This window comes from Phodopus roborovskii, unplaced genomic scaffold, assembly GCF_943737965.1.
Source record: "Phodopus roborovskii unplaced genomic scaffold, PHOROB, whole genome shotgun sequence".
NCBI lineage: Eukaryota > Metazoa > Chordata > Mammalia > Rodentia > Cricetidae > Phodopus > Phodopus roborovskii.
The window spans coordinates 25,679,941-26,833,373 of record NW_026125295.1 but is presented as its reverse complement, the minus strand read 5'-3'; the positions used below and the strand labels follow the sequence as shown (position 1 = coordinate 26,833,373).

General features: G+C 40.8%; 3 protein-coding genes, 1 non-coding gene and 1 pseudogene across 4 annotated transcripts; 2 read left to right on the top strand and 3 right to left on the bottom strand.

Annotated features, from left to right (window-relative positions):
- The first annotated feature begins 120,065 nt into the window (after nt 1-120,065).
- On the top strand, nt 120,066-120,230 carry LOC127213603 (U1 spliceosomal RNA). Its single transcript, XR_007833661.1, has one exon. It is a non-coding gene; the product is annotated as a U1 spliceosomal RNA (small nuclear RNA).
- A 209,454-nt stretch (nt 120,231-329,684) lies between these two features.
- Nucleotides 329,685-348,886, bottom strand: Dipk2a (divergent protein kinase domain 2A). The gene is made up of 3 exons (XM_051207137.1): nt 347,985-348,886; nt 335,970-336,273; nt 329,685-332,397 (listed from the first exon to the last, which is right to left on the bottom strand). The coding sequence occupies exons 1-3, from the start codon at nt 348,639-348,641 to the stop codon at nt 332,066-332,068; spliced, it is 1,293 nt and encodes a 430-aa protein (XP_051063094.1). The 5' UTR covers nt 348,642-348,886; the 3' UTR covers nt 329,685-332,065.
- Nucleotides 348,887-445,802: 96,916 nt separating this feature from the next.
- Nucleotides 445,803-445,902, bottom strand: LOC127213566 (uncharacterized; annotated as a pseudogene).
- Nucleotides 445,903-466,518: 20,616 nt separating this feature from the next.
- Nucleotides 466,519-987,910, top strand: Slc9a9 (solute carrier family 9 member A9). Its single transcript, XM_051207129.1, has 16 exons — nt 466,519-466,914; nt 483,049-483,251; nt 507,700-507,777; nt 509,286-509,362; nt 599,318-599,433; nt 636,716-636,821; nt 701,794-701,932; nt 704,763-704,868; nt 723,335-723,423; nt 775,613-775,726; nt 777,263-777,374; nt 811,880-812,033; nt 878,746-878,797; nt 893,002-893,081; nt 984,641-984,776; nt 986,304-987,910. Exons 1-16 carry the CDS (start codon nt 466,740-466,742, stop codon nt 986,529-986,531), a joined length of 1,965 nt encoding a protein of 654 aa, XP_051063086.1. The 5' UTR covers nt 466,519-466,739; the 3' UTR covers nt 986,532-987,910.
- A 148,973-nt stretch (nt 987,911-1,136,883) lies between these two features.
- Nucleotides 1,136,884-1,139,892, bottom strand: Chst2 (carbohydrate sulfotransferase 2). The gene is made up of 2 exons (XM_051207099.1): nt 1,139,347-1,139,892; nt 1,136,884-1,139,242 (listed from the first exon to the last, which is right to left on the bottom strand). Exon 2 carries the CDS (start codon nt 1,139,058-1,139,060, stop codon nt 1,137,468-1,137,470), a length of 1,593 nt encoding a protein of 530 aa, XP_051063056.1. The 5' UTR covers nt 1,139,061-1,139,242; nt 1,139,347-1,139,892; the 3' UTR covers nt 1,136,884-1,137,467.
- Nucleotides 1,139,893-1,153,433: the final 13,541 nt, after the last annotated feature.

The following is a 1,153,433-nucleotide window of genomic DNA, read 5'->3' as shown; positions in this document are numbered from 1 at the left end:
GCTCAGCAATGATACCAGCTTCAATTTTGTTTTGTTTTGGTTGGTTGGGTTGATTTTGTTTGGTTTTATTATTTATATTTTTGTTTGTTGGTTGGTAGGTGTTTCTTTGAGACAGGGTTTCTCTGTGTTAATAGCCTTGGCTGTTCTGGAACTCTTTATAGACCAGGCCGACCTTGAACTCACAGAGATCTCCTTGCCTCTTCCTCCCAAGTGCTAGGATTAAAAACATGCTCTAACCATGCCTACCTTGTGTGTTTTGTTTTTGTCAGCAAATTGCTTATATTTGTAGGTCATTATTTCCTTGCCTAAAAAAATAGTAGCATTGAACTGGCATTTCTCCAGATAGATTCTATGGATTCAGGCCAGTCCTGCGTAGTGGCTAAAACTGTATGAATTTTATGAAGGATTTGTCATTTACAAAGGCTGCTATAGAGCATGAAGGGTACTTCCCAGCATAAGGCAGTCCCCTACTGCCAGAATCAGGATGCTTGCACATGTGACTACCCTCCACCCTTCACCCTCCACTTATGGTCTGTAGCAAGGATGCAACTTACCTTTCATCAGCAGAAAGGAGCATGGGCTGGGTACCAGTGAGTTAGCAAATTGCAAAAGGCTGCTCAGAAAGAGTGCTGTCAAAATAAGATGTAGAAAAAGCAACAGGAATCATATATTAGATACTAATCAGTAAAGTTTGCTTATTAGTAAAGGACTCTTGGTAGGAAACATAGCTAAGAGCAAGCATTGGAGAAACCAGGGTTGTCAATCAGGCAGGCCTATTTCATCAAAGAAAAGCAATGAATGATGTCTGATTATCTGGTATGCCAGTGAAAGTGGTCAAACAAGTGATCCTTTGTTATTCTATTAGGAGCCATCTTCACCTGAATCCTCCCAATACCCTGAAAATTGTTTTGGTTCTCTCCTAGTCTTTTTCTCTGAGTGAATAGAACTCCTCCCCATGGAAGAGGCCTCATGTATTTTGCCTCTTCTACCAATAGAGTCTATCCTTATCAGAGATCCTTCCTATAGTCCCTAGGTGTGAGCTCTGTTTATCAGCCAATGATAGAAAACAGTATAAAGGTCACGCTTACATGCTACCTTGCTAGGGAGCATCTTTAGAGCTATGTCTAAAGCTTTGTTGTGCTAATTGTCATTTGGAATTCTCTTCCCAAAGTTTTACTATGCGTAAAAATGTAAGAAGAATAAACCACAAGGTCACACTCTGGAAGTTTTTGACCCAATACCTGCAAAGATGGTATTGACTCCTTTCATTCCTCACATTGCACAGGTGGCTCCACACCTGTCATGAGGCTTATGGGGGACTGCTCGTAGTCTGTTTCTAAGAAATGATGGCATCTTTGTAGAGCATGTGACCGAAATTCAGCTCAAATCTTACAAGGGAATGAAAAAAATCAAAAATTCAAGTGCTGTGTGCCATTTCACAGTGGATGGCCACATTGTCTTCTACCTATTTATTTATTTATTTATTTATTTATTTATTTATTTATTTATTTATTTATTTATTTTGGACACAGGTTTCTGAAAGGAATAGATCTCTGACTTTTTCTTTTGAAGTTGTACGGGGGAAATGCCGTCTTAAAAATTATGGGCACGCAGCTCAGTGCAGTCATCGGTGCTCTAGTTAATGTATGGTTTGTTTTGCAAAGAGTTTTGAACATTTAAAAGGAGTTCTTGTGAATTTCTAAATGCTACGTTTGCTGTAGCGAGAAGCTCAGAATAATCATTACCTCCAGCTGTGATTTCCATCTTCCCACTACTGCTCCCATGTGCACTTGTTTTAAAGTTGACAGACATTCTACATTTTTAGCCTTCTTGACAATAATTATGCATTTGGTGAGCAGCAACCATTCTGCTTAGGTGCATTTAGTTCCAGCTCAGTCCCAATTATGTGATCATAAAGCACTTCAAGAGGTAACACAAAGTCAAGCGTTACAACAATAAAATGTAGCATTTAAATGAAAAAGAGAAAAGTTATTTTGAGTAAAGTAGAAGACAAAGCATGACTTTTTACAGAACTTCCTGTTAATACAATAAATTGCCTTGGAACAAATTATTCAAAACCAATTTATGAAATTGCCACTGGAAAGTACACATTAGATATAGAAGAACCTATGCTAGACATTAAAATCTTGGGAAAATTAAGACATTTTGATGATACTGTCCCCAAATAAGGCTAGTACCTAAGAAGGGATTTTCTATTGGGGACCTCTGAATGTGACTATCCCATTGTAAGAGAACCAATTTGTCTTTTGTGCAGTTTTTATTTAGAAATCCTACCAATCAATTTAAAGTTGCATCTAAATTATATTACACTTAAAATGGATAAATAAAGCTGATGACAGTAGATTGGCATTTTACATTTTTATAGATGAATGAATAAAGAAAATGAGGTATAGATGTATCCCTTGGGACTGGGCTCCACAACTCTGGATTTTGTTTGGTTTTAGTTTTCTATAATTATGTACTCCCCTCCCCCGATGCTAAGAAAATGAATTTCCCTTGATGAGTGATGAGATTACATTTATCTGTGAGTAAAGGACAAATATTGAAAATTAGTTAGAGATTAAACTGATCTAGTAAAGTAGTGTTTCCAGGTTATTCTCCTGGATCCATGACTTCCCTAGCACTGAGCAGTTAGCTGAGTTCCCAGTATGAGGCATGATTTCCCTGTTGCTGAGTGGGTCTTAAAGCCAATTAGAGATCTTTTGGTTACCATCTAGATACGAGTTCTGTTATCTCGCCCTGAGGGCTAACATGCCATGCTAATCTTTGTTGTGGTTCACAGACATCAAAGTTGAGCAGGACTGATCATTGCTTCTCTCCTCTGAAAACTTGAATGGCACCTTCTGGTAATGTGAAAACTAGTCCTCAGGGAGGAGATGTTCAAGTCAGTTCCAGTTCAGGGCCCTCTGGAGCCTACATCTGAAAAGAACCGGAGGATCGGGGTGTTTGTTAGATGATGTGTCACCTAGTAATGTCAGAAGCTACACCCTTGAAACCTCATCAACCTAACTGTCTAAACATGAGCTAAACGAGGACAACAATAGACATATGAAAGTGGATGGGAGAAAGCCTCCAAGGCCTCAACTCTATACAAGGAACTACAGGCAGCTGAGAGTTGGAGAAATAGTCTTTTTCAGGGAAGCACACACCGAGTATTTGCCCAATTCCAAATGGCCAGCCATGAAAACATTCAAAGAGTAGCATTATATACACTGAGCAGGTTGTATTTAAGAAGACATATGTTTATAGATATACACTTACACCTGAAACAACAACTAATGAAAAATAGACCCTGAATTTGAAAAAGTCCAAGAAAGGCTATGGGAGTGGTGTTGAAAGGAAGAAAGAAAACAGGGAAATGATGTAATTATATTATAATTGCAAATAAAGAAGAAGGAAAATGAGTTTTATATACACAATGGAATTTTATTCCACTATAATAAAAATTATGGCAGCCATAGGGAAATAGGTGGAGTTGGAGATTATATTACAGAAATGATCCACACTCAGAAAAACAAATATCAAAATGTTTTCTCTCATAAGCAACCTAGATTAGAGATTATAGACAGAAGCAGGAGAGTTCACACAAGAGTTAAAAAGAGCATTGTTCCTCTAATAGAGGCACCAGATTCAGTTTCCACCACATACATCGTGGCTTACAGCCATCCAAAACTACAGTTTTGAGAAACTTTATACCATCTTTTGAACACTGTAAGCAGGCATGTTCATGGTACACACACACACACACACACACACACACACACACACACACACACACACGCAATAATATATAAAAAGTTAAATGAATCTAAAATGTTTTAATATTATATGTAAACATGTGTTATCTAAGATATGAGAATAAAAAGCAGACAGTAAGAATGGAGGAAGTATAGTTAATTTGGGGAGGGAAGGGAACCAGTAGATAGGGGAGAGGTAATAGGAAAGAATAGTTAGAGCAGCAAATAAGAACAAATCATACAGAAACAAGCTCTCATGCACCAGCTTCATATTCCCAGTCCATATACTGAGTCACAAAACAAATATCAAATTCAGAAAAAAGTAAATAATTCTGTGTGCCCAAACTGACCACAGTGAAATAAAGCTTAAAGTCAATAGCGAACTAATCTCTAATAATTACACAGTATCATGGAGATTAAACAGTACTGTACTACTTTTATATTGATGTAATGAAACCCTATGACCAAGGCAAATTAAACATTTTAGTGTAGTTTCAGAAGGTTCAAGTCTATGATGGGGGGAGTGAAGATATAGTTGCAGGGACAGCTGAGAGCTTGCATCTTGACCCTCAAGAAGGAGAAGAGAAAGCTCCCTGGGAAAAGATAGCACTTTTGAAACCTCAAAGTCTGTTCCCAGTGACATACCTTCTTCAACAACACCACACCTCCTAATTTTTCCAAAATAGTGCAACCAATGGGGAACCGCATATTCAAACATGGGCCATACCACTCCATTCCACTCCCTGACCTCTATTGGTGTCTGGTCGTGTCGAAAATGTAAAATGCATTTAATCCAACTTCAAAAGTCACCATATTCTTTATGACTCTACAGCCAGAACCACGTGAACAGCACTGCCAATCTGTCTACCAATGTGAAGTGATATACATTCACAGCAGCCTTGATTTGGTTTTGGTTTTTTTTATTTCTAGTAGCAGAAAATTCCCTAGGGAACTGATAATAAAGCTGTGCCCATGAAACTCAGACAAGACCTGCACAATGACATGACCAGTTATATGCCTACATTGACTAAGGAAATCTCATGAGGTCCCACTCATCGGAGAGCTACAGGCAGTTTGTGGATACTACCAGTCTTCCTTAGGAATGATTGGCCTGATTGGGTATCAAAGTTCAAGTGGTCAGCTCTAAACATATATAAAAGAACAGTACTAAGTGGGTTGAATTTGTACATAGGAAGAGCATGTGTGTGTGTCTGCAAGACAATAGTAATTTAAGCAGAAGTCATACAAGGCTATACAGAGAAACCCTGTCTTGAAAAACAAAAATAAATAAGTAAATAAAAAGAAGAGGTCATGAATCTGAAATTGAATGGGAGGACATGGGAGGAGTTGAAGGGGGAGGGAATGGCAGCAATTATATAAATACAATATTCTTGTATAAAATTCCCAAAAGAGTATAGAGACACAAAAAGAATAAAGGGGACAAGATCACATTGTTACAGGGAGCTCACCAGAGATGACCACTCAGGCACAGTATATAGCCAATTGAAAGTGTTTATTACAGCAGATTGGGAACATATGCAAGTGTTTAGGGACCTAGATATGACCTCAAGTATACAGAATATGTTTTTTGTTTTGTTTTATTTTTTGTTTTGTTGGGTTTTTTGTTTGTTTGTTTTTGTTTAAAGACCAGATACCTCACCCAGGCATCTCCCTAGGAAGCTGCAAGGTATGCTTCCCAGAATAAGCAGTTTGAAATAGTTTTAACAGAAGCTAAACTAAGCTGTTAGCCAGCTGAAGTAGGAGGGTTCCTCACAAACAGACAGTTAAGATAAAGGGTTATCTGGAGGATATTATGCACAAAAAGTTTCAACAAAGGCCTCGTTAAGTTAGCTAGGGCATTCTGACCTTTACTTCCTAGAATAGAGTTGGGTAGTTTGCCATGGGATTCTCCATCAAAGAGATCAGATTCCAGTAAACCTGGAAACAGCCTCAGCAAGAACACAAGATGTAGGAATCTTTACTGGCTTGCCGCAATTCAACATGAAGATCATGAGTATAGGAGGCAGAAAAATTTGTGATATTATGTAATAAATAACAATGAATTTCATGTCTTATTTGATGCTGAAAACATGATTACTGCCACTTGCTGGAAGTTCGCAGAAGCCAGGGAAGATTCTTCCCTAGTACCTTTGAGAGCAAAAACTTGATTTCAGATACCATAACTCCCAAAATATGTGAACCTTAAGGAAACATATGTATGAAGTCCTTCCAACATTATCCTCCTATGTAGGCTTTGTCTTAGGCCAAACAGAAGTCTGCACCTTTGATTGGTCACTCTTCTACTCAGGCTGGAGCCCTTATCCAGGAGTCAATTATTATGCTAATATTTTTTGCTAAATTCACCAGAAACAGCAATAATATCTCATTTATCTTTGGGCCCATGGGACCAGGTACTGTTAATCACTTGGGAAGGGCTCAAACCTCTCTGCTTCTCTTTGTGGCCTAGGATATGGCAATTTTGTCATTGGAAAAAGCCTCATTCACTTTGCATAGAGCCTAATCCAGATCTTTATTTCAAATTAAACAAACTGTGGAGTGCTATGCCATTAATAGGACATCCACATCACATTGCAGAAGATGAAAGTAAAAAACTGTATTAGTTTTAAGGAAGTGGACACCTGTAGTGAAATGTAATTTGCCTGGCATGACAGGGCCATCACACACATATGCACGCATAATGGTTGGAACTGGATGCACAAAACCACATAAGATCAAGCTATCCAAATCCTCAGCAATGTGAAGACACTTAAAGTTCCACCCCAACAGAGAAGCTATTGGCAGTTGATGGCTGCTGGAAGAGAAGGGTCCATTATTGTTGATTGTATAAGTATGTGTTTAGTGCTGACTACTTGGGATTGGATAACCAATTAGGAGACTCACTCTGTGAGAAGAGTGATTCTCCCTCTCTCAATTGTCATAAACTACTTATAGCTCTTCATCTATGTGTGTAACCCATAAGATTTTTCCTCATTCATGTCAGCTTCTCAACTGGTTTTATCATTGTTCTGGTCTTTTTAGGTAACCATATTCTTGAGATTTCATGGTTATATCATATATATATATGTGTGTGTGTGTGTGTGTGTGTCTATATGCATATACGCATAATACATACACAGTCATGGAAGGAAGCTATGTCTACAGACAGATTAGCTGAGATTAGAATTTTAATACTATGGATGCTATAAATATATAAAGGCTAATTACTTATCTTGAGCTACTTCTCACCCTCTGGAAAACCCTTGCATGTTGGGCCTATGGAAAAGCTTCCTTCCATCATTATGTTTTACCTGCCTCTCTGGTGTACCCACCAATGTATTTTACACTTGCCTTTATTTATGACTTCCTTTGTTCTGGAAAATGGTAAAACTTTATGGCACAGTTTCTACATTGGAACACAGAATGTGTGGTAGCCAAGTTTGTGTCCCCTGTCAATGGCCATTCAAAATGACTTCAGAATAAAGAATATCCTATTATATTATATATTATGTTATATATGTAATATTATATATGATATATTATGTCTCTTAAAGGTCAAAGTAAGACCTGTGGTTTTTGCATTGGCATATCAAAGACAATATCTCATAGTAGATATCCTGTTTTTAAAATATGTCTAACCCCACTTCTGCCATGCTCCCCAATATTCATAAAAATTTCTATGAAAAATGTAGTAAAAGTAAGGAAATAATCATTATTTTTACTAGCTATGTTGACTTCATTAAATTAAAAATCTAAAAAAAAAAACTGTCTGCATTGCATGGACATCGAACTCAGATTTCAATCAAGTAAATTTTATAATGCATAATTTTTTTTTTACTGAAAAAAGCTTATGAATTCAAAGTAATAACTTGAAGTCTTAGCAGTTCAAAAATATTCAGGGCTTTTAAGGGAATAAATGTGGCTTTCAATTTAGTATTTCTACTAACCACGGAATCCATGCTTTTGATGTTTAATATCAGGGATTAAGCATGAACTCAGTGGAGAGAAACGGCCTCCTTTGCCATATTAATGTTGGATAGAGAGGACATGAACTCTCATGGCACATGAACTAAATAATAAAGCATTATCTGGTCATGAGATTAAAACAAATATGAAGAACCTGGAACATCTGTGTCAGAAAGTTTGTCCTTTACAGGGTGCTGTCTCTACCAAAACATAGTGGAATCTTCTGCTCTTCAGCATTTTTCCAGTGGCTATGGAAAACTCCTCAACAGAAAAGAAATGGGAGAAGCCAAAAGAAGATTATAAACCTGAGCAGTCATTGCAAACAGCATCTAACAAAAGCAAGCGCATTCTATCTAATGACTGTGTGCATGATCTCTTTACAGGAACAATTCCTATCTCCCTGTATTAGACATTTAAGTATGCATAACTTCTCTAGAACATACTTATGGTTTATTTCTGATACTTACTGGATGTAATGAATAGCATTTGCTTATTAATCCCATTGTCTTTCTCCTGTGATCTGGTGGATTTTCCCCTATAATTCCTTGACTGGCAATGGTCACAATTCTAAGCATTTTAAAGTAAATTATCTTCTATAGTCATTGTGTTATGAACTGGGATAGGACTAATGAGAAAGTTAACTGACACTAACACATGAAATATCAGAGTTGATAACCAACAACAGTGAGAAAACTTTAACATTCTTCAGGTACATTAAATCAGTTTCAGGATGGATGCTTCTATTTAAACATTCAACTCTCAATTAGACCTGTAGACTTTATGATTTTTATTGCTGTTTTCACCAGCATATACGCCTTAAAGGTCCAGGGGATGTAAGTCAGTGCTAGAACTCTTGCTAGCATGAGTGGAACCCCCTACCTAGTTCCACCCCTGGCACTACAAAGTAAGAAAAGAAAAAAATCAAGCAATCCCTGACTGAACTTTTCTAGGATTTCCTTCACCCAGTATAGCAGTAGACACTGGGACCCTAGTAAGGAACAGTGCTTGGCAGATTCAGTTAGTTACTATGAAAACTCACAGAATGAAGATGCACACTCAACACTCACACTGCCTTCATCCTACACATGTTCTGTACATGGTCCCCAGGAACCAATTCCAGAATTCCTCAATGACACCTAATTAGCCTTTTAAGGAAGTGGATCACAGTGATAGCTTTGATCAATGAAACTAGTCTCATGGTAAATTCAGGAAGCACTGAATAGAAGGGATGAATGCTTCCCAAAGACCATCACATTGATCTTTAAATAATAGGGTAGCTTCTCTCTCTTGAGATTACCTTGGCCCTTCCTTTCTATGTGTAATTCCGTAAGTTAATACTTCACATAAAAATTCACTTCTAGAAAATACCCTATTGGTGTGCTCTCCAGCAGTGAGCTCTAATCACTGGGAGAGAAGAAAATAGCCGAGGGGTTAGCAGTATCCACATTTTAAATGGGAACTGCTGATGCTTTTACATTTAGTACAGAATGAGGAGGAGGGATTAAAAGGAACCTTTTCAAAAGACTTATTGGGACACAAAAAAAAGTAAAGGAAGGAAATAAAATCCAATATAGAAAAAAAAATTTAAACAACCCAAGGGTAGACTGGTGAAAGGCAAGAGTCATTTTTTTTTTTTTTTTTTTTTTTTTTTTTTTTGTTCAGTCCTTCAGTATATTCTAAACGATGGAAAGATGACACTGCAGCTTTCAATGAAGACTCTTTCAGCCTAAGACAGCTTATCAAATAAGGAGGTATCTATTCATACAATACAACCACTTGTCAAAAAATGTAGAGATAATTGTATAACATTTTCCTAACACACACACACACACACACACACACACACACACACACACACACGGAGCAGGTGAAGGAGCCACCTCAGCAGAAGACAGTCTGTTCTAAAGATGTTAAACAATTTTTCCTTCCTCACTGACTTCCTCACCTCAATCCCTCTGAAAGGGATAAGCAGGGAGACAAAGCCCATGCTAGAAAACTCCAGCCTTAGGGACACTTTCTTTGCATGCTTAACTCTTTGTCTCAGGCAATTGTGCAGGGATCTTGTATCGATTATACATCATGCATTATGCTAGCTGCTGGAGCCGGAGTAAATAATGAGCATAATACTGTTCCTCTCTTCAAGGAAATCATTATCCAGATGTAAAAGAAATCTGTGGTGAAGCACACTAAATTTTCCCCTCTGAATATTATATTCTATGGAGGTAAGTGGAATGCTGAGAATGGCTATAATCAGAAAACACATAAAAGATCTGCACAAGGGGGCAGGGAGAGTAAGATAAGGTATTAATTTAATAGATTTTTAGATAGGAACTTGGGGGAGACACATGACTACCGCCTGCCTCTCTGAGCCCTCTGCATACCTCATATTAAGCCTCCAAGATAGTTTTTGAGTCTCCAAATAGCTTTTTCAAAATAAGCAGGTGAAATTATTCGTAGAACAACTTGAGTATCCAAGATATCTGTCAGACAGGGTCCACACACATCTTTCTCAGCATCTGAAAGTAGCATTTCAGACTATAAAATTGGGAGAGTCATCTGAGATCTTGGGAAAACTGGAAGTTAGAGCAATGTAAGAGGTGACATTAACAAATAAATATTCAGGAGAAGCTAACAAGTAAAGTAATTGAAAAGTAAAGTTTAGTTATATTCACATTCACAATATTTAAATGTATTACAGTTTAGGACAATAAGTCATAAGAAGGAGGTCTATGGTGAAAAGGTTGCCATAATAGCTGTGTATACCTGAAGAGAGGAGTGGGTAGTGATTTACAGGGAATACAGGCTATACTGAAGACCCAAGAGGACCAGTGTCTGCCATCCCCAGGGGCTGTTGTGCACAGGAAGCTGTTTTGGTGGTAGGATGAACTTCTGGACTGGCACTGTACTGCATTCTGAAATTTGAATGGGCCGAGTACCCATTCCTCCTCACCAGATATGGATCTTACAGAATGGAAGCGCAGCTTGGACTACTGAAAGTTCTGAAGAATACTGTCTGAGAGAACTATCTGGAAGACATTGGAACTCCAGCAGAGAGGATCAAGATGCAGACTCTGTAGCACCCGATCTTAGGGCCAAGAGGAAACAGGAAAGAGTGGTACACACATCCAGAGAAGTGCCATGGAGTGGGGTGCTCAAAACTTGCAACTGTTCTTATTAATGCTTACCACATCTTGAGGCGTGTGATGCCAGCATTTAACATTATAATCAACCTGTCCTCTTTACTCAACCCTCAGCATTAGAGAACCAACACAGCAATAGAATCCCCAGATTTGATCCACTGTATAAATCAGAGTGTGATGGCACAAGCCCCTAATCCCAGGAATCAGGAAATAATGTGGAAGAACAGGAAGTTCGAGGACAGCATTGGTGACATAGAGAGTTTAAGGCTACATGAGACCTTGTCTAAAATAATAGAAAACAAATAGGAGGAGGAGCAGGAATGGCAGAAGAAAGAAGAGAAGAAGAAGAGAGAAAGGAGGAGACAGGAGGAGGAAGGGAAAAGAAGAAATAAAACATTATGTGAAGGCAATGCTGGGAAAAATTGTCAAAACTTAGGAACCATTACAACAGGATGACCATGTGGTTTCTCAGCATCGCAACTGGAACAAGGTTTAACTGATTTGTCCCTGGGATGAATCATACTTCACTTATTGTCTCTGTAGATTAGGCCTAAAATTCAGAATGTGACAATATTCATACAGGATTATCCGTGAGTAAACCACAATCGCCAAAGATACAGTTTTTAAATTGTAATTATTTATGAGTTTAGCTTCCTCTTCTTCAGGGATTTTCAAGCCAGTTTGAGTACCCCACAGTTTCCCTCATACACACACACACACACACACACACACACACACACACATTCATATTCACACACTCACACACACATACACTCATACTCACACACACACTCATACACACACTCATACACACACTCATACACTCACATACACACACTCATACACACACACATGCACACAATCATATACACACACACACTCATACTCTCATAATACACTCATATACACTCATATACACACACATTCATATTCACATACTCACACACACATACATACCCTAATACTCACACACACATAAACACTCATACTCACACACACACTCATACTCACACTCACATACACACACTCATACACACTCATACTCACACACATACTCACACACATGCACACAATCATACAACACTCACACACACTCACACTCACATACATACACTCATACTCACACACACACATACACACAAACTCACACTCACACAAACATATACACACACACTCATACTCACAGACACACACACACACACTTATACTCACACAGTCACACATAGTCACACTCACATATACACACACTCATACACACAGAAACATGCACAAATACTCACACACATACAAACTTTTCCTTGTTTCCTCATTCAATATAATCTTTTCTTCATTGATCCTTATATAAACTTTTGGAGTAAGTGCTTTTTATGAGACAAGGCCATGCTTTCTGGACTTAGCAAGACTTGGACTCAGTATTTAGACAAAGTTGACTTCAAACTTAGGTCAATCCTCTTGTCTCTGTCTCTTAGTGCTGTTATTTCAAAGCATGTGCAACCACACCCAACTATTATATTTTTAAGCTTTTAGCCTGTAGTTGCTGTATAAATGTATAGGAACTGTGATTTAAACTGATTGTAAAATACTTTGATAAACGTATACCTTTTTCTTTCTTTCATTGGCAATCACTAGCCTGCAGCCAAACCTCAGCCAAGGAGGGAGAGAAAATGTAACTATAATTCAGTTCAGAACACTAATCAGTGAAAGCGACTTAGATTTCTGAACTAATTCTGAAGAACTGTTAAGGATGTAAAGTGACTTGAAAGTTTCAATTGCTGGAAAAGGACCATAAGTGTCATTTATCTATAACAAAATCACCTTTTTGGGTGTGATTGAGGAATCATCTCTACGATAAAACATCTTAAAAGTAAAGAGATGAGAGAATATTTTTTAGAAAGACAAAATCAAAACAAGTTGATAAATTCATGAGATCCAATCTTTTTGGCTCATCAGTGCCAGAGAGTTTTGCTTGTCCTCCTAGGAAGAAAACAGATGGACATGCATTTCAATGTTCTCAGCATTCATGGGAGGTCTGAGTTTTACTGTGAAGAAAATGTTTTCCATAAATGATCATGGGTCCTTTTAAACAAATAGACAAATAGATAAACTATAGAGTGATATATAAGAGATGACATAGGAATATATATATGTATATGTATATATGTATATATATTCTGAATATATGTATACATATATATTCAGAAACACGGCATATGCTAGGAAATTAGAGTAGATATTGTTGAAATACAAAAAGCAAGCCTTGAAAGTAATAATTTCATCAGGATGATTGCATTTGAACTCAACTTTATCTAAATGATATCAATAATGCATTTCTTGAGCAATTATAAAAGCAGATGGGATCTTATTATAGATTTTTTTTCTCATAGCAACAGTGAGATCAGATATGATCAAAGTTGAAATGACCTATAAAACCTGGCACAGCTTATGCTATACAAGATGTTAACATTTTAATATACACCACACAGAAATTCAAATGAAATAAAATGAAATGCAGAACTGCAAAGAAATATATGATACTTGTTAAAAAAAAACCTCCATTAAATATAACCTTTGAATATGATACAAAAAATAATGTAATAATAGTTCCACAGAAAAATTCCTCATATGCATTTTATATTTCACAAAATGAAAGAGTAGAATTATAGAAACTAAGTCATAAAATTGAAGTCAGGGGTTGGCAAGATGGCTCACCAGGTAAAGGCACTGCCTACAAATAATGTTGACCTGAGTTTGATCCCTGGAACTCAGGGCAAAGGAGAGACCTGACTCCCACAAGTTGTCATCTGACCTCCACATGGCATGTGCATGCTCACACACTTGCTCACAAAACAAATAAATAAAATATAAAAAGATAAAAGGAGGAAGGAAAATAATTTAAAAATAACCCTAGGTCAGAAAACCTTTGCAGTCGGCTATGAAGCTCATGTTTAGCCTATAGAAATTTAGAGATAAACATAACTCTAGTTGTTTGCCTTAAGTGAATCACAAGCCCCCCCCCCCCCATTTGCACTTGTGTTTTGCATACTTAAAATTCTGTGCTGGTGCTGGTGATTATTAAATTTTGCTTTTATCAACCAGGAAAAAAAAGTATCAGAACAATATTGTTTTGGAACAGTCTTTTTTGTACACTGTGAAGATATGTCTTTGCAAGGTACTTTATGTTTGATTTAGTAAAGAGATAAATGGTCAGTAGCTAGGCAGGAGATAAAGGTTGGTCTTCCAGGCACAGAAAGGTCTCTAGAAAGAGAGAGACAGAGAAGTCAGCCAGACACAGAATGAGTCAGACACACAGAATGGGGTACAGGTAAAAGCCATGTATGTGCTAGAAAATAGATCGATGAAAATGGTTTAATTTAAGTTGAAGAGCTAGCTTTCATAATTATTAAGAGACCGTCATATCCTTATTTGGGAGCTAGCTGGTGAGACAGCAAAAGATTCAATACACAACATGGGCCATCTTTCTGAAGGTTGTAATCAGTTACAGAGAGAAGGCACAATATATTGTCTTTGAGAATGCTAATCAGATTAACTGTGGCTTTGAATTTGAGAAAGGAAGACTGGAATGTAATATTGGTGCAGCTTTCACTCATTTGGGGGCAGGGAAGTGAAAACCTGGAAACACAGATCATTTCCAGTGCCAGTAGGAAGTGAAGGCAGCAGCTTCCTCCAAACACCACCAACCCTGGCCTTGGCTCACACAAGACAGCAATTCACCAGGAGATTCTCTGGGGCTGAAACCAAAGGAGCACTTGAGAGTTCCAGGAGGAGGCTGCAAAAGGCCTTTTTCAGGAGAGAAGCTCTTATAAGGGACATGAGTTCAGTTTCCATATAGGGCTGTTCCCTGTACCTCCAGCTCCATAGTCTCTAAGATCACCTATACTCATGCCCATATACACATAATTTAAGTCAATAAAAATAAATCTTTAAAACAGAAAGCCTTGTTCCTTCCCTTTTGCCTTTGCTATGTCTCCGGAATGCCACTTACTGAAGCAGGAGAGTGTTAGGAGTGAATTCCCATCATGCCATGAGACTGACATTGCTGAAAGTGCCAGATTAACAACAAAACATAAGGACGACATAGTCTAACTTGCTGTCACTACTTCTTCACAGTTTGTAGGTGATTTAATCAAATCAATCTCATTTCGTATATTTGATGACTATTTCCATTCTGATTGCCTTCAGGATGTTCCCTCATGTTCTGTATTTTCCATCCTGAATTGCTACCTCCTTAGAGACACAAAGATATTGTGAGGAGCACAACACATCATGATTTTGAAAAAGAAAGTTAATAAAACACAATTTGTTTTGGGTCTATGAATACAATTATGTACAAATACATGCTTCCTTTTAATAGTTATTACCAAGATTGTAAGAAAAAAAATCCCAGACCTACTTACATTATAGCATAGTAGAGACCCTATATTCTTAGGCTGATGGTAGGACACATTCATGTCACTATATAGAGATTGTCATTTTTTTAAAATGGCAGAAATGTGAATGTTCTCCTGCATCTTGCATCCATTTGGGGAATTTGTTGAAGAGTTTATTCTGGGTATCTTTTTGTTGTGGTGTGAAGAAATGCCTTTAAAATGTAATATAATTGATGGCATCTGATGGCTGTGGCATCTGCACTTACTCAGGTGGAAGCTGAATCTTTGGCAACTTTATTAATATAGTAACACAGTGTAGAATTTATCACTTTCTTATAACTTTTTTTGATATCAAAACAGAGAAAGTGCTAGCTACTGTGTCTGCATTTTTTTGTACGTTATTGATTAGTTGTTCTTTCAGTGATTTGTGTAGCCATTCTCTAGAGATTCAAAGCCAACTGTTAGCAAGAATTTGGCTTCTCCAACTCCCAGCATGCATTTGAGTAAGAGCACCCACTGTCTCCCATAATGCTAAGCATCAGTCCTTTTTTATGGGCAAGGTAGTGTAACTGTCTGCATTCTGCTTATTTTGATTTTCAGGACAACACAGAAGAAGGCCTGAGAAGTTACTTAGCAATAAGTGACTTAATTATCTTTTCTTTTTTAATTATGAATAATCCTACATCTTTTGATTTGTTTTTCTGTATATTATTACTACAGGGGCCACAGAAATTTTTCATATGCAGTACAAAAATTTTACTAAAAAGTTTCCTCATAAAATATATCTCTAGAAAACAAAAATGTTTTCTTAAAATTTGAGTAGGTCTATGTTCCTGTATGTCCTTCTGATGACCTTGTTTCTCTACTTCTTGTCTGTGTTCTGCTTAACTGGAGCAAGTGGTAAGATAGACTGCATACCACTTGGAGAACATATCCTCTGTTTCCTTAACTGGAAGCCAGGGAGGTCAGCATGAGCCATTTTGGATGACGTTTTAGTTCTCAAATCCTATGTTCAGAAGCAGAGAAAGCACAATTCAATTCTGGTTTGCAGAGTAACAAATCTCTAAAAAAGAAAAAAAAAAACACTTGTTTTATAATTGATTGATTTTCTTTTCTTGGAAATTTGAGTTCAAAACCAGCAAAGATGGGGCTGGAGTGATGGCTCAACAATCAAGTGCACTGAGCACTTTCTGCTCTTCCAAAGAACCAAGATCAGTTCCCAGAGTGAGTCCACATCAGGCAGCTCACAAAGAGATGTAACTCCAGCTACAGTTCCAGATTGGACATCTAACATCCTCTTATGACCTCTGTGGGCACCTATACATGTGGCATACATACATATAGACACATGCACAAACACATAAAGTTAACACAACCAAAAACAGCAGAGTCGTTTCTTTTAAAAGCTAACCTTATGACATTGTGACAGAGATCTAAGCACAAATCTAAATCTTTATTAATTCTTCATATACATATGCCATTAGTTGTGGGCATGAATACATTGCTTAACCATCCTTGATATTGGCATATGTGCTTATTTTCTTCTAGATTTAAATCTATAGTCAGAAGTTAAAATTGAATGTATGCTAACCTAATAAATAATAGATGAATGGCATATCATGTTACAGAATACAGTATCCAACCTGAACCAAAACTATTTCAAAAACGCTTTCTATTCAGAAATGATACAAATAACTCCTCTTGTTCAGAGGGCCTACCATTTGATTATGAGTTATAAATTTGCAATAATTAGTGTCTAAGATGCCTGCATTTAAATGTAAAACACAATCAGAATAACTAAGTAATGCACATCAACCATATTAATTTGCAGGGCTGCTGGGAACTATAAATTCAGAAGAAGGTAATCAATTCACTAAGAAAATAATGTTGATCTCTGAGTCTTATATCACATTTATACCAAAATTTTCCATTGCCATCAGTCAGAAAGAGAAATATAGCACACGAGGCAGTGAAAACCATCAGCCAATCTTAAATAGAGGCAATCTTTGCATATGGTTTTCCAGAAATATATCATATACCAAGGTGGCAAATGGTGTTGAATAGTAAGAAAGAGATCACCACATTGCATACTTCCCAATTTGAGGAATAAAATTATTTACATCCCTCATCCTCTTCTCTTTTCTTTTCATCCCTCCTTTTCTCTCACTTAGAAAAATGAAGACTAACACTACATAAGTTACTAAAAAAAAAATCACTTCTTTTTTCTTTGTAATAACATTGGATACTTACCTGTTGTTTGAGCTTACACTTCTGCTGCTATAATAAAAACACTGACCTGCACAACTTGAAGAGAAAATGGTTTATTACATCTTATAGTGTATAGTCCACCATGATCAGAATGATCATAAGTCAGGTCAAGAATTCAGACAGCAATCAGGAAGCAGGTATTGAAGCAAAACAATGGAAGAGAGCTGCTCACTTGTTTGCTCAGCTGTTTTTTGTTTCTTTCTTTCTTTCATTCTTGAACAACCCAAGATAGCACTGGCCAGAGTGAGAGAGTGGGCAAAAAAATAAAAGAAAAAAAAAAAACCAACAACAACAAACAATCAAACAAACCAAAAAACAGCCCATCTAAACATCTAATATCTGCACCATTCCCCTGTCCACTAAAGAGACCAACAGTGAACTGGATCAGAGAGTTCATATTTTAAAATCTAGACAAATATTGGGGCAGGCATGATATACAAAGGAGTGGATAACTTTGGGAAGAGACAGAACCCTTTTTGTAGTAATGACTCCTATCTTTATAACGGAGCTGCAAAAGAGCCAGAACTAGCTTCATCTATTCATCCTCAATTTCCTGCCTTATGAGGGTATCTTGATAATAACTTCCAAGACATCTTACTGCATACTCTTTAATATGCAACCTCATTAGTAGGTATTTGGAGATGGCTTCCTTCCTAATTGAGCATTAATAAAAACAAAAGTAAGCTGAGAGATAATATTTTTGAAATATGGTTTCTCTCTGTATCCCTGGATATCCCAGAATTCACTCTGTAGACCAGGCTGGCCTCAAACTCAAATTTCTATCTGCCTCCTGAGTGATGGAATTAAAGGTGTGAGTCATCACTGCTTATGTAGAGAGACATTCAATGATCAGTTAATTAAGATCCACAGGGTATGTTTGGCATGCATATTTATAGAAAGGAAGAAACAAAACTAAGGAAACAAAAAGGTACATTTCCAGGTATGTGATGACATGTTTTAAGAAACTGGAAGTAGAAGCCAGACAAGTTGATATTTCAATTTAGCTCTTATATAAAAGTGACTGCATACACAATGCATAATCCAAGCCCACTTCACCTGACTTTATTAGGACCAGACTAATAGCAACAGATAATTAGGCTTAGCCTGGGATGAACATGCACTTAGCTGGATTTTCATTAAGTAAATCTTTACCTATTTTCAATGTATATAGTACAATTTGTGTGAGAAACTGACTAAAAAGACAAGTATTTCCCCCATACAATGACCAGAAGATAGATAGATGATAGATAGATAGATAGATAGATATTAAATAAGAATAAGAAAGCCTTCAGCATATATCTGAGAAGGAGACACTAGAGAGATTCTTCCTGTATCAAAGTTAATGATAATTATCCAGTCCATTAGTGAGTGGGCTGCTTAGAAGCAATTAGTAAGCATTGTCAATACATTTTGCCTTAAGAGCCAGGCATGTGTGAGTGTTCACTCACTTCACCAATTGCCAATTGTTTATTCTCATTATCTTTGAATACTACTGGTACAAGAAGTGTTAGAGCTAAGGCTAGGGTCGTACTCTGGATTGAGATAGTGCTCTTGAAGAGCTTGCTATACTTTCAGTCACTCAGAATATGATAGATTGTTGAAGACATCTCCTTGTGAGTAATTTTCCGTACCTCAGAATAGCCACTTTCTACTACAGAAGCCCTTCTCAACCTACATAAGAGCTCCATCATTGTCTTGTCTTCCAGTACAGAAGTGCTTTTGGCTTTCTGTTCCTACAAATTATGCATCACAGTCTTTCTGACAATTTGCATGAATGTCTCTTAGTTCCATTGTCACCACATATCCATTTGTTTTATGGCTTCCCTCCCTTCTGATCGTATATGCCCTGCATCCAAGCCAGGTGGTAGGAACATACACCTTAAATCCAAGCCCCCTGGGGAGGCAGAAACAGGTGGATCTCTTTGAGTTGAAGGCCAGCCTGGTCTGCAAAGTGAGTGCTAGGACAGTTCCCCATGCATTCAGCCTACCCTTGGCTCAGAGTGAAGAATCTCAGCTTAGCACGTTGTGCATGTGCTCTGGGGATACCTGGTCTCCACCCAAAGGCTCAATTTAGTTTCCCCTACACAGATATAGTGGTCTACTATATCCACCTCATCTGCCAAGACGTAGGGTAATGATGTCAGCTAGTGTAAATGTGTTCTCCCAATCTTCAAAAAAATTATCAATAACTGTGTGTTCTGTAATCTTATTCTACATTTTTAGGCTTTTCTCCTAATTCAACATTCAACTGCCCTTATGACTGTCCAGTTTAAAGTTAGAAAAAAATATTATTTCACTGACCACTATGAAAAAAGAACAAGTGGAATTGGGCATCTACATAGCTCAGCAGGGGAAGGTGTTTGCTGCCAAATATGAGTTCTGTCACTGGAACCCAAAAGATGAAAGGAAAACAAAACAACAAACAAAAACACCTTGAAATAAAGTGTCTGCATATGTATGAGTAAATGAGGGAAACTGTGGGCTAGTAAAACTGGTTTGTAAAGGATTGAAGAAGAGGAAGCTAAACTCTTAAGTAATTACTTTTTAAAAACTGTATCCTTGAGGATTACTTTTCACTCCTAGACAATTCTGTATGACTGATTGCATTTTTCTGAAGTCTGGTCCTAATCTACAGAGATAATAAGTGAAGTAATGATTCATCCCAGGGATGAATTAGTCAAACAATGTTCTAGTTGCAATGCTGAGAAGCCATGTGGTCATCCTGTTGTAATGGTTCCTAAGTTTTGACAATTTTCCCAGCATTGCCTTTGAATAATATCTCATTTCTTCTTTTCTCTTCCTCCTCCTTCTCCCCGTCTCCTACTTACTTTTTTCTTCTTCCTCTTCACATTCTTGCCCCTCCCCCTCTTATTTGTTTTCCTATTACTTTAGACAAGGTCTCATGAAGCCTTAACTTTCTGTGTCACCAATGATGTCCTCAAACTTCCTTTTCTCCCGTCTCTATCTCCTGATTACTGGGATTAGGGGCTTGTGCCATCACACTCATGATGTGGAACACAAGTATCACACTCAAATAAACATAAGGAACATTTTTTAAATGAGACTAGCTAGTCTCATTTCTAAAGCACACATCTGCTTTTCAGTGCTGGCCATGAACCTAAAGCCTCACCCATGGAGGCAAGGGCTCTACTCTTCTGCTGAATACACAACACCAATAACTCATATTTTGATTAAATAACTATTTCAGTACATTTTATTATTAAAAATTAACATAATTTATGTATCCCATAGTGATTTATATAACCACAAAACTTTTTATCATTCTGAGTGAAATTCTAAAAGATTTGGATGACTGAGAGAGAGAGCAACAAGAAGAATATAAAGACACTTTGCTGGAACCATGGCTCTTTCTGTGAAGTTGCCTAGACTGTCAGAGCTATGCCTTCAGTCTCAGGATGCAGCTGGGAATCTATAACAAGCCTTACTCTGAGCCAAAATTTTAATTTGCTTGTGCCTAAGGGCTAATGCATCTAATTCTCTTTTAGGTTTTATTCTCTGCTATTCTGCCCTTCTGCCTCCATATTCTGCCTCTAGCTTTAAATTTTATTTTCCTACAAATGTTATTTTGTCCTTGGGTTCAATCTTCTATATGCTTCACACTGCAATTTGGACAGTCTTTCATTTGTGTTGTAGGAAACTATTTTCAAAAGTTTAACACATGTTTGTTTTAACTTTTGTCTAGAGTCAGAGTCTCTTGTCCTTCAAGTACAGGGTAGAAATATGCCAGTGCCATGCCACTCATATTTCTTTTGGTTCATTAGTGTTCTGGGACCTTCTAGGAATGGTGGAATGCTTATTAAATGACTTTAGTTGTCCTCCTCCTTTCTTTTCGGGATGTCCCCACCAGGAAGCATCTTTCCCCTGGGCTTGTCTCCTGGGCTCTCTTTCCATGGGCATATAAGAGAACTGAATGCATGTCAAGTAGATAGCAGACCTTGAGAGGCTATGTGTATCCCCCTTTCAATTCCTTTGCAGCCTATAAATACAGACATGGACCAGCCCCCCCCCTTGGTGAGAAACACTCTATAAGACTTGGTTCAGCTCCCCCGCCCGAACTCCCTGGGTTGGCCCCTGATCCTGCTGCTCCTGTCTCCAGTCCCCATCGAGAGCACCCTTGGAGCTCTGATACACCCCCACCCATCCCCACCACCAGCCTACCCCTTGTGCCCTACCCCACCCATGGTCCTGCCGCTCTGGTTGAGCACTGGGACAAAGGGTGAAGCCAACAGTCCACCCTACTTTGGAGACTTCTTTGAGCAACTCTGAACAAAGGAGACCTGACTATCCATGTGGGACCACCCATAATTTCCACCAGCTTGGCCTCTGACCCCGCCTCCAGTCCTCTGCTGGAGTCCCAGGCCCCTCCCAGAGATCCGCCTATCTCTAAGGGTCCACTCAGAGTTCCTGTGGGCAAGATCCTTGACCCCCAAATCCTGGCCTCTGCCAAAGAACGAGGTCTCAGCTGGAGAGTGCCAGTTTCCAGTGAGATCCCACTATCCTGCAAAACCTTCTCAAGTTCCAGCTCAGCCCTCTTCCTCTTCCACCAGCTATTAGCTAGAGGTATTGGCCAGAACTATTGGCCAGAGGACCACGGTGAGTACCTGCTTGCATCTTCTTCTGGATCCTCATCCTTGACCCCATCCCTGGATAACTGTCTGCGGAGAAACCTCCTAGCACATAGAGCTACAGATATTGAATCTCAGACCCACATAAGCCCATCAGGGAAGTACCATAGAGAGAGGGGGGGATACACCACCAACACCTACTGGAAGAAGTAATGGGAAGAAGGCAATACAAGAGAACACCTAACAACAGAAAGACAAACATGACACCACCAGAATCTAGGGAATCTACACCAACTAGAATGGAACACAACAAAGCAGAGGAAGCAGAAGTACGACTTAAAAATTACCATCATAAAAATGATAGAGGCCCTCAAAGAAGATGTGAGAAAATCCCTTAAAGAAATAGAGGAAAAAACAAACAAAAAAGGGGAAGAAATGAACAAATTCCTTAAGGAAAGTACAGAAAGCCAACAAAAAACAATTAACCAGGTGAAGGAAATGGCTCAAGACTTGAAAACTGAAATTGAGAAAATAAAGGCAACACAAACGGAAGGAATGCTGGAAATTGAAAAGCTGGGCAAAACATCGGCAACGACGGACACAAGCATAACCAATAGAATTCAAGAGATGGAAGAGAGAATCTCAGGCGCAGAAGATGAACTAGAAGAAATAGATTCATTGACCAAAGAAAATCATAAATCCAACAAATCCTTAACACAAAAAATCCAGGAAATGTGGGACACCATGAAAAGGCCAAACCTAAGAATAATAGGCATAGATGAAGGTGAGGAAGCCCAGCTCAAAGGTGCCGAAAACATATTCAACAAAATCATCGAGGAAAACTTTCCAAATCTGAAGAAGGACATGCCCATGAAAGTACAAGAAGCATACCGAACCCCAAATAGGCTGGACCAAAGAAAAAAGACCCCTCAACATATAATAATCAAAATACCTAGCATACAGAATAAAGAAAGAATATTAAGGGCAGCGAAGGAAAAAGGACAGGTAACATATAAAGGCAGACCTATCAAAATTACACTTGACTTCTCCATGGAAACCCTCAAGGCCAGAAGATCCTGGATAGATGTTCTAAAAGTATTGAGAGGACACGAATGCCAGCCTAGGCTACTATATCCAGCAAAACTCTCAATCAATATAGATGGAGAGAACAAGATATTTAATGACAAAACCAGATTTTCCCAATATGTATCTACAAATCCAGCCCTACAGAAAGTATTGGAAGGAAAACTCCAACCCAAGGAAGGTAACTACGCCCACAAAAATGTAGGCAACAGATAACCCAACTACACCAGAAACCAAGGGTGAAGCAGAACAAATATATTCACAGTACCACTGCCAACAACAAACCTAAATCAAACAAGCATCAACAATCAATGGACCTTACTCACCCTCAATATTAATGGTCTAAACTCACCTATAAAAAGACACAGGCTAACAGAATGGATATGAAGACAGAATCCATCCTTCTGCTGCATACAAGAAACACATCTTAGCTTCAAAGATAGACATTACCTCAGGGTAAAGGGTTGGGAAAAGATTTTCCAATCAAATGGAAATAAGAAGCAAGCAGGCATAGCTATCCTAATATCTAACAAGTTAGACTTCAAACCAAAATTAGTCAAAAGAGATGAAGATTGTCATTTCATATTCATCACAGGAGAAATCCATCAACACAAAGTCGCAGTTCTGAACATCTATGCCCCTAATACAAAGTCACCCACATTCGTAAAAGAAACACTACTAAAACTGAAAGCTCATATAAAACCTCATACACTTATAGTGGGAGACTACAATACACCACTCTCAACACTAGACAGGACCACAAATCAGAAACTCCACAAAGAAACAAAAGAATTAACAGAAGTTATGTCTCAACTGGGGTTAATAGACATCTATAGAACATTCCATCCAAAGACAAAAGAATATACCTTCTTCTCTGCTCCACATGGAACCTTCTCTAAAATTAACCACATACTAGGTGACAAAACAAACCTCAACAGATACAAGAGAATAGGAATAGTCCCCTGTATCTTATCAGACCACCATGCTTTAAAATTGGAATTCAACAACAACACAAATAGCAGAAAACCTGCAAACTCATGGAAACTGAACAATGTGCAATTGTACCACTCCTGGGTCAAAGAAGAAATAAAGAAAGAAATTAAAGACTTTCTAATATTCAACAAGAATGAGGATACAACATACCCGAACTTATGGGACACCTTGAAAGCAGAGCTACGAGGGAAGTTCATTGCACTAAGTGCCCATATGAAGAAAACAGAGGATAGTCACATAAGAGAATTAACAGCCCAACTGAAAACCTTAGAACAGAGAGAAGCGAATTCACCCCACAGGAGTAGACGCCAGGAAATAATCAACTTGAGGGCTGAAATCAACAAAATAGAAACCAGGAAAACAATACAAAAAAAAAATCAATGCAACAAAGAGTTGGCTTTTTGAGAAAATCAACAAGATAGACAAACCTTTATCCAAATTAACGAAAAAGCAGAGACAGAACATGCAAATTAACAAAATCAGAAACGAAATGGGGAACATAACAACAGACACAGGAAATCCAGACAATTTTCAGGTCATACTTTGAAAATCTGTATTCCACAAAAATTGAAAATTCAAAGGAAATGGACAAGTTTCTGGATAACTATCACTTACCAAAATTAAAACAAGAACAGACAAACAACTTAAATAGACCTATAACCCGCAATGAAATAGAAGCAGTCATAGAAAGCCTTCCAACCAAAAAAAGTCCAGGGCCAGATGGATTCAGCACAGAATTCTACCAGACATTTAAGGAAGAACTAATACTCCTCAAACTGTTCCACAAGATAGAAACAGAAGGTTCATTACCAAACTCTTTTTATGAGGCCACAATAACTTTGGTACCCAAACCTCACAAAGACACAACTAAGAAAGAAAACTACAGACCAATATCCCTGATGAACATCGATGCAAAAATACTCAATAAAATACTGGCAAACCGAATTCAAGAATACATCAGATAAATCATCCACCATGACCAAGTAGGCTTCATACCTGGAATGCAGGGATGGTTTAACATATGAAAATCTATCAATGTGATCCACCATATAAACAAACTGAAAAAGAAAAACCATATGATTATCTCCCTAGATGCGGAAAAAGCCTTTTACAAAATTCAACACCCTTTCATGATAAAGGTCTTGGAGAGGTCAGGGGTAACAGGAACATACCTAAACATAATAAGAGCAATATACAGCAAACCAATTGCCAACATCAAACTGAATGGAGAGAAACTTAAGCCAATTCCTCTAAAATCAGGAACAAGAAAAGGCTGCCCTCTCTCTCCATATCTCTTCAATATCGTACTAGAAGTTCTAGCTAATGTTATAACACAACAAAAGGAGATCAAGGGGATCCAAATTGGAAAGGAAGAAGTCAAACTGTCTCTATTTGCAGATGATATGATAGTTTACATAAGCGACCCAATAAACTCTACCAGGGAACTCCTACAGCTGATAAACACCTTCAGCAAAGTAGCAGGATACAAGATAAACTCAAAAAAAATCAGTAGCCCTACTTTTTTCAGATGACAAAGAGACAGAGAATGAAATCAGAGAAACATCACCCTTTACAATAGCCACAAGCAACATAAAGTATCTTGGTGTAACACTTACAAAACAAGTAAAAGACTTATATAATAAGAACTTTGTGACTCTAAAGAAAGAAATTAAAGAAGATACCAGAAAATGGAAAGATCTCCCATGCTCTTGGTTAGGTAGGATTAACATAGTAAAAATGGCAATCTTACCAAAAGCAATCTACAGATTCAATGCAATCCCCATTAAAATCCCACCACAATTCTTCACCAACCTTGAAAGGATAATAATCAACTTTATATGGCAAAACAAAAGACCCAGGATAGCCAAAACAACCCTATTCAATAAAAGAACTTCAGGAGGCATCACCATTCCTGACTTTAAGTTCTACTACAGAGCTATAGTTCTGAAAACAGCCTGGTATTGGCATAAAAATAGACAGGTAGACCAATGGAATCGAATTGAAAATCCTGATATTAATCCACACACCTATGAACACCCGATTTTCGACAAAACAGCTAAAATTATATAATGGGGCAAAGACAGCATCTTCAACAAATGGTGCTGGCACAATTGGATGACGGTGTGTAGAAGACTGCAGATAGACCCATGTCTGTCGCCATGCACAAAACTCAAGTCCAAATGGATGAAAGACCTCAACATCAATCCAGCCACATTGAACCTCTTAGAAGAGAAAATAGGAGGTACCCTTGAACAAATTGGTATAGGAGACCGCTTCTTGAACATAACTCCAAGGGCACAGACACTGAAAGAAACAATTAATAAATGGGACCTTTTCAAACTTAGAAGCTTCTGTAAGGCAAAGGACACAGTGGACAAGACCAAATGGCAGCCCACATACTAGGAAAAGATTTTCATCAATCCTATATCCGACAAAGGGCTGATCTCCAAAATACACAAAGAACTCAAGAAACTAGTCAACAAAACACCAAATAACCCTATTAAAAAATGGGGTACAGAACTGAAGAAAGTATTCTCAATAGAGGAAATCAAAAAGGCTGAAAGGCACTTAAGAAAATGCTTCACATCCTTAGCTATCAGGGAAATGCAAATCAAAACAACTTTGAGATACCATCTTACCCCTGCCAGAATGGCTAAAATTAGAAACACCAGTGATGACTTATGTTGGAGAGGATGTGGAGAAGGGGGAACACTCCTCCACTGCTGGTGGGAGTGTAAACTCATACAGCCATTTTGGAGATCAGTATGGCGGTTCCTCAGGAAAATGGGAATTAGTTTACCAAAGGACCCGGCAATCCCCCTCTTAGGCATATACCCAAAGGATTCACATCCATACAACAAAGACAACTGTTCAACAATGTTCATAGCAGCACTATTTGTAATATCAAGAACTTGGAAGCAATCTACATGCCCCTCAATTGAAGAATGGTTAATGAAGATGTGGCACATATACACAATGGAATACTACTCTGCAGAAAAAAATAATGGTATCTTAAAATTCGCAGGCAAGTGGATGGCACTTGAAGAAACCATCCTGAATGAGGTAACCCAGTCACAAAAAGAGGAACACAGTATGTACTCACTCATATATGGATTTGAGACCTAGATCAAATGATCACCAGCCTATAATTCACATCACCAGACGAACTAGGATACAAGGTGTATTCTAAGAGAGTCATATAAAGTCCCTCACAGAACTGGGCAGGGACAAGTCCCCCAGAGCTCAGGGGAAGTGGGGGGGGCAGCGAATGGAGAGAGAAGTAGGAGAAAATGAGGGGGAGGAAAGAAAAACATGTGCGACAAGGAAGATTGAGCCTGGTTAGGAATACAAATAGGAAAGAGAGACAGAGACAGAGAGAGAGAGAGAGAGAACATAAAAGAGGAAGCCAATATTGATTTGAAGGTAAAATTGAACACAAAGAAAGGTCTAGAGAACTACAAGACTGCTCCCAACTAACAATCTCAGCTTCTGTGGAAAGGCTATCATAAATGCCCTTCCCGGAGAGTGAGATCAACAACTAACTTCTCCATGGAGCCCTCAACTAATGCCTGTTGGAAACAGGATCAAACACCCATACATAAACACTGAGTCGAACTAGAACCCAGATGCAGATGGAGAGGACAAGACCATGCAGCAGAAACACATAGAGACAGTTTACCTGAACAAGGAGGAGCTAATGGCCACTAGACTGATAGCTGGGAAGCCAGCATGGGACTGTCTCAGACCCCCCTGAATATGGGTCTCAGCCAGAAGGACTGAGCAATCTAAGAGACCTCAGACAGTGGAGCCAGGATGTATCCCTGGTGCACAAAAGGACTTTGCGAACATATCCCCCATGGATGGATAACTGCCTTAATCTAGAGACAGGAGAGAAGCCCTAGTCCCTACTTCACAGGACCTGTCAGATCTACATGACCCCAACTGGATGGCATTCCCCTATATATGGAATTGGGGTGAGGGGATGGGAGGGGAGGATGTTTAGAGTGCATGTGAGAGGGCAGAGAGGGTAAATGGGAGGGAAGGAGGAAGGGAGGGAGAGGGAACTGGGATCGACATGTAAAATAATAAATTAAATTAAAAAAAATGGTTTGACTCCAAAATTTAAGTTGAAGGACAAGTTACGGGGGAAAAGGATTTCTATTTTTGTTTCCACAGAAAATGAAAAGATATGGATTCCTTCCAGACAAATGTTGTTTGATCATGCCATGCTTTCTGTTTCTGAGAAACAGGTCTTTGTTTTAACCCAGTGGATTCTTTACAATTGTTTAAGTGTTGGAATTGGTGGCCCATTATCCCTAATAACAACACAGGATATTTCAGAAGGGTAGACAAGTTCAATTTTTAGATGCTAAATATTACTTTAGTATGGCAAACATAGGGAAGGAAATATTTTGTATTAAAACATTTTATGGCCAGATTTTACCATTTGGTATTGAAACCTGCTCCTGATGGTTGTCATAACACATGCCAGTAGGATTTGCTGAAGGAGACAGAAGCAGGAGGATCATGAGTTCGAGGACAGCCAGGGCTATACATTTTAGGAAAAAACAAAAATAAAAAGCTGTCCCCTGGAAAATTTCTCAGTTAATTCTAACATGGCATCATTAGAATGAGTTTTCTTGATTGTACTTGGCATAGACTTAATATTTTAGTACTGTTCATCTTGGCCATGTGCTTTATGCCTGTAAATTCCAGTATGTGAGGGATGAGTAGAACTTCACATAAGGAAAGCCTGGGCTACATATCAAACCCTGTCTCAAAACAAAATGTAACAAAACAAAAAGGATCTTAATATTGCCTTTCTTTCAGGTTGAAACAAGAGGAAGCACAGAAAATGCACAAGAGCTCATTTATATGGAGGCTGCACTCACAGCCGATTCCTCTGTTCCTCTCCATTCTGTGCATGGCCATCCTGATGCATCTGGGCATGCTTGATGTTCCACCAGCACATAGAACATTCAGGTACACTCTGGTGACTTTTCTTGGGTGAATATGGGAAGAACGCAGAATTTAGCTTCTGGCAATGTTTCTGCCAACTTTGTTCATGCTATAAATAACCCAATTACATTATGAATTTGATTGCACCTTTCTCTAGTATTTTTACTATGGAATCTTTCCCCTAATTTGCCATAACTATTTTTTTCTTTGTTGTTATTTTTCACATGCATCTACAATTATACTTTGTTGACCATTCCCCTCTTTTTAACCATCCCTACTGGGTCTCGAACAAAGCTGATTTTACTGAAAGCAGTTTATATAGCATCTCATCTATCTATTGGAACCAAAGAATAATGGTTTTGGATAACACTAGGGTTTTTTTTTAATAGAACATTGATCAAATGGTATTTTTTGGGGGGTCACACAACTTTTAGACCTTTCACACTGTGAATGTAAAAGGAGAACAGAGTAAACTACTGAATTTTCTAAATGGATTCACAAGTGAACTTCTGTATTGCAATATCTCATGATATTCACTTTCTCCCAACTGCATTCTCCATGGCCCTGCAGCTGTCTCAAAATTACATCTAGGACCCACACAAGGAAGAGTTAGATTTCCCCATGATCATGTCCTTCCTCCATTGTCCCTGTAATTCTATAGTGCCAACCAGCCAGCTATTAAGGAAAGGGTCAAACTGGAGAAGCTGGCTCCAATAGTTGAGAAAAGTAAGTTTTTATGCAGATTTTTGTCTTTGTAGTGTGTGTGTGTGTGTGTGTGTGTGTGTGTGTGTGTGTGTGTGTGTGTGATGCACAAGTACACTCACCAAGTCTGCTATGTGTAGAAGCAAGAGGTGGACACTGTCTTCCTCGGTCACTATCCATGTTGTTTTTCAGATAGTCTCTCATTAAACCTGCTTCTCACTATTGTAGCCTGACCGTCTGACCAGAACAGCTTCCTCCTCCTCCATGCCTTGGGCTGAGGATTCAGGCTCATAGGATCACCCCTGTCATTTTCATGTAGGCATTGGAGAGCCAAACCCAAATCTTCATGCTTGCACCACAGACATTTTACCCAATGAACTATTTCCCACAAAAAAATTTCACTTAAAATATCAGACATGATAAAAGATTAATGTTTGAATTATTTAACTGCCTTCAAACATTTTACAGAAATTGATGTATTAAATAAATTTATGCACAGTTTATAATAATTAGTACTTGTCATGTTATCTCTCTATCCTTTATTAAACAATGCCAATGGCTTCTGAAGCAGTGTCATGATTGAGTTAAGAAAGGTGAGTAATTTTATATTAGAATCACAAAAATGCATCTATATAAAAGTGTAAACTGATAACAAGATCAGACTGTGCCCTGACATAAGTTACCCCATTTTATGTAGAAGACTAGCTTTTCAGACTGTCTTACCCCAGAAGACCCCATTTTACTAACAGTGCTTGACTCCATTTTAAAGATAGAGGATGTCTCTACAGCATAGTGAACATGTGAATGGTGCCATCTGTCCTGAACTACCTCCATGGCACAGGCTGGTAAATGACTTATTCCTGGAAGTAGACTGGGTACAACCATATGCATACATCGAGGTCAACTGAGACCATATGGACGCTTTGTCATATTAGGGAAGCCAAGCTCAAGAACATTATTATACAAAGCAGACCAAGGTGCCATCAACATTTGTGACATTTTTAATACAATTAATAATGAATGCGGAGTGGTTCAATCTAAGCTGTCAAACTCCTCTGGGACTGACAATAGATATTTCTGAAGACTGTCATTAATTTTCTAGAAAACTCATCACAAATGTATGAAAAGATGGATGTTTTGCAAATACTGTGTTGTCCTTTTTATTATAGAAATGACCTCTATATCCCTAACAGTTCTGAGTCCTCAAATAAATCCCCCTCGATTCTCAGGAACTGAACATTTTACAAAATTAACGAAGAAGTTGATTTACTTGACTTTTAAACTTCCCCTGCTCTTTTTTGAGTAGAAAAAGATTTTTATTCATTTTTTTCTCAAAAAGGAGTAAAATTTCCAAATTTCTATGTTCTTCTAAGCAATCACTTTAATATAGCACCCACATTTTAGAAAATCCATAAAATACCACTGTAGCAGATAAGCAAAAATTATAATTGGTTATTTAAATTTCATTATATGCTTCAATTTTTAAGATAGATTGAGCAGCTGTTAGACTCACTCTATAAAAATGTTCATAGAATTTTAACTGATTCCTGTGTACTGGCTTAGCTTCAATGCCAGCCACTAGCTGTCTGAATTTTTGCCTTGTAGCAGCAATGCATGATTTACTTTTGATGTCTTAATGCACTTGATTGGTAATTGAGCTCTGACTTTATGTTGACTTCATTACAGAAATGTATTTCTTTCCTGCTCTATCTTTATTTCAGCTCTGTTTGGTGGGTTTTTTTTTTTTTTTTTTTTTTTTTACATCAAATCTCTCTCTCTCTCTCTCTCTCTCTCTCTCTCTCTCTCTCTCTCTTTCGGCATTCTAATCAATTTGATAATTCTTAAAGTTACTTCTTATAGTTCATAGCTTCAGGGGCAAGTAAACTTCAATAAACCATTTACTTAAGGGGCAAAGTAGCCAGTGGCAGCAATTAACAAAGTACAAGTGGGCAAGCATTGCACTGCTACTGAGTTTATGAATCAGACAAGTTGAGATGAGGGTCAGGAAGACACAGTGTGGTTCAGTGAGCAGAGCTGGTGCTGTGCATATCTATACAAAGAGGCTATCTTAACACATACTCCTTGTCCTGGAAATTTTTCTTTCAAGTGCTTGGGCATTCTCAAAATTTGTGCAAAAATTTTAATACAGAAAGTCTTCACAGAGATCCAGACAAAACTCTAGACCATTCTAATAAACTATGAGAACAAACTGCATGACTTATGATGTAAGGACTCTGTTGCCATCACATTAATAAATCCAACCCTTCTTCTCTGTCAGAGTATGTGGGCTCCCTACACTCAGGAGTAGGATGTTTATCAGAAGAGTTGATGCTGTAAGACTATTTTGATAAAACTAAGGAAATCATAAACAGGCTATGTATTTGAACCTACCCATGTTGTGGGTGAGGGAGGCAAGGAATTGCCTTGGAAACAACATACACAATAGTATAAGAAAGACTGAGAACAGAAAGAAAGGGAAGGGGGGAATCTAGGTCTATGACCATTTCAGGCTAGTAGCCCTCCAAAATGATAAGCATGATAGCCATGACAGAACTACCAGCAGGAAAAAAAAAAGTGAATCCAAAACTGGAAAGATATGACATTCTCAGAGATTCTGAGTGTCAAAAATTAATTGAATAATGTTTATCCATTAGTAGATCTCTGTTTTATTTACCCAAAATGAAATATGGATATAACATATGTCATCTTCCAAAGCTGCTGAATGAAATATGCCCAAAAATCTACTTGAGAAATTTTAAAGATGCTGAAGTTCGTTTCTTATTTATTAGTCTCACAGTCTGACACTGAACATCTCCAACTGGAGGGAACTGAAAACCCGACACCAAGGTGCCAGACTGGAAGGCATATGGTGATTTCCATCAACTAATTCCTGGCTGCTGGTGAGTAGTGAAAACTCTATCTGGGACCACCTTATACCTTGATGAATAAAGCAACCTGCACTCAATTTTTAGAAATTTCTATAAGAAAAAAACAGATTTAGTTACAGAACAGAGGAAAGACTATTACCTCTGTGTGTGAACTGTGGGATCACATGGAGACTAGAGGGAATTCTCTAATCCATTTCTTTAGAAGGGCTGGCAGACCTTTCTTCAGGGAAAAAAAACTTTGCAGGCTTTTTAAATATTTAATATACACTGCTGCTTTACAGCTCAAGGAAAACCTGTGGTTCTTTACTGCCAAATATTTCAGAGCTTATCTCAACTTGGATAGAATTTTTAAAAATATTTATTATTTCTAACCTTTATGACTAGATGAAAACAAAACAGTAGCTTAGGGCAACAAGGTAATTCTTTGCAAAATTAAAAAAACTAAATATTAAAATTTTAGCACCACTGAATTTTACAGATGAATAAAACTGTTTTTTCTTGTTATTGAGACCTAAATTCATTATCATTTAATTACTATGTATTGTGTGACTATAAAACATGCCATTTTAAATTTTAAAATAGAGGAGTCAAATAGTTATGTGGCTTTTGTTGTCAGCAATGAATAATTTAGTGTAGACAGAACAATCCGACAGAAGATAAAGTCACAGTCTATTAGATGCTGTGGCACTCTATGAGGATGGAGGCAGCTCATTAGAGTCAGGTGATGGTAGAAATGTTCAAGAATAGAAAAAACAACTGTGAAAAGTCTCTCTTGATGGTCGTACTGTAAAGTTAAACCACTTGTGTCATTAACCTCATTAAGTCCTCACTAATAATGTATATTGCCTAGAACAATGAAGCAAACTATTTAATTTTGAATTTTTATACATAAATTACACACTGAACTATATATAATGTAATTTACACCTATGGTTAAAAAGATTATTCAAATATCTTATGATAAATAGGCAATATAAAATTCATAAGATGCAGTACATTTTTAAAATAAAATATGTGAGTTCATAGATTCAGCAATGGTGGACTCTGACTTCAGTCCTTCTACCAAGCAATCATATCTATTATGCCTCTGTGAAGTTCACTAAGTTCATCATGACTCAGAACTCTGATTATTGATTTAGAGGTACACCATGATATTCAATACACCTCTGATTTTAAGACATGCTTATATTTTATGGACTGCTCAAATGAAAAGTGATCAGAACAAAGACAAAAGGAAGTTTATGTGAAGATGATACACCACATCTTAACAATTGTGGCAGGCTATTGCCTCATGTGAAGAACATGAGAAGATATTATTTAAGAGAGGGAGTGGGGGCAGAAACCCTGCATTCCTATCCTTTGGTGAAGAATAGAAGGAGGTACAGGGTGTGTCCACAAAAGAGAAACCTGCAGCTATGCAGCTGCACAGCCTCTATGCATCCTACTATCGTAGCCTAAAAACAACTCCTAAGGGAAGTGATGTTTCCCATGCTCCAAGGAACTAGCAGACACAAACAAAAACTCTTACTCATAATTTGTGTAGAAATGTGGACTGTGGACACTAAATGGCATAAAATTCTAGAACAGTGTCATATGTACTACAGTGGGTGGGGAATGTGTGAGAGCCTGTTTTCAAGCACAGACTGGAATTTTTTCCCCAAATTTGCATTCTTCACAACATAATTTGTCGGTTCTCCCCCAGCATAGGAATCTCAGCTTGTCTCAATGCTGATCAGGCCCAATGCCATAAACATACTTAAAGAGTTACCTGTGCCTAGTCCTTAACCAAGAAGCATTTCATCCCAGTTAGTCTTCTAGAAAGAGGCAAAGTCATGTGGAATTTACCAACACATCCAACTCTTGATTGCTAAACCATCTCTGCTCTATTTCTTGAAGAAGACATGGTTAATCAGACTTTGCCTCATATCTGGTCATTTTGCACAGAATCCTCTAGTCACTTCAGACAGTGGGAAAGACTGTCACATAAACACTTTCATATCTCTGAGTCTTCACATATACATTCCCTCTGTCCTGGAATGGCTTCTACTCATTATAATGATCTTTTAAATTAATATTCTGTGTTCCAGTCAAATGCCACTTCCTCCTTCAACAAACAACTTTTTTGGTGTTTCATGTAACATAAACATCATAAAATACACACACACATACATACATACACACACACACACACACACACACACACACACACACACACACACATATATATATATATATATATATATATACATATTACATTATCTTGACAAATTCATATGCCTCTTAAGAGACCTAAGTCATTACATTTTGGCTTTGTCCTTCAGAGACATTGCAAACATCTAGAGAACAAGCATACATGCAGGCAAAATGTCATACACAAAAAAATTTAAAGAGGAAGGAAATAGATAACACTAAAGTTTTCTTAAAACATCAGTGATTTTATAAACTCCGTGTGTTGAAACATAATGATATAGATAAAATATATGAGGGAGGCAAGTCAAGATGGAGAAATAATCAAGACCTTCTGGAAAATGTCTGTTGAAGTTGAAGTATAACAACTTGATATAGTCTGGAAAAATTCATGGGAGGAAATGGAAATTCATATTATGCTATGCAGCAATCTCTTAGTAATTTACTCTCATATTCATTTCTACATGCAATTCTACTGTATGATTTGTAACACTTAGTAACATACTAACCATTATAGTGTAGCTGAGGATCAAATCTTAGGTCTGCTTGACACCAACAACCTACCCTTTTCATCACTAGAAGTGAACTGTGCTGTTCATTATACTGCAAAGCCAACCCTTCCCCTTTCTGCTCAGACTTCTCACGTCCAGTATACAGAATGAGAAAAAGCAAAGCTAAATATGTCAAATGCCTCAAGTAAAATGTTTCTGATTGTTTATTCAGTTTAAGAAATAAAACTCATAAAAAAGCAAAATCATTAAACTACAATTAATCAACCAAATTGCATGAAAATAGTACTTAGGAAATTGATTGTGGTCAAATAAAAATTTAAAACTTATTAATTAGGTTGAAATTATGCTAAGGACTTTCTAATAGTTCCAAAATTGTATGAGCAGGTGAAAGCCAGAGAATGAAAAATTCTAAAAAGAAAATATAGTAAGTGCAGATGATAATCAATCTAAATGCCAGACTAATGGGGGTAACTTTGAGTAATGTTTAGTACTGGGGAGAGAAAAGAACATAATAGAATCGTCTAAGAAGCCACAAATCAAACTAGTTGCAGTGCTGGTGAGCTGCGACAGAATTTGGAGTTAGGAATAATGGGTAGAAATCGTAGGGGTAGCCTTTGCCTTCTAAAAAATCATTTTGCATTATCTAGAGTTATCAATCCATGAAATGAATCCATTCTTGAGTTTCTGATCCCTAAATTTTGGATATATGCAAGCATCATTCATTGAAAAGCTATTAGTAAAGTGACTGAAGCTTGCTGAGTTTTCTGTGCATGTTCATGAACAGCAATGACGAAAACAATGAGTCAGAAGTGTTCATAGGAGGAAGCTCTGCATTGTACCCTGTTCCTTTTTGAAAGCAGACTCATATCCTCACTGTGTTCTAAAGAAGTGTGGAAATCTTAAATATAATAACTTTACAAACAGAATAGTTGAGGCAAAAGAGGCACCACCCTGTCTTAATTTCTATTGCTGTGAAGAGACACCATGCATGACCAAGGAAACTCTCATAAAGTAAAGCATTTAATTGGGTGACTTACAGTTTCAGAGATTTAGTCCATTATCATCATGGCTGGACATGGCTTCATGCAGGTAGTCATGGTGCTGGAGGAGCTGAGAGTGGATAAGGATCTACATCTTGACCCAAAGGCAAGAGGAAATTAATTGAACCAGGTGTAACTTCAGCATAGAAAACCTCAGAGCCTGCCCCAACAGTGACACACTTCTACCAGCAATGCCTCTCCTACTTCAACAAGGCCATACCTCATAATATTGCCACTCTCTATTAATTTATGGGGGCCAATTACACTTAAGTGATTATATTCCACTCCCAGCCCCATAACATTTTTAGCATATCATAATTCTAAATGCATTTAGTTCAACTTCAAAAGTTCTCATAGTATATCTTATTTCAAATTTATTTAAAAGTCTAAAGTTCAACGTCTCTTCTAAGATTCATACAATCTCTTAACTGAAATCCTTTGAAAAATTGAAATAAAAAAGAATATCACATACGTCCAACATATAATGGCACAGGGTATATATTACCATTTCAAAATGTAGGAAACGGAGCCTAGAGAGGAAATACTGGACCAAAGCAAGAGTAAAAACCAGCTAGGAAAACTCCAAACTCTGCATCTATGTCTGATATTAAAATGCTCTTCAGATTTCCAATTCCTTTCAGATATGTTAACTACAACACACTTATTTATCTTGGGCTGGTTCCACTGTCCATTAGCAAGTTTCCTCAACAAGTCACCTGTGGCTCTGGGACCTCCACATCTTGGGGTCTTCAAGTCAACCCAGGCTTCAACTCATACTTCACACAATAGCCTCTTTAGACCTCGATTTAAGGACATCACTGACACATGCCTACCCTCAGAAGCATTCCTTAATCTCAAAGGAAAATTCCATAACCCCTGTGGTAGTTTGATTGTAAACTAGTAGGAGCATGGAAGACAAAGGTACTAAATGTGATTTGATGAATTGTAGGATCATAGCTCAAGAGGTTACAGAGAAGAATTTCATTATGTTGCCTAGAGATAGTTGTGGTGATATTTTGGAAAGAATGTGGCTGCCATTTGCCCTTTTCCAAGGAGTCTGAATGAGGCTAAAGTGAAAGGATTTGAATTAATTTCATTGGCAGAGGAAATCTCAAAACAGCCTAGTATAGACTCTGGCATGTGGTTATTAGTGGTAACTCTAAAGAAGATTTATAATGAAAAGGGGCAAGCTGAGAAAGGAAAAATAGCAAAAGTATAATTTGAAAAGAAATGGAATGCCAGACAGTAGATTGGAGCTAAGTCCTGGTTCAAGGAGATAAATGAATTAAGATATGAAATAAATCAACTGGTGATCTCAGGGCAAAATCATACCCAGCTAAGATTCCAACTTGAAAAAAAATTAAACAAAAGCTTAGAGATGAGTGTGGTGGTATACACCTTACATCCCAGCATTCCAGAGGCAGAGACAGGAAGAACTCAGAGTTTGAGACCAGCCTGGTCCACAGACCCAATTTCTTGACATCCAAGTTTAGACAATGAAGGAAACCACTAAAAAATAGAAAGCTGCTGAAGATGTAATTGAACAAGGGGGCATGTTCCAACCCAACAAGCGGTAGAACTTGACAGCTTCAACCACATGGTTCTGGCTTTAAGGATAAGAGAAAGGGGTTGTGGTAGTTTTAATTTAATTGGCCCCCATAATCTCACTGGGGTTGGTACTATTAGGAGGTGTTGTTTTGTTGGAGTAGGTGTGGCCTTCTAGGAGGAAGTATGTCACTATGGGGACAGGCTTTGAGGTCTTCTATGCTCAAAATACACCCAGTGCCTCAGACTACTTTCTGTTGCCTGTGGGTCAATAGAACTCAGAGCTCTTTCTCCAGTACCGTGTCTGCCTGCATACCAGCTTATCACACCATGACGATAATGAACTAAACCTGTGACAACATGTCACCCCAATTAAATATATTTTTTCTTTTATGAGTTGTCATTGTCATGGTGTCTCATCATAGCAATAGAAACTCTAAATAAGACACACCCAAAACTATATAGGTCATCAATGTCAGCACTGGATGGTTCAGGGTCAGGGTCTGTGCAGGAACATTAGGACTGCTTCTTTCTCCTGCTCCGCTGTGTCAGACCAGGCTTCCCAATCTGCCTGTTATCCTTTTCCACCATGTGAGAACAAAGTACCATGGTGTAATCTTGAAGCAGAAAGCAAACTTTCACTCCACAATGAATATTCTCAGTCTTCTAAACTGTGAGAAAATATATTATGTTGTTTATAAATTACTCAACTTAAGATACTTTATAAAAGTGATTGTACTTAATATTGTGACTCTGGATATTATAGTAACTAGGCATTGAATCCCAGGTAATATCTTTAATCTCGCCCTCATTTTTTATATATGTGATATGTGGATAATAATGGTAGCTTTGCCATGCTTCTGAGGTGTGGTATATAGAAAAAATAATGTCTAAAAATTAGCATTCTTAGAGTTAGTACACAATAGATGTTAATGCTACTTATTTTGTAATATCATTAGTCATCAAACCATTGTGGGCTGCAGCTAAATTCCTTCCCCCAAATTATTCTTTTCTATCTTAAAGTAAACTGGTGACCTTCACAGGATGGAGATGAGAACATAATAGACTTGTAAATGAGGCAGATGTGAGCATAGATACTAGCACTGCTAATTATTAACTCATAGACCTTGAGATACTATCTTAAATGCCTACAGTTCTTAGTTAGACAAAACAGTGAAAAAACTAGATTTTGAGAATAATAAAATTTCTTGGGAAGAAATGGCAGATCTCCTCAAAGGAATTATGAAACATTGGGGTAAATGTGGTGTGTGTGTGTGTGTGTGTGTGTGTGTGTGTGTGTGTGTGTGTAAACTGAAAGCCCAACTGTACAGACAACAGGGTGTAGGAATACTTGGGGAGAAATGGAGAGAGAACATGAAGATGCCTCTTGTGGTGGTGATGGGAAGAAGTGCTTTTTGATTTTATCTTAGTGTTATACAAAAGGTACCACTATTTATTCAGAACTGAGTGGAGAGGAAAACATAAGATACATTGAATAGAAAATCAGGTGATCAAGTGGGAAATTTCAATCACTATCTTTTTACTTATGACAATGATTCCCAAAGTCCCCAGGCCAGCAATACTAGGTAACCTGGAAACCTAATCTTATCTGCACTATGACTCCAAGATTCCAGTGGTGAGAGGGACTCAGAGTAGTCCTGACCACATCAGTTAGTGTCTTTAGACCACTATCTGGGTGATACTGTTACTGAGCTCTGTAGAACTACCCAATCCAAACAGCTGCTTATCCCTCTTCTTACTGTTTATCACACATTACTGTCTCCATACTTCCCTACTTGAACTTAAAATATGGAAACAGGAAGAAAGCACAAAGCTTTGGAGACTTGATAGGCCCATTAAATGAGTAACAAATCTGATTTCAATTAATTTATAGTAAAAGCAAAGATTAATTTTAGCCTCAGCTATTTTCAACACCATGTGTAAACTTCACAGGCTTCAAATATGGCATCAGTAGATCAGAATATGACAGCCCAAAATATAATTCCTTGGCATATATTAAGCTGGATGTTTTAAGAAACTGCTAACAAAGGAATGACTCGGAAAAGATGTCCTTTGGTAACAGAAGTCCTTGTCTATTAAGGAGAGCTCCACTAATAAAATGTATCAAAAAAAGTACTGATAATATTGGTGCTTTATAACTTCTAAGTCTTGTTGCCCACATTACAAGACCCTCTCTTTGTCATGTAGTCCTCCCTCAATCTCCCAATAATTGCTTCACCTCCAGCCTTCAGAAGCCCAAGACCCTATTCCATTAAGTCAATTGTCTGTCAGCTCCTCACTCAGAACCAGAGAAGTTGGCACACAGGAGGGGAATCCAGAGCTTGGCAATGACCCTGAGATATTGTTGTTATTCTCAGGGTATTGGCATCCCATTTACCTTCCCCAGTGTTTATTTTCCCTTCAGTTGCTTACACCACTGTCACTTCTCCTCGAAGATGTTAAGCTTTGAGTTACCACTATGTTTGGGGGATTGTGTACTTCACTTTCATGTGATGAATTCATCATAAAACTATAATCTGTTTGTTTAGTTCATGTAGTCAATTGTTGAATGCTCAAAAAGTAGAGTAGAATATTTCCTATTTACTATAACAGGTATTTGAAGACCAAAAGAATACATAATGAGATTAGAATAGGGCTAGAGAGATGGTTTAGTGATTAAAAGCATCAGCTACTTTTCCTGAAGATTTTGAGTTCAATTCCTAGCACCCATATAGCAGCTCATAGCTATATATAACCTCAGGAGATATGACATCCTCTTCTATGCTCCATGGGCAACAGGTATACAAGTGATGCAAAACTCTCATATACCTAAAATAAAATTTAAAAGCTCAAAAAAGATTAAAAAGGAAAATAAGAATGAGATATTCCATGTCACTGGCAGCTCCTGCCAGACTGCACTCACAGCACACAGGAGACCACTTACTGGAGCTCAGCTGGTAAAAGGTACACTGGGAAGACCTACATCGAGACTGAAGTTTAGTCAAAGCTTTGATTGATGCAAAAGTATAACATTAGAAAACTCCCATAATAGAGTAAATGAATGGACATGAAGTTCTCATAGGAAAAAGAGACACCACTGCAGGTAAATTAAGCTGGACCACTTGCCTAGTTTGTTCTCTTACTGCTCACCCTGGTCTTGAATGTCTCTTAGTGAAATACTTTTATTTCACTTACCTTAGCCCTCACATGCTGTTCTTTGGTTCATTCAGTTCAATTACTGCATTGGTGAGCCTTCCTTTTGTTTGTTTGTTTGTTTGTTTGTTTTTGTTTTCTCAAGACAGGGTTTCTCTGTGTAGCTTTGGAGCCTGTCCTGTAACTAGCTCTTGTAGACCAGGCTGGTCTCAAACTCACAGAGACCTACCTGCCTCTGCCTCCCAAGTGTTGGGATTAAAGTTGTGTGCCACCACTGCCCTTCTTAAGTACTGAAGTCTTTTGAAATGTGCTAACCAAGTAATCAGTGTTCATTACACCAAAAATTTCAAATTGTGTTAATTTTCTTTATCTTCTATGACATGACTCAAGGATTCTAAAACTATCAAGGAACACATACCTTCGGATATTACAAAATCTGCTGTTTCTCATGTTTTTTTTTTTTTTTTTTTTTTTTTTTTTTGGTTTGGTGGTGGTGGTTAAAAATGCTCACTATAAAGTTTTCCTGGCAGCTTCAAAACATTCAAGTGTAAATAGCAGAATGAAGCAGATTGATATAGAAAGTGGTTGAGATTATTCCAGAGGGGCATGTGAAATTACAGCAAAGAAGGACCAAAGCAAGCAGAAAATATTAATAAAAATACTTCTGAAAATGGGCCAGTGTGTGATTTCATGCCTGTAATCCTTGTACTCAGGAGGCTGGGGCAAGAAGACCATGAGTCTGAGATAAGCATGGACTACATGGTCTAACTTCCAGTCAGTGTATGTATGGTCTCCCTAAGTACAAGTGTAGGATTTAGATCCCTTTTACGTGTGAGGCAGCCCTGGGTGGTAAGTGAATGTGTATTGACTGGGCAGGGCATAGGTTTGTTCTTAAGGTGGGAAGAAGCTATCTCTGCAGAAAACCTTGTTTAAGAATGACATGTTGGCTTCTAGATCAATACCAAGCCATACTTAGTGTGGGTCTTTAGACAGGAGCAGATGGTGGACAGGTGAAATATTTCTACAGAAGAAACCAAGCAGACAGTGTCAGGGCTGCAGCGCATTTGATGATGCTAAAAGGAAGAATAATCAAAGGCTGGTAGAGGAGAGACTGAGCTGGAGAGACTGATAAGAAGGAGAACATCTGGCTGCCAGCAGTGCTGAAATGTAAAGGAGTCTAGTCACTTTGTTTGTAAAATCACTGTCCCCTACCTGGATGGATACAGCAGAACCATAGCATCAAACAGAAACTATTTATTTGGTATGGAGTAGAATCATCAAACACTGGGGCTGTTGAGGTCTGTGTAAGTCCCATCCAAAGCCTCTGTGTAACATGTGTTGATTCTAGAGTGTGGAGTCTGTATTTTGAAAGAGGGTGGGGGAGGGACAGGCAGGTGGAAGGTTATGATATATTAGCTTTGAAACTTCTTCCAGATCTTTGTTTTTCTCAAATGTGGTTTTGGTTGATGACAGAAAGACAGTCCAATACAGATTTTCCACAGAAAATGGCTTTGAACCCTATGAGGGTCCCCATAGCCTTGTTTTAAACATTCAGCCAGCTGTTTAAAGCAAGGACAAGATATATTTGACTTTGAAAATACAATCTGCCAACTATTGTAAATTTGCTTTGCTGAGTGAATTAACTTCATTGGCTTAGTTGCCTTGCTTTAGAAAATAGAGATAATATCAAGATAAGTTTTGCAAGTCACCAAGATCTGTGCACTTTACCACAGTCAAGGACTTCAGAACTTTTGAGGAGTTAACAGACTACACATGTGACAGTGGTTTCAAAAGACTATAATAGAATGGAAAAAAATCCTTTCACCTAGAAACAATATAATGTAGCCATGCAATGTTTGGCTCATATAGTTTTATAAGTATTGATATGAACACAGTACATGTCATTATGAATACTGAAAAATGAAAATAAATGAGAGCCATGTGACTGGTTATGCCTTTACTATACTAATTCTATAAATATTTTAGAGTGTACCTCTTCTTATTTAAAAGAAGTGGTCTCTGACTACCACATGTATATGTAGTACACACACACACACACACACACACACACACACACACACACACCATAAATATGTATTTAAAATCTTTAAAGAAAGCCAGTATTCCCTGTCACACTATCGGAAGCCCCTGTTAGTTGGGTTTCTTGACAGCATAGAGAGGCTATGGTCCAGTGACTTTTCAACACCATCTAGAACTCTATACATGAACTCTTTGGATGTTTATACAATAATAAAATTGCCTGAAGATGTAGTTCTCAGAATGTATTCCTATTGCTAAGCAATGCATGACCTTATCTCAGACATGGCAAATTGCTGAGACCTCAAGCATCTCATACCTCATTTTCCTAATAAACTTTACTATCTTCCCATAACAATATATGTTGCTACCACCAATCATAAGTCACCCAAACCAGAAGATAAAAAACCTACTGGAGTTCACCTTGTCCTCCAATTTAGGTTTTCAGCTCAATGATGTGTAAGGTTTTTGAGACCACATGACTTTGTATCCATCTTCACTTAGGTTCTCACTATTTCTTAGCTGGGTTATTGTAGCTCCAATTGATTTATGGCTGAGCACGCTGACTCCAATCTTACATTCTCCATTCTAACTGATCATGAGATAAAAATGTATCTTGTAGGTACTTATGTATCAGCAAAAATTGGAATGTGATAGAGGCAGGTGGAGAAACTTATGTGATAATGAAGTTACTTCACTCATGTAATTACCTAAAATAATAATAATAATAATAATAATAATAATAATAATAATAATAATAATAAATTCTAATGGAAACCTAAAAAAGCCAACTTTTTTCACTCTATTGAAAAAGTTTAACACATTATCTGCCAGGAAACACTGACAACAACAGTGATTCTTTGAGTTTAGTTTTATTATTTTAAGCTCAGATCTACTGCTGGTTGTGCACAAAATTTTGTCTGTCTCACAGTTGTGTGCCAGAATACAGAAAAACCAAGCAGCAGCAAAAGCACTTTCCATTTTGCAGAGGTGGTAGAATGTGGTCTGACTCTATTCATTTTGAACCCAGCTGGCAGACACAGTGATCTCATAAACAAATGTGTGGCAATTCTATTATACATGTCACTTGTCTCAGTAAACTAAGTTACAAACTCCTAAAAACTATCTGGCTCCAAACAGAAGGCTTAGTTCTGCCAGCTCTTATTCTAAAGCACTACACAGAAGAAGGACAAAGATAAACTGAGGCTTGATTTGCCCTAATTTATAATAAGGAAGATGTCTAAGAATAGAGAGTTCAGCAAGGAATGAGTCAATCATGCATAGGCAAGTATTTAAAATACAGACTTGGTCCCTGAAATAGAATCATGAAACATTGGAGCCAGAAAGAGCAATTAGAAAAGCAACCTCCACATTTTAGTTAGAAGAACATACTGAAGTGGAGCAAGACATGTGACTTTCCAAGCAGGACCTTAGTAAGGATATACTGATCTCATGGTAGACCTGCTATGTGTCTATTCTATAAGCAGTGTGTACTGAGGTGCCTGGCCTTTGTCTAAGTCATGGTAGATGGTGAGTTAACCTGTTTCCCACCTGTCAACCTGACTGAAAAGCACAAAACAGTAAGAGAAAGACTTATCTCTTAGCACCAATAACACTGCACAACTCAAGGTATACACCTCATCTCTGGCTTTTGCTCTATTATTTGTTAAAATCTCTAATACTGTTCAGGAGAAAATAGAGAAACAATAGGTTTTTTTCTTGTTGTGTTTTTACCAAAACTATGTTTATATCCTATTCCATAATTATAGATTTATGTTATTATCTCTTAATACTGGTTAGCAGATAGCCACAGGACATAATATGATTTTGAAAATTAAAATTAAATTATCAATACATTAAAATATGCAAGGATGCTGTTCTTACCAGTGCTGTTAAAATAGTTCTAAAAGTCTTAGCCAAAGCACTTTGGCAAGAAAAAGAGATAGGTATCCAAATTGCAAATGGGAAAATAAAACCAATTGAATCCAACTGCTAATAGATGACATGATTTTATACTGAGTAAACACTAAAGATTATATCAAAATTGTTTGAATTCATAAATAAATTCAGTGAAGATGCAATATAAGGGGTTAACATCAAAAATCAATAGAATTATTTATAACAAAAATATGTATAATTAGAAATAAGGTAAATAAGTTCATTTATAATAACATCCAATAAATAAAGAATATGATTGATGATGTACATTAAGCAAGAAAGTTTATATAATAAAATGATGGAAGACAATAATGACTCAAATAAATGGAAATTTTTATTATGTCCTAGAAAAGTTGAAATTTTCAAGATGTTTATGCTGTTTTAAAGTTCCTAATGTAATCTCTATCAAAATTTAATAATGTTTTTCATAAATATCTTTAACTGCTAAAATTCATGAGACTGGGAAAATTTTGAAGCAGAGAAAATAATCCTGAAATGAGAAATAATAAAGCTCTGGCCACTGGTGGTATTGCTCATCTTTAATCCCAGCCACTGGGAGGCAGAGACAGGCAGATATCTGTGATTCAAGGCCAGCCTGGTCTACAGAGCAACTTCCAGGAGAGCCATGACTGTTAAGACTGTTACACAAAGACCCTGTCTCAAAATAAAATAAAATAAAATAAAATAAAGCTGACACCATCACATTACATGGTTTCAAGGCAAAGCTAGTAATAGAAATAATATAATATAAGCAGAAAAACAGACAGGTGAAACATTGTAACAGTAACACAGAATGCTCAGAGATTAATCCACACATTTACTTAATCAATACAGTATTTGTCAATTTATATCAACTGTTCAAAGATGCCAACAGTATATGATGGGAGAAAGAATCTCATCAGTAAATGGTATCTAAACCACTAAAGACATTACAGGAATGCCCAACAATACTGGTCTTAGAAACGAGTTGGGGTATAACCACAAAATTACAAACAGTGAAATCAAAATTAGACAAGTTGAATTATATCAGACTTCATTTAAACAAAAAAAAAAAAAAAAAAAAAAAAAAAAAAAAAAAACAGAGTGAAGAGACAACTCGGGATTGGGGTTAGGATTAGGGCTCTATTGTTGTCCATCATCTCTAGAGCTTTGGATTCCCATCTACTGTTTGGCCATTCTCTGGAATTCTGCATCTGCCCTCTTGTCACTATTGCTGCTCTTGCAACTACTTCCTTCCAGGCACTTGATGCTACCCTACTGTTGTTTCCACCTATGCTATGGCTTTGCTATCTCTTCTCTGTATGTTACTGGCTCATCATGCTCTCTAGTTGTCAAGAAAAGATCATTCAGGATAAGTCCCTGGTTTAAACTTCCAATCCCCCAAAAGCAGCAAAGTAGGTTCCACCCAATGACTCCAGAAAAATATCTCAAAAAGTAACCTGAATTGCTTGTTTACATAGAAAGGTGTGGCCTGGGGTGGGACAAGTGTGGATTGCAAATGAAAGACTGAAATTGAACTGTTCACAGCCAGTAACAAACCAGTTTCCTATTCTTCAACTACTGTCTTCTTGCTGAGTTACTGAGAAGACCTTGTGTCTCATCTGGAACCTTATCTGGCCATCCCAATTCTACTTGTTATATTGCCTTCCCACAGCAGTTCAGGTTTGAAGTGGGTGGCTAGAATTTGAATCAGAGTTGCAGCTTTAGTTACTGTTTGGCTCATGTGGTCAGAGAAGGCTAGAGACATGCATTAAAGACAAGTCAGGATGGAAAAAACTGTAAACATGTTACAGTTTGTTTAAGAAATGTTCATATAGTTAAGAAAAAAAGAAATGGGTATGGTCATAGGAAAAATAAATAGCTTAAAAATAATAAATTCTTTAAAGACCAAATAAAGTAATGTAAAAGAAAAAGGCCATGTAAAGCTGGAAAATACACAGAGTCTGGATCCTGTATGGTGTATGTTCACTTTGAATTTTTTGAACTATGATGAGCAAATGACAGCTACTGAGAGACATGGGATTGCAAAAGGGACTCAAGAATTAATAGAATCTAGATACCTTAGGAGTATATTATATTTTAAAATAAAGTCAGAAAATGTATTGCATTGAGGAAGAGGTTATTCTTTTGTTGCCACAGGAAACAAAAGACTATGGATTCCATCAAGATTAATATAGATCAAATTTGATTGTGGGAGACTTCCTGAAAATCTTGACTACAGACATAAAGAAATAAAGCAAGAAAAACTACAAGACAGGTGACCTATACATTGATCTGTCTGTATTGGAACAGTTCTGAGACTAGACAACAAATGTTACAACTAGTTTTTGAGAACTTGACCATTATCCTGATTTCCTCAGTGTCCCCTAAAAATGCCTTCACCCACAAACACAACACCCACATTCTAACAGGAGGAATGAGTGGTTTTTGTTTATTTGATGGGTTATGGATGTTTGTCATCACTTAGAGAGACTATAGGGATAAAGGACTAAAAGGACAACTATTAACCTCACATTATTTTACATTGGTATGGATTTTGATATATTGAAACAAATTTAAAGTTATATTTGTTATGCTGTGTGTATGTTTCTACTCTTGTTTGGAGTATTGTACCTATGCAGTTCATTTTTAAAAATGCAATGTATAATTAAGAAATGTAGGTTAATAATCATCTATAATAATTAAACTTGTAGTCATATTAGATATGTTTTCAAGGTTAAATGGATATATTTTGGATAGGTGATGTTCAAACCCTTCAAAGACCTACAGAATATGGCATTTAAGATGTTTAATAACTCTTTAGTAACACAAGGCTTTTCATGACAGGGAGACATGTTTGTTCCTGGCAGCACCAATTTACTTCAGAAAAGATGATAGGCATCAAAGATCCTCCATATGGAGTTTGCTTTCAATGTAGCAAAGCTAGCCATTCGGGTACTTGCCTAGACAGCTGAGTGTATACCATCTAAACTGGACATGCAGTACACAATGGAAGGCAGCTGCTGAACTTCACTAAAACAAGGCAGGACAATCATTCAAAATTCCTGCTTCAAAGAAAAGGCTGTCAGATATTCTGGGCCCATAAGTCTAAGATGAATGCCCCATTGTTGCAGAGGAACTTTGGGTGTCTGTCCAGATAGCCAGATATCGCTGTTATTTCTGTGGTTTTGGAAGTTTCTTGCACTGCACTTCTGTTTACTCAAGTAATAATAGATCCTTGTGGGGTTTTTGACAGAGTTGAAGACTAGATAGTTATAGTTACAGTTTTCCTTAGTTATTATAGAAGGTAAATCATGTACAAAACTTTGGGTTCATAAAGATAGGATCATTTTTCTCTGAATTTTTCTCTGAATTTGCCAAATAAAAATGGACTGAATATTGTAAATGTAATTTTCTTACTGGATAATTGTTCTTATTGTAGATAGTTTTACTATGTTAAAGCTAAACTTTTCTTTTTATTTAGACAAAAAGGGGGAAATGTTATGGGATATTACTTTAACTAGGCAAGATATGTCACATTTGTTTATGTTGCAGAATATTACCTTAACTATGTAAAAATGTGTTACACTTGTTCAGTATTTGTTAGTTTTGTAAAGATGTGTGGCTGTTTCACCTTGCCTGCCTAAGGCATCTGTTTGGTTTAATAAAAAGCTAAATTTCCAATAGCTAGGCAGTAGAGGCATGAGTTAGACTGGCGGGCAGAGGCAGGAAGAATAAGTAGGAGGAGAAATCTAGGCTCAAGAATGAGAGAGAAGAGAGAAAGAAAGGGAGATGATTGGTGCCAGAAGCCAGGTAGCCACCAGCCAGCTAGACATGGAGGCAATTGGAAAGTAAGATATACAAAATGAAAGAAAGGTTAAGAAGTCCCAGGGAAAATGTAGATAAAGAGAAACGTATTAAAACAAGAGCTAAGACAAGACCAAACATTCATAACTGAGTCTCCATGTCACAATTTGGGAGCAGGTTGGTGGCTCAAAAGAAAACCTGCTACAGAGGTAGTCTTTTCAAAAGCAAGTAAATTCTTCAATTGTTGACATGGATTTACTAAATCATGTCAGTCACTAACTATTCAAATTGGCTTATCTGAGTCAAACATTGTGGTTGATACCAAGTCAGACCCAGTACCCACTCTCTGGCTCATGGAACTTTTAGTGTAACAAACCTTAGAGCAGTTTTGCTGTTGTTGATCCACCGAGTTCTGCTCAAGGGTTAAAGCATGCATTTGTATGACTAATGAACTACAGATATGAACAGAACAGGAAAAACAGAAAAAATTCTTTTTCTTTCTTTTTGAAAATTAGTTACACTAAAGCATGTGAAGATGACTTTGAAAAAAATCGACAATGAATATATTTTCTTAATCACCCAAGTATATAAAGTTAAAAAAAAAAAAACCCTTAAGTTAAAAGGGAACAAATTGTTTTAGGTCACAGCACACAGCATATTTAGCACAAGATAATGAGAAACTGAAATAAAATGCAAAACTGTAATTTTCCCCCTGCTCTAAATCAGAGCTCCGGCTTGCAAAGGATCCAGCCACAGTGCCCTACAGCCTCATTTCCAGAAAAGATTCCTGGCCTGGCCTATTTTAGTCAGGTTTGAAGCTTCTTCTAGCTTAACCTCCTTCAGAAAAAAGGAAAAAAAAAAAACAGTCAGACAAAGCTCTGGTGGGTCAGGATTACAGGAACCCTAGGCACCTGCTCAGTTTTGGCATCTGGCATCGGAAAGCATCTTCATCTTCCACATCTTCTGGGGAGCTACCTGATCACTCCTCCCTTCAGCCAGACTCTTGTTCCGTCAGTTTATCCAGAATCCTCTGATCTCTGATTTTTCAGCCTAGCAACTTCTCTATCTATGGCAATCCCCTTCCCCAACTCTGCCCAGCACCATCCCTCTTCCTTAGTTGTCACATTCTCTCTCTCTCTCTCTCTCTCTCTCTCTCTCTCTCTCTCTCTCTCTCTCTCAATACTACAAGCTCCCAATGCCCTTCTTTTCTATATTTAAAGATTTTTTTAATATGTATGACTGTTTTGTCTACAATTACATCTATGTGCTAGGGTCATGCATAGTGCCTTCAGAGGTCAGAAAAAGGCATCACGTTCCCTAGAGACTGGGTTACAACAGTTGTGAGCCACCATATGATATGTGTGTTCTGGGAATTAAACCTGGGGTCCTCTGCAAGAGCAGCCAGTGTTTTTAACCACTGAGCCATTTCTCCATCTCTTCTTCCTCTGCTTAAACAGCTATCATTAGATACTCTTCCCTTGTCAGTTACTAGTGCTCTTCATATTTCAGGTCAATTAAATAGGAGCCTATTTCTCTGACTTTATTTCTTAATGCTCATTTTTCAAGTCCCTGAAATCTGATGACTATCCAACTGAGACACTGAAGCAATAAAATGTCTAAATCCCAAGATCCCTCTTCAATTTTTAATAGTTTCACAGTTTTTGCTAAGTGAAACATTTCTGTTTGTGCTACTGTTCCTGAAAAGACTTCTCTTTCAGTGTGCTCCCTTCTTAACCTGTGATCATTGAGAACACTTTATGGTTGTTCCTCTCCTCTTATGTCATCTACCTTTTCATTTAAAATATGCAGCCCATATTTTTCCAAAGTATTCAAACCATCTTACAAGGTAAATATAATATAAAGCAGAACTGTTATCAGTAAAACAGAGCTTCAACCAAACAAGTGAGCCAAAAAGCAAATGGATACTATCCATTGCCTGAAGCAAATGACAATTTTCTTTGGGCATGAATTGAGTTCAGCATATTCTGTCAGTTAAAACACAAAAGAAAACAAGTTGAGCTTCATTCTTTTCATTATCTGACAAACAAAAGTACACACATTTGTTTCTGCAGTCTGTAGCACTTCCTGAAATAAACATACAGGAATTTGAGACACAGGACTTTGTGTAAGTCATCCCAGCTAACACATCACTTCTATTATGTGATTAGACAAATTTCCTACAGCGTGAGCAATACAGCATAGCATATATGCATACAGCAAGCATACACAATTACAAAAAGTGGGCTGAAGACATTTGGTAGGGAAGCTGCTCTCAGCCCTCACATTCTGAGAATCTAAGTTAGGGGACTGTTTTAAGCAGTGAGATAGTGAAGACATCCATCAAGCACTCTCAAATATCAGATTCCTTCAATTATGATGGCAGCAGCTGAATTATTGTCAGTTCGTGATTAAACACTCACAGGAAGCAGCCGTGTGAATATTTGGCATTGTCAGTTAAAAGTCAGCCTCCTCCATTTATTTATTAGTCAAGACTTGTCATTTTTACCAACAGCCACATTTGTTCTCATCACAAACAAGCACTAGAGATACCAGCCTAGGAACACCTGGCTTCTTCTAACTGGTCTTGCAGGTTCTCAGCTATGCTCCATCTGGTGCATCTTCTGATGTGGGGGAAAGAATTTCAGAGAAAGGATTTTTCAAAGCATACTTGATTGTGTGTGCGCACGTGCATGAGTGTGTGTGTGTATTTGGTATTCTAGTCTATAGAAGAACCACACTGCAGTGCTTTGTAAAGACAAAATATTAAGAACTGTCCCCTCTAACATTTGTTAATTATCTGAGGAAACCCAGCACTAAAAAATGTCATGCTGAGAGGCCTGTGAAGATATCAGTTCTTTGAATCTAAACTTCTCTGTGTGATTGACTTTGGAAACTATTTTAAGTAAAAGCAGACAAGTATCCTCGCTGGTCAGTAGGGTCTAATGGCCATCATGTTTGTAAGTGACACATGTGTCAGTGACTGGGTGTGAGTACAGAGCCATTGTACATATTCCAGATTTTTTTAGAAGGGCAAAGCATAAGTATTTTATCTTTACAAGGTTCCAAGATTCCAATCATCCTCTCTTGTTTGGCTGTAAATATGTAACTGTATTTCAAATTTTAGGTGCCTTTAACTGCCTTGGACTATATATTTCATTTTCTGCTTACTATTTCATAAAAAAATCGATAATTTTCTGAGCATTAATTTAAGAAAAGATTAAATATTAATCTATAGACTGCTGTCAATATAAGTAAGTTGAAGATGGTATTCTCATATAACTCAATAAACACCAGTGAATATCCATCATATTATTTCAGTGTACACTTAGTTGATGCTGAGCTTTTCCTATACAGAATGCCTCGGGATCCACTCTGATTAAGAATGGTAAAATGGTTGGTCCATCTAGACTATGAACAGCTTTGCTCTAATCCACTGTACCACAGAGCAAGCCACAGAACTTCTGAGAGCTGAAGCACAATGGGACAGAAAGCATGGTTCTGACATCTGTGTTTAGCCTTGTACCTCTGACTATAAGGCAGTAACTTGACCCATCTTGCCTAATCACCAAAAAGAATGTAAAGTTAGAAAAAGCACAATATGCCTAACAACTCTACAGATGCTAAGAGATACACAATGCAGGACTAAGACACTGGAGGGTAAATTAGAAGAGAAGACCCCACAGTCACTCCAGGAGTTACTGGCCGTGCCTCCTGTCTGCAGTGCAGGTAGCAGTAAGTACAGCAAGGTCCCCTCCAGTACACACAGAATGTTAGTACTGGTCCCTGAATTTCACAGTCACATCTGTGTTGAATGCTTGACTTTGAGTCCTATAAGGATGATGAGGTAAAAATTCAAGAGCATACTGCCTTGGATGGGAAGTACTCCCCTCCTCCGGGCCCAGGTACTAAAGGTTTTTCTTAACTTGCTTTGCTGGGAGCTAGGGGGACTTTTAAGAGGTGAGTTCCAAAGAATCAAGGTGGCCCCTTGGAAGACTTGCCTCGAGAAGATGATTGGGTTCCCCAACTCTTTTGCCTCTGCTAGCTGTCCTGTGCTGAGGATGCAGCTTTCTCTCTCACTTCTTCCTTCTAGATGCTCTATCTCATCACACCCAATGAAGCAAGAACAGAACTCCCCAGGACTGTCAGCCCAAATCAACCTTTCCCTCCTTTAATAAAGTAGATCGCTTCAGGATTTGGTACTGTGACACATAGCTGACAAACACAAAATAAATGAAGGCTTAAAATAGGAAAATCTAAGACAACTAGTCATTTTAAGAAATAAAGCAATTGATCACGTCAGTACATGTGGAAATGACATTTTAAAGATCCTTCACTATAAGCCACTTATTTTAACAAGCTGGTCATTAAGGACTTAGGAAAGTAGAAACAGGAAGTAATTATGCAGTATGATAAAGAGCATTTCAAACCACTAGCCAACAGTACACCAGCTAATGAAACTCTGAAGCCCTCCTCGTTAAAAGCAGACGACACAAATGCCCTCTGCACTTTTGTTATTTGCTGTTATTTCTAGGTTTAGTAAAATGGTAATCATAGGGAGCTGACTAAATATTGCAATAACATGAACTAGGTACTAAAAGTCATTGCAAAGAATTAAAAAGAAATATCTATTGTCTGTTTTAATATTTTATGTTATTCTGTTCCAAAGATTTATTGTAATTTAGTCTATTATTGACTATTAGTAGATAATTCTACAACATAAACAGCTAATAATAGAGAAAATAATACATAGCAAATTTAAACAATGGATTACAATAGTATTTTTACCTTATTATGCTTTCTAAAATAAACATGAACTATTCTCATGAGTCTGTTATTATATTTATTTTAAATATCTAAAAGGCAACACTTCAAGTTGCATGTAAAGGCTTATAGGAGCACAGAAGTACTGTGGAAGAATGCAGTGAGCTGCTTACATTGTTATCATTTGGTTGGCAACATAAAAACATGTGCACTGAAGAAGAGAACTCTGTGGTATTGGATTATTATATACAAAATGCAATAAAAATGAATCAGTCTCAAAACACCATCAAAGAGCTAAACAATGGCACATGTATTCACCAAACAAGACATGCTGGTTCTTAAAAAACAGTGATGGCCTGAAATCTGCTCTTCAGACCTCATGACACACATTGAACATTGTGTTAGCCAAAAGAAGCTGCCTGCCTTTAGCTGCTAAAGTTGCAAGTCTGAACTGTCACTGTTAGAGTGATGACTATATTGGTGAGCTCATTTCTCTTGCAAAGAACTGTGTTTAACTGAGAGCACCCACAGTGGAAACCTCAAAATTGCATATAACTCCAGCTCCCTCCAGGAGATCCATAACTCCCTCTTTTGGCCTCTGTGGGAACCCACACGTACTTGAACATAAACACCCACTTCTCCACACATAACATAGGCATAAATAAGACTAAAATAAGCCTAAAAATATGAAGACTATGGTGTCAAGCAGAAATAAAGTGCCTGGGACACAGTCCTCTGAACCATAGCCAGCAGCCATATGAATCTGACATCAGAGGATGTACTCCCTGGCCATTTATTTATTTATTTATTTATTTATTTATTTATTTATTTATTTGAGACAAGATATCACTGTATTGCTTTGAAGGCTGTCCTAGCGCTAGCTCTGTAGACCAAGCTGGCCTCAAACTCACAGTGGTCCACTCACAGAGGTCCACCTGCCTCTTCCCCTCAAGTGCTGGATTAAAGGCATGAGCCACCAATGCCCGGCCCCTGGCCCTTTTAAAATATTACTTTAACCATTATTTCTTCAAGCTATGAAATCCACTTCTCTTCATCAAACACTTAGGGATAATCTGCCTTTGTTAGCACTGTGCTGGAGAATGAAGATCTGCTGGTATTAAGCAGGGTTCTTGGTTGCTCATCCTCTCATGGTAGATGATTGCTTGTTCCTTTATGATGTGGTTCCAACAAAAAGGAAACCGGTTTAGAGAAAAGAAGAGAAGTAACAAGAATGCTTGGTTCATTCATTGTATATTTCTCATTGTTCTTGTTTAACCTACCTACTAATAAAATAACCATGTAAACTAGTTTAATAAACAAAAGATGATAAATAAAGACCACCTGATTTATTTTTAGAAGTTTTGTGTGCAGAACTGAGCTAGTCAGAGCCCCTTTTTCCTGGCTCACCAGCACTTTCTCCTTTTGATGTTAATTGACACATTTAAGTTTCACAGAATAGTGATGTTGTCTTTAGTTATGTATAGAATCATTTGTTCAAGTTGCATTAAGCTTGTCTGACTCCTCAAAGATTTATCACATCTTTGCAGCTAAAGCTACAAAGTCCTTCCTTCTAGTTTTTTCAAACAGATTACAACTCCTCAGACTCTCCCTACTCTGCCATAGAACATCAGAACTTATTTCTCACATCCAGCTGTAACTTAGTACCCACCAACAGGCCCTTAGCTTAGATTATTGTACTGGCTTGCATTTATCAACACCATGTCCCCTCTCTCTCCCTTGGCCACAGCAATATGTGTGATTCATGTTCTTATTGTACACACATTTCCCGAAAGAATTTGTGTGTTTGCATAGTTAACTGTGCTGCAAACCCCAGGTTAGTCGCTATTTCCTTCCCATCTTTTAAACTGACTAAAAGACACACCCATACACAGCATCTAATTTGGTTAATTTCTTCGGACAGCCATGGTGGCTGCCACCATGGACAAGAACTACAGTCCCTTACTCTGGCCTCCGAGGTATCATATCTAATTTGCATTCAATTTTTACCAATAGAAGTCATTTCTATTCTAAAAATAAGAAATATCAGCTTCTGGAGTAGCAAATTTTGCCAAAACATACAGGCTCTGAAAGAAGTTTACTGCACTAGAGTATAACCATATTTATATACTTTTTATTATTTATGTTTTAGATAGATCTTTGCTATATTGCTCAGGCTTGGCACAAACTCCTGTACTGGAGAAAACTTACTTTCTTTGTAAAAATTATGCATATTTTAATTTTTATATAATATATTTTCATCATCTATTTTTCTCTCCCCAATTCCATCTAGATACCCCCATCCTCTTAACCTAACTTCATGTTCATTCTCTCTCCCTGTTTTTGTTTTTGCTTTTCTTTTTCTTTTTTGTTTGTTAGTTTGAGACATGGTTTCTCTGTGTAGCACTAGCTGTCCTGGAACTCACTCTGTAGACAAGGCTTACCTCCCAACTCTTGGCAGCTCCTTGCCCATCTTTTCTCCCTATGGCCTTGCTTTCTCTATTGCTAAAGGACAGAACTACTCAAAGCTCAGTCACATTTTTATGCATTTGTGAGCATTCCTTGCTCAGCACCCCAGCAACCCCCAGTGGAGAAGTTATCTAGAGTAAAGTAGATGAGATTTTCCTAAGTTCCTACAGTGGGCCATAGCCTCTTACTCCAATAGACTGCAACTAAATTGTGATTTGCATCCTGCTCACTTAATGGGGTGTGAGCCTTGTGAAAATTCTGGCAACAGGAAAACTTTTCTGAGCATATAAGCACCAAAAATTAACTGAAAAGAAGACATGTGGTAAATCAGAGGTGCCTCTGGCAGGATTTGGTTGTTGTTGCAGACTGCTAGTGATGTCTTCGGCGTGCTGGTGCTGATGCAGCCTTGTCCTGCTCATGTCATCACATCAAGCAACACCCACGAATGCTGCCTACAACACCTCAGCTTAGTTTACACACTGTTACATTTTGATCAAGTGTTTTCTGTTGTACATACAGAGTTTGCTGTTCTCACACAGACATAATGGTTAAAAGATTGAAAGGAGTAACAATATTTTTGTGCCATCATTCCCCCCCCCCTTTTTTTTTTTTTTTTACATTTTTAAATTTAAATTTGAAGCAAGCTTGTTTTACATATCAGTCCCAGTTCCTGCACCCTCCTGTCCTCCCCTGTTCCCCCCACCCACTCCTACCCCATCCCCTTTCTGCTCCCCAGGGATGGTGATGCCTTCCAGGGGAATCTTCAAAATCTGTCATATCATTTGGAGCAGGGCCTGGCCTTCCCCCTTGTGTCTATCCTGAAAGAGTATCCCTCCATCGGGAATAGGCTCCCAAAGTCCATTTATATACTAGGGATGAATACTGATCTACTACCAGAAGCCTCATAGAATGCCCATTCCTCCTAACTAATACCCACATTCAGGGACTTTGGATCAGTCCCATGCTATTTTCCCAGCTGTTAGACTGGAGTCTATGAGCTCCCCCTTGTTCAGGTCAGCCGATTCTGTGGTTTCTTCAGCCTGGTCTTGGCCCCTTTGTTCATCACTCCTCCCTCTCTGCACCTGGATTCCAGGAGTTCATGCATCATCATTCCTTAGAGAGTTACATTATTATTAGCTTAGCTTTGAGTTGTGCTGTGTTAGTATGTTTAATTTTTTAAATTGCTGATTGAGTTTCAGACTTAGATTTTTAATGAAATGAAAAAAAACAGTATTAATTGTGATTTGAGAGTAGAATAGAATTCCTAACATATTCAGAAATGGTCCTGGATGAATGTTTGACTTTTGATCTATGTATTTAAACAAAGTGGCATTCTCAGCATTGGTGATTATAAATATTAAACATCTCAGAAAAATGGTGAAGGTGCTTTGTATCTTGCCATATCAAATATAGATCCAAAATTTAATTCTTGACCTGCACAACATTAGCCTTTATCAAACTGAAGTAATGGGAAAAGAAGAAATGACAGAAACATACGGAAAGCTAGGATCAGAAGGTTTTGGTGCCCTGAGCCTGACCCCAGCCTTGCTGAGATCTGAGGCATTAGGGTCATTGACATGGTCATGCTCATGTCAATAATACACATTAACCCAGGACTGCAGTTACTCTCCACACTCTGCAAAGATAAAACAATGTATATTGTTCTCATTAATATATAAAATTCCTTTCACTTTTAGTAAATGCTAAAATTATGTGCATTCTAGGGAATTGTTTTAAAATAAATTTCCATGTGATTGGTTATAAAAATAATTGTTTGATTTCTGTGCCTATTTTATATATCTACATGATTGGGATCACATAAAAATTTCTTGTGTGAAAAGAGATTGTAAATGGAGGGGGAAACTATGAATTTCTGCAAGGCACACCTCTCCTCTCACATCCTTGGATATGGCTTTATCTGCTGCTCCTTTCCCCAACTTTACTAGTAAGATCTCTCCCCACTAGAAATTGACCATTTTAAATATGCACTCATGCTATTATTTCTCTTGTGCCAAATTAAAATAGACAAATGAAAAGTACTTCCCATACAACCTCTTTCTTATTGCTGTCTTTTTAAATTTATTTTTTATATCCCTCCATTCCTCCCATCCTCCTGCTACCTCACTTCATCCCCCACCCCCTATCTGCTTCCTGGAGGGGGTAAGGCCTCCCCAAGAAGTCTCCTAAGTCTGTCTCATCATCTTGTTGAAACAGAACCAAGGCACCTATCTACCACCCACATCTCTGTATCTAAGCTGAGCAAGGTATCTCCTCATATAGAATTGGCTCCACCAAGTCAGTTTGTGCTTTGTGTTACAACTTGGACCCACTGCCAGTGGCCTCATATCCTGTCCCAGTTGCACCATTGTCACCTAAATTAAGGGAGTCTAATTCAGTCTTATGCAGGTTCCCCATTTGTCAGACCTGTCAGTGATCTCTCACTAGCTCAGGTCAGCTGATTCTGTGGGTTTCCCCAATCATAGTCTTGACTCCTTTGTTCATATTATCGCTCCTCCCTCACTGTTATTGTACTCCAGGAGATCAGCCCTTTGGTTAGTTGTGGATTTTTGCATCTGTTTCCATCTGTTTTTTTGTAAGAGGGTTCTAGTTTCTCTGTGGTTGTGGATTGTAGGCTGGATATCTTTTGCTTCATGTCTGGTATCAAGTTTTAAGTGAATACATTCTATATTTGTCTTTCTGGTTTTGGGTTATCTCACCCGGGATGTTTTTTTCTAGTTCTGTCCATTTGCCTGCAAATTTTAGGATGTCGTTGTTTCTTGCCATTGAGTAGTACTCCGTTGCGTAAATGTACCACATTTTCTTTATCCATTCTTCAGTTGAGGGGCATCTAGGTTGTTTCCAAGATGTGGCTTTTAGGAATAATGTTGCTATGAACCTAGTTGAGCAAATGCTGTCTTTTTGGTGATCACACAACTGAAATCATCTGCAGTTGCCATCTCCACCTGTCTCATTTTATCCTATCACACCTATCCTATCACAGTCCGAAGAGTTCCCTGAAGTCACAGGGTTCCTTTGTGGCCATCTGCTCCACTTCATTCCTTTAGCTGCTGCCTCTCTCAGCAATGTTTCTCACTGAAGAGAAGGCTGACCTCCCTGACTAGCACACAGGGTTAGCGCTGGGCTTCTCTTACCTCAGTGCCTCTCTGCTTTCCAGCTGTGTTTCTTGCTCAGGCCCCTGAACACTTAACCTCTATGAGCTTCAGTCTGTCATCTTCCCTGCACCGTCACTTTTACAGATGGAATGAAATTATGTATGCTGAGACTCAAGTATTAAGACTAGAAGACAGAAATTTAATGACCAACAGCTCTTAAGGGAAAAAACATCAGGCATGTGAGTGATAAAAAGTAAAAGACATGGGTTAATTTTTAGAAGATATATGCTAATGATTAATTTTATTTCTTATTGTGAAAACCCCAGTTATAGTATTTAAATATTGTGAAATATCACTTTAAATAGAAGACATGTATTTTTTTTTTTTAAAAAAAAGCAGCTTCCTATTATAGCAATATAAAAAACAAAACAACTTCAGGGAAATGACATGCACCTTAGTTTTTAGCAGCCATTATGGCATTCTAACAGGATAGACTAGGAAAAGTTGCTCGGTTAACCTGATGCTAAGACTTTTGATGGGCCAGCATAGGCTCCTTAAAACAGCTCCAAACTTCCTTGAAAGGTCATAACAAGGGGTTGTGGGGCTTCCTCCTTGCCAAGTCACATGTCATTATGTGTAAGGCAAGGTCTCCTGTTGCTTTTACTCAGCAATGTCCTCTAGGGAAAGGGAGAAAGGCATCAGCACCGAGGCACTATAGATCCTTAATGCCATTCCTGGAAGCAACACTTCTTTCTCACAGCAACACAAAGCAAATCACTCAGCCACGTATGCTTGCCATTGGGTGGAGTCCCGCTTGGAAGAGAAAAGGGGCAGCACTGCCCGCCCTGCTGCCAACTGTTTCAGTGTTAGAATGTTAAGTGTCCTCGAGTCAAAAGAACCCTTAACTCCTGGTAGTTCTCATGAAAAGCAGGCAAATAAAAGCTCACGCTGGAACTGTAGGAGTGCCACAGTTCCTACACTGGACTTACATCTGCTAAAGTAAAGGTTTCCTTTGGAGGTGGCGAGAGACTTGTTGATACATGAACAGAACTAGAAATCGGTATTACTGACTAAGTTACAATTGCTATCTCCCGGGGCCTAAGGCAGGTTGTTTAATAACATCTTCCTTCAGGGAAATAAGAAGTGTGGTGATTGATTGACAATAGAACATTTCTGAGCAGAACAGGGAGGTGAGGGAGATTAGTAGTGAAGCCTTCCCATCAGACGGAAGCTGAACCCCTCAGTGACTGACACTCAAGAAGAAAAACACTGTCAGGCAAAGTGCTTCAAGACTCCTGCTAGCAGTGTATAGTGAGGAGTTATATGTAGGAGGAATATGTCAAGTCATACTCCCTCTTCATTTCACTCTGATGGAACAGAAAAACCCATGTACTCAAGTCTAGCACTGTGTTGCCATGTCATCATAACAGCAGCAACATGGACAACCTTGTATTTACTACAGATCCCAACGAGAAAGCCTGAGTCCTCCAGTGGAGTCCTAAGGCAAAGGAGGCAGAAATAATTCCTAAAGAAAACAACTATGTCCCATGCATGCTTGTAAATGACAGCCTGCTAGAGGCAGACACGGCCAGTGATAAGTCATGATGCCTCCAATGATCTCAATTCATGTGCTGCCAGATTGTATTTGAGTGATTATACAGTTTTAAACCCAGACACAATGCATTTTTAACTAACCATTCCCCAACTTTCTGCTCCCTTTCTTCAAGTGTCATAATTCACAAATATTTTTAATGTTAGGATTCAAGAAATAAATATAAAAACCTGTAAGAGTTATATTGTTTCTGAAAAACAGAAAGAATAAAATCTCAGCATCCTATGCATTTACCCACCTTCATACATAGCAATTACCTTTACATTTGACAAACATCATTTTCCTTAGATGAATATGAAGCTATGTTTTTCTTTTATTAATTTTTAATTAAAGTATAATTACATCACTGTTCCCTTCCCTTTCCTAACTCTAATCCCTCTTGTGTACACACTTGCAATTTTTTTTACATAAACGAGAAAGCCCATCTATTAAAATATAATTTATTGTATTAGAGTGACTTGCAAAGATTTCTACTTAAATACATACAGCCTTATCATATTTTCATTGACTAGGTAGAATACTTAGACATTATTTATATAATTCTGCAACTTGACAGTTATTTAGTTCATTTTCAAATTTTTCAACTTGAAAAATAAGGTGCAATCATATAAAAATGTCTACAAGGCCATTATTTTATAGTGGACTTGCTAGGTTAAATGAAACTTCTAAAGAAGCCCGTGGGATTGTCTTTGCAACTAATTTCAGCATTTTATTTCCCTGCCAGAACATACAAGGGTGCCTACCATCCCTGCAGCTTCAAAAGCTTTTATCAATCAAGCCTGAGAAAATAGTTCTTTTTGAATTTTATATTTTATTATACGTGAGTCAACTGAGATTCATATTTAAGGACACATTTTCAGTTGTATAATTAGTACTATTCTACCTAATTAAGTCAAATTTATTTAAAGGAGAGTCACTGTTTAGTGCACAAGTTCTCAGAAATGCATGTAGTTCTGAGACAACTGCCACAATCATGACACAATGATCCTTTACGCAATCCCTACAACTTCCATGTGCCCTCTCATCTAGCTCTCTGGGAAAGACTGGCTTTGTTTGGTTGAAAAACAATAGCTGTACTTATTTATAAACAACAATGTGACATTTTTATAAATATAAAATCATATGACAATGTATACAAGGACATAAACATAGCTGCCACATTAAATGCCATAATTCTTTTGGTGTCCTTTCTGAAATCCTATAAATGGAGTTAATATTACATAACTTCTTCAATTTAGCATAATGTACTACAAGTTCCATGCTGTTGCAGGGCCTGAGAGCTGGTGACTGAGTAATACTCTCTTATTTGTAGGTTGCTCATTTGTTTCAACATTTACCAGCTGAAGGGCATCTGGACAGATTTAAGGTTGAGCAATTATAAATAATGTCATTAATGTATAATCCATCACATGACTTTGGAGTAAATATGCCTTATTTACCTACAATGTGTTATTTTATTTTCTTGCTCCTGCTACCAAATACATAACAGAAGCAAATTTAGAAAGTAGCATTTCACTTTAGCTCACAGTTTGAGATGACACAGTCCATCATGGCAGGTCTAAGAGGCAATTGGTTACTCACATTGCATTTACAATTAAAAGGCAGAGAGAGAGTGATGAATGCTGATAGTTCAGCTCACTTTCTCTCTCTTTTTTTTTCCTTTTTATTCATTCCAGAAACCTCATGCATAACTTACTTTGCTTCTGCTGCTGTGATAAACACCATGACTGAAAGCAGCTTATTTGGCAAGGAGATTATAGTCCACCTTAAGGGACAACCAAGGCACCAGCCTGAAGGCATCAACAGAAGCAGAGATGTGGAAGGACCCTTTCACTCACTGCCTTGCTCCTTTTGGCTTGCTCATTGACCTTTCTTAACAGATCTGGCAACCCCTGCCTTTGGACATCACCATCCAATGGTGAGGTGTGCCTTCCTATATTAATCAGCAATTAAGAAACTGTCAAACAAGATATACCTACAGGACAGTCTGATTCGGGTGGTTCTTTAGACAAGGTTCATTCTTCCCAGGTGATTGAAAGTCTATGACAAGTTGACAGCTGAAGCTAATTATGTGATTTCCCTTCTTAGCTAAACTTTTCCACAAAAAATAAATAAATAAATAAAAAACAAAACAAAAAACCTTCACAGACATGTCCAAAAGTGTTTCCTGAGCAATTCTAAGCTCACTCCAGCTGACAGTGAATATTAACCACTAACCATAGCAATAATAAATAACAGTTTATTTCACTGTTTTAAAACAAGCTCAACTAGAACTAGGCATGGTAGTTCAGGCCTGTAATTCAAAGACTAGTGTAGTGGTTTGAATAAAAATGGCCCCCATAAGCCCATAGGCGGTATGGTCTAGTTGGAGGCATGGCCTAATTGGAGTAGGTGTGGTCTTGTTGGAGTGAATGAGTCACTGAGGGCCAGCTGTGGGGTCTCAGATGCTCAAGCCAGGTCCAGTATCACTCTCTTCCTGATGCCTGCCAATCCAGATATAGAATTCTGAGCTCCATCTTCAGCATCATGTCTGCCAGCATGCTGTCATGCTTCCTGCCATGATGATAATGAACTAAACCTCTGAAATTTTAAGCCAGCACCAATTAAATGCTTTCATTTATAAGAGTTGCTGTGTCTCTTCACAAATGTAGAACCCTAAGACACCAGCAAAGCAAAGGCAGAAGGATCAGCCACAAGTTCAAGACCAACCTGTACTATATAGTGAACTTAAGGCCAAGTATTTCAGGACTTTCCAGAGTATCTCAGGTGTGAGTTTTGCCCAGCAATAACTACACAGAAAATTCAAAAGGACCCCAACATAACCTTTTAAAAATAAGGCTGTTAGAGTCCTTGTGGAAATCTCTGCACTTGGCATTCCTGAACAGCAGGATGTCCCAAGTACTCTGTGTTCTCTCCAGCTTGGATAACCTATGGATTTGAATGGATTTAATTCTTTAGTCACTGAAATAGACACCTACTGACATAACACCCCTATCTTTAAAAACAGCTTGATTTTTATTCATGTCTGTGTGTATGTGTGTATACAAGCTAGTGGGTACCCAAAGAGACCAGAAAAGGATATGGGATATCCTGGAACCAGAGATACAGGTGGTTGTAAACCCCAGACTGTGGACTTCAGAAAGAGCAAGAAGCCATCTCTCCAGGTGTGCGTGGCCATTGTACTCTTAACTTGTATTTCCTTTATATTAATGATAAGCCATTTTCATGTGTTTGTTTAAAACTCCTATATTTGTTGAGTGATGCATCAATTTCCTGGAGCTGTAGTTACAGGAGGTTATGAGCTAGCCAATGGGAGTTATCAAAAAAAAAAAAAAAAGTATTCATATAATTGTAGGTCTTTAGAGTGTTCACATTTTTAAACACATATTTCTTTCTATATCTTTATGGCAATGCTACATTGTCTTAATTTGTTATTCCTCAGCCTTTAGTATGCCTTTTTAAACGTGTTTTGTTATTTGGAACCTATTTTTGCTAGTCTATATTTTAGTATTTCCAAATGAGTCTTAGAATCAACTGAACAAATTCTACAAAGGATATTGAAATTATATTGCATCAGGAAAAATATGACCTATTATAACTATTGAGTTTTCCCAGCAATGACCTGATTCATTTCTTCAGCCATTTGTAACTTTTAAACTTTATTCAGCATTGTTAAGTTTTAATAGGTAGCAATTCACATGCATAATAGTTTAAGACCTATTGCATAGTTTGATACTGCTATATTTGATCATTGAATTTTAATTTGTTGTTCACATATATAAATTTACTTTTATATCTTTATCTTCTAACTTACAACTTTGGTTTACTTGCTAGTCTTTATGTACATTTATACATAATCTGTTTTTCCTGTTTACTTAGTTTATTTTTTCTTTTTCTTTTTTATATATATTTATTATTTTTTTTTTGTAGTTTACATATCCATCCCAGTTCCCTCTCCCTCCCTCCCATGCACCCCGACTCCTCTCCCAAAATCTTAACATAAGTGAATAGAGAAGTTTTCTACCACTTTTTCTTTGAGGTGCCTTTTATTTCTTGGCACAATGTTAAATAAAGAGAACGATAGTGTAGTGGTGAAAGAAGAAAAGAGATATCTTTCTTTGATTCCTACCTTGGGAAAATATTTGTTTCGTAACCTTAAGAATAAATGGAGTTGTAGGCTTCTCCCTGGTGCCCTCTTCTCCTAGTCACTCAGAAAGTCTTCTCATCAAGTATGAATAGTGGATTTGATTAACTGGAAGAAATCTCGTTTTAATTGCTTTGTGTCTTAAATTGCATGTTTTCCTGTTTCAAATGTTAAATATATAATATATTCTTGGGATATATAACTTTTGGTTGTACTACACCTCACCCCTTTGCACTGTTCAATTCCTCTTGAAGCATTGTTTAACTTTTTTCCATTTTGATTTTTGTTTATCTAGGTTTGGCTTTCCTCCTTCATGAACTAGGTTTGGAAATAATCCTGCACCTTAGTTTGCTGTATTTGGAAAAAAAAAATGATAAGACTTATTTCTTAAGGTTTGGTAGAAGTTATGACTAGATTTTTCTTCATAGCAAAGATTTTAATTGTAATATACTTTTCTAAATGACAAAAGGTCATACAGATTAATCATTAATTCAACATTCCTTAGTACATAACTTATCAGTGATTCATTTTGTCTAAGTAATTGATGCATTAACATTATTTTCTATTTTTTAATTGTCTGCATGCTTTATCCTATCATTTCTTTCCTATAGTTTGAGTACGTATTCTTGTTTTTTAAAATCATTTTCATTTAGTTGACTTTTTTTCTGTTTAAGTTCTTCAGATCTTTGATTTTTATTTTATTTCATCTCATTATGTTGTAACTAATTTACTTTCTTAATCCAGTATTTTAAATTTGATTTCAGGCCATTCTTTTACAAAAGCCATCTTTAAAGACACAGATTTTCTCCTAAGTACATTTTAGTAACATATCATTAACTCTATGGAGGTTTTCCCACCCATTCGAAATGCTTTCTGACTTCCTTGTAGTCTTTGACCCATAGCCAATTTGAAAATACATCATTTGGTTTCCAATTACTTGGAAAGTAATTGGTGCTATATATTTGAAAAATGTGTGTGTTATTTCCAATTGATACCTTTGTAGTTAGAGAAACCTTTGTATAACATCAGTTGTTATATATGAATAATGACTTGCTTTGTAGAGAATTTGGTCCATTGTGCTGATACCAGAAGACTGTGAAAAGAAATGTACATGATGATTTTATATTTTCCAAACATCAACCAATGTTGATCAAGTTGTTCAATAGCCCTCTTCAGGTCAGGTTATTTTCTATTGTTCTTTTGTTTATTAATTCAAAATTTATATTATTCAATAAAGTTCATATATTTTCAGAATATTCTATATTCTATATTTTATAAGGTTCATTTTTTATTAATTTTTTCATTGATGTTTTGCTGTTTTAAACATTATTTTCTTTTCTTATTTAAAATTTTATCACCATGCATAGAAAATAATGTTGAGGACTTTGTTGAAATTTTACCTGGCAATGTTACTGAATTGTTAAACTAATCCTTTGAGTTCTCATTGATTTTCTTGAATTTTCTAGTCCAATGACCACAATCACTATAAATTCTGGCAGTTTTCCTTTCCAATATAAACACTTTTGTTCTTTTTCCATCATTGGAGCTTATAGTACTGTCTATCATACATCCATACATCATGCTCAAACGCGTTCAAGAAAAGGATGGTCAGAAGAGAGATAAGCATTATTCACTAGTCATTATCAATAAAAGAAGTCAGGCAAGCAAGGATTTTAAATTCCCATACTCTAACACTAAGGGTATCTACTTAAATAGAACGTGATCCTCTTTGCTCATTGTGTTCAGGACAAGATTTCTATTGTCATCATTCATGCTCCAAAAGATACTGTAGAACATGGTCTCCTCCCAGGCTTGCCAGGCATCCCGTACTTCTGCTGTTCACAGGAGTTAGACTCCCTAAGAATGATTTACAATCCCTTAAAAACTGTGAACTATTGCATAAATTTGGCTCTACACACACATAGTCACATGGAAAGTTCTTTCTCAGATATTATTTCCAAGTCTAATCTGTCTGTTTCTTCCAAGTGTCTCTTTATAAAAAGATAGGTCCCCCAGCAGTCACTTCGAAAAACAGATATAGATAAAACAGAAAATACCACAAGTCATAACCCCAGGTTAAGAGATATGTGTTTAAATGAAGTTTAAAAGCCTTATCTCCATCAATATTTGTTTTTAAATGTATTTCTACATAATGTGTGTAGGTATTTTGTCTGCTGGGAATCAAACCTGGGTCCCCTGGAAGAGCAGCCACTGCTCTTAACTTCAGGGCCATCTAGACATCTCTCTAGATCCATTCTTCAATATTTTACTTTGGAAGGGGTATTTTGGTTTGAGGGTTTGTCTATTTGTTTTGCTTTATTTTCATTTGGTTTGGCTTTTTGAGACAGATTCATGGGTAGTCCAAATTGACCTCAAATTCAGTCTGTAGCCCAGGCTGGCATCAAACTCCTGATCTTGCCAGGGAGATGGCTCTGCTAGCAAAGGCACTAGCCAACAAGCCTGGAAATACAGGTTTGATCCCTGGGACCCATTTGGTAGTAGAAGAGAACTGACTCCAGAAAGTTGTTCTCTGACTGCCACATATACACTAAGACATGTAGGGTTGCATGGTTTTATATGCAGAAAAAAAGAGGTATCAAAAAATAAGTCACATTCATGAAGCCCCTGCTACAAGTTCTAGCGTTGGGCTACAGACATGAGTCACTATGCCCAGCTGCTTAATACCATTTTAGGAGTCTGATTTTTTTTTTTTAAGTTGAATTTTCCCTCAAAGGTCTCACGTTTTTAGCTCTATTAGTGGTTCTTTTTGTGATTAGTTTCTGCTTTTAAGTCATTTTTGCCTGAAATTAATTCTTTATTACAAAACCTTGAAGGAGATAATTAAGATATCTTCTATTATCTTTTTAACCCTCTTTGCGTAGAGCAGAAGAGGTACTCTCCTCTCTCTCTCTCTCTCTCTCTCTCTCTCTCTCTCTCTCTCTCTCTCTCTCTCTCTCTCTCTGCATTAGATAACTGCTTTGACAAATTACCTGGAGTTAAGGCTCTGCTTCTCCATCCATGTTTCTAGAATCTAGTATCAGTCTTCTCACCTTCTACTCATCTGAATTTCATTTCTTGCTCTGGTGACATTATACCTCAAATTGCTGAGAAACCTAGATACGGGTTTCCTCCATCATGTTGTTTTCTACTCCACAGATCCTTAGGCATTTCTGCATCTAGGCAGGAGTGAAGAAAATTTAGCCCATCAGATTTTTTACTCACTCACCCTGCCATTCCCATTAGCATTCCATTATTAGAATTGCATGCAAACAAAATGAGAACCATGGGAGGGCCTAACAGTTGCTTCTCAGAAAATTATTATGCTATGGAAAGGAAAGTATAACATTTTTTGGTAGACATTTAGCTGTATTTGATGTGGTCTCATTTATGATCAATGACTTTTCTTGACATGATTGAAAGTTACACTCTAGCTGGAGGACTATGCTACAAGACAGGCATGCATGAAGAGCCATCTTCTTTGTGGTACTTAGAATCTAATATCTTCATTAAAAACAATGAGAGGAATTTTCTAGGCTGTTGTCTTCCTCTTACCAAAGCCTGAACTCTCCCAGCTGAGATTGTGTAGGAAATATATTTTAATTTGATCTTGAGCATGAGGGACCCTCAGAGTTAAAATTAATTCTATGCATTGACTTTCCTAACACTTTTTTACTAGAAAACATTTTTTATTTCTGGGTCTCTTATAACTTTTCTCCATATTTTTTTCACTAACTTTTTCAGAATGGGACTCAGGATAATAAAGTCTATGGACCCCTTCTACTTGTAGATATTTACATTATTTTACCTTCTTGAAGACTACAAAAGGCAGGAATGTAACTTTGAAGGTAGTACTTCATTGATCTATTCTTTTACTTATCAATTTTTAATTTTTCCCTTTGGTTGCTTCATCCCATCTTCCTTTGGAAGTTTTACTCCATGGCCACTGAAACTTTAAAAGCCCTTTCTTGTCTTTTCACTCGTGCACTTGAGCTCACTGCCTCTGGCCTCTCCACATTCTCCTCATCCACATCTTCCAAACCCATACTTCTATGAGCTATATCTGCCCCACTAGTAAGTTCACTTAGTGCTTAAAGTTTACTCAAACACAGGTTACATTTGTGCTGGTAATTGAAAAGATTCCATCAATACATACATTATTTCACTGTAATTTTGTTTCTTTAGCTGGTCATCTTTAGTGATTGAATGTAATGTCCCATAAATATGGAATATTATGTTCCATAAACATATGACTTCTTATATACCAACTTTTCTTCAGGGTTCTAGACATAGGATTTCCATGCCAGCATCTGGGTGCAGAGTTTTTCTGAACTCTTCAGTCTCAGTGGATCCTTATGGTAACATCAATATCTGGAAATTCCATTTTTAACAACAAAAGATTTTTTTCATATATTTTGATCAAGTTTATCCTCCCCTAACACTTTCCTATCTATGTAACTTCATTCCCTCTCTCTCTCAAAAAAGAAAAAATAACTGAAAATCAATAACAATAGCAACAACAACAAAAAAGTAAGACAAAGAGAACCCAAACAAAAAGCCCACAAAACAAACAAACAAATAAACAACAAAAATATGCTATCTGTTTTTTTATTGACCAACAACTCCTAGGCATGGGCCTGCCCTGGTATGTGGTTCAAATACTCAGTGTCACTCCATTTGAGAAAAGTAATTTTCCTTTACCAGCAAGTATCAATTGTAAATAGCATCTTGGTTAGGTGTGGGACTTTGTGTCCATTTTCCCTTTCCCAATGACAGCATTTAATAGTGCTGAAAGGTACTCTGCATGATCTTTAAACTCTTAGACCACATACTGAGATTTCTTAGTTAATATTCCATTCAAATTCTTCTTAGCAAAAGGAGAGAAGAAAGGGCGTGTGAACAATTGAAAGCTCTAAAGATTTCTGGTTAGTCACTCTGACAAACTCTCTCATGTGCTTGTTCCTCCTTAATGTTACACTCACTTATTCAGAGAGTAGAGCTGCCACATGGCTACATGGCTACACAGCAATATTTTAAATTTGGCTATGGTTTCATTATCATATGTTGTAGTTCACAGATTTAGTCCATTTTTCTGTGGTGACATATTGTTTATGATCCAATGAAGCTTGCCTGTAGAAGAATGCAAAGCCAGTCACAGTCATAGAAGCTTGGCAATGGTGGCACACAAATTTAGTCCCAGAACTCAGGAGACAGAGGGAAATTGATGTAGGTGAATCCAAAACCATCATGGGCTACAGGAGAGTGAACCAGTCTAAAAAAGAAACAAAGCTCACACCTTTAATCCCAGCACTAAAGGGAATATAAGGAGCTCAGTGCAGTCTCAGGAGCAGTCTGAGATTTGGTGAGGACCAGTGAAGTATGGAGATGCAATCTGAGGTTCAGTGGATGCCTCTTCAGTCTGAGCATTGGTAGAGGTGAGAGCTCTCTGGTGGCTTGGCTGTTTTGCTTTTCTGACCTTCAGCTTGAACCCCAATATCTGTCTCTATTTCTTAAAATTATTCCTGCTACATTTTTCTTTTTTTGGAAGTCTTGTTTCCTTATGTTCATACAATTATAAAACATTATTTTTCATACTGTGGAACAGAGTTGACCCCTATGTGGCAACTTTAACTCAGTTCTCACTTGCCTTCAAATCCATTCCCCCAAACTTGATACTTATTATGAGCAAAGCACATAATTCAAATTAGATATTCTTTGGACATAAGGTTATTTTTTAACTAAATGATGATGTTAAAAATATGCTAGCAAACTTAGCATTAAAGAGAATATTTTAGACTAAATAGTTCAAGTATAAACACCAATTAAAAAATGAAACTTTAGATTTTGGTATCAGGATAGTTCTAACCTAATTAATTTAGTTGGAAGGCTTTCCACAATTATTTATTTATTTATTTATTTAAGTTTTTTTTTTTTTTTTTTTTTTTTTTTTTGAGACAGGGTTTCTCTGTATTGCTTTGGAGCCTGTCTTGGAACTTTCTCTGCAGACCAGGCTGGCCTTGAACTCACAGAGATCCTCCTGCCAGAGTGTTGGGATTAAAGGCGTGTGCCACCAATGCCTGACTACTTTCTACAAATTTTTATTTCTGGGAAATTTAATCTAACATAGAAACCAATTTATATTATTAATAACAGCAACACACATCAATCTCTTTAAGATTTTAGTGGCATATGTTTGTCCCATTGTTTGGATCTTCGAAGGTTACTGTTACCTAAAATATTCTTCTATTTAATCTTAGGTATGCAGACTTATTGCATGCATGATAATTTTTATAGAATTTTTTTATAATTACAGTTGCTAGTATGGCTTAAATCTAATGTGATCTCCAACAGCTTTTGTTATATGTTATTGATCTCGAGTGTAAATCAAAATTTTCAAGTCTATGGAATATTTAGAAGGTGGGTCTATTTCGTGAAAGTTGGTCATTAAGAGTAAGCAAAAGCCTTATACCTATCCATGGCTCCAGACTGATCTGTATTGCATCCTTGTCTAAAGCCAAGTGAAGAGCTACTACTACATGTTCTTGCCACTGTGCCAATAAGTGGAAGAAACTCTAAAATCATGCGTCAAAACAAACCTTTCTACCATTACATTGTTTCTGTCAATTGTCTTGGGCATAGACTGTGGTTATTTAATGGTTCCCACAGTTCTCAAGTATTAGCCAAACTTTGTTAATATTCTATCTTCAGAGCCATGGATTATATAAAGTAAAGGATTTGTGGAATCTGTGTATGTAGTTAAGAAGAACTGTTAAAGCCAGGCATGTGGCAGGGGAGTCCTTACACTGAGGTCCTAAGAGGCCATTGCATGAAGTTGTAGAAGTGAAGCCTAGGTTACGTTAGAGACCCTCAAATGTTGGAGTTGCTGGGGCCATGAGAAATATGCAAGGAGAGCTGTAGACAGTGAGTGGAGCTAACCCTTAGTAGAGAAACATATTACAGGCAGCAAAACCAGAAGGGCAGAGCCAACTAAGACTTCTAGCATTAGACAGGCAACTATAGGATTTGGAGTTTTCACTGTTGGACTTCAGTCTTTATTTGGCCAAGTATTTCCTCATCATACCCTTGGGGAATGGCAATGTATATACTGTATTACCATGGTATATAATTTGTTCTCTTATTTTATAGTTAAGAGAATATCTTGAATTTCCAAGGAGATTTTGAACTTTGGGATTTTTAAAGTATTGAGATTTAATGACTATGGGGACTTTTGCAGATTAACTAAATGAATTTTTGCATTATGATATATGCCCACAAACTGACTGGAACCAGGGATTAAATGTAGTGGTTTGAATTATACAGGCTTTCATGGAATAATGTGTTTGATTATTTGGTTCCCAGTTAGTAGCTCTTGGAAGGTATGCTAGCCAGTTTTCTGTCAAATTGACACAGGTTGGAGCCATTGGGGAAGAGAGGCTCTCAAATGAGAAAATGCCACCACTAAAGTGGCCTGCCAGCAAGACTCTGGTGCATTTTCTTGATTGATGACTGTATTGACTAGTTTTTATGTCAACTTGACATAAGCTAGAGTAATTTTGAAAGACAGAACCTCAACTGAGAAAATGTTCCCACCTGACTGGCCTGTGGGCAAGTCTGTGTTGCATTTTCTTGTTGAATTGTTGATGTTGAAGGGCCCAGATCACTATGTATGACACCAGCCTAGGCTGTTGATCTGGGAAGTCATAATAAAGCAGGCTGAGCAAGCCACAAGAAGAAAGATGGTAGGCAGCACTTACTCATCCGTGGACTCTACATTGGTTCCTACCTCCATGGTTCCAACTTGTGCTTCTGCCCTGACTCCCTTGGATGATGGAATATAAGATGCAAGATAAAATAAACCCTTTCCTCCCTCCCCACCTTGCTTGGGTTCATTGTGTTTCATCACAGCAATATACACCATAAGACGGTGATTGATTTGAGAGGGCCAAGCTCACTATGGAGGATGCCACACTTGGGCTGGTGGATGAACAGGCAATGGTGAGGACATCATTAAGTAGCACTTCTCCACAGTTTCCTTAGATGATACACTTACAAGCTGTAAGATGAAACAAACCCTTTCCTCCTCAAGTTGATTTTTGTCATGGTGTTGTATCATAGCAGAAGGATTAGGAGGTGTGACCGACCCTTTTGGAAGAGGTATGTCACTGGAGGTGAGGTTTGAGGTTTCAAAAACCACCAAGACTGATAGCTTGAGTGTGATGGTAAGGATCCATACAGACTCCCATGAGCTATAGTCTGACTTCCACAAACATGTGTAGCACACACATTCCCCTACAGACTCCCACACAAATAAATAAATGTAACATGGAAGTTTGTTTGTTCTAAAGACAATGCTCACCAGATTTCAGATAAGAATCTTTTGGGAATTTTACCAGTGGCCCTTCATATTATATTCCAGCAAATAATCTGGATATATTATCCAAATCCTGAAATTCTGAGTGAAGCTGAATTAATAAAGGTTAAATTGTTTAATGACAGAAACTTTCATGTCCAATAGGATTTAGATCGTAGTGAATATGTAGCCAGGTTTAGAATATAAAGTTAAAGGAAAAGCCAGGGGAGAAAGTTGCAGAGTAAGCATGGGAAAGGTGTTATGATAGTTAGACTTACCTGGCAACTTGACGAAGCCTAGAATAACCTGGTAAGAATCTCAGCTGAGGGACTGACTTCATCTGGTCTTGACTGTTGACTCATGTGGTAAGGTCCTGTCCACTGTGAGCAGTGCTGTTCCCTGGGTGAGTAGAGCAGAGCTTACAAGAAAGCTGGGTGTGAGCCTGTGGGTGGGCCCGCAAGTAGCATTCCTCCCTGGTTTCTGCTGTCCTTCCTTGACTATGAGAGAGTCCTCCAGTTGGAGGGAATGCAATGTGGAACAGCAAGCATTCTTGCCTTAGGTTTCTGTTGTGACTTTCTCCTCAGTGACAGACTGTGACCTGGAAATATAAGAGGTGATAAACCTTTCACTCTCCTAAGTTGGTTTTGGCCAGAGTGTTCTATCACAATGGGTGCCTTGAGGATAAACACCCTTTCCCTAAAGGTGACCAATGTGAAAAGGTGAACACTTTTTGAAAGGCTTTCATTTAAAGAGGAGACTCAAAGGGGTGCCCTATCTGAAAAAGGCCACTGCCTAGGGAAATGTAAACAATCATTTATTTGTTATCAAACACTTTTCATCCTATTTTGGAGAAAACATTTGGCCCTATCTTTACCATGCACAACTGGGTATTAGCAAACTATATTACTTTTGATTCCTCTCCTATGCATTTGAAGATGGACTTTGGTCTTCAGCTACCTCGCCTAATTCCAAGTCTCTGAGCACCAAGGGAGGTGGGCTCATGCCCTCTTCTTAGCAGACACTGCATCCTGAATTTTTAGCTGTCCCTGAGTTGAAGGCAGAGACTCACCTACTGCGAAGGAGGAGGAATACCTTGAGCTCGGCCTGAAATACAGGTTTGCCTCACTGTTGTCACACAGCAATGACCCGAGCTCAGGACCTCGACTACCAGTGTGTGTTGGAAGCTCAGCCTCCCAGCTGTCTGCAACTTCAGTTCACATTGCCAAGTGGTGACTCCGCCTCGTACATCTTTACTATTATATCTACTCTTGTGATCTTGAGGAAAAGATATCTCTCTTGCTTATTTCAGGTATTTTATCTAGTAAAAGAGTTGGTTTTTGTTTTACTTGTCTGTCATTTTCTCCACAAAACTTAAGTGCAGAAACCTGACCCTTGGGTAAACAGTAACACTTGCTTAGCCATGGCCTGCATTTGATGGCTAGGACATGGCTATATATGTTATTATGACTCTATGCCCAATTTGTGTTCCCGTAGGCTGAGCTTTTTCTGCAAGACTCATCAATCCCTAATGCAAGGAGAACCCCCACAACTACCTTATCATTGTACCACTGATGCCCACAGAATTGCAAATCCAAAAGTATAATGCTGCTTGGCCAGTTACAGCCCTTCCTACAGAGTATAGACTGCATTTAATCTCCTGGGAAATTATCAGAGAAAATATGCAATAAGTAATAATCCTATTTGATAAGCAGTCGGTGGAAATTTACATAACCCAAGAATCTGATGGTGCCCAGAGCAGTGATTCATTCACAGAGCTAGCTGATGTCATAAACCAGGAGAGGGGCTCAGGAGAAGTTTATGGGCAGTAGCAGTTCCCTCTGAGTAAATTATGGCTGTGTATTCATTCTTGGACATTTACTACTTTCTCCCATAAATACAACTAATGTGTTGAATTTATTTCCCAAGCACAAAGTGGGGTTATAAACTTATCTTAAAGGTTTTCAGTGGGGAGGCTTATAAAACAACTTCAAAGAAAATTCTTTGGGGCTGGCTTACTGAAGAGTTTAGCCAACATCTTCATTTTCCCTTTTAAGACCATGGCACACATAAGCAGAGTCTCATTTCAGGATGTGGCATGTTTTCAAAGGCAATCCGCAGAAACCTGGTGTGCAATTGCTGTTTTCCCTGTACTTCATCACTCATGTCTTTCCCCAACAAATTTGAATTTGCTTAAACATGATGTCCACATAAGAGGACCTTAGCTTTTCCTTTTGAAAGAGGCTTATCACCATGAATAAAGCATACTTATGGGCAACCAAAGCCATGGAAACTTACTTCAATTAGTTGTTAATTATCTACAAATACCCAGGTGAAAAGATGCATTCAGGAGTTTACACGAAGCCTAAAGGAATTCTCCAAGTTTATTTAATGCTCTAGATATACACCAAAGAGCTAAACCTGTACTGATTTTATATTCACAAAAGAAGAAGGCTGGGAGTAGGGTGGGACGGGGTGGGGGTAGAGAGCGATGGCTTATCCTGATAAAAAAAAAAAAAACAATGAAAGGAATTTCTCTCAGATGCAATCTTCCTTTCCCAACAGACATTTAGTTTCCTTTGGCTTTCCCGTACACTCACTATCCATACAATAGTGTTCCATCAGGAGCAAAGAGAGCTGTACAGGTGGAGAATGGGGCCATCGGGCAGTCAACAGAGCGAGCACAAATGGGCTCCAGACCAAGAACAAAAGCGTCCGCATAAAGCCACATGGCTGTAAATTACTGTCATTACTTTCCAAAAGTTCCCTGGATCAAGCAGGATTGCTCATGCAGTCATAATTACAAACCAAGCTGTAGTAATCATTAAGCAAACACAGAGACCGCTGCAGTCTTGAGCAAGATTCTTGTCCTGTTATCTGATTCTTATGTAAGATATAGAAATACCAAAGGGGGGGGGGGAAATAGCCCACATGCAGTTCCTAGGACTCAGAGGGCGCCTGCTCTTCTCCAGTGGTTTGCTTCTCACTGGTTACAAGGTTATGGACAGCCATATTTCGCCAAAGTATTAAAATAAGAAGGTAATTTGGTTGCAGTGGAGATTGTCTAGTAAAACTGCTCAACGTACAGAGTAAGGAATCCATGAGCCTGAGTTAACCAACGGATATCGTCCCTCCCGTGGCTCACTAATTCTAGGTGAGCACTGACCTTGGGTTCCATGTGGGAGTGAGCCAATTTTGTAAACTGACATTAATGTGTGCTGACAGTGTGGCAGGGTATAAAGCTTTCTTTGTATTTCAACTCCTTGTAATCTCTACAGTCACCCTATAAAACAGCCAGTTGTCTGCATTTATAGAGGCAGAAACTGAAACTCAGAAGAGGACAATTACTATCTCCCTCATGACCAGCTGCTTTTAAAGGCAATGTTACTGCCAGGCTAGAAGCCTGCAATCCTAGTTGTTTCAGAGGCTGGGGCAATAGGATGAACACTTTGAGGACATCTTTAGCTACAGAGTGAGTTCAAGACCAGCCCAAGTAATGTAAAATAGCAAGTTAAAAAATAGTTAAAAAATAAAGTGTCCCCTAACATCATTTCTTTAAGATTTAACTTAAAAGATGAGGCACAAGTTGAATAAGAATACCAATGAAGGCATAAACCAGTTCTCAGCCCTAGTATCTGGCAGAGCACAGGTGCGGAAGGCCATCTGCAAATGAAAATCCTACTCTAAACAAGTCGTCTATTTAGATGTCTTCATTGTGTGCCCATTCACAAAGCACAAAACTGTGGGTGAAACAGAGCTCAAAGAGAACATAGACCCTGCTGGCCTCATTCAGGTCACAGACAGCCAGTGGCACAGTTATAACAGAGAATAACCAACAGTGAACAGCTAGTGGTGTAGGAGTTTCTAAAGAAAGATGAACTTCCCTCCAGTCCTTAGCCATTGCTCCAGGTCTGGCCCTTTAAAATTGAACAAATAAAAAGTAGACCTTTCAGAGAAGTCACCATGTAAGAGGTTCTCCCCGCCCCAAATCCAAACCTCTGGAGAATTGAAACATTGTGGAAAAAGTACACCCTCTCAGGTGTACTCTTGAATGCCAGCCTAGAACTAGACAGTCTCCCAAGAGACAAACCCTCTATTGCTTCTCCAAAAGATTCAGAAGTAATCCTAAATTCAATGGTGGAAAGACTCTGAAATTCTATGCCATATAACCCACTTGGGGAAGTAACTTGATTTTCCTGGAAGCTAAATGTTACTTTCCACTCACAGATAAGCCTTTCCTCCTGGGGCCTGACTCCTGGCTTCCTGGCCAGCCTCCCTTTCACCAGCCACACACCACCTACTGTACCTACAATGTCGGGCCTTCTAGGCTTCACTGAGACATTCCCATGCACATTTCCATGCTGTTCACCTCTTGCTAGTCATGTCAGATCCTCCTTCCCATCTCAGCATTGAAAGCACAGAGCAGAATCTCCAGCTGAGGAAAGACCATTCAAAGTCTCCCAAGGTGCAGCTGTGTGATTTCATTCAAGATCTATTAGGAACATTAAGAACCCAGCAGTGCAGAGGAAGGACAGTGTTACTATCAGGAATTACTTTACAGATGGATAGAAAATTTTGGACATTGGTAAGTGCTAGGAGGAAAATCCAGAAAGGCTTAATCAAGGGTTGGTCACAGGGGGCCCAGGGAGGGGTGTGTAATGAAAGGTGGGAAGTGCCTGGAAATCACTGTCAGCATCCTTCAAGCTGTAGGATGCTTCAAATGAACAGGTGAAACAATTGGCTTCCAATCATCAGCAAGGACAGTAACAGCACTCCCATTACCTCCTCAACCATAAGCTTTCTTTCATCTGAAGGAAATGTGTGTCATATCTACTTCGTTTCACCAGGAAATATACCGGTTTCTAGCAACTGACTAGTCAAGAAATGCTTGTTGAAAGAAACACACAAGATATTCTGTTCAAAAAAAGTATTTACACATGTGCATTTAAATGGAATATCTGACACAATCACAAACAATATTCTCATTTTCTCATCCTCCAAGGAAGGTAGTGTGAGCCATCTTCAGGGAACAGGGTTTGAAGGGGTTTTTGATAGAGGCAGCTACCATAAGATTCACAGATATTCAGGAAAACTAGCAAGTCTGATAGGCCAAGATGGTCCAACTTATCTCACTATGGATGGAAAGTGTGAAATATTTGAAAAAGAACTTATTCAAGGCAAAAAAGAAATAGGACCCTAAGCACCAAGCCAAGGCATGTATGAACAAAGGAAGGGGACATATCTGGCCACATCTGTCCTCAACCAACAACTCTGGAGACACATGACATCAAGGTCTATATATTTGAGTTAAAAGGACTCCTTCAATAAACTCTACATGTTATGACTAAAACATCCAGGCACAAGGAGATAAAGGGTACACAATTTGGAAAAGACGAATTCAAACTTTCACTATTTACAGATGATATGATAGTTTACACAAAAGACCCAAAAATTCTACCAAGGGATACCTATGGCTGATATATACCTTCAGCAAAGTGAAAGGGTACAAGATTAACTTTAAAAAAAAATAGTAGTAACCCTACTATTTACAGATAAAAAATGGGCTGACAAACTAATCAGAGAAACATCTTCTTTAACAATAGCCACAAACAACATAAAGTATCTTGGGGGTAATGCTAACCAAACAAGTGAAAGACCTGTATAGCAAGAATTTTGAGTCTCTTAAGAAAGAAATTAAAGAAGATATCAGAAAATGGAATGATCTCCCATGCTCATGGATAGGAAGGATCAACATAGTAAAAATGGCAATCTTGCCAAAAGCAATCTACAGATTCAGTAAAATCCCCATCAAAATCCCAGCACAATTCTTCACAGACCTTGAAAGAACAATATTTAACTTTATATGGAAAAACAAGCCCAAAACAACCCTGTACAATAAAGGAACTTCCAGAGGCATCACAATCCCTGATTTCAAGCTCTATTATAGAGCTATAGTGCTGAAAACAGTTTGGTATTGGTGCAAAAATAGACAGGAAGACCAATGGAAAGAAATTGAAAACTGTGATATTAACATATACACCTAAGAACATCTGATTTTTGACAAAGAAGCTAAATTATACAATGAATAAAAGAAAGCATCTTCAACAAATGGTGCTGGCATAACTGGATGCTGACTTGTAGAAGACTGGAGATAGATCCATATCTATCACCATGCACAAAACTTAAGTCCAAATGGATCAAAGATCTCAACATAAATCCAGCCACATTGAACATTTTAGAAGAGAAAGTGGGAGGTACCCTTGAATGAATTGGTATGGCAGACCGCTTCCTGAATGAAACACCAATAGCACAAACACTGGGATCAACAATTAATAATTAGGACCTCCCTAAATTGAAAATCTTCTGTAAGAAAAAAGACATCGTCAACAAGACAAAGCAGAAGCTCACAGAATAGGAAAAAATATTCACCAATCCCACATTTGACAGAGGGCTGATCTCTGGAATATACAAAGAACTTAAGAAGCTAGTTACCAAAACACCAAATAATCCAATTAAAAAGTAGGGTAGAGAACTAAATAGAGACTTCTCAATAGAGGAATCTAAACTGCCTGAAAGACACTTAAGAAATTGCTCAACATTCTTAGCCACCAGGGAAGTACAAATAAAAACATTTCTGAGATACCATTTTACTCCTGGCAGAATGGCTGAATGAAAACACCAAAGACAGTTTATGCTGGAGAGGATGTGGGAAAATGGGCACATTCCTCCACTGCTGGTGGGAGTGCAAACTTGTACAGCCACTTTGGAAAACAGTATGGTGGTTCCTCAGGAAAATGAGAATCAGTCTACCATAAGATCCAGTAATTCCCTGGGGGACTTGTCCCTTCCCCCTTCTGTGAGGGACTTTATATGAATCTCTTAGAATACACCTTGTATCCTAGTTCCTCTGGTGGTGTGAATTATAGGCTGCTGATCCTTTGCTCTAGGTCTAAAATCCATATATAAGCGAGTACATACCATGGGTCAGTGAATGGAGAGAGAAGTAGGAGAAAGAGAAGGGGAGGAGAGGAAAGCACGTGCGACTAGGAAGATTGAGTCAGGGTAGGAATAGAAGACAGAAGAGTGAGTGAGAGAGAGACAGAGAGAGAGAGAGAGAGAGAGAGAGAGAGAGAGAGAGAGAGAGAGAGAGCATAAAAGAAGGAGCCATTATCGGTTTGAAGAGAAAAATGAACCTACAGAAAGGTCTAGGGACCTACAAGACTGCTGCCAACTAACAATTTGAGCAACCGTGGAAAGGCTACCATAAATGTCTTTCCTGGATAGTGAGATCAACAACTAACTTATCCACCATCATGGAGCCCTCGTCTAGTACCTGTTGGAAACAGAAGCAAACACCTATACATAAACACTGAGTCAAACTAGAATCCAGATGCAGAGGGAGAGGACAAGACCAGGTTGCAGAAACACATAGAGACACCTGACCTGAACAAGGAGGAGCTAACGCCCCCCCCCCCAGACTGATAGCTGGGAATCCAGCATGGGACTGACTCAGGCCCCCCTGAATATGGGTCTCAGCCAGAAAGACTGAGCAGTCTAAGAGACCTCAGAGAGTGGAGCCAGGATGTATCCCTGGTGCACAAAATGACCTTGCAAACACATCCCCCATGGAGGGATACTGCCTTAACCTAGAGACAGGATAGAAGTCCTAGTCCCTAGTTCAAATGACCTGACAGATCTACATGACCCCACCTGGATAGCATTGCCCTACATGTAGAATTGGGGTGGGGGGATGGGAGGGGAGGGTGGTTAGGGTGCATGTGAGGGGGCAGAAAGGTAAGAGGGAGGGAGGGAGAGGGAACTGGGATCGACATGTAAAATAAAAAGTAAATAATAAAAAGAATCCAGTAATTCCACTCTTAAGCATATACCCAATGCACATTCATACAAAGAAATCTGTTCAACTATGTTCATAGCAGCATTATTTATAATAGCCAGAACCTGGAAGCAACCTAAATGCCCCTAAACTGAAGAATGGATGGAGAAAATGTGGTACATTTACACAATGGAATACTACTCAGAAGAAAAAAAAATGGATTTTTGAAATAAGCAGACAAAAGGATGGAACTAGAAGAAACCATCCTGAAGGAGGTAAACCCAGTCACTAAAAGACTATCATTGTATGTACTCACTCATATATGGATTTTAGACATATGAGAGAAAAGAATTACCAGCCTATAATCCACACCACCAGAAAAGGTAGAAAACAAGGAGGACCCTAAGTGAAACAAACATGGTCCCCTGGAGAAGGGGAAAGGAACAAGATCTCTTAAGCAAGTTGGGAGCATGGGAAAGGAGTGTGGGAGTTAGGAGAAAGAGAAGGGGAGAACAGGAGGGGAGAGGAGGGCATGAGGGAGCAATAAAATTAAGTCAGGGAAAGAATAGAGAAGAGCAAGAAAAGAGATACCATAATAGAGGGAGCCATTTTAGGTATAAAGAGAAATCTGGTACTAGGGAAATGTCCAGAGATCTACAAGGATGATTCCCAACTAACAATCTAAGCAATAGTAGAGAGGCTACTTTACATGACCTTCCTTGATAATGAGATCCTAGAGCCTTCATCCAGTAGCTGATGGAAGCAGAAACAGATACCCACCGCTAAGTACTGAGGTGAATTCCAGGAATCCAGTTGCAGAGAGGGAGAAGTGATGAGCAAAGGGGTTACGGCCAGGCTGGAGAAACCCACAGAAACAGCTGACCGGAACAAGGGGAGCTCATGAACCCCAAACTGATAGCTTGGAAAGCAGCCTAGGACCGACCTGGATTCCCCTGAACATGGAGGTTAAATAGGAGGACTGGGCAGTCTATGGTACCTCTGACAATGGAACCAGCATGTATCCCTAGCATAGGAATGGATTTTGGGAGCCCATTCCCCATGGAGGGACACTTCCTTAGCCTAGAGCACAGGGGGAGGCCTAGGCCCTACCACAAATGACTTGACAGACTTTGATGGTCCCTCATGGAAGGTCTCACTTTCCCTGGGGAGTGCATGGGGGATGGGATGGGGGGTCTTTGGGGGGTATGGGGGATAGGAAGGAGAGGGGACTCAGCTCGATACATAAAATGAGAAAAAATATTTTAAAAAAATACAAACAAACAAAAAAGAAACTCTAACAGCCTAACACAGAGGGGTAAGCTTTTTCTCAAATATGAAAGCTGCATTTCTACAATGATACTATAAAGACTAAGCACAGCACTGGGCCTCAGTGATACCTTGTAAAATTGAAAGTTCAGGTACAGAAAACTGGTTTCCATAGCAGCAGCGGCCATAGCAGCAACTGTGCCAGTTGTCTATTAACTTCTGATCCAAATTACAAGGTACCACTAAATGCAGTGGTTATTGCAGTGCTAGATGCCACCAAAGATCATTGATGGTTTAAAGATATGTTTGATCTCCTAAGGAATTCCAGAAAGATAATCATGTCCTCAACTTATGATGACTCACTTTGACTTTTTGACTTATAATGGTATGAAGGTGTCTTTCATCCTGAAAGTAGACTTCAGATACTAATTTTTATCTCCCCTAAGACTAGTGACAGCTGACATCATACTGTCTTACAAAATGATCAGCAGGGGGCTCCCTGAAGCCCACGTAGTAGTCATAGAATAGACCATTTTTATAGTACTCTCTGTGTTCATAAATACAGTGCTCTATAGCTTAGGTGTGTTCAACACAGATTCCACTTAGGTTGGGTTTATTAGGAAGTAACCCCATTGTAAGTTGGGAACAAGCTGTGTATTCTTTTATATCCAGTGTGTGAAGATCTGTAAACACTGGAGTTAATTTTTTACCATGATCTATAATGGAAAATAATGGACGGAGAGGTAGTTAGCTATAACCTAAGATTTTTAAGCCTACAGCACACACTAGACACTTCCTGTGGTCTGGCTGAAATATGAAGAATATCATAGTTCAAATAATTAGATTTTTAAACTAATATTTATCACTGCTTTGTGGCTATATATAAAAATAGAGACATTTATATAAAAGAAAACTCCTCAATTTTCTTTATGTCTGGAACTGTAACCCTGCATTATTCTATTAGATTTTCTCACTCAGATCCATGGGAAGGGGGTGCATCTGCTTCTTTAAGTATTTGCACATATTTCTAATTTCATACTTTTTTTTCCTAATTGCTCTCAAAATACCAATTGCTTCTGCCAAAATTTTTACTAAAATTTACATGTAAGTCAGAATCAGAACCAAGCAATGACATGTAAGTTGGCTGAAAATAACAGAAACCTAAATTGACGGCACTATAAAAATCAAAGGATATTAACTTTTGAACACATACATAAATCTGAACCCAGGGACACTCTAAGCTGTGTAGTCAAGAAATTTCTCTTCATCTTCTCCTCATATGGTATCCTAAACCTCACCCTTACCTTCAAGAGTAGTGTAAACTGTAGATACCACATGCAGATGGAGTATTATTTATAGTAAGAAAACTTTCTTCCTGTGAACTTTAGTTAATATGTCAATGAAGGAAACCTTGTGACAAATTTGTGAAGTTTATTGGTCAGCATTAGAGTGCAAGTGTGGCCCTAGGTGAAAGCCTCAACCAACCCTGACTTTTGCCAGCATAACTGGGAAGCCATCATGATCAAGAGATCTTGATTACAGGAGCATGGGACTTGACACTAGATGACCTTATGTTCCTGGGGGCCCCACACTATGGTGAAGGCCTCAGGAATCATGATTCAAACACACACACACAAAATGAATGGAAAGTTGATAATCTTAAAATTACAGAAATATATACCTATTATTTTTTTCCAGCTAAAAACATTCCTGCTTTCCATTCCCCAAACTAAAATCAGACTTTGAAATATATAGTGATAAATTTGTTATCTCTGGAAAATATTAGATAACTAGAGGCAATTTTGGTGACCTATCTGGGGAGCTAGATTCCAGTTCAATCTCCTTGTATTGACCAGGGAAGGCTATTGGTTAAAAAAGATGTGAAATAAAGGGCTTGGAGCTTGTGGTTGGAATGGGAAATGTGAGAGCTCTAGACCAATGACTAGGCAGTTACCATCTGAGCTTTAGTTCTCAAGTCTAGAAAACAGAGACAGACAGACAGGCAGGAAGGAAGGAAGGAAGGAACAATAGACTCATTATGTTGTAACAAGGATTGATCTTGATCCATCATTTGCAAATTCAATCCACCTAAGTAATTTCTGGACAGACTGCTGCAATACTAATGGCTCAATATTATATCTAGGGATGTCCAGATTACAGGACTCTATAGATCTAAAAGTCTGAAACTCTAACAAGCTCCCAGGCAATACTGACCATGATGGTCTAGAAACCACTTTTAAGAACCAATGACTAAGAAGATGTATGCGAGATATATAGCTAGTTCTGGAAAACAGTGAGCAGACATGGGGTACATTTTCACTTCACAATTCCCTCATTTCAATACCCCTCCTCTCCTTCTTTGCCTGCCCCGAGGGTCCTTCATGTTGAGCCTTAGTTCAGAGCTCTACCTGACCTACTTATTTTTAATGACATTTTAGAATTCTCAAACTAATCATCTGTTCTATCTCCTCTAATTTTGGCAGTTTGTTCAGACACCTTCCAGTTATTGTCATAATGTCAAATTCGTGTCAAGGCATGTAAGAATTTCAGGGCAGGAGTATTCTCCTGCAATGCATTTACCAAAGACTAAGTGGGTGAATAGCAAAATCACCCCTAGAAGCTCTCTAACTTGATTCCATCTTTACTCTAATTATTTTCCTGTTAGTAAATCTCCCCTTTCACTGAATACTTAGTCAACACTAACAGCTTGTTAACACCATCAATCTTTACTGTCCACCATACATTAACATCAGCTCTCTTTACTATCTAACACCCATTATGAACAAATCATACTTGTAGAAGCCTGGAAAGCAGGGATTATGCATAAGTGAATTTCGAAACCATAGACTTTTGGTCTTTTCTTGACTCTCCAATGAAAATATATCCTTTTTACATCAGGATTAAGTAAAATGTTCTCATAAACAAATTCAAAATTGTACTTGTACAATCTTCAAAAACACTTTTATATGTTCTTTTCTGTGTTATCCATACAGATTCATAGAGGCAGGCTTAGCATTGAAGTAGCCATCTCACAGATGAAAAAACAAAAATGAAAACTGAATGTATACAACTATGTAATAGTCACCTTAACCAGTTTGTTGTATAGCTGAAGAAAAAAATATTTCTAATGGTTGAAATCTACATGCAATATTTACTCAGAAAAAAAAATGTTATATGACTTCCGAAAATGTACCATATTTGAGCACTTGAGCATTTCATCTGAAATTCCTTAAAAATGAAAAGAGGTATTTCTTGAATCTTGGAAATCAGAATATATAGGGGCAGAAAAAGGAAAATCTAAAACAGTGGTTCTCAACATTCCTGATGATCCCCAATCATAAAATTATTTTCATTGCTACTTCATAACTGTAATTTTGTTAATGTTATGAATCAAAAAATAAATATCTCTGTTTTCTTATAGTCTTAATGACCCTTATAAATGGTTATTTGACAGCCAAAGGTGCCATGATCCATGTATCTAAAACCATACCCAAAATTATCATCTCAAAGAGGACCATCAAACCATCCAGAAACTTAGCCAGTATCCAAGCTACCTCTCACCACTCTCTGTGCAAACCACTAATGCATGTAAAGTCATTATTTTTATTGACCTACATATTAAGATACTTTCTCATAGTAATAAGTACATTTTCCCCAGAAAGCGTTTTGTTGTTCAAAAACTCTATACTTTGCTTTACCAACTGGTGTTGCTTGTGTTTTTTGGATGAGCACTATCATGTATATATGGAACACAGTCATGTCTTCCCTCATTTTTATACAAGTGTTCCTTGGAAAAATCCTCCCAAATGGGAAAGCATTATCAAAACATATGTGTGTGTGTGTGTGTGTGTGTGTGTGTGTGTGTGTTTATGTGTGTGTGTATGTGTGTGTGTGTGTATATATATATATATATGTGTGTGTGTGTGTGTGTGTGTGTGTGTGTGTTTGTTTTATATTGTCAAGTTGACCTTCAGAAAGATTTGGCTAAGTTAGCTGTTGTTCCCAACTTAATTTATTTTATATAACAAAGTCCATTTAAATGAAAACAAACATTTATAGACAATATTTGGGAATTTGGGCGTTGTTCTTTCCAAACTACTTCCTGCTGGTAAGGGGCACTGTCATGGGGGATTCGAAGAAGATTCAGATATCCTGGCTGTAGTCTCTAAGGCTGCTTTGTCCAGCTGTTTTGAATGTAGGATCACATCGTACTCTGTTTCAGGCTGTCTGGCTATATCAAACCACATTAGTCTGTAAGGAATCCACAGCTTTTCATTTTCTGTGGAAACAAAAATAGAAATCCTTTTCCCGAGTAACTTGTCCTTCAACTTAAATTTTGGAGTCAAAGCATTTTTTTAATTTAATTTATTATTTTACATGTCGATCCCAGTTCCCTCTCCCTTCCTCCCTCCTTCCCTCTTTCCCTCCTTCTCTCCCTCCCCCCTCCTTCCCTCCCTTTTACCCTCTCTGCCCTCTCACATGCACTTTAACCACCCTCCCCTCCTATCCCCCCACCCCAATTCCATATGTAGGGCAATGCTTTCCAGTTGGGGTCATGTAGATTTGACAGGTCCTGTGAAGTAGGGACTAGGGCTTCTCTCCTGTCTCTAGATTAAGGCAGTTATCCCTCCATGGGGGATGTGTTCGCAAAGTCCTTTTGTGCACCAGGGATACATCCTGGCTCCACTGTCTGAGGTCCCTTAGACTGCTCAGTCCTTCTGGCTGAGACCCATATTCAGGGGGGGCCTGAGTCAGTCCCATGCTGGCTTCCTAGCTATCAGTCTAGTGGCCATTAGCTCCTCCTTGTTCAGGTAAACTGTCTCTATGTGTTTCTGCTGCATGGTCTTGTCCTCTCCATCTGCATCTGGGTTCTAGTTCGACTCAGTGTTTATGTATGGGTGTTTGATCCTGTTTCCAACAGGCATTAGTTGAGGGCTCCATGGAGAAGTTAGTTGTTGATCTCACTCTCCGGGAAGGGCATTTGTGATAACCGTTCCACAGAAGCTCAAATTGTTAGTTGGGAGCAGGCTTGTAGTTTTCTAGACCTTTCTTTGTGTTCAATTTTATCTTCAAACAAAAATTGGCTCCCTCTTTTATGTTCTCTCTCTCTCTGTCTTTGTCACTCTCTCTCTCTTTCCTGTCTTCTATTCCTAACCAGGCTCAATCTTCCTAGTCGCACATGTTTTCCTTTCCTCCCCCTCATTTTCTCCTACTTCTCTCGCCATTCGCTGCCCCCCACTTCCCCTGAGCTCTGGGGGACTTGTCCCTGCCCAGTTCTGTGAGGGACTTTATATGAATCTCTTAGAATACACCCTGTATCCTAGTTCCTCTGGTGGTGTGAATTATAGGCTGGTGATCCTTTGATCTAGGTCTAAAATCCATATATGAGTGAGAACATACTGTGTTCCTCTTTTTGTGACTGGGTTACCTCAATCAGGATGGTTTCTTCAAGTGCCATCTACTTGCCTATGAATTTAAAGATACCATTATATTTTCTGCAGAGTAGTATTCCACTGTGTAGATGTGCCACATCTTCATTAACCATTCTTCAATTGAGGGGCATCTAGGTTGCTTCCAGGTTCTTGATATTACAAATAGTGCTGATATGAACATTGTTGAACAAATGTCTTTGTTGCATGGATGTGAATCCTTTGGGTATATGCCTAAGAGGGGGATTGTCAGGTCCTGAGGTAAACTAATTCCCATTTTCCTGAGGAACCGCCATACTGATCTCCAAAATGGCTGTATGAGTTTACACTCCCACCAGCAGTGGAGGATTGTTCCCCTTTCTCCACATCCTCTCCAACATAAGTCATCATTGGTGTTTCTAATTTTAGCCATTCTGGCAGGAGTAAGATGGTATCTCAAAGTTTTGATTTGCATTTCCCTGATAGCTAAGGATGTGAAGCATTTTCTTAAGTGTCTTTCAGCCTTTTTGATTTCCTCTATTGAGAATTCTTTCTTCAGTTCTGTACCCCATTTTTAGTAGGGTTATTTGGTGTTTTGTTGACTAGTTTCTTGAGTTCTTTGTATATTTTGGAGATCAGCCCTTTGTCGGATATAGGATTGGTGAAAATCTTTTCCCAGTCTGTAGGCTGCCGTTTGGTTTTGTCCACTGTGTCCTTTGCCTTACAGAAGCTTCTAAGTTTGAAGAGGTCCCATTTATTAATTGTTTCTTTCAGTGTCTGTACCCCTGGAGTTATGTTCAGGAAGCGGTCTCCTATACCAATTTGTTCAAGGGTACCTCCTACTTTCTCTTCTAAGAGGTTCAATATGGCTGGATTGATGTTGAGGTCTTTGATCCATTTGGACTTGAGTTTTGTGCATGGCGACAGACATGGGTCTGTCTGCAGTCTTCTACACACCCTCATCCAATTGTGCCAGCACTATTTGTTGAAAATGCTGTCCTCGCCCCATTGTATAATTTTAGCTGTTTTGTCGAAAATCAGGTGTTCATAGGTGCGTGGGTTAATATCAGGATTTTCAATTCGATTCCATTGGTCTACCTGTCTATTTTTATGCCAATACCAGGCTGTTTTCAGAACTATAGTTCTGTAGTAGAGCTTAAAGTCAGGAATGGTGATGCCTCCTGAAGTTCTTTTATTGAACAGGGTTGTTTTGGCTATCCTGGGTCTTTTGTTTTTCCATATAAAGTTGATTATTATCTTTTCAAGGTCGGTGATGTTCCCAACTTAAAAGCACAAAACTTCCCCTTTGATCATGCACATTACCTATTACCTTCATGGTTACTTACAGATCTTTTTCTTTTTCTGGCCAAAGTATGGAGTATCCTTATAAAACACACACACACACACACACAGAGAGAGAGAGAGAGAGAGAGAGAGAGAGAGAGAGAGAGAGAGAGAGAGAGAAGAGATTGAAGACTGAATAAATAAAATTGACAAAGCTTTTTAAAACACCATTGTTTCAAATCTCCATCTCTGCCAATATTGTCTACCCACTGCCCTCCCCCCATTCCAAACAACACCACCAACATTCCCAATGGGATACAGGTTATTCTGAGTCATCCTGTGAATCAAAGTGTCCTCATAAGAGCTCTCTAAGAAGACATGTCTGTATTATCTCTAGGGTAAGAATGAGATGGAAGCAAACCACTGGACTTTGAACTCAGGTATTCAGTTTCTTCAAAGTAAGAGAGAAAATGAGGCAACAAGAGAAAGAAGACAGAAAAGGATGGGGATGGGTAAATAGTTGATGTTTCAAAATGCTCAATGGACAAGTCTCTTATCAAATAGGATTTAAAAAAAAAAAAGGTAAGCACGCTTTACATTTAGTTCTCTCCTAAGATATAAAAGAGCCTGAGCTCAAATACTACAAAGTCAAATTGGGAGCACTTCCAACCATGTCTCTAAGCACCTGCAAAAGCCTAGACAGGAAGAACTCAGACCTGCTAGATCTCTGGGTCAGATGGACCATTTTAGGAGCCACAGCCCATAAACAGGGCTGTTCATGCTCTTTCCACCAATTTATGACCAAAAGCCGGCAAACTAAATCATTAAAGGTCCAAAGGACAAAACCTACGTTCTTGATCACTTATACACTTTCTAGGTCTGAAAACAGAATAAAATTTTGTGATTAAAAACTCAGACAAGAATTATTTCTACAGTCAATTCCACAAGACTGCCCATTAACCTTGATGCAAAAAGGATACAGCATGTGCTGAGCCAAGTGTTGCTAACTTTTGGAAAGTTGAGTATATTTCTAACAGAAGCCCTTACTAGGAAAAAATGAATGAACAGTTATTCCCACATTAATATTTTACTGAATTTTATATTGCCTAAGATTTGAGATAAACTAATGAGTCATTAGAGCAATTTAAGAGTATTACCTAAGTTAAAGGAGACCAGTCTAAAAAACAATAGATGCTAAGTCTTCTTATTATGGTTTGTTCCTTCTGTCCCTTGCATAACTAAATATACTTTTTCTCCTGAAATACTCTCTCTAAAGGTTCTTATCCTTGTAGCTCCATCCTGATGCACAGAGGAAACTATCACAGATCCCAGCTCTCATGGCCCCTATGCAGCAGGGTGTGTGTGTCAGGGGTGAGTATTTTTCATGTGTTTTTCTTTTTTAAGAGGGTAAATCATTATAATTTTTGTTCTTGATACAGCCTCCTTCTTTCCAAGTCTAGTTCTTAAAGTTTTTTTTTTCCATCAGTGGTTGAATTTCCTATCATGTTTTCAAGAGCTTGTAAAATTTCTGAAGTACACAGAAAATGCAAACCAGATGTCAGCTTAAGGCCACAAGCAAAAGCATACAATCACCTACATTTTCAGTTATAAATCCTTTCTTTCTCATTTGTTTTTATTTTCCTTTTTGGTACCCATAGATAAAAAACTAACTTAACAGCAGTGGGGAATATGATGAAACAAATAATGTGCAGTAGATTTTAACACATGACTTCCTTTTAGAAGTAGAATCGTGCCAGCTGGTTTTACCATAAAGCTATGTTCCAAAGGAGAAAATAAGAGCTAAACTTCATGTGAGCCTTTCTGGGTTAGTTGGTTTAAAAAAAAAAAAAAAAAACTCTCTCTGAAATGTTGTGGTGACTGTGTCCATCATCAACATCCAAAGTACAGCATACACCAGTCATTTCCAGGTTCCTGCTACTTGTTTGTGGTTTTTGCCACAATTCCCAATGACAATGAAATGCACTGTTATTACTATCTAAGGGTAAGTCTCAAAAATATCTCCGTAGTTAATTCACCAGTCCCACTGGTGTGAGTTGGATGTTTCAGCTTCTCTGAGCTGTCTACTTGGGGAATACCATGATATTTCACTAATCCAGACAATAGAGAAAGTATAACCTATTAAAGTTATAATGACTTCACTGAAATGATTTTGTAATCATGAAACTGTGCATGAAACTTACACATGAGTGTAAGTACCAGCAGTCTTCATGGGACTATCATTAGTTATACTATTGTTGTGTTTCTTCAGAGTGTGCAAACCTTTTCATGGGTATTACTTTTATACAATGAATAAAATGTGTATTTCATCCTGAGAAAACAGGAATGGCTTTGTAAGTAAAAAAAAAAAAAATTGTAAATCAAAGTGATGTATCATCACAGCCTCCACCTAAAAAAATCTATTTTTACACATTTCCTAATGGCCCAGCCCAAGTGTGTTCTATGTTGTCCCTCGACATTTGACACAAGGAAGGCATGATTTAAGAACAAAAATTGATATGATGATTAGGTGATCTATCTCTTCATGAAAAAATCTTTGAGAGTCAACAGGCACGGCCTCATATTACTGACATTATTATTAGCTGGTAGGGGGAAAAGATTAAAAGTATGTAGCTTCAGAACGCCAGTAGGATGTGGTTTTCTCACGAAATTCTTAAAGTAGAATTCTAATCAGCAGAATTTTTGAAAAGAAGCATAATTATATAAGCCAAACAAAGGTAAGAATTATGACTTCTCTACTAAGCATGTTACTGGAAGCCCTATTATTCCATAGGTAAAAGTAGAGCTACCAACTTTCTCATCTGTTGTTTAAACCAACATGGCTACTTAAAGTTCACTCAGAATGATTAATAAGCGAGGCACATGTCATTCTTCAGATCAACTCCTATAATACATGACCTGTAATAGAATGGACATTTGTGTCAATATTGAAATACCTGTGATTTCTTACAACCTCAAGAAATCTGCCTGGCCCAGGGTTCTGGTGTCCTTCAGCAGTTATCTTTGTATGAAAGTGCTGGATAGCTACACGTAATTATAGTTTCAGACTTCTTAGCAGATTTTGAGCTCCCCTGCTTGGAAAATTGTTCATCAGTGTTCTCTATGGAAGGCATTGCAGAGAAGGAAGACTCAGTTTAAGAACCATAGAAAAAGATACTATGACAACATATATGTGCGGGTTCTTCTTTGACCACACATATAATTTCTATATATTGTTTACAAAGTAAGTCTTGGTCAAATCTTTCTTAAAATGTGTGTTCTTGAAATAATGTTGTAAACCAGAAGGGTACTGGTATCTGTGGAGGGCATAAAGAGAATAGTTCCCTTAACATTTGATTAAGTGTTAAGAGAAGTCTTGCTATTCCCATTCCAAAAAAGACCAACCATGTACCAAAGAACCAGACTTGACTATCAAGAAGGCAGCCTAAAATGCATTTATATTCTGGAAGCCGTTTTTTTTTCCTAAACACAACTTTTCCAAACCTGACTAATATTATCTATGCCATATTGCCTTAACTTGGTTTTCCCTTGTCACTGGCCAATCACTTGTTACCTTGAGAAGAATTTGGAACATGTAAGGAGTTCCATATTTCGAATAGAAATTGCATGAGAAAGGAAACAAAAAGAAAAGTAATAGGGCTTGGCTTCCACCCCGTGGAACCACTTGACTTGTGACTTGGAAACCACAAAGCTACATGGAAAGGACTAACTGGCCCAGTTGAAGCATAGAGAACCTTTCCTGGGACACAGCCCAAATCTACTACTTCCAAAGCTCTTAGCTCCAGAAAGTAAAACATTTTGAAGGAATGAGTTTATATAGAATCTGCAGAGATGTATTTTTTTTCCATGAGCAGCATCCATGATTTTTTTCAATAGTGAATCCCTATTTACTCGGTTTGCACAGGAAGCCTGCCATGCTCCTCATAAAAGAATCCCCCTGCAGTGAACACCAAGACATTCCCAGACAATTAAAAATGTTATATGTATTCTAACCCTTATACACAGATTTTGTTTGTTTGTTTCCAAGATTCTTCAAATCATCTCTTGTGCAACTGTTCTGTTCAAGACTAATCATGAGTATAGTGACATATGCCATAAATATATACTGCCTCTCCTGGGAATTCTGGGTCACTGTTTTAAGGATTTGTGACTGGATTTTAAATCTTTAACTCATCTTATTTATCTAGGTTAGAAAGCCTTCCTTGTTATCCAGGTTCCTACCTTGTTTCTGTTAGGCTCTAAGAGAAGTACCTGTGATCTTAGAAATAAGATTACTACACACATTGTTTTTTTTTTAATTATTGATAATTGTTTTCTATGTAAATAAACACCCAAAAGAGACATGGTACATCTTTGTCATGCTAACTTGAATACAATGGAAAAACTTCTCTTCTCTCTCTCTCTTTGTATGTGTGTGTTTTGTATGTGATTGTGTGTGTACTTATACATATATATTCACAAATTTACTCTAGTTGGCATTCCAGAGCAACAGTTTGATCTGTAGATGAGAACATAAATAATTATGAAAGGAATAAGAATTTACTCATCATCAGCTAATTTGTTAGCCATTAATCTGATTAATTAACCTTGTTGATTATGTTTGTGGCACAGTTTTATACAACCATTCAACTTGTAGCTTTGTTTCCATTTTGATTCTTCACAACTGACACAGCAGAGTATTAAAAAGCATGGGCAAATACTCCCCAAATAAGCACATTAGAACACTGGATATGCGGGTTCAGAGCTACTTCTCTCCCTCAATTCTGACTATTTCCTCCTTTCCAGACATCTTTGGTACTCTCACTGTGAACTGACTCTACCTTGCTACCAAAGACATTCCAGAAAAAAATGAAGAGATTAGATGGAGGGAAAGGGGGTACAATAACAAGAAACCCTGAAAAAGGAGAAAGGTAAAAGCAAAGGTTTTCTTTTTGAAAACCAAAAAAAGAAACAATGGAGCAAGGAGCAGGGAGTTCCAATTGCTTGTGAGCACATTTCAGACTAAGGAAATGAATATTAGATAAAAAGCTTTAAGAAAGAACCATAGGAGAGTTCCCTAAGAGTTTTTGGTGAAGGAAGAGTAGCAGAATCACAAAGAGGCAAGAGCAAGGGAATAGGAAAGCAATTGTGCTATTTTAACGTTTCCCCTGGAGCCAGCCCTCTCTCTCAATTATACCACTGAGTGTATAGCATCTTTAAACAACTTCCTTGAGTTTATGTGCTTTATACTTAATCAATGTTTGATGAGTGAGTGGAGCATTAGAGAAAATTGATATTTTCTAAATTTGGGTTTTAGATCTAATCTCCTAAGTTTAGTGTCTAAATCTTAGTCAAATCAGGGAATAAATGAAAGGATGGAGGGGAGGAGAGAGGTAGCAATTACCCAGCATCTCAGTATCTGGATGGCAATCTCAGTATGAGGATGGTGATCTCTTGGAGCACACCAGCTCAAATCCACAGTAACTTTTAAATGACCCCCTAGGTTTGGTTCTACTAAGTGCTACCCTGCAAATTCTATCCTGTATTCTGGAATTTTGAAAGCCCCCTTCCAAGGGTTTCTCAATACAAATGGAGGAAATACTGATTTCCTTACCTTAGGAGAAGTGGCTAGTATGAAATAGATGGATATTTCTTGCCAGTTGATGGCAAATATGCAAGAGACAATGTATCTTTACCCTATGTGCTGAGATAGTTGCTGATTAGACACACATTATCCAGAAAATAGAACAAAGGTAAGTGTTTAATATATATTTGAAAATCTGGGGATGGGAAGGGCTTTATTTGGACAGTAGTTGCCTCAACAGCCAATATTATTGTAAAACTCAGCAGTTAATGAAAGTGCATTTTCCCATTTTCTGGCATGATGACAATGAGTAATGTAAGCCTTCCCAGTTTCCTCAGATGGATGTTGTCTAAAGTCACCTCTCTACCTAAAACTACTGCCAATGGAAGGAGGCAGGATGCCCTAACAGTTCACAGGTAAAAACTCAATTAAACAGGCTGAGGGTGGAGCTCAGTGAGGAGAGAGTTTGCCTGTGGTGCTAATACTCAGAAGGTAGAGGGAGGATAATAAGAAGTTAAAGGTCATCCTCTGCTATATAGAACCTTCCAGGAAGTGTAATTTTAAATTATAAGCACAAAGCAAAATTTCATAATAGATGGGAGAGAAAGTGTGGAAAGAGTAGCCATTTATGAGAATAGAAGGGAAATGATGGTGAGAAACAGCATTTGCTTTTTCTTCAAAAAAAGAAAAAGAAAGAAAGAAAGAAAGAAATGTTTTCTGTGTCTAAAATACTATTTTTCCAAAACGTTTTGGTGACGTTGACTTGGTGGTGGGAGGAGGGACAGGGTTTATCTGTATAGCTCTGGCTGTCCTGGAACTTATTTTTGTAGACCAGGTTGGCCATGAAATCACAGAGATCCACTTACCTCTGCCTTCCTGAGTGCTGGGGATTAAAGGTGTGTGCCATAATGCCTGGCAACACTGACTGTTTTTTTTAGTACTAGAGATCTCTTGCCTTTTCTGGAAACACTGAAAAATAAAGAACACGGGATATGGAAATGGAAAAGAGTAGAACTTGGGAGTTTTCTTGAGGTAGAAGAGAGACCTGCATTTGGTCACGAGAACAGTGACTGCAATCAACACCTAATTTGGCTTGTCCTGGATGTGTGATATCATTCCCCACTCTGCACCACAGATGTTCTGTGTCAGATTCACTTGTGTGCATGATTAGAAAGGATTGCTGATGAACTGGTTCACAACTAAAAATTGTTACCCTGATGGAAATTATTTTGAACAACAACACGACCCACAAACAGGTCACACATCTCACAGGAGCTTCCGTAGATAGATAAAAGTTGTTCAGTGTACGTCTGCTCAGCAATAGTAAAGAAACTGCACATAGACTTCCAATCAATACAAATATAGTGTCAGTGGTTGCCACACTCCTTACCAGGCATCTCCTTGTTCTTAGTTTCAGCTTCCGTTAACATTTTTTTGTCTCTAAGAGTTTTCAAATGAGAGATAAGTTTTCCAACTCACCACTACCTAAAGCACTGTATGATTATTAGCCCCTAATATACATAGAAAGGCACCTCTTGGATATAAGCAAAATATAGGCAAATTAAGTTCTAGTGATTTCTTAATGGCTTGAAAATACACTGCTTGGAAAGCAATTTTATCTCATGTATTCATACTTATCATGACATGCTAAAGAAGATAAAAGTTATGCTTCTGATACTGGTTTGGTAAATGGAAATCTGGAATGAGGGTAACCCAACCTTCAGTCAGGGAATTTTGTCTTTGGGGGGGTTCCATTTACATGAGACCACCACTCGCCTTATTATTTAATTCTTTATATTCCAACTCATTTGTAGTCACTATATTCCCTGTTGCTCTTTTTTAGTGGGGAGGGGACTCTTACTTGGATTCTACTTTCTGGGGATCGAGTTTCCCACCCCATAACGAACTATCAATCAAATATGGTCCCGCCTAGGGGGCCTTGGCCTAACAGTGACTGAGGGGTATCTTCAGCAACAAGTCTTATTTGTTGAAATTATTTCCCCCTCTCTAGCTTCCATTTCCTTGGATCTTAGAATCATTCCGAGCCAGGAAGTTGCTGACACAGCTAACTCTCCTAAATCTCTCTAGAAACATGGAAATTAATAGTGTTCACCAGAACTTTACAAATAGAAGTGGTCAGGACTTGACATCAATTTGTAAAGCTAACAGTCACCACAGAATCAATAAAGAATTTTCTAGCAGACCATTTTGCTCAATAGCCTTTTCTTTCCCTAGAAGTTACCTCAGAACCTCAGGGAAGGCTTCGTTGTTATATTTCCCTACTTCACTTCTAAATACTTTCCCTTGAACTACATTGCAAAGAATCTCACAAAACAACCAAAGCTATCTTGCCTCAACAAAATATTTGGGTCCCTAAACTAAATCTTTGAATATGACATTAAAGAAACTAAACGTATCAGCTCAGTGTTTTAAGGGCACTGTCACCTTAATTTCCTGGAAATCTAGTTACCAGAAACATCTAGAGAGTCAGCATATTGGCTCTCTAGGAACAGCAAAAGTCAAAATTTGTTCTACTTATTTCCAGGTCATTTTACTTTATCACAGTAAAAAGAGGGCAAAATCACCTCATTCCTCCTCTCGCAAAGGAGAAATCCCAAGTCCAAACATGAGGTCTTGAACTTACTTTTAAAAATATCACTGAAGCCTGACATCATTTTTTTTTCCCTATGATTATTGATTCCAGGCACACATTATGGTTGATTTCATCAGAATCCATCACCGAGGAAGCCGGCTCAGGAACTCAAGGCAGGAACCCAGAGGCAGGAACAGTGGAGTACCACTGCTTGCTTACTCTGGATCTTGTTCAATTATCTTTCTTATACATCCCAGACCCGCGTGCCAAAAGATGGTGCTGCCCACCATGGACTGAGGCCTCTCACAGCAGCCATCAATGATGACAGTCTCTCTCGGAAATTCCTCAGTTGAAGTTTCATCTTCTCCGGTGACACTAGGTTGTATCAACAAATAAATAAATAAAACAGCAAAAGGAAGATCAGACAAACTAGATCCTAGTCCTCCGGATAGGAAACACACAGAAGAGGCCAATGTGTACACCCTCACTCTGCTATGGCTCTGATTGCTACAGAGACATTGCCAGAGAAGGAAAGCGGGTTGACAGGACTAAATGCGCCGAGTCATACACCTCAGAATATTTAGTTAGCTGGATATTTAAATATATTAATAATGAAAATGAACCTGCAACAGTAAAACTAAAGAATAATATTATCAGTAATAAATCAGAGATTTGGGAGAATTTGTGGAAAATCAAAATAAATAAGTTCAAGACGCTGGTCAGCTGGGACTTCTGTCGAGATGAGGGTGGCTGGGGCCATCTCAGACTGCGAAATTCTGTATTCAGGGACTATGAGAGGTGCTCTAAAGCAAATGCTGGAAATAAGATGTGTTTTCAGAAGCAAATGTGGTGTCTGGCATCTCTCCCCTTCCATGTTTGTTTTAAACAACTGCCAGCAACAGCATTTGCCCGGGAAAAGCAACAAGGGAGGGAGGGCCCCACCTCTGCTTAATACCCAGTAAACAAACTTTGGGCACAACCCACACTACAGCTTTCATTCACTGGACAGTCTCTGTCAGCCAGAGTCACCTCCATCAGCAGCAGTGGTGTGTGTGTGTGTGTGTGTGTGTGTGTGTGTGTGTGTGTGTGTGTGTGTGTGTGTGTGTGTGTGCGCGCGTGCGTGCGTGCGTGCATGTGTGTCTGTGCGTGTGCCCGTGCTCATGCATGCATGCTAGCTTTTCAAAAACGAAGAGGAACACAGAGCTAAGAATCACCATGTGGCTCCGGAAACCCACCATGAAAAGAGACAAACCAAACGAGAAGAAACCCTTTCACGCTCACACAGTGAGATTTCATAACAAATAGAAGAAACTGTTGGTTAAAATGAATACTTTCTGTCTAAGAAACTGACTGGTGAACCTAAGTTTTTAAATATCAAAAGACAGCTTATCAAGTGGGCTGAATACCTAAATAGACTTGAGCGGACACAAGCCAGGAGGCAAAGAAAGGGTAAGATAGAAAGGTGTGGACAAAATGAGGAACAAGGGTAGCTGGGTCATCATGGTGAGTGAAATCGGGAGACTCTGAAGGCAAACACAACATATTTTCTCTTATAAAGAACCCAGATTTTAAAAACAATTCCTGAAAGAGGACTAGGTGGGGAGAGGAAGGAGACTAAGTAGTGGTAAAGGCATAGATTTACATTAACAAGACAGAGAAACTCAACTAAGTGGAGTAGATAAAATTCTCTCTTGGATATAAAAGCAAACATATTCTAAGGCAAAGAAGAAATCAATACAATTTAATTTGTATTCCAGGATCTTGAGAAATTGCTAATAATCTGTTGTTATGGCCCTCAAAGTCAGAAACCACAACTTAGAATATGTAAGTAAATTAAATGTGAAGAAAAATCTCACAGTATATTCAGAGACTGTGCAAAAACAAAACAACCTACTAAAAATCCTGAACTTATTGTGGTTCTGAAATGGAAGAAAAATATACACACAGAGAAAATTCGCCTTTTCCAAACATCCCTGACAGGATGGTTTCCCATGCACTATGCTTTTGTTTCCTACACCAAAATGAAAAATTGCCGCACTCAAAAGCAATGCTATGCAGAAACAGAGTATCTGTGCTGATGAAAGCCATTTAGAAAACAGCCAGGAAGCAGAGTCCCTGGGGAATGACTAAGTGATCAGACAAGTGTGATCTGCAGCCACATGCAACCCCAAGACTACTGCAGATTCTTTCCCTATGGCAGAATTGGGAGTGGGAGAGCTTATCAAACATCTACTTGTGTGAGTATAAATGTCCCAATTTATTTGAAGATACACCACATAAATTCAAGTATCGATCTGGAAGTCAGGAAAAATGCAAATAAATACTAATAATGATGTGTTGTAAAAATAATTAAGCCCTTTTAAGAGAAACTACCATAAAGCTCTTAGAATGTTAGAAGAATATCAGGTAAGATGAAATCCACACACACACAAATGATACTTAGTTGTGGTTTCACCTACTTAAATTACAGTAGAAAACATGTTTGTGCTATGAGACACGTAAGAGAGAATTCTAACAAATTTAGACACCCACTGAAAAGAGAAACCACACAAAACACAGACTATGAAAAATCCCGCAACGTCTGAGACAAGTTTCCAAGCCTATTTCAACAAAAATAAAGCCATAAGACAGAGGGTTGATTCATGTTGCACAATAGTAATACAATTAGAAGTGACACAAATTACTGAAAAAATAACCAAAAAAACCAAAATGAAGCAAATAATAAATGCCTGGAACTTGGTTATTAAAACAGCAGTGGGCATGTTCTGGAATGTGGGATCGAGAGAATGATAAGTATTGCACTGAGAAGGAGACCCTAAGAGAAAACAGTTTGGTTTTGCAATTACAAAGAAAGATGCTACCAGGACAAGAAGTATCTCAAAGTTCATTGCCAGCAAGTGTCTTTCTCTTTCCTTCTTCCTATAAGCATCTCAGTTCCACTTTAAAAATCCAGTGATGTATCATGACCCACAAATGACAGCTTTACCAGCAAGAAAAATCACTACCATGTGCCCAGCCCTACAGCTGGATTTATTACTCTGACCCACAACTGGAACAGAGCAAACAGGCTTTGAGTGTGACTGTTCTGAGAAGTGTTCCTCCTCCCAAGTATATTTTGTTCTTGTCTTCGTTCAATAAAAAAAAAAAAAAAATCAATTCTGTCCATAGACTGTCACCCGTGACCCTATCACAGACAGCTAGATGATTCTTCTTACCTAAAGCCACTTCTTTCCCAGGACATATTCTAACCCCTGTGACATACTTGACAGATGTGTGTGTGCCAAAGGGAAAAGAAGAACGAAGAATGAGAGGAGGGTACTTACACAGTAACCTCCCACTCAGCTTGCATGGCTCCTCTGGTTTTCTCCCAACCCATTAATGCCTACAGAGAGTGAACTGAGCTTAGAGAAGAGATTATTAGCCAAGAATCCCCTTTCAAAATGCAGTGCTCTGCTTTCTCCAGGATGAACAACTGAGGTCAGGGGTCAGCAAGGGTCTTTTCCCAAGTCAGCTACACCTGTGCCCAAAACACAGCCACATCAGTCACATAGTATTTCACTTGAATTTAGAGGAGAGATTTCATTTGGAGCGCATCTCAAAGATGGCATGCAACATCTCTACACATTTTAAGTGATTATTTAAAGTAGAATTCATATTCAGAAGCCAGATTAATAAGCTTGATCTTCAAATATTTCAGGAATCATCACACACACACACACACAGAAAGAGAGAGACAGAGAGATGAATATAGTTGATATTTGAGGGATATTAGGGATATTAGTCGACAACAACCTTTTTGTGTTTGTGTGTGTGTGTGTGTGTGTGTGTGAGAGAGAGAGAGAGAGAGAGAACCACTTTATCTACTATAGAAATAAACTACCAATGGCTGTTTTTATAATGCCATGGATATAACTGAACACAAATCATAAATAACTGCAATAAAGCAGTTATTTTAATCTAAAATGAAGCAGTTAAATTATCTCTTTCCCATGAATATGAATGGAGGTGATGGAAACTTAAAACATAGGCAGTCACTTTTGTTCTATAAGACACACTGAAAGAGAAAGCGATCCAGACGCTTAGGAAAAAAGAATATGTGAAGACACAGACCAAAGCAAATACTTGAAAGAGGGTTGGAGAGATGCTTCACTAGTTAACAGCACTGGTACTCTTGCACAGGATCTGGGTTCAGTTCCCAGCCCCTACGTGATAGTTCACATCGATAACTCTGATTCCAGGGGATCTAATGCCCTCTCATGGCCTTCAGGCAAGGATGAAATTACATACATGTAGGAGGCATGGAGGTCTTTGTGCTCATAGATAAGCACTAGGGGAACCTGTAATATTAAACACACAGGGTTGTCCCTTCAAAGGAAGGCATTTATAAACCTTTTATCTGTCCAGAAGGCTGGAAGTGGACATGGTTAAGAGCCTGGTGACCTGTGTGTTATCTGTTTAGCTGGGACCACACCATATCCTTCCCCAAAACTTTATCATGAGATTGTTTTCCTCTATAGAATCCATCTTTATGGAAGATATCACATATACTTTGTGAAGAATTTTGATATAGTCTGTCTGGTCTTTATTTAGCTTACTTTATCTCAAAAGGGGATTTTTTTTATGGTTTATTGTGCACATGGGACTAAGTTAATTATCACTAGGAAAGTTTTGGCCAAATTGTGCTGCATTAAATATACCTAAAATAAACTACTCAAGGTCAGATTCCCACAGTTTGAACCGAATTGCCTTCTTGTCTCACATGGACAGTTACTTTGCTGGCTGTGGTCTTTGCAGACACCCCCATGCAAACACTCACATCAATATTTAAATGAGTAACTAAGTAAATACTTGAATGAAATATGCAGAGAATAAAGATTGTTGTTTGGATTCCTGAAGACTCCAAGCACCAATTTCAGACCCTAAGTCATTTACCTGTGTTTGAGTTCAGTCGAATGCCGCAATCCACTAGAATGCTTTAATCAGAAATGATTTAAATGTGGCTAAGTTGGTTTAAGAAAATAAAGATCTAGTTTGTCTATTTAAAGGAAGCATGTGATTGCTGCATTACAGATCTGGAATGCTCATCAATGACCCTAGAATTAAGAAGATTAGTCCCAGCTTGGGGAAAGTGCTAGAAACTCAAAAGATAGGGCCTAGAGGTAATTTTTCAGGCGACAGAGGTAGGCTACTGAGGATCACGAAGCTGATACCCCTCTTCTTCCACTGTACCCATGGACTGAGAGGTCTTTCCTATTCTGTTTCTGTCATGTTGCACTTCCTCGCCACAAGCTAAAAAGGAAAGTGTTGCAGTTATTAATTTTAGGTGTGTTACTTTTATTTATGCTCTGGGACATTTGCTTAATGATGCAAAGATGTGTTTGATTAAATAGAGTTTACCTGTAGTCAGGAGGTTGTGTCAGCAATAAGCTGACAGGAAGCTGTAGGGAGGAGTCAGGCAGAGAAGGGCTTATAAGGAGGGGTGAGAATGAGCACAAGGACTTCTTGAGAAACATGAGGAGGTGAACTTGGTGAGCTGATTGCTATTCAGCCTCTGTGGGGAGCAAATTCTACCTCAACTTTTGAATCTTGAGTTCTTTAGAGGGACAGAAATTTAAATTAAGTTTCCTTAGTAGCTTTGAAAAGAGTCATTATCTGAAGGAACAGAATTCCCTCAGGCTTCAGCTTTTGTGACCTAGCCCTGCTGGTAGTGGCCGAGTTGCAGTTACTGGATAGGATAGCTGTAGCTTAAAAGGCAACAACAACTAAAAAAAGAAAATCAACTGAAGAGGCCAATAGATAAATACAAAAACCTTTGAAACCGTAAGCCAGATAAGCAATATATCTTCATAAGCTATTTGTCTCTGCTAGTTTTTGTAGTAACTGATTCAAGGAATGGCTATAGAGACAGGGGACTTGCTTAAAATCTAGGAGTCAGATATGGCAAAGGTTCCTTCTCTGTTTCTTTATTTATGTCCTCCTGTTGATTGGTTCCATGTAAATGATGGGTAAAACAATTGTTGACTAGTTCATAAATATATCCTCCCTATTGTGCAACTCCATTGCTTTGAACATCTTTTTCAACCTCTAAACTGTCAGTCATGATAAGGACCATGACTGACTTGTAAAGATCATTTCTCTCATATGAACTATTCATTTTGTCCATGGGAAAATCAGAGATTGACCACTACTGAACTTCGTCATCCCCAATACTGAAGAGCTGAGTGAGAGGCTGAGAAAGAGAACCTGCAGTGAATTTCATATTGAAACTAGAGAATGTCTAGTAGTTGGTCTAATACTACATCAACAATAGGACATCACTTCTACTTTCTTAACATTTGTTAACTAGTTTGTTAGGTTACCTCAGCTTAGTTTTTCTCATAGTCAAGAGGATTTTAATTCAAGCACTTCTGGAAACCAAAGATCCTGAGTTATCAAAAATGAAATTAATAATTGATTTTTCAGTAGAAAAGTTCAAGCTGGATTTGTAGTTGTTATCTTAGCCTTATCTATGAAATGTAGACATGGTTTAATAGGGAACCTTCAGTCTTTTAAATTGGGAACGTCAAGGCTGCCTATCCACACATATATAAAATGAGAAACGGCAGCTACTAATTGGCAACAATGTTTGTCTCTAGCCTCACCTTTCCTTGAGTTAATAATTCTAAGAGCATGTTACACAGACCATATAAAGCATAAGTCTTTTTTTTTAAAGATGCCATTAAATTTGTTAATTTCAGATCCTACTCAGGTTTTTCAGCACAGCATTTTACATAGCAACAAACGAGAACTATAAAAGAAAATGACTTATTTAATTATGCCACGTATTTATAAGATATTGTGAAGCTATTTTAAAATCAGGTCATGGCTTATAATAAAGTATTGAAGTCAGGATTTAAAAATCATGAATAAATTGAAACTCTACATATTCAGCTCATTTTCATGTTTAACAGATACTACTTTCCTATCATGTGCTTGTCACTATTTGTAAGAGTTAGAAGACATTGATGACCTCATAAACTTTCTAACTTTGTAAAAATTAAACAAGAAGTAAAGTAAGCATAGAAGCATAGAAATAAATATAAAGGAAATTAAGAAACTATGAAACAAAAAAAGTGAAAGTTATTCACTGGTTTATTCAACAAATCATTTCACTCATGGACTAACAGCTATGTACACCATTCCAAACACTATGGTAATTGGACCCTGTGCAAATAGGTCAATGTCCATAGGCAAGATGAGCTCTTGATAATACCACCTTTAACAAGGACTAGACACCCTACCATGGAAGTTAAATATATTGTAGTCCAAATATAAGCTGTTGTGACAATTTTTTTTCCCAAGGAGATAAGCAATGTTTTGGTCCCCAGCAATTAATTTAGTATGCAAATTCTTTTATGTTGCTATCAAAAAAGGAAGATCAGATGCATCCATATAGAATGGGCAATAATACTTCTTTCCTTTGATATTGTAGACAATAGATCAGGGACATTTGGGCCAATGTAATATCATAAACAACATTGTATTAGTCCACTCTCGTGATGGAGTCGCATTACTTGGAGTAATAGAAGTGAAAAGTAAGTTGGGGTCATTGGGAGGACAGCATTCTCTTAAAATGCTGAAGATAATCTGCCTTATCAGTAAAATTTCTAATTCTCCTATGGCCAGGTATATTTCAAAGAAACATTATAACATTATTCATGTTCTACCAAGAAGAAAAAGGCACAGACCTGTAAGACCTTTTTAATCTGTGGTGACACCACTGTCCATCCTGGAGATATTTCTCTGACCACTTACCATTTAATTAGATCCAGCTTTGGGTGAGTCCAAGAGCAGTGTGGCAGCCATTTCTCCCAAATTGAAATGTACTATGCAAGAAGAAAGAGGCTCATAACAAAGTGAGAAGATTCCCAAGTTCCCTCCTCAAGGGTGGATGGGCAGACATCAGTGACTAGGGAAGAGGAGAGTCCAGCCATCTCAACAGCTACAGATGGGACAGGGAACTCCATGTATGCAGTTTTCATGAGTCTTCACTCATGATGGGTGCTTTACAACGATGTACCTGCCTTTAAGTCATCCATGTTCCTCTGTTGAGAAAAGACTGTGCACTGCTCTAAGCTACTCCAAAATAAACAGAAGAGTTAGTGTGACTTGCCCTGAGAGACCCCATTTTATAAGCATCCCAGGACTCCATTTTAAGAATGGAGGATGACTCTGGAGGTTGGGTGAACATGTAAATAGTGCCATCTATCCAGTACCTTCCACATGGCACAGACTGATGAGTGCCTTATTTTGGGAGTAGAAAAAGTGCCACCTGTAAATTTTCTGGTAAACTGGGATCAAAGGAGCATATAAGCATATTGAAATCAGCTGGAATTATTGCCTAAGAAGTTGCTGGACTTATCAGTCTTAGGATCTGGTGTAACTTCCTCATGTGCACTCCACAAAGAAGTGGATCCCTAACACTGTCATGGTAACAGCCCTATCAACCCGAATCTGACTATAAAGTACATGAGTTGAGGACATGGCAGCCAGAGAACACCTGACTCTCCCAGGGACTTCAGCTTGTCTATGTTCCCACTATTGAAGAAGCCCATTCCGCTTCCATGTACTGGTCTTCCTATTCATCATTCTGGACCTCCTCGTTCATTCATCTGGGCTCAGTTCTGTTCTTTCATCTCTGAGGCTGGACTCAACTCTGCAGCTCTACTTTAACCTGTAACCCAAGATGGCAATATCAACAACCCCTCTTTTTTATATCATCCACATGTGCCTTAGTATTTTTTCCTAGCTGTGCACTCACAGGCTACATTGCCTCTTTAACCCTTCACAGCTATTCTATAATTTACATCTAGATAGACAGAAAAAAGGCAGACGCATACAGAGATACATAGAAACAGAATTATTGTGTAATATTCAATGCATTGTTTGAGAGTTAATATTGGATTTAAGTCGAGACTGAAACAACCTGCTTCTCTTGAAGTATTACCAATGAAACCATCATTCTCTGTGAACTTATTGTTACTCAGTTGATTCAAACATTGTAGAAAGATACAAACGCTCCCCTGATATCTGGTTAGTAACCCTATTACAATCATTGGTTCTTCAAGCTAGGCTTGAGTGAAATCCTTTCTTTGGTCTACTGTCAGTGTCCTATCTGAGAAAGTAGGGCTTTTTTCATGTTTTCCCAGAGAAATGATGCAACAGACAAGAAAGTGTTTATGTGCTCTGTTATAAATGGCTTAAAATCAATTGAATCATCCAAACCAAGAGACCATGCTGTCATTGACAAAACGGTAGCAGTAAAAAATTATTGTAGTGGTTTCAGCAATGCCTCATAGTGAAAACACAATGCAGAGGCTTGCATCTCTGTCACGCACTTCTGCGCCAAGGCAGCCCCAAACAACACAGCCTGTAAGGAAACGGTGGTATGAAACTTTTCTAAAATTTACTTGCCACCATGCTCTTGGCCATCCACTAACTCAGAACAGAAGTAACTGAAGGGTAAAATTCATGCAAATTCTTGGCAAGGGCTAAATACCTGTTGGTCAGAAGTGTCAGGAAAAGGAACAGAAGAAGCAGAACAAGGGCCTCTAAGGAAAAGGATGACTGGGAATGATTCTAGGTGAAGATCTTCATGTTCGGTGCTACAGGCTAATAATGATCACCAGAAATCAATCTTCTCAGAGCCAGAAATAAACAAGTGTGCAGAGTGGTTTATCCAAATGAATTATGCCAGCTCTAGAACACAGCACACAATAGACTGAGCTCCAAACCTTACACAAATTAAGTAGCTAAGCAGAACTGCCATGGTGGTAAGAAAGCAAAGCATGAATAGGTCCACCAGCATGGCTGAACCCTTCAAGACTTGTTTAGTTATTTTTGGTGGTGGGAACGCAACCTGTTGCCAACATAGCCTGAAGCTGAGTTTACACTAAGACAACGGGCCTTGTTCCTAACCACACATACTGTAGCAAACCGACTTCAATGACCACATTCTCTTTTAGACCAGGATTCATCCATTTTCTTTGTGTTCCTTTTCACAACTAAATTTTCACTCAGAATCACTATGCATAGTTAAAACTATCAGTACACCGACGTACCATGAACAATTATGTTATACTATCCAGAGCCCCCAATTCAGAATTGAAGGACTCATTTCTCAGCTTCTGTGAGTGACAACAAAAGGTTGTTCAGAACCTCATCTTCTTCTGAACAGCATCATTGCAGACAAGTGAGTCTATTCTGCAGGCAATTGGAGCATGGCAGTAGAAGCAACCTCAAGAAGTCTCTTGCACCAAATGGAAGCTGCCAAACTGATAGAGTACCAGAACACCCATTGAAGGTAATAAGCTACAAAGATGCAATGGTATCATCCTCATGAGAGTAGCCCTGGATGGCTGTCATCTGGCCATACAAGTCTAGTTTCCGTAGTTCTAGAAAGTCTGATTCACAGAAGTGGTGCCGTTTTAACCAGGCACATATCAAAGACATTAAAGCTTAAGTTATGGTTTTTTGTCCTGTTGCTCCAATTAGTTTCTTGGGGCAGGAGGTGGGGAGAAATCATAAAAAGGTGGGAAGAGAAAGCTGTAGACAAGCAGGAGTAATTAACCCTGATCATTAAAAAGAGATAAAACAGCTACAAGTGGATCATAAAAACTAAACTTGGCTCACAGTGATTCACTGGGGAGTTTTGGAAATGGAAATGTGTAACAAGCATGTCCTGAAAGAAACATACAGAGGACAGCTTCTGAATTATCCCCATCAGTAAGCATCCACAACAGTAGCAATGCTCACTCATAGTAGAAAAGGCAGACCATGTGCCTGAAGCTCAATTCAACCTTTGTGTAGGTTTCATGAGTTAAAAGGTCCACTGTACTATAATCCTGAACAGTTGTACCCAGAACCTTTGTCACACAGTCAGATCTAATGACCTGGAGAAAGACTGTAAGGGACAGTGTACTGCATTGCTTTAAGCCCCACTCCAGAGCAGAAGTACAGATTTCCTTGATGTGGCAAACAACAGTAGGTTGTTGATAGCTAGAGCTTCTCCTTTAAAGTTTGAATTTTGCAGATGTCAACCACCTTGTTAGCCTCATCCCTCTGAAGATGGTCTGTATCTTGTGGATGTCAGGGTACAAAGAACTTAGTCCAGTTTTTCTAGTTCAGAGTAACCCTGGAGGAAAACCCCCTCCATCCCTTCCTGGGAAATGGGACTTTGATGTGTACTAGTGGCATTTACCCACTAACAAGTCTGCTTCCTTCACCTTCCACAGAGGTTGTACCAAATTTATTTCCCATTAAACTTTCTGTACACAATTCTCCATCTCAAAGCGGGATACTGTCTTTATATTCTTTATTTGGTGCTGGGGACCAAACATGGGCAAATGCTTGCCTATTGAACTATACCCTGGTACTTAGATAAGAATATATCTGGTGTGAATTCAAGTACAGAATTCCAAACCTCCAGGTCTTCCTTAACCTACTGCTTACTGTAAAAGACAGACAAGATTCCTGTTGAGGTGCACATCCTTCATGTACCAACTCAAAAGGTCACATTTTCAAAAAGTAATAATCTTGATGCACTGGAACAATGGAAATTGTTCCATATTGTTTAGAGTTCTATTATACTGTGAATTTAAACCAAAAACATTAATGAGAAATGTTGCTACATCAGACCTCCCTATCTGGTTAGCTTGATCACATGATAAAACCCATTAGGGCTATAAAGAATGGCATCTGATGAACATTTTACCAAAACACCAGCTACTTATCTGTGAAAACATCCCATGAGAAAATATGGGATTCTTCATGGCTTTATAAAATATGAACAAAGCAGGTTTCACTTTTTAAGGATGTAAAGAATTCCATGTTGTCTTTGTTCTCTTGGCAATACGTCTTATCTGAATTCTAAGAGCTCAGAGAATTAACATATTTTTAATCTGAACTTTGAAAACATCCATCTCAGTGCTTATTGTGGCTGGGAACCCCCTCCCCCTTCAAACACACTTTGAAACACAGAAGAGAAATATGGGGGGTGTAACAACCCCCATGCTGCTCAGCAAAATTAACATTTCATATTTTATTACTAATAAGATGTCTTTAATAAGCCCTCAAGTGGACTAAGGATATAAAAAGCATTGGTGTCTTTGTAACTGCTTTCTTCTCAGAAATGGAAAGAACTTCAAGCAGAATTCAAACATGAGCAAAGCTACTAAAGCAGGTTTCCTTTCCTTCAGGGACAAAATGTATTTTACTAAGCAATGCCTTGATGCTGTGGGTATCTTCAATAAGTGACATTATGCTAGCAACCAGAAATAGACTTTAAATGTTTTATTTTCTCTCTAGAATTTCAGGGGACCCAGGATATGCAGCTGCCTTTAAAGTGATTATTCAACTAAGGAACTTAATTATTGACTACTTTAAACAAACTTACCTCTAATGGCAGATTGTTGGTCGACACTTTTTTTTTTTCTCTAACAGCTGTGCAAAAACAACAGAATGCCAGTTGGGACAACATTGATGAGAATTTAATGGGGGTCATTACTTCAGTTCTTTGTATCTGAAATTAATTAGATATTATGAGAATACAAGTTATAGACTAACCTGACATCTCAAAAACTATTCTGTTTGGAAAAGATATTAACAAATAGAGCTCAATAATTGAAATACTGATGCATTTTTGGCTTTTTACCTAAAAGCCAAGCAAGTATTGCTAGTGAAAGCTTTATCTCTGTGTCACCACGTTTTAGCCTCTGAGTCTGGCTCTCTATAAATTTCAGAATGAGGGGTCATTTCCATAGCTGCAGGTCCTTTAAACATCTCTTCAGCAATCAGGGACATTGCCCTGTTCCCCTTGTTTCTTTCTGGTCTTCCTTTTCCCTAATATGCAGACTTCTTCAAACCATTGACCTAGATCAATGCTGTGGTTAAGGGAAGTACTGTGATGTGCCAGATCAGAATGATTAGAATAGGCCACTATATTCCTGTTCCATCTGGATCACTTATCCTAGGATTGAATTTATATGTTAGTCTTTACCTTGATACTGGTTTGACCTGTATTCAGTGTCAGACAGCAGCTTATAACCATGGCCAGGGCAGATAATACATGGGATCCTCTCTGTTCTGCACTGGCTATCCTTCAGCTCCTACAAGAGGAAGTTCTCTCTGTGTGACAAATCTCTAATATCACAGACAATAACACTGAGGACACATCTCAAGAGGATTGAAATCTGAATTCTTCTTTATGTATGCAAGCTCCATGTCAACCTGGTTCATCAGAATCATAAGATTTATCTCTATTGCTCTAATGAAAAACCAAGAAGTCTAACATGGCTTTCTTCCATTGGAACCACTTATGTATTATTTTTTGAGCAAAATGTTTTAATATTGGCTAGGTTGTTATTACATAAAAAGTATTCAAGTTATTAATGCTGTAACTAGGCCATAATATAAAATGCCATTTTAAAATTCCCCATAAGATTATGTAGAAAAGCAGCTATCCATCTTGATTTTACTTTCCCAAAAGATTTCTAGATGTACACACAAATATACAAATACATACACATTAAAAGGCCAAAGAAAAAGGGCATTTCACCCTAGCACATAAGCAATATAAGATGCTGAGGATCAGACTGAAGGGGCCAAGTCCCACTCACGGAGCACTCCACCTAGGAAGCACTCTATTACTGGGTTACTTCCCCAACCCCCATCACCACCTTCTTGATATTCATACCAAGCTGTAAATTATACTACTAAAAATTCTATTTTTCAAGTTCTGTTTTTTCTAAAAAAAAAAAAAATACTTCTAATTTAGATATCACTGACCTTTACTTTCTTAGAAAGTGTTAACAATGTTTCAATTGAACATAACTATATCTGGATTTTCAGTGATAAGAGGAACCAAACTGGCAAACCCCTCAGGTGTCCAACCAAACTCACACATAGACATTATAAGAAACTTTGGAAGGCAGTCCCTGGTTGTAGGCATTGATGCTCTTCAAGGAAAATAAAGGAAGTGTTGACTACCAGAAGGAAGTTCTTCCCTGTGGACCAAGGGAACAACATACTGCCTTTCTGTTTTTCTATGATCTCACATCTCATTTCTTAGGAGAGATTCTCTCTCTTATTAAAATAGTTTTATTCACAAAGTGTTTCAGACAATATTAAATAAGATAGAAATTATTCATGGTTCATATTTGAATTTAAATGCATAGTAAGTTGTATTTATGCCTTCCCTTTCCTCCTTGCAAACACTCCCATATCCCCCTCCATTCTGTTCTTCAAATTCATGCTCCCCTTCTCATCAATTGTCATCTAACACATATATGTACTTGTATATATATTTATATTCCCAACTATAACCTATTGAGTCCATATAATGTTAATTGTATGTATATTTTCAGGGTTGACCATTTGGCACTGAATAAACAATTGGTGTGCTCTCCCAGCTTTACTCCGGTGTCTGTAGTTTTCTGTGAATGGTTGGAGTCTCATGGCTTTTCTGGCAAGTAGTTAAGTATATTCATTAGTATCCTTCTTGTTCAGCTCATGGTCATTTATGCTGATGGGATTTTACAGGTGTTGTTTCTGATATTACTAGGAGAAACAATCTCATAGAAAAAGTACCTGATCCTCTGGATCTTACAGTCTTTCTGCCCTCTCTCCCCTGAGTCTTAGATGTTGGGTGTTTTTATAATGTATCCACTGGGACTGAAGTCCACAGCTCTGCATATTGATTTGTTATAGTTTTCTGTAACTGGTGTCTATCTGTTGCAAAGAGAAATTTCATGATGAGGGGTGAAGGCTACATTTATTTATGGATATAAGGACAAGTGTTTACTGTTTGTTATTAGATATTATGCGGATTTGGTAAACTAGTAGTTGTAGATTCTCCTCCAACAACTACGATTTCACTAGCACTGATTATTAGCTAGCTAAATTTCTCATACTAGACATGGTGGCCCCCTTGTTGAGTGATTCCTAAATCCAAGTAGAGGAACATTGGTTGCTGCTAATCTATGTATACCACTACTGCACCTTCAGGCTTATCATGTCATGCTGGTCACTGATGTGGTTCATAGGATTATAACCAAATGAGAATTTTGGTTGCCTTTCTCATTTGGCATTCATTTGACAATGTTTGGTACCATGAAAACTAGTCCTCATAGATCAATTCTAGCTCAGGAGCCTCTAGGTCCTGCTCCTGAAAGGTATGGTGTCTTCACCAAAAGGAACTTATTTTCTAACTCTTGTGAATAGCTAAAGGCAACAGAATTAGGTTATTTGTTCTTGTAATTTCTTAGACAGCCTTGAGCAACAACTCAAAAGAGGGTTTCTCCTTTCTGCTATTGGGGTTTTTGTAAAGTAGTCTTTGGCTCATTGAGGATTAAAGCTCCTTAGAACTATATATGGATATTTATTTATACATTGACTTACATACTTACATGTGTTCTAGGATGGGTTTATTTTATTTTATTTTATTTGGTTAATATTCAATAGTATGATTCTTTGTGAATTTTAAAGCCACCTACATTGTTATTTTATCTACCTCCTTCCCATCTATTTACTCACTCTTCATCTCTAAGAAGGTCCCTCCTCCTGTCTCTAATCAGATCAATTATACCCTGCTATTCCTCATTACCCTCCTTGCACCTTCTTCAAAATTATAGCCCTCACATTCCCTAAGGAGCTTCCTTTTTCCTATTTCCAGATTACTGCACCCTGATGTTGCCCTTCCTATTTTTCTCCAACCTCCCTATCCAGGCAATAGTTCCATTTTACTTTCCTGGTTTCTATAGTTACTACACACTATGCATTCACATCTGAAGAGCTAGGAACCTCCAATGAGAAAGAACATGCAGTATTTATATTACTGGGTCTGGGTTACTTCACTCAACTTTATTTTTTTCATTTTATCCATTTACCTACAAAGATCATGATTTCACCTTTCTTTACTGCTGAATAGCATTGAATCATGTATATATACCACATTTTCATTATTTATTTATATGTTATAGAAAATTTAAGTTGTTTCCATTTCATAGCTATTGTGAATAGAGAAACAATGAACATAGATGAACAAGTATCTACATAGTAGGATATTAAGTTCTTTAGATAGATTCCAAGTAGTGCTATATCTGGGCCATATGGTAGATTTATCATTTTAATAATTTTCTACACTGATTTTCATCATGGCTATACCAGCAATCCCACTCGTAGTGTATGATGGTTCCTTTTTATTCATATCCCTTCCAGCATTTGTTGTTAGTTCTTCCATTTATCTTTGACATTCTGCTTTTGACATTACACTTCCCTAATTTTTCTTCTTTCCAAGATTCAGCCATTTTTTGAATGAGCCATTTGGGGGGTGGTTATTACTTTTGTTGATTTGATTCTTTATTTTATGAGTTTTGTATACTATGGATATTAAATCTCTGTAATATGAATATTGTGAGTTTTGATATGTATGTAAGTAAGAAAAATAAAGTGAATTACCTAAGCACAGTACTTCAGCTAGATGAGTTATAACAAATTCACCAGATTATTCATCAGAATTTGTATAAAATTAAAGTGTCAAGTGCAAGGGGATGCTGCGGAATCTGGTAAGGAGAAAGAGAAAAGAGCATCCAACAAGATTGCATGCCATGGCCATCTGGATGAAACTGGTATGGTGATCAAAGATTAGGAATGTTCAAATGGCATTCAGAGCAGTGATGAAATAATTGCTGTTGAATAAATTTCAAAACACAAATTTAAAAAAAAACTGCTTATAAGTCTTGTGAGGATGATCATTTGAATGTGGAACATTCCTGGCAGGATAAAGTGTGGATCAATGCTAAGAAAACAAACAAACAAAAACAGAATGACCAAAAGTTAAGATCCCAAAACACACAGAAAAGGAAAGGAAGACAGTGATACTTTCAAGTCACCCAAAGACCTCTGAAATACTGAAATTACTGAAATTCTGCAAAGGTAATTCCTAGACTGTTTCTAATATCTCTTCAGTGAGAATTGTATTCAAGTTGACGTGACCACAGTCATCCCAGTAGTCTAGAGGAGTTATACCATGTAAGCAACTAGCAACTCCATGATGAACAAGAGGATTGGCTCCTGCAAGGGGACAGATAAGTTTATCTGCTTTCTCTTAACCAAGTTGAGAGTTGATGAAATCAGCACCTGGAAGTAATTCCCAAGCCTAAATGGTTCGCCACTGCATTAATAATAAGAGCATAGGTTAACAAAGGCGATTTAATAAACAGTGCTCATAGTCTTGAAGACTGCTTTACTGGGTAAAAAAATGTGTTACAAAATGAATAGCTTTAGTAACTTTATGTGTAACTGTATTGCAGACATTCAAATTTATGCTGATTATTCCCAATTTATTGTTGGCTAATTGACAGTAATATCTGAAAATAGCTTATATGTTATATATTAAAATTATCCTATGCCTTAAGAAACAAACAAACAACAACAAAAACCTCATGAACAGCCTAAAAAGGAAACATGTCTACTTAGTCTAGTTGGTCAGCTCAGGTTGCTGACCAACAATTATTTACTTCTCAAGTTCTAGAGGCTGAAGCATGGGCTCAAAAGGCCAAGCTGGTTGGGTTCTGGTAAAGACTCTCTTGGTGACATATAAATAGCTGCCTCCTCGATTCCTTCACATAATACAAAGAATGAGCTCTTGTCTCTTCCAGCTCTCGTAAAGCACTGGTGTCATCAAGAAGGCAGCACCTTCATGACTTTGTCTGTCTGTGACTACTGCCCAGAACTCACACAGCCCATCTGTAAAACCACTAGATGTATTAACTAGGGCTTTAACATAAAAATCTGAAGATATGAGGTCAAATATTTAATCAATGTATATAACACATTTAAATATAGACAGATTTTTTTTAATCAAACACTGAAACAAGAATATATTATACACATACTTCAAAAGAAAAAAAAAACTTTAAAAGTAGGCCATGAGGCATCTTTCCATGTCCTAAAAAAACAGGCAAGAAATTCTTAAAATTCCTGCGAACACTGGATAGAATGAGAAAAGGAAAGCCAAGTTGCCAATTAGGTCTGCATTTAAGGACATGGAGCAGAGCACATAGTCACCCAGTTGCACACATTTCAGAGAACCAGAAGCAGGGGAACACCTCTGAAGGAGAAAATGACCATCTCCTGATACATAATATAAAGAAAATATTAGCATGAAGAAATATCTGCCACCACCATGATGTAAAGTTTTATCTGAGGGTGGCTCACTACACAGGACATGTGAAGTGGCTCTAGTACATAGAAGCTCTGAGTACCTGTGCCTGTCTTAGCTGCCTGTTGAGGATCCTTAGCCCAGACATGTGAATCACTGGAATAAATACAGAAATTGCCAAAATAACCTCTGAGAAGCAGATGGTTCAGAAGGCTTCTGTCCAGATGCCAGAACCCCATATGCTTGCCAATCTGTGTTTCCAGCATGCACCATTATACTTAAAATGATATTTTTCCTTTTGCTGCCATGTTCACTGTAGCAGAATTAACAAGGTTCTAATATTTTTCTAGAAAACAAGAAACACCACAGTCTGCTTGCCTTGTTTTTATAAAAAGATAAGTGAAAAGAAAGTGTCAGACACCCCCAGACCTCCAACATAACCAGCAGCTTGACTATTTTGGGGATATCATTGTGAAGTGGTTTTGGCACATTTTTATTTTGACAGTGCCATTGTCCCCTCTGGGCTTTCCATGCCCTTAGTATAGGGAAGGATGCTCACTGGTTCCTTTATGAATCTACCAGTTATCAAAACAAAGTTTTTGCAAAAAGAAATTCGTTTTAGACACGTTTCCAAAGACCAGAAAAGTGTATGATTAAGAAATGGACTGAACCAAACCCTCTGAATGTGGGTGACAGTTAGGAGGCCTGGGCAGTGTATGGGACCTCTAACAGGGTAACCAGTATTTATCCCTAGTGCACAATGGACTTTGGAGCCCATTCCCCATGGAGGGATACCATCTCCCCAGACACATGGAGGATGGACTCTCTCCCAAATGATATGACAGACTTTGATGATGCCCCATGGAAGGCCTCACTATCCTTGGGATGGGGAGGCATGGGAGAATGGGAGGGAGATGGAATAGAGGGATTGATGTGTAAAATAATTGTTTCTAATTTTTAGAAAAAGTGGGAAGAAAACAAGAAGTATATTCTTTACTTGGGAACAATGGTTAATTTTCTTAGGCCATTACACAAAATCCCAAACAATGAAGTGTTTGCTGCCATGTCAAAAGCTGAACTTCCATATGTCAACAGAGTAAGCATCTCCAGTGATCAGTAACATTAGGAGAAACAAACTATTTCCCAAGACCAAATTGACTGACCACTTTGCAGCTTAGAAACACTGTTGCTCAGAACTCAGTCTTCATAAGGACTAGTTTTTCTATTGACTTGTTTACTAGCTCCAGGCCCACTCTACTCTCTAACGCTATTGGATTTTACTATGGTCAACGTTCACAACTTTGTATAAATACATAATGTTTCAGCATAAGACTCTGAAGATGTCAGTTATTATAAATAAAATTGTCACATTCCTTTTCTACTATCAGTAATTTGGGAATCACATCTGTGTGTCATCACAGATGAAGGGAAGCACCCATAAACACTCAACTACTCAACAAAGAAAAAACTAATACTGCTTTCTGTGAATATTTGTAATTATAGAATGATATGTTGACTAGATTAGCAAATCTGAAATAGGGTCGGGTTTCTTGTTTGATGCTGGGAGACAAGATGTTTAGAAAAACAACATAACATTGAGATATGTCAATTTGACTCTACAATTCAAAAGTCAGCATATAACACTTAAATCACAATTTAATCATCAAGATGTCTCCTGCCTCCCCATCCCATGTTTGCATCCCATTTGAATTCTTAAAAACAGATAAATTCAGAAAGAATTTTCCTGCTACAAAATTGAAGCTGAAGTTATAATAGATATAAACATATAAGTACCTAAGCACTTTGCCCCATGGTATTTCTTCTTCCCATGGAAGAGATGGGAAATTTGGAAATACAGATGATAAAAAAAAAAAATGTTTACTTTGAAGAGTTGGCATTAAAGAGACAACCTCAAAAGCTGAAAATGAAATTTCCTCATAATGAAAAATTTCTGCAAAACAAAGAAAACAATCAGTACACAAAAAAGCCAGCCCACAAAGTGGGGGAAAATTCTTTGCCAATTGTATTGACTCCAGGAGGTTAATATGTGAAGTCTATGGGAAAACTCTAAACATAAAACACCAACAAAGAAAATTGTTCATTATTATTAATACATGTGCTACTTAATTGATTAGATAGTTCTCAAAGGAAAAAACATACATGGTTAGTAAATATTTGCAAAACAATTGAATAACATAAGGGAAATAGAAATACAAACTGTTTTGAGACTCTACCTTTTCCTAGTCAAATGGCTATCATCATCACCACGAGAACAACTAAGAAATGCTAGGGAGGACAGGAAGAATGAGGATCCCCTATTCATTACTGGCAGGAATGGAGCTGAAGCTTATACTCCGAAAGCCAGAAGGGAGTTTCCTCCAAAAACTGAAGATAGGCTAGCTATACTACTTCCCCTACAGCCTGAAAAGAGTAAACCATCCCATCATCATATCTGTTGCTGTACTGTTCACAGTCTGGAAGGTATGAAACTAGCCTAGATGTCCATCAAAAGATAAACTGCTTTTTTTAAAGTCCAGAGTAGAATTTAATTTAGCTGTAAAGAAGAATAAAAGTATGACATTCACAAGAAAAAGGGTGGAACTGGTGATCATTGTTTTAAATGAAACAAATTAAACTAAAAAAAGAGAGAAATAAAAGTTTATTCTGTTATATGTGGAATCTGGATTTTGCATATGTATGCCTCTGAGTGTGTGTGTTCATGTCATGCAAATGGCATGAAAGCGAAAAGTAGTCTATGTGAAGAAAGGATAGATCTAAAGCAAGAAGGAGGTAGAACAAGAGAGGATAATAGAACATAATAGAAGGGGGGATTACTTATCAGTAGGAAGGGGACCAGGAACAGTTGAGGAATCAGGAGAGAAGTGGGAGTTTAAGGACAATGATGTATATGTATGAAAGTGACACAATATTACCCATTTATTTGTTTACTAACCAAAATATATTTGAAAAGATTTTTCAATAGGCATAATGTAGATTTTCAGCAATATACACTATTTTACTACACCCCAAGACCAAAAAACAAACAAACAAACAAACAAAACACAAAGAAATCTTCAATGAATACTTGGAGCCTTAATGTTACATATCTCTTTCCAAACAATAAAATGGGTAGATATAAGTCACTAAACTATGCCCAAAACCATGGTATGCCCCATTCCACTGAGAGCAGATACTCATACTCCTGAGCAGATATTGGAAATTTCCCTTGATAGAAAGCCCACCATTTACCATGGTTCCTAGTATTTAAACCACTAATCAAATGCAGGGATGTGGGAACTAGAAAAAAAGAAAGTGTGAACCTTTCTGCATGCTCTAGCAGCCCACAGCAAGACAGAGATGTTCCACAGCCATTTGGTGAACATCTGTTCCTACTATGAAGTTGCTGGGCAGAGCTTTACAGACATGTGTCCTGCATTCTTTGACAATCAATTTGAAGTTTTATTTAAATGAAAGACTGATTTTAAAAGTACATACATGTTCTTCCTAAAAATGGAACTAGGGTTGAAGATATAGAAAAGTGTTCAAGCATTTGCCTATCATATATAGGGCCTGGGTTCAATCTCCATCACTGTGAAAATTGAAAATGAAAAGGCAAACACATAGCTAAGTCAATAGTCAAATGAAGCAACTAGTCACATCTAGCTATAGATATATACAAGATTCATTTTTTATTAATTTATGTTTTACATTCCAATCCCTTCCCCTCTCTCTTCTCCTCCTGCTCCCCTACTTCCCCCCCACACACACACACATACACCACCTCCCATCTTCTCCTCAGAGAGGGCAAGGCCTCCCCTAGAAAGTCTACTAAATCTGTCTCATCTCCTCGAAGCAGAACCAACACCTCTCTACCCCCACATCCCTGGGTCTAGGCTGAACGAAGTATCTCTCCATATAGAATGGGCTTGATCCATAACCCCAGAGAAGCTAGAACCTTCTTCCAGAAACAGATGGAAGCAGATGCAGAAATCCGCAACTAACCATTGGGCCAAGCTCCTGGAGTTCAGTCGAAATGAGGGAGGAGTGATAATATGAATAAAGGAGTTAAGACCATGATGGGGAAACCCACAGTCAGCAGACCCGAGCTAGTGAGAAATCAGTGACTCTGGTCTTATAAATGGGGAACATGCATAAGACCTAACTAGACTCCCTTAACATAGATGACTGTGGTGTGGCTGGGCTATTATATGATGCTACTGGCAGTGGATCCAAAACCTAACTCTAAGATTCATATTTTTAACATCTGTCTCAGAGATGAAACCACTTCGTTGCTGAAGTACTTCAATAAGAGGATAGAATTGTTCAAGATATCTGATGTCTTCAAGATTTCCTATGAATTTTTCTTAGCAATTCTCTCATAAGAGCCATTGATATATTACTTTCACTTACCACAAGAAACTTGTATAAAACCCTTGGAGATATTCCTCCAACTTCCAACATTTTATCAAAAACTGAATCTAGCCTGAGCTTCAAAAAAGATTTAGGTACGAAATTCACAAAAATTCACCATGAAATACTTACCTGGCAGGGGAAATACCATGACCATGAAAGTGGTTTTCTCAGGGTAAGGCTCATCTATTGCGCTACCAAATGTGCTGACCCCTGAGATGTCCCAAAATGCAGGAAACTCAACTGCATAATTTGTGGTAGTAGAGGATTACATTCATGTTCTTCCCTGTTAGCAAAAAAAATAATCCATTTTAAAGTTATATCCTCATAGATATTGGTCATAGACATCTGGTTAGATTATAGATAGGTAAAGAAGCATACACAGATCACACACATTCCTTCAACCTTGTGTCTTAGATACATGTTGCAAATGACTAATATATGCACATAGTATGGCTACTATGAAAGTGACTGCAAACATATCTCATTGTAACTTCACCAAATATCTTGCTGCCTTTTTAGATGGTCTCAACAATAGCAATTCAGAAATCCTAACCAAACTGAGAGCTGAAGTATGGTAAAGAAATACTTTCTTAAAATCTGATAGGCATCTTCTAATACCATAGTTCTCAATATGGGACCCCAGAAATCAGACTCAGCAGCAACTGGAAGTGTGTTACTCAGGGCAGAGCACAGATTATGAATTTAATGACCACACCCAGGTTGTTGCATTATATACACCATCGTGAAAACCACTGCTGTCTATTGAACTACAATTTTGTGTATTAATAATTTTTTTCACCTTTATTTTTGTAGTTCTGGGGTCTGAACTCAAGACCTTGCATGTGTCCAGAAAAGTCTGTGCCACTGAGTGACAACCCAAGCTCTCACACATTAACAGAGAACTATTTGCATGTGAGCTATGATAGTGAAATTTATAGTCTAACTTTTGTCTTACTTAGAAATGTTTATATTTATATTTTTATAAAACTATGAGACAAATTAATAAGTCTATGAAAATATATAAAAATTGGCCCTATTCCCATACATCCAGAAACCATGTATACATGAAAACCTAAAGAATACTAGATATTTATTTGCAACGTCTCCTCCTTGATTTCAAGTTTTTCTTTATCACTTTTCTTTAGTTTCTCTCTTGATGCTTTAATAAAACACTGACCAAAAGTCACTTGACGAAGAAAAGGATTATTTTACCTCACAGGTTATGATACATTATAGAGAGAAATTAAAGCAGAACTTAAGGCAAAAAAATGAAATAAAGCCACAGAGAAATGCTTCACACTAGCTTGTTCCCCTGACTTTCTCTGCCAAGCCCACTTGCCTAGGGACAACACCACCCACAATGGGCTGGACAATTCTACATCAATTAACAATTAAGAAAGTGCCCCCTAGACATGTCCACTAGCAATCTAAATAAGACAGTTCTTCAAATGAGGTCCCTCTTCCCACATCTATCAAGCTGACAATCAAGGTTATCCCTCACACTACTCTTTTAAGTCTACCATGATAAAAAGATTCCCAGTGCCTTAAAGTTAGTAACATCCCTTATGAAATGGGCGTTGAGTTTGTGATGTAGATTAAACTCCTTACCATTTTACTGCAGGGCTATCATAGAACAAGTCTTCCATCTCCTATCATAATATAGTGTAAATTTTCTCTCTCTAAACTTTACATATCTTAGATGACATTTACATCAAAACACAGAATGAAAGCAATACTCATGTCACCCTCAAACAGTTCTAACACAGTTCATTAATAAGATGAAAGATAAATATGTATATGTAAATTGTAATCATTTGCCACTGCAACTAACTGAATTTGAAATCACACATAATCCAAATAAGCATCTTCTCCTGGAAACCTGGCAACTCTAATTATGAATGAAAGTATTTTTATTCTATTAGACCCAGCTCCATTAATAGAAAAGCCAATTACATTGTGACAATTGAAACAGGTCAAAAGTTTAGATGACAGAGAGGCGAAGCAGATCAATGAGCCTTCATTTTCCACTCAAGCATATATAGAGTCAATACATTCTTTTTGTTTCTGATTTAAATCCCCATTAATATTCCTAAGATTAAATCCTAGTAATGGAAAATACACACAGCTCCATATTTTTACTTGCTCTTGACTATGGCTCTGAAGTTTGTTCTTATTAACAAGTCATACATAAAACAAGCCATATGTATGACTAACTGGAAGCTAAATTCCCCCATGAATCCATACACAAGACTTAAAGATTCAATTAACCACAATTTTACATTCCAAATGAAATAATTTAGATGACATCAACAACGTCACACTACCAAACAGTAGTAAATATCTCTACTTAAAATGTCAGAAATATGGAAAAGGTAACATGTGTTAAAGTGTTTTTGCAGCAACGAAGATTATATAGATATTTGAAATCCTGAAGCACAAAACTAGAATATAAAACAAAACCAAAAAACAAGCAAAAATAAAACAATTACTCTGATATCTATGAGTATCCATCTCAATTCTTTGTTTCCTGTGGAAATAATTATAAAATATATAGTAATGTCTTTTCTATCTGCCTTAGTGCCTGCTTCCTCTTTCTCCCTTAGCACTACTTCACACTAGCATGTTTGCCTGACTTTCTGCAGGGCCTGGAACTTGCAGCAAATACATTCCTTCCTTTGTAATTTGTTTCTTCTCTTGGTTCCTCCAGGCTTGCATCCTATCTCCCTGCCCTCAACCAGAATCTTAGGTACCAGTTAAGGTTCTTTGCTGCTGAGAAATTTTGCCAACACAATGATTGTTCCATGAGGTGGAGGCAGAAGTGTGCCTAGAAACACCATCACAGCACCAACTGGGAAGAAAATCCTCTGTTATGACTCATACTAATGATCTTTACATTTTAATTAGAAAACCTTGAGTTAAGATTACTCACTGAAGCCCTAATGAGCAAGAGGAGGTTTCTCTCCTATTACTCTGCTTTTGGAGTATAAGAAAAAAGCAATAAGCTGACCTGAATCAGGTCAAAGTAAATATCAAGGAAACTCATTAGAAATTTCTGATTTGCTGCAAGCTGAAAATACCAAAAAGTTCTACTTCAAAGCCAAGAAACATAAGGTTAGCAATGAAAATGAGCTAGCAAATAAATGTGAAGAACTCTTCCATGTCTCTGTATGTATCTGTCTCTCCAACTCTCTCTCTCTCTCTCTCTCTCTTTCTCTCTCTCTCTCTCTCTCTCTCTCTCTCTCTCTCACACACACACACACACACACACACACATGCACTTTCATTGTATTTCCTATGCCTAAGAACCTGCCCTTCCAAAATGCCCTGTGTCTTTAAAATGCAGAAGTCTGCACAAAAGGACTTTGGGGTCACATCGCCCATGGAGGATGGAGGAATAGTCCCCTAACCAAGAGACAGGAGAGAAATCCTAGTCCCTACTCCAAATGACTTGACAGATTAAGATGACCTCTCCTGGAAGGCATCACACTACATGTGGAGTGGGAGGGGATGAGAGGGGAGGGTGGTCAGGGGGCATGAGAATGGGAGAGAGAGGGAAAGAGGGAGAGAAGGGAAGGAGGGAGAGGGAACTGGGATCAATATGTAATATATATATATATATATGTGTGTGTGTGTGTGTGTGTGTGTGTGTATGTATACATATATATATATATATATATATATATATATATATTCTAAAATGTGAGTTAATCACAATGCTGTCATTAAAGGTATTATTAAAAATGCAGAAGCCTAAAACTACATGGTTGATTCAAAGTCTGAAGATTTCCCCCAAGTTTGAATATTTCTTAAAGAAAATTGAAGGCATTTTTTAGTACCACCAAATACTTTCCTAGATGAACTTAGCTTTCTGTTTGATCATTGTAACAATGAAGATCAAAAGTAGACATTAAAGAATGTTGGGAAATTTTTCCTCAAACTGAGGGTTCCTTTTGGAAATAGAGACCCTGAGATAAAAATCAGATAGTTTTAAAAATATATGGCTTTCTTGGGAGAAAGGGTTCTGTGGGATTCTGCTCTCCCATTCACAATAATGTTGAAAAGTGCATTGTCATTAAACTTTGACCACAAATTAAAAGACAGAAGTAAGTAGCCACTAGTTAACCATAGAGGTCTGGAGGTCTGTATAGACAGGCAGTAAGTAAGATGGAATATAGACAAGAGGAGACAGTAACTCCATCTCTTTCCAGTTGGAGGATTTCACAGAGTTAAGCACTCTAGTAACTGGCTGCTCTGCTTCTCTGATCTTTCAGCTTTCACCCCCTAATATCTGACTCTGAGCTTTTATTATTAAGACCTATTAGAACTTGTGTTACAGCTAATAATTGGAGTGGATGTGTGAATCTTCTACAGTTCAGGAAATTCCTGGGACTAGTGAATTGCTTGCTTCCTGAGCTTTTTAAGGTTTGTTTGCTTTCTAAGTTGAAGAGCTTAAATGCTCAATTTCTGGAGTACATTTTTTACACAGCAAGAAGGTTGGCTCTAAAATTCTTAAACTTCTGCTTCTGAGTGCTAGGATGTTGGAATTAGGCACTACAGCTGGCCACATTAGTGTAATTTAATCCACATGCTTCCTTATTTAAATCTGTGCAACAAAGATTCCTAAAGTGTTTTGTTCAGACCTCTGTGGTCCACGGATAGATCTACAGGTAACATGAAAGCTTTGGAAGAAAAATCAGTGGAACAATTATGTTAACAAGAATTTCTGAAAATCATTAAATAAGATAATGATTTTTTATTAATTATTTATTTTTTATTTTACATGTCGATCCCAGTTCCCTCTCCCTCCCTCCCTCCTTCCTACCCTCTCTGCCTCCTCACATGCACTCTGACCACCCTCTCCTCCCTTCACCCACCCCAATTCCACATGTGAGGCAATGCCATCCAGGTGGGGTCATGATAATGATTTCTTTTCCTTGATAGATGTATGGTAATGATCACTGACTGGAAATTTGTGTGCTGATCAGCTCTTGCTACAGTTGCTTCAGATAACAGGATGTAATTTTTGTTTCTGATGGTGAATTTCCCACCATTTATATTTTCATAATTATGAGTTTAGTATTTTCTGTTATAAGTTTCATGCAGAGAAAATGTTCCTATTTGAAAATTTGGATCAATGACTCAAAAGAGGTTCAATGATGCATGAAGGTAATGTTGACAATAATAATAATTTTGAAGACTCAGAACGCCAGGCAAATAAAAGAGAATGGAACTCATTGCAAATGTATAATGTTAATTTACATGTGTTTGAATAAGTGAATATTCTGGTGTGGTGATTTTGCATAAACAGATGAAAAGGGAAGAGAATATCTGAAAGTAGATGTTTAGAGGAACAACAAACCTATTGGCTCCCAGCCCATCTCAGTTTTGTATTGTGGAACTCCTTTGAAAAACATGTCAAAAACTCATAGAACCTTCATTTTGAAAGATAATAAAGTGACTTCTTATGAAAACAGCTTTGTCTCATACAGTAAGAATATATGATCATGCTCTTTAATGCAAAATGAATTTTTGTCCCCTGGACAAGAAGGAAAAGTTACCAGATAGATCAAAGAGTAATCTCTCTCATTGGTCTCGTTCAGTTCTAAGTAACTTTAGAATACTTTTCTGTTAAATTCTGGCCTCATCATGATCTCATGTTGTCTTCAGCTAAAGGCAACCATACCTTTTTATACCAATTATTTTTTTTTAAGTCTAGTTTGTTAGTTTGACTTGGTGTTCAGGCATACTACCAAAAGGTTGCAGCATAATTAGCAACTTTTGTCCTGACTGATAGTATTTCTAAAGCCACACAATTCCTTGGGATGCTTGCTGTGAATAGCTGGAGCCTGTTAGATATTAAGGACCTCTCCTTCTGTTCCAAGTCAAGAGATTTTAATGTCAGTTGTTTTTTTTATGAAATGCTCTAAAGGCATCACTTGAGATAATTAAATGGCATTTCCCCACTTTAATCTGTTTCTATGGAGCATTGCATTAGATTTTCTGATGATGAAATGCCTAACATTCCTAAGATAGTACCATCTTTAAATCACACCTCTCAAACCTGGCACTATCTTTGCCCATGACTCACTGTGATTGCTTCATCTGTGTTTAGCCATCCTTCTTATCTGCGGTTCTCACCCTTCCTTTGCTTTGCTCACCATAATTGTGGCTCTAAAATATTAAACAAAAAATACCAGAAATAAAATGTTGTAAGCCTTAAAGTGCTTGTCATTCTGAGTAAAGTGATGAATTCTTGCAATATCTTACTCCCTACCCAGAACAGAAATCATTCCTTTGCCCAAAGTGGTCAGTTTACACAACAGGACACTGATCACTTCAGAGCTGTCTAGCTCATCAGACAGACTGTCTCAATATTGCGGAACTGCATGCTCGGTTAGCATTACCTGGAATTATTTAATAATAGCACGAACACTCAAGAGTAGTAATGTGGCCAATTCAGATATTCCAGTGAAAAGCTAAGAGGTTTCTTTTATGTGAAAAAGTGAGAACTTTTAAGGAAAGGGGGGAAAAAGGAGCAACTAGTATGGCTGCTGCAATCTCTTATCAAGGACTTATCAAGGAAAATGAAGCTGGTGCTAATTATACCTAAATCATAAACTAAACCTTAGGATCCAATGCTTAGTAAATAAGAGAGGCATGAAAATCCAGGGACCAGTATACTAACCTTGAACTCAAATATACACTCTCATGTACTTACTTACACTCTTCAGTTGTGGGAAGTTACAGGCAGGATATCACTGAAGGTTGGTTCCAGGACAGATGTTGCTACATAGTAAGATTGTCTCAAAACAAATAAACAAAATGTAACACAAACACAAAGGTGTGCTTCCAAAGAAATGCCAAAAGGCATTCCTGCCATTTTAATTTGTTCTTTTGGGATTGTATAAGAGAGTCACTCTTTTTTTAAAAAGTTGTAATGACAGGACTTGCAGGGCAGGGGAGGGGGTCCTTAGATGCAGGGAGAATAACTTCTGAGTTTTATGATAAATTGATGTTTTCCTACAAAGAACTCAGGACTTTTTTTGTTTTGGTTTCTGGGGTTTATTTTTGAAGGCAACCACAAACTCACAGAAACATTGGAAGGTCAATTTCAACATTCTTTGCCTGAACCATTGGAGAAGTTTTGGCACTGATAGATCTTGACAAGAACATACTTTCTATAACCACACTGTAAGCATCAGCACCAGGAAGGGAACACTAATCTGAACTCATCTATCCTCTAGAGACCAAGCAGGATTTTGTAGCAGTCATACCTACACCTTTATTCACTTGCTACATCCAAGGACCTAGCTTCCAGAGGATGCAATCACTTTTTCTCAACATTAAGAAATTTAACACTTTGACTCAGTGTTTATCTGGGGGTGTCTGCTTCTGTTTCCATCAGCTACTAGATGAGGGCTCTATGATGGTACATAAGTTAGTCATCAATCTCATTATCAGGGAAGGGCATTTAAGGTAGCCTTTCCACTGCTGCTCAAATTGTTAGTTGGGGCCATCCTTGTAGGTCTCTGCACATTTCTCTAGAGTTAGTTTTCTCTTCAAACCTATAATGGCTCCCTCTTTTAGTCTCTCTCTCTCTCTCTCTCTCTCTCTCTCTCTCTCTCTCTCATCTATTCCTCCCCTGACTCAATATTCCTAGGAATCCAAATGCAGAGAGGGAGGAGTGATAAGAAAATGGGGACAAGACCAGGCTACCAAAAACCACAAACCCAGCTGACCTGAACAAGGGGGAGCTAATGGGCCCCCAGACTGATAGCTGGGAAACCAGCATTGGACCAACTCAGACTCCCTGAACATGGGTCTCAGTTAGAAGGCCTGGGCAGTCTAAGGGACCTCTGAAAGTGGAACCAGGATGTATTCCTGGAACACAAAAGGACTTTGGGAGCACATTCCCCATGGAGGGATACTCCCTTATCCTAGAGGCAGGAGGGAGGGCTTAGTCCCTACTCAAATTATTTGACAGATTTTGTTGACCCCTCCTGGACTGCATCACCCTCCCTGTGGAGTGTGGGGGGGAGGGGGTAATGGGATGGGAGGGTGGTCGGTAGTGGGGCATGGGAGGGAGGAAGGGAGGGAGAGAGAGAAATGGAAGAAGGGAGAGGGAACTGGGATCAATATGTAAAATAAGAAAAGAACAAAAATTTTAAAAAAACAAACAAAAAAAGGAAAGAAATTTAACACTTTGAGCATTACATGTCAGCTATTGTACAGAATGCCCTTCAGTTTGAATTTACCTGACTTAACAATTAAAACATAATTTTACTTCATCCCACTGATGATATTCATGTTAATCATACGATTAAAATTGGTTCTGCTGAATTTTTCTAAAATGTCTCAATAGCTATTGTTATGAAAAAGAATCTTGAAATATTTAAATATTCTGTGTTGTAGTTTATTAATTTCTATAATTACATCATCATGCATGACTTCCTATTTCATCAGTGGGCTATCTAGTAAAATGAATATTTTGATGTACAAATTTAATTTGATTTGGGGAAGGGTATGGATAGAATCACTCTAAGATCTGAGTTCTCTTTACAGTTTTAAGATGACCCATGCTTATTAGACATGATCTAATTTTTTGGAACCAATCTAGGTTTCAACATTTCTCACATTTTAGAGGCAGATGAAAGGGGAAATCATTTTCATTGTTTTTATAAACATTATAATTATGTACACAACTTTCTATCACCCTGTAGCATTTATTTGAACCAGGAGTTCTTAGTGCAGTCTACAGAGTTCAACTTTCTTTCTTGCTATTCTCCTTTTTTTTATTTTTATTTTTTTTAAAGACTAATTAATTAATTAATTAAGTTTACATTCCAGCCACAGTTTTCCTTTCTCCTCTTCTCCCAGGGCCTCTTCCTACCTGCTGCTCTGTTTCTAGCCCCCAATTTACTCTTCATCCATTTCTGTTTAGGAAAGGGCAGGTATCCCATGAGTATCAACAAAATATGGCATATAAAGTTACAGTAGGACTAAGCACCCCACCTATTAGAACGAGGCAAGGTAAACTATTATGAAAAGTAGGGTTCCAAAAGCCAGTAAAGCCAGTAAAAGAGTCAGAGGCAATCCCTGATCCCATTGTTAGGAGTCCCGTGAGAGGACCAAGCTACAATTCCATATGTTGTACAGTTGTATAACTTTCTTTCTATCCTTACAGTCCATGTCTAACAGCAAGAAACTGACTCCCATTTCTTTTTTTTCTTCTTATTTTACATATCAATCCCAGTTCCCTCTCCCTCTGTCCCTCCCTTCCTCTCTTCCTCCCTCCCTTCTTCCTTCCCTCTCTCCCTCCTTCCCTCCCACTCTCTCTCCCTCCCTTCAATGGCCCACAACCACCCTCCCATCCCACACGCCCCCCTACTCCACAGGGAGGGTGATGCAGTCCAGGAGGTATCAACAAAATCTATCAAGTCATTTGGAGTAGGGTCTAGGCCCTCCTGCCTCTAGGCTAAGGGAGTATCCCTCCATGAGGAATGTGCTCCCAAAGTCTTTTTGAGCACCAGGGATACATCCTGATTCCACTGTCAGAGGTCCCTTAGAATGCCCAGGCCTTCTGACTGAGACCCGTGTTCAGAGGGTTTGATCCAACCAATGCTGGTTCCCCAGCTATCAGTCTGGGAGTCCATTAGCTCCCCCTTGTTCATGTCAGCTGTCTCTGTGAATTTCTGTAGCCTGGTCTTTTCCTCCCTCTCTGCATCTGGACTCCCATTTCTTTATCATGTTCGTTTACATCATCAACTCCTCTGGCTCTAGCCAATATCCAATCTGTGCCATTGCCCATTTCACATCCAAGGATCCAAGGGTTAGCTGGAAGTCTGCCTCACTGCGGTTCACTGTCTTCTCTTATTCATCTCCAAGACAGAAAAGGAAAGCCTCCTCATTCACTTCAGACTCTAACATCCTATACAAGCCACTCATCTCTGAGTCTTTCCTTCTCCCTGACCCAGTACAAGTTTCTGGTTTAGCTTGACTGGTGGATTTCTGACTGCTAGCCCACACTGGGCATCTGTGCTACTCAAAGCACTTAGAAGGGAAAGGGAACAAGGAGGAAAGATACTGCATCCTATGAAGTCTGCATGATACTGAGCATCAGAAATCATGATTAAAAACCCAGGAATATTTCTTACAAGTATCAGTATTTATCTGTTCAGATCAAGCAAAGCATGGGTATTTATTGAACACCTGCTATGTGTTCAGCTAGGGAAATTGAGAGAAAAGTATGAAAAGGTTTCTGTCATGTAGTTGCTTGGCAGATATGAAATTAAAGAGGAAAGAAAAGAGTAAAAGGCATTTTATTTCCCATAGCAATAGAAATAGAAAAAGGAAAATATGTAACTATTAGGTTTTCAGATGGACATAATACCCAGTTTGCTTTGAGGCAACCATTTTGTGCCTGGTGTCTATGCCTTTCCTTCCAGATCCACTGAATCTCGCTTGGTACCAAGCCTTTCATTAATGATTCAGAGTACATGGTGGTTAGCTTCACCATGTACAATTTTAGAACATGTACCACCATTGTTACATTGATATCTCTGTCATAAGAACCAAAGTGTAATAAAGTTATAGCATATTAATTTTTAAATCACTTAAAAACCACAAAAAAGAATTAAATTGTAGAGTAAAATCTAAAAAATGCTTCCATTGGGTGGGCTGACAGTTCACATAAAACATGGCCCATAAAGGTTTACATGTCCTAAGCAGAAAGGAACTGAGGACACGGCTCAGTGGTCCAAGACACATGTCCAGCATGTTTGGGCACTTTTGTTTGATCAAACATGAGAGAGAAGGGGGATAGGGGAGAATGAAGGTGAAAAGAAGGTTTACTTCTGTTCTGACTGGGAGTTGGGACATTGTGACAGCAGAGTCTAGAACTCTACGTTATCCTGCAAGAATATTGAAAAGGCTGAACACGTGTCCCCACCCCTATCAGCTCCCCCCATACACACACCCATGAAAAGGGCAAAAGGAAGGATCCAGAGTCTTCCTGCTGAGCAGCCTTATGGAGACACATAGTAAAAGGAAGTGCCTGCTGGTAGTTGCTACTTTTACAACTGTCCTTATGTTAGATAACTGAAAGAGAGTTGGTTTTATCTGTGGATTAATAAAAAATAGAAAGAGGGTGCCTGAATGGTGTCAGAGCTGGTGGATAAATACTTCTCAAATCTATCACTAACAGTGGCAACTATTAATAGAACCACTAATTGTTATCCCCAGTCAAGATGAAAGTAAACAGAAATGATTATAAGAGTGATCACTTGCATTTTTGCCTTCTACATAGATGTCTGAACTCTCTTACTTTCTATAAGACTGACTGAGAAGTTCCTTCTAGGTACTTATGATTAAACATAAGGTTATGATAGTATGCAGTATCTCCTTAAAAGGCAGAAAAAAAATAAGAGTTGATTGCTGAATTCTCCCATTATGTTCCAGCTTCTACATGATCTTCATTACCAAAAATGTATGTCTATTGTCTTCAAATTGGCCATTTGCTCTTTAAAACTCTCTTCATCGCTAAACTGTTAGGACCCACATCCTTTACTAACATTGACTCTATCAGGGTGGATGCTGACACAAGGTGGACTAACCTGACTTTCTCTCTCCAGTGAGGTCAGAGCTAAGGCTCCTAAAGACTCCAGAGAGGACTCTATATGTCTGAGAACATCTAAATGGAGTACTCTGGTGAAATACGTAGCTCCTGCATGACAGGGAAGAAAAGACTGGTAGGTAAAGAGATGATATTTTGACATACTCAAGCTAGAGCGCAACGGCACCTTTGAGTCTGACCTATTCTGGGTCCACTATCTGCCCTTCAGTTTTGCCAAAACCTCATTTGCTCCTCAAAATTCCCTCCACTTCCTCCTGCCTTTTAATTAAACTAATTAGGACTAAACAGAGGTTATGAAAATCTAGTTTATGTGAACAATCAGATGCTTGCAAGTCATAGTGTTACTCTATAGCCTGCTCCTTTACTGGTACAGTTCCTACATAGAAACAAAGGTGAAATGAATCTAGTTAGAGGTGACAATCCCACAGATGATTAAGCTTCCATGAGTTACAGACTTCTGTTAAATGATAGATTCCTTTCCACCAAAATGCAATGCTATCAACTCTAGACCAAGCAGACACATAGAAGAAACTCTACCTTCTTTCATCAGCTGCTCAAAATAGCCCCACTGGAAATACATAGTAGAGATCTCAATATTTATTTCTGGACAAGTCCTATAAAAACATAACTGCTCCTATCAGTGTTTATGTGATATGCTAATGAATACATCTCTTCCCCCATGCATTGCTTTAATAACCTCTAGTTTAATTATATCAGAGGCACAGGACACAAAGGCTTTCAACATGCCCTTACAGTGAATACAGGGGCTTGCTTCAAGTCAGCTAATCATGGGCTGGAGTAATGAAATGGCTGTTAAAGGCTAGGCTCACACACAGCTAAACAAGTAAGGTCATCTTTCTGGCTTAATTTTCTCTTTTGCCACTTTATTACTTTGGTTTTTATTGATTCATTTCTGTTAATGCTTTTTTGTTTTTACATTTATAATATGTATGCAGTTTATAATGGGGATACTCAAATTCTTCTTGAATAAATTCTAAAAGCCTAAGAACAACACCAATCATTAGAGAGAAAATTTGTTTTCAGGCTCAGTTACTTCAGATGATTTCTCACCCAGAAATGCTGAGTCACTAGGAGATGACTCATTCAGACACAAGGCTGTCACGCTCCTCACTGTAAGGGAGTCATGCCTGGCGCTCCAGGAAGGACCTCAAGAGCTCAAGGTGCTGAGCTTCTCTAAAGGTCTTTTATCCATGCTTTCAGTTATTGAACACTTACCATGTGCACACAGAAGAATAGGAGAAGTGTTCCTTGTATATGAAAAATGTGAAAAATTTAGTCATTGGAAGAGACAATCAGCTAGCTGGATTACAAGCAAAAATAAGGGAAACAGTAGGGTCACAAGAGCTCTGTGGATTAAGAGAGAGGACAGGCAGTTTTCTATTTGATGGGGCAAATGTGATAACTGAAGGATAGGAAGGTTGAAAAGACCCAAGATCATAAGACATCCAAGGCCAAAGGGACCATCAGAGAAATTAGGTGAGTGCTTCTGCTCAGAAAGTTCTATCACCTAAAGATCCACCATGACCTTTCCAAACAGCACCACCAGCTAGAGACCAAGTATTCAAATACATGAGCCTATGGGAGATATTTTTCATTCAAGTCACCATAGCTTCTGTCTGTTCACATGCCTGATCAAATAAAAAATTAATCTAAACAGAAGATGTAAAACTGGGATTTATGAGAATGGAAATGGAGAAAATGTGCTGTGAACTTACACACTGAAATCTGTTGTTCCTGTTGAGAACAAGAATAGATTCCAAAGACATTGAAGAGGTGCACACTCCACCAACTGAGCTGGCCAGCAGAGACCTATTTATTTTAAACAGTTTTTGTATCCCTTCAAGTCAGAGCCACAGCTCAGATGTCTCCAAGGGAGCTTATTACTTGCATGTGTAGAAGAATGCTTATACTGGCATCCCAGAAAAACTTCCCAAGTCACAGACTCTACGAGAGCATACATAGCCACACAGAGAATCCTTTCGATAAAGAAGAACCTATGTAATTCCAATTGTTGTGAGGTTGGTGTTGATGACACAGTAAGAACGGGCCAGGCATATAGAACTATAAGTCATAGGAAAGTTAACTCTGGGCCCAGTAACAAGGAAAGTTCATTGTATGGACTGCCAAGACCATCCCCAAAATTGTACAGACTGAGCAGTGGAGCTAGCTCAGTGAATAAAACACTTGCAAAGTTGAAATCCCCTGAACTCATGTCAAGCTGAACACAGTAGAATGCATCTGTAATAACAGCACTCCTTGGTAAGATGGGAAGTAGAGACAGCAGAATGCCCACAAGCTCACTGCCCAATTAGCCTGGTATATATAAACAGTAATGAACAATGAGATACATTGTCTCAAAGCAAGGTAGAGGAGGATAAAACCCAAGTTGTCCTGAACTCTAACATGCATAACACACACACACACAGAGTGGAGGGGGAGGAAGGCAGGGAGAAGGAAAGATTATACAACCATCTAACCATCAAAGAAACTGGTCATCCAAGAGAAGTCCACTGCTTTGAGGAAGGACTCTCTTCCTTCTCTGAAGAAAAAACAGGATTTGTGAACTAGGGGTCCAGAGCTGCATGCTTGTCCCAGCCTAGCTCTAATATGTGGAGTGAATTGTTTGCCCCTACTGTCATCCTTTTTTAATATATTTTTTTAATTTATTGAAATCATAATATAATATAATTACAAGTTGTAGAATATTAGTTTAAGATGTGCTATAACCATTTATGTTGTGGAAAATGTGTTTAATGATGCAAAGATGTGTTGCATTTTTTTTTAACGTTGCATTTGTTTAACTCTGTAAGACTGTGTTACTTTGCCTGTCTAAAACACCTGATTGGTCTCATAAAGAGCTGAATGTCTAATAGCTAGGCAGGACAGATGGAGAATTCAGGCTGCAGGCAGAGAGAATAAATAGAAGGAGGAATCTAGAAAAGGCAAGGAGTGAGAAAAGGGGAGGAGAGGAAGATGCCAGGGGCAAGGCACCCAGGCACACAACTAGACACAGAATAAGAAGGAAATAAAGATATATAGAATAAAGAAAGGTAAAAATCCCAGACACGTCTTAGACTAATATTCCACAACAATTACATTTTCCACTTCCCTCTCTTTCCCACAAGCCCTCTTTGTGCCGCTGACTCTTACTTTTAATGAATCTGTACTTTCACTGCGGCCCCTCTGTTTTTTGTCCAGCTCTTTGTTAAGACACAAAGAACCTACACATTCCATGACGGACATTCCCTGCCATATCCCCTAAGTAACTTTGATATACACGTGTTTTCCTCAGTAACTATACAAAATGAAAGGACTTGCATTTGATACACTAAAAGTATCTGTTTGACTAGATATTAAAACATTATTATCATGTATGAAACCAACTAATATGACTCACACAAAATAACACACAAAGAAATGTGATAGCTTTTGCCCAGGAGCTAGTTCTCTCCTTATCCAGGAGGGTTTATATTTAGCAAACTACATTTCGTCTTTCCAGTGTGTGCGACAATATGCTACAAGGAGAAACAACTAAAACTGTCAAAAAACTGAGCTACTGGTGGCACATTCATGTGACAGAGCAAATCCAGGTTGACACACTGTAATAACAAAAGAAGAGCTGTCAAAGGGCCTCAGGAGAGCCACTCCGACACCTAAAGGACAGGCTCCTGCCAGTGTGGGTGGGAGTTGTGTGGGAAATGCCCCTGAAATCATGGAGAGCTTTCTATGGTGTTGTTACATTGATGTGTTCCGTGTGCACTTACAGGACACCTGTTCGTGTAAAGAGGTGGGGGAACACAGGTGAGTGAGAAGAGTAGAAATACACACTAAGTCACCAGAAAGAGCAGACAGAGTTCCACACAAAAGCATTTGCTCCCCAGCCATCTGCACATTGCAGTGTGAAAGGAAACCAGCTCACAGGCAAGTGAGCTCTTTGTCCAGGGGTTCTGTGTTGAGTCCTTATCATTTATTTTGCTTTGGAAACCATAGAGAAGCCACACTTTTAGTCTTATCAGCTGGAACTCAGTGTCATTTCCCCCTCTTTTTCAGCATTGCCACACTGGGTAGCTACCTTTGATCTTTCCTCTTAGGGAAGAAGAAGAGGAAGAGGAGGAAGAAGAGGAAAAAGAAAAAGAAGAAGAAGAAATCTTGACGGAAATTGATTACTGAAGTAAAGTTTGGAAGTACATAAGAGTTCAGCTCTTATGGGGAACTGATGTTGTAATACACTTACAGCATGCACTCAGCAGGAGAGAGACTCCTGTCCAGCCATGCAAAGATAGGAAAGGAATGGAAATAACCTCACAACAATGTCCTATCAGCCCCATAGTTCTCTTGCCAGATGGTCCACCCCCTGCTCCCTCCAGGAAGCAAATGACTGGAGGCAGCAACTTCCTAGAAGCCTGTCTAGGAACTGTCTGAATTACCTGGAAATAAAGTGGTCTGCTGCTGTGAAATCTGTTGTGACTAAGCTGCCCATGATCCCCTCCTTTACTTATAAACTCTTCCTATATAAATAAAAAGAACGTTTTAACTATAACATATTGTTTGTAGGCTTGGGGACTCCATGTCTTTATCATTGGAGACACCAGATACACAATAGAGAATCTTATCTCTGGGTTCTTCCAAAGACCAGTGAATGGTTGACTAGTAAACAGCATGATGAACATTGTATGTTATTCAGATTTCCTGCTGTTCAGTAATTGAAAAGAGCCAATGAGCCACCTTCCTGTGTGAAACCACAAGAGTTCTAACTGACAAAAAAGATATTTCCTTTCTATACATGAAGCCCAAAAAGTGTTATTATAAACATGTATTTGATCAAAAGGTATTTAACATTGTACTCAAAATTTATGGTCTTGATTTTATAAGTTAATTATATTTCTTCTAAGGATCTCCATTCTATGAAAATAGAAAGTTGAGCACATATTAAAGACACTAAAGGACTGTTGAAGCGCAGTCAACTGAAATAGAAAGAAATGTCTGAAAGAAGGGGGCACAAATGATAAGACTGTTGATACCAAGCCCAGCTTTTTATGAATTGAATAAGATATTTCTCTGTGCTTCAGTATATTCGACTATAAAATAAGTAGGGTAAGCAGAGCTGGGCCTCATTGGGTACCCGTCTCATTGTGTAGATGTCTCATTGGGTTATTCTTAGTGAGTTTAAATGATTTAATACCTGTGGCTCACACAGTGCTGCTTTTGGGACACAGTAAGCCTTAGTCATTGCTAGCCATTAACAAAGGACATGGCAGTGGCTAAGAGTATTTGAACAAAAGCAAATGACCCTGCATGTTACAATAGGCCCTGACAGGGATTACTTAGTTATGGAAATAGACAATTTCTACAAGAGTCTCCCTGAATTTTTCTATTGGAAAAGGAGAAGTAGGAAAAGGGGAGGCAATATATCAAACTGCAGACAGTGCTGGGTGTAATCTTCTGTAATCTGCTTTGATCATTAAGTAGTCAGTGAATGTTTTCCTACAAAACGTAACAATCTCCAATATTCTCTGTCAGAATTCATATTGTAATATATTTAAAGCTTTTTATTCTTACTTTCCCAGTAATAGATGTAGTAAGAAGGAAGTACTTCAGTATTGAACACAAAGAAACAAAACTTAGCAGTAGTTGCCTTTCCATAGTCTAGAAAAGACGGCTCTTGTTTTTAGGAGGATGCCTGGAAACTCTTTAGATATTCAATAATTCTAAGTAAAACTAGATGAAAAGAGAAAGGTGAGCTGCTATATCTAGTAGGGTAAACAGAACTGATTTCCCTTGCTGCCTGCCCCGCATGTAGAGGGGACTAAGGGGTGGGAAGCAAAGAGAGGGGCTCATGGTAACCTTGGCATGTGCGTGGCTTTCCAAAGGATGTGCCAGTGAAAAGCCCCCAAGAGGGAAATGCCAATTACTTTCTTCCATGCTGAAATTTGAAATCAATCATAAAGCCTTATCTACCAGTCTCATACCAACTTCCTAACTTTCATTCGTGTTCTTCTATCTTGAAAGGGTGCATTGAAAATCAACAATAACTAAGAGAATAGGTGTCTATTGTGACATAAGACAGGTCACCAAGAATGAACAGCAAGCAGCAGAGTCAGAGATGATCACATCTGTACAGAGAAGACAAAAGGGTGGCATGGAAGAGCAAGGCTGGGGCTACAGAGATGGCTCGGTGGTTAACAGTGTGGACCGCTCTTCCAGAGGAACTGAGTTTGATTCCAAGCACCCACCAGGGGCAGTTCGCATCCACCACCCCCTACCCCCCACCCCCGCCCCAGGGATAATCCAACTCCTCTTGCCTGTGTGGGTGTCTCTGGCCGCTACCACCTGTACCACATACATCTAATTAAAAATAAAAATAAAAAAGTAAAATCGTCAAAGAGCAAGCAAAGGCCACACACCTCTATCATCAGTGTTACCACACTAGTTCGCCTCACTTTTCATATATAAAACATTGACGTGAGGCTACCACTTCACACAATTACAATAGTGACTGGATGAGTGAACTGATGTAAAAGTTAAGAGCGTAGGGTAGCTGCCAGCACTGTGCTCAGCAAACATTTACTACTTAAGTCTTAAATCTGTGACTGATTCAGTCCCTTAAAAGGATGTGAAAATATTTCAAATCTGAGGACAATTGGTATATGTTCTTATGCAAACACAGGCCAAGTGGAAGAGTCCAGTATTAAAGCTAACATGTAAATACCAGAATAACCTTGTGGTTCTTTAACAAGTGACATTACCTTTCCAACAATGTGTCTCTGGAACAATACCCATGCAAGGGAAACATTGCAGAATGAAGGAAACAGAGAAGGTTGCCAAGGTGCTTTTGTGTCTGGAACCCTCTCAATTACACACATGGCTTTCACAGTCTGATCAAAAATTACTCAAAGGAGGCTCCTGAAATGTTAAGATCTCCATATCATTTTAATTGTTTTATAAGATGCTGTTTTCAATAGTAAGTATTCAAGACAAGGTTAAATTACTTGCAAAGTACTCAATGTAACAAACTGTAAAAGTAAAATACCATTTTAGGAAGAATTTGGACAAAAGTAAATAGATGCTTCAAAGTTTCTCCTGACCAGGAAATTTGATACTCTAGAATAACTCATTCACTAAAAGTTTCAGCCAATTTAATTGTAGTTATTATTTTTTGTCCTTTACTGGCTTTTCACGCTATTAAACAGAAAAACACAACCATGGAATTTTTTCCAGCTGTTTATTCTTTCACTAGTTTTGAGTCTTTGTTTGCTCACCACTCACCATGGTGCCAAGCGTATGCACTGTGTACAGATGTGTTCTGAACTCAGAGGGGTTTTGTTGTTAATGTTTAAGTGAACATGATAATTCATGTGACTGCAGTATCTCTGTCCCGGGTTATTACTGAAAATTTGAGAATATTCACAATTTTATAACATGTATCCTTAGGAACTTACAAACCAAATCTAGGGATTCTGAGACAACACAATCGTCTCAGGACTGGAACATGATGATATAAGCGTGAAGTTTTCATGAAAGGGTAAATAATCCGTGTGTGTGTGTGTGTGTGTGTGTATGTGTGTGTGTGTATGTGTGTGTGTGGTGTGTATACATGTGTGATATGAGCTATGTGTATATGTATATGTGTGTGGTGTGGTATGTGTATATGTGTGGGGTGTGTGTTGTGTGTGGTGTGGTGTGATATGTGTCTGTGGTATATGTCTATCGTATGTGTGTGTATTTATGTTTATGTGTATAGTGTATACTATGTGTATGTGTATGTGGTATGGTATGTATGTATGTGTATGGTGTATGGTGTGTGTGTATGTGTGTGGGTGTATGTGTATGTGGTGTATGTGTGTGTGTGTGGTGTGTGTGTGTGCTGTGTGTGGTGTGGTGTGTGCATGTGGTGTATGCATGTGTGTGTGATATGTGGTGTGACAAGTGTCTGTGGTGTGTGTGTATGTATGGTGTATACTATGTGTATGTGTGTAGTGTGATATGTGTGTATGAGTGTTGTATGTGGTATGTGTCTGTGGTGTGTATGTGTGTGTTTATGTATATGTACGTAGTGTATACTATATGTATGTGTGTGTGGTGTAGTATGTGTGTATGTGTGTGGTGTGTGGTATGTGTGTGCTGCAGAGAGCAAAAGGAAGGGAGTAAGAAGTCTTGGCAAATATGAAGATTGGTGATAATAGAAAGAACTGGGGAGTCATGCAAGGAGGGTTGACTCTAGAAGCTTCTGCAGTAATCTGAGAAAGCAGATAACCCAATCTTAACTGCTCTTGTGAAGTTTGGTTGATTACTAGAAAGGGAAATCCTTGCTGTGTGAGAGGCAGAGATTTGATGTGTCCTTGAGTGGAAGGTGTATTCTCTCCACTTAATACTTTTTCTAAGTAAACAAGAAATGCATTCAGGGCAATTTTCTGATGGTGCAGATCTCCTTTTCCATGTGCCAGACATTTCACTACATAACAAGAATACCATAATGCTAATTGGATAAACATTCCTGTTGCAGGAGGTAGCAATCATACACTTACACAATTAAAGCTACTGTGGTCAGCCTTCCTGAGTATAACATTATTGTTCACAATGTTTGAGGGATAGTTCTACATTTCTTATAATGTGTAATAAAAACATGACAGATGAATTCAGGTTTTACTGATATTGCTTTGGATAAAGTTAAAGGAGTGTGCATTTGAAAAATGGGGAATCCATGGTTCAAACATGGTCAATGATTAAAATGATATAATTAGAATCCCTCATGTGTTGGGTTCAAAGAGTTAAGCATGTGCCACAAAAGCATACATATGGGCTTGAGTTCAAATCCCCAGAACCCATGTAAAATCTAGGCATAGTGGTGCACATCTGTGGTCCTGGTGTACCTACATTAAGATAGAAGAAGGAGACTGGTGAATCCCTGGTAGCTCTTGGGCCACCCATGCAATGGTAAATGCTAAGAGGAGAGAGAGAGAGAGAGAGAGAGAGAGAGAGAGAGAGAGAGAGAGAGAGAGACTCCATCTCAAACAATGAAAATAGGCTTACACTCCACCCTAGTTTTAGTGTGCATAACTATAGTTCATAAAATAAAATCCTCCCATAACATTGCCTCATGAATATAACTGTTCGACACTGTTAGGAACTAGACTCAGGAAGCTTAAGCATATTCTTCAGTCCTGGGAGTTGAAGGATCAACCTCGTGCCAATTCTATTCTTTCCACAAACCTGCACTGACCCGAGAACACCACAAATTCTAATTCATTTGGGGTTTTCCAAACCCTGCTGAACCTGTGTTGCACAGCAAGCTGTGGGCATGGCTCTGCAGACCATGAAAGGACTTGCGATGGCAAACACCCTTCCTGCCTTCCCCATAGCTTTATGAGCTGGTTTAGCGGTATTGGTTCCGTCTGTGCCTCTGCAGACCAGAAAGTTACCTCAAAAGTCAAGTAAACATCTGCTGATAATAGGTTGCCCCACGGAAAGGTTTCCCAACAGAGGGAAAATGAAAGAGGAAGGAGAACTGAAGACAGAATGAGGCTAAACTGCTGAGCTGGCCTCTGCCATGGAAGCCATTAACCAAGTTGAATTAGTAAGCCCTTCCAAAGCCACATCTGCCCTGCTAAAGCTTTAAGGGCCACACGCCAAAGTGAAAATTAAATAAAGCAACAAAAAGACTGAGCCCAAATGAATTTGGTTTTATTTTTATTGCAGAGTGAAGCTCCACACTGTAAAACAAGCACAAAGAGACTTTGCCAAGTGGTACTTTCCCAGAATGCATTAAACTCTCAGGCCTCCGCCACTGTCCCCACTAACGATGCTTTCTAGAGCGTCACAAAATGAGTTCTATTCTGATTCTTACAGAAAAGGCCATTTGGTGAAAATTTCATCAAGAAGTGTAAAATTTTCACATCCATTTTGGTATAGCCTCGTAGACACCGGCTTGAAATTCTGCAACAATAAAGGTGTTAAAATGCCTGCTGTAATCAAAACCCCGGATTCCAGTCTTAATCACCCTTTTCCCTTTCCAATAGCACTAGGTATTTCACCCTATATCAAAGAGACATCTGGCCTCTGAGTTCAGGAAAGGACAAAAGATTGTGCCTTGTGGAGCTCGATGCTATTTCAAACGCTGTGGTGACTGCAGACCTTTCACTATTTTGGAGGTTGCTAGCAGAAGATGCATGGCATAAACAAGTTAGCTCTGGGAAGCTGAGTACTGACACATAGCTTCAAGCACTGAAGTTTGAGTTGTTTTAAAAGTATTTTTCTTACTATATATAGAACTTGGTAATCTTCATTGATTTGCGGCTGTGATAATGCTGGATTATGAAGTGCTTCCCTTGCCTTGTGCTGTTTCTTAAATCATTGCATCATGTTTCTCCTCTTCACATATATCCTTTGACTCAAACCAAAAAGAAAATAAACCTACAATCTATTTCATCAAGGGCACACAATAAAATGGCTCCTAATTTGTAGGCAAAAATATTTCTCCTCGAGTCTCTGGTTTACAGCAGCCTTGTGAAGAGAATTTTCTCCTTGTCTTTCTTTTTTTTTTTTTTTTTTTTTTTTTTTTTTTCTTTTCTTTAAATAACAAGTAGAAAAGGCAAAGTACAAAATTACATTTAAAAGGCTTCTATTTATAAAAGATGGGAAAATGCAGCAACATTTTTCACTCATAGCTTAACTTGAAGGTGGAATAGGGGCCCTTCTTAGGTTATAGGTACCATCCTCCAGAAATGGGCACCAGGAGCACTCTACTTAGGGCTGTGCCAAAATGACATAGCATCTCTGAGATACCCTTTGCTCTCAAGTCCATGTACCCTCTGTCAAAAGAATTCAGATACACAGACTAAAATGTAGGCGATGGATGGAATGTACTAGAAGGTAACGCAGACTCCCAAGGCTGAGAGCAGGCAACAACCAAAGAGACCATTGCTCCAACTCACATGCAAAATGGCCTTTGTGCTATTTCTTAAAGTTCCTACAATAGACAGTTTTCTTAATAGGGCATTTTCCTGCTCAGGTAACTGGCAGGCCCATTTTGATTGATGAAGAAAGGGTGCTGGTATGCTTCTTTTCTGTATGAGAAAGCATTGGCTGCACATCAATTTTATGACATCTGGGTTGCTCAGAATGTCATGTTTCCACTCAGGCAGAGATCCCTGTCTTCTGAGCAGCTATAGCATAACAGAGAAGATTAAACATAATTAAAGAGAGAATAAAATTGTATTCTAAAAATAGCCATGCTTTGCCAGGAGGAAATCACCTCCCCTGTTATGAACCCATTTTCCCCCTGCATCTTATCTATAGCTATCCTTCACATGGCATTCAAAATTTAAGAAATGAATGATTACAATATTGCCTCCTTCTTTTACATATCACTTTTTTTCCCCAAAATTAATGTGAGGTACACAGGACCAAAGCTGATTTCCAAGGGTATACAGAACAAGCATCTGTCTACAGATCTGCTTATAAAAGAAAACCTCTGGCTAAACCGGAGACAAAAATCTCTGCCAGTCCCTGGGGTCCTCAGCCTACTTACTGCTCAATAAAACCCACAAAACTCTTCCCTTTGGGAAATGGAGAATACCTGCTTCTGAGATGGGCAGTGGCCACCCTGTTCTCCTACAAGGAGATAAATCCTAAGCATTTAACTGCAGCACTGTTAGCAACAATGAAAGTGAGAAATACTGTTCTTGGTTAGAAGAAGATAGGCAACCATTATTTATTTATGTAACGTAATACTATAATCTAGCCATAATGAGTAAACAAAACCTCTGGAGGAAAAAGAGAAGAATAGTTTTGTTTATAGTTATGACAAACCATTTGAGCGAAGAAGATGGAACAAGCTTGAGGCTCCAGGCATGCATTGTGAAGTATATACATTTTCAAGGAGACATCATATTTGTGCTCTCAGTAGGATGAAACACAAAACCCTAAAGTTAGGACTGACTTAGAAAATTCTGACTGAAAGACTATAGGAATGGAATTAGGGTGTGTGCACTATTTTGTATTCTAAATCATTAGCAAGGCATTCACCTCTTTCATATTGAATGAAGTTCATGAATATTTGCCCTATTATTTTTCTAATTTTGTTCACTTTTACATAATTCAAATAATTAATAGCATGCTTTTATGAACTCTATTCTATTTCTAAATCATCATAGTGCTGAAATTAAAGAAATTAAATGGAATTGGGGAGTGACAGAAAAGCTGTACTACATGCATATTCATGAATAATTCATAATATTGGAGATGCCGTCAGTGGTTAGAAAACAGGCATAAGTATTGAGTTCTTTCATAGCGCTGGATGAGCTCATGCAAAGTTACAGTTTATGTTAATTTTGCAGAAAATTTATTTAGGAATGGGGAGCAAACACTCTATCCAGCAGAGCTTCATATCCAACTAGTCAGCGATTTCTCTATAATATAGTGAAAGAGTATGGAAGCTTACCTGCCTTTCTGACATCTTCACCCTTTATAATGAGTGAATTATATCAGAGCATCACTTGCATGTTCGTCCTTTCTCTCTCTCTTCCTCTCCCTCCCTCACTCCCTTCTCACCAATTTTCTCCTGAAACTTTATTTATGTAACCTACATGTCTATGACTAAAACTCTGAAGAAGAATTATTGGAAAAAATAATTATAGAATAACAAAACCAACCTAATGCTGGCCAGGATCACAGTTAAGATTTTAATACATGTTGGACCTGCCTTATTTGTCAAACCATCCCCATTCTAAAATGTCTCTAATGCCCATGAATATTCCCCCCAAATTCAAACCTAGAAGTTTCCATCTCAGTTTCTGGCCCCTCGTTTCAGGATTTTATTTTATCTTTTTAATATCTTAATAGACATTTCCCTATAAACAAACAGTAATCATCCTAATTAGCTTGTGCTGTGATGGCAGAATGTCCCAGACTGGACAATTTATAAAGAGCAAATTCTTATTTTCTCTTAGTTCTGGCAACTGGAGCATCCAAAATGAAAACGTCAGCAGGTTTTCTATCTACTTCCTTCCAAGACAGCATTTATTCTATGGGGAGATAGCATTGTTCACTAGAAAAAGATAGAGCCAACACAAGTGGCTGAAACTGTGTTGCTTTCAGCCATATTGTTTGACTACATTAACTCTTTGTCTGAACTTTATGGTTTTTTATTTCTTGATTACACTAAGAAGCAGATTTAAAACTGTTGAGGAATAATCTTTTTATACTCTGAGAAGAAGAGTCATTCTGATTGGTTTAATGAAAAGCTGACTAGTCAATAGCCAGGCAGGATTTCCAGGCCTGGAGGATGCTGGAAGGAGACACATAGGAGGCAGGAAAGCAGGATGGACAGTACGTAGTTGAGGTAAACAAGCCTTGGGGAAGCACATAGTTTAATTAAAAAAGGGAGCGGGATCATTTAAGTTATAAGGGCTAGCTGAAAACAAGCCTAAGGTATTAGCTGAGCCTTCATAGTTACTCTGTGTCATTACTGGGGAGCCAATAGTCCCAACAAAAACTACATAAAACCATGCTAATCTCCCAACAATGAGACTAGATACTTGGTCTCTGTTTCCTTTAAGTCCTTTTGAAAGAAATGGAGAAGACTGAAGGCATAAGGTTTCAGATAATGTATATAACCACAACCACAAGAAAGATAAAAGGGAATAGGCAGTGTTACCATAACAAAAGGGATAATGGCTTTTATGAGCAGCAGTGATAAGAATTCATTGGCATTTCTACACCAAGACTTCTAGTCCTCAGTAACTCACCCCGGAGCCAAGAGCTCAGATGATGTTTCTGAGGAGTGTGGCTGGAAGCCCCTTTGACCTTCCTCACTTCTGACCCATGGTCTGGCACCAAGGCGTTTAGTCACATTTTCTAAGCCATATATTTGTGTTCTAACCACAGGGAACTCAGTTTCTTCCCTGGAAAGGCTAAATACACGAGGAAGAATGTCTGAACACCATCAAGTTTTCAAAGCAAAGATATCAGAAAACAGGACAGCAATGCACTATTTCCAATGTCCTTTGTTCATTTTAATCTTGTCCTATAATTCCTTTTTCTCTCAGATGTGCTGGATGCAAGTAACCAGAGAGTATTTTCTCCTCGTTCGTTGGCTTTGGGTGTTCTTTTACTTTTCTTGTTTAATTTCTCTTTTCAAATATTTTATTTATGATCTTAACATTTTTTATCTCAAATGGCTTACACCTTGTGTTTTTCAATGTATTATTTGATTACATTTACATTTTCTCTGAGCTTTTATTCCACTATTTCAATAAAAATCTGCTAATTGTCTAACAACAAAACTAGAAACTTTGTCTCTCTGCTTCCTTCCTTCTGTACCTAACTCAGTTTTCAGTAAAATGATCCAGATAATTTATGTCCAGGTAATTTTATTCATTTGTGTTATCGTTACAAATAATATTTTATAACTATGCTAATTTTTTAATAGTAAGAACGCTCATATAATTTAGATGTTTGTTTGGTTTTTAGTGGCTTTTCTTTTCCTAAGCAAACTATTTGAAGTGACTACATCCATCAAATCATTATCTATTCAAACATTCCTTTATGAAGCCTTGACTTAAGCGATCTAAGCTCAAGCTGTATATGATAGTGCACCACTGTATTACCAGCACTTTTCAGGTGAAGAAGACAGGAGGATCAAGAGTTGGTGGCTACCAGGACTACATAGCCAGACCCTGTCTCATAAAACCAATAATAATCTCACAGGTTTTAGAAGTTTGAGAGACAATTAACACCTGAGATTTTTTTTAAACTCATTTTATATACAAACCACAGCTGTGCCTCCCTTCCCTACTCCCCCCCCCCCCTCGCCTCCCTGCAGCTTATCCCCATCCACTCCTCAGATAGAGTAAGACCTCCCATGGGACATCAAAAAATCCCGTCAGTTGAGGCAAGACAACTCTCCCTTCCCCCAATCAAGGCAGAGCACCATATGGAATGGGCTTCCAACACCTAGCTCATGCATGAGGGATATATCCTGGTCCCACTGCCAGGGGTCCCACAAACAGAACAGGCTACAAAACTGTGGCCGACATGCACAGGGTCTGCTTAGGTTCCATGCAGGCTCCCAGGCTGTCTTAAAAAGACTATGTTTATAACATTGTTTATACACACATCTGTGTGTGCATATGCTTCAATTCCCTAACAAATGAGCTAAACAAAATCTTCAGACAATGAGGAGAGAAGTGAATCACCTCCAAAACTGATTACTTTTTCATTACAATCTGAAAAAATCAATTTTATCATGCTATATTTTATAAACACATAATTTTTGTTCACTTTGAATGCTTTCAGATCAATAGCCTAAATGGCAACAGACTGTCACATGTTGCCTATATGAATGCATGACATATAATGTCTATGGCAGGTAATTTGTTAGTATCTAGACAAACTATTTGTACATTATGTTCTGGCAGCAGTTTCTTTGAAGAAACTGCTAACAAAGAAACCCTAACAAAAAATAAATAAATTTATTTGCAGAAAGTTAATTACTGTTAGATTATTACTTTGAAAAAAATCCTAATATTGTTTGATAGGGCTAATTGTGTAATCTATGGCTACATCCAAAAATCAGGATACTATGCAACTCTCAAATGAAATGAAGAGGTTCTTTGTATACTAATGTGTAGTGATAATCAAGATATGTTTAAATGAAACTAATAAATAGGAAGCAAGATGAATAAACTCGTGCAAAGTATGCTACCAGTATCACAGAAAGAAAATCTGTGAGACAAATATCTACACACCTAATATCTACACACATCTAATATTTTAGATGCATAGTTAACTATGTTTTAAAAACAGTTGAAAAAGTAAAACCAGAGGTTGAAAGTAATGGCTTCTTTTTAAAACAAAGAATAAAAGAACATGCAAAATAACAAACTTCTTTGAAAATCTTGTTTTCAATTTCATAAAATATCAAGTTATTTTAAAGCAATCTCAAAAAAAATAAATGCTGAAAAATAATTTTACTTACTTGATGGTACACTTTGTTTAAAATTACTTTGAATACTAGTTTTAATGCATCCTTTAGCAAGACATAATCCAATAACTAAAGCAAATTCAAGATGATTTTAAAAAGTGAGCAGTCTATTCATATTTCTTATTTTTAACACCAGTGTATTTCCCACTAATAGGAATCTGGGGACTTTGAAGAAGTAGTTGATTCCAGGCCTGGAGCAGCAATGAGTCCAGTTTGTATTGTCAGTATAGACATTCGGGAAATTGTCCAGAACTGCTAGGATTATTGTCAAAGGACTCAGCAGTCAATTTAAGATATTTACAGAGTCAAATAGAAATGTTTATCCTTAATAAAAATGAGTAAATTTGAAGTATCATAAAGCATTCAAATTTTAAGACAAATGATATAAAAGGGGAGTATGTAAGCTATCAGTTAATATCTAACTTAGAATTTTGAAAACTAGTAAAAATAGATAAAGAATAACTTTTGTATTCAATGATACCACTGAATAACTAGGTAGCAACAAAGGGAGATTTCTCTTTGAGGCATTATGTAGATAATAACTATGATGTAAACAAAATCAGATTTTTTTAAACATTTTTTGAATCATAAAGGATCTAAGCATTGATCATCAATTTACTCTCATATTACAAAAAGACAAAAAAAAAAAAAAAAGAAAAGAAAAGAAAAACAGATATTAGAAGTTTCCTAAAGCCAATATTCCTTCTGGTCAAACCTGATTGAAATATTTTCCTTTAGGCATTTTGAAAACATATAGTTTGGGAAACTTCTTTTCTAAAAAGAGAGTATGGGTTCATCAATAAACCATTGTTTGGGAAAAGTAGACAGAGGCACAAAGAAGTTACCAAATGCTCTGCATTTGGTATTTGTCTTTTTGCTGTGACAAAATGCCTGAGAAAAGTAATATTAAAGGAGGGAAGCTGTATTCTGGTCACAGTTCAGGAGTAGAGTCCATAACTGTGGAGAAGTCACAGCACTTGAAGCTTGTCACATTGTATCCACACCCAGGAAGTAGAAAGCCTGAAGGCTGGTATTCAGCTAAATTTCTCCTTTCTCTGATATCTGTGACTTAGGTCAATGGAGTGGGATTATCCACTGACTCGACAATAATCCTTCACAGTTTTGCCCACTGTATTGTTTCAGAGGTGATTCTTGATCCTGTGATGTCAATCAAAATTAACCATTACAATTACATTCCTTGTCAAATTGGCAAACATTTAAGTCACAACCTTCTACCTCTGAGCTTATAGGTCTTGGCTTACTCATGCAACTCATAAAACAAATTTCATTTAATCCAACTTCAATGATCTCCATAATTCTATAATTCCTACAGTGTTCAAAATTTCAAATACATTTTCTGAAACTCTGCAGTATCTTAACTTTGAGCTCCTTGGACATAAAAACATAAGTTACATACTTCAACACTACAAGGGAATAGAATAAATATTCCCATTCAACAAGAGAAGAATGAAAACATAGTAAGATCAGACCAAACCAAGATCAAAGTCCAGCAGGGTAAACACCAAGTCCTGTAGATCTATGTTGGGCAACTGGAGTTTATAATAAAATTATCTGGATTTCAAAAGCTTGGGCAAACCTGTCCATAGAGCTGTGCCACCTACAACACACACAGCCCTGCTTTGGGATAATACTCCGTACCCACAGACAGCTTCCTTCAGTGATATTCTAGTATCTTGGAATCTCCAACATCCCACTGTCACCTGTGTTGCATTATCCCTTCCTCTTAAGACATTTCTTTCCCCTCCAATGGTCTTTTTTTAATTTCCTGGATTCTACATATACCCCAAGGTAAACACACACAAGTATTAATAATCAAACCTATAATCCATATGGGATCAGAAATGCTCACAATGTTATGGCTACAGACTTGATCGTAGGATCCAAATATGCATGAGAACACATGGCTTTAACTTACCTGGTAGAATTTAAAAATCAAGGAGATACCAATTGGAAATGAAGAAATCAATGTATTATAATTTGAAGATGATAAGGATATGGTAGTATACATAAGCCGCCCCCAAAACTCTATCAGGGAACTACTACACCTGATAAACACCTTTAGTCAGTGATTGCATACAAGATGAACTCAAAAAATCAGTAACCCTCCTATACATAAATGATAAACCAAACCAGGAGAGAAAGAAATCAAACAATACCTTTTACAATAGCCTCAAATAATATAAAATATGTTGGTGTAATTCTAACCAAGCAAGTAAAAGACCTATATGGCAAGAACTTCAAGTCTTTGAAGAAATAAACTTCAGAAGATATCAGAAGATGGAGAGATCTCCCAGTATCATGTATTAGTAAGATTAACATAGTAAAAATGGCCATCTTACCAAAAGCAACCTATAGATTTAATGCAATTCCCTTTAAAATCCCAACACAATTTACAGACATTGAAAGAACAATATTCAACTTCATATGATAAAACAAAAAAAAATCAGGACAGCTAAAACAATCCTTTTCAATAAAGAACTCCCAGAAATATCATTATGACTGATTTCAAGCTGTACTATAGAGGTATAGTAATAAAAGCAACATAGTAATGGGATAAAAAACAGACAAGTGGCTCAATTGAATCAAATTGAAGACTCAGATGTAAATCTACAAACCTATGGACACCTGATTTTTGACAAAGAAGCCCAAATTATGTAACAGAAAAAAGAAAACATCTTCAACAAATAGTACTGGTCTAACTGGATGTTGTCATGTAGAAGAATGGAATAGATCCATGTCTATCACCCTGTATAGAACTCACATCCAAACAGATCACAGATCACAATACAAACCCAGATACACTGAACCTGATAGCAGCAAAGGTGGAAAATAATCTCAAACACATTGGTAAGGGGGCAACTTCTTGAACATAACACCAATAACACAGACACTAAGGTCTACAATTAATAAATGGGACCTCATGAAATTGAAAAGTTTCTGTAAGGCAAAGGACACCATCAATAAGATAAAATGACATCCTACAGAATGGGAAAGGATCTTCACCAATCCCACACCAACCAGCCTACAAAGGGCTGATTTCCAAAATATATAAAGGACTCAAAAAACTAGATATCATCAAATGAAATAATCCAATTTAAAAAAATGGGGTACAGATCTAAACAGAGAATTCTCAACAAAAGAATCTCAAATGGCTAAGAAACACTTGAAGAAATGTTCAACATCCTTAGCCATCAGGGAAATGCAAGTCAAAAGTACTCTGAGACACCTGTCAGAATGACTAAGATCAAAAATACAAGTGACAGCTCATGCTGAAGAGAATGTAAAGCAAAGGGAACACTCCTCCCTCCATCACTTGTACAGACACTTTGAATGGCAGTTTGTTGGTTTCTCACAAAACTGGGTATTGATGTATATCAAGACCCAGCTATGCCACTGTTGGGCATATACCCAAAGGATGTGCAATCATACCACAGGGACGTTTGCTCAACTATGTTCATAGCAGTTTTATTTGTAATATCCAGAACCTGGAAACAACCTATATGTCCCTCAACTGAGGAACGAATAAAGAAAATGTGGTACATTTACACAATAGATTATTTATTTGGCTGTTAAAATAAGGAATACTAGGAAAATTGAAGGCAAATGGATAGAACTAGAGAAATCATCCCGAGTGAAGTAACCCAACCCAGACTGAGACATGGTATATACTCATTCATAAGTGGCTATAAGCTATAAAATAAAGGATAACTGTGCTACAATACTTAGACCCAGAGAGACTAGGTAAAAGGAAGATTCACAGCGGATCAGCCAGATTTTCCTGGGAAGAGAAAATAGAAGAAATTTATGATTGAACTTAGAGTGAGTTGGGATGTGAATGTGAACAATAAATTTTGGGGTCTTGGAGAGGGACATAGGTACTGAAAAAGACTACTGAAGCAGGGCGGAGCCATTTCAGAGTCAAGTAGAAACCTGGAGCAAGGAAATCTCCCAGGAATCTATAAGGATGAACCCAGCTAAGACTCCTAGCATTAGCAGATACATAGAGTAAACTGGCCATCTCTTATACCAAATTGGTGGTTGCTGTTTAGTCCAATTATCATCACTCAAGAATTGATGGAAACAGATGCAGACTCACAGCCAGACATTAGGTGAAGCTACATGAATTCTGTAGAAGGAGAGAAAGGATTGTAGGAACTAGAGGTATCAAGGACATCTCAAGAAACTCACAGAATCAACTAACCAGGCTCATAGGGGCCCAAAGAGCCTGAACCAACAAGGGAGCCTGCATGGGACCAACCTAGACACTTTGTATATATGCTACAGTTGTGTAGTTTTGCCCTCTTGTGGGACTCCTAACAGTGGGAACAGGTTGTCTTCAACTCTGACTGGCTTTTGGGACCCTACCCCCCATACTGGGCCATCTTGCCCAGACTTCTTCCATGGAGAAGTGCTTAGTCTAATTGCAACTTGGTATGCCATGTTTTGTTGACACTCATGAGAGACCTGTACTTTTCTAAACAGAAACAAAGGAGGCATGGATTAGAGCTCTTTATCATTTTTTCTAAATCAATCTCATATGCCATACTTTAAAAAAAAATAAGGTGTCTGAGATTTGATTTGCAATAATTTGTAAAGAACAAACAAATGTGTGATTATTTTTAAATTCTACTACCATCTTAGTTCCTAACTTTCATACTTCCTATTTTATATATCCATATTGGGTTTACTGGATCTTAGTAACATTTTGTAACATCAAAAATCTTAATTCTTTCCTAGTTCCCCTTCACTCATTAAGCAATGACTTCGTCTGGCAGCAGTAATTCTGCTCTCCTTGAAGTAACCAATGAGCTGACTGTGAAAAACAAATTCTTCTCTAATCCACTTCTGTGACTACATGCCTATATGCACAAGATGTCAGAGATAAGGTTCAAATAAAATCCCAGTCTAACAAAAGTCCACTTGCTCCCAAAAAGAGGCAAGTAAAGCTCTCTAGTTCTACAGCCAAAGCCAGTTTCCTATATTGTTATTTTATTGTATTGTCTTCATAATTCCATTTATTACTCTATACCCTGGAAGCCAAGTAGAAAATGTAATCACCACCATTTGTAAGTAGAAAATTGAAGGAAGAGGAGAAAGGGTATTTATTTGAAATTTGAATTATAAAAAAGAAGAAGAAAATCATGGTAAAAATTAAACTACCATTTCTACTATTGGCTATGACAGAGTTATTTCTTTCCTTTACCACCTGGAGCAGGTCTGCATGGATTTAGTGATACTCTCAAATGATCGGCAAAATATGCCCTGCCATGTTCAGACTTTGAGACACCTGAGTGCTTGGTGCGCATGTTTGTAGACTTGTAATCCTCCCATAACTTTCACCTGTAGCTGCATGGAAACAAATTTGTTCCCAGTCTCTTCAGTCATTGTCCCTATAAATGTTACCTTTCTTGTTTATGGGCCAAATTATGTGCTAGAACAACTAAGAGAAGACAGAGTTATTCGGGCTCACAGTTTCAGAAGGTGCTGTCCATGGTTGGTTGTTTTCACACATCTTCATTAAAGCATCTCAGCATGAACATGTGAAGGAAGTGACTCTTCATCTCACTACAGACGAGAGAATGAATCAGGGACATCAGGACCAAATATATAATTCAAAGCTGTAATCTTTGGGATCTACTTCATGGATTCTCTCTTATCCACAACCTATAAGAATAACGCCTCTGCTGGAGTCCACCTGCCCAACACATGAGCTTGTGGAAGATACTGCATATTCAAATGATGATGGAATGGTAGCGCCAAGTCCCCAATTGAGCTCTTAATCATAATCCTGTTGGTGTAATGATTTGTTCAGAATATCCATAACTGCACTAAAAAAATTAGTAAATGGTACAGACCAAACTTCCAAGCAATGGAACATGCCCCAATTAAAACAAAATTAAAATTTCAGTGGCAAGCAAATTCATCTCCCTTCAGTATTCACCTTGAGTATTGAATCCATATTTTCTACCTGGAAAAGCATATATCATCTAATGGTCCCCATTAGATGTGCTAATAGAACCACAATATACTCTTTAATAATTGGATCAACCTCTATATAGTCCCAGTGACTCCACAGACATTAGCCTGTTGCTTTCCTTCTTTAATGTCAAAGTCCTTGATAAGAATCAATTCATAATGTGTAACATAACAGAAAATAAGGAATCTTACCAATATACCAAACAAGATGAAATCAAGTTGAAATTCAGAACTAATACCTATCCTGGTGAGTATACACTAAAGTGAGTTCCTGTCATTTGCTATCAGGGAGCTATTTGGTCACAGATGTGAATAAGTATATGGAAGTCCCAGATTAATAGCTACTTTCTGGAACTGGACTTCCAAAGCAGTAAAAAACAAGGTTAGCCTTTATGAGAATATATGTTACCATGAAACCACTCTATGAACTCACTGGAAAAGCACTAAAATGGCTGTGGTAAATGACTAGTGACAGACCAGTGAAACTACTGTGTGTGATGGCTTGGCTAGGAAGTGTGTTACAAAATGTTTATGTATTAGTAGACTTGGTCCTGATACAGGCAGTGATAAGAGGCAGGGTTTGTGGCAGGTGGTTAAACCAAGAGGATTCTGGACAAATCAAAACTTCAATCCATTGAAGGTATGGATAGATTACTGGGAAGAAATAAAACTATGAAAGATAAGTTTCAGAGAGGAAGTGAATCCTGTAACTTGGAAAGATGTGTCTTCTCCATGTTCCCTTCCGATCTCATCTGCTGTCAAAGTGCTCAAGCCCTGGGGTTCAGCCTTACTCAAGCCTAAATCACGAAGCTATCTGATTGCACACAACACCTTTGAAACGGTGAGTCACTATAAGCATCATTCGTATGGTTCCTCTCAAGTATTAGTCACAGTGGCAAAAAAGTCTAACATGCTAGCCACCTAATTATTAAGAACTCTCTTTTCAGTGGCTTCCAGGTACACACCAGGGACTCCTTTGAGACGTTCACTGACATTTTTCTTCCAGAATTTCTTGTCACTTTATTCCTAGTTATGCTTCTTCCAATTTTCCCAAAACGGGTCCAAATTATTAACTGTTGCCCATTAATTTATGTAAGCATCCACCACATGCCAACACCCACTCAGGCAAATGTAGCACTGTGACTCTGGTTTGCTTGAAGACAGAGCACAACCAGCCATGGGAATGGGGGGGTAGTTTGTAGTCACGTTTCTGTTTTCTTTTGTCCTTTTGGCATCCAAGCCCCCTTCAATGCACGTATCACCCCAATATCTTCTTTTTTTTTCCATTTCAAGATCGGTTCTTTGTTTTTGTTATATTTTTAAATACATTTTTATTTAAATTGGAAACAATCTTATTTTACATATCAATTCCAGTTCCCCCTCCCTTCCATCCTCCTATATCCCCACCAAGCCCCCATCCCATCATCCCCCATCCACTGCCCAGGGAGGGTGAGATCTTCCATGGGGGATCATCAAAGTCCTTCACATCATTTGGGACAGGGCCTCCCCTCCCCCGTGTATCTAGGCTGAGAGAGTATCCCTCCACAGGGAATGGGCTCCCAAACTCCATTTGAACACTAAAGATAAATACTGGTTCCACTGCCAGAGGCCCCATAGACGGCACAGGTCCCCCAAATGACACCTACATTCAGAGGGTCTGGTTTGATCTTATGCTGGTTCCCCAGCTATTAGACTGGACTCTCTGAGCTCCCACTTGCTCAAGTCAGCTGTTTTTGTCGGTTTCCCCAGCATGGTCTTGACCCCTTTGCTCATCACTTCTCCCTCTCCGCAACTGGATTCCGGGAGTTCAGCTCAGTCTTCTTAAGAAACTAATCGGCATTAATTTTTGTGAATGAAGCTTCCAAAATGTATTTTAAAACAAAAGAGGAATGCAAATGTGACCATGCTCTTGAAAGTTTCTGTGTTCTCTTCCAGTTTATTACAATAACAAAACAAATCAAAATGTTGGGGAGGGAACTTGATGAGAAACTCAAACCAGAAACAAGAGCCTGTTTTTGACAGGAACTTTTCCAGCGGTTTGCTACAAAACTCAGGAATAGCAATTGTCAGTTAGACCACATCTCCTTTACAAAAATAATCTTAAATTAGAGAAAATCAGGAGAATATAATTCTACATCTTAGGAGCCATAACAACCAGATTCCAAAATAACCGCCTTTGCTGCAAGTGTGGTCTTGATTCTCAACTGTCTCCATCTGCTATTTTGTAGCCACGATTTGGTCTTTGCTTTCCCTGAGACTTCGGGATTAAAGAGTTTTGAAAACTGCATGGCACTATCTAGTATATTTTCTGTAATATTGCAAACATTTACCTTTTCTTTCATATGCAACTAAAATATGTTCCTAAGTGCTATTTAAAGATCACAATCAGCCAGGCATGTTGGTGCAGGCCTTTAATCCCAGCACTTGGGAGGCATAGGCAAGCAGGTCTATGTGAGTTCAAGACCATCCTGGCATTCTGATCTACAAAGAGAGTGCCAAGCCAGCCAGGATTATATAGTGTAATAGTATGTAAAATAATAAAATAAAGAGCACTACCATGTTTCTATGAGTATTAATGGAAATGTTGATGAATTCAATATCAAATAATTGAAAATTTATTTGTGAAGTTATCACATGGAAAGTCTCTGAAATACCAATTGCATTATAAATCATGATCACAAAGAGATGTGTTCAAGATCATGAATGATACATACAGCAGAGATTGTGGCCAGTATGTAGCCCTCGCTCTAGGAATATGCTGAGATGGTTAATCTTCCATAATAATGAATACTTTTTATCCATGATTTTTATATTGAGTCTCTGTATTATTAATTTTCATTAAAATATCTGCTATAAAATCAGTTTTACATTCTAAAAATCTTTACTGTCCCTATCTTTATTGTACATTACAAGGACTGCTAGAAACAATATTTCTTACTTCTCTCTGACATATTTTACCCTTTTCTAAGATGGTGGAACATTTTTAAATTCTCACTGATTATGACATGCTCCCTCATTCTGGGGTAGCTATGTAAAGTCAGTTGGTGTGCATTCTCGAACATAAAAACTTTTCAGTAGCCATGAACATATGATATTTGTACAAGAAGCTGGTTTATTTAAAAATTTCAAATACCTTAAATTATTAAGTGCCCAATCTTTAGATCTTTCTTTCTAAAATTTTATTTTATATAACCATTAGAATCCACAACTTTCAAAACATGTAATATACTAGACTACTTTTATTGTGGAAAAAAAGTGTCATTGTTTGTCTCCATTCCTAATTTTCTTCCTGACTCACAAGAAATACTTCTAGGCTTTATTAGGGTACTTACATCATTGTGGTGAGAGAGAGAGAGAGAAAAAGAGAGAGAGACTGTGTGTGTGTGTTTAATGGGTGTACACATGTGTGCAAGTGAGTGTGGAGGCCAGAGGTTGATATCAAAATCTGAGCAAATATCTCCCCTCTGCTTCCTTTATGCTTCTCTTTTGAAACTCCATTAAGGTTTTAATGGACACTGACAAGGGTTCCCAGTTAAATTCCCCTGCCTTCTGTGTCATGTTTCTCCATTGTTTGGAGCCCTTGGGAATTCATTCCGCATGTGCTCATAGGCCACAGATGCAATGGAAACAATACTGGAAAGCCATGGTAGGGCTTCTAGCAGTCAGCAACTTCACTGGCTTCCTTTGATACACGTGGCTTTACTTTGTTAAAACCAGAATTCCATCAGTGGGATGGGATGCCAGTTCTGGCAAATGACACATTTGTTTTCATCATCATTATATAACCTGGCCAATCCCTTCCCCATAATTAATCTTTCTGCCCATCTTTAAGCCTGCCCATGGGAACTGTGGTTTCTAATACTTGATCTTTTGTGGTTTAGCATTTAGCATTTTAATCTGTCAGGATTGTGACTTTCAGAGTGGAGACATTAGGGATGTTGATAATTGGGAATTTCAAGATTTCGTTATTTAGGGTTATATATTTCAGTGTCATGTTTGACATCAAGTTTCCAATCCATGCTCTAGATACCAGAGTTCCACAATGTCCTAAATGCCTTTGGCTTTCCCTTGGAGGTTGAAGGGAAAACCCTTTTGCTGAAGATACTGCATACTTATGACACAAGGCTCAGCTTATTCAAACCAGATCCAACCTGAAAACCTTTTCCATTATACTAAAACATACTATGCAAACTGCCAAGAGAAGGAAGCAATCTATAGTTTTATCGAGATGTGATACCTATGAACCATAACACTAACCAGCAGGGCAAGATGCCCTTTAGAGTGAATTACTGGCATTCATTTCTTGACAGTAACTACAGTTGTCTAATTGGATTTAAGGCTTACTCAATGAAGAGAAATCAAGACTAGTACTAGAAACTAACTCACTATCCTAGGTTAATGAGTGTATACATACATACATACAAACATACATACACACACACACACACACACACACACACACACACACATACTTCAAATTTAAAAAAAAAAAAGGCCATCAATATGAGAACAAGATCGGAGAAACATGGCAGGGTTTGGAGAGAGTGGATGTGAGAGGAGTTGGAGGGGAAATAGAAGAGGGAAATTAAGTAATTGTATTTTAACTTTAAAACGTATTATATTAAAAATTTTCAGTTAGCATTTTTTAATTCTAAAAGCTGTTTTTATCTGCTTTCTTTTTACATGATGGCCTCTTTTCTCTATTCCCTATGTATAAACTCTAAGGATTTTAATATATCTGTCACATGGGAAATATCTGTGACTGTCGTTATCTCTTCTTTCATCTGACCCTTTGAATGGGTTTTTTTTGGGGGGGGGGCCAGGATTTTTTTACTTTTGCTTTTAAAGATTCTTTCTTCACAATTAAAAACAAATATGAAACTGGTGATAGGAAGCTCTGCCGGCCCACATGATGGATTGTAACAACTTGTGGTCCTACAAAGTGACCAAATTAAAATATAGGCATGTGTGATGGATAATAATGTTGATTATCAACATGACATTCTCTATGTGATGGATATTATTGATTATAAACTTGACAAACTCTATAACTATCTAAGAAACAACTGCCTGGGTATGTATATAAGGAAGATTCTAGATATTGGATAATTGATGTGAGGAGACCCATCCTAAACATAGGTGGCACCATTGTGTGGGCTGGGATCCTGAACTGAATAAGAAGTCAGGAGCATCCATCACTTTGTCCTTTATGAATGCAGAAAAATGTCTGCCTCAAGCTTTGGCCCACATGACTTCCATGCTGTCATGGAGCATGTCCTCAACTATGAACCAAAGCAAATCCTTCCTTCTCTAAGTGGATTTTGTAAAGTTTCTTTGTAAGCAGCAATGCAAACTCCAAAACAACATGTAATTGAACTCAACATTCATGGATTTTCAGCTAGGTTAGACACAAACGCACAACACACACACACACACACACACACACACACACACACACACACACATACACACCTCAAAATCAAAACCAAATAGGGAAAAGACTTCTATAGCACGGTGACATAATTTGAGGTGTCAGTGTGGCTTATCACAACTATCCTCAGGTGCATTTAATATGCAAAATAGAACTCATCTCACTATCCAATAAGAGAGAAATGCCCTTCCCCTCTCATTTCTGGGTTAGAAAACAGTAGCCACATGGTATTGATAAGTATTAGGTTGGTCTAACATGTTTCCAGACTTTTCATAGATATTCCTGTTTCATTTCAACCTTCTATCTTGTTCACTGGGGTACATGAAACCACCCTCCTTGTCCTCCTTCCGTCTCTTTGTCCTTCTTCCATCAACAGTTTGAAATGTAACGTTTGTGTAGTTTGATGTTAGTCACTTATCGGATTTCTAGCATTAAAATAGTTGGTAAATATTTTCCACTGTGTGGTCTTTGACTTTATCATTCTGTTTTATTTATAGATGGGTTTTTATGTTTTCAAAAATACTTAGTCACAAAAAGACAAGCTTGATATGTACTCACTCATATATGAATTTTAGACATAGAGCAAAGGATTACCAGCCTACAATCCATACCGCCAGAGAAGCTAGGGAACAAGGAGGACCCTAAGAGAGACATACTTGGTCCCCCAGAGAAGGGGAAAGGGACAAGATCTCCTGAGCAAATTAGGAGCATGGGGGAAGGGGAGAAGGAGTTAGGAGAGAGAGAAGGGGAAGAAAGGAGGACATTATGGAGCAGGAAGATTGAGTCAGTGGAAGAATAGAGGAGAACAAAAAAGAGATACCTTAATAGAGGGAGCCATTAAAGGTTTAAAGAGAAATCTGGCACTAGGGAAATGTCCAAAGATATACAAGGATGACCTCAACTAAGAATCTAAGCAATAGTGGAAAGGCTATCTTAAATGCCCTTCCCTGATAATGAGATTGATGATTATCTTATATGCCATCCTAGAGCCTCCATCCAGTAGCTGATGGAAGCAAAAACAGACACCTACAGCTAAGCACTGAGGTGAATTCCTGGAATCCAGTTGTAGAGATCAAGGACTGATGAGCAAAGGGTTCAAGACCAAGCTGAGGAAACCCTCAGAAACAGCCGACCTTAACAAGGGGGAGCTAATGGACCCCAGACTGACAGCTTGAAATCAGCATAGGACAGAACCAGGTCCCCTGAATGTGGGTGTCAGTTAGGAGGCATGGGGCCTCTCTAGTAGTGGAACAGTATTTATCCCTAGTATATGAATAGACTTAAGAAACCCATTTGACATAGATGGATACTCTCTCAGCTTAGATACACAGAGGAGGGCATAGGCCCTGCCCCAAATGATACAACAGACTTTGATGATCCCCAATGCAAGGCCTTGTCCTTTCTATGGAGCAGAAGAGGGATGGGATGGGGGGGGTCAGTGGGGGTTGTGGGAGGAGAGGAAGGAGAGAGAACTGGGACTGTTATATAAAATAAGATTGTTTCTAATTTAAATTTTAAAAAGGAAAAAATACTTTTACATGCCATTTTGGTAAGATTCCAAGGGAAGACATAAAAAAATGAATGTAATTAACTTGTTTTATGTAGTTGTGTCCTCAATTTTAGAAATTAGTGTAAGTCATACTTACACTACCTAGTTAAAAATAACAATTGAAATTATTTATCCCGAGAACTCCCTTTCTGGCCATCAGGCTATTAGCTCTTTACTTGTATAGAAAATGTTTGATCCATCCCTTTGTCTGCAGCATGTACCCTTCTGGTTGTTTCATAATGGATTTTCATTTATTATTTGATTAGCACTTAAGCAAAATTAATGGCTAGACTTAAGAGTTAGCTTCTGTAGCCTCTGCATAGCTGGATAGCTTTTCATAGTGCTAGAAGCTGTTTATTCATGTTGCTGGTATAGAAACAGCTTCAACAACTTTACCTAGCAGTGAACCCCGATACCAACCTGCCAAGTAAGATATGTCACTGTGCAATAGTGGCATGACTCTTATGGAGGTAACTATGGGCTCTCTATCTGGATTTAAGGATGACTCCACAATGGGGAAGCTGTAACTGGTATTATAAACCCCCACAGGGGAGATCATGGTCCTAGGGTAAACTTAGTTCTTCTGTTTATGTAAATTGACATAGTGTTGAACCACATTTTAAATATATTTTTATACCAATAGACAATTACTACTTTTAGCCTTTATCAGACAAACCTCAGAAAACTGTAGTGAATACAGGTAATCATGACTATACAGGAAACTGAGAATAAATGATGGTTGAGTGTTTAGTCCTAGACAAGGCATTTATATCATCACTTCCAAAGCCCAGGGAACATTATTGAAGATTGGTAGAAAAAAAAATAAAGGAGCCAGAGGATAAAGAGAGGGCCTGGGAGGCTGAGAAATGTTTCCTACTGACAATGCACAGCCAATGTAATCACAAACTTTCAACAACTGCAGATAACTACCTACAAGACAGCTTTAGAAAAATGGGAGTCATTTCCTTCAGGTGTATACCCTATCTGATGGTCACACAGATGACCCTAGTTAAAATAAACAGATTATAAACCAAAACTAATAGTTATGAATCTGGAGAAGGTATAGGTAAGGGAGAAGGAGTTGATAAGGGTGGGACAGAAATCGAGTATAGAGGAAGAGAGTAACAATACTTTAGTATATAAATGTATGAAATTGTCCAAGAACTAAATAAAAAATAAGAATTAGCTTTTGTTTGAAACCTACTTAATGTTGACATTAACTTTTAAAGCACACACACACACATACACACACACAGAGAGAGAGAGAGAGAGAGAGAGAAAGAGAGAGAGAGAGAGAGAACACATTAATCTTGAGTAGAAAACATTCAATGTTCCAATGTAAAGAAGATTTTAACAAAGTAGACAGGTGTGATCCATGGTGACACAAATTGAAAAGTAACAGTCACTGTGATTTTCATGAGAGCTAGAAGAGTAATCTAAGTCTTACAATTGTATCTACTTAGTACTTGGGAAAGTACTAAGTGACATATTTAGGGAAATAATATATCACTGAGAATATCAAAGAGACAATTTCAAGACAACAGTGAATTGACTTATTCCAAATACAGCAACTACCATTAAGCACTAACCCAGGGAAACAATGATGTAGAACACAGGATGAGGTTTCTGCAGACAATTACTCAATAGAGAAATACCACTGGGCAAAACCTTGTGTCTGCGCTTAACTCCGTTCCATCTATCGAGTCTTTTACTATTACATCTGGATGATGAAGTATCCTAGAACCCTCTGGGGATATCACAGCTTATTTTCATAGGCCAGCTGTCCTAGGTGCTATGCTTTCATGTCAAAATAGCAAATAGATAAAAGAATATGGATCCTTCTCAACACCAGCAGTTGCATTCAACAGTTCAAAGCCATATCTTTTTGGTCATTTTGATGGCTTTAGGGAGCAACACCTCCCAGGTTCGGATGAGGCTCCTGCTGTTAGGCTGCCTCCATTAGATCACATTGTATTAGGTTACAGTGCAGGTCAGCACAAATGTCCATGTTCATAGAAGCCCCTGACTTTCTGCCAAGTCGTTTGGCACCACTCAAGTTGTCATCAATTTCAATTACTTGTAGATCATTTCAGGAGATATTAAGATAATTATTGGCTGCTCTCAGAAGGGTAGGATGCCAGCAAAACACTCATAGAACAGACACTTTATATTCTAAAACAATATAATTCAGGCCATGCTAATGTATGTCCACTTCAGGTCCTTTATCATACACTTAATTATATACTTTGGTAATTTCTCAAGTAGACACTGGGATGGATGCATGCGGTTTTGTTTTATCTAAGATATTTTCTTACTATAATTTGTTGAAATTTTCCAATTAAAATTTTATTAGAGTGTATCTTTCACTCAATTCATGTTGTAGTCAAGAAAAAGACTAAAAATGAAGCTTCACAATTTATGTTTAATATATATGTTTTATATATAAATATAGTTATACAATGGATACTTTGGAAACACTCCCCATTTATAGTGAATTATATTTTGAAGACGTTCCTCTAAGACTGGTGCCTAAAATACAGTTATGGACCTCACAATCTAGTCAAGGCTTATATTATGTTAAAAAACAAAAACAAAAACAAAAAAAAAAAAAACAGGCTTAGGCTGAGAGAAGGCACTGGAAGAAATGCCCTTGGAGAACAAGCCTAAGAACTCCAATTTTGATTCATGTAGAGTGGGCATGGCAGCCTTCCTGTAATTTCATTTGAGTTCATCAGAAAACTGCACTATGTATGGGGCCTCTGGTAGTGGATCAGTATTTATCCCTAGCATATGAATGGACTTTGGGAGCCCATTCCACATAAAGAGATGCTCCCTCAGCCTAGACACATTGGGGAGGGCCTGGGCCCTGCTCCAAGTTATATGACAGAATTTGAAGACTACTCATAGGGAGCAGAAAAGGGATGGAATGGGGGTTGGTGGGGGGAACAGGGGAGGATGGGAGTGTGTGGGAACTGGGGTTGAATGTAAATCAAACTTGTTTCAAATTTAAATTAAAAGGAAAAAAAGAAAACTGCACTATAGTCAAAACATCTATGCTTAAAATACAACTCCATGTTAGAAGAGGGTTTGCCTGTGAGGAGTATCTTACCTTTCCATACATCCCACCAGTAGAAGTTCTTCTGTACTTTATTGTAGAATCTTTTTACTGAAGATTTTTATATAGTACACAACCTTGGAAGATGGAGAAAGCCCAAGTCTTTCTAGAATGGGTAGCATAAGTATTTTCTCTCTAGTGCAGTAAACACATATCCCTACAGAGAAGATGTTGAATAAAATTATACATAACCCATTAAAATATAGTTTCTTAGGCTTGAGGTTAATCTTAGTTCCTTGGGTTTTCTGTAGCAGAATGCTACAAACTGAACACTGAGCAAAAGTATATTTTTTGCAAATTGGAGGTTCGCTAACTGTAAGACCAAGGTCCAAGCCAGTATCTGGCATCTAGTAAGAGCTTCCTTACTAAGTCCTTACATATTAGGAGAAAGAAGGGCATGGGAGTTGAGGTCCTTACTTATGTCCCCATTTATTAGCACCAACCAATTTACATTCATTAGAGAGATGGCATGACGTAATCAAATCTTTAATAACTCTTAATTAACTAACTGGATATTATATTGGCAATACTATTGCACACAAAACACTAACCTAGGTATCCCTTTATAGCATCCCCTGGAATCTGAAGGGTAAATGTTAACCCATGAAAATCATGCTGCCTGTTGTGTTCCTTGGCTCTGCCATTGGACCCATATTCACTGCCCACCACTGAAAGGCTAATGTTTAGTAGAAGTGAATCACTGATAGACAAAGTGCTTTATACAAGGAGATGAGCAACTTCAAAAAAAAACCATGTTAGTAATTGTCCCTTTGTGAGAGGACTTAGTTCACTGACTGCATGGGATTTTTTTTTTTTTTATCATATGGTGGGTGCCTAAATATACACATATACATATGCCTGCCGGAACGCCACAGCCTTTTGTGAGCAAATGTTTCCAGTACTTTAGACAAAGGTCAAGGTAAAATCCACAGACATGTACATGTTCTGTATTAGTTGATGTATAGGCTAATGGACAAGAAGCACTGCAAATTCAAACCTAAAGGTCTGGTTTCTATAAAGCTAAAGGAAGAATATTTAGTAGCTAACATTTTGTAGGTGTGGCTTTTCCTTTACAGTTTAAAATGCCTGGCAACAAAACAGCTCTAGAAGGAACAACTGCCAAAGGAAGGCCCTCCAGTTCAGATATTTTGAGTCTAAGAATGTCATAGATTTGCTGGGTATCAGTGACATCATGAGCAGTTAGGTTGTTAATGTTTTAGCTAGTAGGAGGTCTAAAGACACAGACCTGTCACTGTGTCATTTGATAGACATATAACCTCAGGCAGGAGCAAAGCTCAGTAGAGCTTACATTTTTATTTGTAAATTGGAAAATTTCTGTGAAATATTCAGTGTAGTTCTTCACACTGTAAATGTTCAAAAAGTATGTTAACTGACAGTGAAATTATTTTTTCCAGTGTTTTTAATATTTCTGGCTTTAAGATTTTTATCTTTTTAATGATTTTGTGCATAATTTATTATGTTGAAAGAAATCATTCACATTTTTTCTTTTGCTACAGTCATGTGATCATATTTATGCAAGTAATTTCTCCAGTAGACATTGGGATACATGCAGTTTTGTTTTATCTAAGATATTTTCTTCCTACAATTTGCTGAAATTTTCCACTTAAAATTTTATTAAGAGTGTATCTTTCACCCAATTCATGATGCACTCAAGCAAAAGACTAATTTTCACAATTTATGTTTAATATATATGTTTTATATATAAATATAGATGTACAATTTAATAATATATCACAGAAACTAGGAGTTCTAAATGTGTTATATAGACATATGCACACACAAAAAAAGAAAATCTCTGCCTTTGTTCTCAAGCAGCAGAAATGTATCTCTCACTCAGGTATAAGTTACAGTTGCTGCCTCATGGAGGAAAACCTTGCAGAAATGCAAACAGACACACCTTATGTGGGTCACCTTGGCATTTATAGTGTCTCCAAAATTCGTTAGATGGTACTCAGCAGGGTAGAGCAGCAGCCCTGGTAAAGGATACTTATAGTTTCATCCTCAGGCGAATGTAGACTCATGACTACATTCATGACTACACACTTGCAGAGTGTGAAAGCAAGGCTGGTGTTTCTGTGCCATGTCTAGAAACTCAGAGTTAATTGTGTGACTGAAACTGAGCACCCGGGCAGGAAGAGCTCCCCAGGTGAAGTCAATCTACCCCAAGCTTCTGTGAAAAAAAAAAAAAAAAAAAAAAAAAGCAATGAAAACATTGAGCCGTGAAGATTTCTTTTGTTAGGTAGATGAAAACAGGACTTGATTTGATGAAAGAAAGATGGAAAGATGGAAGATGAGTCCACCCTCCCCCATTTTCAGTGTTAATATCCAACATCAAGCTGAAGACTTCTGCAGTCGTGAATGCAGATGAGCTTTCCTGTTTCAGTGTGGTCACTGTGGTTCTGTGGTTCTTTCCCAAACACAAAACATCATCATAGCACATTCATTGTAAAATAAGCTTTGTATAGTTCTCTGTTGATGACTCACACAACCTCTGTTGCCAAACACGGTATAGCCATTAGTCAGATCTTCATGCAGCAGATCTTCATGACTGGGAGGTTGTTTGTTCTGAATGAAAGCGCCTCTGTGTTTGACATCAGCATGTTTCTTTCATATGTTTGTAAAACATGATACTATCCAGGGCAGGAAAGTCAAAACAGGATTGTTTCTGACTTATATGGAGAATAAACAATTTCATCAAAACCAGCCAGTTCCAGACCACCCATAGACCAAGATTTTCCAGGGATCACTCAAGTAAAACATGAATGTTTAAACTACAGAAATATACTTTAGAAGCAATTGTTGTTTGTAAACCAGGAATGTATGGAAATTATTTGAACAACAACAAAATAATTTGGGGAACAACTTCCTAATTCTCCTTCCTAAACTCAAACTATAACAATCAAGACAAGTCAACCCATGCTCCATTTCATTCTCTACCACTAACATTAAAAGACAAAACAGTATTAATGTTTGAACAGTGTCTTTAGCAAATCTTAAGGAGGGACTTTCTTCTCCACGCCCCACCCCAGCACTGCTTTGCTTACAATGGCCCTCTCAGATGTTGCTGTTATTGCATTGCCCAGGACTTGGAGCACTGCATGGTGAAGGTAGGAGTGCTTTTGTCTCTATTGTTGAAGCATTGTACCTTCTCCTTTTTCTCATTTTGTTACTCAGCATTAGCAGTGGAACTATCATACACAGCTAATCCAATGAAATGAAATGCCTCACTACATTTTAGTCTAGCCTGTGTATGTCTAGAAGCATGAACTGTTGAGAAATGAAGAATTCTAACATCAGGGAACCAGGGATAGGAAGATTTGATCTCTTCTTCTCAGTATGAAAGACAGTGGCCTATGACACGTCTAAAATTTTTGAGCCCCACTGTCTTTTTTTTTTTTTTTTTTTTGTATAAAATAGAGATCCTTCCATCTGCTCATCTAATTCTTCTAAGTTATTGTGGAGCTAAAAGCACTAATGTTTTGCAACAAAACCTGCATAGGAAAATATCATCAATATCCCAATAAATATGATAGGTATTCCCAAAAACATTACACTTATTTCCTTTAAGTAGAAAAGAAAAATATTGAACATCCATTAGACTCCTAATACATTTCAAATAGCTTCTGCTAACATGTGAAGCTTAAATTTGTCAAAAGACAGAACTCTGGAAAGTCTATGGGACCCTCTTACCAAGTGGCTTTGAGCATATCATTACAAACCCTCATTGTATGTGCTTTAAATGTCCATATTAATCTCCCTTAAAGACATTTCTTCTCTACATGACACTTACCTGATAATCAAAAGATATGCCACCATAGTACAAGTTGGCAACAACCTATGGGCCCTAGCATGCTAGGCTCAGTGAACACTAGTCTTTCCATTTAAAACCTGTTTGTTCATGTCTCAATAGGCCAGATAAAATTCCAGAAGCAAAGTATGAATTTCAGTTGAATAAAGCTTTTACAATATATGTTTTACATTTATCTTTGCTAAGTTTGACCATGCTAGCCAAGGGACTTCTCGAGTCCTTCCCCCACAACATGGTATTACATCAAGAGATATAAATAACACAACCCTGGATACATGATTTACACTATATTCTGCCTGAGCATAACCATCTAAGTTGATCTACAAAGACCTAAGATAGTACAAGTTAGAAAAGGCACAGCCCATAGCTGTGATGCTGACTGAACATTCATCAGTCCTCAAGATCACCCTTCTTGTCACTGATTAAGTAGAATGACTCACAACATTCACTAAAGAATGCAATGACTCCAGTTAGAATGAAATATAGTTAAACGATACAGATCAAAGTCAGCTAAAGAAGGAACATTTAGCACTTTCTAGAAGGTTTCCTGCATTAACATTTTGTCTCTGTGTAATTGTGGAATTTTTGAACCCTTCTGGGTAATAACAGAGCATTGCCAAACATGGAAACTTGTAAAATCAAACACTTTATTTGCCCTCCATGGCCAACTACCCACATGGCTAACCTTAGCTTCTAGTATTTTCATAGGCCAAAGTAATTCCCAATGACCCAAAACACTCATCCATAAAGTAGATAGTTGGACATTCTACGATGACAAAAATCTCCCAAACCAAACAATTCTTTTGTTTTTATCTGAAAAGATATTCTGAGGGCCTAGAGAACATCTCCAGTGGCTAGTGGTCAAGGTCAACTGCCAAGCTTCCTTCCAGGCAAGATCAAAGTGTGCACAACAAAGAAAGATGCTGTAGCAGTTTCTCTCAGCTTGGCAGTGGTGGCACACAACTTTAATCCCAACAAGCAGGAGGCAGAGGCAGGAGGATCTCTGAATTTGAGGCCAGCTTAGACTACAAAGTAAGCTCCAGAACAGCCAAGGCTGTGCAGAGAAACCTTGTTTCAAAGAGAAAGAGAGAGGGAGAGAGAGAGAGAGAGAGAGAGAGAGAGAGAGAGAGAGAGAGAGAGAGAGAGAGAGAATTACAAGCAGAAGAAAAATGAAAAGATCCATGTATGACTGTGTACCTAGTCAGTAGTAGAGTTTTTAAACTCTGAGCCGCAACTCAATGAGTACTTGATCCTCTCTTTAGCCTGTAACCAAAACATTCCAGGTTTTCAAACAAAAACTTAATCCACCTCAGATTGTTTGTAATATAAACTTTAACTTCAATCTACCAATTTCCAACTAGGAACACAGCCAATGATGATTTACTTTTACAAAAAAGATACAGCCCCCACGACTGTTGAGTACCTGCTGTGCACACTACCTTGTGGAAGAAGTCCTGCTCCAGTTTGTGCCAACTGTGTTATTTCTGCTCATGGGGAAGCATAGTCAAAAGTCTGAAACCCTATGTGGTCAGGGAGTACCTGAGAAAGGCTCAGCTCCTCCTGCTTCCTCCTCCTCCCTTGCCCCTGACCTTGTATGGGAAAATGGGCCCAACTGCTAGGTGACAAGGGGCTTTTCCTTTTCTTCTTAACCTTGGCACTAGGGTTTCCTGAAACACAATAGGCAAAGCAAACTCTGCTTTAAAATTTCCTTGGCCAAATTAGTATTAAAATAAAATGAAATAAAACAGAAAGGATTTTTCAGTGTTCTGCTGGGTTCTCAAAAACTGTGTGAACTGCTAGTTTTATTTGTGCCACTACAGTAGTCTTGATTTCCATTTGTTTTCACACATGGTGAAGTTTTTATTATTTTTCTTTCCCTGAGCTTCTATATGTGCTGATTTACAATTGCTGAATTTGTATATGTTGAGACAACCTTTTGTTCCTGGAATGCAACCAACTTAGTCATGATGAATGATCTTTCTCATGTGTTCTTGAATTCACTTTTCAAGTGTTTTATTCAGAAATATACAACTGTGTTTTTCAGGAAATTTTGTCTATAGGGTTTTTGTTGTTGTTGTTCTGTCTAAACCTATTATCAAGATTTTGATAATTAGTTTTATAGTGTTCTTCTCTATTTACTTTAAGGCAGAGTCATACATGATCAGAGTGGCCTGGAACTCTCCACATGGCCAAGGATGACTGTGAATTTCTAATTTTCCTATCTCTACCCCACAAGTACTAGTATTACCAGCAGGTACCACCACACTCAGATCAATATATCATTCTCCATTCTATTTTATGAAACAGCTTGAGGATCAATAGAATTAGTTCCTCTTTAATCGTTTAGTAGCATTCTGTACTAAATCCATTGTGCCCTTGGCTTTTCTTTTTGGAAAATTTTATTTATTCAATTTCATGATTGTTAGTGAAATACTTACATAACTTATATCCCCTAACTTTGTCAAATATTATGTGTCTAGGAAATTATCTAAAAGTAGTCCCAAATAGTCCATGGGGTATTGCAGAAATCTGTTGTATTATTCCCCTATTCCCTCTCTAATTTAATTCATTTTGATCATATCCCATTTTCTTTTGATTACATTGGCTAAAGTTTTGTCAATCTGGTTTATTCTCAAATAAACAACTCTTATTGAATCCACGCACTTTCTTTGAATTTCTACTTCATTGATTTCTGCCCTTATCTTTACTATTACTTGGCATCTATTGCTTTTGGGTTTGACATATTATTCATTTTCTAAGATCTTCCTGTGAATGATTGGGCTATTTATTTGAAATTTCATGATTTTAAAATGTAATCACTAATAACTATAATCCATTCCCCCAAGAATTGCCTTAATCAAATTCCAGTAAATCTGGTGATATTGTGCATTGTGTTTTAAATTTGCTTCACTGATTTTTCTCATTTCAACATTTGTGTGTGGATTTCCCCTAGACTCTCAATTTCTTTCTGAGTTTTTCTTTCTTTATTCTTAAATATATAACTATATATATATATATATATATATATATATATATATATATATTTACTTCACCCAGTATGATGACTTTCTCTTCAATGTTGCCATCTTTTCTCTTGAGGTTCTGAATTGATTTCCCTTATTTATTCATCTTTTTGTTTGTATACCTTAGACTTTAGACATAATACTTAGAGATATCAAGCTGTATCTGACCTGGAGGCTCCTCCCTGAGAACTAAATTTCATAGTAACAGGAAGTGCTGTGCAAACTGCCAAGGAAGAAAAGCAATCAATAGTCTCTACCCAGTGGCAATGCCTACAAACCAGAACAATGACTGGCATGTAAGACATTCCCAAAGGAGAAATAAAGACCTTGTTCGTTACCATCAATGTCTAACTGGACCTAAAGTCCACTAAATAAGAGGGAATTAAGATCTGACACTAAAAATTTAGCCAACGGAACCTTCATGAGAACCTACAATGACTACTTTTCTAAAGCAGTATGACTTGTACCTAAATGCATAACATATATCCTTATAAACACAGATATTCTTCCTCCATCAAGAAGCTTTTTTTTTTTAAATGTAGCAGACAGAATACTATAGCTAGTCAAAATGAGAGAACAAGTTAGCTTCTTGTTAACTTGTGGTTGTTTGGGGGAGTCCATTCCCGAATTTATACTTAAGGAAAAAGAAGCTGTGAATTTGAGAAAGAATATGGGAGAAATAGGAGAGGTTGGAGGAAGGAGACAAAATTATATAACTACAGTACACATATGTGAAAGCAATACAGTTTAGTAGTCTTGACTGGGTTCATTTGTTCTGCCAGTTGCAGAATTAAAAGGCAGGAAAAATCTGAAATACAACAGGTCATAGCTGAAAAATCACAAGCACCCAAGACAGAAAGTTAAATAAAGGCATCTGTTGAGGGTGAGGAAACCCTGGCATGCAGCCTGCATACAAAGAAAAATGATTCTGTAAACTGCAGGTGAGGACTAGGAAAGCCAAAGGCCAATCTCTTCCAGGGCTTGGACTTTTAAATCTTTGAGGGGGGGTCTTCCTCCCCTAATTTAGGGTTTGTCAGTTTGAAGGCAGATAGAATGTTTGAATGATTTGCAACTGTGTGACATGTTCTGATTCAGCCTCAAACTTGCCAAGTTGGTCCATCAGCCAGGGGGTCTTATGGGTAAGAAACAAAAGCTTAGCAGGCTTGGAGCAGAGGAAATTCTCCATCTTTATTACATAGCCATGACCCTTGTCTACCTATCTGGGAATCTTTCTAACTCCTTGTTTTTCAAAAGCAAAACCATACATTTAAGAAAAAGAAAGCAAGGAAGAAAGTAAGAAAGAAAGGAAGGAAGGAAGGAAGAAAAAAGAAAGGAAGAAAGAAAAAATAATGTCATCATTGTTTGGGTGAATTGGATTTGAATTTGGTTTGTTTAAAAGCGAACAATTCAAAATGATGACAATTTAGAATCATACTTTAGTTTAAATTGTCTTATATGTTTCACATCAAACAAGACTGTCCTTGGCAAATACCCCTTGCTAATATCAATTTCATATAAAAATCACAAAACTCTTTTGAGGAAAACTGGCAGTGTGAACAACTTCTCAAATTCAGAGTCAACTAGCTTTCAGTTTATCAACTCATTCAGACTCTGCAATTGTCCTCACAGGTAGCTGATATGGCATGGACAGTGAATGTTCCCTCCTGAAAACTACCATTCCCCAATCCCAGTGCAAGCAATTTCCCCAGCTCAGCATACAGAGTGGGAATGTACCTGCCTCCTCTTTGTCCTGACTAGACTCAAATTAATGAGAAAAGAAAAGAAATTGGTAGTACACTTAATTCATAAACATTTAGAGAATTCCATACAGAGTGGGAAATGACATACTACACTGGTGAAAAACCATTGAGAAAAAAATTGTGCATACAACTTTTAATAGATAATACTTAAAATAGTATAAAGAAAGTGCTCAAATAAGAAGAGGCTGTTTGGAAGAAAATCAAGTAAGTCGGCACTTTTTTGGTGTTGGTTAGATTTACCCAGGGTCAATGTTTGGTGTTACCTGACCCTGCTCAATCAATTACAGCCATAAAGCAATACAATAATCTGGAGACAAGAGGATATTATTAATTGTACCAAATGAAAAATCTAGAGTGCTGATAAAAAAAAATCTAAGTTAATTATTGAAAATGTCTGACTTTTGTTTTGCAGTGTTATTAGAAACAATCATTACCTACAAACTAAGAATAATAAGAACAAGTTATACCTCCATCTCTGCAGGCTAGAAAGGGTGTCTGGATCTTTGAATTGAGTATTGGTGAATAAAATGAAGAGTTAACAAAATAAAAGATCCAGTGATTTAGACATATTCAAGGATCTGCTCAGTCACAATGAGATCCAGTGGACAAAGAAGTCAAAAATTAACAATCCACACATGAGCCCATTCACAAAGACATATTTCCTCATTAAACTGGTTCAGGTATCATTGCCTGTGCTCTGATTGCTTAAGAAATTCCACTCCAAACTGGCCAGCATGTAACAGAGTAAATGCATTAGACCCTTGCCATTTTGAGAAATAAATTTGGTTCCTTTAAAGGGTATTGAAGGCAGAGAACAATCCAGTGATCAGTACAAAGCTGGCCCAGGAAGAGTTAATTGCTGTGAGGCTTCATCACATAAATAGCACTGGTTGTAAATAGTGCCAGCTTGCTGTTGGCATTTGCATATGGCAAATTAAGATCTGGGGACTCTCAGGTAACTGTAAGGGAGCCTCTTCATTGGAGGAACAGAGATCATACCAACCAGCTTCCCCAGAGACCACCAGCTGCTGCAGCAGCCTTAAACCAATCAGAAAACTTAGCTGGCTCTGGTCCCACCTGTGTGCCAGCAGAGACAGACTCTAAGAAATGATTTCTAAGGAGGAGAATGCTGGAGTCTGAATAATTTATGTTGGGAATGGCAGAGTGGTGTTGAAAATAACTAAATTTGGGATTTGTTCACTTCATATCAAGATGTCTAAGCAGAATTCTGTACTTACTCTAAAATGTGTAAACTGCTATTTTTAAAGTGTGTGTGTGTGTGTGTGTGTGTGTGTGTGACTGTATTTTAAAACACTAATTTTAAAACAGATGTGTGTGGCATGAATCCTAACTTACTACAAGTGGCTCACTGGCCACAGAACTGACCTGATTTAGAATTACCTAGGTGTCTGTGAAGGCTCTTGTTTCTATGGAGGATTAATTAGGAAGAGAAGATCCTTGAATGTGGGCAGTACCATCCCCTAGGCTAGCATCCCAATGTAAGGAGAAAGCACTTGCATGGGCACAGCATGCCTTCTGCTCTGTTTCCTGACATCAGGCACATATGTGGCCAGCCAAATCACATCCTGTCCTCACAGGTGTGCTCCTGAGCTCCAGCCCTCCCTACTTTCCTTAAGTTGTTTCTGTCATGCATTTTGTCACAGGACGAAGCATAAATAATACACCTGTGTCTGGATTATCCTTGCTAACAATACAGACATTACTTCAAGGTTGAGGTTTAGTATTCAGAAATTGGTTACAATTTTAAAAATGTTAAACAACATGTTTTTTTTTTCAAATAAATAATATTATGTCATGAAATTTAAACTTCATTTAGTAGGGTTTTTTTGTAATAATTACTTAGAGGGAATTTCCTTTGATGGATTATTTCTTTTCCTATAATATTTTCACTACTTTAAGCCAGTATTTATGAAAATCTTTATGCATTTAATACTAATATCCCAGTTGCTTCCACTGAATCTGTCATTTAAAATTTTGTGTTAAAAATGTAAAAAACAATAAAACTATAAAATAAAACTATAAGGATTCATGATGGGAGATGTCATTTGGTAAATATGTTTCTCTTATTGGTTAATGAATAAAGCACTGTTGGCCAATAGGAAAGCAAGATAGGTGAGACTAGGAGACAAGGAGAATTCTGGAGGAGGAGTTTCAACATGGAGGACAGAGAGAGTAGAACGCCAGGTTCTCTCTCTGGTAAGATAAGACCACGTAGAAATACTTGGATTAATCGAAATGGGTTAATATTTAAGACAGAACTAGCCAATAAGAAATTCTAGTAACAGGACAACAGTTATATATCTAACACAGCGTCTCTGTGTGTTATTTGGGGACGGTATGGAGGTGGGACCAGACTGGCAGGGAAAACTACACATAACAGATTCAGGCATTATACTAGCCTGCCCTGTCACCTGAAAAAATGTACTCAGGCAGTACCCTGGTCAGCCCAGGTCAAAGGCCTCTTTAAAAGAAAGACCTCCACCCACTTGCACTCTCTTGTGCCTCTTCTTTTCTCTTCCCTCTCCCTGGGCCTCTGATGGTGTCCATGAGGATGGGGTGGGGGGTTAAAACTACTAGATCATGTCTGCACATGGAGTTGGGGGTGCAATTCCATGGGGCTTCTTCCCTAAGCAGGATGCCCACACCCTTTGCTCAAAGACAGCACCATACTTCTCCAAAATGGCTCAGCAGCATTAGACTTGGCCTCTCTTATCCTTCTTTCTCTCCTTTTATGGGTGTCAGAGCTTCATCTGTTCTAAGAGTTATGCAAAAACGCCTGCTCTCCTTCGGTTTGCTCAAGTTTTGCCGGTAAGTTTCTTACATGCACAAATAATTCTGTTTCCAAGCCGTGGTCACCTGACAATCAAGCCAAAAGAGATTACTTCAAAATGTTTGCTATTATAGCCCTGTGATGAATACTAATACATAGTTCTCTTGACTAAGATAAAATTCTTAAGACAGATATTTCTGTAAGCCATGTCAACATGTTTAGTGCTCAGAACATATCATCAAGTAGTTCTCACATTTTACAATTTACTCTAAACTTACCACAAATAACTTTGCTAACATGCTCCCTCCACAGGAAAAAATATATATCATTTTTCCAAAAAAAAAAAAAAAAGTATTTTCTGAGTATCAGAACAGTATAATCGATCCTGGTTCTGTACGATGAACTGTTTTGTGTAAGCTGTACAACCTCCTTCATGAAAATTCTGGTGTCTTCCATTTACGTCTTGGAAGTCCTACCTTTCTCTTGTGACATTTACACCACCTTTAATTTCCTTCAGAGTAGGAGTTTTAACTAATTTTGAGAATAAATAGAAACAAAAAACAAAAAAATGAAACAAACAAAAAACAGATATTCCATTCAGTACATCCACCCTACTGACAAGTGATGATAAACATAAGCTGTTTCTAGATAGTACACAGTATGTTGTGAGCTCTGCTTTCACTGGATGTCAACATTTACTCTTTGGCAATTTTAAACGGCAATGATTAAGTATGTGTAGAATTACCTGCCATGAAAATCTGTGCTAAAATATTTGAGAAAATGTCATTTTTTTTTAAAGTAAGCTTTGTTTTCTTTGTTCACAAATAGGACTGTTGACTTTCTCTTGACTGTCTTCCACATTACCTCAGGAAAATCAGATTAGTCAACAAAATGGCAAAATATCACAAGGAAGCATTCAAAGTTGTACAGTCTCCATTGGGATGCTGAATTAACTCACACATATACAAACCTGCTAGCATTATTACACACACACACTCACACACACTCACAAATTTTGTGACGGCCACCAATCTTAAGACTTAATGACTGTACCCTACACAAGGCACTGTGTGATCTTCGAAAAATCTTCTGTCTCCATACTCCTAATTTAAGTACTAATTGGAAATGATTTCCATGCTTGTTTCACTGTCTATAACATTGGTTTGAATTATTTAAATTGGTAAAAATTGTATCATCCCTTACATATCATTTTGCAAAGGTGACTCCTTTCTTTACCTCATCATTCTGTTTTTGAGAATTATTTGTCTTATCAAGGGACTTGTTTTTAGGTTTATTCATTGTCAAACAGCTGTGCTTTGTGTGAACGTCTAGGGAGATCCAGACCCACTCATAGCAACTGAGAAACATCAGCGCTGCCTGAGAGGCCCACAGAATGAGTCTGAATCTGTATTTCTTTAGTATCCTTATATAATTTACATGTAGAGTACAGTTTTTTGTTTGTTTGTTTTTAAAAAATGGCTCTTAATTCTACTACATCAAAGCTTCACACTTAACTCCCTCTCTGCCAGTAGCCTTTTAGACAGTTTCTAAGATTTTTTTCATGAACTAATTTGATTTTTACTCATGGCTTTGTTTTTTACAAGACTTTCCAAACAACATAAACTGTTTCATGAGTGAAGCCCATCTAAGTATATGAATGACTTACTAAAAATGTTTTTCTCTGTTCCCAGGTGAGACATTGGGAACAGCAAATTTCTTAGGATCCCTGGGTGTGAAAGACATATTATATTATATTATAGTTTACTAATTTACTTTTACTAACTTGGAGAAAATCCTGACTGTACTGACCAAATCAACAAAATGTTCAGTATCATACATTTTCAAACTTCAATAAAGCAAACAATTATCCACCAGTCCTGTGGTAAGGGTTTTCATTGACCAGGCCTAGGAAGACCTTTCGAATACTGTGAGCTTACTCCATCTCCACTTAGCTCCATGAGGGACAACTCATGGGCTTAAAGATTGCCCCATCCTCCTGAACCTCAGAGTACCAAGAACCAAGCACCAAGGCTCTTCTGCTTCTCCTCTCAGTATTTGTTTGATGAACCATTTTCTTGGGTAGAACTATTCCCCTTTGAGAACATAAACCAGCCAAGTTTCTCTACTGGTTGTCAGTGATCTCTGACACATAAGAACTTTTTTTCCTTTCCTTTTTATTATCCAAAAGTCTGTTACTCTTCTTTGATTTTGAAGATTGCTCATATCTTAAAAAGAAGTCTAGTTATGTTCTCTTGTTTCTAAAAATAACAGAGAACAAAGAAAAACAATTACAATTATTTATAATAATTTACTCTATGACAGGCTCAGCATTTGCTAAGGCTAAGACCCCAGTTCCAACCCTCCTTTTGGACAATTGCCCTTAACAAAGTTGTTTCATTTTTCTTTTCTTTCCCTTTCCTTTCCTTTTCTTTTCTTTTATAACTTATCTCCCTTCCCTTATGATGCTTTCCATTTTATAAATTAGGAAATTTGCACCAAAAGAGCAGTGCCCTGAATAAGGTCCCAAATTGCTTTTAAAAGCAATGAAGCCAGGCTTCCTCAGAAAAAGAAAAAAAAAAAAAACCCATTCATCAATAGCTTTGCTGGCATTATAAAACAAAAATGTCCCAAGATTCCCCTTCCTGAGACCCACAGGAGGTAAAGATACCTCTGCAGAAAAGCTGAGTCACACAACCATGGCATATAGCACTAATGAATTCCATAGTTAATGTAAACAATGAAAACATTTGCCCATCTAATTAAGGCAACAACAAATCAAATAAATCAGTAGAATTTGACAGGTTGTATCAAGGTACAGTCTAATGGGAGAGCAGTTCTGAAGACATGCTAAAGCAGAAACAGCTAATTAATGGTGGACAGCTGGCAAAATTCCAGGGCTTGATCCCAAGCAACTCATATTTATACACCTGAGAACCAAGTTTTTTTTCGAGTGGACCGTCTGCTCGCAAGTCCATCTCTCCCTCTTTCCTGTACACTTCAATCAATAGACACTAATAGGCCAGCCAGTTACGGCTCCCTATACAGGCTAGTCCAAAAGAACTGCATTAGCAGTCATAATTTAGATCCCACAATCACTTGGCCCTCTTCTGCCCAACTTGGATTCCATCCATCTGGAAATGAACTAAAGTATTTCTGGGAGATGTTCTCAGGAAAATGTCTGTTCCCACTTGGACACAAATTTTAAATCACTGTATCTTGCTAGATATCTACTAAGTGTTGGGTGCTGCCAGGTCATTCAGATGGACAGTACCCATTCCCTGAGCATTCATGGAGCAGTTGGCCTGACAACCTCTCCTTAGACACCAGAATATCAAAGATTCCAGATTTGACCATCATCATCATCATCATCATGACCACCACCACCATTATCATCATCATTATTATAACAGCAAAGTTGTTTTCTCTCCCAATTTCACTAGAAAAATATTGAAACAAGGCTATTAATATTACCAGTACTGACCTTTCAGTGAAATCACTCATCACTTTCACTTGCTTCTAACCCCAGCCAGCACAGCAATAGGGCATAAGTCAAACAAAGACACAATGTGGAGCCTTCATTCACACAATCTCTCCTATGTGATGAGTTACATTACCCATTAGTCAAATTACTCCTTGCCTAATTCTTTCTTCACTCAAGACCCTCATGTGAGGAAACCTGTGGCCATGCTACCAAAACAAGGATGTTCAGACATGTCTCAGTCCCATCTGAAGGCTGACCCAAGATACCCCACAGGGCAGCAGACGCCCTGTATTAAGAATTGCTCTTCTCTTCACTTTCTTCTCAGAAACATATGGTATTTATTATCTCCATTCTATGTAAGGAAATTGGTCCTTTGGAATAACAAGCTACAAGGCTACAAATCAGTGAGTGGTTGTTTCATCTTAGGACCTTCTATCTCTGAAATCCATTCTCTTCCCTCTGTATGTATGCTTGTGGAGTGGGGGACTAGGTCATTTTATCCAGATTTACACTTGTATACCCTGTGTTGTATATGGAAACAATACTGAGAAGAGACACACAGCTCCCATACTCACAGGCTTTAGAGTGGGAGAAGACTTAATTGCTCACATCTGTTGTCATATGATATCTATAGTCATGTGATGACTGATGTCAGGTTCATTGCCCATGTCTGTCCGTTATAGCCATGCAAGTCCAATGGTGATATGTACAAAATCATTTCCCTTAGCCATCACAGAGGCACTGAATAAATTAATGTGTACATACAAGCATTTGTTAGGGAAAGGTAGAACTATTCAACCCTACCACTTTGCTCTACCCCACCCTCTGCTAGGGAAAATCTGGACCCTGTGATAAAGTGACTAGTATTAAAGAAAGTGCTATCATCTGCCAAAAACAATATGTATTGTCACACTGAGGCATAAAACCTGGCATTGGGTGTAGAGAAAAGAAAAATTTGCCAATAATGTCACGCAAATACTACTATCATTTTGCCACAGGCAAAACTCTTCAGGAGTTATGACTTTAGAAAGTAAGGCAATTTTCCTTCCATTTTAGAAGTAAATTGTCTTGGTAAAATTAATATAAAGAAAAGGTTTTAATATTTCCTTTGAAGGAAAATTCTTTTGCTTTCAGATTGCTTGGAGAAAGGTTACTCATAGCCAAATGATTAGGAGAATTTGAAGATAATCAGTGCTCAGTGCTCAAGTTTACTACATTTGAGACTGTGGTCTGAGAGGGCAGAGTTGGCAGAAATTTTATGGCATCTTAAATAAATTATAGGACATATTTTCAACAGTATCTCTTAAAGCCTAAGAGAAACTCTACATAGAGCTTCTACACTCTTGACTGCTGTGGGGTGAAGTAGGTAACCTCATTTCTAAGCCACCTAAGCAGGAGAAGAGTGGACAGCAGCTGCTGGTTTGGGTCCTTGGGATTTTCAGAGGGAGGGCTAAGGGTTTGATTGGACATCAAAGAGACTTGTCTCAGGCCAGTACTACAGATGGTAAGTGGCATGTGGCCCAGACAAGTTGGTTTTTCTGTTGTTTGGAACTGTGGAAGGTTGGAATGCAGAGAGAAGGAATGTTATAATGAGATCTGAAGCTTTTCTGGGCAGCTTGAAAGAGCTGAACTGAAGAAATCTGACAAAGAATGGGTCTTTCTGGCCACAGATTGCATAGTGTTTGTTTGCTCTATTTTTACTTAGTTACATTTCATTCATTTATAAGCAGCCATCTCACTCATCTTCCTCTTTACCACATATTTGCAAAACTGGTCTTTAGCTTGAACCCAGAGCATTAGTCCATTGATAGCATCATTTTCTGCTGCTGTGCTCAGAAGTTCTTCTGAAAAACAATGCACTCACCTCAGACCTCTGTGTGGGCCAGCTCATCGTCAGGATACCTGGGTGAACAAAACACTGTCTAGGCTCAATCCATGCCACCACCTAGGGAACTTTTACGGCTAAGGCAATGAGCCAGCCAGCACTGCTCAAAAGAACCATCACTTCTTCACTATCCATGATACCCGGAGCTCCTAAAAAGGAAGTAAGCTGCTCCCTCTGCAAGCTGTCCTTAGTTGTAATTTTTCTGCTATTGCCAGCTGAATCTCACTTGAACCAAACCAGGGTCCATGATCTCCCCAAAAATAAGGAGCACTAATGGACTTCGGGAACCCAATTCTCCCATGGAGGGATACTCTCAGCCGGAGGGGGGGGGAGCTAGACCTTGCCCCAAATGATGTGACAGACTTTGATGATTCCCCCATGGAAAGCCTCACTCTCCCTTGAGAGTGGATTGGGGGGAGGGGCAGAGGAGTGGGGGATGGGAGAGAGAACGAACTGGGGTTAGTATGTAAAATAAGATTGTTTCTAATAAAAAAAATTAAAACAAATAAATAGAAAGCATGAGGATTCCTGAAGTCAATTACATCTATAGCCATCTTAAGAAAATCCCCCTTTAGGATTCTAAGAGATATAATGCCCCTCACAGAAGGAGAAAGGGACAAGATCTCCTGAGCATATTGGGGGGGGGCAGTGATTGGAGAGGGAGCTAGGAGAAAGAGAAGGGGAGAAGAGGAAAGCACTTGGGACTAGGACCATTGAGCCAGGGGAGGAATAGATGAGAGAGAGAGACCACAAAAGAGGGAGCCATTATAGGTTTGAAGAAAAAACTGAATCTAGAGAAATGTCCAGAGACCTACCATAATGATGACTAACCTATCCACCATCGTAAGACCCTCATCTAGTAGCTGATGGAAACAGAAGTGGACACCCACAGCTAAACACTGAGCTGAACTAGAATCCAGATGCAGAGAGGGAGGACAAGATCAGGTTGCAGAAACCCATAGAGACAGCTGACCTGAACAAGGAGGAGCTAATGGACCCCCCCCCATAATGACAGCTGGAATCCAGCATTGGACTGACTCAGACCCCCTGAATATGGGTCTCAGCTAGAAGGCCTGGGCAGTCTAAGGGACCTAGGACAGTGTATCTTAGTGCACAAAAGAACTTTGGGAGCACATTCCCCATGGAGGGATATTCCCTTAACCTAGAGGCAGGAGGGAGGGCCTGGTTCCTACTCCAAATGACTTGACAAATTTTGATGACCCCTCCTGGAAGGCATCACCTTACATGTAGAGTTGTGGGGAGATGGGAAAGGAGGGTGGTTGGGGGGCATGGGAGGGTGGGAGAGATGGAAAGTGAGATGGAGGGAGGAAGGGAGAGGGAACTGAAATCAATATGTAAAATAAAAAGGAAAAAAAAGAAAATGGTACATTAAAAGGAAAAAAAAGAAAAAGAAAAGAAAAGAAAATTCCCCTTTACCCATACCAAAGCAGGTGCCTGATCAGCATTCCATGTGGACTTTGACATTAGCAAATTCATGGTAAATGTGTGAGGCTGCAATTGTTGGCGGTATCATCTTTTGCTCGTCTTTCTGCTTAATTTGTTTCTGAACTGAAAGAAAGCATGTCAGACTATAAACCCCAGGAGGTGAGCTTTTGCCATCAAACTGCTAAAAATGTCTCAAAAATATCTACCTTAACCCCAGAAACTGATGTGGTTCGAATATTATTTCAGGGTTGACTTAAACTGAATGCAATAGCCAGGCCTTTTTAAAAGGGCATTGTCTTTTTCTAACAGAAAAGATGTTCCCTTTGCTGACTTGCTATGAGACAGCTGGGCAGGTGATAATCAGCCTGTGTCAAGAAAGGCTTTGCCCAAGAAACCAATATGCATAAGTAAACAGCCCCCTCTTCTATGTTGGCCAAATAACAGTAGTCTAAAAATTCAAAAGGGCTAAACTAAGAATATAAAATGTTGGCATATAGTTATAATCACAAGAAATTACATTTCCAAGTTTTTCTTCACCCACCCCCCAAGTTTTGATGCCATTACAACATATTCTCAGTCTGTTTCCACTACTCCCTTAAATGCCAGCTCTGGACTCCATTCAAGTTACAATGTCTCCCTAGTTTCCTACTGTTGAATTCCCACTTGTCATTAAGATACAGCAAGCTCAGGCTGAACCAAGAGTCTCTGGCTAGTATTGTATCTTACAGGGGAAATCTGGAATTTGACTAAAGCAATCATCTTAGTAACGGGTTTGGAAATGAGCACTTACTCTTTTATGGCAACTTGTTCTAGTCACTGCTCTATTCTTTGGAAGCCTAAATGGCAACTTAAACATCTTTGTACTTTGTTCAAATGTTAAATGAGAAAAGCTATTCAAGGACATAGATCTCATGCACTGCGCTCACAGTTCTCCTCAGAAGGAAATCACAACTTCTGCAAAACACAAAGAGAAAGTTATAGTTCTAATATCCTCCTGGGGAGTTTCTTGACTTCCCTCTATGCCATTCTGGCCACAACAGCAGCCTCTGGAGACGAGAGAATACTGTCAGCAAAGCCACAGTTTCCATCTCTATTTCTGCCCCTGGGCTCTCTGCAGGGCCTGAGTCCCAGGCCTTACTTGGGTGCGTCATTTTTGGTTGTGGGATGCTGTGTGGTGACGCACACTTGGAGATGCTTTGACTGTGCCCATTGTTGACATGATTGAACAAACCACAGGAGGAATGAGGGATAGAGGGAGGGAAGGAGCAGGGGAGACTTGGAGGCAGAGAGAGACACACTCAGAGAAAGACAGACAGAGACACAGAGAGACTTGTGGAAGTTTTAGTTTCCACTCATTCAGAAAAGGCAGCCAGCCATCCAGTCAGCCCCCATTCTTACTTCTCCAACTGCCTCAGCTCTCCTAGAACCCACACTCTGGTCCACAAAAATACCAAGAAAGACCTCTCTTTGTTTGATTTTCCTCCTCTGCAAGAGGAGGGAGAGAAACACCGATTGCCATGAAGCTAAATGAATTAAAAGTGTGTAACCCACTTTCAAAACTGTCTGGCAAATAGTAAGACCTACATAAATGATTGCTGAATACACTTTCTGTTTAAGCTTGTTCAAGAAAGATGCTCCAAATCTGAGAGTCTTATATAAAATGGGCCCTTGGAGTCAAGTATGCTCTTCTCAAAAGAATATTGTAGTCCTATTTTAATTTATTTTTTAAATTTTATTTTTCTTACATTTTCATTAGTTCTTCCAGAGTTTCACAAAACATGTTTTGACCACATTCAGCCCCCAGATTTTCCCCAATCCACTCCCTCTTTCCTGTGCACCCAACTTCATATCCTGCTTTTCAAAAACCTTGCAAGAGAAATTTGGGCTACCCCAGATGTTCTGAGTATGTGGTCTTCCACTGGATTATGGGGGACTTACCAGGGACCATGGGCTTAAAGAAAACTAACCCTTTTCCTGCAGCTAACAATTGCAAACAGGTCTGGGGTGAATTGAGATGCTGTGCCCCATTCCCCTCTCCACTGTTGCAATTAGATCTGATGTGAGCTTGCCCAAGTTTTGTGCACGCCATTTCCTTTACTGTGAGTTCATATGTTCAGCTGCCTTTCTGTGTTCAGAAGATGTTTCCCTGTAGTCATCCGCCATCACTTCTGGCTCTTATGCTTTTTCTAATCCCATTTCCACAATTATCCCTGAGACTCAAGTGGTGGGAGTGTGAAATATATATATATATATATATATATATATATATATATATATATATATATATATATTCCCCTAAAGGCTGAGCATTCTTCAGTCTACTGTTCTTTGCACCTTGGCCATTTGTGGGTCTTTGAGTTAATCTCCAAAACAGAAGCTTTTATATGAGGGTTGAGAAATGTATTTCTCTATGGTTGTAACAGTAAGCCATTAGGAGTCAGTTTAATACTAATCTACATTTAGCAGCACAATAGTAGTATATTTTCCTGTAGAGCCTATGACACGTCTAGCCCTGGGTACTTGACCCAGTTATGGTGCCAGGTATGGGTTTCATATTGTGGAACTACAATTAAATCCAATCAGGATGTTGTTGATTAGTTCCATGGCACTATCACACTGGTGAGTATGTCGTGTATATGTCAAGCCAGTTACAGTTGTAACTTGAAGAGTTCAGAAATGGGTTTAGTTGAGGATGACTTTTGTTCTTTGGAATCTTGTGTATCACCTTCCAGCACTATGAAAGATAACCTGTAAGGAAGAAGCTTCCAGGTCAATACAAGCTAGATTTCATCATGCTCTATGACACTTATGTGGTAGCTTCAGCAACAGAGTCTTAACATATTTCTGGAGGTAACCATTAACAACGACAATAGCCTATAATTTTGGGGGGTTTGGGGTGTCATTGTCTAGCAACTCCAAAAATAAGTAACCTATTATTGGCACTGGTATTTTTCTTAGCTCCTACTACTGTCTAATAGTTGCATTGTTCTATGGTGACCTCATCCTCTCTCTCTCTCCCTTTTGTGTGTGTGTGTGTGTGTGTGCGCGCGCGCGGGTGTGCATGCTTGCGTGTGTAATGCTTATAATAAAAAGCCTGAATACAATTAATTAAACAACAACAAAAAAAAAAAAATACTGTGAGACTCCAAAAGAGAAGGTCGTATTCACAAATCTCCCCCTAGGTTTATAATGTATTTATAATTATCAGTGCAAAATCTCTTGACCTTTGTCATTGTCCTTCCTTGAATACTTCACCAGTGAAAGTATTTTGTATAAATTTGGAAGTTTTGTATAAATTTATAAGATTTAAATTGTAAAATATTTTCAAATTTTATTACAGAAACCTGAAGTGTTGAGCTTAGCAACTAATCATCCTTTTGAAATATTTACCAGTATCTGCAGATTTCACATTAGCAACTACAGATGGGGTGTCATTATGACATTTTCAAATATGTATATAATGATCTTTGATTATGTTCATATCTCCATTGCCAGCTCTTATCACTACCCCTGCTTCTTTGGCTGGACCCCTTCCTTTTCTAAAATAGTCTCCCTTCTTTCATGTCCTTAAAAAAAATATTGATTCTACAAATATGCAATACTTACCTTTTGAGTCTGGCTTAGTTTGCTTACCATGATGATCTCAAGTTCCACATATTTTCCTGCAAAGGTCATAGCTCCATTATTCTTTCTAAATAAATAAAACTCCTCTTTGTCCATTCATCTGTTGATGGCCATCTATGTGGCTTCCATCTCTTGGCTATTGTGAGTGGGTCTACAATATACATGGATGTGTAAGTATTTTTATGCTGTGCTGACTTAGAGCTACTTTGGTTACTGTGTCCCTGGACTATACCTTGAGATCAAGTATACTAATGCCCTCAGTATAGATCAAGTATAGTGATGCTGCCCTTTTTACTCAGAATGACTTTGGATTTTCTCATAGTGTAAATTTTAGGATACTTTTCTATTCATGTCATTAGAATTTTGATAATGATAGGCTTGCACACTTCATGACATTGCCATGTTCACAGTATTAATTCTGATAATCTCTGAACATGGACTTTCTAACCTCTAACCTCTGATTCCTTCAATTTCCTTAGTTAGTGTTTTATAGTTTTCACTGAAGAAATTTTTTGCAACCTGAGTTAAGTTTATCCTAAGTATTTTAAAGGTTGTTGTGGATGTACTTTTTCCCTTTTTCTTTTCTTTTTCTTTCTTTTTTTTTTTTTTTTTTTTTTGTTCTGATTTTATTCTCAGCATGTTCATTACTATACACAGAAAGGTTACTAAATTTATGTGTTAATTCTAATTTACTGAAAGTGTTTCAGGCAAGAGAATTTTCTACTGGGGTCCTTAGAATTGCTAAGATAATTTGTCTGAAAATATAAATAATTTTATGAAACAATAAATTTTGCACCTCTCTAAAAAGCACTGTCTTTTATGTTACAGAGCTAACCCTCACTGACAGTAGATTCTGTCCTGCTGCAGGCTACCTATGAATGAATTCACAGACAGAGTCACATGTACTCCCATGAGCCTGCTTGCTACTAAGCAAGCTTCTTCCCAGGGTTGCTACAATATCTTGGGTCTGAAATAGTCTTCAAAGTGTGTTCAAGGTCTGCAGTAAAGAATTTTCAGAGGTGGGATATTTAGGAAGTGAGTGGATCACGAGCACATTGACTATTTATAACTCAATGACCTATTGGGAGGTGAGTACGTGGGTCATGCATATACATATATATACATACATACATACATACATACATACATATGAACCTTCCCTCCTCTCCTTTTGCCTTTGTCCTAAACCAGTTGAGTTTATTTTCATTATTTTACTCTATTTCTCTACTATAAAAATCAGATATTTAATGTTCAATGAATATTTAAAATTTAGTCAACAAATTCCCTTAGTATTTACGTATACTTTGCATTATTAATTAAACTATTCTGGAAAGGGACTATGGCTTTCTAAGATTGTAAGTTTTCCATGGTACAGTAAAGCTAAAGTCTAATTCTTTTAGATTTTGTTTTATTGAATTATACATTTTCCCACTCTCCTTCCCTCTTCCCTTTTCCTTTTCCACCCTACCCCCTACTTCCCAGGCTCCCAGTTTACTCATGAGGTTTTGTCTTTTTTCACCTCCCTAGGTGGATCCATGTATATCTCTCTCAGTAAAAATGGCAATCCTATCAAAAGCAATCTACAGATTCAATGCAATACCCATCAAAATGCCATGAAAATTTTTCACTCAGCTCAACAAGACAATACTCAAGTTTATTTGGGGGGGGGGGACAGGATAGCCAAAACAATCATGTACAATAAAGTAACTTCTGAAGGTATCACTATACTTGCCTTTAAACTCTACTATAGAGTTTAAAGCTGAAAACAGCTTGGTATTGGCATAAAAACAGGCATGTGGACCAATGGAATCTAATCAAAGACCCAGATGTCAATCCACACACCTATGAACACTTGGTTTTTGACAAAGAAGTTAAAATTATAAAATGGAAAAAAAGCACCTTCAACAAATGGTGCTGGCATAACTGGATGTTGACTTGTAGAATGATGTAAATAGATCCATATCTACCACCATGCACAAAACTCAAGTCGAAAACGATGAAAATGATTAAAGACCTCATCATAAGACAAACCATACTGAACCTCATATAGAAGAGAAAGTGGGAAGTAGCTTTGAATGTATCAACATTTTTTAATGTGTTTTACCTGCATTTGTATGCTTGGGCCTTTTAGAGGTCAGAAAAGGGGGTTGGATCTCCTGGAACTAGAAGTATATGTGGTTGTGAGTCACCATGTGGGTTCTGGGTCCTCTCTAAGAGCAACATGCACTCCTAACTGCTGAGCAAAGTCTCCATACTCATAATTTCATTTTGCAATGAGATGGGGTGACATCATGAACCTTGAGTTTATCTAAATGGATTATCAGTGGTCAGAAGTGGTGGAAAAGAAGGAAATATGGAGGAAGACAGCAGGGCTTGATTTCCTATGTTCTGGAGTCTGTGGTCTGAGATGTGTACCCACCATAACTGCTTGTTAAGAAAGAATGGAAAGACTGGAGAAATAGCTAGCTCAGCCAGTAAGTGCTTGTTATACAAGTTTAAGGACCTGAGTTTAAACCCAAAGCTACTATTCCAGAAACAGGAGGATTTTGGAGCTTGTTGGTCAGCCATCCCGGTCCCGAAATCTGTGAGCACTATATTCTACAAAGAGACCCTGTCTCAAACAAACTAGGTTGATTTCTCCAAAGGAAGGATTCCTGGGATTGACTTCTGGCCTTCACACACACACACACACACACACACACACACACACACACACACACACACACAGCCTCTACTGCACCTCTACTAGGGTAGGTAGGTGACTACCCTAGATAATCTATGCTAATTACTCTCAAAGTGGGGGAGTGGTCACAGTAGGAAACCAGGGCTGTATTTCCTGACAGGCTGTAGGTGTCCACCTTTGGTAAAGGTCCTAGGATGGCGATTGTCAAGCCCTGCTTTCTGCAACTATATCAGAGTGACCAAACAGTCAAACATGTTCACAATGCCAAACTGAATCAAAGGACAGAAACCTGGAAAAAAAATAAAACTTCACAAAATAACAAGCTTATATATTATCTTCCTGTAGGATACTTTTCTTAGAAAACAGAATTTTTCTATACTTCTTTAAAGAAGGATTTTCTACAAAGTATGAATTATTATTGTGATCTGCTAGAAGATTCTCTTGTTTGTTCTTACCAACATTACAAAGAAACTTCACTGGGCCATTTCTCACGCCATGTTCCTAGTCACAGAAGCCTGAGTCACCTCCCTCTACCTCAACAACACTGTCTGTGGAAAAGAAAACTGCCATTAAAAACTTAAGTGTAAACTAATAATCTGAGATACTGCAAAGTGTGAAGTTTCCACCTCTTGACTTCATACAATGCATAAGTTGTCATTAAGAAGTATTGGCAACCTGCTACTTGCCTTCACTTCTAAAGTCCTTGGAAGACTTTCTAATCCCCATATACCCAATGCAGAAGGCAGCAAGTTCCCAGGGCCAGCAGTTCTTAAATTGTGGTACCTAAGTCAACGGCATTAGAATCACACGAATCCTTGTCAGAAATGGAAATAAATCTCTAGTTCATAATTAATAGTCTGTTGCTACCACCTCCAGGAGTGACTTCTCTCCTGCCCATAGACAGCATGCACAGCCCATCTCAGCTCTGCCTGGCCCTTATTCATGCTGCTTCCTCATATCCACCGCCAAGCAGGTCATATGCTGCCCTTGCTGTGGAAGGAGCCTCTGTGGGGCTCTCCATCTTGAATCATGCCTCTTCCTTTATCTTCCTCCACACAGAGCCAGGAGTTAGCCTTCCAAGTGCTAATTTTCCCATGAATTTGGCTAATTAAAATCCATCAAATGCCTGAAGGATGAAATACAAATGTCCTAACTTTGTCATAAAAATCCCTTTATTAGCTGGCCTTCCCCAAGGGTATTTTTCCCCCAGTATTTAATGAGCTGTTGATGTATTTAATGTAATTTCAAATAATTAGTTTAGGAACAAAGGACAATAAGCAATACAACATACAACAGAACTCCATCTTGATTTTATTCGGGAAAGTGAATCCGTTTTTAACTCAAATGCCCATGAAACATGATGATCATCTCTGATGTCTATTCCAACTATACAAAAAATAAGACATTTTAAAATAATCATGTTCACCAAGTTTCTTCCCCCAAATGATTGGCATGTTAAGTTCCCCCATGTGCCTTAACAAGAGCCAATCAATAAAAGCCATGATGTGCATGCATATGGCAGCAGGTCCTCCAGAATCACCTGTCTGACTCAGGGCATGCTTGCTCAGGGATTCGGACTCATGCCTGAGCATGGAACAGAATAAGTAGTCCATTTTAAAATGACTTGCACTGGAGTGGTCTCAGAGCTTTTCCAAGGACACTCCCTCCCTGTTGTCGTCTCTCCTGATTTGCATGTAATACTCCTTCTGCCCAGAATAAGTTACACCAGCTAGAAGTAGTGCCTTCACTTGCTCATGAAAGTAAAGCCACTTCTCACTATTCCTTCTTCTGGTCACCCACCACCTTCCCTTCATGCACCTCTGTAATCAGAGCATTTATTATGTGAAATGGTGCTCTTTTGCTTTTCTGAGCTGCCTCCAGGATATCTCCTTGCTAGGTTCTTTGTGTTCCAATATGCTATGCAATGAAGCTATTTAAGGCCTCAGGGACATTCACAAAGCAATGGCCACTGTAGCTGCACCGGAATCTACTGCTACTTCAGCTACTGACTGTGGCTCTCCAATCACCACTCAGGCCAAGGCTCAGGAGGACTTTTGTGTCCTGCTGGAACCACCTCTTGCCATTGCTGCCAAATGTAGTTATTAATTAAATCTCTATCATTCTGTTTACCAACAAAGACCCAGAAGTCAGATACTGGGGTAAAAGCCTGCTAGCTCAGAGAGGCCAAGTAGCAACCCACTGACCTACCCCTTTAGCCATTAAGAAAGCATCCTTCCACCACGCCCAACTAAACAAGGCCACCACATTCGAAGTCCCTCCCTACTACTTCCTGTGCATCTATCTGTCTGCGGGACTCCATCTGACTCTCTATGACTGCTTTCTGTCAACTAATTTCTGGCTTTGCCTCCTGACCCAAGGTTGATTTTTATTTAACTCGGGGTTCACAGTGTGATCCAATATCCCACAACACATTGGAGTCTGGGGAAGCTAAACTTGGCCTGTTAAAATAAATATCATATCTGAGAAAAGAATACTTTTAATGAAAAGTCCAAAAAAAAAAATACCTTGACTTCTGTAGCCCCATGGTAGTCTCATGACTAAGTCAGTGATTCAACAAGGTGGAATACTGGTTCCAAGTTAGTGCCATCTTCTCACCTTCCATTTCTAGTCAAAAGATGGCTACACACCATTTTTTCTCTTATTTGCTCATCCAGTACAGAAAACAGTGATCTTAGTAAAAAGAGAGCCCCTGTTTTATGCTGTTCCCTCTTCTGAAGGTGACTTAGAATTCTCTGTATGCAGCCCCTTGGGCTAACTGGGACAGTGCCTCACTATCTCAGTGGAAGAAGGATGAAGAATTTCAGACCTGATCTTTCCAACCTCATCTGGGGAAAATGAAAGATTCTAGATCAGCTAAGCAACAGAGAACTGAGAAACCAGCATTCTGAACACGTCAGAAACTGAAACTTTGAGAGTCATATTCTTTTCATGACTGCACACTTACCACTTTGGTTACCTAAATGTTATTTTATATTAATTTAATAACTCATTTAAAATCTAAACCAAGGCTTCTGTTACTATTGAAGTCTTTCAAAGCAAGCTGACTTCATTCTCTAGTGACATATGGTAACAATGACTTGTTATGAATATATGGTTGTAGGACTATGGGAACATGGATATTAGTCCTATAGAAAATATACTTTCTACTTGATTTTTAAAATATTAGTGATATTACAAAGCAGGAGGCACTGAGTGGCAAGAGGTTTCATATACATCTAAACTGAAGGGAGGCTTTTATATTTTTTATTATAAATTCATGTCACCTAGGTAACAGGTTTTCACTACATCTTCCAACCAAATATGCCATCATCGTTTTAAACTTTCAATCCATAATCTTACTGCAAAAGCTTTTAATATTTACTTGAAAAACTAAAGTTGAATTTCAATTTATCTTAGCAAGCCACTGATATTTATCAGGATGTGAAAATATATAAAAGGCCAGATTATTTTAATCAATCAGATTTTTAAAAGATTAAATTTTTACTTGCTGAATCAATTTTACTGGTGAAGTAAATTCAGATCCACGTTTCATTCCTAAGTTAAAATTGCCAGCCATTCACTTTTTGCAATCAATAGCTGTATTCATTCTGTTAAAGACAAAAACAAATGAATGTTTATCAAAAAAAATTAGCAAAGCAATTAGTTGTTCCAAAGTGTAGAAATAACTGCTTTTTAATCTGAAAATTATAACAATTAGCTATACTAGTTATCAATATAAAGTGATTTCGCAGTTTAATATTTCATGTTTTGATGTACTACTTTCTACAAGAAGAATATGTTAAGAAAGTATGTTTTAAGTTTTATACCCACATTTATCAGCTAAAGGCATTTATAAAAGAATATGTAGCATCTTAGTTTCTTTATTATTCTGATCAAATACTTTGCAAAGGCAACTTAAAGGAGAAGGGATTTATTTTAGCCCACAGTTCCAAATTATGGACCAGTACAGCAGCAAACTCTAAGGGTCAGGCATTTGAAGCAGTTGGTCATATCCTATGTACAGAGAGTAGTGATTACATGCACATATTCAGTTCTTTGAGTTTAGAATATGGGTACAACATGACCAGCTCTTCCAAGATCCTGCCACTGTGAATATTCCAGAATAATGAACACAAGGGGCTAAAATACATCTTTTCTTCCCTGATTTGATTTGGTCAGAGTATTTGGTCGCGGCAACTAGAAAAGAAATGAGTCAAATATGCATACCAGAAATGGGGCTATTTCTGTGGAAGACCTGGTATATGGATTTAAAACCACTAAAACTGTTTTGTGACTTGAATATGGTAGAGTTTGGAATTTTGTGTTACAAAAGCCCTTGAATGCTATAAGTAGAGCCTAATTGGTCGTTTTTATGGAAGCTTAGATAACAAGATAGAAATGTGGCTGTTTAGAGCACAACTGTGGAATTTTGTGTCCTGGGTACCTAAGTGAAGTTGAGTTTAAAGGTAATGGCTTCATGGATTTGTCAGAGAAATGCTCAAGACAGGATGGTGATCAAGTAGATGTTGAAGAAGCAGCTATAAGTGATATAGATCATCACCATTATTGAGAAACTTTTTGTGCTGCACAGAGATACTATAACGTATCCCCAAAGCAAACTCTGACCTGTGGGAGGCATCATCTCCAGCTGGTAGCAGAACATTGTCCATGTGGTTCTGGATTTGGATGCATGAAAGATACAACATTGAAGGAGTCATGGAGTTTTGCTCCACCTTTTTGAAGAGTTGTTGATGCCAGGCAATGTGTGAGAGTGTCAGAGTCCTTTCAGGGAGGCCCCAAAATGCTGTTGTTTGAAACTGTGAAGGCAAAGAGGCCTAGGTAGTGGTGGAGATTTTAGGATATTGGAAATGACTAAGTCACAGGATATCTGTAGAGGAAAGCTGAAGGCATTAAGTGCAAGGCTGTATGTGCTAAGATGCAGGATATAGACAAGTTTGCATACCCAGGCCCCCTTGGCAGTTCAGATGACTGTATCCCAAACTCCAGATGCCAGGCATGTAGGATTTAATGTTTTCCCTGATAGATTTTGGGTTTGCTTTTAGTTTCATCATTTCTTGTGACACCCTGATTGTGCCATTTTGGAATACGAATTCTGTGGCATAATATATTGAAAGCAAATATTTTGCTTGTGTTTTGTTTTGTTTTTTTCAGGCACTCACAGTTAAGAGACATTGGGCATGTAAAAATATTGGAACTTGTTATTTTGGATTGAATGCTAAGATGGCCATGAGCCTATGGAGACAAGGGTTGGAAGGTTATAGATTAAATGTTATATTACAGGTTCAGGTGTCAGATTGACAGGAGATGAAATTAGGATGCTTAATGTTAAATGCCAGTTTTATAGTACCTAGAATCATCTGGGAGATGGGCCTCTGGGCAAGTTTGTGGGGAATCATCTTTGTTGTATTAATTGATGTAATCCCACCCACTGTGGGTAGCACCATTCTCTAGGCAGAGGACTCGGAGCTATATAAAAGTGTGGGGAAAGTGAGATGAGTACTAGCCTGCTGCACTCATTGCTCTCTGATTCTTGAATATGGATGCATTGTGGCCAGCTATCTCAATTGTCTACCACTGCCTGGCCTTTTGAAAGTAAATGGCCCCCATAATCTCATAGGGAGTGGCACTGTTAAGAGGTGTAGGTTTGTTGGAGTGGATGTGGCCTTGTTGGTGGAAGTGTGTCACTGTGGGGCAGACAATGAAGTTTCATATGCTCAGGATACAGCATCTCAGTTGACTTCCTGTTGCCTGCAAGATGTAGGACTCTCAGCTATATCTCCAGATGTCATGCTCTCCATCATGATGATAATGGGCTGAACCTTTGAAACCATAAGCAAGCCAACCCAACTAAATATTTCCTTTATAAGAATTGCCATGGTCATGGTGTATGTTCACAGCAATAGGAACCCTAACGGGCCATAATCTGATACTGTGAACTAAAATAATCTGTTATTTTCCTAAATAACTTTGTTATTATTCATTGTATTCTATAAAGGAACTCAGAAAGAACTAAGATAAATACTAACGTGATGCCTACAGAAATACTAAAAAGCTCTCCTGAAAAGAATAGCTAAAAGCTGGATGTGAAGGTATACTCCAATAATCCCAGGACTTGAGAAGTTGAAGCAGGATGATTGTCATGAGTTTGAGGCCAGCCAGAGCCACTTAATGAGACTTGTCTCAACAAAGTAGAACAACCAGATAAAAGTCATGTCTCTGACAGAAACCTTTTATATTGTGAATGACTTCACAGTATTAGAAGAATGTTAAACATGGCTCCTGATCTTTGAACTCACTAGTGAACAGCATTAAACACACTAAAGCTTTATTTGTCAGGTCTGCATTCAGCTCTTGCAACAGAAAATCACTAATAGCAGCTTACTACAATGAGGTTGGATTTTGTTTTGCTTGTTTTGATTCTGTTTGGTGTGTTATTGTTATTTGTGGTGTGTGTGTGTGTGTGTGTGTGTGTGTGTGTGTGAAAACTTGTTGAAGAAAATGGAAGGTGGCATCTAAATGATGCTAATAGAGCCTTGTTTGTTCAAATGAATTGTGCCAGCTTTTATCTTCATGCTGGTTGGCCCATTGTCACAACATAATTGCTTCAGTGCCAGCTACTCAGTCTCATTCCAAGTGGAAGGAAGAAGGGAGTAGTGCTAGAGATACAGCTATGGAAACAGAAAGCAGATACCCACAGCTAAACACTGAGCAAAACTGGAATCTAGATGCAGAGAGGGAGGACAAGACCAGGCTACAGAAACCCACAGAGACAGCTGACATGAACAAGGGGGAGCTAATGAACACCCAGACTGATAGCTGGGAAACCAGCATTGTACAGACTCAGACCCACTGAACATGGGTCTCAGTTAGAAGGCTGACAGTGGAACCAGGATGTATCCCTAGTGTACAAAAGGACTTTGGGAGCACATTCCCCATGGCAGAGGCAGGAGGGAGGGCCTAGTCTCTACTACAAATGACTTGATAGATTTTGTTGATCCCTCCTAGAAGGCATCACCCTCCCTGTGGAGTGGGGGATTTGGGGTGGAAGGAAGAGAGGGAGGGAGGGAAGGAGGAAGGGAAGAGGAAGGGAGGAATGGGAGGCGGGAGGGAGGAGAAAAGTGAGGGAGGGAGAGGGAACTGGGATCGTTATGCAAAATAAGAAAAAATATAATTAAAAAAAATATCATAACAGTTTTGAGATCCTCTACTTTCGGGCTCTTGTTTTTGTTTGCAATACTGTAAGCTCAAATGGCTTTCCTTATGTGGCGAAGTGCATTACAGTTAGAACAAATCCCTTAGTCACAAGGCTGGTGCCATTCCCATTGCACACAGTACTTTCTGGAAACTAGCGTACTCTTGTGGAATCACAATAGCAGCTGGGGACCTGGCCACAAACTGGAGAAGAAATGCTGGTGAGACTCCCAGAAACCAGATAATAGACACAGACTGAGAGGGAGTCATCCTCCTCTATGACCCCTCCTTCTCTCCCCCAAATCCCTTCCGTTCCTCAGGAACAGAAGAGCAGATCATGGAAAGATGTGGGGAGACAGTGCTGTGGCCACAGCTTCAGTGACAATCTGTGGTAGTAAAGACAGATTATATGGTTTGGATGAGGGACAAAAGTGAGGGTTTAAGGAACAGGGCAGTTTGACTGGCTTAGGAGGTTGAGGTTCTTGGCATCCAATTTCTCAACTTTGTAAACAGTATCAAAGTATAGAGATAAATGTATAGATCTCAGTTGACATCCTATTATTATACAATAGAAAAGAAAGGCTATGGTTGACACAGAATTACATAGGAGCCAGTACTCTAACAAGTAGCCAGCAGATGAAGTACATGCAGTCTGACCAAGATGGACTCTCAGTTCTTGTTAGCAAAATATTTGGGTCATGGATCTAAGCAGGACAACTCTGGACTGAGAGCTGCACTGGGTGGTTTTACAGACTCCTGCTTGGAAAAGCTGAACTACATCCCACTCTGTGATAGCAGATGGCCACAGCATGCCTTCATGCTTGGTCAGATGTTATTAATCTATGACCAAAAGAGCAGGTGGCACAAAGAGCCCACACCATTTCCCTCAGAAGTCACTGAACTTCAGAAATGCATGCCTTGTCTAGACACGCTACAGTTCCTACGGTACTTATTTTTAATAATTATACTTTTTAAGCAAATGGGAAAATGGAACTGACATTTTCTCTCCAGTCTTCTTGTTTCTATGAAACATTCCATTGAGTATGTGAGTGATCAGTCATTTAAATACTCACTGGACAAAAGTAATTCTAAAGTAGGGTATTAACTCCAGATTTAAGGAAAAATTCATTAAACCTGAGTAGTTTATTATCATGAAATGCATTTGATTATATTTTATAGCACAAGTCTGAGGTTCCCCAGTACAAAGCGTTCAGCAGAGTGCTTTTCAGATTACATTACATTATGAATGTAAATTATTCTATGCTAAAGGCCATTTGCTTCCTGCTCACTTCTATTTGGTTCTGGGATGCTATGCACTCTGGGATGGCACCTGTGGGTCAGCACCTCTATGAGTAACCCCGGAGAGAAACTTCTGACAGGAACCATCAGTTCACTGAAACCAGCAAATACTAGCCCGACAAATTAAATCCTTAAATGTATTATCTGCAGTTACTTAAATGCCATGGTTAGACACTATTCAGCATTACCCAAACAGCTTTCCCTTTATAGTATTACTTGTATTAGCCAGAGCCGTTTAAAAAAAATAAAATCCCATTTCAATTTATCTTTGTGTTTATATTGTTTTTCTAGCCTAGGAAGAAAAGAAGGGGGAAAAAAACACCTCTAATCCCTTTACAAATGAAAATTGCCTTATTGTGTTCTCAACTAATTTAATCTAAATTGTTAACTCTGCAGAAGGTGGGTACTGAGAGAGACATTTCCTCCCCAGGGCTAGGGCAATAGCAGGTTTATCTTACTTAGGCATCTGGTGCCCTAATTCACAAGGACTCCAAAACTCTGCACTTGTGCTCCCAGATCCCAGGCAGCAGCAGGCCCCTTTATGCAATAAATTCTGCAGTGGCAAAGCAATAAGATAATAAGCTCAATCCCATGGAGTGCCCAAGATAAATGCAGAGTTATGACATAAACCGTTAGGAACTGGAAAGGAGCAGCTGTCTGCTATCACGGGACTGCCTGAAGTTGATGCTTAAGAGGAGGGTGGAAGAGACAGGAAAGAGGATAACCTCACTTGGCCCCTCAGAGAGAAAGACAGCTTTTCACAGCAACTACTCTGAATAACTGTGTGAAGGGTCCTCCGTGTGAATGGTGCCCAACTTTGCTTATGCATGGGTATCAGACTCAGTTCTGCAAAAATATACATATCAATGCTAAGGTTTTACATTTGTAGCAATAATTGGATGTCCTTAAAGCACCCTACTTCAAGGTCAATGTCTTCATATTGTATCACAGAAAGGCCACCACTCAGTCCCCTTCTTCAGGTAGAATAGCCTCCTTCAGGTAGAGTAGCATCGATTTTAGAATTTAGAAACAAGGTACTTACAGACATTTTAAACATCTCTCTCTCTCCCCCTCCCTCCCTCCCTCCCTCCTTTCCACCCTCCCTCTCTCTCTCTCCCTCTCTCTCTCTCTCTCTCTCTCTCTCTCTCTCTCACACACACACACACACACACACACACCTTATATGGGGAATTAGTTCTCTGTCAGTCTTCTTCAAGCTCAGCCAAGGATACAGACAATTTAAAAGTCTCATGTTACCAGATGGTGGGAGAAAGCTTCCATTGTCATTTGCTTTCTCATTTCAGTTGGACTGAAAGAGGACACACAGAGGTCATTGCTGATGCTTTTCTTAATTCTAGAGCTTGAGTGAAGCATCCTCGACCAGATATTCCTGCCAGAATGTTTCATTGCCCTCACAAAACTTCTGTCAAAGTAAAGCTGCTTGACATCTCATGGTTAAGAGCCCTAGGAAGCGCCATTCTAACAGCAATTACAGTATCTACTAAATATAATTTACAGAGCAGCACAGAGGGTGTTCATGAAGGTGAACAGTTTGGATGCTTCTGCCTCCTGTAGGCAAGATAAACAACGTATTAGTGCGGTTGATTAATCCAACAAAAATACCAAGTACTTGGCCAACAATGCAGCAGCTTAAATGTGAGATAAGAGGATATTCAGTGTATGAGGCCATCATCTGTCTTGCTTTCTAATGCAGTCCCCATTCACCTAAGATCTCAATGCAGTCATATGCAGGTCATTGTCTTGTATGATGTCCTCACTCTCTGGTCTGCCCCACGAAGTTTATATTTAAAGAGATTTTAGGGAAAAAAAAAAAAGCAGGAACTGATGCAGATATCCTGCAGCTGCCATGTACTCAGTGATGGAGAGAACATTCACTGCTGACATGTGACCTGTGATCTGGAAGGCCAGAAATATTATGTGACTTGGCTGTTGGCAGTTGGATCTGGTAAAACCCCTGGTACTTAAGTCTAGGAAGTCATAATGGACACAAGGTTAAGATTCTTGACACAGTCACATCTATGAAAAGCAGATAATATCCAGAAGGCAGTTGTCTGCAGTAAATTGGCTGCATAACAATTGATATTACATTCATGTAGGATGTTTCACTACCCTTTCTTCTGAGTCCCCTCTGGCCCTGTCTCTGTGTCCTTATGTCAGGCTGCAAAATGGGCTCTCAGCCATACACCACCATTTGAAGCCCTGGGATCTGTAAATGTGAATGTTTTTGCAAACAAAGTCCCTGAAGATTAAGCTAGAGTTTAAACATATATCATCTTTGGTTATCTGGGTGAAACACAAACCCAACAGCAGATGTCTCTAAGAGAGACACCTTTGGTTCCCCACCCACATCCACATACTAAAACCATAACTCCAAGGTCATGGTACCCTAAGAACTTGGTCTGCAGAAAGCAATTGGGTCATGGAAATGGAGTCCACAAGAATAGAATGAACAACCATTGCAGCCTTAGTAAAAGAAACATAGATGTCCTTTCTGATTTCTTCTTCAAGAAACATACCATAAACTTGCACTTTACCCCCTGTAAATTTCAGCTGGTGTGAAGGCAGTGCACTTCATCATAGGGACTGGTTGGAAAGTAGCAGGTATACACTGCCGTATGGCTTTGTTCCAGTGGAGGCTCAGTGTCCTAGTTTACTCTAGAGTCTTTGAACACATAGATAATTACAGCCTTGCTATAGTTTCCCCACTGGGTGAGGCAAGGGCTGCTGTACTGTGAAAGAAGCATGTATATTCTCTGCTACTTGGAACTTCATCTCCATCAAAATACACCAGTGAAGTGGTTTAAAGGAAGTAGTTGGATTCCATAGTACAGGAACACTGAGTTACAGTGTGTGACTTCCTTTTCAGTTCACTATGAAGCTGCTTGCATGAAGGAGAAAGTTCAGGAGACAGGCTAGTTAGGCCTTTAACACTTCTTAGACAGTTGCTGATTATGTAAACAAGAGGCCAGCCTACAGGTCCAGAGCATTGAGCAGCAGTCACTGATTAGACTTATTTCCTGTTTTGCCTTATTTATCTAATTGTGTGGACTGTACTTATACATTGGAAAAAATGTTTCTGTTTTTAATTGAAGATTTCATGTTTTGATCAAACCTATCATTCCTTCTCCTCTAACTCTTCTGCTACCGACTCCACCACATTTTCTTCCCAACTACATCTGGTTTTTTATTTATTTATTTATTTATTTATTTATTTTGTTACTTTGTTAGTTTGGTTTTTTGAGACAGAGTTTATCTGTATAGCTCTGGCTTTCCTAGAACTCACTATGTAGGCCAAGCTGGCCTCAAACTCACAGAGATCCACCTGACTCTGTCTCCTGAGTGCTGGGATTAAAGGTGTGAGCTACCACCACCTAGTTATCTGTTTTTTAAATCCATTGAGTCCACTCAATGCTGCCAATATGCATACGGGTGTAGGGCCATCTATTAAGTGTGGCAAGCCTCTTAGGGACAACATCCTTTAAAAAACTGACTCTCACCCTCCTCCATAGTCATCAATTGCCAATTGCCTCTCAGCTATGGGTGAGGATTCCTTGATTCCCCCCTCCATCCACACTGAGATTTTGATAGGTCTGATCTTGTTCAGTCCTTGTGCATGCAGTCACAGCTGCTTTGAGTTTATATGAGAAACAGACATGTCATATGCTGTCCATAAATTATGGCTAGTAACAGTCATTCCATTACTCTTCTGAGCCTTCCATTCCCTATTCTACAATCATCTTTGACCTTTGTGGGGAAGCTGTGTGATATAGATGTCCCATTTGGAGATGAACACACCACAAACTTATTCTCTGCATGTTGACTGGTTTATTAATTTATTAATTGTCAAATGTGTCAAAAAGAGAAGCTTCTAAATGAGGGTTGTGAGAGATGCACTAATCTATGAGTATAAAGGTAAGGGGAATTTAATGTCAGATTAATTTAGTAGAATAATAGTAGTAGATTCTTCCCTAGAGTCTGTGACCTAGGCAACCATGAGTTTTTGGCCCAGTTAACAGTATTAGGCATGAGTTTGTCTTGTGGAGTAGACATTAAATCCAATCAGAAAATAGTTGATGATTCCCATTACATTTGTGCCATCATAGTGCCAGTGGGCATATCGTACCAAGCAAGTTGTTACTGTAGTTCACAGAGGTAAGAGTTGAATAAGACTGTTGGCCAATTTTCTTTTCATATTACATGCACAGAATTGTCCAGCACTATGAAAGCTAGCCATCAGAAATGAAGCTTCCAGATCAGTAGCAACTTGATTTCTCCATGTCTTATGAAATGGAGTGTATGTGGTGCCTTAAGCAATAGGTTTTTGTCACCCAGTTCTAGAGAGTGACCATGGCCATATCAATACATATGAATGTTTCTGAGGTGTGTGTGTGACCTCAGTGACCAAAAACTCAAAACGAGGTGACATACCTGACACTGCCATCTTATTGGAAGAATCATTGTCCCAACTTTAGGCTAAACTACATGTAGCCCTTTTATCTCTTTCTCTTGTCTTACTGCTCTAGATGAGACATTAAACACTATAATTAACAGGAATGGAGAGTGTAGTTGGTTGTTTTTATTCATTACTATTTCCTCTTTGGGGGAGCCCACCACCCAACTCACACATAAATCACACATGGAGGTTTTTGTTTTTTTTTTTTTTTTTTTTTTCCCTTATGAATGCCTAGCCTTAGACAGCTTTTCTTAACTTTAAGTCATACCATCTAACTTTATTTGGCTCTAGGCTTTTACTTTTCTCTTACTTCTGTATATGTTACTTTTATTCTTACTCTATGGCTATTCCCTTCTTTTCTTTCCTCTCTTTCTTTCTTTCTTTCTTTCTTTCTTTTTTTTTTTTTTTTTTATTCTTTCTGCCTACCAGCCCTGCCTATCCTTTCTCTTGCCTTGCTATTGGCCATTCAGTTATTTATTAGACTGATCAAGTGTTTTAGGCAGGCAAAGTAACACAGCTTTGTTACAAGCACTTTCTCACCAGCGTGGTACCACAGCTGCATCATCCCCAAATAATACACAGAGACTTGTATTAATTATGAACTGTTGGCCAGTGACTATCATTTCTTATTGGCTAGCTCTGTCTTAATTATTAAGCCCATAATTACTAATATATATTTCTACATGGTCTTCTTTACCTTGAACTCCAGATTCACATGTCCTGTCTTCCTGAGATCACATTGAGACTCTCCTCTCTCATACTTCTCCCAGAATTCCCCTTGTCTCCTAGTCCCACCTATTTTGCTTCCCTAATTGGCCAACAGTGTTTTTATTCAATAACCAATAAGAGAAACAGGTATAGAAGCTTCCTCAGCACAGATTTACAGAATTGAACAAAAGCAATATAAAAAATGCAACATATCTTTTCATCATTAAATAAATATTCCACAGCAAAAACAAATGTAACATATCTTATGGTAATATTTCACAACAAGAGTGTGGTATATTACATAGTTAATTAATACTATTTTTAGATACTTTCCTATTGCTGTGATAAGACCACTTATAAAAGAAAGAGTTTATTTGGGGCTTCCATTTTCAGAGGGTTAGAATTCCCATGGCCACCATGGCTGGGAATATGGCATCAGGAAGATAGGCATGGTGCTGGAGCAGTAGATGAGAATGTACATCTTGAGACACAACCAGGAAACAGAGAGAGAAAGGGTGCTGACAACAAATGGCTTGGGGTTTTGAAACCTCTAAGCTAGCCTGCACTGATACATCTTCTTCATCTAGACCATACCTCCTAATCCCAACAGTTCTACCAACTGAGAACTAAGTATTAAATTATATAAGCCTTCAAGACACCACAAAGAACAAGGCATTGTTGTCTTTTTCCAGATCAGAATGTAAGTAACCCAAATTTTTATCCACCTTGTGTGTGAGATATTGTCTGTGAGCTAGGTTGTATTATTACCATTATTGTGTTGAGAAATGTTCTCTGTCTATCAAATCTTTCCAGGACTTTTATCATGATGGAATATTTATTTTTATCAAAGGCCTTCTCTTAATCTAGTGAGATGATCATGTAGCTGCTTTTCTCCAAATTACTTATTTGGTGGATTATGTTTATTGATTTATATGTCCTGAATCTCTGAGATGGAGCTTTCTTGATCATGGTGGGAGATATTTTTGATGTGTTCTTCAATTTTGTGTGCAGCTGTTTTATTGAGATTTTTAAAATCTATGTTCATTAGGATAATTGGTCTACAATTTTCTTTATTTGTTGTGTCTTTACTACAATTTCGTATATCAGTATAATGCTGGCTTCATAAAGAGAAAATATTATATTCATTTATTTTTTATTTTAAAATTTCATTTGATGTTCTAGCCAAAGTTCTTAAAGCATATATTCCTCTTCTATTTTATAAAATAATTTGAGAAGCATAGACTTTAATTTATATTCAATAATCTGGAAAAATTCTGTCACAAATCTATCTGGGTCTGGTTGTTTGCAGTCAGGAATATTTTTATTGTTGTTGCACTTGCTGATATTGGATCAATTTAAAATTTTCACCTCTTTTTAGATCAACTTTGGTATGACATATGCATTAAGAAAGTCATATGTTCATTTTAAGTTCTCTGATTTGATAAAATAAAGGTTTTGAATGTATGTCCTATAATCATTTACATTTCATAGGTATCTGTTATAGTATCTCCAATTCTTCTCTAATTTTATAAATTTGGAACTTTTGTTCTTTTGTTAACTTGGTAAAAGTTTGTCAGTCTTCTTTTGGGAGGAGGAAAAGAATATTTATTTTAAGACAAAGTGGAGCAAATCAAACTCTTAGGAGCCTTGAATCTCAAAATCATTGATTTACTATAATACAAAAAAAAGGAAACCTTAACATTGAAATATAAAGATTATAATATTGACCATAGGATTTCTTCTTTACTATACAAAATATGATCCAGCAGTAGAAAGCAAACCATTTTACTTTTTCCAGCAAAACAAATTGTATATAGTTTGATTATAAAATAATTTTGAATACAGCCCAACTAAATTTACCTGTTATCCAGTCAGAAAGTTTTATCATAACTTAGTGATCTGGTTGTATCATTTATAGAAACTCTGGTACCAACATCAAAGGGGGAAGAGAAAAACTGGTGCAAAAGCCATCTGGATTGTAGAACAACACATCACAGAAATAATATGTATACAAGCTTGTGATTTTATATATACATACTCCAAGGAATCTGTCAGTACCCAAAGCATTTTTATTGCTATATTAGGAATGGATTTTGGGGGGACATATTCTTAAGAGCCACATAAAAATAGATTCAAGGAACAGATTAAATTGAAATCTTAGATCAAATGTTTGGTTTAAAGACGTTTCTACAACAAATTTCATGTTTATGTATGAAAAGTTATATAACCTCGTATGAAAATGTCAAGAAGTATATTTCTACACTATACTAAATGTATTCCCCAATACAGAAAAATTAAAATATCTAAAATATATTAGATTAAGATTACAAGACCATCACAGATCTTTTGAACATGCATCTGTTTACAGAATTAACCATATACAAAATGTATTTTTCATTATAGATCATAGAGAAATCTGTTGGTGACAACTATCCTCTATACCATTTTATCAACTCATTTAAACTACAAGTACTACAAGTGTGTCCTTGGTATGTGAGTAAAAGAAACAGGTTCTTTCATTCCTTGTCAAATCATCCACAGATTTACTTAGAAGATGAAGGTGCAGAAATGTGAAATGTGTTACATATATTTTTTCTTTCTTCCAAACAATATCGCAAGCATGTCATAGTATCCTGAAACTATAAAATACTTAACTGGGCTTTAGTTATCTACACACTGCTTGAACATAAATTCCAAAATTAGCACATAAAATAACAAAACCATGAAACAGGCTGAAAACATTAAACATTTCATATATGAGTTTTTAAATCATGTAATTCCTGTAGAAAAAAACTTATTTACAATATAATGTGACAGAAATTACCAAAGGAATGAAATACTGATTGCCAGTCTTCTTAACCTTTGTAAAAAACTAAGACTTTGTTATATTGAATTGTTGTATTTTTTTTCTTTTTAATTTCCCCTTCATTAATTTTTGTTCTTTCTTTTCAAATATTGTTTGTTCTTATATTCCCAAAGTTTTAAGACACATCATTAAGTTGTTTATTTGAGATTCTCTGAAATATTTTTATGTACGCACTTAGAACTATAAACTTTACTCTTACATATATACTTATTGACTTTGATATGTTGCCTTTTCACTTTCATTCAACTCTAATAAATTTGTAATTTCCTACTTTTTTTGTTGTCAGTGACATGTGAATCATTCACTAGTCTATTGTTCTGTCTCTATGACTGTGTACATTTTCTGTTGCTGTTGATGTCTAAATTTATTCCATTGTGGTCAGATAAGACACAAGGATTTATTTCAGTTTTTCTGTATTTATTGAGAGAAGTTTTGTCACCCAGTGTGAGATCTATTTTAGTGAAGGTCCTATGGGCTGCTGAGAAGACTATATTCAAAATTGGAAAATGTTGTAGATATTAGTTATATCAACGTGATGTATGATGTTTTTTAGTTCTATAATTCCCATTTTCTGTCTGCATCATGTGTCCATTGCTGAAAATGAAGTATTCAAGTCACCCATTATTAATGTGTTGACATTAATCTGTTCCTTTATATATAGTAGTATTTACTTTATGAAGCTGGGTGCACTCAAATTTGGTACATGGATATTTAGGATTGTAATGTCCTCTTGATGAAGTGTCCCCTTGATCAGTATAAAGTTATCTTCATATCTTTATATTACTTCTAATTTGAAGTCTACTTTGTCTATTGGAACAGCAATTCCTGCTTGTGTTTCAAGATAAGTGATTATACTGTGTAAAAATGTCACTTTGGTTGGTTTAATAAAAAGCTAAATGGCCAAAAGCTAGGCAAGAGGTACAGCAGTGTCTTCTAGGGACAGAGACATCTGGGAGAAGAAGAAAATCAGATATCCAGCTTGATGCATAGGGAGCAGGATAGGCAGGAGGAGAGATAAAAGCCACAAGTCATGTGGCAACACATACATGAATAGAAATGGGTTAATTTAAGTGGTAAGAGCTAATGGGACAAGCCTAATCTATAGGCAGATTTTTCATAATTAATAAAAAGTCCCCTTGTCCTTTGTTTGTTTGTTTGTTTTAACATGCTTGTTTCCTGGTTCCATTATTTGAATATCTTTGCCCATTCTTTTACTCTAAGGTCTGTCCACATTTTGTAGTGAGGTGTGTTTCTTGAAGGCAGAAAAATGATGGATCCTATTTTTTAATCAAGTCTTCTAGTCTATATGTTTTGACAGTCATTCAGACCATTGGCAAATTTATAACTGAGAGATATACATTGTCTTCTTTCATTTTGTTGATTTTATAGTATTTATTTTCTTAGTCTTCCTTTGTTTAGTCACTAACCTCTATTCTATATCTTTTTACTGTCACTCTTGGGTATACTTATCGTTTTCTTTGGTCTTTAGTGTTCTTTTCAGTATCCCATATAAGGCTGGGCCACAATGACCTTAACATATTTTTATTATAAAAATAAAATTTTCTTTCTCCTTTAATTATGACAAATAGTTTCTGAACACAGTGGTCTGGCCTGGCAAATGTAGTCTTTTGGAAACTATAGTAGATTGATTTAACCACTCTGGATCCATTGAAATATCAATGGTTATTCTAATAGACCTGCCTTTATATGAAATTTGGCCTTTATTGTTACTTCAATAACCTTTCTTTGCTTTGTACATTTAGTGTTTTGAGTAATATATGATGTAGGCTATGTCTTTTCTTATCCTGTCTATGTGGTGTTCTGTATGCCACTTGCACCTTTACAGGTATCTCTTCCTTAGATTAGGGACGTTTTCTTCCATGACTTTGTTGAAAATATTTTCGGTGCCTTTGATCTGTATTTTTTCTCTGTTTTCCACACTTAATTACTTTTAAGTTTGGTCTTCTTATAGTGTTCCTGTATGTTCAATTCATGGGACTTTTATAGATTTTTCATTTTCTTTCCTTTTACTTTACATTGTCTTCAAGCTCTGATATTCTGTCTCCCATTTGATCTATCTATTGATGAGGTTTTCCACTGAGTTTTAAATTTGATTTACTGAAGTTTTCACTTTAAGTTTTAGTCTGACTTAGATTTTCTTTAGATATTTTATTTCTTTATCCAATTCTATTTTTATATCTTGAGCTGTTTTTCTTGTTTCTTTGAACTGTTTATGTTTTCTTGGTCTTTATTCCAACATTTACTCATATACACTTCAGGTTCTTTGAACATATTCATGCTTGTCATTTTGAAGTCATTGTTTTGTGTATCATCTAAGTTGCTTTCCTCAAGAAATATCACTTTGGTAGCACCAACTACTAGACAAGACATTGTCTTGTCTTTTCATATCTATGGTTTTTGTGATGGGTTCTGAGCATTTGGTGTTAGGTCACTGGTAGTGTCTTTCAAGTAGATGTCTGTCCAACCTTTACTGGATGTGTATATGTATCCTTGTTTGCTGTTATTCTAATATATTAGTTTTGTTTGTTTGTTTGTTTTTCAAGACAGGGTCTCTCTGTAGTTTTGAAGCCTGCCCTGGAACTAGCTCTTGTAGACCAGGCTGGTCTAGAACTCACAGAGAACTTCCTGCCTCTGCCACCCAAGTGCTAGGATTAAAGGCATGCACCACCACCAGGCTATATGAGGTTTTAATCAACTGAGTGATACTTGAAGTTCAGTCTTGGGACCACTCTATATTGATGTGTGAATGGGGTATCAGAAATTGTCCTGGGTCAGTTGTGGAAAGATGGAGTTTCTAATCTGTTACATCCCAGAAACAGAAACAAGAATTGCTATTAGCTAACAGAATAAATTGTAAGAGACTTAAAGGACTTGTACTCTAATGGCCATTTTAGCCCAAAAACATGCAGTTTCGTAATATTGAATTCAAGAGGCATGGCTTACAGTAACTGGATAAAGCAAAAATACTCGAATAATTTTAGATGAAACATACTTGACTCTTGCTACTGGAACTTGATAAAAAGAAAATTTCATTCTTTATTTTTCCATATGCATAGTGACAAAACTAAATACTAGAACTTTGTCTGCACAGAAAAACAGTTCTAGCCTTGGGAATATTTATGCTACATTCAAGGAAAACATTGTTTTCTTAATTTGTCTATATTCATTTTCAGCCTTGAGCCCCATTCACTGGGTAGCTCTGTAGCCAGTCACTGCTGCAGAGCACCATATCTCTTTGGTCTCAGCAGTAGGCATCCTCTCAGATTATCAGGCTGAATTGCCTGGTTTCAATCCACTCCTCATTACCTGTGACCTTGGAAAAGCTATTTAGCATCACTGTGGTTGGGCTTCTTCATCTCTAAACAGGGAAGGATAATCCCAATGCCACCTCCCACTCAATGACTTGGGTTTATTTTAATTACTTTGAGTGTCTGGCACACATAAGCACTTGTATTTGTCACTATTGATATTTTTGCTATAGGAAGGTGTTTAGCCAGAGAGACTCCCACACCTCCCACAGAAATTACGTAAAAATATCTGGATTTTATTTATATCACACTAGCGGATCCACCATCCCCATCCCAAACTTCCCAGGCTGGACTGTGGAGTTATTTTAGTTGTCAATGGCTCAACTTGGGGGAATGGCAAAGGTCAGGAAGCTCATAGATCACAAAACAGGCCAAGAAAAAACTCCAACCACATTCTGTAGTCTCTCACCTTCCTCGATCTGTCCAAACCTACTTTCAGTTTTTCTTTTCCTTCCCTTACTGTCTTCCTACCATGAGTCACATCTCTTAGACTCCATCTTTGTTGATCTAACCTTCTGGACAGAGCTGCAGACAACTTACTAGGAAAGAGATGTTAGTGAGGAAGATTTCAAAACTACCTCATTCTTACTTTGATTAATAATATTAAAAACAAACAACAAAAAAACCTCAAGTGTCAGTACTGAAAGTTACCTCCACTGGGAAGGCTGGAGCAAGGAAAGGTAGGAATCTAGCACTTAACACAAGGAATGATCCTCTCAAGGAGAAACCCACGCTCTCTTACAGTTAGAAACTGAGCTCTCATCCAAGGTTAACAGTGAAGGAAGCTTGGCTTGGAAAAACCAGTGTAGGATGGATCATTCAAAACTGAATAAATCAAGAACCTTGGCACCCTAGTAAGCATCAGGTTGAAGCCAAAATTCCTCACAAATATTTTCTACAGGAAATGTCAGCTCACAGAACCCAGGACCCATAAACATTTGACTAAAGTGACAGGAAAATAGGATTTCCATAGCAGACCATGCACGCTTGCAAGTTCAAGAACTTCTCATTCTACATCCTGTCAATATCTGGAGTCAAAGTTTTATGCTCTGAGGGTTGGGATAGTTCCCCATGCCACTCCACTAAAATATCAACAGTCACCCACAGGATGAATCTAGTGATACACACCCCCCAAAGGACAGCTCTACCTCACTGTGAGAAAGCTGCCCTCACACAGTGCATCATCTACCAAGCAGAAGTCAGACATTGTTCCAAGTATAAACTGCACTGCCCCTTTTACTAGCAATGCCACCACACTACAATATTTTACATGTCAGAGATGTTGTGTGTGTCCTTTTGATGATAAAAAAAAGAACAAAAACAACAACAAAAAAAACTTACACAAGCTGGGAATCAGAAAGCATTCTTTGGCATCTCTAAGTGTGCTGCCCTTCTCTCCCTGCAAGATAAGTAAGCAGCAGGCATACAGTGGAAGGGGCAGGCCTAACTCTTTAAAGCTGTTGGTGTGTTCTAAATGGAAATGGTCCATACAAGTTGAATGGAAGAAAAAGCTCTAGGGGCATTTGGAAGTTCACTAAAGAAAAATCATCCTGAATTTGTAATCCTGTAAGTAAATAAAAAGAATGATACTTACCCCTAACATGTATGACCAAAAAGGTACCATATGGCTTGATTATATGTAGTTACTAGTGTAAAAGTGAGAAGTGATGAGATCATATCCCTTTAGACTAGGAGGAGCTATTATAGAGCACTTCATTCAGGCCATCTAGATTCTCCATTCCAGTCATCCGCTCTTCTCCCAATATACACTCCTTAGACAAGGATCAGATGAAGCAACTTAGTCCAAGAAAATTTAAGTTCCTCTTTTTAGATTAGATATTAAAATGTTGTCACTGATAGTCAATTTTCATTCAAAACAAAATTAAACAAAAAGGGCCAAAGAAATTCTCAGGCAAATGAAAAACTAAAACAAATTATTTTGTGATATAAGATGGAGAGGCTAATATATAAAAGATCCCTTACCAATCTATGAAAAAGCCAAATATCCCAATGATACTGGCAGTTTTATGCTTTTATTTATTTATTTATTTATTTATTTATTTTTTTTTTTTTTTTTTTTTTTTTTTTGCAGGGTGGGCCTTGTGCTTTTCATGTGTATTTGAGGAAACTTGAAATAGGTGATTCTTTCCTTCCATTGTGTCTGTCCAGAAGCTTGAACTCTGTTTGCTGGTCTGGTTGGCAAATGCTCTTACAAGATGAGTCATCTTGGTAGTTCTAATTGGCATATTTTTTAATCTGTCAGAATTCTTGGTAAGCCCTCACTCTAACTTTTAAAAAAAATGTTAAGTTGAGGCAATAAGATCCATGTTTACCAATTGGGAACATGTTTAAAAGGATACTATTCAAGGATGTGGAGGGCTGGGAAAGGAGTCTTTTTGTGTACTGCTATATTCATTCCAGTAAGTGTAGCTTTCTGAACATCACTGTATCAATATGCCATAAGCCTTGACCTATGAATTAGTCTAAATGTTCACTAGTGCGGGTGAGAGGAATATATTTCCGTGCCTGTATTCAATTGGGGATGTCCTAGTAATGATGCAACTAGTGCAGCTTGATCCTTGAAAACTGATTGAGCAAGTGAATAAAAAAGAAACAGACATGCATACGGAAAAGCTGGGATCAAATGGAATGAGTCCTCTCTGATGGAGCAGCACCAACTTCAGCAAGCAATACTGGAAGCTTGGGACATCCAGGAGAAGGAAGCCATGGCTGCTAGTTTCTATACATGCTACCAACACTGGCACTAAGACCAGAGGAAGGATGTGTCACCTTTCCAAGCCTCACCCTATGGGGAAAACTTTGGCATTCCCATGAATCTGAGGCATTTGGATCCCCATCACAAACAATACACAGTCCCTCCCTGGAAGTTTCCTCCACGCCACACATACTAACAAGCTATATGACAAAATAAATTTAAGGCCACAAAAATGTTCATAAAATATCAAGTGGTAGAAAAGCTGCTACAGAAAAATTTAACAAATCAACAAAACTGAAATACATGTAGATACAACATTATGACAGTAACATTATGATTAATTTTCTTCATCATTTTGTTATTGTTGTTGTTTCAAGATCTTTGCCAACGACCCAGTATTAGCTAAAGACATCACCTAGCTGATTTACAGGATGAAGTATCCACGGAAACAAATCTGACTTGAAGAAGTTTGCAGTGCCTTGCCCTGCCCCCAAGACTACTTCTTTAAGTGTTCCAACAGGTAGACTTACTCACTAATTGCCACCCCTGTGAAAATAGAACAAATGATGGAAATTAAGAAAAAAAAGATACCAAATAAAATTAACAGGGACTCTTGAACCTTGCAGGAGAAGACATCTGGGGTTCTCTTCTCTGAAGCATCTTAAGTCACTTTGTTACTTGCATGGCTGAAGCAAAGCCACGGGTCTAAAAGCTGTTAGTGCCTGATTAATTAGTAATCAGGACAGGGTTGATGGTTTTTCTTTTTCAGAGCCAGTAATTCAACATTTGGTAAGCAGCAGACACACTGTCGTCACCATTATACTCTGCTTCATGATCCAAATCTGTTTAAAGGCTATAGTTGAAAAAAAAAAACCTTGCAGAGATGTTACCCCCAGCAGCCCCTTCCTGGACTCCTTTCTGTCACCCTTTCCTTACATGTAGTCACTGGTAATGTGACTGACTACAGGGAAGAGTGAAGAATGGAGAGACATGAGTGTGTAGCTCTGAGAGTTTAAAAACTCACTTGTAGTTATAGAAAAGGAAAGAAGGGGGCTCTGAAAGGCTATTGTGTTGTAAGAAAGATTGCACACACTAGCATGGAAACATTTAAAGAGCTGACCTTCACCTTTTCAATTTTGAGCACTGTGCCTGCAATGAAACATATGTACACAATGGTCTAAAGCCGTGGTCTATCTGGGACCCATTAACAAAAGACACTGTAAGAAAAACACTTGTTATAGCTCACCTGTCATACAGGTTTGACAAGTGAATAAGCAGACTGCAACTACAAATCCATGTTTCCATTCTCTGCTACCAAATAAGCAGAGAAATACGTGAATGGATAAATGAGCAAATGAATGAGATGGCAAACAACAACAGCTATCTTAAAAGCTTTAGATAATACAGAAATATAGCCCTGAACACACCCAAAAGACAGTGTCTCATCTCATGGGAGCACAGTTGGCATGAGTGGCCTGTGGTCCTGATGAGCTCCTATGATGGGGTGTCATTCTCACCACAGAGCTATACCTTTTGGGCCTACTGGCATGTGTGATTCTTCCCTGGATGGAGAAACCAGGCAAATAATGAAAGCCGTCAGGAGTCAGAAGTCCTTAAGCTCTTTTATCAGGGCTCAGGTTAATGGACTCAGAAAGCAATGGCTCCCCATTCCTCTGGACACCATTGCCCTGGAAGTAGTAAGGATATAGGAAAGTACAGTCATGCCAGTGAGAAATTGTGTCTCAAAAATAAGGTGAATGGCACCTGAGAATAACACCCAAGGTTGATGCATGTACACACACACACACACACACACACACACACACACACACACACACAAATATAAAAGAATAAATACATAGACAAACATACATAGAGATAAACAGATAAAAATGACAAGACATGTACAAGATATTATCAATAAAAACAGCCAGAGGACGAGTATTCCAGGTCAACATTTGATCTGAAAAAGCTTGATTGGCACAAAGGCATAGAGACTTCTACAATTCTACTGTTCATGTATCCGTAGAAGAACGGCCTGGAATGTAGCTGATTTTTATGACTACTATCGACATGTCAAACTTCATACCTGATACATGAAAATTTCCAACTTCACCATAAACTAACATAAGCTTGGTTTGTATTTTTCAGATTGTTTCCTAGCAGATCATGCTTTAAAATGTGAATGAATCATTTTTAAAAAACCTTTAAAATTTTAATGGCAATATGAAAAATGTTAACTACTTGAATTTTAAAATATAAGTAAGACATATACATCATCAGACTAGTAGAACTGTTAGAGACAGACTTCTCAACACACTGGGTCCTTCCAATGGCAAACAAATTTGGAAGCAGGATATTACAGTACACACCAGGATCCTAGTGCTCAGGAGGCTGAGACTAGGATGGCAAACTTATGGCCAGCCTGGGATATATATGAAAATTTTGCATCAGCTAAAGCTGAATTTATAAATCAAGTAAACAGTATGCATGTCTCAATATTTAGGAGTGAAATAGATTGACATCTATCACCTATTTTGAAACACATTATAAAATGAAGCTGAGTCACTGGGAAGACTTAGAAGAGTACATTAGACAAAGACAAAATAGGATACATAGCAAAATGTCAACAGTAGAATTTACATGGACATATTTGATTGTTCCCTAGGACTCTTCAACTTGTCTGTGTAATTTTAAATTTTCATATTAACAAGTTATTTAAAAATATGCATGACCAGTCATTGTACTGAGTTACTAGTTTGATCAGCTTGCATCTTTGCAAGAGTCATGTTTCATCAGGATATTTCATCAGATACTATTTTCGTCACTTTCTCACTACTGGATCTTTTTACCTTCTCCCACAATTATTGTGTGTGCATTATGTGTTGGAGATGGGAGACATATATGTGTTTGATAAAAACAGAAGTGCTTCTGTTAAGGAAGAGAGTTTTGTACTACTCACACTTTGCAGACTGCAGAAGCCTAACTCACGCTAACTGGAGCAAAATAGAGAACTCAATTCAGATCTCTCAAAGTCCAGCTACAGCAGTGGGAAGCTTCAAGCATGATTAGATCCAAGAGCTCTAATGAGTTTGTCAATAGCCTACTTTCTACATCTCTCTGTGTCATGTGGCTGTTTTTAAGCTATTCTAAGAGCATTCGAGAAGCAGTTATAAGAATGGTAAGGCCACCACCGCATTGTGTCATACATTAATTGTTGAATACTAGTTTAGAAAATTTCTGTCCTTAAGTCTGTGACCAGTTCTGACGACCACCCCATCCCTCCCAAACAATCCAGAAGGTTGGTTCATGTGCATGTTCTTTCCTCCCTCTTTCCTTGTTGCGTCACTGTGAGGGTCTCTGCAGTGTGGACTCATTTTCCCCACTACCCTACCACTCCTTGTTCAAAAGGCACCAGTGACTTTCGTATGAGTGAAGGTGGCAGAGGCCTTCCATTGTCATCTCACACACCCGCTGGGCAGCATATGACACCACTGACCACTCACCACTTCTCCCATTCTGAACAGAAGATTGGCTTAAAGTATTTGACTTGGGAGATGATTTCTAGAAGCTCAAGAGAGGAAGTTGAAAACAGGAGACAAGGAAAAGAGAAAGGACAGAAAACACATTAATCAATAAGCCATCAGATTCCAAGTGGCTCTGCCCCTTAATAAGACAACTTAAGTCCCCACCCCCAACCCCCACTTAGCCTCAGCACTAGTTGCCACCATTTAACCCTTATTTGCCTTTCTAGTCACTTTGTACCCTCCTCTCTACCTGCAATTTGGGGCTCTGGCATTCAGTGACTATATCATTCACCACCAGGCAGAGATGCTTCTCCACATCCTACTGCACCATGAGCAAATGTTTAGATTTGCACCACGTAGTGTTATTATATCACCAGGATCCATTCCCTTTGACAAGCCCTCGCACAGGCAAAACTACAAGGACCTAAAAACTAAATACCATTCAGAGTTCGGTAAGCATTTAATAATTAGTTAAATACTAAGAGTGCCATTATACAGATATCCCAACTCAAGCACATAGAATTAACTATATTTAGTCATGGAAAAGGAAGATGTTACAGAAGCTTTTATTAAGGAGAGGAGGAAAGAGGAGAAGCATGAAAATCTGTTTCACTCAGAACACTGGTAAGCTAGATCTGGATAAATACACTGGGCATAAGTTCCTGGATCCAGAGAAGGAAGGAGAAGCCAGATAGTCCACCCTGCCCTTTAGTATGCTATTTGGTAAACAGTGAGTGTTTCTAGAACCTGGCATTGGCTTTGGTGCAAAGCTAAAGATCTGCCTTTATCAAAAATGCTGAGAGCTGATTCTGCTATTACTCTTTCCTGCCTTAACAAGCTATAAACTCCCACTGGAAAGGCAGTTACTTGAAGTTACACCTTCAGATTCTCAAAGCAGTTATTAGTAAACACATTTTACACAACATTTTTCCATTCAAGTAATGGTTTACTTTAATATTTTAATAATAAAATATATAATGGAATAAATATCAAATAGTAGAAGGCTGTATGTCATTGCTGTATCAAACAGTATCCTATGCAGTAGAAATACTCTGTGTTCCTATTAGTCAGTTGGTAGGAGTAAGGTTTTTCCTGCCGGTCTGGACACACTGCAGCGCCAGCCCCAAATAGCACACAGAGACTCTGTATTAGATATAATGTTGTTGGCCCGTTACTTGTTTCTTATCAGCTAACTCTGTCCTAATTATTAACCCATTTCTATTAATCTAAGTATTTCCACGTGGTCTCATCTTACCGGAGAGAGGGCCCGGACCTCTGTTGTCTCCAGTCTCTACATGCTGACTCCTCCTTACTACTTCCTCGAATCCTCCTTGTCTCCTAGTCCCGCCAATCTTGCTTTCCTATTGAGAAACATATTTGCAGAATGACATCTCCCATCAGTCAGTGTTGATCTCCAACCTTGAAATTTGGCTATTGATTCAGAAGGCCAGATTTTTTTTTTTTTTCAATTTGGTACCAATGGAGGTTAGTTAAATTTAAGTAGCCATGTGAGGCTAGTAAGCAACATATTGGCACAGGATAGTTAGTAAAACCTATTTCCTTTTGTTCTGTAGTTAATTTCCTATGCTCAGAAAGGTCTACTCCTGACAGACTTTCAATCTTCTTTCTAGTCATCATGTATACACTTATAACATCTGGGTTGCCTCTGTGCTCAAACAGTAATAACCAAGCTTCAGGAAACACTTCATACCTAATTTGATTTATTGTTGTTGTTGTTGTTCTTAATTTAGGTTAGTATTTTCACAATTTTGTATAGGATGGCCCCATGTAAGAAAACTCTGTAGTATACCTTTGTATGTATCACTGGTCATAAATATTTCTAATGGTTTAATCCTGAGAAAGTAATTGTAATGAATCTCTAAAAGCCCCCCAGGTTATTCATATATCCCTTGATTCTTTAGGAGGTGAAGAATCTCAGAAAATAGTTGTTCTTACCTGTAAATATAGCAAAAGAAGGCATGACAGAATCAGCAAGGGGAGAGATCCATGTATGTGGGTCTTATTCCTTCCATCTGAAGACCCAGAGTTTGCTCTCTGTAGTGAGATATCCACCCCACCTGCACCTGTTGTAATGACCACACCCATTGGGGCATGGGCACAGGTGTGGACATGTCAGGGGAAGCAAGGTCTGGGGTTCCAGACCCCAGATCACTCTCTTACTTTATGGTTGGGTTGCAGAGAGCATCCAGATGGCATCCTTGGAGAGGGAACCATGGTGGTAAACTGTTGCATGTGTGATTTCTCCCTGAATAAACATCACTCAACCTGTCCCAGTGAAACTTATTTCCCATGCCTTAGCTCTCTTGTCCAATGTTCCCACCCAAGGGAATGTAGTAGAAACTTAGAACTCAGAAGTCAACCTAGGTACCCACTGTCAGGCAACCATCACAATTTCAAATGAAGGAAACTCCATTCCCAAGTGGCAAGATAACCTTATCACATACAGGAAGTTTCCCATTAGTGCAGGCAGCTGTTTATCAGGCAATTCCTAAATAACAGCCAAGAGCTAAACTTGTAAGGCAGCAACCTCATGCTTGCTATACTAAGTGCACAGATACTCTTGTGTATATGGTTTTTCACATAGGCAAGCAAACTACAGAATACATAGAAATGCTGCTATTGAATTTCATAGAGAGGCGGGGGGGGGGGGAGACTATCAAACTATATCTAATTTACACTTGTTCCTGCAATGTGTGGTAATGGACCCTAATCCTCCACAACATAAGTAAAACAATGTTTTTTCATGTTTACAGAATTTGAAGTGATGATCTAGGCACTGAGGACATAGCATTCAGCAATAAGACAGAGGTCCCGGCTTGCATTCTGTAGAGGGGACACAAATTTAACAGGTAAATAAGCAAGTGAGGAGAACAGTTTCAAGTAATGATTAATGGTATGAAGAAGGGATCATATCACATAGTCAATATGAGCCAAAATTGGCAACTTCGGATTCAGTAGCTGAGGTGGTTTCTTCTGATTAAATAATCTTTGAGATGAGATTTCAATTAAAAGGAGACAATCATCCCAAGACTGGGAAATGATTCCTGCAGAACAGGAAAAGACTCTTGTAGCCAGAAGACAGTACTCGACCCAGGAAGAGAACAAGTGAAGTGAACGGATGTAAAAGTCAGTAGGCCAGATGATGTTCTGGCTTTCTACATCAGTGTAAGAAGTTTGGGGTTCATCAGCCACGGCATTATGAAAGGCAATCTCATTCTTAAAGTTTGTAGACAGCCCTTCTCCACTACAGAAGAGTGAACCTTGGTGGTCAAATGCAATCTTCTTCATAAGAAGAGTCCTCATAACCTATCACCCTGTGTGAGGATACCTTTCCCTATTTCTGGTCCAATATGCTCCATTTGCCAGTGTGAATCGAGTAACATAATAAGGCAGCTGGTCAACCTCACTGTTCTCTGTTCGCAGCAGAAACATACAAGAGGTGTGTATACAAGCTAATCACCTTCTGTTGACTGCTGGGATGGACCTGCTATCCACAGGAAAATTATTCCCTTCTCAGTGTAAAACAGGCACTGCTCCATCCATTGGCTGTAGTGTTTTCTAAGATAAAGCTCCAAGCTGCAGTGGGTTTAGGCTAAGAGGTAATGGATATCATTTCCTCAGCAGGTGGCTATGAAACTTTTTAAAAGATTTCAGTACGTGAACGATAAGCAGTAATGATGTAGAACCGCCGTTCTCAACCTTTGGACTCCTTTGGAGATCCATTGACCCTTTCACGGCTCACTTAAGACCTCTGGAAAACACGGGCATTTACACTATGATTCATAACAGTAACAAAATTATAGTAATGAAGTAGCTACAAAAATAATTTTATGGTTGAAGGTCAAAATATGAGGAACTGTATTAAAGGGTTGCAGCATTAGGGACATTGAGAACCATAGTTTTAGAGCATGCATGAACTTTAGAAAAGTAAAAGAAAAAAATAAATGTGTTAGTGCATTCATATAATCTCAGCACCATGGAAGCAAAAGCAAGAGGAAGAGAGTAAAAATAATAAAAGGAAAAGCAGGAGAAGCGACGAGAAGGTCACTAAGGCATACTGTGCGGGAGAAGACGGTAACGGCATTGCAGGCAGCAGGAGCGGAGCAGCAGGGCATGTTGGCAGTTTGATGTGTGTGCAGAAGACTGAATAGTCTGTCTGAAGACCGTGTGCATTTCCCTTTTGTGAATGAAATACTGAGACTGTCTCAGTACTGTAGCTGTAACATGTCATTTTGCCCAAAGCATCTGGGTCTTTTTCGTTTTTCAGGAAAGGATTTCTCTGTGTAGCCCTAGCTGTCCTGGATCTCCCTTTCTAGACAAGGCTGACCTCAAACCTCCTGAGTGCAGTGAATAAAGATATGCACCACCACGTGGGACAAGTATCTGGAGCTGATTCCTAAGTTAAACACTAAAAACAAAACTATTCACTGAGACCCATATCTATTCACCCAGAGATGCTTCCTCTTCGGAGATACTACTAAAGCTTGCCATTTCCCTAACACAGTTGGTTTTGCTTGACAGACAGCTTCTTCATTTTCTCTGTAAGGTGGAGTGTCCCAAGTATGCTGGAAAAAGCCAAGAAGGTACAAAGTGATTCTTCAGGACACCATTACCCCACCTTTATCACTCTAAGATTCTCAGAGATATCATGGCTGAGGCCAGCAATCTCAGCACTGAAGAGGCTGAGGCAGGAGGACTGTCATGAGTTCCAGGTCAGCTTCTGTACATAGTAGGTTCCATGTAAGCCTGAGTTACAGAGTGAGACCTTGTCTCAATATATCAACCAATAATAAATGTTCAGAATCTTACTCTGAGGTCCAGATCAAATTAGTTCTAAGATTGAAATCTGGGGGAGAGCAGCAGTGGAGGGGATCTGGGAGGAGTAGAGCTGGGGGGGGGACTGTGGGCTGAGATGAATTGTATGAGAGAAGAGTCTATTTTCCATTAAAATAGAAAAGGAGGGAGGGAGGGGGAGGGAGAGGGGGAGAGGAAGGGAGGGAGAAAATGAAAGAAAGAGAAAGGGAGACAGAGAGAAAGGAAGGAAGGAAGGGAGAAAGAAAGGAAGGAAGGAAGGAAGGAAGGAAGGAAGGAAGGAAGGAAGGAAGAAAAAGACAGAAAGACAGACAGACATTTGGTCTGTGGTAAAGTGGTAAATCAAATCCACTGAACTCTTAGTGACCCCAAGCTCCTAATAACATAAAAATCAAAAGGTAGGTTCTGGTTCACATTCAAAACCTGTGAGTTAATATGGGTCAAATGCTGAAGGACTGGGGGGCGGGGGGGGAAAGCTTGAAGTCTGTGAAAGAGACTCTATTATTTTCAAGTGGGGTGGAACTTTAAACTCATCATCCAGCCATCCCCGCCTTGAACTGTCAGATGTAAAGATTTCTGTCATACCTAGAAATGACTGAAAGCAGCCTAATCGTGTTTTACATAAGTTCATGTTATATCAAAATAGTAGCATAGCAAGGGTCTGAGTGTTCATTTTCCTTCAAATGGTAGGACGTAGAAAATAATCGGAAATGTAACATAGCCTTCAAAATACAAACATCCCCAGGTTGTACAAATAATGATATATAAAACAAAGAAAGCGAAGTCTGGCTGTAAGTACACAAGGATTTTTCAGGTTATGCAAATTGAATTTCTTTTTTAAATTACTTTTCTTGAAGAATGCTTGTTAGAATGAATGTATTAAAGCTTTGTTGGTGACTTGGGAATGCATAGAAATCTTCATCTGAAAAGAGAAAATAGCCGTTTTCCCCTTCAGGTTGCAATATCTTTTCATTGTGTACCTCTTAGCAACCATCTGAGGTCTTCTTATTCAGTTCAAGGACCGGGTAATGCAACAACTAGTATAAAACCTTTCGATGGAAATACAACAGTTACTTAAAAAGATGTGGGCCTGCACACAGTATGCTATGCTCCACCATCTTGCAAGATCTAAATATAAAGCTGGGTCAGCTTCTTCCGGTCACTAGACAGAACTGCTAGCAAAGGCAGACAATTCCTCTTTGTGCCCTTTCCCTCCTCAATATTTTCACCACCTGTTTTCACGTCTGACCTCTCCAGTCATTTCAAGCAATTCACAAAAGGAAGAAGGAGAAAGCCTGGCCAGTCCATATGCCAAACTAAATCATGTCCAGGAGACCTAGAACCCTTTCTGAATAATAATTTTTTTAAAAAGGCCTATAATTAGTGATTAAAACTGGGGGTGTTTTGTTTCTCATGTAACCTTAAACACTTTTCTGCTTCTAATTTATTCTCACACTTACTGGGATGCCACACAGCTCTACCATGTGAGAAACAAACTAGTAATTATCGTGGCAAATGTGTTCTTCACTTCATGTATGTGTTGCCTCCTGTGTTTAGTGGCCAATTTTTCTTTGAAATGAGATGAGGCTTCCATTTTTCTTGGTCAACTCTCAAAAAAAAACTGAGAAATATTTCATGTAGAAATTGGGAGATAAATTAAGAATAAGAAATAACTTTTAACTAGTGTTGATACTTCTGACACATTTCGGCAGAAATAATGCTATTTCAGGCAATAGTGTTCAAGCAGGGAAAACGGAACCAGGATTACTCAATGATTAAAGGCGTAAGAGTTAAAAAGTAGGTAACACTAGATTACAAATATGCCTATCATGAATTAATGTAAATATAGATCAAACTAAGGAGCATCTAATCTCCCTAATACAAATTTACACACTATAAAACAGATGGTTCACTTCTACCATAGAAAAATCATACCAGAAACATTGCTTAAAGAATTTCATGTAAGAATTTCAATTATCACTTGCAGATACTCTCATAGAAAGGAAGCAGATTTCCCCACTCCTTAACCGTGAAGTATGCATACTGAATTTTTTTCAAAATGTATCCTGTGTAAGGAGAGAAAAGAATATAACTTTCTGGCAGAGAAAGCTAACAGACACTACCTTAGTCAGATAGATATCAAGGTCAATGTGAACAGTCATAAATCATGTGGATAATGTAGGCCCTCGATACAACATGATAGGAATGGCAGTTCTCTGGACCATCTCCAAAATCAATAACCCCAAGTTAACCATGGGAATACAGCAGAGAAATCCCAACAGAGGGGTACCCTGCAAAATTCCTACCTAGTATTCCTCAGAACCACTACATTAATCAAAAGTGATAAAACATAAAAAAATTGTCACAGCCAAAAAGACTGTAAGAAGATATGATCAAATGCAATACGCTTTCCTGGATGGAATTCTGGAACAGATAAAAGATATTAAGTAAAAAAACTAAAGAAACCAGAATAAAGTAGAAAACTTAGTTTAGAATGATGGGCATATATATATATATATATATATATATATATATATATATGTAGATATAGATATATAGATATATGGAAGCCCTAAGTAGTTCTTCTACAATATATACTATATTGTATATAATATTATTATTAAAATATATTATTTATTATAATAAAATAATATAATAAATATATGTTATAATAAAGTAATCTATATTATTTTATAGAAATATAGAACAACTAATTATGATTTATTTTATGCACATATATATGTATATACACACATATATATCATATATATATATATATGTATATATGATAGAAGAACTAACTAACACTTACTAGTGGCTAAAGCTAGAAGAGAAGTTTGATGATTTAGCTTTGCCTGTGAAACAACCTTAAGAAAAGACAGATCATATTGATGGCAGCCTATTAGAAATCAGGCAGAGTAAAATTAAAGGTGGGGTATGCAGTGAAAGTTCTCCTCAAAATAAAAGTGATTACAAATGAGACAAGGTTGATCACCTTGCTGAAGGACAAAACTGGTTTCAATCCCTGAGAGTCCAATTTACACACCATGTTTTTTCCACCATTCAGTGTCCCTCTGAGTTCAAGAGCAGAGGGTTTAGCTTGGAAATGCAAGACTTCTCTGTAAAGTGCCAGGCCCTAGATTTGATCCAGAAGCACCACACAAGCAAACAAACAAATAAATCATCATTCATGTTCATGCGTCCTCTGGTAAGAAAACTTAGTTCCAGATTATCTAAAGTTTAAGGATAAACATCTACAAAGAGTTTGCAGAACTGGATGTATAACATTTATAACATAAGTGGACCTTATATTAGAGTATATTCTTATTCCTTTTGTGGTGCAAAGGACAAAGAATAAACAGAGAACACTGAAAAATGAGGAAATTATAAATATATTTATCTCAATCAAGGCATTCATAACTGAACTGTCTTTGTGTCTTTAATTTATACAGCAGCAGCAATATTTAATGTTTAATCTGATCTCTAAAATGTGGAATGCTTCTTGCTTAATTTCTGTTTACATAGCCTCCAGGAGATCCAGTTTTTATTACAAGTAGATGAATAAACAGCTGATAGAACCTTAGGGTGACCTCATCAAGGGAAAGAATGCAAAAGACCTTAGATGTTTGCTTTGGTCTGACAGTCTCCCTGAGGAGGTCACAAGCATCTAGTTAAACAGTGCATTGGTGTACATCAGCTTGAAACAGGAAAGAAAGAAGGGATGGATGGAGGGAGGGAAGTTAAATTATATATATATATATATATATATATATATATATATATATATATATATATTGCCCATTAGAGGTTCTATGTGTCTCCACTCCCCATCTCCCATAGCAGTACCCACCAGGTACATCACATGGTCTGGGTGACTAAGGATCCAGGCATGGAAATCCAAGGTCAAACAATGCCCCTTCCCATTGATGGATGGCATTACTCCTAACTCAGAGATGGTTTGTAAACAGTATGGCTTTTATTCAAATATTACATTAGCTCCTTTCCTCAGTCTTCAGTTTAACTGTGCTTCAAGTCCTGGTCTAAATGCCTCCTTAGAATTAGATACCTGGGAACTCAGAGCATCCTGTCTGTGAGATCCTAGGATATATCCTTACTGGGAAGCTCTCTACCCTGAGACTCTTTTTTTTTTGTCCTTCTAGATCACCTTTGGTCACTGTTCAGTTAGTTCATTTTACATGGTGTAGGTATTTTTCATATCTTTTAAAACAAGTTAAGTCTAATATGTGGAGCAACACTTCAATTTTTTTTTTATTTTTTATTTTTTGGTTTTTGAGACAGGGTTTATCTGTAGGTTTGGAGCCTGTCGTGGAACTAGCTAGCTCTTGTAGGCCAGGCTGGTCTCGAACTCACAGAGATCCGCCTGCCTCTACCTCCCCAACCCCGCCCCATGCTTGGATTAAAGGCATATGCCACAGCGTGGCTTATATCTATTCAGAATGAGATTTTCATTCTGTATACAAGCCCTAACTATTAAGTATAAGGATGAAAGCTATCTGACACAAACAGATAGAAACATCACACAAACATGGTATCCAAGGCCCCAAAGCTGGACTTTTGAACTTCAGAAAAGTTTAATAAAGACACTACCTTTGTCCAGAGGGTTGATGAATAGTGAAAAATTCATATATATTAAAAAGGGGGCTATAATAGATAGGATGTTTGTTGTGATTTTTTTGTATTTTTGTTTTTGTTTTTATTTTTTGGGAGGGGAGGGTTTTGTGGGAGTGAGAGGAAGAATTAGCAAAAAAAAAAAAAAAAAGATTCCTAATTTTTCTACAAATAATTTATGAAAACATCAAGTCTGATGAGCCCAAACTATCATTTCTACCTCGTTTGCCTCAACAAAGTGAACAAAAATATAGCTGACAGAATTTCCAGTGATTTGAAAACTATTATTTCTAGTATTTCCCACAGTAACCAACTAGGCACATTTTTTTTTTTTTTTTTTTTTTTTTTTTTTTTTTTTTACTTAGATGATCAAGAAGCTAACACTGGGCACAATATCCTGGCAATATGCCACCCTGGACAAGGGTGAGAAAGGCAAGTTTTCAACTGCTGAGAAAAGGCATCACCAAGGAAACCCCTCTCTGTTGACACTGCTTGAGAGAATGTGTGATTGCAAGGCTCATCCCATGTCTGAGCAGGTGACAGACAGAAACCCTTCCAGAAGAGTTTCTAAGCCCCTCCCAAGAGAATGCCCTGGGCAGTCACTAGCTCATTAGGATGCTCTGATAATTGGATGTCTGTGTAACTGCCTAGCCACATGTTACCATGAAAAATGAAGTCTCTGGGAATTCAGCCCTTGAACTTAATAGTCAACAGAGAAAAATGGCCAAAAAAGGACCTGTGGTGAGAAGGGGCAGAGCTGGTGGCAGAAAGAGTGGAACAGAGCTGCTGTCGAAAGAAAAGGAAGGAAGGGAAGGAGGGAAGGAGGGAGGGAGGGAGGGAGAAAGAAAAGCTCAAATTTAATATACAGTGCTTCTAATTAAATTTGGATTACTTAAAACTGCTCCCCTTTCCTGTCACAAATTGCTTGATAAAAGATTAATTAAACACAATGCTAAAGAAGAGACTCTGGCTCAACAAACCAGTGAATAAGCACTGCCCCTTTGCTACCATAGATACAGTCCAAGCCAAGGTCACGGTACAGAAAGCCTGGGAAATGTACACACTGGGCCTCAGCATACTTGGTATTAGATTTATAGAAATGAGATAGATAAAAGGAGAGGCAGGAGCATGAATGCAAGTGTGTACTTGGAACTCACTAAAGAAATCTACTCTAAGCTTCTTGAGTAGCAATTTAAAATAAAGATGAAAGAGAAAAGATTTAAGATTCGGTCCTTTGTTGTAAGGGCAGTAATGGGAACTGAGGGAAGGATACAGGCTAGGTGACTGGGAGCCATTCGGAGAGCTTTGTGGAGGAGGCAGATTTGAAATAAGCCATGCAAAGGAAAGAATACTGATTTTGATAGGTGAAGATGAGGAAAATGGAGGCCAGGAAACAGGGCAGTGGCTAGTGATGATAATAGTGGTGCCATAGAGTTAAGTTGAAGACCTGAGAAACTACAAGCTGATTTTAAGCACTGGTGACAAAAGTATGGTCTCTGAAGCATAGGCAGCAACAGCTCCAAGTTTGAAAGGCAAATTTTCAAGCCTCTCCCCAGACCCACAGCACCTGGCACTATAGGGTAAATTCTATAATTGAGGGTACTTTATTATCCAGCAAATCCCCTGGCTGAATCTGATGCTTGGAGCTTGAGACAACAGGTTTGGGGAAGTTCTGGACAGTGAAAAGAGCCTTTCTGAGAAACCATGAGTTTCAGGCCACCCTCTGCTGGCTTCTGAAACAGAGAAACTGACCTCTGTGTTTTTCCAAAGCCACAGGATAGCAAAGTCTCTAGTCACAAAACTCACAAAAGTATGCACTGTGTAGTACAGACAGAATGCAGAGTGTTAACACCCACCTTCTAAAGACTATAAAGTTCTTGCCATCATGATTCATTCACTAATGAAACATCCTTAAAATGGACACGTGACAATGACCCAGAACAAAACATCGGCAACACTTTAGCAGTCCACTGTGGGTCTGCTATCCAAGCTGAGAAATCAGCACTTCTGAGAGGCATGCTAAAAAAGAATATCCTTCACATATCCTGTCTATTATTTTTGAATCTTACAGTCTGAACATCTGCAGATTAAAAGCCATTATTTACATGGATACTTTTCATATCACTCATCTTAGTGTTTAGGTGTAGTACTCAAAACAAGGAACAGGCAATGTTAAGAGCTGATAGGGACAAAGTACAGTCTTGAGGCTTGGAGGTAGAGAGGGAACTCGGGGAATAAGGACTTATGTGTCATATAGATCTCTGCCTATATATGTGGAGAAGCAAAATTCTTTCCACCTGATGACGCATCCTATAAACTGATGGATTTCTCTAGCATTCTATTCGTCCAGCCCGTTATGGCTGTGATTGAGCTGTGATAAGAATATTTGATGTGGATTTTTGCTGTTCTTTTTGTTTGTTGTTTCATAATCTACCAGAGCCACACTGTTTGGGAGGTAGCTACACTCACCACTATTGCTGGATCCAGTCATACTACAAAGGATATCTACATTGCTTGTTTTGTTTTTCTATTACATGTCCACTTAGGCAAATCTTGATAAGAGATGTGGATTAACTCTGATTACCTTAAACACATTAGAGAAATTCAAAAATAAAAACTGTAAAATGATACACAGTGTTTATAGTAACTATTCAAGGACAAAGTAGAGATAGATCTAAGTGTAGTTGTATTTTACTTTTTGGGGGACCTACCACCAAGCAACCAAGAAATTACACAGAGTTTTATTCTTTCTTATGAATACCCGGTCTTAGCTTGGCTTTTTTCTAGCCAGCTTTCCTTACAGTAAATTACCCCATTCACCTTTTGCCTCTAGGCTTTTACCTTTATCTATTTCTGTATATTTTTTTTTCTTTCCTTCTTTTTCTGTGTGTGGCTGTGAGGCTGGATGGCTGACCCCTTCTTTTCTGCCCTTCTACACACCCCCTCAGATTTCTCTTCCCATTTATTCTCTCTGACTGCCAGCCCTGCCTGTCCTCTCTCCTGCCTTGCTATTAGCCATTTGACTGTTAATTAGGCGAATCAGGTATTTTATAGAGGCAAAGTAACACAGCTTCTCAGAGTTAAACAAGTACAACATAAAAGAATGCAACACACCTTTGTGTCATTAAACAAATGTTCCGCAGCATAGACAAATGCAACACATCTTAAACTAATATTCCGCAGCACCTAAAGTTCTCATTTTCACAGTGCCTACTTGAATAGATTCTTGTCATATCTGGGGCAGGTAGGCCTCTGGAGGGGCCCAAAGAAAGCATTCCAAAGAGCCACAATCAGCCACCATAAAGCCTGTTTTTATTACCATGCTTCCAGGAAAGCGCCTTTGCTGCTTTCTGCTTTTCTAAAGAATGAGAAACAACTGGAAGTAACGACTAAATTTTTCAGGCACAGGGCAAACATTTTACCTTTCCACCTTGATACCCAAGATTATACATAGGTAACATTCAATTTCGTGTGCCCTCAGATTTCCAATGTTTTATACTTTGAATGAGATTACTGTTCCCTAGGTTAAACTTCAGGACAGAGGTCATAGAAAAAAGAGACATGTTAGAATTATTTGTGTGTCCCAAATGACACAGAGAAACAGAATCAGAAGTAGAGGGATTGTGTTGTTTCATGTGAGAAAGTAGAATGGGGAGGAAAGGGTGTTGTTTTCATCAGCTATTATTGCAACTAGGCTGCAAAGCCAACTACCCCGACACTTATATGAGCACAGCATAAACATATTTTTCTTATGCCCAGTCCACAGCTTGGCTGGAGTGATTGCTGCTCCCCGAAGTAAATTGGGACCAAGATCACTACAAATATCCTCTGAACTCCTTAGAGAGGACAGTGCTTCCTGGCACATGGTGCATGGCTCATCAGGTCACTACAACAAATTAGCAACCCAACGTGTTAAGCAGTTAGGCCTTTAAGTGTCTTTAGAAGAAGGGAAAAAGCAAATTAGCATCTGCAACCTGGGCAGACTCCTTTCTTACATCACAACCCAGGTACCACGCGTCCTCGTTCCTCGCCTCCGGTGCATCCAATGAACTTGGAGAGTTGTTCTTCCCTTTATAGCTGCCTGCAACTGGTTGAATGTAGAACCCAAAAGCATGAAACATGAGTGGAAAGCATGAAACAGAGAGTGGGGCTCACACTTTGAGAGCAAATTCGAGGCACCACCAAGTCTCTTCAGAACTGGATTGTGAACACAGACAATAGTAATATCCTACAAACAATGAAGCAATTCCCCAAGTCATGGGTGCTTTGCCCAGAGAAATGTTGAGAGTGAATAACCTTAGAAACATCTTCTCAAGTAAACGCCACTACTAAGGAACTCTCTAAGATAAACTCTAAACCCTCAAAGATACAGCTACAGTCAACAGATCTCTAAATAGAGAAAGAATCTATTTAAAAGATTTCAACTCCTAATAACAATAGTACATAATAGAAGGAATAAACTTAATATGCAACTGTTATCTATGCAAACTTAAAAAACATATCAACACAATGCCATGTACTACATGCAGGTATATGTGTTTACATACATAAATGAAGAAAATGATGAATGAAGCCATCACCACCAAATTTTTGAAAAGACTACTTATCTAAAACTGAAAAGGTAAAATGTGCTGTAAATATGTCAGTTTAACAATAATCAACAAGAAGGACAACAAACAGAATTAGAAATGCATAATGGAAGGTCCTAGAAGTTCCTTCTGCTATTCTCACACTAGTTGACTATGGTTTAAGTCCTTCCGAATAAAAATAATTAAGAATGTATTAGTAAAATGTGACTTTTAGACTGCCTCTGTCACAAAAGTTGTCTGATGCAAACAACAACAACAATAACAACAACAAAAACAATGTTTAGCCATCCCCTTCCACTGTGACATGGGGGCTGGGAGACAGGTCAGTATGACAAATTCTTGCCACACAAGAATGAGGATCTAAGATCAGCCCCCAGAACACACAGTAAAAGAAAAAGAAAAAGCAAGTCAGGTGTGATGGATCATGCTTATAATCCCAGCTCTGAGGAGAAGGCGAGAGAGAGATTGTTGGCTAACTAGCCACCCATTCTAGCTGAATTGATGAGTCCTGAATTATGTGAGATATACTGTCTCAACAAACAAGGTGATGGTAGCTGAGGAGCAACACCCAAGGTCAACCAATGAATTCCACAGGTGCATACTCACATGAACACATACACACTCACACCAACACACACACACAGACACACACAAAGTGATTTAGTGAAACAACTTCCAGTTAATGTACTCTGCACATCAGCTCTAATTTCCATTTAGTATAATTTTTGCTTAACACTTTACACTGTAGATTCTTAGAAAATTCTTTTGTTGATCTTAATTCTAAGGAGTGTTAGTGGGCTGAAATTGCTAAAGGAAGAGCTAGGTATCCAAAGTGTTGAATCCGACAAAGGAAAAACACAGCCAATTCTTTTAATAAAACTGTGTAGTATACACTCATTTTCTTCATGTGTACCTTACTCTAATTGGCATGATATGCAATAAAAGCTTGCTCATATTCTCTAGGTAGGTGTGCTGAGAATTTAAAACACTGAAATTTTCAACTTTAGAATAGTTAAAATTATGTGGTGATAAAAGAAGTTTCAATAAACTTAGCTCTCTTCCCCTTTCCTTTATTTTTCTTAAAATGGTATTGTATTAGTTCTTAGAGAATTTAATACTGTGTATTTTGATCACAGTCATCCTCCCTCAACTCCTTCAAGTACCACCCCCACCTTCCTATCACCCATCTTCAGGCCCTTAGACCACATAAATATATGTAAATGTTTCAGCTTAGAATACATTAACACTACACACACACACACACACACACACACACACACACACACACACACACACACACACACAACACTGTTATGGAAAACATTATATCTTTCCTTACCAGTGGAGGAAACCACAGTGTGGAGAGAGATGACTTAGATGCTATTCTGAGTCCTGGAACTTGCCCCATGTGTGACCTGAGGAGTTTTCTTCCTACAGGGCTTTAACTCATTTGCTGCTAAGATCTAGAGAACCATACTGCTTTATGGGTGAGAGATGGATGACACTCTTGTGTGAGTTGCAAACAGCAGTTGCACAGTAATCAATAGCAAACTAGAGCTGTTATTAATAAGTGTACATGTCAACCCATGCTTGTATTTGATGTTAGCTCCAGTCAGAAGCCACAGTGGTGCTACCCACATTAAAATGGTTGTTAAGTCATTTAAAGTCAGGGTTTGCAAGCAAACTTTATAGCATTTCACATACTGGAAGAAATGCAAAGATATTGCTTGTGCTGGTTTCCTTATTTTGAGCAACACTGCCCTGGTTTGATGTTTGTGACCCTCCAACTTCAGGACAATGGGCTAAAGGAAACTAATTCAAATAAGGAGAGCTATACAATCACAACTGTTGGTAATGCAACAGAAATGAAGCTCAGGGAGCTGCCCAGCTTCAATCTCTATAGGCATATGAGGAAAACGCTATCCATGACACACAAGATACCACATCTGCTGATAACCTCAACTGAGACCTCTCAGCACCAGAACTATGAGAAATTTCTTCTGTTTATAAATTACACAATCTGTTGTATTTTGTCATAATGACAGGGACAGAGGAAGGAGCTTCTATTCACCAAGAGATATGCTCATCAGTAAGTGGGGCAGAGTTGGAGCATTGCTAAACATACTGAAGAAAACTAGATGTTTTAAGTGATGTATTCATCTTTTTATCACCATAGTAACTACACATATCAGTAGGGTATCAGATCACACTGATCACATTCCCCTCTCTCTGCCTTTTATGTTGAGCCTCAGCTCCTTTCTTCCAGGTCTTCTTTAAGTATAAGTTATTGGGAACTGTGCTGTAGAACACCAGAACCAATTTCTTCTGTACAGTCATTTCAGTGATCATTATCCAACTGCCCTTGTTCAATCCCATCTCATTCCTCACAGCTCTGATACAGTGGTTCTCAGTCTGAGGCTCACACCCCCTTCAGGATCAAATGACCCTTTCACAGGGTTATATATTGGATATCCTGCATATTATACATTTGTATTACAATTCATAACAGTAAAACAATTACAGTTATGAAGTAGCAATGAAGTAGTTATGGCTGGGGGTCACCACAATATAAGGGACTGTGCTAAAGGCCACAGCATTAAAAAACACTGGTCTAGTACGTCACACTACATTCTGATCCATCCTTTACCTTTCACATAGGAGAAGTTTTGTGTTTGTCTTCCTGTGTCGGGCTTATTTCACTTAATATTCAGCCTCCAGTTCCATCTACTTTGCTGTAATATTCTATTGGAGAAAAATGGGAGAAGTGCAAGGTAGTGACTCAGAAAGACATGACTAACTTTAGCTATTGGCTGGCCAGGATGGAAGCAATAGCTAGCTGTTGAACACTGTCTAATAGCTACTGGCTGCTCTAGCTAGACAGGGCAGAAGCAATAGCTACTATTGAACACAGTCTAACACTATTGAAATCCTTTGTGTTGTGAAAAATTGTGGAGGTTAGCTGAAACACGGTATTTCTATGTGTGATTTATTGACTACTCGAGTTAATACAGACATATGCAAGCAAACTGTAAAATTAGTCTTCAAAAACAGAAATATTGTAATATATCAATCATATTTATATATTTTAAAGTATTTTTATCTTATGGGCAAAGTTCACCGTTAATATTAGCAGTACGAAAATGATATAAAAATAACCTATAATCCCAGCTTGTTGGAGGAAGAGACAGGGAATCTCCAGACGAAGCCACTAGCCAACCTAGTTGATGAGAGGAACTATGGGTTCAGTGAGAGACCCTGCCTCAAAACAGAAGATAGAGAGAAACTGAAGAAAGCATCCAAGGTCAGCTACGCACACACACACACACACACACACACACACACATGCACACACCTGCATATACACGTGTGTCTACACAATTACTAACACATGTACACACATGCATAAATATGACACTTACAAAAATATACATAAAGTTTAAACCAGAAAAATTTAATGAAAAGGCAAATCCTGGAAGGAAGATATACAAATAATTTGAAAGTGTGTGAAAATGATTTAACCTTGGTCAAGATGAGAGAAATGTACTAGTCAACTATGTTTAGATGTGTCGTATAAATGTGAGGGAAAGCAAAGATAAAGACCAAAGGCCAGCAAGTTGGCTCAGTAGATAAGGCACGTGCTGTCAATCTTGAAGAATGAGTTCAACTCCTGTAACCCATTTGCTAGAAGGAGAGAACCCACTCCTGTAATTTGTTCTCTGACCTCTGCACATACACGGTAGCATATACTCACAGATAAAAGCACACAAAGTAAATAAAAATGTGAAAAAGACTGAGATGCTGATGTATGTGTTAATTTGAAAGTATCCCAGAGCACAGTATAAAATACTGCATGTACTATGATGCTTTTTATCCAAGAAAAGTAGAAAAATAAATATTAACATTGCTTACTAAAGAAAGATAAATATCTCATAAAGGATACCATAGAAACTAAATATATTCCCATTGTGGAAGGGAGCTGGACAATTGAGAAAAAGATGAGAATAATTTTTTATCACTGTAATTGTTGAAAAAAATGTAATCTGAGTACTTAACGACACGAATACATTGATCATTAATAGTTAATTACAACTTTCAATGTTAATAATGAATGCTTTATAAAGAGGCTATTTCAATATGTCTCCAAAATATTACACTAACTATAAGTAGGAAACACATATCTTATCTTTCTATACAGTAACCAATATATTTTTTAATCTTTTTAAAAATATGTAATTGCACCCCTGAACTTAAAAATGTATATTGCAGAAAGGCATGGTGCTGTACACCTTAAATCCCACCTCTTGGGAGGCAGATGCAAGTGGATTTCTGAATGGGAATCCAGCCTGGTCTACAGAGTGAGTTCTAGGATAGTGAGGCACTACTCAGAGAAATCTTGTCTGCAAAAAAAAAAAAAAAAAAAAAAAAACCCTTATATTTAGCTACTTAATAGTTTACTGTCCCTGTGTGTTGGTCATGACTATGGAAATTGATTGGCTATAGGAATTGTCTTCATTACACTTCTATTGCTATGATAAAACACCATGATCAAGATCATCTTGGGGAGGAAATTGTTTATTTCAACTCAAGGTTTCACACCACAGTCCATCTTCAAAGAAAGAGAGGGCAGAAACTCAAGATAGGAATCTGGATGCAAGAACTTAGGCAGAGACCGTGTAGAAATGCTGTGTGCTGGCTTACTCTGCATGGCTTGCTAGGCCTGCTTTCTTTACATCTCACAATCATCTGCCTAGTTGTGACAACCTACAGTGAGCTTGTGCCTCCCATGTGAATCAAGAAAATACTTGACAGATTTGCCTATAGATCAATCTTAAGAAGGCATTTTCTCAATTGAGAGTCCCTTTTCCCAAATGACACTGATTTATGTTAAGCTGATAAAACATTAACACAGGAATTAAAAGTGTGTCTTGTCTACTGCAGCAGCTCCTTGGTCCATTCCTAAGAACCACCTTGCTATCAGGAACTCAATCTCTTGCTTCCATACTTCATCCACCACAAAGCAAGAAACATAACTAGACCCAGGACAAACTCAGCTGGAGGCTTCATCTCACCCTGGAGACTGGTTGTCCTTAAAGATGCAAACCAGTATCAATGTTCAGCCAATATAACACTCTAAACACTGAACAAAAATTCCTTTTGATAAAAACAAGCCATTTGGAATAACATCTGTAATGTTGTGTGTGGGGAAGGGGGATGTTCAAGAAGAGTCTGGTCTAGCACCACTGGAAAAAGAATACTCCTTAACACATTTCCAATTGCATCCCAACCCTACAGTATGATTGCTGGCTTTCTGGCCTCTCTGCATGGCTACCTATTAACTTTAACACTCTGTGTGCATGTTCTTGTGTATTGGTACATTACAAGTATTGTAAAAAGTATGTAAGAAATAGTTGTTTTCAAAGATCAAGGGGAAACAAAATGTAAATAACAGTTCTAGTCCATACTCCCCCACTCTGCATCTCACATACTGTCTGTGCTATACACAATTTAAGATGCAAACCATGAATTCTCCTAGAATTTTCTCATAACTTTCACACCATTAGACCTTGTGTTTTGAGAATAATTATATTTGAAACCTTTATCTAAACAGAAATGTTTCACAAAATGTACCACATTTTGTGGTACACAGAAAGCTGTGCTCAGCATACTTCTAATGAAAAGGGACTAAGAGCTACGTGTCCTTGCCTTCAGGAACATGGAACTTAGTGGGTATTCTGAGGTTCAGATCATCTGAAATAATGACTACAGGACACCCAAGTGCTTTGGGGTTCAGAGGACATAGCAAAGGCCATCTGATCAGGACATTTCAGAACGGCTGGACTGAAGAGGCTGGCTTACATCTCAGCTTTGCCCCAGGAGAAATTTCTCGTCTAATAGATGAGTAGTGTGCAGAGGAGGGTGAGGCAGAAGTGCAGTCTGGCTGTGGTGGACCACTGCTGGAGCCAATGCAAGGCAAACACTGAGGAGCATTCAGTGGACCAGGGGCGAAAAGCTGAAGACAGAGAGAAGGATGAAGTGGTATACAACCTTGAATCACCACCAAGGATTTCAGTGTTTAAAGAAAGGCATGGTGGCTTGTGCCTGTAATCCCAACAGTAAAAAGCATAAAGTGGGTGGATTTAAAAAGTAAAGTTAACCTGCATCATATAGCAAGATACTATCTCAGAAAAAAAAAAAAGGAAAAGAAAAAATGGTGCACACAAAAATTCCAACATTCAGGTGGCTGAGACAAAAGAAACACTGTAGGTTTGAGATAGTCTGGGCAGCCTAACAAGAGCTGTTCCAAACAAAACATAACACTTGCAAGTCTACCTACTTGAGTTATAAATGATGAGAATGAGGCATTAACAGGAACATACCTATAGAAGCAAATCCATTCTCCCTCTTTCTCTAGACCTTTGCATACTTAAATGTGATAGGGAAATATACCTGGACAGGGGAAAATCCAAGAGGGGGAAAGGCAAGCACCAGGATAGAATTCCTGTGAAAGCCTGGGGCTTGCTTTAATTACTTTCACCATCAGGTACCTGAACTGTGACTTCAGTTTTAATACAAGTTGCTGCAAATCCCTCAAATGCTGCAAAAAGTTCTACCAAATCAAAGAGTCTTGAGCCGAGGATGAGGCAAACTTAGTAAGTCTATAACTAAGTACCCTAATTTGTTAGGTCAACTATAATCAAAGTACATTGATGAAGTAAGCAAATTGGCTGTTTCCACTCTAAGAAATACATATTTATGCAGACACTAACTGTAATTAGGCTGATGTAAAATACAGTGCTAACCCAACAGATGTAAGATCCCAGGATTGTTTTTATAATTGTTTAGTATTTTCCTTCTTGACTTTGAATGCAAGTTGACTAGGTTAAACAAAGTGACTGTGAGACACCCATGTCTCCTGATGGGAACTCTTTCAGAGTCACCTGGATGAAGATAGAGGCATGTGACTCACATTATTTCATGGACAAATGACCAATGTATTGTACAGAAACAAAAGAGAGTTATCTCCAAATGTCTAAATGTTAGGCATGTCCTCATGTACCTATAGCCCTGGCACTGTGGTGGTAGAGATAGAAGGACACTGACAGTTTGGGGATGGAACGAGCTTCAGATTCAGTGAGAGAGCCTGCCTGGAGGGAATATGGTGAAGAGTGACACAACAGGACACTTGATGTATCTTTCTGTAACCTACACATACATACACTCCCCTGCACACATAATGCATACACTAACCACACACACATAAGCATTTAATTGGGCTTTCGGTTCCCGGAGGTTAGAATCCATGGTGCAGAGCAAAAGCATGGCAGCAAGAACAGCTCATAGCTCACATTACCAAAAAATACGTAGGAAGCAGAACACACTTGGAATGGAGTAAGGCTTTTGAAAATTCAAAGCTTACCCCCAGTGACACACTTCCTCCTACAAGGCTATACCTCCTGATAGTCTTCAAATCATTCTACCAGTAGGAATCAAGTATTCAAACATAAGAGCTTATGGGGGGACATTCTCAACCAGACCACCAGATTGTACTTGGTGCTAGTTGAGACATGGGCTCAAGACAGCAGCAGAGACGCAAGAAAACAGACCAAATAGCATAAATTCATATGAGCATGTACTTATGTCACAACAGCTAACATTCTATTATATAAACAAAGGCACATGGCCAACCAAATATTTACATACCTAGCTCTAGCAGGAGAAATTGTCAAGTCATAGATCCAAAGGATCAAATGCAAAAATAGAACAATTAGTAATAATGATGTAATTCCCCATAACACAATACCTCACACAGGTCACATGGGCAAGAAATTGGTATACATTTCCCACTTCTTGAACTTTACTTATCTTTGTCCAAGAATTTTCCTATTCATAGTTGCAATGCTCTGTGTTGAGCACACATATATCTATAATAATTATAGTAATGCTTTTAATAAATAAATGAGGACAAGTGAGATGGTTCGCTGGGTATAGGTACTTGCTGCCAAGCTCGATGATGACCTGAGTTTGATACCCATGACCCACATGATGGCAAGAGGGAACTGATCACTGAAAGTTGTCTAATATATATAGATATAGATATAGATATATAGATATAATTAGACATATATATTGGCACACGTGTGTGTACATGCACGCACACACACACACACACTAAATAAATGCTCTAAAGAGCTTCACATATTAGGCAAACTGCTGTTTTCACTGCCTTATAATTTTTTGTTAGTTCACTTCTCTTTAGGGGATCACACTCAATTAGGAATGTACAACATGTACAAGTAATTCCCATCAAAGTCTTCAGTGTGTCCCACTAGCCTATGATGGATCTCATCTGCTGCTATTTTGCTCAATTAACTACCATTGTTCCACAATTACCCAATCTATACAGTATGATCTGGGAGTCTCGAAAGATCCTTCCTCATCTTTGCCCTGACTACATAATTTATCATGTGGCACATTAATGGGCATGCCATTCAGCCTTGCTTGTCAGAGAGTTCTTAGAAAACATGAGCCTCTCATGGCCCCCTGTTGAAGGTGAGATTGTTGCACAATTAGTTTCTTTTCATGCTGTGACTTGCCTTTTTCTCTTCTTGCTTTATTAATCTCTCAACTCATTTTAATCCATAATATGATTGTACATGTTATCACAATGGTGCCAGATTCTTTGTGTTCCTCTTGATAGAATATATGAAGATCGTATCATGAACAGTTAATACCTCAAGGCAACATAAAAATCACTGATAGATAATTGAAGAGCTTGAATGGAATTTTAATCCTTAGAAGTCAATATCTACCATTAGGATGTGTGCTTAACCATTAAGATGTCTTATTACAAAGGAGATCACTGTTATCACTTCTCGCCTTTTGTGGGATATGGTAGGCAGTGGGAAGACATGTTCAGACAATGTATTTCTCTGTTACCACAGCCTTTCCTCATTGCTACTATCCTGTTCACTTCACAGGTAATAAAACCTGAGAACAATGAGAACAGAAGACATGACTAGGGTTGTTTCCAGAGACAACCCAGACCTCAGAGCTGTGAGCCCAAGGACTGATCCCGGCATCTACTTCCCACTAGACTTCACTTCATAGCCACTGCTCATTCTTTTTAATTCTGTGACTCAATGGTAAGAAAACCTTCTCACTATTCTATGATGATATTAAACATCATTATATTAAAAAGCAAAAGATAAAGTGCCTTCTTTCAAACTATACTTCCTTTTGGTGAAGGAAAAACATATTCCTTAATATTTTAAGACTTGGATGTTTACAATGTTCAAATCAGTGTATGGCATCCCTCTTCCCAGGATATTCTTTCCCTCTCTCTTAAACATCTCTAAAATAAAGTGTCTCCACACATCTTCATAGGTGAAAGAGTTTTGCATCTGCAGCTCCAGTGTTAGCATATTCTCTCACAAATCATTTACATGACAACTTTGGTATTTAGACTGAAATTTTCAAAAAAATCAATGTTACTTTTCTTAGGGAACAAACATTCCTGGAAGCTTTCATATCCACTCTTCTATACCAGTGTGTATGGGAAGCTAGTGAGAAACCAGTACTGAAAGACAAGCTCCTGAGACCTCGACAATCTCTTCTTCCTGTCACACTTAAAGACCTAGCCCAACACAAAAGATCCTGGGAATGCAACTGAGTATTATTGGATAGATAACAAATAACAAGTGGCAGCTGAATGATTTAGAGAGGACAGAATGGAGAGTCCTTGTTGCAAGTAGGTTTTCCCTGCCGGCCTGGACCCACAATGGAGCCAGCCACAAATAACACTCCAAGACTCTGAATTTGATATAATGCTGTTATCCAGATACTAGTTTCTTATCGGCTAGCTCTGTCTTAATTATTAACCCATTTCTATTAATCTAAGTATTTCCACGTGGTTTCATCTTACTGGAGAGTGGGCCTGTACCACTGTTGTCTCCCGTCTCCCCATGTTGACTCCTTACTACTTCCTCCAATCCTGTTTGTCTCCTAGTCCCACCTATCTTGCTTTCCTATTGGGCAACAGTGCTTTATGCATTAAACCAGTATGAGGAACTTTTATAGAATGGCATCTCCCATCATCTCCTCTTTTCTGTCTAAAAAAGGGAAGGGTTTTAACCTTAACAAAGCAAAATATATAACACAACACTTGTCAAGTAAGAATCACAGTTAACAATATTTAGTCCATTAACATTTAGCAAGATTTGAAGAAAATATTTCATCATTTATCCTATCTTTGTGAGTCTAAAGTCCTATATGTAACTTATCTTTAATCCTAACTAAGGAAAACTATAACCATAACTATTTGTCTTCAACTCCCTCAAAGGCCACAGAAGGATAATATATAAACTCGAGAAATAGCAGAGACAACTCACTGCCTGGTCAGTCACCCGAAGTTCTTTTGTAATCTTCCATCTTTAGCCCATAGGCCATAGTATGTCTGGCAGACTATTCATCAAAGCAAGAAACTTTAAACTGTCCTCTTGTATTGGCAGTTTGTCAGTCACTTTTCTCTGTGTCCTGCAGACTGTCTGGCAGACCCTTCCATGAAGCAGGAACACTGTAGCAATGTCCATCTTGTATCAGCAGTCACTTTCCTGTGGGTCCTGCATGTCCAGTTTATACAGCACAAAGTCAAAAAGTCCAGACAAGAGCAGTATCTTGCCCAAATGGCTAGTCTTGACATATTGAAAGCAAACTCCCTAACAAGTTTCTTTAATGTCCATCTTCCTTTCTGACGCAGGTGGTATTGCCAGAAGCAGTTGTGCCTCACTGTCAAGAAAAACCCTAAACCATTTTAAATGCCATATTCTATAGATCTTTGACACGTTTGAAGAATGTCTATCTGTCTCAAATGCATCTTGAAAACCTAACTAACTTAACTCTAAGTTTTGACAATCATAGGTAACTATCTATAATCTGTACTAAATTATATATTACATTTTTAAATGAGCTTTATAAACACAATACCTAAACAAGAGGAGAAATATACATATCACAAAATTCACCTTAAATTTATATCAATAAATGAAAATCCATTCCAAAACAAAGTATTGATATCTATACTATAATCCCCTTTTCATCTTTAAAAATATTGGTTGTGGTCATTAACCATTTATAACCAACCCCATATAAATGAAAACAAACATTTATAAACAATATTTGGGAATTTGGGCGTCGTTCTTTCTAACCTGCTTCTTGCTGGTAGGGGGCGCTGTCATGGGGATCCTAAGATGATGTAGAAATCCTGGCTTTAGTAGTCTGTAAGGCTGCCTTGTCCCAACTGTTTTGAATGTTGGATCACCTGGGACAATGTTTCAGGGGGTCTGGCTTAATCAAACCATATTAGTCTAGAAGAGATCCACAGCTTTTCATTTTCTGTGGAAATAGAAATCCTTTTCCCCAGTAACCTGTCTTTCGACTTAAATTTTGAAGTCTAAGCATTTTTAAAATATATAAATTGAATTAATCCAGCAGTATTTCCTTTAACAGTTATTTACTCAGCAGTCAAACTATATAAAGACAATATAATGCTGTACAGTATCCAGATTCTCTCCATCTTTACGTGGCTTTTTTATTACTCTGTTTCTTTTACTTTTATTTTTTTTCATTTGTTGAAACAGGGTTTCTCTGTTTAACTTTTATACGTCCTGGAATTTACTCTGCATACCAGGTTTACTTTGTAATCACAGAGATCTGCTTGCCTCTATCTCCCGAGTGCTGGGTTTAAAGGCATGTGCCACCACACCCATCTCCTCTCTGTCTTTTTAAAACCATTTTATTCTTTTTCTCTCCCAAGCCTACATATATTTTAGAACACACTGTAAACCTTTAGCACTTTTTCTTAATGTGAATCTGTCTTTACTGTAAATCTTTATCTTTTCCTGGCTACGAGTCTTTTATCAGGTAAACAACAACATTGCTAAAATGAAAGTCATAGCTGTGTTAGCCGAGGTACATCCAAGATGTCGGCGGGCAACTTTACTGCCAGAACTGAGTGAGAGCTGTGCTCATTGCCTTGGTCTGTGCTGCCATCCAGCAACATGCTGCCAGCTTGGAAATGTGCTCACTGCCATTGCCAGCTCTGATACACACCAATAAATTGTTAGCAGAGTTTCTTAAAAGCTGTGCAGTTTTTTGCTGCTTATGCTGAGTCAGGAAATCTCCCTTAAAGGAGCCGCAAAAAACTTTGCTTGTCTCAGGCAAAAAAGAGTCCAACCCAGAAAAATGCTGCTAGCAAGAAGCCTTGCTTGTCTTTGTTCTTTTGTTTCCAAAACCCTTTTTTAAGCTTTTGTTAAATTTTAAGTGGAAGTTCTTATTAGCCATGTTGCTGTGCCATATGTTACGAGTAAGGTTTTTTCCTGCCCACCTGGGCCTAGAGCCACGCCAGCCCCAAATAACACACAGAGAATCTGTGTTTGATATAATGCTGTTGGCCAGGTACTTGTTTCTTATCGGCTAGCTCTGTCTTAATTATTAACCCAATTCTATTAATCTAAGTATTTCCACATGGTCTCATCTTACCGGAGAGCAGGCCTGTACCACTGTTGTCTCCTGTCTCCCCATTATGACTCCTTACTACTTCCTCGAATCCTCCTTGTCTCCTAGTCCTGCCTACCTTGCTTTCCTATTGGCCAACAGTAAATTATTCATTAACCAGTATGAGAAACATATTTACAGAATGACATTTCCCATCAAGCCCTTTGTGTATTCTCCCAACTGCAATACAATATCATTTATTATGCATACATCAGAACTGTACTCTTTCCATAAATAATGTGAAATTTCTCATTAAATTAGCCTACCTCACTGCCACAGCACTTAAATCCTGATCCTGGGATGGAATGGCTCTAAGCAGAATGCTGGCATCAGAAATCACAGTTGGTTTTTCAGGTCCTTCACTGGCTAGCTTATAATAACTCCTTCTGACCACTCTGGCCCTCAGCGTTCCTTCAGTATCATCTATTAGACAAGGTAATAGACATCCTTACGAATGAACTTTTGGCTAGTTCATTCTAAGTTAAAGGTTGCTTGAGGGTTGCCTATATCATTATTATCATTATGGGTAATTTTACAGCTTTTCTCAATATAAATAAGAGGTAACTTCTTTTCATAAACATGTTTTATACACTTTGGGATTTTTATAAGCATCTTGAAAAGAATAATTATTTGACCCAGTCTAAGATTTTAGAAGACAGTGTAAAATTTAATGTGAAGCTCCACATTTTCTGTTCCAAATGCCTACTCTGACTTTATAGAAGTTCACTGTGGTATAAACTTGGAATCTGGTTAATTTTTATGTGTAATGTTTTTATTTGTGAGGATTTCTTGATGGGGATGTCCTTCTGTATATGTGTTTCTCTTATTGCCTGATGACTAAAACACTGATTGGCCAGTAGCCTGACAGGAAATATAGGTGGGGCTACGAGATAAGGAGAATTCTGGTGAGAGGAAGGCGGAGAGGAGCCGCCAGGGAGACAACATGCTGCCTAAGGAGTAACATGCAAGATTACGGGCAAGCCACAGCCTGTGGCAATGCATAGTTTAATAGAAATGGGTTAATAATTAAGAGAGAGCTAGCCAGTAAGAAGCCTAAGCCAATGGCCATACAGTGTATATTTAATATAAGTCTCTGTGTGTTTATTTGGGGACAAACGACTCTAGGACCAGGTGGAAGGAAACTCTGTCTACAATGTTTTAATAAGAAAATAAAATAAGTTCAACAAATATCTTTTCCATTGCATATTTCTTAGTAAATAAGCTTATGATGTGCAGAGGTGTAGAAGGACTAGCTGGATTTGCTATTCTGCTATGTCTAAAATGTATAAACACTTTGTAAATTCCTCCCATATAAGCCCATTTTCTATAAATCCTAAACCCTGCCCTCCTATGAATGCTGACCAAAGACAACTAAATCACAGCTAATGGGTGATGCAAAATGAGTCACAGGCATACATTACCTTACTCTGTTAATTTTTGGTCAGGGAAGGGATGTATCTTCATGAAATTTCTAGAAATTCTATTATAAGATAAAAGAGAAAGGAATGAAGCAGTCAGAGGAGGACAGCCTCACTCTTAGAGCAGCTGAAATTTTCCATTTTAGAAAAAGCATCATTTGTCTGTCTATATAATTATTTATATCACCTATTAATCATTCTGCCTGACACATTGTATCTAAAACCTGCCTTGTAGGGTTTCCAGCATGCTTGAATATGCCAAAGACTACACTGATATAAATGACTGACATAAGCTCTGCCACCAACAGCAGTTTCCACTAGAGAACTGCCCTTTCCTCCTGCATTGCATCCATTTGTCTTTCAGGAGGTAAGCACACAAAGGGGAGAGCTGAAATACCCCAGAGTTCCTAAAAGCAAGCTGCGAACTTCCAGTATTTATCATTTCACATACAAAATGCTGGCAAAATCAAAACAGGTAACGTTAGCTTATATTTAACAATACTAAAGGATATTTTTTTCTCTCTCTCTCTCTCATTTCAAAATGGTTTCCTCAAGGAAACTTAACATGTACCCTGTGAGCAGTAATGTCTCTAGAAAACCCCTGAGAGATAAGCTAACTTGGGAAAGGTTCCCTGGTTTGAATGCCACAGCCTCCACAGTACAAGCCTACTGTTTTTCTTATATTTTACCAGAGGCCTTTCTATTGCTAACATAGAATCTAGAGCAAGGAGTCCCCAGAGCATAGCCTAAGCACCTTCTGCAGGCCTCAGGCTCTCACTGGGAATACAGCATACTGTCATCTTTCACAGCTCAGGAACTAAGGCACAGAAAAATTAAATAATTGCCCCAAACCTAACAACCAGAAGATAACAGATCTTAAAACTCTATATATTTGGAAGCAACCTAGCAACCTGCAGATATACCAGACTCCTTTTCACGGTACAAAGGGAGAATGGAATACTAACTCTTAAATAGAACTCTTCTATTTTTCTATAAAGATGAACACCTACTACTGACATGACTTTGCAAGCATTCTAATATTAAAAATTAAACACAATTGTTTTTTCTCTATAACTGAGTCTAACAAACCCTCAGTTCCTTAAATACATCCAACATGTACAAAGATGAAAAAGTTAGCTATCCATAAGTAACAACAGTGACTTTTTTTACATAGTTAGCATGCTCCTGAACACACCATCTCATGTCTTACAACAGCTTTCTAGAAAACATAATCATCACCTATCATGATCAATTATAGCTTCCAAAGAAGGCCATTTCTAACCTGTGATGATATATTATTTATGATTTATCAAAGCTTGCCTGAGGATTCAGAAAGCAAAGTCAACCTCTAGCTATTGAGATCAGGCAGTGGTGGTATACACCTTTAATCCCAGGATTCAGGATCAAGAGGCAGATGTCTCTATGTTAGTTCAAGGCCACCATGACCTACACAAGAGTGAAGAGTAACAGAATTCATGCCTTTAATTCCAGTACCTGGGGTCACACACCTTTAATCCCAGCATTATGGAGATATTTAAGACAGGAATAGGGTCTCAGATCTGGCATTCATTCTCCAGCCACATTGAGGATAGGAAGACATTGAAGTCTCAGGATTCTGCAGCCACTCTGAGGAGAGGCAGTAGTCTGAGGTTTGGAGTCAAGATTGCCTATCAGTCTGAGGTAGAGTAAGAGCTAGTGGCCTGCTACCTTGCTTTTATGATCTTCAGCTTGAAGCTTGAATCCCAATATCTATCTCTGGGTCTTTTATTTTTTGTGTTACACTAACCAGTTTACCCCCAAACAAGAGGAGTGAGAGATCAGTCAACTCATCACCTTGGCCTTGCTTTGGATAAAGCATAGACCTTGTTTGGATAAAGCATAACCAGTGTGTAAGTGTCCTGGCTGAATATAACTCTAAGCCACATCTACAGTCTGTCTCTGTTCCCAGTTGAGTGGCTCTTCATTTGTTAATTCTATTGGCTGATCCCTGGCTCCCATTAGTTTTCCTCAAAGTTAAGACATATTGCAGAGCCACAATCAATTTAGTTTCTCCATTATCCTTACCACACACATGCATTGCAATATTGCACACTTTGTGAATGGATACACACATAGCTACTCCCTTGTTTCATATGTTAGAAAAGACATAACAGCATGTCTTTCCATCCTAAAGCCTGGTGACCAAGCAAGCCCAGGCAAGAAGAATTTAGTAATTTGTTCTGGGATTCTACAAGCTTTGAATTTCCCACAGTTTTATTTCCCTAAAAACTTATAAAGTATCACAATCACACAAGCAAAAAAATATACTGCCCATGTGTTTAAACATGAGCAGATAGTAATTAGACTCTGCATTTGATAATGAAATTAGCCTTAGGGGGTTTCGTGTTTACTCAACTCAGTCAACATGTCCTTACTTGGCTCACATATAAATTTCCTTGGTACTTAATAGCTATTTGCTGCCAAAAGAAAAGGATCCATGTGTTTCAAACAACAAAACAGCACTAAGATCCACACAAAGTCCACAAATGTGGACCCTGCTTTTTGTCTCAGAGTGTTCTAGACTGGGGACCATATAACGTGTCCCAATGTCCATATTTAGTTTTCTACCACCTGGTTAACAAACCTTTGTTCCAGACACATGTGAGAAGGGGTGTCTTTCATCACCTTTCCACCCCACAGACCACACAGCTGCAGACTCCCCATGCCCATGGCAACTCATCTGGTGCTGTTACCTCCCAATAAAAGCTCACTCTGGCAACTTGTCAACCAAACCTGTCGTGAGCTCGTACTGGATTCTTGGAGAAAGGCATGAAATACAGATTAGAAATGAGATTCCTAACTAGGTCTTCAGTTTCTCTCTTAAATGAGAACCCTGTGACTTGAGAGTATGTACCATCTCTCTTTCTGACACATATTAGATGAGGATGTCAAAGAAAAGTCTACACATAGGTTGCGCAAGAGGATTGCAAAACGTGTTCTTGTGATTATTACCAAGTTCATTTGGGGACAATCAGCAACTCCACCCTGTATGTAAAACTAGGTCGGCCAGGTGTCTGTCAGTGTTTCTTAAAACCTGTAGAATTTGTTTACTATGAACCCTGTAAACAAGCACTATTGATAGGATAGAGGCTTACACAACAGAAATATGTTGTCTCTTACATCTGAATGCAGGGCTTGCAAACCAAAGTTGCTATATTTTTTCCCTGTCTCTTCATTAACAGCTCTACTGTTTATGAAGAAGAAAGTCAAGGCTCACACTCATGGTCTCCTTTTAAGTTGATTACCTCTACAAGAATGTTGTCTTCCAGTTCAGAGCCCCCCCAGCATGCTTCCTCCTAAGTGCATGGACTGGGTCCCACCATCCTGAAGTATCCCAAGTGATACAATATACCTGACTGAGTGAATGACCTACTAGGCAAGGACTGCCATCTACCTCACCCAGAGGAGTGTGAGAAAAGCCAAATCATGCTCACTTTCAGGGGCCATACTGAGCGTAAAAGCAAGCCCTACTGCAAAATCCTTCCTGCTCCTCAGCCATGCTTACTCCCAAAGGCTTTGGGCAAGGTGGACCTGAGTTTCACACTTTCAAGTAGACCAGGTCAGGGGAAACCTCCCTACCCACTCAGGTACATACCAGGACTTCCCCCAAATAGCAGGAGTTGTGAGTGGCCCCAATAAACCCCAATTCTTGGCAAGGGAAGATTCTGTGTTCCATATTGTAACCCAGGGTTGTAGAGGTCAGGACTACCACACATGACAAATTTCAATCCAAAATAAAATGTGACTAAGTGTCATGGGAAATTTTTTAAAAAATTGTGCTATGTTTCTGCAATAAGCTAGTGTATTTCAACAAATGTTACTAAGAGCCTAGAGCCGACACAACAGAGTCAGTACAAGGATCTAATCTGATTGAGCCACTGGGTATACACACACACACACACACACACACACACACACACACACACATTATAAATTACAAAAGGTAATATAAAAATGTAAATTGAGTTACTCTATTCCTTCTGAGTCTACTGAAGAATTTCAATGGCATATTAACAGGATATTTTTGTTTGGCTGTTTTGCTGTGGGTTATGGGTGCTATACTTGTGTGGAAGTTAATGCAACATTGAACTGCCATACAGGTTTTGCTAAGGTTTCACAACAACCAGACAAGTATTTTAAATTTACACAAAAGGACACTGAAACTCAAAGCTCACAGCTGACTAACAAAGCTCACACCACTCTGGGTAGTGAAGGCAGGGTTTTATCTTAGCTTCTTTCAATATCTACTTACTGAACTTTCTCTTGTGAAGTAGAGGTAAGTTAGGAGAACCTTCATGAACAAGTTTGCTTAATGTGTTGTTTCTCAGCCAAGTTAGATAAACACGTTTTGTGGGCCACAGGACATAGCAGTGAAAGGCTATAGATACATTAAAATGGCTGCTCACCCAGCTTTGATTGGGTCATCTATCCATCTAGCTTATTCCATGAAAAAAAATACTAATAAATTATATTATAAATATATCAGCCAAGAATCCTGCTTCCACATTAAAAATTTGTTGTCGTAGTTCCACACATTTCTATCACAGATTTTCTTATAGATTGTGATGAGTACCAGAGCAGTTGATGTGGAGGAGAAAAATACCTACTGTAGGGTATTTGGAGGTCTGAGCTTTGATAGAATGGATCTTATAGCAGAGCAGCCAGCCTCTTAGATAGAATCACCTGATATGGCAGATTATGCCCCAAATAGCAGCAATAGTCCCTTACTCAGCCCCCACCCCATCCCCTTCCACCAATGTCCTCTTGTTTTATTAAAAATACAGCCTCTGTAGTAGGGAGGTGGCTGATCAGTTAACTGTTTACTGATCTTGTAGAGGACTTGAGTTTGATTCCAGTAACCATATCAGGCAGCTCACAACCATCTGTAACTTTAGCTCCAAAGAATCCAATAATCTTTGCAGGTATCAGTACCCACATATACACACACACACACACAGGGGGGGGGGTTATGTGACAAAGTTTCTCAGCTAGAGCAGTGGCTCAATGGATAAAGTGATTACTATAAAAAAAAAAAAAAGACCTAAGTTTGGATCCCCAGCACCCATGTAAAACCTGGGTGACAGTGTGTGCCTACAGCCCTGTCACTCAGGGAAGGATGAACAAGAGCACCTCTGGACATGTTGACTTGACATTGTAGTGAGCCTCGGGTTCAGTGAGGAAGGCTTTCTCAAACAACAATGTGGAGAATGACAGAGGAAAATACCTGAAGGTGACTTCTAGCTTCCACATGTGTGCATGAAAATGAGCATACCTGTATACACAGACATGAGAGAGAGAGAGAGAGAGAGAGAGAGAGAGAGAGAGAGAGAGAGAGAGAGAGAGAGAGAGAGAGAGGCTTTAAATTCTTCATAAAGAAACAAGATGGAGAAGAGGGACTCTATTTCCTGTCCACTTGAAAGTGGCCTGACTCTGTGACCTCATTGGCGTTAATATTCCTTGCATTTTAGATCTAGATCTTGAAAGGGCTCAAAACTTTCAGCACTGGTCTCTTGAAAGTCAAAGACTGTATAGAATCCTAATTAGAGAACATAATTGGGAATGATCACATGTAAAGAGAATGCCCCCATTCTTCCAGGCAGAACCAGCAAGCTCCCCATCCCCACAGAGAGGCCACCTTGAGCTCTCTCATCTAATCACTTAATAGATGAATTCAGATCCTTAAATGATACCTGACCACAGCCAAAAAGCCCGTGTTCCTACTTACAGACAACAACCATGGCACAAGTCAGCTTATGGAAGGCAGTAATGTAAGAACATCAAACTGTAGTCCAGCATTGATGACAAAAGCTGAGAATTATAGCTTTAAAGAAGCATTCAAAATATTTTCAATCAAAAACAAACAACCTAATTAATACATAAGCAAATGACTTGAATAAGTACCTCTCCAAAAATATAGACAGATGCCAATTAACCCTTGAATTAATACTTAACATCACTAATGACTGAGGAAATAAAAATTGAAACCACAGGGAAATAACACCTGGTACCCACTAGGATGATTTCTACCAAAACAAATAATAGAAAACAATAATTGATAAGTGCATACTGCTTAGTTTCAACTGTCAAGTTAGCAATACTTAGAATCATCCCAGACAGGTGTCTCGCTCAGTGATTGTCTATATCAAATTGACCTATAGACATGTCACTGGGGCTTGTCTTGATTACTCACTGAAGTAAAGGAAGACATATTCTGAATGTGGAACAAACCACTTATTTTATGGGCTGGACACTGAACTGTATCAGAGTAAAGAAATCTAGCTGAGCATGCATACATATGCAGCAAGCAAGCAAAGATGATTATACTGTTTTTGCTTTTGACTCTGTGTGATATTGATGAGTTCCCATTTTAATAAGCCCTTTCTCTCTTTAGCTGATTTTGGCCATGGTATAGCAGTTCTTTAAAACTTGACATGGGCAAGATAGGAGAAGTTAATGTAGTCACTGGGATCCCAATGTGTTGCACACCAGTATGAAATTGTCAAAATATCTCAATAAATTGAGAGGTAAAATGGAACACAAAATAAATTGAACATAGAATTATCACTGTGTACATTAATTTCTTTAGGTATGCACTCCAAAAATAATTAAAATAGAGACCTGAAGAGGTGTTTGTAGGCCAATGCTCATAACAGTTTTGTAGACCGGTGCTCCTAACAGTTTTATTTACAGTAGACATTAGATACAAGGAACCCAGATATTTATCCACAAAAGGATAAAACATACGAAACATATGCAAACAATAGGATGTTATGCAGCTTTAGGCACCAACCACAGGCAAATTCACAAAAACTGAGAAGGGTGGTGATCACAGGAGGCTGAGCAAGAAGAACAAGAATGGGCGGATGTTATTAAACAGCTACGAAATTTCAGTTGTGGAATCAATTCTAGAGATAGCATGGTGGTTTGTGTGAAAATACTCCCTACAGGCTTCATGTTTGGTGACCACTTGGTCCCCAGGTGAAGGTGCTGCTGGGAAGGCAAAGAAGGCTTGTTGGAGAAAGCGCATAACTGGTAGCAGGCTATATATATAACCTTGCCTCGCTTCCAGTTCATTCTCTGCTTTATGTTTGTGATTGAAGAAGTGCTCTCTGAGCTTCATACTCTGGCTGTCTGTTGCCATGTCTCCCTGTCACTATGGATTCTCCTTCTGGAACCACTGACTGAAATAAACCCTCTCTTCTGTAAGTCATGTTTGGTCGTGATGTTTTATCACAGCAACAGAAAAGTAACTAATAAATAGTTGTGACAGTTACAAAACAATTCATAATAATCCATTATGTAAGCATAGTTAATACCATTTAACTCTGTACTCTTCACCTAAAACAACTATGGAACATGCATGCTATGTATACTATATTTTTATATAATAAAAATTTAATTTATGGAGTAAGGGCCATAGCCTGATGGTATAACAGACCACACAAGTGGCCCTAGATTCAAGCCTCAGCCTGAAAAACCAAAGTTTAAAAAAAAAAAAAGTATCCTGGTATACACTGACATAATCTGGGGGAGTTTTAAAAATGCCAACATCCTGGCCAGGCAGTCCAGCATTTCTAGGGTGGAATACAGACCTAAGGATCTTTCAAAATCTTCCCAGGTGATTGGCATATGCACCCAGGGTTGGGATATGCTACTTAAAAACCCTGGAATTACTTTATGTGCTTTATCAATTAGCATGCATTCAACACTAAAGCTGATGCCATCAATTAAGACTCAGAGAAGCTCATCGCAATCACAAGATCATATTTACATTCCTAAGGATTTTCAAATCCCTGAAGTCATAATTAGATTGAAGTTCTGTGAAAATGCTGCTGATAGCTGAAGCCCCTCCAGTCAAGTGTTAATTCATTCAACTGGGCTTGGAATCATTGTAGGAGTGGAGTTGTACAGAAATTTTCTGTGATTGCATAGACTTTGTATATATGTAATTAGAGTCACCCTCACACAGTTACTCACAGGTCTGTCTCCGAACTATTTTCTATTGCGATATTCAAGAACTTGATCCTGTGACCACTGAGTAAGACACCCTACTCCTGCACTGTCCGCTTAATCCTACTGCCCTTCGTCCAGATCTTGTCTCCACCACACTCAGATCTGAGCCACAGTTTACCATTATATTGGTCCCTCTGGATGCATTGGGTTACAGTAATCCTCACAACCCTGACCAGCTGCCATGTGGGCATACATAGAAAGAAGATAAAGGATCAGGCCATGCTTCCAGGAATTTTCATTCCTTTATCATTTTCCACAGCCACCAGCACGTGGGATACACTGGAATGTTATCATTTACAGCAAACTCGAGGAAACAGAACTGTAGAAATGCAACCCCAAAAGTGGTCAGGAAGATGGCATGCTTTGCTGCTCTCTGCAGCCTTCAGAGTGGAGCCGTGGACATTTCTTACATTGCTAATAGGAATTAAAATGGTAATGCCCTTTGGGGAAAGCTACTCAGACATTTTCTATAAAGTTAAACTCATGATGAGACTCAAAACCTCATTCTAAAATACTTATACATGAGAAAGTGTGACCATGTTCACATAAAAATCTATTGATGGCCATATTGGTTCCTTTCCTATCATGTGAAAAAAAAGGCCAGGACCAAGGCAAGTTACAGAAGAAAGGGCTTATTTGGGCCTATAATTCCAAACAGTTAGAGTTTTTAGTGGTGGGACAGCATGGCAGCAGGTGGCAGACATGGCAGCTGGAGCTGGCAGCTGGCACACGATGGCTCACATATCTAGCTGTAAGCAGAAATCAGAGAGAGCCAACTGGGGCTGGGAGTGAGATGAGGCCTTCACTTCTGAAAGCCTACTCCCAATGACATACATACTTCCTCTGGTGAGGCCACCAAAAGTAGTGCCAACCAACTGGGAACCGAGTATTCGAGTATCCGAGCCCGTGAGAGACATATTCATACAAAGCACAATGGTTCTTCTGGATTTCCAAAAGTGCAATGTCCTTTTGCTGATAGGTTGGTAACCAAGCTATAACACCAGCACAGCATAAAAAGGAATGAACTGTTGATCTGTAGCACAAAATGTTACCTCTCAAAATATCACCCTGAGTAAATGAGACCATGGCCCAGAAGCCTCATGACTCTTGACAAACACAACTAATCAGCAATGATCAGGAAGAGATCCTGTAAGAAAAAATGGGTACTAGGAATAGTGGGAAATCTGGGTGAGAACAATGATAAAATTATGAATCTTGACTCAGGTGAGAATTATATTGAAACATGTCTCACGATTCAACTAAAATGGTGAATATTGTTTTATGTAAAGTGTACCTGAATACAAAAGTAGCAACTGTGCGTCCTCAATGCTTATCATTAAAACATACTTGGATTAAAATAAAGCCCCCTTCTTCTCTCACTACAGCAGAACGTCCCTCTGGTTGACTTCTAGCAGATAGCTCCCTTGGGATGTAGCATTGTCCTGGCACTTCTATTCTTTCATGTTTCCTGTCCCTCCTTCCTAATTCTGTTTTTGGTTGTGCTGAGTACTTACCTACTTCACTTTCATCTCTGTTTGCTACCCACATTGTTCTGAACCCAAAAAGGAACAAGAAGTCAAGACAAGTTTCTGAAATTAGAGAGAAGGAAGAGGAAAAAAATGTGCATCATTTTCTAAGCTTTTTCTCAGCATCATTTTTATGTAGTGTTTAACAGTTTTGTTTTTGTTTTTTTCTCTTCAGAATAAGAAAACACAGTACTGTTAGTAACCTTTCTGCTCATATACACACAAGCATTAGTGTCTATGTGTACGCCATCTATACCTGTCTTGTAGGTATATGCCTCTGTACTCAAACCCCAACTGTGATTAGAAAACTTCCTACCAAAAGGAACAAAGGGTGAAATTAAGGTGTGCTCCATTCAGCTGGGAAGTATTCTCTTCTCAGAGACAAGAAAGCTAGATAGAAGACAAGAATAAACAATTGGTCAACTCCACCCTCAAAAGTTTGGCTTCTGGTGTAGAGGAGATGGTTCAGTCATTAGAGCTCTTGCCACAGAGCTTGAGGCCCCGAGTTAGAATGTCTAGAGCCCACAAATAGTGTATGTCTAAAATCTCAGTGCTGGGGAGGTAGAGACAAAAGGGTACCAGGCACTTACTGGGTAGTCATTGGAGATGAATGGGTGAGGTCTGGGTTCCATGTGAGAACATTTCTCAAGGTAAATAATGTAGAGACCATTTGAAAAAGACACTCAGCGTGCAAAGTTGACCTCTGGCTTAAATCAACACCTACATATACATATTTATGTTTACACACAAAGAGAGAGAGACACAGAGAGAGAGAGACAGAGAGAGAGAGAGACAACTAATGGTGATTGACTATGAAATAGATGGATTAACATTTATATTATGGAACAACATAAGAAATATGAAAAGGGAAAGAAAAGGAAGAATAAAAGACAGAGCAAGAGAAGAAGTGGTATCTGGGTTGTGTGTCTACTTGAGTTTTAAGCAGACTCTCATGGTATAACCCTGGATGGCCTCAAACTCATACCTTCCTACTTAAGTTTTCTTTGCGTATGGAGACTGAAGACTCATCCTATGACAACATGCTGGGTTTTATTTTATAAATACTGTTAAGCTATCAGAGAAATGCTATTAAAAACTACAAGTAGGTATCACTTCCCACTCACAAAAATGACTGGAACCAAAAGGGGAGACTAAGAAATATTAGAAGAATGTGGAGAAATGGAAATACACATTCAGTGCTTTGAGGAATTTTAAATAGTTCTTAAGCTATTTAAACAGTTACTCATAGCATTACCATGGGACACAGCAACTTAATGTGCACAAAAAGAAATGTAAAGATGCCTGCACAGAAACTTGAACATGGAGATTCATAATGTTACCAACTGGAAAGGATCTATATTGCAGCAATTGATGAATGAATAAACAAATGTGGCATGTCTATTCAATAGAGTATTGTTTTATAGCAAATGAAACACTAATATGACATCATAGACAAAGTATTACAGTACCACAAAATGGATGAACCTTGAAAACATTATGCCAATAGGAAAAAGCAACAAGATGCCACATGCTTCATGATTTATACGAACCAATAAAAAGATGCAAATCCTTAGAGACAGAAAGTGTATTGATTGCTATGAGAATCTGGGCAGTGCAGCAATAGAGAATAGCTACTAATTAATAAGAAACTTTTTTTAGCACAATGAAAATGTGGTAAATTGAACATTTGAAATGGGGGAAATGTATTGTGTGAGTTATATTTCATTATAAATGTAAGAAGTTTCTGAAGTAAATGGAACAATAAACAAATATTTCTTAATTCTTGGGTGAGTGAGTAATGAGTTCACATTCCTTGGAGAAGAATGAAGTCCAAAAAATGGAGAAACAGGAAAGGGCGTGCTGCTCTGAGGCATTAGCGAACATCAAGCATGGCTCTAGAAGACTCTGACAGCTTCAGAGTGGTGAGAACTAGGGCTAGGAAGACATTTGCTGCTTTGATTAGGCAATTCAGAATTTGCCCTGAAAATAATTGGCAACCCTATAAAGTCTAAACAGGACAGTGAATGAGGACTTAGAAATGGTCCCTTGGAGTGCAGAATAAGTCCTTGAGATGTTAGTAATTGCAGGAAGCAAGACCAGTCAAAGCACCATTGCAACAGTCTATGTGAGACGCCCCAGAGACTGGCACACTAGGGTAGGGACAAATAAGAGTGAACTCATTTGAAAACTGCTTAAGGAAAGAGTCCAACAGGGGCTAAGTGGGATGGTGGGTAAAGGTGGGCAAAGAAAGCCTAATGACATGAATTAAACCTCTGGAACCCATCCAAAGTCTTAAAGAAAAGAACCAGCTTCCCAAAGTTGTCCTCTGACCTCATATATGCCAAGGTGGGCATGTAGGGAGGACAAACACATGCACGCACACACACACACACACACACACACACACACACACTGATAGTAGGAGATATATTAAGTATGTGCAAATGAAGAGTGTAAAAAAATTTGAACAGTCATTTAGTATGCTGAGCTGAAGGGGCATGTAGTGGTAACAGCTTAAACTTTCCTAAAAGAATCCAGTGAAAGAGCACAGTTCTACATCACGCTGCTAAAAATGCACAGCTAAAATGTCACAGATGATGAGCTGAAGTATACCAATGCTATGAACCTGCCACTGTCTTTACATCAAGTCCATCCCAGCCCTACCAGGCTGCTCTCAGGTAACGGCTCACAAGATGTGGGGTCCTGTGGTAGAAGACTCAGCTGTTTCTTTTAGTGCTGTGACAAAATATCTGATAAAAAAAAAGCTTAGGGGTGAAGGGGTTATTTGTGGCTCACAGTTTTTGGGTCCATACTTCATAGAAGGAAGGCATGACAACAGGAGTGTGAAGCAGCTAGTCACATAGCACATACACACACACACACACACACACACACACACACACACACACACACACACACCAATACAGGAGTTCATTGACCTTCGTTGACTTTGTGCTGGATTTTCTTAAAACCTGCCTTGCAGTTTGAGATTCCCTGTGTCCCCTTCTCTTTCCTGTCCTCTCTCTTCACAGAAGGCAGGCAATCTCATGGCCACCCAGCCTGTTCCAGACCCATCCTGGTTTCCTCTTGCAGTTGTTTCATATAATATTTATGTGTGTGTGTGACCTAGTTACATGCTCATATTGCCTTTCTGCTGCATTCAAAATAACAAACCAAGGGAAAATGGTAAAGATAATGATCTTTTTTGCTTCTAGACTTTTTGGATTTTATACACTGAAATTTGACATTTGCTGAGCAAACATGTTTTGAGCATGTATTCATACAATCATCCACATAACAACTGACAGAGTAACCATGAGGAGTTTCTTGGCTCTAGCTGTTCTCCAAGGATCTAGGATTTTCTTTGACATATTCATACCTGGCCCTGGTTTTGTAACCTTTCGTGGTGCAGGTAAACATCAGTTATCATCTACAAAGGGAATATTACACAATGCCGTGGTGTAGAAAACAACTCTAGAGTCCCTAGTCTGTCTCGAGGGTTTTAAGCACATTTGTGTACAACAGAGAAAAAAGGTCAAGAAACAACAGAGAAATGAATTGTGATCTGTGTGTTAAAAGTAATAAGTTACTTTCCATATTTGCTTTCATAATTACACATTTTTAAATTTTTCAAAATTTCTGCAGTAAACATTTCAGTAGTAAAAAGAATTATTGTTTATTGCAGTACAAAAAGAGTTAAATTCTTTGAAGCAGATAAGAAAATGTTGAATTTTAATTCAAGGACTTGTCTAGATTCCTTTAGTAGGTTGCCATGGGAATAAAAATAAAAATAAGAATTGCTATAATTTTTTTTAAAAAAACCTAGAAAGATCTATATGTAGCATTTATGTCCTAGACTATCCAAAACTTCTCCCTGTTGTCTAATTATGAAACATTTTCATACATCATTCTATTAAAACCAGGTCTGAGGTCTCATACTAAAAGCTGAGCTACAAGCCATGAGAATGCACTCTTTTTAATGCAGGAATCAATGCCATGCCATGCCCATTTATACTAGAAGGTGATTAAATGGAGCATAACTCTAAGAAGACAAAACTGAAGGGCAGTGCTGTCTGTGTCTGAAGAGTGTTTCCTCCCCCTCCATCCCTCACTTCTGACTGAGGGATTTTTCCCCCATATAAATCTACTCTTTCACCCTAGCTCACTCCGTCCCATGGCAGAGAAGTCAGATAGTACAGTGTGCACTTTAAAGACAGAAAGCGAAGACTGGTGTAGTGTACTTTGGAAGGTTTCATTTATCTGGTTGCACTCTTTCTGCAGCAAGCTAGTCATTTGACATTAGTGCCCTTTGGTTTCTAAAGAGTGGACTCCTCCTAGCTCTTGCTAATGCCCAGAGCTCCAGATGAAAAGACCCACCAGAAACAGAAATGAATGTTAGCATTCAAGAACTTTGGAACCACAAAAGCATTAAAGTATGTGATAAAATAACTTTATTAAAACAAGACTCATTCTCCTTTCTTTAAGAAAATTAATTTCATTTTTTAAAAGGTTCTTCAGTGTGACATGGGGAACTGAGAGCCAAAGCCATAGGCAGGGAGCCCTCACAGCAACTTGGAGGTAATTCCATGCCTGTGAGTAGTGACCCATCAACAGTGACAGGGTGTAGGGAAATACATTTGGAAAATGCTGAGTCTGTCCCAGAGTGGTTGTTTCAACATTACTATGAATTTGACTAGTGTTTCCAATCTCAAATGGGTATAGTTTTTGACAAGCAGATGATTCAATACACAAAATCAATAGGACTAGACAGGTCTGACAATACAGGCAAGCATGTCAGTCATACAAGGTTCTCCTTTAATCACTAATACTTAACAGAACAGTATAAGACCAATAATTTCAAAAATTCAAATGCAATGGTTTGATTGTTTGCCTTCTGTATGTATATCTGTGTGACAGTGTCAGATTTTGGAGTTACAGACAGTTGTAAGCTGCCATGTGGGTGCTGGGAATTAAACCCAGATCCTCTGGAAGAACAGGCAATGCTCTTAAACTCTGAGTCATCTCTCAAATGGTTAGATTTAAGTATCAGTATGCTATGAGTCAGAATCACTAGCAGATTTGTGAAGGGGTTTCTACATTGGGTTAAAGAGAAAACCAGTCCTAAATGTTGACAGCACCATGCAGTGGCCTGTGGTCCTAGACTATGTGACAGCTGAGGTCCTGGGTCATCACTACCTACTTCTAGAAAGGAGATGCAAAGTGACCAAATGTTTCCCACTCTTACTGCCAGACCTCCCCTGCCATCACAGGCTGGATCCCCAAACTGCCAGGCAGAGGAAACCCATCCTTATTTACTCTTTTTTTTTTTTTTTTTTAGGTGTTTTTATCCCTGCTTAATGGGGGAGTGCCCTTTTGTATATATGTTTCTCTTATTGGTTGATGAATAAAACAGTGATTGGCCAGTAGCCAGGCATGAAGGATAGGGAGGAGAATTCTGGGAAGAGGAGGCAGAGAGAAACCACCCTAGAGACAATCTGTAGCCACCACTGAAAGAGTAACAGGTCTAGGCATTCTCAGGTAAGATAAGAAATACATACAGAATACATACAGAAATACTTAAATTAATAGTTACAGTTAATAATTAAGAGAGAGCTAGCCAATGAGAAACCTAAGCCATCGGCCAAACAGTTTATAATTAATGTATCTCACTGTGTTTATTTGGGGATAAATGGCTATGGGACCACGCAGAACAGAAACTTCATCTACAACTGCTACAACAAAATGAGTTAAAACCTCAACTATGCTCTCAGCACAACCCTCTGCTAGCTGTTTTAGTTAGAGCAAGCAAACCAACTCTGCTGTCTGCCTTTTCTACAAAAAGGGCTTAACAATATATTTGCCCTTGATGACAAGAAACAACTTGGTGTTTGCATAAGAACGTCTCATAAACTCGAACACAAAAAGGTTTATCATAGTTACTGTGACTATCATCATAATTAGACTTTTTTGGTTCTAGTGATTGATGCCAGGGCTATGTTGCTCCTTTTCCCTCTTCCCTCAGTGCCAGGAATTAAATCAGAGTCTTGCCCATGTGAACACATCCTTAGCACTGTGCTCTATCCTAGCCCATGAAGCTTTATGTGAAAAGAATTATTATTCTTTCCAAATATAAATTCTTCATTGGCACTTTGTAGGAAGGTGATGTGAAATTTAAGAGCAAATAAAAGATATTATTTAATCAATAAAAAAATCTAACTTTTTTATATTCTTTAGTAATATTTCAATAAATAAAATCTTCCTTTACTTTAAACACATATACATAAGCAAAATAATAACAGTAAAACCTTGTAATAAATACCATTAAGCAAGGGAAAGTCTACATGATAAAAATAAAACATGCATTTGTAAAACTTAGAAAAATAGGTGTAAGAGATCATATAGAAATAAAAAGTTTCTAAACACAAAAAAGGTTAAAGCAGTGAGATAAATCATTATAAAAACTTAAAAATAAAAGTTACAGTGACACACATCTATATTTCCATCAGTCAGAGGGAACATGGGAGCCTAGAAGTTTATGGCCAGTTTGGTCAGCAGAGCATGACCCTGTCTCAGCCAATCAGTCAATCAATTAATAAGGCAAACCAGGAAATCTCTATCATGGGTTAAAGAAAAGAAAAAAAAATATTCTCAACATTGTTAAAGAACACAAAGGCAGATTTTCTTAGGGAGTTGCTACTAGTTGGAGTGTATATGGAAAGAAGGATCAGTCTTCACCTAAGTGCAACAGAGGCTAAGAGCACAGACAGCCAGGTAGCAGTACAGAGGTTGAATGTCAGTAGACAGAAAATTCCTACAGGGAATACATAGGGGTAGGAGGGAGTATGGCTAAAGCAACCTGAAGGGATTATGCCTTAAGCAGATAGTTGACAGCTATTGAGGACTGAGGATGTAGATAGGAATTTCATACTATAGTAAGGAAAGCACTTTGCTGAAATGACTCAGAATCCTTGCATTGATGACCCCAAGCAACCAGAACCACTGGACAAAGGTAAAAGCTTAAAGTTGGGAAAGTCAGAAAAAGGATTCAAGGTCTGGCTCAAATAAGTCAAAAGAAAGTTTGTCATGTGTGAGCAAAAAACCAGTGTTCTTCAATGTAAAGAACTGATTAATGTGACAAATATTCCCATAGACTATTTGATAGAACACAACTCACTAAAAAAATGTGGCAAATAAACATGTCTTTATATGATCAATTATAATTATCATCATAATAAAAAATGATTAATTTAAAAAACAAAATCATCCTCTGCCAACTTCACAGATGCAAGTAAGATCAACTGGGAAGCCATAAGATCGAGTTTGCTCAGACTTCATGCATCCCAGAAAACAGAGGCAAAAAGGTTCCTCAATATTTTATGCTTCTGGAAATGATTGTAGTGCAAATATGACATAGATGTGATGAGAAACAATCCTGTCTACCTGTAGACCAGCAAATGCAGACCCTGTCCATAACCCACCATCCAACCTTCCTCCCTCCCTCCTTCCCTCCCTCCCTCTCTCTCTCTCTCTCTCTCTCTCTCTCTCTCTCTCTCTCTCTCATCTCAAACATAGATAGCAGGAGTTAGAAGTATTTGTCACTCTGAAACTAGCTAGATACTGAGGTAAACATTCTGATTCAGCTAATTAAGACTTTCTTTGATTGCAAAACAAAACAAAAAATGTAAATTACCTACTCTTACAAGACATCTAAGACAAAACAACACTGTTAAGACACTCTGCTATTCAGATGGGTGTTTTCATCTCAAAGGCCTGCTTAAAACTCAGTCTCTTCTGTTCACTTTTCTCTTTGGCACAATGAAAGTGAGACAAGCATGAGATGTCTCACTGGCAGGAAGGAAGAAAAGAGAAACTTCAAAGCCAATGTTAACAGGGAATTCAGTACCTGCAGCTGAGCAGAGAGGGCCATGCCCTGACATGCAAACCCCAGAAGTAGAGGGGAATAAGACGATCAAGTCAGAAGATGCTTGGTGTGACATGCCTGAAAATATTACAAGATGGAAAAAAAATGCCAGAGAAGAAATTGGGAGCTGGAGTCCTGACCCAGTGCTAGAGTGCTAGAGTACTTACTAACTAACATGCATGGAGCCCAGAGTTCTGTCCCCAGGACCACACAATCTATATGGGAAATAGACTTTAAGTTTAGTGTGCATTGTCAACAGTTTGTTCTTAAAGTCATGGAATGTCAGTAAAATTGATTAAGAGGAAAGGGTGTTGCTTTTGAAATTGCTGAATTATTTGATAGGAGATAACTCCTGTGTTTACTGGCTTCTGAGAAGTCACATAACATAAGTATGAAGTGTCCCTGGGATTCTGTAGCTCAGGAGTCATTGGTATTGCATTGAGAACAGTTCCAAGCCCTTCATGTTACTAGCCTGCTATGTCAGAAAGACAGACACATGTGTGTCTTTCTACAATGTCAGAATCTATTAAACAATAATTTCACAAGCTTCGTAGGCTGTTGGCTGGCTACAATTCATGAAGCAGTCCTGACTCTGGTGAAAGTTTGCTGAGGCAAGCATTCCAAATTTAATTACTGATGTCACCTCTCAGAAAACACATTAACAGTACACAGTTAATGTATCACTGTATATGCAAATGGGAGGGCTACCAGGTGGCTGAAAAGGGTTACCTGGGCCACAGAAGAGCTCTGGCAGTTCCAAGGGGGTCTTAATAGAAGCAGAAAGCAGTTAGAAATTAAGGGACCAGGTTGGAGGCGCTGGTCACCAGTCAAGTCACAGGATCAAGCCACATTGAAGGATCAATGTTGAGCTGAACAGCAGGGTCTAATCACTTGTCTAGGCAGGGTGTGGGACCATAGAGGCAAAGGGCAGGACCGGGTCCAAGCAAACAAACCTGCAAACAGGACAAGCAGATAGCATTGGGAGTAAGTAGGCTGTGTCAACAGTGGTGGCAGCCAAGTTTTAGTTCTTGGGACAATTTGGAGTTTTCTGTCTGTCAGTCCCTTGATGAACATTCCGGGTCATCCAGGTGGGGGATACAAATCCTTTCCTCTGTTTGATGTGTCTGACAAGTTTTGAGGCCCATTTTTTTCTGATAAAATTGTAATATATCTATGTGTTAATTTAGTCTCAATTCACTTTGAAAATTCTATAGGATGGCACCTATCTTACCTTTAAGAATAAGTTGTCAGTCTGTGTTTCCTGGGTGGTGACAGATAGATGCCATTATTTGTATGTCCAGCAAGGTGCAAAGTCATCCTGCCTGTGTTTGCTCTCAAAATAGACTCACATGCTGCTTGTAAAATGAAATCACCAGGGCCAGTCAACAGCCCCATAACCACTGTTTTATACTGGTGGAGGAACTCAGAGCTAGGCACACAGATGGGGAACAAAGCTTCACTTCTAGGAATATATTCTAAGCAAATATTTAGAGACACTGAAAACCTTGGAAAAAAAGATTCTACAGAATTGTGACAGGAGGACAATGGAAACCATCCAAATGACTGAAATCTGTGGTTAATTACATTATGCGTCTTCCTGGGAGGAATGCTATTCATTTGTTTGCAATGGCCTTTTTGTTTGGCTGTGTGGCTGGTTGGTTTGGCTTTCACAGTGCTATGAGTTTATCCCAGGACCTCACATGCTAGGCAAGCACTCTGCAACTGAACTACATTTCCAGTCCACCCATACTATAGAAATCTGCAGGGAGAATTCATGAAAAAACGTTTTTTGCTCTTGTTGTTGTTGTTGCTCATTTGGGATAGGGGCTCACTCTGTAACCCCAGCCAGCATCAAATTTGCAGTAATCCCCTCTTGCTGCTTTTGCCTTTGCCTACCAAGAGCTAGGCTTGCAAGTATGTGCCACTACACTTGACTAAAACACTTACTTTTTTAAAACTCAAGATATAAAACTATGTGGTATAATTCTAAAATTTATAAAATATAAAACTAGAAAGTACCATATAGTTTGAAGACTATATTAAAGTTTTTCCAAGTAAAGATATAATTTCTATTATGTTTTTATAGAAGCTTTTCAATATTTCTACCATGCCTATATATTACTTTAAAGAAAAAAAACTATACATGTTATTCATATGTTAGCCATAGGCTTCCCATCAACACTACCACTTTTAATAATATTAAAACCAATTTCAAATAACTTATTTGGACAACTTGAATGACAAGATTGCATCTAGTGACAAATGTAGGAAAATGCTGATTTTTTTAACATAAAAAACATAGATTATGAAGAAAGACATTCTAATGAATAATCCACTAGAAGAACCAAGAAGGAATGTTATTAAAGCAATATTTATAAGATTCTAATGGGCCAAGCCTAGTCACAGGTAAGCCATGCCTCCTGGGCTCTGAAACCTTGGGGAATTGCTGTCATTGTCGTCAAGTCAAGTTCACACACCTGCCTCTCTAGACCTTCTGAGCATTCTGTGATGGAAACAGTAGCTGGGTAGAAAGGAAACTTTACAATCACCACTAGCAGTTAATTCTCAGTGTCTCTTTCTTTCAAAAGTGTTATAAACGAAACCAATAACTTCAGAAATAAAAGAACAAAAATTGATGTAAGCCCCTAGTTTTAAAACTCAATTTCCAAGTTTACTACTTGAACTACAAGCTGAGAGTCCTAAACAATGGCTTCCAGCTAGGAAACAAGAGTAGAAACAGGGGAGGTTTAGACTGAATCCTTGATTCTCTAGCCCAGGGCAAGCCATTCTGTCACTTAAAAAAAATCTGCTGTTTAGAGTGATTCTTACTTCCAAAAACAAGGATCAGGGAATTGACAGAAGAAACTTGGAAAAGGAAGTCTGTCAAAACAGTTATAGAAAATAGAGATCTTCACTCATTTCCACCCTACCCCCTAACCTAGACACCCAAAACAGATGCCCCCAGGGAATGAAGAAGCCTAGAAAACCCAGTAGTAAAAGTTACAGCAGGTGTACAAAGGCAAATTTTAAAATTAAAAACATAAAGCAGCTTTGTCATGAAAGACCAAAAAGTGAAGTTAAATAAAGGACGGTCTGACCTGGAAAGCTAACCAATATCTGTTCCTTGGAATTTGCTAGCTTCCTCTCACCAGGCCCTAAGATAAGAAGAATTCACACTGCCCCTCATTTCCTGTGAGTCAACAGGTGGTGAATAGGGTCGTTAGGAAACAAAGAGATAGCTGCAACTCCAGTAAGCCCAGACAAAATTAATTAGCACATCCTGAGGCCCTAAGGTCTGTTGACCCTAATAGCAGACCATCCGGCCTCCAAGGGTCACATACTCAATGGACAGAGGGTCCCACCCCCTCCCTAAGCTTGTGGGGTTGCCTTTAAAAACACCTGGGCCCAGGGGAGGGGGCTTCTCCCTAGCCTGTGTGCTGGAGGAGCCCATTTGTGCAAACATTTCCTGTTCATTAAAGCCTCTTGTGTTTTGCAGCAACTGGACTGGACATTGAGTTCTTGGGGTACCAACCGAAACTGGAAGACTCCTCATTCTGAGGGTCTTACATTTTTGGAGGTCCCACCGAGATTTGGTCGACCCCCCAGACTCAATTCCATTGCCAGTTGGAGGTAAGAAAGAGTTCACAACCTGTATGTTTGATGTATGTCTGATGCGTCTGATGTTACGTGCTTTTGGCTCGAGTATTTGAATCTGTGCCTGGCCTGCACAGGACTTGTATAGGACCACAGGGGGAGACAGACGTGTCCTGAGACCCTTGGTCTGCCCTGGTTGTTTGGAGGAGGGAAGGAGACAAAGGTTCTCTTTTCCAGGGGACGGCCAGCCTCTGGACTTGCTTCCCTCCAGCTTTGTAACTTTGGTTTGGGCACCGTTTGTCTACCGCGCGGATTTGTCCTCTTTGTTGGATTGTTCTGTATTTTTGTGTCCCTCTGTTCCTACTGTTTGCCCCATGGGTCAAAAACTAACTACCCCACCTGAGTTTGACTTTAGATCCACAGGAGAGCAGGGCCAGGAAACCCAGCTAGACAATGAGCACCATCATCCCCCACCCCCAGGAATGTGGCAGGGCAGTCAGAGCCTCTGGGGCTGAGCTTCAGCAGAATGGCTGAACAGCCATGGGCCGGGCGCGGCCTGGGCAGAACCATGCCGGAATGGAGGGACAGGGTTATGGCTTATGACCCTACCACCGCACATGTTTGGTTCCCAATATCAGCCTTAAGGGCTGACCCTTCTCCCCAGATCTTTGTAATTGGAAAACTAACCACCCCCTTTTTGGAGTTGCTTATGTTCTCTCTCTAGGCTATTTGAGATGATTATCAACAGTTTCTGCTCGAGGCTAGAAAAATATCCCTGGAGCTGATGGGTGGCCAGCGTAGCTGAAAAAATTGAGATTGGCTTGGGATTCCTTTTGATTCGCCCCAGTTGGGACTTCAACACTGCTGAAGGTAGGGAGAGTTTAAAAGTCTATCGCCAGGCTCTGGTGGCAGGTCTCCGAGGTGCCGTGAGACGGCCCACCAATTTGGCTAAGGTAAAGAGAGCACTTTTTGACCCTACTTCAGAAGCCCAGAGAGCTTCGGTGGCTCTGGTCTTCATGGGGAAATTGGGCCCCAGATATTAGGAAGAAACTCCAGAGACTGGAAGGGTTAAGAAGGGACAGAGAAGGAGAGAAAAGAAAGACAGTAGAGAGACAGAGAGCAAAGAAAAAGCGTGACAGAAGACAGGAAAAGAATTTGACTAAAATATCTTGGCCGCAGTTGTTAAAGAAAAAAATATATATAGAGAGAGAGAGACAAAAAGTTAGGAAATTTAAAACAGGCTAGGGAACCTGGGCAACAGGACACCACTCGACAAGGAGGACCAGTGTGCATATTGTAAAGAAAAAAGAACACTTGGCAATGACTGTCCCAAGAAGACAAGGTCTCCAAGGTCCTAGCCCTAACAAAAGGATAAAATTAAAGGGAGATGGGGTTTGGACCCCCTCCCTGAGCCCAAGGTAATTCATGGACTACTCGAAGAACAGTGGACCTTGGCATGGGCCGGGTACCCCACTCGTTCGAGGTTACATCCCACCAGCCAACTGCTTTTTGCCTTTGAATGGAAGGACCCTGACACGTGCAGAACTGGGCAGCTCATCTGGACCCGACTGTCCCAAGGGTTTAAAATTCCCCAATGATGGCCAGGCAAGTAAGAGAATTTCTGGGGACATCTGAGTTTTGCAGGCTGACTAAGAAAAATTCTCCTGAACCCCAGAGCATCAGGAGACATTTGATGCCATTAAGAAGGCCCAGTTGAAAACACTCGCTCTAAGCCTTTTGATGTAACTAACCTTTTACCCTTTATGTGGACGAGCATAAGGGGAGTTTTGACCAAATCCCTAGGGCCATGGAACAGACCAGTTGCTTATCTGTCAAAGAAGCTTGATCCTGTAGCCAGGGGAGGGCCTGGCTGTCTAAAAGCTATCGCTGCTGACAAGTTGACTTTGGGGCATAAAGCAACTATAATAGCCCCCATACATTGGAGAGCATTGTCCAGCAGCCGCCGACTGATGATGACCAACGCCAGCGTGTCTCACCACCAAAGCCTGCTTCTCACGGAGAGACTGAGCGGAGATTGCGTTAGCTCCACCAGCCAGCCTCATCCCGCCACTCTTCTGCCTGAGGAGACTGGTGAACCAGGGACTCATGACTGCCATCAACTGTTGGTTAAAGAGACTGGAGTTTGCAAAGATCTTAAGGACATCTTGCTGGCTGGGGAGATGTTGATGGTTCATTGATGGGAGCAGTTACATTGTAAAAGGTAAAAAAAAAAAAAAAAAGGGTTGGGCGGTGGTACTGCTAGACGAAGAGAAGTCCATAAACATTAACAGGCAGCAGGTAACTTTTTCAACTGTTCATGTGCATGGGACTGTCTCAAACGTGTGGCTAAAAAATTTACTGAAGAAAATTTTCCAAAGATTTAAAATACCTAAGGTAGCAAAATCAGACAATGGTCCAGTTTTTTTGTTGCCCAGGTAAGTCAGTCACTAGCCAAGATATTGGGGATTGATTAAAATTACATTGTGCATACAGACCCCAAAGCTCAGGTAGAAAGCAAAAATGAAACCATTGAGGAGACCACTAAATTGACCGTGGAGACTGGCGTTAATGATCAGATAGCTCTCCTATCCTTTATGCTTTTCAGGGTTAGAAACACCCCTGGACCGTTTGGGCTGAACCCCTATAAATGGCTCTGTGGGGGGCCCTCCACTGGTGGAAATTACCTCTGTACATAGTGCTGATGTGCTGTTCTCTTAAGCCTCTGTTTCCTAGGCTTAAGGTGCTTGAGTGGGTGAGACAGTGAGCGTGGAAGCAGCTCTGGGAAACCTACGCGGGCAGGAGACTTGAAAGTTTCACATCACTTTCAAGTTGGAGATCCAGATTACATTAAATGTCACCGCACAGAAACCTTGAGACTCGGTGAAAAGGCTCACTTTGCTGCTGGTCCAGATTATGTCCTCCTCCTCTGGACCCACCCCCACGCCACTCCAGGTTATAGGACCCAGGGAGAGCCTCTTACAACTGCCCATTTTTATTTCTCTCTTGTTGCTTACTGTTGGAAAAATTGTTACTTTTGTTATGAGTGCTGACCAGATTATGGTGCTATAGTACAGGAGCCTCTGGAGCCAAGAGGAGGCTGCCTCTTAATTTACATAGTTCTAAGATTAGAACTATTGACAAGAGAAAAAGGGGGGAATGAAAGACCAAAATTAAGTTAAATAAAGGACGGTCTGACCTGGAAAGCTAACCAATATCTGTTCCTTGTGTAAGACCCTCAGAATGAGGAGTCTTCCAGTTTCGGTTGTTACCCCAAGAACTCAATGTCCAGTCCAGTTGCTGCAAAACACAAGAGGCTTTAATGAACAGGAAACGTTTGCACAAACCGGCTCCTCCAGCACCCAGGCTAGGAGAAGCCCCCTCCCCTGGGCCCAGGTGTTTTTAAAGGCAAACCCACAAGCTTAGGGAGGGGGTGGGACCCTCTGTCCATTGAGTATGTGACCCTTGGAGGCCGGATGGTCTGCTATTAGGGTCAGCAGACCTTAGGGCCTCAAGTGTGCTAATTAATCTTGTCTGGGCAAACCAGAGTTACAGCTATCTCTTGACCCTATTTATCACCTGTTGACTCACAGGAAAGGAGGGGCAGTGTGAATTCTTCTTATCTCAGGGCCTTGTGAGAGGAAGCTAGCAAATTCCAAGGAACAGATATTGGTTTCCAGGTTAGTCCATCATTAACATTACTTTTTAGGTCTTTCACTTGGAATTTGCTAGCTTCCTCTCACCAGGATTTCACACTGCCCCTCCTTTCCTGTGAGTCAACAGGTGGTGAATAGGGTCGTTAGGAAACAAAGAGATAGCTGCAACTCCAGTATGCCCAGACAAAATTAATTAGCACACTTGAGGCCCTGAGGTCTGTTGACCCTAATAGCAGACCATCCGGCCTCCAAGGGTCACATACTCAATGGACAGAGGGTCCCACCCCCTCCCTACGCTTGTGGGTTTGCCTTTAAAAACACCTGGGCCCAGGGGAGGGGGCTTCTCTCTAGCCTGCGTGCTGGAGGAGCCCGTTTGCACAAACGTTTCCTGTTCATTAAAGCCTCTTGTGTTTTGCAGCAACTGGACAGGACATTGAGTTCTTGGGGTACCGACCGAAACTGGAAGACTCCTCATTCTGAGGGTCTTACAGTCACTGGGGTTCAAAGTGATTTTATTATTAACCAACACAATACTTTTCAAGCACATTCAAATGCATTTTTATCTTTTACATCCTGTGAGATGCCCCTTCAGATTGCCTCTAGTGTAACTTATTTGGGAGACTTCAGGACTTTTAAGATTTTGGACCAATCTGTAGAAAGTGAGTCATGGGGGGGGGGGGAGTTTTGGGGGGGGGACTGTTATCTGTCACTGCTTCCTCCTGGCTCAGTTTGTTTCCTGATCAGTACCATGTAACAAGCAGCTGCCCTGATGCAGACCCCTACCACTGTGGATCAATAAGATCCTCTACCATACCAGCTATGGCCCTGGACTGTGAGCTAAAATCCAGGCATGATAGACTCCAAGACCCAGGACAGTGACTAAAATCCAGCCATAATGGACTCAAACCCAAGGACAGTGACTAAAATCCAGCCACAACAGACTCAAGACCCAGGACAGAGAGCTGAAACCCAGCCTTGATGGACTGAAGCCCCAGGATAGTGACTAAAATCCATTTCCTCCCTTAAGTCACTTCTAACATACAGGAACCTGTTGTTATTTCTGTTTTTGCTGTTGTCCTTTTAGTTTTGAGATAGAGTCTCACCATGTAGCTCAGGCTGACCTCAAATGTTCAATTCCCCTTCCTCAAGCTCTGCAGTGCTAGGACACACACCAGTACATTAAGCTAGTTTATACTTTTCAGTCCTCTACTTACTAACATGAAAGTAAAAGTGAAACTGACTATTCTAGTAGAAAGGAAAAAGAGAGAGAGACTACCAAGTGTGGGGAAGGGAATGAAAAGGAAAGAAAATGATGAATGGGGGAATATGCTCAAATTACACTATGTACTTACAAGGAAATAGACTTGAACAACCCACTTGTTTAAAATTTAAGAGACTCCCAGTGAAACACAGAGGTAAAAACAGTCGTAGTTATGAGTTCAGATTCTTTACAACTTGGACCATGAAGTCAAAGGGAACGCCACACAGGAATGTATGTACACATGTAAGAGAAACCCAAAGTCAGCACCACTGACTTTGTAATGTGCAAAAATATCCTGCTTAGAAATCGTACTTCTTCCTTTTTTGTAAAAGCTAATCTTCTGTCATGCTCAATGTCTGCCTCTACCCCTACTTTTAGGTTTCCAGAAGCCTTTACTGGAGTGGTCAGTTAACAAAGCTGTTGATAGATACTTCCACAGCACTTTTTGTTTTTTCTATTGGTTCAATTGTCAATAGGGCTCAAAGACACATCTGTGAAGTTGTTCCTTCCCTGTTAATGACTCATTTTGAGCTCAGCTCTACAAGACTGGTCAGGGTCAGTGAGTCTCCAGACTGGCATTGTTTTTAGAGCTACAACTTCCCTTTACATATCATGGAAGAATTAATTGGTGATTAAACATTTTAGTTGACGGCAAAGAGTGGGACCATTTTGTTCTTGATTTAGTTATACATGCTCCGACTGGACCAGTGTTCCCAAAAGCAAACACCCTTGGCATCAAAACAGACAGGAATAAGAAGAGATTGTCTGTGCCTCCTGTGAGGTAGGGACCATTCACATGAGGAAGCTGTCCGGGTGACCAGTTCATCTGACAGAAAACATTGAAGTGAAACCTGTGCTCCAAGAAGCCAAAAATGCTGGGTTTCAATATAAGTCTTCAAACGTATATATTAATTACAAAGTTGAAATGCAAACCTTTGAGATTTTAAGCTGCAGGAGACCTCCCTGTGAAGTAACTTAGGGCTCATCTGCCTCTATGCTCCCAAAATTCCCATTCTCTCTCCCTAAATGAGACTACCTTCACTGAAGTCTGGCATCTGACTGGAAAAAAAAAAAAAAAAAAAATAATAGGCATCCTCATTCTCCATATTACTTCCTTCTGTGTACTCAAAAACACTAACAGAAATGAACTGGAGACCAGTTTTGAGACTAGGGATGAAGGAGAAAGCTTGATTAAGAAAATTGCAGCAGGCTGGAAAGATAGATGGCTCAGCAGGTAAGAGGACTGAATACTCTTTCAGAGGGCCCAGGTTCAGTTCCCAGAATCTAAATGGCAGCTCACAACCATCTGAAACCATCTCTGGGAGGCCTTGCGGGTACCAGGCATGCATCTAGTCACATACATACATGCAGACAAACACCTCTATATGCAGGATAAAAATAAATAAATCTAAAAATCTTTTCTTAAAGGAAACCATGGCACACATTGCATGGTGCCCTCCAGTCTCGATGCGAATGCCACACTCATCAGGGCTTTTATCACAGCAGGTTGGGAGGGTTTGAGGACTCACGCTTTCTAATAATGGGGTAAAGGGAATGCAAAGCTCCATCTTTTTCTAAAAGCATGCGAGGCCAGCTTCACTCAAATGCTTCTACAGCAGCCTAGTATGGCCAACCCCCCTCCATTAATCAACTGACTAAGCACAACGCAGGAAAGAGTAGCTAACCGTTACTTTCATTAATCGTGCTGAAATCAAACAGCATGAAAAAAGCCCTTCAAATGCTTCAGAATCAGATTGCTAAACGAACACCAAGTCTTGGCAACTCAGACACCACAAGGAATCCAAGCCAAAGAGATTTTTAATAGTACAGCTGGGTCGTCTTCCGCAAGCCAAATTGTTTACAGGCATTGAAGAGCAAACCTGAAGCTTCTTGTGGTACTTCAACGAATGCCAGAGTCAGACAAATACAAAGCCAGCTTTCAAAATATATATCCTAAGGACTGTGAGACCAAAACCCTCCCACCCTACCTCCACCACCTCTATTTTACCTGTCTGCTTTCACTCTTTGTTTCTGCCAGTAAACTGGAGTTCTTACTCTCCTTCTTGGTGGACTGACCACAAGCTGCTTCCTCCTGTTGATAATTGCCTTCACTTGAGCTGGAGAAGAGGAAAAGATTGTGCACTTGTCACTGCCTAGCAAGGCAGTGCATATGCTCTGTAGGGAGGCCCCTGGATAGTTTTCCCTAGCATTCCCAATGTCGACACCTCCAGTAGTTCTGAGGGAATATCTGCCTTCCCTTACCTGGCTCAGCTCCAGCTTGAGTATGAAGAGCCTAAGGGTGAGGATGCTGTTGAATAGTACAGCACCTATGTACATACCAGGTCTGGAATCCTGAGACTGACTTCAAACCAGGCAAAAGGAGAAAAATGGCTTTTCCTAGCAGAATCTGTCATCCAGAAACTGTGAATCAGGTTTGCTTTTCACGTTTAGGCTCATCTAACTTGGCTTGGCATTTCAAATGATCTTTTATGAACCAGCTGTCCCTTCACTAATGTTAAGCTTTCTCCATCTACTACAAAATCTAAGAAATATTGCCCTGCCTTAAACATAACCAATAACCTAAAATTTCACTACAATAAAGATTTAAACTCTGTGACACTTGCTTCTAAATTTCCTAATGTTGCATGTTCCTACCTGTCCAAAACCATTACATAACTATTGTAAACATATACTCATATTTCTAGCCATTCAAAGACAATGTGGGTAGTTTTGTCAACTTGACACAAGCTAGAGTTATCTGGAAACAGAGAATCTCAGTTGAGAAAATGCTCACACCAGATTGGTCTGTGACATGTCTGTAGGGCATTTTATTAATTATTAATTGATGTGGAAGAGATCAGCCCACTGTAGATGCTGCCATCCCTGGGCATGTGGTCCTGAGATAGATAAGAAATCAGGCTGGAAAGACCTCGGAGAGCAAGCTGGTAAGCAGTGATCCACCATGGCCTCTAGGTTCTTGCCTTGTGTTCCTTCCTTAAGGTCTCTCAGTGATACAGTTACCTGACAATTGTAATCTGAAATAAACCCCTTCCTCCCCAAGATGCTTTTGACCATGCTGTTTTATCGCAGCAATAGAAACCCTAAGACAGACTCTCTCACCCATAGCAATAGATCAGGCTTACCCTCCTTTCTTTGCTAAAATAGCGACTAAATCAAGCAGTATTCCTTCACTCATAATTCAGTTCTCCATTTGCCTAGTGACTCTGCACTACGGAGGGCACCCTAAAAGTCTATCAAATGACCTCCAGGGGATATAGAGTGCTTCGTGTTCCAGGAAAGGAAACACACATGCTGGGTGACTCTAGCCCTGGGAAAGTGGAGGCAGGAGGTTCCAGGATGCCAGGCTAGCCAACCCTAACTAGGGGGATCTTGTCTTAAAACCACAGTGCTTTGCAGCCTCCATGTGCTATTGAGTCACTTGTGATCTTTTTAAATGGCAGTGCTGCCTCTGTGGTTCTGAGTCTTGCAAGGGTGGTGACTGTGGATATACCAGCTACTGCTGCTGGTCCATGCTGGGCTGTACGTTTGAAGACCCTGATGACCTGGGAGCTCTTCTGACACTTTCTCACACCGTGCTTTTCAATTACTTCATCTGTACTGTTTTGAAGCTGTCGTCTCCTGCAGTCTTGGGCATTTGAACTTGGCTCCCAGCTGGTGACACTATTTTTTTTGGGGGGGGTCTTAGGAAGTGTGTCCTCGTTAGAGGAAATACACCATTGGGGTCTGGATTTGAGGTTTGAGCCTTGCACTCAGTTTGTTCTCTGTTTCATGTTTGTGTTTTGAAGATGAGAGCCCTCATCTTCTGGCTCCAGTCACCATGCCTTCATTCTGTCATCATAGACTGAAGCCCCCAAAACTCCTTTTTTTTCTATAACTCATGTTGGTCTTAGTGTCTCATCATACCAATAGAAAAGTAAGCAATACAGCATCCACCTATTCACTACCTCTTCCCACACTATAGCGGCCTGCCCCAGCTTGCCTGCCCTTCATACACTGCCTGCCTCGGTCTTTCATCATTCTCTGTCCATCCCACAATTCCTACCATGCCCTCTGCAGTCTGTACCACCTTGGCAAAAAGCTAGTTGACCCACTCACCAAAAGTATTGGCTGGATTTTTTTTTTTTTTTTTTTTTTTTTTTTGCTTTTCTATATAGCTCCCTAATTACTATACTGACAGTGGAAAAAAGCTTCTGAGGCTAAAGGGGAAGTTTTCTCTGAGCTGCTTCAACTCCACACGGTGGAGATACCCAATTCAGCTGATTCATGTTGGCTCTGAATATAATTGCCCTGGAAATTTCCATTCTGCAGTGCCTCTCAGGTTCACCTGCCTGGCATGACTATGATTCTCTCTCTGTTCTGCTAACCCCCAGGTTGAGGTGCTGTGACAGCTTTCTTGGGAACAGAGTCTGTTAAAAATGTCTAAGCCCTTCTGAAATTCTATCAGCTTGATGATATTACAGAAATGAATCAGACGCCAAGGAATGTTGAAATTCGGCTGAAATGAGAAGGTCTTTATCTAAATTCCATTAGGCCTGGCACCTTTCAGAGAGTTCCCTGACAGGAACAAAACCCAAACACAGTGTCTGCCAGTCGGCCAAGCTGTCTTTTTCTGAATAACCTTCATTTTCGAGCTGTTCTGTATCATTGACTTTAGAAAGTTATCAGTCATTCCTTTTTTGTTTCTTGTGTAATTTATGTTCCGTTGCTGTCAAGTTCAAGATCCTTTACAACCTAACATTAGGGCTCTCCTGCAGTCATTATCTTAATCTCCCTAAGCATACCTGTATGTGGATGAAAAGAGAGATTATGAGTTGACAAAAGCTGTCTCTTTTCCAATATGCAAGCATGACTTGTCCCTAAACCTGAGGGTGTGTGCTCCCTGAGCAATGTTCTATTGCAGGCCCACATTCGGTGAGCTGAACAAAGGCACTTGTCTCCAGGTTAAATGTTAATGGAAACAGAAGGAAAGAGTCAAGTCAACAAAACCCAAGCTGTATCACTACCCAATGAAAACAGAGGGAATTAGCAGACTGGGAATGAGAGAAAAGGAGCAGATTGGTCTAGAATTTCCTCCTTTGCATCAGCATAGCTCTGGTTACAGCTCCTGCATTTGCCTCTTTAAACAGAGACTATCTTAATTACCCAAATGAGTTTTGTAACTATTACTTAGTGAGGCATTGCCTCACTCACCCAATTAAGCAAATAAATAGTCTGATTTTGCAAGACTGACAGGATGAACTCAGCCCCATCACTGGATTAGCAGCAGAGTGTGTTGGCAAGCACAAGCCACAGCCCTTCTTTCTTCAAGGCTCAAAATCCAGGAAGTGCTCTCTAGCTTTTCACCTTCCCTGTCAGGGTGAAAAAAAAAAAAAAAAAAAAAAAGAACTAAAAGGCTTTATTTGAAGTTGCAGTCTCAAATGGCATGCAGTGGGCAAGCCAGACCATTGTGAGGGACCTGGTTTCCAATGTGAGCCTGAAATTGATAAATCTTAAAAAGCTAACTTACTAGGTCTCACAAAAGCCAATCATTTATGTGACTTTGAGTTATTAAAATATTTCTCAGTGGATGCCAAGGCTCTGACATGGAAGGAACAAACTAGGAATACAGATTTCCTTCAGTGAGACAAAAATATGCACAGATGCTCCAACCCCATATATCAAATTAGGTATTGGGACAGAAAGTATGCACATCCTTCTGTGTACTTTAAATCAACTCTAGGTGGCTTGTCATGCCCAGAGTCACATAAATGCAGTGTAAGTAGATGCTACATTCTATTGTTTAGGGAGTAGTGACTAGGAAAATAATCCACACAGGTTCACTGCAGACACAATTTTCACTGTTCCTAAATATTTTCAACCTGAGGATATCTAAGTCCAAGAAAGGGCTCCTAAAAATATGAAACTTAATTATAATCAATTAGGAATTATCAAGTTCCTAGTTATATGCTACGAACTTACTTAAATCCAGCTGACTCTGACTTTCAGAATCAATACTCAGATCCTAGAGTACCCCAACCCAGAGTTCTCCCTTAGGCATGAGCATAAGAAAACATGGGGTCAACGCAAGTAAGAAATCCTCTGGGGATAGAGTATGGAGAGAAATGGCTAGTGCAAAGCCTTAGCAACCACTATGACTGCCCTAAACTGTGTACCATAATCTGCTTCTGGACCTGCTCCTTACATGGCTGGGTTGCTTTTTGATGCCCTGCATCATCTCTGTTAGTTTTCTGTCATGTTCAAGTCTATTGTCAGACAGAAAGTACAGTGGCAAGCTTCCCATGGCAGCCTCTTGTGTACTTTAATCTTAAACATCACTCAACCCTTTGGCCCCAAAGAAACCCTTGGTTAGCATCTGTCCAGAAGGCACAAAACCCAGAACAAAGAAAGGAAGAGCCAACAGAGTTATTTATGCTTCTCTTTTTAAAGAAAAATTGTAGACAGAATATGGTTTGGTGAGTTTAGAATTAATCAAGTGACTATCAGTATGAGCTGAATTTTAAAGTCAGGAGATACATAACATTGTATACTATCGGCCTATCTCTGCGGGATCACTCTGAGTTACTGCTGGCAGGATCCTTGACCCCCATCACAGGGCCTCTGCTAAAGAGGACTCAGCTGGAGAGTGCCAGGTCCCAGCTAGATCCACCTATCACTGCAGAAATATCCTGAGTATCAGCCAGCCTTTGTCCCCCATTGCCAGGCCTTGGCTAGAGGTGAGTCTGGAACCAATTTGGTTGGACTCTCCCCTATACCCTTCCCCAGGAATTCCCTGGGTTGGCCCCTGATCCCCCTGCCCCTGTGTCCTGTCCCCATCAAGAGCGCTCTTGGAGCTCTGATACACCTCCACCCACCCTCACCAAGAGCCTGCCATCCCCCTACTCTGTGCCCTACCCTGCCCACTGTCCCACCACTCTGGTTGAGCACTGGGACAAAGGATGGAACCAACAATCCAGAAGCAGCTCTGAACACACAAGACCTGGACCACCTGTAATTGCCACCTGCCTGGTCTCTGACCCCCACCGCTGGTCCTCTGCTGGAGTTCCAGGCCCCTCCCAGAGATCTGCCTATCTCTGCTGGACCACTCTGAGTTCCTGCCAGCAGGATCCTTGATCCCCATCACAGGGCCTCTGATAAAGAGGCCACAGCTCACAGCTGGAGAGTGCCAGGCCCAGGCTAGATCTGCCTATAGGCACAAGGAGTCCCAGCCTTCCAGATCTTTGACCCCCATCCCCAGTCTGCCACTGGAGCCTGATCACTGACCCCTACCGCCAGGCCCCTGACTGTGGAGAGACCTTCTAGAGAGCTTGGACCACCCAGATCTACAGACATCGAACGTCTGACCCACCTAAGCCCACCTGGGACATACCATAGAGAGAGGGAGAGACCCCATAAACACCTACTGGAAGAAGCTATGGGAAGACAGCAATACAAGAAAACACCTAACAACAGAAAGACAAGCATGACACCACCAGAATCTAGGGAATCTACACCAACTAGACTGGAACACAACAAAGCAGATGAAGCAGAAGGGAACGACTTAAAAATTATCGTCATAAAAATGATAGAGGCACTCAAAGAAGATGTGAGAAAAATCCCTTAAAGAAATGGAAGAAAAAACAAACGAAAAATTGGAAGACATGAACAAATTTCTTAAGGAAAGTAAAGAAAGTGCAGAAAGCCAAAAAAAAAAAAAAAAAAAAAAAAAAAAAAAAAAAAAACAATTAAGCAGGTAAAGGAAACGGTTCAAGACTTGAAAACTGAAATAGAGAAAATAAAGACAACACAAACTGAAGGAATGATGGAAATAGAAAAACTGGGCAAATGATCCAGAACTACAAATGCAAGCATAACCAACAGAATTCAAGAGATGGAAGAAAGAATTTCAAGTGCTGAAGATAAACTAGAGGAAATAGATACATCGACTAAAGAAAATCGTAAATCCAACAAATGCCTAACGCAAAACATCCAGGAAATGTGGGACACCATGAAAAGGACAAACCTAAGAATAATAGGCATAGAGGAAGGTGAGGAAGCCCAGCTCAAGGTGCTGAAAACATATTCAACAAAATCATTGAGGAAAACTTTTCCAATCTGAAGCAAGACATGCCCATGAAAGTACAAGAAGCATACCAAACATCATATATGCTAGATCAAAGAAAAAAGACCCCACTACATCTAATAATCACAACACCTAACATACAGAATAAAGAAAGAATATTAAGAGCAGCGAAGGAAAAAGGACAGGTAACATATAATGGCAGACCTATCAAAATTACACCTGACTTCTCCATGGAAACCCTCAAGGCCAGAAAGTCCTGGATAGATGTTCTACAAGTACTAAGAGTACAGGGATGCCAGCCCAGGCTACTATACCCAGCAAAACTCTCAATCACTAGAGATGGAGAAAACAAGATATTTAATGATAAAGCCAGATTTTCATAATACATATCTACAAATCCAGCCCTATAGAAAGTTTTGGAAGGAAAACTCCAACCCAAGGAAGTTAACTACACATACAAAGACATAGGCAACAGGTAATCTCACTACACCAGAAACCAAGGGAAAAGCATGACAAATGTATTCACAATACCACTGCCAATAACAAATTTCCAACAAGCATTAACAATCAACGACCCTTACTCACCCTTAACATTAATAGTCTTAACTCACCTATAAAAAGACACAGGCTAACAGAATGGATACGAAGACAGAATCCATCCTTCTGCTGCATAAAAGAAACACATCTAAGCTTCAAAGATAGACATTACCTCAAGGTAAAGGTTTGGGAAAAGATCCTCCAATCTAGTGGACTCAAGCAGCAAGCAGCAAGTCTAACAAGTTAGACTTCAAACCAAAATTAATCAAAAGAGATGAAGATGGTCATTTCGTATTCATCTCAGGAGAAATCCATCAACACAAAGTCTCAGTTCTGAACATCTATGCCCCAAATACAAAAGCACCCACATTCATAAAAGAAACACTACTAAAACTCAAACCTAACATAAAACCTCACTCACTTACAGTGGGAGACTTCAACACACCACTCTCAACACTAGAGAGGACCACCAATCAGAAACTCAACAAAGAAACAAAAGAACTAACAGAGGTTATATCTCGACTGGGTTTAACAGACATCTATAGAATATTCCCTCCAAACACAAAAGAATATACCTTCTTCTCTGCTCCATGTGGAACCTTCTCTGAAATCGGTCACTTACTAGGTGGCATAACATACCTCAACATATACAATAGAACTGGAATAGTCCTCTATATCTTATCAGACCACCATGCTTTAAAATTGGAATTCAACAACAACAAAAATTGCAGAAAACCTACAAACTCATGGAAACTGAACAATGTGCAATTGCACCACACCTGGGTCAAAGAAGAAATAAAGAAAGAAATTAAGGGCTTTCTAAAATTCAATGAGAATGAGGACACAACATGCCCTAACTTATGAGACACCTTGAAAGCAGTGTTACTAGGGAAGTTCATTGCACTAAGTGCCCATATGAAGAAAACAGGATAGTCACATTAGATAATTAATAGCACAACTGAAAGCCTTAGAACAAAAAGAAGGAAACTCACACCAGAGGAGTAGATGCCAGGAAATAATCAATTTGAGGGCTGAAATCACAGAATAGAAACCAGGAACACAATAAATCAATGCAAAAAAGAATTGGTTTTTTTTTTTTTTTTTTTTTTTTGAGAAATTCAACAAGATAGACAAACCTTTATCCAAACTAATTAAAAAGCAGAGAGAGAACATGCAAATTAACAAAATCAGAAATGAAAAGGGGAACATAACAACATAGAGGAAAACCAGACAATTTTCAGGTCATACTTTGAAAACCTGTATTCCACAAAAATTGAAAATCCAAAGGAAATGAACAAATTTCTGGATAACTATCACTTACCAAAATTAAATCAAGAACAGACAAAGAACTTAAATAGACCTATAACCTGCAATGAAATTGAAACAGTCATGGAAAGCCTTCCAACCAAAAAAAGCCCAGGGCTGGATGACTTCAGTGCAGAATTCTACCAGAAATTCAAGGAAGAACTAATACCAATACTCCTCAAATTGTTCCACACAAAGGAAACAGAATGTTCATTGCCAAACTCTTTCTAAGAGGCCACAATCACCTTGGAACCCAAGCCTCACAAAGACACAACTAAGAAAGAAAACTACACACCAATATCCCTGAAGAGCATCAATGCAAAAATACTCAATAAAATACCGGCAAACAGAATCGGAGAATATATAAGAGAAATCATCCACCATGACCAAGTAGGCTTCATCCCTGGATTGCAGGGATGGTTTAACACATGGAAATCTACCAACGTGATCCACCATATAAACAAACAGAAAAAGAAAAACCATATGATCATCTCCCTAGATGCTGAAAAAGTCTTTGACAAAATTCAACACCCTTTCATGATAAAGGTCTTGGAGAGATCAGGTATAACAGGAACATACCTAAACATAATAAGAACAATATACAACAAACCAACAACCAACATCAAACTGAATGGAGAGAAGCTTAAGGCGATTCCTCTAAAATCAGGAACAAAACAAGGCTGCCCTCTCTCTCCATATCTCTTCAATATTGTACTTGAAGTTCTAGCTAAAGCAATAAGACAACACAAGGAGATCAAGGGGATCCAAATTGGAAAGGAAGAAGTCAAACTGTCTCTATTTGAAGATGATATGATAGTTTATATAACTGACCCAATAAACTCTACCAGGGAACTCCTACAGCTGATAAACACCTTCAGCAAACTAGCAGGATACAAGATAAACTCAAAACATCCTTAGCTCTACTATATTCAGATGACAAAGAGGCTGAGAAAGAAATCAAAGAAACATCACCCTTTATAATAGCCACAAACAACATAAAGTATCTTGAGGTAATGCTTACCAAACAAGTGAAAGACTATTGCGGTTAAAAAAGGATCAGGATAAGCAAATAGGATGAATAGATGTTTATTCAGGGAGAAAAAACTTACAACCTAGACAGATGAACACCAGCAAGTTCCACTGGATGCTCTCCTCTATATAATAAGAAATTTGTGGCACTAAAAAAAGAAATTAAAGAAGATACCAGAAAATGGAAAAATCTCCCATGCTCTTGGATAGGTAGGATAAACATAGTAAAAATGGCAATCTTGCCAAAAGCAATCTACAGATTCAATGCAATCCCCATTAAAATCCCACCACAATTCTTCACTGACCTTGAAAAGATAATAATCAACTTTATATGGAAAAACAAAGGACAGGACAGGATAGCCAAAACAACCCTGAACAATAAAAGAACTTCAGGAGGCATCACCATTCCTGACTTTAAACTCTACTACATAGCTATAGTTCTGAAAACAGCCTGGTATTGGCACAAAAATAGACAGGTAGACCAATGGAATTGAATCAAAAATCCTGATATAAATCCACACACCTGTGAATACCTGATTTTCGACAAAACAGCTAAAAGAATATAATGGGGGAGGACAGCATCTTCAACAAATGGTGCTGGCACAATTGGATGAAGGTGTGTAGAAGACTGCAGATAGACCCATGTCTGTCGCCATGCACAAAACTCAAGTCCAAATGGATCAAAGACCTCAACATCAATCCAGCCACATTGAACCTCTTAGAAGAGAAAGTAGGAGGTACACTTGAACAAATTGATATAGGAGACCCCTTCTTGAACATAACCCCAGAGGCACAGACACTGAAAGAAACAATTAATAAATGGGACCTCTTCAAACTTAGAAGCTTCTGTAAGGCAAAGGACACAGTAGACAAGACCAAACGGTAGCCCACAGACTGGGAAAAGATTTTTACCAATTCTATATCTGACAAAGGGCTGATCTCCAAAATATACAAAGAACTCAAGACACTAGTCAACAAAACAACAAATAACCCTATTAAAAAGTGGGGTGCAGAACTGAAGGAAGAAAGAATTCTTAATAGAGGAAATCAAAACAGCTGAAAGACACTTAAGAAAGTGCTCAACATCCTTAGTATCAGGGAAATGCAAATCAAAACAACTTTGAGATACCATCTTACTCCTGCCAGAATGGCTAAAATTAGAAACACCAATGACAACTTATGCTGAAGAGGATGTGGAGAAAGGGGAACACTCCTCCACTACTGGTGGGAGTGCAAACTCATACAGCCATTTTGGAGATCAGTATGGCGGTTCCTCAGGAAAATGGGAATTAGTTTACCACAGGACCCAGCAATCCCCCTCTTGGGCATATACCCAAATGATCCACATCCATGCAACAAAGACATGTTCTCAACTATGTTCATAGCAGCATTATTTGTAATAGCAAGAACCTAGAAGCAACCTAGATGCCCCTCAACTGAAGAATGGATAAAGAAGATGTGGCACATCTACACAATGGAATACTACTCTGCAGAAAAAAAATAATGGAATCTTGAAATTTCCAGGCAAATGGATGGCATTTGAAGAAACCATCCTGAATGAGGTAACCCAGTCACAAAAAGAGGAACATGGTATGTACTCACTCATATATGGAATTTAGACCTAGAGCAAAGGATCAGCAGCCTATAATTCATACCATCAGAGGAACTAGGATACAAGGTATATTCTAAGAGATTCATATAAAGTCCCTCACAGCACGGGGAAGGGACAAGTCCCCCCCCCCCCAGAGCACATGGGAAGTGGGGGGGGCAGTGAATGGAGAGAGAAGTAGGAGAAAGAGAAAGGGAGAATAGGAAATCACGTGCTACTAGGACGATTGAGTCAGGGTAGGAATAGAAGACAGAAGACAGGAGAGAGAGTGAGGGAGAGAGAAAGAGAGCAAACATAAAAGAGGGAGCCATTATTGGTTTGAAGAGGAAACTGAACCTAAAAGAGACGGTTGCTAACTAACAATTTGAGCAACCATGAAAAGGCTACCATAAATGCCCTTCCAGGATAGTGAAATCAACAACTAACTAATCCACCATTATGGAGCCCTCATCTAGTACCTGTAGGAAACAGAAGCCAACACCCATTCTAGTCAAACTAGAATCCAGAGGCAGGGGGAGAGGACAAGACCAGGTTGCAGAAACACCTAGAGACAGCTGACCTGAACAAGGAAGAGCTAACGGGCCCCCAGACTGATAGGTGGGAAGCCAGCATGGGACTGACTCAGACGCCCTGAATATGGGTCTCAGCTAGAAGGACTGAGCAGTCTAAGGGACCTCAGACAGTGGAGCCAGGATGTATCCCTGGTGCACAAAAGGACCTTGCAAACACATATGCCATGGAGGGATAACTGCCTTAACCTAGAGACAGGATAGAAGTCCTAGTCCCTACTTTAAATGACCTGACAGATCTACATGACCCCACCTGGATTGCATTGCCCTACATGTGGAATTGGGGTGGGGGGATGAGAGGGGAGGGTGGTCAGGGTGCATGTGAGGGGGCAGAGGGTAAGAGGGAGGAAGAGAGGGAGAGAGAACTGGGATCGACATGTAAAATAAAAAATAAATAATTAAAAAAAGAAATATTTGCTACAGGACAGCTGAGTGAAACGATTAGAAGTTTTACTTTAAACAATAAATAAAACATGCTCATAAAGGCAAAAAGAAAATAAAAAAAAAAGAGAGAGAGAGAGAAAAAAAGTAGAGTAACTGGGTGTGGTGGCACACACCTTTAATTCCATTACTTGTGAGTCAGAGGCAAGCAGATCTCTGTAATTCCAAAGTAAACCTGGTATTCAGAGTTAATTCCAGGACAGATAAAAGTTACACAGAGAAACCCCGTCTCAAAATTTAAAAAATAGAGGTAGAATAAATAGAGTAATAAAAAAGCCACGTAAACATGAAAACCACAGAGGAACTTTGGATACTATATGCTGTTCTGTTATCTTTAAATTGTTTGACTGCTGAGGAAATAAGAACATCTGTTAAAAGAAATACTGCTGGATTAATTCAATTTATATATTTTAAAAATCCAGTTCAGACTGGTTCTATCTGGTTCAGATTGGTTTGATCCAGTTCAAACCAGTTTAGACATGTTCGAACCTGTTCAGACCAGTTTAGACAGGTTCAATCCGCTTTTGGACAGGTTCGATCCGGTTCAGATTGGTTTAGACAGGTCCATCCGGTTCAGAACGGTTTTATCAAACCAATTCAGACCAGTTTAAACAGGTTCAGACCGGTTCAGACAGGTTCGACTCAGTTCAGAACAGATTGATCCTGTTTAAATCCATTCGAACTGGTTCAGGCCGATTTTGATCTGGTTCAAACCGGTTCAGACCTGTTTAGACAGGTTCAGACCAGTTATATCCTGTTTAGATAGGTTCGATCCAGTTCAGACCTGTTCGATCCAGTTCAGACTGGTTTGATTAGGAACAGACCTGTTTTATCCGATTTGATTCCGTTCAGAACGGTTCAATCCGGTTCAGACCAGATCAAACTGGGTCTATCCGGTTCAGATGGGTTTAGACAGGTTCGATCAAGTTCAGACCAGTTCGATCTGGTTCATACCGGTACAGACCTGTTTGATCCAGTTGGATCTAGTTCAATCCGGTTCAGACCGGTTGTTCAGTTTGAGACTGATTCAGATCAGTTTAATCCAGTTCAGACCGGTTTTATCCTGTTCAAGCCAGTTCAGTCAGGTTCAGACCTGTTTAATCACTATAAATTTGCTTTTTTGTTAAATTTAAGTTTTACTACATCATGTTCAGATGGATACACTAACTTACTTCAAATTTTATGACACAATAGTTCATTTTACAAATCAACAAATTAAGCCAGAGAAGAAATAAATGATATACTGAGGCTCACATACAAATCAGTAAAGCACTGAAATAAATACCAATTGTATTTCCCAGATGCCTGCATTTCTTTAAGTACACCGTTTTTCTTTACTAATTAAATATGTTATTTCACATGTCAGCATCCACCAGTCAAAATACCAAAATCTCTTTAAAATAATAAGCTCCCTTTTCATGCTAATCTATTAACGTACAATAGTCTTAACTCCTTTTTAGAGTAAGGTAGAATAGACATAGATAAAAATCAATGCAATTACAGGTAGAGAATATTTGAATATTAGACTAAAGGTCTTTAGTCTAGAAGTCAGTGTCTCATATAGAACAGCCTGGGAAGAATAGTTTCTCCCACAGCAAGTGGACACCAGTGTCACAATGAGTCATGCAATGCCTAGTACTGTCAGGGACCATCACCATCCTCACAACCTCAGGTCTCTTGGGCAGAAAATTACTGCCTCTTAAAGAAATAAACAGAATGTTCAGCAGAACATTCCAAGGTACAGGCTTGTGGTCTCACAGCCAGTTAAAGAATAGCTCAAGGCTCTCTCTCCTGCTGCAGTTTAACAGCCAGCTAAAGAGTAGCTAGCCAGCTCAGGGCTATCTCTCCTGCTGCAATTTACAGCCAATTACAGGTTAGCTAAACAATTCAGGACATTCCTTCTACTGACCTTCCCACTCTGCCTATGTGCCAGGGCCCATGCCCTGGCTACACTCAAACCCTGCTCACAACCTGCGCACAGTCTTATATAAGCCTTCCCTGAGAAAATAAAACTTATCAGCTTGAAAAAAAAAATTCTTTGACTTCAAAATTTAAATCTAAGGACAAATTCCTGGGGAAAAGGATTTCTAATTTCCACAGAAAATGAAAAGCTGAGGATTCCTTCTGGACAAATGTGGTTTGATCAACCAAGACCCCCTGAAACAGAGACCCAGGTGATCCAACATTCAAAACAGTTGGGACAAGGCAGCCTTACAGATTACAGCCAGGATTTCTGCATCTCCTTCGGATCACCCATGATAGTGCGCCCTACCATCAGGAAGCAGTTTGGAAAGAATGACGCCCAAATTCCCAAATATTGTTTATAAATGTTTGTTGTCATTTAAATGGACTTGGTTATAAATGGTTAATGATCATAACCAATTCTTTTAAATGTAAAAAGGGGATTATGGTATAGAGATGAATACTTTGTTTAAAAATGATTTTCATTTCTTGATACAATTTAAGGTTAATTTTATGGTGTGTACATTTCTCCTCTTGTTTAAGTATTGTGTTTATATAGCTCATTTAAAAATGTAATGTACAATTTAATTCAGATTATAGACAGTTACCTATGATAGTCAAAACTTAGAGTTAAGTTAGTTAGGTTTTCAAGACACACAGAGATATATTTTAGATGGATAGGCATTCTTCAAAGACCTACATAATATGGCATTTAAAATGGTTTAGGGATTTTCTTAACAGTGAGGCACAACTGCTCCTGGCAACACCATCTCCATCAGAAAGGAAGATGGACTTTGAAGAAACACGTTATGGAATTTGCTTTCAATATGGCAAGACTAGCCATTTGGGCAAGATACTGCTGTTGTCTGGACTGTTTGACTTTGTGCTGTATAAACTAGACATGCAGGACCCACAGGAAAGTGACTGCTGATACAAGATGGACATTGCTACAGGGTTCCTGCTTCATAGAAGAGTCTACCAGTCTGCAGGACACAGAGAAAAGTGACTGACAAACTGCCAATATAGATGGACAGTTTAAAGTTTCCTGCTTTGCTGAAGAGTCTGCCAGACACACTATGGCCTATGGGCTATGGGCTGAAGATGGAACATTACAGAAGAACTGACCAGGCAGCGAGTTGTCTCTGTCATTTCTAGAGTTTATATATTATCCTTCTGTGGTCTTTGAAGGAGTTGAAGACAGTTATGGCTATAGTTTTCTCTAGTTAGAATTAAAGATAAGCTACATATAGGACTTCAGACTCACTAAGAAATATTTTCTTTAAATCTTGCTAAATGTTAATAGACTAAATATTGTTAACTGTGATTCTTATTTGATAACTGTTTTGTTACACATTTTGCTTTGGTAAGGTTAAAACCCTTCTTTTTATTTTAGACAGAAAAGAGAAGATGATAGGAGATGTCATTCTGTAAATATGTTTCTCTTATTGATTAATGAATAAAGCACTGTTGGCCAATAGCAAAGCAAGATAGGCAGGACTAGGAGACCAGGAGGAAGGAGGAAATAGGAGGGAGGAGATCCAAGATGGAGGATAGAGAGAAGAATGCCAGCCCCTCTCTCTGGTAAGATAAGACCACGTGGAAAGACTTAGATTAATTAAATGGGTTAATAATTAAGACAGAGCTAGCCAATAAGAAATAAGTAACTGGCCTACAACTTTATAGCTTTTTTTAAAAAAAATTATATACTATCGAAGATTTCCCTCTCTGAAAGTTACCAATCTGTGAAATTCAAACACTTTTGAAATTTTGAGTATTAGAAAACTTGTGTTTGTTCTCTATCCTGACATTAACATAAAATCTGTCTCCTGTGTCCCAAAACCCACTTATCAAAATTCAGCTTCATAAATATTTCCTAGAACACATCTCCTAATGCTTCACTTCATCAGAGAAAAGGCTAAGAGCAAAATGACTAAAGCTTCTTCAGCTCCTCACTCAGCAAAGCCAGTATGTGCCTAAGGCAGGCAACTATTTGCCAGACTGACCCAGTGAAATATTTTATGACTTGGAACCTATTGTCAACAGGATAATTTAAATATTTTAGAAAGCTTGATTATATAAGACTAGCTGATGAATGGCTTGCTCAGAGTATATCCCATTTGATAAAAACTAATATAAACAATAGGAATAGGAGTAGATTAGGCTTATTTCAAAAGCATCCTCATTAGAAGACAAAGGATAGCTGTTGCTATTGTGGGTATTTGTCACCTGATGCCTTTTGTCTAGCAATAAAATATTAACCAAACATATGAAAAATCATAGACAAAATGAAATTTGACATTTTTTATTTCTGTTAGAAAACAAATACTAAATATTTTAGGTCTTGTGGGATAAAAGGGTTCTGTTGCAACAACTCAGATCTGTAGTTGTAGCCCAAAGTAGTTAGAGACAACAAATGGAAGACAAACACTGTTGTAAACTTTATTAACTAATGCAGGTGATGAGTCAGACTTGACCATGAGCTATACTTCCAACATCTGTGTAAAGTCAAAACCTAGGACACAAATCAGATCCAGTCATGTTTCCAAGATTTTCCTGATAATTTTAGTTTCTTATAGTTTATTTCAATTGCCCTTTTCAGTAAAAAGAGAATGGAAAGTCTGACTTAATCCTGTAATCAAGTTAGTTTTATAGGACATGTTCATTAAAGGATCCTGTTACACAGGACGGTAAACTATTAGATGATAAAAGAAACTCAACCAAGAGCAAACAATGTTGTGCTACCACATCCTACATGTTTCAGGATCTTACAGAAGGACTGAAATATCAGGAGATATAGCATTCATGATGTAGTATTATTGAAGAATAATTTACAGAAAGATGAATCACGACTCTTGAGAAAATATGAATTGAGTATGTGTTAAAGATTTGGATGTATTGTTTAATGAATAAACCACTGAGTTCTCAAAACTGGTCCAAAGACCATTTGAAAAAGTAGGCAACTCAACAAAGAAATGTTAGGATAGGATTACTGGGTTAGATTTAAAACTAGTTAATGCCCAATGGAGCCATAAACTGAGGTTATCTGTTCTCTATAAGGAAATGATTGCACATCCACTCAACAGAAGTCTTCAAGATAACCTCTGCTCTACTGTGTTGTAAATGGCTTCAGTCGACAGAAGCCGAGCCCTGCAGGAACACCCAGCATTCCACATGGCTGGCTTCTTTTTAATGTATCTACTCTGAAAATATTGGAGCTTAGCCTGTGTCTCTTCTGCCTCTGGGACATGCTTTAAAACTATTTTTAAATAACTAAATATTAGCTTGGTGTGTCTTGTCTTTTTACTATGAAATTAGATAATAGAATTAGAAAATGAATGACCTTGTCAGCACCACAGCCTGATGGAGACTCAACACAAGGTTAATAACCTTTCTCCCGAGGTCTTCTGCACCAAACCTGAGGTTATGAAATGTTTGCATCTGTGTCCTAAGCTTCAGAGCTCTGAGTGCCTGTATCCAGAGCCAACTTTGGACAGCCGAGTTGGCAGTGGTGAATTAGCTGTATTGAATTACTGCAGCTGTTACCATCTTGTAGAAATACATTTACTGGCATGAAAATGTGTTCACACTACATACTTAAGTGAAAAAATATTCCTTTTTGTATGTAAATTTTCATGCATTACTTTATAGTTGTTAAGGATTAAGAGTCTTTCCCCATCCCTTACATGTGGGCTGCATACAGTGACAGTCTTCCAAAGAGGATGGTATGTCGAGAGAAGTGGAGAGAAATCTGGCAAACACAGTCTCAGCCAGATGACAAAGGCCGACATATACCGAGGACATGTGTTCACAGACTGTCCTTGAAAGTAATTAACAAAGTGGCCCTTGATTTCACAGGTTTCCATCCCAAAACCAAGGATCCATTCTGATCATGAGAAAACCCTGAGGCAAATCCCAGCAAGAGGTATCTACAAGATGCCTGACATAACAAAGTGGTCATGGTCATCCACAACAGAGATAGGTATGAAAACCCATCACATCCAAGAGGAGGGTGTGGTATGGTGTTCCAAGGCAAAAGAAGGGCACTAGATTAAAAGCTAGGAAAACCAGGATGGAGCCTGGACTTTAGCTGTTGGTATTATATTAAAACTGATTTCTTAATCATGAAAAATGTACCACCACAGGTCTGTAAGATGCTAACAATGGGAAAATGACTATGGGGCATGTTGAAACTATTCTGTCTTTGTGCTTTAATCTAGGAATGCAGGAAAAGATTTAAAATAAAATTTCTCTTTAGCTTTTCATTATATTTATATATTTTTAATTCATTTGCTTTGACTGCCTTAACATTTTTCACTCACTTATATTTTGTTCTCGTTGACTATTTCATGTGAAGAAAACATATTCTAAGGATTTATGCATCCATGTTTTGGGACCACTTCTCAAATCTCCATTGCTTCTTTCTCAGCAGCCTGCATGTATGTGTTTCACACACAGCTCTCCCCAGTCTGCTCTTTAACAGAATTCCCCTTTAAAAGAATTCTCTTCACGAATGTGAAAGATTGTAATTTAGATTTAATGAGATTTAAAATTCTTTGCAGAACTCACATGATTGATTTCTTATCATATAAACTATCTTCTGTAATAATATTTTACTTTATGAATAATACCCCAATGCCCAAGTTAACCCAATGCAGCTTGATTGGTAATGAGAAAAATCGTAAAAATATTAAACACAGACCCTGATTTATAAACATGCCAGTAGGTTCTGGTGTGAAAGCTAAGCCTTAGCAGGAAACTCCATGATCAGAGTTGGTTTGTGTCCTGAACATCACTCCACACTTGCTAAGTGGTCCTATTATCTCCATACTCAGTGACTTTAAGGATAAACACCATGGTGTGTTTATGCATTAACTTTATTCTGTATCCAAAAGAAGCCTATTAGTATTAGAAGATTCCAGCCAGGAATATGCATTGCCTAAGTGTCTGAGAAGCCCTTCTGCTTTTTAAAGAGATCATTCCTAGATCATTCACTAACTAATATAAATGATGTTTAGAAAACAACTTTCACTGGTAAAATAAAATATGCCAAATGAAGAATTTTACCAGTACTAAAATTATTATACATACTCTAGAACCTACTGCCCTGCAATCAGCTAGGTACCCAGTAAGCCCATCGCTTCACTTGATTCAGAGTTCCACACCCTCCAGCTGTCCATCATCTCAGGGTATAAGTCCTGTAGGGTTGGGGAGCATCATGTGTATCTTCATCAAAGCAAACCTTTAAAGACAAGTCTTTTAGTTCTTCCTGCAACCCCAGAACAGAGGCTTGAGAATCCTGTAGTTTAGGCCAGGTTAGACTACACACCAAATTAAGGCCAGCCTGGATTTCGTATCAGGACTTCCTCAACACAACACAAAACAAACAGTAAACCTTAAGTTGGGGAAAGCTAACAATTTATTGATCATTGCTGTGTGTCTGACACTGCTCTGAGCTTCCTACGTGAAGGAACACGTGTAGTCTCCTTGTAGCCAAAATGTGCAGAATGAGGTATCACAGATGGGGAAATAGCACAGAAAGGTGACGTGGATGGCTAACCCTCCTTAACTCATGGAACTCTGCTTATGTGTGCTGAGCATTCCAAAGTCAGAGACTCCACACCAAAGTCATCATAGGATTCCATGCCTGACGTAAGTGCCACAGCTCTATTTTTCCAGCACCTGACTCTCTTTCCTCATGGAGAAATGACTGACTCCATTTTATCTCAAATGTTTACTTGATTAGTGGTACCTTCATTTTTCAGAGAAGATTTGAATCTCTTTTTCAAATGTGAAGGAACTATTTCAGAATTTTTATTTTTATTTCACCATATTTTTCCAAAGAAACATTTGAAGGCTCTTGAGTTAATATATTAAAACTATTGTTCCAGGGCTATGGATGGTATGGTTGATACCAACATTTCAGCCCCTAAAGTGACAAATGTCATGCCTTCCCTCTCCCACATGAAGTGGAGTGGCATTGGCTTGAGTTGGAACAGAATAGCCCCTGAAAGAGAAAAAAAAGGCGGATAAAGGAGAGGAGAAGAAAGGAAGTTCAGGGAGGGAAGGAGAAGAAGACAGAGGTGTGGGGCAGCACAGTTAGGACAGTGGATGTCACCTGTTAACATAAGCAAAGTGTCATAATGTCCTCCAGAAAGTCTTCCCTAAGCTGGTTTCAGTTTGTGCACTTCCATTACTTTATTCCAGAGCACACCAAATCAACCTCTCTTTTGTGACTACTTACTTTGCTCTTTGTCTTCTATGAATTTTCCCCCTCCCAACTATTGTATTTGCTATAAGGATCCCATTAATAATACATTTTAACTATTACATTTTCATTACTAGTATTCCTGTGCAACTCTGGTCTTCTTCTTTGGGGAGGAGGGGGTGATTCTTTGGTCCAACGACCAGGAAAATAATCCCATCATTGTTCAAATATTGTCAAGAGTGCCATTCCAAACAAATGGGCATCAGAGATCATTCATGATCCTTGATGGATTCCTGAAACATCATAGATATCTAAGAAGAAAAATGAGCTAGGTTTTACTAGGACAGAAGTTCCATACTGTCCAGATAGAGGCTTGAGAACTCATCTTACAGATGCATCTGTAAGAGTAAACACTAACCCTTATACTCAGCATCCAGGCTCAGGTGCCAAGCTCCAGAAGAAAAAGCATTCATCTGTGAGTAACACAGGGCACCAATAATAGACTTCCATAACCTTCACACTAAACTCACAACCTTGAATCCCCATGGGTTTTAGATCCCCCTCTTCAGGCATGCCAGGAAGGTTTGAGGGAAATTACTTTGATGTATCACTAAGCATCTCAAACATTCCTAGAAGTGTGCAACCTTGTACAGGTTACATCCTAGAAACAATGGCCACAGTAGGCAGCCTATCAAGTAATGAGTGGATACAAATAGGAGAAGAGTTAACCTAGCAGAAAGTAGTGAGCTGAGGTTGGAATGGAAAACAGGCATAAATGTGAGGTATGCTCCTTCAAGGTTTAAGACAATCTTTCTTTCACACATTAAAGAATGTGTTATCCTAAGAGGTAAAATAAGAGCCAGCTTGGATAAGTACAAAAATACCATACTCCTATTGAGTAATAAAAAAAAATGCTGAAAATCTCCTTAGTATCTTAGGAACTGCTGCTCCTTAGGAACATACTCTCCAATATGTTCTCCACATAAAATCTACATCTTTAAATGTACATGGTTACAAAGGATGCAGTATGCCAAGTCTATTTTACTTGTTTTTATTTATCCAATTTGAGAAAAGTCCTCATCCTGTTGCCAAGATATGCCTCAAACTCCTAGACCTAAGTGATCCTTTTTCACATCATCCCTAGGAAATGGTACTAAATTGTGCCACCAGGTTGTTTTTAATAGAAACATAAGATATTACTGAAAGGCTGTATATGAACATCAACAACAACAAACAATAAATGATTCTTATTTGTTACATATCAGAGTCCCTAAGTGCAAGGAGGTAAACTGGTCCCTGTCCTCTAAGGACCATCTACAGGTGAAGAACTAAAGCTAGCCCCAGGCCAAGCTTGGAAAATAAAGAAGAGTAAGTGGCAGGAAAGAAAAAAAATGTTTGTCAGTTGGAAATGTGCAAACATAAACATTTCAGTTCTAGAAAATCAGAGAAGGCAATCTCTTTATCTCTACCTTTCTTAATTAAATATTCACATTTTATCTAATTTTTGTTTACAAAAATACTTAGTACATGTTTAATAACCTTCTAATAAAGTTCAGGACAAAACATTTCTCAGATGCTTAACAAGTAACATGCAAAACTAAGTAGGATTTGGCACAAAGGTTTGTGCCTCAAAAGGGACAGACTCAACATGAAGGTGGAAATGCCAGGTCTTTTTTTCCTGCTCTAGGCACCTACCAGGTATTTTCAGGCCCAAGTGAGTCTTTGTTGATAACAGAAGTGTTGTTTAAATCCATAGGAAGTACCCAGGTAATTGTTATCATAACACAAATGGTAGCAGTGTAGTGCCACAAAACTACTTGGAAAGTAAGTTGTGACTTTTAAATCATTGAGGAGGGTAGAGACAGAGTTGATTAAGGTTTCCCTTGATAACCCTTCTACTGCATTATTGGAACGCGGTTAACGGTCAGCTGTCTAGGACATATGCCATTGTTTGGATGTTTACATTGATTAGAAATCTGACTCTGTGATTAGCTTATCATCAGCTTGCAGGAAACTGACAATTTACAAATAACTTTGACCTGTTGGAATTATAAACAACTACCTCCCTATAGAAAAAATAAACAGGACCAGAGAAATGACTCAGAAGTTAAGCATAGCTGTTCCTCTTGCAGAGTACCCAGGTTTGGTTCCCAGCACCTATGTCAGGAGGTTCACAACCACCTGTAACCCCAGTTCCAGGGAATGCAAAACCTTTTTCTCATCTCTACAGGCTCCAGACACACAGGATGTGCACACACAACCATGCAAGCGCTCACACACACATAAAATAACATAAAAAATATTGCAATCTACATAAAGAAAACTTCAGTTTCCTGTTTTGAACCTAAATTATCATTCTATATTCAGCCTTCTTTTTAGAATCTTCTTTACCCCAATGTGTCCTCTTATTGGCTCCCTCAATAATGAATCAATTAATCTCTGTCCCATTATATACTTATGCAATATATTTACATATGTTTTAAATGATTTAGGTCTTTTGATATCTTCACATGTCAAATAATAATTAAACATTAAGTAATGAGAATATGTTTGTTGAGGGATAGGTTCTTTCCTCTTTGTGAGACAGAGTCTCACCCTGTAGTCTAGCCTGATCAAAAATTCTCCATGTATTCCAGGCTAGTCTCAATTATAAAATATTTCTGCCTCAGCCTCCCAAGAGCTGAGATTCAAGAATGAGCCATCATGCCTGGATATATATTGCTTTTGATTGTGAAGCAATACAAAGACATACATGAAGCACACAATGATCTTTCCATGCATCTATACATGATACAAAACCTGAGTTGGACTATTTAGAGTAATATCTCAAATATTTAATACTTTTTCATAGTGAGAAGGCTTAAAATCCTTTCATTATTTTTCAATTTCATACTGTACTCTCTGTGTTCTGTAATTACTGTGGGACATGAAATGGAAATCTCAAGTACAGCATATTTGTTTCCAGTCAAGAATTTGAATTTCTGCTCTAAAACTAAAGAGCTAACACTTTATGTAAATGTCACATAGAACATGACATTTCCTTTCATTTGAAATGAATTGCAATTGAAATGTGTTGTAATTGTAAACCTGGGTGTCCTTTGTGAATATCATTCTAACACGACTCTCATAATCTGAAAATTACATGAATGCATAGAAAGGTGCCCACTTGATTTCTCAGGTGTCAAGGGGCAAAATTACAACAATTTAGTTTAATGATCTTAATTGGCTTTATATTCAGTTATAGAATGGGCAATAGTCCATTCTGTAAAACAAAATAATGTTCAGATTGGCAGAACAGAGACTTGCTTTTACAGATTGAAAAGGCCCAAAGAAAGGCAAAAGAAGTGGATTAAACATTTCAAAAAAAAAAAAAAAAAAAAAAAAAAACTTTCTTTTCAAGGTAGGGTCAGGCAGCCAGAAAAACAGAAAAATGGCTGGTTACGTAACATCAGGTTACTTTAGGTTAAAAGCCTTTTGCCTTAATTGGCCTACTGGCCTGTTTGGGAAGCCCAGCTATTTCTCAATTCTGCTAATTTCTGGGAAGGTCACATAACTTACCTCCAGTTGGTGACTTGCAACTTTAGCATGACTGACTCTATTCCGTCTTTTAGTTATGTATCTTAGAGCTCAATGCAAGACCCCAGTCCAAAACAATCGGGTCATTTCATTTGAAATGAGTACAAAATCATCCACATTTCCAGAAATTTTATAAAATGTTAGTAGAATTGATGGGTCAGAATTCATTGCTGGTCATGACATGGTGGCACATCCCTATCATGAGTGTGGTAGAGGAAGAATGGTCAGGTAGTCAAAGTTATATACTTAACTATGTAGTGAGTTCTAAGCTACATGAGACCTTGTCTCAAAAACAAACAAAATAAGAAAATGAGTCAGAATTCCTAAGTTCTGAGGTAACATTCATTCAAAATTATTCTAAAAATTCTATAAAAGGGGGCTTTATGCATTAGACTTTTTATATATTAAACTAAAGATTCTAAGGTATAGGAAACAAGTTTACATTGATCCATCATTCCAACAAAGCTGCAAGACATGTGTACACATGCTTTATTCAAGTGGTAACATTACAAATGGTAACATCAAGAGGACTGTCCCGTGATCCTTGAAGCAAATTTAAAGACTTTGGAATGAATCCCTAAGTCATAATGGGACAAGTTGGCTGTGGGTCTATATACCTCAGACTATTCAACAACATAAAGCCTGCCATGCTGAATTATTTTGTTTGTTTTTGTTTGGGAGTACTGGGATCCTAAGTCTTATGCATGCTTGGCAAGTGCTACATTCTGTCACTAACCTATATTCCTATGCCTTCTAATTTTGTTCTTTTTAAAATTAATTTTATTTCAATTAAAAACAATCTTATTTTACATACCCATCTCAGCTCCCTCTCCTTTCCATCCTCCCATTTCCCCCACTATTCCCCCATCCCATCCACAATCCACTCCTTAGCCTCCCATAGGGGTTCATCAATCATCAAAGTCTGACACATCTTTTGGGGAATGACCTAGGCTCTCCCCCATGTATATAGGCTGAGAGAGTATCCCTCCATAGGGAATGGACTTCCAAAGCCCCTTCATGCACTAGGGATAAATACTGATTCCACTGCCAGAGGCCCCATAACTGACATCCACATTCAAGGGGTCTAGTTCAGTTTTAAGCTGGTTCCCCAGCTGTCAGTCTGGGGTCCATGAGTTCCAACCTAGATAGCCCTCAACCAAAGAATGGATAAAGAAAATGTGGTACATTTACACAATGGAGTAGTACTCATCAGTAAAAAAACAATGAGATTTTGAAATTCACAGGCAAATGGATGGAACTAGAAGAAACCATCCTGAGTGAGGCAACCCAGACACAGAAAGGAAAATGGTATGTACTCACTCATAAGTGGATGTATTAATAGAAAGCAAAGGATAACCAGACTACAATCCAAAACTCCAGAAAAGCTAGGAAACAAGAAGGACCCTAAGAGAGACATATATGAACCCTCCTGAGAAAGGGAAAGGGACAAGATCTGAGTAAATTGGGAGCACACAGGAGGGGAGGGTGGGAGGAAGGAGACAGAGGAAGGGAAAAGGAGAGCGGGGAGGAGAGCATGAGGAATCAGGAAGGTCTAGTTGGGGGGAAGAACAGGGAAGGAGAGCAAGGAAAGAGACACCTTAATACAGAGAGCCATTGTGGGTTTAATGAGAAACTTGGCACTAGGAACATCTCTAGCAATCTACAAGGATGACCCCAACTAAGAATCTTTGGAAATCAGTATGGTGGTTCCTCAGGAAAATGAGAACCAGTCTACCTCAAGATTCAGTAACTCCACTCTTAGTCACATACCCAACAGATGCATGTTCATACAAGGACATCTGTTTACCTATGTTCATAGCAACATTATTTGTAATAGCCAGAACTTGGAAGCAACCTAAATGCCCCTCAACTGAAGAATGGATGGAAACAATACGGTACATTTACACAATGGAGTACTACTCAGCAGAAAAATAAACAAAAACAAACAAACAAAACAATGGAATCTTGAAATTTGTAGGCAAATGGATGGAACTAGAAGAAACTATTCTGAGTGAGGTAACCCAGTCACAAAAAAGACAAATGTGATATGTACTCACTCATATATGAATTTTAGACATAGAGCAAAGGATTACCAGCCTACAATCCACACCACCAGAAAAACTAGGAAACAAGGAGGACCTTAAGAGAAACATACATGATCTCCTGGAGAAGAGGAGAGGGACAAGATCTCCCAAGCAAACTGGGAGCATGAGGGGAGGGGAGAGGGAGTTAGGAAGTAGGGGAGGGGAGAAGTGGGCAGGAGGGAGCAGGAAGATTGAGTCAGGGAAAGAATAGAGGAGAGCAAGAAAAGAGATACCATAATAGAGGGAGCCATTATAGATTTTGAGAGAAATCTGGCACTAGGGAAATTTTCAGAGCTCTACAAGGATGACCTCAACTAACAATCTAAGCAATAATGGAGAGGCTGCCTTAAATGCCCTTTCCCAATAATTAGATTGATGACTACCTTACATGCCATCCTAGAGCCTTCATCTCGTAGTTGATGGAAGCAGAAGCAGAGATTCACAGCTGATCAATGAGCTGAACCCCTGGAATCCAGTTGCAGACAGGGAGGAAAGATGAGCAAAGGCGTCAAGACCATGCTGGAGAAACCCACAGATTTTTTTTTAATTTTGAGACAGGGTCTCAGTAAGTTGTCTAGGCTGGGCTTGAACCTCATGCTGTTCAGGAAAGTGATACAAGACAGCTGGACTTTTGATTTCAAATAAATGGATTAATCATGTAGCAAGGAAAAGTAAGTGAACAAATTAAAAGTAGAATATAATATTAAATTGGGAGCTATGACGTCCAGTCCAGCTAGTCAGCCAGTGTTGAGTCCAGGGGGCTGTAAATTGTTTTCCCTTAGGTGAGGTTGTCATGTGAACAAACACAGAAACACAGATTGATGCAAGACAGCATCAAACTAGGAGCTATTCTCTGCCTTCTATGCTAGAGAGAAAGAGCCAGGGGGGTCACCTGCACCAAGTCAAGCAATCTTTTCTTGGAAGACACTTAAGATGAACATACTGGATTTGAGACAAGGGGACCCACCTGGGCCTTACAGTCTATTCTCAAAAAGTACAAACAGTGAATGACCACTTGTCAACATCCTTTTTATTGCAAATTCACTGTATAATCCAGGCAGGCCTTGAACTTGTGGTCCTCCTGACTCAGCTTCCCAACCAGACTTGATTGGATGCTGAATTCTTAAGATGGAGAGTCTGGAGAGAACAGAACCACCAGCCACCTCGCCACGTGGATAAGACCACGTGGAAATACACAGAAATGGGTTAATAAGACAGAGCTAGCCGATAAGAAACTAGTACCTGACCAACAGCATTGTATCAAATACAGAGTCTCTATGTGTTAATTGGAGCTGGCGCAGCAGCGGGACAAGACCAGTGGTGTGGCGGGAGGAAAAAAACCTTACTCCTTTCATTTTATCATTTTAAAAATTATTTGTAAATTAGAAACAACATCAAAATCAACTCAAAAGCCTGAAAGATTAGATGATGACTTGGCTGGCTATCAAGTATATGCAATGAAATGTATGAAATATCAAGATTCTACTATTACTAAATTAAAATTGAACATTGAATAAATATATATTTACAATGCATGATATTTCAATGGGTAGTCCATATATGTTGTGATAATACATGACATTATTAGGGATGGTGTTTTACAGATAATGTGAAGAATTTTAAAAATTGGGCCGTTTACTTTATATTTTATTCTCTGGAAAAGCAGATCTTTCTCCTAATAATGGATGATAACCACCAAGAAAAACTAACAGCTAAAAGGTTACTCTCTTAAGAACTTAAATTATCAGTCCTCGAATGGAAAGCTGGTGGAAACAACTGAATCAAACTACCTAACACTCAGCAATTACTCAGCAACACACAGATTATAGAGTATCTAGAAGAAAATCATTTGCAAATCCCCATAGTGATGCAGTTAGAAAACAAGAGGATGCTAAGCTAGGGGTTTTATTGTTTGCATTAATGTCTTGTTTTTATCTTGGCACTATGATATTATTACTGAAGTAAATAAGTTGTTATGTTGGTTGAGTTTGGAATTGACAGTCTTCAAAAATATATATTATAGCAGAAATAAAGAAGTGAATTTTTTGTTTTGCTTTCTTTGAGTTTTGAGACAGTCTATCTTTAGAGAGCTGAATAAGATAAGAGGCACCTAGCATTTCTGGCTCAGATGATAATATTTTAAATTGAAGTTAGGACACCTCACTAACAAGATAGCACTGGGAATTTCACATTGGGGATTTTGTTATATAACCAACAAAATTTAATAGTATATTCTTCCCAAATTTAAATCACAGTTACTTTTTAGAGCCCGCAAGTAAGTGTCATTCTCTGGAATGAATTTCATGCCCCATCAATGTCACATTGTTTTTTGTTATAAAACGCAGTGACATCATTACTCCATTTTCTCAATATACACCTGGGGTTTTCAGACATGTACTTACTCAGCTTTTGGTGCTCACGTAGTCACTGTTCTGTTGCTGAGACAAGATACCATGACCAAGGAAATTTAAGGAAGGAAGCATTTAATCGGGAGCTTGCTTAGTCTCTGAGGGTTAGCCCATGATCATCATATCACTTCATTCAGATTTCAAAGGCTGCATCTAACACTCTTTTCCATCAGAGTAGACTATTAAATATCAAACAAGAAAAATATATAATAATGCTTCAAAAAGTTAAAAATTAAAAACCAATGAAGCTACAGTTCTCAATTTTTTTTTTCAAACTGGAGTTCAATCGTGTGATTCAGACACACTACTCCTTAAGGAATGATACTTATTTTATAACTACTCCCAATGCTAAGCACTGCTCTGATCAATTTAAAAATAACTTCATTTAATTCACAACTTCCTATGAGGTAAATATTACAATTCCTATTTGACAGATGAAGAAACAAGGCCACAGCCACATAATTTATCCACAGACAAAATAGACATTTGCAGAACCTAAATGAAGACTATCACTACAAACACAGCTCTGTCCTACGATAGGATGTAGTCATTCTGCTTTTAGCTTATGCTTCTTTTTGTAGAAACTAGAAGCAAAGCCAACAGAGGGATGGCATCAGCTTTCTGAAGACCTCTATTTCTTCTCATGAAGTGATAAAGTGTTTAAAATCTTTAAACCACTCATAAAACCTCAAGGTTTTAACCTTATCCCCTGAGGTAATGCTAACAACACACAACCATTTAGAAAATACAAGGTACAAAGTGCAGGTGTAAAGACAGGAGGTTTTGGAGCTAGATTTCATCATGTGTCAAGATCGAAGTTCTTGAAAGGACTTTGTAAATGCAAGTCACCATATTAAGGTCAAAAAATGATTTTTTTGTAACTCCCCCATTCTAGCTGCTGCATCATTTCACAGCGATTTGGGTGCCCAAAGCTTCATTTATCTGTTCCACATGAGAGAAGAGAAAATGAGCAGAAAGCAAAATGATGCCTCTCAGACGATGTGATCTTGCTAGTCTATCGTCTTCATTTTTTCTTCATCGGAAAGTGGTAACTTTCCCTCACACAGAATGAAAAGCTGTGTCTTCCCACACAGCTGCCCTGAGGGAAACTGCTATTTGGGTATTTACTGCAGTTTCCTAACAATGTATCTACTCTGCAGTTGGGTGTTTCCAGCACCAATTTCATGTTACATATATTTCAGCAAGGTAATCTTCAGAGCTCTGCCTTGAACACTGTAGTTTCAAGGAGCAATTTCAGTTACAGCACAGTACACACATGCTCACTGCATATCCGACCCTGTGCTCATCAGAGGAAACCAAGGACCCCTGATGGAAAAGAAGTCTCTCAGTGTGGAAGCAGCCAGAGGACTAACAGAGAACTTCCCGGGCTGACAAGGGCATATGGAACTCTGTGGGAACACTGCAGATGCAGACGAACATAACATCTCCATCATCCCAGGAACCCATTAATGTGATGACCTTTACTTTTGCCTTGAAAGGCAGTAGAATCAAAAAGGGTGGAGATGGGAGACAGGTGTCACTATTTCAAGGTGGAAGAAGAGCACAAGAAAGGGCACAGGCAAATGAAAAGGCAATAATTTGATGCTTCCCCATGGGAGGAGCCTGGTGAGAAACAGGAGGGCCAGTAGAGGCACAGGGTATCTCCTGCAGAATCTGACCAGGCATTATAAGGAGAGAAGAGTTTTGTTTTAATTTATTTTTTTTTTGTGTGTGTGTGTTTGCTTTAGTTAAAAGCAAGGCAAAGTACATTGCTTAAGAGGTTTTAAAGGCTTTCAGTGTGCAACTGAGAGAGGCAGTTTATGACTGGAATCGCAGCAAATGGGAGATGGAGGCAGGATTAAGAATTCAAGGACAGTCTACCCTACTGTTGGGGATTGAATCTCACGCAAACAAACAAGTAAAACAATAAGAAAAGCCACTGTTGTTGTAGTATGGAGGTCAGAGTAAAGGAAGAAATCATTGACAGGAAGAATTGCTGATAATGTACTAGAGTCTCTCCAGATGAGGGAGAAGCTGAGGAGACCAAGTTGGGGCATTTGGAGCACTTTATGACAGATTCATGCAGGAAAGATGGGGCCATTGGGTGCTGAGATGAGAGAAAAGGACAAAGAGTAGAAAAAGACAGCAATGGAGAACAAACCCTGAATAAATCAGAGTACTCTTGTTCTGCAAGGTTTAGGCAAGGATGTAATTATATCACTAGGTGCAAGATAAATGATAAATGGGTGTTTATTGGAGACAATTACACAGAAAAATACAAAGAGCCTCAGGAGTGTCCCCTGCTCTTCCTAAGGACCCCGTAACCCAACACAAAGAGCACAGCCTTCAGCTCCTCTCTTCCAGCTTCCCTCCACTTGAAGCCACACCCAAAGGGGTATGGCCATTGTTTCAGATCCATAGACCAGATGCCTATAGCAAGGAAGACCAGGAAGGAGGAGGAAGGACACTGAAGTCTCTGAGGAAGGCGGCTGAAAGCACAGCTCACACCAAGACAGACATGAGCAGCAGAATCTGAGATCAAATGATGCCCCGAATAAGAAGAAATAAAAAGCATAAATCTATGAAGTCATGAGGCCAAAAGAAGAGTGCAGAGTAGTAATCGTGGCGAGATGAGAGCCATGGGAGCAGATGAGGAGTGCACCTTATGGGTGAACCTCTGCAAAAGAGACATGTAGCTTCTTCAGCTTCCTGGGGCCCAACTGCCCTGCTGCAGGGGGTCCTCATCCTATTGCTCCAGGGTTTCTGGGGACATTTCTCTACTCCTCTCTTGACTCTCTATTGGAACCACAACTTACTTGTTTTATTTTTAGTGTTTTGAATGTTTCTGTACTGATTTATTTGCTTGCAATTGAAACTTGAAATTTATCATGAATAAAGACACCTAATCTAGCATATTTACCTTCAACCCATGGCTTTGGATTTACTCTCCAAGTTCCCTAGAGATTTGACACCCTATATATTATGTCACATAAGTGCTGAGACATCTTAAAAATTAATTTCTGAAACAGCTCATGCACTTGTCTTAGAAATCTCTTGATCATACAAATGTATGTTTAATGCCAAAGAAATTTCCACATGCAAAAGCTACCCTTCAAACTGTACAGGGCCCTAATCAAAGGTTGAGAAGGAGTCCAACCATATGTGCTTCACTAGAGTCTTTAAAAAATGTTCAACCTAGCATAGGATGAACTGGGATCATACATAGGTACCTGAGGTCCCAGGCTGATAACCTCTGCATGTAGATAATATTTAATCAAGGAGTTCTATGCAGGGAGTTGCTTGAATTATGGCAGCAGCAAGATTGGACTGAAGGGAAATATGAAATTGCAGGGAGACCAACTAAGCAATTACCCCTAAAACAGATGACTACCACTGTACCAGAAGAGATGAGAAAGGAGAAGATAAGAGAAAGTTTTTTCCCACTCTAATAGAAGACAGATCATGGGTGGCGCTAAGAGTGTGCTATCACCATTTCTTGGCATGGTAGTTATACAAGGCAGAGGATAAGATGAATGTGAGAGTCTTAGGGTGCCCCCAGGGAACCTCCATGGACATACCAGCAGTTAAAATGTTGAACCAGAACCAGGAATGTGCTGGGAGCTAAAAATGAGAATATAGACATGACCTCAAAAAAAGAGGCTGTCAAAGCTGGGGAAGATGTGGGATGGCCAGAGAAGTACAAAGAAAATTGCATGTACACATGTGCCATTTACTTAATTCTCACATGTGTGGACAAATATTTTTAAACACCATCTATTACAGAGATTTTATGTTAAAGCCAAATGGAACAAAGCCAAAGGAGGGCAGGCAAGAACTCTTCCTCAAACTTCTCTCTCTACTTCAATCCCAAGAACTTCAAAGTCAGTGAATGATCAATGGGATAGTTAGGTTTTTGTCAACCTGACACAAGCTAGTGAGCTAGGAAGAGGGTACGTCACTTGAGAAAACACCTGCACGAGATTGACTTGTAGAGAAGTCAAGTTCTTGATTAATGATTGATGAGGGGAGGCCCAATCCACTGTAGGTTGGGCTACCCCTAGCAGGTGGCCCAGGATTGTGTAAGAATGCCAACTGAGATGCCTGGTGGTGGCGGCACACACCTTTAATCCCAGCACTCGGGAGGCAGAGGTAGATGGATCGTGTGAGTTTGAGGGCAGCCTGGTCTACAGAGTGAGCTCCAGGACAGGCTCCAAAACCACAGAGAACCCCTGCCTCGAAAACAAAACAACAACAAAAAGCCAACTCAGAAAGTCCTGAGAAACAAGCCAGTAAGCAGCAGTGTTCCATGGCCTCTGCTTCAGTCCCTGCCTTGAGTTCCTGACTTGACATCATCCTTCATAAGAGACTGTAACCAAGAAGGTAAAATAAACTGTTCCCCTTCAAGTTGCTTTGGTTATGTGTTAACATGGAAAAAAGAAGAAACTAATAGAACTAAGGAGTCTGAAGGTTCGGGTATCTGCACATATCCTCTTGCGTCTTTTCTTTGGTTCTGCTCAAAGGGTTTCACTCAATGTACTTGTAAATTAGAGTACAGGGTCATTTATATAGACAGCCACATATGCTCTTTTATATAGGCCATTAAAAGATTAAAAGGACAATTTTGGCTGAAATTTTGCCTCCTTGCTGATTTTAGAATATAATTTCCTTGACAGATGCAATACTGAATGTACACCAGGAACATAATACTATACCCACAAGTTAAGGAATGCAGCCAAATCTAACTGTTACTCCAATGCACTTTTACTGAGGCCATAACAGCCTCTAATGAACTGTCTGTCAAATGGCTACACTTAATTATATAGAAAGGCCACTGCAGTAAGTCCCTTGGACATCCTGGTCAGGCCCAGTGTCCTGAACGGACATTTTTCATAGTGACAGTGGCTGACAATAGAATGTGTGGGCATATGTACATATTTAGGAAGTAGCTAGAGTAAGAAAGAGGATGCAGACTCAGTAATAGGAAGTCCCTCAAACTCCCTCTGACTCACACCGTTCTCTTTGGGGACTCCTACTGTTCTCTCTTCCTTCGTATGGCGTATCCCTTTCCTGGCCATCTCTGCAAAAGTGGCCTCTGGAGCTTCGTCCTTCCTTTTCTTTTTTTATATACTTCTAGTGTTTGGGGTGGAACCTAGAGCCTTGCACACCCGACTCTACCAAACAACAAGCCTCTTATTAAAAAGTTTCACCCAATTGCCCGGGATGGCTTTGAAAGTAGCTGCCTTGCCTCAGTGTCTTGAGCAACAGACTGTAGTCCTGAGTCACCTGGCCAGGCTTCTGCTTGGTTTCCATTCTGACACCTGCTTCTCTGACCTCTAGACCCATGGTGCTACATCTACACTGGGGCTCCCTGCATTTTTCAGGTCATATAAGACACAGTTTCACTTGGGGGAAAAAAAACTATATTCTAGTACATTTTAATAGCAAAGCCTTTGTCTCCGTGCGTCTTCATGTGAAAAGGAAATATTCTTCCTCAATGGACATAACTTTTATACTCCAGTTCACTTGACAAGCATTAGTTTAGTCAGCACCCATTATTGCAAAGCCCAGAAGAGACAGGGAAGCACAGTACACAGTTCTGTCAGGAGGAGCTGAAATAAGGCATGGGCTGCTGTCTGTCTATACTCATCACTCAGCCAGCAGACCCAACCGAGGGCAGAACGTAAAAGCCCGAAGTGAGAACTTGATGATCAACAGGTTTCCAGCGCAAGACCTCTTACAAAGCAGCCTTAGGCAGCAGGGCATGTGACCATGAATAAAAACAATGGGCAAGTTTTAAAATAAAACCCAAATGTCAGGCATAAGAAACACATTTTTCTTACTCTACTCTGAAAGAATGCACTAGGGAGCAATTCAGCAAATAAAACCTGTTGAAAATATGAACATTCCTGCAGGCTTGTTTCCAGTGGGACATTATCACAGGCTCGCAGTAATACCTCTATTAATGAAGAGAATGTGTGCCTATGACACACATATTCATCAGGTTTTCATAAGGAAGGCAGAAAAATACAGAGGTGCTAGCTTCAGAATTTTACATAGCATGGGGGGAAAAAAGATCACATATGTTATATAAACATGACAAAATACTAAGGAAAGTAGCACCAAATCTACTGTGAAACAGTAGGACTTTTACTATTTAGCACAAATATAAATGAAAAGAAATCACACTAAATGATATTATAGAAGACAAACAGTACTCAATCAAGAGATGTGGGAGTTGGAGGATTGTTGGTTGGGAAAGCTCCCTGCTCATAAAGCTGGCATGGGCTTCAGAGAGACCCTGGATGAAGAAGCACTTAGCCCCAGGCATTCCAACCACTGCTGTCGCTACTTTGTGGACTCAGAAAAACATAGGATGTGCTGGGTGGAGCCATTCTTGGAAGAAAGACTAAATCATGCCTTTTCATTCCCAGCTCACGCTGGTTTAGGACAGATCCCAGAGCCGAGTGCATACTGGGGACGTGCTCTACTACTGAGATCCATGACTGCTTCTCTCTTATTTTTGGATAGATGTAATTCAGCTTAACTCTCATGATCTTGAAGGCAGTAGCTTGAGTTTTTAACATACCCTTCCAAGCTCCAAAAGTCTTTAAAGAAGAAACCAAATATTCCCCTCGACTATTGGGGCCATGGAGCAAATTTGAGCTTGTAGATAGAAAGAAGTACTGTGTGTGTGAGATTGTCATTCAGCACACCCAAGGTGGCTAAAGCTCAATGGAGAGCCACAGATTCCAAGGTCACAGGAGTCCGCAGGTAACACCAGAAAAACCATCTAGAAGGGGAGTAAAATCCCATTACCAACAGAGGACATGCAGGCTTTGCTTGCACAGGACAGGCCACAGCCAGCTTAGTCTGAGACAGAGTCTGGATGGTTATGAATGCTGGATGTGCTTCTAGTATTTCAAAAGAACTCACTGAGCCTGGTTCTTACATCTAAAATCATGTTTTTAAATGTTAGTAATTCATTCAAGCAAACAGAAGGAAATTGTCAGAACCCGAAGAACAGTTTTGCCATTTAAACTCTACACAGACCAATATCTTACAACCTCCACAAAAGGCATTCTGTCAGGAGTTGCCAGTGCCACCTCTGCTGCTGCAAAGTTGATGGTAAAGAGAAGGAGAAGGCACTGGCTAAAGGGGAGTGAAGGCCAAAAGAAGGTGAGCTGTATTTTGAAGGCCGCACGTTTTGCTTCCTGCAGCCCTGACTACCATTATTTAGACAGGACATGGAGAAGCTCTGTGGAGACTTGAGCCTGACCGCAGACGAAGCATTACTGCCCTCAGTCTCAACACAGCCAAGTTAATCATAAAAAATTGTCACAGTTGTCACCATCAAGGTATCACACAATGTGTTTCTTGGAGCATAGTATGTTTATGAATCACATTAAGTTCTGACAACACTGACGATTCTTCCAAGACATGGCAGACTGAGTGTGGTTTTGGAGGCTTCAGCCCAAACATCAACAAGAACCTGAGAATGCTGGTATTTCTGTAAGAACTAAACCGTCACCTGCCATGCAGCCACAATTTATTGCAGTGGTTTGGTCAGAGTCTGCTGTAAGCTGTCAGTCTGAAACGTTATGAACATGTCAGCTATCAAGGTTACCAGAAGATACTAGAGAAGTTTCTTTCACTATTTTGTGGTAGGAAACCAGATATCACTCAATTGCTTTAAGAAAAAGAAAATAGCATTTGCTAGCTATTGGTTTCAAAACAGCAGCCTTTTGCAGATAGTAAGGTTTTTGTAGTTAGATGGCAAGCAACATCTACCATGACATTTCAAAGTGTTCATGTACCTGTGGATAAGTGTGTGTGTGTGTGTGTGTGTGCACATTTCTAGGTATATCCATAGAGAAAATGTTTTCTGAAGAAACAGGTCACATCCTTACAGTTTCACTGTGAATTTTTAAAGCAAGTAATGCTTGCTTACATGCTTTCTGCACTCTGTTCTAAATTTATTTTCCATATAAATAAATATTATCTCATTACCAACCATTTCCACTAGAATCTAGCAGACCATGAAATCGGCTTCTGAAGATCGCACAATGCACTTAGGCTCAGAAAAAAACCCACCATTTTGGCTTCTTGTTTGAGAACTCATGGGAAAAAAAATAAAAATTTTACATAACAGCTTGGAGAACATACACTATATAATCCTTTCCAGCCAGAGGCAGTTCTGAAAAGGAAAGCAGATTGCTAATAACACTGGAAACGAAGTCACTTTCCACTTCTGCCTCCCTCTTTGTCTACCTTTATAATATTTTGAGCTCTTGCATTTTTTCAATAAAGCAAAAGAATGCATTTACTTAACTGCAAAAGCAGTCCAAGGAGCCATCCTGAGCCTTAAATCTACTTAGGCAAATACTAAGAATGATCAATACACACTGCCACTTATTCTGCGTACATAGCAACAACCAACTATAATGTCAGTTAAGAGCATTACAAGACTCAAGAGCCCCATCCCAGATTCCAAGCTGAAACATCAATAAAATACCAAAGAGATGAGCATCTTCTCCATTAATTAGGAGAGTGACACCCAATCACCCAATAATAACCATAGCAAACGCACACAATCAAATTTAGTCAAAGGCATTCATTTATATTTTTATTTTACTTAAATCAAGTAAATTATAGCTGTTTTTCCATAAATATATCAAAAGGTTGACATGCCCAGAGACCAAAGTTTGAATGGAACATTTAAGTACCTTCCCAAAGAACCATTAAAGCATCATATTTTTGCCAGAATTTCAACTGAGTGGGATGTGTATCAACACAGCACTAATCCTACTGCCTGGTTTAGGAACTGGCAGATACCCAAATACTGATGCAGGAGCCTGGCACAGCAAGGCTGGTCAGTTTTGATTGGCAGAAAGCACAGCTTGGGAGGCACAGCAAGCACACAAAGGCACACTTGTCTCCCATGTCTCCATAGCCTCAGAAAGAGGCAGTGTGAGAGACTCTGAGTGCTTACAGAGCAAGAACCGTCAAAGCTCTACAGCATGAATGAACTACGCCGATGTTTGGATTGATCAGAACACGAAAGTTTTAAAAGAATATTAAGCTCATATTTGAGGACAAACTCATCAGTTCAAGTAGCTTGTTTTGATAGCTTGTTCTGTTGCTCATTACAGGATGTTTATTTTAGGCAGTCATATTCCAAAATCGAGGGTCTCCTTAGCTATGTGAGGAATTTTCAAAGTGTGTGTGTGTGTGTGTGTGTGTGTGTGTGTGTGTGTGTGTGTGATTGAATTTATAGAGTGAAGTCAAAAGGGTGATTGTTGTTACACTTCAGCTTCTGATTGGTGGAAAAGCATCACTCCAGAGACTGCTGGTGGGAGGGGGGAACTTTGAGAGAGACCCAACTGAGCCACTTCTGCTTTGGAGCAGGGTTCTTGTGATAATGCAGGAGCACTAGAAACCATGAACATCCTGAAAAGGCGCCTGACAAACTGTTACCAAGCAGGTGGCTCCATTCCCCAATCACTCCCAAAATATTCCACCAGAACCTAACATCCCAAAGACTGAACATCAGTTTACAGCAAACAGGATGTAGGAACATTAAAGCCTCTCACCAGGAAACAAAGAAATCACAGCAACAAGTTTGTATCCACAAAAGGGAAGCAGAGTCTCGGAAAGTTGGGCAAGCAAAGCCCTTGCCTAGCACTGAGCAGGACCTGAGCTCCATTCCCAGGCAGAGGTATCAGGGAGGGGGAAGGGAGCTCTAGATTGAAACAGTTAGGTGACATCATCCTTCATTAGGACACTCAAACACACACTCTCTCTCATTTGGAGGAAAACACAAAATTTAAATGAAATGTGGATTGAATAATAGCTAGAATAAAACAATTTTTATTATATTTTACTTTTGATAGTAGAACTGTACTACTACAGAAAAATGCCCCCCCTTTTTCATGAGATTCACCCTGAAGTTTCTAACCACTGTAAAATGTAAGTGCAAAGTGGTCACCTCTGTATTCGCTTCACTTTTCCACATGCTTTGAGATTTTAATAAAACTGAATATAAACAAACAAGAGAAACCTACTACAAATTTTAAACTGGTTCTATTATATTTTATTTATTCATAAAAGAACATTTGTATTGTATATACTTCTTTTTCTGTCCGATGAGTCAAGAGTAACTCTTGATCTCATACTTTTTTTTTTCTTTTTTGTAGAAACAGTCTCTTGTAGCTCAGGCTGGCCTTGTACTTGAAATGCAGTTGACGATGACCTTGAACTGCCTTCCAAGTGATAAGATCACAGAACTGTGCTACCAAACAATTTTAACCAAGATTTCACACATACTAGGTCAGCAGTAAATCATCTGACTTCTGTCGTGCCCATGATTATATTTAATTTTTAATGTTTTTCTAAAGGGAGTCTCTATTTGCCTTGGGTCAGTCTTAATTCAGTTTTGTAGGACATTCAGGAGTTTATTTTCTACTTCACTAATATACATATTAATCCCATGACCTGAATTTCCTTTGAAAATGCTTTAATTTCTTAAGCAAGGGTTATAAAGTAAGGCTGTGTTTGTTCGCATTACACTCTCCTTCCCGCCCTAAGCAATATATCCTGAGTTTGTCAATGCGCATACGTCTGGGCATTTCCATTCCTTTAAACAGCAGAAGATCATTTCTATAGAGGTAATATACAGTTGTTGTTTTGTTTTTCTACCATTTCCAGTTGATGACCTCCAGTGATTGATCTTTAAGGTGGATTATCAGAGATGGAATTGCTAAATTACTGAAGAATTTAATTTAATGAAAAGCAGAGACGATTTGAAATCCAAGATGGTTTTCTTACGTAAACACACAGAGGGTAAGGAAAGGACGCTTTCTGAAAGTGAGGCCAAATCAACAGGGGGCTGGCTAAATTAGCATAGAAATATCAGTCTGCCTCATTAAGTCCCCGACCCCTGGTATTGGCCTAAAATCAGAAAGAGAACTCAAAAGAAATATTTTGAAATTAATTTTTCATTTCATTGTTATTATAAAGGTAAATGTGTGATCTTAACAGCTGTGTTGAAGGGCACTGTAACTGTATCATGAAGTCAGCAAGACACTTAAAATATCACCATCCAAAATGGCCACCAATATCCACATCCCATTCTTACTTCAATTGAGTAATACATTTTGATGCACTCAAGATGTTTTATATGCAGATTTTCTTCTCTTGTCAATGTGTTGTAACAGAACCCAGATGTTATAGTTTCTTTCTAAATAGCAATAAATTGTCCTATTTTTCCAGGCACAGGATAGATTAAACAAAAACCATGAATTTGAGAATAAGGAAGAGTTTCAAGTAAATACCTAATTAGCATTTTTTTTTTTTTCGCATTAGGTGAAGTCTTGTTTAGGAAACTACAAAAAAAAAAAAAAAATATTTAGTAGAGAACCAGCAATGCCTGGGCCTACACAGAAATGGCACCAAAAAGCTCCTGAGTTTCCAAATTATGTGATGTGATGTGGATGTACACTTTACAACTTCAGTCAGCTGGGGAGCTAGCAACAACTTAGCCTGTGTTAGCCTGTGTATGGCCAAGTAGAGAGGAAAACCTTGGCACTCAGCTGAGTGATTTAATATTCTGGGCCAAGTAAACAACCGAACTGGAGAGCTGGCAGTACACCTCGGTTTAAGGTTACCTGGATCCGGAAGAAGGCAAAAGCATAGAATTGGGGTGAGAGTTGGGGAGAAGATACAGATGTAATGGGAAAGACTCGTATGACTGAGACAAAGTATCTGGAAATGGTACGGCAAAGGGGATGGGTCTGGTACACAGCAGCACAAACCAACCTGGAACAGTAAGGAGCTATTCGAGTAGAACTGAAAGACAACTTGAAGGCTGAGGATGTGACTCATTTGGTAAAGTGCTTACCACACAGTGTTAAGGGCTGAGTTCAGATCCCTAGCACCCACATGAAAAGCCAAGCACAACAACACATTCTTCCAAGCTTCATGATGCCTATGTACATTTTATAACCAGTCAGCTGGGGAACTAGCAACAACATAGCTTGTGTATGGCCAAGTAGAGAGGAAAACCCTGGCACTTGGCTGAGTGATTTAAGGTTCTGGTTTAAATTCCAGAATGGAGGAGGAGGTTAAGTCTGATAATATATTTCAGCCTTTTCCAAAAAAAAAAAAAAAAAATCTCAGTATGAGGAATCACTGGCAGCCAGTCTCACTGAACCAGAGAGCTCTCAATAAGGGACCCAACACTGAACTCTGGCCTCAGGGCACTTCTAGCTTCCTGCTCACATGCATGGATAGTGCTAACACACATCATGCACTCATGTGTACAGACACACACACACACACACACACAATTTTTTTAAAGTACTATGAAACAAATGCTAAAAGAATCAAATTCAACTGAATTTCAAACTTTAAAAATGCTATAGTTAGTGTGAGTTTTCAAGTGAAATAAACTAAGATAATGATTTTAACTCACATATGTCCTGTAGTTTGAATTAGGCAAAAAATAAAATCCCAAAAGAAAGTTCTACTTCTATAAGTACAAACAAGCTGAGGTCTGTTACCACCAGAAAAAGAACAGTAAACAGAAGCCCACACTAATGGCAAGAGAGGCAAGACAGGGGAGAAAGTCCAATAAGAAGTAAGACTGCTTTCCTCCATAACTGGAGAAATGTTACACTACCAAATGGAAATACTGGGAAAATGGGGAAAGGACGAGATAAGAAGGGGTTTACTGTGAAGCATCCACATTTGAGCTAGCGGGGAACTTCTGTAGACATTTGGGAAGATGAGCTTGGTATCAAAGTACTCACTTAAATCTGACAAGATAGGGTACATTCAGAACGCCACAAGTGGCTTGCAGCATCCCCTGTTCTAACTGATGGATACACATTACATTATGTAGGACACAGCTTAAGAGTCCACTGAAAGGAGGATGCAAGCCATCTTCATTTCTTCTACAGGCACACATTTATGTTCATCCCTACTGACATCCTACGCTTCCTCTTTACTTATGTCATTCTGATGTAATTTTCCTTAAGAAGATTTAAAAGTCAAAGTCAAAGCACGTTAAAGTCAATCTGGAATAACTGAGGGATGTATGCTATGACTCTGAGTGTTGTGTTGGAAATGACTTCTCTTGAAAAGTCAAGACCGGGTTGGTTAAACATAATGTGATTTTTATCTCAACAATCTGACAACACATTGCAGACTTAAAAAAAAAAAAAGACTCGTTCCCATGACCAGTAACATCATATGTCCTTGGGAAGAATTTACTGGCATTGTTTTCCTATATAGTCATGTTGTCAGCCTGCATTCTAAATTGTTAGGATGAAATCCATAGGTCTGTGCTGCTCCCAGCTTTGGGCGGAGAAGCATCTTTTTAAAGTGGGTGGTGGGTGGTAGTTAATGAAGAGATGCATTTAGTCCTGTTCAAAGTGCTGAGAATGATTGACTGTGAGTTGGGTTTCTATTTATTTATATTTGGGGTGTTGTTTGTTTATGTGCTTGCTTTCAAAAAAACAGACTTAATTATCTTAGTTTTTAAAGGCCATTGTATCTAGATTTAATTGTATTAAACCCAAATGTAGCCCAGCCACCCTAATGCTGTAACTGTCAGTGTTATGCTACTCTGATCACCCACAGCATGATTAAGGTCAATTGAGCCTGCTCAAACTGTCTCGTATACTTATGCATGTTGTTTCTGCTACATCTCTAACTTGGATGGGCACACAATCATATGACAACTCACAAAACTGTCAGAGAAAAGAATGAATCAGAAGACATCAGCATAATGATGCACTTCAGCAGACCAAGTCAGAGGCCTTTGCAGAGCTATTTTCCCAGGGTTTCAAATTCCTGCCTTCCTTTTATCCTGTGCCATGATCATAAATGCCTCACCATATCTTTGTTAACATTTTTGCACACAGTGTCAATAAAAGCCAACATGACAGAAATACTATTTTTAATGGTTCATTAGTTGGCTGATATAAGCTAGAGCACTTTCTGCTGGATGAAAAAGAATAAACACAAACGAGGACACTGATGCTGGACCGCTCAGAAGAGGATGTGCACTGGCTCATGTAGCTAGGAGTGGAGAGGATACAGTTGTAATCACTCAACTTACAGTTAATTTTTGTGGCTATTTGAGACAATCTCACCACTTTGCCCATTCTGGCCTCTGGCTATCCTCCTACACCCCCCTTCAAGTGCTAGAAATTATAGGTGGGTGCCACCACAGCCAGGAGTGGGTAACCTTTCCAAGGAAGCTTTCCACTTAGTGACCACCGCCTAAGCCCTCTGTCTGCATTTCATCTGTTCACCATTAAAGGATATCTTTGTGTCTTCTGCTTTTTTCTCAATTATAGATAAAATTTCCATCATCTATGTAAGTGTTTATATGGATCTGTGTTTTCAAAGTCACCCTAACTTCCAGTGACTTTCAATATCCACAAAATCTATAAAATTACAAAGCGGTCCAAAGGTTTATTGTCAGATTTTCTTCTGAATGGAGTTTACCAGGGGACATAAAGAGTTGTCCCAACTAGAACAGAGATATCTTAGAAGTACAGATTCATATTTAATATTGTATTGCAGAATTTATGTAACTATTATGCAACTGCTTAATGTGGATATTTTGGCATAAATGAAACTCCTGAAACATGATAAAGAGGCAATTGGAGGAGTGCAAATTAAGATTGGTTTTCTCTATTCTTCAGCTGATAAGATATGAAAATTTTCAGTGTGAATGTAAACGAGAAAGGAAAGGTGTTTCCCAGGACTCACATCCTCAGAACATGTTCATCTCAGGTACATATCTTAGCATGAACACATAATCAAAAGAGAAGGCCATGTGGACAAGTGCAAGGTCCCCATGCATGCAAAGTCCTGCACTCCCACATGAAGGCCAAGTTTTGACACGTGCAGAACTAGAGAGCAGCACACTTAATTCCCAGCCACAAATTCCCAGAAGATGCAATGGCCAGCATGGGCCAAGGCAGCTATTTTAAAACATGGACACATAAAATAAATTCCATTGTTCACAGCTTGGGGAGTTTATTTTGAATCACATGAATCATGTTTAACATTTATATGAATTTTTATTTATGTACTGAGTTTTACTTCAGACCATTCCTTCTCTTGTAACCAGAAGAGATGGAGATAAAAATAGTCTACAGGAAACGAAGCATTTAACCAACCCTGATGACATCAGCAGCACTGTGACTGAAGGGACAGTGTGACAGCTGGACTGAGGGACAAGCAAGGAGGGAGGGAAGGAAGAAGGGAGAGAAGGATGGAGGGAGGGAGGGAGGGAGCAAGGGAGGGAAGGAGAGAGAGGGGGAGGGGAACCTGCCTTAACCCACACAAAGTGAAATATAAACGCAAGAGCAGAAGCCGGTGAGAAATATCAATTGTTAGTTCTCGTGGTCTTGGAGCAGACATCACTCCTGTTACTTACTTCTTAACAAGGGTCAGGCAAGCACCACGACCAACTGAAGGTGGTAACTACTGGTCAGCTCTAGGCAACTGTGGCCACACAGGATGGTGACCCAGCATAGTCGGATTTCATTCTGTTTTGCGGGCATCAAGAACAATGAAATTTTTGTGCTAGGTCATACTATTTAAAATTCTATGGGACCAATTAACACGTCAAATGTGGTTTTGGGGTATCATTTTACAACCAATTATGTGCACTTTACTAAGGTTAGGATTACTGACTAACTCTGACCAGACAGTCAAAGAAGAATAAGACAACCATGAAAATTGGTAATAGAGCTCTTTCTTTTCAGCTGAAGTGCATACCTGCAAATAGTCAAAGTCTCTGATTTGTTAAGTTCTGATGTTTATGCGGCTATGAAACCATATTCACAATGAAGATACGCAAAAACTAGTGTTTTCCTGTCTTCCCAAAGGCTGGTTACCCTCCAGCTACTGGCAAGAATTATAGCAGTAACTTTAATGCACTCTAGTTGACTTCTTGTCAACTCACAGTTAAAGAAAATTAACTAGAATGGCCATTCCATTTTCCCTTCTACCATGTATTGTATTCAGTGCCACTGCTGGACTGTATCCAGTAGGTTCCTATGACAAGAAGGGGCCATGGCTGTGTGGCTTTTAAGTGTAGTTCTTCCTAAAGGTAGTGAAGCTAGGCATGATAGTCTCCTTTCTTATACATGAATGGCTTGTACAATATTCCTGAAGGGGTATAGATAGCATTTAGCTTCCAAACTGTCCAGCTGACATTTATGTCACATCTCTCATCCAGTCACCAATTTAATAAGAATATCTGTCCATACTTACATGTTTTCTTTTTGTTTTTCCAGGCTGGGTTTCTCTGTAGCTTTTGAGCCTGCCCTGGAACTTGCTCAGTAGACCAGGCTGTCTACTGAGCAGACAGAGATACACCTGCTCCTGCCTCCCAAGTGCTGGGATTAAAGGCATGCACCACCACCACTGCCCAGCTACATGTTTTATTAATATTTACTTGGACATTAGATATTCTAACAGGACTGCTTTTAATATTTGAGTTAATACAATTAAAAGCTCCACTGAGCTCTACTGAAGCAAAACAACAATGTATGGAAGACATGACACATTTTTTCCTTCCTACCTGTTAATTTGGTTCACTATATTCAGTAGACTATTACAGAAGACTCCAACTTTAACATGATGAAAGCAAGCCCGGATGGTCCCTAAAATTTTGCAAGAAAGAGGGACTAGAAACCATTTCACAGAATTAATTTAGAGTGTGTTCTGAAAGAGAAGAGCTTCCCTAAATCATGAATTCTGCTTTAGTATCAGCTGTCATAACTTCTATTTATGTAGAATAATTTCAGCAGAAGAAAGTTTTGATTGAAATAGGCAATTGTTAGAAGAAAGATGTATATAAATATTTCCTAGTATAAATAAATAATTCTTTGTCCCTATCTCTAAGATGATTTAATAATCCATCCAAATTAATTTAAATTTGCCAATAAATATATTTAATTAAAAATAAATAAACAACATTTAGGCAAGCATCTTCTAATGGAAATTCCAATTTCATAAAAGTAAAATGTAATTAGATACTAATTTCTTGGATTGAAATATCTGATAATTTGCAAGCTGGATGAAGAGGATTGTTACATGTTTGGAGTTTGCTTGCTTAGTTATTAAATAAAAAACAGCATTATCATTTTAAATTTTATAATTTATTCTCACTCATCCATTCAATAATACTTCAGTGTCATTGCTAGGCAACATTGTAACCACCAGGTTAGAATACTGTTGAAAACATCCCTACTTTGTGCACATTACACAATAAGGAACATAACAAGTGTTTCTCTGCCCCACAAGCCAGTTCCCAAATAACAACATGGAGACTTATTATTAATTATGAAAGCTTGGCCTAAGCTTGGAATTGATTTTATCTAGCACTTATAACTTAAATTAACCCATTTCCATTCATCTATGTTCTGTCATGTACCATCCATCCTGCTTCTTATGTGTCCTCTGGCTCCTCTCTAATGCCTAGATTTATCTCCGACTTCCTCTGAATCTGCCTGGAAGTCTCACCTACACTATACCTCCTGCCTGACTAATGGCCATTCAGCTCTTTAGTAAGCCAATAACAGAAAACACATCTTCACACAGTGTGCAAATATCCCACAACAGAGGAGAGTTGAGAAATGGCAACAAGCAAAAAACAGCTACAATATAGAGTATGAAAAAAAATCACCATGGTGAATATTAAGTCCGGAAGGAACAGACTTATGCTTAATGCATTTTTTTCCACAACTGAGCACTATGTCCAATTTCAAATGAGAATACAATTTTGTTTTACAAATATTTAAAAGAAATATGATAGGAACTTAATGAATTTAAGATCTAGTAGAATGTAGAGTTGTTTAAAGACTCCGAAGTACATTCAAAGGAGGGCAATTTCATAAAGCTGTATTAGTATCTCCTATAAATAAAAAGCTTTACAAATTCTACAGAAAAGCATTTATTTTGCAACAAGGCCATCCTCTACACTCATCACCATCACCTCCAAACCCCACAGACCACAGACATGGTTAAAAGTCAGCTCTGGGAAGGCAACAGAGAGATTGTGATAACTCAGCAGATGGAACTTCAGTATGGAACAAATACATTTCCTGGTATTTCTTTTAAGGCTGTGGTGTCCACATGGAAATTACTGTGCAGATTTTTTTTAAAGGATCATTTCCTTACATCATAGAAAGCGAACAATCAGAATGATTTTCTTAGTGGAGATGGTATGAATGTCCTAAGCATCTCCTTTCTTTCAGCTCACTTCACTTCTGACTACTGACGAAGCATGCACACTGATTTACAAGACAGATGTGCAGAGGGAAGCATGGGGGGGGGGCATTTCCTCAAACTTTTAATAATGTGCTAAAACTGTATTTGAGATAGGAAAAGTATATTCAATAGCAAATCAAAAAAAAAATAAATAAAGGCAAAATTCTATGGAAGTGCTTTGATTCACTCTTCTAGAATACAGGCCTACATGAAGACAAAGCACTCATACAAAAAAAAAAAAAAAAAAAAAAAAAAAAAAAAGAAAGAAAGAAAGAAAGAAAGGGGAAAAAAGCTCATATGGTGCTTTAGTCAAAGGTATAGCACCTAATATATCAGGTCAAAAAAAAGGTGCCACAATATGAATAAATGTTTTACATGTGTGACATCCAACACAGAAGCTACGAGCCATCAAACACTGAAATTGTGGCTAGCATGAATGAGGTATTGAGTTTTAACATATTTAACATAATTAGCCTCATACATCTCACCAGTGATTTCCATACTGTGCAGTATAGTCTATCTAATTAGATGCCGATGTGAGGATGCTGAGATATACAGACCATGCTCCTGCCTCCCAAAAGGGCAGCTCAACTATCTAGAACTTCCACTTCCCATGTGCAGTCACTAGTGGACTAATGGTTACTATGGTAAGAAAACCCATGCTTAACATGCTTTTATATCACTTCAAAGTGGTAAAATAAACTTGCTTTGCTAATGATTTGATAAATAAAACAGAGGAAAAACTGAATGAATGGACCTCTGTGGCTTGATTTCTTTCCTTCTTCCTTTCTTCTTTCCTTCCTTTCTTTCTTCCTTCTTTCCTTCCTTCCCTTTCTTTCCTTTTTAAATTCTACTACTTTTCTTGCTTTGAGAATGATTTTTCAAGGTTGGGGAGATGGCTCCTGAGAAGTGTTTGCTAGACAAACATGAGAATGAAGTTTAGCTCTCAGAAACTCACAAAAAATGCTAGGTTGCTGAGGCAGCCCACCTGAAATGCCAGCACATGGGAGGCAGCAAGGGATCCTGGGGGCAAGCTGCCTAGCAGACTAATTAAATGGGCAAGCACCAGGTTCAGAAATAGATCCTGCCTCAGTAAATAGAAAGTTATTGAGAGCGAAACCTGCCATCAGCCTCTGGTCTCCACACATACACACGTGTGTGCTCACACAGACACAATGCTACACGCACGCTCACGCAGGCGCACTCGCGCGCGCGCGCGCGCGCGCGCACACACACACACACACACAGAGAGAGAGAGAGAGAGAGAGAGAGAGAGAGAGAGAGAGAGAGAGAGAGAGAGAGAGAGAGAGAGAGAGAGAGAGAGAGAGAGAGAGAGAGAGAATGATTCTTCAAAACACTCTCATGTGGTAAAATGTTGAAAAGCTGGTCCAGAATTTCTCCCTGGTTCTGTCTGAGACCGGTGGTGAGAGTGGGAAAGATGAGACTTTGTTGTTAGAACTCTTCACTCCCAAGGTTCCATGTGTGTGACCCTAGGTACATCAGGCACAAGTAGAAACTCTCAATACAGAGAGGAGAACCTTGCCAATGAGGCAGCGCATACAAGAACATAGTTTGCTCAGCTGAAGGAGTTCAAGAAGCAAAATTCCAAGAATAAATAAATAAATGTGTAAATAAAATGGAGCGAGGCAAGTCTAGGAGACCACCACCAGAGACATATTCTTAAAAACATCATGCTGTTATAAACTTGCCAAGAGGAAATGAACATTGCAGAGAAAAAAAATAAAACTTTGCCAAAAATTTGAACAAAGTTAAAAGATCTACAGATTCATAAAATCTTTTGCCAGTAGCCCGAAATATAACCTGAGGTGGCATGTGAACTAAAAAAGCTAACCTCATCTGTTGGGACATTTCCTAAAATGTGACTTGAAGTGTATTTCTAAAGGAAAATAGAAAACAGATTTGAATATTACTTTTATCTTTTATCAAATGCAAATTTAGAAGTTTTATTAAAACCATACATAAAGAAAAACTTAAAACCTCATGGCTTGAATTCATGCTTTTCATGTTATTCATTTTAGTATCACAAACTGCACAGAGAAAAGTGGTAATGTAATGTTTCTTAATTAAGACAGAACTAGCTTTGTAAAATACTTTGGAGGAAGAATGGGGATCTCAAATGGAATCCAAGCTAGTGAACTATTAAAGTGGAGGAGGAGATTTCTTCTTCCAAAGATATGACATGAATTATTTTCTCTTCAGGGACCAAATTACCTAGATATGTTTTTGACAGCCTGGACAGCTTGTCGGAATAACAAAAGCATTGCTGAAGGTCTGGAGAGCTTAACAATTTTCTTCATGATTGCCAAGATCCGTCTAGATTGTCGAGATGGCAACGGCATACTTAGGATGCAGAGCTGAGTTTTGTGAATTAAGAGCAGACAAAGGATTTTCTCAAAATCAGTCTGAAGTCTCTACACTAAGAAAACTATGCATCTCAAAGGAAAATCAGAATCCTGAGAGACCTAAAGATGCTCATCTTCCAGCTTAGAATTTCATTGTGGTTAACATTACAAATACATCTTTTTTTGTTTTGTTTTGTTTTGTTTAAGTATTTCCTCACACATCCATTATATCCAATTCCTCTTTTAAAATATGTATTACACCACCATGATGGATAGAAAGGACATAAATACCTTAAGTAAACCCTGAGATAGGCATAAAAAGGGGTCTTGTAACATTGATCATAAGTAGCTAAGTTACAGAATTTTAGGGGATTAAAAGAGAACAGATATATAATAAAGGAAGCACCAAACTGGACAGGAATCCCAGATTCCAGCTACTACCATCAACTGCCTGAATACATTGACTCTATTTTCTCCTGTGTTTGTTCAATAAAATGCATTTAATGAATTATTTTTAAACCATGCATTTCAAAGTTCTTCTTTGAATGTTAAAAAATAAAAGCCAGAGTGGGTCAAGGCCAGAATTATTTACACCTTGCTGCTTAATAAACTGTCCCAAAACATAATAATAAAAATGAAATTATAAACCACTGCTAATTTTGATTTGCTACTAAGTTCTATTGACTTTTACTGCGAGTCACATGTAGTTACAGACACTGTGCAGCACAAATAATTCATGGCAGTGTCTAAAATGGCCTCACGGATATATTTAGCAGTGTGTACTATTTGTCACCTAAGACAAATGTCCCCAGGATCCTTGACAAGGAAGCACCAGTGTGCAAAAAGGGCGATGGTAAATGCTTCCAAATCATTTAATGCATTTAGAGGTAACAGCATCCTACCACTGGTCCAAGCCAGTGCCAAAAACAATCTCAGATCTAAGAGGGGACAGAATCTAGCTCTTCAGAAGATGAGAAATTTCTTATTGCAAAACATATTGGCTACCAGCTAATGAGGCTTCTGTCTTCACAACTAACTACTATTTGTTTTGTGTATTTCACCCTCTCACGTAGAGTATCAACCACCAATGAAATAACATGGAATTTAGAGAAAACTGCACTGTACTAAGTCACTTTAGAAAATAGTGTTTTGACTGGAAGTCAAATGAAAGGTACATAAATACCATGCAATCAAGTACATCTGTATTTTAAAAGACACATAGGTACATGTACACTTTGCTAGCTGCTTTTGCCACCATGACCAAATACCTGACAGAAGCAACTTCAAAGAAGGATTGATTTTGGCTCATGGCTTGAGATGGTACGTGGTGGTTAGGCAGTTCTGTCCATCATGGAGGGAACCTTCCAACCGTGTTTGCTAGGTCCAAGATAAGGCAACTAACAGTTTAGCTTAGAGTGTAGGTTACCTACACTCTACACCCACCCCTACTGCCCTCTATCTACCAGCTAACCTATGTTCAAAAGGTTCTGCAACTTCCCAATAGATTACAGTAGCTGGGGACCATGAGTTCAAATGCATGTGCCTATGAGGGATATTTCACACCCAAACCATAACACTCTCTAGTTTCTTTCTCAATTGCTATGCTAAACCACCAACTAAAACCAACATCAGGGGATGGAGGAGGTGGTATTCGGCTTACAGGTCATAGCTCATCATGGAGGAAAGCCAGGGCAGGAGCTCAAGGCAGCATTCTGGATGCTGAAACTGCCGCAGAGAGCACATGACATTGCCTACTGTCTTGCTTCCAGGCTCATATTCAAAACCTTTTTTATGTAACCCAGGACCACCTTCCCAGGGGTGGGACTGCCTACAGTGGACCAGGCCATCCTCCATTAATTAGTAACCAAGAAAGTGCCCCACAGACATGCTCACAGGCCAATCTGGTAGAGGCAAGTCCTCAGTTGAGGTCCGCCTTCCCAGGGGTCTGTTTGTGTCAAGTTGACAAAAACTGAGCGGCACACACATAATCACTGTGTTACAGAAATGCAAAATGAAGATGAATACATCCAAACTTAAAGTACGGCAGGTAACAGTTCTCTGCACAGCTCATTAGGCTGGCTCTGATATGAATATATGGATATACTTTATGCATTATGCATGTATTATTTTGTAAAACTAAAATGAAAGTTTCATAAGGTTTTCTGAAACCCACATTCTTCATAAAACACATCACTGAAGCTTGTGTTTCAAAGTCCCACATAGGCCCCTTTAAAATACTTGAAAACACTTTTCTCTCAAAGATGGTTCCTCAGTTATGGAAAATCCAGGACCCATGGAACCTGGATTCAAGTGAACAAAAATATATATCTACAATACCTTTCTAGGCAGCAGGGGAACTTTGCTGCCTAGAAATTATCTTCTTTTTTTAATCATTAGATGGATAGCTAGTTTTCTTATTTGGATTATTATTCATTATTATACTAAGTAGGAGTTTGGATATGGTTTGTTTTGTAAAGGCTGGAAGCTTGGTCTTCAGTGTAACACTGCTGAGAGGAGGCAAAACCTTTAAGCAGGTGGATGCTGGTAGGAAGCGGAAAGGTCAGAGGTCACAGAGAACTAGTCTCAGAGAAATGAGTGTCCATCTCTCAGGACTGGGCTAGTTACTGCTGATCTGTTTGGTTTGGGATCAGTTCTACCACATGAGCAGGGTTATTTTACATTTTTCAAATAAGCACATGTAAATCCTATAACATTATAGGTCTCACCATTTTCATATATGTATCTAAGTGTACTTTGATCGTAGTTACGCTCCCATATTTGTTCTCTTTTGTCCTTCCTTTGGAAGGCAGACTTGTGAAGGAAGCACCCCCATGTTTGAGTAGGAGCCCCCCCATTCTGCTCCTACCATATGGCATCAACCACTGTTCTGCTGCAGCACAAGGCCCCCTTTAGACAAGGATGTCCAGTTTTGAATTGATATTCCTCATGAGATATAGTTCGCCTCTTTTCTTCCTAAATTTCCAAGCCTCCGCTCTTTTTCTTACATACATATTCATGCAGGCAGAAGTGTCAGGGCACATGTAACCAGGGTAGAGATCACAGAACAACTTGTGAGGGTCAGTTCCACACTTCCACCATGTGGGTTCTGGGAACCAAACTCAGGTGGTCATGCTTGGGCATCCGGTTCCTTTATCTGGTGGTACATCCCATCCGCCTGTGATATTTTTTAATCCCCAACACAAAACAAAGAGAGGATCACTCTGAGACATTTTCTTCATACCCAGAACCCCTACACTCAACATGGTCATCTTGTTAACTCTGTTCACTGTTCACTGTGGTACTCCTAACCAGCAATGGAAAACAAGGGACAATTTGGGCCAGGAGAAAAGAAATGTATACTTCTGAGGAGAAAATTATAAACTATGACCAAGCTGTGGATCTGAGGATGACACGGTTAAAATCAGTTTGTCAACAGTAAGTAGAGTGTGCCTGCACTGAGCAAATGAAAGAGACTCTCAGAGAAGAAGGAGAAAGAGTAACAGCTTTGGATTGAGATGGAAGCAGGAACCCCAGAGGCAGGTCCCTTGGTGTGCATCTTAGAAGACAGAACTTCTCTGAAATGAAAAAAGAAAATATGAACAAAAATTTAAAAAAAATAAACAGTTCAAGTCAGACATTGTCAGGCATATTTTAGAAAGGCAAGCATACGAGCTGGTTGCTTTTTTTTCTCTTCTGTGAAAGCACAGGGTTCCTTTAGGAGCAGAGAGTAGAGCTATTCCCAAGAAGGTTCACGTCCAAGCTCAGCAGATGTAAGTCATTCACTGATATACACAGAAACTGAGCAGAGTGTTGGGAGAAAGAAATATAATTCCAGCTGCTCAAGAGGCTAGATTTTAAGAGCTTTGGGATGATCAAAGGTAGGTGTGTGTGTGTGTGTGTGTGTGTGTGTGTGTGTGTGTGTGTGTGTAGTGCTACAGTGAAATTCACAACTCTGTAAAACATATTCTCATGAGCTAGACTGGAAGCTCTAAAATTGTAGTGGACAGTCAGTACAGTAGCCAAGGAAGAACAGAGATAAGAAGATAGAAAGAAAACAAAAGGATTCATGGAACTTGTGAGACCAATGCGGCATGTGAAAAGGGCTGGATTGCATGGGGTTACATGTGTGCACACAAAGAGCTGGAGGCTGGACTCAGATACCATCTTGGCAGCTTCCCAGTTCTGCAGCTTTGGGCAAGCCACTAACACACCAGCCCGCTTTAAAGATTAGCTATACAGTATTTGGCACAATGTCTGTCACTCGAAATATGTGCATGAGGAGCAAAGCTATTTAAAATTATGTTAACAGAACAGCATCTTCCATGGGGTGGGGGTGGGGAGAGGAACTGCAGGGATTCCTTGCTGCTTGGAAAGGGAAGATGCTGGGATGAGGAGTCAAAAACAGGAAAGACTAATTTTGTTCAGTTAACATAATTAACAGTTCAAAGCTGATTCTTTAAATCCATTTGCAATTGTTAATCTCTTTGTTACTAACAAGGCGACTAAAGGGGCCAGGCAGCTTTTGAACTTCTGCACTTTAAGCCTACATGAACACTGCTATAGATGGGCAACGCCCAGTTCACTTGAAGTCACTGCCACCCCCTTCCTGCTTCTGGAACAAGAACAGACAACTCTGTACTCCCCCTGGAGGCACCAGTCAGATGTGCTGAAATAGACTTGGTAGTTTATTGGTTTACTGCTGCTTCACAAAGCCAAAGGTTGAATCATTATAGGATGTAACAATGTTAGTCCTAGACATATATCCCAAAGACTTAAAAGTAGGAACTTAAACAAGTACCTACCTGTATGTACAACAGCATTCCTTGTGGCATTATTTACAATAGGCAAAAAAGTTGGAAATTCAAGTTGGAAATACAGCAATGGATAAATGCATGAACACATGTGACACACACACACACACACACACACACACACACACACACATATATATATGGGTAAGAGTCAAAATAAGGCAATACTAATACACAAGACAACATGGGTGAAACTTGAAAATAGTATTCATTCTAAGTGAAAGGAGCCAGGATAAAGATTGTCCCATAAACCCATGGTAAATAAGCTACAGCAGGTCAATTTTTGGCTTGCAAATTGCCAGCAACTGAAGAAAAGAGAAATGTACAGTTATTTCTTAATAAGTTTAAAACTTTTTTGAGATGACAAAACATTTTGTAACTGATAATGACAGTTGTACACAACACTGGAAATGTAATTTATGCTGCTGTAATGTGATTTTAAGTGGTGAAAATTGCTAATTTTGTTTTGTATATTTTCCAAAAATAAATTTAGGGAAACACCAGAACAAAGGCCTCACAGTTGTGACAAATAGTTTCCAAGTTTTAGGTATCTAAAAATCAGAATTTGTTTTGTAATTCAATGTCTAACACCAGCTGTGAGCTAGGCAGTAGCTAGGAGTGGTACCGCTGCCAGAACATGCTCCAATTTGTAATCCCTGTAGTTGACTAGATATAGTACAACCTCTCAACATTCCTGTAGGAGATCCATTCATTAATCCCTGCATTTGGAAGGCAGAGGCAGATGGGTCTCTGATTGCAGGGCCAGACTGATCTATGTAGCAGTTTCCAGGACAGCCAAGGAGACCCTGTATCAGAAACAAACTATTCAGGAACCAATTGAGGAAAAACACAGATTCTAGTTTCTATGTTCTTGTCTGAAACCCTGTTATATCTACCACTATGACTGCAAAAGCACCAAACTTATAAACTAGTGATATGGGTTGGAAATATAGTAACTACAGGACTGGGGCACTTTTGGGAATTGTGGTTTCTGTTCTTGATGGCCTGGGTTGATCCAGTGTGGAAGCATGTTTACAGGAAGACTCTGCAGGGGGAGAGGGTGTGGTGAGCACTGGATAGAGAGTGCTTTGCACAAATGTAGCTAGTCTATTTTTTTTTTTTTCTTGTTTTACCCTTTAGGTATAAACAAGAGTCTAAACAAACTCTCTCAAAATACATAAAACGTCAAAATTCTAAGTTTGAAGGGATTATTGTGTCTCCATGTGTATGGGCAAGGGAAAGAAAAGAAGACTAAATGGCTATTGAACTCACTAGAAAGCTAGCACTGCAAAGGGAAGGGGAAGACATGATTTCCTAGTTCTCCAGCCTATGGGCGGAAAGTGCAAGTACAATTCCCAATTCCCCTCCCCTTTCTCCATTGCCAATGACTCACTTACTGGTTACTATGGGAAAGACAACAGTGTGTGTTTCCACTTTCTCTTTCCTTTAAAAAGTGATTGTCTCATGAATCACAAACCTTCAGCTTCTCTGTCTGTGCGACCCAAGGGAAAGTTCTGTGCATGTGCTGACAGAAAGAACGCTGGTTTTCCAACCCTGCCTGTGACAATCTTTGTCAACAGTATGAGAGATGCCCCTACTCCTTAGTTCTCACATTTATCTCTTACTCTAAATCACACAGAAAGGTAAAGCGCTATTGGTTTTCTCAAGCCTCACCAACTAGTTACTAAGACATTGCAAACAAAAAGCATAGATACAGGTTTTGTATGCATGAATATCAGTAAAAGCTAGAGGTATGTTAATCTACTTTTGAAGAGTAAGAAGCCCGTTCTCGTATACTATTTGGGGGGAGTTTAAGTGAGATGAAGATCGGCAGAGGACAATTTGGAAGCTAACTTGAAGACATGGTAAGTTCCTCTGAATTGGCGATTCCAATTTTTTACAGTGGTACTCATCTGTGGATGGGGTTGTTTGTGGAAGGTTATTTCAAGCAGCATGTTTAATGATGAAATGTTGGATGTGATTGAACAGATGGCTAAGTTAAAACATGGTGTTTTGACTTAGAATGGGATCTCACTATGGCGAAGAGCTTGACTCCCACCTGTGTTGCTAAAGTAGCTTGTGTGGCGCAGGAGAAATGGAAAAGAGGACTGGTCTTTCTAGATACAAGTGTTTCTCCTCTCCTGTCAACACCTCCTTCACTTCACACCCTTACCTAAGCCTAGTGCTCTGCCAAGAGCAGAGAACTCGACCTCACTCTTTATCCCCTGCTTTTGCCTTGCTTTCTCTCAGGGAGGATCATGGAAATATAGCAGTATGCTACCTGATGTTGATGAGTTCATTAGTCATATCATTACCATTTCTTTTAGAAACTCCTAATACTTTAATTGCAGTTATTACTTTCATATACTACCTATAATTTTTTTTTTAAAGGCAGGGTTTCACTATGTAACAACCTAGATTAGCCTCACACTTGTGATTTCCTTTCTTGGCTTCATAAGCTCTGGAACACAGGTGTAAACCACCACATGTATCAGATACACTTAAGTATGCTGACATTCAGAGATTGCTCTATTAATTTATTACATCATGTCACTAAAGATGATCTCAAATGAACCCATACTCAGCAACAAGTAGTCACAGACATTTCATTGTAGCAAATATTTTAATTTGCTCATGATATTTCAATTTTAAAAATGGGCAAGTTAGTTCAATACAAGAGTTTAGCAGTACTACCCACTCTTTAAATACTTCTCTTCCCTCCCCCAATTATATTTTTTTCGCTGATTATAAACATCCTGTGAAGTACAAGGAGCTACAAACTTAGAATCCTCATACTAAGTAATAGCTTCAGCCATTTCATCAGAAACACAGGAAGTATTCTAAAAATAATCCACCCAATGCCTTTCCCCAGCTGAAGCCAGTTTCTGGTCTTAAGTCACAAGGAGGTAGAAGTCATTGGTGGCTGAGTGCCAACAACTAGCAAGAAGCCAGTTAATCCTGAATGAAGTTCCATCCTTCTCGTTGGGCAAAACATCAATGCTTGTTACTACAACATATTGTAGTCCTTTACAACTTTCAAACTGTTTTTCCATATATTATCCAATCCTGTCCAATAATCTCATAATCAGAGTCAAAACAGGATTTCTGCATCTTTAAATGTGAATTACATTCAATAATTTATCTACAATTTACAACAGGGCAAGACTAAAATAAATAAATAAAACTCTCCTGCTTTAAACAGTTCAACGTCATACTAACTTTGTTTTTGAAGTTGTATTTTCAATGGCAGAGAAAGATCTTTCCCTTGGGAACAAATGGGTATCCAGTGCTTGCAATTTCTATTTATAGTTTTAACAACAGGCGAAGATTTGTAAGTGGGGGTTGGGGAATGTGTGTGGAAGTCACAGGATAATCTTAGGTGTCATTCCTGTCACTGTCACTTTATCAGACAGGGTCTCTCACTGATCTGAAACTTGCTCGTAAGCTAGAGTGGCTGTCCAGAGAGCCCCCCCATTTCTGCCTGTCTGTGCCTCCCCAGCACTGGGATTGTACATACATGCTAAGACCTGGCTTTTCTCTCATGGGCTCAAACGTAGATCCTGATGCTTGTCTGGCAACCTCTTTATCTGAGCCATCTGCCTAGTCCTGACCACCAAGGACTTTTCAATGAGAAACTATTAGTGCTAGAGAAAGAAAAAAAACTACACAAACTTAATTACATCTTAATTACAACATTGATGTCTCTACTTTCCTAAGAGAAAACTGCCTGCAATCCTTATCCCTATTTTAAACTCCTTCTCAAAATATCTGAAAATAATTTGTCTGGAAAAAAAAATTACACAGTGACCACAATGTTTCCTAGTAGAAATCAAAGAAACCCAAATTTGCTACATTACTAGAAAAATAGGAGCACTGTTTAAAACTCTAAAAGATATCCTTCAAGGATGGTTACTGAGACAATGGGAACACATGCTATAAGACACATCTCTGGAAGTAAACAATTGTGGGCCGATGATTTCATCACCATTCACTCCCTGTCCATACAGGATTATTAAATCACTCTTCCAATGGAAGGATAACCCTAATCTACAGGACACTGAATATAGCCACATAGCTATGATAGCTTGAAGATACATGGGTGGGACTAAAGAGACATATCAGTGGCTAAGAGAACTTGCTGCTCCTGCAGAGGACCCAGATGCAGTTACCAGTACTCATATGGTGGCTCACAACCATCAGTTAACTTCAGTTTCAGGGAATCAAACCCTCTTCTGGCATGCCCATGGTACACATACACTCATGCAAGCAAAATTCATAAATATAAAAGACTTGGGGGGTAAAAACTAAAAATATGGGTGAAGGTATGTTACAAGAAGCTAACTAGTAGCAATGTCCTTGGCTTCAAAGAGATATTGGGGTATTCCTTAGTGATATTGCAGTTGCCATTGGTTTGCTCCTCTATAACAAAGCAAAGTAATACAAACCCAAGACTGATTAGCTGTGTAGCATTTGCAATGCTTTGTTACCTTGTCTATTGGGATTCTTCTACCTCTACTTGTTCTCATAAACTTTCCCTTCCCCAAATTTGTAATTGGGAAAATGCACAATTCCTCCTTTTACAATATGCTCTTGCATTCCAGTATATGCTTCTAGCCCTTAAAAGTTGTAGCCCATGGTAAAGTAGGGAAAAATGTTCAGGCTGATCAGAGGTCAGTCAGAAAATTGGGCCCAGCTCTTGTCCTACCTATCTTTTGTAATTACGGGTAATCTTACAAATGGAATATACTCTTGTTCAAACCTTTGACTTATAGTTAATACTGTGTATTAGTAGTTACAGACTGCTTAGCATAAGCTGTTTCAGGGCTCTTCCACATGTTCATGTGGAAAAGTGAAGTTGATAAGATTGCCCAGGTCTTCCTGTTGTTTAAATTTCCAATTTTAAAAGAAAGGTTTTCTCAAGCTACAGAGATGAAAGTTTACATTTCTTTTAATGCTCTTGCTTTTGCCTACAGCTTACTGAAGAAAACCGTGTGTCAGTGTATAGGATTCTTCAGAACATGCATTTGGACTATACCCAATGCTATCTTTTGTAAATTTCCTCAGTTCTGTATACTTTCTATTAATGGACAGATTTTGGGGGGGGGCAGACTCCATGTTACTGGTTGGTTTTTGGCAAGACATCTTGAAGGTGTCACTGGGTACTTGCCACTCAATCTTATCAGACCTGTCATCGTGAGGTTGGACTGCAGGTCCAGTTGCCATTTTGATCCATGAATATGTTCCCCACCAGCTTTTCAATAAATAACTTCAATATAACCACTACTTAGATTTGCTAATGCATCAGGAATATGCTAACACTGTTATTTATTAATTGGAATTTTAGGTATTCTGCAAGAATTTCCTGGTATCATTTGATTTTTCCAGAAAAAAAGGCAGGGTGCTTCTTTTTATTCTATCCACCAGTTTTCCCAGTAACTTTATGTCATTATTCTCTCAAAGGTGGCATAATTAATGTGCCGATTTGGGCTGCTGAATTCAGGTTTACATATTGAATGTGTCTCAGTCCACTTTGGTTACCATTTCGATTGCTCATGAAGATGCTCCATCTTTTCAGCCTGGGGTAGAAAATTCTCAATGCTGAGGGATTTATGAAAAACTTCCTGCTTTGGCAATGCTGAGGCGTTACTGTTCATTTTTGACTGGTTACACTGTGGCGTTGTTGAAAGATAGCACACCTAGTGTATATTCCCGAATCAAATGACACAGCTGAATTTGCTTCAAAATGAGTTGGGAGAAGCAGGTTTTGATGAAGATGAAACACATTTGGTAATGTTGATAACTTTGGAAGTTAGTGCAATAGCTATGAACATTATATAATTCTCTTAAGTACAGTTGAAAATTCCTAAGCTTGTCTTTCCAGTTCTTAATAGTAGGTTTTAAAAGGTCACTATTATAGAAAAACAAAACATACATCTCAATCAAGTTTACACTCAATGAAGACAGTTTGGAAAGATTTAACAAAAGTACTAGTGAGGGGACAGGAATAATTATTTCTTATTCAATAAAAACTTGAATAGTTGAAGAGAAAGTCTACAAAGTAAGGTTCTTAAAGTATTCTTTATTAAGATCATTAAAAGTTGCAGAGACAACTTTATATTTTATAAAGGCACAGGGAGACAGTTCTGATAAAATATTCAAATTAAACAGTAACATACAGTACAAAAGACAATTTAAATGCACATACAAACCCCAAATGTTTGATTCAAAAATATTTTACCGCGTCTATTAATGGGCAATGATTAAAAATATAAATTGCTGCTGTATAATAAATATCTGAATGTGAACATCTTGATAGCAAAGAGAACAAAATATTTATTGCTTTTCACATACATATTTTTCCCTGTAATTTAAAATTCCTAATTCTTTACTACCTCCTCTGATTTCTCCAAAGGTAAAAGAAATTCCACATAATCTCTAGTGGTGGTTATACCTCAAATAGCCATCACTCCCCGGCATGCTTCTTTACTTCCTGCTCTGTAATCACAACCACAATCACTCACCAAAAATAGGAAGATGTTTGTGGAATATCAGACAGCGCCCGTGAGTTCTAGCCTTCTGTGTTATGAATATGTAGAAAATATAATGGTGTTCTGTTTGAAAATTGTTTATTTTAGTGTGGCTCGAGGAAGAAGCAAGGGAGTATTGCTGGATGATTTTTTTCCTACTCCCCTCAAAAATGTTTCTAAGTTGTAAAAAGTTAGCTATGTATAAGAAGGAACACAATGCAATCTGCTTTATAATGGAGATCTCTCACACTTTGCCTTCCCATTTTTAAACTTGGATTAACTTTATTGCTGTCTCCCTCCACTTTGGGTTAAGAAACTAATTTAAGATAGTACAAAGAAACTTTCCATCACAATAATCAAATAATATGAAAGTGTAATCCTAAATAATCAATCAACTTAAGACGTACTTATGCTAATTGACCATGTCATGTTTAGATGGTATATAGCAGCTACGAATGCACCTAGCACGGAGTATGATCAATAAATAGTTGTTGAATGAATGAAAAAGACAAGCTTGGCTTTGGTTGTGCATGTTTTAATCACTTTCTGATTTCAGTAATTCAGTCCAGAACCCACCACTGCACACTATCCCAAACTTTACGGCAAACAAAAGTAACAACTTCAAACAGAAAAATATTGCCTGTGCTACTGAGAGTCAACTTTTTGTACACAGAACAGTTTTTAATCAGACAAAATTTTACACATTATTTGTTAATCTTTCTACTCAATATTTAAATTTGATGTTCTGATATTTAGCAATTGGATGAAGAAGATCACAGTGGGCAGACAAGCTTTACAATAAAAATTATTAGTGTATCAATAAGTAAAAGGTTCTGATGCCTAATTAAATTCTAACAATAATCACTGTGCTCATTTTGAAAAACCTACCAATGAATAAAATGTTAGATCTTTAAGTTATACATTTTTTTAAGCAGTAGCTCAACTGTCAATAAAGAACACTCAGATTTTAATTTAACAGTGAAAGCTAAAATATTGAAGTGGGCTAAGAATTGACCAATTCTATTTTCAGTTCTAAACAAGGAATGTGTCTAATATTTCTTTGGCATATGCATTACTATCTTGGACTAGTTAGCTTTTAAAAGCATTGAGTTCACATGGTTTCTTCAACGTGTAGACTGCTAGTGTATTCTTAAAGCCTTTTAGCAAGGGATGTAGTGACATTTTGTAGCATCTGCTGAACTACATGTTCAGTATATACTTATAATTACTGGCATTGAGGAATTTAACTCTTAAATAACCTGAAATGATACCATGCAATGATGAAGCACAGGAGGTTGAGGGGAGGTAAATTATTTACACAATGAAATACTAAGATCTCTGTAAAAACAGTAAACCTGGGAGCCCTGCTCTAACAGTTAAGTATGTACCGCATAGCACTGAATGAAAACTACTTCTATTAAAATTTAAGTCAATGCCTATAGTAACCTGGGTGTGTAAAACTTTAAAAAAAATGAAAAATAATTTTACACATCAGAAGGAAAAGGTGGCCTATAAAACAGGCCGATCTAACTTGACATTCAAAGTAAACACAAGAGATTCACAAAATCATGATAGAAATGCAAACTAAGTACCAAGTACCCTTTGATACACAAGCCATGTAACTATCAGACTCCTTTCCAATAGCTTAATAACATCATTAATCCACGCAGGAATGGGAAGAGGAAAGCAGTCAATGGTATCGCAAGTCTCCAAAGTGAAGAACAGAGTTGCAGAAGCATCATGTAATCTTGGATGTACAGTAATGTCTTATTTTGATGGATGTTAATGTACAGTCTATCAGAACAAGTTTCTCATCCTCTGAGTAATACTTCCACATTGTGTTTTTTCTAGGCAGTTTTTTGGTGGTTTTGTTTTGCCATTCCTATTTCAGCGAAGAAAAAGATCACCATCTACTACCTCACATTGTGACTTAATTGTGCTAGATACCCACGCAGTTCTTTCGCAGCCTGGAATCGGCCATAGCGCTTCTTGGGGTTGGCGCACTCATCTAACAAGGCCTCCAGTCGGCCATCTTTGGCAATTTCACTTGGTGGATCATGAAGGAGTCCTCCAGAAGTACCACGCCAGGTGGCATGTCTAGATAAGAGGTTTTGACAAACAGCATAGTAATTGTGGTCCACAGTGACACGAGCACAAAGGATTTCTTTTGAAAATGATAAACAAGCCTCCTTGTCACAGTCATCGAACTTACTTTCATACCAAACGTCCCAATTCTCAGGTTTATCTGTGAAGAAAAATCAGAAAAGTTTATTTGAAAACCAACTTGTTATTGTTCTCTAAACATAACATTCCATTAATAAACATTTGTTCTACACTTTTTTTACATAAAATACTTGGTAAATTTAATTAATATACTAATTATATATTAATTCATAAAACATCATTTACTGGGATCTCAGGTAGAAGGATCAAACGAAGCCCTTACCATTTCTTAGGTTCATCTAGGATTTTCTCTAACACAAAAGCAACACCTAATGAATGCTACAAGACTAGAAAAATCTAGATGTTTGCATGGAGCATCAGAAAGCTACATAAGAACATCTGATTTTTAGATCTTAAAAGATAATGAGTCAAGAAATGAGAGAAAACAGCATTGCAGCCCAAAGTACGGTATCTGCAAGAGATGAACATAGGGTCATTGGTCCATCTGGCTGGGCAAACAGTATTTCGGGTAGATGCCAGACTGAAACTACGAAACAGATACCAGATACAAGTGAAGCTAAAAAAACAAGCTGTAAAACCTGCATGATCATTTGCTGCTCAGAAAGTTACCTGTCTAAAGACTGGGATGACTAGCAGGCCTATGAGATGGCTGAGCAGTAAAAGGTAACCCTGAGACAACAGATTCTCACGAGTTGTTCTCTGCCTTCATATACACACCATGGCACGCCCACACCCACATACATACACCCACAAACACAAATAATTGTAGTAACTTTAAAAAAAAATTACCACAACAACCAAAGAAGGTCCAGAAAGAAAAGACAAACCCAAAAAACATTTGAGATAAAAATTAAGACTACGCAAGCAAAGTTTATGGTTCTAACTAACTGGATGGCAAGATAGGTAATAGTAACACAACGGTGTAAATATTTTATAATATAAAATAAGGCATTTATTCAGGTGGGTCTGTCATATATGTGAACAGAATCAGATTTGAACTCCTGGGTTTAAATTAGGAAGACTCACACACCCATCTGAGAACACAAAAGCAAACATGTGCTTGGTGAAGTCAAGGTTTACAGAGCAAGATCTAGTGTGAGCAAAACAGAGATGATGACCCTTATGCAGAGAAAATGCACTCAGGAAAGCCCAGGGGGTACAGGGGAGATTCATCCAGGGATCCAGGGAAATAAAAGGCCCTCATCATCATCCCTGAGGCATCAAGGGTAATGAACAGACACTGAAAATGAAGCTGAGTGGGACCAAGTCACACAGTCTGTGCCTTGGAAGCCATTTGGATTCTACTAGAGAAATAAGAGGGCATCGGAACCATTTAAGCAAGGGAAAGCTGTTGGCATTAGCTAGGAGAAAGCAAGCTACAACTTTTTTGTTTTGGTTTGGTTTTTCGAGGTGTGTATCCATGTAGCCCTGGCTGTCCTGCAACTTGCTCTGTGGACCAGGCTGGCCTCAAACTCACAGAAATCTGCCTCCCTCTGCCTCCTAAGTGCTGGGATTAAAGAAAGGCATATGCCAACACCATCCAGCAGGCTACAACTTTTAAGAGGAAAGCATGGCCTACAATCCCATAATAGCAGCAAATATACAAAAAGGAAGAGGTGAGCAGGGCCCTCAAGTAGAGCATTCATTCCCTATGGTAGAATCCATGACAAGTCAAGAAGTCATCATTAAAGAGCTTCATGAGCACAGAATCTGGACAAGATGTTTAAGGGGGGGGGGGAGGAAAAAAAAGAAAAAAAAGGAGGGGGGGGAAGAAGGAAAGATGAAAGAAAGAAAAGCCCCAAACAGGAGTGTAATGATCATTGAAAATACAATGACTATACAGCTGCAGGTGCCACAACTTTGGAATTGTGAAGGTAACCTAATGGTGCTCATATCCCTTTTGTCAGAGGTTGAGATAAGCTGACAAAGTTAAGATTCTCAAACAACTCTTGGGTTTATTTTGTTGAGAAACGATCTCACTACAGCCCAGGATGGCCTCTATTTCAGCATGTACTCTAAGCTGGCCTCAAACTTGTGGCTCTTCTATGTTACCAGCTTGAATGTTGGGATTCAGGTGAGAGGGTAGCTTCCCTAACGTATCTTTTATTAGCCAAATTACTTCTAGAATATGGATTTATTTATCCTTGACACTTTGAAATTCCCATGGTATTTGATTTTCTAAACATTTCCTATACTTTACCTACCAATTACAGAGAAAGCTCACAAACAAAATGGACAGCAAAGTCTGGACTGAGTTATAATAATAATCCTAACATTAGACTCAGGCCAGACCTGCAGTGCTAGACATCACCCAAGTGAAAAGTAAGATAAAACCATCACTCTGGGAACTCCAGAAAAGAAAAAACAAAATAGGAATCTCTGTAAGGCCCTGCAGCCTCCAGTAAAGATGACACTTTGATGAGCTATAACAGCATAAACTTCCTTTTGCATTAAGCAAGTGTTTTGCATCTTGTTCCATACACAACCTCCTTTTGCTGAAGAAATGTTTGTAGAACTCTGAATGTACAGGAATATAAATCGAAACTTACTGATAAGAAACCATCAAAATTACTGCAAAAATTATTTGATATATAGTTATACTGTTTATTAAAGAAAGGAAATTTTCATATTAATGAGATCAATGTGTATTTAGTTTTATATAAGAATTAGCTCTCACTTGAATACCTAATATTGCAGTGCATAGAGCATTTCAACATTTTTCAGAGCTGATGGATATTTTGAATTTATAATTATAGTCAATGCTGGGAGTGCCACTGTGTATAATAAATACATACTAGAAAATGACAAAATTCTGTTTAGGTCCATTTCAGAAACTGTTAGCAATTCTGTTCCAATCCCAAACCAAAATTAATTTTTTAAATAAAAACTTAAGCTAGTAACTAAGTCATTTTTAATATCAAATATTCTAACATAACACTAAATCTAAATAATCTAAAACTATGCTAATTTGATATTTATATGCCAAGGAACAACTTTACAACTGTAAGGAAACATCGAGTCTTCTTTAGTCCAACATTTCTATAGTTTATCTAAATTGTCTATAATTCACAATAGTCTCCAGTATGCGTGAAAACGTTCCCAGTAGCAAAGACTGGCTCTGTGGGGTGACAGTGTGCCCTGTGCTTTGCAGGGATGCTATATGATACAACACAAGCAATCACTGGTATAAATACCTCAGATTCATTATGTACTTGATTTTTAATTAATTTCTTCTTCTGGCACAACTCAGAATCCTTTTGACTATTGCTACATTTTTTTCACAACCCCCACATTTCATTATGCAACCCTTTGAGGTCATGACCAGTTTAAGAAGCTGTGTTCTAAACCACAGAACACAGTATGTTAAAGATGTGCATATCTATACACATACCTTCACAGATGCCACAAGGGGGTGGGGAGGGAAGTCTGTATTCATTTAAACACGAGCATTTTACTAAATATGGAGAAATTCTAATTACAAGTATAACAAATATTTGTTGGTCCTGGTTACACAAAAATTTTTAAAAAGACACAGGTTGCCATCAAAAAAAACTTAGGTTTTTATTATAAATATAACATTTAAACACAAAAAAATGTACTAAAGATAGAAAATCCGAAAATTAAAATACTTACTTTGTCTAATTAATCTTTTGTCAGCAACTAAAACATTTTCAGCATCCACAATGATTACCTTCCCATCTCGAGGACCAACTGCAAAATTGTCAAAGCTGACATCCAGGAGGTAGAGTGCAAACTCAAAGTCATTGTTTGTAAGCTGTTCTGCTATTTCCATTAGCTGCCAAGCAAGGTCAACTCTTTTCTCCCATGGTGCATTAAAGTAACTCCACAGTTCTTCTCCGACATAATTTACGGCCACCATTCTTCCACAAGCTCCAAGATATTTTGCAAATGGCCAACCTTCATCAGATGGAAAACTCTACAAGAGAATTACCTTAATATTATGAGACAGTCTGATGACTTTACCCTTAGTCTCTCCCCAGATGTTCTTAGCAGATTCCTACTAGGTACAGTGTATCAGTACAAACTTAGTTTCCCTTTCTAACTCACATCATTACTATGGACCCCAAAAAAGTGTGGAAAACTTTGTATTTGAAATCTATAACAAATACTACTTTTCAGCATTTTAGAATATAAGGCAAGAGACACTATTTATTACCAATTCTAAAAATATTTATAGACTTTTCTGTATCTTTTTTATTGTATACTCGCAAGTAATCAATGGTTTATTTGATGGACAGTCCTGAAAATACACTAACCAGTAATTATCTACCTGATTAGGCACTGTGCTATGCTGACAGGAAGAGTGAACTATAGAGGCTCTGTTTAGCCACAGGCTTTTATTTTACAGACTAAACGCCAGACAAATAGTGTGCTGTTAGTTACTAAAGTTTATACACTTTTACAGGTTTAACCAATCCAGAAGCAGTCAAGAGAATGCTGGGAAGGATTCTTAGATTTTTAACAATATCCAAGATGGGAAATAATAAACTGATCATAGGTAACACAATCTCCATCCTAAGCATCTATGGCTTTGTAGTAGTCTTGTCTCTTTTTCCCTTGCCTCAGACTCAAAATTACTTTTTCACATTAGTGAGTTTTTTAAAGGGCTTTTTAACTACCAGGAAGATTCTAGCTCTAAATAAAAAATAAGTCATTTTCAACTAGATCAGCCCATGACGCCATAATGGGTGGGAATCCAACTCAGGGCCCTGAGCTCGCCAGGCAAACACTCTACCACTGAGAAACACTCCCAGCCCTATTGAAGATATTTTCTACAGCTAAAATGTGTCACTAAGAAATGATTATTGGAGGGAAAACAAACATGATAAAAGCTATCCTAAGTTCCATATATAGCATTATAAGGCCAGAGGTTTGTGTCACTCTTGTATTTTTTACCTGGAAAAAAAAATTAATGAGATTATACTAACACCAGCACTAAAGGATGAGTGAAGATGAGTAAGGAGACAGTAAGTACAATCTTATAGCACCCCAGAGAAACAACACAGCCCATTTCTATTACCAGAACCTGAATAATCTACATACATTTAAAGAACCAGAGATGTAGCACTCATTTAAAACAAAAAAAACAAAAACAAAAACAAAAAATAATCTAATTTTGCCAAGATCTTTAACTGTCTAACAAATTTCCCTCTACTTTAAAATCCTTATGATAAAACAGAAACATCTTTAGACAAACCCTTGCCTGTAATTTCTAAGTTCTCACTTACGCCCATTTTTAATTCTATAAATGAACAGCAATCATACTCTGCAAAGACAGCTTTTACTTTTATGACAAAATATTTCTTACATGAAAAGATACCATAGCTCTTTAATATAGTAAGTATGTTTACTATATTTAAGTAATTCTGGGGGGCAGAATCAATAGCTACTTACTCCTTAGAAATTAGAGGAAAACATGTTTTTAATCCTTAGCAATATTTTTATTTCTTCTGGGGACCAAGAACAGTGACAGATCATTGCTCATGTGGAATGCACAGTGAAAAACTGTACACAAACCACATACTATTTCAACTTTCCTCAAAATTTAAAATACTTCATGACCTTGACATTTTCGTTACACAAAGGGCTACAACAGACTTAGCTATTTCTCAGAAGTGTGAATGTATAAAGATTCTGACATAAAAATGGAACACTAAAAATTTAGTAAGAACGTAGAATTACATTATTTTGTCATGTAGAAAGTAAAACAAAACCACCTCCATACACTGTATTATTCACGCGCCATATTGTAGAACAGACACAAGCATATCTTTGTGAAAATAAAATGGTCTTTGACAACAAGAAAAAAGGGATCCCTGCCAACATCTGCACATGTACAAATGCCTCCTTGTTTTTGGAGCCCTTCCAACTGGCAAACAACAGTCAAATGTATACTTCATTACCCATGCCCCTCATAGAGGAGGGTAAAATATATGAACAAATGTCATACTGAACAACTTTTGTATTAGCACAGTGACTCCTGACCATTTTTAACTGATATCTTATGCCTTGTTTTAAGAAGAACATCAAAATTCTTTCATGTAGTTTGCTACCTAATCTTTTGGAAGAACTTTAATCAGTGAAGTCACATCATTTGCTCATAAGACAGTATTTTTTTTCACTGAATAATCAAAATACTCTTCATTAACATGAACTTATTTTTATTAAACACACCATAGTACAAAAAAAAAGAAAAAATAAAGAAAAAAGAAAGGTTCAGGGTTGGTAGTCAAGATATTTGTATAACTACATCTGAAACAATTCTGGCTTACAAGCAAAACACCATAGCCAAGCAGAATTTGAGAGACATTTTTAATTTATTAAAGCTTGGATTTATTAAATATAAAGTAATATTAAAAAATGAGGGGTTGTTTTATTTTGTTTTTCTGGTCAGCAAACTCCTACAGGTATCCAGCACAGTAACTTGAATTAAGAAGTTTACATGGAGGCCTAAATTTCCTTACTTAAAACAAAAATTTGAAATATTCAAATTGTTTAGAACAAGAAAGTTTCATTTCATCTGAAATATGCAATTATTTTATTGAATTATTTACAACTAAAAAACTGTGCAAATGCGTCAAGCAAAGGAGACAACCTAAGACCTAGAGCAGTACCAAATGCAGAGCCAGAAGGGGCTCATCACTGTGCTTTCTAAATGTTGTTCCAGTATTAATGCCTGTATAAAACATAGGGCATCAATGCTACAAAAATAGACCGCACAAAGGAGCAAAAGTTGTAAATCTATATGTATGCTTTTCCATTAGTGTACTTTATAAATTAAATTAGTGACAGCACAAAGACAACCATCTAACATTAACGTAAACATAGAAATTATTTTTATAGCATACAGTATAGTAATAGAACACTTGTACATTATGTGAGGCCATGGAAAAGACTGAGATCCACAGAGACAGACAGAGCTTAATTAAAGGAATCTAAACATGGTTAACTGCTAAGATCTAAACATTATAAATGCCTTTAATATTGACTTGGAAAATAAAATATTTTGATCTTGAATTGTAACACAAATTATCATGTCTAGGCATTTTGTTTATTCTTAGAAAACAAAACCATAAGCTATCTGAGTATCACAAAATTCAAGTGATGTCATTAACCCTGGACGCACTGACATTGTCTAAAAGCCAGAAATTTACTAAGGTCATCTTCCACTATATAAAAACAAAACAAAAACAGGGAGCTCACATACAATTTATATTTCAAGATTATGGGGAAAAAACAGGAAAATTCTGAAATGTCACACTTTCTGTTACACACAGTCTTTAACAAAATTTCTACACTAAAAGGAAAACACTGTACAGCATATACAAATACTGGGTTTGAAATGGTAAGGCTAGAGTCAAATGTCTACTTCTACCTCTCAATACCTGAACATAATCCCTCTCCCCCTGACCCCAACAATCAAGCTACATGGGCATTTATTTTCACTAAAAATAGTTTCATGTGTTAACATTAGCCTGGGATGTTCATCTACAGTCAGTCTAGTAACACAATTAGGCTTGGCCTAGAGATCATGTAGCATAAACAATTTTAAGTTATTTGTATAGTAATATTTGCTTGTGGAAAGCTGTTATATGTTATTAGCATATGAAGTTACCTTTACAAAATTTGAGAAAATTCTTACACAGTGGAATACTGGATTGAAAACTAGTATCAATCTGCCTTGAATCTATCTTGATTATTGCACAAAAAGAACTATAGCTGTCCTGATTCTTTTTTAATTACCCTTGGACTTTAGGCCAATTAACACTGTGCTAATAACAATAAATTACATTTATAATTCACATAACCAATTGAGCATATTTGAATCCCACTTTCTACTGAAAATTAAAATACAATGATTTTTGTCTTATACTTGGTTGTAACAGGTTAATGAAGCATTTGGAATTTGTTTTGTACATGTTATTTTTTTAAGTCTTGTATTATTAGTACTTGTAGATGCATTATACATTTTCATAACATCACATTTTTTTTTTTTTTTTTTTTTAGAAAATTTGCTAACAAACTTGTATAGCCCATCATGAATATCCTTCCAGTTTTATAGAGGAAGAAAACAGAGCTCACAAATGACTTACTATTTGGCTATAAATAACATGAGACTAAATAAGGTCAACTTATAAAGATTTGTATTCTACTGTCTTTTTCTACTTTGCAACCAAAATTAGTTTTATATTCTAAGTTTTAAATACCCAAATTCTTTACATAGAAGAATGCAATGTATACAATCACTCAGGAACTCATAGCATTCTATTGAAAGATACATAACTGCAGTTCACAAGAAACATCAAATGAACGCATGAGAAATGGTGTTACCATTTGGGATTTTTTTTTAAAGAGGGAATTACTAATATAAACTAATTTCAAAAAGGCCATCAGTCATCGAAGTATACAATCTAAAGGTCCGTAAGTTTTACATAACAAGCATTTCTACTTTTAAGAAAGCAAATGTTATAAATAGCACAGAAATGTGTAAAGGTTTAATTTCAATCTTAGAATAATTTTTAAAAACCCAAATCTGAATGAAATCCCAGTGTGGCAATACATGTTGTAACAGCTGTTCATACAGATTAGTCAACTGTGCTGGTGACAGACTAATGTGTTCACAGTTTTGTGAACTGTCTGGAGGGGGAACATAGCAAAGTTACTCAGATGATTTAATAGCTACCTAGTTTCTGCTAGAATAGGATCTTAGCTTCTTAATTTATATTGGGAAGGAGTGACCAAAAATCTATCACAAATACAGGAGATGCCCAACAAACTCAAGACACCATTCTCTTATCATTCTGAAGATATGTCTTACTTATCATGAAATCATTTTCTGAATGTCATCTCACCCACCTCAAATTCCAACATTAACCAATGCTTTGAACATAGTAAGGTGGTGTTATACTCTAGACAGCATGTCAAATGGCTGTATGCAAAATATGTTAGCAACAAAAACCTAAGTTAAATAGAAATAAGTCATCTTGTAGAACAGCTTTTAAAAATCTCCCATCAAAACTCACCTGGCAAAGTTTTATGCAAGTAACCTCAACAGATCCTTTCTTACCTACTGCACAAACAGGAACTGTTTCCCACGAAAACATTTGCTCCCAATTAAAAAGCCAGTAAAAGAAATAAGAACAAGCTTCTTTAGCACCTGATAACCTAAGAATGTGATCTTACTTTAAGTACTGACTTCTTTGGGTCCAAATCACAAGCCTTCTTAAGGACAAATAAAACATCTGCTAACAGCAATGCCTCTCATCATTAAATGTCTGGTGCTGGTTTATGGAGATTAGTATTCTGGTTGTCTTAAATTTAAGATGAAACAAACTTGCCCCACCCATGCCTTCTCTGTGCTTTCTACAATGAAGTCTAATAGTAGACGCTAAGATTACTGACTTCCCTTCCCTTCACATCTTAACAGCATGTCTTAAAAGTTACTTTCCTCTCTTCTTCCTTAAATGTATTCTCCAAAACTACTTCTAATCATGTGCTGCTTTGAAAATAAATTCTGAGTTCATTCTGCATGGTTACCCCCTATCTTATACCCAACTATTCTTCCCTACTCCCACACAAGATCCCACTTAAGAATCTGATTTCTTATCACCAGAGATTTTCCTTGTACACTTAATGGTTCAGAAAGCAGAAGCTGTGCAAATTTCCCCCGATCTGTCATCTCTGCTGTATAGAATAGTTGCTGGCAGTATTCAGCAATGCCATAGGAACTCAGATGTAACTTCTATTTTATATCAGTCAGTGTACTGAATAATATTATAATGATTTACACTAAGAAAAACAAATGATTTGTTTTATATTTATGATCTCTATTCTACTCCACTTAACTTCATATGGAACAAATATCTAGCCCCCCCCACCAATGACTGTTGCCAGTAAACTAGAGCCTAATAGCTATGTAGATATTGAGGGTGTGTGTGTATACAAACATATACATACATACATACATACATACATACATACACACATACATATATGGAAGGGAGGTGGTATATGAGTATCTGTCTAGTTAAAAACTGTATTCTGACACATATATCAGTATAATGCACTAAAGATAATCTTTTAACTACTATAGCTGTTTGAAAACTTAAAAAAAAACTTGCAAATAATATATTGTAAAGACTTAGGGTTACAAACTAAAGATATTTTACACATATTAGTTAATATCCCATCTCCTTTCATCTTTGAAACAATCCTGTTTGGTAAGTACTAACATCCTCATTTTATTAATTAAACCTCAGGGTCTGAAGCATTTGAATGACTTAAATAACTTCATGTTATTACAGAATATAATGGGCAATTTCAGCACAGCTCCCACCTTCCTAACACCCACTAACTACCTGGCAAAATCCCACCCCTTTCAGTATTCAATCCCTGATTCCCTGAAAAAAGGCAGACACCCCCCCCCACCCCAAATGAGACATCTGATGTGTATATACTTTCACTTCTGGGCCTATTATGATATAATGATTGTAACTGGGGTGTGTGTGTGTGTGTACTGTGTACACTAAGCTAGCTATTTGTGGCCCAGGGCAATCTCTAACTTTTTAATGCAAATGCCTTACAAGACAATTTGCCAAATGAACAAGCAAAATTCAATTATTTTGACTGCAATTCTAAAAAGCTCTATAATATCTCACAGATAACTCCTCTTTGCAACCTATAAATTGGATAAATTATTTCAATATATAACTTCTAAAACTTTCCAAAGACCAGACTTGGTGATGCATGCCTATAATCTCAGGACTTGGGAGGTAGGATAGGAAGATGCCAAGAGTTGACGGCCAATAAAAATTTTGCAGGAATTATAACTAGCATGGATAACTATCCAGCCCACCTTAGAGTCATACTTTTCAGTCTTTAAGATATTTTATACCCATTTAAAATTCACTGTATGTATAAGAAATCTAAGTCTTCACATTCTCGTGCCATTATTAATTCATTATACAGGTGATGAGTAGATAGTACAAGAATAAAAGTAGGCATTCTGTAAAACTCAGAAGCAATCAATGACAGTAACATAGGCCACAGGAGACAAAGTAGAAAACAAGGTAGAAAAGTTGAACAAAAACCAGCCTGACAATCCCCAGGAAAAATAACTGGCCATCCAAGACCAGAGAATCCAACCCACAGCAAGCAGAGTAAGCAACAACAAATACAAAAGATTACTATATCCAGCAACAAGTGTAAGAAACACAGACTAACTCCATGTACAAGATATATAAAATGATGCTTCCTTAATGGTATCTGTTTCACTGGCTTTCCTAATTTAGACAGACAGACAGACAGACAGATAGTAGATAATTAGTTTTGAACCTGAGGTATACCAAATTGTTTTTGTTATTTTTGCTTGTAGTTTCATGAAGTTTAGTCAAGTGTCACACATGTTGATGAAGCACACAGGCTAGATTCAAAAGCTTAGGAACCTAAGATTAAAAAGTGTTCCCTCCACCTGTCAGGGTGTGTGATGCACAGCTGCAGGTCTAGCACTGGGGGCAGAAGCAGGAAGACTGAGCTAAGCACCAAAAGAAACAAAGCATCAACTTCTAACGTGATCTGAAGCCTAAATACAGTAATCCAGTTATTAAAATCAGCTGCCAGAGAGAGACAATGAAGGAGGATCCACAGACTACTGCCTGAAATCTCCAAAGGAGAAAACATCTATTGTAGAAACTACTGCTAAACAAGATGCAGGGCTCTATGGTTTTCTGCTCCTTAAAAGGATTTCTGCTTTTGTTTTGAAATCTGTTTACTTGTGTGTAGTATTAGAGATAGGAAGAAAAGCTTCAAAGACTATGTGCTTTGGCCTTGAGCTCACACCCTAGCAGACACCTAGTACCCCAGTCCTCCAATCCTCTTTTAGAAGAGATTAATTAAGTCTATTAGTCAAAGGTAAACTCAGAAAACAAACAACAGCAACAAAGAAAAACAAACTTCTCAAACCCAGAATTTGAAAGTCCCCCAACACAGTAGAATCAAATTACCTAACTCAACAGATCCATATTAGAAAAAAAGAAAGTTACTCTTATAAAAAAAAATAATAATGCTTGTCAATTTATCCTAACTTTTATCTAAATAATCATAATCCTCTTTGTCTACTTCAAAAACGTATTTTCAACAAGGCACTTGGAAGTATATCCTTCTGAACACAGGCTGCTGCCAAGGCCAGAACACTACTGAATGCTCTCTACCAAATTCCATTGGCTCTGTCAGGACAGATGAGCTCAGTATAGCTCAGTCTGTCAGCATTCACACTTCAACAGTATTTCCGGTAGCTGACCAAATGCACTAGGTGATGGCAGTCACCCTCCTTCCTTATGCTAGCTAGCATTTATTCACTCTTTACCATGCATCAAGCCCCACACAAATGCTCTGTATACATTTTGCCTTTTATAAGTATTCAGAAAGCTTAAAAGCCACAGCTTGAACAATGATAATTGCATACTATAAAAATTAAAGCCCATTAAAAACATGATTCAGAAAATTTAAGGCAAATAAAGTTCTACCAATATAATATAATTAAACAAATTCTTGGCTCTTCCCCCTAAAACAACCAAGGGCTTTATTCACTTGCCAGCACCCCTAGGTCAGTCATAGACAGTGGCTCAGATTCAGCATCTCCAGACAGTCCCCATCCTGTACACCCCCCCCCTCCAAGAGACAGCAAACACAAATACCAACAGAAGAGTTAGCAGTAGAACGCCTTCCAATGTTCTACTTCCATTTTTAATGATCCAAGATGGTTATTATACACACAAAAAACAACAAAAACAGCCTCCCAGTACTTCTCCAACCCCTCCACAGGATAAAGGCCTGCTAGGCATGAGAATTTACCTCTTGATGTGTGAAAATGTAAAGGAAACGGTTTTTGACATGGTTGAGGTTCTGGGAATTGTCTTTTCTGTTGCATAACAGCTTTCCTAGAAGCCAGACTAACCAGTGAAACCAGTAAGCAACAGGAACACTGGAACAGGGACAGCACACTCTACAGTTAACAGAATGTGTGTGTAATCTCACAGACAACACTTTTCACTGTTTCTTAAAATCTAAAGAGCTAATGAGTTCAATGGACCTGCATTTTCATTTCTTTTGCTAGTACTTTAACCAAAGAAGAGTTTTAAGTAACTATCTTAGAAGCATTATTATTATGCTACTTTTGTGAAGAACATGCCCCCCCTCCCCCAGAAATAACTGAACAACAAGAAAAATCTAGTTTTGTCATCTGGCATCCAAAAATTCGATAAGTGGCTCCCTCTCCTGGAAAAATACTGAAAGGTGGAGTTGGTCTTTAAACTGCAGAGCAGCAGCTCCTTAAAAACACTTAAAACTACATGAAGCAGAAGTATACATTGGTAAGGAAGTAGCTGTGAGTGACTTTGCTATCAACACCAATATCTTAATACTATCAAGACAGCTGTCTTCATAGAAACTGTACCCACTAAATGTATAGTCTGCACAGCTAACAGCAATTCATATCAGGATCTGATTTACCACATAAACAGTACTCGAGTACAAATGTGCATCTACTTCCCAACTTACTGGTTTACGTCATCAACAGTTCTCAGTCACACCACTCATATTTTCAAGCTCACTACCAAAGATCAAGTGTTTCTGTAAGGGAAGCAGCTACTCCAGGATCTTAGGTCAAACTCGATCCACTGGGGGGGGGGGGGAAGCAAAGCTGCTATCACACTGGTAAAAACAATAAAAAGTATCTTTTATGAGTATGTAGCATAATGAAATATTATTACTAACCCTGAAAACTGGGCTGGGCTGTCTAAATTGAAGATGCAATTTACAAGTGCCACAGTCTAGCACACATTTCCCCACATACTACGTTTACCCTGTACCCTAGGTAACCTAATCATCCAACCAGAGCGATGTGTCATAGGTTTCAAATAAAGTGAGGAAAATGTCACCTTTTGCCACACCAAAGATGAAAACAAGCAGTGTGGAGAAGTCAGTCGGGAAACAAGACACAAGCACACTTCTGAAACTGCCAAGACTGTCCAGGCACAAAAGCTCCCTGAAGAGGCAGCTCTGCTGTGTGGAAATTACACATCAAAGTTCCTCAAGTTCAGATGCCAATGCTTATAAAGAAGCAACACAGTGTTTCTGAGATGTAAACCTTAAAATCAGTTGTTCCTAATACAGCTCTACTCAGAATTAACCTGATAAAAAATGTTCAAAAGGCAGTCGGTATTTTAAATCCAAGAACTGTAAGCACCTTAAGTTCAGTGATAAATTTTGGCATCCCAGAGAATTTGACTATCGACTCAGTCAACGACACTGCTAAGCTTTTACCAGGGACCACCAACCTTGCCGATAGCTGGGGGGGGGGGGTATGGGGACAGGGAGGGTTTGTCATGCTGGGGGGGATCCAACTTTCAGAGACTCATTAGTCTAGAAAGTAATGAATAAAGTAATTCTCCAAGGTAAGCTTAACCGATTTTACACACTGTTTACTATCGATTAGAGATAAAACAGTATTTATTAAACAACTTGAACTTTAAAACTGGCCCATCACATATATCCTAACAGCACTTAAAATTTTTATTAAGACTCACATTAGAACTTCATCTGATCAAATATTCCTGTTAAGATTACGTGACTGAGCTAATCGAGCTAATCAAGGCTGAGGTGGATGCAGCAAACGTTAAAAAAAAAAAAAGCCATCAATACAGTACATTCCTATTCACAGTTTAGTCAACACAAAAACACGGTCCAAACCCTCTAGCCATAAGTGACATTCTTAGCGGAAAAGGGTGTGAACTATACAATCAATTATTTGGTGGTAATTTAAAATCACTTTCCCTAGTACTTGACATACAGAACGGGTAACTTTTCCTGCAGTCAAGAGGGATCACACTCCTACTCTGCAATCCCTGCCCAAGGGCACAACACTTTAGCCGGCGGGGGTGGGGTAGAAACACAAATTCTCCAGAGATAAACGGGATGTTTTTTCTTATCTTTTTTCCTTCTTGCGGCCACCAGTAAAAAGATTGCATTCTTATCCTCAAAGTCAGAAGAGAGCAAATAAGTCTGTGTTGGGCTGGAGGCCAGAACCTCCTCTCCAGGCTCCTAGCTGACCTAAACATTTTAATTCCTTCCTTAACCGGATTACCATATGACTGGGGCAGATCACCGGATCAGGGTGCAAAAGACTCTGTTGGCCTTTAGCCCTCGCAGCCCAAATCTAACACAAACTTTTCCTCATCCCCCTGCATCTAATTCTCGCAAAGCACGAGTCAGGTATTAGGCCCCCTTCACTTACCACCATCCCACTCTGATCTCCTGGTCCCAGAACTAGCTGAGTTGCTATCAGAGAGATGAGCTAAGAAATAAAGCGAAGACTCGGGGAAGTTAGGTTAACCAGGAGGAACGGCAAGGGAAAGGTGCCCGCAGTGCCCTAGCACTCGGAAAGGGCAACCAGGGGTAGAGGGGCTTTCCAGCGCGCGCGCTGGAACTGGCACCCACCCAGACTGGGACCAGCAGGAGGGCGGAAGGAAAGTCGCGGAGAGGCATTTTGGGAGAGTTGGGGACGCACTCCCTCTGGCGTCGGAGAGCCCCGCGCCCAGGTAGCGGCGACGGCCCCAGGCCCGCGCCTACCTGTAGCACCAGCGGCTCGGGGTTGAAGGCCAGGGTGAGCAGCAGCTGCATGCGCTCCGAGTCCTTGAGGTTGCGCAGCAGGAAGCTGCCGGAGTCCTTGGTCTCGGCGTAGCGGCGCACCAGGCGATCGAGCAGGCGCTGCGAGGGGCAGTGCACCAGGTCCGACCAGCCCTCCACCGCCTCCGGCGTGAGCAGCCGCACGTCGCCGTTGAGGCGCGCGAACTCGGTGCGGGGCATGGCCTGGAGCAGGTCGCAGCGCGGCCGGCCGGTGGCCCGTTTGCAGATGCTCTGGTCGAGCTGCGCCAGCTCGCGCTGCGAACCCAGGCGCTTGAGCACCACGCGCCGGCGGCCGCCCTCGCGGGGCTCGCCGTACTGCGCGAAGTACACGTTCTTCACGTTGAGGAAGTCCAGCAGGCGCAGGCGGCCCCACGCCTCGAAGCCCACCTGGCCGTTGAGGAAGCGGCGACACCAGCTCGTGCCGAAGCACGCCGGGCACTTATTGAGCTGCAGGAAGCGCCGGTCGGCGAGCTCGTTGCGCTGCCAGGAGGCGAGCAGCGACGGCGAGTGCAGCAGCATCAGCACCAACAGGCTGCCGAGAGCCGCCAGCTTCAGTGCACGGGACAGGCGGCCCAGCTTCAGGGGCACCAGGCGCCACATCCCGCCCGCGCGCGGCAGCCGCCGGGGCCGGGGCGGGCGAGCGCACCCCGAGCCGCCCCACGGCGCCGAGGCCCGCGGCGCAGACGGAGGGCGGCAGCGAGGGAGCCCGCGGGCGGGCTGCGCCGACCGAGCGCCGCGACTTCCCGGTCGGCAGTCTCCACAACTCCCGGCGCTCTCCTCCGAGCTCCCCGCCCTCCGACTCCGCGGGCGCCGCCTCCTTGCCCGCCAAGTTATAGAGGCGCGGAGGGGGCGGGGAGGAGGGAGAGCAGGGAGCCGCGGCCGCGCGCACGCGCACTCCCGCCCGGGACGCTAGAGCTGCTCCTGCTGGTCCCGGGCGAGCGGCGCGCGGGCGCGTGGGAGTGAGGAGCCCCGGCGCCTCGCACTCGAGAAGCTACGGTGTGAGCAGGGCGGGGGGACGAGGGGAGGGGGCGGGGGGAGACGCGGCGGGCCCCACGCGCGGGCACGCCCGAGAGCGAGGGGCGGAGCCGGGGGCGGGTCGAGCGCGCCGCCGGGAAGCGTCGGCGCGGGCTCGCGGGGAGGGGGGCATTGGGGGTGGATGGAGGGCGGAGCTGGGCAGCTCGGCAGCCCGAGACCATCAGTAACGGTTACTCGGGAATGCCTGTCGGGCTGGACGGGCGCGCCGCGGGCCTTGGTGGAAAGGTTCTGCGAAGGCCCCGGGCGGACAGAAGTGCGCCGCGGGAGCGCAGCCGCTCTTCCCCGGAGCGGGCGGAGGCGGGGCCCAGGGCTGGGGGCGGGGCCCAGGGCTGGGGGCGGGGCCGGAGCAGGGCGGGGCTGGAGCTTGGAGGCGGGGCCGGGCCGCCCGCTCCGGGCCTTATATGGTGTGGCGCGCGCGTGGCCAGGGGCGGGGTCTTTTGACTGGCGGGAGCCTGGGGTCGCGCGCTTCCTGCCGCGGTAAGGGCCTCTGGGCAGACGGTGCGGGAAGGTGCAAGCGGTTCCGGGCCGGATGGCCGCTGCGGGACTGGCGTTGCAGCTGCGGAGGCATTTATTTACAGTTTCGCTGAGTGAGCACTGGCACGATGAGCTCCTGGCGTCGAGAAGCCTTCCTCACCGGCGCCGCCAGGCGGGTCCCTGAGGAGCCCGGTTCCCAAAGCTTTGCACGCTGGGCCCTGGCCTGTCTAGCTGCCAGGACGCGTTGCTGTAGAGATGGCCTTGGGGACTGGGGCACTCAGGTGTGGCACCTGTATTGGCTGATGATCTTAAACAGACACCACACCACAGAAATAACCTGGCCTAAAGCGCATTAAGTTTTAGAAGGTCTGGGCTCTTCAGCAGTAACTTCAAAATGGATTCTATTAGAACACTTTGTAACTTTTATCACTGCTCTCTGGTTGTTAGTCTGATGCTAGCTAGCTCCTGGGATGCTGTCAAATATACTTTTACTGCCTTGGTTTTAGAGGTCAAACAGGAAAATCACAGCAACGGGCATGTAAAGATGAACCCTACTGAGACAAAGAGTTATCTATACTAGATTGTGAATCAATTTCCTGAATATTTTGAATTTGATGGTAGCATGTAGACTCGTGCTGTTTTGTGCTTTGTTATGTAAGAATTCCAACTTTGGAAGAAATCTTGGAATATGTTTGACGTGGTAGTAATTTTTACCTGCTGCTACAGAATACAAATTTTAAGATGTTAAAAACTTATACAAAGTGACTGAGAAATGTGGCTGACAAGTGGCAGGATTTTGATGCAGCTTGTCCATCAAGTCCGTATGATAGGTTATATAAGCAAAGGCTCAAGTGAGGTTTCCTCTGAAGTGTCTGGAGTAACTGGAGACTTGGAATGCATGGTTCATTTGTGCTTCTTTGGCAATTGTAAACGAAGCGAGTAATTATTAACCTGTGTATTGTGTTCCACAACCCTTCATGCTTCAGAGATCAGTTTAATCCTAGACAGTGTGTGGGACTGCTTTAAAACAAAGAAAGCGAAAATATTCTATTGGCATCATTTTATCGGTGTAAACAAATAAGGTTATTACTCTACACAAGTTGCTTTGAGGGGTTCTTTGCTTAAAATTTTATATTTGTTTAACAGGTCTAATATTAGGGGTGAGCTTGTTTTAGTGACTTTTCCTCAGTCTCCTAAGAGTCAAGTGAGCATTTAGAGACATGACATGCCACAGCTGTCTGAAATTCTTTGCAATTGAATTTTCTAGGTATTAAAATAGTCTTTAAGGATTTATGATTTTTGTAAAAGAAAACTTTTTAGAGGCACATGTATTAAACTCAGAGAATGGAAAATATCAGCAAGTATTAATGTACTTTTCTTCCCCTTTCCAGTAAACTATGAGATGCTTTTAGCTAATGGATCATAAACTGCAAGCCAAAGTTCTTGATCATTATTTTAAATAATGGCAATGTAATTTCCAGTGTGACTGCTATTGTTACAAATGTGTCTGGCACAATTAAAAGACTGCAGTGGTTTAAATTATTTATTTGTGTGAGCACAATTACACACACACACACACACTGGGTGTCTCTGGGGTGGGGGTAGATGTCAGAGGACACTGGGGTTGAGGTAGAAGTCAGAGGACATCTTGCAGAAAATCACTCTACCATGTGATTTCATGGCCATTAGGAATTCAGGCAGCCAGACTTGGCTGAAAACATCATTACTTGCTGAGTCATCTCACCAGCCCAAAATCACAGTGATTTGATACCAGTCCTCTAATTTAAAAAATATTTCTGTGTGTGTGTGTGTGTGTGTGTGTGTGTGTGTGTGTGTGTGTGTCTGAATGGATGTGTGTGAACCATGTCCATGCAGGAACCCTGGAAGATCAGAAAAGTCATCATCAGATTTCCATAGGATTGAAGTTACAGGGCGATATGAGCCACAATATCAGTGCCTAGTACCAAACCCTGGTCCTCTGCAAGAGCAGTAAGTGAACTGCTACATTTCTCCCGTCTCCCAAGACATCTACTTTTCTGGCCACTGTTTTCTATTGCATTGTCTGAAGACATGTTTGTTGTCAAAATAGGGAGTGGAATGCTATTAATTTCTAGGACACTACATTGTACAAAGCATTCCAACAAGAAATTAACCAGCCTCAAACGTTAATGAGCAGTTAAAAAATACCTACAGAATTCTCTTATGTAGTATGGTTTTAAACATGAAAGCTTGTTATTTATACTATTTATGAAGAAAATGTGCGTTTAAATTTATGCTTCTTATGGATACAATGTTCAAAATTTGGAAGAATTTTCCATTTGGAAGTCAATTTGGAAGAATATCTTCCATTTCACTATTATTAGTAAACAACTGACTTACAATATAATTACCCAATTTTGGGATAATAGAAATGTTTTATTGAATATATTTCTTAATGAAATTAAGAAAATGCTTCCTTACCTAATAATCAGAATTAATTCCTCACATTTATTCTATTAAGTGCTCTGGTATTTATGTTCTGGGACAGTGTATCCATCATGATTCAATATAGGTAAAGGATATTCCTATTATAAAGACTATAAAGGCAATTTGTGTGTACCACGGTACCCAGAGCAGTAGCTGATGCAAGTGATTTTCCTATTAGTGGTTGTTTCAATGAGCATATAAATAAACAACTGAAGGAATAAACCCTTCAGGATAAAAGTAATGTAATAATCCAGGCTACAAATGGTATTAGCAGTGAAGTTACTGAGATACTTATCCAGAATGTGCCAGTTCTATGAATATGAAAGACAAGCATCAGAGATGGTATCTCCTAGTAATAGCAGAAGCTACTCCCATGAAATCTCATCAGCATGATTGCTCAAACATGAGCTTAACAAAGACACCAAAAATGGACATGCCAGAGTGGGTGGGGAAAGCCCATGAGCCTCAACCCTACAACCGAGGCAACCGAGGAAAGCTGAGATCAGGAGAGGTGGTCTTCCTTAGGGAAGAGCACACCAATTGGTTGTCCAGTACCAAATGGTCAGCCCTGAAAACATACTTATAAGTAACATGATATAAGTAACATGATATGGACTTAATGTGTTATATTTAGGAATATATGCATGTAGGCATGCAATAACAGTGAAAAAGGAAGCCTTGAATTTGAATGAGAGTAGGGAGGGCTAGATAGAAGGGTTTGAGGGGAGGAAAAGGAAGAGAGAAATGGTGTAATTATATTAAACACAAAGTTATAAGCAATTGGGAGAGAAGGCCTGGCACCCTGCTTACATTAAACAGAGCTGGCCCTGGCGGAATGAGTGGCCCAAGAGCAGGAACACTGGCCCCTGGTCCTTACTGTAGGCTGCATTGGATGAACTAGCTGACACAGGGCTGGAGAGCTCATATATGTAGTGAAGATGAGGGATACCTAGGAGTGAGCTGACCAACCCTTCTACACCCAGGCCCAGAACCAGGGCTATGAGTTGGTCCATGCCAACATCCACTGAATCTATGAACTGTCGGACCATGTAAAGGGGAGGAACCCACAGATCCAAAACACTGCCCATTATCAGTGTAGCAGAACCAGAGGCCTCGAGCCAGCCCAATGATCCATGGCAATGAACACTTGCAAGTAAAGATAAATAGACTAAAGGGTAAACTCTGTGTCTTAACAGGCCACATCGTAGCTTCCACAATAGGTTTCAGGTTTCTTCCTTTTTTTTTTTTTTTTTTGCTTGCTTTATATTTTGCTTTAATTTGGTTTTGTTTAGGGAAAGCAGTTGCAGGGGCAGAGGGAGCACGGCAGGGGACAGGGAGATGAGTGGGATCGGAATACATGATGTGAAATGCATGAAAAAAACAAAGTAAAATAAAAAATAAAAGTACGTGTAAGACATTCTGGTTCTGAATTTGTAACCATTGCTCCCAACACAGTGGTAAGAATATATCTTTGGGGCAGGAGACATGACTCCACTGATGAAAGCAAAACACTTCCTGCTATGGCAGAAGACCCTTGGGCACCAGCACCCATGTTAACTATCTCTAGCTCTACTCTATCTGACACCCTTTTGTGGCCTCTGCAGGCATCCACATCTGTGCATACTCACATACAAACCCACATACATACACTTAATTGTTAAAGAATAATCTTTTTATTGGACTGCAGACTACCTGTTAAAAGCAATGTACCACTTCCAGCCTTGCCTCTAAGATGTCCTTTGTGGTTTCCCTAGTTTTTGGATAGGCTAAGTGCAAAGGGCCTCAAAATATTGTAAAGATGCTGTAAAGGATGGCTTGAACTAATATATTTTACAACACCAATATATCTAGTTGGTAGCTTGTATTTCTACATCTAGAAGACACCAAGGGCTTTTCACTAGGTTAAAAAAAACAAAACAAACAAAAAAAAAAAAAAAAAAAAAAACAAATGGTGTCTCTAAAGGCTGTTTCCTGACATCAGCTCAAATACCACATATCAGAAAACTTTAAGGTTCAGATGAAAGGCAGTGATGTCTCCTGGGAAGTGCAAAACAGAAACCATTTTTAGTCACTCCCTGGCCCTCATGTGCTGCTAGTGGCCCCCATGTGCTTCAGAATCAGTTCTTTCCAACCTTTAATATTTTAGGGGTCACCCAGTCATTTAATCACCTAATAATTGTGTCCCTTTGACACACTTTTCATATTCTCTTGCTACAAGGTTTCTAGCTTTAGACAGAACCCTAGCTGGTCTCTGCACACTTACATTTTAATTATAAGCTTATTGCTACCTCCTGTTAGTATTTCTACCATTTTTGTTACTAAATGTATCTCATTTGCAACTCTCTTGAAACCACTGTTCAAAAATTTCTTTAGCCCAAATAACAAGTTATAATTTTCTGTCTTGTAAAATAGGAGGGACGTATTTGTTGTTGTTTGCCTCTCTTAAAGACCTAAATAATTTGTGTTAGTGGCATTCATAATTTTTTTCTGATTGGTAATAGTAACTATTGATAATCAGATTATATCAGTGTATTACAATGATGTTGAATAGTAAAATAATGCCACATTTTACATATCAAAGTTCAATTGACCTGCTCTAAAAGTCTCAGTCTTTACCAAATAACTGTTGACAAAATGATGGATGTTGTGCTCCTCTGAGAGCTTCCTTATGGGATTATTTAAAATTCTCCCTCCCCATCTATTCCGAGTGTCTGTACTGACTTGGCCCAAATCAAATATTGCTTCAGGCATTTGGACAATGTAATGACCTACCTTGTCTTTTAGGCTTTGGCTCTGGCAAAGTTTGAAGGGACCTTGTTAAATGTTGTCATCACCCATTATTATAACCCTGGCTCATATTCTCCAGGCATAATTGCCAATTTGATTCTATATCCAGTATCACCCAATCATTCCCTTAAAGGGGAAAGAAAAAAAATAATGTTTTTCTAGGGAAAGCATACATTTTTTTTTTCACTTAAAGATTATGCAACCTATGTAACATTGCTTTTCTGCTTCTCTTTAACGTCTTTTGAAAGATGGGAGACACAGACCCTTATCCTATAGAGAACAGCTCATCTTCCTTAAAATGTTATGGCTTTTTATATCAAAACAGTGACTGGCAGTCATAGCTTCTCATGGATGTCTTAAGGTACCACACCACAAATGTGGTGGCTTTAAAAATAGCCTGGAATCTGTTGTCTCAGTTCTAGAGACTACAAGTCTAAAGGCACTGTGCTGGCAGTTTTAGCCCACCCCCCACCCTACCCCCGAATCTGGGCAAATCATTCCTTGCCTCTTTCTACCTTCTGGTGTTGCCTAGCATATTTTACACTCTTTGATTGTAGATGCATGACTCTGTTACTCTTTGGCTTTATATGGTGTTCTCCTTGTTCCTGCTGAAAGCATTTCTCATTTTGAAAATCACAACTCTAGTATAATATAATGTACAGGAATGGCAATGATTTCACTGTATGCCCTCCAGTTACAGGTGTTGGCAATAGGACAGTATTAGGACATGGGGCCTTTAAGAGAGGATGTGGGCATAAAGTCCCTCCTTTGTGAACAGGATTATGTGCTAATTTAAAACAGTTTGATGTAAGGAGCTAATCTCTTACTTTTCTGTCTCTGACTATATGAGTAGATAGCATTTCTCTATTTCATGTGTAGAGCAAGAAACAATCTTGATTTCTAAACCTGATAGTTCTTTGATCTTCCATTTTCCAGCCTCCAGAATTGTGATGAAATGTATTTCCATTGTTTATGAATTGCCCAGTGTGTGATATTCTGTGAAAGCACAGAAACAGACTGAAAGAGATGGAAGGAAAACTTTTACTAGTATATCACTAGATGTCATAGTGAATGATGCAACTTCCATGTTTTCTATGACGTTGGTTACATGTTAAGAGCAGGGTTTTCCCTGCTGGTCTGGTCCCACCACCGTGCCAGTCCCAAATAACACACAGAGATTCTGTATTTGATATAATGCTGTTAGCCTGTTACTAGCATTTTTTATTGGCTAGCTCTGTCTTCAATATTAACCCATTTCTATTAATCTAAGTATTTCCACGTGGTCTCATCTTACTGGAGAGAGGGCCTGGTTCTACTCTCTCCGTCCTCCATGTCGAATCTCCTCCCTACTCCTTCCCTTCTCCTACTAGTCTCCTAGTCCAGCCCATCTTGCTTTCCTATTGGCCAACAGTACTTTATTCATTAACCAATATGAGAAACATATTTACAGAATGACATCTCCCATCCGTTACATCTAAATTAATATACTATATATGGTGGTATTTTCCCTATAAACACAATTCATAGATCCAGGAAACAGTTAATAGATAGAAATGGGAAGGAATTCCATTATACTTCTTTTTTTTTTTTTCTCTCCTCAAGCTTGACTAATCATGATATATTCTGGCCAGTTAAAAGTAACTCTCCTTAAACATTAAGTATAAGGTGATCCAAGATGGCATGCAGGATCTCCAGGGAGTAAGCTTGGGGAATCTGAGTAATACCTATGAGAAAAACTGACTTGTGCAACTCAATTCCTGGGAAGAAATGAGAAAATGTCTACTCACACCAGAGAGAAAACATATATATACAAATATAAAAAGAGTTGAAGTTGAATTGGCCTATGTGCTTGTTAGATTTTTGTCAACTTGATACAAGCTAGGGACATCCTGTGAAGAGAGAACCTCTACTGAGAAAATACCTCCATCAGACTGTCCTCTAGGCCAGTCTGTGGGTCATTTCTTTCAGTAATAATTGAGATGTAGGAAGGCCTAGCCCAGTATGGTGATACCACCCCTTGGTCAGAAGTCCTGTGTTGCATAAAAAGGCAATCTGAGCAAGCCATGGGGAGCAAGCCAATAAGCAGCACTCCTTTGTGGTTCTGTTTCAGTTTCTGCCTCCAAGTTCCTGTCCTGAATCACCACCTTGGCTTCCCTGATGATGGGCTGAGATCGATCTCGAAGCCTAATAAACCCATTCCTCTTCAAGTTTCTTCTGTTCACATACTTTATTGCAGCAGCAGAATGCACACTGAAAGAGAAATTGATACCAGGATCCTAGGTTATTGCTATTATTGCTGTAACTGACCTGACCTTGTTGTTTTGGGGGAGAATTGTGGAAGGGATTGGAAATTTAGGATGGAAAAGTAGTGCTCAATATTAGGGAGCTTTTCTGTGGGAACTTGGAAGAAAGGAATACTGAGAGTAATTTAGATGATGGAATCTTGGCCTTTGATGCCCCAGAGGGAAGTTTGAGACTTTCTCAAAGACTACTGGGAGTGTGTATAATACATTTAAATTAAGAATCTGTTTTCTGAACACGGCATGAAACCTGTGTGCTTAAGAAGGAACCAGAATCACTGAGGTGAAATCTTCTGGGGAGTATTTTCTCAAGGTCAGCACACAGAAGCTATGATCCAGAGGGCAGCGATGCCATCCCATGCTGGCAGCCAAAGTTGGTAATGTGTAAGAATCCTCCAGGTGACACTTGGTTGGATGGTGTGAGAGCTGTAGGATTGAAAGTGTCATGATGAGAAGCTGATGGTTAGCACTGCAAGAGGCCAGGAGAGGCCATGGGTGAAGGTGCAAACTCAGATGTAATGGATTGAAGGGAGAGAAACCGAGGCTCGGTGCTGCCGCACCTGCGCAGCCAGAGTACCGCCGAACTTGGCGGAGGGTGTTGGGATTGGAACACTTAACAGACCACCTTGAGAACTGTAGAAGCTGCTGCCACTGTTTATTACAGAGAGTAATGGACATATATACCCAAGCCATGAACCACCCACACCTCTGGTCAATGTATGGACACTGCACACCGAAAAGTTCTGAAAACAACCTTGTTTGCTCAACCTCATTTGCATGGAAGTCCTACAGCTGGGTGAGGAGAAGAGAGCTGTAAGGGACAAGTACTTAAATTTCCCAACAGTTCCTCCCTTTTTATTTTTTAATGAAGCCATACCTGGCTTAGGTAGCCTGGGGAACAAATACCTCACCCGTCATGGGGAAATCCTCCCATCATTCCCTGTTTTAGGCATCATTGATGCCCACTAGGAGTTGCCCGTCATTAGTTATCACATCTCCAGCATCTGCAGCCATACTTAGGCTGATTTGTCATTAATTATCACATCTCCAGCATCTGCAGCCATACTTAGGCTGATTCAGGTTACACTGCCAAGGCCATGAGTGTCTGTCAGGTGCCTGTCTATTGTACTGGTTGCAGAATCCAGATGCAGGCACCGGTACCCAGAACCCCTAGTAGGGATAACGCAATAGACCCTGACCAGTGCTGTACCCACTCCTCCACATAGGGCATGGATTTTTTTACCAATTTTGTTTTTAAAATCCCCTTTTCAGTCACTTTTCTCTGTAAACAATATTTGGGAATTTGGGCATCATTCTTTCCAAATTGCTTCCTGCTGGTAGGGGGCGCTGTCATGGGAATCCTAAGAAGATGTAGAAATCCTTGCTGTAATGGTCCCAGCTGTTCTGAATGTTGGCTCACCTGGAACACTGCTTCAGGGTGTATCTTGATCAAACCATGTTAGTCTGGAAGGGATCCACAGCTTTTTATTTTCTGTGGAAACAAAAATAGAAATCCTTTTCCCCAGTAACCTATCCTTAGACTTAAATTTTGAAGTCAAGGCATTTTTAAAATATATAAATTGGATTAATCCAGCAGCATTTCTTTTAACAGTTGTTGCTATTTCCTCATCTCCATTATCTGAAGAAAGACCCTCACAACCATGTCCCCTATGAGGTTTTTTTGTTTTATCTTTTTTTTTTTTTTTTATGACAATGCCACTTATCGCCGAGTTCTTCAATTTCCTTTATTAAAGTTTCCTCCTCCAACTCTGGACTCAGAAGTGGTTAACGTTTTTGTATCATTCTCTTTACTGGGGATCTGACTAATTGTTACTGTTTGTCTAGTTTCCTCCTCTTGGACCCCTCTAAAAGCCTCCTTAGTGGTCTCTAGTTGTTTTTTCACTTTAACTTTGTCTGTTAGTAAGACATCTTTGACTAACCTCCACAAGGAGAAGGTGGCTCTCTGAATGCTGTCAAGTCCCTCTTTAAAGTGTAGCTTCTTCTGTAGGTCTGATTTCACTTGTTCCCAATCAGGAACATTAAGTCCTCCCCCAGTCAGAAACCAAGGAATAACTTTCTCTCTGGTGTCTGCAGCTTTACTTTTAATTTCTGTTCCTTGTTGTTTTAAAAGCTTTCTTATTTGTTCCTTCGTTTCATTCTTACTTGAAGCAATTCCCATATTGTTGCACGTACCTTGTTTACCCCAATGTGCTCCTGCCAGCTACAGAGCGACCCCATCCACAATTCCTTACTTTCCAAATCTCAATGGGAACTCCACTTGCTGCACCCATGCTGAACTTGGTGGAGGGTATCGGGATTGAAACACTTAACAGACCACCAGGAGAAGTGAAGAAGCTGCTGCCACTGTTTATTACAGAGTAATGGATTATATACCCAAGCCAGGGGTTGGGCTAAGCATAGGAGGAAGTCATGCACCACCCATACCTGGGGTCAAGGCAAGGGCACTGCACACCGGAAAGTTCTGAAAACAACCTTGTTTGCTCAACCTTGTTTGCACAGAAGTGATGGGAGATGTCAGTCTGTAAATGTAAATATGTTTCTCATACTGGTTAATGAATAGAGCACTGTTGGCCAATAGGAAAGCAAGACAGGTGGGACTAGGAGACAAGGAAGAAAGAGGAAGTAGTAGGTAGGAGTCAAGATGGAGAGTCTGGGGAGAGCAGGATGCCAGCTGGCTCTCCGGTAAGATCACATAGAAATACATAGATTAACAGAAATAGGATAACAAAGACAGAGCTAGCCGATAAGAAACAAGTAACTGGCCAACAGAATTATATCAAATACATAGTCTCTGTGTGTTATTTGGGGCTGGCGCAGCGGCGGTACATGACCTGTGGCGGGAGGAAAATCCTTACTCCTTACACAGAAGTTCTACAGCTGGGTGGGTGGAAGAGAGCTGAAAGAGACAAGTACTTAAATTTCCCAACATGGCACCATGTGTCAGGGCTATAGTCCCTGAAGAGAGGCCAGAAGTCTATTGGTGAATGTGAAGCCTGTGGAGAGCCCAGCATACTGGAGATGTGGGGACTATGAGGTGACCACCAAGGATGGTGACAGGTATGGCACAGAGCAGGCCTAAGCCTAGAGGACAAGTTATGTGGTTATGGACAGCAAAGCCAGAGAAGTTGAGCTGCAGGACCTTTGAAGCTCAGAAGACTGAGTGAACCCCAGATGTGGGACATTGAACTGCAGGATGACTTACACTGCTGGTGTTGGGCTTATGCCCATTTGACTGTAACTGTGCCCTGGTTCTTGCCTCTTGGAATAAGTTTGGAACTTATTTTTTAATGTACAGAAACCTACAGTTAAAGAGCTTTAGATTTTTAGACAGTGAACTTGTAAAGACTGGAACACCTTTAAAGGTATGTTTTATATTGTGACATTAATATGAAATCTTGGAAATAGACAAAAAAATGAAAGGTTGTGGCGTAGTAGTGTTATATTGGTGTATCAAGTTAACAAGGGATCAGTTATCTTGGTTAGTATTTTGTCAACTAGATTCAAACAGAAGTCACCTGGGAAGAGGGAACCTCAATTGAGAAAGGCCTCCATGGCATTGCATGTAGGCAAGTCTCTATATAGGGCATTTTCTTGACTAATAATTAACAGGGGAGGTCACAACCCACTGGGGGAGTGCCACCCATAGTCATGTGGTCCTGAGCAGTATAAGCCATGATACTGAGCAGGCAATATACTCCAAGTCACTAAGCAGCATTTCTTCATGGCTTCTGCTTTGGTTCTTGCCTCTGGGTTCTGCCTCGGGGTTCCTGCTTTAAGTTCCTGCCCAGACTTACCCTCACAATGGACTGTTCCTTTAAGATGAAATAAAGCTTTCCCACACCAGTTTCTTTTGAAGATTATTTTTGTCACAGCAGTAGAAAGCAATATAGAAGAATCATGGTCTTCATCACAGCAACAGAAAGCAAACTAGGACACCCTATAGTGAAATTACAATGTCCCTACTAACACAGCACAGGCTAAAAATTTAAGAGCCCAGTTCCAGGAATAGGTTACCTCTTTCAAAGTTGTCAGCCACTGAGGTCTCAGAGACCCTCCCCCCCCCCCCCCGCAAGCATTACAGTACAGTTCTGGAGTGTTCTTACTCCAGAACTTGAAGGTAAGATCCAGAACACTGACACTAACCCAGACCTTCATCCCTATGGGCTAGCTAGCTTTCAGGCTGCTAGAAGGTGCTATGCCTAATACTGTAGGGAAAAAGGGGAACTATTATAGGACAAGAATAAACCAAAGTGCACCAGCAGCTGAAAGAAGATAAGTATTACCAGAGAAACAAGTGAAAGAAAGAGAAAAAGAAATGGTACCCTTACACATTGTTCTTTTATTTCACATACTTTTACTACCAATTTTCCACAGTGAGGTTACCTCATTATGGTTTCCTTGGGGTCCTTGATTTCCTGAGTCTTGCTGATAGAAAAAAAAAATGATGTCTCCCATCTGTGACTCGCCTCATTTTCACACGTGAATTTATCCTTGACCCAACACTTGTGCATGTGTTACTTCTCACGTCACAAAGACCTTGAAAGTAGATTTATCATCTTTTCTACAAGTAAGAAAACTAGGACTTGGGGATTTAAATGATTTGTTATTAGTCACACAACCAATTTAATGACAATTTCAAAAGCAAACTTCTGATACTACTCTACATTCTTACAAACTAATTTGCAGTGACTATATCAATAGAGTTTACTTGATTTATTAAGATTCTCTATTTAAGCTACCAAAAAATAGTACTTATGTGAACCTCACTCTGAAAACCACAATAGAATATTTGTGGTGTGTGTGTGTGTGTGTGTCCCCAAGTGAGTTTGAGTTAATTAGAGTGATTTGAAGGAACATGAGTAGGGGGTTATTTACAAGAACATGATCAAGGTACCAGTGGCTACATCACTGAAGAAAATGCCTTTCTTTCCCCAAAGGAGAAACCATAAACTGCCTATAGATCTTCAGGATGGCCAGGGTCTCATAAGCCTCTGCCCTCTTATCCTAAACTTTATTTTTATTCATTCTCAAGGAAATGACTTTATAACTAAAGAAAATCTTTTTTTTTTTTTTTTTTTTTTTTTTTTGCGAAAACAAGCTTGTTTAACAGTCTTAAGATGGTTCCTGTGTTATCCCATATAATTTTTACAATTACTTTTTGAGTACATCCCACGGACATTTAAAAATCATGATGGGAGCAGTTATTCTATGTGTTCCTGCAATATGTTCAGCTGTAGGGGGGAGGGGAAGCATTGTGTGCTCCAAAGAGTTAATTAGCTCAATAGATTACTGCAGTCCTGATTGCTTCTATGAGCTCCAGGCATGCATGTCAGCCATATTGACTTGTCTACTGGGATGAATGCTAGGCATTCCAGGGTTAGAGCTCTAGAGACCCCTCCCTGTACCTATTTGAGTTCCAAAACATTCTTGTCTACTCTTTCCCTTCTCACTCTAGATGCAGCCTGCCAGCAAGTACAGGGTTAATTTTCTGAATCTGCCTATTAAAACCATAATTGTTGCCATCATAGTCCACATCACCTCTCACCTCTAATAGTTTATATTTACCTGCTTCTACTTGACCATTATTGTACCACCCAATCTATATGAAAACTGGAGTAATATTTTTATAATATAAATTAGACCCCATTTACTACCCCACAGCCAGCCCAAAGCTTTCAAATGGTTAATTACATGCAAGTTGTATCTTGACTATGGACTACTATGTTTAGCTTGCTTTTGGTGCCTACACACCTTTCTATTTGCCCCATCTAATATGACTTTCCCTCTGGCATTGCCCTACCCACACTGACCTTCCAGCACTTAGTAGGAACACACTGAGCTTATTGCTCAAGCTTCAAAGATTGTACACTTGCTATTTCTTTTAACTTTCTCTGGAGAACTGTAATATAATTCTGGTCATCTTTCAGGAATATGGTCAAATGTCCCCAAGGGGGCTTTCTTTGTTGGCACTACCTCAAAGGAATAGCTCCTGACCATCAAATTCATTTTAAGCCTTATTTCTTCATAGCATTTTTTTTTTTCATTTTTCAAGACAGGGTTTCTTTGTGTAACCCTGCCTAGCTGTTCTGGAACTCTCTTTGTAGACCAGGCTGGCCTCAAACTCAGATCTCCTGCTTCCACCTCCTAACTGCTGGGATTAAAGGCCCGTGCCACAAAAAAAAATACCAGCTATATCAAATATTATTAATTGTGCATATTAATTGTCCCTTTTAGAGGAACTGGAGTTATGTCTTTTCCATGGCTTCATTCAAAATACCATGCACAGTTTCCAGCAACAGACAGAAATAAGCATTTTTGAGTGAGTGGATGAATGTATTTATTTAAATATTCACAATTCTAAAATTGAGTAAAACAGTTTAATTTTATGTGTAATGCTAGCTTAATGAAGTTAGTATGCTTTGGAAAGAAATTGATGGCTAAAACAGTGTGCCAATGTAGGGTCTTCTGAGAAAAACATTAATAGGTCCCAAAGACATGAATTCATCTTCATCTGCAGCTGTGGTTCTCAACCTGGGCCACACTCTAGAATCACCTAGAGAAGTTACAAACATCTGAACTACAGTACCTTTGCGGACTGAATTTAGGACTCAACATTTTTTCAAAAATTTCCCAACCAAATTTAATGGTCAGCAAATGCTGGGAACTACTGTTCCATGAGGTGTTTTTCTGTCTTTCCTTTTGTTTATTTATTTATTTGTTTGTTTGTTTTTATAAAAAAATCTCAATTTGTTTATTTATTTGTTTGTTTTTATAAATCTCAATTCTGAATGTAAGAAAATACTCATTAAATGAACTAATGGGTGAATGAATGAATGAATGAATGAATGAGCAAGCAGTGGGCCCAGAGGTAGAAAGCTTCTTAACATTTGTAAGATCCTGGGTTCAACCCACAACACTGAATAAAAAAATGTATTCACAGACATTGAAAACTATTCGAAAAACATTTTAAAAGTGTAACCTACTAACGATGTTTCCAGATTTAGCAAGTAAAATGAGAATGAGAGATTTCCAGTTAAACTTGAGATGTAGAAAAACAGTTTATTTAGTAGAAAAAAGGAAACACCCAATATTGTATGGAACATAATTATACTAAAGTATATTCATTATCTATTTTTAATTCAAATTTAGCTGAGCAACCTGTATTTTATCTGGCATAACTGAGTAGTGATGAGGGGACAGTTAAGATCCCCTTATAAAAATCAGCATGTCATTAAATATGTTAAACAATTCACTGTGAAATGATAATTTAATCTCTACTATCTTCTGCTATGCAAAGCTACCATAAAACAGTCCATTATCCTTAGGAATGAAATTAATTTTTCCTTTCTAAGCCTCTAATAAAGTAATCATTAAAAATGAATTGAGTTCTTATATGTTATAGGTGTTCCAAATGAATATAGAATTTTAAATATTTAGTATCTGTTTTTCAGTTATCAACCTGTGGGTTGTGACCTTGGGGATGGGTCACATGACCCTATCAGATATCTTTCATATATTTATACTATGATTCATGACAGTAGCAAAATTACAATTATGAAGTATCATCAAAATAATTTTATGTTTGGGGGTCACCACAACATGAGGACCTGTATTAAGGGGTTGCACCATGAGGAAGGTTAGAGAACCACTGCTCTAGAGTATGCTAAATGTACAGGTGTCAAACAGCTCTCTAAAGATTTGTCTTTGTACAGAAATCTCTAAAGATTTGTCTTTGTACACAGAGAAGAATTTTGCAATTGACAAGTTAATACAGAGAATCACAACTGGCTGACATGCAAAGAATATCTGATCATGGAATGTCTACTCCCCCAAAGGAACATCTGTGTTACCCCAACCCCATCACCAAGGCTTAGGGACCATCAAGGAAACAGGGCTAGAAATTGTACTCACCAGGAGTCAGGGGAGGGGTGGCTGTGGTGAAATTTTCTGAACATGTAGAGGCTGATGCATTCATGAACTAATTGAAACTATTGTTACCTGCACAACTACCATATAAGATCGACTCTGTCCATATTTCATCAGGGAAGAAGGAAAGGCTCATGAGTTCTCATCCATCCCTGAAGGATTACTGACAGTTGATTGTGACTGGGGGAAGAATGCCACTTCCTTCAATGGTGTGTGACTACAGATAAGGTGTTCCTGCTCCATATAGTATATAATATCCCACCCATGTCCAGCCAAGAAACCCACATTAAAAATAAAAAAAAAAAAAAGATGAAAGCAGAAGGGTATAGTGAGATAGTCCTTCTGTGGTACTGACCACGCCCATTGGGGGGTGGAGCCATGGGCGGAAGTGACCTGGGGAAGGAGGTTGGAGAGAGCCGGGAAAAGCTCTCTCTTGCTGGCTTAACTCAGACAGGAGAACATTGGGTTGAATTTCCTGGTGTTCATCTGTCTAGGTTGTAAGTTATTTCTCCCTGAATAAACATCTATTCGGCCTATTTGTTTATCCTGATCCTTATTTAACCGCGATATGTGGTGTCAGAAGTGGGATTAGGATTTTCACGGGACCTGGGTTTCACCCATGCAGCAGACACTGCTCCCCTCCCCCACCTTCCCCAACGGGCAGGGTTTAACCAGGTGGACTCACCACAGCTTTGGGACATTTGCCACTTCCTTACGGCGAAGGAGATCTTTGCCACTAAAGCGGACCTGAGAAGGCACTCACCGCTTCTCATTTTTTGCCCATTTCCACACTGCACTTTGCATTCGCGCAGAGCCGCTCGGCACCCGCCCTGCTTGCGTGTTTAGTATTGTGTTCCCAGTAATTCCACAAGTCTCCTTTTAAAAAAATTTTGCTTGCCATAGTTTGTTAAGAGCTATTCTACAGGGACCGGAATCAGAAGGATCATCTGCTGCCGGACGATATTTGGCGGTACACTTCCGGGCAGAACCGGGATCAGATGGGCCTCGGCAGCTAGGCGCTATTTGGTGGCACACCTCCAGGCGTAACTACCACAAGCTGAGATCTACAACTAAAAGCATCAAAGTTCCAGGACAGCAGAATTACACCTAAGGTAATTGTAACATCCTTTGCAATTTAAGCTTATATAATATCTGAGATCAATTGTTCCATAACTATGGCAGATAATTTTACAATGCAGGACTTTAGGAATTATTTTACTTCATATATAGAAGGGATTTTAGCAGAAGAAACTTATGACTGGACCAATATGTACTTTTATTTTGTAATAGCAATTGGTTTCATTATTAACATGATATTCTTAAAGAAATGGTTTGAGATTACAGCAAACAATAAGGAACTTGTACAAACCATAGGAGACTTAGTAACAAGGATTCGAAACATCGAAAATGATAGAATTCAAAGCATAGAGACAAGGATTCGAAACATTGAAAATGATAGAATTCAAAGCATAGAAAGTATAGAAAGAAAGGTTCCCAAATATTGTTTATAAATGTTTGTTTTCATTTAAATGGGCTTGGTTATAAATGGTTAATGACCACAACCAATATTCTTTTTAAAGGTAAAAAGGAGGTTATGGTATAGATATGAATACTTTATTTTGGAATGGATTTTCATTTATTGATACAATTTAAGGTCAATTTTGTGATGTGTATATTCTCCTTTTGTTTAGGTATTGTGTTTCTATAGCTCATTTAGAAATGTAATGTATAATGTAGTACAGATAATAGATAATTATCTATGATAGTCAAAGTTTAGAGTTAAGTTAGTTAGGTTTTTCAAGATACACAGAGATGTATTTGAGATAGATAGGCATTCTTCAAACCTTTCAAAGACCTATAGAATATGGCATTTAAAATGGTTTAGGGTTTTCGTGATAGTGAGACATAATTAATTGCTCTTGGCAATACCTCCTGCACCAGAAAGGAAGATGGACATTGAAGAAACTCATTATGGAATTTGCTTCCAATATGGCAAGACTAGCCATTTGGACAACATACTGCTCTTGTCTGGACTGTTTGACGTTATGCTGTATAAACTGGACATGCAGGACCCACAGAAAAGTGACTGCTGATTCAAGATGGACATTGCTACAGAGTTCCTGCTTCATGGAAGAGTCTGCCAGACAGTCTGCAGGACACAGAGAAAAGTGATTGACAAACTGCCAATACAAGAAGACAGTTTAAAGTTTCCTGCTTTGCTGAAAAGTCTGCCAGACACACTTTGGCCTATGGGCTGAAGATGGAAGATTACAAAAGAACTTTGGGTGAACAGGCAGTGAGTTGTCTCTGTCATTTCTAGAGTTTATATATTATCCTTCTGTGGTCTTTGAAGGAGTTGAAGACAGTTATGGTTATAGTTTTCCTTAGTTGGTCTTAAAGATAAGTTACATATAGGACTTTAGACTCACAAATATAGGATAGATGATAGAATAGTTTCTTAAATCTTGCTAAATGTTAATGGACTAAATATTGTTAACTGTGATTCTTATTTGATAACTGTTGTGTGATATATTTTGCTATGTTAAGGTTAAAATCCTTCTTTTTATTTAGACAGAAAAGAGGAGATGATGGGAGATGTCATTATGTATATATGTTTCTCATACTGGTTAATGAATAAAGCACTGTTGGCCAATAGGAAAGCAAGATAGGCGGGACTAGGAGACAAGGAGGAAATGGGAAGGAGGAAGAGGAAAGATGGAGAGTCGGGAGAAAGCAGTATGCCAGCCGGCTCCCCGGTAAGAGAAATACATAGATCAACAGAAATGAGTTAATAATTAAGGCAGAGCTAGCCGGTAAGAAACAAGTAACCGGGCCAACAACATTGTATCAAATACAGAGTCTCTGTGCATTATTTAGGGCTGGCGTGGCGGTGGGTCAAGACCAGGCGGCGGGCAGAAAATCCCTATTCCCTACAATGTTCTGCTCATATTGACCAGATGAAACAAAATTTCTGTATCTGTAATGAACATTACTGCCCAATATAATCATGGAACACGTCAGTCAGATACTTGGTCATGTGTTCTAGTCATCATTAACTGTCAACTTGACAGAGCCTAGAATCACATGAAAAGGCTTTCTTGATTGAATTCATCAGTTTGGTCTTTCCTTAATGATGGGTTGTAGCCTGGATTTACAAGCCATGTAGACTCTTTCATCCCAAGTTACTTTTCTTCAATATTTCCATGACAGCAACAGAACTAACTAGAACATCATGCAAGTAGAAGCACCATGGAGCCAGACTTCTGGTTTACAGTGCTATAGAAGTTCTCCTCACATCTTTGCAAATAGCAAACAAATGCCTTCCATAATTAGGTGGAAAGTCTGTGTGCTCTGAAATTCATCAGTGGGTGGGTGTGATCCAAAGATGGATCGATCATGGATCTTGTATAAAGAAGGAAATAATGAAAATGAACTTCACATTCCTGATTTCTTCATCTCTGAGCAGACTACTACGTAAAGAGTGACTGCACAGCTTCCTGCAGAATCTGCCATACACTTCCTTGGAATTCAGGTCATTCACAGAAACTGGCTTATAGGAACAGTGTCTTCTATCACTTAAGGGGAATGAATGCTTCTCTTCAAAACTTGTCTAAATATTGGAGCAAAAACTTAAAGGTGTTTTTATTTGCTTTCTCTTGTTAAATGTGTATCTTCACAAATTTTTGTCATCTCTAGTTATAATGATTGACAGACAAGCAAAATGTAAACACCAGAGAAGTAAAAACAGGTCTTGGGCTGGAAAGATGGCTCAGCCATTAAAGGCCAGGCTCACAATCAAAAATATAAGAAAAACAGGTATACTCAAATAGAAATGTATAATCTGTCCCATTATAGGGCAACTATGTGCAAACACATAGTTGGGCAAGCCATAGTACTCAGGTTGACAATCTGTGATGAGTATTGTTTTTCTGACATGAGGTTTGTTTGAAATTACTTTATAAGTATTACATGTCCAACATTGTCAGAGCCTGGGGTGACACAGAGAGGCCCTGGGAGTTCTCAGCATGCCAAGGCATCAGGTGCAACTGTGAGTGTAACTGTGGAACACAATTAGGATTCTTCTCCTCTGGCAATTATCCTGAGGAAGCGGCTTGTGTTTGCAGCACCTAGCTCTCTTTGGACTAGTGGCAGTTGTTTTCATTTTCTTCTTTTAATTTAAGGCAAGAGTGGACACTCTTGAGATCAGATTTATGATCCCATGTATCCTAATTACAAATAGCATGCTTAAAATCTGTTTTAGTATATTTATTTTGTGTGTGTGTGTATTTCATCATTTTTTAATTTATTTTACATACAAACCACAGTTTCCCCACCCTCCTCATTCCCTCTTCCTCCCTCCCGACCCCTGCCTCCCTTGTAATCCAACTCCCCATGGGAATCAACAAGCATGGCATATAGAGTTGAAGCAGGACCAAGCTCCTTCCCCCTGCATCAAGTCTGAACAAGGCATACCACCATTATATTTTTAATTGGTGCTCATAGTACTAATAGATATCCCTTGATGAGGCAGTATAGTACATGTCAGAGCATAGTAGGGGCAAGGGCCTTTGGTTTATCTTTTTGGGTTCTGATCCTTAGCTTTAGCTCTTATCAGCTGTCTAACTTTTGGCAAAGTACTTAACTCTGAAAGTTTAGTTTCCTCATTCATAAATGGGAGATAATATTTTCCTGCTGGAGTCATCACCCCAATGTTGACAGGTTCAAGGCCAGCATCCTGGCCTTTGCTCTACAACCACCACACATGAGTGCTGAGAGGATCATGAGCTAGGCAAAGAGTTTTTGCTCCCTGTTAGCTTTCTTGCAGGGAGAATGTAAAAGTCTACTCCAGTGAAGAAACTGCCACCCTAGAAGGAGCTTATTCTTTCTTACTTGTACCATTTTATCATTTTTGTCTTCTGTGAACTGTTGCTCCTACTTTAAAGGCTTTCAGAAGCTCCATAGCACAGCATTTGGCTTTCTGTTCATTTTCTCCCTGGGAACCTTAGCTCAGCATAAATACTGCCACATTTGCCTTCAAGTGGTTCAGATCTTTTGTCTGTTTTCTCATTCTCTCTTGATTGCATCAGCACTTTACAAACATAATCTATGTGCATTCTAAACCATTTTGTTTTACCAAAACCTCTCCCATCTCACACCGACCAAGCTCCATATGAGACCTGAGGTGTCTCCTGAGTCAATTGCTTCCTTAACCCTTCTGTAAACATATTGCTATCTGCCCAGAATGGGCATCACATACTATCTCTCCTGTCCACTTTCCTCAGTTAATGTCTGTCCTTTCTCTCTTGTCTTCCAGACTCTTCACAGGGACCTCAGCTAGTGATGACCTTAATGACTCACATGAGCCAATCCATCAGGTACTAATTTGTCTGTATTGTTTCAGACTATGCTCCCTTTATCTATGGGCATGAACAGACAGATTATTCAGTTCCTCTGCTTCCATGGCATCTAGACTAATCATAACCACCCCATGTTCCAGTGCTTCAGGAGCCAGATTCTCAGAGGCTCTTTCATTCCCTGTTTAAAATTCTTCTTCAATTCAAGCAGTTCAGATGCAGAATATTTCTTGGATATCTTTGTTTCCAGCATAGGCCATTAGGAAAGATCCCATCTGCATGCTGAATCATGGAGGTTCCCTTTCTCTCTCTTAGAGGTGAAACCTATTTTCTATCACTTCTACCACATTCTCCTTACTATCTATAAACCCTTCCCATGAGTTCCAAGGGATCAAGGGCTCCTTAGAAAGACCCAATCTGCATTCTTTCTCTTGTATCTTGCCAGCTCTAGAAACCAGTAAGCCAATACTGCAATTTTAATCTTCCCTTTACCCGTTTCCTGCCAAATCATAAACTAGATGCAACAGAAAGTATAGCATCTGCATGTCCTTTTCATATTGAAATTCCTGTTACATAAGTAAGATCTTTCTGGAAAGACCATAGCCCACAACTGAAGCAACAACCTGTTTATTATCACATCTTACATGCTACTTCCAGGGATTTTAATAACCCTGTGGTCCACCAGCTGTTTCAGGAGCATCTGAATACTTTCATAGTAGACAATACCATTCACCAGTATGGTATGTCACTGTATGCCATGTTCAGAAAGATATACATCTTTGGATTCCTTTGAAGTACACTCCAGTATCAGATATCTTGGTCTTGGTTGCCTGTATTATCATCAATTGCAGGAATATGCAATCATCACAACAGGAAAAAGGCACAGCACAGGGAAAGGCACCCATTTCTGGATTGTTCCCTTGGATGCTCCACCCTCAGATGAATAAGCCTCAGTTTCATGTGTCAGCATCCACCATAGGTACCACATAACCACTTTCCCCAAACTCATGTTTTGTTGTTAGTCCATGTTTCTGTTATGTGAGATTTCCTGGGGGTGAGAGGGACATAAACAATGTGTATTTACTTCAGAGAAGGTACCAACAACAGACCTGGGTAATAATTCCACCCAAGTCTATCAACAGTGAACCAGTTAGTTTATTGTAGTTACTGTAGTTAGTTTATTGTAGTCACTTAGTATTAGGGGCACCAGTGGGTGGTTACTTTCAGGAGCATGGGTGACTCAAGAGATCTGCATCGCAAAACACCCCGACTCTCAGCATGGGTGGAGACTCCAGGAGACCACATCCTGGAGCTCCATATTTAATTACAGGTAGACTGATAGAAGACCTTCTCTTCCAATAAAGTATTTCTTGCTTTTATCACCTTGGGGAAAGAGACATGAATTCTTAAAGCTTTCTGTATTTGGAAGTTTCTTACCTCTGGGAGCCCAGGCTAGAGTCTTTTAATGAGGAAGAAATAGCCACACAAATTATTCTGTAGCATAGAGGACAAAGGGGCCAACGTGGCATTACTGCCAAGAAGATAAGTGACCATAAGCTCAACCTTGATGCTGGCAATTAACAGAATATTTAGGGTACATATTTCTAGTATCACATCATCAGGTCAATTAGATTTTAAACAAGTGAAATGGGTAATTATGTTTGATGACACCTTGTCATTCTAGAGAAGCATCTATTAGGTATTATACTTCCAATAATGTAATAGTAATAATGAAATAGATTTCAAGAATAGTGGTTCTATTTTCATACTGTCTTTATGACAGAGATAATCCTAGTGTGATTATCTATGTGTCTGTAGAGTCTATTCCTGGAAGGAATAGCCTTTGAAAACCCTTGTTCAGCCATTTGTGCCTTTTGCATTTCCAGAAGTGGCTTCTTGTAGTACTAACTCTAAAAGTCTCTGTAAAGTCTGGATATGGCACAGTGTGCTTTAAAGAATATCCCAATGCACGGGGACTTATTAAAGGTTCTAAGAAAAGCTACAGCAATCTACTGAACCTTCATCACTAAGTATTTTTGGATCTCTTAACCATAAAAATCTTACTCTGAAGATGATTTAGTACCATCCATGGACTAAGATGTAGGCTTTAATCACTAACAACATTCCTACCATTTCACTTAGTTATTTTTGATGTCTATGTTGACTTGGAAAGTTGCTACTTAAAATTCTTGTTTTTAAAAATGTTTAGAAAGAAAAGAATAATAACAGTATGTGTCCTGGGGTCTGTATATACAACTTCCTACTAATAACTGATACTGAACTTAACTTGCACCAACATATTCTCTGCTTACTTCATCATTCCTCATGTTTTTTTTTTTTTTTACAGTATCTACTAGTAGTGTTCAATATTATTCACTCATCTAGTCTCATTCCTACTTGTAAAATCCTAGAGGACTTACACTATAATTAATCATCTTCATGCTCCTAATACCTAATATCTGACTTTTAGTAGAAACTTGTTAAGGGGATTCTCTTGTGAGTCATATAAAATTAATTTGCACTCTCCCTAGATATTTTAGTAGTGACATTCTGGAAGTTATAGACAGACACTCATAAAAACAGACTGTTTACATTTGAGGAATTCAAGCCCATTGATTTTGTGATAGTGCTTTGACATTGTGTTTTGATGGAAGTGTTTATCCTAAGAAAATTGATGAATACTACAGTTGAGGCTACTTGATCCTGGAGAACCAGTTGATAGATATCAATAGCACAATATCAAATATACTTAGAATATATATATGTATATATATGTATATACATATATATCTACATACAGATGTGTAAACTAGATAAGTTATATGCAATACCTTCTTTTCTTAGCATATATTAATTGGACAGAATAATGGGTTTCACTGTGACACTGTTATACATGTGTATAATGTACTTTGATCTGTTTGCCTCCATTACCTTTTAATAGGATGAAATAATTTTTTGATGTTTGAAATAATTTTTAAATGTTTAAAAATAACTTTAAGTGAGTTGCTTTATCTCCTCATTTGGATTGCAAAGTTTGCAGAAAGAACAGGTTTTTCTCTTAGTGTCTGGGTGCCTTGAAATTTATGGGCACTTAGTTATTGCATGGATGATGGGGAGAAATTGATGTTGTAAACAGACTTTGTGTTTTAAGCAGTGGAATGGAAGGTGGATGCTGAAAAGAACTGCATGGGTTCTACAGTAAAAAGTTTGAAGATAAACCTAACAGTGTACTTTATATTCATAACTTTGATTAAATCAATATTCTTGCTTCTGAATTTATATTCTCAAAATGTAAATTTATAAAAAGTTCCATTCAAAACAAGGCATAATCATAGCTTAAAATTATGATTTATGGATATGGAGTTGGGGAATGACTGGATGACAGAAACATACTTGCACTGCTTCAAAATTGCAGTAAACTTATCTTGAGTTGAAAAATTTCCCTACCTTCTAATTTTGAATGTCTTACTTTAAAAGTTATTCATTTTCAAGAACATCAGTTGGTTTATGTACATCGGTCTACTGACATATGGAATGTGAGTTGGCTTCAAAATGCCAGTGAAGGTGTGTTGTCTGCTTGCTTCCTTATTTGCTTGCTTGTTTTTGAGAAGGGTCTCCTGTAGTTTTTGCTCTTGAACTCATTGTTTAGCTGAGGATGACCTTGAACTTACAATCTGGGATTACAGATGTGTACCTTCATATTCAATCGAATAATCAAACCTAGGGCTCTGTGAATGTTGTGAAATCACTGTATGAATTGAGCTCAGTCCCTCAGTGCAAATATTTGACCTCACACAAAATGTTACTTGCAGGATGTACCAAGCAGTCTGCTTCTGTTGTTACAAAAAAAAAAAGTGAATTTTTGAAGTCAAATGCTAAAATATAATATTGCTAGGTATAATATAATGTTTATTTTAATACTGCTAGAAATAATTAAATGCATATATAATGTTTTCAATTAAGTTATAGTCTGCACAGAGTAAAATAAACAGAACTTGGGATGATGTTTAGTGAATTTTCTGTGTAAGTAAACCTCTATAAACAAACCTCTTTTTTTGCCCTTTGTCAACCCCATTCTTCTCATTATCATGAGTCTGCCATCTACTACCATTAACTAATTTGTTTATAAAAGATGCATTTTAACTCACTTTAAAATGATTCATTAAAAACTGAGCAGGTTAATGGGGTAGTTTCAACACATGTCTTCTTACCTGTGCCTCACCGTCGGCCTTTCCTCACCACTCGCCATCCTGCTCCTCAGCTGCTGGCGGCCATCATTCTACTCTCAACTTCCAGGAAACGAACTTGTAAAGGATGGATCTTTCACAATGCATCTTTTACTTCAAAACACAGAAAGAACAATTCTTATTTGCAGACCTAAATGAATAACTATCAATTTATTTATATTATATACTTAATAAAAACAACAGGTGCTTAATTTTCAGAGCCTGGTGATATATTCCAATCCTTTAGGGTTAATCAGCAGCCATTTGCCTTTATTTACTCTTTGCCTACAGTTAAGCTATAAATAAAATGGTATTCTCTGGAGGAGCTCACAGACTAAGAGCTATGAGGTCCTGTGCCTTTCATCTTTCACGAGGTGAGCTTTGCTGTGTATGCTTCCCTCCTGAACTGGGTTTAAAGCAACTCTACAATTAGAATATAGTTCTTCACCACCTGCAAAACATCATTAGCTCAGCCTAGTTTGAAAGAAAAAGTTTTCTTTCACCATGGGTCATAACCACAAAGCCAAATGTTTTGTTCAAATGCGACTTTGTATGCTCTGAACGGAGGGTTTCTGGGAAAGACCTGAAAGGCTGTTTTTCTGCAGTGTGTCTGTACAGATGAGGCTGAAATGAAGGTGGTTCTACTCTGACAGTGTAGGGTGCTCCTATTTCCAAAGTAGTTTTTGAGATAAGAAGAAAAATTAAATGAAATAATCTCCTTAGTCCAGGAGTCTCAGAGCGCTGCCTTCCTGCTTTGCTCCCCAATTCTGTTAACAGCTCATTCCCACCTATGATTCACACAAGGTTCACAGCTCCTGATCAACCTAGATCCTTAATGAAGACTAGCAAAGGGAGGACTGTAAGGAGTAAGGTTTTTCCTCCCACCGCTGGTCTTGCCACACAACCCCAATTAAAACACAGAGACTCTGTTTTTGTGTTGGCCAGGTACTAGTTTCTTTTCGGCTTGCTCTGTCTTAAGTATTAACCCATTTCTGTTAATCTAAGTATTTCCACATGGTTTCATCTTACTAGGGAATGGGGCCGGCGTCTGGTCTCCCCAGTCTCTCCATGCTGACTCCTTCTTCCTACTTCCTCGAATCCTCCTTCTCTTAGTCCCGCCTATCTTGCTTTCCTATTGGCCAACAGTACTTTATTCATTAACCAGTATGAGAAACATATTTACAAAATGACATCTCCAATCAGAGGACTGTAGACGTGCTGCCCACTTAGGAACCAGGCACAATTTTCCAAGTGTTAATTCACACCTATGGAAATTATAAACATAATTATAAATATAAATGTGAGCATTTTGAGAAATGTGTGTTCTCTAAAGACCCTGGTTGAGAGTGGATTAACATTACTCCTGTTGGCATTGTTGGGCTTTCTCCTATGTCATCAAGAAGAGAGTCAGAAAGTGCATATCCTGCCCGCAACAGTTTCATAGATGGGCAGAGGCCCAGAGCTTGGTTAGAGATCAAGCACTCCATGTTTGCATGAGATATTGCCCAGTGTAAGAGAAGGGGGGAGCCTTTGCCAGGCCTAAAGTTCTTTAATTAAGATAAACCAAACCAGAAACCAGGACTTCAGCTAACATGCTCTCCACAAGTCCACTTGTGGATGGCCTGTTGTCCAGTCACCTTCCTTTCTGCCTAACCTCTCTGCCTTGCCTAGCTTCATACCCAGCTATGCCTCTGTCTACTTCCTTCCTGTTTTCTTCCCAGCACAGATGACATTACATAGGTTCATGGCTAGTGACATTTAAACTGCAGTCCTGGTGCCCCATATTGCCCACTGCCTGGTCTTCTTGACTGTCAGCATCCCTCTCTGATCTCACCCTCTATGTTCCTTAGTGGAATGTGCAAAACTGTCATAAATGAAAGCCTTGATGACTTTGATACTTTCTTCTTAATAATTTTGTTTAATGAATCACTCCATCCTCTTTAAAGAAACAATTTTCTTTCAAGGACATTTTGTTCAACATACCAATCCCAGTCTTCTAAGCTTAACATTGAAGTAAAAATTTTACAGCTGAAAATTTGCCTAAGTATGAGTTTTATTCTCTGTTGTTCTTTTGAAACTCAGTTTAAATGAACTCAATTAAATGTTTTATGGTGTCCCTGTGCCTGGCACACATAAAAGATTAGTGTCACCAAGGCAGGAACTCACAGTCTGCAATGTGAAGGCTTCCCAAGAGCCTGAAGTCACCAGCAAGTGTTTTGCATTTTGTTTGCTATGGATAATTCGAGAACCACATGCAGCATTCTAGTTTGCTTTCTATCCTTGTGATAGACACCATGACCACATGGGGAGGAGAGGGTTTGTTTCCCTTTATACTTCCAGGTCATAGTCTTCACTGAGGGAAGTCAGGGCAGGGACTGGAGGGGTGACCACGGAGGAACACTGCTTGCTGGTTTCCTTTCTTTCCATGGCTTGCTCTATTCACTTTTTTATATAACTAGAACCATCTTCTCAGGAATGGCACCACCCACAGTGGGCTGGGCTCTTCCGCATCAATCATCAATCAAGAAAATGCCCCTGACACGCCCGCAGGTGATTCTGAAGGAGGTAGTTCTTCAACTGTGCTTCCCTCTTCCCAGGTGACTCTAATATGTGTCATGTTGACAAAAAACTAACCAGCATGATTGAGCCCTTGTCAGCTTGATAACAAACATATCACTATTAAACCATAAACTTTCCTTTCCTGATTATTCAAAATTTCATGTTAATATCAATATGAAATATAGTATAACTTTAAAAGTCCCAGTGTGTGTGTGTGTGTGTGTGTATAATTTTTTTCTTGTTTTACATATCGATCCCAGTTCCTTCTTCCTCCCTCCCATGTCCCCCCAATCCCCTGCCATCCCATTACCCATTACCCACTACCCACTACCCACACACACACACACACACACTCCACAGGGAGAGTGATGCCAGGGAGGGATCATCTGTCATTTGGAGTAGGGTCTAAGCCCTCCCTCCTGCCTCTAGGTTAAGGGAGTATCCCTCCATGAAGAATATGGTCCCAAAGTCCTTTTGTGCACCAGGGATATGTCCTGGTTCCATTATCAGGGGTCCCTTAGACTGTCTAGGCCTTATAACTGAGATCCATGTTCAGGGGCTCTGAGTAGGTTCAATGCTGGTTTCCCAGATATCAGTCTGGGGGTCCATGAGCTCCCCCTTGTTCAGGTCAGCTGCCATAATAGAGGGAGCCATTGTAGATCTGAAGAGAAAACTGACTCTAGAGAAATGTCCAGAGACCTACAAGGATGACCCCCAACGAACAATTTGAGCAACAATGGAAAGGCTACCTTAAATGCCCTTTCCTAATGAGATTGATAACTAATTTATATGCCATCTTAGAGCCCTCATCTAGTAGCTGATAGAAACAGAAGCAGACACCCATACCTAAACGTCCCAGTCTTTAAAAACTTTAAACACCTTAAAAGTTCAAAGTTTCTTTAAAATCCAAAGACTCTTACCTGTAGATTCCTGTAAAATAAAAATAACAAAAAAGTTAAATATTATCTTACTCCAAAAGAGAAAAAAAAAAAAATGGATCATTACAAAAGGTCATATGTAAGCCCAACTCAAATCTGGCACTGTAGCTCCAAATCTTCTAGCTCAATGGCTAGTATCTGGGATCCTTTTCTGTGATCCAAAGGGCTTGGGAAACTCCACCTTTCAGCCTCTGCCATTGCCAACGTGCACAGTTTCTCTGTAAACTCAGACCAGCTCCACTCCACACATGCTGCTGTCCTGGGAATACTTCCCCACAGTAGGCTGGGTCTTCTCATGGCAGCCCTTCATCATGAAAATGCTTCTACAGGCATACATACAAGACAATCTGATGAATGAAATTCCTCAACTGAGGTTCTTGCTTCCCAGATGACTCTAGTTTTTGTTGAGCTGACAAAAACTACCCAGGACAGGCCTCCAAGTCTACAAACTTGCTTCCTATCTTGTGAACTCATACTAAAACGAACAGTCCTGTCTTGTCCCTCTGCTAGTACTGTAGTGACCTCCCATTTAAATAGTCGACAGAGATACTGCATTTCTATACTTCGGCTACAGGAAAACTGGAAGAGAGATTAAGAAGAGCATCATCCCAGTATTTTAAGGACAAAGCTGACAGATACCAGGCGTTGCTTCTATTTATACAACATTGACTCAACTTTCATCAAGTTACCATACCAAACATTAAGGCACACTGAGGAATGCAATCTCTAGTTTTATGGTACTACTTTGTTGTTTCTGCTCTTTTGGGGGGCCTGTACCCAGCTCCCTAATAACTATACACAGAGGCTTATTCTTAGTTATGAACATCTGTCCTTAGCTTGGCTTGTTACTAGCCACCTTTTCTTAATGTAAATTATCCCGTCTACCTTTTCCCTGTAAGCTTTTCCTCTTCTCTTACTTCTATAAATCTTACTCTTACTTCATGGATTGCTGTGTGGCTGGATGCCTGGGTGGCTGACTCCTAATGTCCTCCTCTCCTAGTCCTCTTGCTGACACTCTCTGCATGCCAGCCCTACCTATCCTTTTTTCTGCCTCACTATTGGCTGCTCAGCTCTTTATTACCCTGAGGTGTTTTAGACAGGCACAGTAACACAGCTTCACAGAGTTAAAACCAATACAGCATAAACAAAAGTCACACACCTTAAAATAATATTCCCCAACAGTACCTACCTACAACTTGATTCCTAATGAAGAAAGGGAAAACAGATCTGTGGTGGAGCTAGCGATAGGGCACAAAGTCTCCGTTTGTTTTCTATTATGCTCAACATCAGAAGCTCTTGGTGACATGCTGTTTGAAGGGAGGCACTGGTGCTGTGGTACAGGTGAATTTAGCAAATAACTAAATCCATTTTTAAAACTACCAAGTAAGAGGAGACACCCACGCAAACATTTGTATGTAATAACAGATACAGTGTGAGGCATTTCCCCCTGGGTAATAGTTTTCCTTGACCCCCTGTCTGCCCTATAACTCTAACTACTATCTGATTTTTTTCTGGTCTCCTGCTTTTCTTCAAGGGATAGCCCCCCAAATGGTCTTTTATTGGAAATGTTGAATCATTAATTTTCACAGCACATGCAAAACTAAAACATTTACCAGTTAATGTTTACTTGAACTTGTTCAAACAAAGGTGTAGAAGCAGGCAGTGGCATTTACAAAAAAGGGCTTCAAACAACCAACACTTGGTCAATATTTATTATGTTCACTGGGTGATCTAGCTGCAAGTAGCTCATTTTAGCCATATGGTTCCTGTGTAAACTTACAATGATGGAATGTTTTAGTTAAAACCTGAGAAAGCACTATGACAATTTTATTTTAAGATTAAAAACTATTCATTTTATATGTTTTGTATAAATATTTAGAGCTCAAATTCTTTGCCAAAAGAAAGAAAACCAAATATTATAGGTATGGACCACCTAGCTTTATCAACTTACAAACTTGCTTCCCAGGTCTCTGGACAGACAAACATGAAACACTGGTTTGATGGAAAAGATATTCTGAGTTCGATCACAGGAAAAACAAGCACTGCTCTGGAGTCCTGGCTGTTCTAAGCAAGCTCTCTGCCCTGAGGCCTCTTGCTCCTCTCAGTCATGAACCATCAGTACAGTAGACACATCTGCAGCCTTACCCACGCCCTTATGAATTAGGTCTGAGATAAGAGCCTGGAATGAGCATGCTTACCAGATGCCTTAGTTGAATCTACTCTACTGTTACAGTACCAATTTATGAGAAGTATTTCAGTTGACAGAAACCTGGTTCCAATCACCATCATCTGTGACTAGTGCTGCTTTGTGGTCTCTGAGATTGCTAACCCCAAACCCCAGGACAGTACAATCCCAGAGGCCCCAAGAATGAGTGAGACAGCTGCTACTGAATGCCCTGTGACTCACTCTGTGTCTTTGTGTCTGTGCTCACAGGACTCCCAGCTGCTGAGGAAGTTCCAGTTCACACATCTTAGCGTCGGTCAGAAGGGCCGACTTCTTTTGCCTCTGGACAACTAATTGTGGTCAGGAAGACAAGGTCATTTGTCAGAACTAAGGGACTAAGTGATGGATGAGAAGCAGTTATGGGAAGTTGCTGGAAGAAAGCAGCAGCTGGCTGGGTACAAACTGCCACAGGTGCTCATGACAACTGCATATGAAAATTGACTCGAATTCAACTCTTCTACATTTATAGTGTCCACAAGCCAACAACAGAACATACATTAACTTTCAAAAATCACCTTCAAGTCTAAAAAATTCTTTCCAGAAATAGAAATACATTATCAGATTAGACAAAAAACCAAGGACAGTCTGACAGGCAACACTCATGGACAAAGGCAGTGACTGTAGTTGCCTAGAAACAATTATTTCTGCAAGTTCTGATTCTATTGTGACTTACACTGCCCAAAGCCCTTTCATAAAAACATATTGTGACTGGGACAGCAGTATGACAGTGTGACAGTGTGATTGGGACAGCAGGGCAAGGGGACCCAAAACAGTGTTTTGAATCCACTCATCTGCCAAGTGGCTACATGTACACATAGAAAATATCAGGGACTTGGAAATGTGGCAGAGGTTGTTATCAAGACAACCTCCATTGCTACGGCTCCATAGCTGAAATCTTACCCTTTCTCCACTTTCTTAAGTGCAGCCCCCCTCCCCCGAGAATCAAAGTGCTAGCACCTTGTCTTCATCTGTGCTTCACTGCCTGTGAAGTCAGTGCATCCTTCCCTGGAAGGCAGTGGCTACAGGGGGAGAGTAGGAAGAGATGGTGGAGGGGATCAAGACAGAGGCAGTCTTCAGAAATTAAATGGCCCTGGGTTGATATTGACCCAGATTCTTTTCTGAAAAGGGTTCATAGCAATGTCCATCCCTTGATTGGAACCATGTTCATTCATATAAACATCAAAGACCTATATCTTTATATCATTTTTTTTCTTCTTGCATAAAGATGAATCAGTGCTCTCATTAAAAGATCTCAAATATATCCATCTCTACATATAAAATATAGCCCAGCAGATGATTTTGGCTTTGGATAATTTTCCCTTTTCTGTTTAAAATATTCTTGTTCAGCTTTTGAAGGCTCCAGGGAATGACATCAGAGGTTTCTCAAGCAGTGGTTGTGTCTCTGAGCGCCAGTGTTTTATTTCCATCATTAAAGATTTGTCCTCCTACTTGGGAACTGTGTATGATTACTCCTCTTTCAAACCCTGAGGTTTGCAGTTACAAGCATACAGAGATATGAATTTCTTTACAATTATACAATTCTAGAGTCCCTAATTAGTCCAATACCTCAGCAACCAGCCTGCTATTTATTTGCTGTCTAAAAGGTTGTTTGTTTGTGTGTGTGCAAAGAACTACTATTTTGACAATAAGATGAACAATGAGCAACAATGCTTCCTTCATTTACAAAAAGTAATTATGGTCAGTTGATGTCCCATGTGTACAATAAACACTATATAATGACTATATACACACACCCTGCCATGAAACTCAGTTATATTGATTAGTACAAAGGTAAAGTCTAGGAGAATAAATGTTTATATCCTCTATTAGAATTCCAAACACAGGTACTAATAGTATGCCATATATTATTTAACTTACCAATAATGTAATAACGATGTGTTACTGGTAGTCATGGAAGTTTATATGTGTGTATAAACACACACACACACACACACACACACACACACACACACACTGAGTTGTTTTATACATTGACATGGAATTCTTAAATTAAGTTACATTTTGAAAAAGATTTCTTCATTGAAAATAAAGATCAATGAACAATTTCACTTAGAAGTCACTGTTTAAATACCATCAACTGCATTAAACATTGGCCAGCAGGCTCAGCAGGCTCAGCAGGCTCAGCAGTCTTTGGTGTCTGTACAAATGGACCCAGTGGAGTATGAGAAGAAAATAAGAGAATTTTTAAGCCTGCTAACTTCTACACACTTGAAGTAATGTTTTTCTGAACCCCTGTAATATCTAAGGTGGTAGTAGAGGAACACAATGCAAGGAAGTTATAAATAAAGCTATTTCCTGAGTGTGCTGGTGCATAATGGCATTTTCTGTAGCATCACATAATTTGCAATGTTTATGAACCATGTTTAAGGTTTGGAAGAACCTCCAGGCTCATTTACATCAGACTTGGAATGATTTAATTTGCATTCCTTCCAGCAGTGTACAAGGGTCCCCTTTCACCTGATACTTGTTATCTTCTGTGTTTCTGACACTAGACATTCTAGCAGAGGTGAGGCTTTATCTCATGACAGTTGTCATTTGAATTTCCCTGAAGGCTCCTATGTTGAACACATTTTCAGACACATGTTGGCCACTTGTATACCTTTTGAGAAATGCCTTTTCAGGACCTTTGTCCACTTTTAATCTGCTTATTGGGTGTTTGCTTTGGTTGTTGTTGTTTGTTTTTTTCTGTTTTTTTTTTTCTTTTGCTTTGCTATTGAGCTGTTTTGAGTTTCTTGTGCATTTTGGATACAGCCTCTCTCCTCTCTCTCTGTCTCTGTCTCTCTCTCTTTCTCTCTCTTCCCTCCCCCATCTGTGTGTGTGTGTGTGTTCTCTTTCACTCTGTTGATTACTTTCTTGCAGTGAAACAAGCTTTTTAGTTTGCCACAACCCACTTCTCCAGTTGTTTTTTTCTGCATGAGTGTGTGTTGTGCCTCTCTTTACATGTGCATGGGTGTGTCTTCCCCATCTCTTCCCACTTTATTTACTGAGTCAGGCTCTCTTCTGTACCTGGAGCTCACTGATTTGGCTAGATTAGCTAGCCAGCCTCTTCCAGGGATTCTTTGTCTCTACCCTCAATGTGCTAAGATTACACTGCCTGCAATACTTTGCTGGTTTTTATGTGGGTGCTGGGGATTAACTTTTTAATAGGTTTTAATAAGTTTATATAGGATGAGGAATCGATATTTTAAAAATATGGCTGTTGAAATTTCCTGGTGCCATTTAGGTGCACATTGCCCTTCCCTATTATGTATTCTTGAAACCTTTAGCAAAGATTATTTCAGCTTCTGGTTTTATAATCTTGTATTCTAAACTCTCCCCCCTGCCCCCACCTCCGTGTAAAAGGTGTGTGTAGGTAGATGTGTGCACGTGTGGATATGCATACACATGGAGGCCAGAGGCTGGCACTGGGCATCTTCCTTTATTAGTCCCCACCTTATTTTCTTTTGGGATATTTTCCTCTTGACAAGTTAAAATTCTATTACATTAATTTCCTTATTGTGTGGATGTGTGTATGCATGTGTGTAGTGGGATATTCACTTTGTCTCCTTCTGTGGCACTGACCAAGCCCATTGGTGGGTGGAGCCAGGGGCAGAAGTGACCTGTGGAAGGAGGTCTGAAGAGGAGCCAGGAACTGCCTCTTGCTGGCTGGACCCTGAGAGGAGAGCATCCAGTGGAACCTGCTGGTGTTCATCTGTCTAGGTTGTAAGTTATTTCTCCCTGAATAAACATCTATTTGGCCTATTTGTTTATCCTGATCCTTATTTAACTGCAATATCTGGTGTCAGAAGCGGGATCAGGATTTTCACGGGACCATTCCCCAACGGGCAGGGTCCCTTGCCTAACCAGGTGGACTCACCACAGCTTTGGGACATCTGCCTCTGCCCTACAACTCCTTTGTCTCCACAGCGGCCCTGAGAAGGCACTCACGGTTTCTCATTGTTTGCCCATTTCCCCACTTTGCATTCGCTCAGAGCCACTTGGCACCCGCCCTGCTTGTGCGTTTCCAGCGATTAGCCCTGCAGGCCAAGCACATGTGTATACATGTGGGGGTGGTTTTGGAGTGCGCACCCACATGCCATGGCCTAATTGTGGAGGACAGAAGACTGAGGAGCTCTGGGAGTCAGATACAGGTCCTCAGGCTTGGCAGAAAGTGCATTTACCCACTAAGCTACCTAACTGGTACCAGTCACAATTTTTCTTGAGACAAGAGCTTTCACTGAACCTGAAGCACATTGGTTTTGCTAGGCTGGCTAGCTGATAAGCTCAGGATCTGCCTGTCTCTGCCTCCACCTCATACTTGCCCAGCAGGCACTGTACTGACTAAACTCTTCCTAGTTCCTTATATTTTTAAGAGCATATACTAATGTGTGTGTGTGTGTGTGTGTGTGTGTGAGAGAGAGAGAGAGAGAGAGAGAGAGAGAGAGAGAGAGAGAGAGAGAGAGAGACCATGTGTACATGCTTATGCATGTGTGTTTGGATAAGGGTGCAGGGGTTGCCTGTGTCAATGAAGGATACAGGATTACTTAAATGTCTTTCCTCAGACACCCTCTGCCTTTTTAAGTTTGAGACCTGGTTTCTTACCTAGTATGAAAGACACCCATTAGGCAAGGCTGGCTGACCAGCAACCCTAGAGATCTGCTTGTCTCCAGTTCCTCGGGGCTGGGACTGCTATCATGTGCATAAGAAAACTTAATGAAATTTTGATCTCACATCTTGGTACTTGCAAGGTAAGCACTTTCCTGACAGGGTTTTCACCCCAGTCCTGCAGCAATATTATTTCTTTATTGTGTAGCCTTACACTAGATTTTGAAATCAGAAAGTATGATTTCATTAGTTTGTTTTTGTTCATGGTACTTTGGTTGTTTAGGGTCTTCTTAGTACACTGTGAGTTTGGGGATTGTTTTCTCTATTTCTGTAAAATGGTTGAGATTCTCATAAGAATTATATTAAATCTCTTCATCCTTTTGGGTTGGGAAACATAAATATCTTTAAAATAACAATCCTTTAAATCCTTTCCAAATATCTGTCATTGGTTTCCTTCATCACCGTTTCATAACTTTATGTCAATACACAGGACTTAGTCCCCTTTAACTAGCTTTTCTATGCCCAATCACCCCTATGTGTGTGTGCATGTGTGTACTTTTTGGACATAGAAATGTGTAGATTCATGTTTGGTTGGTTTTGTTGCCACAGAGAAACTCTGTGTGATTTCATGTGCTGCTCTGTGGAAGACAGCCTTACTAAAGTCCTGGATTCTAACACATCGTTGTTCCCAAGTCTTTACAGCTCTTTGCAAAAGTTTTGTGATCCAGTCACCCATCATGACATCAGCAAGCTACATTGCTTTACTTATTTTGAAATGATTTAGATGCTTATTTCTCCTTTTCTTTACTATTTGTTCTGGCTAGGATTACTTTCCTGTAAATGTTAAATGGAAGTGGCAAAAGCATACAACTTTGCTTTGTACCAGGTCTTAGAAATAAAAGCTTTCTGTTTTTTGGTTTTTTGTTTGTTTGTTTGTTTTTTGTTTTTCTCCCCCCTGATATTGATGTTAACTGTGTGTTGTGGTTAAGCACTGTATTTTGGTAAAGGTTGCATCCCCTGATTCTTCACTGTCATCTGGCTAGCTTGGGTACCACATCCACTGATCTGTATGATTTGGACTATCCTGACCTCCCAGGGATACATCCTTTTGGCCATGCAGTATTATCTTTTTGATGTGCTGTCAATTTCAGTTTGCGAACATTGTACTGGTTGTTTGTAAGTGATGGTGTCACAGCTGTCCTGGAAACAGGATGTCTCTGCTCTCACAGAGTATGGCAAAATATCTGTCTTCTATTTTCCAAAGGAGTTAATGAACTTAATAAAGTCTGCAATTGCTTCTTCCATGAATATCTGGTAAAATTCCATGTGGTTCTAGAATTTTCTTATGGGGAATGTTGGAGGTTTTTGTTTGTTTGAGAAAAGATCTATTATGCAACCCAGATCACCTTCCAACTCACAATCCTTGTACCTCAGCTTCCCAAGTGTAAGGAAGGGTTCAGGCATTACATTGGCCTGCCCCTGTGACCTGGCAGGATGCAGTCAGGCAGTACTCTGGTCAGCCCAGGGTTCCATGAGTACTAGTCTTCAGGCAGGTGTAAAGGACCCCTTTAAAAGTCAGACCCCTACCCATTATGTTCTCTCTCTCTCTCTCTCTCTCTCTCTCTCTCACTTTCTTTTTCTCTCTCTCTCTCCTTCTCCTGCTTTCAGTTGGCCACCAGCTACCCACCCCCCTTATTCTCTCCCCTCTCTCTCCCCCCCTCTCTCCTCTTCTGTTCCGGGTGTCTCTATGTCTTTTTCCTGTCTCCCTCACTCCCCTTTCTAAATAAACTCCTCATTTAAGCTCTATCTGCCTGGTGTGTTATTCCCTCCGGCCTCGGTCACCCTCACCTGCTATGATCTCCCAAGTGGTCCCTTACCTTGGGACCCCAGTCACTTGGGACCCTCACCCGGGACCACCTTCCACATCTTCTCCAGCTTTTATTCCTATAACTGTAACTAAAGAACAACACCAAGTGCTGGAATGTAGGCATGGGCCCTATTCCCAGACTTAAAGGGAGCTTTGTAATTAGCAATATGCCCTCTTTACTTATTATTGGTATGCTTAGGGTCTTTACTGAGTCATGGAAGAGTGCATATGCCTGGAAATCTATCAATTGCTTTAGAGATATGTTTGTTTACTACATCCTGTTTTTATCAGTTGAGAGAACATTTGTGCTGTATGGTCATATATGAAACAGGTTGTATGTTCTTGTCCATGGAAGCTAGGGAAGGGTGTCTGGTGTCCTGCTTCATCATTCTCCACATTACTGACATGACACAGACAGGGTCTCCTACTGAATCTGGAGCTAGGTTAGAGGCCAGCAAGCCTCAGCGACCCTTGTGTCTCTGTCCACCACAGTGTTGGGGTTACAGCCGCACCTTGTTTTTTCCTTGGGTTCCAGGTATTTGAATGTGTGCTTGAGCAGCAGGCACTCTTACCCACTGAGGCATCTCTCCAACCCTGAATTTTAGTTATTATAGATTACCCAAATAGTTCGCATATAAATGTTCAGAGTAATCCTTTACAATCCTTTTCAAAGTTGACCTCATTTTTATTTGTAATTAATATTTAAGTTAGCATGCAAAATAATTAATTACAATATGTATTTATACTTATGCTCTTGTATTCTGTCCTTATTTACCCCACCCCTGTGCTTCCCCCTTCAACAAACATGTCAATCTTAGTATTATTTTCAGAGCTATTGGGCTCCTCAGAAAGTCCTACCTATGCCCGTGCCTTGCCTGTATTACGGGTTTTACTCTAAAGTCTTCTCTCCAGTTTGAATTGATATTTTTGTGCCCTCTCTGTTCTACTCTCTCCTCTTTCATGTCTGCATTTATTTACTTCTCTATATTTTCAGTTAAGCTGAGGTTTGTTGGTATTTTTAAAAGAACTCTTTTGCTTAAATCCCCAACTAATTTAATCCTTTAATTTAATCTATGCTCTGATCTTTATTATTTCTTTTCTCATAATTTTGATTCAGTTTGTTCCTCTCCTATTTTCTTGAGGCATAAATTAGCTTGCTTGAGATCTTATTGAGAGAAATTTATCACTACGTTAGGTGTATCCTGTAACTTTTGCTATGTTGTGTTTTCATTTATTTCAGGCATTTTTAAAGTTAGCTTTCCAAACCAAACGGTGTTAAAGGGCATGTTATTTAACTTCCCTATATTTGTGTTGTTTTTCTGTTTCCAGATGATTTAACAGTCCTTTTATAATTGAATACAAAAGGAAATTAAATCAATACCTTGAAGAGCACTCTGAATTCCCACGCTCACTGAAGCATTATACATAACAAGATTCAGAAACAGCCTAGGTATCTACTAAACTATGAATGGAAAGAGAATCTGGAACACTATTCAACTTTCAAAAAGAAGAGAAATCCTATCATTTGTAACAACATGAATGAACCAAGAGAACATTATTCTTGGTGAAATAAACCAAACACAGACAAACACTGCATGATCTCATATATGTGTAGAGTCTGACAGAGTCCAATTCTAAGCAAAGAGTAGAAGATGGTTGCTATAGATTAGCATAAAGAGGAGACCAGGTGGTTGTTAAAGATGAATATAAAGAGGAGAATAAGTAGTGTTGGTTGGAGGATATAAAAGTTATTTTTGGCAAATGAATGAGTTCTGGCCTCTAGAATTCTGGCATAATATCAGTGCTGCACTATATCCCTGAAAGAACTACAGGAGGAATCTTCAGTGTCACAACCAAAAGATAGAAAGGAGGAGATGGGAAAGGAAAGGTTTGGAGAGGGAAAGCGAAGAAAAAGTATTTGAGGAGGTAGAGTTGTTACTCAGCCTGACTGATGGTCACTTAACATTGTATGTGTCTATCCATAGACCACATTGTGTGCCACAGTACAGCCAGGAAATTAAAACAAGAACAAGGCATGTTGGGATTTTATAGAAACTTTTGGAAACAATAAAGCAAATTGGGAATAATTAACATTGTCTCGCTAATGATAAGCATCTCTACTGCATTTATGTTTTTAAATGATTTATTTAGAGGAGTGGGAGGAACACATGCTTTACCATATGCATGTAGAGGTCAGAAGCATTTCTTTCCTCTACCACAGAATCAGATAAACTTGGGTTGTCAGCCATAGGGCCAATGTCCTAACTCCCTGAGCCATCTCACCAAACCCTATCTCTATATTTCAATAAAGTATGATAGTTTTCTTTAAAAAAGTAATACATGCATGCAGCCTGCCCTGTTTAATTGGCCTTAGCTTACATCTTGTCTTCTTGAAATGTTCCTTGAGGGCACTGACTGGTTCTTTTTCTCCAACAAAATTTTACTTACTGTTCAGTGCCTCATAAATGCTAATTAATCCTCTTCTGGTACAAACTCAAAGAAATAAGATCCTGGCATTGGTCAGGAAGTGGCAAGGTACTAGTAGATAATAAATGCTAAATATTATAAGAAGTAAACAAACATGTTTAAAACTATAAACAGAATCTGATTAATTGACCTTCCAACTACAGTAATCTTAATTGTCATGTCAAGAAAACATTGGTAGAGCTGTAGCTGCTAACTCCAACTGCAGACTTCATTGTTTTAACTATATGGCTGCTCTTGTGACAGGGTTTGACACAGGGTAGAGATGCTTGGTAATATTTCTAGATGAATAATTAATGAGACTGGATAGAAAAGGGCCCACACATTGTTTAAGTCTTGGAATGCTGTAGAAAAGGGCCCAATGCACAAGTAGGTGGTGTAAACATTTCCTGAGCCTCTTTTTTTGTTGTGTTTTTTGTTTTTCTCAGGCCCTGGGCTTCATGGCTTAGTGACATTTGGAGCACAGAACTTTCCATGGAAGCATGGAGCTTTACTGAAATACTCTCTCCATTAAATAAGTCTCCATATTGCTTTGCTGCAGAAAAAAAAATGTAACACAAACAGTAAAACAACAACATGAAAACGTGTAAAGTCATGTGTGGTGGGACATGCCTATAAACACAATATTTGGGAGCTATCATTAGCTTGAGGCTAGCCTGGGCTACATGGTTTCCAAAAGCCAAGGATGGAGAAAGTAGCACAGTGATAAAGAGCTTGCTAAACAAGTGCAAGGCAAAATGAAGAAACAAAAAGCAGGTGATTGACATACTAGGCCCTATAAACTAACTGTGAAGAAGAGATTAGTAAGGAAAATTCCCTACAACGGAGTCATGTTGGCATACACAAAACACCAACAGGAAGTCTTACAAAGACCCGTTGCCCATTGGTCAACCAAAGTTCAAAAGCTCAGAAGTCAACACAAAATATAAAACATTTTTTTACAAAAGTAAACCACACATTATTTTTTTATGCATATAGAGTATTTTTTATTTAATTTTATATAACAAAGTCCAATTAAATGAAAGCAAACATTTATACACAATATTTGGGAATTTGGGCGTCGTTCTTTCCAAACTACTTCCTGCTGGTAAGGGGCGCTGTCTTGGGGGATTCGAAGAAGATTCAGATATCCTAGCTGTAGTCTGTAGGGCTGTTTTGTCCAGCTGTTTGGAATGTAGGATCAGCTTGTACTCTGTTTCAGGCGGTCTGGTGTGATCAAACCACATTAGTCTGGAAGGAATCCACATCTTTTCATTTTCTGTGGAAACAAAAATAGAAATACTTTTCCCCAGTAACTTGTTCTTCAACTTAAATTTTGGAGTCAAAGCGTTTTTTTTTTTTTTTTTTTTTTTTTTATTATTATTATTTTACATGTCGATCCCAGTTCCCTCTCCCTCCCTCCCTCCCTCCCCCCAAGCCCTCCCTTCTTCCCTCCCTTTTGCCCTCTCTACCCTCTCCCATGCACTCTAAACACCCTCCCCTCCCAACCCCCCACCACAATACAATATGTAGGGGAATGCCATCCAGTTGGGGTCATGTAGATCTGACAGGTCCTGTGAAGTAGGGACTAGGGCTTCTCTCCTATCTCTAGAATAAGGCAGTTATCCCTCCATGGGGGATATGTTTGCAAAGTCCTTTTGTGCACCAGGGATACATCCTGGCTCCACTGTCTGAGGTCTCTTAGGCTGCTCAGACCTTCTGGCTGAGACCCATATTCAGGGGGGTCCGAGTCAGACCCCTGTTGGCTTCCCAGCTATCAGTCTAGTGGCCCTTAGCTCCTCCTTGTTCAGGTAAGCTGTCTCTATGTACTTCTACCGCATGGTCTTGTCCTCTCCATCTGCTTCTGGGTTCTAGTTTGACTCAGTGTTTATGTATGGGTGTTTGCTCCTGTTTTCAACAGGCATTAGTTGAGGACTCCATGGAGAAGTTAGTTGTTGATCTCACTCTCCGGGAAGGGCATTTATGATAGCCTTTCCACGGAAGCTGAGATTGTTAGTTGGGAGCAGTCTTGTAGTTCCCTCGACCTTTCTTTGTGTTCAACTTTATTACTGTTTTTAAAAAGATTTTTTAAAATTAACACATGAAAATAAAAAGGTTTAAAAAGGAATCTGACCTTTTTAAGCATTTTTAATTATGTGTGTATGAATGTCTGGAGTGTGTGTATGGCTATCACTTGCACACAGGAGCCCACAGAAGCCAGAACAGAGCATTGCCTGTTACAGGTCTGTTACAGGTGGTTGTGAGCTTGTTTGTGTAGGTGCTAAGAACTGAACCCCGGTCTTCTGCAAGAGCAGGAAGGGCTCAAAACAACTGGGTCATCTCCAGGTACGTAATTCCATTATTTGTTTTTTAACAGAGTAAATGGCTGCATGGATTCCCTCATTGAAGTTATAGCTATTTTGAAAGCAGTAGTAGTCTTTTCTCAGGAACCTTTAGTGCGAGTCTTACCAAGTTTTTGGGAATGAAGAAAATAAGATTGTTGTTGTCATGAAATTACAGGTGAGGAACAACAATCTAGTTACACGTCAGCAAAATCACTGGACAGTGTATCATCTGATAGTATTCTGATAAAATGAATGAACCAATCCCTTGCTCAGTCAAGCTACATCTACTTTTGGCTAGACCTCAGAGTCCTGCTTCAGATGAACACTAGTGTCCCCATGGATAGAGGAAGGAGAACCAATGTACTGGGCTGCACTATTGCCATCGTTGTTGCTATACAGGAGCTTAAACGGTGGGTTTGGGGCTTGCTGGCTGTGGGCATCCCTTACTCTCAGACCTGGTGAGACAGGGACTTGGTATGCATCACAGTACTTTCTGCTTTAGCCTTCCAAGTGCTATGATTACTGCACAGATTGCCACAGAGCTGCCACCTCTGACTAATCAACTGGACTTTGAAAGTTTCATTTAGTTAAATAATTAATTGAATCAAAGCCATTCCAATCCAGATGTTCAGGTTGTGCTTTATGCTGAAAGCATGTCTGATGCTTTTTTTTTTTTTTTTTTACATTTTAAAGGATTTTAGCTTATGCTAAAACAAGGAACAACCCATCTGATATTGACTTATTTTCAAAATAAAAAATGATATAGCATCAAGATGTTCAATAAGAAGCTGTCTGGTCTGTACTCATGTGGACTCATCTACGGCACAAATAAAACTCACTAGATAGCCCAGGCTGGCCTTGTAGTCACAGCAAGCCTTCTGTCTCAGCCCCCAAGTGCTTGGATTCCTGGTATGCCAAATGACCCTCCGCTGCCAATGAGCTCTTATAGCAGCTGGCCCCTGATCACATTCAGATCAGCTGTGGCATTCCAAGCCTTAAGACAGTTCTTGTTCCGCTTGAACAAGTTGGCATTTTGGTGACTTCCTCCAGTTCAGCTTTATTTTAGGATTCAAGCACCTAGCTCTTATCTTATCATTCATAAATGAAGTACAATGCAAAGTCATGACCATTTTTCAAGGTAAAAAATCTGTCCTAAATCCAAGATCTAGCATTCCAGGGAGCTCCATCCAGCTTCCATTTGAAGAAGTTAGCTTTAAGCCTATCTCCTCTGAACCTATCCCAAAAGAGACTTTTACATAAAGCATAAATTCTTGAAGAACAACTGGAAGTTGCTATGTTTTCCTAAGGGGACAACAGAGTCATTTCACACTGTGCATGGCAGGGCCAAGCTCCCTTCTGCTCCATTAGCAGATCCCTTCTTAGAGTTTTCATTCCCAAAGCAGCTGGTCTAAACCAGTCTCTCTCCTGCAAGCCAGCCTCTCACCCACCCAGAATTTCTCAGTCCTTAGTTCAGACATCCCTTCACTCCTGCCATCACCCAGATCGGGTGACTCTGAGTAGATGTCTGCTGAATAGTCTTTAAGATTCTGGAAAATAAAACCTTCTAACTCCTAGGAGCAGTGGGAACAAAAACTGCCTTGGTAAGACAGCCTTTGAGATGATACATCATTTTTATTTTGAAAACAAGCCAGTATCAAATGGGCTGTTTCTTATTTTAGCATAAGCACAAATCCTTTAAAAATGTAAAAATAATGTACTGTGAGAAAATGAGTATCTCAGCCCCTGAGCTTGGTAATAAATGGGTCCCATCACAGGTAAAATGAGAAGGCCTTTAGACTGGTGATGCAAGGAAAGGCTGTGGTAAGAATGTCAAGAGGTTTTTAACTGTGTGCTAATGAAAGAATATTTAGAGATGCATTGGTAATATGGTAGGCTAGCATTCCCCTTAGTCTCATTCATAGTCCCTGGGAATGTGTGTTTTGTTTCAATGTTACCCTAAGGAAAATCACTTGATTTAACTTGGCCAATTTTCTTACCTCTTGATGATCTAATGTTACTTTGAACTTCAGGGCTTTTTCTTTCTTTTTTCTTTTTTCTTTCTTTTCTTTTCTTTTGATTTTGTTTGTTTGTTTTTATCTGTAATATGGGATTAATATTTGTCCTGTAATAAAGATTAAATGATATACAGCCACCACTCAGTATCCATGGGGACTGGTTTCAGTAACTCCACGTTCATTACCTATGGACGCCAACCCCAGTGGATGCCGGGTCACTTCTATAAAATGACTTAGTATTTGCATAACTTAACCTGTACAACCCAGTTTAAATCACCAGACTACTTAAAATAGCAAACAATACTAAGTGGGTGGTAGTTAGAAGAATGTGCTTTTCTGACTTGGAGCTCACAAAATGATTAAGAACAACAACAAAAAAATAATAATAATAAAAAATCCATGTATTATCAGTGATACTTTTTTGAGGATCATTTTAATAACAAAAGCTCCAAGGTCTCTGGACAATACTAGAAATTCATTAAAAGCTGGCAAGACTCATAATTACACACCTACTGGCAAGCAGTGATTCCTTCAGTGAAAGCAAAGGCTCTCCAGAAGTTTCTGTGTAATTTTACATTGTGTACCCCCTTCTTTAGATTTTTCATTGGCTTTTTGTTTGGTTGAATTTTGGTTGTTTTGTTTCTGACACAGGGTCTCTCCCATCATCTCCCTGACTGTCCTGGAACTCACTATTTAAACAAGGCTGGGTTCAACTCATAGAGATCCTCCTGTTTCTGCCTCCCAAATGTGGGAATTAAAGGTGTGTGCCTCTATGCCTGGCTCTGCGGAAGTCTTTACTGAAAGGTGGACACTGGGGTACAGAGGGAAAGGAACTGGTGAGAGTCAGAGACATTTTTCCCCTAATAATTTTGATGCCTGGTTGTTTGGACCTGAGAATACACAGAACTGGATGTAAATTTTATATGTGTAATAAGAATGTAACCTCTAAAATCTCTCTAGGATGAAAGTTAGGTGACAGTCACTTGAATAAGAAAATATAAAGTGAGAGCTTGTTTATTTTTTCAAAGTTATTTATTCTTCCAAAAAAGATAGCAACTTTCATTTCAAATGGAATGTGGTAAGACATTTTTTGAGTAGCTGCACTTTGGAAAACAGAAAATTGTTTGGGGTTGATTCCTAAGGCAACCCCAAACAATGCTAATCTTGGCTATGTATAAAAGCCACTCAAAAGATTTGGTTGTTAAAAAAAAAAAAAAAAAAAAGGAAAGAAAGAGATTTATACCAGCTGTAGTCATCATTCCCCAGTATAAACTCTAAATTGCAACAGTTGGATGCCATTGTAAACAAGGCTTAAAGGCCACTTTAAATCTAGTAAATGTAATGGATGTCTAATGGAGAACATAAATAACAAATGTTTGTGTGCCATACCGTGAGATAAAATATTGATAAAAATAGCCTGATTGCTGATTGGGTTTTAAGTGCTATACCTCAAGCCAGTTACAAAGGAATGTACCAATGAGAACCTGAAGGATGGGAAAACCATGCCCTTGAGTAACAATTGTCATGGTAACCTGTACACTGCCATGTAAGCCCCTTGCAGGTCACCCATCTCCTGCAAAGCCCCATAGAATATTTCGGTAGAAGAGATGATCTTCCATTTTAGACATTTAAAATGAGGCCAAAGGATGTCAAAAGTCAAAATGACATTAAGAATATAGTACTTCCTTGTCCTCTCTGTACAGGTGGAAAATCTGAAGATGGCTTGTAGCTTTCACAGTGCAGAGCTCAGGTCAGTCCCGCCCACATGCCACTAGGAAGGGACTATACTTGGATCACAGCACAGGGGTTGACAACCATCAAATCACTTGGAGAAATTACAATACTTCTACTCTTTATCTGATAATTTGGACATTCATCTAATGTAAGTTCCATGGTGTGTTGTATGTCTCTCTCTATTCTATGACATTCAATAAATTGTTTATGAGCCCTTATGTATTTTTTGTGACTCAGACTGGTGCACAGGAGACAGTCACTTGAGCTATATTTTCAAATGAAGATATATGACTAGTGGGCTGCTGCTTTGGAGATAAGCACTTTGAGAAACTCATATGTACATTTTTATTGAATGGAGGACATCTGTACTCAGGTGAGGCAAGAGGACACGTGCCTCATAGCACCCAGGTAAAATAGGATCAGGTAAAACCATTAAGTAATCATTTCAGAAGTTAATGGAAAGATCATAGATTCTTAAAAACCGCAGGATAGTAAAACATTTTCTAAATTAAGTTTTGGAAAATGACAGTAGCTTTCCAAGTTTTAGGCAAGAAAGGCAACTCTTAAAAGTATCTGTTTTCATTGATAAGCCAGCAAGTACTGTTTGACCCTTTTGCTATCTTAAAGGATTTTGACATGTGTGTGCTCTGAAGGAATGCACCTACTTTTACATGGAAATGGATAATAAAGAAGGAAAATTACGCAATGCTTTGCAGCTTGCTATCCCAGGCTGTAAAGGTTTAATTTGGGAGAGTTTAGCAATGGAGAACTGGAGAAGGGCACAATGCCACTTCCTTAGTCACAGAGGGTTCTTGCTGAGGTCCTTATGTCTCTTGTTATCTTGGATCTATTCCTGCAATGCTTGTAGTAATTTTCCAAAAAAAGAATGTGAGGCCCAACTGCTGACACATAATTACAGCGGTATGATGACGGCTCGTGCTATAATCCACTATAATCAAGGCTGGATTCTCTCTGATTATATGTCCAGTTGTTCTCAGCCTTGAAACAGTTGCTAGCAATGTTCTTGAGAAGCAATTTCCCCCTTGTTCTCAGGCTTTTGTGAAATCTACTGGAGCATTTATTATAAAATCTTGAAGACTTTATCCCCCAGATACTCATTACCTTCTATATAAAGTGTCATATAGAAGTCATTTATTCTAGAACTTAGCTCTGAGAACTTCACTTTCTACAACAACAGAAAAACAAGAAATTGGAGAGAAATGACATGAGGATTGATGCAAAAAAAAAAAAAAAAAAAAAAAGAAAAAAAGAAAAAGAAAAAGAAAAGAACTGTAAGAAAAAAGAATTGTCATGGTCCAGCTTGATCTGTAAATCTGCTTTTGCATAGCCAAGAACTTTCTTCACACACACACACACACACACACACACACACACACACACACACACAAACCTCTACATGAGGACTCTGTTTTTTCCTTGGAGTAGAGAAGCACGCACACTGCACTCCCATGCCACCCACTTCCTGTGCCTGTGGAGGCCATTGCTAGTTGGTCTCTGTGTGACACTGCATAAATCGCCTTCCCTTTCCTGTCTTCTTGGTGGAACACACAGTTTAGTGTATACTTTGGTCTGCACCTTGATCCAATAACTCACACAAAAAAATCCTTTGCACACAGCCAGTGGTGTTCCCATGGGAGCAGCCTTACTTGGTAACCAAGACAAAGAAATGTTTTAGTCATTGTTATTTTAGTCTACTTATACTACCATGACCAAACAGCACAGATTGTGTCTTATTTTCACATGGTTCTAGAGGGTCTATGATCAAAATGAGGCAGAGGCCCATGTCCTTACTGTGTCCCCACATGACAGAAAAAGAGAAAGCAAACTTACTAGTGTCTCTTTCTTGGTTTTTCGAGACAGGGTTTCTCTGTGTAACAGGGCTAGCTAAATCTGTGGACCAGGCTGGCCTCAAACTAACAGAAATCTGTCTGCCTCTGCCTCTGCCTCTGCCTCTGCCTCTGCCTCTGCCTCTGCCTCTGCCTCTGCCTCCCACTGGTATCTCTTTTAATAAGGACTGATTCTACAACCAGAGCCCTACCTATATCACCCGATTTGACCCAAATTCTATAAAGACTCTCTCTTTAAAAAGTCAGAGTTAGTTAGAGATTAAATCTAAATGTACCAGGAGAAGGGGCACAGTCAGTTCAAAACATAAGCGTACATCTTGAGTCCTCTGGTCCAAGAAGGGCTAGCAGTCATGCCAGCAAGTCTCAACCCAAACTCAAAGGAACAGCATGTTCTTATTGTGCCAAGTTGATCCCAAGAGTTCTGAGCCAGGAGGGACCCAGCCAGTTAAGTGTAGATCTGTTAATACTGGGAGAAGTCATCGTGGACTTTGAGCCAAGGAATGTCAGAAGAATGAAGGTCAGTTACAAGAGGACATGTGGAATCCAGTTTTGAAAGCTGCCTAAGGACAAGTGAGGGTGCTGTCCTGACTCACTTCCTCATGAGCGACTCTTGGGGATCCTCTTGTGAAGATCAATGAGTCCTGGGGCGCCCTTTCCTGGTGACATTGAACCCACAGAGTATAGACACCAAATTCTACAGAAGGATTGGCAGTGGCTAGTAATTCTGTCTGCTCATTCTTTGCCCTGAACAGTTGAAAACCACAGCTGCCTTCAGATGCAACTGAAGTTCAGTCCATTTCCCACCCACTCTCCCCTTCCCTGTTTTCCCTGCTTTCTTGCCACTACCCTTCTTCTCCTTCTTCATAAATGACCTAGGAAAATGCTTTTCTAAAGGTTAAGGGAGGGCTAGGGAGATGAGGCAGTGGCAAAGCAATGGCTGCACAAGTTATGACCTCAGTTCTAATCCCCAGCATCCACATAGAAAGTCAGGCTTGGTAGCATGTTCCTTTAGCCTCAGTACCACACCAGTAGGTAGAGGCAGGAGGACCCAGGGGCTCTCTGCACAGCTAGTGTAGCTGAATTGATGACTACCAGATTTAGTTTCAAAAAGCAACATAGAACATGTCAGGGAGAGACACCTGACCCCCCCTCCACACACACACACACACACACACACACACACACACACACACACACACTATTAGGAGAGACCTCTGTGGGTTTCAGTTTTCCTTGTGATGTATGTAAACTAGTCCATAGACCTAGACTCTCTCAGATGGCCCAGTTCACGGGGGGAAGCAGACACATAGCATAACATGTATGGCATAGGCCATAGTTCCTCTGTTTTGCTCTACAGCTTTCACCAGGAGTTCTTTGAATGGGACACAACAGCATTTTGTGGAATTGAGATGTCATCCAGGGTCTCAGGTGAAGACTAGATGAAAGGCTAAAGGTTGATTTTGGGTTGGCATGTGGTTTTGGTTATGAGATGTGGACTGAAGAGCCCCTGGCTTAGGGCAATGGGCTCATAAGAAAATCACTTGAGTCCTCTTCCCAATGTGAGATCTAACAAGAAAGCTCATGACATAGCTCATATTTCAGCTCATGGTCAAAAGCAAGAGAAAAAGAAATAGAAAACCTTGGTCAGAGTTGCCTAAAATGACGTAGGATTTATTTTTTTTTTCAGAGCAACAAACTTCCTGACACTATCAGCACTGAAGAAAGAGTGGCCTGACACCTTGGAAAGACAGAGTAGTAGACTCTATCAGGTGAAGATGGTTCATGTGACATTAGGCTATTCATTATTATTGGAATATCATAGGTTCTCTGGTTCTATATGGCATCATCGCAAGCACAGGTGGTAAGACAGAATTATGAGTTCATGAGTTCTGACTCTAAGTGCTGGGTCTAGGCACAGCAACTTCATCCTTGAAGGCAGTGGCTGCATCCTGTTGGTGAGGATGACCTGAGTTTACCAGCATTAGCATCTTGTTGTCAGACTACTTTGCATATACTTGATATTAGCAAGGATGTAAAGATAATTCCTAGAAGAAAAGACTGTAGAAAAGAGCATTTGTCACAGACAGCAGCTTCTACTGTGGGGTTCATTTCATTGTGTTTTTATATGTTCGTTTTGTGATGTTAGCATATATATATATATATATGTATATATATATATATATATATAAATTATAGGTTCTATTTTGACAATTTCACAATGTAAATCATTTACTTCATGTATCCCCTCCATTTTATTGTTAAGTTTTCTTCACACTTCAGTGCTGAGACTGGCCAGAAAGACTAGTTCTCATTTAACTCTGACAAAATGATTTGATCTATAGCAGCCAAGGTAGCATCACAGGAGAAAAATTTCACATCTGGAAGATGTCCCAAGGATGCACGTGTCTCATAGGAGAGAGGGCATTTCCCCGTGGGAGATGATCAGTGAGTCAATATGAGTTCTCACCAAAGTATCAAATGCTGGATGCTTTACCCTATCTCTAAGGAATGTGTGTGTGAATGGGGCATATGTAAATAAGACAGTTCTACATAGTATATGTATAACAAGTACACAAAGGGGCTACTTTGGTCAATATCTATTATTCCAAAGCCACATGTGGGTACCATTCATTGTTCACCTTATACCACCCACCACCCAGCAGTTCTGAAGTACTAATGTCAGTACCTCACTTCTTTGGTCCTTTCCAGAAAGGCTGCCATTCCTGGTTGGAGTCTTATGGCAAAGAAATGATGCCCAGATACTTTATCTGGCAAGGCAAGCTGTTTGCCCCATTAAGAAGAGACACTAAGGCCATCACTGAGATTTTATGAGTTCTCTTGTATCAGATTATTGCTCCAGGAGGACAGAATGAGGTTTTGGGAGCTTCCATTTTGCTAGGAATGAGACAGAATTGGATAGAGCAGAGTTGGATTTATTTTTAGGTTTGAAAGTTAACAAGTCCTAGCATTTTTGCATTCTGAAAGCTAAAGCCTGCCTTGACACCAAATTCTAGCCTGAGGACATTCTTATTTTTCTATGAAGCACCTGAGTTCTAAGGAGGACCAGATATTTCCTAACTGCCCTGTGAGCTGTACAGAAAAGGACTCTGCCCTGACAGTCTGGCCTAGAGAACCTGCCTATCACATACATCAAATTGCAAAGACTCAGAGGTTTGCTAACTCATGGAACAAGTGAGAATTATAAGAGAGGCTTTGAACTGAAATGAGACTCCACCCATTCAGAGGGAATACAGAGCTGAGGACTCTTACAAAAATTGTAGTGATGGATGGAAGGGGAGTAGCTGAAGAGAAATAACTACTTGCTTCCTTCCTTTTGGAGGTTTTTGGCATTTTTGAGAAGGAAAAAAAGTGAGAAGGGGAAGATGCTCCCTTCATCATGACCAATATACCAATGCAATTTCCCACCTCTCTTACATGACAGAGTGTTCACATCAGGCAGATGACCAAATATTGATGCAGCTTCTCACCTAGAGTGTTTCCAACAAGATAGAGCATATGAACACTCTCTGGTCTTCACATCTGCAAGATGACCAAAGGATGGATGCCGCCTCAAACAAGAGTGCCTCTCCCACAGGTTTTTATATCCACATCTGGAATGGGGCTTCTCTGGGTCAGTGGGCCAGAGCCTAGCTCATCCTCTTCCTCTGCCCATGATAGCAAACCTGCAAAGGTCAGAGGGACTTGACCCTTTAACCATCAGGTTTATGGGGATAGTATCTAGGAAGTGGTTAGGAGAAGTACATTGGGACAGAATATGGGTTCACAGTACTTTTTCCAGGTCCCATGCTGCAGTATGAAGAGGGTTAGTTCCTGGCTATGAAACCAGCTGTGGTCTAGAGTCTGATGCCAGCAAACATGTTACCTAGAATGGTATGACTGCCCATTCTTCTGGATCTGGTCACTGGAATTAGTTTTTGTTTTTTGTTTGTTTGTTTGTTTGTTTCCCCTAAGGCTTCTTTGGCAAAGCACCACAGATTGGATATCATACCAACATCAATTTTTTCTTTTTCACAATCCTGGAACTATATGACTGGAGAAAGTAGAGTTTCTGGTCCTCTATTTCTACTGAAACTGTGTGGATATATTAATGCAGGTTAACATAAACAAGAGCAAAAAACCTGGCATTTTAGATAACAGTTCATATGTGTTCCTCTGCATAGAATCTATATGTGGAAATTTGTAACTGAAAGTTACAATAAATTCATATATTAAAAAATGAAAGAAGGTCAGTTTTCATTTTGATGCAGTATTTTTTCTTTCAACACTTTTAGAGCGAGATAATTCAAATTATGTTCCCTAATGGTCACTGGAGTGCATTTTACAAATTGAAGAAAGAACAAAACAGAAGAGAGAACCCATTGCTACAATGGTTTTCATTTTTCTTCTTTCCTTTTTAATCTAATGTTTTTGAAGTGCTTTCCCATGGGAATAGAAGTTCCTTCACGAAAGTTGAAATGAAAGGGAAGAATTCTCTGCACAGAGAGGCTCACAAACACATTTCCTATCTCATCTCCATGAGTAGAATAGGCTTTTGCTGACCTGACTGAGCAATGCGAGCATCATAAATGGAGGTCATCTTGGAAGACTTCATTTCAGGGAAACAGGAAATGTGCTAAGAGAGAATTTGCTTTTCCTTCTTACTCCTTGCCTGGCAGAGCTGATGACTCTGTTCTTCCTGGAGGCAGACGTCAGAGGTTAAAGTTCTGTCAGGGGACAGGATAGATGTTAGCCCAGAAAGGTGTGTCTTGGGATGGGCAGGAGAACACCATAAAGGGAGTCCCTGGGCGATAGGCTTAGCCACATTTTCTGATCTGCTGTAGGGCATTGTGAGGGCATCTGAATTGTGTTTGGAGATCTTATCTTTCTGTTGAGGTAATTCTGCTATCCTTCAGGTAACCTCAAGGGTATAGACAGTCTCCCAAATGCCTTACATCTTTTATCTACTTCCCACATGAGCCTACCTGCTAAGGCCCAGGCCTGGTCTTAGGAAAAGTTATGCACTTCTTCATGGCTCTCCTCATCTTTGCTCAAATCCAGATAATGCCCCAAATCCTTTCTAAATCACAATGTTGACATATAAAATACAGGGGCCCAGGTGGATTTGAAGTTTTGATAAATGAGAATGCCTTAGTGTATGGGATCATTTTATCATCACTGCCACCAAATACTTGACAGGAACAAGTGAAGATAAAAGGTTAATTTTGCTCATGGATTCAGAGGCTTCATTTCATCCTGGTGAGGAGCTGGCAGAGTAGCCTGCATCCTGGTGGGCAGGAAGCAAAGCAGAAGTACGATCAGGCCAAGATGCAGCACCCAATAACTTCAGCAAAGCAGACCTACCGCCACAGTTCCACTATTTCCCCTTAGTCGGTTCAAAGTTTGAATTCCTCAATGGACATTCATATGCTTTAAGTACAGCTAATGGAGGCACTATATACTATGACCCATTTTTTTTTCTACGTTCTCTTTGTTGTTCAGTTCTTCCCAAACAAGTTACTAACTCTGAGTTTCCCACAGCAGACTTTGTGATGTGAGCTGGAGTTCACATACTTTATTTTGGATGCTTTGAAAACACTGGTAGGGAAAGGGGAATTGGGGCATTGCCCATAGTGGGTGGCTAGAGCTGAATCCTGTGGGGGAAGTTCTGAGAAACAAAACTCACTCAAACTCATCCCGCCTGTGGGCAGAAGCAGCTGGGTTGTACACACACCTACTGCGCCAGTTACTGAACAGTTACTGAGAGCTGCATTTGGAGTGGTATTCCTCTCAGTCATTTTCCCAGGAGACAGACAGTGACCTTCTGGTCATCTGAAGAACAGACCTCAGGTAGAGATGCAGATGCAGACAAGTAAGAGCATGCTGCTGAAGACAGGGAAACTTATCCTGCCCAGAGACAGGGATAAAGGTAAACGTTGGTTTTTGTTTGTTTGTTTTTGTTTTGCTTTTCATTTTAGGACACTTCAAGTTGCTAACCTCTCAGACTCTTTGCATCTCATCCCCATGGTCTTTTGTTCATTTCAGGTGGTAACTTAAACTTTGAGTCACAACCTCATAGGGGGGGTCATAATTGAATGTGGGGATCATGAAAAAGCTGGAACAATGTAAAAAGATTTATGAACATGCAATGGCTGCAAACCAATTCAAAATCAGATGCATAGTAAATTCAAGGTGTTTCTGGCAGTACTCACTCATGCTGTAACACTAACTTCCCTGTAGCTTTGGTTCTGAACACACAGCATGCTCACCTCACACCATGCCTGCCCACACATCATGCAACTCCAACAAATGCAGTTAGCCTGAAAAGCCTCTGCCCAGCTTGAACCTACCATATGATGTGAGTGGTAGTATTATTGCTATGAACACAAAGTCTGCAGCTCTTCCAGAAATATAATAGTTTAATTACAGAAAACAAAACAAATTTTTCTATTGTCATGCATCTGTGTGTATGCTTAAAATTGTTATATCATTGAATTGGATTGAGTTAGAAGTAATGTATGCCGTCTGGTGATATGAGGGCAGACTTGGTAGGTTGTGCTCAGGCCAAACCAGGAAGGTGGGGATAGGGGGGACAAAGTGTCAGTGAACCAAAAAATAGTGTGAAATTTTGCTACCTAGGCTTGAAAATGGAGAAAGGAATGTTGAATATAAACGGTTTAGATGTAGATCATCTGGTCATTGAACACATCCAAGTGAGAAAAGCACCCAAGATATGTCACCAAAGCTATGGAGCTGAAGGTCACAGTGCCCTACATGGGAGATGTCTTCTGCCACACTGAGATGATCTTCACTGGATCCTGCATCCAAAAGACAGAACCATGATAAAAAGAAGCAAGGTGAATGGTGTAGAAACAAACTCAGCATGAGTGCAAACACACATATACACTCTGATATAAACGAAGTGTTTTTTAAAAGAAGTAAGAATGTGATCAAATGGAAAAATCAACACCTTTTCTTATTTTTCAGAGAAATAAGGTCACAGGATAAACTGAAACTCCCCAAATTGAGGAGTTTGGCAATCAGACTCAAGAATTACATCCTACTGGGTGAAAATTAAAGCAGAAGCCTCCCTGAGAACAGCGAGGGAGTAAATGCTGGTAAAATGCTGGGATGTTGACAGAAGTTTCTGTCCTGCCTGGTCCCAAGCTGTTCAGTTCTAAAAAAAACACACAGGGGCTTACATTAATTATAAACTGTTTGGCTGATGACTCAGGCTTCTTATTAGCTAGCTCTCTCTTTATTAACCCATTTCTCTTTATGTATCTCCACATAGTCTTGGCTTACCAGTGAATACCTGGCCCTCCTATTTTCCCAGTAGCTACATGGCCTCTCCTTGACTCTTCCTACTATCTTTCTCTATCTTTGTAGCTTTATTCATCAACGGATAAGAGAAACATACACTCACAGCATACAAAAGGAATCACCCATCACTGGGGATTCAATGTGAATATGTTAGTTACAAATCCCAGGACACTCGGTCAGTCATCAGGCACCCTACATTTTGTGAGTTTATTTTCAATCTCAATAGAGGGTTTTCACAGTAAATACTGAAAACAAAACAAAACACTTCATTCTTTGGTGGAAGAAGCAGAAATGGAATTCTTGATGTCCACCAGAGCTGTCTGTTCTTGCCAAGGTCTGCACTTAGGAGGATTGATTTTTCCTGGAAGCAAAATGGATGGGATTTATCAGGCTGTAACCAGTCTTATGGAAGAAAAAGAGGAAGCCCTGACTCTTCTAACCATCCTGCCTCACTTCACATTAACAGAACCTGAGGCATGCTAATGAAGTTCCCAGTTCAGGGACACACACTATTAGAAAGTTGAGAATCCAACCACAGGGACACAGATGATGCCTTTTCCCCACACCACCTGACTGTCCTGCTGCTAAAGGTCTGATAACCACAATCTTCTCATAGGAGCAACAATCAGATACTACGGTGATATCTGGAATTATCAGATCAGCAATGGTTTTTGTAAAATTTTAACTGACACAGTATAATTTTTATATTTATTTCAATTCAGGTATACTAATTAGTAGATTAAGATAATTGGTATTTCCATCACCTCAAGCATTTATAAATTCCTTATAGAAATGAATTTTTGAAAACCTTGTGATTAACACAGAGGTCAAGTTTCTGTAAAATGTATGGAAAACCCAAGAGTAGATGGATAATGTGAGCAGAAGCATGAAGGCAGAAGCTCTACCATGGACTCTATATGAAGAGCCAGACACCAGATCACCAGTAGAAATGATAAAGAATGTCTTTCCTGTGCTCAAGAGAAAACTACACATGGCAGAGGAAGACCTTCTGAGGTTAAATGTACAAAATCAGAAACTTTCCAAACTGAGAACAGTCTGAAAAATAAAAAGAGCAGAGTGTGTAAGGATGGTCATGCAACTACCAAAGATGCAATATATGTGTGATGGGATCACAGAAAATGGGGGGGGGCAGCAAGAATTTGAAATAGTGACTAAAGACTTTCAGACAGGAAGCCATACTTCCAGAAATCCCAGAGAAGACTAATAAAAGAAACCAGCAAAAAAGTGAGAAAGTTAAAAAAAAAAATCATGTTGGGCATACTGATACACACCTGAAGTCCTAGCACTCAAAGGCTGAATAGGAGGATTGCAAGTCTGAGGCCAGCCTGGACTTCATCACTAAATATCAGCCTGGAATACACAGTTACTAAACAAACAAGTCAATAAACTATACCTAGTCATGTTGTAGTCAGCTTCTCATTAGTGTAACAAGAGACCTAAGGTAATCAACCACAAAAGAGGAAGCAGAGTTTGGTTGGCTGTCTTAGACACTTCTACCATGTGGCTTTGGAGTATATGAAACAATCCATCATAGAAGGAGCAGGTAGTCTGGAAACTTAAAATTTTATGGCAGTCAGTAGGCAAAGAGAGAAAGGGAGAGACAAAGATCCCATAGCATTTATATTCAAGAAAGTCCAAGTTAAATAAGATATCCTGAAAGAAACCAGTGTGTGTGAAGGTCTGAATGAGCTGGCCCCACAGCCTGGAGCATTTGAATGCTTGGTCCCTAGCTGGTGCCTGTTTGGGTTGGGAAGTGCAGCTTTGTTGGAAGGACTGTGTCACCAGAGATGGGATTTGAGAATTTAAGGACTCACATCATTTCAAAGCCATTCTCTGCTTCATGCTTGAGGTTCAGGATGTCAGCCTTCTGCTGCTGTTCCAGCCGCATGCCAGCTGCCTGCAGCCTCCACTGCACTATCATGGGGTCTAACCCTTGGGAATTTTAACCCCAAATAAACCCTTTCTTCAGCAAGTTTCCTTGGTGTTTTATCACAGCACTAGAAAAGTAACTAATATACTTTCCCTACAGAGGGCAGAAGGGGGCAGTTATATTGGGCTTCTCAGAAGCCATGTAAACAAAACCAGAATGCCACAAGTAGTGTGGAAAAATAAGGACACCAACAGAGAGTCTCCACCAGAGGAATAATCCCTCAACAGTGAAGGAGAAATAAAGCCTGTCTTGAAAAACAAAAATAAAAAATTTGTTGGATTTAGATGTAACTTGGAAAGAAATAGTAAAACGAGTTCTTCAAGGAGAAGGAAAACAATATAGGCCATAAATACAAATCTCCAGGCAGAAGAGCATTGGAGATGGGACAAGTGGGGGGCAGTTAAAGTGAATATGTGTTATTCATAACTGATCTAAATAATAGAAGGTTTATTTAAAGTAATAACAGTAGCAATCTGTACAATTATGTGTGATATGTATAACTGAAATGAATGGCAGCAACAATAAAGATAATGGGGAGAAATTAGGAATATTTTGTAATTACAAAGTACTTGCATTGACTGAAGCATTGCAGTGTTATTTGAAAGTGGACTTGAATTGGTCTTAAGATAAATCACAAACCATAATCACTAGAGAAATTGCGAAATACATAACTACATTGAAATGTCAACAAAGAATAAAGCTTGAAACCCTAAAATGCTTAGTAACAACCACAAAAGGTAAAGACTGGAGAAGAAAAGTAGGAACAAAAACCAAGGGTAACTACTGGAAAACAGTAAAAGGAAGAAAGAAAGGAAGGAAGGGAGAGAGGAAGGGAGGGAGGCAGGAAGGGAGGGAGGGAGGAAGGGAGGGAGGGATGGAGGGAGGAGGAGAGGGAGGAAGAAAGGAAAAAAATCAAACTGTGTTAATAGTCACCTTAAACACCATTGATCTTAATACTCTAACAACAGAAACAACAACAAAAAAAGTTTACCTTTGGTTTTGAGCCTAGTCTTTAACTGACTAGCCCTGTCGTGGTGGTGGTGTTGGGGAGGGGTTGAGGGAAAGCTGCCCTTCCTACCTTGCCCCTACCAAGTGTGGTTGGCAAAGGAGCTAACTCTCGCACTTGTCAGCTGCAGCACATGGAAAAATGGGCCCTGCATCTCACCTGGGCAGCATAGTGGAGATGACCCTATTGACAGGGGCGCAGGTGAAACCATCCCAAGAACATGAGCATTGGAGATCTGGCCCCATCCCTCTTCTGCCATATGCTGGTGTGGCCTGGGGAGAGATGTCCCCACCTCCATCCCCACCCACCCTGCCTGTGGCAGCTGCAAGAGCTGGCCCTGCGGTCAGGTCATAAGAGTACAACTGTCCCTGCCCCTCATCAGAGGCAGCACTTAGGAGAGTGGTCCCTGCTCTTCCCCTGGGCAACACAGTAGAGCTAGCCTTGATGGTAAAGGTGTGGGGGAACCAATCCCGAAGACACAGAAACAGGAAATCTGGCCCTGTTCATCACTAAAAGGGGTGAATGAGCCAGGGTATATTGCTGAAGAGCTCACCCTGGGAGCGAGAGCAGGAGAGAGCTGGTGGGCTGACCAATCCTGCAACTACTGAGGCCCCAAACCAGGGCTACAAGTTGGTCCACCCCATTATCCACCCCATCTGAGGTCTACTAGAGCACATGAAGGGACTAGTCCTGCACACCCAAAGCTGCAGGATCTCCACGAGACAGAGCAACAACAGGATATCCAAGAGGGGTCCCAGTGAGGGTCCAGCATCCATAGTATACAGAAACTAGAGGCCTCTAACCAGACCAATAGCTCCTTGCAATGAACATTTGCAAGTAAAGTTATACAGATAAAAGGGTTTACTGCATGACTCACTGTGTCATCCTACAACTTCTATGACAAGACTGATTTTTTTTCTTCTTTTTAAATTTTTTTTTTTTAAATTTGGGGGGTGGTTTGCAAAGGCAGAGAGGACTGATATGGAGGGTCTGAGAAATGAATGATCGAGATGCATGATGTGAAAGACACAAATAATAAATAAAAAGAAAGTTTAAAGAATAACAAATTATCAAAGTGAGTGAAGAATAACTATATACTCTCTAGAAGAATTCCATGTTAAGCTGGGCTATGAGGGCACATGCCTTTCATACCGGCACTTGGGAGGCAGAGGCATGTAGATCTCTGTGAGTTTGAGGGCAACCTGGTCCAACATGCTCCAGGACAGCCAAGGCTAGACAGAGAGACCCTGTCTCAAAATACCCAAACAAAAAAGAATTCTATTTTAAATTCAATGACATGTATTGATTGTAAGTAAAAGTAGGAGATGATATGCCATGCCAACAAGAGAGTGAGAACATGTAAATACTTTTAGACAATGCTGACTTGAAGTATTAGGGATAGTAACAGTAATGGCCTTACATATTGATACTGCAAGAAGACATGGCATTTTTAATGTACATGTGGAAATAACTGTATTAAAACTGAGTGTCATGCAGCAAGAACTAATAGATCCCCACGGACAAATAGGTGAAACCAGTGTTATGATTGGAGAACCAGGGGCTCTCTGACAGAAATGAACACCTCCTTGGCTGGCAAGATGTTTTAATGGGAAAAAAATGTGCCTATTGCCAAACCTGGCAATCTCAGCTGGATTGCTGGGGCCCACAAGGTGAAAAAAGAGAGCCAGCTCTGGAAAGTTGGCCTCTGATCTCCACATGTATTTTATGATGTACAGATAAATAAATAAATGTAATATTTTAAAAAATGGATTGATTCTATAGGCAGAAATTCAGTATGGACATGGTTGAACTGAACCACAGTATATGTCAACTAAACATAATTGATATTATTTAGAGTCAATCCTCAATAAGAAAATTATGTATTATTCCTCAATCTTCATGGAACTTCCTCCCAAACAGACCATACTATGGACCACAATCATCCCTAACAAATGTAAAGGAATAGAAATCATATAATGTTTGCTCTTGGTTAGCAGTGGAATTAAATTAAAAACCAGTAACAGAAAGATTCATGGGATAGTCTATAAGTACACAGAGAATAAATAATAAAATCAAGAGAAAATGTAAATGGAATAGTCTAAACATAAACGAAGAATAAATAATACCTAAATCAAGAGAAAATGTAAATTATTTTGACTTGAATAACAATGAAACTTATCAAAGTTCATGGGGACAGGGATCTGTCAGTGCAAGTGGCTCTTAGAGGGAAACCAAAGCTCTAAATATGTATGTTGAAGAAGAAAAATCTAAAGCCAGTCATCAAAGTTTCTGCATTAGGAAGCCAGAAAAAAGATGAGTAGAGAGATAATAAACCCAACATAAGAACACAGAGAAAAGAAATAAATGTTAGAGCAGAACTCAGTGAAAGCTTTAAAAGAACATCAATAGATGTCGTCAGCAAAACAAAACACTGATTTATTAAAATTTTCAATATAATCAGCAAGCATGAAGACAGGCTAAGTAAAAAAGAGAAGACATAAATCACAAAAGTCAGAAGTGAAAGAGAAAGTTCCACAGCAGACCTCTTGAATGTTATCTTTGTCATCTTGCTTTGGGTCAGATGCTCTTCTGCCAAGAGTTCTGTCTAGTTCTGATAAGCCCATACATCAGTACCTTGCTCAGCTATCATCAGAGAAGCTTCCTTCTGCAGCAGATGGGAGCAAATACAGAAACCCACAGCTAGACATTACACAGACAATGAGAGACCTTGGACCACTTGGGCCTATATAAGATGTCTCTATCAAACTGTCCCCTCAGGGCTCAAGAAACCCTGCAGAAGGGTATTACTTTGGTTCACATATATACATTCTGCTTCCTCATTCTAAAATTTTCTCCTACTGAAAAAGGAAAACAGCCATTGAAACTCATCACATTTACATAAGGACTGATTCCCAAAAGCATGCCCTTCACCTTGATTACTTTAAAAACACTCAAAGTTCCTGTCAAATGTACAAATGCCAAACAGCTGGATTATGATATTGGGCTTGAGGTGCTGGTTACAAGTTAGCATTGAACTCTGTGGGAACAGGACATCTTCTCCGAGCATCCCAAAAAATTACCATCACACATCATAATGAAACTTTGTGAAACACCTCTGTTATCTTTGCCCACGGGGACACTGTCCAGAACAAATCCCATACATCTTTTTCTAACCACTGCCACCTCCACCCAGGGCTTAAAAATACAGTAATTTCTACTTGATCATCTTTTCCTGTTAATTCTGCTGTAGGGAAGGTTGAAACTGTTTCTCTTTAACTCCAATTACTTCAATTTTTTTTTTTTTTTTTTTTTTTTTTTGAGACAGGGTTTTCTCTGTGTAGCTTTCTCCTGGAACTCACTTTGTAGACCAGTCTGGCCTTGAACTCACAAAGATCCATCTGCTTCTGCCTAGTGAGTGCTGGGATTAAAGGCGTGCACCACCACCACCACCTGACTCAAAAGGTTTTTAAAAAATATGCTTTCTACACACCACCCCAGTTCTTCACAAAGAGGCCTTAAATAAGTTTATAAGCAAGATCTGTCATTGTTTAAAACTTTGCTATCCTGGAGACAGGAAACCAGAGCTCAGTATTCTGTTGTTTCTCCTTTCCTTGTTTGCAGAGAAGAAGCTCTTAGATGTTAGCTCGCGTTTGTTTTATTATCAAGAATATTAACCATAGAGGCATTATCATGTTATATATGAAATATCTCCAAAGTTTGGGAGCAAGTGAAACCTAAAACATATATGATTGTCTCAGAGGTATTCTGAGAATGAAAGATAAAATGGGTAAGGACAGGGTCCTTTGTTCCACCAGGTCTTTTTGTACAACACTATACTCACACATTCAGCTACTGTCTCACTTCCAGGGGCCATCTGAGGAGGTCATTGCTTCTCATACCCAGTATATTCCAGATGGCGGCCTGAGAGGTGTGCTGTACAGGACCCAACATTTAAGCCCTTGAAAAACTGCCAGTTCCCAATCTAACACAATTCCTGGGTTAGCTCATAAAGGCAGTTCAGAGCAGAGAGGCCATAAAATATCTGGGTGTTAAGAAGCTCGCCAATCTACAGGTCTTTGTCTCTCTCCCCTCTGGGTTAGCCTGGCCCTCTTCCATGCTGGGTGAAAATTTCCTGTCCTTTCATGGATCATCTCTTAGAAATATGAGAATCCTCATATTTCTGGGGAGAATCTCAGTGTGACACAAACGTTTTCAAAGAGAAGATAGTTATTTGAAGCACATTTATTGTTGGGATTTTTCCACATAAGGAACATAAAAGGCTTATTGTGGGAGCACAGGCATTAGACATGGACTCTTCTTCTTTGGGATTCCCAGAAAGCAAAGTATGAGAGAAACCACACCGCTTTGAAGCAATTTATTTATATCATGTATCAATTAGTAATATGTAGATGCCTAAAATTGGTTATGACTGTATATTGTAACGATTTCTTTTTTAATTGTGACTCACAAACTGACTAATGAAGTTTTAAAATACAGCCAACAGACTTCATCTTGGGCCAGTCTGTTCTCAGTCAGGCTCATTTGCTCACACACACCTACACACACCCCGAACACACACACACACATGTACACCTGTACACACAATGAATCTGCTTTATTAACTTAGTCACTAGAACATGGAGGAGGGGGAAGATCAAAGTTTCTTTATTTCCTCATTACAACTGTTCTCTGAAATGATTAAACACAGCCTAAAGACTGAGATTTTTAGAAATCTCATTTCTTTTTTAAGCCACAGTCTACCTGACTCACTGGAGAAAGGTAGGTGAGGACAAGGGCTTTGGTTAATGTCTTACTAGTGTTAGGAGGGGAGACACCAGAGAAGACCACACAGAAACAGTCTATAACCGCTCGAAGGTCTTTATTCCAACTGGCTGGGACTACATTTAGGTATTTAAGACCCATCAGTAGCAAGTGTTTAGGATAAGACTTTTTTTTTAATGTGTTTCTTTTTTGTTTGTTTGCGAAGATTTTATTTTTCCCACAAAACATTATATTGCCAGAATTTTTAAAGTTATCTGTTCTAGACAAACATTTTTAATGGCCTCACTATTTATAAAATTGTAACTAAGCATTATGTAAGATTAGCTCAATTTTTTGTTTAAAATGTGTTAATTTATGTAAATAAAGCATTTCTTCTTCTTCTTCTTCTTCTTCTTTTTTTTTTTTAGATATAATGCTGTTGGCTAGGTACTAGTTTCTTATCGGATAGCTCTGTCTTAAGTATTAACCCATCTCTGCTAATCTATGTATTTCCACATTGTCTCCTCTTATCCTCGGAGAGCCGGCTGGCATCCAGCTCTCTCCAGACTCTCCATCTGGACTCCTCCTTCCTCCTTCCTCCTTCCTCTTTCCTCCTTCTCTCCTAGTCCCTCCTACCTTCCTTTCCTATTGGCCAACAGTGCTTTATTCATTAACCAATATGAGAAACATATTTACAGAATGACATCTCCCATCATCTCCTCTTTTCTGTCTAAAATAAAAAGAAGGGTTTTAACCTTAACATAGCAAAACATATCATACAACAGTTATCAAATAAGAATCACAGTTAACAATATTTAGTCCATTAACATTTAGCAAGGTTTGAAGAAAATATTCTATCATTTATCCTGTCTTTGTGTGTCTAAAGTCTATGTAACTTATCTTTAATCCTAACTAAGGAAAACTATAACTATCTGTCTTCAACTCCTTCAAAGACCACAGAAGGATAATATATAAACTCTAGAAATGACAGAGACAACTCACTGCCTGTTCACCCAAAGTTCTTCTGTAATCTTCCATCTTCAGCCCATAGGCCATAGTGTGTCAGGCAGACTCTTCAGCAAAGCAGGAAACTTTAAACTGTCTTCTTGTATTGGCAGTTTGTCAGTCACTTTTCTCTGTGTCCTGCAGACTGTCTGGCAGACTCTTCCATGAAGCAGGAACTCTGTAGCAATGTCTATCTTGAATCAGCAGTCATTTTTCTGTCGGTCCTGCATGTCCAGTTTATACAGCACAAAGTCAAACAGTCTAGACAACAGCAGTATCTTGTCCAAATGTCTAGTCTTGCCATAGTGGAGGTAAACTCCATAATGCGTTTCTTTGATGTCCATCTTGGGATAAGACATTGCTAAAGGCAGAAGACACATCCTGTTATTTCACTCCATAGCTGCAGGGGGAGATTTTGCACAAACAGGCAGTTTAACAGAAGCTAAGTTAATTGGGACATCTTGACCTCGGGTTCCTAGATGAGAGTTGGATAATTTTCCACAGAATTCTCCAGCATCAAGATCAAATTCTAGTTAAACCTAAAATAGCCTCATCAGGAATATACGATGGAGAAACCTCTGCACTGTCTTGCCCTGCAACAAGGAATAAACTAATAGGTCAAAGTGAGGTTCCACTGTATTGGTAGCTCTTCAACTACTTTGACTCAAATGTGATTCTGGAATGTAAGAAACTGTCTTGTTCATGTGTGTGTGTGTGTGTGTGTGTGTGTGTATGTGTGTGTGTGTGTGTTTACGTACATACATACATATATATGTTTCTTATTTTACATGTCGATCCCAGTTCCCTCTCCCTCCCCTCCCTCCCATGCCCCCCATCCCCCTCTTATCCCATCCCCCCCCCCACTCCACAGGGAGGGTGATGCCTTCCAAGAGGAATCATCAAAATCTGTCAAGTCATTTGGAACAGGGACTAGGCCCTCCCTCCTGTCTCTAGGCTAAGGGAGTATTCCTCCATGGGGAATATGTTCCCAAAATCCTTTTGTGCACCAGGGATACATCGTGGTTCCATTGTCAGAGGTCCCTTAGACTACCCAGGCCTTCCAACTGAGACCCATGTTCAGGGGGTCTGAGTGGTACAATGCTGGTTTCCTAGATATCAGTCTAGGAGTCCATGAGCTCCCCCTTGTCTGTCTCTGTGGGTTCCTGCAGCCTGGTCTTGATCCCTTATCACTCCTCCATCTCTGGAGCTGGATTCCAGGAGTTTGGCTTAGTGTTTAGCTGTGGGTGTCTTCCTCTGTTTCCATCAGCCACTAGATGAGGGCTCTATGATGGCATATAGATTAGTCATCAATCTCATTATCAGGGAAGGGCATTTAAGGTAGCCATTCCACTGTTGCTCAGATTGTTAATTGTGGTCATCCTTGTAAGTCTCTGGACATTTCTCTAGAGCCAGTGTTCTCTTCAAACCTATAATGGCTCCCTCTATTGTGGTATCTCCTTTTTTTTTTTTGCTCTGGTCTATTCATCCCCTGACCCAGTCTTTCTGGTCCCACATGTTCTCTTCTCTTCCCTTTCTCTTTCTCCTAACTCCCTCTCCATTCACTGCCCCCCCCACTCCCAATATGCTCAGGAGATCTTGTTCTTTTCCCCTTCTGTAAGGGATATTGTATGAATCTCTTAGGTTCCTTCTTGTGTCCTAGTTTCTATGGTGGTGTGGATTATAGGCTGGTGATCCTTTGCTCTATGTTTAAAATCCATATATGAGTGAGTACAAACCATGTTCTTTTTTGTGTGTGTGACTGGGTTACCTCACTCAGGATGGTTTCTTCAAGTTCCATCCATTTGCCTGTGAATTTCAAGATTCCATTGTCTACACCCCCCCTTCCCAATGAGTAGTATTACATTGTGTAAATGTGCCACATCTTCTTTATCCATTCTTCAGTTGAGGGGCATCTAGGTTGCTTCCAGGTTCTTGCTATCACAAATAAATGCTGCTATGAACATAGTTGAACAGATGTCTTTGTTGCATGGATCATTTGGGTATATGTCTAAGAGTGGGATTGCCAGGTCCTGTGGTAAACTAATTCCCATTTTCCCGAGGAAATGCCATACTGATCTCCAAAATGGCTGTATATTTGCACTCCTACCAGCAGTGGAGAAGTGTTCCCCTTTCTCCACATCCTCTCTAGCATAAGCTGTCATTGGTGTTTCTAATTTTAGCCATTCTGACAGGAGTAAGATGGTATCTCAGAGTTGTTCTGATTTGCATTACCCTAATGGCTAAGGATGAGGAGCACTTTGTTAAGTGTCTTTCAGCCATTTTGGACTCCTCTATTGAGAATTCTCTATTCCTTTCTGTACCACACTTTATTAAAAAGAGTTATTTGGTGTTTTGCTGACTTGTTTCTTGAGTTCTTTGTATATTTGGGAGATCAGCCCTCTGTCAGATATGGGGTGGGTGAAGATCTTTTCTCAGTCTGTGGGCTCCCTTTGGTCTTGTTGACTGTGTTCTTTGCCTTACAGAACTTCTCAGTTTGAGGAGGTCCCGTTTATTAATTGCCGATCTCAATGTCTGTGCTGCTGGTGTTATGTTCTGTCTTCAAGGTCAGCCTGACAGATCTCAGCATGTTCCTTTGGCTGACGATGGTTTGAGGTGGGGTATCAGTTTATATTCTTGACTGTGTGAGAAATACTGGGACTTTAATCCTAAACTCAGCACCTCAGTTTCTTTATCTTATTTTTTTTTTTTTTTTACATTTATGGTGATAATTGGAAATCATAGATTTGTGCCTGGTGCACATAGAAAATTATTACCATTATTGCCAATGGTAAAAAGAATGCTGGGTTTCTTTTCTAGTTTCTGTGATAACTAGACAAATCAGGTTATTTAAACAAAATTAGGACAATTAGGATAACAGAAACTACTTTCCACAGCAACATAAATGCAGCATAATTTTTCTTGAGAATGCCTAAGAATATTCCATTTCAGAATCATTATATTATGTCTGTCACAAGGATTATGCACTGACAATATAGCACACTGATAATGGCTTTTGTATCACGGTGCTCAAATAATGCTATTTTGATTGTTACCTTTCATGGAAGCAAATGTAGAATCCAATGACCCCACCCATAATCTCTTCATTAGTGAAACCATGTTTTAAAGTCTTTTTCCTTAACACACTTTGAGATGTATTAAGTTTCTTTCTCCCTTTGTAATTGTGCAAGATCAGTCACTGACCTTCATCTGGCTTTTTGTACATAGAACATGTGTCACCAAAAGGTAATTTTGTCATTAGTCCTGTCCAAGCTTTGATGTTGTGGCTGCTCCTTCCTCCCACAGATCCTTGGAGATGGGAAGTAGACAGCTGTAAGTTGACATACTTTAAAATCTAGGGAAGTTACACAGTGGCAATGACATGTAAAAAAAAAAAATGATCTACAACCAAGAAGGTAATTACTTCAAAGTCTCTTAATACTAAACAACAAAAGACTCACAAAATATGGCATCACATTCTCCCTCCTAGTTCATCTAGAATTCAGATACAAACTATTCACATGCACCGTATAGCATTCTGATTTTATTTGGATGTATTTCTACAAATTGATGTCTCTAAAATCAAAAGAATCTAACAGAAGTTATGAATGTTAAGTAGTATTGAGATTTATGGTAATCAGCTTGTACTGCCATAATAAATGCCATAGTCTGAGTGGCTTAAATGAGGCAAGTTAATTTTCTTGCAATTCTGGGGAATTGGAGGTATATGATTAAGGTGCCAATTGATTCAGTCCCTACTGAGGGTGTTTCCCTGACTTACCTTCTTGCTTTGTCTTTTAAAAATGTTTTTATTGGCATGTGGGTTAATTATATAAAGTAAATGTTCTTGTGCAGTTTTGATAGACATGTATAATTGTGCTCTCGTTCAGAGCCCTCCGTTGGTCCCCCCTCCCACTGGTCCCCTCCTTCTTCTCGCTATGTTGTTATGAGGCCACTAATCATATAGGCTTAGGGCCTCACACTCATCAGCTCATTAACTGTGATTAACTTTTAAAACTATTATTTCCAGAAGCAGTCATGTTGTGGTTTAGGGTTTTGATACATTAATTTAGAGATGACAGAGATAGCAGCTATCTCTTTATTAAGTTATAAAATATATTTTTATCAAAAATTAAAAGTAGGAAGAAAGACCAGACAAAAACCTAGACATTGGGGGGATGTTTTTCTTTTTTCTTTTTTTTTTTCATAATGTGAAACATAAACACATAAACTCAGTATCATAGTGTTTTAATTCCAGAAAAACAAGTTACCTTTATTTGTGAACTCTTTTTTTTTTTTTTTTTTTTTGTTCTGTGAACAACTATTAAATATGAAGCATCTCCCAGCAAGCTGCTCCACACAGAGGTGTAAACTAGCGTCTTTGTCATAAGTTCCCATAGATTTCTCTTCTGACTGGCATTGTTATAGCAACCGGAGTGCCAGGGGAAGTTGTCATGGCCATGATAATCATGAAACATCACTATGGCAACAGAAACCTCTGGAAAGTTAAAAAAAGAAAAGGAAAGGAAAGGAAAAAAGAAAAGAAAAAATAAAGAGAGAAAGAAGAAAAGAAACTTAGACTGTAGATTGTAGGCTGTCAATGGGACTCGAAGAGGTTTGTGGGGGGGAGGGGGGCAGGCTGAAATGAAAATGAGGTTGGAGCAAGGGCCAGAGTAATGAATGATTTTACACAGAAGCTGAATAAGCAAGGAAACAAGGAAACAATAACCCAAAACAGAGGATGAAGACATGGCTTGGACAGTAAAGAGGGAGGCAGGAAGGAGCTTATGGGCCCCAGCAGTGGGCATGCTCCCAGGGGTATCGCGAATGCTCCGCATACATTGCAGCACCCAGGGTAGACAAGACTAGATGCTGAAGCCTGTGTTGGAACTGCCCAGGTGCTGATTTTCACACTGCAGGAATATTTCAAAGGAGCCACAAGTTAGTGAGACAGCCTAAATCACTTTGTGGAGTGCTTCTGGCATGGCATCCTGCTGACTTAAGAATTCTTATACTATCTGGTGTTCAGAGGCTCCCAATGTAAATGTGGCTGTTCTTTATGGGATATTGGGATTGCTTCAGACAAAGGCACAGTGCCATTTGCTCCATTATAAATATATATTTCCTTCATTACTGAAACTTAAGGGGATTTTTTTTTCACAAGAGAATTAAGGTAATTCTTTAATACTCTTAAAGAGTAAGTGGCAATGTCACTTGGAATAAAATATTTTCAGTTAATATTTTCCATGTTTTATTATCAGTCAGGACTGAAGTTTTTATGGTTCAATATTAACTTTTGTGAAGGGAAAAAAATATATGTTATCAAAAGGTGCCACTAAGATGTTCAGATATTTTTTCAAGAATTAAGAAATTATTTTTTTCAGAATTAAGGAAGAATGAAATTAGAAGCAGAAAGGGACATACATAATGGCTGCAGTCATAAGGAAACAGAGTAAAAGAAAAAAGAACAGAGTAAAAGAGCAGAAAAGAAAAAGAAAAAAGAAAAAGCTTGAGATTAAGGTACAGAAATAAAACCAGCAACCTGGGTAATTGTTGAGGTATGGTCCCAATAATGTTAACAGGACTTTTGTAAACAATGCTGTTTTGCCTGGGCACTGCATTTTAGTTGTCATTTGCTAGCATGCTAAGGGATGACCTAGTACTTACTATATAGCTGAAGATGACTTTGAACTTTGACCTTTAGGGGTGAATCAGTCAACCAGTTGACAGTAAGGATAAACCTCTACAGGAAGACATGGTCTGAGGCCCTGCCCACCTGGTATCATCAGAATTATGGGCATCCATCCACCTTCAGGATCCCTCCCATAAGTGTGGGCATCAACAATTACAGTTCCTCTGTCTTCAAGTTTATAAACAAAAAGCAATGCCAAAGTTCTCAATGCATAATCTTCACTTCAGACAAGGCAAGGTCTCTGTTGAATAGTGAACCAGTGTTCTAGCTTTTCCTTTTTCACTGCCAACACACACACACACACACACACACACACACACACACCAAACATTAATTGGTGTGGTGGTTTGAATAATAATGGCCTTCATAGGCTCATATATTTGAAAACTTGGTTTCCAGTGTTAGGGAAGGATTATGAGTTGTGTCATTGTTGGAGATTTGTCACTGGGGCTCTGAGGTGTCAAAAGGTTTCCCACTCTTCCCTGAGCACACTCTGCCTCGTGGCTATGGATCAGGGTAGTAGCTCTCCGTTCTTGCTCCACCATCACAGACAAATTAAACTTTAAATCAAAGTAAACACTTTCTTTTGAAAGTTGCATTTTTCACAGTGTTTTATCACAGCCCTGGGGAAGCTAAGACAGTGGGGAAACACATACAAGGCTATGAGAGAAGCTGGGCATAGTAGTATATGCCAGTAATCTCAGCAATTAGGAAGGAGAGGCAGGAGGATCAGGAGTTCAAGGTCATCCTCATCTATTCTACAATTCTGAGTTCATCTTTGGCTATATGAGATCTTGTCTTAAAAAAAAGAAAAGAAAAAAGAAATAGCCAGGCATATTTCTTCAAGCCTCTTCTAGCATTTGGTAAGTGGAGGCAAGAGGATCTAGAGTTCCAGTCCAGCTTAGTATTTATAGTAAGACTCTGTCTCAAAATAACAATAATAATAGTTATGAAATACATATCACTCTGCCAAAATAGCCAATATCTTAGGTAAACAAGAAAAGAAACAAAAAGAAGTTAAAGACACCTGTGTTTAGAAGTCAAGTCAGGGATTCTACTCAATGTATAAAAAGAGAAATGTGTGAATTTAAAGTGTTTTACTTGATGAATAGCATAATGAACAAATGTGTTTATCAACGGGATTTTGATGTTGTATTTTATCTTTTCTGTGGCTTTCTAATAATATAAGAAAAGAGTGTTGGCATATTTTGCACGGACATCTATTTACATGGCACTGTGAATAAGTCAAGATAGAGAGACTGCAGATGTCAGGCAGGCTTTGTACGATGTGCAGAGAGAGACCCCTGCTGGAACATTATTTTTTTCAATGTAATTGAGAATGTCTATTGAGAAACTGTATGATAAAAGAGAGAGCCATGACTCTGCAGGTTTTAAGATTACATTTAAACATTTTGTCCCAGGATAGAAAACATTTAACTTATAACACACACACACACACACACACACACACACACACACACACACACACACACCCTTTAACAGGGCAGGACCTAGAGATTTTATTTTTTATTTCTTTTTGATCTCCAAGCTTGAAAAACAAAGGGATATGTCTTTAACTACTCAACCTGAGATTCAATTTCTCTGCTTGCCATAAATTAATCCCTTCAGATCTGGAAACCTCAGCCCCATGGGGTGCCATGGCCTCTCCTCTGCATTTCTTATGCACTATTGTCAAGCTTGGCTGTCTTTAGGACTGCATGAGAGCATGTCCCTAGAGGTGGCTATTGACTCCACCATGGATTAGCATCACTACTTTTTCCATCATGAGATTTAATGGATTCTAGAGGTCTGTCCTCTGCACCTGTTCCTATAGGATTCTGAGTGGTGTTGCTGGGATCTACGATTACAAGACCAAGCAGACCCTGTAATGAAGAGTGCCTTGCCAAAAGAGTGAGCCAACATACTCTGGCACTGGTGTGACAGCTGTGTGGCATAATACCCAGCATGCAATGGGAAACCGAAGTAAGAGTGATGCCTGCCTCAGCTCTTGAGCTTTGGTGAAGTCTTCACCAAGGGTTTCTTAGGCAGAATATAGGCACCTTGAAATTTAAGTTTATTTATCTCTATTCCTGCCCTTTCTCTATCCCCAGTTAAGTAAAATGCTACAAAAGTGTCCACTTTCCCTTCACCCAGAGGCCTTCACTAGGATCACACATAAGTCATGAGTTTCTGTTGATGACTAATTTTGTTTGTATATTCACAGTTTCTTTATTGTTTATATTTTAATGATTAAATAATAATTCTACACATGTGAGATACAGTGTGATATTTTGATGTACTCAATATAACTACATTTCTTTTTCTTTCTTTCCTTTTTGCTTTTTGTGTTTTTGTTTGTTTGTTTTTGTTGTTATTGTTTTTCAAGATGGGGTTTCTCTGTGTAGCTTTGGATCCTGTCCTGGAACTTGCTCTGCAGACCAGGCTGGCCTCAAACTCACATGGATCTTCTGGTCTTTGCCTCCCTAGTGCTGGGATTAAGGGTGTACACCACCACCCGGTCAATATAATTACATTTCTATCACTTGGAACACTTATTATTTCTTTGTGTTGCAAACATTCACATTTCTCTTTTCAAACTGTTTTATAATTTGTGCTGGGCCCTAAATTCACCCTACTGTGCAATAAGATACTAGAATTCTTGCTCCTTTCTGTACTCTGGTACTCATTATCTGTTCTCTGTCCATCCTTCACCTTGTCCTCACTTCTTAACATGTTCTGTGTCCTTCCTCTCCAGCTTCTGCAATATGCTGAGGCTGATCAATCATGGCTGCCATAACTTTCTCCTGGATAACTGCACTTGTCTAAGAATTAGTATATTCATGATTAAGATATTCCATGTTTGCTGCTGGTACATTTGAGGCTGAAATTCCAAAAAATGCACAAAGGCCATTCCTCATATTCTAAGTACATCTTGGATTTCTAGATTCCTCTCTTGGCAAATACTTCTTTACATTCTGTCACTCTGATCTTCCTAGCTCTTTGAGGTTGTTTGTTTGTTCCAACAATGTCCATTGCCTGTTACCATGACAACAGTTGTAAACCACTCCCCCCCCCCTGCCTTTTTTTTTCCTTTCTAACGCTGCCCCTGCTACCACAAGTGAAAAGGATCATACCCTTCTTCTTTCTTCACACTGTAACTATACCTGGCACATCATTTATGACCATCATTCTGTAATATTTTAGACCTAGTTGTTTGCCTTCTGCCTTCTCAGGGCTGAAAAGCCTGTGTTAACTTTCCTCTAAGTAACATTCATAGTGTGGCTAACCCAGGGCTTAAGTTCCATAAATTGTACATTAAATAGTTACCAAATATTTAGTCAGGGGCTTTAAAACTGAACCCAAATGACTCAGCAAAAGGACTTGGCAATGCAGATAACCCGCTGTTGTAGGCAGCAGACATACTGAACTGATTTTATAAAAATTGTACAGGGGCACCAATTGTTTTGCAAAGGTAAAGAGCAATTCAGTTCCACCATGTTGAAGCCAGGCCCCACAGCACCAAACTGAACAGAGTTCAGTAGGCAATAGGTTATCTTTACTTTGGTCAGAGTGGTCATTTTATAGAGATTATCACAGTATCCAAGAGGTATAAGGTAGAGGCAGATCAGGGTAAGAAATTAAAAATTGACTTAATAAACAGAGTTTTACTCTGGTGTGTCAGAAAAGTTGCTACAGTAAGTTCATGATGTTCATAATGGCAATAGTTTTCTTGTACATGTTATATAATCTATATAACTGTACTGAATTTCTGAGTTAGGAAGAGACATCAACTGTTACATCAGCATTCTATGGGAACCCCCAATGTTTGAGTTGAAACCTGCTAACAAGGGCAGGAATGGGCTGACCAAAGTGAGCATCATCATTTCTGTTTGCCTGAAACAAACATGTATTCCAACAGTTGTACAAAGTGTACATTTTCAGCAGACTAAGGTGGAAAATGGGAAACTACAGCTGGAGTCCAGGATATCAAGTTACAGAAAAGTCCCCTTTGAGGCCAACCCAAGACTTTGCCCAAGACACTGTGTCATGGAGAAAAGGCTGGAAGCCTGGTCCCCTTGTTAAATTCTGTAGCATCAGATCCCTACTGACTGACTTAGTGCCTCTCTGCTCTGCTCTGCAAGATGTAGAATGCACATTGTTCACCATTTGAATCCAAAAGCAGCTGTTTCTACAGGATACTAGGGTGAGAAGTGACTGTTGGACTGTGGATGGAAATACAAAAGGGAATTGAACTCTCAGGGATTGGAAGGATAGGAAGAGTGAGGCAAACTGGAGCATCTGGCCCAACAGGATGACAGGAAAAGGAAGACTATCAGAAGCAAATGCTAACACAGACAGATTGGCAGGTTTGAGAGATGGAAGAGGACAGTACACCCGAGGGTGCTGCATAGAGGGCCACCCCACATGGAAGAATACATGGGTAGGAAGGGAAATGTAAGGGCCAAGCAAGTTCACTTGTCATCTGGTACACTTCCTATTTGGGGTTAATTCCATAGAATAGGTTCCACCTCTTCCCATAGCATCACAAGGGAGACAGATGTTGCTTTTCTCAGTTCCCTGGCAGCGAGGACGTGGCATGGAGCCCAGGATCAGCCAGCTGCTCCAGCTCAGAAATGTAAGATTTAGGGGTGTGATGCTAACAGCACAGGTTTCCCAGGACACAGAGACTAGGGGAAAGAAACTTGGATGCCGTGATTCTATTGGGAAAGTATTGCCCTGAGATTCCCAGTGGAAGGAGAGGCAGAGCAGAAAGTAAGAAGTGATACATTTCTGAGCTGGCCCCAGCTGCTCAAGCAGACAGCCAGCGGTGTCGGCTTTGCCAACAGTAGGTGCAGGAAACATGGTCAGGGCAGTCTCTGGGCAGGCTCTCCATTGGTGTTTGCTGGCTAATTTAGCCTGGAGCTTCTTGGGTTCAGGTCACAATGGCAAGATACTGGCTGTATTAGTGACTTTTCTTATTGCTGTGACAAAAAAAAAAAAAAAAAAAACAGCTTAAGGAAAGGAAAGGTCACGTGACACCATTCCTGGGAAGATGGGGACAAACATCTATTCACCCCAGATAGGAAACTGACAGCAGACTAAGAATACCACCCAAGTCCATCTTGGTGAACCAATGAGCCTTATTGGAATTACTCACAGAAGCGAAACAATTCAAGGAGAGCTGCATCACCAAGAGCTCACCACAGCTCATGAAAGCTGGGAACCTGGAGCTCACTGCACAACCTGAAGGCAGCTGGACAGGCTGGACAGTCCCCTTTCCACACAGCTCAGATGGGCTGAGCCTCATCAGGCAGCTCTGCTGGTCTCTGATTGTTCCAGACTGCTCAGCTTGCTCTGAGAATCTTGAGACAGCCTGTCTGAGTGTATCCCTTAGCATTTCTTACTGCACATAAATGCTTGGGGGAAGGAGAGTCCTGGACTGGTTTGTTTTAGGAACTTCCTGAAGCTTCTGAGTTGTTTACTTCTGGGCTTAAGGATCTTCTCTGTCTGATGGGATGTATCACCCCTAGAGGTATGATTTTCTGTGCTGCCAGCCCGCTCCCAAATAACCACAGAGAGACTTAGTATTAATTATAAATGCTCAGCTGATAGCTTAGGCTTGCTTCTAACTAGCTCTTATTACTTAAATTAACATTTCTATTAATTTACTTGTTGCCACATGGCTTGTTGCTTGTTACCTCATCTTGTACACATCCTGCTTCCTCTGCATCTGGCTGGCGATTCCACCCCTGTTCATCCCTGTCCACAAATCCTACCTAACCTCCTCCTGCCTTGCCATTAGCCATTTAGCTCTTTATTAAACCAGTGTGAGCAACACATATTCACAGTGTACAAAAAGATTGTTCCACAACAACCTTCCTTCATGATATCCTGCTCTTTCTCCGACCTTTTAATATCCCATGTTCTCCATGGCCTTCCCCACTTAGAATAATGAGCTTCTGGGCAAGATGGAAAGTTTCAACCCTGGGGTAAAATGATGCACTGCAGGGCTTATATTTTGAGGCTATATGGTCCACCCCACTGGGGATGGAGAGGGGGAGGAATAGTGGCAGGAGCACTGCTGGGCACCCTGCATTCACAGTCATGAAGTACAAAGGGAAGAGGAAGTGTCCGCCCTCACCCAATCACCATACTAGAAACCCTCAAAATCAGTCTCCAGTGGTGGCTCACCTACTTCAGCAAGGCTTCAGTATGCACAACCTTCTCAACTAGTACTACCAGCTTGGTGATCAAGTGTTCCCACAGGAACATGACTTTTAAAGCACAGTACTGACCATGCCACCCCATTCCACAGCTCGATAAAGTAGGCAATGAAATGGGTGAAGTGATGAAGTTTACAGCAGAATTTCACTCGCCAAAAAAAACAGCAGAACCATCCATAGGGCTGTGTCTGGGAAGCTACCTGGCCAGTGGCCCAGATCTGAGAACTTTGGACTCCACAGTTTGGGGGTGCTAAGGAAACTGGATCTTGGGCCAGTAAGTATTAAAAAGCCACCCAAAGGACTTCTTAAAGACAGATCTTAGTGTTCAGGTTGGCTCTGCTAACAGTGACGGTGTAATAATTGCCCCCAGCCTCCCAGGTAGGGAAACGGAATGAAAATTTGTTTTTTTTTTTTGTTTTTGTTTTTGTTTTGTTTTGTTTTGTTTTCTTTTGTTTTTTTTTTTCTTTTGTTTTTTAAACTCTCAGTGGATGGGGTAAGCTGATGGATTTTCTTTCAGTAAGAATGTCTTAAATTACTAGAGAGAAATTTTCTTGCCTGCACCTGACACCCCTGATGTCTATCATGATCCATTATTGGTTGCTTTACAAAGTGCAGTATTCTTCATTTGGTCCAGATGAAGGAGTGTGCAAACACAGAGATATACAAAGGCACTTGAGTTAAGCAAAAACTATTTTTTTGTGACTCCAGAATCTATCAGAGAGAAAGAGGATTTATTAGGATACCTCAAAGGCTGTGGTGCTGATAGTCCAACAATGGCTTTCTACCAAAGGCAAATTCAAGAATCCAGTAGTTGTTCAGTCCAACAGGCTGGATGTCTCAGCTGGTCTTCAATATACACTAGAATCCTGAAGAAGTAGGTTGTATGCCAGGGAAGGAATGGACTTGCCAACAGAGTGAGGGCAAGCAGGCAAAGAGAGCAAGCTTCCTTTTTCCATGCCATTCATATAGGCTGCCAACAGAAGGTGTGACCCAGATTAAAGATGGATCTTCCCACCTTGATGAGGGGATTAAAAGTGGGTCTTCCCATTTCAAATGATTTAAGCAAGAAAAGAGATCCTTCACAGGTGTATCCAGCAGCTTGGGTTTTCATTAATTTCAGATGTAGTCAAGTTGATAACCAAGAATAGCCATCACACACATCCTTTCAAATTTTTAAAATACTATTTCACAGAGTGAAAAACAAGAATTGGGTAGGATTTGCTGGAGATCAGTGTGTGTGCAATGTGTTTTCTGTTCTTTTACTTTAAACCTCCAAACATGGGTGCTATAAGAGGCACCCCAGGAACTTGCAACATGGCCAAGGCAACAATTCACGGAAGTTTCATGGAAATCTAAACATCTGGTTTTGTAGCATCATCTCCCCCTACTCCTGTACGTTAGTCTGTTATCTATGAATTCCTTTGTATTTAACACAGCACTTCACATATAGTGAGAAATGATGTTTGAAAATGTTCAGCAAATATAGTTGGTGTTGTGCCATTTGTTACAAAAGAAAAAAAAATAGCCTTGCAGCCTAATTAAGCAGCTACTTTACATTCATTCCGCACAGTGTAGCAATGGATTTTCATTTTCTTCTGGACCTATACAGCATAGCAATCTTGATGTCTCATCAAACTTGTTAAAAGGAGAAATTACCTGTCTGCACAGTCTGTGCATGTGTAAGTCTTTTGTTTTGGAAAATGACAGTGACTGTGATTACTATCTGCAAATCACTCATGTGACAGCATATAATTAACAGTCATTTCTACGCTATACCCACAAAGGTTCCCACCTGAGTTTAACTGCTTCTTACCATTTGTCTGTGGTTTGCTCTTATCCTCATCATTTGTAGCTGTAGCCTGCCATTTAGAAAGGTTTGTTCAGACAGTGGTTTGTTTTTTTTTTTTTTTTTCACCAGCCATGGACCTTGTGTCTTGACAGCTTACTTAGTGGTGCACACTCACACTGTATAGAGTCTATTGAGTCTTACTATATTCCAGGCACTGTACGGTTTAGGTGCCAGCTGGGAACCAGCCAATTAGAATTGCCTCGGTTCTTCATATGGGCCCTTAGCGTTTCTATTACTCACATGAAAATCTGCATGGTTATAACAAAGATTCCAACAATCTTAAAGACCAAGGAAGATTATTTCTCTTATTTCATGGTCCAGAATGGACAGAGCTTCTCTGTTCTGCTTGGCCACTCAGGGACCCAGCACCTCTTCTCCTGGCTTGCACCCTGTCCTGACTCCTGGGAGTGGGCTTTGAGGTCTCCTATGCTCAAGCTCAGTGTGACACTCAGAACACTTCCTGCAGCCTGTGAGTCAAGATGTAATAATTCTCAGCTCTTTCTCTAGTATCATGTCTGCCTGCATGCTGCCTTGATTCTCTCCATGACAATAATGGACTAAATCTCTGAACTGTAAGTGAGCCACCACAATCAAATGTTTTCCTTTATAAAAGTTGTCATAGTCATGGTGTCTCTTCACAGCAATAGAAACCATAACTAAGACACATACATTGTTAGTTGGCTTATGATTTCAGACAGTTTGGACTAAGGTTTTACTTGATGTCATATACTCAGAAAGAACATTATGGTGTGGAATCATGTGGAAGAAGAGAGCTATTTACTACATGGCTCTCCAGAAAGCAGAGAGTAAAACAGCAAGTGGCCAGGAATAATGTACTTGTTCTGAATAACTTATATCCTTTAAGTAGACCCACCTCCTAAAATTTCCAGAGTTTCTCAAAATAGTACCACCAACTGAGGACCACGTATTTAAAACTTTAGTCTGTGAAGGCTACTTCATATTTAATTCATAACAAAAGCCATGAGAGATAAGAACGTGGGCCCAATGATGGCATGGTGACCTCAACTCAGTCTCTTTGTTACTGTGCTTGAACAGATGAAGTGCATCATAGAAGGGCCAGAACTTGTCTACATATACCTTGACTGATATTTCTGGATAGATTGATGCAATGGCCTGTCACAGTTAGTTATCAATCAATTCCTGTAATTCTCAGTGACAAGATGCTGGGCTTGAGTTCTGCCCTGGTATGCTCTGACTATTACACACTAACCTAACCCTGGAAGGTGATGGGAGATGTTATTCTGTATATGTTTCTCATACTGGTTAATGAATAAAGCAATGTTGGCCAATAGGAAAGCAAGATAGGTGGGACTAGGAGACAAGGAGGAAAGAGGAAGTAGGAAGGAGGAGTCAAGATGGAGAGTCCGGAGAAAGCAGAATGCCGGCCGGCTCCCCGGTAAGAGACCACCACGTGAAAATACATAGATCAGTAGAAATGGGTTAATACTTAAGACAGAGCTAGCCGATAAGAAACTAGTACCGGGCCAATAGCATTATATCAAATACAGAGTCTCTGTGTCTTAATTGGGGCTGGCGCGGCAGCAGGAGGAAAAACCTTACTCCTTACAGGAAGGGGTTAGGGAGCACAGCCAGGGCCAAAGGAGCAACCTGAGTGGTGACGAGTACACCAGGAAAGAATACCCAGGAGGCTGTGTTGGTGGATATCTCATTTATTTGGAGAGGGCAGGGTACAGTTACACCCTAGGAAGAATGTTCTTAGCTCCATACAGAGACATGTCATAGAATTGGGTAAGAACATCAAGGGTGCTTTATTTGCATACTTGGGAGCAGCAGAGGCCAGGGGAAGGAAACTTATAAGGTCACACAGAAAAGAAAAGAAGTCCAGCCTGGGATGTTTCAGCATCAGATAAGCAGCAACCAGTGCCTTTAGCCTTGGAGACATATGAGCTCACATGAACTGGAACACATCAGTGCTTGGGGAAGCCTAACTGCTGGGGTCTGCTGGCTCCTGGGCAAGGCAGGAGAGCACCAATACTCCTACCACTCTGAGGATGAGATAATACAGGGTTTTAGACATGCTTTGACCCCTTCTTAGCTTCAGGCCAGCTCCACAAAAAGAGCAATCATCTATGTGATGGACATGTCAAGAAGCACTAACCCAGTGATTCTGGTCCAAAATGCATTTTTTCTAAAAGCAAACATTATTTGCCCACAGCTCCCTTCAGCTTTTCCATGGAGCCCATCCCTATTATTGTGACACCCACTGACCCCAGAAACACTCTTTGGATCCCCAGTGGCCACACTATTCTGGGACTCTGGTAGGCAATCTTTATCACAAAGCATACTGCTAGGGAGAGAGAAAGAGAAAGTAAAAGCTAGAACAAAAGAATTAAATGGAGAGGATGATTGGAGCGCAGAGATGGATGAAATATAGGCCTTTTGAAAAACCATGTAGAAACCTACTTTTATATGAACTTCCTAAAAAAAATATACATTTAGGAAAGGAGTTTAAAAAGAGTAACCATATAATGGGAGAGATAATGCCCCAACTAATTATCTCATGCCACCAAGTTAAACCTCCAGTGCCAGGAACAGGTTGCATTTTGTTGGATCATTAGCTAAAGCAGTCCAATGGATGCCCAGCCCAAAAATCGCAGGCTATTGCCAAGGCTATTTATTGGTTGCTCTCCACAACTTGATGGTGAGGTCCTATTGCTGAGGACACTTACTTATGTTATTGAATATGGAAAAATCAAGCCGGAAGTGGAAGCCTCACCCCTACTGATTAGTATTCATGGTGCTGGATAGTAGTCTACATGCTACTAGAGAAGAAAGGTAATCATCAATATCATCCTGCTACAAACCCTTTAACCCACAATAACAACCTGTCTTCAAGATATACTGGTGTAATGATGGCACACATTTTATGGGAGTAACCAGTCAATTTTGATTGGATTTGAGGGCCACTCTATGAGATGGAATTAGTACCTAAGATGCTAAAATGACCAAATGGCAAAACCTGACAATGATGGGTAATATGCCTAGGAGAAAATTTACTCTTATGATTCTTCTTGAAGAAGCAATGAAATTACTCCCAACTACATATTGTTACTCCCAGAATTTAGCGCATTGCTCAACCCTCATCAGAAAAGCTTTTTTCTGCAGTACAGAAAGACTTTGGAGCACTCAGTCTTAAGTAGGATGTTTTTATAAAACCTTTCCCCTCAAGATTCAGAGATCTAAGTGGGACAGGAGGCAGGAAAACTGTGAGACAGAGGTGGTAGATGACTTCAAGGAAACAGTGTTTTCTAAACACAACAGGACTGAAACACACATAAACTCCCAGAAACCATGACAACACAAGTTCAGGATAGACAAAACTGTCAGCACTGAAAAGGGAAAATGCAAACTATTTGCAATTGATACCTTCTGACAAAGGGAAGATCAGTTTTCTCCAATGGAGTGTCACTGAGTGTGTCAACCATACTCCAGGGTAGGTTCCATGTCCAGAAGTAGTTGACCAACACAAAACAAACTCCATGTTTTTATTTTGTTTTGTTTTGTTTTGTTTAGAGGGGGCTTTAAAGAACATTTTTTTGTCTTATTGGTTTTTTGCTTGTTTTTGTTTTTTGAACTATTTTTGAGAGATAGTATAAAGTTGGATAAGTAGGGAGGTAGCCTGTAAAAATTTGGGGGAGGGAGGTGTGGTGATACTTTGTTTATGATCTAACAAATAAAGCTTAGATCAGAGTGCAAAGCTAGCCACACTAGTTAGCCATATAGGCCAGACAGTGGTGGCCACACCTTTAACCCCAGCACTTGGGAGAAAGAGGCAGGCAGATCTCTGTTAGTTCAAGGCCACCCTGAACTACTCGAAAATGATGCAGTCTAAAAGAGAAACAAAGCTCACACAAAGGTGATCCCTGCACTTAGAGTGACATGTCTTTAATCCCAGAACTGGAGAGGTGGAGACAGGAAGGGATACAGCCAGGCAGAGAGAGGAATGTAAGGTGTGAGGAGACTTGAACTCAGGGCAGTATAGGCAGTCTGAGCATGCAGTCTGAGGTTTCATAGGGAGAGTCTTCAACCTGAGGTACAGAATATGTGCTACAGGGAAACATCATCAAGATATGTGAAAATATTTAAATTTAAAAAACACACTTTTCTTCATTGTGGCATTAGACAAACTGGCATCAGATGTCATGGCTTTGCTGTAGTGTGGATTCAGGACTTGCAGGCGCTTTGAATCAAGAGATTACCTTACTCATTCAAACTCCTGGTATTAAATGACTTTTACAGTTCATCCTGTCATGGGTGTCTCCCTCCATTGATGGGGCACTGGGTTTTATGAACTCAGTTCACATGTCACTAGTTCAGCAGAAGAATATGAAAGGAAGAGTGTCTGAGGAAAAAGCAGCACTGAGCAGTGCAGAGAGGTCAGCTGGGAGATCACTTGGCATGCCTTCAGGGAAAAATAGACTCCATGTCCTTGGATGTAGGAGCTGGCAAGGACAGAGTAACTCCACAGGCAACTTCAAATCTCTTTATTTAGAATGTAGGTATGACTTCTACTACCCCAGCACAGGACTCTACAGTAGAAGGTGCCCTTATTGCAGCAGAAAGAGAGAAGGACACTTGATCATTCCTGTTGTGCCTAGGGACCATGAACACACATAGTCTCTGGTATAAAATGAGCCTCACATTGGGAAGTTCATTAGAAGGGATGAGATTTGTTGAAAATGATAAGCAAAAATGAGAATTTTGAGTAAGAATCTGTTTAAATGGTATCTCAGATAAAGAGTTTTAATTTTAAAAAGTAATCAAATGTGTAAATGTAACTACTCACTAGGGGTTAGTATTGATTTACATTTATAATTACAAAATAAATTGGTTAAAAAAAAACCCCGATTTTGCTGTTATAAAAGCAACATTGGATACAAGTTTTGTGTAGAGGAGACATTTGCAAGCCAGCTGACAGGCAGCCTCCACCCACAGTGCTTCCAAGTTCTGTCTTATTTGGTTAAAATGAAGAAGGTATACACAGTGCTAAGGGATTAATATTGTCCCCGTGGTTCTATATAGAGAACCAGAGGCTCACAGAGGTTTTGCTATTCGGTGGAGGCCATAGACTGTACTCTTCTGCTTCCAGGTTCTCTCATTTCTAAATGGCCAGACCTCCTATATGGCCAACTCATGAATGGATGAAATCAGTATCATACAATTCCCACGCCTGGCCAGATGTATATGTGCAGACAGATACAATTCCAATAAGAGCCCCCCTTTTCTGGTCATTTAGGGACATCTCTTTTATGCTGTAGCCCTCTATCCAGCCCTTCTGACAGATGGCAGGGAAGGGTCTCCAATGAACAGGAGTATGTCCACTTCGGCAGGAGAGTCCCCTTGAACCCCACTCTCATCAACCCCCAACTCTCACTCTTGACTCAGATCTTGGGCCTGTCAAGGATAATCACTCCCAACTAGTAGTATTTGCTGTCTTCTGAGCTTCCAGCATGGTGTTTTATTATTTGTTCTCCCATTGTAAACAATACAGAAAATTAACAATAATATAATATACATGAACACGTGCACACACACACACACACACACACACACACATGCATGCATTTGATGAGCATTGTGACATATGCTTTGAAGATTCAAACCCGTGTGGTTGCAAAGTTGCCCCACAGATACTTTTCTTATCTCCCCCCCTCCCCTAATTGTTATTGTCTGAAGATTAGGGCTTCATGCCAAGTTCATATGCTGGAAACTAGTATTGTGGCATTAGAAAGGAAAAAAGAGAGAGCGTTGAGAGATGACAAAATCATGATGATGAAAGTGGCCCTTTTGAACTAGGCCTGAGAGAGCTGCTTTTCCCTTTCACCACATGCAGGCAGAGCAGGTGCCATCTGTAAGCCAGGAAACAAGCCCTTACTAGATAACAAACCTGCTGGGGCATCAGTCTTAGACTTCCTAAACTCAAGAACTGTAGGGAAGAAACGTCTATTGTTTACAAACCACCCAAGATAGCTATTTGCTACACTGGATTAAATGAGACTACAATGTGTGAAGAAAGGCCATCTGCCAGGGTCTTTGGCTATGTAGAGACCCATTTAATTGCTACAATCAAGACAGAAGATGCCACTTATATCAAGTGAGTATAGGCTGAGAATGCTATAGAACATCAAACAATGCAAATGGCAACCTTCCACACCCAGATAGCCTCATCTAAACTACCACAGTGGAGAAGATGAATGCCAAATCTGTATCTACGAAACCTAATCAAGCCCTACCTGATACTCAGGAGACTGTGATTTGAGCTTTCCATTGATTAGGTCTTAGATGTTAACTTGTAGAACACTCATAAGCACCAAATGGCTTCTGTTTAGTAACAAAGTTTTATTATCTATGTGGTCATTGACCATTTTTTGTCCAATTTTTCAATTTCCAGTACTTTTCATTTTCTGAAAAGTATCAGCTGACACCTCATTATGCAAGGCAGTTACGTTATACAAATTCATTAAATTAAAAAGATTCAGTTGACCAATAATAAGTTATTTCTCCTACAGAAAATAAAAATGGGATTTTACATGCTTCTGATTCAATGTTTGGTAGGCTGATCAATATGTAACCTTGCTTTATGTGTGTTTTCATTTAAGCACACATTATTTAGCTTATCTTGTTGAATTACTGACATTGAACTTAGGGGTCACAACACTATAACTCAAGGTTGAATAAATCTTTTTTGAACATCTATAAGTTTGTCATAAGGCACACCATATCCTCAGGAATATAAGATAGCTCTCCAAAAACCATTTTTGGGTGTCATTTTGAGCAATTAAACAACCAATGAAAAACTCACACTAAATAGACCACAAAAAGACATTGGTCATGGTCTGAAGCAGAGATGAGATTGGGGCCTCTGCATCAGATCATTGTGAGAGGACCTTGTGTATTCACCTTGAGATGACATACTGTCATAAGTAGACATGACTGAGGGGTGCATTCTCAAGCTGTTGTATGATGAGGATAGCTGGCATTAGTTGTTCATATGTTTTACTGAGGTAGTGCTGGGATCTGGACCCACAGCATACTTGGCAAGTATTCTACCAATGAGCCACCATATTCCTTTCTAAATGTTTCATTTTATTGTTGCTTGCTTTGGTTTTGCTTTCTAAGTAGCTGAAGCTGACTTTGAATCAGGATTCTCCAGCTTCTACCTCCTGAGTGCCTGGATCATGGGCTGCTGTAAAAAAAAAAAAAAAAAAAAAAAAAAAAAAAGCTTTTCCTAGAGAGGAGGCTAACACACATCTACTCACTAGAGAGAGAGAGAGCCCATGGCAGACCAAAATACAGATACCCCTGAAGATATTCTAGCCAGTCTGAGTATGGCAAACATGGCTCTGGCAGACCTTACCCTTCTCCCTATTCTCTCTGACTTGCTAAAAATTATTTGATTACATTCCTAAATTTAATTCCCAAAGCCTATTTCCTTACTTGGCCATTTCCTCCTCCTGACGCTGACTACCAAGATCAAGGTATCAAAGTATTGAAGTCCAGAAATCAAAAGCCCTCTTTAGCTCACCTAATTAACATGCCTAATTAAAATTAAACACCTCACCTAACACAGTGTTTCCCCTTTACCTTTATAAACCAACGTTTGTCTATGGGCAAATCTATCTCCTCTCTATCCAGAAGCAGTTCTTTGTCCCCCTTCCCCTTCTTCCTTGCTCCCTTTCCATTCTCCCTTGTTCTCTCTCTCCTGTCTTTGTTTCTTATTCCTTGCACTTTGTCCCTCTGGGTCAAACACATTTCCTTTGTGCTGAAACTTGAAACTCAGGATATCTTGACCAAGACTAGTCCACTTCATTAAAGCCCAATTTAGTGAACCATGAGTTTTTGGAGTTACTTGCAGGAGCACAAATGCCTCAAAGACAGCTACATCACCAAGCTCACTCCAGCATGGGTGACAACTCACAACCTGGAGCACCCTACACAGCCCACAGGCAGCTCAAGAGTTGGAGAGCGTATCCCTTCCAACTCATTCCATTGGTCTAAACCTATTCCAGGCAGCTCAGCTGGTTTCTGCTTCTTCCAGGAAGCTGGTCTGGTCTCAGTCTTTGCAGCTTTGACAGTCTTCAATGCAGCTTGCCTAGCCTGAGGACTCTCAGCTTTTATTGCTTACTATGGCATGGAGGGATCTAGTGAATCTGATCAGTTTCAGGGACTTCCTGGAGCTATTTTGAGTTGTTTACCTCCCAGTTTCAGGAGTTCCCTGCAGGATAGAATGTTTCAATCTCAGGAAACTGCATCACAACACAGTCATAAGAATAACTGACAATTTACCCCACTCTTATTTTTTTTCAGTACTGAATCAGATAAATATTTGATACATGGTCACTATATGTGAATGTGATAGTTACCGTTTTAACATTTGGACAATCAAACTAAAAAAATGCTTACCAAGTATTAAAATTTATGACTTAAACAGGCAAGTGTCCCATGGATCACAGTGTTTGGAGGCAATTTCTCTTTCAAGTTTATTTTAGTGACCTGACTTCCCATATAGGACCTGCTGGGCCTAGACATATACTTCTTACTGTGTTTAGGGCTTTCTTTCCCTTCAGATGTGCTCCAAGCCTGTCTGTCGGTGCCTGTTTTGTTTATGGGCCTTGGGCATAAGAACTCCTGAGCCTACCCTACCCACAGCTTCCAGAAAAACCAGACTTTTCTGATTCCTAGACAGAACCTGAGATAGGATTCCTAGATTCAGGTAGATAAGCAGTCCTTGGGGTCCAAGCTGAGTCAGGAGATGTTCAATGAGACTAAACTAAGAACTTTTAGGAAATTTAAAAAGAAGACATGAAGGAAGGAAGGAAGGGGAACATGTTGGAAGGTGTCTGGGGAGAGTGGCATTTGGAGGTGGATAAGATGGAAATACACGAGTATGAGATTGTCAAAGAATTAGTAAAAGATAGATTTTTTAAAAACAAAAATCTCTCAGAGGAAAGGGTTCCCTCAGGACAAAACCCTCTGCCCCTCTTAGAACAGATCATTCTAGAACCTAAGCTAACAAAGTCTAAGATCTGTAACTGAATAAATATGTATGTCCTCAGAATGCCACTGAGAGTTTGTCAGAAAATGCATATGGTTTAAATAAGTAAATAGCTTGGAAAGAAGCTATTGCGTTTCATGATGTGCTGCTTGGAGGATGACAAATATCGCCTTTCAAATCCAGGTGGGTTTTATGCTTGGTGCCATTCTGAGTTTCATCCATTCACGTTTAAAATTAAAAATGGTATTTTTTTAAAACTCAGAAAACATGTCCTGTCTTTTTTTTTTTTTTTTTTTTTTTTTTTTTTTTTTTTTTGTCCTCCCTGCCTCCTTTCCCTTCCCTGCCTCTTCCCCTTCTAATCCTCCACAGACCCAAGTCCTCTGCAGACCCTCAGCCAGGGGAGTGCTCCCCAGGAGATGGTAATGCCTGAAGACATTTTTGATAAGTGTTGGTGGCATCAGGTAGGAGAGGAATGTTACAAAACACCAACACCGGGAGTGCATGCCAAGGTTGAGAAATCCCCTGCTCGGGCACCACCACTCTACTGACAGTGGGCATTAAAAGTCCACTGTAACTGAATACCCAGCCTACACTGCTGAAGAAAGTATGTGCTGTGTGTGAACAAGTGAGTATGGCTACATTCTAAGAAAGTATTATGGATAGACACTGAAATTTGAAGTTTACATAGTTTTCATATATCAAAAAGATATTGTTCATTTGATCTTTTGCAAGACACAAAAATATAAAAGCTTCCATAATCTGTACAGCATGTATGATGGCCATGAATGAGTCTGAAGTTGCATCACATGAAAAGAATTGGTTCCCATCTGATTTTGAGGAAGCACAGTATTTTCATTCAGCAACACTATGCATTATTTGGGTGTTTGTTTTGTTATTTTTGTTTTCACTTACAGCCCTTTAAAGTATGATTTGTGCTTTGTGTGTTAAATGCCAGTGATTCAGCTAAGCATTGTGGATGAAGAATGGGCCTTTTATGTAAGCAATGATGTTATGTTCTGGTCATTAAAATCTGAATTTTTAATAACCTCCTGGCCTGGGGAAATGATTCTTTCCTCTTAGTGTCTATGATTTGCTTGTTTAATTTCAGTCCTCTGTCTCACTTCCCGAGCTTATGTTGGCTCGTTGCTGCAGTTTTCTGAGTGAAGCCAGACCTAGTTTTCTGTGAGGTTGAAATTTCACCAGGGGCAAGTTCATTCTGATTCTGGCTGATTTACATTTCAGGTCTGCAATTTGAGCTGATTATCACTGGTTGGAAAGGAACTAAGAACTTTATTTTGTGGGCTGAACTGGGTAACTGAGCCCAGGGAAAAGAGAGAAACTAGGAGTTCAGAGAGTAGTGGCTTTCTTTTTAATTCTCAGAAATTCTAAGAGTTTGACAAGTGCCATATTATAAATGGTCTGAGAAAAGCTCCATATTTTTGCCGAGAAACCAAAGCAGGAAAGACATGCACCCTGACCCAGAGCTACCCGAGTAGAAAGGAAGGGACTTGAGGGGAACAAAAAAGAATGTGATAGGTTGGCTGAGGCATGCCCAAGAAAGGGTGAGCTTCCTTGTAATAGTCCCAGTACTTTCTCCTTTTCTTAGTGGTGGGAACTGATCAGAACCAGTAATAAAATGGCTTGATGAGATACAATATAAAAAATACAAAAACATCAATAATTTCTTTTAATTTATTTATTGGAAGCCATAACAAGGAAGTCAAAGATCTTTTACCCCATACCAACTAGGAATCATCCCTTCATGAAATCTCATAACATATATGATATGAATCATAGCACCTAAACGAGAGCTATAAGAAAAAGACGGAACAAGTGTTAAGACATGATATTTGCCCAAGCTCTAATCACTGAGGCAAAGCTACCTTGAGTGTTACATAGGAGAAGAGATACTCAAGTGTAAGTCAATGTGATGCTATTGTTTCTGAAGAAGAACTGTGCTCATGTCAGCAAGTCTGAAAATGAAATGGTCCTAAGAGGGAGGCCACAGGAACCAAGGAATCTGTGTCCTTTATCTCCTACTTCAATGGCATGGATGACTAACCCATAGTTCCTACTCTTCCTGAAGAACCTACCATGAGCTGACTAGTTTCTGTCAACTTGACACAAGCCAGAACCCTCTGGGAAGAAGGAGCCTCAGTTGAGAAAGGCCTCCTTCAAATTGGCCTATAAGCAAGCGAGTGGGAGCATTCTTCTTGGTGTGGGAGGATCCGCCCAGCCATCTCACTAGCTGTCTGTCTGCACAGACCTCCAGACCTCTATGGTTCGCTAGTGGCAAGCTCCATCTTCTGATCTTCATACAGGCTTTATTAGTACAAGTAAAATGTCACCACAGGGGATACCACCCCTAGGCAGGTGGTCCTAGGTTGTATACAAAATCAAAATGACTGAGCTATTCTGAGTATGACAGTAAGCAACATTTCTCCATGGCCTCTGCTTCAGTTCCAGCCTCCAGGTTCCTACCAAAGTCCCTGCCTTAGCTTCCCTCCATGACAAACTGCGATGGGACACCTAAGTCAAATTCTTTCCCTCTGAGTTACTTTTGATCATGGTCTTTACCACAGTAACAGAAAGCAAGCTAGGAGAATACATATTGGTATGAGGAGTAAGGTTTGAATGAGAAATGATTCGAACTTTTGGCCTCGGGTTGCTGTACTGTTTGGGGGAGATTTAGGAGGTACAGCCTTGCAGGTGGACTTTGAGATTATATACCCTGCCCTCTTTCCAGTTCTCTCCCCCTGTTTCATGCTTGCTATTGAGTGTGTGAGTTCTGAGCTTCCTGCTTCAGCCACCATCCCTGCTGCTGGCTGCATTGCTCCCCTGCCCTGATGAACTCTTAACCTCTAGAACCATGAGCCAAAATGAACTCCTCTATAAATTGCTTTAGGTTGACGTGTTTTAACTCAGCAACAGAAAAATGACTAACACATAGCCATTGGACCTGGTCCCAACTCTAAACATCTGGGGGAAAGATTCTGATTGAACTAGAAATGCTGTGAACCTGGATCCTGCTTTTTTCACCCTGAGAAGTCATGCAGACAGTTCTCTTAATGCTGACCCAACCAGAACCGTGGCAGAGGGCAGGGGAGTCTTGGAAGTGTGTTCTAGCCAAACTAAATTGGGCCAGTATAAAGCAACCATATAGACCTTGTTAGACTTGCCTAGATGTTTTGCAATAACTAGCTCACTACAATCCTTGCAACAATGCTCTGAACCAGACATTATTATTAGTTTCATTTTGTAAATGAGGAAATAACCCTCAGGTTACACAGCTTGCCTGTGATCACATAGGTTGCAAATAAAAAAGCCATCCCATAAACCCAGCAGTTCTGGGAAGGCCTTAAAATGCTAGGCTTCCCAGATTAATATGTTTTAATATAATCATGATTAAAATCCTCATGGACTGAGTGTTGAGAATCTTTGAAAAAGTTTCTAAAGGGCAGTATCTGAAGTCTGCATCTATAGGGATCAACAAAGCATCTAAGATAGCCCTAAAGAGAACTGCAACACATAATAACCAGAGTTAGAAGTCTGCCAATGGCCTGTGAAAAGTGGCTGCTGGGGAAGAATCACATGGGATCCTGTGCCTTGAGTATCACAGTGTGGCTCTGACATTGGTACTGGTTAACAATGTTAACTTGTCCCATACTTTGTCTAGAGAGGTCCCATGACTTATTCATCATTTCTTGAGAGTAAAAGCCTCCAGTCACATCTATGAAAGCCACATTTACAAAAGTGGACGGGGAATCTCAGGTCAACAAAAGTCTAACTGTAGGCAGAGGCTTAATGGTGGCTCACTATCATGCAGCGATTTGTTGGAAAGTGGGTGCAAGGAGTCCATTCAAAGCCTCCACCCACTGCATACCTCTTCAGCCAAGGCTTCTCCTTGCCTTTTGGCTCAGCTTCTGATTGTGTGTGACTTCCAGCAGAATGTAGGGTATGTAGGGTAGGGAAACCTCACACTTTGTCCTGGACTGATGGCTTTTCCAGGATGAGACTTGCAATGCTGAAACTGAGACAGTACTGAGAAAACCAGGAAGGTTGGTCAACAGAGTTGGGACCCTTAAACAGCACCTATCAGACCTGCTCACGTGAGGGGGGGGGGAGTAGGGAGTGGGAGGATGGGGGAGTGTCTGAGCTGTAAGTACTTATGCCTAAGTACCACTTCTCTAACATAACTCTGTGCTGCCTGAGGTCATTTCAGCTAAGTTAGCTCCAGAAATTAGTAGTTTAACATCTGTCTAGGGCAATAGTTTCAAATGTGGGTGGCAGTCTCTTTGGAAAACCTCTACTTCCAAAAATATTTACATTATATCTCATAAGAGCAGCAAAATTACAGTTATGAAGCAGCAACAAAAATAATTTTATGGTTGGGGGAGATCACCATAACATGAGGAACTGTATTAAAGGGTCGCGGGATCATGAAGGTTGAAAGCCACTAGTCTAGGAGGTTTCTGAACTCTTGAGGGACAGACAGATAATTGAACATCCAGGAAAGACACACCAGTCCACAGAGGAATCAAAGTGACAGTTTTGTTGGAGTGAACAAATAGCTCCCTTTTGGTCAGAAGAGGAGCAAGAGCCCATTAAATCTGCTCTGGTTGGGTGTATTGTAGGGTTCTGGGTTCCTCCCCTTCCCCCATTGATCCTATTTAGATACCTGCCCCTGTGCCTTCCTGTCACCTCCCTTCATATGTCTTCTGGAAATAAGAGCCACTGTCTTAAGGGGCTTACTTTTGCCTGACCTACCTCTAACTCTGCCTCAGTGGGGGAACAGATTAGTTTAGCTTCTGGTCCTGTATATCCCCAGTCAAACTCCCAAATGTGGCAGTTGCAAGTCCCCCCAAATGAGCTGAAGATAAGAGTGAGGACTCCCTCCTCTTTCCTTTTAGGGTAGGTATGGGATGTACCCCAACAATACTAATCAGCTTAGTGTGTCCATGACAAGATTCCTGACACAGGTTTTATGGCTTAAGCTCAAGATGGTTGGCTGCATTGCTTTGAGGGTAAGGGTAGGATTGGTGGGAATGAATGTCAGAGCAAACACCTTATTTCCAGCCAATAAGCAGTGCAAAAGACCAAGGCACCAGAGTCCTACATTCTTTTCTAAGAGTACAACCCACAGCTATCGAATATTCTTCCTTAGAACCTCGCCTCTTACATCAGCCTCCCACCCCACCACCCTCAGCACCAAGCATCTGCATAAGGCCTGTGGGGGTTGCTATCAGTAGTGCAGCTGGCTTTTCATTTTAGGCCTGTTTCTATGGGTTGGCCAATGGTTGCCCTGGAGTTTGTGAATCCCATCAGTGTTGTAAAGACAGACCGTTTTGGAATGTGGGAGCACCTGCACATTTCTGGCATTTCTAGGCCTTAGAAAACAACACCTCAGAAACGTTAGAATTTTAATGTTTCAATAAAGCCCTTAACTACAAAACAAAGAAAGAAAAGAAAAAAAATAATATTTCAGAGCTTTGGGCCCTGTATGGTTTCAGAGAATGATTTAATGGGGATAACAAGGGAATGGAGAAAGGTCAGGCACACAGACAAGTGTGGTGTATAGTTGGGATCAGACAGACTGTGCTTTCTCCAGAGGGGGAAGCACCAACTACACCCAGAATCGCAGCTTACTTATTTTTATACATTTAAATCCAGAATGGGTGTATTGTATACAAAGCAACATGCAGGCAGGTTTAACTAATCTTGATAGGAGGTCCATGTAGGGGAGCAGTCTCAAACTGCAGCCATCATGGAGGAGGAAGCAGTAGTTGGTAACTCTTGCACACATGATCAGTTGTTCATTGACACTCCTGTTTGGAGCAGAGGGAGGCTTCGTCCCTCCCATGTGTGAGGCACTGGGATGATTGACATGGCTGTGCTTGTGTCAACAGCACACAATTCACTCAGGACTTCATCCTCGCCTCACACATTTTATCAGGGCTTCCCCAGCTTCCCATACCAGAATAAGAGAAAATTATGAAGCAAGAATACACTTGAGACACAGAAAAGTTAATTTGTTTTTGTTTTCATCTTAGATGGAGTCTCACTAGGCAGCATGGCCTCAGATTTGCTGTGTAATTCAGGCTAGCCTTGAAGTTGCAGCCATCTTCATGCCTCTGCTCCCTGAGTTCTGGGAGTACAGACTTGCACTATCACGCCTATTGAAAATTTAAATTTTGATACATCAAATGTTGTGCTCAAATATAGAAGACAAACAATAGTATTTGGAATAAATTTCAAAAAAATGATGAGAGTAAAAATAAACCACAGTTATATCTTTTAAACGGCCCCCCCCCAAAAAATAAATAGAACTGGAAGAAATCATCCTGAGTGAGGTAACCCAGTCACAAAAAGACAAATATGGTATGTACTCACTCATATATGGATTTTAGACATAGAGCAGAAGATTACCAGCCTACAGTCCACACCTCTAGAGAAGCTAAGAAACAAGGAGGACCCTAGGAGAGACATACATGGTCCCCCACAGAAGGGGAAAGGGACAAGATCTCCTGAGCAGATGGGAAGCATGGAGGGAGGGGAGAGGGAGTTAGGAGAAAGGGAAGGGGAGAAGAGGAGGAGACAGGAGAACATGAGGGAGCAGGAAGATTGAGTTGGGGGCAGAATAGAGAACAGCAAAAAAGGAGATAACACAATACAGGGAGCCATTAATAGGTTTTAAGAGAAATCTGGCACTAGGGAAATGTCCAGAGATCCACAAGGATCACCCCAGCTAACAATCTAAACAATATTGGAGAGCCTACCTTAGATGTCCTTCCCTGATAATGAGATTGATGACTACCTTATATGCCATCCTGGAGCCTTCATCCAGTAGCTGATGGAAGCAGAAGCAGACGCCCACAGCTAAACAGTGAGCCGAACTACTAGAATACAATTGCAGAGAGGGAGGAGTGATGAGCAAAGGGGTTAAGACCAAGCTTAGAGAAACCCACCAAAACAGCTGATCTGAACAAGGGGGAGCTCATAGACCCCAGACTGATAGCTGGGAAACCAACATGGGACCCACCCAGAGCCCCTGAATGTGGGTCTCAGTTAGGAGGCCTAGGTAATCTATGGTACCTATGTTAGTGGATCAGTATTTATTCCTAGCATACGAATGGATTTTGGGAGCCCATTCCACATAGAGGGATACTCCCTCAGCCTAGACACACCAGGGAGGGCCTTGGCCCTGTTCCAAATGATATGACAGACTTTGAAGATTCCCCATGGAAGGCCTCAACCTCCCTGGGGAGCAGGAGCTGTGATTGACATGTAAGAAAAAGCATGTTTGTAATTTAAATAAAAAAATTTTAAAACATATGATGATATCTTTTTAAGATTTAATATTTTCAATGCTCAAAATATAGAATATGGAATGCCGATTGGCCCAAGTGAGAGGGTTTATTGCAGCTCATTAGTCATAATGAGAAACAGAATAATGAACATGTCCACTACTAAAGGAATAGGAAAACTTTTTAATAGAGAAATAATTTAATAAATCCTCATTCACTCACCTGGTAGAGTATTCTTTAGGTGTTCAAGTGTTTTGAAAGCACATATTTATTCCCAGGGGCATGTGCATGGCATAAGGGTTAATTAAAATGCAATAGAAAATTCTAAACTTCAGTTATAAAAAAATGTTTAAGTAGACATCTATAACAACTTGAAGTAAATCCTTATGATGGTAGCCACAGGGAAAATTCTGACTCATAGAGCAATAATGGTGCTTTTAATTTTCTTCTTTACACTTTGGAAATCATTGTTATATTTAAAATGTCATAATTTATAGAGAAAGTACTGATCAGTTAATGCCAGTGGTCATTAGTTCTTCTACTGCCTTACAAAACAGTGACAGATGTTCACTAAGAAAGATTTAAATTTTTTGGTTCAGAGTGCAAAAATGAATTTCCTTTATTATACAAGTCATCCCCATTTTACTCTCCCCTTTCTCATGTCATTATTTGACATAATTTATTTTTAGTTTTTCAAATTATATGTTTATGAGTGTATCTGAGTACAGGTACCCAAGGAGCCAGAAAAGGGAGTCAGATCCCATGGACTTGGAGTTACAGGCATTTGTGATCCACCAGATGTGGGTGTTGGGGACTGAACTGAGTTCCCCTGGGAAAAAAAAAGCATAATGCACTTGTAATCACTAAATCATCTATCTCACCCTTTTCTGGCCTTAGAGACAAAGTCTGATATACCCTAGACTACCCTCAAGAGCTCAGTGTAGCTGATGACAGCTTTGAGCTCCTGATGCATTTTCCAACTTCCAATTGCCAGTCACTTGTTCATGCCACCATAGCCTGCAAAATATTTTGTATAAAAGTTGTGTTGGATTTGGTGGGGTTGAAATTACTAGTTAAGGAAATAGTCAACAATTTCTGTGAATTAGCTTGGTCTATAAGAGTTGGTGGAGAGGGGACACACTGGGAATACAGCTCAGTGGTAGAATGTGCGAGGCCTGAGATTCAATTCCCAACACTGAGGGGGAAAGCTGACATAGTTCTCCCCTTCCATCCTTTAGTTCTTCAAACACTATTCTTAAGTTATCTGACCAGAGTTTGACTACCCCCTGAAATAATGTATGCATGCATGTGTGTGTGCGCGTGCGTGAGTGCGTGCCTGCGTGTGTGCGTGTGTGTGTGTGTGTGTGTGTGTGTGTGTGTGTGTGTGTGTTTTATACACAAGTACAAAATCGGAGGACAGAAGTTGACAATGGTATCTTTCTCCATTGCTTGCAATCTTGTTTTTTGGGACAAGGGCTGCTCTTGATGAACCTAGGGCTTGCTGATTGGCTAGAATACCTGCCCTGCAAGCTCCAGGCATCCTCCTACCTTCTATTGCACCCAGGTTATGAAATTATACCAAGTGCTAGGCTTTTACATGGTTGTGGAACATTATTTTCACTAGGCAAAGATGTGTTTATGCTGCAAGAAATTACTTGAACTACGTGAAGGTGTGTTGCATTTGTTTCTGCTGTCTTTGTTAACATGTAAAGATGTGTTACATTTGTGTGTCCTGCATTTGTTTACTTATGCAAAGATATGTTGCAAATGTTTCACTTTACCCGCCGAAGGTGCCTGATTGGTCTAATAAAAAAGCTAAATGGCCAATAGCTAGGCAGGAAAGGGATAAACAGGGCTAGTGAGAAGGGAGAATAAAGCAGAGGAAGAAGAGAATAGAGGAGAAAAGAGAGGGACAGGCCCTAGGTCAGAAGCCAGGCATCTGCCAGCCAGACATGGAGACAGCAGGAAAGTAAGATATACAGAAAGACAGATAAAAAGCCCCCAGGCAAAATGCAGATAAAGAGAACCAGATTAAAATAAGAGTTAAGATAGGTGCCAGCATTCATAACATATAAGAAATCTCCATGTCATGATTTGGGAACTGGATGGTGGACCAAGAGAAAGCCCACTACACACATGGGTACTTGTGATTTAAACTCAGATCTTCAAACTGACTTGTCAGGGGTTTTGCTGATGGAGCCATCTCCCAGCCCAACCCCTGAATTTTCAAATGTGATTGTTTTCTTTTTCTTTTTGAAATAGGGTCACAAGGCCTGAATGGCCTTGGTTTTACTAGGTAGTTAAGGAAGGATCTGAACTTCTCTTCCTCCTCCAAGTGCTAGGAATATAGGTATGTGCCACCATACCCATGCCATATCATGTACCTCTTTTCTTTTCTCTTCTTTTTCTTTAATACAGAGCATTTTGTGAACTTGAATTTCATCCTTGCATAGGACCACACTAATCTTCAGTATTGTTCCAATTTTAGTATATATGATGCCCAATCACGCGAAAGGCATGCTTTTTATGGTAGAAAATGTTGCTTTCTGTAGGTTAAAGTTGTCTCTATCTCATTTGAAATAATATACATTTAATCACCCTATGCTATTCATTTTTATTTTTCCATTTTTTTTAAAAAAAATCTGGTTGCTACATAACTCTGGAGCACATGACTCATAACCCAGTTCCTTGGAAGTATCATTTAGCCCTAGTTGGATCTGGTTATAGTATTTCATATCATTTGGCAATTTGTAACATTTGCCACAGTATCTTTAATCCTCTTGGCCATGGTGTTCCTCCTCTATCAAGCACAGGGGTATGTCTGGTCTCACCTGGTATCTGGGCAGCTTTCAGTTGTTTGCATGGTGGTTTGAGTAAAAATCGTTGCTCATAGTCTTGGCCATTTGAACACTTGATGCCCACAGGGTTTGGGAAGATTTAGGTGGTACAGCTTTACCAGAGGAAGTGTGTCATGGGGGGCCGTGGACGCTTTGAGATGAAAATGCCTTGCCAACCAACTTTGAGTTTGTTCTCTCTGCTTTGTGCTTGTGGTTAAAGGTGTAAGCTCTCAGCTTCCTTCTCAAGCCACTGTGCCTGCCACCTGGTACCATGCTTTCTGGCCATGATGACCTTGACCTCTTGCCACTCTGGAACCACAACCAAAATAAACTCTTAATTCTCTAAGTTGCTTTGGGCCATGGTCTTTTTTTTTCACAGTGAGAGAAAAGTGACTAAAACAATGAGTGTAGCTACTATGCCTTTGCTCGGCATGTGTTACATACAAGGCGGTTGCTCTGAGAACTTGAATTGTGCTAATTCTTACAACTCACAACACCTTGGTGAGAGAGGGTACATGTAAGGGTACTGAGGGACAGAGAGCTTGGTCACCTTACCCTCAGCCTGTAAATGGCAAGGTAAGAATGTACCTGAACCTGGGTACTGCCCCCTATTGTCCCTTCACACTGAGCCTGGCCCCCTCCTGAGCCCTTTCTCAGGAGGAATCTTCAATGCTCCTCTACTGGCCACAGGACTTGCCAGCTCTTATGAACTTGGTTTCAGATGCTGCTTGGAGGCTGCTGAGCCACTTTGGCGTTTTACCCTCTCCCCCCAGGCCTGATGGACAACAGGCATGAGGGACTTGCTGGTTCCTCTTGGGAAACAAGAGAGCTTATTACAATTGACTAGAACATTCCAGAACCTGCTTGTTATAGACTGAATTCTTGTATGCTCCAATACTCATATGATGAAGTCCTAGCTCCAGTTGTTAGTATTTGGAAGGCTGTTCTGTTTCCAAGGACCTGAACAATAAGCTCCAGGCTTACAGAAATAAAGCCCAAAGCACTTAAGTTGCCTTCAAGTTGTTGTTATTGGCTATCTTATTGCAAGTAAAGAGCTCTGAGAGAAAGCAACAGAAGTAGGCATGGAATAACCCACTTCTTCCTAGTGACTGTTCTCATGGCACAATTGAGTATTTGATCACATGGTTACAGAATGATGTCTGTGTTTACCTGTAGGAGTCAGGAGGTCAAACAGAGCCTTTGTGGCTGTCTTCATTAACCACACATCTACAGATAAGGCTTTCACCAAAAGGCTCAGATGCATGTTAACTCTGCCCAACTTACAAAATCTCTAGGCTGTGGTTTCTGTTTGGAGGAAGAGAGAGAGAGAGAGGGAGAGATCGAGAGAGAGAGAGAGAGAGAGAGAGAGAGAGAGAGAGAGAGAGAGAGAGAGAGAATAAATTCTGTACTTTAAGTTTGACTGCTCATCCCCCAAGCCACTTGGATCAGGAAGCTTAACATAGTCAAACACAAAGAAATGCAGCCACTCTGGGGACTTATCTGTTTTTTTTCTGCCTTGTCACCCAGAATGTGGCAGAGGAGGGAAAGGAAGGGATCTGTTAGTCACTTGTGCTATTTATAAGGTCTCCAGGAAAAGCTTGAGATAGTGGGAAAATGTCCTTTTCTTTGTATTTTTCATGTACGTGTTTTCCTAGTCTGCCCTATTAGCCTCAGTGTCACAGAAAATCCAGAGTTGGTCATGTCTAAAGAAGCTGTATGACTCTGGTTTTGTTCCCTTCATCTTCTTTTCCCCTTTGCATGCTCAAGGTCACTATCACAAAATATCCCAAACTGTCACTGAAGAGGATTCCTGTGCCTGACTTGGTTTTGTAACTAATGATCAGAGACCCAGAAAAGTCACTCTTAGCAACCTGCAATGGTGAATAAGAATGACCCAGCAGGGGCCTGGAAACATGGTTAGGAGCACTGGCTGCTTGTGAAGAGGACCAGGGTTTGACTGCATCAGACAGCCCACAAATGTCAGTAAATTTGGTGCCAGGTGTCCACACACCCTCTTCTGGCGTTTGCAGGCACCGGACAGGTTAAGAGTGGTACAGATATACATGCAGGCAAAACACACAATAAAATAAAAATAAAATAAAGTAATTAAAATAATAAAAAAGAACCCATAGAATGTGCAAAATAGCAGAAAAACTCAAGCCAGAAGAACCATTTTCACTCTGGTAGATTTATGAAAACAATTTTAATCACATGATCTTTTCCTAAAAGTTGAACCAACAAACAAGCTGAAATTCTGGACAATGCATTTCTACTTTGTTTCGCATCGGTGACTCTGAGGGCCAACCCTATCACCACACTGTGTCCTTTCCCCAAGGACAAAGGTCCAGAGGAGCAACGTTTATCTGAGTTGGCATTCAACAGCCTTCTGCTCCTCACAAGCTGTCCTCGACAGTCTCTTTGAATCTGGTTCTTGGGACTTTTGAAACTATCTAGATCCAAGGCTAAGTACATTATGGCTGTCCACTGGTCCTTTCCTCCAGAGATCCTTGCCAGAGGCCCTGAGGTCCCGTGGTGCAAGGCATCCCATTGAAAGATTTTTGTGTCTCAGCTGACAGCCAGCACACACACACACACACACACACACACACACACACACACACACACACACACACACACAATCTCAGTCTGGAAATCTGGGGAGTGAAAAGAAACTAAGGCAGCCTTAGTCTTCAAGCTACTCCAGCTGAACAGGGCACCTGTCTGCTTAGTCTTCAAGTGACTTTTGCTAAACAAGGCACCTGTCCTCTCCAAGCTCTGCCTAAACTGCAGATTCATGAGAAAAAAAAAAATGAAGGATTATTTTAGGCCAGTGAGTGTTGGGATGATTTATGAGTACGCAGTGATAAAAGGCCAGAACACAGGGGCAGTGTTGGGCAGGTTTTGAGATGATTCCCAAAATGTCTTTCTAAAATTAAGGCGGGGACACAGGTGCCTCCGGCACAGCTGGAGTCTGGGTTGGCCTCTTTCAGGACCTGCTGTCCCTTCATCAGTTTTCTTCCCTTTAGAACGATTTAGAGATAGGGCATTGCTTCTTTTGTGAATTTAAATCTGGGGGAGACTCTGAGGCAAAATGTTGTTTTAGTTTTGAGTGAGATCACTAGCAAATGGAGGAGCTGCACAGTCTTTAACAGTACCATCATTGAATTACTGCTTCCTTCGAGAGGCATCCGGTGCCATTACCGTCAGCACTGGTTGCTCTTGTTAGGTGAACCAATGAAGGCCCAGCCCTGAGCTCTAGCTGTGAGGAACCTGGACCCCGGACCATGCTGTGAAACCTGGCCCTGCCACTGTGGTAACTTTGCTATGCTGAGCAACTAATCAGCTCAATGCTGGCTCTCTGAACACTGCCTGCCACTTAGGGTGGCTGTGAGATTCAAAGGGAGACACGACACGTGAAGCTCTAACAGTAGAGACTAGCACAGACTAACTCCCCAGTGAACAATGAAAGTTATTCTTACATTTCAGATACCAGATCTGCCATCCTGTGTGATTTATCCCAAATTGAGCCTTTGTCAGTAGAATTTAAAGCACAGACAAAGTCCATATGAGCAAGTCCACACCTAAGGGAGACTCCTTTTGCTGTAAGCTGTGGTTCTTGCCTCTGCCCACATTTGCTAGCTTTGAACACAGTAAGCTGGGGGTGCAGTGGAGGCTGTAACACCTCTAGTAACAAGAATTTTGCAAGGAGTGGGAGCTAAACAGGCCTTTCTCAGATTGCTAAGTTCCATGCAAATTGGGTTCCCATGTGTTGTGTTTATAGGCTTTAAGAGATGGTTCTCAAGGTAGGGGTCAAGTGACCCTTTCACAGGGGTCTCCTAAGACCACCAGAAAACACAAATAGTCACATTACAATTCCTAACAGTAGCAAAATTCCAGTTAGGAAATAGCAATGAAAACCATTTTGTGGTTGTGGGTCACCATACCATGAGGAACTGTATTAAAGGGTTGCAACATTGGAAGGATGAGAAACACTGCATTAAGGGGATCTGTCATGTCAGGGCTTATTTTTGCTGTATAGTCTCTTTCTACAGGCAAATACGGCAGGGCCTGTGGAGCTTTGCTGGAGGTGCCCAGTGTTTTCCAGTGTGAGAGGCAGCTGAGGAGGCAGTGGCTGCAGCTCCTGGTCCATGCGACACAGGCAGTGCCTTCCCCTGACCCAGTTGCCCCTACCCCCCCCCCATCACATCAGTGCCCCCTTCTCTGCACAGCTTGCTTCCAGCTCTTTTTCTTGCAGAACCCTGAGCCACACATTAGTCTCCCCCACAGCAGCCCTCTGCTAACTGACTCACTCTTCCACCGTACTTCTAGTGATCTTACTGTGCTTCTCTTGACAATGTGTACAACAAGGAAAGGAAAAGACGGTCAGAGGTTTTTGGAAACAGGTTAAAGACAATTCCCTAGAAACGCTAGCAAGCTGGGACTGTGATATCTACGAGGATGAAAGCCCACATCCTGCAGCATCAGCATCAGGAAAGGGGCTGTGCTCTGGGTAGTGAGACCATTCAGGGTGGCCTTCAGCCACCTTAAAATATTGGTTGAGTTTGTAAGCTATTGTCAGATATTTCTGCAGTACTGAGAAACTGGCTCTCGAGTAACTACTACCATTTGTCAAAAAGATTTCCTTTACAGGGGCACACAGGGCATCTCTGAGACTATCCACTGACTTTGGTCCCTTTTCCTTACTGCTGCTTCCCTCTGCTCAGGCCAGACGGACACGCTAGGGAAAAAAACAATCCCATACATCCCTTCCTGTAGTAGTTTGAATGAGATGTTCCCATAGTTTCAAGCATTTAAATATTTGGTTCCTAAATGACAGCACTGTCTGAGAGGTTTAGGAGTATGGCCTTGTTGGAAGAAGTATGACAAGAGAGGCGGGATTTGACAGTTTAGAGATGCTTACTGTCTCTAGTTCACTTTCTGCTTGGTGTGTGAACTTTAAGAAGTGAGTCCCCTGCTTGCAGCTCCAGTCACCATGTCTGACACCTGTTGGCTCCCATCTGCCATCCTAGACTCTAACCACATGAAACTTTAAGTCCAAATCCAAATCAACTCTTTCCTCTAAGTTGCTTTGGGCATTATGTTTTATCACAGCAGTAGAAAAATCACTAATATACTTTATAATTTTCTTGCCTTATTGGTGATCATGTGATTCAGATCTACAAGAACTGTGCATGAGGTAAAATCTGTTAAACAAACAAACAAAAGAGGAATAGAGGTAATTAGTCCTGTCCTTTGTGTTTCATACCTTCAAAATAAGTATATCATGAAAAACTGTAGTATTTTGTGATCAGGACTTGACAAACCAACTCATCAAAGATTACAAAGATGCAGTGACTTTGGTGTCACTAGGGATCAGCATCTTCCCTTGGTGTCTTACCCCGATTATTCTCCTTAGAGAAAAATAACATTAATAAATACTTGTTGGTGTAAACAAGTAAGAGTTTGTAAGGCATTCTATTTCTTGTAGCCTCATTTCCAGAAAATATTGTTGTGACTTGGTATCTCCTGGAATTGGTTCTAAAATCCTGCCCAGCCCAACACCATTGGTAGCAAAATCTTTGCATGCTCAAGTCTCTTCTGCTAAGCTAGGTCATGTGATGGCATGATATAAATTGTGCTTATATTCCCATACACAAATCATCTCTGGGTCATTTATAATAGCTAATGAAATATAAATGCCTGTTAGCAGGCAGGCTGAGTTCTCAGGGTGCCATGACAAAGAAAAGAGCCTGGACATGTTCAGTACAGATGCTTTTCTAAAAACAGAACATTTCAATTGGAGGGTGCCTGAATCCACAGCCGTACAGCCCACACCCTGGGAGAGCTGGCTGCGTATTATTTATACCACCCAAGGTTTTTTCTTAGGAACACAACAAGACAACTGCTGTGAAAGTACATTGAGCACCATAAAATGAGAACTAATTTTAAAGTCTCATTTTAAAGAAATCAGATGGTTTTCTGAGAAACTCGGGGTGGGGGATGTTTCAGAGGCATGCTCGATGTTGAAATGGAATGTGCCAAGCACTGCTTCCCGCAGCAGATGAAGGGTGCTGCACTCCTAAATCATTAATAACCAGTTAGTGCTATCAAAGAGCTTGGCCATCATTTGATACTTAGTCCTCAGGATCTCTGCACCAGACTGTAAATCTCATCTAACAATGGAAGGACTGAAGACAATGTTTTTCAAAGGCTCTCTCAGAAATGCCACGGGCCTGCAGCAGACTCAAAACTAAACTCAAAGAACTTAGCATGCCCTTGTAGTTGACTTTCTCATATCCATCTGATCTGATCGGATACAGCCTAAGGAAAAAAATCTCATGTGTGTATCTAAAATAAAATTTATATATATGTATCCCATGTTATGATGAAACCCATTATTACATATAATGATAATAAAAATGACAAAGAAAAAAACGGTTTCTTAATTATGGAGATAACTCTACCCAATACAACCATAGTAGAAGTGATGTCTTATTTACTGTTTTCAGGCTACACCAAGTAACTAGAAATGAAATGTTGTTCTTTGATAATAAATATTTTCTAAAAGTAGAAAATGAAGAAAATAAGATAGCTTAGTGTCAGAACAGAAAGTAGTGTGCTCTTAGTTTTAAACAAACAAACAACAAACTGCAGAATTAGCTCTCACACTTGTAGTTCCGGCACTCCAGAGGCTGAGGAGAAAGAAAGGATCATGGGGAGAGTCCCTGTCTTCAAAGGTGGAAAGAGGTGGGCAAAGAGTTATTTTTGATTTAAAAAAAAAAAAAATGTACAAGTGCAGAGCTCAGAAAACTTCTGTGTCTTCCACCAAAAAAAAAAAAAAAAAAAAAAAGTTCTGGAAATTTAATAATGTTCTGTTTGATGAAACAGAAGTGTGGCCTTTAATTAATGATTACATTTTCCAGAACAAATTCATGCATTTCAAAGCCATTTCCCAAACTTTGCACTAGTAAGATTTACTTGATAGAGTTCAGAAGGGGGAAGTGGGGGAAGCCCAGATGGAAACAGGAAGAAGCCTTAATTAAGCACGCCTCCTGGCTGCCCTTGTTTGCAAATCAAGAGAGCTCCAGGTGAGAGCCTCCTGTCCCTATTCCTGAGTGGCTTTGAAAGAGATGGATAGCAATGCTCATTGTCCAAAAGGGCCTTAAAGTAATGGCAGGGGCAAGCAAGGGCACAGGGGACACCTGCTACAGAAGCTGCCACCTAGCCTGCTCTAGGTGGCAGCAAAGGTGGTTTCACTCTCAGGAAGGCACGGTTCCAACCAAACCTACGGGTTTAAACTGTTGTTTAGGCATTTCTTCTTAGCAGGCTAGAGTCGGGCAGAACCTGTCTTGAGTACATTTTGTAAAACACTAGAGACAGCTCGGGAAGAGGAGAGAGGACAATTGGTTCAGCCTGTCATCAGGGCAGTGATGGTCACTTGCCCTTATACAGGTGGCACAGCTACATGAGTTTGGGGAATGAGGAGGCTACCTGGTAGCAAGCAGAAGGGCATCTCTGAGCAGAGCATGATAGCAGAGCAGAGCATGGCGGAAGAAATGCTGTCTGCCTTGGAGGCAGGTGGCTGGCCAGAAGTGTGCCTTCTGGAAAGCAGGTAGAGTTTGGAGTTTCCTGTTGGAACTTGAGTTACTGGGAACAGGACATTCCTTGAGAAGATGAGGACTCTGTTAGAAGTTTCAGTCTCCAAGGCTGGATACATAACAGTGTGTATGTCCACTTTCTAATCCCTTTTGTGACGGGTTTATGCTGCTAAGAACAGATGATGGGGTACAACAGCAGGGCTACAACCTTGCCTTCTAAATTCTCTGACTACCCAGAATGGTTAGCGAAGGATTGAATTTTCAAAGACCTCTCAGTGGCCCCAAGGGGAGTATAGCCTCTCTCCCATACAGATAGGCAGAAATTAAAAAGACAGTTGAAGAAGAGGAGACATTAGAGAGGCCTATCTGTGGAAGAGGGGCAGGAAACCAAAAGAAGAGGAAACCAAGAGGAGAGAAATGAGAGAAAGCAGAAAGCCACGTGCTGAGAGGGGCAATTGCGGAATTACAAGGACTCCACTCAGTGCTGGGGTGGCGGTGGATATTGTGGAATATTTGTGCACTGTGTGAAGATGTATTGCTGTGATTGGTGTAACAAAGAGCCAAATGGCCAATGGCTAGGCAAGAGGCATAGGCAGGACTTTTGGAGACAGAGAGGACTCTGGGAAGAAGAAAGGTAGAGACACCAGGATACCCAGCAAGCATGATGTGCAGGAGGATGAGGTAACAGTCACCAGCAGCACATGGCAGAATGTAGAGTAATATAAATGGGTTAATTTGAGTTTAAAGAACTAGTTAGAAACAAGCCTAAGCTATGCCAGGCTTTCATAATTAGTAAAAACTCTCTATGTCACTTTTTGGTATCTGGTGGGACAGAGGCTCATTACAGGTGGATCTAGAACTACAGGCTAAAGGAAGGAAGGGAGATTTTCCCTTCGGGAGAAACGGGACAGAGAAAGGAGAGTGTGCTATTTTTGTTCCAGGTGGCTGGAGTAATTAATCATCTCCATGTCAATTGTGTTAAAGTTTGTATTGTCCTGTGGGCAGAACCACAAGGAATCATACTCCAAAGCGGTGAGGGGCTTTAGTTGAGGGGGGGAAGGTATAAAGGAGAAGGAGGGGGAAAATACCAGCCAGGTGTGATGCTTCAGAGAACCTCTGGGAAAGGCGTGCAGCGCCTGAGAGGAAGGCAGTGTTTACTGTGTTTTTGCCCAGGAATGGAAGGGAGGGGAGGAAGTGCAGCGGAGAGAAGATGAAGGAGGGAAGAGATGAAGGAAGGAGGAGATAAACGAGGAAGAAATAAAGGAGGTAGGAAACGGAAGAGGGAGGGAAGCAGAGGAGATGAGGGGGTGGAGAGAGGGATGGGTTGTGGTACTATACACCCAAACTCCTTCACAGGAACTCTATTTGGCTGTACTGGGCTAATAATGAAGGAACCAGCCCCCTGCTTTAGCAGCCATGACAGGCCCAAGTTAATGGAGTTAGTTCATTCGACAATAACAGGCTCTTTGCTTTTGCATCAGAATGGGTCTCTTGGTGACCTTGCCTTCAGAGTTTGGGCACAACAGTAAGGCCTCACAGGGCTGGCTGGCTGTGATTTTCATGTGTCAAGTTTTTTTCTTTGTCCCTTCTTTTTCTAATGAGGAAGTCATCCAGCAGAGACAACTCCAGTGACTGGGGTTCCTACATAAGCAAATTGAAGCTGACTTGGTCTACACAGCATAATTTAATTTGAGCCTGCCCAAGCAGAGACCGCCAACTGACCTCTTGGAACTCTACTGCTTAAACAATCAAATACTTTCTGCTTTGCTTCTGCAAACACCTTATAAGTTTTCCCCTCATGCCTCTTGGCAGAGCCTAAACTGCTTATGCTTTGGCACAGCCCAGCACTTGAACTCTTGTCTGATCAAAGGGGTTCATTAACGGTTAAGTGTGCCTAAGTTTCTCTTAACAGGGGTTATTTTTGAATAAACTATTTGGACTACTTGGAATTCGGGCTCCATTTACTTTAGAGCTCAAATTGCTATTGATGCATCCATCTATCTCACTATCTCTTAGAGCCATGCTTACCCATCTTCCACTACGGTTAGAATCACCAGGAGGAATTCTCATCCCCCACTGTTAGGATAAAGCTCATGAGGGACTTGGCAGATTCGATAGCAGTTAAGGGTGATCGAGATCGGGGACAAACATGCCAGGAAGACAGAGCTTAGTGAGAAGTTTTATTAGAAAGGGAAAGGGGTGGAGGGAAGGAAAGAGAAAAGAGGTAAAGAGACACAGAGACAGGGAGAGGACAGAAGAGAAGGAGGAGACAAGAAAAGAGAGGCAGAAAAGAGAGCATAAGTGGTCAGGGATCTTTCTTTTAAAGGGGTCCTGTGCACCTGGGCTGACCAGAGCACTGCCTGAGTGCATTCTGCCAGGTGACAAGGGCAGGCCAGCATAAAGCCTGAGTCCTTACACCTACCGCACTCACCTGAGCTTCTGGTGCAGACCATCTGAGATGAAGAATCAACCTATCAATCTCTCTCTCCAAATAATTTTATGTTTGCTATTTCCAGGGGAGGAATTTTTCTTTTCTCTTTGGCCCCAGCCTGTGACAAGGCCATGGAGTGGAGATTCAAGTTATTCCCAAGAATAGGAATATATCTGTTTCAGGCACTGTCGGCTTATTGAGTGGTCTCTGCAATTTCATGTAGTTTGATAGTGTTCATGATCATGGCTTCTCGGACCAGCACTGGCTGCTGTCCATGTGAATTATTTCTGCCTCACAATACGAGAGGTGCAGACAGGAGACCATCCATGCTGGCTAGTTTCTGTCAGCTTGACACAGCTACAGTCATCTGGGAAGGGGGGATATCAATTGGGGAAATGCCTCGATCAGAGTGACGGTTGCAAAGGAAAGAAACAGCATCTTTGTGATTTTCTCAATGAGTGGCTCAGTAGTTCATGGCCTTTTCATACTGGCCAGAGGAACGAAGGCAATCCCTGTATCTCATAAGGTAGCAGGGGTTAATTGACTCTAATGAGGTAAGGCACCAGGAGGGAACCTACTCCAAAGACCTCTGACCTCCACACATGCACTGTGGTGTGCACACTTCTGTGTTCACACACATCCAAACAATAAATAATAAAGATCATTTGAGAATAGGAAGATGCTAGATTGGGGTTGAGATGGGCAAGAAGGTGAAAGATTTGATGATGATAGCGGGTGACTGTGGAACTTGCAAGGGCGGGGATACCTTGAGAATCTGCGCCTTGTTTTCAGAATGAGACTTCTGATCTCCTTGATAGGGAGAGCAGAAACTGGGTGGAGAGTAGAAAGCTGCAGGACAGCAGAGAGCTGCAGGACAATAAGCCCTCTCTGAACTGCAGGCAGGACTTTGCAGCCCATCCTCAAGTGCATTTTCCTGACCACCCAATGCTCCCCAGGTGTGCCAACAGAGGCCTGTCCATCACTGAGCTGGCTCATCAGTCTCTGGGATGGGGGATTGCTCTGAGAAAGATGGTGTTCACTGTGGTTGGAGGGAGCAGTGAATGGAGCAGAGAAGCTTAATGTTTGGGAATTCTAAAGGTATTCTGTCCCTGGGAGAGGGTCATTGACAGTAGAGAGGCATACCTTGCTGAGAGGAATGGCAGGTAGGTTTAGTCTCAGGCTGAGGGTGGCAGAGCTGAGAAGGAGCAGAGTTTGAGCCCTCATTGGGAAGAGGTGGACAGAGCAACCCTGCTAGAGGGACCAAGGCCATCTCTGTTCTCAGGCTGGGTCTCCTCTGAACTCTGCAATTTTGAAGCTGATGCTCACACCGCCAGTGAAGGGACCTTCCTCTGAGATCTTGCTGTGTGTTCATAGCATGGAGTTGTTTAAGTACAAGATTGCATTCCAAGGATAACAATTACGTGGTTCAGAAAAAAAATATTGCTAATTCGCAAAGTGATTGTATTAGCTATTGTATCCATATGAAAATCAAAGGTTTCTGTGGTGTTTTGTAGGACAAGCATCTGAAACTCAGAACTAACTAAGGAGATAAGTCACTTGAAATCAGCCTCCCCAACCTACCCTCCTCAGCTTTAAAACTTCACATTTAGGATATCCAATAGATCCTTGTCTTCAGATGGGTCCTGGTTTGGCCCAGTGAGAACACTTTCACTTACTCTACCCTCTGAATATAGTCCTTACCAGGAAGTTTGTGACCCTATGGCCCTGTTCTATCTTCTATGTACAGAACATGGTCTCAGTACCCTTGGACTGCGTTCTATGCTAAAAGACTATATATATATATATATATATATATATATATATATATATATATAACATAACAAAGGAGGGCTTCTGTGTTCTCTGTCTCTGTCTCTCTCCCTGATTTCCTGACTTCTCAGGTATGAACAGGCTAGCCTCCATGTCATCAGGTAGAGGGACTTACCTAGGCAACATCTTTCCACAAGCAACATTCATCCTAGACACTGTATACAACACAGGGCTTGTGTTTGCAGCCAGGTGCCTAAATAAACTCAGAGTCTTAGAACCAGGTGTGGATGTACCCTCAGTGTGAATGTGCAAGTTCCAGAACAAAGAAAACTTCCAGTCTAAACTTTGTCCCCTGCTAATCTGGTAATGCACTTGCCTGTCTGTCCTCTGAGTGGTTCCTCCATTAGTAAACATACTGGAAGGAAGTGGGAGTTTTACATTTTCCATACTTTAAAATGTAACTTGGGGAACATGACCACTTGACTTGTAAAGGTCTTATGTGTGCTGTCCCAGTCTCTGTGAGTTCATATGTGCATCAAGCCTGTCGTCTCCTGAAGACACTGTCTCCTCAGAGTCATCCACCACCCCTGTCTCTGAGTCGTTCTGCCTCCTCTCCTGCATACATCCTTGAGCCCTGAGGGGCGGGGCTCCCATCTAGAACTGAGGGCTCCTATGTGTCTCACTGGCTGCACGTTGTCCAGTTGTGGCTCTGTGTTAATTCCCATCTACTGCAGGCAGAAGCTTCTCAGACGTGGGCTGCGTGAGGTATTGATCTGTCTCAGTGCAGTGTGGACACTGGGGATTGCTGACACAAAGTAATGAAGATGACTAGAAGGGAAAACAGAGAGTTGGCAGGGGAGAGTGACATGTCAAATTCTTGAAAATAGATAAACTAGAGAAAAATGGAATATTCTAGCTGCGTCTGGGTGGAAGGGGACTTCAAGGACCAAATGGAGGAGACAAGTCTGGGAGAGCCACCTAGGCCAACTCTCTCCGTGAAAGTTCAGATCAAGGAAACCACGGAGAAAGAACTTGCCTTTTTACATTGATCTTATTTAAATTTTTTTACCTATGGAAATATTCCAAAACTATATGAAAAAGAGAGTAGAACATGATGAACTTCTATGCGTCTACCTCTCAGCTTTGGCAGTTGTCAACACAAATGTCTATGCCTCTGCACTCCTCCAGCGCCTCCCTGACTCCTCCCCTAAACACCTGCTGGACTCCTCCCCTGAGAACCTGCTGGACGCCTCCCCTGAGCATCCACTGGACTCCTCCCCTGAGAACCTGCTGGACTCCTCCCCTGAGAACCTGCTGAACTGCCCCCCACCTCTAAGCACCTGCTGGGCTGCACCTTCTCCTAAGCAACTTCTGGACTCCTCCCCTAAACACCTTCTGGACTCCTGCTCTAAGTACATGCTGGGCTTCCTCCTCCCTTCTCCCTCCTTTAGGCACCTGCTGGACTCCCCTCCCTCCTCAAGGTAACTTGTAGACTCCTGCCCCTGTTGGAACACCCTGAAGTTACTTCCAGACATCTTGTGACTTCATCTGTGCTATCTTAAACAAACAAGTTGTGTGAGCTGTTTTTGTTTGATTTTTTGTTTTTTGAGATAAGGATATCACTATGTAGCCAAGGTTGGCCTCATGTCAATCCTCCTGAATTCAGGGGAAAAAAAATAGCTATAATCTTATTTCACATTTAAAATATTAATAGACATATGTCTGCCTATCTTCTGACTTCTCTAGTTTTATAACTAACACACATACATTTCTCAGTAAATACATAGATTGTGTGAATAAGGAAAGTGTTCACATTGCATTTGGTTGATATCCCCACTATATTCCTTTTCATCGAACAGCTTCACCCCATTTTGTCTGTCTATTAGTCAAATTTGTTAAAGAAGCTACTGCTTCTTTGAATTTAACATTTTTATTTTATTTATTTTTCTTATTTTACATATCAGTCCCAGTTCCCTCTCCTTCTCTCCCTCCCTCTCTTCCACCCTCTCATGCCCCCTGACCTATCCCACCCCCCTCCACATGTAGGGTAATACTTTCCTGGAGGGGTCATCTAAATCTGTCAAATCATTTGGAGTTGGGACTAGTCCCTCCTTCCTGCTTCTAGGCTAAGGGAATATCCCTCTATGGAGAATGTGCTCCCAAAGTCCTTTTGTGCACCAGGGATACATCCTGGTTCCACTGTCTGAGGTCGCTTAGACTGCCCAGGCCGCCTAACTGAGACCCATGTCCAGGGGATCGGAGTCTATGCAATGCTGGATTCCCAGCTATCAGTCTGGAGGCCCATTAGCTCTTCCTTGTTAAGGTCAGCTGTCTCTGTAGGTTTCTGTAACCTGGTCTTGTCCTCCCTCTCTGCATCCGGATTCCAGGAGTTCGGCTCAGTGTTTAGCTGTGGGTGGTATGATGCTGGTTCCCAGGTATGTCACTGTTGGATCTCTGTCGATGTTACCAGGTGTGCAGGCTTGCCTGTTGTTTGTTTGGTTCCAAGTTCATTTGTCCCCCTGCTCCCAGTCTGTTCCAATTCCTTCAGATGTGCTTAGAGTCCCATCTCCCCACCTAGCTCCTGCTTGTGAAGAAGGCATGTGTAAACCAAATCACAGAGCACCCACTTGGCATCTCTGTGATGCCCCTCCAATGCTCTTACACAAACCAAATTTGCATGCCCCTTCTGTTAGTGTAACTTTTCTCAGTAGTTACAGTGGTTCATTTCATAAACTTCAAGGGAGAGAGAGGTTGCTCCCTTCACTGTTACAGTGGTTCAGCTCAACAGGCTTCAAGAACAAATACTTCTGATCTGCTGGAAGTGGCATCGAATGTTTTGACTTCTAATTTTGATCCCTTGGAACAGGCACCATCTGAAGGGATCAAGGTGTCACCTGAATGGACTACTCTTTGACAGAGGTGAGTTGTCTAAGCTTGCAATCAAAGACTGAACCTTTTCCTCACATTATTTAGTCAACAGTGGGTAAGCCTATGAGGGTAAGGGTGATGAGTGCAGCTCCAAAGTTCTTTCTCTTTTCTGTATTATCTTTGTAGGAGGCCCTCTTTTTAAAACAAGCTGAACACAGAGATGTTGCAGTCATAAAATAACAACTGTGCTTTAAAGAAATAGAAAACTAGCTTTAGGCCTACTTGATGTAATATCACACAATTGTGATTCTAGCTTCTGGGAAGCTGAGCTAGAGGTATTATGAGGCCAGTCTGGGCTGGGCAGTGAGTTCCAGGCCAACCTGGGCTGCAACCTAGAGAGAAATCTCTCTCTCTTTCAAAAAAAAAAAAATCACTAGCAAACAGATTTAATCTGGTATAACTGACCATAGCTTGGAGATATGGATTCAAGGTTCCTTGAAAGACATGTTCCACCCTGGAAGAATAAAAGAAAGTCACAGATTCATGAGCCTACAGGATACCCTTGAGGGTTATTGAGTAGAGACACTGCAACAAGGCAGGAAAATCTTTTATCATATTTTTCGCTTTAAGGTTGGTGGAGAGTAGAGCTTCTTTTAGATTAATGATAAAACCCAAGAGCTGTATCTTAAAGTAAGGGTGTTAAGTCAGAGGCAGAGGCTGGCTAAAGGGGGGGGAAGGATCCATTAGAAAGGGCTACAGCTAGCCCAAGATAATCCTAGCCATTGCCTTGCAATGTCCCACCTATGATCTCAGTGTTCTGCCCAGTCCAGGGACAGCAGCCTGCAGGAGAGCATCAGCTCACAGTGGGCTCTGCTCTGCAGTCTGTTTTATCCTGGCAGGTGCATCTCAGATCACATGGTCCTCAACCTCCTGGCAGACCTGAAGTGAGATCACCACCAGGCCTCTGCTCTGCTTCTAAGCCACATTGTCAAACAGAGGTCACAGAAAGCCTGACATTTCTTCAGTTGACAGTGGCCAGGGAAGTAAGAAGTCCAACCTGCTAAAGCTGTAGGAGGACAAGGCCACTTCTCACATAGAGATAGACCCAGCTTAAAGACTACGCTCTGGGGATCCAGCATTGTTTGAATCTTAAATCACTGATAATCTTTTGGCTCTGCTTTTTTCAAAAATTCAAGGGTTCTCAGAGTGATAGTATCTTGACAGACAAGGTTGAAATAATTTCAAAGTACGGTTTGGAATAAACACTTGCTTTCAAAAACATTCCTTATTTAACATTCTTACTTTACAGAATTAAATTTAAAGCCCACAGAACTGAAGAAATGCTATTTAGATTGTCTTTTAAGAAAGGCTGTAAAGGGTAAGCAAATATTCATACTTGCCCACTTTTTTAGTGATTGTGGTGGGCAGAAAAGCCTTTCTACAGCTGCCATGACACAGTGTTGCCAATGGCAATTTTAATTTAGACTTTCAGGTCCTGCCTATGTTCCAACAGACAATTCTTTCCAGTAAACCCCAAGTATGACTGTCTCAAAGATTTGAGTTTGAGTTGACTTAGGCAAGACAAACAGGCACCTCTGTCGTAGTCTGCTTGGAATTTACACTTTGTTTTCAGACACTATGTCCTTGCATTCCTGTGTTGAACCCCATCCTCTCCTCTCATGAAGAGAGTGTAGGTACTCTGGAGCTTGGTACAGTTCTTTGTTGGTTTATACAAAAGCAAGCTAACTTACTTCCCCATTTCCTTCCAGTTCCCCCTTGTCCTTTCCTTATTGAGATTTGTGTTTTGTTCTGGTTTGATGTATTGAGAGACTGTCTTCATCTGTAGCTCAGAATGGCCTGGAATTCACTATATGGCCCTCATCTTCACACCAGTTTTCTTCCTAAGAGGTGGGATTTCAAGCACAAGCTGCTACTCCTGGCCATATGGAACTGACTTAATCCAAGTCATAGGGCAGTCTCTTTCAGGAAGGGAACCGGAGTAGTTAGTGGGGAAGACCAAGGGTTTAGGTTTTCCAGAAAGAGGCAAATGTATGTATCACATGGACACAAGAAAGGAGAACACCAAAAGGGAAGTGCTCAGGCTTCTGGCCTCAGGGTTATTTATCCTGGCTACAAAGGTTCTTTGATTCTTGAAATGTGGCTCCTCTTGTTTCCTCCCTGCCCCTGGTTCCGGAGTTCCTACTCCATACTAACCCAGAAGCTTATAGGGTTCAAGGTAGTTACAGCTACTGGGGCTAGCCTATACCCCCTCTGCCTTGCCTGCGGAGACCAAACAAAAAGAAGTCAGTGAATCAATTTTCCCTTATGACTGGCCTCTCAACATGTACAGGACAGAAGAGGGGCCGATTGGGCCAGAGCTTGTTTTATTGAAGAGACATCCTCTAGAGGCTAAGGGCTCCTGTAAAAAAGGAGGTGATTGCAGGAAACCGGTGAGAATGGACAAGATGGCAATCAAGGGGTGTCTGTATGGGCCCCTCCACTTTCTTGAGGCCTTGGATAGAATGCCATTGTCCCTTTGATGGCTTGGGGATAACAAGGCTAAATGACAGGCACAGTGCCAGGCTTGCCTGGATCCTGCACAGAGCTTGAAACAGAACCCTTCGATGTCTCTTCTCGGTGGCTGGCCTCCCTTGCCTGCACTTGCAACCCTATTGTAACGCCAGTGCTTACTGCTGACTGTAGATTCTGTAACACTGACTGGGTGACACTCCCTCCCGTGGGCAACATTTGCTCCACCCTGCCTTACCCTGGTTGCACAGGATCCTCTCTTTGATTCTTTCTCTCTGTTGGGCTTTGTGGACAAGCCGAGACAGGGCATACTGCCGCCAGTAAGCCAGGCAGATCTGTCCTTTCTCTTTCCTATCTCATGTGCATGTAGTTCATTTATATACACTCATATATGCACATATGCTCATTTACATGTAGCATCTCTGGGTGAGCACCTTCAACTCAGTTCCCTATATGTTTTTGAGACTGGGATTTGAAGGCATTTAATAATTTCTCTTAGGACTATGTTTTGCATTCCAGGACCATGGTAGAAGGAACCTCAGTCGAGAAAATGCCTCCATTAGATAACCTGTAGATGAGTCTCTGAGGCATTTTCTCAGTTAATGATTGATGATTAATGGTTGATATGGGGCACCCAGCCATTGCAGAAAGGTGCTCCTCCTGAGCAGGTAGGTGGTCCTGGGTGATAGAAGAAACCAGGCCAAGAGAGAACAAGCCAGGAAGCAGTGTTTCTCCTTGGTCTCTGCATTGGTTCTAACCCAGGTTCCTGCCTCGAGTCCCACCCCAACTTCCTTTTATGAGGGACAATAATCTGGATGTATGAGCCAAACAAACAAACAAACCCTTGCTCACAAGTTGTTTTGGTTATTGCAATAGAAACCAAACTAACACAAAAGAACCTTGTTTGGGGTTCCAGGAAGAATGTGACAACAGTGTTACAGTTGATAACCTTCCTTCTTTGCTGTCTATCTCCTGCTACTGCAAAGTAGGATCTGGGGCAGGCATTCCTGGGTTCTTGGCATCTTACCCAAAGTACTGAAGACAGGGTTCACACAGATTTACAAAAGAAGCAAGGTAACTGGGATTAGAGCAAAGGCCTAGTGCACCCTGGAGAGGGAGACACTGTCAGGACTAACAGCTGACCACATGAGTGACAGTACTCACGAGGGTCAGGAGAAGGGCCAGAGGGCAACTCCTTTCATTCTGTGGACCTAGGGAATTGAACTCAGGTCATCAGGTTTGGCAGCAAGCACCTTTACTCACTGAGCCACCTCGACAGCCCCTTCCCTTCTTTTAACAAATGAAATTATAAGGTCTTTCCAGAGGTGCCTTGGGTGGGATTGTAAACTGGTAATGAAATAACAAACAAACAAAAAAGGGTCATGGAGCTGAATAAGGGAGTTAAAAGTCTGTCTTTTACTGTAATGGGTTTTGGGGATCCCTAGCTTTGGCAACTGGGAAAGCAGAAAGGCCATGTCCACTTTAGGCCTCAACACCTTCCTATTGTCATGTTCCCATTCAAACATCTGTGGAACAGGAATACTGCCTCTGTCCATACCTTCCCAGTGACTGCTGTTACCACCCCGCAGCTGCCCTGAGGCTTATATACCAGACTTCTGGGTGATTGGCCCCTTCCTCTACCCAAGTCTCCTTAGTCCCACACTGCCTTCTATCAGCATAGTTCAGAGATTTTGAAAGGATTCTACAGCCCAGCAAACTCCTTCTCCCCCACTTGTCACATCCCTTCACTGGATAGAAGAGTGAAATGGATGTGGCAAGACAATCAACCAACATGAGTTTTCTCAGACGGAGAAACCACGGACTGAGACAACCAAAGTGATTGACTCAATGGTGGCTTAAAAAGCAGCAAAACAGGAAGCTGTCAGGTTTTGAATGTGTATTATCTGGTAAATCTAATGACTCAACCTGGGGGGTTGCTAAGAACGGAGGTGAGGCTGCTGGCAAGAGCTTGCAAGCAATTGCTGACAGGCTGCACAACATCTTGAATATTAGTCATCACAGAGATGACTGCCAAGGGGGAGGTGCGTAAGAACATCTGCAATGCACACAAATGCCCCCTGCCAAGCACAGAGAAAACCAGCTCAGCAATTCATAAGCAAAGAAGCTGAGGCAGAGGAGTGGTTGATAAATTCTCCCAGAGTGCGAAACTAGCTTTTTGATGGGTTTCCTTCCCATGTCTATGTAGCTCAGGAGACTGAATTCACATTGATTCCCCTGCCTCAGCTTCCCGAATGCTAGCATTCCAGGTCTGCAAGACCATGAACTGGCAATTCCTAATGTTGTGTTTGTCCCAGAGTCTTTAGTGATGTGCTTGGATTCTCTGAACTCAGTGAATTACACTATAGAAATGGAGACCTAATTCAATCAGAACAGAAACCCAACATTAGCACTCCCCCATTACCACCATGCAGTGAGGTGCTGGGACTCCACAGCATATCTGGCTGCCTGGTGACTGGCTGCCAACAGTTAGGAAGTGCTGATGTTTGCCAAGGACCAAGGAGGAAGAACTGGAGATTCCACTGTCTTGAACACCTCCTTCTCTCCTCCCTTCCTCCCTCAGTCCCTCCCTCTCTCCCTCCCTTCCTCCCCCTTCCTTCCCTTTCTCCTTTCCTTTCTTCTTTTCCTCAACATACCCAAATATTATAGAATTGGCCTAGAATTTTCTTTTTGATTATTTTAGTCGAAGGTCTATGCCGTCACTAACAATTATAAAATGTCAGAGGATCATGTGCCAGAGCTGTGCTTCTCCGTTTAAGAAATAGTGCTGTGAAGTAGTATGTGTCCATCCCGTGGGAGGTTCTGGTGGAGAAGGAAAAACCTGAGTGGGTGAAGGTCGAGGTCTGTACTTGCCCTTTTGACTCTAGAAAATATAGATGTGGTGAATCGAGCTGTTTTATTATCAATCTACAGTTTGCCAGTTATACAGCCTGAGAGAGAAATCATGCTGGAAACAAGAGGGGCATAGAGTCTACGTATCAGCATCCTGCTTGCAGATTTGCCCTCCGTGGAAGATCTCTTCCCAGAATGAATCATTTACAGACAGAGTCTTCCATGGTGAAATCACCCTCTAGAGTTTGAAAAGAGACGAGGCTGCTTTAAGAGAGAAACAGGAAGTTGTAACTAGAAGCCCTCTGAATGCTAAGCCATCTGAACGCTCTCAGTGAAGTAGCAACAAAGTAGCAGGGTTTATTCTGAAATTCCGTGGCTGCCAGTCTGTCCTGGGCAAACCTCTTCAAAGTGTTCATCCCTCACCCAGGGATTTCTGAGCATCTCGTTTTCAGCGAGTGGAGAATGGCAGGGCAGCTTCGGCTTACATCAGGCAAGGATGAAGATCACTTCCAACACCAGGGAGCCGTGGAGCTGCTTGCCTTTAATTTTTTGCTCATCCTTACCATTTTAACAATCTGGTTATTTAAAAATCATCGATTCCGATTCTTGCATGAGACTGGAGGCGCGATGGTCTATGGTGAGTGTGTAATTGGTGGGATTGATGTGAAACTTGTTGCCCGGGTGTAATTAGAGACTTGTGCTCAGATGGCAAAGTACGGAAAGTGAGAAGATGCTGACTGAAGTGACATTAGTTCGATGGGAGGTGCTGTGATGTTATGAATGCTAATCTCTTTCTAGAGGAGCCTGGTCACAGAGCGGCTGTCACAGTCACGTTCTGAGGCAGCACTTGATGTGAGTCTGTTGACAACAGCTGCAGTCCTTTGTCATGCGGGAGTCATGGAGCACTAGTCACATAGTGTGATAGCAATGTGGTCAGAGAAGCCTCTATCTCAGGCAGCCAGAGTATGATGCAAAGTTAACCAAATCTCTTCCCATTCTCTGAAGGAAATGCTCTTCCAATTGTTGTCCAGAAGAAATGCTTGTAGAAACAGATCCCACCCCTGTCACGGGGATAATTGTGTCAAACTCCTTTCATCATATGAACATTGTCTTAGCTTCTGATAATAAAAGTGTGAAACCAAGAATTTCCTATGCAATACTCTCCATTGCTTAGCCTGAGTTCGTATGATTATACTTATTTGTGCTCTCACATACTTTCTGCTGCTTCTACTTCTGCTTTTTTTTTTTTTTTTTTTTTTTTTTTTCTTTTAGACAGGGTCTTACTCTGTGGCCAAAGCTGGCCTCACACTCACAGTGACCCTCCTGCCTCAGCTTCCTGAGTGTTGGAAGAATAGGTGTAAGTAACCACACCTGATTCTTTAAACCACATGGAAAAGTGTTAGTTCAAGGTTTAACCTCCCAAAGGGATGCTCTTTCTGTGCAAGTTACCATGTTATCCATCCTTTTTGGAAAGGTTAACAACAAAATGTGATTGTGCAGTCTATACAGACTAGACTGGATTATCTGTTATCTGGTTTTTTTTAAAGGTAAGATACAAGATACCAGTACTAAACTGGTACCAAGACTGTTGTCGCAATATCAACTGGCTTCACTATCCTTATCCCACCAAATAAAAAAAATAACAACTTTGAACACAATGCTAAGAGTCTAGGGGCTGCCAAAATGCACAGTGAAGAACACACCTTTGGCTTTGCGTTATTTCAGAAGTCCTGAGGCCCCTTTTTTATGCCTGTGGTCCCGGGAACAAGATGAATGTACATTGTATGTGTTAGGCATGTGCTGCCCTGATGATAAGCTCCATTAAGTGGAGCATGAGAAATCCTATCCTTAACTAGATCCGCTTCGAGACACCTGAGCCATAGGACAGATGTTTAGGGCCAAGCAGTGTAGTTTGTTTTCAGGCAACCCATTCTGAGCACAGTTAAGTTCCTTTGTAGTGAGAGTCACACACACACAGCAGAACTTTTGGGGCGGGGGTTGAACTCTGAAGAGAAGTACCTACAGAGAAAGGTATGGCACTTTCAGAGCAGAGAGCCCAAAGCATGAGTCATTCTCCCTTTCCCCATAATCGATTAACCAGAACCTTTCTCTGTCTTGGATAATAAATAATCAAAAAGATACAGGATGTAATCTGAGAAGTCAGAAACAATGCCATCTTTAGCATCAAGTCTAAGGGCTGTGTTTACCTTAGTGACACATCACAGATTTAAGATTAAGTCCTTATTAGAGGGAAGATTACCCTACAACCTTAAGCTTTCTTGAATTATAACTATTGTTACCAATTTCCTTCTCTACTGTAGGGATTCTGTTTTATAAAAGTATTTAGAGTTGACATTAATTTTGATTAGATTTTAGCTAATACTCAGGGCACAGAGACCCTCCCCAAGCTGAACAGCCAGTGCCATGATCCTCTGAATGTATTTTCATTCATTTCTAGCTGTTATTGAGGTTCTTGATCATTTTCCAGGCTAGACTCCGGAAGGAATTTATCAGGATGGCCTCCACATTCTTCTTCCAGTTCAATGAAAGTACTGTACCTGAAGTGTTTTGTACTTTTGGTCAGGGATGTAATGAAATAGTCAAACTAAAACCCAGGAAAAAGTGAATTCCAAGACATACCTCTTAATAGTAAGGGGGAGAGAACCCCAAATGCATTAGTTGTCCATGTTTGTAAAAGAATATGAAATTCGTACAGTGGATTGGACCTCAGCAAACTGATTCCTCATTTTTACAGAGGAAGTGGGGCTTCTGGAGGTCACAGTACTAGTGCTGAGCTGGGGTTCAAGGATGCTAAGATAGTAATAAGTAAATCCTTCACTCATATTCCAGGGAGGGAGAGAGGGAGGGGGAGAGAGAGCGAGAGAGCACACGTGCATGCAGGGGGTTGGGTGGATGGTGGAGAAAAACAAAAGAGCAAACACCAAATATATGCTTCTGCTGTAAATGCTTTAAGGATTGGCCATATAGTTGCTGAGTTTTTTTTTTTTTTGTTTGTTTGTTTGTTTGTTTACTAGCAGGTCTGACAAACTGAAATTCCAGGTTAAACCCCTTTTGTATCTGAGGATGGAAGGCATATTGTTTCTATAGTGGTCTGTTGAGAGGCATAATGAGAACCAGTGGAGAAAGAAGACATTTTAATTTTCTTCTTTTATGAAGACAGACACAATAAACTGCAGCCCCCTCCAGCTCCTGCAACAGGCTTGCTGCCTTAAAGTAGATTTCAACAATTCTCTCTACCCTTCAGGCTGGCTACAATGTGTCTCAGAGAGTGGCCATTTTCTTCTGGCTTATCAGTGAATTAGAATAGCAACCCCTGCTTTTCTGCTACAGCTCTTTCCATCCTAGGCTGCTTGCACAACCTGCCGTTTGCCCCTATACTGAGACAAGTATTTTCTTCAAGGCACCACATTCCCTGTATTCCCTCAGCCCAGCCCACCACCTGTCTCACTGCAGACATCATGGTGACCTGTGCTAAATGTCCCTTGGAAGATTCAATAGATATTGATAGATTTAATCAGTGTACTTGGGAATCCAATTTTAAAAATATAGGGATCACAGGCTCAGAAAATGAGCAGTTAGAGGATAAATGAGGGGCAATGTGACCAAACAAAATGTTGAACAGTTCTTTCATAATTATTGTTAGAAACAATTTTCAAGTTGTTAACTTTAAAATACCACATGCAGGGTGGGAGGGGCCAAGGAGTTTCCTCTGTGTTGATTGGAAATAAAACCGAAGATATAAACAAGTAATTGCTTTCGCACAAAAAAAGGTCTTCTCTCGTTATTATGGGTCATGGAACGCTTTTAAAAATTAGCGGTGTCATTGTAGCAATATTTTTGTTTCACCAAGCACAGTAAAGGGCAATTGTCGCTCATGACATCCTATGGCTCTGGCTATTTCAAAATGGAAGAATGCAAAGCAGTAATAATCATTTAAACTGAACTAAAAGCCAGAATGAGCGTTAATGGTCAAAATATTGATTGACAGCAGCTGGAACACTAAGTGCTGCTTATTTGGGGTCTGGAGCCATCTCCTCAATGTTCATAAAAGAGCACTTGCTTTTGGTCCCTGATAGCATCAAGGAGCCCATTGTATCTCCCTGGGGACTGTCATATCCAGAAGAACATTTGTAATGTCGTATCTTTGAGAGCTGGGATTTAAGATTAGGAACAGAACAATTTAAACATCTTAAGAATTCTGTCTTTGGTTTTACAGTCATTCGATTAAAGACTGTCCTAAATCCATGTAGAAATTTGTTCATCATTTAGTAGGAACCAGGAAATTCCAAGCCTCTATACTTAGACTTTTGAGTTCCTCACAAGCTCTGTCATATTCAAATGTTTTCTGATCCTTTAAGAGTATTATTAGCTAAAATTTAATAAACCAAATTAATTTAATCAACAGCTAGTTTTTTTTTTTTTTTTCAGGTTTAAAGAACCCATAGTCACAAAACCGTCTTTCCCCAAATCTTGTGTAGACATTGATTTAACCCCAGCCCTTCTCAGAGGTTCTGGGATGAAAACGGATTGCTGGTCCACTTTTGCTCTGACCCACATAGCCTGTGCCCCTGATAGCCAGACCCACAGGGAATGCTCATCACCACTTCCCCTTGGCACCCACCTGAGTGGCTCTTTGCCTTTTGAAAGCTAAAGACCCTGGCTCTCTTTGAGGGTTACTGCTTTTCAGGCTAATCTCTCTCTCTTTTTCTTTCTCTCTCTCTTTTTCTCTCTCTCTTTCTCTCTCTCTCTCTCCTTCTCTCTCAGTAGTAGGATGCATTGTTTTGTAATGTGACTTAATTTCTGATCAGATTTTTCTCATTTCTGAAATGAAGAGGAAATGAACTCCTTTCTAGCTTCAAAATTTCTCCAGATTTCAGACATTAGTCAGACATCTTGGAATTATTTCCATTAAATCCAGTAGCTTTCTTTATGGAAACAAATAGGCAATCATGACATCTAGTCCTTTCTCCTAGACACAAATTTATTTAGTAGCATTGATTTATCACTCTTAGTTCTTCCAGACCTGCTTTGATTTTTAATTGGGTGCTCAGTAAATCTTATTGAATTTCTACTGGAATTCCTTGCTAGGAAGCAACTCCATCAGAGCACTTAGGGCTGGCTGTGTGCATCTCTGTAGGTCCCTTTCTCACCAAACTAGAGTGCCTCTGCCTTAACCTAAAGAATCTGTAGGTCAGGTAGTTAGGATTAAAATTGTGTCTTGTGCTATTAAAAAAACTTGATTTAGGCACTTCAGAGATCTGCCCAAGATTTTCCACACTATATGGCCTCTGCTAAATTAAATCAATAGAGGAACTGAATCAAAGACTTTTTTTTTATAAGTAAGGTGCTATCATGGGGCATACTGTAATCCTAGCATTTGGAAGGCAGAGGCAGAAGGACCAACACAAGTTTTATTTCAATTTACCCTGATTTGCACAGCACAGTAAGTTATAGGCCAATGAAGGCTGTGAGTTAGACTCTGCTTCAAAAACCAGAGGGGAGGGATTTTTTTTTAAAGCTCTGTATTCTAAATAAGCTTGTGTACCGTGCTATGGTTCTGAAGCTCCAGAGTTCCACAGCTTTGGCCTGGCTGCCTGGTGTCTCTTCATTGCTCCCCTCAGGTCTGGAGGGTCCCTGACAGTGCACGCCAAGAGAGGGGTTAATGCCTCAGTCCATTTATGAGCTATTATCTAGAGTCTAATGGCACTAAACTCATATGATTAGTGACAGGGAATATTCAAATCGGCTATCTCAAAGAGATGATATATAGCCAAAACTAGTTAAAAACAAGTAGAACATATAATGCAAAATTTACAGCCATAAGGGCTTTGGACATATTAAGCCATTTAATCCTCACAACAGTAGGCTTTGTTTAATTTTTAATGTATTATTTTTTTTCTCATTTTATATATTGATCCCAGTCCCCATCCTCCCATGCCCTCTGACTCCCCTCCTCCCCACCATTGCATTCCCCACCCACTCCACAGGGAGGGTGGGGCCTTCCAGGAGGGGTCTAGGCCCTCCCTCATGCCTCTAGGCTAAGGGAGTTTCTCTCCTTGGAGAATGTGCTCCCAAAGTCCTTTAGTGCACCAGGGATACATCCTGGTTCCACTGTCAGAGGTCCCTTAGACTGCCCAGGCCTTCTAATTGAGACTCACATTCAGGGGGTCTGGGTGGGTCCAATGCTGGTTTCCCAGCTATCAGTCGGGGGGGGGGGAGGTCCATGAGCTCCCCCTTGTTCAGGTCAGCTGTCTCTGGGGATTTCTGTAGTCTGGTCTTGACCCCTTTGCTCATCACTCCTCCCTCTCTGTAACTGGATTCCAGAAGTTCAATTCAGTGTTTAGCTGTGCGTGTCTGCTTCTATTTCCATCAACTACTAGATGAGGGCTCTATGATTGCATATAAGTTAGTCATCAATCTATTGTCAGGGAAGGGCATTTATGGTAGCCTTTCCACTGTTGCTCAGATTGTTAGTTGGGGTCATCCTTGTAGGTCTCTGGACATTTCTCTAGAGTCAGTTTTCTCTTCAAACCTATAATGGCTTCCTTATTATGGTATCTCTTTTCTTGCTCTCCTCTATTTGTCCCCTGACTCAATCTTCCTGGTCCCACATGTTCTCCTCTCCCTCCTACAGTCGTTTTTAGATAGGGAAACTGGGACAATAGAAAATCAACTTGCCAGATGGCACACAAGTACTAAAGGTCAGGCAGAGCTCGCCAGTTTGGTTCTATGTGGCTTCTAGGTATCGTGTGTGTGTGTGTGTGTGTGTGTGTGTGTGTGTGTGTGTGTGTTTGCATGCATGCACATAAGCATGTACATGCACATACAATCGCATAGAGAAGGGGTCATTGCTTTCATGCTACAGATGAATCTAATACTCGGAGTCACAGAGTGACTGGTAGTTTCAGGGCTGTGTTTCAAACTCAGGACTATGACACCAGTGCTCTTCTGCCTCCCTAAGTATTCACTCTAAACTAGCTACTGCTGTTTACAAAGGGTATATTCTGTTCCAGGCAATGGGACCTGTGCTGCCTAGTTTTATGTCAATTTGACACAAACTAAAGTCATTGGAGAGGAGGGAACCTCAATTCAGAAACTACCTCCTTAAGATCAGGCTGCAGGTATGCCTGCAGGGCATTACCTTAATTAATGATAGATGACAGGGGAGGGCCCAGCCCAATGTGGGTGATGCATCACTGGACAGGTTGCTCCTTGGTTCTATAAGAAGGCAGGCTGAACAAGCTGTGGGAAGCAAGCCAGTAAGCAGCACCCCTCAATGGCCTCTGCTTCAGTACCTGCTCCAGGTTCCTGTTCTATTTGAGTCCCTGTCCTGGCTTCCTTCAATGATGAACAGTGATATGACAATGTAAGCCACAAAAACCCCAACTCCCCAAGTCACTTTTGGCATGGTGTTTCATCACAGAAAGTAGAAACCCTATGACAGTTACCTTTGGAAGTTTACAAAAGAAATATAAAGAGGCAGAGAATTAGGAATTGTACCTGCTACACAGAGCTGGTGGAACACTTTTGAATGCCTGTACTCCAGGATGCTCATTCAGTCAGTGGGAGATTGTTGTGGACAGGGGCAGGTAAGTTCCTTTATTACCAGAAGCCTCAGAAATGGTAGTGCCCAGAGCGAAAAGCCCAGTGTAACCCAGTAAATGCAATGCTGAGACATCACATTTATGCTAAGCAGCAGGAGCTGACATATCCCAGGGAAACACCTGGCCACACCTCTGGGGTAGTTACCTTGCCAGTTGTCTCATTTGGGCTTTAAATACCTGTGGATGTCAGAATGTGTATGGTGAATGCTTTACATAGCTTGAGAGTAGGTTTCTGTGATTCATAAAAAAATGGGCTTTTGCCATATGTGAGCTGGGTTGAATTTAAGTTTTCAAAGAGTCTGGAAGACAATGACTATTATCTCAGGGGTCTCAGAACCCTTAGAGCTTCATGCTGAGTTGACACTGGTGATCTTGGTAGAATTCCAAGGTTGTATTCTCAATCCTCTTGGCTATTGATAGGAACTACTGTCTCTACTATCTTATAGGTCCTGCATTAATAAATTCATCAGCTAAGGAACAATGAATGACCAAAGGCAGGTGAATATGAACAAAAACTCTGGGCTGTGGCCCAACAGTGTGTCTACAACCTTCTAGGTGGCTCCCTTGGATTCACACTCTAGTGTTTCACTAGAAAAGAATTAAACAGGTAGTGCTGATTTCATACTTTATCTTTTTCCACCCCACTAGGGTGAAAACCATCTCCCTTCTAGGAAGCTTCTTTCACAGTCCACAACACTATGCTGCTAGGAGAAAAATGGCAGATTTTGTTATATAAAACCATGAAGTAAGAAACCATTATTTAGGCAATATGTATCTAATTAGACCCTCTTGTCTACAGTTCTGCTGGCAGCCTCTTAGGGATCATGATGAAGGATGTTGGCTACAAAAAGCTGGTGCCTGAAGTAGTTTCCAAAGAAAATTAATGTATACTACATGATAGGAATCCCCAAACCCAGAGGAATGTGTGTGCTGTGTAACAGATGTGTATGTATACATGCATGTTGTATGTTATGTATGTGAACACATGTCTGCATGGCATATTGAGTGTTATGTGTACCAAGGATGGGTAGTGGACATGAGGTATCTGGCATTTTCCATAGGACACTCCCACACAATGATAAATATTTTAAAGTTGTCCTGAGGTGAACAGCTTCATGAATGGCTCTCCTTCTGGGTGTTCATGAGATGCTCAGGCTAGCAGGTGCCACACTCTAGTCCTGAAATCATTATGAAACTATTTTCTCCACCAGGCCAAGTCCATAGTGAAGAGTATGAAGCAGTAAATTGTGTCCCTTTTAGCAACACCCACACTCTGCTTTCAAATTTAGAAGGTTTGGGGGGGGATGGCAGGGAAAAGCAGAAGACTGAAATGACAGACAGTATTGTATGAATAGATACTTTCCTTTCCTTCTCATCCCTGACTAAACGTGGGTCTAAACCAAATCACTAAACAGGAAATTGTTGAGAAATGGATTTGGATATTGATATTCAAATCTTTGTCATCTCTTTCAATCAGTGTGAGTACCAAGACTTTGATATGGTGAAGAGAGAATAGATAACGATAAAATGAGAAGTTCAGCGTATTGGAGATGTACTTGTCAACGTCAGCTGCTTGGCTTTCTTAGACTGGCATGCTCTTTCTTTCACTGTCACCCTTATTGGTCACCACACCCACTGCCCCACTGTCCAGTCAGCAATGTACTCCTTCATCTATGCCTTGCCTCCTCTTCTCCACAAACTGAATCCATGCACTTCCTTACACTCCTTGGTGAGGCTTCCTGAAGACAGAGTTTCTTTTCTGTCAGATCCCACAGCCCTTTAGGCCCAAATAGACACACAGAGGCTCATATTAATTACAAACTGTTTTGCCAATGGCTTATGCTTCTTACTGACTGGCTCTCTCTTAATTATTAATCTATGGATTTCCACATGGCCTTATCTTACCTGAGAATGCCCGGGCACCATCCTACCTTCCCAGTAGCTACATTGCATTTCCTTGGCAGCTCATTTCCACATTCCTCTTCCCAGAATTCTCCAAGTCCAGTAGCCCCACCTTTACATCCTGCCTGGCTATAGGTCAATCAGCATTTACTCATCAACCATTAAGAGAAACATATATTCACATCATACAGAAGAACATCCCCCACTAGCTTCCTCCCATGCTGTGAGGATGAGGCTAGTTGATCTTTTCTTACATTCCCTGGGACTTTACATGTTATTTTTTTAAGACACATTCAGGGCTGGTGATGCACCTCAGTATCAGTGCTTGCCTGGCATGCACAGGACCTGGGTTCTATTGAACAACAAGAGACAGAAACCCTGACCCCTGACTCCCCTCTTCTCCATCCCCCTCTTCTCCTCCCCATCTCTCAAACTCTTCTATGAAGCTTCCTGGCAAGCTTCCCTTTACTTGTTATTGGCTGAAATAAGGTCACATAAACATTCCAGAGCCACTTGTCAACAAGGGGAAAAAGAAGGTGCCTGGAGCTGAAGATGAAGTCAATTTACCTGGAGCACTTGGCTGTGAGGGGAAGGGACGGGCAATTGAAAAAAAAAAAAAAAAAAAAAAAAAAACAGGGCATCCTCCATGTGTCATGTGTATATTTGTAAATATCAGCTACTGGTGAGGGGCTGGCAGGATTTGAGAACCTGTCACAAAACAAGCAAATAGAACTTTGAAGGTAGAGAGAGCTAGCAAAAACTAGGTTTTACCAGACATATCAGGTTGAGATGCTTTAGGGGTTCTCCTACTTGGTTTAGAGAAGGGGATGTCTTCAGTCAACACATGGAGTGGAACACAAACAGTAAGAACCCAGAGACTAATATTGGGGTTTAAGCTGATGATCAGAGAAGCAAAGCAGCCAAGCCAGCAGAACTCGTACCTCTACCAAGGCTGGTGAGATCCTGATCTCACTGTGGCTGGAGACAAATTGCTGAATGAATCCTGAATGAGACATTGAAATCCTTATATACCTCTCTAGTAATGGGATTAAAGTCATGAGCTCCCAAGTGCCGAGCTATTTCTCTTTTAGACAGATTCACTCTCTTGTATCCCTGGGTAGCCTTGAACTCAGAGAGATTCATCTGGCTCTGTCTTCTGAATCCTGGGATTAAAGCTTCTTTGGCTATGGCTAGTTTTGCCTTCTGATTCTTCAAGAAAGCTTTATTAAATTGCAAACAATATAGTACCACAATGGAGGATCAACTCCCAAACTTGGCTGTCTTGCATTCTTCATGTATTAGTTGCATGTGCCTGTGACTTCCAGGTTCTTGTAGACTCCATGTAGCACTTGAGTGAATGCTGTGCAGTAGTTCATAAAACTCAGACCCCCTGCTGAGCTGGCTGTGCCCTTCGTCTCCAGGGAGGCACCACTCCTACAACATCTGAGTGCAGGGGAGCTGGAATTGTGCCTTGCCCTGCTGTGGGCACTGTGTGGGATCATGTAAACAGAAAAGCAACTGGCATATGCATATGTCTGTTTGGAAGACCATTCTGCCATCTGCTGCCATCTATGACTTGTGAAAGTATTGAGGTCCCATCCATATTTCTGTAAGCAAAGCCCTGTCAGTGAGACATTTCTGTACCATATTGAATAACTCTCAGCGGGATGCAGAGGACTTGGCTGTGGGATGAGGTTTATAGCAAGACACAGTGCCTTATTCTTAAAGGACATCAGCATGCCAGGCCAGTAGGTTGCTGGCCTATTCTCATGTTTCTTGGGATAAGAACATTTTGTATTCATTTCATTCTAGTTTACACAAGCATCAGAACATTTCTTACATGAAAGGCTGCATGCAAGTAGAATAGAGTGGACAATGACATGAGAGAGAATTCAAATGCAAGGCTGCTGTTTCTGAATGCTTGGGAGCATCCTTGAAACTTTTTCCACTTTCTGCTCTCCTCCCTCTTCCTCCCTCTTCCTCTCCCCTCTCTCTGGTTGTTTGCTTGACACAGAACCTCATATAGTCAAGTCTTGCCTTAAACTCTTGATTTTCCTGCCTGCCTCTCTCGAGTTCTGGAATAACATGTGTGTGCAGTCACACACCACTCCCTCCCTCCCTTCTTCATGCTCTGACATGGTGTAGTGGCCTGCCAGACATCTGCTAGATGACAGTCGTATAGAAAGCCCTTAAGGACAGGAACATCACAGCATTTGTTGAGATGTTCATTCTCTGTGACACTGTAAAATCCCTAGGACTGGTGGACTACTTAGCAGATCCTTTCCTCCTTCACTTCATCTGGAAAAAATATCCAGCTACAATGATGCCTAAAGCATTTGTCTTTTTCTGGAGGTAAGGGGATGAATCATAGCATCCAGCATCCATCTTAAACGGTCTCATTGTGTACTGGAGGTCTGCAAAGCCATGCTGAATAATGTGGGCTCCCAGGAGACTGGTTCCTAATGCTGTGTGGCTGATACTATGTGAGCTGCACTCAGGTGAGGGAGGTCTACGTACTCGGGCTCCCGCAGAACATATATTTGCCAAGATGAGGCCAAGTGCTTCTGGGTGCTCTGCAAATAAAGCTCTGTAAGGGGATTGTGTGGTGCTGAGGGAGGTCAGGGTTCCTCCCCCTGCCCTAGGTTTAGCCATTCAGACTTAAAGGAGCCTCGATGCTTCTTAATTAGGGACTGCCTGAAAAGGTGATGCCAGCTCCCGCCAAAGAAGTGGGGCTCAGAGAAGTGCTCTGAGTGCTGGGAGACACCTGGGTTGTGGTTGTGAGCATGCGCGCTGGAAGCTGGAAGGTGGTCCCTTACTGTGTGGGGCAGGATAGCGCCTTTGCCTTATTTTCTTGTTTTGCAATGGAAGTAGTGCTGTTGTTGTGTTTTGCAGCCATAGTGGCCGGCCTGCCATTCATCTGTGATACGGTGACTGGTACTTCCTTTATCGTGTACCTTTGTGTGGATAAGGAAACAATCCCTTCCACTCAGAACGTTCCTCCTCTTGCAGTCCTCCTGAATCTCTCATCTACACCCCCGTGTCATCTTGCCAGTGCAGCGAGTGTCAGTTCGCCACTCCATCTTTGTGTCAGCATATTCCCAAAGCACTGAGGTTGCCTGTGAAAAACTGTGGGAGGCTGCGTGGGAGTGCCCGGCCTCTGACAAGCAAGGACTGTCCAGCTGCTGTCCCTGCAGCACGGGTGTGCTAGCCATGGTGCCTCTGGAAACTGCCAAGATTGATTCCTCCAAACACTTGGGGTTTGGAGCAAACCAGAGCCAGAACCTTTTGGCTCATATGTTAAGCTGGCTCCTATAAGAAGGAAGTGCTGGAAGAGATTAACTCTAGAAAATAATTTACTAAGAGAAACTTCTTTGAGAGAAAATGGGGAAGGGTATGAGAACAGCAGGATAGCTGTCTGTCTTTGACGTTGAACCGACATTTTTGGAGAAAGGAAAGGGAGAGAGGTTGCATACACTGCAGTTCTAAGAAAGGTGTGCCAAAGTTATGGGGCGATGGCACCCATGACTGTCCCTCAGAGAGGTCCCTGGCTCCTTGCCTTAGCGAACCTGCTGGGTTCAGACATTGGCGGTGCACAGGGCATAGGATGTCTGGCCATGATTGTGCCGATAGAGCCTGGGGCACAAGTGCTAAGCCCGTGCCGACTTCCCTCCTCTCAGGAGAGCTGCCTTTTCATAGCTAATACCTCTGCTTATTTCTGGCTGCAAATGCCTCCAGTTACATCAGGGAGTTTTCTTTTTGAAGTCTGAGACCCAAGCTGGTGCAGGAGCAGGTAAGACTGTTCAGTTTTGGGGGCCTTATGTGAACTTACCCATATCTGTGAGTAGGCATTTACTGTTGTGCCAAGGGCTTGCTTTCTATGCTTGGGAAATGATTGAGGGCAGACACTTTTTGTTCATTTCGTGTTATCTCCTTGAGTGCCTTTTTCAGAACTAACTAGCTTATCTACTGGTAGTTTGAAACGATATTAATTTAGGTTCTTTCTGTTCGGACCCCTGCAGATTCTAGTGCTTCCTCTAGTCTTGTGTCGTCGTAGTGGCACTGGCTGACTCACTCTTAGGAGAAGAACCCACAGAGTAATGATCTTCCACATACACCCAAATTGCATGAGGTGGGAGGGATGCATCCTCTACCCCTCTGAAGGTGGTTTATTATAAGCATTCAGAATTATGCCTGGAAGTTTCCTGCTCTTATGTGAGCTGGTAAGACTTCATTGCTGTGGTAAAATGGCCGAGAATACAACAGAGACAGCATTTATTTGGGCTCATAGTTTCAGGGACTTCAGTCTATGGCTGCTTGGCCCCATCTCGGTGGCATGAGGTCATAGAGACCATGATGGAGGTAGAGACACAGGGTCTAGAGCTCTCACTTCATGGCAGGAGCCGAGGGAGATGGGGATGAGTGCTAGGGAATTCCCCCAGTGACCCTGGTCCATCCACACCTCAGTAACTGAACCCAGCAGCTAAGGACAGACTTTCAACATGGGAGACCCTTGCCGTCTAAACCGTAACACTTGTGTGTCATTTCGTGTTCATGAAGGTTGTGTACAATGTTTTTCTTATGGAAGAGTAGGTTAAACTGAGACAAACGTAAGTGAAATTTTAAAAATTAAAGAAATTGTTTTGATTTGTTTTTATAACCCCTCTATTCAATCCTTCACATATTTGCCCAAGTGATCATCATTCTTTTAAAAAAATCTAATAATTTTACCATCTTGCCCAAAATTTTTCACTTGCTCTCATTACCACAGAACTGAAAGTCAGCCTCTCAGCATATCAGAGAGGTCCCTTTTGATCTCCTCTCTCTGTCTCTTTCCCTCCTTCCTCTCCCTCCCTCTCTCCTCCCCTTCTCTCCCTCCTCTCTCTCTCCTCCTCCCTCCTTCCTTCCACCCTTCCTCCCTCTCTCCGTCTCTACTTCCTCCCCCTCCCTCCCTTCCCTTTTCTTCTCCTCTACTTCATACATTCATTCTGGACCACAAGTGACTCCTGAAAAGCATCAGATCTCTTTGCAAAGTCCCTTTGCAGTGACACATTGTCCTAATGAGGTTATCACTAGCGATTTTGAACACAGAAACATGAAGATACTAGCCATTTATATAACAGAAGTTACATTTTTCTCAGAACAGCCTAACAAAGGTGCTCCTGGCTGGCAGATGCCCCCTCCCATCCCCACGCTCCTGGTTTCTCAGGGACCTGGGCTCCTTCTGACCAGTAACATTGTCTATCCCTAGAGTCTTTGACTTATTCCTATGCAGCCAATAAGGGAAGGAAAGGAGAGAGAAAATTTGTTAGATATTCTCTGGCCCAACCTAGAAGTAAGTGAAGCATAGCACTTTTGCTTACATGCCATTGGTGAGATCTGGCCAGAGGCAAAGCAGCCAGGAAACAGGCCCTGGCTGAGCAAGCACCTCCCAGCGGTTGTGCTGGAGAGCTTATATCCCGATACACTTTCTACTGCCTGTGAGTCCCATGGCTGCCCAGATGTGCAGCCCAGATCCCGTTCATCGTCTGACCAGCTAGCTCATGGAGATAAAACTGTGAGCCCTTGATTCTCCTCAGGCTTTGCATTATTCAGTGCCTCTCTCTACAACAGCGTGCTTCCCAGCTGCCCTGGCACATGTTGTGGTGTCTTAGAATTTTCTGCTCATGAATCTTCAACGCATACAAACTCAAGCTCACCCAGGCCCAATGATATTTTTATTTCGGACCTATAGATTATGTGGAACAAAATATCAAATGCAAAATATCTCACTGGAAGGATGGAACCCTGAGCTGGGTAATGTGGGGCATACCTGTGGTATCAGCACTGAGGAGACAGACAAAGGAGGATCAGGAATTTAAGGCTACCTTTGGCTACATTGTGAGACTGAGGCCCTATCTAAAAAATAAAAAAATGAAACAGTGACAAAGATGGAAAGAAAAGAAATAATTAATGTTACAAGATTATAGAATTCACAAACAAAAGGCAAAACTTGAGGTTCAAAGAATAAAGTTGGATTATTTCTCCCCAAACACATACATCAATCCAAATTTTAAATCAAAAGCTGTGTTGGGTCTCTAAAGCTCTTTTCTCCGTGTTTGATAATAAATTCAAAATTTTAAAGTTTGTAGTGATGGGGGAAGCCCTACTGTATATATGTTTCTCTTATTGGTTGGTGAAAAAAAAAAAAAAACAGTTTGCCAATAAGGCAGGAAGATAGGCAGAACTAGGAGATGAGGAGAATTCTGGGAAGGTAGGAAGATACAGTTGCCGTGTAGCCACTGAAAGGAGAAAAAGGTCCTGATATTCTCTGGTAAGCCAAGACCATGTGGAAATACTTAGAATTATAGAAATGTGTTAATAATTAAGACAGAGCTAGCCAATAAGAAGCCCTAGTCATCAGCTAACAGTTTCATAATTAGTATATGTCTCTGTGTGTTTATTTTGGTGCCCAAGAGTGGCTGGATCTGATGGACCAAGAATCTCGCATAACAAATGTCCTACTAGAGTTTAGAATCTCAGAAGTGAAGGATTGGTCCCTTGTACAAAGGTTGCTATGTTGTGAGAATACATGTGATTACGTGGAAGCAAAACTTTAACTGGAAATGGTTTGAAAGGTTAAGAAAAGGTATCTTGTTCCCTGTCAGGAAGTACAGAATTTGGTAGCTGGAGAGGAAGCTCTTTGATGTCACTCAGGAGGAAGCTCAGAGATGTCATTCAGGAGCCAAAGTCCATCTGTACCTTGGACCTATGTACTTGAACCAAATTCTTCTTATGTTGGTTCCAGATACCTGCCAGAAAAAATGGAGAAGCTATTGCTTTATCATGCCCTCAGGAAGAGAACAAGGCTACCTCTCCCCAAGGCCTGAAATATAAATGAATTGATCATGTCAATGAGAAGGACAGTTCTTCACAAGGCAGACCTTCCCCAGTATCCATTTCCTAAATAACAGGTCATTCCAGGCTGATCACAGAGTAAATGTTCTCTTGAATATTTTGAATGGATAGGTACCTCCCTTCCAAAACTATGCAGAAAAACAAAAATCAAACAAACAAACAGAAAAACAATGGGAATAGTCTGAGTATTCAGGCAATAGTGTCCACGACTTATTCCAGTAACACCATCCAATGACACCAAACAATGGCCCTGTATTTCTTCATGCCTCATCTATCAAACATTTTGGTCACTCAATTATGGGAGATTTAGGTTGCCCTCTTCCACTACAATTATTTGTTCTTTATTTTAGGTCTCATAATGGGGTTAATTTTACGATATGCCACAGCACCAACCGATATTGAGAGTGGAACTGTGTACGAGTGTGGGAAATTGTCATTCAGCCCATCAACTCTGCTAGTCAACATCACTGACCAAGTTTACGAATATAAGTACAAGAGAGAAATCAGCCAGCATAACATCAGTCCCCACCAAGGCAATGCCATACTGGAGAAGGTAAGGGCTAATGTAGCTTCACTATTTTTTTTTTTTTTTTAATCATTGATGACAACATATATGAGCTTCTCCATATAAGGTATATTCCTGCACACCTGCTCTTTTCAACACTGTAACACTGGGACATTTAGTTGACTATATAAACATAGTTGTCAGTATTTTACATAAAATCTGGGAAAATCTTTTAATATAATTCTCCAGCAAACCAGAGCTGTATTTAATTTCTTTTAAAAATAAAATCTTTCAGCCAATTTTCCTTTCTTGAGATGTATCCCAGTGTTCATGTGTGTGATTTTAGTGCTGTTGTGCATGTTACCAGCTGGCAATTTGGTTCAAACCTCCACAGGCCAAAGAGTAAATAGAGAGAAATGAAAATATTTCCATTTGTGGACTTGGATTGGGATGGCTTTTGCTGCCAATAAAAGGAACTGGTTTCTGGTTGCCTGCTTATAAACACCCTAACCAGAGTCTACCCAAGAGATCTTCACCAGGGTGATTTAACTAAGGAATTTTAGATTGAACAATTACAAAATGATTCATATTTTAAAGACTAATTTCAGGCTTGGAATGACGTGATAGGACACTTGTCTGGCATGCTTGAAGTTCCAGCAACAGAGAGAGAGGTTGTAGTGCACATTTGTGACAGCTTAGCTACTTTGCCACTAGCAAGAGACCATGTCCCACTGAAAACACTCAGGATGAGGACTCAGCTTCAGCACTCCTTTGTGTTGCCTTGTGTGTCAAACATCACCCTTGAGATAGCAAGTTCCTGTTATCAATGCATGCCTGTGGTAGGAGCCAGAAACTTGCAGGAATTACTTCAGAGTCTTTGGGTCAGAGGTGAACACTCCTTGATTGAATGGTAATGAATTTTATCTCTTACAGACTTAACTTTCTCATTAAAATACATTTCTAGGAGTGGTAGAGCACACCTTTAATCCCAGAACTTGGGAAGCAGGCACAGGGGCATCTTTGAGTTTGATGCCGGCATGGTCTATAAAGTGAGTTTTGGGACAGCCAAGGCTACATAGAGTAACTCTATTTCAACAAAGCAAATCAAGAACAACAAAAGCATATATTTCAGGCAAAAGGACTGGAAAGATTGCTCATTGCTTAAGGCTGCTTGCTGCTGTTCCAGAGAACCCAAGTTTGATTCCCAATGAGATGGCTCACCACTGCCTGTAACTCCAGCTTTAGAAACCCAGACACTCTTCTGGTTCTGTGTTGCATAGCACACACACAAACACACACACACATACACACACTCCCAGTTTTGAGAGGCTTTCGGAGGTAGAGGGTTTTAGTTTTCTATTTTTCCTTTTACAAGATGACTGACTTATAGTTTTATCTTCATTATCTTCCACTAGTATTAGGTATGAAATAGGACTTGTTAGGACTCAGGAAAGTCAAATTATAATAGTAAATCAAATCACACTTAAGTAGATTTGAGCACACAGCAAAGAAGCTAAATAATACACTTCTGTATAAATGGAGCAACTTCCAGGATTTATTTTTTGAGTGATATCAGTCACATGATTCTCTTTATCCACAAGGATAATAGAAAATTATTTACCAAAAGTAATTTTGTATAACTTGTTAACAATACAGGAAATTCATTTTACAATATTTCAGTTTTGTTTATTTATTGTGAGCCAATGTCTGCCTGTATACCCTAATGTTTCCTTGAACTCTCTACCTTGAATTAACCTTAGTGCCCCAGGTGCTAGACTCCCATGCATGTACCGGAACACCTGGTCAGTTTACATTTGACATTTCCTGGATATAAATTACTTCTCTCCTTCTGCTCCTTCCCAATTTTGTCTCTATGTCTACACAGCAATACTCCAGACAGTTTAATTCTCCAACGATGCTGGAATTATTCCTGTTGCCATAGCAATTTTGTTCTCTAGCAGGACTGCCCACAAATACCTGGCCAGAAATTTTGATACTGTGTTACGATATAGTAATTTCTTTATCAGCAGCCACAATCAAGTGTTTGCTTTTGACACCTTAAGGCAAGAGGTAAAAATATTTCTTTCAGTGGTCAGATGATGTGTCCCTAGGGTGTTTTCTTGACATTGACTAGCTCAGGCATCTTATTGATACACTTCTAATCCATGAAATTTTGAGTCAAGGTCAGTACTTGTTCTTCAAGAGCCTTGAGTTTCTAGTTGATGACTCTGTGCCCAGTACAAATACTCCCATCTCTACTGGTGGAGAACAAGACATCTCCCAGAGCCCTTACTGCATTAGGTGACTTCAAGGGGACTGGGTTTTGCTCTTAAATAATTGGAGTATGAGTTACTCTGTATTTGTTGCTCTTGTGACAACATGAACAGACCTTAGGTCTGTAGAAATGTGTAGTCATCACCTTGACTTCCTTTTGATGTCTCTACAGCATGCACCATTTATATCAACCAGTTGATTTCTGTTAGAGGAAAGGAGATTTCATAAAAGGATCCATTCATGGAAGGTTTATAGGGAGATTACATGGATCATACAAATATGTCATTTCCCCTAGGTACATTTAAATTACTGTAGTCTCCAACTTTCTTTTTTAAAAAATATCTATGTAATATAAGTGTTTTGTTCACATGAATACCTAGTGTCCCCAAGGGTCAGAAGAGAGAGTTATATCCTCTGGAACTGGAGTTATTGATAGTTGTGGGCTGCCAAAGGGGTGCTGGGAATCAAACTGGGTCCTTTGCAACAGCAACCAACTGCTCTTATCCACTGATCAGTCTTCTTAGTTCTCTAACTTTGTTTTTAAGTGCTACATAAAACACAAAAATCAACAGGGTATCTTGTGATGTTTTCATATACATGTACATTGTGGAATACACTGATATAACTCTGAATGTGCCCATCATCTCAAAAACTTATCATTTCTTTAAGCTAGAAACAACCAGAATCATGTTTCTAGTTTGGTATACTGTGCAATATGTTACTGTTATTAATAATCATCTCACTGAGTGAGAAAAAGCACAACAGATAATCTTTAAAAAAAAACTATGGTTATTATTTTATATTATGTGGAGGTGAGTGCAAGTGCCCTTGGAAGTTAAAGATCAGAGATGCTGGAGGCTCCTGAAGGTAGAATTGCAGCTACAAGCCATCCAATGTGGGTGCTAAGAGTCAAACTCTGATCTTCTGCAAGAACCGCATGCTCTTAACCACCAAGTCATTCCCCAGCCCAAGAAATTCTTAACCCTGTCTTACTGACTTCATACACTGATGATCAGTGTCATTTGTCAGCTCCAGAGGATCTGGAATCACCTGGGATATGATCCTTTAGGCCAGTGTTTCTCAACTTCTGAGTCGCAATTCCATTGGCCAAGCTCTAGCTCCAAAACTATGTACATTACAATTCATAACAGTAGCAAAGTTACAGTTCTGAAGTATCAACAAAAATAATTTTATGGTTGGGGTGGTCACCACAACATGAGGAAATATATTAAAGGGCTGCAGTATCAGGAAGGTTGAGAACCACAGCTGATACCCTAAGGGATGACGTGATCCGTAGGTATGACTCTGAGGGGTTGATTACATTAATTGAAGTGGGGGACCCATGCTAAAAGTGGTTGGCCCCAATCCTGGTCTTGGGACCCAGACTACATAAAAAGGGAGGAAGAGAGCTGATCACCCACGCTGTTTGCTTTGCCCACGGGTCAACCTCTGACCCTCCTTATCCCCTACTCTTCCCAGGCTTTTCTCCTCACTTCTATGAGGTGAGGTGAGGAGACTAAGACTTGACTTGTAGGATTGTTTTCGTTTAAATGAGATGTTGTTCAGAAAGCACCATTAAACCACACTGTTCTTACTGCTTCTACTCTTCCTATCTGCTGTTGTCAAAGTGTAGGGCAGAAAATGAGTGTTTGACTTAGAGCCGAGCAAAGATGCCGTTGCATATGCTATGAGTAGATGTGCACTCAAACAGTACCTGTCCTGTGCTGCCCTGTAACTTCCCTTTGATTCTCAGCACCACTTGCCAGAGCTGTTCTGTGGACCGGAGGTATCTCATTTAACCCATCCGGGCCCATATTGTGCGATACAATGGCTTTACAAATGTTAATTTGTCAAGCAATATTTAGGACTAAACGTTTCTGCCTTTCATGTAAATAGGAAGTTTAAATTTTTCTTTTGTAAAGCAAATGGAAATTTAAATTAAAATAAAAAATAAATAACAATCCAAGCATCAGGGATGGGGATTAATTTGGTGATAAAGAGCTTGCCAAGCATCTGAAGGTCCCAGGTGTGATTCTAGTACCATCTGAAGAAACAACAGCTGTTTTCTATTACTAATGTTTCATTTATTTATTCTATCAATGAACTGAGTCCCTCCCCACCCCCCACCCCCCACCCCCACCCGCACAGTTATGCTTCTGAAATAGACATGATCTCCAGAAGGATACTAGTAAGCCAGGGGAAAATGTATTTGAGTGACACTGAGGCAGTGACACTACAGTGTGGGCAACAAAGGAAGGTTGTACCAAGACCTGCAGACACTCACAGGGGGCTAGTGTCCCAGGCATTAGGACTGTTAGGAAGGCTTACAAGGAAGCATCCAGATGGACTCTGGATACAGGAGTGTGAGAGGATGGGGTAAGGATGGGGAGACATTCCAGGCAGAGAGGAGGACATGGTGTGCAAAGGCGGGGGAGGGGGGAGGACAATAACTATTCCAGGAAAGGAAACATGTACGATTTTTGGAAGTGTGGAAGACTAGAAAAAACAGGGGTGGGAATGAGGGCGGATCTCAACTTCGGAAGCCACTGCATGCCAGGTTGTCTGTGTTCACTCTTGTTTGTATTCGGCAGAGAAGTGGATGCTAACAGAGGTGGAGGGCTACTCAGGCTGCAGCAGGCAGGAAATAAAGCAAAAGCAGGGGCAGCACTTGGGTGGTGGCTCAGGGACAGGTGGAGAGGTAGGACAGGTGGGGTTCGCAAGAGCTGGGCATGAGGAGTAGAGGAGGAACTGCTTGGTTTCCTACACGAGTGCATAGAAAGAAGGGGTGTGGAGAAATGGAGGAATCTGAATAGAGGACAAGGAGCTGGATTATAGAGGAAAGTCACAGGATAACTGAAAGTGGTGAATACATCAACGTGTCTGTCTCATCCTTACTACATTCACGTGTAGTAGCAGCACCTTAAGTATTTACACTGCTGAGCTGGGAGGATGAGTAGTGCATTTGGCTGGAATGCCATGCAGATCCAGTATATTGTTGAAGAGTTGTCAGCATGGTTAAATTTATCATTCTACCCCCCATAAGTCAGATGACTGCAGTGAACAGACAGGAAACTCCCCGGTGAAATTTTTGCTAAGTCTTCACTTCCTGTTTGAAAAGTGACACTATCAGTTGGTTAAGGGAAGTGGCTTTGGGGTGCTGAGCTATAATGTCCTATTGTTTCAAAAAGGAGAATCTGGGCCTCTGCTAGCAGGTCACAGAACATGATTAATGTAACCATGATTCTCAAGGATGTTTTAAAGAAAGGTATGGACACAGCTAATGGTATGGCTTTAATTGGGTTGTTCCCTTTAAGCAGATCACTTAATTGCTTTTCTCACTGTCCAGTTTTCCCCTCTGATTCTCACGTTTATCTGTGAGCCTGCTGTCTTTCACTCCGCTTGATGAGTTTTTTGCACAGAGGTCAGGGCCAGAGCGCTTCTGGCAACAGGAACATTTTAACCAGGGAAAGTGACTGGGCCAGGAGATAAATCTGTGCAGTGAAAAGTGGAGCATTCTTGGGAAGGATAAAGAGGGGCTGGGGGACAACCTCCCTTAAAGTTTTTCTAGGCATGCTGGGAGGGAGGGAGCGGGCCTCCAGGTGATTAATCAGCACCAAGGTTTGGACAAGCATTGGTGGGTGGATTTCATCCTTCATAGTCTAAAAAGAAACAGGTGTGGTCATTTGTGCTTCTCCATCCTGATGATCTTGGCTGTACTGCATAAGAAGATTCCAATGCAACTCGAGCTTGGCAGAAAGGGCCATGGAACTGCCTGGACACTCAGCTGCCTTCGTTATAAACCTTAGTTAAGGCAACATGTGCTATAAACAAGCAAGTTCATTTATAAAATTTCTAAATGGTAAATTGTTATAATGAGGCAGTCCCTTTGGGTTGGTCTATGGTGAGAGCATCTGATGGTATCACCTCACAATGTCAAAATGTTCAGGGAAAGGTCACATCTCAAACAGGAACAAGGGTGGTGGCTTACAGCCAGGCTTCCTCTTCTGTAATACCGTCTCTAAAGAACTCAAGGGGATTGCATGAAAATTCTCTCAGGACCCAGTCTCTACCTTCCAAAGGGTCCACATTCTGTCAAGGTCAGCCTGGAAACCAACCTTCAGTCACAATGTGACCATACCCAAACTGTAACAGTAAACCAAACTCCTCAGTAAAATGCTCTGGAGCACCTAATATAACCTTGTTGGTTTACAAATTATATGCAAGCAACACTCTACATTATAACACATATATAAGAGTAGAAATCTTTAAAGATTAGCCGAAAATGTCATGCAACAGAACTCTCCTCTCATCACAACTCCCTAGCATATGGGACACCTTACTTTAGGGATCAGCACAATGTCACCCATTTTATTAGAACTATATTTTTACTTTAATTAGTTCTGTATTGGTTCATTCCTTGCATTGATGATGGAACACCACCAGGCCAAGTGATATAAATGAAGGTAAACTTGGCTTGTCTATCTGAAGGCTAGAAACCAAAGGTCAAGTCACCCATCTAGTGAGGACCCTTCTTACAATGTCAGCATAGAGGAAGCCATCAAGTGGTAAGAGCAGGAAGAGGGGGCAGGGACTAAAACTCATTCATCTTCCTGGAACACACTTGCTAAGGTTTGAATCTACAAGGGTCCCCCAGAGGCTCACTGTACTTGGACTTTTACTCTTTGAGGCCCCTCCACCAAACTCCTAAATAAATATATGGAAACTTTTCTTATGTATGAATGCTAGGCCTTAGCTTGTTTCTAGCCAGCTTTTCTAATTTAAATTATCCAGTTTCTTTTTAACTATGTTGTGCCTCTGGGCTTTTTACCTTTCTTTATCCCATATATCTTTCTTATCTTTTTACTCTGTGGCTAGCTGTGTACCTGGGTGGCTGGCTGGCCCTGGTGTCCTTCCTTCTCCTTTTCTCACTCCTCATTTTTTTTTTTTTTTTTTTGAGCCTAGATTGCTCCTATTTATTCTGTTTGACAGCCCTGCCTACCCCTCTCCTGCCTAGCTATTGGCCATTCAGATGTTTTAAAAAGGCAAAGTCACACAGCTTCAGAGAGTTAAACAAATGCAACATTAAGGAATGCAATACAGCTCTGCATCATTGAACAAATAGTCCGCAGCATAAATGAATGTAACTCATCTTAAACTAATACTTCACCACAGCTCACTACTTCTGGCTCTATTTTGAAGGCCGAGGAGACTTTATGAGGTCAGGGCTGTCCCAGCCTGATTTTGCTGCACTTCTGTCTGTACCCCACTGAAGTGCTTCAAGCTCTACCACACTGCATCCATGCCTTCCTCTCCATGACGGACTGAAATCTCTTATTGGACACAGTAGGTCCTTCCTCTATTAGGGTGATATTTTAACATAGATACAAAAAATAACCAGTGCTACACTCTACAATAATCCACTCCTGAGAACAATGCCAATCCATTCCTCGGACGCATCCCACATGGGCTCAACATCTCCTCAAGGCCCCACCTAGCCTTGAAGTTGCTCTGGATTCAGTTTCTAATTCAGAGTTCTGGAGGACATGTGAAAACCACAGCAACTCCTTCAGAAATTCCATTCTTCTGCAGTCTTCTATGGATTCTGCCTCCACAGCAACAAGCGTGTGTGTGTGTGTGTGTGTGTGTGTGTGTGTGTGTGTGTGTGTATGTGTTGGCTTGGGATGGGAATGTTCTTGGGAGCAGATAGGCCTTTGAGGAGTGCATGTCCCCATCTTAAATGACATCACACCACTACATTCCTGAGTAGTTATTTTGCGTCACAAGTCCACAGTCTCAGGCCCACTTTTCACTCTCCCTTTGCAGTTAGTAAAGTCAAGTCCGTTCCCTCTGTGATGCTCTGATTAAAGTCTCTCCTCCCCCCAAAGCCTTCAGGAGGTCAGGGCCTAGATCTGCTTTCTGTCACACCGTGTCCCCTTGCCTGTCACATGGTGGGTGCTCAGTAGATCTTGGCACATGAATAGTTGGTACAAGTAAGTATCCATCAGTTTCTGCTGTGAGTTGCCATCTGTCACTGCCGTGGTGTCCTGTCTGAACTGATGGCTGTTTTGTACTAAAATGTGTCATAGGCTTGTCCTTAGGGCAAAATACACCAGCTCTGAAATGGTTCTTGCTACTCAGAGGCTTAAACTGCTACAAGCTTCACCTCCAAAGATTCTGACAGGGAGATATGGGGGCTGAGAGACCAAAGAGATGGCCGAGGATGGGGGGACGGAAGTAGCAGGGGGAAGAAAGGGGCTTCCTATTAGATGCTGAGTCTCGGGACACAGAACTGAAAATGGGCCTTTCACATCTTCCCCTTTGCTTTGCTCCTTGGAAAATACTAAACTGGCAGAGCTGCAATTTCATCATCGCTGGTCTCCAGGGAGCAGTTACATAAAGCTCGGCCCCACAGCACTCCCCACTTTTCTCCCCAGGCCACCTGCCACAAGGCCCTCCCTAATAGCTTGCACAGCTGGGGTAGCAGACACAGAGCAGGCAGAACTGAAGGATGCTGGTCAGGCAGCCGGGACCTTAAGCTGGGGTGGAAGATAAAGGGCTTCTCCACAGCTCCCTCATGCATTTTCTAATATATATATATATATATATATATATATATATATATATATATATATTCACTTGTTATTTATCATCATCATCAACGTTGTTGTTAATGGCACTGCCATTGTACCCACAGGCTCGCACATGCTAAGTGTGCCTGCTCCAGCACCTCTCAGATCATTTCTCACGGCAAGGCCTGCAGCTGCTACAGTTCTGCCTCAGGCTGAGCTCCATACCAGAAGTCAAGTTAATGTTGCCTTTCCTTTTCCCTGTTGTTACTGAGTTCTCAGAGAAGCCGGGCCCACAGCACAGGCTGTATGTGGTGAGCAGGGTGTACATGCCTGGAGGTTTCGCTTATGACCCGAGGAAGAAGAAGCTTGAGGGCCGAAGGATGTGAGAAGAGAAGCAGCCTTGGGATGTTGTTGTCTCCTCTGATGAAGCTGTGGTTCTGCAATGGGCCTCGGAGCCAGCCTCATCTGAACCATGTGATCTGGCTCCTAAAGGACCAGACCTTTCAGTGCCTGGATAGGAGAAGCTCTGGAAAGGGTGTGACCTTGGGAGTCTTGGCTCTGTAGCCGTGGCAGTCCTTTGAGGAGCCTGATCACACCCCTGGCAGCCTGAGCAGCAAGGCCTTCATTGGAGTGACCTCTTATCTAGATGGTGTGTCCCAGTGTCCCAGTTGTGACCTCTGCAAGCTAGAGTTTATGTCCCCAAGCCACACCTAAGTCAGTTAAGACAAAGTGGGACTCAGGAGGCCCCAGTGGAATACAAGACTCTCCCAGCTCTTGTGAGCTCATTTTCAGTAAATTTTCAGAATCTGATGAGCCAATTGTTAAATGTTTCAGCATGAAATGGGTCACAATAGGAATATTTATGCCACAGGAATCGGGAAATGTTTCAAACCGAGCTTGTAAAATTGTATTCCCCCAGGAGAGATGATTTGCCAGTACAGAACATGTGCTTAAGTAATTATGTTTTTAGGATAATTGGAAGTATCCAAACATCTCGGGTTTTATCTCTCTAAAAAGTTCATCTCCCCCAATGGCTGCCTCAAGATTTCCCTAGCAGATAGAGCCTCTGCACCTTCCAGTCAAACCCAGGAGTGAATCTTATTTGGCCACTCTCAGGAATAGGAACAGAATGTAAATTTCTCTGGGCAAATTTTCCCTCTGTAATGTAGGGGTTAGTGCTACCTAGAGCAGAGGTTCGCTGTCCAAAGCTAAATGTGAAAATATATGTTTAATGTCAGACGTGTTGTAAATATTAGTCTGCTTCTGTTTCCCATTTCTGAAACATTTGTCCCTGACAGGCGTTTATTCCCTGAGAGTGAGAGATGTGAGGTGGGTCAATGGAGGAGGTCTGCCGCTGGGTTTGTGTGTGTGTGTGTGTGTGTGTGTGTGTGTGTGCGCGCGCGCGCGCGCGCGCTCACGGCACGCTGGCACACCATTTTCAAGGTGAATGCACCATTTAAAAGCACATTGCCTCATTTTAATCCTACTTCTTGCTGTTGTCAGCATCCTCTCCTGTCCTCCCACCCCCTCCATCCTGCTCTGACCCTGCTTTTTGCTGACTCAACCCTTCCTAGTCCAGCTTCCCCAGGCCACTTGCTCCCTGATGAGGTCTAAGATGGGGAAGCAGTGTATGGGATTCAGAGCTTAGCCTGATAAGGATAACAAAAACTTGAAACAGTTGCTAGGCTTAGAGAGAAATGATCAGTCTGGGATCCCCCTGTGTCTGGTATGATAAAAGCATGGTGTCTTCGGTCTTCGGTATCAAGGTTGATCAAGAGTAAGATCAACTCCAGACTGGGGGAGGGGGAGAATTCACTCTTGATGGGAGAATATATTGGGTGCATAGGTCCCGAGAATTCTCTATGGAGAGGTGGGAGGACAGGCCCTTCTTCTGCCCGCCTGCTCTTTACTCTTCTATCCTATGCCAGTCTTAGAATTAAGCTGCTCTGTCATGCCATTTGCTATGGACTGTGAGGCATGGCAGGCCACCACTTCATGAAGGTCAGGCCAGAAGAGGTCCAGGTGTACAGAGGGTTAAAGGGTCAAAAGTCAGGAGCAAGCAGTTGTCACCTTTGTCTCACAGGCTGGAACTTGAGAGTGAAGGGAGAAACCATGTGTGATTAGGAGAGGACAAGAGACATATGTGCAGCCAGGCTGTGTTATCACCTTAGTCAAGAGTCACAGAGGCGACATGGCGAGTAACCTATGAGTTCAAGAAACCTAAGCAAAAGACCGCAGTCTCTCCAGGCGATTTGATGCCATAGTGCTGTCTGGAATGACTAAAGCATGGCAGGCGATGGGAGACACATGTAGCGGTGTACTGTGTGACCTTAATCTTCTTTGGGGGACAGAATAGATACAATTTGTTTGCAATGTGTTTAGTTATTATTTGTGACATGAATTTTACTACATTTTACTATAACTTCCAGATAATATTACAGAATGCCTGCTTTAGATAGAAACATGTATTTTGAAAAGAAGGAATCCAAATAATTCTACAATATTATACAACCACAACTGAAGTTTTCAGATATCCAGGCTATCTTATCATTGTGTATTTATTTCTAGGAAGTTTAGACAGCATCTAAAGCTTTTCACCTTCCTATGCTTGATTAAACTCAAACCTTTTCTCAGATGTTTAGAAACTTGAGAGCAGTGGATGAACTCCTGTTTGATATTTGTGTTCTTTGTGTTCTTTTTAAATTGTTGCTGGCATGAGTGATGTTTTAGTGAATGCCATCTATCCAAAGCCTCCTCTATATTCTGGAGCACTAAGTGGGCCATCTTTCTGATGGCAGGCATGAAATATTCATTGAAATAAGTGCTTCCTGCATCTTCGGAAAAATACTAGACAGTGACCGCAAATCCAACAGCAATCAGTGGAGAAAGGATGAACTGCTTAAAACTAGGGCCTTTCCCTGTGACAATTGTCTCTCCATATGACAGAAAGACAATTACCGAGTCCCCACTTTATGCCTGTAACATATAAATTTCATGAGATTTAATGACCTAATTGTAGAATTCACAAAAATGGTGAAATTGGGGAGAAAATACAGTTACGGTTTCAGAATATGGAAAAAATAAAACCATCTCTATAATTCAAATAATATAAGAATGTACACATTTTACAACATAAAAATTACTGTCAACATATCACAAACATAAGTTTTTGAAGGAGATAGTACGACTAGAAGAATTTATTTTAAATGTAAATAACCAAACAGAACTGTAACCAGATTCTGCAAATAAACTGGTCAACAAGGAAACCCAAACTGAATAAAAGATAAAATCAAGAATTACCCTGAAGAAATATTGTAAAAGCCCAGCAAGCAAAATAAATATACTTATTTCATTAGTAAAGAAAAACAAAGTAAACAATGTGATGTTTACTATTAATCAAATTGCCAACAAATTAGGAAATTATCAGTCATAGTGTTGGCTAGAAAGTAAGAAATAGTCTAAGAATCCCTTGTGGGACTGTAAATGGCTGAAACCAGTAGTAACATCTATAAAGAGGCAGTCCACGTAGCGTACAGTTTAACAGTCCACGTCCAGAAAGGCTTTTGAGTGTGTACAAAGACATAAGTACATGAATGTCCTAAGACAGTTTAAGCAAACCGACAAGATCCATGTGTGCATTAGTATAGATAAATTTAAAAACCGATGTCAAATGTCAAAGTTGGGACACAAAAGGATATTTAATAAACCCCTACAACATAGAATATGCATAGTAGCGATTATTGTTTATGGACACATCTTACAGAATGAAAGAATATAGCTGAGGAAGGAAAGGACACTGACTTCTGCATGTGCCTTGCTTCCTGCATGAGATGAAGATGGGCTTCAACCAGGCAACATGTCACTTAAATTTCCCAAAGTACCAGGGGCGAGTTACATGCCTGCCATTGTAGTGCTTCCAAAGTTGACATAGGAGACTTGCTGCAAATTTGAGATCAACCTGGCCTACGTAGTGAATACCAAACTATCCAGCGCTACATAGCCCGTCTAAAAGATCACCACCCCATAAAGAGTTGTGAAGTAAAATTAAGAGCACATATAAAATAAAGGATAATGGTGTCTAGAAGTTTCAAGCCCAGTACTGCCCCCAAGTGACCAGAACTTGACATGTATGCCTTGATTGCTCCAGGGTTTAGTGTTGTTAGGTCAGAGACTCTAATACTTTTTATCAGAGGAACATTCTGTTCAATAAAAGACCCAAAGCCTCACAGAGTACAGAACAGGCAAAGTCAAACTGCTTAGGCAGGAAAGGAGACTGGGACCAGGCAGGAAGGGAGGCTGACCCCTGGCAGGAAGGGAGGTTGAGCCTAGGCAGGAAGGGAAGCAGATAAATGGCAGGGAGTGAGGCTGAGTCCCAATAGATGCTGGGCAGTCACAGGACGAACACCCTACTTCCATTGCCTCTTATGTAATATGGCTCCTGGACAGACCCTCTCTCTGAAGCACTGTGTCCGTCAACACTCTCCTATGTAAAGCACATCCTAACTCTCTGAAAAGTGCTCTCTACATTTAAGATTTAAAGGTTTTGCATAAAAATCTGGAGACATGGAAGAGCGTTTTCCACATGAATAGTCATCATTTAATATGGCCAACCACAGTCTTAGTGCCCAAGTAAGAAGAGTTCACTGGTTTAGAGACGGCCATTCATCATTTATTTGTACTGTTGCTTTTACTATTTCACTCCCCAAGCTCATTCCACATCTGAATTTTGCTTTACTCTCTGTCCATCCCCTATTCATCTCTTTCTTTTCTGCTCATCATCTTTATCCTTTTAGTCTCCTCCCCCTTCTGTTATATCCAGTCGCTATTTTCCAGGTCCCTAGAGACACCCACTCCCTGAGAGAGGGTCCCGGAGCCCACTGCGCCCACTTTCTCAGCACACACTTCTTCCATAACTCTGTACCCACATATTCCTTTAAGTCAACCCGTAAGGTTTGGCATATGGTTCCGAACTATGAGATCCTGATCTTCAAATCGCAGTTTCAGTACCTGGGTATGGTGGGGGAAATCGGTCCCTTCCCAGCCCATCTCAGGGACCTACCCTGAGCAACAGCACAGTTCAGTTTGAAAGTTTGCATTCTTGCCCCTGTCTGAAGTGATTGAATTTCACATACGCAGTGAATAGCTGGGGGAAATGTGTCCCAGATGTGGTGCTAAGAAATTATTCTGAGAATGAGGTTATGTACACAAAGCCCCAGCCTCCCTGTGCCTCTGTCACTAATGCTGGTACCTGCATCCCGCAGCAGCAATTCTCTGGAGCTCTTTATTGTGCTCGTTTGCAGCTGAGCTCTGTGTATCTATGCCCACCATCTGTCTCTGTCTTTGTGTGTCCCTATCCTTCTATCTGTCTGTGTCTGTCTCTGTCTCTCTTTGTCTGTCTCTGTCTTTCTTTGTGTGTGTGTGTGTATCTGTCTGTCTCTGTCTTGTCTGCCTCTTTGTGTGTATGTCTCTGTCTCTGCCTTTTTTGTGTCTGTCTCTGTCTCTCTGTCTCTGTCTGTGTATGTCTCTGTCTCTCTGTCTCTGTCTTTTTTGTCTCTTTGTGTGTGTGTGTGTCACTGTCTCTTTCTCTCTCTCTTTCAGCCTCTCTTGTCCTCTACCTTCTTCTCTTTTCTATGAGACTCACACTCCAGAGACCCCACTTCACTCCAGTGATTATGGAGTGTTTCTCCTTGGCCTTGACCTTTCCATCAAGTACACTTCTCCAAGTGTTCCAGACAGTCAGACTCAGTGTGCTGAAGCTCACAAGGTCTCCAGGGGTCCTGACTCTCTTACCCATAAGCAATCAGCGGCTCCCCAGCCACGTTCTCTGTCACTCATCCAGGTGTGAAAGCATAGGCCTTCTCTTTCATTTTTACCTCTCTATTTCAACCCTAAGCTCTGCTAATCCTCCCTGCCATATGTGTGGTTTATTTTAAGCAAATCCTTGTTGAGTGAATAGCTTTGTCCTGGGTTTGTTTCTTCTCATTCTGTCACAGCCACCTCCTTTGTGCTGGCTTCGGTAACTGCAGCCTGTCAGTGTCTTGCTTCTACCCAGCTCAACTTTGATGTCTGCAAACTAATCTCAAAGGACTTATCTTTCAAAAGAAGAGAAACAAGAAAGCATATTTTATTCTTTGAGTAGGTGAGACAGTCACAAGACTCAGCATTTAAAAGATTGAAACATGCATGTGGGGATGTTGATGCATCCATTCAGCATCTCTCTGGTCGGCCTCATCCTACGGCCAACAGCGAAGGAGATGGGAGGTCAGAAGGGTGGAGATGCACATTGAGGTTAGTAAGGAGGGATTCAGGGATAGAGTGGGTAGGGTGAACAGCAAAGATGGGGGACCTACTTGGAAGGAGTATTTATTACTTCTCTCTGTATTCAGTTGATTGGAACTCAGATATAGACCCCACCTGACAGCAAGGAAACAGAAGAAACAGTCTACATGCCTGTCTAGGACAAAAAGGAAATGGCATGTGTGAGTCCTGGGCAGTTTCAGCTACATCGTACAGGACATACAGCTCTGTCCCTTGTCCTTTCGAGTTGACAAATGGCAGAAAGCAACTTTATCCATGTATAGGCTGCTTCCTTAGCTTTTCTAAGCTTGCATAGTCACATCAAATTTCAGCTGCAGATTATATCACAATGGACTAACCAGGTACATCCCGCCATCTTCTCTGCTCTGTGGGGTCACCTTTCAGGAAAGTCTATTTGCATGAGAAAAAAACTCTCAGATGAAATGTTGACAAATCAAGTAGTATAGAAAGTCTTTCCATAGCCATTGTCAAATTATACAAGTTTGTATTCCCAATAGCTTTTTGGTGTTTGATCCTGTTTATAAACATGGCTTGATCTTCATCTTTGAATGGACAGAGTTCAAATTCATTACCAGGATTTGAGAGAGAGTCTAGACTGGCATGGATCCATTGAGCGTCCCCTTCCCTGCCCCTCTGCCTTGTTTCTTTCTGTTCTGTAGGTATGCTATGTGTCTCCAACCCCTAGCCCATTAGCACTTTCTTTCCTTTCTTTCATTTAGATTCAGATATCTAACAGTCAGAACCCTCCACATTCACGAATCCTCTGAAGCCACCAGCTTGTAGACACTGTCCAACTCAACTGGTAATGAGGAAATGGGACTTTGAGAAGTTGAGTAGGGGGACCATGGTCACCTGATTAGTGTCATGGCACAGTCTCATTAAGTTTTGTGAGTCCGTCCTTTCTCTCATTTCTGTAGTTCAAGCCAAAGTCAAGCTGGGATAGAGGAAAGAACAAGCATATCCAAGAGCCACCACCAGATGTGTCTGTGGCTATATGCCCCAGGCCATCTGAGTTTCCTTCAAAGTCTCCTATTTGCATTGAAAATGCTTGCAGATCATGGATTCTGCTTTTTAATATATCCACTTATTTAGTATTTAAAAATATTTTAAGTTACTTGCTACCGGCTGCAACTGAACTCCCAGAAGCTGCTCGCTTCCTCTGTGGCTTGCACTACCTTGGCCCATGGAGCCTATAGCTGGTGACTGAGCATGACTCTGCATGCAGGGGGCCCATGGATAGACTCTCATCCCCACTGCAAATCCCAGCTCATCCACTGTTTTGATATCAAGACACCACCCTAGAGTGGGTGTCTCTGTGGTAGAGAACTCCAATTTACAGTTTACCTATCAGCCTTGTGCGGCAGGGTATACAGTTTGTTGCCTTTCCTTTATAGCCTTTGTGGAATCAATCTGTCACAAACTGTACCTTCATATTCCTTATAACAAGACACTTGCTAAATATCCAATGACTAAAACATTGGAGATGACTGAACATGCCATTTTGCTATCTGTTTTTACTTGTCCAAAGGAACCAACTATTCTCCGAATAACAAAAGCCTAGTTCTTAGTCCCAAATCTTTCTTATTTATATGAAGTTAATTCCCTTGGGAAGTATGCATTTAGTTGGCCCATACATATACATCTGATTCCCAGTGACATACCTGTCATGTTGACTGACACTGGGCATGCCATTAATTTCCTCTTCTGTCTTTGGAAAATACAGATAATTGCATTTGCCAGCTACCAGTCAGGAATGTTGTCAGATCTGATGAAATACTGTTTTTAAAACAAGTCTTTGGAAGGACTAGGCCACATCAATCATGGTCTTTTGCCAGTGTGGTTACTTTAGTGCTTGTTTACTTAGTAGGTCAGTGGAACACTGGTATTTCTTCCCAGACAAGTCATATTGAGTCATTGCATACTCAAGCCCAAATGTAGTTTCATATCTATAACCTCCTGAAGCGTCAAGGATTAAGTTTGGAATAATCTTTCTGCTCTTGGAAATTTTCTAGTTTGTTATCATATGTGTGGGCTGTTTCTAGTCAAATACTGGTAAGTATGCAAAAATAGTATTTCAAATATACTCCACTATTGTGAGCATGTTGATATTTACCGTTCTCTTATTATCTTTAAGATTTAATTCTGATTTTTAAAAATCTGTTTTCTTGAAACATAGACAGTGCTTGCCTGTCAGAGTCTCCTGTCTGTTGTTTTAAAGCAGCCACATCTTGAAGAGTGAAACATGCTATTTGAAAACATAAATGGTGTGAATGTGGAATCTTGGTAACTGTGCAAATATTAATTTGCTATCTGATTGCCACTAGCCAGCCACCAGCGTTAGAGGTAAAAATTCAGTCCTTCAGTTCAAGAGCTCAGCATGGCATGTTTCTTCTGATCTGATTTCTGCTCACATAAAGTTGTGATGGGCAGGGTCTGGTCTGTAATTTGTGTCTTGGGAGATGTATGTAAATACTTTGACTGGAGCATTTCTGCTCGGCTCTCTGCTTCTCTTCACTCTCTATTCAGGGAACCACACCCCCCCGCCCCGCCCCAATATTTTAATTTTAAAGATCAAGCCTTACAACCACCTCACTACCAAGGCCATGATCAGAGCACAAGTCTGAGGGAAATGACACGTGGGATTTCCAATGGAGACTGGGACAGTGGCAAACCCAGCCGTTCCTAAGAAATAGTCTGGATTGGAGTCGCTCCCAGAACTCTGATTTAGCAGCGACTAAGCCTAGAGCAAGGCTGAAAGGAACACAAATCTGTTTGTATACACGAATAAATCCCCCTGTGCTACATGCCACTCTCAGCCCGTCAGCTTCCTCTGGCTGCTCCAGAAACTGTAATCCAGTGGTGTGTTAGTTAAGACGTGTGCGTGCAAGGAGTGGGCTAATCTGACCATTGAAAAGTCCTGCTTCAACACTTACCCGGGGTTTCTGCAGGAAGGCTGCAGAGGCACCGGTGTTCCTGTGAGGAGGTCGTGCCACTGAGCTTCCACCTTCCAGATGTTCACAGCTGTATGCTCACCCCCTCCAGCTTCAGTGAGGCTCCTCTGTCTGGAGCCACTCACAGCTGTCCCGTGGACAATGGTCTCAGGAAGAGTGAACCTAGAGCGAGCATTGTGATTTTCACCCACACTTAACACGGTTGTGGAACGGTCAGAAAATCCTGAAAACAGAGGAGGTTTTCTGTTGTTGTGGTTGTTTTGGTGTAGAAATGATCTTTCCCAAGTAACAGCATACCTGCTTGTCTGGTAACAAATGGTCAGCCCTGGAAACATACATACAAGTGACATTATTCAGACTGAGCAGACTATATTTAGAATATATATGTATATGCATGGAGTCATACAATAACAATTAATGAAAAAAAGGCCATGAACTTGAAAGCAAACAGGGAAAGGAAGGGAGAAATGTTGTAGTTTTATTTATTTGTTTTTGTATTTGTATTATAGTTTTGATCTTTACATTATAAATATAATTGTATATGTATTTTATATAAAATACTTTGTTTTTGTATTTGTAGTTATATTTGTTATTACATTTATTTATTTAGTGTGTATGTGTGTGTGAACATATGTCACAGCACATGAATGGAAATCAAGCACCAACTTTGGGAGTCAGTTTTCTACTTGTGCCATGGGCATCCTAAATATTGAACTCGGGTCATCGGGCTTTGCCAAAGACACCTTTAATCACTATGCCAGATAGTTTTACGTCACCTCAACACAAGCTATAGTTATCTGAGAGGACAGAACATCAATTAAGGAAATGCCTCCTCCAAAGTATTGGGTTGTTAGAGCGTTTTGTAAATTAGTGATTGATGGGGAAGGACCCATCCTATTGTGAGTAGTGCTATTCCTAGGCTAGTCGTCCTGGCTTCTATAAGAAAGCAGGCTGAGCAGACCATGAGAAACAAGCCAGTAAGCAGCATCTTCCATGGCTTCTGCATCAGTTGCTGCCTCAAGGTCTCTGCACTGTTTGAGTTCCTATCCTGACTTCCTTAGATGATGAACAATGTTGTGGAAGCATAAACCAAATACATTTTTTTTCTCCCCAAACTTCTTTTGTTTATGATAACCCTCGCTAAGATACCCAACAAACTTTCTTACCAGCCCATTACTTGAAAAATCCTTAGCCTCAGATTTTATTTTATTTTATTAGTAATGAACACTTACAAACTGCTAACTGCATACCAGGTAATGGAGTAGGGCTTTACAGGTGACATCACTTCTAACTACCTTATCTGTATACAACATATTATACATATGTATAATATGTATAATATTACACACACACACACATATATGTATATATATATGTTTGTTGTACAATAAAGAAATCAAGGCACCAGGAGGGTGAACAGCCATCAGGCCAAGGAGATGGGATTTGGACCTAGGCAGCATGGCTCTTAGGGTCCACACTCTAAACTGTCCTAGGTAACCTAGATAATGAGGACTCTTGATCATAAGACTTAGGGTTGAAGTGGGGCCTTTTGACTTACTGCCCTGATTTTCATATATTGAAAACCACAAGTTTGAAGACTAAAAAATGAGAGTATAACATTACTGTTGTAAGGTCTTTTACAGACTTTCTAAAGCAACAGGAAAATGTCTTAAGATCGAAGAATGAATTATAAAGCCCAAACTCTGTTAGGACTAACTTTTTGAAAATAATGGGCAGCTTATTTTACTTATTGGATGAGCATCACCAACTTTACTCTGTGGAAATTGCTGCCTTCAAAGCAATGAGTTTAACTGTGTTCACATAATGTGAAATATTCTCTCTCTATATATATATACATACACACACACACACACACTTAGAGAAGCAAATGTGGGCCTAAAGTTTCCATTGCTCCAGAAGCACAGAGTCCCACAGATAATTCTTCCTATCCTGTCTTCCTTACTACCTGTTTGCAACTGTCCATCCTGTCTCCTAGCACATCCCGAAGATGGTTTCTTTTCCCCAGCACCAGGCCTGGATTCTGCAGTTGTCACCACCAGCAGCTCTTAAAGCAGCTGTTCTCAACCTGAGTGTCACAACCTCTTTGAAGATCAAACAGTATTTTCACAAGAGTTACATACATTATGACTCTTATCAGTAGCAAAAATTACAGTTATGAAGTAGCAATGAAAAATTTTATGGTTGGGTCACCTCAACACCAGCACTGTTTTAAAGAGTCATAGCATTGGAAAGGTGGAGAGCCCTTATCCTAAAGCATTAGGTTAGCTCTATCTCGTTTGTGTTCCAACGTTCTCCTAGGACTGTTTCTATCCAGACTGCTACAACATTCTGCTCTCTGCCTCAGATCTCTGCAAGTGTTATTCTCTTTGTCTGGGTTTTTCTTTCTTCCCTTTGTACCTTTTAATGATTTTTCCTGTCAGCTTGAATGCTACCTCCTCAAGGAACCCTCAGGAGGGAATCCTGGACATCATAGCCTGGGTCATTTTCTTCACAAAATTCTCTGTCCATTGGAAAGCTTGTTGATCATTTTAGCTAACAGGGAAGTGATCAGTTAAGTTTTGTCTGCCTTCCCACCTAGCAGAGAACTCTAGAGCAGTGGTTCTCAAACCTCCCAATGCTGAAAGCCTTTAATACAGTTCCTCATGTTGTGGTGATCCGAACCACACAATTATTTCATTGCTACTTCACAACTATAATTTTGCTACTGTTATGCATTGTAATGTAAATACCTGGCATGCAGGACATCTGATATGTAACCCTAGAGATGTCTAGGACTGCAGGTTGAGAACTACTGCTTTGGAGTATAGGTCTTAGTCACATTGCTTCTGCTGTCTAGGACAGGACTGCAAAAAGGCCTTTAAGATGTGTGCAGACAAATCAATCTTTCTATTAAACAAGGGCTGCAAAAGGCCTTTAAGATGTGTGTAGACAAATCAATCTTTCATTCAACAGTAACATTGAAAACTGTCTCAAGTCCTGTAGCCAGCGAACAGCAGCACACTTTGTTTATAGCTCTGATGACAAAGGTCCCCCGGATCATGATGAGCAGAGCAAATCTAACTAATTTATGATGCCATAAGGTAAGTATTTTAGCATGCAGTATGTGGAGGAATGATAGAGACAAAAGGGCCTTGAAGGCAGAAACCTGCATCCAGAATTCTAGCTGTCTAATCTAGACCAGCTGAGGCATTTCAAAATCTTGAAGCCCCATTTCCTCATCTGTGAAGTGGATTTGGCATTTCATCTCTAGGGTGTTGGGGAGTATCCCTTTATACTGTGTGAAAATGTGTCACAGTGATTGGTTTAATAAAAAGCTGAGTGGCCAATAGCTAGACAGGAAGAGGTTAGGCAGGACTTCTGGGAACAGAAAGGCCTCGGAAAGGAAGAGAGGCAGAGCCAAGGCAGAGCCGCCAGCCAGTCACACAGGAAGCAGGTCAGGGAGGATGGGGTTAAGGGAACTGAACCATGTAAAGGAATGTAGATGAATAGAAATGTGTTAATTTAAGTTATGAGAGCTAGTTAGGAACAAGCCTATAAGCCGAACTTTCATAATTGATAATAAGTCTCCATTTTTTTTTTTTTTTTTTTTTTTTTTTGTGGCCTGGCAGCCCAAAGAAAACTTCATCCACTCTAGGGCCTATTACACCTTTCAGAATGAATAGCATAGTGAAGAGTCACAGCAATGCAAGGTTGCCATCTCTGTTTTCCTGTGGGTGCTCAATGAAATGTCACCCAGGGTATACCACAGTGTCCCTCGGAATGAATAGCAATTGCCAAGTTAGCATCTCTTCCATTATTTCTCTGTATTGGCCTTTCTTCGATTTCTAAGGTATTTGGTCAGTTGCTACCTGGTAGTTATGCAGTACTGTGTGAGTGTATGTAGCCCAGGAGTGAGAGAAATGAGGACTGTTCTCTTGTCAAAGGCCTCCCAGGTAGTCTTCAGTCTGCCAAAAAAAAAAAAAAACAAAAACAAAAACAAAAAACTGCAAAATGTAAATTATATATGATGCAGAGAAACAAGTAAGGATGTGCTCTGAGCTGAAGATGTCTCCCTTTCCCTAGAAACTGGAATTACATAAGTGATGTGGTAGCTAAGGAGGGGAAACCAGTAGGGTGTGACCGAGGGCACGGCTATGCAGGAAGCAGCTCTGCCAGCCCCCCATTTTATGTCTGTAGAGCACGTAAAACACTCTGCAGCAAGCTAGGCTAAAAAACAGGCCACAACCTCCATTCCTGCTGGAGGCAGGCCTTGTGTGGCTCCAAGGACCTATAACTGATGGGCTCAGGAAAGTCACCCACTCAAAAACAGCCAATCTTTGACCATCTTCATCCCGCAGTGTCTCCTAGCATTGGTGTAGAATGATAAGCTGAACTATCACATCCCAGTTCTTATGAGCTTAATAAGTGGATGTTGGTGGAGAAAATACCATACGAACAAGGCCATGGGGTTCAGGCAGAAAACTGAGAATGTATGTGCTGAATAGTTTTATGTTAGCTTGACAAAAACTAAAGTCATCTGAGAGAAGGGAACCCCAATTAAGAAAGTACTTCCATAAGACTATAGGCTCTAGGCAAATCCATAGGGTATTTTCTTAATTAATGATTGATGGGGAGGCTCAGGCCATTGTGGGCAGTGTCGTCCCTGGCTAAATTTTATAAGAAATCAGGATGAATAAGTCATGAGGAGCTAGACAGTGAGCAGTCCCCTTCCATTGCATCTGTATCAATTCTTGCCTCTAGGTTCCTACCCTGTTTGACTTTCTGTCCTGACTTCTTTCAGTGATGAACAGTGTAAGCCAAATAAACCCATTGTACCCCAAGTTGCTTAAGTCATGGCATTTCATTGCAACATTGATAACCTTAGCTAGGACAGTGTACCATGGGGCTCTTATGGAAGCCAGGGGCAGAGATGACCCGCGCAGATGCTCACTGGTACGGGAGCCTTAATGTGTGCCTTGCTGGGCTTGTGAGGCAGGGCCAAGCTTAGCAGTTCCTACTCATTCCACCTTCCCTACCTACATATCGATTAGATGAGCAGAGTTGAAACTGAGCATGGAGAAGAAAGAAGTTCTGACGGTGGTCTCGCTGTCCCAAAGTGAAAGCCACCGAGCCCTAGAGAGGCTTTGCTGAATGTTCTCTACTGTCCCGCACTTGTGATGGGGCCAAGTGTGGCTCATTCCCCTTTAGCAGGTTTGACTCTCAAAGGTAATTCTCTTTTCTTTTCATATTGAGTAAATATGTATGAGCTATGGTCTAGGCACAGGAAGTGTCCGACGGAGTTGAGACAGAATTAATAAGGCATTACTGTGATCCTAGATTTAACGGAGAAAACAGAGCAAGCCAGCCATCACTCAGAGTATGTCAGAAACCACGCTATTAGTAGGGGCCAAGGGTTATGAACACATAGAGAAGAGGCAGCCTGGGTGGAGAGGCTGGACAGATCCACAGCAAAGCCACTTCTGGGATCTGCCTCAGAGAGGAGTGAGAGGAAACGCAACAAGAGGGAGATTGCGGGTTATAGTGTGAAACCTAGGCATCTGAAGGATTTGGATGAGCATCCTAAAGGTAAGTTTGTGTGTGTGAGAGAGAGAGGGGGGGAGGGGGATAGATGGGGACTAGTGTAGGATGGTTTTAGAAAGCAAATGAGCTCTTTGCAAATTGTCAAGTGCACAGCAGATATTGGATTCAAGAATTCTCACACCTCATTTCATTATACTTTACATCAGTTCAAACTTTTTTGGCTAAGTTTATTTCAACACAAGTAAAAAGCAATGTATAAGTGCTAGAAAATGCATTTTCATTTTTACATGTGTTTTCCTCATTTTGGAAATATATTTTAAACTCTGGAGGAAGATAAAATAGACCAAATATCTAACGTTTTTATTTTGGAAACACTTTGAATCTTTGTCAACAGCTAAAAACTTGAGCACTACAGCTTTCTGACCAATAAAAAATGAAACATAATTAAAAACACACTTGAGCTATGAAGAATGTCTGCCATATAATCCCAGTACTAGAGAGGCTGAGGTAGGAGAATTGTGAGTTTAAGGTTATTCTAGACTATATAGTGGAAATTAGGATAATAAAATAAAATTAGGAATGACTAGTCAAGTTAAAAGAAAAAGTTTTCCTTCTTTGACAGATTTCATTGATATTTATTTGCTGTTATTGCTACAATAGGATGAAAATACACATTTTAGATTTAAATATTATTCTACATGATAGTGTATTTATAAATTTCTAATTTTATATTTTCTTATTTTTTTAATAGCACGTAAATATAACCTTCATACAACCTTTGAAAATGTACTATACCTGTTTTGTAAACACATGTCTAATTTTACATTTGTCTTTCTTTGGCAGATGACATTTGACCCAGAAATCTTCTTCAATGTTTTACTACCTCCCATTATATTCCATGCAGGATACAGTCTGAAGAAGGTAATTCTACAGAGTGAACCCCTCCTTTATCACTAAGTAGAAAATTTTGCCAACATTAATGAGAAGTAGTTATATTTTATGGGATTTCCAACTCAGTAAGAACAGCGTTGTGTAGATCATGCAATAAATGTTCAACCGTGACATTTTTGGAATTCTTTTAAATCTATTAAACCTGTACCAAGGGCTTAGCCATACATAGTTAATGAGCACTGTGGTTTGTCTAAATGTGAGATACACTGTAAGTGCAACATGTACATTAGATACTAAAGTCTTAGCATTTAAAAAAGAATGTAAATCATCTCAATTGTTTTATACTGATTTCGTAAAGAAACCATAGCATTAGGAATATACTGTGTTAAACAAAACATTAACAAACTCCATTTCACCTTTTAAAGCCTTATTTAATGTGGCCCTCTAGGAGATCTGTAAATGACGTATGTGGCCTGTGTGATTTGTCCACTGAACAGTGTTATCCTAGATGACTGTGCCCCAAGCACTCACATACTGGCTCACACGGAGTTTATGACTAGAAAACAAAGTCAGAAAGACTTTGTTGTCCGCGGAGCCACAGTTTTCAGTTGCTGAGCCTGTGCTTGGCACAGGCTGACTGTCCATGCCACAGGTTGGTCATTCATTTAGGTGGCTAGTGCTGTGCCACAGAGCAGGGCAGAGGGAACTCGCTGCTCTTCTGCTGCCTAGACACCACCTTGAGGACCTTCAGGGCCCACTTTTGTTTCCCTATGGCCTGCCATAGCCAGCAGCCAGGTAGCTTCTTCATTACAGACCCGGAAGGGTTTTTTGTTGTTGTTGTTTTTTGAATTTTGGGTTTTGTTGTTTTGTTTTGTGGACTCCAGGCTCCCTCTGGCTGTCAATGTTGGCTCTTCAGCTCTCACTAAAAGTCTGGAAGGGAGTATTCCTAAGCAAGCATTTGAAAGGATTCCAGTTAGATTTTTGCAGGTCATCCTTCTTCATGCTCTACGTCAGTACTAGGCATCTTTTTATATTTGAGTCATAAAGTATCTACTTACATAGGATTTTAATGTTTGATTGTATCATATTCTGAAGATTTGTGATGGAGAGAATTCAGACTGTTCTATGAATATTCCATGAATATTCATTTAAGTCACTTGGAATAGCATTTTAAAGGGTAATGGTGTTATTTCTACAAAGCCCTTATTGATAACTGTGTCTGGTTAAGTAATTTTCCCAGAGACCCAACCACTCATGGACCAGCCTATTCCATCTTCTGGAGTTTAGACAGTTCTGTAGGTTATCTTTCCCCTGTCATCATCATCCAGCTTTTTTCATTGCTTTTCTTTTCTACTTATTCTTTGTGGAGAAATCACTTATTAAGCTTCACACCCAGGTGAAGTAAATCCAGAATGACCCTCCAAGAAGATTTTCTTAATTAATGAGACAAGGGGAGGCTGTGAGTAGCCAGGCTTGTATTTCCTGTTTCAACAAGAACTGCAGATGTATTCTATGAAATATTTTCTGTTTCTCCCCAGCGACACTTTTTTCAAAACCTGGGATCCATTTTAACATATGCCTTCTTGGGAACAGCCATCTCCTGTGTGGTCATAGGGTAAGTGACCTTCAGAGTCTGTGCTCTAGGGGACTGGAGGGCAGCAATCTGGGACCGGATCCCAGACTCCTGGACTCTTACTTCTTAGACCAAGTGTGTTTGTTTCTAGCACATCATATTTGGGTTTGTTTCACTCAGTTTGTGTTTTAGATGTTCTATAGCATTTCCATTCTGGGGATCTGATATGTTCGGCAAGCCTCCTGCCACTGAGTGCCAGAACATCACAGACATACGACATCTCATCTATATAGATATCTTTCAGCCTTGATCCAACATTTCTGTATCTTCTGACAAACATCAGGCTTCAGAGCAAATCAAACTGCTACTGGGTGGCTGGATTTTCTCTGAGTTTGTGCTTCTGATTTAGGTGTATGGACCACTAGGCCTGAGTTATGTGAAGCCAATGACATTCTTACTTAGCTTGAGTAATGTATGTGGTCTCAGTGCATTTTCCCCATCATCTTTGCAGGGCTTACCTACATTTGACAGAAATATAACAGTAGCTATACGCCAAGGGTTTTCTTTTAAAGGAAAATTTATAAGCAAGAAGTTTGAAACAGACAGCTTCAAATATCAGCAGAATGGTATATGGCTGGGGTGGCTTTGTGGTTGATGCATTGTAGATCTTTGTTTGTTCCCTTCTCAATGTATTTATTGGTTATGTCACGGGTCCAAAGTCAAACTGTAGCACCACTGTCACACAGCTCTCCACAGCACAGAAAAGGTCCAACATGGTGAAGTTTGTCCAGTCTACTATGACATGAAAGTCCCACTGCAGAAAGATGCTCAGTTGCTATGGCTGTGATGATGCATCTGTCTTAAACTGTGAGACACACCAACTCTACTTGTGATGTTTTTCAATGCCTGCAGCATCTATCATCACTTTAACCAAGAACGTGATTTTGAGCATACGCTCCAATCATGCCTCCAACCCTTCTCTTATGAGGTGTTCAGTGTGTGTCAGCCAATCCGAGGAGGTGTCAGGGCTCTACACAAATCTGAAAGCAGGGAGAGTCTGTACTGAACACTTGTTTAATCAAAGTTAGAACAAGGAGCTCTATAGTCTGTGAAAATGTGTAGCATGGTTTAGGTGCTGAAGTAGCTAGAGAGTTTAGTACTGAACAGTGGAAGCTTGTGTGAGTGAAAACACATCACATCTGGATTCTGGAGTGGTCATTAAACTGCCTGTGACCTGACAGATACAGCGTGCCTTGTTCTTCACAAAGCTGTTCAAGGAGGCCTTCATGACCAGTGAGTGTGCAGGAGATCAATATATAAATTTTGAGACTAGTAAGGGACTCAATGATCCACATCATTGAACCTGCTCAGCCTGTAGAGGAGTTTGAAAAGCTAAGTAATTAGGCCAGTGTTGTCATCAGTGAGAAACAAGGCCATGGTCAAGACAGAACTCAAAAGCCTAGCTCCTGGACCAGTAGAGTGTGCCCTTGACTTCCCTCCACCCTATATACCATGCCACACTCATAAAGGACTCTCATATATATGGCATCGTGACAGGAATTTGTTGGTTCATAGCAAACATCAGCTTGAGCACTTTTGTATTATAAGGATCTGGATTGTATAATGGATAAAATTCCAAGATGAATAGGCAGTACTTAATTATAGTATAATTGTTTTCATTAATATCCTATTTCCTCTGTACATCTAATTTTAAGTATATCTATATATATTTATATTTTGTACTTTTATTTCTTAAACGATCTCTAGTCTTTCTGAGATCTGGAATAGTCCACAGAAAGTAAAAGGAGCCATCCATGATATGCATGAAATAGCTTTTTCCAGAATATTTCCATTTAAAAGATATGGCAATTCTCACTTATTGCAACTAAGAATTAATTTTTTTTTTTTTTTTTTTTTTTTTTTTTTTTTTTTGGTCAGGGGAAGGGTCACTCTGTAGTCCAGGCTTGCCAAAGTTAGCCTACAATCTACTTTGTAGAAAAGCCTGGCTTCACCTTGTCACCATCCTCCAGCCTCCCAAGAGCAGAGATCCGAGATGTGTTTCACTGTATTTGGCTTCTCTTAATGCATGTTATATGCATAATCAGAAATTTGAATAGTGCCTTAAGGAAAAGTGTAGTTCTGGAAAAATCTTCAGAAATTTTTCTTTGTTTAAACTGTGTATAACAGGAGTTACAAAATTGTGCAGGCTGATTTCTTTTTTTATTTTTTGAGATTTTATACACAAGTACTTTATTTCATCTTTTATAACTCTCTCTGAACTCCAACTCCTCCTGTTTCCCCATCTCTGTCTCAAGTTCATGACCTCTTCTTTATTGTTTAATATATGTACATATAAATAGATAGAAACAAACTGCTGAATCCATTTAACGTTGCTAGTATGTATGTGTTTAGTACTGACCATGGGAGATTAGATAACCTATCAGAGGCTTGTCCATGGAGAAGACTGAATCTCTTCCCCAGAGGTGTGGCCTGTGAGATTCCCCCATTTGTGTTGACGTGTTAACTGGCGTTGTTATTGTATAGGGCTTATTTAAATGGCCATACTTTTGAGATTTCATGGGTGTGGCTTCTCGTCATAAGACACGGCAGATGTCCTAGTCCTCTGGTTCTTACACTCTTTCCACCCCATATTCTACAGACTCCCCAGAGCCTCGAGTGTGCAAGTGTTCAATGTGTTGTAGATTTATCTGTTGGACCTGTGCATCCCACAATCAGTTGCTCTCTGTGTTTGGACAAGTTGTAGACTTCTGTAGTGGTCTCACCTGCTTCTTTGATGAGGAATGAGAGCCACATTCATCTGTGGGTGTAAGATTGTTGAGAATGCAGCTAGAAGTTACACTGGTTTAAAAAAGTGGTGTAAGAAAGAGTAGTAGATTCTACTTTAAGGACCATGACATCATCAGCCATGCTTAGTCAGCTAGGTTTACAGTAGTAGGCATTAATTCTATCCTATCTTATTGAGTGTGCCTTAACTATATTAAGAGTAGAGAAACTTCCTTTTGAGTTATTGGTCAAGGGAGTCCAAGAGACACCCCATAAACAATACAGGCATTACACTGTACTCTTGTTGCCTCCCAGGATTTGAAGGTAAGTCTCTATTGCTAAAGACTCCACACACAGGACTTGAATGATTCTACTGGATCTGATGCAAAAGCCTTCTTCCTAAGAATTAGCTCTCATAGTACCAACAGATGCTATGCAAGATGCCAAGGGAGAAAAGTAATCAGTAGCCCAATGATGGGAGATGTCATTCTGTAAATATGTTTCTCATGCTGGTTAATGAATAAAGCACTGTTGGCCAATAGGAAAGCAAGATAGGTGGGACTAGGAGACAAGGAGGAGATAGGAAGTAGTAAGGAGGAGTCAGTATGGAGTAGAACATTATTGCCCCAGGAGGTATAACTTCATTTGAACTTGTGTGTGTGTGTGTGTGTGTGTGTGTGTGTGTGTGTGTGTGTGTGTGTAGACTCCCACATACCATGGCATTTGTGTGGACCTCTGAGGATGATATATGGCTATGCATCTTTCTTCCACCATGGACTTTTGGGGATTGAACAGAGGTTGTTAGGCTTGATGGCTTGACGGAGAGCACCTTTACTCACTCAGTCATCTTGATGGCCCAAGATGCTTTTATAGGAGCAATGAGACTGGCATTCTTTTTTAATTTCTCTATTAATGGAGAATTTAAACCAACTGCCCAATACCAGAAATATTTATAGAAAGAAAGAACTAGCACTTTGATTTTTGTCCTCTCATGCCAGGTGCTAACATAAGCTTTTCATAAGTGTTCTCTCATTTCATTGAAATGATAACTGCATGAGATAACCACTGTTGTTACTTATGTTTATGAACAAGGCTGCCAAGTCTGAGACTCTCTCAAAGCTACACAGTAATTAAATAGTAGTAAATGGTAGCGTCTACCTGACCCTGGAGTGAACACTCTCAGCAGCCTCTTATCCATCTAACACAACCCGTTACAGTCACCGTGTTTTTCACTGAGTTACTGCACCTGCCCAATAAACTAAACCTTCTGTGATTTCAAGTTCATACATTTGTCATTATAGCTAGTGATTGTGAAATCTGGGTATTTAAAAATTAGCTGTAATTATGATTGCATAGAGGAAATCAAACCCCCTTCTCTCACTAGAGGCAGCTAGAAGGAAGATAGAATATACTTTACTTCTTTAAGGTTACTGGACTCTTGATAATTCACCCAGGATAGCCTGTACTTGTAAATATGAGGTTAATTACATCATTCATGCTAACATTACTCAGGACTGATTTCCACATAGGAATCCTTAATATACACAGAATATTAAGATGCCCAGCAGCCTTGTCTATGAGGCACAATTCTGAATGGGTTTCATAGGTGCTTGTTGCTGCCCTCTGAGTGGGCAACTGCTCACCTGGGGGACCTTTAGATCCCAGCATCCCCCCCAATATTGACCCCTTAGCCCTAAATAAGGGGCACATCAGCCATTCAGAAGCTAAATGTGAAATTGGCAGCTCAGAGGGTGAACCTGAGACTTATCTGTGTCTTTAAGTTCTAACCCTACAAAGAGAACAAATTCACAATGAGCCCTTAACTTGAGGAACAAGAACCCTGAGGTCATACACAAAGACTTCAGGGAGGAACGAAGGTCTTTAAGTTAGTCATGAATTTTTATAGGTGAGAGCCTGCACAGATTTCACCATTTCATCAGATCATCTAGGGAGCTATAATCCCTATGAAGGAAAGGAAAAAGAAAGAGAAAGGGAGGCAGAGAGGGAAGAAAGAAGGAAAGGAGGGAAGGAGGGAGGGAGGAAGGAGGAAGGGAGGAAGGAGGGGGGAGGGAGGAAGGAAGGAAGGAAGAAAAAGAACCTGCTTTAAAAGCCTGGGCAAAGACAGAGTAGCAACAGTTGGGGTTTTATGTTTCACTGTATTTAGTTAGGATGGAAGGCTGCTTTAGAATACAAGGAGAGTGGCTATAAAGTCTGGAAATACACATATTATCATTTTATCTTGTGTGGCAAGGTAGCAACAACACCATAGTTATTATGCATTTTGTTCCTGGACTTGATGGCTATCTCTCCTATCTACTGAAGAATGAAAGTACAGAGCTTTAAATCTAAAATAGCCACTCAGGTTTTTACAAAATAACACGAGAATCATTACTCATTTTCCTCTTGCTGTTTCACAGTCTAGTAGGGACAAAATAAAATTGCATTGTAGCCTTCATTTGTGACTTCTGGTTATTGAATTGGTTATACTGTTATAATCCTTTTTTCCATTTGAGTTGTTTTGTCCATTTTCCACAATTTTTTAGAGCTCTTTATATGTGGCCTACATTAATCCATATTCACTTATGTAGTTTGTAAGTGCATCTCTCAGGTGACATAGTGTCTTCTTATGTCATTAGCAGTTTTATATTCCTTTGATAATCCCTTCTCTGCCCTAAAACCCTAAGGTACTTTCTTCTTAGCTGATCTAAACTTTTGCTGTTTGCAGCGAGTCCATTTGGGGGAACAATTTTGGTTTTGCTGGACAGTGGATTTCCAGTTAAAATTTAACCTCAAATGTACAGCTTATTTTGGTAATATCTCCAAAATTTCTCCAGAATTTTCTTCCAAATATTGTTCTTTTTATAGCTTGGCTCTCAATTCTACTGGAATGACCTATAATCTTTGTCCACCATGATCCACCTAACTCAGCTTCTTAGGTTGCAATATGTTATACAGAAAGACTCCAGATATACCGTTCTCTAGGAATCATTAGTTCTTTACTTGTTCAAATAAATTTACTACAATATATCTATGAATATACAAACATTTTACATTTATTAAATTGTATTTTGTGCATAATTGTACACCTCATGTTTTTCTTAGGGACCCCCTTGCACATGAACAGGTTTGTAGCTTTGTAAGGAGATGTGTAGCTTCAGTGGTCACCAGAGTGGTACAATTTAGACCCCATCAGTAGGAAAATAGACAAGTAAATTCAAACAATATAAAAATCCACAGCGATAACATCATCTATGGATTTACAGAATTCTTCTTCGTCACTCTGTGGTTCATTTTCAATCCTGGGGAACTATTCTTTTATTGTTTTCCTCTGTGTGTTTTAATGAGAACAGTTTGGGTTGGCAGGCAGCAATGGAGAGGCACGCATCCCACGGGAGGACTTGCCAGAATCCCCAGGATCATTCTTCTAAGTCCCAAAGCCCGTTTTCTCTCTTTCTTCCAGCCACACTTCTCTTTGTTTTCCCTTCTCTGGGTCCTTTATTCTTATCCATCTTTTCTTTGTCTCTTGAGATCATCTGGACTGCTCTTTCTTTCTTGGACTTCAAAAATAGCTCAGAGAGGCTGGTTAAGTCAGGCTAGAAGGCCTGGACCTCCTGGGTACATTCATTTACTCTGAATTCTGGCTGGAGTAGCTATCACCGGCATCGGGGGGGGGGGGGGGATAAATATGTTCCTTCCAAGCCACAGCTGAATAAGAAACATAATCTTTAATCTGTGAAGGGACAGCCCGGATGCTGGCAGGGTGGTTTAGTCTACCCATATCAAAGCATGCACGGACTCCACTGCTGGCAGTAGAGAGGAGAGGGATGTGTATGGGGAAAGCAACAAAAGGGAGGAGGAAGGGACGATGGAGACCATCAGAGGGTTAATTAGGAGGTGGAAGAGTGCACACACGTTGATTTACTAGTCTAATTCCCCTTCTGCCCCGGATGATGAGGGGGGTAGAATGGCGGGACCTGGAGGAAAAAGGAAGAACTCCCAAGGAAAAATGAAACCTGACTCCAAATTGGAAACGGAAATATTGGAAGCACTGAAGAATGTTACGTAGAAGAGCTGGAGTGGGACAAGAGTCGTATCTAATCGTGGAAGAAACGTGTGGAAATTACTAAAGAGTATTCTGAAAGGGGATTTGCCTGAAGAGCCCTCCTGCAGGGCTGTAACCGAAGGCTTCTAGCTATGGGATTCCTAGTAAATGAAATAGCACAAGCCTTCCCCTCACCCTCTCACCCTCGAGCACCCTATAATGTAAAGTCTCATGTAACAAAAGTTTGATAGAAGAGTTACAATATATGTAGCACTTACACACACACACACACACACACACGCACACTCACACACGCACACTCAGACAAAAAGTAGGAAAGAATAAGGGAGGATATACTTATTTCTATTCCTGCTTATCTTGATATCTTCAAACAGCAACGGCATTTCAGAAGTTTAAGTAGGGCTCTCCTTGGTAGTTTTTGCTTCCCCCTTAAAGTCCTTTGTGCTTGACTGGGATTAGGTAGCCTAACTAAAATCGGCTCTGATGATTGATTGTGACTTGGTTAGGACACAGGGCACACATGTTGCTCTGAGTAGAGCTTCAGAAACATATAGGGGACTAGTGAGTCTTCTAGGGATGTGACTGCTGACCTGAGATCTTAAACTGTTCCAGAGAAAGCCAAACAGGAATCCAGGAGTGGATATCCTGTCCGTTGAGATGGGACAGCAGACGCCCGCATCCAAGTTCATGTTGCCTGTTGTTCAAGGAGGCCAGAGGTCATAGGTCATGACACCATGAAATATGATGGGGAGGCGGTGCTACACCACATCTTGAAATGCATATTCTGGAGTTTGGATATGATTATTGACTGTAGGGTAGTAATTGGGAACATACACCTTTAAGGAGCCACCCCCCCCCCCACACACACACCTTGGCAAGAATATGATGAGTATAAGAAAACCAAGATAGCCACATAACAAACAGAAAGTGCTAGAGTTTTGACCCTGGAGGCTGCTTAGTGGGGCTTTCCTAGAAGCTGTGTGGGTGATGTTCAGGTGAAGAGAAATAGAGGCCATCATCATCAAAGAAAATGTTTGTCTTCAACCTGTTGCAAGGCCTTGCTGGTCAGACAGAGGTTGCTGTCTATCTTTGCCTGGCAGCTCTTTCTAAAACTCAGCAAAAGGGGGACTCCCTCCTCCTCGGCAGGACTTCTTGCTCTCTGACTGCCCTTATCTGGAGAATGTCTCTAGGCCAGGAGTACTAAACTTTCCCTGAAAGCTGTCTCTAAGCCTGGATGCCTGGTTTATCTCCACCATGACCCTCTTGCTTTAAGTTTCCCCCTGGTGCACATACATAACTAAGACTTGCACTAGGAGCTTTGCTATAGGACACTACTGCCACATACAGAGCCTTATAACAGGAGAGTGCCACTTAATGCAAACTAGGAGATGCCCCTGTCACTGTTCCTAGCCTTTATATTCCCTTTTCTTTCTGGAACAAAGACGAGTTGCAGCATTTAAACTGTCTCCCCAGAGAGCGAAGAGCTGTCTCCGTGGACTCACAAGCCCTCTTACCCTACTCACTTGCTTGGGTTCCCTCTCCCCTTGGGGACAGGTGGCAGGAGACCCCAAGGAAGAAGCAGAGTCACAGGACCTCCTCACTGTGGGTTTGGCTATCAAATGCATCCCAGTCTGACCCTCACACACGAGCCCTCCTCACACGTGCCCATGCATCCTGCTGGGCTGCCCTTCTGTTGCTGTTACTTTTCACGAGTCAATAACTAACTTGCCAAGTGAGAACAGAGTTAATGGAAATATGCATCCCTTCATTGTCAAACAGATGAAAAAAACCAGCAGAAGTGACATCAGCTAGCTTCTTCTGAGTGCTTATCCCTAACTGACCACTCTGTATTTGTTGTCTCATTTTAACCTCACAATGGTCAGTACAGATAGATGTTTCTGCCATTAGCTCTGTTTTAGGACAGGTATCTCAGGCTCTGACTGTTTAGTGACTCTCATGAAATATCACTGATTCTGGAGCATTCCAAGCCCATACTTGGCAACTGAAATTGCATACCTGGGTCTCCAACACATCAGCAGCATCAGGAGTTTGTTAACCAGGCACAGTCCCAGGTGGTACCGTGACCTCTTGAGCCCATGTTTGCTTCTTAACAAGAGCACCAGGTGATTTCCACTGGCACTAAAATGTTCCACGTTCCCAAATTTAGCAGAGAGATTGAACAATTTTCTTAGGATTTACTAAACACAGATTATAGGCATGGAAATAATTTCAAACAATATCTAATGCATATTATCCAGAAATCACCAAATCAACTGATTTCATGATTTCATAGCCACAAAATTTATATGGCACATGTCTAGACAAAATAGGGTTAAAAGATAATTGGTAGAACACCGTTAACTTGGCACAGAGAAGTATCACAGTGTTCTGGTCCAAGAATTTTAGCACTTCAGGTGTGGGAAGTGTTCAACCAGATTTAGCAATTACATTCCTATGTCTTTAAATTAAAATGGTCCCAATAAAAGAACTAGAAGTCAGTCTTAACTACAGCTCTGAGAGGTTTTACTGGCCTGTTTCACTCATGCCTGCTAATCTTTACTACCTAAGAGGCAGGTGGAAAGCTCATTTCCTGTGGGCAACCCTCATGATTAATGGAATCCTGACTGCGATGGTGACATCACTGCTCGGCATTTATAAGCAAATGCACACTTGAAGGCCATTGCCACTAGATGGCACATGCCTCAGGTCTGTGTTCCCATATGACTCCGGACCACTTGCCTTTTGTTTGCATCTCCTGTGATCTTGTTCTCTTTAACTATACTTTTCTTGAGAGCTCTGGTACTTTCTGAAGCTATTAGTCAATGGTTTTCTTGATCTACTAAAGGTACATTTGTTTTCTCTCTTCAAGTAAATTCTACCGCATGAAAGAAATGTTAAATACAAAGCTGGATGTGGTAGCACGTGCCTATAAACTAGAACGTATGAAGCAGAGAGTGAAAAGCTAGGAGTTCAAGGTCATCTTCATCTCTATAGGCAGCTAAAGGCCAGCTTGGCTACTTTAGACCCCGTCTCAAGCAAAACAAAATAAAAAAGAATTATAAAGTACAGCAGTGACAGTTTCTTGCATTCCTTAAGAATTGCATGTGTGCCAATCACTGCCTTGCACACTTTCCATGTAGAAAGCTTGCTTGAGCCCTCAAGATTTCCCTCAAAATAGGACAGCCTATATTTACTTCTGTAAAATATCCCAAATTTTCTTTATTAGAAGTTTTCTAATTTTTGTTGTAATAGCAAAGAACCTACAAAGTATTTTGAGAGATCTCCTAATTTGTTGTATAGACTCATGCCAAACATTTTATTAATTTACAATTGAAGCTTAAGGAAAATCAAGAAAGAATCTCTACGTAGAATGTATAAGGCAAAGGGCAGATCCTAATGTGAATAATGAGCTTTAATCAGTAATAATGTATCAATCAGCATTAGGGGGGAAGCTGTAACAAGTGGACCCCGGATAGCTCAAGATGTAATGTGAGATTCAAGGGGAAAGGGGTGTGATCATATTTAGAATACTTCATGCTCTTCTCTTCTATAAACCTGAAACTACTAAAAACAAATAGTCTGTTAATTTCAAATAGGGTTTCTATATTATAAATGTTTTATATGATCCCTCTCAGAACAAATAGACTGCAACAGATATTTTCCGCGGCACCTCCTGTCCCTCACTGGTTGACAGTTGGCTCCCTTTTAGGCACATGAATTCCTCAAAGTCATTAGGCCTGTTGTAGTTGGAGCATCTCTTCTGCTGGTCTTTTTACACTTCTGTATCCTGGCACCTGGCCTTCTGAGACTAGCATTGGAAGCTGGGCTCTACGGCTGCTGAGAAAGTCTCCATTAATTAGCCCCACATATATAATGATCCTCTTCTGCCTCTTACACCTGCCATGAGCACCATGCTTACTCAGTAGCCCACACTTAACGCTTTAGTTCCTCTGCATTAAGGAATTGATATTAGCTCTCCTAAGACTTTTGCTTCTTCTCTTTAAATATCCAAACTGTGCTACTGACAGTCATGAGTAGATGAGAGATTTGCCTGAGACTTAGGTTATTGTATTGCTGATCCTTAATTAACTGTAATTCAGACCATTTCTTTAAAGAAAAAACAAAAACCAGGTTGTAGTTTTATCACTTTTTCTGTGCCATGTAATGTGACAGCATCCCTTCCTTCCACACCACCTGTGAATTGTTTCTGAGTCTCCCTGCCATTTCTGTTCCAAAGTTTAGTTGTTCCCATCCATTTTTTATAACTTAGTATTCTATCATCAAACCCTCTTCTTCCTAGGCAAATCTTGGCTTCTTCCACGTCAAGATAAATTGCCTATTTGATTGTGAAGATGCTGCTGTTAATTTGCTGCAGAACAGTAGCTATTGTAGGTTGCAGATTTAGGGCCTCCACAGAAATCAATGACCTGATTATTTCACACTGCACTGCACAGGGCTAAATACAATCACTGTCTTATCCCAGTGGAGGGGAGTTAGGAGTGCAGAAAGAGGGAAACATTATCCTAGGAGAGTGGAGAGCAAAGAGAAACTCATTTGGAAGGATATGAATATTTACTGTGCATGGCTCGGGCTTTAGGGAGTAATTTCACTTCTGGTCTCCCTGCATTTAAAGAAAGGCAGCTCAGGTTAGAAACACAGTAAAAGGTACTGTTTTCCCAGCCCTCTGCCCTCTACCCAGAGACAGTGTTTTTACATTGCTTATATTTTCATTTTACAGCTATAGGAAACAATCAGGAGCGGCACTAATTTACTGTATAGATACAAACACTGAGGGTCAGTTACTTCCCCAAATGCTATTAATAATTGTCAAAGTTGAGCATAGCTATTTGTTCAGATTTCTGGCACGCACGCTCTCTCTCTGCAAATGTTTTTCAAAGTAGTTAAGGGCCTACTCACCCTTGAAACTTGATCTTCAAATCAGTCATCCAAAGCAAAACAAAACAAATTTGAGACTTATGAGAGGTGTGGTAAATAATATAATCATATATGTTATATATGCATCTGTGTACATATCTGCACACAAACACAGCACTTTAAATCTCGAAACAGAATTTTAACCTGTTTTATTTCAGCTGCTTATCATGCAAGCTAGGATTTGAAATTTTCTCCCAGAGAGGCCCATCTGTAAAGGACAACAAATGTGAAATTGTTCAGGGCTATAGGTAAAACTTCGAGTCACTAAGAGTTCAGCATCAGTGATAGAACACCATGTTCTCAAATGTTTCAAAATGGAATTTAGTTCTTCTAAAGGAGATGACATACACAGAAAAATGCAGGTTGACTAACATTAACTCACTCAATTACAGCCCAAATTACACGTTTCAGGAACCGTGCCTAAGCTCTCCTTAGACTCAACTAACCCATTACTTCCACTGACCTGTGGCTTAGCTTGGCTACTTCATTGCATTTTTAGGGGGAAAGAAATTGGCTTTTCTGTTGGAAAAAATACAAATCACCCTAAATGTTTTCCTCCATTTCCTTCTAAATTTAACTAATTTTCCATCTATCATATTAGGAAAATACAACTACTTTGAGGTATCTTCTTAATGGCTGCCAAATAATTTCCACCCTCCCCCACTTTCCCCTCCCTCCCAGGTTTCCAGAAGGATATGTTACAAGGAACATGCTTAACCAGCACAATACCATTCCAAAACTCAAGCTCTGATTCTGTTCCTTCCATGTTGAAAATTCCAGTATTCAGGAAGAATGGAAATTACTTCTGTTTTAAATTTCCATGAAATTAAAGAGATTATACTTTAACCTTGAGCTGTTCATAGCCATTTAAATATGCTGAAGAACTTTTGAACAGTGTTAATATTCTTCATATGATTTAATTATGAGCACTTGTCAGGCCAATTAGAACCGTAACATGAGGGGACCTGTCAGGATCATAGCAAAAGGGGCCTGCACTTAGTGCATGTTGTGTAGACCTGTACTGCCTGGAGTTGAGTGCTATTAGACTTGGGGGACTCACTACCATGTTGGGCATCAACATTTGGGAATATTCACAAGGATTGGACAGAGTAATTCCTGATCTGTGAAATATGACAATAAAAATTGGATCATTTTGTTTAACATAATACTATTAACTACAGGTATAGACACAAGACTGTGCAAGGCTGAGGCAGGAGGATGACTCAAAGTTTAAAGTCAGTCTGGGCTACATAGTGGGTTTGGGGTCAGCCTGTGCAACATTGGAAGACTCTCTCAAAAAAACACTCCCTAACCAGGGGTTTCTTCAGCATGCCATTTTATCACAATAACTTACAGACAATATTAGCTGAATTAATTATCCTCCCCCACAGAGCTTGAGAAGTGCACAGGAAGATTGGTTCAAAGAATTCCTCCTTGTGGGGTCATTTATGAAGGAAAAGAGGACATGGGAGCATATTTTAGGTAATAGTTTAGAAATCATCTTTTAGCTTTAAGATAAATAATGTTGATAAGATGAATAAAAATATTGATTTCTCAAAGCATATTTTAATTCTACCCAGATCATCACAAATGATCTAAAATACATTTTCAAGAAATGGCATGTTTTAAAAAATATTTAAAAAGTTATTTTAGTTTGTGTTTGTGTGTGTGTTCCCTTGCATGCCTGGTGCCCATGAAGACAGAAAAGGACATTGGATACCCTACAAATAGTGCTCTATATAGCTATGAGCCACAGCATAGGAGCTGGGAATTGAACCATGGTCCTCTGCAAGAATAGCAAGCATTTAACCACCGAGCCAATTTTGCAGTCCAAGAATAGTTTTTGACTAAAAAGAGATGCTTAGATAAATTTTCTTTCTTTCTTTTTCTTTTTTCTTTCTTTCTTTCTTTTTTTTTTTTTTCTGGAGTGAAAAAGAGGGAGGCCATTTAATACTTACTTAATTTCCTCTATAACTCAAAGTTTTCCAGTTGAATGTGTGTTGAGGCAGTTGAATTTCAAGAATCTCTGATTGTTTGGGCTGAAATGAAAACGTTAGTTTTCAGAAAGAGCTGAGAGGCCTAGGTTTCTGGCATGACCATTGCCAGGCTAGAGATTCCAAGAATTAAGAGCAAGCTTTTATAATGTTTGCTGAAAGTTGATAGAATTATTTTATGTCTGTTAAATATAATAAAAGCAGAATTTGGGGCCAGAGAACAGATGAAAAAATGTTAGAGAGCCTGTTTTCATCAATTTCCCAGGGTTGTTTTTATTTTGGTTTTTGTTTGTTTGTTTGTTTTTCTGGTGTATGTATGGGGGGTGTTTTTCGACACAAGGTTTCTTTATCTAACAGTCCTGGAACTCACTCTGTAGACCAGGCTAGCCTCAAACTCACAGAGATCCACCTGTCTCTGCCTCCTGAATGCTGGGATTAAAAGCATGCACCATCCCTGCCCATATGGGAACTCCAAATTTGTGTACCTTTTACCTTGACTACGGTGAATTCTTTATCCCTCTGAAGGAAATGTCCACACCAAAAATAGTGTTTTAGTACCTTAAAGTGAGTTTGCAAAATTCTTATGCTGGGAAGTGTTAAATTGTACAACCTTTCTAAAATAAAAACATATATTAGGATTCATTCTCCTCCATTGAAACAATGTTTCTGGCATAGTTATACCAAACATGCATTCCTGATATATCCTTGTAATATGTCATTGGGTAAAAACATTCTGATCTAGAAAAATTCCCCTCATATAAATTAGAATTCTTGACATCAAATATACGATTTGACTGTTCTGTTTTAATTTACAATTTAATTTTTCATCTAATAAGATAGCTCCTAAAAACCTACCAGTTTGTAGAGGAGCTAGTTGAGAAAAGTAGCTTTTAGTTTAAAGGAAAGATCTCCCGATTTCCAAATTATTAAGAGTTAGCTATATAATATCTTGGAATTTTGTTTTTAGTCCCCCCCCTTTTTGTTTATATTTAATGACTTTTGTAAAGTGGACTCTCTAAAAGTCCTCCAAATCAGAATCAAGAGCAAATCCTAATGGTTTACACAAAATTTAATTTGAGAAGACAGGTGATGATTTTACCATTACACAAGCATGGAGAGTATGTTAGTGGTGACTTCCATCCCCACCTCCTTCTGTAGGTACAAATGACAGAGAGTATTAAAAATCCTGCCCCGAACTTAAGCCAACACCCATGTTTAGAAAGTAATAGAAGATCGATTCCCCCCAAAAGTGTGAGACTTCAGATTTAAGGAACAAATATTTAAATTCTGAGGCTGATAGATTTTGTCTGGAATATGGAAGAACATTACATTTTCTCAGAGTTCAAGGATTTGCATATAAACCAGATTCATAGCACAACATAAGCTGGTAAATCTAGAATCTGTTTTTATGTCTCTATGTCTCTAAAGAGGCTCAGAGTCAACGATGATTTTGAATGTGCTCCGAGATACTTCCATGTATTATTCCAAATTCAAATCTCAAAATCTTTTCAAAGTTCTGATCTCTTTGCCTGCTGGGAAGATGATGTGAACATGTTTTTTTGATAATTTTTTATTTAAATTTGAAACAAGCTTGTTTTACATATCAATCCCAGTTTTTGCACCCTCCCGTCCTCCCCTGCCCCCCTCACCAACCCCCATCCCTTCCCTTTTCTACTCCCTAGGGAGGGTGAGGCCTCCTTCTATGGGGAGTCTTCAAAGTCTGTCATACCATTTGGAGCAGGGCCTAGGCCCTCCCCCATGTGTCTAGGCTGAGAGAGTATCCCTCTATGTGGAATGGGCTCCCAAAGTCCATTCCTACACTAGGGATAAATCCTGATCCACTACCAGAGGCCCCATAGACTGCCCAGCCCTTCTAACTGACACCCACGTTCAGAAGGTCTGCATAGGTCCTATGCTGGTTTCCCAGCTGTCAGTCAGGTCAGGTCAGCAGTTTCTCCAGCCTGGTCTTGACCCCTTTTCTCATCATTTCTCCCTCTCTGCAACTGGATTCCAGGAGGTGTGGATATTTTAAAAGGCCTGTTTATTAAGCAGATGTGAAGATCCATTTTGGTAAAATACTTGTGGATTTCAGAGTCAATCAAACCCTAACCATGAAGATTGGAGTATGGGTTATATTACAAATAGATGTTGAAAAGGCAGGGCAACTGTCACCAGGGATGACGCTGAACTTCCACTCCAAAATGTACAAAGTGAGATGCCCATGCAAGGTACATGGCCTGACTGCCATGGCTGAGCAGCCATTGTCTTTTACATCGTGCCCTCTGGTGGGAAACTTTATAAACAGCAACTTCAATGGTTCTGAATTCATTTGAGAACATTTTCTGTAAAATCAAACTTCAACATTTGGGAAAATGCATGGCAAATATCAATTAATCCAACTGCCAAAATTTGCCTAGAAATAAAAGATGACTCTATGAGCTTGAAAGAAATGAATTATTTATTGTTGAGTTCTCCAGTGTTCCAGGGGAGGTATTAATTATTGACTACCTACTAAGTGCCAGACACTACATAAGCATCATTTCATTAAATCCCATCAACTCTGAGACATTTAGTCGGAGACATTTCTCCTTCATTATTCCTGTTGCTTTAGCATCTTCCCAGGGGAGCTGAAACCATCTCCAGACAGTAGACAGTTGCATAAATGGCACTAAGTGCATCTTTTCTCATCCTTCTTCAAAGAAGGGCCTGTGGGGGGCAAACTCAGCAGGGTTATTCCCGTCTTTGTGAGAACAGAGTCCTGAGATCTGGGATTCATCACAAAGTCAGCACTGGGAATGGGAGCCAAATCCATGCTATACATTGCTGGGCAGGAAAGACAAGGATAAATGGTAGATATCAGTGAGTCACTGTGAGAAAGCTGGAGAGAAGAAAACATATGGTGTGCTTTTTTATTGCTGTCACAAAATGCCTGACAAATGCAGTTTAGGGAAGGTTGATTTAGGAAAGGATGGAGTCCATCATGGAGAAAGAGCCTGGAACCAGGAGAGTAAGAAGTATGGTCACAGTGTTGCTTTCTTTCTTTTTTATGTCAATTAGAAACAAGTTTATTTTGCATGTAAATCCCAGTTCCCTCTCTCTCCTCCTCCTCCCCTGCCCTGGACTGACCCCTATCACATCCCCTTTCTGCTGGGGAGGGTGAGGCCTTCCATGGGGAGTCTTTGAAGTCTGTCATATCATTTGGAGCAGGGCCCAGGCCCTCCCCATGTGTGTAGACTGAGAGATTATCCCTCTATATGGGATGAGCTCCCAAGGTCCATTTGTATACTAGAGATAAATACACAGTGCTTCTGTAGTCATTTGGCAGAGAGTGGACATAAAGCCACAAGGGCCACCCCCAGTGACTCACTCCTTCCAATGAGACTGTACCTTCTACAGGGTCTACAACCTTTCTGAACAGTGTCACTATCCAAAAAAAAATCAGTGTTCAAACATGTGGGCCTATGAGAGATACTTCACAACCACATTGCAATACCAACAAGGTACTGGAGTAGTTAGGGAGGGAGCCAAGGGAATTCCAGAAGGTCTGAAAGCACATTGGAGTATTTTAACTCAGTTTTAGGATACTCTCAGATCAATCCATAAGACTCAGATTGAGTATCTTGAATAGAGTATAATTTTTTTTTTTTTTTTTTGTAAGTAGTTGTCACACAATTACAGTCAAGCTTCTGGCTTCTGGTTTTGTTTTTTGAAAAGGATTACCTTTTCCCCTGTTTTAATATATGCAACATGATGTACCTAATAAGAGAAAAACTAATATATATCGACACTTTTCATATCTGTGATAATACGGGATTCCATTCAGGCCTCACTCTCCACGAAGTAGATAATACAATGACAAGACAGAAACCCAGAAAGAAAACGGACCCTGCTGAAGGTCATACGGCAAAAGTCAGTTAACAGGTTTCATACCATGTTCATAACCAGTGCACAATGCAGCCTAAAGTTTCCTGGCTCAACCACAAAACTGAGCCCATCACTAGTCCTCCCAGACCCGTTCATTGGCTCTTGTAAGTTCACTTAGCATCCTAGACAGCTGAACGTTTGGGTCACAGAAAACCACTGTGTCTTGCCATGTTTGACTCTTACCTACTGCACTGACTTACATTGTGACCATTCTAGAAGAAATGAACATACTCTAAGAGGACACTTGCTCCCCCTCTTTGCCTATCAGACTATAGAAACAATAGATCCTAAGAGCTGGCGTTTTTTTCCCACCAAGTTTCCTCCTAGGAAAAGGAAAGGGCTGGGGCCTGATACCAGTCAGAGTGGGAGCTTGTCTCTGAGGGAGGATGTCCCACAGTTCTGACTAGTCAGCACCCTGGGGGGAAGACCATAATGGTGGGTGGGACCATGTCTTGACAGAACTTCTCAGCTAAGGGTATCTCTTACCTTCTATTTAAACCCAAACCTCATATCAGGGCCCCAGGATGATGGAACTGGGGGACCACTGGGCCAGTACAATTGCCACTCTCCCCATTGCAGATACATTGAGTAAATCTCTTTTCTCGGCTTTTCATCATTACTTCTGCATTTAATTGGCTTGTAAGAACAGGTAACTGAGTCTAACTTGGCAGAGACAGGAGGGGCTAGGCTCTGACCATAAAAACTCTTTTAACACAGTGGGCTTTACATAGAAGCACAAGAAAGCTTATGAGTTGATTGATAATTTATTGAGGTCGAAACCCCCAGGAGTGTTGCCTAGTGTGCTTTTCTGTTTTACGTATGGGCAATACCCAATGTTAAGGCTTAAAGAGATGTTCTTGGATATCCAGTCAACAAGGCATGGGCTTGTGATGGTTCCTCTTCATTGTTAACTCGATTGGATTGAGATGCAAGGCCATTACTAAAGCACACCTCTGCATGTGTCTTTGGGTGTTTCCAGGGAGGATTAGTTACTACGGGGGAAGCCCCACAGTGGTGGTGGAATCCTGGTAGACCTGTCCTCAACCTTCCTAATCCTGCTACCTTTAATACAGTTCTTCATGTAGTGGTAAACCCCAACCACAAAATGTGGTTATTCCTTTATAATCGTAACTTTGCTACTGTTATGAATTGTTGTGTAAACATCTCTGCTTTCTGATGGTCTTAGGTGACCCCTGTGAAAGGGTCATTTTTTCCTAAGGGGTCAAGATGCACAGGTTGAGAAACTGAGGTAGACTACAAAGGCAGCACAGGCTCTTGTTTTGGCTTCCTGGATGTTCATATATGAACTGTGCTGACCTTCTACACCTTCCCTGACTCAATGGACCGAAACCTCCCACGCGGTGAGCCCCAAACCATCTTGAAGTTGTTTTGCTCAGGTTTTTGTCACAGTGGTGACCACTGACCGAAGTACTTCCTTATGGAAAATGCCCACTAGTTTCAATCATCATCCTGGGAGGCACGGATTTAATGGCTTGTGCCGGCTGAGAGCCCTGGTGGTTTCAGGCATAAAAGCACTATAAAGATGGGCTAACAAGCACCTCTTCAGAGCTCTAAGCTCAGAGGTATCCCATATGTAGTTTGAAAATGGACATTGTGTAAGTATTTATTCCATAGAAACCAACCAAAGTCATACATCAAGGAATTTCCTTCCAAGACTCTAGTTGTTGACCATTAGCAGCAAATGCAAGTCAGAGTGGAGATTCATAGACACCCTCCAGCAGCCTCAAAATATGATTTTCTAGCAGAGCCAGTGATTTGAAAAACACACTGGTTTTTTTTCTTAATTTGAAAGACAGGAAAGGAAAGCCAAGCAGTCAATAAATCCCACTGTGATTCTTTAGCAATTGTAATTTAAAGTATTACTTAACCTTTAATAGAGATTAAAGTCAACCCCATTTCCATATTCCCCAAGATGTCAACATTCCTTGGCTTTGCACATAGAAATACGGTTGATGCTTCTGCAGCAGATGATGGGACCACCTGGGCAGTTTCCCCGTCAGTCAGTGATGTGTCTTCCCCAGACTGGGCTGAAAGTCCGCTCTGCTGGTAAGCAGCACATCACAGGAGCAGCCCCACCTCTCCCGATGGGTGAAAAGGCATCAGCAGCATTTAGCCAGTCCTGTGCCAGTCTATGACAGTTGGCTACCCTTGCTTCCAGGACTGGTTGTCACTTCAGACAACAGCAAAGCAGACAGAGTGCTCAGAAAGCCACACAGTAAGGATTTACACGTGACTTTATCTCAGTAACTGGAATCTTCCTTCTCTGATATCAGCACTCAAATACATTTTATTCCATGGTGCTGAGTGTGCAGTAAATAGACTTTTCTATATATGCTGGGAACACGGAATCAAGTCTCTTTCCCTAGAATTATGTCCAAATGTCAGAGGTTTTGGAGCACTAGGACATGAGGGATGTGCGGGGGTGGACTCCAGTCTGGGTATTTATCTGGGCAGGCTGGATGGCCTAAACCGGCCTGTAGGCCATTCATCAATCATCACACACCTCCTTCTTGCACCCTGCCTGCCCTGGCAACAACAAATAAAGCCTTACTGGCTGCCAGCAGTCTGGGTCATGTTGATGCCATTCTGCGTCCCATGGGAACTAGTTTGCTGCTGTCTGTTCCCCAGGGTGTATGTGTGCACAGCACACACACACACACACACACACACACACACACACACACACACACACACTGCTCCAAGTCTGTATTGTGCCACCTGCCTAGACAAGTCCTGGCTGCATTCAATGTTATGACAGTAGTTACAGCTCCATCCAGGACCAGCCACAGCTATGCCTCTGACCATCCATCCAGGTATTTCTCTAACTTTTGCTGCCCAGCCTGCGGGGTAGTCTGGAAAGGAAGCTTCCTCTGAACCAGCTGAGGAACAGGATGTGGTCATTGCTCCAGCCCCTGTGGTCAGTGCTCCAGCCCCTGAGAACTGAGGAGAGGGAGGAAAGTAGTCTACTGATGTTCTCCCGGGGATTGAAGGAGAGGAACATGAGTGATTTCCAACACTCCCACACCAAACAGCATGGCAACAAGCAGAAACAGGTGGGAGGAAATCGAATCTTTTTGACAAGGTCCATTCTAAAGGTTAATGAAATCCTATTATAGCTCAGGAGTTTCCTGAAGTCTAAATTATGGTAGGTAGGGATGGAATGATTCAGTCTAAAGACCAAACTCCTATTTAGAATTTCTAGGCATTTCTGAGCTTGAGATTTTAGCTTTTCTCCGATGGCACATATTCCAAGAAATTAACTTTACAGATTAAAGTGATGAAAGATTATATTAATATATTTATGAGGCTAAGTTCTACTAGTCAAGAAATATGATAAATCATCTATGACAATGACCTATTTATTTGATATTTGTAATGAATACCAAAGTATCTGTAAGCAAACTCACCTACTGTATTCAGACAGCCCATTTAGTTAGGGGGCCATAGTCACAGTGAGTTCCCTAGAAATTCCACCCACAGTGCCCTGTCTTATTGCTGGACCATGGAGAGTGTGCTCTAGCTCTACGTGTGAACAGTGCCCACCCATGCAGCACACTGGGAGGCTCTTGTTCATCCAACATACAGGGCTGTACTTCACAAGCCTGCTCTGAAAGTGCTTTGCACATCAGCATTCCCTGACTTGCCTGTTATATTGTTATGTTTGTAGGGAAGTTTGAATCCATTACGTCACATAGAACTACCAGTTAGCATCTTGGAGAACTGGGGTCACTTGCTGCTCTCAGAACCAGAGTGAGCATTTGTTATAGAGTGGGTGAGGTGACAGTTCCTATGTTTTCTTGTATTTTCTTTTGATTTTTGTTTTATTTCAGAGGAATACCTTAAAGACAGAAAAAGAAAACATTAGATGAACTAGGCTGGTATCCGCAGCAGAATTCAATATGGATTTGTTTGCACTAATGTTAACATAGGTAGGGATTGGATGAACCCTCCTAGGGGAATAAATAGAAGCAGGTTTCGTGTAGGGAGAACCTGGTGTAGAAAGGGCTCCAAGTGTGTTAGATGTGAGGAAGCCATTCATTTATCCTTAAGATTATAAAAGTGAATTTTATTTTGTCTTAACTGATTAGTTTTGTATGCACCTTAACTACTAGTAATATCATTTACTAACCACAATGTATGGAATAGTAAGGATTCATGATACATGTTTTCATCCATTCCTGACCATGCTATCATGTGGTTTCCCCTCACTCAACAGTAGAGGAAGCCAGCTTAGAAATGTGGGTTAACTCAGCTGATGGTCAAGTGAAAACTATAGAGAAACCTGGGCTCTGAGTTGCAGAACTGTGTAGGGTTCCTTCTGACAAACCAAAAGGTTTTATTTTTGAAAAGCATTTCTGCACAATTATTTAATGTCTGTTTTGTCTGTGACTGTGTGTCCCCCTGAGTGTGTATAATTGTTTGTCTGTGACTCTGTGCATATGTCTGGTGTGTGTGTGTGTGTGTGTGTGTCTGTCTGTCTGTGACTCTGTGTTGTATCTATGTCAGTGTGTTCATGATGAGGAATCTCTTTAACCTAAGGAGAGCTTCCTGGGGTTCTGGAAGTAGTTTCTGCAATGTTTAGATACATTCCAATAACTTGTCGGAAGTATCCCGTTAGTGCTGCCATGTCTCCCCCCCCCCAATTGTCTTTTATTTGCTTAAAATACAGAACAATGGGCTAGACATGGTGTTGTACACCTTTAATTCTAGAACTCTGGAATTAGAGGTAAGCAGATTTCTGTGGAGTTCAGGGCCAGCTTGGTCTACATAGTGAGTTTCAGGACAGCAAGGACTATGTAGGGATACCCTGTCTCAAAAACAAAAGAGAAGAATCTTCCTTGAATTCATAAGCTGGGTCTAAAACACAGCACAGGTTATGGTAAATGTTAAGGAAGCCAAATCAATTAAGTGATAGTTTTTAAAAAATGCCAGATACCCCAGTAAGTGGTTTCTCCTGGTTGCTCATTATAATTATCATTATAGGGCTGAGGTGGTAATGTTTCTCTGGTGTTTCTGTAATACTCCAAATTAACCAATAAGCCCCACCTGTTCAAGGACCATAACTTCTTGGAATGATGGGAGTTGTAGTTCTTGAAAAAGAACAACAAAGTCTCATGGGAACTAGGAATATTGTCACAGACTCTTGTCTCCAGTCCACTCAGGAGAAAGTTCCAGGAAGTAGTCCTGACCAAAATAAATATTGGTTAGTATTTAATATTTTAATAAAGCTTGCTTCAAATTTGGTCCAAAATAGTGGGCCTGTTTTTCTCTGTCGAATCTCAGGATTAACATTTCCCCTGGCTGAGACTCAGCAGGAGTGAGGAGCCCCTTGTGCACACCCTTTTAGTGTCTGGCAGCCAGGGAGTGAACATGGAAGGAAAATGAAGGGAAGAAATAATGCTGATCAAGAACAGAAGAGCTAGTGTGCTGGCCACGTACATGTGATTGTGACTAATATTGCAAAGAAAGCAACTCAAATGGGAGAAACTTGGATAGGGCCCAGCACACTGGGCGGAACACCGTGGTGGTGGGAACGTGTAGTATGGAAGGTTTTTACCAATAGTGGACAAGAGAAGGGAGGGGCCCAGTGAGGCAGTGGGGACCTAGGTACCACATGTAAACCCCACTCCTCACCTTCAGAATAACGCCGTTGTCTGGAAAGCAAGCTTTCAACTGATGAGTGTGGTGGCAGGGCTGTCCTTTTTTTTTTTTCTTCAATTTCCTGGTCCAAAATTTACAACAAGCAGATCAACATTAGAATTCACAACGTCTCACTTCAATAAAACTTATTTTGATCATGAAGCAAATTCTGGAGGAGTAAGGGCTAGGAAGATATAATTACTGTCTGTATTATTAATTCTAAATCATTAGGCTCCTGTGCATAATCAGTAGTTTATAAGATGGGAAGGTGTCAGAAAGACACATGAAATGACAAAGACAGTTGGAAACTTGACATCCACATAGCCATTTGTGTGAGGAAATAGGCTGCTATTTTCCCACATGCATGGCATTTGAAAAATTCATGCTGTAATGAATAGAGGAAGAGTTGTATGTATAGTTGAAGAAATTCTAACCCTTTTCCAGAGCCGTATAAACAAGTCTATTCTAAATGTTCCTTACAGAGAAGAGCAGGAACAATGCTCGTAGCCCTGGGAAAGTCTACAGTGTTCTTTCCATCAGCCTGTGATGCTATAGGGAAACAAAACAAGAACACTCCTGGGGAGCTTTGCAGGGGAGGCTAAGAAGGCAACCTCCCACAAAGCTAACTGAACTCCTAGCCAAATGTGACACGCAGTTCATGTACTCCTTTAAGTTCATGTCTTTTCCCTCCTTCCCTCCACCCCATATCTTTCAAAGGTCAATGCTACCTTACCTGTGTGTATGCCAGGAAAGGGGGAATACATGCACTCAATGTGGGAGATTGACAGGAAGTGGGGTTCTCCTTGTCTTCCAAGCTCCCGTTGCTCAGTGCTGCCCAAGGATACCTTGGCACGAATGACATGAGGGTGTGGAGCCTCGGCTCTTTAGTGTGCGCCCTGCAGAACTGGGAGGTGCAAGAAAGCATGGTGGGGTGGGGGAGGGGTGTTCTACAAACCACATCTCTCCCCAGCGCAGATTGCCCTGTATGCTATACATTCTGCTTTCCCATGGCTTGCAGCAGTTATGGATAAGCCCATCACAGCTATTACAATCATCCTGCAAAGGGCTAAATTAGTATACTGCATTGGTAGAATTCTGGGACACACTGACAGCTTTAGAACACCTCCTGTCTATGCCCTTCCTTTGCAGTAAAGAAACTGGTGCCCAGTTAGGCAAGTACCCTCAGTGACAAGTCGATCAGCTCCTTTGAACCTCCGCTGAGAGTGGCCCCTACCTGGTAGCCATCCTCTCATGCTGGAAATCCCATCCCCTCTCCACATTTAGCCACCTACAGTTTGACTCACTCTGGCCTCTCATTTGACTGTATCTTTCCCAACTTTGTTTCACGAAATGTCAACTTACCCTGAACGTGGCTATTCCCTCACGTGTGTTCCCCCTGGCTTTTATTGTTCTATATCTAGGCATAGTTTTATGCTCACATTTCAGCTGCCAGTCAGAACTTCCTCTGGTTAACCACAGGCCATTGTAAGACACAGTGCGTATCCTGTGTCAGTCACATATTGCCTCACCAAATGACAAGGGGATGATGGGAAATCGTTAAAGGTTGGTGTCATTTCATATGTCTGTAGGCTGGGCGGGGGGAAGGGAGGGGAGAGGGAAGGAGCCTTCACTGGCCTAAGACAGGAAGAGCTCAGGGACCATGCAGGCCAAGGTTTCAAGCTTTGCTCTGTCTGCTGCTTCTTCTATTGCTTGGTCTCATATATCTGACATTTGGCTGGTGTGTGACAAGAGTGGCTATGCCACATATGTCTGTTGTTTAGCAGACTTGCCTAGACCTGTTTTTATGGTGATGGCAGGGCCTTTCAGGAAGCAGAAATGCGCAAGAATGCTTTTAAACCTTCCTCTGACTTCTCCCACAAAATCTATTGGTCAAAGCAAGCCACATGATTTAGGCCAAGGTCCAATTGACAGGGCACTGCAGAGTTACAGAGCAAAGGGATGAGGGGTGGAGCCCTGGATAGAGTCGTCTCACCGTATGCCCAGAGTAAAACCTCAACTGTGACATGAAAGTCGTATTGAATACAGCTGCACGAAGCCCAGGGTGACTTGGAGGCAATGGATTATAATAGTGATTTATATCAGTGACCAGAAAATTCTGGTTATCATGAAGAGGGGCCGTCAACAAGTGACAATTGTTGCTTATTTCTACATTGAAGAACAGCTATAGAGAGATTGGATACTATTTAATTCAATTTAATCAGCAATTCTTTACCAGGTGTGATGTGCTAGTCATGAATTAGCAGCTGGCTGGCTGAGCAACAGCAGTGTAACAAGAACCCAGTGGGACTACACGTCCCTCCATCTTTTCCAGGCAGCATGCTAACAATCTGATAGATAGACCCACGGTATTTGAGTCCCATGGAGCTGGCCTTACGGCTCCTTGTTTTAACTGGGGCAGACTCAGTGTCCTTAAAGAAAACACTGGAAATAACGAAAAGAATGTGGAAAATTGAGCAAAGGAATGCTCAGCCTGTTTGTATCAGAGGTGGCCACCAGAGGGCGGGACTGTTCGCCAAGCAGTCTCCCACACAGGCTTAAAGCAGAAGAGGAAAGATCATAGAGGTCCTGGTCCCGCTACAATGTTTCAAAAGGATCAGGGATCTTACAATATCTCAGCAGAGAAGCTAATATATAATAATTTAGGAAATAGACGTTCATCCTTTAAAAGAAGCAACGTCAGCTTATCACGCATTTTAAAGAGAGTTCCTCTGACTTGATGCCTCACTCCGCGGTTTGTGTGTTCTGGTTTCACAGCACTCCTTACCTTCAAATCTCCATTAGGTGGCGCTCCTGAGCCATAGTCTATGGTTTATGGAGTACATGAAGAAACTTGTAAAGCCTTTTATTTTGCTTTTTTTTCCCCCTTCAATTTTCATGGTTTTTTTTTTTTTTTTTCAGTTTGAAAGATTGCAGAGAAGAATTATTTATCAGTTGGTACATTAAAGAAAATCTGGCATGTCCAAACAAGCACTTCAAAGGTTTTTAGTAACACCTATCACAAGACTGAATTGATATGAAGGAATAGGGGTGTAAATCCCACGATGGCATTTTATTATCAAAGAGAAATGGGAAAGGGTTGTGTTTCTCTCTGTGAAGCCACAGTGACCAAACCACACATCAGCTGTTTGGACTGGTTTGTTCATAAAGCATTTTAAAACCAGATGTCTGGATTCTTGCAACTCAGAATTTCTTTATTCAGAGTTAAGTAAGTCAGTGGCGATAGAAAAAGTAGAAAGATGTACATTTCCCTAAGATGTATGAACAAATACCTATTGCTTTGGTGGCTGACATAGGTACCCAAATGCTGCCTACAAGATGTACCGTGTGACTGTCAACAAGGTTCTAAAGGAGGCCAGTAGAAATGTCTCTGGCTTCTGAAATGTCACATGGATTTCTGATTCTTCACATTGAATAGGCTTTTTGCCACCCCAACCCCAGTGGAGGGCCAATAATATCTAAGTTCATCCTTGTGGAAAAACCTTGAGACCTAGTAATTCTCTTTGCTTGTGCCTTTAGAGCCCAAGAACACAGCCTGAGTGAGGGCAGATCTGGGATCAGTTGCTTCTGTCTGGGACCCTCATTCTACATGCATCTTCTCCTTGTCCTCTGACGTGAGCTCCTGTGTCACAACTCCACACCCTAAAGCCATAGCCCTCCCTGTAATCTTAGAGTTTACAATCAGAAACCATGACTCCCAGTTCAGGGCCAATCTGCCTCTGAATCATTTGCTCATTAGGCAGACACATTTTTATCTGTAAAAGAAGAAAAGTGAGAGAACTCTTCACACACACACACACACACACACAGAGAGAGAGAGAGAGAGAGAGAGAGAGAGAGAGAGAGAGAGAGAGAGAGAGAGAGAGTTACTGCAGGAAGCTCAGGTCAACCCAAGGAAGTAATCCTAGGTGGGACCTTGTGTCCCCTCCTTCACAGAGTATGATTCATGTGGTAGTGTTGCCCTGAAGCTCATTATACAATTAATGCAACATATTGCCAAGTTTTATTGCAAAATATAAAAATTGTGCTTCTATCGAGTTGTGCTATTTTTGCTGCTTATTAAGGCTCTTGTGGCACTTGCTTTCACTTAAACTGAAGTGGTTCAAATACAAAGAAAGTATTCTATAAAGAAGCTTGTTGTTTGTGGTGTTAAATATGATGGTAGTAGCTACTGTTTTTAACCATCTTTCTAAGCCAGTGTTTCCTGTCTCTTTTATGTGTACAGCATGGTTGTAGGCAAGGACTAAGATCAGAGAGCCTTCAGGCCTTCTTCTTTCCTATACAACACTGGGCAAGTTGTTTAACTTTCTCTACATTAATTTCTTCAGCTGTGAAGTTGGTAAGATACAAAGAGTGGATGCTTGTAGAACTAACAACACAATGCCCACAACACAATTGATACATATTTGTTGCTGAGATAATTATTAAATGGCACAAATTTTATCCTGATGTCTGGAGTTGCTTGGCTCTGACTCGACCATTGTTTGAAGTTCTGAAATTGTCTGATAGCAATTATGTCATTGTCCCCAACTTGGCTCTTGTTCTCAGTTAACAATTTAACCCCAGACAACTACAAGTCTTCCTGTATTAGTTGCTTTTCTGTTGCTTTGACAAAACTATACCCAGAAAAGCAACTTAATGGAGAGAAGGTTCTTATGGATTACACTTCAGGGGGCACATAGTCCACCATGGTGGGGGACACAGAGAAATCATGGAGTTGGCTGTTCACTTAGGAAACAGAGAGTGAACAGCAAGTGAGGCTGACATATAAAGTCTCATGACCTGTCCCCAATCACCCTCACATTCCAGCAAGGCCATAACTCCTAGGGGTTCCACAACTTCCCAAACATCACCAACAGCCAGGGCCAAGTGCTCAAATATCTGAGCTTATGACTGTAGCATTGATCTAATTAGTCGTAATAATAAAAATCTGGAGTCAGGTATTGGGGTAAATGCTGCAAGATCAGAGAAGTAAAGGAGCCGCCACTGGAGAGATCTCTTACCTCTACCGAATCCTCGGATGGAAGGGGCTAAGCTCTTGTCCCTATGAGTCCTCAGACTGAGTGGACAAGAGAGCCTGTCTCCTCCCATCTTATATTCCTCTTTCTGCCCAGCCATATCACTTCCTGTCCTCACCTCCTTAGTTCTGGGATTAAAGAAGTGTGCCTCCCAAGTACTGGGATCAAAGGCAAGGCCTCCCAAGGGCTGAGATCAAAGATGTGTGCCTGGCCATAGTACCACTGCCTGGCCTCTATGGTTAACTAGTTGCTAGCTCAGCCCTCTGACCTTCAGGCAAGCTTTGTTTGTTAGAACACCCACACAATCACATACAAGGGACACTGCACATTAAAATCACAACTCACCTCTGTCCCCCACAGGCTTGTGGCCATCTCATGATCCGAAGTCTACAGTGTCTTCTGAGACTTGAGGCAATCTTTTAATTGTGACTCCCTGTAAGATAAACATTTATATACTGCTGACATGCAATGGTACAGGTTATACATTCATATTCAAACAAAGATAAATGGGCATAACAAGGAAAGATGAGATTGAAGCAAGATGGAACCAGGGAAGGGGGTGGGGGACCTGCACCTCCATGGCTGGCATTTGGAATTTACCACGGACTCATTTCAGTTCCAAATGGCTCAAGTAGCCTTGCTACCTCTTTCTTAGGAGGGGCCCACTCTGTGAATGTTGTTTTTGTCTGTGGACATCCTGCTGGTTCTGGACTCTCTAATATCCCGGCATCTCCATTGCAACCCAGAGTTCATCTTTACAGTTTCTCAAGTGACCTCGGTTTCTTATACTGGTGTCTTTACAAGTACTCTGACCCTGCCACATATCCCATGCCATCAATAGTTCCCTGGAACTCTGGTGTAAGACACTATGACCCCTTCCATCTTGTGTCTTTTATGTCTGTTGACTCAAGGGCATTGAGAGTCCCAAGTGATCAAGGGGGAGTGTCAGGTTCCAGGTCAATGGAATGTTTGTTAGACCTCACAAGAAAGGGACAACTCCCTGCCCTTCCTGGTTTGGAGAAGGAATTAGGACTAGCTATAAAGGCTCATGACCTACACCCCATAACTCCCTCCCTCCAGCGAGGCTCCACTTCCCAAACAGCACCACCTACTGGGAAACCGTTGCTCCAACACATAAACCCACATCAAACATTTCAGATTCAAATTGTAATGTTTTCTGGGAGGCTATTTTAACCTTCTCAAAACTGCGAAGGTTATACTTGTCATCAAGGACTGTTTCTACAATCAGAGGGTCCTAGAAGTGGCAAATATTCTCTACTCAGAAGATACAAATCAATGCAATGCCATACTGTAAAAATCATTGGAAAGTTCACTGAGAATATCGTAGCATGAACATTCAAAAGTGATTTCTACCCAGCTTTCACATGCTTGCAATGCAAGCACTGGGGACCAGAGATTGGAAGATTAGGTGTTCAAGCTCAGCCTCAATGTTATAGTGAGATCCTGTCTCAAAAATCCAATGAAACAAACCCAAAAGTCCTTCTATTTCTGAAGACAACACTGTATAATAGATATGGTAACTAGGGTTGCTTTAAATAAATCAGAACCTGGTGCTTGGGTGAGTTTTCACTTCAGGAAGCGAATTGTATACACTGCAGCACCTTGGGTGAGGGCTGTTGACCAAGAGTTGGCAATGGCCTCATTATGTAGAACTGGGCATTATAAATTGTAGTCATTAAGACAGGGTTCTACTTTTAGTCAGGGGCAAGACACAAAGTGCGGAATTTCTCAAATTGGGCAATCTGAGGAAGATCCAGGCTGGTGGAAGGGGATGAAAGGAGGCTTGAAAAACCCTGTGGTTGGTGGCAACAGGAGAGGGGACTGGTCCAGCCTTCCTGTTTGCATACTTGCCCTGCTGTTCCCTTTGCCTAGTGACTGCCTTGCCTTTGATCATTTCCTCCTCCTCTTCTCATTATCTTCATGTTTCCTGCCAAGTCCTCCATGGTTCCCTTTTGAGTGCAGAGGAAAGCAACAGAGGATCACCTTCAGCCACACCATCCTTAAACCAGAAAACCACAGCCAACTTGTATTGACAGGAAGTAGACATACAAAGTAAGGTTTGAAAATGTCAAGACAAGGTATGAAATAAGTTAGCTTTGGAACTGGACAGAGTAGTTAGCACCAGCGTGGGTGGAAGAGACATGTGGAGTTCTCAAAGGGGGCATTTTAGTGGCTGGAAAACAGATGTGAGTTGTCTTCCAGTATACAGGGAATCCCAGAGAGAGAAATGTCTGTACATGAGAAATTTTAGTGGGGGGGAGGAGTACATCGAATATTTCAAAAAGATATCAGAAAACAGGCATGTATGTTGTTTGCCCTAGAGTAAACTTCATGGAAATATTAATTTATATATGGTGAGAACCTTTATCTCTCCTTGCAGAAGACCCAGCTCCTTCTTGTTTTCCTTCAAATCACCCCTTTGTTTTACTTTGCTAGTACTCAGGCATTTGCCTCGGCCTGGTGATTTTGACTTAGGTGTCACAAATCTATGTTAGTGGAAAGCAATGCAAGCTCTAAATTTCACTGACCTCGCTCTGCTTTTTCCTTCGGTTGGTGCCAGCAGCAGAGAGGACTGGTTCCAGCCTTTCTGTTTGCTATTTTCCCTGCCATTCCCTTAGACTGCCTTGCCTTTGGTCATTTTCTCTCTGTTTACAAGGTAGACTCCTGGGTCATTAAAAGAAGCTTTAAATCCAGGCTACTTTCAGCCCCGGTCAGAGACTTTCCTTTAGTAGTGGGCTGCAGCCAACACACAGGTGGTGTAGCTAGTCAGAGTACCGAGAGTGAAACACTGAGTGTGGGCCATCTGAATCCATCTCCACCCGACCCAACCCCCAAGGCCCAGAGAACACTTCTAAGCAGGACTTGGAAGCAATGTCAGAGCAGGAGGCTGGGGTGTCGAGAAATGTCTTCTGGGCAGGACAGGGCTATGGCACTGTGAACTTACAGCAGCTGGAGCTACTGCACAGGATCAAGTCAGCCCCAACCAGTCCCTTATTGAGGAGCTATCTGCAGTTGATAGTTGCAGGGGGGTGGCTCCCGGGAGGATTCCCCTGCTCCAGTGGGTGGCCCCACGCCCAGGCACAGAAGGACAGCAATGAATTTGAAGAGCATGAAGTTGTGAGGTGTCCTGTTGGGAAGAACATGAGAGGGGTTGTATGGGGAGACAGGGAGGAGAGCCAATCATGTTTCATCGTACATGTATGAAATTCCCTGAATAAAATGAGTTTAAAAATTGGTAGAGAACAAAAGGAAATAAGCAATGAAGAACAAAATGAAGTTTAATAATAAGCCTTAATTCTCTACCATTTCCTGGACTTGGATATGGATATTTTGAATATGCCTACAACTTACCTAAGCTGCCATAGAAGGCATCCTTACTTTCTATATTTGTTGATTCATGACTTTTGCCCTGTTCTAAAAAGACTGGAGGCAGCTTGCAGTTGTAACAAGACAATTAAAAACAGGATCAGAGCCATTTAAGAAAATCAATTCTGAGGACAAGAATTACTAGGGTTAATTAGTTACTTCAGTTAGACATTTAACTTAGCCCCGTGTCTCCTCGGGTGAGTGAAAAAATGGGTTATATAATTATCTTTTTTCAATTGAGAGGAGTCACATGGATTTAGGGACAGAGATTGCATATGCTGACATTAACTTCTAGGAGTATTTTTTTTAACATGGATTTACATAACATTTCTGTTAACATTTCTGGTATGTCTGTATTTACTACTGCAAAAATGGATTACCCATCTAACAAGCCAATTCTAGCCCCAAGTGTCCTGGATTCCGATGCATGAAGTTATAGAGGACCAGTAAGTGCACTTGAAAATACATTATCTCTTATGGTATATCCATGACAGATTGGCCTCAGGGCCTTCATAGATTCTCACATTAAGGATGCTCAATTCCCCCACATAAATTAACCAAGTTCTTGTATGTAACACCCACACAGCTTCACATAGCTTTAAATCATGTCTAGATTACTGGTAATACTTATTATAGTGAAAGTATTACACAAGCAGTTATGTTTCATTTCTTAGGGGGAATTAAATGAAAAAGTCTGGGCATGTTTAGGCAGGTGAAAAAAAAATCCCCCCAAATACTTCAGATCTGTGGTTTGTTAAATCTGTGAAATAGAACGCAGGAGATTTGACTGCATATGCCTTTGAAAATGTTTGACTGTTGATTCTAAGGCAGATTGATGCTTAGAACAAAGTTTTCCATGGATTTGGGATCCAGACACTTTTAGGGAGGCAGAAATGAGACTGGAGAGTATGTAGGACATACACCAATAAATACCTTTCTGCTGTTCCCACTCAAGCCCTTGCCTGGCCACCCCATAACTTTAGCCAGTATATTTCAAGGGCTAATCTAGCCCTATTGCCACTCTAGAGAAGAGTCCCGCTTCTGTGAATCTTGGATTTCCTTACAGGATTATAGCTCAAAAGACCTCTGGGTATTTTCTCCATATGCAGCAGCGTGATGGATGAAATGCCATTTCTGTTACCTTGAGGTGCAGGAGGAAGCAAGACCTGGTTGGTAGGAAGTGGTGATTTAGCTGACACGGTCTTCCAGAGACTTCCCCCTCGGGCCACCACTGCATCACACAGACATGCCACTAAATACGCTTCTTTCTCCCTGAACCTTTTCCTCAAGTGTTACAAGATATCCATCATATTTCCTTTCTTCCCTTTCTTCTAAGGAGCTCACAGAGAAAGGCAGAGACAGTTTGCTTTCCTGGGTTGGGGGCATTGAGGTAGGGCCCAACACTGTGGGCCAACATCCTGGCAATTCTCTTGCCTCAGCCTTCCTAGTTTAGGGATTTTACTTCTTGATTCCTAATACGACATTCTCTCATTCTCCCTCCAGGTACATTTGAAGTCACAAGCGTAGTCAAACACACAATTTGCATATATGTTTTGCAATGTGTTTGGGATTAAATATATTATGTCATCACATTCTGAGCGACTTCAAATTCTTGTTGAAATTTTGGGGCATAATATAAATGAATTAAGTAAATAACAAGTCATTACTTCTCTCTCTCTCTCTCTCTCTCTCTCTCTCTCTCTCTCTCTGTGTGTGTGTGTGTGTGTGTGTGTGTGTGTGTGTGAGCCAGAGTTCAATGTCTGGAGTCTTTCTTAATTATTATATTATTATATATTCACATACATTTTGGGACTTGGCCTCTCATTGAACCTGAATTCGACCAGTGTGACTAGAGTGGCTGGTGGACAAGGGAGTCACTTATCCCCAGCTCTGTGTTACTGATGTGCATGTCCGTGGCCATCTTTTTATGTGGGTACTGGGTACCCAAACTCATACAAAAATCAGTTTTCTGTCTGAAGCTCTGCTCAGCCTCCTTAGTCCCTTCCTATCATCTACTGTATTTTCCTTTCTTGCATGTGACTGTGTAACAGGACATTGCTGTGTGGCCATAACAGAGTTTCACAAGTGTCTTTCAGATGGCATGAGAGCCCCTTTGTTTCTATTAGTACTCTAACTCATTTTTGAAATTGGAGATAAATGTAAATATTTAAATGACATGGACTGAAGTTGCATAATGATCTAGATAAGTAGTTCTCAACCTTCCTAATGCTATAACCCTTTAATATAGTTAGTTACTCGTGTTGTGGTGACCACCAACCATGAAGTTATTTTTCACCGATGCTTCATAACTGTAATTTTGCTAATGTTATGTATTGATTATAACGTAAACATCTGTGTTTTCCGGTGACATTAGGTGACCGATGTGTGACCCTCAGGTTGAGAACTAGGTGTTCTCCTTTCCCTGTGTCTGTGGATGCACTGTGTAAAGTTTCTTGTTCTGAGATGCTGTGATCAGATTAAACACAGGACAACGTGCCTATCCATGACCACATAAATGCTTAGCGGGAGGGGGGGGGGTCACCAAGTCTTTTATTGATATATGCCAGGGGTATCTAATGCATTCAATTTGGGAACTCACTGAGACAGGACTCACTTCAGTGTTGTTTAGCGGAGGTTTGGTGGTAGCTGGGGCTAGCCCGAAAACTCTCTGTGTTCTCTGAGAGGGTAGGGGCTTCTAAACCACCCACTGTGCGAACACCTATTCCCTAGTAAATTGTGGTTATGAGATTATACATCCATAGCAGGAGTTTGATGGTGCTGTAAACCACTCGACCTCAGCTCTTATAATTTATTGAAACACCAGCTCCCCTCAGGGGAATTATAGACAGATAATTACCACTTGTCCAGTGTCATAAACCAAGTCAAGTGCCTCTGGATTTCTCTATGGTGAGTCAAAATCAAGCATCGGTGGGCAGGAAGAACTTCTTATTAAGACTAAACAGCTTAGCAGACAGGAACCACATCACCCAATGGGACTCTTTTGATACGCATGGTCCTGGCTCTCTCCTCACTAGTCACCCTGGTTAAATCACTGCAAATCCCTCTCTTGGAAGAGCTTCTGGGATAATTTTGTTCTTTCTCCTCCACATCTCCGAAAGCCTTTGGATGTTTATTTCTGTCACGGGCTTTGTCTCTTGGATTCTGGCTCCATTTCCACCCTTCTGTTTTCCCCCTGTCCTCTTCCTCTCATGGCGTCCACCCCTGACTCACTCATGCTTTTCAACCATGAAGCCCTTTCAACAGCTTGCTCACATGGGGGAAATGTCTGTTCTGCATGGAACCCACTGAGGCTCCACCTTAATAAAGCAAATTGACGGCAGGTTCAACCCATTTCCCAGTTATTGTCTGCAGATGCTCTTCAGAGCAAGCAATCCCAGGGTCCCTTAATACACAAGAAAACACTGCCTTGGCAGAGAGATCTTGTTGGGAGCTACAAAAGGAAAAGCAGAACAAAGGAAGAATAGAACATGCTCTCTGGCTGGGGACTCTGGGCATACACATCACTCCTGTGTAGAAGGATAAGAGCAGGGAGCATCATCAGACTTCTTATCCCAACCCTGTGGTTTCCACATATCAGTGTTAACTCTCCATGAGAGAGACCAGGCCAGGGTACTTCTGTGTTATTGCTGAGGTGGCTACTCTCTGCTGTCTTTGCACACTGCCTCAGTCCTCCGGCGTTCTGGATTCAGGAGCTTTAACAAGACAGCATTCCCTCCTTTGTGTCTTTCTCTTGAGTCTTTCACAGTGATCTCTGCCAAAATTCTGGGGGACAGATAGGCCTCCCCACTTTCCCCTACCTTCTGAACAGAGAAAGAATGATCATGACCCCCAGGTATGGTAGATGATCCATCTCAAGTTTGCTCTGCCCTCTGCTGGCACAAGGTATTGGTGAGCTGCCATGATGGACTTTATCTTCCTTTATTGGTCCCTCTGTCTCTCTTCCCTGCTCTTCTTCACACAAAGCATTAGGAAATTTTAAGAAATTCTTACTATCACGTGTCCTTCTAGGCAGTGCTGGTTACACAAGAGTGACCGCTGAGAGGAGACCAGGGACGGCATGGCAGTGGGAGAAGTGTTCTAATCCCCTCTGAGCTTAGGCACGCCTGGGCATTGTCAGAGAGCATCAGAGACAGCCATCCTTGTTTAGCTGAGCACACAGTATACCTTAGCATCCACCTCTAGAAAGCCCTCTGAGGTTGCTACAAATAAGAGTCACAGTCAAAGTCCAGTTGTGGTCACCAATGAATATGTATGCCAAAGGACACTAATACAGAGCAAAGGCTCGAGCAACAGTGGGCCGGGGGATGGCATCTGACAGCCTTCTGTCTTGTAGGAATGCCCCGCGTGGGTCCTCTATCTGCCCATAGACACAGCTAAGCTCTGCACGGCCTGCAGATTAAGAGAAAGGGGGAAGGTTCAGGGTCTCCAGAGTTCAGAGCATCTGAAGAGTGCAGCTTCCTCAGGCGCCGCTCTACCTTGAAGGCACTTGCTGAGTAGACTGGTATGTCCACACCTTTCCCCACACAAGGGAAATCTTAATTTAGCAGAAAAATCCACCCAAAGGTGGCAAAGCACGAGAAGGCAAAGCTACAGCCTGCAGGCAGATGTGCATCTTCGAAAAGCCTAGCAAAATTTCCAGAGCTGCTCTGCTCCAAGGGAATGAAAAGAGAGAAGGAGCCAAGGTCTGGACTTCAAAGAAATGTAACTAAAAATGCCTCCCACTCTGATTTTAATCTTCTCATTGGCCCTTTCTGCGAGGGGGGATGTGAGTGAGTGGATTTGCCTGCTCCTTCAGCAATTCAAAGCTTTTCAGAGCGAGTTCATCGGCAGGGACTCCTTACCCCAGGAAACTGTAATTGGAGGTAAATATTAATTCCAGAGGAAGGCCTTTAAGCTCCAGGAGCGTGGCAACAATGCGCCTCCAAGGGGCCACTTCTTTTCTTTTCCGAATCCATTGGAAGCAGATTGTGGGAGCAAAGCTTATCTCCCATTTTTATCCGTTTTTAACAATGCTCTGCCTACTGCTAGTTAAACTGAGCCGCCTTAAGCTCAGCACAAAAAGCTCTTTTCAGGACATCTAGTAGATAACTTAAAAAAAAAAAGAAAGAAAGAAAAGAAATGTTTTTCACATAGCTCTCCTGGTGCCCTTTCATGAGTTGGTGCTCTGTACAGGCAGCTGAGCCTTTGGGGACAAAGCCGCCATCAAGTATTAAGTCCACACTTGTCCTTTAAAGCCAACACCATGTTTGTGCCCCTACCTTCTGCCCCCCCGGGCACTGTGCCCCCACTGACCCCAGTATACATCTGTGACTGAAGCACAGTGGGGCTCTCTGAGCCAAATTCATGTCTCGTCCTCACTGGGTGATGATGCCCAACGGGGGAAGCCTTGTCCAGAACCTTGCATGTGCCCAAGGTAATGAAAAGAAGAATTTGGAGCCCACGGATTGGTGGCCAGATTCTGTTGGAAGCCTAAATAGCCGTGTTCCTATCAGCAGTGCCAGGGGTAGACTGCTGCTTTCCCTGATAATGAGAGAAATTTCTGGAATCTCATTTTCCTTCAACAATAAGGGCAGGGGTGGTACCCACTCAGCAGCAGCAGCCGATGAGATTTCTGAGGACTCTATAGTTTATTTTCAACCCTCTGAACATCTGAACATCACTTTGAAGTCAGGCTGCTTTGAAGCAACTCTGAACCGGATCCTGAGGAGCTTGATGAGCGTCTGAGAGGCGATTAAAAAGGTTCTGGGTGGAAAAACCATGCTGTCCTCTCGACCCTGGCTCTTCTGTCCTCTCTAAGCTGCCCACAGTGCTGATGAGATCGTCATTGAGGGTTCTGGCATCCTGGCCCACGGGCATACCCAGCTTGAAGGAAAAATATAGCCTCATGCATTCTGATCTTCAATATTATCTGCATCTACCCCGTTCTGTTTGCTTTCCTTAGCTTCCCTCAGCATTTGCCTGCTGGGGCCATATCCACCTCATTACTCTGAGTAGCCAACCTTACAGGACAGAGGACAGTGGAATCAGACAGACTGTTAGTATTGTTCCACACTGGTGCAGGAGGTCATGTCTTTTGGCTTTTAACTCTTGGGTGAGGTGGCTTTCTTCAACCAACACAAGTCCTGTCCCATGATGGCTAACAGCTACAGGCTGTCTTTACAGCGGCAGGAATGATGAATCAAATGTTCTGATAGGAGATGGAATCTGTGTCATATCAACTACCACCATGTCTTGGTCACATCAGAGATATTTCCTCTGCCGGAGGCATCCTGTTTCTGGTTTGAAATCTTTAATAAAGTCAATGACTCTGAAGAGAGTGCAACTTCCCATGTGCCAGGAACCAGGTTGATGGCAACAAGAACGGTACCCTTCACTCCCCCTGAAATGCCAAACCAAGACCAACTGAGGATGCCCTGAAATCTCAGAGAAGCAGCATTTCAAGTGTGTCCTCTTCAGCAGACCTGAGAATGGTGTCTACCAGCTGGAGAGGTCAGTGCCGGCATTCAGATGCCCCAGGAAACTTGGATTTCAGCAGAGGAAAACTATGTAAATATTTATCTGATCACATAATTAGAGAAAAATCTACTGGTCTCTCCAGTTGCAATCTAAATAGCCCACTTCATTAAAATGAAGAAGTTTTTGCGAAATACTTTCAACTATTTTCTTCACCAAATAGTTTTAGTTGTTAAGATCAGGAAGAAGTATTTGTCTTAGATAACATTAACATTTAAATATATTTATATGTGCTTATGGTACACATAAAGATGGTATGATGATTTACAGTTAAGACCATACACATGTATAAACTAACTGTATTGGCTTTGTCGTTCCCGTTTTATTTGGACTGTCAAAGGTTATTGGCACTGCACAAAGGCCTTATGGGACTACATCAACATCACTTCCTTCCATGGACAGCAGGCAGATTTGTCTACACAGGTGAGGGAAGTGGAGAACTGAATTATTCAGTGAGCTTGATTAATGTTTATGTCAGAGCAGGAACTAATGTATCAGTAATGGGGAAGTTCAATTAGTGCTTTAATTAATTAGACTCCCATTTTTAGCCATATTGTGCAGGATAATTATTTGTTAGCTTTGCTTAGGGCCTGGGTTAAGGCTTTGATTGCAGGTATTTAAAAAAAAAATTACAATACAAGGAGGTTGGGGCTCTCTGGAGCAACGAGAAGCTCCTGAGATTAGAAAATGACAGTGAAAATGCAAAGCCTTGTCACTTCCTGAAGTCATTAAGGGCTGCATGAAAAGCTAGAGAAAGTTCAAGTAAACTATTGGGACTGACAGTAACATTGTGGTGGGGGCTCTTGGAGGCACTGGCTCTCTCCTCTTTCTTTTGCATCCAAGGTTCATTTTAACTGTGCTGTCAGAAGCGAGTGGCTACCAGGCAGGCTGATGTTGGAGGTGCTTTCCCTTCCCGGCTCTCCTAGGAGCTGCCTTTAGGAAGAACAAATGATAAACCCACAGAGAAACATTCCAGTTCTGGAGGCTGAATCCTAGGACAGGAGCAGAATGGGACAACACTTTCAGCGGAGCCTACATTGTTTTGACTTCACCCCAACTCACAGCCCGATCTTGGTGCCATCTGAAAGGCAGAGGGACTTAATGTGTGTAAGGGACCTGTGTATAGACAGACTCTCCTTTTGCTTACTAAGAGCACAAACAAAAGAAGTCCTCAGACTTTATCATGTACAGAATTATCACACAGAAATACACTCTCAAGCTGTACCCTATGGACCAATTAAGGGATGGTTGCGGATGATTGAGATGATCTGAGAATTAGAGACAAAGCTGATCAATTGTTGGGCAGTTGGGTTAGGAAATCAATCAACTAATCACATTAACTCTGGCTTTCCAAAATGACCAAAATATTGTGCTACTGAAAACAAAATGTACTATTAAACACATGGATGGCTTGCCTCTTGGCTTTGAATGAACTAGACAGCATTTAATATTCATTCCATAAAGTAGCATGGCTTTCTATAGAGCCTATTGTATTGTTCTGAGTGCAAGAGAGAAAATTCCCAGCTCAGCTCTTTGATTCTCAGCCGTCTGTGGTACATTATGACTTCTTCAAATATCTGTGGTGGTTTGTGGAATGTGAGTTCTTCTTCAATTTAGCTGTAGATACATACTTCTAGAAGGAAGACTACTCCAGTTGTACGTGAGAATGTTTAATACCATAGGTCATTGTTTTCCAAACTACAACAATCTCAGTGCATCAAACAGGTCAGTAGTGTGTAGCATCTCCATGATTACTATTTTAAAACAGCATGGCAAAGCATGTTGTTAAGTGTTCACCATATTTAAAACATAGTTTTAAAATTTCTTTAGTTTATGTATGAACCTTACAAATATTGTCCATGAAGTTAGAAAGTAGACTGCCATGTTTAACTGTCAGCTTTTAAAAACTGATCCTCATATCCCCAAGCTTATGTATCACAGTGCTCACGTCTATAATTTTAGCTTGTACCTGTTCTCAGTCAATACTAGACTTGTTTTTAATATCTCTTACCCACCTTTTAATTATTTTATGTCATGGACATGAGCCTTTCATGTCTTTAAGGTATCTGGGGTGTGTGTGTGTGTGTGTGTGTGTGTGTGTGTGTGTGTGTGTTTTAATGAAGTAAAGGTCTATGGGTAAAGATTCTTTGGAAGAAGAGTGGTGGGAGGAAGCCAGCAAATTGACAAGTGTTTTTAAAAGCATACAATTACATATGGTCTTGTTGCTTGTGCTTGGCTACCTTGTAGATGAGTGCAATCAGAAGGAAGGCTAGGTGTGGATTGTATATTCAAGATATATGCAGTGAGCATAAATATTTAATGTGTTTCTCACTTGTTGGCAAAAAGAAAAATGATTGACAGCACATAGCCCATGCTTTCATGGAAAAAGATTATAGATCTATTTCTGCGTTGTGTGATAAGCTCTGAAAATGTATGCATTTAGATCTCATGAGAGAATAAGCCCTCATGTGAGAGATGCCCTCTGTCATCATGGCAGCACACTGAAAGGTGGCCAGGATGGAGTGAATGGTGCTTTGCCACAGCCTCGCTAGACCTGTAGAAAGAAAAATGCTGTATGCCAAGCACAGATAGAACATTCCTGAAGCAAGAGGCAGTGAGGTCTGAATGTCATACACCACCCATATTGTCAGAGGATGGAGTCATGATCTTCAGCATTTGTGGAAGGCCTCAGTTAAGAGGGACAACCAACCTGTGCAGCTTCTAGAGCAGCCTGTGGTAGGTGCTCATTCGGGAAAGCAAGAACCTTAATTGGGCTCTGAAAAACAGCAGGAAACTAGTCAGTAAGGTCCCAGCCCACAGGGCATCCTCTCCACCTCAATCCACCATCCTCCCCATCTCCAGGAGAGATGGTCAGTAAGAAAACAATAACCCCAAAGTTGTACTTGATGAGACTCTGAATACTTACTGGAGAGACTGCAGGAATTCATGGGTTAAGTTGTGATGTCCCTGGTAGCAGGAGTCCAGACATTAGGAGAAGTGACAGTTGCACATCCCAGGCAGACCCTGAGATGTAAATGAACTCAGCATAACGATGAGGAAGCAAATCAGAGGAAGGAGGGGTTGGATACAGATGAACAATGAGGGGAAATATAGGAAGAATGGCAAGTCAGAGGGAATCCCCCCCACAAAGTAAGGCTTTTATAATAAATACCCCTGGTTATGCTTAGAGTTTCCACAAGGGAGAAATATCAAAGAAAGCCCTTATTGCTTTACTGGGTGGTGCCTGTACACATAAAGCTGGATTTCAATGAGGAACTGTTACAGGAAAGGAAACCATGTCCAGAAACAACATGGACAAGTGAGGATTTGGGGGTAGAGTTGGGTCATCCGAAAACCTCAGCAGCTTTCTTGCTGAGAGTCAGCCGGGGTGAGCATATATCAGGGGTGAAGAATTTGTGAATAGACTTAGCAAGATTCCTGCTCTTGAAGAGAGGCCCAAAGTCCAGACCTCAAGGAGCAGGGATGGTGGGGGAAGGAGGGGTGGCAGGCATTTAGTCCCAGCACTTGGGAGGCAGAGGTCAGCCTGGTCTACAGAGTGAGTTCAAAGACAGCCAGGGCTACACAGAGAAACCCTGAATTGAAAAACAAACAAAAGAGTCCACCTTTGTCAGTCCTTCCTCTCATTCTAGAAAATAGGAGATGCCTTCTTCATTTCTTTGAATAATGTAAAAATCCTCTCTGCAACTGTCTTTTGTTCCTGAAGGGTCAGCTAAGCTGCTTGGTAACAGAAGACACCTGCTGTGAACAGACAGGCCTTGAGGGGATTTTTCTATGAAAGCAGAAAGACTCAGGATTCACAACCCAGGGTCTGAACCTAAGCATAGTGAGCTGAGAAGATTTCTAGGTCTTACACTCGAAGAATGCTTAGTTGGTAGAGTGAGAACAGAGCTGGGACTTGGAAATGACTGGTTTTTTCAAATTTGCTGAGTCCTGATCCAGCCACTGACTTCTAACATTTGTGGATCATAGGACAGGAGCACAAGTGGCATCCCCCAAACACATCTGGATATTTCTTGCTACAAATCAAGTTACCAGACTGCTAGATGAGCATGTTTTGTACTCCTGCCTTGACAAGTCTGCCTTCATAATGACGACCAAGTCTGGTTCAGTTTAGAGTTCCTGACACATGAAATTATGTTTCTTTCTACACTAAGTTCCACTTCAGCTCTTCCCAGGCTTAGAAATAGGATCCGTGTGGTTGTAGAAGCAAGCTTGGGACTACAAGAGCAAGGAACTCTGATGTCTCAGGTACCTAAGCATGGCTTGGCTAGAAGATTTGTGAGCCTACATACTCATCAATTTGTGGAGAGCGCCCATAGCAGAGCCTGTCAGTACAAGTTCAGAAAGGGTTTGCATGTGTGTACACTGCCTTTGTTTTCCAAAGAGAGAGATGAAATGGAAGATAGAAGGACAGAAAGCAGACCATGTCTCAAAGAATTCCAGAATAGTATTTGTGGTGGATGGAGCCTATTGGTTCCCCCTGGTTTCTGCAACTGACAACCACACACCAGAAAACATTAAGCAACAAAGCTTCTTTCTTTCAGGGTTCTGGGAGTTGCGGTCTGAAATTAGAATCCCTGGTAAAAAGCAAAGCATCAACAGTGCCCCTGTCCCTGCTGATACTCCAGGGAGCCATCATTGTTTCGTCCTTGTGTTCTGGTGTCTTCCACAGTTCCTTGGTATTATCTCCATCATTCCAGTCTTCAAGGACGGTGTCCTATGCTTAATTCTGCCCAGTGCTCACATCCTCCCCTATGTGTGTGTCCTGGCTTTCTCTGCCTCTCTGCCATCAGGATTCCTATGATCATATTCAGGGTCCACTTGAATAGCCTGAGATAATATATCCATGTCAACATTTGTAATTTAATTACATATTCAAAGTCTCTATTTCCATTTAAGGTCACATTTACACACTCTAGAGACTAGGGTCTGCTGTCTTAGAGGGACCATTGTTCTGTTCCACAGTTAAAACTTTAGCATTTGGGGAGGAGAAAAAAGTAAAACATATTAGCTTTGTTGAAAAAAAGCACATAATGCTGTTAGAAAGTTTAATGTAGAAAGATAAATATTTCTGTCTTGGGTGTTATAAAGACCATTATCAGTGGTGACAAATTTAAAGAGAAATTATTACTTTATTCCATGGTTAGAAAGTAAAACTGATAGCAGGTACCTAAAAAAGAAAATGAGCCTTTTCATCTAAGTGTGTTCCTAAGTTGGTTCTTATTAATTGCTATTTTTTTTTAATTTGTGATGAGCAGGTCACAAATCACATCGTATAAGAAAGAAGTTATTTGAGTAGTGTCAAAGAGGTGAATGTCCCCACATTGGCATATCCTGGTGACAAGCTCTTTTCCTGAGAGCTGGAGATAGCAGCCTTGAATTCATTTCAACTTTTCAATTAAACTCAAAATGCATTTATTGCGAGACCAGGAACTGCCAAGCACTGAGCTTCGTTTTGCAAATAGAAAGATAAATTATATCCCAAGCGTGTCCTCTGAGACCTCACAATTTAGCATGTGAGAAGGGATGGTCGTAAACAATTAAGAAAACAAAAACAACGCAGTATATGCTGTGAGAGGGTTGTGATTGAAACTCAGGGATAGAGGTGCAAGTGGAAACAGAGGAGGCCCAAGGAAACAGTCTGCAGGGGCCACCTAATACATATTCAAATGAAGAGAGCCAGTCCCTGCCACCTGGAGTGTGAGTGGTTCTTACCTCTTATCTCAAGTATTGGACAGCCTGTACCATGGTCCCCAGGTGCCACTGTCATCCTCCCAAACCCATTCGCCAAACAAGAGACCATGTCATCCCTGCCTCCAGTTGTATCAGAACTCACTGGGAACAAGAGCTCATTTTGAAGTCTCTTAGAAACAAGAGCCTTCCTTGGCTGCCTGCCTTTGGATGTTTGCCATGATCCAGCCACACTAGCCTCTACCATTCTAGAACCTCTGAGTTCCTTCCTGCCCCAGGACTCTATCTTTACCCTAGTGTCCCTGTGGAGAGGACACTCCCAATGAATTGTTCCCTTGCAGCAGCTGTCAGTTTCCAAAATGATATCTTCTGATTGCTTCCTTCCACCCTCCATTGAGACTCAATTTCCTTGAGGCAGGGACATTGTTAATCCTGTACATCTTATCCCTGGTGCTTGTCACATCATAGAAGAGTATTCTGGCACCTGGGATGGTATGGCAATTCAAATATGTACTCCTCAAGGTTAGCATCATGATGATAGAATTTCCAAAAATAAAAACACTAGCCACCAATATACTGGCATCCTAGTTTCCTGGGCATGGGTGACACTCCCCTCCAAGCCTGTGAACATACTCAGGAGCTCACTGGTCACCGTTGTAAAGGTTTTATAAAGGACCATTTTAGTGTTCTGTTCTTTCCAGACTCATGGGCTAGTCACCGAGCTAGAATTATGATACAAGAATAAAAATGAGCTTGACAAAATACAGCAGTACTTTAAAATAACAGCAGTCCAAGAGAGACCTCTGTGGTAATCTGAATTTAGCTACATTTAGCTTCCTTCTCTGGGTTCTTTTCCAGCACCCCAGTCACAAAATGCCTGTAGTTTCTTTGTAACTAGAGAAAGTCATTAAAAAAAAAAGATGTGTCTGGGTGTCTTAAAAATTGTCAGTGGTCAGTAATTGTCATTCATGCCACTGGCCTGAACACCTCATCTCGATTTCCTTTGAATTATCGCTCGAGCATCAAACTGGTATCGTCTGAATGCCTGTCATATTAAATTAGAGGGTAAAAGGCAAAACCTCCTCTGTGGAAAGGCCAGGGCTCTTTGAAAAAAGCTTCTGGCATTCAAAGTTGGAGCGGTAAACAACAAAAGAGGATGGTGATGTTGAACAAATGGCCTTAATTGGCCATTAAGCTTGGACTGCTTTGAGAATAATGCCTAACCCTGCACTGGGGCATCCGCCTTTTCTAAGGAGGGTTCCGTTGGTGGGTGAACTTCTGACGAATGCTGTCTTATTCTTTTCTCATTAAAAACTTCCTCTGGGTGTTGGCGTGGTGAATACCTATATAACAAGATACATACGGCTTCCATCTTATTCTTCTGACTCTTCAGCTTAGGTTTAGTTGTTGTTTATTTGCCTAATTCAAGAAACATTTAAACCTATTTTTCACTTAATCATTTTACTAAAGAAAAAAAGCAGGGAAGACTTTTGACGCTTGTTTAAAAATTAGAGCATCAATTAGTGAGTCCTAACTATTTTCTAATAGAATGGAGGAACCAAGTCAGCTGTTCTTTTATGGCAGGAAGAATACATGCGGGGTTCAGGCAGGTTGCTGAGTGGATAAGATGCACTAGGAAAGAGAGCCAATTTTTCTATTATTGCGGTTCAGCTCTGAAGGAGGTTTGAATCAGGGACACATGTATAGAATATGGGTGACTGTCATCGCAGATTAAAACAGCCTGCAGACCTGTGTGCCTCTGGAGGGGAGCAGCCTTATGTTCAGGTTGCTTAAGAGGACAGAGAGTATCTACAGATATCTGCCAGCCTCCTGGCTATTTGAGGACACCAGAATATATGGTGACAACAGGAATACAGCAATACTTCAAACAAAATAGAAAAAAAATTGCCATTAGCCAGGCTATATTTAAAATTCTGAAGTTCTCAAAGGTAAAAATTATGTTGAGTCCTGTATCTCTAGTGTCTGGGGTATGCTGTGCATTACATTGATATTAACTACTGTTATCACTATCAACGGTATTAGATGTTCATCACTTCTAGCATCTTAACATCATAATGTCTGGATGGTCCTGTAGTCTAAATATTCACATTCAGAGGCTTAGAGGTATCAGAAGTTACTAAGCTGATTTTTTCACTCATATTCATTACTAAAGAAATGTACAGTAGAAATGATAGTCTTTCATGTCTCCATTCATGTAACAGTTAGGAATGTCATGGAACCCAATAGCACATCCCAGTGCATCCAAGCACAGAACACAAGGGTCCCCTCCCACAGGGCATCCTGTTATCAGCCCCATGGATTCCACCAGCAGAATAGGAGTTGGATTTTGATTCTGATTTGACCTGTGCATATGGCCCTCCACAGCAGTCCTATTGGAACTATCTGAAGAGGGCCTGCTGGAGATAGAAATAGACTACCCTGGAGAAGTGTGATATGTTTCATTCTTTCGAGCAATGGGTTCTGTACTTTGTAATAGTTCTAGGTATGTACAAAAACCGAGTGAATGAGGGTTCCTGTTACTCAGTATACCTCATTAACATTATTTTAGAACTCATTTGTTAGAACTGGTTCATTTATTCCAACTAATAAACTCTGTGGTATGTTATTACTAACCATAGTTTATTGCAGTCCCCCCCCCCCCGAGTGTCACTTCCCTGTGTCAGGATCCTATCCAGTATTCTGAATTACATTTGGTCATTGGATCCCTTTAGAGTCCTCTTGGCTGTGACAATTTCTCAATCTTGCAATTTTTCTCATAATTTGAACAATTTTATGGGAGTTAGATAGAGTGTAGAATGGCCTTGTCCTCTGATTTTTATGATATTCATCTCATGATTAGATGGGAGTGTTGTGTTTGGAGAAGGAAGACCATGCAACTGAAGTACAATTTCATCACACCATGCCAAGGGTACATACTCTCAACATAAATAAGACGACTTATGCAGACTTTGACCCCTGCCAGAGGTGGTGGTGGCCAGTTTCCCTGTGGTAAAGCTGCCTTTCTCCCTTCCCTGCTGCTTGACTTAAAAAGAGCTGAGCTGTTGAAGAATATTATTTTAAGATTTGTTACATTCCTTTTAATGATGCAAAGATGTTACATTCTTTTGTGTTGCATTTGTTTAACTCTGTGAAGCTATCTAAAACACTTGATTGATCTAATAAAGAACTGAATGGCCAGTAGCAAGGCAGGAGAAAGGATAGGCAGGGCTGGCAGGCAGAGAGAATAAATAGGAGAAGAAATAAGAAAAAGAAGAAGAAGGAGCAAGACAAAACAAAGAGAGGAGGATGTCAGGGGCCAGCCAGCCAGCCATGGAGTAAGAGTGAAAGGAAGGTATACAGAAGTAAGAAAGGGAAAAGCCCCAGAGGCAAAAGGTAGTTGGATAATTTAAGTTAAGGAAAACTGGCAAGAAATAAGCCAAGTTAAGGCCAGACATTCATAAGAAAGAATAAGCCTCCATGTGTGATTTATTTGGGAGCAGGGTGGTGCCCCTACCCCCCCTCCCAAAAGAGCAAAGAGTAAAGGGCAAAACACCAACAACACTCACCATGCACAGCCCACAGGAAGCAGCCTGTCATTCTCTCCACTCCAGTGAAGTGGCTGCACACTTTTAAAAAGTCTTCTCCATGAGGGCATTTGCCTCTTTCCAACTGCTGCTTTGTTCAACTACTTGTTTGTATCAGTGTAAGTCTCGGATATTTCTATACTTTGGTTAATATTGTGAGATTACCTCATTATGTTGCTGAAATGATGTCAACCTTGGCCACTGGGAGCTCTTTCAGTTGGCCTGCATGCCTGCGTGGCACACAGATACCACTGAACTTTCTTGCTTCCCTGGCAACACAAGATGCTTCAGGCTCGTGTTGAATATTCCCTTCCCTGTACTTCCAGCACAGGAAGGTTTCTTCAGAGAGCCTGGAATCTTCTTATTAGGGAATGGCACTAGAAACTAAAATGTGTTGCTAATATAGTAAGTGGATTCCTTAAGATACCCTAAAGTGACAAAGACATGGACACTCATGCTCTAACCTGTCCATATACACACAAATGTGTATACTTCTTTCTGTACATAACCACCTGTATCTAGAGTAAGGTAAACCTCAGTTATTATTTGTCCTCAATCCTAGTTTGTTACTACAGTCTAGCCTCTTTCTGCTTCACTCTTAACAGTGAAAGATTAATCAATTGCTTGATGCTATTATACATGGATATCAGTATCACAATATATCACTGCTTCTTACTTGGAGAACCTGAATCCAGTACTACAGTCCAACACTATCTGATAGTTCATCTCGCCTTTAGTCTCACAGATTCTGCTTGTTTCTACAAATATTAAGGTCAGCTCCTTTCTCCTTTCAATTTTCATGAGCTTTTTCACACATTATGTACATTTGGTATTCATTCCTGATTCCCAATGGGAATATGTGATTGTTTACTAACCAAATGAATCTTATGTTCATTCAAAGATGGTATATATATATATATAGTGTTTATAAAAGTAATGTTTTTATTTAAATGACTACATTTAGTTTGATATTACTAGAAAAGGACATAATTGCCTATAAAAATGATGGTGTCATAAATTTAATTAGGACAAAGACAGATATATTTAATTTAAAAATTGAATCAATTAAGAAAATCTGATTGGCAACTGGAAATGGCTGCAGATTGGGAGATCCATAATGTAATTACCTACAAGGGCCATCCTTTGCTACTTTTCATAAATTATCCTTTCAAAGTCCAACTTCCTCTTTAGATCCCCAAATTAAGACATTGTTGACAATTCAAAATGATGTCCATACATGTATGTATTTGTATGTCCCACACATATTTATATTTGCATTTGTATGTTTATAACTTTTTGTGTAAACAACAATGCTTCTATCTCTAGCCTCCTATGACTCTACTCTACATGAGGGAATAATCAATCCATAACTCAGCTGACTTCTCACCAAGTTGAAAACTTCTTTGATAGGGTAGAGTGTAGGAAACTCCAGGACTTTCTAGCATGAGAAGCTGGAAGTTGTCAGCATCTTCAGCAAGGCAGTCTTGGTGTCAACACCAACACGTTAACTCATCGAATGGAAACACGAATGAGAAGGAGATCTCGGATGGAGCATGGGCATGATAAAAATGTCTTGGTGGGATATGGTATGGGGATAGTAATAGGAATCTGACTAAACTCAAGGAAAAACACATACATACACACACACACACACACACACACACACACACACACACACACCTAGATTTTACTAGCCCACCGGTTGCTGGGGCCCATCTTCATAGTTCCTAGTTGGCTACATCTGGGTAGATTTTCATTTCTAACAAATTTCTGGAAGACACTGACATTGAATAAATAAGGATCAACCTGATTCATTGGTCCAAGTGTTTACAATGGCTTAGGAAAAACAAAAGGCCATGCTTGCCCTGTATGTGGTATCATAGAAATTATCATTTCTTGCTGTTAAAAGTTTGTAAATGAAAGTTTAGGAATCTAAATGAAGTTCAACTGAGATCCTGGAGTCTCCTTCATCTTATTGATCACAGAAGAAGATGGCATGAGAAAGGAAGTGCTTGGCTGTAAGTGTGATGAAAGTGACACTCTGACGGCAAGGAGGCAATTATTTCACTAACCTAAGATGAATGATAAATGGGTGTTAATTGGGGAACAATTATACAGGAAAATACAAAGAAAGGCGCAGGAGTGTTTCTCTGCCCTTCCTACCGGATTGGGTGAGCCACCAGAAAGACTGTGCAAAGGAAAGCCACCTCTCAAGCTTCCCTCTTTCCAGTTCTGTCTGCCTGAGTCCATGCCCAAGGGGGGGGGGGGATGGCCATCATTACAAGTTCACTACAAGACTGTAATAGCAGTCAGCATATCCTTGTGGCAGTTCTCTTCATGGCAAAGAACATTAGATTTAAGTCTGATTCCCCCTTATTTTCTATTGATTGGAATGTTAATACATGCATATAATGTGTTTTGATTAAGTCCATTCCCAATTCCCTTCCCTTCGATTCCTGGACTCTTCCCAACTTCCAACCAGTATTCCCTCTCAATTTCCTCTCATCTCCATCTATCTCTGTCTCTCTTCATCTTTCTCTGTATATATATATCTCTATCTACCTCAACTTCTATCTCTACCTACCTCTATATCTCTATTAGTCTCCATGTCTATCATCTCTCTCACTTCCATAGAGTTCAAACAAGGCTGCTAATATGTGCACAGGGACATATCCTGGAGCATGTGGACGTAACCTTTCAGGGGCTGCCTTCCTGAATAAAATTGATTCTTCACACAACAATCACAAAATAGATCTCATGCCTAGCACCACGAATGGGGCCAGGGACCAAAGTCTAGGTATGGCATAGGCCCTAGGGTGATAGCCTACTCTTATTATTCTGCTCAATGGACATGATATTAACTGACTTCTAAAGATGAATCCTTACTCCCATCAATTAGTTCATCTCAGTCTTCATCAAAGAAGCTTCTCTTTGCAGTAGATTAACAAAACCCCACAACTAATCAAGCTTCAGAGAATAAAGAACTGTGGTATTCTCATCCCTGAACAGGGTGTCTATATCACACACCTCCCAAGATTTAGGGATCGTTGAGGAGGAGAGAACAGAAAGACTGTCAGAGCCAGAGTAGTGAATGACTGCAGTGAAACACGGCTGTCCAGACATAACAGAGCACTTGCACATATGAAATGACAGTTGCTGGGACTGCATTACAGCACCTGTGTGATGTCAAGCCAGACAAAGTTACAGCATGGAAGACAGAGGTGGCCAGGAAATTCTATCCCTAGATGGGGAGTTTTGGGCAGCTGTCTGACTCTTTGAAGTCAGGGGACTTGTGGTTGTTGAATTAGGTTACTTAACTCAAATAGAATGGCTTAAAGAATGAGTCTTTTTCAATTAAAAATGTTTTTGTGTAGTTTTAGTCTATCTGATGGATATTAATATCAGAATATTTGGGGGGAAGTTTTTGAGACAGTATTTCTCTGTGTACCTTTGTAGACCAGGCTGACCTCAAACTTACAGAGATCCACCTGCCTCTACCTCGCCAGTGCTGGGATTAAAGGCATGTGCCACCACCACCTGGCTTAATGTCAGAATGTTAAAGTAATTCATAGCCTGAAATACTGTAATTTTTTTAGAAATCTGTCTTTGATACAAAATGAAATGTAGGGAAATATGGGCAAAATCTGAGAACAGACATTTTATCATTATTTCAAAGTAAAAATTGCAACTCATCCTAAAATACAATATTAAGACACCATTAAAATATGATATGCCAAATATTAGCAATAGAATATTCTTCAACATCTGCAAGTCAAAAGTATAAATGATGTAAAAATCCTCATACTATCAATTAAAAAACAGACTACTGTAACATTCTGCAAGTGGTATGAGTCATAGATTGGTAAAAATGTATAAGCTGTAGATTGACATAAAGTGTTCCAAAGTAAAATACAATTTATCACAGAAGTTGAGTTCTGCCCCTCGATACAGACCCAATGGGCATTAGCTCCAGCTTTTACTCCTTGTCCCCTATATTTAGTTTTCCCTAGCATGTATACAAACCCTTAACACCCTGGAATCTCTAGAGACAGGGGTGATAGGAGCATCCTTATGTCTGAGTTTATGCTGTTTAGGTGACTCTTGCTTGGCCCCCTCTAGCTTTTGTGTAGACGCAGCCATCACAAAGACAAAGGCACGAGTAGAGATTGATCTCTCAGGCCCACCCCCTCTGCCACCCAACCAAAAGGTAAATTCAGTCCTCATTTGCCAATGGTTCATTCTATTATGCCTGTGCAACCAAGTGTCGATCAAACCTGACTACAAGAGAGCCGCCTGCCTTGCCAAATACAGAAAGCCAATAGGAGGGCATGAGTGCTTCATGCCCTCCCTGACTTCACCCTGTTCCTCTCTTTCATTTGACTATTCCTGAGTAGAATCTCATGTGGGGAACCAGTACAACTGGGCAAAGCACTTTCCCAGTTGTGGGGACCACTGATTTATAGCTAGTCGGTTAGAACTATAGATAGTCTTGTTTTTGAAACTGCCATTTCAAGTGTGGACAGCCTTAGGGTGAGGAGACATTTAACCAGTTGGGATGTGACAGTAACTTCAGATACATACTATCAGAATGGAATTGAATTGCCAGATACCCTACTGGTGACAGATGAACTGAAGAGGTGGTATTAAGAAACACCCTAGAAATAATATTCTGCTGTCACAGTAAGGGTTTAATCAGGAAACGGATCCATCCTAGGTATTAAAAACAGAAAGAATTTAATTGTATTTTGGAGCTTATAAAACAGTAGGTAGAAAGGAAGAAGAAAGTCAAGGAAATATTTTACACAGTGCCCCAGACCATGGGGGAATATAGGACCAAAGTGAGAAAACATAGAAAACTTTGCCCCATGCAGTTGCCTAAGCCTCACATAGAGAGGACTGGAAAGGGATTCAGAGACTGCCACAAAACTAACTTCTGTTAAGTCCCATCTTCTACTATAACAGGAAAATAAATGGTCTCAGTCTCAGCTGTCTCCCAAGTCATATAGCATATCATTAGATGGGAAAATGTAAGTCACTCACAGAACCTGTGATGGGTCTAGGAATTGTTGCCCTTGATCTTCAACTCCCAGGAAAGCACAGAATCATAGGAATAAACGTGAGTTGCTTATACCGGTTATAAAATTCTAGCATATTATCTTATAATGATTTTGTGAGGATTAAGTTACAGAATACACATATGCATTAGCACAATACAGTGTTAATAGGACATATGAGTAATTTCATATATTTTGTGGATTCAGAGTTGTTTATTGTAATGGTGATAGTGGTAACAAGGCTTGATATGTTAGTAGGATAAAACTGAATATTTGGCTTATGTTACCCACATCTTTCAATTTTCTACATTGAAACCTAATACTTTTTATTAGCTCACCCATGAACATAAGCACAAAAAGTCATGTTTTCTGTAGCTTTATACTAAACATTGGAGTAGGATATCAACCATGTAAGAAGAAAGTCTAACTGCAGCAATAAGTTTCATGTTTTCACACCAACCAAATGCGTAGAGCTTGAACCAGGCATGGACACTTTTGAAACTCCAGATTACCACCCAGCTGTGCCATCTGGGGGTAGTTCTTATCCTACCATTAATTCTTATTGGCATTGACAGAATCAAGTTTTTATTTATGTGTTTCAAACTTCACTATTGCACCTGCTCTCTTTCCCAAATAAAAATACTTCTACCATGCTTTAGAATACCTTGGCAAAAAGTGGAAATAACAACTGACTAACAGAGAACATTAATTGTTCCTAGGATATAACAAATAATAAGAAAATGGAAAGACATTGTTTTCAGTGAACCCAAAGAGAAAATTCCAATTTAAGACTAATTAAAATACCAGGACAGAAACTGTTACTTTCAAGAAGAGATTATATAAAAGATTTTGAAAGCATGATTCTTCCAGAACAAATCTTAAATTGTAACATACTACCATGACATTTTTAATGTGGTATGAGTTATTATTGCCGTCTATAAATCTTCAATACTATAAAACATGATAACTTGATATTTTAATCAAGAGATATTATTAGAAGAACTCAAAATCTGAGCTTTGTTCCACTTAGTGTATTAAAATAATTTTTGCCAAATACACCAATTATGATTGTCAGAGTAAGCAGGAAATAATTTATTTAGGAGAGAACCTCATTCTTAACACTCCCTACCCACTGACTCATGGCTGATGAATACTTTACAAACCAGCTGCAGCCAGCCTCAGAAGAGCTGGCTCATTATTGGTTCACTATTGTGTTAGTCCTTTCCTCAGGAACTTATTAAGCAGGCCAATTAACAGCCTTCTCCTTAGAGTTCAGCTGTTTGGATGGTGAGGGGATGTTCCTTCCATTGAATCATTCATTTGAGTCACCTATTTTGAACCAGAGAACTAAGAATAAACAGGAAAGAGATGTACTGGTCTTTGGTCCTCTCAACATATTAAAAGTATATCTGAAATTTAAATGAACTCTAAAGGAGGAAGGAAATACTTTAGCATTAGTTGCCTCTCTTGATGCTGCAACAAAAAGCTCGATGAAGCAACATAAGAAAGGGTCTATTTTGGCTCTCAGTTCAAGAGTACAGTTCATCACAGAGGCGAAAGAATGGGGGCAAGGGCATGTGGTCACATTGCATGGATAGTCAAAAAGCAGAGGGGGCTGGAATGTTTGTGGGGTGGGAGGGTGGGGGAGGGGAGCTTCTGGTGCTCAGCTCCTTTTCTCCCTTGTATTTAGTCCAGAACCTCAGGCCATGAAATGTTGCTGCCCACAGGGTGGATCTTCTTCCTTAACTAACCAAGTCAAGAAATCTCCACATGTAATTCCCAGAGATTGGTCTGGTCAAGCAGAAAGTCAATACTAAACATCACATCTTACTTCAACAAAGCCCCTTAGTGTGTGTTTTTCCTGTTCCACTTTCTTTAATAGTCTGCTTCCACTGGACCCCACATTCTTAAAATGTAGTGTTTAATCTTGTTTCCTTCTCAATCCAAATGTCTAAAATTTTGTTTGGCATATAGTAGGTGCTCAATAAATGCTTGTTTGCCAAATATATGAAGACTTACTATGATGTTACACAATAGCAAAGAAATGTGGCTCTTACCACATTGAAGGCAGCACCCAAGCTAGAAGAGAACCAGACACAAATACAGATAAATGTAAACTAGTAGGTGCTGAATTACTGAAGTACAGACACAGGAAGAGAGTGAGACAAAGATGGTTAGTTTTCTGTCAAGTTGGCAGTTTGGGTTAGAGCAGAATGATTTTCCTAGAGATAATGTCATATAAGTTTCAAAGAATTGGCAGGAACTCAATAAGCCAAAGGGAAGGGTTCAGAACAAAAGCTCAACACATATAAAGACATGGACTTCTGGAAGTACACTGGGGGTATATAAATATAATAATATTTATAAAATCCATGTGCTTTTGAGATCATAATTAAGGTTTTTCTAACAGAAAATTGACAGAACTTGGGAGAGAATGGATAAGTGGGGATTATTGTGAACATGCAAAATTGAAATGTCTAAAAAAAGCAAGGTCTAGAGATGCTGAGTAAGTTGTTCACGATCATCTGGAAGAGCATGGGTAGAGTTCGTTGAGTTCTTTTCCTAGAGCCATCAACATACCCACTGACACTATGCTGTCTCAGCATGGGCTGAGTTAGCAGACTCAAGGGATCAATTAATTTCTCAAAGATTTCTCTGATGACCATGAAACCAGAAGGAACCCTGTGATTTGAATGATTTCCCAGGATCCTAGTTTGCCTCCAGTTATTGTTTGTTTTCTTTTGTTTTTAGCTCACTGTGTTGCCTACAGTTCATTCATTCATTCATTCCATGGTCCAAGCTCAATGATGGCAAGTTCTGTGCTGTGCACTGATTCTTAGCACTCTCTGCCATGGCCTCATTGAGTTGACATGAGAAAAGTCACCACCTCTAACCTCATTTCCCCCAGAGGCATTGAAGTGGTCGTGCAAATTTAATCTTACTTATAGAGTATCTCTTAATTCAAGGATTTCCCAAGTGAAAAAAGTCTTACTTATTGAAAACTTCTCAGTTTCCCACAGCAGGAATCCTTTTATTTGGGGGCTTTGGGGGTACCTCATCTGCTTTTCTGCCTCAACTTGTGGCTTCCATTTATGGATCTGGCTCAAATCCATATTCTTTGGGGAATGCGGAAAAAGAAGAGTTCACTCATTATCAAGAGGAGATGTTGACTCTCACATGCATGCATACTGACTTTGTCAAAGATTGTATTGTCTGTTTCTGTTGGTAAGTCTTCCTTGTATTCAAAGCCAGTCTTAGCTTTTGATTATGCCACTGATTGACATTTCATAAATGAATCTAACTAGGCAATAGCCAGATAGAAGCAATCACCTCTCTTTTCCTCCAAGTCCCCTAGTCACCTTTAGTCAATGTTCTGTCTCTACAGTTTTACACATTCTAGATGTCTCACATAAGTTGAATTATACATTTGTCCTCCAGTGTGTTTATATCTATCACTTATTTTTGAGATTCACATGTTTTCATGTATCCAAATACCACAACATTTTATAACTGTATAATTTCATCTTAGCTTATGTTCATTGACCCCCCTACATTTTCACAACCTTAGATTAGCTGTGTAAAAAAAAATAACATGTGGTTTATGTCCTCAAGCTATTCATCACAGCAGGATACCAGAAGGACTCGAAGAAGATAGAAAGCAAACCCATCAGTCATGCCGGACTATGTTCTAAGCATTGTCAGCATGCACACTGTAACAAAGCTAGGAGGAAAACTGCATGAATACACTTCATAATGCACTAAACAAAAAACATGTACTTGTTGAACCATAGGTTTAAAAAATACCAGTGTTGGTAGAAGGTGGCCACATCTGTTTCCTTCTTGTCCTCTCTCCACAGTCCACACTTGATGTAAATCCTGGGTAGTTTCTCATCTTTGGTGTTAGCATAGGAATCATGACCTCACTTTTTGTTCAGCAGGACCTTTGGAGCTACCTTGTTTATCTCTCCTATAGGAGCCAAAGTGAGGTGAAAGAGAATATTGCCTCAATCCTCTTTTTTGGCAACTCACATCTGTCTCCATTCCTGTAAGGCACTTCCTACCAGAAACCTCAGTGAGGTGAAGTGCTTTTCCTGGAACTCACATGGGAAACAATCCTTAAATCTTATGCCCTGAAACTGCCCCTGGCCAGGTATGTCAACATTACTGGCTTCTATCCTCACCTTCTTAGGCTTAGTCCACAGAACAGCAACATCCCAATGTGTAAAATCCTCATTTCCATTCTAATCCCATCCCTTTCTAGCCAAAAAAAGAAAAAGGAAAAAAAAGAAAAAGAAAAAAAAAGTGCCTTTGATTTGGATTTAGGGGTGGGGTTGGCCTGGAAAAACTGGTTCAGGCTAAAGCTCTTTTTGTCCAAATCTATTCATCATATTCTAAGTCTTTACAGACCTTTGATTTCAACATTCAAAACACAGGCTTTTAAGAAAACCCCCAAATCATTTTCTCTCCAACTGTTATATATCTTAAAGCCCAAAATCTAAGGGGTTTGAAATCAAAAGTTGAGCTGAGGTAAGATGAAAAAGAAGAAATAGTTCATAGACGATACCATTTGGGAGTGTGCTGACTAGTTTTATTTCAACTTGACACAAGCTAGAGTCACTGGAGGGGTGGGAGCATCAATTGAGAAAAGTCCTCAGTAAGATCAGACTATAGGTAGACTTAGGGGCATTTTCTTAATTAGTGATAGGTATGGAAGGATCTGGTCCATTGTTTGTGTGGCTACCCCTGGACTGGTGGTGCTGGGTTCTGTAAGAAAGCAGACTGAGCTAGCCATGGCAAGCAAGCCTGTAAGATGATATGGAAGTGTAAGCCAAATAAACACTTCCCTCTCCAAGTTGCCTTGATAATGGTGTGATGGGAGATGTCAATCTGTATATATGTTTCTCATACTGGTTGATGAATAAAGCACTGTTGGCCGATGGGAAACCTAGATAGGCGGGACTAGGAGACAAGGAGGAAAGAGGAAGTAGTAAGGGGAGTCAAGATGGAGAGTCTGGAGAGAACAGAACCACCATTCCTCTACTCTCGGTAAGACCACGTGGAAATACATAGAAATGGGTTAATAATTAAGATAGAGCTAGCCGATAAGAAACAAGTAACTGGCCAACAGCATAATATCAAATACAGAGTCTCTGTGCGTTAAATGGGGCTGGTGAGGCGGCAGGACAAGACCAGCGGCGGGAGGAAAAACCTTACTCCTTACAATGGTGTAACTCAAACTGAGACAGAGAAGAAACCTCAAACCTAGTTGGTGCAGAGAATAAGATAAAGTTCTGTCTTTACACAACGGTGCTCCATCTGGACCTGTCTGCCTATCTACCTATCATCTATTGATCAATAATCATTGGGTGGGGCACAGGTCATGCAGATGTGACCAAGAACTAGAAAAGTCAGTTCTCACCTTCTGACTTATTGAGTCAAGGTTTCTCCTGTCCCAGGCTAGTTGTAGTGTTTATAGGCTTCCAGGATATTCTCCGTTCTTTCTTCTCATCATAGGAATGCTCTAATTACAGATGTAAGCCATTGTGTCTTGGTTTTTACATGAGTTCTAGAGTTCTAACTCTGGTCATTAGGTTTGTGCAATTAACACTCATTTTTTATCCCTAAGACATCTCCTAAGACCCTGAACCCTTTTTAAAAAAACTTAAATCTGCATCATCTACAGTATTAATTTGAGACACCACATTCAAAGAAAGACAGCCTTACATAGTTTCCTTCCTTCCCTCCCTCCTTGCTTCCTTCCTTGCTTCTTTCCTTCCTTCCTTTTTGTTTCTTAAAACTGGAGTCTGAAATCCTCTTGCCTTTGCTTTCTGCTTGCTTGGATTGCAAGCATGCACCACTACACCTGGCTGAGTTTTATTCTCTGAATGAATTTGTTCTAATGATAGCCATGCTGCATTTTACTACTTTTTATTCCTCTGCTCCAAGTTTTCTATTTCTGAAGCTCATGGACTAGCTATCATTGTTTTCTGTGAATGGACGATGTTCCTTTAGAAAAGGCAGTATGTCAGTGCCTTGGATTCCCAGAAGGTGTAGCCTGGAAAGGGGTTTACTGTAGTGTTTAGTATGATTCTTATTGAAGTGTGGATTCATCTATTGTACAATTGAACATTAAACATGCCAGTGATGGTTTTGTTAATGAAAAATTAAAGTTGTACTGGCTGGAGGCTGGTCCTCAAGTCCCCATTCACAATTCTTGTGTGGTCACACTGGGACATCCACACCTGCACCAGAACGTGACACTGTGAGGCTCTTTCTTTGAGGTCAGTGCCATGAATACATACTTTCATATGAGAAATGGGTCATTGAAGATATTTAAGGTGTCTCTTCCCTGACATGAGGGGAATAAGAGCTGCCCTAATACACTTTGTAAACCCTTTGTCCACAAATATATCACAGAAATCACTTAAAAGGACTTGGGAGGCTAAGTTAAAGAACACCTGTATTTTTAGCAGGGATAAACTGGCATTAAGAGTAGTGCAAATATTTTAAATTCATGGCACAGTGTACTTACCTTTTGAGGTGTGAGATCTGGGCCTTCTGTTGTCATCAAGTTTATCCTCTGAATCAGTGACACATGCTCCAATAAACATCAAGTGACAGCTCCTAGCCACTAACCAACACAGGCTTCCTGGAACAAGTCCAATCCACAGGAATACAAGCCATGTAAATAAACCCTGTTGGGCAGGTCATACACAGAAAGTGAATTAGACTAAGACATCAAGACAGTTCTTGAACATACTGCCGTGGCTGAACAGATGGCCAGCAAGAGGAGTCCTCAGAGGAGCACTGGAGCACAATTCCAAGCCATGTCTCACAGTCTTTGGCAGTCAGAGAGTGACAGAAGCAAACAGATCATGAGGGTCTGATAACACTCAGAAAGGAGTGGTCTTGCACAAAGACAACCTGAGCGGAGGATAAGCTATTCCCATTTAAAAGAAGATAATGGATACAAGGGATGACTGAAACATAGGTACCCAGGAAGAGGACAGTGACCTTCAGGACATATCCTTGGTCAGAGATGTAATGTAGCAATTCAGTTTGTCATATCCTTTTTTTTTTTTTTTTTAACCTAATGTGGGATCTCTCCAGAATTGTCTGTGTATGCTTAGTTCAAGAGCAGAATGTTCTAAGTATGTCTGTTCTGTCTATTTGGCCTAGAGTCTTATCTAAGTCCCATTCCTCTTTATATATCTCTGTGTGATCTAGCCATTATTAAAAGGGAAATAAAGCTTACTCGTGTACTGCTATTTCTCTTCTCAGTGCTGTTAATATTCACTTCATTTTTTTTAATTTCATTATTTTTTTCATATAATGCATTTTGATCACATTTCCCCTCCCCCAACTCCTTTCAGGTCCTTCACATCTCCTTACCCACCAAAGTTAGTTTTTTTTTTTTTTTCTCTTCCTCTGTCTCTGTTCCCCAACACCACCATCTCTCTGTCTCTCTTAAAATAAAACGGGGGAAAAAAATCAAAATCAAAATAGACATAAACACACGAAAAAAGAAAAGCAAGAAGAAAGTAACCTGTTAAGACAAAATATGTACCAAGAGCTGCCTACAAGGTATACTTGTAAAGCAGAAGCACAAATATTATGGGAGTAATCAACTGAACTACTTTTTGATTTGACTTAAGGCCCATTTAATAAGATGAAACCCATATGTGACTCTGATAATGAGGCTGAGAACCTGAGACTAGATAGGTCATAGGCCTAGAAGAAAACCTACTACTGTTATTCTGCTAAAGGAAGGTGGGGATACAACAAGTTATTCCTAATGAGTTACTGCTATACCCCTACCCCCAAAGCCAAGCATCACTTAGTCTTCATCACAGAAGCTTCTTGCAGTAGATGGTAATTACCAAAGGGGTAATTATCAGACTATGTGAAGAGAGTGAGAGACTTTGTAACATGCAGTCCTATTGTGAGATGTCTGTATCAATTCCGTCCCCACCCAAAGACTCAGGGATCTGTACATAAGAGGAGGTGAAAAGACTATGAGAGTCAGAAGTGGTAGATCATTCCAATAGGCTGTTCTCAATCAGCCTATGGTGGTAAAAACAACCCTTCCACAGGGGTTACATATCACATGTCCTACATATCGGATGTTTACATTATGATCCATAACAGTAGCGAAATTACAGTTATCACATAGCAATGAAAATAATTTTATGGTTTGGAGTGACCACAACATAAGGAACTGTGTTAAAGAATCACAGCATTTGCAAGGGTTGAGAACCACTGCTCCAAGGAAGCAGTATCTTCTAGACAAATCAGACATATCATATGAACTCACAGAGACTGGGACAGCACATATAAGATCTGCACATGTACAAAATAGGCAAAATCCCAGCACTGAGAAGTGGACACAAATTTCCACCTGTAACTAAGACGCTATTTACAAATGATACCTGATGCAAAGGGTAATGAGTTTTCTCTAGGATAATACTGGATCTATTAACCACACTCTAGGACAGACCTCATGGTCCAAACAAAACAGAGTCCGTGGTTTTTGTTTTGTTTTGTATATGCACTTTTTGTTTTCTTTTGAGTTTTCTGTCACATCTCAAGAGCCTCATGTTTATCGAGAGGCACTATATCTGAGCTCATGTCAACAGTGAAAATACTTAAGCAGAAGGCGACAGGTGTGGTCAAGTACTTCCTACCTTAGAAGGAGGAGCAAAGGCACTTACAGATGATAAGCAGGAACAGCTGTGAACTTGAGACTCAAAAGGCAGAGGAAGTAAACTAAGGCAGATAGTATTCAGGAATGCTCTATCCTTCATAGATCCTGCACAGGTCCAACGAGAGTGAAAGAGCTCAGTTCAACTTTGTTTGAGTGTAAATATTACATTGAGAGCATTGTCTGGGAGCTTAAACTTTGGAAAGGACACCATTGACTTTGGAAAGGACACCGTTGAATGTCTGCTCTTCTTTCATATTCCCTGTAGAGTCTACATTTCATTTCATCATGGCATCTACTTCTCACCCACAGTGCTCTGAGGAAGGTGGCTTCTTTCCTAGTCCAATAATAAGTTCCTGTTAGTGTGAAAGGTCCTCCTGCTAGAGAGTGGTTGGAAGAGGGCAAACTAGGTCTGGTCAATGAGACCTCTAGGTTATCTCTGGGGGATTCTGGGAAAAGATTCCTCTATCAATGATGAAATGACCCTTTCATTTTAGGGGCTTGTCATGTCTGTACTAATGATGAGTAGGTGATGCTGTAGCCATCTTTATCAGTTCATCAGGTGAGGGCTTTTCACTGGAAGCCTATGGTGTCTTTACCAATGTTTAGATGCTGTGCCAACTTTTCAGAAATTGTAGTAGTGTGTTAGGGGCAGAGATAATCCAGCCTATAAGGCTTCATCTCCTTCCTGGTAATCCATCCATGCACCTATGCACCCATGTGTGTATAGCTCCAACATTAATTGAATGTTTATAATGTGTTATGCATCTTAATCAATGTTGAAATTATGAAAATAAACTATACATAACTGCTGATCTTCCTACATTCATAACATGGGAAATAGATGATATTTAATAATATGACAAAGTTAATCCTATTAAACAGCAAAATCCTGAATGTCTTGGTAGTTCAGAGTAATGAGTACTTGTCTATAGATCAGACTTAAATAAGGACACATGGAAAATAAGCAGAACGTGATCAGTATATGTCCTGAGCAGCAGTAAACCTGCAGAAGCAAAGGGCAGCAGCAAACAGCTCCCATCACTACAAACCCAGATACAAATGTGGAGAGTGAGCTATGTGTAGATGCTTTCTCTGTCACAGGTGAAGCCCAGAGAAAGGTGAATTAGAAAAGCAGTTAGTTTATTTAGCTCCTAGAAGAAGATGGGCTTGAGTAGAAGGGTTGGGGGCTCACTAAAAGAGTAATAGCCCTGCCATGTCCTCAAGGTCCTTCCAGTAAAGCCAAAGAAATGAGCACTCTTCCTGAAACCTTCATGCTTGGCTATCTGGCTCCGATTGGCAACATCAGTTAAGTATTTCCATCTGCCACATTTTATTCTAATATGCACACTTGGGTTACACAAACCTTTATTTAAACAGTTATTTGCCAATTGTGTGCTATAGTTTATAGGATGAGACTGAGACTAGGAAATGAATAGTACTTAAGAGTTTACAAGCTAGAAGGGAAAATAAACACTTAAGATATTATTATAAAAATGATATGCATACAGGTGAAATTACTGAGGGATACAGTGGGATGTTGGCCAGGTACAGAGAACATGCTATACTTCTGTTGAGGGACAAGCAACAAGGGCTTTCTGTCTGGGCATATCTTCCAAGTAGAAGAAACCACAAAGCCAGGGAACCCCAGCCAAAGTAGCTGTCCAAGGTTGCAATTTTCTAGAGAGAAAAAAATAACCATGAAATGACGAGTGTGGCAAGCAGAAAACATTAGCTGAAACAGAGCCTAGAGTGATAGGAGATGGACAGGGCTCAAGAATCAGCAGAGGTCCCACTTGGCATTTTCAGGAGCCTGGATATCACTTATTTTCCATTTAGTGAGTTTCTGCCATGTGCCACAAGAGTAAAATGAAGCACAGTGTTTGCATGGAAAAATATCTATCAATGGAGGAGACAGACATGGACAAGCATAGAAGTGCTAACATGCATAGAGCCAGGCCTATGCTAACACTGTCTGGACTGAGTCTTACAGTCTTCACAACATCCAGTGAAATGGCAACTATTGAGTTGGCTTTGCAGAGGAGATTGAAGTATAGACAGGTTAAGTATCTTTCCTAAGACATTATAGATAAAATGTAGCAGGATCTGGGTTCAAATTTTGGCCCAGTAGATTCAGGACTGCTACAACAGAAATCTGAAAGCTCAGTGGAGTGGTATTTAAGTCAAGCTGGAGTCAACGAAGTCTTCCTTAGTGAGTTGATGCATACAATGTTCTAAAATTAAGACGTACATGAGGCAATGAAAGTTGTCCAAAAAAGCAGTTTGAATGGGGTGTGGAGGTAGGGAGCTAGCTGCCTGATGGCAGTACTGGGTTTTGCAACTGGTAAAAGGCAAGAATAGGTGGAAATGAGCGTAGAGGAATCAGATCACAGATTGCCTTTGAAGGAATAAGCTGGATGTTGTCAGTTCCAGCATCTTCCATGGATATCATAATTTCATCATCATCATTTCACTATCACCTTGACTGATGCTAAACACAGTTGTTAATGAAAAGAGAGTTTGGTTTATTATTATTTATTATTATTAAGACATGGAATGCAGTAAGGGTCCTCTTTGGAAGCTCTTGTCCTCCATCCAGAAGCCACCAAAAATCTCTTGAAAACTCAGACTTTCCTCCCTGTTATGTACTCTCCTATGTCTTCTCTTCCACTTCAGAAATAATCCAAGCAACTTGTCATGGCTTGCAAGCATCTGCCCTCCTCTCAAAGCTCATCTCACTCTCTTATTCCCCAGTCAACTTGGATCCACTTTCTTCCCCTGGAAGGGTTTCAATTTTTCAATTCCCTCTTGCCTGGAGGCCATAGTTCATGCAGCAGTCTGTACCAGACATGATATGGTCTAGATCTTAACAAAGACTTCTTTATATTTCAGCTTCAGTGATGCTATACATGGTCCTCCTATCCCCCATCAGCTCTCTTCAATCTGCTCTCTATCCTTAATACCTTTTTTCTTTAGTGTCCTCATGGTAGATCATCTCCATGACTATCTTTTTCTTGCTCTATATACTCATAAGAGGCAGTAAGTACTTTGTTGGTCACATTCCCATTCAACCCTGAGTGTCTATCCCAGAATAGCTACTGTCATTATAAATGTAGTTGTCTTATGTCAGATATCTGAGAACAGCCCCACCTACTAACAGCTGCATAGCTAAGACAGCCAAGAGACTGAATGTGAAGAGGAAAACCACATGTAGGACATGGAGAAGCAGGCCTTGCCTTGGCAGGAATAGTGTATGAGCGCTATTTTGGACATGACTGATGGAGAAAGTGCATCAGTAAACATTTGCTTAAGAAATTAATATTAGCCAAATGATTTGTGAAGTGTGCAGACAAATAGTTCAATACCAACAGATTCCATGGTTGTCCAGGAAAAGCAAAGCAATAGCCCAAGCACAGAAGGGTCATTTTCCAATGCATGTTCTTCAGCTATGAAGGGAAAGCTCACTGTGAAGAAGTGCTTCGTTTTCCCAGCTGCCTTGTACTTACTCACTATCCAAACTGAAGCCAGGATCCCCTTTGTTATGGAAGATAAACCCTGCCAGCCATGACATTTTAGCAGGCAAAAGGCAGAGACATTTCCCCTTGGCAGTGAACAGAGGTTGATTAGGTGAAGAGTAATATAATAATACCGAGGGAATTAGGAATGGGACCTGAAGAGCATCCAGAGGAATATTGGCCCCCATAGGATAATATGGTATGGGTAAGGATGTGTTTAAATGTGTATGGTTCAAATAGGAAAGTGGCCAAGGCCATCAGACTTGGTCTTCTGAAGGCAGCAATGGTTCACTCTAAGGATGGTGTACTTAGAGAAAGATTTTATAAAATATCCATCATGTACAGTAGGAAACAGTCCGTGTGCTTGAGATATGTCGATTAGAAGAAAATTTAAGGCGTTAGACTCTTGTCTTCTTACACAGATGCTCAGAGGAGTTTGTTTTTAAATCTCTAGCTATCAGTCAACAAATATTTATTAAATACTTGCTATGTGCCAGACAGTGTTAATTAAAGTTTGCTCTCTCTTGTCTTGTTAAAATACTCAGCTTTTATCTTTGTTTGCCTTATAATTAGGGAGCGACTCCTTTTCTTGGTATTTTCAGTCCCTCATGACTTTTTGTGGAGACAGGGACTTCTTGGGGCTAAACTTTTAAGTAAGTGACCTCTCTTCTCCAGCAACTACTGAAAGTCCTACAGGCAGCCAAATCTAGGGACTATGGCCCAAACTGCACGCTGGTGCTTTTGTTGAGGAAAGCTGGGTACCATTTGCTTACTGTTTTCCTGATCGATCATATCCTCCCTGAACATATTTTCTTCCCTTGAGTGCTTTAGATAGTAGGTGGATTATTTCTTACCATACCTAGGAGGATATTATTTACTTAATTAGGTCATTATCTTCAAAATCTCCAGCCAAAAAGCCTGTATCTGCCACTTGCTGCCTCATAATGAAGATAGTCATACTAGTAGCTTGGTGGACAAGTGGATCACCTGCCAGAAAGATGTTTTAGAAATACATGTGTTCAGAATATTTAGGGACAAAAACAAATCTAATGATATACTGTGAGATAAAAATGAATAATATATGATAACAAATCTTATATTTTTTCTTTTTTAAATGAAATGTATTAAGCTATACTTGCATATAATGGAAGCACTCATTTTAAGTGTATAAGCTAGATGGGTGTTAACAAATACATATATCATTTAGTGTCATCTTAATGAGTCCGTGGTTCCCTGTGCAGTCAATTTCCTGCCCCTAGCTTAGAACAACCATTGATTAGAACTGTGTTTCTAACTTTATGCAAATTGTTGTTGTCTAGAGTACAGGAAAAAAGACAGTTCCTGCTGTTGTATGACAAAACATTTCCTGGGGAGACACAACACACCCATATTCCAGATTTCATGACATACCAAAGCACCGATACGATCAAAGTCCAACTCGTGAACCAATGAGTTTTATTGGGATTACTTACAAACCCAGAAATGTCTCAAAGACAGCTGTATCACCAAAGCCCATGCCAGCATGGGTGACAGCTCATGAGAGCTGGGAACCTGGAACACAGTACGCACAGCCTTCAGGCAGATCAACAGTCACAGAGTGTCCTTTCCAATGACTTGGTTGTTCTAACTCTCTTCCAGGCTACTCTGCTGGTCTCTGCTCCTTCCAAGCAGCGGGTCTGGTCTCCGGAGCCTTCTTTGCAATTTGACTCTCTTGTATCTGAGGGGAACTCCGATCTTTTGTTGCTTACTCTGGCAGGGAGGTGTTCTAGTGAATCTGGTCAGTTTCAGGGACTTCCAGAAGCTATTTTGAGTTGTTTGCTTTCCTGCATAAGGAGCTTCCTGCAAGGAGGAATGTTTCAATCTTGGAGGAAGCTGTTACAAAACATGTGCCTGCACAGTCTTATATTATAGCAAGATAATTTTTGAAAAGCTAGGAAGAAACTGCCCAACGAGGAGCTGAATACACAGATGACTGGTGTGTCTACTGGCCTGGCAGTGATGGGTAGAAGGAGGGCTGGACTAAGCAATCTGAGATCTTCTTGTCCATACTTTATTTCTAATTCTGTTTCTTGTTTTCCCACTTACAAAATGATGTGTGTCACCATCTTGCCCCCACCCCAAGTCCTTCTGACACATTTGTTTTGCATCTGGGGGTGGCTTCTCTTATGTTGGGGTTCAATTTGAATATCTGTCTTCCCTGAAGTACATTGAGGTAAAAACTCTAATAGGAAGCACTCCAAAGCCCCCTCATCAGAGACAATCATGAGAGTGTCATTTCAATCTATTCACATAGTTTGAAATAATTTGAAGGAACTACCTTCAAATTATGAGAAATATGTTAAGCGATGTTTTTCCAGCCAGGAAATAGTTCCAAGATGCTCTTTTCAGTGGTCCTCATTCTCCCTGCTGGCAAGCACCCTTACTAGTGCAGTCAGTTGTCCAGAAAGCTACAATTTCCACAGAAAATGAGATAAGTAAAACACAGGAGAAGAACAGGGCTTCAATTCGGAGAAGATACACTGCTGTCTCAAGATACAGATGAAAAACTGGGTCTTTTTCTACACATGCTGCACCTCTGATCTTCAGAGCTGTTTATTTCCCTCCAATTGGCAGTACTTCCCAATCTTTAACAAATGAGATGTTTGCACTTGGGCTCAAGTAAAAAGGCACATCTCAGTCTGAGTTGGGGCTCAGGGTTTTACCTTCTTAGCATATCCTCAGGTAAATGTGATGAACCAGAGAACACACCTACATGGTCCACTCCACTGAAGAGTTGGAACTGAGACAATAGCACCACTGAGTACTCCTTGAAGTTCCTTGTGTGTCCAAGGCACAGAGGTTAGGAATCTCAGTATGCTTAGGGGACAGGCTGCCTGTGACTTAAGCCCTGTAGTAATCAGTGCTCTGACAGTACTGCAAATTCTACTGAAAAATACACATGTTCAATAGCACAAGCAGCCCAGTTATCTAGCCTTCTTGCTGGAAAATGTGTTGTCTTTTGAATTAACATGAAAAATATGAAAATCACCCCCTGGCCCAAGTCCTCAGGGATTGTCATTGTTCCATCTATCAGTACTCTGACCTTTGAAAGGACTCAGACTTGAGACAGTGTGGTTTGGTTCCATCTACACAGACACCCGGCTTTCAAGGTCAGCATCCAACTCTGTGTATATCAGGGTCAGTACAAAGTTTTGTCCTGATCTTGTTTTTCAACAACAGTTATTTTTTCAGCTCCCCCTACCCCCGTTTATTGGTTTGTTGATTTCTAAAAGCAATCTTTGTTCCATCTATCACATACCCTGGGAGACATATTATTTTTATCACCTAAGGAAGGCAGATTCTAAAACTTGGAGCAGATTTATGTGCTGTTGGGTTTATTTATCTGTGGGGTATCTGAACTAAATCAGCCTGTTGGGTTGACTAGACAGGAGAGATGTGGAGAGTCAACATCACACTACAGCCAGGAGGTTGCAGGGAGGAATTACAACATCCAAGTTATGTGGAAAGGAAAGGCTAAATGACATTAGCAATGGCTGGAACTGGTGATGTGGGATGCAGATTAGATGGAAACTCGTTTCAAATGAAATGGAGAGTTCAGAGACAGCCAGATTATGGGTGTCCTGAGCCCTGTGCACTCTTAGTGAATATTAAAATTGCAATTATCTGAAATAATTGAGCCTTAGGAAGAGAGAATGGGTAAACAGATAGAACTTGCTCTTAGAAAAAAGTCGTAGTGAGACCAATTAGTGGCCACTAAAGAGAAAATTTGCTAAAAATAAAAAGTTAGGGAGTGAGAAGAAAAATGTCACCAGGCACAGGAGTGAAAAACAGCAGAAAAAATAACCCTCCCAGCTCTAAAGGCCATGGGCTTTTAGACCAGGCAGCTGGGAAGAAGCCCTGCAGCATACTGAATTCTGCAGATGTTGTGAGAGTGTGGTGCCCACCCCCAACTCCCCACCTTGGATGCAGTGGCTTATCCCTAGGGGCCCTATTCATTTTTATTGTTGGGTTTTATTGATGATGATGACAAAAGAACTTCTGAATTAAGGGATACTTGCAACTTAATGCCCCCCTCCTGTATGTCCATCAATTTTTTTAAAAAATACTTGACATGGAAGAACCACCTTCAACTATTAGAAGTCTTGAACCCAGAGCCACCCAAATTCTAGGCAAGTGTTTTAACATTAAGTAACATCCCAGTCCTTGTTTCTTTTTAGAGATTTATTTGATTTCTATTTATGTGTGTGTGTATGTCTCTCTCAGATTACAAGCTATTTGAGTTGTCCAACATTATGAACTGAACTCTGCTTCTCCAAATGAATAGTCGAGTCTCCTAACTACTGAGCCTTCTTTCAGCTCCAGCCCTTGATTTTTAGAGACAAAAATCTCCCTATGTTGCCCAGGCTGACCTCAAACTCAAGATCTTCCCCTACCTTCTGAGTGTTAGAGTCACCTGCCTGTGGCCTACCTTCCTGCTGTCTGTCCCTTTTGCTCACTTAAAAACACTCTATTTTAAAAAGAGTTTCTTGAAAGCCACCTTAAAGTAGCACTTTTTATTTTATGCACTGACTTGTCAATCATATTGCTGAAATGCAAAAGCACGTGTTAATTAAAAAAAATAATAACACTGAGCTGAGAGTTCGGAGGGTCTACCTGGTACTTGCACAGCCTTTGTGAAGCCCCTGGGTTGGGTCTCTCCCCACCATAAACAAAGCAAAGCTGACTAAATAGTCCCTGAGACTTGATGCTCATCTCAGGAGGCTGCCTGGCTTCTTGCCTTCAGCTGCTACTACTCAGTTCTTCCTCTCACTCTTTTCCTTGTCTACACTCACTAAAGTGTCTATCACTGTCTTTGGTGCTACCTCACTTATATCCACAGTTGGTGTGAGGATTCTGCACTGGTCAGTACAGGAGGAAAACTCTGGAGGGTTGCTTCCTGCCTTTATGGTCCTTGCAAAATGTCTCTTCTTTCCCTGGAGCAATTGGTATATCACCCGGGCTCACCCCCGAGACCTGCTTCCTACTGTGTTTTTCTCATCAACTCCTCCAGAACCTATCCACACCTGTTCCTGAGTCTACATCAAGTGCTCAGAGTAAACATCTGGACCATAACAGAAAAAAAGATGGAAAGATGAATGTTCCAATAAGAATTCCCTTTCTGATCACATGAGTGCCTTAGCTCTTTTCTGTGTGTCCCTTTTACATACTGTGAGGAGCAGTCATTGCAAGAGATGTAGTTAAGGGTCTGCACACAGTCTGGACTTCATTTAGTAAGAGAAGACATAGGAAAATACTTAATTCTATAGGTAAAACATCTTCAATTAGTTGTTGAATCTAGGAAGCCAGATTTCACCTGCCATCTCTTTGTCTTCCTAAAATGGCCCAAGAAAATAGACCTGGGTGTGAAAGGGCCTTTCAGTGCTTTGCTGATGCTTCAATAAAGGGCAATTGAGTGTGTAGGAGGGTGGGGGCTGAGTGGAAACAGCAGCAGGTGGCCAGGAGAGGCAGTCCTGACTGTGTACTTTCACAGGGAGTGTAGGATGCCAGGAGGCCTAGAGAAAGTGTAAGGAGTTTCATATGGGCAGAAGGACCTTGTCTCCTGACATCTCTATATGTCTGGGTTGAAGTGACAAAATAAAACTGTACACCTGTTCATTTGTTCTTTCTTCTGCAAGTAAGGCCAGAGGCTTTGGCAGCCAACTACAACCTCCTCAGGTGGCCCCAGCCTCACAGTGCTGGTACTGACTTTGAGTACTAGGAAAAGAACCAAAGAGAAAAGCCCTATGTCTACACACACAAAAAAAAAACAGTGTTTTGTTTTTTCAAATTGTTTGTCATATCTATAGCCATATGCAATTTTTTAAATGTTTGCATCGTAATTCTGTGTGTCTGTCTGCCTGTCCATCTATCTTCTTGTGTGGCTATATATTATCTGTCATCTATGTACACATGTATACACATTCATATATCATATGATTTAACTCTACAAATATGTAGTATCATATGATAGCTTACATATACTACAATATCTCTATTTTACTCTATATGTGTATAGTTACACGTATTGGTAAATCGTTTTTTCTATGTTTTATGTACAAAATAGTGTATGTGTGTATATTAATGTGTACATGTGTGAGTATGTGTGTGAGAGAGAGTGTTTCATTATTTAGCCCAGAATAGACTCAAACTCATGATCTTTCTGCCGATTCTCCCAAATGCTGGGGTTATAGACATGAGCCCTCATACACTACTCACACATACATACATGTATGTTTATAAGTATGTATTTGTTTTGCTATATGTTATCAGAATCTTTACAAATACCACACAATGTAATATACTCATTTGCAAGCTTTACAAAATTCTGCTGGCTACTATGTTTAGGAATTATAACAAGTGAGTGAGAGGTAGCAGACTCATTATTAGACTGAATGATTATTGCGTGTGGATTCCGTGGAAGCTGTTCCCAGTGCAAAGTTCAGGGACTGAGCCCCATGGGAAGGCATTCTGGAAAACTGACATCTATACAGACAGGCTGTGACAAGTGTCCCCATGGCCAGTCTGTTATGCAGATTGATGAGTAAAGTATAAAAGCTGGTGATACAGACTTTTCAGGTGTCCCTAGATGGACAACTTGGTAAAGGCTGGGTTGCCAAAGCTAGCTTTAAAGGAAGTAGATTCCAGTGAGAAGCTGTTAGGCTACTGGAGTCGTGCACGTGAAGGGGTTTGTGGGACTGTGGCTCACTTTTCACTCCCTTTGCCCTCTGAACATACCAGTGTTTCTCTGCCATGTGTCCCATCCATGATGTATTATTTAGCCACAATCCTAAATACAGCGGCTCCAACTCACCACAGAAATCTCTGAGGGTGGTAACCAAAATAATAGTAGTGGCCTTTTAATAATAATAATAATAAACTCTCTTTCTTTAAAAGTGTGTCACCACAGGTGTTTGTTATAGTCACATGAAATTGACTAACATAGGCAATTTTCCACACGGGAAATCAAGAGAGTCCACACTACACAAAACCAGACTAGAGATAATCCAATCTTACTGTTGTGGATTGCTTCTTTCCTTGGAAGATTAGGGAAGAAGAGATTAAGGATTGGCCTTTGAAATGGTGTTGGTCTCTAGACTGAGGCCTGAAGGGTATAGGACTGTTTTAGTTGGATACAAAATCATGGCAGAGGCAGAAAATATTCTCAAGAGGGGAACAGAGGCATAAAAAAGTAAATCGTGTCCTTCTGTTAGCTCTGTGTGTTGCTCAACAAGAAATATCTTACCCTCATCATCACATCTTCTATATCCAAGTAAAATGCAGATGCTATTTTTGCAGCACTACCATGTCTAATGATATTGTTTAGAACCCCACCAGTCAGGGAAAATGAACAGAAACTCAAAGCACTACTTACTTTTATCAGCATAAAGGCAACTGTTATGGCATGGATAGTAAATGTATCCTAAAGGCCACAAAAAGCGAAGGTCAGACATTGATAGAGCATCCTTTATGAGGCTTAATCTAGTTGGAGAAAGTATGTCATTTGGCTGTTCAGACCTGGAAGTATCCCCTGCCTGTCCTTGTTCCTGGTCACTGGAAGTGGGAAGCTTCCCTTCCTTTACCCTCTGCTTTAGTGGCCTGCGCTACAAACCTGGAAATGCCAGAGCCAAGGGACCACAAATAGTCCTGGAAACTTTGAACCAAGGACAGCATTTTCTCCTCTAAGTTGATTGTCTTTCCTTTGGAATTTTGTCACAGCAGCGGAAAGAGAATACGCTGTTTCAAAAGGCGCTAAGTGAAAACTAATAAAGTACATTGAGAAAGCCTGAAGTCTGATCCCAAAGAGCCAGTAAACTAAAGAAAGACACATCACCCAACTGACCAGTTTCCCCTTGGGCACTCTGTACTTTCCATCTACCATGGGACACCCAGGTCCATAGGCAGTATGTGTTCTGTTCCATAGAGATACAGCCATGTGTTGACGAAACATATCAGGAAACTAATCCTCCATTTGTCTGGTGAAGAAGTAGCATCCATTTATTGAGTTGCCTACTGTGTAGCTGCAGAACAGCTCCACAGGCCAGTATTGCTACAGTGGGCAGAAAATGCTAATGTTCTAAGTGGCTATGTTGTTCTGGATTAAATTGTTACTGAATTGCAGTGCTAAGACTTGAACTCAGCATTTCTGAAAGCCTCTTCTCTTTACATTCAACTAATACCTGGAAAGGATTGAATTTATAATTAAAAATATTTTATTGTTATTGATGTGTATATATGTGTATGTCTCTCTCTCTGTGTGTGTGTGTGTAAGAGAGAGAGAGAGAGAGAGAGAGAGAGAGAGAGAGAGAGAGTGTGTATGTGTATGTGTGATCTTCCTTCATGGAAACCAGAAGAGGGTATTGGGTTTCCTGAAGTCAGATCATAGCTACCTGACCTTAGTGCTGTGATCCAAACACTGGTCCTCTATCACAGTAGCAAGCACCCCTAACTACCATCTCTCCAGATGCTCATGTTATTTTTCATAAAAGGAAAAGGGAAACTTGAATTCAGGTTGCTGCAGAATTTGTCCTGGGATCCTGCAGAAGGCACCATAAAGCGTTCTAGAACTAAGAGAAGAGCCTGCCTCTATTTGTCAGGTGGGAGGGGTCTGGAAGGTACTGGAATCTGGGAATTTCATTTCTGAGACAGGCCAGATGAGAGGCACTAAAACCCTAAGAACAGAGGCTGATCTACCCTTGCTAGCACACTACTGCCTGTGCCTTTCATTCAAATCTTTTGCTAACAATGGCAGAAATGTTCTCTCTGTGAGGACTCCGTTGGTGTTACAGATACTGTACCAACAAAGACATGAAAGAATTATGCAAGGAAAATATTTTCCCCCGAGTTCCTTCTCAAAATCTTATGTGCGGGGGAGAAAAAAAATGTAAGAAGAATAGAAAGACAGATGTAAGTAAACAGCAAGCCAAGCCAGCAGGCAAGCTTGCACATCCAAGGATTGCAAGGGGACACTAGGTTCTTTCAGTGTTCTGAGTGTTGGCTTCTTTGGGGCTCTTTATGTTTTCAAACCAGAGGATCCAAAACAGCCAGTTCCTAAGATATAGCTAGGGTTGAGATGCTCTTCTCCCCCCATCCCAACTTCAGTCATTCTTTTTTGTGCTGTTTAACTCTCCATGACCCAGTTGATTTTCATTTTTTTTTTTTTTTTTTTTTTTTTGTGGCCTGAGCTTTAAATCACTGATGCATGCATCCTTTCCCTTATTCTTGAGCATGACCAGCTGCTCAGTTTTTACCACTTGAGAAGACTGCGTCCACATTTCGAAGCATAGACCTACTAACCCTGCTGCTGTTGGTAAAACCATTCACTGTTCCTTCCCTTATCTGCAAATGGGCCAGGCCAGGCCACAGCAGACAGTATGTTGTTTATGGACTTGCTTCCAGCCCTAGTCCCCGTGACCAAAATGGAGAGGTGAGGTTATTACTAAACATGCTTTACTGGAAGCAAGAACATTGTTCCAATAAATAGATAGTTCAAGTTCATATATCAGAATGTATAGACACAAATGCAAACATGGCCATGGCAGTAAGAACAGTTCAGTAGCAAGTGTGGTAAGGGTCCCAGGAAAAGTATACAGGCAGCCCTGGTCAGCTCTGATCATTTCCAGGAAGAAACAGCCCAGCATGGCCTCCATTGTATTTTCCAACAGATGTTCACAGTTTGACATTTTACATATAACTTTTTTATTGTTAGTCAGTGATTCTGAAAAAAAAAATTAAAATACTCCCCTGGCACTCAGCTGTCAATGTGCAGCTACTATTAGTGAGGAATAAAGGGAAAAGCTCCACTATGATAGCCCTATTCATTAGGAAATGGAAAGCAGTGTGTAGATCAGGGCCTTGCTACTTACAGTGTACTCCAGAGCCCAGCAGGCTTGGTGTTGGCTGTGACTGTTAGCATCCAGAACCTAGACCTCATCCTAGGTTTGTTGAATTACCAAGGTCCCCAAGGGACTGGTCTGCACCTAGAGGTTATGATGACAATGATACCTTCATGAATGTAGTGTGAGGACATGCCTTACATCCTAGAGAGGCCTCCAGCATGGCGCGACTACCCTGGGGGACACCCCAGAGCCTTTAAAGTCTCAAAACAGTTGACTGACTATGAAGCAATATCTGACGGGCTTCATGGACTGTCCTCACTTTGCTGTGGTTCATCTCTCACCTCTCTCCTTTTCCCTCTTCCTGCTCTCATCAGTGAGCATGGAACTGGAGCCTTACAACAAATAGCAAAAGGACCGGATGAAGGGCAGGGCTCCAGTAATTGCTTACACTCCAGATGCCTCTGGCTTCCTTGGCCTGCAGTTCCTGCCTCTTTCTTAGTCATTTTCTTGCTTGTTTACGTTTTGTTGTTGTTGTGAATACTCATTTGTTTTGCCTCAGCCCTTTGTCCATCGATATTGGAATTAAAAGCCCCAGTCTAGGATGATTCTCTGGCTCAGATGGGGAACATTTTGAGGAAGCTTCATCTTCTTAGCACTCACAAACTCCAGTCTAGTCTAATAAATAGGTATTATATTATTTAAGCAATAATGATAGGAAGATGGTATGTCCATATTCATCACACATAAGATTTTTTTCAGATGTGTTTCTTAAATGTATTGCCATTTGAGTCTGAAAGTAGAAACATAATTTCTCTTTGGAAAGTAGTGCAAGGTAACAACACTTCTGTCAAATCCAGCCTAGTTGCTGTGCCTTATGAAGGCTCCATATTCAGTAAGATAGAAAAACAACCCATTGTTTTCAGTATAAACCTCACATTTTGAAAATGTATTTAATTGAAGATAGCCTCTTTGAAAATAATATCTCTGGAAAATGTGTCATCAATTTTTGATGTCATTCCTCCCCCAGCTTTACCACAACACTGGGGGACTCTGATGCCTTTATTTGTTAGCTTAGCAATGTGAGATTTCTTATGTGTAGGTGACCCTGAGTTTTCCTTAAAGCCAGAAAGAGCCCTGCTGTTAAATGTGACAGAAAGATCACTAGACTTTGTGTTCAAGATCATTTGGAAAAGCAAACTGTGTTGCTCCCAGTCTTGGAGAGAAATAGTTTGCTTTCTATTGCTGTGATAAACACCATGACCAAAAGCAACTTGGGGAGAAGTTCTATTTCTTTTTCTTTTTTTCTTTTTCTTTATTTATTTATTTTTTGTTTTGTTTAGTTTTTTTCTTTTTTGTTGTTGTAGTTGTTGCTGTTTTGTTTTGTTTGGTTTGGTTTTTTTGAGACAGGGTTTCTCTGTATAGCCTTGACTGTCCTGAAACTCTTCTTTGTAGACCAGACTAGCCTTGAACTCATAGAGATCCACCTGCCTTTACCTTCCAATTGCTGGGATTAAAAGTGTGCACCACCACCACTTGCCTTCTTAAAACTTATAGGCCATCTTTGAGGGAAACCAAAGCAGGCAACTCCAAACTGTCTTGAAGTCTTGAATTTTTATTCTGTGATTGACTATACTAACTAAGCTATTTGTGACTCCTGGCAAGGTTGTCTTTGTCCCTTTTGTTGGTGTTCTTGTTCTCTTTATTCAGGAAGACTTAAGACTTAAGGAAGTGGTGTTGGGACCAATGTTCACTTTGATACAAGATTCTTCCCCCTGGCAAAAGCCAATATGCAATGGATTGGAAGAGTCATCTCTTCCTGGGTAGGTCTTGGTAAGCTTCCAGAATGAACACAGACACCAACATGTGCTTCCATGTAGAAAACACCTACATAATGACATCTCTTGGCAGCTTCCAAAACAGAGCTCCTTTCGACTGATAGTTTCTTGGAGAGAGAGAGTGCTAAGTAGTCTTTTGTGCTTCCTAGAAAAAGTGATAGCTGGAAAAAAATGGAACTAAAGACTTGGAACATTCAACAAAGATTCCTGGCCAACCACACAGACTATTATGTTGCTTGTTTATAACAAGGAAATCATGGGAAGATAGGTAGCTGCCTATGGTCAAACACCAAGGGTCACCAGTTAACAGTCTGTTATCCAGTAGACTGTCCATTATCTTCTTTTCATTTTGTGTTCTGCCCATAGCCACATAGTGTTGAACAAATATATATATATATATATATATATATATATATATATATATATATTGGGTACTGAATTCAAAATATATTTTAAATGCACAGTTCTTTACTTTTTCATTAAAACTTTGTTCTTTTACAAAGTAAAGACATCAACTTTTTCTTCAGTTGTACCCTTAAGGAGAAAGTCAGGTTTGCTAAATAACAGGCATCTTTGTTCTTCTAAACAAAGGGGGGTTACATCATCAAATCAACTGTAGACATGCTTGTTCTTGATCTTCATCTGCAGATGCTTCATGCAAACACACTCTGAATTATGCCTGAATAAAAAGCCTTAGTTCAGACCAGAAGAAGGCTTGTACAACATTTCACCTCAGTGCCTAATAGTTTACAGTCATTGACAAGCTAGGAGTTGGGGAGTAGTGGACAAGGAGTAAAGGGATAAGAGTAAGTCATACCTATTGTCTAGTGGTATGTAAACCATACTACTTTGCAATAGTCCAAATGCCCTCACTGATCAGTTAGTATTGGTCTCATGTAGGTCTAACATTAATTAGTCTGGTTACTTAATATTATGACAGCAGCATTTGAGAACAACCTCTAGATAAACCTTCTTTAAGAGATACTTGAGTTTCTGGGCATGGAGAGCAAGAGAAGTGATGGTAACTGAATCACTTCTATATGAAAGTAGGCATTTTATATGCTGTCGTCCTTTAAAGTATTGGGGCAATTTCTTTTACATTTGATTAGTGGATAAGTCTTGTTATAAAAGCAAAGCCTCTGAGAAATCTGTCTACTCTAAAGAGTGAATTGAATTATTACAAAAGACGTTTACCCCATGTCCTCAAAGGAATTTCAAGTAACAGGCGGTGTTACATGCAACACAAGCAAAATGGGCTTCTCGAAGCTTTCCATTCTAGATTTAAAATCTTTCAAAAGTACATTGACATGATTGAAAATGAATCGGGGCAAAGAAATAATGTTTGATTTTCATCTTTCACAAGATAAATTGTTCATTCTATCTTGTCATTAATAATGACAACATATTTTAGGACTATCAATCAAAGGGTAACTAATGAAACATCTTAATTTGAACTAAATATGTTTTAAACATCTCCATTATTTATCAGCTGACTGCTTGCTGGGATATTGATCTGATTGAAGAAAATCCAGAGGGTTGCATTTTCTTGTCATTTACATTCTGTTGCAACCAGCAGTTGTTTTCAGGGTTCCAAATAGTACAGCTGGAAAAGAGATATATGCTTTAGAGGCTATGAAACGAGATGGAAACTTTCCTATGAATGATATATTAGGCAAATTATATTCAAATCATAGGCTTTTCTCCCTTTGCTGGAAAAGAAGCTTCAGGGGATTGACATAGATTGCCAGTTCAGGCGAATTTAGGAGAAATAAAAATCGCCTCCCTGATTCTGCTGCCAGCTAGTTTCAGTGTGGCTTCAGCTAAGTCACTGACCCAACCAGGTCTTGATCCTGATAGTTCTGCAAGAGCTGATTCTGGGTCAAATGTGCTGGGCTATTTCCTCCTACATTCAATGTAAACAGCTTGTTCCAAACAGTGTTTTAGTTTCACACTTAGAGAAAGATGGCAGAGCACAGACAAAGGGATAGATAACTTCTGCATACCTGACAACAGATCCCTTACCTGCGCAAGAGGAATAGTCGAGGTGATTCTCTCTCCTCCCAGCAGAAAGAAGACAAATGAGATGATGGGCATGCATAGGTTTTCAAAGGTAGGAAGTCATGGCCAAAGGTTAGAGGTTCATTCACAGCTACTCTTCTGCTTTTGCCTGGGTGAATTTCATAGTTTTATTTAAAAACATTTTAAAATTATTATTATTTAATTTGTGTGCGTTTGTGTGTGATGTATATGTGTGAAAGCACACATGCATGATACATGTGAAAGTCAGAGTACAACTACATGGAGTTGATTCTTTCCTCTCACCTTTAGTGGGATCTGGGGATTAAATTCAGGTCCCCAGGACTGTAAGGCAAGCACTTTACCCTCAGAGCTGTCCAGTTGACTCCCTCCCCTTGAGATCTTTCTGGACTGCTTCTCCATTGTTATTCATCAGAGGATATGTGCATAGTTATGTAGGCATTATATGTACCAAATACACCATACACACATTTTACATCAGATAACCTAAGTTGATATAATTGGGCTCAAAAAAAGAAACCACCTACATTACTCTGTTTATTAGCATGTACATGTATCTTTAGTAAACATAGAATTTATTCAATCTTTTTTTCTTTGTTTTTTCCATATTTAAAACCTTGCGGACTTACTTCAGCACACTCTGCAAACTTCTTAGAACCTTGCAGTGACCAGAATCAGATGTGACCTAATAAAAGGAGAGATTGTCCGTCTATTGCTGTTAATATATTTCAAGAACTATATATCCTAATTTAGAGTGTCTTACTAGTGTGGCTTGGAGCCAGCAATAATGTCACCAACAGAGACCATATCAGAAATGCAGAATCTTGAACCCCCAATAGCCCTCTAGTTCCATGTATTTAGCTTAAACATTGTGATGGGGAAGGGTCCTTCTGCATGCTGTGAATATATGTTTTTCTTATTGGTTTAATAAAATGCTATTGGCCCAGTAGCTAGGCAAGAAGTATAGGCAGAGCTACCAGACCAAGAGAATGCTGGGAAGAGGAAGTAGAGAGTGAGTTGCCAGAGAGATACCATATAGCCACCAAAGGAGTAACATGCTGGAGCATTACAGGTAAACCACAGCCTCATGGGGATACATAGTGTATGGGAATACATAGTGTAATAGAACTGGGATAATTAAGAGAAAGGTAGGCAATAAGAAGCTTGAGCCATTGGCCAAACAGTTTATAATTAATATAAACCTCAGTGTTTCATTTGTGGCTGAATGGCTGTGGGAGCAGGTGGGGCAGGAACTCTATCTTCAACATTGGAGCATAAGAAGTGATGGTTTAGAAAGTTGTGTTGAACCCTGACCACATCGTAGAACAATGGCCAAACTTTAACACCATGATACTGGGATTCTCCTGTAAAGTCTGCTTTATTTTGTCAGAAGTTAGCCAGCATCGTAGCCTTCAAATGATTCATATTCATTACCATAGCCTTTATATGATTCTAATACGTGGCAAAATTTGTGACCCTGTGAATTAGGCAATCTACTAGGGAAATTCACTGAGCTAACTTTTTCCACAGCACATGCATTACTTCTACTTTTTTTTATAGCCATTTATCCTTCCTATATTTCTCCCATAATCATCTCTGATCCTAAGCAAACTAATGCCTTCTTCCTCCTGCCCAGATTACCCTTCTCGGAATGTGGTCCTTTAATGAGTGTGGCTGGATTTGTGTTGTCCTTAGGATTCCTCTCGGCCTTGCATAAGTATGTTTGAAATCATTGACACTGAGTGATGGGTGGGCTCTGTGCTGAACACAGCTCCTTTCACAGTTGAATGGCTAGTACTTTTCTAGACAGGGAATGTGATAAGGATAAAATTAGGGCACCTTATCAGGTTCTGCCTACAAGTAGTTCTTTTTTATTTCTTTTCTCCTCTGCATTCAATATTGCAATTATGCCCATTCCACATTCATGCTAGGGTTTATATCATATTTCTTCCAAGAACCTTAAGGCACTTCACAGAAGGGAGTCTTGGTCCCCAACAGGCAACTGTGTAGTTTGCTGTAGCAGCAGGAGCTAGCACAAAAATGCAAGGATGAGTGAAGCTTCCAGAGGATATCCCCAGAAGGAGGCATGATGGAGGCAGATGCAAGACAAAAGGGATTCAGCTTTCTTCCAACAGTCTCAAGGTCAGAGACTGGGGTCCCACCCAGGATTAAATAACAATGTATTTTTATCACATTGCTGTCTGCAGTATTTTCCCTTTTGAAAGTTCATGGTGGGTTATGGTAGGTTCACAGATAGCCAAATGCAGAACTGGCTGGAAGGAAATCATGGAAGGCATAGGACCCAGTAGGAACATCTTCTGGGCCATATCTAACCCTGAAATTGATAAGATGATCTCCACTAGAAACAAAAGACATGGTGATGGACTTGAAAACTTGGGAAACCAGCTGTGTTAAATTGCCTTCTTAATGCTAAATAGTAAAAAAAAGAAAAGAAAAAAAAAGAAATATTTTTAAATCTCATTCATATTCATTGTTGGTTTTTCCTGTTTATAAAATGAGAATCAAGATGGCTGTTCACCTGAGTGCTCTCTCTCTCTCTCTCTCTCTCTCTCTCTCTCTCTCTCTCTGCCCCCTCTCTCCCACACCCACACCCACACGTTTCAGTAAAATTACAACATGTGGCAGATGGTGGTGGTGCAAAGATTACTAATGGCTGGGTTTTATTTGTTTGTCCATGAGGTTTTTTGTTTGTTTTTCCTATGTTAACAAGAAACTGCCACATGCTCCCTACAAACACTCAAAGGTACATATAATCCTGCCATCCAGAGTCCATTTTGTTGTCTTATGTCCCTAATCATGATGAAGCAAAGTCTCTATTTTTAAACTCTTCTTTGTGAACTGCAGTAAGACACAGGCATCTCCAGAGTTTCTCACTTATCTGAAATCAATTCACATCGCTCGCCAGCTCTGTCAGCAGAGACTTGAGTCCCCTCCTCGCCAGATGCCTAAGAGCTACTTGTCTCAATTTCTTCATGTTCCAGGTTCTCTTCTACCCGTTATAATCTCGCTTTACACTCTAATGGCCCTAAATTAATTGGTCCTCTTGACACTTTTCAACCTCTCTGACCTTATTAGAGCATCTCCTCCCTTTGACTCCTGTGACACTCATCTCTGTTTTCTTCATCCTCCTTTAACTTTCTTGAACCTCCATCATGGGCCTTCATCTACTGCATGTTTTTTCTAGACTTTTTTCTATACCAAGGCTAGACTAATGCACCTCAAATATTTTCTCTCAGGGCTGAGTCTGAAGCAAAGCCCCCAATGGTCTCAGACCCCCCAACAGCCTGTCTCATTACCACAGACCTGACATTTCTAAAACAGAACTTCCGTAAGGTAGAGGTCCCTCAGATTTCTCCAGCACCCAGAGTTGTGTGTGTTTAGAACACTTAGCCACAATGTGAATAAAATGTTAAGTCACAAATGAGCTACTGAACTGTTGTACTCTAAGTGTAATTTTGAGAGCAAGAATAATACCTACTAGTAATTATTTGTTGAATGAAGAAGTTTAGTGTTCAAATTTATGAATTCCTGAATGATTAAATGAATGAAATTGGCTAGAAGTCCCAATCCCCTGTAACATAGCACTAAGGACTTGTGTATTGCAGTTAAATAATGGATCAGGATAAACAAATAGGCCGAATAGATGTTTATTCAGGGAGAAACAACTTACAACCTAGACAGCAAGCTCCACCGGATGCCCTCTCCGCGACCGGCCAGCAAGAGAGCGTTCCTGCCCCTGGCTCCACTCAACAATGGGCGTGGTCAGTGCCACAGAAGGAGACAAAGTGAATATCCCACTACAATATACTTGTGAGTTCTCCAGTGGGATGTTATGAGCAGTTTTTCCTACCAACTTGGTCCCACAGCTGCATCAGCCCCCAAATAACACTCAGAGACACTGTATTAGACAAAGCTGTTGGCCAGTTACTAGTGTTTCTTACTGGCTAGCTCTGTCTTAAATATTAACCCATTTCTATTAATCTAAGTGTTTCCATGGGGTCTTATCTTACCTGAGGAGAGAGGGTCTGGACCTCTTCTCTCTCAAGTTTCTACAATTTGAATCTCCTCTTACATCTGCCAGAATCCTCCTTGTTTCCTAGTCCCGCCTATCTTGCTTTCCTATTGATGAACAGGGCTTTATTCATTAACCAATAAGAGAAACATATTTACAGAATGGCATCTCCCATCAATAGGACATTACTATTTAATGTATGTCCCAGCAAAAACAAATGTGATACTGAAACAGTCTGTAGCACATGAACAAATAAATAGGAAAACATGCAAATTCAAAGGGAAACATTTAGGCACAGAGTTCAGAAATCCATGGGCCGAAGAGACAGTTTAGCATTTTAGAGTGGGTACTGTCCTTCCAGACAACCTGAGTTTGGTTCCCAGCCCCCACAATGAGTGGCTCTCAACTGCTTCTAAGGCCAGATACATGGGGCCCAGCTTTTTCTTCTGGACTCAACAGGTCCCTGCACTAATGTGAGCATACTCACATATAGGAATGTACACATACATGTTGTAGAATATTATTTTAACTATGTAAAGGTGTTAATTAGTGTGGGCTGCAGAATATTACTTTAACTATGTAAAGGTGTGCTGCATTTGTTTAATGATGCGAGGATGTGTGTTTAAGTATGCAAAGATGTGTTGCATTTGTTTCCTTGCCTGCCTAAGTCACCTGGTTGGTCTAATAAAAAGCTGAATAACCAATAGCTAGGCAGGACGCATAGGTGGGGCTGGTAGGAAGAAGAAATAAATAGGAGAGAAGAATGAGAGAAGAGAAGGAGAGAACGAGGAAGAAAGAGAGGGAAATGCCTGAGACCAGCTAGGCAGCTGCCAGCCAGCAGACACAGAGTAAGACAGACAGGCGGAAAGGTGAAAAGCCCCAAGGCAAATGGTAGCTAAAGAGAAACAGGATCATTTAAGTTAAAAGAGCTAGCCAGAAACATGCCTAAGCTAGGCTGATCTTTCAAAACTAGTAAGTCTCTGTGTCATGATTTGGGAGCTGGTCAGTGCCCATCCACCCAAAAAAAGAAATTCTGGTGCAGATATACATAATTATGCATAAAATAACTCTTTTAAAAATGTTCAGAAACTCAGGTGCACATTGATTCTGGGGCCTCTGGGTCCCAGATTTCCTCACTAGTGAGTGAATTCTACATAGTTGCCTGTTTCTTGTACTCAGATTGATCTGTGATCCTTCAGGGTGTAATAAAAATAACCCATACTTCCCTTGTTTAGCCATTAAGAGTTCAATGCAAAAATCCTTTCTTGGTGATGTAGACATAGCTTGGTGATAGTTATGTTTTGTTTTTTGTCTTTTTTTTTTTTTATAAAGAAAAGGACGAGAGAGAAATTTTTAAAAATACAGAGATTAAATTGACATATTTTGAAATTTTCCAAGCAACTGAACACTCTGGAACTTTTTGTTTTGAAACATTTTCTCAGCACGCCTTCAGGTGTGTAGGTTCCAAGATGAAGAAAGTTAAAATTAGCACATGCATCATGAGCACCCAGTGAAGTTATGATGAGCAAACTCTCTTGCCCAGTGCCCTCCATTACAGCAAGTGACATGCCGCCATTTTGTTACTCTAGTGACTGTCATAGACACTCAGCCCTGTGGTGTCCATAGCGCCTGTGCTCTACTTCCCAAAGACTAGCACACATTGGGCATTAAGGCTTCTTGTGAGAGCCCAAGTTGAAATCAGTGTTGTCAACAGCTGTGCTGAATGTGACAGCTCCTGCCACTGCCCGGCCCTCATGGGAGAGGCGACAAATTTCAGTGTCCCACGGCAGGGCGACCTTCTGAGAAACCTGAAAGGGTTTCTGTGAAGTGCTGAGAGAACACAGCACAGACACACACACACAACACACACACACACACACACACACAGACACACACAGACACACACGCAGATATATATTAGTAGATATATATACATCTGCTAATGAGTTCACTTTCTAGCCTCCCAGTTAATATAATCATAACTAATTGTCTTATTAATGACAATGTGACAATGACAATTGTGTGCCAATGTATGAAGAGCACAATAAGAATAAGTTAGTACAGTTAGTTGCAGCAGTTAGCTATTGTTAGAGTAAGTAAAAGTGACCAAAATAAGCTCATACTAGGCTGGGTTCAGTTTCTTTGGAGACTTTCTTTTTGTATTGCTTTATTTATTTATTATGTTAATTCAAGGAAGTAACTCTCATTATAATTACCTTTGTCCAGTAGTTCGTTTGGAGTAACTTATTAATTTACATCTTTAAAGCAACTGTGTGTGCATCCCCACCCACACCCTGATTTCACCAAGTATTCCCAAGCATTGCCAAGCTGGGCTAAGCGTTTGTGTTTGTCCACCCAGATTCAACTCGACGGAAGCTCGCTGTGTGACTATTTAACCTCTGTAACTCTTGATTGTCTCATTTGTGAAGGGGATAATTACAATGCCTTCCTCAGAGGACTGTGAGGATTAAATAGCACAATGACTATCTATTGTCTGTAATAGAACTCACTAATGTACATTATTGTTTGTTTCTACCATGGCCATTATTGTAAAAGAATTGGAAAAATGCAGTAAAGCAGAAGAAAAGTTCACATGTAATTCCTTTTATGTAACTGCTATTAACAGTAATAATGGATCCTGCACTGTTCTAGTTTGCTTACTATTGCTGTGAGAAAGGCCATGGCCAAAAGCAACTATGGGAGATACAGGGGTGGGGTAGAGTGGTAGGGTGTTTGGGTGTGGGGTAGTCAGGGAGTGGGATGTGGGGACTTAGGCCTTACTGGGGCAGGGATGGAGAAAAGACTGGCAGATGGACACAGGGACAGGAAGCTGGGAGCAGGTGGTCTGGGCTCTTAGAGAAACTGCAGCAGCCCAGAAGCATAGCCTCGAGCAGGAGAGAGGTGTTCAGGCTGACAACACCCAGGGGAGAAAACTATGGTGAACAGTTTCTGCACATACTGTCAATACCCACACTCAGAATCCCCAAGGAAGGTGTTACCATTCCTGTGGGGTTGAGGTCCTTGATAGAGTGTGTCTATGTCAACAACATACATCCACTCAGGACTTCATACACTCAGGGCGTCCCCTGCTCCTTACCAATAATGATAGCCAGATCACACCTGTGGCTATGAGAACCTGGCACTCTATGCTTGAGAATAGGCACCTCAACATCCAAAGTAGTCCCGATTAGCTGTCTCTTACTGGAGAGATGGCCAACTGTTACACAGTCCTCAAGGCTGGAGCCTCAGTAGTCCCAGTACAGTACTAGAGGTCTGGAAAGTGCTTGGAGAGCTGTTGGTCCTTAATCCAAGATAAAAGTTTAGAAGCTCAGGTTCTATCAGTTAAGGCATTAGCAGTGTTAGCAACAGTGGGCACATCATCTCACTGACATGATGGAAAGCCACACCAGCAGAAGCCACTCAGATAAGTAGCTGAGGGTGCTAGCCCAGTCAGGGTGGGCCGCATTACACATCAATCAAGGCAATTCCTGGAGAGGGGTTCCCTATTCAGGAGATTTTAATTTGTGACAAGTTGACATAAGAACCAATTATGATACAAGAAAGGTGTATATTTGTCTTATACTTCCATATCATAGTCCACTATTGAGGGAAGTCGGTGCAAGAACCTGGACACAGGATGCTATTTACGGACTCATTTTCTATGACATGCTCAGTTTGCTTCCTTATAGTACCCAGTGCCTACTAGGGGTGGTACCACTAAAAGTAGTCGAAGATCCCTACATCAAATACTAATCTGGAACCCCCACCCCCACCAGACTTGCTTGGAAACCAATCTGATGGAAGCATGTATCCTCTTTCCAGATAATCCTGGCCTGTGTTAACAAAACCTAGCTAGGACATGTGTTTCTGGTTTTTCTGATTGAACTGATGCCTAAATTTACTCAAAATTTAAAAAAGTTAACTTATTTATTGAATTTAACTTATTAATTTCTGTACCCACAATAGTCTTGTATGTAATTTTAATGGTTGAGTATTGGTCAGTCAAATATGCTGTAACTTTCTTTGAACTGTTGCTGTCATAAGTACTTGTGTTTTGAAACAAAGTGAACACATTTGATTAATTTATTGATATTAATCCATAGAAAAAATTGGTGAAACACAGACTACTTTAATAGTGCTTTGTAAGGTGAATTGCCATATTGGCTTACATAAGGACATCAGTTTTGTTTATAGCAATTGTACAAACATGGCTTTTAGCTTCCTCTTAGCTTCACCAAGCATAGGTAGCAGGTAGTGTGTAGTTTCCTCTTTTCCAAATTAATGGCTTCTGAACAATGTACAGTAAGTATATTTCACTCTAAGTTTCTTCTTCTATGCAATTAACTAGTAGATACAGACCTCAGGGAAATGATAGTAGCTCATTATGTTTGCCCTGGTTCTATAGCCTGGTGGTGCTCGGGGTCTGAAGTACAGTTCAAACGAGAAAGGACCTTTGTTGAAGCTGAGGTGTAAAAAAGGGCTGAAAGGAAGAATAAAGAAGACCATTCCTCTATCCAGGTTGTAGTTGTCCAAAATATCACAGGGCTGACCATACTTGCAGATTCCAACCAAGGGAGTGATGCTGACAACAGGTGTTATTTTTATTTCTGATTATTGCCATTTTTGCCCATCCCACTAAACCATATGGTCAATGAAGTCACAGGCCTTGGTTCATTAATTCCTAGTAGAGGATCTGATAATAGTAGGTATTTAATAAAAATATATATTGAACAATAACAAAATAAGAAGAATGAATGTCCTTGGATCTGGTGGGAGATTTTGTATTTGGCAGCCAGCTTGTGTCCCCCTGGGAAAGTTACCCAGACTGAGTCAACTTAGACTTGCCCCTTTGAAGCTCCTATGATCATACTCTACTGCAACAGTGTTTACTAATATTGAGTACATTTGATCTGGTTAAGAGTCAATTCTCACCCTGGAATCCATACTCTGCAAAGGCATGTTGAGTGTCTCATTTCCAGTTCACTATGGCTCCACAGTACAGTCCAGAGATGGTGTCAGTCTGAAGTTTTTAAGGATATTTCAATCCTGCCTCTTGAACTGTCTAGATGATTACTTCGTGGCATGGCTAAGAGTCCATTGCATGAGATAGCTTATCTTATAATGGAAAACATAAAGCCATTCTTCAGGTAACACATTATGGTGGCTAAAATTCCAGGCACTGGAACCAGGCTATCTCAGTTCAAGCCTTAGCATCCTGCTTTATTCGGCATGTTGAATAGGTTACTGTATCTCACTGTGTAAATACTGTTGACCTTACAGGATGGACTGAGGATTAACTTAATTAAAGCAGGTGAAGAGACAGAAACTGTAAACAAATATTTCCCATCTCCACCTTCCTCCACCTTCACAGAGCAGTAGGCAGCAGCTCCCTGAGAGAGCACTGGACACCAGACATTGCTTTTTTTCATTTATCCTCCAACCTCTCCTTGGGGCCATTATTGTTACCCTATCTGATGAGTGGAGGTACTGAAGGCTAGACAGTTTTAATAATACCATGAATCATATAGTTTGAATATTATAGTGACTGTTCAAATGCAGGTCTGTTTGAAATATCCCCTTAAGGAGATAGTTCTCTTAACAGAATTGAAAGTGTTTGTATCACTGTGGAAACCGTTAAGTTCTAATAGCTGATGTTTAGCTGTTTCTTCACAACCTCAGCACATTTTTAAAAAGTAAACTGCAAGCACATGTGAGGATTTCAACATCTGTCTAGAGATTGGACAGTCTGCTGTTTCTAAGGACTATTGCTGAATTTAAATTATGTTGGTACCGAGGGTCAGTTCACCAATCTCTGTATTTTCTCTTTTGGGGTTTAAGCAAAATCAATCCTTTAAATAAATAAATAACAAACTTTAAAGTTTTTATTAGCATTTGTTGATTAAATATAATAGTGGGTTCATAATGCTATTTTCATACATGTGTATGATGTATTTTGGTCATATTAACCTCTCCAGTACCCTCTCATTTCCTCCCTCTCCAGCTGATCTCCCTCCCCTTCTCAGCTAGTTCCCTTTGCACTTTAATTTTATTTTAGATTATTATCATTCTTTTGTTTTGCTGAATGAAGTTAATTAAAGTTACTCAGAGAAGGAGCATGAGCGATGTGTTTTTTATAGGAGCATGGGCAACTTAACCCATGTCTCTTCTGGCTTTACCTAGAGAATTGCTTTAGGTTTTCTATGATAGTAATGTTATCTCATGCAATGTACTCTCAGCCACTCGATGACTCGCTACAGGCTTCTGGACAGGTTTGTAGTACCAGATGTGAATTCCCTCCAGTGAAATAGGTCTCAAATTCAATCAGAAAATGGTTGGTTACCCCATCAAGCGTCGTGCAACTGTCTCACCAGTGAACACATCCTGTTTGGGAGGTCAGTACTGTAGCTTGCAGGGTCCACAGCTGAGTAAGATTGTTGATGACAGCAGTAGATAGACCCTTCCAGCACTGTACAAGCAAGCTGGCAGACAGGGAGCTTTCAGCTCAGTTCCAGCTTGACTCTCCCTGTTCTGCAACCAAAGTATGTGGCATCTAGTTCAGGCGGGCAACCAACAGCAGTGATAGGAGCCTGTATTGCTTCCCCCATCCGAGGCTCATTGGGAGGTAGTTTACCCCTGCTACTGGGATTTCCATTTACAAACTTCACAGCTTCTGGAACTGGCTTTCTTTGAAAATGGTAGGATGGCATGTTGTAGAATTATTTACCTACCCCCTAAATCTTCATTAAAGGGCATCTTTCCTTGTAAAACTAAACATGTAGCCATTTCAGTGTTGTCTTCAATACTGTTGAAGCTGTGTGTGCTTCTCCACACAAAGTGAGAATTAATTGTCCTCACACCATGAGCAAGGCAGACATATCTGTGGTAAAGGGGCTGCTTGTCTGTGGTGTGGCTGCAACCAGCCAGCACTCTGCTCACCAGTAACAGGCTTGAGATGTGAACCATGTCCAGATATCCCTAGCAGATAAAACAAGAAAAACTGGAAAGAAATCCATTTCTAGACATCAACGTAGCTCCTGTGTCTGTAGGAATTATTTGCCATGTTGCATTTGACTATTTTTGACATCCTTGCAGCTCACCTTATTTGCAATGGCATGCTATGAAATGTTCCATTACCATTTGCTAGGTGAACGGATTGTGAAATTCAGTGAATGGACTGTTCAGAGCTGAGAATGCATAGTGGCCATGAGTTGGCAGGACTGGTGGATTATGTGTGGTACATATCCAGAAAACACAGTAGAATGTTCTCTGAGATAGCATGGGTTTACACAGGATCCAGTTTGATGTTTAAAGGTCTTCTGTTTCTCTTCTGCAGGTTAATTATGTATGGCTTTGTGAAGGCCATGGTGTATGCTGGCCAGCTGAAGAGTGGGGACTTCCATTTCACTGACTGTTTATTTTTTGGTTCACTGATGTCTGCTACAGATCCAGGTAACTGTTTAAATAATGCATTTCTCTCTTTGAAGAATCAAACACTTAAATTGACGGTTTCTCTACAGGCGGTCATCTAGTTTCCCTGGTAATAATTCTTCATTCCTCATCACAGGCTGTTGACACATCTGTAAGTGAATTAAATAAAAAGTCAAGAAAGAAAGGGAAATAAATAGGCGATATCTGACAGCTCCCAAGAAGTTGGTCAGAAAGCAATCTCCATAATGGAAGGGGCCTTTTAAAGCCATTATGGCTACTCTTGAATGTAGAGCCACTCTGAGCTGTTGTCCTGAAGTTTTCCTCTATTCAACATATCTTCTTTTAAAAATTATCTGTTGAATTAAGTAGTTTAAAGATTCTTTTAAAACTGCCGCAGAACTCTTGAAACATGTCAAGGACAGGGGGCAGAGTATAAAGATAATTGCCATCTGGCCCTTAGTAGCCAAATACGAGCACATGTTCTCCACCCACTCCTGTTTATTGTGATGGTATTGAATTATATTGAATTTCAAGCATCATATTTTGGTATGTAAATGTCAAATGAAAGTGATCATTGTTGCCAATAGAAGACCTATAACTATTCATAAATGTGATTTAATAATATGAAACCTCCAGTCACTATTTAAATATCCACGGTTCACTTGTTATTGTCATTATTGGTTTGTTATACAAAATACATCCAAAGATGACATGTAATTAGTGGCAATGCCCCCATGTGACCAGTGTTTCTCATGATTAAAGCTAGAGGCTTAATCAGAATTGGGTCCAACCTTTTTCTATCATGATTACTCTAAAAGTGATGTTGGGAATATCACATCAGAAAGCAAGTGGCGACTGGTGAATCTACTGTCAACTGTCAGCTTAATCTACTGAATCTCTGAATTGCCACTCTAGAAAAGACTACCAGAATGCACCAGAGGAATGAAATCAGTTTCTTATATGATGAAATAAAAGAGAATGCTCACAGAGGGTGTGCAGGCCAGTTTTATGTCAACTCAGGGCAAGCTGAAGTCATCAGAGAGGAGGTAGCCTCAACTGAAAAAAAATAAAATAAGCTTCCATAAGAAGGCAAGCAAGCCTGTAGGACGTTTTCTCAATTAGTGGTTAATGGGGTAGGGCCCAGCCCATTGTTGGTGGGGCCTCCCTGGGCTTGTTGTCTATAAGACAATAGGCTCAGCAAGTCACAAAGAGCAAGCCAGTAAGCAGCTCTCCTTCATGCCCCCTGCATCAGCTCCCTCTCCCAGGTTTTTGCCCTGTTTGAGTTCCTGTCATGATTCCATTCAATGTCAAACAGTGATATGGAAGTGTAAGGCAAATAAGCACTTTCCTACCCAAGTTGCTTTGGTCATGGTGTTTCTTCACAGCAATAGTAACTGACTAAGACATCAGGGAGCTATGTGATGTCTCAAGGTGTGAGATGAGAAGGACTGTGATGGGACTTGGGCTCCCATTTGTAATATTTAGGGCATCAGGACTTTTCTCTGGAGTGTATGGGTCAGGAAGTAAAAGTAATCCATGATTATCCATTTAGTTAAGTCTTGTCTTAAAAGAGATAAGACCAGACTAAGCCTAAATCTGTAATTGTAAAGAAGCCATTTCCCTCTTCATGGTTAGAATGAGCTAGAATGGGCAACGTCTTGTCAGTTTTGGGCTTGGATAATGCTCATTATTTATGTTTGGAGATGATAATCTAGTTCTTGGTTTTCTTCTACTCCTTCCTGCTCAGAACAACCCTCCTTGTGTGGGAGTGTTCTGTGAAAATATTTATATCCAACTAGACCCAGTGAACGGTAGAAGCCATCACATCCTGGCCAGCAGTGCTGGCATCAGAAGAGGTATACTTGCACTCTCTCAGGTTCAACCTCAGACCTCAGAATTTAACAGGGAACCCAGCAACTTCCTGGACACAGACATTTGACAAGCTCTACATATTACAGTTCCCATTCACCCATTGGCTATCCCAGTTCCCATGATGGTCACTACTTAATCCTGTGTAGTCTCCTCAAAGGAGTTTTACTGTTCAGCTATTTGAGCTCTCCATGGTGTAATATAAACAAACAACGAGAACCTAGCAAGACAAAAGAATGATTATTTCCTCTAACTTACTAATTCCCAGGATAATGTATTGTTTCCATGGCATCCACAACATGTGACTTTCAAGACAGGTCTTTAAAACTCATATTTCTGAATGTGTCTATTTTAACACAGTTATTATATTTTAGCCTATGCTAGCTACTTTTTCCCCCACTATGATTAAAATATTCCATTTTCACAAGGGCAGGGCGGAGGGTCTTCAGGTTTCCTCTGGATCTTTATAACATGACTCTCATGGTCTTTAATAAATTTCTCGCATTTAGGTAGGTCTAATGTTCTATGACTTCTGTCCCTCAATTTAAAAATCAGCCATCTCTCCAAGGAGCCTTGGATCTTTTGAGAAGAAAATTTGTTTAAGGACCACTTTTTCAACTGTTTCCATTGCTACTGGGTAGATCTTTTTTTTTTTTTTTTTTTTTTTTTTAGACCTCTGTGTTTAGGCAAAGATACACCAGAAAGTCCTCTTAATATTTACAGCTCAATTTTAGGATTATAGAAATTTTATTGTGACTCCATGAATTTTAATTTGCATTTGCATTTTCTTCTGCTTCTTTTTCTTCCTTCTACTACATTAATATAATTTTTACTTGCTTAAAATATATACTCTCAAAATTATCTCACATATATTATTATTAAAAATATAGCAGCTGAAAAATGGCTTAAGATTTCATGTGGTTATTTTTAGCCTTTGAGTATACCCCACTGGGATGCACTTAAAAGTTGTTCTTTTTATTTTCGATCACTTAAAATTATTCTGATGTAGTGATTAAGCCCCAAGTCAACAATCACAATAATGTTCTTCTGTTTCTCTGTGCTTTTTTTGTTTTGTTTTGTTTTAAAATTAAATTAAATATCCCAAGGATCCAGAAATGAAACACCATGGTGGAAGTGGAAAGCCTAGCTGCTAGCCCCGCCCCCTTTGCCCTGACCTTTGGGACATTTTGGTGGTTGTTGGATTACATTTGCACCTTTAAGTTTAGGTGTACATGCAAACATAAACACCCTCTATGTTATACTTGTACTTTATCTTGGCTTTGTTTAATTAGCAGCACTTCAGACATTGGCAGCATCTAAAGAACTTTCTAGTTCCCTTTTACAGCTACACAACAGGCCACTATTTAGCCAATCTCCTACCAATGGGCATTCCAGGGTGTTTTCTTGTGCTTTTAAATTATCAATTGTGCTGCAATTAGCAGCTTTTAGATTAACAGCTTTTCATGTGTTTCCAGCATGTCTTTGGGACTGATTTCTCCAATTAGATGTTCCTAGATACTAAAATTCTCCCCTGAACTGTGAACCAGTTTGCATTCATGCTAGTGATCTATGGAGGTTCATTTTCCTCACAGACATGCGAAGGCAAATTTACATCTCCCTGTGGTCTGCCCAAGCATTTTTCTTATTATGAGTAAGACTGAACATTTATTTACATGTTGAGGGGACATAAGGATATATTTTCAAACTCTGGTTTGGAGCCTAAGATGTAGATGAGAGAATCTAAGATCCATATGGTGTAAGAGATAGACTGCTCCACCCCCAGGGTGCAGGACAGCTTGGCTAGTCCATCACTGCTGAGAGATTTACATTGCATTTTCCAGAATGATTCTACACTACATCACATGCCCCAGGGAAATGAAGAGGTGGCTTGGCAACAGCTAGAAACATAAGCTCAAGACAAAGGATTTCATCCCTAGTGATTTTCTAGCTAGTTAAGGCTATACTTTTCAGCTCAATATGAACATTTCATCTTTCAATGTTGGGTCAAATTTCAGGTCACCTTTACCCAAATGTGTGTGTGTTACAAAGTACTGCATCCAGGTCTCAATACTGAGTTAATTGCTACAGCCAAAGTTTGTTGAATTCTGACTGACTTGGCTGTATCCAAACAGCCTGCGTTATGTTCAAGCTTTGTTCCTTCTGTTACTGGTGATATTCCCAAGGTTCTGTTTATAAACAATACAGAAAATGGACTGGAAGGGTGGGGGAAGGGAATCTGGCCTAGTAAACTGTTATTTAGCTGCCTTGTGTTAACTAAGCTGAAGAGTCCTTTAAAATCTCACAGGGGCTTGCAGCCAGTAGGAGAACGCAGGGAACTGAGTCCACCTTCTGTGTCTGGAAAGGGCAGCTGTGCAGCTCTGGACATCGGTTTCACTTCCTTAGATTTCACAGATTCTTGTAGGTGGAGGATATGCAGTCTCCTGCCTCCTCTCCTCTCCTCTTGGGTTTTCAGATGAAGACATCACCTCTTTATTGGTAAACTACAAAGTACCAACCACAGCCCTCTTGGCCCTTCTATCTCCAGTGTCCCGTGATTCTTGTTTCTGTGAGATTTCTTTGAAAATAAACTCTAGTTTTACAGAAAATGTAAAATTGAACCAAAGCTAGTCAGCCGCATAGTTTGGGGTTCTAACCCCACTCAGTAAATGTGGTCATGATTTCACACAGCAGAAGCCTGTAGCATATAAGCAGGAGCCCTGATTTCCCCTCCTTTACCAAGAGCTAATTGTTATATTAAACACATTGAACCCATTCTTTGCTAAATTGGTGTAATTTAAGATCGTCAGTAACCTTAAAACACTTAGTTAATCTTACCCCACAATTATTCATTTATTGCCTAAATTCTCATGACTCACTAATTTATGAAAGAGAACCTGTGCTCTCCAGGCCTGATGTTCCTTGGCCTTCTTTAAATGAATCCTTTCCAGGTTAGCTGCATCTGAGCCAGAGGCTGCCACCTACTCCTGTATCTGTTAGAGGAGCATGTTTAGACTCGAATTCTTCCTGTCTGTTTCAGACTCTCTCCACCTAGGTTTGATTTACTCCAGCTAGTAAATCTCCTAGTTTAGCTAGAACGATTTGACCATAATTTGATTATTTTTCTCTCATGGATGAGGCCCTTGCTGCTGCAATGGGCAATGGCTGTGACAGTGAGTGGACACCTTGGGACAGACTACTATGCAGGCTAAACAGTCGGTTACAGGAACATCCATTCAGTGTGTGAGGCAGCTTTTCTTCAGATACATTCAGAATAATAATTAAAAAAAATAAAAAAAACTGGGGCAAAGACAAAGAAATTTAAACCCATTAGCAAAAGGATCCATAAGGTCTGACTTAATAATCCACTGTCAAATGGTCAAGCCCACAAAGAGGCCTTTGCTAGAGTCTCTCCTCCGGGTTCTGCCTTCACCCAGCTGGGGCCATTTGGTAAATTTAGATCACCCAAGTGTGGTAGGTAAGATAAGAGAGGTGTCCTTGAAGACCATGAAGACACACAGATACACAGAGCCCCCAGCAGAGCCACATGCCTTGAATGTGGCTGCCCCTGTGGTCTCGCTTGTGTTATTACTCTTCTTACTCCACCTTCCTTAAGGACTGCTCAAGTGTCCCCTTTTGCTTTGGGAGACCTTGCTCAGACACCCCTTGGGGGAGGGGGTGAGAAGATGCAGCACCAAGGACTCAAGCACTGAGTAGCAGAGCATGCTGTAGACTCCTTCACTAAGGAAGTAGAACTTTTCGTTATCCCCTCCCAAGGTCGCATTGGCTCAGGCGGCTGACTCTGCTGCGCTGTCCTTTCCTCATGGGCGTCTCTGTGTCAGGTGTCTCTGTCAGCAGTCTCTGGGGTAGAGGCAGGCTTGCCTCAGGGAGGAAGTACCAGCCTTGCATGCTCGTGCAGACTGGCCAGGGCACCTGTGACTTACATAGGCTGGCCACAGTTTCTCCTACAACCTTTGAAGCAATGTTAGCTCTGCCCAGCCTATTGAAAACCATACCTGCCTTCCACCTTAGTCACCTCGGAACTCCGGTCCCTTGCTACATTTATCTCAACAGTACTTACTAGCACCAATTAGTTATTTCTCTTCATCTATCTAATTATTGCTGGTCTGTTCCCTAGGTGGGACAGCTATTCACGTATCTTTTAAAGGTAGTATGTCTACTGTCTGGAACAGTGGATTTTCAATAAATCAATTAATTAGTATATTTGTGAAAGAAACTGTTAGAGCAGAGTCTGGAGCATGAAGAAGAATTTCCTCTGAATTTAAAACGTGAAACAGTCCAACATGCAGGTCACTGTCAGTAATCAGATATTTCATGGCTGTGGGAAGGACAGGGACACAAGGTACAGGTCAAACCCTGTATATAAAATGTTTCTGTCCTCTAAAATGATACAGTCAACTAAAATGAAAACGTGTGTCTTTCTTTTCTCTTATATTTTTGGTTGTGAGCCTAGCCTTTAACGGCTGAGCCATCTCTCCAGCCCAATGTGCCTTTCTTTTCTAACCAAGTAGATAGAATTCCTTTCTCCCTGCCAGTAGTCAGCTTGGCACTTTCCTGAGAAGGGCACGCCATGGTTCATGGACTGTGGAAATGTAATAATGATGTAGGCATTTTAAGTTGGAAGTTACTCAGAGTAATAGGATCTTTTAGAAAAAAAGGAAGGTCTCCACACATTATACCATGTATTAAGTAATGAGCCAGAGAACTCCAGAAACTCATCCTGGCATTTGACAAGAGTGATGCTTTCCTGCAGATCCAGAGAAAGCTGTGCATTGGAGCACGTGTGATTTGTGCATTTTTGAACTCCATCCATTTCTCTATTTCTTTTTTGGATTAAAATGATTTCATTGTATCTGCTGCAGCTGCACTGAGACTCAAATACAGCTGCAGCACTTTGAGCTCTGGAAGTATTATTTCAGAACTCAAAACTGGAGGGTAGCTCTGACTTCATAGACTTGGCCGTTTCTCCCAGGAGAATCACTCCAGCCTGTCTTGCATTTAGGTCAAATTACCTAAGGTGGGGATCTGCAGTCTTGTCTGTTAGCTTACAAAATAATTCCTGGCTACTAACCACTTAGAATGTCATAGGTTTGGTCAATATGTACTATAAGCACAAATATACCAGCTGTTGCAAGGACTTAATATTTTTTAAAAAAAAGTGTCTCATTAATAATTTCTTTGTTGGTTTTGTGGTGCTGGAGATCAAACCCAGGGCTTTAAGCATCCTAAGCAGGTTCTGTGCTCCTGAAACATGAAATTAACTTCACCTGTTCATCTTTACTTTTTTAAATATGACCACCAAAAAATTAAAATTATGTGTGTGGCTTGCATTACATTATTCAATAGTGCTTCAATAGATCAATGTCAATGGGGAAGGCTGTAGGCCAAATGCATGATCCTTAATAAAAATCACCACAATAATTTAAAACTGGATAAAACCATCAGGCATGCTTACAGGTGTGATGGTTTGACTAAGAATTGCCCCCCATGGTCTCATAGATTTGAACGCTTAGTCGTTAGGGAGTGACACTAATTGACAGGTATTAGGAGATGGGGCCTTGTTAGAGGAAGTGTGTCACTGGGGGTGGGCTTTGGGGTTTCAAATGCTCAAACCAGGACCAGTGTCTCTCTCTGCCTGATGCCTGTGGATCTGGATATATAACTCTCAAGCTACTTCTCCAGAATCATGTCTGCTTGTGTAGCACCATGCTTCCAGCCATGACAATAATGGACTAAACCTCTGAATGTAAGCAAGTCCAAGTTAAATGCTTTCTTTTATAAGAGTTGTTATGGTCATCACATCTCTTCAAAGCAATAGAACAAGGCACCAGGTGGATTATGGCCTGTGTTGAAATACAGGTAATTTATATTTTATGAAATTGAATTTTATGAAATTGAACTAATATGTCTAAAATTTTCTTTCTAACAATCCCTTTTCTAGTCTCTTTTCTACACTGTAACGCATAATGACCCATAAACTAATTTACACCCATGTTACAGAAGCAAAGCAAAGAGAAAAGGGAGTAAATATCTGGATGACTTAAATACCATAGATGTGCCATCTAACCCATAAAGTTTGCAGCCTCTGACTCTGTGAAAGGCAGCTTCAATGATCAACAGCCTGAGAATCTCGACTATTCTTCTCCTTAGCAGAACATAAATAAAAGGCCTAACAGTCTAAGAGCATCTCCCCCACCCCACCATGTGTGTGTGAGTGTGTGTGTGTGTGTGTGTGTGTAAAACTATTTGTGACAAAACAGTTTGTCACAAAACCAGTAAATCTGACAATCTTCATTATGTTAGTCCCATTTCAAAGTGTGTTAAGACATTTGATGTTCCTAAATTAAATAACTCAAAATCAGAAATAAATGTTTATGTAAAAGAAGTCAATAGAAACTACCCATGTAGTTGGTTGGAAAAATATAGCTCATAACTCTTCATGAAGTTTAGTGTTTAAAACTAGCTGATGTCGATTTTTGGTTCAGATCTCCAATTAAGCAAAGTAAAACACAGTATTCAATATGATTCATTTATTTGCCATTGTCATCAATAAATGACATTAGGTGACTATATGTAAGAAAGTACCAAGTATCTTCAGATGCCTCGTAATATGAAGGGCTTGCTGCTGTTGAGTACATAATAGAAATGCGGTGAATAAATAAAAGAATGTTTATTATTGTTTAAGAACAGTCTGCAGGGTGTGACAGACTAATGTTTAAATCTGCCTTCCATCTGAGCTACATGAGTCTTAGTTTCTCCTTATAAAATGGGGATAAGATTTATTTAAAGGTTTGCCTTTGAGAGTAAATGAGATGATACATGTTTTAGTTGTTGTCAATATTTTACAATGACATGAAGATGTAGATGGCATGTTGCTGTAAGTGAAATACAACAAGGTGTGCATTCTTGTGTTTGTTTCTCTGGCAACGGTACAAAACTCTTCATTCTTGGTAAAAAAAGCTCCCTTGGATGGCTGCTTTCCTTTGAGAACTACATAGCCAAAGTCAGAAGTATGGTGTATAAAGTGTGGAGGTCTTGCTTTAATAAACAAGGAGCACTTTCCCACTGGTAGAAGATAGTGATTCACAAAATTGTTGCCATTAAATTTAGATATTGTCATTAAATTTAGATATTGCTATTAAATTTAGAGAATGTCATTTTATCCCTAAATATCTAAAACATGTAAAAATGAGCAAGTTTTTCTCTTACACAAACTTTCAAAACCTTGTAAAAACTTGCAAAGAGTTTCAGAATCCTCTGCTATCACCAACTTATCTGTTCGCTTGATTCCCAGATGGTCCATTCTGTCTGAAGTGAGAACCCAAGCAGGATCCATGGGTGACATGTAGGTGTCATACATCTGCCTTCTCTCTTAGTCCAGAGCCATACCTCCCAATGCCATGTCTTTTATGCTGCTGCAAAGAAATGAAATCACTTCTGTAGGAGGAACCTCCCTCTGGACTAGCCAGGGCACTTCCTGTTGCACCACTGTTTCTCTTATTTACTATTTCTCTAAGTAGCAGTTAGCTTCCCCATCAGGCCACAGTTCCTTATGGTCTGGGCCTATTAGTTCCATTAGGAATGACAAAATGACATATATATTTTTTCTAATTATACCCTTTCTTCCAAATCTTTAGCTATAATGATTCCTGCAACAAAACTATCCTATGTACTTATTCTAAGTCATTCCTTATATTATCAAAAAGGATTTTACAGACATCCTCTAGACTATTGTTCAAATAAACAATCCATAAACAAATGTCCATTATAGAATGTGTTAAATTTAACCACAGTACCACCATTGCACCTAAAATACTCTAAGCAATTTTTGTGGTAAGTGAAATAATGGCCCTGCAAAGCCCTAATCCTCAGAGCCTATGAATGCGATTACATTAACTTTCTTGGCACAAGAGTCTTTGCATATGTGATTAAGTTAAGAACCTGGAGTTGAGGAAATTACCCTATCTAATCATGTGGGACCCTACAAATTGAAGACCCCTTCCAGGCTTTGATTAGAGGAAGATGTGACTATGAAAAGAAAGCAAAGAGAGACAACGTTGGTGCCGAAAGTGGAGGAGGGGAACTGTGGCCGAAGAAACAGAGGCAGATTCTGCCAGCTGGAATGCTCAAGGAAACTGATTGTTCCCTGAAGCCTATGTCAGCTACTTTTCTATGATTCAGACAACACATCTAACAAAAGCAACTGGAGAAAGAACAGGCATATTTTGTCTTATAGTCCCTGGTGGCAAGGAATTCATGCAGCAGGAATTCAGGCAGGTGATCACATTCCATCATCAGTCCTGTCCCACTCTGGGACATGGGACATCACTATAAAACATCGAGGCCTGTTTAGGAGATCCACTTCCACTGGAGAGGTTCACTCTCCTATAGATTCTACAGCCTTCCACAACAGCACCATCAGCTAGAGACCAAGGGTTCAAGCACTTATACTGTGAATGACATTTCACCTTCAAACCTTCAGCAAGGATTATAATCCTACCTTAATTTTATCCTCCTGTGATTGGTGGTGAGATATACTTATGGAACTATAAGATGCTAAATTTGCGTTGTCTTAAGAAATTAAAGTTTCAGTTTGCTATGGTAATAATGCAAATACCATCCTTAAATATTAGCAATATGTAATTAGGATAAAATTTAACAAACTGCCTCAAAAAATTAGTATAGCTGCTTTCTTTGATCAAGAATCCAGACACCATGTGCTCATTGCTTTTAGAAATAATTTAAAATAATAAAGTTGTAGGATGTTTTTCTAAAAAGAGTCTTTTTAAAGATCGTGTAGCCTAACATTTTTACTTACAAAGAACAAACAAAGGTTTAGAGGTAATTTGTATCTACAGCAATCATTGGCAAAGCTAACATTACTAACTGGAAGAGCAGTCTTGCCTAAAATCCATCACTTGGAAGGTAAGAGACAGGATGATCTAAGATCCACAAGCAGCCTGGGCTACTTAGCAAGTTCTAGAGTGTCCTGGGGTACCTAGAGATCCAGTATTTTTAAAACTGTTCATATTTGTGATAGTTAATTGTTATTACCAACCAGAGAAAATTTAGAATCACCATGAAAACACCTTTAGGTATATCTATGAGGGGAGAGGATGGTTCCGGCTGGACAGGAATGACCTCCCTGAGTTTATGACACACCTCCATCAGCTGGATCCTAGACTGAACATAGAAAAAGCCAGCTGAGCATCAGCATTTGCCCCACTCTACTCTCTGACTGTGTATCAGCTGTGACAGCTGCCTCATGCTTCTGCCATCATGACTTCCCAGTCATGACAGGCTGGATCCTCAAACTGTAAGCTAAAATCCTTCATTAAGTTCATTGTATGAAGTACTCTATTATAGCTAGAAATGAAGCAACTAAAACAGCATTATAATTACTCTAGAGGGTTCCCTACAGTGGATTCTGGGAGAGTGGAAACTTTAACTTGTTTCTTCTACTTTTGTTTCTCCGCTTATCTGACTTTTCCAAGCCCTTGGTTCCTGCCTGTCTCCAAGTGCTGGCCAAGTTATGAGCTCTGTGTTGTTCCTGTAGAGGGAGCTTTCCGTGTTGTGACTAGTGTGGGCATCTAGATGCCTCTTCCTGCTGTAGAGGAGGCTACTTGTGGGAACTGGAAGGTCATAAATGTAAGAAAAGCTTGTGTTGTAAACCCGTGCACTTCGGACCTTCATGATAGGAAGATGAGAGAGGTTGTTGTAGACCTCATGTTAGTAGTGAACTTGACCTCCTTGGTTCCTGGGTGGCATGGTGGCTTCCATCTGCTTCAGCATTGCCACTTAGAGAACTGCTAACACAGAGGGATGTCCCACACTTTCAAGCTCCAGGAAACGAACAAACAAACAAACAAAAAGCACAGGATTTCTTAGCAGAGGAAGAGCATCCCAAACAAGCAGAGTGCACAACCAAGACACTAATTTCTCTAGGAGCTAGAAGAAAACTGCAGTGATCTTGGAAGACAGGTTGAAAAGACCAAGTGTAGATGGTCTGACTTGTGGTTTTCCATGTAATAATTGAATGGAAAAGTAGTATCACCCAATGTAATGAAAACCAGTGTAGAAGTGTAGAAGAGAATTTTAAACATTTGTTTATTTATTTGTGTATGGGGGAGGTCAGGCACACGGGCCCCCACACACACACCATTCGTGTGCAGATGTTGACTTCTTCCAGAAGAAGGCATCAGACCTCCTGGAGCTGGAGTTACAGGCAGCTGTAAGCTGTCAAGTATAGGGGCTAAGAACTGGACTCAGGCTGACTGGAACAGAAGCAAGCATTCTTACCCTTTGAGCCACAGATACAGCCCCATAAAATAACATTTTAAAATATGTAAACCAAAAAGATAAAACCAGAAACTGGATGGCTAAGCCAAGAGGCATCACATATAAAAAATATGAGTGCCTCTTCTATGGATTTTAGACATAGAGCAAAGGATCACCAGCCTATAATTCACACCGCCAGGGAAACTAGGATACAAGGAGGAATCTAAGAGATTCATACAAGTTCCCTCACAGAAGGGGAAAGGAACAAGATCTGAGCATATTGGGAGTGTGGGGGCAGTGAGTGGAGAGGGAGTTAAGAGAAGAGAAGGGGAGGAGAGGAAAGTACATGGGACTAGGAAGATTGAGTCAGGGGAGGAATAGACAAAGAAAGAGAGGGAGAAAGAGTGAGAGAGAGAGAGAAGAGAGAGAGAGAGAGAGAGAGAGAGCATAAAAGAGGAATCCATTATAGGTTTGAAGAGAAAACTGACTCTAGAGAAATGTCCAGAGACCTACAAGCCTGACCCTGACAATTTGAGCAACAGTGGAAAGGCTACCATAAATGCCCTTCCCTGATAATGAGATTGATGACTATCTTATCTACCATCATAGAGCTGTCATCTAGTTTGCTGATGGAAACAGAAGCAGACACCCACAACTAAACACTGAGCCCAACTCCTGGAATCCAGATGCAGAGAGGGAGGACAATACCAGGCTACAGAAACCCACAGAAACAGCTGATCTGAACAAGGAGGAGCTAATGGGCCCCCAGACTGGTAGCTGGGAACCTAGCATTGGACCGACTCAGACCCCCTGAACATGGGTCTCAGTTAGAAGGCCTGGGCAGTCTAAGGGACCTCTGACAGTGGAACCAGGATGTGTCCCTGGTGCACAAAAGGACTTTGGGAGCACATTCCCCATGGAGGGTTAGTCTTACTCCCTTAACCTAGAGGCAGGAGGGAGGACCTAATCTCTATTCCAAATGATTTGACAGATTTTTGTTGACCCCTCCTGGAAGACATTATCCTCCCTATGGAGTGGGGGGGGGGGAATAGGATAGGAGGGTAGTCGGGGGGCATGGGAGAGTGGGAGAGAGGGAGGGAAAAGGAACTGGGATCGATATGTAAAATAAGAAAAATAGGTAAATAAATACATTTTAAAAAATGTGTTCCAGCATAGGGAAAGGTTAAAAAAAAAAGTAATAATGATACAAACAAAGCATTTTTCTGGGCTGATTAAAAACTCAACCTTCAGATTAAATCCATTCTTGTCCATCCTGTTTCAAGCAGGATTGATGAGAAATCCTAATGTTACGTTATGGCAGCATTCTTAAATTACATTGAAGAAAAGAAAAGCAATCCCATACAAATGTAAAAGACAAAAAATAAAGCCATTTGTGATGGGGACACAACCAACCTAGAATTCACTGCAGAAGAGAGGCAATCAATAGCTGCTCTTACTGTATATGATGAGGTAACTAGCTGTCTCTATGTCCTGCACTGTGACTTTCCCACAATGATGGACTACATACCTGGAATTAGGAGCTAAAAATTAACCCCTTATTCCCCAAGTCATTTTTTTTCTGAATGTTTTATCACCTCAACAAAATGAAACTAGGATACCACTGGACTTCCGCTCTGTAACATCTGGTGTTAGAACACAAAGCATGCTGTATTGGAGTTGCTAAATATATGTTTACCAATTCAGGAAAGCAGGAAGAATTTGATTAAAGGGTAATTATGCTGGGTGCCCTCAATAAACTCTTTTAGAATTAGCTATAATAGAGAAATAAAAAGTAATGGATTGAATAATGTAACTAATCAACATGATATATGAGATATTTAATAGGTCTTTACCTCCCTAATGAAAAATTGCTTTTTGTTAATCAAAGAAAATTTCAAAACTTGGCTGTGTATTTTGTCACAAAGGAACACCAACAGATTTTAACAAGAGCAAAGGATTTGCTGCTAATATTCTCTTATCACATTGCCTACAAAGCAAAGGAGACAATAGAACTCTTTTTACAACTGAAAGAAATCAAAAGGGAAGTATTTAATGTCTAGGGTATAAAGTAAAGAGGAACTTTGGAGCCACACATAATAGACAAACAGATGAAATGCTGTGGCATTAAATATATTTGTTATTGGGGGAAAATAGCTATAAAGGACTTTAGAAATTAATATAAGAGCCCAGATAAAGAAAAATCAAATCAACTAAAAAATCCAGAAAATGGCACTTAATAAAGAAAACAACCTGAATAATGAAATAGAAAATACAAAACAGCAGCAAAAGGATGATTATGTCCAGGATTAACTCAGTGAACAACTGGAAGGAGAGATGTGATTTTTCAAGAGCTTCATTGGAGACAGAGAAGACAAGGATAACAAATATCCTAATGGACAGAAGTCAGATCCTCAGCTGGTACAATGCCCAAAATAATATACAGGCTACTTGCAAGGAAAAAAAATTTTATCCATGAACAAAATTACAATAAAATTCTCTGGGAACAAATCAAAATCTGGAACAAAAGATTAGAAAGATGACAAAATGTCTACCATTGCAAAGGCACCATGGTCAGATGGTTTCATAACTGAACTACATCTCACATTAAAGGACCAAGAACTCTCATAAAACTTAACTGTTGCAATCCATGGCGGCAAGAATGTATCCTGTTTAATTTAAATATGGCAAGATGCTGAAATCCAACTACTGAAAAGAACAACTGCAGAAAGCTGTAATCCACCCTCCTCAGGCTTATAACACTAGGGCCTGGAGACTTATTGTTGTCGTTGTGTGTTTAGTGTTCTATGGCATAGAGCAAGGAGATAGAGACAGATGAGGATTAGGAGGGGTAGATGTAAGATACTGGCAGTGTTCCAGAGATTGAACTAGAGAAAGACGTATAGGGCAAAAGTCACATACAGTAGAAATCAAGAAAAAAGTTACCACTATTTGTTAATATTGTACTATCTAAATGTAACATTTAGGTGCCTGGATATATGATAAATACTGGACCTGGTGATTCAAGCCTGCTATCCACCCACTCAGGAGGCTGATGTAGGAAGACCACAAGTTCAGAGCCAGCCTATGCTAGAAAGTGAGCTCAAGGCCAGTTTGGGTAACCACCTCAAAATGAAAAGTACACAAAAGACTGAGGATATAGCTCTTGCTTAGTGTGTATGAGAAGCTCTGGGTTCAAGCCCAAGAGTTGGCTCCTACAATAGCAACAAAAATATATAGAAGTACAATACATTAGCTACAATAAATGCAGACAGTTGGGGTTAGCATTAATACTGAAAATTATAACACATTAAATAATTGAACTGTCATTATATACAAATGAAATAAATCCTTCAATGGGAAGTTTTAATTTGGGACTTTCTTTTTCTGTCACTTGTTGCTAGACTTTTTAACATAGACTGTTTTTAAATAACAAAGTATTGCATGTTACTTCTGATGTTTCATCCCAAAAATGTTAATGCCAGTCTTTGTGTAACACTCTTTTTGAAATCTTGTATGCCTGGAAATATTTTACTTATACCATCTTATTACAACAGCAATTTGATTAGATTTAAAAGTGTACATCCAAAGTTCCTTTTCTTCCCTATTGCTTAAAGTTTAAAAAATATTTGAAGTTTAAGTATGTATCTCTTTACAATTTTAGTTTCAGTTTCATCTGTGACTCCCATTGTCTAGATGTTGTGTCCCTATTTCTTGCCTCCTGTCTCTCAATATTTTTAAATGATTCTGTGCCTTAAATCTTACTGTTCCTGTCTTGTAAAGCTCCACTGCTAAAGTTCCCATTTATCCAATACATTTCTTCATCTATATCCATTTATTCAGTATACTACATCATCCTGTCTCTGTTGTGTTCTTTTCTCTAGTTCTAGTTTTGTTTGACATTGATTGGTTGATTGGTGTGTGTGTGTGTGTGTGTGTGTGTGTGTGTGTGTGTGTCCCTGAGTGTACATACCACAGTACACATGTGGAGGTCAGAGGACAACCTGCAGGAGTTGGTTCTCTCCTCAAGGACTGAACTCTGGTGACAGGTGCCTTTCCTAACTGTGCCATCTTACTGACGGTGCAGGTTTTGTCCCTTACATTTTCTCTCATTTATTTCTACTTTCTCCATCCATCTCTTTGAGTAATGTAGTATTATTAAATGACTTTGTAATAAACCCTAATAAAAACCATTCTAATATTGTTTCTGCTTGTTGCTTTTCTGTGTTGTTACAACCCTCATGGCTCCTTTGGCTGTTTCGCCAATTAAACTGACAAGTACTGGAGAGGGTCGTCAAGACCACAGCCAATCACTTTCACTTGCTAACATTTTTCTAGCCTGATTCCCTGGAGCAATTTATTTTCAGGAGACATTAACCACAGAGATCATTTTTATTCATCTCAAGAGGTGTAACTAGGCATCTGACATTGAGAGGGCAGGGAGGCTGCTAAGGCTTGATGATGCAGAGGACAGCCACTCTAATAGGTACTTACCTGGTATAATGGCCATGAGTCCCAAGGTTGCAAAGTCCTGTGCTTGTTTAATGTCTGGCACAGGGTTTAGACCTCAGGGGGTAACAGCATTTCAATCTGCTGGCCCAAGATAAATGAAGAGTGTTTTCAGAGTCTATTTCTTTAAATTCCAGAATGTTCTGTAATGCTCTGCTCTGATGCCAGTGAACACCTGCCCAAGTGCCTAGCTATATGTGCATCCTTCATACAACAGAGAGCCAAGCAATGATTATTCCAAGGAAATGAAAGTCAAAATCAGATATCAAATGAGAGTAGTTTTTCTTGTTTGTTGATTTTTCTTTTCTCTGTCCCATTCTTCCTACCTCCAATTGCCTGCTCTTTCTACACAGCAATTCCACCTTCTCCTTAAGATTTCTCATAGTTTTTGTTGTTATTGTTGTTTGTTTTATTTCCAGATCTCCATAGACTTCTCCATCATTGGTTTTGGAGAAAGCTAGTAGCATATTATATTACTTTCATAAAATGTCACCTTCTCTTAAATTAATTCAATAGACACTCAAGGAAAGCATACTACTTTCAAATTGAAACTGATAAAATTATTTTAAGCTTTAGGATGTCAAATAAAAGTAGAAGAGGACCTGCTTAACCAGATACAAGAATATCATAAAAATTCATTATAATCAATCAAGATGGCACTGGCCCAGTATAGGAAAAAAAATAGATGATATCCCAGAATAAATGAGAATTTGAAAGAAATGAAAATGTGATAGATTCACTAAATGCTACTTGCACAATTGATTGGTCATACATTTAGAAGATGGCATTTATAAAAAATGTATTTGAATTAAAATATAATAAGTAAAAACTTCAAGAAAATTTAAAAACCATTTTAATTATAGATATATATTGACCTTTATAAAAAATGGAAGCATGATTTATAAAAATACCTATTTAAAAAGAAAAAACTTTAAATGGGAAGAGATATTATAAATAAAATCAAATGACAGGCAACATATTGGGGGAAGAAATTTACATGCAAATGATGTACTGTCTCTTTATGATGATAACTAGGCAACACCTAACAGAAACATGGGCAAAGGCTAAGACCAGGCAATCTGTAAAAGATCATATCTACTTGACACAAATATGACAAGTTTTTCAGGTTAAGCAAAACCATAGAAATGTACAATAAAACAACAACATATCATTTTACCCTTCATAGTTTAGCAGCAGTTATAACACATCTAACAGTTACTATTGGCATGGATGCATGGAAAGTGGACTTCTACACATTTCAGTGGAAATGCAAATCATTAAGAGACTTTTGGAAAGCAATTTGGCACCATTTATTGTTAACTTCAAACACATAGGCCCTCCTGACCTAGCAAGGTGACTTCCAAAGATCTAATCCACACACATACAATAAATAAACAAACAGACCAACTCTTAAAGGTTTATGAACAAGGATGTTTACCTTAACATTCTTAAGATTATAGATTTTGTAGGACTTTGCAGAACATTTTGGAGCCATTAAAAGGGTAAATTAGTGCTCTTGCTATAGACTTCAGAATTTTTAAAGAGACGGTTTTCACTGTGTGAAATAAGAGGCATAAAAGTATATACAAAATAATTCAAAAAATTTAAATCGATGTCACACCCTCCTGTATGTATCTGGAGGCAACTAGGTCCTGTGCCTGTGTTCATGTGTTGTATATACTTGATTTGGACCTTGAAAGGGACTCATGAAGTATAGCCATACACACTGCTCTCCCCGCTTCTCATCGATGCCTTACAAAATGTTCTAGATGCTACTCCTTGCCCGCTAGTAGATTAAACCCTGAAGTATTTAAGGTGCCAGTAGATACTTGGGTTAGTACTGAACATCTTCAAACCCATGTATTAATGCAAATTTTCAATTTGATTAAGGTGTGATTTTAATGCCACTCTCCCTCACTTGCTGCAGACATTCAGTAATGCCTGTGAAGAGGTACAGAAAGGGTAATCTTTCTCCCATGCCTTGCTTGTCACCCACTGGTATAGTTTCTTACTTCTCCGAGGTGTGGAAAGTGATGAGAAAAATAATGTTTTTATGTGACTGATACAAGCCACACACACAGAGCACCTATATAGCCTGTGACTGTGAGATTTCAACTGAGACTCAAGCATCATTCCACTCCATCCTTCCCTGAGTTCCCAGAGGGACATTTTGTGTTATCTGTTGGTCAAGATGCAATTCTTCTCCAAAGCTTTGAGATGAGGGCTGAGAGTCCTAGGCATCCCACATGTGAGCCCCTTTACAAATCTCAACCTCCGGGGTGGGGGGAGCAAGGCCAATGAATCCTTTCACTGGCTTACTGTGGGTGAGAGGTTAAAGAGACAAGCATCTACCTTCCAGACAAGTTGATGAACAGCACAAGTCTCCCTGCAGAGATGCTTCTCTGTTCCTGTGTTTCACACCCTGATTTAACATCTGTTGCAAATGTGTGCAGTGATTATTATAAAGAGGGATGTAGTTCGAAGAAAACCTGGTGGGACAGATGCTGGATTGTAAAGTTGGGAAGAGAGAGAAAATGAGAGGCTGGGTTATGGGAGATGGGAGAGGCTATCAAAAGCAAAACCACCATTAACATGAAGCACTCAGATAAACAGTGTGTTTGTTTGTGTAAGCCTACTTGTGTGCTTGAAAGGAAAGCCACATATAGAAGTTAAGCAATCATTTTTTAGTGCGTTAGTAAACGACCATGAGCTGTAAAGAAAAATATCTTAAAACTCAATATGATATTGTGCATGTCGTGAAATTTAAAACAAAATCAGCAAATTTGCATATGACATGTAAGTCACACATCTTCACTTCCTCCAGCAGCTAGCGTGTGCTGAGAATCCAAATTGCCTGATGAGGCCCTGAGCACTGGATATTGGCTTTCAGAGGGAGACTATGGCTCCTGTTAATTGAATTTAGAAAACTCACCCTGGCATTATCCTGTCTGGAGACTAAATTAAATGCATAGATGATAATTCATTTACTAAAAGTAGATGCCAACAGGCATATGGATCTAACGTCAAAGTCTGTTTTGCTCATATTTAGCTGACCATCCCTATTTGACATGTGTCATGGTCTAGTGCTATTTTTATTATTGAGAGTTAAGACTTCAGGTCTCATCCAAGTCCTGCTGCAAAGTACACAGGGCAAATTCAAGATGGCTGCTTAACTGTCCTAGGCCTACTTTTCCATATCCATTCTTAGAGCAAGGTGATGGTAGCTAAAATCACTTCCTATGCAGTTAGGAGTGTTCCATTTTAAATACCAAAGACTCCCAGGAGAGTGTGTTAAAATATAGATTATTGGGTGCAGCCACCAGAAATTCTAATTCAGTAGGTTCAAAGTTGCTCCCAATGTTCCCGTCCTAAAGCTGTCAGTGAAAAAAAAAAAAAAAATGGTGCTGGTCCACAGAGCTGACAAATATAAAGCTTGAAGAGGGAAAATATTTGCTTTTTCTGAGTAAAACTGGTGAACTGTAAAGGTAAGGAAACTCGCTACTTATGTTTTCACTAAAATAAATATCTGGACAAACCCTTGTGGGACATGTTACAGTTTAAATCACAGTGTCATATCATATTTCTTACTGTAACTATAAGAAAGATACATGTTTTCCATAATAATTTCCTCCAAGATAATGTGAACTTCTAAAGTCGTAGTGCCCAGGAGCTTGGTGTATGTAGAAACTTGGGCAGGGAGGCGTAGGTCAGTGATGGAGTAGTTACCTAGCATGTGTGAGGTCCTGGGATCATCCCCAGTATTGCAAAACAAATCAATAGGAATGAAGAATTATGAGTAAATAAAGAACTATAAAAAAGTGCTGCTAATAACATCTGGGACTATGTGCTATAGATGGAGGGATTTTCTGTGAGTGGAAGATGGTACTGTGAGTGAAGGGCTGGTGCTCTGAGCTCAGGAAGACCCTGGCTTGAGTGGAGGAAGACCACTACTTAGTGCTTCAATTCTTAGAAACTTATATTTCACATCTTTGAATAGGCCTTGTCAAAACAAGAGCAAAATCAAACAAAAAGTATTTCCTGTTTCTCCATATAGCTGTTGCCAGCTCTAATAAGATGCTTTGTAGAAAACTTTGTAAATTGCTGAGTGTTGTATAAATACAACTTCGCAACAGTCAACTCCCCTTGGTATTTATCTGGCCCTGTGGATGCTCCCCCCATAGCACTTTACTTATTAGTTACTGAACACAAAATTGCCAGAGGTCCATTCTCCATTATACCCAATCTGCTTCCTCCGTTCCTCTCTTGGCACCATCCACATCCATGGTAAACCCGAATGTAAAAGCATTGAAAGGAAGGGAATCAGCATAGTTATGCCCACCAGAAACTTCCCTTTTAGATAACTGCCGTGTATTCAAATATTCTAAATTCATAGCAGTTGCTCGGTGTAAGGGTACTACCCCTATGGCCCCATTTATTAATTAAGTGCAGCCAGAGCACCTTCTGTGCTGGGCTCTGTTTGGCTAATCAGCTGTGGACACTTAACCCTTTCAGTCCCTACCTGATCATGTTTTGCCACCCCATCCTACCCTGCCCATGTACTGAAAAGTCCTGTTCAGATCTGTGTTTTGGGTTGACCCATCACTGCTGTTTAAATCAACTCCACTGCTCCTTTAATTAAAGATGCTTTTTCTTTGTAATTTGACTGCTAGTCCACACCCTGAGTCACTGTCTGCAGTTCAGCCCATAGCATGTGTGTTTACCATCCTCCCCAGAGCTCATGGACACAAAATATGGCTTCTCATCTTGGGCTCCTCGGTGTGAGATTTCCCCCCACACCCCTGGAACAAATTCTCCAACTCAGAAATACGATTGTTAATATTATTGTTCCCATGTGACGCTCAGAAGCACCAGAGAAATGTGCACACGTGAATATTCATCTTTCCAGTTACTAACACTGTGGGGAAGAGTTGTCCAAAATGAAAGGCATTTCCATACGCCACATTTGCAAGTCAAAATTTTCTCTTAACATTTAAGGAGGAGAAAAACAAAATTTAAAAGAGCCACTTTCACCCTTTAAAGTTCCCCTCAATATAACTATTCCAAAGGCACACAAACTATCTTACCTTTGATCGCGCTGATAATCTGAGGACCCTTTCTATTTGGGGTTACTATGGTTACACTGCACGGGTGATGTGTGAGCTGCACTGCTGTTTTGATAAAAATAGGTATTAACTAGCAGCCACGGTGCCCCTCATCTCGAAGCAGCTCTTGCAGAAGCACAGCAGCATATTTAAAGGGGGGCGAGAGGGGTGCGGAGGAGCGTCTCCAAGGCACCACTAGAGAACATCTGCATAAATAATGGTGATTGGTCATGTGTATAAAAATATTTTTAATTAAATTCCTTCTAATTAAACAGGGCATTTTTCTGAATCCCTTTCTGTTATTCGCACCAAGCTTAGCCTTAAGGAAGATGGCTGATTAACAGACCCAAGAACCTATAATTAAAAGCAGAACTGTTATTTTTGGAGAAAAACCTCTTCAGTAGGGGTGACTTAATTGGCTGTCTTTCATAATTTTTCATTTGTCATTGGACTCCTCAGTTAAAGTCTTTATGTTTTTTTTAAGATGGGAGGAATGATTACTAGCATTGGTGTAGCCCACAGAGTTTTTATTTTGAGCATGTGCTTTCCTCCTGTCCCTTTGCTTATACTCTCTGGTCACTGTTGTGCCTCGCTGTTGGATAGTGTTCTTCATTTATTTGTTTTGTCATGGAACCTGTCATCCTTTTCTATATCATAATATATATTGATTTTTTTTGTTACCTTCTGGCTCCCTTTGCCTCTGTATTTCCTAGTGTCAAGTGGCTATACACTGGCTTATTGTCTTTGGTTTTAGCATCCTACCTTGAGAATTCAAAAGGAAACTGAATAATTTTTTATTCACACACACACACACACACACACACACACACACACACACGCACGCACGCACGCACGCACGCAATGCACGCACAGATAAACCAACTAGATGTAATTGACAAAGGTGTTTCTTCAGTACCATGGAGAACAAAGACAACATTCAATGACATCTGCTGTCACATAGGAATATACTGAGGCAGGTGTGTCACCTATATTCATCAGAATGAAAACCAAATACTATAAAGTTCATGGATGTGAATTATCTGTGTGGTCACTGTGGAAAGATATGTTTGCCTTTACTTTCAGTATGCTGTATCTGAATGAGAACATTGCATTGAGGCTATGGTAGAGGACAGGAGTGAGAAAATATTCATGTACTTTCCTTGAACTGCAAGGGGGAAGAGCATATTAGCCTAGAACATTTTCCCCTGAAACCATCAGGCTTCGAGATAGTACTGGCAGACCAGCCATTTTCTCTATGTGATCTGCTGCAAGCCTGCATGGTGTTATTTAACAGCACTCAAATACATTTTCTCAGTCTATCCAATTCCATGTTAAGCACACTGTGATAGCATCAGTTGAAAAGCCTCTATATAAACCTTAGTCCATAAAACACCCTCATATAAACCCAGATTCTATTCTTGAGCAAATTTACTCAGAAGTAAAAATACCAGCTTGGATTTATATTGTGTGTAACTCAAATAGCTTCCACACACAGAGTTTCTCTTCATTTCACATCATTGTCGCAGGGAGAGATGAGCCACTTTTTAGTAAAATAATTGAGGTGCAAATTTGAAGCTAGCCTGAGATTTCACAGCAAGCCAACAGTACCTAGACAAGAGTGCCAGGCTTTGTGTTGCCTTAGGTTTCTGGACTGTGCTGCTGCAAGACACTAACATCTACATGAGCAAAATGTCTTAACAAACTTCAGCCAACTTTCACCCACCTGAAGATCAGTGATGTTTTTACTCTATGCCTCAAAACAGTAACCTTGCATGAGTCAGTGTGCAGAAGAAGCACCCCAAAGCTGATAAAGAACACAACAGTAAACAGTCTACCTTCCCTACACGGTCCATCATCTACTGATAAGGGTTTTGTGTACATGAATTTCTGACTTGATAGATATACCTGATTGGATCACCACCATGGCCAGATTATTGTGTCGGTTCTAAGAAGCAGAGGTTCTAAATACTTCCTTGCCTTCAGTCTATAAACCTCACCACAAGCAGCAGATTTGAAGACAGAGCGCTTCCAGTGCTCCTTGTCCCACACCACTGCTGTTTCTCAAGACAGAACAGCACCGTGCCAATCAAGTTTTAAGGGAAAATGACAATAATTGAGGGTCAAGTTCTCATTTTACTATTGATCTCATTTAATGAGTGGCTACTAGGTAGCAGATTCTGAGAGTGAGTCTGTGGCAGCTGCTGGTAAGGGGCAGATGGAGGTCCTGTCTCAAGATATTGAGCCTGTGGAGGAATGTAGTTCCAAACACTGGGGATTAGTCTAGAAGACAAAGCAGTAACGGGGAGGCAGGGAGGGCTTTGTAAACACTGGTGTGTCCTGTACTGTTATAGTTGGCTAAGGCCCTGGAATAACATTTTAAAGGCTCCCTCACCACAAGCCAACACTGTGCTCTTTGGAAAGGGATGGCATGCCAGCTAGTGGAACCAGGAGGCCTATTCACTCCTCTGTAAGAGATGGGCCTGTGGTGAGCAGAGGGTTTTGGTTCCCATTCAGGGCCACACACATGGTGACCCCCTCAACTTTAGCAAAGGATCCCTGGGTTCAGACACTTCTGGGATCAAGGCTACAGAGACAGTTCTAGCCTCATTCCCGGGGGAAGGTTAAGCTTATTAATAGCTTCTACCATTCTCCCCAGTGCATTTGAAGCTCTGTGACTCTAAACCCCTCCCTTGATCCCAGCACCACAGCAGGGCTCATTCTGCATAATTAGGAAGATATGAGGAATCCATATCCAAGAGCTGCAGTTCAGACTTTGGATTCTGGGAGCTGTAAGTTTTGAGATGTGGAAGGACCTTAAAAGACAGTCTTTTTCAATGTCCTCGTTTGCAAATGAGGACCCTAAGACTCAGAAGGAGAAAGTAAATTGTGCACACAATATGCACAGGTTGTAAGAAAACACATGTTTAACCTTCCTCTACTTGACATCTGTTTTGCTCTCAAGCCATTTTGTGTCAAAAAGGAAAGGAGGTCATCACTTGTTTTGTAGATAGACCCACCACTGGCATGAATGATTATAGTAATCATGACCACCGTTTTTGTCCACTTGCTGTATGCCAAGCATTTTGCAGAAATGGTTCCTCTTAGCCATTTGCCAGGACATCTGAGGAATGATCATTTCTCTTCATGTACTAATGCCACTCATCTGAAGCTTTAGTCAGCTGGGTAACTGGCTCAAGATCACTAAATCCATTTGCATCATGTGGGACCCCAACTTGTGTCCCTTTGACACCACAGTTTCTAACCGCCTCCCTCTACTCCAGCATACAACCAGTAGCAGAGCCTCACACAAAGTCTTTCTTGAGAAGTTGGAAGTCCAGTCCTGGAGCATCAGCTGCACAGAAACGAAACAGTAATAAAGGATAGCCAGCCAGCTATGCCTTGGGATATTGGACATAGATGCAGTGAGACTCCAGGTGTCCTGACGATGGGGTTTCAAGAACACACTGAAAAAAACATTTGAAGCAATTCAACAGTTCCAAAGACAGCTGGGAAACAGCTGTGGTTGATGGACCTCTCTGGCTCTTTGCTCTTGGGAATAGAGTGATTCTACTCAATGAAAGTGGTTCCTTCTCAGCAGTGCTCAAAGGCAGACCTGCAGGATAGAGGCTTTGAAAGTCGGTGTCCAGCCCACACCTTCTGTTTATGAGGTAGAGAGGATGGCGTACATTGGAGCAAACTGGATTCAGAAATGTATTAGATATTTTCCTTACAGTCTGGATCTTTTCAGGGCACAGTATGTAGTAAGATCAAAACCATGGAAAAATGAGGCAAGCAGAAAAAATATTGGATGTGTGGAGTCAATGTTTATACGTCCCTAAGGGTGGGAGCCACCTTAAGAGTAAGGTGTGTAGGGTAGGAGAGTACCCACTAGTAGTGGGCTGAGAGTATTCTTGATCTAAGAAGATTCTTGAGTCCTTGGGTTAAGAATCCTTCAGATGTCTTCCTTTTTCCGGGATGTTCTAGATGAGAAACTGTTTGTTGTTACTATGTTATTTGAACAGAAATGGTGATGGCGTCTATAAACAAGGACTATAGGCCAGTGAGTGAAGAGAGTGGCCAGTAGTGGGTCACCTGGAGAATGCACAACACAGAAGCTGCCCCTACCCAAGAATTGACCTTGAGAGGTTCATTCATTCAACCAAGTAACAAAATTAATGCTCGCTGCTTGCCAGGAAACCTCAAGGCATTGACAACCACAAAGCTGAACAAACAATATCAACGGTTACTAAGTTTTTTAAAAAGATGTATTTATTTTTATTTGATGTCTGTATGTGGCTTGCATGCATGTATGTGTGTCACGAGTATGCAGTGTCTGAAGAGGCCAGAGAAGGGTTTGAATCATCTAGAACTGAACCCCAGTCCTCTGCAGGAACAAGTGCTCTTAACTGCCAAGTCATCTCTCCAGCCCCAATGGCTAACTTGGTAAACCAGAAGACCATATCTAGTGTTTGCATGCTATTCCTTGTGGCGACAGTACTTTTGAAATTGCTCTTTTCACGTAAGAAAATAAATGAATCAGCAACTGAACTTTTTATTTTTGCATTATTTTCCTTCTAGAAAGATTACTGTAAGGGGCTGAGACTTCTGGACTAGCAAACTTAATTCTTGCTGCAGTATCTGATGTAATATAACACCTTCAGGATGGATTTCTGTCTCCTTGCCTGACCTTGTAAACTGCTGGACTCCTATTATTGTACTCTCTAAAGCCAAAGATTTTCCCTTTGCAAATTATGACTATCTGTCTGTCTGTCTATCTATCTGTCTGACTATCTATCTATCTGTCTGACTATCTATCTATCTGTCTATCTATCTAACTATCTAACTATCTATCTATCTATCTATCTATCTGTCTGTCTGTCTTTCATTCTATCTATTCATTCATTCTTAAAACACAAAGAGATTTTTGGTTGGTAACAAGTTTTTCTTAGACTCAAGAAAAGCAAATTTATGGAACCTAGCTCCAAGGGAACAGAGAACTAATCAAACAGCCATTTCTGGTGACTGGCACACAGAGCCACTGCAGGTGAAACTGCCTGGGAAGTGGCTGGAGACCTGAACCTGTATCTGGAAAGAGAGAGGGAAAGGCTGAGGTTCCCATGGGGAATGTGTGTGATGAGAAGGGCGTTGAGGATGCTTTCCTGGCCAGTGTTTGTGTTAAAACAATGAGTTTCAGGAGGACAGAGAAAAGTGGTCAGAGAGCTTGAAGGAAAACCACAGGAGGCCATTCTCCCCAAACAAAGGAGAAATAGAAGGATGCCAGAGTCTATGCCTCATATAGAGGGGTCAGCAATCTGGAAGCACAGACAAGGCATCCAGGAGGGATAGGGCCTCCCACATGGCATTCATGGCTTTGAGAAAGGGACTCTGGGTACCACATTTCATGTTTTTAAGCTTGGCCAATTTTATGAATGGCTTTCAACTCATTCTTGGCCTAAAAATTCTGAAATTTCAGAACAATGAAACAAAATGTTCCAAAGTAATAATTCCTGCAGTTGTTGTTTGTTTCTCATGTGGGGGCTACTTTGTGGTTTGAGACCTATTCTCCAAACACGTGGTTTGTCTAGACTGTCAGCCTGGCACCCTGGTCTGAACTCCATCTGTGTTAGCATCATTTCCTCATGGTGACCATATATGACTGTGTGGCCTGGAAAGGGTAAGCCTGGAGAATAAGGTGACTCTATGAGGCATAAAGCAATACATTCTGGGGGACTGAATGGGATGCTGTGTGATGATGGCACCAGAGGGTATATTCACAGATGACTACAGCAGTGTTTAGTGTTAGTGCCCACGGTCCTATTAGCACAAAACCTATGGTTTTTACTCTAGTCCAGTCTTGTTTTTGTTAAACATGATCTAAAATATGGGTTTGTGTATGTGATTTATTTTATGCCAATAGTGCTATCACGACAGAAAAGGCAGTCACATCCTCAGGGCTCAGGTTCTAAAGAGTGCAATGCCAGCCCACCCATCAAGTTCAAATTACTATGGTCAGGGGGGCCCAGACATGTTAATGTGTTAGCAACATAATAAGTGACCATATATCCAGCAGATGTTGGTTATCATAAATTTATTACCCCTCGCTCTTTGAAGGTCAGAAGTCCAGCTCAGCTGGGTTGAGTTTTTTGCTCTGAGAATCATAAGGTCAATGTCAAGGTTTTGGCTGGTTGGGCTCCTTTTAGCATTTCCAAGAATATGTCTCTATGATCATCTGGGTTTCTGGCAGAATACAAACTTTTGCAGATACAGAGCTGAGGTCCCATTGCTTATTAATAGAGTCTACCATGGCTGTCCAAGACATCCCTATCTCTCTCTGCCCTAGCAAATCAGCTTCTACATTTTAAAGCCAGCAAAGGCATGCCAAACCTTTCTACCACCTATAATGTTCCTGGCTTCCCTTTTTAGTCATCCCTCCAATTAGTTTTCTCACTCCAGCCTAAGAAATTTCACCCCCCTCTTTTTTCATTGTATGAAATTCACTTTTATTCTGCTAATTTTTTTTGGGGGGGGCTGGTAACAATTTACAGAATCGTGATTAATGACAATCTTTTTTTGCCCACAAATTGTGGAATTCACTTTGAAGCAATAAATGTCACTGGGAGAATAACATTTATTATGTACTTAAGTATCCAGTACCAAGCCAAAGAGTCTAGAGGACACCAGAGAAACTCCAAATTTGGCCAGCCCTCAGGGATCTCAGACTCTTAGGTGGGAATACACCACCAAGTTCACACTCTAAAAGCAGTGTGTCTCAGTCATTTAGAGCAATGCGTACCTAAATACCTGCTTTCTCCTGTCTCACATCTCCTAAGACACCGATTTCTTTTCCACATCATGAATTCCAAAACTGTTTCTGTGGAACATGCCCTTTTCTTTTAAAAAAATATTATTAATTCTTTGAAATGTCATACAATGTATTCTGATTGCATTCATCTTCCACTCTTTTTATCTGTGACTCTAGGCATTGCATCTTTAGACTTGTGTCATTAATTTGGAGCACCTATAGAATCCAGGAAACTAGAAACAGATGAAGGGGACCATTAGTGGAAATGGGAAGAAAGACATTAAGGAAGGGGAGTGGATAATAGAACACAGCCGATATGAATAAGGAAAGACGACTAATGGGGGCAGTATTAAGGTGCGGAAAGAAATGGTAGGGTAGGACAGAGGAAGGGATTGGGGAAAGACTAATATTCAGCATGTTTAGAAGACATATGAAAATGTACTTAAAAAATAAACTGCATTCATACCCATACAATAGAGTTTAATTGCAATGATTGGGGATTATGTGCATGTCCAAAACCAAAGATTGCCAAGTTAAAATGCCCATTGCAGGCTTTTGTCATTGCTCTTGGTTGACCACAAGAACTTGAACCATATTACTGAAGACATCAAATGTATTGGTTACAGGACATGGAGAAATCAATTTGGTGTTGATCAGAAAACTTCTCCTCTGGGTAGCCAGCACAGTACTGGAAGGTGCCATGCAGGTTGTTGGAGGAAAACAAGTCATCAATAGTCTAACCCAGATGTGAATCTTTACGAACAGCAATAATGACTGGCATGGGAAGATAAGCCCATGAGTGCAATAGTGGCATGAATGTTATGGGGGTAACCAACTTCTTTATGACTAGATTTGAGGCCTGATGCATACCAAAAGCACATACCTGGTACTATAAATCTGGCAAAGAACTCATAGCTGGGGAGTTCATGCTTCCCAAGGGTTAACCTACTATTACTCTGCATAATATCAAACATCCCTCTAAATTGGTATCTCTCCACATAGATTACCACATCTTTCAGGCCTCATCAAATTAGTTTATGGTGCAGTTGGTAGTGTTTACTACAGAAACCCACAACTAGTGAACATGCAGAGACTAAATGTCAGTGGAGAGTTCAGCACATGTGGATCATATATAGCATACTCTCTAGTCCTAGTCTAGAGGCTTAGGGACAATTGTAGAAAGATTGTAATAGTCAGTGGTTAGAGGGGAATGGAACCCAACAGTGTCTTCTGAACATGACAGGACTGCTATACTCATGAACTCACAGAAGTTGTGGTTGACTTCCTAAGACCTATATAAAAATCAACCTCATCAACATTCTAGCATAGTGAGAGAAGGGGTTTACCAGCCTCTACCACTGACTAGGAAACTATAAACACTGGATGGCTTCTGAGAAAAGAAGAAAGATTTTTTTTTAAGGATGTAACCTCTGGTAGACTGACTATGCTCCAGTGATGGTCCCACATCCTAAAGTATGCAGGAAGCACAGATTGGACAAAAGAGCTGTTATTTTTTTAAAGGACACAAAGTTGGTATGTGATTAGGGGAAATTTTCAACTTTGAGGGCTCATGTGGCTAGGAATGATCATTGCTTCAGATTATCTTAGATAATATACCTTTTTAAAAGTTGTCTGCCTTGTATATATACATTCCAGACCCTTTAATTAAATATATTCTCACATTCCAGGTATTAGTTCATTGACAGGGAGCATTGTTCAGATTCTCAGACATGATGAGCACGTGATAGCACCCTGTCCCTTTTGCAATGCTGGGATTTAAATGCAGGGCCTTGTGCAGGCGAGGCAAGTACTCTATCACTGAGGAACATCCTTATCCTGAAGAACCCTTCCATTCTAGTCTTTACCCTTTCTCTCTCACATGCCACCTCTCATGTCTCCTCAGTGTTACACTCATTTGTCCTTGGATACTTTATCCATTTTAGAACTATTATGTAGTATTTCTCAGTGTCTTTATCTAGAAGTTGGGAAATGATGGTACATGATAATCTGTTGTATATCATTTTATAGTAAGAAAAAACTTGCAAAACAGTCATATTCTGTGTCACCATGATCATAACTAACACAACTGTCTTTTCACTTCTTGCTTTCCTTACATTTGCTCTATGTAATGAACCACAGTGTTATGTTTACCTCCAAGTGATGGTTTCTAAGTGACCCATCACTAACTTTGCCTGCTCTTTGGAGCCACTGGGCTTTGCTCTGACTGCATTTCATGATTTGTAGGTAAACATTTGCCTGCCATTTTCAGCTTTCAAATGGCAATGTGTTTAAACAATCATCCTGATTGGAGAATGCTTGTGTGGTCGGGTGAGTCATCTTTACTTGGATAGTGGGTATGCAGCACAGATCCCCATTAATTCCACCATGGCTCATTAAACCCCATTGGTGGGAAAATTGGGTCTTTGTTAAATGTTTATGTTCACTGCTAATGTTAAATTTAGAATATTCTTGCTGTAGATACCTTTGGGAAAATTTCAAAACATTAGCTGAAGTGCCAAGAAGATTTCAATCCATACACTTCCGGAAACAAGTCCCTTCCTGATTATTAAATATATCTCTCTGCAGCATTTATATGTTAGTATTTAATTTTCTCATTGCCAAATCTCATGAACTTCTGGATACTGTTTTCTACTCTCAGAGACCAGTAGGGGTTGTACTTGTGGCTTTTGAGCAAAAGGTGAAGTCAATTATTTTCAAACACCGTGCAGCCATGAATTCAAGAATGCGATTATGATTGTCTGTGCTTTCACTGTACACATTTCTATTAAAGAAACAGCTCCCCAATATTTTCCTTTCAAAACAATGGCTTAAGTAAATGCAGATACCATGATGGTATCTAAAAATAGGCTCCTGGGGTTAATATAAAAAGATGCTCATTTCCTCATTTGAGCATTTCTGAGAATCTTCCGCATGGACACTCACAGTCAGCATGGCAAAAGAGGTTGATACCTAAGGAGCCTTTCTAGGTAAGAACCCAGCACGCAAACTGAGCTCCCCAGAAACTACCAATGGGGGCATTTCATCATCTTTCTCAAACAGGATACTTTGCTCATGTCACAGTGCCCAGGAAAGAAGACATTATATGCCTACCTGTCTTAGCACAGGCATTTTATAGTACGGTCTTTCACAACTCACTAAAATCAAGAAGGACCCCAAAGAGTTTCTGTTGATATACCCAATATTATTTGTCCTATTAGATATAATTAGTCTAATCTAAAATGTAATTTTATTGGTTAGTTTAAAGTATAAATAATTTATATGTGACTATAACATATCTTATGAAAGATATGTTATTTCAACAAAAAATGTTGAAAAAAATAACATTGCCTTATATTTTTTTTTTTTGCAAAGTTCTTCAATGTGAGATACGAGCAATAAAACACAGAGGATCCTTACATTTGCCCTGAATGCAATATGCTGCATTAATACTATCATATGGCCTTTTGAAAACTCTACTGCATGTGAAGTAAAGAATAAGAATAAAAAAATGCAAGTAATACATCCTTGTTGTTGTGAAGATAGTTCTGACCTTGAAGATCTTCCTGGATGTAATTCAAGAATCTTCAAGGATACCTGGGGTACCCTTTGAAGCCATCACCTCAACCATTAGAGCTTGTTTCTCACAAGGAGACCAGGCTGAAAGGGCTGCAACAGTGTTCTGGAACATAACATCTTTTTCACCATTAATTCAGTACCTAAAACATATATCATTGTGAAGGTTAAATAAAATTGCCATGTTTTAGGGCTAAGTAATTTGTGGTGCTTTGTGGAATGTGCAATTTAGAATGACCCCAACAAAGTAGTGTTTGATGTTGTGCTTTCCAAACTTGACATCATTCTTTGACTTAGTTCAGAAGGGTAGGGTTTCTGTTATATTTCTATTCTTATGCCAGGCAGAGTCCCACTGGCCAAACCCATCCATGAATTGATTTTATAGTCAAGTGAACTGAGATGGAGGGTCTAGACTCAAAATAATTCCAATATTCTAGACTGTTTCCACAAAGTTACAACTGTTATAGAAACTCCCCTATAAGCACTTACCATGTGTGGAAAAGAGAAAGTTCAAAATATTCAGTTTTAAAAAGAGAAGAATGTTTGCTCATTTACATATATAAATGAATAACACCTGTCAGGATGAACAAGGATTCAGCTTCAGAAGCCTTAAACACTTCTGATTTTCCACGTGTCGTGGACAAGTGTCATACACACTGATTTGCACAGAAAGCAATATCGAGTACTACAAGAAGAACCTGCATTTGACAAGGCTGAATGATGACTTGGAATGACAAGGGAGGAAACTATTGTGTCTTGTTGTCTATCGACCTAGGCAGATCTTGTGCGAGGTTGCTGAGTGCTGGCACATTGAAATACCATTTGAAATTTAAATTCCTTGTAAAACATCAAGAAAATATGGGCCAGAGAGCTACTAACAAAGGTTCTGAGGCATGGACTGTCACTAAATCACTCTAAAGACTTCAGAGTTACCGAGAGAGCTTCCAGAAAGTGATCATTTACAGACAGGCAGTTAAAAACACACAAAGCATCATTTAGCAGCCAACACATTGGCATGCTGATGGGCTTACATAGTCATTATCTGTAATTTTTACTCTAGGAATGTTTTCTAACCATCTTTCTGGTTGAGATCAGACTAGTTAGAGTTTCCATATGGTGAAGATATTAATAAAAAAATCATACTATTTCAGTTTTGGAATTCTCTTAGAGATTAAAAATTGATTTACATTTGATCCTAGTAGTTTGTCATGAGTTTATCCCTCTGGAGATGCTTCAAGAATTTTCAGCCTCCAGGGTCCTGACTCATGCATTGGTACCCAGTCTTAGCAGATGGTCTTGTGTTACTAAGGAACCAAACTTCCCTGCTGCCATCAATTGTCCTCTGCCTTCTTCAGACCATGTCCTAGTAGTTTCTTCTATTTTATTTACTGTCATCAACCTCTCTATCCCATATCTTACTCTGCTCAACTTATAACATTGGGTATCTAGAAGACCCTACTCAGCTTTGTGTTCTAAAGATGTGGCCTTGGATCTCTACGCCACCTTTCAGAATTCTCAGGAATGTAGCCACACCATTTCTTCACACACATCCCATGGAAGTACCATACTAGTTGGCTGCTCAAACAATTTCCTCAAAACTCTCTCATGCTTGGTGGCATCTGTGAGTCACTCAATTGCCACACCCTTCCAGTACCCTGAATGAAAGAAAGTACATGCCTGTTTGAATGTGAATCTTCTTTAGCATAGGTCACAGGAGCTCATGTCCCTTTTTACCAATGTGAGAGACAAAGTTGATTTTTCTGTAGCTAAAAAATAAGGTCTTAGGGCTGCAGAGATGGCTCAGAAGTTAAGAGCATTTGTTGCCCTTGCAGAAAACATGGGTTAGATTCCCAACACCTACATGGTGACTCATAACCATTTATAACTCTAGTCCCAGGGGATCTGACACTCTCTTCTGGCCCCATAGGGACCAGGTACTCATGTGGTACACATATATACTTGCAGGCAAAACATTCATGGTGCATGAACTTAAAAATAAATGCATAAATCTGGGCTTAGAAGGTGTAATAGAAGGAATAAGTCAAGCTGCAGAAGTTGCTATGGGGAGGCAAGTGGACCAACAGTGTGATACAGGCAAAAATGAGCAAACCCTTTAGTAAGACTGTAAATTGAGAAAATCTGATTGTGTTCTCTCTCCTTCCTTATATACTCTTACATATGCTACCTAGAATGTTCTCTTGAGGTCACAAAAGACTCAAATAAGCACTGATTTTCAGCTTAACCTTGGGTTTGTACTGGTCTCCCCCAACCCAGCAAGATCCAAGAAGAGCTACTGTGAGTTGCATTGTGGCTGTTTCAAGAACGTCTATAGCAGAACAATGCTGCTGACCATGTAGGGCACTGTAAAAATGAGTGCCAGCTTGGAACTAACTAAATGAGTCCTTTTCAACATTCCCATATCACTAGCAGAGTGGGCGGCTAATTTCCTGACTCACCTATTCAACTCATTTGCTGCCCTGACAAAATACTCCCTCCTCTAGGACACACTGGCTGGCTTTATTCTGAAGCTGTTGCATTTCTTCACGGGGTAGATAGGAATGTGCCAAGTTATAGCTTTCCCTTTTGTGTGGGATATCGTTTATGAAGCGAAGCTCAGTTCTTTGTTCAGGAGGAATAGTGTGAATGCCAGATCGGTTTTGAACATAAACTGGATATATAGCTAAAAGACTTTCCTCTTTCTCTCTTTGGAAAAATGCAGACTCCATCTCATAGAACTAAGTGGGTACCAATGAGCAGGAACTTGTGGATAGGAAACCAAGACTTATGCCACACATGAACTTTGGAAACCGCCATCCCTGCCACCAACCCAAGAGTAGAGATAGATCACAAGCCATCCTCAGAGTTTAGGAACAAATACAGCCAGAAGCTGAAGTTGGCATTTAAGCTACAGCAACAGAATTTTCTGATAAAGACACAAGATCCCCGCAAAAGGAGAATGATGCTAACAAAAACCTCAATTGAAACCTCATTGCTGTGGTTAGATACAGGCTCTTGGCTCAACCTAAGATGGAGAAAGCAATGACATAAGGGAGACACATGCTTCCCATCCCATCTCCACCTGCAGAAGCTGTGGATTATAGCAAATGTTTGAAGCTCCTCAGGAGCTGACAGGAGATCTCTGCCATTTGCCTGGTGTGATTAATAGGACCCTCTCAGCTTGAATCATGAAATTGATTCTATCCTTGGTTTTCAAAAAGGAATCAGGGCTCTCTGTCATTCTAATTCATGGCCCCTGTCTCTCTTTATTCATTTGTTTTGTTGTTAGATTCTTACAGTAACTTCTTTTTTCTAAAAAATCATTAAAAAAATAAAATGTTTTAATTTTAATAAAACTCATCTGTGTTTATAGTGTGTGGTGGATTTGATGCCTACGAACAGTAGGAAAGCTGACTGTGTCAATTAACATGGGCATTACTTCACATGCTGATCAATTTTTCTGGTTTCTGTACTAAAAACATAAATAATCTTCTTTCTAGCAATTTTCAAGTATGTAATACATTAGTAAACAAGCCGTCCCTTCTACCATGTTCTTACAACACTCTTTCTTGTTTATCTGCTCGCTAACAGCATGCTACACTGCAGTGGAGTATACTAAGGTGGGGGGGTATGAGAACCAATAAAACAGTGGTGTATTAGGATTGTGGTCACTGTCCTGACTTTACCTGCAATGACAGATGCAGGGCTGGCAGAGGGTGTGTGTGTGTGTGTGTGTGTGTGTGTGTGTGTGTGTGTGCGCGCATGCATACACGCGCATGTGTAAAAGCTTGGAGCCCCTTTCCATTCCTCTCCCTGTCTTGGACCAACCCATCTTTTACTACAATTGCCAGGGATGCCTGGATCCACCTCTCTATTCTGCCTCTGCATTGATGTCTGAGCTCTACATCCAAGTTCAAACCAGACTGTGTCAACCCTCTTACTAAAGACCTTCAGTTGTTTCCTACTGTGGCAGACAGAGCAACTTCCAAATTTCTTGATTATTTGCAAAACCTTCACACTTAACTGACTTCCCTGCCCACACCACCCACACCCCAGCACCCTGTTTATCAAATGCATATTGGCCCCACACTTGACGAAATAGGAGAGGAAAGAACTGAAGTGAAAATACCCATTCTGCCTTAAAATTTTTACCATCAGTATCATTTTGAACCACTCCTTTTCCCTCTTGGCAATCAATTCAGTGGATCATTTTCCTAATGAGTGCTGCTCACACTTTACATAACTGTTTTGAATATCAAGATGCCAGGTAGTTCTGAGGAGCACAAATAATCAGCGAGTGGTGTCTACTGCCCCGATCAATTTACGAAGAATGAAAGTGCGAGTAGTAACAGAGCAAGTCCCGCTCTGGAGAACATTGAGTCCAGTTTTATGGCTGAATGAGCTCTTAGGAGCAAATGAGAGCCAGGATCTGGTTACCTTTCCTGCCGCAGTAGTAGGCCACTGCATCAGTATTCATTTGTCCATTCCTTCATGCATTCATCAAATAATCATTGCATGCTGGTCAAATAAATACCAGGGTTGCGATTTGAACCCTATCGCCAGGGAGCTCAGTCCCTTCTGTGTGTCTGTGATTTGCTATGAATATGAGGATCATAAAGGTATTCCTCAATGCTGAGGAAAACAGAGACTGAGACAGAGTCCCTGTCAAGCCTCTTAAAGAACAAATAAAAGGATCTTTGGAAGGCTATATGTGTACTCCTCCTCCCCCATGAATGTGTGTCTTCCCTTCCCATTTGTGTGTGTCTGTATATGTTAATTGGGGGGCACAAAAAGGAGTGAGGGAATGATGGAAGTCAATGTCAAAGGCCTTTACACCCTTTTAGCAGGAGTCAAATTTAGTTTAAAAAATAGTTTTAAAAATCTTCGGTGTGTTTTGAAAGTTGCAGCAAGTTCAATGTGACTGGAGGGGAGCAGCCTAGGGTGGGCCAGGTATGCAGAGAGAGGCATCCCAGGAAGGTTAAGTGTGGTACTGATGGGACTTGTGCACCAGGAACAGGGCAATGACATAATCTATTGTTGGAATGGAGGGCAAGTTTGAAAAGATCAGTACTTAATGATTTTTAAGTATGATCACAATGAAGGCGAATATTATGGCCATGTCCTAGCTAACTTGTCATCGTTATGTGTGTCTTCCTAGTGACAGTGCTGGCCATTTTCCATGAACTACACGTGGACCCTGACCTGTACACACTGCTGTTCGGGGAGAGTGTCCTGAACGATGCGGTGGCCATCGTCCTCACATAGTAAGTACCAGAAGTTGCCTCACTGCTTTAACCATGGTTCCTCCTGGAGGTAATTCCTGACATCTTTAGTAGCATCTTTCTCTATGACAGAGTAATACAGGCACTTCATAGCTTTCAAGGAATCGTTATCACAGAAGATTTCCAATAATGGGCACAATTCATTAGGCACCTAATATCTAATACTGTTAATGGCTTTCACACTTCCAGCTTATTATAAGATACTACCCAGAGGGTAGAAGACTTTTTTCCTCAGTGCATATATTTTGTTGATTCACAGAAGGTTCCTAAGACACATGGAAATGAGCTTCCTCATTTCAAATCATTGCTACCTAGTGTTTTCCTCCCACTAGTTAGTTGCTTTCCATTTAACAGACTGAGAGAAGCTCTGGAACTTAGCTTTTGGCTGATGGGGGCCCTAGAACTCACAACACCTAACCCTCTCTATGCAGATTCAGCACTTTAAGGCCTACACACCCAGGTTGCTAACACTTCCCCGTGTGCACGTGACCTGGAAGCTGCTGATGAGACTTCCCTTTGTGCAAAGGGCCTTCTTCCCAAAAGACACAGCACCTCTTCTCCACCCCCTCTTTAGACATGTAGCCATTTATATTTCATAAATGCCAGGCTGGCAGCTTTCACTGTGTCAGAGGTCTCTGTGGTTTTAGATTAAGACCAACACTTGGGCAACTGTCAGATATCCCCAAGGAAAGCAGCTATCTGATAATTAAATGTGACATGAGAATCCTATTCCCAGCATTAATTACTTCAAATGCAGTTGAAAATGTATTGGGAAGTAACAAAAGGTTTTTAAGGCAGGCCTCAGGGATGGGTATGAGAAGCAGGCAGAGCCGTAACCCTGCCAGCTAGTTTTCCAGTTTCCTCTGCCGGTTGACATTTCTTAAGGCTGCCTCCCTCCAAAGTTGTCACTGAATTCAGCCATGTTTACTGGCCACAGAGACACATAGGGCCTTTTCTGTGTTGCAGGTAATTACCAGCACGTATAAATAAAAGCAAAAGCCGTGGGCAGAGTTGTAAATGCAAAAGGATGCTTTGAAAGCAACATCAAGAACAATTAATTAGGACACCAAGAATCCTTGTCCCAGAAGTACTAACATTAGAGGAATATTTGAAGAAGAAAAAATGAAAAATCTGCTGAGTCTCTCATTTTTACTTCCTGAGCTGCCAAATCACAAAAGGCCAAGCCAAACCACTAAAGCACAAAGGAGCGGGGCGACCCACACAGCTCCATCCAAGGCAGGCTTGGCCTCTGCCCAGCCTTGCCACTCGCTGTGGATTCCATTAAAAATAAGGACTTGGGGATGAATGTCGCCCTGTTGAGTATAAGCCTGGGACACTGGAAACTGCTTCTTTTCCATCTCGAGTCCATTTAAGCCTCCCTAACCCAACTGCAACTGGGCATGTCTAAATAAATCTTAAACATAAAGAATGCCTGACCACCCCCCACAGCATAAAGAATATTAGAGAGTTGCTCCTCAGTCTGTGGTATTATTGGGGACTCTGGAAATCTTGGGTAGACTGCAGGTGGAAGAGACAGATCCCTTGAGTCTGGTCCTTGATGGTATAGATCCTGAACCCTTCCCATTCTCCCACCACCAGCACCCATCGCCCCCGCTTCCGGTATGCCAGGGACATTTGCCATGTGCCCCTGCTGCCATGATGTTCAGTCCAAACACATGGGTCAAGCATCCACAGACTAAACCCTCTGAAACTGTACAAAACTCATCTTTCTAAACCCAAGCTGTTTCTTTCAGGTATTTTGGTCACAGTAACAAGGCATACCTAATACACGTATCTTGACAAGGTATCTTCCTTTCTGGGCAGGAGACAGTTGACATTCTAGCTGACGCCCTCAAGTCCTCAGCTTTGCTATTCTGGCACTGTGCAGTGTAAAAACAGTGAGTTCCTATTAAAATAAAACTATACCTGAGGAAGACTATTTGACTTCCCAAAGTCCACACATGAGAACCTCCAGGGTCTCTGACTGTCATGAGATTTTTTTGATTGTCAGCCTCTCTCTCTCTCTCTCTCTCTCTCTCTCTCTCTCTCTGTGTGTGTGTGTGTGTGTGTGTGTGTGTGTGTGTGTGTGTGTGTGTGTGGCCTCTCTATCCACCAGCATTTCCTAGTGCTTGCCTCTTCTCCTTGTTTACTGTTTTCCATGTGTTTTTCTTTTTACTTGTCCACTCACTTCTTATTAAAAATATATTGGAGAATTTTATAATGAGAACTGTGCATACATCATTTCTATTCTTTCTCCTCTCCATCCAATCCTTCCATGTCCCCCTGATTTCTCTCTAATTCATGACCTCCTCTTTAATTGTGTGTGTGTGTGTGTGTGTGTGTGTGTGTGTACACACAACCTACTGAATTACTTTAGTGTTGCTCATATGTAAATGTGTTTAGGCAGTCCACTTGGGATTGAAAATTCATTGAAATTCATTGTGGCCTTTTTCTGGAGAAAACTGATTCTATCTCTCTCTCCCATCATCATCATCATCACCATCATCCACTGATTGCTTATAACCTTTCGTCTAGGGGACAGGCCCTGTGAAATACTCCTCATCCATGTTTGGATGTCAATTGGTTTTCTCATTATACAGGTCTTATTTAATCAATCATATTGAGATATTTTATAGGTGTGACTTCTCTGTCATGTCTAGAAGACATTAACTCATAGTGGGCATTCCAGTCCCTCTGACTTCTGTAGTCTTTCTCTTCTTCCATAATTTTCCTTAAGCCTTGGGTATGGGAGTTGTGCTGTCAATGTATCAGTTGGATGAAGGCACCCACTGATTGCTTATTCTCTGCATTTTGACTAGTTGTGAATTTCTGTATAGTATGTGTTTGTTTCAAAAGGAGCTTCTTTGAGGATGGGTAAGAGCTACACTTGTTTGTGGGTTTGAGTATTTAGAAAACATAAATTATATTGGTTTAGAACGATTGCACTTGTAAGTTCTATTCTAGTTTCTACGACCTGTCCAGCCATGGTTAATTAGCCAGCTTGGAGGAACTGAGCTGGAAATGATCTGCAAGCCTTTTCCCTGAGAACTAACTTTCATAGTACCAGAAGGTAGTATGCATGGTGCCAAGGAAGAAAAAACGATTAATAATCTACCCAGCTGTAAAGCCTCCCCACCATAGCAACAGTCAGCCTTGCCAGACAGCCTTAATGGCATGAGAGTGACACTTTTATTTTGGGAGTAATGAATAACGGTTGTCTAATTGGATGTAAGGCTTTCTCAGTAGGAAAGAGTCATGCCTGGTATTCCTTGCTTCTTCAATTTAGTTTACATCCTACATATTGATCTCTTCATGTTATTTCTTGTTCACATCTTCTTCTAATGCCCATCTCAATCTCTCTTCCAATCAACTCCATCTCCCTACTTCAATGTTACTTGAAGATTTTCCTTGACTTTCTCACTAACAGTTTGTTAAAACCTCCTCCCTTCTTTCCCTCTCTACTGACATACACACAACACTTGATCGCCTCTGGGTGGTAGGTCTAAGTCTTCACACAAAAATCCCTCTTCCTGCATTGTTCTCCCAACTTCTGTTTCTGCCTAGGCACATCTTCCAATTCTCACCACAGTGTCTTCCTTCAGAATCTACCAGCTCCCAAATAGAGCCTGGACTTTCCAACGCTATTAATGCCTTTCCATTCCCAGTTGGCATGGGTTTGCATGTATGTCTGATTTCTAGATAATAACTTTGGAAAGCACAATATATATACCCCTACAACTAAAGTTTTGCACCAAAAGAACAGCCATGGGGCTATTATTCTTTTGCAAGCATCATGGAAAAATAAGTTTAAAATTTTTATGTTAAGTTGGGTATACACTGTCTTTCCCTTTATCTACATGGGTTACATTTCAAGATTTTCATAATTATCTAAATATATCACACTGAAGCCTACAGATGTAATTTTTTATATAAATACAGCTATGATAAAATTTAACTTTAACTTTGTAGATTAGGTGAAGTAGAAAATTAGCAACAAGGCATAAAATCAAAGAGCTGTTTTGTTTGTTTGTTTTTGTTTTTGTAGACAGGTTTTCTCTGTGTGACAGTCCTGACTATCCTGGAACTCTCTCTGTAGACCAGACTGGCTTTGAACTCACTGAAATCCACCTGCCTCTGCCTCCCAAGTGCTGGGATTAAAGGCGTGTGCCACCACTACCCAGCTACAAAGAACTCTTAAAAGTTACCAACTGTGCATTTTTGGAAGCTCCTGTTTAACAATTCCATTGGACTAAACTATGGATTAATAAAGCTGCAGAAAAGCAAAACCATGGATTAATAGAGACTACCATATTAAGCCCAAATCATTTGCAACTATAGCCATTTACCTTCCCTTCATCTGCCAAAATTTTACTTAAGAAGTATCCATTCCATTTAGTTTAAATGCTTGGCATTTTTGGTTATTAAAATTATAACAATAGTTGGCTCTATTATCTAGTGACAGTTTTGATTAAAGATACTTTTCTTTGATAGTCTATGAAGCAAATATTATAATTAATACTGCTTCTTAGATTAGGTGTCCTCTTCATTTCAGAGCATTGATTTATAATTAAATTTGATTTTTCCATTTCTCCTACATAGCACATGATGATGGGTGCTGTATTATGCTCCTACGGTTTAAAGTGACCCAGCAATTCTTTGTCCTGAAATAAAAGTAACTTCAATTAACACAAAAGTTCTGAAATTAGCTTATCTCTGACCCACATTGTGATTTCTAGTATTTTGGAATATCCTTTCCAAATGTGTTTATACTGAATGAATTGTATGTGATGGATTTGCCTTTCTGAATTTTGTTAAATAGACTTTGAAAGGAGGCAGAAGACAGAGCAAAGAGATCTAGAGGGGCATGCATGCTTGAGTCCTAAACAAAGGCATTAATTTCAGAGGCAGCACTGCAGAGTCAAAAGAAGCCACAATTAGAAGTCAGATCTGGTGTCAGAATCCCCATTAATTAACTGTGCAATCAGTACAGTTTTTACAGAACCAACTCAACCATTGTAAGCAAACAGACTGAGTGCTGATGTAAATTAGCAGCAGCCATAGAAGCAGCTCTGTAAAGGGCCCAGTAGTGAAAGAAACACAACTCTCCCTCCTCGGTCCTTCATTGGGGGTTACCCCTTTTGGTTAGGAGACAGCTGCCTCATTTTCAGAACAGAGCAAGAAACATTACCCCATGGTTTCCAGCCTTAAGTTTTGCCACATCTTATAGATTCTAAAAAAAAAAAAGCTACTGCCTTAGGACTGCTCACTGAGGCCAGGAAGACACAGCATGGCTCACCCATCTAAGCCATGTACAAGGAGGCTAGGGATGAAAGTGACCTCCCTTGGAACCAAATGAGCAGCGATGGGGAAAGCAGAATTATTATTACATGGTAAAATTACCATGAGTGAGGAAAAGTAAATACTAGATAGAAACATAACAAAAGTTAGCCTAGCAAAACAGCAGTCTTCTATGGCATTAGTTAACTTTGTTTGCTTATGCAAAAGTTTAGAGTAGTTGTTTAGTATACATTACAAAGTTAACTGAGCAATAAATGAAGCAGTATAGTTGAAAAATCTCTGTATCTCTATAATCTAGGAAGAATATGTGACAGAATTATTTTCTATTTATGTTATCATTCATATTAATCCCTATTGCTATATCTACACAGTTTTCTGCTTTCATTTGACTGACATGCTTCTAATAAAGTAGTCCCTCATAAATATGGAGTTTTATGATCCAAAGAATATAAAGAATAGCCATGTTTACACACGATTCCCCCATTAGGAATATCTTATGTAATTAAGATATATATTGGCTAAATTTTACAAATCAAGAAACAGAGGTTGAAGTATATTAAAGTTGTAAAGTGCTTGTTGCACAGACTCATCCTGAGGAGATATGAACAAATAAATCAAGAAAAGCATTTTAATTCATTTATCAATAAAAAAAAGAAGCACAGACATCTCAAATAAATAACCAAATGATGCACTTCAAAGTCTTATAAATAAAAAGGAAGGTCAAATTAAAAAAAAACATTAATGAAAAGTACAAAATAAAAAGGCAGTATTTACTGGAGACTAAGAAAAAATGACAGTACCTAGACTCAAACAAAAACTTTGGCTCATTTAAAAGATAAACAAATTTAATAAACCTTTAGCAAAACTGACCAAAGAAAGCCAAATGGCCTCTATAATATGCATGATGCATTGCTAACCTTCTCAATATAGAACATTCAGATAAGTTACTGAGGTGGTTAGAATGAGAATGACCCCTAAAGGCTTATATGTTTGAATACTTGGTCCCTAGTTGGTGTAACTGTTTGGAATTAGGAGGTGTGGTCTTCTGGGAGGAGGTGTTTCACTGGCAGGCTTGTAGTTTCAAAAGTCCATGGCATTCACAGTTAGTTCTCTCTGCCTCATGGTTGTTGTCTTAAGATGTCAGCTCTCAGCTCCTGCTCCAGTACCATACCTGCCTGCCTGCTGCTATGCTCTCCACCATGATGGCCATGGGCTTTAACCCTCAGAACCTTGGACCCCAAATTAAATGCTTTTTTTCCCAAGTTACCTTGCTTATTTTTTTTCACAGTGATAGAAAAGTAACTAAGACTGTTACTTTGGGTAAGTTACTCAACCTTTTGGTGCTTTAGTTGCTTTTCAGAGATGAGGGATGGTAGCATAACATACCTCATTAGATTAGAAAAACCTAGCTTGTTGCACTGAGTACATTGTCAAACATTAGCTTCTATTATTGCTCTCATCAGCGAAGATCAGTAATAAGAGGTAACCATCATAGAACAATGTGCAAGCTATATAGAGAATAAACAAAAAGGAGACGCTCTAATGGCCAGTAACTATGGATAAGATAAACTTCACTAATAACAAATGAAAAATTAAATAAACCCTCATGTATCTTTTTTAAACAAGCAAATTTCCAAATATTAAGAAGTCACAATGGCATAGAAACCCATAGAGTTGATGTCTAAGAAACAGGAACCCTCCCATGTTACTGACAAAAGAGTAAAAGTGATAAAAGTTTTACAAAGATAATTTAGCAATATTGAGTAACAGTCATTTGGCTTTGAGTCATTTGATCAGGAACTACACTTGTGGAAATTTATCCTAAGAAGTAGCTGAGGCCATGAAGTTGTGTACAATGATTGCCAGGAGATTCAGCAAAATTTTGCGTTGATGTTACCTATTCCACATATTTAAAAACAATAGAAAAGGAAATATATAGGTGTAAAAAGATGAATAATATACTTTAAGACAAACAGAGCACCATAATTTATAATATTTGTATCTAATAAAAATATTTATACTTAATAAATACTAGGAAATTTAAATAGGAAGATCATTTGACTATAGAATTCCAACCAATTACAAAGGAATTCAAGATCAGCCTTAGCTATACAATAAGAATTTGTCTCAAAAAATATATCAAAACAAAAGCACCAACTATATGTGGGTATGGCTATACTTACATCATATTTCTGTACCAGTTTGCTTTCTATTGCTGTCATAGAGACCATGACCAAAGCGACTTGGGGAGGGAAAGGTTTACTTCATTGACTGAAGTCAGGGCAGGAACTCAAACAAGGCCAGAATGTGGAGGCAGGAACTGAAGCATGGACTGTGGAAGCATGCTGCTAACTGGCTTGCTCGATTGGCTTTTGTACATCGTCTAGGATCAACTGCCTGTGTGTGATACTGCCCATAGTGGGCTGGGCCCTGCTGTATAAATGATTAATCAAGATAATACCCCCACAGACTTGCCTACTTGGTGGAAGTATTTTCTCAATTGAACTTCCCTCTTCCCTAAAGAACTTACTTTGACTCAAGTTGGCAAAACACTCTAACCAGACAAAGTTTGTATTATAATAATTGTATTATATATTTTATGTTATCTCTTCATTTTCATAGAATTGTGAAGATATAGTGAAGTACTTTTGTTATTTGTGTGTAAATTACCTGTATACCATATATAAAATGCATACTATTTCCATACAAATATAATTTACATATTTGAAGTGGTAAGTACAGCATGGTGCTGGAACTTGTTCTTTTAAAGTAACTCCATAGTGTATAAATGTCTCCAAGTTTTCTTAGAGATAAACTAAGGGCATCCGTAAAGAGCAGGCTCTCAAAGGGTAAAAAATACACACTAAGTGCCTTTATGCCTTGTAAAGCAAAGACTGATAAGGAAGTTCAGTGCAGCTCATTAAAAGAGAGAGAAACGGAGCAGCCATTTCCCCCTTCTCAATGAAGGTACTGTGCTGCTTGCAACTTTTTGCTAGGAAATGTCACAGTAAGTGTGATGCCACTGAATGCTTGGCACTTCACCACAAGTGATATTTTGAAAGACCACAATCCTTGAGGCCTGTGCTTCTTGAGGGGAATTTAACATGAAAGTTAGCAGGATGCTGAGAGACTCAACCATGGAACTAAGGAACCTTGAGCTGTTATTCAGCTATTCAAAAAAATATGCTCAGCACCTGTACATGCAATCTATAGATTGCCTGGATACAGTTGCCCATCCCTGCCCTCAGAGAGTTGGGCAAACAATAACTACAGCAGGATTTAATATGTATAAGTAAACATTTCCCTAAAAGTCAACTCAGAAGAGTTGTAAAACTTGGACATAAAAATAGATCCCTAAGGAAATCCCATTCATTCTCCTCAAATGCCTTATAAGCAACTTGGACTTTTCTCTGTCCCTCACAACACAAACTGTTTGGCAGTTTCTCCAATAATTGAAGTGAATCAATTAGGGGCTTTTAATTTATTAATTCTCTCGTTAACAGCCTTTCTAGAAGACATATGTTTAATCATTTTTATTGTGCTTCTTCCAACTTTTTGGAAAGCCCTGTTAGCTACTGTCATTAGCTCCATGTCTCCCATTGGCTCCTACTGGGAAACATGAACTTGATGACAAGGTGTACCTTGCTGATGAAGGGGATGAGTGTGAGCAGAAACTGCCATCACAACCCAGGGATATAATTCTCACGAACCTGCTTAGCTTAAAAGTGAGTCCTTTATGTCTTGACACATCTTTCTGAAGGTGATTCAGAAATTAATTTTGGCTTGGAAACTAATAATCAGCCTGAATTGCATTTGTTTAGATGGCTGTCTAGATATATACTCATTGTGTTGCATAATTAAAAGAAAAATATGTATGTCTCACTTTGCCTGAGGACTCCTGTCCAGACAACCAATTCTATGCTAATGTCAGTTTTTAAACACTAGATGGTGTCACATGGCAGGAGTGGAAAAGGCTCCCTGGGCTCTTTAAATAGGACCAGGGCAACTGACTTCAGCAGACAGTGACTCAGACAATCCCATGGGGTGCTTCACACCTATCCAAAGCTACTCTTGGGTTTTGTTCACTCTTGATCCTGTTTCCTGACCTTGACTTTGCCCTCTCCTTTACCCTAACTTTTAATGCCTCTTCAGATCACTAGGCTCTGACTTTGGCATTATCCAGTGACTCTGCTCCATCTCTTGACTCAGATTAGATCTAACATTGCCTTGCTACTTCTTCAGAACTCAGCCCCATGATGTAGAACTTGGCTTGCTCATGCCATACCACGAATGAGAAAATGGTCTACTGACTATAAATAAATAAATGTTGTGAATCCATATTGATGGTTCTTTGTCTCAACTCCATTGTACTTTAATTTACATATTTAAGTCAGATATAAGTGACAGACACAATTAAAATTAATGTAAGCAAGGGTATTTGTTGGCCTATGTTTCAGAGGTGAGCTGACTGGGGCATGTTGGGCTCTAGGATCCCATGTGGCTGTTTCTTTTCTAGCATCACCCTGATTCTCTGAGGGTAAGCCTCTGTGTTTGCTCATACAGGTAGATAGGTGGCTTGCTTTTTCTGTTAAATGGGAGAGAATATCCCCCATTTCGATCTCAAAACAACACTTCATTTTTCAGTGTTTTGCATATCAATCACAAAGTCTCCATTGCTTCTGCCTGCCTTGGAAGATCTCCCTCTAGAGTGATTACACAGTATTCCAAAGGAATTAGGAGATGGCGATTGGTCAGATCTGAATCTTGCCTAACCCTGAGGCTGCAGGCTTGTGAGAAGAAATCAGTGGGAAGAAAATTCTAACAGACTTTCCAAAACTGTAGCTGCCACAGTCATAACATGATGCATTGAAGCAGAAAGGCCCCAGTGCTACAAAAAGCTTGAAGAAATGTTCTATCTTAAAAAGAAAACTTCTTTTCTGTAGTTAGAACTAAAGGATAGAACAATGAACTCTGTATGCTACAAACAATAAAAAAAGAAAAATCACAGCAGGAATAGGAAAAGCCCACTGTGTGGGTGTGCTTAAGGGGCTCTTGGATTAGGTGCATGCTGTAATGTAGCTTAAGGGGTTCTTGCATTGGGTGCATGCTGTCATGTAGCTTCAGAGGCTCTTGCATTGGGTACAAGCTCTCATGGAGCTTCAACCACCCCTGCACTGGAGTCCCATCCCTGTCTTTTGATAATTCAGCTTTGGAGAAAATAGATTGAATAAGGTCTGGGTTTTCAGAGTGCTTATTCAGCCTCATCTGCTCTTCTGCCAACCTTAAGAAGTGGTAAGGAAGCTTGCCATTGGCTTGGCATTCAAAAGATCAAAAGCCTTGGACCAGGCAGTGTGAAATCTGAAATATAATTCTGTAAATCAAAAGCAAAGGTGTAGAAGACAATTAAAACAATGTTCCCACCCACACTCTGCTTTCACCAATAAAACAATATAATCCTGTTCCAAAGTGATACTGTCTTAGACAGAGCCATGAAAATTCCACAGGAAAAATGGAACAATTCTTCCTGAAAATGAGCTCATACACAAAAGAGGATCAGGCCACTAAAAGATACAGCTCCACCTGAAATAAAACCAGGAATCAAGCAGAGGAGAGGAAGTCAGGGGCAAGTACCCAGAAGGCATGGAATCTGAGGAAGAGTATAAAATGAGCATATTAAAACTGGCAGAGAAGGTCAATAGAAGAGTAGGAATGGGGAGGAAAGAAAAACTCAATGCAAAAATGAAGCTTTGCCAATGAAAATGCAAATATTGACATTAAAAATTCAATGGATGACATAAATGTCATATTATAAACCTACTGGCAAGTGGAAGATGAAGTTGACAAATGGTCCAGAATGAATGTATTGGTTGGTTAAGAGATATGAATGTATACCATAGAAAGAAATCCAGAAGATATCAGTAAAAATTTCAGAAGAGGAAATGAAAGGGAATGATGTGAGACCGTATTTGAAGAGATTGTGAATAATAATTATCTAGAGGTAAAGAGGCAAATTGAAATATCGCATAGTATTTACAGCTTGATTAGTGGAAATTAATCTTTAGCTAATAAGTTTTAATTTTTAGTTGTTTTTAAATCCCCCTCGTGTGTGTATGTGTGTGTGTGTGTGTGTGTGTGCCTGTGTGTGCGAATGCATGCATTTGATCAGATAGTGACTCATTAATTAGAAAGCATCAAACTCTAAGTAAAATAATAGGAGATAAGAAGAAAAGGTAAAAGACCTTTGAGGAAGGACTAAGAGGAGTGGGAGGAATAAATGATTGAAGTGCAGTGAGATGAAAGATCAGTAAAGATAAAGTGCAAGTCTTAAGAGAAGCAGGGAAGTATGATTGGGTTTTTAGTATGAAGGTCACTCACAGTTAGAAATCGCTCGAGAATAGTGTCATCATTAGGAATAAATGAATCCAAGAAGAGAGGTGTGTCCAAGGCTTGGTGGGAAATAACCAATATCCCAAGTCCCAAATTCAACAAAAATGTAATTTAAAACTAAAAGTGAAATACACTTTCATAGTTTACTATCCACATATCATCAGTTAGAGATCTTTCAAGGGATGTAATTAAATAGAAATAAGAAGGTTAACTCAGTAAGAAATGAAGAACAGAAGACATTAAACTAAAGTATTGGCAGAAACACTCAGATAAAATGAGAAATGGCTGTGGCAGATATAATGAAGATGAATAGAAAGAGAATTGGGTAGACAGTGACTCCAAAATCTACTACAGTATTCAAAGACAATGGATATTAGATAGCTGCCGGGGGAGGGGGGTAATGTGGACACAGTAGAGATACAGCAAAGACCTACTTATTGTAGCACTCCAGATTTCCCTCATGAAGACATCTCTCAAGCTGGTACAAGAGGGTTTGCGAACAGGCCACACTTCTCTACTTTGTACAATGGGACCCTACTGTGAAATCTTGGGTATTCTCATCATTTTGGACTGTACAAGTGGTACCTCATGCTAGGAAGCTGGGCTTATCTTCTGCCATGCCTTGTTCCTAGGCAACAGGAACTTCCTATTCCTTTTAGCCCACAGTTTAAAAAATTTTCCTCTTGCTTACAGGCTCCACACCGTGCCCTAGTCTAAACCTAGAAAAACCAGCCATAAGAGAATGAGATTCGCTTAACAGCCTATACACGAGGCAGCAGTAGGTAGGACCAGGGTTCTTATAATTAACAAAAGAAATTAGTGATCCATGGGTGAGAATAGCCATGCTGGTGGGATGGGTTCATTTTCTTTCTGGAGTCAAGCTACTTCTGATATTTAATCAACATCCACTTTATTAATTCACCACAGGAAATTACTGTCATTGGGACTTCAAAAGCCCCAAAGATCACATGGTCTTTCTTGCACCTTTTTTCAAGTAGCCTTTCTTGCACCCGATTTGCATGAAGGAGCAAATACTATCCAGAGGTGTGTGTGATACCCATGGGCCCATGGGGACAGGTAGAAGATGACCGGTGTGTTAGATGATGTTACTTTCCAGTGGGACCTGAAATTTTGAGTTCTTGGCAACCACTACCTGAATGAATATACAATAATATTTGGGATCATTCAAAACTGCTCCAAAGTTTGACAGGATAAATAGAACCAGCCCTTTCTCCACTGCACAGAGATGTGATGGTAAACTGTGATCTCTAGTTCCATGATTCTTCTCCATTCCTCTGTGATGCACTGTCCTTTTGTCATGATGCAAAACCAACTTTTGTCTCTAGCTAGTGTCTTTCAGTATCTGGCTGGGAGAACTGATAGTGTTTTCTGGTTTCTGAGTCTGCCATGACCAATGACAATCACTGATAGGATGGTACTTAGTGGTGGATGATAGTGTGTATTATATAACAGGCTGTATAAGACAAGAATAAACCATGACTTTGCCCTCCTATCAGGAAAGCTTCCCAAAGACTTAAGAGCTTCTAGTGACAGTGTGATGGAAAATACTGAATGCTGAATTGTTGGTGGGCTATCAGAGACTTAGAGTCTGAAGGAAGTCAGGGCTCTAATACCACAGGGTAAAAGGAACAACCTAATAAAAAGGCAGAACTTGATAGACTCAGTAGCTCTAGATTAAGACTTTTTCCTCCTAAGGCACAGTTTATTTCTAACAAACTGAAATTTGACTTCTCATTCTACAGAACCAGGAGAACATCTTTGTACCCTGTTCTAAATTCTTTTCCACATTTTTTTTTCAAGGAGCAAGAGTCCACATCAATATTCAGCCATAATTCTGACCCAAATTTAAAAATCCCACTTGGCCTGGAGAATATAATCTGTTCATATTACTTGAGCTTCATAATGCATTTACATACAAGACTTGTTATAGGTCTGATGTGGGTTCTGCTTTCCTGAGGCATGTGATGCTGAGAAAGTCTGATTAAACTCTGTGAAAGAGCAGCTGTTCTGTAATAGTAGATGAACCAGGACCCATTTTTCAGAGCCGGCTGAGAGGCCTGGCACCCTCACCAGCCATTGGATGATAAATGAACTGTCCCTGAATGTCCAAATTCCATGCTAATAGCCTTACAATATCAGTTGTTTATGAGAAAGAAGTTGGGAGCTCTGATCAATTTTTCTGTCTCAGGGGCACACAGATACATCGTTTTTTACCCACTGGTGGAATGGCAGGCAGTGTTGTAAGGCAAGGGAAGAAATCTGCTCACCATTTAGATGTTCTCCATAGGTTAACAATGTCACACCTCTCATATCAAAAATATAGTAGATTGGGTGCCCAGTAAACTCTTATGTGAAATGAGACATGAAATCCAGACCACTCTCTACTGCATATTCCTGTCATATGGGAATTATAATGCAGTTTCATCTGGTATTTACAGAGGTGTGGAATTCAAACTGGATATATGAACACAATAGCCCAGGCCAAAGGACTTATTTTCCAAATGACAGTTAAACAGTCAAACGTGTCTCAGTGCCATGAATGTCAGTGTCATATCTGAGGGTATTGATTTAAATCTTTACCTCAACGTGTGTAGCTATGTTCTTTGCATCTTTCTGCATTCCTATCCTCATGTGTTTGTTTCTGTAGAAACTGGAATATTAATTTTGATGTGGAATGTAACCATTGAGATTATCAGACCTTGTCTATTCTCCAGTCTTGCCTTGTCATGTTCATAAGAAAAAAAGTCATGGAAGAAACTATGTGTATTATTTTATTAATAATTCTGATAAAAGTTTTGATAGAAAACTCTTGATCTTTGAACATTCCTCAGATGTAGATAGGGGTGGGTCTTACTTCTCCATGGAATCTGTCAAGTTTCTCATTTCACCCAAGTGGGAGCTTTAACATACTCAGGGGAAGAAGAACCTGTTTAGAAGGGAGATTGAACTGAAGCTGTGGATTACATAAACAGATCAGATAAACTTTAGAGGGTGTAAAACTAGAAAATCAGACTTCACATATGCAAACCTGGTTACTAGGATGGGTACAAAAGGCCAAGATATTCATTACATGGGGAAGGATTGAAATTATAAAACAAAAGTAAACATAGGAATTTTAAATATGAAAATCAAAACAAACTACTTCATAGATACAACTTGAATTAGTAAATACAAAATACTCAAAGGACCAAATATTAGTGAACTCAGAAATTCGGCTCTGCAGCACAGCAAGGCACAAAAACCAACCACAGCCATCAAGGATAATAATTACCTTCCTCCGAGCAACCTTCACAAGTCCAAAATAATTAGAAGAGTTTTAAATAATAAATGTATAAAATATCTACAAAGAAAAGCCTTACTCTTGGCAATGGACAAAATAGTCTCAAAAACTCAGGATTATAGTTTGAATATGACTCCCAAATTTCAAATATTAGAAATTTATTTGGCAAAGCAAAAGGCAGAGAAGTGGGACCTTCAAGGAGTGATGAGTTCATGAATCTCTGCTCTTACGACTATTAATGTCATTATCATCACAAGTGAGCTCATGAGTAAGACTGTCTTTCTCTCTCATACACTCATCCTTCCTTGCACTCTACAATGGACATTACTGCCTAAGATCCCCACCCAGTATGGGCCCTTGATCTTGTATTCTGCCTTCTGAACTGCAAGAAATATATATATATATATATATATATGTGTGTGTGTGTGTGTGTGTGTGTGTGTGTGTGTGTGTGTGTGTGTGTGTGTGTGTGTGTGTGTGTGAGAGAGAGAGAGAGAGAGAGAGAGAGAGAGAGACTTACTCATCCTCTGATATTCTGTTACAGCAAACCAAAATGAACTAAGATGCTCAGTAATATAACAGATGAGCTTGAGCGTGTTCATTGCTCTTTCAGAGGAGCAAGATTAGGTTCCTAGAATATAAGTGAAGCAGCTTACAACCATGTATAGCTCCAGTTCTAAGGCATACCTCTTCTGGACTCCTTAGGCACCTGTACACAATAGCACACACACATACATGCATACATATGTCATTCTTGTGAAATATGGAAAAAAAATGGATGGACAGGGTTAAAAAGCCACTGGGTGGGTGCTAGGTCGGTTTCTTTTGGAATTACAAACAGCATGAGAGATGCAGAGATGGCATCTTTTGAGTTTCAGGAAAGACACTTGAGACATTCAGAAAAGAAATCCAAGTCATGTGCATAGGCAGAGATAATGAGGTTGAACTTTGACTTAACCAGTGACATCCAATTTTAGAAGGTAGAAACAGAGCACGTTTTTTCCTTCTAAGTGTGGAGTGTGCAGCTAAGGCAACTTGTCCCTCCAACATAAATAACAATCACTTTTGAGGGTTTTAATAAATGGGGTAGGGCTGTTCTACTGTGAGGAAGAGTTGAAGACCTAATCCACACCATTCTGAAAACAAATTGCAAGAATTACAGAACTAAAATGCTTCGAAAAGAACACAAACAAACAGGAAGTCTTTTAAGTGATTTTTTTAAACATTGATGTCATCTGATTCAAAACTAGAAACTGAGCTGGTGAGATGGCTCTGTTGATAAAGCTCCTATAGTACAAGCATGAGGGCCTGAGGTCAGGTTCCCAGGACCCAAATTAAAAGCCAAGCATAGAGGTCAGATGCCTGTAGCCTTGGTGTTTACAGTAAGGGCAGGGGGAGAGAGACAGGAGGACCAGTGGGGCATGCTGGTCCACTTGTCTAGCTAGCTATTTGGTGAGCTCCAGGTACAGTGAAGAGACCGGGGCTTCACACACATACGGTGGAAAGTGATACAGCAAGATTCCCTCTGGCCTCCACGTTCATATTCATTCATACACATGCATGTGCATGAACATTCATCCAGAAAACATGCACACAAAAATATTTAAAAATCCATATAAACAATAAAGAAAAAACAGTCATTATACCTATATGTGAATTTTAAAAATAAATAGCTTTAGTAGAAAAAGAAGATGGACTACAAGAAATTATCTGTAATGTCTTTGACAGTATTAATATCTTAAGCACACAATCAATGTGGAAAAGATAATGCAGTAACATTTTATAAAGATATGATGAATGTATAACTTTCTGTGTATTATGTACAGATATGGATATATTGCTTTGAATACACATAGTCAGTGTTGCAAAGCTTGAGGACAACTGGGCTCATGTTCTTTCTGGCAGTATTGGCATAAGTTTTAAATATACCCAACAAAGCAAGTTTGAGAAGCCTACCTCAAGAAGGTATCTGCTTATATCAACAAAGATATTTATAGATTGCAGCAGTCTGCCAACAATTAAAAAAAAGTAAATAGCCAAAATGTCTATTGATAAAGAACAGATTAAATATATCATGTTATATGCAAGGGATGAAAAAATCCAGGGTCTTTCATAAAAAGATCTCTAAAGCATTACAAATTATAACGTTTCTGAAAAATGTACATTACATAATGGCATTTATACAAAAGACTGAATAGGCATATAAATGCAAGTAACTGCAATAGAATGGCTTTAGGCACTGCCCTCTTTACACTTCTGTATTGCCTTAATCTTTAATAGACATAGTTATATTACTGTTATACTTTGATAATAAAAGTGATTTAAATAACAAATACACTTTAATATGAATAAAATCACATTGCCTATTTACCCAATAGCATTTAAGGCTATATTCCTCTAATATATAGTTGGAATAAAAGTTGGCTCACTTTGGTTGGCAGCAGGTTTTTGTCTACTAATGAATGAATGAGTGATTGATAGATACTTAATGGAGATCTCATGGTAGATACTGGTAAAAGGTGTACAGAAGTCTATGTGTTTGTGTGATGAAAAGCTGTTTATAAATGATGAGAGTAAAACCCCAGAAATGAGACACACACATCTCTGTTGCCAGAACAGTTGATTGAAAATTGCAATCTTGGGCCAGCCAACCAGTCGTCTGAATGATTAGCTTGGGAATTTAATCAGTGGCTCTGAAAGAGATTGGCTCTAACCAGTCCTGTCAGAGCCCATCACTAGATCAGAGCTGGATCCAGGTCAGCAGAGCATTTCACATCAGTATCTGAGAACATCAGAGCATCTGATCAAGGCAGCTCACTTGAAGATGCATTACCCAATTTTCTAGCCACATAAAAATGTTTATGAGGCATTAGATGTATGTACCATGAACTTGTCTTAGAAAAATATGTTTATATCAACTCAGAATTTATTGCTGGCAATGGAAGATCTAAGTGCTTTGCGGGCCAGTCAGCTAATGTAGATGTGTGACATTCCAGGATATCAAGCTAAGATGATACGGGGCTAGGGCTTAAGGAAGATTGATGGCATCCTAAAATGTTTTAGCTTCCATTTGCATTTTAAACTGTGATGTTCAGACATAACCAGATATGGCCAGTTTGTATGCCCAGGATGAACTCCTGTTGTGTACCATGCACCCCTGTTTTCAGTAGCATTCTGTTATCACTATCACTACCTTGGGCTGCTCTCTCGTTTAACTTCCACTGTCCTATGCCTTGTGCCTTGTTTTATCAGCAAAAAGATCCTTCCAAGGCATGTACATACCCTGTGTGTGTGTGTGTGTGTGTGTGTGTGTGTGAGAGAGAGAGAGAGAGAGAGAAAGAGACAGAGACAGTGAGTCAGAGACAGACAGACAATGTCTCATATAGCCAATGTTGGCTTTGACCTCACTAAGTCAAGGTTATCCTTGAACTCTTGATACTGATTCTCCTGCCTCTACTTCCCAAATTCTGGTATTGCATACATGTTCCACCATTTCTGGCTCCCTGATCTGCACATGGCAATCATTCTGTAAAGTCACCCGGCTGGCAAGCATGCTCAATAACTTCGTAGATACGGATTTATTCCCATCTCTGAGCCTCCAGAGAAAGCGCTCTTTGGAATCATAGATTCAATGTGAGCTTACGGTCATCCAGTCCAGTTGTGAGATGATTAGATTCCACTATCATTAGATGACAACACTCGCCGGATTTGGTGATCTCAGAAGACAGCAGGACATCTCTGAGGAGTTTCAAGTTTACTTGCTCTGGGTCTTTTCAAGTCACTGAATTAGTATTTTGTGGAAGATTCTCAGCATTGAATGATAGAGGTATTTAAAAACTTTGCATTTGTTGCCCAAATTAAAAATAAAGACAACATAAATATCCAGATTTCTGATTTCTTTTGAAAAAAAAATAGAGAAAAAAAAGCTAGGAAATTCAGTAAGATAGGGAGAGCACATGGAGATTTTACCTGACAATGGTTAGCTGGTATTAAAAAGCTCCCATCTTTCCCCTTTAACCCAAGCACAGAGCCCTGAGTTTCATCCGAGTTTGAGCTTGTAAAGTGAGAGAGCTGAGATAATGTGTTTTATTCTTATGCCCTATTGCAGGAGAAGTACAAGGGTGACATTGGACTAACATGGCCCATCCACCCCTGGTGGGATCCAAGCAGTCATCTTTAATGTTAAGCAAGAAATATATATATATATATATATATATATATTTATATATATATATATATATGAAGAAAAAAGGAAAGCCATTAAGAATTAAATGTTTTCTCTTATACAAATCCCCACTTGTGCTCTGGAGTCTCTGGTCACACTCACTGTCCCTGCTGTTCTCCACTGAACAAGTTTGTTTCTGTTTTCAAAAGTGTATTAAAGTTTTTGAGCCAAATGCAGGGATTATTTTTAATCCCTATGAAATTGTGTGTGGATTTACGCAAGATGCTTGGCCTCTCATCAGAAACTTGTGGATTAATACAGAGAGTTTAGAGCTAGATGCAGGCAAAATTAAGTAATTGCATATTGATTTGTGTAGCAATAAATTCCAATATTTCGGGTAGCTTAACCGTGAGTTCTGTTCAGAATTTTGTTCTGTTTATTATTTTTATTAAGGGCTGAACTCCTGAGAAACATGGCAATTTTGTCAGGTCAGCAGCTGATATGGGCCTGAGAAGTAAATAAAATGTAGAATAAAACATCAACATTCATCAAGCAACAGCAGGCTGCAGAAAGGGAGTTGATGTGTATTGGAGGGCCCTTTGGCATAATCAATCCCTGAATTATTAATTATTGTGTCATCATTGCTTTTTATATGATATTTAATCATTAATAGCCAGATTCTTTAATGACAATTTGTATTGTTTGGAAAGTACACAGTAAATAGCAGTTTGTAATATTTGAAGAAGAAACTTTTTTAATGAGCTACAAATCATAACTCTGTTTTTACCCCTTAAATTTTGTTCATTATAAACTCAAGCTGGGGCCTCAACAATTTTCCCCTTAAACTGTATCATTAATAAGTGAGTATTAATTTCAAAAAAATCAGGCAGAAAGAAACTACTTTAGCTTCTATCACAAAAAGAATTGTGAGGCTGGTGCTGTGGGTCTATGGTTAGAGGATGCCATGTGCCACCAAGTCTGAGAATCTGAGTTTAAACCCTGGAGCCCACGTGGTAGAAGGAGGGAACCAATTCTTACAAGTTGTCCTGTGACAACTACACATGCTCCATGTCATGTCACACACATATATACCCACACAATGCAAAAATAACTATACAAACGTAGGACAAAAGAATTGTTTGACACTACAAGAATCACTTCTCAGAGCTAGGGAGATGGCTCAGTGGTTATCATCACATAGTGCTTTTGAAGAGGACTGGAGTTTGGTTCTCAGCAACTGCATCCAGGTCAGCTGATGCCTCTGGGCCCCATGGTCTCTTGCACTCACATGCACACACACACACACACACACACACACACACACACACACACACACACCAGACATACACAATTTAAAATAGTTTTCACTCATGGCAAACTGACATGTTCAGAGCAAAAGGGCAATCACTGGTGTGTGATGTGTTTGTGACTTTCCTAAAGTTGCCAGGAGATAGCCACATTATAAGACGAGAATAAATCCTTGTCACCCATGGTCACATCCAGAAGCATCTCTGCTATTCTTAGGACATAGTAGACCAGACAAGTGGTTCTTCTGTTGTTTCTCTAAGCTCTCATTTTTCTACCATATTAGCTGATTGACTTGAGGACTTATAACATTGTGTCTAAAACCCCTAGAAAGTTTACTTACTGACAAGTGACCCAAAGATGAGTCTTGGAAAGAATACCAAAAGGTTGCCTTTGTTTTCCTCTTTGTTTCTACCCCGACCAACTTGAGAAGAAATGGTTACTGACTTCAAAATAAATAAAACATATTTCCCCTCCCACAGGGAGCCATATTTTTTTTCCAGTTTCAAAGAATAGTTACAAGCTCAAGCCCTCTGGGCTATCACTGAAGCATTCCTTGGAATTGTGTGGGGGACCCTACCTCCTCCAGTGTTTCATAGCCTCATCTTCAGCCACTCTACTGCTGGGCTCTAGTCAGCCACATTCCCCTGATGACCTACCAGAGCATATCCTCATTGATGTTTTAATATTATCTATTTCCTGTATGTTATATTCTGAATGTGATTTCTGTCAACCATCTCAATCTCCCTATTATACATACATACATACATACATACATACATACATATTTCATATTCCTAATTAGATGAGAAACCTTGCACTGAGGAAGGCTAAGTAAGCTACTTGCCTAGAAACTGAAAGGTCTTTGCTACAATTAAGTGAGATAAATGAAAATAAACGTCAAAAGAAAGAAATCAAAGAGATCCCGTGAAAGGAGATGAACTTCTTGCAGATGAACCCAAGGACTACAGCATGACTTAGAGACAGGAGCCATCAGGGACAAGGATTCCCTCAGTCAAGGCTGAGAAGCGGGCAGCAGGGTCAGTAAGAAGATAATGGCCCATAGCCACCATGAATAAGCTTAGCCGAGGCCACTTCCTGCAATCCTGAGCAACTAATGTGGCCTCTCTAATGTCCAACAAATCACACATGAAACTTTTGAGTAAAATGAATGAGATTAGCCCTTTGTTAACCATAAGATACCAGATATTGTATTACTTAGCCTCTTATGTTGGATACAGCAGAGCCAACTGAGATACTGAGAAAGATAAGGTCATGTTTAGAAGTTTTTTGTTTTGTTTTGTTTTGTTTTGTTTCACTCAGTTTATTCCCAAACTGCCAAACATGTGTGCAGCTTGCTGTTGTCAGCTGGAAGGTAGTGGAGATTAAGGGGGACTAGTTTATCCTCTTATACAAAGCTATTTTCCTGGTAAAATGAAGATTTATATGCCTTCCCTTGGGAGTGACATAGCCCGACACCATAAGATGAATTTTTATCTAGGGCATGGCGAGACTTTTCCCTTGCACACTGAACTCAAGTAAAGCCTCTGTACAAATATGGGTGCTTGGCTGCTGTGCTCAGAAAATGTTCGTGCATTATGCATAAAATGGAAATTACTGCAAAATTTGAAAATCCTATTTTCATCAGTGAAGTATAATGGTTGGAGTTTGTGTCAAGTAAGCACCCTTTCTAAATATTAATCATTCTTTGTAAATGCATTTTCTTTTCTTTCTCCTATACACGAAATTACACTATTTGTTACAAGTGTTCTCCCAAACTGAGCACTGTGTGTTACCTTGCTCCAGAAGCTGTGTGATCTTTGTGGAGCCACCGAGTCCTAGGTTTCCCTTTTAACCTCTTTGCCTTTCCCCTTGTCTTTGGTTACTCCTTATGGGCATTCTCCAACTACTCCTTCAATGCTAATGAAATACAGGACTTGGAAAATTTCCCTTGTAGCTCCCATGGGTGAGTTAAGTGGGTGTTGGTAAATTGTTGGGGCGAATCTGTGTGTTCTGTGAGGTTCTTGTCACTGCCATGATGAAGCTGATTTGAGAGGCCACCCCACCCCTCATGCTGGCAGTGTGGCTTCGGTCCTCTGATGTGATTCTCTGTAGAAACTGCCATTTCTCCTCTCCTCAGAGAAATGAGCTAGACCTGTGTTGTCCATTCTCTATTTGAAAAACCACTGAGCTGAAACCTATAGGGAATTCTCTCTACTTGCTTTTTCCTCTTTTCAAACAAATAACTCTTTGGAGATCATCTCTACATTGGCGAGTGAACATGGAATGTCAATTTTGAGAGGTGGCCGAGCCTTCTTGTTAGGTGGGGATGTGCTAGAAGACTCAGGAGTCTTTCTGGCAGCTGAGAAATGACTTGGCTGCAGTGCATATAGGAAATCTAAGAATAATGCTAGGCATCCTGTCTCGGTGCCAGGCTGGCCCAGCGGTGACCTGTCTCCCAACATCAGGACCTAGTGTAGTTTGGGAGGCAAGATTGAGAAAGTTCTGCACAATTTTCAACCACTGTAGAGTATATGGTTATCTGTATCTGCCAGAATTTTAAAACATGGGATGTACATTGGACCCCAAGTCTTCTGACTAGCTTTCTCCCTTTGGAGATTTATAGGTTCCACCCTTGTTATCAAATACCATGACCATGAGTTCAAGGCAGTCTTTTCAAAGGGCTTCTATGCTGTACCTTCGCTTCCACATCCCTAAATGTTCTAATGTGTAAATAAGTCAGTAAGACATGTTAAGCACACACATACTGACTTCACAGGGCTCTGTTGAGGCTATCCTGGTAAGGAGTGGGAAATGCTAGGTATGAATGCCCTTCCGTCCACCATTCCATTAGTCCAGCATCTACTTGAATCTCAGTCTCTCTCCTTGCTCAGCCGTCTGCAAATGTTCCAGGATTCATCTTGTCATCTTCCATCCTCTCTTGGATGTCTTCAAATGAAGTCTTTACTGGCCTCACAGCCTCCAGTCCCAGTGCCCTTCTGTGTGCTCTTCATGCTCTCGGAGTCCTGTTCAACAAAAGCCACTCCTGTTGGTCAGTGCACTGTTTCAAACCCTATGGTATCTTCTAACACTTTAGGACTAAGACCCAGCTCCTTGGCAAGGTGTCCTGAGCCCGCACTGAATTACCTCTGCTTTGAACTCTAGCCCTTTGAGGATTCACAGACAAGTGAGCTAGGCCAGGATGGGTAACATGGACTTCAGAAAGACTCAGATTGCCTATACTTAATATATCTGAAGGTGACTGATGTTGTTGAATTCTGTCTAGTTACTGCATTGTAGAAAATAGGGCCATAGCAAATGGGTCTAAATTTTCAAGAAAAATAGGGATCTTCATTTTTTATGTGATGATATAAACCCTGATGTTTAAATGTTGAAAACACTTTGTGCTTTCTTTATCACAAACAAATGAAAGGAGAATGAACAGGCCTCTTGAAGGCAGACACCCAGAGGAGTCCGGAGCTTCTGTACAGCCTGCCCTGTCTGGCTATGCCAGTGTTGGTGATGTGAAATTAGCCACACCCACTGGGTGAATGACTTAGCAATGGCTTGCTCCAGTAGAAGGCTATTTATGAGAGAGGAAATAGTTGGCCTAATCCTGTTGAGTGGGGTCACTGCTTATTTCTGCCTTATCTAGAGACTATTCACAGTGGTAGAAACACTCTTTTACATAAAATTTTTCCAAGTCATTTGCCTGAGTCTTTTCTGGGATGGAACCTATGAACACCCATCTTAGAAACCATGCCAGACCTTCTCTGGTCTAGCTGTTGGGTGGCTCCGGTCTCCTGCATTACCCTGAGGGTAATGTCTCTACTGTTCACTCTTCTGACGCTGAATATCTCTCTGGCAGGCACTTAAATAATGTCTAATTTACTGAGCAAAAAGAAATGATTAAAATCATCTAATTTAACATCAACCTCGAGAATGTTTTCTTTGTGTGAAGAAAGATGGGGTTTTGTGTTACCCAAGCTGGCCTTGAACTCACTACAAATGTAGCTCAGGCTAGCCTCAATTTACCACAACCCTCCTTGCCTAAGCCTTACAGGTGTGACCCACTATGCCCAGCTTGAATTTTTGAATGGATACATAATAATTGCATACACTTACACAATTATAACTGTAAAAAATTACACTTGTTAATGTGTAATATACATGATGTTCTATGGTCTGTGCATTGTATGCTTAACAAATCACAGGTACTTAGTATATCTTCCACATCGAAAAATTATCTTTTTTGCTGGTAAAATGCTCAGGATGCACTTTTTTTTTTAAATATAATCCACTGCAGTCATTATTACCCAACTCAGCAACAACATCAGAATCCCACTATAGCAACTCAGCAACTCAGACATTGCCAAACCCTTCCTCCTGCTACACCTCCTCTCCCACATCTCCTGTGGCCTCTGGTTAGTCACCATTCCACTTCCCATTTCTTCCAGATGGCTCACACAGGTTCCACAAAGGAATGAAATCATGTGTTATTTGGCTTTCTATGTAGGAAAATGTTCCACTGAGTCTAGTCACATTATCATAAATGACAGGATTTTATCTACTTTTAGTAGGTAAATAATACTCCAGTGTGTGAATATTCAACTTGTTTTCATCCTTTCACCTACTGATATTGGTTGGATCTTCATCGTGGCTACCATGTGGAATACTGCAGTGTACGGGAGTTTAGATACCTTGCAACACACCCCAGTGTGGGATTACTGTGTCATGTGATTGTTCTGTTTTTAAATTTTAGATCATTCTCCACACTTCTTCCCATGATGGCTTTATGTACTGACATCCACCACACTTGCTATTTTTTGTTATCAGCTGGCCCAATAGCAAGATCCTACTTGCAGTTGTCATCTTTGCATTTCTATGGTGATTAAAGGCATTGAAGCACTATTCACAGACTTGTCGGCCATTTGTATGACTTTATTTTTAGAAATGCCCTACGTAGATCTTTTGTCTAGTTTGAAACTGGACTATTTGAGGTTTTGTTACAACTGGGTGTTTGAGTTCCTAACATATTCTAGATGCCAACTGACACCTTGTGACATGAGTCACTTGCAAATCTTCACCGTGTTGATAGTTTCCATTGCTGTAAAACTTTGTGACAGAGTTTGATGTAATCCCATTTGTCTAATTCAGCTTTAGTCTGCTGTGTTTGGGAGTCTTCCCTAAAAGGACTTTATCCATCTCTAAGTTGTGAGATATCTCCACTATGTTTTTTTGTTTTGTTTTGATTTCAGTAGTCCGTATTTGCTACCCATAGCCACAGGATCATCTAAAAGGTGTCACTAAACATCCTAGGAGTATGCTAGGGGGTGTCCAAAACCCTAAATCAAGAGTTTTGGAAGTGTGAGATCTGTGCTAAGCTTTGCCAATGGTTAGCACTTTGCTAAGTCAACTCTGCCAGCTTCTGAGGTAGCATTTCTGGGAACTGAAACTGTGTCCTCCCCAGTGCTGGGCAAGCATTCTACAGTTCAGCTACTGTACCCTATATTTGTTAACCCATCTTGTAATAGGATCTGTAAATGTCTCTAATGTCTCTTCCATCCCCATAATCTCTGGAAAATGGCATTTTACACCAGGCACAGAGAGAATCTTTCCAATGCCAACAGCCGGTGCCAACATCAAAGATTTCCAGGGGCAGAGTGAATTTTAGCGCCATCACTCATCATCTCCATAGTATTTGTTTTGGGGTACTTGTGCAGAATTGTTTTGGTGTTTGGGGATATTTTAAGAAATGTTTCTTCACTATGAATGTAGCTCAAAGGCAGAGCACTATACAAAGCCTTGCACTCATTCCGCCATAGTATTGAAAAACGGTTTTTATTTCTCCTCCTTAAATGTTAGTTCTAGTTTTTTGTACACTTGGTAGCATTCAAACTGTTTGCTTGCTCTTTCTTGGGTTTGCATTGTAATGCCAGGCGATCAAACTTCTCTACACTTAGAACTGTGTAGATGACAGAAGTGAGTGACAGTAGAGCGCTGTATTGAAAAGAGCACAGATTCCCAATTGGGTGAATGAAGATGAACATCTCCTCTGCCTCTGTCACTGCCTGTGTGCAGCCTGAGCAAAATACTAAGGCTCCCAGACACCTGCTTTCCTCCTGGATGAAATAGACCACCATACAGCTCCTGTAAGTTGGTGTGGAAAATTATTTCAGCATCCAATGAATTCATGATAAATACACAACAAATGGCCAGGGTGTGTGTGTGCAAACCTTTAATCCCAGAATATGGAAGGTAGAAGCAGACAGATCTCTATGAGTACAGATCTAGCCTGATCTGTAGAGTTAGTTCGGGGACAGTCAGGGCTACACAGACAAACCTTGTCTTAAAAAACCAAAAGTGAATAAATACTCAACAAATAGTCATGCTTCGTTTACTATTGCTACTAATAACTATCATTATCATCATTATATCATCATAATCATCATCATTGGCTCCAGTTATTGTGTCATGGGATGGTCCTAGTCACTCAGCTTGGACTGGCTCCTTTTCCAATTTCTTACTCACTGAGAGCAAAGATGAATCTTGTAGTTAAAGACATTCCAGCAGCTTGCTCTACAGTGTTCACACAGAACAGCTAGCTGGAACATGCCAATGGCCTACACCAGATCCAGCCAGGGACAGAGGATGGAGCACATTCTCCATGGAGGGATATTCCCTTAGCCTAGAGGCAGGAGGGAGGGCCTAGTCCCTACTCCAAATGACTTGACAGATTTTGATGATCTCTTGGAAGGGACCAACCTCCCTGTGGAGTGAGGGGTAGATAGAAGGTGGGGGAGGGGGGTCAGGAGCATGAGAGGGAAGGAGGGAGAGGGAACTGGGATTGATACGTAATATAAGAAAGTGTGTTTAATCTGTTCTTTGAAAGGATGGGCCTTATTTTAAGATTCAAAAGAGCTGTATCTAAACCAATTATAATGTGGTCGCCACTAGATTCCTGCACCTAGTGGTGATGACTCATAATTTGCAATGCACCAGCCAACTGATATCCAGTGTATCAGAGACCAGAAACTAACAGGCTTCTGACTCTGCCAGCTATATATAGTGAGGTGGGTCCAGGGTGACTTGGCTCTGTGGCTAACAGCAGCATCCAGCTGACATCAAAAGGTACTAAGCCTTCTGTGTGCACAGAAGGGAAGGAGGGCAACGGTGCCCCTGTCACCAATGTGACTTTGCTAGAAACATTAGCATAGGATTTTATCAGGGGAATCTCTTTGTTTCCCCCTCTGGAAGATATACCGGCTCAGTTTTCTGCCAACAGTTTTACCTTGGCCCTTCTGTCTTTGCAGCATCATGATGTTGGAGCCTTCCAGACAAAGAGCTGCTGTGTCACAGCAAGAGTTGGGGACACACCAGCCACACTAGTCTTAAAGCCAGAGGCACATTTGAACCACACTCCTTCTAGAGCTAAGCCCCACTTACTGCTGAGCCTGAGCTGACTGAAGGACCAGTCAGTTATCTCCCATGATCATTTTAATATATGGACATAAGCTTCTATAACCTTTTTTTTTAAAACTTCAATTCGTAAACTCGTGGTTGTCTTTTGTAAATCAAAGCAAGATAGTATCTGAGCGAATGCCAAGCGCCCCTCCCGACATACAAAATATCTGCATAACGGTGGATTGTGAATTGAGAGTTCTGCCTTCGTTCTTGGCAGTGGAAAATTTCTAATGTCCTAAGTGGGGTTTATATCTTTCTTACAGTAATAAAAAGAAAAACTAAAATCCTCCTGGATGCTTATTGAATACCATGTGAACAAAGACATGATCCAATTACAGCATATCCAGAGAGCAATTTCTTCTCCTTTATTAGGTAATCAGTAAGATGTACTCCATTGTCTACTGGAGGACTGTGAAGTCAAGTGCCTGGAGTCTGAGCAGAGCTTTGCACAGTTTGTTTCCTCCTGAGCTGGAGCTATCTCTGAATAGGTGTTGTGGCTCATTAGAAGAAAGACAGACATGACTGCGCTAGAAGGATCTGATATACTGCTTGCAAATAATGTGTAGTGAGGATGGGAGGGAAAGAGACCAATAATGAACCCAGGATTCATATAAAGAGAAATTACTAGCCTTAAATAAATGATTTCTTCATTACTTGCTTTGGTCAGGACTCCCAGAGGACAAAGAAAAGAACCAAGGTTCATTATGGTGGCCAAGTGCTCCTACCAGGCACAAAGCTAACTAAAATCACAGAGATAGTGTGTGCAGCCTAGAGAGATTAGAAAACTTGAAAAGAAACAGGCTATGTTCTTAGATAGGAACACTCAATATGAAAAATGCAAAGTCTCCTGCATGGTTTCATGTGGTTTCTGTAGCTATAACAGAGTGCTTGTCCTGATAAGCCTTGGTTTTTAACTTGATGCAGTTCAGAAGCATCAGAGAGGGAAGAAAAATGTCAATTGAAAAACTGCCTACGTCAGACGGTGGGTAGGCCTTGTAACTGACATAGGAGAGCCAAGCCTACAATGGGCAGCACCATCTATAGGCAGTTGTCTTGTCCTGGGCTTTATTTAAAGAAAGAAGGAATAAAAGAACTATCGCAGTTAAATAAGGATCAGGATAAACAAATAGGCCAAACAGATGTTTATTCAGGGAGAAATAACTTAACAACCTAGACAGATGAACACCAGGAAATTCAACCCGATGCTCTCCTGTCGGAGTCACGCCAGCCAGCAAGAGAGCTTTTCCCCGCTCTTCCTCCGACCTCTTCCACAGGTCACTTCCGCCCATGGCTCCACCCCCAATGGGTGTGGTCAGTGCCACAGAAGGACTATCTCACTACAATTCCCCTTTCAGTCTAAAGATAAGATTTAGGCTTCATACAAAACTATATACAAAACAGTGAATAACAAGTGTGCTCTAAGAAAAGGAAAATCGAGAACAAAATGACCTACATATCTAGTCCTAGGGTGAAGGCATAATGGAATTTACAATAGAGTTGTCCTAAGCTGGAAAACGTAAGTCTAGTACCTAATATATCTAACTAGGAAGAGAGAATAATAGTTGTGATAGTTTAATCTTCAACCTCATCAAGGCCTGAGAAGGAAAATAACTAGAGTAGACAGGAAGTGCGGATGGACAACTTCCAAAAGGAGCAGCAAGGACAGAAACAGCAAGCCACCTGGACAGTCACCCTAGGTCTCACAGCAACGTTGGTACACCCAGTTTTGGCTAAGGCCAAGAGAACTTGATAGACCACAACAACAGCAGGGAGGTAGAATGGCTGTCTTACCCTGACTTGGCAAGGTCCAGCAGTCTTCTATATTTGTCTCCTGCAAGCACATAGGACTGCATGTCCAAATCAGTGGTCAAGGTGGGGGCAATTCTATGCCCAACAGGCCATTAGCTGAGGCGAGAATGAACTCCCAATATATTTTTGGGAAAGTGTACGGTGCTGTCAGGAGCAACAGTGTCTCATGTCAACGTAGTACTAATATTAAAACATTTAAATCCCATGTTCTGCATGTCTATGAAGTGATTGAAGATTGAGAAACATATACAGAATGATATCTCCCATCATCTCCTCTTTTGTGTCTAAAATAAAAACAAGGGTTTTAACCTTAACATAGCAAAATATATAACATAACAGTTATCAAATAAGAATCACAGTTGACAATATTTAGTCCATTAACAGTTACCCCGCTCTTCCTCCGACCTCTTCCACAGGTCACTTCCGCCCATGGCTCCACCCCCAATGGGTGTGGTCAGTGCCACAGAAGGACTATCTCACTACAAAGAACAAAAGAAGGAAGGGAAGGAGGGAGAGAGGGAGAGGGAGGGAGGGAGGGGAAAAGTACCTAGTTAAGTGTGAGTTTATGAGTAAATGAGCCCATAAGCATTGTTCCTCCATAGTTTCAGTTTCAAGTTCCTGCTTGGGTCTTACCTTGTTTTTCCTCAATGGTACTGTGGTCTAGAGGAATAAACTATATAAATTCTCCCCTCCTCTTTATTGCTTACTGTCAAAGTATACTGATCACAGCAGCAGAGATCAAACTAGAATTTAAAGCCTAAAAGATATGACAAGAACTAAAAATCGAAACCCATGTAGTTGTCATCTGAGGGTCTTCATAGTTTATCATCCCATAGTAGAAGATAGAAGAGCAAGGGGGAGCCGTATACATATTGATAACAAGCATGTTCATGACAGGGGTTCATGACAGGGGTAGCACCATTAATCCACACATAAAGTTGGAGATTTCATGATTGAGACCTTATTAGGATTCACCTCTTAACACTGTTGCAGTGATGATCTAGTTTTCAATATGTGGGCCTTGGGGGGTATGTTCAAACCACAGCTTCTCTAGATTAATTTTAAAATGTAATATAATCTGCATGAAAATAATATAGCCATGGTTCATAGAATTGTATTACATTATTTAAATTTCATATGGAAGAATAAATGAATTACGTCTAATATTCTAAAAATAAAGAATAATGGAATAATACTCATCTTACAATTATTGAAATGGTATTCCAGTATAGAAAATGAATCAGTACAGTCAAATGAACAGCATGGAACATGCAGAAACAAGAGATTTATATCACTGGACATGCGCATACATGTGTTATAAATATATAAACAGTGTGACAGTTCTGTCTTGAAAGAGAAAAGATGCAAAGGGGGACATTTAGGTGGCCAATTATTTGAACAAACAAAAGAAAAAGTGTTAATTCTACCATCATGCCTCATATGTAAATAGGTTGCAGATAATTTATTTTTACTATTTTTATATTTTGATCTTCACCCTACCTCCCTGCCCATCTAAGTTTGTCTGCCTTGCCTTTCTTTCTCCTTCTCTCTCTCTTCATAGACTCAAATTTATGTTGACTAAACTACTCTTGGGTATGGGGTCTGTCCTGATGTGTGCGGTCAGTATTCACATTTTCTTTCCCAGAAGCTATCAAATGTCAAAGTCTTCTCAGCTGGTGAGGAACTACATATCTACCTCCCCAACTATGGTGATTTTGTCTGGCTTGAGTTTGCCATGGGGCTTGTGCATGACATCAAAGTAGCTGCAAGTTCTTATGTGCATCTGACCCGTTATGCCCTAAAAACACTGTTTCTTGACGTCATCTACCACCTCTGGCTCTTGCAATCTTCCCGCCCTCTCCTTCATCATTATCTCTGATCTTGAAGAGCAGAGTGTTAACTCCACTTAAACTCATTTTAAATTTTAGAAAGTTTCTGCAATACTATGTTTCTGTGTGATTTTCTCAAAAGGTTACTCATCCCTCCCCATATAGGTTTCTGATCATTTTTATGGTAAAAATATAATATACCTGAAATGCTGTAATAGGTACTATATAGTAACACTGGTAGAATACTTTTTGGTTATGATATTGGATTATACAATTTGAAAAGTCACAGTATTTTGAAGATGCTGATTGCCAGGGCCTTTGATATATTAAAATTAAACTTACTTTAAAAAAATGTTATGATTTTGTATTGAATTTTCTTTTCAGTAGGTTAATAACTGTCACATACAAAATAAAGTAACCACTTGCTATTGGGGTTTCAAATAACTTTTCAAAATATTTTTAATTTTAAGACTTTTTTTTTAATATGGGGAAGGAAATAGCATATCTCCAATCCCTTTGGGTGAGATATTAATCACAGGATCCTAACCACAGCATAGCAAACACAAAGAGAAACAATTGATCATGTTAAAAGTAGCTTGCAACACAGCATGTTTTGTATCTTTCCAATATTTCCTGGAGTCAAGGAATCAAACTGAGACAAGAATACAGGCAAGAATTTTATTGGGATACTCTTGTAATTGTCACAGCTGTTTCCAAATTGTCACATATTTCTGGATCTGCTGTGGTACTTTTCCTTTTTTTTTTTTTCTACATTAGAAAAAAAAAATCTATATTGATCCAATTTGACTTTCTTCATGTGCTTCAAGTTTCTAAGGGAATTCTTTAAGTAAGTTGTGTTTAAAGTAATTCTATTTGTTTGTGTTTAATATTCAAATCAAAATCGCAGGAGTCTCTTCTATAAGCAAGCTAGAATGTTTTTGTGAGAGGCGTCAAAGAATTCACCCACAGGGGTGTATAAATATGCATCTTTGTGCAAATCAGCAGGGGATTTCCTGTACCTGTCATTTCAAATAGATAGACTACTTGCAAGTATTTGGATCTGATTTGCTATAAACAAGGGAATATATGAAATGGAGGTTTGCTAAATACACACAGTTCTGCTGAGAACCCTTGCTTAGCCTCAGGGGGCCGTTATTATCTGTGCTTCCACGTAGACATTCACACCCTTGCATGGGTACCCTAACCCCCAGGTGCCTCTTGCAAACAGAGGAGCATGAGGGACCCCTGAAGAGCAATGAGCCTTCAGCTGGCCCAGCTTTGCTTATACACCTAAAATATTCTCAGGAGGGAGAGATCAAAGGAGGGTAGTCTACTAAAACAGCTGTGCTCACACAAATCATGTGGGTTGAGGCTATGCTGTCTGAGCACAGGACTAGGACTTCTATAAGGTACTGTTACCGAGTCCACTCTCTCTGTCTACACTTTATATGCCAAACATCAAGTACTGAGGACTGACCCACACTATGTCTTGAAAGCATCCCCCAGTCCAGTTGCTTTGTGCTGACCTACAGGTCATTTTCCACGAAGAGCCACTCAGCATTTGCCCAGGCCACACGTTCTCACTCATGTTCCAGGGCTACACGCGAGTCTAGTCATCTCATAGAACAGGGTCTAATGTATAATGTCTTTGGAGACCATCTGGCTGTTTAAAAAAAATGACCCTGGGATAGTGTTGTTTTCGTGCCCCCACTGCCTTGTTATTGATTCCTGAAGCGCCACAGAGAGATTATGTACAGTATGTCACTACTATGTTTTCATCCACCACTCTGCAAAATGGAGAACAAAATGACTAAACGTTCAAAAACCTGCATTTATCTGAAAAAAAAAAAACACTTAACATTTACTAGTTCTGAATTATTGAGATGACAGCTTAAAACAGGTTTTAGAAAATAACAAAGGGCAGCACCTTACTTTTAGAAAATGCTCCTTATTACAGCATAATTTCATCACTTGTACCAGGGGCATATCCATGGTGCTTCTGGAGAGTACAGGGCAAGCTAGACAGATAAGAGGATGCATTTGACTAAGAAGCAACTCAAGTTCTGTGAATTGAAAGAAGCATCAAAATTTACAATAAATAAATAAATAATTAAAATAAAATTTAGTATTTTTCTTCTGTGTTTTCTGCTTCTAACCAAAAACAATATATGTGCTGTAGAAGAAACCTCCCATTTCTGATGAGCAAAAGGAACTGCATGAGAGCCCTGCTCCCACCTGCTCAAAGATGTTCACACCACACTATGTGGCCTTGAACTATGTATAAGCATGATGTACAGACCTAACATGGAGACCTTGTCTTACCACAGCGTCAAAGAATGTGAAACCAGCCATTCCTTGTCAGATGTAGTTTGATTTTTATTGTTGTTAAAACTTTACTTTTATAGCCAGCTGGTGGTGGCGCATGCCTTTAATCCCAGCACTCTGGAAGCAGAGGCAGGCAGATTTCTGTGAGTTCAAGGCCAGCCTGGTCTACAAGAGGTAGTTCCAGGACAGCCTCCAAAGCCACAGAGGAAGCCTGTCTCAAAAACTTTACTTTTACAAACAGATACAGCAATAATAAATAGAAATAGAAATTGAAGAAAAATCTTAAAAGAAGTATTCTGGAAATTGACAAGAATATCTGTTCAAAAAAAAAAAAAACCCCACAGGAATAAAGAGGACTCAAATTGCCTTTTTATGAAAATAGCTAATTGTTTTGCAATCTGTCCTAAGTCATTTTATTCATTACATTTTTTTATAAGCTAGTTGTTCTCTGTGACTGGGTCATTTTATTGGATGATATTGCATTTTGTGGGGAGTAAGTTTCTAGCTAGGGATCAAAGAGAGGCTCTCTGTGTTGTGAGGTGTTCTTGCCTGTAGCATAGTTTAGATCTGTTTTATGTTCCTTAAGTTCTTTTACCCACTTCTAGAGTAAGAGCTGGGGTCAGTGTGTCCTCAGCTCTTACTCTAGAAATGTCTTTCAGCTACAAATCATGAACATAGAATCAGCACATGCCTGAACACCTTTATCTTCTAACCTTTTCTCTAGCTTCACTGAAATTGTCCCTTCTATTCTGCATCCACTGTCTTCATCTGGATGCCTACTTCTTTGTACACAGTTCAATGGCATTTCCCAGTCTCCTCTCTTCCTCTTTCATCCCTTCTGGATCACTGTTCTCCTTTCTCCTTTTAGATATGCCTGGTTTCCCCTTCTTAAATGGTCCATCTCAATGTCCTTATGATGTCCCTACTGTCTACTTAGCAATTAGTGTATTTTTCTGGCCCCTTTCACAGTCAACACTAACACCCATGCTCTACTCCTCTTATAGAATTTCTTCTAGCCGCCCTCTACTGTCTCCCTTCCCAGTATCTTAGCCAAATCTGCTTCTTTGTGCATTTTATTCATTGAAAATGTGTCTTCTAAGAACCTGACTTTCTCTAAATCTTCAGCTCTTCTTCGATGCCCTGGCTTTGAGAGTCATTTGCAAGTGGATGTACGTGTTTTGTTTTTTACATTTACTTATTCATATGTATGTGTACACTCAGTATGGGGAACAGAGGATTTGTGAGAATTGGTTCTCTCTTTCCATCATATGGGTTCCAGAGATCGATCTCAGGTCATTAGCCCTGGCAAAAAGCATCATTCTTACTGAGCCATCTCATGAAGCTTGTTATTTTTTAATCATTTTATTATTTTATGTGTATCTTAGTTAGGATTTTTATTGCTGTGAAGAGACTTTTAATCATTTTATTATTTTATGTGTATCTTAGTTAGGATTTTTATTGCTGTGAAGAGACACCATGACCATGTCAACTCTTATAATGAAAAAAATAAACATATTTCATTGGGTTGGCTTACATTTTCAGAGGTTTAGTCTGTTATCATTATGATGTAACATGATGGCATATAGGCAGACATGGTGCTGGAGAGGGAGCTGACCACAGGCAACAGGAAGTAGTCTGAGTGTCACACTGAATGAAGCTTGATGGAAGAGACCTCAAAGCTCAAAGCCCATTTCCAGAGTGACATACTTCCTCTAACAAAACCACACCTATTCCAATAAAGCCACACTTCCTAGTAATGTCACTCCCTGTGAGCTTATGGGAGCATTCAAATTATCACAGTGTGTGAGATTGTTATGTCTACCTATGTGTCTGTGTATCACATGGGTGCCTAGTCCCATGGAGGCTACAAGAGGGCATTAGATTCCTAGGAACTGGAGTTAGAGATGGCTATGAGCAACCACATAGAAGGAGATAGTCAAACCCAGGCCCTATGGAAGAGCAGCCATTGTTCCTAACCACCAAGCCACCATCCAACCCCATACTGATACACTTTTTTCAGTATGAAAATTTGAACCCAGGCCTCTCACATAGTCTAGGCAAGTACCCTAGCTCTGAGCCGTGTTCTCTGGCCCTATTGTTTTTTTTTAAATATTATGTGGTGAACACGGCTGTGTTTTGCCCCTGTGAATAAAAGATGCTTTGATTATAGAGCTAGGTAGGAAATAATGTCACCTCAGAATTGTCCAGGCAAGTCTCCTTGCCATCAGAAAATGAGTGCCCTCCACCCCTTGTTTGGTTAGCAGTGAAGTTAGGACCCATCTCTGGTTTGAAGGGCCCAGGGCACCTAGTGTGAGAGGAGAGCATTTCTTCACTGAGCTTTGTATTTGGTGGGCACTTCAATGTAGACACCCTCACCTTCCAGCCCCTGAGCTTTCCCACGCCAGCCTCTGGCAGTTTCATCCTCCCTCTTCTCTTTCTTTCAGTGGGATCCATTTAATAAAAGCATTAGACCAGCCAAAGCAACCTCTGTTCCTCATCTTTCTACTTCTTTGTTCCTTACGTCTATCGAGGCACCCATTGAAATATTTTACAGGAGACTCCCTCAATACAAATGTTCCAAGTTTTAAATTTCTGGTTTTAGTTCTGCACTTCTGAGAACTCTTGCTGTTTTCGGGATGCTTCTCTTTCTGTTCTCCTATTCCAATTTCTTGAATACAGAATACTGAAACAATTTTTTTAAAATGTTGGTACCTTCAGTAGCATTTGTTCACCTTATCTCCCGCCTCCAGAATTTTGTTCTATTATCTATTTTTCTCTTACCTCACCAGAGGGGCTAGGGTTAATTAACAACCATATTTAAGATAGAGTCATAAGAAACCTAAAATGGCATGGCACAGAGAGGGGAGAAATTCCTAGCTCACCAACTGGAGAACACTGCTTGTAAGCTAGTTAGAAAACCTTTCAATTTGGGGCTGCCTCCAGACATCAGCATCTGTACGTCAGTATCCGTGCATCAGCATGTATCTGCACATCAGTATCTGTACATCAGCATCTACCTATATGTCAGCATCTAAGGGCTATTCTGTCTGTCCAGACAGTTCCTCGAATTGGAGCTCTATGTTGAGGGATGCCATTCTTGGTGGAGCAAAGGACCTGTGGTTCTCAGTATAGAATTTGACTTCTCTCCAGTTATTTATGTCCGCACTCCACTTTCTCCCCCAGGTCTGTTTTAGTCTGAAACAACTGGTTTGATTTCTCAAGAGAGTAAGTCCTCCAAAGAGTGGGGATGGTATGGATTGTAGCCGACTGCTCAGAGAAACATCTGAATCCTTTCAATGAAAGCACAACGCTGAAGTTCATCAGGAAAAGGAAATTCTGAAATTTCTGAGGTCATTGGCAAGCAGTTCTCCCTGAAACTGAGCTTCAGGGAGCTCAGTCCTATGAAGGCAGGGTCCAGGGCTTATGAAACAGTGGGGCCAGAAAAAAAATATCAAAACCAATTCATGCTGGAATATAAACTACAATGAAAGTAGCTTTTCATGTGTATGGGGGGGAGGATGAGTTTATAATAATAAAAAATTGAAATAAGAAAAATGTTCATCTAAGCAGAACTGGTTTATTAAATGTATTAACTGTATATGAGTGAAGTTTGTCTAGAAACTCATTTAGAAAGAATATATAAATTAAGTTAAAATGCAGTTTACTAATATATATCATATATATTTATGCATGTATATATATACATGTGTGTATATATGTATGTATGTATGTATGCATATATATAATTCTTTCAAAAAGAATTGCCGACTATACCCAAACTATGTTATAATTAAACATAGAGAAGCATGAGAAAGATTAACAGTGTTCAGGATAGGAGAGTGAGGAAGGAGCGTTTATTTATTTTTACTTTATGCCTTCTGCACTCCTCAGGAGAATATGTCATGTACAGCTAAAATTTTGTTAAAACTTATTGAAAATTTTGATATCTTGGTAAATACCAGACTGAATGAACAGCTTGGAAATGTGATTGCAAAACCATGAGTTCTCCTCAGGGTGCCTTCACTCTCCATCTCCATCACCATGGGTCCTCCTTCCCATTCTTTGGGTTTGTTTCTTTTGGGTTTGTTTGTTTGTTTTGTTTTGTTTGTGGGTTTTTTTTTTTTTTTTTTGCTTGCTTGTTTGTTTTTGCTTGCTTCCCAGCATTTTTATTTACTTACTTAGCCTGCCATGGTGTGAATGCTTCCTGGTGTCCTGTTCTTGATCACAGCTGATCTGTACATAGAACACTGTCATTGTAAAAGGAGCTTAGCTCAGCTCTGCCCTCTGCCCTGGCACAGGAAACAGATCACATATGGGGTGGCTACTGAGCACCTCCTGTGAGACACAATGAATTTGTGACGGCATAGCAACTGGAGAGTTAACCCTCTAGAAGTTTATTTTGTTTTAAATAAAAGAAACTTCTCTAATACTTCGTCAAATGATTTTGGTATCCATAACCCTTATGGAGCTTTAAAAATCAAAAAAGATAAAACAGTAACATTTTTTTTTCATGTTCCCTCATCCCATCTCCACCCCCTAAAGCCCTCCTTCCTGTGTTGTCCCATCCTAACATCAGGGGAGGTGCATCTCAAACAGCTTTCTCTTGTGTGCCTATGCCTGCGTCCTGTGCTTATGAATAATCTATTCCTCATGTCTACATCTTCAGGCTGAGGGAAAGAGTGTGCTTATTTCAGTTGGGCGGCACTAGCTACAAGGAGCAAAAAAATCATTTCTAGGATAGCAAATCAACAGCAGCATTAATTTCCTCACAAAACAAGTCTAATTAGGAACGGGGTTTCACATGGTGGTTCCTGAGCTCACAAGATGGTGTTGTCTGTCAGCCTGCTTCATATCCTAGCATGTGCAATCTATAAACTGGGTACAGAGGCTCAAAAGTTTGCATTCCAGGGAGGTTAAAAGTAGAGGTTGAGCAACAACCTTCTTGTTGTTAAGTTTTCACTGGGGTCGAGAGAGAGATACCAAAGCTGCTCACTGAGAAGCTGCTTCTCTTACAGTTAGAGAGGGCAAGATACTAAATATTCCATTTTAAATGCCTAAGGTAGAGGAATTCACCAGGATGAAAAGAAGCACCTGATAACTTATGTAACTAATAAACAGGCCTTATAATTTGCTTTTCCATTTACGGTTATGTCTTTTAGGTTCATCCATATTTTTAATTTTAGATGTAAGTCACGTCACTTGCTATTTAATATTTTTCCAGGACATAGTTATGCATTATATCTCCCAAATTTTGTCACTGTTACAACAATGTTGTGTGAGCATCATTGTGTGTCTCTTTGCAGTTGTGTGGGTATTTTTATACGCATACAAATTAAAATACAACACTTTAAAACATATTTCATATGCAAATCCTTTAAATACTTACAAAGTATGTATGTTTTATGTGTGTATGTGTCTCATTTTACTTTGTGCTTTCTTTCATATATGAAGGGCTGTTTCTGTTCTTGTTTTCTCCCTTCCTGTTTCCCTGAGATTGAGTGTTCATCGTCTCTCATTTTTTTCTCGTTATTATAGAACTGTGCAGGGAGGGGCTCATTCAGCTCTCTTCCATTATTTTTTGTTAGCCTTATGTTTTAGCAGACATAATTAGCAGAGTCGGTAGAGTTCTGAACATACAATGTCGTCATTATTTCACCCTTCATGTTATCGTCGGCTACCTAAGTTCCACTGTACCTTTTACCCAGGGATGCTTATTATTTATCTAATTAGTGCTTGTTTTACTTTCTGCTTGCTTAGTGGTCTCTTTTGTTTGCCACCACTTGTGGGGTCTCCTCATTCCTCTGCATTTTCTTCTCTTCTCAATGAAACTTTTCCTGTGATGGCAATGTGTTCACTAAGGTATGCACGTAGTAGGTAATTTATCTTACTACTTCAACCTATCAGCCACTGTTAGTTTCTAGATTAAAGGTTTATTTCCTCCTGACTGTGGAAGAATGTTTTATGTGTATATAGAATTCAGAATCGGCAACATTTTTTTTTCCTTAGTACACTGGGAATATTGAGAGTTTAATTTTAGATGTTTTTATTACTATAATATGTTCTGGGGCCTAGAGAGATGGCTCAGCAGTTAAGAATACTTGGATGCTTCCCGTTTATTCTGCATGCTTGAGATTGCTTCCTACTGTACCTCTTTTTCATATGCAATGTGGGCGATTTCTTCAGAAGCTGGCCTGCTTTCTTTCGAGCTGTAACCTGAGTTCATTTTTATTGCCTATATTTTCCTTGCTAGATTCCTCTCTACCTTTTCTAAGTTGGCTACAGTTATATCATCTTACTATATTTCATGTTTAATTTTATGGCCTGCTTAGTCATTTTAAATGGGAGGTTTTAGAGTTTTCAAGTTATATCACTTTCATTTTATGGCAGCGATTCTTTCTCTTTAAATGTGTACTTTTTAATTCTCTGCCTTTCCTTCATACTCATTCCTCTTATATATTTTCATATCCAAAATATTTTGTGAGACAGTTACAATAAAAAGAGAAAGACATCTGTTTAACTGATTTTTTTTTATTGGAAGTTTATTGAGTTATAGAGACCTCTGGCTAACTTTAGTGTATGATGTCTTTCTTTACTCGTAGATTTTTTATAATAGAGTTTGTAAAATTGTGAAGAATAAATCAGTAAATAAAAAGGTCATCATTTACTTGATTCTTTAAGTCAGTTAAAGAAAGCACATAATTCATTTTATAAAATTTTTGTAATTAGCATCAAATGGAGTTTATCATCCTAGCAGTTAGCTTTCCTTTTGTATCATACTCCCAGGATTCTGTCTGTTTTGAGTACAGCTAGTTTATTTTGTTTTGTTTTGTTTGTTTGTTTGTTTCTTTGTTTGAGACAGGGTTTCTCTGTACAGTCCTGGCTGTCCTAGAACTTGCTCTTGCTCTTGCTCTGTAGACTAGGCTGGCCTCAAACTCACAGAGATAGATCTTCCTGTTTCCCAAGTATGGGAGTAAGGTGTGTGCCAACACTGCCCAGCTCAGGCTTTTAAGACATGGGTGTAATTTGCAAATAAACTTATTATAGTAGTACAGGAGGGAGCTCTATTTTAGTCTGATTCTGTGGATGTTAGAGCCACCTCTACAGACTGTCTGTAAATGATACATTGCTTAGGACTCCATGGGTCATCAAAATTAAGATACCTTAAAGGTGGTTTCTGTACAATTCCTATAGCATGTGCCAAAGATGGAATCTACCACCATGACTATCTAAAGTTGAAGTTACTGACATGCAGCCCCAACCTCCACCATCCAGACTCCATCAGCCCACAGACTGCATAGCCTGTGCAGTGTTTAATATCTGATGTGTCATTCCAACATTTTAAAATTGGCAAATTATACTCCATGCATTTACATTTTCAGTTTCTAATAAAAATCAAACAGAATAACCTGGGAAAATTGTTGTTGGACAGTGCGGGTTGGGCAGGTGTGAACAGTTTCAGGAAGCTGATACTTCAGACAGCTTGTCCTCTGCATGAGACTTACAGCTTGCAGGTACCCGAGCTTGCAATTTCTGCTCTAAAGAAAATAAAAATACCAAAATACCAAAAACCAAAACAAAACAATTGCAGAGTCCCAGCAAATAAATCACCATTAAGACCCCATTAAATATGTAAAAGGCTGATTAATTGAGCTAGTGTATGAGGTTTATCATCCACACAGGTCAGGACACAGAGCAAGCCCACTGTGAACACCGAGGACAGACCTGGCCCTGGAGATGATCTGGGTCTCTGGGAAGAAACCCCAGCACACTTGCCAGCTGCAGTTCATGTGAACACTTTGGACCAATTGGGTTGAGATGAGCAGAAAGAGATGACTTCCTCTTCCTGCCTCTTTCCAGAGTCACTGTGTCTCTTTAGAACAGTGCTTCTCAACCCTCCTAATGATGTGACCCCTTAATATAGTAATACAGTTCCTCATGTTGTGGTGACCCCCCAACCATAAAATTATCTTTGTTGCTACTTCATAACTGTAATTTTGCTATTGTTATGAATTGTAATTTAAATATCTGGGTTTCCTGATGGCTTTAGATGACCCCTGTGAAAGAGTTGTTCCATACGCCTACACACCCACACCCCCCACCCCCCCCCCACACACACAGAGAGAGAGAGAGAGAGAGAGAGAGAAAGGAAGAGAGAGAGACATCCGTAAGTTGAGAACCACTGTTGGAGAAGCTTAGCCTCTGCTGCCCTCAGTAGGCTTCAGTCTATAGGGCCTTCACTGGACACTGTCACGGAGATCCCTGGGTAATGAGTAAGAATAGGACATGTCTCTAGGTCCACTGGAATCCTTCTCTGCACTTTGCAAGAATTCAGCTAAATCACAACCGAGAGGAGGTGGTGTAGACCCTCACTGTATCTTCTTACCATCTCTGGCATGCTATCTGTAAATTTGACCAGAACTAATGTGAGAAATAATCTTTCATTGTGTTGTGGTCCCTTCCAAATAGAGTGTCGCCACCTATTTAAAGGCAGTTTTTAGGACTACCTCTTGCATACATCCACACCCACACCCACTGCATGCCTAACTTCTCACCACACCCTGGAGGAGTCTTCTTCCTTGGCACTAATGCCAAGCTGCTGGCCATGTTGCCCAGAGGTCGTCTCTCTCCAGCTTTCCCAATGCCTTATCTATCCACAGTGTGAAGAGTTTGTTTGCCACCTGTCTCCACACTGCTTCTCCACACAGCTTCTCATTGAGATGATCTGAGTTTCTTAAGAGCAAGTCCGACTTTCTTTAATTCTTCTTCGTGTTACTATGTCAAGAGCCCAGCATTCTGCATGACTACAACACATACACTCAACAATTTCACAGGCTCATTTTCCCTCTTCTCTGTGCTGGGGAAGACCTGATGGGATTAGAGAATTCACTTCCACATAGACTCACATGCTGTTGGTCCAAAGCTCCAACCATTTCCTGACAAGGGTGGGTATGACTTGCTTCTCCAGAGACAGCGATGCAAGATAAATAGTAAGAGAATGTATGTGAGAGACTGAGACCATCACAAAAATAGTTCTGCAATTCATGTGTTTTCTCATGGAAGTGAAACCCAGGACCTAGTACACATTAGACATGCACTCTACCACTGAGATATACCCCTAGCCATGGTACAACTTTTAAAATATATTTTCTGATGACACATTGCTGCTTCTGTATCATTCTGTGGCCATACAGGTCACCCCTGGATTCTGTAATGAACAGTGATTCCCAAGGATGAGGATCATTGAGGATTATCTTGACCACTAGCTACTACAGTGACCCAAAAGACTCTTTGATTCACTTCTACATGAGATGATTCCCTAAATGCTAACCTGTGCTTTCAAGTACTGAATGGAGACCATGCAGAAGTGGCTTGTTTGAGTAGATGTCACTATATACACTGTTGAGCAGTGCGTGCTGTGTACAGTTCTAATCCCAGGAGACAAGTGTACATGGTCAAAGTGTGTGAAGTGCCAGGCTTGGTCACACATTTCTTTCCATCCTTGTATTCATGAGCCAATCATTTCCTCCAAAGAGCCAATATCTGAGGCATTTACAAGAACTTGAGATTGCAGATATTTTTGTTCCCATGGTATGGAATGGGAATCTTGTCTTGTAAAGCTTTATGGTAATGAGTGGCTACCTCATTCTCATCCACAAGTCTTGGAACTATCATTTGACATGCTTAATTTCCAGTAGGAATGTCTCTTTTCTCATTTTGTTCTTTTGTTTTGTGAAGATGGACTTTGCTGTGTAGCTCAAATTGCCATTACACTCTTCCAACCTCTGCTTTGCCTTTCCAGTGCTAGGACTCTATTACCAAGCCTGGCGGGGATGCATCTTCAGGGACCTTCAGGGATGGAGTGGAAACTGAATCAAGGGAAGGGACCTCTTTGGGTGAGGCCAGATACTATTGTCAACTCCACTGTATGGGTGGATATGCAACTTGGTATTACAGGGATAAACATCAGATATCATTCCAGCTGGAATGGCACCATCTCAGATTTGCTTCCCTTATGCCCAGATTTCGTAGAATCTTTTAAAATCAGTTATTAAAGTATTGATATGAGTAAAATATCAAGTAAAAATAGTGTTGAACCACTATGCTTTAAAAAAGTAAGGCTTTTTAGAAGATTTTTAAAAATCGCTAAAATTAGCCAGATCTGTTTAAAGGCAGGGAGTATTTTCAGCAACTGACCTGGCACAGCTGGTCTTTCTCAATGGGGAGAGCAGAGACTTTTAAGGGGCTGACTCTAAGGTTTCACATTGAATCATGAAATGTCCTGACCTGGACCCCTTTGGAGTGAGCCTCACCTGCAGCTTTGGGCAGGAGCCCGCACAATAAAGAAGCCCTTTGCCCCAGGCCAGGCTATCCAGAGCTGATCCTACAGGAAGCAAGGGAGGCTGCAACTTGCTGAGGCAAAGCATTTCAATAGGCCTCCTCTCCCTACCCTGAAACATCAAATGACATAGTGCTGAAACTGATACTTAAAACAATAGTGTTCCGGACAAATGAGGTCTGCAGAGACAACTAATTGTTCAAAGTCAAGGAAAGCATGCCTAAGAATTTTAAACAAACAAGGACATGGGAAAACAGCTCCTCTGCAGTTAGAAGAGCCTTTACAGGGGAAGGTCTCTCCAAGAAGGAACAGCAGGGCCTAAAGCCCCAGCCAGCAGACTGTGAGTGCTGTGGGGTTGGAGAGAGGGCAGGCAAAGGGACCGCGTGGACAGTGGAGGGCAGCAAGTGCTGAGTGAAGCATAGAATCTGAGTGAGCATTATCTTTGAAGGCACATGCACTTAGCAAAGTGGGCAGAACTGGGTTCCAGTCTGGGTGATTCTAAGTGGTACCCAGATGATAGGCTCCTTCAATAGCCTCCTAAAGGTTGCTTCTTGGGGCTCAGGGCCTGCGAACCAATACATTTGACCACTTGCTTTGTTAGCTGGAGTTCTACTTGTCCTTGGCATTGACTGACTGCAGTGAAACGTCAACAGCACACTTAGACTCCCCTTGCTTGTAAGAAACCAAGTGTAGGGGTATATATCTTTACAGAATTCCATTAGCAGTGATCATACCTTGCCTCCCACATCTGTTAGACAACATGATTGATCCTAAGAGCCCTGAGAGAAAAATAAGGGCAACTTAAGTTGTCTTTGCTCCCTCTTCACAGATGAGGCAACAGAGACAAAGCAGAGAGTTACATATATAACCCTGTCATATGTACCACTGATTAGACTATTGTGCCCAGAGAAGCCGAGAAATTGTCTATCATACAGCTATCTCCCAAGAGGCACTGCCTAACGGCAGATCTGAAACCTGCTCTCCTCTCCCCTCAGTGATCCTAACACCTGTACTGTGATGGAAAAAGCCAGGATCCATATAAAAATGTCCGAGCACTTCACAATTTTCTCTCCTGTCTCTGAATTCCTGAAACAGTGGTCTATCCACTTGGATCTGTAAAAGTTATTTGAGAAAACATTACTATGCTTTATCTCTTCTTTGAAATTTCAAACCTCTTGAGAAAGGGGGCCATATTTTATCTCCTAATCACCTTCCAGCCCAGACCCAGTTCTGGAGTCACAGGAACTGAGGTTTGGGGCCTCTTAGTTCCTCAAACCAGATGCAGCCAGTTCTCTCTAGTAAACATAATTGGAAGCAGTGGTCTATCTGAAATCTGCTGTGCTGTATATTTACACGCGGAGGAAGAGGGTTAATACATGAATTCAGAGTGTGTTGAAGACCGGGTTGGGAAACTGAACGTGAATGTAGAGTTTTCCAAACAGTCTTTAGAAGTGAGCTGGTGCAGCGAGAAACAGACTGAGAGGAGAGGAAAGCCTGGCTGCTATCCGCCGTGGAAATGAATTTAGTCAAACCACATTACTGAGTTTCCATCTCCAGATGAGATATTGTCAAAAGTCCTTTACAATTCTAAATTCTGAATTATTTCTCATCTGTGGGTATGAGTCATTTCCTACCTGAACAAATTGATTGTTGGGTTATCTATTTATCATCTATATCACTTTATTTCCAGCACTTCTAAAACCCTAAGTGTTTAGTAGGTCCTCAGTAAACACTACTATGTGAAAAAATGCAACCCCCATCAAAGGGAAGACATTTTGAAAACCAACTACCCCCACAATCATTATGGAGGTAACTTCTTCTCCCTTGTGTTTAAGGGTGACCAATTAGCATTGGCCGTATTTTGCTTGTAGCCCATATTACTATATTCATGCTCAGTTCCATTAGGTCACGCTGAGCTTTCCCCCATGCTGCCTTGGTCTTCAGCCAGCCCTCCCAGAATGAGGGAGGTAACCCTGTGGTCACTTCAAGAAGCTTTAGCCTGGTAAAGAGGGTTGGACATAGCCGAAGCATTTGTAGGAAATGCAGCAGCCTTCCCTGTGTCTTTACCCATCCCATCTCCCCGCCTCAGCTTCTCTTGACCAAATGAAGTGCTTTTCCCACCCTACCCTCCTCTGGCTCATAACAAGAAGGTTGTTTACACACAGACCAGCTCCCCCACTTAGGACAGCAGAGCATACAGGTTGTAGACACTGGGTCATCAATCAGAACTGGGATGGACTGACGGTTATTTACAGGAGTTTGCACCAGCGTCTTCAATCTCGATATTCTCACTGGTTTCTGGGCTTACAAAAGCATGGGTGTCATTGATGTCACACTTAGATGCTAAAAGAATAGATGTAACATTTTGAGACACTCTAATTTCTCACCCATACATTTTTATTCATTGGTTGTCACTATATTCAACTTATTAAATACCCTGTTTCTAACAACATACAGGATTGTAAAGTCTGAGGGTACCTGAAGGAATTTGAATTCTTCTTTCCTATGGTCAGCTAGTAGTGCCAGTCACAAGGCAATTGTGAAGAAGATGGAAGGATTGTTTGTTACAGTCTATTGCAAGTCAGGTTCAAACACAGGCTATTGTGTAGTTCACAGGAGCTACAGATGCTGTGGCTTATTATTATTAAGCCACATCTCAGCCTTGCATTAAGTACAAGCACCTCAAAGGACTTTGGATTACTCAGATGTTTAGCAAAGCAAAGGAAGGCCCTTATCCCAGAATGCAAGGACCACTTGCACTTCCTAAGAAACATCCTTTTCTTTTTAGATTCTTGGACATAGCAAATTTGCATGGCTATAATTCAGTGCTCAAAGCAACAAGAAAACAGCTCTAACCAACTGTTTGAAAATACTTTAAAAACCCTAAACGAGTGTGTGTTCTCTAAGCATTCAGCAGTAATATGAGATGGAGCATTGGTGGTCACATTTCTCTTCTGATGCTTTTCCCCTGAGGAATGTGGTCAACTTTCCTCCCTTCACTGTTCCATGGCCACAGTCCCAGATGGCACATTGCGTGGGAACATCAGCAAGAAAGAGTTCCTCACATCCTTGAGGGGTAACCAGTTGAATCTTGTCTAGGAGGAGGAGGTCAGACCACCGTTTCATAGTGGGGAATTCTCACATCACTTTTAGCATCTGATTTGGCTAGCAATACCAACCCCTAAACAAAAACAAACAAAAGATACCTGCTACTCCAAAGACCAGTGGCACAGATAACATCATTTTGCCCTTGTTGGTGCCAACTAGACCACACACATAAAACATCAAACTCTCTTCTCTGGTAGGGCCACAGCAGCATACTTGGTCTCTCTGGAAAGTGTATGGTTTAAAATTGCTGGTGGTATATTTATAATGTGTAGGTGGGCAGCTCTAGACAGTGAGAAAAACAGGGAGTCCCAACAGCAGTCACCCCTGGAGTGAGGATTCATGCAGATTTAAGGGAGGTGGGTAGCTTTTGAAAGGATAAAACTGGACAACAGCTCTAATTTATCAGCCCCAACTCTGCTTAAAATGAAGGCAAGTGGCCATCTTACGGCAACCCACAGCCCCATCCCCTGGTCTATTAGAGAAACAGCATCCTCACCTGGCAAAGGCCAGAGGACCGTCACACTTGGTCTGATTTTGTGATGCTTCATGGAAACAGCTGTGTTGTCTTTCTTTGTATGGATACAGGTTTTTAAAAATGAAAATTGTCATGACAACAGCTGCAGCCACTTATTACAGAGCAGTAGAAGTGACTCAGGTATTTTTGGGGAAATCTATGCTCTCTGAATAATGTGTACCTTTGCACTACAGTGGATTCTCCCCACTAACGTTTCTGCTCAAAGAGATTCACCAAGAAACTGAAAGGCTCAGGGAATTAGTAAGTTAGGATAGAACTTTTTATCTGCATGTTAAACCATACAAGATAAACAGCTGGGTTGGCAATCAGTTAAAATAGCTGTGGGGTGCAGCCATGGGTGGGTGCGCTGGTCTTGCATCTAACATCCTAGTACCCAATGAACCATCTGAACAGAATCACTAAATAACAACCTTAGTGAGGATTAGGATGTTCACGGAATCTAGTTTGCAGCCTCTTTTAGCACCCTACCTTCCTTGGAACTTTAAGGACTCTCTAAATTTGAGACTATAGGAGTCAATTTTCTCCCATCTTTGTTGGTAAGTACAGGGTAGCTAAGAGTAAGCTAAAATTTCCACTTAAGTCTTAGAGAAGTAGCAACTTTCATGGACTCATAATAAATGTTCTGGCACTTTCTTTTTCTGAACATTTGCTTGAATTACAAGAGTTCCAGAAAAAGGGTTTGCTATGACCTGGAGGAAGAAAATCTGTGTATTAGGTTTTTCATATCCCATAAGCAAGATTGTCATCTTAATGATCCCATATGCCATGCCTTTGATGGAAGCAGCCAGATAATACAACGGGAACTGTTCAACTATGAAGGAACAGAGATGCTACTCTGGGTAACTTATGGGAAAGATAACACCTCAATAGGCTGGTGGCCTCCAGAGCAACAGATGAATAAGCCTTGAGTGTAGGAACAACATCTATCAAAGCTGATATCCTTCACACACTTGTGACAATCTCTGACACCTAAAGAAATACAGGGTTGTTGGGTGCCTATGAGTGAATAAGAGCTGAGAATGCATGTTGCCCACTAATCTGTCACATGGTCCAGATTCCTTAAATGAAAGTCTGTATGGTTGAGCCCTGAAGCTTTTAGTGTGTGTATTTCACCTCCAAACTTATATTTTGTCCAGGCGTTTCCAAACTGTGTTGTGCCCTAGTTTGTTTCCCACATTATTCAGAAGAGATGGAGAAGCCCACAGAGAGAAGCTTGGCTTGAGGCTACAGAAAACAAATTGCAAAAGGTCTCCACCTCATTCTGTTCTAGAAAATGAAAGAAAGCCAGTATCTTTCCCCTTCTAAGCTCAGCTCCACCCCCCCCCCCCCCCCCCCCCGTCCCCTGAGATTGTTTTGTTTGTGTTGTAGGACAGGACAGTTCATTACAAAGCTAGTGTGCAGGAAACTGGAGGTTCTAGCTCTCTCTTTTATGGGGCCAAGCCTGTTCCCTGTCCAAACCAACCAAGCAAGCTGGGGGGGGGGGTCAGAGTACCACCCAGGGGTTCTTTCCAGTGGAATCACCATCACTGCTTCTTTGCTAATAATTTTCTCCTTACAGAATTTGTCTGGGCACTTGAGGACAAGTTTCCAGTCAACACAAAGACTCAGAGGTTCTTGGCCGTCCTTACACTGCCACTCCCTCACCCCACTCACACTGCATCCAGCCTTAGTTGAGAGGCTCCAGAGAAATGCAGTGGTAGCCATTTGGTTTTCACCAAGCTAAGCAAGAATGAGGGTCTGATGATTTAAATCCAGAGTGAAAACAGGAGCATTGTAAGAAATACTGCAATAAAGAAGGAAGAGGGTTCTCTGCTTGAAAGCCTTTCATGGTGGGGTGACCTCTGGCAGATGATTGATAGGGGTTGTAGCTAGAATCCCCCACTGGCATAAAATATAGTTTCAGTGAACGATATTGAGGCCGAAAGAATGTGGGTCTATGACAGGGTCTCCCTAACAGCTGAGCAAGAGGAGCCAAGCTGACCAGTGCAGAGAGAACCACTGTGAGAGGCCTGGCTCAAGAGAGTCATGACCACAGCACTCGTGTGTGTGTGTGTGTGTGTGTGTGTGTGTGTGTTTATGCATATGTGGACACACATGCTTTAGTGTGTTCTGAAGAACAAATCACACAATTTAAATCTCACTATTCCAGAGTGTTATGTACAGCTATATCCTGTCTAGATATTATCAGGTTTGTTTGGTGATGAGGACCTAGAGCATCTTATTACCAAAAGGGTCTCCATTTGGAATCATATCGAATTCTGATAGAACAGCAATGTTTCAATTACCTGGAAAAAAATGAGTAGGAGTCAAGGATAGATTTGCTACTTGCTGGCAGATAAAGAAGCCATCCTACCTTTCAAACATAAACATTTTGTTGTGCCTAGGGGGAAGGTCTGGATCAAAGCTAACCCTGTTCTATTTCTGTTTCAAAGGTTCTTCTTTCTTGGGATAACCTGTTGGGCCACTTTTCTTTTTGAATTTTTTTTTTTTTTTTTTTTTTTTTTTTTTTTTTGCTTCATTTCTAAATAAACACAAAAGAATAAGAAAAAAAAAAAAAGAACTAAGAAAATGTGAAGATTCATTTAAACTAAGTTCTATGAAGACACCCAGTAGGAGTTATTTCATGAAGTAGCCTACCTACTGGGTAGGTAGCTAACCTTTTCTTTAAGCATAGATGTGCAAAACCGTTTACAGGGTGTGGGCATCAAAATTGAGCATACAGCATTGATGGGAGATGCCATTATGTATATATGTTTCTCATACTGGTTAATAATAGAGCACTGTTGGCCAATAGGAAAGGAAGATAGGAGGGACTAGGAGACAAGGAGGAAATAGGAAGTAGTGAGGAGGAGCCAAGATGGAGAGTCTGGAGAAAGCAGTATGCCGCTGGCTCCCCGGTAAGAGAAATACATAGATCAGCAGAAATGGGTTAATAATTAAGGCAGAGCTAGCCGATAAGAAACAAGTAACCGGGCCAACAGCATTATATCAAATACAGAGTCTGTGTGCATTATTTGGGGCTGGCACGGCGGCGGGACAAGACCAGTGGCGGCAGACGGAAAAACAGTACACCTTACACAGCATATACACTTTGCAGAGTATTGGCAAGAGATCTGATGCCAATGGTACCGTTTACTACATGGCTTTGGCTGTGTTGCTTAACTTGTCTCAATTTCTACTTGTACTGTGTAAACAATACTATTTCTGCTATAGGTTTGTTGGGAGAATTAGCTAGTAATGTACTATAAAATAATTATCACAATTCTGGCTTGAAAATGTCTCTCAATAAATGGCAGCTATTAAAACTGAAACGCTGAACCCACAGAGTCCAAGAGAATTTCACTGCTGAACATCTTGCTGAAATAGACTATATCAACTTTCCAAACTCAGTATTTAAGTGTCATTAAGGTGGCACTATGCAGGGTGATTCTCGGTTTACTAACAAACCATCTTTTTGTATCATTCTGGTTTGTTCTAGTATGGTTTGAAAAGACAAGAATCTTTGCCCCTCTTTGTTTTTGTCCTCAGTTAACATTCTTCCCCCCACCCCACCCCCACATCCAGAATTTTAAGAGTTGAATGTTTTTGGTGGCACTATCCAGGCCCAAAAGTCTCCTTCCTCTCCAGGTCCACAGACTGAACAAAGCAGAAGGAAGGGTGGTCAGGAAGTTATCAGGCCAAGCATGGCTTGGATGTTGCCCATTTTTCTGGGATACCATTGCACTGGGGTCCCAGGGTTGGTGCTATTACAGGATAAACATGCTTTTCACGTGGGTGTAGTTACTCACAAAATAGTCAGGGTGCTGTAATCTCCATTTATGCATGATAGGCTTTTCCTAATAATGTGCATTGGCATTGATTGGGAAGATGGGCTTTTCATAAACAAAAACAAGAGTTTGTTATTCCTCAGCATGCGACTTTGAGGTCCCCTCTTTAGCCCTCACACACAAGGTCTGAGAGGCAGCACAGCCCTCCACATTTCTTTCTTTTAATTTAAGTGGCATTTTCCTTTCCTGTGCCACCTCACCTGTTTCCATTTGGGTGCTTTCTAACAATGGCCCTGAGGCATATGTTTTAAACTGAATTTTCTAAGAAGGCAGTAATAGGTTTGAATAAAAGACCGATGAATACACAATCCAGAGGAGATAGTGAGGTCTAATTATTGAATTCTACCCTTTCGCCCAAAGAATTTGCAATTTATGTATAACTTTTGTCCCATCTGAGAAGCATAACACAACACTAGCTCGTGGTACCACCATTAAAGGAATCACACAATAAATTCAGAGAGGTGGGGTGGGGAAGGCAGAGACCACAAAGGGGGAGGGGCTACCAAAAAGCAGTCCTTTGGCCTTCTGGCCTCCAGCGGAAGAAGCTTATCTCTGGCATTTGTGTGGGTTCCTCTTGAGTCACAGCCAGTCTGTGTCCTCCTAGGAGCTCCATGAGAAGTTCTTTAGCTGTCTCAATGGCACCTGCATACCACATGGTTCTAATCACCAAAGTACTGTTTCAACATTTAGTCTTCAAGGGATGATTTTCCCAGCTTCTGGTGTGCATAAGTGTACAAGTATGTGTGTGTTATTTCTTGTGATATATAATGACTCTCTCTCTCTCTCTCTCTCTGTGTGTGTGTGTGTGTGTGTGTGTATGTATGTGTGTGTGTTATAATGACAGTAGATCTTACAGAGATCTAACCATGGGTGAAAACCAAGACCTTGGAATTGCTTCATCTCATATATTCTGATTGACCCCAGCAATGCCAAGCCCTGATTGTGGTGGCCATGTGGCATTTCATGCATTGACATAATTAGCATTAATATCAATTAAGCCATGGCTGAAAAGCCAGATTGATCAGCTCAGATGTGCATACCATACCACCATCAAACCCTCACTCTTTAAATCACATATGGATAGATGTCAGGGTCTTCCATTATTTCCTCATTATTTTGTCATTAGTTAGTCTTAGTCTCCACCATGGGGTCTGGAGCTCAAAGCAGTCACATGGGACCCCTGCTGAGCTGGAGGTGTGTGAAAGGTCATGGCTAAGGCCCAGAGTCACTCCCATTACCAAGATCTTGTTTCACAAAGCATTTTACCAGTCACTCTGCTTTTCCCTCTTTCCTCTGCCATCAGTATTGTGTAATAACTTCAGGTGTTTTAGGGCATGTGGACCCAATGGGCGGGCAATGTGAAGAAAACTAAGGCATATCCTTCTAGATTAAAAGCATATGTGCATTGACACAGTTCAGTTCCCACCATGGCTGGGCTCCCAGAATCATTGATTTCTGGCCCCAAAACAGGTTGTTCATGAGGAAGACTCTGGCTTAGTTGCTTGGTTCTAACATGAGCTTTTCTCTGATTGCCCTCCATCTCAACCATCAGCAAGCCTTCCAATTACCTCTTCTTCTGGGCTGTAAGCTGTTACAGACCTGTATACAAAACTGACCCTTAGGCTTCCAACTTCTTGGAATCAAGCAGTAAGTATCTCAGTGGCTTAACAAGGCAAGTGTTGGCCTTTGTGTTGCATCTCTGACTGGGAGTTTTTGTAAGACTCTCTATTGTGTGGTAGTGGAGAGAGATTTGTTAATGAATATGTGTTACTATAAGATCGCTGGAATTTAAATAGAATATACCAGAGAAGGCTGTCTTCTGTAGAGCATTGCTTTCTAGCAATTTCTGGACATGTAACTTAAGAACCTTAGGTGGAAGAGAACCTTTGTTTGGTAAGCTTTGTTTATCTTCAGATTCCATGCTTTATGTAACATTCAGATGTGTGGGTCCTGGTAAAAGGCTTTGGTTTAAGGTGCTTCCATCCCAAACAGAACTTGAACTTGAGTGAAATTCTCTGAAGTTCTAAAAAAGACGGATGTAGAGATTCACTTAAATTAAGCTGTGATTTGGGACCCAGATGCACACTCAATTACTAGTAAATGGGAAAACAGTGGCAAGAGAGACGGTCTGGGTGAGTCAGTTGATCAGGGCAAATAGTTTCCAAGCGTTGCCTTCTCCATCGGCAGTCTCAGACAGCTGTTTGTAATCAGAGAGGGATGAATGAAAAAAGCCCCCGGATTAGGAAGGTAGCACATTGTCTGTGAATGTCCTTTGACCCAGCCAGAGGAAAGCAACATTTCATTCAGTCCCTTGCCAGCCATGTCCTACCACATAGCACTCGTGGGACACTCAGACACCAATCCAAATGAGCACCTGTGTCTGACTCTTCTTATCTTCATGTAGCATATTATGAGTCATGAATTGGCAGCCTCCATGAAAGCAAACTCAGTGAGCTCATGCCTTCTCCCCTTGATCTTTGCTATCAACAGTTCCACAAATGTCATTAGATACTATTCACAAACATTTTCCTCCACGTAAAGCTAGGATTTCTGTGTTATGTCTGTGTATCTTGGGGTCTTCTTCCCTCATAGAACAGCTAGAAAATCAGCTATGTATGATTGACAGAACAACTGGCAGTCTTTTGTTGTCAGTTATTGTTAAAAAATGTACATGCATCCAATTCATTTGATATTATCCCCGTAGCTCTATAGGCCTCCTTGAGAAGAGAAATTCAGTATTTGATCTAACTGCACATATCACTTATTCCATCCTAAAAGATTCTAATACAGTTCTGACATGTTAATGGCAAACCCCAATTGTCCCCGTGTTCTTAGGAATGCTCCTTAATTTTTACTGATTTCTTTCAGGGGAAAAATGATAAAAGAGATAGCAGTCATCTAGTAAAGTTAATATAAACATTAATAATTATAAAGCTAACCTTTATGGGGAGCGCTCTATATTCCAGGTGTTAAGTATTGCACACATATGACACCGGAAATACTCTGTAAACATAGTTTTATCACGATTTTTTAAGTAAAAGAGACAAAGATAAGTAACTGCTATAAAGAAACAATAGTCACTACATGTTGCAAGCAAGGTGAACAACAGGTAGAGTGGAAGGCCAGAGTTAACGTTGACAGGAATATCAAGAGATGCAGATGCAGTTATTTACTACACAGGGAAGGCCTCTCTTAAGAAACCATAACCATTGGCTCTCAGACTGAAATGGATATCCTAAAATCTTCACTTTCTAAGAATGGCCTTTGTCTAGCTTGTATGAAGGTTGTTTTTGCTGAGTCATTTTTTTGCACACTCTGGGGTGGTACATCCAGATGGTTCCTCCTTAGTCAGCCCGCTATACAGGATGCCATCAGGGAAACATGAGTTGAGAAGCTGATGTTCCATGGCCATGAGCTCAGTTGGACAACAGATTTCACCTCTCTGGATCTGCCTGGGTGTAAAATGAGACTACTTTCTTCATTAGACTGTTGAGAGGATTAAATAAGATGAAGTGCATGAAGTCACTTAATCTCATTAAGCCATAACTTCCTCACCTACTGAAATAATAATGCACCTGCTTCAGGGGGTTGTGGTGAGAGTTATATGAAATAAAGCTTACAAAATGTTTAACAAAGCAAATTCTGGATAGGAGAGAAAGATATTTTGTGTCCTCTATTAACCTGAGATAAATGAGACCCTGACTCCCTTCTCTGGTTTCAAACTTTGGATTAACATTTGTCTTACTTGTACCTGTTTATGATTATATTTATATTTTAGTAGCCTTCCATTGTAAGTAGCTATTGACCCACTTTTCAGTATCTTTTCTATTTGACTCCACGTTTTGCATATCACTGGACAGTTGGAGCTAAGATTTTATTAATGAGGATTAATGATACAGAAAAGTTGGGAAAGGGGAAAAAATTCCGAATGCAACACAGAAATCCTGTCTCTTCCGCTCCCCACCACCCAAGCCCTGTCTCTCACCTAGGCTCATGGGACTCAAATTCCTATTTCTATTTTTAAAAAGGTGGGGAGAAATGGGAATTCTGAGAGTGTTTGCAAGCTACTTTCATCTTTAAGGCAATCTAAAATTCACTTTCAATATTAGGTATGAGAGAAATTTTCTCAAAGTCGACAGACTAATTTAATTCTGACAAGACTTTTCAGGCTAAATTGCAAAGTAATTTAGGATCTCCTTTCAAAGAAAATGCACATATAATTCACACACAGACACACACACACACACACACACACACACACACACACACACACACACCTTTTTAACCACTTTTAAACTTAAGAGTTCTTTGTGCCACCTTGAAGTTGGGATTTAATGGACCAGAGTCACTCAGGAAACTGTCAAGGGTGAGATTCTGTGCTGAACTTTCTGGTTTAGGTCCTGTTCCCAGTCTGTTGCTTACAAAATCATGGCACCCTCACTGCATCCTTTGAGAGATGGATTGGTCATTCCTGGCTATGGCAGCCTTTCCAGAAGTTGTGTGCCCTGCCTCCTTCCCTGACAGATACGGAGGAAGACAGAAAATAAGTCTGTGACCCTTCAGTGAGCAGTTTCCAGGCAGCACCACCTTATCAGCCCTCAAGCACATGAGTTTCCTCCATAGTGCCCTGGCTAGAAATTCTTTTGTTCTGTTTAAGCATCTCCAACTTCAGTGACCTCAAGGCTCTTTTGTAGAGTCCATGCCATCTTCATTTAGTTCTAAGAATCGGGATGTTTTGAATGCACTATAACCTTAAATATCTTCCAGTGATATTTCACTGTTGGACTTTATTTTCCCTACTAGATACATGAGACCAGGCATTTCTCCACGGGGCCTCCGAGCCCCCCTCTGCACTGTCATCTTTCAAATGCTTGCTGCAGCTGCTCCTCTGAAACACATTTATCCTTTAGTCTCCTGTGCGTTCCTTGGTCTTCCTCCTCACTGCCCGCCATTGTCTTTCCTGGGATCTTGTTCAGGCATTAGCCTCCAGCTGCTAAGGACGGATCTGGTTGCTTCAGTCTTTGGCTGTACTGTGATGTCAGCTTGCCAATTGTCTGACTTCCTCCAATGTTTCTGTGAATATTCTGAACACCTTTCTTCTACGTCCAAGCTCTTCAGTGCCTGCCCTTGTACCCCTAGAGGGAAACCCTAGCACTAGCTTGAAAGGCTCCCAAAGAGTCAGTTACATCTGCACTCCAGCCCTGCCTCCCACCCTTCACACACTCCTCCCACCATTCCTTCTTGGCCTCCTTTGACCCTCCATGGATACTCTGCCTCAGAGTCCAGGAGGTTCTTTCCACCTCATTTCCCCTACAGTCATCTTCAGGCAGCCTTTCTGTGCAGCGCGCACGCACACACACACACACACACACACACACACACACACACACACACATTCAAGCACGCACGCAGGCACGCACGCACACACTCCATCACATCCTCCCTTCTAATCAGGCCCCCTGAGTTTCAGTTTAGCAACTGTCATTTCTTCATGTATTTGTTTACTTAGCTGTATTTATGTTGTCTTCTCCACTGCAGTATAAAAACAGGTGTGTTTTGTCCCTGTTGTATCCCCAATGCTTGGAACAATGTCTGCACACAGTAGGGGCAATGGATATTTGTTGGTGGAATGAATCACTTTGGCTTGCAACTGTGTTGCTCACAGTATGGCTGTGACACAACAACTTCTGCTTCTCACAGAATCATCCTTGTCTTTTTCTCTCATGGTCCACATTAGAATGACAAGATGATATTTGTCAAGGGCCTGGAAAATCATTCTCTGGCTATGAATTTGAGCACTTAGCAAGCAATCATTAAATAATACTTCAAAACCTGAAAGAGTTAATTAATGAGCCTCCCCTGGTACAGCCCTCGGCAAGGCCCCTTAGCCCTTGAGAAGGTGAAACTCTATGCTTCTAACTCATGCTCAGCGAACTTCTGGCCAAGACCTCTTATTATTTAGACAGCTCTTCTAACCTCCCAGGGTGCCTGGAATGCCCCCAATTCTTGAAGCCATTATGTTTTACAGCAGGTTCTCTTGATAGAACTTCATCAGCCTTTGGCAGAACATAAGCCCGAATAATGGGCAGGCAGACGCCAGAATGAATTCCAGTGTGTACACACAATTCTTGGCCCCATAAAAATCAATTCCTTATTCATAATTAAGCAAGTTCCCTGGGAGAGGGCACGTTGATATAGTTATTAAAAGATAAATAATAGATAAGGATCCACTTGTTTCTTGTTCTGTTCATCTTTCTTTTCTTAGTACAAAGAGCTTTAAACACAAACTATCACTGTAATTAATTCTTTTCTCCTGCCTGATCCCCTCCTGTGACATACAAGCCCAACAAAATGGAACAGTGTCTAAGAAAGTTCATTGCCATTCTGGGCTGTATTGCTCTTTTTAAAATGTGTTCCAAAGAGCAGAATGAAAACCCGACCCTAGATGGGGAGAAAATAAACTGCAAGCACCTGACATTAAATAACACAAGTCATAGAGTGCTTATCCCAGGAGCCTTTTCTGGTTTTCAGATTGGGGTAGGGCCTCAATTGCAAATGTAGAAAGGCTGCACCAGGGATCCATAGAAGAGGAGCCCATACCTGCTGACTGCCTAATTCAAGGAACCAGCCAATGCTATGGGTTGGGTAGGATGGAGATGTCCTCAGAGAGTTGTAGTATTAAGACATGATGCTGCTACCCCTCCTCATAGAAATACTTCCTCACCATTCAACCATGTGGAAGGGGATTCCCTGAATCTCTAGACAGCTGGAACTGCCAATTCATCCTCAAAGGGATAGAGCTAAGTCCCCCTCCAAGCAGTATCAAAGGAGGGAATTCTTGGTTATAGATCCTCAGAGTTGGGGCACAAGCACATAGAGACGGGTGCCCTTTCTGGCCTATAGAATTAATAAAACAGGAACCAGTTGGAGCAGAACCTAGAGGCTTGCTGGTTTGATGTATTTGGTGAGCAGGTGAGATCAGCTAGCAAGCACTGTTTCTTGGCCTAGGGAACGTCTCAAAAGAACCTTCTGAGGCCAAGAAGCCACTAATTCAAGCCATGAGCATAAACAGGAATATGTACAGCTGGAAAAGATAACAAAGGTTGAACTGGCAGCAGAGAAGGAGCTCCCAACAGCATATCAGCTGGGGTCTCTAGGATAATGATTCAATAGGAAGCAGTGTGAGACCAGAGCGTGTCTCTAAAAGAACAAGAGCCAGGCACACCCTCTGGCACCCAGCATCTCAGGGTACCAGCAGGGGAGAACCTCACTACTTCTCATCCCTTCCAGGAACAACCTGGTGCCCTCTCTAGACCTTTCTGTGTAGAGAAGAGGAATCCTGTTTGAAGGTGGAGGTTTAAAGCTGGATTTAACCAAGTTTTAATCAAGAAAAGTCACTGACTAATGAAGTTTGACCAAGACTTTGTGCTTACCCAGCACAAAGGGGAATTCCGTGTAGCATAAGTAGAGTGGTTTTAGGTGGGGAAAGCCATTTCATATTTATGTCATGACTAATCAAGAACTCTTGTCAATGAACTGGTGCCAATAGATTGAATTTCTTTGTTAGAGATTAAAGATTTGCAGAAAAAAATGGAAGGTTCTTTTAATTATTTTTGGCTATAGTAATAATTTTCAGATTCTTTTAATGATTAAAGTCATAGAAATTCTAAAGGGGATACAGTATGTTCACTTAATACTTAGTATAAGCTTTCGGGTGATGTCAACTTAATGTAGCAAAGGAAGTGAGAGTAACAAAGGAAGAAGAAACTTCTAAAGAGTCGCTTGAGTTGCAAGAGGACCATGCAGGGTACAGTGTGGCTACACAGCTGCTTGGAACCTGAGGCCATTACATGGCCAGGTAGTTCCTATAAGTGCAGTGATGTATTTTAGGGGCTGCAGTGAAGAATATCAAGAGCGAAAGCTGAGAGGCTTGACTTAGTTATGAAATTTGCAAAATGGTGACTCAGTAGGGTCTGGAACGGAAAGGTGGTCAAAGTCTTGGGAGGGACCAGTGAGATCATACATTCCTTACTGTGTGTATTCTCGCTGTCACTCAGTCACTTTCTCCTCTTCCTTTCTTTTACTTTTAGCTCCCCTCCTCACTGCCTCCTTCTGCACCATGAACTCACTATCCCAGAATGATCTGTTCTAGATCCTTTGTATGCACCAACGATCCCTGCCCCTCTGAGGTCAAGAGCAGGGGAGAGGCAGCAAAGACTTGGTTCCATACAGGTGAAAGTTTTCATGGGACATCTGTTTTGAAACCCTTCCTTCAGAACAAAACCAAGGTCGAAGAGAGAAAAGGAAAGAGACACAGACAAAAATAGAAAAAAAGAAATTTATCATTTCAAGAAGGAAGATTTCCCTAAAAATTATTATCTAGTTCCTTCCAGACACCAGATGCCATTTTAAGAGCTTTAAAATGTTGATGCATTTAATTGTCATAGCAACCCTATGTGGTGGGTACTATTATAATTTTATAGAAATGGGAATACAAATAGTTTAAGTAATTTGATCAAGGTCACACAGCCAATGAGACAGAGCCAAGATTTATTTCAAATTCAGATACTCAATTCTCCCTATGCCGCCAAGCCTTTTCATTTGAAGACCATTGTGTTATAGGCATAAAAAAAATCAGTTATTGAGAAATAGAAGACAGAATCTTAGTGGTTCCTGTGAATCTTAAGTGGTACACTGAAAAATGAAGACCTGTATTAATATTGTTTCTTCAAGTTACAATACTTCATTTATTTCAAATTTCTTCAGTAGAAGGACCTGTGCACATTTATTTCCCAGTTTCTGCTGAGCAGTCATTTCTTGAATGGGCTAAATCGATAACCTAAACTTATTTTCAACTTATGAGATGAATATTTAAACACCACTGGGTATTCTGGTCATAATATCTTCAAAGCTATTAGTTCCATCCGCCTCAAAACTCTAGTGACTATAACCACCTGTACCAGTCTGGGCTATCCACAATACCTCTTTGGCATTCTGAAGGATAGCCATTGGACAGGTTAAGAGAGAGTCTACTTCTTTTTCCCTTTCCTTGTCCTTCCAACTTTTTACCCATCACAATTGGCACTGGTCGAGTCACAAGAGCTGAAGTTGCTTGAACTCTGCACGTGCTACCTAAATCCTGGGCTGTTTCCAGCTTCTAAACCTAGTTGCGGTACCCAATACAGAGGTTTGGTGTCATGACTGGAAACCAGAGCCCAAAGAGATGCCTTTTCAGGAGCAAGAATCTAGAGGACCAATTCTCAGGAACCATGCAGTATAGAGAAAGCACCTCTCTGGGGACAAATAGCGTTTGCAGTCTTGCTCTTTCCTGTGTATTTCTCTTCGCTCCCGCCTCATTCTTCCCCAGGAGCCAGGTGCCCTTGCTGATGAGTTTCATCTTCAATAGAGTTTTGTGACCTTCTTCTCCCTGGGGAGATCCCTGCCCAGCCTGTCATGGCATGCTCCTTAATGCAGTTAATCAAGAACTCTGTGATGAACGCGTCACCCTTTGAGATACACTGCTATGGTGTCTTGTCCCTTTAAATCCACTTGACTAGCTCCTTGCTAACAACCTCAATCTTAGAGTGACAGGAAGCCAACCATGCTCCACCTGTCCACACTCAGAACTATAACTTGCTTCAAATTAGAACTCTGCTATCTGCCAGAGTTCTTGTGGGAGTTCTTAGCAAAATGATGATGATAATGGAGATAAGCAGTTTTCATTGGGTCTTCGAGTGTATATTACAAACACTTATTGAATAACCCTGGAATTGACAACATCTATATAGGAGTTTTACATTTGCTTCATAAACTCACAGTTATGGAGGGATACTATCATCTCTATTGACCATGTGATGAAACTGAATCTGAGTATGACGACTGGCCCCAGGTCCTCCAACCAAGAGGTGCCAAACTGTGACATGAGTAACAAGGCACAAGAGTGATTCTCAGAGCTGGGATGAGAACTCCTTTACTACCCACAGCATGGCTACATCTACTCAATGCCTAATAAAAATAGAAATCTCACAACTCTTTATAAGAGTTGACTAGCTTTTTCAGGACTCTTTCGTTTCTTTCTTCCTCCCCCCCTTGCTCTCTCTTTCTCTCTCTTTCTTCATGCCTAATATCATTCCATCATCTTTAGCATAGACTTCCATAGGCCAAGCACTAGGCTGTGTCATAGACATATGCATAACCCTAAGTGAAGCCTCCTAACAAAGCTTAACGAGTAGGTGAGGTTTTGAACACAGCTTTGAACACAGGTTTTCTTAAGAAAGCTCAGGTGTTGCCCACTGCAGCATCACTCACCTCTGATCTAAGCAAAGGCTCTGGTTCCGCAGAAACTACTGCCCAAAGTGAATATAACAAACACCACTCAACTATTTTCATGTGAGTTCTTGTTTTCTTCCAAGGATTAGTTTCGTTGTTGTTGTTGTTGTTTATTTGTTTTGTTTTTAATAAAGGAGAAATAAAATGTTCACATCATGAACTGACTGGCTGTGTGATTCTGATTTCTCTTTTCTTCCAGCTACTTTACTTTAGTAAGTAGGGAGGGAGGGAGTAGGGGAGGAGGACCCACAATTGATCTTGTTTATCTCACACAAATAAGAGTAAACAAAATTATAATGTAGGCATAAGATAGTGAATGTTGTATAAATGATCATCCTTTACATGGGACCACAGGCTCTGAGCAATGCTGTGTTACCCATCTCTCCCACTCCACATGGCTTCCTGTACATAACCATGCAGGAGTTATGCCTTGAAGGTTCCTTGAACTCACCTACCTCAATGCCTTTCTTTATACTCCCTTCACTGCCCAGAATAGTCTCTCCCCAACACTGTCTGTTGACTCGACATCAAATACCATTTCCTTTATTCTAACATAGTGTTTCCTCTTTTGCACCACTAAAAGTTTTATAGCTCTTACATCACATTCAGCACTGTGCTTGTCATCCATTTCTTAGGATTTTCTGCTTAGAGGCGGTTTCCATGTACCAGCTCCAGCTGACATTTGTTGAATCTGATTTTGTTTCCATTCTGTGCGCTTCTCCACCTGTATGTAATATGTCACCAAGCATGTAGCAGGCACCCAGTGATTATAACCTGGGAGGACTTGTGACCAACAGATTCAATAGACTAACTCCCTGGACCAAGGGTTATTATGCCTTTCTCTTATAGTAAGACAAACATCGTGGAGAAGCACATGAAGGAGAGCAAACACAGGTTCTATCTTGTTTGGTGAATAGAAATAGAACATGTCCCAAAGAGCATACTTTAAAATCAATGGGCCCAGCAAGATGAGTTGGGGTCACACAGGGAACTCTTTGTTAATGTACACTTTCTTACATATGTTATAAAAATATATTTAGCATATCAACCTTAAGTTTTTATACAATACTATAAAGCTTTTATACCTGGATAACAACAGTGAAACTGGTCTGAGGAAAAGCAGTTCATAAATAATGGTGTAAGGTGTCACAGACTGTCACTATGGATACCAGGAGCCCCCAAAAATAACATTTGCAGGGAGATGGAGGTGGGGTGAAGAGGTACCAGCTCCAAGGGTCAGATTCACCGGTTCAGCCTCCAGAACTTTATTTACAAATTACTGTAAATATTAATGAACTGAAAATACTTTAACCCAAAAGAAAGGAAAGGATTCTCCCTTTCTTGTCTCTTCACAGAAATGAAGAAATGTACCCATGGATGTTAAGGTGAAGTCAGGCTTCCCCAGCTCCAGCACCAGGCTTCCATCATCCCTGGGATTTAATTCCTTTCCAGGGCTTGGCAATTATAAATACTCAAAGGTGTGCTTGCCTCTCTGCTTTCCTGAAAGCCTAGCACTCCACAGCAGGAGGAGCACCTCAATGATGGCCAGTCTCACATCCACTTCAGGGCTTCCCTTACCACCATTCATGTCCCTTCTCCAATTAAAGAGATCAAAGGAGAAGTGTTCATCCTGCGTGGGGGCTTTAAAGGCATCCATAGAAACCCAAAAAACATTTAGAAGCACTGCCTCTCCTACATTCTTCCTGGGGGAGCCATTCCTCCTCCCATCTCCTACCTAGTATCTAGAGGCCGAGAACCAGGGCAGGGTCAGCAGGCTATAACCATCCTGGCATGAAGACTCGGTTACATTCTGTATAATCCTGTATAAACTCAGTCACCGTGTCTGGTGTGTGTGTGTGTGTGTGTGTGTGTGTGTGTGTGTGTGTTTTGTTCTGTTTTTTTCTCCACACAGCTATGAACTCCTTTCCAGAATTCACTGCCAAATCCTTAATTCCCCCCCCCCCACTGACTAATTTTAAGGACTCCATGTTAAAAATAAAAGTATAAAAAATTCTAAAGCCTAACTTTGTTAGTCTCCCTAAACCCAATCAGCTCATTTTAATGCTATACTATGAAGAGTTTGTAGTATCTAATATGGGATACACCTTGTCCTTCTCATTAGCACTGTGGGATTTGAAGACTCCATTAAAAAATCAAATACAGCATCCTCAGAAATATCTGTGTAAGCTAAGAGTGATGGTTCACGCCTACAGTCCCATTTGAGAGGCAGATACAGGAAGATTTCTATAAGTTGGGGACAGACCCAACTTTTAAAAGAAAGAAATTAAACAAACAATCTGTTGGTGGGTTGCATTTCTCTGGGGAGATCTGTCTGCTGGCACAGGAACAAGATGTGAGAAATGACTTTGGGTGTCTTCTGGTCTTTATTTGGGGGGGGGGGAGAGGGCTTTGCCTGTCCGGGGAGTTAACACTTCAGGGTTCTGCACACCACCAGGGCTCTTTTTTTCCACGGGGTTACACTGGAGAGAGAGATGCTTTGTGGCTCATGACAAGATCATGGCAGGATATTTTGTACATGTTGTGATTTGTATCGCCCATTTGTGCACAGGCCATAAAAGTGCACTTTTTATCAGGAACATTTGTGAATATATAACAGCACTGAAGACATATGGCCACTAAATAATTCACAGTTATCTATCTTCTCAGCAGATTCCATGTACACCTACCATGTTTTAATGCCTAGTTTGCTCAGAAACAATATTCTTTACGACTCTCCCAGTATGAAAATGTTTACTGACTGGCAGTAGTATATGAATACTATGGGAATGGCCTAGAAGACAAGGAACACTTGCTTCTTACTCTACCTCTCCTTTCCCCACTCACTAGCACCCAGTCTCACTGGGAAGTGTGCCTCTCCCAGAAGGTAGTGCGCAATTCCAACTGCCAATGACTAAGCTACTGTCTTCTCTTTTCAGCTCTATATCCATCTACAGTCCCAAGGAGAATCCCAATGCGTTTGACACTGCTGCATTCTTCCAGTCCGTGGGGAATTTCCTGGGGATCTTCGCTGGCTCCTTTGCAATGGGCTCCGCGTATGCAGTCGTCACAGCACTGATATCCTTTGTCCTTGCGTAGAAGCTGGGGACATTTCAGAGCAGCCACTGTGCATGGACTGTTTCTAGGGCTGAAAGACCTCCTCAGCAGTGTGTGGTGAGATCAGTTTGAGTCACATACATCACTGCTGAATCCATCCCAACTCTGGGTGATACCATGAGGCATTGGACCAGTACTAGCAGTTGAGGGGACCTGGTCTTCCCTGCCCATGGTCAAGTCTCCTACTGTTGCCGGAGCTTTCTCTTAGCCTAAGGAAAGTTGTGAGCGTACGACACCAGAACTGACTCCATGAAGGTGAAAAGAAATAACTGGAGATCCAAGGTCTGAAATAGAATAGCATCAACTAAAGAGGGTAAAGTTAGCATGCTGTACTGTCAGCCACTGGCTGATAGGGTAGGACAATGACCAATAGGGGTTTAAAAAGCTTCACAATTGTCTTGTGGGAGGGAATGAAGAAACAATGGTTGCTATGTGTGGCTTTCTATTATAACTTAATCATTAGGTGGAGACATGGCAGAGGTCACATGCTGCCTGGACTAGAGTAGTCATAATGATGATGGGAACACTGAAGGATGTACCAGGGCCTTCCCAGGCAACTCTTCATTTGAATTCACTATAGGATGCCATTAATACCCTCTCTTTACACAGAAGGTAAAGGAGGTAAGGGACTTCCCATACTAACTCTTGGTCCCAAAACAGTAATAATGAGCATTGTGACAAGAATACCCATTATAATTTCGTGGGAACTTTGCCACACCACCACCACCCTGAGCATTTTTTTTTAAAAGTCTCAGAGACTTGTACAAGGATACAGGAAGGTAGACCCTGTTATTACTCTAGTTGTAGAGCTGAATAATCTTGAACAATTAAAGCAAAGCAAATGGACTGTGGCCATAAAGCCAGGGTGCTTCAGAGCTGGGATTCAAAACCAGACTTTTCACCCTGCCAGCACAGACAAGGTGGAAAAGTTGAAATCAGACCTCCCATTAGGCTGGTGTGAGCAGGATGAGTGGACACAGAAGTGAGCAGGCTGATGAGGAAAGAGAACAGTCCTGGAGGCTAGAAATCTGCCAGAGGTTAGGTCACATCTGGAAGAAAGAGCACGAGGTGATGAGACGTGGCAATGGAAGGTACTCCACCACAGTGCCGGGGTCAATTGTGTGGTACTTGGTGGCTCTATAGACAGGCTGTAGAGGAGCAGGTGCACATAGCCATCTCTCCACCCTATCCTGGACATTGTGTATACACTGAGGTAGTCTATTCAGGTCAGGTCCTCAAGTTCTAGACTTGGACTTCAATTCAGACCTAATGACTTCCTGGAGAAAGATAAAGGAAAGGGCCTTCTATAGCCTACCTAGATATATAACCAAACAAGTGGAAGCCTTCCCTTCATAACAAACAAAAAAAGATTAGGAGAGCAAAGCTGATGAGAAGCAAAGCCTTCCTCCTGAGTAACAAAGGGGGATGTTGGGAAGGACCTCAGTTCCTCCCATAAAGAATCACATTCAGATCATTCATGATATATTTTCAGGAAGGACGTTTTACCAAAAGAAGTTAACCTGAACCACGAACAGAAAAGTGGACATAGCCCTCACTCAGTGATGTTCTGAGTATGTCATTCTGTACAAGGACATGTAGCAATGACCAGATAAGGCCATCATCCCATCTTCCCCCAGGGACTCAGAGCCACTCAGTGGTTTAGATATAAGACTGAGCAGAGAGTGCATTTTGAATCCTGCCATTCTGACTCTTGGTATTCTGACTTTCTAAAACTTAACAAATCACTTTTCACACACTTTCATTATTTCACTCTCCAAATTAAGGGAATATGTATTATTCTTACTGCCAATTCGCATAAAACAGAGGTGGGGACCAGTAATACACTGCTCAGAAGCCACATACCTAGTGATGGACAAGCCAAGGACTGAACACAAATATTCCATCCTAGAGATCAAAGGTCATGCTTTCCCCTCCATAACATGCACTATCCATCTTTTAATGTTGAACAGGTTTCATGTTTTCTTCTAAAACCACTGGATTGCAAGTTGATCACATCTCATTATTTTCCAGGGTATTTGTATCTAACAAAAGTAATAGCAATGTAACACTTTCCTATCATCAGAGGCCCCTAACCATCTCTCCATAACCAATTCTTTTTCCAGCTTGGGTCACCATCCTTTATTTTCTCTCTATTTTATACCTCACAGATTATTGCCCAAATATTACCTTTGGCAAAATAAAACATTGCTCGACAAAAGGTGTTTGACTTAAGAATAACACTAATTCTCCTCCATGCACAATGCCAAGAAGACTCTTCCCATTGTGAATAACTTCATGTCTTTCCTTGCTTCCACCCCTAGGGAAGGGGGTTGCACAGGGAAGCCTGATTCAGGATACATCCTAGGGACCAGGACCACTGCCTCTTTCAAGGGACTCCTCTGATTCCACGGCATGCTCCTTTGCTTGGCCTTCCTCTATCTGCCAGTGTTTCTGGGATGACATTCCAAGGGCCAAACCATACTCAGAAGACTTCATACCCACAGCCTGTTAGGATGTGTGTGTGTGTGTGTGTGTGTGTGTGTGTGTGTGCGCGCGCGCGCGCGTGCGTGCATGCGTGTGTGAGCACTGCTTTGAATTTTTATGGGTGTGCTAAACCTACAGTGAAGCATGGAACCCATGCTGCTCTTCCTAGGGCCTGCATGCTACACCTACTCAGATGTGAACACTTAGCCTTTAACTCCTCAAATCTCGTCACCAAATCCATTTCTCTTAGCCAACAAGCAGATTTTGTTGTAAAACAGTTGTTGTTTTCCTTAACACAGCTTGTCACTTGACCAAATTTACGAAGCTCTGTGAGTTTCCAATGCTGGAAACTGGCCTGTTTTTCCTCCTTTCTTGGAGTGCCTTCCTGTCTGCAGAGGCCGCTGGCTTAACAGGTCAGTACTTCATGCTGTGGTGTGAGCAAGACCTGTGAATGTGGCCTGTTGTGTGTGTCTCAATTGTGTGTTCTCCCTGGCCCAGCATGAGGGGAAATGAAGTCTCTCTTAAATAGTGAATCGAATGAATTCTACCAGAATCAGTCTCTGCAGGGCTCCAGGGGAGAGAAATAATAATAATAAAAAATAATTCATCCACTTTGTGCAAAATAGTTTAACAAAATGATTTCAAAATGTCCTTTTCTCCTTGAACAGGAGGGTTGCTAAAAGGACTGGATTAATAGTGATGATGGATGACTTTACAAATGAAAGGCTTCATGCACTATGAAGGGATACACACATCTAGCCTTGCTGGGGAGAATGGAGCGGCAGCAGGCTCCAGTATGGGCAGCCTTTCCAGGGTGTGCATGTCTCACACACATCAGTGTTCTTTGCCTTGGCCAAGTCAGACAGCCAAAAGCCAATGGGTAGCTCTACGGTCTAATGTCCTATATAGCAGAAAGTCTACAGAGTCTTCTGAGGTTGGACAGCTGAACCAGAAAAAGCTGTCTTAAGGACCCATAGACCCATGAACTTTGGGTCTGTTGCTACAGATTCCTTAACCAAATGGCTATTCTGTCATTGCCTGGGCCGCACTAGGGTGGCTATAATAATCAGGTGATTTCCATGTCTAAGAGTTACCAAGGCTCCCCAGCCTGACTTCCTGATGCTCTCTAGTTTCAGTTCTAGGCCCATTTCTACACTTTTAAATAACGAACAAGGGGTGAGACTCTCTACTACACTGTTACCCATGGTAATATGGTGTCCTTGGGACATTTTTGTTCTAATGATGAATAACCTAAGTAACAATTAAAATTTATACAAATTGAGAAGGTTAAGTTTACTACCTGTCCCAGATAATATCATTAATCTACAGAAAGACTCAAACATTAGAGATTCCTAAGTTCACTGTGGTGGGTGATGATACTGAAGTTTAAAGCTAGAAAATTCAAATCCAAACCTTAGGCAGTCTCATGGTACATGAACTTCCCCTGTGGGAGACCAGGATGGCCTCTAAGAGAGGGTGGTCATTGTGTCCCAGGAGGCTGATTTGTTTGTTTGCTCTTGGGCTGGTCATCTCTGTCCTATTACTGCCTTGCACATAGTTTTAGCATGATGACCAATTGACAAGCTGGCCTGCAATATTGCAAAGCCTCATGGGCCCTACATTCCTACAGGATTCTAGCCAGAAAACAACACTGAAAGTTCTCATGACACTCCAATGGAGACTGTACTACCAGGTTCCACCTTCCTGGGCACTTTATCCAAATTATTGTAACGCAAAAATTCTTTTGTTGATGTGTTGTAATGACATGTTACTGAGGAGTTTGCTGAAGAGACTGTGCATTTGGGGGCTAGTGTGAATAATATCCTTTAAATAAAGCAATACAGGCAATCCTTTATATCACAGTTATTCAAAACATTGTTTCCCTTTTCTACAATTCTGTGCCCTATTCTGTACTTAACTTGTGAAAGTATCTACATAATACTAACAGTTAAGAAAATATATTTGACCTTCCTGGAAGGTTAGGAGGTGCCTTGTAATAAATATACACCTAAAACTGGTACATTTCTATGAATGAAGATTTTCGATTTCTGGATTCCTTTCAACTAGATCTTATTCCAGAAACTTCATGCAAGGTTACAGTCCACAAGAAACTCTTTATTCCAGCTCATCTTACCTTACTCCTTTACCTTTTCAACCTGATTCCCTTAGTAGATACCAGAAAACTAAGGAGCCAGCCTCCCAGGATGGACAGTTGCAGGTGTGAGCCTTGGTAGCAGGAAAACCCCAATGTCTATGACTGTAGCTAGCAGCAGGATCTCCTGAACAGTACTCCAGATTTAGGCAATATGCCTAAGAGGCATTTGATTCAAACCAAGCTAGGTACAAACATTTCCTATTGCCAAAGACCAAGCCTGGGCAGTCCAAATCACTTATGTGTTTATTTGTTATTTAATCCTTGCCTATTTCCAAATTGGATTTGTGTCAACTCATAGTACCAGCCATGCATATCATGGGACCTCTTAGTTGAGGATAAACATTCAAGTTATGAGATAGTTTTCCTAAAAAATAGGCAGCTGTGTGTTGCTGTAGTTGGCAATAAGCATGACTCTGATCTCTTTGGGAGCCAAAGTCAAAAGAGAACATGTTGACTAGTCCAGGACTAAAAAGCCTTGTCAGAGAAAGTCACATTTATTTATAAAAATGAGCAAAAAAATTTAAGGGGAACTACAAAATTTTAGGAGATTTTTATCAGTTGGATCATCATGTGGGGAGTTTGAGAACCTGAATGGAAATGTCTTTAATAATAATTTTGGAGAAGTTGGAGACTTATTCCTCAAATGGCACATTGGCAGTGCAGTACCCATTTGCCACCATTTCCCAGAAAGACTCCATGAGTCCAGGCATTGCCAAATGAGTTGGTAGGTATATTTTTCTGTCTCTCCCGCCAGCTCCCAAATCATGGCATGGAGATTTATTATTAATTATGAAAGCTTGGCCGATAGCTTAGGCTTGTTTCTAACTAGCTCTTACAACTTCAATTAGCCCATTTTTTTATTTTTATTTTATTTTTTTATTTTTATCAATCTACTTTTTGTCTTGTGGCTTTATTACCTTTACTGTACTGCCCATGCTGCTTCCTCTCCATCTGGCTGGTGCCCTTCTTCCCAGCATTCTCTTTGTCCCGGAAATCCTGCCTGGTTGTTGCCCATTTATCTTTGTGATACGTCTTCACACACTGTAAAGGAAAACTCCACATCATGGGTCCTCAAGGATATCACCCAGAAAGCAGGCCTGTGAGCTTGTTTACCTCTTTTGTAGGTTCTATGAGTTAGATTTTTCACATTTGAGTTAGCCTTGAAAACTGGATTTCTAACTATAGTATGTCTGTTTTTAAATACTTATCTTTACTTTTTTTTCTTACTTCTGTGGAAAGACATATTTCTGTATGAAATTTTAGAAAATATACATTCACCGAAGGAAACAAATTAGAAATAGCTTATATCATTACTTTCTATTTATAACTACTATTAATATTACACTGAGTCCATTTAATAAAGTGTATGCACATATATTTACATTCACATATAACAAATTGAATATGTACTTAAATATACTCAGGCAGCTTGATATTTAATCTAAATTTAATTTAGAAAAGCAATAAGCAAATTTCTTTCCTCAACAGTTTATAACAAATGCTTTTGATGACATTCAATACTATGGCACATAGACTTAACTTCTACTGAGCCTTTTGATTATTTGCAGCTTTTATTAATATTTTTGAGATAATAATCCTTATAGCTAGGTGTTTTAGTTGTGGTTTCTATTGCTATGAAGAGACACCATGACCACAGCAACTCTTATAAAGGAAAACATTTAATGGGATGGTTTACAGTTTCAGAGATTTTATCTATTACCATCTTAAAGAGACATGGTGGCATGCAGCCAGATGTGGTACAGGAGAAGTAGCTGAGATTCATACAAGCAACTGGAAATGGTCTGAGGGTCATACTGAGGGAAGCTTGAGCATAAGAAACCTTAACACCCAACCCCACAGTGGCATACTTCTTTTAACAGGGCCATACCTCCTAATAGTGCCACTCCTTATGAGCTTGTGGGGTCCAATTACATTCAAACTACCACACTTATTATATGGATTTTATTTATATAACTGCCTTAAACCAACATTTCTGGGCTAATATTTTAAGGTTATGTGGAGCTGTTCTAATCATCATCTGTGCTTCAGCCAATATGGGCATTCATTCCCATCAACCTGTCAAACACAACGATCATTGAGTTCCATTTTCTTCTGTATTCCTTCTGTCTTACTGAACAAAAGCATCCTAATAGCATGCTGTTGTTTATCAACATCTCTTTGCTGAAGCAGCTGTTAGGCTCTTTGTCCTTCTCATTTAAATCCTTATCTCGCCACAATTTAGTTTCATTATTCTTTATCAAGAACATTAAGCTGTCATTTGTCATATGTTCTATGAATACTCTTCAATTTGTACTTGCCATTTCATTTTATTTAGTGTGTGTGCATGTGCATGTACATGTGTGTGTATTCCCATATATGTATAGATGTGTGTGCTATTGATGAGTGTGAAGGCCAGAGGTTAATACACATAGGTACTTTCTTTGATCATTCTCTATCCTATATATGGAGGCAGGATCCTTGCTGGAGCCATAACACTGATTTAGCTGGTCTAGCTAGTCAGTTTCCTTGGGGACTCCATGATCTATGATGGAATTACAAGTGGGTCATCACACTTGGTTGTCATTTACAGGAGTACTGGGAATATGAATTCTTCCTTGTGCTTGCTCACCAAGGCCTTTGTCATAAATCTTCTCTCTAGGCACCTGTTTCATTTTTGAAATGTGCTACATTTTGTTTGCTTGTATCAGGTATTGTGATCTCCGTAGACATTTTCAAGTTTGTAGGTTTATCCCCTTTCCACAATACCCACATATTTCTTTAATGATAATGTATTCTTTATTATAGTAGTTCTTTGGTTTTATTTGTGGGGTAGAATAGGGATTTGATTTCCTTCCCAGATAGTAAGCTAATTGTTCTAACGACCCATAGATTTAAATCTATCTGTGTAGACATGTATTATATGTATGCCCTGAACTTCTTGTTATTCACTTAGCATTTGATTGTCACTCTTTAAACTGTTTCAGCCTCATGGTTTATCTTAATATCTGATAGATCAGGGCTGAAGGGATGACTTGGTGGTTAAGAGCACTGACTACTCTTCCAGAGGACCCAGATTTGATCCCCAATCCCTACATAGTGGCTCACAACCATCTGTAACTCCAACTCCAGTGGATCAAACACTCTCTTCTAGTTTTCATAAGAACTGCAAGCATGTGATGCACAAACAAACACACATGAAGGCAAAACACTTATACACATAAAATAAAAATAAATCTCAAAACTTTAATATACCTATATATCTACATAGGTATATAGATATGTAGATGTATCTGATAGATCAATATCCTACATTTCATCCTCAATTTTAAAGTCCCCTGTGCTATTTATAGTGTTTATATATTTGCAACTCTAAATGGATTGAAAATAGCATTGTGTTTCAAACAGAAAATTAATTTGAGAATTATGTCTCTATTTATTTGTCATTTTATAGCCCTCAGTAAATTTTTATGGTTAACTTCATATTAGACTTACAAATTACTTCTTAAGTATTTTTTTAGCTATTTTGTAGTGTGAGGTTCACAGTGAATAAGGACTGACTTGTCCATACACATCTATATCTCACTACCTTACTTCATTTACTCTTTGTGACTCTGAATGAAATACTGAAGTACTGACTTGATGTGTAGGCTTGAAGGGCAGATGTTACAATACACTAGCAGGTCCACAGCAAGACTGAAGCATCCCAGGCACTTAGTCTATATCGTGTGTGTGTGTGTGTGTGTGTGTGTGTGTGTGTGTGTGTGTGCGTGCGTGCGTGCATGCAGATATATGTGTGTGGGTCAGAGATCTACAATCAACATGAAGTGTCTTCTTCAATCACTGGCCCTCTAATATTTTTAAGATAAAATCTCTCACTGATGGTGAATCTTACCTATGTGTCTACATTAGCTGGCCAGCAAGCTTCAAAGACCCTCCTGTCCCCACCTCCCTAGTGCTAGGATAACAGGTACATATTGCTACCCTCAGTTTTTTGTTCACTTGTTTTGTTTTGTGGGTTCAGGTCCTCATGCTTGCACAGTAAACACATTACATACTGGAGCGCCCAAGCCTCAGTGCTTATCTTTTGAATCTTGGAATAAGTGAGTATAGTTCATCAGCGAATCAAATTTCCAACTCTGCTTCAGAGACTCAACAATAGAGTAACAAGTGCTCCTGTGCCTGACAGTATTGTCATAGTTCATTTCTGGCCACTGGTCAGGCTATCCCCGGTCAGATCCACAGACCAAGTAAATGATCCCCATGAATTTCATGAATCCATAACCTGACTTCCATACCTCCTTGGCTAAAAACTAAGGCACTTAGACATGAAAATAGCCTAATCTAGAGGAATATAGTAAACATGTACTGGTGCACCACCCATTCTCACTTCCACTGATAGTAATGTCCCAGTGTGGATTAAGGAATAACCCCCGGTTCCACTGGATGATAGTATCTTAAGCAAGGTGTTTCACCCTCCCTTGCTAAAATTATTGACAGCTTCTGGATTTAGGTCCAGCAAATACTTTCCCCGGGATGGGAATCTTTAGGACAGGAACTGGAAGATGCATAACTGTTGGCACCTGTTCTTTGCAATAGCAAAACCTTGTTGAGACCTTCTATTCATTCCTGCCAGCAGAGCCCTGGCATTTGGTACTTTTCTTTCTGTCTGAGAGCTGCCATGCTTCCTTCCAACAAATTCCCCCTGGTGACAGTAGCCAGGGCCTGTTTTGATTGCTTACAAAGAAGCCTAAATGGAATCAAGGAAATAATGATCTACAGGCTATTTCACAAAAGAAACCTCAAGTGGATGACAGACCAGGGAGGAAATGAAGTTCAAAGGCAGCACAGCCTTGAGGCAAGAGTACTTGGGACCATCTTAAACCAGGTGCGCGCTTACAGACAAAAACAGGTCAAAAAAAATCAGGCTTTCAAAGATGGTTTACATGATGCTCATTATCCTTGCCATTTCAGCTTCTTACTAGATTCATCATGAACACTTCATTGGGGAAGGGGCTCTCTCACTACCACGTCTCCAACTTTCACTTCAGTTGTTACTAATTTGATGATGATCATCTGATTTATTTTCATCATCTTTTACTTCAAGGGCCGTATCTGCCACCACCTCATCTCAGTCTCTTGGAAGCTGCACCTGCAAATATTCAATAGTCACAAGGAAGAGCTTGGTTTTAGAGAAACAAGTGGCTTTTAGACATGCAAATGAAGGGGTGGTATTTCTAGTCCCCAGAAGTCTGATTTCCTGCCACTGGAAATACTATGAGTGCAGTTGAAGTAGCTTTCTGAGGGAGACTGGACAGACAGAAGGTGCAAATGAAAAGTCTTCCTCGGGGAAGTGTGCACATTGAGGTGGACATCAGAGATTCTCAACAGCAAGGAGTGTCAAGAAGAATTTATGAGGCTATGTCTGCCCGGCTTTCACAGCCAGCTGTGGAGAGAGCAGCTGCTGGCTTCTGGCTTTTCAACTGATTCACAAGGGGCTGGAATGAGCCATTCTATTAATTGGTTCTTATCTCTTCACTGCTAAAACAAACAGATTTCATTAGTTTCCAGTGGAGGGACTTTGTACAAATACCCAATGTGGCTTTGAGGAAATGCAAGATCCTGAGGTACTATCTCCAAGGGATGCCTGGTATACCTGTATTCCTGACTTCTGATCAGGTGGAAATCTCCCCATCCAGAGACCTACTTTCCAAAAGTCAATAGGTTACTAAAGCCATTATTTTAAATTGAATATTGAAAATAATTCAGCAGCATTATGTATAGCATAATCCTTAATAAAACTGAATCCTGTCACAGGAGCTGATGCTCAGTTTATGAAGATAACAAAAAAGCACAGCTGGAAAGGTTATTTGAAAACTCATTTTTATAATCTCTTTCCCAGCAGACTTGGGGGTCTGGTTTTTGCCAGAAGCAAACTTTCAGGACTCTCATTAAATACTGAAGTGTGTGATTTCTAAGGGCAACATTGACATGGTGTCTAATGATTCTCTGCTCACAAGCACTGCTGTAATAAATGCATCTTCCATTTTTAGATTCCTGGGGCCTATTTTATAGCCAATGGAGGAAAGGGAAAGGGATTGACACATTTCCCTCTCTCACACAAAATTTAAACAATATAGCCCACTATTTATTCAGCTTGGAATGGTTTCCATCTGAGAAAATAAACTTGTAAAATATGAAGGAAACTAGCCTTGATTGCTGAGCAAAGCTAATGGGCTTTGAAGTCTGAGCCTAGAGAATAAAGGGTTCCGTGGAAAACAAATACATAAATATCCATGCAGAGGCTAAAACAAGTCCCGATGCGGTTTACTCTCTGACAGAACTGGCCAAGATGTGAAACAATGCACACATGTGGAACACAACAGTGAAGTCTGTTTGTCACCCGCCTTATACTGTTGGTCTGCAGTGTAAGGGCCTAATTACACTACCTGGTAAGGAAGAGCTGACACATGTCAGGTCAGTCTGTGAAAGGCCTTTGTGCAGTGAAAGGGGAACCTCGGAAGGTCTCTCCTCTTTCACAACAGCTGAAGAAATAACTCTCCCACTGCAGTAACTTCACCAGACGTGGTGAGATTTCACTTACTCTGTGGGACTCGGCTCTTTGCTTCTCATCCTTACCATCTCACCAACTGGCAAAAATGGACTGAAAATTCCAAAGAAAGCTTTGGAAGCATTTCAGCTTAGAGTCATTCCATTTGGCTTGCCTCTGATTGGGCTGGGATATGGTATTTATGATGTACAGTAACTAAAGAAAATTGCCATAAGGGTTGTAATTGGAGCCGTTTCTCCAAACAAATCTGCCCAGCACCTCTTTGCTTATGCTTTCACACTGATAGAACTGTGCAAAGCTCACATAGACAAGCCTCACCAATAGATAAGAAACAGGGTTACCAAGAGTCTTCAGGCCATATCCATCTTTCCAAGGAGGTTAGATACAGACACACTGAACTGTGGGCGAGCATGTCCTGATGCAGGGTCACTGAGAAAGTATAGCACACATCTCTGCAGTCGGATTTTTCTTTGGGCTCACAAATAACAACACAGAGACTTACTAATTATGAAAGCCTGACCTCAGCTTGGGCTTGTTCCTAACTAGCTCTTATAACTTAAATTAACCTACTTATATTAATATATGTTCGATCACGTGACATTACCCTTCTTCCATCTTTCATCTCCTAATTCCTTTCCATGTCTCCTGCCACTCGATTCTTCCTACTTCCTCCCTCTGCCCAGAAGTCCAGACTATACATCCTGCCTAGCTATTGACCATTCAGCTCTTTATTAAACCAATCACAGCAATAAATTTTCATTAGATGTACACATCTTCCCCCATTGTAGCTTATCAGCACACACCTGTACTTTCTTGAGCCAAATTACCCATCATGTCAATATCCAAACTACCTGTACCAGTAACTAAAGTCATGGACAATCTTACCCCTGCCTTCCTCACTGGGAGTGTTCTCAACCAATACCTCAGAGCATCAGGAGGCAGAATGAAAAAAGGAAAATGAGTTCTCAAGAACTATATTCTGCACAGGAGTATAAAAATGGCCATACTGTGACACAAATAACCAATGTACAGACAATGGAAGAAAAGGTAGTCAAAAATATTTCCAGATGCATATCTCAATGACTCTGTTTACTAAAACAGTGCAGGGAATCTCTTGGTCTCTTTTCCTAGCACTGGGATTAAATACTCTGACAAAGGCAATTTTAAGCATGAAAAGGTTCAAGACACAGTCCAAGGCAGCAGGAGCTTGAAATAACTGGTTACACGACACCTCCAGTCAGAAGACTAGAACAATGAATGCATTCTAGTGTTCAGTTTGCATTCTCCATTTTATAGAATCCAAAATCTCCTGCTGTGTAGTGGCCCTGTCTAGCCAAGAGGGTCTTTGAACATCAATTATGTAATCAAAAGGACCCCCCTACAAGCATGCCCAGAGTCCCTTCTTCCAGGTGATTCTAGATTCTGTAAGATTGGCAGTTGTCACTAACTCTTCCTAACAAAATTTAGTTCACTTAAGGGCCTTCAGTGTCCTACCCATATGGAACAGCCATGCAAGAAGGTACATCTCCTGCTAATAGGTGCAATTCCTAATTAGAAACCCCAACTATCCCACTATAATTGTGTTAATTGTTTCTAAGGAAATGGACAAGCAGGCAGGCTTAAGACTGGTAGACAATTGAAACTTTAGGCAAAATGACAGTGGTCTGAGCAAAACAACAAAACAAGAAAAAAAATGGAATTCTCTTTTCCCTCATTCCTCAAGTTAACCTGTATTCACTACTCCATTAAAACGTTAGTACAGATTTCCTTTAATTGACAGTCAGGGGTTGGGGATGGGGCCAGTGCTTAGTGGAAATTTAAAAACTTTACAACCTAGACTTGAAATAATTTCAAAATGTATATACTGTCTGCACCAGAGCAGTCAGGAATGAAAACATAGGTTTGTGCTGTTTTTCCTCTTACATTCCACAGACTCCGAACCAATCTACCCAGCTGTCAAACAAGGGAAACGCGACAGTAAATGTACTCTCTGGAAACTTAGATTCCTTCATATTCCACGAAGGAGTTTTCCATTCTGTTAAATCTTTGACTTCTCACTTCCAAGTTCCCTCTCAGCGGTAGTAGCAAATGTCAGAACGGTTCTTGTACTAGATCAAGAATAAAGAAAGGCACAACGTGGACAAAACAAAAAAACCCATCAATCTTGAAACCCTAGAGTACTGTGTAAGAACAAGACACATGGTTTTCTTTCTCTCTTTCTGTGTTTTGGTAATATAATCAATATTTCCTGTCTAAAAATGCAATATTCTCCAATTTTAGAAATTCCCTCAAGTCTGCATTTAATTTCAAATAAAAGTGTGCTTCCGTGTGACAGACATTTGTTTCTATGCTTCCCTGTCTGAAAGCCTTGTCAACTTTTAATGAGAAAAGGTTAATGTTATCACTGGCTGAGACCACAGGTGGCAATGGACTTGAACATAGCAGTTAAATAGAAGGGGAAAATGGACTCCATTACTAATCAATCCTTTGTTTGTATGTAAGGTTATAAATCCTCACCCCCAGGTTCTCTTTTCAAAGTAAATAAGCATTTCTTTAAATAGAGAAGAATTAATTTGACAGACAGGCATTTGATCACCCAGAATTTTCTAGAAAGTATTATGGGTTGGAGATAATACAGAGAGAAAAGTAGTAGACACACTCTTACAGATAGGTAGGTGGATAGCAGTCAATATGCATCTTTGGGGCCCCATGCTAGCCTTCCTTTCCACCTTATGTAAGTCTTGACACTATGCATAAGTTGTTGTGTTCATACCACAGACATTTCAAGTTGGAAGGAGCTTAAGAAGTTACCTACCTTCAGCTGGGCTTGCTAGAATTTCTTAACCCTTACAGGCTAAAATATAAATAGGTATATCATGTACCACACACTTTTATATTTGTTTTCATCTGTTGTTCATAAGAGTCCGTACACTATTTTACAGCATGGAACAGTGCTTGTTAAAATTATGAAGTTCTCATATTTCTTCCACCTTTCAGTTGCCTCACTCCAGTTCGAAACCACTACTGCAGACTACCTTCCTTGATTTACTGAGAAGACAATGGGATTGAGTGGAATGCAATTAATTTAAATTGAACCAATCATCCAATTTATTCAGTGTCTGAACAATCACCTCCAGGTCCTAGGCCTCCTCATTCCCATTGTAGTATTATTCTTTTACATAATTTATAATCACAGGATCGTGAACCTTGATCATGTAAGCAAGCAAATTAATACAGAGGTCTCTAAGGGGGTCCAGAAGTATAAATAACAGAGAATGGTGTAAATAGTATTCAGTTACTCAAAAGGGGATAATTGTTCCATGAAAGCTGACCTCTCTGAAAATAATTTACATACCAACAGTATCATTATTTTTTCTTTTTTACCAAATAGTTGTTTCCTGAATTTCCTTGCCAGTAAATTTAAACGGAACTGTGTGCTTTGTGGTTTCTCAAAAACAGTTCTTTGAACTCGTGTCTGAAAGTGTTGGTTCTAATTTTTGTTCAAAAATGCATAAATGAGTCCCTGTGGCCAAACCTTTTATGACCTTGCCCACCACTGAAACCTCAGTGGGCAGATGCTGAAAGGCGATTTTGTGCACAAACATGAGTCAGACACTTTCTCTAAACCATTTCCCGATTTCTTCCAGAGTTGTATTTAATGGCTGCTTGTTTTTCCAGAGGTGGTAGAAATAGAACCAATATAGTTTACATGATACAAAATGAAGACTATTGCCATTGTAATCTTATTAGTAATTTGAGAATTCCATCCAATGTGCTTTATCCCTCCTCCTCCAACCTTTTCCAGCTCATTCATCGATTCCTTATACATCCAACATTGTGTCTTCTTTTATTATAAACCATGTAGTCTAATTTGTGCTGCTCTTATATACTTGAACATGTAACAACCTACTACTAAAGCATAGAGGATCTACGATGGACAAATTCTTAAAGAAAACTGACTCTCCCTCTCCTGGTAGTTTTCAGTTGCCAATAGCTCCTCATCTCTTTTACTCTATGCTAGGATTTTGTATGGCTCAAGCTGGCATGGGGCTTATGTGTCCTGTTACAGCTACTGTAAGTCCATGTGTGCAACTGCCCTGCTGTGTCCAGGAAAAGACTGTACCCTGGTAATTACCCATGTTCTTGCTTTCTTTCAGCCCCCTCTTTTCAAATGACCCCCGAATCTTGGGAGGAAAGATTGTGATATGTACATCCCATTTAGGGATGATCAATACTCAGCTCCTTAATCTTCACACCTTGACCAGCTGTGGGTCTTTGTGCTATCACTCACTACCTGGGTGCAAATAGAAGCTTTGCTGATAAGGGTTTACAATAATAAGTCTCTAGGAGTCAGTTTAATAATATGGACATTTAGCAAAGTAATTGTTGTAATCCAGGCAAACATGTCCCCACCTCTCACCCATCTGAGCATGGCAGGTGTAAGTACCCTGGATCTTTAAAAGAAAGGCTTCACCCACTTATTTTCTCTTATTTCTGCTCTTTCTCTGGAGGGCAGATAGGACCTTTCCTGCCTGCCCCCCTTTTTCTCTTCTGTCCTGTCTCTGTATCTCTTTATTTTCTTACCTCCTCCTTAATAAAACTTCCAATATGAGTCATGTCTACAGGTCTCTGTTTCCCCATCCACACATTATCTATCACCCACCCCAAGACTTAGAGGGGTGGGGCCAGGGACCTGCCACCTTGGGTTCCCAGCTCATTGTTCTTTATTCCTAACATTAATAATATTAGGTTCTTCCCTGGGGCTTATGACCTGTCAGTTATAGACTCTTGGTCCCAGTAATCGTTCCAGGTATGAATAATAGTTGCATCTTGTAGAAACAGGCCTAAAATAAATCAGAAAGTGGTTGCCTGCTCCCATCATGTTCACAGAACTTTTGCACCAGTGAACATGTCTTGTCAGGTTAGTCATCACTGAAGCCCTCGGCGTTCATGCTGGCTAAGACTGATGATTGCTTCTCTCCTGCAGTGGGATGCATAGCACTTTCTAGCTCTATGAAAGCTAGCCAGGAGAGATGAAACTTCCAGGTCATTATCAGCTTGATTTTTCTATGCTCTATGATTCAAGTATATGGTGTCTTTAGAAATGGGGTCTGACTGTCCAACTCTGGAGGGTAATCAATAACATTGGCAATAGCCTGGAATGTTTGAAGGTCCATGGGATTCATAGACCAACAACGCCAAAAGAGTTTAATCCATTCCTGACCCTTCCCTTTATGCCTACCTTTACCCTGCCCTTCTACCCCCTACTTTAGCCCTCCCCATTCCATTATTCCCATGTAACCCTTTATGTCATTGAGTTTGCCCTCCCCTCCCTTTAAAGCCCTTACTAATTGCCTGACCCTGGTCCATGTAAGAATGCCGTGAGAATATATAGGAAGAATCAACTATAGATCCCTCCTCCCAGATGTTTAGAGTCTAACACTGCTTCCCTATAAAGACCCACACCTCAACTGAGAATAGCTAATCCTTCCTTCTTGTACTGGTCATAATTAACAGTTTCCAGGTTGGCAGTGTAGTGGGTACCCCCTATCAGAGCAAGGGCAGTCCACTTAACCCCAGCTTTTCTGTATGTGTGTTTATCATTCCTTCAATGTCTATTACCTCTTCATTCCCATTCTGTCCCAGTTAGGTTTCCCAACCTAAGCTACATTGTACCTGGCAGACATCCATTTTATAACCAAGTCCAGATCCAGAAAATGTCAGCCTGGGTAGGAGAGAGACCTGAGCCTACTCTGTGCTGCTGAGAGGCATGGAACATGCTGTTATTTTGCCACTCTATATTTTACCCACCATCTACATTATTAGATGCTAGCTGATTTTTTATTATACTTATTTTAATCTATTTTATGCCACATGTCTAACTTCTTGAAGTTAATAGTCCACTTACTATCAATCTTTCTTTTATTCATAAGTTCTATATAAAGCTATAAATAATTTTATTTTTATTCCCTTGGTTTTGACAGAAATATACACTTAGTGATATTTATTTATAAGTAAGTTATGATTTCTAATTTGATTTTGTCTTCAACCCTAGCTAGCTTCATTAAGAAAAGCCTACTTTGAAATCTCTAATGGGTACATTTAGTTGCCCATGTCTTTTTGTTAATTTTTTTATCCTATGTCACTTTGATTAAAAAAATAGATGTGATAATTTTATAGTGATTAAATGATGGGAGTTGTTTGCTTTCTTTGAAGGAGAAATTTTCCTGAACTATTTGATAGTAAACTATATAGTTTATTTGCTCCATGTAAATAATTTAACTCACCAGTACTGCATTATTTAAAAAGAAATAATAATAATAACTAAATTCCTCAGAAGTTCTGCATGATACTTGTTCTCTTAAACAAATATTTATTTAATAGAATCATATTGATTCTTGAAAACCAGAAAAGGAGAAACAGAAAAAAAAAAACAGAAAAGACTTTAAAACTTCCTTCACATTAGCAAGAGATATTGATAAAATAAGAAATAGAAGATGGCAAGTTTGTTGTTTCCAAAGAGTCAAGAACAAAACAACGGTCTCATTTTAGGGCCATGCAAAGTTAAGGCCAAGTTGTGAGGCCAAGAGTGAGTTGACTTTGGTGAATGGCTATTCCTAAGTTTGATCTAAGGACCAAAACACCTCCTGACAATATGAAAATATAGCATTAAGAAGGAAGGTAGATTTAGAGCTGAACTACCATGGGTGAATAGCACAAAGAGCTATTCACACATATGTGTGGCTATCTGAAACAGAGCACAAGAACTAGCTAGCATAGGTGTGGAAAAGCATCATCGTTACAATCAAAACATGCATTAGAAAACAGAACATTGTCGACCTTGAATCTGTTCTATAAGGGGAAATGTTTCAGTGTTCCGGATATTCTCGTTTCCTTTGTTCATAGGGGACATGGTCGAGGACCCCATCTGTGCCTGAATATTGGATACTGCCTAACTAAGGGGCACAGTAAGCGATCTGTAACAACTAATGCAAATCAAAAGAACAATTAAAATAATAAGTTGAAATAAAAGCTATTTTAAACTGAAGCATTTCTGGAATTTCCCATCTAATATTTTCAGACCAAAATTGAGTACAGAAAACTGAAACCACAATGTGAAACTACAGATAAGAAGGGGCGGCTGGCCAAATAATGGTGGTACACTCCTTTGATCCCAGCACTTGAGAGGAAGAAGAAGGTGGACCTCAGTGAGTTCAAGGCTAGCCTGGTCTACAAAGCCAGTTCCAGGGTAGTTAGGACTGTAACACAGAGAAACCCTGTCTCAAAAAAAAAAAAAAGTGGTTTAATTGATATATTTAGATGCAGCAGTTTCAAAATGTGTTTGGCTTGTAAAAGTCATTCTAATCATAGTAATTTGTGTGATTTAATTAATTACCAGGCTATAGAATTATGATCACGTATGCTAATACCAAGGGCCAAATCAAACTTGTTGCTTTACTAATTACAGCAGTAAGCTTCTGATCACATGACTTCCATGGTTTGTCATACATCCCATGGAGCCACACACCTGGTTCTGAAAGTATTTAGCAGGGACGTTGCAAGTTAGTGTTCCACGGGAGGCAAAGAAATGAAACCCAACGGAGTGATGAGGAAAAAACAGTTCACAGGGTGAGGAGAGTCAGCTCAGATGTGTAATCCCTGCCATCAGCTACATTCCCTGAATTATCAGAAATGACAGTTTTCAGATAGACAGGGATCGCTCAGAGCAGAATAGGCAAAGAAAAAGTTGGGGGGAATGTTGCATTACAGTTTTCACTTCCAAGGTGACCTTCAGTAAATGACTTTAGTCCCTCACCTACTCTACAAGGACAAAAATATTCAGTTATTTATTAACAATGCTCACAAGAGCCCAGTGCTTTACAGGACATCTGAAGAGATACCCAAAAGAAGGAGGGAACCACCAGGGGTTCTGGAAAAGAGCTCTCCCAATTCTAGGACTCAGATGCTCAAGAGTCTTTTGGCAAGACATGTGTGGTAGGGACTGGGAGTCAGGAGGGAGTGTGTTAAAAATGAGGTCAGAGCATTGCAGGGAAGCCAAGAACAGGGCTGGACCCTGGGAGTACATTACAAAGTCTCGGCAGAAGACTCACATGACCTGAAATGTTTTTAAAGGGTCACTGTTCCTGTATAAACAGAATATAAGAGACCAACAGGGAAGCCAAGGGCTTCACCTAGGTAACCATTGCTGTCATCCAAGCTAAAAAATGATGATTGCTTGGAAAAGGACATCGGACCTAGAGCAGTTGAAAAGTGGTTGTGCTTGACCAATAAATGCATTTGGGGTTGTAGAGTGGGAAGAGAAGTAAAGGGTGACCGGAGGGCAGGAAAAGCTTGGAGGAGAGGTGGGGGGGGGGTGAACACTACGCTGAGCAGAGGAAGGCAGCAGGCTGGGCTGCTGAGTCACCAAGCACCTGAGCCTGTGTGCAAGGACACAGCAAAGCTGTCACCAGGAAGAGGGAGAGGAAACCAGCACTGTAGTGTCCACCATGCTGAGCCCCTGCCCTGCAAAGTGACTTTTAGCCAATCTATTCTCAAAATGCAGTAATTCACTATCCTCCACATCTTTGCATGTATCCGTGTCCTCTCCAGAATATCAATACATTGTTAAATTAGTAATGGGAGGGTCAGCAAGCTCTGATTCAGAGTAGTATCAGAACAGTATAGGAATGGCAGTCTTCTTACACCCTCAACATCCTCACCTCACTGAAGCATCCCCGGTAGTGGTTGTTTTTTGCAGAAATTCTGTGAAGAGTAAAAAATACTTTATTTTTTTCTTAGAATTTTCCAAGATGTGCTAAGAAACTAAAGATTTACCAAAAATCCCCAGGACATGTATTAGATATATATTTCTAAAACAAAAGACTTTCCTGTTTATTTTTTATTCTTCATCTAAAATGTAAGACATCATGTTAAAAGGGAATAAGCCATGGAAATGGCTATGTACTAGTATTCTATAAACATGTTTAAACAATATTTTATCTGATACCAACTTGAAAAATAACCAGCATGTAAATAAATGCATGCAGTCTACATATGAAAAAGCTCAGCCCTTTAAAAACTCTTTATTCCAAGCTCATTTGAAATGCCAGTATTCTGTTCACATAGCTCTATACTCTTAAGAATCATCAGCATTTAATTTATGAGTGTTTTTTAGATGGAAAGCTTCTGCTGCTTAAAATTCAGTTGGATCCTCTTGTTCTAAGTTGAGGAATACTTATCTCCCATGCTTTTCCCCAAGCCCCCCTCTATGCCCAATTTCCCCTAATTAATCTCATCTTTAATCCAAAGTAGAGTGCAGCTCTCACCAAAACCCACTCAGGCCAGGGACACTAACAGGGAGGCAGAGCCAAGGAACAAGAAACACATTTGTCCTGCTGTTGCTATTCTCTGTCCTCCAGGAGCATCTGGCATGTGTGACTTCGTGTAGCATTTAAAGCTGTTAGTATTGTAGCTTAAGAAATGTTTCCTGTAGCTGGCCAGGCACGGGGCTGGTGGTAAGCACACGGGAATAGACCACAGCCCTACTACCTTCAAATAGAGTATGTCTTGGGCAGAGGTGCCCATTGGTGTTCAGTTGCAACAAGAGTGCACTCAGCTTTGCCAGAGAGACAATGGGGTGCATGAGGTCTCTTGTCTCCTGCTTGGCAAGTAGAAGCACTGGAAAGAGCAACAAAACCCTTCTTGCCCATGTCTTAGGTGTCTGACTTATGGCTTCCAAGACTAAATTGGGGTCTACAGAAACCTTTTCAGGCTCCCCAGGGTACACAGTGAAAAGATGTGCCAACATTTAATAGAAAAATGCATTACAGTTGTTGGCACTGGCTCTGGGAAGCCCTGAGTTGACTCTCCACTTTTCTTCATGTGTTTCTAAGATTAGCTTTTCTAACTCGTGACTAGGGGATCATTTCTCTCCAGGAAGAAACTACTTCCATTTTTAGTAAAAATCTACTGCTTAATGCTTTCCTTTATGTTTCAACTCTAAGACCTGTTTAAGGCAAGTGGCAAGATTTATCATGGGTTTCATTATCACGGTAATTATTGAGAGTTTTACCTCTCATGACATCAAGTCCATTTTCCAGCCCTTTGACTTCGGAAAAAAAAAATTGGTCTTGACTGGTCTTCTTTTAAATTTCAGGCATAGTTGCTGTTCTCTTCTGTGGAGTCACACAAGCACATTATACCTACAACAACCTGTCATCAGATTCCAAACTGAGGACCAAACAGGTAAAAGAAAAACTGATCACTAGCATTGTCTCTTTCTCAGTAGGGAAGTTCTGTAGTCTCTCTGACAGTGAACGAGGAAAGAATTTCATTAGTAAAGGAAGAAAGTAAGCTTAAGGCTTCATTACAGGTTGGATATTTATAGTTTTTTTTCCCCCTCCAGGATAACATTAACAATTCTCTTGGTAAGCAAAAATATAATTATAATAGTTTCTCCCTCCTGAGAGTTGTGGAGCGTAAACTGTCAGTCTCAAAGATGAAAGGCCTATAGTCAGTAATCATTCACAGTCACTTACAGCTAAAAGGAATTATAAACCATGTGGATGTGGTTAGAAGGAAATGAGGAAGAATGTGGAACAATGCTTGGTCTTCAATTGGATGTTTTTGTTTTCAAGAAAATTCAACTGCTGTTGCCACATGAGCAAAAATGTCTCCCTTATTCTGAGGATATATCTGTTTGTGTATCTATAGGAGAACATACATAGGCTCCTTCTACTAAGACCCACTTAGCCATTTTTTGCCAAGCACATCCTACTAGGTATGCTGAGAGTGAACCTGGATTTTCCTTTGAGGGAAAAACCCTTGTGGAAGCTACTGATGAGGACAAGGTATATAATAAACACCCAATCCAGAGTGTGCTAGGCATTAGGACAATTATCTGGAGAGTGTTTGGGGAACATCCAGTAGGGCCTTCTCCCACGGCTATGACTGGGCAAGTCAGGAGGAAGTTGCCAGAGACAATGTCCAATCTGGAGCAAGATAAACAATAGTAAGGAGCTAGCAAGTCGGATGTAGCAGAGGATGGAGAGTATGAAGAAAGATGTTTGGTGGGCTGGAGAGATGGCTCAGCAGTTGAGAGCATTGGCTGTTCTTCCAGATAACTGGGGTTCAGTTCCCAGCACCCACATGATAGCTCACTACTGTTTGTAACTCTAGTTCCAGGGATCCCACACCCTCATACAGACACACATGTGGGCAAAGCACCATTGTACACAAAATACAAATAAATAAAGTATATTTTAACGGGAGGATACTTGAGGCTAAGGGATTGACACAGACAGAGTCTCTTAGGAAATTCACTGATGCTCTATAGACAGTTAGTGGACTTATAAGTAGAGAGAACTGAGTCAAGGAGACATAAGTGAGGAATGAGACCACACAGGCAGCTCCAGGTTAAGAAAGACTGATTGTGTGCTTTATGAAATAAGTTAAACTTCATCCCAAAAGTTATGGGATGCAGTGCTGCTCAACCTTTCCAGTTCCTTGTGTCATGGTGACCCCCAACCATAGAATGATTTCCCTGCTTGCTACCTCATGGCCGTAATTTTGCGACAGTTATGAATTACAATGTAAATATCTGACATGCTGGATATCTGACATGTGATTCCAGCAGGGATCACAACCCAAAGTTTGGGAACTACTGGGTTAAAGTAACTAGAAGGTGTCTGGAAAACAGAACAGCAGTCTTGGCATGATTATCTCACACTCAGGAAAAAATATACTGTCTCTCTCTTCATTTTCAGTGGTTTTTCTGGCAATCTTTGCTCTTGTTCCTTGACTTACAGACAGATCATGCTGATCTGTGTGTTGATGTCTACATGGTTCTCCCAGGCCCCAGCCTATCTCCAGAATTTCCTCTTTTGATAAGAACATGAATCATATTGGTGTAACACCTACTCCAACATAACCTCCACTGAGCTGATTACATCTCCTAGGGTTAGGGTTAGGGTTATGGTTAGGGGTTAGGGTTAGGTTAAGGTTAGGGTTACGGTTAGGGTTAGGGTTAGGGTTACAATCCCTGGGGCACTAAGGATTAGAACTGCAATAGATAAACCTAGGGGAAGGATGCATAACTCAGCTCATAAAGCTATTACAGAAATAATTAAATCAGACTGATGTTAGGGTAATCAGAATTTCATTTTAGGACTCTCATTCTGGTGGGTATGAGGACAGAATACATAGATGAGTTAGCTTTTACTGTTTAAAAGCAAAAACAGAATTGGCTATTCAAATAACATGTAATGGTAAGCATTTGGTTCCCCTGTCTGTAAGTGTCCATCAGTTTGACTGATGGACTTGGTAGCCTGCATTCATGGATTGAGCCTGTCCGAGTGTCTGTGGATTTGTTGGAGAATATAATCTAGGTTAAGCCTTGCCAGGGCACCTTTGCCATTTGCCTGGGCCTGTCATTCTGTGAGTATTGAAGCAAGTCCATTTCCAATCATCAGCTTGGACCACCTCTCCTAATCATCCTCTGTGGATCAGTGCAAAACAAGAAGCCATGCTAGTGCCCAATATGCAGTGAGTAAGCTTTGCAGTACGATTTGGCAGGGACTGTGGCTCTGGGACATGATGAAGAATTGAACTCAGTGGTGAGATCTATCCAAAATGCAAATGAAGGCAGAGGAGCCTAAGACTTGTCATGTGACACTGGAGAGTGGGAGTAAGGAAAGTAAGACAACATCCCAGCCAAATCTGGAGTTGGCCAGGAGTTCCCGAAGGCTTATCTGGGGCTCTCTGCAGCAGCTCTGGCTAGCATTCTGACCTCTCTGTCATGTCTCAATCTCAGCTTGTCCTGACCATGTGCTCTTGAATAGGGACTCTGTAAGGCCACCCCTCTTCTGTGAGTCCATCATTTCACTTTAGGTGGATGCTTTAGAGACATCATCAAATGCAATTGCTGACATTTTGACAGCATTCCCATAAAAGAGACATAAATAAACCAAAATCCTAATACTAATACCCAGAAAGTTCCAATTCCAGGATCTTTTAAATCATGAAGACTGGTAGCATTCTCCTGGGCTTTAAGAGAAATGTCTTGGGCTGGTTTTTCCTAGCCTCCTTTGGTTCTCTCAGCATTTGTATTCCAGGAAGCTGAATCCTGTTTAGGGACTTGCACTTTTAAGTCATGCTATCTAGGCTGCACAGCAACACTTCAAAGATAACTCGTCTCATGGTGAGACAGCCGTCCAATACCTAGGGGAGACAAAGCCAAAATCAGTGCCCTACAGCCTTCTGCTCTCCCTCTGAATGTCATGACAAGTGCTCCCTGACAGGCGTCCAATCCATCTCATAGCACTGTCTTTAAGGAAAGAGGCTTCTACAAGCTTATCCTTTAACATCAAGATAACGCCACGCCCTGCCCTTGCTCCCCCACTGTCTTCTGCCGGTGAGGTAGGAGTTTAATAAACACTGATTCCCTCCACTCCCTTCTAGTGGCTCTCCTTTTCTTCTACTGCTATCTACCATTTCCAATTCACTTTCCATATATATATATATACATATATATATATATGTATATATATATATATATGGATGCATGCATACCTATGTGTATGTATGGGGTCAATACATAACCCACACTCCCATAAGCAGTGTCTGTGGTCACTGCTTTGCAAAAAAGGAAAGCAAACATACTCAGCCATGTGCACAGGGTAGTGAGAGAAGTTCCAACTCCACGTGTGAGTTGAGACTCACTTTGAGTTGTACAGAACCTCCACATTGTGGCTATTACATCCCACTAGACCTGGGGACACTTTGGAAAATATTATGTGACACCACATGACTGTGGACACAGTATCTCTTCCCACACTGTGTCCACACTGCCAATGGGAGGAGCTGCTGTCTGACCTCTTTGCCTGTCTCCAGGATCATGTAATGGGATATTAGGATGTTAACAAGAAAAATCTTGAGGGAAATTTGTATAAGCCAACTTTGTGTTATAAAACCTAAATGTGATAGAATTTTGAAGGAATTTTATTCATCAACTTTGTCTATTCTAGCTAATCAAATAGTTATATCTGGAAGCAAAGACTGTTGAAAATTATAAGTTCTTTATAGTTTTGAAAATTGCATTTTCACTTTAAAACATGATTTGTAAATGATTGTTCTCTAAATGTTAGGTGAATTTATTTTGTTCTTGAACCTGTGGACCACTGAGCCTTTCCATGTGTTAGGTACACAGCACGTCTTGACCCCATGCTGCAGCCAAGCTGAGTAGTCAGCAGATGCCCCTTCTTAAAGAATACAGAAACATGGTGGCAATTCTTCCACCATGGCTGGGCATGGTTCACTGCTTCTACATGTGAAACTGTTCTAGAGGCAAGTTCCACAAGCCTGGCCCCTGGTCCTACGCACTAAGTGCTGCTCAGGACTTTCAAGGTGAACATCCACATACAGTGGTCTAGAGGACCCCCAGTCCCCAATTGTCAAGAAGACTTGCATTGCGCTACTCACAAGAGCCCAGTCTGCCTCTGCCCTTCCTCCCTCCACATTCCTCCCTAAAGTACCCTGTAAGCTGGTTATTTGGCCTGGCTTCCAGGTTTTTCCATTAACTACTTTTACCTTGCTGAGGCTAACTTAGGTATTACCTAAGGTAAACCAGGTATTACCAAGACATTCCTTTTTACTGGAGTTTCTAGTTTCTTCCTCATAGTTCCTTCTTAAAATAATTTCCAGAAGATGCATATGCAGCTAAAGAAACCACTGTTTGTTAATATATTCAAAATACTCATTTACTTTTAGCTCCCTTGGCTATCACTAATTACATTTAGTCATTAACTAACATTTTAAAGAGACTTTTTAACCAGGCACAACACAAGGTACAAGTAATACATCAGACTAAAAGGGTCCTTCAGTAGACGAGATTTATAGTAGCCAGAACAAATGACACTAGATCATGTATTTACAATAGTTATGAAGTCAGCCGCAGGACAAGGAATGGAGTAAAACCACCACACAGCTCCGTAGTACGTTGTCCTACCACACATAAGCCCAAACAGAGCCAATCCTCAACTATACCTTCAAAGGTATGAGCTACAACAATTCTTCTCACCTTATAAGTTAATTGTCTCAAGTATGTTGTCATAGTCAGTAGGAAAAAGAAAGTCTGGGACTCCTAGAAACCAACGGGAGACCCAGTTCATTGAGGAGTGCGTTGAATTATAACAATGGTAATGACATATCAAGGGAAATGGGAAATGTGAAGGTTGTTGACACTGATATCATAGACTGGCTGAGTGGTAAGGTAAAACCCAATAAAAACAAGTCCAAGACAAAAGAGAAGAAAAGAAACCTCATTTAGCAGAAAAGAGCCTCATTTAGTACAGACAAGCTTTCCAAAGGGATTCCACTGTAAGGGGAGCAGCAAGATGAATTGAGTAGGTGGCTGTAATGGTCAAAGGGAGAATTAACAATCCTTGTGTGTGCTGGGGAGTAATATGAAGACTAGATGACCAGTCAGAGGGTGTGCCGAGTCTACTCAGAGGCAGACTGCAGCTTCAGACTTTCCAGTACTGTGCATCAAATAATTGGGCCTCTTATTAAATGCTTGTTATTAGTAGGTAAGAAGATACCAGTTAACTTCACTTACCCAATAAGGCTTACACAAAAGGGGACAAGTGCTTGGTGTCTTAGTCACTGTTCTATTGCTGTGAAGAGACCAAGAAGAGAGAGCATTTAATTCGGGGCTCACTTGCAGTGGCAGAATTCTGTTATTGTCATGGTGGAAAGCAGAGAGGCAAACAAGCAAGCACTGGAACCATAGCTGGGAGCTGTATCCTGATTGACAGGCAAAGGAAGAGAGAGGGGATGGGCCTGGCATGGGCTATTGAAACCTCAAAGCCCACCTCCAGTGACACACCTCCTCCAACAAGGCCACACCCACGAATCCTTCCAACCTTTCAGTCAGTTCTACTTGCTGGTGACCAAGCACTCAAACATATGAGCCTACAGGGGGCCATTCAAACCATCACACTTGGCTACCTTTATCACACTGTCAGCTGGTTCAGACAGTAATTTTTCTTCAATTTCCTCCCTCATACTTGAAAATCTACCAGTTTGGGGCCATTTTACTTTCTTAACTGATATGCAGTAGGGTTGGACATGCCATGCATTTGCTTTTGAAAAGCCAGCGTCCTTGTCAAGTATTTGTGGGCAAACAATAGCACCTTCATTATATCATTCTTTCCAGGTGCTATTTATTTCCTCTACCCCCCATGATATTTTTAGTGTTTATTGCCATTGAATGGGAAAGCAGCAATGCAAATCCAAATTTAAATTTCCAATAAAAAGAGACAATGGGAGCCAAATTGAATGTGCTATGCATGACTTTGCAAGAAAATGCAAATAAAAGATTTGGAATATGAGAGAAGCAAGGAGATATGGTGGATGTGACTCTGCTGCTAATAGCAGGACCCTGTATACTTAACACTTGTGACCTTCAGTCTTCTCCCTTTAAAATGAATGGTTGAACTAAATGTGTTGTCAAACATGTCCCAAACCTAATATTCTGTCAAACACTGAGCACGAAGTATACACTTGGTTCCTTCTCTTAAACTACAGTTAGGGAAGGATAACTTGCTTAAAATGATAATTCATGGAGATGTGATGAGGGCCTCAAATTGTCAAATTAAGTTCATGATTGAGGCAATCAAAAATAACATCATTAGTCCTACTGGGAAGAAAAATTTCACACTGAGAATTGGACGGTTCTCTGTGGAAAAATTCTCAGCTTGAATCAAAGTGAGTGGTTGCAATAGCTTTTCCTAAGACTGCCTGCATCCATGGCAGAAAGTATAAATGGCACACTTCCAGCACACAGCATCTCAGGACATGAGCAAAAGACTTTCCAGTTTTGTGATGTTTTGTTTTTTCATTTTAAGCATGTTCTGAGCATGTATTAAACATGACAGTGGTTGCATGGCAGGCATGATGCAAGGCTGGGAATTGGCAAATATGACAGCGATCCCCTTAGGAGTTCCTAATATAACACATATGGAAGGGTTGCATTCTCCCATGAGGCAAGTGTTAACATGGAGGGAGGCCCAACATGCCCTAAGAGCCAGAGGACTACATTGTTTTCTAAAGATGAGGTGACCCTGAGAAGCTAACCTGGGACTTGGGGGCTTGGAGTTTGGTTGTGATGATAATCAGGAGATCATCATGCAGGTATATAGAACATAAAAGCAAAGGGAATTAAATAATTAAGAACATAACACAGAAAGAAAAACATAGAGTCAAAGTAGAGAGAAAATACATCTGTCTGCCGGTGTAGACCAGAGAGCAGAGAAGAAGCACATAGGAGGCAAATAAATCCGGGAACTGAGTTCAGAGGGACCTTGTAGCCCTTACTGGGCTGTTTTGGAGAACTCTATCCAATTAGGCTGATGATTGCATAAGACCTTCAGGGGGTGGTGATAATCACATGGATGACACTATTGAAGAAAGTTCTAAGGGTTAGTTATGAGCAATGTGGTTATTGATCTTAACACTGCATTTCCTTCTATTAAGCCATTCATACAAATACTATTTAAATTCACTTCAGCTTTTGAAGATGCTAGATTCTCGTCTCTTAGGGTATTTTGTCTATAAGAGATGTTTATGGGAATTTATCATTTGGCTTTTGCCTTGGACTTAGGAGCTCAATAAAATCTTTCTGAATTAATAAGTAAATTAATGAATGATTAGATTATGACCATGAACATTCCAAGATAAAAGTTAGAAAGGAGAAACAATATGTGCTAATTAATGGTTTCTTTAATTCTGGTATCATGCATTAATTTAAATTTAATGAGCTGGATTCATAAGGCTAATGTCTAGGGTAATCCCGAGACATTGAAGGGAAGATCAAGTGCAGTTCTATTACTTGCTGTGTCTCCTGCAGCGTGTCTCTGCCTTATTGATTTGCATTACAGTGGTTTTGGATTATGGGTTTTTTTTTTTTTTTTTTTTTTTTTTTTGCCCATCCAACACATTAACGAAAGCAGTCACGTTTCATGTCGGTTACCTGTTCTGAGACAGTGGGGGGAGAGAGGAAGAGGGGAGCAACAATGCCCCATGCTTCCCTGACTTCCAAAAAGATCAAAGATATCTACAGAAAGCATAGAATTGCCTTTATTTTTTACACTAATTACATTTCTTTTGTCAAGATTTCTACCACTTTTCTTCTTCTCTTCATTCAAAGTACCTTTAAAATATTATCCTAGAAGGGGCTGAGTTTATAACCGATGGCAAAGTGTTTAAATTTCTCTGTAGCTGAGCTGGTGACTCTTTTCAGTGAAATTCATTATGTTGTATAAAGGACATTTAGTAGTTGGGTTAATAAGTGCTCCCTTTCAAATGCTAATGACAGCGAGGCTCCCACATCAAGGCAAGAACACACTGTACTGTACTTTCAGTGCCCAGAATGTTGTGAACACCTAGTCCAGAAGCTGTACTCTACAGAACAGAGGCCATGGATGACCATTTGGAGTGCCAGTGAATTCCCTCTGCATCCTGAGCACTGGATCCCAGGGGACAAGGAGAATAGAGATAAATATGACATGCACCAGGAGCCATACTTCCCCTTGAAAAATTGTCATGTAAATATTCCCCCACCCCCGCTCTGGAAAAACTAGTCAGATTATAACTGCTCCAATGATCTTTATTGGTCTGTTAACCTCATATCTGTGTTTGTTGATAATACATAATATACCATTGTAGCTGGGGATTTCCAGATTTAATGCCCGAGGATGAGAGCTAGGTGGGACTATGAAGGTAGACTTTTAGATTATACATACTCACATGCTTATGCACACACACACACACACACACACACACACACACACAGATTCCTCACCATCCACCCATCTCTCCCTTCACCTTTAGACAACAAAAACTACCATCGCCAATACTTAAATAGCAACCTATAAATATTTATGACCCATACTCTTGTATGATTATGTCTGATTCCATACAAAATGAGAAAAAACACATCTGAATAGAGTCTAATCCATCAACAGTCCTGGTCCTTACTTTGATGACATTCAAGACAGATGGTTACCCATTATTACTCTAAAATTTCTAAGGATAGTAGTGGTATAACCCCTTTAATGGCCCATTATACTTTTATCATCCTACTTATAGGTACAAGTATGGAAGGCTTTAGTATCGTAATAGCATTTGAGGATGATAAATGGAAATGACTGTAATTTTTCTACACATTTTAATTAAATTTTATTGATGCAGCACAGAAAACATCAAGGCTGAATGCATATGCCCAAGTGTGTGTTTATTAAGAATGTGGCCAAATTTCAGGCTGCCATTCCCTCGATGGCCTTGAAGGACACAGAGAATGCAATTAACAGAAAGTCTCTTATCCCTTCAAGAAAGCAACTGAATTGCTTCTGGAAATGTGACTCAAAAATCCCCAAACCATCCTTTCCATGGAAATATGATCTGGAGCCCTGAATAAAATGTCTGAAAGGGAATTTGGATTTATGAAGTCCAATAAGGCAACTGTGCTATTTGACACTGGGGGCTGGAGGAGTTGGGATCCCATCTGGTCTTGAGAGAGGAGACTAACCATGGTGGTGGACCTGGTTCAGGACAAGTGCCAGGTAATGAACTATCTATCACTGGTATATTTTCTTTTTGTTCCCAGCTGTTAAAAACTATGCACTAAGACAGGCTTCTTTCCCCTTTTTGCACTGTGCCTTGTTCTGATCAAATTGAACATTCAAAGATGAAGTGGAAGGGAACAGATACCTGATCCAAACAAGCAAACAAAAAACAAAAAGGCATTTTCTTTAGTGGGAAAGAAGTCTTGATCTTATAGTCACTGTAAAAGTCCTCAGAGACCCATGAAAACAGGGTCATGGTGATGTCCCTCTGGATAGGTTACTTTGGATTTCCAGAAAGGTGACAATTTGCTCAGTCTTTACTTGTTCTGCTTTGTGGATTGTGCCTATGACTCTGTGGAGCTCTGACAGGAGATGGGACAGATGTACTGACCATCAGAAACAGACAAGCGAGGCGGGGTTCTGAGATATGACACAGCAGGTTTCTGGATCACTAATGGGAAGCTCTCTATACAGGCTCTTCCTGAGGGCCAGAAGAGAAACTATGTCTTAACTTTTCATATGCTAATGCAGGTGTTCTTGACTGGTGGTCTGCAGGCTGATATCAGAGTGATTCATTTTGATGACACTGCCTGAACTTATTTCTGGCATAAATTAATAATTTATAGCACCATCCTAGAGAAAACACCATCATCCTTCCCCTCTCACTGATTTATTGTTTGCCTTTACTCTTGCTCTTAGAGCACAATGTTGAGGTCTATATGAAACTCACCCACCTACCAGCATGCCTCCACTATGAGAACACTGACTGATACTTGCAGCAAGGGATAGATTGGGAGTGGAGGCTAGAGAGCCTCATGAGGAACACAGGTATCCCTACGAGGGTCCGATCCTCTTCTCAGGATGCTGGAGGGAAAAAGAAAAAACAGAGTTTGAGAAAGTGTCCAAGGAACAGAAAGGGAATCATGTCTTAAATTCTCTCTCTCTCTCTCTCTCTCTCTCTCTCTCTCTCTCTCTCTCACACACACACACACACACACACACACACACACACACACACAGCTTTTTTGAGAAAAAAAAATCATTAGAAAGACCCATACTTGCCAAAGACAGAGAGGCAGAAAAATATGGCTTAAGACTCCAGTAGCAGAAATAGCTTGTGTCCCCAAGCAGTGCAACAGTCCTGGAATTGCAGGTGACAAATCATGATTAGTGTGGGTGGCAGCCAGGGGTGAAGTCTGGGCAAGCTGGGGCTAGCTGCAGCTCTGTGTGTGGGAGGATACACCAGAATACAGAGGCAGGCAATGGCACACTCACAAGGGGGGAGGGGCTATCTCAACTCTCTTAGAGACTGCTAAAGCAATGCACATCAAAAATGTTGTTCATAAAACCCAGGTACCTGGGCCTCATGCCAAGCATTTGTGATTTCTTTAGTCTAGACTAGGGCATGGCTGTAGCATTTTAAACTCTACTTCAATAATTCGAATGAGTGACTGAGGGGAGAAATTAGAAGACACAGGGCACTGCATGGAAGGGGCTGATTGGGGTCCTGTTAGTTGGCAAGCAGAGAGGGTTTTGAGCCAGTGAAATCAAGTAAAAATGTCTATGTTGGTAAGAAGCAGTTGCATGCTAGTGGGCTCTGGACAGTGGTCCTCAAACAGGCTGCACCATGGAAACACACAGAGAGTATTTAAAACCTGTGTTTGGTATGCCCTCAAAGATTCTGATTTCTTGGGTCTACAGTGGCAGTGCTGCCTCAGCAGCAGGATTGTAGGTCCCCTGGCAGGGGGCCACACCCCAGAAGCAGTGATCAAGGGGACACTAAAGTCAAGGAGCTGCTTAGGAAAAGAGAAAACTGCCGGGGATTTTATATTCTATGTGAGTAGGTGGAGACTAAGAGACACCAAGATTTGAGTGTTTGTACAAGTGCATATATTTTTGTAGGTGGGGTGACTCTAAGACATCGCCAAAATAAGTATTCTAGAGTTCTCCATTCCGGAGAAGCAATCCCACTACCAAAGCCCAAATCCACAGGTTTCTTTGCAAGGTGACTTGCCCACTTATTCAGAACTCACATAGAGCCACAGATTCACTGTAGCAATCGCAGCACATGAAACTGTCCTACTACAAAATAAATAAATAAGTTAAATCTATTTTTACCTACCCTAACTTTATAAAATATTCAATTGATTAGTATTTGTTGGATATTTGTCATCCACTCTATGATAGTTTAATGAATATTGACATCCATACCTCTTGTTACATCAACCACTGACCTACCTGCTATTTTTAGCTCTTATTTACCAAACAGGAAACTGGAATGTGAGCAAAATGATCATCACATGAAACTACAGTAAGGAGAAACAAGGGGGAAAAGGATTTTGGAACCAATTCTAAGTCCAGTGCTTTCCCACCGCTAACACTCACCTCTGTCTCTAGTTTATGATTGGAAGTGTCTCCCAGCTTCTCCTGTTCTAGCTCTTCCTTCCCAAGGGCATTTGGAAATGTTCTCAGTGAAGAGTCTGCCAAGACCAGTTTCTATCCATATACTATGCTCACTTACTAAACCTAGAGAAAAAGGTAAAATGTGTCCACTCACCTAAAATGGTTTGACACCCCAACAAACCACGTCTCTTGGATTCAGTAGTCTTGAAGTCCCAGAGACTGAAATCTAATCTGCAATTTCACCATCTGAGCACAGACAATGATTGCAACTAGCATTCTATACATTTGTGAATTAGGACATAGTGTTCCATGACTGTTCCCTAAAACTTAGGCCCGCTTGATGATTTCTTCAGAACTACATAAAACAATAGTTATATATATGTAGTGTAAATGCTCCATGAAGAATCAAATGTGTATTTGAGGTTATAATTAATGTGCAAGTATTCTGTAAGTTTTTGTTACATATCTGAGACTCTTTAACATTCTCAAGAAGTCTCATTCTCAAAATATTTTGTTGCATTCAGTGAATCGCACCTTTGTCTGGTAAATCATAAGCACCATGAAGCCCCATCATCACCAAAGGAATGTATTAAAGGACTTGATAATAGATAAAGAAACCCCTATTTCCAAAATCATATTTAATAACTCTAAGAAAAGTCACTCAGTGATCTCCAATTTTTAAAGGATGCAAATTTACTAATAATGTCCAGCTGGGCATGGAAATATACTTCCAGGTATCATTGGCTAAGATCAATAGAATGTAGCTGGATCAGGTTTTCTACTTTTCATACTTATCTTTCTGCTGAGAAACAATTTGTACTAGCACATTTTGTGATATGAAAATTGTTCCAATTCCATGACAGAACATTAGTATTTTAAGCTCTTTTTAAGACATTTTCTAATCTCCGTGTTCATAAATGGCTCAGTTTTACATATATTAAAAAAGATATACATAAAATAATGCAGATCTCTCCTGCAGTGTATATGGACATTATACAGGACACTTTGTCAGCGCTGTCAGTGCATATGAGCAATCTATTCCTCCCGAGTGGCTCCTTGGTCACAAGTCATGATGACAGTGATGACCTCCAGGGGCTGGACTCAGATCTGCCTCCCAAAAGAAAGGTGGCTGTTTTTCTATTGTTCCCAAGGATGATCTAATGAGTGATGGGATCAAAGCAATGGTTCTTATCCTTTTCTAATACCTCGACCCAGGAATTTGAAAAGAAAATCCTTGATTTGAAATTGCATTGAAAGTTTCAGCTTACACTACAAAGCACACACACACACACCCTGACTTTATGAAGTGTTTTAATGTTACATGAGCCTCCCTGGGACTTTAGTAAGGATAGTGACTAAAGGAAAGGTCAAGGCAAATGAATATCATTACTCTCAAAACATTTTTCTCCTCTCATTATCCTGTATCAAAACTCACTGACCAGTGTTGTCATATGTGGATCCAATAACCCCGTAGGTCAACAAAGATACCCTTCAGTCAGCACACAGGACTTGGGTAGGTTCCAGACCCTCAGCTCTGTACCGTTGCTATTACCTGAGAGTAAGCAGAAACAGGATCAAAATACTGCAGAACTTAACACGAGCCAAGGGTCATCCCAATAAGAGGCTCCTGCCTCTGGCATCCCAGGAACATCAGGTATCGACCTGGAGAAAGGAACCACAATGATCCTAGAGATGTCTGGTGCAGAGTGCTGCCGAAGAGAGCAGTTTCCTCAGCAAGCTCAAACTCCAGAATGACCATTTTGATTTTTATAAAAATCTCTAAAATATTCACATTTCACACTCAGACTTCAAAAGCCATACCATGTTTGTGGTTCTGCTGAATGGAAGGTACCTGTCATTTGAAGTCATTTTAGAATTTATTTAAAAAATTCTGTAAGAACCTATGTGTCTTTTCATATTGTACATCCATCTGAGCCCTGAAATATTATCAGGTTTAATTCCTGTGAGCTGGGTTTGACTCCCTATGCATTACATGATAACTGAGCTAATTTTCAACATAGACAGTGTGGGGTTTTCTCATAAATAGAACTGTTTGTGAGTGAATCTGGGCAAGGTGATTATTATGCCCTGATTGTAACTGTATGAAATCTCTAATAAGAAAAGCATTTACCATAGCTTTGTGAATTATTCCGACTTGTAAAGTATGACTCGATTTATTCATAGGTGCTTATGTTAGAGCTTGCATTATATTTTAGACAATGGGTTAGGTGGATTGCACCTAGACACTTAGTGCATTACAGAGAGACCTACATTATTATTTTTTGAAAAATATACATAATAACTCTTCTTAAATGTTCACCTCATTAACAAAGAAATGCCATTCCATTCTATCTCAAAGACCTTTCTCTGACAGAGGCACATTCACAGAATTGGCCTATTTGAATTCCTTTCTCCCACCCTCAGACACAATTTTTATAAAATCCCTTCACCTCCAAATGACTCAAAGATATGATATTTAAAGCTGTGACCATTTTTTCACACAGCTATAGTTCTCCACCATAACAAAGGTCACTTTGCTATGCTTTGCTCATCTGGCTATTTCAATCATTTTAGCCTCAGCAACACAATCTCCATAACTCAGCATATCCATCCTTTCAAGGCACCTTCAACTGGGTTGGATCCATAGGTATATTCCTTCCAGGATTCAGATATACAAATGCTGAATTATCCTGTGTCCCAAGGCCAGTCTTCAGCTACCTCAGCACCTGACAAGGCAGGAAAGGGTGGACAGGGAGCCCAGCTGGGAAGCCTGGTTTCTCAGTCTAGATCTGGGGGTGCACCAGTGTGTATCATGGAGCAAGGGTCCGGTGACTGTAAGCCCTGGCATCCTGGCACCATAAGAACAGGGGCATGACCTATTTCTGGGCCATTGTTTTACAACGCCAAACCATTTGTCTAGTGTAGGTCTGTACTACTGTATTTGTGTTACGAACAGATTAGCCTCTGTGTCCTCTTCTATGAAGCTCAGCCCACAGGAGCACTGGGAATAAAGATCACATGACCCAGCTAGAGCCTATAAAGTGCAGTGAGTAACTGAGCTGGAGTGACCTGCCCTTCAGAAGTCTCCCTCTGTGGAAGTCAGAAGGGTCCTCGAGATGAGACCTCAACACCAACTAGATGTGAGGAAACAAAAGGCACTGGGAAGGATAGAGGCGGCAGATGGGCCCTCATCCAGGACAGCTGTCTTGTGAGGGGATAAAGGCCTGGCATCCTCAGAGTGATCGCATATGTGAGGAATGAGCCAGAATGGGTGAGAATATCACTGGACTCTGAGTTATGCGGCTGGCAGAAATCCTGTTTCTCACAGGAGTCCTTATTATCTACTGGGAAAGCAAAGCCCAGAGATCTCCAAACAATAAATTAAAATACATGTCTTTCCCCCCCCATCTTCTATTTGATTTTCATGCTTTCTAAAAATTCAAGCCCACAGCAGTTTATAAATGAAAACCTAAGGTTTTGGTTTTTTTTTTTTTTTTTTTTCCTCTAGAAACAACTGTTACTAGTAGATGCAATTTTTTGTTTTGTTTTGTTTTCAGTAGAGGGGTAACTGATATGTTGTCACAGAAGTTTTCTATGCAGTTGCATTTGAAAGCAGAAATGTGATTATACTGGATGTTATCAGGCATGGTTGTTTGGGTTGTTTGGGTTGATTGGTTGGTTGGTTGGTGAGCTGATGGGCTGTTTAGATTTTTTTGTCAATCTTCCATCATACTGGCCTGTAGGCAAGTCTGTAGGGATTATTATTATTATTATTATTATTATTATTATTATTATTATTATTATTATTACTGTGGGAGGGCCTATCCCACTGTGGGCAGCACCATCCATGGGCAGGTAGGCGTGGATGGTATAAGAAAGCAATCTGAACAGGCCATGCAGAACAAGCCAGTAAGCAGCCTTTCTTCATGATTTCTCCTTCAGTTCCTGCCTCCAGCTTCCTGGTTGAGTTCCTGCCCCTACTTCTCTCAGTGATGAACCATGATGGGGGATGATAAATCCTGCATTGCTTTTGATCAGAATGGTTTATCATAGCAAGAGAAGACAAACTAAGACAGCTGGGTTTTGTAGCTTTGGCTTTCTGTTTTATTGTTTTATTTTGGTTTTTTTTTTTTTTTTGGCTTTAATTTGTTTTTGTTTTGATTTTGTTTGTTTGTTTATTTGAGATAGGGCCTCATTATGTAGACAAGTGGAACTCACAGAGATCTTCCTGCCTTTGTCTCTGGAATGCTGGAATTAGAATTGGTATACCTGGTTTGCCACCCCCTCACCCCCTTCCCCCCACCCCCTGCAGTTCACAAGCTTTTGATAGCAAGGGTTCTTCACAGTTTTAGAAATTACTGAGGTTTCCCAAAAACTTTGTTTTTGTGAATTGTGTTCAGTGGCACTAGCTGGAACTGTCAACAACCTGAAGACATAACAGGTGTATTCACATTATACAGTCAGTTGACATATAGGGGCTCCTCACTCCCCGATACTGTCAACTGTTAAACATCTACCAGCATAGGGATAATTTCAGGGACAATATTGCTGTATGAGAATTCTATATGAGGATTTAAAGATAATAGGTAACTTATTTCAAAATAACAATAATGAACATACCACATGTTAACACAGGTGACACTTTCTGTTTACTTATTTGCAAATCCCCTACTGCCTGATTTATAGAAGGCAGCTGAAGTCTCTCTGCTTCACCAGATGTCAGGTTGGGAAGTTATGCCGTCTCTGGAAGCCTCTACTGGACTCTGTTCATGAGAATGAATGCAGAGGCACAGCATGTCTTCACTTGACAGTCTTGACGATCCTATCCCCTACCCTCCAGACTCTGCAGTGGCCTCGGAGAGTCCTCACCTGCTTTGATGCTTTGAAAGTTGTGACACATAAATACTTATGTATGTGTATGTGTGTGCATACCCCATAGCACACATGGGGAAGTCAGAAGACAACTGCAAGAGTGAGTTCTCTCCTTCCATGATGTGGGCCTAGATCATGAGGCATAGCAGTAGGTGCCTTCACTAAGAGTTGCTTTCAGCGGCTGAGTCATCCTGACAGCCCCAGCTTTTTCTCTTTTAAGACGCTTCCCCCCAATGGATTTTGATGTAAATCTTCGTTAAAATGGCTCATGTCACATATGTTAACAATTAGCTAAATCACTCGCTGTTCCTTTTTCTATTTTTTCCATATATTTTATCAGCTGAAGAACTAGGAAACACAGAGGAGGCGAGATGGAGCCCAGTAACTGACTGATGGGTTCTTTTTGGAAGATTTTGGGTTGCTTATGCCATGCTTTATGTCTTATTGGGGTCAGTGCAACCTCCAGCTGACAGACAGATACACTGCAACTGCCCATTATTTTGATCTCTTCATCCTCCATTTGAATTGAAAACCATACAAAGATGTCCTCATCACTCTTTCAAGGCAGCCCAATGAACAAAATCCCGCTGTGTTTTTCACAGTCCCCAGAGAGCAAGGAGGAGAATCAGGAGGGAGGAAGGGTGAGAATGTGGTTGACATTTCTTGAGAATGAAGGTTTTAAAACCTCAGAAGCTGAGCAAAAGCAGAATGCTCAAGATGAGACTGGGGTGGACAGCACACTCATTACTAAGAATAATGATAGCATTTTACATCATGACACCAGAAACCACTAAAGCCTCATCCCTTAGTTCCTGAGACACACACACGCACACACCAAGGATTGTAGATGTCCCAGTCCCTTTTGTAAAGTGATATAGCCTTGTCATATATAGCTTAGGCATGCTCTCCACTAGACTTTAAATAATCTCTGCATTACTCATGATTCCCAGTACCTCACAAATACTGTGTAAATGGTTGCCAGGCAGGCTATGTGGTATTTAGGAAAAGGTCTGTCACAACATACGCATTTTTTTTATTATTTCAAATACTTTTGAACTGTAGTTGGTTGAATTGATGACTATGTGACCCACACATGGGCCCAGAGGAGATGACTATACTTGCTAAATAGATGCATGAATAGGGTTGCAAGAACTGGAGTTTTCATAGATTAGTTTACACAGGTGTCCTAACAAGGTGCTCGTACAGTTCTGTTTTGGTTATTTTATCTTCCCCTTGTTTGTTTATTTGGTAACAAGATCTCACTCTTTACCTTGAACCCTCAACAATCCTCTTGTCTCAACTCCCCATGTGCTAAAATTAGCAATGTCCAGCATGGCTCTTCTTTTTATTGTTGTTGTTTTGTTTTTTCCCAGGCTGTAGAGTCAGGATCATAATTAAACATTGCAGCTCAAGCTTCTGATCTATAATCGGATTATTTTATTCCATGAATAAAATGTAAACTATTAAAATAAATTAGGTTTATAAAGGTGAATCTATTGTACGGTGATTTCTCCATGAGATCAAATACAGTAGCTAGCAACCTGCAGCTGTGTTGGAGCAGAATAACACCCTGTGGAATGGACAGGCTGACAGCTCAGTTAGAGACCAGAGACAGCCCTTCAGAGCTGTCTGACTCCTGTCTTCCTTCCCAGTGTTTGCAACAACTATTTGAATAATGCTCTCCAAATCTGGGAGAAACTGAGAAAAGGTACACATACTTTCCTTTTGACCAAAGTTTCCTCTTCCCTGCTTGCCAGTTATACCTGAGTATTCCACTAACCAGAATCCAGATACTTACAGCCTCTTCTCTGACACAGCCCTATGCACTCAAACATGGATATTTATTAGCGTCTTGGAGAACAGTACACCTTGCAAACTCAGTGAATGAAGGCTGTGATAATATAGACCCAGGCATGGGGTCCTGAGAACATAGCTAAAGCTCTAGGCAGATACTACCCAGGGGGACCTTACCTCTACTCCTCCCTGCTGGGGTCACTGGGGCTGAGTCCCTTCCTGTCATCAGAGATTCAGAGACAAAATGGCGACGTTCTTTTTGGATTTTCTGTTGGAAAGCTTATTGGAAATACAGCATCAAACATGGTACCTAATCAGTCTAGACTTCTAGTTACGAATGGTTCCTCTTTTAATGTAGAATCAATGACTTTATAAATACTGTATAAATGTATATAAATATAAAGCCTTCATAAAATACTCTCAGCTCGGCAGTCTCTTCTAAGAGGTTAATAATCATTCATGACCACTGTCTTCGGAATTGAGAATTATGACTTGTGTTCTCATATCTTTTTTTAGGTTTTACTTTCGCTTTCTTAGAATTAAATATCCCTGCCTGCTGGGGTTTTCTTTTCACCCAGGAGGCACAGCTCTCTCCTGTCACCCTCAGCAGTCTGAGGATTTCCCTTAGACTGTCAGGAACTTTACTCAGGCCAAGCCAGGTGATAAAGCTGAGTTGGAGTTAAACGAAGGTATTTTAATACGGCTTTAAGCACAAAGGCTAAAAGAAAGGAACAGGTCTGGAAGGAAAGACAAGGCACATGTGACATGTGGCTGTGGCTCCTGACAGGGAAGTGGCAGAAAACAAGACATCCCAAGCATGGGTATGGGGTCTTCAGTGGAGAGTCGGTATCTCAGCCTTGTTTAGTGTTACTTTAACATAAACTATCTATATATGAGGGAAATATTATTTCTATGTTAGATCCTTTCACAGAAAATACTGTAGATTGTTCTGGGATTCTTGCATTTCTGTGGGTGAGAGATGAGAGGCTGTCCCCACGATCTCCCCCTCCTTTTCATCCTGGGCAAAGCCATTCAAAACAAAAAACAAAACACTGGATCTTCCAGTTCACAGATGTCCTCACAAGATGACATTTCTAAATAAAGCAGCCTAATGCCCTTGCTTGATCCAAACTCTGAGAGGGATGCATAGCAATTTTTAGTAGAAACAGGCTAATATGTTGCAGATGAATTAAGAAATCCTCTCTGCCATTTCCCTGTCCCCTAGGTATTTATACTTTCTAAGTTGATTTTTTCCCTGACTCTCAGGATGCTAATTCCTTCCAGAACGGTATCCCCACCCAGAAAGGATGCTGTCTCTGACGCTGACGATAAAAGCAGTCAGTGGCACACACAGATTCATGTCATCTGGAGCTCTGTCCCTCACTATTGGTTCAGGCTCTTCCTTCCCATCTTTAGACCTGCATAGTCTCCTTCAGGCTTTGTTCTTTTTCTCTGGAGTTACGCTCTTAGCCAATTCACATGTCTATCTCTTCGTATTATTTATTCTCCTGACCTCTGAGTCATGAAGAAAATCCACAGCAGCAGTAACAAACTCCTCATCCATGGGACAGTAGGACGCTTGCCATACCACTGGTGCTTAAGACCTAAACAGTTCTTCTTTTGTAAACTAAGCAGGAAAGGTACATGGACAGAGTTGAACACATAAAAGGTCTTGTCTCCTCCTCAGCTCCCTCCTCACTATAGTAGGACTTTTCTCAGGTGAGATCTTGGAAAATGCTCCTATTTGATATTTTAAGCCTTATAAAAAGATGTGGGGAGAGGGAGGGTTTGATTCCATGTTGCTAAGTAGCTGTTTTGGTTAATCTTGATTATCAACTTGATTGGACTGAAAAAGTGATGAGATTGGAAAAGTGTGTCTTTTCCAGAGATGATTAGACCACGTGAGCTCTGACCTAAGGTACAAGAGAAGATGATGTGTCTGTATCATGAGGGCATTGTTGGGAGGTGGAAAAAGGGAGAAAGTTGGACTAGTTAGAGGAAATAGATAACTGTGGATGTGTCCTTAGGATTGTATCATGGCATGGTCCTCTCTCTCTCTCTCCTTTTTCCTCATTCCCTCTTTCTCTCCCTCTCTCCCTTCCGCTCTGTTTTTCTCTCTCTTCCTCTTCCTCTCTTCTTCTCTTTCCCTCCCTCTCCCTCTCTCCCTCCACCCTTTCTCCATCTCTCTTTATCTACTATAAAATGAAGAACCTGCTTTTAGGTGGTCCTGCTGTCATATGGTCTTGCTTCCATGATTTTCTGTCCAAGCATACAGGTCCAGGCACCCACAACCCAAGTCCTATAAAAGCATGAACCCAAAGAAACCTGCTTTTGTATTGTTTCAGGTATTCAGTCACAGTAATGCAAAAAAAAATAACTAATAGAGCACCTGGATGGTGTTCTGTTTGTCAAGTCCCTCTTCATAACCAGGGAGACCAGTCCGAGTGGTTTGTCCATGACTGAAGAACAACTTCTAGGATGTCGGAATTAGAATGCTAACATGTTGGACTGCTGAGTCTAATACTAGTTTAATCCTGCTTTCTTATTTCCAAAACAGATAAAAAGTTAAAATCATAGCAATACCATAACTTGGGTTACACAAGCCTTACTCTGTACAAGTGGCTTACTTTAGTCAGGCCTTCTAAAACTTCTTAATAGATTTCTAAGCAATCCTTGGTTCTTTTTAATAAGGCACATTAACAGTTTACCGTTAGGAAAAAGGGGATGCAGAACTACAAATGGCCCTAACAAAGGTCACAGAGCCTATGTTAACAGAGCAGGGAGCTGAACATGGGAATCTGGGTCCTCTCAAAGGAAGCAGACATATTTGTCCCTTCAATGAAGGCTTGTGGCTTCTGAAAAGCCAGCTGCAGAAGTGTTTCCTGAGGCAAAGGAAGGAGACATTCTCTCTAGCCCTCTCTAATTTCAGTCTTTTTCTCACATATGTCCACCGAGCATCTACTTCCAATAACAGTTAATTAGCCTTGGCTGTGCCCCCATGAAGCCCAGCCTTCCCATATCCCCTACTGTATCCTAGCTACTAGCATTAGATGCCACATTCTGGTCTACTAAGCCTGTCTCTTCTCTCCGTGGACCACTGGTCACTGCACAGCATCTTCAGCTGGAGTCCATGCAGCCTCTTGTTTCTACCTCTGCTGCTTAGGGACTGTAGAAAGGAAGGTCAAACTCTAGAGGAGGGTAGGCTTTGTTGCTCCACCTGGAAGAGCCTTGAACATCATGTTAAGATGATGAGTTTTCATCCAGTAGACAATTGGGAACTATTCATGGTCTACAAGCAATGATATGAGCCGCTCTGTGGTTTGGAAAATAAGATGGACTATGGACAGGAGCAAGGAGTCCTTAGAGATGTTGACTATCTTCGTTGTATGATGCCTGACACATTCCAATGCAGTTCTGCTAAGCACTTGAGCACCAAGACAACTAGTCAATCAGATGAGAAGAAAAAAAATCTGCCTAAAGTAATTCAAAATCTTTAGGTTTGAACTGAGGCTCCCTGATTCTTACTTTTCTGAATCAACACAAAATTGTAATGGTAAAACAAACACAAATAAAAGCAGTTGCTAAGCATTGTCACCTGTCCCTTGAACACTTTAGCATTGTTAGAGCCTAACATGATTCCAATGTGTTCATCTATCTGCTTAAAACACTAACTTGTATTAATACACACTGAAGCTTAAAAAGAAAGCCCTGGGTTCGCATTGCATGCTGGATATGAAAAGACAGCAAAACTCAGCACCGTGAACTCTCCAAAAGGCAAATGACAGCACTGAAGTGTGCTTTCAAAGCATCTCATCACTGTTCTCTTATGGCTTAGAAATCCTAAGAATATACCTCTAAATCTGAAAGGAGAGCATTTCAGAACTGGAGACAGCAAAACCTACTTTAGAATAAGAAAGGAGCACCCCAAATTACCCTGACCCTTTCTACAAAGCAGCCCTGCTTTAAATGAATGCAATGTATTCTATGCATAAGTCCATAGTCCCCCAGGGGTGCCAGAGCCCCTCACCCCACAGGAAGCTAGATATACATTGCAACAGGTAGGATAACATTACTTTGCCATCAGACCTCCTTTAAAGCCTTGCTAAGTTCAGGATTTTTAAAATGGCTTCCAATTCAACATTTCAAAGACTGTCTACATTAATACCTTTCAAAGGCCCAACGTTTGGCAAAGAATAAAAATTGTTTTTGAATGTGCTTCAGGAATTAATACTGGAGAATAGGAGGCATTCCTTCTCAGCAAATTGAAGCTGAATAAATTGTTCTCACTGTCCTTAGAAATGGAGTCTGAGGGCTGGAGATGGGCGCAGCATGAGGTGGCCTGGCAGAGCTGTGGGGACCTATGTGGAGCCTAGGGATGTGCTTTTACTCTCTTAAATGATGCTCGTGACCATATCCTTAAACCCAGAGCAGATGCTAAAATTCAGAAGTAAGCCTATTAGCTCAGAGTTATGTTCAGGATAATTGGATTTGCTGTGCTGTTGTGGGCCCAGAGTGGTGGCTGCTAAGGTGACTGTCACGCCCTCTCTTCTTGGCCACAGTGCACTGGAACATGTGTGCAGCGATGAGAAGGCAAGCCCCAGGCACTGCCTCACAATGCTTCAGCCATCTCTCTTGTCTTAGGCAAGCCCACAGTCTTGGACAAGCAGGTATTTCAGTGGCTTGAGAGTTTAAGTTCCCTGCTTCTTCCAAAAACCCAGCCTCTCATTCACAGGTCAAATGGTTTCAATGACAGCTTTGATAAGTTACTTCTTATAGACATGACATAATTCTCATACTATATTGGTAAATACAAAACAGAATAATAACACTAGACGAAAAATCCTGCTACTTGAAGGTGAGCATTGTAATTGCCATTTTCTCTCTAGTCATTTTTAACCTAGTTACAAATAATGCTGTGTGCAGATAGTGGTACACTGCACTTTCTTCTTGCGTTTTAACCAAAGCATGTCGCTGCCAATTCTAATTCCTCTTCTTTATTTTGTCATCGTTGCCCAAATAAATCTATTTTAGATACCATCTACTCTTCTGCTACAACCTGTGGGTTTTTGATAATTTCACTCTTTCATGTTTCTGGCACTAGTTTAATAAGTTCATTTTTTTCTTACTTATGCAGCATATTCTATAAAAAAATATTGATATTCTCTAAGTGGTATGCTTAAAAATACCAGAATGTTCCTCAGTTCTCAAAGACCCAGAAAGTACTCCAAAGTTGATAGGGAATGTGTAGGCTACTTCTCAGCATAAAAGATGGCCAGCTTTCCTAGAGCTTCCCAGAGAGAGAGCGTGTGTAAGACTCTTATGCTGCTTCCTCAGTCCAGGGGACACATGAAGGCTAACAACAAGCTCTTAAACATGATATTTAACTTCCCTGAGCCTCTAAGCCACATCTACAAAATTAGTGAGCATTCTTCTCTCACACAGGGAGCCTGCTAAGCATGCTGAAACTTTGGCCTCATTATTCACTGGGACACCTTTTCAAACCTGGGTTAATTTAAATATAGTTCATAAAAATAGAGAAAACATTTTTATGAAATTTTATGAAAACTAATTTCTAAATTAACTTTATTCCTTTTTCGCTCAAGTCTCACGAATTTCTCCTCAGCTCAGGATCTTTGATGTCTGGATAAATTTTGATACTCATGTTCATCTTGGTGAAGTGGGGGTGTTGTCTCAATACATCTGATTCCACAGATCTATCAAAAATGGGGGAGCTTTATAAAGTTTAAAGAACCAGTGAAGATAGAATTTTAGTGATTTTAGTTTCAATCTATAAATGAGTAAAGTTGTATTAGTCCTGTCAATCATTGGCAGAATAGTTGCTGGCATATGAAGAAACAATGTGGCCATAGGGTAATCCCATGTATACATCAAGACATTTCTGCTTGCTCCTCAATCTACATATTATCCCTCCCAGCCCTCCATGAGTCGCTCACCTCAGATGAACTAAAGCAATCAGTGAAATGGGAATACTAGAAACCTTGGTCTTCTAGCTGTCCTTTCTCTCTTCTGTCTCATCAAGCTCTTACATCTCCTCAGTGTCTTCCTTAGTCCTCTCTCAGCCCCTGAACCCAGTTGGTTCTCCTCAGTTCTGTCATTACAGAGAAGATTCATTCTTCAATCCTGTCTTTGCTGGTTTTTTTCTGAGACAGGCAGACTTTTCCTGGTTTGCTTCCTCCTCTCTGGTCCCCACTTCTCATTCTTCTGTTTTAATAAGACACTGAAATCTGCATCCAGAAAGAACCACCAAATCCTGTGCTCTCAGCATGCTAGAAGTGGAAGATTACCATTAAATGTCATTGTTTGGCTTAGATAAAGAAGACAGCTATATTCAGTTCTTTCTTCTTTTCACGTTGTTTCCATGACTATAAAGAACTAAAGATAAAAAGTAATACTTAATAATAATATTACAAATGGATACTATGTATGCCAGCAATACTTTGTTACCCTCTCATTAGCTCATTGTCCCAGGTGTCATAACATGCACACTGTTGTCATGACTGTCTTCTACCAATCACTCATTGGGAACTCTGCAACTTAGATATTGTAGAAAATTAGAAGTTGTCCTTCATTGTACCCCTCATGTTTGCAAGAAAGTTTATATGACTAGAACCTTACACCTTAGGTATTAAATACCTCAGTCAAAACTTCAGTTTCACACACCTTCCCACCAAGGACCCCATATTCAGGGTCTCCATTTACATGATTCAACAGAAAGTGAGACTAATTACAAGATGCACAAGTTGGGAGAGATGGCCATGAGGGAGTATCTTTCAGTTCTGACAAAACTAACTATAGACTTATATACTTTTTATTTACTTACCTTTCCAAAACTCAAGAGGAAAATTTAAAGTGGTTTTCTACAAGGCAAAAAATAATTATCAATTTACAAGTCAATTTTTCTCTGGCCTTATAAAATCATGCCTGGCACTTTACAACTGGTCAAGAACAAGAGGAGTAATTGACCCTAGAAAGAGGTCAACTAATGTTTTTTGGTTGTTGTTGTTTGTTTGTTTGTTTTTTGCTGAATGGACTTATCATATTGTCTTCTAACTACTTAAGTTAATATCCCGAAATCAGTTCTGCTCTCAGCCTTTGTCAGACAAGCTTCTTTTTGTAGTAGTTGATGTAAATAATCACAGCTGGCCAAAGTGCTGAGAATGATAATTGTGTGCTTGATTCTAAATGGGACATCTCTTCTGTCCCTCTTAGGATCAGGAAACATGGTGGAATGAGGAACAGAAAGACTTTGAGAGCCAGAAGATGAGGAAGGGTGCTGTGAATCTTTGTTTTCTGAGCATGGCATGGTGGCCATTGTTCTTATGAACTCACAGTTGCCAAGGTTATCTACACAAGATTGAACGTGTCAGTATTTCACCACTGGTGGAGGAGGGCTTCTGAGCCCTAACTCTCCTTGAAGAATTACTGTCTGTTAATGATTGTTAGGAGAAAGGCTGTCATTTTCTTTAGTATTGTAACAATTTAGTGGTGTGGGCTTAGTGATTGTTAGGAGAAGAGCTGTCAATTTCTTCAGTATTGTAGCCATTTAGTGGTCTTAGCTCTGCTTAAAAAAAAAAAAAATGTATCCAAGCTCACAACCATGGTTAAACTCAGTGGATCACCAAAGTAAAACAAAAGACATGAATGGAGTTGCTGGGAAGCAGAGAGGGTTGTCAGGAGAGGGAAGGAGCCAAGATTATGTAGTGAAGGTGAACATGACTGAAATTCAATATGTACATGTATTAAAACTGTCAAAGAATACAAGAACTGGGGCAAAAATAAGCATTATTTTGTTGTTTTAAAAAAATGAAAAATGAACTCAGAGAAGTCCAGTGATGTCCTTTTGCCCATCACCCCTAAGTTCGATGGACTCAGATGTCCTGCAATTTGAAAGGTGCTAAAGCTGTGCTTCCCTGACAGCACTGACATTTTGTTTTCCGGTGGTTTCCTAGAAGTTAAAGAGACTTTCTTATATTGTTCTCCAAATGAAAATACACTCCAGCCTGATGCTCACAGGAATTCAGAGCAAGCCAAAGAAGCCAAAGAGGCAGGCGATGGCATACAAAGAGAAGCAGATGACTCTCGTGTCTTACAGCTAGCGCTCTCTACTTTCTCAGGTAGATTTAGGTGGTGTTTCACTGGGGTTTGATGAACATTTCCTTGTGATTTTCTTCTTGCAGGTTTCCAGTGTAGTGATTATTATAGCATGGAGATTCGGGGCTGAGTCATACTGTACCTGGATCCAAGGAGCAGTGTTAGGTGTCTCAAGGGGTCACTGGAGTATGTCCTTGCTTCTGTGTCACTCTGAGTGTGCCCAGTGTTCTCTGATTTTATCCGCTCCTTGAAGTTTATGGGAATACTAGGTGTTCCTAGTATTTCTCTTAGATAAGGAATGATGATCATGTACAAGAGGTGATGGCCTGAATGTTGACAAAGCATTGTGGAAGGTGCTGTGGATGTTTCAGAACTAAAGAGAAGGAGAACTAGGATTGATCAAATTTATTCTGAGGGCATGTGAGTAGAGGAGAAAAGCCTGATACCGATGCTTAGTCTAGGTTATTCTAATGTAACACCTCTGACTTTGAACTCCCCAGCAGTGGGGCGGTGGTGGAGGGGATGGAGAATGTGTTTTATTCTTTACTAAATTCCAGTGACTACTACAGTATTGGCGCAAAGTAGGCAGTCAACTGGTATGTTAATAGTCTGCAAATGGTAGTAGTAAACTATGTTTGTATCTGGTTTAAGTGCTATATTTATCTGGTGAATAGTCATTAAATGAGACCAACTTTGTGTAACAATCTCTCAGATAGCATTGGGTGTGTTCTAGATGGAGAAAGATGTATCCCTTGAGAAATTCAAACCTCGGTTTTGACTTTATGGGGGTTTGTGGTTTAAATTTATATTGCCTGTGACATCCAAGGAATTTACTGAAAAATCAATTTAAAACCATGTTTTAAATTGGAACAAAGCAAAAACAAAGATGAAGCATCTTTGTAAGGCTAGACTCTCAGCCAAGGCCACAAAGATGTCACCTTTTCTAAAGTGCCTCCAACACTACTTACAGTGGGAAACAAAAAGGTTCAATGAAGCATATGACCACGAGAGACATTGGAAATAACAAGACAGAGAGCCCACATTTCCCAATGGTGGAATAACTGGATAAAGTTTATGAAATATTTGTGCTCAGATTGACTCAAATGGAAAAACTAGAGCACGGTGTTAAAAATGAAACAGAGATTATTAAAATGAGCAAATATATTGATGACTTTAGGTCCTTATAAAAATGATTTAAGGATATGAGGTTGAAGAGATTGCTCACCCAGTTAGAACACTGGCTGCATTTTCTAGAAGACCCAGGTTCAATTCCCAACACTCACATAGTGTCTCCCAACTGTCTGTAACTCCAGTTCCAGGAGATCTGATGCCTGCTTTTGGCCTCCGCAGGAACCAAGCAAGGTGCACAGACACACAGGCCAGCAAAACCCCATACACATAATTATTTTTAAATAAAAATACAAAAGGATCAAGGATAATTTATATAAGTTAAATATGTCTCATAATACAACGAGTAACTTCCCAAGCAGCAGAGGCTAAAAAATATAAATAATCAATCAATGCAAAGAAAAGTAGGAAAAAAGAACAGCAATAAACCCCAAAATGGAGGACAGTGAGAGTAATTTGGAGGTCAATGGCTGAAGTAAATTCAAGTGTATCAATAGCAAACAAAGTTATAAGCAGAGTAACTATGTGAACAAATGGGAAGAACTTTAGACTTGATTTTTAAAACTTTCCATTGAAGTAAAAGATACACAAAGAAAATGCAGGTAAATGAATAGCATGGTGAATATTCAAACTGAACTTGGCTGCATAACCAGAATTGATACATAAGATGCAACCATACCAGCCCCTTAGAAGTTGACATCATGTCCCTTTCTGCCACCTTCATGCTCTCTCCTCACAAGGTGGCTGTCCTGAGCCCAACAGCATGTCTTAGTTTGGGTTTTTAATCCAGATTTGACTAAAGATGTAAACACAAAAAGGCAAAAATCACAAAAATTTCAGAAAATAGACTTTGTCATATCAGAATCTATAAAAATCCTGAAATATGAGAATACTGATGAATTTTGCTACATCAAAATTAAGAACTTTTGATTATCAACAGGTATCACAAAAGCAATAGGAAGTCTAGTAAAACCTGAGAGAGAGAGAGAGAGAGAGAGAGAGAGAGAGAGAGAGAGAGAAAGAGAGAGAGAGAGAGAGAGAGAGAGAGAGAGAGAGAGAACACTACAGTCAGACAAATGATTCCCTGGGTATCAGTTCCCAGAATCCACCTAGATTCATGAGAAACATGCTGCCAATTAGTTTTTTTGAAATGGACAAACAAATTGAGCATACACTTCCCTGGAGTAAGTCTTTATGGCAGTCTATGTATCACAAAATGTTTGATGTGGTTATTACCCAGGAAACTCAAAAATGAAACTGTAACTACAAGATTGGTTAAAAACTAAATAGAATGTACAGTTAGTTAGAAGCTGAAATTGGAGTGGGCTCTGGTTACAGCCTCAGATCTGAACACTAGTTGTGTATTCTTGATCAAGTTGTTATTCTTTATTATTATTTTTTTTTTTTTTGGTTTCTCAGTCTGTAAAATGAAGCCAATAATTCTTCCCACCCACTTTAGTCTGTTTTCTGTTGCTAATACCAAGAAAAGGACATTATTTGTGTTCATGGTTCTGTCCCAGTATTGAGGGCCATGTCCACCGGTAAACTTTTGGTGGCAGAGTTCTGAACTGGGGTGGAGCTTCACATGCAAGAGATGGGAACACAAGAGGAGCCTAGATAGACCTACTCTTAAGATAACCCATTAATCCATTAATCATCTGACTGGACTAATGCATTCATAAAGGCAGAGCCTTGATCACCTCTTAGTATCTAATAATGGGAACATTTTAGCATGTGTCTTGACAAGTCATATTCTGCCAATAGCATTAGCTCATGGGGTTACTGTAATGGACAAATTGGTTATTATGTGCAAAGTATGAAAACAGGTCCTGATGTGGTGAGAATTTTATTTGTTAATTGTGTGCCTTAGGTCAGGTTGTTAGGTCACCAGGCACTGAACTGATTATGTGTCATTTATTTCTCTGATGCCTGTCATTTAGAAAACTCATATCCAAAGTACTGTCAGGTTTATTATCTAACAAGGGCTTATTTTCTGGTTTGCATAGAACTGCCATCTGGTTATATTCCCTGATGGTAGACATGGAACTAGAGAAGGTGGTCATGTCCACTTTTATAAGGGCACTGAACCCATGGTCATAGATCTACATACTTACCCCAGCCAGAGAAGATGCTCATTGCTTGGGGAGTGGGTTGAGTGAGACACAACCATTCAGTCCATAGCTATGTTAATAACTGTGATTGTAGAAGGACAGTGGACCTTTTGTGTTTTCTGTCTATATTGCCTTCCTAATGATCTTCTTCATTATAATGGATTCCATTATAATAATGGATTATTATATATTTCCAGTCCAACCTCCTAAACTGTAGTGTCACATATAAATATTTTCACAACATAGGCATGCATTTTATAATGTTCATCTAAACTTTAACATGCCTTTCTACTCATCCATATGTCCACACAGGCATACCTTCCTCACTGAGAGCCATCCATCCTTCCATTTGTTCAGGCCAAACCTTTTTCTGTCGACTTTGATTTCTTTATTTCTCTTATACCCTAACTTTAGTCTTTAGGAAACATTCTTATGTCTACGTGTGTGTGTGTGTGTGTGTGTGTGTGTGTGTGTGTGTGTGTGTGTGTGTATGACAGGCCATTACCACCACTCTGACCCAGGATGCTGACATCTCCCAACTAAGCTGGCCTTTCTACCTCAGCTCTGGTTCTCTGCAGGCTATTCTCAACATAGCAGCTGAATGATGATGCTATAGCATAAGGAAGACCTGCTATTCATCCTCTGCAACCTTCCAGGACCTTCTCATCTTCCTCAGTAAACACTTTGATTCCCATGAAACCCTGCAGGTCCCTGAATAATCATATACTGTGTTTCTATTCTAACTGCTTCTATTTCCACTCCATCTGCTTCATCCTTGGGGACTTCAAATTGCTGCTCACTCTGTCTGGGGTGTTCTAGATGCTGGCCTGGCTTACCCCTCACTTTCAGTCAGATCTTAACCTAAATGACTTGTTTTCATTGACATGTTCTTTCAACACTAAAACCTCAACACTCATTGCCATACTTTATATCTCCTGTGGTGGTCAGAGGGAGAACGGTTCCCACAGGTTCATATATTCAAATATTTAGTGATAAGAGAGAACTAAATTCAGGTGATGAACACTAAGCCATGAAAGAGGATATAAAACTATTCGTCTTTCTACTCTTCCATAGATTTTCATTGTTTTAGCAGTGGATAGGTGCACAAAAATCTATTTAATAGTGAATGTTTAAAATCCAAGTGAAGCTCTACAGCTCCAAAATGGCTATTAAAAGTTTGTTGAGATTCATAAACTTTGGGTCTCATTAATTTTGGTGTCTGATTTTTTTATTTGCAATTTCTTCATAATAAAATTTTAATAAAAATGCTGACAAACTTCAAGAACAAAATGTTCAGCAATATATGCAACATAGTTTTATTCCTATGACTTTGAAAACATGAAAGTAAAGTTAATTTTTTAATATATACAACAAAATACAAAGGAGAATGACTAAGAGAGGAATAAGAAATTACAGGATTGTGGAGTGATTATAAAGGCAATATTGTATTGTTTTCTTTTTTGTTCTACTTGTTTATTTATGGTCACAGTCAATAGTTATTAACTGTAATGGTTACAAAAATACCACAGTAGACTCCTGAGTTCATTCTACTAATTACCCTGTTGACTTGGTCTTCACTTTTGCTAGGATCTCTATCTTCTTCAAAATGGGATTTCTTACATTCTTCCTCATGAGGAAACAATTTGAAGGGCCATGGGAAATTATTTGTTTCCTTGAAGCATATCCTACCAGTATAAATCTCACTAATCAGGTCCTTCATTCAGAGGATACCATATTGCCTCAAAGACTGGCCAATCAGAGTGACTTGCCAAGGCACTTCACTTCTTATTGATTTTTGCCATAACTGATCTTGTAGATTAGTTCATTTCCTGACTTTAGGTTTGGCCCCTATATGTGCTACACAATTCTACAGCTATTAATGTGTTCTGAAGCCTTGTAAAATTTGTCAAAGGTTCCGTCCATTGAAGATGTGGCAAAGACGGTGAAGCTACAACAGCGTGTGTGGCATTGGGGTTCACATCACTGATGCCTCTGATTCTGGAGTCCAGTTTCTTGGTATATAGATATTGCCAGATTTTCATGCCATCCCAGCCATTCTGGTTTCAGTCCTGGACATTGTCCTATATTCTTGTGATAATACTTAACTTGATCAATGATTAATTCCCCCCTTCCCTTTTGAAGCATCTTTGGAACACATTTTTTAAATCAGGCTCCTTTCCTTCAATTCTGCTAACTAAATTCATTATTTTTTTTCTCTCTTAAGAGTTCATGCACAACAGAAACCTTTATTTCTCTTCCCTCTGAAACCCTCTGCGGTTCTGGCTAGAGAAGAGTTCATTGCTTTTCTTCAACTATATGAGATGCATGTAGATATTTACTGTAGTGCACCAAAGAAGAATCTGGAAAACGATAGGCTGATGGATATTTATTCCAAGAGAAATTACTTACACCAGAAACAGATGACTACCGCAGGTTCCTGTCCCAAGGATGCCTCTGGATGCTCTCTGTCTCCAACCTGGAAGTAAGAGAGTGATCCAGATTCCAGGACCCCAGACCTTGTTCTCCCAGGTCATGCCTGCACCTGTCCCCATGCCCCAATAGGCTTGGTCAGTGCAACAGGTGTGGGCGGGGTGGATTTCTCACTACAATTTACTCTATTATTTATTTTTGTTTCATGATTATAATTGTTCTATGATGGCTACTCAACAGATAAGAACTAATTTTTAACAAAATTCTAAAGAGAATAAAAGAAAATGATTTAAAAAGCCGCCTGGCTGATGAAAATTAGAGCTGGTCCAAGCTCATAATTAATTAGGAATTTCAAGTAAAACAATAATAGTGTCCCTAAGATAAACAAAAGTCGATCATATTGTGTATTGATAAAATGTCAAGGATAACAACTGGAACACATGTGTAGGGGAGTGATGCTCTATCTTGGAGGACAATTTTGTAGTATCAGTTGAAACTAATCATAAGCAAAACTTCACTTAGTATATTTTCAAGAAAATAACATTTTTGAAAAGATATTTATTTTAATATATCTTTTTAGATAGGGTACAAAGAAGGCTCTATCAACAATAACTAAAATTACTTTTGAATGACACGTTTATACATTGCTTGTTTAATTGCACATAAATTTATAAAAGAAATCAAGTAAAAGATACAAACCAAAATTTGCTAAATGCTGCTAATTAAATGTAGCATTTAACTGAAATTAAGTATTTATATCCTTTAGTGTTCATATTAGAAACCACAAAAGATCTAACTTTAATGAGATAAGGTACCAGTGTGAGAGGTTATGAAAAGGCACTCTGTACAAATCTAAAGAATGCAGAATTCAGCAAAAACAGGAAGATAAAAGCAGAAATAAAAGAAATAGAAGATAAAACTACAGTAGAGAAGAGCAACAGGGTCAAAGTTGTTCCTTTGACAAAACCAATAGACCATTGTAGTGAGTAAAAATGAAGGAACAAAAAATAAACATATCTATAAAAGAAAATGAGGTCCCCAACAGAGGCTCTTTGGAGTTTAAAAAGATAAGAGTGTGTCATGAAAAATGTATGCAAATAAATCTGAAAGTTTAGATGAAGTGGATAGCTTTCTAGAAACATAAGCTTTAGTAAACTATCCAAAAAGAATAATGAAAGAAAAATTGAATCAGTCACTAAAACATCCATTCACCAGAAGCACAATACTGGTGTTGTTTAGATGAGTTCAATTTAGCTTTGAATTTTATAAAACTCTTTCAAGGGAAAAGAGGAAGCAGGAATGTACCTCTACTATCATCATCGCAGAGCTAACGCAATACACCTGAGGTCAAAAACAGTCCACATCACTGTCTTAGTTTCTTGTCTTGATGCTGTCATAAAACAGCTGAATTTATTCTGTCTCACGGTTCAGGATCCAGTCTGTCACCTTGGTGAAATCATGTCAACAGCAAGGAGCTTGAAGCAACTGGATACAGGGCATCCACAGTCAAGAAGCCAGAGAGGGATGCATGCATCCTGCTGCTCAGCTCTGCTTCTACAAGTGTGTACTTCTGGGTTCAAGCCAGGGAAAGGTGCCTCCCACAGTGGCAGGTCTTCCCACCTTGGTTAAAATAATCAAGATAATGCCAAACCAGCATAGTCAGAGGCTTGGCTCCCAGGTGATTGTAGAGCTCATCAAGATGACAACTGAGATTAATCACCAACTGTAATGAAAGTGAACAATGTATGTCAGTCTCACGGGAATAGATATGAAGATTTGGAACAAAAAGACATCAAGCTGTATTTATCAATGTTTAAAAAGCATTAAGCAATCTAGTTCCATCCTAGGGAAGGGCTGGGACTCTGAAACTCTTATACACTTCCCCCCCCCACCCCTCTTCAACAGAGCTCCCTGAGCCCTTAGGGGAAGGATTTGATGGAGACAACCCATTTATGACTGTGGGTTCCAAAATCTCTTGCTCTCTGCACATTGCCTGTCTGGGGTGGTCTCTGTATCTGTTCCCATCTGCTGCAGGAGGAAGCGTCTCTGATGGTAGCTGAGCAAGACATTGATCTGAGTCCAGTGGAATGTTGTTAGGAGTCCTTTCATTGCTACATTCCTTTAGCTGAATAGTAGTATCTGGGTTTTGTCCTCTCCCCGCCCCCACCAGGTCCCTGGTGTATCTAGTCTCAGGTTCTTATCATTGAATTGGAAAGTTTGAACACACGTTAATTATATGGTTTCTTGGAAAAACAGAATCAGAAATAATTATCTTTATCTGTTAAAGACTGTTTAATTAAAAACTATAGGAAATTATAGATGGTGGTGAAGCTTTGGCATTATAATCTCTTTTATATACTCAAGTCAAGTGGCTCTCAATCTTCCTAATGCTGAGACCCTTTAATATAGTTCCTCAAGTTGTGGTGACCCCCACAACCATAAAATTATTTTCATTGCTACTTCATAACTGCAATTTTACTACTGTTATGAATCATAATGTAAATATCTGTGCATACCAATGGTCTTAAGCCATCCCTGTGAAAGGGTCATTTAACTGCCGAAGGAGTCATGACCCACAGGTTGGGAATCACTGAGCTATTAGGTTTGCCCCTGATTATATGTGTTTTTGTTGCTTTCTATCCTTTTGGATTTAAGCCAAAAAATATCTCGGGTGTTGATCGGTGTAATTGTCACATGATTTCCTTACAAGTTTTGAGATGAATACTTGCTCAGTCCAGGGTTTATATCCTGTACATTTTTATTATTATGTTTCTAAATGTCCATAAGGGAAGGTTGTAAAAGGCTACTCAATTGGGATAAAACGTACTGAGGGTTCACTTCTTGCCCTCTCCAAGAGTCTGAGGGGACAGCCCAGTGTCTAGTTACACCTATCCCCATATACATTTCATGACAATATTCAGTCCCAGAAAACAAGACTTCACCAGACACATTACTGAAGTTCCCAACGGCCACAACTACTACTAAATATTCACAAAGCTTAACAACAAGAAGAAAGATCAAAAATTGAAAACAGATGTAACTAATACTTTAAAGAACTAAAGTATGATAGGAGTAATATGAAACAAGTATAAAAAGATGTAAGAAAAAAATTGGAAATATTAAATTTTTTTAAGTTCAAACACTGAGTTTGAAGTAGTCAGTTAATGGGAAAGTCAGTTAAACCAAGAATCATTAAAACACATACATACATACATACATACATATATACACACAAATCTTATACAGTTGATTTTGATTTACAATATATAAAAGCATATTTATTTGTAAATTTTTGATTACTTGGTACATTAGTCAGCTTTCTGTTATGATGACAGAACACTCAAGTTAACCAACTCATAAACTATAAAAAGAAATTGCAGGCTCACACTTTTAGCCATGGCCACTTGGCTCTGTAATTGGAGCCTATGGTGGCAAAACAACACTGTAGGAGTATATTGCAAATGGGGACATAGCACCTCAAGGGAGCTGAGATGCAGAGAGGAATAGCCAGTCCCAACATCCTCACTAAGTGAGGATGAAACCTCAGTGGTTTCATTTCTTCCATTAGGACCCACCTCCCAAAGGTTCCATTGCCTCCCATGGCATTGCAGGCCAAGGACCACACCCTCTAAATCATGGGCCTTGGGGAGCATTTCAGATACCAGCAAAAACAGAACAATACTTGTTTTAAGCATCTGCCTTTGAATATTAAATTTTGAACTTATCTTTATTATACAAAACACCCCCAAAATATATATCAACAAGAACATCTAGCTCTCTCTTAGGTCTGAGACAAAAGCCAGACATTGGCAAAGTAATTTAAACTTAAGAATGCTCCTATATTTAAATATGCAGCATTTTACAGTTGTCTTGCTCACTGCTAATTCCATAGCATTTGCTAAACAGCTTCTGTCAAGTCTTCTAACATGTTTAATTTAGTTCTGTAGAGAGCATCAGCTCTCCTACGCACTCATTTTTAATAAATTGATATGGCTAAATACACAATAACTTACATAAAATTTAAAGCAGAGGTAACCAGGGCTGAGTGGCCCTGGTAAAATGCTTGCCTTGCAATCATGAAAACCTGTGTTTGAACCTTAAAACTCACATTAAAAAAAATCAGAGTGTTATGAAACTTGCATGTAATGCTGGGGTGGAAGGGTGAGGACAGGTGGCATAGGTAGACAGTGACATGGGGCTTGCAGACCCACCAGCCTAGTTGAATCAGTGAGCTCCAGGTCAGTGAGAGATGATCTCCAAAAAGTGGTAGACAGCAACTGAGGGATGACACTTAAGGCTGTTCTCTAGCCTCTACATGTATGTGGATACATGTACAACTGCACACACACAAACATGTATACACACAAATGAACAGAAGGAAATGAGTCAGACATAAGCAGAATGTTCAACAAGCACGCAGACTCTTGGTGAGCACAGCATTCATGTGGGGGGGGGGGAACAAAAGTTACCTGTGCACCTGGAGAGGAACCTACCAGCCATCAGTGTTTGGTGTATGTGATGCAGGAACCAACATGTTCCACAGAAGCAGGGGAAGGGGAATTTCAGTAGCAGAGGCTTTTCCTGTCCACAAGCAAGGGATTTCTTTAGTGTGCAGAGTAGATTTTGATACATCCACACATATCCAAGAGAAATTTCTGAGAGACCTTTGTGAGTTGACGTTGTTGTGCCTAAATATAAAAATAAAATTGTCCATCAAATCTAAGATAAAGCTCCCCTCTAGGCCTGATTTATCCACGCAAAGTTTTTATGCGAAAGTAGAACAGCCTTCCCCAGAAACAAAAAGAAAGACCTTCTTATACTATAATAATTCATAATTTTTGACACTTTTCCTATATTTTAGAAGGCTGCAATATCTTCAGTTCTAAGAGACTCTCTGAAGGAGAGCTTTATAAATCTCACTGAAAAAGAAAGTTCAATGAAGTTAATAGGTACAAAATAAGAATTTTCTGGAGTCCAACATAAGCACGAATAATCTATACACACTGGTTTTAACTGGGTGCTCCAAAGTAATGAGTCAAGGAAACCTCATTTTTATCAGCTATTGATTTATTGGTAATCATGCCTTCCTAAAAAATCATTTGATAGTGGTTCTCAAGGTGAATGGTATTATTCAAATGTCAGTTTTTTTATCTTTCATTTCCATTGATTTCTCTGATTTATAAAAACTCTTTCACAGTTTCTACTTTCTCATCAGGCCCAGCAGAATCAATGTTCTGCTCTGGGCTCCTGGCTTTATATTGAATGCCTTTCTGTGGTCCATTCTGCCTGAGTTTAAAAAAAAAATTGAACTCAGAATCTTCTGAATAATAATGATAATTTTTAACCCTTTGCTTCTAGCTCTCTTACTTTCTCATAGCCAAGTTGATTAACTTTCTAACCACTTAGAGAACAAAATCATTGTTTATATTCAGTGTAAATTTGACTTTTATATAAATTCATTAAATTTAAGATCACATTGAAAGACCCAAGGAAAATATCAATGCCTCCTTCAAATTGAAATATCTTCCTTCATGTTTTTGTTAAAACTGGACCCCAAAGCTAAAGTTTGACAGGAAATCCGGTCAAGTTAATAGTAAATAAGTTTAATTAGGATTCACATCCTTTTTCCTCAGAAATAAAGACTATTGGGAGGATGGTAAAAAAAATTTTCGGTAAAGTTCTGGCGCCTGGCATACTGTTTATAAGTATATAAGATTACCTTCTTTAGTACATTTGCCCATAGAAATTTGAATATGGCAAATACATTAGCATGAATGACAGTGTTCATTAAGAATAAAAAAATCACAAAGCAAGTTCCATTCTTGAGATTTTCAAGCTGATGGTAGAAGAAAGTGCTATTTCAGACTATGCTTCAATGTCTCCCTGCTTATACAAATGAAGACCAGTTTAATTCCAGTGTTTCCTATTGATCTGGTCAATCTAAACAATTCATTGAGAAAATAGCAAGTCCTGAAACAGTACTGAATAATGTCCTAAAATGTAGATAATTTAGCTTACAGTATTTTCATCAAGGAAGTGGGATTGGATAGGAACACAGCATGTGAAGTCTGGGATAAATGTTTGTTGACACAAGAACACATGGTCCTCATGGTGGGCAAAGCATCAGCCATGTCTTGGGTGACTGTCATTCACAGGGATGACAAGGGCAGGGATGATGATACTCACTTTGAAACCCTAAAGGGACATCATTAGAAATCCTTTCTTCTATGCTGTTATGGGCTGCATGTTTGTGCTCTATCCTCCTTATCCATATGTTGAAATTAGAATCCTCAGTGTAATTGATATTTAGAAATTGGGACAATCAGGAGGTTCCTGGCTCTAAGTTCAGGATGGGAAGACATGACAGAATTTAGAGAATATTTTCTGCTCTTGCTGTGAGGATATATCCAATCATCACAAACCAGGACAGGTAGCCTCATCAGACTCTGATCTACATGCTCTTTGACCTTGAACTTCCCACTTTTCAAACTTGACAGAAATAAACATTTTCTGTTGAAGCCACCCAGTCTGCAATGCATTTATCATAACAATCTAGACTAACCAAGACATGAATATTCATCCTGTCCCTCCCCAACTCAAAACTTTAGCATAAGCTAATGAGAAAGATTAAAAGATACAGAAGCAATGTACTACAGCAAGAGAGAATTGTTATGGAAGCTGCAGGCTTTCAGTAATAATGATGTGTCAAGACAGATTCCTCACAACAAATATTGCTGTCCTGATGTGGAGAAATTCTGTATGTAATAGGAGTATAGGGGATAGTTATCTCAATTTTACTACAAACCTAAAACTTCTCTTAAAATAGCTCTAGATCCATACACACAAGATGAATAAGACTAGAATAACTTAAATGAGGAAAACAGATCGTTAAAAAGGAGTAAATACCTTTTAAAAATTAGTAATGTATGAAATTTTTGTACTAGTGCCTAATATTAATATCAGTGTGTCTCTGAACTTATTAATTGACTTTTTTAAAAAACACAATCTAGCCTCAACTCAGTAATTTTCTTTACCTAGTGTTTATTGGTGAAACTACAGAAAAACTAATTATGTTATTCTACAACTTTATTTTTCCCGGAACTAGTGCTGTCAAGTTTTAAGTAAAATGGTTTCTCTAGAGAACTTACCTGAATATATCCATGTTACCCCAGCCCCCCCCCACCCCCCCCCCACACACACACACAGAGAGAGAGAGAGAGAGAGAGAATACTTCAGTTACATTCTAAGCCCTGCATAATAACTACTGCCCTCAGCAAAATATTTGTTTTCCAGACAAAGAAGACTTTTGAATGAAAGGGGCAGTTGCCTGTCACAGACTTGGCCCTTGCTTTTATGTATTCTGTGCAAAGTCTTCTCTGCTGCCAGAGCCAAGTGAGACAAAACAAAATGATGGTCCAGATGATCCATCCTCTTTGAGGCAAAGGAATATAAGTAAGAGAAGTAAACAACATGATTAAGTGGTAAATTTCATCTGAACACAAGGAAGGGGTTTTCAGGGGTTATATAACCTCAAGATGCCACTTGCTTCCTTGTGTAGCATAGTGATTTGAATAAGAATTGTCCCATATTCTCCAGTTGATGGGACTTCTTTTGGAAGGATTGTTGGAGGAGGCATGTCACTAAGGGTGGGCTTCAAGATTTCAAAAGCCCACACCATTCCCAGTGTGTGTTCTCTCTGCCTCATGGCTGTTATATTAAGATTTAAGTTCTTAGCTAATTAAGTTCACTACTCCAGTACCATATCTTCCTCCCAATTGCCATGCTCCCCACCATGATGGTCATAAACTTTAATCCTCCGAGACAATAAGCCTCAGTAACTCTTCTGTAAGTTGCCTTGGTCCTGGTGTCTCATCAGAGCAATAGGAAAGTAACTAAGACAAGTAGTTGTGAAGTTTCTGCCTTTGGCCATAGTCTATTATAGACCACTGAATGACCTCACAAGGGTGTTGGAGAAATTATGAATTAGGTAGCTGTCTGTACTCTACACAGATTGACACTGTCTTTGAAATCTTGTGATCCTAAGGCATGTATTTGTATGTCCTTACATCATAAAAATATATCTAATACCAATCTTATATTAGACCAATATTTCTGATCCATATAATTAAAATATACATGTTGTAAAGCTGGAGACCTGAGGAGTACTCTTAATGGTATCTTAACATAGATGTGACAGTACAGAACCTGAAATTCAATAGAAAAAGGAAGAGAACATTGTAAGTAGAAAACCCTTCAGAAATGAGATTATTATTATCAATGTTAACTGGCTAAAGTAATTTGGCAAATTGAAAGAAAACAGCCTTCCCCTTCAGTTATAACTTTGAAGATTTCAAGAAAACCTGGCTACAGTATTTGTTCTCTATTTATTCAGTTTAATGAAGCCCAATTCCTTGAAGCTGTAACTACATTTATTTCCTATATTAACTTTACTGGCTTAATGATGTCTATTTATCTTCCTAAGATGTGTTTTGTTGTCTTTTTATAGCCTGGGCTTTTGAAGGAGTCATGATTTTTAAAAGTCAAATAAGGTTTAGAAAAGACAATGAAATGCAGAGAGTAATAGAGGGCTGAGTAGCAAGTAGGAGTGCACAGACAGCCCCAAAACATCTTCCTCAAAGAAGTGTTATGACAAGTACCTATGACTACAGGAAATAGATAATCTCAATGACTTCACCTCCAGCAGAGGGATCAGAGACAGAACAGCAACTGTGTAATGGCACCTTATCTGAGACATGTAAATAATCCATACATACCATCACTCTGAATTCTGTGTGCAGCGGTCATATTACTATAGAGCACACCTTCTTAAAATGTTGGGCAAGACTCCACATGGGGGGTGATCATAAGTGAGTGTGAGGGTCATGAATAAATCTTGCATTCATATAAGGTTTCTGATCATTCAACAAACAAAAATTATACATTCAAAATGTTTATGAACCCAGTCATTTCTGGAAGCATTTGCCACTATTAGCATTGTGCAACTTCACTGAAGCCTTGGTTCTAAACACATGACACACACTTGAGAGAATGTCTCAAGCTACACAATAACGAGTATGGTTTTTCCGCCCGCCACCTGGTCTTGTCTTGCCTCCACGCCAGCCTCAATTAACACACAGAGCCTCTGTATTTTATATAATGCTATTGGCCCGGTTACTTGTTTCTTATTGGCTAGCTCTGTCTTAAGTATTAACCCATTTCTGCTGATCTATGTATTTCTCTTACAGGGGAGCTGGCATACTGCTTTCTCCCGACTCTCCATCTTGGCTCCTTACTACTTCCTTTCCTCCTTGTCTCCTAGTCCCACCTATCTTGCTTTCCTATTGGCCAACAGTACTTTATTCATTAACCAGTATGAGAAACATATACAGAATGACATCTCCCATCACAGTCGATTCTATCTGAAGGTCTTCTGCTTAGATTCAAGACTATTGTATGTTATGGACTGCTCCTGTAGAAGTAGATTTAATTACAGAAAGTAAGGATGTAGTGTCTTCCTGCCACCAGTCTCTATATATTTCAAATTACTTTATCTTTGGATTGCATTGTGTTACAGTATTGATTTTTTAACATTGATATTTGAGTTGCTGACTCAGGTTTCTTAAAAAAAATAATTTTGAATTGGAATCAGGAAAGATTTCTAGCAATTTCTGAAATGTCTCTATTTCTACACTTTGTACTGTGCATATGTGGAATGACATTCTGAGCATTGATGGTAATAAAAAATCAAATTATTGATCAATTCTGAAAACGTTGAACATATTCTACATCCTGTAGGAATAAATATTCAGCCAAGATTGGGTCCTTTATATAGGAATAAGCAAATACATTCATCTCATTGCTATGCAAAATTGCTTTAATCTTTATAAATGTTCAAATAAATTGCACATCAAAATTGTTTTAAAATCTATTCCCTTAGATTTATCATCACTGGTGTGTATACCTTTGCATTTTATAAACCTATAAGTTCAAAGTCCTGTAAAATTTCATGGGTGGGATCACAAGCAGGGAAACTTAAGAAGCTCCCATCTGAAACACAGTGGAGGTCTGGAGATTCTCTGAGGGAGAAATGATGAGTCAGAAAGGGCTCATTCAGAGTGAAATTAGTCTTTACCAAGAAATAAGCTTTCTCATGTTTGATGTTTTGAGTGTGCAAAGGGTTGGGTTTTATGGATAGATGGAAGTAACTGACATTTGGGAGAAACTAAGTATCTGCTGCCTTAAGTCACCCTTCCTTAATTAGCCTCCATTAATGGACAAAAATAAATTAATTGGCTACAAAGTAAATTTTGGCTAAATTTACTTCTTTTCACTTAAAAAAAAATGCAAGTGAAAACTATCTGGTCAGAGTCTCATGTATCTTCTCTTCCAATCCCAGAGCTGTTCCAATGAACAAACACAATGTGAGTATAAATATATACCTCTCAAACTCTGAAATACTGCTGCTGCTCACTGTGAAGCTATGAACAAACATCATACCCGAATATGAACTTTCTACGGGAAGCCACATGTTCTTGCAGAAGTAGTCTAGACATTGAACCAAGCTCATGATAGCTCCATTTTTCAGTCCTGTGTTTCACTTAGACAAGTACATGCGTACCTTGGATGAAGTGTCCCTACCTATAAAGTGGAAATAATAGCGTCACAGCCTGAGTGCAGGTCCTTACAACATAGCTTGCTTAAAAATAATCTTAAGTTAAAGTCTTTAATTACTGCCAGTTTATTAGGTCCTACAAACAAGGGAGTTCTTCAGTGTTACTACTACCTTAAAAGTATTAATGTTGCTATTATTAGAAGAGTCTCCAAAGAATGCGCTTTACCAGCAGATAACTAAGATTTTCATCTTTGTGAGAAAGACCTCACCCTGTGGTGAAGTAGTTCTCAGAAGGTCCCAGTGATAAAGGTCTTCATGATATCTCATCTCTTATGCTACAGCCACAAGGTTGACTAGGGGTCACTTTGACAAAATTTCCCAATATGTATAATTATATAACACTCTTGAACAAAACTTTATATTTTCCATACTTCATTGTAATGGACATAAATTCCACAATGCAGGGATTTAAAAAAAAAAGTCACTTATACCCTAGTTTGTTCAAAATAGAATACATCCACTCAACAGTACTTGTTAGTGAAATATGAAATGCTTTCAACAGAAAGCTCTAATGAGTCCATAGTACAATTCATAAAGTGTTTGCCATGTACCCTTGAGGGTCTAAGGTTCATCTCCAAACCTATGTCACAAAGCTTTGTGCAGGGAGGTAGAGACTGAGTTATCCTTGAGGCTTATTGGCCATACAACCTAGCTTAATTGACTAAAGTCCCAATGAAATAACCTACCTCCAAAAAGATAGTTGGCTCCTAAGGAACATGTGAAGTTGATCCTTGCCTTCACACACATATACACAGCCATACATGTTCCCCAGCACACGTACACCCAGGAAGAAGGCGACAAAGATTGAGACTCCAATAAAGAAAACAAAAAAGGACAAACTTCTACATAAATTTTAAAAGATACATTAATTCAAGGATAAAATTCTGCAAAAAAATAAGATAACATCTTAAGTCTTCATTTCAATTGTTTTCCAATTCATTCTGCAGATTATTGCAAGCCCTGGTGTGCTGGTTAGGGTTTGGTTGTTTGCTTGTTTGGTTGGTTGTTTTATTTTTTTTTTTTTTTGATTGTTGTTGATTTGATACAAACTAGAGATACCTAGGAAGAAGAAACTCAATTTAGGAAATGCCTCTGTCAGACTGGCCCTTGGGGAAAGCCTTTAGGGATGGTGCCATTCTGGGCAGGTGGGCCTAGTTTGCATAAAATCTTGAACTGAGCAAGCTGTGGAAAGTAAGCCAGTATGCAGCATTTCTCTACAGGTGGCTTCTGGCCCTGCTTGAGCTCCTGCCCTGACTTCTGTGAGTGACAGACTGGGATGGGGATGAATGAGCCATTTCCTCCTCTCGTTGGTCTTGGTCAATATTTTATCACAGTGACAGAAAGCAAGCTAGGACAACCAGTCAGGATGAATTTCAGTGCCTTTCTTTTGCAACGTATGTGAAAATCACTAGATGTCTTAAACTATCTTAAGCCTAAGTGATGTTGAAGAATTCATGGAACTTAAATTAATATATAATATTTACAAATTAAATTTTAATTAATATTCGTTAACTAGGTGACACTGAACTGTGTAAAATTTCTCAGCGTGGATCATGATAGTGTGATCAAACTTCATCCTTTGGAAGAAATATGAAATGTCCCTGAGAGTTAGTTATAACCATATCTCATAAAACAGGAATTCTTCAGTTCTTAGTAACTCATGCCGATCTGCATAGTATCTAGTGAGTGTTTGCAGAACATGACTTGCTGAGCAAAGTTGTTGCTTGATGAACATGTGAGTGGATACCATGAACTTCCAGAATATTGAAACAGCCTGTTCTCTTAGCAGCTTGAATCTTTCCTGCTCTTGTTGGCACTATTAGCTTGCTTTTTTCTCTCCCCTGAAAAACAGCGCTGCTAATCGAAGGTTTCTTTTAACCTGTGTCACCTCCAAAAATTTGCATACCATGAATATATGCAAACAAAATAAATATGATTTACTATACCAATAAATAAAAAGTTAAGTCAAGTTTTTTTGCCTGACCCTGAGTGGGAAAGACATACATTAGAGATTTTTTACATTGAATTATGAGTTGACTAGTTTGAGATTTGTTGCTGTTGTTAATATTGCTGGCTTTGGGATGAAGCTTTTTTCCTTTTTATTTGTTCATCAATTTTTGCCTAAATTAGCCAGTAATTACATTTCCTCAGTGACTGAATACCTGAGGCCTGACTCACACAATGAAGTTTTAATAGTCAAATTGGATTTGTCTGGTGAGGGGCTTGCTCTAGAGTCCCTTTTGAGACATCTTTAGGAGGTTTTGCATGTGAAACAAAATTGAATTCACCCACAGATTTTCATTAAGTGCCTCAAAAAGGAAATAATTACAATGCCTGTTCATTCAGCCCATGATGTTACATGCTAGAGCTAGACAGAGGAGTGCTAATCAGTGCGGCCTGCCTTGCTATTAAAGGGATCTTTTTAAAATGCTAACAACCATCACAATTTAAAATAAGTGAATCTATCAGATGGTCAAAGGTTTTTAAAAATTGATAAAAATGAATGTTGGCAGGAGTGTGGAGGAAAGGGTACCCTCTGCAGCATGAGCAGAGATGCAAATTGGCTCGTTCTTTCTGAAGGGCAGGCTGGTGGGATGCTCAAAACGGAAAATTAATGTATTTCCACTGACAGAGAGGCCTGTGTCAGGAAATCTACCTGAGGAGTAATCACTCACTAGGGAGAGAAGCCTGGGCAAAGATGCTCCAGGCAGCATTGTTTATAAGTGAAGAGATCTGAAAATAACCAGGTGTCTGGCAGCAAACACTGTGAAGTCAAGTTTAGTAGGAGGAGAGATACAGATGGAAAGTGTGTCACCATTTAGGATTGTTTAGCACCTTTGAATTCAGTTGTATGGAAAGAGGCTTGGGAAGTACTATTGAATTATCTATACAAATACAAATATCACTGAAGTTATCTATACAAAATGTGTTGAGGATCATCCCATGTTACACATGTGGACTATACTTCTGTGCTTAGACAAAGGGAGACACCATGGAAACATACACTCTGCAGAAGAATAAATGCTGCTGTGTTGCTATTGTCTTTCTCTATGCTGGAAAGCAACTTTTAAAGAAAGTAGGAAGTGTACTAAGACAGGACAAGGGTGCCTAGAAATACAGAGACACGGGCTAGCTGCTAACACAAAGCTAAAGGAAGCAAATACTTGGAAGAATTTTTATTTTTATGCTGGTTTTAGTCTCATTTACTTATGAAAGGTATAGTTTCAAAGGAAAGAAAAGTTAAGGTGGCTCTCTGTAAAATACGAAATGTGAACACATGCATATGCATACATTCTGATGCATTCACACACATACACACAAGCATATTTTGTATTGCTTCAATTTTTCTTTCATTGCTTAGCAAAATTCTCTGATGTATATGCCATTATATGAATGTGTTGTTAGCTAACCATTTTATTTATTCATTTATTTGTCAGTTCCATATATAAATATAGAATTTTAATAATTTTCACCCTGTTACTCTCATGCTCTCTCCCTCTTCTACTGAAACCATTCTTCTTACAAGAAGACTCTCTCATACTTTCATATCTTTTTTTATGCTTTTTTTCTAAATCATTACAAAAATATATAATGCTTGTAATACTTCCGGATTGGAAATTACATACAAAATCACGGATAACTTATTGCATAACTCACAATTGGGTTTGCCTTTTTCAATATAAATTGCTGGTTTATCCAGAGTGTGTTTGAGTATATCAATCAAGTTAGGAATCATTTTGTTATCATTGTTTTCCCCTGCATTGCAAAGTGACTTTAAAGAAATTAAGAATAATGAATATTAGGAATCATTGGATAAGAAATCATCGGATAAGAAATCATTGGGTATTGGTGGCACATGCCTTTAACCCCAGCACTCGGGAGGCAGAGGCAGATGGATCTCTGTGAGTTCCAGACCAGCCTTGTCTACAAGGACTAGACCCAGGACAGGCTCCAAAGCCACAGAGAAACCCTGTCTCCAAAACCCAAAAAGATCGCCTGCAGATACAGAAGTGAGCAGCTAATGGTGATGCAAAGTTAAAGGAAGCAAGCATTTCATTTCTTATATTTTGTTATTTTTCCTCCATATTACCTGATTTGCAATGTAATCTATCCCATGTCAACATAAAAATACAACTCTCACTTTAAAAGGGATAAGAGATAGTTTATTCTAGAGTCAGTTGTGAGACCAGGAGCACGGATGTAGGTCACTCAAATTCAGTGTTCCACTATGGGAGTAGTTTCATGAAGTTTTTAAGAACACAAGTTTTTAGAAGGCCAAATTAAAATAAAAAATAAATAAATTCATAAATCCAGGCACTTCTTAAATATATTGGGTAGGTCGTTTCAGCAAAGCAAAGCAATGTCACCTTTAGGCCTCTGATGCTGTTTGATGACTCTTAGCCTTTTGGGTGGTGAAAACTAAGGTTTTGTTAATTCCAACCAGTTTTTGTCTATTAGTCACAGAATATTAGATCCAACACAAGGGTGACCAAGGAATGGTTATTCATGGGACTGAAGACAGCCCAATTAGTCTGGAACTTCAGCATCCCAACATTTCTACACCACTGAAGTTACAGTCTCTCTGTCTTTGCAGGCACACTTCTTTACAAGAACCCACACCTAGCAATCAACCTTTCCCCTAATTATATAATAAAACTGTAAATTCTTCCTAAATTGGCATACATTTTATTGTAATTCAAAACAGAATGGAATATAATTGACAAGAGCTACCGACAATTTTTTTAACCTTGAAATATATATGTATGCAAAAATAGCTGTGGCTAATAAGAGCTGCGACTGGCTAGTCAGGAGAGCTCTCCCTCAGAAAGCTGGGTAACATACAAATAACACCTATCCAGAAAGGTTGACAATCTTCCAGGATTGCAAGGACTTGAAAGACCAAGCTACTAAATAAAAACAAATTAAAATAGTGTTATAGGTAAATGAGAGATGAGAGAAATTAATGTGTTGGGAGATAGATACAATATAGAGTAATTGAAATTGACAAGGCTGAAGGTACATTTTGAGATCACTCATCACATTTGTCAGGATTAAAAAAGATTTATCAAGAATGAAGATAAAAGTAACCTAAACTGGAGGGTATTTATAATGATAAATGCACTAACATTAATAATATTATGAATATTTGTATCACAGTAAATATAAAATGCATATCATTGATACAAGTAGAGATTCAGACTAATCTACTGTGTCTACTAAAATAATTACATCTAATTTAAAATCTTCCTACAATATAATTGTAGACCCAGAATTCTCCTAAGCTCTAAGGAAGAGTATGTGAACCTTGTTTGTGAGCTTGACTACACTTGTATATCTTATACAGCTTTAAATACACAAGATATACACTCAACAGCCAACACAGTAATATCAAATAATCAGTATCGTATTTTCAAAACAGCATTGTTACCAACTGAGCTTTCCTGATGATATACAAGAACCCTTTGTACTCTATGATTATCTTAATAAGTGTACCTGTTATTTGTCATCTTAACAAAACTAGAGTTACCTACAAAGAGGAAACCTCTACTAAGGAATTACTTCATCAAATCAGCCTGTGGACATGTTTATGGGGCATTTTCTTGATTAATTATTGATATGGAAGAGTCAGCCTACTGTGGGCAGTGCTACCCATTGGCAGATGGTCCTAGGTGGCATAAAAAATCATGCCAGTAAGCACCACTGATTCAGTTTCTGCCTCCAGGTTTCTGCCTTATGTTACTACCCTGATTTTCCTCAATAATGAACTGTGACAGGGAAGTATAAGCCTAACTAAAATATTTCCTCCTCAAGTTGGTACTGGTTAGTGTTTTATCACAGCAATAAAAAGCAACATAATATAATTAAGTAAAAGATTACTTATGAAAATCAACACATTGTTTTAGGTCCCATTTCTAATATGAAGAGAATTGAAGGGAAAATTATAATCCATAAATTATTCTGAACTTGATAGAGAAACACTACACACTTTTCTCTTGGAATTAAAAATAAAGCAAAGAGAGACTTAATGCCTTATACAGTCCCTACTGTATTAGAGGTTTTGACAAGTGTAATGAAATGAGATCAACAGTTACAAAGGATGCCAACTACATTTTGGCTGTAAAGGAAAATGATCAAACTTACTCTTATTTTAGAACAATATTGATTTTGAAGAATAATCTACCAATAACTATGAAAACTATTACATAAATTTAATAAGACACCAATAAAAGATTCATTTAAAAATAAAACAAATATGCATACATGTACACCTTACACATGCATATATATATGTATATATATATGAATGTAGCAATAAACAATTAGAAAGTGAACTTAGATATGTTATACTGTTTTCAATAACAACAAATCACCAAATGGTTCTTAATGTAAGCAAGGATGTTCAAAATATTCATGCAGAAGTTATGAAGAGAAATTAAAGTTGAAATAATGATAAAGGTAGAGAGTTAATGTATTAATTCCATGTTCCAAAACTAGAGTTATCCACATTTATCTAAAAATTCAATGCAATTTCAACCTAAGTATTAGCGTGCTATTTTGTGCAAATTGACAAGATGATTTCTAAATTCAAATGTCAAGAGACAAAAATATGAATTCAAAAAGCATAAAAAGAAAAACAAAAAGCACAACCATACTATTGGCAGGAATGTGAAGTGATTGGAACCGTAGGCGGGAGTGGGAATGGACACTACCCTTCTAGAAGACAGCATGGCACTCCCTCCCAGTAATTCTCCAGAAAGGGAAATGCATAGCAGCAAAACTCACCGTACTCAAAACACAAACAGCAGAAATGTTCAACTGCACTGGCTTGAATAAGCAGACGATGGAATATTAATATAACAAAAAATGAACTGCCGTACCAAAAAAATGAAGACTCTCACAAATACTTTATTAGGTAGTAGATGATGAAGTGGACACATTGTCTAATTTTGTTCATATGAAATTGAAAAACAGAAAAGGGTGATTGGTGGTGGTGTAAGTTCTAATTAGGAGGAAGTGTGTGTGAAATGAAAGGGTGAGACTGCTCTTGGGTGTTGGCACTCCTTTTGTAAACTTTAAATTGTTGACACGTGATTTATAGGTTATATATGATCTTCTGAGTAATGAAAAATCAATACAATTATTTTAACATATGTGGAATCAAGTAAATTCTGAATAGCTTAGAGCATGAGATCAGGCCAGCTCTATGTATTGTGATGCATTATGGGTCAATGTTACTTAAAAAAAAAAAAAAAAACCATGGAAGTCAGACAGAACAGGCAGCTGTGGGAACAAAGAAACTGATCCTAGAATGAACTTTAATGCAAAGTGCAGGACTCATGCTATGTATATGTACACAGATGTTTATAATAGGTAGTAGGTTTCAGTATGCTGAGTGGATAAATCAAACTAAAATTCAGCATTATCAAAAGGAAGAAAATCTGTCAAGCAAACACTCAAAACCATAGACCCAGAGTAAAATGAACAGTAAAATCTCCTGTCATACCTCAACTAGTAGAAAGAACTGATGTGTCCCATAGGCTCCCTTTTTCTCTTTAAGATGAGTGGCAATAGGCAAGAATAATAAACTTTCCTATTATCTTTAAAAGGGTCGGAAAATTGACCCCATGCCTTTTAGAACAGAATGGATCTTCACTTTGCTTTGAGATAAGTTAGATAAAAGAACTTAAAAAAATATTTGACCAGTGGGATGCTACCTGGAGGTAAAGGCTTGGGAAGAAGTAAGGTCCTGATGGTGGGTCCCTCGTGATTTTAATCAGTGTTTTCATAAAATAGAAGAAAGCCAGACTCTTCTGTGATTGCTTACCACAAGCAGGGGTAAATGAGAAAGGAGACCATCACCAGCATCAGATCAGCTGCCACTACCATCTTGTACATCTCAACTCCAAAATTATGGGAGACGAACTCCTTTATTTAATCCAGGCAGACTAGATCCTTCGTTAGGGCAGCTCACACTATTTGAGCTATTTCCCCCCTTGCTTTGGGGAAAAGTGAAGGCATAAGGAGGCAGCAAAGGTTCTCCATCATCTGTTTTCCCCAGCCCTATGTTCTGTATTTGCAGTAGTTACGTGAGTGACAGTATTTGTTTACATTGCTGCCCTAGTATGAGAGTGGAGTGCTCACAGAAATTGATGACGCTGCCACTGCAGAAAGACCATCTTGCTCCGAAGGAGTGGTGTCTTTTTTAATCCTTTCTTTCTATTTCTGGTTTTAAATAATGTTTCTGACAAGATCCTACTTCTCTTTCTGTCAACTGTCAGGGAACAGGTATTGGGCATTATTTGTGGGGCTGTAAATACATTACATGAAAAAATAATGAGTCCTCACAAAGTCAGAAGCAATGCCTCCAGAGACATTTACCTAACTTGATTTATGTAGGTCCGGGAATGAAGTTTCAGAAACTTCCATATGGAAAGCCTGGATCATAAAATAAAGTCTCTGCCAAATCAGACTTTGGTATAGCCCCTGGACACATTTCCCTTCTACTTTTAATATGGAAGTTAGAAAATGCTTTTTATGTTCAACTTAAATTGTTTAGTTAATGGTCTAAGAATAACTCTGGGGAGCACCCTCAGCATAGCATGTGATTACTCCATTCTTCCCACTGAGTTTGATGTATCTATTGTGTTCTTGCTGCAGAAACTGATCCCTGGGATTAATCATCCCCTTTACTAGCTAGAAATTGTAGACATTTAATGGATATACCTACATCAGTCAATTTTATGAGTCTCATTGTCTAGGGTTTGAAATAAACTAATCACTCTAATGTTAAAATATAATTGATGTTCATTCTCACTCCAAGTTTTCTAGGTTTGTCTCTCCTGCCTGCCTGAAGAGGCTTTTTTTTTTTTTTTTTTTTTTTTTTTAAGATGCTTTCTTTTCTTTTGTTCGTTTAACTGGGGCTTTGGAACTTTGGAACTGGGTGAGGTATAGATAGGCAGAACAATCTTAGAGTCTTTACCATAGCACAGCTTGAGTGAGCCACTTGACCTTCACGTCCTTAACAAGGAATATTTTGCCATCATTAGTGGGAACTGTTCTGTGAACACCACCTGAGGTATCTCTGGAAGCCTGACAGTTAAAAATAATAGGACACCAACATGGCTGTGGCATGAATCACTGGACAGAGAACCAAGGATGAAAACTGACCTTATAGCAGGAGCTAGAGGCCAAAGTGGTGGCTAGCCCACTCAGTCATTAAAGTTACAATAAACAAGCTGTACACAATCTGAGTCATAATCAGTGGGTTTCCGTCTCTGTTTTGTTTTCAGCTGTTTGAATTTATGAACTTCCTGGCTGAGAATGTCATCTTCTGCTACATGGGCCTGGCTTTATTCACCTTCCAGAATCACATTTTCAACGTGCTTTTTATACTCGGAGCTTTTGTATCCTTTGAAGGAAAAAAAAAATAGAACAATGGTTAAACCTTTTTCCTAGTAGGACTTTGAAAACATCAGAGAAGTCAACATGCCCATTGTACTTTCACCACCAGAAGCATCATGCACATGTAAGTTTATTTCCATCAAATAATACCTTCTGGGACTGTGGAGTTAGCTCAGAGAAGTATTCTCCTTACTAGCATGAGGACCACAGTGCAATCCCTAGAACCTACAAAATATCTGGCCACAGTGGTATGTGATTGCTATCCCAGTTCTGGAGAAGCAGAGACATGCAGATCTATCTCTAGGACTTACTGGCCAGCCAGCCTAGTCTAATCAGCAAGTTATGTTCAATGCACACATGTACACACACACAGGGAGAGAGAGAGAGAGAGAGAGAGAGAGAGAGAGAGAGAGAGAGATCATTCCCTCTCTAGAATAGATAAAATGTAGACCCAGCTTTTAATACAGAGGGTGCATCTTCTGTAGGGCTGGTGTAGGAGGCAATCCCCATGGAAGCGAGTATCTGGTCAAACGGACACTGAAAAACTAAAAATGACCTTAAGAAAAGCCTGCAGCTATTGTCCATCCCACTTGGAAAATGGGATGATGCTTCCCTCAGTCACAGGCAGATGATCTTTATGTCTGGAGAGCTTGTCATGTCCCTGTGTCCACTGTTCACCTGAATTTGGTGTCAGTCTCTCACCACTAGAATTCTGCTGAAATCTCAAATTTTATCTAGAACCTACATCTTAGAAAGAAGGAAGCTATCTCACTCCAAATAGCTTCATCCTTCAGAGGACAGGCTAGAAAAGGAAGATGACCAAAGAAGGAATAGAGACAATAGCAAAGGAGGGAGGCTTATGGCTGACCTTTTCAGTAGATGTTTCCTTACAAGACTTTGGCATTTGGAAGTAGCAGTTGAGATATACATACATACATACATACATACATACATACATACATACATGCATGCATACATACATATATATGTGTGTGTATGTATATATATATACATATATATGTGTGTGTATACATACATACATACATACATACATAGACAGTCAGTTCCTCTCAAAATTAAATCCACTAAATGGGAAAGGTAAGCAAGCTTACTAGAAACAGGCACATGAACTGATGGGAAGTGAGATGGAAACCACCATCAGGAATATATTTATTCTTTCCAAAATGCTGCTGGAGAAGATAACACCACAGTACCAGGTGTCGCTACCTCACAGCTTCCAGGAGAATTGAGGATACAGTCACTCACCAGCAACATAAATGTGACAGGAAAATTCAGTGATTGAAATGGCATGACTGTACCAACTTTCAGCCAAGCACATGTTCAAAGAAAGATAAAGTTTTATGTCATTCTGGGAATGAACTGACATTGAATGGTGAATTTGGTGAGTTAGACATATATAAGTTGTCATGTTTATCCTTGTTTTCTGGGTTATATCATGGAGAAGCATACTCACATGATATCTAAGCATGCTTAGGCAGACCCTCTGTGGCAATGTTTTCCTCAATGCATCCCAACAGCTAGCAATTTTTGTTGCCAGAGCCTGCAACATTTATCCCCTGTCCTTCCTCCTGAATCTGGGCCGGAAACAGAAGATCCCATGGAACTTCCAACACATGATGATGTTTTCAGGTATGTGAACTCATTGTTCATCCATGCTGCCACTCTCCCATCTCTGCAGAGCACAGGAAGTCATGTGGGGGCCTGCAGCACTCATGAAAAGCTGTGTTTTCTTTATCCTTGGATCAAGCACTGGATTCATCCCTCAGTGCTGAGCAACTGGGAGTACTTGCTCCCAATGAGAATTTCCCAAAGGGAAATTCCTGGGGTGACCTTCATTATCTGACTAGAAGTGAGCCTGGGCTGAGCACTGGACTTTCTTCTGGGCTATCAGAGCCATTTCCATATTGAGGAATTTAATTACCATCCTCTCCATTGCTGGGCGTAGTACTGAATGATACTCCCCTTCTCGCTGTGCCTTTACCATCCATGCAGGGCTCCAGAAATGTTTCATGGTTACCACAAAGCTAATCAGATCCATGTGGGCTCTGTTATTAGTTGAAAGAACACGTTAATTAAGCACCAGCAGGTGCACAAGAGTGGATCCAGGCTCTGTCTGATGGAAACACAGGTCTCCTCTCCCAGGAATGTTCTCATTGCTAAAATGTGAGCTCTTTTCCAGAAGAAAATACAGCAAATGAGTTTGCTGACCACTGAACTATTCTGAGGGATTGCAGCTGTTCTCTATTTAATTATCTTTCCCTGATTGGAGACAGAATTAAAAGACTCTATGTACCATCTATGTGTGTGTGCACCTACAATATATTTAGAGGAGTTTATTGGCAGGTCCATGACTTTAGAGTGAAAAAAATATCTGCCATCAGAACAGTGGCAAGACAGGTGGGATACATGGGCAAATATGACAAAGGTAAGAGAAATCAGTACTCATTGGTATATGTTCTTTGCTGCCTATAATTCACCAGTCCTAGGAAACTAATGTTGTTTTCTACATATGATCTCTACCGGCTTAAGTAACTAGGCCAAGGATAAAAGCCTCTATGATCTAGACTTCACCTCAATGCCAACCAAGTGTTTTGAAATTCACATTTTAAAATTTATTTCATTACTTTATGTGTCTGAGCATTTTGTCTTGTCTGCATGTATATTTGTATACCAAGTGTGTACTTAGTGCCTATGGAGGCCAGAAGAGGGTACCAGATCTCCTGAAACTAGAGTTATAGATGGTGATGAGCTGCCATATAGGTGCTTGGAATTGCACCCATGTCCTCTAGAAGAGCAACCAGTGTTCTTAACCACTGAGCCATCTCTCCAGCCCCAAAATTCACATTCTTTAAAGTGGTCCTGTGCTAGCCTGGCTAACAGAGCACTTAGTGCAACTCCCAGATCTGGATTGAGTTGTCTTATCAAGTGCAGGCACATGGAAATCCACAGTTAAATTTTGTCCCTCATAGAGCCTCTGACAGGGCGTTCCAGACACTCTATGATGAGAGACTCATAAAGAAGGTGAGGAGTCAAGTTGACAGTGATCAGTGACTTAGGGCAACATTGACCCTTGACAATGTACTGAATCCTCTTACTGGAAAGTAAAGGGAAGCTTACTTCCTTAAAACTTGAAAGCCAGCATTGGTGTGCACAGGGTTTCCCATCAAAACACCCATGGCTTTCTTATCGGTATCTTATTTGGAAAGCTTGGCATTTTATTTCAAGCACTGTTTTATTAGACAAAGATGTTTTAGTAATAAGCCAAGACTATAGACACTTGTGCAAACTCTCTGCCCAAATGGTCACCTGGCTTGATGACTTCTTTGCCATTTGGCAATGTCTAAGTTTGGAACTACAGAAAAGCAAAAACAAACAGGCAAGCTTTAGTACAGGACAACAATGTGGTATATGAAGACAAAGACTGAGAAAAGGTCCATAATTTGATGGTGTCTTTATAATGTTCTTTTTAACCCTTCCTTTGATGAGTCCACACATGCATATAATTTTTTAGTCATTTTTACCTACCATCACCCCCTGTCATCCCTTTCCTCTCCACTAAAATCCTAAAATCCTTTTCTTTTTCTAATAAGTTCCCCCTATTCCTTTTGTGTCTTTTTTTTTTTATTATTTAGTTTTTAATAATACAAGAAATTTAAGTGTGTTCCTTGCATGAGCCTAAGCAGAAGGTAATTTACTGGATCCCGGGCAGTTTACCTGGGGATTCACATGCCCAATAGTCATTAGTAGTCCATGGTCCCTCAGTAAGATAGGGTCTTATGAACCCTTGGAGCCCATGACTGTTACAGCCACGGGCACTCTACCAAGTTTACAGTATCAGGCATGAGTTCCTTCCTGTGCATACGACTGTAAATACAATCATAAAGTGGTTGGTTATTTCCTACTAGTCATGCTACTATTGCCCCATTGAGCACATCTTGCCTGTCAATTTGTTATTGTAGTTCATGGGATCCACAGCTATAGGATTGTTGCTGGCTTTCTCCCACAGAGTTAATACATCCAGACACAGTGAAATAGAACCAGCAGAGAGGGTGCTTCCAGATCAACTCCACTTGACTTCTCTGTGTCCTATAACCCAAGTCTGTGGCATCTTAAGCAATAGGATCTTACCATCTAGTTCTGGTGGGAAACCAAGAACTATAAACCAGACAATATTGTATAATGTTTGGGGGCTTCTAGGACCTCTTTGACTAACAACGCATCATAGGGAAATATCTCACAGCTGGAACTGCGTTTGTCATTTACTAGCCTTCAGTTTCTAGGGGAAGCATTATCTATATAAATCTTCTTAAACGGTGTGTGTGTGTGTGTGTGTGTGTGTGTGTGTGTGTGTGTGTGTATGTGTTAAGTGCTATCACTTGCTAAAAGGGAAGCAAGACTCCTTTAACCCTTATGGAGTTGTAATGCTTGCTTTAATTTCATGCTGACAATGGTTAGCTCATCACCACCACCAAAGAGACTGGCAAGTCTAATCTTCAGACACCTATTGTGACCCTAATGTCCAGAGAATTCTGTGGGTTGCCAGCACCTGTGTCACCTGCAAGCATAGTTTGAAATGAATCTGAGTAACACAGGGATTGTTATTTCTATATGTTTCCCATAATAATTTTCTTAAAAGTGAGTAATATTCATAGTGTCGCTTAGTATAGAAGAAAAACACTGAAGTTTCCATGAAACAACTGCTCTCGTTCTCAAACATCTTCAATGTTCCATGCCTGTCTGATGGGGCCCAATGGTGCCACAAGCCAGAAGTCACATCTTGCCTTGCCAAAGCCTTTGATACTCATGGCTGGGGCAAAACAGGCAGGGATTAACAGCCTTTGTTTCTTGGTTGTTATTTAGTTTCATTTTTCCCTCTAATTTTTTTGTTTTGTTTTTCCAGACAGGATTTCCATATGTAGCTTTGTAGACCAGGCTGGCCTCAAACTCACAGAGATCTGCCTGCCTCTGCCTCCTGAGTGCTGGGATTAAAGTCATGCACCACCACTGCCCAGCTCCCTCTGATTTTTGTTGTAAATACATATGATAGAAACCTTACCATCTTAAGTGCACAGTTATTATATGTATTTCTAAATTGTGTGATAATCACAACCAATAGTCACATTCTTTTCATCTTGTAAAATGGAAAGTGTATACATTAAACAGGAACTCCCCATCTGTAAGGAGTATGGGTTTTTCCACCCGTCGCCCGGTCTTGTCCCGCTGCTGCGCCAGCCCCAAATAACACACTGAGACTCTGTATTAGACATAATTTTGTTGGCACGGTTATTTGTTTCTTATCGGCTAGCTCTGTAAAACTTAAACAATATAACTATATACATATACATACATATAAATCCCTAAAATAGAGGTAGAGTAGAAATGTCAAGACAAGAGGTAAAACTATGAAGGGCAGAATGATAAATATCCCAAATTGTATCAATATACAAATGTCTTGAATACAAGAAAAGTATACATACATAGAATATGGTAAAAATAATGTGCATAAAACATCGTAAGTGGAAAGATTTCACACAATATAACAAAATATAAACTTAATTTTACATAGCTTACCACATATAAGAATACATAACAATGTAAGCTGTAAAATACTATCTCATTCTTACTCAAATTCACAAGAAAATAGGCTAATCTACCTATATCCCATCTAAACCATACCTTTCCCAACCATTTCCTATTCCTGTCTAAAAGATAAACCCAAGTGTAAGTATCACCTTACATACCCAACCCTAAATAACTAAAACCAACCCAAAGACGATGGCTATTATCCCAAAATTCCAAGGGTAGGGAAAGGGGGCATCGTTATCTTAAGGTTGCTCTATTTTAGGGGTTTATATGTATGTATATGTATATAGTTATATTGTTTAAGTATTTGTTCCTGCTTTACTCAGGGAAGTTTTAATCAGTTTTTTAGCTAATTTCCTGAGTATTACAGATTATCTTCACTCATGTTTCGTGTACCTATGAGATTAGTCAGATATAGATGCTTAATCTTCAATCACTTCATAGACAGGCAAAACATGGCATTTAAATGTTTTAATATTAGTACTCCATTGACATGAGACACTGTTGCTCCTGACAGCACCGTGCACTTTCCCAAAAATATGTTGGACACTGTTGTTGCTCCTGCTGGAGTTCATTCTCGCCTCAGCTAATGGCCTGTTGAGCAAAGAATTGCCCCCACCTTGACCACTAATTTGGACATGCAGTCCTATGTGCTTGCAGGAGACAAATATAAAAGACTGCTTGACCTTGCCAAGTCAGGGTAAGACAGCCATTCTACCTCCCTGCTGTTGTTGTGGTCTGTCAAATTCTCTTGGCCTTAGCCAAAACTGGGTGTACCAACGTTGCTGTGAGACCTAGGGTGACTGTCCAGGTGGCTTGCTGTTTCTGTCCTTGCTGCACCTTTTGGAAGTTGTCCATCCGCACTTCCTGTCTACTCTAGTATTGTTATTTTCCTTCTCAGGTCTTGATGAGGTTGAAGATTAAACTATCACAACTATTATTCTCTCTTCCTAGTTAGATATATTAGGTACTAGACTTATGTTTTGCAGCTTAGGACAACTCTATTGTAAACTCCATTATGCCTTCACCCTAGGACTAGATATGTAGGTCATTTTGTTCTCGATTTTCCTTTTCTTAGAACACACTTGTTATTCACTGTTTTGTATATAGTTTTGTATTAAGCCTAAATCTTTTCTTTAGACTAAAAGGGGAATTGTAGTGAGATAGTCCTTCTGTGGCACTGACCACGCCCATTGGGGGTGGAGCCATGGGCGGAAGTGACTTGTGGAAGGAGGTCAGAGAGAGAGCCGGGAAAAGCTCTCTTGCTGGCATGTCTCGGACAGGAGAGCATCGGGTTGAATTTCCTGGTGTTCATCTGTCTAGGTTGTAAGTTATTTCTCCCTGAATAAACATCTGTTTGGCCTATTTGTTTATCCTGATCCTTATTTAACCGTGATACCCACCCCTTCCAAGCCACTAGAAATTACCATATTACTTTCTTTCTGCTACTGTGATTTTGTCTACAGTGGGTTCCTCATTTAAGTGGAACTGTACTGTTTTGCCTTTTGTGACTGCCTTGACATAGTATCCTCAATGTTTGTCCATGTGGTAGAATAATACAGTTTCATTCCTTTTAAAGTTGAATGATAGTCCTTTTTGTATGTGTGTAAGTATCATAAGTATCATGTATTGGTTACCCAATCATCTATCACTCTTGGGTTTCTTTTAGATAGTACCCAAAAAAAAAAAAAAAAAAATCCTTCTATGAACATGGGTACACAAATCTCTTTAAAAAGGAAATCTTGCTGACAATTTTAAAAATATGTCCAGAAGTAGAATTGATGAATGACATGGTAATTTTACCTGTTAATTATTTGAGGAACCACCATACCATCTTCCATGGCAGCTGTAGAGTTTCATATTCCCGCCAATGGTGCTCAAGCGTCCTAATCTCTTTACACCATCACCAACTCTTGTTTACTTGTCTCTTACGGTAGCCGTGCTCACTGTATGAGGTAGAAGAATGTTGTTTTGATTTTATCTCCTTGCTGAACATCTTTTCAGCCATCCATCTTTTTATTCATCTCAAATCAAGTCTTGTCTTTTGGTCAACAATTTTCAAATGTTCAGTTTCCTATTGACCCATTATAAAACAGATAATTTGCAAATGTTCTCTCCCATTCCCTTTGTTTCTGTCATGCTGAGCTTAAGTTGTCTTTTGATACATAGCACTTTTTAAAGTTTTCACAAAGTCTCGTGTTCCTGTTATTTAGTATTGTCATCTATGCCTTTGATGTCCTGCCATTGGGAAATCTGGTGTCACTAAGACTGTGCCCTGTATTGTCCAAAGAATGTTGTAGCTTTAAACTTGCTTAGTTGTTGGTACATAATGTATATGTGTAATTTTGGAGTAGAACTTCGTTTTTTTTTTTTTTTGTTTTTGTTTTTTTTTTTGCAACTGGATATCCAGGTATCACACCATCATTTGTTCAAAACTGCACTTTTTTTTTTGACTGATCTTGGCAGTTTAACCATATATGTAACTGTTTGTTGTCAAATTGTTTTTTTCTATCTGATGTGATTTTCCCTTGCCTGCACCACACTGGTGAGATAATTGAAGGTGTATAGCCTATCGGACAACCTGGGGTGTTATTCCTTAAGCAATATCCAACCATCTGTCTAACCATATCTCTCACCGGCCTAGAACTCACCCCCAAAATAGTCTGACTGTCTTATGATCCCAGGTATCCATCTTCCTCCTCATTCTAGTATTGTGACTGCAAGTGCACAGTACCATGCCCAGACTTTTGTTTTTACATAGCTCTGGGGATAGAACTCTGGTCTCATGCTATCTCTCCAGCCATTTTTGAAGTTTTTTAGTAAGTATTACAAACATGGAAGCTTATTTTGTTCTTGTTTTTTTTTTTTTTTTCTTTTTTCAAGATTATTTTGGTTGTGAAGGGTTGGATAGGTTCATTGAGATTCATGTGAATTTTCTGTTTTTGCAAACAAAATAGTCATTTTGGGTTTTGATAAGCATCAAATTAGGTAGTATTGCTAATCTTAATAATATTAAATCTTATAGTTCATGAGCATGGAAAGTATTTTCATCTATTTCTGGTTTCAATTTATTTTAGCTTTTTATAATTTTAATTTCATCACATTGGTTAATATCTAAGTAATTTTTTTCTTTTTCTGCTGTTGTAAATGGAATTACTTTTATAATTTCCCTTTCAGATTTTTCATTGTTGGTTTATTAAAATGCCTCTGACATTTGCACATTAATTTTGCATCTTTCTGTTTTGCTGAATTCATTTGCTCTCTGTAATAGCTTTTGTGTATGTGTATGGAATCTATAGGATTTTCTATATATAAAATCTTCTCAAATCTATGAACAGAAATTATTTGACTTCATTCCTAACTTGGATACCTTTATTCCTTTTTCTTCATTATTTGTTCTTCCTTTTTCTTCATTATTTGTTCCCAGTACTGTGTTGAATAGAAGTGGTCTGTGTGGGCAGCCTTTGCTTTCTTCTGAATAGAAGAGGAAACTTCCACTACCAAATATGATATTTTGTGTCATGTTTTTCACATAGGGCTTTTATTATGTTCAGATAATTTTTTTCTATTTCTAGCTTTCTGAACATCATTTAGTCAGGAGATGCTGGTGGGGGGCTAGCAAACTAGTTCAGTGGATAAAGGTGCTTACCGCTAAGCCTGACAACATGATTCAATTCCTGGGACCCATGTGGTAAAAGCAGAGAACTCATTCCTGAAAGCTTTCACCTGGCCTTCACACATACACACACACACACACACACACACACACACACACACACACACACACACACACACACACACACCTCTAAATAGCATAATTTTAAAAGAAAGCCAGTAAACTGGACCAAGTGCTTTTCCTCTATAGATTGAGGTCATCATGGATTGCCCCTTCATTCCGTTGATATGGTTTACTGTTATTTGCAGTGTTGAGCCATCTTTCTGCTCTAAGAATGAATCTTGCTTGGGTATGATGAAGAATTCTTTTAATGTGGTGTTGAATTTGAGTTAAGGTTTCTTCTTTCTGTAGTCATAAGAGGTGTTAGTCCATTAGTTTTCCTGTAGTGTCTTTGTGTGACTTTAGTATGAGAACAGCCTTGAAGAATTAGCTAAGGGGGTGGGGAGGGGAGTTCCTCTTCCTTCATTTCATTAGAGGAGTTTGCAGGATGAGTGTTAGTTTTTCTTTAACACTTGGCAGAATTCACCCACAACACCACCTGGTCTTGCAATTTTCTTTCTCAGGAAAGACATATTACTGGTTCCATCTTCTATAACAGTTATGGATGGGTCTGTTCAGATTTTCTGCTCATCCTTTAGTAAGCATTGTGTTTCTACTCATTTATCCATTATACTTAATTATCTGTAGAACTTGCTTACAATTCTTACATTTCTACATTGAATGGTAAGTCTCTATTTTTATTTTTGGTTCTAGAAATTTCAATTTTCTTTCATTTCTTAATACATCTAGTTTAAGGATTGTCGATTTTGGTGATCTTTTCCAAGAAACAACTTATGATTACATTTATTTTCCTTGTAGTATCTCTATCCTCTATTTCATTCATTTCTGCTCCAAACTTCTATTTCCTTCTATCTGGTAGCTTCAGACTTTTTTCCTAGTTCTTTAAATCACAAGGTTGGTTTGTTGGGCTATTGGCTCAAGATCTTTCTTATGTTAATGGGCTAATAGCTATACACATCTGCCTTCATTTCATCGAATCTTGAAGATCTCGTTACGCATTTTCATTTCAGCCATCTCTTACGATTTTCTACATCTTCTTCTGATGTCACCTTTAATTTATTGGTTGCTTGTATGCCTGTATGCTTGTGTGAGTATGTGGCATGTATGCGCAAATACCCAAAGAGGCCAGAGTTAGATCCCCTAGTCTTGGAGTCAATTATGAGTTACCTGATGTGGGTGCTGGCAACTGAAATGGGAGCAAAGGCTCTTACCTACGGAGCATCTCCTGCCAGAGCTTTTACTGTTGATTTTTTTTTCCAGATAACTGGAAAAAGAGAGAATAGACTTCTATTTGTTGTAGTTGGACTGTAAATATTTTAATCTGATATTATGATTACTTCAGATAAGCACACATGCCCCTGCCCTAAGTTTGCTTTCTTTTATTATTGTTGTTGTTTATATTTGTTTTAAATTTTAATTTAATTTTATACTTATTCATATTAGCTTGAGTAGGCTGTCCTTCTGTAAAGGATCAAGCCAAGCTATATGCATCTTGGGTCCTTCCAAGCTCGTGGCTTTCTCTGAACTTGCCCAATTGTTTTCTAATTTCTTTCAATATGCAGTTTTTTTTTGTTTTTTTTTTTTTGTTTTTTTGTTTTTTTTTTTTTTTGTTTTTTGTTTTGTTTTGTTTTGTTTTAATGTCCTAGTCTTTAAGGTATGGCTTAAAGAAAAAGAGAAAAACAAAAGAGGGAACATAAAATGATTCTCACCCTTTAGATCTCCAGGAACTCAAATCAACCAGAAGGCCAGGAGCTTGTGATACTGAGCGGAGGTGCAGTGCCAACTGCTGCTGGCCTCTCATATGTACTCTTGTGACGAGGACCAGCAATCAGATGTCAGGTCACAAGTCCATGACATTACCCTATTGGTTCCTTCCAGATGTTTGCAAGCAGCTTCAGCATATCACATGTCACCCTGTGGTGGGCAAATGTCACTGTACTGTCCTAATGAGCTTTCGGTTGCTGTGATAGAAACAAAGGACAAAAGTGACTTGGAGAGGAAAGGGTTTATTTGCATATCCCAGGCATAGTTCATTACTGAATGAAACCAAGACAAGAACCTAAGGCCTGGAGGCAGGAACTGATTCAGAGACCATGGAGGAATGCTGCTCAGTGGTTTGCTCTCCGGGGCTTGCTCAGCCTACTTTTTTCTGTATCCCAAGATTACCTGCCCTAGAGTGGCACCACACACAGTGGCCTGCCCCCCCCCATCAATCATTAATCAATAAAATTCCCCAAAGACAGGTCTACTGTTTAATCTGGTGGAGGCATTCTCTCAATTGAGACTCCCTCTTCCCAGGTGAATCAGGCTGACAAAACTAACCAGTTGTATACCAAGAGAAAAAAAAATGATAAAAACTTATCATAGTTTGCACTGGATATCCCAAACCTTCTAGTTCTAGAGATCCAAAGGCAGTTACATCAGACACATCCCAGAAGTGTAATTGTTCTGTAGGTAAAGAGATGGGTTCCTGTTCTTCAACTCTGCATCTTCCCAGGATCTCCCTATTGGAACATGTAGAGAGACAGGGAGAAGCTGAGCACCCTGCTTACAATCTCACAACCCATAATAATTGTGAACTGGAACCAGACTCTTGACTTGGAACTTAGAATCTTGTCTATACGGTACTACCTCAGATTTACCCTCAAGGTGATGAGAATGAAAGTTAAATGAAAATCCTGTCTTTCTGAAAGCAAGCCACCCCTAGCCTATGTGGTGTGTCCCTCCTACAAACCCCCTGCTAAACACATGGGTGGCTCCTCTAAGCAACTGGCTGAGGCTTCATGATGTCTCCACTGGGAGTACCACAAAATTTCTCTAAAGATACTACACACTCACCTTTGATTACTTGCATTGTTTCTGAGATGTAGATCACTCAGCTTCCTATTTGCTAGGGAACGTGTGTGTGTGTGTGTGTGTGTGTGTGTGTGTGTGTGTGGGTGGGTGGGTGTATGCGCGCACGTGCACGCGTGTACGTGTGTGGGAGAGAGCAGATGACCTCAGGTGTTTCTCCTTGGGTGCCATCTGCCTCATGTGAGACAGGGCCTCTCACTGGCCTGAAAAAGTGGGCGAGGCTGGCTGGTGGGTGAGCCCCAGAGATCTTCCTGTCTCTACATCTCAGGTAAGGAATATAAGCATGCCACCACCATACTTGTCATTTTCTAAAATGGGTTCCTGGAATCAAACTCAGGTCCTCATGCTTGCAAAGCAAGCACTTTTCTGACTAAGACATATCCCAAAGGCCTGAGCACAAAGAAATCTAAAGATCAATATAAAAGCACTGGAGCCAAAAGAAGAGGTTTGCAAAGGGAAGCAAACAGTGCACCAATCCTAAGTATATGAGAGTGATACCAGCTGACACCAGAAGGAGAATGCAGCCAGGGGAGGCTTAGTGGAGGCTAAGGTTAAAGATGCCCAGAGTATTTGGGGCTGTCTGGTGAGGTGTGACATCAGTAGTGCTCTGACAGAATCTAGTGGCCCATGCTTCACAAATAAATTTAGACGGAACCTTTCTTTGCCTGACTCAAAACACTTTATAAGAAGTCCTTTATGGAAAAAAATAATAACGTATTTCTAAAATGTGTGTTTAAAATCATTTTATCTTTTATTGAAAATGTATTGTTTCTCACATAATATATCCTGATTATGGTTTCCCCTACTTTACTCCTCCAAGTTCCTTGCCATCTCCCCTTCCATCCAGATCCACCCCCTTTCTGTCTCTTCTCAGAAAACAAACAGGCTTCTAAGAGCTAGTAATAAAATAAAAGATAAGATAAAACAGAACTAATGCATGGGAATAGAACAAATCAAGCAGAAGGAAAAGAGCTCAAGAAAAAGCACAAGAAATATATATATATATATGTGTGTGGGAGGGGAGAGAGAGAGAGAGAGAGAGAGAGGAGTATATGCACATATGTGTATATATGTGTTAAAAATGTAAAAGTAAAGTAATTTTTTAAATTCCTGATGTGACATTATGAAACAAGGAACCTCCAAAGGTACCACTGAGTTCTTTTTCTTTTGGTTGTTTTGTAGTAGTCTGGACTGGAACCTGTGCTCTTTCTGAGTCTTCAGGACATCTGTCCAGGACATTCCGGTTTTAAAATCTTCATTGAGAAGTCAGGTGTAATTCCAGTAGGCCTATCTTTATGTGTCACTTGGTCTTTTTCCCTTATAGCTTTTAATATTCTTCCATTGTTCTATACATTTAGTGTTTTGATTATTATATGCCAAAGGGAGCTTCTTTTTTGGTAGTCTGTTAGGTGTTGTTTGCGTCCTGTACCTTGGGCTTGGCTAGTGTCTCCTTTCTCGGTTACGGGAATTTTCTTCTATGATTTAACCTTTGATCTGTTTCTTCTCCTTCCGCTCTTCTTACTGTTCTTAGATGTGGTATTTTCATAGTATCCCAGATTTCTTGGATGTTTCTCCAGGACTTGTTTAGATCTTATATTTTCTTTGATGGGGTACCCATTTCTTCTAGTGTGTCTTCCATGCCCTGGGATTCTCTCTTTCATCTCTTCTGTTCTCTTGGTGAGACTTGCCTCTGAGTTTCCTGTTCCAGTTAAAACACTTTTCATTTCCAGATTTCCCTCAGTTTGGGTTTTCTTTATTGATTCTATTTTTACTTTCAGGCCTGTTTTCCTTCCACGGTTGATGTTGTCATTGATTTCTTTAAAGGATTTATTCATTTTCTCTTTATGTATCTCTATCATCAGTCTTTTTCTTATGTTTCAGCAGGGTTGGAATGTTAAAGGCCTGGTGTGGCAGGTTTGCTGGAATCTAGTAGAGACATGCTGCTCTGGCTGTTTATTGTTTATATGCTGGCATCTAGGCATCCGAATGATTGATATCTGGTCACTGAATTGGGTTTTTTTGTTTGTTTCTGTTGCCCTCTCTGGTTCTTAGGGGGATAGAATGGCTGTGTGTTGCCTGCTAGAAAATTCTTCTGGAATCCTGATAGGTATGACCATTGAGGATTCCAGATAAATATGTTTCTAGGTATTGGGAGCTGACCCTTAAAAACAGAAATGAGCTAGGAATGGGAGAATTAGGAGGTCCACCCTCCTGGAGGGAAGCAGGGTATTTCACCAAGATCTACCCAATGCTGTGAGACTTGGGGCAGAGAGTGACAATCATACCAGGTAGTCTGCTCCAGAGCTGGGATTAGACTGGGGGACTGGATTTGGACCTTCCTGCTTGGCGGGCCCACTTTCTCTTCTGGCAGCCTGGACCAGCAGGTTCCCAGGGAATGTCTGCTGGAATTGTGGGCTAGGATAACAGAATGAGTAGGCAAGAAAGCTGGAGAAGATCCATGTCATGTGATCTGCTGGAGGGGGAGATGCCACAGCAGGTGGTCTGCCACAAAGTTGGGGATAGACTGGAGCATTTGATTTAGAGCATGGAAGAGAGAGATGTCCATCTGCAGTTAGCTTACCTGCTTCCCTGGCTGACAGGACCTGTGGATTCCAAAGGAATGCCTGCTGTTGTTGGGGCTTGGGATAATGGCAGGGAGGAAGGTTGGAGAAGAAGGTCCTGTGATCAGTTGGAGATGCAGGAAGAAGGAAAAAGAGGTTGCAGCAGGTGGGTCTGCGACAGAGCCGGGGTGAGAATGGAGGTATTGGATTTGGAGGAGAGGAGGCAAAGGTAAAGATCTGACGTTAGCCTAGCCGCTTCCCTGCAGGGCCAGAGTCATAACATCATTTTTCTATTCAGTCATCCAGATAGTCCCTCAACACATATTTGTCAGCCAGTGTGTGCTTTAAGGTGGGTATTCAGGTAAACAAAGACAAAGGTGCCTTTAACGGAGAGATTTGGCTTGGCTTAGTCCACTAAGTCCATACACTTCAGACTCAAATGTCAATCACATAGAAACCTTAGTTTTCTGCCTCAGTGGATGTATGCCTACCGTTTCATAAATCTCCAATTTGTTTGCTCTCGCAATTTTCACACCTTTTGGCATTCGGCAGGAGGGTGGGAGGAAATGTTTAAAGCAGAAGTAGATTCTTTGTGAACTCAGTGGACTTAAGCTTTACATTCCTCTTTGTACCAAAGTTCAGATCCTGGGGAAAACCCTAACAGACCGTCCTGACTTGTGTAGATATACTCATGTAGCTTCTATTTAGCCTTGTTAAAGAGAGCCATGAATAGGCCTTAGGCTCCTTAAAACCTGGCCAAGCAGGTCTACCTCCAAATGTGGATGAACCAAGAAATATGGGCCTGTAGAGATGGGTTGGTGGTTAAGAGCTCTAGCTGCTCTTCCAGAAGACCTGGATTTGATTCCCAGCACCCATATGGTGACTTACAACTGCCCCTAACTCCAGATTCAAGGATGTGGAGGCTTCTTCTGGTCTCCATGGACACCAGGCAAATGTGGTGTACTGATATAACATGCAGGCAAAATATATAGATGGCCTAGTGATGTTTCTAAGGGAAGCAGTCCTTGTTCAGGGATGATTCAGAGACTGTTGCCCTGCCCCCATGCCTCCAGAACAATTAGACTAACAAAATAACAGAAAGATAGCAGCCTGGAGTTCTCACCTAGCAAACCCTCACACAGTATAGATTAGCAGTGTGTCACACACACAGCCTCCTCGGAACAGTAAGTAAAGTGTGGGTGGCTCATGATCACCAGGTGAGGGCTCTGGACCGAACTGTTTGTCTTCTGTCTTAAGCAGTTTTTATGATGACAGGTCTGTTGGTAGTTTAGATACTGTTAAAGAGTCCATCAAAGAGGTTAATCCCGAGACAAAATAAATAAAATGCAAGGCCAGGAGGCTGTTTCCGCTCTGGTGTGTCCTGTGACACCCAGGACAAAGGACTTAAGCAGAATTCTAACTTCCCTTGAAACCACTCCTACCTACTGATCCCAAGCACAGCCCTAGGAAAGCTCCTGTGAACAGCCCCGCCCCAGCTCTCAGCTCCCGTGAAACCAAAGAGGCTGCTCTCTGTGGTTTAAATTAAAGGGGGAGATGTGTTTCGTACAAATTAGCTTCCCTATTGATGTGGTGCATATTACAAAGATCAGTCTTCTTGTTCTAATTCAAATCCATGTGCTGCAATTTTTATTTAATTTAAAACTAAATAGGAGCCAGGAGCTGACTGAAGAAGGGGAAATGCCAAGCCTAATTGAACCCTGGCAGCCTTCTTAAAACCACTGATTTGGGAATTGCAGACTCCTGGGGTGGGTGGAGGAGGTGCCATGCAGAGATGCTCCACTTGTCTGGCTGGGAGGGAGGCTAGGGAAGCCTGGTTGCAGAAGCCAGAGGGGGTGAAAAAGAGCACCCTTCCTTTAATGCATCCCCTTTGGCTGCACTTGAAGGAAAACATGGAGTCCATGATATAGCCTGTGCATGAATTCTAATAGGTCTTAATAATAAAAACCGGGAGTCAGATATTAGGGAGGAAAGCAAAGAAGCCAGCCCCTGGCTCTTACCTCTACCTCAGACCAAAGGGGAGGATCCTGTCTCCACGAATCCTCAGACTGGATGCTCACACTGACAGCTTCAAACTAACGGCTGCTCAGACTGCCTTGAGCTCCTGTGTCCTCCCGCCTTATATTCCTCTCTCGATCAGTCATATCACCCCATCTCTACCTCCCTAGTGCCGGGATTAAAGGCCTGTGTCACAAGTGCTCTGGGATCGCCTTTGTATGAGCTCTGTCTCTCTTTTAGACTGGATAGATTTCATGTCGCCCAGGGTGGCCCTGAACTAACAGAGATCTGTCTGCCTCTGTTTCCTGAGTGCTGCTGGGATTAAAGGTGTGGCCACCTCTTCCTGGCCTCTATGGCTAACTAGTGTGGCTAGCTTTGTACTCTGATCTTCTGGCAAGCTTTATTTGTTAGATCATAAATAAAATTTCACCACAATACCTCTCACCAAAAAAAAAAAAAAAGACAAGTTTGAACTAGGAGAACATCATGACCCCATTACAGATTTACGTGAAAACGCATCTCTGAGAGCATCACACTCACAAAAACAACTATGCCAAGTCTGCCAGGCTTTGCTGATGTGTTCACTGCCCATCCCATCATCTACTGGCATGTGTTAACGTTCAAATAGCTGCCAGCACAGAGGGAAGAGGAGAAAGATGGGAAAGAAAAACTTGATAGTCGTTTTTCTCATCAACTTTTATCGTCTCCCCTCAGTTGTGTAGATTTCAGCATCTGTACTGTCCAGTAGAGCGCTGTGTTCTTCAGCTGTGTTCAAAGGGAGAATCACAACCAAGCTGGCGGCTGCTTTTCCTGGTGTCATCTTGTGAAACACCAGTCATCCATAATGCGGATTCCATTTGATCGCTCTAGCACAAAAATATTGTATCTAGAAATCAGCCAAGAAGGAAACACAAATGGGAACGGGCACGGGTTAGTCAGTCTTATGGCACTATGTCCAAACAACTATTGTCGCACGGTTTCCGAGGATTCAGTCTCTGGTCACTGGTGCCATACATGTCGGGAGACCGTTGCAGTGGCAGGAAGATGTGTAGCAGAAGCTGCCTGTCACTCCTTAGTTGAAAGGGAGCAGACAGTACCCACAGGAGGGACCAAGGATCTGTCCCTGTGGACCTTCCCTCAGACACCTACCTTTTCTAGCTAGTTCTCTGTTCCCAAAATATCCAATTCCCCAAAGTAACATGGCCTGTGTTCAAACCATGACCTGTAGGAAACATTTTCTGTTCAAGCCATAGCAGAAGGAATGAAAATGAGGGTGAGGTATGAAGAAGGCCGCCGTACAGCAGTGTTAAGAAACAGAAGCAGGAGGGCTTCTGCAATCTTTCGTGGACTAATTAAACTCGGTTAAGATGACCAGCCTCTCCCTATCCACTCACTAGTCCCTATCCAAAAGGGACACTTTCATGCTCTCCTAACCCCAAACACCTTAAAGTAATTCACATGGGAAGACCAAGCCCTGTGGAAGCCACTATCCCCTGGGTAGGGGTTCCTGAACTATACTGAAGAGTAGAGGAATTGGAATGATCACAGGCAAGTAAGCAAGACAGTGTGTACGTTTTCATTTCTTTCTTTTTTTTTTTTTTTTTTACGAAGGCTGTAATCAGCCATCTCAGTCTCCTGTGGCTGTGACTTCTCTGTGGGCTTTAACATGGGACTGTGAGTTAAAATAAACCTTTTCCCCACAAGGTTCTTTCTGTCCAAATATTTTATCACAGCAAGAGAAATTAAACTAGAACAAAGAACAAGGACTTACTTGTTCAGTTTCAGCGTTCTGTAGATGGTCACTTGGTGCTGTGGCTTCTGGGCTGTAGGGAGGTGAAACATCACGGTGGAAACATGAAATGAAGCCTCTTACCTCACAGCAGATAGAAAGCATAAAGCTTTCCTGTGGTGCACACCTTTGATCCCAGCAGGGATCTCTGTGAGTTTGAGGCCAGCCTGGTCTTCAGAGTGAGTTCCAGGACAGGCTCCAAAGCTATAGAGAAACGCTGTCATGAAAAACAAAACAAACAAAGACAAAACAACAACAAAAAAGGAAAGCATAAAAGCAAAAGAAAAAGGTCAAGAACAAAACACCCTTCGGCTAACTAGGTCTTAGCTCCCACCACCTCCCAACAGTGCCATCAAATTAAGAATCTATCCAAGTACTAATCCATTGATGAAGTCAGAGCCCTTGTGATCCTGTCACTTTCCAATGAATGGATATACCAGGTGAAGACCTGTTGTCAATACATGAATGTTGTGGTGGACACTTCATAGCTAACCCATACCAATCTCCAAGTGTAGTCCTCAACTGAGAAACTCCTTGGAGTTCATTATGAACACCAAATTTAATCTACATCCTAATAGAGTCTCTGGGTAATTCAGGTATATGTTTACATTTGAGAAGAATGTTCCCAAAAGTTATTACAATTCATGGCTTCTGCTCTGAGCCCATCCCTTCAATTCTTCCCTCCCTTGTCATTGTGTAGATTTGCGGGCTTGTGGAGCACATGCATTCCAGGATAGCTGTGAATTTATCCCAACACATCAGTAGATGATAATGTCATGTTACAATAGCAAAAGACTGGACATTCCTGCTAGCCACTCCTAGGTACCTTCATCTGTGATCTGATCAGCATAGCACTGTTTATCTAGTTACTGGCTGTCTTCCAGTCCATTCAGGCTAATCTCTTTCTTCCGACCCACCTTTACTTCTTAGTAATTCCATTGATTCTTCAGACCTCAGCTTAGACCTTTCTTACTACAAGGCTTTGTTATACCTCAAATCTCAGTTGATATCCTTCTTTTCTGTTCCTATGGCTCCTAACCTTATCCCTTCCTAGAGGACATTATATTCTGTCGTGGTTGTCATTCTATCTGTATCCCTCTCTATGTTGGGAGTTTCATAAGGACACCTTGCTTATCTTTATAACTCAGCCCTAGAACACTGCTTGAGGAAACTGAGTAGCCGTCTGTGTATACTTGATAGGTTATAAACAAATGAATGAATAATGTGCAACACTGTTCACCCAACTCCAATGGTATATTTAATGTACATTGCTATTTAAGAATTATCGATTCTATCTTGTTTTATTTCTAGGAACTATTACAAAATTGTCCTGCCAGCCCATACCAGCCTCGCCCATTTCCATAGGTACAAGATAAGCAACAATAATTTCAAAACAAGAGATTAACAAATGAAACCAACTATTATCTAGCCAGAAAGCTGGTAACAGTATCATGCCTTCAACAGTAACATGTGAATTTGAAAATATGTTTTGAATCTTTGCTTGCTCTATGCTGGAGGAATGTGTTGCTTTCATATTAAAAAAAAAAAAAACTGAGGTTATTTGAATCAAAAATGAAGCTAAACTCAAGCTATACTTAGGAAGAGAATTTCCTTAAATGTGTGCCAAAGACTGAATCTGATCATCTGTACCAGGGCTTAGCATTTTCTTTTTCTTGCCTGTGCTTCCAGAGGTGAAAAGACAGCCCAGCAATGCCACCCCCTCTGAGTGTTCGCTACCCCACCACCTACCTCTTCACAGCCTTCTCACCTAAATTCCAGGGCTCTCCCTGTTGTGCTCCCTCTCCTCCTGCCCTTGCCCTACCTTTGTAATTAATTAGTTCAGTAGTAGGCCACTGACCAACTCCCGGGACACAGAGCTGGCACTTTTCTCCATTAGAGGATGTGAATGTGGAAGCCCCATCTTTCTCGGGTGGTAAACACTGGCCTGGGGCAGGCATTAGTGAGTGGTGCCTGCAATAGGTCTTCTGAGGTCTTTAAGTGGGACAGGATTAATCAGCTTGCGCAGGAAATGAACCACAAAAATGTTTTAACCACTGTGTCAAGCAATCACAGAAAAAGTCATCTGGATAATGGACGAGCATGCACGGCGCTGTTGTGGCAGAGCAGAGGAGCATCACAGACCCACATGGATCAGAGATGCCATTAGCTCCTCCTGGTTTCACCCACTGGGGGAGGGTTGCATGACTGCAGTGAATACAGAATAGCTTAGAAAAGGCTGAGGATAGTAGCCAGCCCCATACATTTGTTTCTTCTATTAGGAAGTCAAAACAACATCATTCTTCATCTAGCTCCAAAGTACATTTATAGTAAGGATGACTTGCTCTTGCATCTTTAAGCAGCGAATTAGATTTTGCTACTTGCTACACCACAGTATTTCATAAATAGGAACTAGTTTTGTCAAAGTATAGAAATTCAGGCTTTGAAGTAGACTCTGCCCTTTATGATTAACTGGTTCTAACCCACAGCTTCCTAGACTACTGCCAAGTAGAAAAAAGAAAAAAAAATGTCCCTAACCTAGGTTTGGTCCCTAACCAAACCAGCAATACAGCTGCCATGGGGCTGGAGAGATGGTTCAGTTGTTAAGAGCACTTGTGCTGTTATAGTGGACCTACGTTAGATTCTCAGCACCTCTACTGGGACACTCACAACTGATTAATCCAGTTCCAGAGGATCAAATTCCCTCTTCTGGCATGTATAGGCACTGTACACATATGGTACACATACAACCAAGCACACGCACAAACACATAAATAAATAAAAATAAGTAATTTTAAAAACTACCGTCTTGGAGACACGCAGAGGAAGAGTTGTTTTTTGTTTTTGTTTTTTGTTTTTGTTTTTTGTTTTTTTTTTTTTTTTTTTTTTTTTTTTTTTTTTTTTTTTTTTGCTTCCTTCACCATCACAGATGACAAGGCAGGAGGAAAGGAGGAATGCTCCAATAAACTGCCTGCTGTTCACAGAACAGCATCCTGTCACAGGCTGAGGTCTTCATTCTGAAGAAGGGCTGACTGCTAATCCCCGTGGAAAACACAGTCTGGGGCAGAAACTGAGTACAAGCCACAAGTATGTCTCTTGCTTTGTTCTCTCCCTTCAGGTGAGGACAGTTTGATATTCCATGTGCAGGCATATATACTGGATATATCCTGGATCACTACATCAACCAAAATGTTACAACTGAAAGTACCAATAAGTACACGAAAAAACAGTGTTCCCTTTCCCCCCACAAGTTGACCCATGTAAAACAGAGATCCTTTTTGGCATTTGCAGAGTGTGAAAAAGTGACAGTATCTTGAACTGACCAGACTCACTTATCTTTTGAGATAGTTCAACCAATGAAAGAACGTGAGACCCCAACACACTCAGCAATGAAAGAAGATAACCCAGAACGTCACTGCTCCCTGAGTTCCAGGAATACAGTCTCAGAAGGATACAGGAACACCAACAATTTAGCCACTCAGTTCTAGAAGTTTTATGGGCATTTGGGGTTTTCAAGATGTCCACAGTGAACAAATACTTTATTGATAGTTGTTACCAAATCAACCTTTCACTGAGGCAAGCAAATAGACTATGTAATTCTATCCTGTTTTCTGCCTGAATTTGCTTACTAATTATTTGCTGGTTTGGGGCATGGAGTAGACAAAACCTTAGAAAACTATTAACATAAGCAAACCAATTTCAAAAAATTAGTCTCTGTGTGCCAGCACAAATCCCTTGTAATATCTGCCTCAGGTTCTATAGATAGAGCTAGAAAGAAACCAATAGAATTGAGTCAAATAAGTCACATGTGCAAGCAAGGAACGGTTGCACTTACAAATGCCTTGTGCTGAACACCCACAGGGCTATTTAGTAATTCAAAATTGAGCAGCATTAGCTCTGGAATGTCAAGAAAGTAACACTGGCCGGTCTGTGTTTCAGACACTGACTGAACTTCTGTAGTTAGGCAAGACTTCTTACTCTACCTCCCAGACTCCCAAAGGCTCTGCCAGGAATCAGTTCCAAACCCAGAGCTTCAGAAGACAGTGATTCTGCTGAGAGAAGGAAGAGTCCCCTGGAAGCTGCTCTGCCTCTGACTCTGTCTTTGCTGCCATTTGCAAAATGGACACCTGGGCATTGCAGCAGCCACCCTCTCTACACTTTACCGAAGCTATTTTCAGTCCCACAGACAGACATGCTAACATATGTGTTAAGGTTTATTGGTTTGGGTGATTTTCTTTTCTTTTTTTTCATTTTCTTTTTTGACAAGTCTTACTCAGTATGCAGGCTAAGATGGCCTAGGAACTTCTTTTGTAGTTCCAGACTAATGATAATCCTCCTGCCTCAGCTACCAGCGTGCCTGGATTACATGCATGAACCATTACACCTGCTGAACACTTTAAAATGTACTCTTCTTGGGAAGAATGGGCACTGTCCTTCAATACATTTCTTACAATGGTACTCTCCCTGATGGGATATCCATTCCAGCTGCCAGAGGAAATGAAGGTATGATTGGAGAGTCCAAGTGTGCTGGTTGGTTTTTGTCACCTTGACACAAACCACAATCAGATGTAATTGAGGAGCCACCTGCACATGGCCCGTGGGCATGTCTGTGGCATATTTTCTTGACTAATGATTGATGTGGGGTCCTGCCCACTATGGGCAGCACTACCCTCAGCAGGTGGTACTCAGCTGAACAAGAATGAGAAGAAGCCAGTAAGCAGCATCCCTGGGTGGTCCATGCTTCTGTTCTTGCCTGCAGGCTCTTACCCTGAGCTCTTCCCTTAGCTTCCCTTGGTGATGGACTATGAAGTTTGTCATAGAAATAAACCTTTTCTTCTCCAAGTTGCTTTTGGTTAATATTTTACCTCAGAAATGGAAAAACAAGCTAGAATAATGAGACAAACCACATTATCTTTGTGTAGGTTGGCAAGATCAATGTGACCTGTCAACTCTTTAGAAATGCAGTTTCAGTCAGGCGTAGTGGCACACGCCTTTAATCCCAGCACTCAGGAGGCAGAGGCAGGTAGATCTCTATGAATTTGAGGCCAGCCTGGTCTATACAATGAATTCAGGTCTATATAGTAAGACCCTGTCTCAGGGGGGAAAAAAGAAAGGCACTTGTTTCATATCTTCTGTAAGCCTAATAAATAAGGTTTTTAAAAGTTGAAGAAAACCTGGGACCATATTTGAGCAGGTTTTCTGACAGGTAGCCATCTTTGTTAATGAAGCATCTAGAAAAACTTTTTATCAGTTACAACAATGTTACAATAATATTACAATGCAAAACATCTTAGACTCAAAATAAGGCTTCTCAACTCTAGGAATCCTTGACATTTAAATCCAGTTAGTCACTGCAGTGGCTATTGTGTGCATTGTGAATGTTTGTAGGATCACTGGCCTCTACCCTGTAGATGATTGCAAAGTCTCAACAACTCCCAAACCCCATCACTCAGCCCCACATCCCTGCTTCCTAGCCCCAGGATACCCAAGAACATTTCTAGACCTTGCCAAATACTCACTGGGGGAAGATTGCCCCAGTTGTGATCTGCTCCACATGGAAAGTTCTGAGTTCTCTTGAGCACAGTCTGGCCAGGAGTTGAGTGTGGCTTAGAGATGGTTTGACTCTCTTTGGAAACCCACAGTTGGAGATGGAGCTAACAGGGAGGATATGCTACCCCATCCATTTTTACTACATAAAAATAAACTTCAAAAGCCAGAGGCAGCTCTGTGTGTTGACTTCAGAGCTGTGGAAGAGTTAATCCCATCCACAATTACCCATCCTGATGCCCAGGGCTTCCAAAAACAAACTTCATTCCAGATAAAAAAAATATTTTGCTGTTGCATTACTTTCCTTCTCTGCAGCCTTGAGTTTCAGTAATGCAAGTTCAGGGGGAGATGAAGGAAAGAAAGTTCTACTTGTCTAACACAAGCTTGCTTTCTAGAAGGACTCAATTTATTTCTGAATGTAGATGATTTTTCCTCTGCAAACAATCTGTTGGCTTCCCTTCCCTGTGATAAAATGATGTTGAATTGAAAATGGAACCTAGTAGCAAGGTTGCACTATTCGGGAAGGCGTATTTTGAAACCAGACTGACATTTTTGCTGAAAGTAGTTACCCTGTGCAAGGTCATAAGACTTTAGCAAGTGTAAAAGTTATACATAATTCAATTGTGGACCTGTCCCGGGCTTTGATTTACCAGACTAATAATAAGAATGTGCTAGATCTTTGAAATCAACTCCCTCACAGCAGTTAAAGTGAGGGGGTGGGGAGGCTCAGACAGGCTTCTATTCCAAGTGGAAAGATAGGAAGCTGGAAGACTCCTATAAAGGACAATTCTTTTAAAGAGCGGATAGGTTTCTCAGGAACATTTCTGTACCCCAGTCCATCTACTGCTCATTTCCTTTTGGATTCCAGTAACACTTTCAAATGCAAAAAATGACCTTTCCTTCCTCCATTCATTTGGGCATTCATCACAAAGCAGCCTTGAGCAGCACTTACCCTGTGGAAGAGCTATTCTAGCCATCCAGGGGGATGTCACAGCAAATGCAGTTCCCAAGCTCACATTCTAGTCAAGGAAGATGAATAAATAACTAGATAAATAAACACCGGATAGAAAGGGATACAATGAAAACACACACACACACAAAGCCCTGGGTGAAGATGGAGGTGTTTTGATCAATCCTGCAGGCTTGACCTGAGGCGAGAAGGAGTAACCCAGGCACTGCCTGTGACAGGCAGTGTAGTAGGGAGGGGCAGCATGGGAGAGGCAGGCAAGCTGACAGGACAGTGAGTACAGCGTCCAAGAAGCAAAAACAAACATGGTTTACAATAAACTACTTTCCTGAACTTTTCAAATCCCCAGATACCCCCCCCCTCCTCCCGTGCTCTAGTAAGAGGATGCTAACCTCCCTTGAACCATGCACTCTTTCATCGAAGCATCTGTCTACTCAACCTCTCTACTGTCTACTCAACCTCTCCACTGGGGAGACTAACTGACCTCTCACATGAATGTGGCTAAAATCCAAGCCTCAGTCCCCCCAAACCCCATCCCCAAACACACTCCTGAGTAGTTCCCCCTAATCCTCTGAGTGCTTAGGACACCGTGTATTCTTGGAGGCTCTCCATGCATGCACTTATGTGACCCATCAACAAAGACTTGTAAGAATTGACATACCAGGACCTCCCACCGCAGTGAGCGCACTTACCTGCTGCCTGGATTAAGGTACCAGCCGGGCCCACTGGCTGTTTTCAACCTAAAAATCTGGCTTCCATGCAGCAGCCAGGCTCCTCCTCTAACCATTGAGCAGATGAAATTACTTTCTTGCATAAGACTTTCCTAAAGTTTCTCAACTCAAAATAACCTTGAACTTCCAAAAACCATTGGTACATGGCTCTGTGACCTCTATGACATCTTCTCCTTCCACAGTCCCCCAATCTGAACCTCTCCATCCTACTGCAGCCACAGTGCCTTCCAGCTCCCTTCCTTGGAAGTATGCTCAAACTTCCCAAAGGGGAACAGGTGCCAACCAGGCTTATCCTTCTATTAGAGTCTCTGATCAAACATCGCTAACCTGTGAGGCCTCCCCAAGCACCCTAACCCTGAACCCCTCATGTACACACAGGCTGTCCTGTTACCTACTATGGTTTTCTTCCCAGCACCTTAAGCAACTAACCCGGGTATGCCTTTAAGTCAAGATCTAGCTCTCATTTGCTACTCAACTCTGTATGCTGAAGGACCTGAAGAATTAAGTGACCACACATAGGTATTGTCATAGCCTATCTAGAAAGCTGGAAGTCGGTGCCATTGTTGGCTTCAAGAATATTGCTGACACTGTGGGAAATTTGGGAATGACTTTAAAAAAGATATAGTTCTAACCTTTTGAGAGATGAGAAGCTGGGAGAAAAATAACTTGCCACATTAAAGATTGATTCATCCTGATTTTGATTTAGTAATACAAGTAGTATGATCAGTGTCTTGTATAGGAGTTCAAGGAGATAACATTGTGAGTAGAGGATTCCAAGTGCCCATGAGAGTGAGGGGTGCGCGGAAACACAGTTCAAATGGGCAAACACTGGAGAAGCCCAAAGGAAATGCAGAATTCTGGAAGTGAAGGAAGAGGTGAGTGGGCTGGTGGCATAAAGACAACTGAATACTGCCTAACTTACAATCTCTCAATGAGAGCAGACAAAGGAAAGTAGAGTGCTTTGATTGAGAGGTTTCTGTGAACTATGGGATGCTATATGCTAAGCTGAATTCCAACATGAACCAGGATTTGGGAGAACTTTTTTCTGAGAAACATGGAAGAGAACATGGTGTTCATGAGGTCCAAAGTGGACTTTGAGCTGGTGTAGAGTTGAGGTGATGGCTTTGGGCTACCATGACCTGATTCAATGCTACAGAATCTAAATCTCAATTAAGTCCCTGACATGAAGATTTTAAGCTCCATAAGACTTTAATGTACTTCCAGTTGAAGGCCACAAGACAAGCCTTAAAATGTGCATTTAGAAATGAGTTAACAAGGGCTGGAGAAATGGCTCAATTGTTAAGAACCCTGTCTGCTCTTCAAGAGGTCCTGGGTTTGAGTCATGGCACCCACATGGCAGGTCACAGCTATCTGTAACTCTAGTTCCAAGGGATCTGATGCCTTCTTCTGGCCTCTGTGAGCACTTGGCACACTTGCAGTGCACAGACATACATCATATGGTGTACATATGTAATTGCAGGCAAAATACCCATACACATAAAATAAACAATAAAAATAACTTTAAAAAAGAGGAAATGAGATAACAGATGAAGCAACCTGCTTAGGCTCCCGGAAGACATTAGAGGTAGTCCTAAAGACAGATTCCAGAACCCTTAAACCACAGCATAAGGACCTCTGAGATTAAATAATAAAAAGTCAGTTACTGACTGAGGCTTTCAGAAAATTATCCAAATATTATATCAAACTATAAAGTAGTGACCACTTTCTCTGTGTAATCTGGACTTGTGAAAGATCAGAAGAGTTATCTAGCCAGTGATTTGATCAATAAATATTCACAGAGCATTTATTATGTCACTGGTCTTGCTCCAGTGTTGCTGGTAAACAAAGACTGACAGTTATAAAGCATTGTATGGGAACTCTGAGGGGAACTGGCTATTCTAGGAATATAAGGCAGCCTGTCCCAGCCTCAGGCCTCAGAGGAGGCTTCCTGGACAAAGGAGAGTCTTAGCCAAACTGTGAATAATAGTTAGAACACAGTGATGTCTCACTGGGGGATACAGGAGAGAAAAAGAACTAGGATGAAAACAGATAATCCAGGGGTATTGCATTCAAGTGACTTCAGACCCATGCATTCTATGGTCTGTTGGCAGTGGTCATAAGTGGGCCATCATGGCCTTCGTCATTTCCCTACATCAGTATATACTTTCAAAACACTGCCTCTTAATACACACTTTAACATACCCTCTAATACCTGCCATCCCAATTTACCTTTTTTCAATATTTATTTGAGGATTTCACACAAGTACACAATATTTGCATCATTTCTATGCATCTTTCCCTCCAACTTCGACCCATATCATCCCAACCACCTCCTCTAGAATTCATGACCTCTTCTTCTATAATCACACAATACACAACCTACTTAGTCCCATTAGTGTTGCCCTTATTTGCATGTGCTTAGGGTTGACCCCTTAGCATTGGGGGTCCCATCCCTGAAAAAAATAAGCTTTTCTTATTCCCTCATCAGCCACTAACTGCCTATAGCTTACCATCTGGGGCTTGTGAAATTTTCCTCCATGCATGTGGGCATGTCAGCTTGCTGAGATCTTTGTCGTCAGCCATATCACTGAGAGTTAATGGAATCAGCACCCCTATCATATCATATATCATATAATCTCATAGAAGTCATCTGGATCCCCAGGTTCTTACAATCTTTCTGCCCCTTCCTCCGAGATGTTCCCTGAGACTTAGGTGTAGGCGTGGGGTTATTGATGAACCATTTGGGTCTGGATGCTTCATGGTCAGTCTACATTTTGACCAGTTGCAAAGCTCTCTATTCGCCTCTGTCTGGTGTAAAAAGAAGCTCCCTCAAAGAGATATAAGAGCTGAACCTATCTATGAGTATAAGGATGAATATTTAGAAGCATTTAGAAGGCTTTAGTATTTTAGTACTCTAGTACTTTAGGACCAGATTACTGTAGTGTTATCATAGTTGCTATAGTGATCTGGTAGTAGTAGATTCTCCTTTAGGGTCTACAGTACAGATAACTATAGTAGTCTGGTAGTGGCAGGTTCTCCTCCAGGGCCTATGACTATTCCAGTCATAGGTTCTTGGCTAGGTTTATGGTAACAGACAAAAATTCCTTATAAGTCTCTGGGCTTTAGGTCAAATCAGATAGCTGTTGATTGCCCTCGAGATACAGGTGTCACTATTGCGCCACTGAGGATACATTGCTGCTTCCATTGTTGGAATTCTCAAGCTGTAAAGCTGGGTAGGATTATTGATACCATTTTTTTTCTTGGTGGCTCGCAATACACCTTTCAACTCTATGAATTTATTCCTCAGGGACTAAACCTTCAGGTCAATACCAGGATTGTTTTACCAAGTCCTGTGACTGAAGTATGTAGTGTCTTCAGTACTAGGGTATTACCTTCATGTTCTAGAAAGTAATTGGGAACAATTTTGATAGTCTAGATTTTTGGGAGGCATCTCTAGGACTCCTCTCAACAACTTGAAGGTAGGTATTCCTTGCCTGGCATTGAGTTTTTTGTTAGCTAGCCTATGGTTCCTTGGGAGAGCATTATCCCATCATGTGGGTTAACTCCATTAAAACTATATGTATATAGGGATTGGAGAGATGTCTCAATAGTTATTAACACTAGCTGCTCTTCCAGATGACTAGGTTCAATTCCCAGCACCCACATGAAGGCCCATGACCATCTGTAAATCCAGTTCCAGGATATCTGGTGCCCTTTTCTGGCCTCCACAGGTGCCAAGCATGCATGTAGTATACAGACAACCATATGGGAAAAATATTCATATACATAAAGTAAACATAAATAAAATCAATATTTTTAAAACTATATGCATGTATCTCTTCTCTGTCTCTCCCACACCCCTGTGTGTGTGTGTGTGTGTGTGTGTGTGTGTGTGTGTAAGCTTATAAAATGATAGATTTCCCCATGGGTCTCACAGACATCCCATGTTATCTCTCCTCCTCTCTCCCTCCCCATATTGTAAGACAGTCATGTTTGTAGGACTAAGTACCTTAGAGAAACTGAACCTTCCTTACTGCATTCCCACTCTGAGTTTTGGCTTAAGCCAAGCACATAATGGGTGCTCAGAAAATATTTACAGTTTTTTGCATTAGCGCTTTGCACCTTAAATGAGAATGTCTGAAGAGATATTTATATTCCCGTGGCTTAAATGTGGCTATATATATCTGACCTATACCCATTTGCAGCACCTTTGCAAATGTGTAATTGATTAAATTGCTCTTTAAAGATAAACAGGAAACTGTACATTTTCTGCCGCAGGGGTCCTTGCTGGAAATCTTTCTTTGGCTCAATAGTGTTCTATTGTTATGAGCAGAACATCAATATAATTAACATAAGAAGCCCTTAGAGGCCAATTTTAAGTGAAACCACATTTAAATGTAGGTATTTCCTTTATTCCCCAAGATGATGATAACTTTCCAATTGGGCATATAAAATGTGTCAAAATCCTCACAAAGTCAATCTTTTTTTAAAGTAAAATTATATAGCCTACCATTTCCCAGAAGTACAGAATTACTTTGACTAGCTGACCGAGACAAAGAGAAGAAACAAGGTGACCAGGGGATCCAAGTACTCAGAAAATAAAATGAAATCCAAGTCTTGATGTGTTCTGAATTTCCTGTTTCCAAGCAAAACTGTATATGCTCTTTGAAAGTAGTCTTTGCTACAATGAAAATCCCAAGATCAATATCATCTATTTTTTACATCTTAGTGTTTTTCCAGTAGCCTGAATGACTTTTTTTTTAATTCTAAAATCCTCCATGACCTAAACTCATGGTGTTAAGAAGATAGGGTCAGCATGCACAGAATTTCATATAGGAAGTAATCAATACATATGCATACATACATACATACATATACATACACATATATATGTGTGTGTATATGTGTACATATACATATACATATATATATATACATATACATATATATTAATCAAAGCAATGAGTGGCCACTGATTTGGTATTTACCCAGGCTCTAGATGTGTAACTTCCAGAGTCATGAGGGGAAAGCAGGACAGGACAGTACTTCATCTTCTCTGAAGTTTCACTTTGCCCACTTAGCAAACTCAGCACCTCCAAGAACTTGCTCTCGCTGTCACTAACCCATCTCACCTGTGGCAAGTGCCATGATGGCTGAGGATGACCAGGGCAAGGTACAGATGACCTCTCTTCCTAATACCCCTCAGCTCTGACCTTCACTCAGTGCCCATCCATTCAGCCATTCTTTAACAGTGTCTAAGAGTTTGGACTTAAAAAACATTTCCCAACCTGTCACAAGGTTATTGCTATGCTTTTCTTGTCTTCTCCCTAGAAATCTCTCCATTGACTGTGAATATAGGTTTTAATATAATTTCATATATTAAAGTTTCATATAGAGTGACACGAAGTCAGAATAACAATTATATTTCCGTATATATGTGTTTGAGAGTGTTGGGTGATCTGGGGGCGGGGGGATTTTGTTTCATTTTTTTTAAGATAGGGTCTTACTGTTGTAATCTATACTGGCTTCAAAGTTGATGTCCTCTTGCTGTAGCCTCCTGAGTGCCGCTGTTACACATGTACACCATCAAATCTGCCACTATTTTGAGTACATTCTTAAACTAAGGACTGCTTACATGTAATTTACTTAAAAGCATAGTTATGCCAGTTTGGCAGAATAGCCATATCGTACCTTATTAAACATGGTTAGGAGAGTTGATGATTGCTTACGACTTTGTCTTTGGTATCTAATATGGATGAGTTTACAGTGGGCAAGACACAGAATGTTTTCATTTCTGGTCTGTTTTCTACTGTGTCTTATAAAAACACAAAAGAACTACAAGTATTTACAGCAAGAAACAAACAGCAGATATTAATCGTTGTTTAATATTTCATACCTCTACTGTCACCTCATATGGGCAGTGCTGCTTAACCGACATCTCTAGCAATGTGAGCTTGAGGGGGGGAAGAGAAAAATGAAAGGATCGCTTTCTCTCTCCAGGCTTGTACTGTGATTAAACAACCTTGACCCATAAATCCTGTGCTCAGATAATAGGAGTCTGTTTCCTTGCATTCCCATTCCCTAATGATGCTGTTTGTGTATTCTGGAGAGAGCATTACTCAAATTGTCCCAGTGTTGGGGTCTCTCTCTGCCCTCCCAACCCTCTCTACCAGCTGAGTCTGAGAGCATGAACACCTATGGTGGGGTGCTGGCTTGAGTGCAGCCATCCTGGCGTTCAGAACTTCTGATGTGAAGGAACGTTTTTATTAATGTCTACTTCAAATGTTATGGTCCCTCTCTTCAGGCCATTTCCTTGTCTACATGGAGATTCAGAATAATTTTCTTCCTCCATTACATTGTCCCTTGGAGGTATTTTATAATCAGAGTGCATGTTCCTCTCTTTCTGAGGTTTTTTTGTTTCAGGCAAAATGTGTTCAATCTCTCTGGCCTGGTCCTCTGTCTCTCCTGTCACACCACTTGTCTCTTGTATGTTCTCAACATGAAAAGAACAAAGAAGCATTATAATGTAAGTTCTGAGAGGTGGGATGACTATAAAGCTCCTCATTCCACCCAGTATCTGTTTTGTTTTTACAACCATTTGAAATGTAACATATCGATTTGGAATCCCAATACTATTATAAAATGCTGTCTGTCCTTTGGCACAACCATGGCCCAAAGCACCTGTGATTACTTCTATGAAACCCTCACAAGTTCAGGCTGTTAACAGTACCCCCATAGAAAGAAGAGAGAGATCACTAGACCCTCATCAAAGATGCCAGCTACCTACTCCTACACACACGCAGATGAAAGTATTCCTACCTCAACTGCACATCTGGAGTACTAGAGAACACAGGAGGTAGAATGTTGACTTAAAGGGGAAACTCTACCCTTACACCCCCTTTTCAGTAATATAGTTGTTGAGGCGTCAGCCATGTTTTTGGAAGCAATTCCAGTTAAACTCACTGGGTTCACCAAGCTTAAAACCCATTGATTCACCAAGCTGGTCTTGGATGGGATTATTTTTCTGGTCTGTTGCTGACACCTTATTTACAGTTAAAAAAAAAGACAAGACATTTGTTCAATGTAATATACAATATAAACCCAGAGACAGATATTGGGATCCAAGCTGAAGAATCAGAGCAGCCAGCCACTAGAGTTCTCACCTCTACCAATGCTCAGACCAAAGGGGCAACCCACTGAACCTCCGACTGCATCTCCAGGTCGCTCTGCTGTCCACCAAGCCTCAGAATCCTAGACTGCCCTCTGATACTGCACTGAGCTCCTTATATACTCTTCAGCGCTGAGATCAAAGGTGTGAGCTCTGCTTCTCTTTTAGACTGCTTTGCTCTAATGCAGCCCTGGGTGGCCTTGAACTCACAGAGATCCATCTGCCTCTGTCTTCTGAGTCCTGGGGTTAAAGGTGTGTGCCACCACTGCCCAGCTTCCATAGCTAACTAGTGTGGCTGGCTTTGCTTTCTGATCCTTCAGGCAATCTTTATTAAATCATAAACAACATATCACCACAGTTCACCTCTACCCTGGAGAAGTAACAGAGTAGATCCCTAGCACCACAGAAAATATAGAAACTGGACCATTGAAATTATGTCTATCTGATTTTAACCTGGCTATAAAAATAGTTGAGTCACTGCCTCTTTGACTTCTGCTTGCTGCCATTGTAAGCCTTTCTCTTCCTGCTGGACAGTATGATTAGCTCCTCAGTGGTCAGCAAGCCTCAGGTCACCCCGGAGCCCCCTGCTTTGCCTCCTTTGCTGCTCACACTTTACTTACTCCCCATCTAAGTCTGCATTTCTGTTTTTATTAACACCATCCCACTTTGACATTCTGGCTATGCATTTCGTAATACCTCTTGTGCTAATACAGATTCATAAATATACAATATACAGTTAGCATATTTTTACCATAGAACAAAAAAGTAAAATAAAGAAAAAGTGGCTCCAATAGATTAGTTCAATCACAGAGTTTGTGAAAGTAATCAGTTTAGAATGTTTTAAGTGTTGGTTAATTAGTTTTTAATTTTCGGTGGTCCTGGTTTCCCTTGTTATCTGGCACATTCAGTTTAGAAAAGTATTCCCAGGAAGGTTTTTCTTTTATAGATAAATATAATATAAATCTAAAGTTTTGTGGAACAGCAAGAAAACAAGAAAGCTGTGGGTTTGAGAAAAAAATTGGTCAGAAAGAATTTCTGTACCTAATTTAAAGGCCCACTGTGAACTTAGGGCAATCAGGACAGTGTGCTACAAGAATGAGCACAGATAAGTGAAATGAATGGAGAACTCAGAAACAGTCACACAATACAAACCGCTGGTGTTGGACAGATGTTAAAAAACAAGGAAACAGTCGATGGGAAAAGTAGATGTCACCAGTGCTAAAGATAACCAGGACCCAAGCCTCTCCCTTGATATGAAAACTGCCCCAGGATGATTGTGGAGTTAAATATAAACTAGAGAAGAAAACTTTGAGGATTAGGTTTGTGCAGAGTTCTTAGAATTGACTCCAAAAGCACAGCTCATTTGAAAATTGACAAGTTTTATTTCATCAGACCTAAAAAGACTGTTCTACAAAAAACTCAAAGATGAGAAAAAGAAGACTCAGAATAGAAGGAAATATTTTCAAAACATTGCATCTGACAAAGGCCTATTATGGACATTGTATAAAGAGCTCAGCACACAGCAATTACAAATTCCAGCAATGCAATTAAAAAGGAGAAAAAAATACAAGACTATTTATTTCATGTAGCAAAGTATACAGATAACAAAGTAACAATTTAAAAAATATTCAATGCTTTTGGCCATTCAGAAAAGAAAATTTAAACCATAATAAATTACCATTCCCATCACAACAGTTTAGACTAAAAAAGTGACACCACCCAATATGTCAAGGATGGAAATTTAGATGACTTTTATGTTGCTAGTCGGAATGAAAAAAAAAATGGCAATCTCTTTACAAATGAAAGAAATGTCCAGAGACCTACAAGGATGACCCCAACTAACAATCTGAGCAACAATGGAGAGGCTACCTTAAATGCCCTTCCCTGATAATAAGACTGATAACTAACTTATATGCCATCTTAGAGCCCTCATCTAATAGCTGATAGATGCAGAAGCAGGTACCCACAGTGAAACACTGAGCTGAACTCCTGGAATCCAGTTGCAGAGAGGGAGGAATGATGAGCAAAGGGGTCAAGACCAGGCTGCAGAAACCCACAGAAACAGCTGACCTGAACAAGCTGGAAACCAGCATTGGGCTGACCTAGACCCCCTGAATGTGGGTCTTAGAAGGCTTGGGAAGTCTAAGGGACCTCTGAAAGTAGAACCAGGATGTATTCCTGATACACAAAAGGACTTTGGGAGCACATTCCTCATGGAGGGATACTCCCTTAACCCAGAGACAGGAGGGAGGGCCTAGGCCCTACTCCAAATGGCTTGATAGATTTTAGTGATCCCTCCTGGAAGGCCTTACCCTCCCTGTGGAGTGGGTGAGGAATGGGATGGGGGGGTAGGTGGAGGGTATTGGAGGGAGGGAGGGGGAACTGGGATCAATATGTAAAATAAGAAAAAATAATAATAACAAAAAAATGAAGCATGCAGATACTGCAGCACTGAGATCATGACCTGGAACTTTATCCAGAGAAAGGAACATGTCACACGCAAACCTGTATGCCAACTTGAGCAATCTTCATTTACTCTCCAGGAACTAGGAAAAGTGTAGATGTCTGTCAACAAGCAGGTGATGAAACAAACCACCCATGAAACATTTATACCAGGGATTATCTTCAATGGAACATTTATACCAGGGATTATCTTCAATGGAACATTTATACCAGGGGTTAGGTTCGAGGATGAAAACAGACTCCTGGTCCAGTCAACAACCTGAATACCTGGAGAATTATACTGGACAGGCACAGTGACAAAGTGATTCCATCATAGGCAACTGTAAAGTGACAAAGTCTTGAGAAAGGACAGACTTACTGGGGGCTATGAGTTAAGAAGTGTGTGTGTGTGTGTGTGTGTGTGTGTGTGTGTGTGTGTGTGTGTAGTCAGTGGATGAGATTATAAAAGAGCAGCAGTAAAGATATGTTGTGTGTCATAAGTGTGCAGATAGTCATCAATATTCTGGCTAAGATACCATGCTGTTTCATTGCAAGATATTATCACTGGCAGAGACTAAGGAAAAGTATTTCTGTATCTTAATTCTTAGAACCCATGTGAATCTACAACCACCTCTGAATAAAAGTTTTAGTTAATAAAGAAATTACATTAGCAACTTGTAAAGATAGTGAAAAGAGAATGAATTAGTCTTGATATTAATTTATTCCTCTTGGTTTCTCTGGAAGGTTTACGAGGTGCCATCGCCTTCGCCCTGGCCATCCGCAACACAGAATCTCAGCCCAAACAGATGATGTTTACCACTACACTGCTCCTCGTGTTCTTCACTGTCTGGGTGTTTGGAGGAGGAACCACCCCCATGCTAACATGGCTTCAGATCCGGTAAGTGATCCAACTAAAATCAACAAATCATTGAGAGTCATGGCTGACCTGGTCCATTTCTAGTAAAGCTGACTATGTTGGGATTGCTGTGGTAAACCTGTACCTCAACTGTCCCCAGAGTTCCCTGTGACCTTCACTAACAAGTGAAATAATATGACCTACTATATGCTGAGCCAGTTTTTTCAACAGTCTTGGAATGATGTCTGTTTTCAAACTGTCCTACAAATAGATTTATTCACCCGCAACTTCTTCCATTCAACGATGTTAGAGTTCAATGTGATACACTTGTCCTCAAGATACCCACAGTCTAGTAAGATTGTTAAAGAAAAGGCAGTGAAACTAACAAGAATGAAGATTTATTTCGTTTTTAACTCCTCCTGGCACTAGCACTTAAGATAGGAGAAAGCACTAACATGTATTTGGTGGGAGGGCCATGTTTTTCAAAGGGGATGCTGTAGACACAAGCTATGTATTTTCTCACCAAAGAGAAAATCTCAGTCCCAGTCAGAAACCCTCTCATAAGCATTGCCTGCAGCTGGCTGCTCCGAATCAGAACTGTAGGGGTAGTAGATGATTAAGTAAAAGTGGATAGCCGATGCCAGTTTGGAAAGTGGATACATCTGTCATCCAGTATTATTGTCTTCATTTGAGTGTTTCTGTGACCCAGGTCCTCATTTTCATTTCCCAGGATGGAAGGGATTAAGTAAACATTTATTTTTCACATCCATACATGATAATGCTCCTCCTCAGTTCCTATCTATTCTCTAAAACAAACTCATACTCAAGTGCCTGATAGTTAAAGATCCTTCTAACTATAAATAGTTTCTGAGAAGACTCTACCAACAGGGACTGTGATTTTTGGCACCTCTGCATGGCACATTGATTATAGTAAAAATGAATAAATAATTCATGAAACTTAAACTACTATAACTATAAATACAAATGCTTTTGTTATGCACTTGTAAGATTTTTCTACATTTGGCAAAGAAGAAGCAGAAGCAAGCCTCACACATTTAGTATAAGAAGGCTTATGTGTAAACCAGGCCAATTGGTTGCACATTAAACCAAATTTCAGGGGAAAAGACTACTGTGAATATTACTAAGCACACAAAAGTGCTTTGACTAAAGGTGAACAGTGAGCATTTTGAAATGCTTGTTGAATTATTTTTTTAGCCATATAAACATGGCCTGCAATTTCTTTCACAGTGGTGGGTACCTGAAGACTCCTATAGATGAGTACACACATTGCATTAAACTCTCAAGTATCAGATCCCCTGCAAGTCATTAGTAAGATAGTGGTGTGTTCAGATTTCTGGAAAATAAAATTCAGTTGTTTGGGTCCCTGTGTGGAAAAATGAGGGCATAGAAGGCAGAGCTTAGAGGAGGGGAATTCCTACTAGAGTATCAAATACACTATCAAATATTCTATGGAGAACATAAGGAAGAGATGTCAAAGTTTCTTTGGTAACAAAACATAATTTGTTCCTATGATTTCTTTCCCTACTCTCAAGTTGTCCCCAAATTGGTAACATATTTGTTTAGCCAACTCTTCTACAGTGCTTTCCAATGTCAATAGCTAACTTCCCATGGGTGTCATAGCTTGCATAATACTTGATACCCAGTTCACTGGAAAGAAAGAGGTATGAATAGAGAGTATTTAGATTAGATTAACTAAAGCAATTATTCAGGAGACAAGACAAAGTTGATAAAGAAAGGGTATGATGATAGTCAGGCAGTGGTGACACATGCTTTTAATCCCAGCATTCAGGAGGCAGAGGCAGGTGGATCTCTGTGAGTTTGAGGCCAGCCTGATCTACAAAGCAACACAGAGAAACCCTGTTTGGGGATTAAAAAAAGGAAGGGTGTGGAGGGGGATGTCAAACACGGTATCCAGAATGAGGTCCTGGAAGGCCAACCTAAGTCAATGTCATTCTGCCTGCCAAGATCAGAGCATAGGGTCTCCTCATGGAGCTGCCCAAGTTGGGGAAGATTTCTAAAGGCCCAAGTGAGACAGCACCAGATCTGGCCACTAACCCGGATGAGGAGGAGCATGGCTAGGGCCACAATACATGTAGGGAAAGGAAGTAACAGGGATTCAGGTACATGGAAAGGATGGAGTTCTCAGCTGGAAATCTGAAATCAGGCCAGAAACGCAAGACCTATCCTAAGAAAATCAAAATAATACTGGAGGATATAGACATGAAGATGTTCAGAAAGTCACCTCAGGCAGATAGAAGTCAATTCAAAGCATTAAGAACCTTTAAAGTCCAGCATGGTAAAAGAGTACATATGCAAAAACACAGATGTATGATGCTGGTTGGGTTCAACTGTGTTCTACTGATCTTGTCAGAGACTCCACTCTCCTATCCTGGTTTGCGATGTTATTGTTAAAGAAACCATCACTTCTATCTCAGCTTTCAGACTCACAGCTGCCCATTGCCTGCACTGTGCAATGCCCCATTCACCAGCATTCATCCCAGGCTCTTTCCATAGAACAACAGCATGCAAGCTGCAACTTGGATACAATGACACTAGTGGCAAAAGTTAAGGGACAGAATTCAAATGTGATCTCACACAAGCCCCACATTCTTGCTAGAATGTGACTTGTTTACATATTTTACAAGCCCTTTCTTTCTTGAGTTTTACATTTTCTTCTCTTAAATGATTTGGAAAGTGCTTGAGCTAGGTTTTCATTTTCGATTCCTATAGAATTTTTCATTCTGTTAGGAACTACCTCAGGAGGAGATAAGGAAAACGTTTTTTCGTCAGTAACAATTAGTAGCAATAGCATCAGTTTCTCTCCTTCATGATTCAAACAGCAATGGTCACGTAATGGAGACACGAATAAAGATCTCCAACTCTGAGGCAAGGTACATGAGTGCCACAGGGAAGAAATGCAGCACAGTGTGCAAGGACTGTGGGATGCTAGGCAGGAAACTGGAGAGATAGATGAAAGGCCCCAGGCTCCTCCCACCCCCTCTCACAGAGGTCAGTAAGCAGGATCACCACCCAATGTTCACAGGGGCTTACAAATAAGCGCCAAAACCCAAGAGGCCCAGCTCTGTGGAAGTGGTGCTCCATAATTAACTGGGATAGTAATGCCTTCCACCACGTGGAGCTAACAGACTTTCAGCAAAGGGTACTTGAGAATGAGCCTTTGCTGCAATTCCCTGATAACAGATGCAGGACCTGGCTTCTCAATGCTAAATCACAGCTGGAATCACAGCTTTGCCTACAAATGTAGCACAGAACTTGCCTCCCAGACAACACTGCGAAGCACCATGGGCAAAATGATGGTGACATCTAATAGTGTTGATCTTCAACTGAGGAATTAGCCATTTTGTGTTGGATATGTTAGATCATAAAATCCAGGCCCAGAACCTCTCTCTCTCTCTCAATCTCTAAACTCTAAAATCGAGCTGATGATTATTATTCTTTAAGAAAAGCAGTGTTGGGAAGAAAAGATGCCATGAGACAGAGTTCAAGCAGAGATTTTTTTTTTTTTGCTTTGTTTTTTGGTTTTTGGGGTTTTTTGTTTGTTTCTTTTGTTTTGTTTTGTCTTTTAATTAGGAAAAGGAATCATAAAAGGGGGAAAGAACAGGCAGGAAAACCAGCCTCCAGAAATAAGACAGTGGAGAGAAGAGAAAGGAAGGAGCAGGAAAGAGAAGAAAGGGGGAGAGAGAAGGGAACAGACAGAGAGGAAGAGAGAGAGAGAGAGAGAGAGAGAGAGAGAGAGAGAGAGAGAGAGGAGGATGGGAGGCGGGCAGGGCCTTTTTCAAAGGGAACTTAGTGAATTGCACATGTGGTGCTCCTAGTGGCTACAGCTGAGGGCGTATCCTGTCAGAACCCCAAAGACAGGCCAGTACAGATGCCTGAATATGATCAGTGATGAGAGCCACCTCTCAGCATGGGTAAAACATGACAACGTGGCTTCATTGTGGAGCTGCAGAGCCAGGAAGACCCTGTCTATAAGGACTGGGCAGGCTCATGTCTGTAACAGGGATTCTCCATGCACTCTTTCTTTGTGACAGGCAGCACTTAAAGTTTACAAAGCCAGCCCTGACCCCAAATTCCCAAAGGAGGAAATCTGTTCTCCTTGGCAAAACCTAGAATTAAAGGAATTATCCTTCCCCATTCAAGCCAACCCATCCCACACTCTTTTTCCCAATCAAGGAAACAAAACCTCATACACTAGTTGGGTCCATTACAGGGAAATAATTTTTAGATAGTTTGACTCCTCTGGTGTTTGGCATTTTAGCTGTATATTTAAAGTTGATTCTTGAATTTTGGCCTAAAGCCATGCAAAAATGCTTTGTCACTTTTGCCCACTGGCTACAAAGTTCCATGATAACAGTTATCATTGGAGTGTACACACACACACACACGTTAAATACAAATGCTTACACACAAAGGAAGGTGGTGAGGAAACACCAATTTAAAACAGTGGAAGGATGCTTATAATAAGTTCTCAAGTTCTCTTACTATTTATATATTTGGTTTCCTCCCTAGCATCAAAGTTCCCAAGCATGCCAACAATTTCCTTCACAGAGAGATTAATGCAGTAAATAGCATGTTTGTGTGCAAATACATACAGAGTTTGAAAGTGAGTCATTCCCTGCCTCTATCTCTTAGAAATGTGGGCTATGAGCTCCAAAGGCAGTTCTTCAGTTATCTTATTTATAAAATGAGGGTCATAATAATACTTCTTTAGAATTTAGGAGCAATAGGTATTAAGTGTGCAAGAATTTAAAGCATGCAACAAATGCCCAACAAATACTCCTATATACTCAAAGAATACCTATGTGCCTTTTCTTAGCCACATACTTATTGCTTATAGTGATAAACACAAATAGAGTATTATTAATTAGATGCATTTGTGAAAGTTTGCTTTCATGGAAAATAGAAATAGTCTCTGGAGAGTTTAGTTCATTTTGTACTGCAACTAGATTCATCAATTTTATAGACAACTCATACTTATCCATTCAAAAGTATAGGCTTCATTAAAATCTCACAAAAACTCTTATAGCCGTCCAACAGCTCAAAAGGAGTTTTCCTAGACTATGCTGCTATTGCCATCTTCACATAGTAATCCTTGCTAATGCAGCTTTCAAATATCTGTGTCATTGCATCAGTTTATATTTTATGTTTATATCTCGTATTGATTTTAAACCAGCTTACACATTTTATGTCAAGTTACCTCAATCAACAGACCTGAGAAATATGTTGCCTCGTGAAACATGGGCAAACCAGTTCACTTACTGAAATAAAATTAGACATTCTGTTTCTCACCCACTGTTCCCTTTTGGAAATTATTTTCTACTTTCTATAGATTCTTCTATAACGATTTCCAAATCTGTGGATTTATTGCAAACATCAATCTATTTTGACATATTAATTGTAGATGTTGGGTAACTATAGCAGTCTATTGCTGACCTAAAGGAATAGCATGTTTATAACTAGTGATATGAGTTAGCTGCTCCTATGTTCCCAGCACCTACTGGCTTTTTTACTGTGCTGTGCTTAAAGATACAGACTCTCTTCAGTTCCAGAGATACATTCCTTACCACCACAGCCTCCAACCACCCTCCACTAGCCCTGTTCTCATTTATTTTCTCTGAAATGCATCAGTGAGCTCCACCCATGCATTTGTGTTAAGTTTACCAAACAACCACATTCCACTTGGTGGAAGGCAATCTGTTTGAGAGTTAGAAAGCACCCTCCAAAAAACGTTGCCTTTCTTAAAGTAACAGACATATGTTTACGTGAATATGAAGTCTGACAAAAGTGGCTTAACAGCAGCTTGTGGAACTTGTTATTCAAGGGTGAGGAAAAGCTCCCGATCCTGCCTAAAACAGAGCATTCCTGCTTATCCCTATACCCTCAAGTAAGAGCAACTCAAAGCTCTTGACCCAATACAAGCAGCAATTATATGAAGTCTCTAAAAGCAAATGATGGGAACCAGCCTATGAGCCCATTAACAGATGAACAGATAAAGAAAACATGTTATACAACAACATGGTGAAATTTTATGCTGCCATAAGGAAGAATGAAATCATGGCGTTTGCAGGGAAAAGAGTGGAACCAGGATCACTGTGTTAAACAAAGTAAGTGGGAATTAGAACAAATGCCACATTTTGCCTCATGTGCAAATTCTAGGTGAGTGTGTGTGTGTGTGTGTGTGTGTGTGTGTGTGTGTGTGTGTGTGTTATGAAAGAAGAAGAAGGATCGTGAGAGGGGAGGGAGAAGAAGAGAGACAAGATGGTAGTGAAATACTTTATTTGAGAGCAGGTGGGAACAGGAGGGGGGCCAGCGACAGGAGGCCGGGAAGGGCAAGAGGATGGTGGGGAAGAGGGGTAAACAAAAACTAAACCCTTCACGGCTATAGGAGCAGAGCTCACTTTCAAAATTCATAGCAGAAAGGGAAAGAAAGTAAGAGCAAACGATAATAGATGAGGGGCTGAATGACTTCTTGGGCCCGCAGTGAGGTTCCCTTCTCCTTCTTCTGTGTCCTAAAGTCTCTTGACGTGTGCCGAAAGGCAGTCCAGTGAATGGATTTCTGCAGCAAGGAAAAGAATTATGAGATAAATTGTTTGCTTCCGGTTTAAGGAAAAGGAAAATAGTGAAACTGTAGGTCAAAGAGTAGAGAAGGAAGGGAAGGGAGGGGAGGGAAGGGAGGGAGGGTAGGGAGGGGAGGAAGGGGAGGGAGGGTCCAGAAAGAGGAAGGGGAGGGGAGAAGGCAAGCAGGTACTGGAAGAGTCCCTGGATTTGTGGCTCCTTTCTTCACCTTGTTCTCCCCGATCTTACACAGCCATTAGGCAACAGGTGACCACAGCACTAACAAATGAGAAAATATCCAAAAGTCCCCCAAAGGAACTGTGGCACTATGACCATAAGGGGGAATAATCCCATGGAAACTGTTTCTCTCCCGCTCCTCCCACCAATGATCCTTGAGAGCAGGCAAAATGCTGTAGAGAAGGCATGGGAAATACGCAGCAATGGAGGAAAACTAGAGATTTTAATTCTTCAGGAGCCAAGGAAGGCTTTGAGGAACCTATAGCATGTGAAGACAATCGTGGCTAGAAGAGGCTGAAGCAGGTGACTCTGTGAAGTTGTCGTCAACTCTGGGCTTTCTCTTGAGCGAGCTGTGTGTGTTTCACTAACCCTAAATAACACACCACAGCACTGAGAAATGAATTGCACGGTAGATCCTGAGTCTGAAGGCACACTGGGTGGCATGCATGCAAAGCAGAGGTGAACAGTGCAGCAAACACTTAGAACCTGAACCGATATGGGAACCACAGGCAACACAAGGCAGGTAAGAGCTGGAGCCCTGGACTGAATCTTGCTGGACACCCCCAAAATGAGAAATATTTCATTGGAGAATCTGATCGAATCACTTTCCATAATATGAAATTTTCTAAGATAAGCCCATAATTGCTCAGTATATGAAAAAATTAAAATACATATACATACATACACACACACACATACATACATATATATCACATATAAAAACTAATTCTTTGTTGAAACTATTATGGCCATGCCTCAAGAATTAAGGTTAAACACACACATATATACATACACACACACATACACACATACATGTGCCACACATATATGCACACATACATAAACATATATACATATATAGCAAACACAACAGAAACAAATTTTAAAAATACCAACAGAAAAATAAAGATGTGAAATGGAAATAAATGAGGCTTCTAGAACCTAAAAAGCAATGCCTAAAATGAACTCTCCACTGGATTGGCTTAATGGGAAAATAAAAGATGGCAGATGAGGGACTCAGTGAGCTTGAAGATGGTTAAAATCTTCCCCTTCTAACAAAAAAAGAGAGGGGTTTTCACCAGCAGACCCATTCTGGATAAACAAAAGCATGAAAGGAATTCCTCAGAGGGCAGAGAAGTGACAGCCAAGTACGGTGAAATAGTAGAAGGGTGTGCAAACAGAAGGTATTAGTGTAGTATAATAAGTAGATCTTTTCTTAAAAATTCTATGTAATGCTAAAAGTTAACTTTATCATAGATGTTCAAAAGAGAGGGTGAGTATAAAGGTCTGGAAAATAGGTTTTCTAAGATCTACTTGAAGTGGTAAAAATTATATTCAAAATAGATTGTAAAGAATTACATGTTTATATTCTAATTTCTATATTGATTACAAAAATGCATAAAGAATAAGAGTATATTTTAAAACTGAACTGGTACTAAAAAGGAATATGAAATAAATTCAACACTCCACACCCAGAAAGCAGTACGACAGAGGAAGAACGGCACAAACAAAGCCAAGTGATAAGCTTGTATATCTACACCCACATTAGTTGCATCAATTAACTGAAATAGATTGTCACAATGAATAAAATCTAAAACTCAATTATGTACACCCATAAGAGACATACTTGACTAATGATGTAGGTATGGCATAGGTCAGTGAAACATAAGAAAATTAGAAGAGCTTTGCTGTGCAACACAAATGAGACTTTACACATAATAATCTTCTGAGCAAGATCAAAATAAAAGGGTGTTATGTGATGATGGAAAGATCAGTTTACCCAGACAATATGGCTGTGTAAAATGAGCACTCAGCTAACAGTGTTGATTACAAAGACACACCAATTCTGACAGATCCCAAAAGAGAGATGGACAAGTCCACACTTAAAGGACTTCGTAGCTCTCTCAACAACTGACAAAACAAGCAGGCAAAAAACAAAAACAAACAAACAAACAAAAAAACCAAAACTGTAGTTCAGGAAATAGCAACAATGAGTAGTTTACAAGAGCATAAGCACTCTGATTCCTTAAGTCATTTTTCATGTGGGGTCTTTAATCACCTTTCCAGTGTCTCTAAGACATGAGATATCACACACACACACACACACACACACACACACACACACACACACACACACACCTTTCACCTACTTCTTCCCATCATTAATAATTTTCCCCGTTAGCTTTCCCACCTTCCTCTGTATGTATGTATACACTAAATATATCTCTCTGTAAACAGTCTTTCTGTAGCCCTGGGATGGAACCCAGAGTTTTACATATTTTAGACAAGCACTCTACCACTAAGCTATAGCCCCATCTTTCCCATGCTTTCTTTATATTTCTTCTCCTTTCTATTGTTCTGTATGAACAGGTATAATTTCTTCTTATGTTAAAGCATGTTTCTTAAAAGATATAGACATTCTATTACGTATCCAAAATACACAGCTTAAAAAACATTACAACGGCATTGTTATCAGCACATGTTCAAATGGTCCTTGTTATTGCAAAAACTGCTTTTCAGGTGTTTTTAAATTCAGGATTTAATCAAGGCAATATATTGTATTTGGGCCTTAGTCTTTTTCCTCCCCCGCCCCCATGATATTGATTTTTATAGAAGAAACCAGGTCAGTTGTTTTATATGCTTGTCCACATTCTGGACTTGTTTCCTCATAGTGTCAATTAATATATTCTTTCCTGTATTGTGTTTCTTATAAGCTAGAAATTAGGTCAAGCCTTGAAATTCAGTTTGGGTACTTTTTTTTTCTCTTGCAAGAATGCCCATTGGTGATGTTGTATTCTTAATAGCGTGTATTGCTTGCTTTGTCTGTGCATTTGGGGGCCCTGCCTGCTCCATCAGGGTGTCCATTATAATGATGATGAGTTTATTCCCACGGGACAGTAGTAGTATCTGTTACAAAGTATACTTTGTTTATTTTATAATTTACTTTCAATGTGTGGGGCAACGATTGAGTACATACAAACATCTTCTTTCCAACAATCTTGTTCTCCCCAGAGTAGCATCCACTGGTGATGCTTATTCAATTCAACTATTGTATTTTGTATAACTCAGTTTAATTTGCTCTTGATACCTAATTGTTTCTTTTGCATGTGTGGAAGACAACCTCAGGAATTGTTCCTCAGGCATCTTCCACCAGTTTTGTTTTGAAAGAGTCTTTCATTGGGCAGGAGCTCATCTACTCGGGTAGACCAGGTGGTCAGTGAGCCCCTGGGATCTGGTGCCTCCTCCTCCTACCCAGCTCTGGGGTCACAAGAACCTGCCAGAACTTCTGGCTTTTTATCACAGGTTCTGGGATTTAAGTTCATGTTCTTCTGCATGCATACACCATGTTTCCTACTGAGTGGTCTCCCCAAAACTTGATACTTAATTTCTAGAGAGTTTCTATCTTGCCAAATGATTATATTTTTAATTTTTCAATTTTATGGAATTTTTGGGAGGAGGTTGTTTGTTTGTTTTGTATTTTGTTTGTAGGCAGTTTCATGTAATCCAGGCTGGCCTTAAACTCCTGATCTGTCAGCTTCTTTCTCACCATTGTTGAGGTTGCAGGCATGCAGCATCATGCCTGATGAGCTTCATTGCTTTTTCTTGGTGATGGGGATTGTGATCAGGACCTTGGGCATGCTGGGCAAGTACTCTAGTATTGAGTGACACCTCCACCATAATTTCCCCTTTAAAAATATGACATTCTTCTTTGTGACCTGGAACAAATGGGAGCTTGTTAATTAATTCATTAATTAATTCAGCTTCCCAATATGGATAGCTCTGTCTTCCTAAATGGGTCAGATTGTGAAAGGTGCACATCACATTTCCCATTATAATTTCTGTAGCCCAAGTCTTTTTTCTGTAGGGTCTGTTATTATGTTATAAGGCACCACACGTTACTAAGATATGCATACCTGACTGCTCTTTGTGAGGCATGACTCTTTATGATAGACATCAGCCCTACCTTTACGTTTGCCTTATCTGTTTTATTCACCCAGAAATAAAAGAAAATGGTCACATCTTCCTTATGTGTTAATGCCCCACATCCGTCTCCAGTCCTGACAATGTGGGATGAAAAGCTGTATGAACAATGGGGACATGGTACATTTCTGAGTCCTAGGCAGTGGGGCCTTCCCTTCTCTCATTCATTTTGGTTCAGTAAGTTGAATAAATTCCAGCTTGGATAGATTTCAACATTTTCATCAACATCATTTAATTCCCTGGAATCTCTAGTTTCTCATCAGAAAATAAAGTCTTATTTTTTTAATTTGTTATAACCTTTTACCTGATAATGCCCACTTTAAATCTAAGAGAAACTGCTTAAGAAAAATTATAGAGTAAAATCCAAGGAATTACATTAAAATGCCCATTTCATGTCTACCCCAAAGATCGATTGCATAGCCAAAATATGAGATTCTAACTGGAGTTATTAAAAAATAGTACTCAGGTTTACACTTAGCATCACATTGAGGAAATTGCTTTAGACAGAGAAACTGCCTATTAGAGGCAAAATATAGCTTAATGGCAATTTCATCATACTCAGGGCAACTATCTGGTTTGAAAAAATGCCAGAGAAATGTTTCAAAGAATGTTTCGTCTTTTTCTTCCTTCCATTTTTTTTTTTCTTTAAACTCTCTTCAGAGCTAGGATCACTGCTGTGTAGAGTACAACCAGTCAGTAATGAAGCTGTACCCATCTTTGTAGGGGGTGACTCAGAGTATCTCTGGCCGTTTCTCCTCTCTCAATGGTACTGGCTACCTTTAATTTTTGTAGGATTCAGCCTGGACATTGGCTGGTACCTCAAGCCTTTTCCTTCCCTCTCTTCACAGATGTAGCCTGCTAGCATGACTCCCTGACAGACAAACTGTGTTCTGTGCCAATAGCATAGCGTGGTGCTAAGAAGGGCTTGGTGGACCCACTCTCGTGGCTGCCACAGAAGACTGCTCATGCTTTTCTGTTGTCTCCTCAGACTGCTCTGCCTGATGCCCTTGTGTCCTTGTGGGTTACAGTTTATTCCCACAAAGCTATTAAAATATTCCCACTCTTTTCCTCTTTTGAATCACCCTCCTCATGGGCCTGATCTTTTGTCATTTTAATAGGATTCTCAAAGAGTTGGAGATTATTGCTCAAAGCAGTCAACTTAATTTTGTGTTTTATTAGCCAATCCCAGGCATTTGATCAAGTGGTTAATTTTTGTGCACACTAAAATAATGTTTATTGCCTAAAAATAAAAACTAAAATATTATTTAAAAATTATATTTTCCTGGTTCATTTCACATGAAAGCAATTATGGTTAAAATTTTAGTACATTTTGCAAAAATAAAAAAAGAATAATTGCTTTCAATGTTTCTATTAACAAGAAAGTCTTTAATATTTTAAAATATTTTTATGTGTATGAGTATTTTGCCTGTATGTATTTCTTTGCATCACATACATTTGCCTAGTGCCTGCGGAACCAGAAAGGACATAGGACCCCCTAGATCTGGAGTTACAGATAGTTTTGAGCTAGCATGCGGGTGCAGTAACCGAACCCAGGTACTGAAAGCAGCATATCCATTTAGCAATGTGGCCTCCTCTCCAGCCCTTCCAACCTGTTTATATTGGTCCAGGATTAGTTTGTGTTCTTGAGGTACATAATAGTAACTTAGAACTTTGTTCTGGTCCCAGAAGCTCATTTCTTGGCGATCTGCAGGAAGATTCCAGTTTTCCTCATACAGTAGAATATCTTGATGGGCTCTGTGCTCACCGTGTTGTCTTTTCTAGCACTTAAGTTTCTGATGAGTTACAAACTCTCTCAGATTTGGTGTCTTCTACCGCACAGGCACAGAGATTTCCCTTCCTCCCCTTCAAACCCCTTTGATTGTTTATCGCCTTTTACTGAAGTGACAGATAACAAGTGGAAAGTGTCACATTTATAATGCAGGCCTGTGACCTCTTTCTCCTGTCTTTGCTGCTTCATTCCCAGGCCTTGTGTCTAGTCATTGCCCCCACTCCTGTCATGTCCAGCCTGGCCCCCATCTTACTCACACGATATTTATTCCCTTCAGATGCAGTGTTACATCACAAATGCCAGTTTTTCACCCCATCCTCTGCCAACTCCATTCATACTGTAGTGGTTAATATTGACTGTCACCTTAGTAGCACCTACAATCACCTAAGAGACAAGCCACTGGGCATGTGTGGTGGTTAGTTTCATGTTAACTTGACACAAACAGGAATGATTAGGGAAGAGGGATTCTCAGATAAGAAAATGCTTCTATCATATTGCCTATCATATTGCATATCATATTGCCCTATAGGCAAGTCTGTTGGGCATAATCTTAATTAATGATTCGAGAGGGCCCAGCCCCCTGTGGGCAATGCCACCCCTGGGCAGATGGTCCTGGGTTCTATAAGCAGACTGAACACAGTGCTCCTGGCTTCTGCTCTACTTCCTGATTCTTGCCTTATGTTCTTGCCCTGACTTCTCTCAATGAAAGAGTATGACCAGAGAGTTGTAAGACAAACATTTCCCTCCCAAGTTGCTTTTGGAGCAATAGAAAAATAACTACGACAGCATATCTGTGAGGAATTATGTCATTATGTTAATTGAGGTAGGAAGAACCAGCCTAGACATGGACAGAACTATTTCCTGAGCTAGGATCCCAGATAAAAGAAAAGTAAGAGCTAAGTATCAGCATTTCCCTCCCCTGGCTCCCTGACTGTGGATGCAAATATGAACACCCACCTCACACTCCCGCCCCCATGTCTTCCCCAATATGGCAGACTTCCTCTCAAACTATGTGTTAAATTAAACCCATCCTTCCTTACATATTCAACAGCAGCAATGAGGAAAGGGACGAAAGCACTCAGCAAACATTTGCTGAACAGTACTGTGACAGACAACAAATAAAGCACACACTCAGAGACAAACGCCTGTGACTTGGTGTGGCTGACACTGTACCCCTAGCTCCCATCGCCAACGCTGCCCTGTGACAGCACCCAGCCCTCTAAATTGAGCCCCTAAATGGGACTGTGAACAGCTTCCCAGTCTCTTCTGTTGGGCAGACAGACAAGGATGTTCCGTCCCTGAGATAAGACAGCATAGACCAGTGGTTTCTTTTCCCAATTTCTTCAGTATTGGGGGCTTCAGTGGCACTATCATCTCTGGGTCCTAAAAACCACTGATTCAGAAGCCGCCAATCACCACCGACAGCTGCTAACTATACTGTTCTGAACAGAAGTCACACAGGGCACTTGCTAACCACAGTTTACCTGGCTGTGTGTCTTTATTGCTGCAAAGAGACACCATGACCATGGCAACTCTTGTAAAGGAAAACATTACCTGGGTCTGGCTTACAGTTCAGAGGTTTAGACCACTATTGTCATGGCAAGAAGCTTGGCATGCAGGCAGACATGACGCTGGAGAAGTAATCAAGAATTCTACATCTGGATGGGCAGGCAGCAGGAAGATAGAACAACACGAAACCTAGGATGAGCTTCTGAAATCTCAAAGCCTACCCCAGCATCATACTTCCTCTAACAAAATCCCACCTACTCCAACAAGACCATAGCTTCTAATAGTGCCACTCCCGTAAGGAGACCATTTCCATTCTGGCTTTGTTGTTCACAACTGGTTGGTAGACTGGGTTTTTTGGGGGTTTGTTTTTGTTTTGGTTTTGTTTTCCTTTCTAAGGTAAATTGATTTTTTGAGGCAGTGATTTTCAGCAAGAATTTCTTAGTTGGAAAAAAAACCCACCAAAGACTTTGGCAGTAAAGGCATTTTATAAAGCTATGGCACTTTTCACTTTCTATTCACTTGTTTTACTTAATATGTCTGCTTTGAATCCTTGATACAAACATTTGTTTTTAATAGCTCAGTGAGACAAATCCCCAAGTGTATAGCCAGGTCAGACACCAAGGTGAAATGAAATTGTGACCTGAGTTTACATCTCCTTGACAGTTTCTCACTGGGTTGTATGGTGTGTCCTACTGTTTTCAATACATGTTATAAAAACAAAGAACACAAGTTAGGCTTCCTGTGAGTGTGTTTGCAGTCTGGGCTCCTGGGAGATAATGATGTAGTTTCAAGTATGTGTCAAATAGGCATGGGAATAGGAAGGCCGGATGTGCCGGTCGTGACATTCAGCAGATGTGTTTCTGGGACTCCTCTGCCAAATATGCATGCATGTAAGCCTATACACATTGAGTGTGTGTACATATGCACACATACTCTACATTACAGTATATTGGTATTCTTTTACTTCTTCTTCAACATGCTACATAATCCCCCATAGTCATTTTTCTCTTTATCAAGGCAGCCAGCCTTCCCACTTTCATTATGGGGTGGTCAATATTCCCTCTTCATGTCCCGTCTAGGTTGGTTATCATTTCTGAGAGCCTTTCTCTCATCAGCCTCCTCTTGTCTAGCTAGAGTAAATTCTTGCTTGGTATTCCTGCCACCTCCAACTTCCCCTCCTGATGGATCCCAGACCCAGAAAGTAATTCAGACTCTGCTTGTGTATCTCAATAGCAGTTCTCCACTGTAGACTGTGGGACCCCTGAGGGTGGGGGTGAGTCTGCCTCCCAGTGCCTAGCACAGTCCCTGGCGTACAGTAGGTACTGGATCCTTCCCGGGTGCCTGTCAATCATCCTGAAGCTCCCAAGCCCCTTCTCTCTCACACTGGCTCACCAGTTCTCCATCTCCACTCTCTTCGAGCTCCCATCTCCTCTTTCTCAGATGACTCTTTAAACTGATGATCTTTCCAATTCACTGGAGCAGAAGCCATCAATACACGATTTCACAAGTCTCTCACCAAATCTACCGTGTTCCCTGCATCAGCACCCTTCGATTCCATTCCATCAAACACCAGTCGGTAGACTGGCCCTGCTCCATTGAAAACCCATGGTTTTCTTTATGTGCTAGACCCATCCTCTCTCAGTTGCTGAGACACATTTTTCCAATATTCCCTAAACTTGGAACAACCAAGATAGAGTAGGAATGGGGCAGAAAAGATCAGGAAGGGAAAAAGACAAGCTTTTTGGTGGCAGACCCATCCTGGTACAGGGTACTCACTATGCATGAACTGAGACTATTTCTAAGATGAGAAGTAACTAGAGGGCCTTTTTAAAAGAACTGTCTGCAAATAGTAAGTCCTCCCAGGAGCCAGCTCCTCAGAGAAAGTCTGCAAAACTAGGTTAGGGAATCAGAAGTTTCAGATGAAGAGAAAACATGCAGAACTATCTATCTATCTATCTGTATGTATGTATGTATGTATGTATGTATATATATATCCCTCTCCCTGTCTCCTTCCACCCTCTCTCTGTACATTTACTTGTATATGCATTTACAAATATGCATTCAGGGCCTGAGGTCCACATCTGGCATCTTCCTCAGTTGCTGTTCACCTTATATTTTGAGATTGCATCTCTCTCACTAACCTTGAGCTCACTTGCTGGATATACTGACTATCCAGCAAACCCCAGGGATCCACCACCCCACCATCAAGGCTGAGGACACAGAAGGGTACCACTGTACCTGGGTCCTCATGTTTGCAGAGCAAGTATCTCCCCAACCTCTCAAGTTGTCTTCTTTGGTTCTCTGTTCCAAATGTTCCAGGCTCCAGCACTGAGCCCTGGACTGATTGCATCAGATACATTTCTCATTGCTGTGACCAAATGCCTAGTACAGATAAATCAAAGGGAGGAAAGACTTATGTTGCTCCTGGTTTCAGAATATTTGTCACTCCATAGCTACTTAGCCTCAATGTGACTGGACAGAACATCACTGCAGTGGGGACATTTGTCCTCAGTGTGACTGGACAGGACACCACTGCAGTGGAGGCATTTGTCCTCAATGTGACTGGACAGGATACCACTGCAGTGGAGGCATTTGTCCTCAGTGTGACTGGACAGGATGTCACTGCAATGAGGGGAATTTTGTCCTCAATGTGACTGGACATGATGCCACTGCAATGGGGGCATTAGGCCTCAGTGTGATGGGATGCAACACCACTACGGTGGGAACATTTAACAGAAGAACGTCTTTGCCTCATTGATGGCCAGGTTCAAAGAAAGAAATAGGAACCTGGGTACCCAGGACAGCCTGTACAGCAGGCCTGCTCCCACCCCCAGTGATTTACTTCTTTGGGCTAGGCACTATCTTCCATAGGATTTCAAAACAGGAGCCTGGAGGGAGGGGGGGGGCTTTCACATTTAAGCCACGACATTATGCCACACATTTGTATCACAGTTTTGTGGAAGCCAGGTAACTTCATTGATGTTCTTGACCATGAGAAAATGGAATGCCAGGACCTTAGTTTACAATTGGCTGGCCTCACTCTTGATCTTGCTTACACAAAGGCAACCTAGGCATCTGGCCAAAATCGGTACCAAAGAATTGTACTGCAAGGGTGTTGAATTTGGTTTCCGTTTTCATTTCTAAACACAGTTGGCGTTTATTCTCAAGTGCTTTTAGGAAGTCAGTTAAAACATTGAGGCGTAGTTGTGACTCTTTTATGAAATTTCATCTTTTGTTTTGACCTTGACTGTGTTTAGATATGGAAACTTGTGTGGTGTGACTGCTGGGTGTGGAGGCCAGTGACTTAAATCATTGCAACACCCACTGGAAGTCAGGGAGCCCTGAGCAAAAAGTTCATTTCCTATTTTATTAAGCCAAGGACTGCCATTGAGTGTATGGCTGGGGATAATACGACTCAGGTTAGGAACTGAGCCTATGAAATTTATTTCCTGGCCAAAAAAAAAAACAAAAAACAAAAAACAAAAAACAACAACAACAACAACAAAAAAAACCTAGAATGCAGTTGCTACCAGAGTTAAGTAGAAAACGCACACTTTCGTCTTTGTTGTTACTATCCCTGTTTGATTCGTTGGGGCGGTGAGATTGAATTTAAAGATGGTGGCACAGATTCTGGTTGTGGAGAACTAAGAGACCCATTGGGAATATCGCCTTGCATTCTCAGCTCTGCTCATGCTCAGTGCCTGACCTTGGACATCACATTCTGTGGATAGTCTTGGAAGAGAGGCCATTGCTTACTCACACTCAGTACCAAGCTGGCAGGGGTGGAGGGGACCGACCTCACTTAGACACTGGCTTTACTAATATGACCCCTCATTTGTAGATTTATTCGCTTATCTAGTTGTTTGTGTCTTAAAGTATAGCCTTTCGCAGCAGCAGCTCTGGGTGCAAGCGGCATATTACCACAGCGATTAAGAGAGATAAAAACACAACAAAGCAAAGTAGACTCCAAAGAAACAGCACAGATTACATCTTGAAATACTACTATGCTGAAAACCTTCTGTAAAAGACCATGCACATCATCAGTGTAGTGGGCACAGAAAAGAACCCTGGCAGAAACTTTAAGGGATCATAATTAGAAAACCTGCGGTGACGGAGACGGGCTCAACCTGCCCTGCGCAGCCTGGGCTCTGCTCTGCTCGCCTGCACAGTGGTTTGTTTTTACAGCGTCTCAATGTGTCTCTTCAGCTGCAAGCCTTTCAGAGGACTCAAAAGCCTCTTTCTTTCCCAGGGGCTGTAACTGGAGTTCCTCGTTGCACATTACATGGCTTAAATGGCAGTTGATCATGCTTAAGTACTGGAAACTATCAAAGGTCCATGACCTCAGAGAACATTCTTCCAGCTGAGTAGGAAAACCCTTGTCCTGCATCCCTCGCTCCCACCCTCACCTCCCCCACCCAGTATCATCTGCCTGAGGGTTTCCTTGCACAGCACTGTGTCCTCTTTTGTCCTCTCACGGGCTTTAAGCAAGGCCTTATAATTCTTAGCCTCATGGGTCCCTCTTGTCATTCTATAGCTTTAAACAGAATCTGTGCGGGGAGCACACAGTGCCAAGGACAGAGGGTACTGCAGCTGTCAGGTTTTCTAGCTGGGGAGAGCTTGGTGAGCTACCGGCAGGGTGTCCTGTATTCACTCATGGAGAACATGTAGGTTGCTGTTGTCTGCCGTACAGGAGCCCTGCCTTAGAAAGCCCATCTTGTTTGTATAAAAGTGTCACTATATGTCCATTTTGGTCAGAGCTTTCTCTCCCACTCCAGACAAACAACCAGCTGTTCTCAGTACTCCAAAATCAAGGCATGTCACCCCCCCCCCCATGCCTTTGCATGCTCTGACCTTGTCCTTCTAACTTCAAAAATTCCCTATCCCATCTAGAATTATGGAGAGATGAATGTTCCCTTCTTCACCTCCTCTAGATACTAAACATACTTAACAAGTATCTATTTCCTGTTTGACTCCATCTATTAGTCTGATGGCCCATTTGTTTGGGGCTCCCTATAAGGGACTTGTCAATAACAAGCAATTAACTAGAGGGATTAAAGAGGTTCTTTCCTGGATTTAGAACTCTGCTCCCATCCAGTCCCACCACTTTCTAAGAGTGAAGCTTGATTTTCTTGTCTGTAAAATGGGGCTAACAGGAGACTCTCAAAAGGTCACTCATTAAGAAATGTTTACTTCCTGCTGTTTTTAGACATTTCTCTATGCTGTGAGGACGTAGAACAAAGACCCATTTCCTAGAGATTATATTGTGCAGAATGTGATAGACAGGAACCAGTTAAGGTTTGTGATTTCATATGATGATCTTTGCTAAGTATTGGGATGGTGAAGGTAAGGCGACAGTGGAAACAATTATCTATTTTAGAAAGGACAACCTTTCTGGGAAAGTGACTTTGACCAGAAACCTTCTCCATAAGGAAGGTGTCAACCATAAAGTATAGAGAGCAAAAATCTCTTCAAGGAGTGATAAAGGGCAATGGCATTTATTAGGGAAGACAGAGGCTGCAGGAGAGAGTAGCAGGGGCCCATTACACAGGGACTGGTTAGCCAGGGTATGCATTTGGGTTGACATAATGAGATAGAAGATTTGGGTGGAGCGAGTGATCTGAGTGACGGACAGGTGGCTCTTCAGGAAGATGTGCAAATACCCTACTGCTTAGACAGTATTTTAAAGATTACGCCATATCTGACTAAAGGATAACTGTAGTGCTGAGATAGGGAACTTAGAGAATGCCTACAGAGAGGCAGATCTCGAGTGCAGGCCCTGGTGGGTTGTGGCTTCTGCCTTCTGCGATTGACAACTGGCAATTTTGCAATCAAACGGATATTCTGCACTGCAGACATTGGTTCTCAGATGACAACTGGCCATCACAGCCTTGGGTTATCCCTAGCAACACAGGAGATGCACACATTTTCATGATGAGATGCCTGTGACTAACCCTCAAGCTCCTCATGGCAAATGAAAGACTACAGACCAGCGAGAGACTGTGGGCATATGCAAAGGTACCTGTCTCTGCAAGGATATCCATTTGATTGCAAAATTGTTCATCTGGAATTTTCTGTGAGGATCTCACCTTATTCGTGAGTGGTTTTCATTTCCTATGCTCCCTGGTGTACCAGCACACCTATTTCTACCCAGCCTGAAAACAAGACATGTTCGGTATGTTCAACCACAGCGTAAAACATACTGGGTTAGAACAAGAACCAAGAGTGGCTCCAGTTCATCCCCATTACTGATAACCACTTACCTGTTACCAGTAAGTGTTTGCCCTTCCTGGCAGCATGGAAAGAAGGCCTGGGGTCAGCTGGGTGTTGATAAGAGGAAGGGAAAAAGGAGATGTGAAAAAGACCTAGGTTAGCAAGGATATGTCAACACAGTAATGTCCTGTTGAGGGGTGAGCCTGCCCCAAAAGAGAAACTTACTGATGCCACAGAATGGAGTTGCTCCAAGTCTTCAAGTTAAAAGAGAATTCTCTAGAACAGCTCCTATAAATCTATACATAATTCTCTGCCAAATGCTGTAGAAGAGCAGCCCCCTAAGTCAGCCAGGCTCATTTCAAAGCCGCTTCCACATGAATGTATTTAAACACTCCATTTTTGCTAGTGGAAACCCTTTGGGGGCACAGTGCTCTTTCTAACCATGAGGCTGTGATCATTCTAGAATTTCCTGTCAAAGAGCAGATAACCGTGTTCAGTGAAAAACCCTGCTGGGAAACAAAGGCCAGCTGAGGCCCTCGGCTAACCCTTCCAGATCCCTACTTCTCTTTTCCTATGTAGCTTCATATGCCTGATGAGGTGCGTACCCTACTCTGCCAAGAATGAACAGAAAGGAAACCTCTGGCAATTCACATGGCATGAGCATAGTGGCAACTAAAGATTTTGATTAAACTGGCTTTGAAAGATTTCCTGGTTTCCTCCAGGAAATATTGTGAAATTTCCATCTTTTTCAGCACTTGCAATGTCTTTAAATGGCGTCTCTGCTGCAGCAGAAAGGGGAAGCTTGACGCTCTTGGCTTCTTGGCTACTATCAGCAAGATTCCTCTTTCCCCTATAAACTCACTCAACCTCAATGGCCCTTCCCAGCCATGAGCATAGCTAGAATGTAGCTAATGTGCAAGAAGGCAATGCATCTTGGGCCAGCTAATTCTGCTAGTCTGAAAACCCCACAATGCCAGAGGCAAGCTGAATGTACTAGCCTCTGAAATGCCTTCTGTGTGTTAAGATTTAAAACCAAAGGGAGAGTTCTAAGGAGCTGCCTCCACCCTACTTTGTCCTCAGGGCTAAACATCTTGTCCTGAACCCCCCTCCTCCCCACCTGCCAAAGGGCTTAATAGATGCCTCAGCCTCTCAAGTCTCTGTGATTTCTGCCCCCACCTCCTGTCTTCATACAGAAGGGAGGATGCTAAGGAGAAGTTAAGAAATGGATACAGAGAAGAATGAATGTCCTCAAAGAGTTCAACCTAAGTAGGAGGACAAGTCACACACATGAGAAACCCTCACGATTCCCCAAACCAAGTGTGACAGAGTCACCTCCAGGCCTTTGTTTCCAAAGTCTCTGTGGCTCAGGGTATGTCTTGTTTCGTTCCCCTTATCCCACCTGTCTCAAGCTTAGATGAACTTTTCCCACTGAGGACTAAGCTCTTCTTCCCTGGCCCCATTAGACTGAATGTGCAACAAGCCAAGCTAGAAGCAGTGCAAGTTCATAGCTTAGCAGATAGACTATGCAAACACGTATCCTGGCTCTTCTCCTTTCTTAGCTGCTGTGCATCCCGAGGGGAATTGCTTTACCCATCTCTGCCTCTGCTTCACCACTTCTGTAGTGAGGTTGGTTATACCTACTGCACAAGGCTCTTTGGAGGACTCCCTGACTTGGCCCAAGGGAAAGGCGGAGTGACATCTGGCATGTGGGCGATGCCTGTAACTGTAGCATGCTGAAAGTTGTTGCACACACTGCACTATTATTTCTCGAGGTACAGGTTTTGTCCACATATCCTTGCATCTACACATCTGTAGCTGACATAAAGCAGCCTATATAAACTCAGGAGTTGAATGTTGAATAAGTAGAAGAACTGAATAAGTGATTAATTTACAAATAAATGGGCCTTAGTAAGGGCACATAAGGTAGCAGGGCATGGTAGCAAAAGCCCTGGGCTCTCAGACCTAGAAGACTGCATTCAGCCAATAATATGACCTTTACCCATCAAGCAAGATCCCAGTCGTCTTGAACAATGACTTTCCTGAACTGGGTATGGTCTGACCCTAGGTGTTGCACAGGAGACTGAGATGCCTCAGATCAGTGGCTCGAGACTGGGGACCACTTTCTGCTCAAGAACCACATAGCTTGATTGCACTCTCCAGAGAGGGACTGGAAATTTGTTTTGAAAAGCTTCTGCGGGAGCTCCTCAGACTCTCCTGTACCTAGCACAAGTTTGGGAATGACTGGATAAGGCTAAGGGTAGAGGTCCCCCAATACTGCTTTTCCATACCACCCCACCAACATATACACTCACCTTGTACCTGGGTATGCGCCATCTCTCTCTCTCTCTCTCTCTCTCTCTCTCTCTCTCTCTCTCTCTCTCTCTCTCTCTCTCTCTCACATGCACACACGCATATGCACTCACGCACGCTCTCACACACACACACACACAGCCCAAGGGACATTCTAAATAACTGTTCACCCTGTTCTACAAACATAGTACTTCAGGTACCTCTGACTGCCCCCCTTCTCCCCACCCCACCCCACCCCCGCCACTAACCTTTACTCCACAAAGGGAGTAAAGAACCCAGGCCACCACAGTGAGGAGGCTGGGATCCTGGTACCTACCACCTCCCCCAGAACATGCATGACAAGTGCAGGAAGAATCACTGGCTCCCTTCGAGCCAAGCTGGTTATAAACTGTGATGGACCTGGTTAATTGTTTTGCCTGCATAAGCACATTTTGCTTCATCCATTTGTCAAGCTGAGGGGAGGTTGTTTTTATAAAAGGGGGTTTAATTAAATGTTTTGTCCCAGCCTGGCCTTTCCCTTCCACATCTGCATTACGCTTGTGTCATATTTTCCCTGGAGGGCAGGAAAACAATTTAGTCAAAATGAAGGATCCATTGATTTACTATTGAAAAGGAAATGCCAAGCTAACAGCTCCCCTCTATAATTTCCTAGTGACCATAAGAGAAAGCCCAGTAGTTTAATGTAAAGGCGGTGTGTTTCCCAGTCCACCTGGCTCTTATGCCTTCTGAAGTATGCATGCTGCTGAGCTTATAGTCTTCCTCTATAGGAATTATTTTATGAACACCCACTAGAGTTATTTTTTTTCACTGAACAAAATAGATATTTCTAGTTAGTAAAATCCTTTCATTGCTTCTACCTCCAGTTTGGTGACTGAGGCAAGGAATCAACTGTTTTCCCCCAGACCCTCACAGTGAGGTCATAGGCTGCCCCTGACCTCTGACCACAGCTCTCTCACATGGTATAGAATCAACTTGCCCTACTTCCCTGCTGGCTAAGCTGCCTCCGGCCTCGACTGTTCTCCTAGCAGATATCAGACGTTTTCTGGGTTAAAATCTCAGATCCCTAGCTGATACAATGCCCCTGAGCTTCAAAGAAAGCAGAATGTATTCATCGTCTGATGGAGCTGGATATGACAGGCCCTTCCTGATGTCCCCTGCCTCCTCCTGCCACCCTGGGTCCACTGATGACTCTCTTGGGATCTGAGCATGTCTGGCCAAGAATGAGATAATTCTAGAAGCAACCTGCTTCATTTTAAAGGAAGGGGAATTGTAAGTGAAAGAATATAGGACTGGAATCAGGACAGCGTGACTTGCCACAGGAGCATGTGTGTCACCTCTGTGTTCTTTAGTGTCCCTTCCAGCCCCAACAGTCTATGATTCACTCACACCATCTGTTGAACTCTTGCTATGGAAAAGCCACTGTGTCCAGGGCAATAGGAGGAGGTTCAGAGTGCTGCTGATGTGTGGTTCGGGTTGGCAGAAGCACATGGAACTGAGTTTTTAAGGAAACAAACATGCCATGACAATAATGAAAGTCTCACCAGGAAGACCTAGTGTACTGCCCACTCTGGAGGAAGAAGGCTCCAGCTAGACCCATGCAACAGTATCACTCTTCCTGACTGAGGATGCTCATGTCCCTATGACTAGAATATGGTCCTTTAGGAATCACAGCTGCTGATCTCTAGATGGGAGATGGTCAGCCAGAATGCATTTACACCTAATTGGCCACAAATTACAGTACACAGAGAGGAAATGTTTTGCTTGGCAACATGATGTCAAGAATCACAGCCTCTCCTAGTCCCCCCCCCCTTCTTCTACACCACAATGGTCTACAAAGGGGCCATCCTGTTGCCTTCACTCTGCTTTTGATCACTCATCAGACCAAACTGGAGAAGATATACCGGAAGATGTCAATAACACCTCTCAGCTCCTAGTGGACTGAGCAGCGCTAGTGGGGGCTGTTCTGGGTTTATAGCACTTTCTAGTTGAAGATTCCAAGTTGCTTTGTTATCATGCAGCATCAACTCCATGGTCACAGGGGTTGGTTTCTTTCTTTGTTTATCTGTTTTGCCACAGTGGATTGGGCCTTGGACTTCATCTATGCTATTCAAGCACTCTACCACTGAGTTACATCCTCTGTCTACAATTGCTGTGTGGGGAGTGATGATCAACCAGGCTCATTCTACTGCCAAGCCATCTCATAATACTTTTTCATAGATGAGGAACTGGATCATTAGCAGTTAGGAGGGTGAGGAAGTATGCCCGGGGTATGACAATGGGCCAACCCTGCCAGCAGCAAGACTCTCCTATTTCCCCTGGCTTCTTAGCTAGTCTGGTCTTTTCTGGGTTTAGACTTCCTATCTATCTGACCTCTAGTATAGTTCTAGACAGCATGGGGGCTCCCACCAGCATTGGGAGGACTTGAAGGAGACTCCCACAGGGCCCCTTGTGGTCGTAGCACAATGAGATGACTGAAAAGGGAAATGACAGGATGTTCATCCATGAGCTTATCAGTCCTGAGGACTTATAGGAGATGCCAACCCAGTGAAAGCTAGGCAAGGGGTCTTCTAGGACAGCCTCTAGAACTTTGCTTTCCTTTTCTTCTCTGGCCTCCTCCCTTTCTTATTTTTTCTTTTCTAAAATTCAACTTACCCCTCACCCCATGTTCCAGAGTTGCAGAGTAGGAACTGTCTGTTTTCACCATCACAGCATCTTCTTTAATTCTCCAGGAGAGCCACCTTGAGAAAGGGACTAGGCCTTGATGTGACCTTAAAATATTACTTTAATTGAGTGAAATTAAGTGTGTGGGAGCTTTCATAATATAAAGTTGCCAAGTGCCAGATGCCTCATTATTTGTTATCTTCTTATTGGATCCACTTGAAAGATCAGAAAACAGGTCCTGGGAGACAGTTACTTACGCAAAGCCAGACAGGCAGTAAACTGTAATAGATCCTGACCCCTAAGGCCATCTACAGCACATCACCCCCTAGTGATGTGAAGAGGAAGTGAGAAATCACCCTTTGTGAAAAACTATCATGATGCCCTATCCACTCCCCAGGCCTCCCATGGGAGGGATCATCCAAGTCTGCCACATCATTTGGGGGTTGGTGGGGGGCATAGGAGGATGGGAGGGAGAGGGAACTTGGATGGGTGTATAAAATAAGATTGTTTTAAAAAAAAAAAGCTATCATGCAAAGGTATAGAAGATGCAGGCCATTTTACTTACTTACAACCTCTTTACTTACTAACTGCTTTTAGTAAACTTTTCAGACTCATTCCAATGCCCAGAATATGCAGATGTCCTAGAGATTTGGAACAGGGTAGGACAAGATAGAAAGAAAGGAGTAAATAGGATATAAATTAATCTTTTTTTTCTGGAGAGTGTTTTAGAGTGAAACATCCTGCATTATCCTCTATGATTGGCACCTGGTGCTTAAAGGGTTAGAAGACATCCCACTTTCGTGTTGTCAGCAGATCTCAATTCATCTGGCAAATGCTATAAATCAAGGGCCAGTGTGAAATTGGACACTAAATGTATTGGACGTTATTATAAAAAGAGAAATTGGATAATTTCTACTCATTTCTATCTGAAAATGAAAAACCGCCAGGGTAATGAATCTCCTTGATCTGCTGAAATGCCTTTCGGTTATAAAGTACTTTTCCATCAGCGAGATAAGCCATCAAAACACACAATGCAAATTATGCACAGAGATATTTCTGAGTAACAGTAAATAAGTGTCCCTGTTGTTTAGAGGGGCAACCCTCTAATGGAACCAAGGGGCCATCTAAAAGCACAGCTTCAAAGTGAAGAGGGGCTCTTGTCCATGGGAACTTGGAACAAAAAGAAAGAAAGCTTTGAAGCTATTAGGTGAATGGTCCACTCTCTATAAAGGCAGGAGCCAACCATTGAGGTAGATTCCTATGATGGAACCCAGGTAGATTTACTTTAGAAGGCTGATCAACCCAAAGGCTATATTTAAAAAGTTTTTCACCATTAGAGTTAACCTCTTTCTCATTGTTAAGGTCAAAGAAAAGGAAGTTACATCACTAGGAGGGCTCTAACCTCATAACCCAGATCTAGTGGATGCTATTGGTCTCATCAGAATGAGTCTTGAATCCAAGGGAAGAAAGTGGCATCAGTTGGCATAAAACTCTGGCATGATCATCCAGGGAGCCATCATTCTGGGGGGACAGCTCTGCAGAATTATTAAAGCATCTTTCTTCATAAATAAGGAAGCTCTCCAGCCTGGAGTCACCTGGTTTCCCTCTTTTTTTTTTTTTTTTTTTTTTTTTTTTTTTAATGAATTAGGAATGTTATCACACAATGAGAAAGCCCTCTAGAAATCACCTTTTTAGTCCTTTTTCCTATACTATAGTTGATGAGTTACTATGTTCCTATAAACAAAACCAGTCCCTTTTGGGCTGAGTGATGAACAGACAATCAATGAAACTCCAGCTCTTCTGAGGCCTAGGTCCCAGTGCATACATCCCCTGTTGACAGGGTTCCCACACAGCGGGTGCTCAGGGCCATGATAGCGCCACATAAAACATAAGCCACATAAGAGATAACAGGTGCATGTGTGTCAAATACTGTTCTGAGTGCTTGAAATATATCACCTAACAACAAGAAAAGCAGTAAAGGAAGAGAGGAGAGGGGAGGGGAGGAGAGCAGAGGAGAGGACAAAAGCTTATCCTCAGGGAGTTTTCACTGTAACCAAAGGAATAACCCATAAGCAAATAGCATGATAAGTATGCAAATTATATATTAGATAAGTGAAACAGAAGAGATGGAGCAGAGAAAATGAGGGAGGGACACAGGGATAGGATTGGGAGATTGGGATGTGATATGAATTAGGATGACTGAGGGATGCCTGCACGGTAAGATGTCTCTTGGAAAAGACTAGAAATGGAATAAGGAAGGGCATGCTAGCTGAAGAAACTGTTTGCCCAAAGCTTATGGGCAGCCGCATCTCTGGAAGGTCCAGCTATGTTGTTGGAGCTTTGGTGAGGAGGGGAGTGGTGTGGCTGGTGGAGAGAGAAAGAGGGTGGGGCTACATAGGACCTGATGGGACGCTAAGACTGGCCCTTTAAGTGGAGACAAGTTGTGCTGTTCAGGAGGCATTGATCAGCTCTGTGGAGAAGAGGAATGAGATCCAGCTGGTGTCATGCAGTGATGCCTGTGTTGTGTTCTGCAGGGAGGGAAAAGTGGAGACCAAGAAGACATGGAAACTATCTGGGCAAATCTTGAAACTACCCACACTCTGCCTATTGTCTCAGCACACAAACCACTGGAGCCAAGGCAAAGTGTGGGGCTAGATCTTCCAGAAAGGGTCTTCCAGCTTCCACAGTTGTGACCTGTGTACTACAGAAACAACAACAACAAAATGGTTTAGAGGGGTGAGAAAGGGGTGAGATAGGGGGATCAGGAGGCACCAGATGGTAGGAGCCTGGGATCTCGGGGCTACTGTTTGATATGAAATTAGGAGATATCCAAATGCACGGCCCAGAAAATGGGTCTTGTCTTCTGCATTGTGAAATCTGGAGAAAGCAGCCCAGAACTGATGGGAAAGGATGAGTAATAAAGACTTTAACTTGAACCCTTTCTGGTTCCCATGGTTTGCTTGTCCTGGTCCTAAGAGGGCTGCCACATGTAGATTCAGACAAAGGAAAGATGCTGGGCAGGAAGAAAGAGGGGAAGAAGCAAGCAAGAGAGGAAGAAGACTGGGAGGAAAGGAAGCAAAAGAGTGTCTGGTGCGTCTGCCTGGTTTTCTAACCAGGAAACAAAAGTTCCTAGAAGCAACCACCCAACAGTCATGTGCTTATGCATGCATTTCTGGCCCAGCTGTCCACATGGCCATTCCTGCCTTGGAGGTGTTCAGCACAGGGGTGGCTCTGATGGGTTTGCCACCCAGAGTTCTTACACAAGCCCATGGTCCACTGGCTGCAGGTGAAGACATTACTTCCCCAGCAGGCAGAATGTGGCCCTGCCAGCCACCTTGACTCTTAGAACTAAGCTTGGTGTGAAGGGTGCTACCTGAGAGAGAGCCCTCCCCACCTCTGATGTCATTGTCCTGCCTCTTCCATATGGCCTCACATGAAAAAGGCTTCTCGGCTCTGCCTTTTCTACCAGTCTGTGAGCATCTTTAATTCAACAAGGGTCCATACACTGTGCTGATCATGGCATCCATGTCTCCATGGAGAGGAGGTGATCATCTTAAATTCAACAGGGGACCATATACTGTGCTGATTATGGCATCCATGCATCCATGGAGAGGTGTGTGTGAATGAGCCCAGCTCACTACCACTTGTCTAAGTTATGACTCCCCAAGACCATGTGTTGGGAGGAGCATGTGGCTATGCATCAATATCAATAAACCACACTGTGAGACAAACAGGATGGCTTTTGTAGATATAGCCTGCATTCTTGAATCATTAACCCTAAAGCTGAAAATGACCTGTCTTTCAAGCGTGTGTGTGTGTGTGTGTGTGTGTGTGTGTGTGTTAATAGCTGCCAAGCTCCCAAGGCTCAAACTAAAGTATAGCACAAGCAGGTATCTGATTTGTGTGTCTAGCTCTGTCACTCATTTCTCAGAGAATCAATGCATTTGAGAATACAGCTTCCTCTTTGTAAATTATCAGTGACCTTCCAGGTTCTCCCTACTCTATGCACTGAGTTAGACATGTCTTAGCACCCAATGAGCTGACGGTTTCCAGGATGAGAAAGAGCACTCCTTCCTGTTGCTTCCAACATAGTACTGGCACGAAGTTGGTACTCAACAGATGCTTGTAAAGAGCTATCCACCCGGCAGTTGGAAAGATGGCAGGAGTAGACTCCCCCTTCCACTCTTCCTCTTAGAGATAGGCTCACTGAGCCTTTGCCTTCTGTGTGTTCTGTTTCTTCCTCCTCTCTTCCTGCTGCCAGGCAGTCACTGTAGATGGAGACTCCCAGGGGAGACCATCTTCCAAACACCACTGCTTATACTAGTTGACTGGATTAGCAATGTAAAGGTGACCCTGCTTTGACTGTTCCATTAATGACAAGAGTAAGCATACCTAATGCTCTTTCAAGTTTTCAAATCCTCTCCTCTGCTCTCTCTTTGGAGGCCAGTATTTTGAGCATTTACATGTGGTAGCTTCTAAGAACTGTGCTTGCGGCCAGCTGAGAGACAATAGCAAGAGAGCCCAAAGATGCACACCCAAGAGAATTATATACTAAGTGCCCAAAGCTGATGAGAAACAAATATACAAAATAAAATATTAGACCGAGGATATATTTCTCTCGTTTGTGGATACCTAAGTTTTGTTTCAGGTATTCTGAGACCATCATTTTCCAGAATAGGGGTGGGTCCCACATCCCACTGCTCCCCCTTTTTTGTTACTTAATTCTGCCCTTGATCAAAGTCTTTCAAGTTGCTTCACATCCAATTTTATTGAAAAATAAGGTACAAGTAATAAGCAGGTTACTTTAAAATTATGCTTACTACACATCATATTCTCCTATAAAAAGTGCCAAATGCATGGGAAGACTCCAGAATCATTTTATATATCTTACAGTAAGTCATCTTACTGTAATCATCTGCCTATCTATCTATTCATTCATCTATTATCATCTTTCTGTTTATCTTCATTGCTTTAAGTACATAGCAAATACAATAACACCACTTCTCCTGTTTAGAGTATGAGACCACATAAACTGATAGGGTGTCCAGTGTTAGACATGCGCAAAGCTTTGCCATCATTCCCAGGGGATGTGCTCTGGCCATTTGACCCATGCCCTTTTTTTTTTTTTTTTTTTAGCTCCATATACAGTAATTTCTTGGGTTGATTGTCAGTCAGGATCTTAGGAAGTTACTTTTCAGTATGTTTTTCTTGCACCTTCATGTGTTGCCTTTTGAAATGAAAAGTTGACTGATCCTTGCTTTTGCAGAATGGATGTTACAACACTAGTCGATCCTCAGATGTACAATGCACCAGCTGTGTTCCATGGCTATAGCCTGATCATCTAGCCTCATGGCTCTGTTACTATCAGGGGGGTTACAGGAGATATTGCAGACACCATAATGGAAACTATCTTAGAAGTCCTTATAATGGTTACAATACACAGTTCATCAATCGCACGGTACTTTGAACATCGCCTGGGACATAGTAAGTACCTGTTCATAGTAAGCACCAAGCACATTGATGTGGAAGCATTTACTCAGAAATGAACAGGGCCAACGGGAGAAAAGAAGGGCACGAAAATGGGAAATCAATGAACTCAGAGCTTTATTTAAGATAAGAAACTAATACATTCCCATAAGAGGCTTCTTCCACAACTGGATCAGCCTGGAAGTTTCCATTGGCTTAATTGTGAGGGGCCAAAGTGGTTCCACACTGGTGAGTGAATATAGCAGAGTTGATTAAAATACTCTCTTGAAGATAAAGTCTTTGCTACAACCTGAGCCAGTAAGAGCTAGTAAACAGATAATTACATTATAACATGTTTTTCTTAATTGTTAATTATAATAAAAGAAGCAACAACCCAACAATAATTTGCCAGTCCGTACATCTGTGAAGTTTAAATGGGAAAATTGCCTCTTGTCTCAGCAAGGATGTAATTGATTCTTGGGCACTTAACGATATAATACCAGTTGCTGTCTGCTCTTCCCTCTTCCTTCAAAGAGCTGACACCATTATGTCACTGATATAAATGGAATCTTGAAGGTGCATTAAAAAATTCTGTCTTTTGAGATGGGGGGAGTCACTGTGTCTCTTTGTTTGGAACAAGGCATATTCAAGTGGAATGTCCCCTTGGAACAAAGTCAGAGTTCAGCCCAGCTGGAGTATTTCACCCTATGTAAAGGGCGAGGGAGCCCATTTTGTCCTGTTAGCAATGGTCATTGTGCACCAAATAAAATGTTTTTAAATAGCATTGCAAGGGACTGTTGGCTGATGATGCCAGAGCCTTGTCAGAGGCCATCTGCTCTCATGTCAGCTGAACCTAACTGGAAAAGTACACAGGGTTCTTGAGACAACTTGATCAGATGAACTAAAAAAGAACTCAACAAAAGATGCCTTTTAAAGTATTAGCCTTATACCCCATCCCCCAAACACATGAAGCTCTTAATATTGGATTGTTAAGCTGATATCAAGTTAACAAGGATGGAAAAGGCATAAACCCAAGAATCAAGATCAAAGTAGATCTCGATTCCCTTTCCGACCAGAACGTTGCTTAGCAAACCCTTTCAACTGCTCCATTTTTAATTGAATTAGCCACACTTGGTGGCAGACACCCTTTAATCGTTTGTAACAGGCCAGCCTTGCATGTTTTAAAACAGCTTAAGAGACATCACATCAATAAGATAACCACTTTTTATTCAGTCATGTTTGAATTATTCCAAACACAATATTTTCACCTGATAAAATGATTATGTGTAGTCAAAAATAAAATTTTGAAATAATGCCAGGCTTCACTGCAACTCAAATGTATACCAACAGTAAATTGCACCTGAAGATTATGAACATATCAGTTAACATGACCTCCATCTATAAAACATAGACATCTGCTGAAATAATAGGATGAACCATACAGTAAGGATAGAAATGGTCCTGCCAGGGACATGTTGTGCGGGAAAATGGATCCATTGACTGTTCTCAGGGCAAAAAACAGAGCCTGGTTCTCAGAACTCACTATAGAATGTGTGATATTGAGCGCTGTATTCTGTCAGCTCACCACAGAACACCTATGCAGCCATAATTAACCCCAGTTTACAGATCAGGAAAGTAAGACACAAACAGCCTGGCTAAATCCATATCGCTTGTAAGAGGCAAAGCTGGGACTGAAACCCAAGCCTGTGATTCCCAGCACTTTCCTCTGCCCTCCACATGCAGCACCGCAAACAGTGTCCCTTCCCTAGCTGAGGTTCTTACTGTTGGGGGATAACTTTTTTCCAATCAAGCCTTAGAAGAACAACAGGTACAAGCCTTTCTACTCCTCAGTCACTGAGAGTCATTCAGCTGATCCTCTACTCATTTTCAGCATATCAGTGTGTGAGCCTGTGGAATGAGACTGTGCTCTGCAATTGCTACCCAACCATGGGATCATCCCAGCTCTCCCTGCTCACTGGTCTTTGGTCATGCTACTTAGATCTGTAGTGACAATTCTAGCATTCCTGCTGGTCTTAGTGTCGTGATTCCCTGGTCACTTTGTATCTGGAATAGTTCCTCTATCTTTCATTACCCTTTAGAATATATGCATTCTATTTTACACACACACACACACATACTCTACACGTCAAGACTTTGCAAGGGTCCCCATATGGTGTGGTTATTATTGCCTCGTGATTAGGTACAGGTCTTGCATCATTATTATTCTGGAAGTGATCCTTATTGGGGGGAATGATTCGGATGACTCCCATTACTGGCATCCTCACCCTGATCTCTTAGCCAAGGTAGTGTCACCAAGATTTCTCTGCTGTAATGTCACTCCCCGCCCTCCCCACCCCCCTTACCAGAGTAGTCAGTGTTTTGGGAAAGACCCTTTGAAGCAATTCATTGTTTTATGTCAGCATGAATCCTGTGCTTTTATCCTGTGGATTGAAGGATATTACTGTTGTTATTTGTCTTGATGTTCAAGCTGTCTTCAGTTTGGCCATCGGGAGCCTCTTCAACTTGTCTGCTCTGTCACTGGTGCTCTCATCTTAGAGCTTTTTTTTTTTTTTTTTTAAAGCTAATTGGAACAGTACAATTTGGGAGGTTCATCCTGTGCTTTGCTTTCTGTGGCCCTGGAATTAACTGCTTTTTCAAGGATCCCTGTTTTATTTGCCTGGAGAACTGTACACAGAAGCCAAGGCCTTTGTTTGAGTGTGGTACTGCTGCTTCAGAATTGGGTTGGAATAGGAAGTGCATGCGTGCATTGCATTCGTGCATGCCTGTGTACCTGTGTGCATGCATGCATTGCATTCATGCATGTGTGTGTACATACCTGTGTGCATGCATGCGTGTGTGCAGGCATGCGTGTGTGCAGGCATGCGTGTGTGCAGGCATGCGTGTGTGCAGGCATGCGTGTGTGCAGGCATGCGTGTGTGCAGGCATGCGTGTGTAAGGAAAATAGCTTACATGAATGTGCATTTTATACCTATGTGAATTTTTTTTAGTCTTTCCATCTTCATATATGGAACAACTGTTTTCTTACTGTGCTGTTCCAGGCAGGAAAATGGGAGTGGGGTGTGTGCTGAATTAAACTTCAAGAAAATGGGCTTGCTATTGCTCCCCTCTTCTGTAGCTTTAAAATGGTGAGGAAAATTGAAACCTCTCTGGGGTCAGCACTCTTTATCTCTAAACTGGTTATGGCCATAATATGTTTCAGAACCCCATGAAGGGTAGCAGGCAGAGCACAGGGCCAGGGCCAGCTTCTGGATTCTCATTCCCTGTGCAGCCTTGAGAAAATGACTCAACATCTCTGAGCCTTGCTTCTTGATCTTTAAAATGTGGATGATGCTCCTCCCCATCTACTCCTGAAAGCTCCCTGAGTGGTTTTGATATTTAAATGTATGCAGAACTGTTGCTCTGCACAGTGTCTGGCAGGTAGAACCAGTTATATATGACTCCCCCCCAATCTGCATCCCCACTCCTCTTACTGCAATGTGAGGTCATAACCATAAGATCTACCACCCACTGAGGCTGAACTATCGAAAGCCCAACAAAAGCTTAAAATCTTGCATGATTTTTTTCAAGTGCTGGAGACAGCATCTGGACATCCTAAGTTGCATCTTTATGGACTTTCCACCCTTTCTGAGCAGAGGAGGAGAGAAGATTGCTCCAGCAATAATGGTTCCACTCAAGGACACTCTGCCACTGAGTTTCTATCATCCTGTCTAACTGTGTAACTGAAACTAAGGATAGCTTTGATTGACTGGACCTGTTACACCAAGAACTTTCCAAAACTCTTTGCTAATCCTTCCTAGATCCCTTCAAGAAAGGTAATACTGTGCCCATGCCATCAGCCATAACAATTCCTCAAGGCCATGCAGCCAGTCTGTGGCTGGGTGCAGACAGATTCCATGGTGGATCTTCCAGTGACAGTCTCCTTTCTGTTCCGTTCACAGTGTCTGGAGAAGCATGCAGGATATACCCAGCCAGTTTATTTGAGGAATTCTGGACAGGTCCATTTGAACAAAGAAACAAATTAAACTTGTTGAAAATGAGCTCTGGACATGCCCATCCCTTTCCCAGCATTCCTCTTTCAGGAAATTAAAGAGCACAATACCTAGAGTCCTTGGTGTCTTGTTGCCATAGCATTTCTCCAGGCCAGCTGGATGAGCTGGCATCTGCTTAGGAACTAAAAGGACTCCCACAGAGGCTGAAGTAATTCAGCACCATAGACACAACCCTTTTCTGTAGGTAGCTTGTTTCTTCTGGAGCTGTGTGCATGTGGGGTGGGCATGCCTCCTTGGGTGTACTTTGCCTGTTGAGAGATCAGAATCCCCAGCTAAAATTAGAGTTCTTAGGAGGCAAGGAAAGTGTTATGTCATCCTTGTCTTTCCTAAAACATCCATACAAATATACTTGCTACCTACATGGGCAAATGCATGCTGCTAGTGATCCATCCTTAGGAAGTGGTTGAAAAGGGAGGGAGAAGCCACAAGTCACAAGTGAGAGCTCAGTGGGAAATACTATATATTTTCATAGCAAATAGTTTAAATCAACAGAAAATTTTAGGTACATTAGAAAAGCGCATGGGTACCAAGCACATACTTCAGGATAAGATTGCCTGGTGAACCCTCGCTCCCTTTCTTACTTCCTGTGTGACCCTCTGTAAGCCACTTAAGCTACCTGTGCCTTTATCTGTAAGAGGAGGTGGTTGTGAAAATTTGATCTAGTCATATATGTGAATTGCCTTCAATACTTCCCGGCACACAGTAGGGCAGTAGGCACTTAGCAAGTCTGCTGTTACTCTCCGTTCTTATTGCCAAGTAGAGAGATCCCCAATGGGGCAATGAAAAGGAAATATAGTGCCCAAAGCTAGATAAATGAAGAAAATGTGTCCTTTGTCCAAAGCATTCCACAAATTAAATTACCATAAACTGGCAATTTACACATGTAGTCCCAAGGGAACGGGCACAGAAATGAAAATGAAGCTGCCACAAGGTGAGAACTCGAATATATTTCCCTTCATCGTTAACACAGTGTGTAATGAGAAAATCAGCACAGTCACTGGTGTGAAAGCAGACGCCGGTGCTCTGTGTGTGCATCCCGCAAATAAGGGTTATCAGAAGAAGCCACTCTGGGCCTTCCTCCTGCCACACTTAGGCTGCTGGCTGGAGGCTGGGAGAAGTTCACACTATCAAACCTATTTACACTTCACCTTCATTGTCTCAAGATTTAAATTGGCTGCAGATTACATAGCAGGCTTTCTGCATTTCCCTAGAAGGCTCATTTCCCCCTCTTAGACATCTAAATCATTCCTTGTCCATCCTTCACAAAATATCCTGGATGCCTCCCCACCTTCCCCCATCTGCTAAAATCAAGCCCTCACTAGGCCTGCCTCCCAAGTTCACGTGATCCTTCCTCTTCCTCCCAATAGTCAAGAAGCAATTTCCTTTAAAAATGAATATCCCAGTCCACATGTTATCTTATCCCCCCTGCTCCAGCAGCTGCCCTGGGTCCCCTGCTGATAAGCTTGAGAAACAGAACCTAAAACAAAACAAAACAAAACAAAAAAATCTGTTTATCATGCACTAAGCTTGCTTTTATAAAATGTGTATTGATTTTCTTGATTCCTCACAACATGTCATATAAGGCTGGTAATGGTATTGTCCCCACATTACAGGCAAGAACACTAAGATACAGAGAGTATACTTTGTTACCCACAGGCCACAGGACTAGGAGGGGATGGATCATGCCTCCACTCTAGAGGCTGAGCTCTTTATCCCCCAAGTCTCACCAGGAAGACTAGAGAGAAGATGAAGAAAGAGAAGACTACTAAGCCTAGATTTTATAAAAGCCTTCATCACTCAGAAGAGACCCCTTCTGGGCTTTTATTCTTGAGGGGAATAAGTAGGTAAAGGAAGCTCCACAATGCACAGGATAGGGTTCATTAATCTCAAAACTGGGAGCCCCAAAACCCTGGTACCCCCTCCCCAATGGTTCATCCATTGCCCCAGCATCTGTGACACTGGATCTAATAAGGTACAATTTCTCCAGATCCAGATGCTCTTGAGATCTTGGGAGCTGTTCTTGCATAAGTTGATGACCATATGGGTAGATGGATTGAGAAGTTCAGTCAACTGGAGATGCCACAGCAAAATACCATAGCCAGGGTGGTCCTGATCATGGACCACCTATACTCCTCTTATAATGACACCACTCCTGTTGGATTAAGACACCTCCAATCTGGCCTCATTTACAAAATTACCCTCGAACATCTGTTTTTAAATGAAGTCACACTGGAGGTTAGGGCTGCAATTTGGATAGAGTTCAAACCATAACAATGGGTATTCCAGTCTGTTGCTACAACTTAGGAAAAGCTACCTGCCCTACTAGAAGACTTAACCTCTCCTCCTCTGGGAGGTGTCCCTCCCCTGAGCTCCAGACCCTGACCCCAATCACTTCTCCACAGCTTCCATCCCTCTGCTATTCCTTTCTTCCTTCCTGCAGTGCCATTACTTCTATTCAGATTGGACTGTGTGGCTAAGTCAGCATCCCAAAAGATTCTCCTATGTGTCACTCCACCAAAAGATCATCCCTTCTTTACCCTACCTTACCTACTTTTCTCAGGAAAGACTGAAAGTCTCAGACAACTAGCTCAGTTGGTAGAGCATGAGACTCTTTACCTCAGAGTCATGGGTTAGTGCCCCACATTGGGCACCATTTTGTTATGAGCACTTTCCCACCAGCCTGGTCCCACAGCTGCATCAGCCCCAACTTACAGGTGGAGACATTGTATTAATTATGAAACTATTGTCCAATTACTAGTGTTTCTTATTGGCTAGCTCTGTCTTAAGTATTAACCCATTTCTACCAATCTAAGTGTTTCCACATGGTCTTATCTTACTGGAAAATGTCCTGGACCTCTTCTCTCACGTCCTACATCTGGACGCCACTCTACCACATCACCCATCAATGGCTCTTTTCAAAGTAGCTTCTATGAAAAGGTAGTGATTAACAGCCCATGGTGTGTTCTGATATGTACATAGATACTCATGAACACACACAAATATTACAGGTAGATGCTCATATACATATACACAAATTATATACACACACAAATATAAAGGCAGGCACACCTACACACATGTACACACAGTGTTGAGGGGCTTGTAAGAGAGAAAAAGAGATATTGGAATGTAACTGAAAAAAAATGATATCGAAGCTAAAGAAATTCTGCTGAATCTTGCTTTTCACTGAATACTGACTCTTCCATTTTCCACACATTTTTCAAATGCCTGTTCTATGTCTGGCCCTGGGCAAGGCACTGGCCCTTGCTTTTAAATTGCCCATTTAGAGCATCAGAGTGCTTAGGGGATTTTTTAAGGGGGCAATAGGCCTTGCACCAAAAAGAGTGGTAGTGTTTTTGCACTCAGGAAAGGCTGCTTGGAACATAATGACACACCTTTATAATAAGCATACACACAATACACACACGCACACACACACACAGGAGGTGGCGGGGACATAATACCTGTCTCTGCATTAATTAGTATTTTCAACATGGCTTCCAGAACAAGACGAGGAAAATGGCTTCATAAAGCCCCCAAGCCTAAAAATGCTAGCCACTGGGGCAGGGGCAGGGGCAGGCAGATCCGTTTCTTCACTCATCCAAGGCCTTCAGACATATGGCAACAGGCGAAAGTGATGGCTTCTATTTCTCCACTCAGCTTAGGCCCTGATGTCCACCCACAGCCTGTGTCACCTGAATCCATCTGTGAAGCAAGGGGTCTTCATTCAGTCGTGTAAGCCACTCCACTGTGATGAGCTGCCTTTGAAGGGAAGCCCCTGTAGTGGAGTTTGATAGCTTAATGGAAGTGTCCCCCACAAGCCTGTGTGTTGGAAAATTTGGGTCCAGTTTGATTTCAAACCACTGGGGCAGTCATGAAGCAAAGATGGTGAAATAGTCACTGGAAGCGGGTCTCAAGGTAAATTAAGCTTTGCACCACTTCATCCCTACGCTTTCTGATCCCTGATCCATCAAGATATGAAAAAGTGTCACACAGTCTGACCACCACAGACCAAGCACTCCAGTTCACATGTCTGCCTTTCAGTAATGGGCTGATCTCATGAACCAGGAGCTAAAATAATCCCTCATTCCAAAACATTATTTCTGTCAGATATTTTTTTCACAATGACAAAGATGTAACAAATCCATCAAACACTCCATAGAATTGAACCTTTCACCACAGTGCACCTTTCCAAACTTTAGAAAGTCCAGCACAGTTTTCGTCATAGTTCATCTCTTCCGTCATCCACCTGGACAGGTCCCTGAAAAGCACAAATTACATGGGGAAATGTTTCTCAATCCTCTGTATCCTGGGCAATGGGAGCAGAGCCTCCATATCAACTCGGTTGCTGTGGCCAACTGGAGGTCTAGCTGTTCCTACTCAGTTGCTCATGGAGTGGAAGAAAATAGCAAGATCTGCTTGTGGCGAGAGTTCCTTTGATGAAAGAGCAGCTGTCTCAGTTCAATGCTATGAGGAGTAGGGGCCAATTTCATATAAAACATTGTGGAAAGAGGTAAGATGATACAGGGATATTGTGTTAAGCGTCACAACTGAAGAACAAAGGGAATTAGAGGATGAGGAAGGAAGAAAAAAACACCCAGTTGAGACTTCCTGGTCTTCTGAACTACACAATGACAGGGAGACTTCCACTTGAAGGGAATTTGTCCATAGCCATAGAGGGAGGGGAAGAGACAGCATGACTTTGAAGAAGGGATGGCTCCAGAATGGTGAAAAACATAGAGGCTAGAGCTTTCTCTGGTGAATGAGCCTGAATCATGGCTCACCTCAAAGGACCAAGTTATAGATGTTGTAACCTGGAGTAGAGGGAGTCACTAAGGATCCTGAGACCTTAAGAAATTGAGAACCACAGGTATACATCAACAAGAAATTGAACTTTAAGGTGTCTTTCTAACAGAAGTACTTGTTCTCTGTTCTTTCAGTCTTGCCCTTTAAGTCAACAAAAATGAGATTAAGGGCAGATTCCAAAGGACCCATAAGGACAGGACTGGAGGAGGGCCTTTGGATTCCATGGTAACCAGCAACACCGTACACAGAGTTGGCACACTCCCCCTCATAGTGGAAGTCTCCTCTTTCATGGATCTGACAGAACCTATCCACCTCTTTCCTTAGAAAGGGATTCTTCTCTGAATTTGAAGAGGTCAGTAAGTCATACCAACTATTGAACTCTTGGGCAAATATGAGGCTTTTGCCATGAATCATGACAGTTCCAATCCACTCTGATTTAAAAAGGTGGCTCCATCAGCCCCATCAGCTCAAGGCCACCAACATGAGCTGTTCACATGCTATCTACCCCTGCTCTATCTGATCAAATGCCCCAACTGACTGAGCAGGACAGGCATTAAGGGAGCACACAAAATTGATTAGAGAATGGAAAATTACAATGATTCAAAGGGACTCTGAAACCAGAAGAAATACCAGACTGAGCAACAAGAGCTGGCAGCTTCATTTATAGTTGAACTAATGGAAAGAGAAAGAAGACATTAATAAAAGTAATTAAAACAAAGATATAATTAGAGTACAGGAAAGGCTTTCTGGAACAAAGAATGATATTTCTGAATTTTAAAAATTCAGTAGACAAATTAACAAAAAAGAAAAAAAGAATATTAACTACCGAGAATAGATCTCATTTCTAAGAGACCGAGTGTCTGAAGACAAAAAGAAATCACCCTCAAATGGAAATCACATGCAAAAAGAGAAGGAATTAGAGATAAGCTCAAAGAACAACTGCATGCTCACCAGGCAATCTAGAAGACAAGAAGTAAGAACACAACAAGAACGGTAAACAATGAAACAAAGCACTGCAAATGTTCCCTAAGCTGAGGAATATTTGGTGTCATGGAGAGCCAGGGAATCTTAGAATGAATTAGTGAAAACTAACCTTCTGGAAGCACTTTGGCAAGATGTTTTGACTTCAAAGATAGGCAGTGTCTTCTGTCATGCTAACAATGCCCGAGGCGATCCACCTACAGAAGGGGGTTGTTTGGGCTCATGGTTTAAAATGAGCTATCTGTAACAGCTAATGTATTGTGTTGGGCCTGTGGCAGCCCCATGAGGTGGGAGCATGTGGTAGAGTGGCATCATGGGAAGTTAAAGAGGAGAAAGAGAAAGGACGAGGGCTTCCACAGCTCTTCAAGGGTACCCCAATGACCTAAAGACCTCTTTCTTATTGGGTCAGACTCTTAAGGTTTTGACCACTTTCGAACACTGTATTTCTGAGGCCCAAGCCTTTAACACATGCCCTTTGGGGGGACCATTCCTGATCCAAACTACACAGGAAATTAGTTTCATTTTAATATAGGGAGTGAAGATACAGTCATCTGTGAGACTCATCATGGAGTACTGTGCTTCTGGATTTGTCCTGCTCAACCAGATCTCTTGTTGTTAGCCTAGGGCAATAGATGGCATCTCAAGATGACAATAAAAAATGTATAAGTTTAATATAGACTGCTTCCAGAAGAGTTCAGTGACAGGTCTAGAGAGGCAAGGCCAGCTTCTCCATCCCTCACTTCCATTGCATCTCAGAGGGACTGTCACCCTCAGAGATTGGGACAAGGGTGAGTAGGTAGAGAGATCAACAAGGTCAGCATTTTCTCCTCATTATTCTGCTCAGATGCCCTACTTGGGAAACTAGCGAGCTTCTCAAGAGACTTGTCCTTGAAGTATTTAAACACAAACTCAGTTGTAACTCAATGACTATTAAATAGAACTTGAACACTCTAGTGTTCAATTTATGTTTTCTTTGCCCTTGCCCTCCTCCTACTCCCACAGCCAAGAATTCTGCTCCCACAGCACTGAGAAACTCAGATCTGAAAAGAAAATCAGAACTGCTGGTCAGGATCTTTAATATAAAGATAACTCCTTTAAACAAATCCAGAATTGCATGTTCTGGCCTCTTTCCAAGGTGTTCCTGTGCAGCTTCCAGGAGAAGCAGCAAGCCAGCAATAACATGCACTAGAAACAGAAAAAAAAAAAAAGAGCCAGTCCAAGAGCATGCTGAGAGGAACATCTCCCAACATGCACCGCTGCTTACACCATCTTTATTTTCTCTTTTACACAGAAGGTAGCTTTGCAGACTAGAGTTGCTGATTCTTTTGCCACTTGTGCTGTGGTCAACTCTGACCATGGTAGGATGGGATGATGACTAAATTGAGGTGTCCATCAGTGGTACCAGATTTGAAATCACCCTTGATAGTGTGCTGCTCGAGGCTGTGAAACAAAGACCTGGGATAATGATTTTGTTCTGGACTCCCATGTGCTTATTGTTACCCCCGTAGGGTTCTCAGCATTGTCCTTTCTGTCCTGTCTCCTATATCTGAGAATGCTGCAGTCTACCAGAAAGGAGCCTCCAGGTTCAGGCCATGGAAGCTCAGATATATATCTCTAAGGCTGCTACTCTTCAGTCAAAAGAAACCCAAGGCTGTCCACCCACCACCTAACAATTGAAGCCTGTGAGCTTTGCCTTGAGTTAATACCCTTGGAGGTAACTGAATGAGGGCTCTGTGGCCTGACCTCATATCCAAGGGAGCTCAGTTCATGCTCAAACAAAATAAAGACCTAGGCATCCAAAGCAATTCTGAGAGCTGGTGACATAATCACTGGGGAAAACTGGTGTCCCTGAGCCCAGAACTAACAAGCCTCCTTTGCAGGAGATTGTCAAACTGTATCAGGGCAAGAGTTCTTTCGATTCAGATCTTTTATAAAGCCAACCCCTATTTCTCCTGGCTGGAGATTCTCATTAGCAGTCCAAATAAAATGACAGCATAATGGCTCAAGTCTTTTTCTTCTTCTTCTTCTTTTTTTTTTTTTTTTTTTTTTTTTTTTTTAAGCTGCACTTATCTTTGTAGATCTATTGAAAGCACCACTTTGGAAATTAAGGTGAGGTTTTTCTCTCCTGACTATGTGCTAGCATGATTCTGTTCTGTGGCACTGGTGCCTTGTCTCTTGGCATTAGCTGATGAACTTTCAATAATGCTTCAAAGAAGAGGTCTAAGGACTTGACCTTCAGATAAAGAGGCAGGGAGCACTTGATCTAGAGAGTATCACATGACTTGGGAAAGACCCAAATATCTGAGCGGTATGCTCCAAGTAAAGGCACATGAGGTCATTTCTTAAAGAACTGGCTGCTAGTCTATGTGTTTTATTTTGTTTTTTACTTTAATACAGGTACTAATATACGAATATAACATACTTTGATCAAATCCCCTATTTTCCTCTCTCATCTCCATCCCACTACCTCTGAACCCTTTCTTCTTCCTGGGAAGTTCCCACTCACTCCCATGTCTTTTTCCTTTGTGTGTATGCATTTCATTAGGTTTGCCTGCATGAGCATGTTTATGGGGAGGAGGCTCGTATTTACTTGAGTAAGGTCAGCTTAGCAGTGTCTATACCACTGGAGAATATGACTCCCCCAGCAACCATTAATTGCCCATAGGGAGAGGGGTGGGGGCCTCATGAACCCCTCTCCCATCCATGATGAAATGTTGATGAGTATGATCTTGGACAGGTCTTCTGTAAGTTGCTGTGGGTTCATGGGTGCAATGATTGCCACACTCTGAAAGGTGCCTTTCACAGCACTCCTGCCCACCTCTTCCATCTGTTCCCTGAGCTTTGGGGGGATAATATTGACGTCTTGCTTGTACTGAGCCCTCAGTGGTCATTTATTCCTGGCATTTGACCAGTTATAAACTTTTACATTAACCACTGCCCGTTGTGAACAGAAGCTTCCCTGATCAATGCTGAGAGCAACACTAAGCTATGGATAACACATATTTAGACTATAGTTTGATATCATGTCCATTTAGTCAAGTAACAATAGCAGGTTTCTTTAGAGTGGTGGCTCTCACCTTTCCTAATGCTGCGACCCTTCAATGCAGGTCCTCAGGTTGTGGTGGCCCCCCAACCATAAAATTATTTTCATTGCTACTTCATAACTGTAATTTTGCTACTGTTATGAACTGAAATGGTAATATCTGATATGTAGGATATCTGATATGCAACCCCCAAGGGGTCGTGACCCACAGCTTTAGGACCACTGCTCCAGAACCTCTAACCATCGAGCCGTGGACTTCTCACCACGAGGGTTTTTTTAACCAGGTATAAATCCTCTCCTGTAGAGTGCACCTAGACTCCAAACCGGAAGTAGCTGATTGTTCCCCCAACAGTTGTGCCACTATTTCATCAGTGGTCACAGCTTGCCTAGCCTAGCAGGTTGGGGGTGTAGCACATGGTGTTTATAGCTGTGTAAGACTGTTGATGGCTCTTCTCCCCCAGCAGACTGCATAGGACACCTAAAGCTTGAAAGCCGAGAAGGAACCTCAAACTCAATTCCAGCTTGATTTCTCTATGGCCCACAACCCAAGTGGGGATGACTTCTGGAATGGGGTCTTAACATCCAGCTCTTGTGGGCAACCAGGAACAATTACAATAGCCTGTATTATCTGGGGAGACTGTATGGCCTTCCTAACCAAGCACCCATAAAGAGAGGTCCCACACATGGCACTGGCAATTTTGTTTAATAACCTATAGCTTCTGGGAGCAGCAGTATCCACACATTCAAGGCACCACCTTCAAGCTCTTTTTCAATTATATTTTTAATATAATTTAAACATAGAAACACTCCTTGTTTCCCTCATTCTACCACTCCTATCATCACTTAAACTTTACATGTCATTATGTCACAGTATTGATAGTATCTTCAGTATCATTCCTTAACAGCACTTACTGACATCATCAGCTGTAAGCTGTCCTGTTCATTATTGCACAGCATTACTCTGTCTCAATATAGAAACTGAGTCTTTAACCTCAGTTCCTAATAACGCAAATATGACCCAAATAAAGACCAGCCATGTCCACATGCACGAAAATATAGACTCTTGAGATCTACCAACAACTGCTGCTAAAATCCCTCTCCTTTCTATGCATAGTTCATATGTTTATTTTCTATGTGTGGGGACAAGGACTATAAGCAGGATGTGAGGTTTAAATGGGGGAAATAACGATGGGACTCTGATCTGATGACATTAGTGCCCTTATAAGAGACATCATAAAACTCTTCATTTCTGGAAATAAATATGAAGATAATGGCATGTAAGCACACAAAAAGCAAGCAGCCTAGAGGCTTAACCAGGGACTGCATTGGCCATCCTCTTGCTCTTGAACTCTCTAGACTCTAGAATTTTGATGGCAGCTTTATGTAGTATTACATAAAGTAATAGTAGATTATCTGTAGTATTTTTTTGGCAGCCCAAACTGACTAATATAAGAACTGATTCAAAATATTTATCCTAACAACAGCCTCTGATGATGAGTTAGTTACGTGTGAAAGTTCAAGAAGCCTTCTGCTTTTGTTGACCTTGATCTTAAATTAGAAAACTTCTTGACTGTCCCTACTATCATTTTTCAATGAAAAAACTTGAGCAGTATCCAGAATGTATCATTCTCAAAGATAGAAGGAACCCATAGGCTCTGGTTAAGAATGAAGAGGTAGCCTGATGTGGTGGTACACACCTTTAATCTCAACATTTGGGAGGCAGTGGCAGGTGGATCTCTGGGAGTTCCAAGAGATCCAGGGCTTTGGAAATGGGGGTGGGATCCATGTGTGTCTAGAAGACTGGAAATTGCAAATTGGTTTGCAGGAAAAGCTTACAAGAGGCTCACCAGTTGTCATATGGTACAAAAGTCACCTAAATGCATGGTTCTTAAGCAAAGGGATTAAGACCAAGCTACAGAAACCCACAGAGACAGCTGACATGAATGGGGAGCCCATGAACCCCAGACTGATAGCTGGGAAACCAGCATTGGACCGACTCAGACCCCCTGAACATGGGTCTCAATTAGAAGGCCTGGGCAGTCTACAGGACTTCTGACAGTAGAACCAGAATGTATCCCTGGTGCACAAACAGACTTTGGGAGCAGATTTCCCATGAAGGGATACTCTTTTAACCTAGAGACAGGAGGTGAGGCCTAGACCCTACTCCAAATGAGTTGACAGGTTTTGATGATCCCTCCTGGATGGCCTCACCCTCCCTGTGGAGTGGGTGGGGAACGGGATGGGAGGGAGAGTCGGAAGTCAGAGAGCATGGGAGGATGGAAGGGTGAGGGAGCTAGGGTCAATATGTAAAATAAGAAACAAAATAATAAAAATAGTTTTTAAAAAATCATCCTTCATGCTGTCTTCCCTGTGGCACAGATTTTATCTTTTTATCTGGTCTTCTGTCTACCCAGGAGTCCATCACTCATGGGAATATGATGCTTGGAGCAACACTTATGAAACCTTTTTTAAAAAACTTGGTATTTCTCCAAATCTAGTGTATTTGTGTCCTCTCTAAAATTTACATTGAAATTCAATAGCAATGCAGCAATATGGAATGATGAGGCTTTTAGTTGAAGTCATGAAAGTTTCAACTTGAATGGATCCATCATTTATTTATAAAAAGGCTTTGGAGAGTAAATTGATCCTTTTATCCTTCTATCATGTGAGGCCACAATATCTGTGTCCTCTGAGGGAGGCAACACCAAGAACCCTTGTTAGATCAGAGAGCAGCCCTAGCCCAACATCCTGTTCCCACCTTGATCCTGTACCCCGAGTCTCCAGACCTGCATAAAATAAATCTGTTAACAGATCACTTCGGTTATAGGATTTTGTTATAGAGGCACACACTATGACTATAATAAATCAAAGCTTATCTCTCCCCATTTCTTTGGTATCAGTAATAGTTGGCGAGAAACAATGTATGACCACAATATGAGTAATAGGCAAATGTGTCTTCCTCAAAAAGATTGTTCCATGTAGCAATGTACATCAACAGAGGACAACTGAACAAGAAGTTTTTTATTTTATGGCCTGGTGCCAGAAAAGCACAGAACTCATTCTAGAGTGGAGAAAGGGGCTCTGCCCTCACCAAGGGAAGGCAGCACAATCTCAGTCATTTCTACCTGACTGGCGATAGCTGGTGGTAATCTGTAGTGAGCAATGTGATACTTGGCACTTGGGTTTATTTTAAACTCAAGTTAGAACATTTCATCTTAGAATTCCCAGCACTAGACTTTTTTATGCCACTGTATGACTTTTACATATAGCTCTAATTCTTCTCCAAGAGAGGTGCAGAGAGGCCTTATGCCCACTGGACAGTTTTACTGTGATTTTGCTGACTGTTATAAAGTATGCCTTAGTACAACCCAGAAGGTGTACCTGAGTGAGTCTGCCACTTCCTTTCATCATTAATAAAATCCAAGGTAATGAGAATGTCCCCTAAGGTAGACATTCCTTCTTTGTTGTTACTGTTCTGTATTTTTGTTCAGCACCAAGAACAGAATAGCATCCCCTGTTGGGGCTTTTAGTTCCCTTTAGGCAATGGAGTTGTCAACAGAGGAAAAAACAAAAATTAATCGGATACTGTGAGTCTTTCAAAAGAGTCAAAATTTTCCACAAATATCTAAAGCACCAAACGTCTCAAATAGGAGTTCTTATCTGATCTTTGTCAGTTTGTACTCATTATTGAGAAAAGTCCACCAGCCGGGATAGGAAGGCTAGATTCAGATGATTACTTCGAGTTCATGTCTAACTCACTATGGGCTTCATAGTGAGTTCCAGTTCAGCCCAAGCCACAAAGTGAGTCCCAGTCTCAAAACCTAACAACACACACACACACATACACACACACACACACACACACACACACACACACACACACACACACACACACACACACACAAATCAGAACTTGTATCAAACCAGGACCTCTTCCCTTTCATCCATATGTCAGTATTATCTATGTTTTTTCCTCTAAGATTTGCTTCACTTAACTATATGCCTTTCATGAACACACATTCATGCACATGACTGCTCATCCTCTGTTGGTAAATGTCCTGGAGTCAGATCTGCTTGTCCACTAGCCATACTTTCATTATGCTTTACCCAAGCACCGCCGCTGCTGAGCGGAAGGGAAAAAGAAAGCTCCCTGAGCAAATGCTGAAAGATCAGAGAGACAAAGCAACAAGCCATGGCCAACTCTTACCTTGCCAACTTCTCAGCCGAAAAGAGATTGAGCTCCTGTCCCTTCCCACCTTATATTCCTCTCTCCACCCAGCCATATCATTTCCTATCTGTCTGTATAGACCTCTAGACCCCTATGGTTAATAAGTCGCTAGCTCCACTCTCTGATCTTCAGGCAAGCGTTATTTGTTAGAGTACAAGCCAGACATCACCACAGGTGTCTACTGTTATCCTTTATAGCTTCTACTACTCTCCTTTATAGATGCCGAGAGTGGGATTCCAGAAGGCAAAGGCTTCTGTCTACTGTCGCACAACTAAAAGGCATTGCATCAAAATTCAAATGGAAATGACCCTGGTTCCAAACCACCCCCAGACATTCAGCACACTCTATCTACAGGGTAACACATTCAACTCTAGTGTTTTCAGCACACCTGTCTACAGGGGTAGCACACTGCTCTTGAGAGTGTTCTCAGCTGTTCTATGAGTTAAAGGTACACATTCATTTTTAACCTCAAAATAACAACAACAAAAATCACTATTTAGGTCCAGTGCATCTTTATATTTTTAGAGTTTTTGTGAATATTGTTCAGGAGTGAAATTCAACTTTCTGAAAACTTTCAGAAAGAAGATAGACATATTAAATGCACTTTCTGTTCTGTTTTACTGAGGTGATAGCTAGATGCCAAGAAGATCTGAAATGAGGAATATTCCAGAGTTTAATCATCTGCTTATCAGTGTTATACATGAAGCTGGGACACTTTAATTTTGCAAATGCTTATTCTATATTTCAAATATATTATTAAGAGATTGTAGCTGCTCCTTACTTTTGACTGTTCTTTGCATACTTTTATTTCCAGGATGACAAAATTAGTTTCTGGAATTTTACATAACTCATAACTTTGTTAAAGTGAAAAATAGGCTATCTTATTAGGTCCAGAGTACAAAACATCTTCAATTTTAGATGTATGATCAACAGTTACTGAATCTATTAAAATGTTTTTCTTCCTGTAATCTTTATTATCTTAGTGTACATACCTGATTCAACATTTACCCACTTACAAATCACATCAAGAAATTTGGACTCAAACAGCATCAAAAAAAAAAAAATGAAAGGATGGTGGGTATAGTCCTTTATAAGTATAGGGTGGTCAAAATCCTTGCTTCATAGTATTTATTTTATGATAAAGGTATTCCTGGAATGACTAACCGGACAAGAAGGCCACATTTCAATTTTGCTTTAGAATAACCTTGTTCACTCATGGATTCTTGAGTTGAAAATACATCTAGGAGGTCATTATCTACAGAAGAATGATCTAAAATGATTATGAATCCCACACAACCAGTTTGACCACCACCCTCACAGTGGAGACGCCTGCTGCCTCTTTGCATCTGTCTTCTCATTTTCATCTAACAATCCTGAACTCTATGACTTTGTAAATTGTATTCTTTTTGCCATAATGAGTGAGGACTGAGAAATTCTGAATTTTCAATTGTGTTCAAAGGAAACCAAACACAGAGTGTAGAGAGAGTATTTCCTGTCTCCTTTGTACCTTCTGACAGGTGATAAAATAAAATTGGCAACATAAAAATAAAACCAAAGAATGGTAGAATAATGATGACTCATTTCTCTATTGTATCTTGCCTTTGTATTTTTTGTGCTAATTTGGTCTTTTTATAAAATTATTAAGAGAAAAGTGAAAGTAATAGATAATAATGTAATAACCCCCAGAGTGATGAAAAGTTTTTCAAGGTTTAAGAAAACTAAGATTTTTATTGTATATCTTACCTTTCAAAAAGAGTTCAATAGACCTATGTGGTAATTATAAGAAAAAAACGGCATTGGTTTTAATAAGTAAAATTTTTTTCTTTGTACTGGAAGACTAATAGGAAGAAATTTTAAGAGTCATAGAATATTAATAATTACAAATAGAACTGCTCAAAGGAAATGAAACTAAAATTAACTACAGTGAACACTGAGAAAAAAGGATTAAAATATACAGCTAGTATTTCAATTCATGACCAGGAAATTAAAAATTAGGATATAAGCTCATAAGAACATCATCTGAGCAAGTCTTATAAAAAATCCTCCATGAGGAGCTTGGTAGACCCTCTCCTAATGAAGAAGGCTTTTAACTGGTGAAAATGATAACATAATGATTTCATTTCTAGAGGTTGATCTTAAGGTATGTTGACATTTCAGAAGTGTTGTAAAAAAAATAGTGACATATTTCACTATACACATTGGTGGCTTTATGAAGACATTTTCATTCAAATACATCATGTAATTGACTATATTCATTTCCCATTCCCTCCTGTCTGCCCCGTCCTTCTAGTGCAGTTCCCAGACTTTCTCACTTCAGTTTTCGTGTAATTTATATGTGTGGCATATGTGCCCATGCGTTCATAAATGAGAAGAAATCTGCAATGTTTGTCTTTCTGAATCTGTCTTATTTTGCTTCACATAATCTCCAGTTGCATCTTTTTTTCCAAGAAACAACAAACTTCCATTCTTCTTTATGATGATACAAAGCTTCACTGTGTATTTATAGCACATTGTCTTTATATGTTGGTAGGCACAGAGGCTGGTTCTATAGCTTAGCTATTGTGAACAGTGCTGAAAGGAAAGTATGGATGTGTATCTGTGGTATATATCAACTTAGAGGCCCTTTATCAAAAAGTGATAATAGCTAGGTCATGTGATGGTTATTTTTTGTTGTTGTTTTTTGAGGTACCTCCATTATGTTTTCAAAAATGGCTAGACTACAATACATTCCTATCAACTTCCACATCCTCACAAGCATTTGTTTTTGTTTTTATTGTTAAAATTTTAATCTATTTATTTTGTTAACTATTGTTTGTATGTGTGTGAGAGAGAGAGAGAGAGAGAGAGAGAGAGAGAGAGAGAGAGAGAGAGAGAGATGTGTGAAGGAGTACAGGCATGACTTTGCCAATGTACTCATGTGGGGGCACCAAAGGGCTAATTTCAGGAGTCCATTCTTTTCTTCCAACATTGGTGGCTAATCTTGGTTGTTAACTTTATACAACTAGAAAGAGAAAAACCTCAGTTACAGAATTGCCTTGATCTAATTGGCCAATGGACATGTCTGTCTGACACTTTCTAAGTTGATAATTTTTGGAGGAGGGCCCAGCTCACTGCAGACAAAGTACCTCCCTGATCAGCCTGGATTATCTATATAAGAATGTGAGTCTGGAAGCAAGCCAATAGCAATGTTCTTCTGTGATCTGTAGCTCCTGCCTTAGTTCCTGCTTCAGTTCCTGCCTTGGTATCCCTCAATGATGGATTGTAACCTGTAAGCTAAATAAACCCTTTGTACCATAATTTGTTTTGGGTTACTGTTTTATCACAGCCACAGACAGCAAACTATGATACTAAGCCATCTTGCTGGACCTGTTTATATTTATTGTTTGTTTGTTAAATTACAGCCATTCTTACTAGACTGAGATGGACTCTCTATGTAGTTTAATTTGTGTTTTATTTTTCTGATGCCCAAGGGTATTGAATTTTTTTTTTTGTTTTTGTTTATTGACCATATGTACATCTGTGGAGAATTATGCATTCATTGGTCCATTTACTGACTGGTGTGTTTGGCCTTTTTTGATATTTATTTTTTGTGTTCTTTCTATATCCTAAACGTTAATCCTCTATTGGTTATGTAGCTAACAAAGATGCATTTCTATTCTGTAGCCTGTTTCTTCACTCACTTTCTTCACCATACAGGAGCCTTTAATTTCATGTGAGCCCACTTGTCAGTGTTTATGGTTGCTTCCTGGGCTACTGAACCCCTTTTCAGAAAGTCCTTGCTTATGCCTCTGCAAATGTTTGCTTCCAACCATTTCAGAGTCTCCAGTCTTACATTAAGGCCGTTGATGCATTTTAATCTTTTTTAGTTTTTAGCAGAGGACAAAGCTTTGGGAATGCAGCTTCATTCGTCTGCATGTGGCTATCCAATTTCCCCAACACCACTTGTAAAACAGGCTGGGTTTTCTCCACTGTGTGTTTTTGAAACCTTTATTAAAACTCAAGTGGTTGTAGCTGTGTGGGTTTGATTCTTACTCCTCTATTGTATTTTGCTGATTTAGGTGTCCGTTTTTTGTGCCAGTACCATGCTGTTTCTGTTACTGTGGTTCTGTAATGCAACATGAACTACAGCATTGTGAGAACTCCAACACTGTTCCTTTTGTTCAGCACTGCTTTGCTTATGATATCTCCTTTGTGCTTCCATATACAATTTAAGGCTGTCTCTCTTGTTCTTTGAAGAATGTCACTGTAATTTTGATAGGGATTGTGTTGAATATGTAGATTGCTTTTGGTAATGCTGCCAGTTTCTTCATATTGTCTCTGCCAATTCATGAGTGTGTCAAGTCTTCCTACGGTCTCGTGTAAAAACATTTATTATTTGTGTGTATGTGGGGGTCAGAGGATGGCCCTGTGGGGTTGGTCCTTTCCCTTCCCCTTCCCCTTCCCCTTTTTGTAAGTTCTGGTCCTGGGAGCAGAGCTTTGATGATTAACCTAAGCAGAGAGTACCTTTACCTGCTGAGATGTCTGGAGTCCTTTTCAGTTTCTTCCATTGGTGTTCTGAAAGTTTTGCTGTAGAAGCCTGTCACTCCCTTGGTTAGATCCATTCCTAAGGTGTTTTGTTTTGTTTTGTTTATCTTGAGTGTGGTTGTTTCCTGATTTTTTTTTTTTTTCTTGGCATGTTTGTTTTTGTTAGATAGGAAAGCCCTACTGATTTTCTGTCTTGTTACTTTTCTGAAAGGTGTGCTCGTTTCAAAAATGGTCTCCTATGTATAGGATCATATTGACTCAAATTGAGATAACTTGACTTTACTCATCCTTTTATCCTTTTTACTTATTTGTCTTGTTTCATTGCTCTAATTAAGACTTCAGGGACTATATTATGTAAGAGTGGATAAAATGGACATCTTTATCTCATTTCTGAATTTAGAGGACATACTTTCTGTTTTGCTTCATTTAGTTTATTGTCTCTATTGTACTGGATCATATAGCCTTTACTAGGATGAAGTATTTTTATTTTAAATTTTATTTTATGTATATGGGCATTTCTCATGCATGTATCTGTGTACCACATGTGTGCCTCATATGACAGAGGCCAGAAAAGAATGGCAGGTCCCCTGGGACTAGAGTTACAGACAATTGTAAGCAACCATGTGGGTACTAAGTATTAAATGTAGTCCTCTGGAAGAGCAATTGGTGCTCTTAAGAGCTGAGCCATCTCTCCAGTCCCCTTTTAAAGATATTCTTGAAATCAGCTTTCAAATATTTTGAGTTTTTTTTTTTTTTTTTTTTTTTTTTTTTTTGTATAATGTTTATCATGGAGATTGGCTCATAATTTTCAATTTTAAAAAATTGTTTATCTAGTTTGGTATCAGAGTACTAATGGCTTTATAAAATTAGATTGATAGTATTCTTTCCCTTTCTAATTTACGTAGTAGTTTGAGGAGCAGTAGAGTTAATGTTTATTTGAAGGACTTGTAGAATTCAGCAGTGAATCCACATGGTTGTAGGCAGTTTTTCAGTTGGGATACTTCCCAATACTACTTTAATTGCTTGCTGTATTCCTTATAAGTTGTCTCTATTCTCTAGGTTTAAGTTTGGTGAGTCATACACATCTGGAAATTTATCCAGATCTAGAGTGTTCATTGTATTACAATATAGGCTTTTGATGTATATTTGGATGATTCTGTGAGTTGCACAGGTGTCTGCTGCAAAGTCTCCTCTTCCATTTCAAATTTTATTAGTCTGACTCTCTTTTCTCTCTGTCTTGGCTACTCCTAAAAGTTTACCACTCTTATTTATCTTTTCAAAGAACCAATCTTTTATCTCATTGATTGTTGTATTGTCCTTTTTATTTCCATTTCATTAATATATACCTGATTTTTATTGTCTCTTTTGATCTACTTAATTGAGGTTAGGTGACAATGGAGACCCAGAAAGAAGAAGGTCTTGCATAAACACCAAATCTTTACTCCCGATGCCTTTCCATGGTCCTAACAGTCAGTGCTTGCTATTGGCCAAACTGATCTAAGGTCACAGGGTAAGAGAACTCAATGCTATCCACATTTATCAGGATCCAGAACCTAAGGTGCAAGGATGGGTGCAAAGGGTAAGATGGGAGAAGTCAGAACAGTCCCCAAGAATCTAGTAGTAGATGTGTGAAAATGGTAGTAAGGTTGTTATTTCAGCCAAGGTCATGACAAATCAAGACATTAGGTCTCCATGGGATGCAAACAGAGGTCTCCTTCTCAGGGGTATGCAGATGCTCACTTGGCACCTGCATAACCCTAAGAGTATCTTACTCACCTCATTCTGAACCTGGTTTAATTACCAAGTGACTTGGAGATTACATCCAATAGGATCAAGAAGGAAGATGAATTGCCCTAACCCATAGCATACACTGAATAGTTTGATAAAGTATCTCTTTTACTTTCCCCCTCAATAACCTCTTAGTATACTGGTCATACATGAAATAAACAGGGATAATATGCTTACAAGCAAGCATTGCTGATAAACCTGAATTTTGAATATTTTTTAGGTATATGTCATTGATTCTGAACTTACATTTTCACATCTTAACCTTTTTCAAGTAAACATTTATCATGCAATTAATGGTGGACCAAATATAACCAGCAGTAATTTTTTTTCTTGGAAGTACATAAAGTAATAGCATGCCTTGTGATTGATGTTATCTTAGGTTTAGTGGAAACCAGCAGAATTACTTTAAAGATGCACTAACAAATTTTTCATGTTTCCAAAAATAGTTAGCAAAACAACAGTTGACTTGATCTATTTCCCACCAATAGTCTATGAGTGGATACATAGAAGAAGGAAGAAATGATCTGGGCTCTCATAGGTACCAGTGTCCAGTCTTAGCTTGGGTTCAGGTCCTGAAGCAGGGAAGAGGGATCAGCACAAGGAAATATTCTGACCACCAAGTGGACTGCACTCAAGTGGCCCCAAATAGCTCAAGCCATCTTTATTTATACTTTAAAAAAGTGTTTTCTTGCCAGGGTTACATGAACAGCTTTATTATTGGCTTCTATTTTTGACTTTAAGGGATACATCACAATTTAAGCAATACATCTTGATCATTATGAAAGCCCCCATTGTTCCCCTTTAAACTTCCCCAAATACATCTTCCACCCCTTTCACAACCTTGTTCTAGACATAGAGTTCAGCACTTTTGCGTATCAAGCCAGACACATCCTGCTTCTAAAGCACTAATGTCAGCATGCAGCTACTTCTGGTTACAAAGTTAAAAAATAATAGACATGGGCACAATGAAGGACAACACTATTCAAACCCAGACAATTCTTTCACGTCTGCAAGATATGCTTTTATACAGTTCCATTTTCTACTAGAGGGTCCCATGTCTCAACCTCTCTGTAAAATGCAGACTTTGATGAGGCACTCTTTCCCCATCCCACCATACCATAACTCTTCCTTCACTAACGTAAGCTCCTATGTATGATAAAGATGGGTCTATGCATCCCACAATTTGTATTGCATTTTTTCCCTCTTGGAGCATATCAGATCCTACCATTGAGTCTATGCTTGGTGTCCAGGAAACTTACTCTCAGCAGTTGGCACTATGTGTATTCCTGGGGCTTTTCCCCTATTCTGTGTATGCATGACCTGCTCTCCTTTCCAATACTATGAGACATGGTTAATGTTCTAAGTTTTGTTTCCTCATATGTACCTAACTATCTCCATTGAGTTAGAAAAGTTCCCAGGATTTGGGAGTTGTAGCCAATAATTCCAGATACAAGATTTCAGAAGCACTAACCCGCTGATGAATCCTAGGGGAAAATATTTGAAATGGAACAGAATTTCCAGGGAAAATTAGAGCTGTTGTATGTGTGACTGACAAAGTAAAACTAAAAACTGCCCAAAGAATCACCAATGTACTGATAGAGAAAAGAGTCTGCCAGCTGCATGAATTTTGCAAATTCCTATGCTGTCCCATGAACTACTGGTCCTTGCCAAGTGAGAGTCCATTTCCACAGGTGCCTTGCCCTGAGGAAATCCTGACATGTAGGTATTTGCCTTCAAGATGTACGTAGTATGTCAGTTAAAACATCAGTTCACCAGTTGTTTAAGCTGTCATCATGATCTTCTGGAGTGATCAGCTGAGAAAGCCTGAATGATGCATTAGCCATGAGCATCCACTTACCTCTCATTATTTCATTTCCTGCCAAATTGATGCTGATGCTGTTCCCATGCTGTGCATGTTCTGTGGTCATGGTGATAATGTGAGAACCTGTTTTACAGCACCCTCCTCCTTTCTTTCATCTTCTCCTTCCTTGTCTATTCTAACACAACCTCCTAATCGCATTCCCATCAGTCCTTGATTCACTTTCCCGATTTCAAACCTCTGATCCTAATATCAAAGTGTATTTTTTGAATGTTACTCTAGCATTGAGCATGCATTCCTCAGTGTTTTGAGTCTGAACATTTAATTTCACTTCCAGGAAAGTGAAGCCACTGAGCATGCACACAACACCATGCTTAACAGCTGTTGGTTTAAACCAAAAGAAAATAATATTTTTCTGTCCATTTGCTTTTTTCCTAGTGATTTACTTCCATCCTACTCAGCAAGAGATGAAAATTATTTTCTTCTCTTTTGATGAGTCATGACAGTAACAGCATCCTAACTTACCCATTATCTCTTCCTGTCGGTTTCTTTTCTAAAATTAAGAGATTTATTCAATTTTAGCAAGAGTAAGTTTACATATTAAAGCTGTTTATGACTTAACTCTTCTGAGGTTACAGAAAAAGCTTTTTCATTTAAAGAATATGAGTGTGTGATATGTGTGTAAATATATCACAAATCTGAGTGTTAATTATTAATAACACCATGTGGTCTTATAAAGTGTTAACCAACTCAAGGGAAAGTAAGTTTTTACTTGCTGAGATTATAGATCACTATCTACTTCTAATTATGGTCTTAAATACTGGTTTTGGCAGCTATTATTCATCCCAATGCCGTTTTAATTTCAATTTTAGTGATTTATTAGTGTTGGTGAAACAATCTTCTTTGGCTATTTTTTGTTTTAGGTCCACATGGTTTATAATACTGTAGCATCTGCAGGATGGTGATGGATGACAAGTAACTATAGACATGCTGGCACAAAATTACCATAGAGCCCAGTTGCTAGTGTGTTGTAATAATGAACTTACTTATAAACCCTTCTTTTTTGTGTTTTTAATTACTAAAATACATGGTGTTACAATAACTTCAGATTTTCTTCACCAGATTAATATACTTCATAAAACGCATGAATATTATCTAGTTGAGACTTTTCATGTTAGCACGCACTATCACAATTATGTGTCTCTGACTTCATCTTTTTTATCCTCTGTCTCTCTTACTCCAGTTCTCTGTGGGAGCATCTACCAAAACTGTGATGACCTTGAGATTTTGTTTTCACTTCTTCTGACTCAATCACTTTTTCCTTGTGTGAACACAGGCCCACGAATTACCTCTGCCAAGTCCTTGCCTTTTAAGCCTAATTTCCAAAGAGACACAGAAAATCTCATGCTGTGTTAAGGAAGGTGAGGCATTAGCACTTCGAGAGGGTCATGATTTGTTGAAGATACCACTTTCTCAAACCCTGCCCCATAAATGGGAAAACTGAAGTCCCAAACAAAGCACTAGAATTTTACCTTCTGTATGAGATGGTTTTGCCTCTCATGAGTTTGTTTTACTTAAGAATCCATCAGGTGTTAAAGCACTGTTGCTTACCTCTAAGGATTCTTTCTAGTGCATCACTGGATGAAAATATCTCCTGATTGTCATGGACTTTAATTGGACCAACTTTTCTTAAATTATTCTTAGAGAACCCTTAATAGCCTCTAAATACTTATTTCACCTTTATGAACCCTTTGTCAAAGTCCACTCTTGATTACTGCAGATGATTTTCATAGGATAGAGTCCTTGCACTGCAAGAGCATTTAGTCATTCTAGCTTCTTCCCAGGCTTCCATGGCAGCTGGGAAACACCCAAATCAGCACCACAATGATATTCTCAGCTCTTTCTCCAGCCCACATTGTGCACCAAGCATGATCTTACAGGAGAGCCAGGAAGAGGCCACAGTTTTCTCTGCTCTTCCTTGTAACCAGGAGTAGCTTTGTGTGAGGGAAAGCTGTCCTTCTGATTGTCATCTATTTCTATATGCTAGACTTGGAGGTAGTCACGTGGTTTTCAGGTATTAGGATTTCCACTTTTGCTCCAAACACCCTGTAGTCTAGGATTTATTTCCAACCACTTTCTATTTCATACCAACACATAAAGCATACCCCTGTGACTACTTTATATTCAGTAATAAAATGTCTTTTCCCATATAACATGTTCAGCCTGACTTTGAGAAGACACCCCACCTGGTAACACACTAGAATTTAAACAAGCTAATCCACTTGAAAAGATGGTTTTTCTGGGGATGTGCATTTGGCTCTGATAAATCCCTAATTGCTCAGGCAGGGCACCCACAGAGAAGCCTTAGGAAAGAAAGGCCAGCTGCCTCACTAAGCCACTACATCTGTCTTCCCACCAAAGGGTGTCAATGCACTTGTGGCTTAGGTCAAAATAAATTAGTCTGCATAATCATTCTTAATCCAGTTTCAAACTGATCTTAGCTGTCGTTTGAAATTAGCTTACCTCTTGGCAAAACTAAACACTCTGATCTTAAGGGAAGTTTTGCTAAACATGAAGCACAGGATGTATTTCTGTCTATGAGATGCTCTTGTCTATTGAAGTTTACTTTTCAAAGACCATAATATCTTTAGCATCTCATACATCTTTCAACAGTATTCCAAGGGTGGCAGATGGGTTTAAACCCTTGCCACATGGTGCAGCTGTGCAGGCAAAACACACCTACGTTTCTCAGTCATCATACTCCCAAACTCTATTGCTAATAAGCCTCCAGTGAAATCAGAAGTCACAAAGAAAATCTGCTTTAGGACTAGGTGAGATGGGTGAAGCCCAACTCTTAGGTCAGAGATTTCAGAACAGAAAGCATAAGTACAAAGACAGTCCTATCAACAATCCACGCGAGCACTGCTCTAGCTTCCAGGCACTTCCTTGGCAATCCTTTGCCTGCCATATTCACAAAGCCACCAGGGACAGTTGTCATTCATATCTCTATCACGCTGAGAAAGAAACTGAGCAATAGTTTAGTGTCCGGAGTCACACAAATGAACGCTAAGGCAAGGTGGTCTTAAGGGTTATGGTGAAAACAATGTATGCCTCTAGACAAAGGTCATGGAGGGTGTCCAGTAAACTCTATCAGCAGAGTCTAACAAACCAGACCCATGCCGTCTGCTCAGCTTGACAGTGTCTTATTAAATCCATCCCAGCTCTATAATCTCTGGGGGAGGGCAGATTCATGCCAGCAGCTCAGGACAGAGAGGCAGGAATGCCAAAATAATCTGTTAATCCAGCCATGTTCAGTTTGATAACAAGACAAACCCCAAGGTTTTGGAAGTGGAACCTAGAACAGAGAGGCCCAATAGACAGGTCCATGCCAAGAGGGCAATTCTGCTCTAAGAAGCATCCTCAGGCTTGTACAGTCTGGGTGCAAGGACCACAGTCATTGCCGTATTTTATGTCACACAGTGGAGCCTCCCTGGAATCTTCAACTTCATTTGCATATTTCCTCACTGGACACATTCAGAATCAGAGCCACCACTGAGTCCACACTTGTGCTCTGAAACGAATCTTTGAGTAGAAGCGTCATGTCATCTGTCCTTTGCATCTTAGCAGCTGTCATTTACAGATAATCCACCCTTGGCTTTAACCTAAGTAATATTTATCACTTGATTTAAAGTACATCAATTACTCCCTAATAAAAATGGCATAATTAATTTTCTGAGACTGTTTCTTAGGTATCCAGTGTTTTGTACAGTGTGTGTGTGTGTGTGTGTGTGTGTGTGTGTGTGTGTGTGTGTGACTTATTTCTTCCTTGATAAACTACTTAGTTTCTATTGCCAACTTGACACAACCAAGAGTCAAATGGAAAGAGGGAGACCCAAGTGAAGAAACACCTACATCAAACTGGCCTATGACCATGTGTTTTAGGAATTGTCTTGATTATGTGGGAAGGGAAAGCCCACTATGAGCAGTGCCAACCCCAGGCAGGTGATCCTGGGTTGTATAAGAAAGCAGACTGAGCATGGACTAAAGAGAACAAGCCAGTAAGCAGAGTTCGCCCATGGTTTCTGCTCCAGTTTCCTGCTTCAAGTTCCTACCTTGGCTTTCCCCAAGGATGGACGTCACCTGGAAGTGTAAGCCAAACAAACAAACCCTTTCCTCTCTAAGTTTCTTTTGGCCATGGTGTTTATCACAGAAGCAGAAAGCAAACTAAAATACTTGTAATGACCTGTAAAATGGACCTGTGCTTATTGCCATTTAAAGTTGAGAAAATTAAGGTTTGAAGAAATTATATAAATGTTTGTGGAACCAGGTAGTGGCTTTATGGATGAAGGCACTTGCCACATAAGCCTGTTGGCCTGAGTTTGATTCTGAAAACCCATGTTAAGTTGGAAAGAGAGAACAGCTCCACAAAGTTGTCCTCTGACCTCTACATGTGTGTTGTGTCACACACACACACACATGCACACACACTACACCATACTAATAGATAAAACTTTCAAAGTTGCAAATGCAATAAATGACAAGTCAGATTTGAAACCCATGGTCCAAACTCTTTACTAGTATCATACTGAAATGAAAAAGTGAAAAAAGATTACAGTGGCTTCTTCCCCTTAACTTTGGTTTACTTTCTTGATTCCCAAAATAAAGTTAAAGTATTTTAATTATTAAATTGGATTAATTTTGATCCTACATGAACTCCAATTACATTTAACCAAAGGATGTGAGGAGCAGTAAGGAACACAGCCAGATCATAGTCCCCATGTAGTGCCTCCATGCCCATACAAGAGTCCCCAAGCATTAGCCGGTGTCTCTCACACTGTTCCACTGTCCAGCTGTATTTATGTGTTCAAGATCCAGCCACTCTTCTCTTACTGAAAATGTCTTTTTTTGACACTGTGCCATCAAATACCATTCTTAGAGGAAATGGTTTCTCCTCTTTCACTCTGCAGCCCATCAGCAGGAGGCCCAAAAGAATCAAAAGGAACCACTGGAATTCACATAATGAAACCAAGGCCTAGTAATATTTCACTGCCTTTCCAGAGCTGCTAAGTGATAAGAATCAGCAAGGAATTTGTTGGCTTTAATGGGAAAAGTGAACCTTTTGTTAGTTCCACGTCCATTGCTTTCCTGCTAAGAAAAATCCAGCTTTGAAGCATTCACTTGGCTATGGTTGGCTATGGGAGCATCCAGAGATTTTTATTATGTCTAATAAAATCCACCAAAGAATGGAGGCTGCATTATGGTCCACAAGAGATGCATTTTACTCTGAAAATGGAGCTGGATGCTCACTGTAAATGAGGAACCCAGAGTGAGATGTTCGAGGGCACAGCTGGGAATATGTGCAAAGCTCATTTTCATTTCCATTTGAATACCACAGAGGCAGCACTCCACTTGCTTAAAATTAAAAGGTACATCAGGAATGCAAAATGTCATATAAAATTTTAACCATACTTTTCAGTTGCTTTTTAATCCTTTACCGGCTCTGTGGCTGTCTACTTTTAGATAAAGCATTGGCCTTCTGTGATGTGCACACATCCACTCTTGGCCTCCTTTATCGAAGGCTACCTGTGCCCCAGCTCTTTAGCTGCCTTCTGAACCTTTTCTCTATAATGGAGTCTTTTCTTTTCCTTTTGTAGTGTTTCCATTTCACCTTCCCTTGTTTTCTTCCTGATAAATTCTTCCCTCTCCCTTCCTTCTTTAGCTATCCTCCTTTTCTCCTACTCTATCTATAAACTACACACACACACACACACACACACACACACACACACACACACATATATATATATATATATATATATATATATATTCCCAAATGAGAAATGTGGATAGAATTATTACCCTGGAGTCCTACTGTGATGGGAGATGTCATTCTGTATATGTTTCTCATACTGGTTAATGAATAAAGCACTGTTGGCCAATAGGAAAGCAAGATAGGCGGGACTAGGAGACAAGGAGGAAAGAGGAAGTAGTAAGGAGGAGCCAAGATGGAGAGTCTGGAGAGAACAGAACCACCATTCCTCCGCTCTCGGTAAGACCACGTGGAAATACATAGAAATGGGTTAATAATTAAGATAGAGCTAGCCGATAAGAAACTAGTAACAGGCCAACAGGATTATATCAAATACAGAGTCTCGGTGTGCATTATTTGGGGCTGGCGCAGCGGCGGGACAAGACTGGCGGCGGAAGGAAAAACCCATACTCGTTACACTACTGTGCACAGTCATGTGACTCAATGCTGCTAATGCTAAAATTCTGGGATGCCTCAATACAGGACCTAAGGGTTTGTCTTGAGACACTGGCAAGCAACAGGCATGGCAAGTCTGAACTCTAGTGCTACCGACCGAAGATATTGATAATAATAAAAAACTAGTATCAACGGTAGCTGATAACATTTAAGAACTTTCTATGCACTGCGGTCTGAAAAAACACTCATTACAATCACTCAATGAAGTTATATTATAGTATTGCTCCCTTTGTACTGATGAGGAAACTGAATAGAGACACAGGACATGGTCCAGGCCATATGAGTTGAGAGGTAGAGCCATGCTTCTCAGTCCTGGCAGTCTGGTTTCAGGCCACCCCTCTTAACAGCTGGGTTTCATTAATACCTCAACAGCTGAAGAGTGGCCCCGGAGTCCCTGGGCTAGAGTGAGAGCTGGCAAACCATATAGGACACTAACTTGTCCTGAATGCCCTTAGTGTTGCCACACAGGTGAATAGAGGGTAGCCAGGGTCTCCATATACAAAGCAAGGTGATCTTGGGTGTACACAGGAACTACAGCTAGAGGAGTTCTTCCCAAAGAGGGTGAAGCTTAAGAGAGGAGAGCTGAGACCCGCGAAGGCCTCATGTGGGGGAGCCACAGAGATGGCAGGGAAAGCAGAACAATGCTCAGGCAGGGCATCACAGAGGCCCAGTGGCAGCCAGTGTGGCCCAAACAACAGCCCTGGAGACTGGAAGAAAGAAGTCTGGTCATGAGAAAGGTGTGGGTGAAGCAGGACACAGAGCTCAGTACTGGGTTAGGAAACAAGAGGAACTAGGTCAGACTGGCAGAAGGGAACCCCGACTACTGGACAGGTGTCAAGGAATCTTTAGTATCACTTGAGCAGGTTGAACTTCATCCCATGAACCCTTAATGTCACATGGGGAGCTGCTGTGTACACATGTGGCATCACAAGCTGGGGTGACACCATGTCTTGTTTCTACAATCTCTCCCAAACCCATCGAGTGTAAGTGATCTTTAATGCATAAAAGTGAGCGGGTGCAAGGTTATCCCAAAAATACGTCTCTTTCACATTCTGGTTTGCTTCCTTGAATAGAAGAGTGAATGATATAGACATAGCCAGAACGTTTGCCTAGCCCCAGGGATGCTGTGTAAGCATGCCATGAACATCAATCATCAATAGCCACTATTACATACAACAATCAAGAAAAACACAGGAAACCATTCTTATAGGAAACATGGGGGTTAAGCTGAGGGTATATGAACTTAGGTGAGAACAACTGGCTCTGTAAACCTTTCTACAATGTTTGAAATGTGCTAGTATATAATAAACCTAAAACTAAAATGTGTCCAATTCAATCATCAGGCTATTAGTCTCACTAAATAAAAAGTGTGCTGAGTTGGGGACATGACACAGAGAAAACATGTTAACATATTATTGTTGCAGCCAGGAAATCAAGGGAGTCTAATTGGTAGATTAAAGAATAATAATAATAATAGTATTCAGGGAACATTTAATGTGACCATAAAGAGGTTCACACACCTCTCAGAAATCATTATAATGTGGCAAGCATTAAGTTTTATGGAGCCAAAGGTGATTCAGAGCCCCCTAGTTAAGGAGAGAATACCCTAGAACCCTGTGTTTAAGGGGGCAATATATTTTAGCAAGATTTTTTTTTTTTTTAATGCAAGAATTTCCAAAGTCTCAAGTGTATGGTGTTTCTTATGCTGTCCCTTCATGGTACTGAACTTTTTTTTTTTTTTCTTAATTTTATTCTCATTTAACCTTCCAAACTAAAAACACACGGGGCCATTTCTGTTTGTTCCCTCAGTGCTAACCGAGGCTGCCCCAGGAAAGCGATTTTAAAGGGTTGCCTTCTGTCTTTCTTCAAATCACTTCAGACAACCACTGCTCCTTAGGACAAGACCAGCAGCAGACTGGCCGGAAACAGATCTCCTCCTGCAGGAAATGGGCTGGGGGGGGGGGAGGGCCATGTCTTGTTCGTGATCAGGCCTCTGAGGCCCTTTGTGCACAGGAAGCCAAAGCGCTTAGTCACCTGCCATCCTTCCCCAGTTCCATGTGGCTGCCTGAATAATTGGGGTTAGAAGTGTCTGCTTTGAGTACTGCTGGAGATAAATGCTTAAGTTTGGGTAAGAAACCTCAGTGGTGCCTCTGTAGTAGCTGGGTTTCTTAGGAAATATTATTTCTATTCTCTCCAGTGGTTCAAGCAAAGCACTAGGAAAAAAAAGCCCCCCCCCCCAATGGCACAGCAATCGGTGCTTGGGGATCTCAGTTCAATCCGCAGCCCACCCGGGTGTAGGGGGAGCGATACTATTGAAATGGAGCCTCAAAGGAATTCCCTGCATGAGAAGGAAGGCTCAGCTCCACCAATCCAGCCTGAGGACACCCTTGTCCCAGGGAAAGGGGCAGCCGGGACCTCCACACAGGGGACTCCTGTGGTCAGGCCTGCGGTCACTGCCAAGGCTGGACTTGGGGGAAGGGGTTCTCACCTTAATTACTTTACTCTCACCCCTCCCTCCCTTCCTCCCGTCCTCCCTTTCCCCTCTCTTTCTCCCTCTTACCTTTCCCACCCCTCCTCTTTCCCCCACCTCTGCGTGCCCGGTGAACTTGTTAAAATACGTTTTCCTGCTCTACCGAGGAGAATCAAATGTTAGTCCACGCGGAGCGAGCCCTATCCATCAGCCTGAATGCCACAGACCGAGGCAATAAGGAGCCCTTCCTTTGGGTTGCTCAAGCAGAGGGGCAAGCCTGTGCCCAGGGGGTCGTGGGGTGCAGGGATTAGTTAAACAGCCCTCGTCTTCACTGTGGCTGTTGTCCTTCCACCAGCTCACGGTTCTGAGGAGGGGGCTTCTTTCTGCCTCCGCTGTCACTCCAGGCCTGAAGGGATGTCTGAGAGAGGTAGAGGCCGAAGCAAAGACTCTAAAACCTGCTAAAGGCAGCCTTCAGAGGAGCTCCGCTGGAGCGGGACTTCCTCCCACACTCCCAGCCCACCCCCAACCCAAGGGGCTCACTCTATGGGAGAGGAAATGCAATCATCAGAGCCCCTCACTTGCTCTGGCTCTTCCTGGACCCTGGGAAGAGCCTCAGCACTGGGTTCCCAGGGTCTGTGTTTCTGTAAGAGTTGGGAGAGGAGAATGTTTTAAACACAGGCTGAACGGCAGTTTCTGTCCGCTACAGCTCCCTGCTGGCCTTCATTCTTCTCTGATCAGAAGGCTGAGGACATTTGGGGGATCCAACCCCGGAGCCCCTGAGGTGGGCATGTAATCATTTGCAGTGAGTGGGATAGCCAGGGTGTATACACGTCACTGCTGGTCTCCTTGGGTAGGAAAAGTGTATAGAAACTGAGCATAGGGACTGCATTAAATGCAGACGGCCTTTGGCACCTGGCAGTCAAGCCTGTGGGTTCGGGTGGTGGGGGGCTCACAAGACATGAGATACATAGAGCCAGAAGCAGTCTGGAAAATGAAAACAGTTCCTGTTGATGCCTGTCAAAATGGAAATCCCGAAATGTATTCAGCAAGAAGGCATGCGTACAGAGATCAGTACACTGCATATTGTTTATGGAAATTGCTTGAAGTGAGATTTATCAGGAAACTTGCATTTGGCAGATTAGCATAACAGTGCTAACAGAGCAAGCCAGCCCTGGAAAGGAAGCATGCCTTAGTACCTCTTAGTTATTAAGAATTTCAGTATATCTGGGGAAGATTCCCTTTTCTTTCCATCTTCACTAATATGAGATCATTATCAGATAAAGGAAACATCATAGTATGCAAGCAAATTTCACAGAGGGAAATGTGATTTTTAGAGGTGTGCAGTTAATTAAAATTGTTTTTTATTGTTGTTGTTGTTGTTATTACTATTATTATTATATGATATTGGTTGCATTTACTAGCTTTACAAAAATTTTGTGATTTTTTTCCCTTTTCTAAATAATCTTTTTAGAACATACCATAGTTGTGTTCTGTATTATTTCCTTAAAGAAAACTCCCCCAAACTGTAGAAGTTTCAGGCCCCACAATCCTGACCCTTACTGTGGACAGCCCGCATAAATCTAGACAAGGCTTGGTTGTCTCTGTATTAGGGGACCCTGCTCCAGGCTAGGAACCCATGATTCTAGAAGAGTTTTCTCAGCAAACCCTGTGAGGGTAGCCCTGGTTTTTAGGCCAAAGCGGTCTTTGTTGTGGTGCCTCCTAGCCCGCATCCTCAGGGTCTTACTCCTCACTGAAAGTCCATAGCAACGACATGCATGCTATTGACACTGATTTCCTCCAGCTATGCTGAGCCCAGCTGTGCAGGGTCTCACCATGATCAGTGGATTGTGGATTGTGTTTCTGAGGAGAATAGGTAGTTTTCAGACAAACCTTTGCTTACATTTATGTTGTGTATAAGTCGGCTGATGACTGATGCTCCAGATGTCATCTCCTCAGCAGCAAGGCGCTTATGGTTATCTGTTCTTTTTGTTTTTTAACAGAGTTGGTGTGGACATGGAAGAAAATCTAAAGGAAGAGCCCTCCTCACAGCAGGCAAGTTGGATAAGTCGGTGTACAAAACATGGTCTGGTCCATGGACTGGTCCATGCTTTTAGAGCACATAGCCAGGGTAGCTATTTCTAAAAGGAGCTGCCTCTGCTAATAGTGCATAGGACTTTGGGGGTGTTGGTTACGTTTAACATATGAATGCTCCGGACTAGCTCACTATAGCCTCTTGTGATGTTGGAAATCCTGAAAGTGTAGACTAGGATCCAGACATGGTTCTAAGAATATGGCACCCCATGTTTCCCATCGTGCCAGCAGCTAGCTCCTCAGATCTCAGTCACCTCACCCACATCTGTAGCTTACTCAGCACACAACAAATGAACCTGTTTCTGCCAAGTGGCTTCTCATTCATCAGATCTGGATGTTCAGAAATAGTGAAACAGGCAAGAGACAGAGAAACAATTTAGGTAATCCGTTCCTGACCGAGCTGAACAACCATTCTCTACAAAAGACCCAAAAAGCCTTTGAGAAGATTACTCAGATCAATGTACTGATCTTCCAAGTAGAAGAAATCTCTTCTCCAAACCCTAGTTTTGAATCTGTCATCAAGATAGGATCTCTCAATGGTGATATTGCCTGAGTTATTCCTAACTTGATCACTCACCTTAGAACAAAAGAACAAATGTGTGGGAATTTTCCACATTTGCTGCAATTAGAAGTCTGCAGACATGATCAGGGTGATGTAGTAAATATATGGCTTTGCTTGCTAAACTGTCTTTTGATCGTGTTTGGATTTGAGGACAATCCCTGCTTTGATTTCACGGGTTCCCTCATAGCTGGCTGCCATCCCTGGGCAGGAGGCCACTTCCCTGGGTCAGACATCAAAAGAAACCTGAAGAATGAAGTTCATGATGAACATGACTCTCGTGTACTTTGAACTTGGTTGTCATGTGTGTCCCCAGGCCATGTGCTGTTCTTTTCACAGACAATTGCCCCAGAAACAACCTCAGGGTGGAACAGAGCACAGCATGGCTGCCTGGAGTATTGGGATTAGGGCCAGTTTGATGACGGTAGGGACAGAATCAAAGCCATCACCTGGGCTATGAGTAGTGAGGAAGGCCTGGCTATGGCTGAGTTTTCAAAAGCATTTTCATCTACCATAGGGCAAATAATCTATTCTCTGACCTTCAAGCAAAACCTTTATCTAAATTCCATCCTTTTCATGTACCTTTTTCTTTAGAAGACAGAATAAGAAAATTCATCAAAGAAAATTCTTTGTCTTCCTCTAATGCCCTAAAATTTTATAATCACATATAATTATTGGTAAAAATTTCCTACTAGCCTAACTCCACTTTAAAGTTTCTCCATATTTTAGCTTATTCATACAACCCTTTAAAATAAAGTTCAACGTTGTTAATTCAGCAATGACTCTTACCTCGAGATATTACCATAATGAGAGGTATTTTTTAGTTGTCTCAGAAATAGGATTGTGCTACATAGAAAGTGAACATTGTGTGACATTTGGATCTCAGAAAAGCTCTCACATCTTCGAGTTTCAGCTTCCTTGTCTGTACAAAGTGAATGATAATGATGTTTACCTCAGCAGGCTCTCGTGAAACTCACAAACTTAGGACAGGGGGGATGGCTCAGTGGGTAAAGTACTTGCTGTGTAAGCATGAGGCCCGAGTTCAGATCTCCAGCACCCATGTAAAAGCTGACCATGGGAACACACAGCAGTAATCACAGAGCTGGGTAGGGTTGGGAGCAGGCTGATTCTGGGGTTCACATTGGTTGACAAACCTAGCTCTAGGCTCAATGAGAGCTCCTGGCTCAAAACAATTAAGTCCAAAAAGCAACAGAGGAAGACACCCAACCTCAGCGTCTGTACTCCACATGCATATAAAACAAGCAAGTATGCCCATATACACACATCCATACACACACACACATACCACACAATCACTAAAATAAACCAGTCTCATCTTGTAAAAGATTTTAAACAATTAAGACCACTGCACATAATTAAATAATTAAGTGTTTTAAATCTCAGTAGAATAGGAATAATCAGGACAAAAAGTAAACAGGGGTTACAGAGGAGCCAAAAAAGCAGATGGTGCAAAAAAAAAACAAACAAACAAACAAAAAAAAAAAAAAAAAAAAAACACAGTGGTGCTCAGAGCATCTTGAATAAGCCACTCCCACTTTAAATTACAGGCTTCCTGGGAGCTTAGAGGAGATTCTTGCAGGCATTCTTTCTTACCATACTCTGTTTGTTTGTCCTTTCAAGACAGGATTTCACTGTGTAGACCTGGCTATTCTAGAACTCACTTTGTAGACCAGGCTGGCTTTGAACTCAGGAAAATCCACCTGCCTTTGCCTCCTGAGTGCTCTTGTTAAGCCTCTGTTTGCTAGGCTTAAGGTGCTACTAATAGCGAGACCATCCGGCCTCAAAGGGACAGAGGGTCCCACCCCCTCCCTAAGCTTGTGGGTTTGCCTTTAAAAACACCTGGGCCTGGGGGAGGGGGCTTCTCTCTAGCCTGTGTGCTGGAGGAGCCCGTTTGCGCAAACATATCCTGTTCATTAAAGTCTCTTGCGTGTTGCAGCAACTGGACTGGACATTGAGTTCTTGGGGTATCGACCGAAACTGGAAGACTCCTCATTCTGAGGGTCTTACACTCTCACCATAGTCTTTAGCTAACAAAGCTAGCAAATAGCAAAACCCATTTCAGAAAGAGGTTGGAGTCATTGCTCTCTGTATCAAATACTGGAAACAGTGGACTCCAACCAAAAGGAATTGTTCTCAGGATCCATGCAGCTGCCATTCAACCTGCACATAGAGTGTTTGGTACTTTCCAAACCTCTGTGAAGATGCTCTCTGCTCCCCTGTTGCCTGGCAGCGCCTTACTTTTCGTCAGTATCTATTGATCCCAAGCATAAGTCTGATTCTTAGCAAGACTATGTCTCTTCTTGCTTTGCATTTATTAAATGATGTTTACATTAGCAAGACAAATAAGTAGGATCATTTCTGCTCTGGCCAATCATAACACCAGTTCTTAACCAAAAGCTAGAACTGTTTAAAATACTTATGGCCATTACTGACTATACAGTCTCGAAATCAATACCAAGCACATATAATTAAATGTGGCTGCTTATAAAGGAGTTTCCACCTTCTGAGATTGTAGGCAATACCTTTGGGATTTGAACTTGAAGTGCAGTTCCCTTCTTTGCAATGCATGACAGTGCACTCTCATTATACAGGCTGGAAGGTCTTGGAAAGCATGCTCCAAATGCAGCCGTTACGCTTTAACACTGTTGGAAAATGTGCTGTTCTGATAAATGCAAGATACTGTGTATGTCTCAGAAGCCTGAAAAACAAGTAGTGATTTCCTCCCCCACCCCCACAAGTTTTCCTTGTAATTGTGTCTCTGTCCTTGGAAGCATGCCCTTGTGACATAGGTAAAGTCTCAGGACACCACTCCAGCCTTTGATGGAAATTTCCAGCACTTAAGAGGACTCAGTGTGGCTTCTTTTTCCCTTTTCATCATTCTGTCATAATCTGCCTATTGAATGCTGGCCATGGCTTTTAATACTGCTCTGAATGTATTATGTGTGTTACCCCAGTTTGCAAGATAACCCTGAACAGATACTATATCATTCCATCTACAAACAAGGAAACTGTACACAGAGAAGTTAGATAATGTGACCACAGGCACAGAGAAGACAAGGGTGGAATCTGAAAGCAGATAATTTGGTTCCAGGACATCCCATTGTACCAGATATGCATGCCTTTCATGCAAGCCATCATTGACCCCTCTATGTCTAATACTAAGCTACTGCTGGGAGAGTTCAACTATTACTATTTTGAAGTCTTTTCCCACACTGAGATTCTGCTCCAAGGAGGGACACATATCAGAAATAGATATAGTAAGAAAAGGTTGTGAGTAAGAGAAGAACAAAAAAGCAGGTGAGCAGGTAGCAAAGAGAGGAGAGGTTGCTGGCTATATAGGATAGGTCTGCAAAAGCACCATTTGATAGAAAGCTGAAGTATGTACAGAAGTAAAAGAAGTGAAAATTAAGGCAGCGGTCCTGTCAGAGGGCATAGCAAGGATGCAGGCTCTGAGTCAGTGGGCTGCTGTGAGCCCAAGCAGAGCACGTGCAAGCCAGTGTGGCTGGAAGTGAGTGAACAAGGCAGAAGTAGGAGGGATGAGGTGGGAGAGATGACCAGGGCCAGAACCCGAGCTGCGGTGGCGAGTTTGATCTCACTGTGCATGTAATGGACACGGTCAACCGTTTCTCAAGCCTGGAAGTTTTTCGTTTCTCCTAGCCCCACTCTGTCAACTATTATGACAAGGCTTATTTTCATCATTACTAACACAATTTTATTTTTAACACAGTGCTAATCTCTCCAGGGTTTCCCTTAATACTAGCTTGTGCTTTTCTTTTACTTCTGGTTAGGTCTAATTTTGGTTGTCCATTCTGTGTGGGTACAACCTTGGTCCTGATTGCTGTGGCTCCAGACAGTCAAAGCCCAGCCACAAAAGGTCCTACGAAGAGCAGAGGGACACCCACAATAACTGTGCAATGGGGATTTAAAGGATAAGATTCTTCCCCAGTAAGGCTCATGCTAAGCAGAGACACAAGGAAATGTCTGTCAAATAGGAAGGGTGTATGAACGGTGAACAAACACCTATCTGCCAAGTCTCAGAAAACCAAAACCTTGAATGCCTTTGAAAGTAGCCATCACCGGTGCAGAACTGAGGGATTTATTCCTCTGCACAAACAGCACTTTTTACTGGGCCCTCTAAATGTGCAGAGTGCAGAAACATAGGTAAGTTCATCACGTGGAGAGACTAATCAGCAAAAGGTAGGGTCATTTGCTCAGTTACAGAAGACTTACCTTCCCATTGTTTACATTTTCAAATACTCCCAGTAGAATTTTAAGAACAGAGCAGTGAGCTCCACCTACAGCCATCTCACTTAGCGGTGAACACTCTCCTATCCTCATTTCATTCCTTGAGCCTATACGGTTGACATTGGTTTCACGGGATGTGAATTAAATTGATATGGCCCAGATGAAACTTTTTAATCTTATATTGTAACTAAAACAGCCTTGATAAAATTAAGATGACCATCCCTAAGCAAATTCCTTGGGGTTTCCCTTGGCTAACACTGGAAATTTTGTTTATTATACTTAACTATGTTGTACATACCCCAAAGCATACTCCCACTAACATTTTTACATATAGGGTCAAGATCCACATGCTTTTCTTACCAGCAGACTCTTTAATTTCATGCTCTGGAAAGCAGGAATGGTAATGAAGAAGCATGGGAAGGTGGTAGGTACAACTTAAGGAGCAATTGTTTTTTACACATTTTTATATACAAGATTTAAACCATCTTTAATTTTTACCTTGCCCAATCAGGGTATCTATTATTATAGCCCTATCTTAAAGTGATAAGATGAAAGTTTTTTAAAGGAGCCTTCCCCAAGACAACCAACCAGTGATGTGTTGAGCCAGGACTGAAAGCCAAAGCCATTCCATCCTGACAGTCACCCATGGGCCTTGTCTAGTTTGTGTACAGTCTCCTTTCCCGTTGACATTAAAATGATCACTTTCCCAGCCAGTCTAACATCTCAGTTCTATCAAGAATAGAAGCAGATCCTCATTTCAAGAGCCTAAAGCTTAGTCCTCATCCTTTACTTGATTAAATGAACATGGAATCCTCCCTTTCCCCATGCCCACTAAGCTGAAAGCCTTGTTCCATTGCCTAGGAAGCCCTCTCCACAGTATGTTAACCTTCAGTTATAGCAGAATAGGCTCTACACCCTCCCTGCATTATTCCCTGCTTCTTAATTTCTCCTTGCAAGGGTTCCCTATCTAAAGGAGGTCCAAAGGAAGAACATTCCAGACAGAACAAAATCCCAGAGGAAGGAACATTCACAGCCTGTGTGATAAGTAGTAATGATGCTCCTACAGCTGTAATAGCCACAGGGATCATTAGAGACTATGCATCTCTAAAAACAGAGGCAGGAGCCAGCTTATGTGGGTATCTACCACCACATTAATGCTGGGCAACACACTCAAAATCTGAGAGGTGTGCCAACAGAAGCCCTACTGTTGTGTGCTACCTTGGGCACACCATTCTACTAGCAAAGACAGGGCAAGAAGGTAAGATAAAGCATGTAATGTTTCTTAGGGCTAGCCTTGGTTCTAATACTCTGGCCTGCTTGCTACATTCTATTCATCAGGAAGTTTGAAGAACATCCTAGAAAGTAAGCTGATAAATTCTTTCAGTGGAAAGTACTGCCAGGTTTCATTGGAACCTGTGACGCCAGGATAGTTGAGAAACTGGGGTCTCTAACAGAGCTGCTCTGCCATTTGGGCTATGGTAAAGAGTTTCAATTCCATAATAGATAAAATGTTAAGTCTTTTGAATGTGGTTGTCTTTATTTTATGATTATGATTGGTCTATCTTGATAAGCATTCCATGTAGAAAAGATGTGTCTTCTAGCAACTGTTTTAATCGCACACCCAACAACTATAGGATATAGTTGGTATAATATTACAAAAGTGTGCGCCTAAAGGCATGGATTCAGTCTATGGTGCTTCATGGGCTTGGAAATGGTGTTACATGCTTGTAATTCTAACACCTAAGAGGTGGGGGCAGAAGGATTAGAAATTCAAAGTCATCCTTGGCCACATAGCATGAGAATCTCTCTCAAAGTAAAAGGCTGAGTAGGTAGGGCAATGTCTCAATTGATAGGGTGCTTGCTGAGAAAACACAGTATCTGGTTTCAGGTCCCCAGCACCCACATCAAAAGCCAGGCACAGGGATACATGTCTATAACCCCAGTGTCAGGAAGCAGTAACAGGTGGGTCGCCGTCATCAGCCAGCCGGCCTAGATGGATCAATGAACTCCAGGTTCCATGAGAGATACTGCCTCAGAAAATAAGGTAGAGAGTTAAAGAGTCATCACCTGTCCTTCATGCATACATGTACGCATAATCACATGCACATGTTCTCATACTCATACAAATATGTATGCACCACACACATACACACAAAATGTCAACTATGTCAGGTTAATTCTTTGTTTGAATCTACTCATTGTACCAGTTACTGATGCAACTTGCCCCCAATAGAGGTTCACCTGTTTCTCCTTCATAGTTTGGACAGTACTGCCTCATATACTTCAGAAAGTTCTCTGAATATGAATGTAGAACTTAATTTCTTTTAACACTTTGAAAATTGTATTCTCTTGCCTTCGTGCCTTTATTTTTTCATGAAATATAAGTAGAATTTATTTTATTTTACTGAACATAATTTGATCTGTATTAATCTCATTTCTTATCTTCAGTTTTAAAAGTTTGACTATGGTTTGTTGTTGTTGGCTTTTTTTTTTTTTTTAACTAATTCAGATTCACTGAGTTTCTTGAATTTCCATATAGATGTTTTTAGTTGAATTTATAAAATTCAACTGTTGTCCTCTCAAATGTTCTGGTGTGTGTGTTCCCTGTACCTTTCATACATTGCAGTTGTAGAATTCTTAAGCCATTTTATATTTTTTCTTATGTCACTTAGGTACTTTTCTATTATTCAAATCTTATTTCACTATGTTCTACATGTTAGATGCTTTAATTTATCTCTTTACAAGTGCACTACCAGTTTCTTCAGTGGTATCCAATCAGCCCTTAAGCCAATAGAGTAGGCATTTCTTCCTAGATATATACCTTTGTTCTGGAATCTCCTTTTTTCTTTTCTTTTTTTCTTATTATTATTTTTTTTTTTATTTCTCACATTTTTCTTTTGAGGTCTTCATTTTGTACATATTACCTCAGTGGATAAATTCTCAAGCATGTTTTTAATAGCTGTTTTAAAGCCTTTGCCTATTAATTTCAATGCCTGAGTTATTTCAAAATCTGTTTTTATCGATTACCAGTTGGAATGTTTCATTTTTGTTGCTATTTTATCGGTAGCTTACACTGTTGTTCTCTGCTGCCTATTACCCAGTCGATGAGTCATGTTATGTCTGTGATACCAGTCAACCAACATGGCACACCATTGCACATTCTGAAAATGGTTTTAAACTCATTGCATAGGAAAACAAACATTGTTTTCTTTCATGTTGTTTTCAGATGCATTCATAATGCTATATAATGAGCCATGAGTCTGAATATGCTACTTTTAGCTTTATTGTGGTGGTTGCATTTCTGGGGGTATATTAGCATATATAAGGGTAGCTTGAGCCAGGATCTTGTTTTATAAGATGCATTTTCCAATGTGGTGTGTGAGTGTATGTGGATAAAAGTACATAAAAGGGCTATCATATCAATTAAACCATGCTATAACTCAGGTAAGAGTACTGTACAGCAAGAACAATGACATGGTGTGAACACCCTCCACCTTTAAGTACACCCATTTATTTTCCTTTGGTTTTGTCTTTGTCCTCAGTCTTCTTCTTGTAATATGACCATTTTGGACACATGATTAGTTTTTGGTAGACTATTAAGAAGGAAAATAAGTCTTCTACCTTACCAATAAATTATTTGTAAAACTACTTTGCAAAGAACTGTGTAAATACATTATTACATTTTTCAATTCCTATGAGTATCTTTTATATCTATAATTCACAGTAGAGTGTGAGCTAGTTAGTATTCACTATCTACTGCTACATAATGACTTAGAACAATACGTACTTATTAATTTAAATGTTTTATGGGTCAAGAATTTGAAAGCAATTTAACTGAGTGTGCCACTCAGGGTCTTCCATGAGGTCCCAGATAAGATGTCTTTGGGAGACTTTTATAGATCCAGAGAATCCACATCTGTGTCATCACAAGTCCCCACTTTCTTTCTAGCTGTAGAAGACTCTGTGGTAACACATACCCCACAAGCCAACTACAGAGTCGTCACTTGGAAGCCAGCTTTTCAGAGCGGGCAGTCGAAGAAAGGAAGCAAATATGGTGCCTTTTCATGAGCAGGGCACACCATCACATCACTTGTATAGTACGTTTTAGTCACTAGAAATGAGTTTTTAAGTGCATACTACACACAATGTTGAGGGAAATTAGGCTCCACCTTTTAAGGAAAGTAAAATCAAAGAATTTGTAGATATCTATTTAAAAACCAATATTGCATTTTCCTGTATGAATATACATGTATTACCAGCCCAAGTCATATGAATCAGGTTCGTTCTTTGACAGCTAACCTGGTAGTACAGGCTACCTGCGGGTCTGTGGAGATACCAGGGAGGCATCTCATTACAGTTTTACCTATCTCCTGATTTTATCTGCCTCCATGTTTTCTTCTAACACATGCATTCCCTGATTCCCTTCTTTTGAATATTTAAGGAAGATGAGAATGTTTGCATAAAGTGTTTCCATGTGACAACTAAGAATTGATGGTTGCCCTTTTAAAGGGAAACAAATTTTTTTTTCCATTTGCCCTTGAGTTATCCTAGAATCCTAGAATCTTTCCCTTTAAGAACACAAAATTTGGTTCTCTCCTTAGTAATTAGTAAATCAAGGTATAAATTTGAAATTAAAAAATAAGACTCTCCATTCTAGGTGGAGGCAATAAGGCAAAATACCAAAAGCCAATTCCATTTATATGGACCACAGAAAAGCAACTTGGGAGCCCAGTAGGGGCCTCACATCATTGTGGAAGTAATTTCAGAATCCATTTAATAATCACTTCACTTAACTTCTACTGACATTAGTATTGAATATGAAATACTGAGGAAGAGAAAAGCAAGCACTCCTTCACACACACATCTGAAATGAGCAACAGTCCAAGTAGATACCTGCTGCAGAGTTCCCGGTGCAGTCAGGGAAAGCCTCGTGTGAAGTGTTTGGAGAAAGCCTTCACATTTGCTTAGTACTTTTCTTTGAAGCCCATAAAGCACACAATCCTTCCTTGCTTCCGGGTCTGTTTTTATAGATTTCTGGCCAGAGCCTTTAGTTTTTCCTTCACCAGTCCAAATGAACCCCAAATAAAGAAGACCATCATAATTTTCCTCCTAGGGTTCAGTAAAAAGAAAACTGTCTGCTTCCTGCTATGCCCAGTCATCTCCCAATCTCTGCTCTGTTCTCTTGTTCAGAGAGTGGGGGGTGGGGAGTGAGAGAAAGATCAGATTGCCTAGCCATTTTTAAATGTTCCCAGAAACAGAAGATAATAAAGGAGCCAGAAATTCCATATACATCCATCATCCTGCTTCTTAGACGTAGCAAGGCAAATAAAAGGTACAATTCAACACTCTTGAGTTTCCAGTTCCCATGCAGAGCTGGGAAACCCGAGGCTCTGAGTTGGTGAGTCTATCATTGTTACTCAATAGAAGAGAGTCCCAATCTTGGTCTTGGGAACATTTAAGAATTCATCTGGGAGTAGAAAAGTTGAGGAGATGTTGTATCCTATGCTTGTTCTAAAATGCATATCACTTCCCTGGAATAAAGAAACTTAATAGAAAATAACTATTGTTAGTGATAGGAAAAACACCATGGAACTGTAGATCCATCCTCCTTCTGGTGACTGCTCACATCGTTATCCTTGAAGCATGTGTTGATCAGTATTTTAGAATAGGATCGATGCCCCTCTTGTCCTCTGCACATTAGGACCCTTCTAAGGGCCTATTTTCCATGCTGTTTTATCAGATACCATCCCCATTCCACTGTGACTGCAAAAGCTGGCCTTCCCTTGGCACCTTTATCTTTAGCCCCCTCTGCACAAGCAGAACACACACTGGACTAACTCATTTATTTCCGTTCACTTATTAATGGCCTTTCATAACCAAGTTATTAAGTCATCAATAACTCCAGAGAAATAAATGAATGGATCCAGATCTGGGCCAATAGATGTTTAAGATACATATTGAAATTTTTAACTAGAATCAGCAAAATAGCCAATTCTTGGTCATCAGTGGAATTTTCCCACTGGGAAAACACATTCCACCCCTGTTTTATTAGAATTAGAACTCCATTTACTTTTTTATAAAGTGCGATGAATAACATATCCAGTCACTCAACTAAAAATAAAGGTTGTTTTTAATTACATACCGCACCCCTTAGCTGACCAATAAATAAATAAATGCAATCTGTAGAAGTTTTTCCAGAAAAAAAAAATGTCCTCTCAGGTGCTTCTGAGTTATAATTTTGTATCCTTAGGAAGCATAATGGAAGGGGGAGGAAAAGAAAGAGAGGAGAGGGGAATTATCATAGAAAACCCTTGAAAAGAATGCCCAAGTCCAAGTTGTGTGTAGCTTTTCCCTCTCGTATCTCTGTATCCTGACCTTGTCTTCCTGCTCAGAGACCCCTTGTGCCCCCATTGGCTTCCTGTTTACCCCAGAGCTCTAGCTGGATGGAAGAATTCCTGTTTCTGGGGAAATTCAAGTGTGCTAAGAGATCTCCATGTTCCCCACTCACCTTGGGTTTCTCGTCTGTAAAACAGAGGCAATGAAAAAAACACACTTTCATGACTCTTACCAGAGTCTACAATGAACAAAATCTTTTAGGATGTTGTCTGACATTGATTGGCATGTGTGTTCAAGAAGCACCCACTGCTGTTGGAGTGGTCAGTAATACAAATATAGTAATTCCAAATGGTCTTAGTTCTTTAGAGACCAAACAGTCTGGTTTCCTCAATTAGTTTTACCATTAAGAAACTGTAACTCACACTGAGTATGTTATAATCCTAGCAATCATGAGGCTGAGGCAGGAGGATGTCAAGGTTGAGGTAGCCTCTGAAAGAATCTGAGGAAGGAAGAAAAGGGGAGGGGAGGGAAAGAAAGAACTGTGAAATGGTGTTGCCCGCTAGAGAATGGCTGTGCTCTCTGCAGTTTAAATATGAGGTCCTTGGAGGAAGCATCATCTTTGGAGTCTAACAAGTCAGTCCTAGACTCAAATGACTGCCGTTTCTTGGTAACCGTGTGACTGTACTCACATCTTCCCTTCTCTGTGTGTCTCTAGGCCCTTGAGTACAAAATAGTTAGAACTCAACCAAGCAAGATGGATTGTGGTGACAATTGAAAAATAATGATTGGAAAAATTAATGGCTGAGTAATGTGACTAGCATGCTGCCTGGAAGTTAATGAGCATTCAATAGCAAGGAACTGTCATTATTTCAAAGCCACTCATCAGGGCTGTTGAAGACTGGCAGCTGAGCCTCTAAAAGTTACCCAGGCTTACTACCTCAACACCCACCCTTTCTTTAATTAAAAAAAAAAAAATAGGGAGTCCAGCCCTCCCTTTTCTCAACTTTACCCAATGACTATTCTGTGATTGGTAGATGCTACCAGCTATCAAAATCATCCATTCCTATTGATGGTTGGTGGGTAAAACTCTGAAAGTCCTTGTTCTTAAGGAAAAAGAAAAGGAGAAACTGAGAAGAAAAGCCCCCATAGTCTGTGCAGCTCTTTTAATAGTCCAGTTCATTCATTATGAGAAGTTTTGCTCTGGGAGCTGAACTCTGGGACGCTGTGGGGAATAGAGGCTCCTAAACAACTTGCCCAGATTGCCTTGTGATGCAGAAATCACTGTATGAAGCAATTGCTCTGATGCCATTGTTGGGTAAACATAGCTACAGAAAGACACAGGGAAGTGTGGGGAGACCAAGACAGATGATTACACTTCCTTTAGAGAGAGAGAGAGAGGAACAAATTCTAACTCTTTATACCAAGGCATGACACTTCATCATTCATAGAGCAGAGACCTCGTAATGCCGCTGAGAGACAATAGTCTCTCATGGAAGGATTTAGAATGGAAAATGAGGTCTGTGGTCCAGTGGGTATGAAAACATTACCTACTTGAAGATTTTTTTTTCAATGGTTATTATAATAGGTTAGAAGGTAGTTCCACAGGTCTTTAGCCACAGCACCCAAGAGGCAGAGGCAGGTGGATCTCCATGAGTTTGGGACAGCCTGATCTACACAGCAAGTTCAAGAACAGCCATCACTACCTAGTGAGGTGCTGTCTCAAAACCAAATTAAAACAAAATGTTTGGAAAGAACCTTTAGGGGACTGTCTAGCCTGTCTGTCCTCATTGTTTGCTATGGAATGTCCACCAGTGTCACAGGAACAGTGGTATTTCAGGAAGGTTTTAGTTTTCAAATGTCAGTGATCTTAAGACAGAAGGATGATGAGTTTGGGTTTGGTTTCGATGTGAGTCTGTTGAACCATTTTCAACAAAGGGGAAATGGTGAATAACAATAGAACACAATTGCCTTTCCTGTATTCCCATTTCGTGGAGCTGTAGCATTTGCTGGTAGACCTTTCACAGAGCAAAGCAAAGCAATTCATCGTTATCAATAATGGAGCTGGCTGGGAAAAGCAAGAAACAAGTTAAATACAATGAAATCAAATCAAGCTGGGCTTGAGGGCTGACTTCAATGTGGTGGGTGGGTTTTTTGGTCTTCCATGCATCACCATGCATCAGAACAATGCTCACTCTATTGCTGCTCAGCCAAGCCATGGTGTAGTTTGAAGTGGAAATTCTGAGCCCAGACAAAGCAGAAAGTCCACACTAAGCATAGTATAAGCGGTTGTCACAATCGAGATTGATTGGAATTCACTTTCCTTAGTATGCAAAATGCAGTACTCAGACTTCAAAATGCTCCCAAAAATCCATCTTACCTTACCGAAGTACAAGCATCTGTAGCACAAAACCTTTCTAGTTGCCTTCTTTCCCATTTCTCCACCTTTCATCAAATTCATTGTCTTTCTCTTCTGTCTCTATTGCCTTCTCCCTGACTTTATGGCATTTGTGGGTGGGGAGAAACAAGCACACCTCTGGTTCCTATTGGCTTCCCATCAGGAACATCTCTTTGAACTGTTCCTAATCTTAAAAGAATGGCAAAAACCAATTGCAGCCTTTAATAGCGAGCTATCAAAAAGAAAGTGAACAAAAACCAGTGTATCAGTCACTAGAATAATCTCTAAATAAATGCCACCTAGATTTGATTTAAGTGGGCCACAAGATTCCTACAATAGCAATGATGTGACAGAAGCACCATTTCCACTAGTGTCCAAAAGTGATATCTCTTAGCTATTTAATAAAATTGAGATGATTAAGAAAGAGAATGCTGAACTGTGCCAAAAAAGTATCACCTTCATAGTAAAATTCTGAGCTAATTTGAAAATTCTTTCACCATTAAAACGAACATGCCTAGGCTTTTTAAAATGTTTCTTTAGTAGTATAGTTAAATTGGATTTGGTTTGACATGTATTTAAGATGTACCATTTTCTATGGTCTCTCTCCAGGAAGCAAATAAGTTGGATAAAAACCTGACAAAGACAGAGAGTGCACAACTCTTCAGGATGTGGTATGGATTTGATCACAAGTATCCTTTCTAATGACAAACTGGCAGGTCCCACTGAGGGCAGATTGCTCTGCACACCCTCGTCATGGAGGGATGAGACCTACATCCTGAGGAGCACACAAAGGTAAAGTGAATGCGCAGGCAAGCGTAAATCCTAAAACTGCACAGACCATTGTGAAGTGTTGCAAAAGCAAAGTGAGACCCCTGTGTAAAATGTACATGATATTTTTGTGGTCATCTGATATTTTCTAATGTCAGACAACAAAATCTCATGGTCCTGAAGAATTTATCTATTTTGTTGTTCTCTATAAAGGTTTTACTTCCAGTTGGGTTGACCAGAGACCTGTTTTACTGAACAGCCTCAGTAGCCTTTACGGGCTTTGACTGGTCTGATAGGTGTGGACAGGATGGAGCCCACTGTATACCTTTGTTTCCTGTGTAAAATGATGGGGTAGGAGTAAAAATGAATGGGCTGAGGACTAGAAGTCTGGTTCCTCATCGTATAAAATAGTGTTGCTCTTGGTTTTCCTCTCAGGAACACTTAGGTAAGCTCTTTCCTCTGAAAAAGAATTTTTTTTAAAAAACAATTTTAGCCATCAGTGTGAATGTAGAAGCTCAGACACGCCTGACTATATGAGTTTGAGGGCTGAAAGGTCAGGCTGAAGTGCTTTGCCCTGTAGAAGCAAGCAGCCCATGGCTAATCCAGCCAACAGCACCATGGAGTAGGAAACAGACAATTAATTTACTGTACACTGAATGTGTTGGGTCTTCACTGGTTTTCTGTAGTAACAAAACCCCTCTCCATTCAGTAAGAAAAAGCCAGTCACTGGGATTAAAACCCAAAACAACTGTGAAAACCACAACACATCAATGGGTTGGGGGAAGTTAAGAGAAGCGAATGGATCTTTCTTGGGAATTTGATAAAACTAAGCAAAAAGATGCAAGAGGAGACACTATGATAGAAAGGGGCAAGGAGGCAGGAAATATTGCAAAATCACATCAGGGATGAAAGGAGCGCAGATTAGAGAAGGACTGGAAATTACAAAGGAAGATTAAGACAGAGAGCCAACTGAGGATGTGCAGAGGTAAGTAAGAGCATGTCTGTCTGTCTGTGTGTGAATTAGAAAACATTACTGTAGTGCTCCAGCATTACATGGTGCTGTGGAGGGTGGAGCTTAATGCCTCTCTCTGCTGTCTGTGGCCAGATGTCTTCCTCACTTTTGGCTTTGTGTAGGCAGTGCAGCCTACCACCCTGCAAAGAGCAATGCATCTTGGTCATTAGCAACTTCTTGCTCTGGTCCCATTAGCTACCCGGAGCCTTCCTGCTTTCTAGGGGAATTTGTTCTTGGCAGGTTATTATAGGTTTATGCTCCTTCTGGACTTCTCTTCTAGAAACAGGAGTGGCTCCTGCCATTGATTTCAATCTGGGATAGCCAAATTTATAGGAAAGTAGGAGAAATGGCTGAAGAAAGCACCTAATGAAATACACAGCAAGGAAATAGGAAATCAGAAACCTGGTATGAGGTTTTTATTTTCTTCCTTCAAATTCTGAAAGTGCTGTGAGGGAGCTTTACAATAAAGAAAAAAATAATGTAGAAAAATTAACTAGGAGACAAGAAAATGAAATTTGGAGCCCACTCAAATTTTTAGCTTGGAGCAGCGACTCTAAATTTAGATGATGTCACAGTTTTTAATCTCACTTTCCACCAAAGGTTTATTTCCATACGATTAAGAGCAGCCTGGTAGAAATGGAAGCAGATTTATCCTCTGCGTAATATCTCTCTGCGTTGCCATTTGTCCTCCTGTGCATTCATTCTAGAAACTGCTGTGCAGCCATCATTGCACAAATACATTTTCTCACCGACCACAGGGGTTTTGTGTCCTAGTTAAGGAAGGTCTGAATTTTACCTAGTGAGGAGCATGCCAACCAGTTTTTACTCTGTGACCTCATGAGGTAGCTGTAGTTTTAGACAAGTTATGAATTTGGCATTATGTCCACTCTGTTTTCCACTTAGGACCCAGTTGATGTTCCCTGTCACCCTAATATGTTAGACCATGTCAGTCGTTGCCATAATAGGGATGGTTCACACTGGAGTTAGGTTACCTAGTCTTGACCAAAGAGGATTTTAGGATGCTGATAGAAATGGAGTGTATGATGTGGTGCTATTGAGACTTCATTTCTATAAAATCCCATCACATGGTTGAAGCAGCATAAAAAATTGTTGCTTATTTTTGTAGTACTGACAATTTAAACCCAGGGTCTTGCATATGCTAGGCATGAGCTATATACCACCACCACCACCCTTTAATTTTCAATTTTGAGGTCAAAATAGAAATGTAAAAGAAATGTAAAAAAAAAAAAATGAACATCTTGCTAAATTGCCCATACTGGTCTTGAACTCAGTCTGTAGCCCAGGCACACCTTCAACTTATCACTATCCAAGAATCCCTGGCAGAACTGAGAAAAGGTAGTTCCCTGGTAGGACACTTGCCTAATATGAAAGGCCCAGGGTTTGATCCCTAGTACCATAAAAAGGGAATTTTTGACAAAAATAAATGAGCCTTCAGACACATCTGAATTAGAAAGAGTTCTCCAGAGATACAGAAACAATTGTTGGAAGTAATCTTTGTATGCATATATGCATATAGAGACCCATTTCAAAGAACTGGTTTGTGTAGTTGTAGAAGCTAACAAGTGCATAATCTGAAGGGCAAACTCTCAGCCTGGAAGCTAAAGCAGCTGCTAATGCTTCCATCTTGAGGAAGAATCCTGCAGAGAAGTCTCCTTTCTGATTTCAAGGCTATGCGACTAATTGCAGGAGAGTCACTGGATAATTTCTTTGACTTAGAATCAACTGATTGTATATTTAGCCATATCTACCAATGCTTTCAAGAGTAACATCTGAGGGAAAGTTTAATTGACTAGTGAGGTAGTCTTAGAAATCTAGCCTTGATCACCCCCATTCCTATGCAGTTGATACCCAATGTTCAGACCCAAGGATAGCTTATTATTTCACCATTGTTAGCAATAAAACAAGTCACTGAGGCTCACGGTTGTTTGTTTTACTTTTACGTGGCATTATGTAATCCATTCATATATTCTTATAAAAATTTTCCTCAAAGCTGTGGTGATTGGGGGAATTATACAAATGAATATTTAATGAAGATGAGCAATGGCCAAGCTTTCCACTCATCACCTCACTTCTGTTCTGGGCTCTGTAGAAGGGTAGGGGTGCTAGAGAGTACACACAAAAAATTGGGGTCAAGGTTGGTCTTAGTACAGCAACCCGGGCTCTCCTGTTCAACCATGTTGTTGGAAGCCTATGGTACCAAAACTGATGACTAATAACAGTCTCATCATAATTCAGTGTGGCAGCAATTCTGACTCACGAAACAGAAAGAAGAAACCGAGACATGAGGGAATGGTGGGAGCAAATGCTATTGAGTATCGGCAGGTACTGACTTCATGAGTCTTAGAACCACCTTTTTGGTTTGGGGTCTTACCCTTGTGAGAGAAACCCAAACTCCCAGATCACTTACATAAGCAACTTCACATTCCACAGATGGTAAAATTCAATTCCTTGATTCAAGCCCAGATCCCCCCCCCCCAGAGTCCATAGAGATATTTAAATGAACTTTCCTGTGAGCAGTTCTCTTATTCCACTTATAAAACTCCATCTCTCAATATGTTCTTGAAGCTGCCCTTCGAACAAGGTCTAGTCCTGATGCCTCACTATGTAGTACACCACTCACCACTCAAACACCTGTTGACAATATTCTGGTGATATCGGGGTTAGAGGTCAGAGCTGGTCACAAAGAGAACACCACCACAAAAGAGTCACAAAGTTTCTGAGTCATATCGTTGAAGGTTGGACTAGGCTTAAAACACAGCAGTAGAGCGCTCGGAATGTGTGAGGTCCTCGGAATGTTCAATCCCTAGCACCATAAAACAAATCATATCTTCAACTTTTCAGGGATATAATATTAAATATGCAAGGAAATCTGAGAATTACTTCAGTCTCCTAGGACAATAGACTTAGTTTAACTAAGCTCGGAGGAAGCAGAAATGTAAACCAGAAATCAAACTTCTGTCTTAACACGTCTCCGTGGGGTGGAATAGCCTTCCCTATCCAGAGGGTTAAAATCTCACACTCTGGCCCTATGCGCCCTGATTGTGTCAGGAACAGCTTCTGGCTGGCTCTCCCCTTAGACTGCAGTGCCTCGCCCCCTCCCCTCTCTCCTTCCTCTTGTCTGGACCCTCCTGGCTCTATATTGGAATTAGCAAGTTCATGTAGGGCATTCACTTAGTTCTTCTCTGATTTATAATTTCCCTACAACAGTACTTTCTGATATAGGATGTGCCTTCTTTTAATTGCCTCCTCTGACCAGAATATATTCTTTCTGCAGATAGAGGTTTGGGTCTGTTCTTATTCTGTGGTCGTCCTTAGGACACAGAATAATGCCTGGCAGGGAGGGGATACTCAATATATACTGGATGGATAGATGGATGGATGGATGGATGGATGGATGGATGGATGGATGGATGGATGGATCAGGCAAGCAGCATGCAAACAAGCCAGAAAGCAATGCTTTTTATCCAAGGCACCTTCACTTCAGGTATTAACATAGCAAGAAATGCATATTAATTATCTGAAGGTTACTAAGTGAGCCTGCAAGCAGGGCAGGGCCAATGGGATGATATTAGTGGTTTTCATCTAGGCTGCCCCATGTAGACACTCACCCAGTGTCTGCTAGCCTGTGTATCTCACTCTCTGGACACAGACATCCATATACCTGACCTGGGTCCCAATTACTTTAGCTAACCTCAAGTCTACAGTTGGTTCTCCCTTCCTTAGTCCCTAGCCTATATGGGGAGAAATAAATACAGGGTTTTTTTTCTATTAATTTTCTGGTGTAACCACCAGAATTTTGCAAGCCTGATTTAGTAGTTATTAAATAACACAGGAGCCCAAAATTTCATGGCTAAGATTCAGGTTAAAGTAAGATGATTACCCATTGCATATATAAGGGAGGACATTTTTTTAAAAGTTTGCATGCAGTCTGACCCCTTAAGGGATAAACTCAAATGACCCAGATACTCCATGTAGTCAGTTATGTTCTACTCCATAGCTGAACTGCTGTGTCTAGTGTGATCCTGGCTTAGAAGCTGTGTCTGCTCTATGGGGGTTGAGTGAATATATCTTATCCCAGTATTGGTTCTGTTAACATCAAACCCAAAATTTTAGAATCACCTATCAGCCTCACTAAGAATCTCATATAATTAGCAGGTTAGAAGCTAAGATTGATGCATCCTTATTCATATTTTAAGACATAGAATAGAATTATTTGCCTAAATTCAGATCATTACAGCTGGCGTGGAAATCTTGCATGCCTTCCTCATGACTAATGGTCCTGCTGGGTTGTCGGCTTTGTAGAGACTTTTTCCATTCCATCATTTATCATCACTCTCCTTAGGCATGTGTGTATATTAGTTCTCAAAAGCAAATGGCACAGATAAAAAATGACCTTTTCCAAAATAAAAAGGGCAGCATAAAATCATTTTGAGTACTTCCCCTGTGCCAATATCAACTAACATAAGAACTTAGTGTGTACTTGCCAGCATTTTACGTGGCATGACGAATTCTCAGGGATAACAATGAGTTGGCAGATTGACCCAGTAATAGAATTCCAAAAAGCACATGCGTAGCAGACTCATGGAGCCCGAGTACCAAATACCCATCAAAGGAAAAGCCCACTGCAGGATGCATGAGTGTTGTTCCTATTGGGCAGAATAGCAAACTTCCTGCTACCCTGGAGCATGAGTGGTTGGAACTGCACTCTAGAAGACATAAACTCTGAGTATCTGGATTGTTTTCCAACAATATTTGGGACCACATATTTAGGGGACCTAAATGAAACAATATTTTGTTCTTAACAGAAAAAGGAGTGATAATTAAATAAAGAATATGTCTCCTAAAACTTGACAGAATGTTTTCTATCCCACATAGTCATTCTTATGTTAAAACCTAGGAATGAGTATTATGAGCAACAATTTCAATTTTAATTGATGATTCTCCAAAATACCAGTGATTTTCCCTATGCTGACTGGTACAAGCAGCTGTAAGTCATTTATTGGAGTAGTGCTCTAGCCTTCATGAATGACTTGAGTTTGCCTTATACAGTGTTCCAGAAAAACAGGGTCCTCTGCTTTATAAAGGATCCACTGAGCTCGTCTAAGGTATCCCGTATGGCTGATGGACATGAAGCAGCAACAACATAGTCAATTCAGCACCCATCAGAGGAACCCGAAGCTCCTGGTTCATGGGTTGCATCTACTGAGCTCTGCTGTCCTTGATATATGAGTGACACTAATGCTATGCATGTGTCTAGCATTGTTTTAGTGATTTTAATGCCATCATTTCCTTAGTAGCTCATTAAAAACTTCACTAGTCTGGGCATGCAGCACATTTTATTTTCATTAGCAAGCAGGAAAGACAGTAGAACCTACAAGTAGCATTTTAGTGAGTGTTCACTATGTGCCAGATGACATATTAGATCAGTGGTTTTCTACCTGTTGGTCACGATACCCTTGGGAGTTGAATGATCCTTTCATAGGGGTCCCCTAAGACCACCAGAAAGCACAGATATTTACATTATGATTCATAATAGTAGCAAAATTACAGTTATGAAGTAGCAATGAAAATAATGTTATGGTTGGGGGACAGCACAACATGAGGAACTGTATTCAAGGGATGTAGCATTAGGAAGGCGGAGAACACTTCATGAGATGCTAGATTTCAGTAGTAAACAAGGTAGGTGGGCATGGTTGTTCCTCATGAAGTTCTTGTAGAAGTGAGTGTTGGTTCCAAATCTTTCTGAAATCACTAACAAGAAAGAGACTTGGGGATGGGGGATGTGTAAGGAGCTACAGATTTCAGCCATTCAGCCAGCCATTTGTAGCTCTTACCTACAAAACCTAATCAGACAATCTAAAAGTGGTTTCAGGAAGCACCATGATTTATTTGTACATATTTGAGGCAAGCAAAAGTGATCTGCTTCCTCTAAATAGCTCCCTACCTAATGAATGGCCTCCTCACAGAAGAATGCCTATAGCATTGTATCTGCTTCTCCCAGGAAGCTGGCCACAAGGAGTGCTCCTGCAAGGAGCAGCAGGTCCACCACTGCTCCCATGCCTTGGTCAGTCCCTTGGGCATTCCAGTCGACTTTGGGTCACCCTTGCCTTCAGAGATACTACTGTTGAAATAGTTTCCATCTAGCCCTTGATTTTAGTCCTCAAACAAAAGAAATTAAAGTTAACTGCAAGAAAAAGCCAGTTTCCTGGGCCCTGTGTTCTCATGGCATTTTGGTGGAAGCAACACACAGGACTTTTAACAGGGTTGCGGAGACCGTCATGATGAAGTCATAATGTGGATCTTCCCTGCCTTCTTCTTCCATATGATAGGATAAATGATGTTACCCTTTATTTTGTCTGAATCCATGAGAAAGCTGACCAGTTATTAGAAACCTCCTACTGAGAGGAACTACCATCACAGCACCAAAATATTGTGCTATTTTCTCAAGGCCCTGCATCCTAAATCCATAGCTGGAGTAAGCTCTCCAGGACATTGACTGTGAACTGTAGATTTGACCCTCTGAACACCATAGCCTCCTGCTGCCATTATGGGAATCAGGCTCCAAAGATGGTGACAGGGTTTTCCACAATGGCCTTAGGGTTCTACATGAGATTTAAGACCCCTGAAATGTTTTTTCTCTTTTCCCTATAAACACATTTTAATAATATCTCTAGAATGCTTTCTCATTTCACTTTCACTTTAAGCAAACAAAATGAAAATTGAGATTTATGCAACCACAAAATTCAGAACATAGTCCCTCCTTTTGTGAAAAATAGGTTCACAGATCCATTTAAATTACAACACCAAAGCAATCTGTTGAGTATTTCTTCCAATGTACAGCACTGTCTTAGCTATTCCTCATTCCTCATTGATTCATTTTTGGCTTGTTGCCTAACTGCCAAGAGCCTTCCATGGGCCAAAGGCCATCCTAGGCTCCAGATACATGCTGCAAACAAATTCTAGAGCTTCTATTCTAATATGGTTGGATGATTACTGGTTCATAGGCATCCTTTAAGGAAGGCATTTCTAGAATAAAGAAAGGCATACTCAGACGCCCCACTGTTGCTTTTTATCAAATAAAGAAGATGTGTTTTAATGGCCAGGCATTGATTCTCTATAGTGAATCACGTCTTTGCCTCTTAGCTTAAATCAACTGTGATTTGCTATTATGGCCTAGCCAGGACTAGTTATGAAATTGTTTGGTTTGTTGTGATCATTAAAAGAATTCATTCAGGGCATTTGGAGTGATGCTTAGTAAACATTAGAGTTCTGTTAACTTTACTATGTATTGACAGATCTAAAAGAACAGTGCCATGTAGTGTATTTAGTATTCATTATTACTCGTTATCTGTGAGTTGCCCAACTTCCATTATTTTATATCCCAGCAATGGTGTTTAGTTATAACACTTATACTTTAGTGCAATAAGGAAGTCTTCAGTTTCCATAAACAAAAGGCTTCACTTGGGCTGTGAGCAGCCATGATTCTCATTTGATTCCAAGTCAGTGGCCCAGGCTGGGGACTAAGCTGAATTTTTTTGTACTCTGTGCTGTATGCACAGTTATTTCACTTATAATTTTTTCTAAGTTATGGTCTACCCTCCCATCGTTACTTTTCTGGAAATTATGGCATGAAGAGCAATTTGGATTTGACAGAGAAGTGCAGCAATTCTCTGATTCCACAATGGGAGCAATACCAGGCTTTGATGATAATTATTCCTCTTGTACCTTCCCTTGATAAAGGAAGTCTCCCAATTGCCCCTTCCAGGTGAAGCTGTGCTGTTTTGCCATTAGCAATTCGATGTCATAGTGATGATTTCTAGGTTAGTACTGTATCATTTGGTTTAAAAATATTCAAAGAAAGAATGTAGGCTTAAAATCAAATGCACACGTCTTCAGTGTTGCCAGTATTGAATTTTGTTTTTGTATTTCCTCCTTCTTGGGGGTAAAATAAAAAAGTCTCTGCTTAAAATTTAATTGTTACTTAGTCACTCCAGGGTATTTTCAAGTTGCCAACAAATTCATGAGCTACCAGAGACACTTTATCAGCATGGATGACTGCTACTGCCTGCACAGATTACCACCTGGCATGAGGCAGCGCCTGCTCTCTCTGGAGGACTAAAGTTACTTAGCACCTGCCTGCACATCAAGCTGTCGTAGACACCACACAGCACAGACCGACCTAAATGAAGGTTTCCTTCACAGGATAGAGAAGGTCGGTACAGTGTCCGTGTATGTCACACCACCTCATAAGCATGAGTGGACCAAGTTCAGTAGACTGATGTTTCTCAGAGGAAGGGCTTAACACGGTGATGATTGCTGTTCTTTCCCTCAGAAAAGGGCCATGGAAGAGTTAAGGTTTCCCAACATGGAATTCAACAATGAGAAGGGAGCTTGAGCATTCTAAGCAAGGAGAATAACATGAGAGAGAAACCTGAGACAGATGTGGCATTTGTGGATAAAAGAAAACCCACAAGGCAGAGAGAATCGGAAGAACGAGATGAAAGGCAGTCTCCTGAGAACAGGATTATTTCCAGGCAGAAATGCATTAAAGCATTCCATAGTGAGTTACAGTAAGAATTCTCAGCTGGGTGTACTGGCGAACACCTTTAATCCCAGCGCTCGGGAGGCAGAGGTAAGCAAAGCGCTTTGAGTTCAAGACCAGCCTGTTCTGTATGAGTTCCAGGGAGACTGTATTACAAAGGGGTGGAAGGAAAAGAATTCTCTCTTACTGCTAATTAATTTCTATTTGGTCTGGTGTCTTGAATGGCTAAACAAAATGGACCAAAGTGTTTTTAATTCATCCGGTGACAGTCATTATTACACATAATAACCTCCAGGATCATCAGATTTGGTTTCAATGTCCTCCTTCATAAAAAGAAAGGAAGGAAGGAAGGAAGGAAGGAAGGAAGGAAGGAAGGAAGGAAGGAAGGAAGGAAGACAGACAGACAGACAGACAGACAGACAGACAGAAAGAAAGAAAGACGATTTTTCTTCCTTGGGGTAGGGGACATATATCTTCAACCATCCTCTGAAGCCACAGAAGTAAATTAGTCATCAAGCTTTTTCCATAGGGACAGAAGTCCCGTTCATTAGAACAGAACACTCTAAACTGAATCACTTCCCAAAGGCCCCACCTCTCAGTGTGACCCCCTTGAGGATTAGGTTTCCACAGATGAGTTCTGGGAACACAAAACAGCTGGAATACTGAGTTGTAGAAGCCAAAAAGTCATGTGATCTGCAGCAGCCCCTGAGAGCCAGGGAGCCACATGGGAGGACTGAGACACAGAGTGGCAGTCAGACCTACTAGGAGGCTGAGGCCATGAGAGAGAGGCTCTATGGCAGGTCTGCAAAATCATCAGCGGATCCAAGGTGTTTGGGAAAACAGCACAACTGCCAGGAAGTAAGACCCGAGCACTCTGCAAGTACAGGTTGTCAGTCAAGCACATCATGGGCAAGGAAACCATCTTGCCTCTTGAGAGCAGGAGATGAATGCTTAGGCACAGAGTCACCCGGTGCCTTTGTTATGATGATGTCGACTAAAGGCCTTATGTACAGTGCTGTGATAGGGAGAAGGAAGTGATCTGGGATAATTGCTTTCCAAACACCGGCTGCCTATTTGGGTAAAACAGTGCTGTGCAATTCTCATTCTACTTTGAAGGATATTCTGGGGCCCTCAACATGCATTCTCAGATGTATTAAATGTGCAAGTGTCCTCTTATGAAGGGAGTCACTCTTAGATTTCCCCTAATGAAGATGAGCCAGTAGGGTAAGTATTCCAGGCAAAGTCAAGTAGAACACTTTCCAGCTAAAAGCTCAGCTATCAGCCAGCTGACCTGGTATTTAGCTAGCGGTCTACTGTCAGAAACTGCAGGGTTTCTGACAGAGGTCTTAGCTAAGCTAACAAAAATGAGTGGCTCAAAATTCACTTTCAAAGGAAAAATTGCTTTTTTTGTTCTCAGACTGGTAGAGTACAATGGCACCAGCATCCCAGTCATGCCCAGCTCCTAGGGCAGCCTGTTGCCAGCAGTAGTGACTGGCGCTGTTGTCTTTCCAAAGTAGGGAGAGAAGCACAGGGGACCCTCCCTCCTCCCAAAGGAAGCAGACACATCCTGAAACCATTGCCTTTGACACCCCTTGGAGCTATTTCCTCAAAATTCCTTGAAATCCAGCAGTGTCCTGAGTTTCCTTGACGTGTTGCCTGTAAACACAGTCAGAACACAGGATGCTATGCAAGCCCGTGCCTGGAGTTCTCGAATGCACTAACCAACTGGTACTAGAAGGGTCTAGAACAGCTTTTCCCCAGCAACTGTAAAAAACGGTTCCCTTCATCCCTCACTCTGGTCTAGTCTTGGGTTACAGGTACCTTTCACCCTCTGTTGCAAGAGCACTGAGTAATTCCAAGTGTAGCATGCTAGCATCTGTCATGAGAGGCAGCATGTACAACAGGCTCTAGATGCTGAGAAATGAAGGGGTCTTCAGAAGCAAGCATCCCACATTTTAAGCAGCTGCCAAAATACAAGCTCAGAAGCCCACTCTTTAACTGGCTTGACCAATGTTTTTCCTTTTGGAAAAAAAAAAAATCCTTCACTCTAAGTTTGCAGTCCTCGGGCCTTCTGTAAGCTGCAATGCTCAGAAGATGAACATTATGGTAATTGGTAATTGTACAAGCACTTTGCAAACATCAAGTGCTTCATAAAGTTGAAATGATACTAAATTCAGTGACAGGTTTACAGGCCTGAAGGCCCAAAGACTCTCTATGCAGATAGAAACAAGAATTTTATTGTATTTTTATTATTTTGAAATTCTAGCTGATTTCCTTCTATGTTCAAGACTATGATGAGCATGTAAGTTTCCTCTCTGGCTTCAGACACATCTTATTGAGAAATAATTCTCCCCGCATCTTTGGTTCCCACAAAGCTCACTTCTCGAATATGCGACACTTTGACATGGCCACCTTTGACCTTCCTGAAAGGAGCTGATGTCCCTTGGCTGGCTAAGGCCTTTCCTTCCTGACCCAGTCTTGACAGATCTGGTTTTGTTTTTTTTTTTTTTTTTTTTTTTTTTGTTTTTTTTTTGTTCTCAGGAGGAAGTATACTTAAATCCCTGCTAAAGGTGTCTCTCTTGCAAGACCAGTCTGTTGCAGACCTCTAAAAATATCCAGGGGTTGTTAGAAGATTTCAGTTCGAGATTTTCAAGTTGTAGTTCAGAATTCAGTAGTCGGTCTTAAAATTAGCTTAATGGGTTCCTAGCCGAAGTTTTTAAAATACTAGAGCACACTGCATTTTGAAATCTTGACCTCTTCTGGCACTGTGCCCTACCATGCCCTTGTGCAGGAATTCTCAGGACTTTCCCCCAATTGTTTTAAGTAGTCAGCAAGTGAGACAAGCTGTTATATGAACCCAGACGAGCACCTCATCCCTTGGTTTCGGAAAAGTACAGAATTAATGTATTCGAGCTGGACTTCGACAGAATTTGATAGACAGGATGAGGGGACAAAATGAAGTTCGAGGTCCTGACTTCTTAGGTATGAAATCTCAGGCTCCTGGCCCCCTCTGAGCCACAGTTTTTTAAATCCACTGAATGAGTACAGTCACATTTACCCTGAAGAAAAACTGTTGGGTCCAAATGGGGTGAGTAAGAAATAACAAGTCAAGCAATCACTAGGTGTATTTGCTGTCTCCAGGCAAAACTCTATTCAGAGAGAAAACAAGAAAGGAAGGCGTTATAGGAGTGGTGGTTGAAAGTTGTGGCCTGGCACATTGAGGACTGGCTGTTAGAAGAGAGTCCAAGAAGCCTTGTGAAGGGAAATTTGTAAAGATTTTGAGTGCTAGGGGGACTTGTCTGGATGTGATTTGGGAGACAATGAAGAATCAGGTAGTGTGTAGACCCAGGAGTGATACTGGCTGCTGTTAGAAAGATTGATCTAACATCATTGATTCAGAAGTCGCAGGGTACCTAATTATGGTAGTTACAATGGGGAATAGAAAGGAGAAGGGCAAGGACTAGGAAACTCTTGTTCCAATTCCTCAGAATCGGGTGTGATATTATTGAGGACATCAGATCTGCAGAGATAAAGGTCTAGGTTATAGGAAGTAGGGATCCAGGTGACCATAGGTATCCACCCTGATGGCCCTACGCTGGATCATTTAGTCACAGGAGACAGACTAGAGGGGAGTAAATAGGAAGCACATCCCCTCCTGCCCAGGTATTTGATGAGTTCATGCTTAACCAGATCTTGGGGATAAGCAAGCCACTTGCCTCATAAATGGCATTCATTAGACCTCTGAGTGAACTTGCGTTTTCTCTCTAAGCAGCTAGCTCTCTTACAGGGGAACACTCCACAGTTAACACCCTGTGCAAAGAGAGACAGAACATTTATTTCAGTATTTTGCGCTAATTTGGTCTCATCAACTTGTCTTCTGTCTGTAGACTTCACTGAAATTCACCTCAGGCTAACTTGTGTTATGAACAAGCAAGGCTGTGCCACATCCTACCAAGTCAAGTTCAGACTCATTAGCCCCAGGCAGCACAGCATGAGTCAAATGGCTCAGTTCACAGCCTTGTCACTTACCAGCTATGTGACATGGGGATAACTGCTGGAACTCTCTGGACCTTGATCTGAAACATAAGGATGATGACAATAACAACCTCTACATTGCATGATCTGGGTTAGAGTCCCACAACTGTACACAGCATATGTAAAAAATGGGCATGAATTGGGCCTTTCCCTATTTCCATAGAAGGGTTTACCTAAGTTCTGTCCAAGCAGAAGCTCTGCCAGTGCTGGCCTGGCCAATCCTGTCCCTTTAGGAGCAAAGTGTTCTCATTGTTCCTCTGTTGTCTGGACACCTTAAAGCCCAGCTACAGACCGTTCCAACAAAATAACTTTGTTCCAGTCCAGCAGTCTGGAAATGCCAAGTATCACTTAATGAAGATGGGTATTCAGAGCTGAGACTACGTGTTCTAGTCTTGAAGGGCTGAGGACAGAGTACTGGGGAGAGAGGTGCCCTGGTCTCTTTGGCTACAGGCAGCAGAGTCCTGGGGTCTCTAACTTCCTCCTGCCTCACCACCAGTACAATAGTTCCTATGTGATCCTGAAAATAAATTACCCATTTTGCCTATCATAAACGGTGACTGTAAGCATTATATGTGCAAGTGTTTTCAAATGAATAGAGTGTTCACTGTAGGAAAAGTCAGGCACTTCCTGAGTCGACCCAAACTTATATTCACAGACCATGCAGTTAGGTTCCAGAAGTCACCAGCTGTAAGGTATGGATCCGACTTGCACCTTAGGCTTGCTGACCATGTGAACTTGAACCAGTCCTTCAAGGGCCTGTTTCTTTGTCTGACAGCTAAAGGAAACTCTTTCCCTGTTCTTTTGCCACAAAAGCAACTTTTATAACCCTATGCAATCTGCATGCATCCAAGTCTGTATAAGAACCCGCACACCTTGGAACCCATGTTTTCACATGCTCTTCTCCATGGTTTCAGAAAGCTTGGCAATTAGAAATGGTTTTATAGGTTTTCATCCAAAACCATACTACAGAGTGGAGGTGAAGTTTTTTGTTTGTTTGTTCTGTGAGAATCTGGCCTTTTGTTAGCCAAACTAAGGTTATTTACATCTAAAGGAATAAGTATTTCTTTGTGGATTTGTATGAGGAAAGGAAGAAGGCACCCGGTTCTCCATTATGAGTTTGAAATCTGTCTTTCAGAGCTAAGGTACATGTGTCACATGTTTATCCTTAAAAATTCAATAAAATGTGATAAGTCTGTCTGGTGGCATGAAGTGAGCAAGTGTGCTTTCTTAGGCCCCCAGGAGGTGATTAACACCTTAACTTGATGTGACTTGGTCACAGAAAACATGCATGGATATAAAAGATACAATATAGAGGCTAGTATGTGGCTATAAATAACTGCTTAGCTTCAGATATAGCTTCCAACATGACCTACTTTTACCTTCCTCTTCAGAGTTGCCTCACTCCTAACAGACACAAACTCATCTATTCTATCAGACTCTTTTAATTGTCACCTTACAGATGCACTTTTTCCCAACTTTACCCCATTCATCATCTTGGCTTTGGAATAAACTTTTCAAGGACAAACTACAAACTGTTCACTCTAAGTTGTCCAGGGGCAGATCTTCAGCATTTGGAAAAAAGGACAACCATTCTTTGTCCATCAGGATGACTGGGGGTTGGGAGAGGACAAGAAATAATGCTGATGGCCTTTTCTTTCTGTTCATAGCACCAAGCAGGAGCAACCCTTGATCCTTAGAGGTAGGGAAACTGAGGCTTGGAAAAGCTAAGGTTAAACTCCAGAGCCAGATCTCCCTTGTCGAAGAACCATTGCCCTGTCCTGTGCATTGTGACCCTGGACCTCAAGGACAGATGGTTTCATTTGACTTCTGATTTAACCAAAAAAAAAAAAAAAAAAAAAAAAAAAAAAAAAAAAGGTCATAATTTTCTTAGGACAAATTGTCTTTGAGGATTTTTTTTGTTTGTTTTCATTTTTCCTGTTATCTGCTTCCTTTGACTAATCTTCATCTTTGCTTCCCTTCTTATCTTTTTAATTGCCCCATTTGTTGATGCAAACAAAACTGTGCTGCTTCCTTTCCTGGTTTTCCATTTCCTGAAGCCAGTCAGAGAGCCCCTTCTGCATGGAACCCTCGAGATCTAGCAGTCATGCTTGTGGAAATGGATGCATGCTCATAGACGAGGCAGAAAAATAGCCTGGTGTTCCCAGCAGTGGGGGGCTAGATCCATCATCTCAACCCACACAGCATGTGCTAGGATTTCAGCCTCTGCCTCAGGTTCATGGTTCACTCTAGGTTGGTCTTTGAACAGTGAGATCATTTTGTTTGTTTGTTTGTTTGTTTGTTTGTTTGTTTTCAAGACAGTCTCTCTGTGTAGCCCTAGCTGCCCTGGAACTAGCTTTGTAGACCAGGCTGGCCTCGAACTCACAGAGATCCACCTGCCTCTGTCTCCTGAGTTCTGGGATTAAAGGGGTGCACCACTGTTGTTTCTTTTTATTTGAGGTTTGGTTGGTGAGTGGAAAAGTCCACTTCCTTACCTGAAATTCCCGGTTCCTTGCCCTTCTAAGGAGAAGAAGGTTACCCTAGCTATCACTCATCATTTGGGGAAGAAAACTGGGAAGCCGGCTAAGAAATGATGTGAAGTCTGACTGTAAATCATTTCATTACTGTTTTCCTATCTGCTTTCTACATAGCAAATCTTTCATTACTTTTCTATTTCATCTTCTCTACAAGTTTTTATAAAAATAATACCAAAAGGCTACATAGTACAGAAAAAGGAATGACACTCTGAAGTGAGTGCAATTTCTGTCTGTTGGCCTCCTGGATCACTTTTCTCAAGCAGTTGGCTCACATCTCCTTTCACGGGAGTGATAGACAATTAGATGAGGGTCCTGTTTGAGTAAGACTTGGATATTCCTCCTTTCCCTCTTCTTTTTCCTCACCTGGAGGGCAATTCTTGGCATACAATGACCCTCTTTTACCTTAGCCAAACCAAGAGGAGAGATGACTTTTCCTACAAGCTCCTTATCCTGAGAGTGTTGCCTCTGGCATAGCAGAAACTTATATTCACGTATGAACATGCATTACCATGGACTCGGCTGAGGTCTGTTTTCCTGTAGCTGGCCTCCTACAAACCTGATGGGGAAGAGAACTGTTAAAAGTTAGACCTAGTTCTCTTTCTCCTCTATTTTAATCAAAAGAAAATTCTTTATGTTCAGAGCTTAAAAACACACACACACACACACACACACACACACACACACATACCTTTCAAAGGAACACATACTTTTCCTCCTTCTGTGGAACAACTGTGTTAAAGGTGGCCTACCAGTAAATGAGGTCCTTCTTCAAGCCAATAGAGACACTGGCTCACACCCTTCCTTCCTGTTCCTCTTTGCCCAGGTGGGAGCCATGCTTCACCCTTTCCACCACAGCCCTGCAAACACTCCAGACTCTGCTACCTCCCTTATGCCCCTGATCTGACAAAAAAAAAAAAAAAAAAAAAAAAAAAAAAAGGTCCCAAGTCCCAAGCAGTAAAAACTCCTACCCTTTGCTTCAAAAGCAATCATGGCTCAGTTGAGTTAATGTCCTTAAGTCAGTCTGAATGGTTGTGTTACAGAGAGCTGCATACCTGTTAAAGACTGGTTTCTGCATTCCTTATACATGTTTGACCATCAACTTCTAACAGACCTGCACTACCCAACACCCCCACTGCACATCTCTCTTCATTTTGTCTTCAGTGACTTCATACTCTATCCCTACTTTTCCCAGACCTCCAGCCCTCTGACTCCTCACTCTGAACAATTAATTGATCTTGCTTCCTTCCTCACAAAGAATGCGGAAGACACATTGAGTGGGAACTGTTCCCATCAACCTGTCAAACATCAAAAACAATCCATTCCTACAATGTCTCCATTCTTGTGTAGTCAGCCTTCCAACCAAAACCTTTGAAATGACTTTTAAATGCTTAAGTCCTGACCGCTTAACAACAATGACATGAATAAAACCCTCCAGTGACTTAACAGCCCCTCATGCATCACCATCTCCTCCTGGTTAAACTCCCCAGAACATGATCTTGCCGGCTATTCATTTTTCCTAGCTGTTCAGCTGCTGCCTGGCTCCTTCTCTTTCCCAGTGCAGCTTGTCAGTCCCCTGGGACCACCCCATCACCAAGCAGTGGGTAATGTCAGCTCTCTTCTGACCTGCCTTTCAATAGCAGCTGATACTGTTGACCATTGACCACTGTCTTGTTATTATCAAGCTCTCCTTAGCTCTGTGTTGTTTGGGTGTTTCCCACCACTCTTCTGGGCAGGCATTTTCATGCTCATCATCTTTTTTAAAAGTGATCTTTTTTTTAAGTGTGTGTGTGTGTGTGTGTTCTGAAGCTTGTATACCCTACTGAACATGTGGAAGTTAGAGAACAACTTATAAGAATCTGTTCTCTCCTGAGTCTGTACTCTGCTTCCACCATGTGGGTCCTTATTGAATCCAGGTTATCAAGCTTTATCCACTGAGTCATCTCACTGACCCAGGCTGATCTTTCTTTTCTTTTTTTTTTTTTTTTTGTTCATTAAATGTCATAATTAACTGTGGTGCTACAAGATCATCCTTTCTTATTTCTAAAGTCTCTGTCTTTTTCTTTCTACTCTGGGTTTGATTCCCCTTTTAGTCTAAAGAAAAGATTTAGGCTTAATACAAAACTATATACAAAACAGTGAATAACAAGTATGCTCTAAGAAAAGGAAAATAGAGAACAAAATGACCTACATATCTAGTCCTAGGGTGAAGGCATAACGGAGTTTACAATAAAGTTGTCCTAAGCTGGAAAACATAAGTCTAGTACCTAATATATCTAACTAGGAAGAGAGAATAATAGTTGTGATAGTTTAATCTTCAACCTCATCAAGACCTGAGAAGGAAAATAACGATACTAGAGTAGACAGGAAGTGCGGATGGACAACTTCCAAAAGGTGTAGCAAGGACAGAAACAACAAGCCACCTGGACAGTCACCCTAGGTCTCACAGCAACGTTGGTACACCCAGTTTTGGCTAAGGCCAAGAGAACTTGACAGACCACAACAACAGTAGGGAGGTAGAATGGCTGTCTTACCCTGACAAATACCCTATATTTGTCTCCTATAAGCACATAGGACTGCATGTCCAAATCAGTGGTCAAGGTGGGGGCAATTCTTTGCCCAACAGGCCATTAGCTGAGGCGAGAATGAACTCCAGGAGCAACAACAGTGTCCAACATATTTTTGGGAAAGTGTACAGTGCTGTCAGGAGCAACAGTGTCTCATGTCAATGGAGTACTAATATTAAAACATTAAATGTCATGTTCTGCATGTTTATGAAGTGATTGAAGATTAAGCATCTATATCTGACTAATCTCATAGGTACATGAAACATGAGTGAAGATAATCTGTAATACTCAGGAACTTAGCTAAAAAAACTGATTAAAACTTCCCTGAGTAAAGCAGGAACAAATACTTAAACAATATAACTATATACATGTACATACATATAAATTCCTAAAATAGAGGTAGAGTAGAAATGTCAAGACAAGAGGTAGAACTATAAAAGGCAGTATGATAAATATCCCAAATTGTATCAATATACAAAATGTCTTGAATACAAAGAAAGTATACATACATAGAATATGGTAAAAAATAATGTGCATAAAACATCATAAATAGAAAGATTTCACACTATATAACAAAATATAAACTTAATTTTACATAGCTTACCACATATAAGAATACATAACAATGTAAGCTGTAAAATACTATCTCATTCTTACTCAAATTCACAAGAAAATAGGCTAATCTACCTATATCCCATCTAAACCATACCTTTCCCAACCATTCCCTATTACTGTCTAAAAGATAAACCCGAGTGTAAGCATCATCTTGGATACCCAACCCTAAATAACTAAAACCAACCCAAAGACAATGACTATTATCCCAAAATTTCAAGGGTAGGAAAAGGGGGCGTCGTTATCTTAAGGTTACTTCCTGCTGAAATGGGACGATGATTGTTCCAATGGATCCTGTAGGAAGAAAATTTTTAGCAAATTTTTAGCAAACTTTTAGCAAATTTCTCAAAAGAACTGGTTGTGACATATGTAGCTAGTCACTGTGTGGCAGAAAAGTCTTGACTGTAGTTCTATTTGAAACTCTGGCCAGAGTGTAATAAAAAGGTGCACCATTACAGCTAGCTAGTCATGAGTTGTCTCGAGCAAAACAGTCTCAAACCGGTTTTAGGGTGATGTTTGTAGTTCAGATGCATCAGGTTGAGTCAAGTGGAAACAATGATGTGGGGCCCCATCTGGAACTTTGATGTTTTTAGTTGTAGATCTCAGCTTGTGGTAGTTACGCCTGGAGGTGTACCACCAAATAGCGCCTAGCAGCCGAGGCCCATCTGATCCCGGTTTTGCCCAGAAGTGTACCGTCAAATATTGTCTGGCAGCAGACGATCCTTTTGATTCAGGTCCCTGTAGAATAGCTCTTAACAAATTATGGCAAGTGAAATTTTGTTAAAAGGAGACTTGTGGAATTGCTGGAACACAAGACTAAGGGCGGGAAAACGCGCAAGCAGGGAGGGTGTCGAGCGGCTCTGTGTGAATGCAAAGTGCAGTGCGGAAATGGGCAAAAAATGAGAAGCGGTGAGTGCCTTCTCAGGTCTGCTGTGGCGGCAAAGGAGATGTGAGAAAGAGGCAAATGTCCCAAAGCTGTGGTGAGTCCACCTGGTTAGGCAAGGGACCCTGCCTGTTGGGGAAGGTGGGTGAGGGGAGCGGCGTCTGCTGCCTGGGTGAAACCCAGGTCCCGTGAAAATCCTATTCCCGCTTATGACACCAGATATTGTGGTTAAATAAGGATCAAAATAAACAAATAGGCCGAATAGATGTTTATTCAGGGGGAAATAACTTACAGCCTAGACAGATGAACACCAGGAAATTCCACCCGATGCTCTCCTGTCCGAGTCCCGCCAGCAAGAGAGCTTTTCCTGGCTCTTCCTCCGACCTCCTTCCACAGGTCACTTCCACCCATGGCTCCACCCCCCAATGGGCGTGGTCAGTGCCACAGAAGGACTATCTCACTACACACCTTTATCCACTGAGTCGTCTCACTGACCCAGGCTGACCTTTCTTTTTTTTTTTTTGTTCATTAAATGTCATAATTAACTGTGGTGCTACAAGATCATCCTTTCTTATTTCTAAAGTCTCTGTCTTTTTCTTTCTACTCTGGGTTTGAAACAACATGGAAACCAAGATCAGCCCTCAATGTACCCCCCACCAGGTTCTGCCCCCTAGTGCCCTCACTTGCCATTGTATTCGTGTGCCCCACGGGCACAGCCTTTCCACAGATGATCCTGGGAGTCCTCTTCCAAGCCTAATCCACATCCATTCTTCCCTCCTTCCTAATACTGAAACAGATGTTCAAGGGTTTTCTGGATACTCTTCCTCTCATCCAGCTGTTATGCAAATTGTCATTTACCCTTGCAGTTGCCTTCAGGACAAATACTTCACAATGCTATCATTACTATTGTCTGGTTGGCTTTCTTTGAAAGAACAATGCAATACTCCCCAGCCCTCCACCCCACATTGCACTAAAACAAGAAATTATGTAACTATAAAATTCTGTTCAGGACCAGACACAGTTTGTAAAAAAAAAAGAAGAAAATCACATGCTAGGAAACATTTCATTTTGGTTTTGTTGCTACTGTTGTTTTCAGAGAGAATGTTAGTAGTGGGTACCACTTGGTTACCCCCTAAAGGTCACAATCACTTAATTACACAGAAGCACCCAAAGGACTCCAACCTGTATCAAAAATTCCAAAAAGTTGAAATGGATTACTGTCTCACCATCATAGATGTGTGTATGTGTGTGTGTGTGTGTGTGTGTGTGTGTGTGTGTACATATACATACATACATACATATCCCTTATATTTGGTGGCATTGTAAATGAATTTAAAATTAATATTTTGATCATTAAATCTTGTAAATGAGCATGTTCACATTGGATTTATTGAAGGATCCATAGTGTGGCCTATAAGAGAGGAAGATCCCCTAATGCACTTTAAAATACACTTTCCTTTAGCAAAGAGCACTACACAGCTAGAATATTTTGTTCTAGTCTCTTTTAGTCATGACTGTTTGTACGCTAGTAAAGAAAACATTTTCCTCCACAAAAGCGCCACAAGAATGAAGAGTTACGGTTGTTGGGGAAATGAACGTTGCATTTTTGCAAGTAATCTCTTGTACCCTTATTGAAAGCTCAGCATTCATAGGCATTTTACCAAATAATATGCTTCCCTCTGCCAATATACAAAGCCCCCCCTCGGTTAATATAGACCATGACTAATTGTGACCTGAACAACAGATGACATCAGAGAAAACTAGCATACATTATCCCAACGTGAAGAGTAAATGGATCTATCCATTGAATGAAGCCAAATTGCATGGTTCTTCTTCCCGCTGTCATTTCTGTAAGTAATCATTCATTCAAATAGTGGCCAGCACAAAAGCTGGAATCATAATTATTCTGGGAGTTTATGAGTTTGATGGGTAAGCCATTCTTTCAGCCATAGTTTGCAAGCTGGGCCAGCCACTGATCACTCACCTGATTGGACGTTTATCTACAATACCGTTTGGATAGTTAGATTCATGCTCCAGTCTCTGCTCACAGACAGAAGAAAGTCCCTGGGTCGTAGAACTGCAGCATGGACAGACCCCTCAGGTGAAGACAAATCCCTCTCATTTCAAATGTTCAGCAAGGAAACAAAAAGTGCTTCCCATTTTAGGTAACTGTGAATTTCCTTTGACACCGGAGGAATCAGTGGCAGACAAGATCACCCACACACCCCAGGTTCCAGCAGAATGTCTCATTCATCATGAAGGGACATAATAGGGACCCCTGCCGCTTTTTCTCTAGTATTTCCTTGCTGCAGCCAACACCACATTATGAAGCCATGTCATTGATTTGATCGACTCCCACTCATGGCAGCTCTCGCCTAGCTGTTGAAAATTACTTTTGCCCACCCCACCCCCTTTATGTCTTTGTAGAACATCTTATTCTGAGAATTGACTTATTCTCACCCTTTGTTCTCACACTTTTCTTAGGAAAAGAATTTTTAAAAGAATGACCGTCTGCTCTCCCAGCACCCCCCCCAAAAAAACCTCATAAAGAATTTAACAATTCCTGTCACACATGTGTTCATGTGCTTGTGACCACACACAATTAGTCTCCTGAACAATAGAGAGGGTGAAGCAGGAGAAAAGTAACTTATCATGTTGAGTCTATGGAATACGCTACATAGTGGAATGATCTATTAAGATTAAAAAAAAAAAAAAAAAAAAAAAAAAACCCTTTACCTCCTCTGCTGGATGTCTAAACTGCCCATATCAGTCATTTGGGTGAATAAAAGAATAAAGATTAGAAAATAGGATAGTTGCAGATTCGAGCACTCAAAGTGCCAGTGCCATGGACAGCCATGGCATCACTTGTATTATTACAGTAATTTTTATATTACTAGCATTTGAGGATTCTATTACCTGGCAGCTGAGGGTTGCTTTGACAGTTTGCTCACAGACAGGCAAGACAGGAAGAGGGCGTAATTCTTTCGAGAACAGACAGATGTTTACTCGTGTGTTTGCACATGCATGTGTGGCCCACCTTATGTGACTCAGCCTGACTACATGGCAGACATGCTATACCTAGCCCAACTGATTAAATATAGATCTCTCAGTAGGAATTTTTGCAGCGCATCTTCATCTTTACCCATCTTTTGAAGTAAGGTGATGTTTTATGATGGAGTGTGCATTTTTTTTAAAACATTGCCTGATTTTGTTAACTTGCTCTAGTTAGTCTTGCAAACTCTGGTTCTGGGCATCTATTTGTCTTTGAAGGTTGTTTTAGTTGTGGCTCTTGTTGCCCCAAGGGCAGTGGCACTGAGCATGGTGCTTTCTATCTAAGGTAGTCAAACAATAGCCTGGGAGGGGTCAGCAATGCACTTTGTAAGCTTCCACCCAGCAATCAGAAACTGCTGGCCCCTAAGATAGAAGTCCTAGTGTTTATTCCACTGACATATTCCCTCCAAAGGGTTCCAGTCAGCACCTTCTGAGGTGCTCAGCAGATGGTTAAGAAAGATTACTAAGGGTGAGCCATAGACCTGTAGTTCCCTCCATTGTCTTTGCCTGCCTCCTACGCGCAAGGAGAGCTGGGTCCACATACAGCATAGCGTTCCCGTAACACAGCCTTCCCTGCAGAGGGATTTCCCAGGATCCAAAACAGCTCAGCTGTTAGGACCCTTCAGTTATATGGGCCTCTTTTAAGGAGAATGTGCTTGTTTTATGTTCAAAAGTTTGTATTATTTCGTTAAGAGGAAACTCATAAATTGGGTAGTCCTCAGGCTCTACTGTATTCCTGTCCATATGAGGACATGCTGGAAGAAAAATAAGGTAATTTACAGTATACAACATTAATTCTTCTAATAAATCACAATTGTAAAAGATTTCAACCTCTACACGGCATCATTTTCTGCCCTTGCATGTCAGTGAAGTTTTGGTGGATGAATAAAATCTCAGTGTGTTTGAGCAAGGTTCAGGAATTCTTTGAGTTGTTTCTAGTGTTAACCCTCTCCACATCTCTGCACAGCCATTCGGCACAGCTTTCCCTATTCGGCACTAAGGCAAGCACCATGTCACCTTCTGAAGTGTGTTTTTAAACTCATAGCCAGGAAATAGCGATCATTCCCGTACCTTCCATTCTCCCGTCAAAATGTGCACTATACAGTCATGAACTGGCATGATTTTTCTATCCTCTTTTGCAACCCAGTCTGCTGAATTGATTATTACTTCTATAAAACCCTCTTGAGCACCCCAGACTTGAGGCATCAGAGGCTCCAGAACTGATTCCATCTCAGGTACACATGCCCAAGACCAAAGTTCACAGGAGCTGACCCCACTGCTCCAAAGAGGCTGCTCGACGGAGGCTCCAATGAACAGTGGGAAGAATCCTAATTAAAGCAAATTGCCTCCCAATAATACCAGATTAATGCTGCCCTGAGACACTCTCAGAGAGAAGAACTTATTATATTTACTGGAAGTGCCAAAAGGTATTTGGACAGACTATTCAGCCTTCGGGTTAATGAGAGAGACAGTCTTCAGAATTCTGTTAAGGATTTCTTCAAGAATTTCCTTAGAATTAAGGGTCCTTTTCAGCTTTAATTATGATTCGGTTTACCAGCAAAAGTGCTTAACTTCAGATGATTCTTACAGTGGAAAATATGGCTAGATGAATAAAGCTATTCCTGATGTTGCCTGACATGTCTCGATACATTTTCAGTTTCTCTTCTCTGCATTCCTCAAACTAGCCCATGTAGACCTAGAGCAAATGAGATGGTCCTGGTAATGGTTTCAAGGCCTCAGGAGAATCTTAACTGAGAGCAGAGCAGAAGGCCTTTCCTGAGACGGAGTGGTGAATACAGTGAATAATTAATGCTAGCAACATCTGAGAAAGGGTAGGGAGTCAATGTCACATCAACAGTGGGAAGGTGTAGGAAACCCACCACAGACCACTGGTACCTCCATGAGTCTCTCTAGGACCCTCTTGGCTACAGAGTGGCTGAAGAGTGCACCATCTGGTTTTCTATTGAGAAATTGCAAGTGTGTATTTGCACCTGTTTCCTCCCAGTTCCCGCTGACAGACCCACTGTGGTTGGCCATGACAGGCGCACCAGAAACACCTACTTAGTATTTAATCTTTAGGGAATGAAAAGAGTCCTTCGGTTCAATGATAGCAGAAACTCTGGGGTATTCCAAGGAGACTTGTTGTGTTCCGGGTTGATAGTGGACACTGTCTTTTGTCTGCTATTCATTCTGTTACTGACTTATTTGGCACTAACCTCTGCCACATGGCCTGGTTGTGAACAGAATCTGGAGCCTAGGGTTGAATTAAGCTGGTCAAGCATGAAATTACAGCATGTTAGCTGCTGGCAATACACAAGGATGCACAGGAGACTAAGGTTGACCCAGCAGTATCAGGGACTTCCAACATGGATTCCCAAAGCACTTGTTATTATTCCATTCACAGTGTCACCGTGCAACAAGTTTGCATTTTATATCCTCAGTGCTTTTAAGATTTCAACTTTGCGTTTTAATTATGTTGGGTAACACCCTTTGGAAGCTATGGTTGTGGATAGCACAGCCCACCATTTAGACAGCACCATCCTTTCCCAGCATTTGTGACTTCGGAGTGCTATTAATAATTAGGAGAAAACAGTGACTTGAGCAACTGTTGTTAACAGGAAGCCAGGGATCAGAACTGAAGGCAGCCAGGCACTGCTTTGCAGCAGGGAAGAAAAACATCACCGTATCTGTGTTGAGAACTCCTGAGAACAGCCCAGCAGTCTGCTCACACTAACTATTGTTCACCAGACACAACACCTTCTTAAACGATGTGGCAATATGGTGTGAGGAAGGCCTCAAGAAACAAAAACAAAACAAAGAATGTTAGTGTGAAGGATCTGGAGAGTAATTTATTCACTTTAAGAAGCAAAGTAGGTGTCAGTGCAGAAGGGGTTGGGGCGTGATAGAGAGACCAAAAAGAAAAGGATTGCCATCCACTAGGTGAGAAGTGAGCAGCCTGCAGCTCAAGCCCTCAGCTGCCACAGGTGAGTGAGCTAGCTGGAAGCTGCGGTCCTTCTCTTCAACCTCTCACTTCACAGGAAGCTGTGCAAATTGCAATTAATTACCCAAGAAAAGGATGCCAGACAATGCGCACTAGCAGAGGAGGCTGGAGGGTCCCTCTCCAAGGAATGTCCGCATCAGGAGTGTGTGCTAATGAGGAGACTGAGACAGGGTAAGGTGGAATTCCTGGGGACTCACAAATAATTACTGGCGATGGCTGAGAGGGAAAGCTATGGTAGTAGCATAAGTAAACCAAAACACCATGCCTCGGGCTGTCAGTTGACAGGGTGTTCAGTGGGGGAGGCATCAATACGATTTAAATATGGCATCTGAAGGATCCCAGATTTCTCAACTTCTTCTTGTCTATAATTCATCAGCAAGCTAGCAAAGCTCGACAGAGCAGACGCTGAACCAGGCTTAATCTGCAAGCTTTTCTTTCAGGATGTAGAGGGTACAGACATGTGCCCTCGCAGAATGTGAATTTTAGAAGCAGGATCTGAACCCCTGGCTCTGGCACTGAACACCTGAGGGACTTGAGCAAGCTGTGTTTTCAAATCTCTAGTTTCGGTTAATTAAAATGGGAGCCAAGTGACTTCACAGTGGGGCAGTATGGCTCACTAAGCTACCCATAATTCACTCATGTGGTCCTCAGGCTTCTCTGGCTTGTTTTTAGCATAGAAAGTGTACATCCGTTCTGATTCTTTTCCTCTGCCCAGTAACTGCTGTGAGTCTAAACCTCTTGCAGCCATAGGGTACAGCCAGCTATGTCATTATCCTAAGCAAATTATTTTAAGATGTGTGTCTGTAGGTCCCAAGATCTGTGCAGCTATCTGATTTTTGTTCGAGAGTTAATCAGAATATATGATTAAACTGAGCTGACTAGTGGCCATCTTGTTCCCTCCTCCTCTCTCTCTCTCCTGTCCCCTCTTCTCCCTCCCTGTTGTCTCTCCCTGGGATTCACAGAGGTGTTTTTAAATATAGCACTGCCCTGTCTGCTTATTAATCTGACAGAATAACATAAAGACCAAATTCTCAAACAGTTATCAATGACTTCCTGTTTGAGTCGCAAGCTTTGTACAAATGGAAACATTACAAAAAGAAGAATCTAGTTTTACTTACAACAAAGGAGTTAGGTCTGGCCAGGTGACATCCATAACACTTTGACATTGCAACCCACATGAGTGCTTTTTTCTTTCTTAAAACTCCTGAGGTCTGCCTGCAGATAGGAAACCTGGTGGTCCAGTGGGGGTAAAGAAGTGTGATACCAAACACACACACACACACACACACACACACTTAATTATGTTTTAAAAGGGGTTTGATTTATTACATATTACTCTTGCGTTTAAAAAAATCACTTAAATGGTGTTCAAGGATCCCTCCCTTCTTCATTTACCCCCAAGGACAGGCCATCTGGAACCATGTGACTTTGCATCAAGGGAACACCGCTGGTTGCATGGTGACTCTGACATTCAAAGCTTCTCCTGCACTGATGGAGAAAGCACAGGTCAGGAAAGAAAATGATGTGAGGGGCCAAAGCCACAGTTGGCTGTAGTGGCCCTCCCATTCTGTAGCTTCCGAGAACCTTTCTCGGGTTCCCAGAGCCGCCTCTCAGGGCTTCCAAAGAAGGAAGGTTCCAGCAGCCTGGGCACACGCTTAGAGTTCAGCTTGTCTTACATTTAAACACTGGGGTTCAGGCTGTCTAGAAGTAGGGCCAAGAGGCCTGTGTTGCTTAACCTGTGCTAGGGGGTGGGTTCTGCTATAAAATCTACCAGAAAGCCCAGGAAAAATCCAGAGCCGAGGAAGGGGGTGCCTTGACACATTCAGGCAGAGCCTACCTGACCAGAGCAGGTAAATCAGTTCTCAACCTGTGGACCATGACCCCTATGGGGGTCAACGACCCTTTCACAGGAGGTCGAATATCATCAGATACCCTCAGATCAGATATTTCCATTACAATTCATAACAGTAGCAACATTACAGTTAAGAAGTAGCAACGAAAACTGTATTATTGGGTCACAGCATTAGGAAGGTTGAGAACCACTGAGGTAAATGAACAGACAAGGGGAGGATTTCTTAAAGCAGGCTTCCTATTGGGTGTGAGCTGGTTGCTCCAGCTCTCTGTTCTCTGAGCAGCAGTATACTGACCACCCTTTCCTGAGCTCAGTCTCTCACATAACTCCTGGGAACAAGTGTCTCACCAAGTCCTCTGTCCATTGTTTCAACTGGGTTGTTTATTCTGTTGTCCATTTGTAAGAATTCTTTATACGTCTTGAATACTAGCTCTGATAGGTGGTTTACAAGTGTTTTCTCCCATTCTGTAGGTTGTTTTTCCATTTTGTTGGTTGTTTCATGTACTGTGAAGTTTTATGATTTGATACCACATAGTTGGTCTATTTTTCCTTTAATTATTCTTGATGTCATAGCAAAATAATAGTTTCCAAGCCCAATGTCTTTAAGCCTTCCCTCTTGGTTTTCTTTCTTGAGTGTTATACTTCTAGGTCTTCATTCATTTTCAGTTTGCTTTTCTTTGCAATGTAAGGTAAGGCTCCAACTTCACTGTTTTACATAGATTCCCAGTTTTCCAAAGTCATTCATTTGAGAAATATCCATTTCATATTCTGTGTTCCTGGTACTTCATGGAAAATAATCTGACCATATACACAAGGTTATACAACATACATACATACATACATACATACATACATACATACATACATATTTCTGGTATCTTTACTTCCTTGATCTAAATTTCTGTCTTTATGGCAGTCCCACACTGTTTTAATCATTATAGTTTTGCAATATGTGTTGTTCTTTTGCTGCAGCTAATGCCTAAGAAACAAACACGAGACTCAGCGCCCATGTGGAGTTTATTGAGAGAAGGGAGAGAAAGAGGGGGTAACTGGTGGCCAATGGAAAGCAGGAGAGAGAGTGAGCAGGAGGGGGCAGAGAGAAACCAGAGAGAGGGACCAGAGAGAAACCAGAGAGAGGAACCAGAGAGAGAGAGGGGGGATGTGGGGCACTTGCTTTAAAAGAGGCTTGTGCATGCGTAACTGAGTCCTCTGGCTGCCAGGTAAAGCTGACATAGCGATGCGGCCATGAGCGTCCTGCCCATCATCGGGGCGGGGGTCAGCTGGCTGCTAGTTCCTAACAATATGTTTTGAAATAAGGAAGCATAAAGTCTCCAACCTTCCAATTACATGAGTCTGCTTACATTCTGTTCTTGGTCCTTCCCTGGGTTTATTACTACTGACTTTATTCCTTTCAAAACCTTTTATTAATGGGACTTAGTTCTTTTTTTTTTTTTTAATTTTATATAACCAAGTCCATTTAAATGAAAACAAACATTTATAGACAATATTTGGGAATTTGGGCGTCGTTCTTTCCAAACTACTTCCTGCTGGTAAGGGGCGCTGTCATGGGGGATTCGAAGAAGATTCAGAAATCCTGGCTGTGGTCTGTAAGGCTGCTTTGTCCAGCTGTTTTGAATGTAGGATCACCTGGTACTCTGTTTCAGGTGGTCTGGCGTGATCAAACCACATTAGTCTGGAAGGAATCCACATCTTTTCATTTTCTGTGGAAACAAAAATAGAAACCCTTTTCCCCAGTAACTTGTCCTTGAACTTAAATTTTGGAGTCAAAGCATTTTTTTTTTAAATTTAATCCCAGTTCCCTCTCCCTCCCTTCCTCCCTCCCTTACTCCCTTCCTTCTTCCCTCCCTTTTACCCTCTCTGCCCTCTCCCATGCACTCTAACCACCCTCCCCTCCCATCCCCCCACCCTAATTCCATATGTAGGGGAATGCCATCCAGTTGGGGTCATGTAGGTCTGACAGATCATGTGAAGTAGGGACTAGGGCTTCTCTCCTGTCTCTAGATTAAGGCAGTTATCCCTCCATGGGGGATGTGTTCGTAAAGTCCTTTTGTGCACCAGGGATACATCCTGGCTCCACTGTCTGAGGTCCCTTAGACTGCTCAGTCCTTCTGGCTGAGACCCATATTCAGGGGGGCCTGAGTCAGGGACCGAGTTCTTAATTTCCTTTCTGTCTTACTTACTGTTGATGTATGGAAAGTTAACTAATTCTTTTTTTTTTTTTTTTTTTTTTTAACTAATTCATGTAGGTTTTGTATGCTGCAACTTTCTGATTTAATGGTTAGTGGATTTTTTATTTAAGATTTTCAATATGTAAAAGTTGATCCTTATATTCTTTTCAAGTTGAATCACTTTTATTTCTTTTTTCTTATTTAATTGACCTGGCTAGGCCTTCCATTGTTACCCTGTTGAATGTAAGTGGCACAAGTAAGCAAGTTTGCCTTAATCTTGAAAGCTTGTTTGGTTTTACACATTGAGGTTGTTCATGAACTTTTCTGAAATGTATATCTTCATGTGCGCCTAGCCCCAGCCTAGCAAATTGGTGGGTTTTTTTTTTTTCAGATGGAAAAGAAAAGATAACCACAAGTTCATTTAACTAAAATGTATTTTAGTTATAAAACCTGAAGGAAACTATTGAATTCATTTAAGAAAAAGACTCTTTTAGAAATCAGGATTTTATGTCTTGACTCCTTGAAACATCAGTTTAGAGAAGAACAAAGGAAGAAGCCATAGGAACCAAATTAGAATTTAAATTGAAGATATTTAATTCACATAGAGAAATGCATGTAAACAAAAATTGACAGCACGGAAAATGAAATTTTTATTATATTCATTGTGAAAACACATTTTTCTATAACTTTTAGCTTTTCATTTACTAAATATCGTAAGCATAGTAGTTCAAATTTTTACTTTATGAGAAACAAATATTTTGCCCTTAAATATTTCAAAAATTATAAGAGAAAATCATGAAGCCACGTTTACAATTCTTCAATTGATGACTTTATTGGAAAACGATAACATATTTGTCAGAAAAATTCAATCTCCATATAATGCTTTGTCTTAACTGAGATTATTCAATCAATAAATAACAATCCATATGTGTGAAAATATAGAAAAAGTAGAATGTTTTATAAACAAAGGTTATAACTTCTTTTTTCTTTTTGTAATTTTTAAAATTTAATTTGAAACAAGCTTGTTTTACATGTCAATCCCAGTTCCTGCAGCCTCCTGTCCTCCCTTGTTCCCCCCACAAACCCTCATCCCATCCCCTTTCTGCTCCTCAGGGAGGGTGAGGTCTGTCATATCATTTAGAGCAGGGCCTAGGCCCTCCCCATAAAATCTTTTTATATAATGTATAATTATATAAATCTAAGGATGCCATTGTGAATTAATATGTGAGGCACAGTGCTGTTGTGACCTCAAGAGGTTTTGACTTCTAAAGAAAATGGCTTGGGTCACTTCCTAACAGAGCCATTGTTACCTTGTCCTTATCTGTGACTGTTGCACATAGGACTGCTTCAGTCCACACAAACATTGGAAGTAGGTATTGCAATTCAGCCCACTTCATAGGAGGGAACACTGAGACCTGACATCACAAAGAAAGTTGAGAAGCAAACTGCATTGTGAACCAAAATCTGTCAGACTCCAGAGTCCATACTGGCTTTCTATGAGAAATCCCAGTACGCAGTGCGGATCGTGCCTGGGTTGGTTGCCTCACTTCCCGCTGTACCAACTCCTCAGCGTGTTGGCTCCGAACCACATTACTGCATATCAGGAAAATGATGTTTCCTGAAACCTGGTAACCAAGACTATTAATTTAGCAATCGCATCTTTATGCCAGCTGACTGCTGGTTATGGTAAAAGAACCACATGTAGACCTGGACCTTATCTGAGAGTCAAGTCTGTGGTCTGCGTGACAACTGTGTTCATGTCACTTTTTGAGAACGTGTACAGGATCAAGATTGAATTCCCACATGATTAAATTAATAAATTCAACTGATTGACATACACAAATACTTTACCCAGAGGTTTCCCCTCTCCAGGGCAGTGTGTCTTGCAGCAACTGTAACAAATTATTTCTTTAATATAGAATCAATGAGGAGAGGTGGGAGGGAAATGCTGCTTCTCCTCTGCTTTCTTTTCTTCCTATAACATCTGCTAAAGTCCTCTCCCACACTGTGGAATCTTGGAAAGAGCCCAGCTGGAAGGGCTGGGCTCTCATCCCCATAATAATTTTAGAAGCAGAAGCTAAGGAAATGCATGGAGTTTTGTCAAGAGAGTGAATGATAACAAATATGTTAAATGTCCCTTGCTAGAGTCCTTTGTTAGGGCTTGCTATGATCTGATGACTGAGGGCAGCCGATTCAGAGTTCAAAACTTGGCGCTCCACTGAGTGTCATACTTCCAGCATCCTTCATCATTAGCCAGCCATGAAGTACACTAGCTATGGACTCAGGTCAGGAAGCAGCCTGTGACCTGATACATGGGATCCAGATTGCCAATTAGATTCACATCTTGGGTGATGGCTATTTGTGTAGAGATTCCAGATGTTTCTGAAAGATTAAGAACCCAGCGTGCACAGGAAATATGCTAGCTACCAACAGTGTCCTGCTTATCACTTCTGATAATTAGGCAGCCATGGATGACTTTTTGGTTAACAAGTGACATGTGGCAAAACAAATCAAAATTTACAGACATCTGTGAAAGACTAAACAAAGTGAAGGTGTCCTTGATTTGAGGGTACTGTTCTTTTGTACAGTGGACAGGAATCACCGTAGTGTAGTGTGTACATTGCATTTGAGACAATCAGGAAACACTGTGAAAGCATAATATGGGCAACAGTGATTTAGTCTAATCCTAAAAGAAATGCTCATGTAGCTCATCAGTCTTCTGGCAGTTGTAACTCATGTGAATTGCCTTATGAGTTTGGGTAAGTTAACTCAATGTCTCCAGGTCTCCAAGCTTTGGTTACTTCATCTGTTTGACAAGATAATAAATATATACTCAAAGGGTAAATGAAATCATATTCCTATATATGTCAGTAGGCACATGGTTAGATAAGCATCAAAACATTTGGTTCCAGTATCCCCCCCAATCTTGGCAAATTGTTCCTCATCTTTTCAACTCACTTTTTCTCGTCTTTGAGTCTATACTGAAGGAGGTAAAACTTCTATTAAATACTTACATAAATAAATGTCATGAACAGAGACCTACAAAAATAGATCCCAATGCTTGCACACACAGAATCACCTGGTTTGGGTTTTATTTGGAATAAATTTGGATGACTTGGCCTAAGATGGAACCCTGGTTTGGTGTTTTTAAAATATCTCAGGGGGTTCAATGTGCACCCAAACTGAGAACCAATGGCTCAAGCCAATAGTTCTCTTCTGGTTTTTCTGATTTGGTATCCTCCCTACTCAGTTTCTTCTCTATGACACTGCTTCCAGAGTTATCCCAGCTATCAGATCTGACAAAGATACCGGCCTGTCGAAAACCTTAGATTCCTTTGCTTATAGCAAACATGCTCAATAGACTTCTAGTAAGTTGATTGTGGCATCTCAAAACCTAGTGTGTAAGATTCTAGAAGTTGACTGGGCCTGGCAGGAAAGGACACCGTTAGGGAAAGAACTCTGAGTCAACCTCTTCCAGCATAGACAGTGAAGCCAGCACTTAGCACAGCCAAGGAGCTTGCACAGGTTACTTGTCTCTCAGCCAAAAGCTACATCCACCATTGGTTTCTTATTATTCCTACCAGGCAGAAAGCCTGAGTTCCATGCTTTCACCTACTACAGACAGCTCCTTACTACAGAGGTCCTGCCCTTTCTTCCTCCCACTAACCCCTAATTCCCATTCCAAGATTCAAGCTGAATGTCACCTTTTAACACCCCCCCCCAATGTAATTAGTCTGTCTCCACTTCTAAGCTGTGTAGTATTTTTCTCTTGTTTCTAATTGATTTTGTTGTGCTATATAGTAATGCACTCTATATTTACATGTGTGTATCCCTCCTAATACCCTGAACATCGCTGATAGTGAGTGAGTGAATGAGTGAATGAGTAAGGGAGGGAGTTAGTGGAGTCCTTAAGTGTATAAGCTTACACTTACTCATCCTGTTTCCCAGGGAGTAACTGACACATAGTAGGAGTTCAGGGGGAGCCTGCTGAGTGAAGAGCAGTGTCTGTGGGCCCTGCTGCCACCCATCTGCTGCAATAATCTGGCCTCATTCTGAGTCATAAAGCACAATCTGCCAGAAAGCTTCCATCTGGAGAGACCTCTCCCCACAGCAGCCTTGCTTTCCATCTTTAGGCCTGTGTTGTTTCTTATTCAACAGGAAATAATTGAATGCTAGTACTGACGCAAAAATAACTCGGAAGCTATAAAAATCGTAAACTGTCTATTAGTAATATTGCACAGGATGCTGTAGGGCAGAGCTGTTCAGCACCACATGTTTAGCATCCAGGGTCATCATGCATCATGTGTGCATGCTCCTCTGCCTGTGTCATGGCACCAGCAGACCTTCTCTCCTGTGCACATCAGGCTCAAGCCTGTTCAAAATCAGCCGTATCCTCTGCATGGAGAGGATACTCCATCATCCCAAATTAGTTGATGTGTGCAGGAGAAAGCCTGCAGCCACAAGTCCTCACTCCACCCACTCGAATCCCTAGTATTGGAATTTATGAGATACAGAGGGAATGTTGGCCCTAAGAACTGCACATAAGCACAACAACTCTGAAATTCAAAAAGAGGTAAGCTGGTGATTGACTCATTTAAGTCAGCATCACTGCAGAGTAGAAACTATTTCAGCTCCGTGCATAAGTGGAATATCTAATGGAGAATTACATTATAATGAAATATGCATTAATACAAGCTTCATAAAGTACTTCTCATGTTCTGTGGGCATCCAAAAGTTTCAAATGCATATAATTTTATTTTAGTTGCTGTTCAAATGATGGTACATTGGGTTAATGCGCTTAATTAAAAGTCACATTTGAAGCATGCAGCGGGGTAGTTAATTCACTATTGACATTTACTATAACATAGTTAGGCATGTGGAAACAAGACAATGGGATATGTCATGCTGGAGAGGGGACTAGTGGGATAAAAGGAGGGTGTTTTAAAATGTTCAGGATGGAACAGGTGTTTGACACTCGGGAGAATGCAGCAAGCATGCCCTAAGACACTGGTCACTGATGATACATTGTTTTTGGATAAAGAGATGTTCTCAAAATGCCATGCAAACAGTCAGTTGCCTCTGTTTAGGTGAAGGTTAGTTGTCTGGATGTTTCCAGGGCTCCAAAACCACAGTTCAGATGCCTTGTGGGCTCACTACTTGAAGGGCTCATGGGCTGTCTACCAGTTTTTGATGAACACTGTCCTGAGTTCGGTCCTCCTGTCCTAAGGTACATGCTCAGTGTAACTGCCATACCTACTCCATTGCTCCTGCACACTGGACATCCTGGTTGTGAGTGAGCAGGATCTATTCCCCCTCATTCTCATCCTCCACCCAAATCAAAGCCTGACTAAAGCTCTGGGCCAGCCCAGATTATACTTTATCCCACTTGGCAACCAGCATCTTCCAGTACTTTAGATGTTCTCTCTGGTCTCCTGCTGGCTACTTTCCCTCAAAAACCTCAGGTCCAAATGCAGAACCAGTCAAAGTGAAACACAGTAGAAAGAAAGGCTTGGGAGTGCTTGGCTAGGCTAGAAACACATGTTCTGAGTCCTGCCGCCTAGCTGAGGTGAGAACGTACAGACCAAACAGGGATGACACCAGGGAGAGGGGTAGAAGGGAAGCCAGAGAAGCCCAGCCTCTCCACCAGTACCAGAATCCTGAGACCTCAGCAGGCACAGAACCAGGCTGTCAGTGGACAGCTGTGAGCCTTGTGGGGAATGGCGGCATGGTACCAATCCCCACTTTAACAACAACAACTGGATGAAAAGGCCTGATTGCTTTACTGGACGATAATCTCCAACTTCATGTCAGTAAGGATAGAATGTACCAAGACAGAGGGGTTTCCCGGACATCTCCAAAGTGGTCACTCAGCATCCTGTCTGGGCATCTCACTCTCTTTTCTCTTATGTCCCAACCAACTTCTTTCCTGATACCTCCACTTTAATCTACTTTCCATTTCTTTCTTCCCCTTTTCCTCTGCCGTCTCGCTCTCACTCCCTTCAAGAGTGAATGAAAAGATCTTTAAGTTGCCCTGACAGGAGAGTCTCCTCTGCCAAGTGCAGCCTTTTCTGTGAGCAGGGAAGCAGAGCATTGCAGCTTGGCTCTCTCAGGCTTGAGAAGCAGTTCCCTGTTAACTGGAGGGTTCTTCAAAGCTGGTCTTCGGACTCTGTGATCTTTTTTGAACAAGTACTACTCTCAAAGGTCAGCGTAAGTGGAAAGTCCAAGACCCACAGCTGGCAACAGGTTACATGTCTAGTGCCCTTTAGCCTGCTTTTTACATGAATAGAACATACCCAGGCAAAATTAACCGCAGAGTATAAGCACTGAGACTGGCAGGCAGGCAAGCAGAGGAAAGCAGTGACCCAAGACAGATCTATGCGAATAGTGAGCATTGAGTCAAACTAATCAGGAACAGCAAACTAGACACCTAGCAGCCAAAGAAACCAAATGTCTGTGTTCCTGTGTAGAACCTGGGAAAGTTCAAGAAGTTCCAAGTGGGGCTCTAGAATGACAGAAATGACTTCCAAGTGGAGACTGGACGTTCTCTGAGACAGCCGACTGCCCTGATCTGGGCTCCCAGCACTACATGGTGCTCAGTCAAGATGATGGGGAACAGGGGGTGTGGTTCCAGGGGGTCAAGGGCCTTCCAGACTTCACTGTTACCTGGGAACATGGGTAGAATGGTGGGAGAAATTAATATTGCTCCACAAGGTACCTCTTGCACCATCTGGCCTTGTGTCTAAATTGATCCCCCACCCCCAATTCACACACATTTATAAAGAGAGTTCCTTTTAGCGACTCCTCAATGGGACCCCACCACATTCAATGTGCTTTTCTTTACATACGGGAGGCCATGCCTGTTCAGAAAGGATGCTAAGCCCTCACTTGGATTCACCATTGCCCCTTTGGGAGACTTTGGGCTTTCTTCTTTCTGTCCTGTCTATAAGAGCCTCTATAGTGAGGTCCAGGTGAAACTCTACAGGAACAAATTGCCAGGCCCCCAAGCATGCTCTAGAAGTCCTACAAGAGCCACGTGCACTCTTTTTTTCAGCAGAAATGGTCTTTCAACATGGATACTCTGCTGACGAAGTCGAGGGGATCATTACCACTGAGGGGAAAAAATTCACCATATAAATGATTGCTGTGCCTATTTGTAAAATCCATAAGCAGAAGACATGACCATCAAGTGTACAAGGACATACACCACTGAGTAACAAAATATGTAGTGCCTACTATGTGCCGGGCACTGTACTTGGTGATGAAAGATGTAGCCCTGTTTTCGTATAGCTTTCAGTGGAATAATGTAGTGGGGGGGGGGGAGGTCAGATTAACAAGAAGAATAATTACACTGTGTGACATAACAGAAAACAAAAGAAGCAAGGGACTGTGTGAAAAGAGGTGGTAAGAGAACAGAGGTGAGCAGGAGGCATCTCCTCGGGAACCAAAAGGCACAGCTTGTGCAAAGACCTGAGAGGAAAGAGCTAAGCACGTTTAAGAAACGGAAGGCCAGCATGGTCAACGTGTAGGAAATGCCAGTGAGTGAGGAGGGAGCCACCTGAGTGGAGCTTCCATTCTAAACGGAGTAGACATTTAGACAATGTAATTGAAGTCACCTGCCTTCAGATGACAGCGCTATGGATATTGTTGGAATGTGAGGCCATGTAAGAAGTTGTTGTACTAGTGTAGAGAAGAGCTAGAAATCTGCAGGGTGGGGAATCAAGGACTCATGATACCTTGAGATCTGGCCTTGGAGTAGAATCACAGGACTTTGTATGCTGGAAAGGGTTGGAAAGGGTTGAAGGAAAGGGGAGATCAAGGATGGTTCCTCAGAGTCCTACCTCACACAGTCCTATGGATGACTGTGTCATCTACTGGTGGGAGGAGTATGGTGAGTGTGTGTGTGTGTGTGTGTGTGTGTGTGTGTGTGTGTGGTGTGTGTGTGTGTGTGTGTGTGTGTGTGTGTGTGTGTGTGTGTGTGTGTGATGACTATACTTGACTGTCAACTTGACTAGATTGAGAGAGCGACACCTAGATTTGCAACTCATTCCTCTGCTCACATCTGTGAAGATGTTTCTAGTGGTGACTAGATCCTGAGGGTTGTGATCTACTGAATGATTAAATTCATTCATGGATTCAAACTTTGAACAGACTCCTAGGGGCAGTGAAACTGGGGGGCATGCCTGAAGGTCCTGACTTGGACCTGGTTCCTTCTTGTTACTCTTCCTCTCTCTGCTCCCCCACTATCCAGGTGGGTGAACAGCTTCCAGCCCAGAAACAACAGCACCAACTGTTTACTAACAACTCTGACACTCAGGCTTCAACTACAGTGGAAGCTTCCTCTGCCTGGGGTGCGACTTGGGACATTGCTGAAAACAAAGCTTGCCTGTGCCTAGACTGGGCCAGTCTGTCTGTCACCTTGGAGCACTCCCCGATACCTCCCCACACAGCTCCCACTTGTCTGGGAAAGCCAGTACAGTCCTCCTGCCCTCATGGCTTCAACAAAAGGGGAAGCCTGTGAGAAACCATTGTGTCCAGGGTGTGATTCAGGGAGGACCTCAGGTGGGCTGTGCTGAAACTCAGATAGCCAGGTTAGGGATGCCCTGCTTCAGACAGAGGGCCTGATGGACTCCACACATTGCCCTCCCAAGTGTCCTCACATCTGTCATCACCAGCAAGTCACCAGTCTATGACTGAAAGCCTGCAGCTTTGGTCTGCAATGGAGACCACAGCAGACTGAGCTTCTAGCAATTGACCTGGAGCATGCCCGGCTTGCCCACTGCCGGGCTCTGGTTAAGCTGTGTGAGACCAGGGATTCATTTTCAAGGGTCGCTCTAACAAAGTACTCCAGTCTGGGAATGACTTTAATTACAATTTAGCCCTCATAGCCCTGAAGGTTGCCTGTTGCAAATGAAGGTGTCAGCAGTCCATACGCCTTCCAGTGGCTTCCCGGAAGCATCTCTTCTGATCTCTTCTTGCTTGTCATAGTGTCTGATACCCTCAACATCCCTTGGCTTACAGTGTCTGTCCTGCCTCTGCTTTGTCTTCTTGGCTGTGTTTCTGTCTCCATACACATATTACCTTCTTGTATAAGGGGACCAGTCGTATAAAGAAACCCTATTCTAATAATTGCTGAGCTTCCCTGTATAACAGAAGGCTATCTTCCAGTGTGTCACGTGTTTCAAGGTTGGGGTCAGAATGTATGTTTTGAGGGGATACCACTCACCTCACAGTGCTTCATAGAGTTTCTTCCCTTTCCAGACAGTGCTGGGGAATGGAACCCAGGGTTTTGCTCATCCTCTGCCCTGCAGGAGAGTATGCTGTCACTGTGGCATGCCGCAGTGAAGTAGATAGCTGAGCCACCCACTCTCAGAAGCTCACTTAGGCATGGAGAGGGAAACTTAGAACAAAGGAGCATACCAAATAGAAGAAGAGAGGTAGGGACTCATCCATGTTAAGGCCAAGGAGACCATTCAGGTAGACAAGCCCAAAGCGATCCCCCACAAATAAATGACTCATGTTTATGGGCAGATGATGACCCTGACACAGTAGACACCGTGCTGTGGAGGGAAGACAGAGGCAGAGACAAAAGGGCAGGCAAGGGCTATCACTCTCATCTCAGAGCCAGGAAATAGAAGGCATTACTCTCAGGGCAAGGCCTGTGCTCTCTACTCCTTCTTTGCCCTGATCATTTTGACATGATTCTTAGGAAGCTTTCACTTTCAATTTCAGCTGAAAGCCTTGATGACCTTTTGACTTCCCCTTTAGCTGCTCTACCCACCTACCCCTGGCAATTTATTCTGTAGGATCTGTGTTTTGCAACAGATTGCAAATGTCAGTGAGGGAAAAGACAAATGGCAATAATAGCCCAGGAGTTGCTGCCTCTTTCCTATTCACAGAGGCAGCCTCTGGAAAAACCTTGCCTGATAATTAAATAAACCTTTCCCCTGACAGATGAGAACATGGGGGAGATCTTATCCCAGAACTAAAGAGCAGTAACTGCCCTGAGATGCAGCCTCTCTTCCAAGGGAACTGACTTTCAAACAAGCAGAGAGCTCTGGTTTTCAAAGGACGAAACAGATGCCCATCCCGCAAACCACCACCCTCATGCCCAGGGGTCACTCATTGCCTACTGCTTGCCAGGGGAAGACAATGCAGTGTAGCCCTTGGGCCCTGGTCCTAGGACTCAAGAAGACAATCGAGGAAGCCTTGGTCCTCGGTTGCTTCAGGTGGCCACAGCTATTCCACTGAGGACTTTGGTGGTGTGACTCATAGATGACGCCACTCCCTGACACCAACTGTAGAGTTTCTGAGGTCTTTGCATACCAGGTAGAGGTTTGGGGGAGTTATTGGAATCTTGGGTGTCATTTTTAAAAGTATTTTGTGTGAGAAGTTGTAAGACTGAAAAGTAGTTTTCGTGTCCAACACCCAGGTTGGTGGGTGGAATAACCTTTTAGAAATCTTGCTGTGTGGTGAAGGCCTGCAAACAGACAGATGACAGGAAACAGGAAAACAGAACAGTGAGCACTTCAGGCCTTAAGTAAATAATAAAATTTGTGGCACTCCTTCTCTAAAAGAAAGATACTTGTCTAGTAGGCAGATGGTCCACATCTGGCAAACACTGGGAAAGGTTTGGCCCCTAGATTTCATTGTTGCACTCCCCAATGACCTCACAGCTAGTTGGAGCATCAGAACCGTAAGGGAAATGTTTCATTCCAGGAGACCCTGAGATATCAGTCTCGACAGAGATGATCGGGGTGCGATTGGGACTAACACAACAGGTTCCTCCTTGGCTGGTCCCTGCTGGGCATGACGCTTGGCTGAAGGGAGAGGACAACTGGCTTGCCTGGTTTCCTTTTGCCTTTAATCATCAGAGGGTTTATGTTGGGTTGGATATTTGGGTGGGTGGGGGAATCATCTGTTTTTCCCTTGGAAAAGAACTGCAGTGGAGATCTCTCTGTCTCTGTCCATCTCTCTGTCTCTGTCTCTGCCTCTGTGTGTGTGTGTGTGTGTGTGTGTGTGTGTGTGTGTGTGTGTGTGTGTGTGATGGTGGTTAACAACTATTGAGTGCTGACTGCATTCCAGGTCATATTTCTAACACATATAAAGGCATATGGCTAGGATAGGAAGTGAGATCCTGTGTTGTGCTTACTACTTAGTACCTTGGTACAGGGCAAGCACTGTACTTTGACTCCTCCCTACCTCGGTATACTCGCCCTAGAGATAAAAAATAATGGTATGATTTCCCTGTGTGTCTTGTTGAGAGAATTATATGCAGAGATACTTATAAAATATTTTAAGTACTCATTATGCCTTTGCTCTTAGCGTCAGCCATATCATCCTCCTCTACTCCTTCCCAGAGGGGCCAGTTTTCCCACTGCCCTATTTTGGGTCCATGTCAGAGTCAAGGTTTATTGAATGTCCAGAATGCAATAGCTTCTATATACATACATGATGTGGGCCCAACAAGGCATTCTCTTAATAGAACTGAGAAGTGTCGATGTCAACACAACCTTACAGGCATGTCCACTATGCAATTCACTGAATATAGCATGGTCTGCTGGTCACTGTTGCAGCCAGAACTTCTGCAAAGGACTATAATATGGTAGAGGTACTCTTGCCATCAAGTTTGTTATAAGACCCACTCCTGTCACTTCCAGAGACTCCCATCCCATGTCTCTCAGGTCACTGAGCACGGAAATTGAAGTCTCTGCTTATTTTCCTTGCCCTTACTGAGACAGAAACAAATTTGAAGACAGAGAGTATATCTTAAGGATGGTTGTTATGGTTCTCATTGGTTGGTAAAGTCTGATATACTAGATATTTAAATTATGATTGGACCCGTAATTGCCTTTGGAGAAATAAAGACCTTCAAAAGAGGCATGTGTGTCTCTCCATCTGACTATCAGGGTACTGAAACAATGGACCCCAAGGAAAGTGCAGGGGTCTTAGTCCAAGGTTGAGCTGTGTCTGAGGAAAGGAACTGCTCACCCCTTTCCCAGCCTCCCAGAATCCAGGAGACAATCAGATGCAGCAGGGAGGCTACTCAAGCAGGAACTCATTTATTGCTCCATAGCAAGCATCTTTTAAAGCAAAGAACCGCAGAGCAGGAAAACAACCAGCCAATGGTTTTAAAGGTTAGCCTATCACATGCCTAGGTGCCCTAGCTTTACCTACTGAACACGGGCTGTTCATGCAGTGACTTCATCTGGTTCGATCTATGCAACCATGTAAATGACTCAGGTCTCGCCCATCTGACTTCCCCTCAGCGCTATCTTTGACTGGCTCATGTGTCCTACAGAAAGGAGATTTCTCTCAAGAATTTCATGCTGAAAAAGTGAAAAGGCACCAATCAGAGGAGGGGACTTGTCTCCTGGAAAGGGATTTCACACAGTTCTAGCACCCAAATAATAATGGGTCAGTGATGGGTGCAACCACACCTTGACCAGGACTGCTAAGATGTGCATATCCTTGGCCTTCTGTTTAAACTTTGATCTTACTCCAGGACACCAAAGATGGACTCAGTGATGTCACTGTCTCTTTCCAATGTGGTCACATTGAATCTATCTTTTTCTGCTTTCACTATTCCTTCGACTCTTTGAATTGGCTTATTGGGGATGGGTGGCTGGACTTGACTGTCAATAACTGTCTAAAACTGGCAAACCCACCCTCCCCATATAGCCAACCTTGGGGCCTTGTGGATAGTGGGTAGCTAAAGATCTGTTTTTACAGTACAGCCTTCCTTCTTTCTGTCTTAGATTCCAGTATTCTAACTCTATCCATCCCCAACAACCATCAACCCCAACTGCCTCAGCCAAGTGTAATTCACCCACCTGCTCAGAAACCAACATAAGGAACACAGCCCAGGCAAGAAAACTAGAGATTTTTTTTAAGCCACTCCATCTCTCCATCCAGATCAGCCTCCATTTTCTCTCTTCACAGCATAGAGCCAAGGGATGGTGTTCACTGCACCATTGCACATTAATATACATTTAAACACTACTCCAGGGCAACATTAGACAGTGTCTATTTTTAACTCTGCCCAGTGGAAAGTCTTAACATTAAAGAAATTTAAAAAAAAAATACTGAAGTTGGTATAGACTAAAAGTATCATTAGATTTCTGTCACAAAAGGACAAGCTGCCCCTGGGTCTCTGTGACCTGTCTATGGTTGTGACCCGTGAACCTAACACATGATTTTTAGCTTAGAAAAATTGCATAGTGGCAACTTTCAGTTCCTGTTGAGGTGTGGGGATTCTTGGCTGAGGGCAGCCAAGGCCCTCTTCTTTGTTCAAAGCCACAGAGAGGAAAGCAGGGGACTGTGCTGAACTTTGTTTTTGCAATGCCATGTGGTGACCTCATGAGCCCTGGAGACAGAGGATGCAAGAGGGAGAGGAGCAGCGTAGTCTGGCCAGATGGAGCCTGTTGCCAGCAGAGACTCTCCCCACCACTGGGCTTGTGAGGAGGAGCCAGCTATGCCTTTGCAAAGATCTAATTTTAGAGAACAGAGCTTGGTAATGTGCACCCAATGTAACAGGAATAAAGTGTGACTTCCATTAGTTAGATGACCAGAAGATGGACTACGCCTTGTCTTTGCTGGGGCCCTGCAGCTGGAGCATTTTAAATTTCATTTATTCTCCAAAATTGATTTTCTTTATTCGATTTACCTCCTCATCAGCCTTTCTACTAAGACTGCCCCATTGTACTGCCATTAATAACCACAGGACACTCTGAAATTTCCTTGAGTGTCACACCTGGGGGTTATTTGTTTCTGTGAATTAGACTCTTAACTCTAATGAGAACATTCAAAAAACCAAACAGTATTTTCTGTTTAACATCCTAGATGGGGAAGGGCTGAGCTCTGCCCACCAGGCCAACAGCTGCTCACTGAGCGGTACAGTGATGGACCAGTTCTAGGAGTCCCCGGAGCAGTTCTGAGGTTAATCTCCTGCAGTGTGGCTCTTGCCCAAAGCACTGTAAGGCTGCCTGGGCTACCTCTGTCACAAATGATATTTTACCTCCTGCTTTGCAGGCAGAGCCAGGGCATTTGTTGGGGCCAATTTACAGTTCTGATGCCAAGCAGCCAGCAGGGAGGGACTGGGCTTCGGTGCATGTCTGTGACACAGCCCCAAGGAGAGTTTGTCCATGGGGAGAAACTGGGTTAAAGATCTTGTGGCTCATCAGCTGGAGAAACTTCTTTCCTTTGGGCCATTTTGGAATGATCTCGAATGATTTGTTTCCATGGAGTTTTGTTTTAAATTCTGAGTTCATTATAGTGATACTTGTTAATCAATTTTAAGTGGAAACAGCTGCTGTGTGTCACTCCCACGGTCCCCCTGAAAACCCTAGGAAACCATAATTCAAACCATCCTCTCCATGCTCTCAGTCCTACTCAGAATGCTTATTGGTTCTGCTCTATGGGCCAGTTTTCTAGGCTCTTTCCTGGGATCGGCCCTTGGCGTAAAGGGATAAGGGTGAGCATGGTGGAGAAAGGCCCACAAGCAGGCAGGAGCTCAGGCTTCAGCAGCCATCTGATGAGATGTAACAGTGAGCCACCTTAATGGCAAAAACCAGGATCCATGGGAGATCCATGTTTTTCTCCTCACTGGTCCAGAACACACTCATTGAAAAGTTACTATAAGCAAGCAAACAGCTGCCTGCTGGGTTTGTAAAATAGAAAATGCAGCTCTCATGGAGCTCACAGCCCAGTGTGGGGAAGAGAACTTGAAAAAAAAAAAAAATAAAAATCATAGCACAGAGAACTAAATGAGAAAGCTGTGGTGGCTGTGGTAAACAGGAGCCCAGTGAGGGGCTGCTGAATTCCTCTGTCCCATTTACATCCAGCATCCAGCAACCCCCACTCCCCAGAGAGGCAGGAGTGGCTGGCATGACCAGCTCCATGCTTGCTGTAGCACGGCTCCTCTGGAGATGGGATCTACCTGATAAAGATAGGATCAGGTGCACTGTACCCTTTTCTCCCGCCATAGTCTATGTAGCTCGACCTGTGAATGGTCAGACTATTTCCAAAGCCAGCACCACAGCCAAGTTGGTCCCCAGTAATGCCAGCAAGTATTCTCTCTAAAAGCCATAAGGTTAAGAATGTTCTATCCTCTATTGCGCATGGGCACGATGATGGTGTCCCTGTCAAATAGGAAAGATACCTAGAGTATGCTAGGACTGTGGTTCTCAAAATGTGGGTCCAGACCCCTTTGGCAAACCTCTACCTTCAAAAAATGTTTGTATTACTATTTATAACGCTAGCAAAATTACAGGTACAAAGTAGCAATGAAAATAATTTTGTGGTTGGAGGTCACCACAACATGAGGAGCTATATTGAAGGGTAGCAGCATTAGGAAGGTTGAGGACCACTGCACTAGCAGGATGCAAGGGGAAATGGGATTGTTGATGTGAGAGAAGAGGAAACCTGTCTCTGTGGGTGTGGCTTTCAGCCTCCAAACTACCAGAGCCCTCCATGCATCTTCCAGGTTAAAGTTACTCATGAAACTGTTTTCCTGTGGCTACAGGAAGAAAATAAGGAGGCTAGGCTGTAAGGGGATTTAATCTGTGGGATACAGTACACCCGCATCATTTGCCCTCCTTCTGTGAGTAGCTGTATGGCTGAGAACAGCTTTAGAAACAGCAAGATTCTGTTCTCCCACTGACAGCTGAATACAGGCTCCATTTCCACAGCCACTGAAGTAGCAGCAGCCATCACTACCTGGCAGGACCCCTGTGGGGGACAGTGGTGGGCCTTGTGAAAGCCCGTGGTATGCTGTGTTGTCTCCAGCAGGAAACTAATTAATTCCAGCTTTTTGTGGTTGCTTTCCTGACTCCCCGAGTCCATGTCCAGTAAAACAGAGCTTTGTAAAGTCTCCAGAAGGAACCGGTTTACTGTTACCCAGGCAGCAGTCTGAAGGAAGATGTTTGAAAGACAAGAGCCTGTGTGTCTGAAGAGGAGCCTGTTCTCTGGGGGTGGAAGGCTAACTGAGGAATCCCCTGGGTCCGCATTGTGAGGTGGTAGGGTTGTCGGGGGCAGGGGGCGCCATCTTGGTCTGAGCAATGGTTAGAGGTGTGAGTGACAAAAGTGTGGGGGACAACTTCAGTCCTCAAATGTCTGACACCATCAGACACAGCGGTGATCATCTCTTGTCAGGATCCATCACTGCAACTGGGGGGACTCAGGTACAAAGAAACGTGATGACCTTCTGGGTAGCTTTGGGAATAGGGTACCCGGGGAAGGTGCAGAAAATTGCTCCTCGGTCAGTCATGCAAGCAGGGTAAGTTTTCATTTGCTAGATAGAAAGGTAGGGTGATGAAACAGCTACCTTGCCTAGGGTGGGGCCATGCTGATGCCTTGGTGGGTGACAACAAGCAGATCACCTGCTCATCAAGTCTGGAAGAGAGAGAGAACAGTCAGGATGGAGGTTTGAGCAACAACCAGCCTCGCCAATAAAGATGTTCATACTTCTACAAACAGACCTTTTCCTGAGAGCTGCTGTGACTTTGCAGTTAGGCCATGTCTGTTTTTCCCCCCAGAGTCTCTCCCCGCTCCTTTGGACCTGCTATTGTTTTGAGCTGGAGGTGGTGCCTTTTACCACCCACACATCAGCTCTAGCTCACTGAGTGACGCACGTAGATCTTACTCTGTCCTCTGACACCATGACAGAGCAACCGATTATTTTCCTGAGATGTTTCAATTCTCCATATTTTAAAAATCACTTAACAGACAAAATGTCATAATTCAGGCTTTGTTCCTCCTGTGATGGTGGGGCTTTGTGTTTTGTTTCTCCTTCTAAGAGACAAACAGAATGTTTCTGTCAATGGGACTCATGTAAAAATTTTCCCCATTGGATAGAGAAGTATGATATATTTTCAAAATTTTTCTAAGACACATTAAAATACAGAATGGCAGTCTTCAGTCTTCATTTTCGTAATATTTAGGACTAGTGTTCTGGACACACAGGTGCAGAGTCAGCCAGAGCAATGAGTAGAGAAAAAAAGAACACTCCCAACACTCTTCCTGTCTCTTCTCTGGTACAATTGGATGGACATCTTAAGGAGCTATGCAGCCAGAAGGACTCTCCTCATCATTTCTATTGTGTCATAAGACTGATATTTCACCTGTTTTTAATAGAATTCTCTCGGTTACTGTCCCTTTGTTCTCAAGGTCAAAGGTGTAGTTATTCAGAGAAGCACCCTGCCTGCCTAGGAGGAAGTCTGCTTTTACCTGGTAACTAATGCAGACTATCTCATGACTTAGGACAGGTAAATTCTCATGTGATACATGGAGTTTTGAATTGGAGTAAGAAGTTCCAGGTTTGAGCCCCACACCTGTCCCTTTAATTTCATTCTTGTTAATAAATCATTTCCCATATTTTTATTTCCCTGTCTGTAAAATTAAGATCACACACACACACACACACACACACACACACACACCTGGAAAACATGAGGGGTTGAATAAACTGTTAAGTCTTACCCTACACTGCACAGCAGTCTGACATTTAAATGTCTGTATGCAATTGATTTCCCACCTAGCCAGAGGAGAGGGTCATAACCAACAGGGAAAGCAGGCATGTTGTATTAATGAAGACCATTTCTGACCCCATGCCAAAGTAATACACCATTTCACTCCCAAGCAGTGGGAGGTCTCTATTTGGCTTAGGCAGAATGGAAATACTAATGTCAAACTTACAAAGTCACACTTCTGTTGCTTTCTGGCCCTCCAGACCATTTCACTGTCTCTGCTTTCTGGGACACCCTTCTCTTTATTGCTGAAGTGCAAACCCTCCCCCATAGGAGGAGATACTGGCAGCTTGTAGGTCTCACGGCTCAGACAGTCAGCTTCTATTCGCTCACAATGGACTTTCTCTTTACAGAGTATTGGGGATGATGGAGATCAAACCTGGGCTCCCTCATGTGCTAGGCAAGTACTCTACTGTGGAGCTACATATATACCAAGCTACCTACTCTCTGAAATAGTCTCTCACTAAGTTGCCCAGGCTAGCCACGTATTTACTCTGTAACTCAGGTAGGCCTTGAATTTGTCTCATCCATCAGGCCCAGCTTGAACTTGTCCTTAAAAAAAAAAAACTACCTGGGGGTTGGAAAATTAGCTGACTGATTAGGAACCACTGGCTGTTCTTCCGGAGGACCAGAATTCAATTCCCAGCACCCACATGGTACCTCACAACTGTCTGTAACTCCAGTTCTGGGAGATTCAATGTCCTTTTCTGGTCTCATCGTCCACCAAGCACACACATGGTACACAGACATTAATGCAGGAAAAAAAAAAAAAAACAGCACACATAAAATAAAAATAATTTAAAAGGAAAATCTACTGACTTTTTGTGGCAAAGAGCCCATTTTAATCTGGCCTAAGATGGATGGCAGAAGGCTCCCTGAAAATCAAGCTGTTTAGTTATTCCCTTTTACAACCTTGGACAACCCATTTGACCTTTCTCGGAATTCATTTCCTGATATCCAAAAGGAGAAGCCTAAGGACATCCCACATCCTCCCAGATAAACAATCTTAGAGATATTCTTAGCTTTGGATGATTAGAGGCCCAGAAGATTTTTCTAGAACTTAAATATTATTTTCTATTTATGAACATTACAACTACCTGTGATTGTCAGTGTTTACCCAGTATATGAAAGCCCTGGAGCTCAAATTCTTCTGGATGCCCCAGCTCTCATCACCACCCTCTCTATACAGGACACAGTACCCCCACTATTCTCAGGAGCTCTAGCATAGGCATTATCTACCTACGCATTCTTATCAATGGTTGCACAAAAGTCCTCCATACAGAGAGCATCCCTTATGTCATGAGAGTGAACAGGAAACTGAAAGCATCCACCTCTGATATCAGTGCAAATTTTAGGTACTAAATTTGCATCTATAAAAATATGTTAGATGATCTGGTTTTGTTTTATAAAGGCCACCCCCACACTACGCTTCAAACCCCTCAGCACTCGTTGGCTTGATACCAATTATAAATTCATAGCAGCCTTCTAGAAAGAGCATCCCTCAGCCCTGTGGAAAAGGAAGAAAACACCCACCAGAAATGCTCCTAGTCTACAATCTCACTCATGGTCCCACAATGGCTCTCTAATCATGATGCCTCAGAATCTGAGTCTTTACACTTCGTTATGAAACTTGAAAATGGAGAAAGTGCCGTGTGGTCCTGGACATCCTGAATATTTTGAAGACCCCCTCAGGCTAACTGGAGCTCTGCCATCAACATTTCTGTGGTAGGAGAAGGTGGCACACAGCTCAGAAGAAAGCAAGCCTAAAAGAAAAAAATGAGAAAACAAAACAAAATACCATCTTCCCCAACAGAATATGCATCTGGCCCTGAGCCAGTTTGTGTTGAAAATGAAACTTTCAATTGTTTTCATAGATTGCCTTAAAAATGAGCCAGACCTATTACACAGCCAGAGCTTAGCTGAGGGAAGACCAGAGCACATGGGGTGGGCATGATTTGGGGGGCACCAAGGTTTCCAGGGCTAGGCTGTTTCCCCTGGGAAAAGCTCAAAATGATCCAGCCACCAGGCACATGACCAGGTGCCCCATGTGTTCACGTGGCCCAGAGCCAGGACTGAAAACAGTCTCTCCTCCTAACCTTCTCTCAGAAGGGGATGACAAGATAGTCCCAACACAGACAGCCAGTAGGTAGAGGGAGCTGAAAGGTTAGCAAAGGCTCCTGTGATGCAGACAGCATCCATTTACTCAGCAGAGAACACAAGAAAGAGTCTGGAACCTCCATTCTCCTAGCTGAATGCAAATGGACTACAGAGGGACCAGGAAGTCTATTCTATGTCAGGCATCCAGGCTTTGAGAAAACAGAAATAGTCAGTTAAAAACAAAATCATGTAGAAAGCCCAAATGAAAAAGTAATGTTTTTTGGTTTTGCTTTTCTTGTTTGTTTTCTATTTATTCTAATGAGAAATTATTCCAGAAAGAATAATTGCAAAGTACAATCCTAGTTAGAGGCACCCTGATGTTCCCTTAGCCCACAAGTAAATAATGTAAAATTGTGGAGGACTGGCTTAGATTCCCACATTCCCCATCACATCAAACGGCCCTCTGAGTCCGTTCACCTCCCTAAACCTCCAGCTGCTTGTGTATGGGGGGTCTTTGAAGGAATTTTGGAAATAATGCAGGAGGTGGAAATGTCTTTATGCAAATGGACCTTGAAATCCAAAGAGAATTTCTGGAAACCCAAGGAGAGAGGAAGTACTTCCAGAGGAACCTTAAGACCCTGCTCTTGTGTATACACATCACGGAGCTGACCAAGACGGACTTGGAGCTGGTAAGCTTTTTGGAGATTCCTGCAATCCCTGTGTGATACACAGGGGGAGAAACCTGATCCTAGAGAAGATGAAGTGACTTTTGGAAGATCACCCAGTTCTGTCAGTGTCAAGGTAAAAATTTAGGCCAGTCAAGCTAGTGAAGCAAAGCTCGACTTCAGTGAAGTAATCACGACTGCCTGCCATTTACCTGGGCCGGCAGTAAACATTTGCAGCCATTTAGCCGCCACAGTCCTGATTTTGGACTTTCTTATCTCCAGAGCCAGATTCACAGACACCAGACCCATTCAGTTACTGATGTCACCACTCAGAAGGACCGTGCACTTGGTTTCATGTTCCACCCAACCACTGGCTTGAAATCTTTTGTTGTTGTTTTTAACATTTTCACTTTGCATTGATCACTACAAGTTAAGCAGAGAGTCCTCATTATTTCCAGTTTGTAGATGTGCTGATGGAGCCTTGAGGAAACTCAGTTGTTTGTTCTTGGCCTAACTGCAGATACCTCAGCAAGGGGAAGCAGAGACAGACCCTGCTGAGCTGAGGGGAAAGCTCCGAGGTAGCATGGTTCCAGAGCCCTTTGGGAATCCCCTGCTATCGATGACCTAAAGTCTCTTTGCTTTGGATCTATGTGGTCAAATACAGTTATCACGCATTCCAGCTTACCATAAACCAATTCTTTTTTTATGCTAGCATCAGGAGAGTCCCTAGAAAACTGGGATGAATTGTGTATTCTACTGAGGTATCCAAGTAAAGCTTTCCAGAAGTGTCCCAGACCTTATCTGGTCTCTGTGCCTGGTAGGCCACATATATGACCTCCAAAGATGGGACTCACCCAGATAACACGCTAAAGAGCCTGACCCAGGCAGAGATAGGCAGCTAACTGACTGTCAATGAAAGGCTGTGAGCCAGGCACATAAGCACAGAGGGATGAGTTAGCTTGGGACCTAGCCTGCTGTGGGTGATACCCAGAGACCAGAGCAGACTGCCAACAGTATGGCGTCCTTAAGACAGCAGGATGGACTGACCTGTGTGCAGCCTCAGGAGATCCCCATCCTGTCTACTCTGTGACCCAGCCAAATAATTTCCCTTTATTAAGCCTGAATTTCATCGTTTGGAAAGTGGGGAAGTAGAATTAAACTCATGAGTGAGTGCTAAGGTCAAAGAGCAGATATACAGAGAGCACAGTTCACCATGGACGTACTAAAAAGCTCAATTTTCATTTATTCAACTCTTTAAATATTTCCAGAGCCCTAACAGGAGCCAGGCTCTGTGGGACAGACTGAGATCTACGGAATCAGCCAGTAGCATGCTCATAGATGTTTAAAAACCAGTTATCCGGAGGAAAAGTAAAGACTACTTTACGGCATATGCCAGTTTGCATGGTGTAATTACTGCCCCTGTGGCACCATCTGTCACTGGATGCAGAAGTAGGAGGAGATGTCCATTATCTTACTGTGTGGTTCCTACACCAGCTGACCACGGAGAGCAGACAGACCATGGTGCCACAGCAAGGAACAAACTCAATACAATGGGACAGAATGGGAAGGGCCACCCTAAAAAGACAGAGCTCTACTAGATTTGGCAAATGTCTGGATGGGGCAGCAGGGAAGGGGGTGAAAGATGAAAGCTATCGGAGGAAAGCCTGGAACAGGGGAAAGACAGGGCTGAGGAAAAGCAGAAAGCAGAGGAGCCAGTGGCAGCATTTGACAAGTTGCAGAGCTGGGCTCTGTGCAGAGGAATGCATTGCATTCACTCCATGGTTTAGATCATTCTGGCTGCAGTGTAAATAATGCATACTGAGACAAAAGCTAAGCAGGGATAGCAGGTCAGGTAGTAGCCCAGGCAGAAGAGGCTGGTGACCAGGGCTAGATTTATAGTCAGTTGTTCCTCATTCTCCCAGCACTGCCCCCCCACAAGGATAATCAAATCCACAAATATTCAAGGCTTGTATTTGCAAACATCTTACTTCTGAGCTACACCCCACCCCTCTCCTAACATCATCATCTCTGGAGAACTGACACAACCTACTACCATGGAACTGCCTTGTAGACAGTTGTTTACAATGTATTGTTTTGGAAATATGGCAAGGAAAACTGTCTGGATATGTGCACTATGCCATATTCTTTCCAGAACCCTTGGATATGCAAGATATAGTTGCATGTTTATTGAACAGACATTCACTGAGTTTGTGCCTGGCACCTATTACTGTGCTAGGCCCTGGTATCCCACCAAAGAAAGCACTACCATAGCCTTTATGACATTTATGGACAAGTAGAAATGCCTTAAAAATTATAAAAATAGCTAGATCTTTGGAGCTCAGTGCATGCGAAGCATAGCACTAAATACTCAGTATATGCTATTCTATTGAACCCTCACACACTTGTGGGGATACAAGTGCTGCCTTTGCTGGAGATACTGAGTAGGAGTCTAGTAGGGATGCAGTTCAGATGCCTAGAGTCTATCCAGGATTTCAGTTGTCATCTTCAAGGTGAGCCCATTGGGGCTAGACGGCATAGGCATGCTGTAAGAAGGGCAGAAGGGAGCTGGGTCCCCTGGGAAACTCCTTGTCAGTAAGTCCCAGGCTTCCTGTGGCTCCATCTCAGCTCTTTTGCTTCCCTGATGACACTTCCATGGTGCTCAACAGTTTTGGTCCAGGAAGGACCCAGGTTGGTCTTAGACAAGCAGAAGAATGATACCTATGCTTCCTAAGGTCTAGCAACTTAAAAATATTTTTTGAGGAAATCCATTTTATGATTTGTAGACTATACACACCAATAGGACCAATCAAATGATCACAGTCTGATCAAGTTGCCCATTAGCACACACAACAAAGGAGCATTTGCTTCACTATTTTGCCCTATTCTGCAACAAATCTGACAAGTGACAAGCATTGTCCTCCATCACAAACTATAAAAGAAACTATAGAGACAGGCCTGTAACCATGTCCTGCTGTCAGCCAGACCCTAGCCGGTGACACACTTCTCTCTTCGGTCATTTCTTTTTATATGAGGTGACAGGCAGTTGGTTTTGATCATGGGCTTTAAAGAGAAATGACCTCTACTAACAACATCTGCCATATTTCCCAAAAGATTTCCTTGAGACCATTCCACTCTAATATTTATATTTGTGTAGACAGCCTTTTTCCTAAGCTTTCTCTTCCTAGCAATGTATTTCCCCTCAGCAACCCTTCATAAACACACAATGACCCAACTGGATGGGAATTTGTGTGAAAGAAAATTATTTCTGTACTTTAAGGTCAGACAGAAACAGTCCAAGCCTTCAAGTCCCAGTTTCTAACCACCTATGAGCCATGTAACTCTAAGAAATTTACCTACTTTATCTGGGCCTGTTTCTTAGTGAAAATGTAATTTCTTGACTTTCTGTGGTTCTCAAGAAAGAGAAATGAGGTAAATAGATAAAGGGTTCAACACTAAGAACATATATTGCTTCTGTGAGAAAAATGACACACTAGCAGTATACCAAAATGACTATGACTTCTGGGAGAGAGTTAGGAGGGATGGGGACCATCTACCAGAACATGGGGGAAAGCGGCAGTAGAAGTGGCTGATAGCACTTCCCAGAAATCTACTCACAGCCTACCCAAACATTTCAAGTCAGTTGTGGTTTAGGGTTCTCAAGAGAACAATGATAGAAAAGTGAGTTCTTGTGTCTTACTGATTTTGAGTTAATTAAAAGGTTTCTTAATACTGGTAATTAGTGGTATTCTGATTTCTTGTTCATGATCAGATATCAAAATATATGATCTCCACAGCTAACATCCATAGACACAAATCCATTGATTTGTGTAAGTTACATGCAGAGTAAGCAGTCACCAGGAAGAGGTGCTAGGCCACTAAAGAGTGTGTAGAGTCTGGGCTGGAGATCTGATAATGGAAGCTTTCCTCCCCTGGGCTTTCAGGAGAAGGGTCCACCTCCGGGATGCTGGGTGTGACTCCACCCTGATGCTCCAGGACTTCTGTTCTACTAACAAGACTCTAAAAGGAAGGAGGGATGTTAAACCAGACTTTCAAACTGTTATTAATAGAAGGCAGATGTCTTGGGGAACACTTTGAAAAGAGTCATTATTCATATTATCTTCCTTGAGAGAAACGTCAAGGAGACTCAACCTTATCAGCAGAGATAATAATGGCTTCTCCAAAGATAGATTTTGAGTGTCCCATGGATGAGTCAAACTTGGCTGAACTCCTATGAGATCTGAGAACTTCGAACCAAGTTCCCTCAAGCCAAGATAAAGAAAGGTCCAAGGGAGATAATTGTCCCCCTCTTCTCGCAATGTCTCTGTGGAAAGCTTTTCCCTCAATGCTGTCTCAGCCTTGAGAAACATTCTCCAGTCCTTCCAGGATTCACTGCTGCTGTAGTCTAATGAAGGCATGTCCCGACAGGGCCATCAAGCCACGTACTTCCTGATAGTGCAGTGAGTAAGCACTCCAGAAGGGTATGTCTACAGCGTGGATTTTCCCATCTCTTGTCTCCCCAACGCCATCTCTAGGAGTAGTCTTACCTAGCTAAGAGACAGGAAACGTGGGGAAACATTGAGGACATGTGATTTCTCTGTCCTAGGCAAGCCTAGGAGTCAAGTGGAAGTGCAGACAGGTGCACTGGCAATAGTTGGGCTTATTCCCCATCCCGGCTTGTGACTAAGAACTGACCAGAGTTATCATTTCCCACAAAAGCCCTTATCTTCATCCTTATCTTCATCCTCCTTTTCCACTTCTTCCAGTATAAATGTTTTCTGGAAATCCCTGTCAGACAACAGCCAATGGGGCATTTGGGTTTAGCATTTTAAACAGAGACCTGGTCGCCTGTGAAGACTTAGAGGAAACAGAAATGCTTAAGCCATCTCTTTCTTTAAAGGACCAAGGGCAATACCTATGCTGACCCAAACTTAGTCCTTTCTGTGTTTAGCAGGTGGAGAGAAAAGATCTGAGTTTTCCAAGGAAAATCTTACAAATCAGACTAAAGTATGGGTAGGACTCCTAGCCTAGCATGGCACCCAGCACAAGACGGTCAAGTTCTGATCCTGTTTTTGTGACAGGGAACAGGTCATTTACAAATGCCTCATTGGGGCCTAATTTTCTCCCAGCAAAAAATAGTCTTGCCTTCCTGGAATGACAGTTCACATGGGCATATTTCACTCTGCTTTGTTCCTACCTGAAACCAAAAGCTTGACCCTTCCTGTCTCTTCTTGCCTCATCCCCACACTTGGCTCCAATACTGACCTTGGAAAAACACTCCACAATACCGAGAGCCACCCTCTTCCCTCCCCTGCTCCTGTTCAAGCCCCTGGAAAGACCTCTTCTTCCACCAGCCTTCCTCCAAAATGCAAGCCTGGAGCAGGGGAATGTCTGTGCTGACCCAAACCTTCCAGAGGCACTTGGATAACGTACTCAGTTCAGATTCCTGTGAGGAACTTCCTCAGGCTGCTCCACAGGCTGCACTGAACTCCTTCCTGGCTAAGTTTGATTGGTTTCTTTGTTGTTGTTTTATTTTGTTTTCTCGCCTACAGCCTTCCCTGTGCCCAGGGCCCAGTCAGGCTCCTTTCCCTAAATGATACAAAAGTTATTTGTACACTAGCTGTTGCCCTGGAAGAGTGAGGGTCTGCAGGATAAGGAGGCCGAGTCCACCTTTGGAAGGGAAATGCCTAGACGTCAGTCCAGTTGTGTCTCCATGGAGGTGGGGGTGGGGGCAGGATGTGGTGGGTGGGAAGGCTGCCAAAAAGTTGTCTGTGGCATTAGAAGAGGATGTCTGGTGTCCGGCTGAGGTGGAGCTGTCTTGTGGGAGGGACTCTGTTATCTTGTAAAGGATAATTGAGAATGAGGAGGATTGTGCAATTTGTAAACTTCCAGTTCCAGATGCCATGAGATTCCTGACCATTCACCTACCTTGGTTCTGTCCTGCTCAGGCCTAAGTCCCTGTACAAACATGCCCTCCCTCGTGACAGCTCTAGCCTCCTTCCCTGGCCCCTTCTCTCTGGATCTTTTTCTTCCTTCCTTCTCCCTTCAGCCCCTCATCACTGCCCCTATGGTCTTCTCTCCTGTCATTTTTCACTTTCTACCTGCCTGTCTCAGGGCCTACTCAACTCTGCTCAAGCTTCGTGGGCCCCAAGTCCTTGCTGCAGACTTTTGCTTCATTCCCCTCGCTGTTTGTCGATGGCGTCCCTCATGTTCGCCCACCTCCCTCCTTTGACATTGTGCCAGTTCTGTTTTCTGGTGCCCTTGGACTCCCCTGCGCTTCCTCCTCGTGCTACTCTGTTCTTTCATTGCTCTGACAAACATATCTTTTTACAGTTTAGTGGAGGCGAAGCCAACTTTCTGAGGTCAGCTCTCTACTTGTACACACAGGTCCTAAAGACTGAACTCAGGTCATCAGGCTGGGGGCAAGCTCCCTTTCCTGCTGAGCCATCTCATAGCATCCCTTACGTTACTCCTTGCAGTATTCTGGCAGCGTGCTCCATCTTACTGAAACAAAGATGTATGCCCCTTTTTGCAAAGCCATGGTGCAAACAGTTGGCTCTCAAAGCCCTGCACTCCCTACACCCCATCTCTAGGCCCCTCAGCTCACCACTGCCACACCAAATTTCAAGGGGATCCTGGCAAGCTAGGCCAAAAGTGAGAGGGTCACAACACCTAAAACCGATGTCTTCTGGTGCTTTATGCTGGAGTGAGCCTTTTGAACTTGGATGCACTTGAGAATATGTCCAGGAAGACACTACCTGAAAACACTAAGGGGCAGCTAATGCTAAACAGAAGTCTCACCTTTGGATCAGTATGAGAATAACCGGGGGAAACCTGGCAAAATATAAGGGCCAGACCCTCTCTTGCCTGAGTGCTCCACATCTCCGTGGGCTCTCCTCCTCTCTTGCCTGGGTGCCCCACATCTCCGTGGGCTCTCCTCTCTTGCCTGGGTGCCCCACATCTCCGTGGGCTCTCCTCTCTTGCCTGGGTGCTCCACATCTCCGTGGGCTCTCCTCCTCTCTTGCCTGGGTGCTCCACATCTCCGTGGGCTCTCCTCCTCTCTTGCCTGGGTGCTCCACATCTCCGTGGGCTCTCCTCCTCTCTTGCCTGGGTGCCCCACATCTCCGTGGGCTCTCCTCCTCTCTTGCCTGGGTGCCCCACATCTCGTGGGCTCACCTCCTCTCTTGCCTGGGTGCCCCACATCTCCGTGGGCTCACCTCCTCTCTTGCCTGGGTGCCCCACATCTCGTGACCTCTCTTAGCTTGTCAGATAGAAGAACCACTGCATCATGTGCCTCTAAAGAATCCACCCACAGCAGGATAGCTCTGATTTCCACACATACCACCTGGTTCCATCTACTGAGCCGCTTTGTGCCCTGGATCCCAACTTTTCCACTGGAAGACAGACCAAGCAGCAGATTAACCCAACATGTTTTTTTTTGTTTTTTGTTATTTAAGTCATTGCTGGCCTTTTGCTGATTCTCTGCACCCCCACCCCCACCCCAGTGTATTCATCCTGAACTCTGCATGAGAAGAGCAGGAAGCATTTGACACCATTAAAGGAGACAGAGGACTGTAGTTTAAAATGCAACTGATTCTCAAGACTTACAAACTGCATTTTTACATAACTGCAGCATTCAGTCAGTAAATCAGAGTGTTGAGGGGGACCTGTGGCTGGGGTGTTTTAAAGCTGCATCTGAGGGAGTGTGTGTCTATCCTGAGATCATTTTATGGGATTATCCAAGTTTTGCAAATGAGAAAACATAGAAGTATAAACATGAAGGGATTCCCCCAAGGTCACCTGAAGTCAGTGGTAAAGAGGATTAGGTGTTTGGGCCTATTTCTTAGCTACTGAACAGCAGAGCATCCCCCAATACAGATGTTAAGTGGGATTTTGCCTATAAATGAGGGTTGTTGTTTTTGTTGTTGTTTTTAAGTTCTTATTTGGCTATATTTCAATGCAAATGCCCTATGGGCTAAGGGTCTATCTGAAGAGAAATTATTTACTTGAGTGCAAGATGATTTGATATTTCTCCATTTCTACTAAGAACTACTTTAGGCTTTAGCAAGTGGTCCCCAAACTTGCTTCAGGAAGAACCTAAAGGACTGTGATGCTCAGAACTGAATGGGAGTCTTTGGGGATAAGGATAGGACTGAATTATTACTTTGACTCCAGTATGCAGCCAACTCAGAGTGGTGGTCCTGTCTGGGCACACTTAGAAGCCCCTAGGGAACTGCAACTGATATGCTCCATCCTGTCCCAAAGACATGGCAGTCTAAAGTAGGGAGCGTGGCAGGACTTGTTAAAGGCCTCACATAACACCAGTATCACAGACACTGAGATCGACAATTAATAAATGGGACTTCCTCAAACTGAGAAGCTTCTGTAAGGCAAAGGACACAGTTGACAAGACCAAACAGCAGCCCACACACTGGGGAAAGATCTTCATCAACCCTACTTCTGACAGAGGGCTGATCTCCAAAATATACAAAGAACTCAAGAAACTAGTCGCCAAAACACCAAATACCCCTATTAAAAAATGGGGTGCAGAACTGAAGAAAGAATTCTCAATAGAGGAAATCAAAAAAGGCTGAAAGACACTTAAGAAAGTGCTCAACATCCTTAGCTATCAGGGAAATGCAAATCAAAACAAAGGAATTCTAATATGCACTTGATTCCAAAATCACTGCCTAAAACCTGGCAACTCAGAGTGTAGTTCTGTGCACCAGGAGCCCAAGAGCTGCTTAGAGTCCCAGGCCCCACAGACCTGGGTGCCAGATAGCATTTGAACAGTATCTTCAGGTAATTTGAATGCATTTAAAGATTGGGAAGCACATTCTAGAGAACCTATTTTTACACTGAAGAGGCTTACAGAGGATAATCAGCCTCCAATTAGATCCAGGATAAGCACAGAAAGAATTTTAGAAGGACAATAATAACAACTAATGAATAATAGACACACTGAGGACTCTTCTCAAATTATTTAATAGGATGTTCATCATGACCCTGGATATGGGTATAAGCTCTGTGCCCATTTCATAGGCAAGCAGACTGAGGCTCAGCCCTGGGTAAACAGCAAAATTACCACCCAGATAGTCCAGTGAGGACACACCTAGAGTTTCCAGGATACAGGACAGGAATGCTCTTTCTTTAGCAGCTTAGTCAGTGTGTCAAACCCATGTGACAAATGTCTGAATGGGTTCCAGATGTACCCAGGTACTGATCCTCAGCACCTGGAACAGAAGAAATGACTAGCAAGTTCTTCCTGAGTCTACCTTAAGTGATACTTTTTGTCAAATCATCCTTTCCACCATCACTAGGCGGAGAGGAAGCTGTGTCTCCTGGGGTTAAGGGCCTTAAAACTAGGATGGGCTCAGAGTGCACACATCTTCCCACCAGGCAGTGATCTTCAGTGCCTTCCAAGTGAAAGCATCTTCTCTTCAGGGAACTTTAAGGTACTCACTGCCATCCCTAGATCTTCCTAGGGTGTCCCTGGGTGGTCCTCACATGGTTCAGTCTGAGAACTGACCACTAGAGCAAGCTGCCCCGAAGGCCAGCCTGGAGGCCAGCCCTGAGCCCTGGAGCAGGAGCCCCTGCCTCTGCTTCAGCTTCTCTGCAAAGAGAGGCTTCTTAAGGGGCTTAGCTTTAACTAAGCTGAAATTTACATGCTGCTTTAATCTTCTCAGGGCCTTCTTTACCCCTTAGGGGAGAAAAAATAGCTGTAATGCTTTAGGATGGAGAAAGTAAGTGGTGGCTCCAGATGAAATATTAACATTCTTTCTGTGTTTTAACCCACTTTCTGCTAAGGTCATAAAGAGTTGGACATCACCAGGAGAGAAGAGAATTGGCAGTTATGAACATGTGTCTATGCCGGTCATCAGGAGCACAGGTCAATGGGCGTGTCTATCATCTCATTTAACACAGTCTGAGGAAACTAAGGTTAGAGACAGGTTGACTTGCTTAAGATCATAAAGTGGCAATAGTGGCCTCGGGATCTGTTTTATCACCTGTGATCCTCTGTCCTTCTACCTCCAACAGAAGAAAAATAAAATGGACCTTTTTAGGGTCTGGAACAGTTGGATTCTAGAAAGCCTAGAACAAGTCTCTAGATCAGAGCTGTGCATTCATAGCCCACTCGGTGCTCTGTTCCTGAGTCTGTGCTCACACTGTGCTGGGGAAGCTCTCCTCAGGGCGAGCATAAGCCAGTTGTGAAAAGGAAAGTAGCTCATCTGTGCACATCCTGCAGCATTTAGGAGTCTCTTCTCCCTGACATCACCTGCTCAAAGGCAGCAAGAATGGTATTTCAGTGCCCAGGAAGCAGGCCTGAGCCTTGCTTTTTGTATGGCCACACCTACAGATTGGGACAGGAAATCTCAAAAGATGAGGCAGGATGACAATGGTGCAGGGACATGCATCTCCGCTGTCCTCCAGTAAGAGCATCTTGTTCACTAAATGCAAAGAACTAAGAAGGCAATGACTGACTCAGAGAGCCATGGCAGAGTAAGCTAGAGGAAGGAGTGCCTTTAAAGGTTATGTGGTCAGTATAGGCTTCCATCCTGCCTGTTTCCCCAGAACATCTTCTAAATACCCACTTCCTAGACATCACATCCCTCCTCAGGATGGGCACACGCAGGTTCCACAGAACGTCAAGACAAGGGAAGCCCTCCCAACTTGTGGTCCAAATGGCTAGAGTCATTTTCAGAACTCACTAGGCAAAATAGACATCATACTCAGGCTTTCTCATTCATACAAAGAAAACTCATTCTCTGCGCTGAGTGATGTTATTTGACCTTTACACTTTATCAAATGCAGATTGCCCACTTTTGTTAGTGTCTTTGTTGGAGATTGTCTAGGCCTGAGATTCCTCCAAACCTGTGCCCAACCCCAAGGTGACTACTTATCATTTGTTCTCAGTTCTGAGCCCACTGAATCTCTTCTGTCTGTATGTCACCACCATGTATGACTGCTGTCCTCAAGTCAAGAATGGGCTCAGCTACAGAATGTAAACCAATATACAAACACTAACAGTAAGCTATCTAAAAAAGAAGCTAAAACAAACAAACAAACAAACAAAAACCTGTTACAATAGCTCAAAAAGGGAAAAATACTCAGAAATAAACTTGACCAAGGTAGTAACAGATTTGCACACTGATAACTAAAAACACTGGCAATAGAAATTAATGAGAAGATATTGTATGTTAATTCCACCTAATGCCCACCAAAATTCCAATGGTATTTTTTCACATAATAGAAAAGGAAATCCTAAAATTCATATAGAACAGTGGTTCTCAATCTTTGGTTCATGACCCGTTCAGGGACAAATGACCCTTTCATGGTAGTCACATATTAAATACCCTGCATGTCAAATATTTACATTACAATGCATAACAGCAAAATTACAGTTATGAAGTAGCAACAAAATACCTTTATGATTGGGGGTTACCACAACATGAGGAACTGTATAAAAGGGTTGCAACATTAGGAAGGTTAAGAACCATTGACATAGAGCCACAGAAGACCAAAAATGGCCAAAGCAGTCTTGAGAAAGTAGAATCATATTGGAGAATCTACATTTTCTGATTTCAAAACTTATTGCAAGGCTATAATAAAGTAGTTAAAACAGTATGTCACTACATAAAATTGATATGTTAAGTCAAAAGACTAAGAAAGAAAGCTCTCAGTTATGAGTCTGTGTTGATGCAATAAAGCTATGCATATTCAGTCGACACTTCTCAGCAAGAGCACAAAGAACACAGTGGGAAGAGGAGAATTCCTTAGAATAAATAGTGCTAGCAAGATTGCATGTCTCTACACCAACCAGTGACACTGGACCCTGATGTCACTCCACACACAGCAATCAACTTATGGAGTTCAATATGGCATTTGTCTAGGCAATGATTTCTTGGCTATGATACCAATGCCACAAACAAAAGACCAAAGCCAGACAAGGCAGGCCAGATTAACTAAAAGCTTCTTCACCACCAAGGAGTGAAAAGGAAGCCTACAGAATAGGAGAAAGGTTTGAGAGCAATGGACCTATGAGGATCAATGGCCAAAGCATCTGAGGGATTCCTACTACTCATTGGCAAACATAACCTGTTTTGAAGTGGTAGAAGACTTGAATTGGCGTTTCTCTTCATAGATATTTACACTAGTACACTGAAAATGCTTGAAATGCTAGTAAACGGGAAAACCTACGTCTAATGTTTTTGCTTTTTTATTTTTTTGAATTTTATTTTATTTAATTAGCATTGCTTTTCATTTATTTTACATGATGACCAGTTTCCCCCACCTCCTCCCCTCCCATTCCCTACCCCCACAAGTCTAAATTCTAATGAAGTTCTTGTCACGGCGGCAGTTAAGGTGGCTGTGGTGCTACTTTTTATTTTGCCTTGTTATTTTTTCAATCAATCATTGTGAGACTGTGAAGAAAGTAGGCTGTGGTTATATACCTTGAGTGTGAGCACAAACTGATGTAGCTGTTATAGAAGACAGCATGGAACTGCCTAAAAACCTAAAGTTTAGCAGGACTTAATAATATATGCCTGTAGTCAGGGGACTTGGGGAAACTGAGGCAGAAATATGGCCATCCTGGTCTGTGTAGTAAAGTTTGAGGCAAGCTTAGGCTACATGACAAAATTCTTTTCAAAAACTTAAAAATAGAACCATCATATGAACTAGAACTCAAACTTCTAAGTACATCTTCAAATCAACTAAAAGCCAGACCTCCAAGGGTATCTGTAATCCTTCACAGCTACTAGGATGTTAAACCAACCTGTCAGTCAATGTGTGGAGGGAGGAAATGCAGCATGTACATACAAAGCCTTTTACCTAACCTTTGAAAGGACAGCGACCTACAGGACACAATGTTACATGGGAAAATCCAGGCAGAGAAGGGCAAATGCTGCATAGGTTGAACTCATATACGGTGCCTAAAAGCAAATGCAATGGTGCTCTCCAGGGCCTGGGAGAGGGAGAAGTGGTCCATCTGCTCAATGCTGCCTGCAGTCTAGCACAACAGCACTGTGTCCACCAGACAGAGGTCAATGTGGAACCTTCAGTGACCAATTACAGTTGGCAGAACTGTTGCCATGTGCATCAAAACATGCTCAGAGCATAGCTGTCATTTCAGAGTTCACACCACAATTAGTTCATCAATTTCCAGAAATTATTCAGCTCTGCTGGGCATTTCATACTATTGGCTACTACAGGGCCTTGAAATAGAAAAATAGAGAGTTACCTAGTGCCACAAAGTGGGGGCCTTCCTTCTCAATAGGGAAGGGCTGAAAGGCAAGAGCCTTTGCGTATTTCTGCGTATTTATTCCATTTAGTTTTATGTTATCATTTAATTACATGAATTCTGCAAATGGTCTGATAGCACAACAAAAAGTCAGTTGGCTAGAGAGAGAATGAAAGAGGGGGTCAGATAAGGCTTAAAGGTATGAGTAATTGGTAACTAGGTTGGCTGTGGGAATAGGTAGGAGAGGTTATGTGTTATTCATTGTCAAGTAAAGCATCCTCTGTGGCTTGGAGGTAGGGAGATATGTTTTTTAAAATGTTCCTTTGAGCTGTTTAATATCCACTGAGATTCATTTTCTCCAAAGCAGCCATCATCCCACAGAACTGAGGGTAACGTGAACTTTGAAGGGGTTAATGGGCTAGCCTCAGTCATAGATTTGATTGTTATCATGGTAGCTTCTTGCATGCAAGTGTCTCTTGTAGCTTTTGATGCTTCTCAACCCTCTGTGTCAGGAAAGCACTTGACATGCCTAGAGAACATGGCAGCAGTGCAAATGAAAGAGGCTTTCAGATTGGAAGAAGCAAAAGCTGGATGTTGTTTGCCTTCCAGGATAGGGGGAGAATAAAGTTCTGTGGGGTCTGATTCGGGAAGAGGAACTACAGACAATCCTATGCGATCAGCTGCCCCTTAGAGATAATACAAAGGGGCCCAGTGAGCATCTACTGGTGCCTGGACCAGTGAGCGTCTACCAGTGCCTTCAGTTTTTAGACAGAACGTTCACGTCATAAATCCCAGTCTAGATTATAATCTTTGTGTAAATGGTACTTTTGACTTTTTTGACTTATAACAGTTGCATTATTATATGGTCCTGCACAGAACAAAGATGTATGTTGACACGCGAGTCTGCTAAGTCGGAGATGTGTGATGTCTGAGCATTATACAAAATGGGGACATTGGCAATTGAGTTGGAGTTGAGATAAGACTGAAATGAGGAAAGGAATTGTCAGCTGTTACTGTACACCAGAAGGAGCTTGTGAAGCCCTGGGGGTAACTTCATAGCCCTCTACTCCTCAGCCTCCCCTGGCCTGTGAATTTTTGGTTTCTTCATCTGAGGCACCTGTTTAGAATCCAGTGGATTTTCCTCACATAGAATAGCAAGTGTGGCTTCTTCTAGCTTGCAGATCAATCTTCTGCTACATTTCTTGGCTGGCTGATTGATCACTTGCTGGATTCCTGATCAAGATGATTTTTTTTAATGCAACAAGATCTTGAGCCCCAAAAGTTGTCATAGGGGTACACGTCAGTGGTTCTTGGAAACTCGGAAGGTAGAGGCCAGAGGATTAAGAGTTCAAAGTCATCCTTGGCTGTGGAGCAAGTCCCAGGCTAGACAGGACTACCTAAATCAGTCTTTAAAAGACAAAACGAAAAAGCATCTTGAGCTTGCCCTGAAATCATCAGAATTCTGTTAGTCAAAAGCACAAACAGCAAAGGCTCCCAAATTCCTCCTCCTCACATCTCTGGTGTATGAATTTAGTGTGTTCTCTCCCACTGTGAACACCAGCATCTGGGAGTAAGTGGGCAATTTGGACTTAGTTTTGCTTAGTTTTATTTGAGGCTAGGTGAGTCCCACAGCAATGAAAAATCAATCCTATATTTGGCCAGATAGACATTATTAAGACACCTGGATTAAATGAAACATAAATAATAGTACATTGATTTTTTTTTATCCAACTTGTTGTAATTTAGTTTACAAGAAACAGAATAATTCTCAGGCCTCCAAGACTGTGAGGAGTCTGAGCATGCCTACAAGCAGCTGTAGGCATCTGTGTTGCAACACCCATCATGTTTGTTCTAGTTGCTTTTATAAACATGGACAAGACTAGAGATGTATCTGTTTTCCTTCTCCAGTTTTTCAGACTGATCCCTAGTTAAATGTTCTATTTAACAATGAATGTCCCCTGCTATAGCTACAATGTTCAAAGCCCTGACTTTTGCAAAAAGTATGAGAAAAAAAAAAAACTCTAAGAACTTTCTTAAATGACCATGGTGTTTAAACCAACTTCTGACTTGGAGACTAGCCTATGCCTGGGTTATTATTCAAAAATTATTTAATAATGTCCAATTATTTCTGGGGCAAATGAGGCTCAGATATGCTGCTGTGATTGGCAGGTACCAATTGGAACTCACAGCCACCAATCTCAGTTGTCAGTTAGATCCCTTCCCACACCTCAGCTCTGCATGTTAAGACTCAGTCCTCAAGTGAGTTCTGGTTTGAAGGTCCTCCCTTCCAGAAGCAGTGGATCCTGAGGGCTGTTAGAGGGAGGACGTCAATTATGGTCAGAGTGAGCAGCGCTAGAATGCTCAATAGTGTAAACTGGTCTTCCTCCCCTGCCTCTTCCAGACGCATAGCTACTGTCAGCTGCTCATGTAAAGTTTTTGCACAGCTACCTTCGTGTAAATAGTATTGATCTGGGGAAGAAGGGTAAAATACTAAAATGAGTTTGTGGAATCTATACAAATGCACAGCTCCCTGCTAAGTGAGGCTCAGACTGCTACATACAAGTAGGTCATCGAAAGTCACCACAAACCAGGGCAGCTCCCCTGGCAGGAAGCATCAGCAGCAGGTGATACAGTTCAACAAGGCAGCTGTATATTTTATTTATGAACTGACATGAGTGTATGGATACATGAGGAGATGAATGTACAGAAAATGTGTCCTTTGTGTCCTTAAAGAGTCCACTGTAAAGGAAGATGGAAAAAGATGAAAACCTGTGAATTTTCAAATTTATCCAAACACCACCACCAAAGAGAAGAGGAAGCTAATGCTACAACTCTGGGGTCCTTCTCTTTTGTCCCTCAGCAAGGGAAACATTAACACACTAGGCTCCTGGCACGACCATGAAGGTCTTACAGTTTGGAAGATGTCTCAGAGGGGACACATTTATCTTCATAGTGTCTATCAGGTGTGAGCCCATCTTAGGGGATGTGTTAGAGAAAGGTCATAATCATGGAGCCCACACACCTGGTTTGGCAGCTTTGGGATATCCCTAGCCACAGGGTCTACACATCCAGCACAGGGAAGCAGGAGACTGTGGGGTGGTCCAGGAAGTGACAAGCTAGAGGTTCTGTTAAAAGTAGGTTGAAATAGATTCAGGTCTCAAATGTATGAACTGAGGCACCCTTAAACATTCTGACCCCTGCTTCATCCATTTGGACAATGGATATAATACCATGAGTTCACAGGCTATTGTCTGCAAACTTAATGTTTCGTGATTCATTTGGTGGTAAATCTGACTAGAACTGAATTGACTTGGAGGCAAAACCTCCTTAAAGTAACTAACATGGGGCTGAATGTTACCACTCTTCATCCCATGCTGTAGCACCAATTCTAATTGGTTTTTTTATAATAAAAACCCAGAGTCAGATATAGGGATTAATGCAGAAAGATCAGAGAAGCAGAGCAGCCAGGCACTAGTTCTTACTTCCCCTGAATCCTTAGACCAAAAGACAACCCTGTCCCTATGAATCCTCAAACTAAATGAAATGAGCTCCTGTCTCCTTCCACCTTATATTTCTCTCTCTGTCCAGCCATATCCCTTCCTGTCTCCACCTCCCTAGTGCTGGGATTAAAGGTATGCAACTCCAAAGTTCTGGGGTTAAAGGTGTGTGCTCTGTTTCTCTTTTAGACTTGATCAATCTCCTGTAGCTCATGATGGCCTTGAACTTACAGAGATCCATCTGCCTCTGTCTCCTGAGTGCTGGGATTAAAGGTGAGCACCACCACCACCTAGCCTTTATGGTTAACACGTGGTTAGCTCTGCACTCTGATTTTTAGGAAATCTTTACTTGTTAAATCACAAACAAAATATCACCACACCATAGCAGCTAAGTGCTGACCACACACCTGGTAAGGCCTCCTCCATCTCTGTGTCTTCCTTGTGCTGGCCACACACCTGGTAAGGCCTCCTGCACCCCTGTATCTTCCTTGTGCTTGCCACACAGCTGGCTCATGTCTGCTTCAGTCAGGTAGCAGTTCAACCAGGAAGAACCTATAGACTGAATCTTCTTTGTCACAAATGTACTATGTCTGGACTCCCCTCAGCACTGACCTTGCCTCCTAGAGCAGAGATAGGACAAGACCCCAGATGTACTCACCTGAAGCTCACAACAGAATTGCACTGGACATTTCCTGGATCTTTTCTCTCCCATTTTAAGCTGGAAATGATTCATCAGAAAAAGGAAGAGAAAGGTGATGCATCCCTCTCCTCCTAAAATTTGGGGAGGGGAAGGCAAGAGAATTGCCTCAAGGTTTCAGAACAATCTGGGCCTCAGAGTAAGTTCCAGGACAGTTTGAGCTACATTTGCAAGGAATGTAGCTCATTGCAAGAAAGAACAAGGGGGTGGGGAGATCCCACTGAAATCTTAGGGGGATCCCATCATTCTCTAACATAGAATACCGTCTCAGAGGAAACAATCAGCTGGCACTTCAACAACCCCTCAAGTCGCACTTTTTGCTCAGTAAGCAACGGTTCATTTTACATGCCATAGCCAAGCCATCCCTGCCCATGGGTAGACTAATAAATACAGTGTGGAGTAGGCCCTGGTCAAAATAAGCCCTACCCCCTGGGCCTCTGCCACACAGTAGTTTTTTTCTTGAGGGTGAGAAAAGTTTTATCCAACAGGAAGCATTCAAGGCAAGGGAGCCTGACAATAGGCAAGTCTCATCAGTATGGCATTACTGATGCCGGGAAGTGGATGCTGGGAGTAGATGCTGGGAAGGTGTGGATGGAGACAGTGTGATGCTCACAGGGTAGGTCCGTTCTGGTGACCTTACTGTTCCTGGGCCATTCTCAAGCAAGTCTGGATCTTTCTTTGTCCTGCCCCACCGGCAGTGCTGGCCTTACTGATGCCGTGACCTCCCCAACCTCAAGCTCTCTATCTTGAGTCAAATGCAGACTTCCAGCCTGCATGAAGCAAGAATCTTTTGAGCCCTGGCTATGAACCAGGTCCTGGGCAAGGCACTAGAAAAGAGGAACAAAGCACAGCTCTGCTTCTGACAGATGTAAAGCTTCCAGCTACCCAGTTGCCTGAGCCACAGCTCTGTGTTGGTTCTCAAAGAAGGTTCTGTAGAACAGGAAACCTGGGTGAGAAATAAGGCAAAGGGGATGGTTCCAGGGCTATTGGAATCTGAAAACTGTTGCTTAGAAATAGTCTGAATCTACATGAAACACACTTTGCGATCTGCCCTTGTACTTCATCTCAGATGTTCCCTGATATTCAAAATGTTGATGGTGTTAGCAAAGCCATCTGGTATGTCCATTTCTGTGCTGTGTGGGACAGCCAAGGGCTTTGTTAGAGAAAGAACAGGAAAGACTTAGGTCCATGGGGTATCAGAGCCCACTGGCAGTGTGCAGATGCAGGGCTTCCCCTGGACCCTGGAATCTGAGACCAAATGATCAAACTGTTCTTTCCTGCTGTCATGTTCATCCCTAAAACACAGATCTGTCCCAAACACTTACTATGGAAGTCAACTCTTCAGTGTCAGGTCTCTGAGATGCTTTTCTTGCCTCTCCTTCCTCTGGACTTCTGTGACCTGCGATATTAGAACCTGACATCTGAGTCTCATTCCTGATAACTGAGGAGGTGGTGGCCATGACAGAGGTGGAGTCCAAAGGAGGCCTATAAACAAGGCTCAGGACATGCAGCTTTACGGGAGGAGGTTGGTCTCCAAGGCAAGCTGTGTTAGACTCTTTCTAAGGACCAGCGGAGCTGTCAGGGTTTGTTTTGTTTTATCAGGGAAGCCTCTGGGCAAATCAGCACAACATAATTACAACTCTGAGGAGAGGTGCCAACAACCTGGGTGGAGGAGATAGTTATGGGCTGAAGAAGAAGAAAGGATAGATGGACTGACAGACACATGAATACAAGGATGATAGGAATATCTGAGGGAGGTGGACCATACAGAACCTGATGGTTGGTTTGACATAATGGAGAAAAGAGAAAGACTGGTGGGTTAGGCCCATGTCGTTCCATGAAAGGAGAGGAGGCTTTAACAACAAGTAGTGGAGCACAAAGGGAAAAATGGGTCCAGGGAAAGGAGAGATGATAAATTCAGAATAAGTGTAAAATGCCTTGCTGTATCTCTGAGAGTCCATGGCTTTTTGCAAAGCTTCAGTACTGAATGGGTAAAGACAACAGGACATTTTGGGGTAGAAAAAAAAAAGATTCAGAAATATTCTTGAAACTGAAAGAAACAAAAAGCCAAGTCAAAGTGTACCAGGGTAGCCTTGTTACTGGTGCCGTGAATCACTGCTGCTCTTGTTCAGGAGTCAGTGAATTGAACCTCCAATGCCAAGATCCTCTATTTAGTCTCCTCTGTTGTGGGACTAGAGCCAATTGAACAAGGATCCTGTAAGCACCCTGCCTACCCACCATGAGCCCAGAGCCTTAGACTCCAGTCTGACAGCCCAGCCAGGGGGCAACCAGTTATCAAATGGGATGATCTCAGCCGTTCACCAGCTGTATCATCTCCCTTGTCACTACTTGTCTATGTTCCAAACATCCCTGGGTCTCTGTGCACATAGAAAGGGAGTTGGGGCAGTGGGACTTTTGTTGCTCTTGACCAGAGAAGATGGGAGATTTAGTTCACCATGATTGTTCTTGGGTCTGTCAGTGTCGTTTGAAATCCTGTTGTTGGTTTTCTAGACATTTTTGACTTAGAGCTTTAAGGCATATGAACATTTTTCACATTGATCTTAATCTGAAATAGTAATAATAATTTCTGAGCTGACCCCATCAATGGAGTAGTGGGCAGCATCCTCTCTGTAGCAGTCATAAAGTCACCTTCTCTAAATCCAGCTGGGGCACTGGCAGCTGGACTCCAATTTCTCGAATTCAGAGGCATCTGAAGATGTATTATTCACCGTACAAAGCCTGGCACTGTTGTCCAGAGGGCCAAGCTTTGCAGACTAAACAAGAAAATTCATATATCTCTTCATGATGTGTTGTAGTGACCCAAAGTGAATCTTTTAACGAGGCCTAGAAACAACCCTGAGCCCCGAATGTAGATCCCGAGTCCTGTGTTTGTTTATTACTTGGCAGTCCCTGGAAACCTACAGGCACTTGGTCTTTAAAACAACATGTGATATGTCCTTTGATTTTTTTTTTCATTGTTGTTATAATGGAAGCCTAGGCTTAGCTTCTTTTCCATGCTTTCTCTGTGTATAGCTGGAATAACAATCCTCATAATCAAGCATTTGAACAAACAAAAATAATCACTTGAAAGCTATTTCCCATACACTCTTTCGTTCTCAGTTCACCACAATCCCGTTAGAAGGAAATGTTCCACTTTTGTCCATTGTAGTCCTGTGAGCCACAGAAGCAATGACCAGCTCTCAGCATAGAAAATTAACTGCACTCCAGTTTTTCTGAATAAAAACAAATCAAAAGCCTGAGTTCTTTTCCAGGAAAAGGCTTTTTGATAAAGACCAGCACTTACCAGGGAATGCCATCCTTGTTATAAAGTTACTTGAAGTAAGCAATTGGTATAACTTAGGGTCTGTTTAAAAAAAACAAACAAACAAAAAAAAAAAACTCAAGTAATTTATCTCTAGGAAATGTTTTCGTCTTCCAAATGCTCTCTGGAGACCACTTTATGTAAGTGATCCTCTTCACCTAGGTCATTCCTAAGTGAAGGGCAAAGGTGTGGAGGCTGATGAAGAACGGGATGCTGAGAGAGAGAGAGAGAGAGAGAGAGAGAGAGAGAGAGAGAGAGAGAGAGAGAGAGAGCATGATTGCACTGGCCTGCATGAGCAGCAGCATTGGGAATTCTCCCAGACTGGGAGGCAGCAGCTATATAGTCAGCCCCTTCATTGTGTGAGCAAGGAGAGAATTCATGGGGCCTCCTGGAAGCTGTGACTGATCTGTCCCAGACTCTTCTTCCAACTCCAGGACCTCGTGGACCACAAGAGCAGCCAGTGATGGCAAGCATGACAGAGAAGCTTCCAGAACACCAGGAAAGACAAAAGTAGCAATTTCCCCTTTAGATCATAGCATCTTTCCTGCCTACCTGTGGCAGGCTATTATTTGACTCATCATATAATTCCCAGCATGCTTTGCTAGTACACATCTACGTCCACAAAGTGAAAACCAGTCCAAGCTGCAAACTGCCCGAGCCAAAGACTGAACACAAAATTGAAAATGTTACCAGCCCTGCCATCTTTTCTCACTCAATGCTCACAGTCCATCGAGACGTGCTGCCAGTCCATCGAGACCTGCTGCAGTGGTCCTTTCCCCCTTCCTCCCTGCTTGTCAGCTAGTGTCCTCCAGCACGCCAGCCCAAGCAGCAGGGCGAGGGAGGACTTGGGGCATCCCACCCATAAACACCTCATGAAATCAAGAAATGTGAGCCTTTCGCTTCAGGGTTTCTGGAAATGTGGACTCTGGCGTTTCAGAGGTGATCCACACTGTGTCTCACAGTCTCTTGGGAATGCAGAAATAATCTCCCAGAGAGTTCAGACTTGATCTGCATTGTCTGAGTCTGGGAAAACACCAGAAGATGCCATTCAGGTAGCCACCTGGAGTCTCTGAGATCTGTCCATTCTGGTTTCTTTCCAGATGTGTATTAATCCAGAACTGTATCCATGACCCGGGGTGGGAAAATCAATGGGAAAGACAGACTTTCACCCCATGGCACAGAACAATGGCTGCTTTAGCTTAAGCAGGAAGACTCCAAGAAACCCCAGCCGAACTAAAGATTAGAGCTAGAAGGGATGTCACCAGGCAGTAAACACCAGTGATTTACCAAGAGCTTGGCTACTGCTGTACTAAAAATTACATTGGACTCCTTTCAAAATGTCAAATTACTCCAATGATTCTGATGGCATCAGGCTTCTGGGGTCCTGAGGAACCCAGCAGGAGAATGGCTAGGCTGCCTGCTTGGCCTCTTCCAAATGTTCTGAAAGGTCATAGACCTTGTCTCCATCAGTACTGTGTTTGTGATCAAGCCATTGCCAGAGCTCTCAGGTAGATCCAGGAAGGCTGATGGAGAACACTTCAGCCCTGCCCACCTCGCTTACCTGCAGAGAATGTACTTGGCTTTGTTGGCAATCACTCCTACGCTTGACTACAGAACAAAAAAAACCAAAAAAACAAAAAAAAAAAAAAAAAAAAAAAAGTTCAATTAGGAGAAAATGGTAACAACTACCATTCAGTCAGCAGATGGCAGATGGAATATGGAATTTCCAGCTTCTGAAATCATCAACTTTTAGATGCCCTTGACCTCCCTCTATGTGGTTAAAAGAGAAAAGGACCCTTCAGTTCTGTGTGTATTACTAACCCTGCAACCCCAGCCTCTCTTGGGGCCTGGGTTATAAGCATCTCCTTGGCTGTTTAATTTCTGAAATTCCAAATTCTCAAAGCACAGCTCCTGGATATAACCTTGTAATGAGAGAGGGGGGAGGGGAGAATATTTCCTCTTCCTTTCTTTTTCTGCTTTGTCCTCCAAGAACCCAGATCCAGTAAGACAAAAATACTAAAGCTTTGTCTTTGCAAGTGTTAGTTTCCACTAAATTTTCAGTGGGGGAAAAAAGAATCTTTGCCTAACAGTCTGTGTGTGGTTCATTCCCCTTCCCTAAGTCAGCAGAGGTCTCAGATTCCTTTCACCTGCTAGGCTGATAGCCCTGGCTGTGAAGGATACCAAGAGTCAGAGTGATACTGTTCTCCTAGGAGACGCCTCCCATGACTCAGCCTGAGCTAAGGAAGCTGTTGTACTGCATCACACTCGAGACAAGGTAGGGGGTGGGGGGAGTTCCACCCAGTATTCCTGTATTCTGACAACATGGCCATGGAGTGGCCTCTTGGTCCCCCAGTGCTCTGATATCCTTGGCTTTAAGATGAGAATAATGATAAACAGATTAAAGAGGATTTTTCATATGAAAATCTGTCATGGAGCTTCCAGGGTACTTCCTGTCTACTAGACGGGAGGCATCAAGAATATTTCTATTCTAAACTGAAAGGTCAGTGAGCCAGGATTTTGCTGCTTCTGATTCTTATATTAGAAACTCAGTGATATTGTGTAGAGTTGGGGAAAGGACATAGCATGTCTACATCCATAACTTGCACAGGGCCACTGGTATCAGTATGTGTGCAAGCAGGACAGCCCCGGAAATGGTTATTCAATACACAGTCTGAAGGTGTTTGAAACATTACTTAGATCTAGAGCAGTCAGTTGTCTGTATCATGCATTTTGCTAACAGAAACCATTGGGCTTTGGAAGATGACCCACAAATAATGCAGAGCCCCTCCCATCAATGGTGGTGCTGCCAGGAGGGTGCAAGTTTACTGGAGATGAGTTCAAATGTTACAAGAGTGCCTGGGCACCAAAGTCCTGTGGGGCTGAGGTGGAAACGTTTTAAGATCCAGTTTTCTGTACCATATTCCAGCTAGCTAAGGCTCAGGTTGAGCTGCAGATATCCATAGCATAATCATATGCCTGGACCACTACCAGTGCTCTCTTCCTTACCACTGGTGAGCAGTACACAGATGAATGTGAGGAGAAGCTCGCTGTCCTTCTGAAACATTAGAGAGAAATTTCACCTCAAGGTTACAAGCCATTCAGCTTCCTATTTTCTGAGGTGATTTCCAAAACTTCAAAGCTAGGACAAGAGCTAAAGCCCGTTGACATTCCTAGAGCTAGCATTAAGGGAGTCTTTTCTCCCAGGTCTCCTAGCAGCTGCTGGATATAAACAAGGAGAAAAGAGTTATCATTTGGAGCTCCAACTACTGCCACTTTATGTCTTCATAAAGAATGGATAGACCTCCAGTTCCAATCAGTTCTGTGAGTCTGCTCACAGTTGCAAAGGAGTGGAAAGTGATTGGAGAGAGTAAGGCTGCCTGTGAGCTAGGTACTTTCTCCATCCCTTCTGCGGCGTAGCAAGCAGAACAGCCACTGCTTTGGCTTAAGTTCCTATCTGTACCTTCCCAGAAAGGGCCCTAGAACTAACTGTTTGTTAAAGTGAGCACACAAACACCCACAGCCAACCTACCAAAACAATTTCTATTATTTTTACAAGGACAGAATAATCATATTATGAGTCACAGTTTAATTTGCTCTCCAGTGGTTTTATTTAGCCAAAGGATCAATTTTGTTCATGCCAAACAACATTTCGAGTGGTTTTAATAAAATGTGTGCTTTCCATTTTCTCAGCACATTGGTTCCCTGGTAGCCATGACCTCTACTCCCCAGAAAAATTGTTGGTAGAGCAGATACAGGCTAAGCTGTCCTTGGCAGCCCTAATCTACCAGGAGAGCAAAGCTGGTTTTGTACTTGTGCTGAAAGGAGTCTAGACTTCCCCCTCCCCCTGCCCCGCACACCATGGTGAAAACTTTGATCTGAAGCCTAAAAGCATTTTATCCAAACATACATTCATTTAACCTTGCAACTCAATCATGAAGGACCCTCCCAGAGTGCCTTGGGAGGGCCAAGGGGACAGGGCTGGAACTTGTGAGGAACCGGGCAGCCGTGCCCAAGGAGCCAGTTATCTCTGATCCACAGTCCAGGGGAAAGGCTTTGCCTCTTGAAGAGGCTAGAACAACCTGGTAAGGCATTCTTAATGGTCAGGCTGCTTCTGGGCTTTCCTGGGACACACATTTTATAGCAGGAAAACTGTGACAGCAAATAAGAACTTCCCTGAGAGAATCTATAACTGAACTCAAAACTACACTTTTTTTTTTCTTTCCATCCAATAATGGGTTCAAGGGCCCCAATTGGTGCCATACCCCAAGACTTCATTACTTTACCTTACTGGTGAAATCCCAAATAAGATCCCAAGGGAATTTGCATTTCAAATCTCTCTCAGGTCTCGATTTGATCCATCAAGCATCGCTCGAAAGGATTATTTCTAGTCACTAAGCACAAAGCACTTGTGGGCACAAAGAGGAGTGAGGGACAGTATTCCTCCCTCAAGGTACACACAGCCTAATAGGAGGTAAAATGTGCTCCAGTAATTTTGGTGTAGTGAGTGTAATCAGAATGGTCTGGGTAGAAGCTTGTGGAAACCTTGGGGAGGAAGATCTCTAGTGGGCACAGAGACCTCAGCAAATAAGCATAACCAGAGTTGGAACCCAGCTCTACTCCATTGCCTTTGACTTAGTATATTACTTTTGTCACTACTGCAATAAAATATCTGACAAAGGCCACCTGCAGGAGGAGAGGTTGATTTGGGCTCATGGATTCAGAGATCTCTGTCCATTGTAGCAGGCAGGCATAGCAAAGTGCTCTTCCCTGGTGGTGGATTGTAAGGGGGAAGACAGCAGGCCTAGTTAGGGAAATGTGGCTGTAGGTAAATGGTGGCAGGTAACAGAGCTTGTGATGTCACTGATACCACTGCAGTGCTTTATATCTATCCCCTAGTTTACTCTTGACCTCAAAATAACTTCTGGAGTTCCAGAAAATGCGTCCAAGTTCTAGACAAGAAGGAGAAGGGGACAAGATTGTTGATTTATTTAAATAATTAGAAACCCTATCCATTAATTTCTTCCATTTTGTTGACTACCAAATCTGTTGAGGAAGTAGACTACTTCAAAAAGTCAAGGCTTTTAAAGAAGGGAGACTAGGCTTTGGGAAGGCAAATGCCACTCCATCCTACATGCTTTAAAGCAAGACCTAAGAGTCAGTGTGTGCAAAGGTAAATATTATAAGTACATGGGTACCACAGAACAGGGTCTCATGTCCATCTTCATAAATCAATCTTGTCTTTTGAAGTATGTGGCATTTCTAACCTTAGCATAGACATTGAGGTTTCTGTCATTCACAAAACCCTTCTGTTTGGATGGGATTTCATGTGACCCCTGCAAGATGAAAAGCTAAAAGTGAAACATTTTTGGTTCAAGGTGTGGTAGGAAGAAGAGCACCATCTCTGCTTTAATGATGAACCTGTATAAGTCAGGGAGTGAGAGGCCCTGGGAGAGTGGGATGTAAAACATCAAAGGGTCCTTATTCAGAGATCTGCATGTGAATGAAAAGGTAAAGGACTCCCACATGCCATGGTCTGCAATGTAAAGACCCAGAGAGACAGAACACATAAAAAGGATCAAACTTAATTTCAGGAAAGCTTGTGAAAGAGCATGGCCAATGAGACTACAAGGAAACGCACAGAGGGTCACCCTGCAGGTGTAGTGTCTTAAGGGCACCGCCATGATGGCAGCCGTCAAGCCCATCTTTGACAGTACAGTACAGCCATTTATTTTAGTGATCAGCAGGATACACTGTGGTCTGGATGTTCAGTTCACACAGGCCTGTACTTCAAGCACGGAGTTGGCAAGATATGAGTCTGAATCCTTGGTAATTTGAGAGGTAGAATCCCACAGAAAAGGCGACTCCGTTGAGCAAGTGAACTTAGTCCCAGACATTCTGGGACTAATAAATCACTAGAGTGGGCTCTTTCTCCTTCCTGGACCACTGTCCTTCACTCTGAAGCAAGAGATGGGACAGATATGCCCATAAAATGATTTGCAAACTACATGTGACTATTCATCGTAGGTTGTGGAATCATTTCAATAGCTCAGAATTAGCACTTTAAAAAAAATAGCATTATTGTAATAAGTTAGCATTTTAATAAAAATAGAGTACAACATAGACCTTGAACCCTGAATCTGAAAATCCAAAATTCAAATCAGAAACCCTTTCAGCACCAACACGAAGCCACCAGTAGAATAATCCACTCAACACCCAGCTCCATGAGATGGGTGGATCAAAACACAGGTACACACAAAAATTATAAAATTATCAGTATAATGCTGAATAACTACATATGTAACATAAATGAATTTTGTATTTAGACATAACATCATCTCTAAGATCTCTCATTATGGGTATATAAATATACCTAACCAACCCTGAGATCCCAAACATCTCTGATAAGACATAGTAAAAGCATAGACGGTATATTAATATAGACAGGCTGAGCTGTGCCAAATGTTTCTAAATCTCAGTGGCTCATCCAGCAGTTTTGTTTCTCTCTTATTTAAAGACTTTGGAAGAGGTGGATGAAGTCTCTAGGCACAACTGCTCCCCATTTATTAACAGGGTAATCTGAACACAGATATGTGGCTATACTCTCTCACCCTTGGGTCACTATAGCAAAGAGTCAGATAGAGGGTCACCTACTACCTGCCCATGTTTCCATATAGAAGTGATACTTGTGCTGGGTGGCAGTGGTGGCACACGCCTTTAATCCCAGCACTCAGGAGACAGAGGCAGGAGGATCTCTGTGAATTTGAGGAAAGCTTGATTTACAGAGATAGTTTCAGGACAACCAGGTAGAAAGTATGTCTATTTTTATCTCATCTAATCTTGTCCATTATGAGGTCATTATGGTAAGTTATTTCCATTTTATAAAGTTCAAAGATGTCAAAAAAATTAGCCACTCATGGATAATCAGTAGCAAAGCTGTTATTCAAGCCCAGTCTGTCCTTTTACTTCAAAAAATTGTGAATAAATAAATACCAAACTTTGATAGACCTAAGGTAGTTAGGTCTTATAGATTGAATTCCATCCCTACCCCCAACCCCCACCCCACCCCCTTGCAAAGAAAGATGTGTGGAAGCTCTGACTTCAGGATCTCAAAACGCAACCTCATTTGTAAACAGACTGGTTAAGAGCTGAGATCATACTGGAGCAGAGTCCAGTATCACAGGTCTCACCCACAGACATGAGAGGGTCAACTTAAAGGACCAGGAGATTTCATTTTAATAAGAACAGAAGGAGCTTCTGAAGCAGTCAGGCTATCATCTGGCAGAGACTGGGTGTTGACTTTCTTCTGAAGATCCAAGGACATCGATTAGATGAATGCTAAGGTTTCCTCCTGATTCCAGTATGTCTGCTGGTTTATCCTGAGTCCATTTGCCCTGCTTACACTGGTGCTCTGGTATCTTAGAACTCTCATCTTTCCTTTAAGCTTTCCAACAAACATCGATGCCCTTTCTCTGTCCCTGGATTGTCTGGATCTGAGGAGCCAAATAGATTTTTCTTAGCAAGTGATAAGTAGATCCTATAGCTATCACTGATAAAGCTAACCCCTGGTTCAAACAGGATCATCAGCATTCTACTTTATCAGTCCTTGATCTGCCCTGGTTCTTAATCATTCCTGGGGTTTCTGAACTCAAGCCTCTGGGGAAACAGGGAGGTGTTTCAAATTATCTTGGAGTTCTGTAATGTCCTATAAGCTGCATACAGAATATGAGCACATTGGCACATTTTCAGAGATAAAAACTCTGTGAGGGAAGATGGAGAACCATGGCTCCAGGCATCATCTGACTACCCAGATCACCTGACTGTGGCCCCAATGTTCATTTTGATAATTCTAAGGAACATTGTTTGATCACAGGCAGGTCTCAAGCAGCTTAAGTGGCTCTGTGGGACTCTGGGAAGGTGACAGTGACATTAACACTACAGTCTTTGAATCTCTACAAACCCCTATATAAAAATGGGTGGAACAGTTAGATAACAAAAGCAAACACCCATAGACACACTTTCACCCAAATTAGGGTCAAGTTGTTTCACAAGACCCAGATGACAAGTGGGTAGAAACACAAGCATTTGGACAGAAGGAAAAAGAAAACAACTAAATAGTAGTATCTAGGAGAAGCTGGGAGCAGAAGCCCCTGTGAGCAGACAGCATCTCTAGGAAGTTGTGATGCCTTTGAAACATGAACATAAGCATGAAAGGTGTTGAGGGGGTGGAGAGTACCACCATCTCTATCAGGAGAACTGGAGAGGTCTCAGTAAGCTCGGTAAGAGATGCTGAAGGGGTTAGAACAGACAAGAAGCCTGCAAGCTCTCAGGATGCATCCACCAAGGCAAGGTGAGAAACTGCACTCAGTGGAATCAAAAGTAAACAGTTAGGAAAGCTCAGAATACAAGCCACCATGTGTAATGCCATGCTTAATTCAACAGAAGAGGGACTCTGGAATTGGAAATAATTTCCTGAAAACCTAGTCTTTCTGTAAGTTCAAGAAAAATAATTTCATGTAAAAATAAATATAAAACAAAAAAAAAATGGAAGCCAGGTCCTAGGTAGCTCTTACAAGAAAAAAAAAATAAAACAGAAATAACATACACAAGGAATGTATGTCCAAAAATACAGTCATAAAGTAAATCAGAACTATACCATCACTCATTAGCTAAGTTAGAAAACAATGTGCAAATAATACAAGACACAAAACAACATTAATCAGAATCATAAAAACTTGAACTCCAAAAATAATTTAAAAGAAAAAGGCATTTTATAAATCATGGCTAAATTACAAATAATCACAATGAATAATACATTCAGAAAAAAAAAAAAAACAGCTGCTCCAAATGACTTAACAGATTTTGTTGACCCGTCCTGGAAGAAATCACCCTCCCTGTGGAGTGGGGGAGAATAGGATGGAAGGGTGGTCAGGGTGCATGGGAGGGAGGAAGAGAGGGAGGGAGGGAGGGATGGAAGAAGAGGGAACTGGGATCAATATGTAAAGTAAAAAAACAGCTGATGAGAAGGATAAATAATGAAATAAGAAAGAAAGAAGAGTATAAAGAGAATTGAGAGAAAATGATGGATGTCAAAGATGAGCAAAGAAAGTTGAACATCTGGGAACAGGAGCCCCTAGAGAAGAAAGGCAAAACACATGCATTACCTTTCTCTTGCTGTGACAAAACAACTGAGGAAAAAAGCTTACGTGTGTGTGTGTGTGTGTGTGTGTGTGTGTGTGTGTGAGAGAGAGAGAGAGAGAGAGAGAGAGAGAGAATGTGTGTGTGTGTGTGAGAGAGAGAGAGAGAGAGAGAGTATGTGTGTGTGTGTGTGTGTGTGTGTGTGTGTGTGTGTGTGTGTGTGTGTGTGTGTGTGTTCTGGCTCGTGATTGCAGTTTTCAGCCTGTGGTTAACTGACTGCCCTGCTTTAGCTTAAGGTGACACAGAAAATCACAGCAGCAAGCACATGCTTCAGAGTGGGCTGTTTACACCATGGTAGCCAGAAGTAGAAAGAGAAGAATGTAGGATCCTAAACACCTTCAAAATCTTGTTCCCAGCTGACTTCCTTCCTCAGCCAGTAGTAGGCACCCCCTACTACTCTTTTTCTTTCTTTCTTCCTTTCTTTCTTTCTTCTTCTTTTTTGATATTTTTTTTTTCATTTAAATTTTAAACAAGCTTGTCTTACATGTCAATCCCAGTTCCCTCACCCTCCCCTCCTCCTGCATCCCCCCCTCCCCACTAATCCCCATTCCATCACCTTTCTGCTCCCCAGGGAGAGTGAGGCCTTCCATGGGGATCTTCAAATGTCATATCATTTGGAGCAGAGCCTAGGCCCTTCCCAATGTGTCTAGGCTGAGACAGTAACCCTCTATGTATACTAGGGATAAATACTGATCTACTACCAGAGGCCCCATAGACTGCCCAGCCCTCCTAATTAACACCCATGTTCAGGGAGTCTCGGTCTGTCCTGTGCTGGTTTCCCAGCTATCAAAACTAGAATCCATGAGCTCCCCTTTGTTCAGGTCAGCTGATTCTGTGGGTTTCTCCAGCCTGATCTTGACCCCTTTGCTCATCACTCCTCCCTCTCTGCAACTGCATTCCAGGAGTTCAGCTTAGTGTTTAGCTTCTGCTTCCATCAGTTACTGGATGAAGGCTCTAGGATGGCATATAAGGTCATCAATCTCATTATTGGGGAAGGGAATTTAAGGTAGCTGCTCCACTATTGCTTAGACTGTTAGTTGGAGTCATCCTTGTAGGTCTCTAGACATTTCCCTAGTGCCAGATTTCTCTTTAAACCTATAATGCTCCCTCTATTATGCTATCTCTTTTCTTGCTCTCCTCTATACCACTCTTTTCAATCATAGATTGCTAACCCATTCATCAGGGTAGCATCCTCATGATCCAGCCACCCCGTGATGCCCCACTTTTGCTTAGGATCAAGCATGAGTTCGGGGTCAACACTTCATATTCCAACCACAAGAGCAAGGAAACAGCAAATTCTAAGTCAAGAGGCCTTTCCTGAAATAACAGGTTTGGAACTGCTTGTAGAGCATGCCTCAGGCCTACAGCCATCAGGCTAGAACAGACAGCACCAGACAAATGCTAGTAATACTAATAAATTCTAAGGAAAAAGCCCTTTGAGCATCAAGTAGAAAAGCACATGATTTACATTTTCATTATACTTTCAGGAGCAACTTCTTGTGTCAAAAGAAATAGAGTGATATATTTAAGATACTCAAAGAAAATAAGTCAATGATTTTATTTCCAGAAAAAATTGACTTTCAAAATATAATGGGCACTGACTGTTATCAATATACAAGAACTCAGAGAATATTGATCTCATGAGCCTTTCCTGAGAAATCTATTGAATAACAAGTTTCAATCTAGATGACTTGTAAGAGAGACATTGAAAGAAGATCTGATGGTGGGCATTTGATGCATAGTGTTTGTACAGCTGGAACTAGGCAAATGTTAATGGCCACACATACAGGCAATATAAATAAGAGGCTGCTATCTATAGTTGCTATAGGGTTTTGTAAATGAGAAGCTAGAATACAACAGAAGTGTTAATGTAAAAATTAACATTTTTGGTAATTATTATGGTGGCAATAGTAATATTCTGTGTCTGCTCTGTGTGCAATATGGGAGATAACAAGTGAATAATTATGAAAAATTCCAATTACTTTTGTCATGTCCTGAATAATTAGAAACTTGAACTTCAGGTGGAAATATCTGTAGAGTGCCATGAGCTATGAACCTGAAATACACAAGGGTAGCTGATAAAGTATACTGCACACAACTTTCCCCAGCTCCACATTCAACCATGTTACAGTAGTATCCTATAATTAGCTATGAGGAAGGTACTTGCCCCATGGATATGAAGAGTTACAAATTAGCCTGTGTGTATACATATGTATACATGTATGTATGTACAAAAGTATGTGTTTATTACCTATTTATTTTACTTGAATAGAAGGCTTGATATCATTTACTTCTATTCCACAATATGTAGCAATCCTTTGTGCCCCGAGTCTAACTTTGAAATAACCACTTTCTACTAAAAGAAAACAGGAAATTCCAGAGAAATCTTTGATCCAGGGTATGAGCCAAGATATGTATAAGATGAACCTGTAAACAATAGTCATATAGATGATAAGAATGAAATCAAGCCGGGCAGTGGTGACACACACCTATACTCCCAGCACTTGGGAGGCAGAGGCAGGCAGATCACTCTGAGTTTGAGATCAACCTGGTCTGCAGAAGCTAGTTCCAGGACAGGCTCCAAAGCTACACAGGGAAACCAAAAAATAAAGAAATACATAAACACATAAATAAAAATAAAAATGATATCAAAAGTAGTGAAATTAGAAATAGAGGCAGACAGATCTCTATGAATTTGAAGTCAATTCATATCACTATGAATGTCAGTCAGGAACTTTTGGGAGCCATCAAAGTCCAGCTCTGCTGACTTGCTCTCAGGGTTCTGGTCCATTGCCACAATGCTCCAAAGGGAACTTAGAAGACTTCCAGTCTGAGGGGTTGTGGAATGAGCTCATACAGATGCTGTTTGAGTCATGTTCTTTATTCTTCTGCCTCTCTAATTCTTTTGTCATTGTTGTCTATAATTCCTTACTTCTAATTCTTTATTTCCAATTCTGTAGTTATCTTTTTCTAATCCTGTTTCAATTCTTTCTTCCAATCCTGTCAACTTCTCTGTTCCTCTAGCCTAAATTCATTTTTTTTAAACAGGAGGCTGAAGCAATAATAAGAAATTACAGGAGTTATATCTCATTGGCAAAAGCTCAATCTTTGGGGCAAGCAATAATGGCAGAGCCTTTTACCAATGGCAATGCAAAGATTCAAGATTCCTGGAGTAAGATTGTGACCAGAGGGTGGGGGCACAGTGCCCAGTGAGATAAGCTTTGAGGCATAGGTTTGACTAGACAAGCTGATAAAGAATTGGCATATTTTTAGGCCCCTTTGTGTTAGTAACTTTGGATAGACACCTGCAACTCTGACCTTGTGCATAACTGTAAAGTTTTAAACTTATGATCCATTTACAAAAGCCTTTAGTCTAATTTGAACTTGCTCTGAGGTTAAAAATGAGCTAATTGTGTGCAGTTTGCCTTAGACCAAGGGAAAAAAAATGTTTTCTGATATTAGTCTGAGTAAAAGGAACTTTTAAGTGCCTCACAGTCCTCGTGGGACAATAGATCTAGTTATGAAGCATATGCTAATATGTTTTCTATATATCAAAATTATATAGCACAATGAGAAGTGATCTTCCTGAGCATCCACAGATGTGTGTGCCCAGTAGCTGGTGTAGTTTTATGAGATAAATACGCAAGCAGTGGGAAAACAGCCAAAGCTACTCTTAGAGAAGAAATGAGGTTCTTAGGGGAGAAACAAAATGGCTCATGAGAGAAATTACAGACAGAGACAAACACAGCCAGTAACCCCACAGCTGTGCCAAGTGGGGCTCCCCAACAGAGAATCACTCATCTGGCAGGTCAGTCTGTTGAACACTAGTTGTCACCTGCTGTGCACTCCCATGGTCTGCAAGGGACACTTAGTGAGACCTTGTCTCAAAAAAGGAAAGACTGGAATCATGTCACTGAGACTCAGGAAGTGTCTTAGAAAGACTACCACTAACCAAAGATGGGTTAAACTTAACACTTCACTATGATGTTTAACCAAAAATTGTACTAGTGGTCACTTTTAGAAAGACTGAAGAAATGAATCATCATATTAAATGCTGACAAATACATGGAATGACTCAGGCACTGTCTTCCATATCAAACGTACTACCAAATATACCAAATGAATAAATGATGTGCTTCTTTAAAATATTCTACCTCACAAACTTATTCTAGAGACAAAATTTTATTATTTTGCAACTCCCACTGTGTTTTACTTGTCAGTCAGTGGCTGCTCGGACCACACCAAGGGCAACAATCACATATGAACATATATGATCCAACTGGAAATAATCAGGAAGTGTTCATGGCAGAAGAAAGTTGACTTTTACTTGAGCTCTAGTGAGCAAAATGCAGACTAAGAAATGCCCAAGTCAACTAGATCATCAACAGATAGACTGGGGGGAAAATGTGGAGAAGCCCAAGAATCAGAAGACATATACCCTTCTCTTAGTGGGCAAGACAAACTGTAGTGTGCAAGAATGCACTTTCAGGTGATAAAACTATGGTGCAAGTTCAAGGACATGGTTCATATAAAAACCAGGATGTCAAGTCCCTGTGGGAGGAGGGGAACACTTTGAGAGGATGTAGATGAAACATGTAGATGATCAAGTTGTATTTGCAAGCAACTGTGGTTTCTCTTTTATGAAGATTTATTAACTTATGTGTTAGATTGATAAGGTTTGCCAATTCCCTCTTCCCCTCTCTAATGAAAATCCTTTTAAAATATAATCAAGTGTGCTCACCTGGTAAATTCAAGACCCTGAGTTCAATCCCCATCACTAGGAGAAAAAAAACTAAATATAATAAAGTTCTTGCCATCAAGAAGGTCAGAGTCTAGAGAGGGAAATCATGTTGTAAATAGTTTTGATGCGATATGATAAATATTTTCAGACAGATGTGTACACATTGTTGTCTAAGCAGTGTGGACCTGAAACGGTTCAGCAGGGCAGATCCAAGAAGACTACCAGAAGCGGGAAACACACCTCCTGGGCTTCAAGGGATAATCTTCCCCAGGAGGGCATGTGAGGGCAGAGCCCAGAGACTTTGACTAGAGGGGTCTCAGCAGAAGGACATGTGAGAGACAAAGCTCAGGGACTAGACTAGAGGGGTGTCTGCTCACCTGGCACTGATTTCCTCGAGGCAATCCAGTACCCTTGGTGTTTATTCTGGAATTTGTTTTTTCCTTTGTGGCCCTGCATTTGTCAGGGCAGTTTTCTCTAAGAGAATGACGTGTACAATTAATTGTTGGCTGAAAGAGCGTGTTATTTTGTGATTATGTGAATGAAAGGTAGTGTACCTGCCTTTCCATTGTTTTAAAACCAGAACATCACATATGATCTGAGAGAGAGAGAGAGAGAGAGAGAGAGGAGAGAGATTTTTATCCTCTGCTTTTTCTTCAGAATAGCTGCTGTGAAGGAGGATCCCACCTAGCCATGGTCTCTGTAAGCACCCTGCAGAGCTAGAATTCCTCCTTCAGCCAGAAAGCTGAGGGATGGAGGAGTTTGTAGAAGCCTTCCTGCCATTTGAACCCTACATGCCAACTCTACAGAATGGCCCATTGCATGCTTAACCAGCAAGGCAAGACAGTGAACATCAGATGCTACAATCTGACATATCCATAGGGAAGAGGAAGACACACTTTGTTAGGCAACACTTCCTGAGAACCAAATAAAAAGGGTGTGATTTGTATATTGAAATCAAAGAACAATTGAGTGTGTACAAGTCTGGGTGTCCTCTGCTAGCCCTGTCCCTGGATGCTCTGTAAATAGCCCTGTGGGACCCAGGTGTTCTGCAGGAACCTAAGGGCTGAGAGTCAATTTGGCCTCCAGTCCAGCATGCACTTACCCTTCTCACCCACCTGCCCTTCATCCCTCGCTAGCTCTGCTGGCAAGCTGGCATTAGAAGCTAAAAGTACTCAGGAAATGAAGTTAAGAATGGGTTAGAAAGACTGGAACTCAAAAAGTTGTCTGCTTCTAGGTTTATTGATTTATAAAATGGGGCTACAGCACCTGCCTCTACTGTTAAGGAGAAAACAAGATAGATGGGAATACTTAGAAATGAGTGGAGTAGAGTGTTCCCGAGGACCCTGACCTAGAGACACACACTTTCCTTCTGTATGCAACTAGGTACTGGCAAGTGTGGCATCCTTCCAAAACCCATTTACCAAGACATTGCAGGCTCATGTGAGTGCTCCCAGAACTGACACATTTTTCCTCCAAAAGCCAAGACCTGCCGCTTTGATAATCTGAGACCAACACCAAGTATTCATCATCTCAGACTAAGTATCTGTACTATCACTTAGACAAGATAAAACCACTGCTAGAGGCCATTGCACACAAGTAGGCTTTCCTTTTTCCTGTTCTCATCCTAAACTTTGTAAATTTATGGATATGAAAAGGCATTCTCCTTGCCTTCCCTGTTACCCTGCTTCAGTGTCCCTGCCTTGCTCTAGTTTGGCACATACAACAACAAAAACATATGATAAGAAACAAACTTTCAAGGGACTCAAAACCAGACTCAAGGCTGGAAATAGGGATGTCTTACTTTGTTGTGGCTTCTATAACAAAATATCATAGACTAGTTGGTTTCAAAAAGCAGAAATTTATGTTCTCACTGGTCTGGAAACCGAGACTTTAAGACTAGATGCCAACACGGGTCAAGTTTTGATGAAGCCTCTCTTCCTGGTAGACAGAATGCAAGTTTCTTCTGGTACACTAATCATACCATGGGAGACAGCACACTGATAACCTTATGACACACAATGATGACCTCCTAACATCCCGCTTACCCTTCAGAGGCTCTGCCTCCACTAAACATCCCATTGAAGCAAAGGCTTCATCCAACACAGGACTCTGAGAAAGAAAACAAATCTTGAGTCCATACAAAGGAGTGGCAGGGTTTTAAGCGGGGAAGATGACCCAGGTCTTTGCTTCTCACCAGTCTGTGAAAAATCACTTAGACAAGGGACACACACCAACAAACTATACATCCATGACTTGGAGCAACTTAAAATGAATGAAGTATGATGATCCAATAACCCAAACCTCAACACAAAACAAAGATGAAAGGTGTTCTGGTGGGTAGGGTACTTCCGTTGTTCATGTGCATGGGTACTAAATTTTGCTCTAGTATCTCTGGCCAAAGGAGAAAATGCATTTGCTAATGGCTTCTCCTATTTCTCACGTGTTAAACCTCAGGCTGGGTTCCAGCTTCTGCTCATTCCTGAACCAAACAACCAGCCCCTTTAAAAATGAGAAAAAGCCACTGTTTTCCCTCAGGAGCTTAGCATTTTTGTCTCAGTGCATTTCCAGCTTACTAGGGAAGCCAAGCTAGCAATGGCCAAATGCCCCTTGAGGAATCTCCCTCCCCAAACACATACTGGAGCCCTAATGAGAAAAATAACACATTTTGCAAAATCTGCTGTTGAGGATTTTTTTGTAGATCAAAAGATTTTTCTTACTTTTTAATAATTCAGGTAACCTTGGAGATCCAGCTGCTTTTCAGATATTGCTTAGCAATGAAGAACCAGAAAGTTGCTGCTTCCCCTGTTTCCACTCAATCATCTTACTAGGCAGGTCCACTTAGTCTGTCTCTATGACAGGACAGAAAGCTATGTGAAAAGAGCCCATAGTTTCAGGCCAGGTCTGCTGGCTTCCACTGAGCCTTTATTTGCCCTCGCTTAGCTGGTATCCTTATTGATTTAGCAATCATTTATTGAGTGACTAAGATATACCAAATACCGTACACAGATAAAAGGAGTAGCCCTGCACTCAAGAGTACTGCAGGCTGGAAACGAAGCAGTCCATCTTCTCACATAATTGTTGCTCTGCCTCGGTGGGTGTTCATCTCTCTTGCTCTAGTGTGGCACATAAAACAAAAGCTATGGTAAGAAACAAATGAGAGTGAGTGAGTGTGTGAATGAGTAAGTGAAGCACAAAAATAATTTGCGAACACCTTATTTTATGTCACCATCACTCTTCCTGGGATTCCCCATTGTTTGATAACACAAGCTCAAGTGGTCCATTTGACCTGTCTTGGCCTTCCATCCTCAGGAAAATCTTATGCCTTGGCTGTAATCTGCCCTTCTTCTTTCCAGGAATTCCTTCAGAACCCACTCCTATCCCTCACACCACACCACCTCTGAATATCACCCTTTATCAGAGACTCAGCAGACAATCCACTGAGTACATCATATACAGCCATCACTGAGCAAGCCAAGATGTAAGGGAGTACAGCCTCGGCGCCACATCTCTATGGCAATGCATGGAGCTTCATACCTCCCGTCATGCACAGAGGTCATGCTTTCTGGGGTTCACACCACTACAGGACAGTCAAAGGACATCGTGTGCTTCCCAGGAGTCACACATCAGGAAAGGATGCCCACCTCTCCCTCACTTGTCACATCCTGCTAGCCCCTACTGGATAGTTTTCAATTGACACAGATGTTCAGGGGCACAATATAGCATGTTCCAATGCTACACCAAATGTCTGAGTGGAAGTTGTGTTTACCTTCACTATTGATCCACCCTAACACTTAGACAAGAACTGGAATGTCAAAAACAAATTTTAAAAATCAGATAAATGTGCGAAAAGAGCCCATAGTTTCAGGCCAGGTCTGCTGGCTTCCTCTGAGCCTTTATTTGCCCTCTTTGAGGGTTTGCTGTAATGTTAAATGGTATCGTGCATAATTTTAAAATGTACCTCATCAGGATTAGAAGTTTTTATTCTTAATGCAACTCTAAATTTATGTCTTACTTAAATAACCCTGTTTTGTCATTTTTACTCCTCAGCACACTGAGAAGCCTGATAGAGGTCCCCTGGGCCTCTCTCACACTCTCACAGTCTTGACCACAGTGGTACCCCTAGGACATTGTTGAACATGCCACTACTTAGGCCTCAAGAAACCAAGTTGGCTAGGCTTCCCTTGCTCTTCAGCTGGCCACTGAAAAGCCTTTGCACAGATTTTTATGGGCCTGTGCATATGGTAAACCCTGACAGCTGAGCCTCTCCTGTCCTGATCCAGGAGCAACTCAGCCACCAACAGAAAGGGACTTCAAAAGACGCTTTTAGGGAATTCTGCAGACTATCTGCCATGCCTGATTGTGCCTTGGTAAGTTCCCTTCTTAAGGGTATGCGGTGGTTTGAATGGGAATCACCCCATAGACGCATGTGTTTGAATGCTTGCTCCATAAGAAATGGCATCACAGGAGCTGTGGCCTTGTTGGAGTAGGTATATTCTTGTTGGAGGAAGTGTTGCTGGGGGCAGGCCTTGAGGTTTCAGGAGCTCAAGCAAGGCCTAGTGTCTCCATTCTTTTTCTGCTGCCCTTGGATCAGGATGTGGAATCTCAGCTCCTTCTCCACCACCATGTCTGTCTGTGACAATAATGGACTAAACCTCTGGACTGTAAGTCAGCTCCAATTGAGTGTTTTCCTTTATGAAAATCACCATGGTCATGATGTCTTTTCACAGCAATAAAAACGTAAATAAGAAAGAGGTAATATTGGTGGATTCAAAATTGCAGGGGTGGGGGGTTGCATGGAGGAATGGCTCACAACCAAAATTGCAAAGGGAGACTTTAGGTTATATAAAATCATAATATCTCCAGGCCTTGATTCGATTCCTTCATCCAGAAAATGAAGGAAATAACACTCTAATGAAAATTAATAGGATATCATTGAGGGCTTTCAGATTCGTCTGTGTACTTATAAGATGTGACAGTAAAGCCAGTCTCTGAAGGATAATGTCTTCCCTGGTCTTCATCTAGCCTCACCAGCCACTCATCTTAAAGGAGCCAACCTTCCCATTTGCACGAAATACTGCAGACTGGCTTGCATATCTTATCAGCATACTCTAAGCCGTGTTCACAGGCATCCTCCTCTTCATGCTGCTTTACTGTCACGTGATCTTCACCCAGAGGGGTCCAGCGGGTATCACGGGAGTGAAAGAGGTGTTCTCCAGCTATGGCGATCCCTATGGGCATCTCCTGAATCTTCTCGCATCCCCAGTGCCTGGGGGTAACTGTAGATCTTCACAAGCCAACCAGTGTCAAGTGCTTCCCCGTTTCTCCTTTCCCTTTTTATCATCACTGTGCTGGGAGTTGATGAGGTGAAATACACTCCAGCAGAGGGAATAATATAAACTTAAAAGTTATTTCTAATAGAATGGTGGAAGAATTCCACTACTTTCTTTCAGTTAATAATAATAGTAATAATGCCACATGAGGCTCCTTTGGGGATTTCATTATTGATAGATTGGAGGTATGCACAATGGCCTCAGATGAACAGGTTTCCTTTTAACTGGTTGGAACATTTTGGGATGAAGAGATGAGGAAGACAGGTGCTAGACAATAGAACAAACCTAGCAGCAGCTTATTTGCATAATTTTGTATAGAAGTGCACTGATGTATGAAGTATAAAGTAACTGTATTGAATACTGAAAATGAAGAATCTTGGAAAACATCCCGTGTTGGCTACCCAGTTCTGAAGTAGCCGAACGTTTTAATGAAATACCTCCTGCTTTTTTACAGAAATGGCTAGTGTTTTACTCTTGCTCTCCGAACCCTTGCTGTGTGTGTGTGTGTGTGTGTGTGCATGTACACACGTGTGTTGGAGTACAATCTTTAGGAAACACACCTTTTATACTGTTGTTCTAGGTAATTTCTTCAAAATGTACCCTCTAAGCAGATTAGCCATGGTGTGGGGGCTAGAGGAGTCGGGGGGGGGGGAGATATTTGCATGTGCCTCTAATATGTTGTGGCCCCTTTGCCATCTCTGCATGATGGAAGGCTGTCTGGAGGGCCACAACAGTGTATACAGCAAAGATTACAAACAGCAATTCTTGCAAGCCAAATCGCTTCCTAAGTGAAGGAGCAGAAGATTGAAAGGCGAACATACTGTCTGTTGGGGCAGTCTAACTTCCTTTTGACAAGTGTTCCTTAACAGCCCCCACCCCAGATATCTGAAGCCCATCTTAACTCACTCGGGTCCTCCACTGACCACCACATTGCCTGCATGGTGTGGCCCCATCTCCAGGCTGCTTACCAGTCCTCAGGCCTACGGGGTGAGTGAACAGTCAGGTGGGGCAAGCCTGGTGAGTATTGATGAGCTAGAGACCTCAGGGCTTCCTCCTTAGCTTGAGGAGGAGGCAGCTCTGACACAGCACCAAGATGTATTTTTCTTCTCTGCTCAGATGTTGCTGACGCTGGCTTATTATTTTTTTTAAAAAAAGCATTTAATTTTTTTTATTTTTGCCAATATCTTTAATCATAAAATGAACTTAGAAAATGTAAAAGTGATGTGTCTTCACAAACTGAAACTGCTGTATTTTGAAGTTTTGAATATTAGGTCTGTGCTTTATAGCTCAGGGGAGGGAATAGAATAAAAAAAAAACCGACTGAGAAGCAATTAGAGTCGTTACCAGCAAATCAGAGTGTCAGGCAACTGGAGAAAGAAGCACCGTCTGGGAGCTGAGAGTGGCCTAAGGAGCCGTCAGCCGGCATCCCTTACAGAAGGATGCTCTTTCAGATACCCTCAGCAGCGGGGGACTTCCCAGAGGAACATGACAGAAAGAATCCTCACGCTCTCAGATGCTCCCAGAGTAGACTAAAGGTGGAACCCTGTCCTAAGGTGACCCAGCCAGCCCTCGCTGTGCAGTGATTTGGTGTCATCCTCCCTAACCAGTGGAGCTGAGATGCCACTCCCTTTGGTGGATTCTCGATGAGGTGACCATTCCTGGTCAAATGCATTCATTTCTGACATTATACCATCCTTTAGGGTCAATGCCAGTCACTTCTAGTCTTGTGACACTTGTCTTAAGAAATATCCTAGAGCCCCATTTAAAGTGAAATGTGACATCTTCAGCTCCAATGGTTTTTGGGAAGGCAGGTAGATGTCTTTCAAACCAGGATGGGGCTTCTTTAAGGACACAGTATTTGGCTGTCTTGATTCTGGTCCAGCATCCTGGGTACCAGTGAAGAAAAATCTACCAAATCCCATTCTTCTCCCTTCAGCCCAAGGAGATGGGCTTGGAGACTGTTTAAGGTTGTGTAGAAAGCCAGGTTTTCATGCTGGTGCAGAGAATGCTATGCCATGAACAAGCACAAGTGGACCATAGTGAAAGTGGCCATTAATTCAAAGAAAATGGGGTCTCCAGTCCTGGAGAGATGGCCCGGGCAGGAAAGTGTGCGTACTGTGAAAACATGAAGACCTGAATTGGGATCTCCAGCACAGGACATGCACTTGCAGTCCCAGAGATTGAGACACGTAGATGCTTCGAGCCACCACACTTAGCCAGCTAGTCTACTGGCGAGCCCCGGGTTTGATGAAAGGACCTTACTCAAGATAGATAGATAGATAGATAAATAAATATTTAAAAATAGAGGGGTGGGGACAGAGGCAAAGTGGAAAACCATTAAAAACCATCTGATGCCATCCTATGGCCTCCACCCACATGCATGTATATCACACACACACACACACACACACACACACACACACACATCTGTTTTCTTACACAATGGAAATGCTTCTATTTCCCACCTTCATCGTGAAATGACCTCTCTCTCTCTCTCTCTCTCTCTCTCTCTCTCTCTCTCTCTTCCTCTCTCTAACAAACCAGGAACAACTGAAAGAGGATGATGTGGAATGTATTGTAAACCAAGATGAACTCGCCATGAATTACCAGGAGTCGGTCTCCTCACCCAGCAGTCCTGTCTCAAAGCTAGCCCTAGACCAGAAGCCTTCACTCCAGACTCCAGGCAAGGAAAACATCTATGAAGGAGACCTCGGCCTGGGCAGCTATGAACTCAAACTGGAGCAGACTCGGGGTCAACCCCAGATGGATTAATTGGCATGATGAGTGCAGATGTCATCACAAGTAATGCAAGACCACTGAGGAATGCCAACAGCCTTGGAGGTGGTGCACAGAGAGGCAGAAAGAGTATTAAGGACATAAATTGGACAGAATCAAAGCCTTGTCGCATGTATCCTCCCGTGCCTTCAGAAATGAGAATTCATTACCTTCCCTCTGTATTATGCAACCTCATTTAATTATCTGACAGCCATTTTTACTGCCGGATTGGGGGCCAGACGAGTCAGGTCTAGCTGCCTTTGGGATGAACCAAGTGTACCGGGTCTGCAGGGGGCTCCTGCTCCTCTTCCTCAGATGGCTCTCCAGGCCCTTCATGTGGATTGTGGATTGTAGTCCCTTAATTATGGAGCATTAATAACATGAAAAAAAAAAAGAGCCCCTGAGCACATCGACAATTCTTGTCTCTAAGGACTTGGCTGCACTTGTTCTAACTGATTCTAAGGCCCTGTGCAGAGACAAGTGAGTGTTCAGTGCCCACCATTGATGGCCCCTGGGAATTTTCATGAGTTAAGAGCCCTGTTGTTCTCTCCATACTGTTCTTCCCACTACTCCAAGGAACTGCTTGCCTCCAGGTGTGTCTATGTTAAGCACAGGGCCTCTTGCCAGCCTAAGGAAACTCTTTCCAGGGAAAGCTGGTTTTTATCCCACGTTCTGTTTTACCCAAATGATGAGCCTCCCTTCCTTGTGCATTGGAGCAACTTCTTGGCTCTTGAAGCAGGTTCCCTCTGAGTGCTGGGAAGTCATGTTTTGCAGCATGACCCTTCCACATGGGGGAGATTGTGCAGGGCCCTGGCCTTTTCCAATTCTAATATTGGTGACTGATAGGCAGCAAAAAAGGCAAAACTAATAGGGCTGGTGCCATTCAGGCCACACTGAGGCACCAAGGACAAGCACCAATCTGGACTCATCCCTTCCCAGCGTGACTCAAGGCTGCATTGGAGAGGCCAACACAATAGTTCTAATTCAGCTGCATGACCTGTGCCTTTGAAGCCATAAGATACCTCAAGCCTAGCTTCTCTTGAAATGCAGATGTTGCTATTAGGCTCCAAAGAGCAGGCTTCAGACTTAGGAGCCCAAGACATGGTGGACTTATTTTTGAGGGAGATGGAGAACGATGTCTTTCTCAGGCCCAAAGCTTAAATCTAATGCATGTTTTGCTGACCACTTCTTAGGCCTTAGACCTGTGGTATCAGGTATACTGCTCTGCATGTCCATTTTCTTGCTTCCAAATACTAGAAACTGGGGGAAACTTTTATATTCAACTGAGTAAAATCTTGTCATCTGGGGCAAATATGGCAAGTAAAGAAGTTTTCTAATTTGACATCATCCTAATAAAATTTTGTTATGGAGTATGATTGTTCTGGTTATAGGTTCTGGCTTCATTTCTAGACCTCTCCTCTAACCAGCTAATTGAGAGCTCTACACTTCTATCTTTAGAGCTCTGGGGGCAGCAGGTACTAAATGTTAACATAAGGGAGGTGCATGGGTCCTCAGATCCATGAACAGCCAAAGGGGATATCACAACTGGGAGGATGTCCCAAATGAGGGAAACTGAGTCAAGCAGAGGTGCACAGCCTCCTTTCATCCCACCAGAGGTGACCAGAATTCATGAAGAGCTGTAAAAGTAGAGAAGACATCAAAGGAGGAAGGAAAGAGGGCCAGAAGATGATGATTGATCTTATGTCTTCTCATATCAAGTAGAAAGGGGAGCTGAAGATTTGGTGTTTGCTTTGTGTTGAGAGAGAGAGAAAGAGAGAGAGAGAGAGAGAGAGAGGACTTCCCAAAAAAGTCAAATAGTAATGAAAACAGAGCACAGAGTAAATGGAAGGAAGAATTTGACTACCAGATACCAGATGAAATAAGTAGGGTGTGGAGGGGTGGGAGCAGATTAAAGCTAGCACCGAGGCACGAAGAATGAGTTGGAATAAAACTAGTCCCTGCCTCCCCAATGGCTTCTTGCTTAGAAACACTCTCCCTCTCCAACCTACCATCATGCATTACTACTGACAAGGACAATGGGAATAACCCTAACTACACTGAATTCTGGAGTAAGATCCCAATCATAGCCCATCCTATATGTGAGACAATGTTTTCATCTTGCTATGTGACTACCAGCCTTCCTCCCTCTGAATCAGTCCAAGAGCCTAGCAGAGGCTAGGTCCAAGTTAGCAATTCAAAAAGGCAAGCCCTGTTATGCTGCTACTGGGAAGGATAATGAATTATGATCTTAAGCAATGCCCTGTGCTTTGATTAGCAGCCTCATGACTGTGAAATGCAAGCCTATTATTTACTGCCAGGTTCTAATGAATAATAAAGGCACAAGTTCTTTATTCAAGCTACTAATATTTTCATTCATTTTTAGAGCTTTAAACAGAATTCTCACTAATTAGATGACTGGATCTTCCTTGAACTTTTTAACATGGGTACATCATATGCATGTGTATTCACATACATAGAGTTTGACTCACTATCGGGGTCCCATCCAGAGCCTCAAGGGCATGCCCCATAATATTTGGATATGTCTGAGCAGGTCTGAAACCCAGTATCAAATGCTAGTGGGGTCTTCATTCATCATGAAATTTCTCAAAACTTCTTAGAGATCAACCTAACAACATAAATCAAAACTGAAAATTTAAGTACTCCCTGCACCACTAATGTCATGTGCAGAGCTATTGTTTACAGAAAAAATCACTAGTGGACCCCAAGCCTAACTTAGAATCCTAAAATGAGAAGGCAAGAAATATACAGAACCAAACTGTCTGGCCAAGGTGTAGTCCTGCCCACAATTGTTTCTGCAAGACTCTCCTGCAAGGCTGTCTGACAAGTTACAAATCTGTCTCCAAGAGAGATTAGATTTCTCCTCTGGTGAACAAATTTCCCCTCCCATTGTTTCCAGGCCTTCCATATTTTCTTCTCGAAGCAGGAGATTCTTGGGAAAATTCTAATTTGTTTGTGTACATTGTATGAATAGCATGAGAGACATAAGTATTCTCTCTAGAATGTATTCATTTCTGCTAGGCATGCTAGTTACATTTTCCTACTCTGTGTTTGTTGTTAGTTTTGTTTTTGAGACAAGGCCTTTTTACAGACCTGGTTGTCCTAGAACTCCTATAGACCAAGCTGGCCTTGAAATCACAGAGACATAACACTCTTTGTTTTAACAACTCAGCGAAGTGTACCTGCATCTAAAACAAATATACATACAATACAAGTGGAAGCCAAGGTTAGAGCACATTCAGTTAGTATCCAGTACACACGAACCATTTCTGCATACCTTCTTGGCTTTAGTTTCTTTTGGGAGGTCTGGCATAAGGAACTCCATCTAGATGGTTTGAGTAAAAAATCTCACTATGAAGTCTAGGCTGGTCTCAAACTTACAGTATCTTCAACTTCCCAAGTGCTGAGATCACCAGCTAGCACTACCATGTCCAACATGACTTCATTTTGGTTCTAACAACTCTCCCTCTCTTGTCTATGAACAATATATTCTCTGAAGATATCACTGGCTAACCAGCAGGTTTGTTCTCTCTTATGTCTCATTGCCAAGATAAGAATTGCAGTTGGTTGGTCTAATTTGAGCCTGCATTGGGAGTATAAGTGACAGATGTCAAGAAATTAGTGCCAGAAAGCTTTTGTGGCCAATTTTGAGCAACTAAGAAGTCTAGAAGGAATGGCTCATGGGTCAAGCATTTCTAGAGTCCATTCTGTTTATTCCATGGGTAGTGTCCTGACAAGTCAAAAAAATATTGTTCAGGTCCCTTTGTCAGAGGTTGTACTTCTGCAGAATGTTCACAAACAACAGTTTCATAAAGCTTAACAACTATACAGCTATCAAGAGCAAGTTGAAGAATGCTAACAGAAAATAGTTACAAAGTTTCACAAAACCTATAATCAACCAAAGTAGGACTGATTCAAACCTATGTACAAATGTCCAATGCCTATTAATTCTTAAAGGCTTATATAGTATAAGAGGCACATGTACATACATGTACATATAAAAGACGCTCCCCCCAAAAAAATTCAGCATCATTATACTGAACTATATAAAGTTCTGGATATATTAATTGAGCTTCTACTCTTAAAACAAAATTTAGAATCCTTGGTTCAGTAGGATAAGACTATAGGGCTGACAATCAAAATTTTAGACCTCTCACATAGTCTAGGAGCTGCTCCAATTACTACAAAAAGATCATATACAAATAGACCTCATATGTGTAGTCACACAACAAAGAGATACAGACAAGAGTTTCAAATAACAAAATTGTCCAAATGTCAGGTTTTCCATTTGACAATTCTGAAAACAGCATTATTTTTTCTGGATATGTGAGAAATTGCACATATTGAAAGCATTTATTAAAACAACTTGGTTGTCATTCTGAATAATAAATCATGGTCCATCCATTTCATAAACCAGAATCGTATACGTTCATGTAGACTGTGTTTTTGAGATACTGTGTTAGGGCAACGAAGTTCGGGCCAGAATGCATGCTGGATTACCATGAAGAAACTGATGGAAATGGTTGACTGTTAGACCTAGAAGGAGTCCGTTTTCACTTTTGTCCCTCTTGAGTTATACATACTGCAGGTATATTATTTATTCAGAATAATAATTAGGCTCCTATGCAGAAAGCTAAGCTGCAGTAGGACTTGCAGTAGAAGTGGAGTGGGACGTTAGAAGCGCTGTTATTTTCAGCACCATCTTTCCGAAACCTAAGAGTACTTAGTGCAGCACCCAGAGCGCCGAACACTGACTCATCCAGCACTCGCAGGTGCCACTCTGCGAATGCGCTGAGTCAATGACTACCGCAACTGTCCCCACCTCTCAAATAATTAGCACTTTTTTAAAAAAGTGTTTCCTATCAGATAGCAAAACACAGGAAAAAGAGACTGTAACTAGAACAATGTGCTTCTGACCCAGAAACAAGCAAGATCTGCAAAGCCCAGAAACAGACCTGTGTGGATATATTTAGAAGTCTAGTTTAGGAAAACGTGGCATTTCAATTTGGGATGGGGATAAGTGGACTAATTGCTTTTCAATTTAGAAAATGAAAGCAAGTTAGATACTGTTCTCTAATGCCTGTGAAACCAAATCCCAAGTGCTTGAAATTACTAAATATGAAAAGCAAAACAACAGGAGATTTCAAAGTAAATAATACTGTAAAACAAGCAAGTGACCTTGCCACGTAGTCTTCCCAAGACAGAAACTAAAAACAAATAGAGATGTGACTTAAAATTCTGAAACTTCCTTTGTTAAATAAAACCAAATTAGAAAGCAAAAACCAAGCTGTGTGTGTGTGTGTGTGTGTGTGTGTGTGTGTTATCTATATGTATAGATTGAGGATTATTCCCAAGAATATACAATTCTGTTTTGTTTTGTCTTTTTGAGATAGCGTTTCTCTGTGTAGTCCTGGCTAGCCTGGAACTCATTTTGTGGACCAATCAGGCTGGCCTTTAACTCAGAGATCTTCCTGCCTCTGCCTCCCGAGTGCTGGGAATAAAGGTGTGAGCCACCACCTCCAGGTACAAATAATTCTTACCAATACATGAGAAAAATACTTAAAAGACTACCAAATTTAAAAGAAAAAAATGGTGCCAAGGCTTATAGGATTAACTATTGTGAACTTTACGTCAGAATTTCTACTTTAAGGTAACTATACAGAAAAATAATAATTGGCATTTACACATAAGAAAATTTACAGGACAGTCTTTAGTGTGACACTGTTTGTTGCTACAAAATGTTGGGGGAAATCCCACAATGTCCATCAATAACACAAGAGTCACCTAAACTGTCCTATTCTGTGGAACACTGCAGCAATCCCATGCTGTGATTAACCCATTCGCATGCACTCAAATGGAAATATTTCTAGAATATGATCAGTAGGGTTTAAAGATGTACTATCCCCATTGAATCTTATATTGATCATGTATTGTAACCAGCTGGTAATGCTCTTTCAAGATGGAGAAAAACGTTAGGAAGTGGAACCTAGCTAGCTAGAGGAAATAGTCCCTGAGGGTATGTCCTTGTTCATTTTCTCTCCTTCCTTCCCTTCCTCACTCCCCTTCCCTCCCTCCTTCCCTCACCTTCTCTCCCTCCTTTATTCATGGCTAGGAAGCAAACAATTTTGTTCCTCCATACCATTGGATCTTGATGCTTGGTCTCCTCAAGGCTCAGCAACGAGGCTGAAATCGCACAAGTCCCGAGCTGAAATAAATCCATCCTTCTTCTAGACTGTTTCTCCTCAGATATTGATCACAGCAACAATGCAACATAAATACCACAGTCTTGTTTGTGAAGAGCAGTCTGGAGTGACAGCAGACTAAAAGGGATTTAGGAGTAAGAGCTACATGGAGTGAGGTTTTGGGTTTGTGTTATTGTTTAATTTTTATGATGATACGATCATCACGGTTTCTCTGTTAAAATCATTTGAAAAGTTTAGGAAAAGCTGAAGAAAGACTTGAATTCTGTGTAAAATAAGGGATAGCCGTGAAAAGCATGTGAGATTTGTCCTGAGAATGGCCTGGGCTTGGCGATGGGGTGGGGGGAGCTTGAGAAAGAGACCTCCAAGCTTTTCTTTGAGTGAGGCTCTGAAAGATGAGAGGCTTTCCAAATCTCTTGAGCTCTGTCCCATGAGAAGAAAGAGCAGCTTTATAAGAATACTGTGAAGAGGAGACGTGGATGGGGGGAGGGGTAATTCCACATGGTTACCACATGGGTTGCTATGTGTTTGAAGGTGAGAAATGGAGGAATAGGAGACAATTCTGGGGGTGTGGGACTAAGGAGCACCCAAAGCCTGTGTGAACAGGGCATCAGTGAAATACTTCAGGCAGGGAACATCATCGCCTGGGCCTGGTAGAGATGGAGTACAAAGGACAAAGACAGTGAATGGCTTAGTGTTCCTCCACGTGGGTGTTATTTTACTAGCTGAGAAGGAAGACATATCAGGCACTTTTCTGTTGATGTAATAAAACACCATGACCACGAGCAACTTGTAGAGGGAAAAGAGTTCTAGAGGGAGAGTCCATACTGGTGGGTGAGGCATGGTAGGAGGTAGCTGGAAGGTAGGAGGAAGTTGAGAGATCACACTTTTAATCAAAAACATAAAGCAGAGACTGAATCAGAAGTTCAGTGAATCTATCAACCCTCAAAGTCACCCTCAGTGACATACTATTTCGAGCAAGCCTGCTCCTCCTAAATGGTCCATAATATCCCCAGTGACACCAGTTGAGGGCCAAGTGTTCAATCAAATACCTGAGCTTATGAGTAACATTTCTCATTAAAATCATCATGGACAATGGGGCAACCAATGCAGTGTCGGGAGGATGGAGAGAAAGGCTGGGTCCAGATAAAGTTCTGGGGTAAAATACACACAGTTGTAACTGAAGGAATGTAGAAGGGGAATACAGATACCAAAATGACCCCCAGTCTAAGACTTACACAATGACTGATGATCCCACCCTTGTTGGGGCTGAGAAGAATGGGTTCACAGAAAAGCTAGTCAACCTGGTTCTGACAAGATGAAACTGAGGCTCCCATACAGTACCTCTAGAGATATGGAGGTGCTGTTTAAGGAGATTTAAAGTTTGAGTAGGGGGCTAGAATATAGCTTAGTAGCATGGCACTTGTCCAGCACTTGCAAGACTGTGGTTTTGAACCTCAGCTTTGCAATAGTAATAACAATAGTGATAAAAATTTAGGTAAAGTTTCTTGGTTGGAGATGTGGGTTTGGAGGGATGAGATGTGCATCCTGGGTTCATGGAGGAGTTTTTCAGGTGCCATCTGACTCTTGTACTTCTCTAACCCCTGTAAAGGGATTCTGATATGTTCTCTGTGCAAGGAGACCATAGACTCTCTGTGAGGGAAAGCATGGCTGTGTCCAAAAGAAACCACAGTATTGAGGGGCACCATGGGAGAACTACAGACAAGAAAGGAACTAGATGGAGAGCTGAGGCATGGTAGACAGCATAGTTAGGCAGACTATGCACCGGTGAAACACCCATTGGAGGATCCCTTACTATGAAACCAAGATGTGACATTTGCATGCAGTAGAGAATTGGACACAGAGCAATGCTGATTTCTGCTGTATCTGTGGACTCACCCTGCTCTACCTCTCCCCAGCTGTGACAGTCAGCCTAGCATATTATCACTTCCCCAGTACCCATTGATCTGACAAATGCTTTGCTCTTGATAACTCTTAGAAACCACCAGAAGTAGTTTGCTTTCAGGTGGCAAGGCCAGAAGAGCCACTTCACAGTCCTATGTCAGTGGCATGTCAGCTCTTTTAATCTGGTCATAATTTAATCCTTGGCGACCCGGATTGTATTTTCCTTCCCCCAAGACATCACACTGGTCTATTACATTGATGACATTTGGACCCAGTGAGCAAGGGGTAGCTATTATTCTGAACATAATGGTAAGACATTTGCCTGTCAGAGCTCAGAAATAAACCTGACAAAAATGCCAGAAATTTGAACCTTGGAGAAATTACCCAGTCTGGTAATGTATGGCATATCGAGCTATATCCTCTTGATGATGAAGGTGAGCTGTTGCATAAGGCCCCTTCTGAGACTACAAAAGGTGTAATATACACTGGCTGTGGACTGTAGAGAGAATACATTCTTCATCTGCTGAACCAGCTCATTTACCAAGGTTGAATTATAAACCCCTCAAAAGATATGGTACCCAGGAATGTAGCTTTACTTGATAATAGGATCTTTGCAGGTATAACTAAGTTAAAATGGAATCATATGAGGATTCGAGTGAGCCATAATTTGAACAACTACTGTCTTAATATGCAAATAGAGTCACACAGGGCTGATAGAATGTGACAGTGAAGGCAGACAATGGAGTGATGCCAGCTATAAGTCAATGAAAGGCAAAGATTACTGCAAAGGCCAGAAGCAAGGAAACAGATAGGCAACATTTTTCTTTCAAAGCTTACAGTTGGGGCCTGTAAGACCTGGAGTGCAAACTCCTGGTCTCTGGACCTACACAAGAATAAATGTCCAAGTTTTAAGCCATCACTGTGTGTTAATGTTAGACCAGTCCTAGGAAAGTTGTATACAAATGACCTGAAGAGCTGTGAGTTTGAGAGAAACACTGAACAAGAGAAGGCTTTGTAATTGATCCAAGATACAGTGCAAATGTCTCTGACACTTGGGCCCCATGACCCAGCAGATCTGATAGCACTGGCCCTGGAAAGTCCTTGTAGAGGACTCACCATTCAGAGCCTTAGGATTTCAGAGCAAAGTCCTACCGTCCTTTGTAGATAACTACCTACAGCTGAAAAAATAATTTGGTCTGTTGCTGGACCTTAGCCAAGACTGACACTTACCCATGAACCACCAAGGTGGCACGTGACCGGAGCTGTCATCATGAACATGGTGCTCTACAACCCACCAAGACATGAAGCTGAGGGAAGTGGTGTAAAAACTGACCAGGCAGGTATTAAAGGTACATTTTAATTTATGTGATGATATGTCCAAATGTGTGTAGTTCCTCATCCACTATTTACTATCTCTTCCCCAGCCTCACATGGAATGCCATATAAACAGCAGCCTGAGGCAGGCCTGGTTTCCCAGAAGGTTTTGCATGATAATGCAGAACTCCAGTGTGGACAATGGCATTGCTATGGTCCTTTTCCCTAGCATCTCTGAGGAACAGAGATGCCAGGAAATTCTCACAGTGAGCAGAACACAATGCTGTCCCCTTTGATTAGAACAGAAGTAGCCAAAGATGAAGATTTTTGCTGCCATGGGATATAGCAGAGTTTTGAGCAGATGGCTTGAAGTTGGAAATAACATGATTGGAAAATTGGAGGCAAGAAGTCTGACAAAGAGGAGTGTGCAGAGACATCTCTGGGTGTACAAGGAATGTGACTGTGTTTGTGTTTCATGTCCATGCTCACAAATAATAATGATCTCATCAATGATAGATTTTAATAAGTAAGTCAAAAGTCAAGAGAATGGCCCAATGTGTGGGTACTGGCGAATCCCTTTGTCCAGCCACTGGTCTACCCAATGGTCTCATAAACAGTGTCCGCTGTGGCAGGGATGTGGATATGTGTGAGTTTAGCAACACTGACTTTCACTCCCCAAAGCCACTGTGGCCACAACCATCCTGAGTGCCAGTCTGCCACAAGCAGGGACCAACCTAAGTCCCCAGGTAATCAAACAGCAGACCGATTCCACTGGGCCACTCCCATTGTGGAAGAGATAGCCCTTTGCTTCTATTGGAATACATATTTGTGTATAATTTGACTTCCCTGACACAGTGCTTCTCCCTTGCAAAAAAAAAAAAAAAAAGGAACCCTATGTTCTGTTGGCCTAGAAGTCTAAGAAAAGATGACTCCACTCCACCCAGGGGCCACAATGTCCTGCCTAGCCACTCCAGTCATCCAGTCTTAGAAATAGAACTGAAATTTATGAAGAAAAGAGGTTTTACCTGAGGTCAGTAGTGTCCACATCCACAGAAGCTTCTGCTGACCAAGTGATGGTCTGCCATCCATGCACTACATCTAGTTAGAGAACCTCACAATCCTACAACAATATCACTGTCTTTCCCTTCAGACTCATTCAGAAAGACATTGGCAGTAAGAATGTCCACAAGAATCGATGAAACACATAAACACCTGATGGAATCAGATGTTTTAAAAGGGTATCTCTTTCTGGAAAAAAAAAAAAAAAGAAAAGCAAAACAACAACCAAAAAACCACGCTTAGTGTTAAGCTCACCCTCCTCTGTCTGCAGTGTAGTTTGAGGAGAGCTGATGTTCATGAAGATGGTCCTGAAGCAAACCCTTAAATTGCCTGAGACCAACAAGGAAGCATGGAAGTGTCTCCATTGTTTGTGTCAGAGCGGTAGTTAGGCTTGGGTATGAGAAATTGTTTAAGGGTATAAGAAACTTAGCTATTTAACATAGAAGGTTGCATGTACTTCACAAATATTTCCCACCAACCTGTCATTCAGCTGTGTTCAACAAACAATTATTAAACCCTTTCGGTAGACTACGAGTAATCACAGTTAGGCACCGCCAAGGTGAGAGTCATTAATGGGATATCTATGACTGGGGAGAAGAAGCAACAGTGGAGGCCAGAAAGTACATTGATCTGGAAACCTGGTTCATCAGCGCATCACACTGACTTCTGTAGCAATGCGTGGGGAAGAGTGGAGATCTCTAGCAATCTGGGGTAGAGAAGCATGGAGCAATTATCTGCCACACTATAATGGTCAGCTTCTGTGTATATCAGTATCTAACTTCACTCCCGTCCCCACTGAGCAATAGGTGGGGAGTGGCTCAGCGTGAACTTAACACCAAGATCAGACTCAAGCACCTTCCACCTCCTAACGAGGCCCAAAGCAATACAAAACCATACTGGACACTCACTTACCCCATGCCTGGTCTAAAGGAACTCTCAGTTAGTAGAAACCACCAAATAATCTTTCTCGAAAGCACATTTTCCACCCAGGTCTAGCAGATGGCAAGCGTGAAAACATGCCGATTAAGCAGAATTAAACTGAATTAATTTTTGGCTCCCTTGTACCTGGCACTATCTCCTGAGTAAAGAAAGAGAAAATGACAGCATGAGGGAAAGGAAACAAATATGGATGAGCCTTTATATTGGCCTTGCTTTTCTACACATGCCATCTCATTTCATCCTTTGTGCCCTGGAAACAACATCTTAAGATCCTCGCCTTATGCAAATGGTCCAAGGAGATAAGGGTCTAAGATTGCATGGATGACTAATGGAAGAAGCAAATTTTGTACCCAGAATAATATAGCTCCATGGATGCTATGTCAGGCTGCTGGGAAAAAATATTGTATACAACAAAGACATTTCATGCACTAGCATTGAATGAAGCACTGGGACAGATGCAACCCAGCAGTGTGAGGTTTATGGCACTCAGACCAGACACAGGGTAAACGGCTATGCAGAGTAGAGGGCAGTGCCAATGGGTGAGCTAGAAGACCCGAGGGCCTGGACTAGTCAAACCTTAGCTGGTAAACTAAGTGGCAGAAGCCTTCATAAATCCAGCAGTGGAAAGGAAATTCTCTCTTGTATAACTTAGAAATCAGGGAGCTAACTTGGTACAGGTAAGGACCCAAACCTGAGGCTTTATGATGCTGACTTCTCTACTTTCTATTCTGCCCTTCAGCTTGGCCTCATTCTCAGTAAGGCCCAAGACATGGCAAAGATACCAATCAGCACTCATGGGCTTTAGTCATTCTTATGGCCTGTAATTCCTAAATCCTAAAGGTGGCTTTTTCCAAATTACACTAGTAAAATCCTAAGCATGCTGTTATTGTCATCTTGTGTCTCCTGTTCACTTCTGGGTAGTTACTGACTCAGCTAGCCCACATTACATGCCCATCTTGTAGAGCCTCAAACACAAGTATTTAGTGGAGAGCTCCTGTCAGAAACAAAAATTAAGTTCTGTTGTGGGATATTTGTATACTGTGTGAAGATGTATTGCTATGATTTGGTGTAATAAAATACTGAATGGCCACTATCTAGGCAGGAGAGTATACACGGCAGAGAAAATTCTGGAAAGAAGAAAGGCCAACCAGATGCAGAGGAAACAGGATGAACAGTAGAGAAATGAGGTGACCTCAAGAAGATTTAAAAATATGGGTTAACTTAATTTATAAGAGCTAGTTAGAAAATAGCCTAAGCTAAGGCTGAGCTTTTATATTTAATAATATTATGTATTCAGTTTCCACATCATTATTTGCAAGCTAGTGGACCCGAAGAGAAAGTACTACTATAAAGTTCTTATGTTGTATCTGCCTAAATTAACCTGCATAGCCAACAGGAGATTATGGAGATAATAATTCATAAACACAAAGCATTTCAGCTTCTTCCAGGTGGTCTTGGATCTTAGCACTGTGAGAAATCAATTGTCACATAAAGATAGTCATGTGGAGAAGTTTATATTGCATGGAAATGTGGCTAATTGCCAGTGTCCAACACAACTCTTCACCATATGCATGGGCCAGCTTGGAAGGGATCCTCCTTCAAACATGACATTTGATTATGACCTATGAAAGCCCTTGAGCCTGAGTCACCCAGTGTAGCTGTTCCCTGATTCCCGACCCACAGAAACTATAGAAAAGTAAATATGTACTATTGTTTTTATGTCACCAGCTTTGAGTCTTGTTATGCAGTAGTCGCAATGCAAAGCTCCTGGATGTACAAAAAGAGCTGTGGCCATGCATGCCATTAAGCACTTCTTGCGGCAAAAGCAAATCTTATGCTTAATGATAAAGACTACATCTCCCCGTCTCAGTTCATACACACCTGATTTCTCCACCCTCTGATCCTGTCTTCACAAATGGGAAGGCAGTGACAGGACCAAAGTGGCAGCAGGCACACACCCTCTATCAGAGTCACACAAGGGTTTCACCAGAGTTGAAAAGAGAGACGGTATAGGCTCACTGAACTGACTGCTATTTGCTATAAGGGAATGGAGAGAGGAAAATTGTTGCTGACTTCTAGAGGGTTCTGATCTGGGTATGGCAATTAAGTGAAAATGGCATTCTTTCTGTAATCCATAGAAGCATTAGGCATAAGGAGAGCAGCCATAGAAGGAAAGCATTATGGTCCTGGGTTACCATTAAGCTTGCACACTGGACCAGCCAGGAGAGCTTCTAGACTATTTTAAAGCATGATTGCCATCCCTGGACCTTCAATATCAAGCCAGACTGTGACCTAATCCAGAAACATATTTCAAAGCTCTCCAGGTTATTCTACTGTACAGATAACATTGAAAACCAGGTGTTTGGGGGATATTGGATTGAACTGTGAAACCCAAGACTATGTTAATAAGATCAACCTTGGAGCCAGGGGGCAGGGCCAGCAACTATTTGATAGGAATTAGCCATAGAGAGTACAGAGGGGCCAGAAAAATGGATAGAGAGACAAACAGGAAGAACTAGGAAGGGATTTGAGTTTCAAGGATTTTTTTTTTGGTTTGGTTTGGTTTGGTTTGGTTTGGTTTGGTTTGAGAGATGCTCTCTTATTGGGTTTCTAGCCAAAAAAAAAAAGTTGTTCAAGTTGTTTCTTCTTGGCCTCTCTGAGCTAGCAGGTTTTCACCCCAACATCTAACCCTCAAGTCTTTATTGGTAAATAGAACAATAGTTAAAAGCAACAACAGCCAGGAGCTGATAGGGGTCTCTAGAGGCAGAGGCATCAACCGTTTGCAGAAAAAGCATCAGCGGCTTCCTAGAGCAATTGGGAGTTAGCATGTGAAAGATTTCAAAACCTGACAGGATAGTTCAGGAGAAGAGAAGAATCTGAGCAAGCCATCACAGTACCAGCATGATCATGTGACCTGGGGCTATGGCGAGCATCCGAGTAAAAAGCCATCGCAGGTTGATGAGGATGCTGCTGAAGTTTCCATTCTAATTCCAAACCTCAGCTGTTAACTCCAGAACCAAAAGCTCCATTTCACAAAACCTGTGAATCATCAACTTCTAAATCCTTGGCATGCAACACACTTGGGATATCATTTTAGGGAGCCACAGCTGCTGCCTGGACAAAAGAAGAAAGAAAAATAACTGCTCCCTTTGAGGCCCCATGACTGAACAACAATGTCACCCGACATACCACTTCAAATGGTGTCCTTTCATTAGTACCAGATAGGAAGCTGAAAACTGCATTCAACTTTGGCTCAACTCTGGCTCAGTCCACCTTGGATATAATGTTTCTAAGTATGTTTTATTCCGCATTCAAATCTTCAGTGAGAACTATCCCCTCTCTCACCCTACAGTTTACACCACGAAAGTGGAGAGATGACTATTGGTCTGGCAGGACTTGCCCATTCTAAGTATTGATTTCCATTCCTCAAAAGATTGTTGTTGCTCTTTCTGAGCTGAACATGCTAACCCTCCTCCTGTCCATTTTATTGCAAAGAGGTGGGTGGAATGAAGCTTCTTAAATTTAAGTATGCACTTGGATGCACTAAGGATCTTATCAAAATCAGGCAGGAAGTCTCGATAGGACCTGAGGGTCTGTGTTCCTAGAGGGCTCCCAGATGACACTTCCCAATGGCCAGAGCAATGTCCATCAGGCTTGAGACTTATTTGTCCACAGGCAATCTGGAAGTTTTAGCTCTACAGCAGCCACAACATCTTCACCAGCTTTACTACATTACCCATTTAGCATGTACTGATGGAGTTTTTCACAGGAACTCTTGTATCCTTAAAGTATGCCTGCATATGATAAAGATGGATTTGTGGTTTATACCAGCTAACCCTCCAGTTAATATAGGGTAAAGTTGGTCCTAATATATTTCACTTTATTTGGGTGTAATGTTAATGCTTAACAAATACCCGTTTTAGCTGATAGCATTGTATCATCAGAATTCACAAACCTCTACCGGTCACTCAATGTAATTTGCTAGGACATAAAAGCAGACATGGCAGCAACAATGAGAGCACCAAACCCAGCATGGCGCCCACAGGGGCTGAAAGGGGACTCCCTAGGAGCATGAGTCCTGAATCTGGAGGCTGGGCATGTGAATCTGCAGAACTGACACATATGCAGAGATGCACGCAGGAGAAGACTCTGAAATGCCCTTAGCAGTTCACCCCTCACTTCTGCAGGACTCATCCTGTAGGAGGCTTACTAGAGGTAGACATGCCACTGAAATTGTCAAAACAGGGAGCAGACTCTTGAATGCTTCCAGTACACATAAAAATAATGTTTTCTAGTACAAAAATCCACAAATTTCACCCCCAATTGAAGTAGACTCCAAAGCCATAGGGATGTCATTCAAAGCTAGTAGCAAAAATGTGACAAGCTATAGTTTTGCCAAAGTATTTGTTAAAGCAGTTTAATTGAAAAGAATGAAATCATCAGGGGTGGTAGCATGAACCACTAAACCCAGCTCTGAGAGATGAAGGCAAAACGAACATGAGTTTAAGATCAACTTAAGCCACACAGCAAAACCCTATTTCAGAACACCAGAAGATTAGGGAGGAGGAGGAGTTAGGGAGAAGAAAGAGGAGGAGGCAGGAAGGAGAATGGACTCTAGGACAGTTTTTGAGGTGAAATCCTTTCTGATCACATGTTTGCTAGTTAATATTTCACTTTTTAGTGAGTGGTTCCAGGTTCAGTTAAACTCAGTTGTCAACTTGATTAAATCTAGAACCATCAGGGAGACAGTATCTGGGCATGCCCATGGGGGGGCATATCTTGATTAAACTAGTTGTGGTGAAAAGACCTTCCCTGGCTGTGTGGGGCACATTGTCTAGGTTGGCACCATTGCCTAGATCAGCACCATTGCCTGAATCGACGCCATTGCCTGGCCTGGAATCCCTGACTCTATAAAGCAGGGGAAAGCAAACTGAACACAAACATCCTCTTTCTCTGCTCCCCAACAGCAGATGCAATAGGACCAACGATCTCAAGCTCCTCCCACAGAATGTCCCAACATGGTGGGCTTTACCCCTCAGAGCCAAGCCAAAACAAACCCTCTCTCTCTTAAGCTGCTTGTGTCAGGTTTCTTTTTCTTTGTTTCTTCTTCCTTTTTTTAACCACAGCAACAGGAAAGCAGCTAAGACTGACAGTACCATCAATGTGTACAGAATACAAAATAGCTCTTAGCTGATGTGAGAGATGGGGTGAAACTGAAAGCTCTCATCCTGTTTGTGAAACCCTTGCTGCAGGAAGACTTTACATCTTGAAAATGCTTGTTCTGTGCCTGATGGAACAGACTGGGGAAGAAGTGTTAGGGTCGTATAGTCAAAATCCTGTTAGGGTGACCAGGAAGGACTTAGCTAGGAAATTAAACGTGTCTGCCCTCACATTGCTTTAGCAGAAAGAACCAAGATGGTCACCAATACACTCCCTGTTCTCTATTCAGTGAGTATCTAATGAGAGCCTGTAACATGTCTGGCATTGTCCTTACCCATGGAAACCTTGCAGTAAAGCAAGAGGCAGATGTAGCTATGTGATGTGTATCACGAAGCCCCACAGCCCCACAGGGTTTGAGAGCAGGGACAAGCAGGTTGAGCAGGTTGGAGCTTACCTAGAGGGTACGGCTCTATGAGAAGATGGCATTTGAGACTTGACAAACATGATGAGTTGAGTGAGATACATCAGTTAAGGAGAGGTGTCCAGCCTTGCTAGAACTTTTTAGAATAGCCAGGAAACACAGTAAGCAAGAACTGTAGAATACAAGGTCAGATTGGGAGGATTCAGGGCAGTGTGGTCCCAGTGACTGTCATAAAGACGGTTTTGTTATCAGTGACAGGAGAATGGGGGCTGTCAGCAAATGGCAAATCTAACTTCTAAAAGAATCATTCTGGCACTTTGTGAAAATAAACGCGAAGCAAGTAATGAAGACTATTGGTGCAACATTGCTTCATAACAATGTTAAACGCTCTGCCACATGAGCAGCGAGGGTTTCTTTAGATAAGACATTTGTGTGTATTTGATGGTCGGCTGGGCTAAACTGAGTCCTACTCAGTCAATGTCACTGGGTTCCCCCTACTCCCTTTCCCTCATCCAACAAAGCCAGCTAGCAAGGCCTGAACATCTCTGTCCTTCTCTCCCTCTCTCTCTCTCTCCCTCCCTCCCGTCCTCTCTCCATCCCTCCCTCTCCCCTTTTCTCTCTAAATTAGTTCATACAAATGTACCTTACCCTTATTCACCCCTCCTCCAACTCCTCCCAGATCCTCCCCCTCCACCCAATTTTGTGTCATTTTCTTTCTTTGATGTCCATCAAGGCTGGGCAGTAGTGGCACACGCCTTTAATCCCAGCACTCATGAGGCAGGGGCAGGAGGCGCTCCATGAGTTCAAGGCCATCCTGGCCTACAAGAGCTAGTTCTAGGATAGCTGGAGTTACACAGAGAAACCCTGTCTTTAAAAAAAAAAAAAACATGTTCATCAAGTCCAATTTGTACTGTCCATGTATTCTTGGATATGTGTCCTTCTACTGAACTGTGATCAGTCTATCAAGGGCTACATATGCTCTTAAAGAAAACAAACCCTCCTTCTCCAGCAGTTGTCAGTGGTAGACATTCCTCCTCATCTAGGGGTAGGACTTTGTGACACACATACACACACACACACACACACACACACACACTCTCTCTCTCTCTCTCTCTCTCTATCTATCTATCTATCTATCTATCTATCTCAGGATTTGTAGAGCTAGAATTTCCTCTTCATGGCAATTATTGCCATTTCAGGTAACCTTTTGTGTGTGATTTTGATTTAACACTAATGTTACACATTCAATAAAAACTACACTCCTTGTAGTTTTGTTGATTTGTTTGGTTTGGGTTTTTAGCATGCCTTGTAGAGCATGCAGAGAATATTTTGTGCTTTCACTTACAAGTGTTATAAGTGTATGGCATGGTAGGGCTCACTAGGGTTTGGTTTATAGAGAAAAGATTTATTTCCTCCATGATAGTGACTGCCAGCAGAAGTCTTTATAATGTATCGTTCCAACTTCGTTCCTCACGTTACATATCACAGCAATGTGTTCAGTTCCTGAACAGCTTGACTCTATCTCTACAAACTGAAATACCACACTTCCAATGTTGAGGATAAGGCATCAAGATTTAAAAAAAAAAAAAAAATGCCTACAACTCCCTTATCTAGAATTTCTCTAAGACTTATTTTTTCTCTTCTAGGAGAAAGATACACATGGTTTATTAATAGGCATACTTTAAAGCCACTTCTAAATATTATGACAGAATTAAAAGAAACTTACTAATATAGCCAAAATAGTAAATAAGGAATCCATTTACCATTGGCTTCTTTGCTAGTATATAAATTTCTACACCATCACTAACCTCTCTCTGAACTTGTGGATGTAGAGACTGAGAAAAATGCCATGAAATTTGGGTTCAGCTTCCACCCAGATAGCCTGAACTCTCTGACCCATCCTTTCATCACCAACCACTTATAATTATGAATTAAGTCTTTTAAGTTCAGAAAGGCCATTAAAGAGGAAAAGCAATGAGCTCTGTCCAGATGCTCGTCTGTAGCACACACTCCATCATTGTACCAGATGCGGTTGCTTTGCAGTGGACCCCCTTGGACTAAAGATTATCATGAGACAAAATAGGGCAAACTTATTACTGTTTTTTGAGCTATGAGAAACATCATTCTCCATGAAAGTGGTGGGACACTAGTATACCGCATGCCCACTGGGTAGCTAGCTCATACATTGCTCACATTTTGAGAAGCAGGCCAAGAAGTGACAAGCAAATCCAGCCTGTTCCCTTGCCTATCACAAATCAGGTTACACTGAGTACCACTGACAGACAGCCTGGGATAAAGTATACAAGACAATCCATTTGAAGGGAAAATACTCCTAATAATTTTCAGTCTGCAACACCCAGTTGTGCCAACAAGCCTGGAGAGTTATAAGAATGATGAAACAAGTAAAGCCATGAAAACAGTGGCCTAGCCACAGTAAAAGGAGAAAAGACTCACGACTCCATTTGGCATTGGATGAAAATGACCTCTAGTTATCACGCTGTCACGGTGACAGCTCCTCCCTCTCACACCCACTGGACATGGGAAATGGGGCAATCACTAGCTCATTCTCTGCAGACAGCACTTCTCAAGCATTTACAGTAGCCCTAACCTCAAGAGAGCTCGCTCTGAGGGGTAAACTTCCCTCCCTCCTATGCAATTAGCCCATCTATGTATCTCCCACTCTGAGTTATCTTCTGAAGGGCAGCACGACGGGTCAAGTTCAAGTGCTGAGAGCAGATAGCACAGATGAGTAAGATTTCAGGGAACCCTCAGTGCGGAGCAGGCTGGGCCTGAAGGCCTCTGAGCAAACATGGATAACATTTTGGCCAAGTGGCTTGTGATAAAGAGTTGTGTGTACACAGATAGATAAGTCTGGAGCAGGTGAGGAAGAAAAGCGAGCAGAGCAAAAGTCCAGACACTGCAATGTGTGCCCAGTCCCTGAAGGACAGGGAGGACTGTTATTTCAACATGGTTTTCCATTCAACACAATCACAAGAAAAAAGTTACCACTAACAAGCTAAACCGGCAGTTGGTTAAGATAAAAGAAGAAATGTGGACACTAAGCCAAGCAAAGCTGAGTTAGCACAACTCTCGGAAGACAGAGATGTGAAGCTGTCCCTGAGTATTTGTTTTAGACACTGCTCTATTGCTGTGAAGAGACACCATGACCACGACAACTCTTATAAAAGAAAACATTTACAGGGGGGCTGCTTACAGTTTTAGAGGGTGAGTGTTGTAATTTAAAAAGCAGCACACAAGAGAAAGACACCATGTGACAGAGCTTGGATAGAGGGAATTTTTACTGGGGGGGGGGAGAGTAAATAGGAAAGGGGGGAAGGTAAGAGAGGAGATCAGCCTCTGGGGACAGCAATGGCAAAAGAGAAGATAAATGTGGGGTGGGATGGGGGGAGACAAGGAGCAGACAGAGGAAGAGAAAGAGAAAGGTGGGAGGTAGGCAGGGCCCTTTTAAAAGGAATGTATTGAATGTGCACAGGTGGTGCTCTTGGTGGCTACGATTGAGGGTGTATCCTGTCAGAACCCCAAGAGCAGGCCAGTACAGATGCCTGAATACTAACAGTTAGCCCATGATCATCATGTCAGGATTTCAGCAGTAGCTGAAAGCTTTACATCCTAATCTGAAGGGAGCAGGCAACGAGAGAGAGATTATCCTCCTCTAGCAAGACCATACTTTCTAATCCTTCTCCCTAGTCCCGCCAACTGGAAACCAAGCATTCAAATATAAAAGCCTATGGGGACTAATCTCCTTTAAACCACCAGTGTCCAAACTGTTCCTTTGTTCTTTTGCACCTCTGTTAACAAAGGAGAGTGGAGATGCGCATTCTTCTTGGGCCAGGTCTCCTGCCTCTGTATGCTTCAGATACTTCTGGTCAATTCCCACTCAAAATATCGTCTACTTTCAGGGTTGTGGGGGAAACATGAAAGCATATTTTGCCTGTCCCTCCTTTGTGGTGGTATAGTATGTATCCTGTGAAGACAGCAAGTATTCCTGCTGCAAGGTAAGATTGCCACCACACGAGAAGAAAACATGTCAGTGATGGTGGCACCCAGAGCCACTCAGGAGCACATCTGCCCGGCAAGATACCACCAGTAAAGCCATCAATATGCGTGAATTAAGCCATCCGAAAATAATTTAAAAGATTGCAGATGTGTGACTGAAGGGACTGGGAACACTCAAAACTCCAATCAAGGGGACCAGAGTATAATTTCTAAGAAACAAGATTCAACTGTGATTGTAATTGAGATAAATAAATCCTAATCAATTGCATTGTACCCAGTTTAAGAACGAATTCTGGGATGCAAGGCAGAGGGGTTGGCATGGAACACAAAGAGAGAGAGGAGCCAACTGAGCTGTGAGTGACAGCACTGGCCAAGCAGAGGAGAGTCCTCAGGCCAGGTATCATCAGCAAGGTAACCCAGCCTGCCATAGGGCAAGAATGGCACATTAGCCTCCTCAGGACCACTGCAGATGAGGAGGAGCCCAGCTGCTGTGATCTCAACTCCCAATCCCAAAGCACCCAGAGCAGCCCCAGCCCCCATAAATCCCACACACTAATCTCCATTAAACACTGCCTTCCACAAGAAGAAACAACAGGAATAATGGTTGATGGGCTAGCTAATTCAGTAAAAATGCTTGCCAGGCAAACATGAGGACCCGAATTTGATCCCGAAATTCTTGTTTTAAACAAGAAGTGGGATTGCATTCCTATAACCCAAGTGCTGTGACCGAGGAATTAAGCAGGAGGACCCCTGTGGTTCTCTGGCTAGCTAGCCTAGTCTAATCAGTGAGCACCAGGCTAATGAGAGGCTCTATTTCAAAAGCCAAGATAGATGGTATTTGGTGCCTAAAAAATGACATCAGATTGACCTCTGACTTCCGCAAACACTCACACATGTGAACATGCACACATATATGCAGAAAGTATACAGGCATAAATATAAATAAGTAAATTACAAGAGCCTTCAATGAAAAACAGCTGTCCTTCCTTAACTAAATGCCTATTAGACTCTCTGATATTCCTGTTCTTTCCCCTTGAGAAGATGGCATAGCTACAAAGCAACCTTATGTTGATAATTTTTATTCCCCTGCTAGAGAAAAAAAGGGGGGATTCCCAAACAGCAATATAAATATGAGCCACCAGCACTACACGTGCCTGATGACAGGTGTGTAAAATCTAATATAATCATCAGACTCCTGTGACATTAATTGTTCAGAGTAACACATAAGTCAAGTCACCCTCCCATCTGGCTGTGACCAGGTCCCTAGTGAATTCACTGCCCTCAAGGCTCTCTGGGACCATGAGCTGGCCCTTCTACTTTCACACGACAATATGGAAATCTGAATTAGATGTTTAACTTTGAGTCTGTTGACCATGGAAAACCCTTCTATCACCACAAAACCCTATGAATGAACAAGTGGACAGAATTAACCATCACCTGTGGTGGGTGGGCATATGCCCCCATACCAGAGGGGTGAGGGAAGGGCCTTGTAAGTAAAGGTCAGGGTCTTTGAGAGTCTTCCCAAGCCAAAAATGAGTCTTTCCTCTTCTAAAACTGGGGTCATGAAGTCCATCCACACAGCAGGGCAAATCAGCTGCACGCCTTTGCAATCACACAACCAAAGCACTTCGTAGAAGAAGGAAGCCACTGGAAGAAAAGGATTTGAGGCAACCCAAGCCTTGACCTGGAGCAACACATCTTGGTTTCTTATTCCTGTTGTAAATACTTGCATCAATTTTAGTTGCTTCAAACACACAACTTATTGCCTGATAGCACCAGAAGTCAGAGAACCAGCTGCACTAGTCCAGAGCTCAGACTTAGGGCAGGACTGGTTCCACTGGGGGCTTCTGAGTGTATCTACTATCTCTTGGCCCTTTCTGCTTCTAGAAGATGCCAGAGTCTGTGACTTGTGATTCTCCCTTGGATCATTCAACTTCTTATGTCCAATTCTTATCTTCCTAGTTACTATTTGTTTAAGAATCTTAGATTACAATGGGTTCTCCTGAATAGTCTAGCAATTCTCTCACACACACCTACAGAGCACCTTCACCGTGGAAGAGGGCACTGGCAAGCTGCAGGGAAGTCAATATCTCAGGAAGCTATTATCCAGTTTAGCACAAGCATCACAATTATGGGTTAGAAAAAAGAGTGATGGCATGACTAAATGTTCCTAGGACTGATCCTGATCAACTGCACTGTAAAGCAGACTTGATTCATCTGAAATTCACTAGGAACCACAGGCTGCCAGAGGACTATCCCAGGCAAAACCCAGGACTAGGCAATGCCCAAGGACAATTCCAGGCAAAGCAACATAAGAAGAAAATACTGATAGAACCCAACAAACATCCTGGTTCTAGCCAGGTCCACAGTTTGTGAGCTAGTAATTGAAGAGATCGAAGGTGTGTTCACTAGCTTAGGGCGTCTGTGACTTTATGTATTATATAGAGAGAGGGTGGGAGTTTATATTTTACTCTGTGTATTTAATTGCCACTTTTGTTGTCTTTATAAAGCCTAGGACAGATAATTACTTTAAATCTTATTAAGCAAGTAATCTGATCAGAGTCCTAATATAGGTGGTCACTATGCCAAGGTCTGAGGTGGGGAGCTCAGAGTGAGTATCATGTGTGAAAGCAGTTCCCCCTCCCGTGCCAGGCATGCAGACACAGGCTCCCATTAGCCCAGTTGTCTTTCCCAGGCCGTGTAACAAGCCTAGAAATTAGGATCTGCTTACTATCCAGCTTGGCTTCCAAACTAGGTCTATCTGTGTCTTCCTGAGTACCTATAAATGTTAGCCACCAGTGTTACAAATATCTAATTACAAATACATAAAATATACCACAAGACTCTTCAGAGCTTGGCTGATCCTGATGCCCAGGTTGTATTCCAACAAGTCACCATCCTGTATGGCTGAGACCCAATCCTCAATGAAGCTACCACTCTTATGGTCATATTATCTGTGTGGGCATGATAAATTTACATAATGTTTCTGAGCCTTGATTTCATTATCTATGAGATATTGGTTAAGATCTACTTATAAGTTATGAGTGTAGTGGCTAAAATAGAATTATAAAAGTGTTGGAGCATAGTGCTTGATAGACAGCTACTGGTATGGTACTGGTATGGTTTTCTGGCCTATAAAATTGGTATAATAATATCGTTCAGGTTTTTGTAAGACTCAAAACCGGTACCACACACTGAGCTTAAGACACAGTACCAAATACAGAGAGGATACTTGTTGCCAATCTCCCCTTCACCTAAGCTCTCCAAATCACTCTACTGAGTTAACTGTAGATGGAGAACTATTGTCTCCAGAAAACTGATGTTCAAAATCAAGCCTTAACTCTCACCCTTCCTGTCCCTCACCCATCAGCTTCTAGGCACAGAATCATGTTTCATATGGACTTAGCACACACTTGCTACCCAAGACCCAGTCCTTAAGAATATGGGACAGCATGTCTGCAGTGGACTGGGTTACTGCACCTACTAGGGACCTTTCGCACAAAGATGGTCAGCAACAGAGTTACAGCTTTACCAAGCTTAAGGGAAACACAGAATGAAGGCTTTGTTGGCTAACATCACTGAGAAGTCTAGACGGCATGTCTGGTAGATGTTAACAGTTCCATCTCTTGCCTTTGCTTTCTTATGTTCTGTCTTTCTTTCTCAAGAAACTACATCCTGAAGGTAGCCTCTAGTCTCCAGCTTAGCTAACCCACCAGACAGGAGTGTCTTTCTCCATAGTTTCAACAAAACCCCTCTGCTAAATTTCACCAGACCTCACTGAGCCCAGTAACCATCCCTATACTGGTCAATGTACCAAAGGGATAGCTCATGTTAACTGGTCAGGCCTGCCTAGTCCTTGGATCTCAGGCATGCTTATGGCATAGGGAGGGCAGTGAGTGGCAGCTTCCACCTCAATCCAGGCACTGGAATCAGGTGGCAAGTAATTTGCCAAAAAGAAACCACAGTGCTTGGATTAGAACAAACTGGAAAAGAAACATCTCAGGTCTCCAAACCAAGCTACAGGCTCTGGAAGAATGGGAAGAGACGTGTTAGGTCTACACAGCAATGTAGGTTGTAGTTATTGTCCAGTCTGCCTATTGTTAGATAAAGGACCATATCTCATCTGCCTGCAGAGCCATCCCTAGTAAGTCCATGACTCATTTTCCTTATGACTCTGCTTAGGACATTCTGTTCTCTCAAGTATATTACCTGAAGTTACAGCCACTTGACTGCACTGCCTGGACATGGGCAAGAGATGGGTCTAACCTGAGATAGAAGGGCAGGAGAAAGGTAGGGTGGGTGGCCTGACAACCCTTTAGCTTTAGATGCTTCAATGTAATTGGGTGACAAAAACAAGAGAATAATTTTTAACACCAAAGTCCATTACTGAACCATTGGGTAAAGCACTGACCAAAGCCTGCCAAAGTGAAAATGATAGTAGTCCCTGGTCCAAGGTATCAACCTCCTCATCAGTCTATGGCTCCTAACAGTTATCACACACACACAAACACACACACACCCTAGCTATTTAGTTGGTTTATTATGAGCTAACTTTACCAACTAAACAAATTATAACTAGTGTCTCTTTTATCTACCTCTTCATTGTAAGGCTTCTGACAGGGTCAAGAGGCTTAATCTCCCCCACTTCAGAGGCTCTTTCTGCTCAAATCCCACCCTTCTATTGCTTCATGTGACTCTTATGTGATTCCCTTTACCTTTTGCAGTTCCCTTTGCCATGTGCATCTCAGCCTCTACACTCAGGAGTTTTATCTTCTGTCTATAATTCCCAAGGCTGAGCGACTTTTGCTTCAGCATCTGCAGAGAATAGTAAACGAGGCTTACCTGAGAAGACATTTCTGACACATTTGGCCACGTTTGCAGAACCAGCTTTTCAGGATCAAGTGGTTTCACACCAAACAGACAAAATAGCAAGGATATCAGTTCTTTATTCTGACCATCCATTAAGAACATCCAAGGAGATTTTTAGAACAGCATGCCTCAGCCTTAAACACAAATGCCTTTTGAACGTGCAGCCAAGGTATGAACAACTACACAAAAGATGCTGGGACTCTCAGGGCATTGGATCAGATTTCTAATTCATCTTCAGGCTGCTGACATCTGCAGGAAGATGTCTGCCAGTCTGAGGGAGTGTATACCCCATTCACTATGTCTTTTGTACCTGAGGATGGTGAGCTTGTAAACTGAAAGCCCCCAAGGTTGACTTCAAGGGAGGTCAAATCTCTGGTGTTTGTGAGGAGAAAAAAGGAGCCTGGTTAGTCACAAAGGAGGACAATGACAATAAAGTATGATGGAAGCAAAAAACGAGAAATGAATAAAGATTAGACCATGCTAAACAGCCAAACCTTGAAGTAACAACATGAGAGAGTACTACTGGCCACACTTCTGCTCCTTACCTGCATGCCCTGGGCAGTTCCTTGTCAACTTCATGCACTTAAAGAGTGACATATGCTTCTTGGCACTTAAGAGATCTTTTATAGAAACAATAGGCACGAGGCAGCCCATAAACCTAATTGATGATCTACAATAACCAAATGCCCAAACAGCCAGCCCAGGAGTCTCATCCTCCTGCTGCATGCTGCCTTTACTCTCCTCTTGGCCATTTTAATTCTGTCATTTAAGGAAATAAAAGACAAAATCCTGAAAATGTACCCAGCTGGGTAAAGGATAAGTTACGACTCCCCTTGTGTGCCGAAGATAAATGCTTTGGAAAGTAAGTCGATCAGAGCTGTTCAGAGCTGAAATGTGTTCAGCATAAACTAGAGACCCAGAAGTCTTCACGGGCTATTTTTAAAAGGGGGTAAAAGCCCACAAGCTTTCAAACATCACTCTAGAGTTACAATTTTACTTGTGTTTTCTGTCAACATTTCTCTTTTGGCATGCAGAACAAGAAGCTAACAAGAGAAAATAAGGTGCGGGGGGGGGGGGGGGGCAGGGTATTAACTATTGCGGCCATGCCAATTGGCCGATAAAACCCGGACAGTTCCCATGAGGGAACAAGTCAGAACTAGCATTCAGTGCAGCTTGGCTGTTATTCTCCTGCATTCTCTATTAGTCCTAGAACAAGGTGACTTAAGCCACTAGATGACCTCCCCTGTTTCAGAAAGACAGAACCTAGGAGGCAGGCCACTTAGCTGCTGTGAGCCTAGGAGCTGGCCAGAAACAGCAATTGTATTTTGATTATAGAGGGCACAGTGAACCATGGCAAGATCCCTATGAGAGGATAGCAGAGATGGAGCCCAGCAGTGCATTGCATAAAGTTACCTGGGCAGATAACAATGTCTGGAGGATGTCTCCAGACCTCCCCCTTAGATTTATTCCCATAGAGATGAACATTATCATCTTTTTTCCTGTTCTTTCCTCCATTCATTATTCCAGGAAATACACCCCGTGTCTATCTTATGCCAGTCTTGCTCAAACAACAGACAACAGTGAACCCTTTTCATACATGGAGTGTGACTAGACCTTGGATTTAGAAAGGTCTAGAATGCAAGGGGAGAGAATATCTAATGTCCCATATCTAAGGGTAAAGTTGGGAAGGCTTTCTGAAAGTGTCAACTGAGATGAATAGAAGAAATGAATAACGCAGGGGTAAAATAGAGCAAGTGTGTTCCAGAGGGAAGAGTGTACAAACTAGAGGCCATCTGACCAGGAGTATCATTCACTGTGGCTAGAGAGTGAGCTCAGACAGAGACAGGGGAGGTGTGAGGGCTGGGCAAACCAGGAAGAATGCTAGAGAGTGTTACAGATTTTATGCTAAAATAACGGAGCCATTGGGAGCTGCCTTAGCTACTTTTCTATTGCCATAACAAAACATCATGACCAAGTCAACTTACAGAAGAGAGCTTTTATTTGGGGGCTCACAGTTTCCGGGCGTCATGATCATCATGATGGGGAGCAATGCAGCAGACAAGGCACAGGGACGGAGTAGAAGCTGAGAGCTTACATCCGAGAAAGCAATGGGAATCCCATGAATCATTTGAAACCTCAGAACCCACCCCAGTAACAGTCCTTCTCCAACAAGACCACGCCTAACCCCAAACAGTTCCACCAACTTTGGACCGTGCCGTTCACATTCAGACCAGCACAGTAGCTTTAAGCAACATGAATAGCTAAGAGGAACCAAGTGAAAGATGGAAACAAGGAAGTTAATTAGGAATACCATGTAGAAACTATGAGACCTTAAGGCAGAAGGTAAGCGGATAGAGTAGAGGTCCAGGAGACACCCTGTGAATCACTGAACACGGAGAGACAGAGTGAAATGGGGCTGTACTGAGCCAAATTTCTCTACTGAAAGACTGGCAGGCGGTGTTGAAAGAGGGTCATCCTGGAGAAAAAGAGTGGCTGGGCAGAGAACAGCGACTTCGGTTTTTGTATCAGCCACAGGCTGGCATCCATAGACAGGTGAATTTAAAGACCTGGGTGGGAAGGCAAGCTTAGGAAAGACAAGCAGAAGCCCAGAGAGCCAGATGGAGGCAGGAAGATTTGTGAAATAATACCCTGGCCAAAGCCAGAAACCTAGCTATAGGATGAGAGGGCTTAGGGAAATGGAATCTGAACGCTGGATAAGAAAGTGAGGGAAAGCCTGTCAGAAGTCTACACATGCCAGGGTGGTTACCACTCAGACGCAGACTGGGCTCCAAGTGAGTGATGTCTCCCACGACTGTCCTCGTTTCTCAAATGAGCAGATTCATAGGACCTGAAGAACTGGCTCAAGGCAAAACCTCAGTCAGTAAAGGAGCCAAGTTTTATCATCCTTTTATCTGACTACAGAGCACTCACTCTTAACTAATGTGTTCTAATATCAAGTACTGTTTTCAATAAAAAAAAAAAGCCTTTCTTGTCTTCTGCTCTATGCCCAGAAAGGAGGTGAATTTTCAATCACAAACAATAAAAGAAGAAACTCAGTAATTTGGGCCCGAGGAAACAAAGAACATTAAAATCAAGCAGAAAAGGCGCCACCCTCGGCTGTCTGTGTCGGGACTTCAAGAGCAGCATTGTGATCTAATGCCAGGCAGTCCAGTCCTTCCTTTCAAGATCTGACAAGCCAGCCAACACTGGCACTTTATACTAGTCCATGCCACATGAAAAAGAATTGAGCTGGTGGGGTGGTCCAGGGACTGAGGTGCCTAAACTTGAAGGTCAGGTGGAACTTTGTGGAAACCAGATTGTTTTCTTTGGTAAACCATTTAAAACAGAGCAGGCCCTTTCAAGTCTTTCACATGACACACAATGGGTTTCATGTCACCACATACCCAGTGGAAATCTATGTCTCAGCGGGGGAGGGGGGTGTCTTGTCTGAGAGCTGGTTTTATTTTCCACAGTCTTCAGTGTTCAAATACGGCCTTAGTGGGAGGGGTCCTTCTGAGGGGACCACGATGATGCACTCTTTTGCAGCAATCGGGAAGAACTGTGTTTCCTCCTGGATTCCACACAGCTCCCTGGGTCCTGTCATCTCAGGAACGGATATATACCCCTCCCCACCCCACTCCATCCCTCCCTTCCTCTAACCATCCCCCTCCACTACCACAGAGAGAGAGAGAGCTTTCTTTCTAGCAGAACCATATTGCCTTGTTGAAGAATGCAGTGAAGCAGAAGGGACAAACAACACATGCATGTATCCAATTAGCAATAAGAAAATTATAAGCACCGATGGGGACCACTCATGTTGAACAACCTGCTCAGCAAAGAGCCTTGTTACATGTCTCTCTGATCTGGGAACTGCCCATGCCCTCACTGACTGACCTGACTTCCCCTGAATTTTAATACCAGGGCCCTACTCCCGTTAATTCAGGGCATGGAGCTATTGATAGTTTTGATCCAGACACAAACTATTAAGCTATTCAGAAGTAGCCCATGGTGTGTTTTAATATTTTTAAAAATCTAGATATGTCTTAGCATCAAGGTAACTGGCAACTAATATAGCATGTACATGGCCTGTGAATGGCAAAGACGTTCATGGCTGTTCATACTGTCATCACTTCAACTGAATTAAATACCTGTTTTCGAGATGGACATTGAGGTCCAATGATGCCATAAAGGTTATCAAAATGTTTTTTTTTAAATATTAACATTCAATGAACTACTTCGTCTTAAAAAAAAACAATAACATAGGAATAGAGGGCTAGGTATAAATCTGAGGACTTAGCATCGTGCTAAGGCAACCATTATCTCTAGAGTAAATAAGAGGCTAAAAGAAAGGAAAGGGCAGGTACATGATGAAGTCACCCCCATCTAAAGCATGTTGGGACCCTTAAAATTTGAATTTTACTTTAAATACAACGGAAAGTTGTGCTGTTAAATCTTTAATAAATAGTCACAATAAATAGTTCAATGTCTGCTTGTGACCTGAAGAACAGTGTGCTAAGAAGGTGTTGTCATAGCTCAAGGGTTGTTGGTGCAAGGTTTGGGCTAGAGCAGTGTAAATACAGATGGAGACAAGAGGCCACATCTGAGACATGTTTTATTAAGCTAGACTACATAGGATTTGTGGGTGAAGGTATGGAGAATGTGTGAAAACAAGAAACTAGGGGTGATTCCCTACATTTGGGTTACAACAAAGGACTCAAGAGGACCTTGGGCAGGTGAGTCTGGAGCTTGGAGGAACATACTGAAGGATTTGTGGATTTAGGAAGCAGTAGTCTATGGCTGCTATTTAACAGCACTGATTTAGAAATCATGTAAGACAAGGTTAGATATAGATCTGTGGTGGTGCACATCTGTTATCAGTGACTTATGCTTTGAAATCAAGTGTGTAAGTCAGGCAAAAGCTCAGGTACCCAGAGTCCTTGCCTTCTGATGAGAACACAGCTGCACAGCCATCTTGCCTTGAATGCCATTGAGCGCTATGACTTACCTCTAAGCCACAGAATATGTCACTCTCGTGATTACATTACATTGTATGTTAACAATGAGGTCACTTCTGCATTATATTTCATTATCCAGCAGTCACTGCCCTTAGCTGTCTTGCCACCTCTGTTGATTTTACAGTCATGGGGATAGAGTTTACTGACAGTCTGATGAAGTTTAGAAGTTTTAATCTCACAGTTGAGTTTCCAGACAAGAACCCATCTCTGATACTTCGATCACAGCTTTTCTGAGGATCCAGCTCTGCCATTCCTGGCTTCTTGACCTACAGAAACTGTGCAATAGTAAATGTGTATTTTGTTAAGTTGATAACTTTGTTACACAGCACAGAAAACTTATATACTAAACGTATACATTTTATAATATTCACCAAATTTCTGTAAATTTAGTGATATCATATATAATCTCTATTATTCTGGGCCTTTATAGGGATTCGAGATTACTGATGATTTCTAGTAGGTGCTCGAATAAGATGCTTACTTATTTCAATTGTTGTTGTTCTTTTCTTCTTGCATTTTCTGAGTGTCTTCCTAGCCAATGACATGCCAACATCATCTACACAAGCTATCTTCATTTCTTTGTGGCTTTGTCCTTGGTCAGTCAGGCCCCATCTAGTTCTTACCCATACCACATTACTGAAGCGGCTCTTGTCATGGTGACTAAGGACAATGCCAGCTTCATCCTGTCAGCAGGGTCAGCCATAAATGCTAGTGTTCAGTTCTTTTCTCCTTTTTATTCAGTCCAGGACCCAGGTTCACTGAATGGTACCACCCACAGTTAAAGTGGGTCTTCCCTCCTCCATAAGCCCTTAGATAATCTCCCATAGGCAAGCCCAGAAGCTAACCTAAGCTAGAAAAATCCCTCACGGGCGTGCCAAGAGGCTAACCTAATCTAGATAATCCCTCAGAGCCATGCCCAAAGGCTTATCACTTAAGTGATTCTGGAGCCTATCAAGTTGCAAGGCAGTATTCACCACTGTGTGCCCTGTAATGAAATTCTGTTTAAAACACCCCAGCTATGGAGCAGCCTCGGGAAGGGGCAACAGTTGGAAGGGCAGATGCAAGAGTCTAATCAGAACAGTGGACACGCTGGGTTTTAATACCCAGTCCAGGGCTGCTTGAGCCTTTAATCCCCACACATTCAGCCTGGAGCTGTTAAAGTGCAGTTGCTCCTTGGGCAGGTTTGGATGGATCCCGAATCCCTACACTTCTGACCTCATTCTCAGCCCTCATCTGAGTCTCAAGGATCTAACAGTGCAATTACATGAACATGTTTCCCAATGCCAGCCCTTTTCTCTCTCCTCCACCTTAGTCTGTCATTTTCTCTCTACACTAGAGACCCAAGAAGCCAGTGTCAAGATGAGAAGAGACCCTGTGACTTCTGGGTTCTTAGTCTCCTTTGTCACAAGCACATCATGTTGCCTGGGAAGGTAAGATGTCTTTGAGTTGCCCCTGAAGAATTAACCTACTATTTCCTATCTTCAACTCACTCACTAACCTCTCTTTGTAAAGAATACAAAAATGATTTCACCCACACCTGCAAGGATTGAATAATAGAGATCAGTGTGTCTTATTAACCGGGAACTGTGGCCTTGATGAGTATAATAGGGTAGGACTGGTCTTAATATTGAAGATAACAAAGTAGTATGCAAGGAAGAAGCTACCAGAAGAAGGAACAGGGACGAAGAGAGTAAAGGCAAGAGATAGGAAAGAGTCCTAAGATGTCCTTGCTCCTTCAAGGCGGCAACTAGATAAGAATAAGTTACCAGCCTGCTAAATCATAGTCCTTCAAAAGCATTATATCAATCAATCCATACATCCTCAGTGTTGATCTGTGTGAGTCCTTCTGAAACTTCAAAATTGTTGGAGGCCAGGATATAAAGACACTGCCTCCCAAATATGAAGACAAAAAACTAGCAAAATACAAATTAAAAGATATTTATTGCCAAAAATGTAACAGCATTTTAACCCCACTAACTGTTTAGCTTTATTTTCCTAAGAATTTCATTACATCTGAACTCTATTTGTAGCTTTTGCTCACCTTGCAAAATCCCCTGAGCAAACAGGATGATTGCCAAGAAATCATAGCAAATTGCCAATTAAGTAAGTTTCCAGTGGCCAGTTATTTCTAAAGGATTCCACAAGACCTTTTTTCCTACTTTATGGGAAAATAGGATTTTAATGTGGGCTTCAGGTGCATATTAACAAAAATAGTGCCATGATGTGAGATCTGAAAGCTGGTAGTGACCTCACAATATGGCAAGCCTTTGTGGAAAATTATAAACAGACAAGAAAAGAAGACTCAAATGACAGTAAGTGTTAGGTGCCAACTGCACCATCTAACGGTCTACTCAAAATACTCTGCTGATAAATGATTCATTCATTCCGTAGCACTGAGAGGTCCTGTGTGTGCCGGGTACCACTCCTGACAAATCAACAGAGAGAAAAGTCATAACCATTCCTTGAACTACAGCTTGCTAATCTCCTTTTGCCCCATCCAGTGGAACAGGGCCAGACAGGCCCAATTGAACATGGATGGAACCTCAAAGGCTTGGGAAAGCCATTCTCTCTATCTCCCATGGAATGAGGGAATCTCACTTTAACTAAGTGCCATCATCTGCTCCAGGCTCATGATCTCATCCTCCAACAACCCAACTAGATCTTGTCATTTTCATATTAGCCATAACATAACTCTGGGGGGAGGGGTGTTGTTGGATCCTCAAAGTCAGCCAGATGGCTAGCTAGTGGCCAGTTGGGATCCAAACCCATGTCTTTCTAACGTCTCACTGTGGTCCTTAATTCTGTGTTTTAGTTCTTCCTCTATTAATGTGAAGAGACTCCATGGCCAAGCCCACATTAAGTAAAGCATTTAATTTGAGGCTCACAGTTTGTTTAAAAGGGTAATGGAGTCCATGACCATCCCGATAGGGAGCATGGCGGTAGGCAGATGTGGTGTTGGAGAAGCAGCTGAGAGCTTACATCTTATCCATAGGTTGGAAGCAGAGAGACTAAACCTGATGTGGGCTTTTGAAACCTCAAAGCCCAACCCCTGTAACACACCTCCTCCTCCTCCAAGGCCTCACCTCCTAACCCATTCAAATAAATATATGAGCCCATGGGAGGTGTTCTCATTCAAGGCACCACATTCTGAACGCCTTTCTGAGGGCAACCTGGTGTACTCTGGAGAGTTCTGTGAACTGACACAGTTGGTGACAGTGCTGATCCTCTTTGTCACCCACAAGGATGGTAGTTCTCTGGCTCTATGAGAGAAGCCAGATGGTGATTTTGAAGGTTCTAGATGTTCTTTGTCCATGTCCCCACAATTTCCTTAAATATCTCTCTGTCTGTGTCATCTGGCATCTTGAAAGCCACCCACCACTGCCCTTTCTATCACTCATTAGCCCTTCAGATACCCAACTTCACAATTTCTACAAGGCATTGCCTTGGGCTCCAAGCTTAAATACCTCTACCCCTTTCAGGCTTCTTTCCTCTCCCAGGACCTCAGTTCATATCTGCCACACTTCCCAACCCCAAGTAGGGCTCAGTAGAATGGCTTCTCCAGTTAGGCTGCTTATCCCTCAACACCCATGATTCCCCCTAACCAACCTCTAGAAACTCAAGGGCAACTACTCACCAACAAAATGTATTTGAAGACTCTCCACAAGCCATGATATCCAATCCCCATACCTATCTCTAGTGACCAGGTGTCGGGGGAATCTTTATGAATGAGTCAAGAACACGGAGTTTTTGCTTAGTTTTCTAACACAATAATTGACATTTTCTTCCTCAGTACCTAAAATGAAATCAGCATTCCTGCGCTCAAAAAGACAGCTGGAAGACCAGTAAATGGCTGACCAGAATCCAAAGCAAATGAAAGCAAGTAGGAAAGCCATCCTGTCTTGTAGTAACAGCAAATGATCCTAGCTGATGTCAAACATACAATCATGTGTCACTTCGCAGGGTTACATTCTGAGAAACACATCCTTAGTGCCTCTACTTACACAAACATCATTGTAACCAACTGCTTGTGGAGGCTCCTGGAGCCATCAGGGAGTCAAATAACATGAGATGTGAATGATGGTTACCAACATGATGGTTACTCCCTGCTTCTCCAAAATGATGACTTAAGTATCGAATGCTAATTGTACAAATCAGTAGCAGATTCTTTAAAGATTTATTTTTATTTTGTGGGTTTGAGTGTTTTGCCTGTATGTATGCCTGTGTGCCATGTGTGTACACTTATGAAAGAGTTAGAAGGGTGCATCAGATCCTTTGGGACTGGAGTTACAGCGGTTGCAAGCTACCATGTGGGTGCTAAAAACAAAGCCTAGGTCTAGGAGAGCAGCCAGTGCTATCAACTGCTGAGCCATCTCTCCAGCCTGCAGTAACAGAATTTTATCATGACTTATGGACTGTATGTAATTGCATATGCTGTTCTATTATAGCAGTGACTAGATTTGTCTTGGTCAGCACATTACCCCAAACACTAGCGAGATGCCTCATGCGGTAACGCCACTGGGTGATGTGGATGTTTCAGCTCCATTGTGATCTTTTCACTGCATTTATTTATTTATTCAGTGTGTGTGTGTGTGTGTGTGTGTGTGTGTGTGTGTGTGTGTGTGTGTGTGTGCTCTCACACATTCATGGACCACCATGCATGTATGGAGATCAGACGACAACTTACAGGAGCAGCTTCTCTTCTCTCCTTCCATCACATGGGGTCACACACCTTCAACAACTAAAGCCATCTCGTGGTCTTCCATCATAATCTCATTATACTGCATTGCAAATATTGACTGTTGTTATTACACCAGCATGTGTCTTTCTATCTATCTGTCCCTCTCTTTCCCTTCCTCCCTCCCTTGCCTTTCTCCTTTTCTACTGCCCCTCCCCCGCCGCCACCTTCTTTAGCAGACACTTCCAGTTGCCCATTCCCCTGTCTTCACTGGGTTTGAAAACTTCATTTCTAAGTTTCCCTTCTGCTGCACTGACTTGACTGGCCTCATCCTTTGCTCTTCAACTTCCCCTTCCCAATGCTGAGAGGAGTTCAGACAGGCTGCAGTTAGGAGAAGTTAGATAGCAGAATCGACCTTCAAACCATGAGGCCTCTCTTCACAAATCTCACTCTTTTAATTCCTTGTGGTTTATTCTTGTAAACTATCCTAGATACAAGGAAACTAATTCCCTTCCAGATGGAGAGCCTGTCGTACTCACAGATTATTAAATAAACCATTCTTTTGCTACTGAAAAAACACATTTTCGTATACAAAATTGTCCATGTAGAATGGGAACTATTTGTGAATTGTCCATCTGTGCTCTGATCTATACAGCTACCCTCTGCCTCTACACATAGATGTACTATGGTGTTTACTATCTTAATATTTACCCAAGCAGCTGCCTCTTCACTGTGTGGCTTCTTCATATTTACTGGCTGTCCATGGTCACTGTTTCTTCATATGAATTGCAAGATTCCATTAGTTACTGCACCAAAACATCCACATTAGAATTCCAGGTATTTCATTAATATTCTAAGATTGATAAGGTTTGTTGCAATATTAGCACTGCCCATCCAAAGTTTTAAGTTTTCCACTCAATTTACATTCTTCCATTACTTCATATAGGTTCTATACTTTCAAATATTTAAACTTTAGTTGGAAATACAAAAACAGCATTTTCCTAGTTCTATTTCTAAAACTATATTTTAAAAATATTTTCATTTACTCATTGGAAGATCATACAATATATTTTGAACATATTATTTCCTCTCCCCAACTCCTCCCAGATCCATCCTCACCTTCCTACCCGCTCAACTTTATGTCTTTTCCCTCTCTTAAGTGCACATACACACACACACACACACACACACACACATACGCACATGCACACACACACACACACACACACACACACACACACACACACAGGGGAGAGAGGAGTCAAATTCCTATGGGCATAGAGCCTGCCCTGGAATGTGGTTGCTATATCTGGTGTCACTTCATTGAAGAAAACTGATTTTTTTTATCTCTGCTATCAATTATCTACTTCCAATGGCTTCTTGTGTAATGAAACATTGTGTCTACTTCCCCTCCCACAAGCTAGGATTTTGTCTGACTTGAATTTGTGTAGGTCTTGTGCATGCTTTCACAGTATCTGTAAATTCATATTGCAGCTGCCCTGTTGTGTCTGAAAAATTCTATTTCTTTAAAGCCATCCACCACCTCTGGCTCTTAGACTCTTTCCACCTCCCCATTGCATAGACTGAGGGAAAAGAGTTTGAGAAATATCCCATTTAAAATCGAGCATTCCAAAGTCTTTAACGCTGCATGTTGTTCAGTTGTTTGTATCTTGTGTTAATTATCATCTACTGTAAGAATAAGCTTCTCTGACAAGAGTTTAGAGACGCGGTGATATATGGGTATAGAAAGAATTAAGTCATTAGGAGTCATTTTATTGCTATATTCATTAGGCAGAATAGTTGTAGTAGGTTTTCTCCTAGGGCCCAATACCAAGCTAATCTCAGGTTCTTGGGCTAATTAACAGTGTCAGGTTCCATCTCATGGAGTGGGCCTTTAATCCAAGCAAGGGGTTACTGCCATGGCATTTTTGCCACTATTGTACAGATTGGCTTATCTTGTTTGATAGGTCATTATCATAGCTCAAAGGCTTTGCAGTTGGGTGAAACTGATGATTATGTTGCTCATCTGGTAACATGTATAGCACTTTCCAGTACTAAGAACACTAGCCAATGGGGATGAAGCTTTCAGCTGACAACCAGCTAGGTTTGTTCTATGACCTAAGTTTGTAGTGTCTTCAGCAACAGTGTCTGACTGTCAGATTGTGGAGGGTAACCAATAACATTGACAATATCCTGTAATGTTTAGGGTGATCTACAGAAACTCATTGGCCAATGACTCAAAAAGATGTAACCCATTCCTGGTACATGGGGTTTAATTTGGAAGTATAGGATGTCTGATTGGGCACATTACATGGTAACTCCATTTAAATTTCTGTAGTTGTAGGTTTCCATCAGGTTTTTCAAAATGAAACACATGTATCTAAAGTGTAAAGCTTATAGCCACATATGAAAGAAAACAGTTTTCTCATTTTGAAATCCTTATTCCTAAGAAGAAAACTATTTCTACCATCACCAAATTATCTTTATTGTTCTAGAAATGCTTAAAACTAGACTTTCTTTGTTCTTACAGATATAGTCACATAATAAATCCAGCTTTTTCCTCCGGTGTTTATAAAATTATTTTATTATTTTCCTTTGTACATTCACTAAAACCTCCAAACAACATTGAACAACAGAGGTAATTATTTTCATCACTAACATTCATTGATTTTTTTACTTCTCTTTAATATTTTAGTATCTGAGTACTTCAATAATTCTCTGATCACATGGTTACTCTCTTAACTTGTTATCTGATAAATAATACTGATAAATTTTCACATATATAATCCTCCTGCTTTTACTATTGGTTCTAATATGCAGTGTTGAGTTTTTCGTAACATTTTGTATCAGTTGCTTTTCTCATCACTGGGATTAAACTCCTAATAGGAACAGTTCAAAGGGGAAATTTATTTGGGTTGCTTGTTTCAGAAGGGTTGGAGCTCTGGCAGTTGTCCCTACAAAAGTAGGACTCTTCACCCATGGTAAGTCTTTTCCACCATTAATTCTCTCTGGAAGCATGCCCACAGACACACCCAGAGATGTGCCACACCATCTCCTAGGAGATTTCAGATCTAGTAAAGATGACTTGGAGATTAGTGTCCTATGTTTGCACTACTTGGGTAAGAACTGGTGTTAATGTCATTGTTTTACTCACTTTATTAAATGAATTTGAGAGATTTTTAATCTTTTTCTATGATCTTTAATAGTTTTCTGGCATTACTTTTGTTTTAACCTTAGACAAAAGTCCAAGAAGCGATTTTTATCTAAACACAACATATTAACTTGTGAAATTATCTGACTCTGGTCTTTTAGACCACACAACCTTTTTACATCTTCCACAATATTTTTTTATTCAAATTTTCCATCTATTAGGTCATTTTTGGCAAACTGTATTTTTCTAGAAGATTATAATTTCTTCTGGATCAAGTCAACAGTTGCCTCCAGGCCAAGCCTGGCCCAACATCTCATTTTCTACTGTTACTGAGCAAAATATAATTTATAAATTTTTTAATGTTTGAATTTGAAATGGCACTTAAATGCCAGCACAATATCCTTTAGTTCACATGTCTAAAATATTTATTACACAAGTTGGCCAGCCCATATTCTTGATTTTTGACAAGCTTGCCAATGATTTGTATGAGATGTTCTTTTGTGGTTTTTAATCTCTGCTTATCTGTTATTCCTTTTTCTTAGCCCTGATCTTGTACATGTTTCTCTCACTCTCTTTTTACAATCTCAGGAAGAGTTTACAAAGCTTATTAGCTTGGGCAAAAAAACTAGTTTTAGAGTTACTTAAACAGTCTACTCTCGCTTCTCACTCTTATTAATTCTAGCATTTGGCTATTTTATCACATTTCATAATCATTGTGGACCATTTTGAAAAACAAAACACTGTCACATAATCTACAACATAAGGTCTCCTTATCACTTTATTTACTTGGGTATTTTTTGGGAGAATGGTTTCAGATTTATTTAGACCTAAGTTTTGGTCTTATTTCCCTGATGCATCCATAAAAGGAAAAAGTGAAACTTCCCCAGCTGTCTGTAAATTGTCTTCCTCTGATGCAGAGACTAAATCTTTGAAGTCACAATGGACCGCACCATCAGCCTTCCTATCTGGCCACAGTATTGGTCCTCATTGAAGCAAGGCAATGCTTGTTTCTTGAACAGTGTCATGCTATGCACTTCAAGTTTGTTCCACAAAAATGTCCTTGCTCTTTCTGCAGGTTTCCACACTGCTTATCTCTTCGTGGCACTTGAGTAGTTCAGACATCAGCCCGCACTCATAGTGCTGACGAGAGAGTGCTTAAATGGCTTTTTGACTGACATCCTGAAGGATTGCATTCATGTCACCAAAAGAACAGTCAAGTACTTGCGTGCATGGACAATAACAACTAGGCCATGCCACTGCATGACCAACAAAAATTGAGGACACATCCCAATTGCAGAGATGTCAAAGTGAAAAATGAAGACCTTTAAATTGATGAAATATGGTAACCCTACTTCCTGTTTATTTTCCCTTATTCAATATGTTTTTGCTGTTTTTAAGATGATGTTTGTGTAATCTCCCTCCTGTACTGATGAGGATATTTAAGGCTGTGTTCTATAACAATACCAGCAGTAATTGAGTTTTTTTTTTGTATAAATTATTATTCTATTCATTGCATTTCAATAGATTTCAAACTCAGTCTTAATTTCCATTATACCAAGCTTTATCCATTTATTCTTCTTCACCTTCAGCTGCTGTTTCTGGGACTTTCCAGTTTGAGCTTATTATCAGGTTGTGTTATGCTGTATGATTCACCATGTAAAAGTTCCACCACAAAAAGATAAGATCATCTCAGAAAGATGAGATTAGCTCAGTGGTAAAAAAACTGTTTAGCACACAGAGAACCCTGAGCTTGCATTTGAGCCTAGCACCAACCTTTCTTTAAAGTGATAGAACACTCACTATGGTAACATGTATCACTAATTTTAAGGATTTTTGTTGGCATAAAATATGTGTAGTGTTTATTCAAGGAAAATGAAGTAGATCAAAACTGAATAGGCTAACATGTTCAATCAGCTCAATAATGGCTTCATCCAGTTCCTCCCCATCTTACTGTGTTTCCTCTAGTTATGAGAAAGTGGGCAAGTAGGCAAGCTGCCAGTGTAGAGCTCTGATAACATAGAGGCTTTAGACGAGCCAGAGGCCAGCCCAGGTCCCTGTGCAGTCCCGGGATGCTGGGTCCTCTGATGGGAGTGGCCAGGAATTCACACTGTTCTTTTCTTCCTGTGCCGGAGACACATTGCATGCAGGTTGTGAATATTCTATGACTTTTGTACATCTCGATAAATACGGTTTTTCTTCTTTGTATAGTTTTTAATGCAGCTGCAAGGTCCAGTTATTCGGGGCTGTTTCTTTTCTCTTTCACTATTGCCTTTCTCACCCACAGGCATTGATCTAAAACAAATATTGATTCCACCTTTAGACCTGCCTATGGAAACTGCTTCATGTCCCTGTTCCTGCTCTTCTGTTTTCTCGGAGGCTGCTTTAGGCAACAGTTTAATCTAGCAGAGCTGTGGATTAACACGCTCACGAGGAGCCCAGCACAGGTCAGTACAGGTCGGGAAGACTTCCTCCTTATAGGTACTCGCCCTAGAAAGTGTGACCTTTAAATGTCACAGTGGCAAAGAAAGAGGAATCTAGATGCCTCTAGATGCCATGACTGGCTAACTGTACTTCTGCCTATATCTAACAGCAAGTGTGGGTCTCAGGCTGGATCACTCACTGATTGACCACTCCCACAATCTCTACACCACCCTTACACCAGCACTTCCCATAGACAGGACAGACTGTAGGTCGAACAAAGGTTATATGGCTGGGTCAGGGTCCCAATCCCTCCACTGGAAGCCTTGCCTGGTCACTGGAGATGGACAGTTAAGACTACATGTCAGCTATTGTGGAAATCTTAGCTAGGGTCATCCTTACAGAATCTTGGGAGTTTCCTTGTACCAGCTTTCTGCCTGACCCCGAATTGATGCTGATATCTTAACCCTTGTTCTTTGTGAGGAAACATGTATGTGTGTGTGCGGATGGATGGATGGATGGATGGATAGATGGATGGGTGGGTGGGTGGATACAACAGCTAAGACATGGAAACAACCTAAGTGATTTAATTACTTTTCTTGTAATTATGACAACATAGATGTCAAAAGCAATGTAAGGGAGGATTTCCTTTAGCTCCCAGTTTCATAGTAGGGTAGGCATAGCAGCAGGCTTGGAGGCAGGCACAGTAATTTTGGGTTCACGGCACCTGACACAAAGCAGAGGGCCTGGTGTTGAAACTATAACCCATAAGGACCACCCGAGTAATTCACTTTCTCGGGTGAGTCCTACTCCCACCACTTAAAGATCTGACAGTTCCCACAGCAGTGACAACAACAGCTTGGGACCCACTGTTCAAACACATGAGCCTATAGGAACATTTCATCAAAAGGATAACATTAGGTGTCCATCAGCTGGTGAGCACGTAAAGAAAGTGTATACATACCCAGTAGAACACAATTCATCTTTTTTTAAAAGATAAAATATTGTCATGTGTAACACCATGGATGGGACTGGAGGTAGACATATTAAATAAAATAATCTGGACACAGATGACAGGCTCTGCATGCTCTCAGTCATTTGTATAATAGGTGTAAAAGTCAACCTCATAGAGGCTCAGAGAGGAATGATGACTGTCAGAGATTTGGGGACATGGGATAAGGGAGACATGGGAAGGTTAATCAGTGGGCACAAAATTACTGTTAGGTAGGACTGGGAAGTGCTGATATGCCAGTGTGAGTGACTATGAATAACAATTACCTGCCACGTATCATCTTAAGGCCCTAGGCAAATGGGTTTTTACCATAAAGAAAGGACAAATTTTGAGGAGATAGATATGTTTGTTACGATTTTAACTTGATAAAAAATGTTTGCATGTGTAGAACATGACATGGTACCCCACTAGAGTGTATAATTTTTATATGATTATGCATCTCTATTTTAAAAGAAACATATTATTTTTAAGAGATAAAGGAAAAAGATTCCGGTGCCCATTTTCAGTGAGTTTTGGAAGTAGAAAATGGAAAAAAAAAATGTAGAGTTTTACTTATCCAATTATTTGTTTGGCTGTTAAGTGATCTGATTTTTCTTGAACATTCCTCAGCAATGTCCAGTACTAGGTTGGGTATCTCATATCCACAGTATACCATCAACTCAGCCTACCCATTGGTTCTGCATATCCACCTAAGTCAGAAATATTCCGAGAAAATAGTGTTACACAGTTCCTGGTGTGGCTGTGTAGCTGGGAGTCTTGATGTTCTTTCTATTACCATAATAAAGCACCATGACAGAAAGCAACTTAGAGAAGAAAGGGTTTGTTTGGCTTGTGCATCCCAACCATAGTCCATTATGAAGGGAGTCAAGGCAGGAGCTCAAGGCAGGAACCTGTAAGCAGAAATTAAATCTGGCCATGGGGGGACAGGGGAGGGGAGACTGCTTACTGACTGGCTCGCTCTCCCTCGTTTGCTCACTTACCTTTTTATTTTCACAAACTGGAACCACCTTTCCAGAGTGACACCATCTTCAGTAGGCTAGGCCTTCTCATATCAATCATTAATCTTATGGAGACATTTTCTCAGCTGAGGTTTCTTTCCTCTTTTCTGATGACCTTCACTTGTGCCAAGTTGACAAAAAGCTAACCAGCACAGTGATGGCTGCTCTATATTGAACACAGACTTTCCCTCATCATTGTACCCTAATCAGTACCATATAATGACAATTTTCATAGCATTTATATTGTATTAGATACTCAAAATGACGAAGAAATAATAAAAAGAATACAGACTATGCACAGGTTATTCACAAATACTAACAGCATTTTGTGTAAAGGATTCCACATTCTCTGCTGAGGTCCCTCTGCCCTTCCAGACAGTCTTTGTGGTTAGTATCTTAGTTGCTTTTCTATGTAATACTATGTAATAATGACCAAGGCAGCTTATAAGAGAAAGCATTTAACTTGGTTATGGTTCCAGAGGGTCCATGACGGCAGAGTGAAAAAAAGCTGAGAGCTTGCATATTGACACACAGCCATGAGGCAGAGAAGACCACCAGAAATCCCATGAGTCTATTGGAACCTCAGAGAATTTCCCCCAATGACACACCCCTTCCAACAAAGCCATGCTTCTCAATCCTTCCCCAACAGTTCCTCCGAGTGGGAATCAAGCATTCAGACATACGAGGTCTATGGCGGCCTTTCTCATTCAAGTCACCACTGTCGGAGTCTGGATAACTTCACAGCAGTTTCCTCACACTCACCAGCTCATCTAAAAGAAATGTAGTCCAATATGTAGACTTCTATGCACACTATAGATGATACTGTAGTAGCCCCCTGTGGGTCAGCTACTACCCCTCATCCTGAGCTCTGACCCTAGGTCAGCTGACCCTTAGGACAAGTCTTCCCATACCTAAATGACTTCCCCATCTAATCTACTTCTTTTCACTACTGTTCCACCATGAAAGTACATCTCAGGTTTTATGAAAAACATAGTAGTCATCCCCTTTTACTACAAAATAAAGTCTTCCCCAGAAGCCACAAGGATAACCCAGCAGGGTCTCTATATGTGGAAGCAAATTTTGAGAATGACTTCACAGACCTGAAACTCTGGCAGATGAAATTCCTGCCAGCAAAACAATGGGAGACATTTCTATTCTTGAACTTGAACCCAAAGCCTTTGATTATACTTGCTTTGAAGAAACAATTGCCCTTGCATTGAGAGGACTCAAATTGTTTGTGTGTTTGTTTCTGTAAATCAATTCTATTGCTAGAATTTCAATAAAGGATGTTGAAGAGGAGCATGAACACCTCCTCGTCCCACCCCATGGGAATTGAAGTTAAGAGCTTGACCATACATTTCCCTAACCATCTTAAAATTATTGAAGTATGTGTAAATAAAAGTAGATTTATTGGTGTTTTATTTTTGAGAATTTCGTCCATGGGTATTGCCTTTATATCATCCACATCCCTCTATTGCCCCCTGTAACTCCTCCCATGTCTCCCCCACCATTTCTTTTCATGTTCATGACCCCTTCTATAATTTTTATTCACACACACACACGCACACACACACACACACACACACACACACACACACTACTGTGTCCATTTAACGTTGCTCTTATGTGCCTGTGTTTAGGACTGACTACTTGGATGAGATGGGTAAATGCCGCGCTGGTAGGCTTAGCTCTGGACAGAGCTCTTGGTGTAATCTGTTTGTTTTGAATCTTTTCATTTTAATAACTGCTCACCTTTCTAAAGTGCTGCTATCTCACAGTTTACTCAAGCAATTTTTTATATCTGAAAATAGGGGGTTATTTCCAGATCCTCAATGTTTTCCTTTTGCTAAAGCAAGCAAGAATATTGAATTTGAGTGATCTTTTTCAAACAAACCCACTGTGTTTTAACTCTCCTTGACTGACAGGTGCAGAGACAACAATTAAGTCTTTCTTCTTCAATATTAAAGAATCTTGACGCTGGCTGAAAACACGCATGAAAAGGCCACAGTACCCCCTTGTTTCCTGCTTCTTCTAGGTGCTTGATCCTTTCTTGGCAAAAGAAGCTGGTGACAGTCACAGAAATCGAACTAGACACGTGTGCTTAAGGAAGAGAACGGCTGCCTTTGGAGAACAGTGGTAACTCAGCAGACTTTTCTCCAGACCACAGGTTGTGGGCTACACGATGACAGGTATACCCTTTAGCTTAACTTCTCCAAAGGTGAGAGTTTGTTGCTACTCGTTGCTATGCGATTCCCAGCAAGAAAATGGTTTTGTATTAAAACAAGGATTCTCGGTAAGCTAATGCCTGATCATAATGTAGTCTTGGGGAAAAAAACAATAGAGATTGGCAGAAAGAAGGAGGAGAAAGGGGAAGCAAGGAGGGGAGGAGAGAGGCAAAACTGTACAGTAATGTAGGCATGGGGGTGGTCAAGCAAATGAAGCTGCGTTTTAAGTTAAGCCTCTTTGGTTCTCATAATAGGTAGGAACTCATTTGTTTAAAGCTACTGAGGCATCTCAGGAAGCAAAAGACAGCTGGGTTCAGGAAAGGGCAGAAGCAAAACAAGAAAGTAAGTTCTCTGGCAATCAGTTCCACTCCTCCCGTGTCACATCCCAAGACTCTATCCTTTTCTTTTAGAAGACCAGCCCAAGTGACATGTTAATTTACATTTCATTGAGAGAAAAAATATAATGCCATTCCATCCATCCTGGGATGATGAACTGTGGCTAAAGAGGCCAAGTCTACTAGGAAAAAAAAAAAAAAAAACTAGCCAAAACTCCGTCCCATGATCCAAGTGCAGACCTCCAGGCATAAAGTCACTGGGAGCTGAGAAGGTCCTCAGACAAAGTGATGCATTGAGTCTCTCAATAGAAGATTATCCTTTAAATCATATAAATTTCCAGATGTTACTGACCATTTTAGAAATGTCACCTGGTTTAGAGATTCTGATCACACAGGCAAGGCCATTCTCATAGATTCAGCAACTCTGGTTAGCAGTGTTATAGAACCTCAACTTTTAAACCTGTAAATCAAGGGGAGGTCAAATATTGCTTTCCGCCACCAAAACATTATCCCAGCCAATGGGAAGGGAGGTTTGAGGATTTCTTACCCTGCCCAGACACAACTATCGGGGCATCCCAGCATATGTAATGACTTTCTTGTACCTAGGAAAGTATAAAGCAGGGACAAACGCCAGCTTAAAAAATAAGAAGGAAGAGGAATATAGGGTTGATACGTCTGATATCCAGCATGGAAGAAGACTCTGTGGAAGAAAAAAGTCGATTGTGTTCTAACATCCATCCGGCACATCTCAAAAAGAATGAATCGGTGTCACATGTTATGAATTGCAAAACTTGCTATTACAGTGTGCAAGCAGCATGATTTTCACACTGCCAGCACCCAGTTCTGCCCAGCAATCATTTGCTTCTGTGGACTTAATGCAAGGCTACTGACTCCTGGGTCTTCATTTTGGCCACTTAACTAAAATAATGTTAGTTAGCCATCATAAAAAGTGTGTAAGTCCATCAGTGCTGTGGAATTTTAGACCAGTGGAACTGTGGCCAAAGTCCAATGTGAAATGTCTAATCGGAAATATTGGTCTGAGATCACGGTTTATCGGTGTATGTAGCTTCCCAAAGTGGACTGGCAGCAATAGCTACACCTTGCGAACAGCTGACTTAGATGTTACCCTAGCACTCAAATCTTGTTCTACAGGATGAACCAGGATCCTTGAAGTGTGGATGTTTCTATTCTTTCTGGGGAAGAAATTTCAGGTCGAGAAGGATTCTTTTAAAAGGCAGAGGGCCAGTTCTAAGAGCAAAAGGAAGCCTTGTGAAGAGCCCCCAGTTGATGAAGATGTGGTCCTTTGAGAACAGGATACTGGTGGCTTACTTCATGGTTGATTGAAACACATTTTTATATTTGTAAGAAAAACCATGACGTCTCAATAACACTCAGAACAAAACTGGTACTATAAAGTAGTATTCAAAATATGTCTGAAAATAGAATGTAAACATGATAAGTTGTGCTCAATAGATATGGAATGTAAGCATCACTGTTTGGGTTTTTTAAGTTATATGAACTGGGTTTATAAACAAATATTTACATACACACATATTCATACATTGCATAGGCATAGAAGAGTAAACATTAAAAAGTTTTGCTTAAGCCAAAAACTCATGGGAAATTAGAAAGCAAATCAGGATCAGGAGCGATACAGCAGCACCGACAGCCACAAGCAGTGGGTGTATTGAACCCAGGGCCCACAGCAATCACACACAATGACTCATTCTGAAGTCCAACCGCAGGAGCCAAGGGACCAGAGGGCCAAGGCCTCACCAAAGGAATGGTGATAACTGTGTAGTGCTGGAGGGAAGAATTGCCACACAAAGTGAAGAAATTCAGACCTAAGGAGTAGAGTTGAGCTCCAGTTGCAAGAGTGTCCTTAGCTAACCCCTTGAAGAACCCTGAAGGTAGGATGGCCCTTCAGGGAGATGCAACTTGATGCAACTAGTCACACTTTCCTTCCCCGCCTTGGCCAGAAGCCAGAACAGCCAAGGTCTGGAATGGACCTCAAGCAAGGCATCTTCTCTTTGCTAAAGGCAACTTCCCAGGAGCAACTCAGCTGGAGACCAGCAGCAGGAAACCTGAGGAGGGGGTGGGGGGGCAATTCCTTCACCCTGAGGCAGGGGTCTGGGTGCTCTAACATTCACTGCAGTCCCTCTACCCTCCCACCTCCCAGGGTATCTGCTTAATTTCTGTGAGTCACCACATTTAGAAAGAACACTTCCAGAAACCTGGTGGTTTGTTTGCTGAAGAAATTTGCAAGAAAAATGGCTAGTAAGGCACAGGTCAACCCCTGCCACTGCTGCAGGTTTCCAAGGACACACAACACAGTGACCTTGCTTCACCCAGGAAGTGAGATTTTCAGTGGTTAAACCAGGATAGCTCAGGGCAAGCTAGAAGGGCCAGTTATCTTGACGGCATCTACAGCCCCCACCCCTGTCTCCTCTGCAACTACGTATTCTAGATGCCTCAGTTTGCAACTCTGTTGAAAATTTCTCCACTCTTGACAGAGCTAATTTCTCACATATCCTGAAATGCTTTAGGTCATCATGTTCCATGTGACTGTTTCCCTCAGAATTGTCAGAAGAGAGTCACCTAACTTGGTGTGCAAGGATTGTCGCTCCTGCCTCACCGTTCCAACACAATCCATTTCCTGGTTATCATGGCCAATCAGCCATGCCAAACTGATGGCTTATTCTTTTTTTATGTTCTCCTGGCACACAGACTCCATCGAGACTTGCTAATACCACAGCTTGAAGTTTGCTGGTGCTCACAGTATTCCTTGATGGAAATACCTTGAACTTGTAAATCTAGAGTTGTAGAAAAGGAAGTAAAAACTCTCCAAATGGGCCTCCAATAAGCAAACCCAATCCTGCTTGTACCCTTTCCTTCCAGGATTCACATACGCTCCCCGTTGGAGACCCTGTGCCATCCAAATGTTGGCTTAGGATATATGCTCAATTCTGGAGGGTGCTACCATTTCTTTTCAAGGTATCAGCTCTAAGATGGGACCTCAGTTTTGCTGTCAAGAGACTCTTTTCTGTCTCTATAGGAACAAAAGCTTCTGTGGAACTGGTAGGCCCCATGCTCAGGTGACCTCTGTCACACGCCTTCTGCTGCAAATGGAACGTACACTCCAATGAAATGTTCTGTCAAGTCCTACCTCAGCAGACAAAACACTCAGTAAGTGGGGGCTGGAGAGGTGGCTCAGTAGTTAAGAGCACTGGCTCGTCTTCCGGAAGACCCGCCTTTGATTCTCAGCACTTACACAGCAGCTCACATCTCTAATCTAGTCCTAAGGAGATGGGATACCCTCTTCTGGACTCCCATGGACATCAGGAATGCATATGGAGTATAGGCATACATGCAAGCAAAACATATGTGCATTAAAATAAATAAAAGTTTAAAAAAAGAAAAAAAGGAAGAAAGAAAGGAAGGAAGGAAGGAAGGAAGGAAGGAAGGAAGGAAGGAAGGAAGGAAGGAAGGAAGACCTCAGCAAGTGCCTGAACAGTCTGCCTCTGAAATGTGCTGACTCTACACACAATGAATTGCTTCCACTCCTCTCAGAAGGGAAGTGACCCAGTATGGTCACCTTGCCTCTGAGGGGTAGAGTCTACATTTAGATTATTGTTGGTCTTTGTCGCTGTCAAGTTGACCACTTGGTGTTGCAGCAACTATACCAGTCACAGTAAAGGGCTCCATAAATAGCCTCCATCTCAGTCACTATGGCAACTTAATTTTTGTGCCAGCATTGATATGACTGATGACAACAGACCAAGTCGTTCTATCTTCTTGTCAACGTGTGCCAGCCATAGCTGTAGGAAGGGAATACGAGGGCAATTGAGGTAGGGGGAGGGGAAGTAGGGTAAAAGAGACTCCATTGATATGAGAATACTCCTTCAGGACATGGGACCTAATGCTGGAAAAAAAAATGGCTAAGCTCCTTCATTTTTGGAGGCACAAAGAAGCTGACGGCTCACACCTGGGCAAGTGTCTTTGCTTTCCCTATACTTTCCTAAGCTCGCTGTGTCCCATTCACCAAACTTCTGTGTACTAACTCCAAAGCAGACACAAGAAATTATCTTGCTGATGATGGTTTAGAAGAGCCCTATCTGCCTGGGAATGCGGGGCAAGGGGGGAGGGTGCTGTATACAGGGATCCTTAGAGATCAGAAGAGGACATCAGACCCCTTGGAGTTGGAGTTACAGGCAGGCTGTTGGGAAGGAAGCTCAACACTTTGGGAGAGCAGCAAGGGCTCTTAACTACCCAGCCATCTCTTAGCCCCAATTCTTCCATCTTACTCCCTTCCTGGAAGGCAGCAGACAGGGTCCATTCCAGGATCCCAGTAGTTGTCAGCTGGAACTAGCTACTAATTATTGGAGATTTAACCCAAAATCATTTCCACTGAGGACTCATCTCTACTTCCAGAGTTGGAAAGGAGGAGGAGGAAGAGGAGGAGGAAGAGAAGGAGGAAGAGGAGGAGGAAGAGGAGGAGGAAAAGGAGGAGGTGATGGCAGAGGAGGAAGAGAAAGAAGAAGACAGAAAAACCAAATTTAGAGAAATTTCTGTGTGTGTACAGTGAGCAGAAAAATATTCCCCTACTTATACTCCTAAACAGGCAAAGATCCAGGTTTTGGAACCAACTTCTTCCCAGGTGTATTTTTTCAGCAAACACCCAGGGCTTCTGAAACGCAAGTTTTATGTGCAAAGGACTCACCCGGAAGTATTCACACAAACTCCTCCAATGAGTGTCCTTCCTTTTCTTTCTAAAGTATTTATGTCATGCTCATACACGAGACGGCCTCCCTGGCCCTCGGCCTCTCCTGGAAGTCTTCTACCCTCGAGTGGAATGCAGGGTCTGGGCTTCCTGCTCTACCCTAAAGTCCACAGAGGAGAATGCACTGGAGCCCACTCTGTTCTCCTAGGTAATTTGGTCGGTTGGTTGGTTGCATTTTGGTTTTCTCATACTACTGGCTTTCTTTTCACTTTATGTTGAGGCAGTTTTTAAAATCCAGAGTACTGGGGCATCCTGCTAGCAAACTTCAGCCAAGCTGTCCTGGAGCTATTCTAGTGAGGATCCTCAGTGAACCCTGTGTGTCCGGCATGCTTTAGGGCTTGCTGCCTGGCAGATCCACAAAGCAGACTCGTCTGAAGAAAGAATCCTCTGGCCTTCCAAGTGGCTTTTTGTGAGGCCGGTTGAAGGGACAGAAGGAAGTATCTAGTTTCCAACTAGCTATGTTTCCCCTCACCTCTGTTTCTGAGTCCTTGGGAGTCACGTGAGGTCAAAATATTAAATGATGTAATAGTCTGACTCACTTGTTATCAGCATTTGGAATTGACACTTTGAACCCTCACGCCTCCCTCTTCCCCTTCTGCCCACAACTGGGAAAGGCAGTAAGGAAGTCCCAGTTCTCACCCCTGAGGTGTTTCAAGTCACACAAACCCTCTGGTGTCTAGGAACCTTCATATGACCCCGTACCATACCCACCAAAAAAAAAAAAAAAAAAAAAAAAAAAAAAAACCTGTGTCCTGCTCACATGCTCAAGCCATTTTTGACCTTGGATCTACTGGGTTTTCTCCACTAAGTCCCATGAACAACACTTTTCATTTCCTACTGAGATGGGTGTGCGTGTCATAATCTACGTTGTCCAGTTTCTTTAGAGAGTCACACGATGACCTCTGTGTCCCAAGGCTGTACCACAAATAAATGCAATACAAGCCAAATATGGAAACAATACATTTTTCTAGAGGCCTTAGTTTGAAAGTCAAAAGCAGCCAAACATGGTGGCACACCCCTTTAATTCCAGCACTCAGGGTGCAGTGGCAGGAGGATCTCTATGAGTTTGGGGCCAGCCTGGTCTACATAGCAAATTCCAGGCTAGTAAAGTGAGACCAGACCCTGTCTCACAGAGTGACAAAAGAAAGTAAAAAGGCAACAGAAGACAAATTCTAACAGTATAGTTTGTTTAACCCAATATGCTCAAGAAGTTCTCATTTCTACACTCAACCAACTTTAAAAAAGCATTGAGTGTTCTTGTTTTTAATGCCAGAACTTGGTGAGTGCTTACAACAAATGCCACCACAGCCTGAGCCAACCTCACTGCAAATGTTCAAAATATTATACATGTGCCCATCCTCTTCCACCAGACAGGGCTGCTCTGGAAGCTCCCAGAGAAAATGTCAGGTTCCAAAACAAGTATTGTCTACAGGGAGTTTCATGATAGTCAGAAACTGAGAAGCTGCCCATTACAAGCCAAGTTCTTACTTAATAAAACGTCTACAAAGTAAACAGCAATGCCTAGATCCCAGCTTCCATGCCTGGAGTGAGCACTGTGGACCTTGGTACTCTTCTGAATATATACATAGTAGTTCCCCCTAAAAGCTCAGACCCCAGGTAAGCTCTAAGGTCAAAAACCAATGCCTTTAGTGTTAGCATCCATTCTTCTCCTGTCCTCTCACCCTCCCTTCCTAAGCTCAGGCATTCTTACCTTTCATTTCTGCTAGATGGTGGAGCGGTGTCTGAACTAAATGTCTGAGCCCCACACAGTCATAGGCTGAAGTAAGAGCCCCAGGCAATGGCATTAGGATGGCTCCTCCAGGAGATGAGGAGGCCAAAGGCAGCAGAGCTTGGATTGAAACCACTGCCTTTCTCAAAAAAGAACCATGGAGCCCCTGCTTCTACCATGTGAAGTCATAGAGAGAATCATCAGGCTGCAGTGCAGGAGAGGTCCTCAGCAGAGCCTACCTATGCTGGCACACTGGTGTCACACATCCAGCCTTCCTCCACAATAAGTGCCTGGGGCTTGTACCCACTGGTGTCCGGCATTTGGTTATAGCAATGGTAAAAAGCTCAGAGGGAGTCTGTGTCAATAGCACTCACAGTGTCATGGGAATCCTAGGTGTGACACTTGTCTGAAAGGACACCTAAAATGAGATTTTACTGACCACTGGGATACAGCCAAGTCTCCTAACCCCTCAACAGCCCTCTGAATGAGTCATCATTTTATTGCCATAGACAAAAAACAACAACAAATCAGACTCAGAGAGGATAAGCAAGTTGCTCAGTGTCAAACAGCATCTAAATGGCAAAATCAACATTTTAAGCCTGAGTCTGCCTGGTTCTGAGCCCATGTGTTTTGATGATCAAAAGAAGGAGATATGAAAGTGGGTTATAGCTAAAATCCCAGAAGGGAAATACCTACCCAGGGAGCCACATTCGAATCTTAATTCTGCAGCTTGCAGAAGTCTGAGTGGCTCTGGCGTGTTAGTTCACATGTAAAATAAGGATGTGAATGTTTCCATCACTGAATGATAAGATTACTCTCTTTAAAAACTGCCTACTGCCCATATGCCTTGTGCTAGTCTCCATTAACAGTGCTGGGGGATAGGTCCCAATTCACATGAACTTCCAGCTCTCAAGAAGACTAGCAGTACACAAGCAAACTAACAAGGCCATCTCCAGGGATTGGCCACTGTCAAAGCCCAACAGAGACCTGGTATAATGGAGCACTTGAGAGGCAGAGACATGGGGACTCCTGTGAGTGAGACCCTGTATCAAAACAAACAACAGAAAAGATTAAAGGAGATGGGGCATTCGAAATGCTCAGCCCTGAACTTAACACAAAGAGAGGGGATCACAAGGTGATTTAGCATGAACTATGCTAACATATGCCATTGACTGGGTGGTTCTCTTCTCAGTGGAGACTTGGAATCTCAGTTGAGGTGCTGGCAGATTTAATTTCTGGTGAGGGTCCTCTTGCTGGTTCACAGGTGGCTGCCTCTGTGTTGTCCCCTCTCAAAAGAGACAAATGAGCTCTCTGGAGGATGCTAACGCTGCTCATAAAGGTTCTACCCTCATAACCTCTCAAAGCCTCTATTGCCTACTGCTCTCACATAGGAGATTAGGATTTCAGCACGTGAAATTGGGGACTCCAACATTCAGACTAAAACATTCTGCTCCCGAGTCTCCCCACAAAAATCCTGTCTTTCTTTAATGTAAAATATATTCATTCCATCTTAACAGTTCCAAATGCCTTAATTTATTCCAGCATCAACTCAAACTCTAAAGGCCAAAGTCTCATCTAAATGGCATCTAAATTAGATATGGATGAGACCCAAGGTGTGATTCATGCAAAGGCAAAATTTCCCTCCAGCTGTGAGACTGTTACATACTTCCTGAACTCAATAGCGGGATAAGCATAGGTTCGACATTTCCATTCTCAAAGGGGGAAATACAAGGGAAGAAAAAGGTACGGGCCCCCATGTAAGTCTAAAACCTATCAGTGGTAACAACAGTTACCTCTATAACATTCCAGGCTAGTGCTCCAAGATAACTCTGCTTAGCTCCACAGCCCACCCTCTGGGCTCACTGGATGCTGGCCTTGTCTTTAACTGTCCTGTCATACACACACAAAAGGAGAACTGTGCCCCTGGATATCCAGGGTTGGGGGCTAAAATAAAATGATACCTGTTATTCTTTAATTAAAATTAGCAGTATTCAAATAACCATTAGGAAGGAAGTCACCAAAAGGACCCCTCCAGTGAGGTCTGATTTGAGTCTCTGGGCTGTGGGAAAGGACAGTTCTTCCATCTGTAGAATGATCTGGCTGAAGTTCTACAGTGCGCAGGATACTGAAACCCTACACACACTGAATGAGACAATGAAAGGTAGCTGTTGTGGGATGGGTAGAGAGCCGGGGAAGGAATAATTCACCACCATCCCAAGCAGGGCTTGTTAGGGGACCAATGTAGCTTTTACAGCCATGGTTGTAATTCTAAACATTCCAGATACCTAGAAGGTAGGAGTGATGACAAAAATAACTGTGTGAATTTTGTTGGCAAGCCTGAGCAGGACTGTGAAGCATCTTTAAACACGCAGGAAAGTCAGTGTTGAAATATCCTGACTCAGCTCCACGAGACTGAGGGAATTCTCCTGCCCTGTATCTAATGCCCATGCTGACAGCCACAGCATCACGGGCACTCTTTTCTATTGAAGGGCTTGATTACTCTCCCCTAGGTCACCTTTTCCATAACTGAGCTTACCAATAACTATGGCTTAAGGGCAATGGCTTAAGGGCAATTCTGATGACCCCTGTGCTGCCAGCTGAGTGGGTGAAGGGTTCCTGTGTTTGGAATCATTGCTCATGCTATGTGCTGCTTTACGATGAGCATGCTGAACAACAGCTCCCTCTTTATTATCAGCCCTTTGCCTGGGCTGGAATTCTGTCTGATCGTTTTCATGGACACCTTTAGAACTAGCTGAGGTCGTTAAAAAACTGTTGTCAAGCCCATAGCAAGTAAACTCATTATAACTTTCCAGGCCTTTCTTCTGATCTCTTGAGAACTGCAGAGGTATAGCTATTACAGCGTGGGTGACAAGCCATGACCACCCAAACCCCCTGTGTGACTTAACTCCAATGCTTCATCTACGGCGCTTATCTGTGTATTGGATCCCTTCTGTTCACTGAGGTATTCTTTGGAACTCAGGATAGTGTTTTTACAAATGGAATTGTGCATTTCAAGTCTCCTTGTGTCCTTATTTAAAAAAAAAAATCTGCTTAGTCATAAGAGGTGACCAAGCACTTCAGCCAAAGCAGACATTTGATGATGGCTCTAATGGAGGAAGCCACCCAGAGTTTCTTTTGACCTTTGTCTCTATGCTCTGAGACATCAGTGGATAGCCAGGAAGCCTTGGCTTGGGAGCAGTAGGGCAGGAATTGAACCTGATCTGTGCTTAGTATCATCAAGGGAAAAGCTTCTCCAGCCTTTGCTATACTGTGAGGTGTGGCGCCCATGGTTTCTCTGATAACTCTAGGATGGGCACTCAGGCACAAGCATCATTCATGAAGAGTAACATCCCAGAGCATCGCTGAGCTCCACTCTGTCCTGCCAATCATAGTGACATTAAACGTCCCCAGAAGCAGTCCCAGCAAACTTCTCCACTCATCCTGCCCTGCATATAAAACCAGGTGACCACAGTGTCTCAGACAAAAGCATTTACTCCAGGGAGTCAAGAAAGAGCTCAGCCTGTTCTCCAGGATCTCAACACTCAGAGGACAAAGAACTGGGGCTCTGTCATTGTTCTCATTTGTATTGCTTAGAATTTTTTCTTAAACTTGCTGGCATAAAACAACAATGATTTAACCATGTTCACAGTTTGTAGAGGGCCTGGGAGAAGTGACCTGTATCTGTCCTGTGACATCTAAAACTTTAGATGGAAAGACTAAGATTGTTGGGAGACCAAAATAATTACCTGAAGACTTCTTTACACATGCCTGCTGCTTGGGCAGTAGACACTCGGGAGCTGAGCTTGCTGGGTGATTATGCCTCCCCATGGCCTCCCTGTAGGGCTTGGGCTCCCACACAGCATCAAGCTGCAAAGAACTAGACTCCTTATCTGGCTTCCCTGGGCTCCAAATGTGAGTATTCCTGTGAACAACAAGACAGTTGGAGTGATTTCGGGTCTTAGCCTAAGTACTTAGGAAGTACTTAGCACAACTTCTTACCATTCTGTCTTGGTTTTGCATCCATCCTTAGACTCCCAAGACTCAATGGGAAAGTATAGCAACTACTTCTCAACCGAAAAAAAAAAAACAAAAACAAAAAAAAAATGTCCAATCATCTCTTAAAACCACTTTTCTGCTGTTAGCAGAGAAGCGGAGTCAGGCAAACAGAAGTGTGTGTCTTGGGATCAGAAATAAACTACATTTTCAGAAAACAATCGCAGAATAATCATACTTCTGGAAAATGTCTTACAAACTTTTCCAATCGCCAAATCCCTGTTCAGCAGTGCAGCTGTAACCTAGACCACCTACCCATCGATTTCATCTATAATTTACCAATCAGGAAGGTTGGTGCTTTTCAAAATATGTGAAGAGCAGTCTCTGCTCTCTAGGAGCTGTAAAGTTTAATGAGAAAATAATAAGCTGCTCCATGGTTCCTTTTCTATTGGTTAGAAGTTCTCCCAGCATTCTCTCCCACTAGTTCTCCATCTTAAAATGACAGGGACCCTTGTAACCTGTTTGCCTCAGTTTACCCATCTGTAAAATGGACTTAGTCAGCCCTGGAAAAGAATGTTCTTTGATTCCTTTTCTGTATTCACAGCAGACTTTGCAAGCCTCAGAGACTGTGTTGTTTAAATGCAAAATGTTATGACTATCGTTTCATTATTGGAAAACCTAAACATCAGGAGGATGCTTCTGTTACCCTGTTGCTAGGTTACTGGCAGACCTCCCTGCCTGCTCTGAGATGTTGAGACTTGCTGCAGCTTTGCACCAGGGCAGTCTTTCCTGGGATGTGATGAAGGTGAGGGAGAGAGTTGGCCTAGAGTCAAATTGCTGTGGCTATCACCAGGGGGAGGAGGTATTTAACCATGGCTGTGTTTGCTTGCTCTTGGGATCCAACAACCCAACTCTGTCAGTTTTAACCACTGGAGGCCTTAACCTGGAGAAAGTTCAGATGCCTCTTTGAAGAACCCACACCCATAAGCACTTTATTGTCCACAGAATGAGGAAGGAGATAATCAAATATGGCAGGCAAGCAGAAATGCCTAGAACTCCTTTTAGATGATCAAGGCATGCATGCCATCACCCTTTATGTGTTTGTCACATTTCTAAGGGTGGAGAGAGAAATCTCATGCTGTACTGTGAAAACTACTTCTTCCAGGGATGCATCATCTCCTGTCAGTCTTTGTACTATAGATGTCACTGGAATCTAAGGGATAGTAGGCATCCCAGATATGACATTTAGATACCATGGCAAGCACACACACACACACACAGGAGCATCCACGCGCACGCGCATACACACACACAGGCTTAGTCCTGCCTTGCTTCTGGTGGGGACATAGTCTTCTCCCAGGGAAAGCTGTCAACAGCTTCACGCTCGTAAGCCTTTGTCTCTGTAACACTGATTTGGGGGGGGGGCAGTAACATCCTGGCTCTAAAAAAAAAAAAAAAAAACTGGGATATTTTTCTCCCTGGCCATGTAAGTGTGAAGAATAATTTTAGCAAATTCCAAAATGATCTCATCAATGGGGAGTGATATTCAGTATTCAACAGAAACCCTCTACCCATCTGTTTCCTTGTACAGCAGCAGCATAGAAGTGGCAAGGAAACCAACAGAGTTGTTACGAATGAGCAGGGGGAGGGAAGAGAGCCAGAAAGGCAGAGCTTGGAGTGGACAGGTAGACATCAAACAGTGGGACTGCACTAGGAAGGGGAACGGAGAGCGGTGTCCCTTCAAAAGCCACAAATCCACTCACTTGTCACCAAAAACTTCCTGTCCCTGTGCCAGGCCTGTCTTGGGGCCTGAAAGCAGCAGGGAGCCTGGGGGACACAGAGATCAGTCAGAGAAACAAACCAACAAGACCACCTTGGAAGCCACCAAAGAAACCCAGGCCACTGTGAGCATAAGGACATGTAATTAAGACGAGGTCGCAGAAGACCTCCTGAGGGGGTGGCATTTGCTCTACAGAGACACCTGGAGCCCGTGGGTGGCTGCTGGCAAAAGGCTTTTGGTGTGTGTTCAGCTGAGGGGATAAAGTGGGTCTCGGACGTTGTCACTACTGCCTTGGGAATGAGAAACTGCGCAAGTGCAGCCAGTGAGACTCTCGGCACCCCCCCCCCCCCCGCTCTTCCCAGGGGCCCCGGAGGGGACAGCCCTTCGCCAGGGAGACAACTGCATCTTAGGACCTCTTCTGTCTGGAATGAAGTCAAAGATAACTTCCTGGCTGGCTTTCTTTCTCACTAGGCACATTGTTCCCCTTCCAACCGTGAGGCTCATCGCTCTTGTTCATGACCTCCTTTGACCCTCCATGTGTCATTAGATGTCTCAAAGAACCCTGCAGCCAATGTGGTTTTGCAGCAACGTGGTTATGGGAAAGAATGTCCACGTGTACATAGGGTGAAGCTATGTTATTCCAACTTCTCTTTACAAAATTAAAGGCTTCTGGGGCCGGGAGTACCCAAATATTTCTCCTGATGTTGAAAGAACTTTTCCAAGAGGACTCACTCACCTCACAAGATAAGCTCAAGCATCGCCACATTGATTTGCTGTAAAGGAAGCTGGAATTAACCAGATCTGTGGGAAAGGCCTCCTCGAAACTCTCCATCCTGAATTGCTTCTGGGATGTGGCTCAGCTGCACCCTCTGATACTGGAAGCCTACACAGAAAAGGGCAGCAAAATCCACAAGAGCTGGCCTAGCTTACTCTATCCAAGTCACATCTGCCACCCTGCAATAAACATTCTATATGCAAATCGCCTCGAGTAACTCTCCAAAAATTGACTAGTTTCTTACGATGTATCTTAACAGCAAAGGAAATTGAAAACATTTTTATGGCTTATGTCCATAATCCATTCCTTCAGTGTGTGCTGTGTTTTCAGCCAATATATTAAGGCCTTCTTTCAGTGCTTGCTAAGGCATCGGTTCATTTTCTTTGTAACAGTCGTGGGAGCAGGCTTTCATATTCATCCAAATGAGAGCTATTAATGGCTACCACCAAAGTGAGCTCACGCTTCCACTGTTTCTTAACTAGAATGGTTTCGGCGAGGAAAGTTGTGCAGATTAGAGCATGTTAGATACAAAAATTAAGCCCCATTCTTCTGGAAATGAAGTCTTGGGTGGACATGTGCTCTTCCCTGAGTTTCTTTGTCTGGTCATGAAGCTCTGTCTACTTAGGGCCTAAGCTTTATATCCAATCAAAGAGATCAAGTAAAGGCACAGTCCTCTGTGTCTTCTTTTTAAGTCTTGAGATGAAGGTGATTGTGTTTTTGTTGGGTAGGCTGCCAGGGATAGTAAATGCTTGGTCAGGCTTCACTTTCCTCCTAATCCCATTGCTCTTAAGAAGAGCCTGGCAGGGACCTTCAAAGCCCTTGTTTCTTTTGTTCAGATTCCCTGGAGCTTTGCAAAATAGTAACAGGACCCAGGCCCCCATCCTTCATCAGAGCCCCCCCTGCTCTCAGAACTCCGCTCTCACCCCTGCTTTGGAACTGACACAAAGCTAGTGTGGGGAGGTCTTCGATTTGTTTTTATCACAGACTTGAAAGCTGAAAAATATATGAAATTGAACTGACTCCAAAGTGTACTTGGTGTTGCTGTTTCCCAGTGAATGTCAGCTAAGAGCAGTGTGTGTGGACACGTCCAAGGCTCTGTGAATGCCTGTGGCCATGGTGCCACGGGCTGTAGCAGCATCACTCCTTTTGGAGACCACTCGTTATACAAATTTTATGCTATAAATAACAGACTTGAGTCTATTGCTGCCAAAGGAAGTCTGAGCAAACCTAACAAGACTCCCTTATCTTACTGATGAAATGCTGAGGCCCAGGTCCCTATAGCCAGCCAGGGCAGAGCTGAGGCAGGATTCAGACTTCCTGGTTCAGAACTGCTTGGTCCAAAACAGAAACCTGTGTCTTCTTACAAGTTTCTTCATGATATCTGGACTCAGGATTTGTATCACTGATGTAAAAATAAGTCGGCCAGCTAGTGAAAAGATAGACTGTTTAAGAGGTGAAAGGTCCCAGGGGCCAAATCCAAGGGGAACACTCAGGGAGATGAGAGACTTATTAAGAGATGTATTAGAAGCAATATAGACAGACAAACGGATTGTGCACCGGGGGCTCTGGTCAGACTTCAGGCTCATGTGGGACAGTAAAAGAGCCTTCTTCGAGGGTTGAGAGAATGGGGGATGCATGCCACATGGTTGATGAATGTGTAGCAGTTCATGCCTGTAAAGAAGCTGCCTGTGATGGGGGTTGTGCCCTTTGAGGAGGGAAAATACTATCTCAGTATGGGGGGGGGGGCTTAGTTAAAGTAAATTTATCATGTGTGGGGTGTTACCCAAAGCTATTAATAGGTGTATTTCGAGATCAGCCATTCTAGCTACAGATGGGCAAGACCTGAGCAGTCCCAGAGTATAACATTTCCACCTTTATAGTTTATAAAAAGAAATAGGGGGTTCTGGGAGAGGCGTTACGGGGGTTCTTTCAGGGTTCTAGGCATCATATTCAATTTCTGGCAGCTTCCTGCTGTCTGCTGAGGAAGCATGCAGTTAGAAGGCCTCCCCATCCCAGTCTGCATCAGAGACTGGTAATGATATTCAAGTATCAAGAGTGTACTGTCACACGAGTATGTATGACGTGAGGTGGTCAGAATGAATCGATAGCAGACTGATCAGAGAGGGGCCTGTGACTATAACCATCAAAACCGGTTATCAAAGACATAGCCTGAGATGTAAGGAAGTCCGTGAAGAGTTCTGGGGACAGTTTGAATTGCAGCTGGAGAAGACTAGTGGGTAAATAGAAGAGCTGGTAACACAATGGGCACCATCAGAAGAGCTTGTGACCATAAGATCCAAGACCTTTATTCTAGAGGCAGTTGGGGTTAAAAGCATCAAAGGGTAAAAATGGGTCTTGATAGAGATAGATCTCCACAAAGTTAATCATTAAATAGGTTTTTGAGTTTCAGCCACAAGAATGTTAAGTCATATGCAGAAGGAGGTAATAGATTGGCTATTAAAAAGAAAGAAAGAAAAAGGGAAGGAGGGAAGGAGGGAAGGAGGGAAGGAGAGGAGAGGGTAGGAAGGGGGGAGAAAGAAAGAGAAAGGAGAAAGGAAGGAAGGAAGGAAGGAAGGAAGGAAGGAAGGAAGGAAGGAAAGAAGGAAAGTTTTGGCTTTAGACCTGCCATGTTCTGATTCTCCATGCTCACTGTTGAAGCTCTGATGACATGGGTACAGCTCCTGGAAATTGTAAGGACACAGGCTTTGCTTTTCCTAGGAACTTTACAGCTTCCCATTGGCCAAGCATAACAAATATGGGTCCATGTCACACATTGCTAAGATGCTCTGTCCTAGGACCTGAGTAGGCAGGACAAAAGATCTTCAGAAGAGAGAAATGGGTATTAAAGTCTCTGAGGAAGAAATTTCTAGGTCCTACTAACCTATGAACCATTGTAATCAGGAGTGATTTTTGTCCTGTTTCTGCATCTGATTTAACATTGATATAACAGAGGTATTACATCTAATAAAATAATCAAAGTATAGTGTGTGTCAAAGAAGAAAAACCACTGAATGAAGGTGACAGAGATTTCAGTTCCAATGAGAATGGTTCACTTAAATCTTCACACATCCCCAGCCATAGTAAATGGAAATAAAGTAAATCTAACTCGTTGGGGCCAGTAAAAATTCTTTTCTTTCTTCTTTTTTTTTTTGGGGGGGGGGGTTGAGGCAGGGTTTCTCTGTGGCTTTGGAGGCTGTCCTAGAACTAGCTCTTGTAGACCTGGCTGGTCTTGAACTCACAGAGATCAACCTGCCTCTGCCTCCTGAGTGCTGAGATTAAAAGCATGTACCACCAATGCCCAGATTTCTTTCTTCTTAATAGGAAAAAAAAAAACCTGTTTGGGGCTCTAAAAGTCCAAATTTAAAATATAGGCACCTCCCACGGAATTTCTTCTGGACAACTTAAATTAAGATTTTTTTAATCCGAATTATACTGAATAATAAAGAAATCATTTTAGCAAGCTAGTGAAAACACTTGAATCATTTGAAGTGATCTTTTTCAAGTAAGATGGGAGGGAGATCTGAGTAAAGGAAGTTATACCAGAGGGACCCAATGTCATCCTCACTTACACTTACATCAGAATTGAGCTGAGAGTCATTTTTATCACTGAGGAATAATGCAGCAAATTTTTGAATATTTTAAAAAATACAACAAGATTTAAGAAATGCAAGAGCACGGTCCTTTCCCTTGAGGCTGGAGAGGGTCTTCTTCTAACTAATGAAATAATTTGGTTGTCTATACTTTCCAGGCACTTACAGTGTAAACACTCATTTCATTAGTGCAGTTGCTCATTTCATTACCAATCCACGTGACCAAATATCAGAGACTTGGTGAAATTTTTGCATAATAGGCCAGATTTATAGAAATTTATGTTTCTGTCCAGCAAAGTAAGTTTGTGATTGTTATGCCACTTAACAGGACCGACTCGGGTGGGGATAATTCTTTGTGGCCATTTCTTTTTCCGGCTTTGAAGGCAGTATGTGTACAGTAAGTGTAGGGTTTACACAATAGTGAAACACGTTCAGGATTTCAGGAAATAAACACATGCTTTCAGTATCACAGCAAAAAGATCAGCAGAATCCTTGGTTTCCTAGGCAGATTTTTGTAAACATCTCTGTGATTGGCTCAATACTTAAGAAAATTGTATTGTTGTAAACAGAATTGTGATTAGTGTCATCTCAGTGCAATGGGATTCTAACCTCAGGTATTGTTTATATGTCATATACGATCTATGATATTGTACAGTATATAATGTATCTAACCACCCCTTATAAACTTTTGTTTAAAATCTTTCTTTCATCCCAAAGCATTTCCCTTCCTTTAACCTTCCTTATCAGAAATAAACTTCGTGTCTATAACTCTTCTCTCAGAAATTACATTACGTCCAAAAAGGTAGTTATTAACCCAAATGCATTGTAAAAGAAAAGTTGTGTTGATGATGTGGTAAACACATAAGATTGTCTGTAAATTCTAAGATGTCCTGTATATATTTGAGCAAAAACCTCTTTTTCTTAAAATGTTTGTAGCCATCTGCACACCCATGCATTCACATCCCTGTGCATGTTCATACCTTACGATCTGTGACCTTAACGGTGGCAAGGTCTAACTCAGGCTTCCTCCTCCCCTTAGAACACAGAGTGACACATAAAGACAGTTTATATACAAGTAACACTGGTGAACACAGATTACACACAGCTGCAGCACATAAACAAAATGATGACACATTAAACACCATGGTTCCATGTAACCGCTGGGAGGTAATTGAGAGGGCAGAGGGTCAAGTGAAGGCTTATAGCTGAGCAGACAGTGTTGATGAAGAGTTCTACTGCAGAGGTACAGAGGACGTCTGTGGTTGGGAGGAGATGTAGGCAGGTTTTTTTTTTTTTTTTTTTTTTTTTTTTTTGTGGTGTTTGAGACCGAGTTTCTCTGTGGCTTTGGAAGCTGTCCTGGAACTAGCTCTTGTAGACCAGGCTGGTCTTGAACTCACAGAGATCCGCCTGCCTCTGCCTCCCGAGGGCTGGGATTAAAGGCGTGCGCCAAAACCCCACTATGAGTGTAGGTGCCAGCACGCGTGCGCTTGCACACACAGTTTTATAGCTTGTGGCTGAGAACTGCGGGGCACTGAGCGGTGTAGGAAGGATCAGACCTTTGTGTCCCAGGTAATAGTTCCTGAGGATGAGAAGGGATAACAAGACGCGTGGCTGGGAAGATTGGGGAGGCTACAGAAGCATTTTTGACCCTCTTGATGGAACATGGAGTATCAGGTTAGCTATCTGAGAATGAGCAAGCCTGGCTCAATTCCGAAGTTACTTTGGCTGGTGAGAGCCAAGTCCCTGAGAGCTTCCTGGCAGTGGGGGCACATGCTTAACCTTGTTCTACAAACATGTTTGTTGTTGAGGACGGAGCTTCCTGATGCCTTTTTATTTTTTTTAATGTAGTTCAGGGGTGCATCATTCTAAAGAATAAGGGGCCCCTTCGTGTCTGGCTTGTGGTGAAACCTGGTTTCTCTTTAGCCATAGTCAGCCGTGGGAGAGGGCAGGCTTGTCCTTCAGGAGGGGCTGACACACTGGACTTGCGGTGGCTGCTCAGTGCAGGCAGCCCTGAGACAAGCCAGGTGGAGCACCTCATGGAGCAGAAAGGCTGCGTGGTGAGTGTCGGTGCCAGGCCACGGAGAAAGGAGTAAGAAGCACACGTTTTTCAGAACCGGAGAGAGCTCAAAGAACGAGACTCTGGGTGACAGACACCTCTGAGGAGAAACTAGACTCATATGTGATCGAAGCAAAGGAGCCTGGCTGGGGTGGGCAGGGTGGGGGGCAGCCTATTGTCTCCCACACAGAAAAGTTTCCGTGTCTGGGAAAACTTTAGGGAGTAAGCTTTTAGTAGTAAGATTTAGCAAGCAGCAGTCAACGGGTAGAAAAGAAGGTGGTTTTAAGGTAGAAAAATGCTGACACGGGAAGTCTTCAGCCATTTGCCATTTCACAGCAGGAAGTGGTCTGGGTCTGAAAGAATTCAGAGGTCAAAGGTACATATTATGAAGTATGGGGTGAATTAGCCCATTATTGGGGACGAATAAGAGAGAAAAGCATCCTCACAACTCTAACTCCCCTCTGGAGGGGTGACAAATGTCTCAAACGGTGAACTGAGGGGAAATAAACGTCCTTGGATTGGGCTGGGTGAGGGCAATGGGGTCTAACCCAAGCCTGGTGGAAAACTCTGACCTAGTACCCAGGATGTCATAAAATTAAACAGAAGGACACAGCTCTCAGAGGACCCAATAACTCCCCAGGGGGAAGTGGAGGCCTGTACCAGACATGGAGAAAGCAATTGTACAGGAGGCCCCAAAGGACCTCATCTGAGTCACAGCACTATAATGAACCGTTTCAGGCTAGGAGACCAAAGGGGTACACCGAGACAGTTTGTCCTTTAGGATAAGAGATTTAATAGAGTTATTAACACAACGGGCAGACAGACAGACAGACACCTGCCAGGGGCTCTGAGGCGAGTTCAGACTCATGTGGCAAAGCATCAGGGCCTTTGCATAGGTTCCGGAGGAGGGGAAGAGGTCACATGCCACCATGGTAGCCCATAGTGTGTGCTTGTCATCAGGCTACCTGATGCCCACCCCAGGAGCAGGGGACAGGGAAGATGCTCCCAGTTCAAGAAAGAAATCTGTGGCCCTGTAGATGGGGCAGGATCCATTTAGCTCATACACAGCCTTAATACAAGTTGGGTCACGAGGTAGAAGGCACAAAATCAAGAGTACAAAGTCCTTCTGTCAAGCCTTTTACAAAGGCGCTTAACGCCACTCACTGTAAAGCCCCGTGTGCCAGCCACGTCTTAAAGGTCCCTACCCACACTGTTGCTTAGGAGATTAATCTTTGTCATGATTCTGAAAGGCAAAGGGAAATGTCCTGGAAAGTGGGAGTGGGGAGCTGATTAGATCACAGCACCTTGAAAAGGCTGAAGGTTTTCTTGAGAACATAAAACTCACTCTATTTTGGCTTTTTATAAAGAAGGCAATAATGCTGGAGGGATGGACCCACTCTGCCACCTACCTTAATGGGCCGCAGTGATCAGTCTAATCCTTTCCGCTAAAAATGGGAGCAAGCAGCAAACCTCCAGAGACATCTGAGGGGAATCGGTATGAAGGGAGCCACTGCAAAGAGAATAGAAGATTGCCAAGAATGCATGGATGGATTCCTTTTATTTTTTAAATTATCATACAAAGTAGCAGATATCATGCTGGCATTTTCAAACACAGTATGTTTTAGGATAGTTTCCTTCCCCTCATCTCCCCTGCTCCTTCTGATCTCCCCTTGTGACGCCCCTACACACAATTTCAAATGGATTTTTTTTTAAGAGGCAGAACTACTGTCACACAATGCCACAGACACAAAGGGTGGCCTGAAACCTCCCAGGCTAGCCCTAAGCTCACAGGTACCGGCCCCCCACACCGCTACAATTGCTGGCATGCACCTCTACAACCAGCCTCCAATCAATGCATTTGTAATAGTAATTTTTATTCTTAGAAATCTCATACAGTTATGCAATGTATATTGGCCATATCTATCTACCACTACTTCCCTCCAACTAGTGTCTCCACCCACTCTCCCTCTCAACTTCATGTCTTTTTATCTATTTGCTTTTTTATCTATTTAATTTTCTCATTAATAACCCCCAATCCACTTCATGCTGCCCTTCTGCACAAGGGACTATGACCATCCAAAGGGGCATGAGCAATCTGCTAGCAACCACATCCTTGAAATGAGTGATCCCACCCCCACCCCCTCCCTCATTAGTCATTGGCTGCCAGTAGCTCCTTCAAAAGTGGTAGGTGCTTGGGGGCCACTCCCCTGTCCTTGCTGGAATTTTGAGTGGTTTGACCTTGTTGCAGGTCTTATGCAGTTAACAACAGCTACTGAGAGCTACTATGTACAACAGTCATGTCATGGCTAGAAACTGGCATTTCACAGCTCTTCTCCCCATCCATTGGTGTACTTATTTCCATCCCCTCTGCTGGGTATCCAGAGCCTTGGGTGGGAGAAGGTTGATACAAATGGCTACCTACATCTGACCATGTAGTTATTTATACTCAGTACTTGAAGCAGTCATGGGTCTCTGTGCTAATCACTTTCAACTGCAAAAGAGCCTTCTCTTACCAAAGTTGAGACTGGCAAATATGTATAGCTCTAAACATAAATATTTAGAATGAAATTTGACAGAATGACCACTTAGGGAAAGAAAGGAAGGAAGGAAGGAAGGAAGGGAGGGAGGGAGGGAGGGAGGGAGGGAGGGAGGGAGGGAGGGAGGGAGGGAGGATGGAAAAAAGGAAGGAAGTCCTCTTTAGGATCTATGATCGGCTAGCCACAAACTTTTGAGCAGGTTTACAGTACCAGACATAAAATCCTTCCTGTGGTTTAGGCTTCAATTCCAGTCAGATACCTCAATAACTGCCATGCCAATGCTGTGCCAGTGGGCACAACGTGCTAGCATGTCACATTGTGGCATACAGGATTCAGAGCAGATCATTGGTGTCCTTTCTCCCTCAGCAGCCTGCTTAACACCTTCTAATACTACATAAGCTAGACAGCAGGGGAAGTGTTTCCTGGTCAGTTTGTGTTCCAAGCAGTGTTCCTGCCAGTCTGGTCCCACAGCTGTGTCAGCCACAAATAACACACAGAGACACTGTATTAGACATAAAGCTGTTGGCCAGTTACTAGCATTTTTTATTGGCTAGCTCTGTCTTAAATAGTAACCCATTTCTATTAATCTAAGTGTTTCCACATGGTCTTATCTTACTGGAGAGAGGGTCTGGACCTTCTCAAGCTCCTACATCTTGAACCTCCTCTACTATCTCTCCCCAAATCTTCCTTATCTCCTAGTCCCTCCTGTCTTGCTTTCCTATTGGCCAACAGGGCTTTATTCATTAACCAATATGAGAAACATATTTACAGAATGACATCCCATTAAGTTTGAGGTTGATTTCTCTATATCCTACACCCTAAGTGGTATCTTTAGCAATAGGGTCTTACCATCTAGTTAATGGTGGGTAATCAAGAGATGTGGCAATAGCCTGTATTATTTTGGGTGCCTCAGCATTGTCCATTCATACAGGACACTACTGCTCAAACTCTCTTCTGTAAAGTGTGTGTGTGTGTGTGTGTGTGTGTGTGTGTGTGTGTGTACTGGCTAGTTTTGTGTATCAACTGAATACAAATGAGAGTCATCAGAGGAAGGAGCCTCACTTTCGGAAATGCCTCCATGAGATTCAGCTGTAAGGCATTTTTTAATTTAGTGATCAATGGGGGAGGGCCCATCCCATGGTGAGTGGTGCTATCCCTGGGCTGGTGATCCTGGGTTCTATAAGAAGGTGGGCTGAGCAAGCCAGGGTAAGCAAGCCAGTAAGCAGCACTCCTTTGCATCCGTTCCTGAGTCCAGGATTCTGCACCCTGTTTGAGTTCCTGTCCTGATTTCCTTCAGTGATGAACAGCAATGCTGAAGTATAAGTATAATAAACCCTTTCCTCCCCAATTTGTGTTTTGGTCATGGTGTTTCTTCACAGCAACAAAAACCCTAACTAAAACTCTGTGTGAGTGTGTGTGTGTGTGTGTGTGTGTATGTGTAACTAGCTAACAAACTGGTGGGTTTCTATAAGACTTGCTCAAGAAATATTAGTCTTGACTAACCTACCCTATACCTCACCCAAATATCCCCACTTAAAATTAACCCCAAGTATATCACCCCCTCCTCTCCCATCACCAGTGTTCCAGTATCCCCTTGGGTTTAAAGATCGTAAATCTTCATGTAACTTTTACACACATACTTCATTTTGGATAAGCCTTTGTGGCACCTGATTTCCCCATTCCCCATGCTCCTCTGTGCTTGAACCCTTCATTCCCTCCCCTGATGGGAGATGCCATTATGTATATACGTTTCTCATACTGGTTAATAATAAAGCACTGTTGGCCAATAGGAAAGGAAGATAGGAGGGACTAGGAGACAAGGAGGAAATAGGAAGTAGTAAGGAGGAGTCAAGATGGAGAGTCTGAAGAAAGCAGTATGCCGCCGGCTCCCTGAAATTGAAAAGCTGTGGATTCCTTCCAGACTAATGTGGTTTGAACAAGCCAGGCCCCCTGAAACAGAGTCGCTGATGATCCAACATTTAAAACAGCTTGGACAAAGCAGCCTCGCAGACTACAGCCAAGATTTCTGCATCTTCTTAGGATCCCCATGACAGCGCCCCCTATCAGCAGGAAGTAGTTTGGAAAGAACGACGCCCAAATTCCCAAATATTGTTTATAAATGTTTGTTTTCATTTAAATGGTTGGTTATAAATGGGTAATGATCACAGCCGATTATTTTTAAAGGTAAAAAGGGAATTATGGTATTGATATGATTATTTTGTTTTGGAATGGATTTTCATTTATTGATACAATTTAAGGTCAATTTTGTCATGTGTATATTTCTCCTTTTGTTTAGGCATTGTGTTTATATAGTTCATTCAGAAACATATTGTATAATGTACAGATTATAGATAATTACCTATGATAGTCAAAGCTTAGAGTTAACTTAGGTTTTCAAGAAACACAGAGATGTATTTGAGATAGATAGGCATTCTTCAAACCTTTCAAAGACCTACAGAATATGGCATTTAAAATGGTTTAGGGTTTTCGTGACAGTGAGACATAATTGCTCTTGGCAATACCACCTGCACCAGAAAAGAAGATGGACATTGAAGAAACTCGTTTTGGAGTTTGCTTTCAATATGGCAAGACTAGCCATGTGGACAAGATACTGCTCTTGTCTGGACTGTTTGACTTTGTGCTGTATAAACTGGACATGCAGGACCCACAGAAAATTGACTGCTGTCTCAAGATGGACATTGCTACAGAGTTCCTGCTTCATGGAAGAATCTGCCAGACAGTCTGCAGGATATAGAGAAAAATGACTGATAAACTGCCAATACAAGAAAACAGTTTAAAGTTTCCTGCATTGCTGAAGAGTCTGCCAGACACACTATGGCCTATGGGCTGAAGATGGAAGATTACAAAAGAACTTTGGGTGACCAGGCAGTGAGTTGTCTCTATCATTTCTAGAGTTTAAATATTATCCTTCTGTGGTCTTTGAGGGAGTTGAAGACAGATAGTTAAGGTTATAGTTTTATTAAAGATAAGTTAGACTTTAGACACAAAGATGGGATAGATGATGGAATGTTTTCTTAAATCTTGCTAAATGTTAATGGACTAAATAATGTTAACTGTGATTCTTATTTGATAACTGTTATGTGATATATTTTGCTATGTTAAGGTTAAAACCCTTCTTTTTATTTAAACAGAAAAGAGGAGATGATGGGAGATGCCATTATGTATATACGTTTCTCATACTGGTTAATAATAAAGCACTGTTGGCCAATAGGAAAGGAAGATAGGAGGGACTAGGAGACAAGGAGGAAATAGGAAGTAGTGAGGAGGAGTCAAGATGGAGAGTCTGGAGAAAGCAGTATGCCGCCGGCTCCCCGGTAAGAGAAATACATAGATCAGCAGAAATGGGTTAATAATTAAGGCAGAGCTAGCCGATAAGAAACAAGTAATCGGGCCAACAGTATTGTATCAAATACAGAGTCTCTGTGTATTATTTGGGGCTGGCGGCGCGGCTGCCGGACAAGACTGGCAGCAGGAGGAAAAACTGTACTTGTTACACTCCCCCTTGTTCCTCTAGTCTGTTTTCATTTTACCTGTTTCCTGGCTTGTATATGTACTCCAGCTCAAAGATATAAACAAAACATATGAACGTATGATCTGCATATGATAAAAACGTGTGGCATTTGCTGAGCCTGGGTGACCTTACTCAGTATAATTTTTCCAGTTTCATCCATTTACCTAGAAAGTCCATGGTTTCCTTTTTCTTTACAGCTGAGTAATATTTCATTGTGTACATGTACCACATTTTCCTTACCTGCCCATTGGCTGATGGACATCTTGGTTGATTCTATTTCCTGGATTTTGTTAACTGAGCTGAAATTAACAAGAACGTGCAAGTGCCTCTTTGAGTATCTGCCCAGGAATGAGATAGCTGAATCATAGCAGTTCTATTTCTACTTTTTGTTTGTTTGTTTGTTTGTTTGTTTTTAAGAAACTTCCATAATGAATCCTACAGTGGCTACACTAGTTAACACTCCCACATACAATATTTTAGGACTCCCTTTCCTCACATCCATACCAGCATTTGTTTTCATTTCTATCCTGATCATGGTCATTCTGACTGGGGGGGAGATAAAATCTTCAAGTAGTTTTAATCTGCCTTCTTGTGATTGCTAAGGATGTTAAACTCATTTTAAAGTGTTTAGGAGCCATTTGTACTTCTTGTTTTGAGAACCTTGTTTATTTCCATAGTATATTTGGGTTGTTTGTTTTCGTGATTTTTAGGGTTGTTGTTGTTGTTGTTGTTGTTGTCAGCAAAAGAAACTAGCAACCAGGGAAAGAGACATCCCAAAGAATAGGAGAACTTTGCCAGCTGTATGTTTGGCTACTGTCTAGAGTATACAAAAAAAAAAAAAAAAAGGAAACAAACTAAGCATCAGGTGGATTTTAAGAGAAGCTGCACCCATGGGAACAGGGCAGGATATTGAAACAATACAGAGAACAAACGCACTTAGAAATATTTAAATACGATTAAAAATAAATTCAACATATGACAAAGTCAAATAAAGACAAGAGAGTGAAAATAGAGAAGAAAAGGAAAGCAGAAGAAACTGGAAGATGAGTGGGAAAGAGCCAGGCCCAGCTTCACAAGCCTATAATTCCAGATACTCAGGAAGCTGAGGCAGGAGAATAATACACTCACAGTTAGAATGAGCAACTTGGAGAGGGACCTTTTCTCTAAAAGAATTGTTTAATTTAAACAAAGAACTAGGGGTTTAGCTCACTGGTAGACAACTTGCCCAACTTGGGTGAAGTCCTGGTACTCTAAGGAGATGGGAAGAGGGAGAAAGAGGAAAAAGCATGATTTGGGAAGCAAGGCTTTAATCCAAGAATTCTAATACTAACCCAACACACAGAGAAGTAGGGAGAGATTGGAAAGAAATAATTAAATCAATCCTAAAAGAAAGTCTTTTGGACAAGAGACAAGCACAAGATTCAATGCTTCAATAACTGATCACAGTGACCATACCTAAATATACTCACATGAAATCTAAAGCATCAAAGATAAAGAGTAGATGTAAAACTTCCACAAGAAGAAAAAAAAATCTACAAATGAGTTTGTATCAAACTTTTCATCAATTGTACTGGATTTTCAAAGAAGCAAAGCAAAGAGCAAAACTGACAAAACTCTCGTTGACTTCTTTTCCTACCTAAATTATATACCTAGCCAAACTATCAGTCTAGTGTAAGCACATCATAATAACTTTGAATTCAAGGACTTAAAAATGATAGGTCCTAATGCCTTTCCTGAGTAACTTGTCTGTTACTGTATGCCAGAAAAAAAAAATAGTAAAGTAGAAGAAGGAAAAACATGTAGATAAAACCAGAAATGCAACAATCATAAACAAAATCTCAAGATGATACCCAACCCATGCAGTAATGACAAAACTAGGAGTGCAGAATGAAACAGGAACTCTAAACTATTTCCTATTAAGACAACATGCTTACTTCAATGACAGGGTAATGAAGAAACCTGTGAAGATTCTGAAATTCATAAGGACATCCCAACATGGTTAGAATCTCAATCTCCAGGCTGTCTGAGCCAAATCACAAATGGTAAGAATTTGGGCAATCATTTGCATCTTCTGAAATTTGATTTTATTTGGAAATCAGATTGAGTAAGATGTGGTGGTACACACCTACATCTCCAGATCTTGAGAAGTTGAGACAGGAGTGTCATGAGTCCAGTGTACTTACTGAGACTCTGTCTCAAAAAGAAAACTGGATGTAAAGTAATTCCAGGGCTGGTGAGATAGTTGAGCAGGTACAAGTGTTTTCTGTGAAGTCTGAAGACCTAACTTGCATCTTTAGAGCCAGAGTGAACATGGTGAAAGCAAGAGAAAGACTCCCATCAGTTGTCCTCTGTCTTCCACATGTGTGCTGTAGCATGCATGCACCCACAGGTGTGCATGCATGAGTATACACACACACATACACACACACACACACACACACACACACTCACATACCACCACTTACATGTGATAATAATAAATTAAATAATATTTCCTACTTTGTGTCATACTGAATAGTAGATAAAATAATGCATACAAAATAACTACAACATTGCACATAGTATTTTCCCCAAAAAGGCCTATTTTTATTATACTTTCCATACCAAGCAAAAAAGGAAGTCAATTAGATATTTGGAGAAAGAGAAAATGAAGCTGTAAGGAAACATCATGTGTCAAATCAAATAAAAATACAGTGTGATTTTGAGTGACTGAAAGAATGTGAAGCTGAAACCAGAATCCATTTGCTCTGAAGATGGGGTTTTACCTCTGAGTGCCGTAGGTTTGGAGAGTTAAGATTATTTTTATTCTCCATGAGTCTAATCAAACTACTTGGTTCTTTACTGAATAATATTTACATATTATAATTTCCAACTGCCATTTAATGGTATTCAGTTTTAAGAAACTAACCTCTCTTCAAAGCATAGAAGACTTGATTATAGCCATGGATCAGAGTACAAATGTAATAAACTTTGATCGTGAAAAATAAGTGACAGAAAGCTGAGAGGGGCCAGAGAAATGTGGGAGGGGTCCTCATGTTCTCTCTAGACATAATGATTATCTGAGAAACTGTAGTCATGTCTGCTGCTATGGGCTTTAACATTAACCCAAGGAAGACATTTCAAGCAGTGTAACTCGAAAAATGGTGCATGAGATGAGTGGTGTTAATTAATGTGCTAGATTCTGTGACTTCCAAAGCCAACTTGCCTCTCGGGATTAGAGTCTGGCAGCACAGTGTAGATGTCCTACATGTAGGCAGGAGGATAATGTCACTGTTATTTTATGCCTGGATGCTATCTGAAATTTTTTTACATGCTTGAATTTCTTATATTACTTATGTTTTAATGAATCAAAAAATCTCTCATTCTCCTAGTCAATACATATTTATAGAGTACTATTCTGCTCCACGTAGTGTCCGAGTTCTGGGAATTAATAAATATAATCCTTGCAGTCAAGTAAAATTTTGAATTATTAGTGAGACTGACAGTAACATGGAAATTATTTGATCAATAAGCTGATTTCAAGTAATTAGTTCTACCAAGATGCCTTATAGAGGGGAATGTACAATCTATCTAGGGAAATCAAGAGAGGCTTCTGGAAGGGGTAGCATTGAAACAGAGACCTGAATAAAGACAAGGAGGCCATTCCAGGATACAGGAAAATGTTGCCTGAAACTAGAAGTGTGGCACACTTATAGGCTTGAAGGCAAGCCAGCTGGTCAAAATAGAATAAATGGGTAAGGGGAAACTAATGAGTCAGTTCAGGAAGTGTGTGGAGGCCAGACTCGATGAGATCTTTTGGCTCACAATTAGTCATTTGATTTTATCTAATTAAAATTCAAAGTTACAAAAGAGTTTTAAATGAAGGAGTGATATGTGAATTGACTCTTACTTAATAAATTTGTCATTTGAATCAAGCAATATTATTACTCTGGCAATGATTTTAATCACCTTCCAAGTAGAAAGAGAATAAACTATCATCCAGGAGAGGGACTGGGGGATGGGAGGCTAAGTGATGCAACAGTTTCTAAACAGGGTAATAATAGAGGTGATAAACATCAAAATTCAGAATATACTTAAAGAATGAAAAGGCTATGGATAGATGAATGGATACATGGATGGATGGATGGATAGATGGTAGGTGGATGGATGATGAATAAACAAATGGATGACAAGTAGATGGGTGAATGATGGATGGATGGATGAATGGATGGTGGATGGATGGATGGATGGTGGATGGATGGATGGATGGGTGAATGAAAGGATGGCGGATGGATAGATGGATGGATGGTAGGTGGATGGATGATGAGTAAACAAATGGATGACAAGTAGATGGGTGAATGATGGATGGATGGATGAATGGATGGTGAATGAATAGATGGATGGATGGATGATAAGTAAACAAATGGATGACAAGTAGAGTAGATGGGTGAATGATGGATGGATGGATGGATGGATGGTAGGTGGATGGATGGATGGGTGAATGAATGGATGGTGGATGGATAGATGGATGGATGGTAGGTGGATGGATGATGAGTAAACAAATGGATGACAAGTAGATGGGTGAATGATGGATGGATGGATGAATGGATGGTGAATGAATAGATGGATAGATGGATGATAAGTAAACAAATGGATGACAAGTAGATGGGTTAATGATGGATGGATGGATAGATGGATGGATGGATGGTAGGTGGATGGATGATGGGTAAACAAATGGTGATAAGTAGATGGGTGAATTATGGATGGATGGATGGTATGGAGAAAAGCAAAGGCTCTACTTTAACTGCCACTTTTTGTCAGAAGAAAATTCCAAAACTACAATCAGACTTTTTCTTGGACCACCAGCTCCCAAATAATGACACAGATACTTCTTATTAAGTATGAAAGTTCAGCCTTAGCTTAGGTCTATTCCCAACTAGCTCTTATAACTCAAATTAACCTGTTTATATTAATCTACATTCTATATTAATCGTTACCTCTGCTCAGCACCTTGTGTCCCACTTCCTCTATGTCTGGCTGGCTCCACCTCTCAGATTCTTCCACAGAGTTCCTCTCTCTTCCTGGATGTCCTGCCTATCCTGCCTAGCTATTGGCCATTTGGTTCTTTATTAAACCAATCCAAAGGCAGAGACACGCCTTCATAAAAAGATTATCCCACAAAACAAAACTATGTGAATGGTGATGCTTAAGTGGGAATTCAAGTAGCAGCAGTTTAGCAGGAGTAGGGACTTAATTCTACCCCTGTCTTTTGGCCTTGTTAAATCTGAAGTGTCCATGAGACATTCAGGTAGCAGCAATATATGAAAGACTGACATAAGAGAGAAACTCTACACAGTTATGGAATTTAGAAGTCACAGGAATGGGCTTATTTTAAAGCCATGGCATTCCATATGACCACCATGAAGAGAGCACAAACAGAAGTCAGAAGAAAGTGAGACTCCCCTGCTTGGTAATCCAGAAGGAAAGCCACAAAGGCTCTGAAAGGAGAGGCTGGTGAGGTAGGATATCAACCAGTCAATGTGTGGTGTCACTGAAGAGAAAGAGGGACAAGTTTCAGGAAAATCACAGTGGTTGACTCTGTCAGTAGCTAATGAAAGCAACAGCATACAGAAGAGCTAGCATTGCCTAAGGTAGGAGCAGTTCCCCTGAAGTCGCAGAGACAAGCCCCAACAGCGTTCCTGGAGGGGGAGCAGGAGATGAAGAATCTGAATTGAAAAGTTCAGATCTTTTTTTTTTTTTTTTTTTAAGAGACATTCTGTCATGAAACAAAAGAAAATCTTGGTAACTAAGCAAGCTATGAAGTCAAAGTGGGGTTCTGTTTTGATTTGCTTTGCTTAAAGTGGCAACATCAAAGTCTGTCCATATGCTAATTAGAATGATTAATTAAACAGACAAGTTGATATTGGAGAGGAAGGCATGCTTGCAGTGATGAAGTTACTGAGAAGACTGGAAATGATGGGAACACTATACATGCCCACTTCTTGCAATTGCATGGGATGGGTCACGGACCTGTTGCCCACACTATCAGATGGAAGGCAAAGTGCTCCAGGTTCATGCATGGTGACAGGTGGTGGAAACGAAGCACGTCTAGTGTGACTGCATCGTTGTCTTCATAAAGCCAGCCTTGATATCAAGTTAGCCAGAAGATGAGCTGGGTAACTTGTTAACTACCATGGTCTAGAAGAGTAGAGTACTGTTTGGGAGTTAAGAAGGGATTAGTGGTGTGAAGTAAGCCTATAAGAGTGCAAAGTAAACATTCAGGAAGCAGTTAAAACTGTTCAGCTGTCTTGAGCGATTGGGTGAGAGGCTGGATGATAATATAGAGGTGAGAGAAAGGACTTGGGGTGGTTTGTGGGTTTTCTCTAGTAAGATTAATCTATTCAGCTGCAGAATAGAGTCAACTGATAATGACCATCAGGACAGGAAAAGTGCCAGGCAGGAAAGAAGGGGGAGAGGACATGGGAGACAGTGCTGCAGTGAAAAATATTATAGCATTGTGTACCAATGATATTGTGTATCCAAAGCTGCTACAATAGGAATTCCCCCATCATCTGCACCTCTTTCCAGCATGACCTTGAGGGGTGAATTTCCCCCTCACTTTAGATCTGGGTTCACCATATGCATCATTTTGACTCACAGAATATAACAGAAATAGTAGAGTTGAACTTCTGGAGTGAAACATTAAAACAGCTGCAGCTACCACCTTTAATAAATAGAATGCTTACTCTTGAGATCCAGTTTGCAAGCAAGGAAGTCTAAGAGGGGCATGCGAAGGCCACTCTGATAAGCACGGGAAGGAGGGAGAAAGAGACAGAGTTCCCACGGTCACCACCAAGGCTCCAAGTAAATGAAGCCATCTCCTCTGAGTTTGTTCACTGCCTGACTACATCCCCTTGAGAGACTCCAGCAGATGTGGGGATGAAGAGCCATCCAGCGATCCCTTCTGAATTCTGACCCACAGAATTGTAGGCAAACTGGCACGTTATTACACAGTGTCATATAACTAGTTAGAAAATACTCCTCAACCTCATCATCATCCACTGGAAGGAGATGAGGAGTGCTGTGTGCTGAGATGTGGGGACGGTGACAGGGCTGACACAGATGAAGGGCTTGCAGTTCCCATAAGCCTGAGGATCTTCTGAAGTAGAAGTTTTTCAATAAGGAGTTTCTAAGGCTAAAGACCACACAAAATATAGAAAAATTGAAAGCACTGTTTCAAGATAATGCTGTCACAGCTGGCAAAGATGGTTAATACTGTGTCAGTATTGGGTGGTTGTGGGATGTCAGAGGAACAAGCAAAGTCAAGGGACAACCACACAGATGATGCTGCCAGCAATACTAATAAGGAGACAACTTACCAGTTAAGGCTGTGCTCTTGGGACCAGGTTATCGTTCTGCCCCTGCTGGAACCACTGTGTATGTTATTAGGCAAAGCATATTATCTTTTTACACATCCCTCCACTCAGCTATGAAATGAGAGTGGTACTAAAGTCTATATGAAGTATTGTTGGAATTAGATAAAATAATGTTTTAAGGTGCTTGGAAGGTTCCAGGAAAAGAGAAGGTCCCCCATAAATGCTGACTGTCATGGTCACCGGCACTAAAGATAAAGGCAGGCAGCAGAGCGGGTGCTGGAGGAACCAGGGATGAAGGTCAGTGAAGGACAGCAGCAAGGTGGGGTAGCAGGTGGCAGCATCTCTGATGGTGTGCTTCAAAGGGCCGTGGTCTTTGAAGTTGAAAGTGACTGCAATGATTAATTAAAGGCTGAAAGGGGGAGGAAGGAAGACACTCCCCCTTTAAGGCGCAAAACTCAAAAGTGTCTATGTCAGAAGGCTAGAGAGAGAAGAGTGTCCTCGGGCAGCCAGGTTCCAGCAGAGGAGAAAGATGGTGAAACACTGAGAAGAAAAGGGTTTATGTCCGTCGGTGTCACACTGTGAACTCCAAAGGGTTTGGACATACGAAGAGGAACAAAAGGGCCCGTATCAAAACGTATAGGACCATGTGATGATAAGGGCCTGTCAGCGACAGGGTCTCTGGTGAAGGTTAAGGGGTGAAGCTGAAATATTCATGAAGTACATGGGGCTGGTCCAGGCTTCTCAGGAGGAAGTGTGGAGAGAACTGAGAGCAGCTGTGTGTATGGCAATGTACAGGAGTCTCATCAAAACTCCCTTCCCATTGTAAGCCTTTAAGGGACCTGGAAAGGAGGGAGGGAGGAAGGGAGGAGGGAGGGAGAGAAGACAGGAGTGAGGAAGGGAGGGAAGGAAGGAGGAAGGGAGGGAAGGAGTAGGGAGGGAGAGAAGGAAGGAGGGAGGGAGGGAGGGAGAGAGGGAGGAAGAGAGAAGGGAGGGAGGAAGGGAGGAGGGAGGGAGGGAGAGAAAATATGTTGTATGTACACAGATGTATGCAGCACTGAGGCCAGACATGCAGTCAGTGTCTTCTATCACTATCTACGTTATTGAATTTAGCCCAGGTCTCTCACTGAACTGATAGCTCTACACTTGACCAGGTTGAATGGCAAGAGAGCCCTCAGAATTCACCTGTCTTTGTCTCCCTGACGCTGAAGTTACAGGCACACACAGGCATGCCTGGCTTTTTATACAAGTTCTAGGCATTTGAACTCGGGTCCTCATCATTGCAGAGAAAGTGATCTTACCCACTGAACCATCTCCCCAGCTCCATGAGAATTCTTACCACAACAAAGCAAATGCAAACAGCATTCTCCTGTATCACCACTAACTTTAAGGAAACACTGAACTCCTGGCTACAGAGAGCAGTGAAGCATATAAATGTCAGGGAGGCCACAGGATATGGTGAGAGACCAAATGAGATGCAGAAATACTGAAAGTTAGGTTTACAGAGGAAGCAATAGACCCAGCTTAGAACAACCAACCAATCAGTAGGCAAAGAAGGGAAAATCCCCTGCTCTGAGGCTGCAAACAAAGAAGTGGAAAGTCTCCAGAAATGCTGCAAAAACAAAGTGACACAAGAGAGCTGTGTGTTGTGATAGAGTGATGCTGGAGAAAGAATCTGTCTGCCTAGAGAAGGGCCCTGTCCCTGGCTTGCAAGCCGATATGAGGGATGGAGCCAATCCTTGGAGAAACACGGGAATCAAACTATTCTGCTGAAGAAAGTTAAAAAGAAAATAAACCCTCAAAAAGCACTGTTACCTCTATACACACACACCCACTCCACTAACTAAGCCAGAAACTATCCCAAGAACCATGGAAACATGGGACTGGAGTTAAGCAGGATGCAAATACACTCGGGGAAACACCACAGGCTACTGAAGGTAAAGCTGCAGAATGATGGTAAGAGAGCATGCCACTACAAAGGTAAACAAAGATGCATGGCCCCTTTGGAGCCTCAGTCGCTGAAACATGTGGGTAGAAGGTGCTACCCACCACCAAAGGAGAGGGGACCGGTGGGGCAGGCATCAAGCTATGGGGCACCCATGCTGAAGGCTGGAGAGGCTTGTTCTCAGTGGGAGAAACAAGGTAGAAGACCAGTTAAACGTAGAAAGTCAACTCAGAAGCTAAGCAGAGCTCAGCTTTCACCTAGCCACTCTAGCCTATCTTGTTTGAACACCGGGGAGATAGATTGGCAGCTGCTTGCCCATTGGTGGAGTTTAAAGTGCAAAGATATCCCAGGAGTAGGAACCCACAGTCATCAAATGAAAGTAGAAATAGTGACTGTTTTCTGTTGTCATTTTGATTTTTCTTTTATCCTCTAGATTTTTACTTTTATGTTTTCATTTTAATTTTTTTGTTTTCAGTTTTGCCTTGCTTGAGTGGGTTTTCTTTTCTGTACTAAATCTATGTATTCTATTATTTCTCACACCTTCCACCTACTGTTAAGGTTTCAATGTTAAATGGCCCTCACAGCCTCATCAGTCTCACCAGGCTGTGAACTCTGGAAGCTGTAATAATAACTGGCCTGACAAGGTATGCCCACTGTGGAGACAGTGGCATGGATGTTATAAAAGTAGCCAGCCGCTTTCTGGTTTAATCTAAGGCCTGTTCCACGAGATGAAACCTATTCCTAACACTGTTTAAAAAGGTAAAGAACCTATGTGTAGACAGGTCAGGGGCTCTATAGGAGAACCTAATACTGTTATTTTGGTAAATGGATATCATATTAAAATGACTCCTGCTGACTTACTGCATTTTTCAACCCTACTAAAGAAGCTTCTTATTGTAGATGACAATTAATACAGAGATTTCCCCCAACTTGTCAACAGGCAAAGAATAAGAAATTTCAGCACTCTCAGTCCCTAAGGCTCAGGGGTCTTCATGGAAGAAGAGTTGAAAAGGTTGTGAGAGCCAAAAGTAACACCAAAGAAACTGTTTTCCAGACACAACAGAGAAGTTGCACATGTGAGCTCACAATGATTATGACAGTATGCATAAGACATGCACAAGTTCAGATAAAATCCTAGCCTCGAAGTAGATGACAGGCATGCCAGGAGGCCCTACCACTCACTGAGGAGTTATTGGCATTTGGTAGCTGCTGAGAAAGGGAGAGTCCGTTTCTTTAATGCTGTGACCCCTGGTAGATCAACCACAGCCCAGGGAAGGCCCCACTCCCAAGATTACCTGGGTAACACAAACTTGATGTGGAGGAAGAAGAAAGCACCAATTTCATGGGAACGGAGGTCATGGTGGAGAGAGTGGTAATGGGAGAAGTCGGAGGAGGAGTGAATACGTTCAAGCTACATTGTATAAAATTCTCAAAACATTAACAAAAATAATTTTAGAAATATGTAATGCCTTCCAAGAAGGCTCAAACAAGTAAACGAATGATGTGAAGGAAGCAACTCAGAGCCTGGATAAAGAAGTCCATTATGTGGATGAGAAAGTCTGCAACAGAGATGAAAAACTCAGTAACATTAAATAAAATCATTAAAAATGATATTCTGAAAAGAAACCAAATAGAAATGTTGGAAATGAAAAAGTCAATCAATCGAATAAAAAAATATGGAAAAAGCATCATCAATAGGCTAGAGTAAGCAGCAGAAAGAATACCATGGATGGAAGACATGGTTAAAGAAATGACACATTCAGACATCCATAAGCAAAAAGTAATCAGGCCCACTGGTATAGCCATAATCCCAACTACTAAAGGACACCAGGACTGTGATAGCACAAGTTCTCAAGATCACAAAGGTCACAAGCAAGCCAACCTGAGTTACAGAATGAGTTCAAAACCAGCCTGAGCTACTTAGTGAGATTCTGTATTAAAATAAAAATTAAAACGAAGTATTTGCCTATCAGGCAAGAAACAGCAGCCATACATTCCCACCATCTTCTGCCACTATACATTCCATGATGGATTCTATTTTCTAAAGCCATGAGTGAATATAATCTCCTCCTCCCCTACATTGCTTCTGGCATGTATTTTGTTAAAGAAACAAGAAAAGAATCTACCATGCCCAAATAATTTTCCTATTGTTGCTATTTTGTTTCTTTTTCCCTTTTCTGATTCCTGCTCTTGAAGACCTTGGGATCAGTTCTAAATTCCACAACAAAAGAAAATGAAAATGATAATACAGTATTATCATGACTTTCAAGAACTCTGGGACTTTATTAAGAGACCAGACCTGATCATCTAAGGGCAGATGAGCTACCCTGTAGAATAAGAGAAGAGGAGTTGAGATTTAAAACAAAGAAGAAACGAGTTTATAGAAAAATCTATTCAATGACACTGTAGCCAAAATTTCCCACACCTAGAGAAAGATATGGACATACAAGTACAAGAGACATTTAGAACCCCAAGTAGACATGACCTAAAAGACATAAAAAGCTCTCCAAGCCACTTCATTGCTTAAATTGCAGAACAAATAAAACTAAACTCTGGAAGGAAGAAAAACCAACTCTTACAAAGACAAATCTGCTCCCTAAGATCTGGGAAAGCATGTCATCATAGACATCAGCTTCTTGGAGTAAATAACTTCCAGACAAGATGATTCTGTCCAGCAAAGATACCCTTTTCAGTTGATGGACATGTAAGGACCTTCCCAGACAAGAACAGAACAGAGCTATTATGACTATTTGGCCAGCATTACAAAAGATACTTAGGAAAATGATACACACAGACATGGAAGAAAATCACTACATGGTTGCATTTTAAAAAATAATAATTAATCCCACAAAGGAACCAGATAAACAAAGAACCAGGAAAGAATCAAATGTGTAGCTCAGTAAACCAGCAGAACCCCATGAAGAATACAGAAGAAAGAAAAGAAGACACACTCTTTGAACCAAACAAGAAAACAACCAATAAGACCAACAAATGCCTCTCCACAATAACCCTAAATGTAAATTATTTCAGTTCCCTGATTAAAAGGTACAAGCCTGTGCAGGAGAAATGGATCAGATTAAGAGTGTAGTGTGTTCTGCACTTACTGAGGACCCAAATGAAGCGCCTACATCAGAAGTCTCGTCACCACGTGTAGTTCCATATCCATGGAATTTGGCGCCTCTGGCCTCCGAGGATACCTGCAGTCACATAATTAAAAGTAATAAAAAATATATCTTTTTTAAAAAAGATGCATGCTACTTGGCTGAACCAAAACACAAGATCCAAGTATTTGTTGTTTGCAAAATATGTATAGACCACAAGGATGGAAAGTGATATATGGCAAGCTGTAGGAAGCAGGAAACAGGCAGAAAGAGCTGTTCTTATATCCAACAGACTAGACTCAACTTAAACATAGTCAGATGAAATAAAGAAAGAAATTTCACAGAAGTAAAAGGAACAAGCCAACAAGATGACATAATGGTTATCAATAGTTGCACCAAATGTTGGTGCATCTGATTTCACAGATATTACTAGACATAAAGAGGCAGATAGGTCCAGATACCATAATAGTGACTGACTTCAATAACCCACTTTCATCAATATATGGACATATGTATGTGTCATATTGTACATGGTCATATATATGCATACATATAACACAGAATCAGAAGGGGGCTCTTTGGAAAGAGGAAGGGGCAAATAGAAGAAATGAGGGCAGGAGAGGGTAAAGGTGGTGAATATGATCAAAGTACATTATATTCCTCAGACAAGTTCATTCTGGGGCCATGATAAAGGGAGAGTTTTCTACCCTGTTTTACTTAAGAACAAAAACAAGATAAGGCTCATTGAGATGACCAGTTATGTAATCATTCTTGCTTTCTAACATCACCAATCCAGAGAGAGCCTATATTTTAAGCCTTCCCCAGCACTGCCCATCCTAAGCCACCATCCTGTAAGTCCTCTGTAGCATCCTCTTCATGGATGCCTCATGGTCTCTTCTGTGGCATGTCTCCCTCCCTGCAATAAACTAAGCATGTCAAACTATTTTTTAAAAAAGTACATGATATTTTTTAATGAAAATGTCATTATGAAGCACATAGCTCTGTACAGAGAATATACCTTGATACAATTGTTAAAGAGAAAATGAACAAATAAACTGCATCTCAAGGATGGGGCGTGGATGACTTTTGGCAGTCTGCCCATTTGTTCACAAGGTAGAGCAGGAACATCCATATGATCCATTCAGGAAAGCTCCAAAGATGATTACTGTTTGCCAGGGACATAAAAGCTGAGTCTCCTGACACTGCATGATTAATGGGCTCCAGGCATTTGACATCTCCCTTGGGAAAAGAATGGACCATTGTTCCTCTTTACAGTACACTGGCAAAAAAAAAAGAAAGAAAGAAAGAAAGAAAGAAAGAAAGGAAGGAAGGAAGGAAGAAAATTTGGGAAATGGTGCTCCTTCTGGCAAGGAAGATTCCCTGGCATGTGATGTGATGAGCACACAGGGCTTTATGGGAACAAGAAACTCTACCTCTCTTCATGCTCATGACAGGCATCGCCAGTCTGTAGAGGATAACATCTCAATGAGGAGCCCCTCACAGTCCACACCTAAACATAGCCCATGGTGGTACTGCCTAGACGTAGACTATGCATCACCTTCCCTCAGTTCTTTTTTTATGATTCTTTTTATTATTTTGTTTTGTACATCCCTACCACAGTTTCCCCTCCCTTCTCTGCTCCCAGTCCCTCCCTCCACCACCTCCCCCTCCCCCAACCCCATCCACTCTTCCTATGTTTCTATTCAGGAAAGACCAGACCTCCCATGGATATCAACCAAACATGGCATACCAAGTTGCAGTAAAGCTAGGCACATCACCTGGCGATGGTGGCTCACACCTTTAATCCCAGCATTTCAGAGGCAGAGGCAGGTGGATCTCTGCGAGATCTAGGTCAGCCTGGTCTAGAGAGCCAGTGCCAGGACCATCTGCAAAATTACACAGAGAAATCCTGTCTAGGCACATTCCTCATATTAAGGCTGGACAAGGCAACCCAGTGAGGAATAGGGTCCCATAAGCAGGCAAAATAGTCAGAGACACAGACCCTGCTCCAACTTTTAGGAGTCCCAGAAGAAGACCAAGCTACACAACTGTAACTCCCAGTTCAATCTCTGTGAGCCCCTATGAGTCCAGGTTAGTTTGTTTCTGTGGGTTTTCTTGTGCTGTCCTTGACCCCTCTGGCTCCTACAATCCCTCCTCCCCATCTTCTTCAGGATTCCCTGAACATCGCCAGTGTTTGGCTGTGGGTCTGCATCTGTGGTCATGAGTTGCTGGATGAAGCCTCTTTGATGACAGTGCTTATCTTGCTTTTAACTGTGTTACCTTGGATGAGTCATTCCCCTTCTCTGAGTTCATTCGTCTTAGGTGTTCTCATTGGAGCCACATACCAAATGTGCAGACTAGACTAGTACAATCCATGTATGTTTCTGTTGCTATTAAGTGTGCTGGACACCAAATACAAAGACAAGATGGGAACACGTTGAGAGACAAACATAAGCAGAGGTCCCATACCTCTCCAACAGTGCAGTACAGGTGCTATGACAAAGTAAACAGGAAATTGTTGACGCTTAGAGGAATCCTTGCTGCTCTTCTGTCTCACATGTGACAAATTCTGTCCAATGGGAGGCCAATAAAGGTATATGACTAATGAGCAGAGGCAGAGAAGAGTCCACCCAAATTCTCCAAGCTCCACTTGTCTTGGTGCAATGTTCCTGGGATACCTTATGCTGTGGTAGTGAAGCTAGAAGAGTAAAACAGCAAGAATCCCTGGGTCAACACATGTTAGGTGGGTATCTGGATCAGAATGAGCTTTGAGTGACCAATAAGTAAACTCAACCCATTAAGGTTGAGGAGGATATTTGTTACTCTAGCCTGACTGATACAAACAATATACATAACCAATGGTTGAAATTAAACTGCTAAGAGGAGCAGGTATGGTTAACTTCTAGGTTTTGAACTAATTGAAGCCAGTGCTGAGTTGATTAGAGGAGCAGAGGAAGACTGACCCCATAGCCCTTCATCTCTACTTTTGAATTTCTTCTGCATAAATGTGGTAGAGCACATTTCAATGTTTTCCTGGAGAGACCTACCCTCCTGCATTCATATTCATACAAACTAGTTCCTGGGGAATGACAGTCCCACACCCTCTTGGCCACAGTAATTAAGTTAGCAGTGGGAATGTAAAACAAGTCATCCCAGAGGATGCTCTAGGCCTGTGATGGATATCTAGAGCATCACTGGGGAAATGTCTCTTTCTTGGTTATGTGCATAGATGCAAGTCAGTAGCCATTGGAAAGAATCTGCCTAAAACCAAAACAACTAAGAGAAAAATGGCCCGAAGATAAAGCAAAAGAGTCCAGATATTGTTTATCCTGTCTGGGATACCCACAGAAGACAACCCCTCATTCCTAACTCTGGGTCATCACTTGTATCCTAGCTCCAATCAAATTCTCTCCCACTGCTTCTTTAACTCCTAAAACTCTCCTGATGTGCTCTTAAAACTCATTGTACATCCACAGAAGTCTCCACACATTTCCTGAACATTCCTGTCACCTTGATCCAACTGAAACTACCTTCTGGACTTACATGAGCAACAGATTATTTTTCCCTAACACACAGCCACTATACACCAGGAATGGAAGTGAGCTGGGTAGCTTGTTTGCAGGTACAACCAAAATCCACAGCTTTGAATAATTTGTTGTTAGACTAGTCCATCTTCTTGTCGCCATCAGCTCTCGACTCTGAGTCCCATAATGTCATTCCTTTTTTTCTTTTCTTTTTGGTTTTTTGAGAGAGGGTTCTGTAATATCACTCTTTGTTGTTGTGTCTTTGTTTATAGCTCACAGATAAGCACATGTCTGTCTCAATATTTGACTTTGAGACCAACATGAATAAATTGCTTAATAGTCCAGATTTTCAATCTCTAGCCCTGCTTCTTTCCCGTGAGCTTTTCCTCCTTTTCCTCCCACTGACCTCAATTTCTCATTCATATCACCGTAGTCTTAAACCTTACCAGGTGGATCTCTGTGAGGTTGAAACCAGCCTGGTCTACAAGAGCTAGTTCCGCCGGGACAGCCTCCAAACTACACAAAGAAAGCCTGTCTCAAAACAACAACAACAAAGCTCTCTGGTACCTTGACTTAAGCCTCCCACTGTTCATATGTTGTCCCTGCTAGTACCACAATCAGAATTCTCTGACTCCATCAGAATACAATCAGCTGGCCCAGGGTCTTCTCTATCTCTTTCTCCAGAGCAGACTCTGAGGTTGCTCTTACAATCACTCCATTGCCTTTTCTTTTCTTCTCACTCACCCATGAGAACCTAGCTGTAACGAAACACTTCTTGATCCACACCTGCATATTCCAACAGGAGGAAGCAAGAGTCAACGCCTCCATCTGGTCCTTCCTTCCTGCTATTTTTCTACTCCCCTTTCCTTCTTCTCTCCTGTATCTCCTCCTCTGACCTCCCTCTTAGTTAATGGTTTGGCTTTCTACCTTCCTGAGTGCACAGGACCACCCAGAGAATTTCCAAAACCTCCTACCACTACAGCTTTCAGTGTTATCACCCATTCCCACATTTCCGTCCTCTCTCTCTTAAAGTGGCTAAGCCACACACACACACACACACACACACACACACACACACACACACATTAGACAAGCTTGTTGGCTGACACACACAATTACCTCCTCCCTGCCCACTAAGAACACCAAGCCACCTTTTGCCCCTGCCTGTTCTACATCATTTTTTACTTTTTTTGGTAGAAAATTTGTAGCATATAAACTTGTCCTGAAGGTTACACACTTAAAATATAAATACTTTAATTCCAACCCTGCTACAACTACCAAACTTCTCTTTTATCCACGGCCAATTCCAAAAGGAATTGCTGTTTTAGTCTCACTCTTATCTTCATCTCTCCTAAGCCTGCTCTAATCCCACCACTCAATATAAATAGTCTAGTTTGGGATGCTGGTTGTGGGGCGGCTATTAGGGTTGTTGTTTGCTTGGTTGCTTGATAGATTGATTGGTTGATAGATACTTTTTTCTTCCCTCATACAATACATCCCAAGCACAGCCTCCTCTCCCTCCACTCCTCCCAGCCTATATTCAGCATCTTTTTTAAATGTAAGATGAATCAACAGCACACCTCTACTAGAACTCTCCAGTGGTTTACATATAGGTATGCAAGTACCCACTGTCCTTAGAAAGGTAAAAAACAAACACCTTGCATGCTTTGTCCTTGCTTTCCCAGGCTACCTGCCTGACTTCATCTCCTTCCTTCTACCTCTTCTTCCTGTCACTTTTACCTCCTGCTGCTCTGAACCAGAGCAAGCACCCTCACGCCACAGAGTGTTTCTCCTCTCTCGCCTATGTACCTGGAACATAAATTTGTTAAATTATAAATAAGTTTGAACCCTTGTGCTTGTCTTAGACAACACCAAGGCTGCCATAATGGAGACTATGTACTGAGCATTTATTTATCATCATTTCCAAACACTGTAATTTGAAGATAAAAGCTCCAACAGATCTAATGACCGGTGAGGACATGTCCCTAATTTCCAGATGTTGTGTCTTCTCATGGTGGACAGTAGAGGCAAAGAGCATCATTTAGTATCTCTTCTTTTAAGGGCACTCACTTCATTCATGAGGGCTCCAGCCAGGCTCATGACCTGAGCGTGACCAGGGCTCACCACACCAAGGCTTCACCTCCTAATGCCATCTCACTGTGGGTCAGGAGTTTGGCCACCCATTATGCACATGACCTCAAGCATAAGGCTTAATCAAACTGGAATCTTGTCACTCAGAACATAGATCTAAAATCTTGTACCATTCTGTTGTTGCTAAATTATTAACATCTTATGTGTGCTGTATCTTCCATTGTGCCAGAATTTGATAACTAAATAGGGTTGTTGGTGATGGTTTTACCATTCATTGATATTAATACTGCAAAATATAGTCAGGATTGAAGTTGTGGATTCCACAGGTAATACTCTTTATGCCCTTCCAGAACCTTCATGAGCAAAATTCAATATGCTCAGTATGTGCCCTGTCCTAGTAGACTGTTGACAAGTCATCCCCGTTCCCACCCACCAGAATGAGACTCCATCAACAGCCTTGCGTGTAAGTATGCTTTGTCTAAGAGAAAAAATAGCTCACCCGTGTGACAACGATTCCATCATTCAGGACACAGGGGTGGTATTCTGTGCAATGAAAGTAATTTACTAAATGGCCCTCTAGTGCTGTGGAAGAGTGAATTCATTTTGCACAGGTCACAAGTTTACATCCAGAGAGTAGTTTCCTCTCTGCCAGAGCAGACCCAAGTCTAATGGAAAATTGAAGCGCGGTACCAACAATGGTTCCCATTAGTCCTGATCCTTAGGAGCCTGGGCTGAGGAAGAGAAATGTGAGCAGCAGCTATCTGTGAAAGACCCAGATGATCTTCACTGTCATTCTAAGGACTGTCCTCTCCTACGGAAGGGAACAAAAGACTGAAGAGTGAAAAGGTGAGGGAAGCATGTAGAAGTTGGAGAGAGAGAGAGAGAGAGAGAGAGAGAGAGAGAGAGAGAGAGAGAAGATGACTGCAGGAGCTCAGGCCTGCAGACAGAAGGTGGGTGGAAGGTAAGGCTAACCCTAATTCTTGTGTCAGGAGGGTGAACACTAATAGAGACTTGTGAGGGCACATCCTTTGTGTACCCTCCCTGGGGCTGCTTTTCCCACATACAGCTCAGTTTCTCACCAGATCTACATTTAGAATCTACCCTTTTTGAACATTCAGAAATCACTCCAAAATGTCACACGAGGCCTCTCTGTGTGAAGAGACATCCTAGCACACCCCACCAGGGCAAGTGAGGTTCACCACTACTCTTCCAAGCTTACTTTTCAGGCTGCCTAAGATCAGAAGGAAAGCCAGCAAGGACAACACTATGCAACGGTGTGAAATCTCCAGGGAGAAGATTTCAGACAAGCTTTAAAGAGGACAGACCTTTAGGTGCTGCATTCAAACACACCACACTTTTCACTTGCCTGCCAGAAATATTACAGCCCGTGATTTAGTTTTAGGGAACCAGTTTAAAATCAGGCAGCCCTGGCCCTACAGGGTTTTGATGTTTTGTGGGGGGGGGGGGAATTGAGGGGTCAAACTAACTTGATAAATCACAGGTTTTTTGAGATGAGGACTAACATCCAGGAAACTCTTTAAAAAGTTAGTTAAGCATTAGATCTCCCATCACACACCCATTCATAATATGGGTGCCTGACCATGCTACAGCAGGATTATCTGAAACAAAAGTATTCACTGGTTGATAATGCCTGGCACAATGGTTTAGCTCAGACACACTGGGGCCAGATTTCTGGGTTTGAATCTTGGCTCTTCCCTTTATTAGATGATGGCCTTGTTCTAATCATGATGCCTTCTTGTCACATCTCTCTGTTTCTCTGTGTATATAATGAAAACAATAAGAATGGTACCTATTCATATTGTTCACATGAGATTTAATGAACTTAAAATGAATAAAGTATTTATATAAGTAGCTACTAGCGATGGTTTTGAAGAATTGATATGAACATAAATCATTTCAGGCTCTCAGGAACAAAATGCTGCACTCACCCTTTGATGGAGAAGATTCTGGGGGCTGAAGACATGGTTCAGCCATTAAGACCACTGGCTGGGTACAATTCCCAGCACCCACATAGCACCTCACAACTATCTGTAACTCCAGATCCAGGGATCCAATGCCCTCTTCTGGTCTCTGAGGGCACTGGATACATGTGGTCCACAAACATTCATGCAGGCAAAATACTCAATACTTAAGATAAAATTAAAATAAATTATTAAAAAAATAAGAACATGGGTTTCCTTTTAAAATGAGGTGGGAGGGAGGGTAATCCATCCTTCTTTCCCTTTCTAAGAACTGGCCTATTTTTCAGTCTGAAAAAGAAACAACAAATCTGAAGTTAGGAATTAACAAAAAAAAAAAAAATGACAGGAACACTGTATAAAATGCAGATGTAAAGAGAAGATGTTCAGAATAGGAGGTTTTACAGAAAAATACCAGATAGGGACTGAATACAATTTAGCCTAATTGCACAAAGTCCCAGGGCCTGGGGACACTGACACTTCATACAGCTGGGTATGCAAATCAATACATATGAGCATGTTTGTATGTGCTGAGCAGTTAAGTTTCCAGGTTTTGCTATTAAATTGCTGAATTAAAAACAAACAAACAAAAAAAAAAACTACTTCTGTACCATAACACTATGATCCTATCAACATCCTAGAACTTTCGTTGGGAAATGTTTTGGGTTTTGTTTGTTTGTTTGTTTTGTTTGTTTTTGATAACCTTATTTAGAGGAGTCTCATGAATAACAATGTGAATCCTGTGTCCCTGCAAAAGTCCTTTCTGCAACCTCTCTTTCACTGATGTCCTTGTCTCTACTCCCTTTTCTAGGGTATCCATTTCTGCACCAACATGAATGCCACACTTTGCTTAAAATATGAGTAGCGTTCACAGTCCATTCCACCAGGGCAAGTGAGGCTCTCAACATCAGAAGGAAGTCCAACCGGCAGCACCAATCAACAGCATAAAATATCTACTAAGCAAATTATAAAACTGCTTTTCTTTTTTCTTTCTTTTTTTTTTTTTTTTTTTTTTTTTTTTTTTTCAGGGTTTACTCTGTCCTGGAACTCACTCTGTAGACCAGGCTGGCCTCGAACTCACAAAAATCTACCTGTGATGGGAGATGTCATTCTGTAAACATGCTTCTCTAATTGGTTAATGAATAAAGCCCTGTTGGCCAATAGGAAAGCAAAATAGGCAGGACTAGGAGATAAGGAGGATCCTGGGAGATGTAGTAGAGGAGGTCAAGATGTAGGGTCTTGAGAGAAGAGGTCCAGACCCTCCCTCTGGTAAGATAAGACCATGTGGAAATACTTAGATTAATAGAAATGAGTTAATAGTTAAGACAGAGCTAGCCAATAAGAAACTCTAGTAACAGACCAACAGTTTTATATCTAATACTTTGTCTTTGTATTATTTGGGGCTGACACAGCTGTGGGACCAGGCTGCACATAACACACCTGCCTCTCCTTCCCAAGTGCTGGGACTAAAGGCGTGTGCCATCACCACCCAACAAAACTCTGCATTTTCTAATGTCCTTATATTTGCTCAATTTCATTACAAGTTTCCTCTAAGTGACTTTTGTCTTAAGGATTTGAGAGATGATTCAAACCTTCCTGGACTGTCAGTCCTACATGTGGGAAAGCCACTCTGTGAGATAACCTCCCAAGATTAGAACTATGGAAGAAGTCATAATCTCTCTTCCTGTCCTGGTCATTGTTAATCAAACCTGGACCTGTGCATATCACCAACAGTTTGCTCCCTGTCCCCAAGTCTGTTCTTTGCCCTTCTCCTTGCAGTGCTGAGACGAGCCAGAAGATGAGCCTGGGCCCCCTGACTGAAGCTGGCTTCGCCCCAGGAAGAGGGAAGAGAACACAGCACCTTTCCTGTGTTCCCTCCTGGTACCTTCCTGCTTGTCACTCCCTGGGTGGTGTTCTCTCGCAGCTGCTGCATCCCTGCCTGTACCCTCCCACTGTCGTGTGCAGGGTTTCCTGTCCCTAAAGACCTGGGATGTGTTTATCCCTTCATCTTGCCCACACTCCTATAATCAGCCTCTTGTTTGCTGTCTCTTTGACTGTGTGAATTAGATTTATTGGCTGAGATATTGACAGATAAAAGAAACAGTTTCAAATGTGTGTGTGTGATTTCTCAGTATACATTTAAAGAAATATAGCCTACATATAGCCTTAGCTCTATCACAGGTGAGTAGCCTTGCTGAAGGAAGTCAGGCTTACTGTCAATACCTTAACTTCTTCAGGAGCTGTTACATCCCGATTTCTAAATGAGTTAAAGTAGTGCACATATAGCACCCACTTACAAGCCAGAGATAATTGCTTAGCCAAGATTAGAAATGTTTTGAAGTTCATAAAGTAATGTTCTCTTAAAAGGAAAAAAAAAAGCGTATATTGAAAATTTTAATTTAGGATCTTTACAACATTAATCCACTTTAGCAACCCTCTTGGGTCCCTTGCTTTTCTCCTTCCTTCTTGGGACCTAAATCTCTTCAAGGCTGAATTGTTCCTGTCATGTAAATTCCAATGATCCCCACTTAGAGAGAGTTAAGTAGCCCGTCTCCCATCTGGCATCCAGCCTGATCCTGCATGTGGTACTTTCTGTTCTAGTCTTTCTTCTTCCTCACTGGCCACAGATCCACAGAACTTCAGACTCTTCCTGGCTATCTTCTTAGCATGTGGTCCCATAGCAAGCACTCAAAAAACATTGTCATGAGAATTAAGGAATGGGCACAGGAAACAACTTCCTGAATAGAACACCAGTAGTACCAATACTAAGGTTGACAATTTATAAATGGGACCTCATGAAACTGAAAAGCTTCTGTAAGGCAAAGGACACTGTCAATAGGACAAAATGGCAGCCTACAGAATGGAAAAAGATCATCACCAACCCCACATCTGACAGAGGGCTGGTTTTCAAAATATATAAAGAACTCAAGAAACTAGATATCAAAAAAAATAATCCAATTTAAAAATGGGGTACATATCTAGACAGAGAATTCTCAACAGAACAATCTCAAATGAGCAAGAAACACTTAAAGAAAGGCTCAACTTTTGTAGCCATCATAAAAATGCAAATCAAAATGACTCTGAGATTCCATCTTACACCTGTCAGATGACTAAGATCAAAAAACACCAATGACAGCTTATGCTGGAGAGGATGTGGAGCAAGGGGAACACTCCTCCATTGCTGGTGGGAGTGCAGACTTGTACAGCCACTTTGGAAACCAATATGGAGGTTTCTCAGATAATTGGGCATCAATCTACCTCAAGACCCAGCTATACCGCTCTTGGGCATATACCCAAATGGTGCTCAATGACACCATAAAGACACTTGCTCAACTATGCTCATAGCAGCTTTATTTCTAATAGCCAAAACCTGGAAACAACCTAGATGCCCCTCAACTGATGGATGGATAAAGAAAATGTGGCACATATACACAATGGAGTATTGCTCAGCTCTTAAAAAAAAAAAAAAAAAAAAAAAGAAAGAAAGAAAAGAAAAAAAAAAAAACAATGACATCAGTATTTGAAGGAAAATGGGTAGAACTAGAAAAAAATCATCCTGAGTGAGGTTACCCAGACCCAGAAAGACAAACATGGTATGTACTCACTCATAAGTGGATATTCGATACAATCCAGACCCAAAGAGACTAGGTAATAAGAAGGACGGGGGAGGAGGGGACGACACATGGATGTCCCTGAGAAGGGGAAATACAATAGATGTCATGGGTGGGCTGAGGGCAGGTGGAGATGGAAATATGAGGAATCAGGTTGAAGGGTAGAAGGAGTGGGAGAGTATTGAAAGAAATGACTGGAAAGGGGGTTGCATTTTAGGGTCAGATAGAAACCTGGTACAAGGAAATTCTCAGGAATTTACAAAGATGACCGCAGCTAAAACTCCTAGCAATAGCAGATATGTAACCTGATAGCAGATACTGGCCTGATAGGGGATGTCCTTCTGTATGATATGAATATATATGTCTCTTCCTAGTTGATGAATAAAGCAGTTGCAGCCAATAGACAGACAGGACATAGTCAGACAGGAAGTATAGGTGGCCATACCAGACTAGGAGAATGCTGGGAAGAGGACACAGAGAGAAGCCACCAGGGAGGCACCATGTAGCTACTAGGAAGGTAGGACACCTGGGCATTCTCCGGTAAGGTAAGGCCATGTAAAAACACATAGATTAATAATTGTGAGTTAATAACTAAGAGAGAGCTAGCTAGTAAGAAGCCTACGCCATCGGCCAAACAGTTTATAATTAATATAAGCCTCTGTGTATTTATTTGCAGCTAAAGAGCTATGGGACCATGTGGAACAGAAACTCCGTCTTTACTGGCCATCTCCTGTGACCAGGAAGACTTTCAGTGGAGGAATTTGGACACCAACCAGCCACACAAACTTTGACCTACAGTCTGTCCTGCCTTTGGGATGTGCTGGGGTATGGGTGGCACAGAGACTGTGGGAGTGGTCAACCAATGACTAAGGCGGCCTGATACCCATGTCATGAGAGCAAATCCACCCCTGACACTGCCTAGAGTGCCAGGACCCAGAGGCTGGATGGCCCAGAGACCTAGGATAGAAGCAAACAAGGTTGGAGAGAAAAAATTTCAACATAATGATGCCTGATGACATTCTGCTCTACTCCTAGATTGGTGACTACCCCAAGTGTCATTAGCAGCTGATAGAAACAGGTGCAGAAACCCACAGCCACACATTAGCCTGAGCTTGGGGAATACTGCTGAAGAGAGGGAGGGAGGATTGTAAGAGCCAGAAAAGTAAAGGACATCACAGGAAAACCCACAGAAACAACTAACCTGAGCTCATAGAAACTCACAGAGTCTGAACCAACAACCAAGAAGGCTGCATGGGACAAACCTAAGCCCCCTACATAAATGTGACATTTGTGTATCTTGGTCCACTTGTGGGACTCATAACAGTCCCACTCATGCTCTAGCTAGTTCTTAGGAATCTATTCCTCATACTGTGTTGCTTTTTCCTGCCTTAATACAAGAGGAGGAGCTTAGTCCTACCTCACCTCAACTTGATACGCTATGGGAGGCCTGCCCCTTTCAGAACAGAAACAGAGGAAGAACGGATTGGGGTAGGGGAGAGGAGATACTGGGGAGAGGGGATCAGAGAAGAGAGGAGATGGGAAGCTGCTGTCAGAATGTAAAATAAATAAATTAATTTAATTTAAAAAGATTAATTAAGGAATGAATTTCATTTCATATTTTAACTGAAACAAACTACCATTCTTCACTGTTCTTGCACTGGAAAAATTAATTGGAGAAACAAACATACCTAGAAGTGTAGCACAAGATAAAGCACTCTTTCTTCCTTCCTTCCTTCCTTTTTCTTTCCTTTCTTCCTTCCTCCCATTCTTCTTCCTTTCTTCCTTTCTTCCTTCCTTCCTTTCTTCCTTTCTTCATTTCTTCCTTTCTTCCTTCCTTCCTTCCTTCCTTTTTCTTTCCTTTCTTCCTTCCTCCCATTCTTCTTCCTTTCTTCCTTCCTTCCTTTCTTCGTTTCTTCCTTTCTTCCTTCCTTCCTTCCTTTCTTTCATCAAGCTGATCATTGCTTGCCCTCAGCCTTTTCACACATGATGCATATGGAAGAGAAAAGGGGAACTGTTGGGCCCACCACGGTGGGGTCTCCTCACTAGGGGCTCCTGGTTCTGCAAATCCTGGCTCCCTCAAGAATTTCCAATGTCTTCAGACTTTAAGTTTTAAAAGTCTTTTCACGCCTCTGTAGTTTGTGTTCAGTGGATTGATTGTTCTATCATAAGAGAGTCATAAAAGAGCTAAACATAGTTGTAAATGGGAATGGAAAGAAAGGAAGGAAGGAGGAGGAGATAGATAGATACATACATATCTACATTCATACATACATTCACAGATACATAAATACATAGATAGAGGATGGATGGATAGACAGATGTAATAAACAATTTGTGGTTTTTTTGAAACTTACAGGTCTAGAAAGACTATATATATATATTTATTTCAGGGCCAGTGAGACTGTTCAGAACAAAAGGAGCCAGAGTGTCAGGAGACAAGGATAAGCAAGGCAGACAACAGTCTGGACAACACTACTCCTGTTGAAGGGCCCAGATCCTCACCCAGCCCCCTGCTTTGGCAGTCATGACAGGCTGCAGAAAAGACCCAACAAGATGTGCTGAGTCCCCATCCCTCACCTCATCCCTCCACACACACACACACACACACCCCAACCAACCTTGCCCTACCTTGCTCTAATCACTGGGAAAAACTGCCAGGTATCCTCCATGTGGCAAGGAACCAATCAGAAGTTAGCTAGTGGGCTCTGGATGTGCTTTACTGATAACAGTGGAATACAGAAGGTAGCAATGATCCTCAGATGACCTCCAGGCATAACAACCTTTCTGCAGCTACAACTGACCAATCAACTCAGGACAGGTTCCCCCATTCCAGAGTTGTGCCAATCCTGAAACTGTTACTATGCAAAAAGCACACACACACACACACACACACACACACACACACACACACACACACACCTCTTGCTCTACCCCAATATATGCTCTGCCCCACTGCTCTCTGAGTTGATTTTGCATCAGATCTGGTCTCTTGGTAGTTTGGGGGAGTACAGAGTCTGGGCACAACACTGTGAGGCATCCATCTACACACTCATCAGAAACACCTATGTTCAGGCAGAAAGAGGCTTCTCAGGGGGAAAGAAGCTGGGCAGGGCTATTGCCAGTGTAGCATAGCAGAAGAGTCTAAGGTCCCCCTGGAGAAAGGATCATTCGGAACCTATATCTTTTATATACACCATTGACTACCAATAAAATTTTATAAGGCATACCTAGAGACATGACCATGAGATGTTTTAAAAAGCAACAGGAGCAGGCTCAGGGTTGGAAATGCAAGACAGGACAGAGTCTTAGCCTGGGACACAGAAGGCTATACACTGCATAACAAATTAATACAGATAAAATTAGAAGCAGTCCCTCTAGAGACCGAATGAGTTATTTAAATACTTTTGAACACCTAAAGGTGCTACCTTAATGAAAATCTATAAAACTGAAAATGGCACCAGGGAATTAAATCTATAAAAAGTAGATAGAAGTTCTAACTTGATATTAGCTTACCTAACATGCACAATGCCATGGGTTTGATCAACACTACTAAAAATAAATGAATGGATCAAATGAATGGGTATTAAAATCAATTCAGTAAGAGGATTTAGCTGGAAAGGGGACTAGCAAAGTGGAAAATGGAAAAGTAGAAACTACTCCAGAAGAGTAAGATAGAAAGCACTGCAAGAAATACAGAGAAATCCCTAGAAAAATCTAACATATATGGGATTAAAGTCTCAAAAGAAAAGGATGGGAAGTGGGGCACAGAGCAACATGTGAAAAAATATGTATCAAGAGCATTTAAAGTTGACAAAAGGCATCAAGCCGCAGGCTCTGGAAGCTCCTCAAGCCCCACAAAGATAGATATGAAGGGAGCACCGAAACACCTTGTAGAAAACTGTTCTGGAGGACCAGGAACGTGGCTCGGTGGCAGAAACTTTGTCTGGGATGCATGAGCCCTTGGTTTGACTCCCAGCAATAACTGACAGTAAAATAAAACTGCTAGACAGCAAACAAAGAAAGCCTAAAAGAGACGTCCAAAAAGGAGAACAGTGAACTCTGGAAGAACAGATAAAAGATGGCAGGTGGTGGTGGCACACACCTTTAATCCCAGCACTCAGGAGGCAGAAGCAGGTGGATCTTTGTGAGTTGGAGACCAGCCTGATCTATAGAGCTAGTTCCAGGGCAGCCTCCAAAGCCTCAGAGAAACCCTATCTCAAAAAAGAAAGAAAAAGAAAGAAAGAAAGAAAGAAAGAAAGAAAGAAAGAAAGAAAGAGGGGAGAGGGAGGGAGGGAGAGAGGGAGGGAGGAAGGAAGGAAAAGGAAAAAAAAAACAAGAAAAAAAAAGATTCACAATTCATTTACTCAAGAAGACACATAGACACATGAATGTTTTTAATTTATCATCAAGATAAGCCTTAGCAAAATCAAAGGTCAAAAAAAAAACATCCTCTCATCTAGAAGCCCAATTTTAATGTTAACAGAAACATAAATATAGACAGGATCAGTCTTGTTAAACATCAAACGAAGAGCATGGAAGCTATAGAACATGTGTGTGTGGTTTTGGTAGATGCACAGAAGGAGAAACCCAGAAAAGACACAGAGAGGTGACACCAGACAGACATTCCATTGAGCAGTAAGGAGCTGTCTCTTGGGATTCCACACAGAGAGACATCAGAAAATAGAACTGAACAGCTGCAAACAGATTCCATAGGAAGTTGAGACTCACCACAAGGAATTTTTAGCAAGAAAGGATCGTAATCCAAGACATTCTATGGGTGAGTGCTCTGGGGCAACATGACCAGAACTCACGAGAAGAAACCGGTTTCTGCTCCCAAGGCCAGTTAAACTGAGTCTTATGTCCTGCCCCAGACAGACAAGGGATGGTGTGGCATGAACTGGGGCAGCAAAAATAGAAAAGGAAACACAAAAGAGTTCTCTTGGCAATGTTTCAAGGTCAATGGCAACAGGACCAGGCAGCCTGTTGATTGTAAGGAATGAAAATGTTAAGGCAAAGTTGACTGAATGTGCAGGCATTGTCACAGTGGTTTTAGTGTATGTGTTGCTTAGAGACAATATCACAAGACTCGCTGAGTTAGAAATATCCATGAAACCTCTTGGAAATGTCTGTCAGGGAGTGGAAAAAACAGATTGGAGCTCAGACACTACATGGGTGGCTATCAAGCTTCGAGGGGCCTGGAGGGGATGAGACAGCCTAGAGAAGTTAGGCAGGGCAAGAACTGAGTAAAGACTTGTGACCTCAGAGTCAACACATCTCAGTAAGTGAAGATCATCCCAAACAAAACACACGTGGGTTAACCATTCTGAGATCTGCAAAAATATTTTAATTGAAAACAAAAAAAAATGAGGGTACGCATTGGACAAGAAAACCATTTGAGAAGCGGATCTGTTCCCCTTCAGAGTTTATGTTTTCCTAAAGCCTTTCGCTAAGTTGAATCCCATTGCTTTTCTGCTTAGACAGCAGGAACATTAATGATGTGAGCTGTAGTTAAAAAGCATTTTCCAAGCCTGCCAATTGAAAGTCTCAGTATGAATAATGCCAGAGGCACTGGAGGGGAGAGTTGAAAGGCGATGTCTGTGTTGTGTTTTAAAAATAAGGCACAACACATAAAGAGAAACATTATTTAAAATGAAAGGAGGGCCTTCATAATATTAATTTAAGCATACATCCACATTCTCGCTGTTTGTACATGTCAGTTGAGGAGAGCGGTTCTCTATATGGCAATCAGTTCCCCTTGTGTCATGTATGACTTATGGGAAGGAATATGCCATCATCAATGAGAGCAGGAGCTTTTGGCTGCCCTCCCATTATTGCAGAATACGAAAGTTGGGGTCAAGAATAGCAGACTTCCTTCTGCAGCAGAAATTCTCTCCCAGGGTTACACCGGATGTCATTTGAACTCTTGTGGTTTTTGGCAACTTGTAGTGTATTTCTTAAAAAGTCTGTTGATCTACTTCAAGCCCTTAGGCTGTTGCAGAACGGCAATCTTAGTTCCAATTTTTATCTTTTTGCATTTAGAAGTATTATTATTAGAGTACAAAATACTTTTCTACACCCCTAAAATTCGGCACCCCACTGAAACACTCCACAGTATATCTAACTAGTAAAGTAGTTCATAATTACTCAGACTCCTGTATAGTCAAGTTGGTCCCATGAGCAAAAAAAGAAATGATTGAAGGCAATGGGAGACAGAGTTACATTTTAAGAAAATAACTCAAAATATCAAGATGTTATAAACAAGAGCTAAACTGGACAGTGTCAGGTATTAATTGCTATAGGATTATCTATAGAGAGATTCTTATGAATTGTGCAAATCCAAATGTTCCATAGAGGCGGGGGTACATATCCTTTTTAATAATTTTTGTTATTGTTGTTGTTGTTATGGGAAAACATTTGTCCTACATCTTGCCACCCAGCTGAGGAACAATGCCATAGGTTTGGTGTTAAGATGTAGTTGGATCCACTAGAAATCCAAATTTTCATTATATATTAGAAATATGGTCAAAGCTGTAGTTCCCCTCACTCCCAAGTGCACATCTGTGCCTCCTGCACCCATTACACACACACACACACACACACACACACACACACTGAGGAGGGGCGACAGAGAGAGATGACAAACACAGAGTAAAAGCAAGGGGGATGTGATGTCTTATATGAGGGGAATGCTTCAGCCTGGTGCAGGCCTACCAGGCAAAAAATGGCTGCCTGATGGTCACGCTGGCACACCCAGCCCCTTGTTCACAGCTCTTTAGCAATTTCCTTCACTTAGCTTCTCACTAGCGTTTTCTCTCTAGGATCTTACAGCTTAGCACTAATTATTTATTAAGCACCTACAATGTGCAAAGCACTCTGTGGAGAAGAATGTACATCAGTCTTGGGACTTACCAAGTCAATTATGGACAGACAGCACACAGGGTCATCTAAGCCTAGAGGGCAAGGTGATATCCTAGAGTTGTGTGTGGACAGAGCTAGAGCACATCATAACAATTAAGTCTACAAACACTGGGACTTTGTGCAAGTGATTTACTAAGTTCAGCACTGTGGGGGTTTGGGGAATGGAAGTGCTTGCCAGCCAGTTCCTTAGTGCATAAAACTGTGAGTGGAGCCTACCCAAGGATTGCTTTGTAATCAGCAGGGAAGGGGTACTCATACTCAAAGAGGAAAGGAGATCTCATTAGACTCAAGAGAAGAAAAGATAAACCTTAGATCTGGGAGGAAAAAAAATCTGAGACGCTAATGACAAACACCTAAAAGAGGCCCTGGTTTGTTCAGAAGCTTTTCATGAGCTCTCTCTTGCTAATCTCTCCCCCACCCTCCTCTAATTGCTGGCACGTAATGCCATCTTATCTTGGAGCAGCTTCCAGCACTTGGCAGTACCAAGGGAAGGAAGCATCAGTTGGGGTGCTTAAGGAAGACTTTATGTAAGAGGGGTTATCATTAGCCAGCCTAAAGGGTAAGCCTTTTTTTGTTGCTTTCAGGTAAGGTCTCACATATAGTCCAAGCTGGCCTCTAACTCCATAACCTCTTGCCTCAGCCTCTGGAGTAACTTAGATTACAGGTACACACCACCATACCCAACTCCCAGTGGGTGAATGATGAAGAGGAAAGTACAATGGGAACAGGACAGAGGTTACCTCATAGATGCATAAGACCCCTGAGAGCAGGCACAGAGAATCCCACGACGAAAGTGCTGCAGGGGCCCGTTCTGCACGGCTTTGCCTGCCACATTGATTTTCCAGACCAAAGCTGATGTCAGCAAGTCAACACCGAAGAAAGGTGACTGGATCTCATCTCCTATCTGACTGTCTCTCCCTCCCCCAAATCATACTTCTTCAACTGTTAATGCCATGAGAATATTTCTATTTCAACTAACAACTTCCCAGAGGCAAAGGGAGGGTGTTTGCTAATCCAAGGAAAGAAGTGTCAATGAGGTAATGTCTTGGGACAGAAGCTTCCAAGCGCACCTCAGAATACTAAGGTAGTATGTCTTTTTTTTCTTCTATTTTCTCCTCCTCCTCTTCCTTGCCACATCCCTGCTATCCCCACACCTCCACACCCACACCCACACCCCTGCCACCCTTTGCTGACATAGGTCTTGCTATGTAACACATTCTGACGTGGTATTCCATATGTAGCTCAGCTTGGCCTCGAACTCACAGCAAGTCTCCTATCTCAGCTTCCTGGGTACTAGGATCACAGGTATGCAACATCAGTCTTACCGCAACTAAGGCAGTATTTCCTAAGGCCCACTGCCAAGATACAAAAAGGAGCTGGGCCAATGTTTTCCTACCCATTTTCCCCTGAGACAGCCAGGGTACTCAGCCACTTTACCACCTAGTCTGCACCAAGCATCACTCCAATTGGGAACAACTGTCTTTTCGTCCATCTGCTGACTACATATTTGCCCCATCAGATATCCCTTCTCTGTCCCTGAACCACACACAACTCAAGAGATCAAAAATTGCCCAGTCCCTGTCAGCCCCACAAATAAGCTTGCTTTTAATAATGAAAGTCCATTCTCAGACTCAGACTAGTCTCCATCAAAATAATCAGTGCCATACAAGTCAGCGCTCAGCTCCCTGTACTTCCAACAAACCAAGGCCCGCCCCTTCTGCTTAACCCCAGGCAAGCATGGGAAGAGGGTGGCTATACTGCCTCTGCACCTTCATGTGTAACCCTTGTCTCTTCCAGAGTTGGAGTCATAAAGGGAAGGCCAGCACAAAGTGGACATGCATGCTACCTAGCTGATATTCTTAGGTCTCTATGTCAGTGCCATGGGAAGACCCAGCCCCAACAATAGGAAGAACAGACAAATCCTTGTCTCTCAGAGTGGTGGCTTGGTGGCCTCCATCAAGTTACTTGATCTCTGCTCTGCTCTTCTTGTGTGTTGGAGGTGTTCATTGCACTCATGCTGAACAGTTTTGCTCAGCTCTTAAATGTGAGCAGCATGTGTTCAGCCAAACTTCCGAGGAATGTATGATGTAATTGTTACTGGCTCTTGAGCTTCAGCAGAAGTGCCTGTGTGTGTGTGATGCATACTCAAGATGCCATTCACTGATTGTGACAGCACTTTTCTCTCCCACTTGCTCATGAAACCACAACAAATGCAAGGCAATGGTGATGGAAGTATTGCACAGGAACCCTTTAACCTGATGGAATTTATTTTTTAATGTATTGTTAGTGAAGTTGGATGCCATAAGCATTAACTAATAACTGATGTTTAGACACATACGTGGAGCCTTTCCTTTGCTTGGGTGATTATGATCTACCAAATAACCAAACAGAAGTCTGATGATGTGGCTACATAAGCTCTACAATGCCATGCTCTGTATTGCTAAATCACACATCATGTGGGCAGGTAAGAAATCCTATCAAATTATACATGATGTCCCTATTCACACCCTGACTGAGGCAGGAAATGGCAGGGCTAACAGGCTTTGTGAACAGCATGTGGTATAAGCTGGAAATGATGGCTTCATATGTGCAACCTCACAGCACATTTTTTCAGTACTTCAAAACACAGTCCTTTAGTTATGAGTACCTTTGGTCTCTGTGGCCAAATATGTGCTGATGAGGGTTATTGCTACTGCTCCAAATTCACCAGTGCTGGGGCACAAACACCCGTGTTCAGCCACTATTCTGTTGCAGTCAGTTCTTTAGTACACACAGAAAGTTATTAAAATCCAGCAACTGCAGAAAGCATCTGCCTCTGCAAGAAAGAAGATGATGGAAAGTCACTATGCTTTGTCAATGTCTTACGCATTTCTCGATTATACAAAATGTTCAAAATCACAGGCCTGTTGCTAAGCTAATAGATATCCATGGAACACCTACTGGACTCCAGATCCTGTAGAGCCTGCCAAATCTGCCAAGCAATCTCTAAGACTAGGGGCACTGGGTTTGTTCACCATCACTGCAGCTCGCAGCATATCTGCTTGCAGAGTGAAGTTTAGCAAGTGCTGTGGGGCCAGAGGGAAGGAAAGAAAGAAAATGGAAACTCATCAAGAGGAAGAAGAGATTATACATCCCTAGCAGAAAACACTGAAAGATAGAAGAAGGGGATTCTAGGAGGATCTGGGAGGGAGGGAAGAAAAGAAAGAATAACACCAAAATATATTATATGAAAAAAATTAAGTTTTAAAAAGGAAAAAGAATTAAACTTTCGAGAGAAGACATCTAGTGATACAGTTCTGAGATTAGGAAGTGTGACTCACGAGACAAGTCGGGTTTTTCCATTTGACAGATTGGGTCACACATCCTCTAAGTCTTTGCTACCCAAAGCACAGCTCACAGACAAACAGCATCAGTATTGCCTGCCTTGGAAGATGCTGTAAATGTAGGCTCTTAGGCCTAACATGAGAGCTCAGTGTCTAGATTACAAAAAAAGATGTCTTCAAATGATTCCTATGTGTTTGAAAGTTTGAAAGATCTCTGGTCCAGGTGTCAAACATTAGCTGCAACACAGTGCTTGCACACGCACGCACACACATACACACACAATGAAATAAGAAATCCACTTGGGTAGGCATTTTGAGCTACAGAGAGAGGAACACTCAATGGATGTCCTATACAAACCTAAAGGACTGTAGTCACCCATTCCCTTCTGTAGGAAGCAATGTTTGAGCAGTGGCTTTAAAATTCAAGAGGGTCCATTACAATCAGAACAATGCTAAATAGGATCTCACCCTTTCCTAGGCCAGCATTTGTAGTGTTCCATGATATAACCACATTATTTATAGCTTCAACTTATATATTTACACTTCTGAAAAAGATCTGTGCCAAAAGAAGAGCATCCAATAAGACTATCTGAATGCCTCACCCCCCAAAAGAAATACCAGGTAGAATAAGAAGATAAAGAAGAATGTGCTTCAAGTATCTTGGACATCTCAGACATTTTGACAATAGATGCAGTTCTGATTTGCTAGCAATCCAAGCAAAAAAGAACACATGATGAGCTGATAAATGCAATTTATCACGAAGAGGAGATTTTTTTTTTTTTTTTTTTGTAATGCCTACTTATCATCAGGAGGGAAAAGTTTAGTATTTAGACAAAGAGTAATGAATAATAAAATCTTCAGACAACCACAAAAAATGAATTATAATTATGTTTTGCATTATGTAGCTGTGTATGAAAGTCTTCACGACAGAGAATGTCTATCGGATTTTCTGTCCTCCATGGCAGGTCTAAATGCAACCTGCAAAATCAAATCTATGGTCAAATTTGTAAATATATTCTCTCTTGTTCTCTCCTTAAGAATTGAAAGTGGAAAACACAAGACGTTTCCTGGAGTTTCCAAGCTTTAGAGTTTGTCTAACATTCACAACAACTTGTGGGTGTTATATCCTTCTTTGTACTATCCGACAAGCAAGCCTTGAAAAATCAAGATATCTGCTCCATCCTATAACCTAACCTGTGTCCACTCCATAGTCCACTATGCTTGAAGCCAGAGCAAGCTGCTCATTCTTGAAAGTCAGGGTTTAATTTTAGTGATCCCTCTCAAATCTCTCATTCCCAGCTACCAAATGTCAGGTCTTGGGGGAAGTAACACCTAAGAGGAGCAGAAGATTGGTCTATAATACAAAGCAGGATATCAACTGCCTCCACTTATGAAGTTCACTCTTAGAAGGATCAGCAGAAGAGGGCTCTTGAGCTACAAACTGCCTGCACCCACATGTTTGACAGGGCAGCTAAAACCTTAAGAAAGTTTAAAGACTGAAATAAACCTGAGATTGGGGAAGGGAAAAAGCAAGTCTCCCACAATCAAAGAAAAAAAGCCAAGAAGAACCAAGAAGACCTCTACTGGGACTGATCCTCCAGTGACAAGTGATGGAGGACGTCCTTCTGTATATATTTACTTTTATTTGTTGATGAATAAAACACTATTTGGCCAGTAAAAGCAGGAAGATAGGCGGGGCTAGAAGACAAGGAGAATTCTGGGAAAGACAGAGCCTACCAGAGAAGGAGATGCCATGTTGATCACAGAGAAATATCAGGTCTGGATCATTCTCCAGTAAGCCAAGACCACGTGGAAATACATAGATTAACAGAAATGGGTTAATAATTAAGACAGAGCTAGCCAATAAGAAGTCCTAGCCATCGGCCAACGGTTTAATAATTAATATATTGTCTCTGTGTGTTCATTTGGGGCTGAAGCGGCAGGACCTGGCGGGATAAGAAAAACTACAGCAACAGAAAAGTGTGTCTGGCCAGAACTCAAAAAGGTGTCACATCAGAGGTGCCTGTCTGTTCAGGGATGGTGGGGGAAGGGAGCAGCATCTGCCACCTGGGTGAAATCCAGGTCCCTTGAAAATCCGGATCCCACTCCTGACACCAGATATTATGTTTTAATAAGGATCAGGAGAAACAAATAGGCCGAATCAATGTTTGTTCAGGGAGAAATAACTTACAGCATAGACAGATGAACACCAGCAGGTTCCTAGACCCAAGGGTGCCTCTGGATGCCCTCCTGTCCCTGTGCTGCAAGCAAGAGAGTGCTCCTGTGGCCCCTCCTCAGACCTAGCTGCCCCCAGGTAACATCAGCCCCATCTCCACCCCCAGTGGGTGTGGTCAGTGCCACGGGTGTGGACAAAGTGAATATCTCACAAGACTGCTGAAGAGCAGTGTGAGGATGAGTATGCAATGGAAAGCAGGGCCTTGCAGCAAATGACCACGGAGACTCGGAATGAAACAGGGCCCTGAGCCAGCCGTTCACTTCCAGACCTTCAGTGCTTTCCTGAAGCAAAGTTAGCCAAGAACAAAAAGATCCAGTTCCTCCCTGTTGCCCATTAGCTCACTGCTCAAGGATGGCAGCAATCATTTCCCCTTTTTGCTGCTATAGTAAAGGAGTCCAGAGCCTTCTCTGTAGCCTACCCACAGCAAGGGCTCAGGACCAAACAGTGTCTGTTTCTCTGCGGGTTTGCCCTCACATTTTCTATACAATTAACTATGTGTTTTTTATAAGCCATATTACATTGGCTTTGGACTAGTGGAATAAAGATGACAGGTAAAAGTCAGGTGTGATGGAGGACACCTGTAATCCCAACATTAGGAACCAGCTACAGAATTATGACTTCCAGGCCAGCTTGAGCCATATAAAAGACCTTATCTCAGAATAAAAATTAAAGTATGATTAATAAAGAGAGAGGAAAAAAAGAGAAAAGAAAATAAGAAAAACAAGGAGGAAACCCATCTGTGACTGTGTATATGGCGTGGGGGGTGGAGGTGTTCCTGAACAGTTCTTCCTAAAATCTATCCTAGTAAAATACATCATTGGGAGGAACAGAATAAATGCACCGCATCTCTGGCCAGAGTCCCATCTGAGGGCCCACAGGAATCTGCTAGGCCAAAGAGATGGCTGATGGAAGCACCAGCTTACTGGGACATAGTGTCCACAAGCCACCATTGGCAGTAGAGCCTGCAATGCCCACAGCCACCATTGCTAAGAAGTTAGCCGGCACTGTGTGCTCTTCCATGCTTACTGTTTTTAATTTAGTCATAGAGAAAACTGAGATGATCTGAGGTACTCAGCTCGGTGGTAACACTCATCTTACCTGTACAATCAAGCACCCCTTACCCTGAGTCCTCTCCTATACCCATCTCCATCTTTTTGACAGTGTCTCGGGTGTGAGACACCATTCCACTGTGGTTTTAAATTTCTCTTCCACTGGCTTAGTTGTTTCCTTACTATTGAATTGTTTGAATCACATTTCGGGTATGAATCCTTAGCAGATGCGTACTTTGTAAACATTTTCCTCATTCCATGGATTATCTTTTCATCCTGTTCACTGTTTCCCTGTCTGTCCAGAACTCTTTGGTTTGATGCAATGCCACTTGTCTATTTCTGTCTTGTTGTTTGTACTTTTCAAGTCACACCTGAAGAAATCATTGTCCCAACCAAGTACCATGGAGACTTTCCCCCATGAGTTTTCTAGGAATTTAACAATTTTAGTTCTTATGTGAAATCTTTAGTCCCCTTTGAGTTAATTTTCATACATAGTGTGAGGCAAGGATCTAATTTTGTTTTTCTGTATATAGCTGTACAGTTGTTCACATTCCGTTTATGGAAAATACCGTCCTTTACCCTCATGTATGTCCCTGGCACCTTTACTAAAGTGTGACTGTAAACGCATGGGGGTATCCGTGGACTCTGTTCTGTCCCATTGGTCTGTACATCTGCTCTTGTGCCAGGAGCATACTGTTTAGAACACTATAGCTTTGTGGTAAATTTTGAAGCCAATGGTTCAATGCCTCTTGTTTTCAATGTTTGCTCATTTTGCTTGAGATTGCTATGGCTATGTTGAGTGTTCTATGTTTTGATACAAACTTTAGGAATGCTGCCTCTATTTCTATGAAAAAACACCATTAGAATTCTCATGGCAATTACACTGAAAATGAGGAGTGATAGGACAGTGTCAACATTTAATAGAATCAGGCCTCCCAGCTTATGAATACAGCAGGCCAAATTCATTTGTGTCCCTTTTAATTTCCTCCATCCATACATTTGATAGATCTCAGTATGTACGACATTCACCTCCTTGGTCAATTTTGTGGGGTTTTGTTTTGTTTGTTTTGTTTTTTTTTTTTTTTTGTTTTGTTTTGTTTTTCTTTTCTAGCCCTGTGCTGGTGCATGCTGAGCTAGCACTCTGACACTGAGTTATTCTACCAGGCTGGACTTTTTTTTTCTCAATTTCATTTTGGACAGTTGTTATGATGATTTCTTTGGATGACCAAAGTTTATTAATTTTGAAGTAATCTGTCAACTCTCTTTTTCATGTTTAGTGTTTTTTATGCACTGAGAGGTTTTGCCGCCCCAAGATTACTAAAATGTTTCCCTTGTTTTCTTTGAGAAACTTTATAGTTCTGATTTTAGATAATTTAACTATAACCCATTTCACTATTTTGAAGGATCCATATTTGTGTATGGGGTGATGTGGGAGTTGAGGCTCATTCACTCCCATGGAGTTGACCAGTTGTCTCATCGCTATTCATTAGAAAAACTGCAATAAGTTGGTCCCTGGTCAAAAAAATCCACCCATGTTAATCTTCATAACAATCCTGTGAGGTATTTTGCTGCCTGCTTCACATATTAGAAAATTTGTGCTCCGTGTGTAAAAGAGCTGTTCCTGAGATGAGACATGTGACTCAGACCCAGCCTCGCTATCAGTAAAGGCATGCCTTTAGAAATCATGCTACAGGATGTGGAGGAAGGGGCACACTCCTCCACTGCTGGCGGGGGTGCAAACTCGTATAGTCACTTTGGAAATCAGTATGGTGGTTCCTCAGGAAAATGGGAATTAGTCTACCTCAAGATCCAGTAATTCCACTCTTAGGCACATACCCAAAAGATGCACATTCATACATCAAGGACATCTGTTCAACTATGTTCATAGAAGCATTATTTGTAATAGCCAGGATGTAGAAGCAACCTAGATGCCCCTCAACTGAAGAATGGATGGAGAAAATGTGGGACATTTACACAATGGAGTACTACTCAGCAGAAAAACACAATGGAATCCCAAAATTCACAGGAAAATGGATGGAACTAGAAGAAACCATCCAGAGAGAAGTAACCCAGTCACAAAAAGACAAACATGGTATGTATTCACTCATATATGGATTTTAGACATAGAGCAAAGGTTTACCAGCCTGCAATTCACACTGCCAGAAAAGATAGGAAACAAGGAGGACCCTAAGAGAGATGTACATGGTCCCCTGGAGATGGGGAAAGGGACAAGATCTCCAAAAAAGAAAAGAAAGAAAGAAAGAAAGAAAGAAAGAAAGAAGGAAGGAAGGAAGGAAGGAAGGAAGGAAGGAAGAAAGAAAGAAAGAAAGAAAGAAAGAAAGAGGAAAAAGGAAGAAAGAAATCATGCTACATAAATTTCTTCCTTTAAAGACTAACCCAAACAAACCCTTATTCCCTAGGAAGACTTCCCCAACACATGTGGTCTTCCTCACTTTTCTAAATTCCAGTCACACTCAGACTTCTAATTTAATCACAATGACAGTTATTGTATCAATTCCTTTATGTCAATCCTCAAAACTAGGTTTCCCAGTTCCAGCAACCCTGTTCCGATGTATCAGAAGCCAAGTCTGAATGTGATCGCCTTCTTTATCACCAGACACAGTGACAAGTGCATAGTAGATACTCGATACAGACTGCCTCTGGGTGGGGAGTAAATGCTCACTTAAACCATGAGTCCTGTGCTCTCGAGCCTCGTTCAAAGAACTGACTCACTTTACTTCCTACCAGATCCTGCCTCAGCCAGCCTGACAGTGACTGTTCACATAGAGACCTTCTAAAGACATGGGGCAGACCCTTCACTATCTCAGTCTTCAACCTCAGATGCGTCTTCCCATTGACAGAGGACTGGTCAATCCTGAATCAGAAAGAAATTTACTTCAAGGGGATTATAAACTGTCAAGTGAGCAAACTAAAGTTAATCACATTCTGATAAATGCAGTGATTTTTTTTCACCCACGACACAGCCTTTCCAAAAGCCTCTAGACCATTTACTATTTAAAGAGATTCAGTATAGAAGTCTAACACTGGGCTGATTGTGCAAGATTTACAGGATTTTATTGGGAGAATTCCCCTACATGTGTGCACCTTGTAAATGAAGGAAATAGATAATGGGCTGTTATAGAAGGAAAGTCTGTGGTTGAACCATTAGATCTCCTTTATCCCCTGTGATACAGCAAGAGGAGGCAAAAAGACCTGAGTGTGAGGCCCAGCTTCACACTTCAGAGCTGAGCATCAGTCCCTTAATGTATTCACAGGCTGGAACCTCTATCAGGTCTCCTGCTCTTAGGGATGCAGGAACTCATGGACTCTTTAGACAACTCCAGCTTCTCAGGATGGTAGTATCTGTGATCACAAAGTAAAACTCTGCAGGCATATGTTCTACATATGTGCCTCTACTGCCTGTCCTGCCTTACAGTACAAAAAACAAAACTATACATCCAGGTCACCATCCAAAGTCATAGCTGCCAATGACATATGTTACGAGCAGTTTCCTGCCAGCGATGGTCCCAGGGCCGCATCAGTTCCAAAATAACATGCAAAGACTCTATTAGTTATAAAGCTGTTGACCAATGGCTAGAGCTTCTTATTGGATAGCTCTGTCTTAAATATTAAATAATTCCTATCAATCTAAGTGTTTCCACGAGGTCTTATCTTACCAGAGAAGGGTCTGGGCCTCTTCCTCCTGTCATGTCATACGTACATCTTGAATCTCCTCCTACCTCTCCCAGAATCCTCCTTGTCTCCTAGTCCCACCTATCTTGCCTTCCTATTTGCCAACAGCGCTTTATTCATTAACCAACAGGAGAAAACATACTTACAGAATTGCACCTCCCATCAGACATATGCTACAATTCATAGGAGATTAAGGATCTTTTGAGATGATGCTGGTTACATACTACTTTCCTCTATGAGGCTGTATCCAGAATCTGAGCCCTGTGCCTACAGCTCTACTATCCCTGATTCTACCTTTCTTGATGATTTGCAAAAACAGTATGGGGAAGCTGCCTCTTGAACAGAAAGTTACCAGGACGATACAGCTGTCACAAACAGGAGCTTAGACACAGAGGGATCACAAGAGGTCTGCAGATTGGACTGGTAAGCATTTAGGTCAGAGGTTTCCTACAGCATCCCACGGAGCCATTCCAAAGAACTGAAAGGGCCAATACAGCCAGAAGATGAGGAATTTCTAAGAGGCACTGCTGCAAGGAAGCCCATACTGGAGGCTTAAAGTAAACCAAGAAACGCATCTAAGAAGCAGCAACATTGGAGGAGTGATGTCTGAGGGTTTGAAAAGCCCCAGGCCTGGGGCCCACTGTAGGATGACATGATGCAGTGACAAAAGAATCCAAATGCATTCTGCAAATTTCCCTGTTTTTCAGGAGAGCTGATGGAGCAATTTCTGCCTGTCCCAAGGGCACTGTCAGCAGGCAATGCTGAGGTGGATGCAGTGGACACTGGAAGCCCCAGGGCAGAGAAGCAAGATTGCCTCTGGAGAAACACAAGGTATGGGTCATGAGGACAGAAAGCAACTGACGGGTACAGAATACAGATGGAAAAGGAAGGTCCTGGAAAGAAGGGTGCTCTGGCTGCAAAAGGAAGCATTCAGTTTCTGTTTGTGAGAGTCCTCTACTCTATAGGGACAGACAGTCCTGCATCCACAAACACCCCAGTGTCCAAAGTTGGGCCAACAAACTCACACTCAGGAAAAAAGATTGCCTACATTTTCCTTTACCTAAATTACTAGAATAAATTCTCAGCTTCAACTTTTTTTTCTTATTTTACATATCGATCCCAGTTCCCTCTCCCTCCCTCTTTCCATCCCTCCCTCCCATGCCCCTCCCAACTATCCCACCACACACACACACACACACACACACACACACACACACACACACACACACACACAACAGGGACCCTAATCCTAACCCTAACCTTCCAGGAGGGATCAACAAAATCTGTCAAGTCATTTGGAGTAGGAACTAGGCCTTCCCTCCTGCCTCTAGGCTAAGGGAGTATCCATCCATGGGGAATGTGCTCCCAAAGTCCTTTCCTGCACCAGGGATACATCCTGGTTCCACTGTCAGAGGTCCCTTTGACTGCCCAGGCCTTCTAACTGAGACCCATGTTCAGAGGGTCTGAGTCAGTATAATGCTGGTTTCCCAGCTATCAGTCTGGGGGTCCATGAGTTCCCCCTTGTTCAGGTCAGCTGTTTCTGTGGGTTTCTGTAGCCTGGTCTTGGGGTAACACTTATCAAACAAGTGAAAGACCTATATAGCAAGAATTTTGTGTCTTTAAAGAAAGAAATTAAAGAGGATACCAGAAAATGCAAAGATCTCCCATATTCTTGGATAGGTAGGATAAACATAGTAAAAATGACAATCTTGCCAAAAGCAATCTACAGATTCAATGTAATCCCCATCAAAATCGCAGCACAATTCTTCACTGACCTTGAAAGGATAATACTAAACTTTATATGAAAAAACAAAGGACCCAGGATAGCCAAAACAACCCTGTACAATAAAGGAACTTCAGGAGGCATCACCATCCTCAACTTCAAACTCTACTATAGAGCTATAGACCTGAAAACAGCTTGGTATTGGCACAAAAATAGACAGGTATACCAATAGAATTGAATCGAAATCCTAATATTAACCCACACACCTACGAACACCTGATTTTTGACAAAACAGCTAAGAGTATACAATGGAAGGAAGAAAGCATCGTTAACAAATGGTGCTGGCACAACTGGATGAGGGTGTGTAGAAGACTGCAGATAGACCCATGTCTATCGCCATGCACAAAACTCAAGTCCAAATGGATCAGAGATCTCAACATAAATCCAGCCACACTGAACCTCTCAGCTTCAACTTTTAAAGGCAGAAAGACGTCTATAATTAGGTGCAACTCTCACCATACCAGGCCCTGTGAGGAATTTATATGCTCAAATCAAATCAGGGCATTCCTCTAAAAGTCTCCTAAGGTCGGTGCAATTTTTAGAATCAAGTGAAGAAAATAAAAGCAATGGGGAGCACTTAATGAGAACTCAATTACTCACACAAATGTAAGGAAGCACAGATAATTCACCAACATCCAAGGAGTCATATAAATCACTGCTCATCGTTTATTAGGGGATCACCACAGTGAAGGCCCTCTGCCTTCATTTAATTCTCCAGAAGACCATGGTAATAATAATATTGGCAAGATAAACAAACTGTCTGGTGCAACACTCAGATCAAGCCTTCAAAAGTTAGTGCCCATTTTGTAGATAAGGGAAGAATATAAGGGCACCAAATTACTTCTCCATGGTTGTATAGCTAGTGCGAACCAGAAAACCAACACAAATTTCTGGTCCCAAATCTGTGCTTTAATCTTGCCAGAACACCCGCCCCTATATTGATGAGAAAATTGGGCCTCATAGAAGTTAAATAACATCAAGGAACACATGGCTGGTGAGTGGAAGATCCCATTCTTCCCATGCCTTAAACTTGGTATTGTATTAAATCAATAGTCTAATTTATGTTGGAATTTTGCTTGAGAGTATGATAAAATTTGACATCAGAAAAATCCCAGGGCCTCAAGCCAACATTCATGGCCTCAACACAGGGATGCTGGCTCCTGGTCCTGAGTTCCCAGAGCTGCTCTGGCTCACCATTGCAAAGTCTGGCAGCTTCCCTTCACTTCTGTGAGCTGGCTGCCTGGTCCCCTCCAACACATCCGTCTCCTGTTCAAGCTGCTTCTCAGATGGGGGTAACTCCTGTTGTATACAACTAAGACAGTCCTTCCTGAATCTTGAAGTGCCAGAGAAGATACATCATTTGATCCAGAGCTTGGCATCAGAACCTACTGCAGAGACCAAGGTGACTGGCAAGGAAGGGCTGCCGAGAAAAGCATGCTTGAAAGACAAGAAGAAAGGACAAGATCTCATTTTCTGTGAATCTGCAGTTTTATGCCGAGTCCTCTGTCCCTTGCATGGCTACACCTTTTATAATTATTCCTCATTTAAACATACAGATTTATCATTGTGTGGTAACTAGCTCAGCTGTCTGACACAGGATGCCAATGAAGGCAAGCCCTTCAAACTTGATCCTCATGGCTGGTTACTGTAGTTGAGAATCACTGGTGTGGCAGGCATGCCAAACCAGATTATGGATCTCTTGGCATTCCAGAGGTATGGGATCATTTTGGAGAATGCTAATCAAAGGCACAAACTTGGATCCAGGTCATATGGCAGACTCTTCACAACGCTAGCTAGTACGTTAGATACATCACATACATTATCTCATTGCTGTCAAGTAGGCACTTGTAACAAATTGATCTAGCTGTATTGAAGTGAATGATGCGGCCACACCAAAGACAGTGTGGAAGAAAAGAGAAGAGCATCGATCCAGTCCAGCAAGACCAAAGACAAAACAAAAAAATGTGCATTGAACACTGACCGCTACTGGCAAGATCTGTTCTTTTAGGGATATTAGCAGTTCTGAAATAACTCTGTGGGGTGTGTGTGTGTGTGTGTGTGTGTGTGTGTGTGTGTGTGTGCGTGTGGGTGTGCCACTTTTGACGATAAACAGACACATTGTTCATGAGCAACAAGAGCTCTCTATTAGAGAAAGACACTATGATTAAGGAACAGGTGATGGTTCATGCTAGGGTGAAACCAAAGGTAGCAGTGTGAACCTGTAGTTATTTTTGAGATTGTGATGAAATATACAAACATAAAACACTATCAAAGCCGTTTTTAAGGTGTGACTCAAAACATTCACAGCATACACCTCCAATTGTTGTGTAATCCTCATTATTGACCACCTGCAGAATTCTGTTATTCCCAGCTGAAATTCTTACCTCTAATACAGAGAGTTATATAACACATGCTCTTTATGTCTGCCTTATTTCAACTTACATAATGTTCTCAAGGTTCATACATGGTATAGCATGTATAAGAATTTTAAACCTATGGAAAGGGCTAGTTAATACTAAAGGCCTTTCAAAAAGATATGTAGAAACCTACTGTAGAAGCTCCCTAAAATGTATCTAAAAAGTTTAAGTGGATTTACCATATAGTGGGGGGATACCCCAACTAAACACCATATCCTTTTTTTTGTTTTGGTTTGGTTTTTGGCTTTTTGATTGTTTGTTTGTTCGTTTTTTCAATTATCCATCTTTTATATTTTGTTTTCTTGTTTTACATATCGATCCTAGTTCCCTCTTCCTCCCTCCCTCCCATGTCCCCTAAACTCCCTCCCATCCTATCCCTCCCCCAACTCCACAGGGAGGGTGATGCCTTCCAGGAGGGATCATCAAAATCTGTCAAGTCATTTGGAGTAGGGACTAGGCCCTCCCTCCTGCCTCTAAGCTAAGGGAGTATCCATCCATGGGGAATGTGTTCCCAAAGTCCTTTCCTGCACCAGGGATACATCCTGGTTCCACTGTCAGAGGTCCTTTAGACTGCCCAGGCCTTCTAAGACCTAAGTTCAGGGGGTCTGAGTCAGTATAATGCTGGTTTCCCAGCTATCAGTCTGGGGGTCCATGAGCTTCCCCTTGTTCAGGTCAGCTAGACACCATATCCTAACGAATAAAAACCCTAGTACCAGAAATGGATTACTCTTTTTTGAGTTGTTGATCAATGGGATCTCATGGAGACCTCCCAAAACATTATAGCCTATTGCCAATTCTATTGATTACCCTCTGGGACTTGACAGTAGGACCCTATTGCTGAAAACATATTCTATGATACATACTTGAGTCATAGAACACAGTGAAATCTAGCTGGTACTCACCTGGAAGTTTCATCCGTATTCCCTAGCTTTCATAGCACTGGAAGATGATAAACACACTACCAAAGGAGAGAAGTAATAATCAATCTAACCCAACTGCGAACTCTACAAGCTACAGGAATGACCTGCTTGACAAGATATGCCCACCAGTGCAATAGTAGCACAAACATTATGGGAATAACCAACCACTTTTTCCTTTTTTTAATTTTTGAAATTATAATTTAATTACATTTCTCTTCCCTTTTCTCCCTCCAACCTCCTTCCCCCCAATATTCCCTTCACCAATCTTTTTTAATGGATGTAAGGCCTGCTGCCCTATATGGAACCTATGTGAAAGGCCAAGTACTATGACTCAATAGGGGAAAATCTACCACTATTCTGCTAACTTGACATAGCATTAAAATGACTCCTAATGACTTATTGCAATACCCATAGATCAGTGCATCTTTTCAACTCTCATCAGGGTAACCGTGTGTAGTTGATGGCAATTAACACAGAGACCCTCAACTTAATATGCAGAGAATAAGCTAGTTTGGAGTGTTCAGTCCTAAATGGGACATCTGTATCACACTCCTCTGCAATTAGTTGTTTTTACTCTTTGGGGGCCTGCCACCCAGCCCCCAAATAAATACACAGAGACTTATTCTTACTTACGAATGCCTGCCCTTACCTTGGCTTATCTCTAGTTAGCTTTTCTTAAATTATTCCATTTACATTTTTGCCTCTAGGCTTTCTTTCTTTCCTTCTTACTCTGTGGCTGGTTTGTGGCTGACTTGTGGCTGGGTGGCTAACCCCTGATGTCCTCTCCCTTCTTTTGTCACCCCTCCCCTCCCCTTCTCTTCTTACTCATTCTCTCTGCCTGGAAGCCCTGCCTATCCCTCTCCTGCCTAGCTATTGGACATTCAGTTCTTTATTAGACCAATCAAGTGTTCTAGGCAGGTAAATTAACACAGCTTCACAGAGTTAAAACATATGCAACATAAAAGAATGCAACACATCTTTGCATCATTGCACAAATATGCCACAGCATAAAAGAATGTAACATATATTTAACTGATATTTCACAACACTCCTCCCCTCAAGACTCAGGGATCTATGTGACATCGGGGACAGAAAGACTGTGAGAGCCAGAGGTACTGGATCAAAGAAACAATGTTTCCCAGACACAACAGAGTAATTGCACATATGAACTCACAGCAATTGTGACAGCATATATAAGCCTCCTGCAAGCTCAAGCCAAATAAAAATTTGAAGGTGAAGGAGGGGACTCCCTAGCTAAGAAGTTATTGACATTTGATTGCTGATAGGAGAGGAAAAGGCAGCTTTCCTTAATGGTGTGTGTGAGGCCTGGTATATAAAATACAACCCAGGTAGGCCCCACACCCAGACAACACAAAATGGGCTTGATAGTTCTCTATAATGGGAGAAAGGAAAGAGGAAGTTGAGTGGGTAGGGATGTGGGGAAGGACCTTGGAGGAACTGAGGAAAGGCAATGAATATGATCATAATACCTTGTGTGGAATTCTCCAATATGAAAAATAAGATATTATTTTAAAGGGTTTTATTCTTTATGGCTGACTATTATTCTGCTGTCTGTATATGTGCTTTTGTTATTTATTCATCTACTGAAGGACATTTGAGCTGTTTCCTTATTTTGGCTGCTGTGAATAAGGCTGCTGTGAATATTTAGCTATAAATGCCCCATCAATGTCTAATGCATACATAGCGAAGTATATAACGTGGTGATTTTATGTATGGTGTTTTGCATAATCCCAGAGCACTCCAACATCCCATCTGCTCATCCTCCCAGATGTTTTTATTTTCAGTTTAGGTGCCCCTGGCCATCGTGCTGGGTGCAATACAGATTTCATGGAGGTCTTGGATGCATTTCTCTAATGGTTGCTGATGCTGAGTATCTTTCCATACTACTTACTGTTATCCTTAGGAAAATGTATTCAGTAATGATGGCCTTTGATGCACAAAATAATGATTTCAATGAAGTTGAATTTATCTTTTGTGTTAGAGCCAAGAAATTACCAAACCATAAACTTCCCCCATTTTTTTCTTCTAAAATTTTGTCGTTTTAGCTCTTATATTTGGTTATTGATTCCATTTTGAGTATATGACATAAGGCAGAGGTTCAGTTTTATTCTTCTCTTGCATGTGAATATTTGGTTTCCTGGGAACATTTGTTGAAAAGACTGTCTTACTTCATTGAACAGTCTGGACACCCTTGTCAAAAATCATTTGGCTACACGTGTGAAGGGTTATTTCTGAGCTTGCTATTCTATTCCACTGGCCTATATGTCTGTCTTTATGGCAGTGCCATATGCCATACTTTTTACTATAGCTTTGTAATGTATTCTTAAGTAAGTTAGGATGCTCCCTCCAGTTTTGTTATTCTTTCTTTGAATTAGCTATTCATAGTCTGTAATAGCTCTACAGGAATTTTGAACTCCCTTTCTAGTTCTGTAAAAAAAAAAATGAGATTTTGACAGGAATTGTACTGAATTGTGGGTCACTTTGGACACATATGGACACCTAAATAATGAGGTCTACCAATCCCCAAAACAGAATCTATTAATATATCTATTAATATATCTGTTGATGTCTTTAAGCATCATTTTGTAGTTTTTAGTGTAACAGTCTTTGAAACACTAGAAAAAAAGATTTTGGAAGTTTTTAACATAAGAGTATGATCAATACTTGAGTAGATAAGGTAGCCTGATTTAAACATTGTACAATGTATACATGTATTAAGACATCACATTAACTCGAGTTAACATTTATGACTTAATAAATCATTTAAATAATAAATTTAGTTTTTAAAATATTCAAAACATATTAAAAGATGCTAATAAATAAATTAGTCTTTTGCTTCATTGGTAAATGTATCCTAGAGAATCTTATTCTTTCTGAAACTGTTGTAAGTAGAATTTGTTTTTCAATTCTTCATTATCAGTGTATAAAAGCATGACTGGCTTTATATGCTGAATTTTTATTCTTATTTTCAGGATTCATTGCTAGTTATTTGTCTTTTGTGCAATCTTCAGAGTTTTCCACATATAAAATCATGTTATCTGTGAATATAATTAAAATTTACTACTTCCTCTCCAACTTGAATGCCTTATATTTCTTTTTCTTGTTTCATTGCTTGGGTTCCAACCTCCAATACTATTTGAAGAGAAGTACTTCATCCTAAAAGAAATGTTTTTAGTTTTCTCACCAGTGAGATGGACGAGATTCTAAAATGAGAAAGGTATTGTTTAAAAGAATGACAAAAATACTAATAATCTAATTTTACTAATACTATACCAGCATTGCTTTCTTAGTTTTTGTAATTATAATTATGTAAGATTGAACATTCGAAAAGCCTGATAAAGGGTAGTTGGGAACTCTCTGCACTATTTTTGGCCTCTCCTTTGTAAGCCTACAAAGATTTACAAGTGAAAGGTTGCTTTTATAACATAGCATACTGTCATTGTATTTGGTTGTCCACTGAAACTTGAATGTATGACCCTTTGCTCTAGACACCACATACTTCAATCACCAGACATAGAGAAATCAAGCTGAAATTGAACTGGAAGCTTCCTCCTTACTAGGGAATGACTTTCTAGTGCTGGAAAGGGATCTGCAGGCTGGAGAGTGGGGGGGGGGGGACATTAACAATCTTACCCAACAACAACAACAACAACATGCAAATCAAGATATGCCCACCAGCACAGTTCTAGCACGTATTATGTGGGAATCAACTGCTTTCTGATTGGATTTCTACTCTATAGAAGGAAACCCATACCTGGATACCTGGTACTGTATGCACTATAAACCTGAGGACATCAGAGGCCCTAGGGGTAGAATTTGATACTAGTTTGAAAAGTGGGTATGCTTTTAAACTGCCATCTAAATACTCATATTTATATCAATAGATTATAGCTACTCTCGTCTTGATCAGAGAAACTTCTTACTGCCTGGGGTGGTGGTTAAGAAAGAGACTCATAAGTGGTCAAAGCGCCTAGAATAAGCGAGAGTGAAGAACTCAGCCCTAAATAAGACAACAAATATCACCAAGGCTCAGGAGATACCACAGAAGAGGGCAGGAAGAATGTGAGAGCCAGAGGATGAGAACACATGCAACAAAAAGACATCTTGTGGGCATGACAGCACCATTGCAAAGGGGATGACGGTGGGTAAGGGTGGGGGGTGAGTCAAAGTCCTTAAATACATGTATGAGACTGTCAAAAATAAAAATAACTAAATATTCAAAGTCAAAAAAATGCTTTGGTATGCAAAAAAGAGAAGAGAGCACATTGTGAACCTTTTGGGTCTTGAAGGGTCTTTGCAGGAAGACAGGCCCCTTTCATTCTGTGTGAATTAGGAGGTGCCCAGCAGTATACCACTCTGCGATTTGAAGCTCCTGAGGGCAGTTGCCCATTTGATGTGTTTAGGAAGAAGCAGGCACTGTGCTTTGGCATACCCAAGTTTTTACTGGAGGGATTTGTCAATTGGCATAACTGAAGTTCTCAAGGGTAATTTGTTTCAGAACTGAAACATGAAGATAACTTCCCAGGATTGGTTGTGAATATTAACCAATGTCATGGTTAAGAACGAATTTCATCCAGGGTAGGTACCCAACAAACACCCTTTCTTGTACTTTGTTGAAAACATTTCAGAACGCAAAAGGAAACCAGATGTGGCACCATTCCCACCCTAGTGCTTATCAGACCAAAATGCAGGTGTGGAAAATGCTACCAGGAACGCTGTCCATTCTGGCCTAACCGGATGCTAGATTTACTCCAGAGCAAGTGTGCCCCAGAGCAAAGTGCGCACAGAGGGCATGGGGGAGGGGGCGTGCCACACTGTGAACCACGACGAATGAGAGGAAGCTGAAGAAGCATCCTGGCCAGGTAGATGAGAAACAGAACCCTGGAGATGCTGCTGAGTCATGCCTAGCCCAAAGGCAGAAGAAACCGGGCTGGCTGTGCGTAAACGTGGTACTCGGGAGGTGACTTGTATTTACCAGTCACAGAAGTGTTTTAAACGGAGAAGCCAGATGATGGGACCACAGCCCAATCCTTCAGGCTCAGTTCTGGTGCGGAAAACCGCAATCGCTTTTGGCAGCTTTCAGTGGAAAGCACGTTTAGGTGCCTATAAAATCACCAAACGGCCAGGGGACTGAACGGTGGGTTGTTCTGTTGGAACAAGGCATCAGGGAGACTAAGAACTGATAAAGCTTTTTGGCAACGACACCGGATAGCAGCTATCAAAATTGTGAATGCATATACAGTTGACCTAGAAATCCCAGTCTACAGAAAAAATTCTATTCTATTCTAGAAAAATAACATCTACATATGAACGTAATAATAAATATGCAGGGTTTTCCAAAGGAAAATTATATATTTAAATAATAGATTAAATAAAGTATAAAATAAAACACTACAGAATCAATAATGGGTTCTATCGAGGGGACCCTGGGGGAAAGCACTTGCTGCACAAACAGAATCCTGAATCCAGATCTACAGCACCCAAGTGAGACAACTGAGCTCCTGGCATCCCTGTAATCCCTGCTCTGTGGAAGCAGACAGGCGCCCTGGGGCTCTGGCCAGCCAGCCTGGCCAAACTGTAGAGCTCCAGGTTCAAACGAGAGATCCTGTCTCCAAAATACCTATGTGAAGAAGTGATTGAGGAAGATCCCACCCTTGGCCACTGGCCTGGGATTATGTGGGAGGGCAGAGGCCTTTGACCTCTGGTTTGGAATTCCACAAAGAATATATGGTACCTTTATGGAAAGATCTCCAGGACTAACTGGAGGGTTGGGGGATGGTTCAAGAAAACAATCCAGAGCCAGGTGTAGTAATGCATGCCTGTAATCCCAGAACTTCAGAATCTGGAGCAGAGGGAGTTAGACCTCCACATCATGCCCCATTTCTGGGCTTTAGAGATGTATGGACTGGATAAATGAAAAGCCCTGTCCACAGTGCTTTCTACTTGGGGCAGGGATCAAGAAGGTCACTTAAAGAGGCCACTGAGGAGGTCGCTGCCTCTTCCTCTAAAAACCCTGCATCACTTGACTCTGACCTGGGGACTAAAATCATTACTGGTCACCTCCAAAGACCTTTTTAAAATGAGATAAAGAAAAAAAGACTGAGCCAAGCACGGTAGCACACACCTTTAATCCCAGCACTCAAGAGGCAGACGCAGACAGCAGACAGATCTTTGTGAGTTTGAGATCTACAAATCAAGTTTCAGACAGACAGAGCTATTACACAGAGAAACCCTGTCTTGAATATAAAACAAAAGGAAAAGAAAAAGAAAAACAAGCCTGGTCTTTGTCAGACCCAGTAGGGATGGAGGAAGAGGAACAATCCTATCAACACTTGAAATGAGCTGGGGCTGTGTCAGGAAAAGCTGGGGCTGGCATGGAGACCAACTGGACCAGTTTCTTATGAACAAGAGGGTGGACCAATCGGAAGCAGAGATTGCACTGTCTTTGAGTGCCTGCTATGGTTGAGGTTGTACCTAAGAATGTGGGCAGCTGATGTAGAGAGAGAGGGGTTAGAAGGCCTAGTCTGGAAAACATGGAGAAAAAGAGAGGCCGAACATCCAGGGACGCTCTCTGGTCATTCCCAGAAGAACCAATGTCACCCCAGCTCTGTCCATCATAGCCCATCTCCAATGGACTCTGCACTCCCTGGTAATTCCAAACCCTGCTAACTCAAGGAAAGGAGTGAGGAATCACCCAGGACCAGCTCTCTCTGACCCCACCATGCTCTGGTGCTGAAGAGATCAACAGTGACAGTGACGACCGTGCTTGGACAATTCTGTGTGTCTCATCTGGTTGTTAAGCAGGCACCTCACCCTGCCTATCCATCCGTCAAAGTCTAGCAAGTTCCTTTGCCTCTGACTCTTTAAAATACATAATTTTTTACCTGTATGTGAGTGTGTCTGAGTGTATTCATGAGCACCACATGCATGCAGGAGTTCACAGAGGTCAGAAGAGGGTTTGGGATCATCTAGAACTGGCCACCAGAAATTGAGAGCAGATGTGAGGGTGCAGGGAACCGAACCCAGGTCGTCTGAACAACCAGTCAGTCCTTTAAACGGCTGCACCAGCCTCTATATCCCGGGATTTTTGAGTACTTGAGTCAGAGCAGCACTGCAGGAGGGAGGCTCCCAGAGAGGAGACAGCCCCAATTCACACGTCTAGGTAGCATGGGACCCTGTCCTGCTTCCATCCAGGCATGAGAGGAAACCAAGCAGGTGGTGTGAGAGTATCCGTAGCTGCTTCGGTGGACCCAGGGTTATAATCCAGAAATGAGTTAAAAGACCTGGACTGAGGAGACAAAAAAGCAAATTCAATTGAGGTTCATAAAACTTATGAAGCATATGCTGAAGGTGCCTCAGCAACTGACTCCAGAGCTTTCCCATAAATAACACAAGGACAAAGAGGTGAGGAAAATGAAACTCAGGACCCAGAGGAAGTTCCTTCTCCCACTCAGAGTGCAGTGGAGGATGCCCCCCCCCCCCCCCCCCCCGCAATGGGCTGGCGCTGGAAATCAGGAACAATGGGGCATCTTTGGGAGGCCTAGCTCATCTTAGTTTTTTGTACTTTTGACTGTTTGCAGGCAGGTGGTGCTGGCACAGTCTGTTTAGCATCTTATTAGTTTATTGGGAAAGGCAGGGCTCAGGAGGGAGGGGGTCACATTGCCAGAGCAGTGCATAAACACCCCAGCCCCTCTGCACCTCCCCCACACTTCTCCACCTGACTCCTTATCTGGAAGGAATGATCTGGAACTCTTTTCTACGAGAAATCTCTAGGCAGGTGTGGACACTGTGCAGATGTCAGAGTCCCCATTTGCTGGCAACTAGAAGAGGCTAAAGGTTTTTTCCAGAGCTCTTTCCAAGGCACACTGGGAGGTAGGAAACAAGAATGCAATTCTAGTGGTAATTGAAAGAAATTTTGTTCCTCTTCCTAAGGCCATGTCCCTTTCCCTGAGCCCATGTCCCACCCTGAGTCAATGCCCTTCTCTCTGAGCTCCTGTCCCTCACCCAAAGCCCATATCCCTCTTCATGAGACCATGTCCCTCTCCTTGAGACCACATCCCTCTTCCTGATACCACATCCCTCTCTGAGACCATATCCTTCCCTCTATAACCACAGTTGTCTTTCTGAGCCTTGTCCCTCTTTTGGGAGCCAGGCTCCTCTTTCTGAAACTGTCACTCTTTCTCTTCCGGGAAACCAGGTCCTACAGCAAGGAGGGGAAGGAGGAAATTCAGAAACCAGGAACATTTTGGACACTCACTTCCTTCTAAAGAGCCAAGAAAAGAATTCTGACTGTCCCTGGCTTCTCTGGCCATTCCCTCCACTTTTGATCAAGTTCCTCACTGCCCTCAAGGTGGACAATAGCTGCCTCTGAAATCACAACCCCAGGGGGATGGCTTTATATGATGAACAGTGCCAGAAGGAAGCCAGGGGATAGGACCAAAAGAAAGAGCCAGGACAAGAAATCAGGCCAAAGAAGAGGACAGAGCCCAGCCAGATCCAGACACAGTAGCATCTGCTTCCTGACAATGAATTGTTTCAATTAAAAATTTTTTTTGAAGAATCAAAAGACACAGGAGGCCAGATGCCATAATTTAAGACAAAGTGGTAGCTGGAGAGGCCGGCTCCTTACTGAGAAAGGCTGTATATTGTTTTCATTATCTGTTCATATGTGCTCTGTTTTCCCATAAAACCCAGAGCCCATTTCAAAGGGCGAAGTGTGTATGTCTGCAGACCATTGGTATGGAAGCTATTTGTGCCAGTTAGAAATGCAGTCAGCTGCACATAAGAGAAAGCCTAACAGGCAAGGGCTTCAAGAATAATGATTTATTGGTCTTATGCAGAAGCAGTCTGGGCCAGCAATCTGGGAACAGCTCAGGAGTCTGGAGCTCGCTTTGGCATCACAGGCCTTGCTTTCAGGCCTCCATCTTCATGTGTCAAGGTTCTGGGAAAGCTGCAGCGCTTTGAGTCATCACCTTGGCATTCCAGGCAGAAGGAAGGGAAAGAAACCCAAGTGGATGATAGCATTTGTCTCCAGAAAGCAAAAACACGCCCCCACAAGTCCTTTACAAATCAGGGGCCAGAATGGGGGTCTCATGGCCACTCTTAGCTACAAGGAGTCTGATATATTTTCACCTGGACATAGCAATATTCCCCCAAAACACACACACACGTATAGTGGTATTACTGCTATACTGAGCCTGTATTATGGACCAGAGGAGGAGCTGAGGGGCTGAGCAGCTGAGCTGGTCACAGAGGCACAAACACAGTCAGCAGCCTAGAAATCCCTGTATCTGCCATTTGGTGTGAGCATGTGGGACTAGGCTGCTGCCATTAGAAGCTGTGGGAAGAGCCCGCATCTTATGCCAGCACCTGGATGTCCAGTGCTAATAACTCTGCACATGAATTAGTCTTTCTACACCTCATTTTCTTGGAAGAGGTGGGGTTATATGATGGGAGTGAGGAGGACTATAGCAACAGGTGAAGTGTGTGTTGTGTTTCCTTCCTCCTCTGCACAGGACTGCCCATTTCTCATACTTATCTGACTTCCAGTCTCACTGAAAGCAACAGGTGAGCAGTCTTCAACAGCGGCTGAGGTAGCTGCCATTCCTGTTTACTGAGTGCCTCCTTCATGCCTATATGTGAAGGATGTCTTTTATTCATTTTTTAGACTCACCACATTGTGATATGAGGAATGAGTAGTTGGCATTCTCCTCCACCACAACAGGGTGTACCATATGGTAAAAGGAGAGAGAGAGACAGACAGAGAGAGAGAGAGGGAGAGAGACAGACAGAGAGAGAGAGAGAGAATTAGCTGTTTAGGCCTAAGGTTCTCAAAAAAAGAAAGAAAGAAAGAAAGAAAGAAAGAAAGAAAGAAAGAAAGAAAGAAAGAAAGAAAGGAAGAAAGAAAGAAAGGAAGAAAGAAAGAAAGAAAGAAAGAAAGAAAGGAAACTTGAAAAGCAAGAATTATCATTTAGCCATGGTCAGGAAGAAAATAAAACTATAATGTACGAGCCATCACAGAACAACAGAACTATCACTATTAAAATTAAAATCTTTCCTTTTTTGTTTAGGCAAAAGGGGGAAATGTTATGAAATAGAATATTTGTTTAACTATGTAAAGATGTGCTGCTCTTTCACCTTACCTGCCTAAGGCACCTGATTAGTCTAATAAAAAGCTGAACAGTCAACAGCTAGGCAAAGGAGGCAGGGCTGGCAGACAGAGAGAAAAGGGGAGCCAGCCAATCAGGGGCCAGCCAACTGGGGACCAGCAAGCCAGGGGCCAGACAGACAGACACAGAGGAAGCAGGAAAGCAGGATGGACAGGAGGTCAACAGGCTTGGAGCAGCACATAGATTAATAGAAATGGGTTAATTAAAGTTTTTAAAAAATCTAGTTAGAAACAACCCTAAGCTAAGGCTGAGCAGTCATAATTAATAAGACTTTTCTGTGTCATGATTTGGGGGCTGGTGGTCCAAGGAAAGCCTGCTACACAGAACCATCACAGAACAACAGAACCATCATAAAGTAACCGCTAGACCTTTCCCATCCTGGAAAGAGATGCAGTTCCGTTCCTCTACCAACTAAGCACTTACCACCAATTCAGTTCACAGATCACATAAAGAAAGTGTGCTCAGTGGTCACATCCTGCCTAACCAGCTCCCTGCAGACAGACTCTACCTAATGTTCAACTCCTTTCTGTAAAGGGTTCCTGCAGGAACTGGGTCATCCCCTAGAAGGATAGGTCAAAGGTTATAATTCTTGGATAAGTTGCCCCGGAGTCACCTTTTATGGTCAGTGGAACCCAAGTGTGAAGCCAGGTGTTCTTTGCCCTGAGAGAAGCTGGTGGCCCAGGACTATATAGAGAGGCCCAAGGAGACAGCAGGAGAGCTTGTGTGGTAGCATTGAAGCCCCATTAGAGCAGGGTGTCTGGCTCAGGCTTGACTTTGGAGATAGCTGACTTATTCTGTGAGCCCAGTCACAAGGTTTCCCTATGCAGTGCCGTGGTGGTTCTGGTTCACATGCCACGAGAGAATCATTGTTCTCTATATAGAATGTATTCCTTTGAACAGTCAAGCAAATTCTCCAGAGTCCTTCAAAGGACAGCTCAGGACAACCTGTCCTAAGCAGAGATGCCAAGGAATCCAGCAGACCAAGTGAAAAAACCTGTTTCCCCACCAGTATACAGGGGCAGCTGCAGTCCTCAGGGACCACTGGGAGACCTGAGAAGCAGATGGTATGTGGGATGCAAAGTCACAGCACTGAGCAAGCTTGGTGAGCACTCCTGAGCATCCAGCAGGAGTGGGAGGACCCAAGAGGAGACACCTCACCCACCCACCCACCCACCCCCACACCCACACCCCCACCCCCCAACACCCCAACAGTAGGGAGTTAGCAAGGCAAAGCAAGCAGGCGGAAGTTGTTCTCCCTCAGAAGCCTGCAAGCTGTGGCCTGGGGAGCAGGGGCAGGGGATGGACTCTGGCTTCTGCAGGAAGTCCCTGCTCTCTGAATAAACACTAGAGCTGCAGGCCTTGTGTCCTCAGACCTGCTGCAGGAGCCCAGAACAGCATTTTCAGAAAACCATCTACCCAGCTGGGGACAAGACATCAAGATAAGAAAAAGACCAAGGAACAGTTCCTTGCAAAGCAGCCATCGTCTGGAGGCTAAGCACACTTTATCAATAAAAATGCACAAAACTGGTTTTTCCTTGTTTATACCATCTAGCATGGACCATCGTGTGAGAGGCACATTAGCATAGCTGTGACTACCCTCTGTGCGTAGAACTGGCTTCTTTCATAAAATGTAATTACCCCACTCTCCATGCTTTTAGCCAAAGATAAAGTTGTAACAATTTAAAAGGTCAAAGCCGAGATCAAACTGTGTGTGTTTTAATCTCAAAATTAAAAAAAAAAATGTAAATTGGGCCAAAACTTCAAAAATAGCAAGCCCCCTCGTGAGTAGACTATATGTTATGGAAAGTTTCCCGAGACATGAAAACTACCTCAGATGAGGTGTCTGCTGGGGAAGAGCGAATACAGACACGCCACTGAAAAGGAGCAAGGAAATGGAATAGAAATATCACCAGTTCCCCAGCCCTCCATAGCTGAAATCAACAGTTTCCAGCATGATGACCATGACAATTTATCTGGCCAATATGTGAAATAAATTGTATGTTCATATCGATCGCACTTATTTTTTGCTGACAGAAATCGCATCTGCTAACTCCAGCCCTGGGTGTGTGTACGGGGAGGGGGGGGGGGCTTTGGGGATGATGAATTCCACCAAAGGGCATCATAAACTGTCCTGAAAAATGAGCCCCACTTGCATGGAAACAAAATGCCTTTCCTTCCACATGGTTGTTCTTCAACAAGAAATAATGAAGGAAAACGGAGCTGAAATGTATGCTGCAATTCTTAATGGCATTTTAATAGTTTAAATTAGGAGCAAAAGGCCTCTCGGCATGTGGCTTTGCATAAACATTGCCCTTCCGTGATATTAATTGGGGTAGGGAGACATGTCAGATGGCAGGCTTCCTCTCAGCTCCCACGGTGCAGCAGCTGAGTTTCGCTGAAGACCCTCAGAAGTAACGGCCAGTCCCTGAATTTCAGAGGAAAGAAAACCCTATGAGCACCCACACACACAGTGGGATTTCTTACATGTGGAATGCATAGACTGCCAGTGTGCCTGTCCCTGCCACTGCCGCGTGTGCAGCATCTTAGCAGACACTATCTGACAAAAGCCACATGACTCTTCTTGGCCACTACAAAGACAGTCATCAAAATAATAAGATTCCAGAAGAGATAGCCACAAGGGCTGAGAGTTGCCAATTAGATGTTCCCGAGACTCCGGCGTGCCAGGAGAGAGCAAGATCAGTTCTGCCAGGGAGAGTGGATGACCCTATGTTCAGATCCACAAGAGTGCTGTAGACTTGTTCTAGGGTAGAGTCTCCATTACTGTTCCAATCCTGAGAACATGCTTGTAACCAATAGAGAGAGACAAGGGTTGCACTCCGTGATTCTTTGTGCAGCTCCTAATGTCTGCGAACATGCCAGCGCCCTCTCTGTGATCCCAGCACTTGGAAGACTAAGACAAGAAGAGACCAAGTTTGAAGCCAATATAAACTCCACAGTCAATTTCAGAGCAGCCTAAAGCACATCATGAAATGCTCTCAAAAAAAAGAAAAAGAAAAGAGAGAGAGAGGGAAAGGGAGGAAGGAAGGGAGGAAGGGAGGGAGGAAAGGAGGGAGGGAGGGAGGAAGGGAGGGAGGGAGGAAGGGAGGGAGGGAGGAAGGGAGGGAGGAAGGAAGTGAGGGAGGGAGGGAGAGAGGGAGGGAGGAAGGGAGGGAGGGAGGGAGGGAGTAGAACAGAGAAAGAAGACATTAGTGCTCTAGAGAGATGGCCCAGTGGTAAAAATGATAGTACTGTAAGCATGAGGACCTAAGTTCAGATCCACAGAATTGGAGTAGAAGCTGGACATCTACTCCAGTCTCTGTAACCCAGTACTCCTGTGTGTGGATGGGAAGTAGAGACAGGAGAAATCCCAGCACTCGTGGGCGAGTTAGCACGACATGTGAAGTGGAAAAGCATCAAAGAGACCCTGTCTCCGAGGTAGAAAGAGATGGGTGGCATTTGACCTCTACGCATAGCTACAGGGTGCCCCCCACACACACACACAAATGTGTACAGACACACACAAAGCAGAACAGCAGAAATAAAACAGAAGAAAGGAAAGCGGTGACAGAGTGAGGGAGAGAGGGAAAGAAAGAGAGAGCACAAAATATCAGGTACAGCGTGAGTCATGGTGTACATTTATAATCCTAGCACTCAGGAGGCTGGAGGAATGGCACAAATTCTCAAGGCAAGCCTGGGCTACATAACCAAACTCTTTCTTAAAAAGGAGAGGGTATGGGAAAGAAAGGAAGGAAGGGAAGGAAAAGGGGAGGGGAAGGGAAGGGGAGAGGAGGGAAGGGAATTAGGAAGGATGCCTGTGAAATCAAAGGAAACACTTAATGGCCGGAGGGAACACCCTGCGATGGCAGGAAAGGCATCCCAGGCAGAGGCTACCCCAAGTGAGTCAGTGCCCAGACCCCTCCCTGTACTCCATACAGGCCCACAGCCTTGCCATGTCTCCAGGACAACCCGGAGTGTGCTCCAAACATGCCTTACTGTCTTGTTGCTGTAGGTGCAGTACCAGGAGATGGAAGGGCATAGATTCCCAGGAGAATAAGAAACTCTCAAGACTGCATTCCAGGTGCACAGAATATCTACAGAACCCCTTTCGGAGCCCTTCACAGCAGCCACCAGCAGTGCCACCGAATCAAAGCACAAGCAGGAAGGTCTGAGATCTTTGGCAGACACTGAACTACATGTTAGATGGCTGACAGATGCTGAGGGATTGCACACCTTGTCAAGGCAGCTGATCTTGGGTTAATCACAGGTTTTCCAAACATCTCATGATGGTCATAGGAGCTCCCTTTGTAGGTCATGTAGGATACATAATTTGAGCTGAGAATGGTCAGCCTCAACAAGAAGACAAGTGTCCTTGAACCAGATGAGAGCAGTTGACTTCCTCCACACCAGGGGCTCTCGCTGAGGAAATACTCTTCCCTGGAAGCATCATGTGACATCATGTGGCATCAGGTTGGATCTTTGGTGCTTCACACAGAAGACTGGACCAGATCTTATTTTTGCAGAGCACAGTGTTAAATCGAACAGCTCATGGGGAAGCATGTTTCTGTTGCAACAGTCCCTCAAAACACAAAAAAAGTTTGAGAGATGCTGGCCATCTTCCCAAACCTTCCCTTAGGGAAGACAGTGTCTCCACAATGCTAACAGGTCTTCTATTTGGAGGCCCCTCTTAAACAACAAAGAGACCCAAAAGCAGTGAAGCCTAATCATCACTGTGGGGTCTATTCTACTCCTGTAATAGCAGCCTGAGTTGGAGCATTCAGAACAGCTCAACTTTTGTAGAATTGGTTCAAGGCAACTGCAACCCCCAAATTGCATCTTAAGAGACTAAATGGAATTCTTCCTCGCTTTTTCTCTCTTGAAATCTTGAGTTTTTCCTTCCTCATCTGTCACTTGCCACCAAACACATCAAGCACGACGTAGAAAAGTCTTTGTAGATAAGAATTGGGTGTTTTGATTTATATGATTGCTCTAACTGCATTATCCACATGGGAAATTGTTGGCTAAATCAACATGATTGAATTGTGTTCCCAGAGTTTCTCACCAAACTGTGCGAGTGAATTTGATGAAGAACCCATAGAAAATGAAATAAAGACATCCTGCACTGAAACAGAACAAAATAGTTCTTGCACTGGCAGATTGGGCTTTGGTGCCCATAAATTACCTGCTGACTATGCACAACCGCAGTGTTCCTTAGTGTAAAGGATCTTGACAAATATATTACCAACTCATAAATTAATGTTTTCACCAAAGCTGTACATATGTGATAACATTATTGTTTTAAAGAATGAAAAGTATACTTACTTAGACTGTGACAGTGCCAGTCAACTGTGCCAGTCTGATTTTTATTGCACGTGACTGAGCAATGAGGTGAGCAAATGGCTAGTGTATTGTCATCACTAGAACAACCCCTGGAGATGATCATCTCATTGCGGGATTAGAGGGTTGGACCCAGACCACATTCGTGCCCGGTGAGGGATCTCAGCTGAGATAATCCACCCAAACAGGGTATAGGTTTACCTGGGTCATAGTTGTAGAGGTTTTAGTCTGTGGTGATTTGACCTCCCTGCTTTGGGCCTGTGGCAAGGGAGCATGAAGAAAATACAACCACTCCAATCAGCCAGAATGAAAAAGGAAGACACCATGCTCAGTGGACATGCATGATGGGCAGAAACATCTAACAGACACAGCTTAAGAGAGGACTCGCGGTTTCAGAGGACCTCAGGCTACCCGCTCAGGGAAAAAAAATGACAGTATGTAGAGGCTCGAGCTCGTGGGGAAGGTTCCTCACATCATGGGGTTCCAAGAAGTAGAGACTATGCTAGACCTAAGGCCAGGCCATAAGCTTCTAAAGCTCCCCCCGCCCCGCAACCCTCTTCTCCCAGCCATACCTCATCTCCTCAGGGTTCCACAGCCTCACAAAATGGCACCACCCAGCTGGGAAACAAACACTGAGAACATGAGCCAGTGATGGACAGTCCAAATTCAAACCATTACCTGCCCCATTACCTAAAGATCTCCAATTATGCTCCTCCCCTTAAGGTTCCTACCCCTTCCCACTAGCATCAAGCTGGGAACAAGGCTGTGATACATTCTAGATCCCAATTAACAGCCCTGAGTTACTGAGTTAGGAGCCAGTCTCCTCACACCAAACACAGAAGTGTAGTGTCAGAGCTAAATTATCTTTAATCCGGTGTCTTCTCATCGAGTCCAAGCATAGGTTTTGATTGAGTAGTAGAGGAATTGTCATAACAGTAAATATTTAGTAATAATTTGCTGCTATTGCTAAACAGTAAATAAAATAAGTATGTAACTGTTAGAGTGGCGGTACATATCTAGACACCTCACAGACTCAAAAGTAAATTCACCAGACAGAAGGGACTGAGAGGGAAAGATTGGAAAAGGGCAGCCAACAGTAAACCCACCTGCGCTGAGACAAAATGGTTCTGTCAGAATGACCAGGTCTAACTCTCTAGTCTTGATTTATAAATGCCATTCGCCAACACAGGGAACCAGGGCACCTGGGAGACAGGACGGAAGATGAGTTGGTAAGAGATAAACCTGAACTATTTCCAGCTGTAGAAAAGCAAGAACTCTTCAAACACTGATGGGGATATGTTAAGATGTCACAGGAACCAAATGCCCAAATCTGGGACAGTTTCAGCAGTAAAATAAGTAATGGCAGAACTACATGATCCCCAATAACATACAATAGAATCCATTCATCCATACTGATACAAAAATTAAATTAGCGAGTAAGTATGAGAAGAAAAGGCTCTGTCTTTACAGTAGAACTTCAATTAATAAATATGGGATGGATGATGGCAATGGAACAATCTTGTTCCAACAAGAATTATCAGTGGGTACTAAATTAAATGAATACAAGTAGATGGTCTCGAAGTATCTCTCCATAGGTACTTATGAGTTATATAGAAGAAGGGAGTAGTGTTTCAATGGAAAACCCTTTCAAGTACCAACAGACTTTCAGTTAACATCATCAGTGGGGAGCAAACTCACAGAAGGGCAGCAACATCCAATCTTGATGTTCATGTCAAAGATGAGTAGCCTGTATTTAACCATCATGAGACATTAGACAAACTCTGAGTAATGGTCTATGCATGTAGTAACTGGCCAGTAATTTCCAAAGGTATCAGAGGTCATGAAAAGGAGAGAACAAGCGTCTCCGGGAGGTTTTAGACAAGATACTTCATTTCTACATTACTCATTTATAAGATGGGGCCAATAATAGCAGCCAGATCACCTGGCTCAGATAAAGAGTACAAGAAATAATACATCGAGTGCTTGCTGGCACACAGAGCTCATGATAAACAGCGGCTGCTCTCACCATCTCCAGCGTTGTTATCCTTTTGCTTAGGAAGCGCTACTGACTGCCTCACCAGATTCCAGTTGCTTGAGAGTGGTGACTCTGTCCAGGTTCATCACCAGTGAAAGAAGAATCCAGCTCCAGCTGACCTCTTGAATTATTTAAAACACAGACCTACTAGCTACAAAAGAGACCCAAATTACCAATAAATTAAGCAAGGCAGGTTATTTGTGTCATGTACCCAGCTCACCATGTATGGATCATGACTCTAAGATGCCTCCTGGATCAGGCTCCAACTCTTATCTTAGTTGGGAATATTGCCAGAGGCTCATGACACCATCCATATTCTAGCCATATCATGAAGCAAAACAGACCAGAAGGGAGGACATATCCTTATGGCATAATTGTGAACCTTTATTCTGCAAGACCAGGGAACTTTCTACTACTTGGTGATTCTTTCACTGTAGAAGAATGGAGAATGTTGCTTGGGAGCAGCCAGCAGCCCAGCCCACCGCATCAGATCACCACACTCAGCACTTCTGCCTGATTCCATTTCCTGGTCCTCATCCTCGCATTTTATAGAACCCTCTTTTACCTGAAGAGACGAGTGTCCCTTTCTGTACCAAGCCTTCTTAAGCACTTGGCCACCTTCCATCAGACATCAGCTTCATCTGCCAGGAACATGTCCTGAAATGACATTTGTCACACTGTACCTGAGTCGTTTATTAGTGTTCCCACAATGTAAACTACATGACAGCCAAGGACAAAATACACCATGTCCCTAGGCCATTGTTGAACTTTATATTTCTGCTTAATATGACGGATACAGTTTCAAAAGTCCGTGTTTGAATGTCCAAGCTAATGTTACTTTGGATAATGGCATAAATATGACCACCTCACCCCAGATCCAATCGGGTAGCAGAGAAAGTAGCAGTGAAATCAAACCCACCACTTAGGAAAGAAAAGAAGCCAGATGTTGCATGCCCCATCCAGATGTTGCATGCCCCACAGGACCCTAGGGGTGCTTGTTCTGCTTTTGGCTTGTGTTTGTACCAGCTGCATTGGAGGACATGTCCCTGGTCCTTCCGCCCAGGAAATCAGCCAAAGCTGAAGTTGCCTCCAGCCTGAGGTGGCACACAGCAGCCTCCAGAGCGAGAAGAGTTTGGGGCAGCATCCAGACAGCATTGCTTAAACACACAGCAGAGATAGCTTATAAACACGAAAAGCCTGGTTAATGTTAAAAGCCTTTGAATTTTTTTTTCACATCAATTTCTCCTTCAGTATCTTGTGAGCAGTAGGCAAAACTGTATGAGCCAAAGAAATGAAGCATTTCACCCAAAACACTAAATATCCTTGGCTTCCTACCCTTCCCTTTAGTTCCAAATCAAGATCTTAAATACACATTTGTGGATTTGGGTTTTATTTATTTAGTGAAAAAGGCTGAAAGATGCTTTTTAGGCTGTTTCTCTTGCCCAGGGTTCAAATAAAAAGAAGGGAGTGTGCAAACCAGTGAGGCCTGCTAGAACAAAGAAAAGGGATCTACTGAATTACAGGAAGCCTAATCCCACTCAGCCGCACCAGGAGTCGTCCATGCTCTTTGCTTTCATGACACCACACCTCCAAGTAGAGTCTTCAGCAGCAATTAGTGTGTTAAGGGTTTGCTGTTACTTCTATGCAGGAGTTTTCATAGTGTTAGGCCATCAAGCATTCTGTGTTTAGCTATCTTATGAGTTTCACCCCATTTGATACCTTCAAACTACACAAATTGTCTCAATACAGGTTAGAGTGGCACCAAGCTGTTGGCTAAGACTATCTTCTCACCTGGAAAGAGAAACCAAAGACCTCTCTCTCTCTCTCTCTCTCTCTCTCTCTCTCTCTCTCTCTCTCTCTCTCTCTCTCTCTCTCTCTCTCTCTCTCTCTCTCTCTCTCTCTCTCTCTCTCTCTCTCTCTCTCTCTCTCCCTCTGGGAACTCAGGGAAAGTTAACAGGTAGCCAAGAACTCTTTCATGAAGAACTCATCAACCTAGCAGATCATTCCAGACCCTTGGTCAGTGAGTCTGTGATGTCACCATCCATCAATGCCACTATCAATCAATGATCCTCGGACTTCTTGTTGCCTACTGCTTGTTTGATAGGCTCGAAGCAGAGCCAGGTCTGCCATCCTCAGGTTTCTCCCTGACAGCGAGCACTGTGCTGTCACATGAGGCCATGAGAATTGTCTCACACTCTTGTATACATGCACGCAACCACAGGCAATGTCCTAATCCTTTTTTTTAAGTGTTTATTTTATATGTACGTGCGTTTTGCCTAGTGTGTGTCTGTGAACCATCTAAACGCAGCTCCCTGTGAAGACCAGAAGAAAGCAGTGAGTGCCCTAGAACAGGAGTCACGGTTATCACTGGTCATGGGAGTGCAGGGAATCTAATCCTGGTCATCTGGAAGAGCAATCAGTGCTCTTAATTGCTGAACATCTCCCAACCCTTAATCCTTATTTTTTTTTTTAAGAACATACAATGTGCAAGATGACAGGCTCAAAGTGTGACTTCCCCAGCCTACTCTGAACTACATAGGGTATTTTCACAATGTCTTGAGAACCTGATCTCTAAAGCGCAATGTCCATGTGTAACTAAGCTTCAAATGTGTGTCTTTATTGGCAACTGGTCACCACAGTGTAGTTCCAATTAAGAAAACAGGCACCTAAGTCTTCTCTGGTCAGTCTATACCAGCTGATTCAAAGTCACACAAAAATAGAGTCTCTCTTCCCATCCCTCTAGAAAGGGACCTTTCCATTGAAGTTGATAATTTGGTTCCAATTGCAGATGATACATAACGATGATTCAGATTAGAAATTGCATCCTAATTGTATATTTGGATTAGATAACTTGAAGTATTCTCTGAAAGGAAAAAAAGCTAAAATAGAAAGCCAAGAATCATGCAGTAATTACTCGCACAAAAGGAAGGAGTTTATAGTGCTTTCATCTTCTTGTCAAATGACCACACCTATTCTAGGATGTTTTTTATTTGGCAGGAGTTACAGTAGCCAAGTCGATCTAAATGAAAATAACTATCCACTCTATCATCGAGATTAAGTTCATGATAAATCCCCAGAGACAGTCTGTTCCTACCAATTACTAGCTGTGTGACCTTGGCAGGTTATTTCACCTCTCTGACTGTTGTCTGTAGACACTGCTATGAGTAGTGGTGATCTCCAAGGCTGCTGTGTCCATATTCAGTTCCTCATAGTAAGGATTAAATAATGCCTAGCCAGTAGCTGAACCCATGCAGAGGACCGAAGTTACAAATTGTCATCCACTGGATGTGAGAGAATGGATGATCTTTTCCATCTGTCCATTGCAAAATATAAAGTTGATTCTCACAAGTAAATGAGTCACTGGCTTAGCCAATGTAAAAGGACTGGTACCGCTCCCAGGGGAACAAAGCATTTTGTGCATCCCACGATTTGGATGCACTGAAATACTGTTTTGTTTTACCCTGTTCAGCCTTGATATTGAGCAGTGCTCCTTATCTGTGAGAAAGCTTCTTTATAAGCACACACATGCATAGGAGCATGTGCGCGTGTGCATGCACGCGCACACTGAGAGTTCTTAGCTTTCAATGTTGATAATCATCACGGCCCAGCACAAAATGCTCTTGCTCTCCAAAGTTGAATATCTTCCATAATGTGTCCTGTTTAGTATATAATGACTTAATTCTGCAGTTTATTGGAGTTGTAAACCACGTGGCTGTCAAAAAAAGAAAAAGGTATAAATGAGAATACTTAACCTGCAGCTAAGAAACAAAGAAAGAGACCCTTGTGGGAACAGAAAGTGAAGTTGGCATTGCTGGAATGTCCTTCAGGGTAGTAAGCAAACAACCTTTATGCATTGGGAAGTCACTGAAGCCTCTGCTATTGGAGTGGGAGGGATCATAACATTTGTCACCTAGACAACTGACTCACACACAAACTGGAGGCTGGAAGATCTCAAGGCCAGAGGTCTGGAGCTATTTCAGGTGTCCTGAAAGGCCCAGAAGAATAGCTGCTGATGGCAAAGCCAAGACTCCTCCCCTACAGGGACAGTGCTGAGCCAGCCGTGCTCCACTGCCAGGAAGACAAGAGCCACAGGGCCGTGAGAGTGTTCCTCTCCAGCTTAACATCTCCTCGCCTTCCAAGCTACAGAAGAGAAGGGACTCGTTGAATTTGCACCACATTCCTTAAATCTGTCCAATGTATATGCACATAAATGTGCACTTGTGAGCCCTAGGTGAGACCCCGTCTTTGCATCCAAAATCCATGTGCTATGTTTGCGTGTAAAATGCCTTCCAGTAGAAATACATATTCTCAGTGGATGGCCTGAAATGAAGTCAGAATTTTAAAGCAAAAGATCTGCATTGTCTTTTATAGCCAACGGAGGGTCTAACAAATGGAACTTTGATCACCTGAAACAAGCTCCAAGTCAAGCATGCTACGGCCTAGGGAGATGTCTTTATGGTTCAACTGCCTGCCCTACAGGTGTGATGACTTTAGTTCAGATCCCCAGATCTGTAATTCCAGGGCTTCTGTGACAATATAGTAGGGACAGAAAGATCACAAGAAGATCAAGGCCAGTTACCCTGGTGGAGACAGTGGCAAACGACAAGAGGACTCTGACTCAAAACAAAGTGTAAGGCGAATACCAACACAAAATACACGTGCCCACATGCATGTATTATACATGCATGCACAGACACACACAAATAAAAATCAAGGTATTGGTTATTTTGTGCCCTTTACACACTGCTTGTTTGCCTCTAGCTTTCCTAATAATACATGCACAAGTTTTTTTCTGAAGTTCAAATCCTGGAGTCAAACATGGTGGAACATGGGAGCCCAGAATTCATTTAACATGTGGCATTCCCTAGACTGTCAACAGAATTTAGGTTTCAGTTAGCCTTCTCCGGCTCCCCAAACCTCCAGGAGCCTGGTAGGCTGTTAACATATCCATAACTAAGCAAGCACTCTGCCTATAGCAGACTGCCAGCATACACAGAGCAGGGGAAGGATCCAGACATCCAGGGGCATTTTTGCCTCCCTCCTCTCATGGGGAGAGACCAATTTCAGATGTTACACCGAGCAGTCAGAGCATCTTTGTATGTGAGTTCATTGAGCCCTGTAAGCAGATACCCTCTGATGGAGACTTTATACTGAACTGGCAATCACCAGCACAGCCTCTCTGGGCCAGATATTTACAAGATGAAGTAGACTGCAAGTCTCTGGAGCCATACTTCCTAAAAACACATGAGTCCCTGAAAATTATATTAAAATGCAGATTCTGATGTAGCAGTCTAGTGAGTGGGGTCTGAGGACCTGGGTTTGGGTTGCAATGCTGAAACATGACACTATTCCACTTATAGTGAAAGAAAGAGTTTGGAGACAGACCAATTACCGGGTGTGGTGCCTTCTGCAGGAGACCCACAGAGAACAGGACAAGGCTGCTCACCACACACCAAGTAAATTCTGCAATGAATACTGACCCTCACATCTTTCCCTGAGATAAGTAAGCTTGCTTCTCCCAGAAACCTTAACAAAAGTCTTTACTGGTTCTACAAGCACTGTGGTCTTTGGATAATCAAACTTTCAAACCCTAGAGTTTAGAAGGATAGTGCATACTAAGACAGCATACAAAGACAGCAGAAGTCATGGATTCCCTCAAGAAAATCATCCACAAATATTTCACTCGCTACTTTGTGTGCAGAAGATATGAAGTGGAAAGTGTTATTTAATTGCTCCCATTGGAATATAGACCAGATCAACACACATCAAACGATTTGAAGCCAGTTACAAATGACTTTGCAGCCAGGTGCACAGAGAAAAGAGACATGGGACATGGACTGGAATAAAAGCGTCCACAGGCATGACCTAGCAGATGCAGAAATGAGCTGGCTGCTGCGCTGAGACATGAAGAGACTGAGCAAATTGTAGGACAGCACATTATTATTTTCAAAAAAAAATGTGGCCAGCTGCAAGTCTTTGGTGCCCATCACAATGAGGTCCCCTCTGCTACCGCCTCTTCTAACAGAATCGGTAACTGTAGTGTCCATTTTGGGCACCCATTCATTTGACATGGTAGCCTTTCTGTTTATCATGGCCATCTTCACTCCAATGTATTCCCCTAACCCTTGACTGATAACAACTTCACCGTCTCACAAAGCAGAAGTCTCTGAAATTCCTGACATCGCCACGTCTACATTCTGTTCTGCCCAAAATATAAATGACAAATCTTTCGTCTCCTCTTGCTTCTAACCCCGTATCCCCCTGCTTCTCTGTGAGGTACCATCAACTGCATGTCTTCTTTGCACCAAGCCTAAAGCTTCATAATATAGCTGGAGAATTACTGCCTAACCTTACAATTAGTAATAACCACAAACATCCAGGTAGTGATGGTGACAATGATGACATTGTTGGTGATGCCATCTATTAATACTAGTTGAGTCTGACTATGAGGCACCCTTACTTCTGGTTCTGAGTCAATAGGCGTGCAATTTTACTTGACTTAATTTATCTCAGTATTCCTCAAGGAAAGCTCTATTGGCATTTGAACAGAACAAGCCTTCATTAGAAAAGACTGTTGGGAACAGGGCAAAAGGCTCATCACTGCTTGGCTAGCCCATCTAAAATCCAGCAGTATTATATAATCCTGGGAGGAAAAAAAATCTCCGAAGTTCTTCAATAATCTACTCCCTCAACCAGATTGACTCCAGGCAGTCCTACAACCACTTGAGAACTGCTAGCTAGTAGAAAGAGGGCCAGCTTGACTATCTGAACTGAACCTACTCTGCATTCTGAATTTGAATAGCCCCTTAGCTTCCCCAAGTCCTGATCTCCCCTAAAAGAAGACTCATAGAAATACTTCCATGGTTACAAGTCTCCAATTATCAAATAAAATATTATTAGTGAAACATTAGGAATGTGTTTGACTCTAACAGCTGTTAGCAAAGTTTAAACAAGTAGGTATGTGTTTTTCCATGTCACAATTATTCTGGAGACTAGCATTCATGGCTGGTGCGGTGACCTCAGGACATCATCAACAGCCCTTTTACCATCATGGCTGCATGCCATTCAAAAGGTCGATCCCACTTCCATACTCAAATCTGTGGGCCATCCAGAAACAGGAAGAGGAAGAGAGAGGAAGGAGGGAGAGAGGACGAGAGAGAAGGGAGGGGAAGGAAGAGGAAGAAGGAGAGAACACAGTGAAATATTTGAAAAATGCTGAGTTCCCAGCAGACCTCCACTTAAGCCTCCTTTATTGCCATGTGATCACCTCTAACTCCAAAGAAGACTGGGAAATATTTTTAGATAAGCATATTGCCTCCATGAACAAAATTAAGGTTCTGTGAGTAAGAAAGAAGAAGAAAATGTACAGTAGGTGGGAAGCTGGCAGGATCCTTGGTAAACAACAAAGTACTATGGAAGCGTATGGAGGGATGATTGTAGAATCTTGAAGAAAAACCTATCACGGAATATAGTACCTTCAAGAATTTTATCACATGAATTCCATCTGTCACGCCATTTGTCTGCACTACTTGGGACTAAATAAACAATGGTCGTATAGCCAATAAGTTTGGCAGCCCAATTAGCTAATGAGGCACGCACAATGCAGAACACTCCTCATGCACATCAGACTCTAAAGCAAATAGCACCTGATTATTCATAGCAACAGGAGAGTAATAATAAAAGTGCACAAACAAACATAAAGACTTTGTGGGTTTGAGACCACCTGGCATTCATTTCACATGTGTTTAATCATTACAGCCCATCTTCCTGTGAGAAATGTCTTCCCATGACATGCAGATCGATAGGACTGTCAACCAAGGTGCTCTACTCAAGTGCCAAAAGCAAACACCTGAGCCAGCCTCAACCAATTGTCCAAATGTCCAAAGAATGGGGGAGAGGGATAAAAGGAAGGGGAAAGATAAAAGAAGAAGAAAGGAAGGAGGGAGGGAATAGGGCAGGAGTGGGTAAGAACAGAAAGAAGGGTGGGAGAGATTGAGAAATAAGAAAAAAGAAAAAGAATTCAGCCTGTCTCTTCGCCGTGCCTCACCAGTGTGCTCCCCCACTTATCCACGTGTTTTCCTATTCTCCTCAACCAACTTGAGTCAATATGATGACCAGTGACATCAGTCAGATGTTCTCAGATCTCCTCAGCTGCAGGCTTCCAAGAAGAAGTGCTGACCCCCAAAGCCTCCAGACATATCATTAATTCACTAGGAAATACCGGAGCTGCCAAAAGGCTGCTGGGAACCTAAGAATGAAAAGCTTCCAGACCACCAGAGTGCTCCTGGCCAGGGCTCCAAGCTATGGTCTCTAGCTTGTGACTCTAATGAGAAATGTGAGTCTGGGCACATGATTCATACCTCAGACTCCACATCTGTGAGTGACAGCTGACACCACCACACCAGTTTCTATAACATGCCAACATGCTTCAACTTGGCACCATCTGTGCCTGCCCACTGAATGAGTTCCCTGTGCCATGTCTTAGCCTGTTGGCCAGGCCTTGCCCCTGGAGCTGTGTCACGACCACCTGACCATTTGCTCAGAGTGGGAGAGACACTGGCCTACTCTGCCAATGTCCAGGTTAAACCAGTACTCCAAGGACAGATCCCAATTATAATATCCAGCTTCTCTGGCCTCTCTGTGCTGTCTCTGCCCAGCACACAGCAGCCATTACCGAGATGACTACATCAGTGACAATATTGTACCTTGGCCAGGTGAAAAAAAACTCCCAGCAGGACAGCTGTTCTTCAAGTCCCTGACCATTGTCTTCTCTTCATGGGTACCACAGTCATATCCCCTGTTGGGCTCCAACATTCTATCTCATCCCTGTTTTTCCTTCCTTTATCCAACCCCCAAATTTTCCACCCAGGCTTTCTGTAGAGTTACCTTCCGCTCCCAAACTGGCCTATTACAGTGTTTGCTAAATAAAAGCCATTGTAAGAGAAATTTTGACCAGTGCTTAAAATAGCAATTACCCTTTTCTTCTGTTATGTACAAAGATACTAGTCAAAATGCAGCAAGCACTTGGGATGAGTCTCTCAGAAAGCATTTGGCTGGAACTGTGGTTGGTAGCCGTGGGGGACTTCCTATTTTGTTGGTAATACTTAAACTGCAAACAGTGTGGCCTCAGACATTATTAAATGAGAAGAGAGCTTGTCCCTCACTAGTAACCTTAGAAATGACCCACCTGGCTGGGCGTTGATGGCACATGCCTTTAATCCCGCACTCGGGAGGCAGAGGCAGGTGGATCTCTGTGTGTTCGAGGCCAGCCTGGTCTACAGTGTGAGTTCCAGGACAGTTTCCAAAGCTACATAGAGAAACTCTATCTCAAAAAACCAAATAAATAAATAAATAACCTGCCTGAACCTGTGTTCCCTTCTGCCAAATGAGACCCATGATGGCACCTGTCATATGGACTCTAATGGACCCTACTTGCAGGACATTTTTCACAGTGCCTGGCACACCATCAATCCTTACGTTCAGAGCATCTGAAAGTGAAATGGGAACCTTGATAGGATGTTGTAAAGAGCACTGCACGTTAAGGAGTCATTTAGGAAACATGAAAACATAAATGAAAAACTACAGGCAGTCGAGTCTTAGCCTCAACAATGGGAACTCCCAGTCCACAACGGGGAAAACACTGGTCTCACCAACTAAGTATGGCTGGTTAAATGACAGAACTAAAAACCACAAATGTGAATGTTGTCTCAAAAGGAAGATGTGTTTTCAGTTTCGGGGATTTGTTGTTGTTGTTGTTGTTGGCTTTTTTTGGGGGGAGGGGGAGTTTTTGTTTGTTTGGGTTGGGTTTTTTGGGGTTTTTTTGTTTGTTTGTTTGTTTTTTGGTGGTGGTGATGGTTTGGGGTTTTGTTTGTTTGATTGTTTGATTGATTGGTTTTTGTTTTTTTGAAACAGGGTTTCTATGTGTAGCCCTGGTTGTCCTAGAACTCACTTTGTAGACCAAGCTGGCCTTGAACTCAGAAATCTGCCTGCCTCTGCCTCCTGAGTGCTAGGATTAAAGGCTATGCCAACACCGCCAGGGTTGTTTTTCTTTTAGAAGGTGATAATCCAATTCCATTCTTCACGTGGGTGCTGAACACAAAGATGGGAACATGAAATATTTTAATTCCTCCTAGACTCTAGAACAATCCCAGAGAGACTGAGCATTTGCCAGAGTAATTGGGACATCTCAAAATGGAATTGTAACATTTACACCTCAATTGTTCCAGTCTCTAAAAATGCTTAGAAGATGATCATATTGTCTGTGACCTCTATAGGTCACAAACACATTGTAGCAACCTACAGTGACACTCTTTTATGTGACAGACTTTAAAAATTATCATTTAGTTTGACTATAATTCACATTTTCCCCCCAATGGAAGAAGGCTCAAATTTGTTTATTTCTGTTTTAAACATAACATGAAGAAGACTACCACCTAGGTCCTCCTTGGGAGTTAATGTGCTATTCTTTTTCATCCATATTAATTTGTCTTGCTTTCTTAGCTTCTGTTAGCCATGAATCTGCAGGCTCAGACTTAGTAGAATACAGCTGTACTGAATCTGAAACTATTTGACAGAGCATTTGTCCCCCAAATTGTCCTGTTCTGCTTTTTTGGGTTGCATTTTTTATTTAGCACTCCCTTAAGAAATGCCTAGGTGCACAGTACTTTTGGTCCTGAGGAAGTACAATGCTAATAAACATATACTAATAAGATCCAGCCCCTTCCCTTCTGACAAATCTGCTTTCAGAGAGGAAAACAGACCTACCTGCAGTGATTCTAACTTACAATGAAACATATCAGCAGATCTGTATACAGTGTGGCAAAGGAAACTAGGGAACAGGAAAACATTTCTGCATCTTGGAGTAGGGTTAATAATATGTAAAGGCTTCAAAACATCCAGGACCTTCAATAATAAGCAAGAATTCACCAGTAAGAAAGACATCTTAATGGTGCATACCCACAAACCCAGGAGACTGAGGCAAGAAAAATTGCAGCCTAGCCCAGGTTACATGGTTGAGTCCTTGTACAACAAAAAAGAAAGAGAGGAAGGAAAAAAGAAGGAAGTAGAGAGAGAGAAGCAGAGATTAGAAAAATAATACCCAGAAGAAAATATGAAATATATATGTGTGTTTTCATATTATAACATGAATGTCTCAAGCATATAATAAAAAATAATCTCAACCAACTAACTGTACAGAACACGGTAATGATGTATACCAGTTGGCTTAGTATGCCTCATACCTCTACCCTTTGGGTGCATTGTAATTTGAGCTTTGTTTTTTCCATGCTTAGATATTGTCTTCATGCACACTAAACATACAGAGAGAAATCCCTATATGAGTTCTAGATAGAAAGAAATATTAGCAAAACTTCCCAGCATCCTTGTTCTTCATCTGATGTGAGACTTCTGAGCTATTCTTGTGAAAAATGATCACAGAACAGTATTTGGCCTGTCAGTCTTTCTCATGGTTAATCTTCAGTGTTCTCAAGCCCCACCAATGACTGAAAGAGCATTGCCAGTAACTTGCTATAGCCACCAAAGGGGATTGGTTATGTGTACAATCAGATATTTAGAACTTCATCACCAAAGTATCCTTATACACCTTCGTTTTTGTTACTGTCACATGTAGTAACTCACACTTCTACAGTTTCCTTTGCACTGATAGTTCACCTCTCCTGTAGCTAGACATATCATTCCCTGCATCTAGAAGCAGGAACTCTAGAAGTGCATGGTGTCACAAGTTAGGAAGGCTTCACAGTGAGTTTAATCTTCTGTAGTTGTCATCTTGAAAGGCCTACTCGTTTCTTTTTTGTTTTGTTTTATTTTGTTTTTAACAAGGGAACTGCATTTTAATTTTGCCCTGAACATTGCAAATTATGCATCTGCTTCTGTCCAGAAAACAACCCCACTTCAAGGTGAATTTCTATAAAGCCTTATCCATACACCTGGCATGGGAGCCACCACGAAATGTTTCTGAGTCCAGGTGTGTTACAGTGATTAGTTTAGCCATCATTTACTTTGCAGGGTGACTGTCACATGCCTGGGAGTTTAAGCAGTCCCTAAATACTTTTGACATTTTATTACAGGTAACTGACTTGACCAAATGTTATGTTTTGATCTTGACTGTACTTATCATCCCATTAGCAATTGTGCAAATAGGCCTTCCCCCTTTAAAGTTCCTTCAAATTTGTAAACACCTGCATCCCCCAAGACACTGACTTAAAACTTCTCCATGGCATGAACTTAATGTGTTAAGTCCAATTTAACATTTTCTTGATCACATTTGATTAAGAATATGCAGGGTTTTGATATATACTAAGCCCTGTGAATTCCATTATTAAAATGTATACCACACCCTGGACCTGAGCTGATCAGTGGCTCTTACTTGAGCTGCAAAAAAAAAAAAAAAAAAAAAATAGCAGCTGAACAAGGGAAGGAAGTTATTTTCTTAGCCTTGACAATTTGAAAGAGCTCTCCTTAAGGTGAGTGACAAAGGGGAGATCTATAAACTCTGCATTCATCTCTGGACAGCCCATCATACCTCAAGCCATTTCATCCATTGTAATTGTCACTTTTTACCTATCCACATTGGATCTTGACATGGAATTGTCACTGGTTCTGATACAATGATTGCTCACTGGCTCTTTAAAGGCCTGAGATCAAAAGTGAGTTCATCACATACTGTTAACAGATATTGAAGGCCAGATTTGCAGTTCAGTTGATAGAGTACTTACCTAATATGCAAAAGCCCCAGGTTGGATCCTCAGCATCACACAAACCAGGCATGGTGGTATACAATGATAAGCCCAGCATTTGGGAAGTGGAAACAGGAGGCCAGAAGTTTAAGGTCACTCTTTGCTGAGTTTAAGCCAGCCTACGTCACATGAAAATCTTTCACCAAAAAGGGAAAAAAAAAAAAAATGGCTTGGAATGTGGCTTCGTGACAGAGAGCTTGCTGTGGCCCTGCCAGGTTCAATCTTCAACACCAAAAAGAAAGGAAAACAATCTCTTTGTGAAGACCCCTCAAAGACAGTTCAGGAACTCAAATATGGAGTACTGCATGGGCCTTGTGTTGGTATAGGGTGACAAGAGACACATCATCGTGATCTATGGTGGCCAATAGACACATCTCATTTTTCTCTTGCTCCTCCTGAATTCATGTCTACAGACTGTGTTTCAAACATGATCTTTATTTAACTGCTCAGTTCCCAGGGAATATTAACTTAATAGTTTTACCCAAATTCACATTCATTTCAAGCCAACAGCATCATCCAGCCACAACTATACAGCGCATGACAAAAAAGTCGTAGGCAGAACTGGCTGTAGCCAGGCTGTGGATACTTGGGAGCAGGTAGCCCTTGTCTCACTCAGCATCCACAGTGGAACAGTCTTTCTGACAGTAGCCATTGCTCTGCCTGGCCACAGCCTAGACCACATTTCTTCAGTCTGTGCATCCACAGCACTCAAAATAGTAAACATCACACAGTTTCTTCAAAACTAAACTTCACAGACCACCCCCCAGGCACCTGGGCAATTCTCATCAGTAGTTATGTCAGATCCCTGCCCTTCTGTGTTCATGCAGTTTGGAAAACAAACACTGAAAGTTTAATTCCTTATTTTCAATAATAATTCTGCAGTTCTTCCTAATTCCTTGGTGGGAATTAAAGAGCGGGGTCACCTTGGAAACACTGCAGACACATCATTGCTGCTCCATGCATCTAACAGAGCCTGCAAGCCATGACCTCACCCAGCAGCCTGGCACTTTCTCTGTACAGGTTAACACAATCTACTCCTCTTTCCTTCTAAACGTTTTCAGCATTTGATAGTTACACATTTCATCCACTTATTTAACAAATACTTATCAAGCATTCATTGTGGGTAGATACTGAAGGGCACAGATTTGCTCCAGCCCCTGTACCCTGGAGGTCAGTGTGAATGCAACCTTTCATTGGCTCTGAGATTCCTGAAACTCAAGCACCCAGCTTCTTGTCTTGTTCCAAACTCCCATTTGTTGACTAAATACACTGGCTGGACTTCATTCTTTAAATGCAGATTTCTAATTAGCAAATACATTCCAAAGTCAAAGGGCTAAGCCAAGCGTGTTACCAGCCAGGCAGAAATCACAAACAGAAATCTCTCTGATAGGTAAACAGCTCTGAGGAATACCCCCACCCCACCCCCACACCATAGACATCCTGCCAGGTTAGGAAATGTGAAAGGATTGCTTTCATACACGCTGCCTCAGAAATGGTCACAGCTCTGTTGCAGTTTGTCATGACACAGGTCTGCTTGCACCAGGGGCTGACAAGAGCTTGTTAACGCCAAAAATGCTTCTCCCCTTCTCCAAGCTCTGGCAGCTAAATGTCACTGATATGACTATCTCAGCTTCTAGTAGGAACAACACCCATCTCACTTTCCTAGAATGCAGCTAGGTACAAATCTCCAGGAGTAACAATTCACCTTTTCAAATTGCAGAGCCCAGGAGTGGCAGAGTGGAGAGAATGCAGCTGCTACAAAACAGGAAAAATGCAGACAAAAATCTGTGCAAACAGAGGTGGGGAGAGCTGCTGGTGTTGGCTGAGAATTTCCTGTTAGCAGAGGCCATGAATGCTCTGCAAGCTCCGAGGCTCTGTATAGCATCTACTAAGTTTTAAATACAAGATCCAAAGACATAATTCTATCTAATGCAATCCAAGTCTGTGAATATACTGGAGAAGAATGAAGTCAACTGCTTAAAAATCTTTTGCTCAACAATAAATGCATGCCACTGTGGCTGAAGAGAGCTGATTCTAATGCCATACGAAATTTGTTTTTAAATGGTTATTTTATCCAGAATCATTGTTTTTTAATGACACTACCTTAATTTGCTGCTAAGCCTTTTTCATCTATAGTCACCCAACATTAATATTTATTTTGTTCATTTAATTTTAAAGTATGCTTAAATTAGAGATCTTACAAAGATTACCCTGCCGCTGAAGGCACTACCATAAAAATATCATGGAAATCTTGACCAGTGCTATAGTAGCATTCTAGCTCAAGAACAAGACATGGGAAACAGTTTCAGTAGATTAAGAAATAACCATTCTAATATACGTTTTTTTAACAAGTATGTGCTTCTTCGTCTTGGATTTCACATTGAAATGATAATTAAACTCAAGAATCACCTCATGTTAAACATTTCCAATGTACACATTATCTTTCTTTTAAAATAAGTCCTCAGCATTCAACCCACATTTGTTGGCTTTCCGGAATCTCATAATAAATTGCTGTAAAATAAAGCTGTAAGAATACTGGACTTGTACCGTATTTAATATAATATAGAATATATAACTATACTGCTTGGTTTTTCTACTTAGGTTTCATAATTTCTTATCATAACACAACACCATACAGAATACTTCAGTACTATATGAGTTCAAAATGTAGGAGTCTAACCACTTCTGCGAAATTGAATGGTTTTCTCCCAGGAAAATACCAAATCTCAAAATCCTACACACTAATCCATTTTTACTTCCTCTTCCTCAGAATCCTTTCAGTATCTAAAAGTTCTTAGCTAAAATCCTACACTGTCTGCAGCATGTACTTTGTTTTGCAAATTTGCCTTTAGGAAATAAAGGGAACATCATTATGTCCAGGACACCCCAAGTCCCAAGCAAACTGTTCCAAAGTCCTGTCCTTTATTTAGTATTATTAGTTTGGATGGGACATGAGGAGGAAAGAAAACCTGTCCTCAGTGAGAACTTTGCTTTAGTATGCCTGCCGATAGTCTGACAAAGACAAACACTCAGATGTCTGTCGTTCCACTAACTACAGAAGTTGCTGCCACCACCACCAATAGTGTTCACTCCGTTTTTGAAACTCAGTCATCAGAATTTATATATATGTGTATGTATATATATATATATATATATATATATATATATATATTTTTTTTTTTTTTTTTTTTTTTTCCCTGAACCAACTTCAGAACAAAAACACCAGTCTCTGCTTCGAGGTACCCTGTCTCAACTCACAATACAGAAGTAATCAAAACCGAATGCCTTCAACTCTCAAGGGCTCGTTTCTTCTTTTCTCTACTCAAAGCTGAACAGGGAGTGGTGTGTGTTTTCTTCTCTGCCCTGCCTGGCTTTCCCTGTAGAAGACTGTTTCCACTCCTGGGCACCTGGCAGGCTGTGGTTTGCGTGTAACAGAACAACTCCCAGTTGTTATGAAGGCAGAGGCTTCTCCCAGCTTAGCTGTGCCCCAAAAGATGACTGGAAATGCAGGGAGAAGAGGGAAGCAAGACAAGTATCGCTGGTAAATCCAGAGCAATGGAGGCAAATATTAAAAAAAAAAAAAAAAAGAATTATTATTTATTTATCTTCTTTATTCATACTCACATGTAACCTTTGCTGTTTGCACAAAAGTCTACTTTTGAAGAATGCCTCCATGGTTTACCAGCCCCGTGGGGGCTTTCTGCTATGGGACCACTTTCCCCTTTACATCCGCCCCACCCCACATCCAAATTAATCTTACACATTCACAGATACCACGAAAAAATTGTAAACAAGATTTGGGTTACTGGAACTTGATTTATCAACATTCCACTTCAATATGGGAGGGAGGAGGGGAAAAGGATGAGAAGGGGAGAGGGAGAAGAGGCAGGGGGACACGGGAATTTGTCAGAACTTTCAAGTCTTGCCTTTTTCTGAGGTGTGTGTGTGTGTGTGTGTGTGTACACGCACGCGTGTGCGCATGTGCTGAGGCTGTTCTTTGAAATTCACTGACTCAAAACGTTGACAGCAAGTGCCTGTGTGGTTATTTATATTATATATCTATAATTGAATATGTGGGCTTCCTCAGCTTGGGTCTGGGCTGTGTTTGTTTAAACACAACACCATCCTCTTTGTGGGTGTCTCCAGTGGGCGTCAGATCTCTTGGGAACCCCTCTCAAAGCCGGGGCTTCCGAAGTAGGGTCTTGCTGAGGTCTCTGACCTCCTCGGGGCTATTGACCCTCTCGTAGCCCAGCACTGCCATGGGCTGGTAGCAAAACTCCTCCACCTGTTTGATCTGCTGGAAGGTGAGCGCGGTCCGCCAGGCATTGGCGGCCTGAGTGGCATTGCGAGCTGACACCACAAAAGGCTTGGAGGAGGATCCTGAACCACTGGTCATGTTCAGGGCAAACTGCTCCATTTCGGGACTCACCAGCAGCCCCACAAAGTCGTACACCCTCCGTAGGGTCTTAACCGGGTCTCCCACCAGGTCTTCGTACCTCACCACTAGGTAGTGTCCCTGCAGCCAGTCAGGGGGCTGCAGGGCTGTCTGCAGCGTTTTGGCCATACTGTTGCAGATGACCTCCATTGCGCCCAGGGCATGGTAGTCTGCTGGCCCACCTATGCCCTCCTTCTTGGCACCCAGTTTGTGTCCAGCAGCCTCCAGGAAGGGCATGCGGTGGGCTCTGGGATCCCGGCTTCGCACTACCTGTAGGCTTTCCCGGATGAGGCCATGACGCGAGCGGATGCGGGAGCTGGCAACCGCACGAGGGTCACGCACCAAGTGGATGACCTTGAGGTCCAGGGCTGGATCTCGAAGCAGCGGCGCCAACACAGCCACATCGAAGACGCGCACGCCCTTGATAACCAGCGTGCGGTACTTGCGGCACTCCTCCTCGAAGCGTGCCAGCCGTTGAGGTGGGCACTTCTTGCACACGCGGTCGTCCACTAGCCCGACGACCTCCTTGCGGTAGGCGGGACAGAGTGGCGAGGAGCACACCACCTTGTTAGTGGCTGCCCCAAAGATGCCCAGAGTGGTGAGGTTGCGCCCCCCACTGCCGGCGGGGCTATACAGCTGGAAAACGGAAAGATCGCAGCGGTAGAGAGCGCTCAGCATGTCCCGCGCTGCCCCCTGCAGGGAAACCGCGTCCCCGGGGTACAGTTTTTGCCACACGTGCCACACAGGTTCGTAGAGAAAGAACACTTCAGGGTTCTGGTTGAAGAGCTCGCCGAAGAAGGACGATCCGGAGCGCCACGTGGTGAACACATACACCAACTGCCGCTTGTCCCCTCCACCCCTGGTGCCTCGAGTCCCATTGCCCGGAGAGGCCGCAGCTCCTACAGCCCCCGCCGCGGCTGCGGGAACTGCCCCCACGCCCGCTGAGGGAGGGCGGTATGGGGTACGGGGGTCCATGCGCGGATGAGCGCGGGGTGGCGCTGCAGGAGGCGACCCCGGCCGTCCCCAGCCACCCCCTGTCGCCCCCGCCGCGGCACCCAGAGGCCCGTCGGGGTTGCACTGCTGCAGCGGCTCCTTATGCCACTTGTAGTCTAGGAGGTTGAGCATCGTGAGCACCAGCAGCAGTGCATAGCCCGCACACAGCACCAGCGCCTTCCTGCGAAACACCTTCATCCCGAGCGGGGACGCAGGCCAGCGGCGTCCTGCGCGCCGGGGCCACGGCGGGAGCAGGGCCCGCTGCACGGCTGCAGGCGCGGCCGGCAGCGGCCGGGGAAGCGCGCCCGGGGGCAGAGCTCGCGGCGAGCTGCGGCTCATCACAGGCACAGCCGGGGCCGGCGGCGCGGCGGAGGCGGCCCTGCAGCCCGGGAGGGGGACGCTGCAGGCCGGCTGCGGGCGCCGGGACTGGGGCCGCCGATCCGAGGCAGACGCGGCGGCAGAGGCGGCTGGTCCCCGGCGCCCAGGGCTGGCTCTCCCATGGCAGCGGCTCCGAGAAGAACCTGCGAGAGGAAAGCGGAGCGAATGTGTGAGCCCAGTCTCCCGCCCAGATGCCTCCTCCGCCTGAGTACCGCCCACCCTCTGGTCTGCGGGCTCCCCCACTCACCTGGAGCGGCGGGTGCGCCCCAGAGCGTCCCCGGATATCGGACCGGCGGACTGTCGGGCTAGCCCTGTCCTCGGTTTCTGTCCGGTTCTCTTCGGCCGGGGGTCCCCAAGCCTTCGAGGGAGCCGCGGAACTCCGCTGCCCTAACCCTAGGCAGAGTTTCCCGGCAGCGGGCGCCCTGCAGCTCGGGAGGGGAAACTTTCACCGGGCCCAAAGCCCGGCTGTGCGCTCCACCGAGCGCGGCGCGTCCCGGCTGCAGCGACGTCTCCTCGAGTCTCTCGGGACCGCAGCTTCTCTCCCGGTTCTGGGGCACGAAGCAGGCAGGAGGCGACGATGCGGGTCGCTTAAATACGTCCCAGCTCCAGGCTGATCGGCTCTCCATCGCTCGCTCTTGGCCTCCACGCAACAAACCTTCCCATCCCTCCGGCGGCGTTGGCGGTTGGGGTACAGCGCGGCCCCACAGCGGCGGCCGCTTCTTCCATCACCCCGAGGGTGTCCGGACAGGCGGTTCAGGCGAGCCCCGGCGCTCCGTGGCCGTGAGCTGGCCCAGAAGGAGCCTGGACACGTAGCTGCAGGCAAAAGAGAGGGACGGTGCTCCGGCACCGGCTGCTTCTGCCCAACGAAGTCCCCAGGCAGAGGAAGCCCCCGCCGCGGCCGCACTAAAGCGGCGCCCGGGAGGATGCTGCTACCCGACTCCCCCTACGCCGGGCGCCTGCAACGCGCTCGGGCCGGCCTCTGCGCGGCTCCTGCCAGCCCGCTCGGGGTTGGTGCGCGCCGCCGTCTGTCGCCCCGGCTCCTCCCCTTCGCCGTGCTACCCTCCTCCTCTGCCTGTCCCACACCCTCCCTCCTATCAGCTCCCGTCTCCCGCCGCCACCTCCTTAGGGGCTGGAGATGCGACCCGGTTCAAGGTGGCGCCGCTCGGGCCGCCATCCGCGAGTCACACACCAGTGCTCTAGGTCCGCCCGGAGCGCGGCGACAGCTCCTGATTCTCAGCTCTCCTGGACAGCCGGAGACTTGGGTTCTTAGCGGCTGCAAGACTCAGTATTCGCTTTCGAGAAGAGTTGGTGATAAAAGTTTGGGCAGAAATCCCCGTCCGTCACCAACGGCCAGCACGAGTGTCCTCTCTTAGGGCGGGAGCAGCGCCGCCAGGCAGCGCTGGGTATAATCTGAACGCAGTTCTGAGGCTTGGACCCTGGTGCTCGCCCTCTCCAGCTGGCTTGTGGTTTCTCCCTCAAGGAGGAAGTAATAAATCTTTCGGGCTCCAGGGTCACTGAAGGGCAGAGGGTGCCTTTTGGCACCCTATCCGAGTGTCCTGGACTTGGACACACCACTTGGTTTCAGTGACCCCCAACCCCACCCCCACCTCCCGCCAGGCAGATGCTCTAGGCTTGCGCTCCTAGTGGAGCTTCCACCTCTGCTAACATCCTCTGAGACAGGGCTGCTGGGGGATGGGGTGGAAGCTTTGTTTTAATTTCTAGTAAAATACTTGTCGGGTCCCTTGACTTTAAAGAGGAAGAGACCAGATCAAAGAACTTGGTAGCAAAGGAAAACGTTCTTGGTCGTTGAAAGTTACTTTTTTAGTTGGATCTGTGTTGGCTTATAGACTTTTGTTAACTGGTGAGGGAGACACCGAGAGTAAACAAACCATAGCCTCAACTGTAAAATGGAAAGTAACCTTAGGTGATGGCAGGATGGGCGAAGGCTAGAGGGCAGCATAGGAAAGACTGTACTCCAGTTTCCGCCTGCAAGGGCGGAAAGGTGAGTCACTGTGGCCCTGAGGTTCAGACTTGTGGTAAACTGCCGATCACTGGGAGGCTGATTGCCCCTGTCCCTTTGAAGCCCTTTCAAATAAAACACAATTACTGCAAAATTATATTAGTCTTCCCGGAGACCCTTCTAAATTTAAAGTGTTGCCATTGATGACATGTTTTCTTCAGGGAGTCTGCTTACTGGAGGTGGGGTGGGTATTGAACAATTGTTCTTTGGCTTTAACTAGTTTTGTTTTGTTTAGGTTTGGTTTCGATTTGATTTTTTTTTTATTTCGTTTGTTGTTTTGTATGGGTTTAGTTTCAAGATTTTAAAATTAAAAATAGCATGACGTAGGCAGGACCAGGGAAATGATTCCGTGGGTAAAAGCACTTGAGCCCCACCCTGAGATCTGACTTGGAACCCTGGAATCCACATGAGAGAAGGAGATAATAGATTCCTACAAGTTGTCCTTTAAGATCCATATGTGCTCCCTGACACATCATGTCCCCATTCCTACACACAGAGACAAATAACTAACACAAAAATGTTAATGGCTTGACTTGGCCCTGTTTTCCAGGGGAAAAACTCCACAATGTTCAACAAGTAAGTTTCAGCTGAAGTATTCCCTTATGGTTCTAATAAAGTACATGGATAAGGCATTTCTAGAACAGACTTCACACAAATTGGGATGGAAGAATAATGCTCTGCTTTTAAAATAATTTTATGCTTAGGGAGGTTCAATGCCACAGCATTGGTGTGGAGGACAGCTCTGCATCATGTGGGTACTGGTGGTGTGAATCTGGGTTCTTGGCATAGTGGCATCTCTCAGACCCGTCAAATCTCACATGTAACTTTCTTAAGTAGATGTGGCATTTAATTTCCTCTGGGTAGAAATAAGCCTGGCCAGGCAGTAGTGGTGCACACCTTTAATCCCAGCACTCAGGAGTCCGAGGCAGGTGGATCTTTATGAGTTCCAGGCCAGCTTGGTCTACAGAGCTAGTCCTAGGACAGTCAGGGTTTAAAAGAAAGAAAGGAAGGGAGGGAGGGAGGAAGGAAGGAAGGAAGGAAGGAAGGAAGGAAGGAAGGAAGGAAGGAAGGAAAGAAGGAAGATGAGTTCTGTCAGTGTTGCCAGTAGATGTTACATGTGCTGCCTTCCAAACTTCTTGCCCACCTCCACCTCCCTTCCAGTGTTGCTCCAAATATACTTCCCCTTCTTGCCTCTACTCTTTCCTCACCAGACCTAAAGTTGTTTTTGAATGGAAAAAACAAAACTGATGGAGGAAATGGGAACAGTGAAAAGAGACCAATACGCCCATGGTCTCTATCATCATCCAAGAGAAATACCTTCTGAGAGCTTGAGGCTAATATCTGGGTTTGTGTGATAGGAGATGTCATTCTGTAAATAAGAACAAAGCTCTGTTGGCAAATAGGAAGGCAAGATAGGTGGGACTAGGACACAAGGAGGATTCTGGGAGAGGTAATAGAGAGGAGTCAAGATGTAAGACATCAGAGAAGAGGTCGGGACCCTTTTTCCGGGAAGATAGGACTACATGGAAACACTTAGGTGGATAGAAATGAGTTAATATTTAAGGCAAAGCTAGCCGATAAATAGCTCTAGCCAATGACCAACAGCTTTATAACTAATAGAGTCTTTGTGTGTTATTTTGGGGCTGATGCTGCTCTGGGATCAGGCTGGTGGGAAAGTGCTTGTAACAAAATGGCGCCTGCAAAGTGGGTACTAAGAGCTTCCACTTAAAACTTGACAAAAGCTCAAAAATGGATTTTAGAAACAAAAGAACAGAGACAAACAAGGCTTCTTGGTAGCAGCATTTTTCTCGGGCAGGCTCTGTTGTGCTAGAGACAAGAAGAGACTCGAGCGCTCTTTTAAGGGAGATTTCCTGACTTGGCATAAGCATAAAAAACTGCATGGCTCTTTTAAGAGACCCTGCTCCAACTGAATGGTATATACCACACCTGGCAATGGCAGTGACCACATCTCCAAGCCGGCAGCATGTTGCTTGAAGGCAGCATAGACCAAGGTGGTAGGCACAGCTTTCAGTGCTGGCAGTAAATATACCCCCACCATCTTGGATAGCTAAAACAGCTGTGGCTTTCATTTTAGCAATGTTGTTGTTTAGCAATGTTGCAGATAAAAGACTCGTAGCCAGAAAAAGATAAAGAATTACAGTAAAGATAGATTCAGTTAAAGAAAACCCTCTAACAATTTACAGTGTGTTTAAAAATATTCATAGGCTTGGAAGAGAAAAAGAAACAGGATAAAGTGTTTGTTTGTTTGTTTTAAGAAATTAAGAAAGAAGCTGGGTGTGGTGGCATACACATTTATCCAGCACTCGGGAGGCAGAGGCAAGCAGATGTCTATGATTTCAAGGCCAGTCTGGTGTACAGAGTGAATTTCAGGACAGGCAAAAGCACACAGAGAAACCCTGTCTCAAAAAATGAAAAAAAAAAAATAGAAGTAGAAGAAATAGAGTAATAAAAAAGCCACATGAAGATGAAAAACACACAATGATTCTGGATACTATATGCTATTGTGTTGTTTTTGAATTGCTCAATTGCTAAGGAAGGAACAATTGTTAAAACACACTTGATTATCAATGCTGCTGAATTAATATAACTTGTATATTTTAAAAATGCTTTTACTTCAAAATTTATGTCTAAGGACAGGTTACTGGGAAAAAGAATTTCTATTTTTGTTTCCACAGGAAATAAAAAGCTGTGGATTCCTTCCAGACTAACATGGTTTGATCAAGCAAGACTCCCTGAAACAGTGTCCCAGATGATCCAACATTCAAAACAGCTGGGACAAGGCAGCCTTGTAAACTACAGCCAGGATTCCTTCATCGTCTTAGGATTCCCATGGTATTAAAGCATCCCCAACCAGCAGGAAGCAGTTTGGAAAGAACAACATCCAAATTCCCAAATATTGTCTATAAATGTTTGTTTTCATTTAAATGGGGTTGGTTATAAATGGTTGATGATCATAACCAATCTCTTTTTAAAGGTAAAAAGGGGATTGTGGTATAGAAATGAATACTTTGTTTTGGAATGGATTTTCATTTGTTGATACAAATTTAAGGTCAATTTGTGGTATGTATATTTCTCCTCTTGTTTATGTATTGTGTTTATATAGCTCATTTAAAAATGTAATGTATAATGAAGTACAAATTATAGATAGTTACCTATAATAGTCAAAACTTATAGTTAGGTTTTCTAGATATACAGAGATGTATTTGAGGTGGATAGATATTCTTCAAACCTTTCAAAGAACTACAAAATATGGCATTTAAAATGGTTTAGGGTTTTTCTTGACAGTGAGACATACTGCTCCTGACAATACCACCTGTGTCAGAAAGGAAGATGGGCATCGAAGAAACCCATTATGGGGTTTGTTTCCAACATGGAAAGATTAGCCATTTGGGCAAGAAACTGCTCTTGTCTGGACTGTTTGACTTCATGCTGTATAAAATGGACATGCAGGACCCACATGCAAGTGACTGCTGAAACAAGATGGATATTGCTGCAGGGTTCCTGCTTCATGGAAGAGTCTGCCAGACGTTCTACAGGACACAGAGAAAAGTGACTGACAAACTGCCAATACAGGTAGACAGTTTAAAGTTTTCTGCTTTGCTGAGGTGTCTGCCAGACACATTATGGCTTATGGGCCAAAGTTGGATGTGCCAATTTACAGAAGAACTTTGGATGACTGTCCAGGTAGCAAGATGTCTCTGTCAATTCTAGAGTTTATACACTATCCTTCTGTGGTCTTTGATGGAGTTGTAGACAGTTATAGTTTTCCTTAGTTAAGATTAAAGCTAATTTACATATAAGACTTTAGACTCACAACGATAGGATAAATGATAGAACATTTTCTTTAATTCTTGATAATGTTGATGAACTAAATATTGTTAACTATAGTTCTTATTTGATAACTGTTTGGTCATATGTAATTTTACTATGTTAAAGTCAAAGCCCTTTTTATTTCAGATAAAAAAGAGGAGATGATGGGAGATGTCATTGTGTAAATATGTTTCTCTTACTGGTTAATGAATAAAGCACTGTTAGCAAATAAGGAGGCAAGATAGGCGGGACTAGGAGGTAAGGAGGATTCTGGAAGATGTAGTAAAGAGAGTCAAGATGTAGGATGTAGGATGTGACAGAAGAGGTCTGGACCCTCTCTCTGGTGAGATAAAACTTAGATGGACAGAAATGAGTTAATATTTAAGACAGAGATAGCCAACAAGATGCTCTAGCCATTGGCTAACAGCTTTATAACTAATAGAGTATCCTTTACTATTTTGGGACTGATGCAGCTCTGTGACCAGGCTGGCAGAAAACTGCATGTAACATTTGTGCTTACCTGGAAAGCACTCACTTGCAGTTATTTGAGGTAAGGACCCTTTTAAAAACAATTGTTTGCATAGAAACAATTTTGATGCAATTGTATAATGTTTTCCTGGAGTTGGCAAAATAGTGACTCCATTTGTCAGCCGCCTCCACAGTGATGTTCCGTTGTGATGCTCAGCTGGCATAAATTCACAGGTTCTGGCATCTCCACCCTCTCCCTGCTTGCAAATATTTTACTATTTGCACAGTGTCATGATTAATTCCAAACTTTGTGACAGTTAATGATTTCCAAAAACTAGATGATGCCTTTCCACCTGCATTTGTCCAGGAATCTCTCTCCTTTGGGTCTAGTAATCACACACACACACACACACACACACACACACACACACACACACACACTAAATCATATAACAATTTCACTTGCAGAGGATCCCGTCAGGCTGTCATAAGTCTCAAAATACTGTTCAGTTCATTATAATTTGAGCTCTTCCAGAATGCCCTTTGTTCAGTCCTGGCTGCCTCCCCCTTGCATGGGAAACTGTTCCTGGAAGGTGCTATGGCTTTGCCCTTCTAATACTCTGTGGTGTGGAAAGACCCAGCCTAAGGGAAATGGCAGAGATCGTGTGTTTTCTGTAGACTCTGGTCTAGGGAAAGCTGAGGCTGGGCTCACAGCTGGTTCCCATCCTGGTCTGTGTGTGTAAACCCAGGGCCCAGATTTGTCTTTCAGCACTGCTCTTTCTGAGCACTAAAACTCATTCCATTCTTTGCATTTTCAATAAATGCAAGTTTCCTTAAATCTTTGGCTTAAGACATACTGTCCTCATTAGTCCAGGTGACACCTTCCTCTTACATGTTCTAGTGTAATGTAAGTATATGTCTATCCACCTATTGCATAGACCGAGAACACCCAAAGGTATTCACTCCTACTAAATTTACTTTAGAAATTTAGATAAATGGTCACACTCCCAAAGAGCATTTTAAAGAATGTTTTCCTTTACAATCTCAAAAGGAAATAGCTTGAATAATCTTGAGATTATTAAGGAACTAGGACAGTCACTTAAAATGTCCCAATGAGAACAACTGGCTGGGGGAGAGGGTAAAGAAGGCTCTTCCACACTGAAGGCCTAGGTAGCGTCTATCTCAAACGGTAACAGAGTAAGCACTCCCCCAGCTCACAGATCACACGGAAGGAGACAGGGGTGGGAGGAGGAGGGAGAATATGAGTGAGTATGAATACATACTGGGTATAAACATATGGGCAAAGTAAATCTAATCAAAATGAGGGGAAGGATCTGTAACCAAGTTGTGTTTATCCCAGGAGCATAATGTCCACTTAATGAATATCAAGCACCTGCAGAATATCAGGTGCTGGTCAAGTTCTATAGGATACAAGCGTGACACAGACAAGTCTGCTCTCCACCCTTGTGGACTAGGAGACATTTAGTGCACATGCATTTAAATAAGTAAGGTAACTCTAAAAGCACGTATTGTGATAATACCTGGAAGCAGCTACTTAGCCTGGGGAGATGACCTTTGCAAAGAAGAAGTGACCCTTGCAAAGAATAAGCATACTACATGGGAAACGCGGAGGGCATGAGAAATGCATGCTGTCATACTGCAAGTATAAAACCCTGAGTGGGAATGAGGTCGGTACCTTTAAAAAGCAACAAGAAGGGTCTGGTGATAGGATTCAGTGGTTAAGAGCACTGGCTGTTGTTCTAGAACCCACACAGCAGCTGGTATCTGATGACCTCTTCTGACCTCTGTGGATACTGCACACACGTGGTACACAGGCAAAGCAACAATACACATAAAAACAAATAAATAAATAAATAAATAAAGCAAGCGAGCGAGCAACAAGCACGCCAGCTGGATCAGAATCCAGTGAAGAGGCCATAGAGTCCCCTAACTGGAGTTTGCCTGGCTTGCAATACAGAAACTGTGTCCTCAACTTTAAAACGCAGCCTGGCTGAGCACATTGATTCCACAGCAAGGAGAAGACACAAACACTGAAGTTCAGTACCTTTTCTTGTTTTTTATTCCGTCCAAGATCCCATCCCATTCAGTGATACTACCAGGAAGATGGGTCTTCCTATCTCAACCTAATCTGGAACATTCGTCACATGTTTGTTTCCAGATTGACTCTGAACCTCATCAAGATGACTGTTGGCAAAGGCACAGGATGGTGCATCAGGTCTCAGACCATCACCCAAGAGAGACACAGCAGGAGCACCCTCTTCTTCCCTACTCATGGGGAGAGAGACTGTTTTTGTTTTCCCCTTTGTGAAATTATATAATAGAAACTTTTGTGCTTTTGTATAGTTAATGACACTATAAAAGTCTTAAATGAATTTACTTTTACTACTGTTAATGACAGTTTAAAACTCTGAAATGAATTTGCTTTTAAGGTGCTTGTAAAGCCGATTGCAATTATTCCAAGAGTGGAGAAAAAGATGGTAAATACTTAAAGAAACAAAAATCAGTAAAGTTTCATGACAAAATGAAAACCAAAATAAATATATGTTAACCATCACACACACACACACACACTAACCATCTGATACCGTTGGGTTGTTTGTTTTTCTGAGACAGGGTTTCTCTGCGTAGCCCTGGCTATCCTGGAACTCGCTCTGGAGACCAGATTGGTTGAACTCACAGAGATCTGCCTGTTTCTGCCTCCCTGGTGCTGGGATTAAAGGTGTGCTCCACCACCACCCAGCTACGGCTGTTTATTTTCATAGAGAGCATTAAGTCTCTGTCTGCATGACACTGCAAGACAGAGAGCATCTTCAGCACTCTTCAGAGCAGATGGATATTTGTATTATATGATCATCGATGCTAAAACACTGCTTCACCTAAATACATAGTACAAATGGCAGAAACCTGTTTAGGGCCATTTCAGAAACTACTGGAAATTTTGTCCTAATCCTAAACCCAAATTATTCTGGTGATCTCTGCCCCAGTCCTACATCAGTATCAGTAGTATTGCCTCTGGCACCTTCTCCTGGGTCCTGTTTGTCAAGAGCCCTGGTCTGCTGCTTCCTAAGGCCCCAGGCATCCAGAGCTACCTCACCTAGAGGCTTAGTTTCCCAGTAGTGCTTACTGCTGGGGAGGATGTGGTCACAAAACATCTCACCGAAAATATCTGTTCTGTCCCACAAAACTGTTGAGATCTTTTATTATTTAACTGAACACTCTTATTTAAAAAAAAATAGCAAAGATGTAAGGTGGTTCCCAAAGACAAAAACAGGAAAACCTCAGGAAAGCACAGTCTAAATCCATCCCATGAGAGCATGAGCAATCACTAAAAATGAGTTGTAAAACTTGGCTCTGAGCTTCCTAGGAAGCACAGTGAAAAAGGAAGGCTTCAGAGATTGACAGCTTTGGCGTAGATGCAAGGGGAAAACAATGCCTTCTCAAGGTTCATTCGTGTGGTTTCTTTGTTTGATGCTTTATTTCCAACAGAGTGAATCATGATGTTCAGCAAGTGGATGTGCCATAAGTACTTACTGTTGGTTTATGGTGGGTCCCTATAAATGACGTATGTGATATAGAAGATGATGTCCTTAAGACTACGACTGTAAATATGTGGGCACAGTAAAAATCTGCTCTTCCCACAGCTTCCTGTCAAGCATCTCCCACCAACATAGAAGCCGTGTCCTGCTAACCTCTGTTGCAAAGTAGTCTTGAGCCATTCTGGAAAGCATTTCATTTCCCCATGGACTTTTCCTCCTCAGTGCCACACAAGCCATGAGTTGTGAGCCCACTATAATGGAGGAGGCTTGTCTTCAGACTATGTGTACCTCCCGGAAGAGCTTCAGTCTGTAGGGATATTTCCTGCCCCATGTGGGTTGCCCCTGGCTATGGGTGTTTGGAAGCTTGGCTTCCATGGTCCTGCTCACAGAGGAGGTTGTCCCCAGCATTGTAGACCTCTTGGACCCATCTTTCCACATGGCTCCAGTCACTCAGAAGATATGACTCTGTATTTGGATCCCAACATTTGAAAATCTGTGAAAGGTTTGACAGTGAAACTTTAGGTCACAATCAAAAATGTTTTGAAAACAAGTAATGACTCACCAGAACCAATTGGGACAAGGAAAGAGAGAAAACACCACATCAGGAGGAATTACACGTGTTCATTGGCTCTACAGGCAGAGAATTCTGTTTAAACCAGATAAAAGGACATTTCCCATGATACCCCAGGCCTTTGGTGTCTCCCAAAATCTGCAAGAGGTTGTCAATGGAAAGCTTATCTCTTTCAATGGAAGTTAACTTCCTTAAAATTTAGAAGCAGGATGTAGATGCTTGCTGACAGGACTTGGAATCAAACCTATATCTAACTCCCTACCTTATAGGTCTTTGTTCTCAGTCACAATGCGATCTGACAATAGGCCTGAGTTTCTGCCTGTAACCCAGCATTAAGAGCCCTCACTTAGGATCACTGGGAGGGAGTGGATGAGAATAGAAGGCCTCAGGGCAGTTAGTCAACAGTGATTTTTTTTTTTTTTCTCCCACCCAGAAAAGAGCAGGGAAGACCTCTGGGAAGGAAGGAAAGCAGGTCTCTCAGGAAGATGAGTGTTCTAGCAATCTCTTTACTGTTGTTTCTTGCAGGGACATCAGTGGGATTTGGGGAACAATTTCTGAGCAGCCACTAGCCCTTGCAATGGCCTCATAAAGTTGAAAGAAGCTCTCTCTCTCTCTCTCTCTCTCATTCATATGCACACACACACACACACACACACACACACACACACACTGCTTCCTTACAGCCCCACACCAGTATGCACAGATAGAGACAAGCAGATGGCTTGTCTGGAGTTGCAGTACGAGACCTAACCTATGCAAGGGTATGAGGTCTTTGCTACCAAGATATGCAAACCAATGTTTGCAAATTCTCAGAATGATTCCATCATTCTCAACTTCCCATATGTATAGAAAGCAAAAGAGATGACAGCTTTGCCTGCATCACATAGAAAGGAGAGGACATTATAGGGGCATTTATTTGCAGTCACAAGGTATGGCCACACCACTTCCCCATGAGGAAAAATGTTCTGGGCTTGCCCTGAGTCACACGGAACACATGGCCACACACAAAGGCAAATTCCATTCAAAGCAGTGTACTCTAGTTCTTGAAACTTAACAGATAAATCACGTTGCAGCAGCAGACTTCCAGAGGGGACCCCAGGCTTATGTGTCCAATTCCTATGGAATTTTGGTGAGTAAAACAGAAGGTACAATCCCATGCATACTTTGTTTTGATATCCCAGGATGGAAAATTCAAACAAGAAAAGAACGAAAGAAAGCAAGTGTTCAGAGGCTGGAGAGATGACTCAGTAGTTAAGAGTTTGCAAAAGACCCCAGTTCAATTCCCAGCACCCATGTCAGGTGGCTCACGGTTGCCTATAACTCCAGCTCCAGGGTGATCTGATGCCCTCGGTCTGACTCTAGTGTCACCTAGCCTCATGTGCAAGGAAGGGTATTTGAGCATGCGTGGGTATGCGAACACACACAGGTCTTTGTGACTTTTCTAATACCATAACAGAACATCATGACCAAGTTGGCTTATAAAATAAAGCATTTAATTTGGGGCTTATATTTCCGGGAGGTTGGACTCCATGACCATCATGGTGGGAAACATGGCATCAGGCAGGCAGAGATGGCCCTGAAACAGTAGCTGAGAGCTCACATCTGATTCGCAAGCACACAAGGTACAGAGACAAGGAGGAAGACCTATCTGGAAAAGGCCTGAGCTTTTGAAACCTTAAAGCCTGCCCACAGTGACACACCTCCTCCAACAAGGCCACACCTCCTAATCCTCCCGAACAGTTCTACCAAGAGGGGGACAAATATTCAAATATATGAGACTACAGGGGCCATTCGCATTAAGCCACCACATACACACAGACATGATTAAAAATAAAATAAAGTGAGTGCTCAACTCACAGGGTTTCATTATATGTCTTCACAGCTCTCTGGTTAGTCTTTCATCTTCTAAGTCAGTGTCTGGGTTCTGAGTTCCCAGAGCTCTATGTCAATTCTTTTGCTCAGATCTTGCCTTAGTTACATGCCAAAAAAGCTGGGTGCACTTTCAGCTCAGAATCTAGTATCCATTTTTGGCTGGCCCGAACCCTCACCCAGCACATCTTTCTTCCCAGTCACACGACATTACATGTGGCCCCACTTACCTCTGCAGAGCAACCTTTCAGGCCAAGTACAGTTCCTGCCACTTCCATCTCTAGAGTACAGAATGCTTCGTTGATGTGGGGAGCTGTTTCTCTCTGCCTTGTTACCGTCTATTTTTGTGCCACATCTCATTGTTGGGAGTCGGCTTCTTCTGCTGGAAATTCTCCACTGCAAACCCATGTCCCACTTAGAGTTTTGGAAACGATCTGCATTTTAATGCCACAGGGCAAATTCCAGGTCAGCAAACACCTAAGCCACTAGCCTTCCTGGGAAAGTAATTTGTTTTTCTTCATCTCCAGCCAATGCCCAGTGTGTTTCTTACTTCGGGATCAAGCTGATGAGGTAAAATTTCTGTGCAACATAAGAAACTGGGAATTTATGACACCAGTATGTTCTGATTTGTATGACAAGCCTCTGGCCTCATCTGGATTTGCTTCCCTGCTATTATTTTAATGATGGCTATTTTGACATCTGCCCAGTGGGCCTTAGACTTGTTTTGGTTCATTGCTTCATACTCATTACGGAGAATAACACCTAGACTCTGTCTGAGAACGCAGGTTTAATGTGTGCCCAATAGCTGTCAATCACAACACAGAGGGAAGACTTGTCACTGACAGACAGAAGCCCTCTCCTGCTGATGGGAATGAATTCTTCTGGTTCACGTGGCCTATGCTATTCTGGAAGCTCTGGCTCCCTGGATTGTTTGGTTCTGCCCACAACAATGCCAACATCATGTCTCTATATATTTGCCAAATCTTTGCTAGTGTCACCTGGTCAGGAATCCTGGAAAGCCATTTCTCAAATGTGGTCTTTCTGCCTGGAATGCCATGTTACAGAGAAACCTGAGAGACATAATGCCACGTGGGAGACTCTGGCTAAATAACTGCTTCTGCAAACAGCTGGACTTGCCAGCCTTGTTAGCCAGGAGTTTGGGGGTTTATGGTACTTGTGAGGGTCCCACACCACTTGGGCAGTCAATTGCTTACTTATGCTCTCTTGAAAACCCTCAGAAACGTGTGCTCAAGAGTTGCAAATGTGCCCACAGCCTGTCCACTGTCCCAGCCTGGGTCAGCAATCTTGTATCCTCAGAAATAACCCACACTGTAATCCCCAAACAGCCTTAGCCATCTGGTAGTTTAAGGCAAAGTGCTGATTATGCACTCTGTATTTGGGGCTCAAATTCGGTTTAATCCCATGGTTCCTCCTAATTTAAAGTCTTTATTTACCCAGAAGCCCTACCCTGCCCCAGCACAAGCACGGAGTCTGTCAGTGCCAGGCAGACAATGCCACCTACGCTCACAGCCACAGTTTATTCTCAAAGCAATTTACAGATGCTAAGCCTTATAATTTCCCACTAGAGAAAGATGGAAATTTCAAGAAGCTGGGAAATGTGGTACTAATGCTGCCCATAAATAGCCAGGTCCAGCGGAATTTTAGCATCGTTTCACAGTGTCCTCCAAGGATCAGAGAATGCCTTGCCATGCGCTAGGCTTATGTGGAGAAGAGGGAAATGTGAGCCTCCTACATCCACACATCCTTCTCCCAGTGGCTCCCACAGAAACGCTGCCTAACAGTAGCAAACATGCAGGTGAGTCTCCTGGGCAGCATAAGGGTACAGAAACCTGCTCAAGCAGCCCACTACTGTTTGCAGCCAAAAGCAGAGGGAGACAGGAAGTCACCCAGCTGTCCCACATGTAGAAAGAAGGCCACTTGCAGAGGGTCTGTGCTGTGTCTTCCGCCGGCTCTGCAGTTCTGATCTTTTAGATTTACAGGTTCTCTCAAGTGATTCC

Excerpts from the sequence above, each read along its gene's own strand:
- Dipk2a (XM_051207137.1), bottom strand. The coding sequence starts at position 348,641 with ATGTGGCGCCTGGTGCCCCTGAAGCTGGGCCGCCTGTCCCGTGCACTG. Across the intron at positions 336,274-347,984 it reads CCGAGCCGCTGGTGCTACAG|AGTTTTCCATCTGATGAAGG; the intron begins GTAGGCGCGGGC and ends ATTCTCTTGTAG. Across the intron at positions 332,398-335,969 it reads CAAAAGATTAATTAGACAAA|ATAAACCTGAGAATTGGGAC; the intron begins GTAAGTATTTTA and ends TTTTCTTCACAG.
- Slc9a9 (XM_051207129.1), top strand. The coding sequence starts at position 466,740 with ATGGCAGGGCAGCTTCGGCTTACATCAGGCAAGGATGAAGATCACTTC. Across the intron at positions 723,424-775,612 it reads CCAAACTGAGGACCAAACAG|CTGTTTGAATTTATGAACTT; the intron begins GTAAAAGAAAAA and ends TTTTGTTTTCAG. Across the intron at positions 775,727-777,262 it reads TTTTTATACTCGGAGCTTTT|CTAGCAATTTTTGTTGCCAG; the intron begins GTATCCTTTGAA and ends GCATCCCAACAG.
- Chst2 (XM_051207099.1), bottom strand. The coding sequence starts at position 1,139,060 with ATGAGCCGCAGCTCGCCGCGAGCTCTGCCCCCGGGCGCGCTTCCCCGG.